Raw genomic sequence first — 882,039 nt, 5'->3', positions numbered from 1 at the left:
TAATTATTGATGTACGTTGAGAATGACAACACACAAGTACAAAATCACACACTTTATGGTCAAGAAACACTTTATTGCAGATCTAATACGCTGCGCATCAAACCAGGATGTTGGAACAAAATCACATACGCTATAACTAAGAGCCAAAACAACTATATGCTGCATCCATAAATTGCATATTCGATTTTTTATTCTTTAACGCTATGTGAATTTAGGCTTCCTCAACACTGGTTACACCCTTTTCCATTCAATTAAGCAACTCTGGTCATTAACACAGTTCATTAGCGGTCGTTAAATCAATTAGGTAATGGGCAAGAACAGTGTCGCTTTACAAAGGCATAGATCGCTATGAATAATATTTGTGATACTCGCAGAAGCTGATAAACAGTTTACATGTTTACAGTTAGCAATCACAATTATATAGGCCTTAAAGAGTAAATCGGAAACATCGCAATGGAAAATATAGCATACTGCAGATTTAGTAGTCCAATAGTTGTGGGAAGTACTCAGAAAAATATTATGATATCTTACATTCTGTCTTATGGCATAATATAATTAGTTCTGAACAATGATGTCTGATTGTATACTCGAAACCCATTTCAGAGTGAATATTAAACCCACACCAGGATGTGTGTACACAAAAGTTTCATGAGTTGCAATTACTCTGTAAAATGCCAATGAAAGTCATTAATAACATATATTGCACGATGAAAAGCGAAGAAAAATATTTTTCTTGTTATTAAGACTACATTTTATTTCTGCCCTACACACTGACCTCATCCTATTAACCACCAAATATAAGCACTACGAATACTATTACAGTTTTTACGAAAAGGCTAGAAATATAGTAACATCATAGTTCAATACTTTCTGAAGACCTTGCATAAATTTTTGGCTGTCACTCTGTACCATTTTACAAATAGTGCATAGCAAAGTTAAAGATTGTAAAATCTTCTCAAGAGTAGAGTCCCTATCACAAATTTCTGAATTAAGTTCCACCCTAGTCAATTGTTAATGCTTTCTTCAGTGGATCATATTCAAGACAAATAGCCATTGTGAGAAATGTTTACAAAGGTTTGCATTAAAGATACATTTTGTCTGGGAAATCATGGCTTCATTTTGGCCATTTATGCAACTGAGTTTTTCGTTTTAATCCTAAACAAGAGCAAAATTTGATAAACGTAACTCAAATACAAACATGCTACCTAATAAGAAATTCGTCTGTCACAGGTTACGTGGCTGCCTAGATAGCAAATAACTTCGTCTACTTCATAGTCCGCAATTCTGATATTAAGTTTGTTGATGTTCTCACTTTCTTCGCTTTACTCTCTATCCATATTCTGTACTCATGTCCGGCCCCGGTACCTGGGTGGTCAGCGCGACAGACAGTAAATCCAAAGGGCCCGGGTTCGATTTCCGGCTGGGTCGGAGATTTTTCTCTGCTCAGGGACTGGGTGTTGTGTTGTCCTAATCATCATCATTTCATCCCCATCGACGGGCAAGTCGCCGAAGTGGCGTGAAAGACTTGCACCAGGCGAACGGTCTACCCGACGGGAGGCCCTCGTCACACGACATTTCATTTTTTTCTGTACTCATTAGACTGTTCATTCCAATCAACAGATCCTGTAATTCTTCTTCATTTTTACTGAGGATAGTAATGTCATCAGCGAATCTTACTGTTGATACCCTTTCCACGTGAATTTTAATCCCAATCTTGAGCTTCTCTTTTAATTCCGCCATTGCTTCTTTGATGTAGCCTACAGACTGAAGAATAGGGACGGAAGACTATATCCCCGTTTTACACCTTTTTATTCTGAGGACGTCGTATTTGGTCCTCCAGTCCTATTCTTCCCTCTTGGCTCTTCTACATGTCGTATATTACCTGGCTTTTGCTTTGGCTCGCCCTTATTTCTCTCAGAATTGCGAACATCTTGCAGCATTTGACAAATCCTATGAACATGTCTTGATTTTTCTTCAGTCCTGCTTCTATTATCAACCACAATGTCAGAACCACCTCTCTGGTGTTCTTATGTTTCCTAAATCCAAATTGATCATCATCTAACAGATCTTCAGTTATCTTTTCCATACTTCTGTATATCATTCTAGTCACCAACTTGAATGTATCAGGTGTTAAGCTGCTTGTGCAATAATTCTCACACTTGTTGGCTGCCGGCCGATGTGGCCGAGCAGTTCTAGGGGCTACAGTCTGGAACCGCGCGTCCGCTACGGTCGCAGGTTCGAATCCTTCCTCAGGCATGGATGTGTGTGATGTCCTTAGGTTAGTTAGGTTTAAGCAGTTCTAAGTTCTAGGGGACTGATGACCTCAGAAGTTACGTCCCATAGTGCTGAGAGCTAACACTTGTTGACTCTTGCTATCTTCAGAATTGTATGGATAATGTTTTTCCAAAAAGCTGCTGATATGTCGCCAGTCTCATACATTCCACACACCAACCTGAAAAATCGTATCGTTTTGTTGCTACTTCCCCACGACGATTTTTATAAATTCCGATGGAATTCTGTTAATCTGTTCCACTTTATTTAATCTTAAGTCTTCAAAAGCTCTTTTAAAGTCTGATTCTAATACTGGACCTCCAATCTCTTCCATATCGACTACTGTTCATTCTTCAATCATGTAATCAGACAAGTCCTCCTTTATAGAGACCTTGCACATACTTTTTCACATATCCGTTCTGTCCTCTGCATTTAATGGTGGAATCCCTATTGCACGCTTTTAATTTTACCGAAAGTTATTTTGACTTTACTGCATACTGAGTCAGCCTTCTGACAATCATTTCCTTTTCGAGTCATTTACATTTTACATGCAGCTATTTCACCTTAGCTTCCCTGTAGTTCTTATTTATTTCATTCATAAGTGACTTGTGTTTCTGGATTCCTGAATTTTCCTGTGTATTTTTATACTCCCTTCTTTCTTCGATTAACTGAAGTATTTCTTCTGTTACGTATAGTTTCTTCACAGTTACCTTCATTATACCTATGTTTTTCTTTCCAACTTTTGTGACTGCCCTTTCCAGAGATGTCCATTCCTCCTCCTCATCACAGCATCTGTAGCTGCAGAGAATTTCAAGCAGATCTCTTCAATCCTTAGTATTTCCATACCCCACTTTCTAGCATAATGATACTTTCTGATTAGTCTCTTAAACTTCAGCCTATTCTTCATCATTAGTGAATTGTTGTCTGTGTCTACTCCTGGATATGGCTTACAATCCAGTATCTGATTTCGGAACCGCTTCCTGCCCAGGATGTAATTTAAGTGGGATCCTCCCATATCTCCTAGCCTTTTCCAAGTATACCTCCTCCTCTTGTGATTCCTTAACATACTATTCGTTATTACTAGCCATAATTTATTGCAGAACTCAGTTATTCTTTCTCTTCTCTCAATCCTGCTACCAAGCCCATTTCGCCAGCAACACTTTCTTCTACTCCTACGCCTGCAACTGCATTCCAATCTACCATTACTATTATACTTTCATCTCCCTTCATATACTGAATTACCCTTCCAGTTGCCTCATACACTTCTTTCTGTCTCTTCTTCTTCTGCTTGCGACATCGGCATATGTAGCTGAACTATTGTTGACAGTGTTGGTTTGTTGTCGATTCTGATAAGAACAACCCTGTCTCTGGCATTCACAATACTCTGCCCTACCTTCCCTTTCTACTAGCATTATACAATTTTTGCTATTGTTGATATTACCGTATGCTCGTCCGAACCAGAAATCCTTGTCTTCATTCCACCACTATATCGAGGCTGAACCTTAGTATGTCTCTTTATCAGATTTTCCAACGTCCTTAGCACATTCAAACTTCTGCCCCGACTTTTAGAATGTTACCCTTTCGTTCTTTATGAAATATTTTTCTTGTGGTCACCCTTTGTAGCCCCTTCCTGGAGATCCGATTGCAGGACTAGTCTGGAATCTATTTCCAATGGAGAGATCATCATGACACTTTTTCAGTTACACATCACATGTCCTGTGGATACACATTATGTGTCTTCAATGCAGTTGTTTCCATTGTCTTCTGCATCTTCATGGCGTTGATTATTGCTGATTCTTTCGCCTTTCAGGGGCAGTTTCCCGCTCAAAGGTCAAGAGAGTCCATTGAATCTCAGTCCACTCCTCTGCTCTCCTTGACTACTCCATTAGCAGAATGAGGGTGAGTTCTTACGCCAGAAGTCTTTGGCTGCTATTGCTGATGATTTTTATTCAGAATTTAAGCAGTGGCAAGCTTCAAATCCAGGAGTGAGGACGTTTTGATTACTAGTCAAAGACGTTGCCCCAAAATCCATGAACCACATCTTGAACAGTCTAATGAATATGTAAGAGCGATTGAAAGCAATTCGAAGAAAGACGAAAGTAATTAGAAGTAGCAGAAATGAAAGCAGCGGGGAATTTAACGTCGGTATTGGGAAATAGACGAAGTTAAGGAATTCTGCTACCTAGGCAGAAAAATAACCCATGCGGATGGAGCAAGGCGGACATAGAACTGGCAGCCTAAAACTGGCAGGAAGGGCATCCCTGACGAAGTGAAGTCTACTAGTGCCAAACATAGGCCTTCACGAGGAAGAAATTTCTGGGAATGCACGGTTGAAGCACAGCAGTGTATGGAAGTAAACATGGACTGTGGGAAAACTGGAACATAAAAGATTACAAGTATTTGAGATACGATGCTACAGACGAATGTTGAAAGTTAGGTGGATTGATAAGATAAGGAATGAGGAGCTTCTCCACGGAATCGGCGAGGAAAGGAATATGTGGAAAACACCGACAAGAAGAAAGACGTGACGATTGGACATCAGTTAAGACATAGTGGAATAACTTCCATGATACTGGAGGCAGCTGTACAGGGTAAGTCGGTAGCGGAACGCAGAGTTTGGAATACATTCCGAAAATAATGAAGGACCTAGGTTGCAGTTGCTAAACTGAAAAACGAACCACATCAAACCAGTCACATGACTGATGACTCAAAAAAAGAAAAAGAAATTCAAGTACTGTCGTGGCTAGATTTTCCATACAGTTATCGCCAACTCCATGTAACCTGTATCGTGGTGACCCAAGTCTCCTCTTGCTCACAAGGTCCATACTGATAACAGACATGTGCGCCCACATGTCTTGAAGAAACCTCTTTTTCTCACCACTCATTCACCCCAGCAGCATTCTGTCTGTGTACTAACTTGTGCTGTGTTACGATTTGTCGGGACTGTTTTCTGACTTTTGAAGCGTTCCCGATTGAATTTAATGATTAATGGCTGCTTCTCCCGACTGTATCCCCATTTTTAATCTTGCGACAGTCCGATGTTCCATGGCCCATTTCCACAGACGGGTAACAACGTGGATACCTACACTATTTCTGTGTATGGCTTACCTGTTGCTTCGTGGCAAAATCTACCTCGTCCAATTGCCCCGCAATTTTAAGAGCTACTGTTAAATCACTTGGATTCTCAATGCGAATTCTTCATGAGATAACTGCGGGTACTCAGCACAAATAAAGTGTAAAGCCCTGGTTTCTGCTCGCTGCAGTAATACTTATTCTGGGTAGTCTGCACATTGACATTGTGAATCCTGTCTGAAAATTCCATGGAGAAAGTACTGGACTTCTTGAAAAAAAAAGTGTGCTATATTGTTTTTGGTAACGATGGTGTAATCCAGAGACACACTGCAGAAACAACTGCGCTTTAATGAAATCCCCATAATGTAACACATATGTCTTGGCGTCCCCTTTTAAAAGCAAGTAAGCCACCCGAAGGGTTACTTCATCTGACCAACCGCTCATTGCTTCAGTAGCTGTAACATCATTAATAAATCCCGACACATCATCCGTTGTTTTAACGAAAGGGTTTGATAAGTACGACTACAGCTGGATCGAAAGAAGAAGAAACCGCCCCCAACGCTGCCTATTTTCCCCTGACGCAGACTGTGACTGAAACTGAACAGCTTTCAAAGCCCCTAATTCACGAAAGGGATCCTCATGCTCCTGCTTTTGTCTCATAAGTTTTTCTTTCGAGTGCCACCACTGTGCTCTAGAAAGAGAGACATAATCGGCCAGATTTAAAAAAAAAAAAAACTCGATCCCAACAACTACTGTATCTTACTGTCACAAGCGGTCATGGTTGCACAGGTGCACACAAGTATCCGTGTTAAAAGCTATACTGGTTTTATAAATAGAGGTACGACATTACTTCTGAATGAGATGGTTTTTCTATCCGGACAAATACCGAGACGGTGGTCGCTGGAGTGTAGATTATCAGACCAGCACTACAGTTACACGTAGCCCACAAAGTAACCTCGTAATAAAATCGCTGAATTTTGAAAGTGATTCGGCTAAGGGACGTGGTATGTAAGCAGTATATGCGACTCCCTCACAACGCCCCAGCTAGATATTTCTATAGTACTTGTAACGTATTCTGACTCGATACCATATCATAGGTTCTGCAATATATCCACTGAGTTACAGGCGATTACTGATTGAGAAGGAACACAAACAGTGGTAGTAGACGATATGCTGATTATGGTCGTAAGAAAATGTACATCAGCTTTTCAGATCTCTAGTGTTACACTATCTGCTAGAAATTATTACCATTATCTGGAATCAAGTCTTTCCATTCAACCACATACCTGCGTCGAATCACACCCACAAGTGAATCATATTTCTGGCACTCTCATATCCCGAAACGAGTCAACTTTCTCGAACCTGTCTGCTACAGTAAAATTCCAACCTGGTTTTAGTCAGCCCCCTAAGCATCTTGCAACTGCTCCCATTTCTACAGCTTTGCGCATGTGATCGTTCCAGTTTAAGTCGGAACTTAGCATAAGCCGGAGAAATACATATCCGCCATCTTTTGCAACCCATGTAGAAACAGAACGACCAGAGTTAGTGTAACAGGAGCATGTTCTGACCATTCAGTGGAAATGCGGACATTTTGGTGTGCCTCCAAACTAGACACAGATACTACAATCTGAAGCAGATCTGCGTCCATTCACATCTATCTCCCCAACATGCTATCATCGTTATTCTGTACCATCCAACAGAGAAAAATTACGAACTATAAAAGCTCCACTACCTTCATCGGATATAGAACTCACCTAGGCGTCATTGCTAGAACTATGACACATAGTTGCAATATTGGTCCGTTGCAGAGAGAGAGTTGTTGCGATGCTTCCCAGATTAGCATTCCTAACAGGACATCCTGTCCGTCGTCGAACTTACCTATCAAACTGCTGCTGTTGCCGATGCAGGACGATCCTACTAAATATACAGCTTTTGATCCACAGCAGAGGGCAGTTTAAGGTTTCATCACCCATACTACAGGAGGATCACCGTATCCCACAGAGTATACTGTAGGTCGCAAGAGACACTCCCTGTGACCGTGGGTCATTGTTTGAAATATTGTTTTCTAACATGCATTGTACACTGTCATACATTTTGTTCTTCTGCCACGACTTCGATGTCAGGTCCTAAACTGACATTAAGACGCTCTGATCCACGGCCTCTCGCAGAATACTAGACACTGCACAATGTAGATCGTATTGTTACTATGCCTAAATAAAAGAGTTATAACAAAAGCAAATTGGAAGAGTTTTACAGCGTTGGTGTAGGTTTCCAAACTACATTTAAACTCATCTGTCATAGTCACAGAATAGCTGATGACTCTACATTCCGTTTCGTCTGTTTCATCATATTGCAGTCAAGTAAGAGATCAATGTTTCGATGCTACCCACCCCATAAGGTGCTGTCCATCCATCAAAACTCTTTTTCCAACTCAAACAAGCGATATCAGTCAGTCATTATGTGGTAACCAACAGTGTGCCAGTGCACAGATGGGATGGAAAAGACACCGTCGATATACTCTAATAACAAGCATCACAGTTGATAGTGCAAACAAATTTACAGTGTGGAACTTTCTGGCAGATTAAAACTGTGTGCCGGACCGAGACTCGAGACTCGACTTCGAGTCTCAGTCCAGCACACAGTTTTAATCTGCCAGGAAGTTTCATATCAGCACACACTCCGCTGCAGAGTGAAAATCTCATTCTGGAAATTTACAGTTATTACAACACCAACCAGTGACGTGGCAGCATGTTTCTTAATTTCAGTTGTTTGTTGTTGTGGTCTTCAGCCCTGAGACTGGTTTGATGCAGGTGTCCATGCTACTCTATCCTGTGCAAGCTTCTTCATCTCCCAGTACCTACTGCAACCTACATCCTTCTTAATTTCAGTATCATAGCTAAACCACCCCTTCTCCACTTTGCGAGTATCATTGAGAAGATGGATAGATGATTGTGCAGTACATCCATTCATTGTTAATTCTCGAACACATAAATCATCAAAGTATACCAGACAGCACTCTGCATATTTCTAACACCTCGAGCATAGTGCTTAATTTATGATCTATCTCTCTGTGTATGGGAGTCACAGAGCATTCTCTCTGTCTTAGGGTAAAATTAGAGAGTTAAAGACCCTCCTCACATTGTCATTGACCAACTCACCCTGCAGCACCATTACTGAATTAATCTGCAACCAACCAGAAGAAGACCGCTACACTCCACGTCTCGTGAATGAGTGAAGGTTTCCGAGTCCTCACCCATCTCGAGATGCACCGATGTCGAGGAGCTTAGCAGTCCTTATCAATGTATAGTAACAGATTTCAAAGTGCCGCAAAGTAATAGCAGACAGTTAAGAAGAACAAGAAACAAATGATTTTTATGCGAGATGGAGCTCCAGGTGGATGGAGTTCGACCCATTTTTAGGTAAATCAACCAAGCTATTAACTCTAAAGTATGTGTCTAGAGTCTAGGATCAGTGCCTGGAAGGAATTGGTAAGAGATAACATAGACACACGCACCCCTAAGGCTACAACGTTCTGCACTTAAAATGGGCTATAATGTTAGATCGCCTGCATCAGTCGAACTGAGCTGTGCGAAAATGTTATAATATTATGGCGAACCATGCGAAAATACATGTATTCTTGTAATCCCTGAGTCTGGAGATGTGTGTAGAAAAGCAAGCAAGTAAGGAAGCAGGTTCGGAGTAGAAACAGTAACGTGTTTGTGCCAAGGGGAAACGAGCGCGGATTTGTAGAACAGCTATGAGAGCAACTTTGGTCCACTGAGGGTTGTCTTCGTTCAGTGTGTTACGTGGACAATGAAGACAGATGAAGTTTGCTTTGTCCAGTGTTGTCATTTGATGTAGTGGATTTGCTTGAACTGAGCATTACGCCTACACATGAATGCACCATTTCTTCCAACTCAAAAGAGAAGTATCCTTTCCTCGAAGAGACAAAACTTAGTATGTAGTTCACTGTAAAATTTGCAATGCCACATGGTGGGAACTCGTATATTGTTCAGCAGGATAAATCAAATCAACGAATGCTGGCCACTTCTGCTGCTGTTGCAACAATTTCTAAAATCAATGATTCCTCCACCAAAAAAATTTTGTGGGTAAATTTGTTTCGCACATTCCAAGAAATTCTCCTTATGTTGTTTCTATGAAACATGTGTTTAAAAATGTAAAACATTGCCAGCGTAAACACGCTTTATTAAAGGGCTATCGTGAAATCAAACCGAGACATTCAAGATCACAAAGCTTCTTCATGAATTATAATAATGTAAGGTATAACATTAACGTTGAGTGTTGACCTGGTACTTCGCGTTATTGCTGTAAGACATTTCATTAAGATCGACTCTATGTAGTTTGACCCACACATGTTATAGTTACGAGCTTTAATTTGTATCAAGGTGGAATGGGTAAACAGCAAAAGAGTAATTTGTGAAATTCCAGGAAATGAATAGGCTACATTGGCTGTAGCTGAGAGAACGTTTGCCTACCATGCCATGAGTCATAATCACGGCTACAGGTCCATGAATTGCACAACAAATGTCATTAAAAAACTATAATATCAATTGTAGTTCTAAGCGAAGCAAAGCTGAAGCCATTTATAATAATGTATTAACTCCTTGGTGCAAACCACATTTTAAACAAAATCTTGACCATGTAAACTTTGTAAGTTTATTCATTGATACCAGCTTCCACAAATCAACATAGTTGCATCCAGTGTTAGTTAAATGTCTCACATCAGAAAGTGGGGTGTATCAAAAAGTATTGGTATTTATTTCTATTGAAGCCTTTGATCTAAAATCTAAAACTGTGATGTCAGTTTTGTATGATCACTACCTGCAACAAAAGTCTGTATGTTCATATGCTGATAATATGTAAGGCAGCCTATGTTTGTGCATGCAACAGAAGTAACAGAGAAAATCTTTTTGCTAAATTACAGGCAAGCCTTGATAGGAATTAACTAATATGTCTGGGTTGCATCGCACATATCACACACAACAGTGTGAAAAGCCATTGGGAGCCTGCCAACTTATATAGAGAATATCATTTGTAAAGTTGACAAGTATTTTCATTTTCGTACTGTATGGCTGGAAAGATTCAAGGATTCATGTGATTTTGTATATATAAGTTACTGTCAATTAATAGGTTACAACATTACAAAGTGGTTGGCAGGGCTTTCTACTCTTGAAAGGAATTTTAATTCATATCCTACTGTAAAATCAATTTCTCCCTCTGAATAAGGTACTGCTTTATCTTTGCAATCAGTTTTCAATACTGAAGAATCTGAATTATGGTTGTGGTTTGTCATAATCAGATCAATTTTTTTAAAGCATTCTAGAAATCGGAAAGCAGCTTGCTAACCCCACTGAGACTATATCATGCCATCAGTTATTCAAAAGAGAGACAAAAAACAGGAAAGAAAATACTATTACGAGTTTTAATGTTAAGTTTATGTTAAAGGAATTGTATGATGATCATCAAGCTGCTCACAGTAGGTTTCATTTCTATCTTCATTCATTCTGTGATGTAGCCCTTGAATATTTGATTTAATGGGGATAACAATTTTCAAATTATAATTTACTGAGTTAGGCCTGATCCAAAAAGTTAGCAGTGTAGAAACTGAAAGTGCAGAGCTGCTTGATGACTATTGTATTGTTTATACTTTTGTATCTGAAAAATCAAATTAATGTAACGATTCCAAAGTAGATGTCTGTAATAGGTGGGTTGGAATATTTGAAATGTTAAAGGAAAAATGCATAAAAGTAGAAATCCTGCCTGTGATTGTAGAATTTTGCTCCTCACATCCTGTTGTCGAATGTGGGAACTGAGCATTTGTTTTCAAAAATGATTAAGTATTGGTCATCTGCTAAAACAAATGTTTTAGATGGCACAGTTGCCAGTGCAATGATTCTCAAATGTAATCTCAGCATTTCATGCGCAGACTTCTACGACAGATTGTTACGCAGTAGGCAGTTATGTGAGTATCTGAAATGAAGGGACTGATCAGCTGTTTTGTCCCTTTGAAAATATGAATTTAATGACATTATACAACACTTTATGTGGCCGTTTGAATAGTACTGCATAAGTTTTGAATGATGCAACTGTCTATCTTACATAAAAGTGCTTTGAAATTTACTTCAACGTCAGTGTAAACTGACACAGTCTCGTTTTGGCTGAAATTACTAATGAGGCTCTTCCATCCATGGACTCTTCATATGCACCTGTCAAACGATGTAAACATTATAAAACAAACCCAAACAGTTGAACTTTGTTTTGACATGGATAAGATGGACTGAACCTACACAGGCACACTCTATTCTTATTTATTTATTTATTTATCCATATAAATCTCTTTTTCAGTATACATGTTGTACATAGGATATCGAACAGAAAACCTTTTTAACTATTGGTTTTTCAAACATCAAACATACATTATTAAAATTTTATAACAAATTGGACCTATTCAGTTAATAATTACAAATTTTTTAAGATATTGTATATTTATAACTTATTTTTACAATTTAAGATACAATTTACATTTGTTCTTGCATAAGATAGTGTGACATTGAATAGTAGCAGTTTTTCAGAAGGTAGGCTGTCACAGCCTTTTTAAAGCTTTTTAGGCCAGGGAGAGATTTTATATGTCTTGGTAATCTGTTGTAAAGTTTTGTTTCTGATATACACCTTTTTGGCATAATGTGGTCAAACAATGATTAACACATATGTCACTGTCTGACCTGGTACTGTAATAATGGACACTTTTGTTTTGAGGAAAAAGGTTTTCTTTTCTCAGTAAGCTTTTTTCGACATGCATAACTACTTCCAGCACATAAATGCAGGGATGGGATAGGATATTTAGATCTTTAAAGAAAGGTTTGCATGGTTTTCTGCTGCATACTTGTTTCATTATTCTTATAATTGCCTTGTGTTTCCCGAAAACTGTTATGGCCTGGTGTACATTTCCCCAGAAAATGATACCGTACATCAGTATCGAATGTACACTAGCAAAGAATAGAGCCCTAACTGTTTCTACACAAGTATTGTTGCAAAGAATTCTTACTACATACCTTTGCTAGTTTTGAATTTAGGGATGTGATATGAGTGCTCCATTTAAGATTTCCTTAGATATGAATCCCAAGAAATTTAGTTTCATTGACAGCACAAATGTTTTGGTTATCTATACATATTACAGTTTGTACTGCATTTTTATTTTGATCAGTGCGGAATTTTCTTTTAAAATATTGAAACCTGGACAGTAGCACTTTGTTATTTACTTCACTCGCAAAAATGGAGGTACTCATTCTGTGAAAATCCAGAAGTGGCGAATACAGTCGTTACTCCATTCAAAGTCAGCGTCAAAACTAGACTCTTATGGATACGTCACTAAACATCTACTTGCTTTAAAAAAGGCGTGTGCCAGCACTCGCCTCTCGAGAATGCATCTATGGTAATCTAATTGTTGCTAAACCGGTGTAGAGGAGTTTAATATCACAAACATGGTTGGCCCTTGACAGCAACTGCACAATAATTTCATTGACAGAGCAGTCAGGTACAGCTAAAAGTATTTATTGTTTACCAGTTTCGAATATAAATCCCCATTTGTAATAGGTATTAACATTCAGTAGCTTCTGAAGCGACATAGCTGCATGCAGAGGCAAATAATTCGTCACAGCAGGATGAGGGGACATGATTGGGAGAATGTTGTCTTGTTTATCTTCTAGTGCGATTAGCTGTTGTGGTACAAATCTGACTTGGAATTAACATGGATTGTGAATATGGATTACAGAGACGGTCATCTATAAAAGTGGCACATATTTGTAGGAAGGATAATGATCTTAAATTAAGGCTGTTGTAATACAGCGCAATGAGAAGACAAAAAATGACACTCAAAACCTTTAGTTAAAATTTGTGGTCATGTATCAGTCGCTTAATGTCTTTAAATGTAAGTACAGTTACTGTTATTAATCAATTAATTATCTGCTCAGACACACAGCACAACAATAAACATTACTTTGTCAGTCAATTACACTGTCACAGCTCAGGGGTCACTGACGGTGACAGCAATCTGGAGCACAGAATATTCGCTATGAAGTGTTCTGAATAGTGCTAACTTTTAAAGCTCAGTACTGGCGAGGCGGTTTGGGTGGGGGGTTGGAGGAGGAAAAAGGGGTAGGGGTAAGGCAGCCAACTTACTGCGCCATTGTTAAAGTTAGTCTATTGGAGGCTAATAACATACTAATTTACAAATCCGTAGAGGTAAGACTTAATAGTTAACTCTTTTTCGATGTCAACAAATTTCTCTTTATCACAAAAGCTTTTCTTGCCATTGCTAGTCTACAGTTTATATCCTCTACCTCAGCCATCGTCGGTTATTTTTCTGCCGAAATAACAAAACTCATTTGTTAGTTTAAGTTTGCTAACAAAGAAATTCGCCAAAAGGCCACGCACATTGAGAATTTATTTCATTTTATATTTGTTACCAGTTTTGGCAATTCAAAGGCCCCATATGCACTTCTAAAAATTATCGATACTGGCATAAAGGGACCATCTGTTTCTGGATGTCATGAATTCTCAAGTGCTTCCTTCGAAAACCTGATTGCACGTTAAGTGTCTTGTATCGTAATCTAATTTCCTCTGCATCACCTAATTAAACTCAGCTACATAACATTATCGTTGAAGAGGAGGAGGTACTGAACAGAACTGAGGAGGAAAGAAGTTTGTGGCACAACCTAGCTAAAAGAAGAGACTGGTTGATGGGACACTTTTGGGGACATCAAGGAATCCCTAATTTAGTATTGGAGGGAAATGATGGGGATAAAAACCGTTGAGGGAGACCAAGAATCAGTAAGCAGATTCAGAAGGATGAAGGTTGCAACAGTTATTAGGAGATGGAATCGCTTGCACAGGATAGAGTAGTGCAGAGAGCTGCATCAAACCAGTCTTTGGACTGAAGACCACAGCACAACATATACTAATTTATGTAGGTTACCAATTAACAATACCATCAGTACATTTGCGGCCAGAAGCGCTGCCCACAACAACAGTATTGGCTCTAGAGGAAAACAGTTTTACGATTGCTGCTCTAGACTACATATGATAAACTTATCCAATAAGAACTATTTTCAGCCTACTAAAACTCTGAAAATGTATACCATTAAATAAGTGACTGTGGTTGTCGTATGTAGCAAAAAAATAGTATTAGATGTAAGTTTTCCAGTATCTTTATGGGGACAGGCAGCATCAACTTCTCCAGTGCATTCAGAACTTAACAAAATTATTCAAGTAATAAGTACTAGCATTATCAACGCAGGGTGAGTATTGGGACAAGGCTGTTTCTGGCCCACACTGCATTGTTGCCATATATATAGCCAAGATGGCGACGATGACGTGATCCAAGATGGCGGATGATGGTGGGAAGTTTGAATTTTGGTGGGAAGATGGGGAAATTAGACTACCTCCACTAACCTAAACCCACCTCCGCTCCTCTCCCTGAAAAAAATGGCGGGAAGTTCAAATTCCAACAGGGTAATGCATCACACAAAGGTTATCTCCACTAACCTAAAAAAATCATGGGAAGATAGGTCACTTGAGCTACTTACCCTAACCTAACTGACCCGACCACCACCTCCTTCTAGGAACCAGCACTAGGTTTGAATTTTGGAGGTAAAGAAAGGTCAATTTGCGTATCTCTACTAAGCTATGAAAATGGCGCAATAGAAAGGTTACCTCCACTAACGTAAGTCACCCAACCGCCACCTCCTTCTAGGGATTTGTGGGAAAAGGACTAGACCAATGTTTTGGTGAAACAATTTATTTAGGGATGGAGCCTATTTATCACAGTGATAGAGAACACACACTCTGACATGCCACACAACACCCAGACCTGCAAACTACTCCTACACAACTCATGTATAATGCTCTATACACACGCTTGCTAATTGTAAACTGTCAAAATAGCGCATTGCACAGCCTACAGACATGCAAACCACTTGTAAATAGTGCAATACATTTACGTCCAGAGAGCCAAACAACTCGTAAATTGTCAAAACAATAATCCATCTAAAAGGCTCTGCAAACATGCTTGCTAATCGCCAACTGTCGAAATCATCCACCAGTCTTTATTTAAACAATTAGAGGCAGCACCACCATACAGTGTATTCGCCACAAGGGCCACACTCGAACTGACCTAGTACACACTACCACCACCAGAGGGCACTATTGTCTGTTCTGTGATGTAATTCCAAGATGGCAGCCATGACGTCAGCTCATAACGCCAGTACTCTAACCCAAGATGGCGGCGAACAGTGTGTTGACCACAAGGTCTAAACCTAGTACAGAGTACCACCACCAGAGAGCACTGTCGTCCGTCTCGTCACGTAATCCAAGATGGTGGAGGGAAATGGCAGGAAAACATCTCTGCCTGTTCTGGACATAAGTTTTTATTTTGCAGGCCGTGTCTCCACCATGAGATCTAGACTCCAGCTGACCTAGTACACAGTACTGCCACCAGAGCATGCTATCATGCTTCCTGTGACATAATCCAAGATGGTGGTCTGGAGGGGGGAAATGGCATGTAAATGACTCAGCCTGTGCTGGGCTTCTGGGGGAGGGGGGGGGGAGTAAAGAAGGAGTGTACTCTGTTTATTTTGGGACATGTTATTTAGGGATGGAGTATATTTATCAGACTGACACAAAACACTTGCCTTGATGTGCTTGGGGTCACAATACACAGTCTACCAACCTGTAAACTACTTCTAAACAATGCTCTCCAGACAAGCAAACAAATCTCAATTTTCCGAAATAATTTCAGTACAGACTTGCAGACTCCACCTAAATAATGCTGCACAGTGATATGTAGACACGCTCAGAACTCATAAACTACCCAAATAACGCATAGTGCAGCTTACAGACCTGCTCGCAAAATAATGCGACAGACATGCAATCAATGCAGGCAGACACCGTCAGTCACCCCATAACCAGTAGAGCACACTGGAGGCTAGCAACAGCCCCCACGAAGTGATGTGGCCATCTGTTGTCAAACTATATACAGCTGTCCTCAAGCATGAGACGGCAACATCCCTTTCATTCTTGGTACCTGAGATATTCTTGTAAAAATAAGTGATCACCTAGGCACCATTGATAATGACACCAGACAGGAGCACAGACGCTCCAGGGATGGATGTGCCATCACAGCCACGAGCTACGGCCGGACACAGGTGAAAGATGGCTCTATTTTTGGGTATACTGTCAGTCTTATACCGACGTCACAGTACTCCAAGGCTTGTTCACTCAGCTCTCATGTGCGAGACACCTCTGAGCAGTACTTGTCTTTAGCATTGATAACCAAGTAGTACAGAGCGAATCGTTCCTAGCACGACATTAGAGACGTGTCTAACTGTGCTTAACCGCACAGTGTGGCTGACACGAATGCCTGCGTGTAGCTGCAAAGCCTCGCAAGCACATGTAACAATATTCTCAATCTTATACTGATGTCACATGAGTATGTAAAAAATAAGAGCCAAGTCGACCTCGCTGAAATTGTATAGTGTCCCAGAAATGATTAACCCTGGCTTTCTTGATGTCTCAGCTTGCATGCACGGAAATTCTTGCCCTAAGATAACCTGTTTACGAAAATAGCGTGAAATACCGCTGAAAGCAGTCTTCCTCGTGGACCTAACGTGGTACCCAGTCCATCACGTGTTACCCTGCTGCATTCAACACACACAAACGTTCCCTCCGCTATGTAGAGGCTGCTATATCCCAGTACAAAGGATGTGAATGATTCGAGCACTATGACTGCCTCTTATCTGATTTACCCAACGAATTACTAATACCCTATAATTTACAAGGTCAACTAATGTGTTTCTCATGTCTAGAGAACCGGCAAATATGTCTTCCACATGCTAGATACACATCTCACAATCGCTCTTCTCTCAACTAAGTGAAGGCCCAAAATGTGCAGAAGCACTCAACCGAACAATTTATATGGGAGGGAATAATGGTCGAGTACAAATGCACAAATACACAAACTTCTCAAATTTCCACTTGATCACAAAAGCCGCCCAAAACATGCTAAGTATTAGTTCGCTATTCGGTCGTCTAGAGGATGGCAAAGTTAACTCAGATACGTTCCTACACTCCAAGAGACGTCTGCATTCTGATAGCTGCTGAAGTTAATGGGAAAAGTGAATCCTTCCTGCATAGGTTACCGGCGCTATAGACTGAGAAAGCACATGCAGAATCAATCATCCTAAGAAATCGCTCAAATATATATTTTATCCCTGTACTTACAACCAAATGTTATGATCACGGTCTCAATTGAACGCTATTCGACAATAGTATTGGAAATACATCCTGCTGAAGGCTGTGGCTCTGGAAATGGAAATATCTGTACCTTCCTTACGACTGAACATAGTCAGTTCCTTTACACTCATCAGAACACAAACACATAAATTATAAGCCTGATGCTCAAATGCGAACATATCATCCACCCCCACCCCCCCCCCCCCCCACTACTACTACTAAGTATAATACTTGACCAATAGATGATTCCACATGATGCAAAATAATGCTGACCGAAAATCAACAATGGGTGGGAGTGTCTCTCAGGTTTTTCTTGTGAGTGTTACCACTGTGTCTTAGAAAGAGAGATGAAATCAGCCGGATTCCAGACATACAGAAAACAGAGCAAACGCTCTCCGAGTGTGGAGGTGAGTGGATCCAGTCAAGTACAATGCTATATTACGCCTCCCGATCAGTACATTTGGGCTAGGTGTTGGCAGCCGTGCTACATTAACAGCCAATTTTAGAACACAGAACGAGAGGTTCTGAAATGAGCGCATGGATACATCTGGAATAAAATCGATAGAAGTGCAAAAATGACTAGGGAATAGGTATAAATTGGTTGATTATACACCGAAATGTGGGGAAATTGAGGACATACTTGCATATCTTCTAAATTGCGCCAAACAATTTGTAAATGGAACAAGTATGTGGCAACAAGAGGAATCTGAGAAATCGTCAACATGAAAACGAAGGAAATCAGGGAGGCAATCAACTTTTTTCGTCGAGGCAGCATTATACTGCATGTCTATTGAGCTACCAGTGACATACGAGAGTTAAGTACTGTATTTGATGCTTTTCAGGAGGACAGAGAACCCTTCACCTCTAAACTTATTTGAATATGCGTTAAAGGATAGCAGAAAGTGGATAGGGTGATCGATTGAGATGGGGCTGTAACGAGGTAGGATTTAAAGGTTGACTGATGCATTCTAGAGAAGCAGAAGTAGCTGCAGGTCAGTTTTTCCAGTGTTCTGTCTGGATGCATCAGTCGTGTGTTGTAGTCTGCATTCTACTCGTATACAGCCAAGTTTTCTGTATGTGGTTTAAAGCACTGTCTACTTGCGATCGTTAATGGTAAACCGGTGGGTCACCAGACGACTTCCATCTCATATGTGATGAAACTGGACACATTCCTGTAAATGAACTTTTATTTATGCAATGCACACCATCCCCCTTGTCACATCTTGGGTGTAAAATCGAGACTTCAGCGTCATAACTAAGTTAGCGATAGAAGCTTGTGTGGGGCTGAAATCCCTGTGCACACATTTCCCTGACAGATGTGCTGTTTACAGAGTTAGTGAGGCAGTGTAATTGAGTACTAGTCTTTCCATATTCGACGTTATGTAGGGTAGATTGTGATATCTTGGTGGGTTGCAGGTCAGACTCAAGTTCTAATATTCAGGCTCCTGTCCTCGGTGGGAGATCAGTGTAACTGAGTAGGAGTCTTTCCATATTTCACGTTGCGCAGGGTACGAGGCGATATATTGATGGGTTACAGGTTGGTTCCACGTTCTAATATTCAAGGTCCTGTCCTTAGTGTGAGAGCAGTGTAATTGAGTAGGAGTCTTTCCATATTTGACTATATGTACGGTAGGTTGTTAGATTTAATTGCCAGTGCAATATGGCGATCTGTGTAAAATAACCACTGAAAGTCTCGTCTGCAGAAGTAAAATAGGTGGACAGCGCTTCGATATATGTGGCATCAGTAACTCGTTGGGTAAATTCGATAAGAGCCAATCACAATGCTCTATTCATTCACATCATTTGTGCTAGGATATGGGAGCCTCTACATAGCGCAGGGAAAGTTTCCGTGTGTTGAAAGCAAGAAGGGTAACACGTGATGGCCTGGGTACCACATTAAGTCCATGAGGAAGACTGCAATCGGCGTTTTCCACGCTATTTTTGTAAAAGGTTCTGTTAGGGCAAGAATTTCCGTGCATGTAAGCTGAGACATCAAGAAAGCCAGAGTTAATCATTTCTGAGACACTATACAATTTCAGCTAGGTCGACTTGGCTCTTATTTTTATATAGTCATGTCACATCAGTATAAGGTTGAGAACGTCGTTAGATGCGCTTGTGAGGGTTTGTAGCTATGTGCGAGCACTTAACAGCGTTGCATCAGTCACGCTGCACAGTTAAGCATGGTTAGACACGTCTCTAATGTCGTTCTAGGAACAATGCGCCCTGCGCTACTCTGTCATCAACGGTAAAGGCAACTACTTCCCAGAGGTGTCCCGCATATGAGAGCTGCGTGGGCACGCCTGGGAGTTCTGTGACGTCAGTATAAAACTGACTGTATACCCGAAAATTCACCTGTGTCAGGCGGTGGCTTACGGCTGTGATGGCGCATGCATCCCTGGAGCATCTGCGTTCCCGTCTGGTCACGTCATCAACGGCGTCTAGATAATCACGTATCTGGATAGGAATTTCTCAGGTACCAAATATGAAAGGGATGTCACCATCTCATGCTTGAGAGCAGCTTACGTGATTTGACAGCGGACAGCCACGTCACTTTGTGGCGTCCGTCGCTAGCCTTCTGTGCACTCTATTGGACAGGGGATGACCAACGGTGTCTGCCTGCATTGATTGCATGTCTGTCGCATTATTTTGCGAGCAAGTCTGTAACCTACACTATGCGTTATTTGGGTAGTTTATGAGTTCTGAGCGTGTCTACACATCACTGTGCTGCATTATTTAGGAGGAGTCTGCAAGTCTGTACTGAAATTATTTCGGTAAATTAAGACTTGTTTGCTTGTCTGGAGAGCATTGTTTAGAAGTAGTTTACAGGTCGGTAGAATATGTATTTTGACCCCAAGCACATCAAGGCAATTGTTTTGTGTCAGTTTGATAAATATACTCCATCAATAAATAACATATTCAAAATTAACAGAATACACTCCTTCCTTACTCCCCCCCCCCCCCCAGGAGCCCAGCACAGGCTGAGTTATTTACATGCCATTTTCCCCCTCCAGACCACCATCTTGGATTATGTCACAGGAGGCATGACAGCATGCTCTGGTGGCAGTACTGTGTACTAGGTCAGCTGGAGTCTAGATCTCATGGTGGAGACACGGCCTGCAAAATAAAAACTTATGTCCAGAACAGGCAGAGATGTTTTCCTGCCATTTCCCTCCACCATCTTGGATTACGTGACGAGACGGACGACAGTGCTCTCTGGTGGTGGTACTCTGTACTAGGTTTAGACCTTGTGGTCAACACACTGTTCGCCGCCATCTTGGATTAGGCTACTTGTGTTATCAGCTGACGTCATGGCTGCCATCTTGGATTACATCACAGAACAGACAATAGTGCCCTCTGGTGGTGGTACTGTGTACTAGGTCAGTTTGAGTGTGGACCTTGTGGCGAATACACTGTATGGTGGTGCTGCCTCTAATTGTTTAAATAAAGACTGGTGCATGATTTCGACAGATGGCGATTAGCAACCATGTTTGTAGAGTCATTTAAATGGATTATTATTTTGACAGTTCACGAGCTGTTTGGCTCTCTGGACGTAAATGTATTGCATTATCTATGAGTGGCTTGCAAGTCTGTAGGCTGTGCAATGTGTTATTTTGTCAGTTTGCAATTAGCAAGCGTGTGTAGAGCATTATACATGAGTTGTGTAGGAGTAGTTCGCAGGTCTGATTGGTGTGGCATGTCAGAGTGTGTGTTCTCCATCACTGTAATAAATATACTCCATCCCTAAATAAATTGTTACAAAGTAAATAAAGTACACTCCTTCCTCTCTCCAGCAGGAAAACATTGGTTGAGTCCTTTTCCCACAAATCCCTAGGAGGAGGTGGCGGTTGGGTGACTTACGTTAGTGGGGGTAACCTTTCTTTCGCACCATTTTCTTAGCTTAGTAGAGATACATGAACTGACCTTTCTTTACTGCCAAAATTCAAACTTTGTGCCGGTTCCTAGGAGCAGGTGGTGGTCGGTTGACTTAGGTTAATGGAGGCATCCTAAATGAACTATCTTCATGCGATTTTCTTAGGTTAGTAGAGATAACTTTGGTGTGATGCATTATACTGCTGGAATTTGAACTTCCCGCCATTTTTGGGGGTAGAGGAGGGAAGAGGAGTTAGGTTAGTGAAGGTAGCCCAATTTCCCCTTCTTCCCCCCAAATTTCAAACATCCCACCTAAATCTGCCATAATGGATGACGCCAGGCGCTGTTGTCAAGTCTACACGGCGCCATCTTGGATGACGTCATTGTCGCCATCTTGGATACATCTTGCAAAATGCAAAGTGGGCCATAACCCATCTTGTCCCAATACTAGGGTCAACCAACTGATTTTTAGGACCAGTTGAGCAGTCAATTGTTTTTTTTTTCGTCTTAGACGATTGAAAAAATCGAATGAAACCAGTTTCTGCAGCCACATCAGCTATAGTTCTTCTGGTTTCAGTGGCTTCAATTAATATAAGACAAATGACAGACTCAAGTCGCTGTTGGTAGTGTCGGCTATATGACTGTTTTCACTCGGTTTACGAATTTGAGTGATTTCAGCTATGTACTTGCTTAGTCTTTTCAGTTATGAACCATGACTGGGGCTGCCCACTTTTTAGATATCTTAATTTAAATTCGCGTTAAAAAAGCTTTATTATTTGGAGAAATGAAATATTTTCAAAATATATGTATTTATTTAAATATCAATTTTCGTGCTTCTGCATTAAATATAGCTTTTTGGTAGGCTTTCAAAAGTGTAATAACTGACAAGTGTAACACTTGATGCTACATAGGAAATTTAATTTTAAGTAAATGAAAAATTTCTGTTTTTTTTTCAGTTTATTGAAATTCTGTTTCTTAAGGTGGAATCAATACAACACCAAGGTCGTTGATTTGTTTTGAAACTAATTAACGTTTGCAATCGAATGAAAATAAGAGTCAGAGTACAATGCAACAAGCATCCTGCATATTCCTTCCTCTGTATTACTAGAGCTAACATGCGCCCTGTCCACATTTGTATTGTGAATGCTGAGCACGCAAGAGCATTAGTTGTACTCTGCCACATGAAGGCGGAACACAGATTCTAATTCGTATGTATGTCAACTCACCTGGGGACATCTATAGCACTGCAAGTATTGGCCTGGTCCACAGCGCTTTCACGCATTTACGGTTTGCGAGAAAGAATGCTAATGCGATTTACATAGTTGGGCCACAGTTGCTGAAGAATGTTATCAATGTTGTATCGCCCCATGGCAGCCGAGTGATCACTTGGACCCCGCAGATGGCTCAGCCGAGTGTGCGCTTGTTCATGGCTACGCAGAGATCATGCACTTGAATCCACTTGACCGTAAGCTGCTAACATACAGTACGCACTTCACTTACCACCACAGATGGGCAACATTTATTTTAATTTCGAGAAACGAATTCGGATAAAAATTGTTTTTCATCATTTGTCAGTAACAAGTACAGGGTGGGGCAAATAAAAGGGGCCTGCACGAGTGGATACGATTGGACGTGAATGTACGCATATGACCAGGAGGAAAAGACCTACAGTTACTTCCAGCAGGTTGGAGCAACAGCTGGCCGAACCTTGGAGCACTTTGACACAGACTTCACACCTGACTTGTTAGCAGAGTCAGCCTGGTAGCGGTCTTAGCTGGCCACCCAGGTCACCTGACCTGTCAGTGTGTGTTTATGTAGTTTGTGTAGGTGTATCGCAATAACACCCATAGTCTTCAAGAACTGCAACAGAACATTTCGCACGTTTTTGCAGCAATTCCAGCTTTCCAGATTCTATCCGCCTTCAGCAATTTGCTGACAAAGACGCAAAAGTGCCAAGAGATGAAGCTGCTATAGTCAGGTTAGTACTGTATTTCCTTTCCTCTGTCGTGTTTCTTTGCACCTGGACTCTGCTTTCTGGGCCACTTTTGTTTGCCCCATCCTCTATTATTCAAATCATTATTGACTTACACGAATAAAAAGATTCATTCGTCATCTGCAAATAAAAAGTGTTACAAATTACAAGTGCTTATGGTGGCCATTTCGCAGCAACTCTATACAAATCGCAGTAGTTTAAAATCAAAATGCCTGCTGCTTGCTGCACATCAAGTTTTATATTTGACTTGTCCTCCCAGTCGCGATTCGCCTTATTTACAAGGCATCTGCATTGGACGTCAGACCAGCGTCAGGTTCGTTGTCTGTAAGACAAATAGTTTTCTTTCATGCACCAAACTGCTTGAGAATCTGCAGTTTTCCTTGTGGTCACACTGTTTTCCAAATGCAGCATTCTAACTCCCATTTTCTGAGTCTAGACACAGAATGACCACAAGGAAAACTGGAAGCTTTCGACCAATTCGACTTGAGTGAAAGCTGTTTGACTTAGAAGCAATGAATTAGACACTGATCGGACACCCACTGAAGACGCCTCCTAAACGAAGCGAAAATACGTGAGGGTGAACAAGTTAAATAAAAAACTTAATGTGCAGCAAGCAAAAGGCGTTTTTCTTTTACATAATTGCAAGTGTTACAAATAGTCGATAAATTTGAACTCTGTTCCAACCACCTATAACTGGAGCTGACAAAAAGGTGAGGAGTCTTCTTTTCCTATAGCTTTTATATGTCAACGGCTATGTAAAAGTAATTACAGCTTTGGTCTTAAGGGGAGACGGAAGGCAAATGGGCTTTAAAAATTCGATTTTAGATTTTAGCATATTTGAAATACCTGGTCTTTCCTGCGCGAAACAGTTTTGTAAATGAGACATTTTTTTGTGAGATATGATGTTTTTCCTGACGCCCTGTGCAATCTGACATTTAAACGCCACGCCTTCCTTTTTGCGCCATGCAGAGATAATGCATAGCGTTCTTAGCATTCTTTTACTCCTTGTATATTATTTCATGGTTCTATTGTTTTATCGCTTCAGTGTTTCCTACCCTGTATCTACAATCGATACTCGTTTTTCCGATCGTGTTTGATATTGTTTTCGAGCGTTAATGGTTGCACTCAGGGAAATTTATTGTGAGTGAAGTACGTGTTGATTTGTATTTTCTTTGGTTCCGCGTGTTTTCATAAAAATTCCGCGAATAAGGAAATGTAGGGAATTTAGAAAACATGAAAAAATCTGTATGGGCTTTCTTTTTCCATAAGATTTCCACTAATGAAAATCCAGTGCACGATCTTTGCCTGAGTGATCGTGACACTTGGTGCAAGTACAGGGGAAGTGCCATATATGACCACAAACATTCTTTACCTGCTTCAGTAACGAATGAAACTAAATCAGTATTTAGAGACCTTTGTAAAGATACCTTGTTTAAGAAATATCTTCATGGGAAAACCCAAAATTTAAATGAATGTGTGAATTCTGTCATTTGGAACCGTTATCGAAAATTGTATTTGTTCAGCTTATAACCCTCGAGTTTGGTGTTTATGACGCTATTTTATTCTTCATTGATGGTGTAATTAGAAAACTGGATGTTTTGGAATTATTGGGCATCAAATCTAGTGGAAATAATGCAAAATCCTTGGTGCAAATAGATAAAAAGAGAATCTGCAACGTAAATATTGCTAATTTAAAATGCATAAAAGAAGCCAGACCGAAATGAAGCGGGACCAAGAGAAGAAAAGAAGATCAGTATGATTCAGATGATGCTCAGTATGGTGCAGGAAAATATTAGTGGTAAGTAATTCTCATGAGGGTTTTATTTTTGAAAATTTGGCTTCCCCATCCCTATTGGTGAGATTTGGTGAGATGTGTTGTGTGGGACATTCTGCGCTCCTTCGCCCGCCCCTTCCCGCTTAGCACGTGGTATCGGGTATAAATCGGGTAGAAATAAGTAAATATGATTTTTTTAAAAAAAATTAAGCATTTATTAAAACACTTTAATAAAACATGTCTGTTAAACAGTGTTCTTAACACGCACGTAATTAACAACACTTAATTTTAAACATGCCAATGGAGAGTAGTATTTGGACAGATGGACGTACCGATAGACACAGACCTCCAAAAGGCTCCAAGGCAACATTATTAACCGTTTTGAAGGGTCCCTAAAAATTGACCTTTTGTTGATACATTATATGCAGTAGTTCTCACTAAAACTTTATTTACTTCGCAGATGAGAGACAACATCGTTTGCACCTCCCTTTAGGTCGTATGATAATGTAGATTTTTCGATCACTTGATTTACTGTATAGGCTATGATCAGTATGAGAATTCTTGTCAGCTTCATTCCACACATTATTAACTTCTTGCCAGAAAGTGTGCTCCGAATTGTCGGCATTCTGCTTAACATTCGCATTGCAAGAGTTCTGTTACAGATTCATGTAGAACAGGATGACATCGGCTTCAAATGCGTTGCAGAATATCACAGTGATTCCCTAACTGACAAGAGGTGATTACGACTGCTACGGGAGGTAACTATCCGAATAAAATCTGACGCTAGTGTGGCACCCGTTTCATTTCGGGAAATCATGGGCTTGCACACTTGTGAAACATTCAGTTCAGTTAGGCCATAGAGACTGGTGGGCATTTTAATAATGTCTATGCTCGGAATCATTTGAATAAAACAAGAGGTTATCCGTTATAATAATGAGTAATTTCCAAGAATGATTGCTTACTTAAGTCGCGAGGTCCAAACGATACGTATCGAACGTGCGATTGTAAATAGATTATACGACTCTGGTGGCGGGTGTTATGATCAATTAATTGTGATCGTCATTTTTATCTGTTTTCCGTCGTTCCTATTAGTTGCTCTAAATTACACACCTCCGCGAATTATTTGTGAGTTGCTTGGTAAAGCCAGACTATTTCTGTCAATAGTGAGTGGGATGTCCAGTGTTCTTCACATTTCTTCACGGATTCTCACACATGGAAAAATCTAATTCCATGCTTGTACAGCATAGAAAATTGTTTGACTTTTTGTCGTAAATATGGAGTACAACCAGACAAGGAAAGGGACTGTGTAGACTGTGGTGGTGGGAAGTGTGTAAAACTTCGTTCGTAAGAGGAGTTTAGATGCTGAAATACCATTACAATTTCATTGCGGACAGCGGGGAAAACGAAAGAGTATCAGGAAGAATACGTGGTTCGACTCTCCCAAATTATCCACCCAGACCAGCGTAATTCTTCTATCTTGCTGGAATCGAGACACCTTGCAAGCAACAGCATCGGAAACTGACTTATCTGCTAATACTGTGTATGACTATTTCGGGTTTTGCAGAGAAGCGTGTTATATGGTAGTGACAAATGGCAGTGTACCAATTGATGGACCGAGTAAAGTTGTGGAACTGGACGTATCTCATTTAGCTAGAAGGAAGAACCAGAGAAGACGACCTTCAAAGAGTGAAATCGATCATATTCGGGTATTCAGTGGAATAGAAAGAGAGTCCCGGAAGTGTTTCGTTGTGAGAGTATTGTCCAGAGACAAGGCCATTTTAGTGTGTCCGATAAAGCACTTCATAGTGCCTGGTACTAAAGTAATTACAGATGGATTTCAGTCCTACAAGACTCTGAAAGCTAAAGGATTCGACCACGAGTTCGTCAACCACTCTGTAGAGTTCGTGTCTTCGGATGACCCCAGTGTGCACACGCAGAACATGGAGCGGCTATTTGTGAAGTCTTCCATTAAGAGAGAAGGGGGCAACTTCCAAGAATGATTGCCTGTCGAAGTCGCAGGGTCCAGACGATAAATATCGAATGTGCGATCCTAAAACGATTAATTATTTGTGATCGTCATTTTTATCTGTTTTCCGCCGTACCCTTAGTTGATCTAAGTCACATACTTCCGCGAATTAATGGCGAAAAGGGAATTGTTCCCGTAACGTATAAATCACATGGACTTTCACATAACAACACCGACGAAGAGTACGGTAAGTCATCTCCTTTGTAATTACAAATATTTTTGTAACAGTCTTCGTTTGTCATTGCTGTAGTGACTACCGTAAACATACTCATAACGCCCGCCACCAGAGTCGCGTGATCCATTTAGGTTCAAATGGGTCTGAACACTATGGGACTTAACATCTGAGTTAATCAGTCCCCTAGAAGTTAGGACTACTTAAACCTAACTAACCTAAGGATATTACACACATCCATGCCCAAGGCAGGATTCGGACCTGCGCCCGTAGCGGTCGCGCGGTTCCAGGCTGAAGCCCCTAGAACCGCTCTGCCACCACGGCCGGCGATCTATTTCTGATCGCATGTTCGATATTTATCGTTTGGACCCGCGACTACGATAGGCAATCATTCTTGGAAATTACCGAAAGGGCGTCCAGGACAAAGAGACGAACTGTACTTGCTCCAGTAACTCAGTTTCCACAACTTGCGTTTCCAGGGAAAAGTTGATTCTTGTGACACACTGCCTATTTGCTTGCGTGATATTGACAGAGATTACCCAGGCTATGGCAAGAAGGGAATTGTCCCTGTAGGGTACACATGGACTTTCACATGACGACAATACCGACTCTCTTCTTTTGTTGTTGCTGTAGTGACCATCTTAAACATACTCATAACGCCCGCCACCAGAGTCGCATGATCGACTTACAGTCAGTCACACGTTCCATTCGTATCGTTTGGACCCCGCGACTTCGGTAGGCAATCATTCTTGGAAATTGCCTAATAATGCAAATTACCTTAATTAAAAAGTTGACGTGAGATTTTCATTTCCCCTCCTCTCTTTTAATTGAGATTTATTGATGTTTTGTCGGACCCCTTCTTCCCCCGTTTTGACCTCACGTAATTAATGGACGTCGCGTTATGATATACAGGATGATCAAAAAGTCAGTATAAATTTGAAAACTGAATAAATCACGGAATAATGTAGATAGAGAGGTACAAATTGACACACGTGTTTGGAATGACACGAGTTTTTATTAGAACCAAAAAAATACAAAAGTTAAAAAACTGTCCAACAGATAGCGCTTCATCTGATCAGAATAGCAATAATTAGCATAACAATGTAAGACAAAGCAAAGACGATGTTCTTTACAGGAAATGCTCAATATGTCCACCATCATTCTTCAACAATAGCTATAGCGGAGGAATAATGTTGTAAAGCATGTCCGGAGTTATGGTGAGGCATTCGCGTCGGATGTTGTCTTTTCAGCATCCCAGAGATGTCGGTCGATCACGATACACTTGCGACTTCAGGTAACCCCAAAGCCAGTAATCGCACGAGGGGACGTGGGAGGCCAAGAGTGACGAAAGTGGCAGCTGAGCACACGATCATCACCAAACGACGCGCGCAAGAGATCTTTCACGCGTCTAGCAGTATGGGGTGGTTCTAATAAAACCCAATGTCATTCCAAGCATGTGTGTCAATTTTTACCTCTCTATCTACATTATTCCGTGGTTTATTACGTTTTCAAATTTCTACTGACTTTTTGATCACCCGGTACATTTTTTGCTATCTTGTCCATATTTACGCCTGTTCTGTCGCATGAAATCCTCATTGCGTTTTCTGCTACCGGTATCTTTGATTATTTTGTGAAACAGTAGTCCTATTTTTATAGTGCTATAAAAACTGACTAGTACTTGGCAGCCGGTGAGGGCGACAAGCTGCGTCGCCCTTAATGCGGCGCACCCACAGTTGCAGCGGAACACATGTTTTCGCTGGGATGCAAAATATGAGTGACCAGTCAGATACCTGGCAGCACGTGCGCTTCACTGTCATATGGAGGTAGGGCTGGTTAGAGAGCATTTTTCCGCACAAGCAACTAATTGTTTGGCGCCTCTTCTCCCCCTTTTTTCCCTTGTACACTTTCACCCGTGTGTGCTTTCGCTACTGTGATGCACGGTGAAGTTTGTCTTCATACACAGTAATTCCCTTTTACACTTTCGCTGCTGAACGTTGTCGCTACTGACTGCGATACGCGCTGAAATATAACTACATGAAAGCTATGACATTGTAGTTCATCAAAATATTTTCGGTGTAAGCAGTGAAAGCAATCTCTAAATTCAGATTGATTGTTGCTCAGCCAACATTTTCATAGTTGGCGATATAAGCAATCTGTAATTTTAATTAACCTTTGAACATAATAATTCGACAGTGAGAATTTGCTGCAAAATCTGACTACGAGAAAGTAGCTTGAAAGTGCGTATATGGTTTCCTGTCTGTTTAGACATCTGTAATGGCAAGAATACTGTCCGAATTCAACACTGTGAATCATTTAAATTTTAAGGTGATAAAATGGCCCTGGAAAAATTCAATGTCCCCTTTTTTTATTACTTAATTTTGGCTTACCTGTTGCCCACTGGAAACACCGTGACACCGCTCTTATCTGGAAAGCGCGTCGCATTTGTTGAGCTACAACTATTGAGATGCGCCTGGTGCAATGCGTTCTCTCACCCTTTATTTTTTTTAAAAAACAGAAAGCTACTTGGTTCACAACAAATCTAAATAAGTAAAAATGATAACTCACATTTTGGCATGGACTTTGGGTGCGGTCAGTGACTTGGGATAAACTATAAAATCAAATGTAATTAGTTTTCTGATTAGTAGAGTTCCACATTGAAAAAGTATCTCTTTCTTTGCTTCACAAACATTAATACATTCAAAAAATATATCGTTCTTTTCTTGAGTGACAAACGTAAGTAGTCTTTAATATCAAATGAGATCTTTCCAAAAACGCAACTCGTAAATATGACATGAAATATTCAAAAGTTATTCCTACCCCCCAAATTAGAAATGAAGATTATGTGTTGCTGTTTATCTTTCCCCATACTGAAGTCTCTGGATGTCTGAACCAAGAATGCATAGCTACAAGTTGGCGCGAAAAACGTGCAAAATCTGAAATCAGTTGCCTTAAATTAAATCCGTCTCTATTACTCATCAAAATAATATTAATAAAACATTCTTCTCAAAATGTTTCAATCCCCTTCCTCATCTCAAATAATCAGTATATCACCGTGTACACATAAGCTCTCTCGCATCTTGCCAAACAGAAATGGCCTAAGCAAGCCTCCGTCGCTCGCTTATAATTACAATTTGTGCAAATGCGCTTACGCGTTCATGATACCCAAGTACTAGGGAAATGCCAATACAATTATCTACATCCCCCTGTCAGCACTGTATACCAATTCTGCACTTTGGGCCCCATTCAGCTTGGCGCTCCAGGTGAAGGCTTGTGATACTTACCCTTTAAATCAGCTCTGAGTGGGAAGTAATTTTAAGCCCACTATTGTTGCAATAAACGCGCTGGGTAATATTATATGTCTGTGTCAAGCCATTTTCACAGCGGTAAGTACACCAAGCAAATTTAAACTAAAAATTATACGTCAAAGATCTTTGTTTCTGTCATTCATAAAACGTAAGCAAATTCGGCTTGTAAACTTGTTAGTCATTTCTGTTGCTGATAGTATTATTCTGTAGTAGACACGTGAAAAGGTGGCAGGTGGCCGCTAAGTACTGTTCGCTACTTGCCAGGACCTTTTGAAACACGTCGCTTTATCTGCAATCTGTTTCAAATTGATGCCATCTCAGCGATCTAACACGTTGCTTAGTGACGTGTTGTCGGCTTTACTATGTATGCGAATGACTTGGTTAATAACAGTATTTGTACTTATATTTAGATGGATTATTGAATATAAGACAATCACAAAAAAGTTTGATAAATGATTTAAATGCCAGTTTTCTTCTACTTACTGCATTGTAATACAGCAGCCTTAATTATTTAATGTTCCTTGCCGCAAATACGTACTGCATTACAAGACAACCGTTTCCGTAAAGCGGATTCGCTAGTCGATGTTACTTCCCTCTGAAAATTTATAACACAGCAGCTGATTGGTAGGAGCTACACACTGTCCTGAGTTGTCAGTGCTGGAAGGCAGGCAATAAAACATTCTCCCTCTCAAGAATCGAAAAACCGACGGATAAAAACTGATACTGTTATTTTAGTCCTGAATAATAGGTAATTTTTAGTACTTATTGCCATAACAGCATTTTTTACTAATAACTGTGTAAAAAAGCGGTATATCAGTTTACCATAGTAGCGGTGCTACAGTTTTTGGTTTTAAATACAACTTTATAAAAGCGAGTAATCTTTATTAGTAAAATTTCCATTGCTTCGAAATTAGGTTATTACGGAAAACGAGGAAAGTGTTAAGAGCTCTTTGGATAATAACGCCGTCAATCAGAAACGAACAAGAAACACTTGATTTGGAAATCTGTGTAGTACTGCGAAGGTAGTTGCCTACGGTACGTATTACCGTGTAGCGTGGCCTAGACCATGCTCGTGCCCACATCTGATGTATAGGCTAGTGTCTCGCTGCCGCCGGACATTGGTTGCATTATAGAATAGCAACAGCTCTTGTCTGGAACTATTTTACGAAGTGCGGTAGCAGTGAAGTACGATTCTCCATGTTGTTGTTGTCTTCAGTCCTGAGACTCTCCATGCTACTCTATCCTGTGCAAGCCTCTTCATCTCCCAGTACCTACGGCAACCTACATCCTTCTGAATCTGCTTAGTGTATTCGTCTCTTGGTCTCCCTCTAAGATTTTTACCCTCCACGCTGACCTCCAATACTAAATTGGTGATCCCTTGATGCCTCAGAACATGTCATACCAACCGGTCCCTTCTTCTAGTCAAGTGCCACAAACTTCTCTTCTCCCCAATCCTATTCAATACCTCCTCATTAGGTATGTGATCTACCCATCTAATCTTCAGTATTCTTCTGTAGCACCACATTTCGAAAGCTTCTATTCACTTCTTGTCCAAATTATTTATCGCCAATCTTTCACTTCCATACATGGCTACACTCCATACAAATACTTTCAGAAACGACTTCCTGGCACTTAAATTTATATTCGAAGTTAACAAATTTCTCTTCTTCAGAAACGCTTTCCTTGCCATTGCCAGTCTACATTTTATATCCTCTCTACTTCAATCATCATCAGTTATTTTGCTCCCCAAATAGTAAAACTCCTTTACTACTTTAAGTGTCTCATTTCCTAATCTAAATCCCTCAGCATCACCCGACTTAATTCGACTACATCCCATTATCCTCGTCTTTTGTTGATGTTCATCTTATATCCTTCTTTCAAGACAATGTCCATTCCGTTCAACTGCTCTTCCAAGTCCTTTGCTGTCTCGGACAGAATTACAATGTCATCGGCGAACCTCAAAGTTTTTATTTCTTCTCCATGGATTTTAATAACTCCTCCGAATTTTTCTTTTGTTTCCTTTACTGCTTACTCAATATACAGATTGAATAACATTGAGGAGAGGCAACAAACCGGTCTCACTCCCTTCCCAACCACTACTTCCCTTTCATGTCCCTCGACTCTTATAACTGCCATCTGGTTTCCGTACAAATTGTAAATAGCCTTTCGCTCCCTGTATTTTACCCCTGCCATCTTCAGAATTTGAAAGAGAGTATTCCAGTCAAATTCTCCATTTGGTTTAAAATATTAAAAACGGGAGGAGGCCCGACAAATTTGAGACACCGTATGAGGAGAAAACATCAACAATGTTCCTTTGAACGCCAGGTAAATTTGATTGATATGCCTATAATTTATTGACGTACTGTAAACTTGGGGAAAAAGTAATCCCTTAATTCGGTTGTTGCTTCAGTGCCAAAAACTGCTACCATCAAAAATTAACGATGCAAGAAAATCTTCGATTCGTGAGCTCTCACTGTCACTGTACGTGTGTCCTTCACTATCGCCATCTTTGAAGGAGACCCCGAGACCAATTTCTACTACATCCTCAACCCCATATCGATCAAGATATGCTAATTCTCCACCTCCATTAACGCATATCACTCTCATTGAAAACATGGGACGAACTACTAGCTATCGTTGCAAGTAATGTAATGTAAGTTACTTAGTCCGATCATAGTAACTGAAATTAGAGAAAGAAGTTAACTAAATCTTTCAAACGTAAAGTTCTTAAGAGAGTAACAGTAGGTAATGTGTAATATACACATAACTTATTTATACGGTAGGAAACGTGGACTTTACAAATGTAAGCAACTTTGAAATTAATGCACTTTTTTTTAAATTTCACCTAACAGTATTTAAATGATTTGTCCACCTCCGCTTCCGTTAAATACCTTGGCTTTATTAGTTTTTCTTCTATTAGTGCAGTCAATTCGTCGTAGGTGTACGAGTGCCAGCAAACGCTTAAATCCCCATTAACGGACAGCAATTATCAAAATAAGTTTAAACCTACGTTCCACCACCAATTTAAGCCATGCAATTTAACGTTCAGATCAAAATACACAGCTTCTTCCTGTGTTGGCATTATATGTCTCAGAAACTCATGTGAAATAATCACTAGACGTGATTAATGATAAGCAGTAGCTTTTATGTACATTTGCCTTTTTGTAATGGTTGCTTCAATATTCGTGGTCTATTTTTAACAGTGCCAGGATAGATCTTCACTAAAGCATAGACAAATCATCACTCTAGGAACAAGATAAGCTCCTGAAATAAAACGCTCTTGAGTCGTTACCTCGTTGAAGGTCCATACCTACGATACGATCAATAACAAGCCACGACTGTACCCCATAAGTGTGTTCCATACAACAAAATACCCACGACTCAATTCCCTCTCAGTGTGCTTACAGAACAACTAGATATACGACATGGAAGTATATGGATCCCAGTTTGCTCTAATTAAACAAAATTCACAGCCACTATCACCAAGTCTTGTTCCTCCAAGCTTGTGAAAATACTTTCCTACCGACAAATAATTGCAAGCCTGGCAAACTATTAGTCGCAACCGAAGATCTCCAGGCATAATATGGACGGTTAAGCAAATCCTAGCTTGTTAACCACGAAACTAGCAAACTAGATCCTGCATATATATATATATATATATATATATATATATATATATATATATATATATATATATATATTCGGTAGTCTCTTGTCCTTATGACTCTCCGCACACATTGGTTCGCTTCTAACAACTAGTGTTCACACGAATATTCCTTTATGACACAAACGGACATCACGTTCAGTTAGAATGGTACTACCTATCCATTATGTATAATAAGCATGGGAACCACTAAATTTTAACAAGTGTTTAGCGACACTATTCCTTTCAACAATTTAAAGATCATTGGTGAAGGCCGTCGGCTGCACTCTCAGCGGCCGCCCATGATGGTAGGCTGTAACCTCACCGGATTGCAGGGGGTTGAAACGTTGTAGCACACAGCGGCGACTCATGGACTTACGCTTACTGCGTTCCAACATTATGAAGTCTACAACATAGTTACAAAACAAATAGCAGACAATTTTTACACACATTCATTATAACATTTATCTGAATATTAACGTCTTACTAGAGGCCGATTTCAATAAGAAAAGACGACAACAAATGTGTGTTTTCAAAAATGAAACGGCGCAAAAGGATGGGAGTAGGCAAAGATGAAAAGAGAGAGAGAGAGGGAGAAGAATGTGGTGAAATGGAGTGGGAAGGAACATATGATCAGAGATGGGGTGGAAGAATCGGACAAAGAGAGGGGCAGGAGGAGATAAAGAGACAGAGAGAGGGGGCGGGAGGAGATAGACAGATAGAGGGGGAGGATGACGTGGACAGACAGAGGGAGGAAGAGATAGACTCAGAGAGGGTCAGCTGGCGAAGCTCTACACATACGAGGGGTGTTTGAAAAGTCCGTCTAAAGTCCGAGAGGTGTCACCACCGGCGTGTATCAAGGTCATGTTTAGTTAGTAGCATTTTTGGAAACAACGCACACCACGTTTCAGCCATATTGGTCTATTTCTTTGTGTTTGGCATTTGTGTGAATCAAGGAAGTCGAGTGATTGTCAAAAAAATGTACAAAGAAGAATTTCGTGTGGTGATTAAACATTACTTTATGAAAGGCAGAACGCCTCAGGAGACTAAAGAGAAGCTTCATAAAACTTATGGTGACTCTGCACCTTCGATTAGAACAGTTTATAAGTGGTTTCAAAATCTTTGGAGTGGCCATATGGGCGTTCCGGACGCCCTGTGGAGGTTAAGACTCCAGAAATCATTGATAAAATCTATGATATGGTGATGGATGACAGAAGAGTTAAGGTGCGTGAGATTGCTAGTGTTGTGAGCATCTCGCATGAATGGGTACATAATATTTTGCATAAACATTTGGACATGATAAATCTGTCCGCAAGATGGGTTCCGTGATTGCTCAGGCTTGACCAAAAACAGAATTGTGTGAAGTGTTGCAAGGATGGTTTGCAGCTGTTCAGGAAGAATCAACAAGACTTTAAGCATAGTTTTGTCACTGTGGATGATACATTACTATACTCCTGAGAGACCAAAGAACAAGCTAAACAATGGGTTACCAAGGGAGGATCTGCACCAAAAAAGGCGAAGACCATTGCTTCGGCCAGAAATGTTATGGCGACTGTCTTTTGGGATTCACAAGGGATAATCCTCATCGACTATCTGGAAAAGGTTAAAACTATTACAGGTGCATATCATCCATTGTTGCTGGACCGTCTGAAAACCGAGCTGCAAGAAAAACGCCGGCGATTGGACTGCAAAAAAGTCCTTTTCCATCACGACAATGCACCAGCACACACCTCAGCAGTTGTGGTCGCAGAATTAATGGAAACAGGATTTCAACTCGTTTCACATCCCCCCTATTCTCCAGACTTGGCTCCCTCAGACTACAATTTGTTCCATAATTTGAAGAAATGGCTGGCGGGACGAAGATTTTATTCAAACAAGGAGGTGATTGCAGCAACTGATAGCTATTTTGCAGACTTGGACAAGTCCTATTATTCGGAAGGGGTCAACAAATTAGAACAGCGTTGGACGAAATGTATAAGCCTAAAAGGAGACTATGTCGAAAAATAAAAAAGGTTTACCCCAAACACATAAGTAGTTTTTATTTTTGCACAGACTTTTTAAACTCCTCTCATATACAAAAAGCTCAGTGTACGCATGTGTATGAATTCTTCTAGGCTCCTAGATGGCAGTAGACCAAATCAGACCACAAACTGCTCCAAGAGGATCAGCTTGGTGGCAGGTGTTATAAACAGGGTTAGGATTTTTAGGTGCAGATTCCAGATGAAAAAGGATAAGGTGCACAGATAAGGTAATAAAAGGGACAAAAGATGCTGGTTTATTCAACTACTTCAATGATTTTTCTTTCCCTTATTCTATTTTATTGAGTACACGAAATTATCATTCACCAAAAGAAAGAAAAAAATGAAGCTTCTGTGCTTCTTGACATGAAGCACCTCTTTAAAAGTAAGTCTGTTTCTGATAGGAGATAGAATATTTTTGTTGATGCTAAAGCTTCTATCGATATCCACAGAAACCTGTGGGGCAAACCTTGTATTCACTTGGAATGGCAACTCTACAGATGTGGCTAATTCCTGAATGTCTTCATTCTTCTGACGACTACACTCAAGTTTGTCTTTGGCAAAGCCATCTAACTGCTCCCTCACGGAAATAAAATTATCCCATTATTTCTCCTTTTCCAGACCTTGTTCATCTAATTGTTTAATAGCTGCAGTCATATACTTGTAACTAGGAATACGATATAGTTCTCTGATCGAATTATGTATTTTCACCAGTAACAGAAGTGGTTGTGCTTTGGGAATTACACCTGCATCGGCTGGATCCAAGGAAAGCACAAACTCTCTAATTTTGTCAAAATTCTCACACAACATAGTAGCACACGTAATCCAAGATCCCCAAGGAGTAATGACAGGGAAATTTGGAAGAGCTGGACAAATGATTTCCCTGTAGGCAACAACATGCCTCAGAGCTTTCAGTAGAATCTTCTTCAGCACAGAGATGAACTGATCTGATATGTTGTATTCATGAAGGGCATGAACCAAGCATGTTGAATGCTTCAACATAGGAAATAAAGATTCCAATTTGTTGACAGCTGAAACCATGTATGGAGCCTAGTCCGTAACAATTAGAAGAAGTTTTCCAATCTTGATACCAGTAGCCCAGAGTTTTTGGCAGAAGTCCACAATTGATTGCCTTACTGCACTGGTATTGACTTCTTGCTTAACTTTCTCCTCTGCTAAGGGAAAAACTAAACTAATCAAAATGTTTCGTTCCATTGATTTATGGTTTGATTCACAGTGATTCCCACAGAGCAATCAGACACTTTCTCTTTGATGGTTTATTGGTAAACAGGCTCCATGTAATTTTTTTCTTAAAGCTCTCATCCGGCATTGTCATCCTCGTGTATTTTTCAAGAAATCCCTTGAAGTCTGGATGGTTCACTTAATTGAGTGGAATACCTGCTTGTGGAAGAGCTTTACACAAACCAGTGTTTAATTCCATCATATTTTATTGTTTTGAAGAACTCAGTTGAAACAGATTTCTTAATAGAGGTTACCGCGATTTGTTTGCTAAAAGAGTCGCTTTCATTTGATGGTTAGAGCTAGAAATCTATTGTTTGATGCGATCTCACGCGTTTTTCATCCAACAAGTTCCAGACTCGCAAATAGTACATCGCATAACAGAACCATTAATAAATCGGGCAATGGACACCTCTGGCATGTTAATACCTAGTTGTACATTTGTTTAGTATTGTAAAAAGCGCTAACATCAGTTCACTTGCTAACTCAACGCGACTGTCACGCAACACTCTTGTGTCCACTCGCTCACTTGCTGTCCATACTCTCTTTTATAACACTGCGACAATTACCAGAAGCTTCTCATTAATGCTGGCACTACAGTCTCAGTGATTTCTAGTAGCTTCAAGCAGAACTCAGCCTCAATTCTCGTAACTATGTGTGGACCAATCTCTGACTCCATGCGAACACATGACGTCTCCCATAGTAACAAACTCACATTTGCAAACAGCAGGTTACTGATTCTAGTGGGATAGGATCACTCATTGTCATCTGTGTTACTGAGGGCTACTTTATAGTCATAAAGTAAGAGAAAGGGGCATTTGCTGAAAGAGGTAGGCTTAAGTATTCATGTGTATACAGCAAGCTGAGGAGACGTTACTGCAAGTTAAATATTTTATATTGACTATAAATCTTATAGAATAAATTGGAATGAAACTTCAAAGAAAAAAGGAGCAAGAAAATGATAATGGGCATGCTTGGGGGAAGAACAGATAAATGTCCGAAAAAAGGGCAAAAGGTGTGTGTGACAACAATGCCTCTCTCAGCAACTAGAAACAAAATTTTACACTATGATATCTTTCCAAACAGCTTTACTCCACCCCAAGAAAAAAGATGTACACCTAAAAATCCTAACGCTGGTTATAACACTCCAGCCCTAGCATTTACTGTGATTCAGACTTACGTTTTCTATAAACCCCTGCCTTATAGGCTGCCCTGTATGACAGGTAAGTTATGCGGGAACAGTATCGACTTGCCCTATCGACCTGCTTTCCAGGGCAACCTATCACATTAGGGGCTAAAAACGGTTTTCAAGCCCCTGAGGTGTAGGCTGACCAGCACAAAATGCATGTTGTGATGGAGTAGCAGCAGCCTGCTTTGCATAGTTCCCTACAACTCACGGAAAAAAAAGTGTTCCCAATATCTTTGGCATACAGGCTGTGCTGTATGAGAAACATGTTGTGGGAATAGTACCAGCTGGTTTCATTGACGTCTTTTTGCAGGGGCTATATGTGTGGATGGGCACACAAGGGGGAGGCTGAAATGAATAGAGGAGGAGATTTTGAGAGAGGGGTGCAGGAGAGGGTGCATAGGGAGAGAGGATGCAGGAGGGGTGGGTAGGGAGAGAGGGGCAGGAGGAGATCTAAAGACAGAGAGGAAGGGGGAGGAGGAGACGGACAGAGAGGGAGGGTAGAAAATGAGATGGACAGAAAAAGAGGAGAGCAGGCAGACAAATAAGACAGATGGACAAGTAGGGAGGTGAGACGGTGATGGGCAGAGATAGAGGAGAGGAGCCAATGGACCAAGAGATGTGAGCATTATAAGCTGAAATACTAAACACCTTTTTCCGAAGCTGTTTCACAGAGGAAGTCCGCACTGCAGTTCCTTCTCGAAATCCTCGCACAAACGAAAAAATATCTGACATCGAAATAAGGGTCCAAGGAATAGAAAAGCAACATCACTCCACAGAGAAACTCCACTGGACCTGACAGGATGCGAATTCGATTCTACACAGAGTACGTGAAAGAACTTGCCCCCCTTCTAACAGCCATGTACCGCAAGTCTCTAGAAGAACAGAAGGTTCCAAATGATTGGAAAAGAGAACAGGTAGTCCCAGTTTTCAAGAAGGGTCGTCAAGCAGATGCATAATTCTATAGGCCTATATCTCTGAGATCGATCTGTTGTAGAATTTTAAAACATGCTTTTTGCTCGCGTATCATGTCATTTCTGGAAACCCAGAATCTACTCTGTAGGAATCAACATGAATTCGGGAAACAGCGATCGTGTGAGACCCAATTCGCTTTATTTGTTCATGAGACCCAGAAAATATTAGATACAGGCTCCCAGGTAGATACCATTTTCCTTGACTTCCGGAAGGCGTTTGATACAGTTCTGCACTGTCGCCTGATGAAGAGCCTATGGAATTTTAGACCAGATGTGTGGCTGGATTGAAGAGTTTTTAGCAAACAGAACACAGCATGTTGTTCTCAATGGAGAGACGTTAAAGTAACCTCTGGCGTACCAAAGGGGAGTGTTATGGGACCATTGCTTTTCACAATATATATCAAGGACCTAGCAGATAGTGTCGGAAGTTCCTTGCAGCTTTTTGCGGATGATGCTGTAGTATACAGAGAAGTTGCAGCATTAGAAAATTGCAGCGAAATGCAGGAAGATCTGCAGAAGATAGGCACTTGGTGCAGGGAGTGGCAACTGACCCTTAACATTGACAAATGTAATGTATTGCGAATACATAGAAAGAAGGATCCTTTATTGTATGATTATATGATAGTGAAACAAACACTGGTAGCACTTACTTCTATCAAATATCTGAGAGTATGTGTACGGAATGATTTGAAGTGGAATGATCATATAAAATTAACTGTTGGTAAGGCGGGTGCCAGGTTGAAGTTCATTGGGAGAGTCCTTAGAAAATGTAGTCCATCAACAAAGGAGGTGGCTTACAAAGCACTCGTTTGGCCTATACTTGAGTATTGCTCATCAGTGTGGGATCCGTATCAGGTCGAGTTGACGGACGAGATAGAGAAGATCCAAAGAAGAGCAGCGCGTTTCGTCACAGGGTTATTTGGTAAGCGTGATAGCGTTACGGAGAGCAAACTCACATGGCAGACTCTTCAAGAGAGGTGCTCTGCATCGCGGTGTAGCTTGCTGTCCAGGTTTTGAGAGGATGCGTTTCTGGATGAGTTATCGAATATATTGCTTCCCCATACTTATACCTCCTGAGGAGATCACGAATGTAAAATTAGAGATATCTGACCGCGCACAGAGGCTTTCCAGCAGTCGTTCTTCCCGCGAGCCATACGCGATTGTAACAGGAGAGGGAGGTAATGACAGTGGCACGTAAAGTGCCTCCGCCACACCCCGTTGGGTGGGTTGTGGAATATAAATGTAGATGTAGATGTACATACATGTATGCAGCAAGTGTGTATGTATGTTTGGGTTCTCTTTCTAAGCCCCTGGTCGATCTCAGTGTAATTTGGTAAACAAACAGGACAATTTACAAGTATCAGCACAGTGGGAATTAGAACCTCCTAGCTCCCAGAGGAGCTGAAATACGGGTAAAAACCGGATTTTCGGCCCCTGACATGTAAGCTGCCCTGCACAACAGGCATGTTATGTGGGAGTAGTATAGGCCTGTTTCATTGCCTTGATTTACATGACAGCCAATATGTCATGAGCAAATATAATATTCAAGCCTCTGATGTGTAGACTGCCCCACATGACAAGTGTGGTGGTGTCCTAAATGTGAATGTTCTTTGTATACCTATTCATTGGAATTTCCTACATGCTGCTCAGATAATTATTTATTTGAATGGTAGTTTTCTGGAAATTATAGTAAAGCAATGTACTAAACACTGATGTAAACAAATGATATAAAATGTTTTAATGCAATAAGTATTTTTTAATTTATTGTATAGCTCTCTGATGTACTGAAAAAATATATAGAATGTAGAGCATAACATATAAGATTCAAAATGTTATAAACAAACATCTAGAACTTTTATGTAATGTATCGGTTTTGGAGTCGCCAGCCAAAAGTCTTCTGGTCTATCATTGTATGATATTTTGAGGCATCCTTCTGTGATGTATCTGATGGTCTGCTGTTCTCTGGAACAACAAAGTGGGGCTGGTTACTTATTTCCCTTTGTGTTAAACATATGCACATATGCTGTGCTGGGTTATAAGTCTGTTTAGTGTTGACCATATTCTGTGTGATAACTCAAACCTTGGTGGTTCTTGGGTGATGTACAGCATGTTACTCTTTTGTTGTCTAGGAGAAGGAGGAGGAGATTAGTGTTTAACGTCCCGTCGACAACGAGGTCATTAGAGACGGAGCGAAAGCTCGGATTATGGAAGGATGTGGAAGGAAATCGGCTGTGCCCTTTCAAAGGAACCATCCCGGCATTTGTCTGAAACGATTTAGGGAAATCACGGAAAACCTAAATCAGGATGGCCGGAGACGTGATTGAACCGTCTTCCTCCCGAATGTGAGTCCAGTGTGCTAAACACTGTGCCACCTCCCTCGGTTTTTGTTGTCTAGTCTGTTCTTGAGTCCACACATTAATAACATTGAACTCTTCCTCCACAGTGACCCTCGTCATTATTGTTGGTAGTCGTCAAGAGCAGAGTATGGTATGGTTGATTTTTATTGTCCATGACCTTTTTTATACTTATTCATGTGAGTATTTATGTGTCGTAGTTGAGTGAGTGGAATGTGCTTGGTACTGGCAGTATTGATTTAATGACACCAGCAATAATTCTCATGGTGATTAGTTGGACATCTTACTTTTGTGTATATGGCCTGTGTATCCAAAGAGGCGACTAGGAAGACAAGACTCACAGCAGATGAACAGAGGGTGGATACTCATACTCCCTTTTGGTACAAACTGAAATTCCATTTCGAATTACTACATTCATGAAGTTTTTGGAGTACCTCCTTGCCTACTGCTTTTTTGAATATATTTTTATTGAAACAAACTGAATGTACGAGAATTGACAACCTTTTATTATTATAATAGAATAAAAAACCCGCTTCAGTTACCAGTAATTTCTTATTTATTGTATGACTTATTTCAAAGAGTAAAGCTTCATCTTCATGTGCCACCAAATAATCAAGGGAATATCTACCAATCAATTATGGAAACATCTACCAATCAAGCATGTAAACATACCGTATTTTATGGCCTATAAGACGGACTTTGTTCTTTGAAAAATTTCCTCTAAAATCTGGGTGCGTCTTGTACTCGAAATTAATATAAAAATGTCCAGTGTTTGATTTAAAATTCTCGCCAGTCTTGTACTTCACAATTGCAACCTCCTGATGTCTCGATAAATAAACAAATTAAAGTACATATGAGAGAGAAATGGAACAAATAAATAGTTGATAAAAAACAACATGATTTCACGCCGAATTAAGCTTTAAAGCGACCTACAACCAAATAAGTGTGTCAGTGGATAAAACAGTCATGATCTAGTGTGAGAGAAGACATTATTGTTACATCTTTCAAGAAGGTAGGTATAAGTAACACTTGTGACGATAAGTAACACTTGCGATGGTAGGAGAACAATGAAGATGACGACAAAGAAGAAGAAGAAGAAAAGTTCAGATGACGATTTTCAGGGGTTTTAAAGGTCAGTTCGGTTTTATAAACCTATAATTTTTGTCTGGCTTTGGAATCTAATAATAAAAATAGTAAAAATGTAATTTTTTAAAATGCTTAAAATGAAGTTGCTTCTTATAGTCTGTAGGTTTTATATTCCTTAAAATAGGTAGACGTGTGGCAGGCCGGCCAATCAGTCGTGGGGGATTGCACCCATGTCAAGCAAATGCATGGGAAAGTAGGATCATGAATCACAGCGCCCATGTAGAACTGCTGATATGGGCGCCCCTGTAGAGTTGACTGATGACTGACCCAACTGTCACACAGTTACTTTCCGTGATCATTTGGTAGCACCTGAATATAAAGCTTTAGGCTCTGAAACTGGTCGCGCAATAAATAAGAAATTACTGGCAACTGAAAGGGATTTTTTTACTCTGTTATATATTTTCCTCAGTAGCGGATGTCCGCGGGATCAAATATTTTGCCTTCTTTTATAAGTGCTAAACTTTTTGATGGGTGCACCTTTAAAAATACTTTTTAACCTTTTCATGTATTCTTTTGTTATCTTATTCTTGTATAACAAACGCCCATCTCTCTTTATGTTCCTTTCATCTTAATTGCAAATATCTGATAATGACAGTACCGATACATTGTAATAAATAAGGAAATTTTAATAATCGACGTAGATGGTTCTATTCACAATATATTCACAATGATGGCGGAGGAGATTCATTCCCGTTCTTAATAAGTACAAGATGGGACTGCAGTATGCAACCAGAATAAGACAATCAGATTGCTATGAAATACCTAGTAGCCAAAGGCAACAGGTTGGTACAATAGCAATATAGCTGTGAGCTAGACATGGAAGTTTAACAGCCGTTAAGGTTCGTTTCCACTAGCAAGTAGCTTCTGCAAGTAACTTTTCAGATACTTGCTGAAGTGTTTACATTAGAACAAAAACTTGAGCAAGTTTATTTCTTCAAGTCGCTTGACAGGTTAATTTCAGGAACTTACTACAAGTTATTGCGGAAGTGTTTCCCCTAAAATAACGACGTGAGACAGGCAAGCGGAAGTTTACAATGTTGTGCTCAAAAACCAGAACAGTTGACACTAGTGTTGCATTGTTATTATGAGAGAAAAATTGTGGAGAAAAATAAAAACAGTTAAGGAAAAAAGAAGTGTTTTTTGATGAAATGGGTACATGCTTGTTTTTCGAGAAATACTATTGAATGAGCTGGTATCAGAGGACTTCGTTCAGATGAATAAACTTTCTCAGACAGTCATATGCTAGTTTTGAACGTCTCTTGTCAGTTATAACATCAAGTGTTGAAAGACAGAACACAAAAATGCAGCAGGCTATATGACCAAGAGATCGTCTTTTACTTACTCTTCGAATTTTAGCTGCAGGTAAGAGAAGCTCACTCACTTAAACATCACATAATAGAAATATTTATCGTACGTAACTTTAGGATGTGGCAGCGAATCAGGCGATTTTAAAAATGTTATCAAGACTGAATGACTAGCTTTATTTACTTGAAACACACAAGACCACACAGTAACGATAAAAGCATTTAATTTCAAACTAAAAAAAAGTTTTTATTTTCCAAAAACTGCGTCTTTTATACGCCCACCATATCTTAATAAGCACTCGACACGTCTTCTGCTGTTATCGCCATGGGAATTTCTTCCTGAATTCGAAATGTCAGCTCCTGAATTCTTTGTCTTCCTTCTTTCTTTTGCTGGTGCCTTGTCCCGCAGTGTTGCAGGGTCAGCATGGTTAGGACGGATTTGGCAAGGTTAATTTTGATGGGTGGCTGAGTGCCCTTCCTGCCACCACCCCGTACCCCCTGGGATGAAATTAGTGTACCCCAGCTGTGTGCATCTAGTGTAATCCATGAAATATAGTGAACGAGTTCAGATGTCTAAGAGTAGTGTAACTGAGGCGGAACGTGGAGACCAGCACAGTATTCACCTGACGAGATGTGGAACACCGTCTAAAAACCACATCCAGGCTGGCCGGCACACTGGCCGACGTCGTTAATCCACCAGGTGGATTCGATCCGGAGCCAGTGCGCCTTCCTGAGTCCAGGAAGCAGGGAATTACCACTTTCGGCTAACCTGGCGGGTCTCCTGAATTCTGTGTGGTGCTTGTGAATTCATATAGGCCCACAGAAAAAGATCACGTGCAGAAAGGTCATGGAATCTGGCCAGCCATCCGGTATCCCCATTTATGGAGATAACATGATTGAAAAACACGTTCCTCACAGTTGCCATGCAATTTCGCTTGTTGTGACTAGTAGCTCCATCTTGTTGAAAGAGCATACGTTTGTTTACAGGCACACAAGCAATTGCAGGAGCCTACATGGCCTCAATTGCACTGTGAAAAACAGTGTCGATATTTCTCTCATTCATTCACTTTCGTTTGACAGGGGTCTTGTGTCTTCTGTATCAGTGACTATTATACAGAAGAGAATTTTCCTCTCATTTATTCTCTTGCCTAGCTTTTTATGATACCTAAAATAAATATCATAACTTAATACAGGTATGTACCTTCAACAGGATAAGTTTCAGATATAGTTTTGCTTTCTGTAAATTTAGGTAACTTTAACAGAAGAGCAATCGATAATTTCTGTGGCAATAGATGAGATTTTCCAAACTGTATTGGTACTATGGATGGAAAAAATGTAGTATTAAGGTTCCCAAGAAGGTCATCAGTCTGTGCTTTATAATCATAAAGGTACAAATATCGTTGTGCTGTCAACACTGATTGGACCTGACTACAAAGTTGTATATTTCGGTGTAGGCACTAATTGCAGAACATCTGGTGATGGATTTATAACGATGTCATTCTTCAAATTTTCCCAGCGTTAAGAGTATTCCATGCAGTTTTGGGACTGCAGCCGGATAATGTCGACTTACTGCCACGATATTTCGGCTGACCAGCCGTAATTTTTCCCGAGGACATGCAGCTTTACTGTATGATTAAATGATGATGGCATCCTCTTGGGTAAAATATTCCGGAGGTAAAATAGTCCCCCATTCGGATCTCCGGGCGGGGACTACTCAGGAGGATGTCGTTATCAGGAGAAAGAAAACTGGCGTTCTACGGATCGGAGCGTGGAATGTCAGATCCCTTAATCGGGCAGGTAGGTTAGAAAATTTAAAAAGGGAAATGGATAGGTTAAAGTTAGATATAGTGGGAATTAGTGAAGTTCGGTGGCAGGAGGAACAAGACTTCTGGTCAGGTGATTACAGGGTTATAAACACAAAATCAAATAGGGGTAATGCAGGAGTAGGTTTAATAATGAATAGGAAAATAGGAATGCGGGTAAGCTACTACAAACAGCATAGTGAACGCATTATTGTGGCCAAGATAGATACGAAGCCCACACCTACTACAGTAGTACAAGTTTATATGCCAACTAGCTCTGCAGATGACGAAGAAATTGAAGAAATGTACGATGAAATAAAAGAAATTATTCAGATAGTGAAGGGAGACGAAAATTTAATAGTAATGGGTGACTGGAATTCGAGTGTAGGAAAAGGGAGAGAAGGAAACATAGTAGGTGAATATGGATTGGGGCTAAGAAATGAAAGAGGAAGCCGCCTAGTAGAATTTTGTACAGAGCACAACTTAGTCATAGGTAACACTTGGTTTAAGAATCATGAAAGAAGGTTGTATACGTGGAAGAACCCTGGAGATACTAAAAGGTATCAGATAGATTATATAATGGTAAGACAGAGATTTAGGAACCAGGTTTTGGGTTGTAAGACATTTCCAGGGGCAGATGTGGACTCTGACCACAATCTATTGGTTATGACCTGTAGATTAAAACTGAAGAAACTGCAAAAATGTGGGAAATTAAGGAGATGGGACCTGGATAAACTGAAAGAACCAGAGGTTGTACAGAGTTTCAGGGAGAGCATAAGGGAACAATTGACAGGAATAGGGGAAAGAAATACAGTAGAAGAAGAATGGGTAGCTCTGAGGGATGAAGTAGTGAAGGCAGCAGAGGATAAAGTAGGTACAAAGACGAGGGCTGCTAGAAATCCTTGGGTAACAGAAGAAATATTGAATTTAATTGATGAAAGGAGAAAATATAAAAATGCAGTAAATGAAGCAGGCAAAAAGGAATACAAACGTCTCAAAAATGAGATCGAGAGGAAGTGCAAAATGGCTAAACAGGGATGGCTAGAGGATAAATGTAAGGATGTAGAGGCTTATCTCACTAGGGGTAAGATAGATACTGCCTACAGGAAAATTAAAGAGACCTTTGGAGAGAAGAGAACCACGTGTATGAATATCAAGAGCTCAGATGGCAACCCAGTTCTAAGCAAAGAAGGGAAGGCAGAAAGGTGGAAGGAGTATATAGAAGGTTTATACAAGGGTGATGTACTTGAGGACAATATTATGGAAATGGAAGAGGATGTAGATGAAGACGAAATGGGTGATACGATATTGCGTGAAGAGTTTGACAGAGCACTGAAAGATCTGAGTCGGAACAAGGCCCCCGGAGTAGACAACATTCCATTAGAACTACTGACGGCCTTGGGAGAGCCAGTCATGACAAAACTCTACCAGCTGGTGAGCAAGATGTATGAGACAGGCCAAATACCCTCAGACTTCAAGAAGAATATAATAATTCCAATCCCAAAGAAAGCAGGTGCTGACAGATGTGAAAATTACCGAACTATCAGTTTAATAAGTCACAGCTGCAAAATACTAACGCGAATTCTTTACAGACGAATGGAAAAACTGGTAGATGCGGACCTCGGGGAGGATCAGTTTGGATTCCGTCGAAATGTTGGAACACGTGAGGCAATACTGACCTTACGACTTATCTTAGAAGAAAGATTAAGAAAAGGCAAACCTACGTTTCTAGCATTTGTAGACTTAGAGAAAGCTTTTGACAATGTTGACTGGAATACTCTTTTTCAAATTCTAAAGGTGGCAGGGGTAAAATACAGGGAGCGAAAGGCTATTTACAATTTGTACAGAAACCAGATGGCAGTCATAAGAGTCGAGGGGCATGAAAGGGAAGCAGTGGTTGGGAAAGGAGTGAGACAGGGTTGTAGCCTCTCCCCGATGTTATTCAATCTGTATATTGAGCAAGCAGTAAAGGAAACAAAAGAAAAATTTGGAGTAGGTATTAAAATTCATGGAGACGAAGTAAAAACTTTGAGGTTCGCCGATGACATTGTAATTCTGTCAGAGACTGCAAAGGACTTGGAAGAGCAGTTGAACGGAATGGACAGTGTCTTGAAAGGAGGATATAAGATGAACATCAACAAAAGCAAAACGAGGATAATGGAATGTAGTCCAATTAAATCGGGTGATGCTGAGGGAATTAGATTAGGAAATGAGACACTTAAAGTAGTAAAGGAGTTTTGCTATTTAGGAAGTAAAATAACTGATGATGGTCGAAGTAGAGAGGATATAAAATGTAGACTGGCAATGGCAAGGAAAGCGTTTCTGAAGAAGAGAAATTTGTTAACATCGAATATAGATTTAAGTGTCAGGAAGTCATTTCTGAAAATATTTGTTTGGAGTGTAGCCATGTATGGAAGTGAAACATGGACGATAACTAGTTTGGACAAGAAGAGAATAGAAGCTTTCGAAATGTGGTGCTACAGAAGAATACTGAAGATAAGGTGGATAGATCACGTAACTAATGAGGAGGTATTGAATAAGATTGGGGAGAAGAGAAGTTTGTGGCACAACTTGACTAGAAGAAGGGATCGGTTGGTAGGACATGTTTTGAGGCATCAAGGGATCACAAATTTAGCATTGGAGGGCAGTGTGGAGGGTAAAAATCGTAGAGGGAGACCGAGAGATGGGTACACTAAGCAGATTCAGAAGGATGTAGGTTGCAGTAGGTACTGGGAGATGAAGAAGCTTGCACAGGATAGAGTAGCATGGAGAGCTGCATCAAACCAGTCTCAGGACTGAAGACCACAACAACAACAAGTATTCAACCATCTTCAGATGAGTGTTTAACACTGGAGGTTGCCTTTTTTTTAAAAAAAAAAAAGGTGGGGGAGGGTTTGTGCCCTCTACGTCAGCACCGGCATGGTAGCCAACACAAAAGGTCCAGTGCCATCACTGCATATTGGATAGTCTTCACTAAGTGAGGTCTTCGCGGGATGTGGGTACTGTGATGTTTGCGTACGTCTGGTTGCGATTGATCATTAAAGCACGCTCATATGGAGATAGTTTGGATCGAAGCTGAACAAAGGGTAGTGGCTTGAAGGGCAGAGGGGAAAAAAGTGCCAAGGCAAGTGGCATAAAGGGCAGAGGAAAAAAAGTGCCAAGGCAACAACAAAGGGGAAAAAAAACCTCTGCGATAGTTGTGGGGGGGGGGGGGGGTAGTAAGAGCAGTAGAGGACTGCCAGGAATCTGCGACAGATGATTCAAGGGTTAGGTAAGTTAGTGATGGGTATCATGCAGGAGGATGCCTGTGATGTGAGGCATTGTTACTCCGTGGCTGCAGCTGGGTACCGGCGCTGACTTTTCCGCTAGCTGCAGCATACCTGTAACAGTTGGATTCATTATTGGTTAGTGTCCGATATGTCATATACCGTGTTTACCGTTTAGGGTAGTGTTGGCGGCGTAATTGTGCGTTAGTGTGCTAACTTGTCGGCTTCCCTGGTGTTACCTGTTGGACGGCTGTGATAGCAGCTGGCATATCCAGTCAATATTGCTGGTATTCAGGAGCTTGCCGATGTTGTTGCTTGTGAGTGTGTGTCAGCTCGCCGTCGGTGGTTATGCCCTAGTTGGCAGTGTCTTCGGTCACTAATGCTTCCACCTATGGTTGTGATCATTGTCCCCCAGAGTAAAGATGAAAGCAGTGTTCGAGTGTCTCGAGTTCCTGTATAGTCGTGTGGCGAGCTTTTTGAATACTTCCTTGAGGGTTTCGAGGCGGTATTCATCGTGAAGATCCGCGGTGCGAGTGTAGTGTGGAGCGTTGCTAATGATACGTAGCACTTTGTTCTGTATGATCTGCAGGAACCGCAGGCGTGTAGAAGCTGCATATACCCACACAGGAGCTGTGTACATCATCAGAAGTCTGATCAGTGTCTTGTATATGGACCTCGATGTCCTCCTATTTAGTGAGCTATCCTTGTAGAGCATTGGGTAGAATTGTTTGAGTTTCACGAGCGCTCTGTTGGCAATATATTCTGTTTGTGAAACTTCCAAGCAGATTAAAACTGTGTGCCAGACAAAGACTCGAACTCGGGACCTTTTCCTTTCGCGGGCAAGTGCTCTACCAATTGACCTACCTAAGCACGACTCAAGCCCCGTCCTCTCAGCTTTACTTCCGTCTCCATGTTTCGCAGGAGAGCTTCTGTGAAGTTTGGAAGGTAGGAGACGAGGTGCTGGCGGAAGTAAAGCTGTGAGGACGGGGCGTGAGTCGTGCTTGGGTAGCTCAGTTGGTAGAGCACTCACCAGCGAAAGGCAAAGGTCCAGAGTTCGAGTCTCGGTCCGGCACACAGTTTTAATCTGCCAGGAAGTTTCATATCAGCGCACTCTCCGCTGCAGAATGAAAATTTCATTCTGGTGTTCTATGTGGTCTACCATAAAAGTTTCCAGTCCAGCTAGACATGAAGGTATCTAACTATCTCTTGGAAAAGTATTGGTTGTGGATATAGTTTTATCTGTCTACAGTGTTGATGTGTGCGCGCTAGTTTCGGTCTCTGTGTGAACAGAGCTGCTGCGCACTTGTCGACGTTTACTTTAATTCGCCATCGTTCCAAGCAAGACTTGGCAGTTCTCAGTGCTTCCTGTAATCGTGAATTTATGGTCGACGGTTTCCAATCTTGCCAAGGATGGCTGTGTCATCCATGTAGGTGGTCAACGTTGTGTTTTGTGTTGCTGGGAGATCATTAATGTAGAGGTTGAACAAGATGGGCCCCAGTATGATTCCCTGGGATACTCCAGATTGGATACTGTGTTGTGTCGATTGTTTGCCCTGCACGTCAGTGTGAAACATCTGTTCGTGAGCTATGGGTGTATGAGATGCACGAGTCTCTTGGGGAAACCAGCATCGCTTAGTTTGCGTTTGAGGCCGTTGTACAAGAGGCAGTAAAAAGCTTTTTTGATGTCGAGGGACACAGTTTCTGTGGCTTTGTGCGTGTTGTCGCCGTGAGCTAAATGTTCAACTACATGTAGGAGTAGTTGTGTTGTTGAGTGGTGATTCCTAAAGCCGAATTGCTCCAGCCTTATGGTGTCATTGGTGACACAGTGCTTAACGATGCGTTTTAGTATTACCTTCTCGACAATCTTGCTGAGCGAGCACAGCAGACTGATGGGTTGGTAATTTTGTGGGAGGGAGTGGTCTTTCTGTGGCTTCCCGAACATCAGGGCCTTGGCCACCTTCCAAAAGTCAGTGTTAAGCATTCCTTATATGTGTGTGTAAAGTATTCTAAGTCTCTGTCCATGAACCCCTGGAGGACACGGTTTAGAAAGCCTTTGGGACCAGGAGATACTAGTATTGGAATGCTTGATAGCCCAAGTGTTTCGTTTGTGCTAGCATGTCTGATTTCGGTGCAAGTGGACTGTGCTGCAAGTCTTGTAACCTTCTGGTCCATTTCAAGTGTGAATACTGGGTCTGAAGGAGTCAGATTCGGCACAAAGGGCGCTGCAAGAGTTGTGGCCATAAGCTCTGCCTTCTCCTTCGCGAAGTATGCAGGTCCGTCTGGACCTTGTAGAGTAGGAATGTAACGATTCTCCCTGGTGAAGTGACTGGCTAGCTTCACACCCCAGGAGGTGTGGCATCTAACCCTGAGAGTTTCTAACCCCACTGTTCGTTTCTAAATGTTTGTATTATCTCCGTTATTAATCCCAAGAGTCTGTTAACGTGCATTTCACGGAACGGACGCCTGGCAGGCTGCCAGCATCTCCTGAGTCGGTACCTCATTGAGATGAGGCCCAGGACTTCTTGGGGCAGAGCCGTAGAGTGGTGTTGTGTTTGGAATGTTGTCAGACATTGCGTCTTGGACAGCAAGGGTAAGAACGTCCACAGCCCTAGCAGTTTGTTGTGTGTTATTAATTTCGTGAGTGTCCAGAATACGACTATTAAGTGTTTTCTTGGACAGAGTCCAATTCGCGGGCTTGTAGTTCAGTATCCTGAGTGGTTCTGTCTCCTGCAGTGTTTCTTCCATGTGAAGTATTACAGGCATGTGGTCTGAGACCAGATCGTTTTCAACCATAAGGCTGAGTGTGCATTTGATGCCTATGATGAGAGCTATGTGTAATATGTATGGCCCGAGTCAGGCTTGTGCAGGCACTACGCATGGACGTCTGGAATGTAGTTTCGGGCTAGTGCTTGTTCATATATTTTCTTGCCGTTGGAGGTACGTATTCGTGAATTCCAGATGGGGTCTTTTGCGTTTAATCTCCAGCAGCGATAACCTGTGGTGCTATGTTGATAACAGTGCTTATATCGCGTTACTGTGTTCTTAGATGGGTTGTATAGTAACACCAGTGTGGTGTTAGCTCTGTTGAACTTGAATCTAATGGCTGTGGCCTCTAGTCCCTCAAGTTCAGGGAGCTCGATGTTCATGTGTTCTGTATTTGTGTATGATGATAGTGGTGCCACTTCCCTTCTTGCCATCCGCTTGATTGGTATGATGGACGCAGTAACCTGGGATGTTTAGCTTTTTGTGGAACGTAAAGAGTGTCTCATCGAGAAGAGCATTCAGATACCTTTCACTCCACGAATTCAACCATTTCTGTTCTTTTGTATAAGATCTTCTTCGCTCTCCAAAACAGGAACTGTGAGTTTGCATTGCGGGGCTGGCGTAATGTGTTATCCATGAATCCAGTGGTGTTATAATAGTTTGTATATTAGTCCAGTAGAGCCCGACATGAACTTTGTGAGTACTTGTGAGACACCCCCCATAATCTTCATGACTATTTTGGTGGCCATGAGTCCAGGGAATAATGTCCCTATTATTCCTTGGAGTGGTGTGCTGATGTTTGGAGTGTCAGCCTGTGGATTATTGGTGGTATTGGCAGCTGCTTGTGCTTGTGTTGGCGTCTGGTTTGGTCTGGCTTATGATGCAGCTGTTTGTGGAGTAGTTGTGGGTTCCTGCGTGGCCTCTATGGTGAGTGGGTGTGTTTTGTTGGTCGTTGGGTTGCTGTCTGAGTTGTGCATGCGCATATCAGTGTCCTGTTGTCTGCATCCTTGTTGTGCTATAGTCATGTTCCCTTGTTCCCGTTGTTTTTCTTCCTCCACCTCTGTGGCTGTGGCTGCCCCTGTGTGGGTGCATTTTCTATGGGTTGTGGTGGGCTGCAATCCATGGTCTTTGGAGGTATGTCATATTGTTATTTGTGTCCTATGGTGCAACTGATGTGTGTGTGGTGTAGGGTGTTGTTTGTCTTATCTATATATCTGTTGATGGGGTAGTTTGCTGTGTGCGTGCACAGCTCTGATGTTTCTCTGCCAACCCCACATTGCTGCTACCACTCCAGCAAAGGATATTCTACTCCTTACTAGGTAGGGGAGGGGGTTCGTAGCTGTGATGAGGACAGGTGTGGCGTGTTTTACTACTTTGCGCCTCATAGCCTCCTTGTAGGCAATGCACCTCTGTAGTTGGCCGGATGGCACCCACCACAGTTAGCGTATTGGCATGGTGGTGGTGGTGGTGGTGGTGGTGGTGGTGGTGTGTGTGTGTGTGTGTGTGTGTGTGTGGGAGAGGGGGGGGGGGGGGTTGCTGTGGTGAGTTATGTGAACACCAGCGCATTTGCAAAGTACTTGCAGTTGTGACATTGTTGTGGGGTGTATGTCATGTTGCAGATCTCTACATTTACGACCATATGAGGAAATAACTTCACCTTCACCTGGTCACGTGATTTGACCTTGTTGGTTAGCTCAACCACGTAGTTGTGCAAAGGTCTAACTATATCAAACTCACTCATTTGATTTACATGAATGCATTTCCAGCCTAGGGCACTGATTTCATTGTGCACGCCATCTCTTTTCCAATATGGTCCCTTATGTGAAGTGTTCCAATTTCCTTTATTTCAGAAAGATCAGTAGATTGCAATAATCTGTCGTGGTCTCCACGTGCAGTGTGGCATGGTAGCCAGTGAGTTTTGAATAATATGTTGTGGGGCTGTGTTTTTTTTTGTAAATTCTTTGGTTACGTGACTAAAGTCTCCGTAGTTGTGTACAATGACTGGTGGGAAGTCAGCCGAGGAAATGTTTGGGTTCTGCATAGCTGCCTATGTAGTTGGTTGTGATGCAGTAACAGGGTTGTTTGTGTTGTTCCCTGTGTTCTTGGTGCTACAACTTGAGGTTGACGGAGTTGGCAACAGCACTTGGTGATTTGTTCGTGAGTTTGTGGGCTCACTTGTCTTTGGGGTGTTTGTGGTATGGACGACCTGCTGCCAATGTCCGTCTTCTGTTTTATGTATCTCATCTGTCAGCTCTGTCTCTCTTGTTGCCTGAGCAGCCAGAAGTGATAAGAGGGGGCGTGTCTAGGACATTTGCGGCTGGCGCTTGTGTGTGTGGTGTGTGTGTTCATGCTTGTGTGAAGTCACCCTCCACAAGCAGCTCAATCAGCTCTTGCTGCTCAGCAGTGTGCCGATCGTTTAATGTAACTGGAACATAGCAAATGGGACGGAGACACTGGTGGGGTCAGTCAGCATCTCTGCCACTTGTGGGATCGACGAGAGATCCAGCGTTTCCCCACGGAAAGGAATTTTATTAGGTAGAGAGGGATCTGACATCTTGTGTTTTTTCTGAAAAGTGTATGGGCACCACTGTTGTGGGCCGGCCATGGGGATCCAACAGACATCCAGTGTGTCCGAGTCCTATGATTGGTCCTCACAGGTGGTCTGCCCATTTATGCTCGCACTGAGGTTGACCCTCACCTGTGGTCGAGCAGGAGGTCGCTACAGGACGTAGCAGGTGCCAAAAGACTCCCCACACATAAGGCCTCCCCAGTTAGTCTGACAAACAGGTTCCAGGTGCTGTTTGTACCTGTCACTGTCGCTCAGCCAGATGCCATCGCCTGTGCTGTTTCAGAGAAAACCTCTCAGCCTGCAAGATCTGGGCTATCAGAGACAGTGGGATTATTTATAGTTGGGAGCTCCAACGTTAGGCGTGTTATGGGGCCCCTTAGGGACATGGCTGCAAAGAAGGGGAAGAAAGCCAACGCGCACTCTAAATGTATACTGGGTAGAGTCATTCCAGACATTGAGCGGAACCTTCCAGATGCCATGAAGTGCACAGGGTGCAGCCAATTGCACATGGTGGCTCATATCGGTAGCAATGATATGTGTCACTATGGATCAGAAGAGATTCTCTCTGGTGTTGAGCGGCTAACACAAGTTCTTGTGAGATGAAAGCAGAGCTGACCATTTGCGGCATAGTCAACAGGATCGATTGCGGTCTGGTACATAGCCAAGTAGATGGTCTGAATCAGAGGTATCCGATGGTTCTGCGACCATGTAGACTGTGAATTCCTCGACTTGCGCCATAGGCTGGTTGGGTTTCGGGTTCCGCTCAATAGGTCAGGAGTCCACTACACGCAGGAGACGGCCACACAGGTAGCAGGGGCTGTGTGAAGTGGACTGGGTAGTTTTTTAGGTTAGTGGTTCTCGGGAAAACACAAAAAGGGCTTCAGTCACAAAGAGTGCAAGCCAAACACAGGAAGAACGTAGATACGGGAACCATCGGTATAACAGTTGTAAATTGTCCTAGCTGTGTTGAGAAACTACCAGAGCTCCAAGCACTAATAGAAAGCCCTGGTGCTCAAATCTTTAAAAGCACTGAAAGCCAGCTAAGGCCAGAGATAACTTCAGCTGAAATTTTTGCGAAGAAACTAACAGTGTTCCAAAAGGATAGGCTAAACACAGTTGGCGACAGCATGTTTGTTGCTGTTAGATGTAGTTTATCTTGTGGCGAAATTGGTGTAGACAGTTCCTGTGACTCCCATGTGGAGTTACTAGTCACCCATTGGGCACCTCCCCAGGTGGTAGATTGGGGAACGTTCACCAGATATGGTGGACACTGGGGAAATAAAATACCCAGGGCAGACCAAAACTAGGAAAACAACTGCTGCCTTGCAGTTGGTAGTTGAGTCTCCAAAGGCTAAGGGAAGAAAACCCTGATTAAAAATCACCTGTCCTCCGGTAGAGGTTGGACACAGGGTTGACAGCCCACTCTGTAAAAAACAATTGTTGTGAAGCTTCTTCAAAGTAAAGCCAGATGGATGAAGGAAGACAGACCTGGCATGTCAGTGGATACTGAGGATGGAATACAAGTATATGAAGGAGGGAAAATAAGGAAGAAGAGAAATATAATGCGTAGATCACATCTATATAATGGTACTTGGAATGTGAGATACCTATATCGCCCAGGAGCACTGAAAGTAATGCTGGATCAAATAATGAATCTGAAGCAAAGTATAATTGCACTACAAGAAATTAGATGGATGGGGAGTGGAGGTTTAGAATAGAAAGAAGCAAATATATTCTACAGCTGCAACGAAAGAAATCATGCGCTGGGGACAGAATTTGTTGTACATCATCAATTAAAGCATTTGGTAATAGGATTTACACCCATTAGTCCAAGATTATCAACACTCAGCATAGAGGGGAAATTCTTTAACTATTCCATAATTCATGTATGTGCACCGACAGAAGAATCTGAAGAAGAAGAGAAAGATCTATTCTATGAATCTTTGGAAAGAGCATTTGATGAACGCCCTGGGCATGATATTAAAATAATAGCTGGAGACCTAAACGCTCAGGTGGGGAAAGAACAGATTTATAGACTGGTAATTGGCCCCCACAGCAAATATGCAACAAGTAATGAGAATGGAGCAAGGCTTATACCGTTCGCAGCACCTTGAAACATGGTAATAGGATCAACACTGATTCAGATTCTTTATTGGTCATTCAGCATTATTACATGCAATAGACTTCGTCAGTTCACTTAACCTAATATTTCTATTAAATATATTTAACACATTTAACTTAAGTTGATATTGGGTATTTCTAAAAATTCTTCTATTGAATAGAATGGGTTCATTAACAAGAAGCTGTGTAGCTTTTCCTTAAATAATTTGATTGGCATGCTTGTGGCATATTTGTACAATTTGTTATATATTTTAATTGACATGTACTTATGGCTATTGTTTGTTTTTGCTAATCTATTCTGTGGCAAGATCAGAGAAGTACAGTTTCTTGTATTGTAGTCATGTCTTTGATTCATTACACTTAAATTAGGTAGTTCCGCAAGTATGAAGTTAACACTATCAAGAATATATAGATTAATAACTGTTAAAATTCTATATTTAATGAACAATGGTTTACAATGTGTCCTATTATCTACCTTTGCTATTACTCTGATTGCTTTCTTCTGGATCACCAAAATTTCATTTATTTTTTTGCTATTTCCCCAGAGCGTTAGCCCATACCTTAAAACAGACTGAAAAAAAGCAAAGTACGCTGTCCTTACATATTCCGATGTCACACAGAACATCAGCCTCTTCAACAGGTATATAACTCTTGACAGCCTAACTGCTATGTGTTCTGCATGAGAGTCCCAAGTTAGTTTGTTGTCCAGGATTATACCTAAAAATTTTGCACTTTGTTTTTCTATTTTTGTAGTCTTTGATAGACTGAACCACATGTTCTGAGTCTTTGTCTCATTTAATAGTAGCCCATTTGCATTAAACCATGATGTTGCATTTTCTTTTGCCAAATTCATACTGCTTACAAGTTTATCAAAATCATGGTTTACAGACAGCAGAGTTGTATCATCTGCATACATATATGTCTTTACATTAATATTTGCCGGTAGGTCATTTATATGTGTGAGGAATAGAAGTGGTCCTAATTTAGATCCCTGTGGCACTCCGTGTTGAACCTCAAGTGTGTTTGACACATTACTTCCTGAGCTTACCACTTGCTTCCTATTATTAAGGTATGATTTGACGAGTTTTAAACTTTTGCCACATATTCCATAATATTCGAGTTTAGAGAGTAAAACAGAGTGGTCAACACAGTCAAAGGCCTTGCTCAGGTCACATAAGGTTACCTGTATGTGAGCCTGGTCCTCAAATGCTGCTAAAATGTCACTCACTAAGAGTTCTATGGCATGTATGGTTGACCTTTCTTTCCTGTAACCAAACTGTGATGTATTCAGCATATCATTTAGTTCTAGGTACTCATAGATCTGCTGATACATTATGCCTTCAAAGACTTTGGCTAGTGTTGAATTAGTGAAATTGGCTTGTAGTTAGCAGGCTCAGCTTTGCTTCCCTTCTTAAAGATTGGAGTCACCTTGGATAGTTTGAGAGAATCAGGAAAGACCCCTTCTCTAAGACACAAGTTTATAGAATATGTTAATGGTGCTGCAATGTAAGGTATTACTTCTTTCAGTAAATTGTTTGACATATCATAAATATCTGTACTATGTGAATTTTTTATTTCTTTGACAATTTTGATAACTTCGTCTTGACATACCTCTTTAAGGTGTTTCAATGAAGGTCCGGCCTGATTATGATTTCGGTTTGCAGTCTTAAGAGAATCTATATGCATCACATTGTGTTTACTGATCAAGTTTTTTATTTCATCTGCACAGCCTACAAAAAATTTGTTGAATGTATCTACTGGTATTGGGACTGTCTCATCAAAGTTTCTTATTTGACCTTTAACAGTCTTAATTATTGTCCAGGCAGTTTTGCACTGGTTTCTACTACTTTTTATGAGATTAGTGTTGTATCTTTGTTTAGCCAATTGTAGCTCTTTCTTATACAATTTTTTTGCGTTGATTTCAAGATCCTTAATTTCTTTAGAATTAATTACTTTGCCTAGGCGCTTTAACAGCATTAGCTTATTTTTTAGATTCTCCAACTCTTTCGTGTACCACATTTTACCCTTTCTTGTTTTGTGATATTTCTTTGGTACAAGATGAGCTTTTAAAACCCCTATTAAGTAATTGTGGAATGTTTCATACACTAACTGCGCATTAGAACCACATGTTTGAAATAATTTGTCCCAGTTAGTTATGTTTAGTTGGTGTGTTAGTTTTCCGAGATTGTTTTTTGTTAGTATAAAGGTATTGCATTTTGATATTTTTTGTGTGGCCTTGTTCCCATTCCTTTTCATAATATGTCTTAATTCTACTGTTAGGATAGAGTGGTCAGAGAAAGCATATTCCTTTACATTGGTGGAGTAAATATCACGAGTACAGTTGACAAAAGCATTGTCCAGGCACGCTTTTAGTCTTGTCGGTTCAGAATTTACATGATGGAAGTTGCGCTGCCTTAGCATGTTTAGTAACTTATTTTCACTTGGTTTGTTACATGTTACATCAAAGCCTGAATTAAAGTCTCCCCCAATTATAGTTACATATTGTTTCCACTTTGTTATGTGGCAGAGTATACTGTCTAACTTATCTAAGAAAGTTTTTTCATCTGAGTCAGGGGTATGGTATATACATATTAAGATAAGTTTCATTACATCACATATGATTCCAGCAATTTCAAAGTGTTTCTCTTCACATGCCCAACTAAGATCTAGTGGTCTAAACTCTATTTCCTTTGAAACGAAGATAACAGTACCTCCTTTGCGGTACTGAGATCTGCAAAAACTGTTTCCATGTTTATAGCCTTCTGGTACATAGTATTCAATTTGTCCTGGTTTAAGCCAATGTTCAGATAAACATAGGAAGGAGTACTTATTATGTGGCATTGCCTCCTCTAGTATTTCAACTTTACTTTCAAGACCCTGAATGTTTAAGAATATGATACTACTGTTACTTATCTGTGAGTTTGCAGGCAGTTTTTTCACATTTTTGTCTTCTTTTTGCCTTGAAACCATAAAAAATTATCACTAAGATGTATTTTTCCTTTGGCTCCTCCTTAAGCTGCACTGTACTGCTACTGTTGCTTCCTTTTCCACCGCTGTACTTGGTGATGTGGTTACTGCTGCTGGTGAAACTTCTGCTGGTACTGCCTTTTCCACTACTGTTACTGGTGATGTGGTTACTGTTGCTGGTGAAACTCCTGCTACTGGTGATGTGGTTACTGTTGCTGGTGAAACTTCTGCTGGTACTGCTACAGTTACTTCCTTTTCCCTTGCTGTTACTGATGATGCCACTAAAGAAATTCATAAGAGAACATGGACCTCACTGGATGGAAACACAGTAAACCAGATCGACCATGTGTTGATAGATGCGAGACACAAATCAGACCTATTGGACTTGAGGAGTCTCAGAGGCCCAAACATAGATACAGATCATTTTCTTGTATGGAAATGGGTGAACGCAAGGGTATCTAAAGCAGCGAAAGGAGTCCGATCCAGGGCACAGAAATGTAATAACTTTAGAATCAGTGGAAGTTAGAGAACAGTATCAGGAGAATGTAACTCAGATTCTGGAAAATGTTGGAGAATCTAACAACATTGAAGATCAGTGGGAAGCAATAAAAGAGATGGTGGAGTCATCGGCAGGAGAGATACTTGGAATTGAGACAAGACAAGTAAGACCATCATGGTTTGATACTGAATGCGAAATAGCAACTGAAGAAAAGAACAAAGCATATAGAAGGACACTGCGATCACACAGTATGAGGAGGATAGTAGAAGAATACAAAGAAAAATGGAGGATTTAAAAGAGGACTCACCAAAGGAAAAAAGAGAGACTGGATGAAAGCAAGTGTCAAAGAAATGGATCTCATGAGAAGCAAAAAAGAAATAAAAAATTCTCTAGAGAGGTGAATGTAGTACAGAAGCCTTTTCGTAGTAAAACAAACTTAATAAAAGATGGGACAGGGAATATAATAAGTGAAAAGAAGGGAATATGCAAAAGATGGTACAGGTATTTTGATAGTCGCCTCAACCCTAGAATAACTCTACACAGGAATCCAATAGAAACGAATGGGCAAGAGGACCGAGACAACAACATTGCCCCACTGAATGCAAAATAGCAACTGAAGAAAAGAACGAAGCATATAGAAGGTCACTGCGATCACACTGTATGAGGAGGATAGTAGAAATACAGAAGAAGTGAAAACTGCCTTGAATAAATTGAAAAACAACAAGGTGGCAGGGACAGATGGTATTTCAGTGAAACTGTTTAAGCAAGGAGGCAGAGAGCTGGAATGAAGCCATCTGAAAATGGTCACTAGAACATGGGAAGAGGAGAAAATTCCCAAACAATAGAAAGAGGGTATCATGTGTCCCATATATCAGAAAAAATCGGATGGAGTGTGGCAATTACAGAGGGATCACACTACTTAATCTGGGATATAAAATAGTCTATAATTCGACGGAATCCTCCCAATCATACAGAGGGAGATGGGGCCATACTAATGGGGATTTCTCCCTGGGAAGTCAACTATAGATCAAATGTTCACCAAATCCTGGAAAAAAACAAATGAATACGGGGTTGGCATGCATCACCTCTTTATAGATTTCAAAGCAGCTTATGATAGCATAAATAGAGAGCAGTTATATCAAGCTCTATGTGAACTGGGAAATCTCGAGAAAGCTGGTAAGGCTGGTGAGAATGACAATGAGTGAAACACAAGGTAGTATAAGAACAGGAGAAATGATGTCCAATACATTGAGTATTAAAAACACTGTGTGACAAGGGGATGCATTGGCATGTCTTCTCTTTAATGTCACCCTGGAGAAGGTGATGAGAAATGGAAACCTTCTGAATACGGGAACAATCTTCTTTAAACCAGTGCAGATACTGGCCTAAGCGGATGACTAGATATAGTAGCAAGAACCAAAAAAGCAATGGAAGAGACATTTATGGCTCTCAAACAGGCTAGTAGGAACCTGGGGTTAATTATTAATGAACAAAAAACAAAATTAATGGCAGCTGGAAAAGCACATAGAGAAAATATGCCAAATGCAATAACAATGCGCAATTATATGTTTGAGAGAGTTCAACATTTCAAGTACCTGGGCTCAACAGTTACCCATCTAACTGATGCCTATTACGAAATTAAGCAGAGATTAATACTAGAAAATACAGACTATTCTGCCCTAAAAAGACTTCTATCCTCAAGGCTCCTGACTCGTACCACTAAATTAACTATCTATAGATCACTTTTAAGACCAGTGCTTACATATGACTCTGAAACCTGAGCATTAACCACTAAAGATGTTGAAATACTGGATGCATTTGAAAGAAAGGTACTTAACGAATTATTATGTAAAAGAAGAACATGGAGGAGGAGATACAACCATGAGTTGTATATCACATATAAAGACCAACCCATCAGAAGGATGGTGAAATTATCCAGACTGAGGTGGGTGGAACATGTGGCTCGCATGAATGATACAGAAGTACCAAAAAGAATTTTACAAGGAAAGCGAGGAGGGCAGAGAGGATGTGGTCGACCAAGAGCCAGATGGGAAGATGCAGTAATCGAAGATCTTATGAATGTGGGCTATATAAACTGGAAAGTATTGGCAAAGGACCAAGAGAAATGGAAGGAAATTGTAGAGCCAAGAAAGGAGGAGTTAGTATTGGCAGAGGTCATTGTTGGCAACTGGAATAAAACAATAATTGGATCATTTTACCGACCTCCCAATTCAGATGATAGAATTGCTGAAAGGTTCAAGGAAAACTTGAGTTTGATTTCAAACACTTACCGAACTCATACCATTATAGTTGGAGATGACATTAATTTACCCTCGATATGTTGCCTAAAATACCGGAGGCACGCACAAAACATCATCCGAAAGTGTCCTAAAGGCATTCTCTGAAAATTATTTCGAACAGTTAGTTGATGAGCCCATGGGAATAGTAAATGGTTGTGAAAACATACGTGACCTGTTAGCAACAAATGATCCTGAGTTATAACGAGCTTCAAAACAGATACAGGGTTTAATGAACACAGGGTTGTCGTAGCGAGATTGAATATTGGAATCCCCAAATCCTGAAAAACAAATAAAAAATCTACCTATTCAAAAAAAGCAGATAAAAATTCACTTGACGCCTTCCTGAGAGACAATCTCCACTCCTTTCAAATGAACAATGTAAGTGTAGACCAGATGTGGCTTGAGTTCAAAGAAATAGTATCGGCAGCGATTGAGAGATTTATACCAAATAAATTAACAAACGACGGAGTTGATCCTACTTGGTACACAAAACGGGTGAGACTGTAGCAGAAACAATGAAAAAAACATGTCAAATTTAAACAGACGCTAAATCTGCAAAGTTGGTGATCTTTTACAGAAATTCGAAATTTAGTGTGGACTTCAGTGCGAGATACTTATAATAATTTCCACAACGAAACTTTGTCTCGAAAGCTGGCAGAAAATCCGAAGAGACTCTGGTCGTATGTGACGTACGCTAGCGGCAACACACAATAACTGCCTTCTCTTCCGATAGCAATGGAGCTACTATCGAAGACAGTGCTGTCAAAGCAGAGTTACTAAACACAGTCTTCCAAAATGCCTTCACAAAAGAAGATAAAGTAAATATTCCACATTTCGAATCAAGAATAGCTGCCAACATGAGTGACGTAGAAGTAGATATCCTCAGAGTAGTGAAGCAACTTAAATCACTTAATAAAAGCAAGTCTTCTGGTACAGACTGTACAGCAGTTATGAGGGTGGTTTGAAAAGTTCTCAGAATGGAATAGAAAAAAGTACTTGCATCATTGAAACATTTTTTTATGTTTCAATGTAGTCTTCTTGTAGATCAATGCACTTGGTCCAACTATATTCCAGTGCCTTGATCCCATCTCGAAAATGAGTTTCCTCCAGACCTGCAAAATAGTTGTCAACTCCAGCTATCAGTTCATTTGAAGTTAATCTTCGCCCACCAAGAAAAATTTCAGTTTTGGGAATAAGGCAGATGTGGCAACAGTTCATACCTTAGTTCGTGTAATTTTGCCATGGTGATGTCACGTGTGTGTGCATTCATTGTCTTGAGCGAAGATTATTTTCTTCCTTGATAAACCTAGCCTTTTTCGCGTACCTTTCGTTGAAATTTGCCCAGGAGGTTAGCATAGTATTCTCCAGCAATTGTTTGCCCAGTGGGGAGATAATCTACAAACAGAATCCCCTTCGCATCCCAGAACACTGATGTCATGACCTTTCCTGCCGAAGTAATTGTCTTTCCTTTTTTTGGTGGCAGAGAATCGGTATGTTTCCTTTGCTTTGACTGTTCATTTGTCTCTGGGGTATAGTAGTGCACTAAAGTTTCATCTGTGGTCACAAACCGGCGCGAAAAATTCTTGTTCATTTCTACTAAAACATTGTTCCAATATGTCCATTCTCATGCGTTTGTAATCCAGCATCAAGAGTCGCAGCACCCATCTTGCAGATAATTTTTTTTCATTTCTAATTCTTCAGTTAAATGTGATATACCCTTTCAGACGACAATTTACGCACTTTCAATTGACAATCCTCCAAGACCATTTTGTGCTCTTTTGCAATGATTTCTGGAGTAGTGACACATCTCGGCCGTCCACTGCACGGATCATCATCTAAGCTCTTCCAAGCAAATTTAAATCCATTTGTCCACTTGGCAACAGTTGAATATGAAGGATCCTCATGCATGATTCAGGTGTTGCAAAAAGTGCGACAGTTCTTCTTCACCGAGGGGCAACACTACAAAAGTATCATCCACATATCGCCAGAAGGCTTCTGGTCTAAGTTCTGCTGAATCAAGTGCCTTTTCCTTGAAGTCTTCCATAAAGAAGTTTGCTATCAGAGGGAAGAGAGGACTACCCATAGCAACACCGTCAATTTGCTCAAAATATTCGCTGTTGAACAAAAAGTAGTTTGAGGAAAGGGCGTGATGAAATAGCGCTGGTATATCAGCTTTGAGGTTACTGCTGATGAGTGACAATGAATCCATGAGAGGGACCCTAGTGAAAAGTGAGACAACATTAAAGCTTGCTAATAAGTTCGACTAGTTGAGTCGAAGTACCTTCAGTCTATTAAAGTTACCAGAGTTGCAATTATGGTGTGAATACTTTTCCACAAAAGTTCTCAGTAAAGACGCAAGGTGTCTAACAACGTAAGTCATACGTTGGACCGCGCATATACAACCGTGGTAAAACACAGCTGTGTAGTCTTAATCGTTTCGCACCTTCCTTGCGGAAGGGAAGAAGAATTCAGAAACGTTTTAGTTTTCCTTTCTACTCTCCCTTTGGGGTCTTTATCAATCTTCAGTAAGTTGTTGGACTCAACAAGCTATAATCTTCTGGTCGTAGATTTCAATGGTAGCAGCACAGTTGCAGTTCCCTTTTCTGCTGGAAAGACCATCGTGTGATGATCTACTCTTAGCTTGCGTAGTGCAGCCCTTTCTGTCAAGGAAATGTTACTTTCCTGAGGTGGAGCTCTTGTAAGTGCACGATACGTTTCATGTCTGATTTCTTTTGCAGCGTCATTGGGAAGAGGTCTAGTAGCTTCTTCAACAGCTCTGTGCTCAGTTTTACGGATAAGTCTTGACAACGTGATGCTGCCAGTGCTTGAGAAAGGCTTGAACTTCGCGTCTACACCGAGAACCTGCCTTTAACTGATTTTAATAGTACTGTTCAAGAAGCAAACTATGGGCGTCCTTCGAACATCGGTGCACCGGGCACACGTTGTGTCAGATGGAAACAGTCTTGCGAAGGAGCTGGAACACCTACAATCAGTGTTCAAAGATAATGGATATTCTCCACATCATATTAGCACAGCTTTTAGGATGAAGAAATGTGACCACCCAAAAACTCAAGAGGAGAAGGAGCAGTTTAAGTCCAGGGCGCTCCTCCCCTCGGCAACATTTCGTCAAAATTAGGCAGAATTTTAAGAAAACATCATTCCAAAGTAATCTGTCGCCCACGAACAAAGACTTGTGCTCGTCACGGTTCGGCAAAAGACAATATAGAATTGCGGAAAGCTGGAATCTACATATTACCTTGTCAGTGTGACAAAAACTACGATGGTCAGTCGACATGAACAGTGCGTGAAAGTGTGTTTTCATGGTCGCCACACTCGCCTTTCACAGCCCAGAAAGTAAGCCATAGCGGAGCATAGTATCTCCACATGACATTCCATACATTATTCTGGCCGGAAATCTTGGACACAGCAAGACACTTGTGGGATTCGATTATAAAGAAATCAGTGGAAATTTGTTTAGCTCAAGATCTTATTGATCGTGATGGCAGCTTTCAACTGGATAAGTCGTAGGACCCAGTGAGTTCTTCAATTTCTTCGAAAAGAAATCATTTTACGGCCAATAACCCATAGAGTGACATAAAGTTTTATTAATTTTGACATCTGAATTTTAACTGCACTAATGTGCATTCCAATACAGAACATTCTTGTAGTATCACATTATGCATGCACCTGTGCACCATAGATGAAGCAGTATTAGAAGAGATTGCGTAGCTCGATAAAGGTTGCCCATGTAGCGGCTACCTTTGCGCACACATCTTCGCACCTATTTTTGGTATAAAGGTACCGACATTAACTAGCGACCTCCACCCAGAGGGATGTAATCCCTCCTTCCTCAGGGAAGAATTTGTAGTTTGGGATACCCTGGAAGAGCTCTCAGTGGCCGTACATTGTGTTGCCTCGTCGCCCATTGACATTGCCACTGCGTGGGCCATCGCCATTAACCGCTGCCACTGGCCGCCACTGCTGCCCACCACTGCCACCTGTTGGTGCTGCCCATTGCCGCTGTCCACAGCTGCCCACTGCTTCAGTCACTGCCAGCTGCCCACCTCTGCTGTCTGCCCCCATCACTGTTGCTGCCGTGTCGCTGTCCTTCATCGCTGCCACCGTCGCCTCTCATCATCTCCGCCACCATCTTCCATCATGGTCTGCTGTTTCATCTCCATGTTCATCATTTCGCTTCCATCAAAATCATATACATCTCCCCTTCCCCTGCCCCCATCATCACTTCATGGAGTTCCTCCTCCGGCCCCCTCCTTATACCCAGCCTTCCCTCTTTACAGTCTCCTCCCCTTCCATTTCCTCCCCTTTATTATATCCACACATCTACCAGTCCACTCCCACTCCTGCTCCCACCCCCTCCAAACATCCTCAAGAGTTGCCCCCCACCCCAGTCGACCAATAACCACAGCATCTTCTTCACCCACCCGGGTCATAGCCCACCGAATCACAGTAGCTGCCCCAGAAGACTGACATAGAAACATGAAGAAACATAGAAAATCAGAAGAAATTCAGAAGAAACATAGAAATTCAATCACAACCCCACTTGATAAAAGTCTCTGTCCACTAGTTTGTCTGCCAGTACTCAAAATTCATCAACTGTTCTGTGTAAATAGTTACCTCGGAATGCTGGAAATCTGAAGATCTGTAGACCATCTTACATCCTCACATTGGAAAACAGAAAAAGTTTTAAAATGAATAGTAAAATTACATTTCTCTCTTATTTGAGAACAGTGGATAGCAAGACTATAGACACTTAGAAGATGAAATGATGAAGTAAGAGAGAGATAGTGGACTGGTATACTGAAGAGTATGGAGCCTGAGAGGAGCAGATCACACTAATCACGGCAGTCAATATTTTGGTCCTGGTGAATATGATGGTAGCAGGAGATACATAAAGCAAACATTATGTTACAGTAGCAATGAACACTGCACATTAGTTAAAATAGAATTAAACATACTCAAAACGAATTTTTTTCACTAGAAGCAGACAGCATTACAGATCTAATTGACTTCTATAGCTGACTGAGTATCATATTATAATGTAAATGGGCAGATAAAAAATCTTCTCACCAAGCAGTGGCAGGGGAACACACATACACACACACACACACACACACACACACACACACACACACACACACACACAAAAGGATTTAACTTTTACAAGCTTTCGGATCCAGTGGCTCCTTCTTCTGGCAGAAGAGTTGAAGGGGAAGGAAGAGAGATGAAGGAAAAGGACTTGTAATAGGACGACCAGAGCGGGTGACGTGATCGGGGTTGTAGGGTGTGGCTGGGTAGAAGAAGGTGGCTGTTTTTAGCAATCTTCCTCTTTATTTTTGGTTCTTCCAATACATTTTCTGGTAACTCAGCCCCACCGCTCGTGTCATGGTGGAGATGTGCTGATGTGCACAGCCCAGGGAACGTGACGCCATGCTCGGTCAGTGGCTGCACAGGCGGTAGGAGGTTAGCAGCACGAGGCCTGGCCTAGCTTGCCTCCTGCAGATGCTGTGGCTCGTGACGACTCTGGGAGTAACCGGTGCAGCAGCGGGCAACACCCTCCGCCGGCCAGTCCTCGGGGACAGCGTCACTGATGACTACAATGTAACAGCGACCTAACGCCCATAGTGCAGACTACTGCTCAATCCACCAGTTATGTAGCGCCATGTTTATTAGAATGTTCTCAATGAGTTGGCTAATGCAACCGTGCTACACGCAGCTCGCCCCTGCGTACTTCTGCTAATGCTGCATTCTGGCTGTTGATGGCTGCCGCGCACGTACACACATATTGATGCTTGTTGCAAAAGCTATGTCACCTGCATAACGCACCGGCCAGCCTTCGTCTGCCGTCTACCATGAGGCTGGCGGATCACGCACTGAAACACACTAAATCACAGTTTCGCACCATATTTCCTAAAAATAACCCCTTGTCCTCTACAGACTGGAGAGGTTTAGGGAAAGTGGTACAGTTTACTAAAGTTGCCCAGAACCCCAGGTCAGGGGAGACTTACCAGAGGGGATGAGAGCAAAAGACTGATTCTTGGGGACCGCACAGACGAGATTTGAAAACCTGAGAGCTTAAAGATGGAAGAAAGGGTAACATGCAAGACAGACATTACTACTAAAACACTGTGCACAAGTGAGTAAGAGTGAAAAGCTAAGTGCATTGTATTTAACAGAGGTGGGAGGGAGGATGGCAAAAAATAGACAGTTCTGAGAAAATGGTGTGTGGGGGAAAGAAACCAGATGGCACATGTGGTGAAACAGGTACCTAGGTCATGACTGTCATGTTGTACAGCACACTCTGCAATGGGATATTGTAGGTTGCCTGTATACACCATCTGCCTATGCCCATTCATCCTGACTGATAACTGGGAGGTAGACATGCTGATGTAAAAGGCTCAACAGTGTTTACATAACAGCTGGTACATGAAATGTGTCATTTCATGTGTGGGTCTCCCTTTGATAGTGTATGTTTATCCATTTACAGGGCTGGAATAGATGGTGGCAGGAGGGTGCACAGGGCAAGTCCTGCAGCAGGGACAGTCGCACTAGTACGAGCCATAGGGTAGGGAGGTTGGTGCGAGAGCAGAGCACAGAGTTTCACAAGGATACTGCGGAGATTGGGAGGGCGACGAAAAGCTATTCTACGTGTGGTGGGCAAAATCTCAGACAGAATGGATCTCCATTCATGGCATGATTTTAGGAAGTCAGAGCCTTGTCGAAGTAGCTGATTGGTACATTCAAGACCAGAACAATACTGAGTGACAAGTGGTGTGCTCCACAGTTGTTTTTTGGAGGGATCTCAGCATCAGCATTAGATGTGGGGGCCCAGGAAATCTGTTTTTGAATTAGGCTGTTGGGATAATTATGTCCCATGAAGGCTGAAGTGAGAGCAGTGCTGTACTGCTGTAAAGACTCTGCATCCGAACAAATACATTTGCCTTGTATGCCAAGACTGTATGGAAGGGAACGTTTGACATGGAAAGGATGGCAACTGGGGAAAAATGTAAATACTGTTGTTTGTTAGAAGGTTTGATGTAGATGGAAGTGTGTAGCTGACCTTTGTTGAGGATGAGATCAATTTCAAGGAAAGTGACATGGGATCCCGAATAGGATCAAGTGAAATTTAATTGGGAGAAGGTATTTACAGATTCCAGGAATTTTAACAGTTCAGCCTCACCAAGAGTCCATATGACAAAGATGTCATCAATCTATCTGAACCAAACCAGGGAATGAAGACTTACAGATCCCAGGAAAGCCCCCTCCAAGTGACCCATGAGAAGGTTGGCACAGGATGGAGCCATCCTATTTCCCATGGCCATACCTCTGATCTGTTTATATGTCTGCCCATCAAAGGTGAAGTAACTATTGGTAACTACAAGGTTGATTAATGGGAGCAAGAATGATGTCATGGCTTGGAATCAGATTGGCACTGACTGAGAAAATGTTGAGCTGCAGACAGACCATGCACGGAGGAGGGGAGGGGGGGCGGGGATGTCGGTATAGAGGGAGATGGCATCAATGGTTACAAGCAAGGTGTGTAGTGGGAATGGGACAGGCACAGATTTCAGATGATCTAAAAAAAAGGGTTGGTATCTTTAATAAAAGAGGGAAGTCTTTGTACTATGGGTTGCAGCTGTTGATCAACTAAGACAGATATATGTTTGGTGGGTGCTATGGAGCCAGCAGCTACAGGACAACCAGGATGATTGGGCTTGTAGATCTTAGGAAGAAGGTAAAAGGTGGGGGTGCACGGTTTGGTTGTGGTAAGAAGTTCTATGGATAGAGGTGCAAGTCCTTGTGAGAAGCCTGAGGTTTTTCGGGGGACTCCAGGTCAGTTTCAATCACTGGAATGGGATTTTGATGGCAGGTGCTGTATGTAGAGGTGTCAGACAGCTGGCATAGATTTTCATTAAATACTCCTGTAGGTCAATTACCACAGTGGTATGGCCTTTGTCTGCCGGGAGAATAATGATGGAGTCATCAGCTTTTAGGGAATGTAGAGACTGGAGTTCTGCAGAGGACAAGTTAGGGTCATGTTGTAGGGACCTGAGGAAAGGTTGTGAAGCAATGCTGGATGTGAAGAATTCTTGGAAGGATTGTAAGGGATTATTCTGAGGCAGTGGTTGTGGATCAAGTTACTATACAGACAACCAAAAAATTTTACAAGAGAAAAACAAAATGTATTGTCTGATCTTTTGTTTGAGTAATACTTAAGTCAGAATAATATTCAAGTCTAATCTGGTGCAGTTTGAAATTTGCTATAGAGATTAGTCACACAGTAATAGAACAATACCCATAACATTGTAACCTGTTCTCTTCTTGGCTTCAGTTATTGATCTATTTATCAGTATTTTCCCTGTGTGCATAAACAAGATAAAGCACACCACATATTGCTTCAAAAATCTGAGAGAGAGTAAGAGCAAAAGTGTGAGAGAGAGAGAGAGAGAGAGAGAGAGAGAAGAGAGGGGGGAGGGGGAGGAGGGAGGGGTGAGGGAGGAAGAGGAGAGGAAAAAGAGAGAAATCATCTAATGACATTAAGTATAAATTTAATTTAGAAAAAATAAATTGTTGAAAGAGACAATTCCCAAAAGAATCTAATTTTATTATGAAATCTCAGCTGCGTTCTTTATGGGATACTAACACTACTGGCATCCTGAAACACTGTCTTCATTGGGTTTTGATCGTTTGTATGGGAAAGTCATATAAAAAGAACCATATTTAGTATAAATATCTGTACACTGTTTTTGGCATGTATATACATATCTAATCAAATACTATTTACAATTTCGCAAATTGTAGTATTATCAAACAACACATCTTACAGGCACTAAAAAAAGCGCATTATCAACTGTTGTTCCATCAAATTACTACACAGCACCTGTACACCTTTCATGCACAGTTTCCATGCCATATCTTATGGTCCCATTATACAAAAATGGAAGTCCATATTTCACACAAGTACTGAATAATCATTGTAGCAGCATTATCCAGTCATTATTTCAGATATCTGGAATAAAATTGAAAATCGTATTAAAAATAAAATAAAAAAATTAGGCATGAGCATCTTACATCATCAATAGTATATTAAATAGGCAATTTCTTAGAACACTTACTTAGCGGCCCAATCAGTCCGACCAGGAATACCTCTAGTTTGTTGACTAACTATCCCACCAAACAGCTTTCCAGAATGTAATGATACTCTAGAGGTTCTCATCTCACCCTCCTGAGAATCTGAAACAATATATTCAAAAAATATATCAATTAATACAATAATATGCTTACATCTGTTTACAAAGCATATATAAAAGCAAAAAATATATAATAGCCATATAAACCATGTCAGAAACATTGTTTCTAAATGATAGTAGTTGGATGGCATCTAAAAACTTAAATGACACTGAGACAACAGCATCTGGTTAACAGTTGAAAACCACAAGCAAAGTTTTTCATTGTCAGCTATGAAAACAAGGATTCTGTCATCAAGATAACTATTGAGATCAGAATGAGCAACAACTACTTCAATCAGGACAGCAGCTTTACCCTTAGTGGTGCAAGGAAATACGTGTTCAGTACTGAAAAGTTGCAGAAAAATATGCTGAGTTTTCCACCATCTAATTGATTTATCACTGCTAATGATCCTCAGTCACAGACATTGGCACAATCAATGGTAGCATATGGAACTTCTTTAATTTCGTGGCATCTCCGTGATGTGTCATGAGGCCAACAAGTATCACGTGGCTCTTCTGTTCAAATGCAGTGCCTTAGCTACAATACCTATGTTAAACCTGGCCTTTTTACACAATTCGTGTTGTTTTGAGGGAGGGTGTATTACATTTGCAACTCTTGGGATAAACGCTCGCTCATGTTAGTCAGGTTGCAATTTGCCCCAGGAACCTTAACTCTACTGCCTTATTAAAATACCACTTCTAAGCTGAGCTTCTGAAATTAGGAATTTGAAAATTACTATTAATTCTTAGATAAAGTCTGTGAAACCATTTAAAAACTACTAACTCACAAAATCACAGGTGCATTTGCTATCAACATGCAGTGCCTAATTTAGTTTTGGCTTCAGTTAGATTCATATTCCATGGATCATTTTGCATGATAAATCATTTGGAACAAGTCATTTTACATTCACATTGCAAACCAATTTGTAAATATGGCTACATGCTGAACGTTTATAGATTGTTTAGTTGTTTTCAAATTTTACTTTGCTGTCTGTCAGATGTTTTATATCACTGGGTAAGTTATCAAAAATTTTAATTGCAATGGCTGCGCACACCTTTTTGTGCTAAAGACAACATTACTGTGAAGTAATGAATGTCACTTTCCCTCTTGGTATTGTAAATATATACATCATTTCCATTTTGAACTGTCGTGGGTTATTTACAGCAAACTTCATGAGGGAACAAATACACCCTGAAGTAGTAGTCAGAAAGCCCACCTCCTTAAATTGATGTCTACATGACATTCACGGGTTAGTGCCATAGACTATTCTCACAGCACATTTTTGCACAATGAAGACTTACTTTCTTAAAGATGAGTTACCCCAGAACATTATTCCATATTACATTATACAATGAAAATATGTAAAATATGTCAACATACTGATTTGCCTCTCCCTAAAATTTGCAAGAATTCTAAGTGCAAATGGTGAAAAAGTAAGTGTTTTAAGGTTTCAAAAATGTGATTTTTCCACTTTACATTATCATCAGTATGGAGATCTAAGAATTCTGAACTTTGCACTCTATTTATTATTTCCTCACCAAGCATTACACTTATCATTGCTGTAGTACCCCTAGATGTGCAGAACTGAATATTTCATGTCTTTTTAAAATTGAGAGTGAGACCATTTCTAAAAAAAAGTCAATAATAGTTTTAAGAACATTGTTTATCATTTCTTCTGCTTCTGCATTTATGTTTGGGATTGATTACGGTACTAGCGTCACCTGCAAAAAAGGACTAACTCTCCTTGTTGTGTATTTCATAGAACATTGTTTACATACACGAGGAACAGTAGTGGTGCTAGGATTGAGCCTTTGGGAACCCCGTTTGTGATTTCTGTCCAGTCACAATAATGTCCCCATACTAAAGTGGTTAACTAGCAAGTACAACTTTCTGCTTTCCTTTGGGCAAAAATCAAACACTGGAAAATTCAGGATGGAATGTAACAACATTACGAGAAGGAAAATAGGTATTCACCAAATAGTGGAGATGCTGAGTTGCAGATAGGCACAATGAAAAGAATCTCACAATTAAAGCTTTTGGCCATTAAGGCCTTCAGCAACATAACAAACACATACAAACACACACACACACACACACACACACACACACACACACACATGTTCAAAGTGTGGAAGTGTGGTTTCAGTCGCCTGTGACTGCAGACATGTATGTGAGCTGCATTTGTGTGTGTCTAGCCTAGCTGCGATTCTGCATTCTTCACTATTTAGTGAGTAGCTACTTTACTTCTCATAATATTGTTTCTGCTTTCCTTTGGTTAGATATAACATTATCCATTGGTTGGCTATAGTATGAACCCCATAAAACTTTGTTCATTATGGTTACCACTTTTGATTGTATCACCATAAGTATTGTGTGCATTAGTTCTATGTAATTATTTTCTTACTTATCTATCTCTATTCTATCTTCTTGCACAATATATTTGGGTTTGGAGCTCATTAAGGAAAAGAATCACTAAGTTAACAAGAGTGCAAGCCTCAGATAGTATATGCCATATTATTTTATTTTACATATGAACTGGTAAAATAATTAAAAATGAAATATTATGTCATATCAAATAAAACTGCAAGCAGTCTCTCATTTTAGACATGCATCACGTATAGTATATAATTGGTGGTTCTCACACCCCTCCGCATCTCTAACATTCTTATGTTAATGCGCTATTATGGATTGAATGTATTAGTAAACTTAAAACTATGTTCTACTATGAAGACAAATTGTCACTGAAGTTTGAGTGGGGATGAATTACTGTGGTACCATCAATGTAGAGAGAAGGCTGAAAATTGTTAATTGTTACCTTTATTTAAAATAATAGTCACAGAAAACCTATAAAAAGGCATACATTGTTATACTAAGTGCCATTCAAAATATGTCTTATTCTTTTGTATAAGTATTACTTGGAATTGTATATTAGTCGATTTTATCAGTTTCAATAACTCCATTGCCAATAGTTTGCCCTGCACTTCTGGAAGTGCCCACATTGTTATACTAAGTGCCATTCAAAATATGTCTTATTCTTTTGTATAAGTATTACTTGGAATTGTATATTAGTTCCCAGAATGAGATTTTCACTCTGCAGCAGAGTGTGCGCTGATATGAAACTTCCTGGCAGATTAAAACTGTGTGCCCGACCGAGACTCGAACTCGGGACCTTTGCCTTTCGTGGGCAAGTGCTCTACCATCTGAGCTACCGAAACATCCCCCAGGCTGTGGCTAAGCCATGTCTCCACAGTATCCTTTCTTTCAGGAGTGCTAGTTCTGCAAGGTTCGCAGGAGAGCTTCTGTAAAGTTTGGAAGGTGGGAGACGGATACTGGCAGAAGTAAAGCTGTGAGTACCGGGCGTGAGTCGTGCTTTGGTAGCTCAGATGGTAGAGCACTTGCCCGCGAAAGGCAAAGGTCCCGAGTTCGAGTCTCGGTCGGGCACACAGTTTTAATCTGCCAGGAAGTTTTGTATATTAGTTGATTTTATCAGTTTCAATAACTCCATTGCCAGTAGTTTGCCCTGCACTTCTGGAAGTGCCCACATTATAATTTTTATATGAAAAACAACATTTTTAAATTAGAAGACTGGAGTGTTTTCAGCAGTTCTGGATGTTGTACAGGACCCACATGATAGTATTTGAAGCACTCTGATTATTACCACTGTCCCAGCAAGAGATAAAATTGTTTTCTACTACATCTGTACTTCACATACTACAATATGGCGTATGGCACAGGTTATGTCATGTATCACTGTTTCCAGTCCAAAATGAAACTGCTGCGCACAAGTGTTCATTTCCCATGGATAACAAATGTGTTTGAGATAGATCTGCTGTTTGAGACATGGCAACTCAATACATGGTTTAACCCACTGGCTATGCTCCTAAATAGTAGTATTTAACACTAACATTACATTGTTTGCATACTTGGTCAACAGAGGGTTAAACAGTCCAACATTTCTCGAATGGCTTTAAGACATTCCTGACAATTTGGCTACTTTTCTCAAGGCCCTTGTGTGAGAGAAATTCCCCTCATCTTATGCCTCAGGTATCTGTATATTTCAGCATTTTGCAACATTTGAAACATTACTGCACATACATTTTATGGATGTAAGTGAATTTCATGGTACTTTTGTAGCTACCAAGCCATCCCTCACCATACAATACAATCTTTATGACTTTAATATTAATGATACTGACGATTTCTAAAAATACACTGCACATGCAGGTGCTGCCTATTGTTGCACCATCTCAGGTGTCGAGGCCACTGAGTTTTACGCAGCATGAGAAAAAAATCAAATGTTTCTCTATCATCCATTTCCCTCTGCATCACTGCTGAAAGCCAAAAACAGCATGAGGCAATGCCCTTCAATAATTCCATTAAATGGTTTATTTGTGGGTAGGATCTCATAATACTGAACATTTTTAGAAGCAACTGCATGAACAAATATTTTTCAGTGTGGTACAGTCATACCTCTTAATGTAGATAGTGCAAGGTATATGTCATAAGTGGTGATACTGCTACTTAATCTCATGTTCCAGAACCAACATTGCCAATGTGTTCTCAAATGCAGAGAAACATTGGGAGATTCAACCACTGCATTCAGATACAAGAAGAGACTAGAAAAAAAGTACGGAGACTAACTGTAATTATGTTCATTTTTTCTTAGATACTTCATAACACCAGACTACAAGTGTTGCAATAATGAGGGCATTCTTTTGGGCTATAAATTGCCCTACAGCTGTCAATTTTAATTTTAAACTAATTTTGGACAACTTAAGTGTCCTTAATTATAAGCAAACCATGAGTTTTACATTGTTCAAGATAGTTAGCAAAATTTAAAGCATTCACAAATCTAGTAAAATATAAAGCAAAGTGTTTTAATTGTTACCATCACTGTTAGCATCATTGGTGATATTTGAGTTTCGAAGGGGCACCTTTGACGTTGGTGCTAGTATGTACTGTGTCTGAGTGAAGTATGGTTGCTTCATTGTAAGAGTTGCAGATTTTTTTGTTGCACTGGACTGATAATTCTCATTTCTTTTCCATTGTGATGGCTTGTATTCTGGTTCTGTTGCTAATATGGGTTTCTGGAATGGATCATGTGAAAAAATTTTCTCTTCTTTCCCCCTGAAAAATTGTAAGAAATACTTACAAAAACTCTACAAACATCACTCAAATGAGAATAATATTATTTCCATCAAAACTGTAACAATTCTTTAGAAATTACTGCATGAAATATAATAATAACACACAACAACAAAAGGCAATTCTAATTCCAAACATGGAATCAAAGTGAATTTACTTATGTTAGGACCTCTAAGCGTTTTGTCATCAGCAAAGTAGCAAATCTAAGCTGGAATAAGAGTAAATCAGATAATAAATAAGGATGCACAATTTTATTATTTTGCTATATTTTTACAGTACTCTTTCAGAACAAAACAATCACTGTATTCCTCTGCTATTACAGCTACTGGTGGCCCCAGAGCCTAAACTTATGCTATAAAAATCAGGAGTGTGTTGATTGTGTTATGAAGTGTTACATGTTTACCACTATTGTGTGAATGACTCATGACTGTCTGTGCATTGTAGTTTATGAGGGGGGATCCAAAAGAAACTGGATTTTTGTCATAAAAAAATATTGATGAACCTTTTTACAAAATTACTTCAGTCACTTTCAAAATACTCCCCATTACATGCGATGCACTTGTCAAGTCTCTTTTCCCACTGTTGGAAGCATGTTTGGAATTCTGTGCATAATAAGGTGGTTATTACTGAAAAAACCCCTTTTCAGTTATAGTAGTTTATATCAATGCCAATTTAACTTGACTGTTAAATCAATTCAAAATAACTGATTTCTGAAATAACTAATTATCAGTCTTTTATCCCTATGGTTTCCTGTCATGAAAGTAGAAACTAAATGAAGATTGAAAAATTTTGACTCCCTCAGTTTCAAGATAAGTATAATCAAAATGTTAAATTATGTTGGGAAAGGAGAGAAAAACTTAATCTGCTCACTGTTCACTTTTTTTCCTCTGATGTGATGTGATACGTGATTGAATTCCACAAAAATAACTGGTATTGTTTTACTGCTTCTAATTTTTTGAAATTCTGCTAAAAAATCATGCTGTTGTCAAGGATCATGTTACTTGGGGAAGAGGCCCCCAATGAGTGGCCTCCTAGCTGACATTTTCCTCAATCAGATAGAAAAACAAATCTTTGACAAAAGAGTAATACCAAAACAGTTCAAAATAATATATCAGTACAGATATGTAGATGATGTAATATGCTTAATAGATGAACCACAGCCTCGCATAAAAGAACTTCACGACAACATAAACTCCATCCACCCACAAATAAAGTCCACCATTGAAACACAAACAGATGAAAAAGTTAATTTCTTAGATCTCACCAAACACAAAAGAAACAACAAACATGAATTCACAGTCTACAGAAAACCCACAATGAGCAGCACCATTATTCATAACCATTCCAATCACCCCATAACTCACAATGAAGCCAGCTTCAGTTATTTATTGCACAAGATGAAATATATCTCGGGTGAACAGCCTGGTATGGGTGTGCATAGGACACAATATTTCGGCAATCGACCACGTTGCCATCATCAGGTGTGCGATTGCCGAAATATTGTGTTCTATGCACACTCATAACAGGCTGTTCACCCAAGATTTATTTCATCATAAAATAAGCCTGGAGAAATTGAAGAATCACATTTATTACACAGAATGAACAAAATATCCATGAACAAACACAATTACACACAATAACTGAACACAATAAAACAAACTGCACAGGAGAATCGATATAATGCAAAGAGTGTAGACAAAATAAACCACAAAATACAAAAACAAACTACACATAACCATGAAACACACACACAAACAAACATGACACAACATATAACAAATCAGCAAACAGTAATCAACAAATAACATATAATGACTTACAACAACAAAAAGTCACACACCGGGGGAGGGGGGGAATATACTAAAGAAACAAGGACTCAACATAGCATACAGAACCAAAAACACAATACAAAACAGACTAGGAAGAAATACCACCAACACTGACAAATATAGCCAGTCCAGTATATACCAACTTACTTGCAACTGCTGTCAAGCTGTATATGTGGGCCAAACATGAAGTAATTTCATAGCCAAATACACAGAACACCTCAGAGCACTGAAAAGCAATAGCTCACACTCAACATTTGCAGACTACTTGATGATAGCACACAATAAACACCCAACAAACATTGAAACTGACTTACACATCCTTAAAACTAGTATCAGCGTATACCAAAAATTAACAACAGAAGAAAACTATCACATCCAAAAACCAATAGCCCAAGGAAAGAGAGTACTCAATGAATACAAATCACTGTGCAATAAAACCCTCTTCACCACAATGGAAGAAGTATACAAATAACACTCACACCAAAACTACTAATGAAAAAGAAATTCATTCTCTCTCTCTCTCTCTCTCTCTCTGCCCCAGTACAGACACACACACACACACACACATATATATATATATATATATATATATATATATATATATATAAATAAAACAGAAAGAAACTTCCACATGGGAAAAATATATTAAAAATAAAGATTCCAAGACTTACCAAGCGGGAAAGCGCCGGCAGACAGGCACATGAACAAAACACACAAACACACACACAGAATTACAAGCTTTCGCAACTGGCAGTTGCTTCGTCAGGAAGGAAGGAAGGAGAGGGAAAAATGAAAGGGTGTGGGTTTTAAGGGAGAGGGTAAGGAGTCATTCCAATCCCGGGAGCGGAAAGACTTCCCTTAGGGGAAAAAAAGGACAGGTATACACTCGCACACACACACACACACACACATATCCATCCGCACATACACAGACACAAGCAGACATATTTAAAGGCAAAGAGTTAAGGGCAGAGATGTCAGTCGAGGCGGAAGTACAGAGGCAAAGAAGTTGTTGAAAGACAGGTGAGGTATGAGCGGCGGCAACTTGAAATTAGCGGAGGTTGAGGCCTGGCGGATATCGAGAAGAGAGGATATACTGAAGGGCGAGTTCCCATCTCCGGAGTTCGGATAGGTTGGTGTTGGTGGGAAGTATCCAGATAACTCGGACGGTGTAACACTGTGCCAAGATGTGCTGGCCGTGCATCAAGGCATGTTTAGCCACAGGGTGATCCTCATTACCAACAAACACTGTCTGCCTGTGTCCATTCATGCGAATGGACAGTTTGTTGCTGGTCATTCCCACATAGAAAGCATCACAGTGCAGGCAGGTCAGTTGGTAAATCACGTGGGTGCTTTCACATGTGGCTCTCCCTTTGATTGTGTACACCTTCCGGGTTACAGGACTGGAGTAGGTGGTGGTGGGAGGGTGCATAGGACAGGTTTTACACCGGGGGCGGTTGCAAGGGTAGGAGCCAGAGGGTAGGGGAGGTGGTTTGGGGATTTCATAGGGATGAACCAAGAGGTTACGAAGGTTAGGTGGACGGCGGAAAGACACTCTTGGTGGAGTGGGGAGGATTTCATGAAGGATGGATCTCATTTCGGGGCAGGATTTTAGGAAGTCGTATCCCTGCTGGAGAGCCACATTCAAGGTCTGATCCAGTCCTGGGAAGTATTCTGTTACAAGTGGGGCACTTTTGGGGTTCTTCTGTGAGAGGTTCTGGGTTTGAGGGGATGAGGAAGTGGCTCTGGTTATCTGCTTCTGTACCAGGTTGGGAGGGTAGTTGCGGGATGCGAAAGCTGTTTTCAGGTTGTTGGTGTAATGGTCGAGGGATTCAGGACTGGAGCAGATTCGTTTGCCACGAAGGCCTAGGCTGTAGGGAAGGGACCGTTTGATATGGAATGGGTGGCAGCTGTCATAATGGAGGTACTGTTGCTTGTTGGTGGGTTTGATGTGGACGGATGTGTGCAGCTGGCCATTGGACAGATGGAGGTCAACATCTAGGAAAGTGGCATGGGATTTGGAGTAGGACCAGGTGAATCTGATGGAACCAAAGGAGTTGAGGTTGGAGAGGAAATTCTGGAGTTGTTCTTCACTGTGAGTCCAGATCATGAAGATGTCGTCAATAAATCTGTACCAAACTTTGGGTTGGCAGGCTTGGGTAACCAAGAAGGCTTCCTCTAAGCGACCCATAAATAGGTTGGCATACGAGGGGGCCATCCTGGTACCCATGGCTGTTCCCTTTGATTGTTGGTATGTCTGGCCTTCAAAAGTGAAGAAGTTGTGGGTCAGGATGAAGCTGGCTAAGGTGACGAGGAAAGAGGTTTTAGGTAGGGTGGCAGGTGATCGGTGTGAAAGGAAGTGCTCCATTGCAGCGAGGCCCTGGACGTGCGGGATATTTGTGTATAGGGAAGTGGCATCAATGGTTACCAGGATGGTTTCTGGGGGTAACAGACTGGGTACGGGTTCCAGGCGTTCGAGAAAGTGGTTGGTGTCTTTGATGAAGGATGGGAGACTGCATGTAATGGGTTGAAGGTGTTGATCTACATAGGCAGAGATGCGTTCTGTGGGGGCTTGGTAACCAGCTACAATGGGGCGGCCAGGATGTTTGGGTTTGTGAATTTTAGGAAGTAGGTAGAAGGTGGGAGTGCGAGGTGACGGTGGGGTGAGGAGTTTGATGGAGTCAGGTGAAAGGTTTTGTAGGGGGCCTAAGGTTCTGAGGATTCCTTGAAGCTCCGCCTGGACATCAGGAATGGGATTACTTCGGCAAACTTTGTATGTAGAGTTGTCTGAAAGCTGACGCAGTCCCTCAGCCACATACTCCCGACGATCAAGTACCACAGTCGTGGTACCCTTGTCAGCCGGAAGAATGATGATGGATCGGTCAGCTTTCAGATCACGGATAGCCTGGGATTCGGCTGTGGTGATGTTGGGAGTAGGATTAAGGTTTTTCAAGAAAGATTGAGAGGCAAGGCTGGAAGTGAGAAATTCCTGGAAGGTTTGGAGAGGGTGATTTTGAGGAAGAGGAGGTGGGTCCCGCTGTGATGGAGGACGGAACTGTTGCAGGCAGGGTTCAATTTGGATAGTGTCTTGGGGAGTTGGATCATTAGGAGTGGGATCAGGATTGTTTTTCTTCGTGGCAAAGTGATATTTCCAGCAGAGACTACGAGTGTAGGACAGTAAATCCTTGACAAGGGCAGTTTGGTTGAACCTGGGAGTGGGGCTGAAGGTGAGGCCTTTGGATAGGACAGAGGTTTCGGATTGGGAGAGGGGTTTGGAGGAAAGGTTAACTACTGAATTGGGGTGTTGTGGTTCCAGATTGTGTTGACTAGAATTTTGAGGTGTTGGGGGGAGTGGAGCTGGAAGTGGGAGATTGAGTAGATGGGAGAGACTGGGTCTGTGTGCAATGAGAGGAGGTTGAGGTTTGTTGGAAAGGTTGTGGAGGGTGAGTGAGTTGCCTTTCCGGAGGTCAGCTTTCAGACAACTCTACATACAAAGTTTGCCGAAGTAATCCCATTCCTGATGTCCAGGCGGAGCTTCAAGGAATCCTCAGAACCTTAGGCCCCCTACAAAACCTTTCACCTGACTCCATCAAACTCCTCACCCCACCGTCACCTCGCACTCCCACCTTCTACCTACTTCCTAAAATTCACAAACCCAAACATCCTGGCCGCCCCATTGTAGCTGGTTACCAAGCCCCCACAGAACGCATCTCTGCCTATGTAGATCAACACCTTCAACCCATTACATGCAGTCTCCCATCCTTCATCAAAGACACCAACCACTTTCTCGAACGCCTGGAATCCGTACCCAGTCTGTTACCCCCAGAAACCATCCTGGTAACCATTGATGCCACTTCCCTATACACAAATATCCCGCACGTCCAGGGCCTCGCTGCACTTGAGCACTTCCTTTCACACCGATCACCTGCCACCCTACCTAAAACCTCTTTCCTCGTCACCTTAGCCAGCTTCATCCTGACCCACAACTTCTTCACTTTTGAAGGCCAGACATACCAACAATCAAAGGGAACAGCCATGGGTACCAGGATGGCCCCCTCGTATGCCAACCTATTTATGGGTCGCTTAGAGGAAGCCTTCTTGGTTACCCAAGCCTGCCAACCCAAAGTTTGGTACAGATTTATTGACGACATCTTCATGATCTGGACTCACAGTGAAGAACAACTCCAGAATTTCCTCTCCAACCTCAACTCCTTTGGTTCCATCAGATTCACCTGGTCCTACTCCAAATCCCATGCCACTTTCCTAGATGTTGACCTCCATCTGTCCAATGGCCAGCTGCACACATCCGTCCACATCAAACCCACCAACAAGCAACAGTACCTCCATTATGACAGCTGCCACCCATTCCATATCAAACGGTCCCTTCCCTACAGCCTAGGCCTTCGTGGCAAACGAATCTGCTCCAGTCCTGAATCCCTCGACCATTACACCAACAACCTGAAAACAGCTTTCGCATCCCGCAACTACCCTCCCAACCTGGTACAGAAGCAGATAACCAGAGCCACTTCCTCATCCCCTCAAACCCAGAACCTCTCACAGAAGAACCCCAAAAGTGCCCCACTTGTAACAGAATACTTCCCAGGACTGGATCAGACCTTGAATGTGGCTCTCCAGCAGGGATACGACTTCCTAAAATCCTGCCCCGAAATGAGATCCATCCTTCATGAAATCCTCCCCACTCCACCAAGAGTGTCTTTCCGCCGTCCACCTAACCTTCGTAACCTCTTGGTTCATCCCTATGAAATCCCCAAACCACCTCCCCTACCCTCTGGCTCCTACCCTTGCAACCGCCCCCGGTGTAAAACCTGTCCTATGCACCCTCCCACCACCACCTACTCCAGTCCTGTAACCCGGAAGGTGTACACAATCAAAGGGAGAGCCACATGTGAAAGCACCCACGTGATTTACCAACTGACCTGCCTGCACTGTGATGCTTTCTATGTGGGAATGACCAGCAACAAACTGTCCATTCGCATGAATGGACACAGGCAGACAGTGTTTGTTGGTAATGAGGATCACCCTGTGGCTAAACATGCCTTGATGCACGGCCAGCACATCTTGGCACAGTGTTACACCGTCCGAGTTATCTGGATACTTCCCACCAACACCAACCTATCCGAACTCCGGAGATGGGAACTCGCCCTTCAGTATATCCTCTCTTCTCGATATCCGCCAGGCCTCAACCTCCGCTAATTTCAAGTTGCCGCCGCTCATACCTCACCTGTCTTTCAACAACTTCTTTGCCTCTGTACTTCCGCCTCGACTGACATCTCTGCCCTTAACTCTTTGCCTTTAAATATGTCTGCTTGTGTCTGTGTATGTGCGGATGGATATGTGTGTGTGTGTGTGTGTGTGCGAGTGTATACCTGTCCTTTTTTTCCCCTAAGGGAAGTCTTTCCGCTCCCGGGATTGGAATGACTCCTTACCCTCTCCCTTAAAACCCACACCCTTTCATTTTTCCCTCTCCTTCCTTCCTTCCTGACGAAGCAACTGCCAGTTGCGAAAGCTTGTAATTCTGTGTGTGTGTTTGTGTGTTTTGTTCATGTGCCTGTCTGCCGGCGCTTTCCCGCTTGGTAAGTCTTGGAATCTTTATTTTTAATATATATATATATATATATATATATATATATATATATATATATATATATAGAATTACGAGCTTTCGCAACTGGCAGTTGCTTCGTCAGGAAAGAGGGAAGGAGAGGGAAAAATGAAAGGATGTGGGTTTTAAGGGAGAGGGTAAGGAGTCATTCCAATCCCGGGAGCGGAAAGACTTCCCTTGGGGAAAAAAAGGACAGGTGTACACTTGCACACACACACACACACATGCCAAAAACAGTGTACAGATATTTATACTAAATATGGTTCTTTTTATATGACTTTCCCATACAAACGATCAAAACCCAATGAAGACAGTGTTTCAGGATGCCAGTAGTGTTAGTGTGTGTGTGTGTGCAAGTGTACACCTGTCCTTTTTTTCCCCAAGGGAAGTCTTTCCGCTCCCGGGATTGGAATGACTCCTTACCCTCTCCCTTAAAACCCACATCCTTTCATTTTTCCCTCTCCTTCCCTCTTTCCTGACGAAGCAACTGCCAGTTGCGAAAGCTCGTAATTCTGTGTGTGTGTTTGTGTGTTTTGTTCATGTGCCTGTCTGCCGGCGCTTTCCCGCTTGGTAAGTCTTGGAATCTTTGTTTTTAATATATTTTTCCCATGTGGAAGTCTCTTTCTGTTTATATATATATATATATATATATATATATATATATATATATATATATATATATATATATATAACGTTGGTTGCGAAAGCTAGAAATTTTGTGTTATTTTATTGTGCCTGTCTACCGGCACTTTCCCGCTTGGTAAGTCTTGGAATCTTTGTTTTTAATATATCTTTCCCATGTGGAAGTTTCTTTCTATATGCTCAAACAAACCAAACACCACAGATGCCAAGTGTGGATGTATGCATTAGTTTACGTACCTTACATGGTGCTATTGGACATTTATTTTGGTAGCTATTCTGCCACACAATCTAAAACTTCTCATCTGCAAACAGCAAAACGTAATTTTTATTTACAACTGGAAATGAGTATATATCATGTTTTTCATGTGTGCCAAATACACTTCAAACAACACTTCAAGCTCGCACGCCTCATCCAGCCAAATGCACTACGAACAAATGAATACTACACAACCACAACAACATGCAATGGCAGCAAAAACGCTGCCTTTGTTTTGAAAAATTGGAGAAAGTGCAGTGTCTAAGTGCCCATAGGTCACAAAATCGGCCTATTCACTTTTCCAATAACACATGAGAAAGCACCACAATATCAAAACCGTAAGTAACACATGAAAAACATGATATATACTCATTTCCAGTTGTAAATAAAAATTACGTTTTGCTGTTTGCAGATGAGAAGTTTTAGATTGTGTGGCAGAATAGCTACCAAAATAAATGTCCAATAGCACCATGTAAGGTACGTAAACTAATGCATACATCCACGCTTTTTGCCAATTAGCTATAAATAGAATTCTAACATAATGTTATAAACAACACATAGTGCATCAGGTTGTTAATAAATATGTCAACTGTGAACTTTGAACAAATGATGTACAATATTTTACAACAATTGTTCATTCACAATTGTAAAAATTATGTACCAAAAGTTTTGCTAACTGTTAATATGTAACAATAATTTTACAGTTAGTAAATAAAAAATAACCCACTGAAGATAGCACAAAACGTGCTAAAACATGTCTGGGTGCAACAAAACAGAAAAAAAGGTGTCTTCCATATGGCAGAATTCCTCTTCCCATTTAGTAGCAAACATGGTCACAACAAATAGAACTGCAACACCACAAGATGATTACATCATGCCACTATTTGGACATTATGATTAGTCACCACTAAAGGGCAAAAACTCTGTTTTTCACATTAATTTGTCCATTTTCAAAGGCTACATGCAGAAAAAGACATATTAAATAGATAAAGGCAGCAGATCAGCTACTTTTACTTTTGCTGTAATGAACAAACTGTTACGTTTTAAGTTTTCTTTTTACAAGATGTCACAAGTTTCTTGTGCCTCCTCCCGTATTTAATTTTTTTAAGCAAATGGAGCATTGCACTTCATTGACATTGTATTTCGTACAACACTGCCAGACCAGGGAACAAATGAAGTCAGATGACAGCAAGAAACTACCACATAAGCCAGATGGAGAAATTATTGCACATTGCATAACGTGCATACCATTTAATAGGTCATGTCATATGGTAACAGGTACGTTACTGTCTCATCAGTGTTGTACCTGTTCTTATGCCATGTTTTTGTTGCTCATTTGTGTCAGTACTGTAATTAAAATAGCTCTAATCATATTCCAATTTTCTATAATAATGCAATATTTCTATGTAACGAAAATTTTATAAATAAAAATTACTACATTTAAAAAAAAAGGTTTATTTAAACATCAAAAATTTTAGTACTGACACTATGATTAACTGAAATTTAGGTTTCTTTACCCTGTTATCAGTAAAAAATAAAAAACACCTGCTACAACCAAGACCAAATAAATACCAAAAAATACCAGTTATTCAGAACTAATATACTGGTATCAGTTTTAACTGGTCACTTTTCCCATCTATAACTCAGCTGTACTTCTGGCTAACTAATTTTCAATTGATATGTTGAAGTGACTAAGTGAGTGGCAATTGTACTGACACTCTGAAACTTTATTACGAAAGTATACCTAACGTCTCTCTTACAAAGAGACAGGGCAGAAATATCATAATTTGGAACTCTATTTTGTCTTATAAAAAGGAACTTATTACAGGCTACGATTCATTAACATCAGGTAACAGAATGTTGGTAAGGAGCATACATTAACAACAAATTCACCAAAAAAAAACAAAGAATAAACAGAACACATAGAAATATAAAAGCATAAAAACACAGTACCCCTGGCAGCTGGGTCAGGAAATGCTCAAACAGCCATGATTAACTTGCTAAAAACACTGTACTGCACCATATACTACAAAACACTGAACTTTGCATTAGCATATGACAGCTGATGTATAGGCCACTAAATCAATCCACTGGGGAGAGGCTGCGCATCAGTATCAAGGAATTGCACTGGGAAGTGCACCTGGGAGGCCAGAGTAGTCATCTGCATTGGAAGTCACTGTCAGTGGTGTCTCAAGGAAGACATAAACTGGTTAAATGCAGTTTAATGAGACATTTGCTGCCTTGCCATTCACTAGAATGTCCATTGCTTGTGTATGTCTTTTGAGAATGTTACATGGGCCAGGACAAGGGTATGCAGTGGTGGTTCAATGCCTTCTGTGCAGTGCATAACATGTGTACAATGCTTGAGATCTTGGCGCACGGAGGAGGGAGGTGTATCATGTCGCAAAGCTTTTGGAAGATGGATTCTCAAGTGACACAAAAAATCTGGCTTACATGGCTGTCATTATTGTCTCTGTGTCAACAAAATCATCATGCAGGCACAATCTTTCACCATAAACCGAGCCAGCCACTGACAAACTGATATCAGATTTGAATGTTGTTCGCAAGTCAAGTAGTATAACTGGGCCACCAGGTCTCTTCATGGCACATTAGCACTGTCTTAAAACAATGGTGTCAGCATGCAATCATTCCAATGCTTGCCGGATGGTAGCTAGCGTTCTTATGGTGTGTATCACTACAAAATTTGGCCAGCTGAGTGAACAGTTCTTATCCAAAGTGACATCTGTAATCCATGCTGACATGCAGCAGACATCCAAATCTTGCCAAACAAGTTAAAGCAAAGACACAAGCTAATGTCCCGACTGTGATATTATCGACCGGTACTGCTTCAGGTGACAAGTATGATGGTCAGCATTGTTAATAACTACCTCTGCCCATTCGATGGGTGAAGCAGTCCAACAATGTCCAAATGTATGTGGGTGAATCTGCAAAGTCGCCAATCAGGACTAGGACATGGTGAGTAATCAAGCAGCGTTGACACTGGAGACAAGATCTGACCCATTCGTGACAATCTTACTGCATGCCTGACCACAAGAAACACTGAGACCTAAATGAAATGTTGGACACACCCCTGAATGGCGCAACTCATGAACAGCATTAAAAGCTTTCCTTCTGAGCACTTGTGGCAGAAAGAGACAAGCTCAGACATGATAGTTGTCACAGTACTGTCATGTCCCTTCCCTGGTATGTCAATGACGTGTAGCTTCAATACTGTTGCAGCAGTGTTGATGTACATACAGAGTTCATCATCTTCTCGATGACCTTGTGCAAGTGCAGAAAAATCTATTGGAGATACTGTTGACTCATTAGACACAATCTGCAACATTATTGTTGATCCCAGGTATGTGCTTAATGTTGACTCTGAACTGGATCATAAATCCTAAGTGGTTAAACTGCCTGGATGAGTACTTGACGCTGTTACACCTGAATGCAAATGTCAACGACATGTGGCCCATATAAACTGTGAACACTCACACTTCAACTTGAGAATGACAGTTGTTTTAGTGCCTGGTACACTGCCAGGAGCTCACAATTGTATGGGCTCCATTTCATCTGCAAAGGCGGTATGTTTGTGTGAGTAGTATGCCAGTGGTTGCCAGGCATTGTCCGACTGCTGTTGTAGTGGTGCACTGACAGCCATCTGAGTTGCATATACGACTACAGCTAGTGGTGCATCAAGCCACAGTGTGCCAGAAGTGCCGCACTGACCAAATTCTTCTTTGCTGCCTCAAACGTGGAACACATATGTCTGTCCACTGAACTGAAACTTGCCATTAACTTTTAGGCCCAATAACACCATCAAAAGTACCTGTAACTCTGCATCATGAGGACTGTATTATCTATGGAAGTTCTGCATATCTCAAGAAATGTTGTAAATCTTTTACTATTGGTACTGTGTCCATCTTCCCAGGCTGAAAAAGGGAGACCACAGCAGAGATCTTATGACTGAGAAATGTCACCTCTGGCAACCTGAAGACACACTTGGCCTCATTCAGAATGACTTTGCAGCACTCAACTTATTTGAATACCTCTTGAAAGTGCTATCGGCACTGTTCTGGGTTGGCGGAGAACACTAGGAGATCAATGAGGTATGTCAAGCAGCATGGTAACACTTGGAGAACGAAGACTATAAATTTTGCCAGGTTTGAGGAGCATTACATAACTCGAAAGTTGTGAACATGTATTCAAATAATCCAAAAGGTATTACTGTGGCAGTCTTGGGTATGTCTCCAATGGTTACCAGCATTTGAGTATATGCCTTCACACAGGCCAGAACTGTGAATACAGTGGCATCATGTAGCATGTAATTATAATCCCTCAAAGCAGTCAGGCACTGTCCATGAGTTAGATGCATGATAGTCACCACATGGGTGCCAGGCTCCACCTTACTTGGCACCAAGTGTAAAGCCAAGGAACACAGGCTTTTAGATGGCCACATTTTGCCTTCATGTATCACAGAATCAATTCAGCTTTTTCTATAGCTAAGCTGTCCAGAGCCAAATGTCTTGGCCAATATGCTACAGGGCATCCATCTGTCATATTTATGTGGTGCACTGTGTCATACAGTATGAACTTAGGAGTACCGGGCAGCCTGGTCAAATTTGGGTAGTCGCTCACCAAATCTGTGTATTCACCCCCAGAAGCCTGTATCAACTTGGCACCCCCAGAAGCCTGTATCAACTTGGCGCTGTGGATGGCTGCACTGTAGTGAAAACTGGTGACTGCCAAGCCAGCAACACAGTCCACCATGCAAGCATTTGCAATGTCCAGAAGTAGTCAGTACTGTACCAGGAGATCTGCTCCAAGGATTGCCTTGGTGATGTCTGTGACAGTGAAGTACCGTGCAGGTGGCACAGTCCAATGTTGAGCCCCATGTGCTGAATATTGTACGTTGCGATTGAAAAGTTGCCAGTGGCTATCAGGTACAAGGCAGTGGTCAGCAACAATCAGCATGGCCATTTGAGGCAAGTTGCTCAGGTCTGAGCCGCTAACTACTACGAATTTCACACGGGTACCTCAATCAGTGACAAACAGGTGTTTGGAGGATGGCACTTGATTGCACCCACCACTGACCACTGGTTGCATTTGAGTGAGAATACGATGATGAACATTTCTTCATCTGATAAACAAACCAGCAGTGGTACCACACTTCAGCATGACACCTTGTAGGTTTATGGCACTGGTTGCATTTGAGTGAGAATACGATGATGAACATTTCTTCACCTGATAGCAAAACCAGCAGTGGTACCAGCACTTCTGCATGTCACCTTGTAGGTTTATGGCACCACCAGGAGTTCTATTCCTTGAACGCCATCAGTATCGACCTCTGCCATTGTTGGTGCTGTCCTGCAACAACAGCACCCCTGTGCACACAACAGTTCTACCTTTTCTGGGGGTGAGTTGTGGTCAGCCCTGCTACTGTTGCTGCAGCAGTCGCACTGTTGTTCTGCTCTGTGACTGCCCTGACCTGTGTGGGTGTGACTGCATCTTGTATTCAATCAGTCAGCTCCAGCATGGCATCCGGTGGCCTGTCAAGTCTGTGAGGCAACTATGGCTTTTATTTGTGGTGGCAAATGACTGCTCCATAGCATTCACAAGTTATCTGGTACAGTGACTGTGTCATTCTCACTGCATAAGTATCGCAAGTGCTGGGTTTGCTTTACATTGCCCATCTCCTCTTGAGTAAGAACTTGAGTTTGGTGTACAAGTCTGTTCCAGTGACACCATAATTATGTATTGCACCTCAGCAGTGAATCAATGGTCAAGTTTGTCACCTATAAGTGTGAACTCAGTTGCGTCAGCTTTTCTCCCTGTGCACAAAAACTTGTTTTTGCTTACACAAATCAAAGGATGGGATTATCTGGGCAGAACAATGGCAGCCAGACTGCTTTTCTCGATACTGTTGTTTTTCATCCATCATGCGATATGAACTGAGATTCCACCAATGATGACGGGGTCACTACTTGTCGGTTTCAGCACCACTTATGGCTGACCAATTTTTCCTTGATGTGTTCAAATGTGCGTGAATTCCTAAGGAACCAAACTGCAGGGGTTGTCAGTCCCTAGACTTACACACTACTTAAAATAACTTAAATTGACTTATGCTAAGAACAATACATGCACCCATGCCTGAGGGAGGACTCAAACCTCTGGCGGGAAGGGCCGCACAATCCGTGAAATGGAACCTCGAACCACATGGTCACTCTGCGCAGCGCTTGATGTGCTCATAGTGACTAAGTGAATGCACTTGTACCAATTCTTAGAAACCTTATTAGAAATTCACACCTGAAATCTCTCTTATAAACAGACAGGACGGAAATGCCACAATTTGGAACTCTAATCCTCAAAGTAAAAAGGGATTGTTTATAGTCTACAACAGACTAACACTAGGTAATAGAACACTGGCAAGGAGTGTACATTACCAACAACTTTACAAAAAACAAAGACTAAACAGAATACACAGAAAACGTATAAGAATATAAAAACACAGTACCACTGGCATCTGGGTGCAGAACAGATCACACAGCCGCAATCCACTTGCAATGAACACTACACTGCACCACACATTACACAACACTGAACTTCACATTAGCTCATGGCGGCTGATATGTAGGCTGCTACAAGCCAATCAGCATAAACTTACACAATTGCACATTCACAGATGTATTATTCAGGCTAGTTTTGCAGCTGTGAGCATGTTTGTACAAGTAATGAAGTCTCTGGGAACAGTTTTTTGAAACTATGGTTTTGTTTTGTTGTGACTAGTTGTCAGTGATTTAAATTGTTCAAAATGGTGGCAAATTATCCCATATTGAGACTTACTGATGCTAAAACAAGCAGGAGGAAATTTACTGACAGTTAGTTACAGAACATACCAGAAGATTGAACTTTGGCATTCAGAGGCAACAAATCAAAGTAGGATAGCTGGAAACTAAGAAGTGGAAACTTATTATAGTGAGGAAGTAGAACTTTCAAATATATCAAATATATTTTGCGACAGTGCAGGCTCAGATACTATGGACAATGATGGTGATGAAATCACACTGACCCTAGTTAATAAAACAGGTGACACTTGACATGATGAGCCACATAATATGCACTACCATCTGTTTACTTATTCATCCTACTACCAATACATCAATGCATTTCTTTAGGTTACTTCTAACTGATGACATATTTCAGTGTGTAGTTGATGAAACAAATGACAACACTGTGAATATATTTGTGAGTAACCATTTGAAGAATGGGTCTAGGATTTACACTCCTGGAAATTGAAATAAGAACACCGTGAATTCATTGTCTGAGGAAGGGGAAACTTTATTGACACATTCCTGGGGTCAGATACATCACATGATCACACTGACAGAACCACAGGCACATAGACACAGGCAACAGAGCATGCACAATGTCGGCACTAGTACAGTGTATATCCACCTTTCGCAGCAATGCAGGCTGCTATTCTCCCATGGAGATGATCATAGAGATACTGGATGTAGTCCTGTGGAACGGCTTGCCATGCCATTTCCACCTGGCGCCTCAGTTGGACCAGCGTTCGTGCTGGTCGTGCAGACTGCGTGAGACGATGCTTCATCCAGTTCCAAAAATGCTCAATGGGGGACAGATCCGGAGATCTTGCTGGCCAGGGTAGTTGACTTACACCTTCTAGAGCACGTTGGGTGGCACAGGATACATGCGGACGTGCATTGTCCTGTTGGAACAGCAAGTTCCCTTGCCCGTCTAGGAATGGTAGAACGATGGGTTGGATGACGGTTTGGATGTACCGTGCACTATTCAGTGTCCCCTCGACGATCACCAGAGGTGTACGGCCAGTGTAGGAGATCGCTCCCCACACCATGATGCCGGGTGTTGGCCCTGTGTGCCTCGGTCGTATGCAGTCCTGATTGTGGCGCTCACCTGCACGGCGCCAAACACGCATACGACCATCATTGGCACCAAGGCAGAAGCAACTCTCATCGCTGAAGACACGTCTCCATTCGTCCCTCCATTCACACCTGTCGCAACACCACTGGAGGCAGGCTGCACGATGTTGGGGCGTGAGCGGAAGACGGCCTAACAGTGTGCGGGACCGTAGCCCAGCTTCATGGAGACGGTTGCGAATGGTCCTCGCCGATACCCCAGGAGCAACAGTGTCCCTAATTTGCTGGGAAGTGGCGGTGCGGTCCCCTATGGCACTGCGTAGGATCCTACGGTCTTGGCGTGCATCCGTGCGTGGCTGCGGTCCGGTCCCAGGTCGACGGGCACGTGCACCTTCCGCCGACCACTGGCGACAACATCAATGTACTGTGGAGACCTCACGCCCCACGTGTTGAGCAATTCGGTGGTACCTCCACCCGGCCTCCCGCATGCCCACTATACGCCCTCGCTCAAAGTCCGTCAACTGCACATACGGTTCACGTCCACGCTGTCGCGGCATGCTACCAGTGTGAAAGACTGCGATGGAGCTCCGTATGCCACGGCAAACTGGCTTACACTGACGGCGGCGGTGCACAAATGCTGCGCAGCTAGCGCCATTCGACGGCCAACATCGCAGTTCCTGGTGTGTCCGCTGTGCCGTGCGTGTGATCATTGCTTGTACAGCACTCTCGCAGTGTCCGGAGCAAGTATGGTGGGTCTGACACACCGGTGTCAATGTGTTCTTTTTTCCATTTCCAGGAGTGTATAACTGGAAACCTGGGTATTCATTAAATATGGGTACTAACGTCAACTCTGTCCAATTAAAAGACAACTGAAAGGAGATTGTCTGCTTCAAACCAGAGGAATAAGTATGATGAAAGACAGATAAATGATAATTTTACCTTTTTATACAGAGGGGTTCAAAAAATGTATCCACTGTTTAAAAGTCCATACCTTGCAACCTAATTGATGGAGTTGTCTCATTTTTGGTGAAAGTGTAGCTTAAAGTCCAACTTAAAGATATCACTGTAGGTGTTCCAAATGGTCACCATTAATATCTGCACACAAACGATGCTGCCGAACTGCAGCACAGACTACTGACAGCAACGTGTTCAGTTGGATATTTGCACATGACTGTACAATGGATTCTCGAAGTTCATCCAATGTGCATGGGTTTTGTCAATAAACGACATCCTTTAGTGTTCCCCACAGGTTAGGTCTGGAGAATCTGGTGGATACTCCACAGCACCTCTACGGCCCATGCATCTTCCTGGTAGATTTTCGTCGAGATACGCCCTAACACGATATTGGTAGTGGGCTGGGGCACCATCTTGTTGAAAGTAAACTCTTCTATCTCCATACAAGTCTCAGATGGTATGAAAATGGGTGTCTGATGCTTCTGAAGGTACACCTCACCAGTAACTGTGCCGTCAAAGAAGAATGGCTCAATCAAGCCTCAGTAAGACAACCCACACCACACATTTATTCTTGGCAAATTCACGGCTTTGTCTACATGGACATTTCGATTTTTGGCAGCCCAGTAGATGCAACTGTGGCGATTTACTGTACCATTGAGTTTTAACTGTGTCTCAGCAGATCACACAATCATCTCTGCAAACTCTTCATCATTGCGCTCCATGTTAGTAAACCACTCACAGTACTCCATTCTATGATCTGGGTTGCCCTCATTCATTGCGTGTCGCGATCATGGGATGCAGCACTTCCACAATGCTGTATTCAAAATTCGCCGAACGCTTGAGCGACTCACTCCAGTTTCATGCGCACACTGTATCACAGATTTCTGTGGTGAGCGAGTGAATTGTTGTAACACACGACGGGAGTTAGCTGGACTTGTTACTGTTACAGGTCATCCAGACCGTCGTTTGTGTACATCTTTAACACAGCCTTCAGCTTCAAATTTGTCTCCAATGCAACGAATTGTTAAACATGTCGGTGGCTCTGTTTGAGACTCATTTCGCCGTTGCCGTTGACCTTATTAATGTTTTCGTACTTAAAATACCACTTCAAAACTGATTTCCTTTCATCGAATGTAATCCTTGAGTCAGATGTGTTTACTCGAGTAACTAGGTGCAACTAAGAACAAAACACTGACTATCTGGCAACTGTAATCTGAGAAAACAAAGCAATGCAATACAACACTTGTGTGGCGATTGTCGGAGCTACAAACTATTACACTACCAAAGATGAGACAACTCTGTCAATTAGTTTGCCAGTTATGGACGTTTAAACAGTGGATACATTATTTTGGACCCCTCTGTATTTTGCTAAGAATCCCCAGTCAAGATACTCAAAACAATATGATTGATTGTACAAAATACAACCTATAATACTTCATTTCAACAAAATATGGATAAGTGTATTCCCCCAGGAAGAGCTCTGTCTTTATATGAATAAATGATTCTTTTTTGGGGAAGATTGTTCTGTGGACAAAATATACACTGCCTGACAAAACAAATGAAGCAGTGCTTTGATGTCAATGTAACTTTGTACACATACATATCATCAGCAAGTAAGTAAATGACTGCAGTTGCAGTTCTCTGTGAATGGAAACCCGAGTACTTATGTGTCGTTGCCTTTGCTAGTAGGATAACAAGGGGCATAAATAGTGTCAGATATTAAGTGATTACTGAGAAAGACATGGTGATACCACATACTCTTGTGAGACAGTGTTATCAGCACTTGGCAGAGTTTGAAATGGACCTCATTGTCAGTCCTCCACTTGAACAACTGGTTGAATCATGTAATATTTAGATTTGTGGGACATTTGGATGTGACTGTGGCCTGATGTTGGACTGCGTGGAATGTGAGGGCAGCCATACTCATCCTCAAGGTTCTGGTCGATCGTGTCTGACCACCACAAGAGAAAATTGCAGTATTTTGCACCAAGCACATTACAACCCCATCTCATCTGCGCCATGCAATGGACTCCCTAGTCAGAAACTAGCAGCAGCTGGATTATGGAATTACCATCCAATGCATAGGAAGCTGTTACCACCACAACACAAATAGCTGTGAATGGAATGGTGCTGTGACAAGGAAGCATGGACTGCTAATGAATGGTGTCCCATAGTGTTCTGCACTTAATCACAGTTCTGCATTAACCTGGATCACCATCATCAGCTATTGTGGTGGCAACCTGGAGAAAACCTCATTCTTCTAATGTCTTGGAGAGGCACAGCAGTGTTACTCCTGGTGTTATGGTGTGGGAAGCCATATGACTTCAGGTCTTGGCTGACAATGATTGAGGAAACTCTGACAGAATAGCAATAAATGGACATACTGCTTCCTTATGTGACATGTGACAGTATCATGATGCCACTTTTCAGCAGGACAGTGCTTTGCCCACATATGCCATATGGTCATTATGAACTGTCTCCATGATGCTGTGGAGCTCCTGTGGCCAGTAAGATCACCTGATTTGTCCTCAACAGAATGTGTGGGACCAGCTCAGATATCAACTCTATCTCAGTGCCAGTAAGCAAGATAGCAAATACCAGTTACGACAGTTGTGGGCCAGCTTGCCTCAGGAGAGCATACAATGGCTTTATGACACCCTTCCCACACAAATCAGTGCATGCATCCAGGACAGAGGGGGAGCAATGTACTGACAAGTGGGCTCATACTGCATGTTATTTGTAAATTTGGCTTGATTTTGTAACCAAACAAATAACATCATATACCCTCTCATCTCATGAAGTTTCATTGCAGTTCCTCCTCCCTTTTGGGTGCTTTACTTTTTTTGTCAGCCAATTAATGAAACAAAATGCAAAAATGTGCCATCAAAATCTACATAGTGAAACAGATTGGAGAACTTTAATTAAGTATTCTGTGTACCTGTGGATGTTTGACAATGTGGTTGTAAAACCACATGCTGAAAATTTCATTTACGTATGTTGGAGAAGAAGCTGCATGTTTACCCCATATTTATACGGACAAAGCCTGATGAATATGAAAAACACACTGCCCCAAGACACTAATATTAAGTGTGAGCAGTATCCTAAGGAAGTTGAATACAAATGTTGGAAAAAGAAGCAACAACTGCTCAGTATTTTTGAGGCACAATGACTGGAACTTGGAAGGACAGATGAGAGGTCAATAACACATTTCATAGTACAATGGTACTTGCGCTGCATTCATGCCAGCAAATAATTGCATAAGCACTGTCAACTGTCAAATACAATGTGAAAATGTCTGGGATCAATAGGCAAGATAAATGCTGTCATGTTATTGATCTGAACAGAGGATCATCTTGGCTTAAAACACTATTCTTCTGTATAACTGACATAGTAATTTCAAACTCGCATTACCTACACAACAAATATTCAGAGAATAAGTTGGGGCTGTATGAAAAATTATAAAGGGACTACTTCCTCCAGTGGAAAAACCTTGAGTTATGAAAAAAAGGACCTCATTAGAAAACACAAATTACGCAAAAGTGGGAGCCAACTAAAGATAAAAAGCAAGTGCTGAGACAAAGCTGTAAAAAGTGCACCAATGAGGGCAAGCCTCTTGGCACCTCATGAATGCAGAGTCCATCCAAACAACCCTGGATTCTGTTTGAACTGCTATGCAATGAAACATGATTAATGATTGTTTTGTTTTATAATGGATAGCCTAAATATTTCCAGAGAGGTCTATTTGTTCATATGCATGATGTTTGAATTTCTATTGCTTAACGTTTTATAATTGTTTCGATGTTTTCAAAGTCATTCTTTTTTTTCCTTGACAAAGATGTGCATTTGTTTAATGTTTGAATTGTAGTTTCCTTGCATCTGCAATAAATCAGAAGTGCTACCAATATTTTCAGAAATATTGGTTATGAGTGTCAGATGGCATGTAAGCTGTATCACATGATCCCAGTACAAGTGACCCTTACATATATTTTTGCATGATGTGCAGATTTACATTAGCTCTCAGTATCATATAAATACAGAACTTCAAGATTTTGTTTGATTATGGCATTGGGTCATAGCGCACATGTAAACTTTCAAGTTTCCACCTCACAGATTAGGATGTCTTATTAAATCTTGCAGCAAATGTATTAAACAGCACTAAGGAGACCACCAACCTCAGTATACCGGGTGATCAAAAAGTCAGTATAACTTTGAAAACTTAATAAATCATGGAATAATGTGGATAGAGAGGTAGCAAGTGACACACATGCTTGGAATGACACGGGGTTTTATTAGAATAAAAAACACCCCATATTGCTGGACACGTGAAAGATCTCTTGCGCGCATCGTTTGGTGATGATCTTGTGCTCAGCCGCCACTTTCATCATGCTTGGGCTCCCAGGTCCCCAGACCTCAGTCTGTGCGATTATTGGCTTTGGGGTTACCTGAAGTCGCAAGTGTATCGTGATCGACCGACATCTCTAGGGATGCTGAAAGACAACATCCGATGCCAATGCCTCACCATAACTCCGGACATGCTTTACAGTGCTGTTCACAACATTATTCCTACACTACAGCTATTGTTGGGGAATGATGGTGGACATATTGAGCATTTTCTGTAAAGAACACCATCTTTGCTTTGTCTTACTTTGTTATGCTAATTATTGCTATTCTGATCAGATGAAGCGCCATCTGTGGGACATTTTTTGAATGTTTGTATTTTTTTGGTTCTAATAAAACCCCAAGTCATTCCAAGCATGTGTGTCAATTTGTACCTCTCTATCTACATTATTCTGTGATTTATTCAGTTTTCAAATTTATACTGACTTTTTTGATCACCCGGTAGTTCATTATCAAAACTGTCATATGCAATGACTCCTTTAGTAATGATGTTGGTGCAGACTCTAACGATCTGGTATTTCAAATGACTCTGTTTTCTTTTCCTCCTAAATACATGCAATGAAAATTTATTTCAAAACTTCCATTTTCAAGCCACTGTCTCTGCATTTCCATAGATTATTGTTATCACCCATAGATATGGGTGTCATTCAGATTATTATATAATCAAGAGAAGCTTGTAAATTGTGTAACTGATTACATTTGAAATGGAATTACCAACACATTCCAAACACATATGTAACAATCTCTCAAAAATTATGCAAGTACAATAATGATTTTATCTACCACATATTACAGTGTGCAAGAGGTAATATTGCAACTAAAAAGTAGATACATGGATGCCATGTTAGTCTATGAACTGAAGGATTCCACACACAGTATTAAAGTGACCTATAATGTATTTGTTTGGTCTGGTAGTTTTCCTAAGTATATAATGAGAGTTGTGTCCCTAAACCAAAAAAGGAACACTAAATATATACAGAACTAAAGCAATTTCACTGCTGTTATTGTTTTATAGACAGGATAACCAATTTTCAATTAAAAAGGGCTATTTAGTGAAGCACTTTTCTACTTCTGATGTAGTAAAAAAAGGGGGTGGGGGGTAAACTATAGCACAATTCAAATGGATAATTAGATTTGGATGATATATTATTAGTCCTGCCCAAAGTCTCTGATACAAGTGACAAAAGAATATTATTATACAGCACAGTAACTAAAGAGAGGTTCTTAAATAGCTCACAAAATATACACATATCAAAAACATCACATAAAGTTAGATCATTAATACACATCCAAAATATATAAATGTAAGAATTTTTCAGGGCAGTCTTTTGAAAACTGGTATTATTATTAACATGCAACAGTATATTTCAATGTAGGGTTAAATTTTGCAAATAAAGTTGCCAAGCATTCACTGATGAAACACTTGTTCCTCTCACAGCAAAAGCCAGTAAAACAACAATAAATTGCTTCAAATGATCAGAATGTAGTAATTAACACAGGTTAAAAGAGCCACTACCCTACACGAGTACATCTGCTCACTGGATGTCTCAGAGCACAGATGCAATACCATAATCACTGGATATTCAAATACTAGACGAAAATCACCAGTATTGCTGGTTTGTGATACATATTAGTACATGTGCCAAGCTTGGTTCGAGTATGCTGCAGAAGTTTCAACCAGAAGCTCTTACACCTCCTCCATGCAGTTCCAATCTCTCTCCATGCAATTTCAATATTTTTGGAGCCCTGAATGAAGACAATCGCGGCTTTCAATTTGCTTTAGATGAAGAGGTGCACACTTGTGTACAATCATGGTTTCATAGGCAACCGCAAACATTCTCCCATGAAGGCACTGACCGACTTGCCTCACAGTGGGATAAATGTATTAACAGTTGTGAAGATTACTTTTGAAGTAATAAACAGTTTTCCATTAAGTTTCAAGTCTGTATGGACTACATAAACTTCTTGCCATGATATTTTGGCTGACAATGATTCAGCCTTCTTCGGGTGATTGTTTTGCACTATAGATAGCTAGTTCATATTGCTAACTTGACACCAAAAAATTGGGATGGAGAAGCATGCACAAAGGCAGCCACTAAACGGGTGACCACTGTCAAGTTTTGCATCCTCTTTGAATATTGCTCCATCTGTAGTGCACAAGGGCACGCATAATGGTGATACTACATGCGCACTATCAGAATATGCACTCATGGATTTAAAATTCAGATGTCAAAATTAATAAAATTAACAGTTGCCAGATGTGTCTTTTGTCATAAAATGTTTTCTTTCTGAAGAAATTACAGAAATCACCAGATCCCACACCTTATCCAGTTGGAAGACACATCACAATTAATAAGAGCTTCTACCAAACACATTTCCATTGAATCCTTAATAACTGAATCCCAGAATGATCTCGCCAAGGCCAAGATTTCCATGGCAGAATAATCTATTGAATATCCTTTGTAGATACAATGCTTGGCAATGGCTGACATACTGGGTTGTGAAAGGCAAGTGTGGAGATCATATACGTCTTTCATGCACAATGCACGGTGTCTGACCAATGTAGGCTTTGCCACAATGGCACTGCTTCAATTATTTATATTTCATTCAGGACTTTCCTTTATCACATTTCTTGAAAGTATTACATTCCAAATCTTCTGAAAAACCAAATGCAACCCACTTCAGTGAAAGAGTAATTGTTGCTGATGAATTAATCTAAAAGCTTCTTTGATTTGTTTACCACCACTCCATTATTTCTTATGTGTTACATTTGGGGTCAACCATGCACCTTCACAAAGAATAATCATAGCCCATGAAAGGACAGTCAGAACAGTCTACAGGATCAGTTCATGACCTCCTTACTGGCCACTGTTTAAGAGCCTCAGATGTGTAACTCTGTCATCCTAGTATATATGCTTCCTCATTGCACACCTGTTTAATAATACAGACTGATTCAAAAGGAACTGCAATATTCACTCAGTGGATACCTGACAGAAAAAAACCATTTGCACTTGGATAATACTTCGTTTAGATGTTACAGAAACAACTGTGTTATTTATAGGAGACTATATTTTCATTAAGCTTCTAACATAATTGAAAAGTCTGAGTGATAAAATGCACATTTTCTGACCTAGGTTGTAAGGCTTTCTCATTAGCATGGGGGAACCTTACAGTAATTTTAAACTTTACATGTTATGTCGATTTGTTTGGATGTATCAACAGAAATCTTTTGTTTTGGGTTTATTTTACAGAATTCTACTCTCTAAGCCTTTTGTCCACATTCTGTGAATTACATAGTAACTCATTCAGTAGAGAGATAGTTTTGGCTCATGTGGTATGTACTTAATAGAAAACTAGTCCAATGTCTCACCATGTCTTCTTTTGCCATGGTGTACAAGTGACTGTAAAGAACAATGAATATCTAGAAAGTATATTTCAATAACCAATGACAACAACAGAACAAAACAATTCGTGTAAACTGAAATACAGGCTACAGACTATACTTTTGTTCTATATTCGAACATGAGGAAACACATGTCTGTAAAAGATGTACAGAATGATACCAACAGGAATGTAATGAAAGTAGTCCAAACATATCGAGCACTTTAACAAATGGGGGCCTGAAGGTCTTACTTGCCTTCATAAAGACACTATCCATATCAGGTGTCACTAATACAGTGCTGTGCAAGCACAGGTGAGCTGGTGATGGCAGCCGGTGACCAGGTTGTCCCTGGAAAGCCCCTTGGTTAATTGTGTGCGCACCATTTAAATGACAATGTGCTCTACGATTGCTGCAGTGGCACAACTTACAGCCACTGTGGCTGGTAGGTGTAGTAACCAGTGGATCTGTCCAACTATAGTGTACAAGTGCTGTAGCTCAACTGACATGAGAGGCCTGTGTTGGCTGGAGTGGCAAGGGAAGAAAGGAAGTTGAGGGGGATGGAGGAAAGGGTGGCTAATGCCTGGGAAGAAGAGGCAGCAAGCAGAAAGGAGACCCACCACTGGTGCTGACAAGAGTCCCAATTGCCAGAGTAGGCAGGCATGACCAGGCCTGTTTGTACCCTGGAGCAGCCAGTGCCAATTAAGAACAGGGTGTCAGGTACGCAGCCCAAGGGGGGGGGGGGGGCAGCATTTTATTTATTTATTTATTATTACTGATATACACTCCTGGAAATTGAAATAAGAACACCGTGAATTCATTGTCCCAGGAAGGGGAAACTTTATTGACACATTCCTGGGGTCAGATACATCACATGATCACACTGACAGAACTACAGGCACATAGACACAGGCAACAGAGCATGCACAATGTCGGCACTAGTACAGTGTATATCCACCTTTCGCAGCAATGCAGGCTGCTATTCTCCCATGGAGGCGATCGTAGAGATGCTGGATGTAGTCCTGTGGAACGGCTTGCCATGCCATTTCCACCTGGCGCCTCAGTTGGACCAGTGTTCGTGCTGGACGTGCAGACCGCGTGAGACGACGCTTCATCCAGTCCCAAACATGCTCAATGGGGGACAGATCCGGAGATCTTGCTGGCCAGGATAGTTGACTTACACCTTCTAGAGCACGTTGGGTGGCACGGGATACATGCGGACGTGCATTGTCCTGTTGGAACAGCAAGTTCCCTTGCCGGTCTAGGAATGGTAGAACGATGGGTTGGATGACGGTTTGGATGTACCGTGCACTATTCAGTGTCCCCTCGACGATCACCAGAGGTGTACGGCCAGTGTAGGAGATCGCTCCCCACACCATGATGCCGGGTGATGGCCCTGTGTGCCTCGGTCGTATGCAGTCCTGATTGTGGCGCTCACCTGCACGGCGCCAAACACGCATACGACCATCATTGGCACCAAGGCAGAAGTGACTCACATCGCTGAAGACGACACGTCTCTATTTGTCCCTCCATTCACGCCTGTCGCGACACCACTGGAGGCGGGCTGCACGATGTTGGGGCGTGAGCGGAAGACGGCCTAACGGTGTGCGGGACCGTAGCCCAGCTTCATGGAGACGGTTGCGAATGGTCCTCGCCGATACCCCAGGAGCAACAGTGTCCCTAATTTGCTGGGAAGTGGCTGTGCGGTCCCCTACGGCACTGCGTAGGATCCTACAGTCTTGGCGTGCATCCATGCGTCGCTGCGGTCCGGTCCCAGGTCGACGGGCACGTGCACCTTCCGCCGACCACTGGCGACAACATCGATGTACTGTGGAGACCTCACGCCCCACGAGTTGTGCAATTCGGCGGTACGTCCACCCAGCCTCCAGCATGCCCACTATACGCCCTCGCTCAAAGTCCGTCAGCTGCACATACCGTTCACGTCCACGCTGTCGCGGCATGCTACCAGTGTTAAAGACTGCGATGGAGCTCCGTATGCCACGGCAAACTGGCTGACACTGACGGCGACGGTGCACAAATGCTGCGCAGCTAGCGCCATTCGACGGCCAACACCGCGGTTCCTGGTGTGTCCGCTGTGCCGTGCGTGTGATCATTGCTTGTACAGCCCTCTCGCAGTGTCCGGAGCAAGTATGGTGGGTGTGACACACCGGTGTCAATGTGTTCTTTTTTCCATTTCCAGGAGTGTATTACACATGGTAGATGAGTGATTCAAAATTGGTACAATACAATAATATAATCAAGATAATAAACAATACAATACAAAAATACAATAGTGATAAATAACAATTCAGATAACAATGACAAAGGAAACAATCTGAATTACTACTCAAATTACTGATCTCTGTTGAAGAATTCATCTAAAGAGTAGAAACATTTTTCCAACAGAAATTCCTTTAGCTTTTTCTGTTGAAGAATTCATCTAAAGAGTAGAAACATTTTTCCAACAGAAATTCCTTTAGCTTTTTTTTTTACATCTACATCTACATCTACATGACTACTCTGCAATTCACATTTAAGTGCTTGGCAGAGGGTTCATCGAACTACAATCATACTATCTCTCTACTATTCCACTCCCGAACAGCGAGCGGGAAAAACAAACACCTAAACCTTTCTGTTCGAGCTCTGATTTCTCTTATTTTATTTTGATGATCATTCCTACCTATGTAGGTTGGGCTCAACAAAATATTTTCGCATTCGGAAGATAAAGTTGGTGACTGAAAGTTCGTAAAAAGGTCTCGCCGCGACGAAAAACGTCTATGCTGTAATGACTTCCATCCCAACTCGTGTATCATATCTGCCACACTCTCTCCCCTATAACGTGATAATACAAAACGAGCTGCCCTTTTTTGCACCCTTTCGATGTCCTCCGTCAATCCCACCTGGTAAGGATCCCACACCGCGCAGCAATATTCTAACACAGGACGAACGAGTGTAGTGTAAGCTGTCTCTTTAGTGGACTTGTTGCATCTTCTAAGTGTCCTGCCAATGAAACGCAAGCTTTGGCTCACCTTCCCGACAATATTATCTATGTGGTCCTTCCAACTGAAGTTGTTCGTAATTTTAACACCCAGGTACTTAGTTGAATTGACAGCCTTGAGAATTGTACTATTTATCGAGTAATCGAATTCCAATGGATTTCTTTTGGAACTCATGTGGATCATCTCACACTTTTCGTTATTTAGCGTCAACTGCCACCTGACACACCATACAGCAATCTTTTCTAAATCGCTTTGCAGCTGATACTGGTCTTCGGATGACCTTACTAGACGGTAAATTACAGCATCATCTGCGAACAACCTAAGAGAACTGCTCAGATTGTCACCCAGGTCATTTATATAGATCAGGAACAGTAGAGGTCCCAGGACGCTTCCCTGGGGAACACCTGATATCACTTCAGTTTTACTCGATGATTTACCGTCTATTACTATGAACTGCGACCTTCCTGACAGGAAATCACGAATCCAGTCACACAACTGAGACGACCCATAGCTCCGCAGCTTGATTAGAAGTTGCTTGTGAGGAACGGTGTCAAAAGCTTTCCGGAAATCTAGAAATACGGAATCAACTTGAGATCCCCTGTCAATAGCGGCCATTACTTTGTGTGAATAAAGAGCTAGCTGCGTTGCACAAGAGCGATGTTTTCTGAAGCCATGCTGATTACGTGTCAATAGATCGTTCCCTTCGAGGTGATTCATAATGTTTGAATACAGTATATGCTCCAAAACCCTACTGCAAACCGATGTCAATGATATAGGTCTGTAGTTAAATTGATTACTCCTACTACCCTTCTTGAACACTGGTGCGACCTGCGCAATTTTCCAATCTGTAGGTACAGATCTATCGGTGAGCGAGCGGTTGTATATGAGTGCTAAGTAGGGAGCTATAGTATCAGCCTAATCTGAAAGGAACCTAATCGGTATACAATCTGGACCTGAAGACTTGCCCGTATCAAGCGATTTGAGTTGTTTTGCAACCCCTAAGGTATCTACTTCTAAGAAACTCATGCTAGCAGATGTTCGTGTTTCAAATTCTGGAATATTCCATTCGTCTTCCCTGGTGAAGGAATTTCGGAAAACTGCATTCAGTAACTCCGCTTTAGCGGCACAGTCGTCGATAACAGTACCATCGGCACTGTGCAGCGAAGGTATTGACTGCGTCTTGCCGCTTGTGTACTTTACATACGACCAGAATTTCTTCGGATTTTCTATCAAATTTCGAGACAATGTTTCGTTGTGGAACCTATTAAAGGCATCTCGCATCGAAGTACATGCCAAATTTCGCGCATCTGTAAATTTTAATAGCATTTTATTTTAGTGCTTGTGTACTTTACCCCTTTTTGCGCCAGAGAGAGATTTTTCCGTTCACAGTGCATATCACCTTTCCGCCTTGTGTTATAACGATGGTATGCCTCATTTGTTTCATATTCAGAGGAATTGAGAAGAGTGAAAACCATGAGTGAGAGGAGATATTGTGAGGTAGTGGTTAATATACCTAACTGTTTAAAGAGATTTCGACATGAGGTTCTTGGAGGGACACTACAAATAATTCGGACTACTTTTTTCTGGCTTACAAAAAAAATTTTTTTGAAAGTGGTGAATTGCCCCAAAAGATTATTCTATAGCACATCATCACTGAATGAAAGTAACCAAAATACGCAGACTTTGATACGCTGATGTCTCCAATTTTGTAGATTATTCGGATGGCAAATGTTGCTGTATGTGTAATTCCCAGTTGAGCCGGTTATCTATGTGAACGCCTAGGAACTTTGTGCTCTGAACCCTCTGCAACTGTTGGCTCTCATGTGCAATGTTAATCTCTTCTGGGCTTATGTAACTGGATTGGAATTGCATGTAATTTGTTTTGCTGAGGTTTATTGCTAGAGAATTTGCCGTGAACCAGTTCAGAGCATTAGCAAGTGCTTGGTTGGCATTTAACTCTATGTCAGCGGAGGTTTTGCTGGCTGTCACTATACTTGTGTCATTGGCAAACATTGTGATGTTGCTAGCACTATTTGAGGACAGGGGTATGTCATTAATATATATAATAAATAGGAGGGGACCAAGGACTGACCCTTGTGGAACTCCATGATGTACTGTTCCCCAGTCAGACTCTAAATCTCCTACTTGTAGATTGTTAACACCGAATACTATTTTTTGTTGTCTGTCTTCCAGATATGATCTGAGCCAGTTACCCATTTGTCCACGGATTCCATATTGGTCTGCTTTTCCTAAAAGTATTGTGTGATCGATGCAGTCAAAAGCCTTAGTCAGGTCACAGAATATGCCAATGGGTAATTTTTTCTTGTCAAGGCATTCTAAAACATTATTTGTAAGTGTGTAAATTGCTTCAGTTGTAGATATGCCTGATCTGAAACCAAATTGTTGTTTACTAATTAGTGCAAATTTATCAAGGTGACTGACAATCCTGATGTATATTAATTTTTCAAAGGCTTTAGAAAATGCTCTTACAAGAGAAATAGGACGATAGTTGGCAAAATCTGTGGGATCACACTTTTTGTAGAGGGGCTTCGCAGTAACATACTTCATTCTGTCAGGGAAGATACTTTGATTTAGAGAGGAATTGAATATATGAGCTAGAACTTTAGAGAGTTGATTACAGCTGGCTTTTAGCAGTTTGCTGGAAATATTGTCTACACCCGACTAATATTTACTTTTTAGAGACTTCTTTTTTTTTTTTTTTTTTTTTTTTGCACGGTTATGGGGGCCATACCAATCAGTGGTAGTCCAAGGCTTATTGGTGGATTTTTTAGTATGGGTTTTATGTATTCTTTTTGGGAAGGTACTTTCAAATATTAGAGCCACTTCATTACTGAAAAGGATGCAACCAGTTCCAGTTGTGTGCTACAAATCATTCTTCAGTGTCAACCATGACCATACTAGCTCCAGACGATGGCCGGAATCCAGTGAGGTGCCATGCAAATGCTCTGGTCCAGACTGGGGTGTCATGCAAAAGTGTCGGCAAAATCAGCATCACTGGGGTATGGCTGCCCGGAGCAAGAGGTTAACCAGCATCTGCAGCTGACAGCTGTGTTGCAGCTGACAGCTGTGCAGGAGCTTGGTGGGAATCTATCACAGTGTGTGAAAAAGTTCTTGAAGGACTGCACCACGAAATGAAGAGCATTTTCCAAAACCAAGATGCAACACAAGCAATCTGTGGAGAATATCTTCGACAGAACCTTGACAGTCATGTCTGCTGTCACAGATGCACACTGAAAATCATAAGGTAAATGAGAAAAAGCATCAGATGCCAATTAACCTGAAAGCGTCTGAAAAGGGACAAGCGAAGTCAATGTGGACTCTCCCGCCAGTCTGTTCATGGGCGAGCCGTGTCGAGAAAATAGTGCATGGTGCTGCTTCGTGATACCAACACTTGCAGCAGACAGCAGTAAGGTGCTCCACCTCCCAATCAATGTCCAGCCAAAAAATGTGGTGCATCAGCAGGTTTTTGCAAGAGGCGGTAAGTGTTTATTGCAGCCTGTGCATTAATAGTGATGCTGAAGTTGTGACAGAGACAAAGCTGACCAGGTGGCTTCTTTACAGACACCAAGAGTATAGCCCATTCACTTGAAGAAATTGCTCTAACCACCCCCCAATGACATTAATCAATACATCCCTGTCTTAACCTGGTTGTGACACACTACTACGAGGGTCAGTCAAAAAGTAATGCCTCCTATTTTTTTTTTCTACGTTTAATTGTCAGGAAATTTAAATGCAATTACATAGGTTGAAAACCACAACATTGAGGATCATTTTGTCATTTTTCAATGTAATCTCCGCCCATCTCTACAGTTTTGGTCCATCTTTGAACAAGGGCATGTATCCCAGCACGGTAAAAATCACAGCTCTGCTTCCTAAGCCACAACATTGAGGATCATTTTGTCATTTTTCAATGTAATCTCCGCCCATCTCTACAGTTTTGGTCCATCTTTGAACAAGGACATGTATCCCAGCACGGTAAAAATCACAGCTCTGCTTCCTAAGCCATTGACGCACAGATGTTTTGACGGCCTCCTCATCTTCAAAATGAATCCCACGATGAGCTTCTTTTACTGGCCCGAACAGATGGAAGTCTGATGGTGCCAGGTCAGGGCTGTATGGGGGATGAGGCAAAACTTCCCATCCAATTTTGACAATCTCGTCAGAGGTGTGACGACTGGTGTGTGGTCTTGCATTGTCATGCAAAAGAAGAACATCTGCCATTGATTTTGTTGGGCGAACTCGCTGAAGACGTGCTTTAAGTTTTTTGAGGGTTGTGACGTATTGAACAGAATTTATTGTGCATCCCTGCTCCAAAAAATCAACCAGAATCACACCCTCTGTATCCCAGAAAACTGTTGCCATAACTTTCCCTGCCGATCGCACAGTTTTGAATTTTTTCTTCCTCGGCGAGCTTGTGTGACGCCACTCCATTGACTGCCTCTTTGATTCGGGTTCAAAAAAATGCACCCATGTTTCGTCCCCGGTCACAATTTTTTTCAGAAACTCATCTCCCTCCAAACGGAAGCGCTGCAAGTGTTGGGAGGCTATTGTTTTCCTTGCCTCTTTATTCTGATCGGTTAACATTCTTGGAACCCACCGTGCACAAACTTTTGAGTACCCCAATTGTTTAATAATCGTGATCATACTGCCTTTACTAAGAGAAATAATGCGACACACTTCATCTGCAGTCACCCGACGGTCACCACGAATGATGTCATCAACTTGCTGAATGTTGTGTGGAGTCACTGCACTCACCGGCCTGCCGCTCCGCTTTTCGTCAGTCAACGGTGTTTGCCCTTCAGCTTCCTTACAACGACGAACCCATCGTCTAACAGTGCTGACATCCACTGTCACAACACCATACACCTTCTTCAGTCTTTCATGAATGCGTATGGGCGTTTCACCTTCTGCATTCAAGAATTCAATCACACAACGCTGTCTCAAACGAACATCAATGTCGGCCATCTTACAAACTTCTGCTGTGCTGCCACCTGTTGACACAGAAAGTTACTACTGCAGTGGATTGCAGAAGAAGGTTTGAGGAATGGCGCCAAATTCAAATTTTTCACTTAACTTAATTTTTTTAAGTAGAAAAAAAAGGGAGGCATTACTTTTTGACCGACCCTCGTACCATTGGGCTTGCCTGAAAAAAGTGAGGCCACGTGGGTCATGAAATTGTTTGCACAGTCTAACCCTGGGGCAACAGAAACGAAAACTAAGAACACAAGGACTCCAATTCTTGGTGAGGCACTTGCTTTGACACCAGGTGCAACACATACCCAATAGAAAAACCAAAAGCAGCACAGCTATCTAACTCAAACAAATTTTCAATTGGTGAACCGTTCACTGTTCCTGCTGCTGATAACATGTTTGTGCACATTGGCCTGATTGGCTTGTTTGTGCTGCAGCTACCTCCTCTTCCCCTAGCACACTAAGCTCCATGCAGTGGAACTGCACACTGCCAACACACTGACATCATGCCAAGCACCTAACTGGTAGCTCGTTGCATGGTAAACCTCAAACAACTGTGCAATAATCAAAACCTCTTCTAACACAGGGGGCCGAATGAATGATTGTGCTTCTGAATACAGTGTATGCATAAGATTCATGAGATGTAGCCACAGCGAACAGACACTTACATATGAGGCTACCCAAGCTTGATAGATAGCTGCAGCTGTTTGCAACATTGGCAGAATCAACACAGACACCTACCACATGAGTATGCTTGTGGTGATAGAAAGACAGCAAATGTCACATATTGTCAAAACTAAGTGCATTTGGTTCTTGCAGAGGCACTAACTGACACAGGAAGATATATATACAAGGGGTTATCCATGATAAGGAAAGAGCTTTACAGACCACCAGGAATGCCATGAAATGTTGGCGACGCTGCTTCTCATAAGCATCCTAGTCTTAAGCATCCTAGTCTCCATGGTTTCATCATACAGTGAGAGAGGGGAGGTAGATGGATGTGGGGCAGCAGGTAAACACCTGGTGACTGAGCTCAGGTCAGCGTAGCCAAGAACTATTCCAACACAACCATATGAATCTGTTGTTGTGCAGACGAGACTGGAGTAAATCCACCATGGAAGAGCCAAAGACAGAATCTGATACATGCTAAAATTCAACCCTCACTTGTGTTCTAACTAGGAACAGAAGGATGCACAGAGCTGTAAAAAAGATATAATTTATTGGGTCACAGAGTGATCCCAACAAGAATAGAATGAAAGAGGCCCTTCCATGCCCTTATGAAGATGCTACCCATGTTGAGTGCCACTGTTGTAGTGCTGCACGGCATGGTGGGCCTGACGATGGTAGTCAGTGACCAGGTCGGTCCTGGCAGCCACCTTATGTTGGTTGTGCGTGCACCATTTGAATGTCAATTTCCACTATGTTTTCCATACTGGCCCAATTTACAGCCACTGTTGGTGACAGGTTTAGTAACTGCCAGGTTACTACAGTTTTAATATAATTGCCATCCATGTTGACACACGTCATAACAAGAAGCCATATTTCACACTACTTTATCAAAGAACAACACTGTCTGTAATGGCAGCCAAGTTGTCATAGAATGTTTGGTGGTTATTGTTTAATGTCCTGTCGACAACGAGGTCATTAGAGACAGAGCGCAAGCTCAGGTTAGGGAAGGATTGGGAAGGAAATCGGCCGTGCCCTTTCAAAGGAACCATCCCAACATTTGCCTGAAACGATTTAGGGAAATCACGGAAAACCTAAAACAGGATGGTGGAGACAGGATTGAACCATCGTCCTGCCGAATGCGAGTCCAGTGTGATAACCACTGCGCCACCTCGCTCGGTCATAGCATGTTTGACTGCATCACTGTCCTGTCCCTTCTGGCCGCAAGAAAAGCTTTCAGAGGAGTAAAATAACTGGAAATGGTAAGGACTGGCATTTCAGCTGCAGTTTAGATGATTAAATTTTTCTCAGCCAAGAACAATAATGAGTCGTCATACTGTAGCTATCATACAGAAATAAGTATTGTTGTTGATGCAAAAAAAATCACCATTTCCCAACATATCACCTTGCTTTTTTGGATTCCAGGATACCATCACCATAATATATTGCTATAGATGTTTTGGAATTGATGGATGCACTATCCTCCAAAATGTCAACCGACAAATATGTTTGCATGTTCCAGACTTTACACAGAGAATTTCCAGTAGATAATTCTTGAGTTCACCAAGTGCCCAACAGTGACACAATAAAGACAATATTTGATTGCGCATTGCACTTGGTTTATTTCATTGCCTGTTTCTATAAGGAAGTGAAGCAACAGCAAGTTTGTGAACTACATTTCATAGTGTTTTTAATTACTTTCCTTGTTTAATTTTGTAAGAGTTAGGCTCAGGCATATTTGACTTCGTTGTGTAGTGGAACACTGTTGTATTCACCACACCACCTCATCCAATTTGAGCAAGAAATTATGGAAGCAACACTTAATAATGCATAAATTCTCTAGCAGCAGGCAGTAAGTCATCAGCAGTCATTACAGGACTTATGCATTGCATGTTTACTTTATCATGTGTTTCTGTATGGAAATGAGTAGCAGCTACTCTTCCAATTCTATTCAGTAGTGCTCTTTTTTTTTTCAAGAACTAGGCCCATGTGTAATTTTTACCAATAGATATACCTAGGAATTGTGGTTGTTGTGGGGAGTTCATCGATGAACTGACTGATGTCTGCCAACAGATGTAAGCCATGTTGGCAACTGACTTCATATATTTAGTGGCAACTATGCTGGTAGTAAAGGTTGGTGGTTAGTCCCATACTGCCGCAAAGCCATTGAGGATCTTGCTGGCTTCTTCTATCATTAACATGGTCCATAGCAAGCTCTAACATGATGTCAAATGGTCAGCTGAGATTGGTTGGTGGGCCATACCTGATTACGAACTATTTCTCAGGAGGACCATATGTGGCTATAGATTCACTGAGCTGCTCTGTGAGGAAAAAAAATTACATACGCTGAGGAAATGACATGCTAATGCTTCTTCTACAGGAATGGTCCTCAAGGGAGTTAAGTAAATCAAAATTTTAAACATATATTCACTTATAATTTAATACAAAACTTTTAATGTATCAGAAAAATAGTCAGTTATAAATTTCACTTTTATTTACTTAATGACTAGTTTCGGGTTGGGTCCTATTTTCAAATAATCCAAATGATTTGAAAATAGGGCCCACCTGAAATTAGTCATCTTGTAAATAGAAGTGAAATATGGAAATTTGATGTTTTTCCATTGCACTGATTAACAAAAGTTGCTGCAATGCAATTAGTTCAGCAAGCTGGAAGTTCACAAAACTTTTAATACACATGTAAATGTACACATGATAAAATTCCTTGATTATTGTAAGCAAGTATGATCAAAAGCAAATTGTTTACAGCGCTTTATTTACACAGGCCACATTACTGTAGTGAAGATTAGCAGAAGTCAGCTGCTACACAACACTCCTGTAATATGAGTGATATGATCCTGACAATTATACACATAATTTCCCTCCCCAACTAAGCACTAGCATGGCGCAGCCGCTCACTCTATCCACTGACCCAAATGAACAATGTGGGATAGCTTATTTCTAACAGCTGGCCACTTAGCAAGAGGAGAGTGGAAGCTAATTATCAGCACCATGGGAGAGGAGGTGAGGAAAATCAATGGCTTCTGAGGCAGATGAAGATATTAATCTCAACAGCAAAGATGGTGGATGAGTCATTTTCAACTGATAGTGACACTTCAGTGGTAGTAAAGGTGGAGAAGATGGCTCTCAGTACAGCAGATCTAGCAGAAAAGGAAAACCACTGAGGAAAACAAAAAAAATCCACATCACGCCTGACTTAGAACAAGCAGCAATGTCATCAGCATCTGTCTACATATTCATGGCAGCTGCAAGGATCAGTAGTACACGTTTCCAAATTGGTCAGCTATTAAAGGCATATGTTTCATATAGGACAGACTCTTAAAACCCATCTGGCAATTTAATCACAGATATAACACCCTTCCTAATTTACTTTCAACCAACACAAAATGGTAAACACTGAATGGAAAAATACTCCAGGAAATTAACATTGGATTCTGGAGGGGCTATAATATCATGTAAGAAAGAATCAGAGCTGCATAGAAATTCCTGCATAAGGCCCAAGAAAGAACATATGCTATGGACGATGAACATCAATACTTTACCACAGAATGGGAAACATAAAACAACTGATGGATGTGTTAAGCAGACACAACACCCTCATACTAGCACTTCAGGAAGTGAGATACGGAGATGAGAATGCATTTGAAACCATGGGCTACAGGAATTTACAACTGAACCAGCCATAAAAAACAAACAGAAAGTCACTATGCTTGAAACAGCTTTCATGGTCAAATGGAATCTAATAGAATCTTCATCAGAGCGAACATAACTTCTCTCATTTATATCAGCAAACAATGGCAATACTGTCATAAATTCACAGGCGCCTATCAACAATGATGACAGAGAAAATCCAGAAAACATTGAGCAATTTTTGGAAATGCTAGAGAGTCTGAAATACCAAAGCACTAGATAAAGCTAATCATAGGGGACTTCAACACACAGACTGGCAGAGAAGAGAGACTTAAGGAAATAGTTGGAAATTTTACTGCTCACAAAGGTACCAGTAACAATACAGAGAAAGCCTCATCAATGTCTGCAAACAATTCAACTTAAAACTGAAGTCAACTTTTTTTCAGAAAATTATAAAGACGACAGAAGAACTGGTCTTCTCTTAATACACATTTAGGCTTGTATCAATTTGATCATGTGGCAAAAAGCAAACAAAACCATAGAGAAATCATGAACATTTGGATCACAAGAGGGTTAAGCATAGACACAGACCACTTTTTAATAGAAATCAAAGTCAAATTTCAAGCTAAAAGACCAAATCCCAAAATTTAAAAAGTTCATAGAATCTAAACAACATTTTCATCTGGCAAAGGGAATGAATTTGTCACAAAGCATCACACAGAGAAAATGAGAATTGGGATGAGATTATAGCAGCAATGACAGAAACAGTAAAAGAACTAGAACAACAGCCATTAAGAAGAAAACATAGATGGGAGGACAAGGTAAGTAACAAAGTGATAGAGCATAGATTAACAGCCTGGGAAAAAATGGAACTCCTGCAAAAAAGAAAGAGATTAGAACACATTCACTGATATCAGAAAGCAGACATCAAACAGCAGTGAAACAAAATATGACAAAAAAGGTTCATTTCGAGGAATTGGATGCAAATTTCAGACAGAACAATACTAGATACTTCTACAGAGTTTCCAAAGAAGAAATAATAGGATACATGCTGATGAGCCTTCACTTCAAAGATTCAGCAGGTAAACTGATTGCCAGCAACGAAGACAACTGTGAACTACTAGCAAAATATTCAAGAATCTTCTAAGCTGCAAGGAACCAATAAGATGACTAATTTTGAGACAATTCCAAAAGCGAAACCCATCTTCAGAACCATCATCACTGCATCAAAGTGAAAAATACGTTGATCAGATGAAAAACAACAGAGTGTCAGCAGAAGACAGGTTATTAGCTGATATATGGAAACTGGAAGAGAAGCAGGCAGCTGAGCCCATTTGTTGGTTATTAAAAATCACTAGGAGAAAGAAAGAATACTGGATGATTGGAAACAAGCCATAATCCATCCACTTCATAAGAAGGGAAACACACAGACACCAACAATTACCAGGAAATATCTTTAATTCCAGTCACGAGTTATATCTAAAGCACTACTGAATAAGATACAAGACAAATCAGAACACACAGTTGGTGTGTACCAAGTGGGATTCAGAAAATGCAGATCATGCCAACAGCAAATTTTTAATTTGAAAACAATTCTCAGTCCAGAATGATACGGAACCTTAACACATCATTATCTTCATTAACATAAAAAATGCCTATGATTCCATAGGCAGACAGTTCCTAACGCTATAAGAAGCAGGTATCAACTAAACCACAAGGCAACTAGTCAAAAAAATACAACTTCAAAAGCTGAATTCCTAGGAGAAGTTTCTGATCCATTCAGAATTAACACAGGAGTTCAGTAGGGTGATGGGCTCTCACCAGTTCTCTTCAATTTGGTATTAGACAAGATCGTGAGGGATTGGGATAATGAAGTACAAGAGAAAAACATTGAAGGAATCCATCTGTGACAAGCAAGAGGAAGATGAAATGTCTCACTTTTGCTGATGATATGCAATATTTTCTAACAACAAAACAGATGCAAAGATAATGACAGAGAAACTTCACAAAATTGCAGCTAAAACTGGTTTACAAATATCATACAAGAAAATGGAATATATTAAACACAAGCACAGCAGAAAAAAATATAATAATACAACACAGAAACATCAAGAGAATTAATAAGTTCAAATACTCAGGTGTACTGATACAATCAAACATATCAGATAACACCACAAGTAAAGAAAGATCAAATAAAATGGAATTAGCATATAAACTCACTGAAAATTAATATAATAGGAGGTATAAAAGGTATCTAAGGACGGTACAGCAACCAAAAGACAGTCACCACTTAACAATAACCAAGGAGTACTTGACCGAAAGCTTATGGACTTTAAACAACTTGAAACGGCTGGAAGATCAAGAGAAATTTATTAGTGCATATCACCATGAAACCATGCATTCAAACATCATAAAAGATCAGTATTGTTTCAGGCAAAAATTACATACTGTGCAACTGCAATTAAAATGGAATCACTACATGGATCTGAATGCCTTACATTGAATAAAAAAGGGTGAACAAACAGAAGTGAAAAAGAAAGAAAGGAGACTACTCAGAAACATTTTAAGATAAGAAAAGGACAAAGCCAAGAAATAAAAATTTAGACAGAAATGTAGAAACACTCACAGACTCAATAAGGAGGAAAGGATTATATAGTTTTAGTGTCATATTCACAGAATTAATGGCAATAGGCTAAACAAGAAAATTTTCAGTTTCATTTCCAAATTAAACAATTACACAGGTTGGCTGGAATATACAAGAAGGGATTTGATAGGACTTAACATCACAGGGATATGAAAATTTAATAGTCATGGGTGACTGGAATTCGGTAGTAGGGAAAGGGAGAGAAGGAAACGTAGTAGGTGAATATGGACTGGGGCAAAGAAATGAAAGAGGAAGCCGCCTGGTAGAATTTTGCACAGAGCACAACTTAATCATAGGTAACACTTGGTTCAAGAATCATAAAACAAGGCTGTATACATGGAAGAACCCTGGAGATACTCAAAGGTATCAGATAGATTATATAATGGTAAGACAGAGATTTAGGAACCAGGTTTTAAATTGTAAGACATTTCCAGGATCAGATGTGGACTCTGACCACAATCTATTGGTTATGACCTGTAGATTAAAACTGAAGAAACTGCAAAAAGGTGGGAATTTAAGGAGATGGGACCTGGATAAACTAAAAGAACCAGAGGTTGTACAGAGTTTCAGGGAGAGCATAAGGGATCAATTGACAGGAATGGGGGAAAGAAATACAGTAGAAGAAGAATGGGTAGCTTTGAGGGATGAAGTAGTGAAGACAGCAGAGGATCAAGCAGGTAAAAAGACGAGGGCTAGTAGAAATCCTTGGGTGACAGAAGAAATATTGAATTTAATTGATGAAAGGAGAAAATATAAAAATGCAATAAATGAAGCAGGCAAAAAGGAATACAGACGTCTCAAAAATGAGATCGACAGGAAGTGCAAAAAGGCTAAGCAGGGATGGCTAGAGGACAAATGTAAGGATGTGGAGGTTTATCTCACTAGGGGTAAGATAGATACTGCCTACAGTAAAATTAAAGAGACCTTTGGAGATAAGAGAACCACTTGTATGAACATCAAGAGCTCAGATGGAAACCCAGATCTAAGCAAAGAAAATAAAGCAGAAGGAAGGAGTATATAGAGGGTCTATACAAGGGCGATGTACTTGAGGACAATATTATGGAATTGGAAGAGGATGTAGATGAAGGTGAAATGGGAGATACGATACTGCGTGTAGAGTTTGACAGAGCACTGAAAGACCTGAGTCGAAACAAGGCCTCCGGAGTAGACAACATTCCATTGGAACTACTGACGGCCTCGGGAGAGCCAGTCCTTACAAAACTCTACCATCTGGTGAGCAGGATGTATGAGACAGGCGAAATACCCTCAGACTTCAAGAAGAGTATAATAATTTCAATCCCAAAGAAAGCAGGTGTTGACAGATGTGAAAATTACCGAACTATCAGTTTAATAAGTCACAGCTGCAAAATACTAACACGAATTTTTTACAGACGAATGGAAAACTAGTAGAAGCTGACCTCGGGGAAGATCAGTTTGGCTTCCGTAGAAATGTTGGAACACGTGAGGCAATACTGACCCTATGACTTATCTTAGAAGAAAGATTAAAGAAAGGCAAACCTATGTTTCTAGCATTTGTAGACTTAGAGAAAGCTTTTGACAATGTTGACTGGAATACTCTCCTTCAAATTCTGAAGGTGGCAGGGGTAAAATACAGGGAGTGAAAGGCTATTTACAATTTGTACAGAAACCAGATGGCAATTATAAGAGTCGAGGGGCATGAAAGGGAAGCACTGGTTGGGAAGGGAGTGAGACAGGGTTGTAGTCTCTCCCCGATGTTATTCAGTCTGTATATTGAGCAAGCAGTAAAGGAAACAAAAGAAAAATTTGGAGTAGGTATTAAAATCCATGGAGAAGAAATAAAAACTTTGACGTTCGCCGATGACATCGTAATTCTGTCAGAGACAGCAAAGGACTTGGAAGAGCAGTTGAACAGAATGGATAGTGTCTTGAAAGGAGGATATAAAATGAACATCAACAAAAGCAAAACGAGGATAATGGAATGTAGTCAAATTAAGTCAGGTGATGCTGAAGGAATTAGATTAGGAAATGAGACACTTAAAGTAGTAAAGGAGTTTTGCTATTTGGGGAGCAAAATAACTGATGATGGTCGAAGTAGAGAGGATATAAAATCTAGACTGGCAATTGCAAGGAAAGCATTTCTGAAAAAGAGAAATTTGTTAACATCGAGTATAGATTTAAGTGTCAGGAAGCCATGTATGGAAGTGAAACATGGACAATAAATAGTTTGGACAAGAAGAGAATAGAGGCTTTCGAAATGTGGTGCTATAGAAGAATGCTTAAGATTAGATGGGTAGATCACATAACTAATGAGGAAGTATTGAATAGGATTGGGAAGAAGAGAAATTTGTGGCACAACTTGACCAGAAGAAGGGATCGGTTGGTAGGACATGTTCTGAGGCATCAAGGGATCACCAATTTAGTATTGGAGGGCACCGTGGAGGGTAAAAATCGTAGAGGGAGACCAAGAGATGAATACAGTAAGCAGATTCAGAAGGACGTAGGTTGCAGTAGGTACTGGGAGATTAAGAAGCTTGCACAGGATAGAGTAGCATGGAGAGCTGCATCAAACCAGTCTCAGGACTGAAAACCACAACAACAACAACAAAAACATCACAGAAGACACCACACAGGACAGGAAAAAACTTACGTGCAAAATTTCCTATCCAACAACAAAAACTACAACTTAGGAGACTGGCATCAAATGAATTGAGGCAGGCCGTTGGCCAATGCATGAAGGAATTCTGGGAGGAAAAGAAGAAAAATACTGTACCATAGTCTTAGGTTCTAAGTGGTCCAATAACCAAAGATGACTGCTCATTCACTCACTGAGATGCTATACATAGACACATTCATAACAGCACAGAGACTTGTCTATTTGGTCTATACCAATTTCTCTGGCATATGTGCTTCAGGTAAAAACCTCGACACTTCTCATATCAATTTGGGAAGGCCTAAGACTACACAGGGCAAGAATGTAAATGATTTTTATGGAAAGCCAGCAAGTCTTATGTAGGGCAAACAACATCAAGCTGGAGTGAGTTATGGAGTACCAGTATCATACTCACCTCCTTCTAACTAGTCAGAACATTGCATTTCTACATCACATTTGATGGACTATATTAAAATAGAAATTGTCCAACTTTTGAGACTCCATCATTACAGAAGATATGGAAACACAAATCTTAGAAGATTTTATTATGGTGGACAGTGCTCTTCTTGTTGGATACCACATGGATCCTGGAAGTGGGAAACTCCATTCTCTATGCAGTAGGCAATTTTCTGTTAATTCAATAAATCTGAATGAGTCCTCTGATCTCACAAGCAGACAACCACTCACCACTGTGGATGCTCTGAGAACCTACAACTTACAGTAAAAGCAAACATGCTCAAAAAACTGACAACGTATGTGCCACATTCTGCATTCCCACCAAACGTCCTGGCCACATCTCATTCATTCATCCATGTCTCGAGACCAGACATTTGAATGACCACAGAGCTCAAATGCTAGCCAGAAAACCTATCTAGATTCTGCCCAAACTAGCATGCATTTTGTTGGTCACTGGAAGAGGACCCTCACACAGCATTGCTCTGGGGCATTTATAGACCATAAATGCAGACCCATATATTTTTAACATGAAGGCTTTCTTCCTGAAGGCTACTGAATGTGTATCACTTGTCAGGTTCTGGCATGGTTGAGTTTAATGGATCTGTTGGAGAGTCACTGGTATTTCACTATGACTGACAGAATAAACAGGCATGACTGATACACTAAGCTCACCTGTTACCACAACATTCAAAGTTACTCTTGGTGCTTGAAGAAGTTCTTAATTTGGGAAGAGCGGACTTCTTAATGATTTGGTTGAGGCCTAGAAGATGTGGGTGAAAAGTTTATATTTCTACAAAAATTTAAAAAAAAATTACAATTTACATGCTTCCATTCATGTCAAATGTGTTTACTATACACAAAACAACATGCTATTTGAAGTAATTCATCTGGATACTAACTTAAAAATGTGCTCTGAAATCTACATACAGCAAAAATTGGTTTTCAAAGGGCATTTTTAAGTAGTGTCATGCAACAAAAACTGTTGGCAATCCTAAATCATAAAAACAATCAAAAACTATATGTATTATAATATCAATGTGTCATAATATATTATGATCTTCCTTTGAAAACACAACATACAATAGATCACAACACCAAATAAAAGATGACATGAAATCAGTAAGCTGATTTCATGTAGCTAGCCCCAAAAATTTAATACAAATGTAATAGGTAGGCACAAAGTTTTAATTATCACCTAGAAAAAATAAAGTTACATAATTAATTTTTTGTTCATTTGTAGGTACATATCCAGTCCTGGTGCACATTTAGATTCTCACATCACTTTACTGTAACATAACACAAGAAGCCAAAAGTAAAAGAGGCAGCTCACTGATGAAGTGAAGATGAGTTGTGCCATTTTGTTTTGGCTGCGCTAGCGGCATTCTACAATACTGTAGAACACAAATTTCCATGTGTACCTAGGAACTGCAGACATGTACCAAAAATCATTATGTAATTTTATTTTGCTGATATGATAATTAAAACTTTATGATTACCCCTTGTATCTTTAAGTAGTAGTAGTAATGAGTGTATATCATAGTTTTACATGATTTTTTATTATCATTGATTATACACTGCACAAATTATGCCATTAACTATATTAATTGCTTGCAGCATGCTTAGCTACAAATTATGCTAGCACTGGTATAATTAACAGCAATAATAATACTACATTCACATTCAAATTCATTAACCTTGGTATTAGCGATAATAGTGGAAAGGTTGTTCTACACAAGAATAACGCAAAGTAAAAGTTGTATGTGGTGATGGGGGCACATTTGCAAGGCAAATAAAATAAAACTTGTTGATATTATTCTCATTTTGGACAACCCTTCTGTGATTTGTGATGCACTGCACTGTTTTTGCAAACCGACTATAATGTCCTCACCCACACAACCAATCTATATCTACACTGCACAAGCCACCTTATAGTATGGACTTCTGGTTCCACTCTCTGTTCCCTCTTTCCCTGTTAGATTCCTCTTCCACTGTTATATTAACAAATGGCACATGGTAAGAATGACTGTCATTAAATCCCTGTATCAGATCTAACTTATCAGATTTTCCAGCTGTGGTCATTTTGTGAGAAATGTATGAGAGGAAGTAATATGTTGACCCTCTCTTCTTGGAATTTACTTGCTCAGAATTTCAATTGTAAACCTCTTAGTGATGCACCACAGCTTTCAGGTAGCATCTGCCACTGGAATTTGTTGACCATCTCCAAATGATCTCTCACTTACAAATTGATTCTTTGATGAAATTCCCCACTCTTCATTGGATCTTTACTCTTCTTTAATACAACCTGGTTAGTATTTCAGAATGATTTCTGAAAACTATCAACATATAGTTGCAGATCATCTAGTGTCATTGCATTCAATCATGCTAGATGATGTGAAGTGAAGGAATCTTTCCAGATACTAATTTAAAAAAAAAAATGCGATGAGATCTGGCGCAGTGTTCACTTCCATTACTTATGGAGACCGTGCCTTCACAGAGTAAGGATTCGAAAAACTAGGGATACCACCCATCCCGATATATCGTGACAGTCACCGTGATGGATCTTCCATCTGAGAACTACATAAAAAAACGAAAACTGTCTGAACAGGCCTTGAAGGCCCAATGGCACCAACCAGCCACCATGTCATCCTCAGTCCTTAGGCATCACCGGATGTAGGTACAGAGGGCCATGTGGCAGCACGCCGTTCTGAGTTTTTGTGACCGGTGTCGCTACTTCTCAATCAAGTAGTTCCTCAATTGGTCCCAGAAAGGGTCAGTGCACCCTGCTTGCCAACAGTACTCGGCAGACCAAGACGGTGACCCATCCAAGTGCTAGCCACATCCAACAAAGCTTCACTTTGGTGATACAATGGGAACCAGTGTTCCCACTGTGGCAAGGCAGTTGGCCTGAGAATTACATACAATAGTATTACAAGCTTTTAGTTTTATTCACTGGCAATATAGGAAGCTGGAACAAACAGAACAGTGTATGTCACAGCTCCAAGATGAAACAAGGACTGTTCATGCATTTTCCACTGGAGCAAAGTTTCCCCTACCTTAGAAATACACTACAGATTGGATAATTTTGTACACCTCTCTAATTTATCACATATCAGATGTCAATCATTAGAATCACTGGAGCTCAAATAACACTTAGATTTCTTAGTGGTGTGTTCCAGTTATCATCTAAATCAACACCAAGAATTATGAGTCTTTTCTGTATTTTTTATCTTTTCCATTAATCTAGCTTGGCAATGGTACTGTAGAACTGGTTGACTGAGGGCCTTGTAAGTGAGCTCTTTTACTTCATGTTATTAGAATTTTTCCAATAAATCTGAGTCTAGCATCTGCCTTCCTATGGCTGTTATATCCACATTAAATTACTGTGGACAGACACTGCTAAATACTTGAAGGTTGTCACTGGCTCCAGAAACTGAGTGTCATTTGCACAGTCAATACTCTGAAATACAACTCTTCTAATGAACAAGTGCTCAAAACTTTTAAGGTATGCATTTTAGAGCAGATGTTTACTGGACTTTTTTTCTTGTTTTAGTCCATATGACCACTTCCCAAAATATGGAATGCAAAGAGCTTGCACTAAAAGAGATTTGTTTCACAGTATCAAAGATCAAGAATTGCTCATAGCTCTTAATGTATGCATTTTAGATCCCAGGTTTACTTGACTTTTTTGTTTCGAATTATCATCCCTGTCAGGCCCTGAATATTGACCATCACCTCTGAAACACCCTGTATACAACTGTGAACAGTCTTGAACAGGTACTGACATTATCCAGAGGTTTTTTCTACATATTGTGAACAAAAGAAGCCCTATCACCTTATATTGATGACTATTTTAATATTCCATATCCTTGGGATTTTTTTACTAGAAGACTATGCTTTCTGTACTTAATGAACCTAGTATCAACTTGAGCTGCACTACCTAACACTTTCTGAATCTCATGAATACACAGAGCAATCTGGGTTTCACATAATGAGTGCTCTAGGAAACCAGGTCAAATCCTATATAATATTTTACAGCCTATAAGTCACCATGGGTGAGCATAATATACAATCCACAGTTATTCATGAACTGAAATAGAGTTTCTAGATTGATGGTGCCACCTGCTCTGCACTGATGGTTGCAGTGTAGCAGACACTCAATCATTGTTGTGGCTCCAATAAGAACATGCAAAAGCTCTCATCTCAGGGGCAGGAACCTAAGTACAAGCAGTAGGTTCCTCCTCTGATCCATGTTGTTAAGGTACCAACAGATACAAAAACATCAGACATTGAGGCAGTGTTTATGGGAAATGCTGGTCACAATTCAATGAAATGGCTAAAGGGATTTGTGTTGCTAAATACAAGTAGGTTGATGGTGTCACCTACTATTAATGGTACAGTACATTCCAGCATTGGTTAGAAAATGATGAAGAACAGAGCACAAGCTGGGACAAATTTCTGGCAGAAATTAAGAAACCATTTGGTGGCAACCAGCAATAGCTTGGCACAGCCAAAGCACAAGTAAAGAATAAAACCCAATGTCAGCAGAAGTTGATAGTCACACATACAGTTTTTTGGTCCTGTGTCAAACACTAAATCTGAATATGATAGAACCTATACAAGGCATAAAAGATTTTGCTACTCCTTGGTACATTTTTAGTGTGAGAAGCTTCCTTGGAATGTGCTCCTACTACAGAGACTTCAGAAAGGTTTTCAGGTGCAAGAGTCAGCCACTACAGTAACTGCTGCAGGAACATACCAAGTTTTCTTGGAGTGTTCAGATACCGCTATCTTCAGCGGTCACGGCACTTTCAAACAATAATTCCTAGATGAAACTACACATTGATGCTAGTGATTATGACAGGTTCTTCCAACAGTGCCACAAGGGACAGAGATATCCACAACCACTGACAGCTCACACATCTGGCAGGTGCAGGAGGTGGGCTACCCATGAGGGGTCCTTTTCAACACTTCCGCACTGATCTGTTGGCTGCACAAAACTATAACTATTCAGCACACCTAACATTTCAGTTCTAACTGCCTAGCATTTCATAGTGAAGCAGATGTAACAATGATTTCTAGAAGTAGCTCATTGCTATTTTCACTTTGTTGGGTACAACAACTCTTATTTGGGGAGAAGATCAATTCCTCAGTGCCTTATGTGCCAGTACATACTTTATACAATCAAGAAGTATAATATTCAGCATCACTTTGTGTCTTTTGATATGGTGTAATATGATCGGCTGGATGGTAATGTGAGAAAGCACTTCAGTCCCTTAGTGAATGGTGAATGAAATTTGAGGCATAAGACATTGATACACAGCTCTTTCATGTATTCTCCACATGTATGTATTCTGATTATTGGACAAGTTTGATACAACTAATTTTGGATCATTGTCAAGCAGGAATATTTGGTGTAATATGATCGGCTGGACGGTAATGTGAGAAAGCACTTCAGTCCCTTAGTGAATGGTGAATGAAATTTGAGGCATAAGACATTGATACACAGCTCTTTCATGTATTCTCCACATGTATGTATTCTGATTATTGGACAAGTTTGATACAACTAATTTTGGATCATTGTCAAGCAGGAATATTTGACTGATATGGCACTGTGAGCAATCTACAAGGCAAAAGACAGCACTCATTATCGTAACAAGTGTCACATGCTTCTTAGTTTAGAGTCCCTGTACAAATTGCATCTGCTTGTCTTTGTAGAGTGCTCTAATGCCAGGAGAGGTAAAGAAATTTGAAGTAATTTGCCTCTCCAAGTTGTTTTTCATCAGATCAGCAATATGGGTGCACTTCTAGAAATCCAACTGGAACAGCACCTGATGAAACTACAGAGGTAATGGGTCATTTGCAAATCACAATATTTGCACACAGTGTTGATTGAGGAATATAAGTATTAGAGGAGCTATTAGATGTGATAACTGTGAACCATACAGCCCTTGGTTGATATATTTTGTGATTGAATCCAGCGAAAGCATGTGTTTGCAATGGGACAGGCTCTGTTCTGTGGTAACAGTTTATGCACCACAGCTTGTTGAGAGTCAACAAGATTTTCTGTCCCGTATGAAAGAAAAAGTGAGAGTGAATCTGGAAAAGACATATTAAATTTCTGCTGTTTTGTCCATATGGAGACCTTTCGTGCAAACAATGAGCAATATGGCAGGTCAAGAATGTTCTGACGCAGCATGTGAATTTTTTAAGGCACCACAGTGTCAATCACTCTCAGTTTAAGGGGAAGCAGTATATGGTGACATGCCACATTCTTAGACAGTACAGTGGCTTAGTAGAGGCAATGTTTTTGACATATTCTTTGCAACAAGGAAGGAAATCATCCTGTTTACTGAAATTATGAGAGAGAGACAAGCATCACCGAATGACATCATCTGGGTTGTGGACTTGGCCTTTCCCACTGATATTATGCGACATTTAAATAATTAAAATAAGTTACTTCAATTGATGGCTCTACTGATGATTAACATGTGTGATAAAATTAATCATTCAAACAATGGAAAATCCGAGATGGAATAATGACAATATGAAAATATGTTATCATTGTGCCACATGTATAAAAATTCTCTTAAATATGGAACGGTGCAGATAGATGGATTGTACAAAGCATATCTTGAATGTAAGAGAACCTACAGAACTAAGCTTAGAATGGCAAAAAGAACAGCATACGAAAGATACATTGAAGGGGCTCCTAAAAGCTGCATGGAATGTCGTTGCACAAGAGCATTGCAGGAATGATGAACATAGCAAAGCTCTTGACCCGGATAAAGATAATCGCTTTTTCATGTACTGTGTAAGTGATATTAGGAACAAAATTGAAACAACAAACACTAATGCAAGTGATCTACTTAACAACAACCTGCAAACAATACCTTTAAATGGAGGACAATCGCTCCCACTGAGATTACAAACGTAGTGGCAAAGTTCTCAAACTCCAAGAGCAGGGACTCCTCTTGGTTGTCCAAATACACAATTAAAAAAACAGTGCATATAATTAGTGAACCATTGACCTTTCTGCTTAATAGATGTCTAGGGTTTGGAGTCTATCCTACAACTCTTAAAGTTATCCCAGTGTATAAAAAAGGGAACAAACATGATCTCAAAAATTACCAACCAGTTTCAATAGTTCCCATTTTCTCGAAAATATTTGAATCTCTTATTTATAACCAACTAAACTACTACTTTGAGTCACATAACTTACTCTCTAATAGTCAATTTGGCTTCCGCAAGGGAAGAAATACCAGCACTGCTGTTCTTTCAATTGTGAATGAAGTAATAACAGCCTTTGAGAATAAAAATAAAGCCTCGCTTCTTTTATGTGATTTAAGTAAGGCATTTGGCTGCATTTCTCATGATATTTCACTTGCTAAACTCAAATTCTATGGTGTACAAGACTCTGCATTGGCAGTAATTGAATCATACCTAAACAATAGGAAGCAGTTTGCCTCTGTCAAAACAAAGATTCACAATCGCTAGAAGTTAAGACAGAGTCCCACAAGTTTCTGTACTTGGGCCCTTCTTTTTTATAATTGCAGGCAATGATTTACCCCACTGTATCCCCAATACTGTTATTTGTTATGCTGATGACACAACTTTTCTTGCTCAGCATGAGAACATACCAGTTCCGCCATAGGGTGGTGGGGTTTCTGGTTCCGCTGAATAGGTCAGGAGTTCACTTCACTCAGCTGGCTGCTACATGGGTAGCAGAGGCTGTGTGGTGTGGACTGGGTGGTTTTTTAGGTTAGAAGGCCTCGGGAAAGTACGGGGTGGGCTGCAATCTCAAAGGGTGCAAGGCAAATACAGGACGTGCTTGGATCAAGGAACAGTCGGAATTGTAGTTGTGCTGAGAAAGTCCCTGAGCTTCAAGCGCTAATAGAAAGCACAGAAGCTGAAATCATTATAGGTATAGAAAGCTGGCTAAAGCCTGAAATAAGTTCTGCAGAAATTTTTACGAAGACTCAGACGGTGTTCAGGAAAGATAGATTAGGCAGAATTCGTAGTGGAGTGTTTGTGTCTTCTGTCAGTAGTGGTTTATCTTGTAGTGAAGTTGAAGCAGATACTCCATGCGAATCGGTATGGGTGGATGTTATACCTAACAGCCGAACTAAGTTAATAATTGGCTCCTTCTACCGACCCCCAAACTCCGATGATATAGTTGCTGAACAGTTCAGAGAAAATTTGAGTCTCTTAACAAATAAATATCACACTCATACGGTTATAGTCGGTGGGGACTTCAACCTTTCTTCGATATGTTGGCAAAAATACTTGTTCAAAACCGGTGGTAGGCAGAAAATATCTTCCAAGATTGTCCTAAATGCTTTCTCCGGAAATTATTTTGAGCAGTTAGTCCACAAACCCACGCAAATCTTAAATGGTTGCGAAAACATACTTGACCTCTTAGCCACAAACAATCCAGAGCTGATTGAGAGCATCACGACTGATACAGGGATTAGTGATCACAAGGTTGTTGTAGCTAGGCTCAATACCGTTTCTTCCAAACAAACGCAAAATAATTTTATTTGAAAAAGTGGATAAAGTGTCACTAGAAGCCTTCCTAAGAGACAATCTCCATTCCTCCCGAACTGAATATGCAAATGCAGACGAGATGTGGCTCAAATTCAGCGATATAGTAGCTTCAGCAATTGAGAGATTCATACCTCATAAATTGGTAAGAGATGGAACTGATGTCCCGTTGTACACAAAACAGGTCCGAACGCTATTGCAGAGGCAACAGAAAAAGCATGCGAAGTTCAGAAGAATGCAAAATCCCGAAGATTGGCTAAAATTTACAGACAGGCGAAATTTGGCATGGACTTCAATGCGAGATGCCTTTAATAGGTTCCACAACGAAACATTGTCTCGAAAATTGGTAGAAAACCGAAGAAATTCTGGTCGTATGTAAAGTACACAAGCGGCAAGACGCAGTCAATACCTTCGCTGCACAGTGCCGATGGTACTGTTACCGACGACTGTGCCACTAAAGCAGAGTTATTGAATGCAGTTTTCTGAAATTCCTTCACTAGGGAAGACGAATGGAGTATTCCAGAATTTGAAACACGAACAGCTGCTAGCATGAGTTTCTTAGAAGTAGATACCTTAGGGGTTGCGAAGCAACTCAAATCGCTTGATACGGGCAAGTCTTCAGGTCCAGATTGTATACCGATTAGGTTCCTTTCAGATTACGCTGATACAATAGCTCCTTACTTAGCAATAATATACAACCGCTCGCTCACCGATAGATCTGTACCTACAGATTTGAAAATCGAGAAGGTCGCACAGTGTTTAAGAAGGGTAGTAGGACTAATCCATCGAACTGCAGACCTATATCATTGACATCGGTTTGCAGTAGGGTTTTGGAACATATACTGTATTCAAGCATTATGAATCACCTCAAAGGGAACGATCTATTGATATGTAATCAGCATGGTTTCAGAAAACATCGTTCTTGTGCAACGCAGCTAGCTCTTTATTCGCACGAAGTAATGGTCGCTATCGACAGGGGATCTCAAGTTGATTCCATATTTCTAGATTTCCGGAAAGCTTTTGACGCCGTTCCTCACAAGCGACTTCTAATCAAGCTGCGGGCCCATGGGGTATCATCTCAGTTGTGCGACTGGATTCATGATTCCCTGTCAGGAAGGTCACATTTCTTAGTAATAGACAGCAAATCATCGAGTAAAACTGAAGTGATATCAGGTATTCCCCAGGCAAGTGTCCTGGGACCTCTGCTGTTCCTGATCTATATAAATGACCTGGGTGACAATCTGAGCAGTTCTCTTAGGTTTTTCACAGATGATGCTGTAATTTACCGTCTAGTAAGGTCATCCGAAGACCAGTATCAGTTGCAAAGCGATTTAGAAAAGATTGCTGTATGGTGTGGCAGGTGGCAGTTGACGCTAAACAACAAAAAGTGTGAGGTGACCCACATGAGTTCCAAAAGAAATCCGTTGGAATTCGATTACTCGATACATAGTACAATTCTCAAGGCTGTCAATTCAACTAAATACCTGGGTGTTAAAATTACGAACAACTTCAGTTGGAAAGACCACATAGATAATATTGTGAGGAAGGCGAGCCAAAGGTTGCATTTCATTGGCAGGACACTTAGAAGATGCAACAAGTCCACTAAAGAGACAGCTTACACTACACTCGTTCGTCCTCTGTTAGAATATTGCTGCGCGGTGTGGGATCCTTACCAGGTGGGATTGACGGAGGACATCGAAAGGGTGCAAAAAAGGGCAGCTCGTTTTGTATTATCACGTAATAGGGGAGAGAGTGTGGCAGATATGATACGCGAATTAGGATGGATGTCATTAAAGCAAAGACGTTTTTCATCACGGCGAGATCTACTTACGAAATTTCAGTCACCAACTTTCTCTTCTGAATGCGAAAATATTTTGTTGAGCCCAACCTACATAGGTAGGAATGATCATAAAATAAAATACGATAAATCAGAGCTCGAACAGATAGGTTTAGGTGTTCGTTTTTCCCGCGCGCTGTTTGGGAATGGAATGGTAGAGAGATAGTATGATTGTGGTTCAATGAACCCTCTGCCAAGCACTTAAATGTGAATTGCAGAGTAGTCATGTAGATGTAGATGTAGATGTAGATATGATGTAAGATGGCCTGGAGGCAGCACTAAATTGGTTCTCATCAAATACACTGCTTTTCAATCGTGATAAAAACCAACAGATTATGATAGGATTGTAAAAAGAGGTAGAGGTGAAAGCAGTTAAAATTCTTGGAATTAATGTAGACTCTAAGTTAACGTGGGAAACACACATCAACCATACCTGCACAAAATTGTCTCGAGTTACGTATTGAATGTGGAAACTGAGAAGCCTTGTGACAAAAGAATATTTAAGAGTTATTTATTTTGGACTCTTTCAGTCACATATAGAGTATGGACTGCTGATATGGGAACACTCTTCACATCACTGAAATTCTAAAAATTCAGATGAAAGTGATACGGGCAATGAGCAATTCTGGTAGATCAGAGCACTGCCGGCCACTGTTCATTCATCTGAAAATATTAATAGTTATTAATCTTTACATATACACCTCAGCATTGTATGCAAATATAGCAGATTTTGAAATGAGGGAAAACATATACCACCATAATACCAGAGGCAAAACAAAATTAGACATACTTAGGCACAGGCTCTCAAGAACAGGGAATTGCCATCTAATCAATAGTCTAAAAGTATTTAATAAACTTCCATTTTCTTCTCGGTTGGCGCACATAAGTAGCTTCAGGAGCAAGCTACTAAACTGGTTACTAATAAAAAAATTTTTATTACAATATAATAGAATTGATGAATATAATATCAGTTGACATTAATTTTTAAGGATTTCATTATGTGATGTCACTGAATGTATTTATCTTATGTTATGATGTATGTTATCATCTATGGGCACTATTTGCAATGCTCATTTAGCTTTAAGGTAATAGTCAAGGAAAATGTTGTATGATATCCATGTAAATTGCCTATTCCACCTCAGGTGGTCAATGGTGAGTAAAGAATGTGAATCCGAAAAGGAGAGATTGCTACTCACCTTACAGCAGGGATGCTGAGTCCCAGATAGGCACAACAAAAAGACTACCAAACAAGTAAGCTTTATGCCAAACAGATCCTCATCAGATTTAGCCAACACACACACACACACACACACACACACACACACACACACACACACACACTCATGCAAACGCAACACACACGCATAAGCACAGTCTCTGGCTGCCAGGCCAGACTCAATTCATCTGCACGAGGGGTAGCTTGATACAGTAAATTGAATTGTTTTCAAATGTTTTCATTACTGTATTTAACTCCAGACACTGGTTTAACAACAAAATATCATGTAACTGTGTCTGGGTCTCGAGACAATATTTCTCGACTTGTGTAGCCTACAAAACAAATTCAAATTATTAATCACTCCACTTTTAGTTCACCAAATACTATACCTTTAGAAATTGAATTAGATGTAGCTCATTCAAAAAATTGCACTCTGTTCAATGATAGGTATTATTGTTCCATAAGCTTGTTGTGAATTCATTATGATGAATATGGAAAATAGCATCCCAAGATACAGAGGCATTCACTGACAGAAGATGATAAAAACTGTAGATGGTCTCAGCTCTACAACATGTGACTAAAGAATTTCTGTGTCTAGCAACATCTGAGACCAAACATTTCACCGTTTCCAAAACAAGATTTTCACTCTGCGGTGGAATGTGCAATGAACACAGTGTGCTGGACCAAGACTCAAACTCAGGACCTTTGCCTTTTGTAGGCAAGTGTTCTACCAACTGAGCTACCCAAGTATAACACATGAACCATCCTCACAGCTTTACTTCCACCAGTACCTCATCTCCTACCTTCCAAACTTTACAGAAGTTTGCCTGTGAACCTTGCAGGACTAGAACTCCTGGAAGAAAGGATAGTGTGGAGACTTGACTTAGCCACAGACTGGGAGGTATTTAGAGAATGAGATTTCCATTCTGCAACTCTGTGAGGATGGGTCATAAGTTGTGCTTAGGTGGCTCAGCAAGTAGATCACTTGCCCGTGAAAGGAAATGGTCCCAAGTTCTAGTCCTGGTCTGTCACACCGTTTTAATCTGCTAGGTTTCATATCAGTGCCCAACCTGCTGCAGAGTCAAAATCTCATTCTGGAAACATCCCCTAGGCTGTGGCTATGCCATATATCAATAATAATCTTTCTTCCACAAGTGCTAATCCTGCAAGTTTTGCACGAGAACTTCTGTGAAGTTTGGAAGGTAGGAGACGATGTATTTGCAGAAGCAAAGCCATGAGGATGGGTCATGAGTCATGCTTGGCTAGGTCAGTTGGCAGAGCACTTGGCCACAAAAGCAAAGGTCTCAAGTTCAAGTCTCGCACTGGCACACAGCTCTAATCTGTCATCAAGTTTCATTTCACCAATTTTAAATACAATGTCATTATCTACAGACATAATAAAATGTCAGTTTAAGTTGGTATGTGTGTTTCAGTTACATCCATCTTGTTACTGTGTATTTGTGTGACCATGATCCTCTCACTAGCCAGCACAGTTGTATGCACAGTGTTGACTGCCCCACATTAGCTGTTTGACCATCGTTGCTCATGGGCACCTGTCTTTCCTAAACAACCCATTTCCCCAACCTTATCCACCTTTTCCTGCATGTAGCTGTGCACAGATACTCAAACATTGGAACAGTCTGGATTATGACATAGATGAAATTGTACAGTGTGTCTGAGAAGGCCACATAGCCCTCCTGACTTCAAACAATTGGGAAACAAATCGTTGTTTTCTTGGTTTCCCTGCTTTGAAACTGACCAAAAGTAACAGTGTCCATATTTTAATGCTTTTTTTCGTTATTGGATTAATTCAGTTGTGAAGCCACAGATGATGTGAGCAGACACAGTTATACTGTAGCTGATCAATCTGTGGTGTGTGTGTGTGCACGTGAACATCCACAGACAGGGCAGACTATAATGAGTGCTTCACTGGTAGACAATTTTGTTTCAAGCAATTTGAAAGACTGGTCACATAATGTATATAGCAAAAGTCCAGAGGAAACATGTGCTGCTCTGGTTATTCAATTGAGCAGTATCCAAGTATTGCAGTCAACAACATAAAACCACATTAAAAATGATCTGAAAAATGAAAGGATTTAAACTTGCACTTGTGAATGACTAACTTGACAATGACATGCAGCAGCAAGTTGCACCCTGACATGCTTTGTTGGCACAATTTTTAAATGGCATGTCTCACTCAAAAGTGGTATTCTCTGATAAATGGGCAATATATTTCAGTAAGCACAAAAAATGAGGTTTTATGGTCTAAGGAAAAGCCTATTATAAGCAAGTGTTGGAAAGGAATTTGCCATACGTTATAATATGGGCCACAATGTCAGCTTGGGAGCTGTTCAGACCAAATTTTTTTGAAGAGTCCATGAACAGAAATTCTTATTTTGACATGTTACAAATGTGGTTAATATGTCAGCTCGAAGATAACAGAGTCATGAAGCATGTGTGGTTACAGCAGGATGGAGCTCCAGCACACTTTGCTATTCAGGTGTGTGAGTTCCTTGATGGATAAATCTGTGGCCACTGGATTGGACGTGGTTCACGAACACCTTGTTATGTGCCAAAATGAGTTATTTGAATGTCATGTAGCAAACTGTCAACTAGTTAGAGAATAATCTACATCTGGATATATGGATAAAAATGATTACTGTGTGTTATTTAATATGTTTTGTAAATTGTTGTGTACTAACCGTTGTAAAGGGAGAGAAAGAGTGGAGAAATTGTAGCTGCATATGATGGTGCACAAGCGTTTCTAGGCAGCACCCTTTCAAGCAGCAAAGGTCATATATCATGCTGCAGCTAGCTGCCAAACAGCAATCTGACAGCTGTGGAACACAACAAAATCATTGTTAAAAAAGGTGGCAGCACTGTTCATTTAGTCATTTTAATAGTTCGAAAATGTTTTAACTTGTGTTTTAGTAGTATTGTTTTGATCAGGGTCAAGAACCAATATATGACCACAGGTCTTTATCATTTGAGATGTAGTCGGGTTTGATGGTATGATGTTCGCTAAGTCAATGTAAATGTTTCTTTACCATGAACATCATGAATTTCATTGATACTTTTTGAGTTGGTGTTCAATTAAGGTAAAATACTGAATATAATACAGAATCTTATTCATTACTAAGATACTGTCTGGGCCAAAATATGTTATTATCATTCTTAAGAGATTGTAAACAGTTGGCTGTGATTTTTTAAATCTACTGTTGTTTGAGGGTAGTTGATGTGTATGTCACTGAGGATGGATTTCTTCTAGTACTGTAGGCACACTGTCACTCTCACATACATGAGACAAATAAAAATATAATGGTAATTTCAGTATATCCATTGTTGATGATGAACTGACTGATTTAAATTGGTGTTTATCTGGTAATAAATATGCAACCAGTCACTTTTTCTTGATTTATTCACTAATTAACTTTTTTTCAAGCCACTGCAGGCTCGTCATCAGATGGAAGTGTTACAGATGCAGTGCTGGTGAGTGCACTGCCTTGTCGTATCCACATCAACTTGCTTCTTATAACATACATTATTAAGCTCTGTATACAAATAAACACAGTATTTAGCTACATTTGGTTTTACAGTTGTAATCTGTGTTTATTTGTGTGTACACAGCTTAATAATGCACATTTTAAAAAGCAGTCTGATGTGGATACCACAAGGGAGTGTACTCACCAGTACTTCATCTAGCTACACTTGGTCCGCAACACAATGTTCTTGTAACACCTCCATCTGATGATGAGCCTGCAGTGGCTCGAAAACATGTTCATGGTTGCATATTTACCACCAGATAAAGCCAAAATATAATGGTTGTTTAAATTACGAATTTCGTTCTGGACTCCATCACTTTTTTCTTGTGACACATGATTGAACCCGTGGTCTAGAGGTAGCGTCTTTGATTAGTAATCAGAATGTCTTTGGTCCTGGGTTCAGACCCCACTACCTCTTAAATTTTGAATAAAAATCATTAGCTTTGGTGGCCAAAGACTTCCAGCAAAAGAAGTCACCCTCATTCCGCTGTACCAATGGCCTTGTTAAGAGTGTGGAGGAGCTGACAGAAGGCACTCTCTTGCCCTTGGAGCACGAAACTATCCATAGCAGTGAAAGAATCAGCAATGATCAACAACACAAGGATGCAGAAGGCAATGGAAATCACTGCATTAAAGACACATAATGTGTATCCACCGGATATGTGGCCAGTAATTGAGAAAGAGTGATGATGATGATCTCTTCATTGGCAAGAGATTCTGGAATATTCCCCATTTGGATATCCAGGAAGGGACTATCAAGGTGGAGTGGCCAACAGCATAAATGTTATGATGAAGCAATTCAGTAAATATGTCCAAAGGGATTAGTAAACTTCAGAAGAATTAATTTATCAATGAATAACAATTACATCATTCATTGGAATATAAATAATACAGGGAAAAGATAGATCACTACTTACCATAAAAATGATGCATTAAGTTGCAGACAGACACAACTACAAGACATTTATGCATTACCTTTCAGCCACAGCCTTCATCAGAAAAAGAAACACATATACCTTCATTCACACAAGCAAGCACACCTCATGCACACATGATTTCCATTTCCTGGAGCTCGAACCAGCAATCCCATCCAAGCTACTGGAGGTGGTGCTCACGTGTATGTGAGATGTGCTTGCTCATCTGAATGAATGTGTGTGTGTTTCTTTCTTGATGAGGGATGTAGCCAAAAGCTAATGCATAAGTTCTTTTAGTTTTGTCTATCTGCAACTTAATGTATCATCTTTATGGTAAGTAACAACCTATCTTGACCTTATATTGTTGACACTAAATCATTCAACAATAATTATGTGCAGGAAAATTTAATAAGTCCACTAATCAGATGAATGGAAATCTAAAACTACTGAGGTCAATGACTCTATTCATTGAATCTTCAGTGACTACACAGCTACTGACCAGCTGCTGCCCAGTAACCGACAACCTATGACCACCTGACTTCACCAGATTGCAGCACATCATCGACTGCTATAAAACTCTCACCTTCCTTCCACTCACTTTCAGAATTAGGCCATTCCATCTGCATCACAGACACTGATGGAAGGTCAGTTCTACTAGTTGCACGGTGCTCTGGTGAATACAATCAGCTGCTGCCACCTCGGAGTCCACTACTATTAGTCTGCAGCCATCTGGCTGTGGAGGGAACTCCATCTCTATGAGCTTCACTCCCGTCCATCACAACAGTGACTGACTGAAGATGAATATTCCATGAATAAAGAACCAGTCTGCCCATCTGTGAACTGCTCATCTTGGTAGAGGGGTGCCTGTGCCACCACTCCCCGCTTCACTGGCTGTATGCTGGGCCGCCTCTTGGACTGTTCTTCATGTCACTGTTGGGGTTTTCACCTAGATACTATCTTGACAACTGACAACAGGGGCGTGCAGATTTCTGGAGCCAAGCTTAAGCGCAGCTTCATTCAACGAGAGTGCTGAGGCTCTGTCAGACGTCACAGCCATGCCAGGCTACAGCCATGCGCTGACTGCTGGACCCTCTTGCAAGTGGCTGTTGCACTGATCCTTGACAAGGCCAGAGCCTACACCTGCAAACAGCTTGCTGAGTGCTGGTGTGCTACTCTGTGCCTTCAAGCAACATGGACTCTGCACATCCACTGCACAGAGTGAATGTACAACTCTTGCTAATAAACGACTATTAACTGAATAATGCCTCATGCTCCACAGGACTCCAGCACTGCAATCCACTCATCTATCCTATACTTGTGCAGGAGGCTGCATCTGGTGGGCTCCTACAAATTTGGTATCAAGAAGTGGTTCTGGCATGCTGCATTAGCGCCAGAATATACCTGCAGTCCTGCATGTTTGGTGCCTGAGGTGCTGACTTCCACTGTCACCACCATCGAGGAGCCACACCTGCTCATAAGCAGCCATCAGTATCTGTCGTTGTGCAGTGCTGTGAGTGACCGATTTCTGTTGGCCAGTTTTCTTTTCCTTTCATTTTGGGGCTATGTTGAGTTGAAAGGGTTTGCACATAAAGTTGGAAGTAACATTATACATGCCACTGGAACCAGCAGACCTTATACAGTTATGGGATAACTGTGGGGAAGAGTACTTATGGCTGATTAGGTGCCAGTATTGGAATTTATCAGGGCACGAATTGCTGTGTACTAAGGCAGTCACAGTAACGTGTGAAACATTAAGGTTTGGCCATAAACCACAGTAGTGCAGTGGGCCCTGCTGGGCTACTTAGGAAAGATTAAAACAATTTTTTTTGTTTATTGATAGTGTGTTGGTATACTAGGTTCCCACTCTTTCAATATTATAAGTCAAAATTGAGGTTACACAGTGACCAGAAATGAGTGAGCCAACTTTGAGTGAAACCATTCAAGTTTTGAAATATTGGGTAATCATGTTACTCCAGGATAAAACAGAATGAAGTCATGCTAGGGAAGACGTGCAGAGAGAGCTAGAAGCATTATGTGCCTTGACTGGATAGACGCAATCACAGGGAGGGGATTTGTACTGTTTTGAAAGCAGTAAGTCATGTGGTTGGGTTTATATAAATTTTTAGGACAGATTAGCTTAAGATTTTCTTTGGTAGTTTAGTCTGTTAGACAGAGTTTACAAACTGTGTTACTACTTTCTCTACAGGCTCTCAATAGTAGGATGTTACAAGCAATTTTAGAGACTGTGGCAGTGAAGCCAGTGGTGTGCATTCTGTAGGACTGGTGAAGATCTCTGTCTTATGCTCCACCACTGAGAAGTCCCCTTCTTCACTTCTAATATTCCTAGTCTTATCTTTCCTTTCTTTCCTCACAACCAGGAGTACCAAATGGCACCGTCCAGGGTGACAGGTTTAGGTGTGACAAAAGCTTAAATTTTGATATGGTTCGAAAAGGTTGTATTAAACAAGACAACACAAGTTTTGCACAAATGAAGAAGTGTGAGAATATGGTGGAAATATAAATCACTCATAAAATGTACAGCCTTACTGGAAACTGGCTATGGTCTTGTGAGTCACGTGACAAATGAAGTGCTGGAGTTGATCACTTTCGGTTCATCTTACAATATAACAAAACATGCTAGTGGCTGTGTTGGCAACTCAGTTTCTACCATGCACCTACAAGACTCTCACAATATTTGACAAGTACCTATGTCAGACTGAAAGCTCCTACAGAAGTAACAATCTTTATTATGAAGAAATAAAACTAAGTGTAAATGTATGATGGCCTAATGGTTCCTATACAGTAATGTTGAACACCTACAGCAGTACTGGTGAGAAAAACACTTCATAATAAATAAAGAATAAGTAAAACATGCTCCTCATATGCCATAGTCTTTCGAAACTAGACACTGTGATTAAGTGGTGTTTACACGTGGAAAGACGCATGGCATCCTTCCACAACGATTCCCTCTCCTTTGGATCTGCCATTAATACCATTTACATTCGTCTTCTTCTTGTCACACTCCTATAAATTAATTTTTTATGCTTTGTCTGTTATGTCTTTTTAATTTTTTCCTATTCCCTTTCCTTTCTCAGTGATGAAGCCACAATCATTAACTATTAATACTAAAATCATACAGAGAAAACCTATCACACCTTTTGGAGCTGAAGCAACTAAACTGCACTTTTCAGCATAAAGCTTTATACATAAGTCACTCGCTGTCCTATGATGTTCCTCTTTGTACACCAGAAGCTCCGATGACACCACCAACAATGCAGTACTCAGCTGTGCTGGTTGCTACAGGCACCCCACCACATGCTCCACTGTCTTCAGGATGTAATTTTAATTCCCCTCTTGTTATGCCATCTGCTTCCTTAAATTTGTTTTGTTTCTTTTAACTATTTACCATTAACATATGTGAATATAATCTACATTTTCATAATAGAGAAAGATTGGTCCTCGGTTTTAAAGGATATAACACCAGATTTTCTAATTTATTTTGACTATTCCTAGTTAGTATCGTTTGTTATAGGTGAAATCAGTGATTGTTTCATAACCTAAATTCTATTGTTGCTGTATTAACAAATAAAAAATTCTGTAATAACTGTAAACATTTGGAAGACAAAGTGCTAGTAATCTTTACATATTTATTTGGCTCTATTCGAAAACATGTTAGCAAAGCCAGTCCTTACTTAATTCCCAAGTAATTTTCAGTTTTGTCAAAAGTAATGTTTACATACTTACATTTGTTAATTTCACAATTTCAACAAATAATTCGGCTTACTCTCATAGTAGAAGAAACTGTTAAAAACAACCAATTTTTAATGTATTCAGTTAATTTAATGAGTTAAGTTTTAATTGTAATTTCTGTAAATTAAACTTTGAACAATGTGTAGTTGCAGTACGTACTATTGTCATGAGACAGTCAGTCCATGGCTGAATTTCAGACATGTAACCTGTGCTGGTTATAACAACAGCAATGCTTCAATTTAACTGTGAAATAAATGTTAAACAATTTGGCTGTGTGTAAAAAACCAATGATAGTGACTGCTCCATACGTACCTGATTATTCATCAAGAACTGTGGACTTTGTGGTTATGTTTTTACAGCTCGTAGATGTTCAACAGTAAACTATTGTAGCAGTATGTGGAGTTTCGCCTTCAACCTATTAATGAGGCTTATCACAAGTTAAACAATAGTGCACTGCCCACATAACTGTGTTTTATTGGGGGAGTGTGAACAGTGAAATTAAAGTACTATGAAACACAACTGTGCACTTGCTGGCTACATAATTTGCAGTAGTCAGTGTCGAAATTCACAACCCATTTTTTCAGCCAGTGTAGCTATGCCATAAGTCGACACCGAGGTCAACAAACGAAGAGATAAAGCCTGGCGGAACCTCCTCAAGGGAAAAAGAAAATGTGAACAGATTCTACTTATGTAATCTGTGAGTGACATAATTTAATTTTGGTTGACATAGTTCATTTTGGCATTTAATTCAAAATAAACATTTCACTTCTATTTCGCTGACCAGTGCCGACAGCCTTGCCACATAACACCAGTTCCCATCAGATCACCGAATTTAAGCACTGTCCAGCTTGGCTGGTGTTTGGATGGATCACCGTTTGTGTCTGCTGAGTGCTGTTGGCTAGTGGGGTGCTCTCAGCCCTTGTGAGGCTACTTGCGGAGCTACTTGACTGAGGAGTAAGCAGCACCAGTCCAAAAACTGACAAAGGCGGAAAACTGACAAAGGCTAAGACAGCGATGTGCTAACCACATGCCCCTCCGTATCCGCATCCGGCTGAAGATGACGTGACAGCTGGTCAGTGCCATTAGGCCTTCAAGGCCTGTTCAGACAGTGTTTGTCTTGTTTTGTTCACTGACCAGATCCCCATACCTTGCTCTGGTCTCAAAGGTGTGTTCACATCAAAAAGACTTATTTGTAAGAGTGTGTTTGAGAATAAGATGCAACTGATTCGCATTTTTTAGGAAGTTGCCTATGATGTCTGCAAAGGAGAAGTTGGGGGGGGGGGGGCAGGTCTTGAAAGTTGAATGTTTTTTTATATTTTTGGATGTGACTTCTTCATGTTCACTACCTGATAAGTAGAAATAACATTTTTGTAACAGTCCTTTTATATAGCTACTTCCAGCAACTACTCTTTAATTTTTTTATGGAAATGACATATTGTGAACACGAGAGGCTAATGTATAATTTATTTTTAATTATATGATCGGTTTCAGTCAGAAATCGTATCCAGTACATATTTTATTTAATAACAGGTTTAGGTTTTAGCTATTTTTATGGAATTTCTAGTAGTTACGCTGTGATCAAATTAAGGGTCTCAGTTGTCTTTAATGAAACAGGAACTCATACTTAAAAAAAATCCTGTCCTTTAGATGGCCAATCTACAAGTCCACAACAATAGTGCACCTTGTCATGCAATGCAGTCCTTAAGTCTTGGAGGCAAAAAATTTCAGAATATAGTAATTTTTTTTATTTTCCTTACTCTGGACATATGTTCATGATTTCTTCTGATTATCTCTTAAAGTCAGTTTTTAAATATGTGTCTAAAAGTTGCAGATTTACTAAGGATATTTCAGATATCAGTAAACCATGTCCCTATTTACTGAGCTAGGTATTATTTCTCCCTGGGAACTTTCTGCCATATTCCCATAGTTAATATTACAGTGCTTTATCATTCTTGATGTATTACATTATAACCCACATGACTTCACAAGCAAAGCACCAAATGAATTCTGTAGGCTCCTGTGACACAGTATCCACACAAGGATCAAATTTTTCCACACGCCAATTTCTACATCATGATATGCCCCTTTTTGTTTGTTCTGGTTACAATATTTTACTTGTGCTGTACGTTTATACTCTTAGTCTCTCTTAAACTGTTCAGTGAGCTCATTGTACATAGGCTGAAACTGTGATAGCACTCAGTACACTATCAGAATTCAAGACTCCTGTGAGCAACAGATGGTTGCTTCTTCAGGAAGGAGAGGGAAAGACGAAAGGATGTGGGTTTTAAGGAAGAGGGTAAGGAGTCATTCCAATCCCGGGAGCGCAAAGACTTCCCTTAGGGGAAAAAAAGGACAGGTGTACACTCGCACACACACACACACACACACACACACACACACACACACACATATCCATCTGCACATACACAGACACAAGCAGACATATTTAAAGGCAAAGAGTAAGGGCAGAGATGTCAGTCGAGGCAGAAGTACAGAGGCAAAGAAGTTGTTGAAAGACAGGTGAGGTATGAGCGGCGGCAACTTGAAATTAGCGGAGGTTGAGGCCTGGCGGATATCGAGAAGAGAGGATATACTGAAGGGCGAGTTCCCATCTCCGGAGTTCGGATAGGTTGGTGTTGGTGGGAAGTATCCAGATAACTCGGACGGTGTAACACTGTGCCAAGATGTGCTGGCCGTGCATCAAGGCATGTTTAGCCACAGGGTGATCCTCATTACCAACAAACACTGTCTGCCTGTGTCCTTTCATGCGAATGGACAGTTTGTTGCTGGTCATTCCCACATAGAAAGCGTCACAGTGCAGGCAGGTCAGTTGGTAAATCACGTGGGTGCTTTCACACGTGGCTCTCCCTTTGATCGTGTACACCTTCCGGGTTACAGGACTGGAGTAGGTGGTGGTGGGAGGGTGCATAGGACAGGTTTTACACCGGCGGCGGTTGCAAGGGTAGGAGCCAGAGGGTAGGGAAGGTGGTTTGGGGATTTCATAGGGATGAACCAAGAGGTTACGAAGGTTAGGTGGACGGCGGAAAGACACTCTTGGTGGAGTGGGGAGGATTTCATGAAGGATGGATCTCATTTCGGGGCAGGATTTTAGGAAGTCGTATCCCTGCTGGAGAGCCACATTCAAGGTCTGATCCAGTCCCGGGAAGTATTCTGTCACAAGTGGGGCACTTTTGGGGTTCTTCTGTGAGAGGTTCTGGGTTTGAGGGAATGAGGAAGTGGCTCTGGTTATCTGCTTCTGTACCAGGTTGGGAGGGTAGTTGCGGGATGCGAAAGATGTTTTCAGTATGTTGGTGTAATGGTCGAGGGATTCAGGACTGGAGCAGATTCGTTTGCCACGAAGGCCTAGGCTGTAGGGAAGGGACCGTTTGATATGGAATGGGTGGCAGCTGTCATAATGGAGGTACTGTTGCTTGTTGGTGGGTTTGATGTGGACGGATGTGTGCAGCTGGCCATTGGACAGATGGAGGTCAACGTCTAGGAAAGTGGCATGGGATTTGGAGCAGGACCAGGTGAATCTGATGGAACCAAAGGAGTTGAGGTTGGAGAGGAAATTCTGGAGTTGTTCTTCACTGTGAGTCCAGATCATGAAGATGTCATCAATAAATCTGTACCAAACTTTGGGTTGGCAGGCTTGAGTAACCAAGAAGGCTTCCTCTAAGCGACCCATAAATAGGTTGGCATACGAGGGGGCCATCCTGGTACCCATGGCTGTTCCCTTTAATTGTTGGTATGTCTGGCCTTCAAAAGTGAAGAGGTTGTGGGTCTTGATGAAGCTGGCTAAGGTGACGAGGAAAGAGGTTTTAGGTAGGGTGGCAGGTGATCGGCGTGAAAGGAAGTGCTCCATTGCAGCGAGGCCCTGGACGTGCGTGATATTCGTGTATAGGGAAGTGGCATCAATGGTTACAAGGATGGTTTCCGGGGGTAACAGACTGGGTACGGATTCCAGGCGTTCGAGAAAGTGGTTGGTGTCTTTGATGAAGGATGGGAGACTGCATGTAATGGGTTGAAGGTGTTGATCTACGTAGGCAGAGACACGTTCTGTGGGGGCTTGGTAACCAGCTACAATGGGGCGGCCAGGATGTTTGGGTTTGTGAATTTTAGGAAGTAGGTAGAAGGTAGGAGTGCGAGGTGTCGGTGGGGTGAGGAGTTTGATGGAGTCAGGTGAAAGGTTTTGTAGGGGGCCTAAGGTTCTGAGGATTCCTTGAAGCTCCGCCTGGACATCAGGAATGGGATTACCTTGGCAAACTTTGTATCATTAGGAGTCGGATCAGGATTGTTTTTCTTCGTCGCAAAGTGATATTTCCAGCAGAGACTACGAGTGTAGGACAGTAAATCTTTGACAAGGGCAGTTTGGTTGAACCTGGGAGTGGGGCTGAAGGTGAGGCCTTTGGATAGGACAGAGGTTTCGGATTGGGAGAGGGGTTTGGAGGAAAGGTTAACTACTGAATTGGGGTGTTGTGGTTCCAGATTGTGTTGACTAGAAATTTGAGGTGTTGGGGGGAGTGGAGCTGGAAGTGGGAGATTGAGTAGATGGGAGAGACTGGGTCTGTGTGCAATGAGAGGAGGTTGAGGTTTGTTGGAAAGGTTGTGGAGGGTGAGTGAGTTGCCTTTCCGGAGGTGGGAAACCAGGAGATTGGATAGTTTTTTGAGGTGGAGGGTGGCATGTTGTTCTAATTTGCGGTTGGCCTGTAGGAGGATGCTATGTACAGCCGGTGTGGATGTGGGAGAGGAAAGATTGAGGACTTTGATTTGGGATAGGAGTTGACGGGTGTGTTCATTGGCCGAGTCGATGTATAGGTGAAGGATTAGGCGGGTGAGGGCTATGGATTGTGCTGTTTGGAACTGGTATAAGGACTGATGGAAAGAAGGATTGCAGCCAGAGATGGGAACTTTAAGTGTGAGGCCTTTGGGAGTAATGCCAAATGTCAGACAAGCCTGAGTAAATAAAATATGGGAGCGTAATCTGGCTAGGGTGAAGGCATGTTTGCGGAGGAAATGTAAATAAAATTTAATGGGGTCGTTGTAGGGATGTTGTGGGGTTGACATGGTATTAGTAGGTGGAAAGGGTAATATGAGGTTAAAGTGAAAGTACATAGAGATTTATATAGGGAGAGATAAAGGTGTGAAAAAAGTCGAAAAAGTGTTGGTTTGAGATGAGCTATGTTGATCATGTGCTGAACTTAGGTTGGTGAACAACAATGGGTGCAAAGGTTGGGTAGTTATGTTGTCTCCAGATCTCGTTAAAGGGTGGGGAAATTCAAGAAAATTTCGAAAAAAAATTTTTTCGAAAAAAGTTTCGAAAAAATAAAATTCGAAAAAAATTTTCGAATAAAATCTCGAAGAATATGTGTGTAAATGTATTCAAAGGACTGGTTATGTACTGGCAGGTTATGAGAATGAGGCTAACAATTGTTTGATGAAGAAATAATAACGTGTAAACCTGTGGGAAGCTGCTAAAAAATGATCGGTTATGTGGGAAAAAACGGGAATGGAAATAAAATGAAAGTTGTTGGAAAAAACTGAGATGGTTGTGTAATGGGTGAAAGGAACTGATGCTGTGAAATAGTATTCACACGAAATGTTTGTAAACTTGGAACAATGGATTTTATAGCAGCGGTTATGTTGAAAGCGTTGAAAATTTTAGGTTATGGTTTGGAAGTAAATTACGTATTATAGAGTATAATTAGGCAGGATAAAATGTATGGTAGATTACGGAAAAATGGAAGATGAATACAAAGTGAAACTTCTTGTACAAACGAAAAGAGAAAGTAAGACGATAGAGAAGATTTCGAAATGCAACAGAGACAATAACAAACGTAATTGTTGGGTTCAAATTAATGATGATGTAAATAAAATAGAAAGAAACTTCCACATGGGAAAAATATATTAAAAACAAAGATTCCAAGACTTACCAAGCGGGAAAGCGCCGGCAGACAGGCACATGAACAAAACACACAAACTCACACACAGAATTACTAGCTTTCGCAACCGATGGTTGCTTCTTCAGGAAGGAGAGGGAAAGACGAAAGGATGTGGGTTTTAAGGGAGAGGGTAAGGAGTCATTCCAATCCCGGGAGCGGAAAGACTTCCCTTAGGGGGAAAAAAGCCAGCTTCATCCTGACCCACAACCTCTTCACTTTTGAAGGCCAGACATACCAACAATTAAAGGGAACAGCCATGGGTACCAGGATGGCCCCCTCGTATGCCAACCTATTTATGGGTCGCTTAGAGGAAGCCTTCTTGGTTACCCAAGCCTGCCAACCCAAAGTTTGGTACAGATTTATTGATGACATCTTCATGATCTGGACTCACAGTGAAGAACAACTCCAGAATTTCCTCTCCAACCTCAACTCCTTTGGTTCCATCAGATTCACCTGGTCCTGCTCCAAATCCCATGCCACTTTCCTAGACGTTGACCTCCATCTGTCCAATGGCCAGCTGCACACATCCGTCCACATCAAACCCACCAACAAGCAACAGTACCTCCATTATGACAGCTGCCACCCATTCCATATCAAACGGTCCCTTCCCTACAGCCTAGGCCTTCGTGGCAAACGAATCTGCTCCAGTCCTGAATCCCTCGACCATTACACCAACAACCTGAAAACAGCTTTCGCATCCCACAACTACCCTCCCAACCTGGTACAGAAGCAGATAACCAGAGCCACTTCCTCATCCCCTCAAACCCAGAACCTCTCACAGAAGAACCCCAAAAGTGCCCCACTTGTGACAGAATACTTCCCGGGACTGGATCAGACCTTGAATGTGGCTCTCCAGCAGGGATACGACTTCCTAAAATCCTGCCCCGAAATGAGATCCATCCTTCATGAAATCCTCCCCACTCCACCAAGAGTGTCTTTCCGCCGTCCACCTAACCTTCGTAACCTCTTGGTTCATCCCTATGAAATCCCCAAACCACCTTCCCTACCCTCTGGCTCCTACCCTTGCAACCGCCGCCAGTGTAAAACCTGTCCTATGCACCCTCCCACCACCACCTACTCCAGTCCTGTAACCCGGAAGGTGTACACGATCAAAGGGAGAGCCACGTGTGAAAGCACCCACGTGATTTACCAACTGACCTGCCTGCACTGTGACGCTTTCTATGTGGGAATGACCAGCAACAAACTGTCCATTCGCATGAAAGGACACAGGCAGACAGTGTTTGTTGGTAATGAGGATCACCCTGTGGCTAAACATGCCTTGATGCACGGCCAGCACATCTTGGCACAGTGTTACACCGTCCGAGTTATCTGGATACTTCCCACCAACACCAACCTATCCGAACTCCGGAGATGGGAACTCGCCCTTCAGTATATCCTCTCTTCTCGATATCCGCCAGACCTCAACCTCCGCTAATTTCAAGTTGCCGCCGCTCATACCTCACCTGTCTTTCAACAACTTCTTTGCCTCTGTACTTCCGCCTCGACTGAAATCTCTGCCCTTACTCTTTGCCTTTAAATATGTCTGCTTGTGTCTGTGTATGTGCGGATGGATATGTGTGTGTGTGTGTGTGTGTGTGTGTGTGTGTGTGTGTGTGTGTGTGTGTGTGGTGTGTGTGTGTGTGTGCGAGTGTACACCTGTCCTTTTTTTCCCCTAAGGGAAGTCTTTCCGCTCCCGGGATTGGAATGACTCCTTACCCTCTCCCTTAAAACCCACATCCTTTCGTCTTTCCCTCTCCTTCCTGAAGAAGCAACCATCGGTTGCGAAAGCTAGTAATTCTGTGTGTGTGTTTGTGTGTTTTGTTCATGTGCCTGTCTGCCGGCGCTTTCCCGCTTGGTAAGTCTTGGAATCTTTGTTTTTAATATATTTTTCCTATGTGGAAGTTTCTTTCTATTTTATTTACATCATCATTAATTTGAACCCAACAATTACGTTTGTTATTGTCTCTGTTGCAATTCGAAATCTTCTCTATCGTCTTACTTTCTCTTTTCGTTTGTACAAGAAGTTTCACTTTGTATTCATCTTCCATTTTTCCGTAATCTACCATACATTTTATCCTGCCTAATTATACTCTATAATACGTAATTTACTTCCAAACCATAACCTAAAATTTTCAACGCTTTCAACATAACCGCTGCTATAAAATCCATTGTTCCAAGTTTACAAACATTTCGTGTGAATACTATTTCACAGCATCAGTTCCTTTCACCCATTACACAACCATCTCAGTTTTTTCCAACAACTTTCATTTTATTTCCATTCCCGTTTTTTCCCACATAACCGATCATTTTTTAGCAGCTTCCCACAGGTTTACACGTTATTATTTCTTCATCAAACAATTGTTAGCCTCATTCTCATAACCTGCCAGTACATAACCAGTCCTTTGAATACATTTACACACATATTCTTCGAGATTTTATTCGAAAATTTTTTTCGAATTTTATTTTTTCGAAACTTTTTTCGAAAAAATTTTTTTTCGAAATTTTCTTGAATTTCCCCACCCTTTAACGAGATCTGGAGACAACATAACTACCCAACCTTTGCACCCATTGTTGTTCACCAACCTAAGTTCAGCACATGATCAACATAGCTCATCTCAAACCAACACTTTTTCGACTTTTTTCACACCTTTATCTCTCCCTATATAAATCTCTATGTACTTTCACTTTAACCTCATATTACCCTTTCCACCTACTAATACCATGTCAACCCCACAACATCCCTACAACGACCCCATTAAATTTTATTTACATTTCCTCCGCAAACATGCCTTCACCCTAGCCAGATTACGCTCCCATATTTTATTTACTCAGGCTTGTCTGACATTTGGCATTACTCCCAAAGGCCTCACACTTAAAGTTCCCATCTCTGGCTGCAATCCTTCTTTCCATCAGTCCTTATACCAGTTCCAAACAGCACAATCCATAGCCCTCACCCGCCTAATCCTTCACCTATACATCGACTCGGCCAATGAACACACCCGTCAACTCCTATCCCAAATCAAAGTCCTCAATCTTTCCTCTCCCACATCCACACCGGCTGTACATAGCATCCTCCTACAGGCCAACCGCAAATTAGAACAACATGCCACCCTCCACCTCAAAAAACTATCCAATCTCCTGGTTTCCCACCTCCGGAAAGGCAACTCACTCACCCTCCACAACCTTTCCAACAAACCTCAACCTCCTCTCATTGCACACAGACCCAGTCTCTCCCATCTACTCAATCTCCCACTTCCAGCTCCACTCCCCCCAACACCTCAAATTTCTAGTCAACACAATCTGGAACCACAACACCCCAATTCAGTAGTTAACCTTTCCTCCAAACCCCTCTCCCAATCCGAAACCTCTGTCCTATCCAAAGGCCTCACCTTCAGCCCCACTCCCAGGTTCAACCAAACTGCCCTTGTCAAAGATTTACTGTCCTACACTCGTAGTCTCTGCTGGAAATATCACTTTGCGACGAAGAAAAACAATCCTGATCCGACTCCTAATGATACAAAGTTTGCCAAGGTAATCCCATTCCTGATGTCCAGGCGGAGCTTCAAGGAATCCTCAGAACCTTAGGCCCCCTACAAAACCTTTCACCTGACTCCATCAAACTCCTCACCCCACCGACACCTCGCACTCCTACCTTCTACCTACTTCCTAAAATTCACAAACCCAAACATCCTGGCCGCCCCATTGTAGCTGGTTACCAAGCCCCCACAGAACGTGTCTCTGCCTACGTAGATCAACACCTTCAACCCATTACATGCAGTCTCCCATCCTTCATCAAAGACACCAACCACTTTCTCGAACGCCTGGAATCCGTACCCAGTCTGTTACCCCCGGAAACCATCCTTGTAACCATTGATGCCACTTCCCTATACACGAATATCACGCACGTCCAGGGCCTCGCTGCAATGGAGCACTTCCTTTCACGCCGATCACCTGCCACCCTACCTAAAACCTCTTTCCTCGTCACCTTAGCCAGCTTCATCAAGACCCACAACCTCTTCACTTTTGAAGGCCAGACATACCAACAAGTAAAGGGAACAGCCATGGGTACCAGGATGGCCCCCTCGTATGCCAACCTATTTATGGGTCGCTTAGAGGAAGCCTTCTTGGTTACTCAAGCCTGCCAACCCAAAGTTTGGTACAGATTTATTGATGACATCATCATGATCTGGACTCACAGTGAAGAACAACTCCAGAATTTCCTCTCCAACCTCAACTCCTTTGGTTCCATCAGATTCACCTGGTCCTGCTCCAAATCCCATGCCACTTTCCTAGACGTTGACCTCCATCTGTCCAATGGCCAGCTGCACACATCCGTCCACATCAAACCCACCAACAAGCAACAGTACCTCCATTATGACAGCTGCCACCCATTCCATATCAAACGGTCCCTTCCCTACAGCCTAGGCCTTTGTGGCAAACGAATCTGCTCCAGTCCTGAATCCCTCGACCATTACACCAACAACCTGAAAACAGCTTTCGCATCCCGCAACTACCCTCCCAACCTGGTACAGAAGCAGATAACCAGAGCCACTTCCTCATCCCCTCAAACCCAGAACCTCTCACAGAAGAACCCCAAAAGTGCCCCACTTGTGACAGAATACTTCCCGGGACTGGATCAGACCTTGAATGTGGCTCTCCAGCAGGGATACGACTTCCTAAAATCCTGCCCCGAAATGAGATCCATCCTTCATGAAATCCTCCCCACTCCACCAAGAGTGTCTTTCCGCCGTCCACCTAACCTTCGTAACCTCTTGGTTCATCCCTATGAAATCCCCAAACCACCTTCCCTACCCTCTGGCTCCTACCCTTGCAACCGCCGCCGGTGTAAAACCTGTCCTATGCACCCTCCCACCACCACCTACTCCAGTCCTGTAACCCGGAAGGTGTACACGATCAAAGGGAGAGCCACGTGTGAAAGCACCCACGTGATTTACCAACTGACCTGCCTGCACTGTGACGCTTTCTATGTGGGAATGACCAGCAACAAACTGTCCATTCGCATGAAAGGACACAGGCAGACAGTGTTTGTTGGTAATGAGGATCACCCTGTGGCTAAACATGCCTTGATGCACGGCCAGCACATCTTGGCACAGTGTTACACCGTCCGAGTTATCTGGATACTTCCCACCAACACCAACCTATCCGAACTCCGGAGATGGGAACTCGCCCTTCAGTATATCCTCTCTTCTCGATATCCGCCAGACCTCAACCTCCGCTAATTTCAAGTTGCCGCCGCTCATACCTCACCTGTCTTTCAACAACTTCTTTGCCTCTGTACTTCCGCCTCGACTGACATCTCTGCCCTTACTCTTTGCTTTAAATATGTCTGCTTGTGTCTGTGTATGTGCGGATGGATATGTGTGTGTGTGTGTGTGTGTGTGTGTGTGTGTGTGTGTGTGTGTGTGTGCGAGTGTACACCTGTCCTTTTTTTCCCCTAAGGGAAGTCTTTCCGCTCCCGGGATTGGAATGACTCCTTACCCTCTCCCTTAAAACCCACATCCTTTCGTCTTTCCCTCTCCTTCCTGAAGAAGCAACCATCGGTTGCGAAAGCTAGTAATTCTGTGTGTGTGTTTGTGTGTTTTGTTCATGTGCCTGTCTGCCGGCGCTTTCCCGCTTGGTAAGTCTTGAATAGAAAGAAACTTCCATATGGGAAAAATATATTAAAAACAAAGATTCCAAGACTTACCAAGCGGGAAAGTGCCGGCAGACAGGCACAATGAACAAAATACACAAACACACACACAGAATTACTAGCTTTCGCAACCGATGGTTGCTTCTTCAGGAAGGAGAGGGAAAGACGAAAGGATGTGGGTTTTAAGGGAGAGGGTAAGGAGTCATTCCAATCCCAGGAGCGGAAAGACTTCCCTTAGGGGGAAAAAAAGGAACATACACAGACACAAGTAGACATATTTAAAGGCCAATATATATATATATATATATATATATATATATATATATATACTGCAAAATTCACAGTACACAAGGTATTTAAGTGTGTCACAACTTGTTGGTGTATCACATTAAAGGCAATTACAATGAACTTTGTTTAAAAATGGTGTGCCAATTTTAGATAACAAACTTACCTCGAAACATTGGTGCTCTGTCCTGCCACATAGCGTGCTACTGAGAGATAGTGTTCTTTAGCACTTAGTTTTTTGCGTGGTTGCATTTGCTGCTTTTCACCTGAAGGTAATGCACCATAACTGGGGTGGTTCTCTTTCATAACGAATGATCTGTCCACACATGGGACATGTTTGCTTCTGTAACATAAGGTTGTTAAATCAGGAAAAAATACAGACAATAATGAAAAAAATATTTTGTAATTAATAACTGCTAGAAAGTGAAGTACATGGAAGTTCATGTCATCTGAAATGTTAAGACAGTACATTTGTACTAAATATGTTAACAATAAGGATATACAAATTACTCTCAGCCAGAAATAAAAGCTATATCGATAGGCTCAGAGAACCACAAGATGTTGCCTGAACTCTGTGTCACAGCATGCCTATGATGGCATTGGAAGTCAGTACAGACAAACACATGGTTATGACACCGATAAGCTAACAACTTACATCAGCTTTTCCAGAGGTACAGTCACTATTTTTCTTAAAGTGGCTGCTCCCTTGGACTCATAGGTGTGATTGTATCCTGTTGTAGTTCTCCAAATAAAAAAAATTAAAAAAATAAACCCTTCACAGTGCCAAGAACTGGATGTTAGCCCTTCAAACAGCTAAATATGCACTGACCACTCAGCTATGAAGCCATACCACTTTATTTGCTATTTCATTAATGTACTGATGAACCTAGTTGATTTCACCTTTTCCTCTTTTATTATGTGATGAAATGGGAGTCTCTGTCAATTAATCTCATATACAATCTCTGTAAAAACATAAAGTGTTATCAAGCACCCATTTAAGCTTACGTACTTTTAAAGTGAATTTTGTTCTATAACAATAATTCTACCTAATATGTCAACTGACTGAAAAAGTTAATTGCTGAAAAATTAATGCCTTTTTGAGACAAAATTGACATTAATGCAGAAAATAAAGGCAATTTTCATCTTTTACAATGATTACAAACATGGCATCTTCTTTTGAACTGTATATGATATTTTTAAATCATCAAATGTTATTGGGAACAATATCCTTGCAGTTTGATGGTGCACCATGATTTTCATTATTTCATCTGTGATAAATTGCCACTGAAATGTTCATCTTTAGTTCACTAGTAGCCACAAATTCAGTTAAACACAAGGTGTCCCAGGAGGAATGGTCAATTTTCAGGGACAAGACAGGAACAATTATAAAAGCAAAAGAGTCTACTAAAATGGACTCTAAAATGCATACCATAAGAGCTACGAGTACTACATCATCTTTGATACTGTGAAAGAAATCTCTTTTACAGCAAACTCTTCACTTTCCATATTTTGGAAGGAGGCAGTATGGAACAAAACAAGAAACTTTTTTTTAGTAAACCTGCACTCTAAAATGTGTACCTGCCCAGTAGAAGAGTAGTGTTCCACAGTAGAGAAGACGAACAAGTGGTTATCACTCTTAAGGTATGCACTTTAGAGCTCATATTTTTTTCTCTGCTAACCTATTCCCCACTGCCTCACTTTATTTGTTCCCATTTGTCTTTTTTCACCGTCCACACCACTCCTTCCCCATCCAGATAGTGCACTGTCTTCTCCCACCACTCCCTACCCTCCCCTTGTCGCCATACTCTCTCTCTCTCTCTCTCTCTCTCTCTCTCTCTCTCTCTCTCTCTCTCTCTCTAGCCCCTCACAACCTCACAACACGTATCATCTTCATAAGCCACTTAGTCATCTGTCTTTTGTCTTTCCCACTCCTGTGGCACACTATCCAGCTAGTTGCATTGTGCGTCTTTCTATACTCCAACCCCACTTCCATCAGTCCAGGCAACTGCTCCCAAAAATCAATCATCAGTGTCATCACAGATGTGGTTGTATGCACTTGGGTGTCTGTGTGGGGTATCATGTGTGCTTTCTGCTAGAGGAAGAGCTAGAGCTTGAAAGCTAGTAAACACTGTTTTCTATAATGTGTGTCTAAACGGCATATTGCAGTCCGCTACATGTGAGTGCTGCCTATTGTTTATTTTATTACTGTTGTTACTTCTCAAAATAATCACAGTTATTGTTGAAGAATGAGCAGAATAATTGAAAACAATGCAAGAAGTGTGCTGACCTCTACAAATGTGCTGATCCATGACAATGCCCATCCTCACATTACTACTGCAACTCAACAATTCTTTGAGGAATTTCAATGGGATATTTTTTATCATCTGTCCTACAGTTCCAATCTGGCACTAAGTGCATCCATTTTTCCTTGAACTGAAGAAGGGGCAAGGAGGAAAGCACTTCTAAATTAACAAGCAGCTACCAGACAATGTTAATACTAATTTCAGTTCATTGCTGGCAACATTTTATGAAGAGGGTATTGGAACACTTTTTTACAGGTGTGGCAAAAGCCTCATCTGTTATGGTGATTATGTCAAAAAGTAATCATTAGTGTATATAACTTTATGGCCTGTCAGAGATTGAAATGAGAAGGATTCTAATAATACTTTTTGGACACTGTACACAATTTATTAAGTCATTTGAAAAAGTTCCAAATAAGACATAACAATTTTTGAAGACACTGGGGAACATATGATGGAAAAGGTCAATAAAACATGAGTAGTAGGAGTAGAAGTAGAAGTAGAAGTAATGGTAGTGGTAGTAGTAGTGGTAGTTGTAGTTGTAGTAGTAGTAGGAAGAGGAGGAGGAGAATATGAAAGCAGAAACAATAGGTAGAAAAAGCAACATGGGGAGGAGAAGAAGTAGTAGTATAGTGGAAAAAGGAAAGCACAGAAAGTACAAGAACTGAAGTTCTTACTTGATTCCAGGTCACCAACATGAAGATAAAAAAGGCAGGGCAAAGTAACAGCATACTGTGGACATATTTTATTCTTAAAATCATTAAATCTGTTATCCGACGGAAAAAGAAGCAATATTACTTACCCATTAAAAGTGGAATGTTTATCTTCATTATTGTCCACCTTAGTATATGGTTTGGTTTTCTGAATAGCAGCCTTGTTGCGCCTCAAAGATTGCTCTGGTTGGGCAAAACTAAAGGAGACCTGTGAATGGTTTTGCTGTGGAGCTGCAGCAGGTGGATTACTACGACGTAAAGATAAACTATCATCCAATCCTATGCGGTAGAGCACAGCAGATTGTTGTAGTTTTGGACCAAAAGTTTGAGTGTTGCTGTTGCCTTTAGACAAGCGAATGCTTGAGTCAGGTTGAATGCCAAGTTTCTGCCCAACTTGAAAATATGCATACCTGTGGTATAATAAAAATATATATCAGTTTTAATTTGATAACATTTACTATTATAACTGTTTCATACAGTTAACATAATAAATTCCATATTTTAGTATTCAACAGTGACATACACTTGCTGAAACTCAGATAATATAAACAAAAACTACTTTTCTGAAAGGAAAGAGCAAAATAAATGATTTTTTTTTTTTTTTTTTTTTTTTTTTTTTAATGCAGCAGATCTATTGGCCAAATTACAAGCAAGAGATTATTATTACAGTAGAAAAAAAAGGATCGAAATCTTAATAAGACACTGAAAAGAACTGATTGAAAAAAAACTGTATAAAAGAGACATTGCTCAGAAGAAAAGCAAGGAGAAAGATGCTGGATATTAAAGTTTGGCTGCAATATTGTGTCCTTCACCACAGCACATAGACAACAGCATTCTCTCCTAAATACTGCAGTATATCTTCACTCCCCCCCCCAATAATATACTTCATGAAGGAAAATTCTGTAAGCTAGGCGTCTACATCTATACACTGCAAACCACTGTGAAGCACAAGACACTCTTCATCAACATTTATTATGGATCTAGGAGAAAGAGAATTTAAGTGTAATAATAGGTTTCATAGAGAATACTAGAGGTTGTCAAATTATCAATGTAATTACAATTAAGTATTTTTAAGTAACATACAGCTTGTTAGAATACCATCCAACCATTTTAACTCAGAAATTTGGAGAAAATCACTGTTTATTTAATCATTTAAAGGGAATACTTTGGTCTAATTTGCAACATTGAAATATCAAATTTAATATTTCAAACAGATTTATTCAAGTTCATAAGTTGTAAGTAGAAAGAGGCATCAGGATAACACAGTTATTTAAATCAGGAATTTAAAGTTAGATTTTGTATATTTTAAAAGCAGTGAAGAAACATTACTCAAATATAAAACATATGTAATCATATGAAAATGATACTACGTGAAAGCCGTGAAAAATTTGAAAAACAGTTACATGACAGTACTCAGTTTGAAAAGACTGTACCAAATACTCAGGCACAGCAACAGTGAATCACCTTGTATCAGTTACCAACATTAGTCAGGGTGGAGTTGGTTACGTTTTAGTTCATGTATAAACTATGCAAATCGAATGTTAACAGCACTAAATAATATTCTTATTTCTAGCAATAATCAACCATGCAGCAAAAGAAAACCCAAGGAGAAGGAGACATTATGGAATGAACTTCAGACTTTCATCTGAATCAAAACTGGTTAAATGAATTTTAATTGTATTTCTTAGTTTCATGTAAATTCATATGAACTGAATAAAACTCATTTCTCTCATAATAATGCGCACTAACAGAATTCATAATTTGAGCCAAATTTGAAGATTAAAAATTGTATGTTTTCGCCTATGTATAACCCAAATTCAGTAGTTGAGCTAAAGTAACAACACCTTTTATGGTGTACAAAATTGTTAAGGCTTTCATAGCCATTAGTTGACAAATGGCCTGTTTGGCCGAAATACTAAATGTCTTTTTCCAAAGCTGTTTCACAGAGGAAGACTGCACTGTAGTTCCTTCTCTAGATTGTCACACAGATGACAAAATGGTAGATATCGAAATAGACGACAGAGGGATAGAGAAACAATTAAAATCGCTCAAAAGAGGAAAGGCTGCTGGACCTGATGGGATACCAGTTCGATTTTACACAGAGTATACGAAGGAACTTGCCCCCCTTCTTGCAGCGGTGTACCGTAGGTCTCTAGAAGAGCGTAGCATTCCAAAGGATTGGAAAAGGGCACAGGTCATCCCCGTTTTCAAGAAGGGACGTCGATCAGTTGTAGAATTTTGGAACACATATTATGTTCAAGTATAATGACTTTTCTGGAGACTAGAAATCTACTCTGTAGGAATCACACGGGGTTTCGAAAAAGACGGTCGTGTGAAACCCAGCTCGTGCTATTCGTCCACGAGACTCTGAGGGCCATAGACATGGGTTCACAGGTAGATGACGTGTTTCTTGACTTCCGCAAGGCGTTCGATACAGTTCCCCACAGTCGTTTAATGAACAAAGTAAGAGCATATGGACTATCAGACCAATTGTGTCATTGGATTGAGGAGTTCCTAGATAACAGAATGCAGCATGTCATTCTCAATGGAGAGAAGTCTTCCAAAGTGAGAATGATTTTAGGTGTGCCGCAGGGGAGTGTCATAGGACCGTTGCTATTCACAATGTACATAAATGACCTTGTGGATGACATCGGAAGTTCATTGAGGCTTTTTGCAGATGATGCTGTGGTGTCTCGAGAGGTTGTAACAATGGAAAATTGTACTGAAATGCAGGAGGATCTGCAGCGAATTGACACATGGTGCAGGAAATGGCAATTGAATCTCAATGTAGACAAGAGTAATGTGCTGCGAATACATAGAAAGATAGATCTCTTATCATTTAGCTACAAAATAGCAGGTCAACAACTGGAAGCAGTTAATTCCATAAATTATCTGGGAGTACGCGTTAGGAGTGATTTAAAATGGAATGATCATATAAAGTTGATCGTCGGTAAAGCAGATGCCAGACTGAGATTCATTGGAAGAATCCTAAGGAAATGCAATCCGAAAACAAAGGAAGTAGGTTACAGTACGCTTGTTCGCCCACTGCTTGAATACTGCTCAGCAGTGTGGAATCTGTGCCAGATAGGGTTGATAGAAGAGATAGAGAAGATCCAATGGAGAGCAGCATGCTTCGTTACAGGATCATTTAGTAATCGCGAAAGCATTATGGAGATGACAGATAAACTCCAGTGGAAGACTCTGCAGGAGAGACACTCAGTAGCCCGGTTTAATTAGTTCTAAGTTCTAAGTGACTGATGACCACAGATGTTAAGTATCATAGTGCTCAGAGCCATTTTGAACTGGTATTGTCAAAGCTTCAGCCCTCCATGTCACTAGCTGCCTTGACAATGTAGCCACTCAGGTTGCCGAAATGTCATCTTTTGCGGAGTGCCTTCCACAGTTCCATACGTCTTCCACATAAAGACCATTTGTCTTTCATTAAATTTGTAAATAAATATTTTGACTGTGCATCAATAACCATGTTATTACAATACTGTTCCGATTACTAATATTTCTACACACATAGTTACAACACTTAATCATCGTGCACAGGCTATGATCTTTTTCTTGCAATAAATATGGATACATCTATAAATCAGTACAGATACCAATCTTTATCAAATTTCAGAAATTAAAAACATTAAAACTAGCTAAGTTAATAGAGTAATACCTGCTACAGAAGCACGTTCATTCCTAAAAGTTAATGTACAGTTTCCACTACAAAACAGACTGAACTTAAACCGGAATATAAATGTCGATTGATATATCAAATGTAGAAGTATGAAACCGGAATTTCCCTATAAATGGTGCTAGCCATCAGTGGATGGTACATGAGACCATGTCTGCAGAGCCATCTGCTTCCTGTAATGTTTGATGACGAATGTCAAAACACAGTAACCCAACTTCTGTAAACATGTTGAGGTTTGTGCATACGAACTATGATTTGTGGACAGCATTGGTTTTCTGTTATCATTTGAAGAAAACTGCAGAAGAATCACATCACATGCTTGTCAAAGCTTTTGGCAAACATGCTCTTGGGAAAACACAGTGTTTCAAGTGGTTCAAAAAATTCAAAAGGTCTGATTTTGACGTGAAAAATGACAAGCATGGGAAACCACCGAAAAAGTTCTGAGACAACAAACTTCAGGCCTTAATGAATGAAGAATACACTCAAACTCAACAGGAACTCGTGGAACAATTGAATGTGATACAGAAAGCTGTTTTGTTTTGGTTGAAAGCTATGGGAAAGGTGCAGAAAGTGGGAAAATGGGTTCTGCATGAACTGAATGAAAGACAGCAAGCAAATCGAAAGACCACTCATGAAATGCTGCTCACCATATACAAAATAAAGTTGTTTCTCCATCAAATAGTGACAGGTGATGAAAAATGGATATATTTTGAGAATCCTAAGCGTCATAAATAATTGGTGAATATAAGCAAACCATCAATATCCACTGCAGGACCAAATCACTTTGGAAAGAAAACAATGCTCTGTATTTGGTGGTATCAAAAGGGGGTCATCTACTAGAAGCTGCTAAAACCTGGTGAAACGGTTAACACTGATCGCTACCAACAGCAAATGATCAATTTTCATTGAGCATTATGTGAAAAATGACCATACTGCTCCATGACAGCATCCCATCAAACACACCAAAACCGATCAGGGAAACAATGAGGCATTTAGTTGAGAAATACTAGGGCATGCGGCTTATTCTCCAGGCTTGGCTCCTTCCGATTATCATCTATTTGCATAACTGGGACATGCTCTTGCTGAACAATGCTTCAATACATAATAAGAACAGTTTTTTTATATTAAATAAAATATTGCTTATAGTTTCAAATAACAGACATGTAATTATTGCAACCAAATTCCAGTTTCATACTTCTACATCCGGTAAAAACACGCCATCTAAATACTTTTGTCAGAAACTAAATCATTCCAGATTTTATTTTGATTGCTGAGTGCCTAAAAATAACCATACCGTGTGACAGAAATTACTGTTACCTGATATTCAACACTGCAGTAACATTCAACAGTGTTACTTTTAATCATAATGTACTGAAAGAATTTTATTCGTTACCAAATCTATCTCACTCAACTTCTTAAACTAAACAAAGTTGTGCTGAATAGCTTTGAAACTAGCAAGCACTTAAGAGAAATGGGCTGTATACTGGAAAGTGTCAGTGCTATTACACTACTTGAATATTCTGGATGGCATACAAACACTTGCCATATTGTAGAGGTGTTGAGAACTGGATAAGTGTACACAGATTTCCTGTCACGACACTGTGTTCTCATACCTTTGTAACATCAAAACCTCCCCTTTTCTCTATTTTGCTTTTCCCTATTTGCCTCATACAGCCTATCACTTGTCCATAAACCTCTAACCCTCTGATGCATAAAAACATTCATCCACATAAATCTCACAACTCACTACAAGTGGTGGTCTGATTGACCTTCTTTCCCAGTTAACCTTCCCCAAGCTACCACTCAGTCCTCTCTGGTGAATGAGCACTTTTATAAGTTCCTATCAGCAGTATTACCCATTTCATCTCTTACATGTAAATACTGTCCAGTAGTTTTGTCTCTTACTAATAATTAGGGCAAAAATAAACTAAGAGATTATAAATTCATCACAAAAAGTGAAGGAAGAACCACTGAATTTGCCATACAGATTTCTAACATATTTAATAACCATTATCAAATAGCACAAAACTTTAATTAAAAATCAATGTAATCCAAATACTTATGTAGTCTCCCAGAATAGAAAGAAAACTGTTTTTGAAACCAATGACAACAGAAATAAAAACTATAATCAAAAACAAAACGACTGTATAGTCCTGATAGTATACTACACAGGATCTGTAAGCAAAGTTAAAGACAATAGTGCCTCAGCTCACATATAATCAATGCATCATCTGGTATAAGAATATTTCCAACAAACATAAAACAAAAATGATACACAAGCCATTCATAGCTTTAGACCTGTCTCACTATTATGTAGTTTTTTTTTTTTAATAATTGAAAGTGTCTCTTGACTTGTTTGCGCATGTACAGAGGTGGTTTGACAAGTATGGTAAATTTCCATGAAATAATGAAACATTTTTGTTGCACCTTCAGGGTTTGGTAAGCTTGATTTAATTATTCCAAGGAGCATATAAAGCATTTCGACAACACTCCTACATGTCTACAGTTCCTCTGTCTGAATTGGTCAATGCACTGACTACAGTTGAAAATGGAGAAAACGAAGTTTCGTGCTATTATCAAACATTTTTTTTGGAGGGTTGTGGACTACCACACAAATCAAAACAGAAATGGATGAAGTTTATGCATGGCCCAAACTCTTTGCCTTTACAAATGTCTGCTTGTGTCTGTGTATGTGCGGATGGATATATGTGTGTGTGTGTGTGTGTGTGTGTGTGTGTGTGTGTGTGTGTGTGTGTGTGTGTGTGCGCGTGTGCGTGTGCGTGTGCGTGCGCGTGTGCGTGCGCGAGTGTATACCTGTCCTTTTTCCCCCCCTAAGGTAAGTCTTTCCGCTCCCGGGATTGGAATGACTCCTTACCCTCTCCCTTAAAACCCACATCCTTTTGTCTTTCCCTCCCCTTCCCTCTTTCCTGATGAAGCAACCGTTGGTTGCAAATTTTGTATGTATGTTTGTGTTTGTTTGTGTGTCTATCAACCTGCCAGCGATTTCGTTTGGTAAGTCACACCATCTTTGTTTTTAGATATATTTTTCCCACGTGGAATGTTTCCATCTATTATATTTATATTAATCAAATTGCATGCATATGGAGTATCGTCTCAGTTGTGTAACTGTATTTGTGATTTCCTCTCAGAGAAGTCACTTTTCGTAGTGATAGATAGTAAATCATCGAGTAGAACAAAAGTGATATCCAGCGTTCCGCAAGGTAGTGTCATAGGCCCTCTGCTGTACCTGATTTACATAAATGATCTAGGTGATAATCTGAGCAGCCCCTGAGATTGTTTGCAGATGATACTGTAATTTACCATCTACTAAAATCATCAGACAATCAATTCCAATAACAAAATGATCTAGAGAGAATTTTGGAGAGAGAATTTCGGTATGGTGTGAAAAGTGGCAATTGGCACTAAACAAAGGAAAGTGCTAGGTCATCCACATGGGTACTAAAAGGAATCTGATAAATTGCACAAATCTAAGGGCTGTCAATTTGACTAAATACCTAGGAATTACAATTATTAGCAACTTAAATTGGAAAGACCACATAGATAATACTGTGGGGAAGGTGCTTTGATGGCAGAACACTTAAAAGATGTGACAAACCCACTAAAGAGACAGTCTACATTACACTTGTCCGTCCTCACCTGGAATATTGCTGCGCAGTGTAGGACCCTTACCAGGTAGGATTGACAGAGGACATCGAAAAAGTGCAAAGAAGGGCAGCTCATTTCAGTTATTATACAATAGGGGCGAGAGTGTCACTGATATAATATGTGAGTTGGGTTGGCAGTCACTGAAACAAAGGCGGTTTTCTTTGTAGTGGGATCTATTTTAGGTAATTTCAATCACCAACTTTCTCTTCCGAATGCGAAAGTATTTTGTTGACACCCACCTACATAGGGAGAAATCATCATCATAATAAAATAAGAGAAATCAGAGCTCGAATGGAAAGATTTAGGTGTTCCTTTTTCCCACACGCCATTCAAGAGTAGAATGGTAGAGAAGTAGTATGAAAATGGTTCAATGAACCCTCTGCCAGGCACTTAAGTGTGAAATGCAGAGTAATCATGTAAATGTAGATGTGTGCTCAAGCTGTCCAAAGGAAACCACTGATAAAATCCACAATATGGTAATGCAAGACTGCCGAATAAAAATTCATGAGATCGTAGGCATCTCAATTGAGTGCATAATATCCTGCATGGAGAATTGGCTATGAAGAAGCTGTGTGCAGGATGGGTACGATGATTGCTCATAGTCAACCAAAAGCACTTCTGGAACAACATTTCTACAAAATCTTTGGTGATGTTTAATCATTATCTGCAAGACTTTTTACACTGATTTGTGACTGTTGATGAAACTTGGATCCATCATTACATACACCAGAGCCAAAATGGCACTCGCAAAAAATAAAGGACAAAGGCTGGTGAAAATGCAATGAAAACAGCAAATACCATTTTGTCAGCTGATTAGATGATGGCCACGGTTTTTTAGGATTCCCAAGGAATAATCCTCATAGATTGCTTGGGAAAAGGCAGAACCATAACTGGACCTATTATGCTTTACTGTCGGATCATCTGAAACTTGCCTTGGCTGAAGAAAGAACAAGGTTGGCACACAAAAAAGTGCTCTTTCACGAGAATATTGCACCATTTCACACATCAGTGGAAATAATGATGATTTTCCCTGAATTAGGGTTTTAATTGGTTCCTAGTCCATCCTTCTCACCAGGGATAGACACAAGTGACTTATTCCTGTTCCCTAACTTGAAATTTTGGCTTGCTGGGAAGAAATCATCATCAAACGAGGAATTGGCAGTTGGAGTCAACATGTATTTTGCAGAGTTTGATGGAAACTATTTTTCCAATGGGATGAGAAAGCTGGATGATTGCTGGATGAAGTGTATTATCTCAAGGAAGACTATGTGACAGATCCACATCATAGCTGACACTGCTGTTGAAATACCCTTTGTGCAGCAGTCAAGCAGTCACATTATCACCTGTCTTGTAAAGTGTTGTCACAGTGATAAAATGTCCCACACCACTCCAATGCTGCTTGATTACTGAATGGCAGTGTGAAAAACTATGGAAGTGAAACCACTCAAACCCAGAGAATGGGAGAAAATGTTCATATAACTGATGTTGCTGACAGATACTTATGTCAGTCAGTTGTCTAGCATTAAGCGAAACCTCTCAAAACTGGAGAGTGATGTGCCTCCAGACTAGTTTCATTTGGTTGTTTCATTCAATGGAAAAAACCAATGAAAAAAAAAAATAATAAACTGGCCAATCACTTGTTGAAAACAGCCCGTTGTCCCATCACAAAGTATGCATAACTAGGGGTAAGATAGATTCCAACTATAGGAAAATAAAAGAAAAAGAAAAAAAGAGAAAAGAAAAGCACCTGTATAAATATCAAAAGCTCAGGTAGCAAGCCAGTATTAAGCAAATGACAATGTGTTCACAACAACTACATATCGATTCCAAACAACAGCCAGCAGCACAGCACTGCAAACCAAAGTTAGGGATATTGGTCAGTAATTTTGCGGTCCCATTCTTTTTACCATTGTTATATACTGAAGTCACTTGCACTTTTTTCCAGTCTGCAAGTTTGTGCTGGGAGAGAGATTCATGATAAATGCAGGCTAGGAAAGGGGGCAGTGCCATAGAGTACTCTTTATAAAAGCAAATTGGGATTCAATCTGGACCTGGTGAATTATTTGCTTTCAGATCTTTCAGTTGTTTCTCTACCAGTCTCAGTCTGCACCACAGTGTGGCTTCAGTTGCCAGAGACTGCACTCATGTGTGTGAGTTACGTTTGTGTGTGTGTGTGTGTGTGTGTGTGTGTGTGTGTGTGTGTGTGTGTGTTTGTGGGCACGTGCGCACATGTGCATGTGTCTGTCATCTACTTTTGATGAAGGCCTTCCGGACCAAAGGCTTATTTGTGACAGTCTTTTTGTTGTGCCTATCTGCGACTCAGGATCTCCGCTATATGGTGAGATATTGAATTTAATTGATCAAAGAAGAAATACAAACATCTCAAAATTACACTGACAGGAAGATCAAAATGGCTAAGCATGAATGGCTAGGCAAGAAATGTAAAAATTTAGAATCACATTTTACTAAGGAAAGATAGATACCATCTACAGGAAAATTAAAGAGACCTTTGGAGAAAGTAGAAGTAGCCATAAGAATATCAAAAGTTCAGCTGGAAAGTCAGACCTAAGCAAAAAAGAAAGCTGAAAGACAGAAGGAATATGTAGTTGGAGAGGAACTTGAAGACAATATTACAGAAATGGAAGAGGACACAGAGGAAGATGAGGTGGGAGCTATGATACTGTGAATAACAATTTGACAGAGCACTGCAAGACCAAAGTCTAAAGAAGGTTGAATTGAATTGAACTGAATTTTATTTTATCCTGTAAGATTACATTGTGTACAGTAAATGTACGTGTAATATAGGACATGTCAAAGTAGTAACATTCATTACCACTTATTTTTCTACCCCTTTAGCTTACATTTTTACATCATTGATAATTAATAACAATATATACAAATTTAATGGCATAAGTATTCTGCAACACTGTAAAACTCTTTTTCAATGAGACAGTCTTTAATTTTCTTTGGAAAGTCATTGTCAAGTACACTATCTTGCAGGTTTTTAGGCACACTTCTTAGTAGTCTGATACCAGAGTACAGGGGTCCTTTTTCTAGCATTGCTAGTCGGTGGAGTATGCTCCGTACATCATTCTTCCTTCTTGTATTCTGGGCGTGTACACTAGCATTTGTAATCCAGTCCCCACTACCTTTTGTGATGTACATTATTGTTTTGTGTATATACAATGATGAAAAAGTTAATATACCTAACTTCTTGAAACAGTTTCTGCACATTTCAGAGGTCTTTCTTCTTAAAATGGTCCTAATTGCTTTTTGTAATGTGAACACTCATTTGTCTCTTGTTTGTTTGAGTTTCCCGACACAGTCATTCCATATTGTAAGTATGGTTCGAAAAGTCCATGATACATTGTACACAGAAGATTCTTGTCTGAATACTGTGATAGCTGCATCATTAAGAATATGACAGAGCTCAGTTTCTTACAGACATTATTTATATTGTTTTTTTTCCCATTTCAGTTCATTATCCACAAGAATACCCAAGAATCTAGCGGATTCTACTTCTTCCAGCCTTGTTCCATCAACCTCTAAATCAATATACAGTCTTCTCCTTGTTTTTAAACATTGCATACATAGTCTTTTTTAGATTTATAACCAGTTCATTTTCCAGCAGCCATTGACCTGTGACATTTGCAGATATGTATGCTCTTCTCTCAAGCTGTTCCATATTTTGGTCAATATTTAGTATTGTCATGTCATCAGCATACAATATTTTCTTTTCTTCCACCTCAACACCTATATCATTAACAAATACATTAAATAACAATGGCCCCATTACCGAACCCTGTGGCACTCCATATTTAAAGGGTTTGGTTTCTGATTGGTATGAGTTTCCTAATGATACATACTGCTTACGGTTGCACAAGTATTATTTTATCCATTCACCTGTTTGCCTTCGAATGCCATGGTTGCCTAATTTTTGTATCAGCATTTCATGACAATGGTGTCAAATGCTTTTGAAAGGTGCAGAAACATTGCCGAGACAACCTTTTTTTTCATCTACAGAGTGTAAAACGTATTCTGTTAGACTGGCAATTGCTGATTCTGTAGATTCACCCTTTCTGAAACCATGTTGTGAGGGTGTGAGAACGTCATGTTTGTCCAAATAATTAACTAGTCTATCTAAAAATAAAGATGATGTGTGACTTACCCAACGAAAGTGCTGGAAGGTCGATAGACACGCAAACAAACACAAACACACACACAAAATTCAAGCTTTCGCAACCAACAGTTGCTTCGTCAGGAAAGAGGGAAGGAGAGGGAAAGACGAAAGGATGTGGGTTTTAAGAAAGAGGGTAAGGAGTCATTCCAATCCCAGGAGCGGAAAGACTTACCTTAGGGGGAAAAAAGGACAGGTATACACTCGCACACACACACATATCCATCAGCACATACACAGACACAAGCAGACATTTGCTTTTACAAGATAGCTGTACACCCAATAGCACGTCCTCTTGCATTGATGCATGCCTGTATTCATCGTGGCATACTATACACAAGTTCATCAAGGCACTGCTGGTCCAGATTGTCCCAGTCCTCAATAGTTATTCAGCACAGATCCCTCACAGTGGTTGGCGTGTCACGTCATCCATAAACAGCCCTTTTAAATCTATCCCACATTCAACAGGGTTCATGTCTGGAAAACATGCTGCCCACTCTAGTTGAGCAATGTCATAATCCTGAAGGAAGTCATTCATAAGATGTACATGATGGGGGCACTAATTGTTTTCCATGAAGACGAATGCCTCGCTAATATGCTGCTGATATGCTTGCACTATCAGTCGGAGGATGGCATTCACGTATCATACAGCCGTTATGGCACATTCCATGGCCACCAGTGGTGTATGTCGGCCCCACATAATGTCACGCCATAACAGCAGGGAAGCTCCACCTTGCTGCGCTTGCTGGACAGTGTGTTTAAGGTGTTCAGCCTGACCGGGTTGCTTCCAAACACGTCTCCGATGACTGTCTGGTTGAAGGCATATGCAACACTCAGCAGTGAAGAGAACATGATGCCAATCCTGAGTGGTACATTTGGCATGCTGTTGGGCCCATCTGTACCATGATGCATGGTGTTGTGGTTGCAAAGATGGACCTCACCATGGACATCGCAGGTGAAGTTGTGCATCATGCAGCCTATTGCGCACAGTTTGAATCATAACAAAGTGTCCTGTGGCTGCATGAAAAGCATTATTCCACATGGTGGCACTGCTGTCAGGGTTCCTGCGAGCCATAATCCTTAGGAAGCAGTCATTCACTGCAGTAGTAGCCCTTGGGAGGTCTGAACGAGGCATGTCACCAACAGTTCCTGTCTCTCTGTATCTCCTCCATGGCCAAACAACATCACTTTGGTTCACTCCGAGATGCCTAGACACTTCCCTTGTTGAGAGCCCTTCCTGACACAAAGTAACAATTTGGACACGATCGAACTGCGGTACTGACTGTCTAGGCATAGTTGAACTACAGACAACATGAATCATGTACCTCCTTCCTGGCAGAATGACGAACTGATTAGCTGTCAGATACCCTCCATCTAATAGGCGCTGCTCATGCATGTTGTTTACATCTTTGGGTGGATTTAGTGAGATCTCTGAACAGTCAAAGGGACTGTGTCTGTGATACAATATCCACAGTCAATGTCTATCTTCAGGAGTTCTGGGAACCACAGTGATGCAAAACATTTTTGATGTCTGTATTTCCATGATGCGTGGGTTCCAAACTGACAAATCTAAGTAGTTTTAGAACAAGAATTTATTATTGTTTCACATGACATTTTCTCATGCCCATCATTTACAAAACTATAATAATCAATTGTTAATGAACCATGGACCTTGCCGTTGGTGGGGAGGCTTGTGTGCCTCAGCGATACAGATGACTGTACCCTGGGTGCAACCACAATGGAGGGGTATCTGTTGTGAGGCCAGACAAACGTGTGATTCCTGAAGAGGGGCAGCAGCCTTTTCAGTAGTTGCCAGGGCAACAGTCTGGATGATTGACTGATCTGGCCTTGCAACACTAACCAAAACGGCCTTGCTGTGCTGGTACTGTGAACACCTGAAAGCAAGGGGAAACTACAGCCGTAATTTTTCCCGAGGGCATGCAGCTTTACTGTATGGTTAAATGATGATGGCATCCTCTTGGGTAAAATATTCTGGAGGTAAAATAGTCCCCCATTTGGAGCTCCGGGCAGGGACTACTCAAGAGGACGTCATTATCAGGAGAAAGAAAACTGGCGTTCTACGGATCGGAGCGTGGAATGTCAGATCCCTTAATTGGGCAGATAGGTTTGAAAATTTAAAAAGGGAAATAGATAGGTTGAAGTTAGATATTGTGGGAATTAGTGAAGTCCGGTGGCAGGAGGAACAAGACTTTTGGTCAGGTGAATACAGGGTTATAAATACAAAATCAAATAGGGCTAATTAGGGAGTAGGTTTAATAATGAATAAAAAAAATAGAAGTGCGGGTAAGCTACTACAAACAGCATAGTGAACGCATTATTGTGGCCAAGATAGACACGAAGCCCATGCCTACTACAGTAGTACAAGTTTATATGCCAATTAGCTCTGCAGATGATGAAGAAATTGATGAAATGTATGGTGATATAAAATAAATTATTCAGATAGTGAAGGGAGACGAAAATTTAATAGTCATGGGTGGCTGGAATGGAATTCGAGTGTAGGAAAAGGGAGAGAAGGAAACGTAGTAGGTGAATATGGATTGGGGCTAAGGAATGAAAGAGGAAGCCGTCGGGTAGAACTTTGCACAGAGCATAGCTTAATCATAGCTAACACTTGGTTCAAGAATCATAAAAGAAGGTTGTATACATGAAAGAATCCTGGAGATACTAGAGGGTATGAGATAGATTATATGATGGTAAGACAGAGATTTAGGAACCAGGTTTTAAACTGTAAGACATTTCCAGGGGCAGATGTCGACTCTGCCCACAATCTATTGGTTATGAATTGTAGATTAAAACTGAAGAAACTACAAAAAGGTGGGAATTTAAGGAGATGGGACCTGGATAAACTGAAAGAACCAGAGGTTGTACAATTGGCAAGAATGGAGGAAACAAATACAGTAGAAGAAGAATGGGTAGCTCTGAGGGATGAAGTAGTGAAGGCAGCAGAGGATCAGGTAGGTAAAAAGACGAGGGCTGGTAGAAATCCTGGTATAACAGAAGAAATATTGAATTTAATTGATGAAAGGAGAAAATATAAATACGCAGTAAATGAAGCAGGCAAAAAGGAATACAAATGTCTCAAAAATGAGATCAACAGGAAGTGCAAAATGGCTAAGCAGGGATGACTAGAGGACAAATGTAAGGATGTAGAGGCTTATCTCACTAGGGGTAAGATAGATACTGCCTACAGTAAAATTAAAGAGACCTTTGGAGATAAGAGAACCACTTGTATGAATATCAAGAGCTCAGATGGAAAACCAGTTCTAAGCAAAGAAGGGAAAGCAGAAAGGTGGAAGGAGTATACACAGGGTGTATACAAGGGCGATGTACTTGAGGACAATATTATAGAAATGGAAGAAGATGTGGATGAAGATGAATTGGGAGATACTATACTGCGTGAAGAGTTTGACAGAGCACTAAAAGACCTGATTCGAAACAAGGCCCTAGAGTAGACAACATTCCATTGGAACTACTGACGGCCTTGGGAGAGAGAGTCCTGACAAAACTCTACCATCTGGTGAGCAAAAAGTATGAGACAGGTGAAATACCCTCAGACTTCAAGAAGAATATAATAATTCCAATCCCAAAGAAAGCAGGTGTTGACAGATGTGAAAATTACGGAAGTATCTGTTTAATAACTCACAGCTGCAAAATACTAACGCGAATTCTTTATAGATGAATGGAAAAACTGGTAGAACCGACCTCGGCGAAGATCAGTTTGGATTCCGTAGAAATGTTGGAACACATGAGGCAGTACTGACCCTATGACTTATCTTAGAAAATAGATTAAGGAAAGGCAAATCTACATTTCTAGCATTTGTAGACTTAGAGAAAGCTTTTGACAATGTTGACTGGAATACTCTTTTTCAAATTCTAAAGGTGGCAGGGGCAAAATACAGGGAGCGAAAGACTATTTATAATTTGTACAGAAACCAGATGGCAGTTATAAGAGTCGAGGGACATGAAAGGGAAGCAGTGGTTGGGAAGGGAATAAGACAGGATTGTAGCCTCTCCCCGATGTTATTCAATCTGTATATTGAGAATGCAGTAAAGGAGATGAAAGAAAAATTTGAAGTAGGTATTAAAGTCCATGGAGAAGAAATAAAAACATTGAGGTTCGCCGATGACATTGTAATTCTGTCAGACACAGCAAAGGACTTGGAAGAGCAGTTGAACGGAATGCACAGTGTCTTGAAAGGAGGATATAAGATGAACATCAACAGAAGCAAAACAAGGATAATGGAATGTAGTCGAATTAAGTCAGGTGATGCTGAGGGAATTAGATCAGGAAATTAGACACTTAAAGTAGTAAAGGAGTTTTGCTATTTGGGGAGCAAAATAAATGATGATGGTTGAAGTAGAGAGGATATAAAATGTAGACTGGCAATGGCAAGGAAAGCATTTCTGAAGAAGAGAAATTTGGTAACATCGAGTATAGATTTAAGTGTCAGGAAGTCATTTCTGAAAGTATTTGTATGGAGTGTAGGCATGTATGGAAGTGAAACATGGACGATAAATAGTTTGGACAAGAAGAGAATGTGGTGCTACAGAAGAATGCTGAAGATTAGATGGGTAGATCACATAACTAATGAGGAAGTATTGAATAGGATTGGGGAGAAGAGAAGTTTATGGCACAACTTGACCATAAGAAGGGATCGGTTGGTAGGACACGTTCTGAGGCATGAGGGGATCACAAATTTAGCATTGGAGGGCAGCGTGGAAGGTAAAAATCGTAGAGGGAGACTAAGAGATGAATACACTAAGCAGATTCAGAAGGATGTAGGTTGCAGTAGGTACTGGGAGATAAAGAAGCTTGCACAGGATAGAGTAGCATGGAGAGCTGCATCAAACCAGTCTCAGGACTGAAGACAACAACAACAATGATTGAAGTCTCTTCCAATGATGAAAACATAATTCAAGAAAATATGTATTTGCAATGTGAATTTTTCACTGATGCTTTTCGTTAACCTGGGATCAAGTTTGCTATCAATTAACCAGTTAATACTTTATGCCTGCATACGATACTGTATTACCCAATCTTGTGTGCAGCTTAATTTCAGTGTTGGTGGATTTGAGTTTCCTGTCTACTGCGACAAATACATAACGTACATTTACAGTCATCATTACCTGGATTAGGTGAATATTCATCTAATCCACAAAATGCTTGTGTGCATGCCACATCGAATCAGATGCCTGGGTAACAGCCCCCAATGCATAGTGTATTTCTGACCAGTTTACTTCTCAACACAATGATACGTGTCTAGGAAGCCACAACCTACCTCATCATAAGGGTTTCTGATGCATGTCCATACAGTTCACAGGCCCTCTTATAAAGGCCACCTGCGTCAGCTCTGTGGTAAGAACAGTTTTGTTTAAGCGAATACAAACGCGTGCTCAGCCTATTCTATAACCTATATTACTGTTATCCAGTCAATGTGTTCAGTACTACACACAACCTGTACTTCATTCTATCTTACATGTTTCTCTATAAAGTACTACATTCCATAAATAGTGTTTGTTCTTGTTACAGCATATTTGGCAATGAGTGAGGGTTACAATTTCTCCATTTGTTAGTGTCTGAGCTAAATCACACGATGAGCATCCCAATGGAAGCAATACGCCAATGTATCATTGCTCAATAGCAAGCTTTCACTGAACAACCGCAGTATCTTGCCATGGCTCTAAATCAAGTGGCACCTGCATGTTTGCAGCAAGTTAGTCTCCTGTTAGTACAATTGTTGCCCCAGCATATAATGAATCAGCTGAAGATTGTGACTCCTACAAGACACGGCTACACCAGTATTTCCATGTTTTCCACTTGGAGAATGCAAACCTCTGTAGGGCTTGCTTTCTTTCGTACCTGGCTTTTGACGCACATTTATCAGTTATTGTACCAACTTGTGCCTTTACTAGAACTGGCTAGCTATCATTTGATGGAATGTGCATGTTTCTCTCAACCTATTACTGTGACAGAACGCATGTCATTGCAATGAATCTAGAACTTCACTGTTGTCAGAAATGCACAAACCAATTTTACAAAGCCTGGACTGCAGAATCACAAGGTTGAGCCATCACTGTAAATTTGTCACTAGTACACATCACAAATCCTACACTGATCACATAGTGTGTGATGTTATTATTTGTCTGGCATTGGATTGGGAAGTCAGTGACAAAGCACTTCAATGTGAGAAGCTGACACCTACAAATGTGCTCAATATAGCACAGGCCTTTGAAATGTCACAGGCCGCAGGCGATCAGATTGCTGCATCGGGGGGAGGTATTGGAAGTTGCTCAGTCAATCCCTGTTAGGCACACTGCAAGTGTTCAGCATCACGGGGAAGCTGTTGCAACAGTACAACAACCATCAGCTCAGCATCCCATGGACAGCTTTGGTTACAGCCACAAAAGAAACAGAATGCATCACAACAGCAGCCACATGCCCCCTTCCATCTTGCCCGTACTGCTTCATCCAACAGAGCTGCATGCCCTAAGCATTGGAAGGTTTGCAAAAAGTGTTGAAAGAAAAGTAAAATTGCTTTGTGTAACTTCTATTCGAATGTGGCAGACACGGCAGTCCCAATGAAGATAAACTGTATCACTACAATGACTGTTTCCCTGAACAAATTGTTTACTGACTTGCTTGTGATTAATAAACTGCTAAAAATACATATGGACTCAGGAGCCACAATGACTTTAGTAAACCCAGAGGCGTACATGGACTTGGATTCCCCTCCCCAACTTGGATTTCCCTCCCCTCACAAAGGTTTCACGAAAGTTGGTTACCTACAATAAACAGCAGATTCTGATTGTAGGTCAGTTCTCCATTCCCATCTCTTACAAATCTGTAGTTCCCCTTCTCACCTTCCTTGTTGTGAATCTATCCCACACCACAGACATGTTTAGGTTAAATCCGTTTAATGCTTTCGGTTTCTCCATTGCTCTTGAGGTAAATTTAGTGTCAGATCAAGTTCCATATGGGCAACTGGAGTCCCTCAGTTTTCCTCTTGGCTCAGCTGTGCTACTTGTTTTCAAGCCCATATTACCATGAAAGAGTGTCCTCTTGCCCTCATTTTTTTCAGACGGGACAGGTGATGTCTCCTTGCGTGACTCTGTCGAGGCTGAATTAGACCATCTGACATTGCTCACTGTCACTTGGCCTATTTCTTCTAGTGTATGGGGTACACCAAAGGTCACCGTTAAGAAGCCAATGGGTAAGCTTCGCCTCTGCGGTCACTTCAGAGTCATGATTAATGCACAATCCATGATAGATACATAACATTTTGCCACCCTGAAAAGTTGTTCACAAAATTGTCAGGCGGCCACTACTTCTCCAAGATTGATTTGTAGGAAGGTTACCTCTAGCTCCCCTCGGATGAGGCAACTAGGTGCCTTCTCATTTTCAATATACTTTTAGGCCTATATCAATATTAACGCTTGCCTTTTAGTGTTGCTAGTACACCCACAATTTTTTGGTATTTTTTAGAACAGCTGCCAGCTCCTGTAGTCGTCTTTATGAATTGCCTCGAGAACATTGTGTTTTCGGGTTCTTCCACTGAAGACCGCCTCTGACTGTTGATTTTTGTTTTGCAGTCTGCAGGTCTTAAGTGCAATCTTGCCAAATCTAATTTTTTTTAGGCATCAAGTGAATACCTACGTTTTGAGGTTTCTCACACAGGGGTCAAGTCATTGCACCACCTCCTTATGCAATTGCTGCTTTGGTGCAGCCTACCTCTGTTAAGGAACCACAGTGTTTCTAAGTAAAGTTGTGTACTGCCATAAGTTTTTACTGGACACAACAATTGTTGCTCAGCCTCTGTACACACGTTTGGATAAAAATGTGCCTCTTTTTGGTCCCCAGCTTGTGACTCATTCGCTTTGCTTAAATATAAGCTTCCATCTGTGCCATGTCTGGCCACTCTTCAGCCGGGTCAGCATCTTGTATTGGCCACAGATGCATCTCAGCACAGTCTGGGTGCAGTGTAGGCGAACAAATACGCATACAGGTCTGACTTTAACTCCAGCTGAGCAGCGGTATTCTCCGACTGAAAAGCAGGCTTCAGGGATTGTGTTAGCCCTCAAGAAATTTCATGTCTTGTGAAGGCATTGCTAATTACGCATATAATTTTTTTTCGTGATTCTCTTTAAATTTCTATTCTTTTTCTTTTGTTCATATGGGCATTTCTAATTGTGATTATGTAACATTCTACTGTGGATTTTAAATGTAAAGATGTAATTGTGATTATTTCGTTTGCCAATGGATAAATATGTTTCTTGCTTTGTACCTGTGGTAAAGTTTCTAAAGTTCTCTTTTGGAATATTATTAATTGTGAAAAATGCAGTCAATAACATTTATAAAGGTTTATGTAATTTACGATAACGATATAACATCTATAGACATGGGACAGCGATAGTGATATCGAGAGTCGAAAGGTTGTTGCGTAGTAGAGGGGATGGTGGATGGCGTGTCTGTGAAGCGTGTGCGGGAACAAATAGTACTGTGTTTCATGAAAAGCATACGTAATTGTATGGACAGTGATACCAAACTATCAGATTGTTAATTCTCTTTACCACTGTGGTGTGTAATGCCATCGCCAGCAAACTTTAAGAGCAAATAAACCGGACTGTGAAAGTGCCGCTAACATTACTTTGTTGTGGCCGACACGAACTGTGCTTTTATGCGAATGAACTTTGCTGGTATTAGTTTTGGGTGGTGGAACTGTTGTATATCACATTCTATCAAGCCATGAAAGTGAAGACTAATTAAATGTGCAATATAAATGGCTTTCAGTGAAGTTGTCAAAGTTTGAAATGCGAGAACAGAGTGGACATTGTTTACGGTGTGCTTCACACACAAGAACAATTCTATGAACTGTGTATTTGCGGCTAAGACTATATGAATGTGACGAACTGTGTAGTTATGGATGATAGCGTCACGGACAGTGCATAAAGTGTAAAAATGAGCGACGTCTATGTCATGTACTTTTAAAGAGAGGACATGTCAACAATGTTCGTATACTGGCGTCTTGTGGTTTGTTAATCACCACGAGGTTAATGATACAGCTGCGCCGGAACTTTATTTGCGTTTTGCTGGAGAAGATTAACCAGCGGAACTGTCTGTATCCTGCTCTCATCATCGTAACCCGCCGACATTGTGCTGCCTAACGCAACACTTTGTATGCAACAAAAAGTTAAGGGATTTCGCTGAACGCTATCCCCTGACCTAGAAACTTTCTTTCTCTATTAAAAGTATAAGAATTATAGACTCTGTTTAATTAAATTCTTTATTTAGTTTGTTTGCTTTCTGCTAACGAAAATAAAATTACAATCAGTGAATTAACAGTTGCCTTGTAGTCATTGTTGAAACACCAGTAAATATAAACTTCTTCCTCTCATTAGGACTAATTCTCCTTGCATGTCAAAATTATTGTAGTTATTTTATGTAGTTTTATGTATTGTTATGAGGCTAGATATATGACAGTAACTAATAAGAGTATTTTGTCGCGAAATATTGGTTCGCGCGAAAATTACGACGACTGCCATAATTGCTTGCGTTCTGACCAATAATGTAAAAGCTGCTATTCCCGTATTGGTGCTTTTCCTGACGTGAGCAGGAATTATAAATGTCTGCTGTCAAATCACGTAGTGACAGTTTACCCAGTAATAAAAGTTTTTTGATATTGTATTGCTTCGAGTCATAGTATTAAGAGACACTGGTTATACTCAAAAGTGGGTAGATGTATGGTGAAACCCCCCAGTGTTCATGCGATTGTTAACAGTATTGTGTGTGATTCATGACATTTTGTCACTTTTTCTAATTCCTTTGAAGTTTCAGAGAATATATACACAATTTTGTCGGTTCAGATTAATTTCAGAGCAGTTTCTCATGAATATTAGAGTTTTCAGTTCATAAACAAAGTAGGATCATGACCAATTGAGAAGTATAACAAAGAATGTGGTTTTCCAACTAGAGTTTTGGATGACTTCACAGTTCAAATTTTGATAATTATTTTTCCTGCGGATTGAGGTCATCACAGTCTTCTTTTATGGTTCTAAGTTCCATACAATCACAGATCACAAGCCACTGGTTGCTCTGTTTAACCCTTCAGCTTCTGCACTGGTCAAGGCAGGGCATCATTTACAGCAGTGGGTTCTCTTCGTCTCCCTTTATTATTATCAGATCCATGATCAGCTGATGGCACAACAAACCAATACTGACACCTTATCTCGCCTTCCGATCAGATTGGACCCTGCATTTGATCAGGATGAGTTGCTTTGTTTCTATTTAAATATTGAGAACCAGAATTCAGTCAATGGCTTCCCGATCACTAGTGCCACGATAGCATCGGCCTTTGCTGCAGATCCTATACTTAGTAGAGTTCTCTCTTTTGGGCAGCATGATTGGGCAGATAAACCCCCGGGCTGTGCCTCAAATTCCTTGTGCAATTATTTCTCCCTCCAGCATTAACTTCCTGGGTTTCACAGTGTTCTTTTGTTAGCTACACAGGCTGCTGCTTCCCGGGTTGTGATTCCCACATCCTTATGCTGTAATGTACTGCAGCTTCCGTATGTCTATCATTGGGGGACTTCCCACAAGCTTTGGCCTGCCAGCACATGTATTGGCCAGGCATAGATGGGGACATTACATTGGTTATCACTACTTGCACTCACTGTTTTCAGCAACAGATGGTTCCATGAGCACCTTTTTCACCCTAACCAAGGCTGCAATGCCTGTGGGAGCATCTACATGTCGATTTTGCTGGGCCCTTCCTGAATTTATATTGGGTCATTGTAAGGGATGCCTATTCCATCTTCCCCTAAGTGGTGCTTTGTCTGGCCATGTCTGTGGTGACCACTACTTCCACATTGTCTAAGATTTTTGCAATTGAGGGACTTCCACATACCATGGTTACCGATAATGGCCCCCAGTTTTTTTTTATCAAGAATTTGCATCTTTTTGTCAGGCTAGTGGTGTTTGCCATCTCACTCCTCCCCAGTTTCATCCTCAGTCTAGCAGTAAGGCTGAATGCATGGTTTGGACATTCCAAATTCAGATGTGGTAGTATGTATCCGGCAGTTCCCCTTCACTGCTTTAGATGGTTTTTTAAGTTTGTGCCTTTTTGATGCAGTCGGGGACAAGAGCCCAGTGAATTTGCTGCATGGATGCCAACCACGGACCCTCATTCATCTGCTGCACCTAACGCCATATCCGTCAGCATCACCAGCTCTGTGATGGTTCTGGCTGGGTGCGCTTGTCTGGGCTTGTGGTTTTGGCTACTGACCAAACTGGGTTACTGCTGTAGTCGACCACCTGTGCATCATCACCACTTCCCATCACTTCAACCAGCTGTTTCCGCCCACAGTGGGTCTGTTGTCTGAGGGCCCACTACCTCCCTGCCATCTCTGATGCACATTCTTGTGTGGCAGATGGTCTGGTTAGTGCTGCAGCAGGGCTTGCTGCTTGGCAGATCGCTGTCTGGGGTTCCCCTCTTTGCCCTCGTTCCTCAACTGCTGTTGTCACCGCAGTTCCTGCTGCATCTGACACAGCAGCCACTACCGCCTTGTTGCTGGGTCCTGTGCAGCTGTCGTCTCTGATGCCCCTACTGATGTCTTTGGTGCCAATCGCTGATCTTATCAAGGGTATTACTATGGACACACCATCTCCTGTTCTGCCCTACGGCCTCTAACAAGAGGAGCAACAGCATGTCAAACCACCCCCTCATCACTTCCGTCCCTACGGCACCAGTAATTTTTTGGTACCAGTGCCTTTTTTTCTGTACCAGTGGTTTTTTCCTCTGTATCAGTGCTTTTTTTCTGTATCATGTGTTTTTCTGTGCTTAATGTTTTTATGTATGTGGTCCCCCCACCCCCTGCCCCCTCCCCTCCTGGAAGTGAGGAGTGATGTACTTTCACTCATGATGCACATGATTTCAGAGATTGCATACCCTACAGTTCCCAGGCCTGCTTTTCGAGGCCACCTGGGTTGGCCCTCTGGCGCACTCTGGTGTGCTTCCAAAAAAACGGTATTACTTAAGCAATCGCAAATGAGAGCTCAGCCCATTCTGTAACCTGTATTAGTGTTTCCAGTCAATATGTTCAATGCTATGCACAATCTGTACTTCATTGTATCTTTTGTGCTTCTTTATAAAGTTCCATAATTCACATTTGACCTTTCTATAGCAGTTTCAAAGTCTCTAGTTCGAGCCTTCTGTTCAGCTCAGAAGTAATTTGTCATGATAACTTTTGTGAATAATGCTACAGATTGTGAGCTTTTTTGAACAAGACTGGTCTTCTCTAACTTCACTAGCAGTTGCTTGAATGATCCATTTCTAACCTCAAAGCCCATATGACAGGCAACATTTGTTCCAAAGTGAGCTTTAATCTGCAGCTGGTCGCACCCTGTTTCCTCAGTCGCTGTCAAAACAGGTGAATGAGGGCTATACACAATAAGTGCATGAAATTATCCTTCCCATACCTTGCTGCCATTTCTCCAAGGGACGCCATTACTCACCGTACATTCAAACTGTTGACAAACCCAAATCCCTGTCACTTGTGCATGTTTCCCTCTGACGTGGAACACAGCAACTTCTGAGCAGGTGAACTGTGTTTCAGTTTCAATAAGAGACAGCACCTAAAACTTGTTGTTAAGACAGTACAGGTTCAGTATCCTGAGTTTTCTCTGGTCCTTCTCTCTGCCATACAGTGGCCTTGGACCCACGCACAGTCAAAGCTCCCACTCACAGTCAAAGCTGAATAGCAGTAATAGCTGGTGTATTTCCTTTGACAGAAACTGTTTCCATGGGGGACAACATATTTAAGGTGACTTTGGCATCTCTGATACAAGACTCTCCGTAGTTTGCCCAACACAGTCATTCACACCAGCTTCCAATTGCTTCATTGCAGTCTAAACAATTTCCAACTGCTTATGAACAGCAACTAACTCATTCCTTGTCTGAGACCAGCATTTACAGTGGGACTGCACTGTGCCAGATGAACAATAAACAAGGAGCTTGAAATTAGCTAAGCTGATTCTATTTTAATGTCACGATATTTTACACTACAGTGATTGCAAGTTACCTTTAAGAATTGAATTTGCAACATCCAAGAAATTGGTTTCTGTTATAACAAGAAAAAAAAACCTGTGGTACAATCTACTGATTACCTGAAAGAACTCAAATTTTTCTTTTGTAAAGTTTATGTTTAATGGCAGACTCATTTGAAAAACTCGAAAATAGTTAATTTGTGACAAATGAAAATAACATACGCTGCTGTTGTAGTGGAGAACTAAAAAGAGACACAATGTGACAGTTATAATATGTACACAATAATTTCTGCGAAAGCAGTCAATTACTTAGCACCTATGTTTATGAAACACTGACTCAGAAGATACAGGTCAACAAGTAGAGAAAGGTGGATACACAGGACTAATTATGTGAGTATCTTTGCTGCTACTAAGGGAAGATGGGCAACGAACAGTAGCACAAGGGAAGACAATTTTACAAATAAGATACTGCGACCAAAATCTGTACAATGCACGAATTTTGCTCACATTCATTGCTTTACTTTGAAATATATTATGCACAGATGTCTAGAGGAGATCATTATCCAGTTGTGGATGTCAACTGGCTTATTATTATTATTATTATGTATCTCCAGTTTTCCCACCAATGACCCAATCATTATTGTTAAACATTCTGATACTTACCTGAGAGACTGCTGAGCAGTAGGTCTTGAATTAGGGTTCCAACTCAACATATCGCCCATAAGTGCAAGACCATCTTTGCTAGCATTAGGGATGATGCTACCAAGAGGGACTGGTGAAAACTGTGGAAACTTGAAGTTCATTGCATTGGCTAGTTGGTATCCTTCTGGCCACTCCTTCTGCAATTGGTTGAAGCAAGGATGAATATCTCTAAGTCACATTTTTAATAAAATGCTGCCATAGTAACATTTACTATATTTATGATAAAGATAATTTTGAGCATATATATTACAAACTTCTGGTAAAAACATATTTCTTACAATAATCTCCCTTATATTCAGGGGCAGACAGCTTATAAAGTAACATTTGATTTGACATTTAATCCAAATGAAACGAAATCATTGAGAATATAACTTCCATTCCAGCTTCCAATCCTTGCCCACAGCTCATATCCCTGAAATAGATCTAGATGCAAGAGTTGTCTCAGACATCCTCCCATTACCATCTACTCCAGTCCTGTCACAGGCATCTCCAACCCCACCACATGCATGGCTACCTGTGTAATCACTTACACAATCTACCACTTTAGCTGCAACTATTGTGCCACATTCTTCATGGGCATTACTACTGATAACTGCCTGGCTGCATGAATGGCCACTGTCAAACTGCAGCTAAGAGACAACTGGACCATCCACATGTTGCCCAACACAATGTGCTTGACTTCAACAACTGCTTCACAGCCTAGTCATCTGCATTCCGAATGTACAGGTTTAATTATCTGTTTTGCCTTTTTAGGATATTATTAGATTTTTCTATAACAAAGAAGAAAGGACAATACAAATAGCCACGCGTATGGTCCTATCATGCATAGTGTGAAATAAAAATATCAAAGAAGCATCTATGAACTATTAAAAAGAAAACTTATGTTTTTTGTTACACTATAAAATAAGCATATGTCAAGATAACAATAAACAGATATGTACCTACACAATAAATAAGAGTATTACAAAAATCTTTAAACATGAAGAAGTACTGCAGCAGATGCCTAATGAAAAGTGCACACATTACCATCAATAAACAAACAACAGCAGGTGTGGTGATGCAGTGATGGGGCTATACTTACAGAATTACATAAATACGGTTGGTTGGTTGACTGGACAGCATTAAAGGACTGAATAACAATGTCATCAGAGCCCCAATCCACGAAAGATGCATTTGTAATTAGTAACATCCACGAAGAACATTTTCTGATCTAGTCAGGAGATTAATAACAGTAACAACAATAGGGCTTAAAATGTAATGGACAGCTTGTATACAATCAATAACAAAAGGAAGAAGAAGGACATAAAGATGTCAGCAGGTGGGGATTCCCAGGGCACATGACTGGAAACTTACCGTACACAGTTGCCCACCCTTGATCCATGATAGCCAAGAGCACCCTCTATTCAAAGAGTGCACCACATCGAATGAAAAATGATTGCAGCAGAAAGAATAAAATGAAATCTAAAAACAATTAAAACAGAGTAAAAAAGGGATGAAAGAATAGCCTGGTTAAGGAGATACATACAGAGGAAGATGACCCATCCCCAACCACCCTGCCCCTGCCACTGCTCCTGCTACTGATCCAGAGGTAAATTAGAACCTTATAATTGAGAATAAAAACCACGTTCATGGAGAGAACTGAGAACCAGGTCAACCATCCATGAATTCGCCAACATTATAGACAATGAATCTGAACACCATAGTTGGAATAGAGGACCAAAAGGAGAGACATTCCGCCAAGACATGAGCTACTGTCTGTACTGCTCCACAACCACAATGTGGAGGTGGTTCATTACACAAAATAAGAGCATGGGTTTATTTGGTGTAACCAATGTAGAGATGACATAAGACTGTTGATTTCCAGCAGAAAGAGGAGGAACAGTGCTACATTGCAGTAGTCTCCTTGATTGTACAGAATTTGTTAGATGGGGCAGTAGCCCGCCACATGTCATTCCATTTTTGTGTGAGCAGAGATCTCATGTTCACCTGCAAATCCGCACATGGGATCAGCAAAGCAAATGGGAAGCAAGTAAGTGCTCCTCTCGCCAGACGGTCAACCAATTCATTCCGCAAGATACTCACATGACTTAGGGCCCAGAGAAAGATAAACTGAGCAGGCAGCACAACAAAGGTCAGCAAGAAGGTCCTGAATGTTGGGCAGCAAGAATAGCATTGGTCAGTAGCCTGAGGCAGCTCATTAAGTCAGTACATATTAAAACATGAACAAGGGAGGTCTGTTTAATAAAATGGAGGGCTCTGTTAATGGCTGTCAGATTTTCCATAAACACATTACATGTTCCCAGCAGTGAACACCATTCAATACTAGCAGAAGACATAAAAGCATATCCTATCTAATACACAGTTTTAGTCCCATCTGATGTGCAGTTTTAGTGCCATCAGTGTAAAAGATGGTAGCACCCTGGAACTCTTGAAGAACTGAACGTAACAGATGCCAAAATGTTATGGGGGCAACTAAGACCTCAGGAACTTGGAAGAGATCAGTCATATTCTGTGGCCTGGGCACCATCCAAGGGAGACTGTGCAAAAAAAACATGGTCAGCACAGTCCAAGCAGGGGAGATGGAGATATGGCAGTGGGAAGCAAGGCACAGTCCAGCTGGCAATCCCACCTGAGGGCGGGTATCCGGAGGACAACACCCCACATATGCAAAGAGAATAGAATATATGGAACGATCAGTGAGCTGTTGAGTAGTAATTGCATAGGACATGAAGGGCCAGTATCATTGAATCCTAAGTTGGAAGATCCCTGCTTTGGCAAGGCCTTTGGGACTAGATGAAAGGCACCAGTGGCCAGACACACGCCATGATGGTGGACTGGGTCTAACAGTTTCAAAGCTGAAGGGTCCACCATGCCATAAACCTGGCAATCATAGTGCAGTCAGGATGAAACCATGGCCCAGAAAATACAGATAAGAGTAGCAAAATCTGCATCCCAAGATATGTGGGCAAGGAAGCAGCGAGTGTTAAGCCTCTGGATGCAGCTAGTCTTCAGGTGACAAGTGTGAGGCAGCCAAGTCAGTTTTTTTTATCAAAAAGAAGGCCCAAGAAAATGTGCTGTGCTGCTATGTCCAGCTGTTGGGTACCTAGAGTTTTGAGCAGGATGGACTATGGTATGACATTTTTGTAGGAAAAAATTAAAAACCATGGGAAAGAGTCAGCCATAGACCTGTGGATGGCACTTTGGAGCTGGCATTCAGCAAAGGCTATCGAGTGGGAGCTGTATCAAATGCAGAAATTGTCAACATGCAACACCGGAGTGCCAGCAGCCCAACAGAGCCGCTAGCCCATTGATGGTGATGGGTTTAATAGTGGAACTCAACACACAGCCCTGTGTGATGCTGTTATCCTGGACCCGTGGGGAGCTGAGTGAAGTGCCGACTAAGCCTGCAAACAGATGGGATAAAAACTAAAGAATAAAAATCAGTAGCAGGCCTCGAAAACAGCAGTCATTGAAGATAAGTAAAATGTAATGACACCAAACGGTGTTGTACATCTTATCCAGGTCAAAAAAGTTGTGATAAAGTGTTGGTGTTCTGAAAAAGCCTTTTGGATTGCTGCTTCCAGCAGATCAGTTGTGGATTGACCCTTCCAGAAACCACAGTGCTAGGGGTACAAAAGACCCCGAGATTTATGAACCCAACATAACCTGTGGGCAACCATCCTTTCAACCAGTTTACAGAGTATGTCAGTCAGGCTAAGCAGCCAGTAACAGCCAGGCTTAAGGAATGGGACAACTATGCTATCTCACCGCTGAAAGAGGAAGGAACCTTGGAGCCAAATACAGTTGAAGACCCTCAAGAATGCTGCTGTTTTCAGAATATTCAGGTGTTGGACCATTTGACTTTGGATTCAATAAGGGCCTGAGCCTGTGTTGTGGTCCGAGGGAAGAGCCTAAAGTAGTTCCCAGTCAGTGAAGGGTTCATTATTGGATTCAGCTAGGTGGAGACTGAAACATGCGAGGACATCTCCAGCTTGTCACTCCTGCAGTAGAAAGGAGGCCAGATATGAAGAGGATGCTGATGCTGTTGCAAAGTGGGTCACAAAGTGAGCCCAACAAATGATGAACTGGTGCAAAGGCCAACCTGTAGGATAAGGCCCAGAAGACATGTTGATCAATGGTGGCCCATAAGACCACAGAGTTTGGCTGACATCTGAGATGAAGAGGAATACATCCTCAGGAAGGAGACATGGTGCTCCCAGCATTCCTTCTTACTGTGTTTGATCAAACAGTAAGACTTAGCCTGAAGTCGCTCAAAAAGTGATAATGTTTGTCTGTAAAGGATGTTGTTTGGATTGTTGCAGGGCTCGTCATCACTCCTGAAATGTTACTGCAATGTCTTCACCACAGCACCAGCTGTGGGGTGGGCGGTTGACCTGTAGAAAGAGGAGTAGTAGAATGAGATTTTCACTCTGCAGCGGAGTGTGCACTGATATGAAACTTCCTGACAGATTAATACTGTGTGCCCGAATGAGACTCGAACTCGGGACCTTTGCCTTTCGCAGGCAAGTGCTCTACCATCTGAGCTACCGAAGCACGACTCACGCCCAGTACTCACAGCTTGTCACCTACCTTCCAAACTTTACAGAAGCTCTCCTGCAAACCTTGCAGAACCAGCACTCCTGGAAGAAAGGATATTGCGGAGACATGGCTTAGCCACAGTCTGGGTATGGTTTCCAGAATGAGATTTTCACTCTGCAGCGGAGTGTGTGCTGATATGAAACTTCTTCAACTGTGATCATCAATTTCACTACGCTTCATTTATATGAAGCCACTGGCCTGCAATTCTGTTAGTGTAGTCCTATCATTGCAGTGCCACAACTGCCATTGTGTGTATTGAATGTAATGTTTGCACTTTTCATTCTGCCTCTGCTGCGATACTACTTTTTCATTTCTAAATAGTTTCCTATTATATGCCTATTTAGCTCGATTCTGGCATAAGTTTTCTTTCTAATGGTTTGTAGCCACTCCCTTGCCACTTTTCTTTTTGGCTGTGTGTGATAGGACCATACCCTCAGTTATTTATATATTCCATTCTTCTTTACTGTAGAAAATCTGATGATGTTTTCTTTCAAAATATCTCCTTGCAGCATATCCTATGTTCCAGTAACCCCCATGGCTTCAATCATGCTAGTCTCTGTGCTCCGTGTTCCTATTCCCTTCCCTCCTCCCACTCCAGTCATAGACATGCCTTCTGTCCTGCCAGATCACCTGTACAGTCCTTTCCCCTTCTGTATTTCCACATGCAGTACTACCATCTTCCCCCACCACTGCCTCGGTACCTCACCCCATGCCACACCTCTTCTGTACTCCACTACCTGATCAGGCAAAAATTGCTGCTCGTCTTAGGCACAGTCGCAGTTGGGCCTTAGCACCTGGAGATGATGGTAGCTATGTCTGATTAAGTTGTGCTTGTGTGAGTGTGAATATGTGTGTGTTTATCTATATCTGGTTAGCTGAATCTGCCAGTCTTCCTCCTTGTGCCTGCTGTCACTCAGAGTCTTCTATATCTGGTGAGTAGCAATTTATCATTATCATTCATTTTCGTATAGTTGTTATTCTATCCTGGACTTCCCAGTTTTTGAAGGAGTAGAATATGACCCACTCTGAAAACCAGGTGCTACTCATGATTTCATTGCCAAAATAAATAGTAATCTCTTATTTCTAACAACAATCATGATCTTTCCATCAAAATTTATCACCACAGTCACTCTGTTCACTTTTACCCTGTTCTATTACTTTTCTTCCTAGGACTTCTCTCTCATCTGTATCCTAGTCTACATTACATCACTAGATAATTTCTCATAGAATGTTTGGGTGATAACAGTATTCTGAAAAACTGCCACTAGAAATGGAGAGAAGCTTCATTTTGATAATCATGATGATGATTATGATTATGATATTGACAGTGTTGTTTGAGCATAGTGCCTGGACTCAGCCTAAAGGTTGTGGCACTCTGGGTCACATCGTTTTTCCTTAGATCTCCTTGGCTACTATGTCTGGTTATGTGCTTGCCTGAATTCATCGTGTCCACATACCTAGCAGAGTGATATATACTTTCCCTGTTTTTGTAGCAGGAGAAGAGAGTTCTAGGTATCTTCAATCATTTTACTTTGAGGAATCAAAGCAGAGGACAAATTTCATCCTCAAATTATACATTTTCCATTGCTGTTACTCTCAGCCATATTGGCACTAAACACTGATAAGTCATTTGGGTGGTTGCTGTGGGGTCTGCACTGTAGATAGTCAGAGAAAACAGCTGAAAGCTGAGAGTGTCCTACTCCTTTGAAACATCATTACATACTACGTCAAAATTGTTGCACAACATATAATTAATAACTGGGAATGGAATGTCATTGTCTTAAAACACAGTCAAATCTAGGATATTTCTGTCTCTCCCCCGAGGAAAAAAAAGTTTCTATTCCAACACCAGTATCAAACATTAACACTTACAAAACTTATTTTTAAACGCAACCCCTGGTGTGAATGCCAAAAGACAATGTTGTTAATTGGCAGATGTTAAAGATGCTCTGAAAGGCCATTGAGCACAGAGATGGCATTTATTTATGGTTGAGCTTACACAGACTACAATACATTTGACTGCTGAAGGCTTTAAGTAATCACAGTGTGAAAATTGGAACAACAAAAGTGCTTAAATGCAAACAACATTGATGAAACTTGCTACAGCTGTCTAAAACCTACACTCACTACAAAAAACCACTGCAAACTATGGCTAACTGGCAGTTTATGTGAACTCTAGAAACATACATATGTAGCCAGCTGATCTGGTGCCTGGTACTGTTCATAAGAAATACTTTAACATCAATAATTATGACTGGACAGTACATATATTTAATGAAACAACACCTGAATATTGAAACAGTGAACGTCTCACAGAGTAATTTGAAGGCCATATGTACATCCAGATATAAGGCTCACAGCAAATTCTGATGCAGCCCATCAACCTAGAAATCCCACGAGTCATTTTCCAAGTAAGTATCACATTCACCCACAGAGTTCCCTACAGCCAGCAGACTGATCTCCTGGAAAGTCTGAAGAGAAAAATCACAAGGTACACATTGCCAACCTTGCAGACACACTAAGTGAAATCTTCTATGAATGTAGTCTCTGATCTTGAGTATTAGGCTGAGTCCCTGTCTTTCTGCCCCATCACAGAATTGCATTGTGATTTGGTTCTCACACTGCTGGTACTATGTATGCTTACTGTACTAGTGACTACTTACACCACATACATAAAAAAAATCATTCACAGAGGAGGACCATACAAACATACTGTCTTTTGACTGTACAAAAAACTCCTGCAAGAAGGACATAAAAATAGGTGACTCTGGTGTAAAGAAGCAGCTGAAAGCGGAGATGCTGAGTCATGGATAGGCAAAACAAAACAACTGTCACAAAATAAGCTTTTGGCCAACAAGACCTTTGTCAAAAATAAACACACACGCGCCCCCCCCCCCTCCCCCCCCCCCCACACACACACGAGCAGCAGTTACACTACGAGCAGCAGCAACTGTGCATGATGGGAGAGGTAACTGGGTGGGGATAAGGAGGAGACTGTGGTGGGGAGGGGGAGGGGCAGCAGGGTAAGGGTGAGGGCTGGGGAGCAAGCAAGGACAAGGTGGAGAGAGGATTGGGGCAGCTAGGTGCACTCGGGTTACATTCCATCCTGGAATTTCCATTGTTTGAAGCAACTGGACAAAAAAAAAGGTTTTGCAGAGAGTGTTCTGTAGCACTGCCCCATTAGTGCATTTGTATTTATCATGAATCTTTTCCCAAGCACAAAGTCATAACCAACTTGAAAAAAGTGCAGATGACTCATACAGCATAACCCCACTTTTATGTTCCTGGAATTAACGTTTTCCCATCATTTACAACATTTATCATTCCTGTCAAATTTTCTACGTCCACAATGTTAATTTGCACCCAATTTTGTGTCAACATATTTAAAATTTTTATTGGCCATCAAGTGGTATTTACAAATATTTCGTGGTTAAGTTTCCTGACACCAGGGCACTCTACTCAGCACATTTGAACCAGTCAATGTGTGAAAGAACAATTCGGGCCTTATCTCCCACTGCTGCCAAGCTCCACTTGGTGTAGTGGGTGATGGGAGTAACTAAGTTCATTCGAATAAAGATATCATGACCAATCACAGCCATTTCCAAACTGTCTCTACTGCGCAAACACAGTTTCATGATTGTTGTGATCATTGTGACAACTTTGTCGAGGCATATTTAGCATCTTTCGGCATTTGGCCACTTGTAGTGCTAGATGACACCGTCATTCACTTTGCATTGCTCAAATGTTTTTAGTTTAAACACAACACTGGTTACATACTTTTCTCATGCTGAGCAAAACATCTTTTGAGAATTTATTCTCATTGTCAAGTGCAGTATTTCCATATGTATTTTTTGTGATATTACACAAACAAACAATGTGAGGGATACTTTTTGAGTTTGTGGTTTACCACATAACTGAGGAGTCACAGTACCTGGTAATCTCAAAAAGACAACTACAGTGCAAGAGATGCAGAGCAAAACATATTCAAACATCACACAAAATACTTGTGTAGATATTTGTACTTGACAATGATAAAGAATTCTCAAAATGCGGTGTTGTGCTAAGCTTGAGAAAATACTTAATTAGTGCAGTATTTCATTATTTAAATAAGGAATGACAAGTGCAGACTTTCAAAAATATAGATTATGACATACGAAATTGAGTCAAACATTCCTACTTCCCAAACAGTTATCAGTTCCAGTTACATCAGTGGTTTTTATTAGATAATAAACCTTTATTAGATAATAAGACTCTGACAAATCTCTTTATGCCTGTTATGTACAATTATCATACATAAAGTGCAAAAATGCAGGGGGGGGGGGGGGGTACTCTATACTTAACTTTTACAGCTTAAGATGTTATTCCCCATGTTTTACATTTTCCTGCATTTTATTTTATTTTTTTGAAGTCCCTCAAAAAGAGTAAAAGTAGGATTACACTGTTTATAACAAAGGTAAAAGAGCAGACCAGCATAATTACAGACCAATACAATATCCTTAACACTGGTTTGCTGCAGAATTCTTGAACACATTCTAAGTTTGAATATAACAAATTATATAGCAAAATATATGACATAAAAGCTTATTTTCCACAAATTTAGAAAGCATCACTATTGCAAAATTCAGCTAGCACTTTTTTCATATGATATGAGGCACTGAGAACCATAAGAACCTAAAGCACATCATCATCGATTTTGAGATTGTAGCAAGTACAAGTTCTCCTGATGTCTGTTGATATTATGGTGAACCAGCATTATCTGTATGTGTAACCCCACACTGCATATATGAACATGTACAGAAAAGCTGCCTCACTGATTTCTCAGATAATCATTTCCATAAGGGCTCAAGGCATAACTTTGTTATTCTGCACTGTTCAATTGTTGTTAAGGCTTGGCAACGCAATTTTATGGCTATGTCTTGTATGAATTAGTACTATACTACCTCACAATTGAAGGTGTTTTGGCAGTTATACCAGAAATGTAGGCCACAGAATGTGCTTTATGAAAATTATGATAAGAATGAAAAGTGTTGGAGTATGTCAAAATTTTGTGTATCATACATTTATTATCCATTATTTATTAGTAATTTTTAGAACATTTCTCATGGGCAATGTTATGATTCTAATTATTAGTAATTTTTGAGACCATTTATCATGGACAACATTATGGTTCTAATTTCACATTAATTATAAGCCTTACAACAATTGAGAGACACTAGCATATACATGGAAATTTTCTGAATTAACGTTAATACGAAATAAAGGCTTAAATACTAATTAACATCCCATAACAAAGTGGGCACATTATTTTTCCGTAACAGGTACAGGATATTGATATTTGGTTGAAAAACAGTTTAAATCTATGAGACTGGTGGTTTCTATATAAATTTGATTTTCACAAACATCTATTAAACTTTGTTTCTGTGCTTTGGATCATTACAGTTCTCAGAGTGTCACATCCAACAAACCATGGATGGAAGGCAACAGGCAAATTCTATATTTCTGCATTTCCAAAAAGTGTATGACATAGTGCCCTACTGCAGATTGTTGATGAAGATCTGAGCACATGGGTTAGGTGCCCTGATATGTGAATGGCTCAAAGACTTTTTTTTTTACCCAGAGCATTATCCTTGGCAGTGAGATTTAATCAGAGGCAAGAGTACTGTCAGGAGTGGCTCAGGGAAGCGTGATAGATGGCACTTATTCTCTATATCCATTAGTGTCCTGATGGACAGGGTGAGCAGTAACTTATAACTGTTTGCTGATGGTGCTGTAGTGTACAAGACTGTGTGACTCTTGAGTGACTGTAGGAGGATACAAGATGACTGCTGATGATGCTGAGGTGTCCAGGAAGGTGTCATTGTTGAGTGATTGTAGGAGGAGACAAGAGGACTTAGACAGAATTTCTAGTTGTGTGATCAATGGCAGCATGCTCTAAAGATGACTTAGAAAGAATTTCTAGTTGTGTGATCAATGGCAGCTTGCTCTAAATGTTTAAAAATGTAAATTAATGCAGATGAGTAGGAAAACAATCCTGTAACATTCAAATACAGCACTAGTAGGGTGCTGCTTGACACAGTCACATCGATTAAATATCTGGGCTTAACCAAGCAAAGAGAAATGAAATAGAATGAGCACATCAGATTGGTAGTAGGGAAGGTGAATGCTCAACTTTGTTTTATTGAGAGAGTAAGTGTAGCTCGTATATTAAGGATAATACAGAAAGAAGGGCTTAACACCAACAAATTGCATACTAAATTACTCAGAAAAGACAGAAGTTTATAAAAATCCACCATAAATGTTCTATTTGTTCTCCATTGGCTGCACAGACGACATATAGCCGATACCCAAATTCATCCCAAACTGAGCGTAAGGTGTCTTCTGTCACTGAGGCTACAGCAGCTGATATTCTGGTTTTTAGTTCATCAATGTCACGAGGTAAGGGAGGAACATAAACACATTGTTTAACATATCCCCACACAAAGAAATCAAATAATTCTGTTAAGTCAGGGTATCTAGGAGGCCAAAAGTGTCAAGACTGGTCTCACGGTCCTGTATACCCTCTCCAACATTAAGGCACGTTGGCATTGAGGAAACTGCACAAGTTGTTGTGCCAGTGTGGTGGTGCCCCATCTTGCTGACAGATGAAATTGTCAGAGTTAAGTTGTGGGAATAACCAGTTCCATAGCATTGCAAGATATGATTGTCCTGTTATGGTTTCTTCCTCAAAAAAGTAGGGTCCATAAACCATGCTTTGTGAACCAGCGCAAAAACATTCACCTTTGGTGAATCACATTCGTGTTCAATTGTTTCATGAGGATTTTCGAGCCCCCATATACGCGTATTATGACGGTGAACCTTACCACTAATATGGAAAATTGCCTCATCGCTGAATATCAACTGTGACATAGAAGTGTCATCTTCCACGTCCTCTACAAAAGCATTGCTAGAGTCCACTCGCTTCACTTTGTCAGTATCTCGAAGAGCTTGTACCAGTTGTAATCAGTATGGTTTAGAGCTAAATGATGCTGTAACACATGTCACACTGTCATGCATGGTAACGCAAGTTCTCTGCTAGCACAACATGTAGACTTGTGGGGGCCCCACTCAAATGCTTGTCAGATTTGTTCCACTGTTTGTCCAGGAACACGTGGCCGGCCAGGACTTTTGCCTTTACAGAGGCACCTTCTTCCTTCAAACTATTTATACCACCGTCGAATTTTCTTTGGTAATGGTGGTTTAGCACAAAATCAAATATGAAGTGCCCGCTGAACTGTGATCACTGACTGAGTATGACTAAATTCAATAACATAATATGCCTCCTGTTGTGTGGATGCCATATTTTGCAAGACTGGCTGCATGCTCCATGTCAGCACTCGTAGTGACATCTAGCAGATTTTTTCCGAAACTCTAGAGTATGCCTATTACATCTATTGCTGTTTCTGTTACCTAGTGACATCTGTCTCAATATTATTACAAGTTAAAATCAGGTCATTCTTTTTGGGACACCCTGTATAATGTAAATGGATAGATGAAAAATCTACTCACCAAGCAGTGGCAGGGAAACAAACACACAAAAGGATTTAACTTTTACAAGGTTTTGGAACCAATGGCTCCTTCTGGCTCCTCCTTCTGGAGGAAGAGTTGAAGGGGAACGAAAAGGGGTGAAGGAAAAGAACTGGAGATGTTTAGGGAAAGGGGTATAGTTCAGAAAAGTCACCCAAAACCACAGGTCAGGGGAGACTTACCAGACAGAATGAGAAGGAAAGACTCATCCATTATGGAGACAGAAGAAGGCCACTGATGCAAACCATTCTTGAGTACTGTTCAAGTGTTTGGGATCTCCACCAAGTCAGATGTCAAATTGAATGAAGATATCAAAGCAAATCAGAGGCATGCTGCTTGTTTATTACTGGTACATTCAATGAGCAAAAAAAGTATTACAGAGTTGTTTTGTGAACTCAAATGTGAATCTCAGAAGGGGAGAGACCACTCTTTTGGTGAAGCAGCTGAAATTTAGAGAACTGGCATTTGAGGGTTAGGTTGGGTTGGTTTGGGGGATGAGACCAGACAGTGAGGTCAGCAGTCTCATCAGATTACGGAAGGATGCGGAATAGTGGTCTCATCGGATTAGGGAAGGATGGGGAACAATGTCAGCTCAAAGGAACCATCCCGGCATTGGCCTGGAGCAATTTTAGGGAAATCATGGAAAACCTAAATCAAGATGACCGGATGTGAAATTGTACTGTCGTCCTCCCAAATGTGAGTCCTGTGTGCTAACCATTGCAGCATCTCACTTGGTGGAAATTGAGGCCTACGGGGCTTGTATGGAGGCTTATAGATGGTTATTTTTCCCTCAATGCAATGACTATTAGTGGTATGTGATGCCTTCCGCCAATTACCAGATGTTGGCTTGCAGAGTGTGTACATAGATGTAGATATGGGAGGTCTGTATTAGCTACAGTATTGAAGAGGTTCAGTTTTTTTCATCATATTGTAAGTTGTGAACTTCATTCATCAATGTACATATGGAGACCATATTTTTATATATCTGTTGCATTCTATAACAGTGTGTTCTGGATTTCCTTCCAGACCATACTCAAATTTTCTATTAAAACTCTTCTGAATTCTACAAAGTGTATTGAGTATGACAGGTCATAAATCATATTACACTCTTTGATTGGGCATATCTCAATTGGAGTCACTCATGCACACTTGGGAAAATTTATTATATGCAATATACTGGTTTGTTTGTGTCCCAGTCATGCTACTACTCTGTGGGAGTCATTTTACCATTATGTTAGCACCCAGTCCTCAACTTGTTTTTGTTTAGGGTGTCCTGTAGAGAGTATTTGTACACATTGTGATGTCCTGCCTCCATAACCTATAACATAAACTAACATAATATACCTTCATGCCCACTACACATATTGCTAAGAACACCAATAGTACTCCTACAAGGGTAGTGCTGAACACACCTGTACTTCTTAACAAAACATGTTTTTGGATTTAATAGAATTTTTTGGCTGCATGTGCACTCAATTATTTGTGACTCAAAACACCCACAGCACTCTTTTTGCTATGCATGTCTGTAAACTCAACATCTTCACTACATGGTGAGTAGCAATCTACTCTCTTCATAATACTGTCATTACTCCAGGATTAGTTTTACTGTTTGGTATAATGACTCTTCCAGTTTTGCTCTGCTGTCTCTTGTTCCAACGATCAATATAATTTGCATGTGTAATAACACTGTCAGCATATGGGCCTCCATCAAGGGTATTAAGAAAAGTTCAAGATGATATCCCAGATTATGGGAGCTATGCATCAAATTTCACAGACATCATTTAGCAATTTTTCAGATAATTGAGACAGCAGTTGTCATCCATTTAAAAGTCATTTCTTACAAGGGAAGCTCCCCATCACAGCCCCCTCAGGTTTTGTGGTAAGATGGCTCAGTGGATAGTCCATCTAAAACTGAACACAGATCAAGCATGAAAACAGGAAGGAAGTGTACTGAAATGTGAAAAAAAGCAAAATAGAAACAGTGAAGGTTGAGGGAAAATAAGTTCAATATAGTGCAGCCTGATACAGTAACAGTGGCATGCTAAGGTGGTCATGGTGTTGGACTGCCCAAGCGGATGATCCGCGTTCAAATTCATCTCATGCCAACCCCCCCCCCCCCCCCCCCCCCCCCCCCCGTGTGTACAACCCCCCCCCCCCCCCGTCTCTTTTTTTCCAGAATAGTATGAACTGTCCATCCGGTCATTGAAATGTTTGTTCTCTTCTTGGCAGTTGTCATGCTATGCACTGGTTATAGAATATAAGTAATGTGGTAAGGATATGTTACCATTGCAAGTAAATGTGATGAATAGTGACAGCAGATGAGACACCACACAGACATCTCACAGAAATAAAAACAACAAACAGATGGATTTGAACTATGTTACAACAAAGGAATTCAAGAGTCAAAACTTCAAAATGGAATGCAACTTCAAAAACGTTAAAAATATATGGTTTGACAGAGCACAGAGAAACTGTGTGACTGTGAAACTGTCTCATTAATTTGCTACAGCTTATGTGGCAAACTATTATGTTTTCAGCATTTCCTTGAGAGTGATCACTTTCACATTCATATGAACATCTAAATTGGACACACATTCTGTCACTAATGCCGTGTATGACATACCAGATGAGTTTTTCAGTGGAGGATTTGGTTATATTGTCACCTTGACATCAAACATTTGCGATTCCCATTTGAAAGCCACTTCCTTTCGACTGCTAATTGAGCAGCCATGCAGAATCTACTGTCATTATAGATCAGTCATTACACCTCACTGTTGCAATTAGACATTACATCAACAGGGGGCACCCGTATGGCAGTCCAGCACTGTAACCACTTGACCACAACAAAGTTGCTGTTTCAGGCTCCTATATATTGCACTTCATGTCCTTTGACCATTCACTGTTTTTTTTTTTTTTTCTCCATTGTTAGTAGTAATATAGAAAAGCACCGCGTAGCCATTTTGAGACATTCAGCTCCCTTAACAAACATACAGAACAGGACACTATAAGATGTCAAATGTTTCAGCTATGTTGAAGCTATCCCAACAGTGTATTTTACCTGTATTGCATTTTCAATGGTCAGTATATAATTTATTTCATCACCTAACTATGGTCTTCTCTTACCGTACTAAAAACTGGTATTTATTAAAACCATGGATGTCTCCACGGTCTGAAGTCTAGTACACAGAAGTTTCATCTTTTGAAAAGAACATTCAAAACTTATGGATTGTTATGATTTAATGGCTCTGGGATCATAATTGATTCATATCTTTATTATCATTACCTAATATATCATAAAACAAAGATGATGTAACTTACCAAATGAAAATGTTGGTATGTTGATAGTGTTTGTTAGTGGCCCTATCAACATACCAACGTTTTCAATTGGTAAGTTACATCATCTTTGTTTTATGATATATTTTTTCCATGTGGAATGTTTCCCTCTATTACATTCTTATCATTACCTAGTACATACTTGAAGCAAGCATTTATTGAATAGTGTTATAAGATGAGGCACAGCCTGCAACTTTTTTTTGTTACAATACCTCCATGTCCTGGTGGTTCTTCAGCAAAGAAAACAAACACAAACACACACACACACACACACACACACACACACACACACACATTCACACAAGCAATCATAACTCACTCACAAGTGACTCCTTCCACTAGCAACATCGGTGAGAGCTACTGTTGGAAAGCAGCCGTGTGCTTGAGATGTACTTGCTTGTGTGAATATGTGCATGTGTGTGTGTGTGTGTGTGTGTGTGTGTGTGTGTTTTCTTTTCTGAAGCTGTAATGCATAACAGTCTTCTTGTTGTGCCCGTCTGCAACTCAATGGATGACCTTTATGGTGAGTAGCAATCTACTATATGGATGTCTCCACGGTCTGAAGTCTAGTACACAGAAGTTTCATCTTTTGAAAAGAACATTCAAAACTTATGGATTGTTATGATTTAATGGCTCTGGGATCATAATTGATTCATATCTTTATTATCATTACCTAATATATCATAAAACAAAGATGATGTAACTTACCAAATGAAAACGTTGGTATGTTGATAGGGACACTAACAAACACAAACACACACACAAAATTCAAGCTTTTGCAACCCACGGTTGCTTCACCAGGAAATAATGAAGCAACCTTGGGTTGCGAAAGCTTGAATTTTGTGTGTGTGTTTGTGTTTGTTAGTGGCCCTATCAACATACCAACGTTTTCAATTGGTAAGTTACATCATCTTTGTTTTATGATATATTTTTTCCATGTGGAATGTTTCCCTCTATTACATTCTTATCATTACCTAGTACATACTTGAAGCAAGCATTTATTGAATAGTGTTATAAGTTGAGGCACAGCCTGCAACTTTTTTTTTGTTACAATACCGCCTTGTCCTGGTGGTTCTTCAGCAAAGAAAACAAACACACACACACACACACACACACACACACACACACACACACACACATTCACACAAGCAATCATAACTCACTCACAAGTGACTCCTTCCACTAGCAACATCGGTGAGAGCTACTGTTGGAAAGCAGCCGTGTGCTTGAGATGTACTTGCTTGTGTGAATATGTGCATGTGTGTGTGTGTGTGTGTGTGTGTGTGTGTGTGTGTGTGTGTGTGTGTGTGTGTTTTCTTTTCTGAAGCTGTAATGCATAACAGTCTTCTTGTTGTGTCCGTCTGCAACTCAATGGATGACCTTTATGGTGAGTAGCAATCTACTATATTTATGCAAATCTAATGCGCCATCAAATGTAATGCACACCCCAATTTTAAAAATTAAATTAATAAAAAAAGGAATTTTGGCACATTGCTGCTAAGGTATTTTTGTATTGTTTAAATTTATTTTACAATGCTAACTTTATTTTAAACAATAGCAAATGTATACATGAACTATAAAAAGCAATAATAATTTAGTTTTAAATTACTTATTATGGTAATAAGTGAAATTTTCGTTATTAAAAAGAATGCCTAACTTGATTACCTACACGACATACAAGGAAACATATTGTAAATTACAGGCATTACACATCATTATTAACTAATGTCATCGTCATTGGAATCCTCCGAAGAGTCTACCTTATAAGTAGATCCATTTCCCCCTTCACCATCATCCTCGGTGTTGTTCGAGGGCACATTATCTTCACTGACATCCAGAGTATTTGAAATACAGCATTTCTTGAATGATTTTACGATCATTGGTGCTTTGATGTGTTTTCAGGCAGCTAAAACCCAGTACGCAACAATGTAGGGAGCAGCACGTTTAATTTTTCTTGACACAGTCAGTTCATGATTTGGCTCACTAAAACATTTTCTGCACTGTTCCTGAATATAACCTTTGAAAGTTTCATTAATACTGATATCCAGGGGTTGTAATACAGAAGTCATTCCTCCAGGAATAATAACAAGGTCACTGGGTAATAACAAGGTCACTGGGTAAGCTGTGGATCTTCTTTTTTACATTGTCAGTGAGATGACCACAAAATGCATCAAGACAAATCATTGATGGTTGCTTGCAAAGCCCCCAGGATGCAGTTCCTAGACGTTTCAGAGCCAGTCAAGCATCAAAGTTTCACTCATACATCCCCTTTCTTGATTCCGAAGACTGACGTCATTAGGGAACAGCTTTTGGAGTCTCAGGGCTTGTTTTTTGCTTGAAGATTAAACAAGGGGGAAGTTTTCCCATCAGCTGTGATTTCCAGCATTACTGTTATGCACAGTTTTTCACACCCAGGTGTTTTGATGGTAACTTCTTTTGTACCCTTCTCATCAATCGTGTAATTACATGGCATACTAAACCAAATTGGAGTCCCATCAGCATTGCCTATTTGGCCCATCAAAAAATTCTTCTCTTTCCAGAGTGTGATAACATATTGCTGAAATTCTTGAAGTTTCTTCTCAAAATCCTGTGGAAGCTTTTGGCATATTGTTGTACAGCATCACAGAGATAAGCCCACTTGTTTAATACAGCAATCAACCCATCCCCGGCTAGCCTTAAAATCTTGCTTCGGAATATTAAGAGCTGCAGCCACTTCTTTTGCTTTTTTATTATGGTGCCGCTGGTCACATGTTGCCCATTCTTCCTCCTTTCTCAGATGAATTCCAAAACATTTACTTCAATGTCAGGATGTCTTCCTTTGTGAGGTCCAGTGAATTTCTTTCTAGTAGTGGTAGTTGCAAATCATCTCAATTTCTGTTTCTTCCATAAGTGAACATTAATCTTGAAAGTAGCTTCATACAATATTCTTCTCTGCTTGCCTTCCATTTCGTGACTACGTAATGCATAATGAAAACATTATGTATGGTGCAGTACCTAAATTTCAGCGAGAGAGAGAGAGAGAGAGAGAAAAAAAGAGAGAGAGAGAGAGAGAGAGAGAGAAACCAAGCAAACAGATAAACCAACAAGTTCTAATTCAACCAATGACTAAAGAAAATTTCCTCTCATGGCAGTTATGGATTTTGTTGACGCCTGTGAACAGAATTCAGAACTGGAAATATTTACCAGCTCATTTAGTTTGATAATTTCTTACCCGATTAATTCACAGATACCGTACATATATTTTCTTGCCAGAGTTAAATAAATGTTTTACAACTCCAGATCACAAGGGATAAGAAATATAGGTGAACAATTCAAGTTTGTACTCAAATCTAATACACCATCAAATCTTATCAATTTCGAGTATTTCACATGGTAAAAAAATGGGCACTAGATTCAGGTAAATATGGTATTCTTTTCGTAATATTGTTGATATTCCAACCTGGAGTTTTCATTGTTTAATAATAGTCTATTTCAATGAAAGTGGGGAGATGTAAACACTCTAATACTTCAGTGAACCAGGCTGTCCTAAAAAACTCAGTCAGTTTAATTACTTGCCGGTTTGATGGTTCATAATTGTGATCTCTCACTACGGTATGGAATGAACCAGTAACATAAATTAAAGTTCTAACATGTTTCTAAATCTCCTGCAAGAATCCGTATCTTATCATAAGTCCCAAACAACAGTGATACATATTTTAAACAAATAACTTGATTACACTGAACAAATTATAATAGTCTTAATGCCATGGACTCTCTGTAACTGTTATTGCCGGTCTTCTCCAATATCTTTTGTGAACATTCTAGCTTATTCTACATGTTGTCAAACCTCCCCCACCCTTTTTCAGATCTTCAGTAAAAATGTCCTACTTAATATCCACCATTTTCAAAATTTAAGTGGAACCAATAGAGCAGTTCTATAACCAAACAGCAGCACTTTCAATACTGTAACTTTGTACCTTATCTGGAGTGCCAAGGATGGAACAAATTCTAAATATTTCATCAATTTCACTGTTTCCTGGAAATAATGGGCGAAAAGTATATAGTTCAGCCATAATGCAGCCAACAGCCCAAATGTCAATTGGACTGCTATAGTTTGTGGAATGCAGCAACACTTCTGGTGCACGGTACCTGTAAGGTATGCCACAAATTGCATAGTAGAAAAATTATTTAATAATGTCGTCAATAGAGAGTTGATGTAAACAATATGAGCTAATCAGATTTAAAATAATCACCCCCAACTTATTCATACTATTGATTGAAACAGTCAACAAATTACAAACAAAGAACTAAACTTGTTTAATATGATGGAAAGAAACTTACCATCTAGTTGATACATAGTCTGTGTAAGGTGGACGGGACCTTATTTCTCTGGCTAAACCAAAATCAGCTATTTTAATCAGTTCAGGTCCCATGCAAAGCAAATTTTCTGGTTTCATGTCACGGTGAAAAAATCCATGCCTATGCATAAAAGCAAGTCCTTGGAGGACCTGGTACACCATGTTCCGAATGACTGGTTCAGGAAACAGTTTCTCTCTACATCAATAAAACAGAGAAGACTTCAGTTTTCATACAATTAATTTGCCTTCTTTTAAAAATCATAAGACATATGCAGGGGCAGATGTGGAATCTGACCACAATTTATTCATTATGAACGGTGGATTAAAACTGAAGAAACTGCAAAAAAGTATGATTCCAGGAGATGGGACCTCTATAAACTGAAAGAACCAGAGGTTGTAGGGAGTATCAGAGGAAGCATTAGCGAATTATTGACAAGAATAGGAGAAAGGAATACAGTAGAAGAAGAATGGGTAGCTTTAAGAGATGAAATAGTGAAGGCAGCAGAGGATCAAGTAGGTAAAAAGATAAGGGCTAGTAGAAATCCTTGTGTAACACAAGAGATACTGAATTTAATTGATAAAATGATAAAATATAAAAACATAATAAATGAAGTAGGCAAAAGGCTATATAATCTAAAAATGAAATCGACGGAAAGTGCAAAACAGCTAAGCAGGAATGGCTAGAAGACAAATGTAAGGGTGTAGAAGCATGTATCATTAGGGGTAAGATAGATGCTGCCTACAGGAAAATCAATGAGACCTTTGTAGAAAAGAGAATGAATCACCTGTAGAGATGCTTGAATGGAAAATCAGTCCCAAGCAAAGAATGGAAAGCACGAAGGTGGAAGGAGTATATAAAGGGTCTAAGCAAGGGCAAAGTACTTCAGGGCAATGTTAAGGAAATGGAAGAGGATGTAGACAAAGAAGAAATGGGAGATATGATACTGTGAGAAGAATTTGACAATGCACTGAAAGACGTAAGTCAAAACAAAGTCCTGGGAGTAGACAACATTGCGTTAGAGCTACTGATACACTTGGGAGAGCCATCCACGACAAAACTCTTCCATCTGGTGAGCAAGACATGTGAGACAGGTGTAATACATTCAGACTTCAAGAAGAATATAATAATTTCAATTCCAAAGAAACCAGGTGCTGACAGGTGTGAAATTTACTGAACTATCAGTCTGATAAATCATGGCCGCAAAATACAAACACAAATCCTTTACAGAAGAATGGAAAAACTGGTATAAACTGACGTTGACGAACATCAGTATTGATTCTGGAGAAATGTAGGAACACATGAAGCAATACTGACCCTATGACTTCTCACAGAAGATAGGTTAAGGCAAGGGAAATCTGTGATTGATGGATGGATATGTGTGTGTGTGTGTGTGTGTGTGTGTGTGTGTGTGTGTGTGTGTGTGTGCGCGCGCGAGTAAGTCTTTCCGCTCCCGGGATTGGAATGACTCCTTACCCTCTCCCTTAAAACCCACATCCTTTCGTCTTTCCCTCTCCTTCCCTCTTTCCTGAAGAAGCAATCGTTGGTTGCGAAAGCTGGAAATTTTGTGTGTGTGTTTGTGTGTTATTTTATTGTGCCTATCTACCGGCACTTTCCCTCTTGGTAAGTCTTGGAATCTTTGTTTTTAATATAGAAATCTGCCTTTATATAGACTTATAGAAATGTTTTGACAATGTTGACTGGAATACTCTCTTTTAAATTCTAAAGGTAGCAGGGATAAAATACAAGGAGCAAAAGGCTATTTACAATTTGTACAGAATTCAGATGGCAGTTATAACAATCAATGGGGATGAAAGGGAAGCAGTGTTTAAGAAGGGAGTGAGAAAGGGTTGTAGCCTACCCCAATGTTATTCGATCTGTATATTGAGCAAGTACTAAAGGAAACAAAAGAAAAATTTGGACTAGGTATTAAAATACAGGGAGAAGAAATGATAACTTTGACGTTTACCGATGCGACTGTAATTCCGTCAGAGACATCAAAGGATCTGGAAGAGCAGTTGAACGGAATGGACAGTGACTTGAAAAGAGATATGAGATGAACTTCAACAAAAGCAAAATGAGGATAATGGAATATAGTCAAAATAAATCAGGTAATGCTGGGGAATTTATATTAGGAAATGAGGCACTTAAAGTTGTAGATGAGGTTTGTTATTTGGGGAGCAAAATAACTGATGATGGTCAAAGTAGGAAGGATATAAAATGTAGACTAGCAATGGCAAGAAAAGTGTTTCTGAATAAGAGAAACTTGTTAACACTGAGTATAGATTTAAGTGTCAGGAACTATTTTATGAAAGTATTTGTATAGAGTGTAGCCATGTATGGAAGTGAAACATGGATGATAAACAGTTTAGACAAGAAGAGAATAGAAGCTTTTGAAATGTGGTGCTAAAGAACAAGAAAAAATTGTGTTACAACCTGACTAGAAGAAGGGATCGGCTGATAAGTCACATTCTGAGTCATCAAGGGATCACAAGTTAAGTACTAGAGCAGAATGTGGCGGTAAAAATCATAGAGGGAGACCAAGAGATGAATACAATAAGGATGTAGCAGCTACTCCGATATGAAGAGGCTAGTACAGGATAGACTAGCATGGAGAGTTGCATCAAACCGGTCTTTGGACTGAGGACCACAAAAACAATAACATTTTAAAAATTATCAAACATAAAGTCTTACTAACTGGTAAAAATAATTTCATTGATAATTAATGAAAAGCTGCTTCAGTTGCTAGTAAAAAATTCATTAAGCGCATCCAATCAGTATTGGCCTTTATATTAGACCATTTTCAAGTGTATCTGGAAGTTATGTTGTTTGATGATGCTTCTCAACAGCATAACTTAAAGGCACACCTGAAAAGGCCTAAAACTGTCATGTGCACTTAAAAAGTTCTTACTATCAACTGGAGCCACTTTTTAACTGAACATACAATTGCGGAATCAGGCACCCTCTCATCACTACTGAGTGCAACTACTCCTTTATTGCTGTTTCTTATAGCTACACTTTATTTGTTGTCTCTAATTTCATCACTCAAAATGATTAGCCATTCATCATCCACTAGCCTGCCTTGCAGGCTATTACTAAGCATTGTAACTTTAGTCTCTACTAGTTTCAAATTCACATTTAAAACAAGCTTCAAGCTGATAACTGTCTTTAAACCCTTTATTCATTTGCCTTCATTATGGCTTATATTTTAACCTGATCAATACCATTAATACTTTTCATCATTTAGATTGTTTTTAAATCTCTATTTAACAAAGATGTAATTAACTGGTATCTTACTGTCTTCCCAGTCTCTTTGACAAGCAACCTCTTCTTTTGTGTTTTTGAACAGAATATTTACTATTGCTAACTAAAATTTGTCACACAATACCAAACTGTAAACATGAAATGTAGGAAGGGGAAAGAGAAGGAAAGGGAAAGGATGAGTGGCCAGGGACTGTGGTAATGCAATGGCAAAAGTTGAAAATTTGTGTCGGACCATGCAGTAACTTGGAAATTTGAGTCAATAAGGGACCATGTCTGGATAGCCAAAGTGGTTAAGGCAGCTGCTCATAAGAAACACATTACCACTAGGTCCAACAGACCAAACCCCACACAAATACATACAATACAAAAAGCCTTATTTCTTTTCATATCAACCTTGTTACAACTACCTTTACTTTTACTTTGTTTTAAGATTTTGTCCCTTTAATCTGAAGCTGTAACCAATTCAAGTAATATACTACAATCGAACAGTTAAAAAATTTACTCACCAAGCAGCAGCAGGTGAAAATACACAAAAAAAATTATTGAAATGTGCAAGCCTTCAGAGCCAGTGGCTCCTCCTCCTGGTGGAAGTGTTGAAGAACAAGATGGAGCCACAGGCTTGCACGTTTCCATAACTTTTCTATGTGCTTTTTCTTGATGTAACTTAGTGGGTATATTTTTTATCCATTCAATTATATTATATTTCCAAAAACTGATTATTTTCATTTATATACTAGACTCAGTAATAAGCATACAGCACCTCTTTTGAGCAATGTTGACAAGCAACAATGACGCTCTAACAGAATGTATGTAAATGTATGAATGGATGGATGTAAAATTGCTGGGTGCTAAACATCCTGGTCATCAGTGTCCTTGCACAAGATCACAGTACTGGTGAATAAGGAGTACTTTTGTTAAAACAAAAAACAAATATCATATAATGATACCCACAATAATAGAAATGGCATGTGGAAGTCCCAGCAGACCTAGTCATAATACTGTCACAAGTTAAAAGAATTAATAAAACAGTGGGAGTCAGTAAGAAAGCTAACTGCACATGGGAATAAAAGAATGACGTAGCCACTAAATACACATTAAACTCTCTGTCCCTTTTAACTTGGCAGGAGTCCTAATGCCACACAAGGTGTCAACAATTGTCCTGCCACTGTTCTGTCATCACCTAAAATGGAGGGTAAGTTCCTCGGTAGACCAAAGGCTTCCCTCCAATCTGTATGCAACACATATGATGTTAAGGCAAGGTGTACTGTGAGCATGATGTAGTAAACACTGCATTCCGGTGTATCTTCTAGCAGCAAGAGATATGCATGCATCAAAAAGCAGTGGCCAGTGCGAAGTTGAGTGAGGATCACTTTGTCCCTAGATTAGTTCAAAAGAAGTGTCCCATGGCTGAACAGTTGGCCTGACCAACAGCAGCTTTTTGTTATCCACTTCCAGTCACTACCTTTCCCACTAAGCAAACACTCACCCATGCCTGTAAGTGGCTTGAAGTGTTGTAGTTTCCCAGCACTCTGTTTTCATTGCTCTGTCGGCTTCACCATTGCCCTTCAATACTCATGAGTACAGGGACCCAGTAGAAGGCCACCTGTTTCTTCTGCATGTGCAGGATGTGGATAGTGTCACGGACAGTCTGAACTGTCCTATCTGCTATGAAAATTTGCTGAGTAGCCTGCAGAGTATGAAGAGAGTCAGTGCAGGCAAGAAATGTCGCTCTACCAAGAAGTGTCATATGCTCCAGTGCATTCTTGACCATCCACAGCTCTGCAAAGTACACTAAAAAGTTGCTTGGCAGGCGGAGTTAAATGGCAAAATGTGGGAAGATAACAGAACACCCAACGTTGTTCATTTGCTTCATCCATCAGTAAAAACCACCATGTGCTCTGGATACTACAAAATGTCACTAAAATCTCATTCTAGAAGTACATACACAGTGGAGAGTTCTACTCTGCCATGCCTACGCTAAAAATGGGCCTGTCAGTCACTCAGGGAGGGGATGTGTGCCATCCCCACTTGAGAACTGGTATGTCTGCTACACCAAGGAATCTTCACATGAACTGAAAAAGACCTTAGCCGTCCTGTGACCACTAAACCTGCACTGTATGCAATGTTCACCTCAAACACCGAAAACATGATAGTTGGAGATGGCTCATCATGAGAAGTTCTCACCAATTGCTAAGAAGTGGCTCACCAGGCTCTGCACAGAGGCTAGAAATTAGACTGGTTCTAGGCACCTGTGACCAGCCTAATTCTTGTATGATGGACAGCGTCCAACATCTTTAAATGAGAAAGCCTAGCTGATCCACACACTATGCTGCCATAGTCGAACCATGTGTGGACAAAGGAGCAAACTACTATAACCTACATCCTTTTCAACTTGCTTACTGTTCTTAAGCCTTGTTCTCCTTCTATAATTATTACCCTCTAGACTTATCTTCACTATGAAATTGACGATTCCTTGTTGGCTCAGGATGTCCTATCAACCAATCCCTCCTTTTTGCGACATTGCATCAAAAATCTCTTTTTTTCCCAGATTTGGTTAAGTACCTCCTGATTATTTTTTTCAAAAATGTAAAATTGTGCAGTTTGCAAAATTAAAAAAAAAACATAGTTCCTATGGCTACAATATCAACAAGTCACAATTGAAATCAGTCAATCAGTCAATTCATACAAATATGTGGGTGTAACAATTTGTAGTGCTATTAAATGGGGCTATGGTGTAGGCTCGGTTGTAGGTATAGATGGTGGCAGATTAGATTAGATTAATACTTGTTCCATAGATCATGAATACGACACTTCGTAATGATGTGGAACGTGTCAGGTTAATAAAAGATGTCTGTACAAGAAATTACATTTACACAAAATATTGCATGACACTAATGATTAAGTTTTTTTCTTTTTTCTTTTTTTACTTAGTTTATATCTAAAAATTCTGCCAATGAGTAGAAGGAGTTGTCATCTAGAAATTTTTTAAATTTATTTTTAAATGTTAGTTGGCTATCTGTCAGGCTTTTGACGCTGTTTGGTAGGTGCCCAAAGAGTTTTGTGGCAGCATAATTTACCCCTTTCTGTGCCAAAGTCAGATTTAACCCTGCATAGTGAAGATCATCCTTTCTCCTGGTGTTATAGGTATGCACACTGCTATTACTTTTGAATTGGGTTGGATTATTATCAACAAATTTCATAAGGGAATATATATACTGTGAGGTTACTGTGAGGATCCCTAGATCCTTAAATAGATGTCTGCAGGATGACCGTGGGTGGGCTCCAGCAATTATTCTGATTACACGTTTTTGTGCAATGAATACTTTTCTACTCAACGATGACTTTGGTTCATTGGTAAAATGCTAGGGAAATGCAATCAGTTTGGAACAATGATTGCTTACAATAAATTGTGTGACTCTTCCTAGAATAATGCTCAAATATTTGGGATTTCTAATGAATAAGACTGCCACGGGATTTTGAATGCATACAGAGAAGAGCAGCTCAAATGATCAAAGATTCTTTTGATCCATGAGGAAGTGTCACTGGGATGCTGAAGAAACTGAACTGGTAGATACCCGAAGATTGATACAAAACTTTCCCAAGAAAACATACTAACAAAGTTTTAAGAACCAACTCTAAATGAAGAATGTAGGAATATCTACAACCACCTACATATTGCTCCTCTAAGGATAATGAAGAAAAGACTAGCTTAATTACAGCACACACAGATGTGTGTATATAGTCATTCTTCCACACTCCATATGTAACTGGAACAGCAAGAAGGCCTAATAAATGGTATAATATGTAGTGCCCTCTGCCATGTTCTTCAAAGTGATTTGCAGAATTTGGATATGTCTAATCTTCAGTACTCCTTTGTAACACCATTACACTGACAGAAAAAATAATTTATTATTTATTTTGGCTGGAGCAACAGTTATTGTAAATCTTTTTGAATTATGCTACCACCATTTGACTGTAATAACTTTTATTTTATTATTGTTGTTGTTGTTGTTATTGTTGTGGTTTTCAGTCCAGAGACCGGTTTGATGCAGTTCTCCATGCTACTCTGTCCTGTGTAATAAGCTTCATCATCTCTGAGTAACTACTGCAACCTACATCCTTTTGTTTGGATGTGCTTAGTGTATTCATCTCATGGTCTACCTCCACGATTTTTACCCTCCACAGTTCCCTCCATACTAAATTGGTGATCCCTTGATGCCTCAGAACATGTCCCACCAACCAGTCCCTTCTTTTAGTCAGGTTGTATTACAATTTCATCTTCTCCCACTTCTATTTAGTACCTCCCCTCATTAGTTATGTGATCTACCCATCTAATCTTCAGCATTCTTCTGAAGCACCACATTTCAAAAGCTTCTATTCTCTTCTTGTCTACACTATTTATCATCCATGATTCACTTCCATACATGGCTACACTCCATACAAATACTTTCAGAAAAAGACTTCCTGACACTTAAATCTATACACGATGTTAACAAACTTCCTCAGAAATGCTTTCCTTGCCATAGCCAGTCTACATTTTATATCCTCTCTACTTCGAGCATCATCAGTTATTTTGCTCCCCAAATAGCAAAACTCATCCACTACTTTAAGTGTCTCATTTCCTAATAATTCCCTCAGCATTACCTGATTTGACTACATTCCATTATCCTTCTTTTCTCTTTTGTTGATGTTCATCTTATATCCTCCTTTCAAGGCACTGTTCATTCCATTTAACTGCTCTTCTAGATCCTTTGCTGTCTCTGACAGAATTACAATGTCATCGACAAACCACAAAGTTTTTATTTCTTCTCCAGGGATTTTAATTCCTACTCCAAATTTTTCTTTTGTTTCCTTTAATGCTTGGTCAATATACAGCTTGAATAACATCAGGGATAGGCTACAACCTTTTCTCACTCCCTTCTCAACCACTGCCTCTCTTTCATGCCCCTGTACTCTTGTAACTACCTTCTGGTTTCTGTACAAATTGTAAATAGCCTTTTGCTTCCTGTATATTACCCCTGCCACCTTCAGAATTTTAAAGAGAGTATTCCAGTCAACACTGTCAAAAGCTTTCTCCAAGTCTACAAATGCTAGAAATCTACCAGGGTCATTCAATAATTAAAGAAACAAATTGGTGTGGACAAAATCTTTTATTTTTATTAAATAATACATTTTCTACTTTTCAACGTAATCCACTTGAACATTATGCACTTGTTCCAATGGGCTAAAAGCTTTTTTGGTTCCACCTGCAAAAAACTCTTTACCTTGATGTTTAAACCAATTTCCCACAAACTTTTTCACTTCCTCCTTATCCTGGAAACTTTTTCCACATAATGCCCCCTTCAGTGCACAAAACAACTTAAAATCACTAGGTGTTAAATCAGGGATGAGGCAGTACTTCCCAGCCTATTTAGTTGATGGTTTCACTGGTTAGTTGAACAATATGAAGGCATGCGTAGTCTTGCTGGAAAATCACACCTCTGAGATTCACATTGTCTCTCTCTCACACCTAGTGTAAAAGCAAATATGAGTAGTACTGGATGTTCATTGTATGCTGCTCTTCGGGACAAAAAAAAAAAAAAAAAAAAAAAAAAAAAAAAAAAAAAAAAAAAAAAAAAAAACTGGACCTTAAGGATCGCAAAACACCGTCAACATGACTTTTCCTGCTGACGCTTGGATTTTGACAGGTGAGTTGGTGTGCTTCTACTCCATGCTTTCTTTTTGATTCTGGTCCATAATAATGAACCAAGTTTCACCACAAGTTAAAATTTGATTGAGGAGGTGCTCACCTTCTCTTTCATAACATTCCTTTTGCTCTGCACACACTCTCAAACTTGTTTCCTTGTGTAGGCGTGTCAACTCCTTTGGGACCTATCTTCTACATGTTTTGCAGTACTTCAACTTGTTACAGATAACGTTATGAACTGTACCAGTACTAACTTGAACCATATCAACTATAATTTCCTCAGTCACACAGGGTCGGCAAGAATAATGTAATCAATTCAACTTTCAAGTGAGGGAGTTGAAACTGCAACTGGTCGCCAGTATGTTGTTCGTCAGTCACCGAGTTGCGACCATTTTTAACTGCTCTACCCACTCGTAAAACTTTACATAGTTCATACAATCTTCACCATAAACTTTAGACATTCTACAGTATATATTCACTGGTTTCTCACCTTCAGCAAGTAAAAATCCAATAACAGAACATTGTTCAACTAATGTGAATGTTTCAAGTGGCCTTGTCATCTTGAAATGTATTTTTGGTTTTATAAACAAAACAATGTTGATATACCAGCTGATCAGGGCTCATCCCAGTGGTGCCAACTTAAAGCCATAAAAGTACCAAACTTGCTCTACTAACAGTTTTTCCCCAGACCAATTTGTCTCTTTAATTATTGAATAACTCACATATCTTCTAAGATAAGTCATAGGGTCAGTATTGCCTCGCATGTTCCAACATTTCTACAGAATCCAAACTGATCTTCCTCTGAGGTCGACTTCACTAGTTTTTCCATTTGTCTGTAAAGACCTCATGTTAGTACTTTGCAGGCATGACTTATTAAACTGATAGTTCGGTAATTTTTACACCTGTCGACACCTGCTTTCTTTGGGATTGGAATTATCATATTCTTCTTGAAGTCTGAGGGTATTTTGCCTTTCTCTTACATCTTGCTCACCAGAAGGTAGAGTTTTGTCATGGCTGGCTCTCCCAAGGCTATCAGTAGCTCTAATGGTATGTTGTCCATTCCAGGGGCCTTTTTTTTTAGTTAGGTCTTTCAGTGCTCTGTCAAATTCTTCACGCAGTGCCACATCTCCCATCTCATCTTCATCTACATCCTCTTCCATTTCCATAATATTGCTCTCAAGTACATCACCCTTGTATGGACCCACTATATATTCCTTCCACCTTTCTGCTTTCCTGTCTTTGCTTAGGACTGGTTTTCCATCTGAGCTCTCAATATTCATACAGGTGGTTCTCTTTTCTCCAAACGTCTCTTTAATATTCCTGTAAGCAGTATCTATCTTACCCCTAGTGATACATGGCTCTACCTCCTTACATTTGTCATGTAGCCATCCTTGCTTAGGCATTTTGCACTTCGTGTCAATCTCATTATTGAAACGTTTGTATTTCTTTTCATCTGCTTTATTTACTGCATTTTTATATTTTCTCCTTTCATCGATTAAATTCAATATCTCTTCTGATAACCAAGAATTTCTGCTAGCCCTCGTCTTTTGACCTACTTGATCCTCTGCTGCCTTCACTATTTTATCTCTCAAAACTACCTATTCTTCTTCTACTGTATCTCTTTCCCCTGTTCTTGTCAAATGTTCTCTAATGGGCTCCCTGAAACTTTCTACCACCTCCAGTTCTTTCAGTTTATCCAGGTCCCACCTCCTTAAATTCCTAACGTTTTGCAGTTTCTTCAGTTTTAGTCCACAGTTCATAACCAATACATTGTGGTCAGAGTCCACATCTGCCTCTGGAAATGTCTTACAATTTGAAACCTGGCTCCTAAATCTCTGTCTTACCATTATATAATCTATCTGAATCCTTCCAGTGTCTCCAGGCCTCTTCCACATATACAACCTTCTTCCATGATTCTTAAACTAAGTGTTAGCTATGATTAAGTTATGCTCTGTGCAAAATTCTACCAGACGGCTTCCTCTTTCCATGAACCACTGTTGTACAGTCCAGATTTTGCCTAGGCTATTTTCAAGAAGAAAAACTTATTTAAATGTCAAAAGACATCAGACTACTATGAAATACAAGTCCTTGACACTTTAATAAGTTTTTGTGCTTGAAAATTGCCTAAGGCCAAAATTTGTATTGTAAAACGATAAAATAAAAGTTATTGCCCTCAAATGTTTGCAGTGTTGCTGAAAAATAATTAATTTGGGGTAATGAAATTTCAGGAATACATTTTTCTAGGTAACATATTTAAACAATTAACATTGCAAGATCACAGGTGCAAGATATGCCACTGCAAATGTGAAATGTTGCTTCATGCATTAATAACCAATGTAACTGCCAGAATGTTACACCGGTGCCAGCTGTCAGTTTGTGGGATGGAGTTCCATGCCTGTTCCACTTGGGCAGTCAATAAAGGGATGGTTAATGCTGTTTGTGAGTGATGCTGGAGCAGTCATCCAATGATGTCCCACATGTGCTCGACTGGATACAAGATCTGTTGATCGGGCATCCCAAGACAACACATCAACACTCTGTAGAGCATGTTGGGTTAGAACAGTGGTATTTGAGTAAGTGTTATCCTGTTGGAAAGCATGCTGGAATGCTGTTCATGAATGGTAGCACAACAGGTCGACAAATTTGCATTCCGGGTCTGTGGGATAACCATGGGAGTGCTCCTGCTGTCATGCAAAATTGCACCCCATACCATAACTCCAGGTGTAGGTCCAGTGTGCCTTGCATGCAGACAGAGTGGTTGCAGGTCCTCAAGAGGCCTCTTTGAAAGCAAAACATGGCCATCACTGTCACCGAGGCAGAACAGGCTTTCAATCAGAAAACACTGCAGACCTTCACCCTGCCCTCAAATGAGCTCTCAATGACACCAATGAAGTTGTAAATGCCGGTGGTTTGGGGTCAGTGGAATGCATGCTACAGTGCATCTGGCTCAGTGATGTCCTTGATGTAAGCAATTTGTAACAGTATTCTCTGTCCTGTGGTGCCAATTGCTGTTCAGATTTCTGCTGTAGATGCAGTATGATGTGCCAAAGCCATACTGGTAGTACCACATGGTCATCCAGAGCCTGATCTTCTAGTGACCGTACATTCTTACGACCACCGCTGCCAGCAATCATGTAGAGTATCTATATTCCTGCCAATTCTTCCTGCAGTATCCTAGTACACGACCTCATCCAAATCCAGTGAGGTGCTGATAATGGCATTTTTGTTGCCTTAAAGGCATTCTTGACTAACACTACAGCCAATATCAAATGTAACTAACACTCGCAATTGTTATACAGTGTATAGAAAGCAAACCTGATCTGCATCCTCATAATGGCACTACTAGCTACTAGTGACACTCTTATGTGACTGGTGCAAAATTGGAACAGGCATCATCCTTCTGATGTAGAAACATGCCTACCAACTTTCAATTATGTTGTACAATTCCTTCTTGGTGTTACAATTTTTTCCTGGCAGTATACATTTCAAAAGTCTGTAGTCTCTTCTTGTCTGGACTACACATTGTCCTATTTCACATCTGTACAAGGCTAAACTCCATGCAAATACATTCTGCGAAGCCTTCCTATAACTTAAATTTATATCAACCATTATGAAATTCCTTTTTTTCATAAATGCTTCTGTGCCATACCCAGTCAGCAGTTTATATCCTCTGTTCTTTGGCCATCATTATTTATTTTGCTGTCCAAATAGCAAAGCTGATCTATTACTTTTAGGGTATCATTTCCTAATCTAATTCCTTCAGAATCATGATTTAATTTGACTACATTCCATATTTACTTAAGAATGCTGAAACTTAAAAAATGACTCGAGTTGGGGGCATTTAGAAATGTGAAGCTGGTATGTGAAGGGGACGCACAGTGACCAATGGGGATTACATTTTTTTAAATAGCTAGTCTGTGGCATTTATATATGTATAGGACAAGATAAGCAGCAATATAAGGTTTACTTTTAGGGTATCATTTTCTAATCTAATTCCTTCACAATTATGATTTAATTTGACTACATTCCATATTTACTTAAGAATGCTGAAACTTAAAAAATGACTCAAGTTGGGGGCATTTAGAAATGTGAAGCTGGAATGTGAAGGGGACACACAGTGACCAATGGGAATTACATTTTTTAAACAGCTAGTCTGTGGCATTTATATATGTATAGGATAAGATAAGCAGCAATATAAGGTTTTTTGTTGATATTGCCGTGGTGTACAAAAAGGTGTCATCATGAGTGACTGTGGAGTATGCAGGAAGACTTAGATGGAATTTCTAGTTGTTAATTAATGGCAATAAATGTGGAAAAATGTAAGTTAGTGCAAATAAGTGTGGAAAACAATACTGTAACGTTCAGATACAGCATTAGTAGGGTTCTGCTTGACACAGTCACATCGATTAAATATCTAGGTGTTGTGATAGTGCCACGACATTTAACAGTGCCGCCACGACAGTACGCACAAACGGCGATAGAGGCGCTCCGCAAATCGGATGAGCGCGGGAGCGCCACCTAGCTACGAACGGCACCGGCCGCATGTCACGGCACAGCAGTCGAATACGAGAAACTGAGTTGTAATCATGTGATCAGCTATTGTTTCTAAGAGAGAGTGTGAAAATCCACGCAATTATTGTGATTAAAGGTTATAACACTTTTTGGCGACGAGGTCGGGATATTTTCACCGCGTTGTGGATTTGCGTGTTCGTGACGGGGCAGACATGGAACAGCTTATGCAAGCGCTCATTGAACAACAAACACAGCTGACGGCAGCGATTCAGGCGTTGTCGACGTCGCTTACTCATCGTCTGTCTTCCTCTTCTCCGCCTCCATTCCCTCCTTACGACGAGGCCGCTGAAGACTGGGAGAATTATGAGAAGCGTTTGTGGCAACACTTCTTGGCTTTCGGCGTTGTCGACGCTCCTATGCGTAAGTCGTTATTTCTATCTTGGATTTCCCCTCGGGTCTATCAGCTGCTATCTCAGTTAGCCCCTCTGCGGGAACCAGCCTCCCTGTCCTTCCAAGAAGTGTGTGACTTATTGTCTGCCTATTATCGAACAAACACCCACGTCGTTGCCGCCCGCGTGGCGTTCTACCGGTGTCGTAAACAGCCCCATCAATCTTACCGGGCTTGGGCGGCGGAACTACACGGCCTGAGTAGGAAATGTCAGTTTGTCACGGACACTCATCACGAGTCTTATGCCGATTCAATGGTTAGGGATGCTATTCTACGGCTTGCTCCTGATAAAGAAGTTCGGCAACGTGCCCTACAGCTGCCAAACCCGTCGTTGTCGGAAGTTCTAAGCATCGCTCAATCCTTTGAAGTGTCTCACGCTGCTGGCGCGCAAATAGACGCGTGGTGTGATGTAGGCGCTGTACAGTCAACTCTCGACAAGGACAATTTGCCTGTTGCACAGGAGAACGAGGATGTGGCGGCGGTTCACTCGCGTAAACAACGTCGCGTTGGGCCGCAACGCTCACAGCGAAACCAGCAACCACAGAAGCCGGTTCGTTCCGCGCTTCCTTCTTGCCCCCGTTGTTTCGTACAGCACGACAGGGCAGCGTGTCCAAAACGTTGGGCCACGTGTAATTCATGTAGGAAAAAAGGCCACATTGCTTCTGTGTGTCAGTCCCATAAAGTTCCTGTCGACGAGGTCGAGGCGTCGGACATGGATGTTCACTGTGTGCTTTCTCAAACAAATAAGTTGTTTGTTACTGTTCGTGTTCTGAATAAAGACATCCGCATGCAAGTGGACACTGGCTCTGCAGTAACTCTCATTAATTCTCGCACGTATTTGGCGTTGGGCTCCCCTCCTTTGTCTCCAGTTACGCGCAATCTGAGGACTTATAATCAGCAGAAAATTCCTATCATGGGCCAGTTTGATGCTTCCACTGCCTACAAGTCTGTTGTTCGGCCCCTCACGTTTTATGTGGTGGATCATGCGGGCACTGAAAACCTGTTCGGTTATGATGCTGTCCAGTTGTTCGGGTTCTCCATTGATGATGATGTGCACCTCATATCTGAGGACATTCCGTATCAACAGCTGGATGGATTGTGTTGTGAATTTTCGTCCGTGTTCTCTGCTGGTCTGGGTTGTGCCAAGGATTTTGCAGCCCACATTACTCTTAAACCTACGGCTCGCCCTAAGTTTTTCCGGGCACGCCCTATTCCGGTGGCGTTGCGTGCACCTGTCAAGGCTGAGCTAGACAGGTTAACAGCTTCAGGGATTCTCCTTCCGGTTACCTCCAGCGAATGGGCATCGCCGATCGTGGTGGTTTCTAAACCAAACGGGAGTCTGCGATTGTGTGGTGACTTTAAAGCCACTGTCAACGCTCAGAGCCTCATTGACACTTATCCTCTTCCTCGTCCTGAGGAGTTGTTTACCAAGCTCGCTGGGGGCCAGTTCTTTTCCAAACTTGACTTATCGGAGGCGTACCATCAGTTGCCGTTGGACGCTCCTTCCAAGGAATTTCTCGTTATCAACACTCCTTGTGGGTTGTATCAGTACCAGCGATTACCATTTGGCGTCGCTAGCGCACCGGCCATTTTTCAGCGGTTTTTGGAACAGCTCACGGCTTCCATTCCCGGCTGCATAAACTATCTGGATGACATTGTTGTCACGGGAGCCTCCACTGCGGAGAACCTTCGTAATTTACGTTCACTGTTTCGGGTTTTGCATTCGGCTGGGTTGAGGTGCAATCTGGACAAGTCACAGTTCTTCCAACCCTCCATTGAGTATCTTGGTTTCCACTTGTCCCGTGAGGGCATACGCCCTCTCCGTGAGCACGTTGCGGCCATTAACGCTCTACCCCGGCCGTCTACGGTCAAAGAACTTCAGGCGTTTCTAGGCAAGATTGCTTATTATCACAAATTCATTCCATCCGCAGCAGCGGTAGCTTATCCTCTGCATCAGCTGTTACGCAAAAACGTCCCCTTCTGTTGGTCCGACGGGTGTGAGCAGGCTTTTGTCCGCCTGAAGGCTCATTTGCAGTCGGCGCCTTGTCTTGCCACATTCCGTCCGGGTCAGCACTTGGTTCTGGCGACTGACGCGTCACAGTATGGCCTAGGGGCTGTTCTCGCCCATCAGTATGAGGATGGGTCGGAACGACCCATTGCCTATGCTTCCAAGACCCTCAACGAGGCGCAACGGCGTTACTCTCAAATCGAAAAGGAGGCGCTCGCTATCATTTATGCTCTAAAAAAGTTCAGCGTTTTTTTGTATGGTTCTAAGTTTCACCTCATCACCGACCACAAACCGCTGGTCTCTCTGTTCAGCCCCTCGGCGTCACTTCCGGATAAGGCAGCTCACCGCCTGCAACGTTTGGCCTTATACTTGTCTCGTTTTCATTATGAGATTCACTATCGCCCCATGGCCCAGCACGCAAATGCGGATGCATTGTCGCGATTGCCGATGGGCCCCGACCCTGTTTTCGATCGTGATGAACTCCTCTGTTTCCACATTGATGAGGAAGAACGTCGTGCAGTCGAGGGCTTTCCACTTACAGGTTCGCAGGTCGCGTCAGCTACTGCGCGGGACCCGGTCCTGCGTCGGGTGATCGGTTTTGTTCAACGAGGTTGGCCGGACAGGACCGGGGGCCGGGCATCGGATCCCCTTCGCAACTACCATGCCTTGCGCCTTCGTCTGTCTGTTCGTGATGGTGTTGTTCTTCTGGCCACGGATGGCGCATCTACACGGGTCGTGGTGCCAGCCTCTCTTCGCAAAGATGTTCTCAAACTGTTGTACGGAGGCCATTGGGGTATTTCTCGGACTAAGCCCCTGGCCCGCAGGCACGTTTATTGGCCCGGCATTGATTCGGACATCGCCCATATGGTTGCTGCATGTGGCCAGTGTGCTCAACAACTGGCGGCACCTCGTACAATGCCCTCTCCGTGGCCTGATCCAGCTCAGCCATGGGAACGGGTGCACGCCGACTTTTCTGGCCCCTTCCTCGGTACTTATTGGCTACTGTTGATTGACGCCTTCTCGAAGTTTCCATTTGTTGTTAGATGTCCGTCGCCCACCACTGCGGCGACGACGCTGGCTTTGTCCAAAATCTTTGCGCTAGAAGGTCTTCCATCCACGATCGTCACGGACAATGGCCCTCAGTTCTCTTCGCAGGCCTTCCGTGATTTCTGTACTGGACAAGGGATTCATCATGTTACCGCACCTCCCTTCCATCCACAATCGAATGGGGAGGTCGAGCGCCTTGTCCGCACTTTCAAATGCCAGATGAAAAAATTCCTTAGTGATTTTTCCACAGATGACGCCCTGCTGCAATTTCTGAGTTCTTATTGCTTCACGCCTCTGGGTGATCGCAGCCCTGCTGAACTCTTGCATGGCCGCCAACCGCGTACTCTACTGCACCTGCTTCACCCTGTCAGGCCTTGTACTGTGTCCCCTAGTGCGGGAAAATACTCGGTGGGCGCCGACGTGTGGGCACGAGGGTATGGGTCTCGCCCTAAATGGATTCCAGGGGTGGTCAAGGCTCTTCGCGGCCGCCGGCTTTGTGAAATCCGTACGGGCGACGGCACGGTTGTTCGCCATTACGACCAGATGCGCCCACGAGTGGTGGCCACGCCTGTGCCACCGCCCCATCCTTCGCCTCCACCAGCTCGAGACGCCAGTCCTGTCGCTGCTGCCGATCTACCGTCCGTGTTGATGCAGCCGCCGTCGCTGCCACTTCCAAGTACTCCGGAACCGGCCCCAGTCGCGATGCTGCCTTCTCCGGGACCCATCTCGCTGGAGCACACTCCCAGGTCAATGACACCTATGGATGCTGCTCCGGAGTTTTCACCCATCATCTCATCCAGGAGGCACGTTCCACGCACGAGCTTTCGTCCTGGACATTTTCGACCATACTCCCGTGTCTCTGCGCGGGATCTCCTCGGGGCCTCACAAGAGGCCATGGATGTCTCTGCGCTGTCCATGTCTCCAAGGAAGTGAGTGTTTATTTTTTTTCAAGGGGGGAAAAGTGTTGTGATAGTGCCACGACATTTAACAGTGCCGCCACGACAGTACGCACAAACGGCGATAGAGGCGCTCCGCAAATCGGATGACGGGAGCGCCACCTAGCTACGAACGGCACCGGCCGCATGTCACGGCACAGCAGTCAAATACGAGAAACTGAGTTGTAATCATGTGATCAGCTATTGTTTCTAAGAGAGAGTGTGAAAATCCACGCAATTATTGTGATTAAAGGTTATAACACTAGGCATAATGATGCAAAGAAATGTGAAATAGAATGAGATGTCATGCTGGTAGTAGGGAAGTAAACGCTCAACTTCATTTTATTGGGAGGATAAATCAAATGGATTCTTGAATGCTGCTCACATTTTTGGGATCCCAAACAGATCAGATTACATCTACATCTACATACATGGACACAATGCAGACCACACTTAACTGCTGGCAGAGGGTTCATTGATCCACCTTCTGAGCTCTGATTTCCCTTATTTTATTATGATTATCATTTCTCCCAGTGAAGGTCGGCATCAACAAAATGTCTTCGTATTTGGAGGAGAATGTTGGTGATTGAAATTTCGTGAGAAGATACTGCCGCAACAAAAACGCCTTTGTTTTAATTATGTCCACCCCAAACCCAATAACGATGTACTCTGTTAGCGATATCTGGTAAGGATCCCAGACTGAATGGACAAGTATAGTGTAGGTAGTCTCTTTAGTAGATCTGTTACATTTTCTAAGTGTTCTGCCAATATAACTCAGTCTTTGTTTTGCTTTCAGTGTTTGGTTTGCTTTCCTCCAACACTTTCTATGAGTTCTTTCCAATTTAAGTTGTTCATAATTGTGATTCCTACATATTTAGTTGAATTTGCAGCCTTTAGATTTGAGTAATTTAACATGTAATCAAAGTTTAATGGATTCCTTTTAGGACTCATGTGGATTACCTCACACTTTTCATTATTTAGAATCAATAGCCAATTTTCACACCAAACAAATATCTTTCAAAACCGTTTTGCAATTTGTTTTGATCTTCTGATGACTTTACTAGGTGATAACAGCATCATCTGCAAACAACCTGCAACGGCTGCTCAGATTTCTCCTAAATAATTCACATAGATAAGAAACAGCAAAGGTCCTTTACACTATCTTGGGGAACATCAGAAATCACTTCTGTTTTACTCAACGACTTTCTGTCATTTACTATGAAATGTGACCTCTCTGACAGAAAATCATGAATCCAGTCACATAACTGAGATGATATTCTATAAGCAGGCAATTTCACTACAAATCACTTGAGTGGTACAGTGTTAAAAGCCTCCTGAAAATCTAGAAATACAAAATCAGTTTGAAATCCCTTGTCAATAGCACTCAATTCTTCGTATGTGTAAAGAGCTAATTGTGTTTGACAAGACTGGTGTTTTCTAAGTCCGTGTTGACTTGTGTCAATAGACCATTCTCTCTGAGGTAATTCATAATGTTCAAACACAATATACGCTTCAAAATCCTGCTGCTTATCACCGTTAATGATATAGGCCTGTAACTTAGAGGATTACTCCTATTTACTTTCTTGAACATTGGTGTGACTTGCACAACTTTCCAGTCTTTGGGTAGAGATCTTTCGTTGAGCAAACAGCTGTATATGATTGTTAAGTATGGACCTATTGCATCAGCACACTCCGAAAGGAACCTCATTGGTATACAGTTTGGACTGGAAGACTTGCTTTTATTAAGTGATTTATGTTGCTTCACTACTCCGAGGATATCTACTTCTAAGTTACTCATGTTTGCAGCTGTTCTTGATTAAAATTCTGGAATATTTACTTCATCTTCTTTGGTGAAGGAATTTCGGAAGGTTGCATTTAGTAACTCTGCTTTGGCAGTAATGTCATCGGTAGTATTTCCACTGCTATTGTGCAGAGAAGGCACTGACTGTATCTTGCCACTGTCATACATTACATCTGACCAGAATCTCTTTGGATTTTCTGCCAGATTACGAGACAAAGTTTCATTATGGAAACTGTTATAAGCATCTTGCACTGGAGTCCACCCTAAATTTTGATGCCCTAAATTTTGAGCTACTGTAAAAGATCACCAATCTTGGAGATTTTGCATTCATTTCAAATTGGTATGCATTTTTTTTTTTTTTTTTTTTTTTTTTTTTTTGCAACAGTGTTCTGACCGATTTTGTGTACCATGGGGGATCTGCTCCATTATTTTTAATTTATCTGGTATAAATCTCTCAATTTCTGTCAATACTAATTCTCTGAATTCAGGCCACATCTGATCTACACTTACATTGTTAATTTGGAAGGACTGCAGATTGTTTCTCAGGAAGGCATCAAGTGAATTTTCATCCACTTTTTTGAACAGGCAAACTTTTCATTTATTTTTGGAGGATTTGGAGGTTAAAATATTCAATCTCACTATGAGAACCCTGTGTTTACTAATTCCTGTATCCATTTTGAGCATCGAGGGAGGTGGCGCAGTGGTTAGCACACTGGACTCGCATTCAAGAGGATGACCGTTCAAACCCACATCTGGTCATCCTGATGTAGGTTTCCCATAATTTCCCTAAATTGTTTCAGGCAAATGCTGGGATGGTTCCTTTTAAAGGGCATGGTCAATTTCCTTCCCCATAATTCCCTAACTGGGTGGGACTGATGACCTCGCTATTTGGTCCACTCCTCAAACCAACCAACCAACCATTTTGAGCACATTATAAGCTCAGGTTTATTTGTTTTTATCAGATCAAGTATTTTTTCACAATCATTTACTATTCATGTGGACACACAAACCAAGTGCTCAAAACTATTTTCAGAGAAGCATTTAGCATAATTTCAGATGATGTTTTACGCATACCTCTGGATTTGAAAATGTATTTTTGCCAACATACCTAGGGTACTTTAAAGTCACCACCAACTATAATTAAAGGGAGACACTGAAGCACTTCAGACGCAGGCTGGTAAATTTCTTACATATAGGTTCAATCAGCACACAAGTATTATGCAGATGCCTCATGAACTCAAATGAGGATCCCTGGAGGAAAGTCAGTGCTTGTTTCACCAGGACTATTGCAGAAATTTGGAGGACCGTTGTCTGACCTAAACTACAGAACGATTTTACTGCCAGAAAGGATAGATGCAGGAAATTAGGGCTCATGCAGAGGCTTTTAGACACTTATTTTTCCCTCAGTCTATTCGCAAGTGGAACAGGAAAGGGAATGATTAGTAGTGGTACGTGGTACCCTGTGTCGTGCACTGTAGCTTGCGGAGTATGTTTATAGATGTAGATGAGGAAACAAGTGGTCATTGGCACTTGCTGCACAATGCAGTTTCATTAAAGAAGGGGCAGTGGACAGGAGAGCACTGCATGTGTGCATATCACATAAGCTGGATGTCCACAGGCATGAATTTCTTACATGCGCATCACCCCCCCCCCCCCCCCTCCTTCCCCCCAGTATTACTGTAGGTCAGCCTTACATGTTGAAACATCCGATTTGCATGTTGTGATGCCAAATTATGTGTAAGTTACAAAAGTTGAAAGGTTGAAAGGCATTCTACTTTCTCGCATGATGTTGCTTTCCCCACCATTGCCTATGAGCGTCAACAACTGCCAGGAGGTGTATCTTGAACAGTGCAATAGGAATACCATTCTAGTATTCAGCCATGATCACTTACAGAGTAACACATCATTTGAAGTAAAAATGGAAATGCTGTGTGGCTAGGGCCTCCTGTCAGGTAGACTGTTCGCATGGTGCAAGTCTTATGAGTTGATGCCAGTTAGGCGACTTGCGTGTCAATGGGGATGAAATGATGATGATAAGGACAACACAACACTCAGCCCCTGAGCGGAGGAAATCTCTGACCCAGACAGGAATCAAACCCGGGCCATTAGGTATGACATTCTCACTCAGCTACTAGGGGCGGACATCATTTGAAGTGATGAAATAGATTAAAAAATATTGAAACTGAGAGTATCAACTTACTACTACAATGTATTACTACAACTACTGTTAAGGTATTTTCATTATTTCAGTACAATGGCAGCTTTTTACTTAAGTCGTTGAGTGTGAATGTTATAGTGAAATGGAATTTTTTTTGTGGGTTTAGATATTTTAAAACAGCTCTTGTTTCTCACAAAAATCCAATGCAAATATGACAGTGTTCATACTGGCACTATTACTGAGTGATGACTGTTCTGCACAGTAGTACAATGTATGGTTACAAAATTAAGTACCATACTAGTAAAACAAACACATATTTACAGGACCTGTGGCCTGTCAGAACCTTGACTAACTCTGAAAATGAAAACAAAGCTGAACTGTTGAGACAAAAACCTTACTTTCCCATGTACCTTCAGTGTATTGTAGATAATATAAAAATTTAGAAATGGTGCTCTTCAGAATACAATATGTATATTGCAATGACTCCTGTTAGCAGATACATAAATATTGCTTGTAATTTAAAGAAAGCTGGCATGGCATCTCACATACTTGCATTAGACTTTTGTACAGATTTCAAAATTGATGTTACTCATTTAAATGAAATTTTGTCATCGTCAGGTAACTCCCTCATTAATGAACTTGACGTTCCCAAACGATTCCTTAAGATGTCCGCATTCGGGAGGACGACGGTTCAATCCCGCATCAGGCCATCCTTATTTAGGTTTTCTGTGATTTCCCTAAATCACTCCAGGCAAATGCCAGGATGACTCCTTTCAAAGAGCATGGCCGACTTGCTTCCCCATCCTTCCTCAATCCAATGAGACCGATGACCTCACTGTCTGTTCTGCTCCCCCAAAACAACCCAATCAACCTTAAGATGCCAATTTCCATACCTCTTTGGCTAAATGTTGTGCAACTCCCGTATGAATAATTTCACTTGTCACCATCTTGAATGTCGCATAAGTAGAATTTCCAGATCAAGCATGTGGAAACACTAGCGTGCATGTAAGGGCAGTGGTGGGGGGATGCACATGTAAGAAATTCTTGCTGATGGAAACCCAGCTGTATGGTTGTATCAGGGGTGTTTTCATGTTCATTCCAACCTTTGGCACTGAAATATGATTCCTAGCTAAAGTACAATGCTCAGCTGGGGTCACAGTCTGAGAAGAATGTCACTGAAAAACTAGTGGTATAATAAAACAGTGTAATAGCAAAAGGAATAAACAAATAAGGTGTAAAATTACATGTTACAAATCACAACAAAGATGTTCAATACAACCAAAAATTTATGTACAAAATGTCCAATACTGTTATTCTTAGAAAAAATAAGCACAAAAATGATTACTTGTGAGCAAAGAAACATGCTCCTTTTGATTAATTTGCAGGTGACACGCTGTCAAGCCATAAAACAGCACAACAGCATGCTAGTGCAAAAAAATCAATGGTTTAAATGATGCACCTTCAGGTAAGCAGTTACAAAAGATTAGATGCATACATTGTGGGTTTAGGCATAAAATAGAGCAGTAATCAAATTTTGTATGATACTTGTACACTAGCATGAATGAGAGCTGCAGAAACTGGCACACAAATAGCAAAAAAGTTTTGGATGACATAAAGAAAAGTTTATATTCTGTAGAAAAGGTTCTAATCATTCACAATAGCAGAACATGTAGAACTTATTGTAGTAGATAATAACTTCCAAGTAAGGTGTAACATTATCACAAATATAATCATCATCAAATATCTCAGCAATTCTTAACATAGGGATGTTAAAATTATGATATTGCCAGTGATCAGCAAGTGGTAAATTAACCTCTAAGTTATTAATTGCACACAATTTTACCTGTCTTTCATTAGTTGGTATAAGTTTTCTTTCATATATTCAAAAACAAAATATAATGTATCATTTTCTCTTATAACCTCTTTTAGTTTAACAACATTGGCATGAGAAAGTTTCTTCAGTGACTGAAAAATAAAAGAACAGACATTTAGCAACCTATAGTTTGATACAATGTGCACAATATCTTGTAAATATGATTTGAGAAAACAGGAAAAAAAAGTATTGTAAATAGGCTTGGTCAAGCTTTCTAGCAAAATACCAAATTTTTGGTATTACCATTTTTATAAGTGCATTCCATCACAACTACCCTAACCTTCTTTAATATATATACATATATTTTGCTCTCATTATAATTATTACTATTATTTATTTATTTATTTCACTGTGGCCTTCTAGGACCATGACATTTGGCAATGAACTTTGTGTTCTCTGAACCTTAGATTATTATAGTTATTATATTATTATTATTTATTTGTTTCACCCTCTAAGAAGCATGTGCAATCATTAATTAGCACTGGTCTTCTTAACTTTCTTGTTCTTCTTTTCTTCCCAAAACTTCCTCATCCTTTCACTATGGGTATGTCTTCTTTCTTGTGTCCATGCGTTTTTCAGTTTCAGATTCTTTTCTGTCAAGTTTTTGGTTGTGAACTTATGAGAGTTGATTTTCTGCCTGTAAACAGTCCTTGTGGTTTCTAGTGGGTCAATACGAAGTTCCGTGAGGTCATTTTGGGTTTCTGTTATCCAGCATGCACTTGTTTGGCAAGGTCCTTTGATGACAGGGAAGATTTTCTTGGTCATTCTAGAGGCATCCATTCTTGTTAAATGTCTGTAGAATTTCTATCGTCTTTTCCGAGCAACTGACGCGAAACATTCAGTCTTTGAGTACAGTTCTTCAGAGCTTTTGCACATCCAGATACCATATGGAATCTTGGGTCCAACTATTTTCCTGAGTATTTGCCTTTCCATTTTCTCAATGTCCTTGATATTGATGGTTAATGATGATGTTTCAGTTGCATATAGCATTTCTGGAAGAGTGACTGTATGATAGTGGAGAAGTTTGACTTAGGTGGATAGCGATTTCTTATTTTATGTGTTCCAGGTCATTGTATAAGCTTTACGTAATTTTTCTGCTCGTGTTCTATGAGCTACTTTTTCATTGCCAGTGTTGCTGATCATTTCACCTAAGTAGTTCAAGTACTTAACTTGTTTCATGTTACCATATTTTGTTGCAAGTGGTTTCAGATTGGAACTTTTGGAGTCCATGAATTGTGATTTCTCGTAAGAAATTTGGAGTCCGGTTTTCATGGAAACATCATGAAGTTTCTGGATGGCATATTTGGCTCCCTCGGGAGTCCATGTAATTATTGCTAGGTCATCAGCAAAAGCAAGGCATTTTATGTTGATTCACTTGTCCTTTGTTCCCATAAATATGGCAATATAAATAGTCCAGGTATTTCTTTCTCTATGTCTTGATAATTTTGTCCACTACCAAGTTAAAGAGGAGTGGGGGCAGCCCATCACCTAGTCTCACTCCTGTCCTAATTTGAAACGGTTCAGAAACTTCTTTCATGAATTTTACTTTTGAGGTTGTGTCTGTTAAATTCTGCTCAATTAATGAAGTAATTTTGTTGTCTACACCATATTCACGAAGTGTATTGAACAGACTGGTGCGGTGAATCAAGTCATATGCTTTCTTGAAACCTACGAAGCTGACTACTGTGCGGTTTGACTGACGGTGTTGCAGTATCATCCTCAGGTTCAAGATCTGTTCTGTGCAGGATCGATGTGTGTGGAGCTTACCTGATATTCACCAATCATATGTTCTGTTTGTTGTTCTAATCTGTTGAGAAGAGCATGTGAGAGCACTTTGTAAGTGGCTGGTAGGAGTGAAATGCCTCAATAGTTGTTGGGATCAGACTCACCCTTTTTGTGTAGAGGGTGAATCAAAGCATTTTCCAATATGCTGGTATGAGTCCATTTACCTATATATTTTCAATGATAGTTTTTAGTCTGTCAATCAAGAGTTCACCTTCAATCTTGAGCATTTCGGCAATTACACTGTCTTCCCCTGGTGCTTTGTTGTTTTTCAGATGTGATATAATGTTTCGTATCTCCTCATGCATAGGTAGAGTTGAATCCTGGTTTGGGGTCACAACATGGAAGTCAAGTTTGTCTGCTGGTGGTTCACAGTTGTGTAACTTCTCAAAATGTTGTTTAAGGATTTCACACTTGGCATTTGTGTTCGTCTCAAGCATTCCATCAGGATGCTGAAAGCAAAGAGTGGGTTGCTTGAAGATTGCTAGTTCTTCCCCAAATGTCCTATAAAAGTTTCTCGTGTTGTTTCCTTTACAATCATTATCAATTTCCTCTAATTGTTTGTGATGGTATGTGTGTTTAATTTGTCTGATGGTTTTAGATGTTTTCTTCTGCCAATTCTCCAGTGTTTGATGGCTGTGTAAATCTTCCAGGCTTGAATACGTGATGCAAGTACTCTGTCACAGTCTGTTGTCTACCATGTGTGTTTCGTTTTCTGTGTTGGTGGACTGAGTTTTCTTGATGACTGCTGGATGGTTCCAAGAAGCTCTTCCCATGTTTCCGTGTCTGAATCTAGAGATTGTGCAAACTCCTCTGCATGTTCGTTTAGGTATTCTGGATCAATGCGCAGCAGTTTAGATTTTCAGCACTTCTTTTGATTAGGTATGAAGCAGATTTTGACTTGTGAGAGAGGGTGATCAGACTCCAGAAAACCTTTGCGTATCCTCACGTTCTTGATTTCTGAAGAAAATTTTCTAGTTATTGCTACATGATCAATTTTATATTCCCCACTGTGGTTGTTTAGAGATTTCCATGTAGTCATTTTCCTTTGTGGTTTCTTAAAGTGAGTGGGTATTATTCGGAGGTTGGCTATCCCACATATGTTGATTAAGCAATGTCAATTGGTGTTCATCTTCTTGTGTACTGAAAAATTCCCAGTTATATGTCTGTATTCACATTCATTGCCAATTTACAAATTGAAATCTCCCAACAGGACTTTGACACAGTGTTGAGGGATCTCAGTGAGTAAATGCTTGAGATATGACCAGAACTTCTCCACTTTGTTTTTGCCAGGATCATTATTGACTAGAGCATGTGCGTTTACCAGTGTATATGCCTTATTAGCACATTTAACTGTGAGTATAGAGAGGCATTCAGAGGGTGGCAAGAAGTCTATCACAGAGTTCTGGATACTGTTATGCATGAGGAATGCCATTCCCAACAAATTTACGTTACTATTTTTCAGTTTGATTGCAGGCTTTCCCTTGTAGACTCAATAGCCACCGGAATCAAAGTGATCAATCACAAAAACGCCTTTCTTGTACTGCAAGTATAAAATTCCAAAATCTATCACAAGTATCTGTCAGTATCTTGAGTTATCCTGTTTTAGTCAGTGTCTGTACATTCAGTTTCCGAATGAATTGCTTTTGCTTTGGTTTAAGGAGTTTTGGGAAGCTCCGACTCTTCCCTGCCTGATGTCCTGGTCCCCCAGAATCCGAGTTATTGTTATTGTTATTAGTATTATTATTATTATAGATTATATTTATTTGTCTTTTGGCAACTATGTACACATATGCCTCTCTAATAAGTTGTTTTTAAACACACCTCTCTGCTCTACAGACAGGGCAAGTAAAGAAAATATTTCATTTGTTCTGATTAAGTATCTTTGTTCATCTTCATTGGCTTAACACTGACCTTACCAGTCACAAAAGAACGGATGCTGTTGCTTGTGTGTGTTTGCCAGTTCTCCTCAATGTTAATATTTAATTCCATGTGCAAAGTTCTGCACGTCCTCCTTGCTGGGATTCATTCCACCCATTCTTTGTGTGTGTGTGTGTGTGTGTGTGTGTGTGTGTGTGAAAACAAATAAGACCTTCAGATCAGAGGAAATGAACTCAGATACCACAATAACTTCAACCATAAATTATAAAAATAAAGCTTTGTTGATTTTCTTTCTTTTTTTTTTTAAGAAGTTACATGTCTGGTTACAGATAAAATAGGATATTTGGAAAATGCATCACAGCTTTATAGTTGCCAAAAAATCTGCAAAAATAAAGGAAGGCAGCTACCTTTATGACTGATCATTAAAGGAAGAAAATCATTTAACTGAAATGTAGAAGATACAGTTGTAAATAATTAGAAACTTGTGAGTTAAAGAAAAATCTGTGTCAACTTCAGCAAAGCAAAGGCCCATATTGCTCAATGATGGTGGTATGGAATATGAGATAATGTATTGTATAATTTCACACTACTTGTTCCACTTGTTCAATAAATGTGCGGGAAAAGTTGTAATTATGAGTTCAAGCACCACAGAATATGATGGAAACTCTTAACCCAATGAAAGTTTTGCAGTAGGGCACTTAGAAAAGGGTGAAAGAAGATAATGAATTATAATTGAAACTGCACATTAAATATACTCAGTAAAATAACCTACAATGAACAAACAGTCAGCAAATATAAATGTAAAATCACAATAAAACAACAAGTTTGGTATCTTTTCTAATTTGATCCCTGGCATACATGTTGCAGTTCACAGTCATCATTTCACTGAACTCTGACACTAAGTGCAAATTTAATTGAAAGTGACCAGAAAATCTTGTTTGTGTCCAACTGTTATCACATTTACTCATTACCATATGTTAGACTGACCAACAGGGCATTACCAGAATAGAATAGTCATTCACCCTGCAATGAAATTACTCTCGTGGATTTTCTTGCAGTGTTACAATCCCTTGTACCACTGAAATGTCAGAAAATGAAGTGTCGGATGAAGTCTTAAATCTGAGAAACAAATCTGCTGGCTTTTCTATAAAAAATAGTTACAAATGCGAAGAACAAGCCATTCACAAAAAACAGTAGTCACATTAGTAGATTCCACTATGGTTCCAGGTGAAAAATTGTATTTTATTTAAATAATACAAAGGTTACTGAACATTTTAGTAATGAATTATGAAAAATGATAGTCTGCCTTACACTACATGAACACAGTATACTGGGAACAACAGATACATCCATGAATGACTAAATTACTATTGGAAAGCAACAGCACTCTAGTGTACTTCAGGCTTGTTGATCTAGAGCTACAGAAATTAAAAGTTAGATGCATGGATTGTGATTATTAGTTGATTTGATTAATCATAAATTTATACTGTTTACAAAAATTCAAAAAACTGAAATTTAGGTTACAACCTTAACTTCTCGTAGGTTCATAGCCTCATCCCAGGAATAATATTTCCTCTTCATTCTGAAATAAAATGCAGACTTGGGATAAGAAAATTTACATAAAATTTGCAGTAACTTGTAATACAGGAAAAACAAGATACTGAACAGTCAATGAAAAATACTTAAAGGTCATAAAATAAAAGCAGCATTCAAACAGAAACGAGTGCATAACCTTGCTGTTCCACTTTTATCCTTCTTAGTAGTCTTCTTCATATCAGTGTTCTTTTACAGAGTGAGAAGGAATCTTAAGTAGTTTTTAAATGAATTTCACTCATTGTGGGTTTAGATTTTCACTTTCATATATGTTTATTAACATTCGCATTCACGATAATAGTCAGCTGTTGATTATGTTACATACATTTCACTGAACAGATACGCAAAGTTATATAAAAAGGCAACAATGCAGAAGCACACAGCACAATATCACTTAAAAATATGTAGACTGTCCAGAATTTTACACAGTAAATGGTGGGTGCCAACTGAAATGGTATGTGTATTTTTGAATACTCAACTCTGACTGACTTGATAATCATACTTACTGACAACGAAAATTATGGAGTGTGTGTACTCATTGATTGCCAGATATGGACACCTTTATAGCTTTGTACATAACACCTACTTAAAGATGGTGTGGGAAAGATGTTACAAAATATTAAAACATAAACTATTACATTTTAGATATTAACAAGAAAGACATAAATTGTGCATAACATAGATTCACATTACGCAAAGATGTTGGATGAACACCCTTTAGGTACAAATAATGGTTCCATTTTATGAGTCAGAAGGTTGAATGTGCACTGGGATTTAAAAATTTTTCAGGAATATCAAATTTTCTAATTGAAATATTTCATAAACAACCTTGTTGTTGCACAAAAACTGCACATTCAGTGGAAAGAGAAAAAATATACCTGCAAAACAATGCCACTGAAACTTTGAAAGGATTACATTTTAAGCCTTGAAGCCAACTCTTTTGAATAAAGATAACTTTTGAAATAATGGAAACTCCAGATTGTAACAGCAGCAGTTCCAGGAAAAGGATAGATTGTTACTCGTCGTAAAGCTGACCTGTTGGGTTGCAGACATTCACAATGAAAAGACTCATTATAGCTTTCAGCCAAAGCCTTCTTCAGCAAAGAAAACACACATGCACTTTCACACAAGCAAGTACGCCTCATACACACATGAGCACTGCCACTGGTATCTCCTACTGGAAAGCAACTGTCACGTGGATAGTAGTCTGGAGTGGGCTGGGGAAGGGATAGTGGTAACAGGTATGGATGCAGAGAAAGGAGACTTTTTGGTGGGGTGTGCAGGGACTAGAGACTGCCAGGAGCAGGGACAGGAGGTGGGGTGTCAGGGGAAAGGGGAGGGAGGTGGGGTGTCAGGGAAAAGGGGAGGGAGGTGGAGGGGCAGCAGCAGCAGGTAATGGAAAGGATGGGCAGGTGCTTTGGCAGAGGGTGGTACACAAAGAGGGTGAAGTAATGTGAAAAGTGAGAAGGTGATAGGACAAGGGGGCAGGAACTGTTGGGTGGAGGTTGTGGGGACAGAAGGTTACTGTAGGTTGAGGCTGGGATAATTTTGGGAGTGGAGAATGTGTTGTAAGAATAACTCCCATCTGCGCAGATCAGAAAAGTTGGCGGTGGAGGGGATGATCCAGATGGTTTGGATAGTGACACAGCCATTGAAATCAAGCACGTTATGTTCAGCTGCATGTGTCACAGGGTGGTCTACTTTGTTCTTGGTCACAGTTTTACAGTGGCCATTCATCATGGTGGACAGCTGGTTGGTAGTCATATGAATATGAAAAGCAGTGCAATGGTTGCAGCAGAACTGGAATACAACATGGGTTCTTTCGCAGGTAACGCAGGCTTTGATGGTGTAAGCCTGTGACAGGACTGGTCTAAGAAGTGTTGCTTGGGTACACAGTGTAGGTCTTGCACCTGGGTCTTCCAAGGGATATGATCCCTGTGGCAAGGGGCTGGGATTGGGAGTGGCATAAGGATGGACAATGATGTTGTGTATGTTAGAAAACCATTTTAGGAGGGTTGGGAAGGATCTTGGCAACATTGTCCCTCATTTCAGGGTATGATGATGGATAATCAAAGCCCTAACAAAAGATGTGGTTCTGTTGTTCCAGTCCGGGCTAGTGTTGAGTGACAGAGGGGCCACTCATTCATGGCTTGGCAGTTTCATCTCAAATCATGTAGAACATTCATGATCAAGAATTTCGCTGGAAAAAATATATGTTAGGCCACTATATCATATGTGGGGAGCACAGAAGGAGCCTCCAAGTGTGCATTTTCACTTGAAGCCACTGATGTTGTGGTCTTCAGTCCTGAGACTGGTTTGATGCAGCTCACCATGCTACTCTACCCTGTGCAAGTTGCTTCATCTCCCAGTACATAATGCAGCCTAAATCCTTCTGGATCCGCTTAGTGTATTCATTCCTTGGTCTCCCTCCACACAGCCCTCCAATACTAAACTGGTGATCCCTTGATGCCTCAAAACATGTCCTACCAACCGATCCCTTCTTCTAGTCAAGTTGTGCCACAAACATCTCTTCTCCGCAATTCTATTCAATACCTCCTCATTAGCTATGTGATCTACCCATCTAATCCTCAGCATCCTTCTGTAGCACCACATTTCGAAAGCTTCTATTCTCTTCTTGTCCAAACTATTTATCGTCCATGTTTCACTTGCATACATGGCTACACTCGATACAAAAGCTTTCAGAAATGACTTCCTGACTCTTAAATCTATACTCGATATTAACAAATTTCTCTTCTTCAGAAACGCTTTCCTTGCCATTGCCAGTCTACATTTTATACCCTCTCTACTTTGACCATCATCATCAGTTATTTTGCTCCCCGAATAGCAAAACTCCTTTACTACTTTAAGTGTCTCATTTCTTAATCTAATTCCCTCAGCATCACCCGACTTAATTCGACTACATTCCATTATCCACATTTTGCTTTTGTTGATGTTCATTTTATATCCTCCTTTCAAGACACTATCCATTCCGTTCAACTGCTCTTCCAAGTCCTTTGCTGTCTTTGACAGAATTACGATGTCATTGGCAAACCTCAAAGTTTTTATTTCTTCTCCATTGATTTTAATACCTACTACAAATTTTTCTTTTGTTTCCTTTACTGCTTGATCAATATACAAACTGAATAACATCAGGGAGAGGCTACAACCCTGTCTCACTCCCTTCCCAACCACTTCTTTCCTTTCATGTGCCTCGACTCTTATAACTGCCATCTGGTTTCTGTACAAATTGTAAATAGCCTTTCGCTCCCTGTATTTTACCCCTCCCACCTTCAGAATTTGAAAGAGAGTAGTCCAGTCAACATTGTCAAAAGCTTTCTCTAAGTCTACAAATGCTAGAAACGTAGGTTTGCCCTTCCTTAATCTAGCTTCTAAGATAAGTCGTAGGGTCAGTATTGCCTCACGTGTTCCAATATTTCTACGGAATCCAAACTGATCTTCCCCGAGGTCGGCTTCTACTAGTTTTTCCATTCGTCTGTAAAGAATTCGCATTAGTATTTTGCAGCTGTGACTTATTAAACTGATAGTTATGTAATTTTCACATCTGTCAACACCTGCTTCCTTTGGGATTGGAATTATTATATTCCTCTTGAAGTCTGAGGGTTTTTCGCCTGTCTCATACATTTTGCTCAACAGATGGTAAAGTTTAGTCAGGACTGGCTCTCCCAAGGCTGTCAGTAATTCTAATGGAATGTTGTCTACTCCCAGGGCCTTGTTTTGACTTAGGTCTTTCAGCGCTCTGTCAAACTCTTCACGCAGTATCATATCTCCCATTTCATCTTCATCTACAGCCTCTTCCATTTCCATAATATTATCCTCAAGCACATCGCCCTTGTATAGACCCTCTATATACTCCTTCCACCTTTCTGCTTTCCCTTCTTTGCTTCAAACTGGGTTTCCATCTGAGCTCTTGATATTCATTAAAGTCGTTCTCTTTTCTCCAAAGGTCTCTAATTTTGTTTGTCCTCTAGCTATCCATGCTTAGCCATTTTGCCCCTTCTGTCGATCTCATTTATGAGATGTTTGTATTCCTTTTTGCCTGCTTCATTTACTGAACTTTTATATTTTCTCCTTTCATCAATCAAATTCAATATTTCTTCTGTTACACAAGGATTTCTACTAGCCCTCGTCTTTTTACCTACTTGATCCTCTGCTGCCTTCACTACTTCATCCCTCAAAGCTACCCATTCTTCTTCTACTGTATTTCTTTCCCCCATTCTTGTCAATTGTCCCCTTATGCTCTCCCTGAAACTCCGTACAACCTCTGATTTAGTCAGATTATCCAGGTCCCATTTCCTTAAATTACCACCTTTTTGCAGTTTCTTCAGTTTCAATCTACAGTTCATAACCAATAGATTGTGGCCAGAGTCCACATCTGCCCCTGGAAATGGCTTACAATTTAAAACCTGGTTCCTAAATCTCTGTCTTACCATTATATGATGTAAGTGAGATCTGTCAGTATCTCCAGGCTTCTTCCATGTATAAAATCTTCTTTTATGACTCTTGAACCAAGTGTTAGCTATGGTTAAGTTATGCTCTGTGCAAAATTATATCAGGCGTCTTCCTCTTTCATTTCATACCCCCAATCCATATTCATCTACTATGTTTCCTTCTCTTCCTTTTCCTACAGCCTTAGTAAAATGTTCATAGATGTGTGTAAAATCCTAAGAAGCAAGGGAAACTAATTCATTCTGATAGGGGTGACAAAGAAAAAGCTCAAACTGAAAATAAAATGTTTAGGTATCAAACAAAGGATGCACGTGAAATAACTAAAAGCAAAAATGATCTATTGATGCACTGGAATATAAATTGCTTAGAGGCAGAACTACCAAATCGTAAATTCTCAAAAATCGACAAACTAAAAATTCTGCGTTCAGAATCCGTAAATATTAAAACAATCTGCTTAAATGAACACTGGTTAACAGAAGATAGTATAAAAGTAGTAAATAGTATTAATAATTTGAAGGTAGCTGCCAGCTTTTGTAGAATAAGCAAATCTCGTGGAGGCTCCTACATTCTTGTCAATTCTTATATAAGTTATACAGTAAGAGATAAGTTTTAATTATTTAAATGAAGAGGGCATGTTTGATAGTTGCTCTGTAGAACTAAGTGATCTGAATACACTGGTTATAGCAATCTACAGAATTCCTGGATGTGCGGTAACAAATGTGCTTTTAGCCATATTCGAATGCCTCCTGGAAAAACTCCAGAAAGAAAGTAAGAAAAAAAAAGTTGTTATAGCAGCAGACTTTCAACTTAAATGTCTTAGTTGAAAGCAATGATTCCACAAAATTACGTGACTTAAATCAGAAATCTGGTTTCAAGCTAAATTTTTCTGAAGGCACTAGGGAAAACAGCAGATCAGTGACCTGCATTGATAATATTATTACTAACTACAAATTTGACAGTGGAAATAAGGACAAATACTGCTTAGACTTGGGTATTTCGGATCACTCAACTCTGTTTATTGAGCTCCCAAAAGCAAATAACCTAAAGCCTCCAGAAGTGCGTATAAAAAGGGATCTCAGTAAAAGTAAAATAGATTTATTCTGCAGTAAATTAAGTATAATAAGCTGGCCTGTAGACTACAAATAGTTCAAGCTCGATAAACTATGAGAAATTTTTAAATTGTTTCTTAGAGGTATTTAATGAATCATTTCCTCGTAGATATAAGCAAAAGAAAGTTAATGGTAAACTGAAATGGATTACAACAGGAATAAAAATTTCTAGTGCCAGAAAGATAGAGCTCCACAATGAGTTGAAATCAAACAGAAATCTGGATGAAATAAGACAAAAGCAGTGTGGTCATTTGTTCAGTCTGAATTAGGAGCCAAAGTAAAAATTCATGAGATTTTGAAAATTAGACATGAAAATGAAATTATAGTAAACCCTGTTCAGATGTCAAGTTGTTTCAATGAATTCTTCCTAAATATAGTAAGATCGGATGTGGATATGACACTCTATCAGGGCATCACAAATTTGGAAAACAGTCAGGACACATCTTTTAAACAATTTGAAAAAATCACCCAAAGGGATGAGGAAAAAGAAATATTGTCTCTAAAAAACAAAACCTCACATGGGTGGAATAAAATAACAACATCTGTAATCAAGTATGTGTACGATATTATTTCTCAACCTGTGTCAACTATTATAAATCAATCTTTTGAACAGGGCATGCTTTCCAGATGTATTGAAATATGGTGAGATCAAACCTCTATTCAAGAAAGGATCGCAAGAAGATATGGGGAATTACTGCCCTATCTCTCTCTTGCCGGTCTCCTCTAAAGTGTTTGAAAAGATTGCAGCAAAACAAATTAATAACTTTCTTACTGTAAATGATATAATTTTTAAAAACCAGTTCAGATTCCAACAGGGTAAAAGTACTGTAAATGCTACAAATGAGTTTATCCAAAAAATATGCTCCACGTTAGATAAAGGTAGAAAGGTCACAGGTATATCCGGTGATCTGACTAAAGCTTTCAATTCAGTGAACCACGCATTACTCCTCCACAAATTACAGATATATGGAATCAGGGACACTGCTTTAAAATGGTTTAGCTCTTACCTGTCACGTAGGAAACAAAGAGTAATTTTAACTTCAAATGAAACCAATTATTTATCAGACTGGAAAACAGTTCCCCAAGGAGTCCCACAAGATTCGATATTGGGTCCCTACCTGTTTCTTTTTTACGTAAATGACCTACCACTTGCTATTGACGTTCATTCAGTCTTATTTGCTGATGACACATCAGTTCTAATTGAAAATGAGGTATCTGAAAATATTCCAGAAAAAGCCGAAAATACTTTAGAAAAACTTGAATCTTGGTTCTATCAAAATGGACTAAAACTAAATGTAACTAAAACCAAAATGATGCAATTTGAAGCTAAATCAGTAGAAAGGAGTGAAATAAAGATAACTTGCAATGATTAGGATATCACAGAGGCAAACCAAGTGAAGTTCTTAGGCCTAAATCTTGACAAAAATTTAAATTGGAAGGTACACACAGATTACTTAGCAAATAAACTGAACAACTTAGCATTTGCAATGTGTATTTTGTCAGGTGCCACAAACATGGATACCAGAAAGATAGTTTATCACTGCTACTTTGAGTCAGTTATTCGTTATGGCATAATCTTCTGGGGAAATTCAGCAAATACCACTAGGCTCCTAGTATTACAAAAGAAAGTAATTAAAAACATGTGTGTTGCAAAAAAACAGGAATCCTGTCGACCACTGTTAAAAGATTTAAAAATACTATCTATCCCCTCACTTTACATATATGAGATGGTGGTGTTCCTATATAGAAATCAACATACACTAGACACTTTCCGTTTTGACCACCACTACAGCACTTGCCACAGAGATAACTTCAAACTTCCAACACATTGTTTAAAACTTTATGCCCAATTCATTGAGGACAGCTTCACAGTCCGAACTCAGGGATTGTATTACATGTATTATTTTATGTACATGTGTAACTGTAACTTAGAAATGTAAAATATAATGTAAACTTTTGTATTTCTCTTAAAAAAGTGAAAAAAGTTTCTTTTGTACACCTTGACAAGTCTCCTGTACATCAAATCAAATTATTTGAAAATTGTACGTAATGAGATGAATAAACCACATATCACATATCAATTCCAGTCACCCATGACTATCAAATTTTTGTCTCCCTTCACTATCTGAATAATGTCTTTTATCTCATCATGTTGTTGTTGTGGTCTTCAGTCCTGAGACTGGTTTGATGCAGCTCTCCATGCTACTCTATCCTGTGCAAGCTTCTTCATCTCCCAGTACCTACTGCAACCTACATCCTTCTGAATCTGCTTAGTGTACTCATCTCTCGGTCTCCCTCTACGATTTTTACCCTCCACACTGCCCTCCAATGCTAAATTTGTGATCCCTTGATGCCTCAAAACATGTCCCACCAACCGATCCCTTCTTCTAGTCAAGTTGTGCCACAAACTTCTCTTCTCCCCAATCCTATTCAATACCTCCTCATTAGTTACGTGATCTATCCACCTTATCTTCAGTATTCTTCTGTAGCACCACATTTCGAAAGCTTCTATTCTCTTCTTGTCCAAACTAGTTATCGTCCATGTTTCACTTCCATACATGGCTACACTCCAAACAAATATTTTCAGAAGTGACTTCCTGACACTTAAATCTATATTCGATGTTAACAAATTTCTCTTCTTCAGAAACGCTTTCCTTGCCATTGCCAGTCTACATTTTATATCCTCTCTACTTCGACCATCATCAGTTATTTTACTTCCTAAATAGCAAAACTCCTTTACTACTTTAAGTGTCTCATTTCCTAATCTAATTCCCTCAGCATCACCCGATTTAATTTGACTACATTCCATTATCCTCGTTTTGCTTTTGTTGATGTTCATCTTATATCCTCCTTTCAAGACACTGTCCATTCCGTTCAACTGCTCTTCCAAGTCCTTTGCCGTCTCTGACAGAATTACAATGTCATCGGCGAACCTCAAAGTTTTTACTTCGTCTCCATGAATTTTAATACCTACTCCAAATTTTTCTTTTGTTTCCTTTACTGCTTGCTCAATATACAGATTGAATAACATCGGGGAGAGGCTACAACCCTGTCTCACTCCTTTCCCAACCACTGCTTCCCTTTCATGCCCCTCGACTCTTATGACTGCCATCTGGTTTCTGTACAAATTGTAAATAGCCTTTCGCTCCCTGTATTTTACCCCTGCCACCTTTAGAATTTGAAAAAGAGTATTCCAGTCAACATTGTCAAAAGCTTTCTCTAAGTCTACAAATGCTAAAAACGTAGGTTTCCCTTTTCTTAATCTTTCTTCTAAGATAAGTCGTAAGGTCAGTATTGCCTCACGTGTTCCAACATTTCGACGGAATCCAAACTGATCCTCCCCGAGGTCCGCATCTACCAGTTTTTCCATTCGTCTGTAAAGAATTCGCGTTAGTATTTTGCAGCTGTGACTTATTAAACTGATAGTTCGGTAATTTTCACATCTGTCAGCACCTGCTTTCTTTGGGATTGGAATTATTATATTCTTCTTGAAGTCTATCTCATCATACATTTCTTCAATTTCTTCGTCATCTGCAGACTTCATTGGCATATAAACTTCTACTACTGTAGTAGGCATGGGCTTCGTGTCTACCTTGGCCACAATAATGGGTTCACTATGCTGTTTGTAGTAGCTTACCCACACTCCTATTTTTTAATTCATTATTAAACCTACTCCTGCATTACTCCTATTTGGTTTTGTATTTATACTACTGTATTCACCTGACCAGAAGCCTTGTTCCTCCTGCCACCGAACTTCGTTAATTCCCACTATATCTAACTTTAATCTATCCATTTTCCTTTCTAAATTTTCTAACCTACCTGCCCGATTACGGGATCTGACATTCCACGCACCGATCTGTAGAACGCCAGTTTTCTTTCTCCTGATAATGATATCCTCTTGAGTAGTCCCCGCCCGGAGATATGAATGGGGGACTACTTTACCTTCAGAATATTGTACCCAAGAGGACGCCATCATCATTTAACCATACAGTAAAGCTGCATGCCACTATAAGACTAGAAAATGCTGATGCTCCATTGAAATGATGTCTGTGAGGGCATCTGCCAATCCTTCCACCAGCAGAGAAAATGAAATAAAAGGCACTTCTTAGAGCCATCTCTGACTATTGTTAGCCTGAATGTCAAGGGAATAACAAAGAACAAACAAAACATAATTTTGCAGCTATTTCAAATGCATTAATGGGATGTACTGTGTATAAAGGAAATGCATAGAGATGAAGCAGCACACAGGCCCCTAATTAATGCAATGCATCTAGCCAGAGGTACCACACAATAATGGTAGTGCAATTTTCATTAGACCTGACCTGGCCTTAACTTCCACAGGGAAAACAGCAGTAAATGGAAACTGAGATCTTAACAATTGAGTGAAAACCTTCACAGTAACATAGTACATAAGCCACAAGATGAAAGTCTTAAGATTATCATGCCAGACAACTTCAAAGGCCAAAAGAAACAGTTTATCGAAGATGACTTCAACTTTCAACTGGCATAGGAGAAACTGGGGATACAACAAAACTGATGGCAATGGCCAGTTTCTAGAAGAATGAATGGAAGTGAATAACTTCTTTCTCCTACATGACTCAAAGCTGCACTACTCCTTCATGAACAAAATTTGGAAATGAGGCTTGAACCCTGACAACTGCTTTGTTAGCAGTAATATCCAAAACAAGTTTGCTAAAAATGTATATGAAGCCCTTCCAAGAACTCAACATAGTCCCACTGCAATTCAGGTCTTCTCGGCAGACAAGTCTGCTAACATATTGTTTCAAAGAGGGTCCAGGTTCATAAAAGCCATATGGATGGATTTCTTGCGGGAATTAGACGAAAAAGTTAACAAGACAAATTCGCTCCTGAAAACTACTAAATAAAATAGAAAGAAACTTCCACATGGGAAAAATATATTAAAAACAAAGATTCCAGGACTTACCAAGCGGGAAAGCGCCGGCAGACAGGCACAATGAACAAAACACACACACACACACACACACACACACACACACACACACACACACACACACACACAGAATTACTAGCTTTCACAACCGATGATGGTTGCTTCTTCAGGAAAGAGGGAAGGAGAGGGAAAGACGAAAGCATGTGGGTTTTAAGGGAGAGGGTAAGGAGTCATTCCAATCCCGGGAGCAGAAAGACTTCCTTTAGGGGGAAAAAAGGACAGGTGTACACTCGCACACACACACATATCCATCTGCACATACACAGACACAAGCAGACATATTTAAAGGCAAAGAGTAAGGGCAGAGATGTCAGTCGAGGCGGAAGTACAGAGGCAAAGAAGTTGTTGAAAGACAGGTGAGGTATGAGTGGCAGCAACTTGAAATTAGCGGAGGTTGAGGCCTGGAGGATATCGAGAAGAGAGGATATACTGAAGGGCGAGTTCCCATCTCTGGAGTTCGGATAGGTTGGTGTTGGTGGGAAGTATCCAGATAACTCGGACGGTGTAACACTGTGCCAAGATGAGATAAACCTGATAAATCCCATCCCTAAATGGCGAATCCTTTTAAATGCAAACCTGACCAAATGTATAGAATCATCAAGCATGAATCGAAAATAATAAACATCATCCAGAATGAGATTTTCACTCTGCAGCGGAGTGTGCGCTGATATGAAACTTCCTGGCAGATTAAAACTGTGTGCCCGACTGAGACTCGAACTCGGGACCTTTGCCTTTCGCGGGCAAGTGCTCTACCAACTGAGCTACCGAAGCACGACTCACGCCCGGTACTCACAGCTTTACTTCTGCCAGTATCTGTCTCCTACCTTCCAAACTTTACAGAAGCTCTTCTGCGAAACATGCAGAACTAGCACTCCTGAAAGAAAGGATACTGTGGAGACATGGCTTAGCCACAGCCTGGGGGATGTTTCCAGAATGAGATTTTCACTCTGCAGCGGAGTGTGCGCTGATATGAAACTTCCTGGCAGATTAAAACTGTGTGCCCGACCGAGACTCGAACTCGGGACCTTTGCCTTTCGCGGGCAAGTAAAGCTGTGAGTACCGGGCGTGAGTCATGCTTCGGGTAGCTCAGTTGGTAGAGCACTTGCCCGCGAAAGGCAAAGGTCCCCAGTTTGAGTCTCGGTCGGGCACACAGTTTTAATCTGCCAGGAAGTTTCAATAAACATCATCTTCAAACCAATGCAAGAAAAAGGTGATGGTGGAGTCTCAGTTCAACTTATGAAAAAATGAAGTATTAGAGAAAGAATTTTAGCTTTAAAATTAGTCACAGAGAAATAGTTGGAAAGGAATTAAACATGATGCATGACATTTGTAGATATATAGAAACCATTTAATAGTGTGAAAAGCGAAAAGATGATTTGGGTGTTGAAGAAAGTAGGAATAGACTAACGAGACTGAAAAGTGTCACAGAACCTTTACAAAAACAAGACAGCTGTTATTTGAGGGTTTTCAGTATAACTTCAAATTCAGAAAGGAATCTAGCAACAAAGTGCACTATAACCTTTTACGTTTAATCTATACATAGAGGAGGCACTTTAAAAAGTTGGAGAACAGCTGGAAACACGTGTAATGAGAGGCAAAAGAATAAATATGCTGAGCTATGCTGACGACATAGTTGTTTCAGTTTAAACTTAGTTGTTTTAACTGAAACAGAAAAAGAACTTGAAGTCATGTCAAATAAAATGGATGAAATTATGAGTAATGAATGTAACAAGAAATTAATCAAGTCTAAAATGAAAGTGATGGTTTGTGACAAATGAGGGCAAGCCAAAACACAATTACAAGTTCTCTTATTTATTTATTTATTTAACAAGCAAGATAAAGGAGATGGAAGAAGCAAAAAAAGTAAGAGGCAGAAATGCCAAAGCAAAATGTGCCTAACCTCAAAAAGTAACAGCACATGAATCAGGAAAAGCATTCTAAAAACACATGGTCTGTTAGAATGTGGTGTTGTATGCCTGGAGACTCTCCAGATTGAAGAAAAGATTGATGTTTTCAGAGATGATGTGTTACAAGTGCATCATGAAAATCAAATGGACTGATAACTATCCGTGGGATAGGAGAAAAGTTTATGGGATACTATTGTAAAAAGATAAACAGTTCATTGTTCCTCTGTTGAGTCTGGAAGAGATCCTAAATACAATAACATGGGAGTATGTCAATGGAATAAGAACTAAATGAAGATCATTACATAAATACATAGCTCAAACTATAAAAGACACCTGTAATTCCCATGTGAGAATGAATAAAAGAGTAGAATGATGCAAAAAAAAAATGAAGCTCTATTGCCAACCATTTCTTGAACTGAGCACAAAAGGAAGCATTACGTATTCCTATGTGCAATATTAAAGGAAAATTTCTATACAGGAAGAACAGCAGATGGAAGTATTATTAATTATTTTCTACATCTACATCTACATCTATATTCCACAAGCCATCCTGTAGTGTGTACTTCCTCCCTTCACTGTCCCAGTTGTGAATAGTGCACAGGAAAAACAATTGTTGGGGAAAAACAATTGTTGGTAAGCTTCTCTGTGAGCTTGAATTCCTCTAATTTTATCTTCGGGATCTTTTCACAAGATATACGAAAAAGGAAGCACTGTATTAGTTGACTCTTCTAGGAATGTACACTCTTGGGATTTTAACAGAAAAATCACACCATGATACACAACACCTCTCTTGCAGCATCTGCTGCTAGGGTTGGATGAGCAACTCTGTAATGTTTTTCCAATTATAAAGCAAATCTATGATGAATTCAGTAGCTCATCTTTCGATCTTCTCTGTTTACTTTACGTATCCTATCTGGTTTACATTCCAGACTGATGGTGTTCCACAAGGCTCTGCTCCATATTAGGCCCAGTCCTACTTCTCTTCTATGTTAATGACTTACCATTAAATACCAGCTCTCCCCATCAGATCTGTTCACAGATGATACTTCTGTCTTTGTTGAAGATCGGGATTTGGAAAAAATTCTCAAATCTGTGATCAATGCCCTCAGTACCTTAGAAACTTGGTTTCAGCTAAATGGGTTGAATCTAAACATATCTAAGTTCAAAACCAAATAGTCAAAATGTGACCAGATTAAGATTGTACACAACAACCAAGATATAGAAGAAGATGACTCAGTCAAATTCTTAGGTTTAAATGTAGATAAAAATTTGATCTGGCAGGCACACATTGAATTCCTAGCAAACAAACTTAACAGTTTTGCATTTGCAATGTAAATATTGTCAACTGCAACTGACATGGACACACAAAAAATAGCATATACAAGCTACTTCGAATCCATTATTAGGTATGGTATTATTTTTTGGGGTAACTCGTCAAACATAGTGCAGATATTAAAACACAGAAAAAAACCATTTGAAATACATGCTCTGCAAAGCACAAAGAACCATGTCAATCATTATCTAGAAAACTTAAAATATTAAATCTGCCATCCTTATACATATATGAGATTATTATATTATTGTACAACAGACATGAATTGTTTGAGGGAAACCATTTTGTCCATTCACATGATACTAGAAACAAAGAAAATTTTATGCTCCAAACCCACTGCCTCAGACTGTGTTCGCAGGGACCTCAATACATGGGAATGAAAATTCGTAATAAATTAAAAGGGAACAAGTTGATGCAGATAATTTAGGTTCACTTAAAATAAAGCTATATGAGGTACTGACACTGAAATGTTATTACTTAGTGGATGAATTCATGCAGGACAAGCTGGAAATTTGATCAGGATACAATGTGTGCATATTCCAAGAAATATTCTTATAGTGTTAATCAATTATAACTTAAGGCCATTAATGCCTTTGTTAGCAGTACACACACACACACACACACACACACACACACACACACACACACACACACACAAAAAGCGCGTGCGCCACTTGCACACACATCTGAAGTCTCCGAGAACTGAATGAGAGAAGGTGCAGCGGGGGGAGGGGGTAAGTAGCGAAAAGGAGAGAAATAAAAAGAAATGAAAAGACTGGGTGTGGCGGTGAAATGATGGCTGTGTAGTGCTGGAAAGGGAACAGAGAGCGGGCTGGATGGGTGAGGACAGTGACTAACGAAGGTTGAGGCCGGGAGGGTTACAGGAATATAGTGTTATTATTTACTGTAGTGCTATTATTTATTAATGTAAAAATCATTGTAACTGTATTATAAATTTTTAACATCTCTCCTGTACGCAAACCAAATGGACTGCAAATGTACGTAATGAGATGAATAAAACACAATTCACACGTAATATTTAGGTATTTGTCACATGAGAGTTTTTTAAGCTACCCTCTTCACGGGAAGTTTCTTCGAACGAATCTCATTCTGTCATCTGCCTAGGGGGTGACTCATTTTATGTAGTTGTTCCACTTTAAATCACTCTGTGTGTATACCCCCAGATATTTAAAGGATGTGGCTGCTTCCAGGCACATTTCAACAATTGTATAATCACACAATAACACATCATTCTTGCTATTTCAGTAATACCTATTGCAGTTTTCCACACATCTTCTTTCCAGTAGTTGCTATTCTGTTTATTATGAACTGATCCCTCTGACTCTAAAAGTTCATAATTCAATTTTTTTTCTGTTTTATGTTACTACCAGGCATACCTTACTATGCCGGTTTGAGGGCTGGTATGTACATACATCTTTATGTGTCTGAATTCACTTACTGCTTATAATAATATTTCTTTGGACAGACTGAGACCACACAACACTAGCTGTCCTTTATTGATCACAAAAGAAGTTTGCTCACCTCTTAATAGCAACCTTCTCCCCAGTATCAATTCTCTGACCCAGAACCACGGAGCCATATGTTCCATCTCCAAGTTGGTTTAATGTGATATACCGGTTCATGTTGACAGGGGCGGAGCCCATTCGTTTTTCTTCAGTATATTACATGTATTTATATCAACCTGCAAAATTAAATTAAGGACATCAATTTAACACGAAAACATCATGCTCATTACTTGTAGAATATAGGTTTGTGCTCATTTTCTATCCATCTCTATAACTATATAAGTACTCTGCTGTGTTATTATTGGATTGTACATTGATTGGTGTAGGATGTACAGAAAAACATCACAACAAAACAGTTAACAAAACAGTTAACATATATCTCCCAAGGGACTCGATTGAATCAGTACAAGCAAAGTAAGTCCGAAATGTCCATAATAATTCTCTGAAGTTTGCATGCAGTGCACACAATGAATGAGTAATGTGCTTACAGTTTTAGCCTGAGTGTCAAAGAGTATGGCATAAAAGCAAAATCACAAAGATAACTTTTTTAAGGAGGCACTGAGTGGCAGACAGGCACACTGAATCAAGACTACTAGATATTATTTAGTTATTGGATTAAATCCTCCATCAGACAAAGACAAAACACATGCACATACACATTGCTATTATCATCTTTAGGTGTTAATTAGTTGGGTGTTAGTACCCAGAGGTGACAGAGGCTGTCTCTGTCTCTGTGTGTATTCAACATCTCCCCTAAGCAGTGAGTAGCAGTCTATCCTTCAAATTGTTTTCATTGGTTAAAAGGTAACATTTTGATAGATATAATGAAACTGAATTATTGTGATGATGACCACAGATATTATGATTTTCATGTTGATAAGAACTGTTCTGGTAATGTGGTGCTCAAGACAAAATGGAAAAGAAAAATTATACTCATAAATTAATTTTACAAAATATAGTTACATACAACATACAAGCAATTTTATGTTATTTGCAGCAAAGTTCTTTGTAAAAGTTCCACAACAGTGTCAATCAAGTAGTTGCAAATAGACATGTAAATGTTATACTGCAAGAAATCTAACATTTTGATTTCATTTATGCCTACATACTAACCTGACAGTCTGTAAGTAGTTACTTGGTGAAAGAGCCAAAAAAGCCATTGTGTGCAAAGAGTTAACAACATACTGGTAATATCACAACAATTTTAAAGTGTCCACTGGACTAAGGTAATTCAAACAGACATTAAAGAGGAAACCTGTTAAGTCTACAGAAATCACAAAACAATTTTTCTTTTTATCACAGTATGCTATAACAATTAAAATCACAGTCACAAGAATTGTAGTATCATTAATTGTATAATAGCTACTGCCAATACCCCCAAAGGGAACAACATTTGTATTAGAAAAATACAGTTACCCAATTAATTTCATAAAACATGTCCCTAAAGAGCAAAACATATCATACCAGTATATCTCAGGTACTAAACAAAAACAAAAATATGAAAATTTAGTATCACTATTCAGTTTACACATTCTAGAAATTTGCCACAAGGACACATGCCAAAGTCAACAGAAGATGTCACTGATGTTATTTTTTATTATTATTCCATGACCCTTCTAGTGTAATTTGATGTTAGTATACATTTTGATGTAAACATTTGAGGAATCTATTAGGGTGTTTCAAATATTACATATATTCTATTGTTTAGTAATAGCTATTTGAAAAGAAAATAGTAAACAAAGTGGTGGATCTTGAAATATTGGGGTTCCTATAACTATCACACAGAAAATAATGAACATAGTACATTCTACATTCTGCACTTCACTTCAGACACCAGATATCTGCAATGGTGATAATTTCACTATCTTATGGAATCAGTGACACAAAACAATCAGTAGTTCCAAGATGTCAGTATCACAAGTAGAAAAACACTAGTACCAAAAATAAACTTTGAAAATATGTAGATACTGCTGATTTTAACAAAAGCATTTGCAATATGTAGGTATACCTTATTCACAATACAATGAAAAGCATATATCAAGCACAGTCAAGTCCAGAACACATTTTCCAGATCAACTCAGTTGAGGATTATTGATTACAATGTTCAAGGCCATGACAGGGGCTTTCTGGCTACATAGCAACCAGCAAAACAAACTTCAGCTGCCATATTAATGCAGCAGTTGCTTATAAGTAGTATCATGTGCTTCAGATAATTCAATTCACAAGACAGCTACTACGAAATGATGAAAAATGTGGAAATTATTACTTTCTTTTACATAAATCAGCAGAATGTATTTAAACTGAAATACAAAAAAACTGCATAAAGTGCTAAAATTATACTCATGGAAAAAATGTTATACACTTATAAAGTCAATCATACCTAAATATTTTCCAGGTTTTACTATATGAAAACTTTAACAACATGGACTAGCAAACTGTAAGAATTTTTCTATGAAAATACCCTTGTAGCCAATTGTATATTCAGTGATTGAAGCTGTTCAACTATAAGTGGTCAATGTCTAAAACAGAGCTGAAGTGAACAGCCATAAATAACAAAACATAAGACCTAAGTTTGCCTAGGTGTATATTCTCTGATTTGGAAAACGATAAAACCATTCTCAGCAGATTATCAATTTTGGTTATCTTTTTACGTTCATTAATGCATGCATAAATGATGATGATGAGGATGATCATGAGGATGAAATGATGATGATTAAGACAACACAATACCCAGTCCCTGAGCGGAGAAAATCTCCGACCCAGCCGGGAATCGAACCCGGGCCCTTTGGATTGACAGTCTGTCGCGCTGACCACTATTTTTTAATTTTTATTTTTATTTCTTTTAACAGTAAGGAACAGAAAACTAGTAAGTGCACTCGTTGCGTCGAGTTGGGGACGCACGTAACTAAAACCATACTAATAGTTGTAGAAAAGGGCTTAAAGAAAGAGAGCATTGTCAGAAAAATGCCATTGATGACTGTATAAATATAGTACTTTTGTTGTGCCTATCTGTGACTCAGCATCTCCACTATGTGGTGAGTAGCAACTCTCCTAAGGACACTACATTGAATGCCTTAAACCAATTAAAAAAATTTTAAAATATGGAGATGTTTCTGTTCTACCACTCATCAATATTATTTATCTTTAAAAGTCTGTATTAGTGTGCAATTGAAATTTGGAGGTTAACAACCTTACAATCAACTGAAGCACAGATTGTATAAAGAAACAAATCTGTGTAATAGTTATGAAAAGCCCATTCATTAAGAGTTATAAATTAGCTTGAAACAATACATTTATCAATGGAAGCAGCAGTTTTCCAACAATAAATCTTTCAGGCTTTTCTTAAACTCAACTTTATTAGTAACTAAACTTTTTATGGATGCTGGTAAGTCATTGAAAATGTCTGTTCTTGAATACTGAACACCTTCTGGACCAAAGTGACAAATTTCATTACAAAATAAATGTACTGAAAAGGAGAAGTTAGTATCCCCAGTTTCTTGAACATGCCTCTACAGGAGAGTCTCGAATTCACAGGCATTACAAATAACTCACATTACTTACTTTTGAACTTGGAAAATTTTAGCTTGGTTTGATGAGTTACCACAAAAGAATGATCCTGTATGGCATAAGGAATGAAAGCAAGGAAATTAAGCTAGCTTTTTTTTTAATTTTTACACCACTTTTGAGTAACAAACTCTGCAATGCAAATTCAAATTTGTTTAGGCACTTCATCGATTTTAAGTTACATGCCTCACTATTGGATTTATTAAGTTGTAATGTCAAGAAATTAACACTGTCAACTTATTTTAACTGATTGTCATTGTATTTTAAACATAGATTTGGATGAAACTCCTTACAGACCCAAAGTGCTTTAAGTGTTTCTTTTTCCAAGTTTATGATATTTGTGTGTGCATGAAAATTTCATTAATTCATCTTTATAATACTATATTTGATCTGCTAATAATGTCTGTATCATTTGTAAACAAAACAAAAATGCATCTGGTAATGTTAGTGAAGAAAGGTCATAAATACAGAAAAGAAAGAGCAAGGGCTTTAAGATGGAACCTTGTGGGACAACACTTGTACTTAGTTCCCTGTTGGATGATAATTGGTAACTTAATACAGGACTGTTTCCTACTGATAACCTTTGTTACCTATCAGAGAGAAATAATCTGAATCATTTTGTGACATTTCCTGTTAGAATGTTTATTACCAACCATTCAGTGTATTTTGAGAAAATTGGTCTTGTCAACATTTAAAGTAAAGTTAATACAATTAATACATCAGCTTTACGAGTAAATAAAGATACATTTTAGTAAGAGTACAATGTCAGCTGTTAATACACTTAGCCAGTTACTGGAATACTTGATATATAAATGCTAAATTACAACTGTATATCAGTTACATACTTCTACATTTACAGAGCAATTTGGAGCAATTACTCATATATTTATTGATGTACATATAAATGTAGAATTCTAATTTTACGATTATTAAACGCAATTTTACTGACACACGCAGCTACCCAAAGCACAGTTCTTGGAAAGCACTCACCATGAATTCGTCAACTGAATAAAATTCTCGCTCTCTTAGCAAAGTTTCTAAAACTTTCTTGTGTTTGTGTAAGGGAGTCAAGTGAGCTGTTTTTGACAATTTGTTGCATTTAAGGCTCGTATGTTTATGGCTATTGTGTGGATGTGGGAAAGTGTTGTGTACAGAAAATGTATCATTGGGTTATTCCTTGGTTGTGCAAATGAACATTGTTTCTTAGTTTAAGTTCGTTTATGTTTTCTTTAGCATAAACTAGACAACTATAGATGTAAAGGATGGGGACCATCATTATGTTCGGTTCTGCAATTCTCTCTAGGACGCAGACCTACATCAATGGCTTTCTTCTACCACTGAAAAATGTAAATCTGACTTTCGCTCATTTGCCCACAACAGCATTCCATGTTGCAGATGTGAGTGTAAGAAGGCATAATAAAAGTGGTAGATTCTTACTGATATTCTTAGTTACATAAGAAAAATAAAACTCTTGCCAATTTACTGCTTAAGTAATTTGTGTGTCCATTTCACAATAGTCATTTACCAATCACATTCTTATTCTCAGATTTCAGTACCCGAAGATTATTTCAAAGTTCTTCCATTTTCATTTTGTTAATTGATAGCAGGCTGTCCAGACACCAGTGATTAGTCATCTTGATAATTTCCCTACCAAAATTTTGAAAACTTTGTAACTGTTCACCTGTTGTTATCAGTGTGGTGTCATCAGCATACAGCACATTCTCACATGGTATGTGACTTGAGAAATCATATATGTACACAATGGAAAGAAAATGTCCACGAACCGATCCCTTTGGTATTCCATGTTTTATTTTCAACAACTGCAATGTCTGATTCTTTGCACATACTAACTGCAGCCTGTCAGACAGATTCTAAATATACACCATAATATTCTAATTTATTTAAAATATATTGTGATTAACACAATCAGACTCATTTCATGTATCACAGATTACACATAGCCTGTAATTTATTATCTTATGCTTTTAAGTATATTCTCACTGTGGTAGTAAATAGCCTTCTCCATATCGGAACCTTTTAGAAATCCCAAGTGCGACTTTTGTACATGTCCAAAAAAACCAATGCCACTCCACAAAAGGATTAAAGACATTAGCAGCCAGTGAGTACTGATTTAAATTAACATTGAAAGATGAAAATTTGTGCTGGACTGGGATTTGAACCTGGGTGTTTGGCTTACTAGGCAGATGCAATGACCACTACGTCATTCGGGTACACAGTGGTCATCGCAATTGCATGGACTACCCTAACACACCTCCCTCAGGTGCAAATTCTCAACTTATCCACACACTACTGATGTACTGCCCCCTTCCCATCATTCGTATGTTTTACTGGCTCCCAAAAGAGTTCAAGCTTGGTGTGCATCTGAACTGAAGGGGTCATTGGCCGTCCTCACCTGTACATAATTATAATTAAGGTGAGGATGGCCATGATCCCTTCAGTGCAGGACCTCACCAAACTTTAACTTTTATGGGAATCGACAAAATGCCACGAATGAATATCATGAATGAATCAATGGTGTGTGGATAAGTTAAGAATTTGGTCTGACAGAAGGGTGTTCCATGCAGTTGTGATGACCACTGTGTTTGGATGGTGTAGTGGTCAGCATATCAGCCTAGTAATCAGGAGTCCTGGGTTCAAATTCCAGTCTGGCACAAATTTTCAAATTTCTCCACTGATCAGCCAAGAATTTTGACAGATTTCTTTATCTTCTTTCTTATACAAAGACTTAGCTTCAGCATATTTCAACCAATCTGGAAATGTTCCAGTGACAGATGACTGCTTACACAAATATCTTAAAATGTTACTAAACTCAGGAGAGTACTCTTCAATAAACTTTGTTGATATTTTTTTCATAAATACTAGAATGTTCCGACTGAAAACATTTCACAAATTACATTACTTCTCCTAGAGTTGAGGGGGGGGGGGGGGGTCATTTCATATTACTGAAGTTATTTGGAATAACTGGGAATGACAGCATCTACTGAACCTGACAACCCTCTCTCTTCAGTAACAGTTATGAATGCTTGTTAAAAAAAAGTGCTGCGCACCACATACATCTGTTGCAAAAGCATCATTTACTTTTAAAGTTGTCTGCTCCTCCTCATCTATGGTTCCTCCTTCAGTACATCCCACGTTGTCTTTATTTCATTAGCTGAGGTAATTATCTTTTCTTTTTTTTTTTTTTGTAATGCATTTGCTTTTATGTCAGTATTAACTTCTTCAGTATTTTGCAGTATTCCTTGAAATGAGCTTTAGTGTCAATGTTAGAGGATTTTCTGACAGACAGGTACAGTTTCCTGTTTGACGTAAAGGAAACCTTTTTTTCTTTGAGTAACCCATGGCTTTTTTGCTTACTTTGGTCTAATCTGGATTTGTTCTTAGGGAAAACAATTTGTCAAGTAAGGTAAGAACTTTATTTATAAAATTATGTACTCTTTATTCATGTCATGAGTACCGTGTGATTCATAACAGTTCTCACTTTTGAGAAGTTTCCTAAAATAATCAATTCTTGGCTTACCGGCCACTCTTCTGTAGTTTTGTATCCTAATTAGTTTCAACATTTAACATACAGTACTGAACTACATGCCTTGGTCTCACTGGACCACTAACTATCAGGTTTTAAATATAATTTTATTCATAAACCTTTCTACAAAGGTATTATAAGTCCCTGTTTTTTAGCAACTAGCTATCCTAGTTGGGAAGTTTACAGTATGAATTACATTGAATGATAATGTTGCTGACTGCAATAAATTCTTACTGAAGTATCTCTTAAGAAAATCTGTATTAAAGTTACCATCAGCCTCTACTTCTTTGCTTTTTCACTATTAAACAGCCCAACAGAGTTCCAAGGTAAAAAATGTTACGGTACATATTCTTGAATGTGTAACAACTCCAGATAAATATGGCAATCCCCATTTTCTCCATTTCAGCTCTACAGAAGTGAGATGTTAAGCTGAATCCAGCAACACTTGAACATATCTATACCACTGGTCACATGATGTTTAGAGGGGCACATCTCAGCTGGATTTGATGACTAACTTGAGAATGAAATATGTAGTTCATTAATTTTACTCCTCAATCCTCTAACATTCTGATGCAATAGAGACAGCTGGCATTTTCACTGGCTGAGATATACTTTGTGTATGTAAAGCTTTTGGCAGCTGTCAGAAATTTTCAAATGACAGCTGTCTGTATGGATGCAGTGTGCTAGAATTATGCTGCTCAGGTTTTTTTCCCCTCAAACTGATTGTTTCAATTGTAACCTGTTTTACTGCTTGGTTTCTTTCTGTTTTGCTTTCTGCAGGATATTACAGTGACATTTAGGACTAAATTTTAAATAACTTCCCAAAGGTAACTCCTATTCCAATGTAAAGTATCTTCACAGAAACTATTAAAATGAATGACTTTGTCATCATTTAAAATCAGATGAAAGTAAAATGTGCACTTGATTTTTTTTCTTCACATACAAGAAACTTTTCCACGAGAACACAAAATACATTACTCATGGAATTGTAAAAGTATATATCATCACACAGAGGATTCAAGTACATTTTGCTGCTTCAGGTATAACAATATGACAAATTTAGCTCTCAAGGAACAATCAGCACCAAACAGTAACTGCATGGCATACCATAGAGAAATGAAAAGAAATTAACATCATATCATTTATACTGTTAGCAAGCCACACACTACTATTATTCAGCAACTCTCCTTTAATTTCTTCAAAACAAGAACAGTGTAAAAGTGAAGTTTTACATATTGACAGAATATTTTTTTGTGGGGACGTAGAACCACTGGCTCAACCCCGAGCACCCCCTCCCCCCCCCCCCCCCCTTCCACATAATATCGCTGCCATACCACAACAAGAACTGTATTTTTGCCAGATCAGTCCTCTGTAGCACACACTATATGCTACGTGCATTGTGTACACACTGCGAGAATAAAAGTATTCATAGTAAGTGACGGGAGTGCAAGTGATTATTTATTGTTATAATTACCACACCCCACCCCACTACCCACAGTGGTGACCCCATTATTTTCTTTTCAACCGTGCCGCGAAATACCAAGTTATACTCATGCTGGCATGCCACTGATCACCATGGGATACAGACTTCATGCCGTGAAGAATATGTCCCACGATGGTGCTTCACCCCCCTGGCATCACTACAGACAATTTATTTGTGCATCTATTTGGTGTTCTTGCTGATTCCCAGATGACATAACCAGTGGAACTGTTGTTCTTGAAAGGTCGTCAATGTTCCCATTGTTTCAGCAACTGCTGAACCAGGACATCATTACATCTCGCCAAATGGATGAACACATTAAATCGCACAAATCAAGTACAATGTTATCAGTGAAGGTGGTGAATGAAGCCTGCCACTTCCTTAGTTAACTATGCTACATCAACAGTGACCACACATGGCTGCCTGCCGCCATCCCCACTTACCAAGTAATCAGTGCTACTAATATACTAATCAGTGACAGTATTAATGAACAATACCACACTCATTTTCATTCTAATGACTCAGTGCATATCGAAATTCCGTGTGCAATGTACCAAATTATGGATATACTCCAGAGCACCGCAATGTTGGCAAACAATCGTCACCATATATGACTGCCTTCCACTGCAGAGAACCAATATTTACGGATTAATGTGGACAAATATGTTCAACAAGTGACCTTCCTGTCCCAGTGTTTTTCCACAATCCTGTTTTCCGCACAAAACTGTACGTTACCCGGATGACGTCACACTTATTACGGCCACACTGCAACCCACATTACGTCATGATGGTGATGTCACACTGACAACAGCCATGTTCCAAGCCATGCCTGCGACATGACATCACTCATCAAGCAGACACACCGTGTCTACCTACAATCACGCAGGGTTCTGACATCTCGTGACCACACACATCAATATGGCAAGCTTGAATGCAACTGCGACCAACACATCAAGGGAACACAATGAGTACCTACAAGAACCACCACGTTGGTGACCTACACCATCCACCACAATTGCCGCCAACCAGGACTTGTCCACTGCACTGCATTCTTTGGTACCCCACTATGACACCATCCTCCATGACGCCGACGCACCAGCCATGACACATGCACCGCGTCCAGTGACAGTTGATCACGGCACTCACGTTACCGACATACCTACTGCAACTACCGTGCCGTGATGCCAGTTGCCGCCTCTATCAGTGCAACCAGATGCTGTTCACGAACCTGCACCATGTACTTTGCATGATTACAACAACCTCATACTGGTCCCGGCCCCTTGCCACCAGGCAGATTACCACTGACCACACACCAAGTTACATCTGCTGCCACTACAAGTTGATTCTCCACAAGTATGGTTTGCATTCAGAATGCATGACGCAATTGGCTGGAATCACAGACAACCATGGCAGGTTTTTGGTGCTTTTGAATCACATCCACGCCAACACCGATCTTACCATTGGCCTCCTATTGCACGCACCAACCACTGACAGATATGAGACAGTGGAAATGCTCATACTGCAGTGCCTCTTGCATTCACCTGAACAATGACTCCTCCTAGCCATCGTTAAGACATCACTGGACCATGACACCTCATCAGCATTTTGGCGCAGGTTACACCTCCAAATTGACACAAATCTCTTACCAGACCAGGCCCTCTGGTCACTATGGGTTCTCAATATGCTTGAAAACATACAGATGGCCATGCTAATACACAAGGAGAAAATGCTGGAAATCCGGTTATGCCTTGCCGAACAGATGCTTGCTCTCGTGCAACATCACACCTTGATAAACGCTCACATCACCTCCGGCACCAATGTAAACACCAGTTGCATCTACAGGCAGCCCAGACCAGCCTGCACACCGGCCACACCCATGGAGGCTATTATGCAGCATTCACTGCACAGCATCTAGCCAACTGACAGTTGCCGAGCTGCTTCAACCTCACCTGAGCCCTTCCACGCCACACCTGCAGCAGCCTTGCAAGACTCTGCTGCAATAAGGCACCAACAATCAGATACCATGACGGACCCACATTTGTAGTGCAATGTAAACAACCAACTGCCGCATTCACCCCCAGCTGGCAACCCATGCCTAACCGTCACAACTCATCTGGCCAGGACTCTGAGACTACTCAGCTGCACCACCTCTGCTGGTTCCACGCATGCTTCGGTGCCAACGCATGCCCCTGTCATTCATCCTGCAGCTACTCAAAATACTACAGCAGCCTGGCACAGTTACATGAGGTCACTCCCCTGCTTCAAGCCACCTTGCTATGAAACACAACAACACTCATCATATCGCCACCTTGATATGAAACACAACAACACTCATCATACCCCACATCTACATTCTAATGGAGCATGCGGCTCTTTGTCTATGACAACCATCTTAGAGCATACTTCCTAGTCAACACAGGTGCCAATCTCAGCACTATGTCCCCTCAGCTGGCACGTGAAAAATATACACCATCCGCTATACAACTACACATCTTGAACAATTCAGTGATTCCCGTGATAGGCACAGCCTCTGTCATAGTTCAACTGGACAACCACCCCCACCCCCCCCCCCCCCCCCCATCTACAGAAGTTTTGTGGCTGACACTGTAGAGGCAGTGAGGGGTGCAGATTTTTTGAGGCATTATAATCTTCTGCTGGACCTGAGTACAGCCTTACTACTACATCGTGATGGCCGCACGCCGATCAGTGAAGTAAACAGTGATCACTTACCAATGGACAAGACTGCTGCCTGCTCCTCCTACCTCTGAAATAGTACTGGACCTCACATTAAAGTACCACACATTGCCTGAGGAGTTTAAAACTGTGACTACTGAGAACACTGACCTCCATCGCACCAATGCCAGCTCACGAGCAGCTAAGTAACACTTCTGCAACCACTGCTCCAAGCTACAGGACAGCTGCACATCACACAGCAACGGCTGTCATTGCACCAGCAACAATGAGAGCCGCCCATCCGAGATGCCGCCAACCCTTCAGAACCACAGGTCAGTCCAGTGTCTCTTACCTCTGGTTATGATGCTCCCGCAAGCAGACCACACAAAAACAGTGATATTGCCCTCGCGAGTGTAAACAGTGACATAACCTCCACAAGCAGATTGTGTGCCTCACATGCTACTCCACATCAGCCCCATAAAAAGATTAACACTGTACACAATGGTACTGTACACAGAATTAATACTACCCCCGTTCCACTGGTCTGATGCTGACCCCACTGCCTCACCCCTCACAAACTAAAGGCGGCCAAGGCCGCGATCTAGGAACTGTTAGACGAGTGGACCATCAGGCCATCACACAACGCATTGGTGTCAACGATTACTATGAGGACCAAATAAGATGAAACGTGGCAACATGTGTGGGGACTACAGACATTTCAATGTGTGCACCATCATTGATAGTTATCCCATGCCCAATAGTCAGGACTTCTCCCAGGAACTGGCCGGTGCAACCATCTTTATCGTGATCGACTGCAAAAAATCTTATTCACAAATCCTAATGACCACTGAGCATCACAAAGATCGCAATAATTACACCATTTCGCCTATATGAATTCCTCTTTATGCCCTTCAGACTAAAGAATGCAGCCCAGACTTGGCAATGTTTCATTAACAGCTTGTTTTTTCCCCATGCGCTTTTGCTATTGTTACTTGGATGATGTAATTATCTTCTCACAAACAGTTCAAGATCATGAGAAACACCTCCAACTGGTATTCGACAAACTAGCAGAGCATGATGTTGTGGTCAACGAGGACGAATGCCAACTCTAGCAAAAATTTGTTACATTTGTAGGCCACCTCATCAACACTTCAGGCATCCATCCCACCCCAGAAAAGATAGACCAAAACCATAACCTACCACCCCCAACACACTATCAAGTGTTGCACTGTTTTAGGCATAATTAATTTTTACCATCATCATCATCTTCCCCATGTTGCACAACCACTTCTGCTGCTCACATAGTCACTCTGTGGCAAGAACACATCAGGCAGATGTAAGCTCACTTGGATTCCAGATATGCAAGCAGCTTTCAATAACATCAAAACTAAGTTCGCTCAGACCACCACCCTGGCACACCCATCGCTGGGCGCCCATACGTTTATAACAGCTGACTTCAGCCATTGGGCAACTGGGGCAGTGCTACAACAGGAAGTCTCCCTGGCACAACTGAGCCCCTATGGTTTTTCTCACAGAAACTTACTGACTCCAAGAAAATGTGATCAACCTCTAACCGTAAGCTTTTGGCAATATACGAGGCAGTTTGGTACTTTCGAGATGGCATCGAAGGCCGATTGCTTACTATCTACACAGACCACCGCCCTCTGGCGGACGTTATTAAAAATCCACCAGCCAATACCTCCCGTCAATGATTTCACCACCTGGACTTGATTCCATAATATTCTACAGATGTCTGCTTTGTAGGGGGAGAAAAATGCATCGTGGCTGACTGCCTCTCACGACTCGCTGCCACTTCAGCATACTCGACTTCAACCAACTAACGGAGGCACAAGCAACTGACACAGATCTTCAAAACCTGCTATCTGGACATACAAAGGGCTTCCTGCTCAGGCAGTGCACCACCAAAGGCACAACTAAACTAGTTTGGTGCGATGTATCCCATGGTAGTCAATGACCAGTCATCCTACACAACTTCAGGAAGACAGTTTTTGACCTCCTCCACAACTTGTCTCACACTGGGGTATGCGTGCCACTGAAACTCATAACGGAACATTCAGTTTGAACTAACATTGCATGAGACTGAGCTACACGGACAGGAGCCTGCATCCATTACCAATGGGCCACAACACGACGTCAGGCCCAACCGCCCTTCGGAAAATTTCCCATCCTGAAACGCCATTTCCAACGTGTCCACATAGCCCTTGTGAGGTCACTCCCAGATTCAAATGGATACAAGTACTCTTGTCAGCCATAGACAGGACAACTCGATTGGTGGAAGCCACATCTCTGACTGCTATTTCAGTCAACACCATAGCCAGAGTTTTCATCACACTATAGATTGTATGCTTTGGCTGCCCAGACTCCCTGACAATAGACCAGGGCCAGCAGTTCGAGATGGCCCTGTTCTCCGAGCTCTGGCGGCTCTGTGGGTGCCACCAGTTCCACATGATGGCCTACCAACTTAAATCCCACAGACTTGTGGAATGGTGGTACCGCATCCTCAAGACAGTGCTTGTATGTCACAACCAGGAGAGGACAGAGACCCTCCCCTAGGTGCTGCTGGGCATACAAACTGCCTACAAAGAAGATCTGGATGCCTCGCTGACAGAGGTGCTTTACAGGGAACCGATCACCCTCCCAACAGAGTTCATATCACAAACCACATACCACATGGATGTCAACCCGCCAGATCTAGTAAAACATGTCAGGGACCACATCCACCACATCTGCATCTCACTGCCATCCCACCACAGTCGGGCTACAAAAAGGTCTTGAGGTCATTAGAGCACTGCAAGTTCCTTCTGCCTACAATTGACACAGAAGGTATGAAATTCACTTTCTTCGGATGACTACCTGTTCGTGTCGGCCCCGGAGCACTTTGTAACGATGACTGACACTCCGGGAACCTCTACTGGTGGACCAACGGCCTTACCAACACTGGAGGACTCACCACCAGCCACCAACACCTCAACAGACACTGCCACTGACCCATCGACACCACCGCTGACATCATGGGCTGGCCACCCTTTATGGCCACCCAGGCACTCGTGGGGACTACAATATGCCGGCCCTTGCTGTCGCCAGTCGGACAATGCATCATGATGTGGTGGTGGTGGTAGTGGGCGGGGAGGGGGGGGGGGGGAGATGGGAGGGGGGGAGAGGCTCTGTGTGGATGTAGAAGACTGGCTCTACACCTCAATAGTATTGCTGCACTACTGCAGCAAGAACTGTATCTTTGTCAAATCAGTTCTCTGTAGTACGTGCTCTATGCTACAAGTGTTCTGTAGATACTGCGAGAATAACAGTATTCATACTTTTATGGGAGTGCGAGTGATTATTTATTGTCATAATTATCATGCCCCCTCCCCACTACTTACAGTGTGATAAGAAAAAGATAAGGCAGTTTTCTCTATCTCATACCATTCAGTATTTACAGGATTCAAATGATGAAATATAACAATGATTTCTATTTGGTGGTTTCAATTTTACACCAGGCAAAATAAAAGCTATCTGTTTCTAAAATGTTTTTTTGTTGTTCACCTCAAATTATGATGATAATACAATAAATGACATATTTATATAATATACGCTTACACATACATACAAGTAGATTTTATTAATTTAAGTACACAGACAATTTACTACCAAAGTTAAACAAAATTGTTCCAACAATTCATTCCTGGCACTTAGAGAAGTTCTGGGTCAATTTTCCCATAAATACTCTTACTTTGTATACTACTACTTTCCTACCTTAAAATTTGTACTCAGGCTACTAAACAACAGAACTGCACTTTAAGATATACAAGAACAAAAAGTCTGTGAAAATTGACTTTATTGTTGAGACATTCACAGAAATACATTTTGATGCTACACCCAAAATTCTTCTTGTGCCAATAACTAGTTAATTGGAACTAAGCATGTTATTCTCCCTGATTTATGATCTATGTAGTTAATATGTGTATTTTTCTGTTCCATATACAATAATTTAGGACTTCAACAATGGAACATATAAAGTTTAAATTCGATCTACAAGGTAGTTTTTCAATCAGGTGACAACTGAAACACTTGCACTCAAAACAAATTTCAGTAGTAATCCACCTATAACACACTTCTCTTGTCTTTATCCAGAAGTAGGAATTACAATCTCAAGTGCAAAATTGCAAGAGCCAGGACAAATGTGAAAATCTAAATTGCATATGGTGAGTCTTAAATAAGCAGACAATTCACATAGAGGACTACACAAAATAATTATGATCTTATTTTCAAAGCTGGTATAAATACCCAAACCATTAATTATTAGAAAAGACTGGATACAAGTAGACAACATATCCATAAAAATGTTCAAAATATATGAGGAATCATATGTTTTCTTGAAAGAAAATAATGAACAAAACGAATTGTTTACATCAGTTTTTTATTTAATTTTATTGTCATTTGGTGTACATATGATTCAGCCAGCATCATACCACATTAGTGGCACAGCTATTGATTACAATCAATTTTTGTAAGTACATATAAAGCACAATGAAGCTGTTAATTACAAGTGATGATCACCGTCTCCTAACAAGTCTCTGATTATTTTGTAAGTTTCGATTTATTCTGATTTTACATCACACTCTGATGCTGAGGCACATAATCAAGTTGCCTACACTGTGGAGGTTAATAAGGAAATATCCAAGATGGCAGCTGTTACCACTGACACTAGATACTTATTTAATTTTTATTTTTTCAACAACTATTGGTCATGTACATGATATCTCTTTTGACATGCACACAGCAGTAAAGTTTTACATTAAACACTTGGACATTAAATTTACATTGAACATTAAATGTTTGGTTTAGGATATCACACTATTATAGATTTCTTCTAATTCATAAACATGGCTGTCAATTAATACCATAATTTCTGTACATACCTCTCAAAGGAACTGTATGAGAGTTCTCTCACTGCCAGCGGTAGTTTATTATACAGCTTTATGTCAGTATATTTGAAGCTGTTTTGGGACTCAAAACATAAGTCTATATTATTTCTCTTTCTTGTTCCATAGCTGTGGATAGATGGAAGTTAATAGTCTCTGACTGTTTCTACTGATAGGAGATAAGACTTTCATGTACAGAGAAGATACAGATTTAGTTTGTGAAATGCAGCTGGCACAACTGTTTAGAATGCCTGTAATATTTTTCATTGCTTGTTTTCCCACATAAACATCATTTTTGCACCAGAAGAGTTGCTCCATATGATATTTCCATAAACAGAGTGGAAGAAAGCATAATATGAGGACTGAACCTGTTCCTTGCTAACATAGGTTTTTAATTTGTGTAGTAAGGAAATCATGTATGATAGTTTAATGTACAAATGGTCTGTGTGTGTTGCGTCCCATTTCTGTTGTTGGTCAAAATCAATTTCTAATAGTCTGACACATTCACTCTCATTTACATTTTCACTTAGTTTGTAGGGATAGAAGTATATTGCCTCTATTTTGTTATTTAGTATTAGTTCACTTTTTTGTAGTCAACTACACAGACATGTTAACCACAACCAGTAAAAAAAAACACAATTCTGACATGTTTAAAAATGAGTGAAGTGATCCCTATTTATGTAGGAGGCAGCAAGGAATACCCAGGAAATTACAGGCCAATAACTGTTACACTTGCCCTATCTAAATTAATAGAAAGTGCAATTACAGGCACAATAGCAAATTTTGCAAAAAAAAAAAAAAATGTAGCACTTTCAATTACACCCAGCATGAGTTCAGGAAGGGAGGAGTCACTGAAACAGCACCAGCAGAGTTTTTAACACTTGTAACTAAGGCATTAGGTGAGCAGAAGGAAGTTTGTGGTTTACTTCTTGACCTTCCAAATGCCTTTGATTGTGTATGTCATTACAATAGCTTCAGTGATGTGGTAAAAGGGGGAAAGAAGAGAATATCATGGAAAATAGAGAATAGAACAGTGTGCAGAAATAAAACAAAGAAAACAATACTATTACAAATGTCTACTCAAATTCTGACTTTCTTAAAATATTGTATGCCTCAACGATCAATGCTTCAGACAGTACTTTTCATTTTATATGTATACAATATGCCCAAAATAGTAGGTGGAAATACTGTCATGTACGCAGATGACACTTCCATTTCTTACAAGCTGTGTTTCAACAGATGACTTACAAAAGAAAGCTTCTCTAAGTACGAAAAATGGAAACAATTACTTCAGCAAAAATAATATTTTTATAAATCTTAACAAAAGCACATATATGCAAATACATGCAAATGAAACACTCAAGTTGAACAATATCATTGTCACACTTGGAGACTTAGATCTAAAAGAGGCAGGAAATTACAAATTTCTGGTCATAATGGTGGATAGGTATTTCACACAGGAGAATCATGTAAATAATATCTGCTGTAACGTGATTTCAGGTATATTTCTGATTAGAAAAATGTTAAGGACAATACACGAACACTACAATGTTCTATGGGCTAGTCCGTTCACAATCATCATATAGTATCCTGGTCTGGGGAAATGCTGCAAATGTGCACATAAAAGAGCATTAAAACTACAAAACAAATCTGTAAGTTGTATAGCAAAATTATTTTTTAGAGATTCCTGTAGAAATAAACTCAGGGAATTCAACATATTTACAGTATCATCATTGTACATAAATGAAACAATTACTTATCTAAAAATTAATAACACTGCATCATTAAACAGAGACACCTGTAACTATAACACATGAGATAAAAATTATCATCACACTGAAAAAACTCAGCTCAAATTAACAGACAAAGAGATTGTAAAAGCGGGATACTTTCTATACAATAGTTTACCACACAATATGGAGATGACAGAAAATATGTGCTTTCAAAAGTAAATTAAAATGTTACTTTGTTAAAATTTGTCCATACAGAGTTAACCAATACCTTGAGGTTTAAAGGTTAAAGTAATGTGTTCACATGTAACTGTGCAAATATGTAATATTTTCTTCAGATAGCTTAAAGTGACTTCAAACTACAATAATTACATCTGTACATATTCACTGTTCATAAGTAAATATTTTAAGATAAATAAGCACACCTTCTACACAAATATATCTGTGTAACTCCATGTAAAAATGAAAAATCTGTATGCATATCAGTGCTTTTAGATGCTTATATACTAAGATAATCATTCATTTCATTGACATTTTCAAGTAATTGTGTAATTCAGAAACTTGTAAGTGTGTAATTTTCAAATTCCATGTAAACAGATGTGTCCAATACCTCTGAACAGAATGGTCCATGGACAAATAAAACTATTACTATTTTCCTTTTGACTTCAGCTCTATTAGGATATGTCATTGTGAGGAGTGTTGTAACGTCAGCTTATATTACTGTCTAGTAGGGCAAAGAACTAGGTAGATCATTCATGTATATTAAGAAAAGAAAGACACTATGACAGAACCTTATAGAACTGCTGTAATAACAGGTAGATAATTTGATCTCCATCTGCTGGATATCCAATCCAAATATTATGATACTCTGGGTGAAGCAAGTTGCACATTATAGTACTGGTCACCTCTCTGCCATTGCGTTTCTTCCCACTCTTCTTTCCACACATTACATGGCCTCACTTTTAAGTTCAAGGATGTAGCTGTTGCAGTGAAATGAGGGATAAGGAAGTGCTTGTGGTGTCCTTTGCAAGGAGGCCCACACTTATTTTGTTGGAATCTTTCATACAATGGAAGATCACCAAATTTCCATACTGCTGCAGCTATGCAGCTCAACCACTTACAGTACTGTATTATTTATTATAATAGGATTAACAATGTTGTCCCTCTGCAGCACTGGGGACACTGAAAGCTTCTAATACATTTAATGAGTCAAAAATGGCAATCCTGTTCAGTTTCAAGTGGCTTTATAAACTGGAAAGCACGTACGGCAGCCACTGCCTCTGCAGTAAATATTTGCATTGGTGGTGGGGATATATTTATTCTGCTTGGCGACCAGGACAAAAGAAGATGCAACTGATATATGGAAGGTTAATTATTAATTTAGGCCATCACTGTATATTTTAATCACACCTATCCACTGCAGTTCCCACAATTTCCTTGAATACATCATTATATTTGACACTTCATACTTGGGTAGCAGATGGTTGTTAATTGAACTGGCAATCTGAGGATAATAAATTTTGAAGTGCTGGTTATTTAGGTTTACTGGGTACTAAGGAAGCACTTCTACCATTACTACTCAGCAGTGTGCATTATATTTCAAGATAGAAACAATAAATGGTTTGAAGGATCTCTTATAACTTAGTTAAGACCTAAACATGTGGTATCAAGAGTCTGAATTCTCTGTAAAATATATTTATCTGCTAGTAACTAACGCTATAAATGAAGGAGCACTCCGCAGTTTCCCACAGCAGAGCATTGATTTGTGTCTAAGGCTTTTCTAGAATACAGATTCAAATACAGCAGTACTGTATTTTGTATAATGTCATGACTACTAACTTGATGTAAGTGTTGGACACCGTGTATAGAATCTTTACAGCTTTTTCTAGCCTGCTATTAGTCATGAGTTCTAAATTAGTCCCCAGAATCACAATACTCCTAACATTATTTGCTTTCCCAATTTCACCTGCAAAGCAAGGTGTGCTGCAGATATTTGTGAGGAAACACAACAATTTGTGAGGTGGTATTGCTACAATCCTTTTTTTTACCAGCCAACTGTCACAAAATATGGCAACATAATCTAGACCAGCAGTCATCAAACTGTGGTCTGCAAGCTGCATGTAGCCCAAATCAAGTATTCATGTGGCCTGCAGTCTCCTCCATATTTTACAACACTAAGCTACCAGCACCTAACAGCCAAATGCAGAAACATCAGCTAATACTGAAAGCTTCCTCAGAGTGTAGTTTTCCTGTTCACAATCAGTAACAAATAAAAATACTTACAGAGACAGTAACATTTTAAGATGTTACTAATTTTAATTGACATCTGTGAATTCAGCTCAGAGAAGTAAAGTTGGCCACTTACCTCAGAGGCAGAGGGGCAATTAATGTGGTCACTGTGCAGTTAGAGGATGTGAGAGGGAACTGTCTTATTGTTTACCTTCCATTCCTGATAACTCGTGGCGACGTGTGCCTCATACCAAACAGCTGCTATGGTATACATTTTAAGCAGAAGTAAAATGAAATTGTGACTGCGCATTACAGCGACAGTCATCTTCAAATGTATTTCATATTTGCAGCAAGGAATATGAAATTAAATTAAGGCTTTTGTAATACAACACAATGAGTGGTAAATATTTGTAATTGTGTCACAAATTGCATTTAAAATAATCAATTAAAGTCTGCTCACTCAACACAATACCACTTCAGCAGGAAATTACAGTGTCACAACTTTGGGGTCTCTGAAGGGAGTGCAGGAGTGGGGGGCGGGGATACATTTTGAAATAGAAAACAGTTGACAAGAAGTATTCCAAATGGTGCTACCTTGTGACGATAAGTACTAAGTACTTGGGGGCCGCCAGCCAACTTATCATTCCATTACTATAGAAAGGAGGGCTCATAACATAAAATTTATGTAGGTTACCAATCAATAATAAGATCGATACATGTGCTGCCCAAGATTCCACCCCACAATGTCTGTGTTGGCTCTCAAACAAAAAAGTCTGACAGCTACTGATCTAGACTATGGCAAGTATACTGGAGAAACACAACTGTAGAGTAAAGGCACAGATTGTCTGCATATTGTAATTGTTTAATAGTTGGTGGCAGAGAAGTTTGAAGATCATGTCTATATGAAGAATATAATATTGCTCAGAGAGAGTACTTGCAACATTTTGTATGAGCCCATCAACTCACTGCTTGAGCAAATGAATGCTCAACAATTGTGTGGCAGCCTGATTATTAAACTAACTCATACTAAGGGTATGAAGCTAATGAATGAGTATGTGGACTAGTGGAGCTGAGGTATTGGAAAAGGTGACAGTGAGGAAGCTGAACCAGTTGGATGCAGCCAGTATGTATGAGAGGATGCACGGCAGCTGTGTAAATGCCTCTGGTGACAAATTTGCTATCATCAAGCAGGTACATCTGAAGGTTTTTCTTGTCATATCTTGCAAATACTAACATTATTGTTTGTAGCTGATTTCTGTTCTCTTTTAACCCTGTTTGTGCTAGTATTACAGATGTTAACACATTGAGCCTGAAACTTCAACCTGCAAAGTCATTTCTTAATAAACATAAGATGAAGTTCTCTGATTTCTTATTCTTCCCTTCCACAAAACCTTCAATGGCTTTATATCCATGACACTGCATCTTTGTGTCTGAAATGCTTATACAGGCTCAGCACTTGCTATGGAACTGGATGTACTGGTTATCATCACATCATGGTTATTTGGTTTTTATACCTGGAAACAATTCGTTTCATGATTTTGCACTATCTTGCTCATCAATAACCTTGTTCTGTCATTTCTGGTACTGGTCTTTTTGAATTGGGTCAGCTGTAGCAAGCAACATCTGCAGTGTCCCATGATTTGACATTGATTTATCTTATGCACTGCAGCTGATGTATCTGTTATGGACATTGAACACTGCAACTGTGGTTAAAACAGTAGATGAGTGGAAACTCCTTTAAAGTGACTGGGCACTGTTTTCATACCATTAACCACACTCTAGCTGGTCGACAATTAATTCTTCTACAATAGAGTTGTGAAGCATTCCTGCCAATGACTATCATTATGCTGTAAGTTCATTTGCAGAGGGCGGAAGCCTGAGCTTGAAGTTTGCACTCTTCTCATATGTTCTATGAACCACAGTGGATTTCTGATGGGCCAGAAGCTCACTTAACACTGCAGCATAACTAACACTTGGTTATGAGTAATTCTGTTAATTAAGGCAAGACAACATTTCATTATGAGTAATGCAGTACTGTTAATTAAAGCAAGACCACACTTTGTGTGTCACAAAGCAAAAGTTCTAGCAGATCTTGTTCAAATTATCACAAGTATGCCAGCAGCAGATTCTTTTGCTATATGTTCCATGAGTTTTAACATTATTTATGTCACTGTAAAACTCAAGCAACTGCTGGAGACATGTTTAAAATGTAGACAACAGTGTACAGAAATTATATATGATAAGCTAAAATAGCTTTCCATATAAACTAATCAGAAAAGACATTAGCCTGCCACATACAAACCATGGACTACTAAAGGGAGGAAAGTATCTTGTGAAAGGAAAAGGGAAATGTAACCTGTTATCAAGAACAAGTAAATGTCCTGCAGTAGCTACATGCTACAAAAACTACTCAATACAAGTAATAAACATATTTAATAACCATTTCTTAAATATAGTATGCATAAGGATAAACAGTTCAAGAGAATCCAGAATAAGATTTTCACTCTGCAGTGGAGTGTGCGCTGATATGTAACTTCCTGGCAGATTAAAACTGTGTGCCGGACCGAGACTCGAACTCGGGACCTTTGCCTTTCGTGGGCAAGTGCTCTACCAACTGAGCTACCCAAGCTCTTCTACGAAGAGTTCTGTGAAGTTTGGAAGGTAGGAGATGAGTTACAGGCCGAATTGAAGCTGTGAGGATGGGTCATGAGTCGTGCTTGGGTAGTTCAGTTGGCAGAGCACTTGCCCGTGAAAGGCAAAGGTCCCAAGTTTGAGTCTCGGTCCGACACACAGTTTTAATCTGCCAGGAAGTTTCATATCAGCGCACACTGAACTGCAGAGTGAAAATCTCATTCAGGAAACACCCCCAGGCTGTAGCTAAGCCATGTCTCCACAATATCCCTTCTTCCATGGGTGTTAGTTCTGCAAGGTTCACAGATGAACTTCTGTGAAGTTTGGAAGGTAGGAGACAAGGTACTGGCAGAATTGAAGCTGTGAGGATGGGTCGTGAGTTGTGTGCTTGGGTAGCTCAGTTGGTACAGCACTTGCTCACGAAAGGCAAAGGTCCCAAGTTCGAGTCTCGGTTCAGCACACAGTTTTAATCAGCCAGGAAGTTTCAGTTCAAGAGAATGATCACAGCAGTATGTTGAAAAACCAACTCTCATACAATTCAATCATATGACGTATCATTGACTTCTTACGAAATTAAGAAACTTATAGACTCTCCGATAAATAAAATCTCATCTGGATTTGGTGGTGTTTCCAACAGAGTACTACAGATGGTCCTCATATAATAAGCACTGTCTTTTCAGGAAAATGAAATGCATCAGTAACTCAAGGCACTTTTCCAAAGAGACTGAAATAAGAAAGGTGATAGAGATGTTCAATAACTACCAACCCATTTCACTACTAACATGATAAATACCTGACACTGTCAGCTGGAGAGCAATCAAGTGTTCAATGTAAAGAAAGCCTCGAATACGAAGTCTTCCATTGCCTTGACCACGTGTATGTACACTGGACTACTAGTTTCAACAGGACTAAGCTGCCATCATCAGTTCTGAAAGGTTACAAAAATTACAAAAGTATTTACACTACAGTAACTGTAATCGTGAAATAACAATTTTACATACTTTCTTTTTAATATACCCAAAGAGTGCAGGTTATGAAATCACAATGAGCGATGAGCTGCACGTTTGTATTCGTACCGCTGTAATGGACTGTGAATTTGAAATGCAACAAATTTACTTCTACATATGTTATTACAGTTGTTGTTGTTCTTGTCTTCAGTCCTGAGACTGGTTTGATGCAGCTCTCCATGCTACTCTATCCTGTGCAAGCTGCTTCATCTCCCAGTACCTACTGCAACCTACATCCTTCTGAATCTGCTTAGTGTACTTATCTCTCGGTCTCCCTCTACGATTTTTACCCTCCATGCTGCCCTCCAACGCTAAATTTGTGATCCCTTGATGCCTCAAAACATGTCCTACCAACCGATCCCTTCTTCTAGTCAAGTTGTGCCACAAACTTCTCTTCTCCCCAATCCTATTCAATACCTCCTCATTAATTACGTGATCTATCCACCTTATCTTCAGTATTCTTCTGTATCACCACATTTCGAAAGCTTCTATTCTCTTCTTGTCCAAACTAGTTATTGTCCATGTTTCACTTCCATACATGGCTACACTCCAAACAAATACTTTCAGAAACGACTTCCTGATACATAAATCTATATTCGATGTTAACAAATTTCTATTCTTCAGAAACGCTTTCTTTGCCATTGCCAGTCTACATTTTATATCCTCTCTACTTCGACCATCATCAGTTATTTTACTTCCTAAATAGCAAAACTCCTTTACTACTTGAAGTGTCTCATTTCCTAATCTAATTCCCTCAGCATCACCCGATTTAAATTGGCTACATTCCATTATCCTCGTTTTGCTTTTGTTGATGTTCATCTTATATCCTCCTTTCAAGACACTGTCCATTCCGTTCAACTGCTCTTCCAAGTCCTTTGCCGTCTCTGACAGAATTACAATGTCATTGGCGAACCTCAAAGTTTTTACTTCGTCTCCATGAATTTTAATACCTACTCCAAATTTTTCTTTTGTTTCCTTTACTGCTTGCTCAATATACAGATTGAATAACATCGGGGAGAGGCTACAACCCTGTCTCACTCCTTTCCCAACCACTGCTTCCCTTTCATGCCCCTCGACTCTTATGACTGCCATCTGGTTTCTGTACAAATTGTAAATAGCCTTTCGCTCCCTGTATTTTACCCCTGCCATCTTTAGAATTTGAAAAAGAGTATTCCAGTCAACATTGTCAAAAGCTTTCTCTAAGTCTACAAATGCTAGAAACGTAGGTTTGCCTTTTCTTAATCTTTCTTCTAAGATAAGTCGTAGGGTCAGTATTGCCTCACGTGTTCCAACATTTCGACGGAATCCAAGCTGATCCTCCCCGAGGTCCGCATCTACCAGTTTTTCCATTCGTCTGTAAAGAATTCGCGTTAGTATTTTGCAGCTGTGACTTATTAAACTGATAGTTCGGTAATTTTCACATCTGTCAGCACCTGCTTTCTTTGGGATTGGAATTATTATATTCTTCTTGAAGTCTGAGGGTATTTCGCCTGTCTCATACATCTTGCTCACCAGCTGGTAGAGTTTTGTCATGACTGGCTCTCCCAAGGCCGTCAGTAGTTCTAATGGAATGTTGTCTACTCCGGGTGCCTTGTTTCGACTCAGGTCTTTCAGTGCTCTGTCAAACTCTTCACGCAGTATCGTATCTCCCATTTCGTCTTCATCTACATCCTCTTCCATTTCCATAATATTGTCCTCAAGTACATCACCCTTGTATAAACCTTCTATATACTCCTTCCACCTTTCTGCCTTCCCTTCTTTGCTTAGAACTGGGTTGCCATCTGAGCTCTTAATATTCATACATGTGGTTCTCTTCTCTCCAAAGGTCTCTTTAATTTTCCTGTAGGCAGTATCTATCTTACCCCTAGTGAGATAAGCTTCTACATCCTTACATTTGTCCTCTAGCCATCCCTGTTTAGCCATTTTGCACTTCCTGTCGATCTCATTTTTGAGACGTCTGTATTCCTTTTTGCCTGCTTCATTTACTGCATTTCTATATTTTCTCCTTTCATCAATTAAATTCAATATTTCTTCTGTTACCCAAGGATTTCTAGCAGCCCTCGTCTTTTTACCTACTTTATCCTCTGCTGCCTTCACTACTTCATCCCTCAGAGCTACCCATTCTTCTTCTACGGTTTTCTTTCCCCTATTCCTGTCAATTGTCCCCTTATGCTCTCCCTGAAACTCTGTACAACCTCTGGTTCTTTTAGTTTATCCAGGTCCCATCTCCTTAATTTCCCACATTTTTGCAGTTTCTTCAGTTTTAATCTACAGGTCATAACCAATAGATTGTGGTCCGAGTCCACATCTGCCCCTGGAAATGTCTTACAACTTAAAACCTGGTTCCTAAATCTCTGTCTTACCATTATATAATCTATTTGATACCTTTTAGTATCTCCAGGGTCCCTCCACGTATACAACCTTCTTTCATGATTCTTAAACCAAGTGTTAGCTATGATTAAGTTGTGCTCTGTGCAAAATTCTACTAGGCGGCTTCCTCTTTCATTTCTTAGCCCCAATCCATATTCACCTACTATGTTTCCTTCTCTCCCTTTTCCTACTGCCGAATTCCAGTCACCCATTACTATTAAATTTTCGTCTCCCTTCACTATCTGAACAATTTCTTTTATTTCATCGTATATTTCTTCAATTTCTTCATCATCTGCAGAGCTAGTTGGCATATAAACTTGTACTACTGTAGTAGGTGTGGGCTTCGTATCTATCTTGGCCACAATAATGCGTTCACTATGCTGTTTGTAGTAGCTTACCCGCATTCCTATTTTCCTATTCATTATTAAACCTACTCCTGCATTACCCCTATTTGATTTTGTGTTTATAACCCTGTAGTCACCTGACCAGAAGTCTTGTTCCTCCTGCCACCGAACTTCACTAATTCCCACTATATCCAACTTTAACCTATCCATTTCCCTTTTTAAATTTTCTAACCTACCTGTCCGATTAAGGGATCTGACATTCCACGCTCCGATCCGTAGAACGCCAGTTTTCTTTCTCCTGATAACGACATCCTCCTGAGTAGTCCCCGCCTGGAGATCCGAATGGGGGACTATTTTACCTCCGGAATATTTTACCCAAGAGGATGCCATCATCATTTAATCATACAGTAAAGCTGCATGTCCTCGGGAAAAATTACGGCTGTGGTTTCCCCTTGCTTTCAGCCGTTCACAGTACCAGCACAGCAAGGCCGTTTTGGTTAATGTTGCAAGGCCAGATCAGTCAATCATCCAGACTGTTGCCCCTGCAACTACTGAAAAGGCTGCTGCCCCTCTTCACGAACCACACGTTTGTCTGGCCTCTCAACAGATACCCCTCCGTTGTGGTTGCACCTACGGTACGGCCACCTGTATCGCTGAGGCACGCAAGCCTCCCCACCAACGGCAAGGTCCATGGTTCATGGGGGGGGTTATTACAGTAAATGCACAAATTCCAATACACACCAAAGATCCAGTATAGATACATGTGATCAAGATAATAAAAAAAAAAACTTCATATTGAAAGCTTTCTTTAGATTACTAATAACACTTTCCAAAAAATTGTGAGAAGTCGATGTGTCCCAAGGCAACAACAATAACATCTTTAGTAAATCACAGTTTGGATTTCAGAAGAGTTGCTCAGGTGAGAATGCTATTTACACACTCACTCAACAATGTTTACAAGTATTAATTAACAAAGTAGTATCTGTTGGCATTTTCTGTGACCTGTCTAAGGTATATGGCTGTGTGATCAAAATTTCTGCTACATAAACTGAGGTTTTAGGGAGGTAATAGTACAGTCAACCAATGGATAGTGTAATATTTAACCAAAAGAGTGCAAAAAGACTCTCCAAGAGTTGATGGTACAGGCAACTAATGGATTGCATCTTACCTAAACAAAAGGAAGCAGGAAGTTGTGCTTACTAATTCAAGAAATATTACAAGGGAGATTCTTCTGACTAGGGAGAAATCACATATGTGGTTAGACAAGGCTCAATATTAGAACCATTATTGTTACTTGTATATGTAAATGACCTTCTGTCTAATATACAAGCAGAATAAATTCTTTTTGCAGCTGACACTAGTATTTTAATTAATCCAACCACACATACAGCATAAAAAAATAATAATAATTATTATAATGATGTTCTTAAAATGCTTATCTAGTAGTTTTCAACAAATGGTCTCCCTCTCAATTTCAAAACAACACAACATATTCAGTTTCACACTTCTAGAGGTACTAACCCACTGGTAAGCATACCACACGGTGAGAAAATAAGGAACAGGTCAGAAACTTCAAAGATTTTGGGTGTCCATATTCACCGGAATTTAAGCTGGAAAAATCACATTCTAGAACTCCAGCCACATTTACATTTAGAATCATTGCAAATATTGGGGAAAAACAAATCAGTAAGTTGACATATCTGCAAATTTTCATTCAATAACGTCATAAGGAATAATATACTGGAGTAACACATCTTTCAGAAAAAAAGTCTTATTCCTCAAACCATGCTCTAGGAATAACATGTGGTGCTCACACATTATCATCTTGTAGACACTTGTTTAAGGAATTAAGCAGTTTGACTTCTGCTTCACAGTATATGTCTTCTCTCATGGAGTTTGTTGCAAATAATCCACTGCAGTTCAAAAGGAACAATGATCCATAATTACAATAAAAGAAGAAACATTGGCATTCATTACTACAAATTAAGGATGTCATCACAGAATGGGGGTGCACAATGCTGCAACCAAAATTTTTGATTACTCACCCCGTGATAAGTCTGATAGCAAAGTAAAATTTGAAAACAAACTGAGCCTATTCCATAGAAGAATTTTTATTTTTGTGGCGTGTAAAAATTGGTGGGTAGGAATTGCTAATGGGCACCTATGTGTTTAAATAAACTTATAAACATTCAGCATGTAGTTATAATTTTGTGGCACCGATAAGGTTGACACCAGATGGTGGCGTGTGTAGATATCCGCGATTTTACTCCAAAAATAAGTTACAGTGAAGCCATTAAAAATTCGTGTGTAAGGTGCAAAAGTGAATTATTAAAGTATAATGAGTGTATTGCTAGTTTACAATGTGTAATCAGCAGTCTAAGAATAGGAATCGACAGCCTGAAGTCCGAAAATATGGAAAGGCCGAAAATATGGAACTGAAGTCGAAGCGAAACATGGATCCATTGCTTCAAGACAGACAGAAGGACAAAAACTTTCACCAGAACATGGCTACATTGGTGCAAAATGACGCTGATAAATCATCAGAACTGAAGGAAGTACACAACAAGCGTCAAACAATCGGCACTAAAACTTCATCTACAGCAAATGTTTCGAGGTTCGAGAATGTAAACAATTTTGATGTACTTTGTTCTAGTAATAGTCTCACAGAAAGTGAAAACAATCGTAAGAAGAGTGTACCGATAAACTATCGGAAAAAGGTTAGGTTTGATCTTCCAAAGCCACAACGTTCAGTTAACAGCAATGAAAGTGGCAGTGGTGTGATCCAGTCTGCTGTGAGTGAAACATCAACAAATTGTTTTCACATTTTCGGTGATAGTCATGGTAGAGGCATGGCTGATATAGTGAAAAGCAGTTTTAATGCTGCCGATGTTTGTGGAATTTTGAAGCCAGGTGCTAAACTTCAAGAAGTTGTAGCGGGGTGTGATCCTGTAAAAAAAGTAAAAAACGAGTGTGTCATCTTAATAGGTGGCTCAAACAACGTTGCCTGCAATGAAGGGAATGATGTCATACAGTCGCTCAGGAAGAAAATATCCGGCACTTCATCAGTCTAAGGTATTTGTTGTGAACATTCCAAAGATACATGACTTAATTCCACAGTCCTGTGTAAATGAGGCTATCTCACAAACGAACTCTAAGTTAGCAAAGTTGTGTAAGCATTTTAAAAATACTTGTGTTGTAGGTAAAAGCAGTTTTGGATGAAAATTATTTACAAGACACGGTACGCACCTGAACAGATCAGGAAAAAAAGCATTAGGTACCCTCTTAAAAACAAAAATATTGGAAGAAGTCCACAAATGTACCCCAAAGTTGAAACCGATCGCACTTAAATGGCTCCAGCCATCAAGTCAGACTCGGTTTCAAACTCAAATGATTCAGGAAATTGTTAGTAATGAACATACTGTGTCTGTAGCTACAGATAATTTTTTAGGCAAAAGTTTACATCTGTCTCTAATTCCAAAGAAATGACGATTTTTCACCAAAATGTGGGAGGACTCATAATAAAGTAAATGACATTACTGTTCTGTTAGAGAAACCACAAGGAATAAAAGATACTGATGTATTATGTTTTAGTGAACATCATGTGAAAGATATTGAAAGGTTACAGCTAAGTGGTTACTGTCAGGCAGCGCATTACTCTAGAACCATCATAGAAAAAGGTGGAGTGGTAATTTATGTAAAAAAACAACATATCTTACAATGCATTAGATTTAAAGAGCCATTGTATAGAGCAACAAATTGAAGTATGTGGTGTTGAGATTACTGTAAATGACTTCACGGCTGTAGTGTTAGCACTGTATAGATCTCCCTCAGGGTATTTGAATGTATTTCTTATGCACTTAGATTCTTTATTATCCATACTGTACTCAAAGTCCAAGAACTTGATAATTACTGAAACTTCCTGGCAGATTAAAACTGTGTGCCCGACTGAGACTCGAACTCGAGACCTTTGCCTTTCGCGGGCAAGTGCTCTACCATCTGAGCTACCGAAGCACGACTTACACCCGGTACTCACAGCTTTACTTCTGCCAGTATCCGTCTCCTACCTTCCAAACTTTACAGAAGAGCTTCTGCGAAACATGCAGAACTAGCACTCCTGAAAGAAAGAGCTTCTGTAAAGTTTGGAAGGTAGGAGACGGATACTGGCAGAAGTAAAGCTGAGAGTACCGGGCGTGAGTCGTGCTTCGGTAGCTCAGATGGTAGAGCACTTGCCCGCGAAAGGCAAAGGTCTCGAGTTCGAGTCTCGGTCGGGCACACAGTTTTAATCTGCCAGGAAGTTTCATATCAGTGCACACTCCGCTGCAGAGTGAAAATCTCATTCTGGAAACATCCCCCAGGCTGTGGCTAAGCCATGTCTCCGCAATATCCTTTCTTTCAGGAGTGCTAGTTCTGCAAGGTTCGCAGGAGAGCTTCTGTAAAGTTTGGAAGGTAGGAGACGGATACTGGCAGAAGTAAAGCTGTGAGTACCGGGCGTGAGTCGTGCTTCGGTAGCTCAGATGGTAGAGCACTTGCCCGCGAAAGGCAAAGGTCTCGAGTTCGAGTCTCGGTCGGGCACACAGTTTTAATCTGCCAGGAAGTTTCATATCGGCGCACACTCCGCTGCAGAGTGAAAATCTCATTTTGATAATTACTGGTAACTTTAATGTTGATTTCCTAAATGAGAGCAATAGTAAAGCTGACTTAGTACATTTAATGGAGTCTTATAATCTGATGGCAATACTAGATTTCCCAACTAGGGTTACTGTTAACAGTAAAAGTCTGAGAGATAATATATTTATAGATAAGTCTAAATGCAATGAGATCTCTGTACATCCAATCCTTGGCCTTTCTGATCATGGTGGTCAATTGCTTAGGCTCAATTACATCAGTATGTGCAACCATTCCGAGCATTCTTGGAAATCTTTTAGGATAATAAATGAACAAGGCCTTAAAAAAATCAATGATAGCCTAAAAGAGATAGATTGGAGCCCAGTTTATAGGGAAACAGATGTAAACAAAAAGTACAATTCATTTTTAAATGAATTCATGTCTGTATTTGAGTCCATCTTTCCCAAAAAAAAGTAGTTAGAAATAGTCATATAGGCAATGCCAAGAAGTCTTTGATCACTACAGGGATAATAACATTTTGTAGAACAAAGAGGATGTTGTACAGTTCTCTCAGGACTTGTAATGATCCAAAGAAACGACAACACTACAAAACTTTACTGTAGCATTCTCAATAAGGTTATAAATAAATCTAAAAGTATGTGCATAAAACCAGAATTTGAAAGCTCAGAAAATAAAATTGAAATTATATAGAATGTAATAAAGAGGATAACTGGCAGGACAACAAGGAACACGTCTCAGGTACAGATTAAAACAGGGGACAGTATCATAAAGAAACCCGAGTTGGTTGCAGAAATATTTAATAACCACTTTTTGAGAGCAGCACGGAAGACAGGCTGTAATGGTTCTATGGAAGAATCATTGTCCCTCCTACAGAAAGCTATTAGCAACAGAATCCCACAGTTATCCTTACCTCCAGTTACTGTAAGCGAAGTCATAAGAGTAATTAGATCATTAAAAAATAAAAATTCTGCTGGTGTGGACAATATTTCTAGTAAAATACTGAAACACTGTTATAAATTTGTTAGTCCCGTCTTATGCAACATATGCAATGCATCCCTAGAAGATGGGATTGTCCCTGACAGACTTAAGTTGGCTGTAGCAATTCCTCTCTTTAAAAAAGTTGATAAAAGGATTGTTACAAACTATTGCCCAATATCCCTATTAACTACCTTCTCGAAAATTCTAGAAAAACTCATGCACAGGAGGATTTTAGACCATCACAACTTCCACAGTATCTTAAGCAATAATCAGTTTGGTTTTCGTGCCGGTCTTTGTACTGAACAGGCAATATTCTCTTTCAGCAACCAAGTTTTGAAAGCCATTAACAAAAAATGTCTCCAGTGGGTATTTTTTGTGATCTTATGATAGCCTTTGACTGTGTAAACCACCAAATTCTTTGGAAAAAAACAGAATACTATGATGTAGGTGGTACTGTTGACTTGTGGCTACAATCATATCTACAGAACCAGAAGCAGACTGTAATGCTAAATGGCTCTTCTGGAGAACCTGCCTCGTCTGAATGGGGCACGATAATGTGTGGTGTGCCTCAAGGCTCCGTTTTGGGCCCACTGCTTTTCCTCATCTTTATTAATGATCTTCCTCTTTGTTCTGAGACAAACAGCAAATTTACCCTGTTTGCCCATGATACCACAATTCTAATTGACGATTTGATTGATCATGATCTTGAACAAACTACAAATACTGTTTTTAATGACATCTTAAATTGGTTCTCCTCAAATGGTCTCTCACTCAATGCAGATAAAACTCATTGTATGAGGTTCCATACATCACAAAGTAATCCCGATGAAATTAACATAAAATGTAGAGATAAACCAATACGGAAAGTTGAAGATACAAAATTCCTGGGTGCTTACATAGACAGTAAATGTAATTGGTCAGTTCACATTCTTCATCTATGTAAAAAACTTAGCTCGGCAACATTTGCGTTACGGGTAATTTTTTCAGTGGCTGAAGTTGACACTATTAAGGTTGCCTACTTTGGCTACTTCCACTCATTGATGTCATATGCTATCATATTCTGGGGGAACCAACCACTTGCAAAAAAAAGTTTTCACCATCCAAAAAAAAGGAATCAGAATAATGTGTGGGGTCCATCAAAGACACTCTTGCAAGCACTTGTTTTGGAAGATAGGTATCCTAACAACTGCCTCACAGTATATTTTTTCCTTGCTGACCTTTGTGTGCAAAAATTATTTCATCTACCAAGACAACAGTAAATTCCATGGTTATAACACCAGAAACAAAAACAATCTACATTTCGAAATGAAACGTCTCACTCTGCTACAAAAAGGAGTTTACTACTCCAGCATTATGCTGTTCAATGCTCTACCACTACATATCAAATGTGTTCATACAGAACTACCAAAATTTAAACAAGTTCTCAAAGATTACCTGACAGAGAAATCTTATTATACTGTGGATGAATATCTGAAAGAAAATGTATACCATCACTAAACTTACTGTCCCTAGAAGTAGTTCAATTGATTTTATTGTGCATTTGGGCATTAGCACACTTTTTGTAACAACAGATTGGCTGTACATGTATTTACTCTTGTAGGCCTAATATCTGATTTAACTTTGTGCTCTTATCTTTACCCTTTATTTGAAACTCCTTTTTCTGTTAAATGCTTGTTGTTATCTAGCTGACATTGTATGTGTTACTGTATTTATAGTGTGTCTTACTTAAACTACGTACAAGTTGCCATTGAATTGCCCTTGTATTTATTGAGAGTTTAAATTGAAACCTGTACAATTTGACACGTTCCATATCCTTGTGATTGACTCACTAACTGGATATATGGACAAAGAAATAAAAAAATAAATAAATATGCGTTCGTCTGTGGACTCTGAGCATCATCTTTGGACTCTGAGCATTGTCTTTAGGCTGTTTCGCCATGTCAGTTCTTTGTGAGCTTTGCTTGTGTATGGGTGAACAAATGAACTACTGCTAAATTGGGGTTGTTTGGTGTAATGAACCCGAACTTTTCCCTCACTGGTGCCCCGAGTTGTAATGTCTTCCGTTATCGCCATTTTACTGTGTCCGCGACCTCTGCATCGGTTATTTTCGCGTGCATTAAATCGACACAGCATTCAAACAATGACTTCGGCCCAGCACCTAACACCAGATTTTGTGACCGACATGTATCGTGTTGCGGGCGATGTACACCCGCGAGGACTTCAGCACGATGCCTCTCACTTGACGATTCCGCCGATTTTTCCGGATGTTTTTGAGCCTGCAACAATAAGTGAGGTTAGGAGTGTGTATGACTCTGGCTATCAAACGCCTCTGTTCCCGCCACATGTGCCCTCATCGGCTGTGCAGTTACCTCTTATGGATCTCCGTGCAGTACGAGACCAATGCCGATTTCTGTAAATGCTTCGTCGGACAACCTACTACCGCCAGGACAACGATTTGCCATGCCGCAATCTATGCAGTACCATGCGGATACCTGCCACGTGGCTGGAACTGCTTCGTTCACAGGACAACCTACTCAGCATCCGACCACGCCCGCGCCTACCTCGGTTCAACATCAGCACATGCCTTCCTACTTTGATACCTCGGCCTGCAACAGGAACAATAACTTGTTATCTGTGCCTGACCTCCACCTCCGTCCTACTGCTACGCATCACTGTTTTGTGCCACGACATTCACCTTATCCGCACACCCTTTTTGAGTGGAGTGACTACGAACAGTGAACATTCACACATTCCACCCCACATTCGACATCATTTCCCACACTGTGCTTCTGGACATCCCGCATCTCCACAGCCCCTTCTGCAACACAGGTGGCCCCAGCTCTGATCATACATGGTCTAACATGAGTTTTCAAACTTTGAACTTTTTCTCACCTGTCGCTCTTACGCTGACTCAGTTGAGCTTCCGCTACCGTTCTTGGCACATCTCTGTTCCTCATCCGCGTCGGTCTTCCGTGACATGTCAATCCGAACACACCCGCAACGTGTTGAGCTTCCGCAACAGCAACCGTTACATTACGGTGTATCACCCGTGTCGGCCTTCTGCGTCGCGACGGATCGTGCTCAACCACAACGAATCACCTTCAATCTGCCACCCGAACAGCTGTCGTTGCCACGTCCCCTGGAGGCACTCTCTCCTGGAATACGACAGCAACAACAGCTCGTTTCACGAAGTATCCTGACGAACTCAATTCAACCTGTTCTTCCGAACATTCTACAACACTTACCAACACTGCCGCCGTTTAATCCCGACAGAGCTACAACCCGGTTCAAAATTGCGGACGAAGTGTTCGACCATTACAAACTTGACGAGTCAACCAGGTTTCTGTGCCTCATCACCCACCTGCTCGACTAGGAGGACTTGATTGCTGACCTGGTCGACGCCCCGGACTCATCTACCCGGTACACTCTAACCAAAAAGACAGTTCTACACTGGCTTGCACGCTCAACTGAGGCAGCAATACGGCAAGTGCTCCACGTCGAGCAAGTAGGCAATGACAAACGTTCCCAGCTCTGGAGACAGCTATGTGCCCTGGTCAGCACCGATCTACTCTCTGACACAGCTCTCCTCGCCATCTGGCCAGATAAACTATCTCCTCACACCCACTTTGCTCTGGCTCAGAGGTCTCCTGAACCTGTTGAGGAAAGAATGACAATTGCTGACAAGCTACATGATGCATCACTACTCTATTTCGCCAGCCATTGCCTATCTGACAAGTCTCGGGTTCAAGCTCATCACCCTGCGACCAGGGCCACACTGTGCCAACTGTTCCGCTCGCTCTGGGAAGCAGTAAACAATCTACTGGGACATCCCCAGCCCCGCCCACGGTCACGCCCCTTCCTGCAACTGAACCTTGGCCACCACCACCACTGCCAACGAATGTTCCACAGGAAATGCAACCGCACTACCCGTACTGTTACTTCCACACACGGTTTGGTGAGGTGGCACAGAACTGCAGATCACCCTGCTACTTCCCAAACGCCAATCGCAGGTAGGTCCAGATGGTGCCTCCTGCGCACAACATGACAGGCACTCCCCAGTGCTCCATTCTGTCTGGGAATGACCAGATAATTGCGGACGACTTTACATTAAAGACATTTCGTCGGGATACCATTTCCTAGTGGACAAAGGCACCAATGTTTCACTGCTGCCTATGTCCATAGCGTCATCGAACATCCGCCCTCATCATACTTCACTGCAAGCTGCAAATACAACTAAACTACAATCCTTGGGTTCAACTTCCTATGTCGTCTCACTCTCTGTAAACTGCAAACTCAAGTGGACTTTTTTAGTGTGCGAAATTGACGGACCTATACTAGGCATTGACTTCTCGTGACACCACAAACTTTCACCAGACCTAGTGCGAAACACCGTGTTTCATCATCCATCCAAGACTCACTTCCCCTGTGCTCCGTTGAGCAAACCCTCCCATGACACATCGGTCTGGGCTCATCTCATCCGTACATGTTTGTCTCTGTCAACAATGTTACAAGAAACCATGCACAAGTGCTTTGTCAAGCTTGAACACGTCACTCTCCCATGCAGCAAAGTTATTACAGACACTACAGCAAGGACAAAGCAAGGTCATTAAGTGTGCCAAATCTGCTTGCAATCCCAGCAATCGAGCCTCCGTATGTTTACCTTCCACTACCCCTCACAACTTTGCTATCAAGACCGCCATAACGTGTACTGACAGTTCCGCAGGGCCACACCCTCCTAACATGGCAGTGTTTGACACTCGGCCGGACACAAGTGCACATCGCAATGAGCGTCATGTGTTCTCGAACTGATGGCTCCTACCCCGCCCCTCACGGACAGCACCTCAAACTATGCAACTTCAGCTCCTGCACACTGCTGTGCGACCGCCACTGAAAACGCAAACAGTGTACTCGTGCCAAGCGTTTCAACCGCGGCCATGCTGCCACAGGCCACGCTCTCAAACAATGGACTCACTAACGGCTCACGAGCTCTACCGAGCTCACCCGACCATGGTGCCACTGCTTTGGCGCGTAGACTCCTGGTATACTTCCCTGCCTCAGCTTCCGTCGGATCTGCCGAGTGGCTCCGAACACGAGCATGCCTCGCCTGCCCCACCCGCCTCACATTGTAAACAAACAGCCTTCCGTGCCACCGGCAACATTTCCGCCGTCACCAACAGGCATGGTTCACAAGCTTCGCCTCACGCCAGGTCCCCTCCCCCCCCCCCCTCCCCCCCAATCTCCAGTAAACCACGTCAACTTTGTCCCATGCGCCTCTCCGACCTTAAAAATCAGATTTATGAACTACTAAGCTCTGGCGTCATTGAACCCTCTGCCAGTAGACGGTCTACGCATATACATATGAAACCCAAGAAGACGGGTCCTGGTGCAAGTGCGGAGACTACCGTCGCACGAACAATTATGGACACCTACCCCATACTCAACATTGCCAACTCTACCAGTTCCCTTGCAGGTGCAACCACGTTCTCTGTCATTGATTGCAAACATGCCTACCACCAGATCCCCGTGGCACCTGATGACATCGAGAAGGCAGCAATCACCACCCCGATCGGGTTATTTCAGTTTCGACTCATGCCCTTCAGTCTGAAAAACACAACCCAGAACTGGCAATGCTTCATCAACAAAATGCTATTCAACCTAAAATTCTGCTTTGCATGTCTTGATGACATTCTTGTGTTCAGCTCCTCCGTCGAGGACAACATTCAACACGTGCAAACTGTTATGAACACTCTCGCGGCAGCAGGCATCAAACCAACCAGGACAAATTGCAGCTACATCAACCCACTGGGTTCTCAGGGGTTTGCTGACGGCATTTCACTGCCCCCTGAGAAAGTACAAACAATACTAAACCTACTCAGACCTTCGTTATTCAAAGAACTTCGGCGCTTTCTGGGGACAGTTAATTATTATCGCCGACATCTACCTCAGGCTGCGGAGATTCAGGCTCCACTGACAGACGCCTTGGCAGGCACCAACACTTCTGGATCTCGGCCCGTTCCATGGACCCCTCCTATGACTGACTTTTGCACTGCCCTCAAAAATCTTCTTGCCGAGGCCTGTACCGTCGCGCATCCTCATCCCAATGCACAGCTTTTCATCACCACAGACACGAGTGATACTGCCATCGGCACTGTCCTTAGCCAGACAATCGACGACCAAACTTCGCCTCTGCAGTTCTTCTCGTGCAAGCTCACCAATGCACAACGAAAATATTCTGAGTTTGACAGTGAGTTGATCGCGGTCTATTAAGCGATCAAGCATTTTAAGACTGATGTTGAGGGACACCCTTTCTATGTTTTAATGGACCACAAACCCCTGGCTGTGGCCATTACAAATCCGCCAGCTGACCCGCCTCCTCGCCGCTTCAGATACATGGGCTTCGTCTCTCAGTTCACCACTGATGTCAGACACATAAAGGGTGCTGACAATATAGTTGCTCATTTCCTTACAAGAGTTGAAGCTGTCCATTCGTTGTTAGACCTCTCTCAACTGCCTAACTTCCAACCCGCCGACAAGGAAACACCTGATTTCAGACTCTACTTCTTCACTACACTTTGTCCGCACCACCTTCCCTGGCATTTCTGGTGAGACCTGGTGCGACGACAGTACGGACATGTTACGGCCCCTCATCCCAACCACGCTCCGTCGAGCTATCTTTAACGCATTGCATAGTTTAGCCCACCCCAGTGTTCGTGCGTCTGCCTGCCTCGTAGTGGAGCACTTTGTATGGAGAAATAGCAACAAGGACTGCCAGCAATGGGCACGCTTCTGCGTCGTGTGCCAATGCTGCAAAGTACACAAGCACACTTCACCCCCCCCCCCCCTCGGTGCCTTTTCGATCCCTCCTGGGCGTTTCCAACAAATTCATATTGACATTGTCGGCCCTCTCCGCCCCCTCTAATGGCTTTCGTTATGTTCTCTCGTCTATCGACCGAACAACTTGCAGGTTCGAGGCTGTCCCTCTCCCCAATATTACGGCAGAAACTGTTGCTCGAGCTTTCGTCAAGTCATGGGTATAGCTTTTCGGATGTCCAGCTATCATCACGACTGACCAGGACAGACAATTTGAGTTGGCCTTGTTCAACGAGATTTGTAACATTTGTGGCATCCAGCACATCCATACCACAGCATATCACCTGCAAAGTAACAGGCTAGTCGAGCGCTGGCACCGCACTTTTAAGGTGGCTCTTCGATTCCACGACACTCTATGGACGGAGGCCCTTCCCCTTGTGCTACTCGGCATTCGTGCAATCTATAAGGAAGACCTCAAAGGCACAATAGCCGAGTTCATATACGGCCCGAACATTGTTCTCCCTGGCGAACTTGTGAGCCATTCCGCTTCTCTCCCTCAGTCTGACTTACCTTCCTTCATGGACCGCATCAGATGCCACTTCATCAACCTCCATATCCCTGCACCCACCAGCCATTCCCGCCCTAAGGTTCACGCCCCGAAATCTCTGGACAAATGTAAGTATGTCATGCTCCGAGATTACACTGTCTGTGCTATCCTCTAACCTCCATATACCGGCCCATACTGAGTTCTCCGGCGCTCAGCCAACACCTACGACATACAGATGAAAGATTTAGCTGTTACAGTCTCTCTCAACAGACTTAAGCCTGCTCATGTCGAGCCTCCTTCTACCCCCCTTCAGGCCACGACCATGCAACTCACTGTCGTAGCTCATGACGCTCGGACCACTCCCTCCATGTCGGAATTACACACTTGATTGAGTGACTTTCAACGCCAATCGTCGAGCTCTCCTCCGCCCTCGCCCTCTACTTCGGTCTCACGCACTCCCTCGAGTGACCACATGCTCCTCACGTCGAGCTTACCTACGATCACGCCCTCGCCGCCGGGCCCTTCGCTGATCCCTTCGACCTCTCCATTGTCGCCTGCCTTACCCTGTCAAGGTTTCTCATGTCCCCCCATCTTGAATGTGCCCTCGCTCGAGGTGTTTGTGCCTGTCCCCCCTGACATAATCCATGACATCTCAATAATACTGCGCGATGGTACACTGTTCGTCGTGTGTCTCTCTTCATCCAGTGCTCACGACACAACTTCCACCATTCCCTGCCACTTGGTTAAATGTGTTCCCCTCCTGCGTGACGTCGGCCTGGACATGCTTCGTATGTTCGCCACGCCCACCGGGGACATCGTCGTCGTCGCTCCGTTCCACCCGCAAACCGCCGGACTACCTGTCGCCACACGACCAGCATGCCCAGTATGACGCCCGGCTCGCTTCAACGACTTCCAGGTTCGGTGGCCGAACCTTCCTTCACGACATCTACCCACACAGCTCCCCGACAGCACTGTCGAGCTGACTGTGGTCCGGCTCCTGCAGACCACCCCCGCCGAAACCTTAGTCACCCCCCCTCCCCCCCAGCATCTCAAGAGTACTCCATACTGTGGGGGGGGGGAGGGGGGAGGGGGAAGGGGGGGGGCCTATGTGGTGCCAATGAGGATGACACCAGCATCGATATGCGTCCGTCTGTGCATTCTGACCATCGTCTTTGGACTCTGAGCATTGTCTTTGGGCTGTTCCGCCATGTCAGTTCTTTGTGAGCCTTGCTTGTGTCTGGGTGAATAAATGAACTACTGTTAAATGGGGGTTGTTTGGTGTAACTAACCCAAACATTTCCCTCAATTTAATTTGTGATGTGAATGTAAAATGACTTGTTTCACATCATTACCATTTACCATACAAATGATCCATGGATAATAAAACTTACTAATTAATTTGAAAGTAGTCACGAATAAGAAATGTACATTTTGGTGTTCCCAAGGGTTTCCAAAGTATTCTAAAGTCTATTCACCGAGAGATGGGATGAAAAATAAACAGTGTCACGTGAGCGACTACGCTCGTTTCCAGAAAAAGCATTCGGTTTTCACGTGGTACGTAGGGGTGTGGAAAATCCTTGGCGCACGCTTTGCAGTTGGCGGTGTTTGGCTGGCTACCAAGCTGTCACAGTGTACCATGAGAAACCTGGGCAACAATGTATGAAATAAATTTTACAGTAATGCTAAAATAATGTTAAATTGAGATCATTCAGTCGAAGCAGATTTATTTTCATTCAGGTTGCTAACAAAACGCTCCATTCAAACACAATTAATTGTTAATTTTAATAACAATACCAGTAATAATAATGATAAAGGACGAATCAATTTTCACTCTGCCGAACTTGAACTGTGTTCTCTTAGGTTTATAACAAACCGCTCCTCTCTCTCCTCTATAATGCAGTCTATTTTCCACATTTGAGTTTCCACTTTTTCTACGACATGGAGGATGCACTTGTTCCAATCTTCTGCAGTCGCTGGTCTTACTGCTTCTTCTAGCAGTACTTTAACTTTTGGCATTTTGTATGTTTTGTTTTTTGCTGCAACATAGCCTTTGATTGTGACCCACACTAACTCGATGGTCTTTAATTCACAGTGGTACGGAGGAATTCTGAGAACAGTTTTCCCTGCATTCTACGCCATTTCATCAGTTGCGTATTCGTTGTGCGCTGTTCTGTGATTTTTAGCTATATCTAAAAGTTCTTTCTTCATCATACTGTCTTCGAAATCAATGTTTTTAGATTTTAGCCGCTCTGATACTTCGTGCTAATTGGAATTCGCATTGGGAACTTTTTCTTTTCTCCGAGAATGGTACGGCACGTTATCATGAACAATAACTGCATTTTCCCGAAGCCAAGGAAGAACATCTTGAAATGACTTCTCTAAGGTTTCGGCGCTAATCTCCTCTCGATAATCTCCACTTTTCTTGGATCCAAAAGTCCACAAACATCCTTCAACAAACCCTGCTTTGCTATCAATGTGTGCGATAATCAGACGTTTCCCTTTAGCTGACGGGCCCTTGCTTCCGGTGGATAATCCGGACAGATGTGCTTGTTTTGAGGAATTTATAGCGTCATCTACCCAGACGCAACTTCGGGTATGTCCTGTGTTCACCCATGTCTCGTCCAAATAGTAAACGGGTCTGCCTTCATCTCTCAGCCGTTTAATGGTTCGAAGATAATGCCGCCTCCATAAAATGATGTCATCCCTGTCTATTAGCGTGCTATCGCGCCCATGCCGGACATTTCAAATTCATTTCTCTCAATAACTTACAAAATGTAGTTCTCCGAAAATTGCCCAGACCTGCATCTTCGTTCACGACTGTAAGCACTTTGTCAATTGTTGGCAATTCGTTACGGAAAAAAAAATTGTGTTCTTTCCTTCGTATCGCATTCCTATCGAAGTCATCAACACTTTCAGGAAGTTTCTGTCGTAATTTTCATTTCTTGTGAGAGTTCAAAGAGTGTGTGGCCTTGTACTCACTTATCACACGATATACTGAAGAACGTCCAACACCTGTAGCTCCAGTTGCTTTTGAAACATGCGATGCTATTCGATGCTCACATAAACAGTGAATGCTCAGCATGACTACAAACACATATACTTACTCTAATAATCAACAACTAGTCTTTCAAGCGTCTTAACAGGTGAACTTAAGATATCCTGAAATCGCCGCTGTACAACACCCACTAACGAGCTCACACCTTCAACTGAGACGGCCACACTGACCAAGCGCCACGCCTGCGAACCTCACAATGCATCGCTCATAAAGGAGAAACGGTTGCACCCATCGCATTCGAACTAACTACAAAATAACATTCAAATCTTTCTAAAACTTTTCTCGCTTACACCCCCACAAAAAAATTTAAAGGGGAAAAGTTTGTCGCTTATTATATTTCGGATGATGATTTGGTAAAAGTTCTGCATCAGGCGTGAGATTTTAATTTATTACTTTACTATTACTGAATCTACTGGGCAGAAAATTTGCAGATGTCATCAACATATACTACTGAAGGCAATTATAAAATTATTTTGCTGTGAAACACACAGTTTAGGAGATATGGCGTGATAAATATAGAGCAACGCGAAAAAACAACTTTTCCTGAAAGCTTACATATTTCTCTTTTTCAGTGACAATAAATTTTAATGTAATGTAAAAAAAGGTGTCAGAAGGTAGTTCTCGGATCACTTTATCATGTTCAGGTGCCAAATTATAAAAAACATGACTTTCATTTTTTAATTTCTGACGCCCCTGCCTTGTACACCCCTTGACGGCAGTGCTCTGGTCACGCGCCTTGCCGTGTTTACAGTACGTCTCTTGTTTCGGTGAATGCAGTATAGATAATAAGTATTTGGCTACTGTAATGCTGATGACAAAGCTATTGGCTTTGTGCAAATAGTGAGCCTGGTCATCTGAAGAGATTTGAGACTTTCTTGGAAAGACAAGTGCCCATTTTAAAAGACATAGGCAACCTTAGAAACATAGAAAAAAAGTAACATTAATCACTTTAAACAAAGTTGCCCAAATTGAAAAATTATTGTGAATGAGAGATTCTGTCGAAAACCAGAGATAAATAGTGCTTTATTCAATGTATGCTCCATCAATTCTTATACATTTTTCCCATCTTTTGGGCAATTTATGACTAACATGCCAGCAAAAATTTCTCTCTTTTGCTGTGAACCATTTATCGAGCCATTTTTTCACACCTGTGTACAAACCAAAGTGCTGCTCAGTAAATGCATGACCCATTGATGCAAACAAGTGGTAACTGAAAGACGCCAAGTCTGGTAAGTAAGCTGAATGTGGTATAACTTCCCAGCCGAGTGCCTCCAATGTGTCACGAATCGGTTTTGCTGTATGTGAATGAGCAGCTCATGAACAAAAATGACTTTTTGTTGCCTCTTTTGTTATTGTGGCCTTTTCTCGAGCGGCAAATGGTTCAAATTGTTCAACTGTTGTTGGTAACATTTAGTATTAACCATTTTCCCAGGTTTTAACAGTTCATTATCAAACACGACTCTCTCATCCTACCAAACACAGACCATCGTCTTTCTGCCAAAGCGATTCAGTCCTTTGGTCAATGTGGATGGTCTGCCTGGGTCCACTCATGATTTTTGCACTTGAGATTCTCAAAAGAAATTCTCTTTTCACCCTCTGTAATTGTACGGTGCAAAAATAACTTCCTTCCACAATAAGCAAGTGATACCTCACATATGTTTTTTTTTTTTTTTTTTTTTTTTTTTTTTTTTTTTCATTTACATGTCATTCAACTCCTGTGGTACCCGCCTGCCAGTCTTATGAATCTTTCCCATCTCTCATAGCTAATTGGCAACAGCTTGTAGAGTTCTGCCCAATTGCCCAGCATTTTTTTTTTTTGGTGTGTGTTTGAGAATCATCTTCATTCAACCATGCTCCCAATTCCACATCTCCATATTTCCACATCAAAGTCACCATTTTTGAAATGCTGAAACCATTGTTTACACTCATCTTGAGATGGAGCATGTACATCCCAGATCACAGACCTGTGATTTGGGATGTTCACCATAAGCTTCTCGAAATGATCGGTACGATTCAACACCAGTTTTCTTCAAATGGAAGCAAAAAATTAATGCTGTCCACAAATGCTCTTTGTTCAGTATAAATTTAAATATACTGAACACAACACTATGCAGTCACTTTTCCGATTATTCCTGGTGCACATCTGTCACTTGTTCATGGCACAATAAATGGTACAGTGCCAAATCTTTATAGCACAAACTGCATGGGTGCGACATCTGTTGTCTGAAATACACATTTCATATTTGTACACCAAGTATGTGTATTAAAGAGTATCATCATACCTTAATTCTGAAATCCTAAGAACTGTATATTTTGGAGTATTTTACCCTTTCTTTAATTATGGATTGGTACTGTGGGGCAGGGTCTGCGACACTTATATACATGTGTTTTCATCTAAGCTATTTATAAAGAAAAGTCATCGTTTAACACTGTTACTGAAAATCTCGAAAAGTACTTGAACAATTTAATTCAAATTTTGACATACATTACACTCTAGTAAACATTCGGATGGATATAGGCTAAATATTATATAAATATACAAACATATAACTGGGAAATATCATTAGCAAAAATCTCAAATTTCTTGGAATTTTTGCACAATATTTCTAATAAACAGTTCATCTCGATGAACATAGGAGATTATGTATATAAAAAAAGACAATGTTCAGGTTTTAGTTTAAAACTAACTGTGAGAAATAATGCTGTGCTATGCTGCATTGTGAAAGTGTGTGGTTTCATTTTCTTTTTGTGGTCAGTTTCAACCATGACTGCAGGGCATTTAAACCATTAGACAAATTGTTTCTGTAATATATGTTCTTCCTACTTTTGTATAATTTTAAACTCAAATTCCCTATACAACACAAAAGTTGTATGTATGGCTTATCACATTACAATGAGAAACTACTACGAAATCGTTTATCGTCCGAAACTTCGTAATCCCGCCAGTTTGTAGATTATAGCTACGTGAAATACTGTCACTGTAGCTACTATCCTCTATTTATCGTCCATGTTTCACTTCCATACATGGCTACACTCCATACAAATACTTTCAGAAACAACTTCCTGACACTTAAATCTATACTCGATGTTAACAAATTTCTCTTCTTCAGAAACGCTTTCTTTGCCATTGCCAGTCTAAATTTTATATCCTCTCTACTTCGACCATCATCAGTTATTTTGCTCCCCAAATAGCAAAGCTCTTTTACTACTTTAAATGTCTCATTTCCTAATCTAATACCCTCAACATCACCCGACTTAATTTGACTACATTCCACTATCCTCTTTTTGCTTTTGTTGATGTTCATCTTATATCCTCCTTTCAAGACACTATCCATTCTGTTCAACTGCTCTTCCAAGTCCTTTGCTGTCTCTGACAGAATTACAATGTCACTGGCGAACCTCAAAGTTTTTATTTCTTCTCCATGGATTTTAATACCTACTCCGAATACAACCCTGTCTCATTCCCTTCCCAACCACTGCTCCCCTTTCACGCCCCCTCAACTCTTGTAACTGCCATTTGGTTACTATACAAAATTGTAAATAGCTTTTCGCTCCCTATATTTTACCCCTACCACCTTCAGAATTTGAAAGAGAGTATTCCAGTCAGCATTGTCAAAAGCTTTCTCTAAATCTACAAATGCTTGAAACGTAGGTTTGTCTTTCTTTAATCTAGCTTCTAAGATAAGCCGTAGGGTCATTATTGCCTCACGTGTTCCAATATTTCTACGGAATCCAAACTGATCTTCCCCAAGGTCGGCTTCTACTAGTTTTTCCATTCGTCTGTAAAGAATTCATGTTAGTATTTTGCAGCCGTGACTTATTAAACTGATAGTTCGGTAATTTTCACATCTGTCAACACCTGCTTTCTTTGGGATTGGAATTATTATATTATTCTTGAAGTCTGAGGGTATTTCGCCTGTTTCATACATCTTGCTCACCAGGAGGTAGAGTTTTGTCAGAGGCCGTCAGTAGTTCTAATGGAATGTTGTCTACTTCCGGGGCCTTGTTTCGACTCAGGTCTTTCAGTGCTCTGTCAAACTCTTCACACAGTATCGTATCTCCCATTTCATCTTCATCTACCTCCTCTTCCATTGCCATAATATTGTCCTCAAGTACTTTGCCCTTGTATAGACCCTCTATATACTCCTTCCACCTTTCTGCCTTCCCTTCTTTGCTTAGAACTGGGTTGCCATCTGAGCTCTTGATATTCATACACGTGGTTCTCTTCTCTCCAAAGGTCTCTTTAATTTTCCTGTAGGCAGTATCTATCTTACCCCTAGTGAGATAAGCCTCTACATCCTTACATTTATCCTCTAGCCAACCCTGCTTAGCCATTTTGCACTTCCTGTTGATCTCATTTTTGAGACGTTTGTATTTCTTTTCATCTGCTTTATTTACTGCATTTTTATATTTTCTCCTTTCATCGATTAAATTCAATATCTCTTCTGATAACCAAGAATTTCTGCTAGCCCTCGTCTTTTGACCTACTTGATCCTCTGCTGCCTTCACTATTTTATCTCTCAAAACTACCTATTCTTCTTCTACTGTATCTCTTTCCCCTGTTCTTGTCAAATGTTCTCTAATGGGCTCCCTGAAACTTTCTACCACCTCCAGTTCTTTCAGTTTATCCAGGTCCCACCTCCTTAAATTCCTAACGTTTTGCAGTTTCTTCAGTTATAGTCCACAGTTCATAACCAATACATTGTGGTCAGAGTCCACATCTGCCTCTGGAAATGTCTTACAATTTGAAACCTGGCTCCTAAATCTCTGTCTTACCATTATATAATCTATCTGAATCCTTCCAGTGTCTCCAGGCCTCTTCCACATATACAACCTTCTTCCATGATTCTTAAACTAAGTGTTAGCTATGATTAAGTTATGCTCTGTGCAAAATTCTACCAGACGGCTTCCTCTTTCCATGAACCACTGTTGTACAGTCCAGATTTTGCCTAGGCTATTTTCAAGAAGAAAAACTTATTTAAATGTCAAAAGACATCAGACTACTATGAAATACAAGTCCTTTACACTTTAATAAGTTTTTGTGCTTGAAAATTGCCTAAGGCCAAAATTTGTATTGTAAAACGATAAAATAAAAGTTATTGCCCTCAAATGTTTGCAGTGTTGCTGAAAAATAATTAATTTCTTTTTGCCTGCTTCATTTACTGCATTTTTATATTTTCTTCTTTCATCAATTAAATTCAGTATTTCTTCTGTTACTCAAGGATTTCTACTAGCCCTCGTCCTTTTACCTACTTGATCCTCGACTGCCTTCACTACTTCATCCCTCAAAGCTACCCATTCTTATTCTACTGTATTTCTTTCCCTCATTCCTGCCATTTGTTCCCTTAAGCTCTCCCAGAAACTCTCTACAACCTCTGGCTCTTTCAGTTTATCCAGGTCCCATCTCCTTAAATTCTCACCTTTTTGCAGTTTCTTCAGTTTCAATCTACAGTTCATTTCCAGTAGATTGTGGTCGGAGTTGACATCTGCCACTGGAAATATCTTACAATTTAAAACCTGGTTCCTAAATCTCTGTCTTACCATTATATAATCTATCTGAAATCTGCCAGTATCTCAAGGCTTCTTCCATGTATACAACCTTCTTTTTGATTCTTGAACCAAGTGTTAGCAATGACCAGACGGCTTCCTCTTTCATTCCTTACCCCCAATCCATATTCACCTACTACGTTTCCTTCTGTCCCTTTTCCTATTACCGAATTCCAGTCACCCATGACTATTAAATTTTCATCTCCCTTCACTATCTGGATAATTTCTTTTATTTCATCATACATTTCTTCAATTTCTTAGTCATCTGCAGAGATAGTTGGCATATAAACTTGTACTACTGTAGTAGGTGTGGGCTTCGTGTCTATCTTGGCCACAATAATGTGTTCACTATGCTGTTTGTAGTAGCTTACCCACAGTCCTATTTTTTTTATTCTTTATTAAACCTACTCCTGCATTACTCCTATTTGACTTTGTATTTATAACCCTGTATTCGCCTGACCAGAAGTCTTGTTCCTCCTGCCACCGAATTTCACTAATTCCCACTATATCTAACTTTAACCTATCAATTTCCCTATTTAAATGTTCTAACCCACCTGCCCAATTAAGGGATCTGACATTCCACACTCCGATCTGTAGAACGCCAGTTTTCTTTCCCCTGGTCAGCTGGGTATATGCAAGACAGTAATACAATAGAATGTTGAATTTTATATAAGCAGTGAGTGAAAATTTGTACCAAGGCCGGGAATCAAACCCAAGTCTCCTGCTTACTAGACAGGTGAGTCAGCCACTAACCACCTTGGCATAGCAGCTCACACAACTGCATGGATTACCCTGGCATGCCTCCCTCCTCAATCTAAATTCTCACTGCAGCCCTACTATACCTCAAATTCCCTCCTTACACAGAATTGCTGAGGCCCTCCGTGTTATGGAATAGCACCTCAGCATCGAATGTAAATGGAGGATAAAGCCTGAAACACAGGTGCAGGTACTTATACAAATGAAATGACACAATTTCAGAGATTTTTACTAATCTCATACAGATATGATTTTATGCATACTGACTGAAGTGGTGAGTGAAACCAAGGCCAGGAATCGAACCCAGGTTTCCCCACTTACCATGCAGGTGCATTAGCCATTAAGTCACCTCGGCACAGCAGTTTTAAGTATCATTCACCATTTCAGTCTATATACATAAAATCATATCTATCTGTACGCGGGACCGGTAAAGTGTATGAAATTGTGTAATTTCATTTGTCTAAGTGTCTGCTCCTGGGCTTCAGGCTGGATCCCATTTATTTTCAATGTTGAGATGCTATTCCAGAACAAGGAGGGCCTTGGCAATTTTGTTCTTGTGTAAGGGGATATTTAAGGTAGACTGGGGTGGCAGTGAGAATTTGGATCGAGGAGGGAGGCTTGCCAGGGTACTCCGTGCAATTATGTGAGCTGCTGTGCCGAGATGGTTATCATACCTACCTAGTAAGCAGGACACCCGGGTTTGATTCCTAGCCTTGGTACAAATTTTCATTGATTCCTTCAGTCTATATACACTCCTGGAAATGGAAATAAGAACACATTGACACCGGTGTGTCAGACCCACCATACTTGCTCCGGACACTGCGAGAGGGCTGTACAAGCAATGATCACACGCACGGCACAGCGGACACACCAGGAACCGCGGTGTTGGCCGTCGAATGGCGCTAGCTGCGCAGCATTTGTGCACCGCCGCCGTCAGTGTCAGCCAGTTTGCCGTGGCATACGGAGCTCCATCGCAGTCTTTAACACTGATAGCATGCCGCGACAGCGTGGACGTGAACCGTATGTGCAGTTGACGGACTTTGAGCGAGGGCGTATAGTGGGCATGCGGGAGGCTGGGTGGACGTACCGCCGAATTGCTCAACACGTGGGGCGTGAGGTATCCACAGTACATCGATGTTGTCGCCAGTGGTCAGCGGAAGGTGCACGTGCCCGTCGACCTGGGACCGGACCGCAGCAACGCACAGATGCACGCCAAGACCGTAGGATCCTATGCAGTGCCGTAGGGACCGCACCGCCACTTCCCATCAAATTAGGGACACTGTTGCTCCTGGGGTATCAGCGAGGACCATTCGCAACAGTCTCCATGAAGCTGGGCTACGGTCCCGCACACTGTTAGGCCGTCTTCTGCTCACGCCCCAACATCGTGTAGCCCGCCTCCAGTGGTGTCGCGACAGGCGTGAATGGAGGGACGAATGGAGACGTGTCGTCTTCAGCGATGAGAGTCGCTTTTGCCTTGGTGCCAATGATGGTCGTATGCGTGTTTGGCGCCGTGCAGGTGAGCGCCACAATTAGGACTGCATACGACCGAGGCACACAGGGCCAACACCCGGCATCATGGTGTGGGGAGCGATCTCCTACACTGGCCGTACACCTCTGGTGATCGTCGAGGGGACACTGAATAGTGCACGGTACATCTAAACCGTCATCATACCCATCGTTCTACCATTCCTAGACCAGCAAGGGAGCTTGCTGTTCCAACAGGACAATGCACGTCCGCATGTATCCCGTGCCACCCAATGTGCTCTAGAAGGTGTAAGTCAACTACCCTGGCCAGCAAGATCTCCGGATCTGTCCCCCATTGAGCAGGTTTGGGACTGGATGAAGCGTCGTCTCACGCAGTCTGCACGTCCAGCACGAACGCTGGTCCAACTGAGGCGCCAGGTGGAAATGGCATGGCAAGCCGTTCCACAGGACTACATCCAGCATCTCTACGATCGTCTCCATGGGAGAATAGCAGCCTGCATTGCTGCGAAAAGTGGATATACACTGTACTAGTGCCGACATTGTGCATGCTCTGTTGCCTGTGTCTATGTGCCTGTGGTTCTGTCAGTGTGATCATGTGATGTATCTGACCCCAGGAATGTGTCAATAAAGTTTCCCCTTCCTTGGACAATGAATTCACGGTGTTCTTATTTCAATTTCCAGGAGTGTACGTAAAATCATACCTGTCTGAGACCAATAAAATCTCTGAGACAGTGTCATTTCAGAATGATGAATGTTGAGGTCTTATCTGTCCACATACCAACTGAATCAACTTTTTATGACATATAGTCAGTTTTAAACTTCTACATTGACATTTTTAAAATTTGTTTGTAGTTTGATGAAAATTATTCACTTATAGTAAGATTGCATAATGGCTGAGATACACACCTGGCTTCTGACAAAGAGGTATCATCACAGTCAGTTTTAAATACAAGTCCAAATTCTTAATATGTAGTGTATATAGAAGTGTTGTAGCAACTAAAATGACATTTTCAACACAATTTAACCATCTTCCCCTTCAAGTGGGGATAGGGGAAGAGTGGTTAACTTGTGTAGTAGGTAGAGGTAGAATTACTGCTTACCTGAAAGCAATTGGATCTTACTGACAGACCCTTTACATAACAGATCAGTGTCCTCTATGTAGAGATCAGGTTAGGCATATATGGTTGTTCTGAAAAAAGTCACATAACTCTTTAGGAAACAAAAAAGATTCTAAAGAAAACTTCTAAGACACTAACACACTTAAAGGACTAACAAGAGGCAGAGGTGTGTGTGTGTGTGTGTGTGTGTGTGTGTGTGTGTGTGTGTGTGTGTGTGTGTGTGGAGGGGGGAGTGGTGGTCATCAGTCATACCCAAATACGGTGAATGCAAAATTACCAACATTGTCAATATTAAAACAGGCTGTTAAAATCCTAAGCAGATTATAGTACAATGGCTAAAAAAAAATTACACAAATCAGAAACTTCAAACAATCGTAGCATATTTATCTCATTATCTTCTATAATAGAGGACAGATTAGCTGGTACGCTAACCTCTGCAGTATTGTAAAAAAAAAAAAATCCTGTTAAAATGTGTATTACTGAAATCTACAAGTATTATAAACTGGAGGGGCCTCCTGCTAAAAGCCACGCAGCATCAGATTGTGTCCTATTCAAAGGCAAATACAAAGGGGAGCCTTACAAAACTCTCGTGCAACCCAACAGAGAACACTGCCCAAATATAGGAGACCCACACGAAATGAGACTAAAGAGGTACTGGGCATAAACAGAGAAGAGAAGCGTTATCGGTCTTATACTTTTGACTGACTTATGGGTGGCTGTCACACAAATACTGTAAAACCAGAACTGGCAGACACTTCAACCTAGATGTCAAATATTTTACGAAACCTTTCTCATAAAGTTTCAAGACCCACTATAAACAAGGAATGTAGGAACATACAACAGAAACAATAGCTTTCATATGGACTATGAAAACATTATTTAACTAACTCTAGGGTGCATAGGAACATCTGAGCAGTAATTCTTGTCACATTCCATATGGCAAGAAACTGTGATGCGCAGTACATTGGAAAGTATCCTCTGCCATATGTTTCACACTGATTTATAGAGTATGGATATTGATGTAGGCATCTGCAGTTTTTTATGTTGCTGTTGAAGAACTTCAAAATCTGCAAGAATATTAAAAACCCCACTCCTTAACAAACAAACCAATTTCAGTATTAGTCCAAAAGGAAGAAAAGAGATAAAGGGCTGACACAGCATGTTCCTTTCAGTGCTACCTTGCTCTAGTAAGAGAGGATGAGGCTTGGTCAACTGAAAATCAATTACTAGTAAGTACAACAGATACTATTAAGAACAATGAACAATAAAATGTCAGCAACTTCTCACATGTGAGATTCAACTGTTAAAATAAATATAGTAATCATTATTAAACCAATGAGTGAACAATGCTGTTGGTAAAACATCAAAACTATCAGGGAACTCTTACTGATGGCCACTTGAACTTTCTCTTAGAAAACAATATATTAGCAGTGCCAATCTTGATGATATTAAGGCCTATATGAGGGAGCAATCACAATGAAAATTTGAGTATGAGCCTGGCAACATTATCGGGTTAGTCCTAATGTGTGACAATGGCTCAGACGATTATTTTGCTTGCAGTATGTGCATACATCACACACTAACTATGAAAAATATAAAGGAAGGCCACCACTATGTAACCCTTGACCAATGTTGTCTAGACGTAACATTCTGACAAGTTTCCTACTAATTACCTTTAAGATGAAGGAAACTTTTCAAGAGATTCTAAACGACACTGATAATACGAGATGATTTCACCACCCAAATTCATGACATCCAACATCCCTGCTCAGATAGTAGGTGTATTAATGGAGGAAATATATGCCTTTGGACATAGGTGATATCCTTGATTTTGTACAATCACTAAAGTCTGGTATTTTTCTCTCCAGCCAAGGTCGCAAGTTCATTTTAAACACCCTGGGAAACTGACACTCCCAACTTGTGAAGCAGCAGCAGCATTTAAGGAGGAAAAACAGTCATCAATAGCAGAAACAGCAACACTAACCCTCACAGGATTAAGTGTACCAGTTGACAGTGTAGAAACCTCACCGATAGAAGATCCACCCTCTATGGCAAAAAACAGCACAGTAGTGACTGCAGCTACTCCACATAGGTTGTGCCCGAGATCAAGAAAGTCCTCAGCTGCAAATGGGGATTTTTATAGTACTGGGGCAGAAGGGGGAAGGTTCCAATCAGAATGTAAGTAATGCAGTTAATTACAACAAATGTGGGTATTACCAGCACAACAGCTCCCCCTTCCCTGCAGAAAACTGTTCCTATAATACTGGTATGTCAAAAGAAAGAAAACTCAGTCCCAACAGTGGCAGCACCAAAACCAATCATGTAATTAAAAATAAGCTCAAAATTTTTCATCAAAACATTCAAAGCCTGCTCTATAAGTTAGACCAATTTATTCTAAATATTGATGAACCAACAGGCATAAATTGTGCTCATATTCTCTGTCTGACAGAACACCGTGTCACTGTTGGCATCGAAATGCTCAATATTCCAAACTACATATTAGTTACCTCATTTTGTAGAAAGCATATGTGCAAAGGTGGGGCAGCTATTTACGTGAAAAACAGCCTGTCCTTTAATACAATAGATGTAGAGAAATATTGTGTAGAGAAACACTTTGAGGCATGTGTCACAGAAATAGTAGAAGCTAACAAGAAACTGGCAATTTTAGCAGTATACAGGGCTCCATCTGGTAATTTTAAAGTATTCATGAAACAATTAGATTCTGTGCTATTATATCTCACAAGAAAAAATAGGAACATTATAGTGACTGTAGATTTTAATACAGATTTCCTAGAAAGCTCATCTTCTAAGACAGAGTTTGCAACTTAAATGCATACCTACAATCTTGTCTCCACTGTCAGTTTTCCCACAAGAACTACTGCCACTTCCAGCACTCTAATAGTTGTAGATATCATTAGAACTCATCACATCAAAGGTCAAAAAGTCATAAATGGTCTCCCTGATCATGATGGGCAAATACAATTGACAAATTTAATACAAATCAGAGCAGAGCTGGTGCACAGTGGAAAACCCATTTGAAACATGAATGAGGAAAATATCCAAAACTTCAAATTATGCATTCAGGAGACTGACTGGAGGTATATTTATCTTGAAAATGATGCTAATACAAAATATAATTTATTTACTGATGAATTATCAGGTATATTTGAAAGTGTCTTTCCAAAAAAAGGTCTGCAGACTACAGAACAGGCAATCAAGGAAAAAACCATGGCTCACCAAGGGCATCAAAATATCATGCCAGAGAAAAAGAGAACTATATATAATATCCATACAATCCAATAATCTCCTCCAGATGAACTATTATAGGACATACTGTAAAATTTTAACTAAAGTCATTAAAAAATCTAAAAGTATGAGCATAGAATCTGAAATTAATTGTTCAAATAATAAAATTAACACAATTTGGGATGTAATAAAGAGGGAAACAGGTACTGCACCATCTGACAATGTAAAAACTGCTGACCTAAAAATTAACGATTTGTAAATAACTGATAGTAAACAGATAGCAGACACATTTAACAACCACTTACTAACTGTCACTTCTCAAATAGGGTGCAGTGGTGACCTAAGGGAAGCTGCAGATATTCCGAAACTTAACCTCCCACAAAGTTTTAATGATATAAATGTACCACCCATATTAATGAAATAAGAAAATAATTCACTCATTGAAAAGTAAAGGATCTTCAGGTATAGATAACACCTATAGTAAACTGTTGAAAGCCTGCAGTAATGATGCGAGTGTAGTACTTACTCACATTTGCAACACGTCTCTTTGTGAGGGAGTTGTTCCAGAGAGAATGAAATGTGCCATTGTGAGACCTCTTTTCAAGTCTGGCGATGCTACAGATGTCAAAAATTATTGTCCTCTGTCTCTCTTAACAACATTTGCAAAGGTTGTTGAAAAGGTAGTGTATAACAGGATTGTGGGACATCTTGATAAACTTAATATTATTAACCATAGACAGTTTGGTTTTCAAAAAGGGGTTTCCACAGAGTGTGCCATATACTCACTCACTAATGAGGTCTTGGAGTCTATTAATAGTAAGAAGTCACCAGTTAGTGTCTTCCGTGAGCTTTCCAAGGCCTTTGATTCTGTAAACACAATACAAATAAAAATATAAAGTGCAAAATACTCTAGGAGAAGGCCTATCATTACGGAATAAAAGGGCCTATAGGTAACAGGCTAAAATCAGATCTTGAAGACAGGAAACAAAAGGTGGTTCTAAATGGCTGCAACGAAGGATTCAGAATGGGGCAAAATACAGCATGGAGTTCCCCAGGGATCTGTCCTTAGACCCTCGGTATTTTTAATATGTTCTTGATGTGCCCCTGTTCATTCGTAAAAATTGTGAATGTTTGCTGGTGATACAAGCATTGTAGAAGACGGTTAAGTCTACTGCTGATCTGGATACTGACGTTAATGATATACTCAGAGAAGTTAGGCTTGGTTTTTAACTAATTCTCTTTCAGTTAATATTAAAAAAAACTAATTTTATACAGTTCCACACAAAAAATAAAACTCCAGAAAATATAGCAATTGCTCATGACAACCAGGAACTAGAATAGGTGCACTCCACTAAACTCCTAGGGGTTCACATTGACAATAGGCTCAACTGGGAACAGCATGTGCCCCATACTCTAAAAAGGCTTTCATCAGCAACTTTTGCTTTAAGAATCATTACTCATTTTGAGGACATCAACATTTTAAAATCAACTTACTTTGGATACTTTCACTCATTAATGAGTTATGGAATAATCTTCTGGGGTAATTCAACAGCCCAAAAATAAATCTTAACTGTAAGAAGAAAGCAGTCAGAATCATGTGCGGGGTTCCTCCATGAACCTCATGTAGAAAACTTTTCACACAGTTAGTACATATACACACATATCAGTACATATACTCTCTGATGAATGTTGTTAATAAAGACTATTCTCAGTATGAAACAAATTGTTCATACCATAACTACAATACTAGAGGTAAGGATGATCTACATGTTGGAACTATCACTTGTACAGAAGGGAGTCAAGTATGCTGCTATAAATACTTTTAATGCATTGCCTAATTATATTAAATGTACAAGAGGAAATGAAACGTTGTTCAAAGGTACGTTAAAAAAATACCTGCTTGCCCATCCACTGTACTCCTTAGATGAATTCCTTTCCAGAAATAATGCACTCCCTTAATAATAGACACATTTAGCCTCTTAGTTATTAAATGGATGATATAATTTTATGTTAATGTTATAGTGTTAATATTATAATGGTTCAAATGGCTCTGAGCACTATGGGACTCATACAAACTGTATTTTTATCTTGTAAATATCTAACCATGTCCAATATCCTTGTATATATTCTATAGATATAGGATTTGAAGGACTAAATAAATAAATAAATAAAAACTTCTGAGGTCATCAGTCCCCTAGAACTTCGAACTACTTAAACCTAACCAACCTAAGGACATCACATACATCCATGCCCGAGGCAGGATTCGAACCTGCGAACGTAGAGGTCGCGCGGTTCCAGACTGTAGCGCCTAGAACCGCTCGGCCACTGCGGCCGGCTGATAATATTATAGTTATAATGTTATAGAGCGCATTGCTATACTAGTTAAATGACAGCTTGTAAATGAGAAAAAGTGATACTTATTAATACCTATATCATTGTATTATTTGTAGCATTAATTGTATTTGTACAATTATATTGACACGTTCTACATCCAGGCGAATCACTCGCATGTACGGATCCATGGAATACGCATACCAAATAAATAAAAAAATTAACTTTTGGCCTATAAGCTCTAATATTTCGTCTCCACACCAAGCTGACACTCTTAACGAAATAAAATCGTCTTTAGTTACGCCGGATACGACAAATGTTTGCAAACTGCTGCTACCCTAAAGTAAAACTTGTGAGGGAGGGTTCTAGTGCCTTAGCTTCTCGTCATAACAATTATATTTACTATGTCAAGATACGTTCTTACTCACGCTGTAATAGAAAAGTTATCATGAGCTGTTACCATTAGTGAGTATTAGCTATAACGACATCTCATTATTGTTCTTCTTACTACATAAAACGAGATACCAGGACGTATATTATTAAGTGAGGTTATGCCGATCTGAAACGAACCGCCTGCAAATTTTGATACATAAACAAAACCATGGCAACGGGGAGTGCAGCCAACAGAAAACGAAATTCGTTAAGAGAAATTTCATCTCCAAATTCCCTTCAGCGACAAGAAGACCTTTCAACGTATTTTGTCAGATCACATCCAACTTCAGAGTTGGGATATGATCATACTCTCGCAGTAGAAAAAGCTGGTATTTCCATTTTGTCTTTTATAGCGTCCTACACACGTTCCGCTTCATGAGGCAACCGACCAATAAACGGTAACTGTAATTGTATAGGTAAAGGCTTTTCAGACGATCGACAAACCGATTTTTCAGCTCTGACGGTCGGTTGGGTGCAGCTCAATATTTATTGAGATCTCTGTTAAAGCGGATCATAGGCGGTCGATAATATTGCACAATAATATTGGGTAATATTATGGACTTTAGCCCTAGACTGTTGAATAATATTGTCAGTAATAACATGCAATAATATTGTGGTTCGGATTATTGGACGAAGAAGATTGGTGCTGTTATAATTGCTCTGCTCTGCTGCGAGCAGAAAAAAAAGGAGCGTCAAAGATCACTAACGAAAACTTGTTGAGTTGTTGAGAGACTCGAGGTTGAATGAAAAAGAGATATAAATTGTGTGTTGATGGTCCAGCAGTTAGTACGTTATTGGAAATTTTCTCCTTACATTGGCGTCGCCAAACAGATTGCTGCTCTCCCTCCCGCCACGCGTGGTATAAACTTTTGCGAACGCCCGTATTCCAATCATCAAAACACAAAATCTACACCCATGCAAACCGTCGTGAGATGCAATGCAGATTGAACATACGCCACATTGTGCAAGTTATTGGGATGGAGCATGAGAAGAATTATTGTTTGAACGCCTCTGCGCGTGCAGTAACTATTCTAATCTTGTTCTCACGATCACAATGTGAGTGATACGTAGGCGATTGTAATATATTCCTAGAGTCACCATTTAAATCCGGTTCTTGAAACTTTGTTAGTAGACTTTCTCGCGATAGTTTACGTCTTGAGAGTCTTTCAGTTCAGTTTCTTCTGTATCTCTGTGACAGAAAAAAAACACACAACGTGATCATTTGTGACGCCCTCCTCCGCATACATTCAAAATCCCTTGTTAATCCTATTTAGTACGGGTTCCAAACACTTGAGCAGTAGACTAAGATGAATTGCACAGGCATTTGTAAGCAATCTCCTTTGTAGACTGATTGCACTTTCCCAGTATTCTACCAATAAACTGAAGTCTCCCATCTACTTCACACACGACTGAGCCTTTGTGATCATTCCTTTTCTTATCCCTATAGTAGGTTACTCCCCAGTAATTATATGAGCTGGCTGATTCCAACAGTGGCCCATTGATATTGCAGTCATAAGATACTATGTTTCTTCGTTTTGTGAAGTGCACAGTTCTACATTTCTGAAGATTTAAAGTAAGTTGCCAGTCTTTGTATCACTCTGAAACCTTATCAAGCTCTGATTGAATATTTAGGCTGCTTCTTTCAGACAGTACTTCATTATAAATAACTGCATCATCTGCAAAAAGCCAGATTTTACTATTAATATTGTCTACAAGGACATTAACATACAACATCCGCGCACACAGAGGCATTCAAACAACGATTTTTCCCCTGCACCTTATGTGAATGAAACTGTAAGAACCCGTAATAATGGGTACAATGGGACATACCCTCTGCCATGCACCTCAAGGTGGTTTGCAGAATATATATGTAGATGCAGATGTAGAATTTGATGGTGACTCTCTATCCAAGATAACATGCTGTGTCCTCCAAACTAACTAGTCCTCAGTCCAGTCACAAATTTCACTTGATACTCCATATGACTGAACTGTTGACGACAAGCATAGATGTAGCTGGTACTGAGTCAAATGCTTTTCAGAAATCAAGGAATACTGCATCTCCCTAATTGCCTTGATCCAAAGCTTGCAGTATGCCATATGAAAAAAGTGGAAGGTGGGTTTCACATGATTGATGGCTTTGGAATCCATGCTAGTTGGCATTGAGGATGTCAGTCTGTGCAAGATACCTCCTTATGTTTGATCTCAGAATATCTTCTAAGATTCTACTACAAATTGATGCCAAACATATTGGACTGTAGTTTTGTGGATCACTTCTGCTACACTTCTTGTAGATGAGTGTTACCTGTGCTTTTTTGCAAGAACTGGACACAGTCTTTTATTAAAGGGACGTACAATAGACTACAGTTAGACGAGGGCCTAACTCAGCTGCAAACCTAAAATTGATAGCAGTAAGATTTTTGTGGAAAATTTAAGTGTATATCGAAAGGATAGGCAAATGGGAAATGTTGTTGTTGTTGTTGTTGTGGTCTTCAGTCCTGAGACTGGTTTGATGCAGCTCTTCATGCTAATCTATCCTGTGCAAGCTCCTTCATCTCCCAGTACCTACTGCAACCTACATCCTTCTGAATCTGCTTAGTGTATTCATCTTGGTCTCCCCCTATGATTTTTTACCCTCCACGCTGCCCTCCAATGCTAAATTTGTGATCCCTTGATGCCTCAGGACATGTCCTAAAAACCGATCCCTTCTTCTAGTCAAATTGTGCTACAAACTTCTCTTCTCCCCAATCCTATTCAAGACCTCCTCATTAGTTACGTGATCTACCCACCTAATCTTCAACATTCATCTGTAGCACCACATTTCGAAAGCTTCTATTCTCTTGTTGTCCAAACTATTTATTGTCCTTGTTTCACTTCCATACATGGCTACACTCCATACAAATACTTTCAGGAACGACTTCCTGACTTAAATCTATACTCAATGTTAACAAATTTCTCTTCTTCAGATGAATGGGAAATGGGTGTGGTGTATTTGTTGCAGTAGGTAAGAAACTCAAATCCACTGAGATAGAAATTAAAGCTGCATTTGAGATTGTTTGGGCAAGGCTCAATATCAGGGATGGGCGCAAAATGATGATTGGATCCTTCTGTTGCCAAACAGACTTGTCTCTTAATGTCTCCAAAAACCTCAGTTCACTTGTACATAAGATAGTCATACTCTAATCATTGGTGGAGACTTTAATCATCCAACAATTACAGGTTTGTTAGTGCTGGGTGAGATGAGACATCCCATGAAACAGTACTAAATGGCTTCTCTGAAAACTATCTGTAACAGGTAGTTAGAAACCCCGTCCATGATGGAAATATATTTGATCTAACGGTAACAAATAGAGCTGACCTCTTTGAGGATGTCCACATCGAAACTGGTATCAGTAGCCATTATGTGGTTGTGGCAACAATGATTACCAGACTATAAAAGGACAACCAAGCCAAGTAAAATAATGCAATCAAATACACAGTAGACCATGGTTCCACTGCATCAGCTATTTATCTGTTACGCTACAATACCTTTCTACTAGCAATTCTTTTGAAGACTTGAAATTTGCAAGTGTAGTTTTACTTTGCAGTATTTCAGTCATAGTTAAGGAGAAGTGTCATGCAATAATATGTGCACTAAAGGATCATAACGTCCCAATCACCCAACTAAAGTTACTGTTAGTCTTCTGTCACTGCATGTGGTAATAAACACTGTTCAAATATGGCAACTGAACATGACAAGAATGTGAGGTGAACCACACTTAGATGACAGAGTTTTGGTGAAGTCTAACGACTGCAAATTTTTGTGGGATACACTGTGCAAGGAGTGTAGCAATAAAGATGCAAGAAATGAAGCACTTGCTCTGTTTTTTAATGGCATACAGACGACAGAGATGTGAGTAAAAGTGCTTTGATTGTAGATATACAGATAACTGACAGACTTTTATTCATGAAATACACCTACTTACTTTACTGGTAAAAATGTGTAAATAATCAAGCCATATGCCATGCATCGTGATATGAAGAGCAGGGCTCAACTTATTTTTTTATACTTCTGACAGTTATGAAATGCTTCATTTCTTTGTATCTGTTACTATATTTGTTACATGATATAAGCCACCACTGTTTGTAATCTCTCTGCTTCAAATTTGAAATAAATTTCTAAAACTTACAGGGCTCATCTTTTATTAATTTGAAATGAGTTTTGTAAACTTACGAGGACATTTTTCAGAATAAAAACAGTCTTGGTTGCAAAATTATTAAATATCAATAACATGTTCCACCCTTTGTGGCACATCAGACAATCTGATATTAATTAACTTTGGAACCAAGACTGTTTTTATTCTGAAATGATTAGATACCAGTTGTTGTGCCACCCTGTCCCAATTAAATGGATTTTTTTTTTATAAGGCACATCTTTTATGCTGTATACATAAATAAGTGCATAACATTAACATTAACATAATTTATTTTATTGGATTTGCTTCACCATGACATATTCCTTCAGGTTCCTATAAATGGTGTACAACAATAATAGAAATTCTTTGCTGGAGCAGTACATAATATAAAGGAAAGGCAGCAACTCACCTGTTGCATTAATGCACTATAGGTGAGTGGTTGCTTTCCCTTATTTTACATATTGTAAATGATGTAGGCTTCAGTAATCATTCTACACAGTAACTATTGAGTTACAGATGCACTGAATTACCAGTAGAAGTGTACTAAGTTGTCAATAGAAACCATAAAGTAGCTCTCTACAGTTTACAGCTTCTCTCATCATACTACCAATATTCTTTTTCGTCAAACATGGCTTGATAAGCTTTAGGAGTCAGAATAGCATTTATGACCCATTTTTAAACAATTTTGCAAGTTGTTGGATCCTAGGCTGTTCATTAATGAAGTGTGAGTGAATTTTTTCCTTTGAGGAAGCCATTTCTTTTTCCACCACTTTCTTTCTCTTTTTCAGGCCTTGTCAGTTTTCAAACAGTCATTTTTAACCCCAATTGATATTTCAAACTTAGGTACCAGTGAAATGAAGTAAAACTGAAAGAAGACAAGAATTTCTGGGCAGACGAGTATAGGGTAATACCACCAGCAGCAGAAAATGGTATAACAATTGTAGAATTCATTATGAATAGGAAGGCAGGGCAGGGAGTTAGTTACAGTGAATGGTTCAGTGATAGGGTTGTTCTCACCAAAATCAACAACAAACCAACACTGACAGCAATAATTCAAGTGTACATGACTAGGTCACAAGCAGGAGATGAAGAGATAGAGAAGGTATATGAGGATACTGAACAGGTTATTCAATATGTAAAGGGAGACAATAGTCTAATAGTCACTGTGGATTGGAATGCAGTTGCAGGGGAAGGAGTAGAAGAAAGTGTTACAGGAGAATATGGTCTTGGTAGTAGGAATGAGAGAGGAGAAAGACTAACTGGATTCTGCAATAAAGTTCAGCTAGTCAACTGAATGGAATCAGAATCAAAAAATGAGGTGGTAGACTTTGAAAAGGCTGGGAGATATAGGATGATTCCAGTTAGATCACATCATGTTCAGACAGAGATTCTGAAATCAGGTATTGCATTGTAAGTCTTACCCTGGATCAGGTATAGATCAGATTACTGTTGAATATATTAAAAACAAAGATTCCAAGACTTACCAAGCGGGAAAGCGCCGGTAGACAGGCAGAATAAATAAAACACACACACAGAATTTCTAGCTTTCGCAAGCGACGGTTGCTTCTTCAGGAAAGAGGGAAGGAGAGGGAAAGACGAAAGGATGTGGGTTTTAAGGGATAGGGTAAGGAGTCATTCCATTCCCGGGAGCGGAAAGACTTCCCTTAGGGGGAAAAAAGGACAGGTGTACAATCGCACACACACACATATCCATCTGCACATACACAGACACAAGCAGACATTTGTAAAGGCAAAGAGTTCGGGCAGAGATGATCTCTTCTTTAACATTCTTTTCTCAGTCAGTTTGCTAAATGATGAGATTAGGGCAATGGGTCTGTAGTTTTGAACGTGCTTTCTTTCCCCCTTTTTTTGAGTAAAGGTTAACTTCAGCTAGTTTCAACTTGTCAGGAATGCACAGTCTTTGAGAACACAGTTTATTGGATGAACTAATGGTTTCACTGGTCCATGTTTGCATCTCTTTAATAGATAAGGAGAAATTACATCTAATTAACTGGATTTTTTTTATTTCTGAGGCTGTCAATAAGCTGCAGAATGTCACCCGTGCTTATAGCAAGTAATGTACTGCAGTTCTGTTCATCAGTGGACCCAAATGTATGCTATGTATCTGGTGTCATGCAGACACCATTTTCAACAGTGTCTATGAAGTAATTATTAAAACTGTTGCTAACTAGAATGAGGTCAGCAATGACATCATTATTCACTGTTAATTCTACATTATTAATTTTAGTTTCTGTTGCATTGTTTCGGATTTTATGTACAGTTGATCAACAGAATGTTGAGACATTATCTAAGCTTTGTATCTGTTGGTCAAGTCTTCATTTTATGTAGAGCTGATCAGTGAGACTCTGAGACATTATCTGACGTTTATATCTGTTGGTTAAATCTTTCTGCTTTCAATCTCCTAACTTTTTTGTAGCACTGACATTTGTACTGCTTGTAGAGTTGATGTGATCATTCCTAGAACATCATGTCTGTCTTGTTTATGTCTGACAGGTGGTTTGTATTCAAAATTTTTCTTTGGCCAGCAATAATCTAGCATTCTGAACAAATGCCCATATCACTTCAATGATTACTTTCAGGTCTATCTGTTGCTGTTCTGGTCTTCAGTCCTGAGACTGGTTTGATGCAGCTCTCCATGCTACTCTATCCTGTGCAAGCTTCTTCATCTCCCAGTACCCACTGCAACCCACATCCTTCTGAATCTGCTTAGTGTAGTCATCTCTTGGTCTCCCTCTACGATTTTTACCCTCTACGCTGCCCTCCAATACTAAATTGGTGATCCCTTGATGCCTCAGAACATGTCCTAGCAACCGATCCCTTCTTCTGGTCAAGTTGTGCCACAAACTTCTCTTCTCCCCAATCCTATTCAATACTTCCTCATTAGTTATGTGATCTACCCATCTAATCTTCAGCATTCTTCTGTAACACCACATTTCGAAAGCTTCTATTCTCTTCTTGTCCAAACTATTTATCATCCATGTTTCACTTCCATACATGGCTACACTCCATACAAATACTTTCAGAAATGACTTCCTGACACTTAAATCTATACTCGATGTTAACAAATTTCTCTTCTTCAGAAACGCTTTCCTTGCCATTGCCAGTCTAGATTTTATATCCTCTCTACTTCGACCATCATCAGTTATTTTGCTCCCCAAATAGCAAAACTCCTTTACTACTCGTACTTTAAGTGTCTCATTTCCTAATCTAATTCCTTCAGCATCACCCGACTTAATTCGACTGCATTCCATTATCCGCGTTTTGATTTTGTTGATGTCCATTTTATATCCTCCCTTCAAGACACTATCCATGGATTTTAATACCTACTACAAATTTTTCTTTTGTTTCCTTTACTGCTTTTTCAATATACAGACTGAATAACATTGGGGAGAGACTACAACCCTGTCTCACTCCCTTCCCAACCACTGCTTTCCTTTCATGTCCCTCGACTCTTATAACTGCCATCTGGTTTCTGTACAAATTGTAAATAGTCTTTTGCTCCCTGTATTTTACCCCCGCCACCTTCAGAATTTGAAAGAGAGTATTCCAGTCAGCATTGTCAAAAGCTTTCTCTAAGTCTATAAATGCTAGAAACGTAGGTTTGCCCTTCCTTAATCTAGCTTCTAAGATAAGTCGTAGGGTCAGTATTGCCTCACGTGTTCCAACATTTCTACGGAATCCAAACTGGTCTTCTCCGAGGTCGGCTTCTACTAGTTTTTCCATTCGTCTGTAAAGAATTCGCGTTAGTATTTTGCAGCTGTGACTTATTAAACTGATAGTTCGGTAATTTTCACATCTGTCAACACCTGCTTTCTTTGGGATTGGAAACCTTATATTCTTCTTGAAGTCTGAGGGTATTTCGCCTGTCTCATACATCTTGCTCACCAGATGGTAGAGTTTTGTCAGGACTGGCTCTCCCAAGGCCGTCAGAATTTCCAATGGAATGTTGTCTACTCCGGGGGCCTTGTTTCGACTCAGGTCTTTCAGTGCTCTGTCAAACTCTACACGCAGTATCGTATCTCCCATTTCATCTTCATCTACACCCTCCTCCAATACCATAATTTTGTTCTCAAGTACATCGCCCTTGTATAGACCCTCTATATACTCCTTCCACCTTTCTGCTTTCCCTTCTTTGCTTATAACTGGGTTTCCATCTGAGCTCTTAATATTCATACAAGTGGTTCTCTTTTCTCCAAAGGTCTCTTTAATTTTCCTGTAGGCAGTATCTATCTTACCCCTAGTGAGATAAGCCTCTACATTCTTACATTTGTCCTCTAGCCATCCCTGCTTAGCCATTTTGCACTTCCTGTCGATCTCATTTTTGAGACGTTTGTATTCCTTTTTGCCTGCTTCATTTACTTCATTTTTATATTTTCTCCTTTCATCAATTAAGTTCAATATTTCTTCTGTTACCCAAGGAGTTCTACTAGCCCTCGTCTTTTTACCTAGTTGATCCTCTGCTGCCTTCACTACTTCATCAGGTCCATCTATCATTGTCTTATGTGCCCTCATTCTAACTCTTACTTCATCATTAGCGTTTCTTCTCAATTTTTAATAATTTGGCACTCCTTAATAAATAATCCATTTCCACAGCTATTAAGACTTCTTTTAAGGTCAGCATTTAAAATCCACAGTTTTGATCCACAGATTAGGACAGATGCAACCATTAGACTACAACTCATTTCTTATTGTTCTTAAACATGTTCTTGTCCCATGAAAAAAGAATTCATACTCACTATTACTTTTAAGCTTTGTTCTATTCTGTATTTTACCTCTGTGTTATTCAATCCATTTTTGTCAGTGGTTATTTAAATTTTTCTATCTGTTACATAACTGCTTCATCACTGATGTGAACTTCAAATCTACTGCCACTATTTACCACCATATATTTGGTTTCTGTTAGACTCAGTTGTAGTCCTCATTTGTCATATTTCTGATACAAATATCATATCATGAACTCAAGGTCATGTTCATCGTGTGTTAGAATGGCTTGATCATCAGCAAATCTTTATGTAAACACCTTTACATAATTAACAATGATACCCATTCTTCCACAGCTGTTCTTCCATCTTCAAAGAATCTCTTCTCCACATTTAATAAAGTGGCTGACATACTGCAATCTTTCTTGTAATCTGTACCTTATATTCTCTGTATATTTCAATACTAATCTGTAAAAGATGGTCATCCATATCTATATTTACATCCATATCTTTCAAAGTTCCCCACAGGTTTGCTCTACGAACTGCGTCAACACTTTTGCTAAAGCTACAAATGCAATATGTAACCACTTCCCTAGTGCTATAAATTTCTCCATTAACTATTGTAATTTAAAGAAGTTATCTCTACAGGATCTGTTCTATCTGAGCCCACCCTGGTATTCCCCAATAATATTGTGGCCAACATCCTGCCTCATTTTCCCACACATAATTTTGTCAAATAAGCAGCTCATTGAGCAGTTCACAATGATACATGTGTAAGCAGTTAGAGCCTCTTCTTGAAAATGGAAACCATATTTTACATTTTCCATCCTGATGGAATTTCAATCCATTGACAACAGTTGTTCATAATGTTCATCACTCTTTTCTTCAAATTGTGCCCTCCAGTTTTCATTAATCCTGCAGGAATATTTCCAGGACCAGTTGAGAGACCATTCTTCAATTTAGCTAATGCACTTACACTTCATCCATTGTAAGGGTCATATTTTGAACAGTTTTTCTTTTCCAGTCTTACCCTCTTCCTCTTTTGTGTAATGGGGATTGTCTTCAATAAAAGATCTGTATAATGATTTTTCCATTCCCTTAAGACAATTAAGTTGTCCACAGTTTGTTTACTAGTGTTTCCTTCATACCAATAATTACCCTCCACATTTCTGTAGTTTGTGATCCACCTATTAAACTCTCAACCTGAATGCATTTCTGTTCCAAATTCTCATCATTTTCTGATTTATCTCTATCTCTCCCAATTCACAGTCTGGTACTTATGTCTATACTGGAGAAATTTAATAGATAACCTTTTTAATATAATTTCTGCTAGTCCCAAATTATTTTCTTTAAGTCATCCAATATCCATGTTGGGTCCTCTTTGCCTACACTCTCACCCTCCGTTCCCAGGAGGCCCTCCTATGTGTAGAGCAATGTTTGTAACTGCTTGTTTAATATTCTCATATTCCCTTTCAACATTGTCATCTTCTGGCATTATTTTTAATTCAAACTCTAATCTTCATTGAAATAAGTGATGTATACTGAGTTGCTTCAAGAGAAAGAGCTTTTACTGTGTCTGCTCCAGTTTCTCTTCATTTCCCTGGATAGTTAGTTGTCCAGTTTTTAATGGTTTTCTTTTAAGTGGATATTTCATCTTTGATAATAAGCAGTGATCAGATCCACAATTGGCTCCCCATATGGCTCTACAGTCTTGCACTACCATTTTTGATCTTCGCTTAGTAATGATATAATCAATTAATCCTTCCCGTGTATATCTTTGAATACATTTATTTGAATAATGTATGTTCAGAATTCTCAAATTATTCTGGTTATAGAATTCTACAAGATTTTTCTCCAGAGCTAACAACAATTTCTGTCTTCCTACTACTGCATTGTTTACTTATGAGCCCACTCTAGTATTTAAGTCTTGTGCTATTATTACAACTTGGATGGTTTTAATTTTTTGAGTAGGTGGATTAATTACTGGTTTGCTGTGACATATCATCATTGACTGCATAGACTGCTGTTATAACTATTTCAATTCCATATTACTTGATGGAGTTGTTGACAATTCTGTCATATAAAAATGCATAGTCTGTGATGTAAGTGCTCAGAGCTTTGTTAATTAGAATGGAAACACCTGCTTTTGTCCATTTATGCCTATCAACTCCAGGCCAAAAATGGATAAAATTCCCAAATTTCTGATCTCCTTTGCCTTCTTTTAGTTTCAGACAAAAGAATTATGTCCAGATTCAGTCGATTCATTTCATTCTCAGTATTTTTTTTAAAAAATAAAATAGAAAGAAACTTCCACATAGGAAAAATATATTAAAAACAAAGATTCCAAGACTTACCAAGCGGGAAAGCGCCGGCAGACAGGCACATGAACAAAACACACAAACACACACACAGAATTGCTAGCTTTCGCAACCGATGGTTGCTTCTTCAGGAAGGAGAGGGAAAGACGAAAGGATGTGGGTTTTAAGGGAGAGGGTAAGGAGTCATTCCAATCCCGGGAGCGGAAAGACTTCCCTTGGGGGAAAAAAAAGGACAGATGTACACTCGCACACACACACACACACACACACATTCTTCTTCTGCAGACTAAATATTCAGCACTGTAAATGACTGTCTGTCTGCTTAAAAAGTGTGAAACCAAACAATGGAAAATCCAAGAAGGAATAATGACAATATTGTGAAAAGGATAGATTGCTACTCACCATATAATGGAGATGTTGAGTCGCAGACACACACATAACAAAAAGACTGCAAAACGTATGAGATTTTTGGCCAAAAATCCTTCTTCTAAAGTAGACAACACACCACACATTCACACAGGCACAACTCACACAAACAAGACCACTGTCTCTGGCCACCGAGGGTGGCCTGCGAACAACTGTGCATGATGAGAGAAGCAGACTGGGTGGTGGGGCTAAGGAGGAGGCTGGGGTGGGGAGGGGAAGGAATAGCAGAGTAGGGGTGAAGAACAGAAAAGTACTGCTTGTTGGACATGCAGGGACATGGTGGGGAGAGGGTAGGGCAGCTAGGTGCAGCTAGGAGGTTAGGTGGGAGAGGTAGGGGAGGGGGGGGGGGGGGTGAAGGAAAGGACTGTACAGGAGGGAAAAAACTTCTGTGGATATGTAGGTGGAATGGAATTGGAAGGCTGTGTAGTGCTGGAGTAGCAGCATGGAGGGGATAAGTGGGTGAAGTACAGGGACTAACAAAAGTTGAGGCCAGTGGGGGTTAAGGGAAGTTGGGATATACTGCAAAGAGAGTTCCCAACTGTGCAATTCAGAAGAGGTGGTGTCGGTAGAAAGGATCCAGATGGCGCAGTCTGTGAAGCAGTCATTGAATTGAGGAACACTATGTTGGGCAGCACTCTCAGCAACTGAGTGTTCCAGCAGTCTCTGCCATGGTTTTGACAACCTCCCATTGTGCCCTGAAATGAGGAATGTCCTACCCATTGTCCTTCCCACCCCTCCTACAGTGGTATTCCACGAGCCACCCCTGCTACCAACCTCTTGCCTTATGGATTATATCCCTGTAATAAGACCTAGGTGCATAACCAGTCCATGCATACCACCACCCCCACCACCACCACCAACAACAACAACAACGATCCCTCCAGTCCATTTACAAGCATAACATATCCCATTAAAGGCAGGGCTACCTGTGAGAGCAGTCATGTGGTCTGCAAGCTGATCGTCACAGGGTTATTTGGTAACCGTGATAGCGTTATGGAGATGTTTAGCATACTCAAATGGCAGACTCTGCCAGAGAGCCGCTCTGCATCGCGGTGTAGCTTGCTCGCCAGGTTTCAAGAGGGTGCCTTTCTGGATGAGGTATCGAATATACTGCTTCCCCCTACTTATACCTCCTGTGGAGATCACGAATGTAAAATTAGAGAGATTCGAGTGCGCACGGAGGCTTTCAGACAGTCGTTCTTCCCGTGAACCATACGCGACTGGAACAGAAAAGGGAGGTAATGACAGTGGCACGTAAAGTACCCTCCGCCACACACCATTGGGTGGCTTGCGGAGTATGAATGTAGATGTAGATGTAGATCTGCATCCACTGTGATGCGTGCTGCATGGGCATGACAACCGCCAAGCTGTCGGTCCGCACAAATGGCCACCAACAAACTAGCAAAGAGATGGTTGGACCACCCAGTTGCCGAGCATGATGCCCAACAAAATTTTCTTCACTTCAATGACTGCTCCATGGCCTGTGCCATCTGGATCCTTCCAACCAACATCAGCTTTTCTGAACTGCGTAGGTGGGAACTCTCCCTGCAGTATATTCTACGTTTCCATAACCTCCTTAGCCTCAACCTTCGTTAGTCCCTCTCTCTGCTCCCACTTGAGCATTATTCAGCCTTCAGTTCCACCAATGTACCACCTGCAGTCTTTCCCCTCCCCCCCCCCCCCTACTTCTTTATATTCATATGTAATAAGTCAATATCACCTTATCCTATGTTCCAAAGTCAAACAAAGCAGGTCCTTCAATTAGAGTGACATTCACACCCATTTTCGTGGCAGTGTACATTGTGGTAGAAATCTTACCCATTGTATTCTCAGCAAATTCGAGTAGAATGGTTTAATTAGGTTTACATAATTAGAACTAATTATTTATTGGAACACATACCTCAATTTAGTCTTTATCGTGATCTATAGTGATAGTTGCTTAAATGAGTGTTGAAGCTAACATCAGACACAATTAGCAGTGTTACAATTCTGACTGTATCGGAAGATCTGTCGAGTGTAGCTGCATTGCTAATCTGTTCTGGAATAAATCACAGCCATAGTAAATGCAGTGGATCCATTGTCACACTACAATGAGTGTCATAATGTACAGATGTGTAGTACAAGTGAGTGATTTTTTACACCTTACTGTGTGTGAAGGAGTATACAGGGTATTCAGAAGTTCACATTACAAAGGTCTAGCATAATATTCTGAATAGGAACTGGAGTCCAGAAACATACCATTTGCTTGCTACAGCCGTTGGAAAACATGTTTACTTGGTGGGTATGCATCAATGTAGTTATGGTGGGAGATGGATCAGCTGATATTTTATATCTATTCTACCTCTCTGAACTGGTTCAGGTCTTATTCACGTGTCTGTGAATATTAGAGCAACAGGGTTGAGCACCAATATGATCTTTCAGAATGGTGAAGCTCACAGTAATGGACGAGCTGTCATTGCTTTTATCAAGGTCATCCTCCATCTGTCTCCATCGCATACTGCTCTCACCACAATTATACAATGGCTTTGAGAAAATGTTCCGTCACCATCAGTAGGTGTGACTATGGCACTCCAAGGAGATGCCACACATCCAAATTAGAAGAGGCCATATTACATCACATTGAAGAGAACCCCTTGAATGAACACACAGGCAATTTTTTTGGCTATTAATGAGTAGAATTGTAAAACAAGTAATGTACTGGCTCACGTCTAATCAATTACTTGTAAAAGTGTTAGCATTACCAGCATGTTTTCAAATTGTTGCAGCACAGAAACAGTATGTTTCCAGACATGGGTTCTGGTTCAAAATATTATTTACTTCCTTCATTCAACAAGTTGTAGAAGTTTGGAATGGGAGATGACCTTGAAGGCAATATTACTGAAATGGAAATGGATGTAGATGAAAATGAGATGGGAGATATGATACATTGAGAAGAATTTGTTAGATCACTGAAAGACCTAAGTCGAACCAAGCCCTCACGAGTTGACAACATTCCATCAGAACTACTGATAGCTTTGGGAGAGCCAGCCATGACAATACTCTGCCATCTGGTGTGCAAGAAGTATGAGACAGATGAAATACCCTCAGACTTCAAGAAGAAAGGAATAATTACAATCAAAAAAAAAAAAAATGTGCTGACAACTGTGAATATTACAGAACTATCAGTTTAAAATGTCATGGCTGCAAGATACTGACACAAACTATTTACAGAAGAATGGAAAAACAGGCTGAAGATCAGGGTAGATCAGTTTGTATTCCAGAGAAATCCATCTGAATCTGGTTACTGTATTCATCTCTTGGTCTCCCTGTCCAATTTTTATACCCAATACTTCCCTCTAGTACTGAACTGATGTGTCCTATCAACCAATTCCTTTAGTAATGTTATGCCACAGATTTCTTCTCTCTCCATATCTGTTCTGTATCTTCTCATTAGTTACATGATTTACCCATCTGATCTTTAGCATTCTTCCATACCTGTTTTTAAAAAACTTGTTTTATTTTCTTGTCTTAACTGCTTATTGTCATGTTTCAGTTTCTTGCAAGACTTCACTCCAGATAAATGCCTTCAGAAAAGGTTTCCTAACAATTACATTTAGATTTCTTGTTAAAAAATTTCTCTTCTTCATTCACAATAGTAATGAAAGCAGAACAGTCACAGTAATTAAATAGAAATTAAATTGAACTGTGGAAGTTTAAAGAAGAAAACAGAATGTGAAATTAATTTATATCCCATATAAGTTAATCTGACTTTTTTCCTTGCAGAATTTTTCGTTTGAATGACATCTTATAGATGTGAATAGGCATCACACAAAAAGAAAGAATTCAAATTTTATAGATGACTGTCCAGGATGCAGAAGTGGTTATTCTTTAAACTCAAACTCAAAAACAAAATATCAAAATTTTTATAAACTTCTGCATCAAAGAGTGAGAGATGAAGAAACTGGGAAGTAATCTGCTATACAGCTAAAGATATTAACTGTACTTACTGTTTTCTGTGTGTGTGTGTGTGTGTGTGTGTGTGTGTGTGTGTGTGTGTGAAGATCATTTTTTTTTTTCAAGCATATTTTGTAAACATCCCTAGGTTTAAATCCTGGGACTATTTTGAAGCATGTGGCATTGGCTTTCTATCAGCCTTTCAACCTCCCATCCCCCCTCCCCCCCCCCCTTCCCACCATCCTTGTGCAGTAGCAGTAGCAGCAGTAGTAGTAGTAGTAGTAGTAGCAGTAGCAGCAGCAGCAGTGGTGGTAGTATTGTTGACAATGTTTTCACTTTGACATCACCTGCAAAAGATAAGAGCACATGTCATATGAATAAAATATAACAAAGGTTTCAATAATAAAAGCTGTACATACATCTCATTTCATCATTTAAAAAGCAGGGGTGTAGCCGAAATGACCAAAAGGCTGATGGCCTCCATCCAGTTGGGCAAAAAATGGAAAAAGATCATCACGTAGTATGTTTTCTTTGAATATGAGTCATTAGAAAAATTTCTGGGCAACACTCATGTACTGTGCACCTCTTCTGCTCCCAATTTATTTTCCTCGTAATGTAAAGAAATGATGTTTTGCAGTTTAGAAAACTAATTTGCTTAAAATAATAATGCAGAAACATTATTGCAGGTGATATAACAACATAAATATTAATTAATAGAAATCAATTTTAGTAGGCATTACAGAACATTGTATTTTCACAGCCTAAAATATTTGTCTTAGTTTTTGATTGCAATTTCTTGAACATAATACTTTGCAGAGTCGCAAAAATCTTTCACTCTCCAGGCACAAATGTCACCACTAGACTAAGAGGCTCAGCCATGGAGTATAAATATACACTAATTTTGAAAAGGAAGAATGTGGATTTTCTCTCTATATTTTCCAGTATTCATAGTTCACTGTCAGGTCACTTGGAGAGCTGCTGCTGTTCTTTGCTTCCGTATCATAGCACGAGCCTTGTGCTTCTTAATTTTGGTATTCTGTGCACCTTATTGTAATTTGTGCTTTCAGCCCCCAGACCTATCACTTTACCTATGGAGAATCTGGCTACCAATTTCTTGCAACAGAATACATTTATCTGAATGGCAACAATGTGCAATTCAGGGGAAAACAATACCTTTACTTTGTTTTCTTTACAGGACATTTTCATCCATGTAGCTATTTTCAGTCTTTCTACAGCACAACCCATTAAAACGGAGGTTCTTGCACTCCTGAGTCATATGGTACATCACTGTTCTCCTAGATACAATTTTTGTCATGCCTTTACTTGTGAAATCAATAGGTGTAGAAGTAACTTCAAATGTAACCCAGGGAAGTGTATTGGGATCTTTGCTGTTCATAATGCATATTAATAACCCTGGAGACACTATTAATAGTAACCCAAGACTTTTTATAGATGATACAGTTATCTATAATGAGGTACTTTCTGAAAAAAGCTGCACAAATATTCAGTCAGGTCCTGACAAGATTTCAAAGTGCTGCAAAGATTGGCAAATTTCTTTAAATGTTCAGAAATGAACCGTTGTGCACTTAACAAAACAAAACAGAACAGAATGTAGTATCATATGACTACAATATCAATGAGTAACCACTGGAATTGGTCAACTCATACAAATGCCTGGGTGTAAAAATTTGTAGGGATATGAAATGGTGTAATCACATAGTCTTACACATAGAAAAAGCAGGTGGCAGCCTTTGGTTCATTGGTAGAATACTGGGGAAATGCAATCTTGCAATCTGTGTATACAAAGGAGATTGCTTACTGTGTAACTCATTCTAGAGTATTGTTAAAGTGTCATGGAGCTGTACTCAATAGGATCACCAGGAGGTATAGAAAGTATACACAGAAGGACAATGTGAGTAGTCACAGATTTTTTTGACCCATTGTAGAATGTCACAGAAATACTGGAGAAATTGAACTGGCAGACAATTGCAGATAGATAAAAACTATTGCATTAAAAACTACTTACAGAGTTTCAAGAATCAGATGTTAGTAATGAATTTAAATATACTGCAACCCCCTACATATCGCTCCCATAAGGATCACGAATAAAAGATCAGACAAAGTACTGGATGCTCAAAGGTGTTTAAGCAATCACTTTTCCCACACTTGATATGTGAATGGGATGGGAGAGGTCACAATAGCTGATACAATGGGAAGTACCTTCTTCTATGCACTCCACTGTAGTTTGCAGAGTATAGTTGCAGATCATCTTCAGGTGTACAGTGATAATACAAACACTTCTGTCAGTCTACAATATACTTTCATAACAATGCAAGTTACTGGAAAATCATATGCCTAAGATTCATGACAGATAATTTCCTGGGCTCCTGTTCTTCATTATGGCTCAGTCAGGCTCAGCTTTTTCAACAGCTCAATGAGAAAACATTTAGAATGTAATGTAAATACAGAGAGAGAGAGAGAGAGAGAGAGAGATAAATGTACCATTTGTTTTGATTTTTTTATCAGCTAACTTGCTTGCAAACTGGTCAGAATTGAATAAATCCATTGAGTGATGGTAGTGCAGTGGTTACCACACTGGTCTCCCAATTGGGAGGATGACTGTTCAAATCTACATCAAGCCATTCTGATTTAGGTTTTCTGTGATTTCCCTCAATCGCCTAAAGCAAATGACGAGATGGTTCCTTTGAAAGGAAATAGTCAATTTCCTTCCCAATCCTCCCCTAACCCAAACTTCTGCTCTGTCTCTAATGAACTCAGTGGAATGTTAAACACTAATCTCCTTCCCTCCCTTAAACAAATCCTCGTGAAACAAGACCTATGAGTAATTTTATGCCTACATGTATGTTAAATTGTGTTTTATTTTTGTACTGATTGCAAGCTAATAAGTCTAATATTATTGTAGATTAAAATAGATGGCCTGCAGCTCCTGTTCTAATGGTTAGCATCACTGCCTCTAGATTGTGGGGTCTCAGGTTAAATTACTGGATGGGTTGGAGATTTTCTTCACTCAGGGACTGAGTGTGTTGTCCTGAAAATTTATCTCATGTTGTCAGCCTCTGGTATTAATGTAGGGCACTGATTAACTTTGTTCAATATCTTGGGGGTGTTTGGGAGAATTTTTGGACAGGTCGTATGCTGTGAGTGATACAGTGTGTTGTTAGACTGTTCACTGATCTCATCAGTTTTTAATTTTGAGTGCTGTTAAGCATTTTGGTCATGCATTTTGGTGGTTATTAGTGCAGTATTTTTAAGATTATACAGTGTGAATCACCTAAAAACATACAAATATTGTGGAAGTGGTAAGTGCTACTGATGTGCGGTTTACATAGACTGGATTGGTAGTCAGGGGCTCACATTCTTAGCCAATCAACAGACTGTAATAATATTCCATGAAGTTTTCGGACTGCAGCTGAATAATGTTGATTTTTGGCCACAATATTTCAGCTGACAACCATTCTGCTATCTTTAGGTGAGTATTTTGCACTGGAGGTTGTTACTTAATGTTGCTACCTTTATACCAAAAATAGGTGCGAAGACAAATGCAGAAAGGCAGCAGATACATGAGCAACCTCTGTTGAGTTACATGCTCTCTTCAAATACTGCTCCATCTATGGCAAGCAGGCACATGTATGATGTGATACTACATCAGTACTCTCTGTCGAAGGGTGCACTCACAGAATTAAAATTCAGAGGGTAAAATTAATAAAATTAAATGTCACTAAATGTTTCATTGGTCATAAAACATTTTCTTTTTGAATAATTAAAAAAAAATCACTGGGTCCCATGCCTTATCCAGTTGAAAGCCGTCATTACAATTAATAAGGTCTTCCACTAAACATATTTCCATCAATCCCTTAATAATTGAATCCCAGAAGGATCTCGCTGAGGCCAAGATTTCCAAGGCAGAGTAATCCATGGAATGTCATGTGAGGTTGCAATGCTTTGCTATGGCTGACTTTCTGGGCTGCGAAAGGCAAGTGTGGCTATAATGTTCAGTGCATCTTTTGCACACTGTGCCCATCGTCTGACCAATGTAGGCTTTGCCACTCTGACTAGGTATTCTGCAGATTCCAGCCTTCCACAATTCCAGGTTGTCCTTTGTTGAACCAAGAAGAGCACAAGTCACCGTAGGTTGGTGAAAGATTACTTTGAGATGATGATTTCTTAAGATTCTGCTTAATTTTGATGAAATGTTGCCGATGTACAGGAGGAATGCCCTGGACTTAAACTGCTCCTTCTCCTCTTGCTCTTCTTTCTTAAAACTGTGCTGATTCGATGTGGAGAATATCCACCATCTTTGAACACTGATTGTAGGTTTTCCAGCTCCTTTACAAGGCTGTCTCCTTCAGACACAACATGTGGTCAGTGCACCAATGTTTGAATGATGCCCGTGGTTTGTGATGGGTAGTGCCAGCTAGACACCTGCACATACATGTCTGTATGTGTGAGCTTATGGTATATGGAATGCCCTAATGATCCATCCACTTTCCATCTGACCAAAACATCCAGAAATGGCAACAGACATCCTTCTCCAGTTCCATTGTAAATTTGATATTCTCATGGATAGAATTCAGATACTGCAAAAAGTACGACAGTTCTTCTTCACCATGGGGCCACACTACAAAAGTATTATCCACATATCACCAGAAGTCTTATGGTTTCAGTTCTGCTGAATCAAGTGCCCTCTCCTAAAATTCTCCCATACAAAAGCTTACTACCAGAGGGGAGAGAGTACTGCCCCTGGCAACACTATCAATTTGCTCAAAATATTCAATTTTGGATAAAAAGTAGGCTGAGGAAAGGGCACGATGAAACATCACTGTTATAGCAGCTTTGAACTTGTTGCTGATGAATGACAATGAATCCGTGAGAGGGACCCTAGTGAAGAATGATCATCATCAAAGATTACTAAAAGTCAGACTTGTGAGTCAAAGTGCCTTCAATTTTTTAATAATTTCACTGGAGTTGCAAATATGATGTGAGCACTTCCCCACAAAAGGTCTCAGTAATAATGCAAGATGTCTAGCTAAGTCATATGTTCAAATGTCGATATTTCTCACAATAGGATGAAATGGAAGACCCTCTTTGTTTATTTTTGATGATGATGTTTGGTTTGTGGGGTGCTCAACTGCACGGTCATCAGCACCCGTACTAAGTCCGAATTTTTACACAGTACAATCTAGCCATTGTCACAAACGCTGGCAGTGGTGGTGGTGGTGGTGGTGGTGGTGGTGGTGGTGGTGGTGGCGGCGGCGGCGGCGGCTACCTGTGGTAGTACACTAAAGAACAGCGTAAGTGCTTACACTAGTTAAATTGATTCTGACCAGTAATGAGACAATTTACCATCACAGGTTATGTTCAAAATTACCACCAGTAGCTTCAATACAACTGCTGCACTCGTGCTAGCATTTCTGTGAAGATGTCTAAGCAGGCTGCTGTAATACATCATTGCATATCATTGGGTGTAGTTGATATGTCCTTGCAGACATTGTCTTTCAGCTTTCTCCACAGAAAAAAGTCTACAGATGTCTAATTTGGGGAACAGGCTGGCCAAGTTACAGGTCCTCTGCATCAACTCCAATGATTTGGAAACAATTCATGAAGACATTCTCTAGTGCTTCGTGCACTCAGACACTAATTATTTTGATTGTTATTACAATATTTGAACTCTGAGGACAAGAAATCACAAGAATTTATTATTTTTCTATTGTAAAAGTGAAAATAACTTTAAGCAGAACAATCTTAGACTTTACACAAATGAAATAATTTTTTGGCTTGTGCGTAAGATTAATTTTTCCCAGACTAATTTATCAGTGACTTTAAATAAAAATATTTACAACACGAGTGTTGCAATGGGTAGAGGTTGTGGTGTGATGTATTAATTATTTGGTGCATACATTTTAATGTCAAATGAAGAATTATTGAAACTCGTTACCTTCAGAATCAGCAGCTCATAAATAAGAATTATCAGAGATTATTTGTTTCTTTCAAATAATACTGTTATTCTTGCTGCTACATTTTCATACATTTTACAATACCACGTACACACCACAACTGTGTTTTTCATTCTTAAAACTGTGTTGAGCAGTGATAAATCACTCATATCAGTGATAATATGAATGCTCTTCGAGCACATATGTGAGCAGCAACAACTGGATGTTGGTAAACTGTTAACAGGCTTTAACATTAAAAAAAAATATTATTTTGAACAGACCTCAGACTTTTTATATAATGAGATAACTTTGCAAGTATAAACTCTTGAAACAGACTGTACCGCCAACTAGACGCCAACAATGCGAGTGCAACGCCGGCTCCGCTGCACCATGCGCAAATGTTTACGGACAGTGAGAAATAAACAAAGTGCACAATGAACACCAGACTTTTTAAAAAGTGCTGTGTCATACATGTACTATTTATTTAAATCCAATGTGAATCACTACATTAACCAGAACAGTGTTTCTATGAAGAACATTTTCCGTAAATAAAATGAGCGAACCCGTATGAATTGAGATAAACTTGCTTCTTCAGCATCATAAAATAAATAATTTCTTTTGCCATTGACACCAATTTTCGATATTACATGTATCCACACTGGACGATAGGAATGTGGAAGCAAGAACTGTGCCAGAAATACTAGATCGAGAACCGGGTGCAATTGACAGCAGCTGGCATTCCATCGACATGCTGGGGTAGAACCAGCAGCAGCCTCCACCAGCAGCGGCCTCCATCTGTCTTTGACCTCCAATTCAGCGACTCAATACAGGGTTGGGTATTCAACGTCGCTGGGAACTTCATTCAAATTTTCTTTCAACTGAAATGAACATTTAAACATTTATTGACCTCTTTTGACTTTATCAACAGCTTCAATGTTTTCTATAATTAACATGTCAAGCCTGACACTTAGATTAGGTAACTGTACTTTTCGAAGCCGATTGGAAGGTTTTGTTCCCGGTTTTCTGGATCCAGTAAACCCAAATGGGGCAGCATAAGCATTTCTGGGAAGTCTCCACAGCCTTTTCCGAAACTGTACAGTTGCTGAAGCCATTTAAAACTACCATCTCCACACTTGACATATGGTGTACTACTTGATGCTATGGCATCTCTCATGCGAAGTGACACTTTTTTGCTTATTCTCTTTGGCTTTGCATGCTGTTTTTGTTCTCTCACGCCATGTTCAATGTCCACTTCTGTAATCACTCTGTCCAGTGCCAAAATAAATGTTCCTTGTGACTCTAAAAGTGTGGCATTATGGTTCTATGCCACATAATACCCACAGTGTTGACCCCATTTTCAACTTCATGCATTCGGGAATTATTTTGTGCTTACTTTTATCAGTAACAGACTCCGTGTGTTGGCCCACATTGTCTTGAGAACAATGGATCTACCAGTGTTGTTTTGCTCAAGTCCGTCTCGCCCTAGCAATTGTGCTTGTGTTTTTAATAGTGTTCCTAATGTACATTTGGTTAAAAGTCAACAATTTTATGGCCCCTGCAATGCCAGTGGCCACTTAAACATTGCTGGCCCAACATGGCCGCTGTCAAATGCTACTATGCAGCAAGGCCTGCCACGCAGGCAGTGCATCCCGCTTGCGGATATAGTGAACGATAATCATGTGAGGGACATTGTGTTTCACCCTCTGGTTAAACAGTCACCTTCCAGGTGGTTTGATGTGCAGACACAATTGGAGAACTGTACTCTAAAAGCTCATATATATATGCGTGGTGCTGCACATTCTTACTTGCCTGACGTCATCACACCCCCACCCCCCACCCCCTCCCCACGCATGCTGTCTCAGCGACACCGATCACCTCAGCCACGCCATTTGCTGTGACCATCACTCCTTGGTCAGATCTAGATTGCATTCCAACCACTCCCATAATGGCATCTGCCGTTTCTTCTGCGCCATTTTTGGGATCAGTTCCCGATTGGTTGTTTTACATTCTCCTTCTACCTACTGTTATACCAGCATCGGCGTATATGAACACACCCCACCTGCCTCTGGACCTGCAGCTGGGACACATTGTGCCACTAGTTGCAACAGCCCACACCTCTTCGTGTGCTGCTTTGAGGCTGCTCCCCCATGCAGATGTCGGACGACACTCACCCACCGCTACTGCACTCCCAGCATGGGGGGGCTCCCTCAACCTCTGACACAGATCTGACCTGCCTGTGCTAAGACTTGGTTCGCCCTGCTGGACCATCTACTGGCTATCCACACAATCTCTGATGATGATGCATGTTTCGTGTGCCTGGTGAGCCACCTTCATGACCACCCTGACCTAATCAGTGATCTTTTGCTCTCATAGCCTGCCTCGCCCAAGTATGTGACAGTGAAAACTTTGCTTATTGAATGCCTTTCTTATCCTTTGGCCGAGACCATCCACCTCATCATCCATAACGAGCATCTCAACAACCACATACCTTCACAGCTCTGGAGGCACCTTGATTGATGACCAAGCACTACCTGACGCTACACTGTGGACTCTGTGGATGATCAGACCTACAGCTTTATCTGCTATCATAAGTCGCCGACCCTCTCTAGGTCCCCCTACACATGGCCGATCGATCCTACGCAATCATTCCTCACCGACACTGCCTGTTAAGGACGACATTGCCTTCGCCTTCTGTTAGCGACCCTGCTTTGCTGGTTCCACGTGCCGCTGGTAGAAGTCAGTGTGCATGCCTCAGCAGCTCAGCTCATTGACCTCGCTTGAGCAGCAGCCCAAACATTCTCGAGCTATGTCGCAGCCAGCTGCATCCCTCGCTTGCCCCGCAACACCTCACCTCCAAGATTGATTGATTGATTTTTAACAGGGGAGCTAAAACAGCTTAGGTCTGACCTGCCACTGCCCGCACCAAAACTAGGTTTATTGTGCGGTATCGCTCCCTGTATATCTAGTAAAGCCAACCAGTGCCCTTAAATAGTACAAGGAGTCCCTCTACCAGTTTTTTGTTAGACATAATTTCTTCAGGTCTAGTTTTCCCAAAGATTCTGTATCTTTCACTCACCAATGCCATGCATTTGAAGATTAGGTGTGATGCAGTTTCTTCACCCTCATCACAGATCCTACATTTAGGGTCCTCTTCCGTTATACCCATTGTGTGTAGGTTTTTTAATTCCAACGGCCAGTCATTAGTCCAGTCATGAGTTTGATCTCTTTCCTGTTCAGTCCCAGGATTAGCAATCTTCTTTTAAAACATGGCTTCGGCATCATTACCTTACCATGTTTTTGTTTATGGACCTTGGTCCAATATCCTACATGCTGTTTCCTAAGCCAGGTCTGTAGCTCTAATTTGATCATAGCCTTGGTGACTGTCAGGACAGGTTCTGGTCCAATAAATGGAGTTGTTGCCCCCATCCTAGCAAATCTATTATCTTGTTCATTGCCACAGATCCCTGAGTGGCCAGGGACCCACACTAAATTCACTCTATTGCTTCCCCCTAGCTCCACCAGAGCCCTGTGACAATCTGCAACAATCTTAGATCTTGTTGCTATAGCTGCCAATGATTTCAGGGCTGCTTGGCTGTCTGAATATATGTAGATGCTATGGTCATTGTAGCACCTACGCATATTCTCCTCCCCACATGTCCTCATTGCAGTAATTTCATCTTGGAATACAGAGGCCAGGTTCCCTAGAGATGATGCTCTCCAGTCTTGGCTGAACCCCATGCAACCCTGCTCCAACGCTTTGGTCTGTTTTCGACCCATTGGTGAACCAAACAATATCCCCCATACGGTGTCAAACTGCTTTCTCCTACTGCTCCTTACTTCCAATTATTATATTGTAAGGCTTGTCGAAGCAGTTGGGAGTTATTACATAGTCATTCATTATGTTAGTGTGTGATTGTGGATATCCGAATGAGGCCCAGTTTTTGCCAGTTTTAAGTCTGTTTGCCCCAGCTGCTGCTTCCATCTTAAACAAAAGGTGAAGTGGAGGCATATCCAGCATGGCTTACATTCCAGCGGTTGGTGTGCTGCTAATTCCACCCGTTATGGCTAAGCAGGCCAATCTCTGCACCTTAGCAAGCTCCTTAGCAGCAACCCACTGTTCTACCTTCTTCCACCACACTACGGCCCCATAGGAAATCCTATGCCTAACCACTGTGGTGTATATCCAGTGGATACCCTGGGGCTTAGGCCCCAGTTTTTGCCACAAGCCCTCCTAGTACTCAGTAAAGTACTTTTTGCCTTGGAGCAGATGCTGTTAATATGAGGGGTCCAAGTTAGCTTCTCATCCAAGGTTACCCTTAGATATTTCACTGTCCCCTTCACAGGCAGAGTTTCATCGAAGAGCTTCAGATTCCAACTTGCATGCTGAATATGTCTCTTCGTAAATGACACCACAACAGTCTTCTTAGGATTAACTCTCAGATCCTGTTTAATGCACCATTTCTGCAAAATGTCCAACCCTCCTTGTACCATATTCCTGACTGTGTCAGTGAATTTGCCAAATATTACTATGACAAAGTCATCTGTGTAGCCTTGGCAGAAGCATTTTCTGGAATTTACTTCCTCAATGATTTCGTTCACCACTAGATTCCACAAATAGAGGAGACAAAACTCCTCCTTGTGGGCAGCCTCTAGTGGTCTTAATTACCATCTTTTCATTCACATGGTAGCGTCCACCTTCCTTCCACTAAGCAAGCCCCTGGTCCACCTACATATAGTGGTCCCCAGGTCATGCACCTCTGCTGCCCTTACCATGGAATCGAAGGTCGTGTTACTGAAGGTCCCCTCAATATCCAGGAAGATGCAGAGGGCTATTTCTTGGAAGTGAAGTGCTTTTTCCACCTTCCCAACAAGTTGGTGGAGAGTTGTCTCACATGATTTACCTGGTTGTTATGCGTGTTGATTCAGGTTTAGAGGGACCCTACTTAGCCTCTTCTCCCCAACATATACATCAACCAGTTTTTCCAGTGTTTTGAGAATGAAGGAGGACAGACTTGGCCTTGGTATGATCAATTCTCCCTGGCTTTGGGAGGAAGACAACCTTCAGTGCCCTCCAAGCATTGAGAAAGATTCCTACTGCTAGGCTAACCCTGAATAGCTTGCATAGGACTCTTATAAGCTTTCCTCCTGCCTGTTGCAGGAGAGCTGGAATGGTTGGAATGTTCCCACCACCCACTGGATTTTGTTGCAGTTCATACACTCCTTGGCCGATTCCCAGTCCTCTCTTCAAGTGCCTGAGAACCGTTGTCTCTCTGGGGTCACATACTGGTCTGTGTTGTCCAGCAGAGCATATTGAGGAAAGTGAGTTTTGAGGAGCAAGTCCAGTGTCTCATGTGCTGTCTTTGTATATTCCCCATCCTCCTTCCTCAACGTACCTCCTGGATTGTTTGGTACACTAGTGAGAATCTTGTGAAGTCTGGCTTGTGCGGCCATGCCCTCCACTTCCTCACAGAATGCCTTCCAGGATGCTTCCATTGCTTGTCTTATTGCAAGATTGTAATTGACAAGGGCCTCACGATATTTAGCCCATTGTCCTTTACGTCTCGCAATATTAAACAGTTTCCGTACCTGTTTTCTTTGCATTTCCAGTTTGTTATTCCATGAAGGAACACTCCTATTTGTGCACTTCTTGGTGATTGTGCAATTGTCCTGATATGAGGTCACTATGGCAGATGTAACAACCTCTGCTACCTCCTCAAATTCTACTGGCTTCCTTATCGAGGTTTTAATTTCCGATAAGCCTAAGTCAAGGTCCCACCTATATGTCTCCCAGTCTGTTTTTCTGGGATTCCTGTAGGTCATGGTCTGTCTGATTCCCATTTCAACTTTGAATTTAATGTACATATGGTCCAATGAGAATGGCTCCAAAACCACATGCCATTGTTTGACATAGCTACTCATCATCATGGAACCTAATGTTATGTCAAATACTTCTTCCCTTCTGCTATTCCTGAATGTAGGTTTGTTGCCCCTATTCAGGACCTCTAAGTTGTTAGCTAAGAGAAATTGGTGTCCTTGCTGCCCCACACCAGGCTGTGGATACTGGCATCACATCCCACCAGCAGATGATAACCTTTCCAATGGCAAGTCTCTACCAGTCTCCTAACCTCCAAGGGAGGGGGAGAGCTGTCTTCATAAGAAAGGTATGCTGAGGCCAAAATAATTTCCCTCGTGATACCTTCCTCACACTGCTGCATTTTGATGGTCACTAAGTCCCTAGAGCAGAAATCCACCATGGGCATGAAAGAAATGCCATTTATAACATAGATGCATGTTGTGGAGTTTCTGCCTCCAAGCATACCCACGTTGCTGGTACCATGCAACCCGCGGGGTACACTGCACGCATCTGCTATGAGCCTTGTGTGTACCCAAATGACTTCGGCAGGCATGTTTATGGGCCATGTCCCACCATCATCATCAACGGTGCCTACCTTCTCATGCCGCAATGCTTGAACAAATGGCATGGCACCATTACATCACAGACTTGTCGTCGTAAATGCGCTTTCTCGTCGACACTGGCGCTGATGTCAGTGTTATCCCAGATAAGCACGTGGGCAACATGGTTTCTCCTGCTAACCTCACACTGGTCACTGCGAATCACTCTCATATTGCGGTCCGCAGCACATCCTCACTCTCTGGTCCTTGGCCAAGCTTTACACATGTGCTTCTCTGCTCGAAGATATTACGGCTCGCCTCTCTGATTTATCGGACATCCACAAGCAGATCAACGGACTACGCACTCATAACATGGAACTACATTCCTACCACCTTTGCTGAACTGGCTCATGCATGGATTATCTTACACTGCCTATCTGCAGAGCCGCTCTTGTCTACGCAGTCTCCCTCTCCTACAGTGTCTTCGCTCTGCCCTGCTCCTGTGTCGAGTTGCACCTTTCCTGCTGCTGATTCTGGGCGGATGCAGTTGGGCCTTCATTCGCGCTGCTCTGCAGCCAATGGCGTGGTTATTGACAATGACAAATTGCAGCTCTGTTCCACATCTGTTACTTTCCTTGGCAATATGGTCTCGGCTAACTGCCTTCACTCTACTGACTCACGAATCGTGAACATCCTCGCTCTGCCTCTGCCCGAGGATTACGCACAACTGTGCCATTTCCGAGAGATGGTGAACTTTTATTGGCGACATGAACCTCGCAGTCTAACCGATGCCCTCTCTGGTCAAAATGCAACTGGAAAGTGTGAACTGGACTGGACTAGGCCCATGGTGGATGCTTTCAACAATTTGAAATTGGCTATCACCTTCACACACCCCGACCTCGAGGCACGGATTTCTATCACTACTGACGCTAGTGAGTTGGCAACAGGTGCTGTCCTCCAACAGCACACTGCAGACTCAATGCAGCTGCTGTGTTTCTTCTCAAAAAAGCTTATGAGGAGCAATGTAAATGGTTGGCCTTTGATCATGGTTTATGAGGCAGTCAAACATTTCAGGAGCAATGTCAAAGGACACACTTGCACCATCTATTGTGATCATAAATCTCTTGTTGATGCGATCCACAACCCGGTGAGAGATGTCCCACTGCACCACTTCCGGCACATGAACTTTATTTACCAGCATTCTTCAGATGGTTGTTACATCCACAGTGCAGAAAACGTAGTTCCCAACTACCTCTCCCGCATTTTGATGATCTCTGCCCTGTTGAACTTAGAGGAACTGGCATGGCTTCAGGCTGAAGACACAGACACAAGTCGTCTGCTCTAGAATGACGGTTCTTCACTCATCATCAAACCTATTGCCTTGCATGGGTCATCAATTCCTATCATCTATGACATTTCTACTGGTTTGCCCAGCCCCTTGTTGCCTTCTCCCCTTCAATGTGGGATTTTTGACGCATTACATAATCTTGCTCATCCTGGAATGCAGGCAATGACACACCTCTTAACCGAATGTTTCGTCCGGCCAGGCGTGCGGCACGATTGCCGTTTGTGGTCGTGCGCTTGCATTCCTGTCAATGAAGCAAAGTGAACAGACATGCATAACTGCCTTTAGGACAGTTCAATGTCCCCAGGGGCTGCGTGTGCCACATGCACATTGATGTGGTCGGTCCTCTCCAACCGAGCGAGGTGGCGCAGTGGCTAGCACACTGGTCCAGCCATTCTGATTTAGGTTTACTGTGATTTCCCTAAATTGATCCAGGCAAATGTCAGGATAGTTCCTTCAAAAGGGCATGGCCAACTTCCTTTCCTGTCCTTTCCTAATCCAATGAGACCGATGACCTCGCTGTCTGGTCTCCTCCTACAAAACAACCCAAGGTCCTCTCCATACATCCTTTCCATGATTGACCACGTCACGTTCAAATCGTCACTTTTCACTTGCCTGTACGAGTTGTGTGGGGTAGCGAAATTTTACACGACTGTATACCATCCCCAGGCCAATGGACTATTCGAGCGATGGCACAGGACATTTAAAGACTCATGTGCCACGGTGGGCTTTGGTCTGAGGTGCTGCTGTGGATATTGCTGGGAATCCACTATGCGCACAAGGAGGACCTCAATGCTACATTGGTGGAGGTCCTGTATGCTGAACTGCTTATCCTGCCTGCCCGAATTCGTCAAGGACACTTCTCTGATGGAGGCTACTGACCTGCTGGCCCTCACATGGCCCGCCTTTGCCCGCCTCTACCTTTTACGCACACCATGCCACAGGTGTTGGTGTTTATAAGGACTTGAATTCTTGCAATTTCGTCATGTTATGGGATGACTCTCTTCATGTGTCTCTGCAACCTCTGTACTCAGGCCTGCACCGCATATTACACCACAGGGTCAATACAATCATGATTCTTCTCAACAGCCGACCAAGTATGGTTTCAATACAATGTTTAAAGCCTGCGTGATCCCTGCAAGAGCCACTCCTCGCTGCTCCCTGCCAACCTGCCTCCGCCAACAGCTCTCCTGCTGCCGCCGCATCTTCAGCCTCTGGCGACTTGCCACCACCTGCGCAGCTGTCCGCTGTGTGAGACCATGATGACAATGCGCCCAAGCCGCACACTTTGCATGCCAGATGCCGCATCCATCCTTTGCACTGGCAGGAAGATTTTTTGTGGGATGTGTGCTAGCATCACCCAGCCATGCTCCACACTCCACACTGCCAAGGGGGGGGGGGGGGGGGGCTCTGACATGAAGCTTATTCTCTTTGGCTTTGTGGCTTTGTCTGCTGTCTTTGTTCTCTTCTGACATGTTCAATGTCCACCTCTGTATTCGCTCTGTTCAGTGCCAAAATAAATGTTCCTTCCAACTCTAAAAGTGTGTTGTTATGTTTCTATGCCACATAATACCCACAATGTTTTATGAATTAATGAATATTTTTCCAGAAATGTCTTTTAGGCCTATACGCAAGAACTGAGAAAAGACTTATTATATTATGAGTTGTTATTATGTTGTGAAATAACAACAATATGTTTTATTATTTTATAACCAGTTTCCTACAAAGAATAATCATATGACAAAAGATAATACCACTCAATGAATGTATTGGCTTTGTATTGTCTGTGGAATGTTTTCTTCTTCTGTGCTTCTTCCCTAAGATGTATGAAGTGGATGAGATCGAAGATAAGTTCAGGTCTGTTCTTTTAAATATTGTAAAATGTAGTCATAAAAGATCAAAAGAAAAATATAACATACAATTTACTACATGGAATTCTAGTTTACGGACTTTTGTTTGTAACTAAATAACCAACTATGAATGTTTTAAGTTTTGTGTGCTCAGCAGTCCAGACTGTGCTTTGTTTGCTGCCATTACATGAGCATATTGAGCAGCAATTTTAAACTGCAGAAATAATCAGACAGTAATTCTTTTGATTGTTATTACAATATTTGAACTCTGAGGACGAGAACTCACAAGAATTTATTATTTTTCTATTGTAAAAGTGAAAATAACATTAAGCACAACAATCTTAGACTTTACATAAATGAAATAATTTTTTGGCTTATGCGTAAGATTAATTTTTCCCAGACTAATTTATCAGTGACTTTAAATAAAAATATTTATGACACCACTGTTGTTATGGGTAGAAGTTGTGGTGTGATATATTAATTATTTGGTGCATGCATTTTAACGTACAATAAATAATTACTGAAATTCATTATAGTTGGGATCAGTAGCACATAAATAAGAACTATCAGGATTATTTATTTATTTCAAATAATACTGTTATTGTTGCTGCTACATTTTCATTCATTTTACCGTAACATGTACACACAACCCAACAACATTAAATAAAATCCCATTACGCATTACAGAGGCTGTGATACTCATGCATATTCAGTGTTCCGTCTATAGAAAACAAGCCTATGAACTGATGGTACACTATCCCACACCACACTTTTACACCCCATGGACAATGTGATACTCATGCATATTCAGTGTTCCATCTATAGAAATCAGGCCTACAAACTGATGGTTCACTATCCCACACACACTTTTACACCCCATGGACACTGAAATTTCACCGACAAAGCCATTGGGGATTGTCATCATACCAATACTGCATGATTTGGTGGTTTACCTGGCCACGATTGGTGAATGTGGCTTCATCACTAAACAAGATACATGATACACCTGGAGTATCTGTTGTAATGCCCATGTAGAGAAGTTAACCATGATTCTCATAATCACTTCCATGCAACTCTTGATGGAGAGAGATGCAATAGAATGGAATCTATGTTGTTGGAGAATGCGTAGGACACATGCCTGACTCATTCTCCCGTGGCACTGTGTGGCAGCTAAAGTGCGAATCAACTGCAACAGAAGCAAGAACATTAATTTCCCACTTTCCTGTCATCACTTGGTTCCTTCTCTCAAATTGTCTGGGAGTTACACTATCACTTTCACATAACTGGCTGAAGAGGTTGATAAATAACTGCCGAGATGGTTGGCCTATATTGGGATATCTTACCATAAACCCCACACAAGAACAAACTGCACATTCTTCCTACACTCTATGTATCATGAGCATGTCGGTCTTTCTCTGCATTGGGAAACCCATCACCCACTCATGACCTACTGCTTGTACTGTCACAAGTTAACTGACTAGCAAGTTGCAGTGAACTCAAAGAACACGTAAGCAAACTGGAAGCAAACATTACAACATCATACATGGCAACTACACAGATTGATTGGTTGGTGTGGAAACTTTTCAAAATACAATACCTTGTAAATGACTTGCTCTAGAATCCTGCAACAAACGCCACTGACATTCTAATTTACACTACTTTTAGTTAGTTAATATCAGTGGACATTGTTGCCTTTAAAAAGAGTAGGTTCACACAAACACTATACTTCCTAAATATTATTATAACTTGTTGATAACTGAACAATACAAGCTCCTGACTACCAATTCATTCTGTGAAAAACGCACATCAGGAGTCCTATCCATTTCTCCAATATCTGCGATACAGTTTTAGGTGATTCACCCTGCATATTATAAGGCAACTTTACTCTTGCTAAACGTTTTAAAATATTTTAAAATGTTTTAAAAGAGGATATATTTTATGGCCTCTCTTTTCATTAAGATGAGGGTTTTTTTCCCTGGAGAGAGATTGTGGCTAACCTGTCATTCTGTTTACTCCAGATTCTTTTGAAATCAAATTTTGGGAATGTCTCAATATCTCTAGTATTTTGACCAAGAACTGGATAAAAACGTGATTTATATAATAGACAACTGAAGGGTGTGATCCTCTCTGTATAATAACTGATATCTGTTTGGGAAGGGAAGATGTTTGAAATGCCAGACCCGGCAGTTACTCTGTATAACCTGTTGGAAAATGCTGCACCACAAAGGAATTGTTATATAATTTAATGTTTAAATGCATGTGTTCTGAAGAAATACTGTTTGTCATTTTTGATGGCCTTTATTGTTGTTACTCAAATTTCTAGGCTGGCTATGTTCCTTGGAGTTATGCTGTAAAATATAATTATGGTAAGTTATACATGTTTATTTCTGAGTATGTGCACTTGGCACATTCCACTATCAAACTGACTGCATCTTGTTGTGCTACTTTTAACATAGCTCAATAATAGTGGAAATTCCTAGCTGGAATACTAAGTAAAAAGTACACACACACACACACACACACACACACACACACACTCAAGAGTATGGGAGAAGGGTAGTAAAGGAGGAGGTATGAACGCTCGCAAGGGAGGGGATCTCCCTCCTCTCCTTTCCGGCCTCCCCTTCCCCCACCCCCACCCACACACTCTCTCTCTCTCTCTCTCTCTCTCTCTCTCTCTCTCACCTGATCTGTCCTCTGATCTTTTCTTTTGTTGTACAGCCAATGAGTCATCTGTCAAAACAGCTGCCTCACACTATCCTGCTACCTCTTTCTACTTCAGGCGCATCACATCTTTTCAGAGCACTTCATGTAAAGGCAGTTTGAAGAGTGTGGCATCACTGGTGGTGGGGGGTGGAGGTAGGGATCAATTTCTGACAGCTGTGACAGCTCCATGTCACTGTCAGAGTCTTTTACTACATACCTCCCACCAGCATGTAAGGGTGGAAGTAACCCTGTCTGTGCCAGCTCCTCTGTGAGAATGGAGGGCGCCACTGCTGGAGCTGGATCTGAGGTTGCCACCTCTGGAACTGAAAAGTTCTCCATCTCCACCTCCAGCTGCACACGTGACTTTGCCGCAGGTCTGTCTCTGCAGGCATTTGAGAAGAGAACAGTGAAGGTTCAATTGGTTCAAATGGCTCTGAGCACTATGGGACTTAACATCTTAGGTCATTAGTCCCCCAGAACTTAGAACTACTTAAACCTAAGGACATCACACACATCCTTGCCCGAGGCAGGATTTGAACCTGCGACCTTAACAGTCTCGCGGTTCCGGACTGCAGCACCTAGAACCGCACAGCCACCGCGGCCGGCTAACAGTGAAGGTATTGGAGCCCAGTCTGTGACCAACAGGTCATTAGGTGAAATTTCCTGGCAGATTAAAACTGTGTGCCGGAATGAGATTCGAACTCGGAACCTTTGCCTTTCGCAGGCAACTGCTCTACCAACTGAGCTACCCAAGGACGACTCACACCCTGTCCTCACAGCTTTAAATCTGGCAGTACCTCGTATCCTACCTTCCAAACTTCACACAAGCTCTCCTGCGAACCTTGCCCTGTGGCTGCAGGTGCAGGTTGCATGGACCAGAGGAATATGCTGGCAGCATCATGGGGCTCATGTGGTTCTGTTGGAATCTCCAAAGGTGACCCTCCACAGAAACCTCATACATCCAGTGCCTTTGTAGATCCTGAATGATGATCGGCCCTACACCAGTGTGCTGGTCCACTATTGCTGAAGGACTGGGAACTGGGACAGTTGAGGGTCGGGAATAAGAGCAGAGAGATAGGGATGTGAGGATGCCATCCATGGATCAGTTCAGCTGGGCTCTTCCCCACAATGGGGGTGGCCTCGTAGGTGGCCAAGAACAAGGTGAGTGCATTGTCCAATGGTGTGTATTGTGCAGGGCTCCCTTCTTCTTTTTGAAAGTACACACCATACATTCCACTTCCCCACAGGAATGGGTGTGAAATGGAGCTGTGAGAAGTTGTTGTATTCTATGCACTTCACAGGAACAGGAAAACAGGGTTGAGCAAACTGGGGACAGTGGTCTATGGAAGATCCTCAATGGGAAAGATTTGCTAAATGGACTTGATCATGTCCACCTTTGCTGCGAAGCCCATGGGGCAGTTATACAGAAATTTGAGTTTGAGTCTACCACAACCAACCACATCTGACACAAGAAAGGAACAGTGAAGTCTACGTGGGGGTGATTCATGTGGGAGAATACCTTGAGGGGGGAGGGGGGGGGGGGGCAGTTTGCTGTTGAGCACATGTGGTGCGAAACCAGATCAGGGTGTCAATGTCTTGTCAATGGCTGGCCAATATGCATGGCAGCACGCCAGCTGTTTCATGCGAGATAAGCCCCAGTGACCCTTTGTTGGAGCAGAAGAGCCATGGGGCACACAGATGGGGGAATAACAACCCAAGGCCATTTATGTAGCATTTGCAGCAGCAGAACACCATAATGGAGGGAGTGCCAATTTTTCAAGGAGGAAGATGTTCTGAGTTGATCATGTTCGTTCGCTGAGATACGTGATGGACACCCACACGTAATCCACTTAGTCACCATAAAGAGAGTGTACACTACTCTTGCCTGAACCACAGTCAGTGTAGGATCAAGGGGTAAGTCATGCAGGGCCGACATACGAGGTGCATTCAAGTTCTAAGGCCTCTGATTTTTTTTTTCTCCGGACTGGAAAGAGATAGAAACATGCATATTGTTTTAAAATGAGGCCACGTTCATTGTCAATCTTCCCAGAGATGGCAGCACCGTACGTCAGATGGAATTTTACCGCCAGCCGCGAGAATGATAAACTGTTTTAAATACTTAAAATGGTGACGTTTCCCTTACTTGAACAGCGTGCAATCATTCGTTTTCTGAATTTGCGTGGTGTGAAACCAATTGAAATTCATTGACAGTTGAAGGGTACATGTGGTGATGGAGTTATGGATGTGTCGAAAGTGCGTTCGTGGGTGCGACAGTTTAATGAAGGCAGAACATCGTGTGACAACAAACCGAAACAGCCTCAGGCTCGCACAAGCCGGTCTAACGACATGATCGAGAAAGTGGAGAGAATTGTTCTGGGGGATTGCCGAATGACTGTTGAACAGATCGCCTCCGGAGTTGGCATTTCTGTGGGTTCTGTGCACACAATCCTGCAGGACGACCTGAAAATGCGAAAAGTGTCATCCAGGTGGGTGCCACAAATGCTGACGGATGACCATATGGCTGCCCGTATAGCATGTTGCCAAGCAATGTTGATGTGCAACGACAGCATGAATGGGACTTTCTTTTCGTCGGTTGTGACAATGGATGAGATGTGGATGCCATTAATCAATCCAAAAGCAAAGTGCCAGGCAGCTCAATGGAAGCACACAGATTCACCGCCACCAAAAAAATTTCCGGTAACCGCCAGTGCTGAAAAAATGATGGCGTCCATGTTTTGGGACAGCGAGGGCATAATCCTTACCCATTGCATACCAATGGGTACTACGGTAACAGGTGCATCCTACGAAAATGTTTTGAAGAACAAATTCCTTCCTGCACTGCAACAAAAACGTCCGGGAAGGGCTGCGCGTGTGCTGTTTCACCAAGACAACGCACCCGCACAGCGAGCTAATGTAACGCAACAGTTTCTTCATGATAACAGCTTTTTAGTGATTCCTCATGCTCCCTACTCACCTGACCTGTCTCCTAGTGACTTTTGGCTTTTTCCAACAGTGAAAGACACTCTTCGTGGCCACACATTCACCAGCCGTGTTGCTATTGCCTCAGCGATTTTCCAGTGGTCAAAACAGACTCCTAAGGAAGCCTTCGCTGCTGCCATGGAATCATGGCGTCAGCGTTGTGAAAAATGTGTACGTCTGCAGGGCGATTATGTCGAGAAGTTACGCCAGTTTCATCGATTTCGGGTGAGTAGTTAATTAGAAAAAAAATCGGGGGCCTTAGAACTTGAATGCACCTCGTAGAATCCGAATCTAGCTGAAAGATCACAACTTCCTTAGTGTCAGATTCAGGATTGGGCACACTGGAAGCTGTAACAAAGCGTTAGTGTTCGCGGGGTGGCTGGTCAGATTATAGATATTATACGCATAGGCCGATAAGAATGATGCCCAGTGTTGCAGCTTTGGTTCTGTCCTGTCCAGGAATTTAGAAAGTGGTCCAAAAAAAATTTTTATAATGGGTTTTGGTCAGTCAGCAGCTGGAATTTAACACTGTACAGAGAGCTGTGAAATTTATTAACTGCATTAATGATAGCCAACACCTCGTTTTCAATCTGGGAGGAATTGCATTGCGCGGGATGTTTGGAGCCATCTGCCTCCTTGTGGGACAGCACCGCCCTGACCTGCGGGGCAGCTTTTGTAAGAAGAGACATCCCCTGTGAAAATGGGATGAGGAATGGGGCTGACTGGAGGACCTGTTTAAGTGCAGAAGAAGCTACATCGGACTCTTGAGACCAGTGGAATGGAACCCCCTTTTTTTTTTTTTTTTGTGCAACTCGTTGAACGGAAAGGACAATTTGGTGACGACTTTAGTAGCTAATTGTTCCTAGTAAAGATTGCAGTTCCTTCAGATTTTGGGGCCAGGGCTTCTTTCCTATGGCACAGACAAGCTGTTTGGTAGGATGGACGCTCTGTTTACTAATGATAAAACTACAATACTCAGTGGACTGTTGGAAAAATTCACATTTTTGGAGGTTATAAATGATACCTGCCCTGGTTAATCAAGGAAACAAAGATTGAAAATTCTAGAGGTGTTCATCAGTTGATTTCCCTATCATTATGACATCATCTAAATAATTGCAGCTCAAAGGAATGTACTGTATCAGCTGCTCTGTTACTGCTGGAAGACCACTTCCATACTAGAAATACTAGAATTCAAGTGTGTTACAAATGTAGAGGGCAAAGGCTGAGTTAAACACCAAAAGATCCTGAGATTCTGGGTGCAGTAGTAACTGTAAGTATGCCTCCGACAAGTCAGCATAAAAGACACCAGTTGTAACTTGGAAAAAAGGTCTTCTGGGCGGGGAATGGGAAAAGTATGGATGATGACTTGGGCCTTAACATCGTTAAAATCACCACACAGCCAGAGAGAGCCATCCAATTGTTTCACAATTACAAGGGGCAAAATCCATTGGCTCAATGAGATGGGTGATTACATCAAGGATGTCCAATCTGTCCAGTTCTGCCTTAACTGTGTCCTGCATGGTATGCAGAATTGGGCAGGCCCATGAGAAGTGTGGCATGGGCCCTGGTTTTAAATGAATGTTTACAGTTAAATCGGCAGGCTGTCCTATACCGGGGGTAAACACATCCGAATATGAGGTGGTTAAGACATCAGTGCCGCAAAATGGAATCTCCTTGAAAACCAAATGCACGATCTCTGACATCGAAAAACCAAATTGTGTGAATGTATCTGACCAGAAGTACCAATGAAAAAGGAAAGTGTAGCATCCTGCAGTCGGCAGGAATGAACTAATGATCAAGTTTGAACACACTTTATTTACTTTCTTGGCTTGCACTAATTTCCAAACTCAAGAAAAACAAGCAACACAATAATTCCTGTGGTGGCATAAAGGCAGATAAAAGTTAGAAGACAATGAAAGAAATAATAGCAACCAAAATACAACACTACACAATTCCAAAGTGACGTTACACCCAACAAGATACAAATTTCTACACTAGACTAAGGTAAGTGTCTACTGGGCTACAGCCAGCATAGGTATTGACCGGAGTTGTCCTAGCTGTAGGTACACACTGCCAGTCTGACTCTGCTGGCGTGTTTATAACACCAATTCTGCGGAGTGATACACTTAGTCACATTAGTGTCAATTGGTGGATCTCTGTCATGGCTTTCCATGAAGTAGTGCCGTGTTTATGTGGAAGGTCTGTTGATGTTTACATTCACTGGTGATGTTTTGATATGAGCTCTTGAAGGGAGATGGGCAGCCCACCTTGCTTGTCTGCTGTGTGGTCCCTCTAACTGATAAGGGGCCCCTATGACAGACATTTTCCATAAAAAGATTTTATAGGAGATTTCTGTACCAAAAAACACCTTTCATATGTATGTTCTGGCCACCATACTCTGTTACTCACTGACAAAAAAGCTGGAGCAGGAGAGAACCCAGTGAGCTAAGGTAGTATGTGCCAGTATTCACATGAAAAGGGTCTTCCAACCCAGTCACTCATAATGTGATTACCAGTTTGACTGACCCGAAAGAGGTTGAGTCAGTGTTTCCATAGAGCACACTGCTTCATTAGAAGAGCTGTGATAAGACCCATGAGGAGTGATATGGGAGAACCAGACTCCGTATTGCACCCATGGCTCTGGGCGTAGGGTGACCAGATATAGACTGGGAGACTCAAACGTTTATAACGGGTGGTAGGGACAAAGAATCCAGTGATTTTTTTTTAAGTGCATTATCTGAAAACTACCTTGAGCAGTTAAACAGAGAACCGACTCATGGCGATAACGTATTAGACCTTCTGGTGACAAACAGACCCGAACTATTTGAAACAGTTAATGCAGAACAGAGAATCAGTGATCATAAAGCAGTTACAGTTTTGGCGATTTCAGCTGTAAATAGTAATATTAAAAAAGGTAGGAAGATTTTTCTGTTTAGCAAACGTGACAAAAAACAGATTTCAGAATACTTGACAGCTCAACACAAAAGTTTTATCTCAAGTACAGATAGTGTTGAGGATCAGTGGACAAAGTTCAAAACCATTGTACAATATGCATTAGATGAGTATGAGCCAAGCAAGATCATAAGAGATGGAAAAGAGCCACCTTGGTACAACAACCAAGTTAGAAAACTGCTCCGAAAGTAAAGGGAACTTCACAGCAATCATAAATATAGCCAAAGCCTTGCAGACAAACAAAGCAAAATGCAGTGTGAGGAGAGCTATGCGAGAGGTGTTCAATGAATTTGAAAGTAAAGTTCTATGTTCTGACTTGGCAGAAAATCCTAGGAAATTTTGGTCTTATGTCAAAGCAGTAAGTGGATCAAAACAAAATGTCCAGACACTCTGTGACCAAAATGGTACTGAAACAGAAGATGACAGACTAAAAGCCGAAATACTAAATGTCTTTTTCCAAAGCTGTTTCACAGAGGAAGACTGCACTGTAGTTCCTTGTCTAGATTGTCGCACAGATGACAAAATGGTATATATCGAAATAGATGACAGAGGGATAGAGAAACAATTAAAATCGCTCAAAAGAGGAAAGGCCGCTGGACCTGATGGGATATCAGTTTAATTTTACACAGAGTACGCGAAGGAACTTCTCCCCTTCTTGCAGCGGTGTACCATAGGTCTCTAGAAGAGCATAGCATTCCAAAAGACTGGAAAAGGGCACAGGTCATCCCAGCTTTCAAGAAGGTATGTTGAACAGATGTGTACCATAGGTCTCTAGAAGAGCATAGCATTCCAAAAGATTGGAAAAGGGCACAGGTCATCCCAGGTTTCAAGAAGGTATGTTGAACAGATGTGCAGAAATATAGACCTATATCTCTAATGTCAATCAGTTGTAGAATTATGGAACTCGTATTATGTTAGAGTATAATGACTTTTCTGGAGATTAGAAATCTACTCTGTAGGAATCAGCATGGGTTTCGAAAAAGATGATCTTGTGAAACCGAGCTCGCTTTATTCATCCACAGGACTCTGAGGGCCATAGACACAGGTTCCTAGGTAAATGCTGTGTTTCTTGCCTTCCGCAAGGCATTCAGTACAGTTCCCTACTGTTGTTTAATGAACAAAGTAAGAACATATGGACTATCAGGCCAATTGTGTGATTGGATTGAAGAGTTCCTGGATAACAGAACACAGCATGTCATTCTCAATGGAGAGAAGTCTCCCGTAGTAAGAGTGATTTCAGGTGTGCTGCAGGGGAGTGTCGTAGGACTGTTGCTATTCACTATATGTATGACCTTGTGGATAACATTGAAGTTCACTAAGGCTTTTTGCGGATGATGCTGTAGTATATCGAGAAGTTCTAACAAAGGAAAATTGTACTGAAATGCAGGAGAATCTGAAATGAATTGACGCATGATGCAGGGAATGGCAATTCAATCTCAGTGTAGACAAGTGTAATGTGCTGTGAATACATAGAAAGAAAGATCCTTTATCATTTAGTTACAGTATAGCAGGTCAGTAACTGGGTGCAGTTAATTCCATAAAATATCTGGGCGTAGGCATTAGGAGTGATTTAAAATGGAATGACCATATAAAATTAATCATCTGTAAAGCAGCTGCCAGAGTGAGATTCATTGGAAGAATCCTAAGGAAATGCAGTCCGAAAACAAAGGAAGTAGGTACAGTACACTTGTTCGCCCACTGCTTGAATACTGCTCACCCAAGTGGTTCCGTACCAATTAGGGTTCATAGAAGAGATAGAGAAGATCCTACGGAGAGCAGCGCACTTCATTACAGGATCATTTAGTAATCGTGAAAGCATTACGGAGATGACAGATACACTCCAGTGGAAGACTCTGCAAGAGAGGCGCTCAGTAGCTTGGTATGGGCATTTGTTGAAGTTTCGAGAACATACCTTCACCGAGGAGTCAAGCAGTATATTGCTCCCCCCTACATATATCTCGCGAAGAGAGCATGAGGATAAAATCAGAGAGATTAGAGCCCACACAGAGGCATACCGACAATCTTTCTTTCCATGAACAATACGAGACTGGAATAGAAGGGAGAACCGATAGAGGTATTCCAGGTACCCTCTGCCACACACTGTCAGGTGGCTTGTGGAGTATGGATGTAGATGTAGATGCAGATGCAGATGACCCTAGCTGATCGATGTGGACAGAAGGAATGAGGGTGTCAGTGGAAACAGTTAGGAAAAGAAGGTAGATGGTGCAGGTTGGAGTTATGTGAGATGGAGAACCCAGTAAAGATTCTGAAATTGAATTACAAGAGAGAGAGAGTTTGGAGACATTACAAGTGTCACTACCCTGTTCAGTTGCTTTGAGGTAATTGTGCCTGCACTACTTAACATGTTTAGTGGAGCAGCCGACATAAGCATGTGCCTTATTGTTGTGCCTATGGGAAGTGTTTACCATCACACTTGTGGTGACAGTGGACACAGTGAGCTGAACCTTCTACAGGCTTTTGGTTTCCTGTATCAGTTCGATAGCCTGAGCAATTTCAATGGTGGATGTGCATGCCATAAAGCTTGAGACGGGCTGCCTTGCCAGGCAAATGTTGGAGAAACAAGAGACAAATCAGGAGTTGACATGATCGGCAACATGATTCTTCCGAGCACACAAAAAACACAATAGCAACTAAGACCCCAAAGGTTGGTGACCCAGTCTTTGTAGGTTCCAGCAAAATTTTCATTTAGCAAATGCCATGTAGTATTAACACGCATTATGATCTGACAGCGAATTACATAGTTGAGCAAAAGGCACTCTATCAGGGTATATTGGAACTTATGGAGGAAACCCAACACACTATGCAAAGACAACAAAAGAAAAAATGACTATCACTGATCTGACTTGGTTACCTTGTAGGCAGTGAAGTGATGGTGGAGAAGCTCTAAGCAGGTTTCCCAGTTGGCAACATGTAGATTCATCTCATAAATAAAAAGTATCAGGTTGCCGCCTAACTCTTCTGACAACGATGACAGAACATCTGTTATGTATCAATGATTGTAGTTCTATCATGAGAGGAATATATTCAGTTTAAGAATTAGAGTACTAGTACTTATCTGGTTGGTGCACCGACCTGCTTCCACTTTCTCTAGCTGTTTTCAAAAGTTGGGCAGTGGGTCATTTAGAATTAAACTAAAGACAAGATGTTTTCCACTTGTTTATTTTCATGTCCATGTCATCTCCTCACCATTACTGTATATCAGTCACAATTTATAAAAACACAGTTTGTTGTGCAACACTGCCATGCATCAATGCATAACAGACTACTAGCTTCCACCACTGACATCATGAAAAAATTACAAAGCACTTTCCCTTGCTTTGTGCACAAAAACAGACACTTTCCGATAAATGGGTAATGCCGCATTTACTAGTCAGCTGAACAATTTTGTTTTACTGACTTTGATTCTTGGAATTATACAACTATTTGGTTAGTTGAATGAAGTATAAAGCAGATAGCTCAAAACATAAGGAGAATTGGCATTTTTATGTCTAATTAATCTAATCAAATTTGGTCATTAATTGATCTGTGTGCAATAGATGTGATTTAGAACTATAAATGCAGCTGTGCAAAAATGGCTTTAGTTTGCATGCACTAATTGTTGTTGTTGTGGTCTTCAGTCTGGAGACTGGTTTGATGCAGCTCTCCATGCTACTCTATCCTGTACAAGCTTCATCATCTCCCAGTACCTACAGCAACCTACATCCTTCTGAATCTGCTTAGTGCATTCTTTTCTTAGTCTCTCTCTACAATTTTTACCCTCCACGCTGCCCTCCAATACTAAATCGGTGATCTCTTGATGCCTCAGAACATGTCCTACCAACCAATACCTTCTTCTAGTCAAGTTGTGCCACACATTTCTCTTCTGCCAAATTCTATTCAATACCTCCTCATTAGTTATGTGATCTACCCATCTAATCTTCAGCATTCTTCTGTAGCACCACATTTCAAAAGCTTCTCTTCTCTTCTTGTCTAAACCATTTATTATTCACATTTCACTTCCATACATGGCTACAGTCCAGACAAATACTTCCAGAAAAGACTTCCTAACAATTAAATCTACACTCAATGTTAACAAATTTCTTCAGAAACAGTTTCCTTACCATTGACAGTCTACATCTTATATCTTCTCTATTTCAGCCATCATCAGTTATTTTGCTCCTAAAACAGCCAAACTCATTTACTACTTTAAGTGTCTCGTTTCCTAATCTAATTCCCTCAGCATCACCCGACTTAATTCGACTACATTCCATTATCCTCGTTTTCCTTTTGTTAATGTTCATCTTATATACTCCTCTCAAGACACTGTCCATTCCATTCAGCTGCTCCTCCAGGTCTTTTGCTGCCTCTGACTGAATTACAATGTCATCGGTGAACCTCAAAGTTTTTTTATCTTCTCCATGGATTTTAATCACTACTCCGAATTTGTCTTTTGTTTCCTTTACTGCTTGCTCAATATACAGATTGAATAGGCTACAACCCTGTCTCACTCCCTTTCCAACCACTGCTTCCCTTCCATGCCCCTCGACTCTTATAACTGCTATCTGGTTCCTGTACAAATTGTAAATAGCCTTTCGCTCCCTGTATTTTACCCCTGCCACCTTCATAATTTGAAAGAGAATATTCCAGTCAACATTGCCAAAAGCTTTCTCTGGTCTACAAATTTCTCTAAGTCTACAAATGCTAGAAACATAGGTTTGCCTTTCCTTAATCTATCTCCTAAGATAAGTCGTAGGGTCAGTATGCCTCATGTGTTCCAACATTTCTATGGAATCCAAACTGATCATCCCCAAGGTCAGCTTCTACCAGTTTTTCCATTTGTCTGTAAAGAATTTGTGTTAGTATTTTGCAGCCGTGACTTATTAAATTGAAAGTTCAGTAATTTTCACATCTGTCAACACCTAATTTCTTTGGTATTGGAATTAATATATTCTTCTTGAAGTCTGAAGGTATTTCGGCTGTCTCATACATCTTGCTCACCAGATGGTAGAATTTTGCCAGACCTGGCTCTCCCAAGGGTATCAGTAGTTCTAATGGAATTTTGTCTACTTCCGGGGCCTTGTTTTGATTTAGGTCTTTCAGTGCTCTGTCAAACTCTTCACGCAGTATCATATCTTCCATTTCATCTTCACCTACATTCTCTTCCATTTCCATAATACTGTCCTCAGGTACATCAACCCTGTATAGACCTTCTATATACTCCTTCCACCTTTCTGCTTTCCCTTCTTTGCTTAGAACTGGGTTTCCATGTGAGCTCTTGATATTCATACATGTGGCTCTCTTTTCTCCAAAGGTCTCTTTAACTTTCCTGTAGGCAGTATCTATCTTACCCCCTAGTGATATATGCCCCTACATCCTTACATTTGTCCTGTAGCCATTCCTGCTTAGCCATTTTGCACTTGCCGCCAATCTCATTTTTGAGACTTTTGTATTCCTTTTGGTCTGCTTCATTTACTGCATTTTTATATTTTCTCCTTTCATCAATTAAATTCAATAGATCTTCTATTACCCAAGGATTCCGACTAGCCTCGTCTTTTTACCTACTCGATCCTCTGTTACCTTCACTATTTCATCTCTCAAAGCTACACATTCTTCTTCTACTGTATTTCTTTCCCCCAGTCCTGTCAATCATTCCTTGATGCTCTCTCTGAAACTCTCTAGAACCTCTGGTTCTGCCAGTTTATCCAGGTCCCATCTCCTTAAATTCCCACCTTTTTGCAGTTTCTTCAGTTTTAATCTACAGTTCATGACCAATAGATTGTGGTCAAAGTCCACATCTGCCCCTGGAAATGTCTTACAATTTACAACCTGGTTCCTAAATCATTGTCTGACCATTATATAATCTATCTGAAACCTTCTAGTATTTCCAGGGCCCTTCCATGTATCCAACCTTCTTTCATGTTTCTTGAACCAAGTGTTAGCTATGAATAAGTTAACCTCTGTGCAAAATTCTACCAGGTGGCTTCCTCTTTCATTCCTTACCCCCATTCCATATTCACCTACTACGTTTCCTTCTCTTCCTTTTTCTAGTAACGAATTCCAGTCAGCCATGACTATTAAATTTTTGTCTCCCTTCACTCTCTGAATAATTTCTTTTATCTCATCATACATCTCATCAATCTCTTCATCATCTAGGGAGCTAGTTGGCATATAAACTTGTACTACTGTGGTAGATGTGGGCTTTGTATCTACCTTGGCCACAATAATGCGTTCACTATGCTGTTTGTAGTAGCTTACCCGCACTCCTATTTTTTGTTCATTATTAAACCTATTCCTGCATTACCCCTATTTGATTTTGTATTTATAACCCTGTATTCACCTGACTAGAAGTCTTGTTCCTCCTGACACCCAACTTCACTAATTCCCACTATATCCAACTTTAAGCTATCCATTTCCCTTTTAAAATTTTCTAACCTACCTGCCTGATTAAGGAATCTGACATTCCACGCTCCAATCCATAGAACGCCAGTTTTCTTTCTCCTGATAATGGCATCCTCCTGAGAAGTCCCCACCCGGAAATCCGAATGGGGGACTATTTTACCTCTGGAGTATTTTACCCAAGAGGACCCCATCATCATTTAACCATACAGTAAAACTGCATGCCCTCGGGAAAAATGACGGCTGTAGTTTGCCCTTGCTTTCAACCATTTGCAGTACCAGCACAGCAAGACCATTTTGGTTAGTGTTACAAGGCCAGATCAGTCAATCATCCAGATTGTTGCCCTTGCAACTACTGAAAAGGCTGCTGACCCTCTTCAGGAACCACACGTTTATCTGGCCTCTGAACAGATGGTATGGGTATCTAAACATTTAAATAAAGTTATAACCCATTCTGCTTTTCCTGTGAATATAAACATGAATACTGCAGAGAAATTATTTTACAGAGATATGGCATTTTTCCATTATCTGATAAAACTGGTTTAATTACGGTGTGAATTATATCTCATTTCAATGACAAGGTCATTAGTGTTTGTTTGTCTACCTGATTTGGTCTAAATTTGGAAATGTAGTCATAATGTGAAGAAAATGGTATGGTATTGACCTCTTTGTTAATGGTAAAAGAAGTGTTCTAAGGGCTTGTTTCATTATAAATGCCATCCAGAAACAAAGGAAACATTGGACTTGTCGAAGCCATCTTGTTCCTGATAGATATGTTGAGAAGAGTAACGATGGAGAATATAAAGGATTTGCCTGCTGCCATTAGCGTTGCTAGGCAATTTGGGAAAGTAGGTATAATGACTTAGATGCAGGATATATCAAGTGTTTATCCTCCAGAAGTGAAGCGCTATAGGTGTGGAAATGAGGACTACATTCAGAAAGAGTGCCTCCAGCTACAATGCTGTGAGTGCAGGGTGGTGAGGCATCAGACATAAGATTGTCGAAATAGAAAGCACGGGAGACAGTATCATGGTAAGGTTCCAACTGCCACACGGTATTCCCACTACAGCATAATGCTACAAAGGTGTATGCAGAGGCCGAGTGCTGCTTGGGGGCATGGTTTGAAACTGTAAAATGACCCTTAAATAGTCATCCGCAAAGAAAGAAATGAGACATCAGGATAACAGTAGATTTGTTCATTTCATTTCTTTATTTTGGCCCTCAGCCATAGTGCATCATGAACAGCTTGGTGGAGGTTTCCAGCTGCCTCTCATGCAAAACAGTAGATGTCTGGCATTGCTGACAGCACAATGAGCGAGACAGAGCATGGCATCACTCAATCACCACTGTCAGCGACGATATGGCTGTGACTGTGATGACAGCAAGGCGGTGCAGCTGATGATGGCTGTGAACTTTCTCCAGTGAGCAGGCAGCTCCCTCATGACTCAGGGCAGAGTGCCCAGTCTCATGGTAGATCTTGAATCACACCCTCTTGCTACCTGGCAGCTTCCCGTCACTGAATCACCTACAGTGAGACCACTTCCTGAGGACATCTGCATTCCTAGTGGTATGTGTGAGAGTTTGGATTGGTAGCTTACCTGTCAGCCTCATTTCTGCACTTTGGTCTTCATGGACCACCTTCTACAACAATATTCCGTAAGCCACCTTACGATGTGGTAGCTGTGGGTACATTTTGTGCACCATTGCCACTTTACCCTTTTCCTGTTCCAGTCACATATGGTTTGTGGGAAGAACGATTGCTGATAAGCCCCTGTGTGGACTTTGATCTTTCTAATTTTGTCCTCACAAACTTTTTGGGAGATATATATACAGGCAGAACCAATATATTGGTTGACTCTTCTAGAAAAGTATGCTCTCAGAATTTTAACAGTAGACACACCACGGTGCAGAAAGCCTTGTAGCGTCCACCACTGGAGTTTGCTGAGCATCTCTGTGATGCTATCGTGCTTACTGAATGAACCTGTAACAAAATGTGCTGCTTTTTGTTGGATATTCTCTATTTCCTCTATCAAATCTGTCAGATACAAACCCCAATCTGATGAGCAGTACTCAAGTATTGATCAAACAAGTGTTTTGTAACCATCTTCCTTTGTCGATTGACTATACTTCTTGACGATTCTTCCATTGAACATCCATCGGGCATCTGACATATGGTCATTACACTTACCAAGCATCAATCCTCTGTAGGTCTACCTGAATTTTACTACAGTTTTCTAGTGTTCTCACGTCTCTGTATACTGAATGAGATTTTCACTCTGCAGCAGAGTGTGCGCTGATATGAAACTTTCTGGCAGATTAAAACTGTGTACTGGACCGAGACTCGAACTCGAGACCTTTGCCTTTCATGGGCAAGTGCTTTAGCAAAAGGCAAAGGTCCCGAGTTCAAGTCTTGGTCCGGCATGAGTTTTAATCTACCAGGAAGTTTCATATAAGCACACATTCCGCTGCAGAGTGAAAATCTTCTTCTGGAAACATCCCCTAGACTGTGACTAAGCCATGTCTTCGCAATATCCTTTCTTCCAGGAGTACTAGTTCTGAAAGGTCGGCAGAAGAGCTTCTGTGAAGTTTGGAAGGTAGGAGATGAGGTACTGGCAGAATTGAAGCTGTGAGGACAGGTCGTGAGTTGCGCTTCAGTAGCTCAGTTGGTAGAGCACTTGCCCACGAAAGGCAAAGGTCCCAAGTTCGAGTGTCAGTCCGGCACTTAGTTTTAATCTGCCAGGAGGTTTCTCTGTATATTACTGTGTCACCTGTGAAAAGCATCTTGAAACTTCTGATGTTATCAACTAGGTCATTTATACACATTGTGAAGAGTAACGGTCTTACAACGCTGTCTTGGATAACGCTTACAGTTACATTTATATATCAAGACCTCTCTCCATTCTGAATGACATGCTGTATTCTGTTTGTTAGAATCTCTCTAATGCAGTCACACGGTTGATCTGGTATTGTGTGTGCAGGTATTCTGTATATTAGGCAGCGTTGCAGAACTGTATCAAACACCTTCCACAAGTCAAGCAAATAACATCTGTCTGGGTGCTTGTATCTACTACTTTCTGGGTCTTGTGGACAAAAAGAGCCATCTGTCTCTCATTGAATCGTTGTTTCTGGAACCCATGTTGATTCTTACGGAGGAGATTTTCAGTCTTGAGAAATTCCATAATACATGAGCATAAAACATCTTCCAAAATTCTACGGCAGACCAACAGAGATATAGACTTACAGCTTCGTGCATCTGTATCATGACCCTTTGTGAAAACATCACTGTACTGTGCTTTTTTCCAATCATTATAAATGCTTTGCTTCTCTAGACACCTACAATACATTGCTGTTACAAGAGAGGCAAGTTCTTTTGCATTCTCTGTTTATAATGGAATTGGTATTCTGTTAGGTCCAGTGGCCTTTCTTCTGTTGAGTGTTTTCTTTTGCTTTTCTATCTATTGTTCACATATTTTGGTGTTTATCATTCATGTGATGGTTTAGAGGAGAAATTAGCCTTTGATATCAGTTATGTTGGGGTTACAGTTTCCCAGTGCTGTCTTCCACACTGGGCAAGCAGCATGGATATGGCTGCCATTTATTGGCCACAGCATGCAGTCTCTGTCAGCTACTGCCATCCTGATAACATCAGTGAGCGACACTGGCTATGCACACCTCTTACTAGGTTCTCCTGCCGATGGCAGCTCACTGAGATTTTGTGGGTCACTACATCATCCAAGTGACAACTACCTACTATGAAGGTCTATTTTATTCAGGGATGTCTTACTGGTGGTATGCCATTTGATCACAGTCACAATCACCACTTCCTAAACACGTCCAGGGAAAGGAAGTGGCACTTCATTCCAACCTTTGTACAGGTGTTTCCTCAGTCACTGTTAACGTCACCTCCTGGCCCCAAGCAGAGAAAGTACAACTTGCAAGCCAATTTCAGGATGAAGCTATGGAGTTCTCTGCACAGAGTGTTTAGATACTGTGACACATGATGAATTTCAACATCATTGATGTCAACCATTGTATCAGAAGCACTCACAGATGCCACCACATCAAATGACTTGATCAAGTGATGTCAGGACTATGAAGCTGTTCATTGGAAGAAGAGTATGTCAAAGGAGTCCAACAGACTTCTGAATGTTTTACTTACGGCAGTCATGGTATCCCATCAGAACTTTGTGTCACTAATATGGTACATGACAAAATAATATGTTTAGAAGTGTCTAACAGCACTGAATATCAAACACAGATTATGGAAGATAGTGATGACTGTTAAAAAAGAGTAGCATTGATTTTCAATTTTATTTTTTTTTCCCATGAGGCAGGCCCCTCTCAGAGAAAGGAACTGACCACCCAGTGGTCACACAAATCAGCTTACCTAAAACCCACATACACTGCTTTGCAACACTAATTTGAATGTCATGGAGAACAGAAACACTGTGACAGTTGTAAAGATGAAATAACAAAGCTCAAAGAACATATGTCTAGTTTACAATTTATTATTATTTCTTTGAGGATGGATATGACAAAACTTACAGAAGAAAAAAGTGTACTGAACACAACAAAACTGCGGCATGAAAGTTTGACTTTGTCAGAGAACTGGATGGAAGTAAAGCTCTAAAGATGTAAACAGATAATACACGGTATAGGAAACTATGAAGGGAACACAAATGCAGTGCACGAAAATCACTTTCAAGCACTTTATACTATGGATTGTGGTAGTGTTGTAAGCAGTTTGAGTGTACCAAGTGAAAAACAAAGCGAGTTTGTGAATGAGGTAGCATATGGAACATTTCAGCTGCAGTTAAGTAAAAGATACTATGTGAAAGTGCTCTCAAAAAACATGCCACCAATAAGCTGTTTGCCTGAGATGTTATTGATTTATGTTAACAAAAGAGTCACAATAAATAGTGCCAAACAAGACGCCATGCACAGCAAAGGTAGGCAGAAAATCAGTAAGCTACAAACATCAAGTACAAGTAAAATTGCACAATATGCAGACAACCAAGGGAGAAATATAGCCACTGAATTCTGGCAGACAAGCAGTAAGAATTTTAATTTCCTGTTAAAGCCAGGAACAAATTTCAATGCTGCTACGTCAATGAGTCAGGAGAAAATTTCCCCGGTGCGCAAAGACTTTTCCGTCTTCCTGGTGGGATCAAATGATATCGCAAGACATGAAAAAAAAAGGCTCTTTTAATCTTATTAAAAAAAAATAGAGCTGAGAGGAACAAACATTATTATTTATCTGTGCCACATCATTATGACTTGAGAGAAAGCAATTGAAAGTGTAAATACAGAGATGCAAAATATTTGCAGGTGGTTTGAAAATGTAACAATGGTGAACATTAGCAATTTGGAGAAAAAGATTTCACACAACACACAGTTTTCATCTCAATAAACTTGGTAAAAACTTTATAATAACGAGAGTTTAGATGTAGTAAATAAAATCTCAAATGTGCAGTGCAATGATATAGCAGTGTGTGATTCCTGGAGACTCAAATGTGAAAACTGTTGTCAGCAAAGCTACATCCCTCCAAGACAACTGTAAGATTTTTAGTGATGCAAGTGAATATTGCAGATGCAAGCAGCTCGCAGAAAAGCACAGTAGTTGTGGAGGAGCAAACACTAGAAATAAGCATCATCATCAGAAGCAGCAGCAACATTTTTTTTATGTTTTCAAGACAGGAAGAAAATAAAAACGCAAAAAATCAGCCTGCTAACTCTTAAATTACATCTACATCTACACCCATACTCCGCAAGCCACCTGACAGTGTGTGGCGGAGGGTACCTTGAGTACTCAGTCGGTTCTCCCTTCTATTCCAGTCTCGTATTGTTCGTGGAAAGAAGGATTGTCGGTATGCCTCTGTTGGATCGTCTCTGTCTCTTCTATCAACCCTATCTGGTATGGATCCCACACTGGTGAGCAATATTCAAGCAATGGGTGAACAAGTGTACTGTAAACTACTTCCTTTGTTTTCGGATTGCATTTCCTTAGGATTCTTCCAATGAATCTCAGTCTGGCATCTGCTTTACCGACGATCAACTTTATACGATCATTCCACTTTCAATCACTCCTAATGCATACTCCCAGATAATTTATGGAATTAACTGCTTCCAGTTGCTGACTTACTATATTGTAGCTAAATGATAAGGGATCTTTCTTTCTATGTAATCGCAGCACATTATGCTTGTCTACATTGAGGTTCAATTGCCATTCCCTGCACCATGCATCAATTCGCTGCAGATCCTCCTGCACTTCAGTACAATTTTCCATAGTTACAACCTCTCGATATACCACAGCATCATTCACAAAAAGCCTCAGTGAATTTCTGATGTCATCCACAAGGTCATTTATGTATACTGTGAATAGCAATGGTCCTACGACACTCCCCTGCAGCAGCGCACCTGAAATCAATCTTACTACGGAAGACTTCTCTCCATTGAGAATGACATTGCTGCGTTCTGTTATCCAGGAACTCTTCAATCCAATCACACAATTGGTCTGATAGTCCATATGTTCTTACTTTGTTCATTAAACAACAGTAGGGAACTGTACTGAATGCCTTGCGGAAGGCAAGAAACACAGCATTTACCTGGGAACCTGTGTCTATGGCCCTCAGAGTCCTGTGGATGAATAAAGCGAGCTCGGTTTCACAAGATCATCTTTTTCGAAACCCATGCTGATTCCTACAGAGTAGATTTCTAATCTCCAGAAAAGTCATTATACTCTAACATAATACGAGTTCCAAAATTCTACAACTGATTGACATTAGAGATATAGGTCTATATTTCTGCACATCTGTTCAACATACCTTCTTGAAAGCTGGGATGACCTGTGCCCTTTTCCAATCTTTTGGAATGCTATGCTCTTCTAGAGACCTATGGTACACCGCTGCAAGAAGGGGAGAAGTTCCTTTGCGTACTCTGTGTAAAATCAAACTGGTATCCCATCAGGTCCAGCGGCCTTTCCTCTTTTGAGCGATTTTAATTGTTTCTCTATCCCTCTGTCGTCTATTTTGATATATACCATTTTGTCATCTGTGCGACAATCTAGAGAAGGAACTAAGTGCAGTCTTCCTCTGTGAAACGGCTTTGGAAAAAGACATTTAGTATTTCGGCTTTTAGTCTGTCATCTTCTGTTTCAGTACCATTTTGGTCACAGAGTGTCTGGACATTTTGTTTTGATCCACTTACTGCTTTGACATAAGACCAAAATTTCCTAGGATTTTCTGCCAAGTCAGAACATAGAACTTTACTTTCAAATTCATTGAACACCTCTCGCATAGCCCTCCTCACACTACATTTTGCTTAATGTAATTTTTGTTTGTCTGCAAGGCTTTGGCTATATTTACGTTTGCTGTAAAGTTCCCTTTGCTCCGCAGCAGTTTTCTAACTTGGTTGTTGTACCACAGTGGCTCTTTTCCATCTCTTACGATCTTACTTGGCACAAACTCATCTAATGCATATTGTACGATGGTTTTTAACTTTGACCACTGATCCTCAACACTATGTGTACTTGAGACAAAACTTTTGTGTTGAGCCATCAAGTACTCTGAAATCTGCTTATTGTCACTTTTTCTAAACAGAAAAAGCTTCCTACGTTTTTTAATATTTCTATTTACTGTTGACATCATCGATGCAGTAACCGCTTTATGATAGCTGAATCCCTGTTCTGCGTTAACTGTTCCAAATAGTTCGGGTCTGTTTGTCACCAGAAGGTCTAATATGTTATCGCCATGAGTCGGTTCTCTGTTTAACTGCTCAAGGTAGTCTTCAGATAAGGCACTTAAAAAAATTTCACTGGATTCTTTGTCCCTGCCACCCGTTAAAAACATTTGAGTCTCCCAGTCTATATCCGCCAAATTAAAATCTCCACTCAGAACTATAACATGATGGGGAAATTTACATGAAATATTTTCCATATTTCCCTTCAGGTGCTCTGCCACAACAGCTGCTGAGCCACGGGGCCTATAGAGACATCCAATTACCATGTTTGAGCCTGCTTTAACAGTGACCTTCATCAAAATTATTTCACGTGTCAGATGTCCGTCAATTTCCTTCGCTACTATTGCACTTTTTATCGCTATAAACACGCCTCCCCCTTCACTGTCCAGCCTGTCTCTGTGGTATACATTCCAATCTGAGTTTAGAATATCATTACAATTTACATCTGGTTTCAGCCAACTTTCTGTCCCTAGTACTATGTGGGCATTGTGACCATTTATTAATGAGAGCAGTTCTGGGATCTTTCTATAGACGCTCCTGCAGTTTACTATTACTACATTGATATTGTTACTCCCTGTTGCGTTTTGCCTATTACTATCTTGTCACGTCTCAGGAGGCATCTTGTCTGGCATAGGGAGGGAATTCTCTAATCTAAAATTAGTCACAGTAACATCATATTTTTAAATAGGTATGTACTTGAAAGTAAAGTTGAAATGCTGGAGAAGTCATTGCCGCAAAATAAGTATTCTTTCCTATGTTCCATAACAAATAGAATACTATGTACCAGAAGGTTGTAAACATGGAAACAGTTTTTGCAGATCTCGGTTGCGTAATGGTGGTACTATTAGCTATGTTTCAAATGAAATAGAGTTTACATCACTAGATCTTAGTTGGGCATTTGTAGAGGAACACTTTGAAATTACTGGAATCATATATGATGTAATGAAACTTATCTTAGTATGAATTTACCATTCCCCTGACTCAGATGAAAAACTTTTTTTTGATAATTTACATAGTGCACTGGGCTACAAGGGGAAACATACCAGCCATGCACAGCTAGCTGGGACAAATTAATACAAATATTTGATTCCAATGCCTAAACAGTTTATGAAACATTTCAAAACTAGTTAATAGATATGCTAAAAGCTCATGTTGTTCCAAGGAAATACGGTAAATAAGAAAGGGTAAACTGTGGTACACCAAAGATTTGAAGAATTTCAAAAAATAAACTACTGCAATCAAAGTGCCTTGTGTATAAGAAAGAGCTACAATTGGCTAAACAAAGATACAACGCTAATTTCATAAAAAAAAAAAGACCAGGGCAAAACAGCCAGGTCAGTAATTCATACTGTTAAAGGTGAAATCAGAAATTTCAATAAGACAGCCCCAATACTAGCAGATACAGTCAAGAAATATTTTGAAAGTTGTGCAGCTGAAATCAAAAAGTTGCTCAGTAAACCCAATGTAACATACAATTACTGAACTAAACTAAAATTAGTTACAAACTATGGTGTGCACGCATTTTACTTGACATGCAAATGTCACTACAGATATTTGGATTTAGGCCACGACATGTTTGATATGCCTGCCATCGTTGGCGTTGATGTGACACAAACAAATAGTGAAATTCTGCATGACACGCTAGAGTGTCGGAACTTCAATGCTGTCAATGACCTCCTGAATGGCTGTTTTTAGCTTGCAATAGTTTGGGGGTTATTACTGTACATCTTGTCTTTCCCACACAAAGGAGTCACATGTGTTCAGATCCAGAGATTATGGCTGCCAATCAAGGCCCATGCCAGTGGCCTCTAGGTACCCCAGACCCAGAATGCAGCCCCCAAAGAACTCCTTGAGGACATCAAACATTCTCCTGCTTCGATGGGTTCGAGTTCCATCTTGCATGAAGCACATCTTGTTGAAATCAGGGTCACTTTTGACAATGGGGATGAATTCATCTTCCAAAACCTTCACGTATCATTCAGCAGTCACCATGCCATCAATGAATACACCAATTATTCCAAGACTAGACACTGTACACCACACAGTCACCCATTGAGGGTGAAGAGACTTCTCTATTGCAAAATGCGGATTCTCAGTCCCACCATGGAGCCAGATTCGCTTATTGAAGAAATGAAAATGGGCCTCTTCGCTAAACTGAACCATACAATTCCTATTCATACCCTGTGACCAACCATGCAGTTTGAACATCCTAACACAAACCACTCAGAAGTTATGAGGATTTTATTTCATGTTGTTGTTGTTGCTGTTGTTATGGACTTCAGCCCTGAGACTGGTTTGATGCAGCTCTCCATGCTACACTATCCTGTGCAAGCTTCATCATCTCCCAGTAACTACTTCAACCTACATCCTTCTGAATCTGCTTAGTGTATTCATCTCTTGGTCTCCCTCTACAATTTTTACCCTCCAATACTAAATTGGTGATCCCTTGATGTCTCAGAACATGAACTACCAACCGATCCCTTCTTCTAGTCAAGTTGTGCCACAAATTTCTCTTCTCCCCAATCCTATTCAATACCTCCTCATTAGTTATGTGATCTACCCATCTAATCCTCAGCATTCTTCTGTAGCACCACATTTCAAAAGCTTCTATTCTATTCTTGTCCATACTATTTATCATCAGTGTTTCACTTCCATACATGGCTACACTCCATACAAATACTTTCAGAAATGCCTTACTGACACTTAAATCTATACTCGATGTTAAGAAATTTCTCATCTTCAGAAACGCTTTCCTTGCCATTGCCAGTCTACATTTTATATCCTCTCTACTTTGACCATCATCAGTTATTTTGCTCCCCAAATAGCAAAACTCCTTTACTACTTTAAGTGTCTCATTTCCTAATCTAACTCCCTCAGCATCACTCGACTTAAATTCGACTACATTCCATTATCCTCGTTTTGCTTTTGTTGATGTTCATCTTAAATCCCCCTTTCAAGACACTATCCATTCCGTTCCACTGCTCTTCCAAGTCTTTTGCTGTGTCTGACAGAATTACAATGTCATCGGCAAACCTCAATTTTTTATTTCTTCTCCATGGATTTTAATACCTACTCCAAATTTTTCTTTTGTTTCCTTCACTGCTTGCTCAATATACAGATTGAATAACATCAGGGAGAGGCTACAACCCTGTCTCACTCCCTTCCCAACCACTGCTTCCCTTTCATGTCCCTTGACTCTTTTAACTGCCATCTGGTTTCTGTACAAATTGTAAATAGCCTTACACTCCCTGTATTTTACCCCTGCCACCTTCAGAATTTGAAAGAGAGTATTCCAGTCAACATTTTCAACAGCTTTCTCTAAGTCTACAAATGCTAGAAACATAGGTTTGCCTTTCCTTAATCTAGCTTCTAAGATAAGTCGTAGGGTCAGTATTGCCTCACGTGTTCCAATATTTCTACGGAATCAAAACTGACCTTCCCCGAGGTCGACTTCTACTAGTTTTTCCATTCGTCTGTAAAGAATTCGCGTTAGTATTTTGCAGCCGTGACTTATTAAACTGATAGTTCGGTAATTTTCAGATCTGTCAACACCTGCTTTCTTTGGGATTGGAATTATTATATTCTTCTTGAAGTCTGTGGGTATTTCGCCTGTCTCATACATCTCGCTCACCAGATGGTAGAGTTTAGTCAGAACTGGCACTCCCAAGGCCGTCAGTAGATCTAATGGAATGTTGTCTACTTCCAGGGCCTTGTTTCGACTCAGGTCTTTCAGTGCTCTGTCAAACTCTTCCCGCAGTATCATATCTCCCATTTCACCTTCATCTACATCCTCTTCCATTTGCATGATATGTCCTCAAGTACATCGCCCTTGTATAGACCCTCTATATACTCCTTCCACCTTTCTGCTTTCCCTTCTTTGCTTATAACTTGGTTTCCATCTGAGATCTTGATATTCATACAAGTAGCTCTCTTTTCTCCAAAGGTCTCCTTAATTTTCCTGTAGGCAGTATCTATCTTACCTCTCGTGAGACAAGCCTCTACATCCTTACATTTATCGTCTAGCCATCCCTGCTTAGCCATTTTCACTTCCTATTGATCTCATTTTTGAGACGTTTGTATTCCTTTTTGCCTGCTTCATTTACTGCATTTTTATATTTTCTCCTTTCATCAATTAAGGTCAATATTTCTTCTGTTACCCAAGGATTTCTAGCAGCCCTCGTCTTTTTACCTACTTTATCCTCTGCTGCCTTCACTATTTCATCCCTCAAAGCTACCCATTCTTCTTCTACTGTATTTCTTTCCCCCATTCCTGTCAATTGTTCCCTTATTCTCTCCTTGAAACTCTGTACAACCTCTGGTTCTTTCAGTTTATCCAGGTCCCATCTCCTTAAATTCCGACCTTTTTGCAGTTTCTTCAGTTTCAATCTACAGTTCATAACCAATAGATTGTGGTCAGAGTCTACAATTTAAACCCTGGTTCCTAAATCTCTGCCTTACCATTATATAATCTATCTGAAACCTGTCAGTATCTCCAGGCTTCTTCCATGTATACAACCTTCTTTTATGATTCTTGAACTAAGTGTTAGCTATGATTAAGTTATGCTCTGTGCAAAATTCTACCAGGCGGCTTCCTCTTTCATTTCTTCCCCCCCAATCCATATTCACCTACTACGTTTCCTTCTCTCTCTTTTCCTACTACCGAATTCCAGTCACCCATGACTATTAAATTTTCGTCTCCGTTCACTATAACTATAACTATTTCATATAGTTCAAATTGTCACCGTGTTTATAGGTTATCTTATGGAGCACAAACCTAAATCATAATCAGGCCAGGCCTTCTTGAAACACTATCAAAGAGGTGTGCCAAGATGAAGTTATTAAATTTGTCAAAGAAATGAAAAATTCATGTAGTACAGATATTTATAATATGTCAAACGATCTACTGAAAGAAATGATGCATTACATCGGAGCACCATTAACATATTCTATAAACTGGTATCTCATCTTAGGGGTTTTTCCTGATCCTCTCAAACTATCCAAAGTGACTCCAGTCTTAAAGAAAGGTAGCTAATTTGATCCAGCAAACTAGAGGCCTATTTCTCTAACTGCAGTACTAGCCAAAGTCTTTGAAGTCATAATGTAACAATAGATGTATGAGTACCTGTAACTAAATGATATGTTAAGTACATCACAGTTTGGTTACAGAAAAGAAAAGTCAACTATACATGCTTAGAACTCTTAGTGAGAGACATTTTAGCAGCATTCAAGGACCATGATCACATACAGGTAACCTTATGTCATCTGAGCAAGGCCTTTGACTGTGTTGACCACTTTGTTTTGCTGTCTAACTTGATTGCTATAGAATGTGTGACAAAAGTTTAAAACTTGTCAAATCATAACTTAATAAATGGAAGCAAGTGGTGAGTTCAGGAAGTCACCTGTCAAACACACTTGTGGTTCAACATGGAGTGCCACAGGGATCTAAATTAGGGCTGCTTCTATTCCTTGTACATATAAACGACTTAATGGGAAACATAGATGTAAAGACCAATATGTATGCAGATGACATAACTTTTCTCTCTGTAAACTACACATTTGATAACCTTGTTAGTAGCATGAAATTGGCAAAGAAAATGCAATATCATGGTTTTAAGGTATGGGTAATTCTCTGGGGAAACAGCAAAAAAGTAAGTGAAATTCTGGTGATCCAGAAGAAAGCAATCAGAATAATGGCTAAGGTAGATAGTAGGACACGTTGTAAACCACTGTTCATTAAATATAGAATATTAACAGTTATTAATCTATGTATTCTTGATAGTGTTAACTACATACTTGTTAACGTCCAAATTTAGGTGAAACAAATCAAAGGCATGACTACAATAAAGAATCTGTATTCTCTGCTCTTGCTATAAAATAGATTAATAAAAAATAACAATAGTCATAAGTACATGGCAATTAAAATATATAAGAAATTGTCTAAATGTTCCTCAAGTATGCCGATCAAAGTATTTAAGGAAAAGTTACACAACTTCTTGTTAACTAATCCATTCCATTCATTAGAAGAATTTTCAGACATGCCCAACATCAACTTAAATATGTAAAAATTAATGATGATGTAAATAAAATAGAAAGAAACTTCCACATGGGAAAAATATATAAAAAACAAAGATTCCAAGACTTACCAAGCGGGAAAGTGCCGGTAGATAGGCACAATAAATAAAACACACAAACACACACACAGAATTTCGAGCTTTCGCAACCGGCGGCTGCTTCGTCAGGAAAGAGGGAAGGAAAAGGAAAGATGAAAGGATGTGGGTTTTAAGGGAGAGGGTAAGGAGTCATTCCAATCCCGGGAGCGGAAAGACTTACCTTAGGGGGAAAAAAGGATAGGTATATACTCGCGTGCCCCCCCCCCCCCCCACCCCACACACACACACGTATCCATCCATACATCATGTATGTTTCAAGTCTGTTGCTGTTGATAACTATCATGGATCAAATTTTTGTAGTGAGCAGTGGTACTGTATTCAAATAGGAAACAGGCAGACATCATCTTCAGAAATGTTGTTGTTGTGGTCTTCAGTATGAAGGCTGGTTTGATGCGTCTCTCCATGCTACTGTAGCCTGTGCGGCCTCTTCATTTCAGCTTAGGTAATGCAACCTACATCGGTTTGAACTTATTATATTGAAACCTTGGTCTCCCTTCAAAATTTTTACCCTTCACATTTCATTCCATTCCATTAACAAACCGACAATTCTTTGATGCCTCAGAATATGTCCTATTATTTAGACAAGTGTAATGCAATAGTTAGATGACTCTATTGGGGAAAGTACCAATCTGAAGTTTCAGTGCCCATTATTCAATTTTTTCTTTTACTGTAGCAACACAATCACACATTATTTACTCTAGTGCTCTGTGAAGTGCCTGGGAATCTCAAGCACACTGAAATCCTGATTTACTGTTAACTGTAAATCCTCTCATAAAATACTTATTAAGATCATTCACAAACTGGTTTAAGCCAAAGGTTTACCATCCGCAACACATACCTAGAATACAAAAATGTGGTTATATATAAATTTTTATCCCACAATTAACTGTACTTTATTTCCTGACCGTGCACCTTTTCATTGTTTCCTTGGAGCTTTACAGGGTAAATATCACTATCAAAATGTCAATTATATTTTTCCATCGGTTCTAATAAGCAAAGTAACTACTTGATATTCTTAAAAACACTAAATACATTTCAGATGGTCATTTCCCTTGGAGGGCAATGATATAACATGTTCTCCCTTAAAACCCACATCCTTTCGTCTTTCCCTCTCCTTCCTGAAGAAGCAACCAGCGGTTGCGAAAGCTAGTAATTCTGTGTGTGTGTTTGTGTGTTTTGCTCATTGTGCCTGTCTGCCGGCGCTTTCCCGCTTGGTAAGTCTTGGAATCTTTGTTTTTAATATATATATGTATGTGCGGATGGATATATGTGTGTGTGTGCGCGAGTGTACACCTGTCCTTTTTTTTCCCCTAAGGGAAGTCTTTCTGCTCCCGGGATTGGAATGACTCCTTACCCTCTCCCTTAAAACCCACATCCTTTCGTCTTTCCCTCTCCTTCCTGAAGAAGCAACCATCGGTTGCGAAAGCTAGTAATTCTGTGTGTGTTTGTGTGTTTTGTTCATGTGCCTGTCTGCCGGCGCTTTCCCGCTTGGTAAGGCTTGGAAACTTATATATAAAAAAGAGAGTAACACCCCCCCCCCCCCCCACACACACACACACACACACACAGAGGGGGAGGGAGAGGTGGGGGTTGCACTTTAACATGGCAGTTTTACACAGAGGATGTTTGGAATAAGGGTTTCTAAGATACGTACACAGGTCGGCCCTGTATTACCTCATTTAATACACTGTCAGTCTCAGTAAGCAATTGTGCAATAGCTTGCACCAAATGCTTTGTGTGTTGTACTTGCTCATTGCTTTATTTTCTTATTTTTAACTGGGTAAAGAGAATAATCCTGGTACATTTTATATGGAACTCAAGTCTGGAAATGTACAATTTGGATATAAAATAAATATGATCAGATCACTATAAAATCTCCATCTTCATGGTATGGCATGTTATGGTAGAGCTGTACAATGCATGTTTCCTGGATCACCCTAGTCCGTCACATACCATTTTTGTTTGACAATACTAACAGCTGCAGCAGACTGGTAGATTTGTAACTAGGAGGGTTGGCTGTGGTAGTCCACTGACATGCATTAATGTGTAATGACAGCACACATCACAGATACACCTTGTGCAATGAATGTAAGGTCATAACATGGAGCAGCTCCTGTAGAGTACATGGGTCAGAGCTCGTAGTCCCTGCTGTGGTGTGTGTACTGTGAAAAGGAAGATTGGAAAGTGATCAGATATCCAGACTTATTTTACGTCTCATCCAAACAATACAAAACCCAGACGTGTCTTCCTTATCACAATTTTGTCTCTTACGTCCAAAATTTTCAAATGTGTGTGAATTCCTAAGGGACCAGACTGCTGAGGTCATCGGTCCCTAGATGTAAGTAACTACTTAATCTAACTTCAATCCGTGACATGACGCCTCAAACCGCGTGGCCACTCTGCATGGCTGTTAAGTTCCCTAGAAGCCTGAAATCTGAATTGTGAAACACCATTTATTTGAATATGCATCAGTCAGCCACAAGCTTAACAAATGAAAACTTCAGTAAGAAGTCAAATATGATATATTTCCATTGATGTTCTAACCAATAATATCCCTAAACTGTTAAAATGGGATAATTGTTTTCTTCTTCTATACAAATTATTTTTTTTATATAAATGAATATTTTAATACAGCAAACTTCACAGAAAATAAATACAGTACATCATAAATACACTTAAAAGTTTTCAGGTTCACATCATAAAATACAATAAGACATTTACTTTAACTGAGAATCTACATTTAAGCACTCTACAGTATAATACAAAATTATGTCACAAATATATACGCAAATCTATGGAAGATAGTACTATTCACCTTCTGCCCTTCAACTGTAGCCTAAATTTGTATCTTTTCAACACACTTTTGAATTTGAAGAACATGTGAAGACATAATACTATTTAATTTATACAAGATGCTCTGAGCTTTTCAAAAATATCTTTTGTTTCAGTCCCTCTGTTCCAGAACAATAACAGTTATGGTATCAAACACATGTAGGTAAATACTGTACAGTAATCATGATAGAAAGAGGTATACATAGAGTAATCCAGTCTGGAGAGTGTTTCTGGAGAACAATTGTTCAAAGACTACACACAAACATTTCTTAAGTACCAATAAATCCTGCAAAATATTTTTTGTATGTAATGTAAATTACAAAAAAATGTATAAATTAAGTAATTGTAAAATGGAAAAAGTATATTTTAATGGAAAAGTTGTGCCATACACTTTCTAAATGCTTGCACAAATAGCTGCTTGCTCGAAACTGGAAAACATGAAAATGAAGCTGGGTCTACAGCCACAGCAATACTACTTACAATGTTTTGAATAGCAAATTATTGTTTTCATGAATTGGACTAATAAAAATGGGCAAATTTTCATCTGCTTTCTCTGTCTCCTGACACTACAGTTTCATTTTATACATGTTTGTCAGTCCACACAGAAAGGCAACACCGAGTGGTTACTAGTTTTAAATGTAAACAACAGTGACCTCCAGGCATAAATAATAACTGACGTCTAGCATTTCAATTGATAACAAAATGATGCACTGTGCCTCATAATACGACCTAATTATAACACATAGGATATACTGTATGACAACTATACTGTGTAACATGTTACATCTAAAACTGATTCAATTTATATAGGACTACCACGAGGACTTCTGGATGTCATGAAACAGTGTGAAGCTGAGTGTGAGTGTGAAGCTCAGCCACTTCCCTCCCAAGTGAATTAGTAATAATGATAAAGTTGGCTGCTTCAGTTTCAGAACATGAATAAGAATACTTTCTGAATCTTAAGATCCAACCACAATGACACCATACCGATTATTCACATTTAAGTAATACAATGTAAGCACCCATTACCATTTTACACTAAATCATTTAAACAAGAAATGCAAGCACCAACTTGTGCTCAAACTTATGTTTTCAGTGATTCACTTACACAAAAATACAGCGATGACACTTGCTACCCAAAACAAATACACATTAATACAAACTGCACATCTGCAAAGTAATCACAACACTTTGTGACAAACACTGAGTTCCTTGGGCCCCGTAAACATAACTTTTGACAACATTCCTTCATCAGGTATGAATGATTAACCATGAAACCACTGTACTACTTCAAATAATTAAAACATAGTTCTTCCCATATACAAACAGTCTGCGAATGCCGTATCACTGCATGGGATAAGAGTGCTGGACATCACGTCCACTCTGCAAAAAAAAGCTCAATACTAGTTTACTTCCTAAGTGGAAATCTCATAGTCTAGCTGAAGAGGAAAATCCCTATCATAAATGAAACAAGTTGAATCGAGCTGACAAGAATGGAGATTGATGGGAATTTGGAAAACTGAAATGCACGAAATATTAACAAAGTTAAAAAAAACATATTCAATTTCATAAAATAGTATTTGCTTGTTGGAAGAAAGACTTGTGTTTAACGTTCTGCCTGTGATGATTTCTTTACAGATGGGGGCAATGTTCAGACTGGGCAAGAAAATTGGACACATCCTATCAAAGCAATCATCCCAGCATTTCCATTAAGCAATACAAACAAAACCAAGGAAAACCTAAATCTTGATGGGTGGATAGGCATTTGAGTTGCTGTACTCAGAATGTGCATCTAGTCACTTCACAGCTACAAGACTTGGCCTGGGATGGGATGTTGGATGGGTGCATTGGGCATAGTCTGATGATAAGTAAAATATTTAGAAACATATGGATTTGTTACCTTGGTGATGAGTGTCTCATTATGAGCGTGTAGTGTGAAGATTCTTTCAGATATTTCACTAACATTCTATGCTACCAGACTATTTCCATGTATGTAGAGTAATGTACAAACTCTGAAAACAACTGGGTGCACTTGACATGCCAAATATGCAAGAAAAATAAATTTGTATCCTACACTCTGAGACTATATTTTTGAACTAAAGCAATTTTCAGAATAGTACCAAAGCAAGTATTTTAATAAAGTTTAGTTACTAACAATGAGTACCATGTTCCTAATATTTCAAAATTGTCCAGAGAAGAGTTAAAACTCTCCATCTTAAAGGGCACATAACTGGTCCACAAAATCTCTGCCTAAAGATTATCTCTACAGACTGGTTTACATAATTATCTAAACCTCAGCATTTGAGAAAGAGATGCACAAGAATAGGGAAAATCAAATGTAAACACAATTTTATTGTTCATAACAAATGACTAAGTTGTAAATGGATTCATGAAATTCTTGTTATTTGTCTTTAATCACATTTACACAATGTATTTCAAAATTCAAAAGCAATTTTCCAACTATTTACAGGGAATTCATTTGTATTTTCCATTTACTGAAAGGCACAGAAGTTATTAGAGAGGTATAATTTATAAACATGTTCCTTTGAGCGTTCTTTCTCTGGCATTTGAGAATGTGAATGATGAGAATATTGCACAGATTTTAAACGAACAAGTATTACTGTAATTGCCTGAGTCTCGACTCCAAAAATGAAATTAACAATTCTCCAAGATACAATTGTTGCATGGACTATAATTACGTCAAGCCTGTGCAAATATTTAACCACGTGCTCATCCAGTGGCTTGAGACCTATGCAAAAGAGATTTCAAACATTAAGGAGCATATAAATCTTGCCTGTGATAAATCACTGCTCAAATTAATTAACACGTTTCCACCAATTCGGCATTTTCAACAGTGTAAATTTAAAGAACTTACAACATTGTACACCTTCTTACAAACTCATTCGTGTGAATAATTTAAGGTCATTATATCACAGCACTGGTTGTTACATGAACACGCACAAAACTTGGTATCCTTTTATTATGGTACGTCATTTTTCCAATTAATGTTTTACTTTGAATTCATTTGAATAATTCAATAACACTGTATGATCCAACAATTTAAATCTTTCTAACAAGCCACTATATGAAAATTGATTAAATACCACAGAAAATATCATAATTCTTAATCTGAGTATCAGTTTTTGAGGAACCTATCCTAAAAAAATAGAATATCCTTTCCATATCAATAAAATATGGGGGAAGGAGTGCAGCAACAATGTTTTTAGGGTGTTTCCAAGACTGTTTTATGAAACAGAAATGATACCTGATAAATCATGACCAAGTATCACTGTGCGCAGTCAGCATTTACAAATGAAAAATAGTTCAAAGAAAACAAAATTGGGTACGGAAAACATCCCAAAATTTATGAGTATTTAACAGAAGAGGTTACTCAAAATATAATCTCTGATGTTATACTACACATTTTGCTCTATCTCATTGTTACCCTGGAAAGCTGGCAGTTATCAAGTGAACAGTTAAACAGCATTTTAGATACATGTATTCAGGTCAGTGCACCTTTCTCTCTAATGAGCACTAGCATCATCATCATCATCATCATCATCATCATCATCATCATCATCATTGTTGTAGTTGTCATATTTTAGTATTGGTATATTGCGTATAAGTGTGCAGCTTCCACACAAACATAAAAAGATTGACTATGGTTCAAATGAGGCAATATAATTTGAATAAGATGCTTTATTCACAGCTAATTTCAAATTAATAGTTATTTTCAAGTGTATCTAGCAAACATAACAATTGACATATATAAGAACATGAAGTGGGAGAAACATTTACATCCAAAGTGACAGTAAACATAGGTACACAGTCATTAGTAAACTAACAAAAGAGAGAAAAGCTCTCTCTCAGTATACTAATGAATGTGTAACCATGTTGGTTGTCCCTCATAAACATCGTCGTTTTCCAACGCCAGTTTCCCGGGTGTGGTGTACAAGTGCTCGCCATCTGCTTCTGTCTTCGTACATCTTCTGTTTCAGGACAGCTTCCTTGGTTGTTACAATGCAAACTGATAATCCTCATTGTTCATGTCCTCATATATACTTACTAGATACACTTTAAAATTACTCTTAGGCTTAAACTGTCAAATATGAAATAAGGCATATTAATCAGATAATACACAGCCTCAGAAGGACCATGACTTATAACCAATGCTCAGGCTGTGGATGGACTCAAATATAACAAAAAGAAATTTAAAAAATGTTTTTATATGTAAAAAATATAAGAAAAACCAAAACATAGCTAGACATCAACGATAATTAATGGTAGTTAAAATAACAATGTTTCATACAAACAAATAATATGGCATTTCTTAATTCAAGTGAGTAAGCAAATATAATAGGTTATGTGATGTCTTACATATCAGAATTTGATTTTCAAAAATAATTTAGTATCTTGTTGATAACAACAAATGCCAAATATAGTTCTAGCTTACTAAGTACAAGAAATGTCAGGAGCTCCTCATCGTTCTGATATAATTGGTAAAAGATGCAAGATCATTTACAAAATGGGTGGAAATTATTGTGTCTCAGTGATAATTGTAGTAAACTATATACCGTCGAATCAGCAGAGGAGATCATTTTGGCATTTTGAGTTGACAACACACCAGAGGAACTAGAGTGAAGAAACGTCAGTACACTCACTGCAATTGATTACACTGCAAAACTGAACAATCAGTTATCACTAGATAACGAAATTATATGCAACTTGTTACATAAAAGAAATTGAATTTCTTTACCATTTTCTGGCACTTAGTGCTCTTTTTCTGAAGATTATACCTACCCCATTATTTTAGAGTGTCAACAATAAAATGCATACAGCTTGTGGTTCATAGTGTCTATACAAAATTAATATAAAGAAGAGAAACAACAAGTGCAGGCATTGAGCCAGAACAGGAATTACCCACCTAATAATATTGCTCCTGTTCTGGCTTGATGTCTGCACTTGTTGTTTCGCTTCTTTATACTAATTTTGTACAGACACTATGAACCACATGACCATTGCATTTTGCTGTATACATCTTGTTGCTGACACCTGCAAATAATAGGATAGGTATAACCTTCTGAAGAAGGACACTAATTGCTTGAAACCAGTAAAGAAATTAAATTTCTTTTATGTGACTGGTTGCTTATTATTTCGTTATATACAACTACAGTTGCTGAGAATGGATAAAATACTAAAGTTATCACCATATTAATATATGCAACATGCTCGCATCCTGTGACCTTATTAATGCACTCTGTGACATCATTAAGGGGTTGCCTGCTAATGAGTATATGTATCATAAAAATTTATAATTTTGTAGTTTTAATTTGCAAAATCATATATAGAAAGTGAAACAATGCCTTGACAGACACTAACCAGATATTATTATTATTGACTCAAAAAGTATGAACAAAAGCAACACATTAGGAAAGGTACAAAAAGAAAAGAAAAGTATCGATAAGTATTAACCCAATCTTACTACGGTTCTCACAAAAGTCTTGGAAGAATGAGGAGGGGGGGTGGCTGTTTGTGCTTGAAACACACAGATTTGCACAGCTTTATGAGAAGTGCAAAAACACTATCAGTCAATTTCTTCAGAGAAATTTTCTGGTTAATGAACAATCAAATCTGTGCTCATGACTTTTAAAACAATTACTCATGTGATTTACCTGAGGTTCTTTCTTACTACAGTTCATAAATTTTAATGTAAAAAGAGAACAAAACTTTAATTATTTCCATACTGAATCTCTTTCCCTAACACAGTCACTTTGCACATCAATTAATAAATATATTAATGCGAGCATATTCCACAAACATCAATGTACAAACAACAAAAACTAATATCACATACATGCAGCACAGTACTAAATTGACTAAGCACACAAGTAGTAAATGCAAAGTGAATACAATAGGAGCATGATATTAAATTTTACTTGCCAACAGTTTAATCTTCAATTATGCTCTCATAAGCACTTTAGAACTATAATAATAAAACTGCTGTCTTTAAAATCTGCAAGAATTCCTCTTAAAGAAAATTGGTTGTGAACATACCACATTTTTATTTAAAAATTTTATAGAAAATTTATAGAGAGCTTTGAGAATCACACAGATTGTGCCATTTATAGAGCTTAATTTATGTGTATTTATCAAAATCAATTAAGTCTTTGGAAGAGCCTTGTATATACATTGCTTTTTCCCCTCATTTCAATTAATTTGGCCTAACATTATTGGCCTGTGTATACAAAAGTAGATTGTATGTTATCTGAATAAAATATATTATTACAAATTACTGTCCAACCTTTGTAATCCAAGTAACATCTACTTTAGTAACACACTAATTTCCTTCAGGAGCTGAAGAAGAAAAACTTTGCAAATAAAACATTGAGCACAATACTCTTTATCCACTATTATTATGACACACATTAATCAGATTACTTTTCATTCACCACAAAACACACACACACACACACACACACACACACACACACACACACAGAGAATGTTCATGTGAATGTACTTTCTGCAACTGGCACCAAACTTATTAGTCTACCACTTCCCTATAAGGTATCTCTGAAGTCACAGTAAAGTCTTCAAAATAGTGATTTAAAAATTCAAATGTTGGCCTTTTCTCTGGATCAGCATCCCAACACTGTCTCATTAGTCTGTAGATAGCTTCAGGGATGGGATAATTATCAGGATTGGGCATTCTGTAACCTCTCTCCACATGTTCGATCACTTCCCGACCATGCATGCCTGCAACAATAAATAATGATAATTTATTTGAAGTGTAAATTAAAAAGCATATTTTTTACATATTTGTACACACATAAAACAATAATATGCGTCCCAAAAAAAAAAAAAAAATTGATGAGATGGGGATGCAGGGTGGGGTTGATTGGGGTGAGGGGTGGAGAGAGATGGAAGGCAAGGAGAGGGATGGGGGGAAGTGTCTAGTGGTTTGTGGAAGAGTCAAAAGCTGTCTGTGGACCAGCTAGGGGTTCAGCTAGAAAGGGCAGGTGGCAGACAGCTGAGCAAGGGATTTTACAGACTAGGGCATGAGACGGCAGCACACAACTAGCTGATACGTACTGGGCAGGGATGATGGGAAGGGTATGGTCTACAGCAGGGTCGTCCAAACTGTGCCCCTGGGGCACTAGCGCCCGCTATCACCCGCGGACAGCGCCCCGGGCGAATTCGTATGTTGTCGCAGTGGCCGAGCCGTGTTGCTTAGCTGGCCGTGCGAACCGCCCCCCGCGCCTCACTTTGCCCCTGTACGCATGCTTCTTACGGACGACAGACCACCGCACCAGCAGCGGTCAAAAGCATTGATACAAAACAGTGCCGTTAGTCAACAGACGTGAGGCTACAGTGGATCGAGATGGATGGTCAACAGCAGCAGACAAAAAGAAAGAGGAGCAGTGCGTCCGCATTATTTAAAACTGAGTGGGAAATTAATTTCTTTTGTACTGCTGTTGAAAATCATGCCAAATATTTAATATGTCATCGGAACCTCACGTATTTAAAAAAGTACTCGACTGAACGGCACTTTAATATCGTTTACAAATATCAGTTCAAAAATTTGTCACAAGAGAAACGCCAGTGAAAGCTTGAAGAACTGAAATAAAATTTCAAGCAGCATCACTGTGAACTAGGTGTTTTTCCTATTGTATGACTCTTTATTATAAAGATGACAAGTAAAACTATATTTTATAATCTGATATGTCACTTAGCAATGTTCCAGTTATCGAATATCAGATTGTCAGCAACATGAAACATTTCTTTTTGGTTAATTTTTATATTTGGGTTGCACTGAATCACATCGCACAGACATAAGAAGAAGTTTCAGGTGCGTTATTTTTTGCCACTTTCTGAAAACCCTTCACAAACGCTCTCCGGGCAGCTGTCATTAAGAGTCATTCTTTGTTTTCGTATATTTGCCTTTTTATGGATGGGAAAACCTATGTTGTAGTTTGATCTATGTTTTCAATTAATTAAAACGCAAATATTCCAACAGATAAAAGTTTATTTTGCGACCACATTTCACTGTCCTCACCAACGTCTAATGCCACTTTTCAGAGGAAATGGGGGAAAATGCACCTAAAACCAATCTTTTTTTGTTAGTTTTTATTTGAGTTTCAATGAATGAAACAATTAATTGTTAAAATGATAAAAGTGTTTTATAAAACAGGATTGTACAAAATTAATTGTATGTTCTTTTTTGCCATGGTAGGAGCAGGAAACAGGTGGGCAAAGTTTGCGCGCAAGCTAGAAATGCTCGCTGAGAATTGCGAAAGCAGGGAAACCCTTTGCGGCTGGGAATCTCATCAAGGATTCCCTGGTTGACTCCAGCAGACGTCACGGCAAAATTTGAAAAAATACCTCTTTCACCTCAAACTGTACTCGCCGAGTTACAGATATGGTCTCAGATATGGAGCAGCAATTAATGGAGAGAGCGGAAAACTTCATTTCATTTTCTATCGTCCCTCATGAGTCCGCAGACGTTGCGGGCACATCTCAGCCCATCGTATTCATTCTAGGTGTCGACGACAATGTGAGTGTCACAGAAGAATTTCTCGACCTTATACCATTAAAAGACACAACCACGGGTTTGGATATTTTTCTAGCCGTAGAAAACGTGTTAGAGTCAATGGGTTTAAAATGGGAATGCCTGACCAGTGTAACAATGAATGGAACCATTGCACTACGAGGGATACGCACTGGCTTTCTGAGTTCCGTCAGGTCAAAAATGGATGAAGTTGGCTGTTCCTAATTCGGCAATCCATTGTCTGATACACCACCAGGCACTCTCTGCAAAGATTGTCAACATATAAAAAGGTTATGGGCACAGTTCTTCAAATGGCTAATTATCTGCGATCGCATGGACTCACACATCGCCAATTTAAAGAATTTGTGGCTGATATGAAGCGGAATACCCAGACATCCCCAAACACGCCAAAGTAAGATGGCTGAGCATAGGAAAGGTGGTTCATCGGTGTTTCTCCTTGAGGGGCGAAATAAATACCTTTTTGGAAATGAAAGGACGCCCAGAAGAATTACTTTGTGATCCTAAGTGGGTGGCGAATTTGGCTGTTTTTGAGTGACCTTACTGGTCATTTAAATACATTGAACATTTCACTCCAAGGCGAGAATCACTCTGATGTTGATTTAATGCAGTCCATTCAAGCATTAACAAAAAAAAAAAAAAATAAATAAAAAAAACAACAACTTATTTTATGGGAAAAACAGTTGCAGGAGAAGAATTGTGGACACACTCCTGCACTAGACAGCATTGAAGAACATGTAGATTTTTCAGATTATGTTAAAGTCATATGCGAATTACAAGAACAGTTTGAAAACAGATTTTTGGAGATAAGTGAGCTTCAACCATCCTTAGATATATTTGTTCGCCCATTTTCCCTTTGAGCAGAGGACGTCTCACAAGTGCTTCAACTAGAGTTGATTGACCTGCAGTGTGATATCTGATGAAGGACCGCTTTCTTGTGTGTAAGACTTTGGATGACTTCTACAGTTGTCTTCCATGAGAGAAATATCCTCTTTTGCACAAGCACGTGGCTAAAGTTCTCTTAATGTTTGGCTTCACGTATATTTGAGAGCGCTTTTTCTCTCTTTTAAAGCTTGCTAAAACTAAGAACCATTCATTACTTGGCGATAAAAATTTGACTAATTCTTTGAGGTTAGCAGTCTCACGGAATATTGTATCACGCCTAGACAAAATCATTTCCTCAAAAAAGATAAATTCGTAAAATGTTAACTGTCTTCTTTAACAAAAATGACTGTAAGAATTAAAGAGCTTTATAACCTAAATTCTATTTTTAATAAGTTTTCAAACTTAGTCAGTTAAAATTATTACGTACAAAACAGCAAACTAAGCATCCTATTTCTAAACTCTGAAAAGGAATACAAAAAGCTGTAGCACGAAGTACAACAAAAAATATTTACTTGAAACTAATAACAGTAAGAATGAGACTCTATATCCCTTACATAAAATTATTTCTAAAATAAAATATTTATGACTATGGTTCATTTAAGAAACTGATATATTTTTCAGAAGACGCCTATTGTACGTATGAGGAGTGTGCTGGTGCAGTACTAAGCTGTGGGCCAGAAAACTAATAATTTGTTGTTCGATTCTTGTTTTGGATATTGTTTCCTAAAGCTTTGCGCAGTAATTCTGTGACACGAACGTTAGTTGTTGCCTAGACAGTAAATAGTTTGCTTGATTTACCGCTCATTGACCTCTTTTACAGAGGTGCACTTCCTCTGTTGTTTTGTTTACGTGCTTTTCACTCTCACTCGCTCCACAGCTCTCTCTCTCTCTCTCTCTCTCTCTGCCGATACTAGTGACACCACGGTCGCAGACGGGGTGCTGAACTACACTGTCTTGCACTCGCGGGGCGCGGGCGTACACGCCGGGCGCAATTCTTGGATGAGCCTGGTCTACAGTCCTCTCTCTCTCTCTCTCTCTCTCTCTCTTCTCTCTCTCTCTCTCTCTCTCTCTCTCTCTCTCTCCCTCTCTCTCTCTCTCCCTCTCTATTGTGTGTGTGTGTGTGTGTGTGTGTGTGTGTGTGTGTGTGTGTGTGTGTTGAAGGGGGGCGCACAGTAAGTTACCTTAGGTTTAGGCCCGGGAGCAAGGAAAGTGCCTGAAGGAGAGCTCCCATCTGCACAGCTCAGAAAGGTGGGTAATGGTGGGGAGGATCCAGATGGCACACGTTGTGAAGCAGCCATTGAAATCTCACACGTTGTGCTCTGCTTTAATTGTGCCACTGCATGGTCCACCTTGTTTTTGGCAACAGTTTGGTGGTGGCCATTCATTCTGGTTGACAGTGGGTTGGTTGTCATACCTATGTGAAACACTGTGGCCAGGCTGTAAGGTAGGTAGTTTTTGGTGTTGAAAAGGTGGCAGCTGTCAAAAGTTCAGGTACTGTTGGTGACTGGTGGGTCTGATGTAGACAGAGGTGTGGATGAAGCCACCTGAGAGGAGGATAGCGACAGCTAGGAAAGTGGCAACCTCAATACATAAGTAACGAGACATTACCAAGGCACTATGTGTTGTGGTTATTAATGTACAACTATTTTATAGTATTGAACTGTGTCCCCTTGGTAGGACAAATTTCATTCACTATATGGATAAACAGTTTAAATATAGATGTCAAAGCAACTAACATAATATATTTAATATGCTTGCACAATTAATTGGATTTATTCTCTCAGTTCCTGTCCATTACAATTTCCTGTGTAGGGCAGTGATGTATTTAAAATAATCGATTTGTCCAATGAAACTTCCTGGCAGATTAAAACTGTGTGCCAAACCAAGACTCGAACTCAGGATCTTTACCTTTTACGGATAAGTGCTCTACCATCTCAGCTACCCAAGCACAACTCACGACCCATCCTCACAGCTTTACTTCTGCCAGTACCTCATCTCCTAACTTCCAAACTTCACAGATGCTCTCCTACCAAACTTGCAGAACTAGCACTCCTGGAAGAAACGATATTGCGGGTACATGGATTACCCACAGCCTGGGGGATGTTCCCAGAATGAAATTTTCACTCTCCAGTGGAGTGTGCACTGATATAGACACTTCCTGGCTGATTAAACTGTGCACCAAACTGAGACTCGAACTCGGGACATTTGCCTTTTAAGGGCAAATGCTCTACCATTTGAGCTACCTAAGCACACCTCACACCCTGTCCTCACAGCTTCACTTCTGCCAGTACCTCATCTCCTACCTTTGGTCTAACACACAGGTTTAATCTGCCAGGAAGTTTCATATCAGCACACACTCCACTGCAGAGTGAAAATTTCATTCTGGAACTTGTTCAGTGCCACTATTTGACTGAAACTTAACACAGTGTAAGGAAAAAGTACAAGATCGAAAAATTCAAATGCCGTTTCACTGTGACTAATACTCCTCTGTGTGTGTGTGTGTGTGTGTGTGTGTGTGTGTGTGTGTGTGTTAAGATGGTACACATGTGTGCTTTTACTGATGGTGATAATCTGATAAGTAATTCCTGTGACAATGCTGCAGAAAACATTAGTAAAGCTGCATGAATGGTAGTTCTGATACAATATCATAAAATACTTGGAAGAGAAATAAGCAATAAAAAATTTCTGTGGTTATGTAAAAAGTAGTTGAAAACTTCTCTGTGTGTTCAGAATCTTATTAACTATGTGCTTTGTGTAAAATTTAATGAAAAATTTGGTTATGTCATGTATGTTACTGGTTTTCTGAAAATTTCTTTCCATACTTTCTAAAAGTAACTTTCTTTAAGTGGATTGTACCAGTTTATCATTCCAAACCATACAGTTAAAAGGATACACTTCCCAATGTTTTGCAAAATTATATTTATTTCCCACAAACTGGCTTTCAGCTTCTTAGGCCAACTTCAAGTGACAATTGCTGCAAACTCACATAAAATGATGTGTGACTAATAAAAATATCATGTACACAGAAGATGAAGAGATGGAATGGTTACAAAGGAAAGTATTGTTTTTTCCATGCAGAAATAGTAGTATTAACAAAAAAGGGATATTTTTTATGTGGAGGCACTGATGAAAAAATAAATTTGAATTTACAATCTCAACCTAGTATTTGTAACTAAAACTTAATTTGATGGATTGGAAAAAGGAAATTCCAGAGCAGTATTAAATGACCAATCTCAGTGTCATACGTTTGTTTCAGTATTTTCAATAGGGCCATCTTTCTGCTTTTCTTATCAGAAACCACATGAGTGGTTTTCTACTAAAGGATGATTGGCAAAAATTGAATCTTTCTTTCTTTCTCGTATGTTCAGGCAATCAAACTGAAACAGTTGTGCCTGACTGACCAATATATAGTTTTCCACAGTGCTTGCATGTGATTTTGTATAAACCACTCTGTGTCAAGAGTTATAGTTTATATTGAATGAACATTTGATATGTTGTTGGTATTATAAAATGCCTATGTGTGGTTGTATGACTAACCTTTTTGTGAAATTATCTGAAGTTCTGCCAATATACTGGATAATGCACCACTTTTTGCAGCTACTGACTGCCTTCTGTTGGCCAACATACAGAAGTGGTGTAATTTTACGCATTTTCTTTTTTCATAGTATATTGTATATCATCAGGGCAGATCTGTAGCCATTACTGGAGGCATATGTTTGATAGTTTGTAGTTCTGTTTGAATGGTATATTTAGATAATGGAACAGACATGCGATGCTGCACCACTGAATGGAAGCTGTATTTTTGTGGTTACATAACTGCCGTGAGCTTCATCTACACTACACGACTACTCTGCAGTTCACAATTAAGTGCCTGGTAGAGGATTCTTCAAACCCTCTTCAGACCATTTCTCTACTGTCCCACTTTTTAAAAAAGTGTGAGAAAGATGAACACTTAAATCCCTCTGTACAAATTCTCATTTCTCTTATTTTATTACAATGATCATTTCTCCTCAGCATTAACCCAGTGGTAGCCAATAGATGAATACAGGTACTTCTTCAATGAAAAAGAAACTGAGCAGGACTTTTCCAGCCTTTGGGGCAGAGTGGCCTCTTTTTGGAAGAGGGAAATTGTGATGATACCACTTTAACTTCATTTGTTTGGATGATGGATGGATGGATGGATGGATGGATGGATGGAGACGGTTTTAAGGGTGCACGACGGCAAGGTCTTCAGCACTCGCTCAGTAACAGATTGAGACGGGTGTCAAGAAAAGACTCAGAACAATAAGATAACACAGAACGTAAGACACAGGAAACAAGCTTGGAAAAATGTGTGCCTACCCACACCGAAGTGTGGGACGAACATGCCGCCAGCAGTAAAACATGGACAACCCAGGAAGAAAGTGGTGGAGGGAGCTAAAACAATATAGCAGATGGAAGTGGCTGACTGACTGCAAGGAAAAAAGAGAGAAGCCAAACGCTCTGCAATACTCGAAAACCTAAAAGTTTAGGCCAGAGTCCAGACGCATCACAAAACTTTAAACCCTAGACACACACATCTCATCACACTCGTTCGTCCTCTGTTAGAAAATTGCTGCGCGGTGTGGGATCCTTACCAGGTGGGATTGACGGAGGACATCGAGAGGGTGCAAAGAAGGGCAGCTCGTTTTGTATTATCGCGTTATAGGGGAGAGAGTGTGGCAGATATGATACACGAGTTGGGATGGAAGTCATTACGGCATAGACGTTTTTCGTCGCGGCGAGACCTTTTTACGAAATTTCAGTCACCAACTTTCTCTTCCGAATGCGAAAATATTTTGTTGAGCCCAACCTACATAGGTAGGAATGATCATCAAAATAAAATAAGAGAAATCAGAGCTCGAACAGAAAGGTTTAGGTGTTCGTTTTTCCCGCTCGCTGTTCGGGAGTGGAATAGTAGAGAGATAGTATGATTGTGGTTCGATGAACCCTCTGCCAAGCACTTAAATGTGAATTGCAGAGTAGTCATGTAGATGTAGATGTAGATTAGCTAAAACACAGGGCAGATCCCCATCAACTTGTGCTTCTGCCCTTGCATCACAGTATAAAATGCAGTCTGTCAAAATGTGCCGGACAGAGGTGTGCACACCACAAGCATCACAAAACGGGGGATCCTACCACCGTAATAGAAACCTATGTGTGAGAGGACAGTGCCCAATTCGAAGACAAGTGAGGGTCACTTCTTCCCACCTGAGCACTTGGTAGGAGGTACGCCACGGCTGAGTTGTTGACTTCGCCAACCGCAGTTTATTGGCCATCACCGCCAGCCATTCTTCCTCCCACAACTCCATGCACTTCTTGTGGAGTGCAGAAATGACAGACTGCAAAGGAATAGGACACTGGACCACATACTGCTCTCTACAGGCATCCTTGGCAGCCCGATCGGCTTCTTCATTGCTCCATATTACGACATGACCAGGCACCCAGCAAAAGGACACCTCCTTACCCCGCTGTTGGAGCAAGTACAGTTGGTCATATATCAGCTGGACCATCTCTACAGTTGGTTTCAGATTCTGAAATGATTGTAAGGCACTAAGAGAATCGGAGCAGAGGAGAAATCAATTGCCCCGAACACGATTCATCCACTTCAGTGCCTTCAGGATTGCATGGAGCTCCGCTGTGAAAACGGTATATTCATCAGGGAGGTGAATCTGGGTGGTCAGGTAACACTACAGAACAGCCAAGGAAATTCTCGTCTTTGGAGCCATCAGTGTAAATGATGGTAAAACCGCGATGCACATCTAAAATGTTAAAAAACTGAGATTGGAATGTAAAATCTGGTGTACTATCTTTCTTATAATTAGCCAAGGTGGAAATCTGCTCCAACCGCGACGGAAAACATGAAGACCAGCCATATCCATCGCAGAGAGGGAATCCTGTGCATGAATCCCATAGGGCCACATCTCTCATTGCCAGTTATGAAATAGCCGTGCCAGAGGAAGCTGAGCCACGGTATGGTATGCAGGTGTGTATGGTGTGGACAACGTTTTATATGCCTGGCGCACTGCAAGTAGCCACCGCCGCATATGAAGTGGCGGTTCACCAGCCTCTGCACAGAGGCTTGGTATGGAGATAGTTCTGAATGCCCCAGTGGCCAACTGAATCCCTTCATGCTGCACAACGTCCAACATCTTTAAGTAAAAAGGCCTTGCAGACCCATACACCATGCATCCACAATTGAGCCGAGATCGCACAAACGCCCTGTGAAACTGGACCATCGTTTCAGGTCTTTAAGATGAGGTAACCATGTAAGCTTTGAGTCAAAAATGAGCCCCAGAAATCTCACCGTGTCTTTAAAAGTGAGGACAGTGTCCCTTATCCTCAACTCAGGAAAGGTTAAAATCGAACGAGAACTGTGATAAAGAACACATATGAACTTCTTGGTGGAAAACTTAAAACCACTCTTCTGTGCCCAGTCATCCAAATGTCTAAGAGTAAGATACAAGTGACGCATTGTTGCACGGCTTGAAGAAGAGCAAAACAGAGAAATCATCCACAAAGAAGGGACATTGGACAGGACTTTTCACTATGGAGGTAATGCTATTAATAGTGATGGCAAAGACAGTCACACTTAAAACGCTACCCTGAGGGACACCCTTCTGCTGCTCAAAGCGGTCAGACAGAACGTCACCAATTCGGTATCTAAAATATCTTGGCGAGAGGAAAGATAGCATAAGAAGAGGAAGACAACCACAAAAACCTCATTCGTGAAGCTGGTCCAGGATGAGACGCCTCCAAGTGGTATCTTAGGCCATCTTGATGTCAAAAAATACACCTAGAAGGTGATAAGAGTAGGAAAGCTTTTTGTTTAGCCACCTCCAGGAGGGCAAGGTTATCGAAGGTGGAACGAAACCTCCTGAACCTACACTGAAAGCGACTAAGGAGTTACTGGGATTCTAACATCCAGACAAGGTGGCGGTTGACCATCTGCTGCAAGGTCTTTCCCATGCAACTAGTGAGGGCAACACTACGGTAGCTATTCGGACCCCTGCAGTCTTTTCCAGGTTTTAAAAAAGAAATTAAAACTGCCTCACGCCACAAGTCAGGAAAGTGACCTGACACCCAAATGACATTAAAAAGTGTGAGGAGGATTTCTTTGTTGCACCTTGTGAGGTACCATAGCATACTGTAATGGATCCTGTCGTGACCAGGGGATGTGTCACGAGCTGCAGACAATGCAGAATCCAGCTCCCACATAGAAAATGGGCAGTTGTAAACCTCATGAGAGGTGGACTGGAAGTCCAGACTACACCCTTGAACAACCGCTCTATGGCGCTGGAAACCCAGATCCTAGCTGGTTGTTGCAGTAACCATGGCAAAATATGCTTCCATAGTCTGGGCAATGTCTCGCGGATCCGTGTGGAGAGTGCCATTAGTCATTACAGAAGCCATGGGGCATCTCCTTCCTCTCCCAGAAATCCTCCTGATGGTCTCCCACACAATGGAACTTTTGGTGGAACAATTAATGGTGTTCAGGAACTGTTGCCATGACCTCTTCTTGCTCTCTTGAATAATGCAGCGACATTTTGCCCTCGCCACCCTAAAGGCTGTAAGATTCTCAGCAGTTGGCCGACACTGGAACCGGCGCAGAGCTGCACGCCTGGTCCTGATTGCAGAGCAGCATTCGGCACTTCACCAAGAGACACGTTGCCTCTTCTGGTGGCCTATGGACTGTGGAATGGATGCTGCAGCGGTATGGTGGACCGTTTTGGTAATATGATCGACCTATGCCCCAACATTTGCACAGTGTTCAAACTGGGCCAACTGGCTATAAAGTGTCCAGTCAGTCCCACTGAGCACCCATCTTGGTGGTCTCCTTTTGGGGCCCATCTGGCAGGTGAATCCAGATTGGAAGTGATCACTGCCGTGCAAGTCAGCGAACACTTCCGAGCACTGGCGGGAAGAGCTGGAGGGCAAAGTGAGAGATCAATGGCAGAGAACGACCCAGATGCTGTGCAGAAGTGAGTGCTCTGACCTCTATTGAGCAAGTAGGCACAGGATGGCAGGAGAAGCCTCTCAATTGCTCTACTCCTGGGACAGATAATTGCAGAGCCCCAAAGCACATTGTGGGCATTAAAATCACCGCAAATAATGAACGGCTGGGGGAGCTGTGTAAGGAGGTCGGTGAGAGCCGCTTCATCAAGTGCATCATGTGGGGGTAAGTAAAGTGAACATGCAGTCAATAGATGGTGCACGTGCACGGACACAGCGACGGCCTGTAAAGTTGTCGTAAGCGAGAGAGGCAAGGAGTGGTAGTCCGTCCTGATGAAAATACCTATGCCTCCTCTAGCTCTCTCTCCATGCAGGTTGTCCTTTTTGTGGAGCGTATAGCCTCGTAGCTCATGGGAGTATGATGGATGGAAATAAGTCTCCTGGAGACACAGTCACAGTGATCTACCCTGAAAGAGTAGACGAAGTTCCTCCACATACAACCCCTGCAAGTTCCACTGAAGTATGGGAGCCATCTATGACAGGGGTAGCACCTTCATCCTGTCTCTTTGACTGGGTGGGGAGACTGCAGCAGGTGGAGGGGCAGGCTAGGGGTGAGATGATTGCCCCACACATGTCGTACTCCATGAGCTCTGGGGAAGAATCAGATGAAGCCTCACATAAAACGACATCTGCATAGTCAGACGGTTTACCACGTGATTTCACCATCTGTTGCTGCTGTATAGCTTTCTGCAGTTTGGTGGGCTTTGAGGGAGCTGATGTGGAAGTGGTAATGGCCGTACTGGGCTTCGCAACAGCCTCAGCAGTTGGAGGTACCAGAGACTGACCTAAGTTCGGCACTATACCTTTGTCTGCCATTTGAGTAGGCTAGGAAACACTGGCTGCGTTGCATGTCCACTGACACTGGCAGGTGTTAGTGCCAACACTCACCACCTCTGTCTGCGTACAGCAGGCTGTTCCAGCTCGTCGGCTCCGTTGTGAGCCGTGGAGCGCTCCGTGCTCCAGAGAGCCGTGTCCATTCAAGTGGGCCGGCACGCCAGCATGGCTGGCTGAGGCAGGCGGCAGGGCAAGCGTTTTGATGTGTCAGCTGTGGTCTTACAAGATCGACAACCTCATATGCGTGGTGACATGCTACACCAGGAAATAAATAAGAAACAACTGTTTTACAAGAAATTGCATACTAAATTTATTGGGCCTCTGTAGCTTGACATTTTCTTTTCATTACAAGATCGGAAATATCAGGCGTTAAAGTGTTCGCAGCATTAATGCGGAGGATGGCCTTCATTGTTGCATCCTGAAGCAACAATCGTTCCTTACTTTTTACTCTTTTCATTGCTGAGAAAAGCTGCTCACAACAATATGTAAATCCAAATATGCACATGATCTGAGCGCCATTGATGTGAAGCTTGGGAAATTTTTTTGTTGTGATGAACAATACCATCGTGACAAATCCAACATGTTGTAGTACCTCTCTTTCAACAAAGTTGAATTTTGCAAATCAATAATCTCCAATTGAAGTGACGATGACAAGTCATCGGGGGAAACTGAAAAAGGAGTGCTGAACACCTTAAGTTCCATTTCCAAACAAGTGAGGTCTCAGAATCGTGTTTCAAACGATGTGATGAGGTGCTTTAACTTTGCTTAGTAATTGCTGAAAGTAGTACCTTCAGGTAGTTTTAAAGAAGCAAGACGACTGAAGAACGTTAAATGTCCATTACTCATCTGCCTCTCAAACAAACTTAACTTTTCCATGAATGCTTTGATCTGGTCGTGTATGTCAACGATTAGCTGCCCTTTGCCCTGCAATGACTTTTATTATTAATATGCATAAATTATTCAGATGCATAGTTATGTCAGCTAGGAACGCCAGGTCTGATATCCATTTTATATGTTTCAGACAACGCATTTCTTCCCCTTTCCTTTCGAGAAAAAGGGATATTTCCTTACGAATGGCAAATTCACACACTTCACAACATGTTTCATTATGCCACCTAGCTCTACTGTTTCAGCACACAGTGCCTCTTGGTGAGTAAAACAATGGAGAGTCAAAATGTCTTTCCCAAATTCGTCCCTGAGTTTATTTTTCGAACGAGAAGCAAAACCTTGGTGACACTCGATCATTTGTGGCGCACCGTCTGTCGCTACAGAATGGAGCTTATCCCACGGCAAATTCATATTGTCCACTGATTCACAAACAGCTTCAAAAATGTCACGCCCTGTTGCGGTGTAATCGAGCGGTACCACATCCACGAGTTCTTCTGTTACCTGCAGTTCCATGGCGACACCATGCACAAAGACTGCAAGCTGGGCACAGTCCGATATGTTGGTGCTTTCCTTAAGCGCTAGCGAAAATGCAACAAAGCTCTCCGCCTTTTTCCTGAGCTGTGTCTCTAAATCCGCTGTCATGTCCATTCGACGAGACATTGCTTCGACAGGCAAACCCCTTCAATTGCCTGCACCTCCCTTGTAAACAAACATTCTGCAACTGCTACCATGCACGACATTACGAGTGGTCCCACCGAAAACGTCTTACCACTCGTCGCAATGATGTAAGCCACCCTGTAGCTTGCTCGAATTGCAGATTCTGTAGTGTTTTCTCCGCTCTCATTCACCTGAAAATTATAAACGCATTACAGAACACAAACTATGTTGCATGTCTTGATACCCTCCGTATTACAAAACCATTTTTAAACTTACGTCTCCTGGTATGTCATTATTAATAATGGCTTCCAGTTCTCTGCGTGCAACGCCTTCTACCTGATCGTAGTGCGCTGCGTGATGACGTGTATAATGTCGTTGTATATTGAACCTCCACGCAGAGTTAAATAAACTGTGGACGACCATCCGTCTCAATGAATAGAAAAATATCCTCCAATAGAGGTACAGGGCTCCCGCGGCTAGTCATAGGTGTCATTGAACACGGATTATTGTGTCAGTTGTGGCTGCATGCGGCCAGGGGCAGTGAGTTCGCTTTCCCCCTCCACGCGGGCTCCAAGCTGCAGCAGTGAGGGCTCCAGCTCCCTGGAGCTCGGTTGGAACAGCCTGGCGTAGAGGAATCGGCTTTTGGAGTAGGCTTCTGAACCATGGATGCAAAAGACGTAGCAAATGTGGGAGGGTGCATCGACTTTTAGATCTTTTCGGCCTCACCATAGGGGATATGCTTGGTTGTTTTTTTATTTCCTGGACTTTGCATTCCTCCAAAAATATTTGGCAATCTCTACTCCATACAGAGCAATTGATACATTTGGCTGGAGACGAGCAACCAACTGCCTTCATGAGCAGCCTTACCACAATTGCCACAAGTCGCTTCACCTTTACACACTAAGGTGGTATGCCCAAAATGCTGGCATTTAAAACAGCGCATTGGGGTCGGGAAATAAGACCTCACACTAAGGTGAAGGAAGCCAGCTTTAACATGTTCAGGAAGTTTTGTGCTACTGAAGGTCAAAATAAAGGAGTTGGATTTGACAAGATTGCCATCAACCCTCTTCATGATATGTTGTACAGCAACGATACCTTCCAGAGCCCACTCACATTGCAGTTCTTCCCTGGGAATGTCGACTATTCTGTTACCAAAGACTTCACTTGTCAAAGAAGTTCCGGAGTCAGTGGGACTGACTGCATGAGCCCTCTAGAGAGACTATGTGTTAGAACCTTCCAGCGGCCCACCCTTTCCTCTGGGAGGAGGAAAAGAGAATTTCGAAGTATCCATCTCGGTCCCAGAAGCAGCTAGGGAACTAGAAGTCCACCTAGACACAGCCCCGCATGCCTAGGTAAGCCTTATACAACTGTGGTGCACCAGGTACCCCAGAGGTTGCCCGCTATGACTGTTCCACCTCAACAGCCATGCATCTCATTAGTGCGCAGCACACCTTGAGATTGAGGGGTTGTTTATAGAGGTTTATTCCATCCTTGCCATCTGGGCGATCAAGCCAAGATCCCCATTCCCTGAGACACACAACGTTCCACCACCGCTGTGGTTGCTGAAGTATGCTCAGGGGTTACGGTGACAGGGGACTGGTGGCGCTTGCCAGTCCCCAGCTCAGGAACCCCGTGGTCGCCAAGCCTGTACCCAGCACCTGAATGCACAGCCCCTGGGGGCATTTGTTTGGAGGCAGAGCCGAGGGAGCAACACCACATTTCATAACGTCACACTCTGAGCAAAGAAATCCATTCCCTGCTCCACGTATCTCAACAGATGGGTCAGGCAAACATCCATTTTTTTCTATCTTCTGATTCTCTGAGAGGTCTTGAGAACCCACTGTGTGCAAACTTTGCCATAACAAAGTTTCTCATGTATTATGTGAGACACAGTTCCTTTGCTTATTGGCAGTTCAAGAACAATGTCACATGTGGGGGGTCCAATGATTTGTCTGTATGGACTGTTCCACAGCCGAAATCATGGTACTGGGGGCGACAGCGTGTGCCTGCCCAGGGTGTGGCATGACCATGATGTTTGCATGTCCCACTCTATACTATTGGCACTACTGGCAAATTGTGCACCCTGAAGACACTGATCATCTCTGTACACTTTTTTTCATTGTGTGATAAATCTGTGAAGCATAACCCCCCCCCCCCCTTCCTTAAGTGTGAAGAAATTAGATTACCACTTTATGCAGACTGGGAGGATTGTCCTATGCAATGAATTGTGGAAACAACTCTCCAGACATGAGGAAATTGCTGCAAAGGCAGTAAGTGGCATTAAGTCCACTTGTGCAACTGGTAATACCACCATATCATGGCAAGCACATTCATCTAATGGGATTACACACAACACCACTACAGTGCACGTCTCTTTTTCAATTGCGAATGTTGCTTTTGTTGTGGTCTTCCGTCTGACGACTGGTTTGATGCAGTTCTCCCTGCTACTCTTATCTTGTGTGAGCCTCTTCATTTCTGAATAATTACTGCAACCTACATCCTTCAGAATCTGCTTACGGTATTCACCTCTTGGTCTCCCTCAATGATTTCACCCCCAACTGCCCTTCAATGCCAAACTGACAATCCCTGGATGTCTCAGAATGTGCCGTATCGGCCAGTTCCTCCTTTTGGTCAAGTTGCGTCAAAAATGTCTTATCTCCCTAATTCTATTCATTAAATTATTTAATTGTATGAATATAATAGAGGGAAACATTCCACAGGGGAAAAATATATCTAAAAACAAAGATGATGTGACTTACCAAACAAAAGGGCTGGCAGGTCGATAGACACACAAACAAACACAAACATACAAACAAAATTCAAGCTTTCGCAACCAACGGTTGCTTCTTCAGGAAAGAGGGAAGGAGAAGGATGTGGGTTTTAAGGGAGAGGGTAAGGAGTCATTCCAATCCCAGGAGCAGAAAGACTTACCTTAAGGGGAAAAAAGGACAGGTATACACTCGCACACACACACATCCATCCGCACATACACAGACACAAGCATACATTTGTAAAGGCAAAGAGTTTGGGCAGAAATGTCAGTCAAGGCGAAAGTACAGAGGCAAAGATGTTGTTGAAAGACCTGGACGGTGTAACACTGTGCCAAGATGTGCTGGCTTTGGTGCACGGCCAGCACATCTTGGCACAGTGTTACACCGTCCAGGTTATCTGGATACTTCCCACTAACACCAACCTGTCAGAACTCCGGAGATGGGAACTTGCCCTTCAGTATATCCTCTCTTCTCGTTATCCGCCAGGCCTCAACCTCCGCTAATTTCAAGTTGCCGCCGCTCATACCTCACCTGTCTTTCAACACCATCTTTGCCTCTGTACTTGGGCCAAATAGTTTTTGTGAAATCGAATGATAAAGTGTGTCAAAGCAGTCGAAACACCATGTGTCTGCACAGGTGAGCAGTGCAATGATGACAAAATCACACAAATCGCGGAATGCGGGGAGCATGTCTCTGTAGCAGTGAAAGGGTTAATGCGGCCGTGGTGGCTTTACTTCATAAACTGCGCGCTCCCCCCTAAACGTAAGTTTGTGAACTATACTATGGCGCTGCTTCTCTTGGCGCGTACAACTGGCAACGCAGCAATCTCCCACGCCTGGGCGGTCTTGTGCAAACCGCCAAGATAAAAGAATTGAACTATAATATAAGAGTATATTGCTGAGAGAAGGCAAAGATCTTATTAACACACACCTAAAAACTACAAGTGAAACACCCACCTTACATCAGTGATAGCACAATATTAGACTACAATGAAGGTAGCAAAATTCCACATTTACAGGAAACTGTCCCACTAGCAAGGCTCTCACTCACCTTCAAGAAGTACATGTGAGAGGCAAATCAGATAGTGAAGTAGCTTGACAACTTTCTTTCTTTCTTTCTTTTTGATTGTGGTGATAGATTCTGCCACCAATTGCCTTGGTTGCCAGCAGTAGCCAGACTAAAGGTCAACAATACACATAAGGTTATCCTCATTAGGTGTCACAGAAAACATGGGATCAAAGGTGCTACCACACATCATTAGAGCTCTAGCCCATCACTGAACTAGTTAGCTAGTCATTTGACTATATTGGCTAATAGAAATTCAAGAAGAAATACCATCAATATGTCAGCACACAAGACCCCACTCCTGTGACTAGATTAAAGAAAAGACACACCATGAAAAAATAACGCACAATAAATGAAGTGGGACTGGTCACCTGATAACTATATGACGCCAAAAGGTGACTTACATCAATGGCCAAAACAACAGACAATATCACAGCACGAAGAAGGGTTCATATACCCATTAAACACTCACACAAAACATTTTCTTGTAGTAACATGATTAAGATAATGATACACCAGTTACACTGCTCTTTACACGAGTTTTCTTGCAGAAATCACAATGAGCTTATTTCGGCACATTGCCATCATCAGTAATAGGTGATAGTCTTGATATTATAAATTGTAACTATGATTGTAATGGTATCATACATTCGATTTGTATTTTTATATTATGTGGAACATAATGCTGCTATATGCTGTCTTGGAATTTGTATTTAGACATTATTTGGATGTTTGTCATAGATGTACTGATATATCTGATTTTTAGATATAGATAGTCACTTTTTGTGTGTTATTTTCCCTCTTGACAGCTTCGATGGCAGTGGATCACTGATATTACCGTATATACTCGAATAATCCATGCATGTTTTTTCCCGAATTTTAGGATGAAAAACTGGGGTGCGCGGATTATTCGAAACATTGTTGGTACTGCTCTGTCTCCAACAATACATCCCATTATACTATTGCATTGTTGCGGTCTCAGTCTGTGACGCATCACTAGCACGTTAAGAATGAAGAATTAACATCTTCAAACTTAATAATTATGGCTACAAGTTCTCATTATCACTTGTACACTGCTGAAGAACAAGTGAAAATTATTGAAGAAGCTGAGAATATTGGAAACCGTGCAGCAGGAAGATACGACGTGAGTGAGAGTTGTATTCATGACTGGCAAAAAAATAAAACGCAGCTTCAAGAAACTAATAGTAATCGCCGGGCACTTCGCAGCCAAAAAGCTGAGCATCCGGACCTCGAGAAAAGGCTCTGCAATTATGTAGATGAGAAGTGACAATACGGATGTGCGGTGACGAGTGAAATGTGCCAACTTAAAGCATTGACTTTAGTCAAAGAACTAGGCATTACCAGTTTCAAAGCTAGCCAGGGATGGCTATCAAGATTTTTCAACCAAAATGGTTTAGGATTCCGGAGGAAAACTACTATTGCTCAGCGGCTTCCAGGCGATTACGAGGAAAAAATAGTGAATTTTCATTGTTATGTGATAAATCTGCAACGTAAGCAGTCCTATATATTATCGCAAATTGGTAATGCGGATAACGCCAGTCTATTCTGAGATGCCGCTCGACAACACAGTGAACAGGAAAGGAGAATCCAGCATCATGAGACGAACTGGTGGCAGTGAGAAACAAAGATGTACAGTGATGTTGGGTGTAACTGGGGATGGACGAAAGCTACCACCTTATGTGATATTTAAAAGGAAAACCGTTGGGGTGCACGCATTATTCGAGTATATACAGTATATGTTTGCATAGTGATCATTATAATTAGCTGATATATTAAATTCGGTTATGATTTTGATTATTTTCTTAGGTTTAGTTCTGATTCTGTCTATTACCTGAAGTTTTGTACGGCTTCCATTAGGGTTATTAGGTTTTATTTCTTATATAATAATTCTGTTGTGGTTATGGGTTGTGATGTGTTCTTGGTGTTATATGTTTGTTCCACGATGTTTATGTCATTGCTATGACTGTGCATTACTTAGTGTATCTGGTTTCTTTATTTTACAGCATCAATAAAGTTTTTAATATAGTTTTTGTGCTTGAGATCAATTTGTTCATTCAATAAACTCAGAGGGTTATGGTGTGCATGTGAATATATCTTTATTTTTTCAAGAATATTCATGATTGTTCCATTTTAGGTAATACAGAGGATTTCAGACACTTTATTTATGGATTTTACATTGTGTTTTTCTGTTGGCAGATAATGAAAGAATGTAGATGGACAGTTTTTACTGTCTCTGATGTGCTCTTTGTATCTAACAGTGAAGTACTACTGGTTTGTCCTTCAACATTAGATTCTAAGAGCACACCACAAACAGTGAAAATAACCATCTACATTCTTTCAACAATAACGAACCGAAAAACACAAAGTAAAATTCATAAACAAAGCACTGCAAATCATCCATGTTATGCAGAAGGGAGCAATCATGGACATCCTTGAAGGAATAGAGATATATTCACATGCAATCAATAACACTCTAAATTTGCTTACTAACAAACCGATCTCAATCACAAAAAATATGCTGATAACAATATTAATATTCAAAAGTGAGAAAATGAGTAAAATAAACAAATCAGGGATACTACATAACACAGCCATAGTAACAGCAAAAACAAAAACAAAAAAAACAACAAAGACGTAACATAAGTAAACATTGCAATTCTGTTAAGTTTAACAGAATTATTACATAAAAATTGATAATAAAATGTAATAATCTCAACACAAACCAGATGAAATTACAGATAAAAGTGTAATCAGAACCAAACCTAAGAAAATAATCAAAACATAACCAAATTTCCACACATCACCTACTTCTAGTGGTGCCAGTAAACAAGTAACATCACTGATCCACTGTCATTCAAGTTGCCAAGCTGTCAAGAGGAAAAAATAAAAAACTGACTAATCTGATGTAACAGTATGTCTACAACAAACATCCAAGTAATGTCAAATAAAAATTCCAACAAAGACAGCATATAGCAGCATATAAAGAGCAGTGTAACTGGCATAATGTCGCAGAGGAGGCTGAGTGGCAAGGTCATCGTGGTGTGGTGGTTGTGATGCTGGACTTTTGGATGGAGGTTCATAAGTTCAAAACTCACCTGAACTCGAGTACATGTTAGAAGTATCCACAAACATCAAGAATTATTGTACTGGAATGATCTCTAGTTGCATATATACCATATGTGTTCTGGCCGGAGGCAATTCGCTCCGCACTCTTGTATGTGCCAGTGCTGAATAAACCTTTGTTAAGTAAAGTTACTGTTCATCAGTCCGCTATTTACACCTTCTTCTATGTGACATTATTCTGGTGGAGACACTGGGTATTGGAACTTCTGATGGCGCACATTATCAATGAACGACACAGTGGCTCCCATCAGGCCATGACAGAGCCGAGAAACCCGAGTTCGAGCCACATTCAACTCATTGCAATCTACCACAGACAGAAGAAGAAGAGGACATTACGATGACAGCAACTGTGTGCAACCACATGAGACATCCTTCCAGGTTCTCTGGTGACTGTAACGTCTCTCTCTTTCTGTTTATTTAGGTTTGATTTGTTTGATTGTTATTCTTTATTTCTATTATTCGGAATCTTTTTTTTTATTAAATTGAGCCTGAAACTTACGTAATAAATACTTCGCGTGAAGTACGATTTGCAGCATAAACAAAAATTAATTTCGGAAATGTAATCCACTGAATATTAAAAGTAAAGCTTTTGAACAACGCGCGTGACTGACTAGATACATTCAGAGGGTACGTACATTCGCGTGCGAGTGGTTGCGGTCTGATGAGAAATTTTCATTGTGAAATAATTTCGTCGTAACACACTCGGAGATTGCGAACGTACATTCAGAGTAGAGGCACGTACGTTCTATCATTCCCCGTGGCCTCTATTGTCGAGCAGCGCCGTTTTGAAGATCTTCGGTTCCATCTAAAACTCGCCTTCTCTGCTTAACATAAATACTCCGTAGGCATGGGAATAAGGCTTGTTGTGTGATGAAAATAATATAAAACACATCTTGCGTCTTTTAACTCATTCATTTACCACACACACACACACACACACACACACACACACACACACACACACACACACACACACACTAGTAATTAGACAGTATGACATCCCACCAGCCCATCAGAACAAAAAGTAGTCGTTCATACAAAAAAAAAAAAAAAAAAAAAAAAAAAAAAAAAAAAAAAAAAAAAAAAACAACGAAGGGCGAAATTGTTCCTATGTCTCTCAAAGATAAAAAGTTTACCAGATATTTCTCTGGTGTGTCACTGGAACAATTTTTCAGCACCTCTGCGATTAAATCACAATATTTTCAGTTCCTTTACATGATGATGGCCACAATCCAAACAAGTAGCTGAAGGTATACGAGGGTGTAGCCAAATTTAACAAATGGGATGACACCGTGTGTTTCGCTAACGTATATTTCTACTTGGAGGGCACTACCAAGCAATAGTATGAGAACAACGAGGAGAAGTTCACAAGCTGGGAAGTATTTCAGGCAGAACTGCACAAGTATTTCAGTGACACACAATGAAAGAAGTGCAACGCTGAAGATAAATTAAAGTGCAGAGCACAACACCCAGGAGAAACTACAGCATCCTACATTCAAGACGTCTTGGAGCTGTGTAAAATAGTGAATCCTAGAATGGAGGAGGAAGATAAGGTTGCACATCTCATGAAGGATGTTGCTGAGGACATGTATCAAGCCCTATTCCTGAAGGAGGTTTCGACAGCAGACGACTTCATAAAATGGTGCCAGTATATCAAGACAATGCATCAAAAAAGAATTACATGCAAGAAGTTTTAACTGCTTCCAAATGTCGTATCGATGTCTGTGATAAAGGAAGAAACTGATTTCACAAGTGTTTTTCCATCAGATAGTAAGAGAGGTAGTTTAGAAGGCAGTTGGATTGCACAGGGAGCAAAAAAACGAGACACTTCAAGAGGTCATAAAAGAGGACGTGGAACAGACATTGAACCCAATCTCTCGTCCTTCATTTCCCTTTAAAATTATAAAATGTTGAGACTCAGGAGAAGTCACATTCCTACAATGCCGCATGAGGAATCCGTTTGGGCACCAAGGAAGACTGATGTCTGGAGGACCCAAGATAACCAACCAGTATGTTTCCATTGCAGACGACCAGAGCATGTGGTGCGTTATTGTCGAGAAAGGCAGTAGACATTTGATGACGCCTGCACCAGAAGACAGCAGACTGATCTTAGCCGACGCCAACTCCGGGACGACAAAGGTGAACAAGATGATGTGGGTGCAGGATGAGGTAGGTCACCATCGCCGCAAGCTAGCCGCTGGGGAGGACGCTCCCCAACATGCCGACCAAGGTCTCCATTGCCGTTTAGAAGCTCCAGCCAATCACCAGGCCACCGCAACCTGGGAAACTAAAGGGTGTGACCTTCCTTGGAGGTGACGTAGCTGAAAAGAAAAATCCTCCACCGTCGATCACTACAAAAATGATGGAAAACTACATAAATATCCTCATGGATGGCTGACCAATCCAAGCTCTTGTGGACTCTGGAGCATCATATTCAGTCATTTCGGAGAAGTACCGTTGCCAGTTGCAGAAAACCATATTCGTCAACAACAAAACATTTCTACTGTAGGTGGCTAATGGGAAATACGTAAAACCTACAGGAAGATGTACCATTCGTGTGGGTATAAGTGGCCATACACAGCCCTTAGAATTCATTGTCTTACAAGAGTGTAGTCATGGCGTCATTCTCGGGTGAGACATTTTGAAAGGTTCTCAGGCAATTATAGATCCTGGTTGCTCAAAGATTATGCTCAACAAGATGAGATACTGTGGACAGGAAGATGTGCATCAGAGTGTGTGGAGACTATGCGTGCTGGATGAAATGAGCATTCCTGCAGTCAGCACTAGAAAGGTAACTGTCATGTGTCATGCCATGCATCAACCCATGGATCTTGAAGTGGAATGTAAGAGAAGCATACCACTAAGGAATAACTTGGTCATCACAGCCTCTGTCGTCTCATTTAAGAACGGATTCGGTGAACTGTGGATAGTTAACTGTCGCTTGCCAAGAACCATAGATCCTCCCAAGACGCATGTGAATAGCAAATACTGAGCCATTCATTGCAGAACAGCTGAGCGTCATAGACACCTCCCATGCTGTGGGTGAAATTAGCGCTACCACTACGAGACAAGATCTTCTATCTTGACTATCACCAGATCTCACTAACAAATAACAGAAGAAGCTACTTGCCATTCTTCAAGAGTTTTCTGAACGCTTCAATCCACAGGTGAAGAACAAATTAGTCAACTCGATGGTGAAGCATCAGATTAGCACAAGAGACCAACAAATAAGCCAGAGAGCATACCATGTGTCAGCAATGGAACATTGGATAATTCACGATGAGGTAGAGAAAATGATGAAGAATGACATCATTCAGCCTTTGCAGAGAGCATGGTCGTCACCAGTGGTTCTCATCAGGAAGAAGGATGGCAGTTGGTGCTACTGCGTTGATTACAGGAAGCTTAATAAGATAACTAAAAAGGACGTTTACCCACTTCCACGAATTCACGATACACTAGACTGTCTAAAAGGGCCCAAGTTTTTCTCAACCATCGATATGTATGCGGAATACTGGCAAATCAAAGTATATCATGAGAAAACTGCATTCATAGCCCCTGAGGACTTGTATGGTTTGTGCGACTTTTTAACGGATGATGGATAATCTTCTACATCACCTGAAGGGCCATTCTTAAGTGTCTCCAAAAAGGCGGACTGAAACTATATCCAAAAAAAGTCTCTCTTTGGAGCAAAAGAAATCAAAATAGTTGGACACTTTGGGATTATGTTCTTATTACTGTCATTTTATCAAAAACTTTTGTATCAAAGCCAGGCCACTCCAGGAGTTGTTAAAAGCAGATGCCAAATTTATCTGGGGTGGTGCTCAAAAAAATTCTTTCAATGTGCTGCGAAAAGCTCTGACGACTGACCTTGTACTTGGTCTGTATGATGAGAGAGCACCTACAGAACTTCACATAGATGCCAGTGGGTATGGGATCGGTGCTGTTCTAGTGCAACTTTCGGATGGAAAAGAGGTTATAGCCTGTGCTTCTAGGACACTTACAAAAGTCAAGAAAAACTACTCAACTACAGAAAGAGAAAGTCTTGCTGTGATCTGGGCCAAGTGTAAATTTTGACAGTATCTCTATGGAAGGCCATTCACAGTTGTTACAGACCATCATTCACTTTGTTGGTTGATGGGTCTTAAGGATCCAACAGGACGACTCGCCAGGTGGGCACTATGTCTTCAAGAGTATGACATTACCATAGTGTACAAAAGTGGAAGAAAACACCAAGATGTTGACTGTCTCTCAAGAAACCCTGTGCTATACCATCGAGACTTAGATGAAGATAGTGACTGTCTCGCTGCACACCAGGCTCTCTCTGCTGAGCAGGAGAAGGACGCCAAGATATCTCAAATTACGCTTGCCTTAAATCAACCAGAGGATGTGAAAGGACAATTTAAGGTAGTTAATGGATTACTTTGCAAGGAAAACTTTGACCCGTTTGGTAAGAGGTGGCTACCAGTGATTCCTAAACACATACGCTTAGAGAGCTACCACTCGAATTCAAAAATCTTAGCGTAATCCACTGCTTTCAAATCTAAACGGAAGAGTTTCCTCGTGGGTCACTCCTTCTATTCTGTCGAGGAGTTCCTTGAAAAATTAAGCTGATTCTTATTGTATTCTTGATTGTGTTTACTTAAACTTATGGACTGACTTTTTTGGGGTTAATAACATTTATTTTTATCTGTTATTACTTTTATGTTGTAATTTCATGTACTGACACATTCCATGACCTTGAAGACTTGCTCCTCAATTTGGTCCTATGGAACTTGACATGTAAATAAAATAAATGTTCTACAGAAAATCTACAACAAATCTGAGGCTGAACATTTAGGATTTATTAAGACATACAATAGGATCCGCAAGAGATTTTTCTGGCCAGGTTTATTTGGGAGGGTCTGTCACTATGTGCTCCACTGTCGAGAGTGCCAGAGGAGAAAGGCAGTTCCTCAGGAACCACCTGGCCGACTCATACCAATTCTACCAGCCGAAACACCTTTCCTGCATATTGGGATTGACCTCCTCGGACATTTTCCAACATCTGTTAGTGGCAATAGATGGTTTACTGTTTGCACTGATTATCCAACATGCTATGCCATTACAAAAACCGTAAAAACAGCCAAAGCATTCAAGGTAGCCAGATTCATCATGGTAGACATTGTATTAAAATACGGTGCCCCAAGGTCGTTAATTATGGATCGAAGGTAAATTTTTCAATCGAACCATGTGATAGAGAGAAACTGTCAGTGCAACATTACTCATCACATGACGACTTCCTACCATCCGCAAACTAAGGGGCTTACTGAACGCCTCAATAAGACCTTGGCTGACATTCTATCAACGTTTGTCAATGTTGAGCAGAGCAACTGGGATGTGGTGCTACCTTTCCTGACATTTGCCTACAAGATCGCCAAACAAGACACCACATGATTTATGCCATTTTTCCTGGTGCACGGGCGTGAGGTGACTACGACAATGAACACTGTGTTTCTGTTACACCCTGATGACGTGGACGGCAACTACACCAGCCAGATGTTAACCAGAACTGAGGAAGCTCGGCAGTTAGCTCAACTCTGCATGCTGCAGGCTCAAGAAAACGACTGCTGAACGTATGATGCAGGCCACCGCCCTGTTGTCTACCAGCCTGGTGACATTGTCTGGATCTTCACTCCTGTTCGGAAGGATAGTCTCTCTGAGGAGCTTCTCAGGCGCTACTTTGGACATTATAAGGTTGTAAAACAGTTGTCTGATGTTACTTATGAAGTTGAAGATTTTGACCCCAACACAAGACGACAAAAGATTAGAGATACGGTCCACATCCTTTGAATGAAGCCCTATAAGGATCCTGCAACCCAGGGTAAATTCGAAGCTCAGCGACAGGCAACAAGCAGAAAGGTGACGAAGAGCGTAGTGGCAAAGGAAGTTCTAACAAGATCACTGCCAGGGCGAACATCAGTCATCGAAAGTCGGAGTATGCAGGACCAATGACTCGTTCCTGGACTAGGTGGACATAAACACTGAGATGCTGTTCTCTTAAGGAGGGAGTAATGTGTCGCAGAGGAGGCTGAGTGGCGTGGCTGAGTGGCGTGGTCACTGTGACGTGGTGGTTGTGATGCTGGACAGTTGCATGGAGGGTCGTGAGTTCAAAACTCACCTGAAGTGTAAAATTTTAATTTCTATATTAGGTTTGAGTACATTCTAGAAGTATCCATAAATGTCAAGAATCATTGTACTGGAATGTTCTGTAACTGTATACATACTGTATGTGTTCTGTCGGAAGGCACTTCATTCCGTACTCTGGTATGTGCAAGTGTTGAATAAACCTTCCTTTGTTAGGTGAAGTTAGTGTTCGTCATTCATCTAATTACACCTTCTTCTTCCTGACAATATCATTCTCATAATCATATCACTACAAGACATATTTTGTGCTGTCAGGCTCACCAAAAAAAAAAAAAAAAATAAATAAAAAAAAATTTAAAAAAATGAATGGTCAACAATTCTTGAAACATAAATACACTTGTTCAAGACACTGATTTATACCCATACACACCTAAAAACTGAAAAAAATGGAAAGAAAAAGAGATCAATGTGTGATAACACTTCCTTTATTGTGTTGTAACGCTTCCTCAGGCAAAACTATCACTAATGGTGGCTAAGTCCAGTGTACACAGGATGACAATGGAAGCCGTTCTGATACTTCCAATAAAGGCATTTACAGATACACGCAGTAATGGATTACACATACAATTAATCAAATTATGCAGTGTTTAATTCAGTAACACAAGTATTTTTTTTTAAAAAAAACCACTTAGCTGTATGCACTGAAGACTTATTGTTAACCTGATTGGCTGGCAGTATGGAAGCACCAATAAAGTAATTGCTCAGCATGGGAGGGGCTAGATAGATTTAGTGTACAGCTTGGATGAGAATTAAAATGTTAGAATTAAAAAAAAAAAATATCACCACCACTAGGATAATTCTGAAGGGATAAAAGTCAAGAAATTCATGGTGAAAATGCCAATTGTACATCTAATTTCAACATTCAAACTATAGATGAGGGTACCAAGAAACCATGTTTCTGGCCCCTCCAGCCTCTCATTTTCCCTTTCTGTTCACAGCTGAAATGTAGGGAAAACAACTGCATTCCTATTTCTGTCATACCCTTTGGCCTGCTCAAAATTACTTTAGGATTGACAGTTTGGCAGGAACACGTGGAGGCGTGGAGCAGTGTCACCATGTCCCACACAGAATACAAACATAATCTTACATTTCATTCAGTTTACTCAATATCCCAAACTGCTTGATGTGTAAAAGTATTTATGAAACAGCTATCCTTTGCTTTCTTATATTTTATTTACAGCAATAAAGTTTTACGATAAAAAAAAAGAAGAGAAGAAAAGGGTTTAACATCACATTGACATCGAGCTCAACAGGAACAGAGCACAAGCTCGGATTATGAAAGGAGGGGGAAGTAAATCCAGCCATGCCTCTTTCAGAGGAACCATCCCCAAATTTGCCTTAAGTGACTGAGGCAAATCATTGAAAACATAAATCTTCATTGCTGAATGCAGATTTAAACTATCGTTGTCCTCAAGGCGATTCTATCATGCTAAATACTGCATCAGCTCACTTGGTTCTTTAAGAAAATATATGGAGTTTAGCTATAGTTTACAAAAATGTGCTTCATGAAGACATTACCAAATTTTCAACATTTTGATTTTTGAATGTAGGTGAAAACATTACGCAGACTAAATCTTAAGATTACATTAAATTTTCATGTCCTCCAAACTGGAACTCTGACTACTCAGTGTTAGAAACCTGTAACAGAGTCAAATGTACTGCACAATGCTGTGCTCAGGAGTCAAAACCTCAGTGGCAGCATGTTTGGTTCCATTATGAGAAACAGAGTACTAGGTTTATAATTAACCTGTTATGTTTTCTGATCAAACTTCTACTTATTTGAAACATAATAAAAAAATCATGCCTGCTAGTCAAGGAGACAAAATTTATCAGTTTGGAATAAATAATAACGAACCATGGACCTTGATGGGGAGGCTTGTGTGCCTCAGCGGTAGAGATAGCCGTACCATAGGTGCAACCACAATGGAGGGGTATCTCTTGAGAGGCTAGACAAACGTGTGGTTCCTGAAGACGGGCAGCAGCCTTTTAAGTAGTTGCAGGGGCAGCAGTCTGGATGATTGACTGATCTGGCCTTGCAACATTAACCAAAACAGCCTTGCTGTGATGGTACTGCGAACGGTTGAAAGCAAGGGGAAACTACAGCCGTAATTTTTCCTGAGGGCATGGAGCTTTACTGTATGGTTAATGATGATGGCGTCCTCTTGGGTAAAATATTCCGGAGGTAAAATAGTCCCCCATTCGGATCTCTGAGTAGGGACTACTCAAGAGGACGTCGTTATCAGCAGAAAGAAAACTGGCGTTCTACGGATCGGAGTGTGGAATGTCGGATCCCTTAATCGGGCAGGTAGGTTAGAAAATTTAAAAATGGAAATGGATAGGTAAAAGTTAGATATAGTGGGAATTAGTGAAGTTCGGTGGAAGGAGGAACAAGACTTTTGGTCAGGCGAATACAGGGTTATAAATACAAAGTCAAATAGGGGTAATGCAGGAGTAGGTTTAATAATGAATAAAAAAATAGGAGTGCGGGTAAGATACTACAAACAGCATAGTGAACACATTATTGTGGCCAAGATAGACACGAATTCTTCTTGAAGTGGATGTAAAATTGTTTTGAAATTTTTTGCCTGTGCAGACACCCTAATAACTCTCTACAAGAAAGTAAAAGGAGCAATTCTTTGCCTAGGAAAACTCCATGAAACTGTATGCTGACCTGGACTCCAAATCTCACATGAACTCCTTAGTACCTTGATGGACAAGTAATGGTAACTCGATTCAGTAACATATTACAAGCTCCTAAATTTAGATACCTAAGTGATACTATCTTACAGTTGCTATTAAATAGTGATACAAAGAAAGAGAGAAAATTGGTAACTCAAAACTGAAAGAATCTTCCAGAAATTGGCATTGGAGATGACATGATACAAGGTAAAGCTGCATTTTAGACTTGTCTATAACCACTGAGTTGCAGATAAACCTATAACTGGAACCAACAGAATCAGGACAGAAGAGATTTTGACAGAAATTGAAAGCAAACTCTTCAACTAAAAAAGTTGAATCATGTATCTCAGCTGGGCATCATGATTTATAATAATGATGATAATGATAATAATAGTCATTCAAATGAAACTATAAGGTTCCAAGAACCTTTCCAAATCTTAAACATCTATTTCATCTGTATGCAGACTGAAGTGAAAAATGAAAATTTGTACCAAGGCCAGGATTCGAAGCCGGGTCTCCAACACAGTTGGAGAGCCTCTGCAATGCTGTTTGAGTTTATGGGAAATACAGAGTGGGTTGAGGTGTGAATGGGAATTTGGACTGAGGAGGGAGACATGCTGGGGCAGTCAGTGCATCTGTGCAAAGCCCCCATACCAGAATGACGTAATGGCTAATGCATCCACCTACTGAGCAGGGGACCCGGTTTTAAATCCCGGCATTGGTAAAAATTTTCACTTGCACCTTGAGTCTGCATATATGCATAATTAATAATTATAACTACATAGATTCCTACCAGAGAAAGGTTTAAAATAATATTTATAAAGTCTGTTTAGGACTGAAAATAGTTATGTTTCCTGTTTTATTGCTTCACTTCTCATGCATCATTTCTATAACTAAGACAAAATTCAGCCAGATATCATTTAATTTTAACAGAATGGTCTTAAAAACACTTAATTACCTGGATAAGGCACCTGGCCGTATGTGAAAAGTTCCATCAGAAGAATCCCATATGACCATACATCAGATTTAATGGAGAACTTTCCATAGATTATAGCTTCTGGTGCAGTCCACTTAACAGGAAATCTAGAGCCTAGAAATAAATGTCACAAGAAACATTTTAAGATACTGAAAACAAAACAACAAAATAATATCTGCAGTTCTATGACAAAATATTGTATTTAAATATTTGGTCTTTAGTAACACAAACACTTTGCATAACAAGCAATGGAACATCCATGATGGATTAATGACAATACTATGAAAAGGATAGATGCTATTCACAATACAGAGGAGATGTTGTGTTACAGACAAACACAACAAAAAGACTGCTAAACATGTGAGCCTTGTAGAAATCGATCCTTTTCATAGCACTGTCAAACACTTTGCATATGACTGACCTCTAATGCACACAGATCACAAAAAAAACGTTGACATCAGGCGTTGTATGTTCTAGTACCCCACAGAAGACTTTGATCATGAACCCTTATTGCATTTATATAAGCACCCTAATTGCATTTATGTAAGGAAGGTTCCTTATCTGCTGTTTCTTGCAGAGTGCTTTGTTCTTATCTCAACAACAAGCTGTGAGTTAAAACTGAGTTTCCCTTACCTATTATTACATTTTTTAAAATTCATTTCTGTAAGGTTACAACTGAAGCATCGTTATTCAACTTTTCTCTTTGCAGAATACAGGTAAATGGGCCAAATATACTTTTAATTCTTTTCGTGGTTTAAAGACCCTTTCTTCAACTTGTAACATGCCTCAAAAGTACTCCAGCAGTTATTACCTTCAGTGGTTCTTGCATACCATGCTCTGAACCCTAATAGCTCAGCAGTCGCCACTATATTCACTTTAGGAAAGGATGTCAAGCATAAAAATTTGAATGCATCATAGTTAATAAGAACTAGATTCCTGTTATGAGAGACTTGATGTAATTTCTTATTTATAATATTCTACATTGGAAAAACTGTGTATATTAGAAATGGAAACACACACACACACACACACACACACACACACACACACACACACACACACACACACACCTATATTGTCATTGGACTGTGTGTGCGTGTGCGTGTGAAGAACATCGTCCAAAAGATGTGTCTTTCTATTACTCAGTATCTCAACTATGACGTGAAGGTTATTTTTACTGTTTCCCTTTGTTTATACTTCACATAGGACTTTCCAGAATAAGGACTCAGGAAGGTTCTGTTCTTTTTACACAGCTCACAATGGCAACCATGACTCATATATTTCCAATGCCCATTATGAATCATAACATTGTTTCAGTTTAAGTAATGCTTTCAGCAACAACAAGACACAATTACTGCAGGGACAAAGCAGGTATGGGAGTTCTGTTCTGCTGGTTTGCAGTGTTTATAGCACAATATGCAATTTTTTGTGATGCCTTGTCTTGAACTGCAACACACGTCTTAAACAAGTAACCTCTGTAATGCTGTTTTTGAATACAAAGAATGCTAAGCCAGCTGAAATTCAATTTCTAGAAATTTATGGTGAAAATGTAATGACTGATGGAATGGTGAGAAACTGGGTGAGAGACTTCAATGATGGATGAAAAAAACTTGGGTTTGTCATATCACTCCAGAACCAAAACAACGTTTGGTGGATTGGAAACACAAAGTCCCCCCCCCCCCCCCCACACACACACACACACAAAGTTCAAAACAACTGTGTCCGGACAAAAATCATGTGCACTGTGTTCTGTAACAGACAGGGCATTCTGCATTCTGCTTGTTGAGTTCCTTACCACAGGTGCAGTAGACACTGTGAAACACTGAGAAAACTACTGTGCAGAATTCAAAACAAAAGGTATGGAATGCTCAGTCAAGGTATTGTGTTGCTTCATGACAACACAAATTCCCGTTAGGTTGGTGTCACTCAAAACCTTATTCAACAATTCAGTTGGGAGCAGTCCAATCACCTGCCATACAGCCACGATCTCACACTTTCTGACTACCACTTGTTCTTGAACCTGAATGATTTTGGAGTGATGCACTTTGACAGCAATGATGATGAAAAAAATCATGTTCAGCAATGACTATCTTCACTGGCAGCACCTTTCTATGAATAAGGCATAGAAAAGTTGGCTTCCCACTATGACGAATGTTTGAACAATGGTGGCACCTATGTAGAAAAACAGTTTAAGAATATATGTTCATTGTAAAAATAAATTTTGGTTCAAAAAATGTTTTCATGAGGTTTTTTTCCAAAAGAGTACTTACTTTCAAAACATGCCTTGTATCTTTGTTATCTTTGGACAGATTGCATTTTCTGTGTAAACTGAGTCTTTATGTCAAGGCCAATTCATTCCCTTCTCCAGAATAATGTTATATGCATGCCCTGGTGCCACATATACTAATGAGCCTAAACATTTGACCACCTGCTTAATACTATGTTAGTCCACCTTTCAAATGCATTATAGCAGTGAGCCTGTGTGGCACGGGTTCAACAAGTCCTTGATAGGTCTGTGGAGATATGTGATGCTAGATATCTATGCTCATATCATGCAATTGCCGTAAATCATGAGCCAATGGTTTATGGACATGGGAGTAATCACCCAATAGAATTCTAGAATTATTCCAAGAGTTGCAGTTCAGGTGTATTTGATGGACAAGGCATCAACACGAGTTCACTTCATCCTCTTCAGACCACTGTAACATAATTCTGGCTTTGTGAGAAAATATCCTCCACAACATAAAAATGCCCCCATCACACAGCATCTGTGGTCAGGTGTATACTTATAGCAGGATGATGGCATATCCAGACACGGCCACTGACCTAGAGGAACACAAAACATCATTCGACTGACCAGGTGTCACATATCCATTGACTATAACTGACAATGTCATTGGGTCAACACAGGAACACCTAGAGGTCTTCTGCTGTGGAACCTAAAATTCAACACTTTCCGATGAACTGTATGCCCCTAAAGCAGATGTTCACAACAGGGGTACAGGAACAGTCAACTGGCTTTAATGCCTCCACAATACTCATTATCATGCACCTAGTCATAACAATGTGACCTGCATCAAGAGCACTTGCGTCAGTGGATTTCCCCATTTGCAGGACATATCATCACTAGAATAATTCCCCTACTCATCTATGCTTCACTCATCACTCCCTTACGAAGTCACACTGTTACAATGCCATCAGGTGGGATTCAATCTTGTGGTGTGCAGTGGTCATAATGTTTTGTGTCTGATCAGCACACTTGAGTGACTGAACCCAAAATATTAACAGCATTGTGCAAAGTCATGCAGTTAAACCACATGAGGATCTCCAATCCATGGCATAGAAAATTTACAATCTTTCTTTGGCAGAAGTCCTGGTCATATTCAAACCTTTGAAACCACACAAACCACAAAAATTCATCTGCACAATACAGAAGTAGCAACCCTTTGTAGCGACCAACAGCAGCCATCACCAGGCACTCACATACTGGTAGCACCTAAAATGAACCACGTCAGCATATGCACACTGCGCAGTCTGCAGCCACATCATCAAGCTGACATTCCACCATCAGCACATTTAAGTTACTTTCTTCCACAGTGGCCCTCCTGTCTCAGTTTTCAGCAATCACTACAGGATAATCACTACCAGAGAAAGGAATTTGCATACTGATATGAAAAAGCCCTCAGTGGCTGCCATGACTGCACTGCACTGTGACTGTATCACGACAATGTGAAACACAGCACCAGCCATGTCCAACCTGCTCATTATTAAACTGTCCGGCCCCGGTAGCTGAGTGGTCAGCGTGACAGACTGTCAATCCTAAGTGCCCAGGTTCGATTACCGGCTGGGTCGGAGATTTTCTCCGCTCAGGGACTGGGTGTTGTGTTGTCCTAATCATCATCATTTCATCCCCATCGACGCGCAGGTCGCCGAAGTGGCGTCAAATCGAAAGACCTGCACAAGGCGAACGGTCTACCCGATGGGAGGCCCTAGCCACACAACATTTCCACTTTCCATTATTAAACTGCAAAGCAAACATTTGTCTATCTGCTTTTAAACCGATATAGATGCATCTCTTTCTAATGTGAACTGGGCAACATATTTTCTTCTGCATTTGTGGTGTTGCATCATTGTTTGTTAAACTACAATGTCTAACAGATTTAAATTAAAAGCCAACATTTAGTGGAACTTTTGTACAAAAAAAAAGTGTTGTCGATACACTATTTTTTGATAGTTACAAGTGTAATTTTTGAAAATCTTTCATGTGGACTTATTTAATACTTATGCCCTTCAGAAAAATCCTAGGTGACCCCAAACGCGTTTAAGTCTATAAGGTAGTATACATACCGATTAATTCCATTTAAAAGTGGCACACTCTTCTTCTTCTCCACTATTCCCTTTTTCATCTATATCCTCAAACACGTAGTCAGAATGCTGTGGCTGTGTGTGTGTGTGTGTGTGTGTGTGTGTGTGTGTGTGTGTGTGTGTGTGTGTGTGTACACTTTTACTAGAAAAACAGCAAGAGCTCAAAGGCTGGTGTGAATACTGTTTTCTGTTACATGTTTCTGTGGTCCACACATCGGTCCACAATATGCAAGTAGTTGCCTTTCCCTGCTTGACTGCTTGGCAACTAAAGTGTATGGGAAAGATTTTAAAGAAACATTTTTAGACTACTTCTGAACCATCCCACTTTCGATTAGTGCATGGAAAAACTGAACATTAAAATCTTTCTGTGTCAGCTCTAATTTTTCTTATTTTATTATGATGGTCATTTTTCCCGATGCAGATGGGAGTCAACAAAATATTTTGGGATTCTGAAAGGAATGTTAGCGATTGAAATTTTGTGAAAAGATCTTTCTGCATTAAAACATGCCTTCTTTTAATTATGCCAGCTCAACTCACTTATCATATTCATGGCACTTTCTCCTCTATTCTCCAATAATACAAACTCAGTTGGCCTCCTTTGAACTTTTTTGATTACCCCCATCAACCATATATGATAAGGATCCCATACAATGCAGCAATACAACAAAAAGAAGATGCAAAAGTGCAGTAAAGGTAGTTTCTTTGGTAGATTTGGGGCCTATTCTAAATGTCCTGACAACAATACACAATCTTTAGCTCCATTCCTCCCACATCATTTTCTATGTGATCATTCCAATTTAAGGTGTTCATAACTGTAATACCGAGATTTTTATGTGAATCAACAGCCTTTAGATTTGTGAGTTACCATGTAACTGATAGGTAATGGATAACTTTTAGTACTACTGTGAATGACCTCACAATTTTCATAATCACGTTCAATTTCCACTCTTCACATCCTGCAGATGTCTGTTCAAATAATTTTGCAATTCATTTTGATCTTCCAATGACTTTATTAGTCACTAAAAACAGTAAACAGTTTAAGGGTCTGTTTACGTTCTCTCTCAAATAGTTTATATTAGTTAAAAACAGCAGAGAGCCTTTATAACACTTCTTTGTGGAACCCCAGTGTAGTGAACTGCATAGATTAGACACCTGAGATCCAGCTGTGCAGTTGTAAGATGTGACATAGAAGTCAGCAGATGCTAGAACCACCAGAGACTGTCACTCATGGATGCTCATGCAATCTCTCCTCTGTGAACTCTACCGGGTGGCCAACAGCTTACAGAGTTGGGCCCGGCCAGCTTGCCTTCAGTTACATATTGACATTCTGACTAGGATTATCAGACTAGTAGAGTAGTCACTCCATGGCAAGTGTCTTCTTGTAACAAGTAATTTCTAGAGATAACAAAGTGTTGTGTCTGTCATCATCTGCATGTTCTTGTGACTAAAACACCCAGACATTACTTTGGTCTCACTAGACAACTTCCGATAAGTCACGGCAAACTGTGACCTTTGTGACAGGAGACAAATTAAACACTACTCCATAGGCACACAATTTGATTGGAAGTCGCTTGTTTGGAATGGTGTCAAAAGCCTTCTGTAAATCCAAAAATATGGAATCAATTTGAGATCCCAAGTTGAGGGTACTCATTACTTTCTGTGAATAAAGCTCCAGTTGGGTTTCACATGAATAATACTTTCTGGACTGTACTGGTTATGAGTCAATAAACTGTTTTCTTCAAGATACTTCATAACGTTGCAACACAGTTATATTACAAAATCCTGTTAGAAATTGATGTCAATGGTGTGGGTCTATAATTCATCAGATTAATTCTATTTCCTTTATGGTGTATTTGTGTGATCTGAGTAACTTTCCAGTCTTTAGGTACATACCTATTAATTAGTGAGGGGTATATATGATTGCTAAAAATGGAGTTATTTCATCAGCAAACTCTGAACGGAACCTAACTGGTATAAAACTTGGACTGAAAGACTTGTCTTTATTAAGTGATTTGCGCTGCTTCACTGTATCTACTGTACTTCCAAATTACTAACGTTGGCACATGTTTTTGATTCAAGTTCTGGAATATTTACTGCATCTTTTTGAGTGAAGGGTTTTTGGAAACTTGTGTTTAGCAGCTCCATCTTAGTGGTGCTGCCTTTCGTAACATTACCACTGTTGTCACACAGTGAAGCTATGGACCGCATCTTGCCACTTCTTAACATACAACCAAAATCTTTTTGGATTTTCTGCCATTTTTCGAGACAAAGTTTTTATGAGGAAACTATTATAAGTATGTCACACTACACTGGAGCCTATGCAAAGTTTCGAACATGCAAAAACCATTGCCAACCTCAAGGATTTTGTATTCTTTTAAACCTGTCATGCTTTTTTAGTTTATTCAGCAACAGCAACCTGCCTTTTTTGTGTACTTTGGGGGCTCTGTAGCCTGGTAGACACTTTTAGTTAGCATGAAAGGAACAGAGACTGTCTCTCACAAAGGCATCAAACGAATTTTGATGTGCTTTTTAAATACATGTATTTTGCACTTATTTTTGATGGATCTGGAGATACTGTACTCAATCTCCTTACGCAACTTTCTGGTTACTAGTTCCTATACTACCACAGTGCTCTCTATTTGCTCAGGATTATTTGTCAGTAAAAAGTGTCATACGTTATCATAATCATTTACACTCTGTGTGGGCTTCTGAACAAACCATTCAAAATAATTTTCAGAGAGAGCTTTTAGTACAATTATAAATGATGTTTTATGCCTACCACCAACTTTAAACCACGTATTTTCACAAACATTTGATGGTTACACTGAAGTCGCTAGTAACTGTAATTGTGTGAGTGAGGTACCTACTCAAAATGAGCCTCAAAATTTTCTTGAACAGTTCAACAAGTGTATCTTCTTAGCCAGGGTTCAATAAAACAAACCAGTAATGAACCAATTATTAATTTATTCTGACTTTTGATTATTTTTCTAACAGTGATGACTGTATTTCTCCACATAAGGTAAAACTTTGACAATATAGTGGAGACAATGTTGAGTCACAGACACTCACAACAAAAAGATTGCTAAACAAGTAAGCTTTTCGCCTAAAGGCCTCCTTCTGGATTCAGCAAAATACAAAAACAAACAAACAAACAAAACACACACACACACACACACACACACACACACACACACACACACACACGTGTTCACCCAAATGCAACACACACACACACACACACACACACACACACACACACACACACACACACACACACGTGTTCACCCAAATGCAACTCATACACACATGACCACTGTCCTAAGAAACGATTTGGTAGGAACTGGGTATGTTTTATACTGTCCAGCAACTATATGTATATTATGAGAATGTTACTGAAACTTTATACAAGAGTTTGATACCTCTATCTGTACACAAGTGTCTTCTGAAATTTTTTCAGCTCCAGTTTCGTAGCCAGGATAGCCTTTCAATGTTGAAGGGTTTTTGTAGAGAAAGTAGACTTCATGTTGTAAAGGAAGGAATATTACTTTTATACAGATTGTAATGCTGTTGGAATATCAGTACTGTCGAGTAAAGATATATCGATTTTCTCAAGGACCAAGTATCAGTAATAGTTGGTATTTTTTTCTTCCAGCAACCTTATTAACTTCCAGTTCAAAATTCAAGTAACTTATGAACAGAGTAACATGAAAAGGTGATTTAATTGCTCCTGTTGACAATAATCCAAGTGCTTACATACATTCTTACATGAAAAATACTTATTCATCTCAAAATAGTTCTTCTCCCTCTCAAATGACTGAAATTGAGCTTGGAAAAACATACTCCTTATATACAAAAACTGGACTGTCATTCACCTAACGCAATTTACATTTCAGTTTACTTCTTCTGTAATCTGCAGTCTATGCAGAACTTTCCAGTATTATACACTCCCGGAAATTGAAATAAGAACACCGTGAATTCATTGTCCCAGGAAGGGGAAACTTTATTGACACATTCCTGGGGTCAGATACATCACATGATCACACTGACAGAACCACAGGCACATAGACAAAGGCAACAGAGCATGCACAATGTCGGCACTAGTACAGTGTATATCCACCTTTCGCAGCAATGCAGGCTGCTATTCTCCCATGGAGACGATCGTAGAGATGCTGGATGTAGTCCTGTGGAACGGCTTGCCATGCCATTTCCACCTGGCGCCTCAGTTGGACCAGTGTTCGTGCTGGACGTGCAGACCGCATGAGACGATGCTTCATCCAGTCCCAAACATGCTCAATGGGGGACAGATCCGGAGATCTTGCTGGCCAGGGTAGTTAGCTTACACCTTCTAGAGCACGTTGGGTGGCACGGGATACATGCGGACGTGCATTGTCCTGTTGGAACAGCAAGTTCCCTTGCCGGTCTAGGAATGGTAGAACAATGGGTTCGATGATGGTTTGGATGTACCGTGCACTATGCAGTGTCCCCTCGACGATCACCAGAGGTGTACGGCCAGTGTAGGAGATCGCTCCCCACACCATGATGATGGGTGTTGGCCCTGTGTGCCTCTGTCGTATGCAGTACTGATTGTGGCACTCACCTGCACGGCGCCAAACACGCATACGACCATCATTGGCACCAAGGTAGAAGCGACTCTCATCGCTGAAGACGACACGTCTCCATTCGTCCCTCCATTCACGCCTGTCACGACACCACTGGAGGCGGGCTGCACGATGTTGGGGCGTGAGCGGAAGACGGCCTAACGGTGTGCGGGACCGTAGCCCAGCTTCATGGAGACGGTTGCGAATGGTTCTCGCCGATACCCCAGGAGCAACAGTGTCCCTAATTTGCTGGGAAGTGGCAGTGCAGTCCCCTATGGCACTGCGTAGGATCCTACGGTCTTGGCGTGCATCCGTGCGTCGCTGCGGTCCGGTCCCAGGTCAACGGGCATGTGCACCTTCCGCCGACCACTGGTGACAACATCGATGTACTGTGGAGACCTCACGCCCCATGTGTTGAGCAATTCGGCGGTACGTCCACCCGGCCTCCTGCATGCCCACTATACGCCCTCGCTCAAAGTCCGTCAACTGCACATACAGTTCACGTCCACGCTGTCGCGGCATGCTACCAGTGTTAAAGACTGCGATGGAGCTCCGTATGCCACGGCAAACTGGCTGACACTGACGGCGGCGGTGCACAAATGCTGCGCAGCTAGCGCCATTCGACGGCCAACACCGCGGTTCCTGGTGTGTCCGCTGTGCCGTGCGTGTGATCATTGCTTGTACGGCCCTCTCGCAGTGTCCGGAGCAAGTATGGTGGGTCTGACACACCGGTGTCAATGTGTTCTTTTTTCCATTTCCAGGAGTGTATAAATTATAAGACGTTTTAACATTTATGCCTTTGTACGCATGTACAGTAAAAACATATTGTGTTCATTTATCGCCATTTACAGGGCAGTTTAACCAGCAAACAAATGGAAAATACAGACTGGAATATAATGATAATATAATCCAGACTAGAGCATATGGATGATATTATGGATAGGATAGATTGCTGCTCACCATACAGCAAAGATGTTGAGTCTCACACAGGCTTATCAAGGAGACTACTAAACATGTCAGCTTTTGGCCATAAGGCAGCCTTCTCGAACAGAAACTGCTCGGGCCAGACTGCGAGCAACTGCGCATGATGGGAGAAGCAATGTGGGTGGTGGGGGTACAGGATGGTAAAGTGCTGTTTTTGGAAGCATACAGGGATGAGGCAGAAAGAGGGTAGAGCAGCTATGTGCAGTCAGGAGACTGTGGGTGCACTTTTGGAATATAAAGGTGTGGAGTGGGAATATGGAAGGGGGGAGGTGGGCAAAGGACAATGACTAACGGAGGTTCTAGCCAGGAGGATTATGGGAATGAACGACATATTGCAGGGAGAATCCTCACTCACACAACAGCAAAAGCTGGTGTTGGTAGGGAGGACCTAGATGGCACAGGTTGTGAAACAGTCATTAAAATTAATGTAACCATCCCTTAGGTGGAGACCACTTTCAGGAGGATGGCTTGTTTGGTTGAGGAGGAGCAGGTGAAGTGAATGGGGAAGAAGGTGTTGAGGTTCTAGAGGAATGTGTGTAGGGTGTCCTCAGCCTCAACCCTGATCACAAAGACGTCATCAATGAATCAGAACCACGTGAGGGGTTTTGGAATTCTTGGTGGTTAGAAAGGATTCCTCTACATGGCCCAATAATAGGTTGGCATGGGATGGTGCCAGGTTGGTGCTCATTGCTGTATCCCAGATTTGTTTGTAGGTGATGCCTTCAAAGGGCAAGTCATGGTGACCAGACAGGAGTTTGTAGGGTTGGAATCCACAGGGTGTTCAATAGTCGCTAGACCATGGGCATTAGATATGTTAGTGTGAAGGAAGGGGGATATCAATAATGATAAGCAGGGCACCATGTGGCAAAGTAGTGGGAACTGTGGAGAGTTGGTGGAGGAAATGGTTGTACCTTTTATATAGGAAGGAAAGTTGTGGGTAACAGGCTGGAGGTGTTGGTCTATGAGAACAGAAATTCTCTAAGTGGGGGCACAGTAACTGGCAACAATGGGGTGCCCTTGGCGGTTGAGTTCATGGATTTTAGGAAGCATATAGAAGACAGGAGTGTGGTGTGTGTTAGGGTTGGGGAGGGAGGGAGGGAGGGAGGGAGGGAGGGAGGGAGGGAGGGAGGGAGAGGGAGGGAGAGGTTGGGAGGGAGAGGGAGGGAGGGAGAGAGAGAGGAGGGGAGAGGAGAGAGAGGGGGGAGGACTCTGGGGGGAGGTTCTGAGATGGGCCTAAGGATTTCAGTTGAGGCTGGAGATCCTGCTGGATTTCTGAAATGTGGTCCCTGTGGCAGGGTTTTTAGATGGGCAAATCAGCTGGTAGAGTCCTTCTGCCAAGTAATCATTGCAGTTCAAAACAACACTGTTGGAGCCTTTGTCAGCAGATAGGATGATGAGATCAGCTTAGATGGGGGACTGTGGTTTTTTCTGCGGATGAATGTTTAGCTCGCATTTCTGGGATTTGGGGAATGATGGTGGGGCACAGTTCAAGTTTAAAAATTTTTGGAAAGTTAACAGAGGTGATTTGGAGGCAGTGTGGTGGATCATGGTTGGAAGGACGAGTGAACTGAATCAGACAGGGTTCAATATTTGTCTTAGGTTGAGTCTAATTGTTAGGGTTGGTGGCAGAAAAGTTTTCCACTTCGGGACTGGAAGAAGGGTAGAAGGTCTTTAAAAAATCCAGCACAACTGAATTTGGGAGTGGGACAAAAGGTGAGGCCTTTGGAAAGGACTGATACTCCTGTAGGGCTAAGGCTTTTGGATGAAAGGTTCATGACTGTGTTTCTGATCTATTTAGGTTCTGGATTCTGTATTCTGGCGGGAGGAAGTATTTGAAGGTGGGATTAAAGTAGTAGGTCTGCAAGGCAAGGTGTGTCAACTATGAGGGGATGTGAGGGAGGTTTGGAGGTCATTGGAGGGATGGTGGATAACAGTAGTCCAAGGCAGGAGCACGAAGTGAACAGGTTGCTGAGTTCTTTTTAGGTGGTGTGCATGCTGCTCTAGTTCCTAGAGGACCGAAGTTTCTATGAGTGAGATGGAATCCAGGAAAATTCTCCTACTGTGCAGCCCAAATTCCTTTGTTAGTCATTGTCCTTTACTCATCTTTTCCCTTTCTTGTTCTCACTCCACAACCTTTTATCCCACATGTGCACCCACGTCTTTTTACTTATATCCTTTTCCACTGCCCCCCTTCCTCTTACTCTCTGTCCAACTTCCCAACTACATCTACCTCCCTTACCCTCTCTCTACCTCTTTACTGTATGCTCCCACAAACAGCATTTTACTGTACTCCATCTGTACCCTGCTATCCCCCCACCCTCCACCTTATCACCACCACCCAGACTGCTCCTCCCATCATGCACAGTTGCTCGCAATCTGGCCCTGACAGCCAGAGGCAATGCTTGTGTGTGTGTGTGTGTGTGTGTGTGTGTGTGTGAGAGAGAGAGAGAGAGAGAGAGAGAGAGAGAGAGAGAGAGAGAGATAGTTCCATTTGTGTGAACGTGTGTGTGTATGTTGTCAATTTCAGAAGAAAGCCTTATGGCTGAAAGTTATGTGTTTAGTAGTCTTTTTGTTGTGCCTGTCTGTTTCCACTATATGGTGAGTAGCAATCTATCTTTTTCATAATGTTATCATTATCCGATGCTGGATTTTCCATTGTTAAATTTGGAATATAACATGTATATGAAGCTAGATCCATGTTCGTCAGATATAAGAAGCAACTGGAAGAGGACAGGCATGAAGGAGGTATGATGAATTGTATAGCTTTTGGATAAAATCGGAATTTACCCACACCTTAAACAACTGGTCATCATTTTTTCATGCCTGTACACAAATCATCACTTGTTTAACATGTGGTATACTTGTCCCCCATCTATATGAACTATTCAAAATGCTGAGATTATCTTCCTGGTTGCTGACTTTTGATAACCAGAAAGCCCATAAATTTTGACACAATGAGACTTTAGTTGTGACAGAGTAGTTCTCACTTACATTAAAAATGTAAGGAAAGAAAAATATCGAAGAGAGAGATAGAGCAGGGAGTAGGAGGAGAGAAGGGAGGGGAGGGGAGGGGGTAGGGGGAAGGGGAGGGGAGGGGGTAGGGGGAAGGGGACGGAGGGAGGGGAGGGAGAGGTAGAGTGTCTCAAAATTCTATATCATTTAGCATGAATCAGTTAATTTTTACAATTCTCATAAGGTATTAATTGGGCATAATGCTATAATATTGCCCATTTTGAATGATTACCTTGTTTAGGGCAATATTCATCATCTTCTATCACACGCGCTAATCCAAAATCACATATTTTGGCTATGTTGTTTTCTCCTATCAAAACATTTCTTGCAGCAAGATCTCTATGAATAAGCTGTTTTGCTTCCAGGTACTTCATTCCACTTGCCACCTGGAAGAAACATTCTTGTCTAACATTTATTCAATCAGTTAACTACATGACTGTGATAATACAGGGTTACTATGCAAGTTTGAAATGAAACAAAGAAACACAGCAAGCTGTTCTTCACAAAGTGAGACAAGCAGATATGTAGACAAATTGTACTTAAAAACTATTAAAACAAAAATTTATTTCTTACTCAACTACTACTGATTTTTATATTCCTGATTCATTTTTTTATTACTAATATTTTATTTTACTAAAATTATAGGGATCACTAAATCCAGAGATGATATCACCATTTCAAATTACTTAGGACTGTCTGTTTTAAATTTATTTTTGGACATGCTGAAGACAATGACATTAAACACACAGAGATAAGCAATTAAAGTACTGCTATAAACTCCACAAGCAGTGAAAATATACCTTGCCCTCAAGTAAAACTTTCTAACATATTCATACAAGACACCAATTTTGTGAAAACTGTTACTATAGTGTTGCCGTAGAGGGCACAACATAATACAACTTTATAAGGAGATGTTAGCGGTTACACAGACAAAACTTTCCTTAGATTGTCCACCTGCTTAGTTGGGTGGTAACGTGCTTGCCTCCTGTGCAGCGAGCCCAGGTTCAATTCCTGGCCAGGTTGGAGATTTTCTCCAACCTGTGTTGTACCCATCATCATTTCATCCTCATCACCGACACACAAGTCTCCCATTGTGGCATAAACTGAAATAAGACTTGCACTTGGTGGCTGAACTTCCCCAGAGGGTCTCCCGGCCAACAATGCCATACACTCAGTTCATTTCATTTATTTATTTATTTTTCCTCAGATTAAAGTAGAATCAGAAGTAACTTGCAGTGATAGTCATTAACACGCAGAAAACTGAATAATAAATTCCTCCTTCATTTATACACTAAAAACTGAAATTCCATCCGGGCCTCAGAAGGATTAACAGTGCTGACGAATGCTATGTCATCCGCAGCCTATAAGTATCACTGAATGGGGATATGGAGGCGCACGTGGTCAGCACACAGGTATCCCGGCCACTTGCAGCTGTTGTAACCAGAACCACTACTTTGGAAACAAGTAGTGTTTCAATTGGCCTCACAAGGAATGAGTGCACTCCACTTGCCAACAGCACTTGGCAGACCTAGACAATCACCTACCCTATTGCTAGCCAAGCCTGACAAAGCTTAATTTTGGTGATCTCACACGAACTTGTCTTACCTCTAGGGCAAGGCTGTTAGCTCATTTATACACTGCCTAACAAAAAACGTGATGCACCCAGAAGGAGAGGAGAAAATAAGATGGAATTTCACAACTGAGAGGATACATGATGATATCTGAGTGATTACAAAATTGAGTCACATTTACAAATAATTTGGTAATACATGTACGTTTATCAATATGATGTTGCACCTGCTCTGACCTGGATGATTCAATTGAGAAAAGTTTCATAAACCCGTTGTATCATCTCCTGAGGCAAGCTGATACACAACTGTAGTAAATGATCATTGGTATGCTGGATATTGGCACCAGGACAGAGTTGAAGTCCAAGCCAGTCCCACCCAGTCCCAGCATGTTTTATTGGGGACAGATCCAGGAATGTTGCTGGTCACAGGAATATCTCAACATCATACAAACAGTTCATCAAGATACTGTCACATGAGAGGTAACACATGAGGATGCAGGATGCAGAATGTCTCAATGTACCGCTGTGTCATCAAGAGTTGCCTCAATCAAAATACCAGCTGTGACCTGAAGTCCTACACAATGGTTCCCCACAATGTGTTGCCAGGAGTAACACAACTGAGCATCTCCAAAACATTGAAAGAATGGGGTAATGCAGAACCACAGTTTATTGCTGAACATGATTTTATGTCATTCATCAGCTGTCCATGCTTCCCAGTCACAGCGTCCCTCCACTACTGCTAGTCTCCAGCTAACAGTGCAGGTTGACAGTATATGTTGCAGGGCATTCATTACTTGTTCTCAGGTGCCAAGCACAGAAGTGAATGGATTACCATGTACTTGGTGCACAATACAGCACACCTCCACTGTTGTTGTCCTATCCTCACATTCCCATGTCATCCAACATTGGTCCACTGGCCCACTGACCCATTCAAATGCAATGCCCCACAAATCCTGAAAATCCATAATTCGACCAGCTGGCTAAATGGAAACCCACAATGAGGCTCCTTTCAAATTCTCTATCACATGCTGATAATACTGTCTTAGACAAGTATGTGAGACCTCTGTCCTTCACAGTGAGCACTCAACATCTGATGCTCTTCATGTCCCTTAAATACCCTAACAGGTTTGGTAAAAACACCAGTGTAACGTAGGGCCTGCTCTACCATAAACGTAAACTCTGCACACAGGCCTTGACGAGCCCATCGGTACCAATCCACAGCCCTAACATCCTCTGCCACTGGCATCATTGGCTGCAATATTGAGGGGCATGGGCTCAGCACACCATTCTCCCAGTTATTGTCAGGTTTCATGACCAGCAGCTGCTACTTTTCAATCAAGCAGTTCCTCTAATGGTCTCATGAAGCTCAGTGCACTCCGTTCCAATCCTACTACCAAGACAAAATCCATGTTAGTACCAGAATCAAAGCTGGGTCCTCCACATGGCACACACTGATCACTCAGCTATGGAGATGGATGGCTGCTGTATCTGTCACTGAGAACTTCAACTTTAACCAGTTACATAACCACTGATGGTGTGTATGTGTACAAAGATATATTGACATCTGAACGTATATTAAGAGGACTTTACTTTTTTGTCCGGCGGTGTATGAATGCATTCCTTTCCTACCATTCCACTTGAAGAACAGCTTCTTTCACTGTAGACATAGGATGACTGTTTCTTGTACCTACACATCCATAACATGCATCTGTTGATCCCCCCCCCCCTCCCCATATCTCTCTCTCTCTCTCTCTCTCTCTCTCTCTCTCTCTATCAACAATTTACGAGAGTTACTCAGTTGTTGTAATAATGCTTTTGAACTCTACACGTGAATTGTAGAGGATGTTATTATATGATATGGTTGTTTACATTTGTAACACTACATTTGACCGGGTTGGAAATCTACCTAACTCCACAGCTATAAAAGACTGTGGGATGGTGAAACAATCATGCCGTGTTCTTGTGTCATTCACACATGAATGACTTATTGGTAGTCAGTATTCTTTAGGGATCAATTACGCTGGAATGTAACAATATTATGAAAAGAACAGCTGCTATTTAGCATATAGCATAAAAGGTGAGCTGCAGAGACGCACAAAAAAAAGGTCTGCGCACGCGCATACGAACGTATGAACACAGTTTCTAGCAACTGAAGCCACATAGTGAGGTCAATGCGCGTGAGTTGTGTTCACATTTGTTTGTGTGTGTGTGTGTGTGTGTGTGTGTGTGTGTGTTCAATGAAGGCCTTGTTAGCAAAAAGCTCACTTTCCAACAGTCTTTTTGTTGTGCCTCTGTGTGACTCAGCATCTCCATTATATGGTGAATAGCAACTATCTTTTTCATAGTACTGTTATGCATAGTTCTTTCATTTCTATTTTTTGTAAATCACCAATGTTGTTGTTGTGGTCTTCAGTCCTGAGACTGGTTTGATGCAGCTCTCCACACTACTCTATCCTGTGCAAACTTCATCATCTCCCAGTACCTACTGCAACCTACATCCTTCTGAATCTGCTTGGTGTATTCATCTCTTGGTCTCCCTCTATGATTTTTACCCTCCACGCTGTCCTCTAATACTAAATTGGTGATCCCTTGATGCCTCAGAACATGTCCTACCAACCGATCCCTTCTTCTGGTCAAGTTGTGCCACAAACTTCTCTTCTCCCCAACCCTATTCAACACTTCCTCATTAGTTATGTGGTCTACCCATCTAATCCTCATCATTCTTCTGTAGCACCACATTGCAAAAGCTTCTATCCTATTCTTGTACAAACTATTTATTATCCGTGTTTCACTTCCATACATGGCTACACTCCATACAAATACTTTCAGAAATGACTTCCTGACACTTAAATCTATACTCGATGTTAACAAATTTCTCTTCTTCAGAAACGCTTTCCTTGCCATTGCCAGTCTACATTTTATATCTTCTCTACTTCGACCATCATCAGTTGTTTTGCTCCTCAAATAGCAAAACTCCTTTACTACTTTATGTGTTTCATTTCCTAATGTAATTCCCTCAGCATCACCCGACTTAATTCGACTACATTCCATTATCCTCGTTTTGCTTTTGTTGATGTTCATCTTATATACTCCTCTCAAGACACTGTCCATTCCATTCAACTGCTCTTCCAAGTCCTTTGCTGTCTCTGACAGAATTACAATGTCATCGGCGAACCTCAAAGTTTTTATTTCTTCTCCATGGATTTTAATACCTACTCCGAATTTTTCTTTTGTTTCTTTCTCTGCTTGCTCAATATACAGATTGAATAACATCGGGGAGAGACTACAACCCTGTCTCACTCCCTTCCCAACCACTGCTTCCCTTTCATGTCCCTCGACTCTTATAACTGCCATCTGGTTTCTGTACAAATTGTAAATAGCCTTTCGCTCCCTGTATTTTACCCCTGCCACCTTTAGAATTTGAAAGAGAGTATTCCAGTCAACATTGTCAAAAGCTTTCTCTAAGTCTACAAATGCTAGGAACGTAGGTTTGCCTTTCCTTAATCTTTCCTCTAAGATAAGTCGTAAGGTCAGTATTGCCTCATGTGTTCCATTATTTCTACGGAATCCAAATTGATCTTCCCCGAGGTCGGCTTCTACTAGTTTTTCCATTCGTCTGTAAAGAATTCGTGTTAGTATTTTGCAGCTGTGACTTATTAAACTGATAGTTGGGTAATTTTCACATCTGTCAAGACCTGCTTTCTTTGGGATTAGAATTATTATATTCTTCTTGAAGTCTGAGGGTATTTCGCCTGTCTCATACATCTTGCTCACCAGATAGTAGAGTTTTGTCAGGACTGGCTCTCCCAAGGCTGTCAGTAGTTCTAATGGAATGTTGTCTACTCCCGGGGCCTTGTTTCGACTTAGGTCTTTCAGTGCTCTGTCAAACTCTTCACGCAGTATCATATCTCCCATTTCATCTTCATCTACATCCTTTTCAATTTCTATAATATTGTCCTCAAGTACATCGTTCTTGTATAGTCCCCCTATATACTCCTTCCATCTTTCTGCTTTCCCTTCTTTGCTTAAAACTGGGTTTCCATCTGAGCTCTTGATGTTCATACAAGTGGTTCTCTTATCTCCAAAGGACTCTTTAATTTTCCTGTAGGCAGTATATATCTTACCCTTAGTGAGGTAAGCCTCTACATCCTTACATCTGTCTTCTAGCCATCCCTGCTTAGCCATTTTGCATTTCCTGTCGATCTCATTTTTGAGACATTTGTATTCCCTTTTGCCTGCTTCATTTACTGCATTTTTGTATTTTCTCCTTTCATCAATTAAATTCAGTATTTCTTCTGTTACCCAAGGATTTCTACTAGCCCTCGTCTTTTTACCTACTTGATCCTCTGCTGCCTTCACTACTTCATCCCTCAGAGCTACCCATTCTTCTTCTACTGTATTTATTTCCCCCATTCCTGTCAATTGTTCCCTTATGCTCTCCCTGAAACTCTGTACAACCACTGGTTCTTTTAGTTTGTCCAGGTCCCATCTCCTTAAATTGCCACCTTTTTGCAGTTTCTTCAGTTTTAATCTACAGGTCATAACCAATAGATTGTGGTCAGAGTCCACATTTGCCCCAGGAAATGTCCTACAATTTAAAACCTGGTTCCTAAATCTCTGTCTTACCATTATATAATCTATCTGAAACCTGTCAGTATCTCCAGGCTGCTTCTATGTACACAGCCTTCTTTTACTATTCTTGAACCAAGTGTTAGCTATGATTAAGTTGTGCTCTGTGCAAAATTCTACGAGGCGGCTTCGTCTTTCATTTCTTAGCCCCAATCCATATTCACCTACTACGTTTCCTTCTCTCCCTTTTCCTACACTCGAATTCCAGTCGCCCATGACTATTAAATTTTCGTCTCCCTTCAGTATCTGAATAATTTCTTTTATTTCATCATACATTTCTTCAATTTCTTCGTCATCTGCAGATCTAGTTGGCATATAAACTTGTACTACTGTAGTAGGTGTGGGCTTCGTAACAAATCACCAATAAGTTTCACTATCTGGTGCAAGTAGGAATATACTGGCTGATCAACTGAAGATCACTTCCAAAACAGAACTGTGAAACTATTGCACTCAGATAAATAGGCAACTATTCCCTATCAACTGTTCTTTCAAAAATGTTTTTTAAAACATAGGTAATAACCCTGTAGGTCCCTAGCCACCGAATACTTAAATCTCTATGGGAAAATATCTAGCTGTAAAAAATACGTTACGCACATCAGATCAGTATATTGCTAATATAGGGTGCAAAATACTTCACTATCTTATTTGGCTTCTAATCATTGCCGTATTAATCCTTACAGTTCAAAGAATTAATTATTGCCAAAATGTCCTGTCTATTAGTATCCAACAGTCAAATCTCCAACTATGCCTTAAAAAAAAAAAAGTATTCCACTACTTGTAACTCAGTTCACCCACAACAGGAAATGATCACTGGGGATTTTTGCGTACCTCAGTATGAGTAATATCAGTAAAATCTTTACTCCCCATTTCAGTGTACTGGTGGTAGAACCTATCTGTTCTAATCTGGCACCATCCTCATTATATTCCATTCTGTTTTGATATTCTATTTATAAAAATCATACTTTCTACTTATCTACAAATATTTATCCTAGCCTTACAGTATTTTCTGTAACAAGCTACTGACGTTAGCTCATTAGCTTCCAACTGTGCTGTAAGCTTCTGTTCAACTCCCACTTCCTTTCACATGGCGCCTTCAGTTTCCACACTGACTGCCTGTCACTAAGGGAATTGTATGTCATGCATCTTGGAAGATAGCAGTTTTCATATAATGTAACAAGTATGTATGAAAATATTCCATTTATCATACAAGCACTCTTAATTGCACATATTCTACCATGGAAGGCACCTTAAAGTGTTGAATTAATGATTCTACTGCTGATGGATTACTGACTAAATTTCTTGCATATCTTCCTTAATGCCTCCAAGCCATTACCTTGTGTTCTGACAGCCCAATAGAAAGTGCTTTCACAATACAACTATCCACTAACAAGACAGCAACAAAAATCTGATCTGTTTGTTGCTACTACTTCTCTGTATTCTGGTTTGGAATGTCACAGTTGAGAGTTAATTAAATGAAGAAGAGATGTGTTTCAATTTGCCCCCCCCCCCCCCTCCTCCTTCTTCTTCTTCTTATGGAACTGTATAGAACTGAAATGGTTGCATTTTTGTAAAGTTTGTGCAATCGCAGGTACCTACTGGCTGACTGCACATCATTAATGAAACATAACTAACCTAACCAAGCAGCTTCTCATATGCTACAGTGAAGAAATATATGATTTCCTAACATAGACCATCACAAAGGATAAATATTGGGTTCATCAGTAACAAATTTATTCTAAGTGATGCTCCATGGAGTTGAAGAATCTCTCCTCCCCACTAAAATAAGCTCAAATCAATACCAGTGGCTTGCAAAGTTGGGCAGCTGCATTTACAGACATGCAGGTCATCATACTGCTGAAATTCCAGCCTCATAGACTGTTAGTGCCACAACCCACAGTACACCTCCGTGTGAACTGAAGCAGGCCATATGCTACGAACAACCTGGACTCCTGACAGTGAGCGTGATTTTCCTGACAATGCCCAACCTCATAGAGCAAGAAAAGAACAGGGAAAAAATTTCACTGGGAATGCTTGGAACATCCACTGCACAGATACAAGTTGTCCCTCAATGACTTCCATCTGTTTGGGCTACTTAGAGCCATTTGGATAAGCTACACTTTGAAGATGATGAGCGACAGTTCTTTGCTGCAGGCTTTCAAGGCTTGTTGAACATTGGTAGAAAATCTGAAATTTACAGGAGTATGCTGAAAAGTAAAATAAATTTCAAGCTACATCTTTTCCCTGTTTCGCAATTTGTTAACAGTGGGGCATTTACTAGGCGAACTTTTGTAATAATAATTTACAATAATATTCTACAAAAAAATTCTAATCCAGATACCTGTAATTTGGGCATGTTTTATTAAAATATTGTCCTCTTCGGTAGCTGGATGGTCAGCATGGCTGAATGCCATACAGAGAACTCATGTTTGATTCCCATACTTCTAGAGATTTTCCCTTGGTGGAAAGACTAGAATGTGGTGCACTCAGCATCATGATGCCAACTGAGGAACTACTCAACTGAGTAGTGGCAGCTTCACGTCATGAAAACTGACAATGGCCAAGATAACAGTGTTCTCCCTTTTCGTTCTAAGTTCTACAGAGGGTCCCCTGCTAAGTCTCAAAGAATTAGTCTCTGTAGATCCAAGGATAAATTGGAGACACTGACTTTTCCACAGCTGAAGTATGTTTCCTTGGCTAGAAGCTAATTATTCGCAGCATCTAGAGAATTATGATATGTTAAATGCATGTTCTACACTGTGACTCCAATTTGGACACTCTTCTAACAAGTCAGTTTTCAATCTAATAATGAGCTTGTGGCTACAGAAAAGCCAAATCTATTGCACACTGTATGTGATAAATCTTTAGAGAAAGGAGGCAGGTAATGTCTGTTACGTACTGTCTGAGTATTACGGCAAGCTATCAAAGTTTTTAAAGCTATGTCCTTAATAAGTGCAATCTTTAAATCTACACATAGGAATAAAAGATATACACAATTAATTATTAGACACCACAAATATTATTTACCTGTGCAGCTATGTAGATAAGATCACCAAATGGAAGTTTTCTACCTGGACCATTACGAAGAAAATCTAAAAGGCTTCCATTGCACATATATTCCTGTACAATATACACAGGTTCTTCACGAGAACATACTGCATATAAAGCCACAAGACGATCATGCCTAAATTTCTTCATTATAGCAGCTTCTTGCAGAAAGGCACCCGTTGACATTGTTCCTGGGCGCAACGTTTTCACAGCAACTTCAATTGCATTACGCCACTTACCTGAAGAAGAGAAGGAGGCATTAAAATAACTTTTTCATAGCTATGACCATGTCTGTAAAATTTAAAATGAAGAACGTGGGGTTTACGCAGTAACTTTTGATGGGATTAAAACAGAGACAAGTGGTAAAATTCAGGTTTACTTCAGTTTCTCTTTGCTAAAGTCAACTAGTACATGGCTAACTTCTAGATATATCTCACAAAAAGACCATGAAGGTAAAAATTAGATTTGAGCTGACATGGAGAATTGCCGGCAATCGTTCTTACCATGAAACATTTGTGACAGAAGCATGAAAAGAGGAATACAGTAATAGCACACAATGTACCCTTTGCCACACCAGACAAGAAAGCAAGTTACCCTTGCATTGTCAAGCAGTTCTGTGCTACTGAAATATCGACATCAATGGGAAATTCGTTTAAAATCAATTGCAAAATTTGTACCAAACAAGCAGACAGATGGAAAAACAAAGTACCCATCACTACACATCAGACAAAAAGAGCATATTAATATTCCATTGTCAACCAGTTCCGAGTTACGTTGAAAGATTCAAGTTTCTAGCTCATCAGGGGAGTTAGTTTAAAACCATTTGTAAAATTTGTACCAAACAAAAAGACAAGAATGCACTCTATTAAAAATACAGCGAAACCCTGCTTTTACACTTTTCAAGGGACTTCAAAAAAAAAAAAAAAAAAAGGTGTAAAATGTGGAAAAATGTAAAATGTGGGAAATAATGTTTTAAGCTGTTAAAGTTACATATAGGATACCCCCTTTCACTTTCTGTATGATATACATACATAACAGGTATCAAAAGACTTGTCAGAGACTTGTTTACTATCTAATGAATGTTTATTATCTAATAAAAACTGCGGATGTAACTGGAACTGATAACTGTATGGGAAGTAGGAACGTTTGATTCAATTTCGTATGTCACAATCTATGTTTTTGAAAGCCTGCACTTGTCATTCCCACTGCACTAGTTATGTATTTTTTTCATGCTTATCATGACGCATTTTGAGAATTTTTTCTCGTTGTCTAGTGCAAATATGTAAGTATTTTGTGTGTTACTCCACATCTCTTGCACTGGTTATCAGGTATGCCTCATCAGTTATGCAGTAAACCACACACACACACACACACACACACACACACACACACACAATCTATATCATTTACATTGTTTGTTTGTGTAGCATTACAAAAAATACATATGCAAATACGGCATCTGACAATGAGAATAAATTCTCAGAACACATTTTGCTCATCATGAATAAAATACATAACCAGTGCCATATTTAAACTAAAAACATTTGAGCAATGCAAAGTGAGCGATGGTGTCAGCTAGTGCTCCAAGTAGCCATACACCAAAACACACTAAATAGAGTTCAACAAAGGTGTCACGATGATCACAACAATCATGAAACTGATTTTGTGCAGTAGAGACATTTTAGAAAAGGTTATGATTGGTCATGATATCTTCATCTGAATGAACCTAGTTACTCCCCGTCAGTCACCACGCCAAGTAGAAGAGCTTGACATTGGTGGGAGATATGGCACGAATTGTTCGAACTTTTTCATGTTTACTGGTTCAAATCTGCTGAGTAGAGTGCCCTGGTGTCAAAAAACTTAGCCATGTAATATTTGTAAAAACTACTGGACAGCCAACATCATACAAACGTCATTTTTTCTCCACACATTTTTTTCGTAATGCGTAAATTGCAGGAAAATTGTAAATATGTTGAAATCAGGTGCAAATTAACATTGTGGGCATAGGAAATTTGATGGGACTGAAAAAAAAAACTGTTGTAAAAGGGAGGAACGCACCTCGTTTTGTCACACAATAATTTAGCAGCCACTTAGTAGCTAACACGATATACATATTTCCAAAATACTCAAAGACAAGTGATTTAGATCTGAGCTCTGTACTGAAAGTCAGTTATAAAGGGTTTTTATTTTCAATGAAGAAATTGAAATTTCTCTAAAACTACACAGCAGATCACAAAAAGTTATAATTCCAATTTTTTTGTCTTGGAGGGGTACAGCCAACGATACCACACTTGACCCACAATCCCAAGTCATGCATGGGTATTTGGGGACCAACTTTGAAATCCTGAATTGGATTCCCAGTTTTTTACTTCAGGTTATGATCCTATGGCAAAATCAACATACATTTTGTCTGAAGCTTTTTCTTTGTTTCACCACAGATGCCACTTTAATCGGAGGAATAGAAATGCATACACAATTGTAATTTACGACCTGCTACTTAATGGCCCTTGAATATCTAATGGCATGTGGGATCCCACCTCCATCCTGCAAGGGTAGGACAGGCCAGTATTTTACAACTTCTAATTGTAAACCCCATTCACAATGTTGTATTCTTCTGACATATCATAATAGGCAGTACACTGTGATTGGATCTCTTGTATCATGCAAACTTACAACAGATAGCAGCTCTAAACATTGCAATACTTGCACTATGGTTATTGCCTGCACACATACCTATCATTTGGAGAACAGACGTGCAACAGGGCAATGTAGGAGAAATGTTGAGGCTGCTGTTGCTTTGTATGCCAAACATTTTCCAGAGAAAGCTTGCTCTCATTTGTTCTTTTACAAGGCTATGAATGCCTTTATGTCTGATGGCACTGTACTGACTGGCAAAAAGAAACAAATCAAACATGGTAAAGGAAAAGCTAATGAAATAGCTGCAGTAGTGGCAGTGCACCACAACCCATGGATAAGCATCTGGCAATTACATCCATTTCCGGTTTGTCCGTAGGTAGTACTCTCACAATACTGCATCATCTTAAATGTCATCCATACCCTGTGTCACTGCATCAAGAACTTCATGGGGCTGATTTCCGTAACTGGATAATTTTTTGTGGATGGGCACATCAAAAATGCAAATGATCCCCACGTTCTTCCCTGAAGCACTATTTTCTTATGAGTCTACATTCACAGACCACGGTAGTGTTAATAGGCATAACATGCATTACTGGAGTGTAGATATTCCCCACTGCTTACGGCAACATGTGATGTGGAATCATGGTGAACAAGCTCATTGGTCCATATTTTACCAATAGCACATAGAACAGACACAAATATCTAACATTTTTGGATCAGGAACAACTGGTACTACTGCAGGATGTTGCCATCGAAATTCAACAACATACATGGTTTCAGCATGATGGTTGCCCAGCGCATTATAAAATTGAAGCACGGAATGTATTAGACCATGCTCACACTCTTGTGTGGACTGGCAGAAATGGCTCTATTAGTTGGCCCAATAGGTCGTCGGATTTGACATAACTGGATTTCTTTCTGCGGGGATATTTAAAGGATAAAGTGCACCAGCAAGTGCCAACAGGCCATTAACACATGGCTGACCATATCAAAAACGTCAGTGCAAACATTCCCACCAATATGCTTCTGTCCTGTGTATAGTCATTTGAAAGTGGATCACAATGTCCACTGAAGTTGGCAGTACTACGTTTGAACAATTACTCTAATTGGAAAAGTAAAGTAGCATTCCCCTAGAGCTATGGCCACAGTGCCATGTTGAGTAGTCCCCCATTCAATATGTCAGAGGAATACAGCACTTAGAATGGGGTTTCCAATTAGAAGTTATGAGATAGTGGCCTGTCCTAACATCACAGCACGAAAGTAGGGTTCCATGTGCCACTGGATATTCAAGAGCCATAGAGTAGCATGTTGTAAATAGTGATTGTGTAGTTTTTGAGATATTTCAATGTTTTTACTTAAAATAGAAACCGCTTATAAATATAAACATAAAACTGTCTCCTGTTGCAAGGTTATGTTGGCTGCTATGAACACACTATCTCACAAGGACAGATTGAGCAGAGTTACTAACTGCTGTGCTGTCAAGCATTCATGTTTAGGGTGGCAACAACAGAAGTAGCTAAAACTCCTTTCAGGCTGTGTGAAACCACACTTTTTTACATGATGTGAGAAAGAATTTTCCCCACACTCACAGCAATATAACTAGTGTTGCAACCCTACAGTATACAGAGTGTCTTTTATGTAACCCCACAGATAAAAGTCATAATGTGTGAGGTCTGAAGACCTGGGAAGCCACCAGCGATTAAGTTCATCTTCCACTCCTCCTCTTCCAATCAAGTGTCCAGGAATGGCGTCACTCAGGTAACATCAGATGTACTTAGAGACTTTCTAAATTTTTGTATTTGTTTCTGAAATATAAACTATCTGAGAACATGAATAATTCCATTTATCACAGCATGGATGATAGTTCAAATGACTCCTGGGATCCAAATAGAGGATTCCGCAGCCTGGAGTGTTGGCTCCTCTGAGAAGCAAGAAATTATCTCTGTTGATCTATGCAACTTGGTAGACTTCAGGATCATTGCTAATGTCATAAAATTTTTACTGCATATACAAGCACATGGATGTCATTTCTTCTTACAGCACACAAGAGGTGAACCAATTACAACAAGTGTCTTACCATGCATTTTTGTCTTCTCCGTACACTTTCCCAGGTAGCGAAAATACGGTCAATATAAATGGCTATAAACTATGGTGGAAGGCAAGTAAGAAGGCAACAGTATGATGTGTTCTGCACAGAGAGGTGTAATGCATTCTGCACAGAGAGAAATGGCACGTACTTTGCGGCATCACCATTGTGTCCTCCATCCCTGTTCCACATCTCACACTGCAGCCATTATCTACCCTGCTAACTGGTGATGATGTGGTTAAGTGTTACGTCAGTCCATTGCTTCTGCTGCTGACTCTACCTACAAAATGTTATATGCCAGTAAAGGTACAGCCGTCGCTTCTTAACATTATACATGCTGTGTTTGCTTTATGTCATTCATGCTGAACACTACATTGGCTAAGCACATTCACTGACCTAAACTAACAGTACGATTGGGCAGAGTGTCACATGGCACACTAATGCCTGCTACAGAGTATTACCCTACAACCTGCATTATATGCACAACTGTATAATAACTGTTCAGCCTTCTGAAAACAAATGGAAACTCCACTACTGCAGGCTCATAAAATATTTCAGTGCAGTGGCTCTTTTACATATTCTCTCCACATTTCCTTAACATTTGATATTTCTTTCATTCAAAATTGGTAAGTACCAAATGCTTTCAACATCTACCCTTCACCCAGACAATTTGCAGTGTACTGTAATCAGTGTTATAGAATAATAACTCATAATCCCTAAATATCACTGGTTTCTTGACTACGAAATCTGAGCATACTTTTTTTTTCTGGTAGGGGCATTGTCTTGCTATTAACGCCAACAATGTCCATGTACTACTGATCATATGCACATATATGAATTGAGAGTCAATGTTCAGGTTTTATGAGGAACTGTTGCATGCAGCCGTGTCATGCGTAAATTGTCGGAAGAATTTGCCTAAGTGATGACTATGCAGGTTGAAAGCATAACTTCAGTTGGCAGAGTTTACTCAAAGAAAGGTGCACACAATTTGTGAATGAAACAACACTGAAATTTTTGATCAGAAACTTCCATTGGCGGAAAACGTTACTCTTCAAACAGCTATGAAAAGGCTTCCGTGAACAATAATAATGTGATAAATTAATTTGGAAACACAATGAAGCAATGCAATAATAAGCTTATCTGTTAATACAAATGTGGTTGAGATGGCCAGTATTAGGAAGAGTGTTATGTGCCAAAAGGTCAATAAATCACAGCAATATGATTTGCACCACCCTTGTTTCAAAGTGACTTTTTTTTGTTTATAACTAAGGAACCTTAATACACTACTGGCCGTTAAAATTGCTACACCATGAAGATGACACGCTACAGATGCAAAATTTAACTGACAGGAAGAAGACGCTGCGATATGCAAATGATTAACTTTTCAGAGCATTCATACAAGGTTGGTGCCGGTGGCTACACCTACAATGTGCTGACATGAGGAAAGTTTCCAACCGATTTCTCATACACAAACAGCAGTTGACCGGTGTTGCCTGGTGAAACGTTGTTGTGATGCCTCCTATAAGGAGGAGAAATGCATACCATCATGTTTCCGACATTGATAAAGGTCGGATTGTAGCCTATACCGATTGCTGTTTATTGTATCGCGACACTGCTGCTTGCGTAAGTCGAGATCCAATGACTGTTAGCAGAATATGGAATCGGTGGGTTCAGGAGGATAATATGGAATGCCATGCTGGATCCCAACGGCCTAGTATCACTAGCAGTCAAGATGACAGACATCTTATCCACATGGCTGTAACGAATTGTGCAGCCACGTCTCGATCCCTGAGTCAACAGATGGGGACATTTGCAAGACAACAACCATCTGCAAGAACAGTTCAACAACAATTGCAGCAGCATGGACTATCAGCTCAGTGACCATGGCTGCAGTTACCCTTGACGCTGCATCACAGACAGGAGTGCCTGCGATGGTGTACTCAATGACGAACCTGTATGCACAAATGGCAAAATATCATTTTTTCGAATGAATCCAGTTTCTGTTTACAGCATCATGATGGTTGCATCCATGTTTGGCGACATCGTGGTGAACACACATAGGAAGCGTGTATTCGTCATCGCCATATTGGCATATCACCCGACGTGATGGTATGGGGTGCCATTGGTTACACGTCTCTGTCACCTCTCGTTCGCATTGACGGCACTTTGAACAGTGGACATTACACTTCAGATCTACATCTACATCTACATCCGTACTCCGCAAGCCACCTGACGGTGTGTGGCGGAGGGTACCCTGAGTACCTCTATCGGTTCTCCCTTCTATTCCAGTCTCGTATTGTACGTGGAAAGAAGGATTGTCGGTATGCTTCTGTGTGGGCTCTAATCTCTCTGATTTTATCCTCATGGTCTCTTCGCGAGATATACGTAGGAGGGAGCAATATACTGCTTGACTCTTCGGTGAAGGTATGTTCTCGAAACTTCAACAAAAGCCCGTACCGAGCTACTGAGCGTCTCTCCTGCAGAGTCTTCCACTGGAGTTTATCTATCATCTCCGTAACGCTTTCGCAATTACTAAATGATCCTGTAACGAAGCGCGCTGCTCTCCGTTGGATCTTCTCTATCTCTTCTATCAACCCTACCTGGTGCGGATCCCACACTGCTGAGCAGTATTCAAGCATTGGGCGAACAAGCGTACTGTAACCTACTTCCTTTGTTGTCGGATTGCATTTCCTTAGGATTCTTCCAATGAATCTCAGTCTGGCATCTGCATTACCGACGATCAACTTTATATGATCATTCCATTTTAAATCACTCCTAATGCCTACTCCCAGATAATTTATGGAATTAACTGCTTCCAGTTGCTGACCTGCTATTTTGTAGCTAAATGATAAGGGACCTATCTTTCTATGTATTCGCATCACATTACACTTCGCTACATTGAGATTCAATTGCCATTCCGTGCACCATGCGTCAATTCGCTGCAGATCCTCCTGCATTTCAGTACAATTTTCCATTGTTGCAACCTCTCGATACACCACAGCATCATCTGCAAAAAGCCTCAGTGAACTTCCGATGTCATCCACCAGGTCATTTATGTATATTGTGAATAGCAACGGTCCTATGACACTCCCCTGCGGCACACCTGAAATCACTCTTACTTCGGAAGACTTCTCTCCATTGAGAATGACGTGCTGCGTTCTGTTATCTAGGAACTCCTCAATCCAATCACACAATTGATCTGATAGTCCGTATGCTCTTACTTTGTTCATTAAACGACTATGGGGAACTGTGTCAAACGCCTTGCGGAAGTCAAGAAACACGGCATCTACCTGTGAACCCGTGTCTAAGGCCCTCTGAGTCTCGTGGACGAATAGCGCGAGCTGGGTTTCACACGATCGTCTTTTTTGAAACCCATGCTGATTCCTACAGAGTAGATTTCTAGTCTCCAGAAAAGACATTATACTCGAACATAATACGTGTTCCAAAATTCTACAACTGATCGACGTTAGAGATATAGGTCTATAGTTCTGCACATCTGTTCGACGTCCCTTCTTGAGAACGGGGATGACCTGTGCCCTTTTCCAATCCTTTGGAACGCTTCGCTCTTCTAGAGACCTACGGTACACCGCTGCAAGAAGGGGGGCAAGTTCCTTCGCGTACTCTGTGTAAAATCGAACTGGTATCCCATCAGGACCAGCGGCCTTTCCTCTTTTGAGCGATTTTAATTGTTTCTCTATCCCTCTGTCGTCTACTTCGATATCTACCATTTTGTCAACTGTGCGACAATCTAGAGAAGGAAGCACAGTGCAGTCTTCCTCTGTGAAACAGCTTTGGAAGAAGACATTTAGTAATTCGGCCTTTAGTCTGTCATCCTCTGTTTCAGTACCATTTTGGTCACAGAGTGTCTGGACATTTTGTTTTGATCCACCTACCGCTTTGACATAGGACCAAAATTTCTTAGGATTTTCTGCCAAGTCAGTACATAGAACGTTACTTTCGAATTCATTGAAAGCCTCTCGCATAGCCCTCCTCACACTACATTTCGCTTCGCGTAATTTTTGTTTGTCTGCAAGGCTTTGGCTATGTTTATGTTTGCTGTGAAGTTCCCTTTGCTTCCGCAGCAGTTTTCTAACTCGGTTGTTGTACCACGGTGGCTCTTTTCCATCTCTTACGATCTTGCTTGGCACATACTCATCTAACGCATATTGTACCATGGTTTTGAACTTTGTCCACTGATCCTCAACACTATCTGCACTTGAGACAAAACTTTTGTGTTGAGCCGTCAGGTACTCTGTAATCTGCTTTTTGTCACTTTTGCTAAACAGAAAAATCTTCCTACCTTTTTTAATATTTCTATTTACGGCTGAAATCATCGACGCAGTAACCGCTTTATGATCGCTGATTCCCTGTTCTGCATTAACTGATCCAAATAGTTCGGGTCTGTTTGTCACCAGAAGGTCTAATATATTATCGCCACGAGTCGGTTTTCTGTTTAACTGCTCAAGGTAGTTTTCAGATAAAGCACTTAAAAATATTTCACTGGATTCTTTGTCCCTGCCACCCGTTATGAACGTTTGAGTCTCCCAGTCTATATCCGGCAAATTAAAATCTCCACCCAGAACTATAACATGGTGGGGAAATCTACTCGAAATATTTTCCAAATTATTCTTCAGGTGCTGAGCCACAACAGCTGCTGAGCCCGGGGGCCTATAGAGACATCCAATTACCATGTCTGAGCCTGCTTTAACCGTGACCTTCACCCAAATCATTTCACAATTCGAATCTCCGTCAATTTCCTTCGATACTATTGCACTTCTTATCGCTATAAACACGCCTCCCCCTTCACTGTCCAGCCTATCTCTGCGGTATACATTCCAATCAGAGTGTTACGACCCGTGACTCTACCCTTCATTTGATCCCTGTGAAACCCTACATTTCAGCAGGATAATGCACGACAGCATGTTGTAGGTCCCGCACAGGCCTTTCTGGATACAGAAAATGTTCGACTGCTGCCATGGCCAGCACATTCTCCAGATCTCTCACCAATTGAAAAGTCTGGTCAATGGTGGCCGAGCAACTGGCTCGTCACAATACACCAGTCACTAGTCTTGATGAACTGTGGTATTGTGTTGAAGCTCCTTGGGAAGCTGTACCTGTACATTCCATCCAAATTCTGTTCGACTCAATGCCCAGGCATATCAAAGCCATTTTTATGGCCAGAGGTGGTTGTTCTGGGTACTGATTTCTTAGGATCTATGCACCCAAATTGCGCGAAAATGTAATCACATGTCAGTTCCTGTATACTATATTTGTCTAATGATTACCCGTTTATCATCTGCATTTCTTCTTGGTGTAGCAATTTTAATGGCCAGTAGTGTATTTGTAAAGTAATGGAGACACGTGCTTCTTGAAGTTTTCCCACATGATCAGATTGGCAACTTGGTCATGTTCATTTAGCAATGAGGTGCGTTCTCCCCATAAAGCAGCACATTAATTGTGTCTTATAGCTGCAAAAGTTAACACATTAAGAAAGTGTGGGAGCTTTACAGATGGCTTACCATGCAAGGACTATTGCTTTTACACGAAGTGACCAGTGGAAAAATGCTCCTATTGGAGCACAAAAAAGGTTAATATGCTTCTGTTTAAAATACACTGACTGAAAAGCAGGGTGCCGGCTGCCTCATTCTGCCTTCCTCAGTACCTTTAAAAATTTTCCCTAAAATTCACACTCTTTTTTACTTGCAACTCACCTCTCATTCCCAACAGCTTCTGTCACTGCAACTCGCTCACATATGATAGTTCTTTGCTGTCAGTTGCTCTCACTTGCCCATTCTAACTCACTCATTCAGTCCAACTCATTGTCATTATCTCTTTGTGTCTCTGTAACTATCATTTTCTCCTGTCACACCCACAATCTCCTTCATTCTGTCCTATGCTACTGCTGCTGTCTCCTCTCACTGTCACTACCTCCCTCTTGCTCTCTCTTACTGCTAATGTCTCATTTATTCCCTGCAATTGCTACTGTCACTTTCTCCTTCTTAATCCTCACCCACTGCCACTATCTCCTCCTCTCTTTTCCTAGCATTGTTCTGTCACTTTTAACTATGTCCCACTGCCACGGTGTCCTCCTCTTAAAAAAAAAAAAAAAGCTTAATCATTAGTGTCATGCAATATTTTGTGTAATGTAATTTCTTGTACAGACATCTTTTATTAACCTGACACGTTCCACATCATTACGAAGTGTCGTATTCATGATCTATGGAATAAGTATTAATCTAATCTAATCTACACAGTCACTGTCCCACTTACATTATGAATATACTTACAACTCCCTATGTATCACTCACACAGAGATTAGTTTAATTACAGCCTGCACGTGGCGCTTTAAGAAAATATTCTGTCCACATTCAATATGTGAGTGGATCAGAAAGAAACCCTAATAACTGGTACAATGGGACATACCCTGTGCCATGCAGTTCACAGTGGTTTGCACAGTACAGATATAGATGTAGATGTAGAAGAAGATGTCTCCTTCACTCTTTCTATGCCACAATCACTGTCTACCATCTCCCAGTACTTATTACTTTTCCATCTCTTCCCCACTCCCACTGTCTAAATGTGTGAATGCATTGCTAGCCAAAATTTTTGGGAACATTTTTGAAGCTGCTGAGGGACTAGAAAAAGGCAGCAAGAAACCAACTTTTCAGTTAGAGTCTTTTAAACAGGAGCAATTCACCTTTTTTGTACTCTGATAGCAGCATTTTTCCACTCATTCACTTCTTTTCCCTGCTACAGCAGGGCACGTCACTCTTATGAAAAGAACTTTATGGGTCAGTAAAATGTCAAATTGAAATAACGCAAAGTTATATCATTTTACACTTCATACTGGAATTTAAGTACACAAAAATTTTGCATGTGATTCAGTATTACAACATGGGTTTCCCAAAACCCTTCTGATGATAATGTCCAAGGTACCTCACTTTATAAACTGTGTTTTTGCCTCACACCACATTTTACCTTCATATTTTATGAGTTAAGTTAAGATAAATATGAAACTTTGTATCATGGAAACGGATAAAGACACCACGAAAATTTTCAAGGTTGATCAAGATCAGAATCTTAGGGATATATTGTAAAAATTTCAGCCACTCGTCATGTGGCTTGGGTTTGATATTCAAAAAGCACATTTTTGGGATGTTTGTCAATATTGGATCAAGATTTTTTGAAAACAGACAGATGGCATTTCTATGTAAGTGCCTAGAGAATGTACTGTTATAACTTCAGCAATTTGCTGCTGTTACTTATTTAGATATGCACTGCCGATGGCGAAATAATGGTTTAAAGTGCTTTTTTCTGGTTCCCTCAGCAACCACCCAAGAATTAAATTGTGGCTCCATAAGCTCTTTAAGGAGCACCATACACCACAGCCAGTTCAAAAAGAATGAAATGACTTGCTTCATTTTCCTAAGCCGGAAAAAAGTGTGTAATATTCGAACTTTGACGCTACACTGTAGGATAGTGACAGTAAGACAAGCCCCAGAAAAATTCCATTTTTATGCATGGCATTTTGGAACATATCAGTAGAGCATGCCATCATACACATACCAATGAAGACTAGTGGTTTGGAATACATTAATGAAAAAAAGCTACAAATACCAGGTGGTAAGTCCACTTGCAGTGAGAGTAAAAGAGTGTTTCATCACCGAGGAAATTCTGTGTGAGATGGTGGTCTACAGCATCTTGCATTACAGCAGCTGAAGGCAACCAACTCAATGATGCAAAGAAAGTAGCACAGTTTCAGCACCACATCACCACACAGCAACCACTAGTTGCAGAAGGAAATGTAAACATTGCAAGAATGCCAACTGTGCATAGTCTGAATTTGTGGCTCCACACAAAATATTTTAACTGTGTGTCATGTGATGAATTCTGTATGGAAAAAATTGTTAGGTTTTTTTGTTTTGTTCTTTTGACTAAGTGTAAACATATCATCAGTAAATGAGCAAATACCAATAAATAGTGTTGTGGGAGCTTCCCTTGGTAAAGAGTCCACATACAGCAATGCAGGATTCAGAGACCTGAGTTTTGAGGGCATAAATAAGGAAGAATTCGTAGACATGCAACTATCGGTGGAATTAAGTGCAATTAAAACTTCAACACAGATACAAAAGTGATAGGAACTAACGAGGATCCCACTTAGTAGCAAAACCTATTATCAGTCACCTCCACTTAACAGTCAACTGGATAAGATAGCACTCCTTAACTTGATAAGCGAAGTCAAGAGAAAGTCCCAAAAGAATCTACAGAAAATCATGAGAAATTAACAAAGGAATTAAAGTAAATCAAAAAGAAAGTGTAAAAGAATTAAAGAAGAAATTAAGAGAGGAAAATGTCCAGACACTCTGTGACCAAAATGGTACTGAAACAGAGGATGACAGACTAAAGGCCGAAATACTAAATGTCTTCTTACAAAGCTGTTTCACAGAGGAAGACTGCACTGTAGTTCCTTCTCTAGATTGTCGCACAGATGACAAAATGGTAGATATAAAAATAGACGACAGAGGGATAGAAAAAAAATTAAAATCGATCAAAAGAGGAAAGGCCGCTGGACCTGATGGGATACCAGTTCAATTTTACGCAGAGTACGCGAAAGAACTTGCCCCCCCTTCTTGCAGCGGTGTACCGTAGGTCTCTAGAAGAGTGAAGTGTTCCAAAGGATTAGAAAAGGGCATAGGTCATACCCGTTTTCAAGAAGGGACGTCGAACAGATGTGCAGAACTATAGACCTATATCTCTAACGTCGATCAGTTGTAGAATTTTGGAACACGTATTATGTTCAAGTATAATGACTTTTCTGGAGACTAGAAATCGAGTCTGTAGGAATCAGCATGGGTTTCGAAAAAGACGGTCGTGTGAAACCCAGCTCGCGCTATTAGTCCAGGAGACTCAGAGGGCCATAGACACGGGTTCACAGGTAGATGCCGTGTTTCTTGACTTCCGCAAGGCGTTTGACACAGTTCCCCACAGTAGTTTAATGAACAAAGTAAGAGCATATGGACTATCAGACCAATTGTGTGATTGGATTGAAGAGTTTCTAGATAACAGAACGCACCATGTTATCCTCAATGGAGAGAAGTCTTCCGAAGTAAGAGTGATTTCAGGTGTGCTGCAGGGGAGTGTCATAGGACCGTTGCTATTCACAATATACATAAATGACCTGGTGGATGACATCGGAAGTTCACTGAGGCTTTTTGCAGATGATGCTGTGGTGTATCGAGAGGTTTTAACAATGGAAAATTGTACTGAAACGAAAGAGGATCTGCAACGAACTGACGCATGGTGCAGTGAATAAAATTGAATCTCAATGTAGACAAGTGTAATGTGCTGCGAATGCACAGAAAGAAAGATCCTTTATCATTTAGCAACAATATAGCAGGCCAGCAACTGGAAGCAGTTAATTCCATAAATTATCTGGGAGTAGGCATTAGGAGTGATTTAAAATGGAATGATCATATAAAGTTGATCGTCGGTAAAGCAGATGCCTGACTGAGATTCATTGGAAGAATCCTAAGGAAATGCAATCCGAAAGCAAAGGAAGTAGGTTACAGTACGCTTGTTCGCACATTGCTTGAATACTGCTCAGCAATGTGGGATCCGTACCAGATAGGGTACAGAGATGATGCTGTGGTGTATCGAGATACACTCCAGTGGAAGACTCTGCAGGAGAGACGCTCAGTAGTTCGGTACGGGCTTTTGTTAAAGTTTCGAGAACATACCTTCACCGAAGAGTCAAGCAGTATATTGCTCCCTCCTATATATATATCTCGTGAAGAGACCATGAGGATAAAATCAGAGAGATTAGAGCCCACACAGGAGCATACCGACAATCCTTCTTTCCACGAACAATACGAGACTGGAATAGAAGGGAGAACCAATAGAGGTACTCAGGGTACCCTCCGCCACACACCAGCAGGTGGCTTGCGGAGTATGGATGTAGATGTAGATGTAGATGTAGAATAAAATCAGCATTTAATGAGAGTGTAGAGAGGGGACCACAGAGATACTTAAAGAGAGCCAAGAGAAGAAACACGCAGACATATGTAGGGAAATGTAAGATGCACATATTCTTCTTCCAGAATGGTCGATATCAATGGAGCCAAAGTTGAAAGCAACACTGGACACAGACTTGTTAAATGAAATATCAACTAGGATGTCTGCTGCTGCAATCTTAGATGATGATGATGATGATGATGATAGTACTGAATAAGGTGCTACCATTCTCAGTACAGTTTCAGACTGTTGTCAACAGATATGGAATGCACTTTGAAATCGAAGGTTCAAGCAGAAAATGTAAGCTTTTCATACACAGAGTTTCAGATAATGTTCCTGGTATAAAACACGAAAGGTGAGAGTTTAAATTTGATCTGCCACAGCTGGTATGACCGTAGATATAAATGAACGTTCTCCACTATTTTGCAAAAGATTTAGAGATAAATCAGAATTCCCTGTTTTATGATGAGTGACAGTGCCTACCATGTGGAGTTCACAGTCATCTGATTGGCATGATAACTGAAAATGTAAAGCACGCATGACAAGTACACACACACACACACACACACACACACACACACACACACACAGACAGATTGAAAGGGAAGAGAAACAGTGGGAAAGGAGAGAAAACGTCAGTTAAGATTACCTCCATGAAGGTGTACAAGACAATTACAGCTCACATAATTACAGACAGTAACACAGAAGGAAGTGGAATAACAGCAGAGAGTGTGGCCAAAGTTAATTTTATGCTTGCAGACAAGCACAAAACAGAACAGACAGAGCAAAAGGGGCATGTTCTCACCTGAGAATTTACAAATATGTAAATAATATGAAGCTGAAGAAGAAGCATAAGAAAATAATGAGGATGTTGACAACAATGCAATTGAGTACAATGTGGGCAGGCAAGTAGACTGAATGCTACCAACAAAATAAAAGCACTGTCAACATTTATGAACAGTAATTTACCTATTGTTTCTTTTAAGGGTATTTTATGTGTAGGGCTAGCAGCAATGTGTACTATCTTTTTTGTGAAGAGTGGAAATTTTTTGCTTTATTTGCCACTGTGACATAGAGATAGTGACTGAGAACATAAGAGTGTCACATATTGTGCATGTTTTGAGTCTTGTCATACATATAGAATGTAAGCTACGCTGTTATTTACAGGTTTGCTATATAAATGAGTCATTGGAGTGGGAGGTCAGGTATGCCACAGTCCAGCTGAATATCTTGCCTTGTACGCTACATGGGCAGCAGAGCAGCATAATTGCCCTGTTCACTCTCAATTTCTTCCTGACAGGCAGCAGATCTTCAACTTTGCCTACACAGATGACTGCCAAACAGAACCTCCTCTGCTTGCAGTGCTGTGATGAATTGCCTACCCTAATGTTTGTGTGTGTGTACACTATCCCTGGCATTCATCAATAGCAGGAAATGTAAAGTCAGCTGCTACACTCACCTGTGTGTGCATGTTGTGTGCCAAAGAAAAAAAAATGGCACTGTACAGTTCAATTTTTCTTCTCTTTGATTAGAAGTATTGAGGCAAATAGTAAATATTCTTGTACTTTGTTTCTCTAGTTTATCCTACTGATGCCACTTGAGTAAGTTGATTTGATTTTCACTTGAGAAAGGATGCTCTATTTTATGTAGAGTCTTAAGGTGATCTACATATCTATCCTTTGATTGTTTCAATGTAATAAGCTACACTTACATGTACAATAGTCAGGAGAGTATAGATTCTTTTTGCACAGCCTGATCCCAGTGTTTACAAACAGGGGATATTTGAATTATTACTCCCAGCGTTTACAAATAGGTGATATTTGGATTATGGAGGTAGAAGTCATACATTACTGCAATATTAGAAAGTGTTTAATAATGTTAAACTGGATAACAGGAAAGGTATGCAATGTTTTGATTTGTTTAAGGCTTGATGGTTTTGTAATGACACTTTACACACAACCTATGCCCTTAACATTTGTAGATAAGTATGAATATGCCTTTACACTAGTGGAGTATGAGTGTACTCATAAACAAAGTTAATCATCTAGATGAGCAATATGGAAAATCTCAACTAGACAGCAAGTACATCTGTACAGGGAACTCTGATTTGTTGTTGTTGTTGTTGTTTAGAATACATCCAATTTGATTTTCATGTATATCCTATGTATACTTAAAACTTATAAACTCAGGAAGAAGGAACCACTGCTGTGTTATTCGTCAGTATGCTCTTATTTGTTGTCCTGTGGACCTCGTTAATTGGGTCAAAATTTTCTTCGAGATCTCCAGTTTCTTTTTGGGTTTTCAAAAAACTTTTTTTTGACATGTTTTGGAAAAAAAAAATGCTGCGGAGATGTAAGGAGTACTATTACTATTGGTGTTATGGCGTAGCAAATTGTAATCCTTTTTTATAGGTGGGGACACTGTCTTGCTAGTAGCGTCACCAATGCTCAAAATCTACTTCCCAAGCACGCGTGTGTGAGTGGAGAGTTGTTTGGATTTTGTAAGCAGCAGTCATATGCCATTACCCTATGCATAAATGTCTGAAGAGCTGCCTTCACTGACGACTATGAGTCTGAAAGCATTACAACTGTTAGTGGAGTAAAAATAATGAAGGATTTGGTTTGTTCACAGAAAGGAACACACAGTTATTTATGAAATCTGATGATGAAACATCATTATCATTGTTGACCAGTAACTTCTGTTGACAGAACATATTACTCCACATCCAATAGCTGCAAAAATTACTATAAAAGAAAGTATGGGAGCATTAAAGGAGTTAGATTACATTTGTGAGTTCTTTATACATATACATGCTACTAAAAATATCAAACAAACAATGCACATCCAATTGAATATTACTGTTATTCTTATTACTTTAAAGTTTGTGGTTAGAATTGATGGATTATACTTACCATACCACACTTCTCCAAAGTTACCACGTCCAAGCTTTTTAATAAGCTGAATTTCTGATCGATCAATTTCCCACTGGTCCCTTAAGTCCGGAGATAAATCCCATATCTGAGGCCTTGGTTTAGGACATGGTTTTGCTAACACATGACAAAGACCAAGGGCATTTTCTGCAGGGGACAAAAAAATTGTTAGTAAAGTGATACCAGTGCACAGAAGGGAAAAATGGCACATATTCAGGACTTACTCATTATCCAAAGGTTACCTACCACACACTTTGAATATGTTTTACTCCTCAAATTACTATGGGAATAACTATGGAACATAAAAGACTAAACACAATGTTGTACCAAACGTAATTGCCACAGAATGGAAAATGGTCACTCCTGTCACAGCACAAAGGCTGAGCATGAGATCTGTTCTATATCCTCCCCACAGATAACATAATTTCCTCAAACTATTAAGGACTGCTGCTAAAACAGTCTTTGCTGAACCATAAACTATAGACCTATGTCAAGTTGGTGTCTGACAAATGTTGCAGAACTACGAAACAGCTCTGTTTTTCACTTTTTTCCACTTGGGAAAACTAAGTGAATTGAGAGCCTCTACAATCAGTTCTTTTATATGCAAAGCCAACTTCACATTCAATAAAAAACGTGGCTCAGTAACCCACTGAATCTGCAAAATTCCCAGGTGTGTAATTCTGTTGCTCCTCATGAGTAGTTAGTGCAAGTAAAATAAAGACAGAGGAACTTATGTCATTGACAGCTAAAGCAATTGATGCTGAATTTAAAATAGAATACTGCAGAATGTCACTCTACTACTGAAACTCATAAGGTACTTTATTTCCAAACGTAAATGTAATAATTTTCCATGAGTTGACAAAATGTGTAGATTACTGACATCAAAATAAGAAAAGAAGTCCTTAATCAAACAATGGAAAATCCAGGATCGAATGTACAATATTATGAGAAGGAAAGTTGCGACACTATATAAACATTTGGCTAAAAATATCTGTTATGAGCTAACAAAAGTTTGAGGTAAACTAAAAAATTAAAAAAAATGTTTTGAATATTACACTCAACATCTTTAAGATTTCACATTTATATTATGTTACCAATTTGGCATTACACAGTGTGGCTAGATACAGTCTGAAAAGCTTGTAAGGGTGCTGCAGGGTAGACTGGGCTAAGAAATAATTGTTAAGTAAAAAATCAAAAATCAAACATGCTGCATCATTTCTGAGTTAACCAGCATTGAAGTTAGCCAGTCAGGCCACTGCAAGCGTAATTCACACAGCCCACCGGTTACAATAATTAGTGTTGGTTGTTCTCACACCATATATTATAGTGCACAAGACTATTCAGCCTTTGGCTTGGGTTTGGTTCCTACTACTGCCCCATGCCCAAATTCTGTATCTTTCTCTTGTTTGCTTTTAGGAAACTGAACGAAGAACAAGTTTGGTGGCATAAGGGGGGCTGCCTGAATGTGTGTGCGCTATAGCCAGATTGGCTAACTAATGCTATAACTCAGAAACTCTGCAATATACTGATTTTTTCCTTGACAATTATTTACACCCCACAACACTCTTACAAGCTTTTCAGAATGTTTATGAGCACCCTATATAACTCTATCCTCAAAGAGCTATACAGTTGTCCAAATCGATCAGTCATGAAGTACACGGCTCAACACAAACAGAATACATATAGATAAAAATCTGTGCAAACCACTGATATGTGTGTGTGTGTGTGTGTGTGTGTGTGTGTGTGTGTGTGCGCGCGCGTGGGGGTGGGGGGAGGGAGGGAGGGACGGAGGGAGGGAGGGAGAGAGAGAGAGAGAGAGAGAGAGAGAGAGAGAGAGAGAGAGAGAGAGAGAGAGAGAGAGAGAGAGAGAGGAGGGATGGACGCACTTCTTCACGAAATACGTACGCTTTGTCCTGCATCGTCCCGTTTGTAATACTAGTCCATGATTAGCTCTGCTTTTTTAATATACCAGTAGGATTCCAAGACCAATCTAGAAGACTTTTCTCAATAGGATTTTGTTTTCATTAACTGTTTACCAAATGCGGTCTACTATATACAGTGCCTGAAGATAGTTAAATGTCTGGCCAAAACCAGTAATAACTGTTTTAATACTAAAAATGTGATCTTATCCCAAATATACAAGAAATGTATACTACTAGAACTATTAAAACCTCACATTCTCCTTCTTCACCTACATATACACATGTACATGTATAGTGCATGGTGGAGGGTATCTTGTCACACTGCTAGTAATCTAGTAATTTCCTTTCCTGTCTCAACTCTCAAATGGAATGAGTTAAAAGAGGCTATCTACACGGCTTCATATGAACCCTAATTCTACATCTACATGATTACTCTGCTATTCACAATGAGTGCCTGGCAGAGGGTTCAATGAACCACCTTCAAGCTGACTCTCAACTGTTCCACCCTCCAACGGCACGCAAGTAAAACGAGCACTTAAATTTTTCTTTGGGAGCCCTGATTTCTCTTATTGTATTATGATGATCATTTCTTCCTATGTAAGTCGGTGCCAACAGAATGTTTTCACAACCAGAGAAGAAAACTGGTGATTGAAATTTTATGTCACAACAAAAAACGCCTTTGTTTTAATGATTGCCAGTCCAATTCATGTATCATGTCTGTGGCACTATCTCCCCTACTTTGTGATAGTACAAAATGAGCCGCCCTTTGAACTTTTTTTATGTCATCCATCTGTCCCAACTGATGTGGATCTTATGTTCATGGTCCTTAATTAACTGTCCGCTTTGTATTGAGTCTGTCTGACCTTCATTTTCCTTTATGCTGAACAGGTATCTACACAGGGTGTACCAAGAGGAATGATCAATATTCAAGGATATGACAGGAATGCTCATTTGAAGCAAAATAATCTGTATGAACATATGCCCCATTCCAAATAGTTTCCCTTAACCACCCACATCTGCAGCTAACTCTGTTCACATGCCTCACACTTTGTCCCATGTACTTTATGCTCTCTCTCTCTCTCTCTCTCTCTCTATTTTATTATCCATTACCTCCCCCCCCCCCCCCAAAAATCCATCCTCTGCTTAACTACTTAGCTCCCAATGCCTGCACCAGTGCGAGCCCATCAGTGTCTCGTTCCCTTACAGCCTCTCCCTACCAACTATCGGCCATCCTTACTTACACCACTCCCTCTTTCCCCTCCACTACTTACTCACACTCACTGCCATTCTTTTCTCACTCGCTCTAGGTGACAAATTCTCATCTCAGTTAAGCTGCTGTGCAAGAAGAGTCTCATTGTCAAAGACAACAGAGCTGTCTTTTTTATTATTTTTTCCTTCTTTATGTGCCTGTACATCGCTCAGCACATCACCTGTATGGAATATGGTTATTTTTCATCACTAATTTATTTAAAAATAAAACTGGCAATATTTTATCAAGCAATAAAGAAATTGTACAGGATGTGAAGGTGCAAAAATACTGACTGCAGGTGACCACAGAACCATAAGATGCAGAACAGAAGTGTGTGCCAAGTTGGTGAGTTGAGGAGGGGGGGAGGGGGGCGGGGCGGGAGTAGCTCAGTAGACAGGAAGTTAGAAATATGGTTTATGAAAATTTATTTAAGAGTTGGCCTTTTCACACGCAGACACAAACAAAACATATATTGCACACATATCCGTTCTTTCCCATCTCTGGCCACCTCCACATCCCACCACTCTCTGTCCATCTCTTCCTCCTCCCCCCCACCTCCCCCCCCCCCCCCCTACATGTAGTACTACTTCCTCCCTAATGAGCAGCATGTGACCAAAACTGGTCAAAACTGATCCAGAGGTTGAGGAAGAGACATGCTGAACATGCATGCGCGTGTAACTTCTTTTGATAAATAACTTCCTAACATGTTAATATGATTTGTGCAGAAGTCAGTGTAGAATGTTAACTAAACACAAGGCCCTTTAGTAATGTAGTAAACAATATTTTGATGAAAGGATTACAAAATTGTGTAATAATTTCAATTTTAGGCTGCTACTATTATTCTATTCACTGGGCAATGTTATTTAAGTTCGAAATTAATTTACTGAATGTGAATTCCTTGACATGAGCTGAATTAGGTACAGATTTATTTCTCAACAGTGACACAGGTATATTACTTCAGTCCTTCAGACGAGTTCAGCTGCGGCTATTTTTGTTTTTGTTTTTGGCAATGTTTAATTTCATTATATCATGTACACTAATTTTGAAATAAGGACTGGCCCACAGAGGGAGCGTACTAGATTATTTGAATAAAAATATGAGGCAGATTGGCTACTATATTACGAAATGGAGATGGTGAGTCACAGATGGGCACAATGAAAAGACTGCTACACATTTTAGCTTTTGACCAAAAGACCTTCTTCTGAAGTAGAAAACACACATTCACAAAAGCCCAACTCTCACACACATCTCTTAGCTATGGCCACTGTGGTCAGACTAAATTGTACCTGCACCTGATGGGAACACCTATCCGGCAGTGGAGGTAAGGACGAGGCTTGGAGTAGGGAGGGGGAACAATAGCAGTGTGGGGGTGGGGGGCAGATACAGTACTTCTTGTGGAGTATGCTCAGACATGGTGGGGAAATGACTGGGCTGCTCAGTGCAGTTGGGATGTTTTTGAATGAAAAAGGGAGGGGGGGAGTAGATGGGGGGTATGGCATAATGCTGGAGTGGATGCAGGGAAGGAGATAGGTGGATGAAGAATAAGGATAAATGAAGGTTAAGCACACAGGTCTTAGGGGAATGTACAATATACTGCAGAGATAGTTCCCCCCTGCACAGTTCACAAAAGCTGGTGTTGGTAGGAAGGAACCAGATGGCACAGTCTGTGAAGCCATCACTGAAGTAAAGCACATTGTGTTGGGCAACATGCTCAGTGACTGGGTGGTCCAGCTATGTCTTGGCCAGTTTATCAGTGGCCTTTCATGCAGACAGACATCTTGTTAATCATCACACTCATATAGAAATCAGCACAGTGGTTGCAGTTTAGTTCTTAAATAACATGACTGCTTCCACAGGTATACCTCCCTATAATGGGATAGGCGATATCTGTGACCTGACTGGAGTAGGTGGTGCTCGCACGATGTATGGAGCAGGTCTTGCATCTAGGTGTACTGCAGGGATATAAGACATGAAGCAAGGGATTGGGGGGCAGATGTAGTAGGGATGGACAAGGATATTGCATAGGTTTGGTGTGCAGCAGAATGTCACTGTGGAAGGGGTGGGGAGGATAGTGGGTAAGATAACTGTCATTTCAGGGCACAATGAGAGGTACTCTAAAACCTGTCAGAGAATGTGAGTCAGCTGGTGTAGTCCTTGGTGGCAATGAGTCATGTGGGGAGTGCTCCTTTGTGGTTGGACGATGGGTACGTGGGAGGTGGTAGCTGACTGCAGAGACAGGGCATGGGATATCTTTTTCTCAACCAGATTGGGTGGATAATTTCAGTCTTTTAACACCTCAGTGAGATCCTCGTTGTTTATGGAGAGATGCTACTGGCCACTCAAGATGCGACTACGCTATATGGAAGGGACTTCCTAGTATAGAATGGGTGACATCTGTCGAAGTGGAGGTATTGCTGGCAGCTGGTAGGTTTGATATGAACAGAGGTAGTGGTGTAATCATCCTCAAAGTGGAGGGCAATATTGAGGGAAGTAGTTTGCTAAGCTGGGGATGATCAGGTGACGTGAATGGGGGAGAATGTGGATAGTGTGTCCTCAGTATCAGTGCAGATCACAAAAATGTCAATCACTGAACCTGAACCACATGAGATGTTTGGGTGATTAGGAAGCATTCCTTTAGATGGTGCAAGAATAGTTTGGCATGGGATGGTGCCATGAAGGTACCTACTGCTGTACCACACATTTGTGGTGCAGCAGGGAGGTCACCTCCTTCCTGGCGACCAACTATATCCATACCGAAAATTACCTTTCCTCTGAAGTTATCATTTACAAAAAATTTGTGATACAACAATGGGACCATCATGGCATCATCCTATGTCAGACTATTCATGGACCATCCTTCCTAAACACCTAATGCTCCAAACCTCTCACCTGGTTCAGAGTCATTGATGACATCTTCATGATCTGTACCAAGGGTAAGGACATCTTATCCACATTCCTCCAGAAACTCAACACTTCCTTCCCCATTCACTTCACCTGGTCCCCCTGAACTCAACAAGCCAATTTCCTCAATATTAACCTGCACCTCAAAGATGACTATATCAATACCTCTGTCCCTACCTTACCTGCCAACTACCAGGAATACTTCCACTTCGACAGCTGACATCCATTCCATACTGAGAAGTCCCTTTCACACAGCCTAGCCACCTATGGTTGTCAGATCTGGAGTAATGAACAGTACTTCTCTAAATACACCACAGGCCTCACTGAAGCCTTCACACAGTAAAATTATCCACCCAACCTTGTACAGAAAGATATCCCCTGTGCCTTGTCTCTGCAGTCACCAACCATCTTCCATGTACTCACTATATGGACACAAAGCAGCACTTCCCTTTTGACTCAGTACCACCCAGGACCGGCACAACTGAGTCACATTCCCCACCAGGATTTAGACTACCTCTCGTTGTGTCCTGAAATCAGGATTATCTTATCCACTATCCTTCCCACCCCTCCTACAGTGGTATTCTGCCCCCAGCAAACCTACGTAATATTCTTGTCCACCCCTACTATATCTTTACCTCCAATCCCTTGCCTCATGGCTCATATCTCTGTAGTACACCTAGATGCCGCCCCCCCCCCCCCCCCCCCAACGAACCATGGATCTTGCCGTTGGTGGGGAGGCTTGCGTGCCTCAACGATACAGATAGCCGTACCATAGGTGCAACCACAACGGAGGGGTACCTGTTGAGAAGCCAGACAAAGTGTGGTTCCTGAAGAGGGGCAGCAGCCTTTTCAGTAGTTGCAGGGGCAACAGTCTGGATGATTGACTGATCTGGCCTTGTAACAATAACCAAAACAGCCTTGCTGTGCTGGTACTGCGAACGGCTGAAAGCAAGGGGAAACTACAGCCGTAATTTTTCCCGAGGGCATGGAGCTTTACTGTATGATTAAATGATGATGGCATCCTCTTGGGTAAAATATTCCGGAGGTAAAATAGTCCCCCATTCGGATCTCTGAGTGGGGACTACTCAAGAGGACGTCGTTATCAGCAGAAAGAAAACTGGCGTTCTACGGATCGGAGTGTGGAATGTCGGATCCCTTAATCGGGCAGGTAGGTTAGAAAATTTAAAAAGGGAAATGGATAGGTTAAAGTTAGATATAGTGGGAATTAGTGAAGTTCGGTGGCAGGAGGAACAAGACTTCTGGTCAGGTGACTACAGGGTTATAAACACAAAATCAAATAGGGGCAATGCAGGAGTAGGTTTAATAATGAATAGGAAAATAGGAATGCGGGTAAGCTACTACAAACAACATAGTGAACGCATTATTGTGGCCAAGATAGATACGAAGCCCACACCTACTACAGTAGTACAAGTTTAAATGCCAACTAGATCTGCAGATGACGAAGAAATTGAAGAAATGTATGATCAAATAAAAGAAATTATTCAGATAGTGAAGGGTGACGAAAATTTAATAGTCATGGGTGACTGGAATTCGGTAGTAGGAAAAGGGAGAGAAGGAAACGTAGTAGGTGAATATGGACTGGGGCAAAGAAATGAAAGAGGAAGCCACCTGGTAGAATTTTGCACAGAGCACAACTTAATCATAGCTAACACTTGGTTCAAGAATAGTAAAAGAAGGCTGTATGCATGGAAGAAGCCTGGAGATACTGACAGGTTTCAGATACATTATATAATGGTACAACAGAGATTTAGGAACCAGGTTTTAAATTGTAAGACATTTCCAGGGGCAGATGTGGACTCTGACCACAATCTGTTGGTTATGACCTGTAGATTAAAACTGAAGAAACTGCAAAAAGGTGGGAATTTAAGGAGATGGGACCTGGATAAACTAAAAGAACCAGAGGTTGTTCGGAGTTTCAAGGAGAGCATAAGGGAGCAATTGACAGGAATGGGGGAAAGAAATACAATAGAAGAAGAATGGGTAGCTTTGAGGGATGAAGTAGTGAAGGCAGCAGAGGATCAAGTAGGTAAAAAGACGAGGGACAGTAGAAATCCTTGGGTAACAGAAGAAATATTGAATTTAATTGATGAAAGGAGAAAATATAAAAATGCAGTAAATGAAGCAGGCAAAAATGAATACAAACGTCTCAAAAATGACACCGACAGGAAGTGCAAAATGGCTAAGCAGGGATGGCTAGAGGACAAATGTAAGGATGTAGAGGCTTATCTCACTAGGGGTAAGATAGACACTGCCTACAGGAAAATTAAAGAGACCTTTGGAGAAAAAGAGGACCACTTGTATAAATATTAAGAGCTCAGATGGAAACCCAGTTCTAACCAAAGAAGGGAAAGCAGAAAGGTGGAAGGAGTATATAGAGGGGCTATATACAAGGGTGATGTACTTGAGGACAATATTATGGAAATGGAAGAGAATGTAGATGAAGATGAAATGGGAGATATGATACTGCGTGAAGAGTTTGACAGAGCACTGAAAGACCTGAGTCGAAACAAGGCCTCTGGAGTAGACAACATTCCATTGGAACTACTGACGGCCTTGGGAGAGCCAGTCCTGACAAAACTCTACCATCTGGTGAGCAAGATGTATGAGACATGCGAAATACCCTCAGACTTCAAGAAGAATATAATAATTCTAATCCCAAAGAAAGCAGGTCTTGACAGATGTGAAAATTACCGAACTATCAGTTTAATAAGTCACAGCTGCAAAATACTAACACGAGTTCTTTACAGACGAATGGAAAAACTAGTAGAAGCCGACCTCGGGGAAGATCAGTTTGGATTCCGTAGAAATGTTGGAACACGTGAGGCAATACTGACCCTACGACTTATCTTAGAAGCTAGATTAAGGAAGGGCAAACCTACGTTTCTATCATTTGTAGACTTAGAGAAAGCTTTTGACAATGTTGACTGGAATACTCTCTTTCAAATTCTAAAGGTGGCAGGGGTAAAATACAGGGAGCGAAAGGCTATTTACAATTTGTACAGAAACCAGATGGCAGTTATAAGAGTCGAGGGACATGAAAGGGAAGCAGTGGTTGGTAAGGGAGTGAGACAGGGCTGTAGTCTATCCCCGATGTTACGCAATCTGTATATTGAGCAAGCAGTGAAGGAAACAAAAGAAAAATTCGGAGTAGGTATTAAAGTCCATGGAGAAGAAATAAAAACATTGAGGTTCGCCGATGACATTGTAATACTGACAGAGACAGCAAAGGACTTGGAAGAGCAGTTGAATGGAATGGACAGTGTCTTGAGAGGAGTATATAAGAAGAACATCAACAAAAGCAAAACGAGGATAATGGAATGTAGTCGAATTAAGTCGGGTGATGCTGAGGGAATTAGATTAGGAAGTGGGACACTTAAAGTAGTAAAGGAGTTTTGCTATTTGGGGAGCAAAATAACTGATGATGGTAGAAGTAGAGAGGATATAAAATGTAGACTGGCAATGGCAAGGAAAGCGTTTCTGAAGAAGATAAGTTTGTTAACAAAGAGTATAGATTTAAGTGTCAGGAAGTCATTTCTGAAAGTATTTGTATGGAGTGTAGCCATGTATGGAAGTGAATCATGGACGATAAATAGTTTGGACAAGAAGAGAATAGAAGCTTTCGAAATGTGGTGCTACAGAAGAATGCTTAAGATTAGATGTGTTGATCACATAACTAATGAGGAGGTATTGAATAGAATTGGGGAGAAGAGGAGCTTGTGGCACAACTTGACCAGAAGAAGGGATCGGTTGGTAGGACATGTTCTGAGGCATCAAGGGATCACCAATTTAGTATTGGAGGGCAGCGTGGAGGGAAAAAATCGTAGAGGGAGACCAAGAGATGACTACACTAAGCAGATTCAGAAGGATGTAGGTTTCAGTAGGTACTGGGAAATGAAGAAGCTTGCACAGGATAGAGTAGCATGGAGAGCTGCATCAAACCAGTTTCAGGACTGAAGACCACAACAACAACAACAACAACAACAACAACAACACCTAGATGCAAGACCAGTCCTATATATCCCCCCGACCACCACCTTCTACAGTCCAGTCACAAGTATCTCCTATCCCACCAAAGGCAGCACTACCTGTGAAGGCTGTCATGTAATCTACAACTAAGCTGCAACCACTTTGCTGCTTTCTATGTGAGCATAACGACAAACAAGCTGTCTGTCCACATGAATGGCCATTGAGAAACTGTGACCAAGAGGCAGCTGGACCACCCAGTTGCTAAATAAGCTGCTCAGCACAAAGTTCTTCACTTTCATAACTGCTTCACAGCCTGTACCATCCGGATCCTTTACACCAACACCAGTTTTTCTAAATTCCAAAGGTGGGAAACCTACCAAGTCATTTTCCTCTTCTCTGCTCCCCCCCCCCCCCCTCCCAAACCTCACCCAGCACTTTTCCCCACCACTATATTGTTGCTTCCATCAGGTGCAGTTACGACTCTGTCTGGCCCTAAGAGTCAGAGACAGTGAACATGTGTGCGATTTGTGCTAGTGCAAATGTGTGTGTGTTTTATGCTCCATAAGGAGGCCTTTTGGCCAAAAGCTAAAATGTGTAGCAAGTTTTCCATTGTGTCTGGCTGCAATTCAACTTTCTCTCTTCTATCCTTTTCTTAATACTGTTGTTATTCTATCCTGAACTTTCTGCTGGCTCATTGGATACTGCATTATTCAGCCACTCAGAAAAAGAGATCTTTCCCATGCTTTGGTACTGGGAGAGGAATTTAGCGCACAAGTTAGAAGGAATCCCTGATCACTTCCTGTGGTGAGAGGCCGCCCCCCCCCCCCCCCCCCTTTTAAGATTACAATAAAACTCATTAAATGTTGAATTCATTTCATATAGTTTGTTGTTATTCATGGATATGCTAGTTTCACCAGTTCTACTGTACTATTTCTTCATTTAGTATGGGGGTCCTGCAATCCGTGCCAATGAATAGTGATAAAACTGCCCTTGTTAATTTTGGTCATGTGTTATATTTTATGACAATATTTTGTTATATTTTATAATATTTATTTCTTAATATAGATTCTGCTTCTAAGTTACACAGGCACACAAATAAAAATCTAATACTTACTTGAATATGCCATAACCAGAGACTGAAGAGTTGGAAATGTCTGGTTTGTGGCTATATAAAACCCGCCATTGTCCAGTGGTTTTATTTTATAATGTTTGACATGATAACCCCTGGTTTCTTCCCAATCTTTAACACTTAATGAAAATCCATTAGGATTATGCTCACTGTAGCGCACAAGGAACGTTCCACGAATATTTTCATCATCCATCAGAAGTTTCTCTGCTTCCTTCCTCAATATTTTGCCAAAGAACCAACTGCAAAATGTGTGAAACAGAAAAAGTTTTAGAAGTTTGCTCTGCATAGCGAATATTTCTATTACACATAAACAAAATGCAATATTTATCAGTAATCAGTTCTACACACTGGACCTTTTTTAGGCTGATTTCCAAAGTTTCTACTTAATTGCGCTCCTCGCAAGGTTCATACAACCTTTGTGTTCCAAGTAACCAATTTGTTTGACATTGTACATCGTATCCTTCATTTTATAGAATCACTTTCCTTTTTATTGTTGGTGTAGCTCTGATACACTCATCTCAGTTTTAAGCAATTGGTAGAATATTAGACCAGGGTGTAATGTAAAGTGAGACAATCAGTAGGAGCTATTCATGTGTTGTATTATTTGTTCTTATACTGATAATTCTATAAACCTTTCTATAGCTTTTATAGCTAAAAAATTTTCCCTGTGGAAATATTAGAGCAAAATAAACTTCTAAAAACCATTGAATAAACAAATGATTACAAGTACTGCTTAAGAGACCATGACTGGTGTTCACTGTCTCCTGCAAGAAGCTTTGTGAGGCATAAAAATAGACTGCAAACTGGTAATCACACATATTGTTCATTGTCACAGATCAGCTGAAAACAGTTAAATAAGACTTCATCAAATGATGTCACCCAATTAATATGGAAAAGATTATACAGCCTGCACAACATTACTGAAAAGAGTTTGTTCACTTCAGTCCTCTCCCCCCTTGTCCTCATACAACAAGTGGGGGCATTCTCATCTTATGATCAGAGTGACCTCTCCTTCCTTTTAAACTTTCCCTAATCCATCATTGTCTCCTTGCTGAGGAAGGAGTTCCAAAAGCTAGTATAGTGTATTTACTTTTATGTGCAATTATTGACAGCCTGAAATTTTAATTTCCAAAGGTAAGTACCGGCCAACAATTCTGACTCATAATTTTATTAACTATTTTATTAATTTTGTTTTTATTACATACTACATAAACATGGGTATATTGATTTATGTTTTGTATTAATTAATACATGAAAATAGGTTTACCCCCTCCCACCTGCCTTCCATATCCTAGGTCATCATTTCACTTAGGATTTAAAGAAGGTACATTAGCACATGTGGAAAAATTATAAATATGTATTCCCTTTTTCCTGTCATGTTCAACATGTTCATGGGTCTGCCTCACTTTGGATCTGTTGAACTAACAGTATGTACCAGTTTCTGCTATTTCACTCACCTCATGTTGTTTCGGATGTATCCCCTTACAATCCATCTGTTACAATTCAGTTTTAAGAGAGTGTGGTAAAACTGGTGAAATAAATAGGAATACAAATGCTGCTATGTAGTCCAGTGACTATTTCTTGTCCTACTTCATTCTTTAATGATGATATTATCACAGTGTATTAGTTAAGTGACATTACACATTTCTGCTGTAATGGAGTACTCGTCCAGTTATTTTGTTTTCAGATTTGTGGATTGCCACGATGACACAAACTTTAAACAATTGTAGTGGTCATAGGTAAGGCATGCCACTCTGTTCCATCATAAGCACTAAGAGGTAGTGAACACCTGACAGTGATGATCATTCCCTTTGCTGGTATATGCCAGCACAAGGAAAATTCTGTGCATTTCATCTCGTAGCTTTACAACTTCCAACTCTACAAAGAATACCTTCATGGTGAGCTTCAATGTGTTTTCCCCTTTACAAGGTTACCTCTCAGAAGGAAGAATGAAAGGAGATTAGGATTTAACATTTTGTCAACATTGAGATCATTAGTGATGGACCACAAGCTCGGAATGAGCCAAGGAGGAAATTGGCCATATTCTTTCAAAGGAACCATTACTGTATATGCCTGGAGCAATTTAGAGAAATCACAGAAAACTGAAACAGGTCAACCAGAAGTTAATTTGAGCCGTCATCTTCCCGAATGCAAGTCCAGTGTGCTAAACTCTGCATCACCATGCACGGTGACACCTCTAAGAGACTCCCTAAACTTCATAGGAGAGACATTTGGGCTGTCACAAGCAAAATGGTTTAAAATTATTCTCAAACAGACTTCCTGTTAAAAAGAAATAACTATGGATGAAGAGATGATGGCCTGACCACCATAACTAGTGAGAGCCAACATTTTTATGGAGGCATTTGAGGAAGAAGCCTTGGAGCAGGTGTAAGGTTTACACACTATGGAAGGCTGCAACATTTATCGATCGGAACCTAGACCTCAGGCTACACTACAGAGCACTCTGTCACCACAATCAAGATTTCATGATTTATTATTATTATTATTATTATGTTGTGGTGGTGGTGGGGTGGGGGTGCGGGGGAGGTGGGGGGGGGGGGGGGGGGGTAGCGATATCAAACTCTATCCAAACGTTTACATACTGTACCTTTTTTCCTTTACACAATCAACTACTAAATAACATGAAAAGCTAACTCGAAGATAAAATCTGTAAGCAGTTTATTTATCCCCCAACATCACATTTCCCGAAAGTTTATCACAACAAATCATACTATAAGATACATTTTGGAGATATCTTTAATGTGACATACATTAGCATTGCTGCATGCTTAATGTTTTTGACTGCTTCATTTCTAAACTTCAGACATTTAATGTTCTATGTGGTCAATGTTCGGTATTTATGAGTTCATGGGACAAAACAGTGAGGTTTCCATGATGTCGCAGATCTTTTTCTGTTAATTAGCTGATATGAGCAACACAAGCAACTGCCACGGTAATTTATACACCATATTTGTCTTATTTACTCTTGTTCATTACTGTAACATGCATTTTAAGTGATGTAGCACACACAACTGATCAACTGCATTGTACATTGCTCTGTTAAAATTGTGTGTATACTCTCACCTGGATTTACATGGTTTTTGTTCTTGATTCATGTTTACATTGGGTCTGAGTTCCTCCGCTTTCATACTAAGCACATGTTTGAGAATTTTACTTAATAAATTGCACACTGAATTCATATTGTTTTGTTTTTGAATGCGTGGTATCCTGCTGTTATTCATAACAAAATAACACTCAATAAACTCATGCATAACATACTCACCAAAAGAAACTTGCTAATAATGCAGATCACTCTCAATCAGCAAGCAAGGAGACTAAGTAACAGGACATGTTTCAATGACAGAGGGATAGAAAAACAATCAAAATCACTCAAGAGGAAAGGCCACTGGACCTGATGGGATACCAGTTCGATTTTATGCAGAATACACAAAGGAACTTGCCCCCCTTCTTGCGGCGGTATACCGTAGGTCTCTAGAAGAGTGTAGCGTTCCAAAAGATTGGAAAAGGGCACAGGTCATCCCCGTTTTCAAGACGGGACATCAAACAGATGTGCAGAACTATAGACCTATATCTCTAATGTCGGTCAGTTGTAGAATTTTGGAACACGTATTATGTTAGAGTATAATGACTTTTCTGGAGACTAGCAATCTACTCTGTAGGAATCAGCATGGGTTTCCAAAAAAGATGACCATGTGAAACCCAGCTCGCACTATTAGTCCACGAGACTGAGAGGGCCATAGACATGGGTTCCCAGGTAGATGCCATGTTTCTTGACTTCTGCAAGGCATTCGATACAGTTCCCCACAGTCGTTTAATAAACAAAGTAAGAGCATATGGACTATCAGACCAATTATGTGATTGGAGTGAAGAGTTCCTAGATAACAGAACGCAGCATGTCATTCTCAATGGAGAGAAGTCTTCCAAAGTAAGAGTGATTTCAGGTGTGCCGCAGGGGAGTGTCATACGACTGCTGCTATTCGCATTATATATAAATGACCTTGTGGATGACATCGGAAGTTCACTGAGGCTTTTTGCGGATGATGCTGTAGTATATCAAGAGGTTTTAACAATGGAAAATTGTACTGAAATGCAAGAGGATCTGCAACGAACTGATGCATGGTGCAGTGAATGGCAATTGAATCTCAATGTAGACAAGTGTAATGTGCTGCGAATGCACAGAAAGAAAGCAACAATATAGCAGGCCAGCAACTGGAAGCAGTTAATTCCATAAATTATCTGGGAGTAGGCATTAGGAGTGATTTAAAATGGAATGACCATATGAAATTAATTGTCGGTAAAGCAGATGCTAGACTGAGATTCATTGGAAGAATCCTAAGGAAATGCAGTCCGAAAACAAAGGAAGTAGGTTACAGTAGAGAAGATCCAACGGAGAGCAGCGTGCTTCGTTACAAGATCATAAAGTAATCACGAAAGCATCATGGAGGTGACAGATAAAGTCCCATGGAAGACTCTGTAAGAGAGACACTCACTAGCTCGGTACGGACTTTTGTTGAAGTTTTGAGAACGTACTTTCACCGAGGAGCCAAACAGTATATTGCTCCCTCTACGTATATCTCGCTAAGAGACCATGAGGATAAAATCAGAGTGATTAGTGCCCACATAGAGGCATACCGACAGTCTCGAACAATACGAGACTGGAATAGAAGGGAGAACCGATAGAGATACTCAAGGTACCCTCCGCTACACACCGTGGATGTAGATGTAGATGGTTGGTTGGTTTGTTTGTGGTTTAATGGGTCCAAACTAAGGGTCATCAGTCCCTTTTTCCTCTTGCAAACAAGTATCAGGGTAAAACAATTCCCAAAAGGAGTTGGGGAAAGTAGCAGGGTGTAAAACTGACAGGGAACCACACTGAAAGAGAAAACAAAAGAAGCAAACCAAAAGGGGAAAATGTCACGAAAAGGAAAAGCAGAGGAAAGTAATAAAATCATATAGTAGATGGCCTGGGCAGGCTGATCACAAGAACAAAAAAAGGATGAGCCAGCCACTCTGCAACACACTAAAATCTCAGCCTAAAAGACAAGGCGAGATGAACACACAGAGGGAAAACACGAACACCAAGGCAAACAAAATGAAAAGAAGAAGTGAAGAAGAGGTAAAATGGAGGGAGGGTGGAGGCCTGGGAGAGAAGGGCAGATGCCCACCCTTAGATCTACGATAATCCCCCCCCCATGAATGAAATGTGAAACTAAATCAGCCATTGAGACTTCGTTGCCCAGTACCATAGGTAGGGCGCTGGAAAGCTTAAAAGTCCGCCGCAGAGTGGCTAAAATTGGGCAATCCAACGAGATGTGGATGACAGTTATATGGAAGCCACAGAGACACTGAGATGTATCTTCGCAACGGAGGAGGCAATCGGGTGTCAGCCAAGTACGGCCGATGCGGAGCCGGCAAAGGGCAACAGAGTCCCAGCGAGTGACTTGCATGGCGGCGAGTGACTTGCATGGATGACAGCCACACATTTATTGCCTCCTTAATAACATTATTTGGTGTGATGAGGGTGCACCATTCATTACCGCAGACTGCAAAAATTTTACAGTGGAAGACCTATCGGAGATCAGTCTCCAGCAGGCAGATCTCCACAGTTGGTTTACTGGTAGCCTGTTTGGCCAGACTATCAGAGTGTTCATTGCCTGGTATCCCGACAAGTCCTAGGGTCCAAATGAAGATCACTGCAAGTCCACTACTGCTGAGGATATAAACATACTCCTGGATAGTTATTATCAAAGGATATCTAGGGAAGCACTGGTCAAGAGTTTGTAGACTGCTTAGGAAGTCACTACAGATGCCTAACCGATGTAGGAGTGGATATGCTCAGGAGCGTGATAGATGGCTACCAACTCTGCAGCGAAAACACTGCAGCCATCTGGCAAGGAGCTCTGTTCAGTACATCCAATGAGAGCATAAGCAATGCTGACAAGACTGTCGACCACTGATACATCAGTGTAGACTATTTCTGAGCCCTGGAACTCACTGAGAAGAGAGAAAAATTGCCGGCGGAGGACCTCAGGAGGAACTGAACCTTTTAGGCCTTGCGATAGGTCCATCACAGGAAGGCAGTAGAGGGAAAGTGTCGAGTTCAGTAAGAAGCGACCAGACATGGACTGCAAGAGGATTCCCCATTCTGGGCTGTTGTTGCAGGAGAAGGATCGCCATGTTAGGGAAAAGGAGATGGTAATTTGGATGGCAAGATGAACTATGAATATGGGCAGTATAATTTGCAAGCAGTAGTTTCCACCGGGGCCGCAATGGAGTAACACCAGCTTCCACAAGGAGGCCAATTATTGAGTTCATTCAGAAAGCTATCTTCACAAGCCAAACTCTACAGTAGAGGATAGGGTCCAGCAGATGCAGTGTGGAGGGCAATGCTGAACCATATGCCACGCACTCATAACACTGGGGAACAATTTGTAACTTAATTTCTGTTGACTTCGATTCTTAGGCTGTTTTAGAGGTAAATGGACATGCTGATTCCAAGACTGAAATTAGTTTTTTCCTATCATGTCAAGTTTTGTTTCTAAAGTTGTTGTGCATGCAGTCACGCTTCTGACAGGTAACTTGTTTGTTACAGAGAGCAGTGCTGCACTCTGTTGGTGAACCTTAAACCAGTGATCACTGGACGGGATAGTGATGCCGCACGAAAGGTTTAGATTAATATTGTCTAGACTAATGTGGTCAGTTATGCATGAGAGGCTGCAGTAAACAGGTGTACTTGTCACTCTGATATAGTGAAGCTAGTTTCCAATGCGTAGTGCAAGAATTTGTATTTACACAAGATTAGAAGTATTTACTTCTTATTTATATATAACCAAAAAAGTTTCTTTTTGCCTGCTGCTGGTAGTTCGTGTCATAAGTGCTTAAACAGCCCCGATTCGTTTTGTTATATATGTGGCAGTTTTACCATTCCCAGTCAATGGACAAACATCAGTAATTTTGTCAGGGAAGCCTATTTTACTTATTTTAAAGTAAAAATTGGCAACCAAGATAAATCATGGGCCCCTTACAAAGCAGTGTGTGGAGTGTTTGAGAATGTGGACAAAAGGAACACGTGATAAACTTCCATTTGGAATACCAATGATTTGGCGAGAACCCAAAGACCAATCCAGTGATTGTTACTTTTGTATTGTAAAAACGTCAGGATGTAGATTACCCTAGGTTAAAGCCCGCAATGGGCCCTATGCCACATTCAGCTGAAATTCTACTGCCAGTGTTTCAAGAATTACCCTCTTTGGAAATACAAGAAGATGCGTCAGGCGAAGATCGAAGTGACTGTAGCGACAAAGATTTTAAAGGTGATGATGATTCTGTCCGTAAAGGATTTAATCAGCATGAGTTGAATGACTTGGTATGGGACTTGGGACTATCCAAAAAAGCAACAGAACTTCTAGCATTAAGACTACAAAAAAAAAAACTTGTTAGAAAAGGGAGCTAAAATCACCTACTTCCGATCGAGAGAGAGTGCATTTCTGCAGTTCTTTAAGAGTGCTGGTGGATTTGTGTATTGCCACAGCATACCTGGTTCAATGAAGGAATTGGGAATTTCAGACCATAACACAACCGAATGGAGACTGTTTATAGATAGCTCAGCTCAAAATGTAGCTTGAAGTGTGTTCTCCTCCACAATGAAAAATTATACAGTTCAGTCCCAATAGGCCATTCAGTTTTCTTGCGTGAAAAATATGAAGACATAAAGGTCACTGATATGTTGCAATATAACTTGCACCAATTGATCATCTGTGCTGACCTTAAAATGGTTTCTTTCCTTCTTGGTCAGCAATGCAGATATACCAAGTATCCATGCTATGTGGGACAGCAGAGCTCGTGAGAAGCACTGGGTGCAGTCAAAGTGGCCGTCAAACATAGTAAATCATCCACTTGTCGACAGAAAAAACATCATATTTCCGCCTTTGCATACAAAACTAGGTCAGGTGAAGCAATTTGTTAGAGCTTTGTCAACTGAAGGGGACTGTTTTAAGTATATCATTTCGGTATTTCCTTATTAAAGATGAATGTTTCATAGAAACAATGACCGAACTTGAAAATATGCTCGGCTGGATTTCAAAAGTATTGTCAAGGACTTCTAGGAAATACAAGAGCCCAGAATTACGTCGAAATTGTTCAACAACTCTTAGGGAGCTTTAAAAAGCTTGGGTGTAACATGAGTATCAAACTGCATTTCTTACATAGTCATCTTGCTAACTTTCCAGAAAATCTTGGTGCTGTTAGCGATGAACAGGGTGAGTGATTCCACAAGATTTGAAGGTCATGGAAGCAAGGTATCAAGGTAGATGGGATGTTGGTATGATGGCTGACTACTGTAGGAGCATCAAGCGAGAATGACCCCGGATAGAACACTGTAGGAAAAGTTATAAGCAAAAATTTGTACCGTAATACCTTTGTTTTTATTATTTATATAAACAAAATGTAACTCTGAATATTATAATGACATTTGAATGAATAAAATATTATAATATTCTACTACGTTTGGTTAGTACCCAATTTATTTTCCTTCGTATGCCCAGTTTTGATGACTTTTAAGGTAAAGAGAGAGTATCCTGTAGTTTAAAAACTTGTCATGATAGAGAAAAACTGCAAACAGTTTTGAATTTAGAGACCAAAAATTAGTTAAGAACAAGTCACAGATCTAGGACAACAAAATGGCTGTCCCCCAGTCTAATCAATACAGGAAAGTACGAGGGCTTCGTACAGCTCTAGTAGTGTAGGATGATCAGCACCCCAGTCGGTGTGGCTCAGGCATCAAATAATATTAAGACGTCGCCAACACTTTTCCTTAAGCTGATGAAGACGGGGAAGCCAACACTTTTCCTTAAGCTGACGAAGACAGGGAAGTCGAGTTAAGCAGGCATCAAAGACCAGTCCCAAAAAATGGTAATTCTCAATTTCATCAAGTAGTTGGTTATCGAGGTAAAGTTCTGGATGGGGCTGGACAGTGCGACAATGACAGAAGTGCACTACACAGGTCTTGGCAGCCGAAAACTAAAAGCTGTGAGTGAGCGACCATGACTGCACTTTCCATATGGCTCCCTGCAGCTGGCACTCCGTCGCACCAATAGAAGAGGAGCAGGAGGAAATACAATAATTGTCAGCATGTAGGAGGGGCGATACTAAGGACCCTACTGCTAGTACAAGTCTATTGACTGGAGTTAAAAAGAGTGGAACACTCAGGACAGAGCCCTGTGGGACCCCATTCTATTGTATGGGGTGCATTGTGGGAAGCACCAATGCGAACTCTGCAAGTGCAGAGCAACAAGAAGTTCCGTATAAAAATCAGGAGTGGGCCCCAGAGAACCCACTCATGCCGAGTAGTGAGGATATGGTGTCGCCAAGTGGTATTGTAGGCCATCATCAGGTCAAAAAAGACAGCAATAAAGTGTTATTGCTGGGAAAAGACCGATCAAATGGCACACTCCAGGTGGAACAAGTTATGGATGGTGGAGTAACTTGGTAAAAACCACCCTAGGATGGAACCAGAAGGCCCCGAGACTCAAGGTGCCAACACAACCGCCAGCTCGCAATAAGTTTGAGCAGCTTGCTCAAAACAATGGTGAGGCTGATAGGACAATAGCTACCCACATGTAATGGGTTTTTACTAGGCTTTAGCACTGGAACGATAATGCTTCCCCGCCATTGCAATGGGAATTCACCATCACTCCATGTGCAATTGAAGACAGCAAGGAGGTGATGCTGGTAGTCTGCTGACAGATGTTTAAGCATCAGGGAATGGATGCATTCTGGACCAGCGGATATGTCAAGACAGTTGGCAAGAGCACTGAGAAATTCCCACTCACTGAAGGGAGCATTATATGGCTCACAGTGGTGTGGAGCAAAATATAGCTGTCGTCGTTACATGGTAATTCTCAGATGCAGAGGTGTGAACAAAATGCTCAGCAAGACGGTCTGCAATTACATTTGGGTAGGCAGATACAGCTCCAGGTGGAGAAATTCCTGGTGCACCTGCAAGGATCTGATAGCCGTAAAGGCATCAGAGCTTGGTCCAAACATGAGAAGGAGAGGTTCGTGTTCTAATGGTGAAGAAGTAGCGATCCCAGCACTCTTGCTTCTGTCAATTGATGAGTAGGTGGACCTGGGCATGGAGCCATTTGAAGACAAGGACGTTCTCCAGGGACAGGGGGCATTTATGACATTGGAGGGCCCACCTGTAATCTCTAATGGGCGCAGTGATTTCTTGTGACCACCAAGGCACTGGCTTCCACTGGAGGGGGGGGGGGGGGGCAACCTGAGAAAAAAGGGATTGCCAATTCAGCTGCGGCAACAATAGTAACAGTGACGGTGTGGATCACCTCGATGATGTTGCCACATAACAGAGATTCAATGATGGAAGCACAGGTGAAGGCATCCCAATCAGCTTGGGAAGAGCTCGTCCAGGCAAGCGTCTAAATGAGGTATTCCGGGGTAGGGACAGAAACAGTGGAAAGTGGTCACTACCACACAAGTCGTCGTGAGCTCGCCAGTGGATGGATGGGAGAAGGACAGGACTGCAAACTGAGAGATCAATGGCTGAGTATGTGCCATGTGCTGCACTGATATGTGTGCGGGCACTTGTATTTAGGAGGCCAATGTCAAGTTGAGTCATTAGGTCCTAACATCTTTACCATGGCCAGTAACCCTGGTTCCACTCCACAAAGGGTTATGGGCCTTAAAATCAACAAAAAGTAGAAAAGGTGGGGGCAGTTGGGAAACTAGTGCAGCCAATACATTGGGCGGCGCTTCACCATCTGGAGGGAGGTGCACATTACGGATGATAATTTGCTGCGTTATCATCACCCTTGCAGCCACAGCTTCAAAAACTATCTGAAGGGGCACTGGTTCACTACAAGCAAGAGTTAAGGACATAGATAAAAACTCCACCTGACAGTTTTTATAGTACCCCTGATAGCCATTAAGTGCAGTGGTCAGCATTGCGGGAAACCAGGTTTCTGAAGGGCAATGCAAAAAGTAGGTGTAACACTTAAAGAGTTGTTGCAACTTAGCCAGGTGGGAGAAAAAATTGCCGCAGTTCCATTGGAGAATGATACTTTCTGGAGTCGGGAAAGGCATGCCACTGGTTGAGTGTTCACATCCAGTACCACTGCATCTGAGGTGTCAGCGAGATCTAAGTCTTCAGAGGATGCCTGCATCTCCAACCCATCCTCAGATGTAGAACTGTTAGGGAGTGGTGGTGTAGGGGTCACCGGAGTCTCCTGTTTTCCAACAGATTTCTTCTCCGTTTGTATGCCCTCTTGCCGTTCCTTAGCGGCTTTCTGAGAGGGCTTGTGAGAAGTAGTTTCAGGGAAAGAGGAAGACCGTGAAGCCCTTCAACCAGCAGCTATAGCTTTTTCAGCCACAGGCTGGTGTCCACTTGACTGCACTGGGGACCATGGAAGGTAGAGATCCTAGGAACCACTTCCACATGAGAGGAGCCAGAGAAGGCTGTTGCTTCTCCAGCTGGGGGAGAGGGAACCGATTTCCCCGGCATTTGGGAGGCATTGCTCCCAAAGTAGAAGCTTTGGGAGCAACAGAAAAAGACAGACCCCAGCCATCAGGCTGGGGAATGAGGATGGGTGGCCCTGAGGGACCACTGGAGTAAGCTTAGATGAGTGGCATAATGGTGTCATGGAGGGTGACACTGTCTTAGCACCATCATAAAAGATAGCATTTGAACATTGGAACCTTAAAATTGAGAGCACACTGGTAGAACACCTTTAGGCTGAAACACCAGAGCCTTCAGGCCACCCATAAAAGGAGCTACACACCTCTGCTACATAGAGCTAAACGGCATTGCAAGGAACAGCCTTAAGACTAACTACTGCTTGTTCGAAAAACATACTGGGATATGATGTATCAACAGTTCCAAAAACACTGACTGGCACTATTTGTATCCCTGTGGGAAATACATGAAATGTGGTCTGATAATTTAAAATTTATAATATGTTATTGAGGCCAATGGCCTTGTCACAGTGGTAACATCGATTCCCGTCAGATCAACTAAGTTAAGCGCTGTTGGGCTGGGCTAGCAGTTGGACGGGTGAGTATCCTGTCTGCCGAGCACTGTTGGTAAGCTGGCTGCACTCATCCTTTGTGAGGCAAACTGAGAAGCTACTTGACTGAGAAGTGGCGGCTACGGTCTCGTAAACTGACATACAGCCGGGAGGGCGGTGTGCCCCTCCATATCTGCATCCAGTGATGCCTGTGGGCCGAGGATGACACGACAGCCGGTCAGTACCGTTGGACCTTCATGGCCTGTTCGGACGGAGTTAAGCTAATAAGTTATTGAGAAATTTATTTTTTGGGACAGCTCCACCTCAGAGACTCTAATAACGTGCTCTGTCTGCTTCAGCGAGTGGATTCGTGATTTCCTGTCAGGAAGGTCACAGTTCGTAGTAATAGATGGCAAATCATCGAGTAAAACTGAAGTGATATCAGGTGTTCCCCAGGGAAGCGTCCTGGGACCTCTACTGTTCCTGATCTATATAAATGACCTGGGTGACAATCTGAGCAGTTCTCTTAGACTGTTCGCAGATGATGCTGTAATTTACCGTCTAGTAAAGTCATCCGAAGACCAGTATCAGTTGCAAAGCGATTTAGAAAAGATTGCTGTATGGTATGTCAGGTGGCAGTTGACGCTAAATAACGATAAGTGTGAGATGATCCACATGAGTTCCAAAAGAAATCCGTTGGAATTCGATTACTCGATAAATAGTACAATTCTCAAGGCTGTCAATTCAACTAAGTACCTGGGTGTTAAAATTACGAACAACTTCAGTTGGAAGGACCACATAGATAATATTGTCGGGAAGGCGAGCCAAAGGTTGCGTTTCATTGGCAGGACACTTAGAAGTTGCAACAAGTCCACTAAAGAGACTGCTTACACTACACTCGTTCGTCCTCTGTTAGAATATTGCTGCGCGGTGTGGGATCCTTACCAGGTGGGATTGACGGAGGACATCGAAAGGGTGCAAAAAAGGGCAGCTCATTTTGTATTATCACGTTATAGGGGAGAGAGTGTGGCAGATATGATACACAAGTTGGGATGGAAGTCATTAAAGCATAGACGTTTTTCGTCGCGGTGAGACCTTTTTACGAAATTTCAGTCACCAACTTTCTCTTCCGAATGCAAAAATATTTTGTTGAGCCCAACCTACATAGGTAGGAATGATCATCAAAATAAAATAAGAGAAATCAGAGCTCGAACAGAAAGGTTTAGGTGTTCGTTTTTTCCGCTCGCTGTTCGGGAGTGGAATAGTACATAGATAGTATGATTGTGGTTCGATGAACCCTCTGCCAAGCACTTAAATGTGAATTGCAGAGTAGTGATGTAGATGTAGCGTCAAAAGCTACAAGCCCTCACATTCTACTTTGACATGTAGATGGTATGTTCATAATCTGGCCACACACAAAACACCACATAGAAGATCTTTGGAACACCAAATGTCGGATTATACACCTTCTGTTCCTGAATGTACTTGCCAAGTGAAGTAGACAACATGTGCAGACATTTACTCACAGCAAGAAGGTTCCAAAGAGTGCTACTTCATGGGTGTCAAAATCTACAACCAAGACAGTTTAGCAACAGAACACAGCTTATACAGTGTGCTGTGACTGCCATACACTGTATATCTGGCAGACATCAGCAAAAAGTGAAAGACTACTCCATAAATATAATGACAAGGTCATATTTCAGTTCCTTTAATATCTGACAGCAATTCAGATTCCCAGCGTAGCACTAATATTGATAGGGAGTACACGCCAGACATATTCAGGCTATATATGACAGGAAAAAATTGCATCCCCATGACGCTCCATAGCCACGGCAGCAAAAACGTCATGTGGTACCATTCCCTGATGTGTGTGTCGCTAAGTACCAGAATCCAGCTTGACCCGGTTAGTCTTTGCTAGCCTTCCAAACCTTAGTTATGTGCCATTCAATAATAAGAGTCTTTACCTCACTTGATTTAAATGAGCGATATGGAGTGCTGTCTGGGCTGTTCTTCATGCTTCAGAAGACTTTGCTACAATCTGGACTTCTTTCAATTATCTGTTCACTTCGTTAACTTTGCTGTCATAGACCTCAGGAACTGCCTATTTCATTCTGCCAGTCTCTCTGTTACCACAAGTGTAAATGGTCATAAGCAGTGTTCTACCTACACAGAGTAGAATGGAAAAGTGGCAAAGAGAACTTTCTCACCATTCAACTATTCCAGTGAAGCGAGGATCTTGAGTTTCCAAAACAGTGGCACCAGCTGTTACAACGAAAACAACGACAATAGTAGGAACAACAGTGGGTCTTCCAGCAGCAGCAAGAAAAACAATGGGAATTCCATCAGCAACAGTAGACATTGCTATTACAGCTGCAAAAACCAACAACAGTCAGCAGCTGCAGTTTGCTCACCTCTCCTTCCACCATTTGCTTGCTTCAGTGAGGTGCATTTATGTCGTTTTTATTCTTCACTGCAGGATCAGTCTAGTAACTGACACTGAATTTCAGTGTACAATTTTACTGTCGTCTACTAGTAAATTGTATGGAGTGGTGCAAAAATAACACTCGCTCTTGGATCCTAGTAGTTTTACTTTTTCTGATGTTTATGTTATTGGCCACTACGATCAGCAAACTGATGTTGTTGCATCTAAGCTCTAGTTCATCGATGTTTTAAGCAACATAAGCAATCCTAAGCAGCATGGGCTGCTGACTTACAAGGCTTGGCAAGAAGTGTGATTTTTCCTGTACACAGTGTGGCGCACGCGCGCGCGCACACACACACACACACACACACACACACGCACACACACACACACACACACACACACACACACACACACACAGTCAGCAAGCGTGCGCAAACGCAACTCACACATGTTCCACTGTTAGTTTCTTATTTGTTTCATTACCGATTGAGAAATTAGTGTGAAAGCTTTATAGGCATCTGATCCCACCCTGAATGATGCACTAAGAACTGCCAACACTCATGAAATGGCTGTCAGTACAAGTTACTTTTCATGATTCCTCTGGTGCCAACATTGTTGGTGATAGTACTAGTCACCATTGTGCTCTACGATCAGCAGATGACTTCCAGTCAACATCATCATTTGAATTACTGTGCATGCAGTAGTCCTGAAACCCGGTGTCACAGGATTCTGTAATTAGGGCAATAGTTACTGACACCATCATAATTGGTAGAGACGCACAAAGGGAAGTATTTTGTTCATGCTGGTGTGTCGCGAAGTGAGTGAAGCCTCTCACACCGTTTTCTGTTCTGTCGCTGTCAATAGTCCCCCAAAAACGTTTTCGCCATCAAATGCCGCCCAGATTGTAGCCCACAGCTTCAATGGATCACTGTCCTTTCTGTAATATCATCTGTTACGCATGCCACAAATCAGGGCAGCTCATGAATGTCTTGCTTGGACAGCATGCATCTACATCAGCCACCAGCAGACTACACGCCAAGGCCAGCATGTGTCAGCAGTGGCCAGCAATATGCCACATGCATCCTTAACGGTGCTCATGGCAGCAACAAGCAGGATGCAGTGCCTCATTATGTACTTGACATAAATGGGGGCCGGCAGACTTCCAATCAGATGCAGGCATGGGCATTTGTCTGGTTAATGAGGACACATACTGACACATTGGCTCCCCACAGTTATGGTCTCCTCAGCAGAAAGTGGTAATGTACAATGGCCAGTTAATCCCATTGTTGGATCAGATCATCATCCAATCTAAGAACAAAAATTTAGTTTGACAACTAGTAGTTGCTGGTAGTCAATTCTTGGAGGACAAGTAAAATTTTTGGTTTACATACATTTGGTTGTCAAATTCAGGACCAGATAAATCTAGTTTTACCTGTGATCCCATTCACAAAACTTGATACACTGTGTGCACAATTTTAGCACTGCCTACATTAGTTTGTGCAATAGGGGTCCATGCCCATGTATCCTTAACCCACCCTTACACGCACCGCTGACTGTGAATGCACAGTTTTATCTTTCCATCAACAATCACCTATAAATTCAAGATTTCCATTAGCAGCTTTTTCTACCTTCCCCTCCTTCCGTAACGAATTATTGGCAACAACTGAAGTTAGTCATTATTGCCAGAAGCAGCAGTCTCGTGAGGTGCATTCGTGTCAGTCCGTGTGTGTGCATTTGTGTCGCGCGGTTCTATCATCAGTTCTTTTACGATGTATTTTTGGTAAGGAGGTTTCTTCCTTTATAATATTACAAAACATAGACAGTTATATTTAGAAACTTTATTTATTTATTTATTATCCAACCTGTCATACAATTATGAGCCTTTTTGTTGACCAACACCGATTAGTGAAATAAGTTGATACTTTTTTTCCCCCCCCCCACATCAATTCCACTTGCGGCGGTCTTGTTGGAAAATGACAAGCTGACAATGGTTGGAACAATTAAAAAAAAAATAAGCGTGAAATTCCTCCATTTATGACAGTAGCAAAAGATCATCCTGTGGAATCCAGCATTTTTGCATTTAGGAAGAATATGACACTGGTTTCATATAAACCTAAGAAAGACGAGGTTGTTCTGGTACTGTCTACATGATGATGACAGTATTGACAGTGATTCGGAAATAATAACATTTTACAACAAGACTAAATCTGGTGTGGATAAAGTTGATGAGATGATATGTACATACTTTGTGGCAAGAATTACCAGAAGATGGCCATTTATAATTTTTTCCTCTCTTCTAAATATTGCTGGAATCAATGGATACATAATTTACAAGAGCAATATGGATTCAACAATTCCCAGAAAATACTATCTAAAAGTTCTTGACAAAGAACTGTTGCATGATTATATGGCAATGAAGGTCAATCATCTAAGTACACTGGTGAACATCAAGAATCGTATCAAGGAAATTTTGGGATTACCAACAGCTGAAGCTCTTCCTAGACCTCCGCAAACAACAGCTCGAGGAAGATGCAACTTCTGTGATACGGTGTGTGTGTGTGGGGGGGGGGGGGGGGGGGGGGGGGGGTGAGGGGGGGGGGGGGGGTGACAGACCGACTAGATTTTCCTGCAATGTGTGCAATAAATTTGTATGCCTGGAACATGTCGGGCATATCTGTGCAGTGAAAATGGCAACCACCATGAATGATTTACTCGAATTGACAGTGAGGCTGTAAACTATAGTTTTCTGAAAAAGTTTCTGAACTAATTTACTCAAGATAAGTGTTGGTTAATATTCATTTGGAAAAACAGTGAAAAATCAGAATGAACATAAATTTCAGCGAGAACAATAAATGTTCTTATTGGTTTGCTGGTAAATTATGAGTTAAAATACTTTATGTACACTACTGATGCTGAAATACATTGTGTTTATGAATTCGTTGTTTTATTTATGTTATCCAGACTCGAATATATTATATTTGCTAACTATAGTGTCAGAATTGTTCATAAAAACGGTATAAAATGCAAAGCGGACTCTTAGTGCGCGCGCGTGTAACAGAGGTAAAAAAATCGGGCGTGTAGCAGAGGGTTAAAGCAATTGGGAGTGCCTAAGTTTTGTCGAGTTCATCCAGTGCCATTTGCCATGCATGAGCAAGTTAAAGCATAACTAGATAGACTGCAAAGTGTTGTCATCGTTAAGAAGTCTAATGGTTCACTTCAAATTTCTGATGAGTTTAAGATGATGATAATGTGTTTAAACGAACTAAACTGCTTGGTCATCAGTCCCTATTCGAGAGAAACACATAAAATGGTAAAAATTGGAAAAAGTCGGGACCTGGCTGCTCCAACTATTAAGCAAACCAGAGAGTTTGGAACTGAACATGGCAGTAGTTGTAACAAGATAAGAAAACGAAAATAGAGATAACACAGGCAACATCTTGCACAAGAGGGTCTAAAGGCCCAACAAGATGGGGGGGAGAGGGGGGGGGGAGGGGGGAGTGAACCTCCGGCTGCATGGTGGTGCCCGCTGCAAGGGTAGGCTCCCCACCCATCCCCACCCCACAATCACCCGACAATGAAAGTGGAGGAATATTATAATTTACTGTAAAATCCGCTCCTCCTCAGGAAATGCAACGCTGTGGTAGTAGCTGTTTCTTTATCTGCAAGCAACTGAGGTAGTGAGATAGGCAGGCTGAGAGCATGCTGCAGATCAACCAGCAGGGTGCACTCAACAAAAACATGTGCTGTTGTCCGTAGACTAACACAGCTACAATGAGGAGGATCCTCCTGACACAGAAGGAACACGTGCATGAGTCTCTTGAGGCCAATGCGTAGTCGGTGAAACACACTTCCTTCTTTCTAACAGGCCAGGAGAGATGTGTTTCACGCCTCAAAAGACTCTTTTTAATTTCCCTCAACTTGTTTTGGGTTGTAGGTGCCTGCCATCCCAATTCTCAGACCCTCAAAATATTGTCAGTCAATGCCTCATATTCCAAAGTCAAGTTGATCTCTTGTAGTGCACCTTTAGTTAGATGGTTGCTGAATTCACTTCCTGGAATGCCTTTGTGGCTCAGTATCCAGATGAAGATCACTGTCTTTACAGAGCTATAGAGGTCAATCAGTAGGTCCTGGATGTTAGTGACAAAATATTTATGGGATAGCACAGAGATATGACTTTTAAGCAACTCATGGAATTGCTGCAGATCAGAAAGTTCATGGTGGCCAGGGATTTGACATGCCGCAAAGCCTGAGATTTGGCAACCAACTCCACAATGTATACATTTCAGGCACTCATCAGAGTGTGCTTCTCATGTCCTCTTGCATGTGCAAAAGTGTAACCAACCTCGTTGACTTTCAATCTGCCCATGTAAACGCATACCAAATTAGAATAATCATGGAGGACTGAACAAACCAGGTGTGGAGTAGGGTAGGATCAGCATCCTTCCTGAGGCCACAAGAAAGATCCATCTGCATCACAGACAGGGTACATACCCCAGAGAGTGTCTAGAAGGGGCTCTAGGAACACAGATTAATGGAGGCTGCAGGTGTTCCTTTAGTAGAGTGTCGAGTTGGGTCCCAGCCGGCCTACCTAGTTTTGGGCCATGTGCAAACAGTCTGAACTGTTAGTTGTGGAACTACCATGAGGAGTTACTAAGAAAATGGAAAGCTTTTAGCTTCTTCATGCAATAAGCCTTGAGCTGGCAGATGTGTGGCAGCCAAATTAGCCTGTTGTCAAATAAAATAACTAATAAGTGGAAAGTCTCAATGATTTCAAGTAACTGGTCACGAAGATAAATTTCTGGGTACTGGTGAACAGTCTCGAGTGGGAAAAAGTGCACAACTTATGATTTTGCTGAAGAAAATTGATGGTCGTGATTCAGGACCCAGTCACGTACTCTCCGAATAGACCCCTGGTATTGGCGCTCACTGGTGTGCAGTGATGCAGAGGTAGAGTACAGGCAAAGATCATCCATATATATTGACGGAGAGACTGTGGGAGCCGCAACATTTACCACACCATCAATGTCAATAGTGAACAGCATTATGCGCAGAACCGGTCTCTGAGGGACTCCAGTTTCCTGTACACATTGGCTGCTGAGAGTTGACATATTCGGACCTCAAAAAGATGGAGAGATAGGAAATTCAAGATAAAAATGGGTAAACTGCTTCTAAAATTCCACTCGTACAGTGTAGGCAGGACGTGATGTTGTCAGGTGGTATTGTATGCCTTCTGTAGGGCAAAGAACGAAGCAATCACACGTAGGTGATACATGAAAGCTTTGCGCACTGCAGATTGCAGATGAACCATATGATCTGTGGTGGACTGGAAAGCCTGAAAACCAGTTTGGGGTCGTGATATGTGCCCTCCTGCTTCAAGGCACCAACAAAGACAGCTGTTGACATTTGTTCAAATAGCTTACACAGCCCATTCGTCAGAGAGATAGGATGGTAGGTAGTTAAGATATGTGGGTTCTTCACCAGTTTCAAGTCAGGAATAATAATAACAGTGAAAGGGGAATTATCCTTCCAGCCAAATACAGTTAAAATGCCAAAGGATATGTTTCACGCTGTTGGCACGAAGATGTTTGAGCATTTGGTTGTGGCTTTTGTAGGATCTAAGTGCTGTATCTTGACACACTGGCAAAGTGCTGTGAAGCTCTCATTCACTAAAGGGGATGTCATATGATACAGAGGCGTGTACATGGAGGGATAGCGGGTGAGCCTCAATAAGGTGTCTCCAGGTCAGGAAATGAGAATTATAATTGATGCAAGGGGACACTTCAGCAGAGTGTACTGCAAAATGTTCAGCAAGTACCACTGGATCAGTGTAGGTATTACTACTGACAAGGATGCCAGGAGCAGGCATGGAGGTGGACAGCCACAAATGTGGCAGACTTTAGTCCATACTTGGGACAATGGGGTGTGGGATACATATTGCACCCAACACTCCTGCTTCCTCTTTTAATTAAAAAGCAAGCTTTCATCCAGAGTCGCTTATATACTATTAAATTATCCATAGAGGGATGGCACTTGTGCTGTTGAAGTGCCCTGTGGCATTCCCTGATAGCTGTGGCTATATCTTCAGACCACCATCACACCGGTGGACATCAGGATGAGCCAGAAGAGTAGGGTATCATTGCTGCTGCAGCATGAAAAATAGTATCAGTAGTATCCTGTACCACTTTGTTGATATCCATTGCATAACTGGCTACAAAAGTGTATCTACAGGACAAAGCCTGCCAGTCAGCTTTCTGAAATGACCAATGTGGAGCATGTTCCAGATTTCTGTGAGTGGAGAGCAAGAGAATGATAGGAAAACGATCGCTGTCACACAAAGATCACCATGGAAGCACCACTGTATTATTGGCAAGATAATTGGGTGCAAACTGTGGCATCAATAGTTGGGTAAGTTCCATAGACTGCACTGAAATGTGTTGTAGCTCCAATGTTGATTACGCTGACATCCAATTTCGAAAGGAGGTGTTCTAGTACTCAACCTCTGCAAGACATTGTGTCACTGCCCCACAGAGGATTATGGTCATGAGTCCCCTCATAAGAGAAAGGGAGAAGCTAGCTGTTCCACTAATTCTAACAACTCGTGGTATTGGAAAGGACTGCCTGTGGGATAGATAAACATTACATACTGCCATCTAAACTGAAAGGTAGACACTATCAGCCATGGCCATCCCTGTTAGACTTCCATTTCTGTGAAGAGTACCCCATTTTATCTTTCGTGAAAGAAGGGACTGTACTTTTCTTCAGTCGCAACCTGTGACTGCTGGTCCTCATCTGGAGAGGGGGCACCTTGACAACAGGTCAGCAGATGACTAGGCATCTCTGGCCAGACCGATGGTGTGGTAACAACCAGTGCTATATGTATTAGGGGCAAGGGAGTTGACAGTCCCAACTGTAAGACAGGCCATGGTATACGACCCAGGGCCAGGAGGTGCCGTGCAAGATCTTGTCACTGTGTGAGGTATGGACTGGGACACAACAGTCACAAAATTCGGGATCATATCAGTCGCAAGAAGTCTTTCAAACTTTTTCTTTGCGTCTTGATAAGACAGGCAGTCACACATTTTGTACTGTTCAATTTTTTTCTTCCTCTTGAACACTGATCACTGTGGTGAACAAGGAGGGTACGGTTCTGGACAGTTGACACACTGAGGGGGTTGGTCACAATTGTTCTCCTCATGGGACACCCATCCACGTGTCCTACAGACAACCTCACTAGAACAGCAGGACCCTTGCACTTAAAACATGTCACTGAAGGAGGAAAATGAGGCCTGACATCGCACTTATAAACCACGACCATAACTTTCCCTGGCAAAATGCTGCCTTCGAAGGCTAGGATAAAAGCTCTAGTGTCCACTTGATTATCCTTGGGACCCTATAGTTGTGGTGAACAAAATGGACTCCAAGCCACATCAGATTAGTAAGCAGCTCTTCATTAGTTTGTAGCATTAGGTCCCGATGGAAGATAATGCTTTGAATTCTATTTGGCTTAGCATGAGGAGAAATGGTGACTGGTATATCTCCTATTTTGATACAGCCCTGAAGTACCAGTGATTGGTTGGTGTGCGATGTTTTGAGCAGAAAAGATCAATTTCTTATCTTCGCTAATGCAGCAACCTTCCCAAATCGATCTTCAATGTTTACAGTGACAAACAATGGCTTTGTTGTAGCGAAAGATCCACAATTGGTTTGGGAACAAACCAAGAACTTGGCAAGCTGTCCACTTCCATTTCTCCTTACCTGCTTCATCTTGGAGCATCGTCAAAAATGGAAATTCCATTGGATTGTAAACCTCTGCATTAAAACCATTGTTCCCGACTGTTGAGTAGGTCATGATGGCATGGCCACCATTAAGTGTGACCCATTTCACTGCAGATCATCTGTTCCAATGCCACTCACTCTGATCGGAGGCTGTCCCTGTGGGCACTACTCCATCAAGGCAAAGGCCACCTGGCACAACAGCCATTGCCCAGAGTCCTGGTAGCCGAAAGTGCCAAAGTGGTGTGTGTGTGTGTGTGTGTGTGTGTGTGTGTGTGTGTGTGGTGATTATGGGCACTCAATGGCAATGTTATTAGCACCCTTACACACAGTAAAAGAAACGAATGTGGATAAAATTATTAAAATGTTATCATACACACTAAGGCAACAGGAATCTAAAACATAAGTAAAATGACAGAAGAGCTAAAAGGAGGGCACTCATAAATGTCAAGGGATGACCAATTATGCAAAATATGGGTGAACCAGTCACCCTGTTAACACATTAAAACCATCTCCCTAAAATCTTGGATAACAACTGCGCAATTCACAAAAATTTTAAATTCCAACTACATTTGTTTGAATATTACCTAAAATAGAGGGCAGATCCGTTGGCAAATCAGCCGTGACCCATTGGTGGAAAATAAAAATCGGCCATGACCTATTGGTTGGAAAATAAAATGCAGCCCAATAAAACATGGTACACAGTGATCTGTATGCCCCAAGTGCTATACATTCAGGGGGAATGAAAGGGGGGGGGAGGGGGTTCCTCTCATTATAGCAAGAAGCCATGCATTATAGAACTGTGGCCTGTGTGAAGATGAGGATCTCAACCTTTCTACGTGGCTGGAAGGAAGTATGCCACGGTCACGTTGTGGGCTTTACTAGACAGAGCCTATTATCTGTCACTTCCAGCCACTCATTCTCCCACTGACGCAAGACTCTGTACCTCAAAAGCAAGGCTATAGCATGTAGGAGGATGGCACACTGAAATAACTGAGGAATATGGCATGCCTCCTTGGGTGCTAGATCTGTCCTTTCATTCCCTGCAATACCCATGTGCCCTGGTGCTCATAAGAAAGGTACTTCCTTCCCCAGTTGTCGCAGTTGGAGGAGGGCATCCTGGATGTTGTGGACAACTTTATCTGCTGTATACAAGCGTTGTAGAGAATCAGAACAGACAATAAATTTAGCACTGGAAGAACATCTCATCTACTCCAGTGCCTGCAAGATCACATGTAATTCTGCATTGAAGACAGAAGAGTCTTGATGCAGTCAGATATGATCCCTGAAAACAACAGAGCAACCAACATAGTCCCCTTTTTAAACTCATCTGTAAACAGACCCATATAATTTTGGTGCTCATATTAAATGTCAGAAAATAGTGCATTTAACACAGAAGCAGAAGTGCAATCTCTCCAATACTGAACTAAATCTAAAATGACTCTGGGCCTCTGCAACAAAAAGGGTGGCAAACAACTGAAACCTTGGATTGGAGGTTGGACCGGCTCCACTCCAACTGACTCCAGTAAGCGCCACACCTGGATCCAAAATGGCCTCAATGCTCAAGAACAATGGGAGAAAAAGGCATTCCAGAGGGGGACGAGCAACAGTATGTTACGCAGATGAATTTGGTGTGGCAAGGAACTTGTATGACTGACTCACCACAAGGAGTTGCTGTTGTATTGTAAGTGATGGTTCACCAGCCTCAGCACAGACACTGTGTTTGGGGCTAGTCCTATAAGCACTCATGGCCAGGTTAATCCCATCATGGTGGACAGCATCAATGATCTTCAGATTGGAAGGCGTTGTGTAATGGAGCAGGGTTGCCCACTGCTATCCTGTTTTGGTTTTACACTCCTTCAGTAACATAGTTAAGCAATGAACTTTTATTTATTTATTTATTTTTCATTTTCACTACTCAGATTCCGACTACAGATTCTGTGGCCTTCAGCCTCATAGTACAGAATTCAGAAATAGTTTAAATAAAATTCCCCTATTAAAATCTATTATTTCAGTACATTCTAATGTCTATTCTGAAAGTAATGAGCTAATTAGTTTTATTGGAAATGCATCCTATTAAAAGTTATGAACAATGACGTATATTGTGCAATACATATTAAGTAAAATTCGAGTGAACTAATAGATTGAATTCAGCTATAAGGCTGGATCCAAAAGAAAGCCTAAATTTTACTAATTCCAGCAAAGTGTTTAAATTAACCTAAAGTCTATTAGTTAAATAGATATTAAAACTTGAAATCTGTAGCCTGTATGACTTCAGTGCCAATTGTGACCAAACTACTAAATAATTCCGAGATCTGTTTCGATACTTTTGCTACCTTTATTTTTCTACGTAAAATGACTCCAGTCTCAACTTTCTAAGTGCATTAATTGAGAATTAAGTATATTTGAATAAGTAAAAATTATTGTTCAAGAGGGCTGCCATGGTTATAAGTCGGGAATTCCCACTGCGGATGCATAAGTTAGTTCCGCGAATTTAAATTGATACAGCTCACTCATGTTATTTAAGTAATAAAACCCAATAGTTAACTTCAAAACCAATTAAAAAGGATCATTTTAACCCTGGGAAATTATAAACTATAATATATTAACAGAAATAGTCAAATGTTCAAGCACTCGTCTATATAAGGTCCGAGCCGGTGCAGTTCTCAGTTAGTTCTCGGTCAGATACTCATGGAGCAAAAGTGCGGCAAGTCGGTTAATTTTTCCGGTCAGTACCAAGAAAGTGTGATTGTAAACATTGTTAAAGACTGGAAGTTTTTGACCTACCTAATGTGACGATTAAGTGTAAGAGGCCTGGTCACATGAATTTTGTGTGTGTGAGTGGTAACAAATAAATCGCACTGTGGTTGTCATAAATGTTCAACAGTGAATACAGTCTTGACTTTTGATTTTGGAAAACTTATTCTAGGATCCTGGCTTCTTAATTTCAGTGTGATTTAGGTGAGATGGACGCAGCTACTGGGAAGACAATATTGAATAAGCAAAGCAAGGTAGGTCGGGAACACTGCGCACTATCTACTGGGTGAGGAAATGTTTCAATACATCTAGTTGTGACGTGAACTTTCAGTGGCACTAATACAAGGATACAGCCCGACACGTTACAGTTGCCAATCCAGACACCGTGCACCTATAGACTAGCTGAGAACACATGAAAGCCCTAAAAAACTGGAGCAGACGTGACCTGTCCACTCCCCTAGACCTATGACTAAGGCACTTTATGATGTTCAGTACCTTGAGGGCTCTGGCTTTCAGTCTCTCATGTGTGGCCACCATGACAATTTGAAGTCAAAAATGAGGCCCACAAATCTCAATGAGTGTCTCTCTCTCTCTCTCTCTCTCTCTCTCTCTCTTTCTCTCTCTCACACACACACACACTTCTCTGCAGAACTGAAAACCCGCCTTTGCAGCCCATTCCTCTAACCTCTGCATCTGACAGCTTACTGTTGCAACACAGGAGGAGGAACAGTAAATAGCAAAATCGCCCACAAATAAGGAGCTCTGTACGGGACCGTAGACATGATACTGCTCATGGCCATGATGGAGAGGGTAACTCTTAAAATAATGCCCTGAGAGACACTGTTCTCTTGCTCACAACAATCTGACAGCGTGTCACCAACTCGGGTCCTAAAATAGCGCAGTGACAGGAAAGACCATATTAAGATGGGGAGGTGGCCACGAAAGCCTCACTGATACAGTTGTGCGAGAATACAGTGTCTCCAAGTAGTATCATATGCCCTACTGATATCTAAGAATATAACAATACAGTGATGTTTATGCAGGAAAGCTTGCTGAATTGCCGCCTCTAGCAGGATCAGGTTGTCGACAGTGGACCAAAATCTCCAGAATCCACACTGTGAGTGGCTAAGGAGTTGCTTGGTCTCTTAACAACCACACCAGATGACTGTTAATCAATCACTCAAGTGTCTTTCCTGCACAGCTCGTTAATGCGTTACTCTGATAACTACTGGGCAAGGTGTGATCCTTTCCCAGTATGAAGAGAGGCATCAGAATTGCCTCCCTCCATGAGTTGGGGAAGTTGCCTGTCTGCCATATAAGACTACAACATTCGAGGAGGATTTCTTTTGATGCTACTAGCAAATGTCGAAGCGTGCAGTAATGTGCAGCACACCTTGAGACTGAGGGATTTTTTTTTTTAGAGAGAATTTTACAAGCCAAGATCCCCGTTCCTCGTGACACGCAATGTTCCACTGCCACACCACACAGCAATCACTGAGGCATGCCCAAAGCTTATGATGACAGAGGACTGGTGGTGCTTAATAGTTCCCAGCTCAGGAAGCCCAAGTTTGCCATTCCCGTACTCAGAAAACAAATGCTGAGCCCCTGAGAGCAGGTACATACTCCTCGGCTGACACAGGGATGTTACAGCTCAAGCATCAACAGTGTGATCCCCATGTTGTCAGGGGGCTACAACCGAGAGCGTACATGACAAACCCACCACAATGGACTGGCTACAATGTTGGATTTCAGGTGTAAAGATAGATCCAATTGAATGGTAGGTGCAAAAGATAACAGTGCACAATGGAGAGTTAGTGCACCACAGTAAGGCAACCTTTGCCAAATGGCACTTCTGTGAAATTTGGAAACTGGAGGTCAAACCCGACATGGGAACCAGAATTGAAAAAGCCAAAAAAAGATGAGCGCAAAAGTCATAACACAGAAAGAGCGAAAACCTTCAGATGTCCAAGAATAGCCAAAATACCAAAGTATAAAGGTGACCACTTAAATGATTCCTATTAGTTGCCTCTTACTACAGGCAAGGAACAGCCATGGGTATATTCCAGCCCCTACCATTGGTTGAATGTATGTCCACAGTTAATCCCAAGCAATTGTCATTTTGTATCCCCTTCCTACGCCAGAAGAATTGTTGGCTACGAGCCATTATTTTTCAAATATCGACTTCGCTGATGCCTACTTTCAGCTGCCTGTAGGTGATTAGCCAAAACATTTTTTGGTGATTAATATATCATTCAGTTTACAGATACCTTGAGAAACCAAGGTATCCCCAACAGTGGTAATTATTGAGATGACTTGCTAGCTACTGGGGCCACATGGGACCAGTACTTATGCAACCTACAGATGATGCCCCGACAGGTTCCAAGCCCATAATCTACATTTTTGCCTCCACAAATGTAGTTTCTTTGCGACAAGTGTCAAGTACTTGGGACATATATCGAGAAAAGAAGCACTCTCTCTCTCTCTCTCTCTCTCTCTCTCTCTCTCTCTCTCTCTCTCTCTCACACACACACACACACACACACACACACACACACAGAGAGAGAGAGAGAGAGAGAGAGAGAGAGAGAGAGAGAGAGAGAGAGAGAAAAGAACTACAGTCAATCCTTAGCAAAGTAAATTATAATTAATACCAAGTTTATTCCCAATGTGGGCTGCATTTCCCATAGGTTCAATCAATTGTGTAAAAGCAGCTTTAAATCTGTGTGGTAAAACATGTGCCAGAAGGATTTCGTGTAACTTAACAGGTGCCTTAGGTTGGCCTCTTGTTTAGCAACGTTCTTTCATAACAAACATTTAACACTTATAGATGAACCATTGGATTGGGGTGTTGATGCCGTACTCTCAACAGCTCAGGACATTCAATCACATTTCTATCTAAAACATTAAATGTGACACAAAGGAATTAATCCCAATTGAGAAAGAAGCATGGGCTATCATATACTGAGACTAGACATTTGACCGGATCACCAATCACAGACCCCATATTTAACTGTTAGAACCCCATTTGAGACTTGCTGATAAAACAGTGCAATGGCTGCAACAGTGGGCATTGTTCCTGAGTAACTATACCTATGAGATCCATTATCTGCTCACCATGCATATTTTCCCACACTGATGCACTTTCCCATTTGCAATGTGGCCCCGTTGTGACTTTGATAGGCATGAAGTGCTGTGTTTTGCCTTAGGTGCAAATCAGTAACAAGCAACAAACCCTTGATGAATTTCCAATATAGCGCACAAAATACCAGCAGAAACAGGCCGTGACCTCCTCCTCCACAGGGAGTTGTCTGCTGTATGGCAGGGTTGTCTGGAGCATTTGCCTAAGGACACTAATCCGGAATAGCACATCTATTTTTTTCTTATGGCACATGCTTAATGTCACTGAGGGGGTTATTTTGTTTCCTGTGGATAATTCTGAATGACAGGTGGTAGTTCCTGCCACACTCAGCCCCTGCATATTGTAGCTCGTCCACACTGCACACTGGGGAACTGCAGAATGAATGCAACAACATGCCATCATCCGTATTGGCTTGGGGTTGCCACCACCACTGAACATACCATTCAGATTGCCATACCTGCACCCACTGCCCGTCAGCCCTAGTACAGTAATCCAATCCTTGGCCATGACCTGACCACCCCTGACAAAGAGTGCATATTGATTTCACCTGTCCATTCCGGGAGCAATGTGGATGCTCATTCTTGATGATCCCTCTTAACTTCAAAATGTTGCATGGATGGCAACAACTACTAGGGCAGCTACTATCCATGCTGTGACTATCATATTGGCAATAGAGGGGACATCTTCAAACATGGTTTCCAACAACCACCCTCAATTTATGGCACTTGCGTTCAAGGATTTTTGTCAGTGCAATGGTACTGAACACCTGACTATCTCCCCTTTACATCTCACATTCAATTTGGAGGCCAAGCGAATGGTCAGTGCATTTAAGATATAGATGTGCAGGCCCACCGCCCCTGCACACAGCCATATTACCACATGGACTAGTGCATCTAAGTTTGTGCCTTTGGCCAGAATCCCCAGCCTCCAAAGAACAGTCAGCAGCAATAGTGGGAAGACATATGTTTGAGGTTGCAGCCTGACAGCAGCATTTGCTTCAACACTGGAATCAGCTCCATCAGTGATGTAACATACTGCTGCCCCCCCCCCCCCCCCCCTTGCCCTTCTATTGCCAAGTGGGCATGACCTCAGCAACCACTCCACACCAGTGCCCAGTACTCCAGTCTGCCTCTTACTGCTACAACCTCTCATCTTATGTCCACTACTTCAGGAAGTCAAGAACAACCGGCAAAGGGAGCCACTGAACATGGAACCAGTTCCACTCACTACACCATTTACATCTTCCACCCCCAGCACCAGTGGTCCTCTTCCTTCACCCTCAGCAGAGGTTGAGCATTTTGGGACTGTGGTGGCCATGGAAGCTAAATCGTTGGTCTCACCTCCTCTGCATGTCTAGCAACCACTCCCATGCAAACAGGCCCAAACTCCGCCCCAGGCCCCGTCAATCAGTCAGGACCCCCCACCCCCCACCCCCCACCCCTTAAAGCGCCACTTTTCAACCCAGCCAATCATATCAAGGACCTACTGCAGGATCCTTTGGAAGAGATACCTGCATGTCCCTCTCCAATCCTTGGCAAAGATGGCACAGGCCAACCATTCCCAGCTCTCTCTGCTGAAGATGATACAGATTCCCTGCCTAACCTGAGTATCAACAGTAGAATATGCCAGAGATACTCAGGCTACATATGAAAGGCAAAGGTCATGCCCACACAAGGCACCACAGCCTAGGCAAGCCCATCAGATGGCACTGCTAAGTACTGAGGCCCAGATAGCCCCTGTTAGTGTCTTCTAGCCTCTTAAGCCTTTGGATATGCACCACTGAACAGTGGAGTCTTCACCCTGCCTGATTTATGTTTGGGATCTGGATTGTTCCCTAGACTGCTGTATATGCATAAGAAGCCTTTGCTATACTCTAGACTTGGTTTTGTTATTTGTTCACTTCTTGACCTCTACTGCAATTGACCTCAGGAACTGTCAGTTTTGTTCTGCTAGTCTCAGCATTATCATCAGTGAGAGTGATCAGAAACCCGTTTCTATCTATGCAGAGTACGATAGAAAAGTTTCCACCAGAGATGAAAGCCTTACTGGGGTCTGTTCAGGATGACTTACGACTACGGAAACAAGGAGTGTACCAACATCATGCCATGTGAGAAAATGTTGGTATGTCAGACTATCCAGACAGTACTGAAAAGATGCACAGAACATACATAAGAGTCACACAGATAAAGAACAACCAACAAAATCAGTGGTTGCACAGCACTGCATCTGTAATGGACTTATTATTAATCACAGTGACACCAAGTTTTTCCTAAAGTCTAACACATTCTGATATTGCACCTTAAAAAGAGTCTGTGGAGATCTGACTACAATATGAACTTATAAATAAGTATAGTTTTTTTCCAAGTAAGTAAAGGTCGGGACCTAGTCCTGAGTGTACTCAAAGCAGATCAGCAGTCTCTGGGAAGAACTGCTCATACTGGTGGCAGCTTAGGGACTTGTCCCAACTACACAACGCTTCCCCCCTTTCACTGCACCACAAGAGCAATGCTCAGACACTGCCTGGTCATGACAGAAAAAGGAAGCACCTAGGCAATACAAAATGAACTCAGCAGAATACTACCAGGGATGGCAACAACTCAGCTTGTCATTATTGTGCTATCTGAAGGATGCCACCCAACTTGACAGCCAAGAGGGTTTATAATGACATTTTATGTCACCGTGACCTCTCCTTTCTGACACTGGCAGCACACATTCAAAACACATCAGCTTAATAAATTTTAAAATTTATGGGGATATTGTTTTAGTTTCCAACAAGTATATGGAGAGAGGTTGTCTTTACTCATATTTTTTTCTTATCTCAATAATGGACCAATGTAATAGAAACAATTTATCTGAATAAACTGCTTGTAAATACAATGCTAAGAACTGCTGTCATCCTGTACATCAAATCTGGATACATGTTGCAGCACCACTTCAATATTCTGCCAAGGACATCTGTGCAAGCCAGCCACCAAAGGCCATCCATGACTTGTGGGCATGGCACAGTACCTGCTGCACTATCTAGCAGAGCTTTTCTCTATGGAAGGACACCAAGGCAGGTGCCTGTCCTCAGATTGTCTTCTACTGCTTAGTGTACTGTTTCTATGTTTGTTATTTACTTGTCAGGGGTAAATGAACTTTTGTTCTAACTCACCATACTATTGGTTGTGTCTAGCACTGTGACACTAATATCAGCTGTTAAAGACGACACAGACTTTATGCTAGGTCCCTCCCCCTCACTGTATCAGGGTGTAGGGAAGAGGTGTACGTACAACCTTTCCAAAATATGTGCAATGTAGTACTTTACATGCTCTTGCAGCTATTCCATTATAACATACTCTTACTAACGAAAGCACTATCTAGGAATCAGTAAGGTTAACTATCTCAGACATGTGATACTACAAACAAATAATGATGCAAGTTATACTTACTCTTCACTTTCAATTGACTTCTCTTCGGCGACAAAGTTCCATGGAATTAAACCTTCATGTCCAGTCCTTAGATTTCTGACTTTCCACCAATCTGGCTCGCTGGAAGTAAATTCGTTATAGTTTACACGCACAGAAAACTCAAATTAAACACAACAAGCTACCTTTGTGAAAAGATTAGAGGCAACTGGGATGTAAAAAACTATTTACCTGTCATCAAGGACTTCCATGTGGTCCCCCTTCATGAATGAAACATCAGCTACTTCTCTTGCCTGATAATCATAGACAGCAACCACAATACGTCTTGATGCACCTGGATGGTCTGTTGAATAAAATGGTTCAAACATCACTAAAAAATATCCTGACTAAATACTTATTATGTTACAAGCAAATAATTTTCATATTTTTAGACTCAAACAGATCAGCAACTAAGAGTAATCACAAATGTATTGCAGTCTCTTTCTTGTGAAAAAGCATGAAACTAAAGTATCTTTTAGCTATATGTGTACTCTGCAGTACAACTTTATGAAAATCAAATCTGCTACTTCCAATTAACCCAACACCACATATTTGCAAAAATTATCTAGACTACCGAGATACAAAAATTTGTTCTGTTGTTACATAGGAAAATAAACAGTTGTTTAGATCTGCCTGCATATTATCATAAAGCCGATATACCATCACCACGACAGCTAAAGAAAGTAAGAAAGAGTGTGAAAAGGGTGCTCCGAGAGGATTACTGAATAAAAAATACCCTTTGTTAGTTAACTGCACGTTTCCCCATGTTAGGACACTAGTCTCTTTTTAAACGTGTGTTATTCCAACCTTTTGTTTGCTCCTTATCTCTGAAAGAAGGTGACCTTGACTCAGAACTGCTCCTAGTCCTTGCTCTTGGGATAGCTACTACAACATAAAATAATTAATAACTTAAGAAACATGATAGAATTTGTTGAGAAACTGTGGTTTAAGCACCTGAAAACACTATCAATATAATATCTGAAAATATGAAAGACCGATCACTACTATCTGACAGAGGAAACAGCAAGCAAGCAAGTAATAAAAATTATTGATGATGTTTCAGAGAGAGAGAGAGAGAGAGAGAGAGAGAGAGAGAGAGAGAGAGAGAGAGAGAGCAAGCACTATAAACATCAGTCAGTAGCACTACATTTGTAATTTCCAGTCTACAGTGCATTGTGCCACATACAGTACACAATATTACCAGTTTTAGCCTAAGAAATCATTGATTTGGTTAATAATAATAATAATAATAATAATAATAATAATAATAATAACAACAACAACAACAACAACAATAATAATGGGAAAAATAAATTTTATGAGACACATAACTGACCATAAATAATAGTACAATAAGGTCAAAGACCACTGAATATCATTCTGGGTGCTGTTCTGATAAATAGTATCAACGTCGAAGCATATAGGTGCTTTGCTAATGATAGGATTACTACGTCCATCATTTTGTGGAAATTAGTTATTGTTGGCAGAGAGCATTGAACTGTTAAGACACCAGCTGGCAGGGCGATGGTATGTGCAGTGACAAGGGGCTGTGTACCATGTGATATTCCAACCTATAACATCATTATTGGTGAGGGTAGTTCGCCACCGTTATGTTCATAATGAATGGCATAAAGCATGCAAGACAAGTATTACAGTACGAAGTGTGTGGCATGGGACAGAGAAAGAAAGCATAATGATAACACTATAGAGTATGCTCTGTCCCTCTAATCACAGAAAGCATCATCACCCACATTCTTACTTGCACACCAAGATCATAAGAGGCGTGCAATTTCACAAATTCATTTATTTATAATTATCAGACAAACATCTTCATTTTCATTGTTTAAAATGGCTTTCAGTAAAGCTTAAATGAGTGTCTAATAACAGAACATGAGATATAATACAATATACATTAATAAAGTTGACACCAAAGTCAGAATTGAGGTGTGTAAGATCACTAAACAGGCTAATTGTAGTGACCATCTGAAGCATCACAAAATATGTAAAAACCATATGTTGTTTTCTTTAATTACCATACACAAAATTTGGTTTTTATATACTTTTTAATGTTTAAATGAATTACTTCAAGCAGCCTGTATAGTGATTTCATACACCTCTATTCTGATTTGAGGTATCATATTTATTAATAAATATTGCATCACATCTTGTGGTTTATTATTAGGCAGACATTTCAGTCTATATCAAAACCATTTTAAACACTGATGATAAAGATCTTCACCTAATATCATAAATTAACAAAATTTTTGACATTGGGCACTTGCATGTTATCTCATCACTAGCACCCTCTGCCTGTGATTACTTGTGTCAATGTAGCTATACGATGCACTTGACTACTGGTAGCACATGTTCATGGTAGTTACCAAGACTGATGTTTATACTCTTACAAGAACGGCACCCCAGGATGGTATGCTATGGCCTTTGGCCTTATTTGTACGAGGGTTGCCCAGAAAGTAATGCCCTGCATTTTTTTCTCAGCCGAAAACAATGCTATGAAAGCAAAACATTTTGTATGTGCTATTTGAAATCTCTTGAGTGAGCACACCACGTTTCCGTCACTTCCGAGTGTGGACCACAGTGAAGGTAATTTGGAAACCAGAAAAAATGAAAGACTGTGACAGGAAAACAACTGTATTGGGAAATATTTTTAAAAAACCACAAACATCATGGGGTAACAAGAATTAAAATAAAAGTGCATCAATAATGTTGAAACCAGCTAAATATGTCTGGTTAAAAGAAGAGCGGAAAATGTCTTGCTGAAGGCAGATCACTTCCAAAAATTGTGAAATGTATGTGACATTGCGCATTCTACAGTTCTGTTAAAATTATCTCAGATTCATATAGCAATTCTTACGTCGTCAATTGATAAACATTACCCAAACCTAACTATTACATGCAACCTATTGTGTACCTGCTATCAGCTCATCAAAGAAGTAATGAGGAATTTTCTTGTCAAGTACAGTTACTATGTAACATGGCACTGTTATTATTTATACTTTTCATCATTATTGCAAAGGAAACAGCCACAGCACCGCTAATATTGACATAAATTGCATATTTATTTTAATGAACAGCTGCCAAAATGAGCAACTTAGTGAAGTAACTTAAATCACTTAACAAAAGCAACTCTTCCAGTACGGATTGCATACCAATTAGGTTCCTTGCAGAGCATACTGATGCAGTAGCTCATAACTTAAGTATAGTATACAATTGCTCGCTAAAAGAAACATCCGTACCCGAAGATTGGAAAGTTGCGAAGGTCACACCAATATGAAAGGTAACAGGAGTAATCCACTAAATTGTAGACCCATATCATTAATGTCGATCCATAGCAGGATTATGGAACATATATTGTGTTTGGACATTACGAATTACCTTGAAGAGAACGGTCTATTATCACATAGTCAACATGGATTTAGAAAACATCGTTATTGTGAAACACAAGCACCTCTTTACACACACAAACTGTTGAGGGCTATTGACAAGGGATTTCAAATTGATTCTCTATTTTTAGAAGACTTTTGACACTGTACCACACAAGCGGCTAGTAGTGAAATTGCGAGCTCACAGAATATCATCTCAGTTACATGACTGGATTTGTGATTTCCTGACAAAGAGGTCGCAGTTCATAGTAACTGATGGAAAGTCATCGTGTAAAAAAGAAATGACTTCTTGCATTCCCCATGGTAGTGTTATGGCCCTCTGCTGTTCCTCATCTTTATAAATGATTTAGGAGACAGGCTGAGCAGCTGTCTTAGGTTGTTTGCAGATGATGCTGTCTAGTAAAGTCATCAGAAGATCAAAACCAATTTCAAAACAATTTACAAAAGATATCTGTATGGTGCAAAAACTGGCAATGGACCATAAACAATGAAAACTGTGACGTCATCCACATGAGCGCTAAAAGGAATTCGTTAAACTTCAATTACATGATAAATCAGTCAAATCTAAAGGCCGTAAATTCATCTAAATACCTAGGAATTCCTCCCCCCATGAACCATGGACCTTGCCGTTGGTGGGGAGGCTTACGTGCCTCAACAATACAGATTGCCGTACCGTAGGTGCAAACACAACAGAGGGGTATCTCTTGAGAGGCCAGACAAAGGTGTGGTTCCTGAAGATGGGCAGCAGCCTTTTCTGTAGTTGCAGGGCCAACAGTCTGGATGACTGACTAATCTGGCCTTGTAACACTAACCAAAATGGCCTTTCTGTGCTGGTACTCCGAACGGCTGAAAGCAAGGGGAAACTACAGCCGTAATTTTTCCTGAGGGCATGCAGCTTTACTGTATGGTTAATGATGATGGCGTCCTCTTGGGTAAAATATTCCGGAGGTAAAATAGTCCCTCATTCGGATCTCCGGGCGGGGTCTACTCAAGAGGATGCCGTTATCAGGAGAAAGAAAACTGGTGTTCTACGGATCGGAGCGTGGAATGTCAGATCCTTTAATCGAGCAGGTAGGTTAGAAAATTTAAAAAGGGAAATGGATAGGTTAAAGTTTGATATAGTGGGAATTAGTGAAGTTGGGTGGCAGGAGGAACAAGACTTCTAGTCAGGTGAATCAATACAAAATCAAATAGGGGTAATGCAGGAGTAGGTTTAATAATGAACAAAAAATAGGAGTGCTGGTAAGCTACTACAAACAGCATAGTGAGCGCATTATTGTAGCCAAGATAGATACGAAGACCACATCTACCACAGTAGTACAAGTTTATATGCCAACTAGCTCCCTAGATGATGAAGAGATTGATGAGATGTATGATGAGATAAAAGAAATTATTCAGATAGTGAAGGGAGACAAAAAATTAATAGTCATGGCTGACTGGAATTCGTTACTAGGAAAATAAAGAGAAGGAAACGTAGTAGATGAATATGGAATGAGGGTAAGGAATGAAAGAGGAAGCCACCTGGTAGAATTTTGCACAGAGCTTAACTTATTCATAGCTAACACTTGGTTCAAGAATCATGAAAGGAGGTTGGATACATGAAAGAGTCCTGGAGGTACTAGAATGTTTCAGATAGATTATATAACGGTCAGACAGATATTTAGGAACCAGGTTTTAAATTGTAAGACATTTCCAGCGGCAGATGTGGACTCTGACCACAATCTGTTAGTTATGAACTGTAGATTAAAACTGAAGAAACTGCAAAAAGGTGGGAATTTAAGGAGATGGGACCTGGATAAACTGAAAGAACCAGAGATTGTACAGAGTTTCAGAGAGAGCATAAGGGAACAATTGACAGGAATGGGGGAAAGAAATACAGTAGAAGAAGAATGGGTAGGGATGAAATAGTGAAGGCAGCAGAGGATCAAATAGGTAAAAAGACGAGGGCTAGTTTAAATCCTTGGGTAACAGAAGAGATATTGAATTTAATTGATGAAAGGAGAAAATATAAAAATGCAGTAAATGAAGCAGGCAAAAATGAATACATACATCTCAAAAATTATATCGACAGGAAGTGCAAAATAGCTAAGCAGGGATGGCTAGAGGACAAATTTAAGGATGTAGAGGCTTACCTCACTAGGGGTAAGATAGATAATGCCTACAGGAAAATTAAAGAGATCTTTGGAGAAAAGAGAACCACTTGTATGAACATCAAGAGCTCAGATGGAAACCCAGTTCTAAGCAAAGAATGGAAAGCAGAAAGGTGGAAGGAGTATATAGAGGGCCTATACAAGGGCGATGTACTTGAGGACAATATTATGAAAATGGAAGAGGATGTAGATGAAGATGAAATGGGAGATATGATATTGCGTGAAGAGTTTGACAGAGCACTGATAGACCTGAGTCGAAACAAGGCACCAGGAGTAGACAACATTCCATTGGAACTACTGACAACCTTGGGAGAGCCAGTCCTGACAAAACTCTACCAACTGGTGAGCAAGATGTATGAAACAGGCGAAATACCCTCAGACTTCAAGAAGAATATAATCATACCAATCCCAAAGAAAGCAGGTATTGACAGATGTGAAAATTACCGAACTATCAGTTTAATAAGTCACAGCTGCAAAATACTAACACGAATTATTTACAGACGATTGGAAAAACTAGTAGAAGCCGACCTCGGGGAAGATCAGTTTGGATTCCGTAGAAATGTTGGAACACGTGGGGCAATACTGACCCTACGACTTATCTTAGAAGAAAGATTAAGGAAAGGCAAACCTACGTTCCTAGCATTTGTAGACTTAGAGAAAGCTTTTGACAATGTTGACTGGAATACTTTCTTTCAAATTCTGAAGGTGGCAGGGGTCAAATACAGGGAGCGAAAGGCTATTTACAATTTGTACAGAAACCAGATGGCAGTTATAAGAGGCGAGGGGCATGAAAGGGAAGCAGTGGTTAGGAAGGGAGTGAGACAGGGTTGTAGTCTCTCCCCGATGTTATTCAATCTGTATATTGAGCAAGCAATAAAGGAAACAAAAAAAAAAAAGATCGCAGTAGGTATTAAAATCCATGGAGAAGAAATAAAAACTTTGAGGTTCGCCGATGACATTGTAATTCAGTCAGAGACAGCAAAGGACTTGGAAGAGCAGTTGAATGGAATGGACAGTGTCTTGAAAGGAGGATATAAGATGACCATCAACAAAAGCAAAACGAGGATAATGGAATGTAGTCGAATTAAGTCGGGTGATGCTGAGGGAATTACATTAGGAAATGAAACACATAAAGTAGTAAATGAGTTTTGCTATTTGAGGAGCAAAACAACTGATGATGGTCGAAGTAGAGAGGATATAAAATGTAGACTGGCAATGGCAAGGAAAGCGTTTCTGAAGAAGAGAAATTTGTTAACATCGAGTATAGATTTAAGTGTCAGGAAGTCATTTCTGAAAGTATTTGTATGGAGTGTAGCCATGTATGGAAGTGAAACATGGATAATAAATAGTTTGTACAAGAATAGGATAGAAGCTTTTGCAATGTGGTGCTACAGAAGAATGCTTAAGATTAGATGTGTTGATCACATAACTAATGAGGAGGTATTGAATAGAATTGGGGAGAAGAGGAGCTTGTGGCACAACTTGACTAGAAGAAGGGATCGGTTGGTAGGACATGTTCTGAGACATCGAGGGATCACCAATTTAGTATTGGAGGGCAGTGTGGAGGGTAAAAATCATAGAGGGAGACCAAGAGACAAATACAGTAAGCAGATTCAGAAGGATGTAGGTTGCAGTAGGTACTGGGAGATTAAAAAGCTTGCACAGGATAGAGTAGCATGGAGAGTTGCATCAAACCAGTCTCAGTACCGAAGACCACAACAACAACAACAACAACAACAATCTAGGAATTAGGATTACAGACAAATTAATCTGGAAAGAACACACAGAAAATGTGGGGGGAAGGTAAACCACCGACTGTGTTTTATTGGCAGGACACTTAGAAAACATAACAGATCTACTACAAATACTGCCTACACTACGCTTGTCTGCCCTCTTTTACAGTACTACTATACGAAGTTGTATCCTTACCAGACAGGATTAGCGGAGTACATCAAGAAATTTCAAAGAAGGACAGCATATTTTGTATTATCATGAAACAGGGGAAACAGTGTCACTGACATGATACAGGATTTGGGATGGACATAATTAAAACAAAGGTTTCTGTGCGCTCTTCAAGACTGGTATAATAGAGAATTATTGTGAAGGTGCTGCGATGAACCCTCTGCCAGGCACTTAAGTGTGGTTTGCAGAGAATCCATGTAGATGTAGATGAATGACTACAAAACAGAAAGGAGTGCCAGACAACATCTACATCTGTATCTATACTCTGAAAACCACCGTGAGGTGCATGGCAGAGGGTATGTTCCACTGTACCAGGTATTGGGGTTCCTGCCCATTCCATTCACGTATACAGTGCAGGGAGAACTATTGTTTAAATGCCTCCGTGCAGGCAGCAATTACTGTAATCTTATCCTCACTATCCCCAGGTGAGCAATACATAGTATATTCCTAGAATTACCATTTAAAGCTTTGTTAATACACTTACTTGGGATAGTTTTCATCTATCTTCAAGAGCCTTCCAGTTCAGCTCCTTCAGTATTTTGTGACACTCTCCCATGAATCAAACAAACCTGTGACCATTTGTGCCGCTCTCCTCTGTATATGTTCTACACCTACTGTTAGTCCTATCCCACACACTTGAGCAATATTCTAGAACCGGTCACACGAGTGATTTGTATGCAATCTCCTTTGTAGACTGATTGGTTTATTGGTACAATACTGAGTAAGTGTAAAGTCTACCACCTGCTTTACCCACGACTGAGCCTATGTGATCTTTCCATTTCATGTGTGTTACACCCAGGAATTTGTATGAGATGGCCAGTTCCAACAGTGACTCATTAATATTATTGTCTTAGGATACTATGTTTTTTTTTCTATTTTTGAAGTGCAATATTTTACATTTCTGTACATTTAAGGAAGTTGCCAATCTTTGCACCATTTTGGAATCTTATCAAATGTGACTGAATATTTAATCAGCATCTTTCAGACATTACTCCATTATACATTACTCCATCATCTGCAAAAACTCTGAGGTTACTATTAATACTGTCTCCATGGTCATTATGACAAAAAACTTGTATGCATAGACCAGGCTGAGTGTTCTAGTAATGGAAGGACACAACCTGGTCAACTTTCATGCGGTAACACTAGGTCATGTCAACTAAGAGAATATACGAAAGAAGAAATGCCTAAAGTAGGGTTCAAAATATGCTACCTCAATATTCAGGGTATGACAGATAAGAACGTAATAGTCAACGAATTTTCAAATGAAAACGTGGTAGATGTTCTCTGTTTAAGTGAACATTGGTGCAAAGAGGATGAGCTTGGGTACAAAGTATTGGAGGATTACACACTACTAAGTTACTATTGTAGAAAACAGCACTTACGTGGTGGGGTAGCAATATATACAAAAACACCTCTTGCACCAAACTGTGGCAGGATGGATCTCAATACCCTTTGTGAAGAAAGGCATTTTGAAATATCAGGTCTAGTAATTGAGAGCCTTAAGCTAATGGTAGTAGTAGTGTACAGGCCACCTAGTGGTGACCCACATATCTTTCTGGAGAAACTTGAGGAACTCTTAATGTACATATGTATACCAAAATGGAAAAAATACAATATTGTCATTGGAGGGGATATCAACTCAAGTTTTGATGTCCTGCGGGACAGAAAAACTGTGACAGAGCTCCAAAATGTGCTTCGACAATTTAACCTGTACTATGTTAACTGCAAACCCACCAGAGGCTCATCCTGTCTAGACAATATATTTACAAATATTAAGAGAACTTGTATGTCCACTGATGTAATTGGTTTCCCTTTCTCAGACCATGATGCAGTATATCTTAGTCTTAATAATGTAACTTCAGACTGCACTAAACGAGAATCTAAAATTGTGATTACTAGACCAGTGAGCAAAGAGAGGGTGGATAGGTTTAGACATGCCCTCACTTATTTCAGTTGGGACACATGTTTTAATAGGTTTCAACACTGTTCAGGTGATATTGTTTTCACCAAGTTTTTCTCCGTATTCTTAAATATATTTGAAAATAACATCCCTCTGAAAAAATGTACAGTGAATATTAGTAGTAATTACAAGAAAAGGAAAACGAAGGAATGGTATACTCCACAGTTAGGGCAACTGAAAAATACTGTCATGCTGTATTCTAGTCTGTACAAATCCAGTAAATCAGAACTGCATAAAGAACTCTATGCTAAAGCTAAATACAAGTATAGGAAGGCAATAAATGAAGCAAAGAAACTGCATAACATAGTAAACATTGAAAAATCTAACAATAAATGCAAAAAGGCGTGGAGTGTAATAAACTCCATTGCACACACTAAATACAAAGAGGAAATCGCCATTACCCCAGAAGAATTTAATAAATATTGCATCCAGTCCATTGAAGAAATTAGTAGTTCAATAAACAAACCCCCTGAAAATGCACTTAGCATTATGGACAGCTGTTTTGAAAAGCTTCCCCCGAGCACCTTCACTTTCACGGAAGTGAGCCCAAATAATATCCTAAAAATTGTAAAAAATTTCAAACCTTCAGTTAGTGTTGATTACTATGATATGTCAGTTAATTTGTTGGAAGATGTTATTGATTGTGTGATTTATCCTTTAACCTTTTGTGTTAACAAATGCCTAGTTGAAAGTAAGTTCCCTGACATACTAAAAATTTCTAGAGTTGTGCCCATATATAAAAAAGGGGAAAAGAACTGTCCCGCTAGTTACAGACCTATATCCATAACCCCAGTTTTTTCAAAAATTTTAGAAACAATTATGTATGAGCAAGTTAGTGTCTACTTGGGTAAACTAAATATAATTAGTGATAAAGAGTTTGGATTTAGAAAAGGTAAATCCACAACGGATGCAATGGACTCCCTCGTAAAATTAGTCCTAGATGTGTTCGAGGCTAGGGACTATGCCCAGGCTACATTTTGTGACCTGAGCAGAGCCTTTGACTGTGTAGACCATGACACTGTGCTGAAAAAGCTAGTTTACTATGGTTTTGATGACAACAGTATAAATATGTTCAGGTCTTTTCTAGAGAACCGTCAACAAGTTGTGTGCATTGGTAGGGAGAAATCAAATTTGGTTAATGTTAGGTACGGAGTGCCTCAAGGGTCGGTGCTTGGACCTTTACTGTTTATACTAATGATTAATGACCTGCCCTTATTCATAAATTCTCACACAATATTGTATGCTGATGACACAACTTTTCTACATAAAAGCTCTGATCTAGGTACACTAAAAACACTGACTGAAAATACCCTTGCTCAGTCCTCATTATGGTTCAAAGCTAACGGCTTCCTACTAAATGAAAACAAAACCCAGACACTTTACTTTAGCCTCAAAGAGATTCCCAATTACCAAGAATTAGAAACTGTTAAATTTTTAGGTGTTACTATTGACAATAAATTAACATGGGAACCACACATTAAAAATATATTGGCTAAGCTTTCAAGAGTCATTTATCCAATTAGAAATTTAAAAAGACATGTCCCCAATGACTATGTGAGATCAGCATATTTTGCCTTCTTCCAAAGCATCGTCTCTTATGGAATCTTACTGTGGGGTAGTAGCTGTCATGTAAATGACATTTTACTTTTACAGAAGAAAGTGATCAGAATAATAACGGATTCTGATAAAACAGAATATTGTAAACCTCTGTTTATTAAATTGCAGTGTCTTACAGTAATAAACTTATTCATCTACAATGTTTTATTGTACATTAGAAACAATGTCTCTAATTTTGTGTTGAGAAATGATATTCATAGCCATAATACTAGAAAAAGAACATCTGTAGACGTACCATATCGTAGATTATCAAAATCGCAGAACTCCTACCTAGTTCTCGGACTAAGGATGTTTAATAGACTAAGTGCTGACTTTAAAGAACTGCCTGTAAATATTTTTAAAGCTAAATTATACAAGCTACTAGTGAACAATCCGTTTTACACCATTGATGAATTTTTTAAAGATGAAAATACTGTATTCTAATGTGTACCTATTTTATGTTTAAACCAATTTACATCGATATAGTAGTTTATGTAGAAATATAAGCTCTTGACTTTGTCTATTGCTGTAACCAGCTGAATGACAATAAAATTTTTATTATTATTAACACACAACATGAACAGCAAAGGTACCAACACACTTCCCTGGGGCACACCCGAAATTACTGCTACATCTGACAATGACCCTCCATCCAAGGTAACATGCTGTGTTCTCCCTGCCAGAAAGTCCTCAATCCAGTCACAAATTTCAATTGGTACTCCATATGCTCATACTTTTAACAATAAGCATAGGTGTGTTACCGAGTCAAGTGCTTTTTGGAAATCAAGTAATACAACATCCACCTGGCTGCCTTGATCCAAAGCTTTCAGTATGCCATGTGAGAAAAGCGCGAGTTGGGTTTTGCATGATCGATATTTTAGGAATCCATGATGATTAGCATTGAGAAGGTCAATTTGTCAGAGAGAGAGAGAGAGAGAGAGAGAGAGAGAGAGAGAGAGAATGGAATCATAGATGGTTGTAAATTTCAGCTACCATCAAGAAATGCCAAAACATTTCAACAATAAAAGAGATGTAAAATGTGATGGAAGTAAACTTGGTATTCACCCTCATTGGCAAGGAAGTGTTAGTGACCAAATCACATATAAACCTCATTCAAGTCATTGTCACAACAGACATAACTTTGTATCATAACATATCAATATTGGCAAACGCAGCAAAAATGCCGAAAGTACTTGGGTCACAGTAGTTGCTGATTTCCTATTCAACACAGAAGAAAAATACAAACTGATGGCATCCCCATAATGTTTTTAACACAATGCTGTAACATTTCTAAAAGTGCTCCAGGCTAACAGTATGTACAACAGTTATGATTTTGTGTTGAATTACCATTGTGTCTAACTTCACAAACCTCCAGTGAGAGTTAACTGTGTATTCCTAGTTGGTTACTGCAACAGTGATCAGTCAGAGCATACTAAGAAGAACTAAATGTTCCAGACTGTCTTACTTCAGATGACTTGCCTGTTTTACTTCTGCTGTAAGACTTGCTGGAGGTAAAATTTTAGATGAATGTATTGTGGTTTTCAGTACATCATACACTCACAGTGAGAAGATAGGTAGCTGGCAAGTTCTAAGGAAACAGTAACTAAAACTCTGCAACATTGTCTATGGGTGTGGGCTTTAACTGTGAAAATTATTCAAATGGCTCCTCTGACTATTTACTCCCCTTCTTTCACTTTCTGCCTTCTTGTATCCGACAACTGCACTTTTCTAAAGATTACATCTTTCAAGATGATAATGCCTACATATACATAAACAAAGATGCACTGAAATCCCACATAACTCATCCCACAGCAATCTGGAATTTGTACACTTGGAATACGAGCACTGCAGGCTTTGGGAACACAAAACTGAGTGCTTCAATTTGCAAGAGAATTTCTTATTTTGCAGTTGCACAGCAAGGGTCAATCAATATTTACTTTTGGTTCTCTTTTCATCTAAACATAGACAATCTTACCTTAAATACCTAATGTCTGAGTGATTGTCTAGGGGAGTGAGCTTTAACTGTGAAAATTATTCATGCGGCCCCTTCAGCAATTCAATTCTCCTCTTTCTCTTTCTGCTTTCTCAAACCTGACAACTGCTTTAATTGTAGCTATTTGTAATTAACACAACAGTTTTTCCCTTCCTTTCCCTTCGTATTTCCACAGTGCTTAAGTGGTAAGGATGTCATTCATTCGCAACTGTACCTGAATGCTATTTTATGAAAAAAATTACAGTTTTCATTGTCTATCACAGAAAGCTTCCAAGATGACATGTTTCTATTGTTTAGTGGAGTAAGTGCTATGATGAATATTTATGACAAAAGAAAATCCAGGATGGCATAATGACAATATTCTTTACAAAAGGTGGACCAAGTATGACCAAGTTCTGGATCTCTGGCTTAGAGAAGCTACATTTCCTAAGTAGACTCAATAATTATGGCTTTTCTTGAAGATAAGTGAGATTGTATTTCAAATCTTGGGTACATGGTTGATCATTGTTGTTAGGAGTAAAATTTCTTTAATTTTCAATGTGATAGGGTCTGTACTTGTGATGAATTGTTTGAACAATTTCATGATGCCTTCAGCTGCCATTCTCTTTATTTCATGTACGATTGTACAGTTTCGACCTTAGACTATTTTCAAGTGTCTGAAACACAAGCATTATCCATTAGATACTTTAGTGACACTTATTATTTTGATTTAGGAATAAGTCACATCTGTATATATAACAGGCTCATTAAAACTTACTTTATGGATGATTTTTAGTAGTAAATTATGCCATGTATGTTGTTGCTTCTACACAACAACAGCTTTAAAGTAAAGTGTTTCTAAAATAGCATAAAACCTCTCTAATTTTATTTTATTAGCATAACATGGAGTTGTAGAACCAACGACATACATGGCATAATTTACTACTAAAAAAATCATCCATAAAGTAATTTATAATGTGCCTAACCTATCTATAGATATGACTTCTTCCTAAACCAAAATCACAAGTGTCACTAATGTATCCAATGAACAATGCTTCCATTTTAGATACTTGAAAATGGCCTAAAGTCGAAATTGAACAATCACACATGAAATAAAGAGAATGGCAGCTGAAGGCATCACAAAATGATCCATAAAATTTCTTTGTAAACGTGTGGATGTAACCAGTATGGGTCTACATCATTCCCCTACATCAACTATGGCATCACGAAAACTGTGTATTGAAGACATGACAAGTAACATGCTCTATCAGCCATTGGACAAGTTACCAAGCAATTCGGCATCAGCAATCTGAAACTTGTTGACTTTCATAATGAAGAGAGATGGTAAAACTAAAAATAATATACAGAGATAAAAGAATACGAAAATAAGAAAAATTAAGTACTTGGGTTCGATCACCTGTTGCAAGAATACAAGTGGAATAAAAAAGTGGAAAATCTAGGATGGAATAATGACAATATTATGAAAAGGATAGATTGCTACCAACCATACTGTGGAGATGTTGATTTGTACACAGGCACAATGAAAAAACTGTTAAACAAGTAATAAGCTTTTGCCCCCCCCCCCCCCCCACACACACACACACACAACACTCTCCCTGCAGAATATCCTATGCTCTTGTAACCCTCCTGGCCTCTCACTGTCCTTCAGCCATCTATCCCCTTCCCTGTTCCCACTCCAGCACTACACAGCCTTCTATTCCAACAATGCACCCACAATCTTTTTACTTCTCTCACCCCCCCCCCACTCCCCACCCCCCCCACACCCAACCCCCACCTCCACCTATCTGTCAAACCTCCCAACTGCACCAAGCTGCCTTCCCACAGTCCCTGTATGCTCGAACAAGCAGCACTTTACTGTCCCTCACCCCAGAGCTGAAACATCTGACAGAGACATTTACTTCAATTCAGAATGAGACAGGCTACAATGATTTGATAACAAGAATCAAGGTGTGTTCAAGCAGTATTTGCCTCAGGAGCCAAAAAAACACAGTGACTGAAAAGTAATGTTGGAACCAATGGCAATGGCTTCATTTCTCAGTCTGAAATATTTATGGAAAAATATAGGTTCTGCTCATACCTGCTCATTTCAAAAAGCCAGTCAGCACAGCCTGATGGAAGCAGTACAATCAAAAAAATTCAGACAATATACAAACTGGACTGAAATTAACTTTTCAGATTGCTACCAAGCTTAACCCAGCATGCAATGCAGTGTACACTGGCACTGTTGTCACCATTGTCTTAATGGCACTGAGTTCTGTTTCACATGTCATGAACTCTGCATGCCGCATCTGCTTTCAGACATGAAAGCAGATTGCATGCTAAATACAGTGCTGTCTTCTAATTAAGTCAGGCTAGGTTTGTAGTCAGGGGAAAACTCTCAAGTATTTGATGAATAACTTCAATTTGCATGGATTCAACCAATTTGCATGGATTCAACTCTCTCCATCTGCTACAGCTCAAAGTGTCTTTAAGGAGTGCACAAATAATACTGAAAAATCTCTTCATGAAAGAGTTGTGAAAATACTTATGAAAGGGAAGCATTGCATGAGATAAGTTTCCTCTTGTTAAAAAGTAACTTTGATAAATGTAATGTGTACATACACAGATATAACTGTAGGAACTAATCTTAATATAATTTTCTGCACATACATAACTTTGTGTGAATATGCAATGACAGAGACACACACACCGTCAGGTGGCTCGCGGAGTATGGATGTAGATGTAGAAATAAATTTAAAAAGATGCATTATGGGAATATTGTATTGCTTAACATTAATTGTGAATTAAACATTTTCACTAAGTAGTATCATAGATTTTAAATAAAATTTCTGGTAAAAACGTCACAGCATGTTTATTTTCTCAGGTGTTGGTAGCTTATTGCAGAATTTTTAACATGCAACTTAGTAACTGCTCATAAAACTTTGCTGAACAGCAATTAAATGTCAACTTTTGCCTTGCTGCAGTGCTGTCAACAAGAAAATGGAGATTCTTTGTGTATCGAACTGATCATAATTCATGTTATGACTTAGCTGACAAAAAGTATCAACTGCCGCAGTTGAACAGTGTCGCAGACAATAATTTAGCGCCTTCCACATTGTTGGAGTATAATGTACACAAAACCACATCACTACCCTATTCAGAGTAGACATATGAATGCATAACACCTCCAGCAAAAGATTCACCACAAAACTTATACTTTTTGATTTGTGTTCCTTTCTAAAGTGCAGACAAAAATGCACATCTTTATATGTATGAATGGAATACTATGAACGAGACTTGCTGCAAGTGGTACTTAATTTAAAGTATCTTCATAACCAAATTTAAGTGCATTGAAAGCACATGAGCTATTCCACACATCAAAATTCACTGTCAGTGTTGCAACATAAACTGGTTTCAGGTTTACGAGTTCTCATACCTCAATCTAAGTTGTTTTCATACTGGCTTTTGCTTACTGCTGTATTATGTAATTGTATTTATCTTCCAAATAGCTGCTGCTACTTCATTTCACAGTAAGCACAGCATGTTTTTCAAGGATCATGTTTTTCAAGGAGTCAAGTATTCTAACTATACATTAGCCAGTATTAATTTCCTTCAAATACTACTGTGGGTTAATACCGATTTTTTTAGTGAAAATAAAGGTTTATTTTCTTACAGTCTATTACAGAAAAACAAGTTTCAAGTATTTTGACAAAAGTCATAAAGCTATGACATGTAAGTTTTCCTTGTTTGCCTTTAGGGAAGTTGGTAGACTATAGCTGTTATGGTATTCACATAACTTCACTAGCCAACAGAAAAGTTAAATAATATTGTCTAGTTTTCTAAACAACAATGATGATGAAACGTACATGGTGCAGTTGGTGTGCGAATGATATCAGCTCCTGGCCTTTTGACTTGTCCACCTGGTCTATTTGGGTCAGGTGTATATCTAGGATCACCATTACTTCCTTGTGTCCCGTTATCCGATCCATCTGTTATCTTGTATCCTGGATGGTAAACTTTCAAAATAAATATGTAGTTAGATAAGTTACTCTGGATATAAAAACAAACAAACAAACAAACAAACACACACACACACACACACACACACACACACACACACACACACACACACACACACACACTGCTAAGATGCCTTTCTGGCTCACTCAATCTCTATTTCTCTACCCACTATTTACAATTTACTACCTGTAACTATCTCTCTCACATTACCCAATCTGATTACACTTTTACATTCACTATTAATAAACTCTTGCTGGTTGCAGCCTGTAATACTAATGTTCATGATTAATTTCAATCACTGACAAGAATACACATTTTTTGCACAGCATATATAATTAAAAAAAAACTGTTTAAACATTAAGTTGAATTATAAAACATGTTAGTTATTTATTTACTTTGTAGTACTGAAATGTACTTGCAGTAGTGCCATTTTTGAAAACTGTTTATGCTGACTAAGTGGGAGTTGCTTCACTGTGACGTCAGACACAAAAGAAGCCTAGTACATTCACAGGTGAACTACATGTTTTAACAAAATTCTACATACATTCTTCTGTAATTCTGAAAGTGTAATGTAGATTGCCACATAAGCAATACTATAAAAATCAGAGGACAGATTCTATCATCAACTTTCTCCATTTCTTTTGCTGTTTTTGTTTACGAAGAATAGCCACAATAGCTAACATGAAAATAACATGGGTCATCACAGGAACCATCCTTATGCACTGGACGAACTTGAGTGGGCCATTGGCCAAAGAGTGTGACAGTTTTGAGTAGCAGTTTCTTGACCACTTTGTGGACAGCATGCTAGGGTGAACCTAAGCATCTTACAATAGATGGAATACAGCAATGTAGCACTGAAAGTTTTCCAGTAGTGGATTTTGATACACACAGAAGTACAAATACATGCACTTTTGAACATATTTCTTTTATTTTTGTTTACTGTTTGATTTTATTTTGCAATATAGTTATTGTTCAGATTCATAAGACTTACTTTTTCATTCACTGCTTGCTTCGACTCTAAGTGTAGGCATGTTCGAAGATATGCATGTGGTGCGAAACTTTTTTTCAGTCGTTACGTGACTTACTTAACCTTGTGTGAACTCTTGCAAAAATTTCAAGTGTTACATTAGTGCCACAAAGAGACAGAACACAGATGTGTATACTTCACATAAATGAACGCCAGATTTACAAACATTTTATTGACAAGGATATCAATGTAACTGTTGAAATAACGTACGGGAGTGCAACCATGTAATCTCAACAACAACTGCAAATATTTCAGTGATGAACACCCTGTCATTATCAAGCCCAAATATGAAATGCTGAGGTGTTCATCTGTTGTAATATCGGCAGTAGTTGAGGTCGTCGCCTGGCTGCATTCCCAGAAGATAGCTGAACATTTGATATGCTGGGATAAGCTCAAGTTTCACTATTGTAATTGCATTTTAGTCCAATTCACTCACTTTCTCAGTTACTTGGCACACCATTTAATTAAGTTGCTTATTTTTCCATACGTACTATTTGTATTTCTAGATACTGGTTTCCATATGCATGTTCTTCCCAGTCCATTCATCACACTCTTATCATTTTAAGCTCATTTCAACAAAATATTGTATGAATTTATAAATATGAAATGAGACAGGTTTAACTTAAACAGTTATACAAATGATTTTAAACTCACATCATTCCATAAACTACCACCAAACATCTTATTGGGACTACCACGGTCATGAATTAGCAGCATACCACATACCTTGTGCACTTCTAATCAGTGTGAATAATTTTGCACAAAATATAAAAACTATAAAAACAAACAGAACTAAGTCAACACACTGAGCATTAAAGTTGCAGAGAAGCAGCATAAATGTATGAATATCATGGCATTCCCAGCACTATGCGAAGAAGGAAATGATAAAAGGTGGAAGGAATATATAGATGGTCTTGTAAGAGAACCAAACTTAAAGGAAAATGTACAAAAAGAGAAAATGAAGTAATTGAAGATGGTGGTGTGATACTGCAAGAAGAATTTGACAGAGCACTGAAAGACCTGAGTTGAAACAAGGCCACTAGGATAAGCAACATTTCCTCAGACTTATCAAGATCCTTCGGAGGGCCAGCAATGACAGAACTATTGCACCAGGGTTGCAATATATGTGACACTGATGAAGTACCTCTGACTAGAAGAAGAATACAACAACTCCAGTTCCAATGACCGCAGGTGCCGACACATTAGAGTACTACTAAACCATCAGTTTAATAAGTCATGACTGCAAATATTGACACATATAACATACAGATTAACTCAAAAACTAGCAGAAGCTGACCGTGGGGAAGGTCAGTTTGGGTTCCAGAGAAGTGTAGCAACATGTCTTACCTCAGAAGACAAATTGCAGAAAGGAAAACCTAAGTTTATAGCATTTGCAGATACAGAGAACATCTTGACAATGTCGGGTGGAATACACTCTTTAAAATTCTGAGAGCAGCAGGGATAAAATACAAGGAGCAAAAAGCTGTTTACAACTTTCACACAAACCAGACTGCAGTTGTAAGAGTTGAAAGGTATGGAAGGGATATAGTAGTCGAGAAGGAAGTGAGACTGGGTCGTTGCCTATCCTCGATGTTACACAATCTGTATACTGATCAAGCAGTAAAGAAAACCAAGGAGAAATCTAGTAAGGAAATTAAAGTTCAGGGAGCAGAAATAAAAACTTAGCACTTGTTGAAGACTTTGTAATTCTGTCAGGGATGGCAAAAGGCTTGGAAGAGCAGTCAAATGGAATGGATAGTGTCTTGAAATAGGATTGCGAGATGAAAATTAACAAAAGTAAAACAATGGTAATGGAATATAGTCAAATTAAATCAGGCAGTGCTAAGGAAATTAGATTAGAAACTGAGACACTAAAAGTAATACACGAGTTCAGTTTGTTGGGTAGCTAAATAACTGATGATGGCCAAAGTAAAGATGTATAAAATGGAGACTGGGAAAAGCATGAAAAGTGTTCTGAAGAAGAGGATTTTGTTAATATCTGACATACATTTAACTGATGGGAAGCCTTTACTGAACGTATTTGTGCCTGGAGTGCAGCCTGGTACGGATGTGAAATGTGGACAATAAGCAATTCAGACAAGATGAGCATGAAGCTTTTGAAATGCGCTGCTATAGAAGAATGTTGAAGATGAAATAAGCAGATCAAGTAACTAATTAGGATGTATTGGATCAAATTCGGGAGAAAAAATTTTGGCACAACTTGATTAAAACAAGGGATCGGTTGATAGAACGCATACTGAGGTGTCCTGAATCACTTTGGTAATGGAGGGAATTATGGGACGCCAGAAACTACTGAGGGAAAAATTAGCATGAAAGCTGCAGTAGTTATTCAGAGATGAATGGCTTGCTCAGGTAGGGTAGCATGGACATCTGAATCGAACCAGTCTTCAGTCTGGAGACTACGATAATAGCTCTGCACCCACAAAAAATATATTTGCAATTAGAATTTTTCTGGAAGGTAGAATATCAACTGTTAGTGATCATACTCTACCATTACATATTGTATACCTATACCCATTCAATAGTACTGCAAAATTTTGTGGTCACTGTGTCAATACAAATTCTGAGTGGTGTTTACACATTGAGATGTGTAAAGGAGTTTGATCTTATACAGGGTCTTTATAAATGGATATTGGGGTTTTAACACTTTATGACATTTATTATATTAAACTTACAGTTACAAATGATACGTCAAATGAAAGAGCAACTCAAACAGTTTTACCAAGAATCTTACAAATGTTCAATGTGATCACCATTTGTCACACAGCACACATCAAGTCAATAACAAGGTCCCATAATTCACATATATTTTGTGACTAATTGCCCTGACTGCACATACCCTGCCCCCATTTCTGCATTACTGTACTCTGGTGTTGTCAGATTAACTTCATTCTTATACTGTGATTATAACTTCTGTTTTCACCGACCACTTCCACACCAAACACTGAAAAAAACTGAACAATAACTGAACTTCCCAATAAATTATTATTGAGTGCCATACATTTCTTGAATATCTGAGAATGACATCCTATCTCACTCACAGTTTTTACTTTGCAATATCTTTCTGCTACTATCCAATCTCATTAAGACTCTCCTATACATTTTGCTGAAGTTAAACCCTGGAAAAAAGGACATAAAATAGAACAGCTTAGCCACAATCTAAGGACTATTTTCAGAGTGAATCATTCCCTGTCCAGCATAAAGTGTTAATCTGCAACAACTTTCATTACATTGTACAGTCTGCTGCAATCTGAAAGAATGACTGGAATCAATAATTATTTTTACATGATTAATGGAGGTGTCACTTTTTTGGCACAAAATCTGATTGTAGGAATCATCTTCTGCATGTGCTATAAAGGGGTGTTTCACTAAAGCTTAACATATATTGTTTTCCAAATTTATATGATAATTTGTTTCGCAATTTTTAATTTAGTATAGCCTTCCTAATGGAATGAACCAGTAAGACACTAATGTAATACTTCCACATACAACTACACATTTAAATATGATACAAAAAGTAAAAGCTCACCTGTTGGTCCTGTGGTGTCAGGGCGACTACAACACATGCCCATGTTGAATGTTATGTTGTTATGGACTCGAGGAGCCAGATATCAGACCTAGTGCCTCATGCTTCTAGCAGCATGGCACATTACATCTAACGCTGCACCACTTTTCATGCTGCATTGCGTGCTGCCAGTTTGCTGGTAGCTATAAAAATAATTTTAATGTCACTGCAATGATTACTGAACTATTTTAGTGAATAGGGTAATACAGACATTTTACATAATCGTTGGGGGATATGTGAGAAAAACGTTATTTAAGACAGAATTTATCTTAGCATATGACAATTTAAAATAAAGATTAAAGTTTCAGCACTATTGCAAAGAACAGGTAAGTCTGCTTTCAAACTGTTTTACCCACAGTAAAAATGTTGATGCAATTCAATAATGAATGATTTTTACAATTACTGAAATGTGTTTTATTTACTCTTTAATATTATGCATCCCAAATTTCAAACATTTAAATGAGCCAAATGAGTCCAGGCAGCAAAATATGTTCCAGACTCTGAATATGTCCTAAGATTCTATAACAAATCAAAGTCAAGGATAATGGACAAAAGTTCTATGGATCGCTTCTACTACCCTCTTGCAGACTGAGGAGATATGTGCCTTTTTCAGAGAATTGGGCATGGTTTTTTTTTGTTCATGGGATCTATGATAGTTTACAGTTAGAAGAGGGGCTAACTCAGCCACAAATTCAGTATGGATTCTGTTGGGGCCTGGAGCTTTGCTCAATTTTATCAATTTCAGCTGTTTCTCAACACCACTGACACTGATTCTTACTTGATTCATCTTTTCAGTGGTAAAGGGATTAAAGTGGGGGAATAATCCTGGGTTTTCATTGTAAAGGAACATTTTAAAATGGAGTTAAGCATTTCAGCTTTTGCTCTGCTACCTTCAATTTCAGTTCCTGTCTCATTCACTAGGTACTGGACATTAACTTCGGTGCAACTAACGGTCTTTACATACAACCAGAATTTCTTTGGATTTTGTGAAATGTCACTTTAGAATATTCTGCTACGGTAATTACTGAAGGCATCATGCAGTGCTCTCTTGACAGCCAAACATGTTTCATTCAGCATCTCTCTATCTACAGCCCAAGCTTTGTTTTACAGCTATGATGCAGTAATCTCTGTTTTCTTATATTTCTTTATAGTGACTGCATACCCCCCCCCCCCCCCCCAAATTATGAACTGCTCTTCTGATTCCTCTACATGCTCCTGATCTGTGCTGAAAGTTTCAATTTCCTCACTGAGATACAACACTACTGATTTTTTATCTAGTTTACTAAACAATATATATCTTTCTGCTTGTTTTAGTTGTCCTTTGTACTTTGGTTATCATTGTTGCCACAACTGTGTCATTGTCACTGATACCAGTTTCAATGTGTATGTCCTCAAAGATGTCAGGTCTCTTTGCTGCCATTAGATCCAATATACTTCCATCATGAGTGGGGTTCCTAACCATATTTTCTAGGTAGTTCTCAGAAAATACATTTAGTAAAGTTTCACATAATGTCTTATCATCTCCACAACTAACAAAACTAATGTTTCCAGTTATTTGTTGGATGATTAAAGTCTCCACCAATGATTGCAGTGTGACTGGGGAACTAACATACAAGTGAACTGAGGTTTTCTCTACATTCTTCGGTTACATCAGGAGATGAGTCTGGTGGGCATTAGAAGGATCCAGTAATCATTTTATGCCCATCCCTGAACTGAGTCTTGCCGAAACCATCTCACATGCAGCTTTAATTTCTATCTCGGTGGATTTGAGTTTCATGTCCACTGTGGCAAATACACTACCCACTTCTCCCATTTGCCTGTCCTTTCAACATATACTCAAATTCTTCCCAAAAACCTCACTGCTATCAGTTTCAGGTTTGCCACTTATCTCACGATAATCTACCATCGCTCCCACAAACAGAAAACCGTGCCCAGTTCTTGGAAAACAGCACGTCATACACTTCTACATGAAGAGTAGTAGAAGTGGTCCACAAAACTTCCATTCAGTATCCTTGAAATCGATTTGTGTAGAATTTCACAACATACTCTGAGCACAAATGTTATGAGGTATCTTCAACACAATGACTTTCTCAATGCCAACCAGCATGGATTTCGAAAACATCAGTCACGTGAAACCAAACTCCCACTTTTCTCACATGACATACTAAAAGCTTTGGATCAAGGCAACCATGTTCCGAAAAGCATTTGACTCAGTACAACACCTACGCTTACTGTCAAAAGTATGATCATAGGGGGAATCAAGTGAAATTTGTGACTGGACTGAGGACTTTTTTGTAGCAAGAACACGCATGTTATCTTGGATGGAGAGTCGTCACGACACATAGAAGAAACTTCAGGTGTGCCCTAGGGAAGTGTGTTAAGACCCTTTCTGTTCATATTACATATTAATGAACTTGCAGACAATATTAACAGTCAATCAGGCTTTTGGAGATGATGCAGTTAGATAATATCTATAATGAGAGAAGCTGCATAAATATTCAGTCAGATCTTGACGAGATTGCAACGTGGTGCAGAGATCGGCAACTTGCTCTAAATGTTTAGAAATGCAAACTTTTGCACTCCATAACATGAAAAAATGTAGTATCCTATAACTGTAATATCAATGAGCCACACCTGGAATCTGACAACTCGTATGGGTGTAATACTTTTAGGGATATGAAATGGCATGATTACACAGGTTCAGCTGTGGGTAAAGCAGATGGTAGACTTCTGTTTATTGGTAGAATACTGCAATCAGTCTACAAAAGAGATTGCTTACAAATCATTTGTGCGCACCATCCTAGAATACTGCTCAAATATGTGAGACACTTACCAAATAGGGTCAACAAGGGATATTGAATGTGTACAGAGACGGCAGCATGGATGCTCACAGCTCTGTCTTATTCATGTGTCTGTGTCTCAGAGGTAATGGAGGAACTGAACTGGCATACTCTTGAAGACAGACATAATCTATCCTAAGAGAGTCCATTAATAAAGTTTCAAAAGCCAGTTTTGTATGATTACTCTAGGAACATACTATAACCCCTATGTATCACTAACAGGGATCGTGAGGATAATATAAGAATTATTACTACATACACATTGGCATTCAAACAATCATTCTCCCGCACTCCAAATGTGAATCGAACAGAAACACACCCAATAACTGGTTCAATGGGGTGCACCCTCAGCCATGCACCTCACTGTGGTTTGCAGAGTATGGATGTAATAATTCCTATTAAAGCCAATACTGTGCCCTCTTTTCCATTGTGTGTGCACCAGGTGTGACATGTGACAATTAGATCTCTACATTCTTCCTGATCTCATTCATTCATTTCCCAAACAAACAATTCCAACAATCCACAACACCATATGAAGAGGAATTTTCTATTTTTAGTGTCAGTTGTACAACAGAAAATGCGCTCACTAAAGGCTGAGAAAAATCAACAGGTTAATGACAACACTCACTCCAGCAGGTGCCCCCAGGAAATAAAGAGATGTGGAGTATGTCAAAAACTGTTGCTTCTATATCAAAAATTTCAGGTTGATAAGTGATTTAGAGAAAAAAAAGGAAGGAAGATTGGAGCTTAATGTTACATCAACATCATGACAAGGCACACACTTAGTTACTACACTAGGCCTAATGTAGAAAGAAACATAACCTTTTTCAAAGGAACTATCCAAGCATTTACCTCAATCTCTTTATGGAAAAACACAGAAAAACGTGACAGTTTATTTGTACAGTCATATTTAATCAGTAATTTAAAGAAACATATGTAAAGAAGTTGGTGTTCAAGAACACTGCAAGACATCAACAAAGAAAATGTCTTAGGCTTCGAACAGCACTTTACATTCACATCTACATCTATTCCATCCTCAGTTGCTACTACAAGCACCTCACCTCAAAGAATTTCACTTTTTTATACACAAACACTGGCTAGCTCAGGCAACCAGCACTGTCTATCAACTAAAGTAAGTAAATTACTGTTCAGTATATACCTCTCTTCTTATTGGTTTGTTATAGGCAGAAGTTTTTGATTGGTTTTAATCAACAAAATTAGTTCTTTACTTAAGCATGTGAGTGGGAATGGTTTTATTGATATAAAAGCCTCAGAACTTGCAGTCTTTACATCTCAATTACGTGTACATCTTTTACTGTCTTGACATGGCTGGTCCCCAATCAACCTGAAACAGTGGAAAATCTAGTGCTAAAACCAAGGGAAAGAAAATCAAGTACCAGGAGACTTTAAAAAAGTTATACCAAATATAAAGGCTGGTGTTCAAATTTTCACCATTAGTAAAAAAAGTAACTGGCCAAAACTTAACCACTTCAACCAAACATTGAAAATAGGATCAACAAATAATGATAAAGCTGTTCAAACAGGTTAGGGGAGTGCAGTCAAGTAAGTTGTTTGTTTGAACATTTAATATGCCAACAGAAGCTACTAAAGTTTCACGAAGATTTAAATACTGACAAATGTCACTTATTTTACGGCTAAAGGGAGGCTCTGGCAAACATTCTGCAATTTCTAGGATTGACAGGAAATATAAATGGTGTCATTAAAATGCAACAATCTCTCTGCACATAAACGTAACTTGAATTTAACTTCAGAACTTATACCTACTACTCATTGTGAGAAGCATTCACAATGGAAAGAAATAATGAGAAATTTACAAGAAACCAAATTATAAATGTCAACAAAATATTTATTCACTACTTTGTTATACCCTGAATTAAATTCTTTTCAGGTTATGTCAATGTAAAGAGTGTGATTGAACATTGTGATGCCTGAGAGTATACAACTAAAATTTGGTATGCTCATTGTTTCATACTGCATTTTTTGCACAATAAATTCTATGCAACTCGTAATAAATCCACTGTCAGAGCACTCATTAGTTTTGATGTAGCTAAAGGCATATATGTTTAACATCTTCAAATCAATAAACACAGCATTAGTTCCACTGAAGAAAGATGATGCAGCAAAGCAACAATGCTCATTTTACAGGAAGCAGCATACATTTGCCATCAGTTATTTAGGGAAGAATACTCATTTATTTGAATTGCTGTACTATTAAGAATCGAACTGACAATCCAAATGATGAACACTTGAAGCAATGCCAATCACTGGATAACATTAAAACCTACACCAGTACAACATACATGTACTTCAAGCAGTCTTCTTCAGTAAGTTGTGCATATCGGCACATGATTGCAAAACAGATATATAGAACAGAGAATATACAACCTCTACCTGAAACAAATGCCAATATTCATCTGCCAAAATCTTATAGAAGTCAGATGGAAAATAAAGACACCTTTATTTGGTTATTAAGCAATGCCATCCAAAGGGTTAACTCTTTATGTAATATAATTCCAAGAGGAATGGCTTGAGATGTGCTATGAATAACGGTGGTACTGAATTAAAGATGATGTTATTAAGTTGTAACAATAGCAAAGCTAATTAAAGGTCTAAAAAATGCATACCGAAACTACAGATGAGTATAGTAATAGCAGCTTTCACCAAACCCAAAACTGATGATAAGGTGAACTAAAGTAACAACAGACAGCTTAAACGAATACCGCACACATGGCAGTGGGGGGTTGGGGCACAATAATCACACGCAAGTGACGCAACAACTGCGAAGACGGCGGGGAAGGAAGGACAACAGCTACTGTCGCGGCAGGAAGCGATTGTACTTCCGTGACCAGCCGTACTCAAGTACAAAAGCGCGGATGTTGCATTCTGGTGATTTCAAATATTTTACAAGACAGCCAGAAGGAATGAGAACTACTCTGCCGCACACTGTCTTCGCACATTCTGTATCTAGTCGTAGGTAGTGCCTACACCGAAACCGTGAACTTCCCATAAAAAAGCGGTGCATCGAGACATAAACGTCCCGAGACATCGGCGGAAAGGGTTACCTCAGACGTGTGAGAAAAAATGCGTTGGTGAATTGAATTAACTACTAAAAACAGCTTTATGTGCGGTATTTACTGCCACTAAACAGAAACGAAAGTTCCGATTGACTAATAAAGAGTAAGCAACTGCAACTCCTAAAATACTTTCGGTAGGCTACATGACTTTTCAAAATTCTCTTCTATATCACCAATAGCTCGTTAACAATTCTGCTGATGAGTGTGTGCAAAATATTAATTACTGTGTGCCACAATCATAGTTGCAACCCATACGATACACATCTACATTACGCAAAAACCATGGTTAAACGCTAAATGTACTGACATGCACATACGAAACAGTATTATGGCTTTTCTTTACCTTGTCTGCATGCATTTTTTACTTACAACCAATTGTGTCAACACACAATCACTTCAGCTACAATACTCAAAGTTTGCATTCATAATTATTGTAAAATGTGACATGCATGAACAATGACACTTCCAACTAATGTGAACAGTTACTGTATACGGCAAAAAGTCAACAACACAAGTAATTTATTTCTTAGCGTAACCACATACTAAAAAAATAGCCAATGAAAACATTACAATCGTTATACCTTTTTGTCACTTGTAAACATCACACTACAGCCATAAACTTTTATCAAACCTTACTCTCGAATGTACTCCATGGATTGGGTTGTCATCCGTCCCGATATATCGGGACCGTCACCGTCATGGACCTTCTTGTCCCGATAAGACACAATTTTGTTCCGATTTTGCAAAATATGTATACGACGTCACTATGAAAAAGAGTATTTTCGTTGATGTCAGCCCAGCGGACTGATGGAAGAAATCGACTGCTTGCAGGGAATCAATCTTACAGCACCGGTTTAGCTACAGGCTGGCAAGTATGCGAGTGCCATAAATACGTAAAAGGGAAAAAAACTTGCTGAAAAAGATGAAATCTTCCGAAAAATATGGTGTCCACCTACTTTTTGCCGCAACAAGTTCCAAGTAATTGTGTTCTAAACAAAAAGTAATTATGTTAATGTCGCGTCCATGAAGAGGTAATTAGACATACAGACGTGCAATCCCGGATAGGGCTAGGAGGGAGAAGGAAATCGGCCATGTTCTTTTAAAGGAAGGCATTTTCCTTTACTGAGGAAAACAAGCGAGGGTGTCCGGACGGGACGCACCAAGGGTGAAACACGGGATTTTAAATTATAGCACGCTTCCTTTTTAAAGTCTCTCTGTTCCACTGGATCAAGGAAAAAGCGTCAGTGTGTAGTTCATGAACCACAGAATGAGCCGTGGCGGCTCCAGTTCATTTTATCTCTGACTTCCCGGTGCCTTCTTCCACTGGTGCTTCAACTTGCGGCTCGATTTTAACTTGCAATTTTCGTAAATGATCGCTGGCTTAGAGTGTCTGAAATAGGTCGGCAGTGGGTTGAGAGTGGAGAACGGGCAGGAGGGGTGCAGCGTAAGGGTATCACGCATAGGTTTTCGCACGCAACGGTTCCTTCAGCCGTAAGTTCTGTTTGTGCCGAGATCGACTTAGCACTTCTTTCTGTAGTGGTAATTTCACTGCTATATCGATGGTATTCAACTACGCCCTTTAGTAGATTTTTACTTCCCTCTTTATCCATGCTGTGCGTATCTGGACGCTTGCAGTTTGGACCCATCGTTTCCGCGTATGCGAGGACCATTACTGGAAAATTGTGCGGTCAGTATTGCCCGCGCTTTGATAGCTGTTCCTCTGTTTTTGGTGGCTTTCGACCACTGAAACATTTTAATTTGCTGTGATTAATATTGGCCGCAACCGTAATGTCCTCTGCATTTATTTCATCGGTGAAATTTGGGGTGTAAATAAGTGACTCTCCCTGCGTTGGCGATAAAGTCTATCGCTGAGACCTTTACTTGTTGTGGATTACGAAGGCCATAAGCCGTACAGCACTTTCAAATTCAGTGGTTTAATCGTGAAACTTCACTTTCGCCTCATGTGAACGGCAGTTTGTTGTTTGAGCTTTCGTGTTTAATTACGTTCTTTACTCAGTCTTATTAACTTGGGATTGAGCAGTGCGGCATAATCCCTATTCACCGAATTTGAGATTTTTTACGTATTTAAAGGTTTGTAATGTTACCCTTTAATGATTTTAAGGGGAACTCCCTGCATTAATAGGTGTGTGGAAACTAGGTTCTAGATGGTTGTCAAACCTGAGGACTGGTTCAAGGATAGACTGTTTGCAATGCCTAGTCACTAAGTATTCCTTTAGAGGGTTAAACTTAATCATTTAGTTGTTCTATGTGTTTCATTCAAGTAGGTACATGGCCGTGCAGTTTTAATGTAAAGATTACCTAAATTATTTGAGGAGACGTTACTTATATTTTTATAACTCCCTTACTTTCCTTCAGGCAGGGTTTTTTTCCCCTCAAGTAATATTTGCTGCCTTACTTTATGATGGATATTTTGGACACATAACCGTGATGTCTTAAGAATGTGGCGACTGTTGTTAATGTAATCTGTGTGCTAGATCTCACCTATGTGGTGTTTGTCAGCAGCGCCTATTAGCCTTGTGAAGCGCGAGCGCATTTCGGCGGCTGTCGGCCGCGAGGGTCTGTTGCTATTGTCTCCCTTCACGTGCCTTCCGGCTGTGTTTGAGGCGTGTTCGCCATCGTTATAGTGAAACTGTTTACTTTGGCAACTTGCCTTCCTTAAGTAAAGTTTTGCCTTTCTCTTCTTAAGGCTCTAATGTACTTGATTCAGCTTCTAAATATCCTGCCTAGAGGCCTATAAGTTAGCGCACTAGTACTTAAATTTCGAGGTAGTTCCTTTGTCTGTGTAGATATCTGCGTGTAAAATTGAGTGCTGAAGAAAATTTCCGTTCTGACTACCATCTCCTTAAATTTATATTTTTAATTATACCTCACTATTCTTAATTATAACTCGCTATTCTTTGCTCGGTCTCAATTTGTCATTGTATCCGTTCTATGGATGAAAGAAAATTTGTCAGATCTGCCATGTTTGGATATTTATTCTAAATTACCAGTTCTTAACTTAATGAATGGGACTGTTTAAGAAGATTGTGTCAGAGTTATCTTCTACTTACTTATTGTTTAAGAGAGGTTTATCATTTATTTTTTATTTGTTGCTAGCACTGATTCCTTGGGCTAGCAAGAATTAAAAGTTTAGTCATGTCAATCTATGGTTAATATTTTAAAAGGTTTATTTTCATTTAACAGCCCTTTATGTTCAGAGATATTTGGTGATTACTGTACTTCATTTTGTGCTATCACATGCACCGTAAATAAATGTGGTCATTCAAAGCACAAATGATGCAAGAATTGCGGACCCACCCTTCCATGTGGTTCTTTTTCTATCCCAACTGCCCGCCCACATGATGCCAAAGTTGTTTCGAGTATGATGCAAAAGTTTCGCTGGGAAGCGATCTCTCTCCGTGCGATTTCCATGAAGAATGACATTTGTGGTCGTCAATTTGCTTCAGACGAAGACGTGCACGCCAGCTAGAATAATGATTCCAAGTTTCTGGGTTTTTGGCTGAGTTCATGATGTCATTTTTCTTCCACATTATTTCGATAACCTTTTTAGTTGTCTTTGAATGGGGTCTGACGCAGTTTTCGTTGTTCACTGTTTGGACTCCAACCAACGGTCTCCGTGTAAGAGATCACTGACTCAACAAGAGCCCGCGAAATGATGCGCGCTGCCCACTGGCATCGCCACTGAGCCTGCTTTACGGTGCTGTTTAAGAATAAGTCACAGAAATGTAAGACCAGCAAAAACGCTATTCCAAACCAAGAAAGAAGACAGTTACAAGGAAGTATAACGTTGTGAGAAAAGAACGACGTAATATGCACTTAAAGCTAGAGGGGAGCGGTGAAGTTAAACTAGGCAACTACTCAAAGAGATGTACGTTCCTATAAAATACGTTTTGCGCGAGTTAACCTCGCGCAGCTTATATAGTCTCTGGGCAGGTAATGACAGTTTGCACATTAACACATTGTCAGTTGTCTACAGAAGTAGGGACATCCATATGGACGAAATCTATCACGCGTGTCCTGCCACCCACCCACCCACTGTTATGAGTACACCCTTCTACAGAATTTGCAATCCTCCAATTAAAAAAGAAGTAATCTACACCTAAAAAACAACAGAAAATGCATCAGCTCGGTGCCCTTTGCTATGAAAGACAGTTTGGCGGCCACTATAGTACTATACAAAAAGTACACCAGATTTCAATGGCTTGCCATCACTACTTCTACGGGGAGAGAGAGAGAGAGAGAGAGAGAGAGAGAGAGAGAGAGAGAGAGAGAGAGAGAGAGAGAGAGAGAGAGAGAGAGAGAGGGGGGGGGGGGGAGGGGGGGGTTCAAAAATGGTTCAAATGGCTCTGAGCACTGTGGGACTTAACATCTGAGGTCAACAGTCCCCTAGAACTACTTAAATCTTACTAACCTAAGGACATCACACACAACTATGCCCCCGAGGCAGGATTCGAACCCGCGACCGTAGCAGTCGCGCGGTTCCGGACTGAAGCGCGTAGAACCGTTCTGCCACCGTGGCCGGCGCGAGAGAGGGGGGGATGGGAGGCTGCGCTTCCTGCAATGTCCTTCCTGGCAGGGTATTTGATTTACTCGGCCTTGGGAGTCACTCACCGGAACGTGGTGCCATTCTCCTGGCAGATGCGCCTCGTTGCTGACGGCCGGTACTCCACGAGTTCCTGGCCATAGCACAATGCTATATTGTGCGGGACAATGGCTGACAGTGACAGGTTGTTTCTTAAACACTCACTCAAATCTTCGACGTATTTACTTTTGGATCAATTTAGTGTTTCCTGTGTTTTTCCAATGAGTGGATTCGGTCACGGAATTATAATTCTGAAAGATCTACAATCTATCCGCCTATGGATGCCACAACCTCTTTACCAGCCACAAATTTCTTTAGATGAGCGAAAAGGTTCAATTAGGGGAGTCCGAAATCGGTTGAATAATGCTGTTTCAATAGCTAAAACTTCAAATAATCCAGTTTTTCCGCTGCCTAAGCACCTTTATCGACAGGTGCGTTCCTGATGAAACTTGATTATTGTCTTTATTTTTCACTCCAGGACTCTTCTCGTGTTCATTTTCATTAAGCAAATCCAAAAGTCTTGATAGTATTGCCAGTTATCGTTATTTTCTTGACAGATTCCTCTGTGTCTCTAAATACAATGACAATAGCTTTCCACGTATGAATTCGATTTCGTGTTTTTTAACATCAGCACGTGTTCTACCCACCGTTTTGATTTCGTGTTCGTTTCTAACGTAAAGTCGGGAATCTAGGTCTCAACCACAGCAACAATTCACCGTTTAATAGGCGCTGGAATGTAGCTTACACTTTATGGTGGTAGTAGTGGTAGATGTAGTCATTCGTGATCACTTTCACAAGGATATTGGAAATGTGGTGTTTAAGAACAAACAACGTAATTTTTTACTCGACTGTGTGCTATTGTACTTTTTTTTTCCTTTCTTGACCAGTAGCTACAATTTTTGGACCCTTTCGTGTGAACTGTCTTCGAGACCAGAACGGTTACGTAGAATTCAACCACTGATTTCTTAAATTTTAAATATACAAGATTGAAAAAAAAACTTCTTCGTGATAAACCGTCAAAGTCAAGGAATTTTATGAAACCATGGTATTCGGTTACCCTTTTAAACTAATTATAATTTCCAGTTATTAGAAGTGCATACCTCCAACTGTTGTAGCTAAAAAAATTCTGAACAGAAAGAGACCCAATGAGCATATCTCTCTGAAATAAACTGCACTGCTAATGTCGCCACTCACTTTTGGTCTTCAGTCAGTATCTGACACAACTACGACCGGACGTGGTGCAGTGATAGTTTACTGTACGCACACATGGAAGGACAACGGTTCAAATCCTCGTCATTCCATCCAGATCTAGGTTTTTCGAGGTTATCCTAAACCGTTTAAGGCAAATGCCGTTCCCATGAATAGGGTACGGCCGATTTCCATCGTCTACCTTATCTACAATAGTTTTCCTAGTGCTCACTATGAGTAGGGTATATCACACAATTAATTTCACGGCTCAAAATGGTTCAAATGGCTCTGAGCACTATGCGACTTAACTACTGAGGGTCATCAGTCGCCTAGAACTTAGAACTAATTAAATCTAACTAACCTAAGGACATCACACACAACCATGCCCGAGGCACGATTCGAACCTGTGACCATAGCGGTCTCTCGTTTCCAGACAGTAGCGCCTAGAACCGCACGGACACTCCGGCCGGCAATTAATTTCACGTTATTAATATTTTTCTGGTATTTGCGATTTACAATTTACATGCTTTATACTAGTAATCAACTGCTGCAGTCACTGCTAACAACCAGGGCACGGAGATGCTTATGTTGTGAGCTATTCCGCTGGCCTGTTCAGTTAGACTTTGGTGGCACTTTGGTGAGTTATATGTATTCAGGTAACTGTAGATGCATATAGTGATTTCATTTTGTAATTTAATTTTCCAGTATTTTACAAACCCACTTCTTCCGAAACAGGTCAAATGTGCTTCAAAGTCGACGTTGAAAATACAATAGCTTCTTTTACAGGACGGTCACCATTTCCCCCTATGTCGGTATGCCTAGACAGTGTTAGATTGGCGAGGACTGTGGAGCCCTATTGTGGGGAGTCTTCATGTTGGATGGGCATATGGATCTTCAGAAATCCTTTGGTAGTCAGAGGACTGGAGTCAGCGTCAAGACTTCTCGAGATGAGGTAAGCTACTGCAGCCATGTATGCAACTTTTAATGAGGTAGTATTGGTCCAGAAACTCTCTTCGTAGATGGTAACGCCTGTCCGTATGGCAGTTGGATTCATTTCTGCCAAGTGAAAGTAGCAGACGCGAGGACGGCCAGCGGTGTCTCTGGCTCTGAATACTGTTGAGCATGTCGGGGATGTATTATTAGGGAGTCGAATTACAGCTCGCCAGTCGCCACCAACGCCGTCAAAGTATTTCTCACGCTCGGCGATGGTGTGACAATTCTCATCACAAGCTCGACTGCTCTAGTATTCAATGTTTTTGGACGTTCAACCTGTAATAATTTTATAGCGTATGTCGGTGCTCTTCCGAACGCATGACGTCTAGGTGAAAGCGTTTCTCGCCGTCACCGCACACCTGGTATGTGACCTGCTACCACACTCAGGTCATAGGCAGGTGCAGTGTGAAACGCACAGTAAGTGCTTGAAATAAGTACGCTTGACAGAACAATAAGTGGATGCGGGAACCGCAGCCAGAGTTTCGAAGTCCGGTACATTCTGACGCGAATGAAATGCAACATGCCATTATTCTGGATTACGCTAAGAACACGCGGAAAAGGCATTTTTACTTTAAACATAGCGTGTTCGGAAAGTCGCTGTGCACTGAACTGAGGACTACGTATGTAGATTACTTTGGAAGTTCGAAACGAAGTTGCCAGGGACAGAACTGATCTTTCAAACGAAAGCGATTTTTTTTAATCGATTAAAAACGACAACCGACCAGTTGCAAAATACCGATCATCAAACCTTGACCATCCGCCCACGGGTGGAATTGCCGGTTGGAATGCGTCTCACTCATTGGATTAGGCGCCGACCTATTCCAGGGACCCAAGGTGTCTGTCGCCCCTACGATTTTCCGGCATCTTGTACATGCCATCTTGCAGAGTTCCAGTGTGCCACCGTCTTCTACATGGAATGTCTTAAGACGACAGATAAGGTGGGATACGCTTTCACGTCTTCTGCTGGCTTAGAACACCATTTATAGCCGGGATCACGTAGTGCTTTCACAGCAGAGGTCCTAATCATTCACACAGCCCTCCATTTTGTTTCTCAGACCTCCCTCCACAGGGTTTTAATTTGTACCGACTCAATGAGCAGCCTGCAGGCTATCGACCGATGCTACTCTCGACACCTTTTGGTCTCTGCTATCCATGACCTCTCCTCCCTTGGCCGCGCCGCCTGCTCAGTTGTCTTTCTCTGGATCCCAACTCATGTGGGCATCCCAAGGAATGAATTGTCTGGCCGTTTGGCTAAAGAAGCAGACACTTACACAACATTCCATTCCACGATTCCCGCTGCGGGTATGCGGATCTACGTCAAATCTCTCTTTGCTCAAAAGTGGAATGACATCTGGTGCGCTACCGTCACAGTAATAAACTCCGCACAATCAAGAAGTCTACTGCAGTTTGGCGCTCTTCCTTCCGCTCCTCTAGGAAGGAGTCCACTGTCTTGTGCCATTTATGTATTGGTCATACTAGGCACACTCATTGTTTCCTCTTGCATAACTAACCAACCCCACATTGTGGTTGTGGAACCAGACAGACGGTATCCCGTATATTGGCGCAAAGTCCCCAACCCCCCTTCCCGTAAGTACTGTCTTCCAGATTCCTTAAAATTAATATTGTCAGACGATTCATGGATGGCTGAACTGGTCATGAGTTTCTTCCGTGAAAGTGGTCTTTATTTCCAGGTACAAGGTTTTGCTTTTCTTCTGAATCAGGGGCAAGGTGGTTGTCGTCGGGACCCCTCTTCATGTTTTCTCGGTGTGTGACACATGGCCAGTCCCCGTGGCAGTCGCGGGACCGATGACTTTCAGCGTTCGTCCCATACTCCCCTCAATCAATCAAACCTTGACCATGATTTCGACAGTCCGATTTGGGAGTCGAGTGTCTAGTAAAATGGTTCAAAGGCTATGAGCACTACGGGACTCAACATCTGAGGCCATCAGTCCCCTAGAACTTAGAACTATTTAAACATAACTAACCTAAGGACTTCACACACATCCATGTCCGAGGCAGGATTCGAACCTGCGACCTAAGCGCCTAGAACCGCTCGGCCACACCGGCCGGCTTGTCTAGTACATGTGTGTGTCATTCACTTAATCATCGTTTAAAACCGATGATACAAAAGTAGTAAAAATATAATATATACTTCAAATGGCACATTACACTTTGTTGGGTCCATTGTCAAATGTGTGGTATTTTAAAAAGCTGTAGAGTAGAGAGTTATTATTTTTATATCATGTATTTCAAATGGTGATTAAATGGGTGACATGCACATGTACTACAGTCAACGGCTCCCTGATAGAATATAGATATCTGATTCTACGTACAATATCTTCTGAAGAAGTCGGTTTTAGAACTGTCGAAACCATGGTCAAGTTTTATTAAGCCTGAATTTTGCACCTGGTTGCTTTTATTTCTAAGCCACTAAAGCTCTAGCAAGTACAAGTGCTGGAGCGCTGCCATGTTCAAAATCTTGGAGTTTTTAAATTTGTTCTACTGTTTGGTGCTCAGTTGATGAAAGCTACTGAATGCTATGTGTAGTGTTTAGATGTTCAGCTTTTTTTTAAATTACGGTGTTTTCACCTGAGAAACGTATTTTTCTTGTAGAACAAGCGTTTCTACAAGGCGATATATTCACATATTTAGTGCAAGAGGCGTTTGCTGAAAATTTCCAGCTGTCGTAATGCGGCATGACGACTTATTGGGAAATTTCGACATACAGGCTCTTAGCGTTAGATGCTAGAACAACTGGGATACCATCTAGACAAAACGAACGGAAGGTGTTTGATATTTCTGACATTATGCATCGGAACACACATGTCATCTTAATTAACGTATGACCTCCTCGTTTGCCGGATCCTACTCCAGCAGACTTTCTTCTTTGGGAAGCAGCAAAATCTACAGTATACCATAATTTACCACGCACGCTTTGCGACTTAAAAAATGAAATAACTGCGTGCGTGAGAAGCATATCACAATCAGATGTGTAGAAAGCGTTTTACAGTAAAATTACACCCGTTCACACTTGTGTAGCCGCCCGTGGACGTCATTTTGCAACAAATGTAACTCCACAGCAACTTCCAGGAGACCCTGTATTACGTAAATGTGATCCTTTTCTGCTAATAAAACGTGTTGCTGTTAGCTACAGATACGCTTATACCGTTAGCAGAGACATTTTTACCCACCGTCACTGTAGCTGAATGGTCAACCTATAGGATTTCTATGTAAAGGGGGAAGACATCCCATCACAGATTGCGTTGCAACACTTCTTTTCTTTTTCTTCCTCGCCGTAAGACTCACTTACAGGACTGCTAATAATGATTCATTCGTTTTCAGAACTGTATATTTTCCAAAGTATTACATGTACAGTCGACACAACAAAACCGTTCACACGGAAAATGGCCAAGTCGCATATCGGTCATTCTCGACGTGTACGATTACCTCACAAGTTGTCGCAACACTTTCGCCCAGTCAATGTCCATGTTGGGTAATATGGGCAACATACCATACGAGCGAGACGTACTCTACACAACAATGGAAATTAATACCAATGAAACATTATCTGTTTCACACACAATGGATACAGTTGTGTACATTAACTTTCACTGTGTCTTAGCTGCAACAGAAATATTTCTCCCCAATGGAAACCTGAGGTGCTTTGTGAATGTTCAACCCTTTCATCAAGCGCAAGCGCTGTCAGCTGTTCGGCATCACTACGAAAATATCATCGAGTGACTGTAGCAGTGCGCAGCAGCTCGTGATCGCCAGAATACAGTTGTGGTTAGTTCGCTATTTTCCACTGTATAAATAAATATTATTTTATATGGTAATTAGTGAATAATCATTTTATTTATCACAATAAAGAATATTTCATAATTAACTATTTCAGTCCATAAAATGAAGCCAAGTGTACAAAGCAAATTTTGAAAATGGGTACAAATTTTTGTATAAATCTTACGTCTAAAATCATTTAAAAAATGCCTAACAGAATAACTACATAAAGACAACTTTTCCTTCCACCAGAAAAAAAATCGGGTCTGAATGGGTTGAACATGGAAGTACACTACGTGGACAGCGATCGCTAAATCTGTGTAATGCTTTGACCGGCAGCGCTAGACGAGGTCCGAAGAAAATGTTAGCGTTGCTGTGCAAGTAGCTCACAGTCGAAAAGTCTGTTCATCACTCGTTGAATCTGAGTTCTCTTCCGCCATCTGGCCAACATTTTTTTCATTCCCCACGTGGCAGATGCCAACGGCCTTCTCTGTGGTATCTTTTCGTGTACTGACGAATACAACGCTGATATGTATCTTCAGAACTATTTTTGTTAGCTCGCACTATTGTATCACAAAACTCATAAAACTTTTAGAAAAGGTTTATTCAAGTTATTTTACGGACATTCGTTTTATAGCAGTGAGACAATGTTAATTTGAGGTGTGATTTTAGATCAACCACATGTCTAGCAAAATATTTTTTACGAGTCTCGTATTTCAAAGGTAGGAGAGGGTAACTAATCGAATAATTATTCAATTCCTTGGCACGACTGAAACTGGTACAGTTATACTTTTTTTCCAAATTAAACACTCAAGTGTAAGCGGAAACCTCAACAGCAATCATGGTGCCTTTTATTCGGGAACACTAAAATTCACTATCACAATCGGGTCCAAATCAAGTTGCCAGAGAGAAAGTTTTGACTGTATTTCTAAAACTATTCAGAGAAATAGCAGACACAACAGGAAAGCGGATACCACACAAAAAATAATTAAGATGAAATTGGGTACGAGAGAATAAATTTTAACGGTGAGCTCATACATTGTGGTCTCTAAACAAAACTAAAAACAGGCTTGAAAAATAAGTTCAACTATTCAGTGCAATGTGTCTGAATAAGACGATTCAATACTGCCAGACATTATTTCTTAAAATTTCGTTGGACGTGTACAATGATCCGAAAGAGATAAGCAGGGACGAAATTGCACAACCTTCCAACTGACAGGTCAATCGAAAAAAATAGTTTTCCGAAGAAAATTGTGATTCGTTTCTCCCTAATTTTCAATGAAAATACAAATCAATAATTATGGTATGAAGCTGCAGACGAGAATGACGGAATATACTAGCTTTGCTTACTGCAATTAGAATTTAAATGAGTAAAATAGCTATTTATATTCTGATTTGACACTGTTTTCTACTCAACTGGTCCTACCGTTAGTGAAAATGATTTTTAAACATAGAAGAAAGGTGCCTATCACGACGTTCGCTAATGTGAGACAGCTAGATTCTGACTAAAGTAAGCCATCATTGCACACTGACGCGCCAAAGAAATTTGTACAGACATGCGTATTCAACGACAGAGATATGTAAACAGGCAGAATACAGAGCTGTGGTCGGCAACGCCGATATAAGACAAGAAGCACCAGGCGCAGCCAAGGCATTTGACAGTGTGTGGCACACTGGACTACTCTACAAACTCTACACATTAGGGTTCCCTGGCCAAATCGTTAAGCTACTGCGCAGCTACCTAGCTGATCGTAAATTCTGTGTCAAAGTAGACACTGCTAAGTAGAGCACACGAGGCATACGGGTTGGTGTCCCACAGGGCTCGGTGCTAGGCCCCGTGTTGTACAACTTGTACACAGCCGACACACCGACTGCCCCACAGACCCACACAGCCCAGTATGCTGATGACACGGCCTTTTTTGTCACCAGCACCAACAGGACACTTGTTACACGAAGACTACAAAACCTCCTCAACAACACAGAAACATGGGCAAAAAAATGGAGAATAACAGTTAACAGCGACAAAACACAAGCGATCATGCTTACACAAAGAAAAGGCAAACGATCCATTACACACCGACGCAGACAGAACACAACACTCAGGCTCCACAGGCGTGAAATCCCGTGGAAAAAAACGGCGAAGTACCTGGGGGTCACTTTAGACCAGCGCCTTACCTGGAGAACGTATATAAGCGATCTCCGGAATAAGGCAAGCGCCAGGTTAAATGAGCTACGTATATCCACTGCTAAACAGCGGCAGCAGCCTCGCAGCGACAACTGGAGTCAGGCTCTACTGCTGTTTAGTAAGACCGATACTCGAGTATGCCTGTCCGGTGTGGGGATATGCAGCTAAGTCGCACATAGCGCGGCTGCAGAGAACTCAAAATAGGGCACTGCGACGGGCATTACACGTCCCCTCTCGATTCCCCACGGCAGACACACACGAAGCCGCGGGGATGAAACTGCTGACACAAATATTTCGAGAACTCGCGGCCGCATTCTACCGAACCGCGCGCAGCTCCGAAACCCCCCCCCCCCCCCCCCATTAACACACTAGGGAACTACCCCAACAACACAACAAAATTAGGAGACCCAGAGCAATCCTGGACTAATCACAAAACGATATCAGATCATCACTGCATAAAACGTTAGGCCAGAACAAAAAGTTAGGGGCATGCCCTGCATGCCAAAAATCATTGCACAGCCAGCTAGAAGGAAAAGTCAGAAGACAATACCCTTCAACACAGACATTCTCACATAGGTGAGAAAATCATATATGCAACGAGAGAGGGGAGCAGTTGTTAGAGCGATTACTGCTGCTACAAAGGCAGGTTATCAAGATTTAAGTGAGTTTTAACGTGGCGTTATAGGCGGCATACGAGTGATGGGACCAGCATCTCCGAGGTAGCGATGAAGTGGGGATATTCCCGTGCGACCATTTCCCGAGTGTACCGTGAATATCAGGAAGTCGCTAAAATATCAAATCTCTGACACCGCTGCGGCCGGAAAAAAATCCTGCAAGAACGGGACTAACTACGACTGAAGAGAATCTTTCAACGTGACAGAAGTGCAACGCTTCCTAAAACTGCTGCAGATTTCTATGCTGGGCCATCGACAAGTGTCAGCGTGTGAACCATTCAACGACACATCATCGATTTGGGCTTTCGAAGCCGAAGGCCCACTCATGTACCCTTGATGACAGCACAACACAAAGCTTTACACCTCGCCTGGGCCCGTCAGCACGTTGCGTGGTCGGACGAGTCTCGTTTCAAATTGAACCGAGCGGATGGACGAGTACGGGTATGGACTGATATGGGACCCTGATACGTCTATATATGACTCTGACAGGTGACACGTACGTAAGCATCTCTAGGATGCCTTGCAACGAGCTGTTCTGGGGAGATCTCCACCCCCTCGTACTCTTACGATTTGTAGTCTGCCTTGCAGGATTCATGGTGTCAGTTACCTCCAGCACTACTTCAGACATTAGTCGAGTCCATGCCACGTCGAGCTGCGGCGCTGCTGCGTGCTCGCGAAGGCCCTATACGATATAAGCACGTGCACCAGTTTCTTTGGCTCTTCAGTGTTGCTCTGTTGAGAGGTATCAGAACTTAAGTTTTCACAATCCGCGAGACGTAGAGCTGTGACAATAAGACCATTACGGTGCGGTGCGTTGTTGAGAATCCTTAATTTTATGAATGTTGAATTGCAAGTTCTTTGAGAGCATGAGGTTCTAAATCTTTAATATCTGAAGCTGAGTGGCTGTTGCAACAATACTCTTTATGGTTATGTTCTGCATATTCCTTCATTAACTATAATGAATAGCCATTCAAAATGAGCAGCCTAACTACGAGGGTAGGTTTCTAGCGTACGTTGGCTTATTCCTAATATGTAGCACCATGATTATCCTACTACACGATTATATCGGTATCCACCCCAGTAGTTGGAGACACTCACTCTTTTACTGACGGTTTACTTTGTAAAGTCATCTGGTGACGGTCATGTTGTGTTATTCTTAATGGGCTTCATATCTCATTTGTGTGATAGACAAAGCAAGAGAAAACCACGTCCACATCATCTGTTAATCACTCCTTTCCACGCATAAAACGCAGCCTCCTGTGTGGTATTCATGGGACCGTTTAAAACACATTATCCCCAAGAAATAGCATCATTTTAGAAAAACAATCCAGGCCATTTTGTAATCTCATTTTTGATTTGAGATTATTTGGAACTGCCTGCTTGAGTGCAGTAACAATGGAAAATGCTGTGAACGGCCTCTGGAAAACGGGACTCTTCTCGTGAAACAGGCATGTACTTACTGGCTATGAGTTTGCAACACCAGGAGGTCGACATACAATATGCACACAATGGAGTAAATGGGCGAGTGCATATGGTATCTGGCCAGCTCCAAAAATCAGTAAATCGCATTAAGAGCCACCAGCTCTAGTAAAACCAACACGTTATGAATCTCTTAAAATAGGTAACATTGTCTCCATACAGGGAACGTTTGAATCAATTCTGTGGCTTGGCTTTACAAGGGCCAATGTCAATATTTGTCAAAACTGTTGTTTTTTTGTGTACGCCATGTAGTTTTTCACGTGCTCTTTATAATGTTAAAATGGCCAATGTCTATGCCACATAGGATGAGAAATACTGGAGTTTTTAAGATGTAACCCCCAAAGTGTTTTATCAAGTTTCCAATCAGCGTAAAAGGGCCAATCTTGACACTGGCCCTCCCTCTTATTTTACATTTAATGTAAAAAGGGCCAATGTCGACATTGGCCTTTTTTGCTGACAGATGGTTTCAACAATTGAAACAGTGCTGTGGCATTGAACTTAAATCTGGCGGGACTACACAATAATAAGAGTTGTTCCTTTAACAATTCCCCTAATCATTCGGCGCATTGCTGGTGAGGAGTCTTGACAGTCTTTGGTGGGCACAAACATCATGTTTCACAGAGGTAAAAGAAAGCGAAACGAAAAATTATGAAAGAAAAATCGGAGGAAAGAATTGAAAACTGCAGGAAAGGAATATGTGACGTCGAAAGGAAAAGTTGTACCTGCTAAAGTTCTGAAATCATCGTGCAAGTGCAGGAAAAATTGCGGAGGAAAAGTAAATGACGATGAGAGGGAGAAAATGTTCATAGAATATCACAAATTGTCCCCAGAAGCTCAAAATCAGTTGATAGCTAATCATGTGTCTGAGGAAAAGAAACATATGGAGCATTTAAGGAACAAACCTGAAGGAATAGCAAGCAGGCAAAAATATTCCAGGAAGTACTTTCTTTACAGTCCTTCCTTGCAGACTAGGATAGAAGAATGTATGAATATGTCCCTTAGTACATTTTCTTTAACACAAAAGAAAGGAAGAACAATTGTGGAGAAAAGACAGGACTCTGAAGGTGGAGTGTGTTCTGAAGATGGACGTGGTAAATATTCTAATCATCCGAAAGTTCCATTTGACAACATTGATTTAATAAAGGAACACATTAATATGTTTCCTTCCTACGAAGCCATTATTCTCGACCTCCTTCTAAAACATATTTATCTCCAGACTCGATTATTTCAGCAATGTACTGGCTCTATCAAGAACTTTGCCAAACCTAAGGTATGAAGCCAAGAAGTGAAGTGCGTTATCGAGGCGTTTTTGTGACCTGTTTCGAGCTTAGCTTCCACAAACCAAAGACTGACACTTCTGCAGAATGTGACAAATACGCCATGTTACTCAAGAATTGTACTGACGATGCTAAACGTTCTAAGGCTGAAGTGGAACGACAGCAACATTTGGATTTATACCAGGCTGCTAACGATCAGAAACACAGTGATAAAAATAAAGCTGAGCAAAATTCCAATGTAGTAACCCTGGCCTTTGATTTGCAGAAATGTCTACCCACTTCTTTTCTACCCTGTGGTGTGACATTTTAGAAAAGACAACTTTGGGCCTTCAACTTGACCATCTGTGTAAAGAGACATAAAGAATGTTCTCCAGTATGTTACATTTGGAATGCAACAGTGGCTGGAAGAGGTGGCCAAGAAACAGCTTCTTGTCTTTATGATTATTTGATGAAACTGACCGACGAAATTGTTGAGGTACACCTGTACAGTGATTCGTATACTGGACAAAACAGATATATTTTTATTGCCATCATGTTTCTGTGAGTAGTGGCAGAAATCACGATTCAAGGAAGACGTTTAGAAATCAACCACAAGTTTTCTGAAGTTGGACATACTCACTTGGAAGCTGACTCAATTCACACAGCCACTGAGAAGACAAAGAAAACAACGACCATTGAAGTAGAACTGCCAAGAGACTGGACCAAATTAATATACAATGTTCCCTGAAAGCTACCCATGCAACAGATGTGGAACAAAAGGACTTCTACAACTTAAAAGACTTGATGAAAAGTCATTATCTGCACATGAAAATTAACACAGAAGGGAATCCCAGTGTTGGAACAAGATAAAATGGAGGAAGTATCACTCAGGTATGCCAGGAATTGCCGCCTACAAACACAGTTACTCCTCAGAAGAACGAAGATGATATATCTGAACAGAAAGAAAACTCGACGCCTCAATATGCCAAAATTTGCACGTGTTTTAGATTCCATCGTACCCGTTTCAGAAAATAAATCAAAGGACTTAAGGTATCACCTTCCATACATCAATGTAAGCAGTCGTCCATTCTACATGCAGTTCATCAATCACCTGAGAGCCAGTACACAGCCAGATGAAAGAGATAAACATATATCTTACGAAGTGATAACTTTTCTCTCCCATTTTACAGTATCAACCATAGAATATGTTAATTATTTGTCTGATATTAAGAAATGTGAATATACAGTTTCCCCCTGATTACGAGACCAAACAGTGTTTTCATGATCGATGGTGATAAAAAGTGATTTTTGGAACATGTAACAGTTGCTATCAGTTATCAAATTCTTGAAGAATGAATAAAGTGATGTAATTAACGAGTACAAAGAAATATTTATCTTAAAATTACCTGTTTCTGGTTGTTCGGTGTACCTGGCCATAATGTCCGAATGCCAATGTCAAACAATTTAAGAGAGGGCCAATGTCCTCTCAAGTCCTTTAATTTTGAAGTTAAAAATTCTATAAATTTATTATTTAAAAATAAGCTTTAGTTAAGCTGATTTACTATCATGGTAGTAACAAATAGCCCCAAATATATTGTTAATAGTAGTCAGAAAATTACAGAAGCTTATAACTTAAACGAATATACTTGACATTGGCCCTTTTAGAACCAAGCCACAGAATTCAAAGAGAAGAAAGAATGCAGGAACCAAAGTTTTATTCTTGAAAATGAAAAAGAGAAAAATACAGGAAACATAATCTTCCAATCATAAAGGGTCTGATTCAAATTTAACTGAGGACAATGTTTAAGATGTGCAATCTGACGAAGACACTAAATGCCTATTCTGCAGTGGTCGTTTCTCCGAAGACTAACAGAGAGAGATGGACACAGTTCATAGAACGCAATCCTTGAACTCCTGAAGAATTTTAATTTAAACAAAGAGTCTTTCTACACTACTGGCCATTAAATTTGCTACACCACGAAGATGACGTGCTACAGACGCGAAATTTAACCGACAGGAAGAAGATGCTGTGATATGCAAATGATTAGCTTTTCAGAGCATTCACACAAATTTGGCGCCGGTGGCGACACCTACAACGTCCTGACAGGAAAGTTTCCAACCGATTTCTTATACACAAACAGCAGTTGACCGGCCTTGCTTGGTAAAAAGTTGTTGTGATACCTCGTGTAAGGAGGAGAAATGCGTACCATCACGTTTCCGACTATGATAAAGGTCGGATTTTAGCCTATCGCGATTGCGGTTTATTGTATCGCGACATTGTTGCTGGCGTTGGTCGAGATCCAATGACTGTTAGCAGAATATGTAATCGGTGGGTTCAAGAGAGTAATACGGAACGCCGTGCTGGATCCCAAAGGCCTCGTATCACTAGCAGTCGAGATGACAGACATCTTATCCGCATGGCTGTAACGGATCGTGCAGCCACGTCTCGATCACTGAGTCAACAGATGGGGACGTTTGCGAGACAACAACCATCAGGACGAACAGTTCGACGACGTTTGCAGCAGCGTGGACTATAAGCTCGGAGCCCATGGCTGCGGTTACCCTTGACGCTGCATCACAACAAAAGCGCCTGCGATGGTGCACAAATGGCAAAACGTCATTTTTTTCGGATGAATCCAGGTTCTGTTTACAGCATCACGATGATCGCATCCGTGTTTGGCGACATCGTGGTGAACGCACATTGGAAGAGTGTATTCGTCATCGTCATACTGGCGTTATCACCCGGCGTGGTGGTATGGGGTGCCATTGGTTACACGTCTCAGTCACCTCTTGTTCGCATTGACGGCACTTTGAACAGTAGACGTTACATTTCAGATGTGTTACGACCCGTGGCTCTACCCTTCGTTCGATCCCTGCGAAACCCGACATTTTAGCAGGATAATGCACGACCGCATGTTGCAGGTCCTGTACGGGCCTTTCTGGATATAGAAAATGTTCGACTGCTGCCCTGGCCAGCACATTCTCTAGATCTTTCACCAATTGAAAAGTCTGGTTAATGGTGGCCGAGCAACTGGCTCGTCACAATACGCCAGTCACTACACTTGATGAGCTGTGGTATTGTGTTGAAGCTGCATGCGCAGCTGTACCTGTACACGTCATCCAAGCTCTGTTTGATCAATGCCCAGCCGTATCAAGGTCGTTATTACGGCCAGAGGTGGTTGTTCTGGGTACTGATTTCTCAGGATCTATGCACCCAAATTGCGCGAAAATGTAATCACATGTCAGTTCTAGTACAATATATTTGTCCAATGAATACCCGTTTATCATCTGCATTTGTTCTTGGTGTAGCAATTTTAATGGCCAGTAGTGTACGTCCTTACTGCACTTCTTTTGTATAATAAACGCCGTAAATGTTGCAGACGCAGTAAGGAAGAGAATATTGTTATATTGGTCGCTATTAAGTGTATTCTATGACTCTCACATTAAGACATCATTACTATCGTTGTGGAGTAAAAGGAGACGAGAAAAGTTTCGTGTCAGGGATGAGACTAATTACGAGGCCCACCCACCACTGGCAGCAATTACCTGCCTCGTCAGACGGGGCATATAGGCGATCAGTCTTTGGAAATATGTCTCATCACCTGCGAGACTCTACCATGTAGCCAACATTAGGTCCCATAGTTGGTCAGGTGACAGCCAGTGTAAGTTCATGTGACGCTTCATTTTGGCCCACAAATTTTCAATAGGATTCAAATAAGGTGCTCAAACAGACCAGATCAGGTCGAAGTCAGCCTGACTGAGTTGTACCTTATACGCCGTCTAATGTGGATCTCCAGTGATTAGATTACATCCTGCTAACGTAAACAGATGAGCTACTGTGCATTTTATTATGTCCTATGATTTTTAAGGCGTAACAACCATCTGTACGCGCTAAGTATATGGAAATTGCCACGTGTACAGGTGCTTTTTGATTTTAAATGTTTTATTTGTGAGAAACTTTTGCATAATGTTCTAAATTTCATCCAATAACATGAGAATTTGGAGAGAGGTTCCAACTCAAAAAGAACATGTTTTATAACAAAAATTTTGGAAGACCTGGAGATGACAGTAAAGTCTGTCGAAGCCAGTTGTAAATAAAGAAATATTTATGCGATCTTCGTTTTAGAGTGTTTTTGCTATGTAAAACCGATCACTCCTTTTGATTTCTCAACATGAGAAAATTCAATCAAAAGATTAATTGGAATGGACCCTTTGTTACTGGCGATTTAACTCGAGCAGTACACCACACATTTGTGAAGAGGCGACAACAGCTAGAATGACAGACAAAAATCACAATAATAGTAAACAACTCCTCAGAAAGCAGCACAGAATGGTGGGAATAAATTTCTGGGAGAGGAAATATCAGCTTTACGTCGAATATTATTTGTGACGTTTCACAGTTACTGCCAATTTATGCTGTGAAACGCTAAAAATCTGCATCAGGGTACAGGCAACAAAACAAAACAAAGCAAAAATTGAATACTGAGAGATTTTGTTAAGAACTTGACAACGGTCATTCACACGCTACGAGCGATATACAAGAACTTTTAGCTGTAGAAGTTTTGATGTATTTATTGTAATGTCCACGTTTTGCGCTAAGAAATTCATTTGTTCGGAAACTGAAACAGTGCCTGGTTGGAAAGACCGTTACGGATGAAGCTCAAGCAGTAGTGACACAGGAGTGGAGGGAGCCGATGGAACAAAACAAAACAAAGCTCATATGTATGCTCCCAAAAATGTGAGCATGGCCGCGTGAAAGGCGGAAGAATAATAACGAAAGGTTTTTACAAAAATATAGTACTTCATTAACACTTTCTACGGTTTATATCACTACTTTACGAGTAGCTTTCCCATGAATAGATGTAACAGAAATTAACGTTTCTGTTGAGTATGTATGTTAGAGAGCAACGAATGACAAGAAGATCGGATTTTATTTCAGTTTTACTTAAGATCGAACAATAAACTTTGCTTAATACTGAGAAGCTGTTGCTGCCATGCCCATGACGAGGCAAAGTGTAATGGTACAGCGTCCCCCTTTTCCTGCGCTGTGGCTAACTCCGTATTTACACGCACCATCAGGCGGCCATTAACGATCAATATTCTGACCAGCAGTTATCGCGCAACCCTGTCCGTGGCAGCTTGTTGATGTGGTAGGCAAATATAAACTCTCTAATATTCGACGGAGTGCACCTTAAAATGCAGCTCGTTTGACGGCTTAATCCGAAAAACAACTCACTCTTTGGCAACTCTTTATGGTTTAATATGATGTAAACTGAATATTTCGACTACGAGCCACTGATTTTTATTTACATTGTCTCTAATCAGTATTCAACATTAAGTGTTACTGTATTGGATAATAATCGCAAAACATAGTCCGTACAAAAAAATTTTTTCCTTGCCATCATTTTCACGTCATTTCGTAATTTTATATAAGGTGTAATAGTGACAATAGGCTGCGCCGTTTCAATCATATGATCAACTTGTTGGTTATCTCACCTATATAGCTACACGGTATATTTCAGCGTTTGTACTGTCACAGTTTGGGAAGCACTGCGTTTAGTAGTTACGTAATTCGTACGTATGATCATCAGTTGCACGGACTATGTCGCATTGAAAGAAGATTATTAACTGAACACAGTTTGAACGTGGGTCACTATACTTAACTGGATAGATTACGGATTTAATCTCCTTTAATTTCATTCTTTTAACGCCGGAGAAGTTTTTCAGTTAATCTGGGAACAAAGTATGAAGTACAATCCAAAACTGCTGGAAAATGTATTCCTGTGTCGGTAGAGTGTCAAATGTACAGGTACAAATCAGAATAATTTATTTTCGGTATTAGTTTAGCAGTTTCAAGGACCATACCAGGATTTGTAGATGATATTAATACGCAGAATAAAATTTTTACATGTTTACGCTCTGGCTCATATACAAAAATTATAATAATGGATCTGTAACCTTTTTTCGATGTGTTTCAAATTTAATGCAGTATCAGTATCACGTTTTCGTAAAAGAGTCAGCGACGAGTAAGTGGAAAAACTTTCGCAAGTATTCATCCGACAGGGTGTTTGAGCAGTCCCCTTAAATGCGGACACTGTCATCATCAATAGTTCGTCTTTCATAGTTGAAAGTTGGTGAGTCATCCACCAAACGATCCTCTTAAGTTTGTCACAAACTGTTCCCGGTCTCCTGCACCTCAGAGTAGCTGGTCCAACGTTTGCTTTGTCTTATCCTTTATCTGGTCCATTTATCGTCTCGGTGGTTTTCTCTACAATCTTTTCTAATATATTGCCTTGGATGATAATATTTTCAAACACATCCTCCTGTCGTCCCAATATGTGAACGAAGAACTGCAGGATTTGCAGAAAACAAATACTGGACACCTCTTCTTCGCCCTGGCCCTTGAGGGATGGATTTGTTGCTTCGTTTATCCATCCATGACATTCTCAGCAACCTCCTGTATCTCAAAAGCATAAATTCCTTTGTGGTCCCTTTTCCGTTACTGACTAAGTTCCAGCCCTGATAGTGTAGTATCACAATATTCTACCATGAATCGACGGAACTGTCAATCAATGCAAATATCGTATTAATAAAATTACCGAAAGAAATGTGTGATACCTTAGTTAGCTCGCTTATACAATTGTGTAACAACAATTTCATACCTCCTCAGTGCTCTCAAGCAGGAGTATGCATGATTCTCTAGTACCGAAGGCCGCAAACTCCTTACTGTGACAGCGGAAGGGCCTCAAGTACAAAAATATCGTGCCGTGAGACAAACTATTCCGGACTGGAATACCTCTGCCCTATTGCCAGTTAGATTGGGTGCAATAGAAATGGTTCTACATGCGCCCATTCTCTCCGTTTTGGGACGGAATGAAAGAAAGAAAAATAAACTAGAAAATTACACGAATGAACGATTTGAGGCGGGGCGCGGTCTGTGCACCCTTGCTGTAACGGATTAGCCCACAGCGAATACAAAGGAATTGACAAGTGAAAGTTCATTCCATCTTTTCGATTAGCTACAGCAAGTTCGAAAGAGAAGACTGAAAGCTGCTTTTTTTCTTTTGTTTGATGTCCTGTGACTCCAAAAGTCACGTACCATCACTATATGGGCTGCTGCTGCTGCTGGTGGTGGTGGTGCCAGCTGCAGTAAGATTAATTGCTGATAAAAGGGGTTAAACTGTTTTACGCAACAAGACAATCAAGCTGAATCATGAGAACAAGTGAACGAATTGTTTAACGAACAAAACGTTGCTAAGGTTGGCGAAGCACTCACACTACTCGTTCAGATGTTGGCCAGCTGGTGCTCGTGCTTCCACCTGTTGAAAGTGCTGGAAATGAATCATGCATTAAAAAATTTTTCGTAAATAATAAAAATCTAATGTATTATTACCAGGCGAAGGGTAAAAGCGTCAACTGAAAAGTATCGAGACATTTTCCCTGCTCCTGCCGGCCCCCTTTTGACTTTGCATGGTTGGGGAAATAAACAATTGTGTAACTAGCATCGAAGCATACGCTAGGCACCGTTGTCAGTACCGTATTGTTCTGTTTCAGTATCGCACTGTTTCGGTTGTGAGGCCATAGTTGATGTGAGCGAACACACTTACAACCTAGAAGAGCAGTTAGCGGCGTACCTGTGATGAACATTCGGCGAACAGACAGGGCAAAATATGAAAGACAATGCGTACGCTTAGAGAACTGGAAGAAAAGTGTTTTTTCCCAAACGTTGTAACGTTACGAAAACGCGAGAGGGATCGTTTACCGACATCGCTCGGTCAACTGAGGAGTCTCCAACGAAATCCATTCGCAAAAGGCAGCTGAACTTAAGTACATTGTTCAACAAACCATGACCTCATTACAAAAGATCTGAAAATGGAAAGATTTAGACCGATGTTTGTGAATTAATTATCTGACAACGTCATAAATTAGGGAGTTGCAGCCTGCCTTGCTTTGTTGGTAGAAATTTCCAAAATATCTCTCTCGATCTATACTTCTAAAGTGTTGTTTCCTGATGAATCTGCTACATATCGCAATTCACACAGAAGGAATGTGGTTAGCTGGCCTAAGGAAAACCCCTATGAAGTGCAAGAGTAGGAAAGAAACTCGCCTCACATTGTGATATAGGCAGGGATGTTATTACAATAGCTGTTCCAGTCAAAATTTTTAAATGATAAGTGAATGGAAATATTTATTTGGATATGTTACGAACATGGTTAATATCTCAGCTCGAAGACAACGGAATCGTGGATGGGTGACTGCGACAGTATGGGGCTCCAGTTGCCATTCACTTTCGTGAGGTCGCTGGATTGGACGTCGTTCTGCAACACCTCCAGCCCCCATTGATATGGTCACCCTAAAGCCCGGACCTTATCACGCCATGCAACTCATTATGAGGTAGAATCAAGTCCCAGATGGCTCAACATCGGCACAAGACATTAATAATTGCGCAAAACTGCTGAGGAGGCTTTTCGAATCATAACTCCTGAGAAGGTCCGCTAGATGTCAAGGAAAACAAATAAATCATTGTGTAAGGCACGATGGCATACATACAGACACGCCGCATATATAGATTTTATATATGTTTCAGTATACAATACGCCGTTTTGGATGTTGGATGTCGCCGCGTTACTGTGAGGGTTTGAATGCCCGCATGGTATCGTACCACTGTACTGGTTGACGCCGGAGCCAACGTCTTGCTGAAATCAATAACCTCTCCATCATCCACGTACTGCTTCCCGTAGAGTGCATCATTCATTGGGCCAAACAGATGGAATTCGAGATCAGGGTTGTAGGGTGGATCAACAGTAACATACCGTTTTGTGAGCTCCTCTCAGGTGCACAGTCGTGTGAGGCATTGCGTTGTCATGGAGAAGTTCGTTGTATGTTTGTAGTGACGAACAGTCTGAAGTCATTTCTTCTGTTTCCTGAGGGTAGCACAGTACAGGTCAGAGCTGATCGTTATTCCATAGGGAGCACCATCAAACAGCGCTCTTCAGAGTCTCAGAAGATCGTCGCCATGAGTTTACCGATTGAGGGTGCGAGTTGAACTTTTTCTTTGGCAGAGAGGTGGTGTGGTGCCACTCCCTGGATTGAAGTTTTTTTCTGGTTCGAAATGATTAATCCATGTTTCATCGCCTGAGACAATGTAAGGCGAAAAATTGTCACAATCAGTATCGTAACGCGCAAGCAACTTCGCACATATGGTCCTTCGTTGCTCTTTGTGTTCTTCGGTTAGGCAGCGAGGAACCCACGGGCACATACCTTTGAATATGCCAAATAGGAGTCAAGTGTCTCAACACTACCAAATGAGACGTGCAGTTGTGCAGCGAGATGTTTTATTTTGATCTCTAGATCACCTCGAATGAGTGTCCGCACATTCCAACACTGCAGGAGTCACATCTATGTGCGGCCGGCTGGGATCTGGGAGATTGGGCAGGCTTTCGCGACCTTTTTGCGATAATGACAGACGCCTCGCCCAATGACTCGCCGTGCTTTTGTTCACTGACAGCGCCTATGAACAGCTGCCTGTTCTGGTTTTCCGCAAAAAGAAACTCAATGACAGCTTTCTCCTCTGAACGCAACTTCATTACGGACGCCATTTTGGAGACTACGAATAGCGCCATCCATCGGAACTTCTCGAAGCTCATGAAAATATAAGGACTGAAGCGGAAATATTCCAATATGTCTCTCAACGAATTCTGAAGTTTTTCAACCGAAATTGGCAGAGAAAAAACGTGTTGCATTTCTTATTGAACACTCCTCGCAGTTGCACCAACAGGATAGATTAAGGGTCCCACACACGAGCTGGCAATCTCGGCTGCAGTACTTTCCCAATCTGCAGTTTTTTCCGACACCGCCGCATACAAAATTTTTACCACGCAATTTCAACAACTACTCCAAACTACAATGCGTTGTGAAATTCCAATATAGAAAATGTTTAGCAGCACTAGTAGTTCATCAGCGTATGCAAACTAATATTCGAAAAAGATTTAAAAAGAACGGGAGTTTAAATGTATTGAACTGTTTTTGTGACGCTTTTCTTTATTCTGTGGTTACAGGATTTATTGTACTTTTCAGTATCGCGAAGTACGTTGTGCACATTTTTCCAGTCTTATTTCGCAAATTCATCTTTAAGTCTCTTTTTCCATTTGAGAATCCTTTCTGAGGTCTATTCGGAAGGTTAGGTCCGATCGGTCGTGAAATGGGAACCACAGTGAAAATCCGATGAAGCTTTGCGCAGATGTTTTGGACTAGACAGTATGCCCGTCGATCGAGTCACATCGACCTTTTCAGTTCTGAGCACACAGTGAGCTCATAAAGATGCCTAGAAAATAATGTCTACCTACATGACTACTCTGCAATTCACATTTAAGTGCTTGGCAGAGGGTTCATCGAACCACAATCATACTATCTCTCTACCATTCCACTCCCGAACAGCGCGCGGGAAAAACGAACACCTAAACCTTTCTGTTCGAGCTCTGATTTATCGTATTTTATTTTGATGATCATTCCTACCTATGTAGGTTGGGCTCAACAAAATATTTTCGCATTCGGAAGAGAAAGTTGGTGACTGAAATTTCGTAAATAGATCTAGCCGCGACGAAAAACGTCTTTGCTTTAATGACTTCCATCCCAACTCGTGTATCACATCTGCCACACTCTCTCCCCTATTACGTGATAATACAAAACGAGCTGGCCTTTTTTGCACCCTTTCGGTGACCTCCGTCAATCCCAGCTGGTAAGGATCCCACACCGAGCAGCTATATTCTTACAGAGGACGGAAGAGTGTAGTGTAAGCTGTCTCTTTAGTGGACTTGTTGCATCTTCTAAGTGTCCAGCCAATGAAACCCAACCTTTGGCTCGCCTTCCCCACAATATTATCTATGTGGTCTTTCCAACTATAGTTGTTCGTAATTTTAACACCCAGGTACTTAGTTGAATTGACAGTATTGAGAATTGTACTATTTATCGAGTAATCGAATTCGGATTTCTTTTGGAACTCATGTGGATCACCTCACACTTTTCGTTATTTAGCGTCAACTGCCACCTGCCACACCATACAGCAATTTTTTCTAAATCGCTTAGTAACTGATACCGGTCTTCGGATGACCTTACTAGACGGTAAATTACAGCATCATCTGCGAACAACCTAAGAGAACTGCTCGGATTGTCACCCAGGTCATTTATATAGATCAGGAACAGCAGAGGTACCAGGACGCTTCCCTGGGGACACCTGATATCACTTCAGTTTTACTCGATGATTTGCCGTCTATTACTACGAACTGAGACCTTCCTGACAGGAAATCACGAATCCAGTCACACAACTGAAACGATACCCCATAGGCCCGCAGCATGATTAGAAGTCGCTTGTGAGGAACGGTGTCAAAAGCTTTCCGGAAATCTAGATACACGGAATCACCTTGAGATCCCCTGTCGATAGCGGCCATTACTTGTACGAATAAAGAGCTAACTGCGTTGCACAAGAACGATGTTTTCTGAAACCATGCTGATGATGTATCAATAGATTGTTCCCTTCGAGGTGATTCGTAATATTTGAATACAGCATATGTTCCAAAACCCAACTGCAAACCGACGTCAATGATATAGGTCTGTACCCTACTACCCTTCTTAAACACTGGTGCGACCTGCGCAATTTTCCAATCTGTAGGTACAGATCTAATGGTGAGCGAGCGGTTGTATATTATTGCTAAGTAGGGAACTATTGTATCAGCGTAATCTGAAAGGAACCTAATCGGTATACAATCTGGACCTGAAGACTTGCCCGTATCAAGCGATTTGAGTTGCTTCGCAACCCCTAAGGTATCTACTTCTAAGAAACTCATGCTAGCAGCTGTTCGTGTTTCAAATTCTGGAATATTCCATTCGTCTTGCCTGGTGAAGGAATCTCGGAAAACTGCGTTCAATAACTTCGCTTTAGCGGCACAGTCGTCGGTAACAGTACCATTGGCACTGCGCAGCGAAGGTATTGACTGCATCTTGCCGCTTGTGTACTTTACATACGACCAGAATTTCTTCGGATTTTCTACCAAATTTCGAGACAATGTTTCCTAGTGCAACCTATTAAAGGCATCTCGCATTGAAGTCCGTGCCAAATTTCGCGCGTCTGTAAATTTTAGCCACTCTTTGGGATTTCGCGTTCTTCTGAACTTTGCATGCTTTTTCCGTTGCCTCTGCAACAGCGGTTGGACCTGTTTTGTGTACCATGGGGGATCAGTCCCATCTCTTACCAATTTATGAGAACGAGAACGTTAGTGACGGAATTCAAGACAATTATGATTGGGGAAGTATTACCAATCGTACTACTCGTCCTGTTCAACCATGGAAGAGTTCTCTCCCTTGTGCACCAGAGAACCTAGTCTACCTGTGACCTATTTCAGGCAGTTATTAGATGATACAATTGTAGAACATGCTGTATATCAAACCAACATGTAAGCAGTACAGAAAGGCGTTTTAAATCAATAATCTCCGGTAAATATGAATATGAACAACTTCTTGGCTGTTGTGTGTACAAGTCTATTTATGGATTTCCATCGTCTCGTATGTGTGGAATAACTACTTCTCGGTATCCAACAGTTGCTGATATAATAGGCCGCACTTGGTGGGAGCAGCTAAAAGGACTGCATTTCAATGACAACGAAAATATAGTTCCAGCTGACAATTTGTACAAGATCATATCCATTCCTGAGCCACTGGTTGAAAATTCTCAAAATTCCCCATGGTTGAAACGTTTTCTGTGGAAGAATAGATTATTCCTATCAAGGGAATACACAGCTTGAATTATAGGACAAATAAACCTAAAAAATGAGGTTATAAAGCATTTGTCTCGTGTGAATCAAATGGAATTGGTCATAATTCAGAGATACAGCCAGGAAAAGCAGAGCACGACTACATGACGTAGGTGTGAGTAGAAATGTTGTTCTTCACTTGGTTTCCGTGAAACCTAGGGACACGTATCACAAACGGTATTTTGATAACTGGTTCACAGGAGTTCGGTTAGTAGCTGAACTAGAAAAGTGGGGATTTACTCTTTAGGAACAGTGAGACCTAATCGGCTCAACGCTTGTACTATGACTTCTGACAGAGAGATGAAAAAGAGGGGTCGAGGCATTTATGATGAACATTCATCTAAAATAGAAATTATTTTGAGTGCAGGAAAATGGTACGACAACAAATCATTTGGTCAGTACTTTTGCTGGTGCTCATCCAAGATCTGTAGTGGAGAGATGGGACTGTACAAAGAAAGAAGTAAATGTTTAATGTCCCAGTATTGTTCACTATTACAACCAGTGCATGGGAGGTGTTGATCTGTTGCACTCACTGACTATTGTATCGCATCAAGATCCGATCAAAGAAGTAGTATTTAAGACTTGTATTTCACTTGCTTGGTCTGACTGTAGTCAGTAATTGGCTACTGTACAGAAGAGACTGTACAGGTTGTAAAATGTGAAGAACAGATCAGTTCAGCTCATTGGACTTAAAAGCTACTGTTGCTGCTTGTCTTTGCAAAAAGAATAAAGATGGACAGAAAAAAATAGGAAGGCCTACAAGTTCGTCAACTGAAATTGCAATTCAGTTAAGAAGAAAACTGGGTCAGCGGCATCACTGCCGAAGTAAGGAAGGGTGGAATGGGTCACTAGCCTCAATTTTCAGAAAAAAAGACGTTGTAAAGAAGAAAGTATTTTTCACAAAATGTAAAGTGAATCGTTGCTTCACATCAAATTCTTATTTTATAAATAGTTCATATCATAAGTTAAAAAAACTGAAAAACGGTGACATTAAAATCAATTAACTTTGTATTTTTCAAAATTATTGCATTGTGTGTCTGCATGTTATTAGCTGTTATTCAATTACTCTTTACTTACAACTTTATTGTATCACACAGTTGCTTTGTTGTCTTGTTGTGCAAATAGTATAATGTTCGTACAAGATTGAACATCATAATGTATAATTGCTCACCGTGACCATGTTGTTGTTGTTGTTGTTGTGGTCTTCAGTCCTGAGACTGGTTTGATGCAGCTCTCCATGCTACTCTATCCTGTGCAAGCTTCTTCATCTCCCAGTACCTACTGCAACCTACATCCTTCTGAATCTGCTTAGTGTACTGATCTCTCGGTCTCCCTCCCTCCTCCCCCCAGCTCCCTCCACACTGCCCTCCAATGCTAAATGTGTGATCCCTTGATGCCTCAAAACATGTCCTACCAACCGACCCCTTCTTCTAGTCAAGTTGTGTCACAAACTTCTCTTCTCCCCAATCCTATTCAATACCTCCTCATTAGTTACGTGATCTATCCACCTTATCTTCAGTATTCTTCTGTAGCACCACATTTCGAAAGCTTCTATTCTCTTCTTGTCCAAACTAGTTATCGTCCATGTTTCACTTCCATACATGGCTACACTCCAAACAAATATTTTCAGAAATGACTTCCTGACACTTAAATCTATATTCGATGTTAACAAATTTCTCTTCTTCAGAAACGCTTTCCTTGCCATTGCCAGTCTACATTTTATATCCTCTCTACTTCGACCATCATCAGTTATTTTACTTCCTAAATAGCAAAACTCCTTTACTACTTTAAGTGTCTCATTTCCTAATCTAATTCCCTCAGCATCACCAGATTTAATTTGACTACATTCCATTATCCTCGTTTTGCTTTTGTTGATGTTCATCTTATATCCTCCTTTCAAGACACTGTCCATTCCGTTCAACTGCTCTTCCAAGTCCTTTGCCGTCTCTGACAGAATTACAATGTCATCGGCGAACCTCAAGGTTTTTACTTCGTCTCCATGAATTTTAATACCTACTCCAAATTTTTCTTTTGTTTCCTTTACTGCTTGCTCAATATACAGATTGAATAACATCGGGGAGAGGCTACAACCCTGTCTCACTCCTTTCCCAACCACTGCTTCCCTTTCATGCCCCTCGACTCTTATGACTGCCATCTGGTTTCTGTACAAATTGTAAATAGCCTTTCGCTCCCTGTATTTTACCCCTGCCACCTTTAGAATTTGAAAAAGAGTATTCCAGTCAACATTGTCAAAAGCTTTCTCTAAGTCTACAAATGCTAGAAACGTAGGTTTGCCTTTTCTTAATCTTCCTTCTAAGACAAGTCGTAAGGTCAGTATTGCCTCACGTGTTCCAACATTTCGACGGAATCCAAACTGATCCTCCCCGAGGTCCGCATCTACCAGTTTTTCCATTCTTCTGTAAAGAATTCGCGTTAGTATTTTGCAGCTGTGACTTATTAAACTGATAGTTCGGTAATTTTCACATCTGTCAGCACCTGCTTTCTTTGGGATTGGAATTATTATATTCGTCTTGAAGTCTGAGGGTATTTGGCCTGTCTCATACATCTTGCTCACCAGCTGGTAGAGTTTTGTCATGACTGGCTCTCCCAAGGCCGTCAGTAGTTCTAATGGAATGTTGTCTACTCCGGGGGCCTTGTTCCGACTCAGGTCTTTCAGTGCTCTGTCAAACTCTTCACGCAATATCGTATCACCCATTTCGTCTTCATCTACATCCTCTTCCATTTCCATAATATTGTCCTCAAGTACATCACCCTTGTATAAACCTTCTATATACTCCTTCCACCTTTCTGCCTTCCCTTCTTTGCTTAGAACTGGGTTGCCATCTGAGCTCTTGATATTCATACACGTGGTTCTCTTCTCTCCAAAGGTCTCTTTAATTTTCCTGTAGGCAGTATCTATCTTACCCCTAGTGAGATAAGCCTCTACATCCTTACATTTATCCTCTAGCCATCCCTGTTTAGCCATTTTGCACTTCCTCTCGATCTCATTTTTGAGACGTTTGTATTCCTTTTTGCCTGCTTCATTTGCTGCATTTTTATATTTTCTCCTTTCATCAATTAAATTCAATATTTCTTCTGTTACCCAAGGATTTCTAGCAGCCCTCGTCTTTTTACCTACTTTATCCTCTGCTGCCTTCACTACTTCATCCCTCAGAGCTACCCATTCTTCTTCTACTGTATTTCTTTCCCCTATTCCTGTCAATTGTTCCCTTATGCTCTCCCTGAAACTCTGTACAACCTCTGGTTCTAGACTTACAAATCAATTTCGAAAATATAAATAATTTTACAAAGAAAACGTCCACTTCATATGTGTTAATTACATTATTCTTTAACATTCGGTGCACATAAATATTTTTTTCTGCAGGAAATAATAATTTGGGCGGCAGAGTTTGTTTTTTTTTTTTTTTTTTTTTTTTTTTTTTTTTTTTTTTTTTTTTCAGTGTAATCTTCGCTACAGTAGGGAAGCGTCTTTTTATGAAGATCAACTGCAGTCTTCTTTCCTGAGAGTTGTTATTCTAAGAAATATCACATAGGTGGATGTTAACAAGACGGCGCAGTGACTGACAAATGATTCTAAACACTGATAAATGTTTGGTGGTGGTGGTGGTGGTGGTGGTGGTGGTGGTGGTGGTGGTGGTGGTAAGTTCCTATGCGACCAAACTGCTGAGGTCATCGGTCCCTAGGCTTACGCATTACTTAATCTAACGTAAACTAACTTACGCTAAGGACAACACGTACACCCATGCTCGAGGGAGGACTCGAACCTCCGACAGGGGAAGCCGCGCGAACCATGGCAAGGCTACCCCCCCCCCCCCCCCCCCGCGCGAACCATGGCAAGGCTACCCTGCGCGTCAGAAATATTTGGTACCCAGCCTGTTAATGCAACAAACTTTCAGTACAAGTATAAATGAATAACAAGTAGAGGCAGTCATATTATACATATATATGGCATAATACGGATAAAACGTTAGCAAATACAATGCAGCTAACATAAAAGTTAACAGCAGACTTCAGTTAACTGGTAGTTAGAGAGCTGGAGTTCCTTCGGCGAAACATGTTGCTTTTTAGTCATTTTTTTACTTTACTGAATTACTGCTCGAATGCGTAGGGTCAACATCAGAGTGACATAACAGTGTTAATTGTAGCACGACTGTTTCAAGCGTGGAAGAATGCAGAAGAAAATACAGGGTGTTTCAAAATGAATGATCGTACTACAACATGGTATAAATTGCAAAATACTCAAAAAATCTTAAAAGTTTTAGCTGTGCTACTACAAATGCTCTGCGTGTCCACCACCACCACCACCACCACCACCACCACCACCACCACCACATTTCATCCCGTTTGAAAATGAAGTGGTCGCAGTCTTCTTGAATTTGTGGAGAGAGCCAATTTTGCAGCACTTGAAGATAGTTCATTGCAGCCACTACGTTTTCCTCAAAAATGAAGTGCCCGTACGCCTTTTCACGACAAAAGGCACAAAAAACGTTCACATTATGTAGGTCTCTTTCCTGCTCAATATAGTAATGAGGTTTCTGGAGTCCCCATATTCACCCGTTACCACTATCAGGAAATGTTGCTTCATCACTGAAAGGTAATCGTGGTAAAAATGTGAAAAAATGTTGTTCATGCTGCTGCTAGTGGGCACAAGCAGCTTTCGTAATATCATACCTAAAACTTTGTTATGTATTTTGCAGTTCCTCTCGCGTATGTTTTTATAAATAAATATTGAGTTTTCACGACTCTGCAATCAAAAACTGAATCAGAAGGCAGTTGAAGAGAGATGTCAAGTTTCCAACATCTAAAAAGAAAAATATATAATATCACGTCGCACAGAGGTGTTCAAGAAGTAATTTTTCCCATGCTCCATCCGTAAACAGAACAAAAATGGTTCAAATGGCTCTGAGCACTATGGGACTTAACATCTGTGGTCATCAGTCCCCTAGAACTTCGAACTACTTAAACCTAACTAACCTAAGAACATCACACACATCCATGCCCGAGGCAGGATTCGAACCTGCGACCGTAGCAGTCATAAACAGAACAGGTTTCTGTATATGTGATACAATAAAAACTATCATCTTCTAAGCGCTTCGAAGGGTTATGTAGAATATATAGCGAATATGAAGACCTTGGTGCTGTTCGGTCTATCATCAGAATACTGTAAGGTGTACTGTCCTCGAAAGACTGTAATAGCGGCATTGTGATTAAACTTGCATTTATTACATGATATATATGTATTACTCGCCGCTTTCTTGATTTTTACCTTATATCGTTTGAATAACTTGTTTCGCAATTTTCTCACAAATAGCAATTTAAATTACTTAGCTACATAGATCGCACAGTAGCAAGCTAACATTATTAGTCGAATAACACAGTGATTGGCACCATCTCGTCAACAATCAAGTCAGTTTCGCCTCATAATAAAAATTAAAGTGGTCTTCTCTACTAAACCCTAAAGTTAATAGGTCCTTAACTGCACTTCATTGAAATGTAAATGAAATTAGAGTTCTTTTAATACTCGCTGATTCAATTAACGCCAGACAAGCACAGCCGAACGAGCAATAAAAACTTAGCACATAACTTGAATAAATAATAAGTGTCACACGCTGTTTGGGCAGATGATTTAAAAGAGTAAGAAGCGTGCAGCAGTTGAGGTTATTCTTTGGTATGTTGAAATAAATACATCACGTACGTGACATCTAAAATTAGCTGTTCTTTCACAACTACCCACTGTCGTTTCACATCTCGTGACTGAAATGGCTCGCACAAGAACGCGCCGCCTAAATATACCGCTGCTGTGATAAAATGATGTTAATCGTTTACCATATACATTGCATGCACGGAAACAGTTACGCCTCAAAACCATGGCCACGAAAACCCTTGATAACATCCGAAGATTACGCTTAAACACATTCAAGGCCTCACCGCCATCCATACGATCTATCCACAATCAAACAACTATCAAGTAGTGTGAACAGGCATGTAATCAAAATAGTATGCAATATTATGGCTAGATTATAATACTGATCGTGTTTTCCTTAACAATATTATGTTTGAAAATAATTAGTTATGATGAATTTGTTGGCATTCCTTGCCATCGGTCTTGTGTACACACGTCTAATAAAAACGTGAAACATATCTCCTATTTTCTTAATTTGTGAAACCAGGACATTTTATACATTTCTTGGATATATGAGGTTCGCTTGAATAACTATTCTCTGAACCTCAGCTCGCTGCAAATGTTTAAATTACATCGAAACTTTAAATGGAGTACATTAAACAAAAGCGCAGCTAAGACTTCTGTTACGATGGAGCCGTTATCATATATATTATAAAAAAATGGACAGGACGCCTAAAGTGTACAGTTCGAAGTAAAATTTTCAAATGTGTGTGAATTCCGACCAAACTGCTGAGGTCATCGGTCCCATAGAGTTACACACTACTTAAACTAACTTATGCTAACGCCCCCGCCCCCCCCCCCCCCCCCCACACACACACACACACAAATGCCCGAGGGAGGACTTGGATCTTCGGCGGGAGGGGCCGCGCAATCCGTGACATGGCGCCTCAAACCGCGCGACCACTCAGAGTTCGAAGTAAGGCCCGTTGCACACGCGCGGTCGGTAGTCACGTATTCCAATAGGGCACCACACAGTTAAGCGGTCCGCAAGCGGCGGAGCCGTCCGCGCAGCCCTTGCGCGCCGCGGACCGTCCGTGTCAGTTGAATACACAGAAACAAGTGGGTGCGTGCACAGCCCTGCGGATACCGCGAGCGCAGTAGAAACAGAGTACCTCATTTCAGCCGTAGCATTCGACTTGTCTGGTAAACATCGTGTGATTTAAGAAGTTTCCAGAATGTCTCGTGAAATCGATAGAGACATGTTAATTGCCGAAGTTGAAGGATGGCCTCACATATGGGATCCATCGCATGCGGACTACAATAACCGAGAAATGCGATTGAAGACGTGGCTAGACGTCTGTGCAAATATAATACTCGGCTTTGAACGAGGCAGATCAGGTAAAGTGTGGTAAGTAGACGCACATTTTCCTTGTATTTTTATTGTAGTTCTATACAAAATACAATGATTTACAATTATAGAATTACAGACATTCACAAGTTCAGTTAATGCACAGTACAAACATTAATCATGTAGAAAAACTGTACACAACCGCAAATGTCTGACACTGAGATAAGTGGCCTGTCTTCAGTGAATTTTTGATTCCTGCCAGGGCACAGCTCCTCTATCGACAAAATATTACCCGATTTACTGACAGGTGTAGTTTCTGCGACATTTTCGAAGGCGGTAACATACAGGGTATCTTCAAAGTTGTATCCGTCTCTTACTCGAACAAAATTATGCAAAATGCAGCACGTTTTGACAATAGATACTGCTAGATCAAGATTGACATTCAGGGGCCGGTGAAAAACCCTCCACTTGTGGCTTAATATTCCGAAAGTACATTCAATCAATCTTCAGGCTCGGGTAAGTCGGTAATTGAAAATCTTCTTTTGTGAGTCATGTTTTTTCGCGCATACGACCTTAACACATGTTGTGTTAATGCGAAGCCTTCGTCTGCCACAAGAACATAAGGCACTGGAGAGTGGTGTGTACCTGACAGTGGCTTTGGTGGGGGTAACGCTAATTTTCCTTTTTCCATTTTCCTCCAAAAGACGCTGTTTTTAAAAATACTTCAATCACAGTTCCTTCCGTATCCTCTGACAGCAATGAACGTGAAACAATAGTTAGTGTCACAGATGGCCATAAGAATAATGGAGAAATAATTCTTGTAATTGAAGAAAAGTGATCCCCTTTTAATACGTTTTACTAGACGAATATGTTTTCAATCCAGGGCTCCAATGCAATGAGGAAAATTGGCGACATTTTGGAAACCATGGCTAATTTCGTTCCATTTGTCTGTTGAGGGCTCAGGTATGCATTCTTCTCTTAACGTAGTCCAAATAGTGGCGCTCACCTGCCTTGTAATCTGTCCAATTGTTGATGCACCCATTAAATAAGAGTAATGCAGATCTGTAAATGTGTTTCCGCTTCCAAGATACCTATAACGTGTAAAGCATATATTCGATACCTGTGTACATTCACAGAGGAAAGTAGATTTAATTCTAGGTATTAAGTCGGCTACGCTGACATAAAACCTTAGACGTATTCCTTCTTAAAATAATGTATGTATGCGTCCTCAGTAATAAAAGACTTATCGGCCTTGTTCTTTCAGTTGACAAGATCCAGAAGAGATGGAAAACTGAACGGGATGCCTTTTTTAAAAGCCTTACTAGAATGAATCAAACGAGGTCCGGATCAGCAGCGGCTAAGAGACCAAAATACATCTACCATTAGCAGTTACACTTTCTTGACCGTCTCCGAGATGCAACAACAGAGAATAACTTTGACTCAGTATCGGTCGTGCAAGATAATCTGTATAACAACAATGCACTCGCAGAAAACAGTCGAGACGAACCCTCTGAAGAACAAACCGATGATGTCCAACTGAATGTCAACACAGAAAAACAATTCTTCAGGAGGAAGAGGCCTATCAAGAACACAAAATTTGAAGATAATTTACTTACATTCTTAAAAGATGGTCAGGAAAAGGAGGAAGACGACGACCGAGCATTCTTTGTTTCGCTGTTGCCCTCTGTGAAGACATTCAATGTTGATCAGAAGCTGTTATTTCGTACTCAGGTACTTCAACTGCTTATGTCGATTAAGCAAACAAATCAAGCTAATTTAAACATACACCCCCAGCACCCATCAGCTCTTTCTACTATCCACCAACCTCTTTTACCTACGCCCCACCTTCAATATCCCAACAGCACCCTAACCAATCAATCCAGTGCCGCGAGCATCCGTCCGTACAGACACAAGTTGCGACTCCCCATCCCTCTCCTGCCCAATCAACGTCATCATCATCTTGGGAGATGTTATAAAAATTAATGGAATTCAGTAGTAATACAATACAAATGTAAAATTGTCTATTGCTAAACGAATGTAATACATAGTTGTAGCAAAGCTTTGAATGATTAAATATATTATTAAAATTAATCGTGATCCGTATACATATTTACATTCCTACCTTAAGGTTACTGCTACTCGTTCTGTCGGAGTAATAGGTATCCTTCTGAGACTTTCAAGTGTCAGGTTGTCTTGTATTTTGCCGACAAGCTCGTAAAAGCAACGAATATACATACGAAAATATGTTTTAAATTTGTCTTCGTCTTCGCGCAATTCGGAATACAATGTGACGAACGCTCCTTTCGTACCTCTTTGTTCCACCATTGGATGCACCCAAAACCGTCTCTCGCGCGTGGAATTTCTCTTTTTGTACATCATATAGGCTGAAATGACTTTTACTTGCAGCGAGTTCATCTCCATACATCTGATCAAACAGAACGATGTGTTACACCACGGATGAGATCCAGCACAGTGCAGGGAAGACCGCGTTCACTCGACTGCACACAAGCGCGCATCGGCCCGACTGTGTGAACCATGACGCCGGTCCGCCAACCGCGCGCGGAACGCGGACCATCCGCGTAAGTGTGCAATGGCCCTAAGGTTGGTGTGGGGGTTGAAGGGGCCAGACTACAAAGACCATAGGTCCCTCGAAGTAAGGCAGAACGGTAATCTCACAAACATAAAGCTGATTGCAAAAACACGAGCCAGTCAGAATTGAGTGCTTGGTACCGTGTTGGCACAGTCGAATTTGCGATGCTTCACTGTAGTGACCCAGTGCCAAATCTCAATAACTGGTTAGAGCAATGTGGTGTTTCCGGAACGAGCTATTCTAATTTCGTACTACTATCCGTGTTACAGCTGGCAGTTCAGCAAACTTGGTACAAGGACGCATTACTTTAATATGTTCAGGTACTGTGAGCAAAATTGTCTTGGCAATATCACAGGACAGTTTCACTACTCCCACAAAGAAGTGCAGAAAGATACACAAAGGCGTAAAAATAGATTAAAATCTCACATGTACAAAACAGGCAACTTCTGTATGTAACTTGAGTATTATTAAATAACTTACAGTATTAAAAGACAGGAATATCACAGAACAAGAGGTAAAGATTTATATCTTTCAAGGAGAGGCAACTGAACTATAATCGGTTGAAGGGAGAGTGGGAGAGAGGGAGAGAGGGGCAAGAATAGAGAGAGTGCGGGCAAGAATAGAGAGAGTGGGGGCAAGAAAAGAGAGAGTGGGGGCAAGAAAAGAGAGAGTGGGGGCAAGAAAAGAGAGAGTGGGGGCAAGAAAAGAGAGAGTGGGGGCAAGAATAGAGACAGAGGAGGGGGCAAGAATAGAGAGAGAGGGTGAGGAGACAGAGAGGGGTGTGAGCGAGGGGTGTGAGGAGACAGAGAGGGAGGGTGAGGAGAGAGAGAGAGGGGGGTGAGAAGTGGAGACAGAGAGGGGGGTGAGAAGTGGGTGGCTAAGGAAAGAGAAGGGAGAGTGGGGAGTGGGCTGTGGGAAAAGGTAAGAGGAAATGGGAGGAAAAAGTAGTTTGAATAATTCTGAGCCAATAACAGTTACAATCTGTTTACCTACTGAAGACCCACCAGTCAGCCATAGAAAAAAGTAGGGCACAGGAGATCATTAATGAGAATTTAAGAGACTTGTCAGAAACTCAATTCAGTAGAAAAAGAATGATAGCAGCCATGGGAAGGGCACTGGCAAAGAGCTACAGGAATAACTAAGAACAGGATACCAGGAAGTAGAGGACACTGAGTCAATGAACAGGGGTTTGAGTAAAGAGGATTATTTCGTTGAGGTTGTGCAGCTTTATGATTAATCCTTAGTGAACAAAGTGGTCTGCTGCTGACTAGGGCACATTGCTACTGTGCGGGTAAGTGGAGGAACAGAGCAACACATGACACGACATACACCTTAAAAGAGGATGGAACCATACATTAGTTGAACTGGCAACTGAAAACATGAGATACGCATGGAAAGCCACTGTCACCAATAGAACTACTTCGATTATGGGTGTGAAATGTCAGCATTACTGGCTGAATACTTCATTCAGACTGAATAATTTAAATAAGTCAAGATACAGAGTGTGACACTTGCAAAACAGGAAAGTGTTTTTCGAATAGGCTTACCATGATGAATAAGCGTGTTCAAAGATTACAAAACAAAGTTAATGTACCTCAGTATCATTTTTAATTCCGTTTTTATTTCACACGTATTTCCGTCACTTTTCTGCAAACCACATGATATCGACTCCATATATTAGCATCTTTATAGACTCCAGAGGTCATTACCTTCGTACGTGTACATATTTGCTGCTTTTGTGATCCGGTTACCACACCTACCACACGAAATTTGAACTTCAGTGTTTATATCATTATTTCACCAGTTTTATAACGTATTGTTGCATCGAAAAGCTGATAAATTCACAACATATCGTGCAAATGCTCTTACACAGCATGGGACAGCTTTATGCGAGGGTTGACTGATAACTAATGCCTCCACCTTAGTAACTCTTCAACACTAGGCAGCACTGGTATGCGGCAGGTACTGCCTTGTTCCGTAGCCTCTTCTCTAGAGCTCCAGTTGGCGGGAAGTCTTGGAACTTAGCGGTTGCGTTGTTACAGTGTAAAGTATAGAACTGTGCGCAGACGGTCGGTCAATGCGATTTAAGCAACGTGCAGTCATTGAATTCTTGACAGCAGAAGGTGTCACGCCAAAGGAGATTCAACATGGAATGAGAGAAGTTTATGGTGATTGTGTTGATGTGAGTACTGTGCATCTTTGGGCGAGTAAGTTTAAAGATGTTGAGGCGGGAACATCTGACCTGCCTGACAAAGAGTTGGACGTCCTGTGACAGCAACCACAGAGTTTCACAAGCAAAATGTCGACAGATTCAAGACGATCGTCGTATCACTCAGTGAGAAATTGCAAGCACACTCGGCATTTCACAAGAACGTATTGCTTTGCTTGGCTATCGGAAGATCTATGCACAATGGGTATCCCGGACGCTGACACCTGAAATGAAAGCGCACAGACTTGAAATTTGCCAGGAACTCCTCTCGCGTTACGGGGATGAAGGTGACGCCTTTCTCCATTCAATAGTGACAGGAAACGAAACTTGGGTACACCATTACGACCCGGAGATGAAACGTCAGTCTATGGAATATCGACACAAAAACTCGCCCCAGAAAAAGAAATTCAAGACGCACCCCTCAGCTGGAAAAATCATTGTCACAGTGTTCTGGGACGCAGATGATGTTATCCATGTTGATTCCCTTGATTGTGGAACAACAATAAATTCAGGGCGTTACATCACAACGCTGCGAACTCTGAAACGACGGCTAACAAGGGTCCGAAAGGAAAAAGGAAATGTCTTCCTGCAGCATGACAATGAGAAACCACAAACTTCATGTGCCACCACAGCAGAACTTCAGAGATTGAATCTCACCACCGTACGGCATCCTCCATACAGTCAAGATTTAGCACCTGACTTTCATCTGTTCCCGATAATGAAAGGCGATCTGCGGGGGCATCATTATGCTTCTGACGAAGACGTTGAGAGAACTGTGAGACTGTGGCTGCGGAAACAGAGTGTCGACTTCTTCCGTGACGGCTTCAGGAAACTTGTTCATCGTTGTCAGAATATATCCCATTGGTTGGTGGTTATGTGAAAACGTGGATATTGGTAATTAAATATCACATTCTAAGGATTATTTCTGCGTTTGATTTATTAAAATATTCCCATCCAAACCCAATTAACAAAGGTGCAGGAATTACTTAACATTCAACCCTTGTATTATTGAGTCGGTTACAACATCCCACATTAAGTAGTTTTAAAATTTTCACTTTCAGAGTTTGTCAGTTTCATAGTTACATATATTTGACGTTTGACTGTTTTCAGAATGCCTGAAAACGACAACATGTCGAAATTACAATCGCAATAAATGTTTTAACAGCCAAAAGCGGAAATGATGATTTCATTTAAAAATGATGAAGTGACTATCAGTTCAAAATAAAACAGTATCTAAAAATGAAAAAATAGAGCAGGGTCTAAAATCTCAGATATAGGTGAAAGCAGCAGTCCACAAGCGTAAGGAGTAGATAAATATAGGAAAAGCGTGAAGTAGGAATACGCGTAGTATGGTCCAGAATACTTGCCAGGATTAACTACATTATAAGATATTCCTGAAGCAGTCCTGGAATTTCGTATTTTTCAGGTCAGTCTGTTCATTCTAAATGTATTCTGGCTAGTATCGAAATGCCCTATATATTTTGATCTCTTTTAAATAATCAAGCTGTCTTCCTTTTTCTGTTTTATGGAGAATTTCTAAGAAGTATTCAATGTTATCTAACTTGCGTTTAGTCATCCGAATATGGTTCGCAAAGGAGGATTTAAAGCTATCTCTGTTGTTCTAGAAAACGTATGTTCAAACTCCCACTAGTTTGTCCTAGATAAACATGATCGTGTTCTCCACAGCTAATTTTGTAGTTACAGATTGCTTGAAAGACATACTATGTTGGATACTATGGCGTATGGCCAGACCTAACGTGTTGTCAGTGTCGAAGCCTATTCTTACTTTGGTGTTACGGTATTGTTTGCCTAGTCTTTCAAAAACAGATCCGCTATATGGTAGCGATAATTATTTAGTTTTAGCGTCTTTCTCTTTCTGCACTACAATCTCTTGAGTATTACTGTAATTAAGTAATTTTGCAACAAACATTGGGCCATTCATTTGAGGAGGGAAACAGTTATCAAGGCTAAATCTCTAAGGATCGCTTGTTCTTTGTTAATTTCGTTTTGTTCTAGTGAAAGACATTAGTTGGAGACATTCCAAGAAATTTAGTAGGTTGTAGAGCCAAAAACAACTCAATGTGCCGTGCCACAATGGACGAATTACAAATGTAATTTAAAACTTTTTTTGACAGAGTTTCTAATTGACTGTCACTTTCACCAAAGGGGAAACTGAGATTTTAAATACGAGTCTAAAATATAATGTAACTCCCAAATGAAATGTAGCAAGATCTGAAATATAAATGCCAACACTAAAACTGCCTTAGACCTTTCCCGATTAATTTCCATACAACAGAATACAGTTACAGTTAAAGTTGCAAGGATTATCGCTGCTCATATAAACCTTGATAGAGAGAAAACGACACAGACAAGGAAAACCAAACAGTTCTCGAAATCGACAAGAAATTGAGAACAATGCTATCACCCACAAGGCAGATAAAGGGAATAGTTTGGTCGTTATCAGTCGAGACGAGTACGTATACGATTTCGTTTCTGATCAATGATATTGTTAAGTTAAATAACGACCCAACTAACTAATTTAACGCCTCAATTGTAAAAGTAGTAAAAAAAGTATGATTTTACATGCTAAACCCAAGATCCATAGAAGCGGTACCTCGATTCATCTATCTGTTAATTATACAGACAGACCCGCCAATAAAGTCGGCAAAAAAATATGATACGCTACTTAAAGAAAATCTCATTTTCGAAGAAACTGTACTGTCACAATTTCAATTGAACCAACAGAAAAAATTAAAGACATCTTCATTCCTGCTAATCGTAAATTTATATCCTTTGATGTAATTAATTTAGAATCAAGACACAATCGAAATCACTGAACAGACTTCTCCAACAGAAGAAAGTCAATGTACAAGAAATTAATGAGGTCATTAGCTTATTACGTCTAACACCCTCCTATAACTAATTCAAATTCAATTCTGAATCTTTTTCACAAGCAGAGAGCATTGCCGTGGGTAGTTTTATAGCGAGTACACTTGCAGACATTTTTGTTAACCATCTCGAAAGTCAGCTCGTTAAGAAATTCCTCAACACAGATTGTGAAATTGAATACTATAGTACTGTGGTCGTCAAAGTCTTTCGCTCAAGGGCGAATACTGACATTGTACAGCGGCGCCTTGGGCCGCAAATGTACCAATCTTGTTATTAATTAGTAACATACTTAAATTAGTATGTTATGACCCCGTAATGGACTAGGTGTAGTAACGTCGCGCTCATTTAGCCGCCAGCCCACAAATACCGAACATTAAAAGTCTGTAAATTCGGAACACTTCGTATCTATTGTTTTCGAATTCAGACTGTTGTCAACCTCAGCATCCGGAAAGTTGTGACACTTTAATTGGCTGACGATGTGTTGCTGTGTTGTCTGGACGAGCAAATTATTAACTCGTTAAAGAGTAATTATACACGAATCAAAAAAAGTTTTGCATCACCTGGGTTTCGTGAGTTCCAGCAATTAGAATAGAGATCAACTAAACATCATTTCTGCCCTCTTTATTCCGCTTGAATACTACACACTGCATGTGATACCACCATACTGTGGGAACTTCAGAGGTGGTGATCCAGACTGCTGTACACACCGGTACCTCCAATAATGAGTAGCACGTCCTCTTGGATTGATGCATGCCTGTATTCGTCGTGACATACTATCAACAAGTTCATCAAAGCACTTTTGGTCCAAACTGTCCCACTCCTCAACGGTGATTCGGCGTAGATCCCTCAAAGTGTTTGGGGGGTCACGTCCGTAAACAGCACTTTTCAATCTATCCCAGGTGTGTGTGTGTGTGTGTGTGTGTGTGTGTGGTTTGAGGTTTTCGGACGCTAAACAGCATGGTCATCAGCACCCAAACGCATAGAGACAGGAACACATGCGGTGAAGGGACGAAAACGGACAGCGAACAAGGAGAACGGTTAAAAGACGCAGACCTGACGCAGGTATGTTCGATAGGGTTCAAGTAGGAGAACATGCTGGCCACTCTAGTCGAGCGATGTCGTTATCCTGAAGGAAATCATTCAAAAAATGTGCACGACGGGGGCGCGAAATGTAGTCCATGAATACGAATGCCAATATGCTGCCGATATGGTTGCACTATCGGTCGGAGGATGGATTCACGCATCGTACAACCGTTACCGCGCCTTCCATGACCACCCGCGGCGTACGTCGGCCCAACATAATGCCACATCAAAACAGAAGGGAACCTCCACCTTGCTGCACTCGCTAGACAGTGTGTCTAAGGCGTTCAGTCTGACCGGGTTGCCTCCAAACACGTCTCCGACGATTGTCTGACTGACGGCATATATGACATTTATTTGTGAAGAGAACGTGATGCCAATCCTGAGCGGTCCATTCGGCATGTTGTTGGGCCCATCTGTACTTTGTTGCGTGGTGTCGTGGTTGCAAAGATGGACCTCGCCATGGAGTGAAGTTGCGCATCATGCATCCTATTGCGCACAGTTTGCGTCGTAACATGACGTCCTGTGGCTGAAAAAAGCATTATTCAACATGGTAGCGTTGCTGTCAGGGTTCCTCCGAGATATAATCCATAGGCAGCCGTCATCCACTGCAGTAGTAGCCCTTGAGCGGCTTGAGCGAGGCATGTCATCGGCAGTTCCTGTCTCTCTGTATCTCCTCCATGTCCGAAAAACATCGCTTTGGTTCACTCCGAGACGCCTGGACACTTACCTTGTTGAGAGCCGTTCCTGGCACAAAGTAACAATGCGGACGCGATCGAACCGCGGTACTTACCGTCTAGGCATGGTTGAACTACAGACAACACGAGCCATGTACCTCCGTCCTGGCAGAATGACTGGAACTGATCGGCTGTCGGATCCCCTCCATCTAATAGACGCTGCTCATGCATGGTTGTTAACATCTGTGGGTGCGTTTAGTGGCATCTCTGAACAGTCAAAGGGACTGTGTCTGTGATACTACATCCACAGTCAACGTCTATCTTCAGGAGTTCTGGGAACTGGGATGATGCAAAACTTTTTTGATCTGTGTATTTACATTGAAATGCGTTATGCAAAATGAGACACGGCAACAAATGTTCACTAAACGCTCTGAAATGATTTTTTCTTCTATTCTTTGCGTTGTATTACAATTTCCTAATGTAATCACTACAAAAAGATCAAAATGCATCATATCTTTTTTGAATACATTAACAAGCTGGTTACTGTCACATTTAGAGATGACATCTCTTACTTTTAAATGACCATAGTTATTTTTAGCCCTCTCTAAATACACTTCCACTCATCTTTTTTTCCACCTTCAGTGCGCCATATTTATTTGTGGCGGTAAATGGAGACACTATGAAGAAAAAAACCACTATATTCTTCAGCCAGATGATTTTTCTGGAAAACCCTAACAGTAATGAGGGACATGAAGTTTCGGTTGCATGCATAAGTGATAGTCACCTTATCTTACTACGAGAAAAATTGGGTTATTTACATTCCCAGATAATTAAAAAATTCAACCAAGTTTTGTGCTCTCACAGTATAAACTGAAGAATGAGAGAATACTTTCTTAAAGAAATTTCCACGCCCACCTTCAGAACCTCTGAAGCAATTCTATCAGCAATGTGTATAAGTAACCCACGGCTGTGCTTGCACGTTAGTAATTTCGTTATGATGAGTGATTGTAAGCAAGCTACTGTGTGTGTGCAATACCATCAGCTACCCTCATGTGTCTGCCTGTCTGGGTAAGTATGGCGGTTGAGATGTGTGCCCACTCACCCCCCCCCCCCCCCTCCACCATCGCCCCGCCCCAAGCTGTCCTAGCGCATGCGTCGCTGCCGCACAGTGCGAAAGAAAGAGCATCGGCAGAAGCGCCCATCTATGCCAGTAGTATCGAAGTAGTAACACGTTATACAATGGCTATATTATGCAACAATAGTGCGGAAGTACGGATTAAACACAGTGTAGATTGCATAAGAATTGTATTTCCCCACTTTGAATTATATCACGTAGCACGTAGCAACCAATAAAAGCATTTTCACAAAAACGATAAAGATGAAGTCAAAGAGTAAATAGCTTCTACAAAGAGTATATATGTTCCCTAATTCACCTAATATTCTTCAAATCACTAAGTATCTCTACTTTCTCAAGTAGCCTATGCTTTTCCTCAGGGTTCAAGCTATCTCCAGACCGAATATCATCGAAATCTGTTCAGCGAGTTAGTCGTGGAAATGTAAGGGGCAGAGTTACCAATTAATAATTATTTTCGAGAGAGAGTAATGTGATCAAGAATATAACTTTATTTTTGCATGTCATTGAACACATGAACAATACCAAAGCCAAGATATATAAAAAGAGATGGCATAGCGCTAGAACAAAACAAAGAATAAACGCATCGTAAATATCAGAGTAAGCGCCAAAGTCCACTGTGCGATTTCGTTGTGTTACAGGCGGTTCCTACACAGTCCTGCCCCCCCCCCCCCCCTCCTTGTAGAACGGAGCTCCGGGCACTTAAGATAATCGTATTTTATACTTCTGTCCGCCCTAGAGCGCTTGTCTGAGAACGGTGGGTCCTCCGGTGTGGTTTCCTGCTTCTGGCTTGGCGTGTTACTCTCTGCGGGCAACACCTCTTCGTCATATCGTGTAGGCGGAGGTTCTCCACGGGTGTCTTTATTTTCTTCGTTTAACTCTCTCAGTGGAAACTGCTTGTCGCTTCCCGTCATGATTTATCTGCAGCGTATGTTCACCTCTCGCGGGTACTTTATACGGCCCAGTATATGGCGGCTGAAGAGGTGTTCGTACAGCGTCTGTCCTCAGCCACACCTAAGGGCAATCGCTAAGCTGCTCGTGAACGAATGGCGTGTTGGTGCTATGTCGAGAACCAGCTGTTGGTCGTAGATGTGCCATGTGGTTGCGGACTTTTAAGATATAAAGCATGTCGCCTGCTGTGGCTTCAGTCCGTTCAACAAAAAACTCTGTCAGCAGCCTGAGGTTCTCTCCGTAAACCAGTTCGGCTATGGATGCACCTAGGTCAAATTTACAGACAGTTCGGACACTTAGCAGCACCACCGGCAACGCGGAAGTCCAGCTGTCCTTGTGGCACATCAATGCTGTCTTTAATGTCCTGTGCCACCGCTCAACCATGCCATTGCTCGCTGGGTGATAAGCGGTGGTGCGGTGATGGCGGAATCCACAGAGCTTGGCTAATTGTTGGAACAAAGTGGATTCAAACTGTCGTCCTTGATCGGTTGTCAAGTATAGTGGACATCCAAAACGGAAGATCCAAGAAGCCAAAAATACTCGAGCTAGCGTCTCTGCTGAAATGTTGCGCTCCATTTCCTTTGTGGGTCTGTAAGTTTCGCGAGAAATATCCCAAACGCTGCCATTTGTCGTTTACTTTCTGGTGCAGTGCGACTCCCAACGCGTTTTGGCTGGCATCGACTACTATTGACAAAGGTGCTTTTGGTCTGGACGAGTAATGAGTCCTGCTTTTCGTAATTCGTTTTGTGTGTTGAAATGCTCTCTCCATGTCCATGTTCCATTGCAACAGTCGTTTGCCATTTGCATCTTTACCTGCGAGAGCGTATGTTGAGGGCGCTTGTACTAGTGCAGCTCGCGGCAAATGCTGTCTATAGCAATTCACCGCGCCTAAAATTTTCTGATTGGATGGTAAGTCTCGGGGTGTTTCATGTCGAGTACTTCTACCTTGTCCTCTCGCAGGCGTTTGCCGTGGTTTATGCGGGCGAACACTGCGGACAGTTTCTTCTCGTGTGCTTCTGCTGTCGTCGATGAGATTAATGTCATCAAGATACGCGAAGCATCCTTTCATCCCGCGAAACACTTCATCAATAAATCGTTGCCATGTTTGAGCTGCGTTCTTTAACCCGAAAGGCATTCGGACATAATCGAATAAACTGAAAAGTGTTGTAACTGCTGTTTTCGGTATATCTTCTTCTGCGACCGGTATCTGGTGACAAGCTTTTTTATAATCAATAATGGTAAAGATCGTTGTCCCAGCTAATTGATTTTTGAAATAGCTAATATTAGGCACTGGGTAACGATCTGGTATAGTACGTGCGTTTAACTTCCTGTAATCGCCACATAGTCTCCACGACCCATCTTTTTTCTTTACCAAATGTATGGGTGACGCCCACGGGCTGTCTGATCTACTTATGAAACCTGATGCCAGTAATGCCTCGAATTCTACTTTTGCTGCCACGAACCGATCGGGTGCTAACCTGCGCGGTGTTTGATATATTGGCTGACCGGGCGTGGTGTAAATCCGGTGTACAGTTTTGAGAGTTACTGCGGATTTTTCTGAGACCGTGTTATCATTTACGGCTTGTGACACATCACAGTTATGCTTGCCAGCGCGGTAAGTGTCATGTTCCGTGATGCCATCTACAGTCTCGTGATTTCGTTTCATCTGCGCATTAGCAACATCTACGGTAATGTGCATGTTACAAAGAAAGTCTGCACACAATATCACCTCTGCCAGAATGAAGGTCCACTGACAGCTTTGTGAGAACTCTAAAGCGACGTCGATTTTACGTGTGCCATGAGCAACAATTGGTCACTTATTTGCTGCGGTTAATTGCATGAATGGAGTGCCATCCATTCCTTGATATAGTCAGTAAAGGGGAGCACACTCACATCGGATCCCGAGTCTATTAGGCAGCAACGGTTCGACTTGACATCTCTGACAAAGCCGTTTGGAGGTGGTAAGAAAATTATTGACGTTACTCACCTCGTTGAAGCGCTCTTCTGTGCTACCGCGGCCGCCGCTCACGTTTGGGTACGCACATGCTGCGAACACTTCGTTGGTCTATCCGCGAAGCGTTGATGGTAGCAACATACCTGTCCTTGTTGAATTTCGCCGTTGGCCTTGCTGTTTTCATTCCGTAACAATTGTGAGACCTGTTGCTGCAATAATGTCATCTGTCGTGTTAGTTCTTGCATTAGTTTGTTGACGTCCGTATGCTGAGTCTTCTATATTGCTGCTATCACTTCTGACGCTTCTTCCCCGTTAAAGATTGCCACGCAAGCCAACTGTGGATTGCCTATGGTCGCATGGACGTTGTCTACTATCTCCAAGAGGTTCTGCATGTTGTCTTTTTCACGAGTTACTAGTGCGGCTTTTACCGTGCTGGATAATTGATCTAGCCAGATGTGTTTGAGCGTCGCATCTGACAATTCTTCTGCGTTGACGATACCGCGTAAAATGCTTCCAAAATTCCGACAGTCTCCTGTCACCTATGGCTTCTTTAAGCACCTGCGGTATGCGTTGACTTAACGGTTTACGCATTCTGGAGAGTAATATTTTTTCAACGCCGCGTAGGTCGTTCTGCTGGAGGTCGGAGTACTACATCTTCTGCTACGGTTGCTGCATCCAGCGCATCCACTGTTATTGCGAACTTCGTCTGCTAATCACGGATCTTGCTTTGGGCAAACGTGAACTCAATCATGTATCTGTTCTTGAAGGGTCACCAGCTGCATCTCTTCATTCCTCCGTGAACTTTCTGAAGTCGCTGAATTCTCTTGTTTGTACATCGTAATTTTCTTTATGTTCAGTGTCTGGGGTCACCACTAAAGCCACTTAGGCTAATTAATGATTATTTTCGAGAAAGAGTAATGCGTTCAAGAATATAAATTTATTTTTGCATGTCGTTGAACACAGGAACAATAACAAAGCCACGATATATAAAAAGAGATGGCATAGCGCTTGAACAAAACCCGAGAATAAACACATCATAAAGAACATTCTTCACAGAATAAACGCCAAAGTCCACTGTGCGATTTCGTTGTCACCAGGCGGTTCCTAAAGTATGAAAAAAAATCTTTCAATACCGAAATCTTGTCTTTCATGATCTGATTCAAATGAAATAAAGCCTATACGGTTCCCCAAGTTATGCTCACTTTACCTGTAAAAACCTCACGAAAATTCGTCTAGAAGTTTTGGAGATTAGCGTGTTTAAACAGTGAAACAGACTGATACGACGGCTTTAGATAAAACTTTATATCACCATATCTTTTTTCCGTGATCCAATTTCGATGAAATAAAGCCTATACGGAGCGCCAAGCATATAGCTAAAACCTCATTAAAATTCGTCTAGTAGTTTTGGAGAAGCACATTCAAACAGACAAACACGACAGTTTTACATATTTATGATTAGCATAAAAGCTACAGCATGAAAAGCGACTTCTTATAGTGTTGCCGCCCCCCCCCCCCCTCCAGTTATTTTCTTCAGTTTGCTGAATACATGGTTATACAACGTGAAAGGTAACATTGGCTTTATCACCACCAAATCCAATACACTTTAGTGACAGTTCTTATTTCTGAAGCACTTCCAGTACATACTTGACTGTAGTGTTGGACATTTCACTTGGAAGATTTTGCATGTCAGTATGGCATGCACGCTCCCCCTCACCCTTCCATGACCTATATCGTGTGGCTAGGGCCTCCCGCCGGGTAGACCGTTCGCCTGGTGCAAGTCTTTCGAGTTGACGCCACTTCGGCAACTTGCGTGTCGCTGGGGATGATAAGGACAACAACACAACACCCAGTCCCTGAGCGGAGAAAATCTCCGTTAGGTATGACATTCCGTCGCGCTGACCACTCAGCCACCAGGGGCGGACTCATCCCATTACTAGAGCAAATAACTGAATAACTACAAAAAAAGTTTAATATTTCCATAGTTGCTTGCATCTCTATTGACACTAAGAAATTTATCTCCTTCCAGTTGAACTTCTAATTGATCTAGGCACACAGGGGCGAAGACATTGCAAACTATTGCTTCACATTTCGTACTAACATAAGAAACGTGTCCAGAAATTTTTGAGCCTTCGAAAGTCTTTCCAGACAATTTGTTCGTACAATCCATCTAAAAAAATCTCTGATGGCGTTTTAAGGAATAAAATGCATATGTTGACTCAGTTGCCGCTCTGTTTACAGACTACTTTCCCTGTAGAATTGCGGAAAGAGCTTGTGCTTCTTTACTTGTTTTGTGCTTTTTAGCATTAACATGATCCATAATATTTGATCTTCCACCATGTGATATTCAAACACCTGGAAGTAAATCAACTTAAAATGAGTCTAGTAATAAACTATATACAAGATGGTCGCGCGTGGACGCAGGACGCAAAGCTGTAGGCTCTGCACGCAGTTTCCTTGCACAATATTACAGTATATTTGTTTCTATTAGAGACTTAACCTACGCATCAAGAATTTCACCTCACATACTGTTCTTCCTTCTCGTAGAAATGGAAATTCAATTTTCCCTAAATTAGCAATTACCGTTATCTTTAAGCGTATTCGACATGTTCTCTACAATCAGAACAGATTAATGTCAATGACGACGCCACGACAGCGTCCTAGCCGATGCGCGGTACGCCACTCTCGCGAGAAGCGAAGCTGAAGATCAATGCACAGTGCCACGACAGACGACGATGGTCTAAAGCGTTGCCAACCAGCTTTTTTTCTCTCCCAGTTTACGCCCTGTTTCATTTTCAATCCGCCGGATGACACTTGACAGGGAAGTCCAAAACTCGTTCTTTTTTTTCGACCTGTTTTATAAATTTGAAACTGGAGGTTGAAACAGAGCATTAAAAAGCGGGCGGAATCGGTAAACCGGCGATGTTGTAACGCCAGTCACAGTGCTACGTCTCATGCGAAGACGACTCAGAAGGACCTCATCTCGCCTGCGTGGCTGGAAGAAGGTACTCCACGGCCTCAACGCACACCTTACCAAATGCACCTTATTTTCTGCCACTTATAGCACTCTTCTTTCCATCAACGCATGACTCTGTACATCAACTGCGAGGTAGGGGTATGGTACACTGAATTACCTGACAATCGCGACATACTTTCTTAGCTGCTAAATCCGCCATTTCGCTCCCCTTAACACCCGTGTGCCCTGGTAACAAGAAGAAAGACACTTCCTTCCCCTGACTTTGTAGGTGGAGGAGGGCGTCCTGAATACTCCGGAGAACTGTATCAGGCTGCGTACAAGGGTTTCAGGAGCGAAAGGCACTCACTCAGGTCGTCCAATCAGATGAGGAATTTAGCACTCGCAACACATCTCGTCTGCTTCAGTCCCCGTAAGATAGAGTATAGCTCCGCATCAAAGACAATAAGGTGTTGAGGCAGGCGGATCTTGAGAACACGATCAAGAGAAACAACAAGAGAGCAGTCAATGGAATCCCTCTGTTTAGACCCGCCCGTAAATACAACCACACTTTTGTCGTTCTCAGTTAAAATTTCACAAATAATTCGTTAAAAACAGATGAAGACATGCTGCCTCTCTTATACTGCACTAAATCGAAAATTACTCTGGGCATCAGTCGGTCAGAACTCTGGTTTAGGGATTGTATTTGCTCCACACCAATTGTCTCCAGCTCACACTTCATGCGGATTCCAAATGGCCGTATTGCTCGAGGACGACTGGTAAAAAAGGCGCCCCGTACATGGACGAGCAACATTACGGTATACAACTACTCATTATCAAGGCCGGTATGTAACACTTGCTCGGCAGGCCCATTTAACAGTTCTGTTGGTATCGTATGCAAACCCAAAACAGCAGCAAGCGATAACTAAGAAACGGGCACCTTCATGTCCAACACACACATATATAGTACGCTGTGGACGAGCGGTTCTAGACACTTCAGTCTGGAACCGCGCTGCTGCTACTGTCGCAGGTTCGAATCCTGCCTCGGGCATGGATGTGAATGATGTCCTTAGGTTAGTTAGGTTTAAGTACTTCTAAGTCTAGGGGACTGATGACATCAGATGTTAAGTCCCATAGTGAATAGAGCTATTTGAACCTTTTTTTTATTTATTATGTATTTTTCGTCATTAGTGGTGGACGAAGTCCTGAAATTTTCAGCCATCAGCAGATATTTCCGGAGTTTTTTCTTGACATTGCAGAAAACTCGGATGCAAGTAAATAACAACGAATCACGGGGAAGTAGAAAACTAAAGATGGGCCTACAGTTATCTGACATTTCATGCTCAGAAGTTTATCATTTTCGCCAGCAAAAGAAAGTTCTGCAGCTGCTAACGTGCATTTAAATAACTGAACGCAGTGACACCAGACTTGACCTATTTTTCGCCTCCGAATTTATATGCTACTAATTTCTGGGCCACTTTGTGTAATTATTATAGTCCTATTGCATGATAGCACTATCTACATACACAGAGAAGTATATACAAAATGAAAGTTAAACTTTGATACAGTAACATAAAGTTGCAGAAAGAATCACGCAATTCAAATCTAGATTAATCTTGTTTTGTTGGTGAATTTTGCTTTATAATACGCCCACATTTGATTGATTTTTACTGAAAATAGCGTACATAATTATCTGTGTACTTACCATTTTTGAATTTAATACCCAAAATAATGTATGCACTCTTTGAAGCAGAATCTCTATTTGGCTAATGGAGACAGGAATACAATTTTTATGGGTAATAATTTAGAAGGCGGTGAAAAACATAACAACGCTTTCTTTTGTTTTAGGATTGTCAGCAAACATGGCATTATCGTTCGAACAACGGAAATGGGTGCTAAAGTGTTACTGGAAAACAGAGAATGTGAATGCAGTACGCCGACGTTGGAGAGTTGTATTTGGAACACTACCACCGAAAAGAGTAGTAATTATCAGAACCAGAAAATGGCTCAAAATGGTTCAAATGGCTCTGAGCACTATGGGACTTAACATCTGTGGTCATCAGTCCCCTAGAACTTAGAACTACTTAAACCTAACTAACCTAAGGACATCACACACATCCGTGCCCGAGGCAGGATTCGAACCTGCGACCGTAGCAGTCGCGCGGTTCCGGACTGAGCGCCTAAAACCGCTAGACCACCTATCAGAACCAGAGATAAGTTTTAAATCGAAGGAACGTTGCACGACATGAAGGAACATAGCTGACGAAAGAGAAGTTCAACAGACAATGAGAGTGCGGATACAGTAATCCAGGCACACACACGATCCCCGACGAAATCTGTGAGGCAATGCTATCGTGAGACTGGTGTTCATAGAATTTTGCGGTCTCAGAACTGTAAGCCTTACATTCCCAGACTTCTCCATGCTCTTAACGAGAATGATCATGATTAAGCGAACTTTGTGAGTGGTTCATTAACAGATGTGAAGAAGAGCAGCGTTTCCAAGATCTAATTCTTTGGTCAGATGAAGTGGCGTTCAAACTTGATGGAACAATTACCGCCATAATTGAGTGTACTGGGCCAGAGAGATCCATACGTAACCGTGAAAAGGCATATTAATTTACCAGAAGTAACAGCCTGGAGTGGTTGGTCTTCTAGAGGGTTAATAGGCTAATACTTCTTTGGCAACACTGTCACGACCGACTCGTACTCGGAAATAATAACTGTTAGTCTTAGCGTTGTGTTTGGAAATGAAGATTACTACTTTGAACAGGATGGGGCGCCACCTCACTTTCACTTGAATGTGAGGGTATTTTTCAACCGTACATTCCCTGCCGGATGGATAGGACGAAGAGGGAGAACCAGCTCCATCTTCATATTTAACTCCTGTAGACTTCTTTCTGTGGAGTACTCTTAAGAACACAGTTTACGCTGCGAGACTATACACACTGGATGATCTTAGAGAGAAAATTGAGCAAGCCTGTGATGCTAGGAAACAAAAAAGTTAGCATGTCACTCAGTCGTAAGTCGTTGTCAACTGTGTATTGCGATGGACGGATACCATTTTGAACATTTACCACCTTAAGTCGGACCACGAGGCACCTAACACCACTAAAATTGTATTTCTAACCCCTTTCATTAAAGTAATGTTCAGTTTCAAAGAGTGTATACATTATTTTGGGACACCATATATTATTATAATACTGTTAAATTACACAAAGAACGTTACTTATATCGTCAACAAAAGTCATGGGATAGCGATATGCACATGTACAATTGGCAGTAGGACTACACAGGTATAAAAGGGCAGTGCATTGGCGGAGCTTTCATTTGTTCTCGGGCGATTGATGTGACAGCTTCCGACGTGATTACGACCGCACGAATCAAATGAACAGGCTTTGAACGCGCAATGGCAGTTAGAGCTGGATGCAAGGGACATTCCATTTCGGAAATCATTTGGGTACTCACCATTCCGAGACACAAGGCGTCAAAAGTATGCTGAGAATACCAAATTTCAGGCGCTACCTCTCACCACGGATAACGCATGTGGCATGTCTGTGGCCTTCACTACACGACCGAGAGAAGACGCGTTTGCGTGGAATTGTCAGTGCTAACAGAGAAATAGCACTGCGTGAAATATCGCAGAAATCAATGTGGGACGTACGATGAACTTATCATTACGGCAGTATGGCGGAATTTGGCGTTAATAAGCTGTTGCAGCAGTCGACCGACGCCAGTGCCTTTTCCTACAGCACATCTCCTGCAGCGACTCACCTGGGCTCTTGAACATAACGGTAGCACCCAAGAAGACTGGTAAACCGTGGTTTGGTCAGATCAGACTGCAGGTGGTAAGCGCTCGTGGTAGCGTCCAAGTGTGGCGCAGACCCCACGAAGCCATGGACCTAAGTTGTCAACAAGGCACTGTGCAAACTGGTGGTGGCTCCATAATGGTGTGGGCTGTGTTTACATGGAATGGACTGCATCCTCCGGTCCAACTGAGCCGATCACTGACTCGAAATGCTTATGTTCGGCTAATTGGAGATCATTTGCAGCCATTCATGAACTTAATTTTTATGGATGACAATGCGCCATGCCATCGGCCCATTCGAGCGAATGATTTGGCTATTCGGATCGCCCCATATGAATCCTATCGCAGATTTATGGGATATAATCGAGAGGTCAGTTCATGTAAAACATCCTGCAACGGCAACACTTTTACAATTATAGATGGCAACAGAGATAGCATGTCTCAATATTTCTGCAGGGGGCTTCCAACGACTTGTTGAGTCCATGTCACATCGAATTGCTGCAGTACGCCGGGCAAAAGGAGGCCCGATACGACATTATTAGGAGGTATCCCATGACTTTTGTCACTTCAGTGCAAGTAACTGTTACACTGGCACAACTCGAGGCTCAAGCAGCAGAAGTGACGTCAAACAAAGACGTGTACCAGGCGGCCGAACAATCACCGTCGAGATCCCCTGGGCAACAATGCATACGATCAGTTTTCATTGGCACAACAATGAAATAAAGGCGGTGAATTTCCAAGCAACACCATTCTTCAGAGACGTGAGGTTTCATACCTTAACATTTGAATGGTACAGGATACGAGGTAACAATACTTTGCTAGGCTTGTCTGTATTGCGACACGGGGCTTCTCATCCTATACAGGACACATTTCTTAACATGTAACTCAAATTTGACAGGTTTTTTGAGTTACGAAGTTCTGCTATCTTAACGACGAAGTATGCTCGTTGTTAGGAATGTCAGTTTTTCTACGCAAGATATTTGTCGGAAGTAGTAGAACTGTTGTACTGTCTTTCTCGAATAACAGTTCTCAGACTTCATCCCAATAGGCAACGTGTGAAAGTCACCTTTCTTAAAACTTTTAAGTTTATAGACCATCCTCATTACACTTTTGTATGGCTTGCACTGATCTGTTACGATCCTAAGAACACGTTTTTTAATTCAATCCATCTCTGCCATCGCTTCTACTTGATAAGAACCAGAAACACTGAAGAATTTGTCCAATTAGAGTCTTTTATGTTGCTTCCATTGCAAACGCAACACATGATTCCAAAATCCATCCACAGATATGTCTTCCATTTAATTTCTTACAGGCTAATTTCACAAGTTAACCCCCGTTCATAAGGCTTCGCAGTAGCAACAACAACAACTGCAGCGGCCACTGCCATTTATCATTCACTTCCTAATACACGTCTACTGCTTTCATGTTGATTCTCATGTTTTATAACGCCATCTAATCTCCCATTTTATCACCGTCACTTTATACGTCTTTCATTAACGGGTTATTTTTTCGGCACACCCCAATTTTTTTTCCATTTGGACGCATAAATTTGAAATTTGGCTCAAACCTGCTTACAACCTTCCTCTGTAATTGCGCAAAAACTTGGCGCCCTGCGATCTCACACTAGTACTCGGCGACGCTCCAAACAGCAAGGTGTGGACACCTGAAAAAAAAAAAAAAGGCCACAGCTCAGAAGTTCATGAGAGCTGTAAGGTGGGTTAATGATGTATTGACATCAAATTTCATCACACTTCTGTCCAAAGTCGCCATACACGTGTCACAAAATGGTAAAGTCGTCACACTCCCCCTCTTACCCACACTTCACCCCCTCCTTTGAAGACTCAGCGATGGAGATCAGAACCGCTACGGCCAGGGTTGAAATCACGCGGTTTTCTTATGGGTGGCCGAGGGAAACATTTCAGACACACCGCTGCTCAGACACGAAAACTCTTCGCAGTGTGGCATAAAGGACGTCAATGAAACCACTCCTTCGCTTAGAGCGTTGATTCCCAGATATTTCGCGCTTGAAAACGACAGTTCGCTATGTGATGAGCGAAAGGACAACGTTATAGACACAGTTCGTCACCGCTGCCATTCCCTGGACGTTTCAGCCCCACTCTAAGGACTTCGTGGGGATGCAACCCCATTGATCGTGATGTGATCCCTTTGGAGTGAAGCACGTCGCAACTTTTGCTCTGCTGTACGGCTTGTATTGATTAGCGACTGTTAAAAACCATTTGTTGAAATCTGAACATGATCCGAAGCAGCAAAGGGTTCCTACGCTTTTTCGTGTCGTCCTGTCGCGTGCTCACGGGAAAGGCGGGAGAGGGGGGGGGAGGGAGGGTTTATGCAACTTCAAGACCCACCATTTCAGCAACACAGTCGGAGCCACCCACGCACTTTAGTTGCGCACGTTACAAATGTACCTGTCAGGAACTTCGACACACCTTCAGCCTCGCGGCTGCTCTATCTCCTCCAAGTTAGGCAACCCCTTCGAACCCCCTCTTCTGCTGTTTGCCAGAACCTCGGGCGCTAGAGCAGCCACGAGGCTAACATGTTTCGAAGTTCCTGTCAGGTAGATTTGCAACGTGCTCAACACAGGTGCGTGGTTGGCCCCGACGGTGTTAGCGAACTGGGGGGTCAGGTCTTAGAGGGACCCGGGCCCTTTGTTGTGTTATTCATGCACATCCTAACGCTGTACATCTCCCCCCCTCCCCCCCTCCGCATTATAACGCCACAGGAAGACACGAAAAAGGATGTATAAAAAAGCGTATGAACCCTTTGCTGCTTCGTATCACGTTCAGATTTCGCCAAATGGATTTTAACATTCGCTCGTCATTCTAAGCCGCACAGCAGAGCAAAATTTGCTGTCGCGCTACACACCAAAGGGTGAGACCACGCTCAGTGAGGTTGCAGCCATACGGAGTCCTCAGAGTAGTGTTGAAAAGCGCTGGGGGGGGGGGGGGGGGGGGGGTAGCAGCAGTGTCAAACGTTGTCAAGAACGCTGTCCTGTTGCACATCGCACTGTGAACTGTCGTTTTCGACCGTGACATATATGGGAATCAACGCCCCAAGCGAAGGGACGGTTTCACTGACACCACTGTGTCACACTTTGAAGAATTGTCGTGTCTATTCTGAGCGGTGATGTCAGAGAAATAGTTTCCTCTGCCGCCCATAGAAAGCCGTCTGATATCAACGCTGGTTATCATGGTTCTCACTTCCATTTCTGAGGCATGAAAAGAACGGGTGAAATGTAAGGGGGGAGTTAACGATCTTTCTATTAAGCGACACATGCATGGTGGCGTTGCGCAGAGTTGTGGTGAAATTTGGTGCCAATGTGGCATCATCAACCCACCTTCACCTCACATGAACTTCTGAACTGTGGCTTTTTCTTTCCGCGAGTGTCAACACTTTGCTGTTTGAAGCGTCGCAGAGTCCTAGTGTGGCACTGCAGATCGCCATGCCTTTGCACCATCTCAGAGGAAGGTTGCACGCACCTTTGAGCCAAATTTCAAACTTATTCATCGCGATGGGAAACAATTACAGGGTTTCGAAAGCGTGGTCCTTTAATTTTGTTGTGCAATGCATTATTGGAAAGTCATTATTACCCATTAACAACTACTATGTCTTTGGTTAAGCTGCTCAAATGCATAAACTTGTAAAGAAATGTTCCAGTAATTGTACGAAATTTGTCTCCATTGTTAATTAATATGACACCTGCTATCGTAACTCATCAGACTTGTTGCCTACCCTGCCAAAGTTTGAGTTTTGATTTCCTCATACTTCTACTGTTTGCAAATGGTTTCCTCGTACTCCTACTCTTTGCAAATCTTCTTCTAGCAATGTTCTCAGCATCTCTTATCAGACAATCTCGAAAATATTTCCAAACAGTTTTGCTTAACTGATCATAATTTATGATGTTCCTAGGCTCGTTTACTCGAAATCCTCACCCTGTTACAGATAGGTGCCTTGCTCCATTTGAGATTTTCTTCTGCTTTCTTCATACCTACAACATCTTTTGCTGTTGCATTATCTGTCACCTCTCGGTATTTGAATGACGAGACATATCACAATTTTTTCATATGTCTTGTAATCGGGTACTAACAGCTGCTTTCTCTTTGGTGTGGGAGTTATTTTGTATTTATCTATATTTAAAGTGAGATGTAGAAAGTAAACGAAGTGGAATTTCTGTTGAAGTCTACTTGCATTTCTTTACGACCACAGAGCTACGACAGTTTCTTATAAAAAACGTCACCGTCAGCCAACATACTCGAAGCTGCTGACCCTACCCATGATAAATACTTTACAAGTTGACAATGCAAGAACTACATTTGAACCCCCCCCCCCCCCCTGGATATCCGAGCTCGCTAAAGCGCCACTTCCGTGTTACGGGGAGGCGAACCTGTCCCGGATGGCCCGCCCCCGGTTTAACGACGAGATCCGGTGAGCCAGCCAGTACGGATGTCGTTTTTAACGGTTTCCCACATCCAACTAGGTAAATACATGGGAGGTAGCCAAGTGCCGCAGCGGATACACGATATGCAAACGTTAAGAAAACTTTCTTACACTTGCACATAACTTACTCTGGGCGCCGACGGATGGGTTACACAGACTTCGAAGAACTACGACTGTGAGAAGGAAATACCAGCAAGATCGGTGCTCAGACAATTTTCGCTGTAAGCTTGCTGTAAGGCTAGGATGACAATTGGATGGATTGAATATCCTCGAACGGACATATGTGGAATGGTCAAGTCTACAATACGAATATATGTTGATATTACGAGGCTATGTCGACACAGAGAACAGCACATCGAATGACAGTGTCGCTGTGTCCACCTATCACACAGAGATTGAACTTTTCCGGGCAACAGACAGTATCGCCAGCGTAGAAAAGTATTGGATTAAATGTATGTACCTCAGTTGGTATATTTTTACGCGTACCTAAAATGATGATGTCACCTTTTAATTTTGCGAAGTGTGTCGTTCGCGATACTCAGGCGAAGGACACTGAAGGGCAGCGGAAATGTATCGACCTTCACAACCGCAGTTATATCACAGTCTGTACAATAGACAATGCAGGCTGGCCGTGATGAGATGGGAAAGAACTTGAGAAAGAAAGCGAAGCGGTGGCCGCGGCGTAAGTTGCTAACGTTAACAGTAACGAAACTCTCCTGAGGTGAGACTTCAATTCATCAAAACGAAAGGAACATACGACTGCAAATTATCGCATATGAACAACGTACATCATCGACAAACGTCGGTAGCGTAATGCCTCTGTAGTGATTGCCTTGTGTGAAGCCAGTTATTAAAGGTGCAGCCAAAAATCGCCCCCGGCAAATTCTTCGGAAGGCAGCCGCGAAATCACCAACAACGTCCCTTCTTCGACATCTGACCATCTCCTCCAATTTCTGAAGTCAAGGACTCGTGGTGCTTGTGCGCTCCTCGTTATGTTACATGATCTTGTATGAAGAGGTATCAAGGCACAAAACGCTGTGGAGTGGAATTAGGCGCAAGCCGCCGTACACGAGACTGTTTGCATACAGTGTTCATTATACATGTTATTAATAAACGCCAGGCAACCAAAGGAAATTGCTACGGGAGGTTTTTTTGGAGTTGAAGTGAACTGCAACGAACTGCTTGGGCGGAGAAGAATCATCGATAAACTAGGAAGCAGTAACAAGGCTGAGCGTGCCGTAACAGCTTTTAATTGTTGCTGCTGTGGCCTTCAGTCCGAAGACTAGCTTGATGCAGCTCTCCACGCTACTTCATCATGTGCAAGCCTCTTTATCTCCGAATAATTACTGCAACCTACATCCATTTGAACCTGCTTACAGTATTCATTCCTTGTCCCCCCTCTGCAATTTTTACCCTTCATATTTCCCTCCGTTATCAAACTGACGACTCATTGATGCCTAAGAATGTTTCCTATCAACCGACCCTTTTTTTAGTGAAGTTATGCAATAAAATTCGTCTTTCCCAGTTAGATTCAGTATCTTCTCATCAGTTACTCGACAACCCATCTATTCTTCAGCATTTTTCTGTAGCACCACATTTCAAATGCTTCAACCCTTTTTGTATCTGAACTGCTTATGGTCCATATTTAGTTTCCGTAAGAATATACTTTCCAGACAAATACCACGAGAAAAAGCTTCCTAACACTTAAATTTATATTCGATGTTATAAAATTTCTCTGTTTCAGAAATGCTTTACTTGCTATTACCAGTCTATATTTTATACCCTCTCTACTTCGCCCAACATCAATTATTTTGCTGCCCAAAGATGAAACTACTTTCAGTGTCTCGTTTCCTAATCTAATTCCATTAGCAACAACTTATTTCATTCGACTATATTCCATTATCCTTGGTCCGTTTTAGTTAATGCTTATCTTATATTCCCCCTTCAAGACACTGTCCATTCCGTTCAGCTGCTCTTACGAGCCTTTACTGTCTTTGCCAGAATTACAAAGTCGTCGGCAAACATCGAAGTTTTTATTTCTTCTCCCTGAAATTTAATTACTACACCAAATCTTTCTTTGGTTTTCTTTACTGCTCGTTCAACGTACAGACTGAAGAACATTGGGGATAGGCTACAAACCTGTCTCGCTTCCTTCTTAAAGAGCGCTTCCCTTTCACGTCCTTCGACTCATAACTGCGGTGCGATCTCTGTACAAGTTGTATATAACATTTTGCTCCCTATATTTTATCTCTGCTACCGTTGGAGTTTTAAAGAGTGTATTCCAGTCAACATTGTCGAAAACTTTCTCGAACTATATGTAAGTTATAAACGTAAGTTTGCCACTCTTTAACCTATCTCCTGAGATAAACCGCGCGTTCAGCATGGTCTCACGTGTTCCTAGATTTCACCGGAACAGATCTACCTCGAGATTGACTTCTACCAGTTTTTATATCCTTCTGTAAATATTGTGTGTCAGTGTTTTGCAACCATGGCATATTAACATGGTGGTTTGGCAATATTCACGCCTGTTAGTTCCTGCCTCCTTTGTAAAAGGAATTATTACGTTATTCTTGAATTACTGTAGGACTCATATTTCTTCTGTCCAGAAGCGGTTGTAATTGGGGGTGCAAGGCGTGCTCGATACCCGGCGCCGTATCTACTGGGCTGCAGAAGGCTGCGCGCACGACCGACCTTGGAGATAGTTATTAATTTGTACTCAAAAAGCTACACTATACTGCTAATTTTATTTTATCATTGGCAAAACGGATCCATTTTAAATGACTGCTATGCTTATAAACTATTGTTTATCTGGACGCTGCTCCTTGAATTGAAATTAGACTGTCGAGGATTTTGTGAAAGCTAAAGTTCGAAAAATACAAGCATATTTTCCGTAAATCTGTTTGTGGTTTATAAAAAGGAATAACTATCTACACGTTTTCGTATTTTACGTATGGTAATAAACGAAGATTCTGCAAAACGTATTCTTTTATAAATCCTGTAATAACATTCATATTCGTACTAATTTTTGAACACTGCATTGGATTAGCTGGTCAACCTAACTTCAACATCAGCTGGAGACGTCGAGATAGTGCAAGCACATAACTACGGATAAGCTAGGGCCAATGGCATAAAACGAAGGTAAAGTGATGTCCCGGAAGGTTACATAAGAAGAGAGAACGAAGAATTAAAGGGGCAGGGGCGGGGGGAACCGCACTCCAAACAAGTTACCTCAATGCTTATATCTGTCCGATGTCGTTCACCGCTGACCTGTAAGCCGAGTCGTCTGAGATGTCTGCATTCGTGTTGGTCGGCTGACGGTCCTCGCCAGATCCTGGAGACTCTGAGCGGCCAGGAGCCCACTGCCCAATACCGTTACGACCTCAACCACACCATACCACTAGGGCCTGGCCGACTGAGTTTCACCACTGGATGCACATTCTCAGCGGTCCGACAAATAGTTCTACTCTATCACCTAACATTTCATAACAAGTGGTTGATATACACGTAATCAAAGTTCCTTAGCTAACTTTCGGGGAATAAAGTAGCTAAGAGTCTCGAGAATGGCAACAAATGACAAGCTATATTTAATGCAGGACACTTTTCAGTTCTTAGTTTGAAGGATAGCCAGCGCTAGTTTAAAAATATTTTTCCACACAGGCTGCCTATCATTTGGCAACCCCTCCCCCCACCCCCCTTTTTCTTCCGACAGTTTCACCCGTTAGAGTCTTTGCTACTAGTTGTGCTACGCACTGTACAAAAATTTAGTACTGGTACGCCCCCCCCCCCCCCCCCTCCCTCAGATTGGCGCCCCAACCGCCGACTGATGTATGGGCCTCAAACCGGCCCTGCGGATAGCCCATTTGGGTGCGCTTGCCGCTTGACAAGTTGCAGAAAACGTTCCCGCCGGGATAAGACACCCCTTCACAATCCACCCGTACTTGTTGCCAACAATAAATTCGAAACAGTTCGTGAGCCTACAGTTAAAAACCGGCGAACCACAGGGAGTCAATAAAGGAATAAAACAGGGAAACACCCTTCGCCATGAATAAACAGAAAGACGCACTATCCCAAACGGAAGCCGTAACGACAAAACGAAACAGTACACCCTCTCATTTACACGCACATGGCCGAAGTCTGCAGAGCTGTATTCATAATCGTGGTGCTACGTAAAGTACTGATAAAGTTGAGCGCACAGTTCTACTTTACATTGTCTAAATTGTGAAGTTAAAGATCTGAGAGTTTGTTCCTATTACGGTTCTTAAATAAGTTGCATGGCTCATCACGTTCTCTCACCTTCGGACGAAAGCTCTGAAAACTACGTATTTTCCTGAACTGAAGTTTGTTACAAGTTATGCTAAATAGATGGACAAAGCACTTACGTAAACAAATTATTTTTAATATCACACACGGTGATTCAAAAAGAAAGAACAGTTTTCAGCTGTTTATAACACAAACTGTGAACGATAGAAACACAATGCGCATGTCACTAGATACAGGAAAGTTCAAAGTTTTATGTTCGCTTAGACACTATACCATATACTCAACAAAAGTTTGAATCTTCTTCTACGCAGTGACATGCGCTGTGTGTTCTTATATCTCACGTTCGTTTGTAATAAACAACTGAAGTATCTTCTTTCTTTTTGAATCACCCTGCATTAAAGCATTTTATATATTAGGTCACTGCATATGCTCGTAACACTTTTCTGTAAGTTCAATAAACACAACAGGTACACATAACTGAGATTTTAATCATTAATAATACATTCGCCTTCACTATTTACAGCAATCTGCTAATGCTGGGGTAACTTTTCGATTATACAACTGTGGAAATCACGTGGGTTTGAGGCGAAGAACTCGTCGAGCCACGTTTAGCGCGTATTTTCATCCGGAAAGGATGTTCCTTGAAGGTTGTTCCATAGATAGCCATAAAAGGTAAAAAATCTGAGAGCGAACGATCACGTAAATAAGATGGGTGCGGAATGACTTTCCAGTAGCAGAAAGCGGGCGGGCATTATCGTGGAGTTGCATCATTACACGCAGTCTTCCTTGTCGTTGTTCTTGGAATGCGTCTGCAAGATGTCTCAGTAGTTGACAATGAACGTCAGCAGTTACAGCTACATTACAAAACATTCTTTTGTGGGTGCGCGCTAGTTTTCAACGGGGAGTAGCTACTTTGTTTGGGCTCGACCATTCCTTTCTTTTCCTTATGTTAGCAAAAGACACTATTTCTCGTCACCAGCAACGATACATGATTGGAATGGTCGGTGTTGTTCAGGAGCCAATTTGTGACGAACAAGCAGAGGTGCACATATAGCCACCCGCAGATTTTTGTGATTTTGGCATTTGCTGTACCCATAACCCGATTTATTAAACCTTCCTCACTGCATACAAATGTCGCATGATGGCGAAATGATCACAGTTAACATTTTCCAGTTCTGGAGTATACCGACGTGGATCATCGTGAATTAGTGCGTTTAAAGGATCTTCATCAAACACCGAAGATCTTATCTTACTGAACGTGGAGAGTCACCAACCTCAAAACGATCCCCCATAAAACAAGAAAACCACTTCCTCGTCGTTCTCTGTCCAATGGCTTTATCGCCGCAAATGTTTCTATCTGCCTCCGCTGAAGTCATCCCTCAACTGAACTCAAACAGAAAAATATGTCGGAAATGTTCTGATTTCTCCACTTGGCACTCCATTTTCTAGCGTCCACAGCTCCACTCACTATATCCGAAAGACAAAATGACAACATGTAAACTCAAAGAGCAACAGTCAACTACAAATAAAAAAGGACTATCGATAAATAAACCCATAGCAACCGGAATACGGACATGTGAAACAGAAACGCTACGAATTTCCGCTCCAATCTAATATATTTTTTTATTATTAAAATCTTAGGCAATTAGATGTGTTTTTCTGGCGGTTTCCCACATGTCACAAGGTGAATACCGGGCTGGTACCCAAGTCCCCCTCAGTTACATGATTCGCAAGATTTAGGAAACTTTTGCTAAATTTCACATCAATAACATTACACGAACGGTGCGGGGATACACATTCCGTCCCGAGGGGTAACGGGTTGGCGACAGGAAGGCTATTCGCCCGCACCTTAAATTAACTACACCAAATATCCGTTGACAAACTTTGTCGATCCTGCGCCGATAGGCGGCAAAGACACAAGAAAACGATGATTAAAATAATTTTATCTTGGAGCTCTTCCATTTGGTCCGTGTTTGCATAGAAAAACAACAATATCAGAAGTTGCGTCCGCCTTGATGCAAAACACCTTGTTATATGTTTAATTTGTAACTTGCAATAAATAAGGTAGTATAAAAAGTATATTTCAAAAAACGATCAGCAAAAATGTAATATTGTGCCACTCTGTTTGTGTAACCATGCTATTCTCTGCATGTTCTAGATTAAAAAAGCCCACTGATGATGGTGATATTTGTCGCCGAAACTAGTATGGGAAAATAAAGAAATTAAACATATAACAAGGTGTTTTGCATCAAGGCGGACGCAACTTCTGATATTGTTGATGATTAAAATTCTAGCTATTTGAGATACGTTAAATGCAAGGGGCGGCGGGGTGAGAGGGGGAGGGCGGGGTGATTTACTTTGGTGGTGGTAGTGGTGCTGGTGTGGTGGAGGTGGTAGGAGAAGGAGAAAGTAACAAACTGTGACTCCCACCACACACACCCTATCTACACGAAACTCCATTCAGGTCTCCTCATGCATTTCGTAATTTATAATAAATCTCTCGTCCACGACAAGTGACCCTATGAAATATCACACATTGTTTAACTTCCTTTTTTCCAATTAACCATAATTCAACAATTTAGTTTTTACGTACGTTTTTTCCGATTTTCCGCTTTTGGTGTAATTTGTTCCCAACTCAATATGATCATCGTAGGTTTACCTTCAACAGTCTCGCGTCGAGTAATCATTGAAACGGTTGATATGACAGGAAGGCCATTGCATCATTCGTTTGCCAGCATGGGGCTGAGGCAAACAAACCATTTGAATATTTAGGGCCGAACATGGGGCTGCTGATGCACACCAGTACAGTAAATTAATTAAAAGTTGCTTGCTACGCGTTTTGACGGAAGATGTAATCCGCTGAATTACATACCCATATCCATGGCGTCGATTTGCAGTAGGTTTTTGGAATATATACTGTGTTCCAACATTATCAATTATTTCGAAGGAAACGATCTACAGGCACGTAGTCACAGCGGATTGTGCAATACAACTAATTCTTTATTCACACGGAGTAATAGTGCTGTCGACAAGGGGTATTGTCGACAAGAGGTCTCATGCGTTTCCGTATTTCTAAATTTCCAGACCGCTTTTGACACCGCTGAACATACGGTTTCTAATCAAATTTCTTGCGTGTGCAGTATCATCTCAATTGTGCGACTTGATTCGCGCTTTCCTCTCGATGGTCACAGTGATATCTGGTATTCCTCGAGAAAGTATAATAGTCTCTCTGCTGTTTTCAGAATAAATGAAAGATTCAGAAAATAATCTGCATTACCCCTCAGGCTGCTTTTCAGATGACGCTGTCGTTTACCGTTTAGTATAGTCATCAGAAGATCAAAACCAATTGCAAAATGATACAGACAGGATATCCGTATGGAACGAAAAACTGGTGATTGACCCTAAATAATGATAAGTGTAGGTCATCCAGACGAGTATTAAAAGGAAGATTAAAATTTTGATTACAAGATAAATCAGACAAATCTAAAGGCTGTCTCTTCACTAAATAACTAGAATTACATTTACGAAAAAGTTAAGGTAGAACACCACATAGACATCCAATACACCGTTTTATTGGCAGAACACTTAGAACATGCAATAAATCTACTAAAGAGACTGCCTACGCTACATTTCTCCCTCCTCTGCTGCACGTCATGGGATTATTACAAACAGGATTGACTGATGACATAGATAAAGTTCAAAGAAGGGTAGCTACTTTTGTACTATCATGAAACAGGAGAGATAGTGAAACGGATATGTTACGCGAATTGAATGCAGTCGTTAAAACGAAGGCGTGTTTCATTGCGAGACTTTTTCACGAAATTATAACCACCAACTTTCTGTCGGGATGCAAAAATGTTTCGTGGACGACCACCTACATAGGGAGAAACGATCATCGTAATAAAATGAGATAAATCAGAGCTCGCACGGAAAGATTTAAATGTTAGTTTTTCCCGTGCATTTTTCAAGAGTGGAACGGTACAGAAATAGTATGAAGGGAGTTCGATAAACCCTTTTGTCAAGCACTTAACTGTGAATTAAACAGTAGTCAGTAGAAGTAGAAAGACAAGCCTCTAGGATTACCACACTGTAATCCGTCTAAGTTTTATTTATCTGTCGCGGTAAAAAAAAAGACGGATTCTCACCTCCATTAGACTTAGCTTTAGGAGAGAGAGGAGGAAAGAAGAATGTTAACTGTACTGGATACAGTGCCATGAGTCAATACTTCAATTTCTTTACCAACACAGCTCACACTACATATCAGACGCATTTGCACTGGTGTACTGGTATTTTCTGTGTGTAATGCAGCCACAAATCAGTCGAATTAATTTGTTTTGATACAGAGAACCCTTTGTTTGCAGTGGTTCATTATTCTCAGCACACAATATTCTGATCAACCTACGCAAAATTATCAGTAAAAGTCATACCCACCTTGCAAACACAGCTGCCATCGCACGCGGTGCCCAATACAAATGACGTTAATTCTCTATGTTCCGTCCCACATTCTTCTTAGATAAACAAACTAATAGCACAGTTCAAAACATCTAGTGGTGTGACTAACAGCTACACAGCACATTACAACCTCCAAAAAAAGAGGAAGGTACCAACGAAAATTTCTTCATTGTTTCAGAGAACTCTTAACTGAGTACCAATACACAAAGTTTGTTCTTCACACATTCTGTTCCATTCGATAACTTCTCGCTGAAACGTGCATACGTCACATTCGAATCACGGTCTCCGGTGCTTAATCTCCAGTTTCGAGAACAATGCGATGTCGTAAGTTCCTGCCTGAATAAGGCACAAAAAAATTATGGTCGCAGTGTGACGCGGTACGCTTTTAATGGAGGGCACACGGCAGAGCGTCGACTTTAGCTGTACGGAGATCTTTTGCTGAAAACCAGTGACGAATATAAAAAGTTGTTTTTATATTGGAACACTCGTTATATGCTATAGTAAATGTACTGTGAGTAGGGCCGCCCGTTGTGTAGACCGTTCGCCGGGTGCAAGTCTTTCGATTTGACGCCACTTCGGCAACTTGCGCTTCGATAGGGATGAAATGATGATGACCAGGACAACACAACACTCAGTCCCTGAGCGGAGGAAATCTCCGACGCAGCCTGGAATCGAACCCGGGCTCTTAGGATTGACATTCTGTCGCGCTGACCACTCTGCTACCGGGGCCGGACATATGTTCTAATGACAGTAAGAAACTGTCATAGTAATCTTTCCGTTGTTGCGCCTCACCGACATAATCAAGATGGAACCACTCTGTAAACAGCAAAAGCAATGACTTATTCTATTAGTTTACTTCTAACTATATCAAACACTTAAACAACTTGCGTCTCACGCTTCAATGTTGATTGAGCATGTGTAACACTCATTCGACTGTGAGGACAGAGGAAAAGAAAGCGATTTTCATAACTTTCTTCTGCGACCAACTCCGTTCCTCCTATGGGCAACGCAATTCTAAACAACTGTTTTTCTTCAAGCAGCAGCAGTTTTGCTCGTCAGTGAGATACGAAGAAACAAAGGCACTTCCCTTCGACGTTCATGTATGGCAAATAACAGTAACACGTGACAAAGCTCAGTACCCAAAATATTTTATGTTAATTACGATTACGTTGGTCTTTATCAGAATCGCTTTAAAAATTGAAAAAAATAACACTAAAGTCTTTTTTCACGAGCTCCGTCATGGCCGACGATTGATTTATTGAAAGAAATGGGCAGTCTTCACTCTTCTTCCGAAACTTGCATATCAGTGTTTCGCATATTTACATGTTGTTTAGCAGAAGGTACTCCTCTTTGAAAGCGGCATTTCATTGGCGTGAGGTACACTGAGTGAAAACAGACAGATTTAATTTACGTTCGTTGTATTGACAAGAGTATGTTTAAGACGCAGTGTATCTGAAACTGCTTCGGCCTGTGGCATATGGACTGATGGAAACGGCATAATAAAGTCTTCTAGCGATTCAACTGTTCTAAAAATTATATTTTATAACATGATCAAAAGGGGACAACAGATTACATCACGCCAGACGTCTAATGTGATAAAGAGGTATTTGGGCGTGGGTAAATTACCTACGTTTGTGAAACTGGAAAATCCTGTGAGAGACGCTAAACAATCTGTATTTGCATAATGTCTTGGAAGTTTTAATTTTTCAGATTTTTTGTTTGTTTATGTTAATTTAATGTTTATTTTTGCGTTTAGTCGATGGCTTAAATGTATATACATACCAAAGGGTACTGTCAGGAAACCTAAGGTTGATTTGAACACTAGAGAGTTCTAGTCCGCATAGTTCTATCGGAAAGAGTGGGCCGTTGCCTTCCCCTGATCTCTGAATGGAGTCACCCAGTCGGTTATATGGGACCTGCACAATGTAACATGGACTCCGAACCACGGTGCAATTCAGCATTTTTCACATTAACAAACACTTTCACATGTGAAAGAAGTGATAAATTAAGCACACAAGCCCGATAACCAGGGATCGAACCCGAAACCTTTGGATCCTTAAACTGGCACTTTAGCACGGAGCCACATTTAAATATACATATACTGACAAGAAGAAGAAAGGGAAGAAGAAGATACTTTTTCTGTTGACGTTAGTACGAAGTGGCGTATTAGTGGGCGACTTCTTTCGGCATAAGTGTGTCCTTACGCCAGAACAGACAACAAATGCAATCGCAGAAGAGATAAACAGAAATGGAGGTTTCATCGAGTACGGTGCGGAATATAAAGGGGTATTCAAAATGAAACGTGCCAGAGGCCGTAAAAGGAAAATCATTGAAGGGATCGTAGCGCCGTTGTCTATGGAAGAAGGTTTATGGTTCCTAGAAGAACGCTGACGACCCAGACTCGCCGCTAGAGGGACATGGGCACACACCTACGTGACGACAGAGCGATCACGTGCGGACTTCGAGCATCCACTACACTCCGTAGTGGCGAAAACAGGGAGATGGAGTCTCCTGAAGATGAGCAAAGGAGTGTGGTGCATTTCCATACAGCGGAAGGTGTTAGTGGAACGTTAATTCATCAGTGAATGGCACAGGTATACGGAGAGTTCAGCATTTTCGTTGCAAGCGTCAATGCATGGCCCAAGCGATTCAAGGATCGATGGACGTCATTGGCCGATACGCACGATATGCGATTCAAGGATCGATGGACGTCATTGGCCGATACGCACGATCTGTGACGGAACGGCGCACCGCATTACCAATACCATTGTCCAGAGGTGGATGCCCTCATTACTGAAGATCGCCAAGTTGCGTTGGCAGCCATTGCCGCAGAGGTCGGATTGAGCGTCGGGAATGCAACGGGCATGGCGTGCTCTCCGTATACCTGTGTCATTCTTCCACGAATTTCCGTTCTCCGCATTCCCTCCATTGTCAGTAAACTGACTAAATCCCTTTGTTCTTCTTTTGAAGTTTCCATTTCTCTGCCTTCATGACTACTTAGTTCAGTGGACGGTCGAAGCGTGTGTCTGTTGTCACGTGGGTGTGCAGCCATGTCCCTGTACTGCAGTGGTTCCCAACCTTTTTAAGGCCATTACGCCTAGGTGCAATCAGACATTAGCTAATACCCCGCCCTCGCCCCCCGCCCTCCCCCACATTATCAACTTTAGCTCCTAACTAAAATGCAGAATGAAAGACTTTTCTTGAAACACTTTTATTCTTAAAACGATGAAAGATGAATGATATTTAGTTTGTGCGCGCGCGCGCGCGCGTTTGCGTGTGTGTGTGTGTGTGTGTGTGTGTGCGTGTGTGTGTGTGTGTGTGTTTCATAATGAATGACGAAGGAAATCGTGGTGTATCGCAAGTGCTACTCACAACTCCTTCTCAGATAAGAAAGCTAACTGTCTACAGTGAGGGTAGACACTTCTTACAAAACATTCTTCCCCTACATTATTCCTCTCCATTGCGACACTTGCTTGATCTGCACACTGCAACCGCATTTAAAATCAAACAGGTTGAGACATGTGGACTATACTTACTGTTTGTAAATCATCTGACTGCTGCACTCCTGACTTCTGGACTGGCAGGAATTGGACGACTTCAGGGTGTTAACGCTTTGTGTCTAACCGCTCTAACAATAATTATAATACTGTGTGCAACACTATACTAGCCCTTTCGCAGTGTCCTGTGTCATACTGTCAATTAATTCATTTATCTGTTTCGAAGCGAGCAATGAAGCAGTTTCTAGACTACTACAGCTACTATCTACAACTTGGAGAAATTTTCTTGTGATATCTAGCCTTTGTTATGCATATGTCTCACTTTTATCATCAGCGATGTATGGGACAAAGCACATGTGTGTGGTGGGTGGACTATGTGAGGAACCTGTAACCTCCAGCAGATTAATGCTAATAGAGAAAGTAATTATCGAGAACTTGTATAATCAATATTAGATTCTTACAAAATTGTGATAGTAGTAATGATCTTTTGAAAATAATTTAGTTTTATGACTGAAACAGAATCGAATCGTTTAGTTTTTACTCCTCAGAAAATTTCATTTTACCCCCCAGGGGCTAATTACCTACAGGTTGGGAGCCACTGCTCTAGTGGCAAGTTTGGTGCCCCAGCAGTTATATATGGACCACGCCTTCTTCCGTAGGCAATGACATTATGATGCCTTCAGTGGTTTTCAGTTTTCAGCCTCTGGCTGTTTCCTTTTTGAATGACGCTGATAAATCACCAAAAGCGCCGTTATCAACATGACGGCGAGAGAAATTACGCTGATGCCACCTCGACGCTTAATATGGTCCTAACTTTGCGCAAACACCAAAGGGGATTCATTCATAGGGATTAATAAAGCACAAACATTTGCAAGATGCCCACTGAAACTGCTGATGAAATTCGCCGTGGAATGTGTCTGATTCTTTCAGGATCTAAACGACCTGCCCCCAACTCGGCAAGGACTGAGTGCAAATGCTTTCGCGCAATCTTCAACGACCCTCTAAATACTGTCCTGTCAGGTGACAAGGACACTGCAGCTATCATTTGGAAAGAAGTTGACTGCCGACATAGACTTTCTTCCCAGTTCTTTGATAGCACGGTGGTAGACCTATTGATGCACAGTGTATGTAGAACAGATTGATGGTGCTGTGACGGAAATCTCGTTACCTGCATCCGTAGCTAACTTATTCACGGAAAAGAATTACGATATCGCCTGCGACATGGCCCCTGCAATGTCGAACTATTTCTACCGCTATATCGTTGTCTTGCCACAAGATGAGCGTTCTTTGAACACCTCAATACCATAGTATGATCACATGAAGTTCAAGTTGGAGGTTGAGAAACACAGTGTCTTGCTCTTCCTCGTCTTCCAAGAACCCAATGGATGTCTCAGTTTCAGTGTATACAGAAACGCAACTCAGCCACCACCGCACGGCCTAAAAGCGTCTTGTTATAAAGGATATTCATTTATTGAGCGGATGCCGTCTCTTTTGTGGAAAACTTACCATACGAAATGCAAACCTACCAAAAGTCTTCCATGAGAACGCTTACAACAAACAAAAATCATAAGCAATTTCAGGAAGCAACCAAAAGCAGTACATTGCCGAGATGGAAAGTTTACCACTGTGTGGTTCAGTGGCTCCTACAAAGGAATAAAATCAAGCCAATCTTCAGGCCTCCAGTTAAAATACGCCAATTCATGAATCCTGTGGAAAACAGTGTACGCCTTACAACAGCCTCGTGAGGCCATCTGATGAGCTTTTTGAATGAGAAGCTCCTCCATATTGCATCAAATGTGTAAATTCCTAAGGGATCAAATTGCTGAGGTCTAGACTTACTTTACTTTACGCGATCAGGCCCAGAGGATCGCGCGCTACTACAAGGTTCCTCCTCCGCTGGGTTCTGTCTTGTGCCTCCTGGCGCCAATCATTCTCTATTCCAATCTGCAGCTAGTCCTCGTGGATTCCATCCCTCCATCTCTTCTTTAGTCTCCCTCGTGGGCGTCTTCCATAGGGAGTATAATCCATAACTTTCAAAGGCCATCGGATTTATCCATCCGACTGACGTATCTTGCCCATACAAGGCGCTTGCTTCTCATCACTCCTAAAATGTTTGGTCTATCGTACTAGACTCACACACTACTTAAACTAACTTGTGCTAAGAACAACACACACACACACACCCATGCCCGAGGGAGGACTCGAACCTACGACGGGAGGTACCGCGCAATCTGTGACATGGCGCCTCAAACCACGCGGCCATATTGCACCCAAATGAGCCCATACGGCAGAGAATAACTCGACGGCCGGTCGGTATGGTGTGATCTCTTTTCTATTAGCTGAATATGCATTCGAAAATTGATGTAAAATTACAATGAAGAGCAAAAAAGACTGTTACACCTGCCAGTGTCGTTTAGGACCTCCGTGAGCACGCTGAAGTGTCGCACCACGACGTGGCATGGACTCGACTAATGTTTGAAATAGTGCTAAAGGGAAATGCCACCATGAATCATGCAGGGCTGGCTGTAATTCCGTAAGAGAACGAGGGGGTGGCGAACAGCGCGTTGCAAGGGATCCCAAATGCGCTCGATAATGTTCATGTGTTAAGAGTTTGGTGGCCATCGGTAGCGTTTAAATTCAGAAGGGTGTTTCTAGGTCCACTCTGCAGCAATTCTCAACGTATGGGGTTTCGCATTGTTCTGCTGGAATTGCCCAAGTCCGTCGGAATGCACAATGGACATGAATGGATTCAAGTGATCAGACAGGATGCTTACGCACGTGTCACCTGTCAGAGTCGTATCTAGACATATCAGGAGTCCCATATCACTCCAACTGCGCACGTCCCATCACAGGGCCTCTACCAGCTTGAATAATCCCCTGCTGACATGCAGGGTTTATGGATTAATGAGGTTGTCTACATACCCGTACACATCCATCCGCTTGATACAATTTTGAAACGTGACTCGTCCGACCAGGCAACATGTTTCCAGTCATCAACAGTCCAATGTCGTCGTTGACGGGTCCAGGAGAGGCGTAAAGCTTTGTATCGTGCAGTCATCAAGGGTACACGAGTGGGCCTTCGGCTCTGAAAGCCCATGTTGATGATGTTTCGCACGCTTGTTGATGGCGCAACATTGAAATCTACAGAAATTTGCGGAAGGTTTGCACTCTGTCATGTTGAACGATTCTCTTCAGTCGTTGTTGGTCCCATTCTTGCAGAATCTTTATCCTGCCGCAGCGATGTCGGCGATTTGATGTTATACCCGATTCCTGATATTCACGGTGCACTCGTGAAATAGTCGTATGGGAAAATCGCCACTTCATCGCTATCTCGCAGATGATGTGTCCCATCGCTCTTGCGCCGACTATAACATCACGTTGAAACTCACTTAAATCTTGATAACCTGCCATTGTAGCAGCACTAGCAACTGCTTTTTAAATGTATGGGGCCCTCCACGCCCACACCAACGTGGTGACCAAACCAAAAGTTCTACTGTCACCTACGTACAAAATGTTAGTTTTTGAATCAGGAGTCACATGGTCCATCTGGAAAGAGAAAGTGGACGAAAGCGATCGAAGGGTAACGCTTGTAAGGGCAGAGGAAAAAAAGTGCCAAGGCAAGCACCAAGGGAAAAAACCTCTGCTACAGCAGGACGCGTAGTAAGGGCAGTAGCGGACTGCTAGCTGCGACAGCGCATGCAAGGTGAGGTAGTGTTAGTGTGATGCATCGTGCATCGTTACCTATGTCGCTGTGTGTTCGTTATTGCTGGGTCAGTCCGGGTGCTGCAGCTGGACTCGTATACATTCTCCTGGGCCTGCTGCAGTGGCTTCGTCCCTGTAACAAGGAATTCCGTGCGGCAACGCATGCGTTGCCATTACGCCCTCTACTGCGCCGTGTCGTCAGTGACTTGGCACAGTTTCATCAGGCAAGTGCTGTACAGCGGCAGCCCGCCGCCGTTCGGCGTCCTCCGCTACTGCATGGCGCAGCTCTGCCGTATCTGAGCCTCGAGCAGCTCTGTTTGCTCGGCGAGCTGCGCCGCATCAGCGTCGGAGAAATGCACGCCGTTCGCTAACGCTTGCGCGATGATGGCTGCCTTTTTGGCTTCCCGGTCCGTTGCGGAAGCCGCCCTCAAGGCGGTCGACGTCGCCGCCGATACCGCTGGGGGGGGGGGGGGGTTGTCTTCTTTGCACCTTTCACCTACGGTGCTGCTGGGGCAGCCGCTGGGACAGGCACGCGAACGTCCTTCTGCGAGGTCGCAGGAGTGTTCGCAGGTTCTGCTGCACGGAGGCCATGGGCGAAAACTGCGCGCAGTTGCCTCAAGACCTCTTCCTTCTCTGCAGCCACGGCGGCTGCGAAGGCAGCCCTGTCTGCCGCCACGACGGCTTTAAGGGCTGCTGTGGTCTCCTTCACGGCGGTGCAGAGTTCGAGGCCACAGTTCTTCTCGGGGGCGCGAGCTGCATCCCCACTGCCCGCTGCCGGGAGGTCGTCCCCGCTCCTGGCACGTGGAGCTGCTTCTGCGCTGTCCCTCAGCTGGGCCGGGCTGGTCTGCGCCCTCCGTCGTTGCCGACGTCGTCTTCTCTTCTTCCGCGGCGTCGGTACGGCCGCGGCCGCCTCCGCCACCTTCGGCACGGTTGCGGCTTGAGAAAGCCGGGCAGCCGCTACAGCTGGCGACGTGCGGGCCGCCACACCGGACGCAAGTCGGCAGAACGTTACTGCCGCGGTCGCAGGTGCGACTGTCGTGCTCGCCGGAGCACTAGTTGCACCGCGCCGCGCTGCGGCAATGCTTCGGGACATGACCCTCGCCCTGGTACCTGAAGCACTGGGGCAGCCGCCGGGACATGGCGGTCGGGAGAGCTTCTGTCGTAACCGGGAAGACAGCAACTTCCGCAAGCCGAAGATGTTCGCTCTCGCCGTCGGCCGTTTGCACGGTCACAGCATAGAGCGGCAGCCTCTTCTTGTTGGTCCGGTTGCGCAACCTTGCGGTTGCATTACCAAACCCAGGTCGCAGCAGCCCTTCCCGGACCGCTGATTCGTCACAGCACCAAGGTAACCCCTTAGGAGTGCCTCGGTCGTCTCCTTCCTTCCAGCGGAAGGTGCCGTCTCATGCGCTAGCGGCGCATCGACAATGTTGCCGGCCACTGCGACCTTGATCGCCCTATGGTCGGCCACGTTTGCAGCCCGAACGCAGATCAGGGAGTCTGTGTCGGCAGACTCGTAGACCACGTCGTTCTTGGCGCAGTTCGTCATAATGTCGAACAGCGCTGTCCACCCGCCTTTGCACATGACGTACAAAGGGGGAACAGGCCGCGACTCGTCTTCTCGAGGCTTCCTTGCTTGGTCGGCAGACTCAGTGGGTTGCACAACCGAAGGACCCTCCGTAGCAACAGGTTTTCTCTGCACGTACTTCTTTCCTATGCTGTGGGGCGCAGAACACAACCTGCAGGCGTTGTGAAAACAACGCACGAAAAATTGCTTGCCGCGGCGCCCACAGCACAGAAACTTCTTCACAAGTTCACAACGGCCGAGTAAGCGTAGCGGGCAGCGGCAGCGATGCGCACACCTCTCTAAGCTCAGGCACTTGTCTTATATAGGCGTTGCCGACTGCAGCGCCGTGTTCTGCCTGTTTACGTATATCTGTATTTGAACACGCACGCTTATACCAGATTCTTTGGTGCTTCGGTGTAGTGTATTTAAAGAAGCTGTATAAACGAAAAATATGTAACGCACAAATAAAAAATATCTAATAACACCGTCAGCAATAACAGCTGATTTGCAGCTTACTACAACATGGAACCCGTCCATCACGAGGTTAAAAGCGGACGCAGGACGGAAACGCGGCGATGGATTTACAAGGAAAGGTGCCCAGCGGTGGGACCGACTTCATGAAGCAGTCTACACGGTGACGAGGTTAACGTCCAAGGGATCATACCCTGCAGCCATTCGCCCTAATGGGCCCTCGTTTGCGAGCAACATTTCGGAATATCCTGTAATGTATAGCTTTAAAAATTGCGTGAGTTTACAGAACGGCTGCATAGCGTAATGGCTAAGGTAACTTGGAAAACGAACGTGGGTTTGAATATTGTCAAGCTCAACGAAATGTTTTCTTTAATTTTTAAACCTTTATCGAAATGACTTTGATCACTACTTTTATTAAATTAATTGGTTTACACGCATTTTTTATTTGTATTCATTTGTCACGTCATTTTAATTAACGTATTAACTTCTTCAGTTACTCTTATTTTTTCTGCCTATCATTCTTTTTCTACTTAGAATAGATGTGCATGTGAATTTAATTATTTTTATTTATCTATCATAATTTTCAAACATTTGGAAATGCCGATCGACTCTGCAGAGGTGTCAATAACGTATTTTGCGCAATATGTACATCTTTTTGGATGACAATCATCATACGGATATTTAAAACATAAATTTTTATCTCACTGTGGACAAAATAAGATTATAAAATAGAAGTTAATATATAACAATAACCAAAATCACAGGAACAAGGATTTCAGGTGGAAAAGACTGATAGGAAGAAAAACGAGAGCAACTGAAATATTTTATTTGATGACTAACATGACGTGAAAAAAGAAATAGGAAAAAATTTCATTTGAACCAATTAATTGAATAAAAATAATGATCCAAGAGATTTCGATAAAGATTTAAAAATAAAAAACTTCAAAGCACCTGACAAGATTTGAACCCATATACTTATGCTTATGAAGTCACTACCTCGACCACTACGCTGTGCAACCAGCGTGTAAATTAATGCTTTTTTTTAAGCTGTAAATCATTACGAGGAATTCCCAATTTTTTTGTCGATTGCTCGCAAACGGAGGCTCACCAGGGTTAGTGAGTGCTGGGTGTGATTCCTTGAACCTTAACCTCCACCAATGCATTGATTGTTTCAAAAAGTCAATCCTATCGCTGGGGACCTCTCCTTTTGAGCAACGATGACGTAACAGGGCTACCATGGCTACGTAAGGACGAATTCTGCAAGCAGGGAGGTTCCGATCAAGCTTTTCGGAAGATTTGCCGGAACTGGTAGTAGCCTCCCATTAATTCCCAATCCGAACCCACTTCTGGCCCGCTACCAGCTCGCCTGATATTCAAATGAAAAGAACCGACGAGCAATAACCTGCCGGATTTCCAAAGCCCGCTCTACCCATTGGAATAGAAAATGGAAAATACAAATAAATAAATCTGTGACCCTTTGACAATGGTCGTGAAGCCCTCGGTCGAAAGCTCGGCGAAAGGCTGGATGCACGAGAAGATATCATTCTGTTAAATCGCCGCGACACTTTGCCTCATATTTAACAAGGGAAATCGCCCAACTGCCGTGCATGAAAACCGTTGGCATTCAAAACAGCTTCTAGTCATCCCTGATTGGACAAATGTATGGTTTTCAAGGGAATCATATGCTATTCTTCCCGCAAAAGGAGGCACACTCAAGTAGCGATAATTGAGGTAATTAGCGATCACGCAACCTTCTCTTCGCAGTACACAACAAAGGCTCAGTAATATTGTGATATGGTGGTTGTGATGGCCAGGGGAGATACGACAATTCATCCTCGTCCTGGGAGATGCGAGATGTGTGAATGGGGGCCCTGTCGTCTTCTTAAGTAATAGAACCCAGTACGTTGTCCTCGATGGTGAGTGTTCATCGGAGGTGAGGGTATCACCGGGAGTGCCCTAGGGAAGTGTGGTAGGTCCGCTGTTGTTTTCTATCTACAAAAATGATCTTTTGGATAGAGTGGATAGCAATGTGCGGCTGTTTGGTGATAATGCTGTGGTGTACGGGAAGGTGTCGTCATTGAGTGACTGTAGGAGGATACAAGATGACTTGGACAGGATTTGTGATTGGTGTAAAGAATAGCAGCTAACTCTAAATATAGATAAATGTAAATTAATGCAGATGAATAGGAAAAAGAATCCCGTGATGTTCGAATACTCCATTATAGTGTAGCGCTTGACACAGTCACGTCGATTAAATATTTGGGCGTAACATTGCAGAGCGATGTTAAGTGGGACAAGCAAGTAATGGAAGACGTGGGGAAGGCGGATAGTCGTCTTCGGTTCATTGGTAGAATTTTGGGAAGATGTGGTTCATCTGTAAAGGAGGCCGCTTATAAAACACTAATACGACCTATTCTTGAGTAATGCTCGAGCGTTTGGGATGCCTAACAGGTCGGAATGAGGGAGGGCACAGAAGCAATTCAGAGGCGGGCTGCTAGATTTTTTTACTGGTAAGTCTGAGCATCACGTGAGTGTTACAGAAATGCTTCAGGAATTCGGGTGGGAGTCTCTAGAGGAAAGGAGGCGTTCTTTTCGTGAATCGCTACTGAGGAAATTTAGAGAACCAGCATTTGAGGCTGACTGCAGTACAATTTTACTGCCGTCAAGTTGTATTTCGCGGAAAGACCACAAAGATAAGAGAGATAAGGGCTCGTACAGAGGCATATAGGCAGTCATTTTTCCCTCGCTCTGTTTGGGAGTGGAACAGGAAGAGAAGACGCTAGTTGTGGTACGCGGCACCCTCCGCCACGCACCGTATGGTGGATTGCGGAGTATGTACGTAGATGTAGATGTCTTTGAACACAGTATCATCATTAGGGAACAAACATTGTACCATGGAATGGACCTGATCAGCCAAAAAGGTCACAAAAACCTTGGTAGTAATGAGAGCTCCCAGAGTAACGACAGGGCCGATGGAATACCAAAACCTGGCTGCCCATATCATCAGTGAATCCCCGCCGTGTTTCAGTCTTGGGAAGGAAACTTGACGAGGAGCTGGACACAATGTGAAAAAAGGCTCATCTGACAAAAATGACCTCCTTCCACTGATCCATAAAGCAGGTTTTATGTTCTCGGCATTATATTTTCCTGTTACGGCCACTTGCATCACTGAGGAGTTCTTTTTGGAATTGTAGCCTCGCCCTGTAATTCCACATTTAGGGAGCTCCCTCCTCGTTGTTTTTGTGGCGACTAGGTTCGTGAGTGCGACGTATTAGTTCTGCAGGGACTTTTGCAGCTCTGCCCCCTCATTTTTCGCCACAATCCTCTTCAATGACCGTCTGAAATGCTCGCTCAACAGAGTTTCGTCCGCGTTGTGACTTACATGATTTTACGCTTTCCCTGTATGCGGTATAAATTTTCGATATGGTGCCTCTTGAAACACCAAGCACTTCGGCTCCGTTGGTTACAGAAGCACCCACCATAGGAGCGCTAACAAATGGTTCAAATGGCTCTGAGCACTATGGGACTTAACATTTGAGGTCATCAGCCCCTAGAACTTAGAACTACTTAAACCTAACTAACGTAAGGACATCACACACATCCATGCCCGAGGCAGGATTCGAACCTGCGACCGTAGCGGTCGCGCGGTTCCTGACTGTAGCGTCTACAACCGCTCGCCACTCCGGCCGTCGGAGCACTAACAATTTGCCCAGGATCGCATTCACTTAGCTGACATAATGTACTCACAACAACACAGCACACTGTTCTGGCTACGACTAACACTTGCAACGTGTTGAGGACACTGCACAACATGTTGAGGACATTGCCGTCCGTGGCCAAATACAAGAGCGCAATCTGAAGGTTTCGCTAGCACTGGCATTTATGTTCAGGCACTCATTCCTCAAGGTGTTTTCATATCTTTGTTCAACCCCTGTATTTTAATGAAACTTGGCACAGCGTGAAAACAGTTCAAGGTCTATCAGTAGTGCCACGACGACCAATAGTTTATAAGTGTTCAAATGTGTGTGAATTTCTAAAGGACCAAACTGCTGAGGTCATCGGTCCCTAGAGTTACACACTAATTAAATCAATTTAATGTAACTTATGCTAAGAACACCACACACAACCATGCCTGAGGGAGGACTCCAACCTCCGGCGGGAAGGAGTTTCTAAGTAATACGACCAGTCTCTCTCTCTCTCTCTCTCTCTCTCTCTCTCTCTCTCTCTCTCTTTCGTGGCACGACTGAATAAACTGAAGTAATGCATACTTGACGTTGAAGGAAATATTCGTAATCGGGAAGTTGGGACTATACGCTAATTACAAATACAGAGTTTGTGGAGGCATTTTACCATCAATTCACATTACCCTTACATGGGCTTGGAAGAAAATGGAGTGGTGTGTGAGGGCAGTGTAGGATGACGGGTGGGAAGGGACGGGTGTATCAAAGAACACTAATGTTTATCAAATCTTGAATGCCAACCATAAAATCCGCATGTAGCGAAACGAGACTTATCAAAAGTTTTAGCTTGTCAATGTTCATAACTAAAAGAGTGATTACCAGCAGCAGTAATACCACTTTTTGTTCTTCAGTGTACTAGCCGAAAAAAGGATGATCTATGTTCTTTTGTTGAATGAATACGACACATGTAATATCCTCTGTAGCTGTAATGAAGGCAGCAGCTAGTACACGCTGAAATAAACAGCACCAGCAAAATCTGATATCGTTCCACCGACAGCGTAGCGATCGTCATCCAGTTACTCGAAATTTGAGATCTGCTACAGGAGCTGTCTACCGTTAAAGCTACACCAAATTATTTTGCGACTTATTCATGGATGAAACGAGATGTTGCAAAAAAAAAAAAAAAATGCAGCGTTAAATAATCAATCACAGGGAGCTTCAAATATCTCGCGAGAGCATGTCAGGTGCGATCTCAGAAAAACTGATCAAGACCTGTTGGCGGGGCCTGCGAATCTTCCCAGAGATCGTAAGAACAAGATGAGGGACACGACAGGGTTGAAAAATTCTGATAAATGATAAAGCGACGTTTAAAGCCACAATATCACAACTATTACTCCATCAATCTAACATGTCCACAGCATGAACAAAAGAACCAAGCCCCCCAAGTTACACGTACTGACGCCGCTCTTCGACATAGGAAACACTTTGCTGGAAAACTAACGGAAAGGTAGATGTTAGACATTTCCTCGTCATCATGGTCGTTGTATAATGGTTTCAGTACCATATACTGCAAATACAATAGTGGAAATCAATATAAAGATATGGATATTTATAGGAAAATTAACACTGTTGCCGAAATAGCTGTGCACAGTGTATATGCAACAGTATGAGATTAAATACACCGAAACATGCAGACAAATGGTATAGAATTTGATTTCAATAGTACAGTGTATAACAAGACATCAACAATTCAGCGGTAGAGGGTGGAATTCGTCATAAAGGCAGTCGGCTCTGTGCGGTGTTAGTGTGTGCGTACGTGTCTACTGCAGGTAGGAAATAGACACCACTAGTTACAATGTGTGTTGCGTACATAAACCACGACTGTGACAACGCCACACGGAAATAAGTTATCAGGTGATGAAAAAGCAAAAATCGGTGCTTACAAGGAAATGTAACACTCTAATCGTCAAATCGCCACGAAATCGAACCGTTCAAGTACAGAGATTGATGATTTCGTTAGATTGGGGGCACGATAGGGATAGAACGGAAAATATGGGCGAAGTACTCCACTCCTTAGGTGAGTGGTCGGCGCATCTGACTGCCATGCAGTGGGTCTGGCTTCGATTCCCGGCCGGGACACAGATTTCCTCCGCTAGGAGACTGCGTATTGTGCTGTCATCATCATCGACAAAAGTGTTCCCCAATGTGGAGTCAACTCCGCGGCCGAGCGTCCCCGGTTGGGCCTCCCGGCTATCAATGCTATACGGGCATTTCATGGATAAAGTAGAAAAATATCCGAGTCATCGAAACTTATCTTTGCGCAAAACGACGACAGCAAAATCTATTGTTCTTGTTAACTTGTTGCTGGTTATACAGTTGCCAATAACTGCCAGATGTGTACGAAAAATGTTGTCAAATGGCAAACATCTTGCACTCAAGAAACGATTGCAGAAACGTGCTCTAACACTCAAACATAAAGAGGCTACATTGGAGTCTGCTGGAAAACATGAACTTCATAGTGGGATAAACTTAGTTTCAGTGATGAGAAAAAGCTTAATATAGATGGTCCAGACAGATTTCAATATTGTAGGCATATATGAGAACAGCGCAGCAAGTAGGAAAGAGCACAATTTTTGGTGGCTGAAGTGCAATGATTTGGACAGACTTCTGCACTAAAGGTAAAGCACGCATTGCTTGGCTGAACACTACAATGAAGTCTAAAGTGTAGAATGAGATTTTGGAAATTTGTGGTAAGTTTCTATGGGACTAAACTACTGAGGTGATTGGTCCCAAGGCTTACACACTACTTAATCTAACTTACACAACTTACGCTAAGCGCAACACGCACACACCCATGCACGGGGGAAGACTCGAACCTCCGACGTATGGGGCCGCGCGAACCGTGACAAGGCGCCTAAGACCACGCGGCTGGAAACAGATGCTAGAGACAAAGCTGATCGGAATGTATGAGGGCCTAGGGGGCGTGGGTCTAATGTTTCAAAAAGATAATGCATCTGTGCATGTTACTATTACAACCAAAAACTGGTTTGAAAATAAAGGTACCGACGTATCGCACTGGCTTGCACGTAGCTCGGATTTGAACACCATGAGAAATCGCTGGTGATTACCTGCAAGACGTGTTTATCACCATGGAAGGCAATCTGAGGCCGTATGTAAGCGGAAAAGGGCAATAAGAGAACAATGGGCCACAATTTCAGCGCAAGAAACTCTAACAAAATCAATGCCGAAGAGAATTTTTGAGGTAACTGGGAAGATCGGAGGTTGGACAAAGTACTAACAGTGCAATTACGAGGTGCATTCAAGTTCTAAGGCCTCCGATTTTTTTTTTCTAGTTAACTACTCACCCGAAATCGATGAAACTGGCGTTACTTCTCGACGTAATCGCCCTGCAGACGTACACATTTTTCACATGATTCCATGGCAGCGGCGAAGGAGTCTGCTTTGACCACCGGAAAAACGCTGAGGCAATAGCAGCACGGCTGGTGAATGTGCGGCCACGAAGAGGTGTTTCATTGTTGGAAAAAGCCAAAAGTTACTAGGAGCCAGGTCAGGTGAGTAGGGAGCATGAGGAATCTCTTCAAAGTTGTAATCACGAAGAAACTGTTGCGTAACGTTAGCTCGATGTGTGGGTGCGTTGTCTTGGTGAAACAGCACACGCGAGCACTGGCGGTTACCCGAAATTTTTTTGGTGGCGGTGAATCTGTGTGCTTCGATTGAGCTGACTGGCGCTTTGTTTCTGGATTGAAAAATGGCATCCACGCCTCATCCATTGTCACAACCGACGAAAAGAAAGTCCCAGTCATGCTGTCGTTGCGCGTCAACATTGCTTGGCAACATGCCACACGGGAAGCCTTGTGGTCGTCCGTCAGCATTCGTGGCACCCACCTGGATGACACTTTTCGCATTTTCAGGTCGTCATGCAGGATTGTGTGCACAGAACCCACAGAAATGCCAACTCTGGAGGCGATCTGTTCAACAGTCATTCGGCGATCCCCCAAAACAATTCTCTCCACTTTCTCGACCATGTCGTCAGACCGGCTTGTGCGAGCCCGAGGTTGTTGCGGTTTGTTGTCACACGATGTTCTGCCTTCATTAAACTGTCGCAACCACGACCGCACTTTCGACACATCCATAACTCCACCACCACATGTCTCCTTCAACTGTCGATGAATTTCAATTGGTTTCACACCACGCAAATTCAGAAAACGAATGATTGCACGCTGTTCAAGTAAGGAAAACGTCGCCATTTTAAGTATTTAAAACAGTTCTCATTCTCGCCGATGGCGGTAAAATTCCATCTGCCGTACGGTGCTGCCATCTCTGGGACGTATTGACAATGAACGCGGCCTCATTTTAAAACAATGCGCATGTTTCTATCTCTTTCCAGTCTGGAGAAAAAAAATCGGAGGCCTTAGAACTTGAATGCACCTCGTACATAACACACCAGTGAGTGTTATTATATCAATTTCCATCCAGGAAATGCAAACGCCTTATTTTATTACTCACGTTATGAAAGAAGCTATGCAATTTTGTTGGGATTGTTTATGCCCTATATTATCGACTTCTTTCATAATATGAAAGAAGCTATGCAATTTTGTTGGGATTGTTTATGCCCTATATTATCGACTTCTTTCATAATATATTCGAGACATAGACGCTATGTACTATCACTTTCATAGGAACCCTGCCTATATACTAATTTCTACTACTTTATTAGAATAAGTAATGATATACGCACATGTATTGATTTAGGCAAGATCCAAAATTTAAAAAGCAGTCAGATTCCTTATTATTAGAACCACACAATAGCCCTAACTGAAATTTCCACAAACAAACAGAAAAAACGACAAAATGGATCACATTATAACCAACTTTGATTCCTGATAACACTATATTGGTTGTCTCCATGGGCGTCCGCAAAAATTTTTAATGGGGGGGGGGGGGGGGAGAAGGATGGTAGAAGACTCTAAAACTGCTCTTGCGGCCGCCTATGGTTTTCTCTAGTGCAGTTAGTCAACAACAACGAATGGAAGAACTTCAAATGGTTCAAATGGCTCTGAGCACTATGCGACTTAACATCTGAGGTCATCAGGCGCCTAGAACTTAGAACTAATTATACCTAACTAACCTAAAGACATCACACACATCCATGCCCGAGGCAGGATTCGAACCTGCGACCGTAGCGGTCGCTCGGCTCCAGACTGTAGCGCCTAGAACCGCACGGCCACTCCGGTCGGCGAAGAACTTTAATGAGCAAGTTTGAAAGTAGGCCTGAAATTAAATTAATTATAATGAGACTAAATTATGTAGAACAATGAAGCCAAAGAAGCAATTGATGAGTTTTTGTATTTGAGGTAATCGAAGGCAATGACAGCAAGGAAAATCATACAAAGATAGAAACAGGAAAACTATCCTGGAGTGCTTTTAGCAAGCTAAATAAGAGTTTTCAAAACTAGAGTTCCGCTGTGTCTGGAACAGAGAACTTAGGTTCAGTGCGCAATACCGGTGTGGCACGTGAGACATGGAATGAGAGCTGCTCAATAAGCAATTTAGCGACACCTATTAGGAATTACTTAGGAAGAAAGGAAAACAAGCAAATAGATTAGGAAACAGATTGGAGCGGATGACATAAATATGACCATAATGAGAACGAAAGGGAGGTTTGTCGAGCATGAAAACGAATGCATGGTAGATGGGCAACAAGTGCTTTTCTGTATTGTAATACACATTGAAGTGACGCCCTAATGGACGATAGGTAGGTGCTATAGGAAAATTTGCAAGAGCAATATACTGTAGCAGAAGACTGCAATGAGCTGAAAAGCCTACAGAAAAACTTTATCCAACATTTGATGTCAAATGGCTAATGATAATGATGATGATAGCAAATGGTGAATTAGTGAAGAATTAACACTCATATTCTAATCTTGTAGAGTACTGAAAAATTACTACAAAATAAAATGTGGATGCACACATTAAGACATATGGAGACACGTACAAATATGAAAAACCTGTTTCAACCTGGTATCAGATCATTAATCATAGCAACAAAGAAGATATATCGGTTCGCTGGTGGGCTTGATGTATAAGAAGATAAAAGTGTACGTACTTTATAGGAGTCTCTAGTTGGGATTGAGTTTCTGCAACGAGCTGACTTAGGCCTGTGCGAATAATGGCTATCAGTGCGGAGATTTAACGAACGCGACGCTGTGGCCGAATGGACGATCCGAGAGCAGGCACGGGCCACCCCCGACACAGGCGTGGGTGGCGAAGCGGCTCGCTGGGCAGGGTTCCGGCCACCTTACGCTCCAGCTGCCGCTAAAACTGCTTTGCTGTGCGCTTCCGGTCTGCTGCAGCCCTGCGCTACCTCCAGCGTCAAAAAGCAACATCGCCACAAGCAAAGGCTCGTGCCATAAACAACGCAATCAATATGCAGTCGCGGTTTGAACCGACACAAAATTGTAGGATGTCATTTCACATCGAGACACCACGTGGATAGCCCTTTCGAATTCTGGTGGTGGAAGAGATTTCATCGTGGGAATGAAGCCACGCTTCAGTGGTTCACAGATGTCGCGCCGGATAATGTTGTAAATGCTGAACAATATTTCAACAAGACAGTTGCTCGTCATCTTCATGTGCTTATTGGAGTAATACAGCAGTTGCTCGCCAGTATATGCTGGGTCGCTTGAAAAGAGCAAGCGCCAAGGGTTGTGACTATAATGTCATCGTAGTGGAATCACAGGACGTCGACATCCAGAGTCCTCTAGCAGAGAAACGAGCCTCGGTCTTTGCTTGCGCGAAGCGGAAAGAGAGCGGCAGCAAATCGCTGCCCCGCGCGCGCATAGGAAGTGTGTTAGCGCCACGTTTAAGTGTCCTTACTTCGATTCCCCGGCTGTGTTGACTCAGATTCATTCGTCTGAGGCCGACGATGCCTTAGTACCATCAGTGCTGGTTCGCATGCCTTGCTAATTTGAAATCCCGTGTCTCTATTAATCAGATCGTTAGTTATATGTATTTCAACTGCTTGTTTAACGATGGAGTCCCAATAAGTGGAGGCGGACGAAAGAATCTATGTCTCTCCGTAGTTCAGCTATATCCTGTGCCAAGACAGTGTTCAGAAAAAGTAGACTTTTCTGGCTGACCCAATCTGGTGCGACGTCTGTGTTCAGCACATCTGTTTTTAATAGTGCGAGACGTCTGGCCAATGTATGAATTGCCACATTAGCACGGGATGTTATCTATCCCTGTTCTCCTTAAACCTAGGTGGTCTTTAACAGAACCAAACATCGCCGACATTCGCGCTGGACAGCGGAAGACATATTTTATATATGTTTCTGGATTAGCCTGCCGACCTCTAAGGACGCGCCACCAACATAAGGTAGAAAAACCATTCTTATGGAATTTTCAGTTTCTTCTGGCTGTTCTTGAGGTTTAGTGCTTCTGGTTGCAATGCTTTTCGAATCTGCTTAGAAGAGTACACGTTTTGGACACACACACAGCTAAGCTCTGCTGATAATCTCTCTAGATCTGAGATAACACTAGCCCTGAGTGTGAATGTGTGATCACTGCGTTGAGATGGGTGATCGCAGCTCGAAGACATATGACAATGTGAGTTGGCTTACTAAAAACACTGTGACCCAGGCAGGAACATCTTCTTTTCCACGGAAAGACATCTAAAAACGGTATATCTCCATTTTTCTGCACTTCCATGGTGAAGCAAATGCTCGGATAGAGGGAGTTACGGTGTTCCAGTAATGAAGCGTTGTTGTCCCCTTGGCCATCCCACAAAAGTATCGTCCACATACACCCAGAAACATTTAGTTCTAAAACCGTCGACTGAAGTGTTGCCTCGGCTTACTTTTTATTTAACGAATAATATTTTGAGTAAAATGACGGTGTTGGTGTGGACAGATCTTTGTCTCCCATAGTAGTTAACGTTTTTATGGACGCTTGCTAGGACAAAGGACTTCAGTGCGCCATTTTGGAGCCTAAAGGTCTGGAGATGCGTGGACGACACCTTTGTGATACGGCCACAAGGGACAGCAACGCTTCCTTCATTTCTGGAACACATTAACTCCCTCCATCCGGGCATTTCCTTCACCATAGAAGTGGAGAAAAATGTACACTCCCCGTTTTTAGATATCTTCGTGCGTGAAAAAGGAGGTATTTCCTTGGGTCATAGCGTGTTCCGTAAACCAACTCACATTGGCGTATATTTACGAGCTGCCATCACCCATCTCCACACAGGAAGAAGCAGGTATCGACAAAACCTCTAGCAAATTAGTCAGACAGATACAGACACAGCTCCGAAAGTCAAATTTCTAGGAGAAGTTGCTGAACCCCTCAGAACTAAGCAAGGCGTTCGACAGGGCGATAGGCTCTCACTGATTCTCTTCAAATCTGGTCTTAGACAAGGTCATGAGAGAGTGGGATAAAGAACTACAAGAGAAAAATATCGAAGTAATGCATTTGGGACGAGAAAGAGAAAGATTTGAGGTGAAATGTCTCGCTTTTGCTGTAGTAATTTCTAAAGACAAAACAGGTGCAAAGATAATGATAGAAACAATACACGAAATTGCACCTCAGTTCGAATTACTAATGTATGAAAAAATGGAATACATTGAACATAAACAAAACAAATCACAGACACAATCAGAAAGCGTAAATTAAAGTTTTACGGTCGTATTTACCGAATGAATGACAACAGGATAATGAAGAAATTTTTGGTTTCATTTTTAAATTAAAAAATACCACGGGATGACTGGAAGAGACGAGCAAAGACTTGAGAAAGCTTAACCTAACAGAGGATACCATATGAACAGGGAATGTTTCAGGCTACTGATCAGCACTGCAAAAAAATTCCTGTTCAACAACCGAATTCGCAACGTAGGAGAGTGATGCAAATCAAGAGAAGTTCTGGGAAGATAAAAAGAAAAGGATTGTGTCTTTGTCTTAAGTTCTAAGTGGTCTACAACTGTCCAAATTCTACAATAAAAAATATTCCTTTCCTCGTCTACTCTGCGGGGAACCACCTCAATCCTGATCTTATCAGTCCACCTAATTTTCAAAATTCTTCTGTAGCGCCACATCTCAAATGCTTCGATTCTCTTCTTCTCCGTGCTCCAGGCGTACATTCTCATAAATTTCTTTCTCAAATTAAGGTCTGTGTCTGACACCAGAAAACATCTCTTGGCCAGCAATGCCCTCTTTGCCTGAGCTAGTCTCCTTTTTATGTTCTCCTTGCTTCGCCCGCCATGGGTAATTTTGCCTCCTAGTGGAGGAATTCCTTAACTTTATGATAACTAACTTTGATGCTGCGTTTCTCGCTATTCTCATTTCTTCTACATCTCATTAACTATGTCTTTTTCCGGTCTACTCTCAGTCCATAGTCTGTATTAATTAGTATGTTCATTCTCTTGATCTTGTAATTCTTCTTCATTTTCACTAAGGGCAGCAATGTTGTTAGTGCGAATCTTATGACTCATGTCCTTTCACTCTGAATTTTAATCCCACTCTCGAACCTTTGTTTTATTTCCATCATTGCTTCTTTAATGTATAGATTGAACAGTAGGGACGAAAGGCTGCATCCTCGTCTTACATCCTGTTTAATCCGAACACTCTGTTCTTATTTTTCCAATCTTATCGTTCCCTCTTGATTCTTGTGCATATTGCACAATACCCGTTTTCGCTTACAGCTTACTCCTAATTTTCTCAGAATTTCGAACATCTTGCACCAATTTACACTGTCGAATGCTTTTTCTAGGTCTAGAAGTCACATGGACGTGTCTTGATTTTTCTTCAGCCTTGCCTTTATTTTCACGCGCAACGTGGAAGCTGCCTCTCTCTCTGGAGCCTTTACCTGTCCTAAGGCCAAACCAATCGTCATCTAACTAGCGCTCAATTTTATTTTCCATTCTTCTCTGTATTATTGTCACCAGCTTAGATGCACAAGTGATGTCAAGCTGAGTGTACGATAGTTTTCGCACTTATCCCCTTGCTGTCTCCGGAATTGGGTGGATGATTTTTTCCGTAAGTCTGGAGGTAAGTCGACAGTGTCACGATACTACACAAAAACTTGAATAGTCGTTCGCTGACCGCTTCCGATGGAATTTTATCTATCCCTTTTACTTTACTTGATCTAAAATTCTCCAGAGCTCTTTTACATTATGACTCTAATACTGGATACCCTATCTCACCCACATCGACTACAACAGGCTGAGTCAGTCCTAACTACGATCATTTTTTCGATTTCTTTACACCTTTCCTGCAGCCATTTCGCCTTGCCCTCCCTGCACTTTCTATGTATTTCATTCCTGATGAATTGATATTGTTGTTTCCTGTCTTTCCCTGAACATTTTTGTATTTCCTTCTTTCGCCGATCAACTGGAGTATTTCATCTGATAGCCAAGGCTTCTTCGCAGGTAACTTCCTTGTATCTGTGTTTATCTGTCCGACATATGTGATTGCCATTTCAGAGATGTCCGCTCCTCTTCAAGTGAACTTCAATATCCCACTTCCTTCCGCACTGATTCTTTCGGACTATTCTTTCTTCAGTCTGTTCTTCATGATTACTAAGTTGTGAGCTGAATGTATACCTGCATCTACAACCCGCCATTTGATTTCGCAATCTCTGTCTGACTATGATGTAATCCGACTCGAATCTTCCCGTGTCTCCGGGTCTTTTCTAAGTATACTTCTTCCTCTTGTGATTCTTGAACAGAGTATTCGCTATTACCATCTGAAATTTATTGCAGAACTCAATTAGTCTTTCTCTTCTCTCATTCCTACTGGCAAGCCCACATTCTCTCGCAATCCTTCCTGCTATTCCATCCCCTACTATCACGTTCCAGTTCCCCATGATTATTAGATTTCCATGTCCCTTTACACGCTGAATTACTCGTTCAATACCGTCATATAGTTCCTCTATCTCTTCATATGCTGTTCGCTTAGGGAACATCAATTAATTACTTGAGCTCAAAATAGGAGTAGGAGGGGGAGGGGGCGACAAAACGTCAAGAAATTCCATTTAAAAGGGGGAGAGTGCAATGAAAACCTGAAATCAACTTTTTAATTCAGAGAATATATATTAATATTCCGGACAACATTTTGTTTTATAAAATTAATACCGAGCATAGACAAATTAAAGCGCCCACCAATTTGTATGGCTTCTATGAACCGAACTGAATATTTTACATGCGTGCATGCCCGAAATTTCTCGTTATAAAACAAGTGCCGCAGAAGTGTCAGATTTCATTTGGGGAATTCTCTGCCACGCCGGACGAAATCACTGCGTATCAGTCAGTCGTGATATTATCCAACGCATATAAAGGCGAAGTTATAGTTTTCGCTATGAATTTGTATCAAAACTTTTACAATTCGTATGTTCAGCAGCATGCCGATAAGCCAAAACAATGGTGTGAGCAAGAAGTTGGTCGTTGGTGGAGGGAAGGTAAGCTGCAGTTCACCGATACGAATTCTCTTAGTAATCACTTCCTCAAGAGATCGAACAGCTACGTAATCACACGGTTCAAAGGAAAGTAAAGACAATGTTGTCTTTCATCTACAACGCAAGTAAAGGTTCAGTGACATTCAGTACATATAATACACTCCTGGAAATTGAAATAAGAACACCGTGAATTCATTGTCCCAGGAAGGGGAAACTTTATTGACACATTCCTGGGGTCAGATACATCACATGATCACACTGACAGAACTACAGGCACATAGACACAGGCAACAGAGCATGCACAATGTCGGCACTAGTACAGTGTATATCCACCTTTCGCAGCAATGCAGGCTGCTATTCTCCCATGGAGACGATCGTAGAGATGTTGGATGCAGTCCTGTGGAACGGCTTGCCATGACATTTCCACCTGGCGCCTCAGTTGCACCAGCGTTCGTGCTGGACGTGCAGACCGCGTGAGACGACGCTTCATCCAGTCCCAAACATGCTCAATGGGGGACAGATCCGGAGATCTTGCTGGCCAGGGTAGTTGACTTACACCTTCTAGAGCACGTTGGGTGGCACGGGATACATGCGGACGTGCGTTGTTCTGTTGGAACAGCAAGTTCCCTTGCTGGACTAGGAATGGTAGAACGATGGGTTCGATGACGGTTTGGATGTACCGTGCACTATTCAGTATCCCCTCGACGATCACCAGAGGTGTACGGCCAGTGTAGGAGATCGCTCCCCACACCATGATGCCGGGTGTTGGCCCTGTGTGCCTCGGTCGTATGCAGTCCTGATTGTGGCGCTCACCTGCACGGCGCCAAACACGCATACGACCATCATTGGCACCAAGGCAGAAGCGACTCTCATCGCTGAAGACGACACGTCTCCATTCGTCCCTCCATTCACGCCTGTCGCGACACCACTGGAGGCGGGCTGCACGATATTGGGACGTGAGCGGAAGACGGCCTAACGGTGCGCGGGACCGTAGCCCAGCTTCATGGAGACGGTTGCGAATGGTCCTCGCCGATACCCCAGGAGCAACAGTGTCCCTAATTTGCTGGGAAGTGGCGGTGCGGTCCCCTACGGCACTGCGTAGGATCCTACGGTCTTGGCGTGCATCCGAGCGTCGCTGCGGTCCGGTCCCAGGTGGACGGGCACGTGCACCTTCCGCCGACCACTGGCGACAACATCGATGTACTGTGGAGACCTCACGCCCCATGTGTTGAGCAATTCGGCGGTACGTCCACCCGGCCTCCCGCATGCCCACTATACGCCCTCGCTCAAAGTCCGTCAACTGCACATACGGTTCACGTCCACGCTGTCGCGGCATGCTACCAGTGTTAAAGACTGCGATGGAGCTCCGTATGCCACGGCAAACTGGCTGACACTGACGGCGGCGGTGCACAAATGCTGCGCAGCTAGCGCCATTCGACGGTCAACACCGCGGTTCCTGGTGTGTCCGCTGTGCCGTGCGTGTGATCATTGCTTGTACTGCCCTCTCTCAGTGTCCGGAGCAAGTATGGTGGGTCTGACACACCGGTGTCAATGTGTTCTTTTTTCCATTTCCAGGAGTGTATATCAATACAAGGTCAATTTTTTAGGGCCTATCAAAATGGTTAACATTATTTTCATAGAGCCTTTAATTCCGTCTGTCACTGGCTGTCTGAGTACTACTCAAGGTTGACTTGTTTAAAACAGTGTTTTTAATCATACGTTAAAAAAAACTGTTTCATAAACTTTCTAAATAAAACATGTTTTATTAAAGAGTCTTAATGTTAAAAACAAATAAAAAATACATTTTGCGTATTTTTACTCTACTACGACGGAAACCTGAACTATCGTTGTAGGCGTTGGTTTGTTGTCGAATCTGAACTGTTCATAGTAGCTTAATCTCTAGCCTATATTCCTATTTTTTAGCAAATCCTATTCCTGTTATACCACTTTCTGCTGCTACTGATACTACCCTATATTCATCTGACCAGAAATCATCTTTATTCCATTTCACTTCAATGAGGCCTACTGTATCTAGATGGAGCCTTTCCATTTCACTTTTCAGATTTTCTAGTTTCCCTACCATTTTCAAGCTTGGGACATTCCACGCCCCGACCCTTAGAACGTTATCCTTTCGTTGATTATTCGTGTTTTTTTCTCATGGTCACCTCCCCCTAGCCAGTCTCGTCCTGGAGATCCAAATGGGGGACTAATCTGGAATCTTTTGCCAATGGACATATCATCATGACACTTTTTCAGATACAGGTCACATGTCCTGCTGCTACACGTACTGTGTCTTTAAAGCAGCGGTTGCCACTGCCTTCTGCATCCCCATGCCGTTGATCATTGCTGATTCTTCCGCCTTTTATGGCAGTTTCCCATCCCAGGGGCAAGAGAGTGCTCTGAATTAGAGATGGGTCGTTCGCGAACTAATGGGTCCAAATGAACTTATAGTTCCGAGAACGGGAAACGGTCGGTCTCGGTCTCGTTCCCGCAACGGCACGTCGGCCGGTCTCGTTCCAGCCTCGGTCCCGTTCCCGTCTGTCTCGGTCTGCATCGACAGGACTCTTTCTTCTTCGCGTGGCGACTCGTCGCAGTTCCACTGCCCACTGCTCCTAGTTAGTTCAGTATTGAGTTGTTCGTTTCGTTCACTGCGCACGCCCGTTCTACAGGGTGTTACAAAAAGTTACGGCCAAACGTTCAGGAAACATTCCTCACATACAAAGAAAGAAAATATGTTATGTGGACATGTGTCCGGAAACGCTTACTTTCCATGTTAGAGCTCATTTTATTACTTCTCTTCAAATCACAATCATGGAATGGAAACACACAGCAACAGAACATACCAGCGGGACTTCAAACACTTTGTTACAGGAAATGTTCAAAATGTCCTCCGTTAGAGGATACATGCATTCCACCCTCCATCGCATGGAATCCCTGATGCGCTGATGCAGCCCTGGAGAATTGCGTATTGTATCACAGCCGTCCACAATACGAGCACGAATAGTCTCTACATTTGGTACCGGGGTTGCGTAGACAGGAGTTTTCAAATGCCCCCATAAATGAAAGTCAAGATGGTTGAGATCAGGAGAGCGTGGACGCCATGGAATTGGTCCGCCTCTACCAATCCATCGGTCACCGAATCTGTTGTTGAGAATCGTAAGAACACTTCGACTGAAATGTGCAGGAGCTCCATCGTGCATGAAACACATGTTGTGTCGTACTTGTAAAGTCACATGTTCTAGCAGCACAGGTAGAGTATCCCGTATGAAATCATGATAACGTGCTCCACTGAGCGTAGGTGGACGAAACTTAAATGAGCTCTAACATGGAATTTGAGCGTTTCCGGACACATGTTCACATAACATCTTTTCTTTATTTGTGTGTGGGGAATGTTTCCTGAAAGTTGGGCCGTAGCTTTTTGTAACACCCTGTAGATCTGTTTCAAACCTTGAACTCTGGACTTCTGGTTGTTTTCGTTTTCTATTCAGCGGCCACGATTGGTAATTAAAATATATTTTATAATTACATAAAAATAACGTGGTATGTAATACATACATCTTTTCAGGTAAAAGGTCATGTCAGCTTACTTCACTGTGTCTATAAACAGCAGAAGACATGCTTATAAAAAAGACAAGTTTTTTTGTTATTACACATGCAAAGGAAATCGGCACGGCACACACGAGTGGCTGTTTTCCGCCTTTTTTTGATCGCGCGAGGGAAAAACGAGTCTCAAAGTCTCAGTACGAGCTCTTATTTCCCTCGTCTTTGAATGGTGATCACTGCGCGATTTGAAAGTTGGTTGTAATAATATATGCTCTACATCTTCAGTGAAGATCGGATTTCGGAATTTAGTGAGCAGCTCCTTCCGTTTAGCGCACCATCTATCTGCAAGTGTGTCCCACTTCAAACTTTCTATGAGATTTACAACGCTGTCGCAATGGCTAAATCTACCAGTCACGAATCTTGCCGTTCTTCTTTGGACCTTCTCGATTTCTTGAATCAGACCCAACTGGTAAGGGTCCCATACAGACGAACAATACTCCAAGACTGTACGAACTAACGTGTTGTAAGTTATTTCCTTTGCTGAAGGACTGCATCGCTTCAGGATTCTACCAATAAACCGCAATCTAGAGTTCGCCTCAACCGTTACTTGTGTAATCTGATCATTCCATTTGAGACAATTTTGAATAGTCACACCCAGATACTCGACGGATGTTACCGCTTCCAAAGCCTGGGCATTTTTTTGTACTCTTACATTAATGGGGATTTTTGCCCTGTTATAAGCAGTAGGTTACACTTATTAATATTGAGAGATAACTGCCAGTCATTACACCACGCATTTATTTTCTGCAAATCCTCATTGATTTGTTCACAAGTTTCGAGTGACACTACTTTCCTGTAGGCTACAGCATCGTCGGCAAACAGTCTAATGCCGCTGTCGATATCATCAACCAGATCGTTTATGTAAATCGTATAAAGCAGCGGACCTATTACGCTGCCCTGGGACACACACCTGACGTTACGCTTGTTTCTGTTTCAGAGCGACATACTGCTCCCTGTCTGTCAGAAAACTTTCTATCCAACCGCATATGTCAACGGATAGACCGTAAGCGCGCACATTTTGGAGCAAGCGACAGTGCGGAACTGAGTAGAGCGCCTTTCGAAAGTCGAGAAATATGGCATTAACCTGGCAGCCGGTATCTTAGAGCCTGTTGTATATCATGCGCAAAGAGAGCCAGTTGTGTCTCGCATGACCCCTGTTTCCTAAAACCGTGTTGGTTTATGCAGATGAGCTTCTCAGAGTCTAGAAAGCTCATTATGTATGAACACAAAATATGTTCCACGATTCCACAACAAATTGATGTCACTGAAATTGGCCGGTAATTATGTGCATCCGATTCTCTACCCTTTTTGTAGATTGCTATGACCTGGGCCTTCTTCCAGTCCCGTGGAACTTTCCGCTTCATGAAACTAGAAACTATGGCGGCTGAAGTGGGAATATTCCGTGATGTCCTCCAACAAATGCCGCATTTTTTCAGTCGAAATTGGACGAGAAAAATGTGTGTTCTACTATTTATTTAATTCCCTCCACCCCACCCCACCGCGTATTAATGTCATGTTAACATGACTTTTATCCATGAATTTGCTTTGGACATGACATTAAATGAAGTTATATTCTGGTTCCGATTTAAACATATGCATATCTCTTCTACAAAAGTATGTCGAAGTGCATGGAAGAGGGCATCTACCATTGTCACACTTGTTAGGGCTACTTCTCATTTCCTTTGCGTATGGAAGTCGTGAAGAATGATTGCTAAAATGCCTATGTGTGCTGTAACTACGGTAAATTTGTTTTCGTGGTCCCTACGGGAGAGATACGCAGGGGGCAGATACTGAAACAAGAGAAGGTAGTGATACTTGACGTTGAGGTCTGGAACTAAGTCGACGTTCTAACTAAGGCCAAACGTGTTCAGTTGGGTTCAATTCGGGACTCTGTGTAAGCCAGTTTGTTTCAAGAATGTTACTGCCCACAAAAAGTATCGTCTCCAAACTATTATAAGCAGTATGCTATGCTGTAAAATGTGTTCATATCCTTCCGCATGTAATGTTTTGTGAAGTACAACAGGCAGACCACACACTAACTACAAAAAACATCCCAAAACTGTAACATCCCCTCAGTACTTCACTGTTGGCACCAAACATGAAGGCAGTACCGTTCCCCAAACTCAAACCCTTATATAGGATTGCCACAACGTATAGCATGATTAGTCACTCTAATCACTCGTTTCCAGTCATCCGCCGACCAGTGGCGTCGCCCATTCACTTGCCATTGATTAAGAAAGGAGAAACTCAGGAGAAGTTTCTCGTCCATTGTACCTCATTCCTTTTAACGCCCTACGCACACTGTGCTAACGAAACTGCTGATAGCACTTTGCCACTCATTAGTGACTTTTTAAAGCACCCACCGCGATGCTCGACGTTCCCTGCCAGATAGTACACGAGGTCTGCCTGGTTCAAAATGGTTCAAATGGCTCTGAGCACTATGGGACTTAACAATCTGGGGTCATCAGTCCCCTAGAACTTAGAACTACTTAAACCTAACTAACCTAAGGACATCACGCACAGCCATGCCCGAGGTAGGATTCGAACCTGCGACCGTAGCGGTCGCGCGGTTCCAGACTGAAGCGCCTAGAACCACTCTGGCACATCGGCCGGCGGTCTGCCTGTCTTGGCTCATCTGCGGTGGTTCCTTCGCGATTCCAATTCACAATCGTATCACCAACAGTGGACTTAGGTAGCTTTAGACGGGTTGAAAGGTACCGGAGAGGTTTATTATTCAGGTGACATCCAATGACTAGTTCACGTTCGAAGTTACTGACATCTTCTGACCGACCCATTTTGCTGTTACTTCTTCTCTACTGACCAAAAAAAAAAAAAACCACCACCCGCCTCCCTTTATACTGGCGGGTCTGTCTCTCTACAGCTACATCCACACACTACAAATCACCGTGATGCGCATGGCAGAGGGTACGTCCCACTGTACCAATTATTTGGCTTTCTTCTCGTCCATTCACGTATGGAGCACGGGAAGCATGACTGTTTGAATGCCTGTGTGCGTACAGTAGTTATTCTAATCTTATCCTCACGATCCCTACGTCAGCGATACGTAGGGGACTGTAGTATATTCCTAGAACCAACATTTAAAGCCTGTTCTTGAGACTTTGTTAGTAGAATTTCTCAGGATACTTTAGTCTGTCTTCAAGAGTCTTCAGTTCAGTGCCTCCAGTATCAAACAAACCTGCGCAATTTGTGCTGCCTTTCTGTGTATAAGTTCAACATCTCCTTTTAGTCCTATCTGGAATAGGTCACACACACTTGAGCAATATTCTAGAACCAGTAGCAAGAGTGATCTATAAGCAATCTCCTCTGTAGACTGATTGCACTTCCCCAGTTTTCGACCAATAAACCGAAGTCTGCCACCTACTTTACCCACGACTGAGCCTCTTTGATCATTCCATTTCTATCCCCACAAAGTTTTATACTCAGGTATTTGTCTGAGTTGGCCAATTCCAACAGCGACCCACTGTTATTATAGCCATAGGATACTAAGTTTTGCAGGCCGGAGTGGCCGAGCGGTTCTAGGCGCTTCAGTCTGGAACCGCGCGACCACTACGGTCGCACGTTCGAATCCTGCCTCGGACATGGATGTTTGTGGTGTCCTTAGGTTATGTAGGTTTAAGTAGTTCTAAGTTGTAGGGGCCTGATGACCTCTGCTGTTAAGTCTCATAGTGCTCAGAGCCATTTGAACTATTTGATACTAAGTTTTTCCGTTTTCTGAAGTGCACACTTTTACATTGCTGAACAATTAAAGCAAGTTGCCTATCTTAGTACCTCTTTGAAATCTTGCCGAGCTTTATTGAATATTTATGCAGCTTGTTTCAGACAGTATTTCATTATAGATACCTGCCATCACGTGCTGATACACAACATGAACAGCAAGGGCCCCAACATACCTCCCAGGGCGCACCTGAAGTTACTACTACATCTGACGATGACTTCCATCCAAGACAGCATGCTGCGTTCTTCCTTACCAAAAACTCCTGAATCTAGTCACAAAATTCACTTGATACCCCATATGACAGTACCACACCTAAGCTTATTGTAAAAAGTACAGAGTCAAACGCTTTTCGGAAATCATGAAATATTGCATCTACCTGACTGCCTTCATCCATAGCTTTCAGTGTGTCATAAGTGAAAAGTGCGATTTGGGTCTCACGTGATCGAGGTTTTCAGAATCCATGCTTATTGGCGTTGAGGAGGTCATTCTGTTCTCTCGCCATACATACTGGTCATTTGCGCGTTATATATGGTTTCTGAATAATTTTGATCGGATAGGGCATACTCTGACACACACACACACACACACACACACACACACACACACACACACACACACACACTGCAAATTGGGTTTGAAAAAATATGAATAAAACAGTACGTTTAATGTTTTACCTTAACTGTGTTGTATTTTGTTGAAGCTGCTGCCGACGAATAAAACCACACAGAGCTCCTCCTCAGGTATAAGAATAATTCGTCGCACGACAAAAAAATATAACACTCGCACCATTAATACAAAACGATGGATTTGAAATGCGGGCTCCGGAATACATCGTTTACGAACAGTAGGTAAATCATGATATCGCTTGTACTGACTGAACGTCCCCTTTACTTGTAAAATTATCTAAGCTTCCCCTGTCCAATGAACAAGCAACATTACTGGATAAGAGCGGAAAACACATCTAAAATCTATGTCACAATCCTCTGTATGACCACAATCTGGACAAGATTTTCCGAGTAAGATGTCGCAGGTGGCGATTGAAACGTGAGGACCGCATGTGCTTGCAAATGTTATGGTCCAAACGTCGAAGTAGGAACGCGGATAGGTGACTAACATGGAGGAAATCTTTTCAGTTGTCTTTGATTAAAGTGTGTTGCCACATTAAGGAAAAATGAAGCAGGAGCCGCGAGATGTGCAGAGAGCAGTTAAGCGTTGTCCAAAGGCTCTCTCGCGCCGAACAAAGGCCGGTTATAAAGCGCTGCCATCCCGTCGCACGTGCCGCACGCGTACAGGTTTACCACTGAGTCAGCCGCCGTCCGGAACCAGCTGCCACCTAGCCTCACTGCGACACACGCGAGCGAGCACGCAGACGTGGAGGGGGGCGTAGGTGGAGAGATAAGGGAGGGGAGGGGAGGGGTAGAGGGGAGGAGTGGACAGTGTACTTAGTTGCTAGTTTGTCATCTACAACGCGCTTCGGCTGAGCCCTTCGTATTGCTTCCATACTGAGAGCAAGTATGCAATCTGATATAGAGTGAGATGGAGCAGAGGATACGTATTCGGAAGGGCTGCGGTTCAAATCCCTGTCCAGCCATTCAGATTCAGGTTTCCCATGATTTCCCTGAATTCCGTAACGCGAATGTGGTTTGTTTGAAAGGTAAAGGCCGTTTCCTTTCCTCGTCTTTCCTCGATTGGAGCTTTTATTCCATATCCAACGAAATCCTTGCTAACAGGGCGTTAAACCCAAATCTTCTTTCCTTCCAAAATGACATTCTAACGTGCAAATTATTTCACTACCTCAGAAGAGACGCCCATGTCCGATGGTGAGCGCAAACTGGACCAGACGAAATTCCACGTGAAAAAGTGGAGATGAGCTTTCATCATTTGGCAGATTAAATACATGATCTGTAGAGTGCAGCCAACGTAAGAGGAGTAAGTAACGTTAGGATTTATATCCCGCTAGTGACTTGATCTTAACTGATGAGATAGGCGCTCGAATTGGACACAGGAATTGGGGGGGGGGGGGGCGGGGGGTGGCAGCAAGACGTCGGCCGTAGTCGTTTCAAAGGAGCTTGATGTTATTGAAGAGAACCACAAGAAAACTAGAAAAGGAACGCTTGTTCACCGTCTTAACCACTGCGCTAGTTCCTCCGATGAGGACAGAATAATGTAAATACTACCTACTACAATGGAATACCGATACTATGCGACTCAACGGTTTTATGCTATCACAACACTTCGTATACCACATAGTACAGTGCCACTCAACCAGGGCTTTTCGTCCCAGCAGCGGCGCTTTCACTTAACGAAACTGCCGGGGGGAGCAAGAGGGCGCGGGTCATTGCAAAGAAAAATGGGCTTCTGTGCGTTTGAACAGGCATTCTGTATTTCCTTTGTTGACTTTTGTTTAAACTAGATTAAGACAAGAACTACACGACTTTAATCGTCTAAATTTGATTCGATAATACATGTAATTTAAGTAGGGGTTCTGTCGTGAGATAGTACGTTAGCACGAAGTGGACGAGCTCCAACTCAGATAAGGCTCCAGCAAAGGAAGTTTGCGAAACTAACCACTCCTTTAGCAACAGCGAAGCGTCCATACCAAGAGCAATGAAGCTGCTTGTATGTTTCGGTACATTATGCTTATATTAAACAGATCACACTGAAAAACTGAGGCAGCTGTTCGGGGACATAACCACTATATTTCGGAAGCATATTTTCTGAAGATCTCTGGGGAAAAGAGGTGCTGTCAGTATTCAAATACACGCCTGAAATTTAGATTTACCCCCTTGCATTTCGTAAACAGACAACTACCATTGTGCCCCATTCTGAAAAGACGTTTCTAAATGAAGCTGCACAACCTTTCATACTAAGTGATCACCTATATTCTGATTGACAAAGTGGGTAAGGTAATTAAACTGTTTTCAAACTTCAAAACGAATGTTTGAAGTCTGAGGAATGGGATATTGGAGGCTTGTTAATCGAACAACCTACTTTGAATGGAATATTGGAGGCTTGTTAATCGAACAATCTACTTTCATTGTTCATAAAAACCTATTTCGAAACTTGAGAAAACTTCCTATTAGGTTAAAGCTAAAGGATTTGTCAGCACAATGTTGAGCCCTGATGCATTCGCCAGGTTCAATCCTTTCAACAATGACACACGGTCGTAAAGACGCTTCGAAACAGCTCTTGATTTGAGAAATATCTATCTTTACAGACAAAAAGTCTAGTATTATGAAACTTATGATTTAGTTTTTAAAGAAAGTAAACTATGGACAGTATCCCTGAAATTCTTAAAAGAATATTTTTTGGATATAAGCATATGTGAATTTACAGTCATGTATAAATTATGGCAATGGTAAGTACATAATAAGGTTTGTATACAGGTAAATTCTGCATTTATACTAGGAAGACTTGTGGCAGGGTGGAGTAGTTAGGGATGGAGACTGCAGCGTAGGCGGCCTGCTAACCATTCCAAGGTAGCAACGGAGGCGCCGAGCTGAAAAAGATTGACAACCACTGACGTATTACACCACACCGCGAATTTCAGATGTACATCAGGTATGCAGTGTGCAAAAAGGTCGAAGTTTTAGTTTAAATTAGTACGCGTGATCGACGCGCTTTTAGCCGGAACATACTATAAACATCCTACCGAGTTTTTGAGGTACATCAAGGTGCCCAACAGATGTGGTTATGGTGATCTGTACGAATTATTCAGTCCTTTACTCAGAAAGTGAGCGCTGGAGGGCAGATGAGACGACCAACCACACTTAAAAAGAAAAAAATAAAGTCACACCCACACCCACCAAACAGATAAACGTACGAGGTGTGATCAAAAAGTAACAGAATTTTTTGTTGTTCTTAAAGAATCTTTATTCATCAACATCAACTTTGTCCCCTTCAGAATAATTTCCCCCCCCCCCCCCCCCCAAGATATGTCAGCGCTTTTTCCAATCTTGGAAGCACTTCTGGTACTCACTTTCAGTTGTTATGTAAGCTCCTTCAGCGATTCTGTTTTTATCTCATCAATTGTGGAAAAACTACGTCCTTTCACGGTTCTCTTCAACCTCAAGAACAGAAAGAAGTTGCAGGGGCCAAGCCCGGGCCAATATGATGGCTAAGAGAACATAGCGGTTCTGTTCTCTTTTTTTTGCCAAAAAATCACCGACTTTATTCAGCAATTCCTGGATGATATCTACGCGACGTTGTTTTTGTTGGAAATTCAACAGTTTCGGAACAAACTTTGCTGCTACAAGTTTCATGCCCGAAACATCTGAAAAATTGCTTGGCATGAGTCAGAGGATATGCCGACGTTATAGTGATTCGACGATATACCGGTCTATTTTCTTTACTTCTTCCACATTCTCAATTATAGATGTGCTAGGGCGTCCAGGGTAATCGTCTTGAACGTCTTCTCGACACACTCTGAAACGTTTATACCACTCAAAAACCCTTTCCTTACTCACAATGTATTCACCAAAAACCACAATCAACATTTCGAATGCGGTACTTAGGTTTATTCCACTTTTCAGTAAAATCTTAATGCAAATTCTATGAACCACCTTTTTCGAAAGTAAAAATTCGCTAAGGACTCGAAAACACTTGTAAAATTTTCGACTGTCAATAATGAACTAAACATTCAAAACATCTGAAAATGCAAACTTACATCAGGAACATGTGCCCCAACAAGAAAAAAACCTTGAAACATCGTGAAATTAAAATAAAACAATTTTAAATTCGTTTATTCGTTTAGCGGATCTGCCTTATGACCAGTGTGTGTAGAGAATTCCTATTTGTGCCTTTTGTTCACATTTGTGTCCAAATTTTCTCTCTCTCTCTCATACACACACACACACACACACACACACACACACACACACACACACTATATAGAAAAATTTGGTACTGTAATTTTATTTTATCTCCTTTGATTTGATACGTAACAGAAAATTTTGACGACTGGGAGAAATCACTAATGGAGTCGTACGCAGTCAATTTTCGATCCACTCCTATTCTTTACACATAATTCTACATCAATTATTTATTGCACAAGAACCAAACATTGTACAGATATCACACATGTCATTTTGAAGAGAAACCCTGAAAGTTTTTTTATGCATACCGCCACATCGTAGTTTGATAATTTGCCTATAGCCAGCGCTAGTCGCAAACATGGCGAGTTCAGGTGCGCAGCGAGCTGTGTGGGTTGAAGTTCACTGTTTCATGACATGGTCTCCCCGATCACCAGATCACACTCCGTGTGACTATTTTCTGTGGGGACACATTACAGATCTGGTGTATGTACCGCCTCTAGCACGTGATGTACAGAGCTCCCGGAGAGAATACAGGAGGTGACTGCCACAGTCGACGATACCCATGCTGAGAAGGGTATGGCAAGAACTCGATTACCGTATTGACGTCTGCCTGGTCACTTATGTTTCGCATAACGAATGTTTGGGAAAAAAAAGAAAAAAAAACTTTCAGAGTTTCTCTTCAAAATGCAACGAGATGTATGACATCTGTACAATGTTTAGTTCTTGTGCAATAAATAATTGAAAATGTTCTCGGTCTTTATGTACACCCTGTATTATGTGATTGACTTTCCATTTAACATAATTTAGCACAGTGTCTTTTGCACATGATATAAATATTATAATTAATTCAGTTAAAGAGAAGGCAACAGAAGAAACTGTTTACAATATTTTTTGAAATAATTATTAAATAGTTCTCAGTAAATGGTCTCCCCCAAAAAATGGTTCAAATGGTTCTGAGCACTATGGGACTTAACATCTGAGGTCATCAGTCCCCTAGACATAGAACTACTTAAACCTAACTAACCTAAGGACATCACACACATCCATGCCCGAGGCAGGATTAGAACCTGCGACCGTAGCAGTCGCGCTGTTTCGGGCTGAAGCGCCTAGAACCGCGAGACCACCGCGGCCGGCAATGGTCTCCCCGTTATTTTTTTAAGAAAAGATGAACACAGTATATGCAGTTTGTGTAACAACTGGAATAACACCAACATTTAATGTAGCATATGAACAGCTGTCAGCAAAGAATGTACGTACTAATCGAAACTGGAAACGGAAGAAATATATTTTTGATTTGCAAAACCAACAAAGTTATTCAACTTTTGCCATTCGTAAAACAGCTAACGCAATTTTAGAAAGAAATAAACGAATATTTACATACATCCGCTTATTAAAGTCCCATAGCATACTTTTCTAGTTTAAGACATCACTCAGCAAAAAAATATTGATTGTACAGAAACAAGCGGCGAAAGTAATACGTAGTGTTCACCCGTAGTCATCTGGTAGACGTCTCTTCAAAGAGTTAGGTATTTCAACAACCCTTTCGCCACGAATTCGTCAAAAATAGCTTATCACAATTTGAGAAGAATAATGATGGCCACAGCTACAGCACTAGGAACAAAAGATCTGTATTACTCATTGCTAAAGTTGTCAGCAACTTAATTAGAAAAGGAGTTCAACGCGCAATCACAAAAACATTTGACCATTTCCATGAAACATAAAACGTCATGGACTATTTACTAAAAACTGTGTAGTACATGTAGATAAATGAGTAAAAAAATAATTTAAGTGCATCACAAGTTACATGACTGCTATAAAAGGCTAATAATATGTCAGTTCTTATTCAGTTTAAGCCAGTATGCCATTTAGTAACTTTTACACTGCAAGCGTACAGCCATACCCACAGATATAACCTAGTCCGCACTATACAGGAGGTATCGAAGTTCATTTTAATGAAAATAACATTTTTCGACAAGTACATATTATATTTTATGTCGGTCAGTGCTTAAATAAACCGGCAATAAAATATCTACTACATCAGGTTACTATGCAGTCTTACTGGACAGGGAATGCTGTCAAATTGAGGTAATTGAGAACTACGTACGTGACACTTTGTAACGTAATTAAGGGATGGTGCTAAAAAAATAGCAATCAAAACACGACAGAATCTGATTATGTACAATCCTTAATAAGTGAGATGAAACCTATTGTAAAAATTCACATTCACTTCAGACTTTAGAGCCACCGAGTACTCACAAAAAATGTAGCGCAAGTTATTCGTCTTTTCATAACACTTTTCAATGCACAGCATAGCTCTCAATCTTCAGAAAAAATAAAAACAATTACTTGTAACGTACAAGTCAGAAATCGAGTTTTCCTGACTTTAGACATTTACTTGCTCTTGAACTGTATGTAATAGGAATAGGGAGTATCACAGTTTCCTCAAACATTGTTTGCAATGTAGAAAATAGCTGTGTGGCAGTGTAGCTTAGTTGTCTTCGTGTGTGCTCAATTTATCAGTTACTGAGTGGACAAGGATAGTTCATTCCCGAAAATATATAAAATACTGAAGTACCTACATACTTATCTCCGCAATTGGCCAGTTAAGATAGCACACGTCTGGTGCACAGTAAACAGCATCTGAATCTTCACTGTTTAACGTGCAGAATATACTCATGCAAATGATCCCTAACGCAAAATTGCATCGACGCCCGACTTTTGACGCGGCGATGCGCGTTCTGTGCCGGAAACCAGCGAACTGCGAATTTCCGGCTTTCGACATCCATGGCGAGCTGCAACTTCCGACCGACGCGCAAGTTCCTAGTTACAGATCACGAGCTGCAATATAACCAATCGTCGTACTGATCTGAGAACATAATATAACTGACCATGCATCAACTGCAGCAGCAGTACAGACTAAATCCTAACTGTCTCCTCTGACCACATCGCTCCTACGGAGTAAACGTCAATTAACGCACAAACAATTATCACAGCTTATCAGCGTCTATTATGCGCCAAGTACTCGTATTCCACTTAGTTTTATTCATGTAGTTACCAGATTAAATATTATATAATTATAGTCACACGACAATATTTCCTACATATACAACTGAGGACATGGCGATAGTGACAAAGCTGCTCAATACGTTGGCTAACATCTTGAAGGGCGCAGTACGCAACATTGTAAGTGCACATACGGACAAAGTCGTGTTAGAAGAGCATAACAGGCTAATAAGCACTACCTGTAAAGATTTCTGCACAGACTTCAATGGTGATGTTTGTACACGAACCTTAGAATTGGGACGTATACGAAGATACGAGAGCTGTTCTAGAAATATCTGACCTAACAAAGAAAACATAAAATTTTTGGGAAAAACAAATTATTTCTCCTTTCAGCTCCATACACTTTCCCATGCGATGTTCAATAGCTTCGGCACCCTGTTTGTAGTGAGAGCAATCGAGCTCATCAAAATAAGATGAAATAAAACTTCTTTTTGCGTTAAATGGGGCTGTTTTTGCTTGATTTCATCACTCAAACTCTAGAATAAGTTCGCAAAATACTCGCCATTATTTTTAGTTTTTGAAAATTATCCCATGGGCAGCAAAAAAAACTGACATGATGATCTTGCCTGCAGATGAAACTGTCTTCGCCTTCTTTGGAGTCGATTCTCCCCTTTCAACCGATTGTTCGTCTCAGGTGTGAAGTGATGGACACATGTTTCACCCATGATTATGGATCGACGCAAAAACTCGGCTTCTCTGAAGGAAACAACGCCAAACAGCTGACAAATATCCTCAAGACGCTCTTTTTATTCCATTAACAAGACACCCACCTTGCGCTTTGCTTTCTCGTATCTACTCAGTCAATATGCGATGTATAGCACTTTCTGAAAAGCCTACGGTGTCAGCTAGCTCACACGCTTTCTGTCGACGTTCGTTCATCCAACAGCATTTTGTGGATTTTCTTCAGAATTTCGCCTTGCACTTCACTACTCTCAACGAAGGAGCAGACTCCCGCAGAGTATAATCTACCTTAGCTTTAATATTAGTTGGACTATACTCCAATTAATGACGTGATCAACAGGATGCAGTAGCGGGGAGCCAATCACGTGCAGCCAACCACGCCAGACAATGATCTGCATATACCTAGAAGCTCACAGCACAGCGGGCACGTGGCACTCGAAAAAGAACTTGCTCAAGTCACACCAATACCCAAAAAGGGAAATAGGAATAACCCGCTGAATTACAGGCCCATATTACCGACGTCGATTTGCAGTAGGGTTTTGGAACATATATATTGTATTCGAAAATTATGAATTACCTTGAAGAAAACGATTTACTGACATGGTCAGCACGGATTCAGAAAACATCTTTCTTGTGAAACACAACTAGCTCTTTATACCCATGAAGTAATGAGTGCTATCGACAGGGGATGTAATTGATTCCATATTTTAGATTTCCAGAAGGCTTTCGACACCTCCCCTCACAAGTGTCTTCTAACCAAACAGCGTGCCTATGGAATATCGCCTCAGTTGTGCGACTGGATTCGTGATTTCCTGTCAGAAACGTCGCAAGTTCGTAGTAATAGACGGAAAGTCATCGACTAAAACAGAAGTAATATTCGGGGTTCCCCAAGGAATGTTATGGTCCTCTATTGTTCCTGATCTATGCTAACGACATAGGAGACAATCTGAGTAGCCCTATCAGATTGTTCGCAGATGATGCTGTCTTGTGATGTCATCAGATGACCAAAACGAATTGCAAAAAGATTCAGATAAGATATCTGTATGGTGCGAAAAGTGGTAATTGACCCTAAATAAAGAAAAGTGGGAAGTTATTCACACCAGTACTAAAAGAAATGCGATAAATTTAGATTACGCGATAAGTTACACAAGTCTTAGGGCTGTAAATTCAACTAAATACTTAGGGATTACAATTACAATAACCTAAACTGGAACGATCACATTGATAATGTTGTGGGTAGAGCAAACCAGAGACTGTGGTTCACTGGCAAAACACTTAGAAGGTGCAACAGGTCTACTAAAGAGACTGCTTACACCACGCTTGTCCGTCCTATTCTGGAGTATTGCTGTGTGGTGAGGGTTCCGCATCAGTTGGAACTGACGGATGACATCGAAAAAGTTCAAAGAAGGGCGGCTCGTTTTATACTATCGCGAAATAGGGGAGATAGTGCCACAGACATGATACGTGGAGTGGCAATCATTAACACAAAGGCGTTTTTCGTTGCGACGGGATCTTCTCATGAAATTTCGATCGCCAGTTTTCTCCTGTGATTGAGAAAACATTCTGCTGGCACCCACCTACATACGGAGAAATGATCATCACGATAAAATAAGGAAATCAAGGCTCGCACAGAAAAAGTTAAGTTCTCGTTTTTCTCGCGCGCCGTTCGAGAGTGGAATGGTAGAGTGACAAATTGAAGGTGGTTCATTGAATCCTATGGCAGGCACTTTATTGTGAATAGCAGAGTAATCACGTAGATGTGGATTGGCTGGTGGCTGGCCCCCCTACCACTAGACTCGCCGGTACGTCAGTCACGAAGTAATTTTAATCCCAGCATAATATCTTTCAAATGAGAGTGTTATATCACAGTAATGATGACCAGTTTAATCCACGGTTACAAATTTGCTGAGAGCGTTCACTACCGATGGCTGTCAAGCAAATGTTAAACAGGGTAGCATCGTCAAACTTCAATTTATAGACATTTATTTCCAAAAACAGCTAAATGTACTTCAGGTCGGGTGCTTCTGGAACAGTCCTCGTAAAGTAGAGCGGCACATTAGGCATGTAGTACTTCCCTTGTAATCAGTGAGTAATGTCTCCGTACAGCTTATAAATTAAGGCCGTATTTGAGTCCTACATTACAAAGTAGAATCCTCGAATGCCTCGCAGCTGGATCTGTCTTACTGAGCCCACCTCGGATGCAATGGAAAAAAAAAAAAAACTACAGTCGATCAGCTGGCACGAAGTGCATCTCCAGATGTGTCCACAGCTTTCTCCAGGGAAGGGATCAACAGCCAACACAGCTCTTGATCCACCTCGCAGAAACCATACCATGGCACTGCCAACCATATCCTCTATTAACTACTTTGTTATTACAGAACAGAAGGTTCTGACTTTTTTACTATTTCATGAGTACCTTTGTTTTCAGAAACTTTCTGTTTGTTTGGAACACAATATTATATCAAAAGGCATGATTATGCTTTACTCTAATCGCCGTATCCCTGGCGACATGGCCACCAACCACACAGTTGTGGGCAGCTCCAGCCGCTAACGACACTGCCTTTGGAGCTCATATGAAAACAACCCGTAGCAACAAACACGCAGACTTATTTACAACCGAACCTCCTGCAGCTGCCATGTTCTACGCCAGAGACGCCTAGTGCTCCAATGTTCAGAGTTCACCGCAACTCACCGCTTCGCAGGACTTTGTCTCAGACCCTCCTCCTAGTTCGCCACCTCACGGGACACCATCACACGAACTTCATCTGCGTAAAAACATCCTCGAAAAACATCAGTGATTGCCCGACAGGGCATTCCAGTGCAACATCAGCGCTTGCCTAGGGCGTGCCACGTCTTCAGTGGCGAATTATATTGAACCAAGTAGTACCGACTCATGTTCTAGGAAACTTATTCTATTCTGTTTGTTAGGCTCAATAAATTTCCATTGTTATTGGCTACCTAGGCACCTCAACCGTAGTGTATTGTCTCTTTTGGTTACAAACACTACACTACTCTCTTCAACCCTTCTTGCTCACATATCTTTATTATGCTTAACTGTTGGACACTAGTGTAAATGAACAACATTTTTTCTGTGAAGCTCATGTTTAGGTTACATATGAGTCAACATGTCGTCTCATATATGAACAATGCAACACCTAAAAGGCCAAAAAAGCAGAAGTCAGGACGAATGATTTTTGCTTGAGAATACAAAGGCACCACAGGATGTGCACTACTGATAGCATCGTCCGGAAACGACGTAGAACTCACTTAGACTCATATGAGGACGCTGCTGGGCGAGGAAGAACATTGGAGGGCGCTTCTGAACGTGGCAGAGCGTTTACGGTGTGCGTAACGACGACACATGATCACATGTGGCCTCACACGACGTGCCAACGTAAAAGGCAGCATATAACGCCACGGCGAGTCATTCAAGGAGTTAAAGTTCAGTGGCATTCTGAGACAAACTCCTTGCAGGACAGAACTGGGGCCAGAATTGGTACAGTTAGAACTTCAGCGAAGTAATCAACAGTACCCCGTGTAGGCTGGTCCTCCAGGTAGGCACTTAGAAGTCTGCTGCGGCTCTGCTCACATGCAATACTTAGCTGCATACCTTCATCCAGGGGAACTAACAATTAGTACAGAGAGGAATAGTGTTCCTTTAGTCATTAAATTTTTCTCTGGTGACCATTCCAGATTGTTTTCAAGTTTTGCCTCCTTCACTTATTTGTATTACCTAACTGACTTCCGTACTCCTCTAAAAGCAATCGATAAGCCATCATCACATTAGGTAACTGAACAGGCCTTTCCTATATAACTGTCATTCAGCATCTATACCATTCACGGGAGGTGGCACATACATATTACTTTATGGTGGAGGATTGACCGTGGGTTAGCAGGGTTTGTTTGCTGACAAGATATTAGAACAGGTCACCCTTCTTTGAAATATCGAATCTTTTCACCCCAAAACCAAGGAAAACAAAAAAATGACTTTGAGAATCCCTTGGATTACTTGAATAATCAGTGTGCAGGCTAGCGGTTGGGCCAAGAAAGCAAGTAAGTGGGCAAGAAGAAGAAAAAAAAAAAAAAAAAAAAAACAGAAGTAGCTCCACCAATGGATGGCGCAAGACGTGAAGGAAATCGCTGAGGGAGGCGGCCAGAGACAGTGCTGCCTTAGCGGATGGACGGCACCCAAAAAAGAAGAAGCTGGACGAGCTTGTGCAGACTGACAGCACGTGAGGTACAAGGCACTCATCCCAGAAGGTGGCCAGAGGCAGCGAGCAGCAGCAGCCGCAACGGACGTCAGTAAGTGGACGGCTCTCAGCAGCAAAACCGCGCGGTCTTGCTACGGTTCGCGCGGCTCCAAGCCGCCAAGCCCCCCCCCCCCCCCCCCTCCCCCGACGAAGGTGCAAGTCTTCCCTCGGGCATGGGTGTGTGTTTGTTATCCTTAGCGTAATTTAGTTTAATTTAAATTAAGTAGTGTGTTAGCCTAGGGACCGATGACCTCAGCAACTGGACTCACAGGAACTTGTCACAAATTTCCAGTTTTGTCAGCAGCAGAAAGCACACATCAGCAGTAGCAGTGGCGGCATAAGGCAGCACGTGGACGCGGAAGGCACATAACAGCACCGTCAACGAGAATTTATGTGATGAGTGAAACATCTTAGCAGACATGTCACATAACTGAGTTTTTCATGCGAAGGCAATGGCACAAGCGCCACCCACTAGGCAGTCTGTCGAAATCTCCCAAATTAATAGATCAATCCTTTGATAGCACTAAGAATACTCTAAATCAGTTCCTTGACAACTGTGACGTTGCATTTGAAATCATAAATCCAGAGCAGCATAGCAATCTCCTAAAATTGGTAAAAACTAAAACTGTTGGCTCAGCACATAGCATATTGTTAGTGACAGATCTAAGCGTCAATTGGCGAGACATTCGTGCCATCCTTGTAGGAAACTATGACAGCAGAACACTCGATCACCATGCATCCAAAATGTTTGTGCGTCAGTAAAAATATGGGAAAAGCATAGCACAGTGAACCAAACAGCTGGAAGCAATGCAGCACCACTTTAAAGTAACTATGAGAAAGAGGGAGTAAGAATGCAGCCTCGCACTCATCTGGAAGTTAAACAACGAGGTCATCATCCAAGGAATTTATGATGATGAGATAAAGCCCATAGCGCGTGTACACATTGAACAATTAACATTGGCAAAGGCGACACAGGGTCGCTCTGATGGAGGAAAGCACAATAACCTCGGCCAGACCGAATATGAGAGCACTCGAAACTGTAGAGTGTCACGGCGAAACAAAAAGAAAGTGACGAAATGTTTCACGTGTATTAAACTAGGGCAAATGGCTCAAGACTGTTGCAGTGATAAAAATATGAGAAAAGTAGGTTGGCTGCATCAGCAAACGGAGGACAGAATACAAGAATGCCAGCGAGGATGGCCGAGATTAATCTCACCATGTTCCACGGAAGTTCACCGGATCGTTTAGCTGGCGAGAGAGCGTTACGGAGATGCTAAACAAACTCCACTGGCAGACGTTGCAAGAAAGATGTTGGGCATTACGGAGAGATTTACTACTGAAATTTCAGGACAGCACTTTTCAGGTGGAGTGAGACAACAAATTACTGCCCCCCCCCCCCCCCCTCCCACATACATCTCGCGTCTTGACCTTGACCACGAGGAGAGAATTCGAAAAATTAGAGCCAATACAGAGGCTTACCGACAATCATTCTTCCCACGCAGTATTCGCGAGTGGAACAGGGTTGGAGGGATCAGATAGTGGCACCGAAAGCACCCTCCACCACACACCATTAGGTGGCTTGTGGAGTATGACGTAGAAGTTGCATGGACACAAACAAGATACGGGCAGTTAGATTCTCACAGTGTAGCTTCCCCGAGCACAGTGGCCCTTAGACCCGGTTGAAGCCAGTAACATGTTTTAAATGCAGCCAGTAATTACGTGGGAGAATGCACACAGCGTGCATGCCATGCACAGAAGAAAAGTAAAAGGCAGGAAATCTAAGCAATGGCGTGAGAAGTCATCTTTCACCTTGCCCAAAAAGATATCGACAGTCGACTGCAAAAAACAGAAATTAATTTATAGAACTGGAGTGCCACGAAGGTATGGAGAATCAAATTTGATTTCTCATGGATAGTGGGATGTAGATAAGCTTAGTTCAAAAAATTAACTTTAACGACGGTGGAAAGCAGAATCTTCAGCCAAAGATATTAGGACTAGAGGAATCATATTAGTGCAGAGGCAGAGGGAACTACAACCATCGGATTGCAAATGAGATGCGGAATGTTAGTGAGGCATTGCTTCCACGTAATCGAGGATGATGGGAATCTTTCATAGGACAGGCTGGTGGAGAGACTTCTTTAAGGAAAATGGAGGTGTAATTGATTATGCCACCGGGAGACTGGATTTGTGGAGAACGGAGCAAAATGTACAGAGCAAGAGTGCATGTACGAGAAAGAGAAGGTATAGGCTCAGATATGGAGTGAACGGCGCATAGAGGAATGAAATGGAGCAAGAAGTGAGCTTCGTAGTGCATGCACAGGAAAGAAGAGTCTCCTTCGAAACAGCCGAAGTGAAACATTCATAGAATGGCAAAGGACGGTAGAGATAGGAGACAAACTGTCGAAATAAAGTTAAAGAGGTGGAAGCAAGTTGAAAGAAGGCTAACAGGGCCTTGAGAGGAATGGGTGCGTAGATTAAGAATAGAGGTGAACAGAGTGAGAGAGGCTATCATTTCAAGTGTGTGTCTACCTGAGGCAGTTGACAAAAGTGCAACTGGAAAAACGCGCGAGTGTACTGAACACTACAAATGAGAGAGTGTCAGTAGAACTCCCACAGCTGGTAGCAGAAGCAGTACGAGAGCAGGAATCCTTCAGAGATAGTCAGATTAGCAAGACAAGCTACAGTTGAAAGCACGAATAAAGAGAATATCCATCTGATCATTTGAACACAAGACGAAAAAGCAGCAATTATCAAGATATGCACCAGGTACAGCAATGTTTTTTTCGTTTCGTGAGAGACAAGATATCTTAAGAGAAGGGATCAAACATAGAATAAAACTGCTACCAGAAGCAGAAGGTAGGGTGAATTGCTCATGACCCTACAAAATACCACAAGCATAAAAAGAGGTGCTACAGCAAGAGATTCAAGTACATTCCAAAAATTGATTAATTCCATTTTGACAGGGCTACAAGATAAGTTGTTTACCTACTTGAATACATGGTGACATCTGGCTGGCGCTTAGAGGAAACAATGAGTGGCAAACAGAAGTGTTTGAAAGGCTTACATCCCACAATCTAAAGCTACAGATCAACAAATGTTAATTTTTACGAAAAGACGTGTGCTATTTGAGTAATATCCTGATGGCTAAGGGTTTGAAGTCAGACCCCCAAAGTGTCAAAGTGTATCTACAACCCAAAACAACAAAGCTACTGAAGACTTAGTTAGGTCTCGTTGGATACTATACACTTTTGTAAGCAACTTTGGCAAAATCATAAAGTTCATACATGAATTATTAAATACGCTAGTACCTTACACCTGGTGTGTTGGCCAAGAAAACACTTTTCAGTCATTTCAAAGAGAAGCCTCATCAGTCAAGTGATATTGCAGTGTCCAAACTCTGGAAAATACTTCATAATCTTCACCGACACCAGTCAGATGCCTGTTGAGGCTATCTTACGCGAAGAAAAGATTGGAAGTGACTTACCTGTTGTATATGCTGAATAAAGCAGAAAGAGGGTACAGCAGAATCGAGGAGGAAACGTTAGCCATTTGTTGGGCAGTTAAATACTTTAGACAGTAAGTTGTTGGAAGTAAGTTTCTGATATTTGATTACTTTTCACTTTGTGTTTATTTATCAGAATTTTTAGTAAGCCAATTTTTCTGCAGTAAACAAGTGTGTGTGTGTGTGTGTGTGTGTGTGTGTGTGTGTGTGTGTGTGTGTTGAGGGATCAGGGGTTAAAAACTATAGAGATATCAAACAAGCTCAGAAAACTGTGGCTGGAAATGGTTATGCAGAGATGAAGAGACTTGCACTGGATAGACTAATGTAGAGTGCTGCAATAAACCATACTGAAGACAACAACAACAATCAAGTACAGCAATAGCTATGGGTTTTTGTTAATGATTGAAGTCCATTTTAATTGACATTTCATAAGATAATTGCCACATTAATTGATTGTTAATTCTGCTAAGATTTGAGTATCTCTGCATAACCATTGCCAGCCACATTTTTCTGAGCTTGTTTGATATCTCTATAGTTTTTAACCCCTGCTCCCTCACCACACACACACACACACACACACACACACACACACACACACACACACACACACACACAATTTTCTCCGTTATAAAATTAATTACTCCTTGTTTACTGCAGAAAAACTGATTTACTAAAAATTCTGATAAATAAACACAAAGTGAAAAGTAATCAAATATTGTTTACTAGTTGATAGCCACATACAGTAGACAGACAGCATTAATGTATGTTACTACTAAATAACAGAGTAGGATTATCTCTGCCTATATGATTGTGCTTGACCGGATGTTATTAATGTGTTTCATTCATTGGCACATTAATGTTTCAGAAATCTTTCTACTAATAGAATAATTTAGAGAATATTTCTACTTTTGAATTGATGGCACAAAAGTAACAATAAATTATTCTTTCATGAAGTCAAATAAGCTGCTTGAAGTTGTTTAAAGGGTTTCCTGCATTTTGGGCTATCAGTTGTGCCAAAAGGATCACTCACTGACCTCTAGTCTACTAGCAGTAACAGAACAGAAATACAGTGTTGTATCTACACATTATCACAAGAATATTACTCCATGTACAGAAGGCCTAAAACTTGCCAGCAACTGGGACTCACAGGTGAATATCCAAGATAGTATTTCATCCACATCAGCAAAATATTTGCACAATCAACATCACAGATACGCAGCAGCCCTAATGTACAGTTATATGCTACAAACATATTTTCATATGCAGATATCTACTCTCCAGAGATAAAAGAGTGATAGCAGCTGTAACACACATTGGTCATTATACTTATCACACAAATGTAAGTTTTTTTTGAGTAGTTGTTCCATTACATCGTGCTATGACTACACAGCTTTTGGAATTTCCAAATAATGAGTGAGTGAGCTGCACGTGGCCTGGTAACCATTGACATCCAGAAACTGCTATTGGTGCAGCTTTTGTTCCCCCTGTAATAACAGAGCCTAACATAAAAATGCATTATGACAAAACATGTTCCTTTGCATTCACCAAAACTGTCAGTGGAGTCCTATGTCACCCTTCACAGTTGATGCTGATACACTCTGCCCCTTTGTGTCTTTCAGTTATTATGGTCACAATCTCTAATATATAAGTATGCCTGATGGCATGAGACAACAAGCTGTTCCTCTTTGTATGATGACTTTACTAAACTATGCATCAAAGAGATGGTCTTTGATAGCCACTATGTAACATGATGGTGACAATCTTAGGCACAATACTAACAACACAATAGATAACTTGGACTCCTACTACAAGTAATATTCACACAGACAGATCAGCTGGTTAGTACTAGTAATCAGGAGATGGAATGTAAAAGTTTGTATATGAGGTCAATGTACCAAGTTCTATCAGGTGGTCACTCAATGTCAAACAACAGTAATCTCATGCATTCTTCTCTATTCATGAACTAAATGACAGTGCTCATCATATGTATGATCAATTCTATGACTCAGATGTTTGTCCAATGGATAGGATAGTTGTTTTTTCCCTCATTTTGATTCTAGTTTGGAACTGTTTCTCAATGACAAGAAGGAAAGTAGATTGTAGTTTAACAACATGCTGATGAAAGGTTATTAGAGATACTTTCAAAATTCGGATTGGACAACAGTTAAGGAAATCAGCTGTATCACTTATGAAGGAACTGTACTCGGATTTGTCTCAAGCTGTTCAGGGAAACCACCGAAAACCTAAATTTAGGCAGCCCAATTTGGATTTGAACTCTCTTCTTACCAACTGACTAAGAATTCAGTTCAACCAGTTTTGCTAAAGAGAATCATCATGAAAGTGTTAGTTTTATTCATTTGCTTCCAGAAAAAAATGCATGAATTGAAGGTATCAATCATTTCTACAGCAATAGATCTTCTTGTTAAACCATTAATAATATCAAGATCTTCAAGTGGAATAAAACCTGATGGCAAGGAGTTTTTTTGGTGCTTTTGTTTTCAATGAACCATTGGTTCAAGATAACATCTCAAAAAGTTTACATGAATTATCTATGATCTTGCCATATTCAGATGCTTCAGAAAGACAATGTTAGACTCAAGTACAATACTCAGTCAGGTCAACTTTCTTCACCAGTCACTGAAGAATAGGTTGCTGCTATACAGGAAATAGAACAGGTGGTCCAACTAATCCAGAGATTACATGCAAAAGCAAAATAAACCAGACCAAAAATACACAATAATGTGACGAAAATTATGTTATCTGTAGATGTTACATGCCTGAACAGCTAGCCTAGCTCTAACTTTGTTTTTGTTCTGCATTCATCATGAGCACACTGTGTGTTGTGTGGCTACAGATTTTGGCTGAATTGAACTTGGGAATTTCCCTGTAATATCTGCACCCTTATCATCTATAAATGAGCAAGTGAGTGTAAAAGTAATTTTATTAATAATTAATTGGTATAACTATTCCACAACAGCTATTATTTGTACAGTGATTATACCCCATATATGTTCAAATATTTGTTCAGTAGTTTTATTGTTTATTTAAGGTACTCATTGGTTGGCTTATGGCAGAGGGAGTTCAACAGCAGAAATCTCAGTGGACCAGCAGGTGCTGCATGGAGGTACTGACACTGCACCGAGTGCCAAGGAGGACCTCAGGGTACTGCGTTACTATACAAATCATGTATGACCAAGTTCAGAATGTTAAGAAAGAAAACAAATAGAAGTCACATGAAACTTTCAGTTAGCATGACTTAGCTAATATTCAAGCCAGGTGCGCGCACGCGCGCGCACGCACGCACGCACACACACACACACCACCTATCGATATTTAATAATAGTTCAACAATTTTCAGCAACTAAAAAATCATTTTATTCAGCAGAGGTCATAAGATAAGAGAACACTAATCCTTTATCAATCATAATTGTTTAAATCATTATTGATGTAGATTTAACAGCCAAAAATGTTGAAAAGTGAACTTGTAGCAATTGGAAAAATGAAATAATAGCAGTAGTTTGACATTGATGGATATTACATGGTTGCTGGTTTTGAAAATTCGGAAAGGAGAAGAGAGATACTGAAATCCAAATATCCATGATTTTAATTTCAATTCTGATGCTCAGAATCACCTTTTAGTTTGACGTGTAGAAACCCGTAGAAGCTTCTATTATTCTACACTCATTAAAAACACTAAATGAGTTTTACTCATTACTGTTGTTATTATTACAGTTAAACACTACTATGAGCATCAACTACATCAGTATTTGTAGTTGAAGTTGAAATATTCACTTTACAATCTACAAAATAACAATTTCCTTGGTCAAAAACTTCTAACAAGAAGAAAATAGAAGTAAAATGCAAGGCCTTTAACGGACAATGGACTGATATATACCTTTCTGTACAACTTAAGATTAAACCACTTCGTTTAATTGACAGTAGAAACGTTTCATACCAGGAGAAATACAATTTTAAGAGACAATAAGAACATCTGAATTTGGGAAAAAGTATTAGCCCATTATAGATTATGACTGTCACACCAAAATTTATTCATTTAAGGGCAAGTATGATGTCACAACGTAGTATGTTTGCAGAGAAAGCAACAAAAACAGTGCTATTCTGACAGTCAATTGCCATGCTACCATAGGAGGTACACTAGTGTGGTGATTGTGAATGCTTGTGTTAAAATCTCATGTGATCTTGCATCATTTTCGAACACACAGTTACATCAGAGTGAACCCCATTCACTACCTTTTGTAAACCAAATCTCGAGACATACTGATTTCCTTTAGTGTTCTCAATGATATCCAAGATGCATTGCCTTCTCTCTGATGTGGCGTGCCTGGCTAATGGCAAATTAGAGTAATATTTCCAGAATTGTTGCAATGATCTTCAGTTCAAAAACTGTGACACAAAACTTCACTCTATCCTGTGCTGAACAAACCTAATCATCTCTCCATTACTACTGCACCCTACATACATTCGAACCTGCTTGCAGTGGTCAAGTCTTGGTCTTCCTCTACAAGTTTTACTCACCCCCCCCCCCCCCCCCCCAAATCATGCACACTTACCTCCACTAGAAAATTAACTATTCACTGATGTCTCAGAATTAACCCAATCAACTGATACTTTCTTTACGTCAAACTGTGCATAAATGTCTTTTCTCTGCAAACTGATTCAGCACCTCTTCATTAGTTTTCCATTCTACTCATCTAATGTTCAACGTTATTGCGAAGCATCAAATTTTAAAAGTCTCTATCCTCTTTTTGTCTGAACTGTTAATGACAAATATTTCTCTCTCACGTAAGGCTACACTACAGACAAATACTTTCAGCAAAGATTTCCTATCAATAAAATTCATGTCGGAACTTAATGTATTTCTCATTTTTGGAACACTTTCCTTGCTACTGCAAGTCTTATTAAAAATATCTTCTCTGCATCACCAATTATTTTGCTGGCCAAATAGCATACTCATATTGCTCTCAAAACAAGTATGTGTTGCGCATTTCCAGTAATTAAATTCATATCAATTGCTTCCTCCTCCATCAAGTTCCAAGAACTGTGGAATGATGTGCATTTATCCAAGGATTTACACAGATCACTGGGTTCTTATTTGCTGTGCTTGTAGTACCAGAAAATAATTCTGTCTCTGAATAACATTACTGGGCAGTCTGGTAAGGATACACAGCTATCAGTATAACATTCAATGTGATCTCCCCCTATACAGAAACTGTTCTTATAAACTTCTATGTTTTCTGTTGATAGTGACAACAGGTAACTGCCAGATGACGGACCATCTGCACATACCACTTGTGTGGCATAGGGCATATAGTGGCAACATACATTTGTGTCAAGTTGAAGGTAACAATGAGAGGTTAGCGTGGTGCAGCCAATGATCAGCTGTTTACCAGATGATGTTTTTGTAACACTGAAGTAATTAACAACTCACCTAAAATATGGCATCTTGGTTGTGGTGCGAAGTGATTATAGCATAGCCTGAGATCTAAATTTGGTTGCAACTTGACAGTTTGGTTGAGAGTTGGCAAAGCAAACAAATGTAAACATGAAATCTTCATTCTGGTGCCAAGACAGATCTGCAGTGGAGACAAAAACCTATATTAGTTTGGAAAGTGACAGCCTGACAATGAGTGAACCAGAAAATTCAATTTGTTTTCACTCTGGCACAAGCAGAAACATTCAAAATTGGACACCTCTGGAGAGAGCAGATGTCTTGTCCATACCAGGAATTTTAAAAACCTAATAGAGTTCTAAATCTATTTATGTTCATTACATGCATGCATCTTTTCATCAGGTATTTTCTTCCCCTTGTCTCCCCATTTTTGTTGCAAGTCGAAGACCAGCAACCATGACAAACTGCAAGTTTTCTTAAACATTCCTGAATTTCCAAAACTAAGTTGCCATCAGAAAAAGTTGTATCTTCTTCAGATTTATGGTCTTGACTCCAATCATTTATGCTTCTAATTTATTTTTACCTAATAAATTTCTCCCTCTTTGGGGACAATAGAAACAAATAATTGCAATTATGCTATTTGTGTCCCCTATTTAGGTTTATTTGCCTTTAGACAAGAGTTGTTGTTGTTGTTGTTGTTGTTGTTGTTGTGGTCTTCAGTTCTGAGACTGGTTTGATGCAGCTGTCCATGCTAATCTATCCTGTGTAAGCTCCTTCATCTCCCAGTACTTACTGCAACCTACATCCTTCTGAACCTGCATAGTATATTCATCTCTTGGTCTCCCTCTACGATTTTTACCCTCCACACTGCCCTCCAATTCTAATTTTGTGATCCCTTGATGCCTCAGGACATGTCCTACCAACCGATCCCTTCTTCTAGTCAAGTTGTGCCACAAACTTCTCTTCTCCCAAATCCTATTCAACACCTCCTCATTAGTTATGTGATCTACCCATCTAATCTTCAGCATTCTTCTGTAACACCACGTTTCGAAAGCTTCTATTCCCTTCTTGTTCAAACTATTTATTGTCCATGTTTCACTTCCATACATGGCTACATTCCATACAAATACTTTCAGAAATGACTTCCTGACACTTAAATCTATACTCGATGTTAAGAAATTTATCTTCTTTAGAAACGCTTTCCTTGCCACTGGCAGTCTACACTTTATATCCTCTCTACTTCGACCATCATCAGTTATTTTGCACCCCAAATAGCAAAACTCATTTACTACTTTAAGTGTCTCATTTCCTAATCTAATTCCCTCCGCATCACCCGACTTAATTCAACTACATTCCATTATCCTCACTTTGCTTTTGTTGATGTTCATCTTATAGTCTCCTTTCAAGACACTATCCATTCCGTTCAACTGCTCTTCCAAGTCCTTTGCCGTCTCTGACAGAATTACGATGTCATCGGTGAACCTCAAAGTTTTTATTTCTTCTCCATGGATTTTAATACCTACTACAAATTTTTCTTTTGTTTCCTTTACTGCTTTTTCAATATACAGACTGAATAACATTGGGGAGAGACTACAACCCTGTCTCACTCCCTTCCCAACCACTGCTTCCCTTTCGTGCCCCTCGAGTCTTATAACTGCCATCTGGTTTCTGTACAAATTGTAAATAGCCTTTTGCTCCCTGTATTTTACCCCTGCCACCTTTAGAATTTGAAAAAGAGTATTCCAGTCAACATTGTCAAAAGCTTTCTCTAAGTCTACAAATGCTAGAAACGTAGATTTGCCTTTTCTTAATCTTTCTTCTAAGATAAGTGGTAAGGTCAGTATTGCCTCACGTGTTCCAACATTTTGACGGAATCCAAACTGATCCTCCCCGAGGTCTGCATCTACCAGTTTTCCATTTGTCTGTAAAGAATTCGCGTTAGTATTTTCCAGCCGTGGCTTATTAAACTGATAGTTCGGTAATTTTCACATCTGTCAGCACCTGCTTTCTTTGGGATTGGAATTATTATATTCTTCTTGAAGTCTGAGGGTATTTCGCCTGTCTCATACATCTTGCTCACCAGCTGGTAGAGTTTTGTCATGACTGGCTCTCCCAAGGTCGTCAGTAGTTCTAATGGAATGTTGTCTACTCCGGGGGCCTTGTTTTGACTCAGGTCTTTCAGTGCTCTGTCAAACTCTTCACGCAGTATCGTATCTCCCATTTCGTCTTCATCTACATCCTCTTCTATTTCCATAATATTGTCGTCAAGTACATCGCCCTTGTATAGACCCTCTATATACTCCTTCCATCTTTCTGCTTTCCCTTCTTTGCTTAGAACTGGGTTTCCATCTGAGCTCTTGACATTCATACATCCTTACATTTGTCCTCTAGCCATCCCTGCTTAGCCATTTTGCACTTCCTGTCGATCTCATTTTTGAGATGTTTGTATTCCTTTTTCCCCACCTTCATTTACTGCATTTTTATATTTTCTCCTTTCATCAATTAAATTCAGTATTTCTTCTGTTACTCAAGGATTTCTACTAGCCCTCGTCTTTTTACCTACTTGATCCTCTGCTGCCTTCACTACTTCATCCCTCAGAGCTACCCATTCGTCTTCTACTGTATTTCTTTCCCAGATTCCTGTCAATTGTTCCCTTATGCTCTCCCTGAAACTCTGTACAACCTCTGGTTTAGTCAGTTTATCCAGGTCCCACCTCCTTAAATTCCCACCTTTTTGCAATTTCTTCAGTTTTAATCTACAGTTCATAATCAATAGATTGTGGTCAGAGTCCACATCTGCCCCTGGAAATGTCCTACAATTTAAAACCTGGTTCCTAAATCTCTGTTGTACCATTATATAACCTATCTGATACCTGTCAGTATCTCCAGGATTCTTCCATGTATATAGCCTTCTTTTCTGATTCTTGAACCAAGTGTTAGCTATGATTAAGTTATGCTCTGTGCAAAATTCTACCAGACGGCTTCCTCTTTCATTTCTTAGCCCCAATCCATATTCACCCACTATGTTTCCTTCTCTCCTTTTTCCTACTGTTGAATTCCAGTCACCCATGACTATTAAATTTTCGTCTCCCTTCACTACCTAAATAATTTCTTTTATCTCATCATACATTTCTTCAATTTCTTCGTCATCTGCAGAGCTAGTTGGCATATAAACTTGCACTACTGTAGTAGGCATGGGCTTCGTGTCTATCTTGACCACTATAATACGTTCATTATGCTGTTTGTAGTAGGTTACCTGCATTCCTATTTTTTTTTTATTCATTATTAAAGCTACTCCTGCATTACCCCTATTTGATTTTGTATTTATAGCCCTGTATTCACCTGACCAGAAGTTTTGTTCTTCCTGCCACTGAACTTCACTAATTCCCACTATATCTAACTTTAAGCTATCCATTTCCCTTCTTAAATTTTCTAACCTACCTGCCCGATTAAGCGATTTGACATTTCATGCTCCGATCCGTAGAATGCCAGTTTTCTTTCTCCTGATAATGACGTCCTCTTGAGTAGCCCCGCCCGGAGATCCGAATGGGGGACTATTTTACCTCCGGAGTATTTTACCCAAGAGAACGCCATCATCATTAACCATACAGTAAAGCTGCATGCCCTCGGGAAAAATTACAGCTGTAGTTTCCCCTTGCTTTCAGCCGTTCGTAGTACCAGCACAGCAAGGCCGTTTCAGTTAGTGTTGCAAGGCCAGATCAATCATCCAGACTGTTGCCCCTGCAACTACTGAAAAGGCTGCTGCCCCTCTTCAGGAACCGCACATTTGTCTGGCCTCTCAACAGATACCCCTCCATTGTGGGTCCATGGTTCGTGAGGGGAGGTAGAAATGAGTGAGCTTTTTGTATTATTTTCCTCATATAGCGTGTCCCAGGAGGAGTGGTCAGTTTCCATGGATACAACAGAAACATACTATAATGTGTAGCTTAAGAGCTACAACCACTACTGCATCTTTGATACTGTGAAACATCTCTCTCTGCTACTGAAGAAGTGCTGTTAAGCTATGCATTTTAGAGGTCGTGTTTACTAGAGTTTTCTGCCTCGAATAATCATTACTGCCATATCCCAAAATATTAATCATTCATACTGGGACACCCCAAATTCTTATTTGAAAATAAGGTACTAAGCTTCTGCATCAAACAAGGTAACCAGCAGTGACAAAAAACCTTTTTCTGCTGCATATGTTGTCTTACTGCATTTCCCTCAAGCTGCTTGCCCTGTGGACATGTTTTGGACAGTCTAAACTCTTACATCCCTTCAGCGTGCAAGTCCCTATTTTTGAACAGGAAAAAACTAACATAAACAAATTAAATTAACCTTATTAGACTACTGCATAATAGAATAAGTATGAAGGAACCATTTTCCTCCAACATATGATTGTTTGACTTTGTGATGCGTTTTTCAGTCCTTGTAATCTCAGGTGCCTATTACGATAAGAAGCTGCAGCCTGGAAACTGCAAAGAGTCTTCAGTTTTGAAAAAGCCCAACACAAGTCAGATGATTCATGTGCTGCAAATATTGTTGGTAAAAAATGTTTAATGTGAAATATCACTTCTCATTTTGTGCATTTACTAGTTATCATTAGAGTAATTATATTTTCCTTAGGTGCACCTTATGTGTGTCAGATGATGATGATCTCCATATGGGATGAGGGGGGTGGAGGTAGGCACTAAGCTAAGCCCACTTGGATTGTAACACCCAATGTTCCATAAGTACAGTCAATGCTTTTGCTAACAAAATAATAAGCCAGTGATAAAAGCTATGTGACTTCTGAAATTTTCGCGGCGTATTTGTTCTTCTAATAATTACCGGGTATGCAGCCGGATACCGTCAACATTCTGCCACAATATTTCGGCCCAGAGACGTCCGGCCATCATCAGGTGAGTATACAACTACTGCACCTGGGCTCTTCAGTAGTTATGTACTCACCTGATGATGGCCGAACGTCTCTGGGCCGAAATATCGTGGCAGAATGTCGACGGGATCCGGCTGCATACCCTGAAATTATTACAAGAAAAAAAAAAAGGAGAACTAGTGCAGCTGCCAGCACCCTAACGCAACAACCAAAAGCTTACCAAAGCTGGAGTCAACTATGGTGCAACATTAGATCGTCTTGGTCAAAAAGCAAAATAGTATTCCACTGTGACATTAATGATCTTTTTTATTTATAAATATTAAATTTAAGTTCCCTGACAAGCAAGTTCAACTGCTTACCTTAAACAGTCATGGTTCAGAACCCACATTATAGTGTAGCTGACCATGTAACTGGTTGTGCTAATTCAGTTCAAAGGTTTTAGAAAGAGAAGCACATAGAACCATCAACTATATCACGCCTACCAGTGTTCTCTTCAAATCAAGCCACACATTGAGAACACCATTACCTTACTTCCGTATACAAACAAACTGACTTACATTCCACAAAATAATAAAATCCAACAATGTAATATTAATTTTAGGTATATTTTCTTGTTGGTAAATACAATTACTAATACAGAGTGAATCATTATTAAAATATGAATACAATAAAATGTTTTGTGCAGTGGTGATTGGAATTTTATTTCTCTGCAGATTTCAACCTATGTTTTCGGTTATACAGTATTTGGAGGTGTATTAAAATAATTAATGATGTTCATTTTCAATTCTATTAAATTCGTTTTCTAAATATAATCTAATATACTAACACTGCATAGGCCTACTTCCTGGCACTGTTCACAAATTCTGTTCCTAGCAATAATACGGCAACTGTGATTTCTCAAGGAGTTTCTAATATTGGCATGTAGTGGATATTAAAGTATCACCAACTCCGCCACACATGTGAGTGATATCTAATATGTGACACGATGAAAATCGGAAGGTATCGTACAACTTCACTATATCAACATAATATAGATTTACAGTTTAGTCATAACATAGTGTACCAAAGTAATCGGTACCACATTCTTTCACAACATTGTTCCAAAATAATTGATGATTAACATTTATTTATGATAAACTTTTCATAAGAATTTAAGCATAAACGTTGTGACGCGTAAAGTAACATTTAATCGCGAAAATACCGCTGAACTTCTCGTGTTTGCTTGCAAAGAAGTTTCTTGGGCTAGTAAATAGTAGTCCGTTCAGGTTCGTCCCAAAGAAAACTGAGTGACCACGCTCTATTTCATTCAAACATATTGCTGTCAAAGCATACGCACTAACGATGAACTGACGCTGACATCTAAACTAGAAATAAACTAAAGTTCATTATAAAAGAAACTGTCATTACTAACCTGATATCAAATGAAACACACGTGGAATTACTTTCATTGATCGTCAACATACTCTTCCACAAACTATTGGATGAATTAAAGACAATAAGTATTTGTATACACAGAAAACAATATAACTAATATCTTCTGGTCCGTCGTCAGCCATTTGTACTGATTTCAGGTGCACCAACATTACATACAATTCAGAAGTAACTACAGCGCCTTCGTTACCTACATGGACTGTCAAATAACAGTTGGCAGCTTAGAAAATAATAGGTGACAATCGTGTTATTGTCAAGATGTTATCTTGATGTGAGGTTTCGGTCCAGCAACATCTGCGTTGCTGCTACCGAAATGTCAACCTCAAATATTTACTATGCATAAAGCGACATTAATCAAAAACATGAAAACGCATTTTCTGACAGAGTCGCGCTAATGATGGCAAATCAACAGCTACCAAGAAATAGAATAACCAAAAACTTGTCGGTAAATAGTAAACGAAATAATACAAATTTGCAAAATAATTTTGCGACAGCTTGATGACAAAGAGAGAAACTGACAAGGATGATTAGCTGATGCCGTTCACTCGACAAAACATCACTAAAAATACTGTCACCCAGTATCTTAGCGGTGAACAAAATATTTGTGAATCCATCGATTCACCGATGAGGTTTTTGAATCTTATAGCGCGCACGCTTCTCGCACAGCTACTTTAAGTGGACATGTAATGTGGATCCCTATCCGCATGCTGTCAAAATATTCGTTTCTCATTTCCAGAACACTGGTCTGAATTACAAAGTTACGAAGGATTAATTTATTCGTCCTTTTCATAACATAGGTATTTTAACAACAATATGGTTATTAACCCATTGGTAAGCCCCCCTTCTTTTTGCATAGTTTACAGTAGATCTTTGAAATAATTTTGACATTAACTCTTTATATCCACAAGCAACTGGTGAAGGTAAGGCCAAAGTACAGTAATTTAATAAATGTCTGGCAAGTTTGATTGAAACTGTAGAGAGATCAGGAGATTCATTCTTCGGTAGTATTCATAGACTGGTTTAGAAATGAAAATATGCTTCTTTCAAACTCGAGCTAGGATGATGTCGTCTGCTGCACTTTCGGAACATTGTCGTAATTAGTTTAGTTATTTCCACGTCCTGTGGACCGTAAACTACCACCTTTCATTAAGATGTGGAGCGAATAATTTTAAATATTACAGTATACATTCTCAAAGAAAAATATGGTGACATGCTCATCATTTTCCTGATTGCCTTATGCTACTTTTCTCATACAATGATTTGTACTTAACTATGTTGAATATCCATCCCTCTTCTCGAACACTCACTCACACCATATTATCACACATTCAAGAATTCATCTATGGAGAAGAAGCGATTGCCAGTCGAACGTGATTTCGACTTGTGTTCGAAATTAATTTCATTATTTATTAATTTTTTACATCGGGTAGGTATCCACCCCCATTGCTGAGTGGTCAGTGCAGCCAACTAGGGCTCGATTCCAGGTACCGCCAGAGATTTTTCCTTGGTGGGAGGACTGGAACGGGGCACATCCAGCCTGGTGATGCCAGCTGAGGAGCTATCTTACCGAGTAGTAACGGCTCCATGTCACGAAAACTCACAACACCCGCTACTGCAGTGTGTCGACAGCCCGCTCCTTCTTACCGCATCCAATGACGCCATTGGCAAAGGATGACATAGCGTTCGGTCAGTACAGTATTTACTTCTGATTACTAGTGGGCAAACGGCCAAAAATTTTTGTGGCTGAATATTTCACTCCTTTCTTTGCCTCTCTAAGGCTGCATGGTAGATCGTGTAAGTATCATCTCTTCTTTTTATATTAGATTTATGAACGTTACTGAGGCTTTCGTACTGAAGTTGATTGTTGACAACAATTCATCTATGGAGAAGAAGCGATTGCCAGTCGAACGTGATTTTGACTTGTGTTTGAAATTTATTTTATTATTTATTGATTTTTTTACATCTGGTAGGTATCCACCCCCATGCACAATAACGTCCACAGCAAAATTATTTTAAAATGTTATGTTAATGTTGAAATTAGAATATTTAAGGATGGGAATAAATATTTTAGACTACAAATTAGAGTGTGAAATCATATGTGCTATACGCCGTTTGCTACGGGCACCTGGCGTCCAAACATGATTACTTCTTAGTGTGCTGCATGGTGAGAGCCATTTTTGCTTTCGATTTTGACTGACATGTTTTAAATGCTGTCTAGATACCATGTATCCATGAGATGTATCATCAGTTGATATGTCGTCACAATTATTCTAAACACTGTTCATGAAACATTTTGATCCATCCTTTTAAATACAAGTTTTATGTACCACACATCTGATCTGAAAATGTTGCTAAAGCAAAAGAAGTAATAAAGAGCAACAATAATAATACAGTGACCAAGACAAAGTGTGATACTGATTCATGACGCAATTGATTATCCCATACGTCACACTTTTGTTTACAACACAGTGTCTATTGCGACATTGCCACTCCAATACTATATAACCTTAGTATTGGCTGTGATTTTATATGGTGCAGGTGCAGGCCTTTAGATGGCGTCCTCCTCACGAATACATTTGTGAAATCTGCTGATGAGATTCCTCATTGACTGCTGCAATATCTCATCTGGGTTACTGTGAATTGCATCTCAAATTCTCTGTTTTAACTCATCCAAGGTTCTCGGTCTAGTCGTGTCAAATTTGCTCTTGGGGTAATCTCACAAGAAAAAGTTGGAAACGAATAAATCTGGCCCTCTAGGGGGTCAGGTAATGCTACCGAATTGTGAGATCATATGATTGCCAAACAATTCTCACACATATGCCATTGATTGCCGTGCAGTGTGTGATGTTGTTCCGTCCTGTTGAAACCAGGCTTCTTGAACGTTTGGAAAGTTGTTCAATGCAGGTGTAACAAAAGTTCGCAACATCTCCACGTAACTATCGGCATTGACAGTTATTGTGTTTCCCTGTTCATATGCGAAAAAATACGGTCCGATAATCCGATGTGATAACACATCACACCATACTGTCACATTAATAGCGTGTAAAGTGCGCTCATGAACGTCATTAAGATTTGTGTTTGCCCAGTAACAGTAGCTCTGTTTATTCAAATAACCTGTGAGATGAAAATGTGCTTCATCTGACATCCACAATTTGTTTAGAAATTCATCGCAGTTCTTCTTGTTGTATCCGTTATTGTTTAATTTTTTATCATTTGTTCACAGAATCCTAATCCTAACCGGTAACCGTTGCACAATCTCTAGTTTGTACAGATGAAGTTATAAATCAAGATGGTTTCTGTGAACACTCTCCCGAGACATTTCAATCACTGCTGCTTGCTTACAAATAGAAAGCCGTGGTCTCCGTAAGACAGACTCGCATACAACATTAATGTTCGCTGGAGAATGTACACTTCTTGGTCGTCCAGTTGGTTTCTTCTTGAGAGTAGATCCTTTCTCTTCAAAGTTGTTGATCCAACATTTTATCGCATGTTTCAACAGAATGGCATCATGATGTCCTAAATTATAAAAACGTCGAAAGTCCCTCTGCGCTGCCACCAAATTATCATTGTTTTTATAAAACATTTTTATGGCTAACGCACACTGTTGTCCATTCCACTGATACATGATTACTGAATTGGCTAATTGTCACGAACCCTTAGTGCTGCCACTTGCCCATGGCTGCCAATACTCATTTCAAACATTTCTGTTATTCTGTGTCATCCTGCACAAAACTAATGAAGATGTTTTTAATGATCATACCACTTACTGCCTACCACTAAAGCTGGAATGTCCATTAGTGGCCTATAGGAGCCAGGCTGACTGCTACCAGTTTAGAGAAACTTAGAAGTAAATAAGTTTCAGAAAGTATTTATTTTGGGGTCCAAAACTACCCCATGAAGTTATTAATGCCAGTCCGAATAGCGAGTGTAATTAATGGTTCAAGATACGACTACAAATGTCTCAAGAGTGGACATCTCACATCACTCCTCACACTCACTTCTATGCAACGAATTTCTGCCTCCTTAATGATGAATGACGTCAGAATATGACACCAGAATAATGTGACCATTCGTCTCATTTTTCCCGAGACAGTCCCATTTTTTTCCAAAATCTCCTGCTGTCCTAAAAAATTTTGGGGACACTCAAATGTGCCATTTTTTACGATTCCACTTGACTGTGTTCAATGTTAAGATGCTAGATTTACAATTCACTGAGCAAGTATACACGCTAGAAAGCGCCACTGGCACCACTTGCCCTACAGTGCTCGTTTATTTACTGGAAATTTTGCACTGTTGGTAGTATCGATTCATGCTTTTGACTTTAGGTGCACCAGAATGTGTTTCAAACTTTCGCAGTGCCTCTAAAAGTGACTTTTCCTAGATGCAAGAATGGAAACACAAAAATTAATACAATACATTTTTAAATTGTGGAAGGAGTATTAGATACAAATTAATTTTTATGTAAGACTCTTGAATATGAATATATGAAAATAAACATAAGGTAGACAACAAAAAACTTATTATTCTTAAGCAGGAACATAAACTACATACAATACATATTTTGTGATACTTTTCAGGATTTCCTGACAGATATATTGCAAATACACTTCTCAAGTTTGCCACGAGATTGTACTGTGTAAAGTCCACAATATTTCATCGTTGCAACTGCTCTACATCCTCATTGGTGAAGCTGCCGCAGTCAGTGGTGCAAGACGCAACTGATGATAGTCGTGCGGCGGTGTCGAAATTTACCAGGGCAGGATCAGGCAATACACGTACATGGAAGTTGCTGACAGTTGGAGGAAAGCGCCGTCCCTAATGTCCTCTGATGGTAGACGCACAAGGGCTTTATGTGCTGGAGCTGTGGGCAAAGACTGTGCTGGCGGCTTTATGTGCTGGAGCTGTGGGCAAAGACTGTGCTGCCAGATGCTCCTGTGGTTTAAAGCTGAACTAAATCTCAGCAGTGCATAGTGTCGAGTCATGAATCAAAAGTTCTCTTTTCCCTTGTTTTGATGTAATAGCAGCCAGTGCTGGATCCCAGGTATGGCTTAACTCGAAACCTGCATCCCTGTTGATGAGACTCTCTGCTGTATGGATATGTATGCCCTCATTAACAATGTAGTTCCAAAAAGATGATGCTGGAGATAAAATTTCAGTCTTTTTGTAAAACATGAGATGCCTCGTGTCCAGGAAATGCTACGCCACCCCTGATTTATCAGGTTGCCCCAGGTATGTACGATGACTGTGTTCGACTCAACGTTGTTGCACAATTCGGTACGTCTGCCCAATATAAGATTTTCCACATTAGCATGGGATTTTATACACGCCACGTTTCCTAAGGCCAAGGTTGTCTTTGGCCGAGCACAATAAATTTCTCAATTTTGCTGGTGGCTGAGAAACACACTTGATGTCGTGTCTTTTGATGATTCATTCTATTCTTGAAGACGTGTCACCAAAACAGGGCAAGAACGCCGTTGCAAAGGGTACCTATTCATCTTTATTTACATCCCTTCTTTGAGTTTGCGTAGAATGTAATGCATGGTGCATCTATCTATCTGAATAGCATTCTGTTGGAATACCGTTTGTAGGTGTTGTAGCTCACCAGGCAGACTGTCAGAAGCACTAAAGAGCATTAGACACTGCTGCATTGTGCTAAGTGATGACAACTTGTGGTCTGCAAACATAGCACCGTGTGAGTTGGTTTGCAATAGACACTATGCCCTAGTGTACCAACAGCTTGTCCTCTGACCATGACATCCAGAAATGGTAAAATGCCATCTTTTTCCACATCTATTGTGAACTGTATATTCGAATGGAGCGAGTTCAGACGCTGGAGGAACACAGGTAATGTCTCTATTCCATGGGGACACACTACAAATGTATTGTCTACATACTGCCAGAAGCAGGTAGATCTGAGACTTGCCGCATGCAGTGCTTATACCTTAAATTCCTCCATAAAACAGATACCCACGATGGGAGACAGAGGACTTCCCATGGCGACACGCTCGACTTGTTGAAAATACTGGTCGTTGAATAAGAGATAAGTTGAGGTAAGCACATGTTTAAACAATCGCCACAATGTTTTCTCAACCTGTTTGCTGATAATCTCTAACGAGCCCAGAAGAGGTAATTTCGTAAATAAAGATATAGATTCAAAGCTAACCGAAAGATCCGAAGGTTGTAGCTGGACGACAGGAACTGCACATGGTGTCCTCGAAATTACTGTCAGTGTATTTGAAGATCTCTTCGAATTTTTCAGCTGTATTCTGAGATTGGGTAGATATCGCCACCTGGGGGCTAGCTGACTTGGCAAAACAACAAACCAAGGTTCACAAAATGTCAAAGCACACTCGTCTTGAGGCCCAAGCACAAGAAGGGAATGCACTACGTCGACGCACCATGTTTAATCTCACCGATAGTCCCCTAACGACACAGCCGTTTGTGCTCAAGAAATGTTTGAACTATGCTCCAACACCACAGAAAGCTCTGAGGTGTCATAGCTGGCACAGAACAGGCACCTTTGAAGGTCTCAGTGATGTTGTAGAAGAAATTAGGAGGAACACGAGCTCCACCAAGAAAGTTTGACATCAGCTCAGCAGATAGGAACCTCTTCGCCCAATAGTGAGGAAGATGGGAGCTCCTATTTTCTGGTCAAACATCTTGCTATGCTGTTGGATCCTCCCCCAGACAAATGTGACCACCATGTCCGGATTTCAGAGGACTTCATAGAACACCTGAAGACACTTAAGTTTCAACTGTTGTATCTTTTGGTTAGCTTTGAATCTGTATCTTTAGTTCCGAAAGTACCTCTGCAGGACTTCTTAGAGTTTATCAGCAAACAGGTTGATAAAAACATTGTGGCGATTGTTTAAACATGTGCTTACCTCAACTTATCTCTTATTCAACGACCAGTATTTTCAACAAGTCGACGGTGTCGTCATGGGAAGTCCTCTGTCTCTCATCATGGCTATCTGTTTTATCGAAGACTTTTAGGAATAAGCACAGCATGCAGAAAGTCTCAGATCTTCCTGCTTCTGGCGGTATCAAGACAATACATTTGTAGTGTGTCCCCATGGAATAGAGACCTTACCTGTGTTTCTCCAGCATCTGAACTCGCTGCATTCGAATATACAGTCCACAGTGAATGTGGAAAAAGATGGCATTTTACCATTTCTGAATGTCATGGTCAGAGGACAAGCTGTTGGTACACTGGGACATAGTGTCTATTGCAAACCATCTCACACAATGCTGTATTTAGCAGACCACAAGTTGTCATCACTCAGCACAATGCGGCAGTGTCTTATGCTCTTTGGTGCATAGAGCACGTGTGGTCTCAGATGTCGACAGTCTGCCTGGTGAGCTATAACACCTATGAACAATATTCCAACAGAATGCTATTCAGATAGATAGATGCACCATGCATTACATTCTAAGCAAACTCAAAGCTGGGATGTAAATAAAGATGAAGAGGCACCCTTTGTAACGACGTTCTTGCCGTGTTGTGGTAGTATGTATTCAAGAATAGAAAGAATCCTCAAAACACATGACATCAAGTGTGTTTCTCGGCCACCAGTAAAACAGAGGAATTTATTGTGCTCGACCAAAGACAACCTTGGCCTTAGGAAACGTGGCGTGTATAAAATGCCATGCTAATGTGAAAATCTTATATTGGGCAGACATACCAAACTGTGCAACAACGTTGCATTGAATACCGTCATCGTACACACCTGGGGCAACCTGTTAAATCAGGGGTGGCATAGCATTGCCTGGACACAAGGCATCACATGTTTTACAAAAAGACTGAAATTTTATCTCCAGCATCATCTTTTTGGAACTACATCGTTAAGGAGGGCATGCATATCCACACAGCAGACAGTCTCATCAACAGGGATGCAGGTTTCGAGTTAAGCCATACCTGGAATCCAGCACTGGCTGCCATTAAATCAAAACAAGGAAAACAAGAACTTTCAATTCATTATTCGACACTATGTACTGCTGAGATTTAATTCAGCTTTAAACCACAGGAGCGTCTGGCAGCACAGTCTTTGCCCACATCTCTTGCACAGAATGCCGTTCTGTGTCTCCCAGCAGGTGGCACTTGGAATACCGCTTTCCTCAAACTGCCAGCGACTTCCCATACAGGTGTATTAGCTGCTCCTTGACTGATAAACTTCGACGCCACCGCTCGATTGCCATCACGCACATCTAGCAGCAGTGGCAAATATTTGGGACCCCAGACTGACACAAACTTACATACGTCACACTGCCTTCATCCCTATACCATAGTTTCCTACATTCACCACTTAATGACTGCAGGTCTGCTCTGTATTCCCGTACCAGTGAGAACGAGGCTGCGAGGTATCAGGATGATGATAGTATCGTCTTGTGCCTGCCTCAGCGTAGCGAGGTGGGCCCAAGACTGTAATATCCTGGGCCTTGGTTCCTCGCGGTCATGTATTCGCCAGTGCACGGATACAGAGTAAAGCTGCGGGCATTAAATGACGAATGTAGTGAATTATGATATGGGGATGTAGACAGTGTGATATACAGAAGTTTGTGTCGGCCGGGAGGGGAGGGGGGAGGTGGGGAGGGGGGAAGGAGGGGCGCAGGTGAATAGCAAAAGTGGTGAAGGTGACTCACAGCTACAACTATAAAACACAGCTAGTGCAAAATATTGGCATTCAGCGAATCTCTTTCGAATTAATTTTGAATGGCTGTTAATTGTCATTAATATGTGTTCACCCAGAATGCAAGTAAATAATTACAAGACTCTAGAATAGAAACTTGTGAACATTAAAAATTATGACTCTTAGACAGGAACAGGAAAAATAAAATTTAACGTCAGAAACATAAAACGACATAACACTTGAAACTAATGAGATAATCGTCCCTCGCGATTTTTCAAAGTAGATGTATGTTTGGATCAACTCTTGATAGACAACTTCCATCTCACATCTACATCAAGGGTACAAGACCTGTACTCATATTCTATATTCTTCAGTGTAGAGAAGCCAGATTCACACAAGCAGGACATTGAGAAGATCAGTAAAAGAGATGAAACTTCCTGGTAGATTAAAACTGTGTGCCCGACCGAGACTCGAACTCGGGACCTTTGCCTTTCGCGGGCAAGTGCTCTACCATTTTTTTTAATCTTATTTCGTTCGTTTTCGTTCGTTTCATCTGGTCGGCGCGGACGTCGCAAGACAACCGTTTCAGTTCGTTGTTGATCCATTAACTCATTTTTTTTATTACAGAGGGCAGCTAACTCTCTGACCGAACACGCTGAGTTACCATGCCGACTAGCGTTTGGTCTGGGCGGACGTCACCAGACATGCGTTCAAGTTGATCGTTGATTCGTTGACTCAGTTTTTTTATTTTTATTTTTTTTTGTTACAGAGAGCACGCAGCCCTCTGACCGAACACGCTGAGCCACCGTGCCGGCTGAGCTACCGAAGCACGACTTACGCCCGGTCCTCAGAGCTTTACTTCTACCAGTATCTCGTCTCCTACCTTCCAAACTTTACAGAAGCTCTCCTGCGAACTTTGCAGTACTAGCGCTCCTGAAAGAAAGGATACTGCGGAGACATGGTTTAGCCGCAGCCTGGGGAGTGTTTCCAGAATGAGATTTTCTCTCATCAGCGGAGCGTGCGCTGATATGAAACTTCCTGGCACATTAAAACTGTGTGCCCGACAGACACTCGAACTCGGGACCTTTGCCTTTCGCGGGCAGAAGTAAAGCTGTGAGGACCGGATGTGAGTCGTGCTTTGGTAGCTCAGATGCTACAGCACTTGCTCACGAAAGGCAAAGGTCCCGAGTTCGAGTCTTGGTCGGGCACACAGTTTTAATCTGCCAGGAAGTTTCATGTCAGTGCACACTCCGCTGCTGAGTGAAAATCTCATTCTAGTAAAAGAGATATTTTTGCTTCATTCACAACATCCTGATATTCACTTTTGAAGAGATAAAACATTATTAAGCATTTTCCTTAAAATTCGGTCTCAGGACTGAATTCTATGATATTTCGATAAGTTGTTCTTTTCTGGAGCTGTTTACTTTAGATACGTTTTCCTTGTTATGTGCAGTCAATGCCTCACAGCCAGTAGCTGTGATCAAGGGAAAGTATTTGGCTATCCCTTCTTGCAACTCAGCTACCTGCCGTTTTGTGTGTTCCTTTATCAGATTTTTTTCCCCTTCTGTATTTAACTTGCTTGATCCGGTAGTCATAGCTGGAAAAGCGCTCGCTCCTATGGACGAGATCCAATTGCGATTTTTTTCCGAAAATGTACTGATTTCATAACTTGATGGTATTATCGTTTCATGCCATCCCTGCATATTTGAATTAAAATCATTAAGTTCGCTGAAGAATATCGGAAGTTTGGGCAGTTCAACACATCAAATGGATTTTTTAAACCATTGAAAGTAATCAAACTTATTATTATCATTAGATTCAAAAAATGCATGTAGTTCATCCTAATGTTCTAGAACGCTGGTAAGTATTTTTGCTTTGGAAAGCTCATCGATTTTGCTCTGAAATAACAACACTTTATCATCTGGACCCTTTTCTTTACAGATTTTCTCAAACATTCGCAATTTTACTTGGCGAGTTTTTTTAGTATGTGGTATGTAACAGCTAATTCACTGGATAAAATTAAAACCATGTGGTCAGTTGTGAAGGAAGTGTCTGGTCAGCAGCACAAGGTCGACGATATAAAGTCAGTTCATAGTAAAAATATTCCTGTTACTGATAAGTCAGATATATGTACAGAAAAATCATTTTCTGAGCATTGCTGATGAATTCAATAAAAACTTAGTTTTTACAGGGAATCATATAACTCTCTTGCAATGTCCCTCTCCGCGATGATATCTGAAGTAATCCTCTGTGATACTGACAAGAGGGAGTCTGAGTCAGTAATTCAATCACTGAAGACTAAGGACATTCATGTTTATGATGGAGTGCCTTGCATATTGCTAACGTACTGTGCTACAGATGTTAGCCCTGTACGTAGCCATATTCATAGTTTTTCCTCCAAGAACGATACGTTTGCTGAATAATTAAAGTACTTAGTAATAAAGGCGCTTTATAAAAAGGGAGAAAGGGATAATATAGACAATTTTAGAACTATTTCCATACCATTAGTGATTGCTAAAGTTATTGAAAAGGCTGCGTATGTAAGGATAATTCATCATTTTATTTCACATAATTTGCTATCAGATGTACAGCTGAGCTTTAGAAGTGGTTTAACAAGCGAAATGCTACATTCTCGTATCTCTGTGAGGTACTGGGTGAATTAACCAAAAGGTTTCCAACTAAGGCATTTGATTTTGTTGATCGCAAAATATTGCTCCAGAAGTTAGACCATTATGGAATATGGGAGCATCTCACAATTGATTCACCTCTTACTTTAGCAACAGACAACAAAAGGTCATTATTCACAATGTTGAGAATGTCTGTGATGTGGGGTCTAAGTGGGGCACAGTCAAAAGGGGATGTGGCCTAGGGATCAGTGCTGAAACCACTCCTGTTCCTTATTTATATAAATGACATGCCCTCTAGTATTACAGGTGATTGTAAAATATTTCTGTTTGCTGATGACAGTAATTTGGTAATAAAGGGTGTCGTTTGCAACACTGGTTCTATTTCAAATAGTGCAGTTCATGACATAAGTTCACAGCTTGTAGAAAATAAACTAATGCTGAATCACAGTAAGACTCAGTTTTTACAGTTTCTAACACACAATTCAACACAACCCGATATTTTAATTTCACTGAATGGGCAAATGATTAGTGAAACTGAACAGTTCAAATTTCTAGGTGTTCAGATAGATAGTAAACTGTCGTGGAAAGCCCACTTTCAGGATCTTGTCCAAAGACTTAACTCTGCCATTTTTACAATTCGAATGGTATCTGAAGTAGGTTATAGTTCGAGATAAAAAGTAGTCTACTTTGCTTATATCCTTTCGCTTATGTTGTATGGTATTACATTCTGGGGTAACTCTTCCCAATCTCAAAGAATATCTTTGACTCAGAAACAGGCTCTTTGGGCAATAAGTAGTGTAAGTTTGTGAACATCTTGTCGATCTCTGTTCATTTGTCTGGGTATTCTGACATTTGTCTCTTATGTATATATATATATATATATATATATATATATATATATATATATATATATATATATAGTCATTTCTTGTTGACAATATCAGCTTATTATCAAGAACTGACAGCTTTCACCTAGTACTAGGCAGAAATCCAGTCTGCATTTGGACCGCTCTTCAAATGGTTCAAAATGGTTCAAATGGCTCTGAGCATTATGGGACTTAACTTCTGTGGTAATCAGTCGCCTAGAACTTAGAACTACTTAAACCTAACTAACCTAAGGACATCACACACATCCATGCCTGAGGCAGGAAACGAACCTGCGACCATAGCGGTGGCGCCGTTCCAGACTATAGTGCCTAGAACCTCTCGGCCACAGCTGTCGGCTGGACCGCACTTCCTTGATTCTTGTGCATAAAAGCTTGCAGCATACTGCTGCATCCATTTTCAATAATCTATCACAAGAACTCAGGAGTCTTAGTAGTAATCCAAGTGCTTCCAGTCCGAAACTGAAGGGCTTTCTCACGGGTCACTGCTGCTATTCTGTCGAGAAGTTCCCTGAAAAATTAAGCTGATTTCTATGTTATATTGTTAATTGCTTTTATATCAATTTAAGGCTTTTTTGGGTTCATAATCACTTTATTTATCTATTATTACTTTTATGTTGTAATTTCATGTTTTGACACACTTCATGACCTTGGAGATTTGCCCCTCTGAGCTTCCTATGGAACTAGATATGTAAAACAAAATAAAAAGATACATAGCTGATCACTGAAACAACAGTTGGAATGATGTCACATAAACTATTTCCATCCATAGTCTTCATCATTATAGTCTTTCTATGTAAAAAAGAAAGAGCAGTTATTTTCGATGGAGTTTTTTTCTGCACAAAAGTTAGAATCCCCTTTATACAAGTATTTCCTGACAGTGCAGCAGTGCCATCAGTACTTAGCAAGGTAGTCTGTCTACTTGTGGGGCACCATACTGCGTAATGTCTCTAACGATCGATCTGGCCAGATTTCTGATCTCTGGTGTCGACCGTGAAGCTCTCGTGTGTTCTATGCTTTCATATAGAGCAGATGCGCATGTTTTATTGTGTACTGGTTATATAAATAAACTGTATCATTGTATCGTACTGTGACACATATCCATTAACCATACCTCTACTGTACAGATCTACACTGGTGATAAAATGTTCAAATGTGTGTGAATTCCTAAGGGACCAAACTGCTGAGGTCATTGGTCCCTGATCTTACACACCACTTAAACTAACTTAACCTAATTTATGCTAAGAACAACGCAGACACCCATGCCTGAGAAAGGACTCGAACCTCTGGAGGGAGGGGCCGCGCAATCTGTGACACGGTGCCTCAAACTGTGCGGCCACTCTGCACGGCTACACTGGTGACCCACGAATTATTCCAAATACATACCAAACCGGGTATTAAACAAAAACAGTTCAATCATTTTTTAACCACTGTGCATCGCAATTTGCGAATTATACAAACAAGTACAGTGCCACATTATACAGTCTTCCACAACCGACTCTCAAATGAAGTTTTCCATTAAATGTGACAGTAATGTAGTGCATTGACAATAAACGACAAGCCAAACAGTGGTGTCCTATGCTGTGCATAGTGTGCGACTTGGCAGCCATCCTCCTTTTGGAAGTGCCACATACTGCACCATCACCTCTTGACTAATCGCACCCGTGATCCCCTGCCGGTAACAAAGACTCTCCCACACCACGTGAACTAATTTTCGATCCGGTGCTGGCGCAGTTGACCATACAGACACAGTCTGCCTGCACTATCAAACACACCATGTACGAAAACAGAACAACCACCTACTTTACCATTAAAAGTTCTCCTGCTATAACAGTCATGTGCCGATTTTCGGTACGATTGTGTTCTGGCCGTGAGTGTTAGGGTCGATATTGGCCTTGCCAGAGATACTGGAGGCGCCGAGTTGACGGTAAGTGGCACTCTGGTGGCGAGGAGTGGAAGATTAGACAGTACTGGGTGAGGAGGACAGAACAGTAGAGTGTTGGGGTCTGGATGGTCCTAATTGTGCATTTAATAATTTTGGTACTCTGTGTTTGTTGACTGATGGTGAAACCGAGATGCTTGGGTATTCAACGCTGCTGTGGAACAATAAGCCGTTGGCTCTGCAATTGTATGGACGCAATTACTGGGAACTGTGGCCGATGTCGTTTTTGGGTGTTTTTCCACGCCAGATAAACAAGACGGCGTGGGCCCAACCTGAACACGCTGTGCTGTAGGATGTTCGCCCACAATAAGGATGTCATAATATTGAAGAAGAAAGTAGTGGAATACGGTACGTGTATTAACCTTCAGTGACATCTGCAGTGTTAGATTGCTTAACTTGTTGAGATTGAGCAGTAACGGTCACTTTTCAAAGGAACTGATGAGGTGTGAAAGTGTGGCCAATGCCGGATGGGCGTTGTCAAAAAATGGTTCAAATGGCTCTGAGCAATATGGGACTTAACTTCTGAGGACATCAGTCCCCTAGAACTTAGAACTACTTAAACCTAACTAACCTAAGGACATCACACACATCCATACCCGAGGCAGGATTTGAACCTGCGACCATAGCGGTCCCACGGTTCCAGACTAAAGCGCCTAGAACCGCTCAGCCACACAGGCCGCCAAAGACGTTTGTCTGCCCTCTTGTATTAACCTGTGGTACATGTGTTATGGAGCCCCCACCCACTTCCGTGCCACAGTGCCATGCCGTCTGGACCATTCCTTCCCTTCCAAATGGATTGAAGGCCCTGTAGCAGTGCCAGTTAGATCACCAGACCTTAATCCACTAGATTTCTTTTTGTGGGACCATCTGAAATCTATGATTTATGGAGGAAGGATAGTTGATGCCAGCAGCCTTCCACCCAGAATAGAACATATGTGTGTGTGTGTGTGTGTGTGTGTGTGTGTGTGTGTGCACATGCGTGGTGTTGGGCAAACAGATACAGACATAATGAATCTTGTTAGATGTGCAGAATGACCTCAGGAGATATTGATGAATGGAGCAGGCTCTGCAGTTGACTCTGAACATAAGTAAATGCAGCATGTTTCGAATGCATAGGAAAAAAATTCACTACTGTACAGCTACACTATTGATGAAAAATGGCTGAAAATAGTGTCTGACGTAAAATACCTAGAAGTAACTATCTGGAGCGACCTCAAGTGGAATGACCATATAAAACAGACAGAGGGAAAAGCAGATGCCAGACTCAGACTCACAGGATGAATATTAAGGAAATGTAACTCATCGAGGAAGGAAGTGGCTTACGAGGCACTTGTTCGACCCATTCTTGAGTATTGTTCATCTATCTGGGATCCGTACCAGACAGGACTGATAGAAGAGATAGAGAAGATCCAACGAAGAGCGGCACGTTTCGTCACGGAATCGTTTAGTCGTCACGAGAGCGTTACGAAAATACTCAACAAACGCCATTGACATACGTTACAAGGGAGGCGTTGTGGAGCATGGAGAGATTTACTATTGAAATTTCGAGAGAGCAATTTCTGGGAAGAGTCAGAGAACATATTATTTCCCCCCACATATGTCTTGCGTAATGACCATGAGGAGAAAATTCGAGAAATTAGAGCCAATACAGAGGCTTACCGTCGATTATTCTTCCCGTGCGCTGCTCGCAAGTGGAGCAGAGTTGGAGGGCTCAGTTAGTGGTACAAAAAGTACCCTCCACCACACACCACTGAGTGTCTTGCAGAGTATGATGTAGATGTAGATTCTTTTGATGACTCTGTCGAAAAATAGCTCAAACATAGTTGTACCTGTTTCCAATAAAGTTTTTCGTGTTACTGTGTTGTCTTCCTTTCCAAAAAATTGTGAAACTTAATTTCCGAATGCACCAAATTAATATATAGAAAAGTAGGGTGAAAGGAAATATGTTGTCATGCACCAAATCCTCTTATCTCGAATCGTTTTATAACTTTGGAGTGCGATTTGCAAGACAGCCTTTGTTTGGATTCTGGATACTAACTTATTCTCCCCATTATTTAGCAGCTGCAATTCGTATGTATCTTGAATCGGAAATTACTTGGATACAATTTAAAATAGAATAATTCCATAAACAAGAAACGGTACACATAGATCACATACTGAGATAAAAACCACAACACGTTCCCTGCTCGTTGATAAAAGGGCTCTCCGCACAACATGGTTAGCAAACATTTTATCTGTGTGACTTGGATTAACAACTAATACTATTACTCAGTGTGTCTAAGTTTTTAAACCATTTAATCACTGTACAATTATTTTCTCTGGCAGTAAATAAGCAAATGCACTATTGCAATAAATCTAAACTGGTTGGTGTTGAAAAAGGATTATTCTAATTGGATTCTGTAACAGCTTCATGTAGACAATACACGTTTTAGTATCCCTGACAGCATACATCACGATGGAGGAAGACAAGCATAGGTAGCACAGCGGGAGTGTGGTAACCTGCTATGCATGGTGCACACAATACATAGTACGGGAAGACCCACTGGCGGATGTGTTTACCTGTGGACTGCAGTAGGCCAGCAGGCCAGTGCTTACCCAGATTTCGACCACAGTGGACCTCACCTACATATTGTGCCATGTGTTGTGCCCCATGTTTAGCTGTTAGCTGTCCATCCCAGTCGAACTGACTACCTCCTGCAATTGTCTCTACATGGGTTCGAGATCTCTGCCTACCATAGATCTACTCACTGGGAAAATGCGTTTCTCTTCCACGAGGTTCTGTTCCCTGGTTATTGAGCCACTCTTTGCCCGTGAACTATCTGTGCCAGTTGTGTAGTGAAGTGGCGCTGTAACACCTCTATAAGTACTAAGGATGTTCATACATTTGTAAAACGCCTCTATTTTCATTCCTTTTTTTCTAGTGTACAATTGGGCCACGATGGACCCACAATTTCTGCATTGCTGGCAGGAACAGTTGCTCCAGCAGAAGGAGCAACACCAGCTACAGCAGCAACAGAAATAGATGGAGACGCTGATTACTCAGAATATATACTTCTTGGGCGCCCTTGTCTCGCCGAAAGGGACCAGGTAGACACTATTCCGCTTTCTGCGGTGCCCCCGCCACGCCCGATGCCGTTTTCAAGTTTCGAAGAGTCGACAGAAAGGTTGGAAAACTATCTGCACAGGTTCTTGCTGCATTTCCAGGTAAGGCGTATCGTCGATCCAGTTGAAAAGGCTGCGTTACTGTTGTCCAGCAGCACAGGTTTATATGAAGTTGTCCGAAATCTGAGGCCTTCCACTGAGCCTAAGAAACTTTCATTTGATGAGCTTTGTCGCTAGCTTATGCAGTATTTTGGCCATCAAACCCATGTGGTGACGGCGCCGTTGCAGTTTAACGAGCACCACAGGCGTCGTGAGCAATCAAATGCGGTCTGAATCGCCGATTTACAGGTCCTATAGTGGAACTGTCATTTTGAGTATCCCAAATGTAGTGCCTCTTATGCAGACTCGCTAATTCGCGTCGAGATGATTCAGAAGTCCAATGACATCATTTAGCCTTGCAGTAATTTTAAGCACATGGTCAATGTGCAATGTATCACGGATTCGTATCCCATTCCATGGCAGGCAATCTTGTTAGTGAAGTTGTGCAGGGGGTGGGGCAGTATTTTTCCTGCATCAGCTCACAAAATGGTAATCTGCAGTTGCTACTGGATATGAGTTCTCGGACTTTTCTGATCCTAAACATCCTCCTTTGGACTTAGCAGTTTAATTGCTTGCTTTTTGGAATCTCATATACGCTGGGAATTTACCAGTGATGTTTTGTGCAATTGAGTCAGGCTATTTGAAGTTGCATAAATTACCTTGATAACATTTAGGTCATGTGCCTTACATGGAGGAGCATCTAGCAAACTTTCAGTCGGTTTTCGAACCGGCTCTGGAGAAATTATTGCTTTGCAATCTGGAGAAGCGCATTTTTTTTCCTCAAAGGAGGATTTTTTGGGTCATGTGTTTAGTAAAGATTGTCTCATCCCCAAGGACGACCACATCAGGGTCATTGTCAACCTAACAGGACCCAAGAACCTAAAGGAGCTCCAGTGATGTTTGGGTAAGATTTCGTATTATGCTCAGTCCACTACCCAGGCTACACAAGTCTGCGAGCGCTTAACTGACTTCTACAGAATGGCGCTAAGTTTGTCTGGTCTGCAGATTGTCAATGATCTCAAACAGCAGTTATCCTCTGCTCCCATGCTGGCTTCTTTTACTCTGGGTAAACTTTTAAACCTGGCCTGTGACACATCCCAACATGGCATTTTTGATGTTCTGTCACATAGGAACTTGGACAGCACTGAATAACCCATCGGTTATCATCGAAGAGGATATTTACTGCACAGCATAATTATTCACAGGTTGAAAAGGAGGTGCCAGCTATTATTTTTAGAGTTAAAAATTTCCACATCTTTTTATATGGGGTGAGGTTCCTCTTCATCACCAACCAAAAGGTGTTGCTTTCCTTATTTCGCCCTCATTTCAAGGTGCTAGATAGAACTGCCATCGGTTGCAGCAGTGGGCCCTCTTTCTCCATAACTGCCCTGCATACCAATCCTAATGCGCTATCATGGGTACTGGTGGGGCCCGATCCGAAGTTCAATTGGCGAGAGGTTCTTGCATCCATGTTGATGATGCCTTGCAGCAAAACCCTCTCTTACTTTCCACTGAAGGCATGAGAGGTAGTGACTGCCATGGAAGCGATCCACTTTACTGGGATGTCGTTTTGGCGGTCCAGTTAGGCTGGTTGGAATGCACTCTTCAGGTGCAGATCGAGTGTGGCATATGTTTTTCCTCCTATGTGATCGGATAAACATTGTAAAAGGGGTTTTCATGCTTGATATGGTTCAAAATAGCTCTGAGCACTATGCGACTTAAATTCGGAGGTCATCAGTCGTCTAGAACTTAGAACTAATTAAACATAACTAACCTAAGGACATCACACACATCCATTCCCGAGGCAGGATTCGAACCTGCGACCGTAGCGGTCGCTCGGCTCCAGACTGTAGCTCCTAGAAACGCACATCCCCTCCGGCCGGCTGCTTGATATGGATGAGTAATGCGGTTGTGTGATCGTTTACCCAGCATGGTGTCTCTGTATACTCCAGTAGCTGTATGCATAGGACTGAGGCATGACTCACAAGGAAGCAATGGCACAATGTCACCTCTACTGCCTGCCAATCGATTGTGACATCAAATGTCTGCTGCGTCTTGACAAGATCTGCACACAGAACCAGGCAGCACTGCAACTTCAGTTCTCTCTGTCGCCAGTCCTAGAGCGCCCTTCGGACAAGGTACACATCGATCTTGCCAGCCCCTTTTTGGGCAGCATGTGCTTGTTGGGGGTCAATCCATCATCCAGTTTCCCATATGTAGCCAAGTTGTCCTTCATGTCATCGATTGTCATGGTTTGCACATTGTCAAGAACCCTCTAGAACGCTGGTATCTTAAAATGGGCGGGAATTTGTGTCATGGAAGTTTGAGGAATTTTGTGTTTGCAATCGTATTCAGCATCTTCCTACCGTGGTGTTTCATCTCGTTCTAACTTGGAGGTGAAGTGCTTCCTGTGTATATTTGAGACCTAAGTGAAGATGTCTGTGTCTGCTGCTTCCCGAGATCATTGTCTAGCTTTCTGGTTACATATTGAGTGACGCTGATCAATGAGTGCAGTGCAGCAGAAAGTCGCCAGCTGTGGGGTCTACTGGATTTGATGTACCCTGGATGTCACAGACTGCCATGGACCACCATGTTTTCCACCTGGGGCTGCCACTTGGACCTAGATTTTCAGCTGATGGCAGGGGTGGCTGCTAGGTATCATGATTGACTACAAAGGTCGGCAGCTGTTTGTGGTGGATGTTGATAGGGAGCAGCTAATCAGCCATGCAAATCAGTTATGTCTACATCTGGTTGGGACATCACTGCTGCATTCTGATGGTCTGCTGGGCGGAAGGATGGGTCTCTCCACTGCACCGCCATCGTCTGCAGCAGTAATCCAGTGATCGTTCTTCAGTTCTGGATAATGAATACACTTCTCAAGGAGAAATACTTTAATTTTTGTTAATAAACAAAACGTTCTCGCTTGAGAATCAATATACCTCGTTATGCAGAAGAGCTGCATACTCCTTCATTTCAACTAAAAATTGTTTAAAATGCGTATATTAAGAGCTTTAGCTATCGTGGAGTTGATAAACTTCATCACCAATTTTATTACTCTGCAAATTTCTTCTGGAAATATTTGCGTAAAGAGCACTTGTTGGTGACAAAGGCAATGGTAAGCAAGTGTTTTGTGATAAATGTATTTTTTTTCAAAAAGCTAAAAACCTGTCTCTTATGCCAGTCATACTTTTCGTTCCTTCAGCTGAGAATCAGACAGCTTTATCGAGTGGAGTATGATGCTTTTTAGTGCACCTCCTCACATATTTGACCTCCGAATGGCTACAATCCTATAAGTTCTTACTTAGAACCTGTAGATGAAATAAATCGCACAATAAATGAAACCGGTGTCGTATCATTTATGTCACGAGAGGAAAAATGTTTCTGTCGGATCACAAATAAGGTGAATGTCTCCCTCTTTAAAAGGTTCTGACAGAAAGGTTGGAAACCAGCTGTCTCAGTCCTTATCCAAGCTTTGTCAGCAAAAAGTTTGGCGTGAGAACGTCTTCGCACTGTTTTAACACAGAACACTTTAAATTCTTCTACCCCAGTCTCTCTTTGTAGTTCAGCCTTCATACTCAGCATCTCCCTCTCATTGCCACTTCTATATAAGCCTCTCTCCCGTTGCCTCCTTTTTTTCTCCAATTGATTAGAAATCCTTGGGTAACAGAAGAAATATTGAATTTAATTGATGAAAGGAGAAAATATAAAAATGCAGTAAATGAAGCAGGCAAAAAGGAATACAGACGTCTCAAAAATGAGATCGACAGGAAGTGCAAAATGGCTAAGCAGGGATGGCTAGAGGACAAATGTAAGGATGTAGAAGCTTATCTCACTAGGGGTAAGATAGATACTGCCTACAGGAAAATTAAAGAGACCTGTGGAGAGAAGAGAACCACGTGTATGAATATCAAGAGCTCAGATGGCAACCCAGTTCTAAGCAAAGAAGGAAAGGCAGAAAGGTGGAAGGAGTATATAGAAGGTTTATACAAGGGTGATGCACTTGAGGACAATATTATGGAAATAGAAGAGGATGTAGATGAAGACGAAATGGGAGATACGATACTGCGTGAAGAGTTTGACAGAGCACTGAAAGACCTGAGTCGAAACAAGGCCCCCGGAGTAGACAACATTCCATTAGAACTACTGACGGCCTTGGGAGAGCCAGTCATGACAAAACTCTACCAGCTGGTGAGCAAGATGTATGAGACAGGCGAAATACCCTCAGACTTCAAGAAGAATATAATAATTCCAATCCCAAAGAAAGCAGGTGCTGACAGATGTGAAAATTACCGAACTATCAGTTTAATAAGCCACGGCTGGAAAATACTAACGCGAATTCTTTACAGACAAATGGAAAACTGGTAGATGCAGACCTCGGGGAGGATCAGTTTGGATTCCGTCGAAATGTTGGAACACGTGAGGCAATACTGACCTTACGACTTATCTTAGAAGAAAGATTAAGAAAAGGCAAATCTACGTTTCTAGCATTTGTAGACTTAGAGAAAGCTTTTGACAATGTTGACTGGAATACTCTTTTTCAAATTCTAAAGGTGGCAGGGGTAAAATACAGGGAGCAAAAGGCTATTTACAATTTGTACAGAAACCAGATGGCAGTTATAAGACTCGAGGGGCACGAAAGGGAAGCAGTGGTTGAGAAGGGAGTGAGACAGGGTTGTAGTCTCTCCCCAATGTTATTCAGTCTGTATATTGAAAAAGCAGTAAAGGAAACAAAAGAAAAATTTGGAGTAGGTATTAAAATTCATGGAGACGAAGTAAAAACTTTGAGGTTCGCCGATGACATCGTAATTCTGTCAGAGACGGGAAAGGACTTGGAAGAGCAGTTGAACGGAATGGACAGTGTCTTGAAAGGAGACTATAAGATGAACATCAACAAAAGCAAAACGAGGATAATGGAATGTAGTCAAATTAAATTGGGTGATGCTGAGGGAATTAGATTAGGAAATGAGACACTTCAAGTAGTAAAGGAGTTTTGCTATTTAGGAAGTAAAATAACTGATGATGGTCGAAGTAGAGAGGATATAAAATGTAGACTGGCAATGGCAAGGAAAGCGTTTCTCAAGAAGAGAAATTTGTTAACATCGAATATAGATTTATGTATCAGGAAGTCGTTTCTGAAAGTATTTGTTTGGAGTGTAGCCATGTATGGAAGTGAAACATGGACGATAACTAGTTTGGACAAGAAGAGAATAGAAGCTTTCGAAATGTGGTGCTACAGAAGAATACTGAAGATAAGGTGGATAGATCACGTAACTAATGAGGAGGTATTGAATAGGATTGGGGAGAAGAGAAGTTTGTGGCACAACTTGAATAGAAGAAGCGATCGGTTGGTAGGACATGTTTTGAGGCATCAAGGGATCACAAATTTAGCGTTGGAGGGCAGCGTGGAGGGTAAAAATCGTAGAGGGAGACCGAGAGATGAGTACACTAAGCAGATTCAGAAGGATGTAGGTTGCAGTAGGTACTGGGAGATGAAGCAGCTTGCACAGGATAGAGTAGCATGGAGAGCTGCATCAAACCAGTATTAGGACTGAAGACAACAACAACAACAACCATTAGTAGTAATGATGGTGCGACCTTACTTTCCATATCAAATTGATTTGCAAATTAATGAGATTCTATTTTATACTCCGCAAGCCACCTAATGGTGCGTGGCGGAGGGTACCTTCGGTAATACTATCTGATCCCTCCAACTCTATTCCACTCTAGAATAGTGCGTGGGGATAATGATTATAGGTAAGCCTCTGTATTGGCTCTAATTTCTCAAATTTTCTGCTTGTGGTCAATACGCGAGATGTATGTTGTCTGACTCCTCCTGAAAAGTGCGGTCCCGAAATTTCAATAGTAAATCTCCCTATGATACACAACGTCTCTCATGTAACGTCTGCCAGTGGAGTTTGTTTAGCATCTCCGTAACGCTCCCTCACCAGTTGAACGATCTCGTGACGAAACGCGCCGCTCTTCGTTGGATCTTCCCTATCTCCTCTATCAGCCCTACCTGATAGAGATTCCAGATAAATGAACAATACTCAAGAATCGGGCGAACAAGCACCTTATCAGCCACTTCTTTCATGGATGAGTTAAATTTCCTTAAGATTCTTCCGATGAATCTGAGTCTTGTGTCTGCTTTGCCCACTATCTGTTTTATATGGTCATTCCACTTAAAGTCGCTCTGGATGGTTACGCCTAGATATTTTACGGCAGACACTATCTCCAGCTGTTTGTCATCAGTGGTGTAGTTGTACTGTAGAGGATTTCTTTTCCTATGTATGCGCAATATGTTACATTTATTTTCGTTCAGGGTCAACTGCCAGAGTCTGCACCATTCATCAATTCTGTGAAGGTCGTTCTGCAAATTCTTACTATCTTCTGGCGTTGCTACTTTGGTATAAACAACTGCATCATCTGCGAATAGCCTTAAAGACCATCCGACGATCATTTATATATATATTGTGAACATCAACGGCCTTATCACACTTCCCTGTGGTACTCCGGATATCACATCTGTCGATTTAGTTCCGTTAAGAGTAACGTGTTGAGTTTTGTTTGCGAGAAAGTCGTAAATCCGAACGCAAGTCTGCTCCGATACTCTGTAAGCTCGTATTCCTTTTTTTTTTTTTTTCAGTAAAAGGCAATGCGGGACGGTGTCAAATGTCTCACTGAAATCAAGGAGCACGGCATCAGCCTGAGCGCCGTTGCCCAATGTGCTGTGGATCTCTTGGAGGTACACAGCGAGCTGAGTTACGCAGGATCTCTGTTTGCGGAATCCATGTTGATTTTTATAGAGAAGCTGTTCATTTTCCAAGAACGTCATAATTCAAGAGCATAAAACATGTTCTATAGTTCTATAACAGATTGACGTCAACGATATAGTTATATAATTGTGTGGGTCTGTCTTACAGCCTTTCTTAAAAAACGGAAATGAACTGCTCTTTTTTCAGTCGTTTGGTAATTTTCGTTACTCAAACGATCTACGATAAATTACTGCTAGAAGGGGAGCAAGTTCTTTCGCATAATCTTTATAGAATCATATAGGTATCTCATCTGGTCCTGAAGCCTTTCCTCTACTAAGCAATTGTAGCTGCTTTTCAATTCCGCGATCGGTTATCTCAATATCTGCCATTTCGACGTTCGCACGAGGATTGAAAGGAGGGACAGTGTTACGATCTTCCGCAGTGAAGTAACTTCGGAAGACCGAATTCAGTATTTCGGCTTTCTCTCTGTGCCAGTGTAGTCGCTGAGAGAATGAATAGATGATTTTGACCCACTTACGGATTTTACATACGACCAAAATCTCTTAGGGTTTTTACTCAGGTCGGTTGACAACGTCTGACTTTCGAAATCATTGAAAGATTCTGTAATTGCTCTCCTTATGCTCATTTTTGCTTCTTTCAGCTTTTGTTTGTCAGCTAGGTTTTTACTCCTCTTGAATCTGAGATGAAGTGCTCTTTGTTTACTTAGCACTTTTCTAACATGGCTATTTACCATCCCTTAGAACCTTATTCGGAACATATTTGTCAAGGGCATATTGAACGATGCCTTTGATTTTTTTCCATTTGTTCTCCACATCTTCGTCCTCATCACAGAATATATGATGGTGACTGCTGAGATATTCTGAAATTTGTGTCCTGTAACCCTTGCTGAGCAAATATATCTTCCTACTTTTCTTAACATTCCTTGTAGGACCCATCGTCATAGATGCTCTCACAGCCTTCCTCTACGTTAATTGATTCGATAAGTTCAGGTCTGTTTGTTGCCATTAGATCTAAGACATTACTCTCACGAGTTGGTTCTCTAACTACCTGCTCAACGTACTTTTCGGACAAGACATCCAGAACATTGCTACACGAGTCCCTGTCACTGGTAACAGTTTTGATGACATAACACTCCCAATCTGTACCTGGCTAGTTGAAGTCATCCCCTATTACAACGACATGATCAGGAAAATTACTAATGATATTCTGCAATCTCTGCCTGAAGCGCTCTACAACTACAGATCCTGACCCAGTTGGTGTATAAAAGCACCGGATCACCATTTTTGACCATTCTTTGATACTCAATTTCACCCAGATTAATTCACACTCGAAATACGTGATAACCTCGCTAGATTTCATCGAATTTTTTACTGCAATAAACACGCCACCATCATTGGCGACTAACCTATCTGTACGATAAATATTATAGTCTGAACTTAGGAAACAATTGTCATTGACGCCTGGCTTCAGCCAGCTTTCTGTTCTGAGTACTATCTGTGCATTATAACCTTCACTAAGAGATACTAATTCTGTGACCTTTCCTTGGATGCTCCTGCAGTTTACTAAAACCATATTAATCTTTTACATTTCTGATCTGCGAGGACCTAGATTCTCTGTGGTCGCTGTGGCTGATTTAACAGGAAAATCGTGTTTGCTCCCAAGGGAGGCATCCTCTAACCTAAAAGAGCCCCATGTGCACGCCACACGTACTCTGCTATCCTAGTAGTCGGTTCCTGTGTATAGTGCACACCTGACCTGTTATGGAGAACCCTACAGTTCTGCACCCGATAATGGAGGTCGAGAAATTCGCATCCCATACCGTCACAGAGCTGTCTGAGCTTCTGGTTTAGAACTTCCACTCTGCTCGAAGCCAGAGGACTGTGATCAACCCTGGGTACAATGCTACAGATAGACAGCTTAGCCTGCACCGCGCATGTGTTGCTAGTTGCCTTCATCTAATCAGCGAGCCACTGAAAGGAGCCAAGGATGGCATCAGAACCCAAGCAGCAGGTGTCATTCATGCTGAAATGTGCCACTACATGCAGACAGTTGCACCCAGTGTGCTCGATAGCCGCCAGCAGGGCCTCCTCCATTACAGATGAGACCTCCCAGTAAACATACCGAATGCCCACTGGAATTCTTGTGACAGATTGATCTATGACCTTAACTATTGCTCTGCTAAATGGTTTTTCATGTAACCTCTCCCTCTCTCCTTAACCTATTGTCCTGTTAATTGATTTATGACCCTGTGGGGATAATCTGTCCTTTCTCCCATGCCTCCCACTCCTCCTCCACACCCCCACTCCTCTGAAAAACCACCTTGCCAACAGAAACACACCCTTGATATTAAATTAATTGACTAATTAATTAAATTGATTAATTAATTATCTGCTCCCACTCTGACAAATCCCTCAGACTTCCCCTCTCCTCCAGCATGTCCACCACTGCGCCTAGAAAAAATGGTGGGAAAATGTTGTGCTGGAGTGGAAGGACACAGGGTACTTCATTTTCTTTATCTTGATCCTATCTGGTTGGAAATTGGTGGGTAAAAATCAGCCTCTCCCCTCCCCCATCTGAAAATTGCCGAGAGAAATACTCAATAAGGGCTGGAGAGGAAGAATCTCACTATACAATGTTGAAATCAATGCCAGTTACATAGCAAAGGATATATTGTTTATTTATAAAATTCAGTTTGAGGGATTGGATATCTCTTTTATTTGGTGGGAAAAGCTCATCGATCTCTGCTGTGGTGGAAGAGGCAGGTCTTGTAAAATACATTGAAAAGAAGTAATTAAATAGATCTCTTTTTTCCGATCGTGCAAGGAATAGTGTCATGAAGTCAACATCAACATAAATCACTACACGTAATTACAGTGTTAAAAATCTTCTGATCATGTTTCTGACCAACTGCAGGGCAGACGTGCCCCCACCACTCCCTCAGGAACCAATAGGATTACAGCATATACCTGATAACTGATGGCAACCAACAGGAGTGGGTGAACACTGCATCATGTCACGAGATCATGATGTTGGGAAATATAAGACAGATATTGTGTCAGTCCCAGTCAGTCAGTGGAAGAACCATGAAGCGCCAACACCAGCCAAGATCCTCATCTGCCCCTACACCACAGAAGAAGTGTAAAAGAAACTACTCATTATATGTTGTTGCTACTGCTATCGCATGCAGTGCTCAGAGTCCCTTTCTTTGTTCAACTCCATGTCATTGTTGATGCTTACTATTTCTTCTTCCTTGTTCAGCTGCCTGTAGCGTGTCTAGACCGGCAGTCACATCTAGCATATCTGGACCAGCAGCAGCTACCATCACCTCGTTGGGACCTGCAGAGAACTCTGGCCTCTCGGGATCAACAGCGCTAGCAGCACGATGGGATCCTGTAACGCACATGACCAGCATGTTGGACCAGAACAATGAGCTGCTATTATCCATCCCACTTATTGATTTGTGCAATGAAGCCACCCAGAAAGCCCCAACTCTCAGAAGAACTAAACTAGGGGCCCTACACTGTATGGTATGGGTCAGTATTGGTCTCTGACATATGCACCATCCCAGAATATTCCAGTGTTGATTTGGTGGATGAGAAGCCAGCGATTCCTCCCAGTGCTGTACTGCTTTTTACTTCAAGTCACAATTTAACCCTTTCGTGAGCCGTAGCAAACATGCTTCCCACTACAATAAACTCGCTCCTAGTCCCGTGGGATTCACAGTTCCCGAGTCTGTATGGTGCTACCACCTAGTGAACAGTATGTGGTACTACTTTCAATCGGAAGCTCCCGCCGTTTTTGCTGTTCCTTCGCGCAGAGGCATTGTATGGCTGAGTGTTGCTCTGTAGAGGAGCCTTTCAGTGCTGTTTGTGTGACATTTTGTGATTTTTTCCTCAAAGCTATAGCACAAGGTAAATACTTCTGATTTTTCCTATGGTGTCTTATTATTTGGCGTTCCCTGTTTGATGTAAAATGTGTTTTACTTACATTACTTGTGGGCTTTACTTGTAGTATCCTTCCCACCGCCTCTTTGGTAGCCCATTGCTTCACGTCTCTAGAACAAATATTTCTATATTTTACCACATTTATTTGACATTTTTGACGTAGTGGGTTTCAGAAAGAATGCACAGATCATTATGTTACTAAAGAATGTCAAATTTACCATACCAAACCAAGTGCTTGCTTCTGTTGAATCTCTCGTAGTATTTTTACACTCTTCAGTTCTCTATTTTGTGGTACTGCTTTCCTTTTGGATGTTTCATTCCGTATACCTCAGCAATCTCAAACATGTTGACGAAATTTACAATATATTATTTTCATTATCTGATGAATGTGATTCAGAAACTGAAGGAGCTGAAGATGCTGCAGATGAACTGAATGTTCTGATAACACCATCACCAGTGTGCCAATGATCGGGAGCTCACTTATTTTTCTAAGTTCTTTGATGATGGTGTTTTCACTCTCAATGTGAATGAAACAAACTTGTATTCAAAACAAAATCGTGGTAGTAGATATCCGTCCAAAACCTGGGTGGACACAACTACTCAAGAAATGAGAGTTATATAGGATGTATTATTGTAATGAGAATTCATAAACTTGCTGCTCTCTCTAACTTCTGGAGTTCAGATCCTATACTAAAAGTAGAGCCAATTGCTAATGTAATGACAAGTAAAAGATTTAAAAAGATTGTAGAGAATGTTCGCAGTAATAACAATGAAGCTGCAAAGCCAAGAAATCATCGAGAATATGATAAATACATAAATGATGGCCATTGATTGAAAAGCTTTTGCAGAGCTGTAAGCCCTCATCATTTATGTCAGTGGATGAATCGATGATTCCTTTCAAAGGACGATCATCTATGAAACAGTATATGCGAATGAAGTCGGTGAAACGAGGCTACAAAGTGTGATGCTTGCCAGATTCACTCACTGGATATATAATGAACTTTGATGTTTACACAGGCAAGTATAGGCAGATAGTGACTCTACATTGGGCGATAGGGTTGTAGTAGATATAACAAAGGAAATAAATAATAAAAATAATGTAGTTGCATTTGACAGATTCTTCAACACCATGAAATTGATGTCAACACTTTTGAAGAAGGGTGTATATGGATGTGCAACAGTGAAGACCAACAGGAAAGATTTACCCAAATTTATGAAGGAAAACATAAAATTGGAATTAGGAGAATTCCAGTTTGAAACAAAAAGAGCCATTTCTGCAGTAAAATGGATGGATAACCAACCAGTCACTTTCCTGTCCTCAGTCCATGACCCAAGAGAAACAGCCACAGTGAAAAGGAAAAAGAAGGATGGTATTAGTACAGAGATTACTTGTCGTGAAGTTGTGGCAGAATACAACAAAATAATGGATGGTGTCGATAAGTTTGATCAATTACGAGAAAGGTATGTATTGGCAGATGTTCTGTAAAATGGTGGGACAGAATATTTCATTTCCTGGTGGACGTTGCTGTAGTGAACAGTTTTATCCTGTGGAAAATAAGTAAAAGAGAAAGTGGACAGCATGATCAGCTCAGATACAGGATCCATCTAGCCAGACAATTGATTGCTGGCTTCTCATCGCGAAAAAGGCATGGACAAAAACCTGTCTTTCTTCCAAAAAGGGGTAAAGTACCTGAAGATGTTCGTCATGTGGCTGTAGGGGAGCATCAACCCATTTTAGGAGAAACCTACTGGAGATGCCGTCATTGTAATACCAAAGTTGTGGAAAAAAGCACTCGCTGTGTTTGTACATATTGTCAAATACCACTTTGCATAGACCCATGTTTCAGAAAATTTCATGGCAAGTAATTGTGAACAATCATTGTAAAAAGAGAAGTAAATTTATCAAATAAATATGACATATATTGAAAAAGTTGTTTTGTCATTTAACTCCAAGGAAGGGTAGTGGGAAGAAAACTTCCCACCTTTTTGTGTGACCTCACTTTCACAGTTGGAGCAAATCTGATATTCTGTATGATAAATATACCTATCTGTTAACTACTATCTGCTCTCCATTCATTAAAAAAAATTGCTCAATAATTTTGCCCACGAAAGGGTTAACAGCTAGCGGTTCAAAGTGCTTAAATTATGTAAAGTGTGTATGCAGATGGTTTAGAACGCTGTCTCAACAGGGCGCCAGAAGAAGAAACTAAAGTAACACCCATAATTTTGAGAGAAAAACACGCTGAATTCTGTGTATAGGAGAAACCTTAATGTGCAAAATTCTGTACTGTTGTGAAGACTGAACCAATACATTCTTACTGATGTGTATTATTACTTATGTGTAAATAAAAAAATTACTGTTGCAAATCTTTACTGTTTTTCTTATGTAACTACATTGTCGATATGTAATGTAAGGTGTACACACTGTAGCTCAGTCAGTAAGGTGATTACGCTGTGGTAGCTACATATATTACTATTACAACCGTTCATTTTTTTTATAAAAGCCCATTACACACCAAAATATGATGTATTCAGTATCATGGCAGAGTGAAGCATTAGGACTTTGTTGTAAGTCACTGATCCTATGATGGTGCAGAACAAGACTGGAAGAAGAAGAAGAAGAAGAAGAAGAAAAATAGGATACTCCTACAGATAATATACGGGCGTTAATTGTAGGTCTATCCAAATGTGGCAAGGCAAATGTTCACATGTCACTACTGGAAGTAACATGGATGGAGTCTGCTTTGAGCACATCTGAGTCTTTTCAAAAACGCGGTTTTAACCTAAGATATTGCAGAGTGTAGGTGATAAAGACACATAACATGCAGTCAAAGCAGACAGATCCCCCTGCCAGAAAAAGTAAAGCCAAACACAGTGTTAGTCTTTGATGACGTTGGTGCGGAAAACCAAGATCAAATTCTATGATATTCCGGTTTTGATCGCCATGTAGGTATTGACGAATTTTATTTGAAGCAGACATATTCCAGAACCCCGAAACAGTTAGTAAGGGATAAGTCTGTAAATATATGGAAAATTCCAGTAACTCGAAATTAAAGTTAAGGAGAGTGAGACATAGGCCCAGAGCCTTCTGAGATCAATCACTGGATTATATGCTAGGGTTAAGGAACTAGAGAGGTACATCTGGATTATTCTGAGATAGGAAGTAGACGACTTAGCTTTAAAGGTCGATGGAATTGAAAAGAATATACACGACTTAACTATAAATGTTGAGCGAAATGTATATAGAGTGCAGCCTGTGAAGCAGTTCATGTAGTACATAGCAAGATGTCAACTAAGTCTTGAACTAACTGTAACGAAGCTCAAACAACAGGGGACTGACATAATAAGATATGCATTGCTACAATGAAAATGGAGCTTTGATAATGGTTGGCACTAGCCGAAATCTAGATTTACCTAAGAAAACATGAAAGAAAATGCTGTTCTCTAACATTTGAAAGACTAGTAACACGTGATTGAGGAATGAAACAATACCTTCACTGATTCAGGATTAGCCAACAGGAATGAAGTAGTCTGAGAAGGGATGCAAGCCCCTATCTGTGTGTGTGGACATGTTGGTTCCCTCACAAATTGGAAACTGAAAGAGAGTGAGGGTATTTTTCTGGGTATCAGATATCAAAGAGTTGCCATCAACTGGTGCTTTGTTTATGGATTAGCGCGACTTCCCGTCTGCACAAAGCATGAGTCGGCTCTGTGTGCAGGCCTCTCTCTCGGCCTGTGTACACGGAAATATGCAAGGCAGCCAGTGCACGTGGCCTGCGGTCGGTGTGAAGATGAGGTCGGAAGATTTTTAACAGTGTAATTACGTATGGTGAGTTGTGTTGATGTCGATTTCGTGACGGTATTCCTGAGCGATCAGAAGAGAAAGCGATATATTTAATTACTTCTTTTCAATGTATTTTACAAGACCTGAATCTTCCATAACAGCAGACAATGAGCTTTTCCCACCCAATAAAGGAGAGATCCCACCCTTGTGAATTTTTTTATAAATAAACAGTATATCCTTTGCTATGTAATTGACATTGATTCAATTTCGGATCATGACATCCTTCCTCTCCAGTACATATTGAGTCTTTTCCCGTCAATTTCCTGATGGCGGAGGGGAGAGGCTGAGCTTTTCCTTCCAGTTTCAAACAAGTAACATGCAAAATAAAGAATATAAACTACCCTATGTCCTTCCTCTCCAGCACAGACCATGTCTTTTTCCCTTCAATTTTTTCTGGGTGTAATGGAGGCATGTTGGGGAGGTGAAAGGAGGGCTGGATGATTTCCCAGAGAGGAGGGGATGATTAATTAACGAATTTAATTAATTAGTCTATTAACTTGATATCAAAGGTGTACTTTTATAGGTGAGGGTGTTTCCCAGAGGAATGGGGAATGTGGAGGGGGAAGGGGGAGGGGTGACAGGTTACTCAGTAGGATGATTATCCCCAGGGGGTCATAAATCAAGTAACAGAGCAATAGGTTAAGGGAAAGGGAGGGGAAGAGGTTACATGGAAAACCACTTAGCAGAACAATAGGTTAAGGGCATAAAACAATCAGCTGTTTCAATTTAATTAATGTGCACATCAATTTGATATCAGAAGCATGCTCGTACTGCCATCACCATACCAATCTCATTGGCAATGTCTCCTATGTCACTTATATTGGTTACGTTTTGCTTTCATTCCTACTGGCACTGCTCCATCATACCACAGGAGCTCAAAAATTATGTAGGAGCAAGAGGGGGCTTCCAACTTTTTCGCCTATACTCATGTGGCTGCAGTTTTGGTCCAATATGCCATGTATATGGTTTGACAGACATAAACAACGAATAAGTATGCATTATAAAAGTTTGACACAAAACCATCTGCTTTACTTTGTTTTTGGATACATTGCTCATCAGTCGCAATTCATTGAAAATACCCAGTAATGATTTGTATCCTTAAAGCATAAAAATGTTACTGGAAGTACTTTACAGAATTTGAAGTCTTTCTAGTTTCACATAATTTTTGGCAATCATTTTCAGTTGTTTCCAGGCATGCTAAGACCATTTTTAACGAGACTATCATCTAAATAACATACCATAAAACTTTCCACAATCTATCATGAATAAAAATTATAGAAATGTCCATCCTCACAATTTGCACTTTTTGTACCCAAAAATCATAGTTTTTCGTGAGTTTCTCAGGGACCACCCATGAACAAATAAGCCGCCTAAGGCCAACCCTAGACCAAAACTAACGCAAAAGGACCAATCGATTTACTGAATTTTCCTGAGCCACATATATCCCTGAAAATGAGTCCCTGAAAAATTGCATTTTCGAAACATATTGGAACGGTGAATTGTGGTGCAAGAAGCGACAAGACTCGTCAACTGCTGTTGAGCAAGCTTGGAACCAATTTAAGATCTTCAACTTGCTGTTTGATTGTATTCGAAGGCATTTTGATGTTTGTAACTTTAATTATTGAAGCAGACAACGGTGACTCTTTCATTTTCTTGGAGAAGGAATTCTCAGCGGGCCATGAGCCACAAATAGCTCGCGAGTCACGGTTTGCCGACTACTGGTATAGTCCGTACGAAAGATTATTCGGGAACACAAATGGGAATGGTCGTCAGTAAGGCTGCGCTGTTCTCGCCAAACCATGTTGGATTTATTTGAAGAATTCTTAATCAAGGAAGAGTTTGTGGCAATAATTCGCCTTCCACCGTCGTACACCTTACGTATCGTTGGGATCGTGTAAGAGAGATCAAAGCGCCTGCAGGTGCATGTAGGCAGTGGGTTTTCCCTCTCTCGGCCCAAATAAGCGAATGGCGGAGGGGAGAAACACTTGTGCGAAGCACCCTCCACAATCGCTGAACAATGAATTTCGAAGTATATTTGTAAATGTAGAAAGCAAATATAATTATTATAGATACTGAGAAATTTTAAACGTTAATTTCGGGGGGGATTAAGGGTATAGAAGGTAGAATAAGATTTACTTTAGGCAGAGGGGTTTATTCGATATGAGAGGTCTGAAACACATGACACAAATTTCGTTTCACTGTCTTTAGATGGGACTCCAAAAACCAGATTTCGTAAACCGATTTCACAATACCATTTCTAGCTGGTAATGCAAACATTCCAAAATCGATTTTGGAAATCAGTTTCTACTTGCCGGTTTTCCACTTCCACAATCGATTTTCGCTCCCATGTAAACGAACAGCCGTTTTTGAAACATGCTTGGGTTCTCAGGTTATGTTTTGTTTTCAAAATATTTCAACAATATCGACGGGGTGACTTATCGAGCAGTGAACGAGAAGTAGAAATATTAGACTGAGCTTGAAACTGTGTACCTCTAATATTTAAGCAAAAAGGGATAGCGATTGTGCCAACTAAATCAGAAACTGGAATATCTTTTTTCCATTCACCATATTTGACTGGCCTAGAAAAAGGCCGAAGACGAACCATGCTCCTCCATCTATCCAGCTGAGGTCAGGATAAAGGATGCTGTTGACAAAATCCCATGAAATGGTAATGCAAGACTGCCAAATAAAAATCTGTGACATTCCTGAGACTGTAAGCATTTCAACTGAGAGAGTGCATAGTATCCTGCATGGAGAATAGGCTATTAAGAAGCTTTGTGTGAGGTGGGTGCTGCGATTGCTCACAGTCGACCAAAAGTACACCCATCACAACGTTTCAACACAATGTCTGTTGATGTTTAACCGCAATCCGTAAAACGTTTTGCCCCAATTTGTGACTGTCGATGAACCTGTATCTATGAATACACATCACAGTCAAAATTGCAGTCAAAACAATGGTCAAAGGCTGGTGAAAGGGCACAGCAGGAGACAAAGACCATTTTGTCAGCTAGTAAGATGATGGTCACTGGTTTTTGTGGGTTCCCAAGAGATAAACGTCTCAGAGTACTTTCAAAACGGAGGAAACGTAACTGGAGCCTATGCTTTGTTGTTGCCTCCTTTTAACCTACGTTGGCTGAAAAAAGACATAGATTTATACACAAAAAGGCGCTCTTTCACCAGGAGAATGCTCCATCACACACATCAGCGATAACAATAGCGAAAGTGCATGAACTGGGCTTTGAACTGGTTGCTCATCCATCCTACTCACCAGACTTGGCCCCAAGTGACATTTTCTTGTCCTTTAAAGTGATTCTTTGTCTTGCTGGTAAAAAAAATTATATCAGATGAGGAAGTAATACTCACAGTTAACGAGTATTTTGCATAGTTCGAGGCACCTATTTTTTCGATGAGTTGAAAAAGTTAGAGAATCACTGTATATCCTCTTTCTGAGGGTGATCTATCTAAGCAGGATGACTAATGGTCAAATCCACAGGGGGATGTATGAGTACTGAAATATGTCTTCATTTTTGTGTTCTAAAATGTAGACGTGTTTATTATATGTAAGGTAAAAATTATTTTGACAGAAATGCTTATCCAGTTCATCAGCGCTGCGATCAGTGCACACAATCACATGGAAACCACTATGAGGGTGGTCAGCAAAACTGGTATTGACACAAAAGCTTTTCAGAATTCAAGAAATAATACATCTACATGACTGCCTTGTTCCATGGTTTCCGTGAAGTTTTGTGAGAGAAACGCTAACTGGATTTGGTTTGACTGACGTCTTTGAATCTACGGTGGTTGGCATGAAGGAAGTTATTCTGATCGAGATACCTCAACAAGTCGGAGCTAAGAATATATCCTAAGAGTCTACAGCAGATGTCAAGGACAATGGACATTAGAGTTGCTAATTACTTCTGTTGTACTACATTTGTTGATCTTCTTTGTATGGGTATCTACTGGGTGCAGAATTTTGTTCTAGGGATGTTCAGTATGCTATGATTAAAACTTGATTGAATTTAATGGACATTCTTTGAGCTCTTTAGCTTTGTCCAGTTTTATCGCTTTCAGCTGTACCTCATGGAAAACAACACTAATATCCACATCACTCGTGTTCTCAGCGGTGTGAGAGCATTTCTGGTGAATTAAAGGAAACTTAGTTTCTCCAGGGAATCATATTACTCTCTTGGAAAGTGCCTTTCCGAGACTGATGTCTGAAATGCTCCTCTGTGATACTGAGAAGGAGGAGATTGAGTCAATAATTGAATCAATGAATACTAAGCACTCTCATGGATATGATAGAGTACCTAGCAGAATATTAAAGTACTGTGCTGCACATGTTAGTCCTGTACTTAGATATATTTGTTATTTTTCCTTTAAGAATGGTCAATTTCCTAAAGATTAAAGTACTCAGTAGTAAATTCACTTTATAAAAAGGGAGAAAAGGATAATGTACACAATTGTAGACCTACTTCTATGCCATCAATGTTTGCTAATGTTATTGAAAAGGCTGTGTATGTAAGGACAATTAATCATTTTACTTCACATTTAAATTACAATTAGAAGTGGTTTAACAACTGAAAATGCTATACTCTCTTTTCTCTGTGAGGTACTGGATGGATTAAATAGAAGGTTTCAAATGATAGACATCTTTTTTGATTTAGCTAAGGCGTTTGATTGTGTTGATCACAAAATATTGCTCCAGGAGTTGGACCATTACAGAATAGAGGGAGTAGCTCACAATCAGTTTACCTCTTACTTTTATAACAGACAACAAAATCATTCACCATAGCGTTGAGGATGACTATGCTGAAGAGTCTGAGTGGGGCACAGTTAAGTGGGGACACCCCAGGGATCAGTGATGGGGCCATTCCTATTCCTTATTTATATAAATGATATGCCCTCTAGTATTACAAGTGAGTCTAAAATATTTCTGTTTGCTGATGACTCTAGTTTAGTAGTAAAGGATGTCATGTGCAATGTTGGCACTGTTCCAAATAGTTCATTTCAAGACATAATTTTATGGCTCATAGAAAATAATCTATCACTAAATCACACTATGACTCTGGTTTTACAGTTTCTAACAAATAATTCAACCAAACCTTATGTTTTAATTTCACAGAATGGATTATGAGCAGTGAAACTGAAGAGTTCGGATTTCTAGATGTTCAGATAGGTAGTAAACTCTCATAGAAAGCCTGTGTTCAAGATCTTGTACAAAGACTTAATTTTGCCATTTTTACTATTCGAAGGGTATCTGAAGTAAGTGATAATTCGAATGAAAAGTAGTTGACTTTGCTTATTTTCCTTCGCTTATGATGTATGGTATTATATTTTGGGGTAACTCTTACCATTCTCAAAGGATATTTTTGGCTCAGAAATTGGTGGTTCAGGAAATAAGTGGTGTAAGTTCGCAAAGCTCTTGTCAACCCCTGTTCGTTTTTCTGAGTATTTTTACATTGAGCTCTCAATAAATAAATTCTTTACTGTCTTTTCTTGTTGACAATATCAGCTTATTACCAAGAATTGACAGCTTTCACTCTGCTAATATTAGGCAGAATTGCAATCTGCATTTGAATCACATTTACTTGACACTTGAACAAAAATGCATGAAGCATACTGCTACATCAATTTTCAACAAGTTAGCATAAGAATTCAAAAGCCTCAGCAGTAATCCATGCGCTTTCAATCTGAAACTGGAGAGTTTCCTCGTGGGTCATTCCTTCTATTCTGTCGAAGAGTTCCTTGAAACATTAAGCTGATTCCTGTTATATTTTGCTGACTACATTTACATAAGCTTTTGGGTGATCGGTTTTTTGGGTGCATAAACATTTTATTTTATCTGTTGTTACTTTTATGTTGTAATTTCATGTTCTGACACAGTTCATGACCTTGGAGGTTTGCTCCTCAGTTTGCTCCTATGGATATGTAAAATACAAAAATAATGAAAAAGGTGTAAAAATAAAAAGAAATAAAACTAGAACAATACTTCTGGACTTTCCTCCTAGAAGGTCTACTTGAAAATGGAGGTCGGCATTTCTGCTTATGTACATACATACATGCATTAATATGTGTTCCATAGATCATAAATACAATATTTTGTAATGATTTGGAATGTGTCACTTTAGGATAAATTTTTTTACACAAAATAATTTTTTTTACATTTACTACTTCACATCTAAAAATTCATCCACTGAGTACCAACGCTTTTTGTGGCAGCATAATTTACCCTTTTCTGTGAAAAAGTCAGATTTATCTAGAATGGTGAAGTAGATCATTTCTTCTATTGTTGTAGCTATGCATTTCGCTGTTATCTTTGAATTGGAGTGATTTGTTAATAACAAATTTCATAAGTGAATATATGTATTGTGAAGGTACTGTGAATATCCAGAGTTCTTTAATAAACGTCTGCAAGGTGATCTGCACAGTATTGTGAAATGCATACATTTTCTCTTAATGATTTTTTACCCAAAATGTGATGCCACATGAAAGCAGTGAATGAAAATAGGCAAAATAGGCTAAGTTACTGATATGTTTATCACCAAAATTTGCAATATTCCTAACAGCATAATTAGTTGATCATAACCGTTTCAGCAGATCATTGATGTGCTCTTCCAATTCAATTTCTCATCAATGCACACCCCCAGAAGTTTTGAATATTCTGTCATAGCAACAGACATATGTTCATAGTCTATATTTATCAGTGATGTTATGACACTTAATGTACAGAACTGTATATACTTCGTTTTCTAAAAATTTAGTTAGAATCCATTTGCAGAGAACCGCTTAATAATTTTCTGATAGACATTGTTTACAGTTTCCTTAGCTGATTTTTGTTAGTTGGGTGTGATTACTATACTTGTGTCATCAGCAAAGAGGACTAGCTTTGCATCTTTATGAATACAGAGTGGCATATCATTAATCTACATTAAGAACAATAAGGCACCTGTGACTGAACCCTGTGTGACAACATTCTTGATATGTCCTCACATAGATGTCTCTGCTGATTTTTGCAGACTATTTCTACTGTTAATTTCGACCTTCTGTATTCTTCCAGTTAAATACTGATAAACAATTGAGGCACTATGCCACTCATACCACAATACGTACGCTTAACTAGAAGAATCTCATGATTCAGATTCAAAAACCTTTGAGAGACCACAAAATATCCAAATGGGTGATGTTCAGTTATTAAGTACATTTAATATTTGATCAGGGAAAGCACATTAGTGTTCAAAACCCTTTCTGAAAACCAAATTGTCATTTTATTAGTGCTTCATTTTTACAAATATGTGATACTACTCTGGAATACTAACTTTTTTTCAAAAATTGTGGATAAAGCTGTCAGGAGTGAGATTGGATGATACTTGTTATCATTAGACCTATCCCCTTTTCTATGCAGCGGTTTAACAATAGCGTATATCAGTCTGTCTGGAAAAATGCCCTGTTTCAGAGAGCTACTACATATCCTATTTATCTGTAGGGAACAAGCTTTTAGTACTCTGTTGGATATGCCATCAATTCCATGTGAGCTTTCACTTTTCAGTGAATTTATTATTTTTCTGGTTTCAGTAGGAGCTTTGGGTTGAATTTCAGTTTTATCAAATTGCATAGGTGTTGCTTCTTTCATATACTGCCTTGCATTTTCTAATGAACAGCTGGATCCTATTTTCTCTACAACACTTAAAAAATTATTTTCAAATTTTTTTCTGCTTCTTACTTCTTCTTAACAAGCTTTTCATTGAGTTTGTTAAGAATACAGTCTTCCTATACTATCAGTTGCCCTGTTTCCTTGTTAACAATATTCCAAATTGTTTTAATTTTATTATCAGATGTGCTAATCTGACATAATGTACATATTTCTGGAGTTTTTAATAACTTTTCTTAGTACGGTACAGTGATTTTATAATGTTTCACTTTTTGTGGATCATTATTTTTCCTAGCTATCAGATATATTTCCATTTTCTGTTTTGAAGACATTTTTATTCCTTTAGTAAGCCATGAAGTTTTAGATGGTTTCTTACAACTATATTACACTGTTTTCTTAGGGAAACTGTTTTCAAATGTACTCACAAAGGTATCATGGAAAAACGTTAAATTTTAAATTAGTAGTAGTTTCCCTGTACACCTCATCCCAGTCTAACTGTTGCAACCTTTTCCTAAAATTTTCAGTTCTTAAATCGATAGTTGAAAGCTCTTTTTATGAGGATATGTTGCATTTCTCTAGGGAGCTTTGTCATATACTATATCTAGCTGTGCATCACGATCAGACAGACCATTCTTAACAGGAAAAGTTTTTATTTGATTAAATTTATCTAGGTCTGTAAAAACATTATCTATCAGTATACTGCTTTCCTGTACTACCTAAGTAGGAAAATCACTAACTGATGTCAGATTGAAAGAATCAAGTAATACTTCAAGGTCAAGCTTTCTATTGGTTTCACAAACAATAATTTTCTTCCCTGTATCTGACAAGTAGCACAATAAAGAATCCAAAAATAGCTGAAAATTTCCCAATGGGGACCTATACATTGCTACAGTTATAAAAGTACTATTATTTATTTTAAGCTCACACGCATATGCTTCTATATGTTGCTCTACACAAAAGTTTTTAGTTAACAAATTTTTCACACTGTGTTAGATTTTAACATATGGCAACTCCTCCTCTTTCCATAGTGTCTTTACTTCAATGTGCTGAAAGCTTATATCTACCTACATTTACCATTTCCTTACCTGTGACTATATGATGTTCAGAAAGGCACAGTACATTTATTCAGCCCTCAGTTTCGAAATCTTCTAAATGAACAAGAAGCCAATCTACTTTGTTTTTGAATCTCCTGATAGTCTGATGCAAATACTAACATTATTTTTCACTGTGCTTTTATGAGAATCTTGTGAGCTACTAACATTATTTTTAACTCTACTGTAATGAGAATCTTGTGATATTTTAATATCTCTAGTACCTCCATGTATTAGCTTCTTATTAAGTATAATTCCAATCAATGATGGATGATTGGACACTCTTATCCTAAAAAAGAGGTATTACCATGAATGTCAGGCCCGCCCCTTAAAGATTTTGCTATCATCCCAGCCAATTTACACTTCCCTTTCCTATTGAGATACAGCCCATGTCCTGTGAAGTCCCATCTACCAATACCATCAACAGGAACCAAACCTATGCCTCACAAAGTAGCTGCCTGAAGAAGCTGATCTAGCTCTGTGTTTACCGTCCTGACAGAAATGTTCAGTTATGGCTATCGTACTGCATGAAAGCAGGAACCAAACCAACATTTGTATGGCTCAATGCAGAAGCTCTTTTTACCATGTCACAACCCAATATTGTAGCCCTGATCCTTATCAATATTGTTTCCCAGTCCACCCACTACCACAATATGATCCTGCTTTGTAAGACCCTTGCACAATGGCCCTACAGTCTCCATCACTTGGTTAAGACATACTCTGTACTTGAAAATACTTGTGATCTGATACCTATCACCTAATTTTTCGTGCAAGATCTGGCGTACACCTCTTCCATAGCTACTATCTAACAACAGAACATTCTTCCTACTTTCTACTTTTTGGAAACAGTTGGTTTCCTAGTGAAAATCTGTTGCAGCTGACTGTTCTTACATCTATTTGAGCCTCTCCTTAGTTGACTGGGTAGAAAGGAAAATCTGTTGTTTGGGCCAATGATGAAACTGTTAGATACTGTTTCTTTCTGTGGTCCCTGTTCCTTGCTACCGCTTCACACCTGTCTTCACCCTTTTAGCCTTTTCCTCCCTTAACCTCATCAGTTCCTCCCTAGCTCTATCCAGTTCAGCCTTAAGGGCTCTAATCTTCCCTTCCTGTTCAGCTACTTTCCTATCTGTTAAATTTGCTTTGTAATAACATGGAAGAGACCCATTTACTTCCCCAATTCCCATGCCAGAGCAATCCCCTCAATGTAACCATCTTTCACAACAGCTGTATAGAACCCCAAAACTAACTTTCCTATGGCAGGTCAAACACTTCTCGCTCATGGTTGTTTACAATAATTTTACAAAATTTATCTAGGCAATAACAGTAACATTCTATTGTCTACAGATCAGCTACAGATCACAAGAGTCACTAAAGTTATTCAGAACACTTACACACATGTATACTATTAATATAGTAAAATAATGCGCTTAAACTAACGACAAATCAAAACTCCTACACTCGAGTAATTAGGCCTAATACTGTGTAGGAAATAAAAGATAGAACTTAAAACCTTTGGATTTGTTATCTTCAGTTTCAGTTCCTGTGTCATTCATGAGTGTCTGGACACTAAAAGTTATGCCACTAACCGTTTTAGCAAATGACCAGAATTAGTTTGTGTTTGTGAGAGATTTTTGCCTTGGCAGTTGACGCTAAGCGCTGGGGAATTAACTTGAATACCGAACTAATGACGTTCGAAGAGTTAATCAAAAGTTTACGGAAGAATATTGGTCCGAACAAAAACAGGATCATTTGTGGCGCGAGTTTATCGTGGCCAAACTTCATGAAAACAAGGGCAGGAATTCTTTGAAAGATTTCTGCGAATATTGGTACCGAAAGTTGACACGCTTAAGAGGGAGAAGATCCGATTCTAAAATCGTATGGGAGCCATATAAAAAGCTTCCAGAAGATTCGAAGAGATATGTGGGAAGCAATCATCGCAGCTTCCAAGCGTTTCTCGAAAGGGTCGAAGACGAAGACCACTGGCGCGAAAGTCGTGCCAATTATCAGAAATTTAGTAACAGGAATAACCGCAATAATGACGAGAGGAATGACGGCGATGGTTTTCGCGTCAACATGATACAGAGAGGTAGAGGCAGAGGAAGAGGGAGTTATCCAGGTCGCGGTAGAGGGTACACCGCGCAAAATAATAGCGACATGGGAAACTGATTTCAGCGAACGTTGCGGGCCAAACGGAGGCGGACAGAACATACCGGCCCCGATTTAAGAAACATTACCAGACTAACAGTAAAGTTATGAGACAGCTTAGAAACAGGCGTGGAACGACGCAGCGCGTTGTTGTGAAACAAGCGTCAGGTGCGTGTGCAGATGATTCTTCTCGCCGCGCAGAGCGCTGCATGTTGACAGGCGAGCGGAGCGTCAGAGTGCAACGGCCAAGTCTAGCAGATCAGCTGTTCAGAGAGAAGCCGTTAGCAAGGCGGCAGAATTAGGTACGAACATTGACGTAAGAGCTGGCGAATACATTACGAGTGGCGAAGGAAATAGTAGATGGAACAGTGGACTCACAGAGAGGTACGATTAGCAGTGTTAGCAGTGAAGTAAATGGCGAGAATGAATTAGCAGAAGTAATTGATTGGCGTGTGCAGATCGACGATCTGTACAAGGGCCTCAAGCAATGTGAGTGGGAGGATTTTAAGAAGGAATTTGAGGTAAGGAGGTTAATTAGTGAAAAAGGAAATAGTAGGGACGTCGATAAGGTGACGTGGCCCCAATTTGAAGAGGAGAGAGTAACTAGCGCCGCGCAAAGTACGCGTGCTGCCGATAGGACGATGGTTAAAGATAGGAAGGAAATGGAGGATGAAATCCTAAGCATTGACGAGGAAGTAACTTGTGTTAACGATCCGCCAACAGTACAAGCTGTTACCGAAAGGCACCATGTGGAAGGGGCAGGTAGTTACCTAAGAGTAACTGAAGTCCATGAGGATTGCACAAGCTTGCCTGAAACACATGAACTAAAACTGAAACTGAAAATTCTCTCTTGTTACTTAAGCAGGAATAACTGATTCTATTGTTTGCAAACACTAGTAAATACATAAATAACAAAAGATCAACTGTAAAATAGATGAGGGGCAGAGATAGCACAAATACGTCTGCTTCTGAAATAATGGAGTTTTTAGGAGCACTGTTTGTCATTGCTGCACATAGAGGAAGACCCACATATGTATTATAGCTGTGACAAGGACCCGTCCTATCACTTAAATGAAATTACGCACAACCTAGTTACTGTATAGTAAAAATGAAAGATATTTTGATTTTCAGTCATACGACTGAATAGGGATACTCACTATTGGTAGTCAGCAAGGCTAACGATAGTTTTGAGCTATCTGTACATCCAAAGCTCTATCGGCTATCGTCCATCCCTGTCTCCTTGCTTGAGCTCAGTTGTTATTTTCTTAATCAGTTCAGTTCTTACTTCCAGTTGAATGTAACGTAAGAGCTACCTTTTATTGTTTTTTTGCTGTGTACTGTTGTTATAGTTTCTAATTATAGATAAGTCTGTAACAAGAAAGAACACGAAAACCGATGTAAGTTAAAGCAATGTACACACTACTACACTGATGGAAAGAAGCCGCAGTTCCAAGAGCGAGTAGTGTAACATAAACAAGAACTGGTAGGCCTTATTCTACGTTTGAAAGATGATATCAGTTCAATTCAGCACTAGCCGCATAAGAGTGGCGTTAGTAGCGCCAATGCCGCCCGATGTGGTCGAGTGGTTCTAGGCGCTTCAGTCCGGAACCGTGCTGCTGCTACGGTCGCAGGTTCGAATCCTGCCTGGGCATGGATGTGTGTGATGTCCTTAGGTTAGTTAGGTTTAAGTAGTTCTAAGACTAGGGAACCTCAGATGTCAAGTCCCATAGTGCTTAGAGCCATTTTTAGTAGCGCAACTATGAGGATGCAAATCAGGTTTGCTTCAAACACGCATTGTAACGGTCGTGAACATTAGTTACGTATGGAACTGGATGTGGAAAGTTGATGTTAGTGAAGAACGCCTTTAAGCTGACAAAGATTTAGTTTAGTTCAGTTACGTCATGTTCCATGGATCATTTTCCCGATTGTTTTATAGATATTATGTGGAACAAGTCCGATTACAAGATATATACACACACATGAATAGTGCTAATATTAATATTACTGAAATTTTTACTTCTACACAAGTAACTACATTTAGAGGTACAGTTTTGTTTTACCAGTTTTGAAACAGAAACTCGTCCATGGAATAAAAAGAGTTGTCCAAAAGAAATGATTTTAAGCTAGATTTAAAACCTGATCTGCTACCTGCCAGACACTTTATGTTGTTGCACAAATGATCAAAGATTTTTATTGCTGAATAATGTACTCCTTTTTGAGCAACTGACAGCTTCAATAACAGATAGTAAAGGTCATTTTTCCCTCAAGTGTTGTACATATGAACATCACTTTTCTTTGCAAATTGAGACTGATTATCTCTAAAGAATTTCATTAGCGAATATATGTACTCTGATGGTGCAGTTAAAATACCTAACTCCTTGAAAAGGTGCCTACATGACGTCCTTGGGTGATCACCACAAATTATTCTCATTGCTCTCTTCTGTGCAATCAATACTTTATGTCTAAGTGATGAGTTACCCCAGAAAACTATTCCATAATACATCATTGAGTACAAATATGCAAACTACATTAAGAGTTTGATCTGTTTATTACCAAGACTAGCAACTACACAAAGAGCGAAAGAAGCTGAACTTATTGTTTGAGAATATCAGTAATATGCTTCTTCCAGTTCAAGTTGTCATCAATGTGAACACCCAAAAATTTGGAGAAATCTACCCTGTTAACTCAGCCCCGTTCATATGTTACATTAATTGTCAGTATGACTCTATTAGGTGTACATAACTGGGTTTAGTGAGTTTTTTCAGAATCAAGGGAGAGTCTGTTTTCTGGAAACCACTTAATAATTCCTTGAAAGACATCCTTAACAATATCTGCAGCTGCTGGAATGGGATTTATTATAACACTCGTGTCATCTGCAACAAGTACTAGTTCTGCGTGCTGAACGTTAAGTGAGAGGTCATTCACATGAATAAGGAACAGCAGAGGACCTAAAATTCACCCTGTGGGACTCCCTTTGTGGTAACTCTCCATTCACTAGAATTTACCACCCTCCCAACATTATTTGTGCTATTTAGCACAACGTTTAGCTTTCTGTTACTTAAGTATGATTCAAACCAGCTGTGTGTATAGCCTTCAATTCCATAAAACTTGAGTTATTCTAAGAGTGTGACATGATCCACACAGTCAAATGCCTTGGAAAGATCACAAAAAATACCAACTGGCGATAATTTGTTATTTAGGGATTGTACTATTTGATGGGTAAATGTGTAGATAGCATTCTCAGTCGAGTAACCCTTCCAGAATCCGAACTGTAACATGATGAGTAAATTATTTTCACTTAAATGTGAGACTACTCTTGAATACATAACTTTTTCTAATATTTGAGATGGCCTGTAATTATGTAAGTCACTCTTGTCCCCTTTATTATGAAGAGGTTTGACAATTGCGTATTTCAATCTGTTTGGAAAAATTTCCTGTACCGGCGAAGCATTACATATATCGCTAAGGACTCCACTTATTAAATTAGAACAATACTTCAAAATTCTGTTAGAGACTCCATCAACACCATATGAGCTCTTGTTTTTCAGTATATTTCAATTCCCTTAGTTTCAGCGGGGATGTTGGTGCTATTTCTAAAGGCCTAAAGTCCTGGCGAATGACATTTTAAACATATTTTTTTGCTTCTGCAATTGAACCCTTTAACCCTATTTTTGCTGCTACATTCAGAAAGTGATTGTCAAAAATACTTGCAACTTGTGAATTATCACTCACATCATCATTTAGCTTTATTGCTATGGTACGCTGCGCACTGTCAGGCTGCCTCATCTCCTGTTTAACAATATTCCATATAGTTTTAATCTTATTATCCGTATCATTAATTTCTGTCAGAACACATAAGCTTCTCGACTTCTTAGTGACTTTTCTTAAAATATTACATTATCTTTTGTAGTAAGCAAGTAACATAGGATCCTGACTTATCCTGGCCTGTCCATATATTTCCCTGTTCCTCTTACATGATACCTTAATTCGCTTAGTAATCCATGGCTTACTTGACTTTGTGACGGATTTTTTTGGATAACGTTTCAGGAAAGCAACTCTCAAACATTGAGACAAATTTACGGTAGACATCATTATCAACTCGTTACTTGCTTGAACGACGTCGTGTAACAGTGTTGCGAGAAACTGGACGTCTATTGTGCAATACTGCAGAAAGACTTTGCAGGGATGTTGCCATTGTACTGTGATGACTGGCAGCAGTGATCAAGAAGACTGGGGTCCGGATGGCCACGTGGCACTACCGAGGGGGAGACACATCATATTCACCTTAAGACTCTGTCGCATTGTACTTCGTCTGCAGCAGCAATCTGAGCAGCAGTTGGCATCGTAGTGACACAACGAACTGTTACAAATTGCTTACTAGAAGAACAGTTTCGAGACAGACACCCTGCAGCGTGCTTTCCACTGATGCCAAACCACCACCATCTACGATTTCAGCAGCGTCAAGTGAGAGCTTATTGGAGGGCAGGGTGGAGGTATGTTGTGTGATGGCCGTGTGTTGGTTAGAACGAGGCCACTTGAGGGTGTGCAACTAACCTGAGTGCGTGCTAGATACACTGGACCTACATCTGGAGTTGTGATCTGAGGTGCGATATTGCATGACAGCAGGAGCACTCTTGTGGTTATCCCACGCACTGTGACTGCAAATTTGTATGTGTGTGGTTCACTGGACCTGTTTCACGGCCATTCGTGACCAGCTTTCTGGTGGATGTTTACAAGCAGCATAACACTCGCTCACATACAATCACCAGACCTGTCTCCAAACGAGCACTTATGGGACATCATCGGATGAGAACTCCAGCTTCATCCACAAACAGCATTAACTGTCCCTGTATTGACCAACCAAATACAACAGGCATTGGACTCGATCCCACAAACTGACATACAGCATCTATATAACACATTGCATGCATGTTTGCATCCTTGCTTTCAACATTCTAGGGGTTACGCTGTTTATTAAAGTGCCAGCATTTCATATTTGCAATAGCTTATCTGGTCCTTACATTAACCTGTTATCTTGAAATGTTAATCACTTAAATATGTTACCCATACAAATTTCGAAAATTTCATTATTCTACATAAATTATTTTTTGGCGTTGTAGTTTTTTCTTCAGTGTAAAACAGCAGTTTAATTACAGCTGTGGAGTCGTTATTTGTAGGCTGGTTAACTTCGAGGTAGCAATATTTCAGTATTTCACAAGGCAATGGAGCCGTAAATATCGTTACAAATATCGTTAAATTTAAATTAATGGATAAAAATACGCTCCGGTTTATCTGTGCCGCCCAAAAATTGCGTTTATCAACAAAAATATCACATAAATGGCAATGGTTGCGTTACTTTCAAAAATTGGCTCAGTATTCTATTATTAATAGCCCAAATGGCAAAATATCACCGTTTGGTCACCCAGACGTTACTACATTATGAAAACCAGTTTCAATACGGAACAATGGGGAGGGGTTTGTGGAGAACGAAAGAGCTATGTGATGAAAGCACACTCTATAGATGGTTCGTCTCTAATAGATGAACCGCGCGGGGTAGCCGAGCGGTCAGGGTCGTCTTGTCACAGTCCGCATGGGGTCCTCAGTCGGAGATTTGAGTCCTTCCTTGGGCATGGCTGTGTGTGTTGTCCTTAGCGTAAGTTAGTTTAAGTTGGATTAAGTAGTGTGTAAGCTTAGGGACCGATGATTTCAGCAGTTTGGTTCCATAACACCTTACCACAGATTTTCAGTTTTTCTAATAGATGTTTTTATTTGGACTGCTTGTTCCTTGTAATACTACAATAACTGAAGCCAACAATTTGATGCACAATTAAATCTTAAAACAAGCATGCATTTCTGTGCTATCAAATGACTAAACATACACAATTAAAGGAAAATATGCAGTATCACAATTGAATCTTTTTGTTGTGATCAATTTTATTTTATTCTAAAACAATCAGTTTTTCCAAATTCTTCACCGACATGTGGTAGCTTTGTGTACTGAGCCACTGAGCTAGCAATACCTGGATTCTGGAGGTGAAATGGTTTGAATTCATTCACCGGCAACCTTCAAAATGGGTTTTGGTGGTCTCCCATTTGCAGTTTACGCAAATGACAGGGTGAGTCCCTTACTATAGGCCACAGCAAATTCGTTCTAAATACCTTTATTTCCTGAAAGATTCCAATTCCCTTAAAGATGCAGATATTCTGCTTAAATGGAAAGAGGTGCAATGAAGGTGAGCTAAACAAGTCTTCAGAGACTCCTTACACTAAAAGTCATATAATAAATGATAACCCAAATTCTCCTGATTTAGGCCCATGTATTTGTCTGCTGCAGTATTCTTTACTGCAGAAAATGATATTTCTTACATTGCAAGACGTGGCAGACTCATACTTAAATGAGGAAATTTGGAAAAGTGTAGGGTTGAATAATTCCAGATCCTTTGCATTTTCGCCACTAAAAATTATTCTAGCTTCTCCCTCAAACAGAGAACTCTGTCAGTAACAAGCACAGTGTCTCAAAAAATTTGCGCTTGTGCATTCCTGATCACTTCCGCAGCTCAAATCCAGACTGATAGAAGGAGATTGTAAAATGACCTTGGAGTGTGAAGGGAGATTTGATCATGACTGCTTCTTAGTGGTTTGCCAAAATACAGCATTCCTAAAGTGGTTTGCCAAAATACAGCATTCCTAAGTGATGAGATTATCTCCAAATGGTGAAAACTCCCACATCATTTTCGAATAAAACTGTTTATCGTTCTTTATAGCAATATTCAAAATAAATGAAAGACGTGAGTCTTTTTAAGATCCTCTTCAACAAATCGGAGCTCCACCAACTTTGACAAAAACCTGGCTACTTCCTTGGCTGTGGGCATCAAATGAAATAGGAATGATTATTCCAAGGGCAGCATTTAGTTGCCAGAATTTTCCCTTCTTGTTCCAGTCAGTGAAATTTGACGATCTTTCTATAAGAAATGAACGACTTGCAATTGACAAATTTGCCGCCATCCGCGATCTCCACCCTGAATTTTTGAACAACTGCAGAAATAACTAAAGCCCAGTGGGTCACAACTACAGACGAAATGCTTATTTCGTTTAGCGATTGTTGTGGTTTTGTGCAGTACATTCCCAATAAGCTTGCAAAGTATAGACTGAAGTTGTACACATTATCCGATAGAAAGGCAATTTTGGCTTGTAGCTTTGAAGCATACTGTGGCAGACAGCATACTGTACCATATCTTGTAACCAACCAGTCTACGGATATTGTGAAGAGATTAGCTAAACCAATCAAGTGCACTCACAGGCATGTAGCTATGGGCAACTATTACAGTAGTTATCCTTTAGCACAGCATATTCTAGATAATGGGCTAACATTCATAGGGACCCTGAAAAAAATAGAAGAAAAAATATTTATTCTGGAATTTTTGCCAAACTAGACTCGAGAAACTCAAGATGACTTCTGCCTTGTTTTGCGCCAAACGAAAAGAAACAAGGCTGTGGTTTCCCTATCTGAAAGTGATGAAATAGACACCACTAAAGGCAAGACTGTTGTAAATTCAGAGTACAACGCAACCAAAGGTGGAGTAGGTACTGTTGATTCCGAGTGTACATCGTAGTCTTATGTGGATATCACTGGTTGTTGAGGTTCTGGAGGAATGTGGATAGTGTGTCCTCACCTTCGATCCAGATAGCCAAAAAAGTCATCATCATGCCTCATACCCCTTAATAGACCTAGATGCAAGACCTGTCCCATACATCCTCCCAACACCACCTACTCCAGTCCGGTCACTAATGTCACCTATCCCATAAAAGGCAGGGCTATCTGTGTAACCAGTCATGAGGTCTACAAGCTAAGCTACAACCACTGTGCTGCATTCTATGTAGGCCTGACAACCAACAAGCTGTCCATGTGCATGAATGGCCACCAACAAACTGTGGCAAGGAAACAAGTGGACCATCCTGTTGCAGGACACGCTGCCAAACATGATAGCCTTCATTTCACTGACTGCTTCAAAGTGTGTGCATATGGATCCTTCCCACCAACACAGGATTTTCTGAATTGCGTTATATATCCTACGTTCCTGTAGCCCTCCTGGCCTGAACCTTCGTTAGTCGCTCTCCTCACACATCCAGCCCCTTCCCTGCTCCCATTCCAGCAGTACATAGTCGTTATTCCACCACCACGACCAGTACTTTTTCTCTCTGTTTTCTTTGATTTCTCTCTATGTCTCTCCTTTTCCACTACCCCCCTCTCTCTACCTCTCTCCTGCCCACCGCCCAACCTGCATCACTTCACTGTCCCCCATCCCCACCATAGTATCTCTCCCCATCCTTGCCCCAGTCGCCTCCTTTCCCCCAGCCAGTCGCCTTTCTCATCATGCACTGGTGCTGCTGCAGTGTGGTTTCAGTTGCCTGAGACTGCAGTCGTGTGTGTGAGTTGTGTGTGTGTGTGTGTGTGTGTGTGTGTGTGTGTGTGTGTGTGTGTGTGTGTGTGTCTATTGTTGACAAAGGCCATTGGCCGAAAGCTTTAAGTGTGAAAATCTTTTTGTTGTGCGCATCTGCAACTCAGCATCTCCACTATATGGTGAGTAGCAACTTTCCTTCTCATAATATTGTTACATCCCATCCTGGATTTTCCATTGTTTGAAAATAAGTCCTGTCATATTTCGGCAAAGTGCCACATAAAGTAGAACCAATACGAAGCAAGAATGCTCCTTACGTCAAAAGCACAAAGCAAGATGCCAACCTGCATTTGTTGTGCTCCTCAGAAGTCCATATTCGTTGGGGGTTTATGTGAACATTACATTCCGTGGATGTATGCTGTTTCTAACCACCAGCACACTGAATGGCTCCAGAAAGAATCGTTATTGGTACCATTTGTTGCAATAAAATCAGAGCAAACGTCATATTGGTAGTTAAATAATGTTTGTATTTAGTTATTTTCGCTTTATCACTAGTCGTTTTAATGTAACGACCCATTGAAGATACATGAGAACGTGTCCTTCTTGTTATGATTTGTAATAGTGGTATGTCAGTTAATAACATTTCGGTGATTAAAGGCTTTAGAACAAAGTAACATAAAATATTACATCGCTAGTAGCAGAGTTTCAGCGTAGAACACGCCAAGTGGTTGATATGTGACGTTAGAGAACATAAGGTTTATCAGTAGAGTACACATGTCGTACAGCTAACACATTTTTCCACCTTCGCGTTTTCTAATAGGTTGTGGGACTTGCCCATGAAATTAATATAAATAATTTTCGTAATATTTGATGTTATTGAAATGTAAGTGCACTCAGTGTCAGAAGTGAGCTTGTTCACTTTTTGTAATTTGATGTCCTATCTGAATGGACTTTATCTTTCCTTTTTGTCTTATTATACTTCCACGGATAATGAAGTTTTTATTTAAGTATACCCCAGACAGAATGACTAGCATATGGTAGAGAAAGAAATGTTATGTTTTAAAAAGAGCTAGTGTGGGAATTCTACACATGTACGTTTTTATGTACAAACTATACGGTTTGCAAACCAAATGAAGGCTACAACTGCGGCTGGAGAGCGCTGAGAGAGCAAACTAGCGTTAACCAGCTTGTTCCACGTGCTGACAGTACTGTCTCATGATATTGAATATCCCATCAACATGCAGTCAATGTCAGCTGCCTTGTTGTGTCAGCCAATGGCTTTACGTAGCACTGATTGCAGCACGTGCCTGTTAATGTAACTATCTTCACCATACCAGCCACAGCCAAGTTGTGAAAACAAATTTCTTGTCTCCCCAATTCTGTTCAGTGCCTCCTCATTAGTTACATGATCGACCTTCTAATCTTCAACATTTTCCTGTAGCACCACATTTAGAAGGCTTATATTCTGTTCATTGTCCATGTTTCACTTCTATACATGGAAACACTCCGTACAAATACCTCCAGAAAAGGCTTCCTAACATTTGCACTTACATTCCATCTAAACAAATATTCTTCTTCAGATATTCTTTTCTTGCCATTCCCAGTCTAAATTTTACACCCTCTCTACCTCAGCAATCATCAGTTATTTTGCTTCCCAAATGGCAAAACTCATCTACTATTTTAAGTTTCTCATTTACTAATCTAATTCCCTTAGCATCCTCTGATTTAATTCGACTACATTCCATTCCCTTTGCTTCGCTTTTGTTGGTGTTCATACTAGATCCTCCTCTCAAAACACTGTCTACTCTGTTCAACGGCTGGTCCAAGGCCTTTGCTGCCTCTGACAGAATTACAATGACATCGCCAAACCTTAAAATTTTTATTTCTTCTCCCTCAACTTTAATTCCTATTCCAAATTTTTCTTTGGTTCCTTTTACTGCTTGTTCAATGTACAGACTGAGTAACATCAGGGACAGGCTACGACGCTGTCTCAATCCCTTCTCAATGACTGCTTATCTCTCATGCCTGTCGACTCATACAACTGCTGTCTTGTTTCTGCACAAATTGTAAATAGCCATTCGCTCCCTGTTTTTTACCCTTACTATCTTCAGAATTTCAAAGAGTGTGTTCCAGACAACACTGTCAAAGGTTTCTCTAAGTCTACAAATTCTAAAACGTAAGTTTGTCTTTCCTTAACCTATCTTCTAAGTTAAGTCATAGGGGCATCCTCACATGTTCTTACATCCCTGAGGTCAGCTTCCACTAGTTCTTTCATTCTTCTGTAAGAAATCAGTGTTAGTATTTTGCAACCATGACTTACTAAACTGATGGCTCGGTAATTTTTACAAGTCAGCAACTTTTTCTTTGGAATTAGAAGCATTACATTATTCTTGGAGTCTGAGGGTATTTCGCCTGTCTCATGCATCTTGTACACCGGATGCGGGATTTTTACGGATGATGCTGTAGTATACAGAGAAGTTGCAGCATTAGAAAACTGCAGCGAAATGCAGGAAATCTGCAGCTTATAGGCACTTGGTGCAGGGAGTGGCAACTGACCCTAAACATAGACAAATGTAATGTATTGCGAACACATAGAAAGAAGGATCCTTTATTGTATGATTATATGATAGCAGAACAAACACTGGTAGCAGTTACTTCTGTAAAATATCTGGGAGTATGCGTGCAGAACGATTTGAAGTGGAATGATCATATAAAATTAATTGTTGGTAAGGTGGGTGCCAGGTTGAGATTCATTGGGAGAGTTCTTAAAAAATGTAGTCCATCAACAAAGGAGGTGGCTTAAAAAACACTCGTTCGACCTATACTTGAGTATTGCTGATCAGTGTGGGATCCGTACCAGGTCGAGTTGACAGAGGAGATAGAGAAGATCCACAGAAGAGCGGCGCGTTCCGTCTCAGGGTTATGTGGTAAGCATGATAGCATTACGGAGACGTTTAACAAACTGAAGTGGCAGACTCTGCAAGAGACGCGCTCTTCATCGCGCTGTAACTTGCTGTCCAGGTTTTGAGAGAGTGCGTTTCTGGATGAGGTATCGAATATATAGCTTCCCCCTTCTTATACCTCCCGAGGAGATCACGAATGTAAAAGTAGAGAGATTCGAGCGTGCACAGAGAATCTCCGGCAGACGTTCTTCCCGCAAACCACACACGACTGGAACAGGAAAGGGAGGCAATGACAGTGGCGTGTAAAGTGCCCTCCGGTACACACCGTTGGGTGGCTTGCAGAGTATAAATGTAGATGTAGATGGAAGAATTTTCTCGTGGCTGGCTCTCCTGTGGCTATCAGCAGTTCTGACAGAATAAAAGAAACTTCATGTACAATAGAGGGGGGGGGGCAAATCTAAGGGCAGTATCAACTTACTTCATCAAAATATCATGGTAATAAAAAATAGAGTAGATGAGCTATTAGTGTGTTTAGATGATCTCAAAAATAAAAATGAGGTTGATAAACTCTGTCTGCCTGAACGCCATGTAACTGTGGCGATGGCTAGTGTCAGTATAAATGGGTATAATTTAACATGTTACAATATGTAGATCTAGTATGGATAAAGGAGGAGTTGCCATTTTCAAAAACAAAGGTACAAATATGAAGCTGTGGAAGTATCAAATTTTGCGTTGATCAGTACTTTGAGGATTGTGCATGAGAACTTCAGCTAGATAATGTAGTACTGATATCAGCAACAGTGCACAGGTCCCCATTAGGAGACTTGGAGCTATCAATAAAAAAGTGACTCCCTATTATGCTGTCTCACAGACAAAAAGAAGAAGTTATTAATCTGTGTTGATTTCAATGTAAACATTCTCAGTAATTCTGATAGGAAAAAAAGGGCAGCTCGTTTTGTATTATCATGTAATAGGGGAGAGAGTGTGGCAGATATTATACGTGAATTGGGATGAAAGTCATTACTGCAAAGTCGTTTTTCGTCGAGGCGAGATCTTTTTACGAAATTTCAGTCACCAACTTCCTCTTCCGAATGCCAAAATATTTTGTCGAGCCGAACCTATATAGGTAGGAATGATCATCAAAATAAAATAAGAGAAATCAGAGCTCGAACAGAAAGGATGAGGTGTTCGTTTTTCCCGCGCGCTGCTAGGGAGTGGAATAGTAGAGAGATAGTATTATTGTGGTTCGATGAACCCTCTGCCAAGCACTTAAATGTGAATTGCAGAGTAGTCATGTAGATGTAGATGTAGAAAAGGGAACTAGAAGTGTTATTAACAACATATACACTCCTGGAAATTGAAATAAGAACACCGTGAATTCATTGTCCCAGGAAGGGGAAACTTTATTAACACATTCCTGGGGTCAGATACATCACATGATCACACTGACAGAACCACAAGCACATAGACACAGGCAACAGAGCATGCACAATGTCGGCACTAGTACAGTGTATATCCACCTTTCGCAGCAATGCAGGCTGCTATTCTCCCATGGAGACGATCCTAGAGATGCTGGATGTAGTCCTGTGGAACGGCTTGCCATGCCATTTCCACCTGGCGCCTCAGTTGGACCAGCGTTCGTGCTGGACGTGCAGACCACGTGAGACGACGCTTCATCCAGTCCCAAACATGCTCAATGGGGGACAGATCTGGAGATCTTGCTGGCCAGGGTAGTTGACTTACACCTTCTAGAGCACGTTGGGTGGCACGGGATACATGCGGACGTGCATTGTCCTGTTGGAACAGCAAGTTCCCTTGCCGGTCTAGGAATGGTAGAACGATGGGTTCGATGACGGTTTGGATGTACCGTGCACTATTCAGTGTCTCCTCGACGATCACCAGAGGTGTACGGCCAGTGTAGTAGATCGCTCCCCACACCATGGTGCCGGGTGTTGGCCCTGTGTGCCTCGGTCATATGCAGTCCTGATTGTGGCGCTCACCTGCACGGCGCCAAACATGCATACGACCATCATTGGCACCAAGGCAGAAGCGACTCTCATCGCTGAAGACGACACATCTCCATTCGTCCCTCCATTCACGCCTGTCGCGACACCACTGGAGGCGGGCTGCACGATGTTGGGGCGTGAGCGGAGGACGGCCTAACGGTAGGTGGGACCATAGCCCAGCTTCATGGAGACGGTTGCGAATGGTCCTCGCCGATACCCCAGGAGCAACAGTGTCCCTAATTTGCTGGGAAGTGGCGGTGTGGTCCTCTACGGCACTGCGTAGGATCCTATGGTCTTGGCGTGCATCCATGCGTCGCTGAGGTCTGTTCCAGGTCGACGGGCACGTGCACCTTCCGCCGACCACTGGCGACAACATCGATGTACTGTGGAGACCTCACGCCCCATGTGTTGAGCAATTCGGCGGTACGTCCACCCGGCCTCCCGCATGCCCACTATACGCCCTCGCTCAAAGTCCGTCAACTGCACATACGGTTCACGTCTACGCTGTCGCGGCATGCTACCAGTGTTAAAGACTGCGATGGAGCTCCGTATGCCACGGCAAACTGGCTGACACTGACGGCGGCGGTGCACAAATGCTGCGCAGCTAGCGCCATTCGATGGCCAACACCGCGGTTCCTGGTGTGTCCGCTGTGCCGTGCGTGTGATCATTGCTTGTACAGTCCTCTCCCAGTGTCCGGAGCAAGTATGGTGGGTCTGACACACCGGTGTCAATGTGTTCTTTTTTCCATTTCCAGGAGTGTAACTTAGAATCAGTGGTCAATTTCCCTACACTTATAGCTCAAGACAGTAGCACTGTAATAGATATTGAATTTGTACAGAAAGAGGATGTAAAACAAACACATGCTTTCACTGTGGTAAATGGATTGTCAGACCATGATTCACAACTGATTAACTTACAAAACGTAACAGGGTGTACAGTTCAGGGACCATTAAGTAAACGTGTGAGGTTGCTCAACCCAGTATCTATAGAGCACTTCATAGAAAGTTTAAGAAATGTTAATTGGGGAGATGTATACAATGAGCCAAATGCTAATGATAAATGCAACATATTGCTTGATAAATTTATGTCCCTTTTTGAACATTGTTTCCCAATGAAAATTACTAAATGGAACACCACACACTTGTCAAAGAAACCTTGTATTACTACAGGTATTAAAGTGTCTTCAGAAGGAAATGGAAAACTGTATGAGACAGCAAGAACTAGAATAGATCCTGAAGTAGTTTTACACTATAAAAATTATTCTGACACACTTTGAAAAGTTGTAAGGAAATCAAGAAATATGTAAGTTAGAGAAGAAATTGACAACTCTGGCAATAAAATCAAATCAATATGGAATGTTAGAAGGGAGGCAGGAAAAGTAATGACTGGTGTAGGTACATTACTATTAAAGAGACTAACCTAACCAACAGTACACAAGTAGCTGAAGTATTTAACAACCATTTCCTAAGTGTAGGAGAAAAAATTGGTGAGAATAGTTCAAAAGAAAAAGCCATACAGCACATGGATGAGTGGATGAGTCAGTTTTGAAAAAATTTAGTAATATTAAGTTTCACCTAACAACTTCTTGTGAAGTAAGTAAAATAATTGTATCTGCTGTAGTTTTTCTCTCCTGGGTCCTTGAAATCAGGGAGGTCTGAGTGGGACACCATGTAAATAACTGTGTTTTCAGTGGAATTCTTTTTAGATACTAACTAAAGCTGAGATGACAGATCTTTCAAATGGTCACGATGCAAGTGTAGGCATGAAGGGCTCCACCTAATATTTACAAAAAATGTGAGCTTCGGATTAGAACGGCACTTCCCCTCCATTTGGCATTTCCCCTACAGCACCTGCCCATAACCCCAATCACTATTAGTCTCCCCACGCATGCCTTGCCGTCTGCATGATCTACCTGCCACAGAACTCTGCAGACTCTGATAATCTTCTGTTCATAGAATACATTTTGTTGGCAATGGTGGCCACCATTCCTCCTAGGGTAGGGATGCTGTTTTGTAATGATGGTCTGACATTCATTTTTTGTGAACCTCTGCTTGAGTGCTACATTTGTCGATCTGTCTTGGAACTATCGAATTAGTCTTTGCCTTTTTGTTACTGTTTTTAGTATTTCCTTCTGGCATGTGTGCCAGTTTAGGAATTTGGTGTAGTATATGCCTAGACATTTGGCTGTGTCACATAGTTGTACTACTACATTCCACACTATGAGCTGTACATCTCTCTCATCTTGGTTATTCTTTTTAGTTACTTTCCTGTGGTGAAAGAGTATCATCTCCATTTTATTAGGATTGGGTTTTACGCAGTTGGTAGCCATCCATGTTTCTAGTGTAGCTGAGTATTATTGGCTTTCCTTTGTATCGTTTGAATCTGGCTGTCTGTAACCCAGCACACTCTGACATACGCACATAGTGCTGTTGTGTCTTTGTTCTCATTTGTAGCTGGAATATTCGTATAACAGTGGAAGTAGACTGCCACCCTCCCTAGCTTATCCAACACATGTTCAATGTCCAGGGATATTTCCTGGGTACACTGGCAGTGGCTGAAAGCAGCAATTGTGCTGGATAGTTTCAGGAGTGAATCATTTGTAGAATGCTTCTTCCAATGCCTGCTTATATGGTGAGAATGATTAATAATTGTCAATGTTTGAGTAGGTGGTGGTAAGTTCCTATGGGACCAAACTGCTAAGGTTATCAGTCTATGGTCTTACACACTTCTTAATCTAACTTATACTTCCTTATGCTAAGGACAATATACACACCCAAGCCTGAGGAAGGACTTATTTCATGATACACTTGTAAAAGAATTTGAAAACTGTTTCTCCAAGAAAGTAGTTAAATCTAATTATAAGAAACTATGCAAAAAACATTGGCTTACTAAAGGAATAAAAATATCTTGTAACCACAAAAGGGAACTGTATCTAACAACAAGAAACAGTAATGACCCAGAAACAGCCAAATATTATAAAAACTACTGTGCTACATTAAGAAAGGCTATTAAAAAATCCAGAAGCATGTGCATCATGTCTGAGATTAATACCTCTGATAACAAAATCAAAACAATTTGGAATATTGTTACAAGGGAGACAGGACAACCAAGAGTACAGGATGACGGCATCACCATCAAAGCAAATCGAAACTTGATAAACAACAAGCTGGAAGTCGAAAACATTTTGAATAATCATTGATTAAATGTTGTAGAGAAAATTGGATCTAAATGTTCATTAGAAGAAGCAAGGCAGTTAATGGAAGAGGCCTTACCCACACCATTTGATACAAATGAAATTCCACCCACATCTCCATCTGAAATTAGGAAGATAATAACTCTCTCAAGAATACAAGCTCACATGGGATTGCTGACATTTCCAGCAGGATAATAAAAGCTTGTTCCCAAGAAATAAGTGGGATTCTTAGCCACATACAGTATGTAATAGCTCTCTGAAGCAGGGTATTTTCCCAGATAGACTGAATTATGCCATTGTTATACCACTGCATAAAAAAGGGGATATGTCTGATGTCAACAACTACCGCCCAATCTCTCTTCTGACTGCCTTATCCAAAATTCTTGAAAAAGTAATGTATTGTAGAGTAGCTTCACACCTTTGTAAAAATAAAGTTTTAACAAATTGTCAGTTTGGTTTCCAGAAGAGTTTTTCAACGGAAAACGCTATATATACTTTCACTAATGAAATATTAAATGCTCTGAGTAACCGGAAGTCACCTGTTGGGACTTTTTGTGATCTATCAAAGGCTTTTGATTGTGTAAATCATGGAATACATCTAGATAAGCTGAAGTACTGTGGTATGAATGGGACAGTGCTCAAATGTTTTAAATCATACCTAACTGTAAGAGTGCAGAAAGTTGAAATAAACAGTTCACATAATATGCAACAAACTGGTGATTTCTCAAACTGGGGAACGATCAAGAATGGGGTACCACAAGGTTCGGTCTTGGGTCCTATGCTGTTCTTAATATATATTAATGACTTGCCTTTCTCTATTCACGAAGATACAAAGCTGGTACTTTTTGCCCATGATACATGTATAGCTATCACACCCGACAGACAAGAATTAACTGGTGAAATTGTAAACAACGTTTTTCAGAAAATCATTAAGTGGTTCTCTGCAAATTGGCTCTCATTAAACTTTGACAAAACACAGTATATACAGTTCCACACAGTAAATGGAATGACCCCATTAATAAATACAGACTTCGATCAGAAATCGGTAGCTAATGTAGAATATTCAAAATTTCTAGGTGTATGCATTGATGAGGGGTTGAACTGGAAAAAACACACTGAGGATCTGCTGAAACGTTTGATTTCAGCTACTTATGCTATTAGGGTCATGGCAAATTTTGGGGATATACATCTGAGTAAATTAGCTTATCACGCTTATTTTCATTCTCTGCTTTCGTATGGCATCATATTCTGGGGTAACTCATCATTGAGTAAAAGAGTATTCATTGCACAAAAGTGTGCAATCAAAATAATTGCTGGAGCTCTTCCAAGATCATCCTGCATACACTTATTTAAAGAGCTAGAAATCTTCACTGTAGCCTCACAATATATATATTCACTTATGAAATTTGTTATTAACAATCCGAACGAACTCAAAGCAATACCAGTGTACATGGCTACAACACTAGGAGAAAGGAGATCTTCACTACTCAATGTTAAATCTAACATTGGTTCTGAAGAGGGTAAATTATGCTGCCACAAAAATCTTTGGTCACTAACCCAATAGCATCAAAAGTCTGACAGATAGTCATACAACATTTAAAAGGAAATTAAAAGAATTTCATAATGGCAGCTCCTTTTACTCATTAGATGAATTTTTGGATATAGTAAGTGAGTAATTTCCCAACCTCCATAAAAAAATTATTGAATGTCATGCAATATTTTGTCTAATGTAATATCTTGTATAGACACCTTTTATTAACCTGACGCCTTCCACATCATTACAAAGTGTCGTATTCATGATCTATGGAACAAGTACTAATCTAATCTAATATAATCTACTCTGAACCTCCGACAGGAGGAGCTGTGTGAACCATGGCAAGGCACCTTAGACCACACATGGCTACCCCATGTGGCTGTCAGTATTTGATAGGCTTTCTTCATCGACCTACTATTATTCATGTGTATGTCTTCCCGATTAGGTTCAACAGGCGAATTTGCCTGTATAAGTTTTTAGTTTGTCTGATTTTGCCAATATAATGACTTGTCCTCTTTTTGACGATTCTTGTATTGTTTCCCTGCTCATGCAGAAATTAAATATCACCAGAAGTCGTGGTATTATTGTTTCTTGAGGCGATTTTCTAAGACGAATTCATCAGTCCATTTTCTCCAGGTACAGAATTCCTTCCATTCATTATAGGGTCTGTTATCTCTTCTTCCATTATTAGCATTGTAAGCTCTGCCTGCTCTTCACTGTCTACTGCTAGTGCTTGATTGCTTTGTCTTAGATTTGCTATGTTAATAATCAGAAGGCAGCATCGAATCTTGGGTCTTGCAGGTATGAGGGATGGCTTCGACTGTGTTCTTGAACTCCTGTGCTATCTTGCTTGCGTCAGTGCTGGGTTCACTGTCGATTATTGGCATGGTTTCGTTGTCTTCTTGTGTCCTGAAAGAGTCTTGAATCGATGATAGAATTTCCCCTCATCTATGTAGTCTAGTTTGTTGCATGTATCTGTCCATTATTTCTGTGTATATTCTAACATTATTCTTTTAATCCTTGCATTTAACCTGTACCGTGCTGGTTTCAGTGGGGGGTTAGTTCATTGTTCTTTTTCTGGGCTGGTTCGTTACTTCTCTTCAATTAGTTTCAGCTCTGCTTATGGCATCGTTGGCTTCCAGTTCATTATTTATTTTTTGAGTATCCTTTCTTCAATAGCTCTCTGTATTTTTTAAAAATTATTGATTACTGTTTCTAAATATTGATCGTCCATTATTGTTATTGTCATTTTCCGATATTTCTCTCAGTCGCAGTTATATAATTAATAATTGTTCTTTTTTCAGATCAGAGTGAGAGGGGGGGGGTGAGGGGCATCCGATGTCATGAAGATTAATGGTAGGTGATCGCTAGACTCTGATTAAAATTAGTTGATAGTTGACACTTTAAGTGTTGGAGTTGTCTTCCTCCAGTCATAGCACTCAGATTCATTCTCGAACTGTTCACCATTGCCCAACTGTCACAACAAATGGTCAGTTCACCTCCAATTCCTTGTAAGGCTTTTCTTTTTGTTGTGTTTGGATACTGAATCCTGGATCTGGCCCCTTTATTTCACATTTCATTACAAGTGATAAACATATACAAAACAACAAAACGATGGCATCGAAATAACTCACATTTCGTGCACTCCACTAGTTTCTTTCACACTAGACGTGATTCAGGTTCACATATTGAGTTATTAATATCATAGAGATTGGCTTACAGCAGACCAACTTTATATGACATGACGTGAAACTGAGCTGTTTAGCCCGCCGGAGTGGCCGAGCGGTTCTAGGCGCTACAGTCTGGTACGCAGGTTCGAATGCTGCCTCGTACATGGATGTGTGTGATGTCCTTAGGTTAGTTAGGTTTATGTAGTTCTAAGTTCTAGGGGACTGATGACCTCAGACGTTAAGTCCCGTAGTGCTCAGAGCCATTTAAACAATTTTTTTCCAGGTTTAAAAAAAATGGTAGATGATTATTGAAACTGGTTTTAGAGATAAATAAATAAATATGTATAACCTTATCATCCTCCATAACACATTGTGAACGTTACAGATGCAAAAGGTCATGAGCTCGAATCCCATTGGATGATATAATTTTTTTAATTTTTAAATCCATATCAAAATGAGTCTGGCTATTGTTTTTTAATTAATTAGTTTCTATGTATTTTTAAACTTTTGTTGCAACATTATCATCATCATACTGACATTTTTATTTGCTCTTAGTTCTCATCCTATGATTTTTTTCATTTCGAATCTACCTTTGTCACCTATAACCAGTAAATAAGTTCCAACCAGAATTGCTCATTGGACAGTAGCGCGTCAGCTTGTGTGGTAAAAACAAGATGTCATAGTCCTGGAGAGAACATGATGGCTACCGCTGCTCTGTGCTTGGTGCATCGGATAACCTCAGAAGGGGTCAATGTCATTCAGAAGCCGTCTGTCAACTCAGAGTGCAACACAGCTGTCTGCAGTATATGATGCTGGTGACTGCTGGGTACTGTGGGTAGCCATATTGCAAAGCTTATATGCAAACTGATAGCTGTAATTTATGGTGAAATGGGAGTCCTTCGTTGCCTATTGGCTCAGCTTGGATTTTACATCGTCATCTGCTCGACCATATGAGCCACAATGAAATGTCGGACAATAGTGAGTGGTCCACTGTGGTCTGTAAAATACACCCTGACTGTGAAGCTAGTCATTTGTTCAACTCTTCTGTATGGATAGCTGGAAGTACGAGTACTTGCTGTTTGAGGGTCTTGCATAGTCTCAGGAGCAACGCTGCGTTGGCTACCTCAAACTTGTTAAACTGAGGTGGAAACTGTGTGATGTCTCTGATCATGGTGATATGTTTGCCTATGTGACACAATAAAGTCGAGTATTTCAAAGCATCATCAAACGGGCTGTGTACAATGAATATCGATCATAGGGAAGATGTCCATTGGTTATTATTTGATCAGATCCAGGATAGCAATGTACAAACCTCCATTGGTCGTACACAGTACTGTAGAAAGGCCGGAAATGTTCTGGCCTGGCTCAGCTGGACGAGCTCTGCCACTAGGCAGAAACGGATTCGTTGCCTGAGCCCAGCGCAGCAGCACAAGTCTCTTTGAGGGGGATGAACAATTGTTATTGCTTGTGAACACTGGCGTCCTGTGGGATGTTAGGTTGACCTGCTTCGTTGAAATATGAGGTGGCGGCTGGTGCCACATGGGGACGAGAATTTTGGTGCACATGGGACAGTGGAAGAAGTCACTTTTGCTCACATTTTGTTCTTTGACATGTCCTGGATTCCTCGTTATAGTATGTGGTCCATGAAGAACACTGTCGAGCCCTACGAAAGGTCCGAAAATGCCCTGTTGGTCGCTGGTATCCACTGTCCTGGCTGCAGCTGGCGTGTCTGTGAAGTATGTGGCGGATTTGCTGCTGTCTGGAGTCACCAGTATGGGAAAAACAGGCAGCAAGGGTCGAGTAGAATGATGCGCAGACCTGCGCAAAGTATTTCACACTTTATTGCCATAAACATGAACCGAACATATACATGAAACAATACCTACAGTTTGAGAGACAAGTGGGAACTGACGGTCAAAGATCTTGAACCCTGTTGTTGTTTTGGTCTTCAGTCCTGAGACTGGTTTGATGCAGCTCTCCATGCTACTCTATCCTGTGCAAGCTTCTTCATCTCCCAGTACTTGCTGCAATCTACATCCTTCTGAATCTGTTTAGTGTATTCATCTCTTGGTCTCCATCTAGGATTTTTACCCTCCACACTGTCCTCCAATGCTAAATTTGTGATCCCTTGATGCCTCAAAACATGTCCTACCAACCGGTCCCTTCTTTTTGTCAAGTTGTGCCACAGACTCCTCTTCTCCCCAATTCTATTCAATACCTCCTCATTAGTTATGTGATCTACCCATCTCATCTTCAGCATTCTTCTGTAGCACCACATTTCGAAAGCTTCTATTCTCTTCTTGTCCAAACTAGTTATCGTCCATGTTTCACTTCCATACAAGGCTACACTCCATACAAATACTTTCAGAAACGACTTCCTGACCATTAAATCTATACTCGATGTTAACAAATTTCTCTTCTTCAGAAACGCTTTCCTTGCCATTGCCAGTCTACATTTTATATCCTCTCTACTTCGACCATCATCATTTATTTTACTCCCCAAATAGCAAAACTCCTTTCCTACTTTAAGTGTCTCATTTCCTAATCTAATTCCCTCAGCATCACCCGATTTAATTTGACTACATTCCATTATCCTCGTTTTGCTTTTGTTTATGTTCATCTTATATCCTCCTTTTAAGACACTGTCCATTCCGTTCAACTGCTCTTCCAAGTCCTTTGCTGTCTCTGACAGAATTACAATGTCATCGGCGAACCTCAAAGTTTTTATTTATTCTCCGTGGATTTTAATACCTACCCCAAATTTTTCTTTTGTTTCCTTTACTGCTTGCTCAATATACAGATTGAATAACATCGGGGAGAGGCTACAACCCTGTCTCACTCCCTTCCCAACCACTGCTTCCCTTTCATGTCCCTCGACTCTTATAACTGCCATCTGGTTTCTGTACAAATTGTAAATAGCCTTTTGCTCCCTGTATTTTACCCCTGCCACCTTTACAATTTGAAAGAGAGTATTCCAGTCAACATTGTCAAAAGCTTTCTCTAAGTCTACAAATGCTAGAAACGTAGGTTTGCCTTTTCTTAATCTTTCTTCTAAGATAAGTCGTAAGGTTAGTATTGCCTCACGTGTTCCAACATTTCTGTGGAATCCAAACTGATCTTCCGCAAGGTCCGCTTCTACCAGTTTTTCCATTCGTCTGTAAAGAATTCGTGTTAGTATTTTGCAGCTATGACTTATTAAACTGATAGTTCGGTAATTTTCACATCTGTCAACACCTGCTTTCTTTGGGATTGGAATGATTATATTCTTCTTGAAGTCTGAGGGTATTTCGCCTGTCTCATAAATCTTGCTCACCAGATGGTAGAGTTTTGTCATGACTGGCTCTCCCAAGGCCGTCAGTAGTTCTAATGGAATGTTGTCTACTCCCGGGGCCTTGTTTCGACTCAGGTCTTTCAGTGCTCTGTCAAACTCTTCCCGCAGTATTGTATCTCCCATTTCATCTTCATCTGCATCCTCTTCCATTTCCAGTACATCGCCCTTGTATAAACCTTCTATATAATCCTTCCACCTTTCCGCCTTACCTTCTTTGCTTGGAATGGGGTTTCCATCTGAGCTCTTGATATTCATACAAGTGGTCCTCTTTTCTCCAAAGGTCTCTTTAATTTTCCTGTAGGCAGTATCTATCTTACCCCTAGTGAGATAAGCCTCTACATCATTATATTTGTCCTCTAACCATCCCTGCTTAGCCATTTTGCACTTCCTGTCGATCTCATTTTTGAGACGTATTCCTTTTTGCCTGCTTCATTTACTGCATTTTTATATTTTCTCCTTTCATCAATTAAATTCAATATTTTTTCTGTTACCCATAGATTTCTATTAGCCCTCGTCTTTTTACCTACTTTATCTTCTGCTGCCTTCACTACTTCATCCCTCAAAGCTACCCATTCTTCTTCTACTGTATTTCGTTCCTCCATTCCTGTCAGTTATTCCCTTATGCTCTCTCTGAAACTCTCTACAACCTCTGGTTCTTTCAGTTTATCCAGGTCCCATCTCCTTAAATTAGCACCTTTTTGTAGTTTCTTCAGCTTTAATCTACAGTTCATAACCAATAGATTGTGGTCAGAGTCCACATCTGCCCCTGGAAATGTCTTACAATTTAAAACCTGGTTCCTAAATCTCTGTCTTACCATTATATAATCTATCTGATACCTGTCAGTATCTCCAGGATTCTTCCATGTATACAACCTTCTTTTACGATTCTTAAACCAAGTATTAGCTATGATTAAGTTATGCTCTGTGCAAAATTCTACCAGACGGCTTCCTCTTTCATGTCTTCCCCCTAATCCATATTCACCTAGTATGTTTCCTTCTCTCCCTTTTCCTATTGTCGAATTCCAGTCACCCATGACTATTAAATTGTCGTCTCCCTTCACTACCTGAATAATTTCTTTTATCTCATCATAGGTTTCCTCAATTTCTTCATCATCTGCAGAGCTAGTTGGCATATAAACTTGTACTACTGTAGTAGGCGTGGGCTTTGTGTCTATCTTGGCCACAACAATGCGTTCACTATGCTGTTTGTAGTAGCTTACCCGCATTCCTATTTTTTTTATTCATTATTAAACCTACTCCTGCATTACCCCTATTTGATTTTGTATTTGTAACCCTGTATTCACCTGATCAAAAGTCTTGTTCCTCCTGCCACCGAACTTCACTAATTCCCACTATATCTAACTTTAACCTATCCATTTCCCTTTTTAAATTTTCTAACCTACCTGCCCGATTAAGGGATCTGACATTCCACGCTCCGATCTGTAGAACGCCCTAGCTACAGATAAATCATATCCATAGTGCAGTGGTCGGTGTTGCATTTTGCCAAACTAATAAGTCGTTAGGCTTTCCAGCAGCAAAAAGTGAAGTAGGAGAGCCTTATGCAGACTGGATGTCAATTATATTTCGTGGTAGTCCTTACTTCGAAATGCAAGCAAAGCAAAAGAAAGTGATGCAGTTGAAAAATAATATGCTGCTTTTGATGGGAATGGAGTGTACACTCCTGGAAATGGAAAAAAGAACACATTGACACCGGTGTGTCAGACCCACCATACTTGCTCCGGACACTGGGAGAGGACTGTACAAGCAATGATCACACGCACGGCACAGCGAACACACCAGGAACCGCGGTGTTGGCCATCGAATGGCGCTAGCTGCGCAGCATTTGTGCACCGCCGCCGTCAGTGTCAGCCAGTTTGCCGTGGCATACGGAGCTCCATCGCAGTCTTTAACACTGGTAGCATGCCGCGACAGCGTAGACGTGAACCGTATGTGCAGTTGACGGACTTTGAGCGAGGGCGTATAGTGGGCATGCGGGAGGCCGGGTGGACGTACCGCCGAATTGCTCAACACGTGGGGCGTGAGGTCTCCACAGTACATCGATGTTGTCGCCAGTGGTCGGCGGAAGGTGCACGTGCCCGTCGACCTGGGACCGGACCGCAGCGACGCACGGATGCACGCCAAGACCGTAGGATCCTACGCAGTGTCGTAGGGGACCACACCGCCACTTCCCAGCAAATTAGGGACACTGTTGCTCCTGGGGTATCGGCGAGGACCATTCGCAACCGTCTCCATGAAGCTGGGCTACGGTCCCGCACACCGTTAGGCCGTCTTCCCCTCACGCCCCAACATCGTGCAGCCCGCCTCCAGTGGTGTCGCGACAGGCGTGAATGGAGGGACGAATGGAGATGTGTCGTCTTCAGCGATGAGAGTCTCTTCTGCCTTGGTGCCAATGATGGTCGTATGCGTGTTTGGCGCCGTGCAGGTGAGCGCCACAATCAGCACTGCATACGGTAGAGGCACACAGGGCCAACACCTGGCATCATGGTGTGGGGAGCGATCTCCTACACTGGCCGTACACCTCTGGTAATCGTCGAGGGGACACTGAATAGTGCACGGTACATCCAAACCGTCATCGAACCCATCGTTCTACCATTCCTAGACCGGCAAGGAAACTTGCTGATCCAACAGGACAATGCACGTCTGCATGTATCCTGTGCCACCCAACGTGCTCTAGAAGATGTAAGTCAACTACCCTGGCCAGCAAGATCTCCGGATCTGTCCCCCATTGAGCATGTTTGGGACTGGATGAAGCGTCGTCTCACGCGGTCTGCATGTCCAGCACGAACGCTGGTCCAACTGAGGCGCCAGGTGGAAATGGCATGGCAAGCCGTTCCACAGGACTACATCCAGCATCTCTAGGATCGTCTCCATGGGAGAATAGCAGCCTGCATTGCTGCGAAAGGTGGATATACACTGTACTAGTGCCGACATTGTGCATGCTCTGTTGCCTGTGTCTATGTGCCTGTGGTTCTGTCAGTGTGATCATGTGATGTATCTGACCCCAGGAATGTGTCAATAAAGTTTCCCCTTCCTGGGACAATGAATTCACGGTGTTTTTATTTCAATTTCCAGGAGTGTATAAAGCACATAGAAATCGTAGGGCAGTCGTAGGAAACAACAAGGTAATGCACTCCTTTGAGGCACCAACAGGTTGGCGCCAAATCACATTTCTTTCTTTAGCTGTAGGCCTCTGGGCGTGAAAAGGCGGGAATTTCAGTGTTCGCTCTGGTCTGATGTAGCAGTTTTGGAAAATTATGGAGAAGGCGGAGGACGCTCCAGGAGTATTGACACTTGTCATTGGATGACTGCTCGTGAGAGGCTATGATTGGCTCTCGAAGAAGAGGCAAATATTACGAGGGAAGACAGGAGGAACTAAGTGGACGTTTCGTCCGTTGCTAGTGAGAGAATGACTTCGAATTCTGCAAGCAGAATTCGGTGTGAGAAGCAGTCATTTTACTTTACAGCTCCAACTGGAGCTTGATGAAATGTTTGTGTTAGGTAGCTTTTCAGGATTCACAAGCATCATCCGACACAATGGTCACTGACTGTAGCGCCAGTGGACAACACAACGACGCTTTTTTAAAAAAAATGGTGAGATCTGTAATTAAATTTGTTGTGTATGGGTCGCAATGTACTCAGTGAATGTTATAGTGTTAATAAGCAGGAGGAAGACGCTCTTCTGGCATGCTTAATTTTACGAACTAAAATTATGGCAGTCACCATCGTCAGATCACGAAAATGAATCAGTGGTCTAATAATGTAGTAACCTACCTACCGATTCCTTGTCTTGAATCTCCGCCAACCTTAGTTACTTGTAACTGGTTCGTGTTCTTGTGATAATTTGTCAATGAACAGGAAGTTATTAAACATGTTCACGTTATACTTCAGTGAAACTACTGCTCTTCTTTTGTGTGAGGATTTATAGCAAACAATAGAACTTGTGGCAACTTTCTTATCCTTGAGTAACAACTGATTGTTTACAGTTTTAATTGGGCATCTACATACCAATACAAGTTAATTATGTAAAGGCGTAGACGATGGGGTATAGTAATCATCCCACTTCAAATCCCTCCTTATACCATAAATACTTTATGGAAGTAACTGCTACCAGTGATTACTCTGCAATCGTGTAATGGTGCAATAACGGGCTTTCCTGCGTATTTGTTCGTAGTACGTTTATTTATGTTGAGGGTCAACTGTCGCTCCCTGCACCGAGCGTCAATCCTCTGCAGGTCTTCCTTCATTCAACTGTAATTTTCTAGCATTGCAACTTCTCTGTGTACAACAGCATCAACTGTGAATAGCTTCCTGGAACTTCCAATATTTTTTACTATGTCATTTATCCTGTCCAGTCACATAAATGTGTCCTCCTGCGAAAAGCCTCAGTAACCACATTTTACAGGCGAGGCATGCAGGAACAGAGTCAATGAGGTTCTGGAAGATATCGACAGGGATGTGGAGCCATGTCAACTCCAGTGCTGTTGCCAATTGTGCTAGGCCTGATCCAGGTGGTCCCACAGATTCTCAAGTGGGTTTAAGTCTGCAGAGTTCTGGTGGCCAGGGTAGTATGGTAACTCAAGCTGGTGTTCTTTGAAATCCGTACAAACACTGTGAGCTTTGTGACACATTGCCACTCGTATTATGTGCTTTAGGTGGCAGTGTGGAACAGTATTGAGTACATTCTGGAAGTCAAGGAGCATGGCATCTTCCTGGATGGTTGTATCTACTGCTTTCTGAGTCTCATAGTTGGTTCTTTGAAGTGAGAGGTTGTTTGTACTTCTAAATTCGGGTTTCTCTATCCATTTACTACTTAGTAGTCTTTCACATCATGATCTATTTATTTAATAACACAAATGGCGCTGAGACGGTTCCTTTGTTGGGATGTTCGTTGGTTCTTGGGTTTATTTCCTGTGCCTTCAGTGCACGATACGGGGCAGGCCACAGACTTTCGCTCAAAGCGTGTGCTACTCGGAATGTGCGACCTGATATACATACCGATACTATAAAAGGAAGCCCCATATGATAGTTTGTAAGGGGGGGAGGGGGGTGGGGAAGGGGCTGGTTAGCTCAGGGTTATGTAGTATTTTTAATATTTTGTGACATGAATTCCGATTTGTAAGTAACCATAAAAAAGTCCAGTTGTGACCCTGCTAAAAAAACTGCTTAATACCGAGTTTTCAACATTTTTTTGAAAGAAAAGCACCTAGCTACACAATATGTTTTCCTTTCACTGAAAGCCGGGGTGCGGGGGCTTGACACTATGTATTTGTTCTTTTTGAGGTTAATCGTCAGTGTTTCAATTTTCCTTATGTATTGCCAAAAGGTGAGGCCCACCTCGCATTGGGCATCTCATTTTGGCGTCTTACTGATGACGTAGGTGTAGACGTAACCTCTAGTGAATCGAGAGGTACGCCACAATCTGTTGGATTCCACACCCTGCCTAAATACAGTTCTGAAGTCTTCATTGATGTGGTCAAGTTCCCTAGCATGATGAGGTCAGGGGAATCGTACCTTTGGGCCATCTCTGTTGTGTACTACTGTGGTGTTATGTGTGTGTTGGTATTGTGTGGCCGCACTAAAAGTATCTGAGGTTCCGCTTCATTGCCAACTCACGGCCCAAATGCTTTTGGAAGTGAGGATGTTGCCATGAACTGCACTAGACTATGCCCGAGTTTCGGAGCAGCGCTATGTGTCCTGGCACGGAATTTTCTCTAAGCTTGATGAGAGGCAGGAACTGCTCTGCTGTGCTGCACTAATGTAATACAAAACGAAAATTTAGCATTACGTCAGATGCTTCGCGTTCCATAAACAATTAGAATGATAACAAGTACAGTAAATTTGTACAGTATGAAGCAACCTCTGACATCCACTTCACAGAGGTTTGCGGAGTATATAAGTGGATGCAAAATACTGTTTGCATCTTTCAAGTGCACTTTTGTTTTATGAAAATATAGCTTGCATGAGGAGTTATTAATTAATAAGCCATCGAAAAATAGTCTTTTCTACAGTTTCTGCTTATTAAGAGTGTTATATGACGTCCGTGAGAATTCACCTTCTCACTGAGCTTTGTTTTTCACACGCATAAACTTGACATTAGAAAAACAATATTAAATCTGTTTCTCATTCGATCACCGGTATCCATTTCATATGCACGGCGAGAAAACTGTTTCAATTTTCTTGAATATTCGTAAAAAATTAATTTTGCTTTGCAGTTCCTCAATGTTCTTCAGCTGCACGTTGGTGAATTGTAACAATTGTATATAGTGCGAGAGTACTTGTTTTTTTTCCTAACACGAATTCTGTTCTATATTTAATTTTATGCTCAGTGGATGACATTTGTGACATGTCGCTATGACACGGAACAGACGAAATGAAGTTTCGACCCAGTCAGAAAAAAATATTTGACAATTCTTCAGTTTTTTCAAAGCTCTTAAGTATACAGGTTCCACTTAGCGCTGTGATGAAGTTCTTTGATCTGTTCGCAGGCTATTGGTCGCTTACCAGCGGAGATCTGCGAACGTTGTTTACTGTTTGGTGTACCTGTGCGTCTTTTCAATAGTTTATGTGTGCAAAATGACTACTCAGCCGCACAGTAAGAAGCGCGTCTGCTATTATTATGATAGTAAGTATTTTATTATTGTACGTTTTTGAAATAATGACGTTTTTTATGTTAAAGTCGCAGTTACATTCGCAATGAGCGTCGATCCGTATATAATTTAATTTTTTGTCGCTGGTTTGCTGTTTAAGTGCGAAAATGGACGTAAATAGAATTAACAATGTAACTTTTAATAGTCCTACAGTGAACGATGTGTTGACTTGCGCACTTCTCAGTTGTCGGTCAGTATTTTTCCTGTTAGGGGAGGAAATTGTCTGGGCGGACATTATCGAAGCACCGTAGTTTGTCATGAGGCACATATTGTCAATGAGAATTGTGTGTTGATTACTATAAGACTGTTTTTGCATCTCTGTTTCTACACATTACTGATTAACAACCTGAATTATTGTCATTATCGTTGCCAAATAGGGTAACTTTAGTTAGCACTACTTAAATCGTATTCCCGCTTTGGGAGTACGGTGCCTAAGCTGTCTTGGAATAATGAATGTGGAAGTAACTTCCGATAGGCGATTTTCATATTTAATCACAGTGAAAACTGTTTGTGTTACGGCATAGGTCATTTTGTTAGATAAATCTGAAAAGCCCTAATTGCCTATAAGATCATTTTGCCGAATTTAAATTGATTTCATTCCTCCGTTTTTGAATGGCTGCTGAAAGATAGAAGAAATAAAAATATCTGACTTTGCGACGATTTTATGGAGAAAAAGATTTATCTGAGACTCCAAATTTCATTATTTCATATTATCACCATCTCCTGATTATAATATCTTGTTATATGATGAAATGTTTTGCTAAATTGGGTTAAATAGTATTTAGGTAGTCCAAACGTTAATCAACATCAGTATTGAAAGCGGTTTTTTCATTTATGTATTTACACCAGATATACGCGGAAATAAAACTGCAAACCAGATATTGTTAAAGAATGTCATTATGATTGTTATCATTCAGATTCTTAAACATTGGGGGGGGGGGGGCAGGGTCGCAGTCCCATAGGTCAATACATATGCATTCAATGTGTCATTGACAGTAAGGAATTTCTTATGTTTAAGTACTGCTGTTGTTTCAGCCTGCAGTCCAAAGTTTGGTTTGATGCAGCTCTCCATGCTAATCTGTCCTGCACAAACCTCATCATCTCTTAATAACTACTGCAAACTACAACCATTTGGATCTGCTTACTATATTCATGCTGGCACCTTCCTTTGCCCTCAGACTTCCCTCTGTTACCTGGTTTGCTATTCCCTAATGCCCCAGGATGTCATGTCAATTGGTGCTTTATTTTAGTCAGTTTGTGCCATAAATTTCCTTTCTCTCCAGTTAATTTCAATATCTTCTTATTAGATATTCGTCAGCTCTACTGATCTTCAGCGTTCTTGGATAGGACATTACAGAAGCGTCTGATTCCACTCGTCTGCTTTGACCCATGATGTCATCAATATTGCTGAAATGGCTACTTTGCATTTATACAAAAGGACAGTGATGCCATCACCCACACTCACCGACAAACACAATCAAAAATAAAAATGACACAATAACATCTCACTCGAAAAATTAAATTAAATTATTGGGACAACAGTGGAAAATTGGAGGTTTAGGTTGAGGCAAGCTAAATATACAACAAGAAAAAAACACTGCACCATCCCAAAACAAATAATAGGAAAAAAATTAATTACAATATTCTGCTACACCAGCAAAACCACAGGAATTGGACATTTCCCTTGACCTATGTAGTGCAGCCGCATCTGTCACTACCAAAAAACCAACACCTGCAACTCCAAAAAGTGGAACCATAAACTCAAATACCCCATGTTCACTACATCAATTAAAACATAACCAACCCACCAAAACAAAAATTACTTACCAAATCACAAGCATCCTAATGGTCAGAGCTACAGGATCTCTCGTCAACCTCATGTTGTTGCCATGAATGTGATATCTAACATCTTCAGCAATAAGACCAAACATATGCAGAAGCTGTATCTCGGACATCACTCATCTCAGAAATTAATGATACATTCGTGAATTTCACTGTCATCTCCATACCTAATGAAAAAGCTATAAAAGTTTGGACTTTTTTCTTCACAATGAACACCAAACTAATCAGACTTTTAAAAACCCAAAACATAAGCAATTAAAAAAAGCCTTAATAACTCACTGAAAATACTTCCACAACCCATGTTACTGTACCAACCATTGAAACTCAAAACCACGTTAGCACGATACAACCTAAACTCAGATGCAGCCAATACCATGTTAAAAGCATGTCTACATCCCCCACAAGATGGCATGATCAAATACAACAACACGACTTCTGTAAACACAACCAACTAAAAAACTCCACACAGTGGTGGTGTCAAACACCACTACATCATGGGTCAAAGCAGACTGGTTGAATTTGACACTTCTGCATAGCACCACATTTAGTTATTTTCAGTTTTTCCTTGCTTTATACAAATTTGCGACAATTTGGACGCTTGTAGATCTGGAAATTGATAATATTGATTTCTGAAATTCTTACAGAAACATATATTGTGTTTAGATTTTTTATCCTTAAGCATAAGAATTCTAAGCACTGTACAGTGACTAGAATGGTAGAACGTTAACGTGTTCAACATCAAAATCGAAGGACTCAGAGGTGACATATATTGAAACTATCTGGGATTTGCTGAAGACCTTGCTATTCTGCATGTAAGCATCAAAAAAATCGACCAATAAGCTGCCTCACCACAGAAAATCAGACTCAGCATACCTTTTGAGAAAACCAAAATATTATATTTACTGATCCATCTCTGTTAACTATAATCACAACACAACTGCAGCAAATCAGAATCTCAGACTAAATTGAAATGTGTATGAGAAATCAAAATGCATATTATACAACCAGAAATAATATTTGCAAGTGAAATAATTTTCAAAACCACTAATGCAGCAGAAATAGAATGAATAGTCAGAAGGATGAAAATTGGAATGTGCATACACACAAAATATGTTGCCAAGAAAACAGACACTAGAAAAGTAGGTTCTAATAAAACAGTGTATAAGGAAATGGAACCATTTATGAACACGATCGGGCAGAAACACATTTTGTTCGTTTGGTGTGTAATCAGCACTCTAGAGAACAATTAATAGGAGAACTTATTAAACAGTAAAAGCAACATTAATTGAATTTCAGAAATCAAGGAACATAGGTGGAAATAAAAATTACAGTTGAGATCAAAAGATAACATAATTGAGAAAATTGAAGGCAAACAAAACAAATTAAAAACTGAGATCAACAATCAGTCAGTGGGATAGTGATTTAAGATGAAGAAAGGAAGTGGAGATAAGATAATGAAAAAGCACTGGACCAGCAGGAAACTGAAAAACCTTTTTTATTGAATTAATCGAAGAGGTCCAATGAAGGCATAAAATACAAATAAGTGACAATAGATACTCGGTCAAATTCATATTCTTAAGAGCACATTTCCTTGAGTTTGGTTGTTGTTGTCTGATGCATGGAAAATGTTAAATTCTGATGGTGTGCAGAGAATGATTTTTATGTGATTTGGGTGAAACACACAAATCTTTGTGGTCCATGCAAACACTGTAAAAAATCACTCTTGCATTGTGCATTTGTTCAAAATTTGATAATTTTTTGCAGAGTTGTATTTATTAAAATTACAAATAGTTGTGGGTTTATATGCATGAATTGTGCTTCTGGCAAAGATTGATGTAAATGTGTAAAATAGTGAGCTGATGATGTGTCTCTTATGTCAACAAAGTTTGCTTTTCCTACCAGTGGAATGCTATACTAAGAGTTGCATTCCCTGAAGATAAGTACTAGTCAGCACATTTCTTTCTTTTGGAATTTTACAGTTTTCTGAATGTAATTGTTGCTTTAATCCAAAAGCTTTGAGACATATTAGACACGCAGTAGTAGCTCTATGGCCACATAAATATAATTACACTATAGTTATGTTGCAATATTATTCCATTTCACTCTCATGATACAAGTACACATATATCTTTATGACATCCCAGTCACTCCCTTTTGTATTGTATCTTGGAACTGCTCACTTTTATTTTCAGTTCTTTAGTAACTTTAATTGTGCCTCTTTTATTTGTGTTAAAAAAAAAAAGTTGTTATGGGGTACACAAAGCACACCAACCTCAAAATGATGTGTGCATGAGGGATCTTCAAAACATTGAACATGTTACAAATTACAGCATTTTTTGTCAGCAAAAATGGCATTTAGTAGACACCACATTCTGTCAAGTAAGACAAGTGTCATTAACAGTGGAGAGAAAAATGTACAAACATTTTAATATTTCTTGAAATGCTTGTATACTTAAAGAGCTAATCAGGAACACAGACAGTTAATAATGAAAATGACATTCTGGACTTAATGCCAGAATAAGTGTGTATAGCCATAACAGCTATGAAGGAAGGAAAGCCATCTGGAATTATGGTAATTCAGTAGAAATCTTTAATGCTGGAGCCGAGTAATACATACAGACACATAGTGTCTATAGAAGAAAACAGTTGCCCGAACTGGAAGAAAGCTGTAGGTATTCTACTTAGGAAGAATACCAGAAGAAACAGACCTACCAACTTTCTCTCTATAAAATACAACATGGTTATATTTTAATCAGTTAAAGGAGTGGGCAGGCTTTAGGAATGGATGTAGTACAATGGCCCTTCTGTAGACAATAAAAGATTGAGAAAAAAATTTGATTTGAAGAAAATCTGAGAAACAAGATGCTGATTCAGTGGATGTATCAACAACCTAAAGAATATATACAACAATGTGGGAGCTCTCATTAGAATTTATCTGGATGGTTGGGAAATATAGAATTGAATGAGGAGATTGGCATGTAGATTCAGTATCATCAAAACTGTTCTCGGCAACCCTGCAGGAAGTTTAATGATTAATGGAAGCCATTCCAGCTGTTTTATTGTACATTTATTGGGTTATGGTCGGTTTCATTCTGAGAACATCTTCGAGATGGCAGGTTTTGCTTGTGACGTAAATAGCCTGGTTGACACACGTAATATTAAAGCCAAAATTCAGAAACAATGATCACCAAGATTTTACTGGCCATTTGGTGGAAGTATGGCAAGCTGGCACAGCATGCTTTAAATGTCCAGACATAGTTATCAGCCATTCTTAGTCTGATGTACAGTGAACAATAAGACATTTGATTAGGACACAGTGAAGAATTTGTGGACAGTTAAGAGAGAAAATTGTTTTGTAGTTGTTAGCTTGTGCAGTCCTCCCCCCCCCCCCCCCCCCCCTTACAGACACGCACACTTTGTTTAAATTTTTTTTTGCATCCCTTGCAAAGTGATTATACCTTTGTGGGATTTTCTGACACCCCCACCTAACCCCACCCCAGTAGCTTCTTGCAAACAATATTGCACAATATGTTTTATTTAAACTAGTGTCCTTGCTTTGCCAAATGATTCCATTTTACCTATTTTTGCTCAGAATTTTGGGCTTTTAGGAGTAAGGGTGCTAAGATTTATTTTTCTTCCTTTACTCTTTTGAAAGGCAGCAACAGTAATAGTAGAGATTTGCAACCTTTTGAAACTATGTGCTGTCACGCAACTTGAACATGACTACTTCCCTTTCATTGGGCAGTGTGCTACCAATTGTGCATTCTGCATCATGGACTAACTCAAAGTCTCAAACTGCCATTATACACTGAGGTGACAACACTCATAGCATACCTCTTAATATAATGTTGGACCTCCTTTTGCTCTGTGTAATGCAACACACACACAACGATTTCCATTCAATGATCAGTTCAGTAGGATCAGGGGACCCAGACCATTCCATGTAAACACGACCCACACCATTATGGAGTTACCACCAGCTTGCACAGTGCCTTTTTGACAACTGCGGTCCATGGTTTCGTGGGATCTAGTCCACACTCACAAGCCCAGAAGAGTAACTGCAGGTGGTGATGTGCTGTTAGCAAAGGCACTCAAGTCAGTTTCTGCTACCATAGCCCATTAACTCCAAATTTTGACGTATTCTCCTAACAGATAAGGTTGTCATATGCCATACATTGATTCCTGTGGTTGTTTCACACAGTGTTGCTTGTCTGCAACTAAGCAAATGCTGGTGCTCTCGGTCATCAGTTGAAGGCCATTGGCCATTACAGTGTCCGTGGTGTGAGGTAATGTCTGAAATTTGGTATTCTCGGCACTCTCTTGATGCTGTGGCTCTCGGAATATTGAATTCACTAACAATTTTTGAATTGGAATGTCCCATGTGTCCAGCTCCAACTACCATTCCATGTTCAAAGTCTGTTAATTACTGTCATGTGGCCATAATCACATGGGACACCTTTTCACATGAATCCCCCGACTACAAACGACAGCTCTGCCAAGGCACTGACCTTTTATACCTTGTGTGTGCAATACATCTATATATGTGCGTAACTCTATCCATGATTTTTGTTACCTCATTATACTCCAGTTAAAATTACTTTTTTTCAGAATAAGGGCAATCATCACCTTTGTAGTGGAACAATGACAGTGAAAATTTGTGCCGGACCGGAACTCAAACCCACATTTCCTCCTTATTGTGAGCAATTGCCTTACTGTTAGGCTATCTGAGCCCATCTCACAGCCGGACCCAAATTTCCGTATGTTGTCAACCATGTCAGCTGTAGTTCGTGTGCCAAGCAGGGTGGTGCAGTGGTTAGCACACTGGACTCACATTTGGGAGGACGACGGTTTGAACTCGCGGTCGGTCATCCTCATTTAGATTTTCTGCGATTTCCCTAAATCACTTCATGCAAATGCCTGCATGTCTGAAGGAACAACACAGGTAATGCAAGATCGTAAATTACTTTGTGATTATTGACATATTGCAAGGGGGGAAGGGGGGGGTGTCACGTTGTTGCCTGTGTGCAGCCAGCCATATTTCACAAAGTGCTGCAGGTACGAAAAAGAAGGACAACACAGTGAGCAGATGTCCAGCCCTTACCATCCTCTCGATGAAATGTCAATTGCAAAGTAATTTTAATGACAATGTAGTTCCTCTCCATGCCTGCCACTCTATATAGAGGCTACCCCATGGTACTGCAGAATCAGAACCCACTGGAGGAAAGATATAGCAGACAGTTAAGTACTGCTTGCAAAAGGTAAGAATTGTGTGTTGGGTCCAATTTAGTAGTAGTTTAAGTATACGCAGCTCTCTCTGGATTTTTTCCTGGTATTTTGTGAATTTTGCTTGATGTAGGAGTAATCAAACCTACTAATGTTAATACTATTATGCAATAGAAGCTCATCCACAAAATTTGGATATTTACAGGTGACATAGGAAACTACTATTATGGTCAAGGTCATCCGATGAAACCTCATCGCATTCGTATGACACACAACTTGTTGTTAAATTATGGCCTTTACAGGAAAATGGAAATCTATGTGAGTATTTTTTTGCTATAATTTGCTTTGTTTTTTTATAATTCTTGGAATTAAGTTGTCCTCTGTCGTATAAGATAGTTATGTATCTTTACAATAATTATATGCATGTGATTTATTTTATCGTTGATTGCATTATTGGATGTGCATCCACTATTCTATTGTAATCTTCCATTTGAAGACTGTATGGGTTCATCTGTCCAGGCTATTTTAAGAGTCTTCATCTCCGCACAACTACTGCAACTTACTTCATTTTGTACCTGCTTATTGTACCCTTACTCCAAGGAAAGTTAACAAGAAAAAGAAAAATTAGGCTGCATAGATATGTTCTTTTGAGTGAACTGCTTCTAAAGTTTAACTCATTAACTGATTGTGGGTACATACCTTTAACCTGAGTGCCAAATCATGATTTTTATTATGAGATATGTTGGGGGAGGGGAGGAAAAAAAAAAGAACGGAACTTTCGCTGTAACACCTTTATTGCTTGTTCTACAACATTTTAAGCATTGTGTGCCTCTAAAAGTCCCCTCTAATGACAGTACACTGTTCCCATTGTTTCTTTCACTTTTGGAAAGCCCCCTGGAGAGCTTGTACTGGGATGGCATACAACTCTCTTGAGTATGGTGGATGATGCATAACAGGAATGTACATTGTGCTTGATAGCTGCGCATTGTACGTGATGAACATCCAAGTTGGATTTACCCACAGTTGAGGCCTCTTCCTGCACATAGCATCCCCCATGCCCATTAGGATTCCCTAGTTGATTCCTTGTTTACCACCTGATCATGTGGGTACAAATTCCTGATGGACAACGCTATTGTAGTCGGATAACACACCGTCTCATGCATGCTGTTTTGGGGTGGAGAGACCCTTTCCTCACTCGTTGCAACAGCTGCATCTTAATTGCAATATTATAGTCAGACACCCATGTCTCATCACCTGTCATGATGTTCTTAAGGAAGTTGTCATTGTCATTGGCAAGGAATTCCTCACTGATTTCGTCATTGGTCTGTTTCTGATATTCAGTAAACAAATGTAACTCGAATTTTGCATTGACAAGAAGTGTCTCACAGTAGTCACACAAAATTTGATGGCATGATCCTACTTTGATGCCTAACGTTCTCAACTACTTCTCGAACAGTTAAATGACTAATTCCATGAATCGCAGCACAAAAGCTCTGTGACTCAAACTGTCCTCCCTGTATTCTGGGCTAAGCAACTACAATATCTCTGAAAATTTAACCAAGTTCGTAGCAAAATTTCACACACACACACACACACACACACACACACACACACACATTGGTCTTCAAACTCTTTCATTGTTATGTCAGTACTAATCTTACGTGCAGCATGTGCATGTGCTCACTTCAACGGCTGTAGCTTGCTTACTAACGACCAGAACTAAACCTGGGAAACAGCAGTTTGTTTTCTGAACCTGCCGCTGCATGTGCACAATAACCACAGCGCTTTCGCTCTGCCGGTTGGTTTGCTGTTTCAAGAATTTGATGTATTTTTGAAACTGATTGCAAAGAGTTGGAGAGCCCAATTTGAAAGACTGTACACCAGTTACTACCAGCCTAATGCTCACTTCATACAGAAGTTCGACGAACTTCTAAAGTGCATTTCTCACCAGTAGGCCTCTAGGTACTGGACTCTGGCATCACTTTGATATATTGTCTCAGGGAATTTATTGAAGCAGTTTGAAATAAAATCAAGCATGTAGGTTAATGTTCTATTGCCGTTCATTAGTGCAATGGGAGAATTATGCATTTCATATGTGTGATACATCTGCTGTGAAAGATATGGGATGCAGATGGTAGTGTACAAAAAGGAATAAAGATAGTTAGCAAGTTGCAAAACATGAACATGGAAACAATCAATTACTGACAAAATTATTTAATTGGATAGATAAAAAATCTACTCACCAAGTAGTAACAGAACACATACATAAAAGACTGTTTTAATTGACAAGCATTTGGAGACATCGGCTCCTTCAGGCAGAAGGGTTGAAGGGGAAGGAGGAACGGTGAAGGAAAAGGACTGAAGCGGTCTAGGAAAAGGTATAGATTTCGGGAAAGTCACCCAGAAACGCGAGTCAGGACTTAATAAGCAGTAGGCACTATGATCAGTATGGACATACTGTTTCCAGAATTATATATCCTTGAAGAATACCAGTAATCATTTTAATTTTTTGTTAACACCTTTCATCTTGAAATTTCAATCGAAAGTCTTTTTAGAAGTGCATCTTAAAAGATGTTTACCATCTGCAAAGTGGATACGTTTCACTCAGCTTCTGTGCACAGATTCCTTAATCTGGACTATCTTTCTGGAGCCTCACCAGAAACGGCTGGAAATGGACATGGTACACCTGCAGGCTGGTCTGTGTCACCAGTCCTCCTTCACTGTAAATGTGGCTATGCTTCAGGGAGACATGGTGATGGAATGTTGTGTGACACAAGGGACATGGAATTTGGCTTAATGTTTAGCCATTAGAAAGAGGCTTCATGCTTAGGATAACACTTCACGCCAATGTGTACATGACTCTTGAGGGAGGTATGGGCTTGCTCAGGCATACTGGCCCCTTGCTGGGAGCTACCAGAGAGAGAGAGCAGTCCACTTGTGAGTGTCGCCCTAACCGCCGTCTGCTTCACGTCTGCTGTGCAGCGAGCTACCTTAATTTAAGTATTATCTGTATTTTTCTTACTTGTCACGTCTTCTTCTGTGTGTTTTTGCTTTTAGGAAGCTTTAATAGTCGAGTGCTATTAAGTGTTCCATAGATCTCGTGTTTGTTTTGAATACAGTCAGAGTGTCCCTTTAGTCAGCCATAGTGCTAGTAGTGCCAGTGTTTGTTTTGAATACAGTTCAGAGACAGGTAGTGCTATTTTCCTTGTTTTCTACAAGAAGTGGTTAGCAATCACAGTTTAGTCAATAATCAACCGCCTTTAGTGAATTAGCAGTCTAGTTAAAAGTTGATTAACACTCTATAGTAAATTGATTTCTTAGGATGGATAGGTGTGTGGCTGCTGTGTACGGACGCAGGATGAGCTGGCCACTCTTCGCGAACAGCTGAGCGTGTTGATGGCCGCGGTCAGCCGTCTTCAGGCTGCTGCCTCGGAGTGTAGCGGCAGTGGGGAGTCTGGTGCGTCGCAAGGTACACCCCAGGTGTTACATGCTTCACCCACTGTCCCTGCTGTCGAGACATCTTCGCGGGTACCGGGCGCGGTTGGGCCACCCTCTCCCCAAGGGGAGTGGCGGGTTCAGCGGTGTTCGCGGCGCACGAGGCGGAGGGTCAATGTGGAGGCTGGCCGTGTGGCATCGCCCGCTCTGCCTGTGAGTGGACATGTGGCCGCTCCTTCAGCAAGGTCCGAGCAGGCACACGGGGGGAGGGGTTTATTAGTTATTGGGAGCTCCAACGTTAGGCGGGTAATAGAGCCCCTTAGGGAAATAGCGGAAAGGTCGGGGAAGAAGGCCAGTGTTCACTCTGTCTGCTTGCTGGGGGGTCTCATCCGAGATGTGGAGGAGGCCCTACCGGCGGCGATAGAGAGCACTCGGTGCACCCGACTGCAAATTGTTGCTCATGTCGGCACCAATGACTCCTGCCGTCTTGGTTCATAGGTCATCCTCAGTTCGTACAGGCGGTTGACGGAGTTGGTGAAGGCGGAAAGCCTCGCTCGCGGGGTGGAATCAGAGCTACCTATTTGTAGTATCGTTCCCAGAACCGATCGCGGTCCTATGGTTTGGAGCCGAGGGGAAGGCTTAAACCAGAGGCTCAGACGATTCTGCGGAGAGCTGGGGTGCAAATTTCTCGACCTCCGCTATCGGGTGGAGAAATGTAGGGTCCCCCTGAATAGGTCAGGCGTGCACTACACGCCGGAAGCGGCTACGAGGGTAGCGGAGTACGTGTGGAGTGCACATGGGGTTTTTTTAGGTTAGAGAATTCCCTCCCTAGGCCCGACAAGACGCCTCCTGAGACGCGGCAAGGCAGGAGTAGGCAAAATGCAACAAGGAATAACAATATTAATGTGCTAATAGTAAACTGCAGGAGCGTCTATAGAAAGGTCCCAGAAGTGCTCTCATTAATAAACGGTCACAACGCCCATATAGTATTAGGAACAGAAAGTTGACTGAAACCAGACGTAAACAGTAATGAAATCCTAAACTGTGATTGGAATGTATACCGCAGAGATAGGCTGGACAGTGAAGGGGGAGGCGTGTTTATAGCGATAAGAAGTGCAATAGTATCGAAGGAAATTGACGGAGATTCGAATTGTGAAATGATTTGGGTGAAGGTCACGGTTAAAGCAGGCTCAGAGATGGTAATTGGATGTCTCTATAGGCCCCCGGGCTCAGCAGCTGTTGTGGCTCAGCACCTGAAGAATAATTTGGAAAATATTTCGAGTAGATTTCCCCACCATATTATAGTTCTGGGTGGAGATTTTAATTTGGCGGATATAGACTGGGAGACTCAAACGTTCATAACGGGTGGCAGGGACAAAGAATCCAGTGAAATATTTTTAAGTGCTTTATCTGAAAACTACCTTGAGCAGTTAAACAGAAAACCGACTCGTGGCGATAACATATTAGACCTTCTGGTGACAAACAGACCCGAACTATTCGAATCAGTTAATGCAGAACAGGGAATCAGCGATCATAAAGCGGTTACTGCATCGATGATTTCAGCCGTAAATAGAAATATTAAAAAAGGTAGGAAGATTTTTCTGTTCAGCAAAAGTGACAAAAAGCAGATTACAGAGTACCTGACGGCTCAACACAAAAGTTTTGTCTCAAGTGCAGATAGTGTTGAGGATCAGTGGACAAAGTTCAAAACCATGGTACAATATGCGTTAGATGAGTATGTGCCAAGCAAGATCGTAAGAGATGGGAAAGAGCCACCGTGGTACAACAACCGAGTTAGAAAACTGCTGCGGAAGCAAAGGGAACTTCACAGCAAACATAAACATAGCCAAAGCCTTGCAGACAAACAAAAATTACACGAAGTGAAATGTAGTGTGAGGAGGGCTATGCAAGAGGCTTTCAATGAATTCGAAAGTAAAGTTCTATGTACTGACTTGGCACAAAATCCTAAGAAATTTTGGTCCTATGTCAAAGCGGTAGGTGGATCAAAACAAAATGTCCAGACACTCTGTGACCAAAATGGTACTGAAACAGAGGATGACAGACTAAAGGCCGAAATACTAAATGTCTTCTTCCAAAGCTGTTTCACAGAGGAAGACTGCACTGTGCTTCCTTCTCTAGATTGTCGCACAGTTGACAAAATGGTAGATATCGAAGTAGACGACAGAGGGATAGAGAAACAATTAAAATCGCTCAAAAGAGGAAAGGCCGCTGGTCCTGATGGGATACCAGTTCGATTTTACACAGAGTACGCGAAGGAACTGGCCCCTTCTTGCAGCGGTGTACCGTAGGTCTCTAGAAGAGCGAAGCGTTCCAAAGGATTGGAAAAGGGCACAGGTCATCCCCGTTTTCAAGAAGGGACATCGAACAGATGTGCAGAACTATAGACCTATATCTCTAACGTCGATCAGTTGTAGAATTTTGGAACACGTATTATGTTCGAGTATAATTTCTTTTCTGGAGACTAGAAATCTACTCTGTAGGAATCAGCATGGGTTTCGAAAAAGACGGTCGTGTGAAACCCAGCTCGCGCTATTCGTCCACGAGACTCAGAGGGCCTTAGACACGGGTTCACAGGTAGATGCCGTGTTTCTTGACTTCCGCAAGGCGTTTGACACAGTTCCCCACAGTTGTTTAATGAACAAAGTAAGAGCATACGGACTATCAGATCAATTGTGTGATTGGATTGAGGAGTTCCTAGATAACAGAACGCAGCATGTCATTCTCAATGGAGAGAAAAGTCTTCCGAAGTAAGAGTGATTTCAGGTGTGCCGCAGGGGAGTGTCATAGGACCGTTGCTATTCACAATATACATAAATGACCTGGTGGATGACATCGGAAGTTCACTGAGGCTTTTTGCAGATGATGCTGTGGTGTATCGAGAGGTTTTAACAATGGAAAATTGTACTGAAATGAAAGAGGATCTGCAACGAACTGACGCATGGTGCAGTGAATAAAATTGAATCTCCATGTAGACAAGTGTAATGTGCTGCGAATGCACAGAAAGAAAGATCCTTTATCATTGAGCAACAATATAGCAGGCCAGCAACTGGAAGCAGTTAATTCCATAAATTATCTGGGAGTAGGCATTAGGAGTGATTTAAAATGGAATGATCATATAAAGTTGATCGTCGGTAAAGCAGATGCCAGACTGAGATTCATTGGAAGAATCCTAAGGAAATGCAATCCGAAAGCAAAGGAAGTAGGTTACAGTACGCTTGTTCGCCCACTGCTTGAATACTGCTCAGCAGTGTGGGATCCGCACCAGGTAGGGTTGATAGAAGAGATAGAGAAGATCCAACGGAGAGCAGCGCGCTTCGTTACAGGATCATTTAGTAATTACGAAAGCGTTACGGAGATGATAGATAAACTCCAGTGGAAGACTCTGCAGAAGAGACGTTCAGTAGCTTGGTACGGGCTTTTGTTAAAGTTTCGAGAACATACCTTCACTGAAGAGTCAAGCAGTATATTGCTCCCTCCTACGTATATCTCGCGAAGAGACCATGAGGATAAAATCAGAGAGATTAGAGCCCACACAGAAGCATACCGACAATCCTTCTTTCCACGTACAATACGAGACTGGAATAGAAGGGAGAACCGATACAGGTGCTCAGGGTACCCTCCGCCACACACCGTCAGGTGGCTTGCGGAGTATGGATGTAGATGTAGATGAGCAGTAATACAAATAAATTAAGAGAACAGAAGCAGTCAGCTTAAAAAGTAATTGAAAATTGTGACTGGACATGATACTGGTGTCTCATAGTGTAATTCTGGATATGAAGAGAATTACTGGGTCATTAGAAGTAGTGCTCCATGTTACTCTGTTACAGACATTAAAGATTATCTGCATCTGACTGTCTGAATTTAGGTTTTCCATGATTTCCAAACAATTGTAATGTGATTCCTTTGAAAGAGTATGGCCAATTTCCGTCCCCTTCCTTGAACCAATCTGAGCTTGTGCTCCATCTCTAATGACCTCAGTGTCGACAGGACATTAAACCCTAATTGCCCTTTGTTCCTTCCTTCCTTCCTTCCTTTTCCATGAAAGATTAAAGGGGGTTGCTGAGATTTGATGTCTGTGAAAAGACTTGAGAGAAGAATGGTTTTCTCAGCCTCTCCGTTATGTGGTAAGTACCAACTTTCCTGCTCTGGTATTGTTTAATCGACACATTTATTTATCTACATGTACCACCCTCCCAGAAAAGAACCTGCTATCTGATTATAGCAGAACTGCAGCACTCTCATTTTTAGCAAAGGTGTTTCAAAATGCACAGATCTTATCCACATCCAAACATCAGAATTGGAGGAGTAATATCAGATGCGCACAAGTCATGAAATGAGTAAACAGAAGGTTGGGAAAAATCAGCTTTCATTTGTACCTTTGAAAGTCCATCATTGCCAACATATTTTAATGGTTAAAGTATAATTTATCTGTATCAAGGTGTGATCTTATATCCCGAGTATCATGCAGTTTACAACTTTCAAAAGTTGGGGGCATAACATTTGATTATTGAGGCAAATAAACTGTGGAGACTGCAGACCACCATGAACGGGAGTTGCCTTGCATATCCCTTCTAATTCCAGAGTTGCCTTGCACCTCCCTTCTAGTTTTGCACTCTCTGCTCCCTTCACAAAGTGGAGAACTGAAGCTCAGTACATGAAATTCTGAGGATTATTCAATGAGGTATTTAAAGATTCAAATAAACTGAAATGCTGTGGGCAAAAGAAAAGAAGCACTGAGAAAATAAAGTTCAGACTCATCACAGGATAAGTCTTCTACATCAGATGAAAGCGCTGACGTGCTAATTGAAAAAGGTACCATGTAAATCTTGAAACAGCATCTAATGTCTGGGACTCACCACTAAGACTGAGGAGTAGAGATAGTTATCACTGCATAAGTGGCTCACATTATTTGTGGAACAGGAATGGATTCAGGACTGTTGCAAATGAATGGAAACTCTTTCGATTGTAAACCTCTCGTGCTATTCACTTTAAAAATTACATGTTATTAATGAGCACAGTCTGCACAGAAGGACAGTCCTTGATTAGTGACAGGGTCACTAATGATGGCTTTGTTCATTAATTATGGGTATCATTCCTCATCAGTCTGATATAGCACTGGTTTTTTATTATTGTGCTTTTACGGCCTCATTGGACCACTTCAGTCAATTTCTTTCCGGTCTTCCTAAGATTTCTCATTGTTTTTTCCTTCTTGGCATTCCGGTATTTCTTCATTCTATCCGATCTTTGTTTTCGTTCCTCTTCTGTAAATACCCTTTTAGTTGTTTCTCTTTTATCAATTTTTGGCAAGAATCTAATATTTCTATTTTTTAATTTATTTACTTGTTTTGATTTGGTTTTCAAGTCCTCCAGCGTTATGTCTAGTTCTTTCATGTCTTCTTTTATTTCCTTTATCCAGACAGGTTGTTGTTTTTGTTTCTCCAAAATTTTGCGTATTAATCTGTCTTCAGGTGTTCTCAATAGATGGCCAAAAAATGATTCTCATCTTTCTCATGGTATCCGTTACTGGTTCTATCTCCTGATATACTACTGCATTTGGGACAATACCCCATTCTCCTGCTTTTTGGTACTTTTTATTGATGCATGTCTTTATTATTCTTCTTTCTATTTTTAGAATTTTGTCTGTGTTGTTCTTTTGATTTAGCTTAAACAGGGTTTCACTTCCATAGGTTATTTCTGGTTGGACAACAGTTTTAATTTTGTATTTATTGACAAACATTTTTTGTTGTATGTGTTTCTGGATACTTTGTGGGCTCTTGATAATTTATTAGTTCTCTCTGTCCAGGACATTTTTTCATTTAAGTTATAGGTTATATTTTCTCCAATGTACTTAAATTGTTTTACATTTTCTATATCAGTCCCACACATCTGTACACTATTTATTACAAGGGGGTCTGTTGCCATTATTTTTGTTTTTTCAAATGAAATTGTTAATCCTACTTTTCCTGCAATATTTTGGAGATTTGTGAGTTGATCCCTAGCCTCTTCAATGTTGTTGGCAAGTAGTGCCAGATCATCTGCAAATCCCAAACAATTTAGGCTAATTTTGTCTTTATTGTACCCAATTTTTATATTTTTTTAAATTTTCTTTATACCATTCTCTCATTAAATATTCCAGAGTACAGTTGAACAGAAGGGGTGATAATACATCACCTTGTCTTAGTCCTGTGATTTTCTGTACAAATTTCTGATGGCATCTGCTGACAGTAAAAGCATCAAATAAAATATATACAATAATTAACGCCCATGCTCCCACGAATGATAAAAACAATAGGAGAAAAACCAGAGAAGAGACGGATGAATTCTGGGACCTACTAGATCAAAAAGTGACAAATATAAACAAAAATCATAGTAAAATTTTAATATGTGATTTCAATGCACAACTGGGGAATGAAAAGAGATACAGAGACATAATAGGAAAATGGCCGGCTCAAAAACGAACCAACAAAAATGGTATAAGATCAGTAGAATTCTGTAGAAACCATAACATGATATCAAAACCGATCTATTTTATGAGAAAACCCAATAAACTAAAGACATGGAAACACCTAGATTGGAAAAAGGGGGAATGGCAATTAGATCACTTCTGTATGGACATAAATTACCATAAAGAAATCCAAAATGTTAAAGTACTTAGAAGAATAGACATGGGGTCAGACCATTACATGGTGAAAATCAAATGTAAATTCACACCTGCAAAGAAACCAAATCCAAATTTAAAATGAGAAAAATATATGACCCTCATAAACTAATAAACAATGATCAATATAAAGAAATAACTCAAAAAATTGAGAAAACTGATAAATTAGAAGAGATAGTCCCAAAACTAAAAGAAATAGCCGAAAAAATTGCCCCACCAAACCCAAGGAAAAAGCATCAATGGTGGAATGAGGAATGCGATAAAGCATTTGAAAATAGACACCAAGCATGGTTAAATCATCAAAGCCAGAAAACAGAGAAATCACATGAAGAATTGACTAAACAAAGAAAACTAACTCAAAACACAATCAGAAGTTCTGAAAGACAATATCAAAAAGGCATTATTCAACAAATAGAAATAGATCATAAAAAGACAAATTCAAGGGATTATTATAAAATATTTAGTAAACAACTTCGAAAATATGAACCACCAACAGTCATGCTAAAAGATACAACCGGAAAAATAGCACACAACAATAAAGATAATGCCCAAATTCTAGCAGATGCATTCGATCAACTACTGAATGGTGAAGAACCAAAAGAACGGCTTCATATAAACACAGAAACGCCCATTAAAACTTCAACAGAATACATTGGTCCTCCAAACAGTAATGAAGTAAATCAAGCCATTAAAGAATTGAAAAATTATAAAGCTAGTGGCGAAGACCAAACATTTGCAGAGCTGTGTAAAAATGCATCAGAATCAAGTAAAGAATCACTTCACCAATATCGATGGCAGACAATGAAATGATTGGACTGTTGGCAAGAAGCAAAGGTATAGTACTTAGTCAAAATGCTCCTCCTGGGGACTCAACACTCTTCAGTGAGTAAGTGCTTGGCTACCACAGGCCCCAGCCTTTGCAGCACTACTTCTCTTTCTGTGGTGCATGTCTGTCCTCCTGCTTTCTTTTCCCCTCCCTTGGTGACCGTGCTGTATGCCTTCACTGGGAAACCAGAGTTATTGGTAAAATTGTGTATGGGTTCGTCCTGTTCACCAGTCTTTCTTTACCTGTCCTTCCTTTTCTTACCCTTCCTCTGCTTTGGTGTTTGAGATCTGTCTTCTTCTTCTTCTTCTTCTTCCTCCTCTTCCTCCTCCTATGTATGCTCTTCTGAATGCTGGGCCTTGTGTTTGACACTAAAAGGTGACTGGGTAACGCATAATTCCCGGCCCCGGGTTGACAAGTAGGGCTCATACATAGCCCTTGGTAAGGGCCAGGCCCAGGGAAGGGTGATTGCCTGAGCTGGTACCTTCCTCTGTACCGATTGGTGCCTGTGTGTAGAGCCTGGAAGGTGTGACAGTCACCTAAGGTGGGTGAGCTACCCAGACCCCCGCCCCCTGAGGGAGGATCCCCAGCGGGAAGGAGCGTGCCATCAGAGACGTTGGCAAATGTGGGGTCTGTGATGAAGTTCCCATCGCAAAAAATGCAATGGGTTGAGATGAAAGAATAGACCTCTCATGGCTGCACCCTGATACCTCACGGTGTCACGCAAGGAAGATGGGTACAATTTCCACAACAGTTAAGTCATTTGTTATTCAGAAGGGTGTAGATGCCATTGCTGGTCCTGTGAAGTCCTGCTATCAGCTGCATAATGAGACCTTGCTGTTGGAGATGATTAGTGCTTGTCTAGCACAAAAACTGCTTAATGCAACACTTCTCCACAGCTATCTTGTTAAAAGTAGAGGCCCACCATGCTCTGAATGCCTCTCGTGGTGTAATTTTATATGCGGCTTCTTGATGAGCTGACCGAGGCTGAAATAACACCATTTCTCACTGACCAAGGAGTGACTGCAGTTCACTGCATCTTGTAAAAGGTTGATAAAGAATTAGTGCTAGTGTGCACTGTAAGCCTCACATTTGACTGTGTGGTACTTCCAAAAGAAATTAAGTCCGGTTATGTAGCTATTACTGTCAGACCATATATCCCAAATCCCACAGGCTACTATAAAGGTCAGTGCTACAGCCACACCAGTGAATCTTCTGAAAATGCAACCACATGTGTAACCTGTGGCAGTGACGTTCATGAGGGTGTCTCCACTGCCTCCACCTCACTGTATCAATTGCAAGGGTGATCATGCTGCTGCTTCCCGTGACTGTCCAGTCTGCTTCAGTGACAGAGCTGGTCAGGACATCCAAGTGAAGGAAGAAGTTCCTACTCACATTGCTCAGAAAATGTTGGCTGGTTGCAAACCTTGTACACCATCCTCTGGCAATTATAGTACAGTTGTCACTACACACCAACCTGAGGAAGACATTGCTACACACACTTGTGTCATGGTTGTGAAATTGTCCAGCTCAAAGGTCACACCATACCAACAAACCTTTGGCTGTGCCAACAAAATCTTATGCCTCACAAACAGAAGCAAGGAAATCCAAAACAAAAGAGTACGCCCGCAATGACTTTGTGCCATCTAGCCAGCCAATGTCTGGGTCTGCACCTAACAAACACCAATGTTCTAAGCAGTCAGAGCCCTTCTAAACCTTGGTGTTCTTCTTCAACAGTGACACCAACCTCTGCTTCAGTGGGATGCTCCGCCAACAATCAGTCCGCTGGCTAATCAAGGGTGAATCCCAACACCTCTGTCAAACTAATGGACCAGGATCCCCCAGCCTCTGAACCTGGTCATTGTGCATGTTCGAATTCTGGCAGTTGACAGCCATCACAGTGACTGCCTCCTTATTTGACTCATCTCCTGTCTATCATTGGATACAGTTATTCTCCAGTGGAACATTCGCAGCATCAATCCAATAGGGTTGAATTACAGTTCCTCTTGCAATCATACTGTCCAGTTGTTTCCTGCCTCCAGGAAACAAAAATATGTCCTCATGATCGCTTACACATCCCACATTTCACTTCAGTCTATTTTGACCTCCCCTCTTAGGTGGGGACACCGACTCATGGGGAAGTCGTGTTCCTCATTCGAAACGATGTCTCTAGCTACACCATGTCCTTGAACACCCAGCTTCAAGCTGTTGGTGTCTGTCTTTCCCTTTATTGTTTCACATCTACTCACTTTCATCTGCTGTCACCAGGGCAGGCATTTTGCGAATTATTGCTCAACTTTTTCCTCCCTTTTTGCTGCTCGCCAAGTTCAATGCCCATCACCCCTTTGGGGCCTTCTGCTCTCCTGTCTGAGAGGCACTCTCATTGTAGATATCTTCAACCAGCTCTGTCTAATGTTTTTAAACTTGGAGAGACACTCATATTTCTTTGCACTTCCACACACTCTTTTTCCCACTTTGACCTTTCTATCTGTACTGCTCATCTTGCTCGTCATCTCAAGTGGTCCATTCTCTCCAACACACACACTCGAGTAACCACTTCCCCTGTGTCATTTGTTTGTTAATGCCTATCCCATCTGTGCATCCAGACAACTGGTAGCTTTCCAACGTTGACTGGCAGCTCTACTGCTCAATGGAAATGTTGTTCAATGAACACCATTTCTCCTCCATTGATGACCAGGTAGAATACCTTACAAACACTATCCTTACTGCTGTGAAATGTTTTGTATGTTGCAACTCTTCCTCACTGCGACGTGCACCCAACCCCTGCTGGACTAAGGCATGCCGCGATGAAATCCACATGTGGAGACGAGTCCTCTGTGTTTTTAAATGCCACCCCTGCGATGGCGAACTGTACCCATTATAATCAGCTACTGAACATTGTTGCCGCATTTTCAGAGGTAGTGAAAAGGCTAATTGGCTTTATTTTCAAAACTCTTTTAACAGTTTTATTCCCTGGTCTGTTGTTTGGGGTAATCTGTCGAGTTTCCTGGTCTGACAATAGTGAACAGTGTCATTGTAGGCTCTCATGATATCTCCCAACATCCTGGGCCAATATTTTGCAGGCATTTTGAATCCCAGCCACTACCATCCTGCCTTCCCGACTCTGAAATGGGTGGTGGAGGCAAGGGCGATATCTTTCTCCTCCCAGAATTGTGTTACAATAGTGCTTTTAATATGAGGGAGCTTAAAAATACACTTCCTTTGTTCCGGTCATCTGCTCCAGGACTGGACGACATTCACATTGTAATGTTACAACACCTAATTCCTTAGGGTCAATGCTTTCTCCTCCATACATATAACTACGTTTGGACAGATGGCACATTTCACTGTCACTGGAGTAAGGCCATTGTCATTTCCATAGCTAAGCCTGGTAGGGACAAATGCTTCCCTTCCAGCTACCGTCTAGTTTCTCTCACCAGCAGCATCTGCAAGGTAATGGAATGTATGATAAAAGGTCGGCTGCTGTGGTGACTAGAGTCTCGTAATCTGCTCGCTAACGCCCAGTGTGGTTTCCTTAGGCACCGCTCTGCAGTTGATCATCTCATCATCTTGTCAACTCATATTATGAACAATATTTTGCTGAAGTGCCAAACTGTGCCCCTGTTTCTTGATTTGGAGAAGGAATACGACACCTTCTGGAGGACATGTATCCTCCATATTATGTATGAGTGGGGCTTTCAGGGTCGCTTGGTCCTATTTATCTGAAAATTTTTAAAAGACCATGTTTTTAAAGTACGTAAGAGTTCGGCTCTGTTGAACACTATTATTAAAGAGAACAAGGTGTCTCAGGGTTCTGTGCTCAGCATTGCCTTATTTTCCATAATCTTTACCCTATTATGAATTGTTTCCCACTAGGTACCTCAGGCACTCTTTTCGTTGGTAGCTTTGCTATCTGTCAATGAACCTATCTACTTGAGCGGTGTCTTCAGCAATGTCTTTATCATCTTTGCTCATGGAGCATCAACAATGACTTCCACTTTTCTGCTGACAAGACTGTCTGTATGAACTTCTAGCGGCACCAGGAGTTTCTTCCCCCATCCCTCCGTCTCGGCCCATTCCTTCTTCCATTAATTGACACAATGAAATTCTTGGTACTCATATTTGATAGGAAGCTCTGTTGATCTTTCAACGTCTCTTACCTGGCATCTTGTTGCACCCAGTCCCTCATTGTTCTACGTGTTCAATGAAGTGCCTCGTGGGAAATGGATTGGACCATCCTTGTCCATTTGTACCGGTCCTTTGTCTGTTTGAAACTGGATTATGGATGTATCACATATACATCCGCACATCTGTCTATCTTACGTCATCTTAACACCATCCACCATTGCAAGGTATGTTTAACCACTGGTGTCTTGTATACTAGTCCTGTTGAGAATCTTTATGCTGAGTCTACTGACTTGCTGTTGTCCCATCAGCAGAATGTTCTCCTCAATTGTTATGTAAGTTGTCCGTCTTACATCCCCAGTCATCCACCTAATACTCTCTAGACCACTAGTATGGGCTATGCCCATCTTCTCTGCTGCAGTGTCTTCGTCTACTGACCATAGTGTCAACTGTGCCTTTGTACTTGGCAATGATCCTTTTCAATGCCAGCTTCTTGTGCAGTGCTCCATTTTTACCGCAGAGCTCTACGTCCTTTGTCAGGCCACCCAACTCATCCAGCAACATTTCACTCGCTTACTTGGGGGGGGGGGGGGGGGGCTTGGAACTTGGTATTCCTGTGGGTTCCAAGTCACATTCACGTTGGCACGCCAGGGAATGAGGCTGCTGATACTGCTACAAAACTCCTCCCTCCGCCTGCTACTCATTATGTTCCCTTCGCTGATATTCATGTCTTTGTCAGTTGGTTGGCATGTAGTATCACATTGGAATCCACAGAGGTAATCTCTCCAGGGGAACAAAATCCGGGACATTAAGCCTGTCCCAATAGCATGGTCAACTTCCCCTCGGCACTCACATCGCAAGGAGGTCATACTAGCTTGGCTGCATATAGGACACTGTTGTTTTTGTCATTGCCTTGTATTTTATTTTATTTTATTAAGTGGTGACCCTGCCTACTGCTCTCAACCCTTGGTGGTACGCCAATTTCTAATCTGGTGCCCATTTTGTAGCTGTTTACATTTACGTCTGTGTTTGCCATCGGCTTTGTCAGATGTTTAGTGGATGACATGCATTCTGTCAATCGCACCTTACTTTTTATTCGCTGTAGTGGCATGGCAAAGCAAAGTTGTTCCCCCACCCCCACCCGCGGGGCTCTTCGCTATTTCAACAATGTTTTGAGAAATTTTCCCCAGGGGTGTCCTGGTCCTTAGCTGCCCCTCTTTTGAAGTTTCTTGATGCGGTTTTATTCTCTCAGGTTTTTATTTAATTCTTGTTTTTACATATGTTATGATACGGGCACTTAACACTTCAGCAGTTTTGTGTCCTAAAGTACCAACCAGCCAAAATGAGTCAAATGCTTTTTGGAAAACACAAAATACAGCATCTTCCTGATTGCCTTGATCCATGGCTTTTGGTATTTCATCTAAGAAAAGTGCGAGTTGGGTTTCACATAAGTGATGTTTTCGAAATGTGTGCTGCTTGGCATTGAGGAGGTCATTCTGTCTAAGATACCTCATTATGTTTGACCTCAGAATGTGTTGTAAGATTCTACAACAAATTGTTGTCAAGGATATCAGATGTAGTTTTGTGAATCACTTGTACTACCCTTCATGTAGATGGTTGTGACCTGTGCCTTTTTCCAAGAAATGGGCATGGTTTTTTGTTTGAGGGATCTATGAAAGATTATAGTCAGAAGAGGGGCTAACTCAGCTGCAAATTAAGTATAGAATCTGCCTGAAGCTGTGTTCAATTTTAACAATTTCAGCTGTTTATCAACACCACTGACACTAATACTCATTTCATTGATCCTTTCAGTTGAATGGGGATTAAATTGGGGCAAATCTCTTGGGGTTTCCTTTGTAAAGGAACGTTTAAAAATGGAGTTAAGCATTTCAGCTTTTGTTTTGCTACCCTCAATTTCAGTTTCTGACTCATTCACTAGGGACTGGACACCAACTTTGATGCCACTACCAGCCTTTACATACGACCAGACTTTCTTTGGCTTCTGTAAAAGAGCACTTGACAATATTCTGGCACAGTAGTCATTGAAGGCATCATGCATTGCTCTTTTGACAGCCAAATGCGTTTCATTCAGCATCCCTATAGCCCTACACTTTGTTTTACACCTAATATACAGTAATTTCTGTTTCTCTAGAAGTTTCTATACAACGACTGTGTACCATGGAAGTTCCCTCCCATTATGAACTGTCCTACTGGGTACATTTCTATCGAATGCATGGTCAACTACTGTTTTAAGCTTGAGCCGTAGTTCCTCTACATGCTCCTGCCCTGTGCTGAAAGTTTCGAGTTCCTCATTGAGATATGACACTACTGACTTTTTATGTAGTTTACTGAATGTATATATCTTTTTGCTTGTTTTAGTTGTCCTTATGTACTTTTGTAGTCATTGTTGCCCCGAGCACATCATGGCCACTGATACCGGTTTCAATATGGACATCCTCAAAGACGTCAGGGCTATTTGTTTCCAGTAGCTCCAATATATTTACATCGTGTGTGGGCTTCATAACTATCTGTTCTGGGTAATTTTCAGAGAAGACATTAGTAAAGTTTCAAGGGATGTCTTTTTACTGCCACCAATAACAAAACTGTAATGTTCCCAGTTAATTGTTGGATGATTAAAATCTACACTGGTGATTACAGTATGATTGGAGAGCTCACGTACAAGTGAACTGAGGTTTTCTCTGAAGGTTTCGGTTACATCAGAAGATGAATCGGGTGGGTGATAGAAGGATCCAGTTATCATTTTATGCCCACCTCTGATACCACCAAACAGTGTCACACGCAGCTTCAATTTCTACCTCGGTGGATTTGAGTTTCTTGTCTACTGTGACAAATGGACCACTTCCATTTCTCATTTACCTGTCCTTTCGATATACGCTTACACTTTCTCCAAAAATCTCACTGCTGTCAATTTCAGGTTTCAGCCAGCTTCTGTACCTAGTATTATGTGAGCTTCAGTGCTTTTCATGAATGCTTCAGTGCTTTTCATGAATGCTTCAAATTCTGGCACTTTGATGTGTATGCTTTGGCAGTTTACCATTAGGATATGAATACTCTCACTTGTGGGAGTCATTTCTTTTGATCTTACACCGATACTTCCAGGTTTCATGTAACTATCATTATCTGGATTGGATGGAGATTTGCCTAATCTAAAAAACCCTTGTGTGCTTCCCACACACAGTCAGCTACTTTAGTGGCAGCCTCTGATATGTAGTGCACAACTGACCCATTTAGGGGAACCCTACAGTTCTCACACGCTATGGCACAAGTCCAGGAAGTTGCAGCCTAGCTTGTCATAGAACCTTTGAAGTCTCTGGTTCAGTCTTTCCAACCGACTCAGAACTAAAGGACCACGATCACTTTTGGGGACAATGCTGCAAATTGTTAGCTTTGTTGAAACTTCATGCACAGGGCTGGTCATCTCAATCTTCTCTGCCAGTTGCTGGAATGACCCAAGAATGATCTCTGAGCCCAGAAGACAGGCATAATTTGTTCCATCATGTGCCTTAATCTGCAGTTGGTTGCACCATCTTTCCTCGGTGGCTGCTGGAATAGCCTCTTCAGAATGCTGAATGAGGCCCTCAGGTATACACACTGAGTGCACCTGGTGTTCTTTTCTGCCCCTTGCTACCATTTCCCTAAGGTGTACCATCAATTGCCATATGTTTGAACTGCCGATGATTAGTAGACCCCCTACCCTTTTGTGTCCTCCTGACACTGGACAAAACAGGTTTCCTCAAAACGGGTGAATTCCTTTAACATATCAACCTGCATGAGAATGAGCAAGAGCCAAAGAGAGGCAAGAAAAGATCACTAAAAGAATCAGTAAATCTCATTAACCATTTCACACAATATTCACAAGAGTTTGAGTCAGTTCTCCTTTTAACAGCACCATCTCACTCAGACCAGTTGCAACATTCCATGTCAACAACAGAACTTGCAGAAGGGAAGATGAGCTCTTGACGACGTTGAAACTTAAACCACCCATACTACATACTGGAATCCACTTTGGCAATGGCATGAGTAACAGCATAGTCCCGAAAACAGACTACACACATTATCCATGATTGTTTTAATAAAATATGATCTCACAAGACATTTTTGCACTTTGAGTGTGGCACTGATGTTTCATCTATTGTTTCCTGGCGAATTTCTGATGATTTTGTATGGATTCCTGAATCCCAAAACCTCGTGAACTGTTTCCTGTGCTGATTTAGACGGTATCTTTGATAACTTTATCATATTGAAAGTGGCTATACATCAGTTTTTCATAATCAAACTAAGTTATTGATATATTTGTGACCTGAAAACATCTGTGACACCATGCAGTGTTATAACATCCTTTGCCAACATCAAAATTTGGGACTGCAAATTCTTATACAGTCCTTTCTTTGAGAATGTACTTCTGTTCAATGTCAGTGAATACCTGTTAATGTTCTTCATGAGATCGATGTCTGCCACAGCAGAATTTTAAATATAACCTTATTTGTAATAACCATCATCAAAGATTTTATGATCTTTTTTGTCCGTCCATCACTTAGCAGTTGTAACAGTCTAAAGCCTGAAAGAATGAGCATAAAAGGTTAGCTTTAGTTTTTCACATCATCTGAGGTGGCTCAGTGATTAACACACTGGACTTACATTCTGGAGGATAGTGGTTCAGACTTGTATCTGGCCATCCAGATTTAGGTTTACCATGATTTCCCTAAATTGCTCCAGGTAAATGCTGGGATGGTTCCTTTGAAAGGATTTCTTTTCTCATTCTTCTCTAATCCGAGCTTGTGGTCCATCTCTATTGGCCTTGATGTCAATGGGACGTTAAACCCAGTCTTCCTTCCTTCCTTGGTTTTTCACTTTATAAAACATTTCATGTAAATTCTAACCACTCACATTGTATTTTTAACCAAGCAGAAATCAAAGCAGATGGTGCAGTTTTAAATTTTAATGACTCTGTGAGATTTCTAGACGGCAAGAAATTGACGAAGTTGCCATGTATGAAAGACTGAGAACAAAATGCATAAATTCACTGGACATTTTGAAATGCTTCAGCAGAAAGGCGTGAGGCCAAATAGTTCTTATTTCCTGTAGTACTAATAAAAAAGCATCCCTAAGATTCCATATCAACTGGCAGTCATTATTTATGATCAGAATGAAGCCTTATCTGTCCACTATAAAGATATTCTATTTAATAGGCCTTACTAAACTGGCCCAGTTCAGTCTGACTGAGGATGGTATTTGCTGTTATTAGATTAATTATCCAAATATTTAATGGATCTTCAGAAATTGGCCACATGCAAGCAAACATTTTTGATTCCTTACTAAAGAATGTCTCATAGAGCTGTGTAAGTCAGACCTTACAATAATGAATAAGCTATAATATAAACTGTCACCTTAACTTCTTCAGTGTACTGAAGTGATTTTGAGCTTGGCTATCGAAGAATTCTTATACTCACAACAAATTTTGAAAAGTTTGTTTTCTTCAGATAGAATGTTGTTTTATGATTATAGCACTATATATCAGGTGATCAAAAAGAAAGTATAAATTTGAAAACTGAATAAATCACGGAATAATGTAGATAGAGAGGTACAAATTGACACACATGCTTGGGGGGTTTTATTAGAACTAAAAAGAAAAACCCAAAAGTTCAAAAATTGTCTGACAGATGGCGCTTCATCTGATCAGAATAGCAATAATTAGCATAACAAAGTAAGACAAAGCAAAGATGATGTTCTTTACAGGAAATGCTCAATATGTCCACCATCATTCCTCAACAATAGCTATAGTCGAGGAATAATGTTGTTAACAGCACTGTAAAGCACGTCAGGAGTTATGGTGAGGCATTGGCGTCGGATGTTGTCTTTCAGCATCACTAGAGATGTCGGTCGATCATGATACACTTGCGACGTCAGGTAACCCCAAAGCCAATAATCGCACTGACGAGGTCGGGGGACTTGGGAGGCCAAGCATGACGAAAGTGGCGGCTGAGCACACAATCATCACCAAATGACGCGCACAAGAGATCTTTCACGCATATAGCAATATGGGGTGGTTCTAATAAAACCCAATGTCATTCCAAGCATTTGTGTCAATTTTTACCTCTCTATCTACAATATTCCATGGTTTATTAAGTTTTCAAATTTATACTGACTCTTTTGATCACCCGGTATGTTGCTGGGTGTAAATAGATTCCCTTTTCTTTTGTCCATGTTAAATGTCTTCAGATTGTGCTTTCTTGAATATCTTAAGTAGAATATTAATCTCTAAGGCACCGGAGCAGGCGAAAAACCGACACAATAGAAAATTTCTCACTTCTTCTGTCTTTATTAGCGGTCTAAAATCTGTACAAGGCACATCAAAAATTATACAGAATAGGAGGAAAGGGAAAAAGAGGTCACATTCTGTTGCGTAACAGGCACACTGTGTTGTAACTGTCACTGTGTGCCACAACGCTTATTGAATGTAAATAAAACCTCTACGGAAACAATGTAAATACTCAGCTAGTTCAAGAACTAAGCAGAAACAGTTTGTAGTTAAAAGTTCCTTAAAACCACAATAGAAATTATTTGAAAATCATTTGGGAGTAAAACAATAGCATCCAACATGACTTAGCTGAATGACACATGTTTCAAAATGAAAACTGCATACATGTAAGAAGTGGCAGAGAGCAAAGGTTCACAATCTGTCACATTAAACACACAGTAAACAGTCAAAAAATTTGAATAGCAGCAAACTGAGACAGATGGCTGCTGGGTGCCCTTATAATCTACCCACTATGAATGCTGAAATGTGTGCAATACATCCATATGTCTGTATCGTCCATTTGTATGTCCGGTGAAGTTACTAAATACCTCCCTACTTGAATGGACATGTAGGGCTAGTACATGCCTAGCCACCGCAGGAGAGGAAGATGTGGCAAAAGCAGCTGGGAGCTGAATGATGTTGCAGCAGATAGCTCATGGAAGATGTCTGGATCCAGTGGAGACAGTAGTGCTGAATCTGGAGCTTCTTGCATAGGCTCGGAGCCTTCTGGGAATGGGGGTGTCACTACAGCACATGGAAGGTCATTGATTCAACCTTTCTTGAAGCCATATTGACAGCATGCGTGTATCCTGCAGCTCATGGGAAGGGAGGACCAGGCGGCCATCCTCAGAGACCGGGCAGTGGACAAAGCTGTGATGTGGCCACAATAGTGAAGACAGTGGACTTCCGGATGGAGAAGGCTTCTGACCCAGTTTTTGCAACTGTAATTGGTACCGCGTTGACATAGAATCCCACATGGTGTAGCCACCAAGCCACCTGGTGCACACATTTTTCAGCAATGAACTCAGAGATGCAACCTGGGTGAAACGCAAATGTGCGTGCCCACATAGGGGCACCAACACAGGACGATGTGGCTGTGTCTCCACCTATTCTGAGGGTGAACACAGGAAACCCAGAAGTGTCTTGTGAGGACACTCATGAAAGATCTCTACTGAGCATTGATCATCGACTGGTGTGGACGTGTAGGATCCTAGAAAGTTGTTTAACACTGAATTTGGTTTAGCAGTTCCTAAACCTTTCAGCATTTGCTCCTTAAAGTTGCAAACAAATAGTTCTGACAGCCCATTTAGGCTAAATTGATGCTGAAATTGTGTGATGATGAGACAACTTGGTTTAACTTTGGCAACAATGCAGTGCCTGTTTAGACTGGAGACTGGGCTGAGCCATCTGATGCAATGACTCCATTGTACTTCCAAGCAGCTTTGCGTTTTGTGTGTGCGTATGGAGCGGTTGCTTGATTGTGCTTGCTTCTGGCGTGGTTGCTTGCTTGTGTTGGATGTTAGAAAGCTAATTGACAATGTGCATGAACATTCCTTGTTGTGGAATCAGAAAAATAAATATTACTACAACATGTGTCTGGTATGTCAAGCATGGAATGAAATAGCACAAGATTTTGGAACAGACAGTAAGTATGAGAAAGTAAAATAAATAACTACAGAATTACAAGAATGTAAGTAACACAAACAGTTTTATATATTTTCACATATCAGTTTTGTACAGATATTGTTACAGTATTTTGATAAGTAAATGATGGCCACAATAGTTACAGTATTCAAAAAATTCAGTGTGAAATACGTTTGCATTAATGACTGTTGACATAATTTTTGAATGCCTTTCAGACACTCCTCACTATCCTTGAAACACCTCTATTTGCTTTATCATTTTGGAAGCGTGCTGCCAAAGCATTGTTTTGACTTATGTCCTGGTCAACACGCAATTGAAGGGAAACATCGGGCCTATTTTTGTTGTGAGCTGTTATGTTGTGCAAGATGCAAATGCACCGAATAATAAGATCTGCATATTCTACAGAAGTTTCAGTTTCCTTTTGGAGGAGACACCACAAGCACTCTACTCCTCAATAACCTCATGTTAAATAACATTTCTTTCTCACTCAGCGGCAGTGCATGAAAAGGGCACATTGTTTTCTGTTAGGTGAAAGGCTTAATCTCTAATTAACAGTAATGGGGCTTTCACTGAAGTACTGGGTAGTTCTTTCGGTGAAGGCCAGTTTTCAGTTATGTTCAAAATATTATTGTACAAATTGCTTGCTCTAAATGTCCTGCCTTCTAATTCAGGGTGTATAAGCCCCGAGACAGCTGGTAAATCCGAGAAAAACACAAGAATTTTTTCATCTGGAAAAAACAAAGGTTTTTTTTAAAATATATATATTTATTTAGATTCCGGGAATTTCTCGTTGTTTTAGTTTCTTGTTAAATTTTTGTAATGTTCACTGGAATGAACTGATACTCTAACAAAGAAGTTTTGTTTAGCCCACTACTGTAGAATAATACTGCAGCAATAAAACATAAATGAAAGAATGATGCAAAAATAAAACTTACGGTGCAAAGAAAATGTGTCATTTACAACAACAAAACACTGTGCACACACAAACAGCTGCCGACAGCAAGATGTGTCAAAGACTATGCAGTACTTTGAAACAAAAAACTGCTTCTGTTGCGTCTTCCTTGTGGGCCTTGTTTTGATGACCATGATGTCACAGCTCCATACATTTGTGGCAGGTCGCGGGAAAAATTACAAATGCTGATTTACTTTCAAAATAAATTTCCTTTTACATAAAATGAAATATGTTGTGTGTGAGAATGGGTGATGAGTTTCTTAAATTAAGGAGCGTTAGACTCTCATGGAAAACTTAACACTGAGGACCAGCCATTTATGGCTTTATTTAAAATTATACTGGTTCTTATACACTGAAGAGCCAAAGAAACTGGTACACCAGCCTAATACCATGTAGGGCTGCTGCAAGCACACAGAAGTGCCGCAACACAATGTTGCATGGGCTCCACTAATGTCTGAAGTAATGCTGGAGGGAATAGACACTACTAATCCTGCAGGGCTCTCCAGAAATCCGTGAGAGTACGAGAGTGGGGAGCTCTTCTGAGCATTGCAAGGCATCCCAGATACACTTAATAATGTTCATATCTGTGGAGTTTGGTGGTCAGCAGAAGTGTTTAAACTCAGAAGAGCATTCCTGGAGCCACTCTGTAGCAGTTGTGGATGTGTGGGGTGTCCTATTGTCCTGCTGGAATTGCCCAAGTCCTTCGAAATGCCCAATGGATGTGAATGGATGCAGGTGATCAAACAGAATGCTTACATATGTGTCACTTGTCAGAGTTGCATCTAGATGTATCAGGGGTCCCATATCACTCAAACAGCACACGCCCTACACCATTACAGAGCTTCCAGCTGCTGGAACAGTCCCTTGCGGGCATGCAGGGTCCATGGATTCATGAGATTGTCTCCATACCCATACACATCCATCCGCTCAATACAATTTGAAATGAGACTCATCCGACCAGTTATCAACAGTCCAGTGTCGGCGTTGACGGGCCCAGGTGAGGAGTAAAGCTTTGTATCGTGCAGTCATCAAGGGTACACAAGTGGGCCTTCGGCTATTATTGATGATGTTTAATTGAATGGTTCACATGCTGGCACTTGTTGATGGCCCAGCATTGAAATCTGCAGCTATTTTTGGAAGGGTTGCACTTCTGTCACGTTGAACGATTCTCTTCAGTTATTGTTGGTCCTGTTCTTGCAGGATCTTTTTCTGGCCATAGCGATTTTGGAGATGTGATGTTTTACTGGATTCCTGATATTCGCGATACGCTTGTTAAACGGTCATACGGGAAAATCCCAACTTCATAATTACGTCGGAGATGCTGAGTCCCATCTCTCATGCGGTCACTATAATACCACGTTCAAACTCACCTAAATCTCGGTAATCTGCCATTGTAACAGCAGTAGCTGATCAAACAACTGCGCCATACACTTGTTGTCTTATATAGGCATCGCCGACCACAGCGCCATATTCTGTCTGTATTTATGTCTCAGTATTTGAATATGAATGCCTACACCAGTTTCTTTGGCACTTCAGTGTGTATTTGATACCTTAAAGGGTAACACATGCTAAAAAAGACCAAATTCCAAGGTTAGTTTTTCATATTTATTTTAGTTTTTTCGTAGATTACAAATTACACTGTACCAATGGCATATGTATAATTTTCCTTCAGAAAAAGTGCGAAAGGTGTTTTTGAGCATTGTCACATGTAATTCGCTTTTTTATAGAAGAGTTGAAATGCTCAGCGGGACATGTATTTATCCAGGTAACCCATGAAATGTTTAGTGAAGTTTGTTATAGTGCTTGTTAGAAATTTTCAGCTGCTGAAGTTTAAGCCATGCGCTTAGGATCCTGCCTAACCACAACCTTGTATTAAACAATTTTTTTTCTTTTTGGCGACCAATATTTTGTATGAAAGCTCAGCTTTCCTTGTAGCTATACTGGAAGTATATTACATTAAGCCATTAACTTTTTCTACTTTTGTGTTCACCCTGCTTAACAGCGATGATTCTGTTGGCATAACTGCATTATGCGTTCAACACTCTGAATATCTGCTGCAATTAGCTGGTGAGATCACATGCCAGAAAGTTCTAAGCTGATGAATGAAACTTATACCATTCAAAAGATTGATAAGTTTGAGCTCTGAGGGAAAGTATATTGTCGTTTAACATAGAAAAAAGCTGTGCTTTCACCAGCGGTATAGTGTATTATTGCCTGAGAAAAAGCATATTTTTAACCAGGAAATCTAGCAAAAATCCGGGAATTTCTTTTCTTGTCCACGTGTAAACTCTGTAATTGCTTGGTGTAACCTCCAGCATCAACTGCTGTTAATTTGCATTAGTGTCAGCTACAGCTAGCAAAGCAAGGGACTTTTTTTTACATTGCTCCTCCTCCTCCTCCTTCTTCTTTTATCTTCTTCTTCTTCTTCTTCTTCTTCTTTTATTATGTTGCTCCAGAATGAGAGGGTACTTAACCTGAAAACACTTACCATCAATGGCCCCCACACAGTTCAGAGAATTCCAGCTGGCATATGTGAGTTGTGCAGTGGTTTGAAGCAGTTATATAGTAAGAGAAGGCAAATGTACAGGGCTCAGAATTTGACATTTTGACACATTACTGGGCACATTGTGTGACTGTAATTAGACCCACCTGAAATGACTGTGAAAGTGCATGGAAAGACATCCCAACCAACAAATATCTGAAAAAGAAGGGAGTGAACAGAATTGTAGGATGTGCAATTAATGTACGAAGGTCAAAAAATAATATGTTCAGTAAACAGTCAATGTAATTATTTATGCATATTTTCATGTCTGTATTTTCAGGCGAGGTTCTGAAGAATAAATGGAATAATGTACGTGAAACTTTCTCCTCTGAACTCAACACACATCATGCTGAACATACAGGAGATGAAGGCGGCATGCCACCATTCCATTCTAATTGGCCACAGTATGAGCTAATGACATTCTTGACCGACAAAATAACACCACGGCAGACAAAAAGTAGTGTTTGCCACAGGAAAAGAACAGAATTGGAACACAACAACGTACATGATGTACTATTCTCACCAGTTTGTGCAGAGTGTCAGTGTGTTTCACCTGATGAAAGCAACCAAGCCAACTGTTCAAGACTGTCAGTATATTCTGAGGCTAATGTTTAAAGCCTTCTCCCTCACCCTCCCTACACACAGACAACCAAAACAAGAGATCCAGTAAATCAGTGCTAAATATAAAGAAGCAAAAGTTGAAGTGAATTGAGCAACAAATGTCAAAATCAGGAGCATGAGGTGTGAGCTATCATCTTTTAGCGATTTTTCTGCCAACAGTGTGGAAACCATTGCCTGAAGCTCGGTTGACAGCCAGACTAAAAATTCAGCCAAATTTTATTGGAATAATTTGAAGATTCAGCCACTTCCTCTGCACATTCTTTCAGGTTGTTCTGTGCTCATGAAAACCCACCAGCTGATATTGTAATTGCTGAAAATCCTCAAAATGAAATTGACATTGTAAAATTTAGCCAGATGATATAGTGATTTCAAGCCCACACGATTATAAAAATTTTGATTTAGAGTGAAATATGATGAACATTATTTGAAGCTCACTGTCAACTAGGTGATAATTTATAAAATATGATGAATATATCACAACTTGTAAATTTCTCATAATAAAAAGTTTTTTATAAACTTGATATTGTGTACTTACCTGATGGTGACCATAAATTTCTATTTGGGGTAATAGCCTTTCTGAAATTTATGACTTGCTTCTGTAATCTACTTGAAACAGACAACACAATATAATCAAATGCCTCTGTATTCACCCTGAAATAATTCCAGAATTCATCATCATCTTTTCTCAAGTCACTGTATGAATGACAGAATTCCCCTAAAGTCCTTCTCTCCTTGTTGATTTTTGTGCACATGTTTGTGACTCTATTGAATTCTGAGAGGACTGTTTTATAATAAAAAAGAATTTACTGGGTTGAAGAAAAATGACTTCATTGTGAGACTGCGTAACAGCTGCTATTCCCCAGTGGCCAGATCATATGCTGCATTGCATGCAGTGTGAACTCCCCATCACATTGCATTGTGTCACATCACAGGCAATGTAAATGCTGTCTTTGGTCTGAATCGAAAAGGGGTTTTGTAAGGTGGTGAATATCATCACGGGAGCAAAATCTTTTAAAATCAGCCACTGTGAAGCGGGGACCATTGTCAGTCAGCAGCATGTGGAGTTCATCCTTTTTCTGTGAAGATCCACTCTGAGGCTCCCATTGTCTTCTGGAGGCAACAACACATGGGAAGTGAGAGGAGGAGTGTACAATGATTAAACCACATGGTCAATAGGAAATGGTCCATATGGGCATTGCGGGGGGGGGGGGGGGGGAGATGACAGCTAGTTGGTGTTGACCATTCCGAGAACGACTGGCTGCTGGGTCCAGTTGGTGTGCGTGGCAAACGGCACACTGTTGCACGACCCATACCATACAGCATCATTGTCCATACAAGACCACTAGACATAGTGACATGCCAGTTGCTTTATCCTAGAAATCCACCAGTGGGATTGATGCATGAACTGAAGCACCAGATGTTGTCGAGAGGACAGTGCCAACACACAGCACTGTTTGTCAGACTCTATAAGAAGCACTACATATTGCCAGACTAAAATTGATACTGCTAATGAAAAAAAAAAAAGTCGTCAAAGGCCAGGTGGTTTTGCACTGGAGAACGTGGGAGGCCAACCTGACCAGACATATTGCAGGGCTTGGTGAAGTCCTGCATAACACAATGTGGGTCGCAGTGTTCTTAACTTAGAAGCTCACTCAGATCACAGCTGACACAGTATTTGTGGTCATCATTTCTTGGTGCACGAGCGGCTGCATACAGTAGTGAAAAGGCAATGGGTCTTTGGGGCATGTACAGAATAACTCAAATTTTAAGCTAAGTAGGTAGCTTTGGTTGTGATATGGAAATGACTCTAGGTTGGCTTACTGGTTTGCTTTTTGTTGCTTCTTCAAGATTTTGCAGTGAACATGCAGAAGAGCACAGACACTGGTCTGTAACTTCAGTGAGTTTAAAACGTAGATGAGGGTTCCTGATGTCTCCAGTAGTTATCAGGACAAATGGCCACCTTGGCCTGTAATTTTATTGGGATTTGGGTGTACACAGCAACAAATGGTACTACAGACCATGAACAATGGAACTACCAGATTCTGTTCCTCTAATTGAATCGTTACAGTTAAAGTACTTGTCACAGTGAAAGTGACTGACAGACATATTCACATGTAGACAGATGTATGCTGGAAACCATAATAGTTTAGAGGCAAACAGGCCAACTTTGTGTACGTGACTGTATTGCTGCAATTTTCAATCAGTGAGCATTGTCAGCCATTCATGATTTGGTCATTACAAAGCAGATCACATGGTGAAAATGTATTAGGGAACTTGTGGAAAGATTGCTTCAGTTGGTTTTCTAAGTGAAAACAGACTGTTTCTGGATGTTCAAATTGAAGATCAGGACTTGACAGAATACGAGGTAGCGCATGTACATCGAATGCTGGCAGGAAATGTGATAATAAGTACAATTTTGAAATTCGACAGTGTGTCCATTTATGAATGCAATGAGCAGTACGCACTGGCAGTTTAACATTGTGTTCAAAAAGTAACACGAGCGGTGATCTACATCTCCATACTTCGCAAACCACCATATGCTGCATGGCAGAGGGCACCCGGTATCACTACTGGTCGTTTCCTTTCCTGTTCCACTTGCAAATAGAGTGAGGGATTAAAGACTGTAAAAAGCCTCTGTATGAGCCCTAATTTCTCAGATCTTATTGTCAAGGTCATTAAATGAAATGTATGTTGGCAGCAATAGAATGATTCTGCAGTCAGCTTCAAATGCCTATTCTCTAAATGTATGCAATATTACCTTGCGGAAAGAGCATCATCTTCCCTCTACGGATTCCCATTTGAGTTCACAAAACATGTCTGTAATACGTAATATTTGCGACCTTAACGAACCTTCTGGTAACAGATATAACAGCTTGCCTCTGAATTGCTGTGATATCTTCTTTTGCTCTGACTGGATGGGGATCCCAAACACTTGAGCAGAATTCAAGGATGGGTTGCTCTAATGTAATACTAATTAAGGATATTTGTGTGTAATTTTGCAGGTCTGTTGTTTTACTTTTCTTATTTATAGCAGTCGCCTTTGCTTTTTCCACTCACTTGGGACTTTCCGCTCTGGAAGAGATTTACGATATATGCAGGCTGAGTAAGGGTTAATGCCGCAAAGTACTCTTTTGAAAGCGAGCTGGGATTCAATGTGGATCTGATGACTTGTTTGTTTTCCTATCTTTCACTTGCTTCTGTATCCCACGGATGACAATTTGTATGTCCTCCATGTGGGACTCTGTGCGACAGTCAAGTGACGTTCTGGTTGAACTATTCTCCTGTGTGAATGATTTCTTAAATGTAGAATGTAAAACATCAGCTTTCCTTTTTCTTTCTTCGGTTGCTACCCCACACTGGTCGATAATTGACTGGATAGAAGCCTTCAACCTGCGTAGCGATTTTACGTATGATCAGAATTTTCTTGGATTCTTGGCAAGATCTTTTGCTAACATACAACGTTGGAAGTTGTTGTGTGCTTTGTACATTGATAATCTTATGAATGCGCAAATTTCTACTAATTTTTGCATGTAACATTTGCACACCCTTTTTGTAACATGGGGTGCAACAATCTGTTTCCTCACACAACGGAAAATCCAGTATTGCTGTAACAATATTATGAAAAGGAAAGTTGCTACTCATCATATAGTGGAGATAGTGAGTTGTAGATAGCCACAACAAAAAGACTGTCACAAATAAAACATTTGGCCAGAAGGACCTAATCAAATATAGACAATAGACAGACATTTTGTGTGGTGTGTATGTCTGTTGCCTATTTTTGACGAAAGCCTTACTATCCAAAAGCTTTATTTGTGACAGTCTTTTTGTTGTGCCTATCTGCGAGACAGTATCTCCGCTGTATGGTGAGTAGCAACTTTGCTTTTCATAATATTATTGTACTCTGTTTCCTCAGCTTTTTTCAGATTTGATTATTTGACTGCAGAGGATCCTTTCCGTCCTTAACCTGCTTACTTGGTACATAAGTTTCCAGAGCTCAATTTATAATCAGTTTGAACTTCGCCCATAATCCCTCTACATCTGTCACACTGAAGCTAAATGATGTCCTTTCATTGTGTAAGTGGAATGCTAACAATTGCTTATTTGCTTTTTCTAGCATAAACACCCTCCTGGTCTTTTTGACTGTTCTGATAATGCTAGTAACCATTGTCACTATAATATCATATTCACTAATTCTTGTTTCTGTACTGATACTAATGATAAGACCAGGCCTGTTTGTAGCTACTAGGTCTAAACTATTCTCTTTGCATGTGGGTTTTCTATGAGGGGCAAAACTTTCTTGAAACCAGATTGATTATATTCAGGATTTTGATACACCATATTGTTCCCCACACTTTTGGCTACAAAACCCAATTTTTCAACATAATCTTAAGCCACCTAACTGGGAGGGCATGTATGCCCATGTGGTTGATGTCAGAGTCAGTGTCTTGCTGCATTAAAAATCTTTCCGTCATCCATGTGCTGCTTCCCATGGATTGCATCCTTCATTGGGCTGAACAGATGGAACTTGAGTTCCAGTCTTTAGGGCTCATGAGGAAGAGCAGTTCAGTGAAGTTTTGTGAGCTCCTCCTGGGTGCGCAGACTTGTTGAGATCTTGTGTTGTCATGGAGGAGAAGTTGTTCTGCATTTTTTGGCCAACAAACACGCTGAAGCCATTTCTTCAATTTCCTTAGGGTACCACAATAACTTAACAGTTGATTGTTGCACCATGTGGGAGGACATCAAACATAGTAACCCCTTCAGAGTCCCAGAAGACCATCACGATAACTTTACCGGCTGAGGGTGCAGATTTGAACGTTTTCTTCAGAGGAAATGTGGTGTGGCGCCACTCTCTGTATTACCATTTTGTTTCTGCTTCAAATTAATGAACCCATGTTTTGTCGCCTAGATATTCAACAAAAATTGTTGTGATCAGCCTCTTAACGCATAAGCAACACCACAGAGATGGTCCTTCGTTGCTCTTTATGGTCTTCTGTTAGGCGGTGAGGAACCCAGCGGGCACACACCTTAAAGTACTCCAACTGGTGGATGAATGTTGGACGAGTGTGTCAGCACTACCAACAGAGATGTCCAGTTGAGCAGTGAGGTGTTTTATTGTGTTCTGTCAATCACCTCTAGTGTGTCCACACATTTCAACGTAGCAGGAGTCACAGGTGTGTGTGTGTGTGTGTGTGTGTGTGTGTGTGTGTGTGTGTTGTCAGCACACAGGAGATCGGTTAGGTTTACCCCAGAGGGCTCACCTCTCTATAGAAAGTATGTGCTTGGCTACCATGAGGCCTCAGCCTTTGCAGCATTGCGTCCTCTTTCTGTGCTGCAAAACCAACCCTTCGACTATCTCTTACCTCCTCCTGATTTTCCATTGGATGGTCCTTATGGGGCAGACCCTGCTTTGACTTGGTTCACGATTTTGGTCTTGAATTCTAGTTTCAGTCCAGGCGCTACCTTTACCTTCCATTAATGGTTGCATTGTCCCATTATTAGGTTTGACTGCCATCTTTCCCAAATGTTTCAGGAGTAGTTTTCATGCCGTGAAGGTTGACCACTGTGGTTTATGCTCAGCCTCTGTGACATTCCGACCTGGAACCCTTCCTTCCTGTTGTTGTACTTCATCCAAAACCGAGCATGGTAAACATCCCATTGTGGTGGTGGTGGTGGTGGTGGTGGTGGTGGGGTGGGTCATAAAACCCCTCTGAACATGCAGGGGCCGAACAAGGTGGCGTTATGGTTAGCACACTGGATTCGCATTCGGGAGGATGACGCTTCAAACTCGTCTCCGGCCATCCTGATTTAGGTTTTCTGTGATTTCCCAAAATCGTTTCAGACAAATGCCGGGATGGTTCCTTTGAAAGGGCATGGCCGATTTCCTTCCCAATCCTTTCCTAATCAGAGCTTGTACTCTGTCTCTGATGACCTCGTTGCCGAGGGGACGTTAAACACTAATCTCCTCCTCCACCAAGCAGGGATCGCACTGTTGGTGCCTGCACTGAACACTTCCCATGTGTGCCATGGAGTATATGCCTGTCGTGAATGGGGCACGGGGACTCCCAGCAACGGATTACTGGCCAGGTAGCTGTTACTATGGGTGGATAGTGCCCATGGGGAGAGCCCCCGTTCGGACTGAGTGGCACCATAGCGGATAGTTTGCACATGAAGCGACAAACTTTCTCCTGCTGGTGATCACTTGTCCCCAGCAATCTCTTCAAATATAAAGGCCTCGTACAATGCAGCAAAGTATGATACCAACGCATTCCCTTCTCTTGGCACGCTTTGTCAGGAATGCAGGACTAGACAACAAGGAGCAATTGCTACACAGCTCCCATGTCAGTGTTTGGAACTCCAACTTCCTCCACTGTCACCTCTGATCAGGGAGACATCACATATGCCCCCATAGCTTGTGCACTGATCGTGGATTTGCCCCAAAGTCTCCTTTCGCCCTAAATATTCCGTTGACCCCATGGTTTATTGCTGGCTGTACTTGGCAAGTGTGTGGGTTCGGAAATGGTATTCACCGATGTCTCAACAGTCGACGGACAAACAGGGTTTTGCGTACACACTTTGTGTTGCAGTGAATTCCACTCTCTGCCAAATGACTGCAGTGTCTTCACTGCTGAGTTGAAGGCCATTAAATTAGCCCTTAGTCATGTTTGCTCTTTCACTGGAAAGAGTATCATAATGTGTCCATGTTCGTTCTTGCACTGGAAAGAGTATCCTAATCTGTAGTGACTCCCTTAGCAGTCTTCAGGCTATACACCTATGCTACTCTCCCCACCCACTGGTTATGCAGCTATCCAGGATTTGTCTAAGACATTCATTTAGTTGGGTGGCCAGTTGTTTTCCATTTGGATCCCTGATCATGTTGGGATTTTGGGAAATGAATGGGCTGACCTGATTGGCCAAGCTGGCCTCCAGGATGCTGATTCTGGAAATGGCAGTCCCAGAACAACTGAGGACAATTAAGGAGACCACCACCACATGGCAAGCTTCCCTGCATGCTTCTTGCAGGGAATCCACCATCCTCTGTAGGCTCCACACTGGCACACTTGGGTGACCCGTGACAACATTGGCCTCATAGACTACCTGAGGAGCTGGTGAGACACCTCCTTTCTGGCACTTCCTCTCTCCCCGCGGTCCCATGGTGGCCCTTGCTGGCTGGCCCAGCCTGGTCTCTACCATTTCCACCTTTTTATTGTCTTCATCCCTTTAAATTTCTTGGTTTTAACACCTTGTCATGACAGATCCTCTAATGACTTGTCTGTGCTGTCTTTTTTTTCTGTTTTTTATTGTGTAAGTTACACATAGGCTTTCCAGGATTTGCCTCTCACCTCCATCCTTTGATGACTACACCTTGTTTGCCACTTAAGAGATGAAGGGACCAATGACCTTGCAGTTCAGTTCCTTTCACTCCAAACCAACCACCCAACCATTGGACAGGTTTGTGCAGCCTTGTTGCGATGATGACAGACTTCTCGCCCAATGATTCCCCGTGCTTTTGTTCACTGCCATGTCTCCACAGATATTGTGCAATCACCTGTGGGTATCTGTGATGCTCTGATTTCCTGCTGAAAGAAACTAAATGACAATTATCTGTTTTGAACACATCTCCATTACAGATGCCATTTTGAAGGGTACATATAGTGCCGCTACCTATATGAAGTTCATGAGACTTTAGAGGCTGAAGTGGGAATATTCCATGATATCCCACAACAAATTCCATGTCTTTTCAGTTGTAATTGGCTGAGAAAAAAACATCTTGCATTACTTATTGAATGCCTCTTGTAGTTCTTCAAGGCAGTTTTCAGAAAATATTTTCAGAAGTACTTCACAAGACTGTATGTCTGTACCACCTGTGGTGAATCCATACACAATCCAATGTATACACAGTAGGTTAGTCACCTCCAACTAATATTACATGGTCTGGGTGTTTCTGTACTGACCATAGACTTTCCTTGAATGACTCTAAAACAGTCGCAGTAGAATTAGGTGGCCAGTAAAAACATTCAGTGATTAACTTGATTTGACCTAGACCTGTTGTTTGTCAACTGCAATAAACACTCCCCTTCTTATGGCATATAATCTGTCTTTCTGATACGTGTTCCTTGAAACGCTAAATATCTTGGAGCTTTCTACTTTGGCTTTCAGCCAGCTCTACGCCCCCAGGAAAAATTTGAGAAATTTCCTGCAGGTCTGTTAGTTTGGGAGCTTTGTTACAAATACTTGAAAAATTTACTGTAAAAGTTTTGAGAATGGAAGTGTCTCCACTTTGTATCCGATTTGATTTTGTTTTTTGTGTTTTGACTTGTGAGCATTCAGCAGAGGACATCAAACTACAGCCTAGCCTAAAACAGCCCCATGCACTCTCTAAAAGTACTCCACTATCTGAGTAACTGCACCCTTCACCTATCAGGTGGAGTCCCACAACTCTGCACCCTATAATGCAGGTCCAGAAATCTTGAGTCATGATCGTCACAGAACCTGTCACAGAACCAAAGGGGCGTCTGGTTGAGACCATCCATTCGGCTCCAAACCAAAGGACAGTGAACGACGGTTTGATGAAATTTGCGACCATACAAAAAGTGCAACATTTATTGACCACAAAAACAGAGACCAACACTTCCTTTTCAATCTGAGAGACAGTTTGAGATCTGGAGTAAGCGTTATTGACAAAAGTGTAATTAGATTCTCAATTCCATCGTCTAACTTGGGGGCATAGCTGCTCCAAGGCCTTGTGGTGATGCACCTGTGACCGACACCAATGGCAAGCGGGGCTGGTCACAAGGCAGGGGGGCAGATTGGAAGGTGGATTTAAACTTCTAAAAATCCTGATTGCGCGCTTTTGACCTTTGATAAAGTACTACTTTTTTATGTTTATGGTCAGTTGTGTTGGCTATGGAGGCTGCTTGGAGAATAAATTGTGGGTTGTAGTTCATTTTCCCTAGAAATACTTACAGATCCTTAATGAATTTAGGCACTGACATATTCTAAAAAGCCTTTACATATTCAGTGGTGGCCTGAAACCCCTTTTCATTGAGGATATCACCTAAATAAATGACCAAAGGTTAAATGAAGGTGCACTTGGAAATATTACACTTCTTTCTATAAGCAGAAATTGCGGAAATGTTCATCAATTGTATGACTAGTGAGTGGAATGTCATCTAAGTAACTGCGACAGTATGGAATGCAAGCAATAGTCTGTTCAAGATATCTCTGGAGAGTGGCGGGAGTGCTAGCCATACAAAGTGGCGAACAGTTGTATTGGGACAGTGCAAAACGGTCTGTTCACGAGATCTTCCTTGAGTCTTCATTAAAAGGCAGCTGAAAATATGCCTTTGTGAGAGAGATTTTTTGGAACAGTTTACCTCCTTAAAATTTAGAATAGAGTTCATCCAAATGAGGCAAGTGATGATAATCAGTTTGTGCCTCAGCATTTAGAAGGCGTCCCTGCCAGGCTTTCTAACCACCATTAAGAGCGAAGCCCACTGATACTAAGAAACGGGACAAAACTTACTGTTCTAATCTATCGGAGTTGAATATTAACCTTATCCTTAATGGACAACGGAACCAAGTGGGCTTCTTGTATAATCTCAGATTTGCCTTCGCCTATAAGACAGCATGGGCCTGAAAGTCCAGCGCATTTCCCAAACCAGGTTCAAATAATGATGCAAATTATGTATGAGGTACATAAATGGCAGTGTAAGGTATTGACATGCTGAGGGAGTGTACTGTATTTGTAATTAAAATCTGAAATGGAATATGCACTGAGGCCAAATATATTCTTGACCGATGGATCTGCCACAACCAAAAATTAGTGTTCAGGACATCTTGTAAGTGGCTATCAGTTGCACATGACCTAGAAGTGGCATCTCATAGCAACCATACTCCCACAACTTTGATTTTACTGCATTGAGTGAGGGAGCACACACACTGATATAACTAAAGGACATCTTGTAAGTGGCTATCAGTTGCACATGACCTAGAAGTGGCATCTCATAGCAACCATACTCCGACAACTTTGATTTTACTGCATTGAGTGAGGGAGCACACACACTGATATAACTAAAGACTGAGACCGATCATCAGGACTGAAACTTAAAATTTTCTGGAATTTTTTGCACAGTTGCAAGTAATAAAATGTTATGTGATACCAGCATCTGATCATTGCCAGAAATTTTATTAACTTGCATCGAGTGGGGTTGCTGTCTGGAACCCTCCACACAAGGGTCTATTTTTGCAATATGAACCTTATGTAAACACACACAACAGTCATTCTCATAATGCAAACATTCCCATCTGGAATGCAAAGATCAATCTGGACTGCTAGGAATCAAGTGTTTTGCCACAAACAGTGCCTAGCACTGCACTTGTATTGCAGAGAATGTGGCCAGTTTTATGCCATTGAATGGAAGTTTTTTATTAGTTTAAAGAGTCCATTACAGAAATACACTGCACTGAATCACTACGGCTCTTGGCCAACTGAAAAATGTCAGTCAGTTAAAAAAGTTTGTTGCACTGCATTATATACTTCAAGTACATGCACAGCTTGCAGAACTTCAGCCGGAGAGGGTTGAGACTGCACATGGACCACCTTATCCAGGATTTAAGCAAAGCTCTGCCTGGCAGAGCATGTAGGGACTTGATAGGGACAAGACAGAATATGGTTGTTAGGTGCAGCATGAGAGGCGTTGCTGGGAGAGGAGGAAAGGGAGAGAAGAGGAAGAGAAGGGGTAAGGACTTGTATGGTAGAAGGCATTTGTAGTGCTGGATTGGTTGCAGGGAAGGCGTAGATAAGTGGGAGAAAGAAACTAGGGAAGGAGTAGGCCAGGGTTGTTATAGGATGAAGAGTATGTTGTAGGGAGAGTTCCCACTTGCACAGTTCTGAAAAGCTGGTGTTTGTAGGATTGTAGGAAGAATCCAGCATGTTGGGTGGCATTTTCAGCTGTCTTGGTTGCAGTTTGTTGGCAGCTATTCATCCATACACACGGCATGTTAGTTTTCATACCCATGTAGGAAGCAGCACAATGTTTGCAGATTAGTTGCTAGATCACATGGATGCTTTCACAGGAGGCCCTGCCCTGATGGCGTAGGACACCGGTTGGTGAATGGTGGCCTGTTGGTGGGATCAGCCTCACGATTGGCTTCAGTCCTGCCCATGGAAGAAATTTGTGGGAGAGAGCAAGGCACTCACATTTTACCTCACCCTTAACACATTTTTGGATATCTTTAGTGATGCTCAGTGCAGATCTGATTAGCTGTTCATTGCACGAACCAGTGAAATTTTTGCTTACTCCATAGATGTCCAATGCCATTTTGTGCATCTGGATCTCATTAGCTGACTTACGGCCCATTTTTATAACAATGGAACAAATACTATATGTGCTATACAATTTAGTTTGTCATTTGCAGCAGTCTTTGTAAACAACTGGAGATTTTAATGTATTAAAAAGTTGGCTGGTCTGTTCAGTTTCTGTCAGTGACCAACCATTAAGTGCATGATTTAATTTTTTACAGTAGTTTGCTTTTTTGTGAAATAAAGACTTTTGAGAGAAATCATTAATCTCTCTATCTTCCACTCATACCATTGTTTATCTGTCACTATAACTTTCCAACAACAGAGGGAAACACTGTGGGGTGTCAGCTGGAGAAGAAACTGTGTTGGCATTAGTAGGGACTGATATTATCATGCTGACTACCTGTGTGGTCTGTGCCAACCAAAAGTGACTGTTTAATATTCTGTGGTATTTTTACCAGCATTTACTTTTGGAACAACGAAAGGTACATAAAATAATAGGTAGTTGCAAATATCATTTGAAGGTTATAGAATGTGAAAAAATCAATTTTGATGGTTTAAACTCGGGTTTTGCCATGGCCCTGAACCCCAACAGGGTGGCAAGTGGAAAAATCAGGACAGTCTCAGGGAATTTCAAGACCTTCACAAAATCTCAGAGAATGCTGTGTTTTAACCTAGCATTAGAATTTAATTTTATTGAGTTTTTTAAATCACAAATTGTAAAATTCAGAGTTAGTTAATTATATGAATGTTTTTCCATATGAATTAGCAATGTTTCTAAACTGTGGGCAAACTACTGCTTATGGCCATTAAATCTCAGCTGAGATATATGATAGTTTATCAGGGACTTTTTATGACATCGTCTTGCTCCCCATACCTGGAATTCTCAGTGAATTATTATTATTATTATTTTCAATTTTGAGTAGCCACATATCTCTGAGGACTGTTAAAATGCAAGAAGAAAGCTGCTCTCCTAGGAAGTGAGATTGCTTATTGCATTCATGTGAACACTGTTTGTATGAATGAAACTGATAAACTTCCTTCTAAATGCACATGTAATGTGGTAAACAGGAGCATTTGACAACCCTCTCCACTTTTTGGCAGTATTTGTGGACTTTGGTTGATACTCTCCATTTGGAAATCGTAATAGCAAATTCACATTTGAAAATTCTTCTTGATCTTCAAATACAGTGTTTTTGTATTTTCTCCTCGTGTGGAAATCACAGACAGGAAGCTGAAAAGTACACCTATAACTTTTCTTATCTCCCCCAGTGTCAACGAATATAAATCCTCAGTTGCACCAAGCTACAGTTTGGTGATCTGCCTCCGGCATGGATGTGTGTGATGTCCTTAGGTTAGTTAGGTTTAAGTAGTTCTAAGTCTAGGAGACTGATGACCTCAGGTGTTACGTCCCATAGTGCTTAGAGCAATTTGAACCATTTGAAAAAAATAAGTGTTTACAATTGTAATGTAATACATCCTCCACTATTGCCTCAAGATCTACTATATTGCTTCAGTATTTATCAGAAAAAAACTTGCCTTTCACAATTTTAAAATCTGGAAACCCTTTCTCAAGTTCAGTTCTGGATTTGTTCATGTTGTATGTTGGAATTTCTTCAGCTACTTTTCCCAATTAACTGGTTGTCATTTGAATGCATTAACTTGGTGACGTGCGTTCATGATGGAGTAGTCTCTTCTATGCAGTTTTGAATTTAAACCAGGTAAGGCATTTTTTTTATATTAACTATGAAGCGTAACTTTCACAACTATATAGCAGCAAAAATAATTAAATAAATAAATAAATAAAATAAATTTCTTGGTCTTTAATTATTAACAATACGCATATTTCTTTTTTTAAGTCCCTCAAGTGTATAAGGATTAGAACATGATAGTCAAACATGTCTTGGTATAGAAGGACAAGCCAGAATATTTGATATATAATTCACTTAAGAAAGCAACAGTTCTTACTTATTAAGACCTTGAGATTCAATGAAATTAATTATTTTTTGACAGTTTTTTCTCATTTTCCATGGTTCTTTGGTGCATGATGCTTATTGATGTATAATGCAGTAGATATAATGAATATTGTATGCATCATAAATTTCATTTTGCGTTTAGGGTTCCATACCTCAGTCGGTAAAAACGGAAACCTTGCAGGATCACTTTGTTATTTTTCCTGTCTGTGTGTCCATCATATGTCTGTACACCTGTTTGACTCTTAAGGCCCCTTTTTCTCAGGAACGGACAGTTCTATCAATTTGAAATTTGCCACGTACTAAGGTCTATGGTTGCTTGGTAGTGGAAAAAATTTAAGCTTTTAAGTCATGCAATCAAAAGTACAGCCAATTATGTCACATTTTGTAATTTGCAAACTCACTCACCAAAACCCACAGTGTTGTCCTGTTGACCTAGAGTTGTGAAATTTGGCAAGAAATGAGGTTTCACAGTGTAAATAAAGGACACAATTCAAAAATTGTTAAATTGTAATTATATCTCATAAAAATATTTTTCTGCCTCTACAAACTGACATTGCTTTCATAAAATGTCAAAAGTCTTAGAAATCACTATAGGGATTTGATTTGGTTTTCAGTAATAGGTAGAGTGTTTCATGAGAAAGGTTTTTCTATATAATTTATAAATATTTTGTGCTAATAGCCCTGAAATGAAATCCTCTGCTGCTGTGAAAACAATGCCTTTGTCATCTAGTGGGGAAAGGCATAAGGCCACGTGACAGCTGCACTGTGACAGTCTGTGCTTAAGATAATACACAATCTGTAATGTTTCAAAGCAAAGCAGTATTGGTAATTGATGCAGGATTGCACTTCTAACGTTTGGGATAAGGTTCTTGTTATCTCATAAAATATCCATTGTTTCACATAACAATTAGACATTATGCATAACAATAATACTCGTAGCCGTTTTCTTCTCTGGGGACTTCCATTAAATTATAGCAAACGGGAAATTATACAAAAAATTTAAACTTGAAACTTACAATTAAAACATTCTCGAAAGTCTTGGAATTGCAAGAAAAGATATAATGCCAGAATTAATATAGATAAGTCAAAAATCGTCCAGATTTTCCATTCCTAAATGGATGAATTATCTGTGAAGTTTGTACAGAACCGTCCAAGAATGGCACAAAAAATTGTTTTCTCCGGTTGTAGGAGTGGTTCAGTCTGTAGGAACAAATTTTAATTTGGACAGAACCAGATTGCATTTTTGCAGATGTTCAAAAACACAGTTATCATGTCCTGTGCTGGTTTTATACGATGGTAATAACTAGTTCCAATAATTCCTCAAAAGTATTGACGTCTATATTGCAAACACTAAAAAACAGTTACTTGAACTATGTTGTATATGGTTTTACTCTTTTTAGATTAAGTTTTTGACCCAATCAGTTATTCTTTCCACAATTTAATTTCAGACAAGAATACTGTTTTGAAAGCCTTTTTGGAAATTTTCTGTCAGAGTAATCTCTACAGTTTTAATTAGACAGTCTTCAATGAAATAACCTCCTTTGAAAGGTTTAGAATGTTTTAACTATCTATTCTGGCTACATATGAAATGGCATACACAACAGCTTCACTGTGGCTGCTTACGAGCTGACATGGCGCTTTTCTCTCTTCCTTGCCCTGCTCCCCTAACCCACCCATGTGCCCTCCCTCTGACCTGCTGCTCCACCTAAGGCCTGCATCCAGGTATGGGTGTGCGTGTTCATAGCATCTCCTCCTGCCAGTAGCTTGCTCTGTCTGAATATCATGCCAGGGGATGTATGCTGGCAACATCTCCCCTGTTAGTCACTTCGTTGTGGTATATCTCCATCTCTTTTTTAATATAAATGTGCAGTTTCTGGTCATTACTATGGGTTTAGCTAGTACCACAGTCAATTAGCTATTCCATTAATCGAAACTTGATAGGTTCTTTAATAACGTAGCTCTAGAAGTTAGATGTCTCTGCCAGAACCAGACCACGATCATAATCCCTTCTGTGTAACTCTGATAGGCAGTTCCATGACCCGGCTTGTTAGGCTTCTGCAGTCTGGTGTGCTGGTATTGTTCTTGATAATGATCTTGGACAGTACTCACTGTCTGAACTGTGAACTGTGCATGCCATGCCACATTGACAGTGGATCTAATAGAAACCAGACTTCCATAGTCTGAAGTCATCCTTGACACTATAAAGCAGTGCCCTTGTTTGAGTTGGTGGACAGGAGACAGTCTTCACTCGGTGTTTTCTAAGAAGTCGTCCTCTCTTTGCACAGTATTTGAGAAAAAAATAATTTAGAGATGTTTATTAAAAGTTAAAACTAGAGTATGTACAATGAATAATTTGTTTTTCAACAAAAAATGGCTCTCTGACAAATTTTTAAACATACACAGCGTAGCTGTTCTGTTGGTTACTTGCAGTGTACACACATTTCAAACTGTTCTTCCCCCCCCCCCCCCTCTCCCCCCGCCTTCCCCCCCCCCCCCCCATGCATTTCAAGAATATTAATTGATTTGAAGTCTAAAGAGGTTTGCAACCTTTATTGTTGGAGCCACTGTTGTATATGTATGACTGTGTGAAAAGCCGTAAGACAACAATACGTGATGAACGCCAAAATTGAATAGTAGTTAGTACCTCAGCTACGTCAGTGAAAAGGCACATGGATGAAACGTAAGAGTGTGAACAAAATTGTGATTTAGACAGGACAGATAATAAATTTTCTGCAGAAAATGCCAGGAAGAAATCATCTGTTGGCAACTGCATTCATAATTAAATGCGCTGAGTTGTGACAGCAGGATCTGAGTGGAAACAGACAACAGATCTGTACTGCTCACAGTTCAAGGGGACACGCTGCCAGAGGTCACTCGCAAAAATAAAAATGTTCTTATGAACAATCCATTCAGTCACCAAAGCTCACAAATTGCTGATGTTACTGCAGTTGTTGTCAGGGCTCTCACACTGTGTACTCCACTTAGAGTAATTGTACCATCCCATTGTTGCAATTTCCTGAAAAATACGAGGCAGTGAGGCAAAGGTTTCATAACAAAACCATGGATATAATCTCTAGTTTGATTCAGTTTTGACCTTATCTGACTGAACAACAAGCACAATGTATATTTTTGGCACTTGTATAGTTCTGATCTTGGTTATCAGAATGTGCAGCACTGTTAGTTGATATTCAATTTTTTGCATTTATCTGAACAAATATTGTGTTTATAACTTAGTTTTCATGTCATTTTCTCTTTGTACATATTTCTGTAACATAACACAAACCAAATCAAATTTAACTGTTAAACTTCAGAAATGTAATGAATTCCTGTATGTGAATGCTGACCATTCTTGCAATTATAAATAAATATTTATATAAAATTGATTTCCATTTGCAGCGGCCGCATAAAGCAACTGCTGATGAAATGACGAAATTTCACAGTGATGATTATGTGCGGTTTTTAAGGAGTATCAGGCCAGATAACATGTCTGAATATAACAAGCAGATGCAACGCTGTGAGTATACTTCCTAAATTGCTAACGCGCGTACTGATACATTGTCCCTGCAGACTGCTTTGTGCAGAGGCAGTGCAGCTCGACTGGGGTGAAAAGTTTTGTGTCAGGTGGAGTGGGTGAAAGAAGAAGGAAGATGAGGAATGGGAGGGAGAATTGGAAAAGGGTGGTTGACAGTTGGGAGGGAGAGGCAGCAGGTACACAAGATAAGAAAGTGTCACTGAAGAGCTCATTGTGGCTGCAGGTGGGGGAAGGCATACACAGCACATGATGATGTAGAGAGTGGGTTGAGAGGTGGAGATAGCGCAGAAGAGGGAAACTCCAGAGTGGCAATTGTGGGTGCAGGATGAGAGAAGTTAGGGTTCTGGGGCAGAGGTGGAGGTAGCTGTAGGGTGCAGTCTAGTGAAGGTAGAGACCAGAAAAGCTATGGGACCAAAGGATATGTTGCAGAGACAACTACAGTCTATGTAATTGAGGGAATCTGCTGTTATGGGGTGGATACAGATGGTGAGTTTGCGAAGTAGCCACTGAAATTGAACATGTTGTGCTCTGCAGCATATTGTGCCACTGGGTGGTAAATTGTGCTGTTGGTCATTTTGGCAGTTGCCAGTAGCTTGGATAGAAAGATGGCTGGTGGCTATGCTCGCATAAAATACTGTGCATACATTGGATGTGGTGGATGGCAGTATCAGACAGGTCTTGCACCAGTCCACAAGAGTATGAGTCATATGTTAAGGTGGGTAGTTGTGTAAGTATAGGCAAGGGTATTGCATAGACTGAGCAGGAAATGAAATACCACTTTGGATGGTATGGGAAGGATTGTGTGTGGGATGGATCTTATTTCCAGGCATGATGTTTATTGACATCCTGGCAAAGGATACATTTCATCTCTGTTGCAGTTGGGGATGGTGCTGGAGCATGAGAGGACAGGTGCTCCTTTGCAGTTTGTTCCTGGGGGTGGTTAAAGGATTATGTGCAAGTTTTGAATATGGCATGTGAAATTGTCTGTGGTCAAGATTTTTTTATGGGATTGTGTGTGTGTGTGTGTGTGTGTGTGTGTGTGTGTGTGTGTGTGTGTGTGTGTGCGTGTGTGTGTGTGCGTGTGTGTGTGTGCGTGTGTGTGTGTGTGCGTGCGTGTGTGCGCGCGCGCGCTGAGGTGGGGGGGGGGGGGGGGGGCTATCTGTGAAGGCCTTGGTAATCTTCTTCTGCCATCCTGATTTATGTTTCCTGTGGTTGCTCTAAATTGCTCATGGTAAATACCAGACTGTTTATAGAAGGAATGGTATCTAAATACATTTACCTTGAGTTTGAGTGTCTGGGGATTTACTTCTAGTTTTTACTGCAGCCTGTTATATAATTTTCCAGCAGAACATAAAATTCCATTCTGAACCATAGACAGACATGTATAGTCTGTTGAAACAGTTTTTACTTCTCGTGTCATGATTTTGAATTTCACAGTTCATGTTAAATTCAGTTTCATTATTAAGCACAAATACTATTAGGGAGTAAATGTATTAGCAAGTGTAAAGAATTCCAAGGTCACTGAATGGGATTGTGCAAAATATTGTGTAGAATAAATAGTTTCTGATCTTAGCTGTAGCATATTACGCCATAACACACATTGGAATTAGTGTTTTCTTTTCCTTAACTTGCATGAGAAATTTTCAGTGTAGATTTTTATTAGTATCAAAAGTTGCTGTTTCCAACTACCTTCCATAAGGCATGATGTAAATACTGATGGATGAAAAATTCAGTTTTCCTTCCTGTCAGCTGCATTCTTATGCCCTGAAATCACTTAATCATATGAAGAATTATTGGGTGACAGTAAAAAGTACGAGGGAGGAATGGAAAGTAATGCACAATAATTTTTTTTTCTGCCCTGGTACTGCAGCTCCAATGTTGAAATTTCACAATGCTATAGTTGGAAGTTTGTGCTAAAGAGGGTATTTTATTTTCATATGTGGCTCTAGCGAGAGGAACCTGATTTACAAAACTCGCACGACACACATGTTACTGTCGTCAGCTTGTGAAGAGCAGCGAAGTGTAGTTCGATATTTGTGGGCCAAAGGGCATAAACCAAATTAAATTAACAAAGACATGTGTGGCTTGTATGGGGATGACTATACGGACTGTAGCAATGGTTCCAGGTAGTGTGCATTCTTCCAAGAGGGCCGTCTGTAATCAGTGATTCATTACGCTCTGGGCGGCTGGTAACAGATGCAACCCTGCACAATGTCAGAGCAATGGAAACAGTAATTTTTAATGACTTAACGAGTGCTACTGTGAACTTTATTACAGCAGTTCAGCATTTCTTACATTTCTTATGGTATGATGTGTGATACTGTTCATAACACATTGAAATTTTGTAAAGTTACTGTTCACTGGGTGCCTAAGAACCTGACAGGCAACCACTAGGGCCAGCAAATGGTCACAGGCTTGTGTCACATAAGGTGTTACCCCACAGAGGGGTAAGGAATCATCACTGGTGATGAGTTGTGGGTGTGCCACTACACGCCCGAAATTGAGCAGGCCTCTGTATAGTGGAAACACTCTTTTTTACACAAAAAAAAAAAAAAAAATCAAAGCAGCTCAATCTGCTAGGAAAGTGCTTGTGACAGTGTTCTGGGATGGGTATGGTATGTTATTGGTGGACTTAGCTGACAATGCTTGCCCACATGTTGCTGCTCTTGTTGTGATAAAATCATCAAATTTGGGTGGTCTTGACTGTGCACTGTTGGACTTTCATATATTTGGTACTGTGAAGAAATTCCTCACTAGCAAAGGCTATGCAACAATCACATAAGTGAAATTTCCGTGAACAGGGCGTATTGAAATGGACCATGATGGGACAAATGTGTTGAGAATATTGGTGAGTATGTAGAAAAGTAGATAAAAGAAGTAAGTTCCTTTGTGATTTTTGTTTTGTTTTGTTATCTGTTAAACTCTTTGGTAATAAAATTATTGTGCATTACTTTCTGATCTTCTCTCATATCTTCTTTCTCTTTTTGCATTACAAGTTGCAAACTGTATCAGTCATTCCACTATAGTACACAGTCTGTTTACAAATTCACTCAGTCACATACATAGAAATGCTTCTTAAAATCTTCACTTACGTGATTCCAGCTGAACTTGTTAGCAACACATGATTAAGGAGCACATAATGTTGTCATCTACCAGCTACCCCACCCACCTCCCCCAAACTACCCTGAAAGAGGCATAAAATACCTCCAGAAAACATTAACAGCACATGCCATCTTATACATGAAGCTCATGATGGAGCACATGCTATCACATGTATTTGAAGAGTTTAGAAAACAGTAGTTTTAAAACCCATTCTTTTGTAGAATTATTTATTTCTTCACCGCTGATGCATTATGACAGGACTGTGCAGTGTTTCATTCTTGGGTACTCCTTCTTTTTCAGTTAATGTTGGAGAGGATTGTCCTGTATTTGATGGCCTCTATGAATTTTGTCAGTTGTCCTCTGGCGGGTCAGTTGCTGCTGCTGTGAAATTGAACAAACAAGCCTCCGAAATATGTATAAATTGGGGAGGTGGTTTGCATCATGCTAAAAAATCTGAAGCATCTGGGTTTTGCTATGTGAATGACATAGTTCTTGGTATTCTTGAATTGTTGAAGTATCACCAACGAGTTTTATATATTGATATTGATGTCCATCATGGTGATGGTGTCGAAGAAGCTTTTTATACTACTGATCGTGTGATGACTGTATCATTCCATAAATACGGTGAATACTTCCCAGGCACAGGAGATCTGAGGGTAAGAGCTATTAAGGTTTAAAATTTTGTTATAAATGTTATGTGAATAATGATACCTATTTTTTGAAGATTTTTTAAAATTTTGTGGCTGTATAGATGATGTGTTGTTTTTTCTTGTTGTTGAAGTTAACATTATCATTACTAATTATCACTGCTTTATTGTACACCATAGAATATACCAAATTAACATATACAATCATGCATAGGTTTCATAACTTTGTCACTATAAATGCTTTTAATGTTTAAAAAGTTTGATTGTTTAGCGTAAAGCTATATCTATGTTATTTTTCGAAGTTGTAAAATGTAGTAATGTCTTGCCAAAAAAATATTGATAAGTATGGTCATGAAGTCAGTTTCTTATAAAAATTTTATTGACCATCGCTGAAGCTTTTAATTTGTGTGTTGGTATTCAGGTTGGCTTTAATCAGAAATGGTGACTTTAATCATTATGGGATCATTGTTTGCCACAAATAAGTTCAATTGTGTATAGCGTATTCAACAATGGCTCTGCATAGTTAGTGTCTCTCCTATAATTTGTCAGCATCACCATCACTGTCTTCAAGATTAGCTTGCAGACCTGGTCCTTCTTCATGGCAAATTATCCTCCCATCTGATGAGTGGTCTTCCTGCATTGTGTTATCATTTTGGTTTAGACAGAGCAACATCTTTTGAATTCTATTGTTGTCCATCAATTGAGTATTTTTTACGCGTTAGTTTGTTGCCCTGATTTCTGTAATTTGTATTGAAAATTGTCCATTTCCTTTCATGTATCGTCATATCTTCTTTGACCCAAGAGCATATAGCCTGCCACAGATCTTATAAATCTCATTTCAGCAGCTTCTCATTTCTCCTTGTCTAATTTCTTTAATGTCTAATTTTCAAATGCAGGGATATCATCTTATAAAACTTGATTTGTGGCATCTCCCTCCTCATGTGTTATGTATTGTACCGCACATTCTTTGAACTTCATTTTGTTATTGATCTCGATCCTTTCAGTGACATAAATTATACCCTAGGTAATTGAAAATGTGTATTTGTTCTATTATTTATCATGTATAACTTTCTAGTCATCAAAGGTCGTTTCCTTTGGAAGCACTTCTCCGTGGTTTTCGTTACATTTATCCTCAGGTTAAAATTGTTCACTACTTATAAGTAGAGAGTCGTCTTTTCTGCAGTTTTTACTTAGTATTCTGCTCTTGACCCATTCTGCCTGAAGGAAAAAAGTTATCATCAAGTTTCGTTTAATCTTTTGTTGTGATTAATAATTAACTCAGTACCCTGTTTGTTGGAGGTACTATTTTTTTCCTCTTACACTAATTTTAAACCTAATTTCTTCCTTTTAATTATTGTTTAATTTAAAATGCTTCCGATGCGACCAGTGCACTGACTGCGAAATTGATCTCTGTAAATCTGCCTTTCTACCAGAAGTCGTCATTAAATAGCTGGTGACCCATTAACGCATTCTTTGAGATGGTATTATGCCTTGGCCTTAAGCTAACTCTGACAGTAATTGTTAGATATAACTGAAGCATGGCAAAAAATTCTGTTCTGCTATAGTGCAGAAATATCTCAAAACTGAATGTTTTTTTTTCTCTCTTATCTACACGTACATTAATACTCCGCATGCCACCTGACAGTATGTGGCGGAGGGTCCTTCTGGTTCCAGTAACTGTATAGCCCTCCCTTTTCCAATTGTAAATGGTGTAAGGGAATAATGATTGTTGATAGGCCTCGATATTTGCTCTAATTTCTTGAATTACGTGGGAAGTATGTGGGAAGAAGTAACGTGTGTCCTACTCTTTCCAGAAAGTACTCCCTAGTAATTTTTCATAGTAAACCTCTCCACGATGCACAGTGCCTCTCTTGGAGCATCTGCCACTGGAGTTTGATGAGCATCTCTGTAATGTTCCCGCACTGACTAAATAACACCAAGACGAAATGCACTGCTCTTCATCAGATCTTCTCTCTCTCTCTCTCCCTCTCCCTCTCTCCCTCTCTCTCTCCCTCTCTCTTTTTCTCCTCCCCCCCCCCCCCCCCCCTCCAAAATCAACCCCTTCTCCCTCTTTTATCTGTCATACCTGGTGAGCATTCCAGATTGAAGAGTAATACTCAAGAATCGATGAGCTAGAGCCTTGTAAGATGCTTGCTTAGTAAATGAACTGTGAATCTGTCTGGCATCTGTTTTTCCTACTATTTTGTTTTGTGGTCATTACACTGGAGGTCATTTTGTTAGTTACTTCTAAAAATTTTACAGTAGGTCCTGTTTACAGTAATGTGTCAGCAATAATGTTATTGTACAGTAGTGAATTTCCTTGCCTGTGTGTGTCCAGTTCAGTTACATTTATTTATGTTGAGGATCAACTGTCAGAGAATGCACCAGTCATCAATCATCTGTTGATCATGCTGGAAAATCAGTGCTGTCGTGTGGCATTGCTACTTTTGTGTAGGCAACCACATCACCTGCAATCAGTCTTAGCTTCTGATGCTTTCTACTAAGTTGCTTATATACATTGTAAACAGTAACAGTCGTTATCACTTTATTGGGGTACTCTGGAAATTACTTTTACATCTGTCAGTTTCATTCTGATAAGAGCAACATGTTGAGTTCTGTGTACATGGAACTCTTGACTCGAGTTGCAAATATGGACCAATACTCAGTAAGCTTGTCTTTTTATCACCAAACAGCAGTGTGGAAGGGTATCATTTGTCTTTCTGAAGAATCTTACAGGTATCACATCTGGTCCAGATGCTTTTCCACTACGAAGTGATTGTCACTTCTTTTCTATTCTGTGATCAGTAATCTCAGTGTTTGCCATTCAACATTTGCATGATGATTGAAAGGAGGGACCTTGTTGCAATCTTCTGTTGTGAAACAGTTACGGACAACCAAATTCAGTATTTCCATCTTCTCCTTTTTATCACTCACTTTGGTGCCAGTATAGTCACTGACTGACGGATTAGATGATTTCAAACGTCTTGCTGACTTTAATTAAGACTAAAACATTTAGGGTTTTTAGTCACATCAGTTGACAAAACTTTACTTTCAAAGTCATTGAACACTTCTCTGATTGCTCTCCTTATGCTCATTATCTCTCTGTTCAACTTTGGTTTGTCAGCTAGGTTTTGACTTCTCTGAAATCTGTGATGAAGCCCTCTTTGTTTACATAGCAGTCTTATAATACAGCTGTTAAACTATGGCAGGTCTGTCCCATTCCTTAAGACCTTTTTTGGAACATACTTGTGTAACGCACATTAAATGATGCTTTTGAATTTTTTCCATTTGTGCCCCACATCTTCGCCTTCAGCACTGAATGTTTGATGTTGACTGTTCGGATACTCTGCAGTTTGCATCATGTCACTCTTGCTAAGTAAAAATATTTTCCTACTTTTCTGAAAATTTCCTCGTAATGCCAGTAGTTACAGTTACTGTGGCAGTATTATGACCACTGATATCCTCCTCTGCATTAACTGATTCAGTAAGTTCAGGTCTAGTTTCACTAGGAGGTTCAAGATGTCACCTTCTCTAGTTGGTTCTCTATCTCTTCAAAGTAATTTTCAGGCAAGACATTCAGGATGGTAATACACGAATCCCTGTCTGTGGCTCAAGTTTGGTAGCATGATCTCTCAATCCATGCCTACCAGTTGAAGTCAGCCTATTTTATGATGACATGATCAGGAAAGTTGCTAACAGTATTCTGCAAGTTCTGTCTGAAGAACTCTGATGCAACAGCTCCTGACACAAGCTGTCTATAAAAGCATCCGATTATCATTTTCGACTGACCTTCGATACTTAACTTCATTCAGATTCATTCACGTTTTAAATGCGTGATAACCTCACTAAATGGTATTGGCTTCTTTATTGCAATAAATACACCACCACCATTAGTGACTAACCTATCCATATGATAAATATTCCAATCTGAACTTAGGATGTTGTTGCTAACAAACTTTCTGTTGCTAATACCGGCTCTGCATTACAACCTTCGGTAAATGACACTAATTCTCGGACCTTTCCTTGGATGCTCCTCCAATTTGCTAATATCATATTAATTATACACATGTATGTCTAATTATGCTCATGCGTTTGCTATATTTGTTTCTGAAAATATCATTTTTGCTACTTCTTTGGACTGTTCTGTATTACTGTTACCTATTTTCAGGACATTGGTGCTGGAAAAGGAAAATACTATGCTGTTAATATACCCTTAAGGGATGGAATGGATGATGAAAGCTATGAATCCATTTTTGTTCCTATAATATCAAAAGTAATGGAAACATTTCAACCTAGTGCAGTTGTGCTACAGTGTGGTGCAGATTCCTTAACGGGTGACAGGTTGGGCTGTTTCAACCTAACAGTTAGAGGTAATGTTCAGTAATTATTTAAAGAAATGACTCGATATATTTTTACTGAAATTGATCATAGACCTGTAAGATGCATAGTAAAAATATACCAAATTACAAAGAAATTGACTCATGTTGCAGGAAGTCAGAACTGAGAATTTATTTAAGAATAGGGAGATATACCAGATTCCATTAAACAGATAGTTAACTATATTATGTATTGATGGTTGTACATAGACGTAGACAAAAGAAACAGTGTTAAACAAAGGAACTTGTCCAAGCAGCAGATTTATTTTATGTGCATATAAATTAAAAGAAAATGAAACTTCAAATAAAAAAGAGGATGTGGGAGTTTAAGGCAAATGATAGGAGAAACAAGCCAGACATTGAAGAAAGCTGTTCATATACATTCCTGGAGAACAACTGTGCAATTTCACTTGTGAGAAGAGGCATTGTTAATCCACGAAATTAATACATTGATTTCCAGTAAGAGCACTGATGACATTTGTTTGGTTGTCCTAAATCCAACATTGTAACCATTATAATAGAATATGCTGAATTAAATGAAACTGTTCAGGAATGTCTTTCAAAAGGTGTGTGAAGATAAAAAAGTAAAGCTATCATCAGTCCGAAGATTGGTTGGAACACCACAGTGCTGTACGACGCATGGTCCTGTTGAAGGTGGTATACTGTTGCCTTCCTCTGAACTTTTAGCTGTCTTCACCGGCCAGTTACAGGGGACGTATAGTTCAATATGGACTGTGAACCATGGTACAACTAAGTACTTTTCATATCAAAAACATTGCCAGACTGAAAGACGTGATACAGTAGACACCCTTTTTAATGATCTCTGGGGACTGAAATTTTTTTCCTTAAACTGGCTTTCCTTAACGGACCCCTTTTTAATGATCTCTGGGGACTGAAATTTTTTTCCTTAAACAGGGGATTTCCTTAACGGAGGTTTTGCCCAAGTACACGGGAGTGGCCGAGAATCATAATTCAGGTATGTTAATGTGGTAAAAGTACCTATAAAATCACAATCTTCAGGGAACACATCATTCTTTAAAAAAAAAAAAAGAATTTAGAAGGGTTGTTTGTTACATCCTTCCAGCATATAGTAGCGACAGAAGTTATCACTTCATTTGGTTGATATTAGTTAGAATTCATCTGCCTGCATTAAAAGAGGAAAATTATTTCCTGATGACGTCAACTGCACACCTTCTTCTTCTTCTTCTTCTTCTTCTTCTTCTTCTTCATGGTTGTCACTGCCTCCTACCTCACAGTGTTCCTTCAGAAGCCCTTCGCACATCTCACTTACATTCATCTCAAAAGTGGAAGTCTTGATATCATCATTGCAAGAAATATGATCCTGAAATGTCACATTTTCGGGAATGTGTAAGTGTTTCTATGCCATTCATGTAGAACAAGGCCATCTTCAACAGCAGTTGATGCACCACAACAAGCCTTTGTGAAACAATTTAAAACAATCTGTTGTGTTATTCCAGATACCAACAAACATACGCATAGTCTGGAGAATGTTGAATCTCATCACTTTGTTTCTCTCGAGGAATGAAATTGACTTTTACACCACTGCTATTCTGTATTTGGTTTTAACAGGGAGTATTATGGACCGGTCCAGAGACTGCAGATGATATGTGCAATATGGAGGAGAGAAAATGTCACATACATTTAATACATTTCTCAGTAATAGTGTTTCCTTGGGATGTATAGGGCATTGCTCCTTAATAAGTTCTCTTTTCCTTCCTGCTGCTGCACCCCTATGAGAAATCTTGTAAAGATTATGACGTCATCCAGACATTGCTGTTGTACTTGTAAGTATAAGGTACCATTTTCAAACAATGGAAACTCCAGGTTGAAATAACAACAATATAAGCAATAGGCTAGATTGCTACTCATCATAAAGGTGACCCATTGTGTTGCAGACAAGAACAGCAAAAATGCTGCTACACATGCAGCAATTGGCCAAAGCCTTCTTCAGCAAAGAAAATACACACACATTCACACAAGCAAACACACCTCAAGCACACTTGGCTGCCATCACCGGCAGCTCTGATCAGAAGGTAATATTTTTATATTTGTGAAAAACCTGTGGGTTTTAAATTTTTCTGTTATTAATGGAGGTATTTTTTCACCTTCAACGCTATTTACACACAATAGTGCAGTCAGTTTCTTTATTTTTTATCTGCATGGCATTTTTCTCCCTTAATAGAATACATTTTTGTCGGAAGTAAGTTATAAAAGAAGTCAGTTTAAGCTGCATTGAAAATATCTGTAGGTGTAAAATAAATCCTGTGTTAGTCATGGCAGTGTAATGTTCCTTCAAAAATTTACAATTTCTTTGTTCACAGCCTCACTTTTTCTGAGAAATGAGAGATTATCACTTTTTTATTTTTATTTCTTTTTTAAATGGTTTAGCCAGTTCTTAGATGCACTTAAATTTTCAACACCGATCTTTAGGATGATTTCAAGAGGCTCCTCCTGCAATATGCGTTCATTTGTAGGAATGCTGTACTTCTCCTTCCTTAAAACAGTAGTAAAAGATTGTTTTACATGGCATTGAGTGTTGACAGACAAATGTTTCACCTTTTAGATACAGAGAGAGGCAAGCTTTGGCATTTAAGAACACTTCTGTTTTTTAGTATGGTGCACAACGAACATGACACCAAATTGTACTCCATCACATGGGGAAGTTTTTTTGTTAGCGATTGTCTTCAACATTGCGGCTGATCACCAACTTTTCCTGAATTGAGCTTTCTACATTTGCAAGCCATAACTCTGCAGAAGTAAACTAATAAATTCAGTAATAAACAACTACACTTCTTAGCTCACACTTCATACACTCTAACTTCGTACAGTTAGATGCACTACAGTCGCATGGTGGGCAAGGCGGAAATCACTTTCTTTTTCCTTCAGCTCATTTTCCAGTATTGCTACAGGGTTATTTGAGTTATTCCCAAAAAACTGTGTTCTAGGTACATGTTGACCAGAAGAATCATTTACCATTTACTGCCATGAGATGATGTGAAATATGACCTGCATGAAACATATAAATCAAAAACTCACTTGGACACATTAGCAGTTGTGTAAAGGTTCAGTTTTAATTTTCAATATGTTTCATGTTTAATCCTTAAAACTGGAGTATTTCTTACAGTGGTGTTCATTAAAACGGAGGACTGATATTCTTATGGGAATATTGCCGGTACTGAAGAAAATATTCATTAGAAGCAGGATTTCCTTAAATGCAGGTTAGTTAATTTGGGGTTTTGCTGTACTTGATATATAAAAATTCTAGGACTGACAGGAGATCGAATTAAAAGATCTTGATACGATTTAGATATTCATCACTGAGCCACTGAACCACACATGATGAAACAATTGAAAACAACAATAATACAAAAAAAATAAAACAGAAACGTAAGTTGGGTTTCATCGAATGTCATACTAGTAAGGGAGTGTAATACAAAAAAAAATTCAAGATTTATTTAAATGCTTATATAGTGCAAGAGAAAATTGGAACCACTGGAGCTTCATAATGAAAATTGGATTGTGAAAGTAATGCCAGTTGAGGTATGTAAAGCCATTTGAGTATGAAGGTATATGGAGATGGTGTTTTAGAGGAAATGGTTGAAGCTGGAGTCAAAATGGTATAAGAGGGACTGAAAAATATGTTTACAAAATGTCTGTGGAGGAAGGAGGTTTCTCAGAACCTGATCAGTACTGTAATTATTCTCCATTGCAACAAAAAGAGGTAGAGAGATGAAGATCTATTCACCATTAGCTCCTCAATAAATGATATGTTCCATAAAACGATCAACAGCTGCTTAGGGAAAAAATAGATTCTCAAACAAAGAAACTAGCTGGCATTAGAAGTGGATGATAACACAGTAGACCATTTGGAACTCGTGAAAAAAACTATAGAACCAAGCAAAGGAGTTTGTATTATGTCGTCGTCTGGGATTCACAGATTTTATGGAAAGGTAATTCCATATAAACTCAGTGCAGCACTCACCCCGACTGTCAGATTTGTTTCAAATGGCGTACGTTCAGTGATCCAGATAAGAGACAGAAACCTACCAAATAGTATAGGAATATTAGGCTACAGTTGTTAGAAAAGCTATAGGTCTGCAAAGTTTTGAAGTAGTGCGAAATTTAACATAAATGACTACAATTCTGATTGTAATCCAGATAAAGCACTGAAATTTGTCACTGAGAAGCTAATGAGCAGAACTTTGCTTTGGTATGCAAGATGGCTGGTTTCTAAGAATTTTCACATTCAAGGTATCTTTGACCTTGATTCTCTCAAAAGACACCACCTTCAATATCTCAAAAAAAAAAAAAAAAAAAAAAAGTGTTGCTCCAATATGTTACTATAAATGTGGTAAATACCAAGAAGGCACATCAAAGGCTCAGGACCAAAAATTTATTTTGTCTCCATCAGTGCACTAACAAAATGCAGTAATTTCTTACAGAACAGCTGACAATAGCAGTCACTATTATTCTCACAAATTGGTGAAAATTTCTTGTTGTCAATAACAAATCATAGAGACTTTTATTTCAACCAGTCATTATTGGCTTGTTTCATGGGTGTTGCTTGTTTACTCCAACTGCAGTGTTGTACATGTACTGGGAAATAGTCTGTAGTAGAGGCTTGTAAAAAATGGATCTCAGGTCAAAATTGAACTGTCGCAAAACAATTTAAAGATGGTCTTGCAGGAGTACAGTTGAATTTGAGGAGTGGTCGGGAGTGGATGGTGAATAAGTGTCTTGATATATTTCCTGGTGGAAAAAATTTGAAGCAAATGTAGAAAGCAATCAACAAAACCTTTAAACCCCTGCAGGTGCTGCCTCAGCTGTGCAAGTTACTTAGAGATGATGATAGTGCAGATGAAAGAGCACCTGATCTAGCATTAGACTCTTTAAATACTAACCTTCAATTTCTGGGCGAATCTCCTGTGAAGAGACAGAGGCTAAATACATAAACAAAAATTGGAAAGGTTGCCTCTTGTGTTGGAACATACTTACGTGTTACAACTGGAAAAAGAAGAGTATAAAAAATGGAAAAACAGAAATCATGGCCCAGGTAAAAGATAAGTTTCACAACACAGAATGTATGTGTGACAAAATACAAATTATGACAGCATTTCCAAAGAGCTGGAGCATAAGGAAAACCATGAAAGAATTTTCCTACTTACTAGTTTTTGGATGGATGTGCTGCCCAATACAAAAACAGAAAGAATTTCATGTCCTATCACCAGGAAGATCACGGTAAAGGACCTTGGGGTGAGATTGTAGGGCTTTCAGAGAGATTAGCCCCACTTGTCAGCCTCAAGTGACATGAAACCCATATTTTGACAGACTGACACTTCTTTCAGAGGTGCAAAGAAAATATTTTCATGCGTGTTCGACTACACATCAGTCTCCCATCATGATTAAGTCATTGCTGATTGAAGCGACATTGCAAGAATACAAGTACGATTCCAAGTACCCATTAGCTTCATTGTAACGAAGACATGTTCTTTTTTAAATGATAGAGTGAAGCAATTAGGTTTTTTTTCCCTACTCTAGATTTCGGCTACTGGCTAGCCATTATCAATGCACTATTTTTTAAACTCGATGCATATTAGTTCCCTATTGTTTTGGTGTCAGTCACAGATCCTTGAATATTTATTCAAAGAACTGTGACTGACATCCAAACAACAGGGAACTAACATTTATAGAGTTTAAAAAATAGTGCATTGATAATGGCTAGGCACTAGCCAAAATCTGGATTCGACGATGAATGGTTGGTGCGCTCTATCATTTATAAATTGCATAACAGTCGTTGAGTGCACCCACTTTCCTAATGGAAAGTAACTTGATAAAGACATATTCTACTTCTTTAGCATGCAGAGAAGTGTTGGTGATTGATATGTGAAAATACATACATACATAGATTTGTTGCCTGTATGTATGACAATTGTTGGTGGGCTGCATATGTCTTACAAAGTTGTGTGTAATGGACAATCCACAGTGGAATAATGACAATATTATGAAAAGGATAATTGTTGCTTACCATGTAGCGGAAATGCTGCATCGCAGATAGGCACAGCAAAAAGCCTGGCAGCTAGAGACTGCTCATGTGAACGTGAGCTCTGTTCTCTGATAGTCTATCCGTGACTCAGCATCTCCACTATATACTGAGTAACAACCATTCTTTTTATAATAAAATTATGAAGAAACAGATGAAGTTTAATCAGCATGGACCATCTCCATCATTTGTATTTCCGCCCATACCAGACACATTTGTTAGCCGAAGATGTGACATTCTCACAAGACTGGATCCATTGACACCAGCTGGAAGGATATACTCTGTCCGTGCATCAGATATTATGACCATTGATAATTTTAATTGGAGACTTGTGAAATGATATGTAACCACTTGTTATTGCCTGTTCATTGAAGCTACGTGGTAAATGGTTCATAATACCATATACTAACATAAAGCATATTCTGGTACAAAATTACTTATGAATTGTATTTTTCAATAATTTGTATTTCGTATTTATGTACTACCTTCTGCATTTTGATAGTACATTGATGCTAAGAAAATAAATTTTTGGTCTTGATGTCTTTGGTGTCTGATGTTGATATTTACCAGTTTATAGAAGCAAAAAAAAGTGTAGTGTTTTGAAATGCTCAAGGTCAAAGATTAAGGTCAGTAACCTGGAATATGAAACTTATTAGAAACCTGCCGCCTTGCCTATCAGTGTTAAAGCTCTACTCATTAGGTTTTCAATGATATAAGGTTCACTGATGTATCTAGATTAGAACTAGAATTATAGTCATTTGTGTTGAGACAGATGCATGTAAATTTCACACTATTTTGAAACTTTGCAACCTGTAACATTTATCAGAACTGTCATATACCTCTACAAAGTAGTAGTTTTCCATCTCCCATGTGGATCAGTTTACTTTTCTGTGTGGAATTGACATGGAATTACCCTTAAGCCTTTCACTCATATTGAACAAAATCTGTATCAACAATTCGCAGAGAAACAAGTTGCTGATTTAGCCTGTTAGCATACTACAGAGCTAAAACTTCCATTAGAACAGTAAGAAATTCAGAACTGAAAGAGGGGTAAGGCAAGTAGATTCCATATCTCAGCAGATGTAAAAGTTTTCATGTCCTCAGGATGGAAAAAAATGAACAAATATATTTTGAAAAAATGTATTGAACTACCTACTTATAGTTTGTGATATTGTGCTGTTTGCCTATTTTTCACATGAACTTCAACAAAAATGGCTTAACTCAATAGAGCAAGTTTAAAGATAGGTCAGAAATTGAATATTAGAGAATAAAATAACATATAAACCCCACAGCAGAAAGAAAACTGTGTAAATTAGTAATGAAGTTGCAGAAAAAACTGGCAGCAAGTTTTACTATTCATGGCAGTTAAAGACTCCTGGCATACAGGAAGGCAAATAAACTGAAATGTGTACGAATGGCATTTAGTGTAGATGGGAAACTTAATAGTGTTTTCGGCCGTGAGCATCCAATGCGTCTCAAAAGGAAAGTTAACACTCATTGTGTGTTACCAATTTGGTGTAATGGATAACTATTTAGACATTTATTCAGTATTGAAAACCATTCAGAAACTGACTGTTGGAAAGATGCATGTTAGAAGTCAAAAGGGAAGACAGAAAACAAAACAAATGATTCAGGAATCAGTCTGCAGTGGTGTTTGTAATTACGGCCGTAATGAAAATGAACCAGGGCACACAGTTAATCAAACAGCCAGTGAGGCCAAAGGATTTCTTTGCAGAAATTCAAGGGGTAAGAAAAGACAGAGATGGCCTAACGTAAAGGAGAGTTGGTAAAGAACATTACAAATCGTGCAGGAGCAGATTGTTATTATTATTATTATTATTGTTGTTGTTGTTGTTGTTGTTAGACTCAATCCCGATCTGTTGGCAGCAGTGAAGTTTTGCTTTTTTGGCTAACAAGCCTATTGGTAGAACTATTACAAGTGACTGGAAACGTCTGTTCTTGATGTTATGAGGAGTTTAATGTGGAAGAGTTCATATAGTGAGGAGGTGCCTTGAACTTCATGGAGCAAAGGAATTTATTTTAATTTAGCTGTAGTTAGACAAAATGTCACACTTAATACCACAATGCTTCATTGTTTTGGAAGTAGATAATTGGCATAAAGGGGAAAATGTTTTACATTTCTTTTCAAAGATGATATTGGTGATGTGAAGTCATTATCTGTGAGACTTTGTTGACACTCTGTAGAAGTTGTTGGTCACACTCTATGTGATCATGATTAGAACAGCAGTGACTTTTTATGTCAGTGCAAGCAAAGGAATTTTAATTACTGCATTATAGGTGGGTAACATTGATAGTCATCTAATTCTCTTCATTATGACTGCCTGGTGTGATATAGCTGTACTTGAGTGTGGGGGTCTGAATGTGTTTGAAAAATTACTTGGTCTGTTTAACTGTGACAGTGTTGGAGGTTAGACTTCGAACTGTTGTAACCTCCCTTTGTTGTTGGTAACATACCCAGATCAACTTGTGATATCTAGCAGCTTTGTGTCCTGTGGAGATATACAGCCTGTGAGACGACTGAATAGTGAGAAACTGTGCTTCCAGGTAGTGACTGGAAGTAATTAAAGTGAGATATTACTTGTTGTTGTTGTTGTCGTCTTCAGTCCTGAGACTGGTTTGATGCAGCTCTCCATGCTACTCTATCCTGTACAAGCTGCTTCATCTCCCAGTACCTACTGCAACCTACATCCTTCTGATTCTGCTTAGTGTACTCATCTCTCGGTCTCCCTCTACGATTTTTACCCTCCACGCTGCCCTCCAATGCTAAATTTGTGATCCCTTGATGCCTCAAAACATGTCCTACCAACCGATCCCTTCTTCTAGTCAAGTTGTGCCACAAACTTCTCTTCTCCCCAATCCTATTCAATACCTCCTCATTAGTTACGTGATCTATCCACCTTATCTTCAGTATTCTTCTGTAGCACCACATTTCGAAAGCTTCTATTCTCTTCTTGTCCAAACTAGTTATCGTCCACGTTTCACTTCCATACATGGCTACACTCCAAACAAATACTTTCAGAAACGACTTCCTGATACATAAATCTATATTCGATGTTAACAAATTTCTCTTCTTCAGAAACGCTTTCCTTGCCATTGCCAGTCTACATTTTATATCCTCTCTACTTCGACCATCATCAGTTATTTTACTTCCTAAATAGCAAAACTCCTTTACTACTTTAAGTGTCTCATTTCCTAATCTAATTCCCTCAGCATCACCCGATTTAATTTGACTACATTCCATTATCCTCGTTTTGCTTTTGTTAATGTTCATCTTATATCCTCCTTTCAAGACACTGTCCATTGCGTTCAACTGCTCTTCCAAGTCCTTTGCCGTCTCTGACAGAATTACAATGTCATCGGCGAACCTCAAAGTTTTTACTTCGTCTCCATGAATTTTAATACCTACTCCAAATTTTTCTTTTTTTTCCTTTACTGCTTGCTCAATATACAGATTGAATAACATCGGGGAGAGGCTACAACCCTGTCTCACTCCCTTCCCAACCACTGCTTCCCTTTCATGTCCCTCGACTCTTATAACTGCCATCTGGTTTCTGTACAAATTGTAAATAGCCTTTTGCTCCCTGTATTTTACCCCTGCCACCTTTAGAATTTGAAAAAGAGTATTCCAGTCAACATTGTCAAAAGCTTTCTCTAAGTCTACAAATGCTAGAAACGTAGATTTGCCTTTTCTTAATCTTTCTTCTAAGATAAGTCGTAAGGTCAGTATTGCCTCACGTGTTCCAACATTTTGACGGAATCCAAACTGATCCTCCCCGAGGTCTGCATCTACCAGTTTTTCCATTCGTCTGTAAAGAATTCGCGTTAGTATTTTGCAGCCGTGGCTTATTAAACTGATAGTTCGGTAATTTTCACATCTGTCAGCACCTGCTTTCTTTGGGATTGGAATTATTATATTCTTCTTGAAGTCTGAGGGTATTTCGCCTGTCTCATACATCTTGCTCACCAGCTGGTAGAGTTTTGTCATGACTGGCTCTCCCAAGGCCGTCAGTAGTTCTAATGGAATGTTGTCTACTCCGGGGGCCTTGTTTTGACTCAGGTTTTTCAGTGCTCTGTCAAACTCTTCACGCAGTATCGTATCTCCCATTTCGTCTTCATCTACATCCTCTTCTATTTCCATAATATTGTCGTCAAGTACATCGCCCTTGTATAGACCCTCTATATACTCCTTCCACCTTTCTGCTTTCCCTTCTTTGGTTAGAACTTGGTTTCCATCTGAGCTGTTAATATTCATACAAGTGGTCCTCTTTTCTCCAAAGGTCTCTTTAATTTTCCTGTAGGCAGTATCTATCTTACCCCTAGTGAGATAAGCCTCTACATCCTTACATTTGTCCTCTAGCCATCCCTGCTTAGCCATTTTGCACTTCCTGTCGATGTCATTTTTGAGACGTTTGTATTTCTTTTTGCCTGCTTCATTTACTGCATTTTTATATTTTCTCCTTTCATCAATTAAATTCAATATTTCTTCTGTTACCCAAGGATTTCTAGCAGCCCTCGTCTTTGTACCTACTTTATCCTCTGCTGCCTTCACTACTACATCCCTCAGAGCTACCCATTCTTCTTCTACTGTATTTCTTTCCCCTATTCCTGTCAATTGTTCGGTAATTTTCACATCTGTCAGCACCTGCTTTCTTTGGGATTGGAATTATTATATTCTTCTTGAAGTCTGAGGGTATTTCGCCTGTCTCATACATCTTGCTCACCAGCTGGTAGAGTTTTGTCATGACTGGCTCTCCCAAGGCCGTCAGTAGTTCTAATGGAATGTTGTCTACTCCGGGGGCCTTGTTTTGACTCAGGTTTTTCAGTGCTCTGTCAAACTCTTCACGCAGTATCGTATCTCCCATTTCGTCTTCATCTACATCCTCTTCTATTTCCATAATATTGTCGTCAAGTACATCGCCCTTGTATAGACCCTCTATATACTCCTTCCACCTTTCTGCTTTCCCTTCTTTGGTTAGAACTTGGTTTCCATCTGAGCTGTTAATATTCATACAAGTGGTCCTCTTTTCTCCAAAGGTCTCTTTAATTTTCCTGTAGGCAGTATCTATCTTACCCCTAGTGAGATAAGCCTCTACATCCTTACATTTGTCCTCTAGCCATCCCTGCTTAGCCATTTTGCACTTCCTGTCGATGTCATTTTTGAGACGTTTGTATTTCTTTTTGCCTGCTTCATTTACTGCATTTTTATATTTTCTCCTTTCATCAATTAAATTCAATATTTCTTCTGTTACCCAAGGATTTCTAGCAGCCCTCGTCTTTGTACCTACTTTATCCTCTGCTGCCTTCACTACTACATCCCTCAGAGCTACCCATTCTTCTTCTACTGTATTTCTTTCCCCTATTCCTGTCAATTGTTCCCTTATGCTCTCTCTGAAACTCCGTACAACCTCTGGTTCTTTCAGTTTATCCAGGTCCCATCTCCTTAATTTCCCACATTTTTGCAGTTTCTTCAGTTTTAATCTACAGGTCATAACCAATAGATTGTGGTCAGAGTCCACATCTGCCCCTGGAAATGTCTTACAACTTAAAACCTGGTTCCTAAATCTCTGTCTTACCATTATATAATCTATCTGATACCTTTTAGTATCTCCAGGGTTCTTCCACGTATACAACCTTCTTTCATGATTCTTAAACCAAGTGTTAGCTATGATTAAGTTGTGCTCTGTGCAAAATTCTACTAGGCGGCTTCCTCTTTCATTTCTTAGCCCCAATCCATATTCACCTTCTCTCCCTTTTCCTGACACTCGAATTCCAGTCACCCATTACTATTAAATTTTCGTCTCCCTTCACTATCTGAATAATTTCTTTTATTTCATCGTACATTTCTTCAATTTCTTCATCATCTGCAGAGCTAGTTGGCATATAAACTTGTACTACTGTAGCAGGTGTGGGCTTCGTATCTATCTTGGCCACAATAATGCGTTCACTATGCTGTTTGTAGTAGCTTACCCGCATTCCTATTTTCCTATTCATTATTAAACCTACTCCTGCATTACCCCTATTTGATTTTGTGTTTATAACCCTGTAGTCACCTGACCAGAAGTCTTGTTCCTCCTGCCACCGAACTTCACTAATTCCCACTATATCTAACTTTAACCTATCCATTTCCCTTTTTAAATTTTCTAACCTACCTGCCCGATTAAGGGATCTGACATTCCACGCTCCGATCCGTAGAACACCAGTTTTCTTTCTCCTGATAACGACATCCTCCTGAGTAGTCCCCGCCCGGAGATCCGAATGGTGGACTATTTTACCTCCGGAATATTTTACCCAAGAGGATGCCATCATCATTTAATCATACAGTAAAGCTGCATGTCCTCGGGAAAAATTACGGCTGTAGTTTCCCCTTGCTTTCAGCCGTTCGAAGTACCAGCACAGCAAGGCCGTTTTGGTTAATGTTGCAAGGCCAGATCAGTCAATCATCCAGACTGTTGCCCCTGCAACTACTGAAAAGGCTGCTGCCCCTCTTCAGGAACCACACGTTTGTCTGGCCTCTCAACAGATACCCCTCCGTTGTGGTTGCACCTACGGTACGGCCATTTGTATCGCTGAGGCACGCAAGCCTCCCCACCTACGGCAAAGTACATGGTTCATGGGGGGAGGAGATATTATTTATAATAAGAAAATCATTTCCATGGGACTGCTGAGCTCTGTGTGTGTTCAGAAAACATGTGACAATAACTCCATTAGCAAAACACCCAATTATAAAGCTTATTAGAAATCAGACTCAAACAAAAGAAAGAAAACTTGCTAGCTTTTGAACTTATCCTTTAATGAGCTAGAATAAAACACACACACACACACACACACACACACACACACACACACACACACACACACACCTATACATGTCCCTATGTGGTGCCATCTGAACCAACAAATGCTATTGTAGTGCCTTGCGAATTTCGGGGTAAATTCTAGACACACTCGTATTTCCACTGTCTTGAACACATGTTATTTTAAATATGGGTTTGTGAAAGTGGAACTGTGTCTACTGTGCCATGATTATGTGTGTGCAGGACTGGCGTGTATCGGATGGTTGATTGGCGTGGGCAGGTAGTCGCTGCACTCACCTCAGAAGTTACACGCTATAACTATATGTTTACGTAATGTGTATACATAAACATACGTTATAAACGTCCCCGTTCGTAGTCGCTAATTATAACAATATGTTTCTTTAGTGCTGCAACATATAGCTATAATCAGCGGTGGAAATATATTTGCGAACGCCGACCGTGTGCGGCTGTCTCTTGTTGGATCGTCTGATCAGCCGGAAGTTGCATTGCAGAGGAGAGTAAATGCCTATTCAAAATATAATTGCTTTTGGATAGCTCAACATGAATTTCCTAAGGGACCGTAGTTTATCATGCATTTACCGGTAGAATGTGGCACGTAGAAAATATTTCGCCGCATACAACTTCCGTCCGATTTCGACGAAAGAAGTCGTCACTGTGAACTGTCTATTTGGCAGAAACATAAAGAAAATTAAATACCTTCATGAAGGAGTGAGATATAGATTCTACCCTAAATAAATAGTCCATACACCAATTCCATTTAAATCTGAGTTTATGGCACTTAATAGAAGAACTTACACTGCAATGAAAAATTTAACATGGATGCCGTTTTGACTGGCACTTCTCTTCTGGTAATGACAATAATTCCTTTGACGTTTTCACATACACGTCGCACAATAAATTTACTGCTATGCTGTATTGCACTTTTAGTATTGCACTTTACTTTACACTAAAATGTTGTTATTTTTAATGATAATAATACGGCGGCAAGACGTGCGCGTCCGACACAAGTTACAAGAGACGAGAAGAATGAGTAACTGTTCATCGAGAATATCTCGTAAATAAAAAAAAGAAATGTGTAAAAGTGTTCTTCTTCTGTCCGTTTTTCGCGCCGCGGTTTTCAAAGTCAATAACTCACTGCATCTCTGACGGCGCTTCGACAATAAACAAGTTACGTCACAGGTCGTTCACCTTTTACTTTCTTGCAACATTATTTGCTAACTGTAGCTGTTGCCGAGCGACTGCTCGATTAGTGAATGATTTAAAATGATAAGGCAATCACATAATGTTACAACGTCCAGCACAAGGAGCGGACGCACCGTACTCCATGACGGTGCTACGTCAGTCATTATTGAGAACAGCTGAATGTGGTTAAAGAAAAGAAAACAAACTTAACTTATTCACTTGCTTTCATGAGGTCTGGATGGTGGATTTGCTGGAGTTTTATGGATTGTATGTGTTACAAAATATGTAAAAGTATCTTTTGGACTGGTAATTGTTGGGCTTACAAAAAATGAATCATTTATATGGTGTTTTGTTTGCGGAAATGGAAATATAGTGCAATTGGTTTAAAAGTATCCTGAGTGTATGGAGTTATTTTAAGAGTATAAAAATTGGGCAGACAATCACAACTGGCTACCCTGAAAAGAAGATTGGTGAAACAACTCCATGTAAGCTCAATAATAAAGTGGGAGTGTGAGTCTGGCACACTAGCACCACACTGCTCCCTCTAGTCACTGGAAACCGCCAGACTATTTTCCAATAGATGGACTGGTTGTGGCGGGTGTAGTGGGGTAGGGTGGGTAGAGGGAGAGGGAGGCAGGGGAAGGGACTGGGAGTGGGATGGATAGTGGCACGAAGGTAGGTGGGTGGTTTGCTGGCTAGGAAAGTGGGAGGAAGATGTGGCAGATACATGGACAGGCACGATTGTAATGGCCATTGGGAAGTGGCATACAGTAAAGGTGACATGGGGATGTGAATTGGGAGAGAGTGACAGGACACAGGAAGGGGAAATTAGATGCAGATCCAGAGTGTGTGAGGGCAGTGGGTTACCCGACGTTGGGGCCAGGACAATTATAGGAGCAGTAGATGTCTTGTAAGGATAAGTTCCATCTTCATGATCAGAGAAGCTGATGGTGGAGCAAAGAATCCAGACGTTCAGCTTGTGAAGCAGGCATTGATATTGAACATATTATGCCACTGGGTAGTCAATTTTATTCTTTGCAACAATTGGGCAATGGCCAACATCTTGGTGGGCAGATGACTGGTAGTCATACCAACAGAAAAAGCTGTGCAGTTTTTCCAGCAGAGTAGGTATGTGAAGACATGTGATCTCTGGCAACATATTGGTAGTGGGAGTGGCATAGGAATGGACCAAGATGATGTGTAGGTTGGGTGAGTGACGGATCACTTCTTTGGGAAGAGTGGGAAGGATTTTGGGTAGGATGTCCCACAGTTCTGGACAGGAGGAGAGATAATAAAGGCTTTGTTAAAGGATATGGTTCAGTTGTTCTAGTCCAGTGTGACATTGGTTGTTGAGGGGGTTCCTCCTTTGTTTCTGATGCTTGGTGTGGTGGGAGGATTGGGGGTGTGTGATGTTATGGCCCAAGAGATCTGTTTGTGTACTAGGTTCTAGGTTTGGCAGGTATTGCCTGTCTTTAACGGCCGGCTTTTATGAGGCCTTGAGCATACTGGACAAGGGAGTTCTCATCACTGCAGATACATTGTTTATGGGTGGCTAGGCTGTATGTGAGAGATCTTTTGGTGTGGAAGGGATGGCATCTGAAGAAATGCAGGTACTGCTGCTGGTTAGTGGGCTTAATGTGTGCAGATGTGTGGATGGAGCCATCAGTGGGTTGGAGGTCAATGCCTAGGAAGAAGGTGCATTGGCTAGAGGATGACTAACTGAAGTAGATGGGCGAAAGGGTGTTGGGATTGTGAAGGAATGTGAATAGGATGTATTGGCCCTGAGTCCGTATCATGAAGATATCATCAATGAACATGAATCAGATTAGGTGTTGGGAATTTCGGTAGGCTCTAGGCCTTCCTCTAGATTGCCCATACAAAGGATGACATAGGAGTGTGTCATGTGGATGCCCATGTCTGTGCCATGGATTTGTTTATAAACCTTCCCTTCAAAGGAAAATTAGTTGTGGGTCAGGATATAGTTTGTAAGGTGGATGAGGAATGAGATGGTGGGTTTTGAATCTGACGGATGTTGGAAAAAGTAGTGGAAAGACCATGGGCATGAAGGATGTTGGTGTATAGGGAGGTGGCATCAGCAGTGACAAGTAGGGATCCATGAGCTAAAGGGATGGGGATTGGTGAAAGTCAGTGAAGGAAGTGGTTAGTACACTATGTGATCAAAAGAAGCTGGACAGGTGGCTGAAAATGACTTAAAAGTTCACGGCATCCTCAATTGGTAATCCTAGAATTCAATATGGTGTTAGTCCACCCTTAGCCTTGATGGCAGCTTCCATGCTCATAGGCATATATTCAGTCAGATGCTGGAAGGTTTCTTGGGTAATGGCAGCCCATTCTTCACGAAGTGCTGCACTGAGGAGAGGTATCAATGTTGGTCGGTGAGGCTGGCATGAAGTCGGCATTCCAAAACATACCAAAGGTGTTATAGGATTCAGATCAGGACTCCATTACAGGGATGTTGTTGTTATGTAACCACTCTGCCACAGGCTATGCTTTTTTTGAGCAGGTGCTCAGTCGTGTTGAAAGATGCAATTGCCATCCCCGAATTGCCCTTCAACAGCAGGAAGCAAGAAGGTGCTTGAAACATCAGTGTAGGCCTGTGCTGCGATAGTGCCATGAAAAACAACAAGGGGTGCAAGCCCCCTCCACAAAAAACACGACCACACCATAACACCACTGCCTCCGAATTTTCCTGTTGGAACTACTTAAGCTGGCGGATAACCTTCACCAGGCGTTTGCCATACCCACACCCTGCCATTGAATGTTCAAATTGTGTACCGTGATTGATCATGCCACACAATGTTTTTCCACTGTTCAACTGTCCAATGTTTACACTCCTTACACCAAGCGAGGCATCGTTTGGCACCTCGGCGTGATGTGTGGCTTATGAACAGCCGCTCGACCACCATGAAATCCAAGTTTCTTCACCTCCTGCCTAACTGTCATAGTACTTGCAATGGATCCTGATGCAGTTTGGAATTCCTATGTGATGGTCTGGATAGATGTCTGCCTATTACACATTACGATTCTCCTCAACTGTCCAAGGTCTCTGTCAGTCAACAGACAAGATTGGCCTGTACGATTTTGTGCTGTACATGTCCCTTCATGTTTCCACGTCACTAGCACATCGGAAACAGTGGGTCTAGTGATGTTTAGGAGTGTGGAAATCTTGCGTACAGACATATAACACAAGTAACACCCAATCACCTGACCACATTCGAAGTCCGTGAGTTCTGCGGAGTGCCCCATTCTCCTCTCTTGTGATGCCTAATGACTACTGAGGTTGCTGATATGGAGTACCTGGCAGTAGGTGGCAGCACAATGCACCTAATATGTAAAATGAATGTTTTTGGTGGTGTCCGGATACATTTGATGTGGGAGTCTAGGTTTCGGGCAATTGGTTGGAGGTGTTGGTCAACAAGAGCAGAAATTCTATCAATGTCAACATGAAAGTCAGCTACAGTGGGGTGACCAAGATATTTGGGTTTGTGGATTTTTGCGGTGGAAATGAGTGTGCTGGGTGTTATTGGGGTGGGGAGGGACATTGGAACTCAAGTGAGAAGTTCTGGAAAGTACATGGATTTCAGTATGGATTAGAGGTTATGCTGAACTTCTGGGATGAGATAACTCTGGCAGAGCTTGTATGTGGAGGAGTCAGACAGTTGGCAGAGGCCTTGTGTCAGATAGTCACTGCAACTCATCATAACAATGGTGGGGCCTTTGTCTCTAGGGAGGATGATCAGGTCTGGATCTGTATTCAGATCATGTATGGCTGTCTTTTCGTCTACAGAAGGGTTTTTGTTATTAGGAAGGGACCTGGGAAAGGATGGAGGCCAAGTTGGAGTTGAGGAATTACTGGCACCATCCACATCATTACGAAATGTCATATTCATGAAACAAGTGTTAATCTAATGCAACTGGAAGCTGACTTGGGGCGGTTATGTGGAGGGGGGAGCGGGGCATGAAGAGGCATGGTCGGATGGTGGTATGAACTGAGAGAGGCAAGGTTCAGTACTGGATGAGGTTGGTTTTGGTTGGAGGAATTGGTAATTGTGATTGTTTCCACTGTAGGGATTGGGAGGGGGAGAGCAGTGTCTGACAAGACCAACATGGTTAAAATGGGATGTAGGGCTGAAAGTTAAGCTTCTGGATAGGATCGAAACTTATGTGGGACTAGGGTTTTTGGTGGAGAGGTTAGCAATGGTGTTTGAGGTTTGCTTGGGTTGTGGGGTGCTGGGAGGGAGTTTTGGTGAACGTGGTAAATGAAAGTGGTCAGATAGGCAGGGTCTGGGAGCTATGAGGGGCTGAAGAGGGGGTCCTCTATGAATAAGATGGATGTTGATGGATAGTGGTGCCCCAAGACTGGAGTAGGGTGCCAGTAGGTTGACAGTTTGTGGAGGTGTTGCCTGGAATGCTCCTTCAGGTTTTGGAGTGCAAGGGTTTTTGTTTCAGAGATGTTGCGTATGTAGCGAATATTGCACAGCAATAGTGTCTTGCAAAGGGAGTACAGGTGGTTCTGGAATACCTGTATCATAGAGAGGTGTTCTTGCAGTACCAGGTTCATGAGGGAGAGGGTCTGGGCAGAATCTGAGGAAAGATGTGGGTTGTTGTGAATGGAGGGGTGGGATCCCTACTGGGATTTTTATGGGTAGCCATTTTGAGGGGATTGTATGGTTGAGACATCATTTAAAGAGCAAGATATGGGACTGGATTTTTGCAAGGGAAAGAGATACTTTTCAGAACTGGTGCAGCAATGTGTGAGCAGTGGTCCATTGGGATAGGGATGATGATAGGATATGCAAATAACACAGGAAATTGGTAACTGAAAGTATTAGGTGGCTGTAAGGAGAGCTGGGTAGTATGGAGTGAATTCATAGAGTTAAAAGGACGGGACAGATTGTACTGGAAGCGACAGGATGGATTTTGGCGTGAAGATATTTGATCATGCAAAATCATTATCATACACAGGAAAGAAGAAGGCAAGACATAAAGTTCTGATGGGAAGAATGTGTGGCGGGGGTGTGGTTAGTTAGTAGCTGGAAGGCGATACAACTGTGACCCATTGGATGGCTCACAAAACAGAGTGCTGCACCATCAGAAAGGCCACGACCAATGGTGTCAGGTGTCATGAAAGCTTCACATGATCACATTGGTCAGAATAGGCTGCTTCACAGCCCAAGCTATGTGGACCATTCCCTCTGCCACCAGCTTCTTTGAACCACGAAGATGGAAGTTACCCTTGTAACACATTGTCTGGTCCCGTAAGTGTCCTGGCCTCTATCTCAGGTAAACTACTGTCCCCATCTACATCTACCGGGTGGTTATAATTAAACTTTCCCTAATTTAACACATTACAACACAGAAACTAATTACTGTACAAGGACCAAACTTGGTAACATTAATGTCAAGGGCATGCGGAAGAGAAATAATGCAGAATCAATTCAGTCGAAACACTTTTAATATGCTACTATGGTACATCATACCATTTTGTACTGGCACCCATTATGGCTACAAAAGGGGCTCAGTATGGTGACTATCAGTGTCCAGAAGGGTCTGAAACTGCAGGATTGCACTCTTCTTGGCAGAATGAAGCACGTCCATAGGTACGCTGGCTACCTCTCTTGATATGCTGTGCTTCAGTTTAGAATATGTGTGAATGTTCTCCTGGTAAACCCTGTCCTTCGGGTAGCCCAACAACCAGAAATTACAAGGCATGAAATCAGGTGATTGTGCTGGAAAAGCATTGTGTAATGATTGGCCAATAATTTTATCATTTCCATATGTGTTTTGGAGAAGCAGGTGAACTTCATGAGCGATTTGTGGTGGGGCCCATCTTGCATGAAAACTATTGAGTTCGCTGCATCTCTCTGCTTTAGGGCGCATACGATATGCTGCTGAGGCATATCACAGTAATGCTGTCCAGTCACAATGCACATCTTTGGTCCTTGAGAACCAACCTGTTAAAAAAATAATGGGCCAATGATGAACATAGCCATGAAGCCACACCATGAGCTTCATCTGTCCATAAGATAGTTCAGGGCCAGCCCTCTCAACTCCAATCCTTGTGAGAAAGTGGAGAGCGTCCTGTGGTGGAGGCTGCTGTATGGTATGGATCTGGTACAGATATCATTTGAGAATGTTTCGAAGCACCTTCCGTACAGTTGACCATGGGATATTCAACTGTCATGACACAGCACATGCACTGCCTGACGATCAGGAATTGCGTGCAGTGCTGTCTCCCATAGCAACAGCTATTTAATCAACCACCTGTGGTATGACCAGTTGTTGGCTTCTTCCCAGAGCACCAGATTCAACATTGTACGATGAGACAGTTATGATTGAGCTAGGCAGGGCAATGTGTACCATGGTCATTCCACCCATATGTACACCGCTGGTTCAACCATGTGATGTATATTTCTATTGTCAAGTCAGAATTCTAATTTAAAGACTACAAAGTGCCCCTGAATTGCTCCACCAACAGCGAGAAATATCATTAAGAGAAGATGCAATTAAAATACATTCGATCATGCATCATCAATTCAGTGCTCCTGTGTTCACCCCTATGATCCAGTACGCTTGGTTTGCATCCAAACTGATAGCGGACAAACCGTCGTTTCAAAACTTGAATGAAGTGTCCTTTCCAATGACACGTTTCAGCAAAATGTAACTGCTCAAACAATGCCTATAATAGATGTCATCATAAAAATTGGGAATCTTCTACTGTGATAATGAATAAAAAGTAGTGCATGTAATGACAAGAATATTTGGAAACTTTATTTTCATTAACACTTTTACCTAATTATATTAATATACTGCTTGAATGTGTTTAATTTCTATGGTAAATAGTTGAACAATTGGAAATATGTAGAAAAAATAAATAAAAAAAATCAGGAAGCACCTGGGATTGATACCAGGTTGCCTGTTTCGCAAGGAATGCCCTTGACCATTGCGCTACGCCGTTAATGACAAACAGATCTCTGAACAAGGTATATAGTGCTATCGGAAAAATTTCCGAGAGCATTTGCTCCTTTCCTAAGGCCCACTCAGGCCAAATATTGAAGGCACGTGAAATGGAGACCCACCTCCCTCTACACATGGTGTGTCCTGATTGGCAACATCCTCTTGTCAGTCTCAATAAATTTTATTATATTCGAACTGAGAATAGGTTGCAAGGATTCTGCAGCAGACCAAAGTTAGGGACATTGGTCCATAATTTTGTGGTTCTGTTCTTTTACCCTACTTGTATGCTGGAGTCACCTGCACTTTCTTCCAGTCAGTTGGGACTCTTGTGTTGGGCAAGAGTTCATGATAAATGCAGGCTTGGTGGGGGACCAATGCCGTAGAGTACTCTTCGTAAAACCGAATTGCGATTGCATCCAGCCCTGGGGGCTTACTTTTTCCTCAACTCTTTCAGTTGTTTCTCTACACCAGAGATGCTTATTACTGTGTTGTTCATACAGGAGTCTGTTCAGTGGTCAAATGATGGTATGTGTGTATGATTCTCCTGTGTGAACAATTTCTTGATCGTGAAATTTAAAACATCGGTTTTTGTTTTGCTATCGTCAATTGCCACACCTTGCTTCACAAGGGACTAAGTAGAAGCCTTAGACCTGCTCAGCAATCTTAATAGGACCAGAGTTTTCTCAGGTTCTCTGCCAGATTTTCTGCTAGGGTGTGACAGTGGTAGTTGTTGCAAACTTCATGCATAGATCTCTTCACAGATTCACGAATCTCTTCTAATCTTTGCTTTTCATCATTTATGCGTTCTCTTTTTAACCAAGAGTGCAACGGTTCTGCTTCCTTAGCATCTTCCAAATTTTGTTATTAAACATAGTGGGTGTTTCTCATCCTTCGTCCACTTACTAGGCACATAGCTCTCCAGACCTGTTCCTCGTCCTGTTACCCCTCCCAATTCACGTTACCATGTCACATTCAGCATATGCACTTCCCACTGGCCACTACAATCATGACATCCCATATACCTGCCACCTCTCCATCCCACAATCGTAGCTGACAAACTGGCCACCTCCCTCTGAACCAGTACACCACCCATCCCCAGTCCTTCTCCCAGCCTCCCTCTCCCTCTCCCTGCCTCCCTCTCCCTCTACCTCTCCCTCTCACTGCCTCCCTCTCCCTCTACCTCTCCCTCTCACTGCCTCCCTCTCTCCCTCTCACTGCCTCCCTCTCTCCCTCTCACTGCCTCCCTCTCTCCCTCTCACTGCCTCCCTCTCTCCCTCTCACTGCCTCCCTCTCTCCCTCTCACTGCCTCCCTCTCTCCCTCTCACTGCCTCCCTCTCTCCCTCTCTCCCTCTCACTGCCTCCCTCTCTCCCTCTCACTGCCTCCCTCTCTCCCTCTCACTGCCTCCCTCTCTCCCTCTCACTGCCTCCCTCTCTCCCTCTCACTGCCTCCCTCTCTCCCTCTCACTGCCTCCCTCTCTCCCTCTCACTGCCTCCCTCTTCCTCTTTCTCTCACTGCCTCCGTCTTCCTCTTTCTCTCACTGCCTCCCCCTTCCTCCCCCTCCACCTCCCTCTACCTCTCCTTCCCTTTACCACCTGACACTACCCGAACCACAAATAGGCCATGTGCCGTAAAATAGCATTGACAGTGTTAGTTCAGCTGGCTGTGTGTGTGTGTGTGTGTGGGGGGGGGGGGGGGCAACTTCGAAAACAAGGAAGTTTTCTTTATTTTGTGCATGACTATTGACAGGTCATTGCTTCTGCTTTTTGGTGAGTGGTCTCCTTTAATCCAAAATTATATAATATGAATGTAGGTAGGTGAGTGCAACGAGATAATATAGTAATGCAATGAACATGAAACTAAAATACTGACTGGTTGAAACATTTCCTGTGATTTAGTGTTATGTACAGTGGATGTTGTATGGAGAACACCCAGAGGAGGTGTAAAGTACAGATTGTACTGCTACAACTGTAAAATAAGGCGAATGGTCCTTGGTGGTTTGGATGATCATATCCTGGTGTTCACACTGAATGGTGAAGTAGGTGGTAAGGTCTATGAACACTTTTTAGATGACCATGTTCTTTCAGTGTCTTGAACAGTGTTCGCAGTTGTAGGCTTTGCATCCCCCAAGCTCAGAACTTCCTCACTTCTATGTCAATATTCTGTTTGATGAAAATGATGTTGAAGCAAATTGTCTTCTATAGGTTCCACAATCATTGGGTTAGAATATTATTTATCTGATGTGACCTGTGTTAGAAAATGTTAAGGTCATATTATTGTATTGAGCCCCTGTGCTGCTTCAGCTATAAGTCGGGTTCTACCATAGAATACAGAATTTTTCAATTTGAATAAAAATAATAGGGTTTGGGTCAGGTTTGCTACCAAACAAGAAACTAGAAATTTGATCCCTTTCAACTTACACCCTGTGCTTTTAAGAGATAATGACAATTTTCCAATCATTCATTTTATTAACTGAAGTTGAAAGCTGTTACCAGTGTGACATCTGACAGGACATTTGTAGGAGACACATCAAATAATTTTTCCCTTTGATGATGGTGTTCCAAAACTCACCTGAATCTTGTGTACGCTTGAGTTTTGGGTTTCTTCTCTTAGCCACTGACAAATGTCACTGTCTTTCCTGCTTGTGGCCTTTCCCTTTCTCCATTCAGAAGAACTGTTCTGTTTGAAAGTAAAGTTATGTAATGCCTAAATTCAACAATTATCAGTCAAATAATTAGTTACTCATAGGTTTTTCAACTGTCATTATCAAACATCTTTGGTTATTGTATTTACTGTTGCTCGCTACGCAGACAATGTTGGCCTGGTCCAGTTGTCATGATATCTCATATCTGGGTGAATCTCAACAAATCAAATAATTTTGTGATATGAATGTAAATGATTTGACAGAATGAATAGTTATATATTCTCTAACCATGATATTAAGTAGTTCTAAGTTCGAGGGGACTGATGACCATAGATGTTAAGTCCCATAGTGCACAGAGCCATTTGAACCATTTTTTTCTCCAACCATGGTAAACATATTGCCTGTATTTAACATCTTTACTTGTGGAAAATAGTGAACTAACTGCACAAAGAGTCAAAGGTCAGGGAGTGGGGAATACATTTATTCTGCACAAGTTACTTTAGCACACCAATGATTGCTAATATGAGTAGTACAGCTGCTATTTGTACACACTGCAGAATACATACTATGTATTTCAACGGAAAGGAGAGTGGAGGTACCTCTGAAGAAATTATCACAAGTAGTGAGCAGAAAACTCACCCAGTCTTCTTAAATTGTGTAATGAAGAGAAACTAGGGCTTATCAAGAATGATGGAAATTGTTAGGGCAAATAAAGCTAACACTTCATACACCATCGACAGAGATTTAGATGTTTTCTTTTTAGAATTACCTGCCTGCGTCTGCAACCTAAATCCAATTAAATCGGTTTGAAACATAATGAAACAAAAAATATTTTCAAGAAATGTTAAACTTGAAAACTTAAAAAGGGGCTATCACAAAACTGCAAGAAAGAAGTGGTGGTGGAAGACTGAGCTAAATTCTGGGCATACTTAACAATTATTAAATAGAGATGTGAGTTAATGGAGCAGGATATTGGAAAGGCCATAATACCAGTAGTGGTGAAGAAAGTGACTGGACACAAACATTGTGATATACATAGAATAGAAAGGAAATTGTATTCAACTGCAACAGAAATTGATCATACAGCTGATGAAACCACAATTTAAAGACTTGAAGACTTTCACAGCAGTCAATAATAATAAACATTTAATGGTAAGTAATATTTTTATTCATTTGGCAAGCAAGAGATGTATTGACATGTATTTCCCCACTGCTATTGTTTTGAAATTGAATGTACTTCAGATCCTCCTTCCTGTGCAGTTACACAGTTTCTGTTAAGACATGAGCACTCTCACTGCACAGTGCTAAAGTTATGTTAGGAAAATGATAAAGTGCAACCTATTATTATTTGTGTCAAGTGAGCTGTTTCCTATGTTGTAGGAGGCATTTTTATTACGCTATTGTGAAGTTTTTACTTTGTTGACAATTTTAGCTTGTAAATTACATCTTACCCTTGGCATTATTTTATGTTTTAAAGTTGTCTATCATTCATATTTTATTTAAGTATCTCTTTTGAACTGTTGTGTATTTTAATCTGTTTCAAACAGGCCATGGGAAGTGTGTGGAATTTGTGAAAAAATATGGACTACCATTTTTAATGGTCGGTGGTGGTGGCTACACGATACGGAATGTTTCACGATGTTGGACTTATGAGACGTCAGTTGCACTTGGTGTTGAAATAGCCAATGAATTGCCATACAATGATTACTTTGAATATTTTGGTCCAGATTTTAAACTGCACATTAGTCCATCTAACATGGCAAATCAGAATACACCTGAATACTTGGAGAAGATTAAGTAAGTGGATTTTAGTAAAATTTAAAAAAAAAGGTAGTTACTTGCAGTGGCAATCAGTTTGCCTAACAATATTTAATTGTAGAGTGAAAGAATTACTGACTGTGAGAAATGATTATTATTTCGAACATTGGGACCAGCAAGACTTAATATACCTAAATATTAGGAAGTATTGGCTTATGAAGGTCATAGAAATAAGTGTAATATTATGACAACAGTCCATTGCCAGATTACAGGGTTGAAAATTATAGAATATAGTGCTTAGTCTTTGGTGTGCACATATTCGTAAGAATATGTTCAACTAATAGTATTGTAATTGCAATTTCAATGCTAAAAGATTGAAACAGCTCTCTTGCCCAAGCAGCCGGACAGCGGTCATGTGTGCGAGAGGTCTATCTGCTTGTGTGAAAGTGTTTGTTTTCTTTTCTTGTTTGAAGAAGGCTTTGAGCAAAATCTTAATGTGTTACAGTCTTTTAATTTTGACAGTGAGTAGTAGTCTATGCTTCATAACATTTGTTAACTACATTTTGTTATAGCCCCCCCAACTGTCCAAGAATGCTGAAAAATAAAAAAACAAAATGGAAAATGCTTGCGGCTGTTAAATATTCCCCAACAGGATTGTGCCAAAGAGCCATATCACACCCCATTGTAACTGTGATAGAAAAGGACAAAAACTTAAAATATTAAACGCAGAAGTCTCTTAGTTACTGGGGCTGAATGTCACATGCAATTTATTTGTAACATGAGAGCAAACATTGGAAATTCCACATAGGGCTACTTATTGTATAGAACACACATCAAGTTGCTGGCAGGCACAATTAAGACTTTTACATAGATTTTGGTCACAGCCATCATCAGTAAAAGAGGGACAAACACCATTCACACATACAAACAAGCACACCTCATGCGCACACATCCGTCAACTCCAGCAGCTCGGACCGGAATGCAACATCACGAAGGATGCAAGCAGCAATCTGGAAGGAGCAGTGAACTGGATGGGGTGGTGTATGGGTGGGGACAGAGATGAACTGTGTTGAGTGGAGTGTTCAGGGGCTAGAATGTCAACAGCTGCAGCATTGGGAGTGTCTGGAGCAGGGAGGTGGGGAAGAAAGGTGCAAAAAAGAAGAAGAGTGGGGAACCTCCTGATACTGCACTGTTGACATTCTAGTCCCTGCACATTCCACCAGACAGCATTCATCTCTCCCCCCACATGTACACTATCCCTTCCCCTCCCCTTGCCCCTTCCAGAATGCTGCTTGCATCCCATGTGATGTTGCATTCTGGGCTAAGATATTGGAGTTGATGGTCATGTGTGCGTGAGATGTGCTTGCTTGCGGGCATGAATTCTCCCTCCCTCCCTCCCTCTCTCTCTCTCTCTCTCTCTCTCTCTCTCTCTCTCTCTGTTTTTTTACTGATAAAGACTGTGGCCGAAAGCTTGATTGTGCCTGTCTGCAACTTAGCATATGTTCTTTACTGTAAGTATCAATCTGTCTTTTCTTACATTATGTGTAACATTTTTTGATTATCCAATTAGCAGCACCCTACATGTATTGTATTAAAACAGTAAAACAATTGTGACCATAAACCTAATTCAAAAAGGTTCGTGAACTCCTTATATGTCATCACGTAACACAGAATTTGAAATGACTTTAACTCCTGGAAATTGCTTTAAATATCAGTATAGTTTCTCACAGTCAAAACTTATTGTTCAATGCGGTATGTCATTATCAAGCCAACAGAATAGATTTAGAAGTAGCGTCTGAAGCAGCGAAATTTTGCAAATCAGTAACTGACTAGTTGGAGACAAATTACATCAGTTTGCACCAGAAAGTGCACAAGCAGTTGAGCATCAGTAACAGATTGTTCTCTTGGTGTGAACGATAGGCAAGCAAACAGCATTCGATCTAGTTCAATTTGCATTCTCTGGTTCTTTCTCATCTTATGCTTGTTGTTCTTCTTTCACCAAACCATCAGGAGAAGTTAGCATGTTCTCTGCTTCAGCGGTCATAGCATAGGGAACATTTTTCTGCAAATTACTTTTGTTATTTCACATGAATTGGGTGATTTAGGAAATCTTTAAAACAGGATGTAATGTTGTTAAAGAAATAGAAAGCATAGATGCTTGTCAGACTCAAAGGGGCCCACAGGCCAAAATTCCAGGAGAAAGATACACACTTGGTAGAAAATTGGTGAAACATTCAAAGGTCCAGCTGGATCTGTGAAAGAAATGCTTCAGTTAGTGGAGTGTAGATACACAAGTTTTTGTATCGTTTTTTATTAAAAAGGAATACTACAAAAAATGGCCTTGATAACAAAAAATTCAAATATGTTCTAATAGTATCCTGATTAAAGTAAAATCAAAAATATGCAAAAGACCTGAGCAATCTTCTGCTTTAAATTCAACGTCATTGTAATTACACCACAGACGTATAATTCTTATTTTCTGGTGCTTTTAGTATTTTTCATGTTATAACCGAACTTCTAAAAATAATTGTATCTTATGTTATCTCGTCTCCAAAAAACCATAGCATTAGCCTATTAACAGGTCATAAATAATTATACTTTCCATTAATAAAACATAAATAACTTTCTCTTTGTTAATGGAATACTTGAGTTTATTGTATATGCCAGTGCAGACGTCAGTAACTGTCTGAGATATACCTGTTACTGAAATGGGAAATGATTATTAACTTAACTGTTTCACCTGCTGAGAACCAGGCATTTTTCGGGTTATGTTGCTTTTCAGTATTTAGCACCCGGCTTTTAAAATCATCCCTACCCCCTACCACCTACACCCTCTCCTACCCCCTTCCAATGCAACGAGAAGCTAGTGAAAACAATCAGCCAACCTATATGCAAGGTTTTGGAATAATGCTAAGGCTATTATTTCACTATCAAATTTCTTTGACAAATTTCTTTGACAAAGTTGCTTTGTCAGATATATTTGGCATAGTATACTAGAGAAGTTTTGTTAAATTTATTTGATCATATTTAGTGCGTTGCCTGTGATTTGATCAAAGAAAGTGATAGTCATCCATTAACTCCGAGTGGCTAGCATGTATAAACACACTGTAAAACCATTGTGTGCTGTGAATGTGGTGTAGAGAACCAAATTCAAAATGTAAAGGAGGTCATATTCAGAGCTTATTATGATGATTTAAATATGAAAAGACATAATCTGGGATGAAATAAAATATATTTACTTTTTCAGACTTGGAGATGGAAATCCACTTTCTTTCTTCGAAGTAAATTAGAGTAGTCTGCACTGACAGATTTGTATAGGAAACCAAAACCAGGAAAGATTCAAGTTAAGCTCATTGTCACCACTGGTGTTTATTTATCATTGAAAAGGGAATTATAGAACTGTTCTTGTCTGCCAAGGCCAGAAAATTAGCACAGGTGGTAAACTGATGATGCAGCAGTGGTAGCTGAAACTGAATATTAATTGAGTTTTGTGCTAAATGTATTGGAATACGTGCTGACTGTAGGTTAAGAAATGCAGAATAGGTATCATGGCCACCTATATTAGGAAACTAAATTTTGCAATCAGACAAGAGAAACTTGCAGGTACACGCAAGACACAGAAGTAAGAACAAAGCCAAAAGGTCTTTTTATAAGACTAAGTAGCATGTAATGTCTAAGAAAATAAAAATCGTACCTAGTTTTGAGTGTATCACAGTGAACTGAAATCGGTAACGAAATTCGCGAAATGAACTATAATCGGCATAAAGCATCAGAAAGCATCCTGTGGTTATAATTAAAGTGCAGCTACTCACGAAGTTCCAGTGTGGGCTGTAATTGTTGTATGACAGCAAAACATGGCAGATACAGTAATATGTTACTGTGGACCCGATTTATGCTGGAAAAAAGTCTGGTGCTGTGAATGCAAGGAAGACACACAGAAATGTTTCCATATGTAATGGATAAGGAAGGATGGGGGCAAAAAAGGCATAATGTTGACTTTTATGTTTAACTGTCACTTCCACAATTTGTTCAATGTGAGCACCGGACACATTGACAAGATGTTGCGTTCATCAAACAATGTTATCAACAGTTACTCGCAGCAGTTCCAGTGCAATCTGAGCAATGTTTTCCTGTATACTGTTTTTCAGATTAAGTAGAAACTAAACAGTCCCCAGTAAATTAGCTCTTTTAGATACTCACAGAACCAAAATACACATGGACTCAGATTGAGTGATCTTGCTGGCCACGCAACTGGAGAACATCTGGAGGTAACATTTTCGTGGAAGGTTGCATTAAGCAGATCTGCCACTGGAAGATTAACGTGAAATCTTGCCCCATCTTGCATGAAAACAATGCTTTCCACACGGTTGTGCTATTCCAAATCAGGACTCACATGATGTTCAAGGAGGTCTTGATAATGTGCAAATGTCACGGTACACCTAACAGCCCTCTGGGTGTATTCTCTTCAAAGAAGAACGGACTAAGATTGAATGAAGGTGCTTGTGAATTCACATCACATCAGTCACATACTGCGAGTGCAACAGATCTTCAACCAGAACAGGTGGTTCAACAGTACCCCAAATTCCACAGTTCTCTGTATTCATGGCATTCTCTAGTGTTAAATGTGCCTCACCACTCCATAGAAAATTATCCAGCCACATGCCATCAACTTCGATGTGTGTCAGAAACTGAAGAGCAGATGCAGAATGTTGCTGCAGATCATGAGGTTTCAGTTGATTTACTGTCTGGATCTTGTGTGGGTACCAGTGTAAAATAGACTGCAAAACTTCCTGTACTGTTGACCATGGAATAGACAATTCTTTTGACACTGCACCAGTAGTAGACTACCCAAGAGGTCTGAGAAGTACATTACATTTAGATCACGATTGAAATTTTATTGAAAGTTTTTGTCAGAATTTTGCATCTCCAACCAAAAAGATCAGTCGTATTATAGTCAGCAACAAAGGAAAAAGGAATTTTGCAAGATGTATTCTAGGAATCTAAATTGTAAAGAGTTAAACTCTTTGAAATACATTGGATCAGGTAATGTAAGAAAAAGTGATGATGTTCTCAATATAAGTATCATACATGTTGTCTAAGAACATATAATAAACATGAGAAATGGCAGTATGACAGTCATTTTATCAAAGAAATGTAAAGCATGAAAAAACTCGTGTAACTTAATCTTGTTCACTACTGGTAGATGTGTCAGAAAAAAGTTAAAACTGTTTTCTAACTGCATACAGACAAAAAAGTGTCCACATGAAATACAAGAAGTGTCAAGACAGTATTACGAACTGACCAAACAAAGTGGTCACCACCAGCTAGTCTTCAGGGTCAAAATGTTGTGGGCAGTCTAGATATTGTTGTTCACTGCAGCATTGCTGATATAAATTACTGTTTTTGGGAAAGTTTTGTTTTTAGTTTCTGAGTATCATCCACTCAATAGGCAATTGCATCTCACCAAGGATCTTATCATTTACCCGACTCTGCATTATTTAGCACCAGATACCTACATCTTGATCTGTACTCTACAAGCCATCTTACAGTGTGTGGCAGAGAGTGCTCTGTATAGTATCATCACTCCCCCCTTTCCTTTTACAGTTGCAAATGGTTTGTGGGAAGAACAATTGACAGTAGTAAGCCTCCATGTGTGAACAAATCTGATTTTATCTTCATGGTCGTTTAGTGATGTATACATAGGTGGAAGCAATATATGTTCAGAGACAAGAAAAGATGACGTGCAATGAAGAAATTATCCAAGTGGGACAGAAACTGGTAGATGTGATGTACATCTAAAGACAAACAAATTATTGTAATTTCATGAAAATTGGATGATTTATTCTAGAGAAATAGTTTCACAAATCGAGTAAATCAGTAACATGTTAGACCACCTCTGGCCCTTACGTAAGCAGTTAATCAGTGTGGAATTGAGTGATAAAGGTGTAGAAAGTCCCCATCCGGAATGTTAGTCAAATTCTATCCAACTGGAGCATTAGTTCATAAAAAAATGAGGGCTCTGTCCATAATACCCCAAATGTTATAAAGTGCGGAGGGATCCGGCAACCCTGTTGGTCAAGGTAGGGTTTGTCAAGCTTGAAGACGAGCAATAGAAACTCACCACATGTGGGTGGTCGTTATATTGCTGAAATGTAATCCCAGGATGGCATTACATGAAGGAAAACAAAACGGATTGTAGAATATCATTGAAATACTGCAGTGCTATAAGGGTGCCACAAACGAAAACCAAAGGGGTCCTGCTGTGTAAAGAAATGGCACTCCAGACTGTCACTCCTGGTTGTCAGGCCCTGTATTTGGCAACGGTCAGATTGGTATCCCACTGTTGTCCTCAGCATCTCCAGACATGTCTTCACTGGTCATGGGGCTCATTTATAACGGGGGAAACTCCCCAGCACACCCTCCTCCGATTTAGTGGTAAGATTGCCCAGTGGATAGCCCATCAAAAACTGAACATAGATCAAGCGTGAAAACAGGAAGAAGGAGTACTTAAATGTGAAAAAGATCCAAGAACAAGAAGTGCATTAAAGAGCAGCCAGAAACAGCAACGTCATCATGGGTAAGGTGTCATGGTATTTGACTCCCAAGTGGGCAAGCTGTTTTCATAACTCCCTTTTGTCATTATTATTATTATTATTGTTGTTGTTGTTGTTATTATTCACAACATTATGAACTGTCTGCCTGCTCATGTTCATTCTCTTTCTGTAGTCTTGTCAGTTGTCATATTATAGATTGGTTATGGAATATGAGTCATGGTAAGAATACCTTTCCGTCACAAGTAAATGTGATGAACAGTCAGAGCAGGCGATATACCACATAGGATGTCTCACAGAAATGAAAACAACAAGTAAAGAGGTGTGAACTACGTTACAACAAAAAATTCAAGAGTCAAGGCTTCCAAAACAGAAACAATTTCAAAAACATTGAAGACGTGTTTTGGCAGAGCACAGAGAATTTGAGTGATTGTGAAACTTTTGCATCAATTTGTTGCAGCATATGTGACAAACTATTATGTTTCCATAATTTCCTTGGAAGTGATGAAATTCACGCCCATACAAACACCTATTTCGGACAAGGAGGCTATCTCACTCTTTTACCAGTTGTACAAATTAAGTTCATCAGTAAGAGATTCCTCTCATATAACACATACCGTCACTAACGCCTTGTATATCACACAAGACACCGGAGGATTCAGTTGACTTGTCACCTTGTCATCAAACATTTGAGGTTTCCATTCAAAAGCTACTTCTTTTCTGCCGCTAATGGAGTTGTACAGAATCATCTTTCATTGTTGTTGTTGTTCTTGTTGTTGTTGTGGTCTTCAGTCCAGAGACGGGTTTGATGCAGCTCTCCATGCTACTCTATCTTGTGCAAGCTCCTTCAACTCCCAGGACCTACTGCAACTTACATCCTTCTGAATCTGCTTAGTGTATTCATCTCTTGGTCTCCCCCTACGATTTCTATGGACCACACTGCCCTCCAATGCTAAATTGGTGATGCCTTGATGCCTCAGAACATGTCTTACCAACTGATCCCTTCTAGTCAAGGTGTGCCACAAATTTCTCTTCTCTCTAATTCTGTTTAATACTCCCTCATTAGTTATGTGGTCAATCCATCTAATTTTCAGCATTCTTCTGTAGCACCACATTTCAAAAGCTTCCATTCTCTTCTTGTCCAAACTATTTACCGTCCATGTTTCACTTCCATACATGGCTACACTCCATACAAATACTTTCAGAAAAGACTTCCTGACACTTTAATCTATACTTAATGTTAACTAATTTCTCTTCTTTAGAAATGCTCTCCTTGCCATTGGCAGTCTACATTTTATATCCTCTCTACTTCAACCATCTTCAGTTATTTTGCTCCTCAAATAGCAAAACTCATTTACTACTTTAAGCATCTCATTTCCTAATCTAATACCCTCAGCATCACCCAATTTAATTCGACTACATTCCATTATCCTCGGTTTGCTTTTGTTGGTGTTCATCTTATATCCTCCTTTCAAGACACTGTCCATTCTGTTCATCTGCTCTTCCAGATCCTTTGCTGTATCTGATAGAACTACAATGTCATCGGCGAACCTCAAAGTTTTTATTTCTTCTCCATGGATTTTAATTCCTACTCTGAATTTTTCTTTTGTTTCCTTTACTGCTGGCTCAATATACAGATTGAATAACATCTGGGATAGGCTACACCCTGTCTCACTCCTTTCCCAACCACTGCTTCCCTTTCATGCCCCTCAACTCATATAACAGCCATCTGGTTTTTGTACAAATTATAAATAGCCTTTCACTCCCTGTATTTTACCACTGTCACATTCAGAATTTAAAAAAGGTTATTCCAGTCAACATTGTAAAAAGCATTCTCTAAGTCTACAAATGCTAGAAACGTAGGTTTGCCTTTCCTTAATCTATTTTCTAAGATAAGTCGTAGGGTCGGTATTGCCTCATGTGTTCCAACATTTCTACGGAATCCAAACTGATCTTCCCTGAGGTCGGCTTGTAGCAGTTTTTCCATTCATCTGTAAAGAATTTGTGTTAGTATTTTACAGCTGTGGCTTATTAAACTGATAGTTCAGTAATTTTCACATCTGTCAATATCTGCTTTCTTTGGGATTTGAATTATTATATTCTTCTTGAAGTCTGAGGGTATTTCGCCTGTCTCATACATCTTGCTCACCAGATGGTAGAATTTTGTCAGGGCTGTCTCTCCCAAGGCTATCAGTAGTTCTAATGGAATTTTGTATACTTATGGGACCTTGTTTCGGCTTAGGTCTTTCAGTGCTCTGTCAAACCCTTCACACAGTATCATATCTCCTATTTCATCTTCATCTACATCCTTTTTCATTTCCATAATATTGTCCTCAACTACATCGCCCTTGTATAAACCCTCCATATACTCCTTCCACCTTTCTGCTTTCCCTAGAACAGGTTTCCATCTGAGCTCTTGATATTCATACAAGTGGTTCTCTTTTCTCCAAAAGTTTCTTTAATTTTCCTGTAGACAGTATCTATTTTACCCCTAGTGAGATAAGCCTCTACATCCTTACATTTGTCCTCTAGCCATCTCTGCTTAGCCATTTTGCACTTCCTGTCGATCTCATTTTTGAGATCTTCCTATTCCTTTTTGCCTGCTTCATTTATTGCATTTTTATATTTTGTGCTTTCATCAATTAAATTCAATATTTCTTCTGTTACCTAAGGATTTCTCCTAGCCCTCGTCTTTTACCTACTTTATCCTCTGCTGCCTTCACTATTTCATCCCTCAAATCACCCATTCTTCTTCTACTGTATTTCTTTCCTCCATTCCTGTCAATCGTTCCCTAATGTTCTCTCAGAAACTCTCTACAACCTCTGGTTCTATCAGTTTATCCAGATCCCATCTCCTTAAATTCCCACCTTTTTGCAGTTTCTTCAGTTTTAATCTACAGTTCATAACCAATAGATTGTGGTCAGAGTCCACATCTGCCCATGGAAATGTCTTACAGTTTAAAACCTTGTTTCCAAATCTCTGTCTTACCATTATATAATCTGCCTGAAACCTCCGAGTATCTCCAGGCCTATTCCATGTATATAACCTTCTTTTCTGAGTCTTGAACCAAGTGTTAGCTCTGATTAAGTTATGCTCTGTGCAAAATTCTACCAGGCAGCTTCCTCTTTCATTTCGTACCCCCAGTCCATATTCACCTACTACGTTTCCTTCTCTTTCTTTTCATACTATTGAGTTCGTCACCCAAGACTATTAAATTTTCGTCTCTCTTCACTACATGACTAATTTCTTTTATCTCATCATACATTTCATCAATGTCTTCACCATCTTTGGAGCTAGTTGGCATATAAACTTGTACTAATGTGGTAGGTGTGGGCTTCATGTCTATATTGGCCACAATAATGTGTTCACTATGCTGTTTGTAGTAGCTTACCCGCACTCCTATTTTTTGATTCATTAATAAACCTACACCTGCATTAGCCCTATTTGATTTTGTATTTATAACTCTGTATTCACCTGACCAGAAGTCTTGTTCCTCCCGCTACAGAACTTCACTAATTCCCACTATATCTAACGTTAACTTGTCCATTTCCCTTTTTAAATTTTCTAACCTACCTGCCTGATTAAGGGATCTGACATTCCACGCTCCGATCCATAGAACACCAGTTTTCTTTCTCCTGATAAAGATGTCCTCCTGAGCAGTCCCTGCCCGGAGATCTGAATGGGGGACTATTTTGCCTCCGAAATACAGGGTGATTCAAAAAGAATACTACAACCTTTAAAAATGTGTGTTTAATGAAAGAAACATAATATAACCTTTTTGTTATACATCATTACAAAGAGTATTTAAAAAGTTTTTTTTTTTTTTTTTCACTCAAAAGCAAGTTCAGAGACATTCAATATGGCCCCCTCCAGACACTCGAGCAATATCAACCCGATACTCCAACTCGTTCCACACTCTCTGTAGCATATCAGGCGTAACAGTTTGGATAGCTGCTGTTATTTCTCGTTTCAAATCATCAATGGTGGCTGGGAGAGGTGGCCGAAACACCATATCCTTAACATACCCCCATAAGAAAAAATCGCAGGGGGTAAGATCAGGGCTTCTTGGAGGCCAGTGATGAAGTGCTCTGTCACAGGCTGCCTGGCGGCCGATCCAACGCCTCGTGTAGTTGACGTTCAGGTTCTCCATATAGTTGATTGTGGAATTTGCAGCTCTCTGCTAGCTCTGCGAGTCGATTTTCCTGGGCTGTGAACAAATGCTTGCTGGATGCGTGCTACCTTTTCATCATTCGTTCTCGCTGTCCAGAACTTTTCCCTTTGCACAAACACCCATTCTCTGTAAACTGTTTATACCAACGTTTAATACATCATCTATCAGGAGGTTAACACCATACTTCGTTCGAAATGCACGCTGAACAACTGTCGTCGATTCACTTCTGCCGTACTCAATAACACAAAAAGCTTTCTGTTGAGCAGTCGCCATCTTAGCATCAACTGACGTTGACGCCTAGTCAACAGTGCCTAAAGCGAACAAATGTACAACTAAATGAAACTTTATAGCTCCCTTAATTCGCCGACAGATAGTGCTTAGCTCTGCCTTTTGTCGCTGCAGAGTTTTAAATTCCTAAAGTTGTGGTATTCTTTTTGAATCACCCTGTATTTTATCCAAGAGGATGCCATCATCATTTAACCATGCAGTAAAGCTGCATGTCCTTGGGAAAAATTACGGCTGTAGTTTCCCCTTGCTTTCTGCCGTTCGCAGTACCAGCACAGAAAGACCGTTTTTGTTAGTGTTACAAGGCCAGATCAGTGAATCATCCTGACTGTTGCCCCTGCAACTACTGAGAAGGCTGCTGCCCATCTTCAAGAACCACACATTTGTCCTGCCTCTTAACAGATACCCCTCTGTTGTGGTTGCACCTACGGTACGGCTATCTGTATCGCTGAGGTGCGCAAGCCTCCCCACTAATGGCAAGTTCCATGGTTCATGGGGAGGGGGAGGGGGAGCGGGAGGGAGGGCGGCATCTTTCATTATAGGTCACTGTCTTATACCTCGCTGTTGTAAAAGGGTGTTACACAATGACACAGACACAGTTTTGAATAAAGTGGGGGAGGCAAAAAGATAGGCAGGCACGAGGGAGGTTTGAACGTGGCTCGCTTGTTTGGCAGTCCAACACTGCAATCACTTAACTACAATGCCATTTCTCTTCCTGGATGCTCTATTTTCCATTTCTTGTTCTTGGATCGTTCAGGGTTTTTTTTTTTTTTACCTGTGTTCAGTTTTGAGTGTCAATCCACTGGGCCCTCTTACCACTAAATCTGAAGGGGCTGCAATGGGGAGATTCCTTGTAAATGAGACCCATCACTGAAGACAATTGTACTCCAGTCAATGAGATTCCAGGCCAAAGACATGTCTGGAGACACCTCGGACAGCATTGGGCTATCAGCCTGACTGTCGCCCACAATATGGTCCGACAACAAGCAGTAATGTTCTTGGGTGCCACTTATTTTCATAGCAGAACCACTCTGGTTATCATCCACAGCTGTCCATACAGCACAGTAGTATGTGATGATACTCTACGCTCTGCTTTACTGACTGTGGCTAGCCATGCTGGGCTTACCTTTCAGGTCACCAGATCTATCTCCATTGCGGAACATTTGGAGTATTATGGGCAGAGCCCTCCAATCATTTCAGGATTTTTTTGGTGTAATGTGCTGATTGGGCAGAATGTGGCACAATATCCACCTGGAAGATATCCAATGACTCTGTCATTTAATGTCAAGCCAAATAACTGCTTGCATAAGGGCCAAAGGTGGACCAGTGGATTATTGAGTTATTCAATTTGCAAAACTCTTTCTCCTTACTAATTCATTCAATTTTTCTGAAATTGTAATCATTTGTTTGTCTATTGATGTGCATTTCTGTCCAATTCTAAAAATTCTGACACAGTATATCATTTTCTTTTTTAGTCTTAGAACGTATTTGGAAATGTACAACCTTGGAACTTTAACAATGAACCGCACCTTAATGCAGAGTGCCTCTCTTGCAGAGTCTGCCACTAGAGTTGCTTGCTGAATGATCATTTTCTTGTTTGGATTATTTCTACTTCTTCCATAAAACCTGCAGATCCCATAGTGATGAACAGTACTAAAGTATTGGTCGAATGAGAGTTTTTTAAGCTGCCTCCGCTGTTGACAGAATAGATACAGTTCCTGAGGAATCTTCCGATGAATCTACACTATGTGATCAAAAGTGTCCAGACACCCCCAAAAACATTCATTTTTCATATTAGGTGAATTGTGCTGCCACCTACTGCCAGGTACTCCATATAAGCAACCTAAGTAGTCATTAGACGACATGAGAGAGCAGAATGGGGCACTCCGTGGAACTCACGGACTTCGAATGTGGTCAGGTGATTGGGTGTCACTTGTGTCATACGTCTGTATGCAAGATTTCCACACTCCTAAACATCCCTAGACCCACTGTTTCCGATGTAATAGTGAAGTGGAAACACGAAGGGACACGTACAGCACAAAAGTGCACAGGCTGACCTTGTCTGTTGACTGACAAGAGACTGCCGACAGTTGAAGAGAGTTGTAATGTGTAATAAGTAGATATCTGTCCAGACCATCATATAGGAATTCTAAACTGCATCAGTATCCACTGCAATGCTATGACAGTTAGGTGGGAGGTGAGGAGACTTGGATTTCATGGTCGAGCGGCTGCAGATAAGCCACACATCTTGCCAGTAAATGTCAAACAACACCTTGCTTGGTGTAAGGGGTGTAAACATTGGACAACTGATCAGTGGAAAAACATTGTGTGGAGTGATGAATCACAGTACACAATGTGGCGATCCAGTGGCAGGGTACGGGTATGGTGAATGCCCGGTGAACGTCATCTGCCAGCATGTGCAGCACCAATGTAAAATTCAGAGGCAGTGGTGTCATGGTGTGGTTGTGTTTTTCGTGGAAGGGGCTTGCTTCCCTTGTTGTTTGGTGCGGCACTATCACGGCACAGGCCTACATCATTGTTTTAAGCACCTTTTTGCTTCCCACAATTGAAGAGCAATTCTGTAATGGCGACTGTATGTTTCAACCCGATTGAGCACCTGTTCATAATGCACGGCCTTTAGTGGGGTGGTTACACGACAATAACCATCCTGTAATGGAGTTGCCTGCACAGAGTCCTGACCTGAATCCTATAGAACACCTCTGGGATGTTTTGGAATGCCGACTTCGTGCCAGGCCTCACCGATTGATGTTAGTACCTCTCCTCAGTGCAGCACTCCATGACCAATGGACTGCTGTTCCCCAATAAACTTTCCAGCACCTGACTGGACATATGCCTTCGAGAGTGGAAGCTGTCATCAAGACTAAGGGTGGGCCAACACCATATTGAATTCCATTACCAATGGAGGGTCCCTTGAACTTGTAAGTCATTTTCAGTCAGGTATCCGAATACTTTTGATGACATAGTGTACCTGGCATCTGCCTTTCCTGTATTAGTTGTATGTGGTCATTCCACTTGAAACCACTTCGTATGCATAGTCCTAGATATTTTATGTAAGTAACACCTTCTAGCTATTGTTTCGCAATTATGTGATCATTTAATAATAGGTGTTTCCATCTAAGTATACACAATAAATTACATTTGCCTATATTGGAGAGTCAGTTGTCACACCATGCACCAAGTGTTGATCCTCTGTAGGTCTTCCTGCATTTTTCTACAATTTTCTAGCAATCCGACCTACCTGTGTGCAACAGTATCATCCATGAAAAGTCCCATATATTTCCTGTATTGTGTACTGTGTCATTTATGTATATTGTGAAAAGTTATTGGCCTGTAATACTTCCTTGGGGTACATCCAAAGTTAGTTTTACATGTGAAGACTTCTCTCTGCTGAGAGTGATGTGCTGTGTTGTGTTGCTAGAAAGTGTTCAATCGAGCCATGCAGTTGGTCTGATATTCCATACACATGTATTTTGTCCATTATGTGGCAGTGTGGAACTGTATTGAAAAGATACAGCATCTATCTGAACACCGTGTCGTAAAATTCTACACCTGATATGTACACTGTCCTTTATTGTATTGAATATTGACATTGTTCATAATAGCTCATGCTTTTGTTTGGAATTGTGGCACTAATCGGTTATGTTTTTTAAATGTATATGATGATTTGCTTCATTGAGTCTTTTCATCCATTTTCTTTTGAGAAGTGAGCACATGAGCTTTTGCTTTGTGTTAACGGGCCTTCATTTTTCTTCTTATCTTGTAAAGATACTTTATTCATTTATCAAGAACTGCTACATAGTTTGATCAGCAAATGTGTTGCTTTGAGACTTCAGATTTTTATGTTATTATCAAATATTATGTTTATAACAAGTGCAAGCAAACCAACAGTGAACAGTGATATGAGTTAATTTTATTTTTTATTTCAGGACGAGGTTATTTGAGAATTTAAGGATGTTACCACATGCTCCAGGTGTACAGGTGCAGGGTAAGCAGAAAATATATTTCAGGTTAATTTCATGGTGTAAAATGTTTCTTTTCCCCTCTCTTGTTTCGTTGTGTTAAGATTGAGAAAGCCAGTATGTGATGTGAAGAGTCAAAGGCAGACAGCTGAGATACGAGATTGACAGCTAAAGATTATCTTTATTAATCTGAGAAAAAGATACTTAAAAAGATACGTTTATTATAGAGTACTGACGACCATTCACTCACAGTAAGCAACCATTTTCTTTATTGTACTTGTAAGTCTCAATATTGTCATCATCCAAGTAGAACAACACTGACAAAATAGGGAACTTATGCTTGACTCCAGTAATATATGGGCATATATTGTTTAAAATATTGGACATACAATTTACGAATGCCTTCATTTGCAATGATGACATTAAAAAATGTGTGCACTGGAAATTTGCACTCGTAGTTTGCGGGGAGGGCTAACTTCACTCATAGTTTCCAGAGAGGTCTAACTTCGTGCTGTGTTTCGTGACCACGTGCTGTGTTTTGTGACCAGTTTCTTCTTTTTTTGTTGACTAATTAATTGCCATTTATGTAAAATTTTCCGAAAACAGGCAGATCTGCCATACATTGTAATTTTTGGACAGAAAGGCATCACACAACAGAAATTTGAGACCTATCTTCTGACTGATACATATGTGAACTGTAATTGCTAAAAAATTTCCAGTTTCAGTCAGTGTAACTCTATGTCACTTCCATAGTGTACAATAAAAGAAAGGGAATTATTATCCCCTAACTTGGGCATATAGTTTACCTTCCTGCTTTCTTCTTCTGCTTCGTTAGGACCCTTCAGGATCACATGTGGCTTGTTTTGCATGCCTTCTTTCTTCCCAATACCACTTCATTCTCTCGGCTCTTCTCTTCCTTTCTTCTTCTCTTAAGACAACTTTGATTTTGGTGTCCGGCCACTTGTATCCATTCACCGACCCTTTATAATTCTCCCTTTCCTGTACTACTGCCTGCAGATCCCTTTCTTTTATTCCTACAGCCTTCCGGTCATCTTTGTCTACCTTCACCCAGTTGTTTCCTGTATGACATGTAGCATTCTATACCTTCTTGGTCAACATCTCCTAATGTATCCTCATGATGTGCCCAACAAATTGTAACCTCCTTTTCCGTATCTTGCTCAATATGGATTCAATATTTTCATACAGTTCCTGTCGTGTTCTGTTTATCCAGATATCCCCATATTTTTTGGTGCCCCATATGTGTCTCAAAATTTTCCGCTCCTTGTTCTCTAACTGTATACAAACTCACTTGTTGAGTGTGATCGTATCTGATTCATACAGAGCAGCATTTCTTACAGTTGCTTTGTAATGTCACAATTTAGCATTCCGTGACAAGATTTTTCTTGCCATATGTTATTTTCAATGCATACCAAAGCTTCTGCAAAAGCTGTGCCCTGTCTATGCGCTACTGTTTCCCTGTATGCCACCAGTTATTTTCTCCCCCAAATAACAAAAACTGTTGATTTTCTCAACCACGTGGCCATCTATCTTCCAGTCAGATCCAGTGTTCATTGTCTTGGTCTTCTTATGTGCAGTCTTCAGTCAAACCTTTTGTGGTGTTCCGGCTAGATTTTTTAGTGCTGTATTCGCCTCTTCTTGTCTCATTTAAGAGTGCCATGTCATCTGCGAATGCCAGGCAGTCCACTGTTGCATTATGTTTGACCTTGTACCCTATTTATACACCTGCCTCACTATTTCGTCCAAAACCAGGTTAAATAAAATTGGTAACAGCCCATCCCCTTGCAGACTCCTGTTTTTATTTCGAAGCTGTCTGACAGCATAATGCGATGCCTGATCATGGCAGTAGTGTCGCTTAACGTTTCCTTTATTATTGCATGTGTGGTAGCAACCAGTCCTCTATCTTCTAGCACATCAAGCAGAGTACTTCTGTCAGCTGAATTGTGGGCCTTTCGGGAGTCCATAAACGTCACTGTTATCTTTTTTCCTTTCCTGTGTCTGTGTTCTGTTGTTCTTTTTATTTCAAATATATGTTCTGTACAGTTCTTCCTTTTTTTAAAGCCAATCTGTTACTTTCCTCTTGTTGTCCCCAGTTGTTCATCTCTGCTCAGTAAGATCCTTGGCAAAACCTTGTACCCTTTGTTTAAGAAAGAGATGCCCCTTTAGTTATCCAGTACTTTCTTGTCCCCTTTCTTGGGTAGTGGTATTGCTATGTGTGTTAAATGAAATAATCTGTCAGAAAGTATACAAAAATATTTATGGATTCACTGCATTCCTTTAAACATATATTGTACTGTCCAGTTTGTCCTGAAAATACATGATTGACCTTGGTCTTCTGCAATCCCACTCATCAGGTGTAACATCTAGATGACTAACAGTGGTGTTTGTCTCTGATGTGCCTTGATTCTACTACAGTCATATTTGAAAATAATATCACTTTGTAATTACCTGCTGAAAATTCTCTCAACTGAAATCTGAATAAAAATACTAAATAATTTGTGCTCATCATCCTCAGACTCATCTGCATCATTTTCCAAGAAATCAAGTGTTGCTATTTATAAAATCTTAAAAACTCCAACAATTTTAGTGTTGGTCAGACACCACCTTGCCGTGTTGATTCAGCCGAGTTCACAAGGGAAAAACATGCTGCTGCAGAGACCCACCAAAAAGAAAAAGTATGTGTTTCTCCAATGTGCCAACCTACCCCCTCCTCCCCCCCCCCCCCCCCCCCCCCCCCCGGACTATATTACCTACTTAGAAGCTGGAGTGAGTGGAATTACAAGAACACTTACAGGTATGAGAGGAACCATTAAGAAAGGGTATACTTAAAAAATTTTAGGTGGCAGACTTCTTGGCAGTTTGTTCAAATCCCTATTTTTTTTTTACTAGTTTCATCCCCAAAGTGCTAATCATTTGTGTGTGGATTAGATAATGACGTCATGTTTATTTTGTAAGCAATGGTATCTACTAAATAACTGTATTCAAAGCCCTTGATTGTCTCCAGAAGGAATAACTAGAAATAAATAAATAGAGGACTAAAAATTCACATGTTCCTTTAGTAAGGAAAACGATTAAAATCATGATTATTTTGATACACGGAGTCAAAAGAGGAATCAGACTTTTACAATCTTCTAAGTACCATGTCTGTTAGGGTAACAGCTTGAGCCAAAATGTTTCTGAATGATTTAGATGAAAATTAATCTAGGATGAACTTAGCATCCAACAGAACAGACTCCTAACAATAACCTGTAACAATAATAAGTTTATGTTCCATAGATGGATACCTGTTGAACTGCATAACTCTTGTTTTCCAGAAGGTGAAATTTTGGTCAGTTAGACAATAAGATATTATCTGTTCTGGCTCATGTAATTTGAAAGTAGCTGTCAGCTTTCGAGAGTATTGATCTGGTCATGCTATTATTTTTGCTGAACAGTCCTCTTTAGTACTTTTCACTATCCTGTGAATGATGATTTTTTTTTTCATACACCCCATTTAGTTTGCATCTGAAATGAAATTTTAATGGAAATATGTGCAACGTGTCTAGTTTTTCAGTACATTTTGTGCTGCTGATGTCTGAATACTAGAGTGGTGCAATAACAGTTTCATGTTGCATGACGACTGTTTCCTGCAAAGCCAGTAGCGAATAAATAATGTTTTATTTGTAGTTATCAGTAGTATGTAAATATAACATCCAAAGAAAGTTAAATTTTCCAATAATATAGACAAACAAAATTTTACTTGCATTTTAAATGTCTTTGCAGCAATACCAGAAGACGCAGTAAATGATTCTGATGAGGATGAAGAAAAAGTGAATCCTGATGAAAGGTTGACACAAGCTGCTCTGGATAAGAGGATAGCTCCTGACAATGAGTATAGTGATTCTGAGGAAGAAGGAGAGGGAGGAAGGAGAGATCAGAGGTTTTTGTTCTTAATTAATAATTGTAGACATTAATTACAACCAGAATCTTGTAATTATCTGTTCAATTTGTGATATAACTGCATCTTGTGTTATTATTTACTATAGTTCAGTTTTTAACCCTTTAACTGCTCTGGACGTATTAACGCGCATGCCTTTGTACCTGTCCCTGTGTGCTCTGAATGTGTTTACGCACACAGGGACAGGTACAAAGGCACGCGCGTTAATACGTCCAGTGTAGTTAAAGGGTTAAATTGATGCATTTGGACAGTGTTCAGAAACACTTCAGTTGTAACATAGCTTCATCTGAGTTTCAAAATTTTGCCACATGCAATTTCAAGGAAATAATGTGGGTGCAAATATACATTGATTTTGGATCCGCAAGAAAGGCTTCTGTTTTAGATATTGTGTGAACAGAGGCATTGTTATTGTGGAACCAGATCTCTCACAGGTTTTCCTTTTGACTACTTCTCATGCATAAAAACAGAAAAATTAGGATGAAATATTCAAGCATACACACAACTGATCTGTATTCACTGTGCTTCCTTCAGGAAAGAAGACTGATGTTCAAAGGAAAGAATTCCCAGCACCACATGTAAAATTTTACTTTGAAACTTATTTTTTATGGTGAATTGCTTATGGAGCACAGCAGTGGATGCTCTTCAACTGTTTCTTGCAATAGTTCCACATTGTCTGCAATTATAAACCTGGCTAGACATTGCTTTTAATTTTTGTGTCTTTGAGTATTGACAAGAGCCCATTTATTTTCAGAACTTTGGAGCTATCTGTAACCTTCTGAATGTGCCCAAGATATTTACGTATGTGACGTGTTAAAGGTATTCACTACTAGTCCTGTAAATCAAATACTATCACTGTCAGGTTATCCACATATCAAGAAAGCTGCCATTCATTACAGAAAATGGAAATTTTGTCAAAGGCCTTCTTTGTTCCTTATGGTTGTCAGATGATATTCTTCCATAGACACCAGAATTATAAGTGAACCATCTGATAGTGCTGTTGAACATAACTGGTAAATCTCTTATGCGCAATGAGAACATTATTTAAGATCCTTAGTGAATTTTTATTCTGCAGTGGTGTGTATACTGATTTGAAATTTTGTGCCAGATTAAAACAGTATCCAGGACCATTGCTTGAACCTTTGATCGTTGCATTTCAGAAGCAAGTAGTCTAGTAGCTGAGTTATTCAAGCAAGACTCGCAACCCACCTTACCATCTTTATTTCTGTTAGTACCTTCTCCAACTTTCGAAATCATATGTAACTATTATTTATACAAGAGTTGATTCTCAATAAATACGGACTGAGAAGAAGAAAATGTTCTCAGTTCATCTTTTAGGTAAGTTTATAGTGACTTGTCAGTCAGTTTCATCAAACAGAAATGCTCTCAGAGATTTCTTGGTGACATTTGGCCTTTAGTAAACATTACTCATGTTAAAGCATCATAGTCACTAATTCGTATCTCTTTGGTGACACACTTGAAAAAGATCAGGTCTGTTTGCAGCAATGTGCTCAGGAACATTTCTTTCCTGTATGAACTGTTTTGAGTAGTCATTAGAGTCACCTGTCTGACATTGTATTCTGTATTGTTTCACAAGACTACTGATAACTTATGCATTGTTACCAAAGTCAGTACTCGTTAGATTGTCACCCCTTCCAGGACTTTTTTTTAAAAAAAAAAAAAAAAAAAAAAAAAAAAAACTTTGCCGTTTTAAAAGTCCGTATAAATTTATTGAAAGAAGATATAGAGCTAGGTTTAGTGTTATTTTGTAGGGAAACAAAGGTTTTTTTAATGTTAAGCTAAAGATGTTGTATGTGGCTTTCATTGGTTATCCTGCACACATCCCATTATCCCATTGGAAGTCAGTTTCTTCTCAAATTCGCTGTAGCAGTGCAAGTGTAATTTGCTCTGTGTTGGCATAAATTCTTGCTCGAAGTCCAGGTAGAGAAGCCAGCAAGTAGGTACAGACACACTATTTCTCTACAAATTGACACTACAATCACATCTGTAGGTACTATTAATTAATTTTTATGAATTTTCAAAATTGTTAAGTTCTGTTTGAGACATCCTGTACTTCTAACCTATGCTTGAGGTATTTGCATGCTATTGAGTTAAGGCTGTCTTTGAATAACTCTGTGACTAATGTGTATGAATATGGGGGGTCATTAGAAATGTGGAGCTGCCCACTTTCTGGGACATATATGGGCTCAGGAACTTTGCGGCATGCATTCCAGAAGCTATTCGTGAAGACTTCTCATTCCTCTGATTTCAGCCAGTTCACAGCTGAAGGTTTAAGTGTTTGATCATGAATCGATCTGTTTCGTGAGATTTAGATAGCTGTGACAGTTGCTGGAATGTAAAGGAGAGGTACTCAAAAAGATTCCTCCCAAAGTTTCTAATCTTCTGAATGCAACACCTGTTTGTGATTATGCATTAGCATTGATCAAGAAAATTCTGGATCAACTTTTTGTGCTGTTGATTCTGAATGATTTCTAAGTTTTTGTAATGTTTGACAGAACACTTTGGGCCTCACTGATATTTTCAGTCCTACAAAATGTTCAAAGAGTGTACATTAATGGATACAAAATACCACCACTTTCTGTGAAGATAAGATTTTACTTTTTTGAGTTTGAAACTTTCAAATGATGCCATTGTATGGATTGCTCTTTAGACTCATATAGAGTCTAAAGAGCAATTCATCACCATCACCATCATCGTCCAAGACTTCCTTACAGAAGATTCAATTAGCATCATACAGGCATTTTTGTTGATGTCTCAGAAGTGCAATGTGAGTGCCCACCTTGGTGCCCATAGGTTGGGAAAGTGTATATCAACCCGAAATGAGGTTTGTTGTAAGCACTTGTCTGCTCGCTCATGTCACAGATAACCGGATAGCCAAGTTCCATCATGACACTTGCTGCCATCCTTGACAATTTCCTTGATCTGCTGTGGTCTTTGGTGAGCACTTCCCCTTCCCATTTATTGCAGTTGGTATTAAAAGTGGTCATGTGAATTTGAGTGCAATCTTTGAAGCACAATGCAGGTCTTCCTGGTGGTCTTTTGGCAAGTGGTGCTATGTAATCAATTAGTATCTGTTGGTGAAAACAGGAGTTTTAAGTTTCCAAGCCACCAAAGCAGACATTCTGTGTGAGTTGCAGTGACATTAGTAACTTTGCAGTGTTTGTTACTGTCTCATTTTTCACACAGTGCCTCCATGTACCACCTAGAATATTTTTTAAGCACTGCAGATGAAAGCTGTCAAGCTTACGTTCTTCTTTAGTGTATGTTGTCCAACTCTTGGCACACACAAGAGGATGCTTAGCAGACATGCTCAATAGATGAATATATTTGTTGTGTTATACTCTTGTGCAGAGTTGACTCTCGAAGTATTTGCCACTTTGCCAACTCTCACAAATATTTCATTGTCCAGAGAGAGAGATCCTCTGACACTTCAGAGCCAAGGTGGCAGAATTTGTAGGCTATGTTCAAGGAGGAGACATCCAATTTATGGCAGGCATATCTGTGTATACTCCCGCCATAATCAGTCTTCTTCACATTCACAGATGTTGAGAACAGCTTTCACACAGTAGCAGATTTGTCCGTAAGCCTTTGCTGATTGTCCTGAGTATGTGTTACGAATGCTACACTCTTGGTGTGTAAAAGGTTAAAATGTTACTTACAAGAAAGTTCTCACAACAGCACTTGGATCAGAGTAGTGAGAAGTTCTAATATTTCCTGTTAGCCCTGGTATGTAGGTGGATACCCAGGTTTGGTTTGGCAAAAGCAACTTTTGAGAAGTATCGAGAAGAATATACCAAACAAGGTAGGGGCTTGTGCACAGCCTTGATAAATTTACACAACGTACGCACCAGATGTGCTTCTGGCAAATACCACAGCACCATATATATCATTGTGAAAAGCCATGATCACCTTCAGGAGGTTTAGAGGAGACCCTATCTTCGTTAGTGAAGTATGCAGTCACTCCCTGCTGTCTCCCTGTCTTATGTAGGATGATAAAAGCAATGAACAACAGAATCTTTTAAATTTGATGGAGTGCAAAGGTTGTATCAGTAGTAGTTTGCTGAGCTTGAAACCCACGTTGAGACTTGGGGTACACATGCTCACAGCACCACAAGGACTGTTTTGTGGTACAATACTCTCTGCCGGACATTGCAGCATAAGGTTGTAGGGCATTTTGACAAGTTCTGTGCGGATGGTAACTTTGCAAGGACATTTCCCAGATTTAAGCAGCACAACAGCTCATTGAAGCATGTTCCTTAGTAGGCATGCTGTCCCGCTAGTGGCAAGTTGACATTTGAGAAATTTCACCTATTGCTTTTAAGGTTATTATAGAATGCATAGTCGATAACAATTCAAGATGACTGTTCTGTAAGCATGGCAGTCTTCTTAGAGGCAGGTCCAGTGTCCCTTTTGATACCTGAGTGTACTCGACCGAGGTTTCCTGTACTCTTACACTGAATTTAGCCTAGTATGTCTTCTACATCTAAATCTATTCCTTGTAAGCCACCTTGCAGTGTGTAACAGAGGGTAATTTGTCTTCCACTGTCACTCCCCCCCCCTTCCTGTTCATCGCGAATAGTTTGCGGGAAGAATGATTGCCAGTAACCCTCTGCAGTTGCAGATGGTGTGCTGAATGATTGCTTTTGTTTTGCTTAGATCATTGCAGGTATTGTTGCAAGGGTTTGAGTGCTAATTGAAACTTGGCAGAAATTTAGAATTGAGAAATTGTTTCAGGATATCACTTGCTTGAAGAACTTAGCCAGGGATTTTACTTTCAAATTTCCAAAAGTAGTTTCCACTGTAATGGTAAGAAGTGACTTGATCTTTTTCCAGTCTTCAGCAGTGGGTGTGTCTATGTCCCAGGTATCAACTTTTTTCTGAACTTCATCACCAAATAATTCTACTGCTGTAGGGTCCTTAGTTTTGCAAAGGTTAATTTTCATTCTACAAAGTGTTTTAACAGAGTGAATCTCTTTAAGCACAAATTGCACTTTGTCACTATTGCTGTATAATCAGTATCAGTCAGAGCTAAGGAAGGAGCATGTGTGAAGAAAATGCCGGAGCACTTGCCTCTTAGTTAAAATCAGATGTAGGTGATACCAGTGTTGCCAAGAAACTTTGTGACTCGCCTTATATTAAAAGTATGTGTTAGTGGCACACAGTTGGTATTTGGCACAAAGTTCAAGCAGCAGTAAACCATTCTCATTCATCTTTTTCACCCCTTGTATAACTATGCAGTCTGGCCAAGCAACAGAATCACATACAGTATGGCCATTGAAGTCACCAAGAATGCACAGGGTGCAGACACTGCACGATATCACTGAGATGTTCATAAAACTGGTCATTTTATGTCTGCAGTAGAGGTCAGCACTGGTGTGTATACAGTTCTCGGTGTTATTGCTCTGCTGCTAGTTGACAAATGCAAAGTCATAATGCATTCTTAGATCCCAATTAAGCTTTTAAAGGTGCTTAATGGATCATGCAAGCAGCTAATAGAACACTGTTGTCTGAGACTCGCAGTGTCCTTTGCCTTCCAGAAAAAATATTTAATTGTCCTCTTGTACTGAACCATCATCTGGTAGCCTGGTTTCCTTGAAGGTTGGTATAGCAATATTAAACCTTATTAGTTCAAGGTTGCTGATGGCTGTTTTGCATGCATCTTGAGAGCTTCCACAGGTGTCCAGGAAGCCTTACACCGTAGTGTGGATGTTATGTGTTGCTTGCTAGCAATGCTAGTGTTGAATACACCCAAACGGAATAATCAGTGCCGGGACAGGCAAGCACCCTATTGCCTGGGGACTGCCTAGCATGAAGTAGGCAGTGATTTACCAGTGGACCAGTGCTAGGCCCTCCTACTGTCAGTAGCAATCTTTGGCACACCCACATATGTTCATTTGTGCAGATTTACAACATGTAAACTGCTGCTACGTGGTTGCACATGGATCAGTGTTGGCCTCTTTTGATGCTACTACAGTTGGGATGCCATTTAGGTGCTAACAGACTTGCCCACTATTCATGCTACCCTCTCAACCTTGCTTTCTGCCTCCACTAGTGCAACAACACAAGGTGTATGGCATCAGGTCAGCTGTAGGCACATGCCACTCATTTCCAATTGCATTGTGTTTGTGTCTCAACAGACATGCCAATTCCAAGATTTGGTTTGAAGATATTCTTCCCGTGTGCTGATAGTATACCAGTACTAAAAAATCCATAGCTCTGAAACAAAGGGAAGAGTCAGGATAGGATAAAGGAAGAAAGGGAATTCTGTGACAACCTTCATCTGACACCTCCACTGAGGCTCGACCAGCTAGAGTACTGCTGTCTTGGCCCTCCACATCATGGGAACACACACATCCTCTCGTCCACATGGACAGTGCTAGATTAAAACAGTGTCTCTTCAGATGGTTTCCTCAGTGTGCCTCTGATATTAATTCAAATACAATCAAGAGTTTTAGAAGACAGTTTCCCATCGTTTAATATGTTGGTAACAGTGTGGAACAATGTTGTATGTGGCACTTGAAAATCTTTCATCCCAATTTGAAGGTTGTAGATCTACCATTTTCCAAGTTTTTCACTCATACACTCAACAAAGTTTTCTTTCTGAATGGTAAGCCTCTACTTCCTCCATCCTATGTGTGTTTGTATGGCTTTTGCTGAATATGTAACACAATTGCATTATTAACTCACTAGACAAATCAGTAGTGTGTACTGGATGGGTACACTAGCTCAAAACCCTTTTCTCTTGCTGGCAATGCACTTACCAAATAAACTATACAGGCATGTATTGAATGTGCCAGTATCTCTTTCCCCAAGTTCCAATTTCCATAAAAACTTGCCAGAGGTTGGATATTAAGAGGGAGAGATTGACACTTTGAAGCCTTGAGTCAGGCTATAGGTTAATAGATAAGCGATTGACTGGGGAGGGTAAAGGTTCACATTGGAATCCTGGTAATGTGTCCTTAAATTTATAACAATGAAATTTCTACTGCAAGATGCAAGATATATTCGGAGCCATTCCTATTTTCAGTCTTGTATAGGACTGGGAATTAAAACAAGTTTGAATATCAGCACTGGTGATAAGTGTATAACAGCCTTCCTACCCCCTCTGTAAAAAAAATTCTTGTGATCTTTCTGCGAAGCTCTCGTATCTCACAGCCTTACAATTCCTTATTTGTGGTGAAACACTGTTCACCCAGTAACTTCATCTCAGGAAAAATGTGAAAGCCACTTGATGTCGAATGTGGACAATAGGGAGAGAGAACTATCACCCGTTTTAATTGGTGAAGAAGTTTTGAATTAGGATCCTAGTGTGTTTAGGTATTGCTATGCAGCTGCAAACTTGTGTCAACCACATGTTTCTTTGTTTGTTTCTATTGGATCTGCAAAGTCTTCCCAATCTTTAACAGTATGCTGGCTCATTGATTGTTGTCCTCAAAGGCAAACGTCAGCAATCAAAATACCATTCTTGTCCTAACAGACTGCTTGTACAGGTGTGTTTTATGTTAGTCATTTGTTCTGTATTGTGTAATAAGTGAAGATATCATGATACTTGTAAAATAGTGCAGATTTTTGTTCCTTTTGAGAACAGTGCTCAGTGCATTGTAAACCATTGTGTTCTGACACTTTGAAAAAGTCAAGAATCAGATAAACAGTTGAAAACCCAAAAGTTATGCACATTGCAGTTCTAAGAATTTCCTTATTATATTTTCATGTTGTCACATTATAAAAAAGTTGCAACATATTCATGTGTGTATGTAACATTGTTATTTTATTTGTTCAGATCCTTCAAAGGGAGGAAACGACCTAGGCTTGACAAACTGGAGCCCAAAACAGAAAAGCCTGACCCAGATGAAAAGACTAAATCAGATGATATCACAAAAATGGAGACAAAAGGTAATGTTAAATGTGTTGTTAGAGCTTATGTGATGTAATATATTATTGAATGCAAATTTAGTGTGTGTTTGCATCTTGCTATTAAAGCTGCACTAATTTTTCATTTTAAGAACACTTAACTCTTTCAGATATGACTTTAATTTCATATTTGAAACTTAGTGTACATTATATTTTCTGTATTTCCCATTGGTTAAATCTTACTGAGAGACTCGCAACAGAATGCTCCGCTTTTCCAGTTGAGCCACCAGAGCAGTTGTCATAGAAGGTTTGTCTGTTACTTTCATTCCCAACTCAGAAAAATACTCTTCCACTCGTCCTACAGAACTAACAAACCTCGAAGAAAGAATTGGATAACTGGATCAGTCACCACTGGAAATATATGTAGCTGAGTCGAATGTTCGTGACAAGTAAAAATAGCTTAATGGGCGAGATCATCAACATAGGTTCTTGAACAGTTCTTTTCAGATGAATCATCTGCATATACCTTAAAGACTTAAAAGTCTGCTTCAGCCTCGTCCATTCTGGATCTTGATTTCGATCCTTGTGCATTATGCACGAGTGTACAGTTTTATCAAGGTTACCTGTGATGTCAAGTTGGTGGCGTGTAAGGGTAGAATGTGGACAGCTGGCATCTGGAATTCTTCATCATAAGAAGTACTTTGTGAGTGTTGATTTGGATTTCTTCTTTAACCATTTTGCAGATTCTCTTGTGTTCTCCTGATTGTTACAGTGTATGTAAAAACTAGCTGTATCAACTTGCTAGGAGATGATTAGTTTGGAAATAATTCTAGCCTGTCAGTGAAGTAGTCACTTTTTCATTGAATTGGCTAAAGCAGAAATAAAATTGAATCCTAAGAAATATTGCTTACCTACCTACTGCCAAAAGAGGAATGACTTTTTTTTTTCTTTTAGCACCTTTATGTACCTGTTCCTCTCTTCTGAAGATAAGAAAAGATTATACTTTCTTCTTAAATTTGTTTGTTAATTGACTCGCTCTAGTTGTTACTGTTTTATGCTGCCAAGTAGGTGCTCCTATTGCGTTGCAAATGTTTTCATCCACTTCAAATTTTTTGTATGATGATTGTTTATGGGCTTCCATAATTATATTGTGGTTGGTGAGTGATTCCTTTGCACATTCTTTTATTTAATTATTTTTAATGCCAGCTGGAAAATTTGTGCTCATACTGGCAGCTGACAACATTTTGTATGCAGTGAGAGCACTTGAAGAGTCGTAAACTGTGGTGTTTGACCCAAGCTGTGGCTTTTGGAGAGGTTTGAAAATTATAATAATTATTTGAACTAAGATCTGAAACCCTTATTGCAATGTGTAATGTTCTTCTGTACATTTAATTTTATGTTTAATCTGTTGAATAGAGAGTTGCTTAGTTCCTTCTCTTTTGTCACTGGATAGAGTGGTTTAAACTGTTTGGCTGTGGGTGATATTTAGTGTGTACAATTTGGCACCGATGATGTGGGTCCTAAGACACTAACAATTGTTACCAGATTGTGTACATAGGGACTTGACCTTTTGTTGCACATTAACATATGTGGAACAGGAGAATTATTTTTGAATATGCGCAACTAGTAGTGCGCCATGTTAATGATAACTTGTAAGCTATGAACTGTTACACTAGATGGGCATGGTTTCAAATTGACCAAGCAGTTAAGATGTGACACAGTTGGTTTAGTTTGCTATTGTGAAGGTGCTGAAGTAGTCTAGGAGCTTAAATGACTGGCAGTTAATGACAGAATTCGCAACAATGTGGGATATGGGGATAAGTACCGTACACTTAGTCTGAAAGACTTGACTCAAAGGACAAGAGAGATCCTTGCTTCCCCACGAGCTCCATGAAAAATAAATTTGTGTGCTATGTTGGATGATTTCAGACTTCCTTTTATTGGCAAGTGTTAGGTGGCAGTAGAAGAATCCAGTGTTGTTGTTGTGGTCTTCAGTCCAGAGACTGGTTTGATGCAGCTCTCCATGCTACTCTATCCTGTGCAAGCTTCTTCATCTCCCAGTACGTACTGCAACCTACATCTTCCTGCATCTGCTTAGTGTATTCCTGTCTTGGTCTCCCTCTACGGTTTTTACCCACCACGCTGCTCTCCAATACTAAATCGATGATCCCTTAATGCCTCAGAACATGTCGTACCAACCGATCCCTTCTTCTCGTCAAGGTGTGCCACAAATTTTCTGTTCTCCCTAATTCCATTCAATACCTCTTCATTAGTTACGTGATCTACTTTGGCATTCTTCTGTAGCACCACATTTCGAAAGCTTCTATTCTCTTCTTGTCCAAACTATTTATTATCCACATTTCACATCCATACATGGCTACGCTCCATACAAATACTTTCAGAAAAGACTTCCTGACACTTTAATCTATACTTAATGTTAACTAATTTCTCTTCTTTCTCTTCTTTAGAAATTCTCTCCTTGCCATTGGCAGTCTACATTTTATATCCTCTCTACTTCAACCATCTTCAGTTATTTTGCTCCTCAAATAGCAAAACTCATTTACTACTTTAAGCATCTCATTTCCTAATCTAATACCCTCAGCATCACCCAATTTAATTCGACTACATTCCATTATCCTCGGTTTGCTTCTGTTGGTGTTCATCTTATATCCTCCTTTCAAGACACTGTCCATTCTGTTCATCTGCTCTTCCAGATCCTTTGCTGTATCTGATAGAACTACAATGTCATCGGCGAACCTCAAAGTTTTTATTTCTTCTCCATGGATTTTAATTCCTACTCTGAATTTTTCTTTTGTTTCCTTTACTGCTGGCTCAATATACAGATTGAATAACATCTGGGATAGGCTACAACCCTGTCTCACTCCTTTCCCAACCACTGCTTCCCTTTCATGCCCCTCAACTCATATAACAGCCATCTGGTTTTTGTACAAATTATAAATAGCCTTTCGCTCCCTGTATTTTACCACTGTCACATTCAGAATTGAAAAAAGATTATTCCAGTCAACATTGTAAAAAGCATTCTCTAAGTCTACAAATGCTAGAAACGTAGGTTTGCCTTTCCTTAATCTATTTTCTAAGATAAGTCGTAGGGTCAGTATTGCCTCATGTGTTCCAACATTTCTACGGAATCCAAACTGATCTTCCCCTAGGTCGGCTTCTACCAGTATTTCCATTCATCTGTAAAGAATTTGTGTTAGTATTTTGCAGCTGTGGCTCATTAAACTGATAGTTCGGTAATTTTCACATCTGTCAACACTTGCTTTCTTTAGGATTGGAATTATTATTACATTCTTCTTGAAGTATTAGGGTATTTCGCCTGTCTCATACATCTTGCTCACAGATGGTAGAGTTTTGTCAGGGCTGGCTCTCCCAAGGCTATCAGTAGTTTCAATGGAATGTTGTATACTCCTGTGGCCTTGTTTTAGCTTAGGTCTTTCAGTGCTCTGTGAGACTCTTCTTGTGGTATCATATCTCCCATTTCATCTACATCCTTTTCTATTTCCGTAATATTGTTCTCAAGTACATCACCCTTGTATAGATCCTCTATATACTCCTTCCACCTTTCTGCTTTCCCCTCTTTGCTTAGAACTGGGTTGCCATCTGAGCTCTTGATATTCATACAAGTGGTTCTCTTCTCTCATAATACATTTCATCAATCTCTTCTTCAACTGTGGAACTAGCTGGCATATAAACTTGTACCAATGTGGTAGGCATGGGCTTTGTGTCTATCTTGGCCACAATAATGCATTCACTATGCTGTTCTTAGTAGCTTACTAGCGCTCCTATTTTTTAATTCATTATTAAACCTACTCCTGCATTACCCCTATTTTATTTTGTATTTATAACGCTGTATTCACCTGACCAGAAGTCTTGTTTCTCCTGACACCGAACTTCACTAAATCCCACTATATCTAACTTTAACCTATCCTTTCCCCTTTTTAAATTTTCTAACCTACCTGCCTGATTAAGGGATCTGACATTCCACGCTCCAATCCGTAGAACACCAGTTTTCCTTCTCCTGATAACGATGTCCTCCTGAGCTGTCCTTGCCCGGAGGTCCGAATGGGGGACTATTTTACCTCCGGAATATTTTACCCTAGAGGACACCATCATTATTTAACCATACAGTAAAGTTGCATGTCCTTGGGAAAAATTACGGCTTTAGTTTCCCCTTGCTTTCTGCCATTTGCAGTACCAGCACAAAAAGGCCGTTTTTGTTAGTGTTACAAGGCCAGATCAGTGAATCATCCAGACTGTTGCCCCTGCAACTACTGAGAAAGCTGCTGCCCATCTTTGGGAGCCACACATTTGTCTGGCCTCTCAACAGATACCCCTCTGCTGTGGTTGCACCTACGGTACAGCTATCTGTATCGCTGAAGCACGCAAGCCTCCCCAGTAACGGGGGGGGGGGATTACATTATCTTTTGTGTAATGTCAAAGGGTGCAAAATATTAGTGCAGTGAGGTTATGGTCCTAAAAATAGGCTCCAGTAAGTTTTTACACAATGCCACTTTGTTTTGGTATAAGCACCGTTGCTTGCAAGTGCAACTGCAGTCGAGCTTATTGTCACCTCCAGACTGCTAGAGAGCAGCAGAAATTATTCAGTACAAAGTACAGCTGTAGCAGTCCGATAATGTGAATCGAACCTGACTGTTTCCAAATTTTGAGACACCACTATTTCCACAGAAATGAAAATGTGTGCAGTGAAGTTAGAGTGTAAAAGTAAGTTTGATGTAATGAAAACTAATAACTAATTTTAGGGACTTTCTGCAGGGAATACTCACTCAAGTCCCCTAACTTGCCAGAGATGAAAGTATTACCATTCAGATGATGATTAAGGACCCAGCCCTCAAGAAACTCCAGAAGGATCTAACCTTGACAGTGACCGGATAATCTGTGGTTCTATTTAAGACCTCAGATCTGCCAGAGAAAGTGAGCAAGTGGCTGTATTCCAGGGCACCAGTGACACCACAGTGCCTTTGTGAACTTCCCAGAATTTACAAAGAGAGGTTTCCTTTGCAGTCAACACTCAACACCATTAACTTGCATGATTATGGACTTGCCAAACATATGGCAATGATACAAAACCACTTTGGGACACACGAGTCACCACCAGAACAACTCTGCTGATTCCATGAAAGTATTTAAGGACATGTAACTGCAAAGAGATGGTATGCTCATGAGCTTAGACATTGTCACTATTCACAAAAGGACCTCTTCGAACCTACTTGGTGATCCTTACTCAACATTTTGAGCCACAGATAGTTAAACTTTTTGAACATGTACTGACTACCTGCTTAAGAGACAATGGAAATTTTTATGAAGAGAAGGATGGAGTGGCTGTGGACTCCTCAGAGGTTCTTGAGATTGGAAATCTACATGGAACACTTCGAGGAGATGGCCTTTCAAATTGCTCACCAAAAACCCAAGCACTACTTCCACTATGTCGGCGATACTATTGTGGTGTGAGAGTGTGGCAGACAGGTGTAGGATTAATTTCTGGCCTACCGTAACAGTAGCCACCAGAACAATGCATTCTCTTTGTAAATAAAGGAGAATGGTTGTCTCCCTTTGTTGGGCCTGAAGAAGAAGGCATGTGGTTCAGTTGGCCATGCAGTGTATAGGAAAACGAACCGCACAAAACTGTACCTGCATGCAACAAGCTGTCGCTATCCAGTGCTATGGCAGACAGTGGTAGCCACTCTGGTACATAGGACACACCTCATCTGCAACTAGGAAAGCCTCATACCTGAACTAAAACACCCAAAGGAAATGGTCATTAAAAATGGGTACAGTGAAGCACAGATTAATAATGCATTCAAGAAGAAAGATGCAACAACCTGGGAAGAAGAGGAAGAAGACAAGGGACTAAATTTTTTTCCTCTACTTGGAGCCACTCTTGGACAAATTGAAAAATACAGCATAAAAAATAGTCGTCTGACAAAGTTGAAAGAGCACCTTGGCTCTGCAAAAGACCCACTAAGACTAAATGTACCTTGGATACGCAGCATCTGTTGTGAGTGTGGCTCCAATACATCGGGCAAACACAGTGCTGTATCTCAAAGTACTGTGAGGGTATGTGAGGCATGTACTGCAGCGACTCAGAGAGAAATAGGTGATGACGGGGTTTACCATAAAGAAAAGGCAAGACATTTGACTTTCAGGTGCTATGCCAAGCCACCAGCTACTGAACAGCATTATAAAGGAATCAGTAGAACTAAGGAGGCATGAGAACCTGGTCAATGGGCACGAAGTGTAACGACAGTCTGTGTCAGTGTATGATATGTGTAGGGGGGAGTACTATAGTGCGCTTGTTGCAGTTTGTGGTCCCTGCTTCCTCATTAAACCCTCCAGAGACTCTCACTACTTGAATCACACAGCTTCCCCATATAACAAACAGTGGAAAATCTATGATCGAATAATGACAGTATTACGAAAAGGATAGTTGCTACTCACCATATAGTGGAGATGTCGAGTTGCAGATAGGCACAAACTGAAGGTATCACATGGTCAGATAATGACTTCCTTGTGCCATGTGGTGTAGTCCTTTGCCTTTTTTGTCTTTTGAGTTTGCTGACACCGTTGGCCATCCCATGATTGTATTCATCTTTTGACTTGGGACCATGATTGGAGGAGAGCACCCATAGTGGATGCTCTTTGCACCAAACTGGATGGTATACCTTCGTTTGCTTTAACATTTGAGATAGTACCCATAAAGTGGATTTCAGTGTGCATGCAATCCACTACATTGTTGATTACCGTAATTTCTGATTAGTGTCAAAGGTAACGTGTTCAATGCTTTAGAATTGCAATAGGCCTACAACACTATGAAGATACAAATGGCGATTAACTACAGTAAATGTAAAAGTTTTTTTGGATTTATAATAATCACTATAGGCAGTGCCTTGTTCCTTTAACCACATTTGTTTGTCACCATGTTCACTGTCTGATTATAGTTACTGCTGTTCATTGTACTTACTAGACTTTACTGTCAGTGATCTGGGTTCTCCCTATGACTCTTTTCTTTGGAATGTACCGCAATTGACACTAAAGACATGATTTGTAAAATCCTGTAATTTTGATCTGTCTTCTTTCTTTAACTTGTAACACTGTTTTCTTTATGTATGTATTATTTGATTGATGGACTTTTATTCTATCCAGAAAGTTTCCGTCAATGTTGTCCCTATTATAGATTGTATCAAGCACATTGGTAAGACTCTATGCTTATCTTGGAAAAGAGACCATATCTAATGACCTTGTCACCTTGTCATTGATGGGAAGTTAAACTTTTTGTTTTTTTTTTTTGTTAAAGAGAGAATGAAACTCCCTAATTAGTGATTTAGATTTTCAGTGTTTTCCATAACCCACTTAATAGTAAATGATTGTGTGGTTCCATCTTCAAGGCCATAATGTGTTCCTTCACACAGCCTTCTTCAGTTGAGTTAGTGCATTGCGGTTAACAGTACCAGATTGTGAATTGTGTACAAACTGTGTATAAATTTTTAGTTCTGCTAGTAGAATTACATTCCTATATTAGGTAAATGTGTCCAGGCACAGTTATTGTTCCTAATATTTCCAACATTTCCTATATCTTTTTCGATTTTGAAGGCGAACATTTCATATTATTTAAGAAGACTAGAAAATATTGTGCCAAGAGTTGCTGTACTTAATGAATAAAATCAGCAAATTTACAGTTGTATGTGGGAAGTTTCCACTATAATTCCATTAAGAAGTGGGAGACATAAAGTCAATGATATAATGGAAATTTTAAGACTATTTTTAGTAATTAACATGTATTTGTAGCTGAGTACAGTAAGATTCATTACAAGACATTGTGGCACCTTACAGGGAATTCTAAGAAAAGTATAATCACTGTTTATTACTCAGTGTGAGAGATAGATATGTCGTCCACCCTGTTGAGAGAAGCTATTTCAATCCATTTCCTAAAACCTGAGGTCTATATTCATTGTCATTTGCTGGATGTCCCTTCTGTGATATTGCAGAAAGACTTGGCAGGAATGTAACCACTCTTAACATGATTGCTAGCAGCAGTGATCATGAAAATATATAGTCGCAAGAAGACTTGGCTCCAGGCGTACACAAGACACTATCAGGAGGGAAACACCATAATATTCGACATATGGCTGTGGCACGTCATACTGCATTTGCAGCTGCAATTCGAGCTGGAATTGACAGTGCAGTGATTCAAAGAACTGTTACAAACTGGTTACATCAAGGACAGCTCTGAGTCAGGTGCCCTTTACCATGCATTACACTGACCCCAAACCACAGCCATTTGTGACTTCAGTGGTGTCAAGTGAGAGCTCATTGGCAGGTTGGAGATCTGTTGTGTTCTCCGATGAAAGGTGGTTCTACCTTGGTGCCAGTGATGGCCATGTGTTGGTTAGGAGGCCAGTTGAGAGCCTGCAGCCGACCTGTCTGCGTGCTAGGCACACTGAACATACACCTAGAGTTAAGGTGTGGGGTGTGATTTCGTATGATGGCAGGAACGCTTCTGTTATTATTCCATGCACCATATCTGTAAATTTGTATGTCAGTCTGGTGATTCGACCTGTTGTGCTGCCATTCATGAACAGCATTACAGGGGGTGTTTTCCAACAGGATAATGCTCACACACATACTGATGTCGTAACCCAACAAGCTTTGAAGAGTGTCGACATGTTGCCTTGGCCTGCTTGATCTCCAGAGCTTCCTCCAAATAAGCACATATGGGACGTCATTGGACAACAACCTCAGCATCATCCACAAACAGTATTAACCATCCCTGTATTGACCGATCATGTGCAACAGGCATGGAACTCAATCCCACAAACTGACACCTGGCAACTGTGCAACACAATGAATGCATGTTACACCAGTTGTTTATGTACTAGCATTTCACATTTGCAATGGCTTATGTTGTGCTTACGTTAACCTGTGATCGTGCAATGTTAATCACTTAAATATTTCAGCTGGGCAGATGTATTCCTGAAATGTCATTACTCTACATTTTTTTGTCTGTGTATTATTCACTCCTAGAGGTGGAATTTTACCAGAAAACACAATGGAAATGTAGTTAATGTGGTAGATTTCTCAAGCAAAATTCTGTACAATAATGGAATGGTGATTTTGAAATAATATTGTTTTCATAACTGATTCTGATTCAGAAGCAAAATCGCTGTATTTCTTTTCAAAAAGTCCCCTTCATAAACAGAGTCTTCAAATAGAACATTCAGTAGCTTCTTGACTTCAGTACTGGTAAAAAATTTGAAATATTTATTGGACAGCACACTGTTAGCACAATGAGAAACTTGCAGGAACTACTGCGACACTTGTCAATGCAATAGTTTTGATCAAATGAGAATGACAACATAGTTTCAGAACCATCCACACAATAGCAGCACCATGCAGAGGCCAGTTCATAGCACTCGAAGCCTGAAAAGAAGTCATGAGAACCATGATAGGAGTACAAACATTGGAAAATGGGCATGAGTCACCCACAGTGTGGCTGCCAGAGGAGCTTTATTCAGATCTGGGACTCAGTGTTCAAAGCAATTTCGGTATTATGACTGCGTTTCGTGTACAGCAACACATGAGCTGGAGTCCAGTGAACATAATGCATCAAGTAACCACAATTTATACTAAGAGTTCTCTGAATTAGCTGCTGTAAGTATCTTAATTTCAAAACATCATAATAACTATTATCTCTAACGGCAAGTGACAAGCTAATGATATGATACAAAGCCGTTTTTTTGACCTCAGATAGGCAATAAATAAAAGGCAAAATCATAGAAAACAATTATTTTATTATCAAAAGTTTTGTTCACTATGGTTACTTTTCAAAATACGCACAGAAAATATTGAGACATTTATCGTACCTGTGGACAAGCTTTGCAGTACCCTCTTCAAAAAATGTTGGCGCCAATGATGTCGAATGAGCATTGACGTTGTTTTGGAGATCTTCGTTGGTTTGAAAGTGCTGCCTTCCTAGCCACGTCTTCATTTCAGGGAATAGGTGAAAGTCGCTGGTTGCCAGGTCCATACTGTACGTGGATGATCAAAAATGTCCCACTGAAATTGTTCAAGGAGCCATTGGGTTGTGCCAGCAGTGTGTGGACAAGTGTTGTCATGGATCAACACAGTTCCTGGAGTCAGCATTCCTCTTCAGGTTTTGAATAGCTCTCTGCAGATGTTGTAAAGTTTCTGCATAAACTCTATAGGCAATACACATTTTTGGTCCTAAACATGATAGCCATAACCTTTCTGTTGTTGAATGTTTGTTTGAATTTTTGTGGTTTGTTTGGTGAATATGGATGCATCCATTGTTGTGATTGTTGTTTTGTTCCCGGTGTGTCGTATTGGATCCAAGTTTCATCTCCAGTAACAATTGATTTCAAAAAGTTCTATCCTCCATCATGATAATGGTTGAGGAAATTCAAAGCTGACGCCATTCAGTGACATGTGGGCGTCCGTCAACATTTTTGGAACCCAACAAGCACGATCGTTTTTGTGGCCTAAATGTTCAGTTACGATAGTGTGTACGACAGATCTTGAAACTTCTGGAATTTCCGTAGACAAAGCAGTTACGGTACCCTACAACTTTTCTCTAACCACTCTGTCAACTCGTTCAACAAGTTCGGCTGTAACGACAGACTTGCTTTTTCTTCATCATGCACAACACCATCAATCATGAAGTTATCACCATACACTCAGCTCATTTTCCGATGAATTTCTGCTGCACTGTTCCCTTCTGCTTGCAGAAATCGAATTACACTTTATAATTCACACTTAGCAGGAGCAACAATGACGGCAGCCATGTTTATGTAGCTGTAGTGCAACACAGACTGATGCCTTGAGGTCAGCAATGGTGGAGTGTGTAGTGCGAGAGTTGTGCAGTAGCCTACAGTGAATGTCCACTTTCTGCCGCTTGCGTAGCTCCTATACTAAGCGATCAACAGCCTTCGTACTGTAAGATGGATGCAAAAGAAATTTTTAATCATGATGATTGCTTGATAAAGACTGTGAAGCTGACATTGTTCTTTTCAGTATTTTTGTGCAGAAACTAAAATATCTACCAAAATACTTCAACAGTAGATGTAGTTTGGCCTTATTTTCATAAAAATAATTTTATATTGGGCCAATGCAGCTTGCAAAAATTTATTATGTGCTATTTCCCCTCCGTCACTTGTGGCTGCGCTGCCTGTTCCCCTCCAAGCCAAGACGTATGTCTGCAGAGCAGGGAGCAGAGCAAGCTCATTGGAGCTCTAGGAACAGCTGTGATAGGCTAATGCTCCACCCCTACCTCTTGACTCACTGAAATGTCAGTGATAAAGTAATTTTAACAGAAGTATAGTGATTTCTTTCCAGCTTTGCATAGTCCTTCCTTTCCCAGATGTGCCTATCTGCACTCCGCAGCTATTCTTTTTATAATATTGTTACATTCAATCCAGGATTTTTCATTGTTTGACTTTCCCAAATTTTATTTAAATACTGACTGAGTGATGGTAAGATTGTTTTGAATATGTGAACAGTGTTGTCACAGAAATTGTTATAAATTTGACTAATCTTGCTACTTTCTTTGGTGAACGGCCCCCTTGAATGCCCTTTTTGGGGTGAGTTTTCTGTTTCTAGGTCTTATTCCAATCTGGGGCAACATGTTAACAACAACCGAAAGTGTGCTTTAAGAATTATTAGCAAAAACTTTTTTTTTTTCAATTGTAAAATCTGATGTGCTCTTTTAACCTGTTTTTGTCCTGTAGCTAAACAGCTTCATGCTTGTTGTGAGCTTACTCAGTAGCCCCAACAGAGAGCCCTGAAAGTACGAGTCCTTAAAGCACTCTTCGTTTGAAAGTACCTCACAGGATTCGTATGATCCAACAAAATTGTACGAGGGTTATTTTATCCATTTTGGTTAGAGAAAACCACAGTTGTTTTCATAAATTACACTATAGGAAATGCTGCAACCAGCCAGAAGTTATTTTGAAATGATTTTATTGCTCCATTACTAGTTTCAGGCCTGAGTCGATCGTCAGATGATAGCGTTGATCTCTTTGCAAGTTTTATGTTTATATCCTAAAATATAATAAAGTTTTATGATTTGTAATTTGTAAAAGGTTTACCATTTGCGTGCTAAAATATAACAAAGCTTTTGTGATTGCATTGTTTTACACTTACAGATGTTGTGTACAGTGTACTTATTTGATGAAAAGCACTCCTTTGTGTATTATAAGACAGAGGTTTGATTTTCATGAAGTCAGTACGATGTATAGAGCATATACAAGTGTAAAACTAAGTAATCAAAAAAACTGTTATATTTTAGGACATAAAAGTAAAACTTGTAAGGAAATCAATGCTACCATTTGACAATGGACTAAGGCCTGGAACAAGTAAGGGTACAATAAAATTATTTAAGAAACTTGTGGCTAGTTGCTGTATTTCCTACTAGTGTAATATATAGGGATTGTTCACAAAGTAAGGTCTGATTTCTTGTAAAACATGTACGATCACAGACTTTTTCAAAAAACTGACTTTATTTACGTTCTTTAATGTTTCACTATTTTTATACATAGTTTCCACATTTTTTTATTTTTTTATTTTTTTAAGCATTTGTGGTAAAGTTCTATAAGCATTTGTGTCTCTAAGTCATAGGCAATTGCTTCTTGTATACATAACCTGTCTTTAACTTCTTATTTCACCTCATCATCTTTTGCAAAGCATTTGATGCTGAGAAACTCCAGGGAATGTCACTTGGCACCATGTTTGGTCTGTACAATGGGTGGGCAGTCTGTTCCCATCCAAAAGATTTTGGGTGTGCATGGCAGAAGGGGTCTGCTGTTGACGTCAGAAGACTACATCGTGAATTCTGTGTTGCACATTGAAGTTCAGTCAGGAGAGTGTAGTAAGTGGCTGCATTTATTGTTGTCCCTGGCTTCATAAATTCGACTAACCAGACTCCATGTCTATCGCAACACACAGTTGCCATAACCTTGCATGTTCAGGTTGTCTGATTTGCCTTAATTTTGACTGGTGATGTTACGTGACACCATTCTACTTACTGACTTTTAGATTCTGGGGTCATGTGAGAAACTCACGTCTCATCCCCTGTGATACTGTTCTTTAAAAATTGATCACCCTCCTTATGCTATCATTCCAAGATCTCAAGAGCACATGCCATTAGAGCCATTTTATGTTTCTCATTAAGAAGCCTGGGATCCCACTATGCATACAATTTGCGAAATTGCAATTTTTAAGAGATGGTTTTGTTGAAAGTTGTTCTACCCACATTTGAAAATTTCAGTGATAAAGTTGAAATTGTGAATCACCAGCCTTCACAAGTATTTTCTTCCATGGCTTTGACCATATGTTCTGAATTCGCTGATGGTTGTCCTGACCATAATGCATCTTGGACATTTTCTGTCTTTGCTTGAAAGTTCTCACCCACTTACACAGTTCTCTGTCATGCATTGATTTGGGGCCACACACCCTACTTATCTGTCATTGAATTTCTACTGCCACAACATTCCTTGCCACCAAAAACTAAATCACTAAGTGTGATGATGAAGAGATTAAGGGCTAGGGAAAAGGAAAGAAAGAGGAAGCTACCTGGTACAACCTTGCACAGAGCATAATTGAGAATCGTGAAAGAAGGTTGTGTATGTGGAAGAGACATGGAGACAACGGAACGTTTCAGATTAATCATATAAAGGTTAAACAAAGGTTTTGGAATTAGATTTTAAACTTTAAGATATTACCAGTGGCAGGTGTGGATTCTGACCATAATTTATTGGCTATGAATTGTAAAATCGAAGAAATAGCAAAAAGGTAGGAAAGTAAGTACATGGGATAAGATGAAAGAGCCAGCGGTTGAGAGTTTCAAAGGGAGCATTAGGCAATGATTGACCAAAAAAAAAGGGGGAAAGAAATACAGTAGATGATGAATGGATAGCTTTGAGAGATGTAATAGTGGAGGTAGCAGAGGATTAAATAGGTAAAAAGACAAGGCCTGTTAGAAACAGCTGTATAAACATCAAGAGCTCAGATGGAAAACCAGTACTAAATACAGAAGGGAAATCTGAAAGGTGGAAGGAGTATATAGAGGTACAAGGCAATATTATAAAAAGGGTAGAGGTCATAGATGAAAATGGGACGGGAGAAGTGATACTGTGAGAAGAATTTGACAGAACACTGAAAGATCTGAGTTGAAAACGTGCCCTGGGAGGAAGCAACATTCCCATAGAAATACTTATACCTTTTGGAACGCCAGTCACAAAACTATTCCACTTGGCATGCAAGATGTGCGAAGCAGATGAAATACCCTCACACTTAAAGAAGAATGTAATAATTTAATTCCCAAGAAAGCAGGTGCTGACGGGTACGAATTTTACTGAAGAATGAGTTTAATAAATTCAAAATACTAACACAAGTTCTTTATGGGAGAGTGAAAAAAAAAAAAAACTGGTTGAACCTGATGTCGGGGAAGATCAGTTTGAATTCTGGAGAAATGTAGGAACACACAAGGTGATACTGAACCTACGACTTATCTTAGAAGATCGGTTAAGGAAAAGCAAAGCTACATGTAAAGGATCTGTAGACTTGGAGAAAGCTTTTGACAACATTGACTGGAATACAGTCTTAGAAATCCTGAGGGTAGCAGGCTATATATAATTGTACAGATAACAGATGGCAATTATGAAGAGTCAAGGCGTGCGGAAGGGAAGCAAGCACTGTTTGAGAAGGGAGTGAGACAGGATTGTAGCCTTTCCCAGAAATTATTCAGTCTGTAGATTGAGCAAGCAGTAAAGGAAACCAAATAATATTTGGAGAAGAAATTAAAATTCAGGGAAATGACATTGTAATTCTATCAGAGACAACAAAGTATTTGAAAGAGCAATTGAAAGGAATGGACAATGCCTTGAAAGGGGGATACAAAATGAATGTGAGCAAAAAGATTGTAATGGAATGTAGGCAGTTCAAATCAGGTGATTTGGAGGGAATTAGATTAGGAAACAAGACATCAAAAGTAGTAGATGAATTTTGCTTGTTGGGCAATAAAATAACAGTTGATGGCCGAAGCAGAGAGGACTGGCATGAGAAGAAGAAAAGTATCTGAAGAAGAGAAATTTGTCAGCATCAGATGTATTCTCTGAAGTTATTTTCTGGGATTGCAGCCTTGTAAGAAAGTGAAACATTGATGATAAACAGTTCAAAGAAGAGAGAAAAGAAGCTTCTGATACATAGTGTTGCTGAACAGATGAGGAGTCACTGAATATAATTCAGAATAAAAGAAATTTTATGGCACAACCTGACTAAAAGAAGGTATGAGTTGGTAGGTCACATTCTGAAACATCAAGGGATCACCAGTTTAGTATTGGAGAGAAGTGTGGGTGGTAAAAATTGTAGAGGGAGACCAAGAGGTGAATACACTAAGCAGATGAAAAAGGATTTAGGTTTCAGTAGTCACTTGGAGATGAGGAGGCTTGCACAAGATAGAGTAGCATGGGGAGCTGCATCATACCAGTCTTTGGACTGAAGACCACAACAGGGATGTTTCCTTTATGGGCAAGCAGTTGTTGCAGCAAAGTTGGATTATGACTGTTTTGAAAGTAGCTCTGCCTCTGAGGTGCTGGTGGCAGGACCAGGATAGATGGTGAAGGGCCGAATTCGACAGGTCATGCACATATGTATTTCACAATATACAATCCATTAGGCAAGGAGTAGAAGGCAAGTGTGGTTCGTATATTGGACCAACATGTTGTTTGAGTGAGCATTGTAATACTTTACAAGAGATAGAAATGACTGCAGGAAGTATATTTTTCTTATCATGGCACAACTGATTTAGTTGTTCTAGTACAAGGTGGTGGTGTGTAATTGATGTACAGTTATCCCTCTCCCCATCTACCCCTGTTTGTTTCATCTCCTGCATCCTTTCCACTCATCTGAGCTGAGGCCACAACTCGGTGCAAACATAACATTGGCAAAGAGCCTAAGTGTGTGTGTGTGTGTGTGTGTGTGTGTGTGTGTGTGTGTGTGTGTGTGTGTAGGGGGAGGGGGATTTGTTGTGTTGTGTTGTGTTGTGTTAATTACTAAGTAAATATCTGAGCTATGATGACACTTGGTATTTTTTACACATCTGTTTCTTCTGCTCAGAGGACCTGTGTACAATAGTTTGCTTTCTTCATATCGTCGATAGCCAGGAGCCTGCTTCCTGAATGTGAAACTAAAATTTTGAGATTTATAGACTTTAATCATACCATAAAGAAAAGACTTTTAAGGTGTTGCATAAATGTACAAATAATGCGGATGTATTCAGAAGTTAGAGTAATAGCATGTTTTGCCATCATAGTAACAATGACTATACACATAATTCAGTTGTAGCATTTGAAGTTGTTTTGCTAGATAAAACCTACATACAAACTTTAACATTCTTTCTCTGTTACTTCTGCAATAATATATTCTATAAAGGAAAGCTAGTTTAACTTTTACTGATAATCTGAAAGTGTTCTGAATTTTTGACGTATTTTTTGTAGCAGCACCTTCTTCTACAGCTAGCTTTATGTATGTGACAGTGCTGTTTTTATTGTAGGTTCATTTGTTTTATTTTTTAATTATAGGTGAAGTGGAGAAGGATGACAAATCTGGAATTACAGATGACTTAAAGAAAGAGTCAAACCTGAATCCATGATAATTTGTGATAAAACTATAATGAAATGTAGCTTTCATAATTATGTACTAAATCATAATGTACAAAGTTGTACATTAATTTAATCAACCTTTCTCTAACACAGTTTAAACAAGAATATCATCAGGCGATTTGCTACAGTTGTGTGCACTTTGCATTATTTGAAGTGAATGGTGTTGTGTGGTGACATTTGAAATCCAGGATGCATGAAGATCATTTTCATCATTTCATAAGACTTTTATTGCACTGATTCATTTTCTTTGTTGTGTGTTCTGTCAGCAATATCCTTCATGGAGGACTATTTTGTACATTTTTGATGTGATTGTTTTTTAAAGACAGTTGCCAAAATGAAATATGCTATAGAAAAGAACTTTAAATGTACTTTTCATTGCCTACACAATAAAACTTCTCATTTGACTTCCCAGTGCTCTCATAAGAAGTTGATTATGAATGCAAATCAATTTCAGTATGTCACTATCTTCCCATAAATTTTTGCAACTTATTTGAATTTTGAATTAGGCTTATTTTTTGATACGACAAATCTGTTTTGACTATGGTAATTCATATTAAGAATTTTTTAAGTGTGGATTAGACAGTACTCTGAAAAATGTCTTATTTTAAATAGCTTTTGTGTGAAAACTGGTAGAAATAAATTTTTATTGAGGATTTTATATCTTCACATTATTTTAAGGTCAGGATGATATATTTGCTCTGGTGTCATTTTTGTTTTCTTGTATTTGTTTCTCGTCGTGAAAGACATGGAACTGGGATCCAGTGTTTGGAAGTAATAGATCTTGCATTTATTTTTGTTTGATACATTGTGATCCAACTTAAGCTAATAGATATTTTTGATAAAAAGATGTAAATATTTGCTTCTGTAGTTGGTGTCTGATTCACACAGATTTTTGTCTTTTCTATCTGTTGAATAAACTGTAATACAGACTGCCATTTTAAGTGGTTTTGGAACAATCCAAGTTGTTTTGGAACCACTTTTTTTGTCTGTTTGACTGACTTTGTAAGTAGGAATATGAATGTACAGTTCAGATGAAGTTTTAACCATAAATTATCTTACTTATTTATATAAACTTAGAATAGATATAAATAAATTGTTTTATCAGATTCATACTCCACTTGTCATGTTTATTTTACCTTTTCCATTAATTTTGTCAGAACAGTGTTACATAAAGTATGAACAACCACAATTAAGCAGGTTAACAGCAACTAAATGATTTCTTTTGGAGTATGGACGATGCCTTTGGGCTGATATGTATTTGATACCAGTTGCTTATGTTTATACGGATCTAAGTTCAAGGTAAGTGTTCGGAAAATGACCTAATAATGCTCACAAATTATTTATGATCAAGTATTCACCAAATATGGTTTATGAAGAACTGCACAAACCGTGTAAGTAGTCCAGCCTCCTCTGTATAAAGAAATGAAATGTATATAAAACAGAAAGAAACTTCCACATGGGAAAAATATATTAAAAACAAAGATTCCAAGACTTACCAAGTGGGAAAGCGCCGGCAGACAGGCACATGAACAAAACACACAAACACACACACAGAATTCGAGCTTTCGCAACTGGCAGTTGCTTCGTCAGGAAGGAAGGAAGGAGAGGGAAAAATGAAAGGGTGTGGGTTTTAAGGGAGAGGGTAAGGAGTCATTCCAATCCCGGGAGCGGAAAGACTTCCCTTAGGGGAAAAAAAGGACAGGTGTACACTCGCGCACACACACACACACACACACACACACACACACACACACACACACATATCCATCCGCACATACACGGATGGATATGTGTGTGTGTGTGTGTGTGTGCGAGTGTACACCTGTCCTTTTTTTCCCCTAAGGGAAGTCTTTCCGCTCCCGGGATTGGAATGACTCCTTACCCTCTCCCTTAAAACCCACACCCTTTCATTTTTCCCTCTCCTTCCTTCCTTCCTGACGAAGCAACTGCCAGTTGCGAAAGCTCGAATTCTGTGTGTGTGTTTGTGTGTTTTGTTCATGTGCCTGTCTGCCGGCGCTTTCCCGCTTGGTAAGTCTTGGAATCTTTGTTTTTAATATATGAAATGAAATGTATATTATACAACAGTCTGTCATGTGAATTTTCTATGGTACATTAGCACAATAATTTCATTAAACTCTTCCATCTATTCTTTCACTTGGTGTGTTGTTGTTTTAGAATATCTCCTTTTCATCTTCTTGTGGATAGTGGCTATTGGATATGTCAGATATGTCTGTCTAGTTCATAAAATTAAGAATGTTTTGTAGTGCATTGACTTGCGCCCCCCTCCCCCCCTCCTACTTTCATTTCAAGCATGATAAATGCAGTTAACTAGGAAAACACAAATATGAGATCCAAGTTTCTGGGTATACAGCTGATTTGTCATTTTCTGTTTACATGACATTTTGACAACCTTTCTGACAGAGCTCAGGTGTCACACACAACTTCCACTGCTAGCTGTTTGTACTCCAACTACTGTCAAACACAGTTTGGTTGGAGTCGAAACAGCAAGCAACAAAATTTTTGATCAACATCTGATGAAGAGAACTAGGGAGGTTGTTGAAATATTGTTAAAGACAAAATTCCAGCATTGCTGAAATCACAGCTACATGTAAACTTTCAGTTTCATCAAGAACACCCGTAGGACTCCACAAAAAAATTTCTATACATTCTTGCTTTTTACAGCTTCGGGAATGTTTAAAATGTTATTAGCTGTATAAAAGCAGGAAATAGGAAACAAAGTTAAAATAATTCAGTTGTCTATACACTACAGATCAGAGAGAAAATAAGCTGCAAGGAAGTGCACATGCTGAGACAAAGGGAAAATGTAGAACAAAGGTGTAACAGAATGTAAAAAATAAAACATTTTAAGTTGGTCAGTGGATTTCAGAAGGGCACAACAACTGGTGCTAATGCATTCACCAACCATGTTCTAACAGGTGGTTAGATAGCGTAAATTATGATGATGTCAGAGACATTACTCTTTAAGATATTGAAGATATAGCGCTCCATCTTAGCTGAAACGAAACGAGTATCGGCTTTTTCTCTACATGAAAGCCATGCCATACTGTTTGTTACAGTGGATTAATTAATTATTAAATGTATTGAGCCCAGGGAAAAATATAAATACGTAAGGTTTCCCATGATGTTCTTTTGAAAGTTATGAGCAGCATATCCTTCATAAAGAAGGCAGAGGGGCTAACATAAGTTTGTAGTGCAAGCTTTTGTCAGAATACTTCTATGGTAAACCTCAGAGGTTTTCAATGGACTGATTGGTGCAACCTGAACTTTGTCTTGAAATGGATCTAAGTTCTTGAGTTGGATTACATCTACCTCTAAATTCATACCCTGCAAGCCACTATGTGATACATGGCAGAGGGTACCCTGTATCAGTATCAGTCATTTCCTTTCCTGTAACTCTTCAGGCTTTTCTGGTGATCTAATGACATCTTGGGTTGTCGGGTGTTCTGCCTGATATCAGTGTCATTCTTGCGTGATATTTCGGTAACGTAGATTGTAACCTTCATCAGGTGTGACCTGAGACTGCTCCCCGAGTGGATCTGGTCCAGTATTTATGTCTGTGGCTTTCCCCCTCCACCGGCAGTTGCAGGCCCCTCTGTGGTCTGCGCCCGCTTGCACTCAAGAAGCCCCTGGAAGACAACAGTATTGTAGTGCTGCCGGCAGACAAAGGGAGTTCTAAAGTCATTCTGCAGCGGGTGGATTAAGATGAGAAAATATGCCAACTTCTGAGGCACCCTCCATATAGAACCTTGGAGTGTGACCCTACTGACAAGCTGGACAAGAAGACCAGGGCTCTTCTGAATGAGATGGGGATGCCCAATAAGATCATCAGACAACTACAGGCAAAAATGCCAGTACCACCTAGACTATATGGTTTGCCTAAAATACACAAGGAGGACTTGCCCCTATGTCCAATTGTCAGTAATATTGGTGCACCTAGATATGCAACAGCCAAGTACTTGAATGATTTGCTGCCTCCTTGTGTAGGGAAATGTGTTCACCGAATCTGAAACTCAGAAGACTTCCTACAATGCCTCAATCAACTGCACATCACCGACTCAAGACATCATTGTTAGTCTTGATGTGAAATCACTGTTCACTAGGGTCCCACTGAAAGATTCACTAGAATTGATTGCCAAAAAATTTGACATGCTCTGTTGGACCTGTTCAGGCATATACTGAAATCCACATATTTCCTGTATGGGAATCAATATTAAGAGCAAAGTGAAGATGTAGCTATGGGCAGCCCACTGTCTCCTGTGGTTGCCAACATGTTTATGCAGAGTTTTGAGGAGAGGGCTTTAGAGACAGCCAGATATAAACCTACTTGTTCCTTCAGGTATATGGATGACACCATATCAGACCTCATGGGAAGGGCAGGCACAGTGAGTTCCTTGAACGTCTTAACTCCTGCTACACAAATATAAAGTTCACCATAGAACTGGAGAAGAATGCCCAGCTGTCGTTTCTGGATTTACTGGTGAAAAGGAAAGCAGATGGATCAATTGGCCACAGTGTGTATCGAAGCTCCACACACACTGATTTTTACTTGCAGGCCAGCAGCTGTCACCACCCTGCGCAGGAGGATGGGGTTCTTAAGACATTGGTCCAGCACGTATCCTGTCAGACCAAGAGAGTTTACCAATGGAAATAGAGCATCTTAAAACAGTGTTCTGCAAAAACGGATATACTACCAAACTAATTGAGATGGCACTCCAACCAGTCACTACACCACAGGTTCCAGAAGCAGAGCGAGATGAAGCAAAGGTGGAATATCTGATCTATGTTGGTTTTATTTCTGCCAGAATCAGTAGGATCCCCCGTAAACACGACATCAAGTGTGTTTTATGTCCATCCAGCAAGATTGGGGGACTGGTGGGAAATGTTAAACATGACCTGGCATTATGGAAACCAGGCATTTACAAAATAACTTGTCAATGTGGCATGTCCTACAATGGCCAGACAACAAGAACAGTGGATATCAGGTGCAAGGAACATCGAAGGCACACCCTATTAAGACAGGTGATACTGGCTAGAACTAGATCATGCCATGAATTGTGATGAAACCCAGATTTTTGGACAGTGTTATAAGGGAATCGACACAGATAAAAGTAACTGACTATCTCATGAACTGTGACGTGGGTACCAGCTAATCAGAGCATGGGATCCTGCTCTGCAATTGTTGAAGAGGCAACGGGGACAGGTGCAGCACTCCATGAATAGATGAACTGAAGGCGTGGATATAGAAAACGATTCCCAGTTAGAGTGCCAGGCTCTCTGGACCAAAGATGGAACGTCCGGGAGTGCGTCTGACAGGTACGGACCGCAGAGGGAACACCCAGAACCCCAGCGGACCGAAAACGGAACGGCGACATTCCAGAAGAACACAGCGAGCGGAAGAGGACTGCAGGGAGAACACACAGCAACCCAGACAGAACTCCAAATGCATCAGGAGCAGGTCTGGTGTGCACAGACTGCAGAGGGAACACCTGCAACTGCCATAGAGGGCATAGCTACAGACATAAATACTGGACCAGGTCCACTCGGGGAGCAGTCTCAGGTCATACCTGATGAAGTTTCCAAGAACAACGCTGATATCCGACAGAACAACCAACAACCCAAGATGCCATTTTCTTTTTCTGTTCTGCTCACTAATAGAGTAAGGGAAAAGGACTGTCTATATGCCTCCATATAAGCCGTAATTTCTCTCTTCTTACCTTTGTGGTCCTTATGTGAAATGTATTTTAGTAGCAGTATATTGTTCTGCAGTCAGTTTCAAATGCCGGTTCCCTAAATTTTCTCATTAGTGTTCTGTGTAAAGAACAGTCGTCCCACCAGAGATTCCCATTTAATTTCATGAAGTATCTCTGTAACACTCAAGTATCAAAGGTATCAGCACACCTCTGAATTACTTCAATGCCTTTAATTTGATATGGTGGGGATCCCAAACACTTCAATGGTACTCAAGAATGGGCCCCACCATTGTTCTAGATTCACCCTCCTCTGTAGATAAACCACACTTTCCTATAATTCACCAGATAAACCGTAGTCAACCACTCATCTTCCATGCTACCAACCTGATGCACCTATTTATTTCATATCGCTTTGCACTGTTATACTTAGATATTTAATCGAAGTGACTGTGTCAAGATGCACCCTTCTAACGATATATTCAAACGTTATGGGGCTGTTTTTCCAACTCATCAGCATTAACTTACATTTTTCTACATGTTGAGCAAGTTGCCATTCATCACACCAACTAGAAATTTTGTCTCCATCATCTGGTATATACCTATAGTCACTCAAATGGTGACACCTTCCTATATCTGGAAACCTAGTCTGTATGCTCATATCTTCCGGAACAGTCTATAATGGGGCACATGTCAAACACTTTCCAGAAATCTTAGGAGTATGGGATCTGCCTTTTGCTCTTAATCTGTGGTTCATAGGAAATCATGTAAGAGAAGTGCAAGCTGAGCTTTGCTCAAACGATGCTTTTGAAATCAGTTCTTATTTGTGGACTGAAGCTTTTCTGCTCAAGTAAATTTATCATAAAATATGTTCAGAAATTTTGCAGCTAACCAAAGATAAGGACATGGGTCTTTAGTTCACTTCAGTGACGTTACGCACCATCAGCCTAAATAAGGTGTTTATGATCCGTATCCTCTGGGTGTGTTTAAACTTTAATAAAACTGTCTCATCAACATTGTTTGAACTTGAGTGTATTATAATTTTCTTTATTTCTGTTGAAGCCTTCTTAATGTTTCCATAATGCCATACAATGGAGGGATCATGTATCTGTTCTTTTGTTTACCACAGGACAGAAGAATGTAAAACATGCTATATTCACAGAACCAAGTTAAAATATGAAATTGCATGTGTTTTGGTGGAGATTCCACTTAAACTGCAAGAATCATAGTGGTGGTGTTGTTGTTTTTGTGGTCTTCAGTCCAGAGACTGGTTTGAAGCAGATCTCCATGCTACTCTATCCTGTGCAAGCTTCTTCATTTCAAAGTAACTACTGCACTGTACATCCTGATTGTGCTTAGTGTATTCATCTCTTGGTCTCCCTCTACGATTTTTACCCTCCCTGCTGCACTCCGGTACTAAATTGGTGATCCCTTGATGCCTCAGAACATGCCCTACCAACCGATCCCTTCTTCTAGACAAGTTGTGCCACAAACTCCTCTTCTCCCCAATTCTGTTCAGTACCTCTTCATTAGTTACATGATCCCATCTAATCTTCAACATTCTTCTGTAGCACCACGTTTCAAAAGTTTCTATTCTCATCTTGTTTAAACTATTTATCGTCCATGTTTCACATCCATACAAGGCTACACTTCATACAAATTAATTACATTCTCTGCCAGGGTTTTGATTACCTCTCATCAGGCCCTGAACTGAGAAATGTCCTGCTCACTACCCTTCCCACCCCTCCTACCGTGGTATTCTGCTGTCCACCGAACCTACACAATATAGTCGTCCATCCTTACACAACCCCTGCTCCCAATCTCTTACCTCATGGCTCATACCCCTGTAATAGACCTAGATGCAAGACCTGTCCCATACATCCTCCTACCACCACCTATTCCAGTCCAGTCACTAACATCACATATCCCATCAAAGGCAGGGCTACCTGTGAGACCAGTCATGTGATTTACAAGCTAAGCTGCAACCTCTGTGCTGCATTCTATTTAGGCATGACATCCAACAAGCTGTCTGTACGCGTAAACTTCTACCGACCAACTGTGTCCAAGAAACAAGTGGACCCCCCTGTTGCTGAACACGCTGCCAAACATGATATCCCTCATCTTAATGACTGCTTCACAGCCTGTGCAATATGGATCCTTCCCACCAACACCAGCTTTTCTGAATTGCGCAGGTGTCAACTTTCCATGCAATACATCCTACGTTCCCGTAACCCTCCTGGCCTCAACCTTAGTTAGTCACTGTCCTCACCCATCCAGCCCCCTCCCTGTTCCCATCCCAGCACTACACAGCTGTCATTTCACTGCCACACCAGTCTTTTAATTTCTTTTATTTCTCTCCTTTCTGCTACTTATCCCCTCCCCCCTCCGCACATTCTTTGCTGCCTTCCGTGTAAACTGCAACACTTGACTGTCCGCCACTCCCACCGTACTATCCCTCCCCCTCCCCGCCGCAGCCTTCTCCTTACCCCACCCAGTCCCCACTCACATCATGCACTGGTGCTGCTGTTTGCAGTGTGGTCTCAGCTCTCTGAGACTGCAGATGTGTGTGTACTCGATGTGAACAAATTTCTCTACTTCAGAAGCACTTTTTCTTGCCATTGCCAGTCTCCATTTTATATCCTCTCTACTTCACTTCAACCATCATAAGTTATTTTGCTCATCTGCTACTGTAAGTGTCTCATTTCCTAATCTAATGCCCTCAGCATCTCTTGATTTAGTTACACTACATTCCATTATCCTTGTTTTGCTTTTGTTGATGTTCGTCTTATAGCCTCCTTTCAAGACACTGTCCATTCAATTTAACTGCTCTTCCAGATTCTTTGCTGTCTCTGACAGAATTATAATATCATCGGCAAACCTCAAAGTTTTTATTTCTTCTCCATTGATTTTAATTCCTACTCCAAATTTTTCTTTTGTTTCCTTTACTTTGCTCAATATACAGATTGAATAACATTGGGGATAGGCTACAACCCTGTCTCACTCCGTTCCCAACCACTGCTTCCCTTTCATGGCACTAGACCCTTATGGCAGCCATCTGGTTTCTGTACAAAATGTAATTAGCCTTTCACTCCCTGTATTTCACCTTTTCCACCTTCAGAATTTGAAAGAGAGTATTCCAGTCAACATTGTCAAAAGCTTTCTCTAAGTCTACAAATGCTATCAATGTAAGTTTGCCTTTCCTTAATCTATCTTCTAAGATAAGTCGTAGGGACAGTATTGCCTCACATGTTCCAACATTTCTACAGAATCCAAACTGATCTTCCCCAATGTCAGCTGCTACCAGTTTTTCCATTCATCTGTAAAGAATTCGTGTTAGTATTTTGCATCTGTGACTTATTAAACTGATAGTTCGGTAAATTTCTTTGAGATTGGAATTATCATATTATTCTTGAAGTCTGAGGGTATTTCACCTGTCTCATACATCTTGCTCACCAGATGGTAGAGTTTTGTCAGGGATGGCTCTCCTAAGGCTATCAGTAGTGCTTTCAGAGCACTGTCAAATTCTTCATCTTCACCTATGTGCTCTTCCACTTCTATAATATTGTCCTCAAGTACATCGCCCTTGTATAGACCCTCTACATACTCCTTCCACCTTTCTGCTTTCCCTTCTTTGCTTAGAATTGGTTTCCCATCTGAACTCTTGATATTCATACAAGTGGTTCTCTTTTCTCCAAAAGTGTCTTAAATTTTCCTGTAGGCAGTATCCATCTTACCCCAAGTGATAGATGCCTCTACATTCTTACATTTGTCCTCTAGCTATCCCTGGTTAGCCATTTTGCACTTCCTGTCAATCTCATTTTTGAGGTCTTTGTGTTCCTTTGTCCCTACCTACTTGATCTTCCACTGCCTTCACTATTTCATTCCTAAAATCTACCCATTCTTCTTCTACAGTATTTCTTTCCTCCATTCCTGTCAATCGTTCCCTAATGTTCTCTCGGAAACTCTCTACAACCTCTGGTTCTGTCAGTTTATCCAAATCACATCTCCTTAAATTCCCACCTTTTTGCAGTTTCTTCAGTTTTAATCTACAGTTCATAACCAATAGATTGTGGTCAGAGTCCACATCTGCCCCTGGAAATGTCTTACAGTTCAAAATCTTGTTCCTAAATCTCTGTCTTATCATTACATAACCTGTCTGAAACTCTTAGTATCTCCAGGCTTCTGTGTGTACAACATTCTTTTCTGCTTCTTGAACCAAGTGTTAGCTCTGATTAAGTTATGCTCTGTGCAAAATTCTACCAGGCGGCTTCCTCTTTCATTTCTTACCCCCATTCCATATTCACCAACTACGTTTCCTTCTCTTCCTTTTCCTACTTTCCTTTACTTTCCCACAATAATGTGTTCACTATGCTGTTTGTAGTAGCTTACCCGCATTCCTTTTTTCTTTATTAAACCTGCTCCTGCATTACCCCTATTTGATTTTGTATTTATGACCATGTATTCACCTGACCAGTAGTCTTGTTCCTCCTGCCATCAAACTTCACTAGTTCCCACTATATCTAACTATAACCTATCCATTTCCCTTTTCAAATTTTTTAACCCATCTGTCTGATTAAGGGAGCTGACATTCCACGCTCCAATTTGTAGAACGCCAGTTTTGTTTCTCCTGATAACAATGTCCTCCTGAGTAGTCCCCACCAGGAGATCTGAACGGGGGACTATTTTACCTCCGGAATATTTTACCCAAGAGGGCGCCATCATCAATTAATCAGCATAGTGTATAAATAACAAAAGGACTCCTTCTAGTTATTTTTGTCTGAATAACTGTCTACCTGTTTCAAATTAATATGGGCTGGACCAGAGAAATGTATTGCATAGAAAATGTGTACGTGAGAGTCTACCATATTTGGCTTGTAAGAGATCTATTGAAACAATCAACGTCCTCACAGCGCCGTGGTTGTCTGACAAAAACATATTATTAGTACATTTCAGTTTCTAAATATTCAAAAAGACAATAACAACATGGAAAAAATATTCTGACTCCTTCCTGTATCTTATCAGCTACTCTGAATGAAAGAAGTAGTAAGACAGCAGTAAAACATTCCCCCAGGGAAATCTTATTACATGACAGAAAGTACAAATAATTTTAAAATAAAGAAAACTGTGTTTCCTTCTTAATTCCTGTATCCCAGATAAGTTCTTCGATTGAATTAATCAGGTGGGTGCTAGTTGTATAGTAACTTGAAATCTTACATGAGAGGTTTTCAAAATTAGTAGTAGTACAGAACAACACTGTGGGTATAATTGAAGTATTTATGCAAAAGTAATCACCAGATGCCTGAGCACAACTATCCCACTGTTTAAGGAGTCAAAAAGATGTGCTATTCCCCTAATTCCTGTCGCTGTGTCAGGAGCCAGTCCTCCACTGTGTCCTGCAGTTCGTCACCAGCGTTGAAGCACTTACCTTTGAGATGTTTTTTTAGTGGACCAAACACATGTAAAGTTGTAGGGCAGCTTCCATTTGAACTTGACCATTGTAGTTTGTGTGACCTTGGAGAAGTATGGATGTGCATCATGAGCAGCCCAGGCTGTTTTGTCTTGATGGACTTTTGTAGGTTACGGAATCTCTCACAGCACACATCACAGTTAATGGTTTTCTGATGCTTGAGGAATTCAATGAGTATCAAACCTAAGGTCATTGAGCATCATGTTGTCTTCTGTTGTGGCCACAGCTTTGAATTTTGTAGGGGGGGGGGGGGGTTATGACACTACATTTACATCCTTAGAGTCTCACTATGTTACCCAAAGCGAAGTATGAAAATTTCAACCAGCTTGGTTCTTCTGACTTTTGTATTTTTTCATTTGAACACTCTGTATATAGTTTCATTTGAACATTACTTATATAAACTTTAATCAAATGGCTTTAGTTGTATGAACAACATATGCCCCATCATACCTATTATGAATATGATCTGTAATGTGCATGAAAAGTCTTAAGCATATACTTGATCCCCAGTCTTGAATTTCTGTCATTATTTTGACTTTATTCTTTGTTGGCAGAGCTACTGAAAACCGAATTCCTAGTTGATGTCAAAATACTACTTCAGATAGGGCTTTTTATTACATTTAGAGCTGTGTAGTGAGTGAACAGCATGTTCTACATGAATTTTTTTCTTACTCTCTATCCCACCTGTAACGTAGTCACCTGTCTCTCAATACCACATCAATTTCTGCAGTTTAGGTTGAAAGCACACTACATCTGTGACAAAAAGAACTCTCCACATTGGGAGCAATTTAAGTTACAGGCACCCTCAGTCACAGTCTAAACCAAATCAACAGCAAATCAACTTGTTTGGTACTGTAAGTCAACACACATCAATGATGCTGCAGCCTGCAAAACTTACGCACAGCTCATTTGCTATATAAGTTCTGATATTGTGTTCCTGCTGGTGGACATGCATAAACTGTGGATGAAGTGATAGACCAGGGAAGAGGTTGGCTGGCCAGAAAATAAGTATCCAGCATGTCTCGTAAAACAGGACTATATTTTCAGACTTTGGGTCCTCTAGCTAAGATACTGTACAGAATTATCATATTCAATATCAAAGATATATGTGCATCGTGCAAGAATTTGAGGAGCCTTCACAGGGGCCAATAATTCAGAGTAAACATCTTCCCTATCGTATTCTCTGGGAACTAGCTGCAGCAGTGGGAGATGACTCAATAGATGGGCATTACTCCCACACACTCAAAATGCCCATACAAAATATGTTGCCACGTGGTACCTCATAGACAAAGTGCTAGATATTTAGGATACTGTTTGGCATAATTCTCAACAAGATTCTTCTTTACTATTATATTTCCCTGTTCAGCCATGAACATAAGGACATTTTAAATTATCTAGCACAGTGCAGAATACACACAACAAGATAGTGAGCATAGCCTAATTACCACCCGGCCGGATTGGCTGAGTGGTTCTACAGTCTGGAACCGCTCGACCTATGGTTGCAGGTTCGACTCCTGCCTCGGCAATGGATGTGTGTGATGTCCTCAGGTTAGTTAGGTTTAAGTAGTTCTAAATTCTAGGGGACTGATGATCTCAGATGTTAAGTCCCATAGTGCTCAGAGCCATTTGAACCTAATTACCAGTAAGAGTTGAGAGACACAATACAGTGTAACACAATGGGCCAACATAATCTATGTTCATCTCAGCTAACCGCATCTAACTGTGTAGTTACTGTAATAATCCTAAATAAAACTTTTAGGCACTAGTCAGTCACTTCCTACATGGTTTTGCTTAGCAATACCAGATAAACTTCATGCACCAATGAGGTTGAACCGCCTCCATTGTCATGGTATGGTCTCGGCTAACTCTGACAAGCTGAGAGGACACTAGTCCTGTTTGTAAACTTTTCTCCTCCTGTGATGTCAGATACATCACTTCTCATATTATCCGTGCTTAAAATATGTTTATTAGCACCAGTGGTGTGTGAAGTGCATCCATATTCAGAGTAACTTTTGAGAGGACTGTAGTATAATTTTCTCATCCTGATAGTATCTACTACTGATGGACTATTTCATGTCCCCTCGCCCCCCCCCCCCCCCCCCCCTCCTCACTCCCTTTCAGGGACAAGTCCATTCTGCTGTTGCTGAGGAGTGTATCGACTCTCAAACAGAGTCTTACTTTTTAGTTTTGTCAGAAGTATTCCTATGCCAATTTTGTAGAACATTCGAGACCTTCCTCCCCCCCCCCCCCCCTCCCCACCCCTCTTCTCTGGGATATTGTGTCCACCCATTTTTAGTGGCCTTGCTTCTCATGCTGCTATTCTTCATTACCTTGCCTCACAGTAATCAGAATTAGCTGCCTCACACCTTCCTGGTCTGCTTGATTAAAAATTCCATAACACTCAAACAAAATGTCTGATTTGTATGCAGACTGCATAAATAAATTGCAAAATTCCAGCTGGATTTTTTACAACGTATTATGCAATAAGTCTTGCTTTCCTCAACTTAAGGGGAGTTTGCAGGAAAGATTCAAACATTTTCACATTTTACAAAACATGCCCTAGAATATTATGAACTCTTTCCTGCACAAAATAGTGCATAAATTATCTGTGTGCGATGTTTAGAAGTATTTTATTTTTAATTTTGAAGTCGTACATGCGTATCTGTGATATTACCAAATTTCGGATGTACATCTGTTTATATGTGAATATCTCAGAAACTACATTTTATAGAAGGCTGTGATTTTCATCTCTGATAGAAAACACATGGTGCTCAATGTTAGTCACACTGCTATTTCACAGTCACTTGGCAGTTGTTTGTTTTGAGTGAAACAGTGACTTTCGACATAATCTGGTGCAGTGCCTAGAAGTGCTGGTCTATTCAAGAAACATAAGTTTAGTGGAAACCCACACACTAGAAGTGTAAAACCATGTGTTGTTCAAGAGTTGTAACCTACAAGCAGTGTAAAATCAAATAACTTTGATGTGCCACCAGAGAACAAGGGAGATGCGACCTCACCTAATGCAATTAAAACTAAATTACATAAACAATTTGAGGAACTAGGATTACTGCAGGGTAATTTAGAAAATAGTACTTCTGGTCTGGGCTATATTTTGTGTGATACGAACATTTTAATTCAGATGTTGTGTGACACATTGTGCTGTAATATTTGTGGCGGAAAAGTAATTACTGAAGAAGATTTTTCTGCAAGAGTAGGAGTATGACAATAGTGATTGATTGCACTGGCTGTGACCAAGAAAGTCATTTGTAACGTCAAATGAATGCAAGAATAATCTTTAAGAGGTAAATGTAAGACTTTTCTATCCCATGAGAGCTATCGGAAAAGGTCTTAGTGCAGCTCAGTGTTTCTGTTCAGTTATGAATCTACCACCACCACCACCACCACCACCACCTACAAAAATTCAGAGGTTATAGGAGAAGCTATTGAATCTATCGCTTCCCTGTCAATGAAGGCTGCAACAAATGAAGCTGTTGAAGTGAAAGAGGGTGTTGCATTTGATGGGACATGGCAAAAGCATGGTCACATGTTGAAAAACTCAGTTGCCACAATCACAAGTGTAGACACAGGCAAAGTAATTGAATTTGAGGCTCTTACAAAACACTGCTATAGCTCCTGTGACAAAAATGGAAAAAATGAAAGTGAAAACTGCCAGAAAAATTATGAAGGAACTAGTGGAGGAATGGAAGTTGATGCCCCAATGAAAATGTTTAGCAGATCACTGCAGGAAAGGGGTGTACGATACATCCAGTTCCTTGGGGATAGAGATTCTTAGGCGTATAAGTGTGTTGTTGAAGTAAATCCATATGAAAATATTGTGATAAAGAAATTGGAATGTGTTGGGCATGTGCAAAAGAGGATGAGCACATGTCTCAGAAAATTAAAACAATGTCTTCGCACCACCACACTGGCTAATGGCAGGCTACTTAGAGATCGTCTGACTGATAAAACAATAGATCAGCTCCAGAAGTATTATGGAATGGCCATCAGAAATAACGGAAATGATTTAGAAAGTATGAGAAAAGCAGTCTGGGCCATATACTTCGGCAAACTTTCAACCGACAGAAAACTGACACATGTACTCTGCCCACCTGGACCTGAATCCTGGTGTAAATTCAGAAAGGCTGAAGTTTCAGGAGTGTCTTTTGAATACAAGAACTCTATTTCTGAAGCTGTTATGGTACCAATAAAACCAATTATAGGGACCTGGGCGAACACAGAATCCTAATGAATCATTCAATAACATTATCTGGACATGAGTGCCCAAAAATGTTTTTGTAGGGCTCAATACACTAAAATGGGGAGTTAATGATGCTGTATTAACATTTAATGATGGAAATATGGGAAGAATAAGAGTTCTAAAACATCTTAACATCACTCCAGGCTACCATACTGTAAAGGGCTTGACGTTATTGGAGAAGATAAGACTCGCCAAGGCACAGTGTACAGCTCAGTTCTCCATCAAAGAAGCAAGATCAATCAGAAGAAAGAAGCTGGCAAAGATGGTGTTGCTGACTATGCTGCTGGGTGTTTTTGAGACTTAATTTAAAATTACAAGTCAATTTTTATCATTTTATACTTTAAATGTGATTTTCTCAAAATGACATTTTTATGCTTTATGTTCCTTTATATCAAAACCTGCTTGTGATACCTATATGAAACTTTGGCACCTATTTCATAATAATATATTGTACCTACTGAAGCATAACCATAGCAATAACTTGAATAGTAGGCCATCTAGGGCATTATGTGTACAATTATTTCTAATAAAAAATAGCATAATTGAAAATACACTGAAACTTTGGCACCTATTTCATTATAATATATTGTACCTACTGAAGCATAACTATAGCAATAACTTGAATAGAAGGCCATCTAGGGCATTATGTGTACAATTCTTTCTAATAAAAAATAGCATAATTGAAAATACACACACACACACACACACACACACACACACACACACACACACACACACACACACACACACACTCCTGGAAATGGAAAAAAGAACACATTGACACTGGTGTGTCAGACCCACCATACTTGCTCCGGACACTACGAGAGGGCTGTACAAGCAATGATCACACGCACGGCACAGCGGACACACCAGGAACCGCGGTGTTGGCCGTCAAATGGCGCTAGCTGCGCAGCATTTGTGCACCGCCGCCTCAGTGTCAGCCAGTTTGCCGTGGCATACGGAGCTCCATCGCAGTCTTTAACACTGGCAGCATGCCGCGACAGCGTGGACGTGAACCGTATGTGCAGTTGACGGACTTTGTGCGAGGGCGTATAGTGGGCATGGGGGAGGCCGGGTGGACGTACCGCCGAATTGCTCAACACATGGGGCGTGAGGTCTCCACAGTACATCAATGTTGTCGCCAGTGGTCGGCGGAAGGTGCACGTGCCCGTCGACCTGGGACCGGTCCGCAGCGACGCACGGATGCACGCCAAGACCGTAGGATCCTACGCAGTGCCGTAGGGGACCGCACCGCCACTTCCCAGCAAATTAGGGACACTGTTGCTCCTGGGGTATCGGCGAGGGCCATTCGCAACCGTCTCCATGAAGCTGGGCTACGGTCCCGCACACCGTTAGGCCGTCTTCCGCTCACGCTCCAACATCGTGCAGCCTGCCTCCAGTGGTGTCGCGACAGGCGTGAATGGAGGGACGAATGGAGACGTGTCGTCTTCAGCGATGAGAGTCGCTTCCGCCTTGGTGCCAATGATGGTCGTATACGTGTTTGGCGCCGTGCAGGTGAGCGCCACAATCAGGACTGCATACGACCGAGGCACACAGGGCCAACACCTGGCATCATGGTGTGGGGAGCGATCTCCTACACTGGCCATACACCTCTGGTGATCGTCGAGGGGACACAGAATAGTGCATGGTACATCCAAACCGTCATCGAACCCATCGTTCTACCATTTCAAGACCGGCAAGGGAACTTGCTGTTCCAACAGGACAATGCACGTCCGCATGTATCCCGTGCCACCCAACGTGCTCTAGAAGGTGTAAGTCAACTACCCTGGCCAGCAAGATCTCCGGATCTGTCCCCCATTGAGCATGTTTGGGACTGGATGAAGGGTCGTCTCACGCGGTCTGCACGTCCAGCACGAACGCTGGTCCAACTGAGGCGCCAGGTGGAAATGTCATGGCAAGCCTTTCCACAGGAGTACATCCAGCATCTCTACGATCATCTCCATGGGAGAATAGCAGCCTGCATTGCTGCGAAAGGTGGATATTACACTGTACTAATGCCGACATTGTGCATGCTCTGTTGCATTTGTCTATGTGCCTGTGGTTCTGTCAGTGTGATCATGTGATGTATCTGACCCCAGGAATGTGTCAATAAAGTTTCCCCTTCCTGGGACATTGAATTCACGGTGTTCTTATTTCAATTTCCAGAAGTGTATATTGTACCTCATCTCTTTAGTTCTGGTTCAGTAGACATAAGTAACATGGGTAAGACAGCTGTAGAAATTGTACAGTGTTATCTTCATTGGTTCCAGAGATAAAGGTACATGAAGTAGGCTAATTTAACATTGCCCACATAGGCCTTGCAAACTCCACTTAAGGGATTACATAATAATAGATTCGGAACTGAGCGTGAACAGGGAAGTAAGATTTCCCTGCTATGTCCCACACTGTCTCCATTGGTTTTAAAATTAATATAGTTGTGAAAATCAATAAACTAGAATCACTTTCTAAGCAAACTTAAGTCTTTAGAAGGATCACAATTCCTTACTCTCAAAGAAATTCCTTAAACCATTAATGGCGTTACAATTTTATTTACACATGTATGAATACAAGTAGCATTTATAATACAATTGTTGTGATTGTCATTACAAGATTATCCATGATATCTTTCTCCACTGCACTAGACAGGTTGTTACTCCACTTGTTCTAAAAATTGTTTATCACTTATTTAGGACCTTTTTGTCATATCAGACAACACTTGTCCTATTTCTATTCGTTCACAACACAAACAGCAGGCACAAATTACATGCAAAAGAAAAATTTAAAAAAAGAACAAGTAAGAATGCATAAACTAGAAACATGTGAAAATTTAACACAGTGACTTTATTTTCCTCCCTCCATAGGCATTAGGACTTCTAACCTCCTTCCACACATAGAACACACTTACAAAACTTGTTGTGCTGTTGCTATTGATTATATGTGGATTAAAGGGCTCTGGGCTGTCCAGCACTTTCTCTTCCAGCAGGGTAAGACCTGCTGAGAGAAGAATAATTTGGAGGGGGGAGGGGCTAGTTTCTGCCCGCTACAGCTGGTCACCACTGCCAACCTCGTCACTTTTTGTTTGAGAGCTCCTTACTTCACTTGACACTTGCTTTCTATTATGCAACTGCAGATTAAGGATGCAAAAACTAGAACTGGCATTCTGTTAAAACATTGAAAGCATTGCTATTGTTTTACCAATATTTTATGCAATTGATACAAATGTAAAGCTTTATTCGCTGGTGTTTCAAATTTTGTTTTAGCTTCCTTTTTGAAAACTACCACACTTCTATTATACGAATTTCACATTAATCAGTACTTAATTTAAAGTGTTCTGGTGTTTTTTGTTCCACATTGAGACTCGTGGCCACTCAGTCCATTTTATTTCAAACCATTGAGGAATACAAGTTTCTCATATACTAGCATTTGTGACAGTTTAGCCTGTCACTATGAGCAGTTACCTGTCTTTATCATTGACAATATTCTTCTAAAAGAGTAACATCACTATATTGTAAGAACACTTGTAACTAAGTATCACGTTTATTGATTTAACATCCACTGCCGTAAATACTGTATCTTTTTATTTGCGTGACCAGTTTTGGAAGATTACGTCTCCATCATCAGGTGCCACCAAGTAATTTTATTAATTTATGGACATGTGGCAAGTGGGCAGGTCAATTGTAAAAGATCATGCACATGCCTGTACAACATATGGAAGCAGGGGTATGAGGAGTAGGGTGCGTGCTTTGCCAGCCACCAAGGAACTCCTCTACCAATGCTACAATATGTCTTCAGGAGTGTGTTTAATCTTTCATGATTAATTGGTCTCCCCACACCCATGAATCAATAATGTTACTTGGTGGCATCTGATGGTAGGGATATAAGCGTTCAGAGCTAGTGATGCTATAAACAGATACATTATTTACAACTGCAGTGGATTTTTCATTTAGTCAGACATCACTATAAATACGAAATACTTTATCACAAAGAGTACAATTCTTCATTCACTTCAACCTCTTCCTTCTTACCCTTACTAACTGAGACCTTTATTGCAATCCTTAACCAGCGCACTTACGCGAATGTTCATTCAAACGCCTACCTTTTACATCCACCGTTATTATTAGGTCTTTGCAGGTCTCACTAGTTTAATACTTACATTTTCCGTCCAGTTCATTCTATCTGGCAACCTTCTTTAATGTCTCTTCTTTCCTTTTACCTTAATAATTCATCACATTACCCAAAAATTGTTCCCAGAACATTATTTTGAAAACAAATATTTCATATATAACAAAAAGTACTTTAAAAACCACTTTATAAGTGGTAAGAGAGGAGAACAAGGAAATGAAGACTTGTCCTACCCAGCTCGAATGTGCACATTTGTTGAACTGTGAACATCCCAAAATCAAAGATCCACCTATGCTGTTCTGATTAATGTATCTCTTCAAGTCCACTACATTCCTTATTCCAAAGGACCTCTTTCATTTAGGTTGTACAAATTGGTATGCATTCATATGAGAACTTTCCACTTAAAGTGGCCAGTGATAAAGGAGTATATAATTTTTAATTTTCTGAGAAATCTTTTTTTTACCAATGCCAAGTATACTGGCTTGAATGTGGTAGACATTGCTCTTTCATCATGTCAGTTCTTCCACCCATTTATGTTCTCATCTATTCTTTCTTTAGCTATTTTTGTGATCTCCCAACAACACTTGTCTAGAGGGGAAATCAATTTCCTATACAATAAGATTAATTCGTTTTGTACCAAATGTCAACTCCTGTGGGCCAAATCCTGTAGTCTCATACGAGAGTTTATTGATTATATCTTGGAATGACAATATTAAATTGGAAACTACAGTTAGAATATCAACAATGTAGGAAAAGACAGATTGCTACTTACCGTAAAGAAGACATGTCAAGTTCTAGACATGGACAATTAAAAGACATGTACATAAAGCTTTTGGCCACAGCATTCATCATTAAAAGAAGACACGCACCATTCACACACACACACACACAAGAAACCACACCTCATGCACACATGACCACAAACTCCAGCATCTCGGGCTGCAATGCCATTCCAGTCCAAGATGCTGGAGTTGGCAGAAGTGTGTGTGTTTCTTTTACTCATGAAGACTGTAGCCAAAAGCTTTATGTAAGTGTCTTTTAATTACACCTGTCTGCATCTTGATGTGTCTTCTTTATGGAAAGTGGCAATCTGTCTTTTCCTTCATTGTTAATATAAAATTGGCCCAAGTACAATTTCTTTAGTGACAAGAACTTCAGCATAGCCTGTTCAGTTCTTTCATAACTCATTCACTAGGATTATCTTCTGGTAAATAAGAGGAAATCTTAGTATACCTAATGCTGTTTCTCTCTTACATATCCTAAAATTTCTCAACAATGAACTGTGGACCATTATCCAAAAGTAGTGTTTGAGATTTCCCAATTTGAATAAAGTAATCTTTATCCAACTTATCTAACAGAACTTCGACAGTTGTTCTGTGGATGGGGTAAAATCTTGCATATTATGAGAAAACATTGAACACAACTAAAATGTAGTTACACCTGTCTCTGGATACAAGGAATGGCCAAAAACTGATCCACTGTTATTAGCTATATATGTTTTTCCATATGCATACTCTGTTTTAAAACCTGAGTAGATATTGTTTCTGCTCTCACAATTTGGCATTAGACACCTGCTATGACTCTCTTCTGTTCTTGCCTCCACATGTATTAAAATGCTGCTGTCATTTAAAGTTGTGCAATACATTTTGCCCTCTCCATAATGGCCATAGTAGCTTTCATGCACTAAATCGATGATCACTTCTACATGTCGATCTGAAAAGTATAGCATTATTCTCACGAAAACATGTACAGATGTATTCAATCCAAAAGGCACTATGCAGAACTGGTAACAAACCACCAAGTAGGAGTGCTGTATAGTTTTGTGACTTGGAGCTAGTGGTAGGTTCCAGTACTCACGAGTGACATCAAGAATTTTGCTCTGTAAAACCTTTGCAAAAGTTAATCAGTTGAAACCAGTCTGTCACTTTCTGTGTCCACAATCTCATTAAGCTATTGTGCTTCAAGAACCAGACACACACACTGACATTTCATTTTGAAACAACAAATGAAGGGTCGATATCCTTGTTCTAAGCACGCATAATGATTCCCCATTCTATCATCCTATTTATTTCCTCCTGTACAGCATCTCTCTGTGCTTTGGGTACTGAATACTTTTCTGTAATGAACTTGTCGTTTCAGCCTGCATCAAAGTTCTAGTCTGAGTGGGTCAGAAATAGGTCACTATTTCATAGGACAATATATCCATAGTGTGAATTCTTCTATCTCGCACTAATTTGTTTCTGTTCGTCAGCCAGATGACTGCTTATCTTGACTCAATCTTGTTCCTTCTTAACCATAAGCCCAATAAAATTGATCACTTATCCCTTGTTCTTCACTGAGTTTTTCAGTATAATGAATTTCTGATGTGCCCAAATTCTGGTCCTCAATTTTTACAAAATACATCACAAAATTTGTACATGTAACTTAAGATGGAAGCTTCAAAATCAAATTCAATACTTTTGCACCACTACCTAGATTTTCAAATCACTTCTGTGAAGATTTTGGAATCAATGCTGCCTGCTTGTGCACGTACAGTAGAACTGATATTATTTATAGTTGGGTAGGATCTTCTTTGTGCAACAAATTTTCAATAATGGCTCAATGAATGAAATCTTCTTTACCAGGGGAATTTGCATTTGCATTTGCTCTCTCACCACTGGTAAACACTGGAACTTCTTAAGCAGCCTATTGTGAAGCAACAAGTCACATAGGCATTAATGCATTGCACAACTCTTTGTCTACATCTGAATAAAGAGTGATCTTATCATTGAACATTAAGGGCTATTCACATTTGGATTTCCCATTGAGTATGAATCTCTCTTTTTGTTAACTGGGGCTTTTGTGTGGTCAGTTGTTACACCTTGTTAAGCTCCGAGTTATGTTCTACATGAGTGTTCTCAAATGTATCTTGATCTAATTTGTTCTCCAGAGCTCAGATACCCCATATTTGCCAGAAAAATGTTCTACCATTTACCTCCTCTCCTCCTGTATTTGGTTCCTCTTTCTGAAATACCATTGTGATAATATCATCTGTTTTTATTTCTTCAGAAACGCCATGGTTGCTTGAACTACCACCTAGGGGTCACTCTGTGCCAGATATGGGTTGCTAGTATCATAGCATACCTTCCTGTGCACATCTGTGTCAAATGTGTCATCACTATGTAATCCTTCCTTTTTCTTCGCTTGGCCTCTATTCAATCCTGTACCAAGATGTTATTTAGTTTAAATGCTCACCTTTGGTGCGATAATTTTCACATTCCGACATTCCGCAGTGGCTCCCATTATGTTGTGTGCCACCTGAATGTAGCTACCTGCATCTGCTGCATGTTATATGCATGGGTCGATCACTATCTTGGCTTTGTTGAATGTTCTTTCTTGCACCGTCATGTTATGTTCCACCCCTTCCAAAAATGTGTCGTCATAATAATTATTACTTGGCACTGCATTTAACTCTCAATTGATGTAGGAACGTGACATTCTTCCACCTCAGTGGCAGACACTTACATGTCTATTCCTGATTCAATATATTTTATAAGCTTATTTGTCTTTCACTTTACCCTTTCTTTTTCCGCACATCTGCACAGTACTGTTAACTATATATGTTTTAAATAGTTTCCACTTTTCCTCTACATTACCCTTTCAGTTTTTGTCAATTTTTGTGCTGCTAGATATTGGAAACTTTTCTTATTTTCTTCTTCTTTCAGCTTCCACCCCTTAATTTTTGGCATTCTTTGTATAGCATTCAAGCTTTTTATCTTATAATTTAGATCTGTTACTAGTAACCTGTGATCGCTATCCAAGTGCTCACTTGGTATGACTTCAGTGTAAGTTCCTACCCGCCTCACTGGAAGGAAATGATGATGATGATGATGATGATGATGATGATGATGATGATGAGGTGAAAAGCACAAAAAAGTACCACTTTGCATTATCAGTGGTTTGAGCTGCTGGTACCAACAGTAAACTCTAAAGCAAACTCACCTCTTTGCTCTTACAAGCTGGCCTACCAGTGATGCTGGAGCCTGCAAAACTCACCTACCACTTGTTCACTGTAGGAGCCACTGATTCCAGAGTAATTGTCTCTGTACCTTTCTCTCTACGAACTAACTACATCAGCCAGTGACACTTATACAAAATACAGTGTCCAGTCACATTAATGCGACCACCTGTCAAAAAGCCTGAATAACCACCTTTTGCAGTGCAGATGTGCAGGAAAAGTGTCTGTTATGTTTTGGAAGACACCAGCAAGGATATGGAGCCATGCTGTGCTATGTTTCTTGGTTGAGGATCCATGGCACAAACTGCCTTGTTGAGGTTGTCCCACATATTCTTGACTTGGCTTAAAGCTGGGCAGTGTGGTGGCTAGGGGAGTACACTAAACTCATCCTTGTGCTCTTGTAACCAAGCACGTACACTGTTTGGTGCGATATGTTGTGTTGTCCTGCTGGTAGATGCCATTATGCCAAGGAAAAACAAACTGCATGTAGAAGTGTACCTGGTCCCCAAGGATAGATGCATATTTGTGTTGATTCATTGTTCCTTACAGAATGATGAGATCACTCAGTGAAAGTCACAAAAATATACTGCAGACCATAACACTCTCTCCAGTGATCTGGACCCTCAGGGCCCTACACACCAATGGCTATCTGTCCATTGGAGCATAATATGTGATTCATCTGAAAAGGCAATCTGTCGCCACTCAGTGGATGTCCAGTTGCAGTACTGGTATGCAAATTCCAGCCTTCGTCGCTAATGAACAGCACTCAGCATGGGTGCATGCATAACACAGGTGCTTGCTGCTGAGGCCCATACCCAGCAGTATTTGCTGAACAGTTGTTGTTGAGGAGACACTGTCGGTAGCCCCTTGGTTCACCAACAGTTGCACATCTGTTCACCTAAACACATCTCCACAGCCATCTTTCACCCCTACCATCCCATTCAGGGCCAGGCACAAGTCCATTCTGCTGTTGCCAAGGGGTTTCTCTCTCCTCAAACTGAGACTTACTTTTTGTTTTGCTAGAACTAATCCTATGCCAACTTTCTAGGACACTCAAGACCTCTCTTTTGTCACTCTCTGGGACATGGCTTCCTCTCACTTTTAGCACTTTCCAAGAGCTCCTCACCACCTTGTGTAACAGTGGCCAAACTTGGTTGCCCTGTACCTCCCTGAACTCTGCTATTTTGCTTGATTTATATGCATACTGAATAAATAAATCACAAAATTCCAACCTATTATACAATAAGTCATGCTTTCCCTCAACTTAAGGCAGTACGTAATATACTAGTGTGCAAAACTTAATGAAAAAGTAACTTTTTCATGGTGTGTTGCTGCCAAACAACATAGCTCAATGAAACTTGGATGAAACTCGGACCGTGTGTAGAAAGAACTGCTGTAGAATAGCACAGAAGGTAACTGAAAGAAATAAGCAATGAAATGAACAGAAATGACACTTTCATTCGAAGACAATAACTACACTGAAGTAACCATTTTTTATTATAGTCTCCTGGATATTACAAAAGGATGTGTCAGCACCATGGACAGCAGTGCATGCTCTGCAGTGTACACCCATGCTGGCCACAAGGTTGGTAAGTAGTTCTCATGGCAGGGCATTACATTCCTCCTCCAGTGCGGTTGACAACTGTGGATGTTTGTTGGTGCATGTGGACATACTGTAATACATCTCGTCAATTCACCTGACATGTTTGATGGGCTGAAGGTAGGGGAATAGATAGGTCAGGCCATTCACCAATTATGCTCTTGTTCCAAGAGCTCCTCCACCTGCACAGTTCAATGCAGTTACATTTGTTATCCTTAAAAATGAAGTCAAGGCAGAATGCAACACTGAAAAAGAAGCACGTGGGAACAAGTACAGTGTCACAATAACACTAATTGGTGAGTATACCCTGTACAAAGATTTGGAGGTCAGTAAGCACTTGCGAGAGTATGCCTCCCCCCAATTGGACCACTAAAACGAACATGTTTGACAATCCTGGATGTATGCTCGTATGTCGAGAGGTGGGAACACATAATGCATCCAGGAACACTGTTTTACATGATTGTTTTGTTTGCCCAGGTGATATGGTATGGGGAGGCATAGTGTTGCATGGCCATAGTCACATTCAAATCTTTGAACATGGTACACTCACTTGTCAACATTATTGTGACACTATATTCCTTCCCCATGTGCATCTTTTCCTGCATGCATTCAAACCTGCCTTCAGTTTTGTGGATGACAATGCGCAACCACACCAAACAGCCATTGGAATGAGAGGAGTTTTGGTGATTGGACTGGCCTGCTCGTTCTCCTGACTTAAATCCCTGTGAGGACATGTAGGAAGTGTTGAGGAGACATAGTGCAGTCTGTCCAAATGCACCAACAACCATTGAGCAGTTGTCAGCCACAATGGCGTAGAAATGGGACACCCTACCACAAGAACTCCTTACCAGCATTGTGGTCAGCATGGACGGACACTGCAGATCATGCTTTGCCATCTGTGGTGATGATACACCCTACTAAGGGCAGATGTAGAGCAAAATTGGGAGAAACTGGATTTTTTTTATTACTTAATTTATTAAATTAATTCTTAGGAATAACATTTCAAAGTTCCATAATTTAATTTGGCTAGGAATATGTTTAAAAAGCTTGTTTGGAGGGTCTGAGAATGCCGTGCCCCCTCTTTTTATACTGTGATCCACACCTTTTCTATGCTAGAAATATTTAATTTTTCATTGACACAATCAAAATGAACTGCAGATGAGCCTAGAACACTGTTAGAAAGATTATCTTTGCTTGATCCATTGTTTACAATGTTGCTTTTTTGAGTAGTTCATGCTACGAACTTAATTTAGTTTTTAGTTTTGCATGTATCAACCTGTTTTGCTCGAAATGGATTGGGACAGTGAACACAGATTCAGAAGTGAAGAAATTTCAAATTTCACTTGTGAAGTGCAGGAGATTTAAATAACACTGATACACATGTTGCTCCTAAAAAGTGTGAAGAACAATTTTTGACAAAGTCACCGAGTTCATCAAAGAAGAAAACTAGTGAAGGAATTGATGATGCTGTGTACAGTGCCAGAGACAAGTTCTCCAGTGGATTTAGGTTAACTGACTTACAAATACCTGTCCATATGATTAATGTTTCATGTGTATATGGCTAATTGTGGCTCAAAGGGCCTTGGACTGTATGATGACAGTGACAGACATATTTTGTGTAAAGTTTGTAAATGAGTTTCAGTTCAAGACATCTGCTCTCCATGGGAAGTAGTATGAGTCAAATACAAGATTGTTAAGTCTTGAGATACATAGGTGTAGGCAGAGGAGGCACAAATTTGTTTTGTGGCTTGACTAACATGCCTGCATCAGTAATAAATTCAGTGATTACCACAGAAAACTCCTCAGAGCTCTTGAAATTGAGAGCGAGGAGGACATGATAGCAGCTGTTGAGGAAGCTGTAGATATGAACAATGAAGGACAAGAAGGACACAATGTAGTGAAGATAGACCTGTGCGTCTGTTTTGATGGAACATGGATGAAGAGGGGCCATACGTCATTTCATGGTGTATCATCTGTCATTAGTGTGAATACAGGGAAAATCTTATACTTCTAAGTAATGAGCAAATATTACTTTCAGTGTGACACAAGAAAGAACGATGAAGGCAGTGAAGAGAAAGGTGGCAGCAGTAACACAAGAAAGTGTGCAGCAAGAATTATCTTGGGGTCAAGTGGTGGGATTGAAGCGCCTGGGATGAAACTAATATTCCAAAGGTTAGTTGAACAATATGGTGCAAGGTATGTGAAGTATCTAGGTCATGGAGATTCCAGTGGTTTTAAGAATGTTTTAAAGAGCAATCCTTATGGCTCACAAACTAAAATTGAAAAACTGGAATGTGTGGGGTATCTTCAAAAGTGAATGGGAGGTGAACTTCTCGGACTGAAGAAAGAAATGAAAGACAAGAAGATTGAAAATGGACACTCGCTGGAAGGTGTTGACAGACTGACAGACAAGGAAATTCACACTTTACAAATATATTATGGAAAAGCTATTAGGGATAACTTATATAGTGTGAAAACAATGCAGCAAGCCGTGTAGGCAATATTCCTTCACAAATTTTCCACGGATGATAATCCTTAACATTCCCTTTGTGATGTTTGCCACTTGCTGTTTTAGACTTTATAAAACCAGCTTTCAGGTACCTAGCCAATCCTGGACTGCTGAAAAAATGTGTACACAGAATACAAATGAGAGCTACAATCAACGTACATGGATGCATTGTCCAGAAACAGTATTTGTTTCCTCAATTGTTGTGAAGACAGTTGCAGGTGATGCCTGTTTAGTATCCAATAGTGGAAATGCAGGTAAGATTAGGTGCCTGCAGAGACTAGGTTCCATCAAGGTGCATTCACACTGAAAATACTCAGAAGCATTGATAAGGTGCGACTGGACAAAACTTAGACAGAACAAGGAAAAATGCAGAAGTTGGCTACTCCAGGAAGACAAGAAAGAGAATAAATAAATATTATGGATGTAGAAATAATTAGTCACTAGAGTTACAGCAATACTTTCAAAAATTGAAACAAAAGCTTTAAATGCAAATTGCTGTAAATTGACTTTTTTGGGTTATTGTGTACCATTTCTCAGGAACTGTAAATGCTAACATCATAAAGTTTGGCATAGTTCTTAAGAAATGCTTATTGAATAATCCTCGGCAGCACTTTTCTGTCATCTTTTCTCTGAGAAAAGTTCTTCCTTAAAATTTGAGAAAAATAGAGCAATCCCTGGTAACACAAAACTGAAAAATTACTTTCAAAGCACTTGTGACCTTAAACAAAAATCTGTTCCACACATTTTATTAGCCTCTTATGCAGATGTAAATTGTGAAATTCCAGTTCTATTGCTTGATTAGTTTACAAGCAAAGGTATGTTATAGAAACAATGGTATTTAAAAATTCAAATTCTTATAAAATCTATGTCAATGCACATTTTCAAACAAAAACTGCGCAGAATATAAAGCATTAAGTTGTACATAATAGTCTCAACTTTTACTATTTTAGCTGTAATTTTTGTAGATATATACAAGAACGCACTTTGCCCTATGTCTGTACTTAAGAACCATATCACGCATTTTGTAATGTCCAGGGCACCATCATAAATCACACTGACGTCAGTATAATTATTGATCTGCAATAAAAGGGTAATTTCTGTTTACATTATCGCATATTTCTTTCACTTACCTTCAGTATGATACTGCAGCAATTGTTGCTAAGTATGAGTGAAATTTCACCAAGATATGTTATTTGGCATTGACATATTATGTCCTTAAGTTTGGCACACCACTGCATTATGTTTGGAAATAAGTGTGAACAATGAAATGGCATGTCACTGCCACATTTTACACAGAGCTTTTCTTTGGTGACTGTCTACTATTGTTAGATAATTTGGAAAAAAAATCAAATGTGTGCTATCAGCTGTACAGTTGTATATTTTGTTCTCTATCGGTTTCAGTTATTACAGTCATCTTCACAGGAGAAAGATAGTGTACGTCAGTGGATCAAACATACATTTTTGTCATAAATGAGCCCACCAAATGTAGAAAATATGTAATTGTCATAATAATCTGTTCTAACACAGTCCTTATAAATGCGCTGTGCCCGGACACAACTACAATACTGAGCACTTAGTGATAGAGTTGTCACCAATGTGGACTACTGTAATTGTGCCAAGGCACAGCATGTTTATACGGACTGTGTTAAGACAGACTATTGTGATAATTATGTATGTTCTACATTTGGTTGGCTCATATATGACGAAAATGTATGTTAATAAAATAGAAAGAAACTTCCACATGGGAAAAATATATTAAAAACAAAGATTCCAAGACTTACCAAGCGGGAAAGCGCCGGCAGACAGGCACATGAACAAAACACACACACAGAATTACTAGCTTTCGCAACCGATGGTTGCTTCTTCAGGAAGGAGAGGGAAAGACGAAAGGATGTGGGTTTTAAGGGAGAGGGTAAGGAGTCATTCCAATCCCGGGAGCGGAAAGACTTCCCTTAGGGGAAAAAAAGGACAGGTGTACACTCGCACACACACACATATCCATCCGCACATACACAGACACAAGCAGACATATTTAAAGGCAAAGAGTAAGGGCAGAGATGTCAATCGAGGCGGAAGTACAGAGGCAAAGAAGTTGTTGAAAGACAGGTGAGGTATGAGCGGCGGCAACTTGAAATTAGCGGAGGTTGAGGCCTGGCGGATATCGAGAAGAGAGGATATACTGAAGGGCGAGTTCCCATCTCCGGAGTTCGGATAGGTTGGTGTTGGTGGGAAGTATCCAGATAACTCGGACGGTGTAACACTGTGCCAAGATGTGCTGGCCGTGCATCAAGGCATGTTTAGCCACAGGGTGATCCTCATTACCAACAAACACTGTCTGCCTGTGTCCATTCATGCGAATGGACAGTTTGTTGCTGGTCATTCCCACATAGAAAGCGTCACAGTGCAGGCAGGTCAGTTGGTAAATCACGTGGGTGCTTTCACACGTGGCTCTCCCTTTGATCGTGTACACCTTCCGGGTTACAGGACTGGAGTAGGTGGTGGTGGGAGGCTGCATAGGACAGGTTTTACATCGAGGGCGGTTGCAAGGGTAGGAGCCAGAGGGTAGGGAAGGTGGTTTGGGGATTTCATAGGGATGAACCAAGAGGTTACGAAGGTTAGGTGGACGGCGGAAAGACACTCTTGGTGGAGTGGGGAGGATTTCATGAAGGATGGATCTCATTTCGGGGCAGGATTTTAGGAAGTCGTATCCCTGCTGGAGAGCCACATTCAAGGTCTGATCCAGTCCCGGGAAGTATTCTGTCACAAGTGGGGCACTTTTGGGGTTCTTCTGTGAGAGGTTCTGGGTTTGAGGGGATGAGGAAGTGGCTCTGGTTATCTGCTTCTGTACCAGGTTGGGAGGGTAGTTGCGGGATGCAAAAGCTGTTTTCAGGTTGTTGGTGTAATGGTCGAGGGATTCAGGACTGGAGCAGATTCGTTTGCCACGAAGGCCTAGGCTGTAGGGTAGGGACCGTTTGATATGGAATGGGTGGCAGCTGTCATAATGGAGGTACTGTTGCTTGTTGGTGGGTTTGATGTGGACGGATGTGTGCAGCTGGCCATTGGACAGATGGAGGTCAACGTCTAGGAAAGTGGCATGGGATTTGGAGTAGGACCAGGTGAATCTGATGGAACCAAAGGAGTTGAGGTTGGAGAGGAAATTCTGGAGTTGTTCTTCACTGTGAGTCCAGATCATGAAGATGTCATCAATAAATCTGTACCAAACTTTGGGTTGGCAGGCTTGGGTAACCAAGAAGGCTTCCTCTAAGCGACCCATAAATAGGTTGGCATACGAGGGGGCCATCCTGGTACCCATGGCTGTTCCCTTTAATTGTTGGTATGTCTGGCCTTCAAAAGTGAAGAAGTTGTGGGTCAGGATGAAGCTGGCTAAGGTGACGAAGAAAGAGGTTTTAGGTAGGGTGGCAGGTGATTGGCGTGAAAGGAAGTGCTCCATTGCAGCGAGGCCCTGGACGTGTGGGATATTCGTGTATAGGGAAGTGGCATCAATGGTTACAAGGATGGTTTCCGGGGGTAACAGACTGGGTACGGATTCCAGGCGTTCGAGAAAGTGGTTGGTGTCTTTGATGAAGGATGGGAGACTGCATGTAATGGGTTGAAGGTGTTGATCTACGTAGGCAGAGATACGTTCTGTGGGGGCTTGGTAACCAGCTACAATGGGGCGGCCAGGATGTTTGGGTTTGTGAATTTTAGGAAGTAGGTAGAAGGTAGGAGTGCGAGGTGTCTGTGGGGTGAGGAGTTTGATGGAGTCAGGTGAAAGGTTTTGTAGGGGGCCTAAGGTTCTGAGGATTCCTTGAAGCTCCGCCTGGACATCAGGAATGGGATTACCTTGGCAAACTTTGTATGTAGAGTTGTCTGAAAGCTGACGCAGTCCCTCAGCCACATACTCCCGACGATCAAGTACCACGGTCGTGGAACCCTTGTCAGCCGGAAGAATGATGATGGATCGGTCAGCTTTCAGATCACGGATAGCCTGGGCTTCGGCTTTGGTGATGTATGTTAGGTTTATTGATTACACTGTATTTCTCCTGTTATGATGACTGTAATAATCGAAACTGGAAGTGAATAAATATGCAGGTATACAGATGATGGCACAAATATGATTTTTTCAAACATTTTATACAGCTAAGGTTCTGTGTTTAAAGTTACAACAAATTTTTCAGCTTTCCAGTTGATGCAGGGTGAAATGAAATTAGTCGTATTAGCAATGTGCTCCCCGTTATATACCTTCAAATTCTTTTGAATTGAATTGTGCTCCATTACCAAAAACCCCATTACCAAAGACCATTTTGCATTCTAGCCATTTCTTTTTGTTTGTGAAGAGTTACTTTATGCTTATTTTTCTGGTGGTTCCATGTTTGAATAATTTGTTCTCATTTTTGTAAATGAAAGTTAATGCATAACAGAATAGCCTCCCCAAGCAGAAAACGTGATTTGTTGGTGCTCCTTGACTTTCACTGCTTTGACTGTGGTAAAAAGATGCTGCAGTATTGATACGTGGCATGCCATTGCCGATATCACAAGTTCAGCTAACAAGGGAACCTCCCCATCGCACCTCCCACAGATTTAGTTATAAGTTGGCACAGTGGATAGGCCTTGAAAAACTGATCACAGATCAATCGAGAAAACAGGAAGAAGTTGTGTGGAACTATGAAAAAATAAGCAAAATTTACAAACTGAGTAGTCCATGCGCAAGATAGGCAACATCAAGGATAGTATGAACTCAGGAGCGCCATGGTCCTGTGGTTAGCGTGAGCAGCTGTAGATCGAGAGGTCCTTGGTTCAAGTCTTCTCTCGAGTGAAGGGTTTGATTTTTTATATAATCAACTTCGCTCTTCAAAATTCCAGGACATGTTCAGATTTGCTTGGACATATGCAGGATTTGATGGTCTACACACGGAAAAATTTTAAAACGTTAAAAACATATATTTTGACAGAGCACAGGGAAAACCTGCAACTGTGAAACTGTTGCATTCATTTGTTGCCGTTTATGTGACAAACGCTTATGTTTTCATCACTTTTTTGGGAGTGATTATCACATCCGCAAGAAAACCTAAATCGGGTAAGGTAGAAGAATCTTTTTACCCATTCGCCAAGTGTACAAGTTAGGTTGGTCGACAACATATTCCTGTCATGTGATGCATATTCTGTCACCAGTGTCATGTAGAATATATCAGACGTGTTTTCATGTGGAGGAATCGGTTGACCTATGACCTTGCGATCATCTGTTGACCTATGACCTTGCGATCAAGGCATGTCCTTTTGTCTATTAATTGCACGGTTTTGTGGTGCGGTCACAAAATACAGACACTAAACTTATTACAGTGAACAGAGACGTCAATGAACGAACGTACAGATCATAACTTTGTGAAGGGAAGACTTGAACCAAGGACCTCTTCTTCCGCTGCTGCTCACGCTAACCATGGAAACGCGGCCCTCCTGAGCTCACATTATCCTTGATGTTGCCTATCCTGCACATGGACTACTCAGTTTGTATATTTTGCTTATTTTTTTCATAGTTCCACGCAACTTTTTCCTGTTTTCTCGAGTGATCTGTGTTCAGTTTTTCAAGGCCTGTCCACTGTGCCAACTTATTACTAAAACTGAGGGGGGGGGGGGGGGGGTGCGATGGGAAGGTTTCCTTGTAAGATAAAAATTTATTCCTTTCACATTTTCTTTGTATGAGACCACATGTGCCAGATTGGTCTCAATCAAATTCTAGATTTCAATATTTTGCTGTTCATGTTGTTTTCCCAAAATCTTTCATTGTTTGTGCTAAGACTTATGTGTATCATTATATATTGTATATTTTTTTAACATTTATGTCACCCAAAATTCATACTACATCATGAATTGCAACCAAATTTTTGCATTTCACAAACTGTTAGTAACAGTTTCTGATTCAAAAACAATTGTTGCCTAATTTCAAAGTATATTTACTAGCTGAAGAGTATTTTTTGAGAATTTTTGGATACTTATGAGGGTTTGTAACATCATCTGTAGTAAATGCAAGCTACCGTTTTTTATTCTGTAAGCTTTAGCAGCAGTACCTTTATAGAATCGTTTCTTTCTCTTATTACAATGGAGGAACATATGTCATTGGTGCAATATTTCCACTTTTCTGTGTTCTTTGACCAGTTTCTTTTAAGTCAGTGTTTTAAATTTTTAGAATCATGATGTAAACTTACGCTCTTACAAAGTTAATGCTACATTGCACTGTTGTGTGTTGCACAAATTATAACAGCCATATCATGTTTAATTTAATTAATTATTTCAACAGTAGCTAATGTCATTGACATTTGTCATATATCACCCTGATTTCAGTATTGTTATACCAGTTTGTTACTGATCATCTAACCTCAATGAAAGTTTCAGAACAGAAAGTTGTCTTCAAGAAAACTATAAATTTTATCCCATGTTTTTCTCTTATTTGTACAAATCACTTTCTTGGGCATTTAGCTCAAATCTAAAAGAAAACTTCCAGTTTTTGTAGCATAACATATCATAAAAAACAATATCAGCAAGAATAATTTAAAGTTACTTATTTTATATTGAAATAAACATTGCACACGTCTGAATGGGACAGCACTCACAGTGCTGTTTTTGGTCACAGGATGAGTTAGTTGGTTTTTACTAGCAGCTGGAAATCAGCCTTACTGCTGTGAAATGATGGGAAGCTGCTTTGAATGTGTGTGTTGGCTGAACTGGTGAGAGTGATGTACCATTGATACCAAAGCTACTTGAAGCATTATCCTTTCCAAAGGGTACCATCTCCTTTGCAAGAAATACAGGCTCTGTCACCATTTGTACACTTTACTCTCAGTGACATATCAGTGATAGGTCTAGAGGCCATCTAGAGGCCATGTATAGTGGGTGGTAGGGACCAAGGATAACACAGGGTGGTACACTCATCTCCCTAACAAATATGTATATGGTGCTGTCTTCCACTGAAACTGAAACTTAATAAGACACATTTCACTTGGGAATCCTGCTGTGACCATCAACAATATGCTAAAAGAGAAGGTGATCTGTTAATAATAGGCAGGTGCAACCAGCTGCATATTGTGGAGCATGCTGGAATGAACAATACCCACATTCTGGGGTCTGAGGTCACCCTTGGGTCATTCCAGTGAATGACAGAAAATGTTTAGAAGACTAGCCTCACTTACGGAGTTTCTATGAAGCTCATAATCTACAACATTAAGGTCCCCGTAAGTGGGTCAGACGTGCTCTACACTTCAGAGGCTGCCATCCAGATAGTGACCATGTGGTGTGCACATGAAACTTTTTTTAGATTAGGTAACTGCATTTAGTCCAGATAATTATAGCTTTAAGAGCACCTGAAATATTAATGTAAGGCCCAAAGAAGTGAATCCCACAGATGACACGAGTAAAATCCTAGAGCACAATTGCCAAATCATTCCTAACAAAGCCCACAGTTTGCAGCTGTCTTAAAAAGCTTAATATAGAAGGTAGCCTAAAATCTGACATTGACAACAGTGAGATTTTGGGATAAATCTAAGTGTATATCAAAAGGATACCGTAATAAGAAATGGAGTTGTGTAATTGTTGCAGTAGACAAGGTACACCGGTCCACAGAGAGAGAAATTCAACACCCATGTAAGATTGTTTGGCTAAAAGTCAGTATCAATCATGGGCTTAAATTTAGACCATCAGACTCACCCCCATGGTGTAGCCGGAAACTTTATAGAAAACATCAGTTCATTGCTACATACATTCTCCAGACCTGTTGTCATCAAAGGAGGAGACATTAATCATCCAACAATTGCTTGGGACACTTGAAGTTTTGTGAATGGTGGGTGTGACAAGATACTGAGTGGAACACTGCTTAACACCTTCTCTGAAAACTACAATAGAACAGATTCTGGAGCACATCCATGAAAATATATGAGACCTTTCTTAGTCTTTATCCCATTTCTCACAGGGCCAGTAGGTTACAATATTAGTAGCGGAGGGTTGCCAGACCAGATGCCTTTCCTGTGACCCTCCTCCCCCCCACCCAACGCGCGCACACACACACACACACATACACACACACGGACGGACGGACGGACGGAATTTGTATCCCATCTGTCTACAACTAGCATTATCCCATGTGAAAGCATTTGAAATGTTTAGGAATGTGAAACTGAAGCAGAATATCGATGGTGACTCAATATTTAACTAGTCAGATGTTGTAAATCACCTACATACTTCATCTGCTGGGCAGATTTGATCCAAGGCCGGTACACCTCCTCAAATCCTGGAAGCAGCATGCATATTCATGTGGCTATCTGGGCGGGTCCTATGAATACATGAATGATTCACAATTAGAATCAGTCAACTCATACAAGCACTTGGGTGTAACATTTTGCAGGGACATGAAATGAAATGACCACATGGATTAGTCATAAGTAAGGCAGGTGGCAGACATTAGTTCATTGATAGGTTACTTGAAAAATGTGATCAGTCTACAGAGCAAACTGCTTACAGCTCACTTTTGCATTCCAACATAGAATGTTGTTAAAGTGTGTGGGACCTGTGCTGAATAGTACCAACAGGAGATATTAAATGTATACAAAGCAGGATGGCATAAATGGTTTCAGGTTTGTTTAACTCATGGATGTGTCTCACAGAAATGTTGAAAAATCTGAATTGGCAGTTCTTGAACATGGGTGCAAATCATCGTGCAAAAGTCAACTTACAAAATTTTTAGAACCAATATTAAGTGAAGAATCCAGGAATATTCTTCAGACTGTTCTCTATTTCTCCTGTAAGGATTGTGAAGACAAGATTAGACTGGTTACAGCATACAGAGAGGTATTTAAGAAGTCATTTCTCTCACACTTAATTTGTGATTAATAGTTCTCAAGAGTATGTGTGTAAATGTGATGGATGGCAATTCAGCAATAACCAAATGCCAATAAAGGAAAAAATATATACATAAATGCTTTGGTGACTCCAAGTATCCTGAATATGTCCTACAATGCTAACAAGATATCTTCAGCACCTGTTGATGAGATGTCCATTCTGCATCGAAACTGTGGCTAAGAATTTTCAATATACACATGAATTATGAGTTCCAAAAAGATTTTTAAGGTGCTGTTAGATTTAGGGCAGTGTGACCTTTGATAAGATTGTACTTATTAAGCTGAGCAGTAATGTCTGAAGTGAAGTGTCACTGATAAGATTGTACTTATTAAGCTGAACAGTAATGTCTGAAGTGAAATGTCACTCTTGTGATCTGTTTATCAGAATAAACACACTCAAATACATAACAGCTCCAAGCAATGAACAGTTTAGGAGACATTTAGTTACAGAGTTATGGCAAGTAAAAGATTTTGCATGAAATTTAGCAAACTTCGCTAATATGAAGCCATCGCAAAACTGTACGAGGTGGAGGTAAAGCATGATTTCCATCTATTTTGTTGCTATTGATATGGTGAATATAATAAAACATGTCACACACATGCATTTTGGAGCCATAGGAAATTACTTCCGTTGAATGGCAAATAATACTTGCTTACTGTGATTGAACGTTTTACTCGTTGCCCGGAAGCAGTGTTGGTACGCAATATTCCTGAGGAAACATTAGCCTCTTCTTTTGTGTTTGCACGGTTATCTACATTTGGTTGCCCACCGCACATTACTGCCAACAGTGGTAGACAATCTGAGTCAGTTCTGCAGATTCATGCACCTCAAGAGAACCTGCTACTATCTGGTGAGTAACAGCTTGATTGAGTGATGGAACTTTTCTCTTAAAGCTGCACCCATGTGTCATGACACTAACTGGATGATCAGTCTCCCAATAGTTCTCCTTGGTCTGTGGAACACGCACAAGCCAGACATAGCTTCCTCGTCAGCAGAAGTTATTTATGATGAAGCATTACTTCTCCGAGAAGAATTTACTGTTGCCAATTCTCTGCAGATATCCACACAAGACCAACCAAACTTTTCTCTCAATCACGCCAAACATATTTTCCAGGCAGCACTACCAGCTGAAGCACCACAAAGACAACTTCGTCTCCCAGTACGAGCACCACTCCTGCAGATGCAACAACCATCTGACACAGAACCACAACCAGTGTGCACAACTTGATTGGGATGTCACGTGCACTTTCCTGCACATTTTCGTGATAACACTCCACTTCCATGAAAGGGGTTGATGTAGTTTCAAATCGATATTGATGCTATGTGTGTTGTGTGTTTTTGTTGCAGCTGTCAGATTTAATTACATGCTAGCCAGCGATGTTGTATGTGGCAGTAGCAGTAGTGACATTTCATTCTTTGACTTTCTACTTTACCTACTCCTTGGATTGTAATACGTACATAGTTACAGAATTTCCCCATTCTGAGCCAATGTGTAACATTCAGAGACCAAACTGCTTTCAAATATAGGGTGATTCATGGAGATTTGAAAATATTTTAATATTCTTCTCTACAAGTAAAACTACAGAAAAAAGTTCATATAAATATAGGTCCACAAATGTTTAGTTACAGAGTTATGGCTAATAAAAGCTTTTGCCTGAAATTTAGCAACTTCACTAATATGAAGCCATTGCAAAACTGTATGAGGTTAAACTAAAGCATGATTTCCATTCATTTTGATGTTATTGTCTGGTGATTGTAATAAAACATGTCCCACATGTGTATCTGCAGTAGTTTTCCAGGACACCCAGAGTAGCAAAGATTATTATACAACTAAATTTGTTTACTTTTCATTAAGAATGTAGAAACATTTATGTCAGTATTGGCATCTGTTAGTGAGTTGTTTCAGTTGTTTGCTAACCTTGAAAGGAGTTAGTTTCTGAATTGCTCAGTGGAATAAAGTAATAACAGTGTATTTAAGTGAAAAGACATAGTAACTGTTGTAGTTTGTAGGTTGTTTATGAAATAGGGATGCAGATTATCTGACACATTCATAAAGTTTCAGTTAACATTATTACCGTCATTTTTCCAAAATTAAATTCTCTACAACTACTGTTGAAAACTTTGTGCAATTGTCTAGAATTTAAAAAATAAATTGGGAAATTGGGCCAAGTAGTTAATAAATTTTTGAAATTTATGGAATTACTTCTTTGCTTCTCTGGATGTTATGGAAGTTGTGTAGGCTGTCTACGCCTCGTCTAAAAACTGCAGTGAGTAGAAATGGATGAGATCTTCCCTGATAGACAACGCAATACCCCTTGACGTCTTCACCAGAAATACTGACAAGCTGCAACTGTATTGCAGATGTAGCATCATTTAGGAAGTTCTGAAACTCCTGGTCATCTTGTGCTTGAGCAAGTTATGTGAAATTAGTAGGACTTGACACTGTTAATGCATGATAGGCAATCGGCAACTAGCACCTTCACTGGCAGGCCCAGTAATGTGCTTGACATCAGTGCTAAATAAAGCTATAAATTCTATATGGTTAACTGATGAGGCAAGCAGTTGTTACTGTTCTGCTTGAAGGCGTAAGTCAATCACTTATGATCCAAGTAGGTGGTATATTCCCTAGCTTCTACCTGAGGTTAAAGGCAAAGTACAATCTACATATCTTCAGTGTACTGAAGTACCTTAAATCACTGAAAAAAGACAAAGCCTCTGGTCCAGAGTGTGTACCAGTCAAATTCCTTTCAGAGTATGCTGATACAATAGCTCCATGCTTAGCAATCATTCACAATTGCTCACTCATAGAAAGATCCATACCCAAAGACCGGGAAGTTGCACAAATCACACCAATATCAAGGAGAGGAAATATGAGTAAACCGATGAATTACAGACCCATATCACTAACATTGATTTGCAGTAAGATTTTTGTTCCTCTTTTTTTTTTTTTGGGGGGGGGGGATAGGTTTAGCATCAAATAGTGAACATGGATTTCGAAAATATTGTTCTTCTACATCTACATCTACATCCATACTCCGCAAGCCACCTGATGGTGTGTGGCAGAGGATACCTTGAGTACCTGTATCCCTTCTATTCCAGTCTCGTATTGTTCGTGGAAAGAAGGATTGTCGGTGTGCTTCTGTGTGGGCTCTAATCTCTCTGATTTTATCCTCATGGTATCTTCGCGAGATATACGTAGCAGGGAGCAATATACTGCTTGACTATTCGGTAAAGGTATGTTCTCGAAACTTTAACAAAAGTCTGTACCGAGCTACTGAGTGTCTCTCCTGCAGAGTCCTCCACTGGAGTTTATCTATCATCTTCGTAATGCTCTCGCGATTACCAAACGATCCTGCTACAAAGTGCGCCGCTCTCCGTTGGATCATCTCTCTCTCTTCTATCAACCCTATCTGGTACGTATCCCACACTGCTGAGCAGTATTCAAGCAGTGGGCGAACAAGCATACTGTAACCTACTTCCTTTGTTTTCGGATTGCATTTCCTTAGGATTCTTCCAATGAATCTCAGTCTGGCATCTGCTTTACCGATGATCATTCCATTTTAAATCACTCCTAATGCATACTCCCAGATAATTTATGGAATTAACTGCTTCCAGTTGCTGACCTGCTATTTTGTAGCTAAATGGTAAGGGATCTATCTTTCTATGTATTCACAGCACATTACACTTGTCTTCATTGAGATTCAATTGCCATTCCCTGCACCATGCATCAATTCCCTGCAGATCCTCCTGCATTTCAGTACTATTTTCCATTGTTAAAACCTCTCGATACACCACAGCATCATCTGCAAAAAGCCTCAGTGAACTTCCGATGTCATCCACAAGGTCATTTGTGTATATTGTGAATAGCAACAGTCCTATGACACTCCCCTGCAGCACACTTGAAATCACTCTTACTTTGGAAGACTTCTCTCCATTGAGAATGACATGCTGCATTCTGTTCTCTAGGAACTCTTCAATCCAATCACACAATTGGTCTGATAGTCCATGCTCTTACTTTGTTCATTAAACGACTGTGGGGAACTGTATCGAACGCCTTGCGGAAATCAAGAAATACGGCATCTACCTGTGAAGCCGTGCTATGGCCCTCTGA

The 882,039-nt window shown here is 40.7% G+C and overlaps 3 protein-coding genes and 1 long non-coding RNA gene across 42 annotated transcripts; 2 read left to right on the top strand and 2 right to left on the bottom strand.

Annotated features, from left to right (window-relative positions):
• Positions 1-71,493: 71,493 nt before the first annotated feature.
• On the bottom strand, positions 71,494-302,086 carry LOC126354432 (serine/threonine-protein kinase dyf-5). Of its 18 annotated transcripts, none has more exons than XM_050004090.1 (15): positions 301,914-302,080; positions 295,891-295,979; positions 268,059-268,193; positions 260,673-260,804; positions 244,491-244,650; positions 229,095-229,149; positions 223,875-223,996; positions 200,158-200,370; positions 199,794-199,965; positions 180,304-180,479; positions 155,136-155,456; positions 152,200-152,376; positions 77,081-77,319; positions 72,078-72,195; positions 71,496-71,971 (listed from the first exon to the last, which is right to left on the bottom strand). In XM_050004090.1, exons 5-15 carry the CDS (start codon positions 244,610-244,612, stop codon positions 71,959-71,961), a joined length of 1,728 nt encoding a protein of 575 aa, XP_049860047.1. In that variant the 5' UTR covers positions 244,613-244,650; positions 260,673-260,804; positions 268,059-268,193; positions 295,891-295,979; positions 301,914-302,080; the 3' UTR covers positions 71,496-71,958. The 18 variants fall into 18 exon arrangements, with proteins under 18 accessions (XP_049860053.1, XP_049860052.1, XP_049860037.1 ...); XM_050004082.1 differs by having other exon boundaries at positions 71,552-71,971; positions 301,946-302,062; XM_050004096.1 differs by lacking the exon at positions 260,673-260,804 and having other exon boundaries at positions 71,494-71,971; positions 301,914-302,086.
• A 141-nt stretch (positions 302,087-302,227) lies between these two features.
• On the top strand, positions 302,228-369,410 carry LOC126354436 (uncharacterized). Its single transcript, XR_007565332.1, has 2 exons — positions 302,228-302,315; positions 366,440-369,410. It is a non-coding gene; the product is annotated as an uncharacterized LOC126354436 (long non-coding RNA).
• A 1,846-nt stretch (positions 369,411-371,256) lies between these two features.
• On the bottom strand, positions 371,257-640,994 carry LOC126354434 (tyrosine-protein kinase Src64B). Of its 21 annotated transcripts, none has more exons than XM_050004111.1 (14): positions 640,810-640,986; positions 634,562-634,706; positions 509,793-509,978; positions 505,758-505,936; positions 501,027-501,164; positions 484,924-485,001; positions 484,309-484,420; positions 484,102-484,200; positions 452,521-452,774; positions 441,330-441,494; positions 423,663-423,922; positions 414,672-414,825; positions 401,463-401,594; positions 371,257-371,557 (listed from the first exon to the last, which is right to left on the bottom strand). In XM_050004111.1, the coding sequence occupies exons 4-14, from the start codon at positions 505,798-505,800 to the stop codon at positions 371,346-371,348; spliced, it is 1,647 nt and encodes a 548-aa protein (XP_049860068.1). In that variant the 5' UTR covers positions 505,801-505,936; positions 509,793-509,978; positions 634,562-634,706; positions 640,810-640,986; the 3' UTR covers positions 371,257-371,345. The 21 variants fall into 21 exon arrangements, with proteins under 21 accessions (XP_049860068.1, XP_049860058.1, XP_049860067.1 ...); XM_050004101.1 differs by having other exon boundaries at positions 501,027-501,176; positions 640,810-640,985; XM_050004110.1 differs by lacking the exon at positions 509,793-509,978 and having other exon boundaries at positions 484,924-484,998; positions 501,027-501,176.
• Positions 640,995-713,045: 72,051 nt separating this feature from the next.
• LOC126354430 (histone deacetylase HDAC1) lies at positions 713,046-842,493 on the top strand. 2 transcript variants are annotated; one of them, XM_050004079.1, is made up of 10 exons: positions 713,046-713,235; positions 720,531-720,643; positions 764,140-764,257; positions 767,678-768,033; positions 772,193-772,394; positions 797,647-797,896; positions 812,813-812,871; positions 816,626-816,782; positions 824,599-824,711; positions 841,475-842,493. In XM_050004079.1, the coding sequence occupies exons 1-10, from the start codon at positions 713,187-713,189 to the stop codon at positions 841,477-841,479; spliced, it is 1,422 nt and encodes a 473-aa protein (XP_049860036.1). In that variant the 5' UTR covers positions 713,046-713,186; the 3' UTR covers positions 841,480-842,493. The 2 variants fall into 2 exon arrangements, with proteins under 2 accessions (XP_049860036.1, XP_049860035.1); XM_050004078.1 differs by having other exon boundaries at positions 713,082-713,235; positions 841,301-842,493.
• Positions 842,494-882,039: the final 39,546 nt, after the last annotated feature.

The sequence above is a fragment of the Schistocerca gregaria genome, chromosome 3 (assembly GCF_023897955.1).
Source record: "Schistocerca gregaria isolate iqSchGreg1 chromosome 3, iqSchGreg1.2, whole genome shotgun sequence".
NCBI lineage: Eukaryota > Metazoa > Arthropoda > Insecta > Orthoptera > Acrididae > Schistocerca > Schistocerca gregaria.
Note: the sequence above shows the minus strand (reverse complement) of the source record. Positions and strands in the feature narration are given on the sequence as shown.

What these genes read in the sequence shown, in the direction of transcription:
- LOC126354432 (XM_050004096.1), bottom strand. Translation starts at nt 244,612, where the DNA reads ATGGGCTCCGCCCCTGTCAACATGAACCGGTATATCACATTAAACCAA. An exon ending in GACTATGTATCAACTAGATG is followed by an intron (nt 199,966 to 200,157) that starts GTAAGTTTCTTT and finishes CATACCTTACAG; the next exon opens with GTACCGTGCACCAGAAGTGT. An exon ending in CAATGATGCTAACAGTGATG is followed by an intron (nt 72,196 to 77,080) that starts GTAACAATTAAA and finishes ATATTGTTTCAG; the next exon opens with ATTCTCAGGAGGGTGAGATG.
- LOC126354434 (XM_050004101.1), bottom strand. Translation starts at nt 505,800, where the DNA reads ATGGGCATGTGTTGTAGTCGCCCTGACACCACAGGACCAACAG. An exon ending in AGATAAGGAGCAAACAAAAG is followed by an intron (nt 484,421 to 484,923) that starts GTTGGAATAACA and finishes TTTATTCAACAG; the next exon opens with ACCATCCAGGTGCATCAAGA. An exon ending in ATGGAAGTCCTTGATGACAG is followed by an intron (nt 484,201 to 484,308) that starts GTAAATAGTTTT and finishes ATTTACTTCCAG; the next exon opens with CGAGCCAGATTGGTGGAAAG.
- LOC126354430 (XM_050004078.1), top strand. Translation starts at nt 713,187, where the DNA reads ATGACTACTCAGCCGCACAGTAAGAAGCGCGTCTGCTATTATTATGAT. An exon ending in TAACAAGCAGATGCAACGCT is followed by an intron (nt 764,258 to 767,677) that starts GTGAGTATACTT and finishes CTTCTTTTTCAG; the next exon opens with TTAATGTTGGAGAGGATTGT. An exon ending in CACAAAAATGGAGACAAAAG is followed by an intron (nt 824,712 to 841,300) that starts GTAATGTTAAAT and finishes TTTTAATTATAG; the next exon opens with GTGAAGTGGAGAAGGATGAC.